The 1,009,913-nt window shown below is 47.2% G+C and overlaps 1 protein-coding gene across 5 annotated transcripts; it reads left to right on the top strand.

Annotated features, from left to right (window-relative positions):
• The first annotated feature begins 257,630 nt into the window (after positions 1-257,630).
• SRRM1 (serine and arginine repetitive matrix 1) lies at positions 257,631-915,032 on the top strand. Of its 5 annotated transcripts, none has more exons than XM_069223933.1 (18): positions 257,631-257,745; positions 315,532-315,621; positions 340,188-340,310; positions 352,509-352,679; positions 357,239-357,339; positions 362,979-363,179; positions 388,859-389,053; positions 471,414-471,533; positions 544,609-544,871; positions 546,539-546,619; positions 561,124-561,216; positions 672,482-672,617; positions 776,180-776,224; positions 777,900-778,013; positions 778,094-778,570; positions 808,247-808,439; positions 862,231-862,419; positions 914,083-915,032. In XM_069223933.1, exons 1-18 carry the CDS (start codon positions 257,725-257,727, stop codon positions 914,185-914,187), a joined length of 2,718 nt encoding a protein of 905 aa, XP_069080034.1. In that variant the 5' UTR covers positions 257,631-257,724; the 3' UTR covers positions 914,188-915,032. The 5 variants fall into 5 exon arrangements, with proteins under 5 accessions (XP_069080034.1, XP_069080032.1, XP_069080033.1 ...); XM_069223931.1 differs by having other exon boundaries at positions 544,609-544,883; XM_069223932.1 differs by having other exon boundaries at positions 544,609-544,883; positions 808,247-808,433; positions 914,083-914,369.
• Positions 915,033-1,009,913: the final 94,881 nt, after the last annotated feature.

Here is a 1,009,913-nt window from a genome sequence, read left to right as displayed (position 1 = left end):
TACCAGCTCTGTCACCAAGGAGTGAAAGGCTAATGAGAATTGCTTACTCCACTACATCACATACCCCTACTTACAATCCCAGGTGGATCTCCAGAACTGTCAACAATCCTCCTGTTGGCCAATGACCAGCAAGGCTCGGCTTATGTAACTAACACTAAATTATGTAATATACCCCTTCGTATGTGCTCCTGGAATGTCAACGGCCTTGCTAGCAAAGCCTCAGATCACACCTTTCTTTGTTACATCTCAAACTTTGACATTGTCCTGCTGCAGGAATCTTGACTAGTTGAACCTTGCCATCTGCAGGGTTACCTATCCTTTTCCAGACCTGGAGTTAAGTCGGGGAAATATAGTCACCTGCAGGGCGAATTAGTAACCTACGTTTCAATTGCCTGTGCGGTCTCAGCGTGCTCCTTATGTTTAGACACTTCAGACATTAATGCAGTCAGAATTAGAACCTTTCTTTGAGATAACATGACGGGGATAACAATTATCAATGTCTACATTCTCCTGAAACGTAAAGCTAATGCTGCCTGCAAGGTGGTGGACCAGCTTACTGAATACCTATGTGACCAGAAACTTTCGAACTTCGTTAATACTGGGGACTTCAATATACATTTGCTTGGTTCCTCTGATGATGAAGCAGTAGCTGTCCAAACCTCAACATGGGACATACTGCATGCAGGAAGGACATAACACATGGGGTTGCCCAACTAAGATCGGGACAGGGCTTCTGAATGATTTGGAGCACCTCAATCTTAGGGCACTCAACAGCAAGTTTGCAGATGACTATCCAACAGTAGCATCTTTCTACTCCTCTATGGCCTGAATAACAATAGTCCACCTTTATCTCCCTACCACTCTACCCCCGTATGGTTTCATTTCGACTGAGCGAAAAAGGAGGTAGCAATCATCGGCCTCAAGAAACAACATTATTAACAACTAATCCTGCCTTTGCCGGGCTCCCTCTGGCCCCAGATACCATCTATACGGTTAACTACAAAGGGATTTAGTTCACCCAGGCTAATATAGAGCATCTATCCCAGTCTGCAGTGTCACTCCTGCATGCGCAAGGGAATCTGGTTGTAAGTTATCTAAGCAGGTGGGTGTCTTTCATCAGGAGAAAAAAACTATTTGGGGATTTTGTTTTTGAAAATAAAAATATATATTTATTACCAAACACCTCCGTCATGTTTGACGGAGCCTTTGAAAAGTTCCAATACACAGGAATAGCATTGGCAGCGGTTACTGTGAATGATAGAAATATCTGTCAGGCTGATGGACATTTCTAAATTTGACAGACGGCTATTGGGGGTGCAGTGCAAACATACAGGAGGTCCATCGGCACTTCGCTTAATTGCTCTGGGTACGAACATTCAGCGGAGAAGAAGGTGATTATGCACCAGTGGAGAGAAGCGGAGGGCTGTGTGGTCTCAACCTCGTCGCATCGTTGTTACGGATTCCCCAATCATGGACAGAATAGAAACCACACACTATAATATTCATTCTTGAGCTGACCTGCCCTTCATGCGGGTTGATTGATTCTTTTATTCATATTCAATTACTTAAAATCATTACATGGTAAAGCATACACAGGTACTACTAAGTTCAAAGAAAGGAATGTGAAATCAAAGTTCCTTAAGATATTAAAAAGAATACAAACAAAGGTGCGTAGCAGAGATACTCAGCATACTTTACAAAGTACTTATATAGTTTTGTAAAGTTGCTAACTCTTTAAAGGGCTGACGCATACAGTTAAAAAATAAGATATTTAGTAGTATGTCAATAAGTGCTGAGTGCAATTAAAACTCCTGGACAGACAACAGAGGCCAAGATGGTTTTGCAAGAATAGAAAAGACTCAAATAAAAAAAAATCCGCCTGGAGAAAGTGCCGATGCGTACAGTTCAGCATGATTAATGCAATACGTCAAATAGAGCTGAGTGCTATTATAACGTCTGGCCAGGCTTCAAGTATCCAGGACGGCTTTACAAAGATAGGGAATGCTCACGTTTCGAAAGTCCAGCTGAAGAGAGGGTGGTAGTTGCGTTAAGAAGCAACTTTGCAGGTTTAGCTAATGTGCATACCATTGGTCTGCAGGAGGTGCAGAACAGAAATCAGGTGGAGTCTAGACCATTGGAGCCAACCCGCAACAGGTGAAGTGGCGAGCGGATGGCATCAGTACATTTCCCAAGCCTTGCCAGACCTGGGGGGTGGACTGAGAAAAGTACACATCTAGGGCAGCTCTCTGGTGCGTATCCTTTGAGCCAAGCATAGGGGAACTAGCAGGCAACAACGATCAAGACTGGACAGCAACACAGGAAATGAGGCCAAGATTTGTTGTAGTAGTTACACAGCCAGCAAGATTTTCCCTCGCCTTCCCTTGCAGAAGAGGGGTTAAAGGCCATGAATGGTAGGGCAAGGAAGTGCATGTATAGGATTTTACTGTGGTTATGGGAAGCTAGTGTTTGATGCAAGTAGGGCTGTGCTTTTCCAACCATGTAAGAGTCGAGACCGCTCTTATCCTGTCCTAACAAGATGTTAGTTACGTGAGCATGCACTACCTTTATGTCATCGCGATGGATGTTATAAGCTTCAAGTTTTAGGTTTCTAATTGCTCGTGCTAGATACTCATGCTACAGGTTGCTAGCTGTTTCAAATACTGTTCTGAGTCGCACCTTGAGGGAGTTCTCTTGTGCCTGCAAGATCCTGATGTAATATTTCAATAGTGCCCCTTGGCATTCCAGATCTTGTCTCACGAAGCCTCACTCTAGTCTGAAGCCTCATCTTTTGTAAGTGTCAAGGTGGGTGGAGGATTGTTTTATATGCTGTGCTTAAGATGTTGTCCAGTAGTGTTGATAACTCGCTGGGAAAGGCTTGGTGGCCGTAGTTTACTGTTGGGATCAGGTTGACTTTTAGTACTCTTGGCATGGGTAACACGGACTGAATCAGTATAGGCGATGGGCGGCATCTGCCCTTTGTTTTTTATATGCTTCAGGCGTGCTGATGGTTCGGCCCCTTCTGAGAACCAGATGCCTAGACAGCTATGTTTTGTTACTGTTGTTATTTGTAGCTCTCCGAGCCGCCAGTGAGCATATTTTTGTGGGTATGTACCGAAGACGATGGCTTTCAATTTGCCTTGATTCACCTGGAGTTTGTTGTCCTCATCATACCTAAGAAGTGAATTGAGGGGTCTCTGCAGGGCTGACTTTGTGTGGTCCATGATCCGAATGTCATTTCCGTACAGCAGGTTAGGAATTCTTGATGGCCCTACGCTGGGTGGAATTAAGTTGGCAACTTCAAGAGCTTTGCCCAGTTCGGCGTGTAAACATTGAAAAGGAGGGGGACCAGCACGAACCCCTGTTTGAGGCATTTGTTGTTTGGAAAGTTGGCAGTAACTGCGGAGGGGCCAGTTTTTACACAAACCAGGTCCTCTGGTATAAGGACATTATTGCTTTTAAGAGTAGGAGCAAGGACCCCCATGCTAGTAGTTTTTCCAACAGCGTCCTTCAATCCACCCTGTCAAAAGTGGCACTGTAGTCAATAAAGCTGCAGAACAGTGGCAGCTGTTTTCTCCATAATGCATGAATTGACAAGTAGGCAAATGTTATGTTATCAGCAGTGGAAGTGGCAGTCCTGAACCCTGGCTGGAAAAACGTAAGGATGTTGTTCTCTTTCACTCCATTCTTTAGTTCCTTTAAGAGAATTTGCACATAAGCCGTCGCTTCCAGGTCCAATAGGGCGATGAGCCGGTAGTTGGCAGGGTTGGAGCGATCTCCCTTTTTGTGTATTGGGAAGAGGATAGAGCCCCTTCATGAGTCAGGGGTCAAGGTGGTGGCAAATAAGAGATTAAAGAGCAGGGTCAATAATCCTGCCCAGAAGTCACGCGCTGATTTAAATATTACCGCAGGGAGGCATTTGGGCCTGAGTGTACCATCAACCCTGAATTTTCCTATTGCTATTAAATCAGCAACTTCTGTGATGGGGAGAATTAGCTGATCTGAATAATCTGGTACTGTATCAGTCATGTTAAGATTTGATCATTTGCTAGTCCTTCAGTGTATACTTACTTTACGTGCATTATCCCCTTTCAGCCACTCTGATTTCCTTGGTCTGGGAGTAGTTTTAACATTTGTTTAGGTACTTCCAGAAGTGGAATTGATTACTCTTTTGCTGAAGTTTAAAAATTTTGAGCCATTCCTCCTCAGCTTTCTTATGTTTAGGATGCCAAACGTTCTGCCTGTGTACCGCTCTATATATGCTGCCCCGTTAAGATTACCTTCGTTTTTTGCTGATTGTTGATTGCTTCTTTGGAGTTTATTTGGGGAGCAGTAAGTCTAGAAATTTGATATGTTCCGGTGGCTACCCCAGATCCTTCAGTAAGGGTGGTGCGAAGATCCACCAGGATTTTGTCCCAGTGTTCCAATAGAAATAGTGCGTTGGATGCAACGTCATCTGCCTGTTTTGATGTAAACCAATTATCCATCTTTTCACTGGAGTTGTCTTTCCATTTGATTGTTGAAAGGACTTTGTGGTGTTGTTCCCCAGTTGGTTTGCCCAAGGAGAGTAACTGGGCAGACTGCTTGGAAGCGAGCTCCAAAGACTGTTGATGAGGTCTGTGGTTGCTTTCCGTCCAGTCATCCACTTCAAAGGTAGTGAGTCTATGGATCAGTCAGTCGCTGATGAAAAGATAGTCGATGGTTGATACATCCCTAAAATGCTGGGGGAAAGACACAGAGAGACTCACTCACTTCTTTAAGGGTTTGTGCAGAGACTAACTTATAGATGTTGACGAAGCTCTGCAGGGGAGGGGAGCGCCATCAGATGTGCAGTTTAATCGGGTCGGGTGGCCTAAGCCCTCGGTGTTGAATCACCCACTAGAATGGGTTCATGAGTAGGATATTGATTTAACAAATCTTCTTCTAGATCATGTAGAGCCTGTTTTTTTGTTTCTGCCCTGCATTAAAATAACAGTTTAGAAGGAACGGTAAGAGTGGTTTGCAGTTGCAATTTGGGCCCTTATTAAGCATGGCTTGAAGAATGGGTAAGTTGGTACTAATTGCTGTGACATCTAGTTTCCGGTTGTTTTTCACATAGACCGACAGGCTTGTTGTGGGGCAGCCAAAAATACTGCATTTGATAGCTGGAGACAGAAATTGTTGTGCCTCCTGGAGGCAAAGGATGTCCACTATGTGCAGGTAGTCAAAGGCTGATTCATCTTCATTGTTTTTTTTTTTGCCCATCGTTTTCCATGAAATTATTGTTAGCTGAGAGCAGGGAGTGGACACATCTGGCATGTTGCTGTGTGCTGTGTTGGGTATGCAGAAGAGATTGACTTGTTGAGAACTGAGCCAGCTATCCGCAATCTTATATGACGGCCTGAGAGAGCACCACCCTTTGCTGGTTTATACATGATACTATGAGAGGTGTTTCCTTTCATTGTTCTAATTGGTAATTGTGGGTGGAACAGGTTCTGCTTGTACTGAATCGGTCCCTTGCTTTAAGGCCTGAGACTGGAGCACATGTGGGTATTTCTCAGGTTGAGCTTTCCTGACTTCTAGCCCCCATACAGTGAGTGGGGGCACTTTTTTATCATTGTGTCTGGGTGAGATTCCTATTATAGTTGACTCACCATGAGTATCTCCAGTGAGTCTTTGAAACCTAACCCGGGTAATGTCTTCATTGTGGTAGTGGGCTAGGAGTGGAACGGGTTTGAGTAGGCGTAGGATGTTACCCATATTTAGTACATCGTAGTGGCCATTTAAGTGGGAATAGAGTGTTAGCGCCACCTCCTAGGTCTCTGCTGAGGCACCTATGGTGTTTGTTTCCAGTGTTCTAATGTGGGGTCCAGGTGGCTCGATGGACGAATTGGGTCCCCAAACTGAAAATGTGGCAGGGTTAGAGGCTAGTAAAATTAGTTGGCTATCCGTTTTTGAATAATGAAAGCATGCAGCTGGTCACAATTCCTTGAGACCCGGAGGTTTCAGTGAATGGATCTTTAATTAGTTTGACTTGAGTGCTTGTATCCACTCTTCCGTTAATTGGCAGGGAGGGGATATTTGTCTTGTGGATTGGCCTTGATGGGGTGCATATGTCTTGTTCACTGGGCCCTCTTTAAAGGTAAATATTTGGTACAGAGGGACAGCATCGCACTCAGCTAACGTTTGGAAGATTTGTGGGCCTTTAACACTAGGGCCATTTTTTTTGGGCTGTTGCATTTTTCTTGAGCTGTTTCTTAAGCTTTTTTCTTCGCTCTCCGGGAATGTGGTGCGATGGGCTGGGTTGAAGGGGATTCTGCCTCCTTGTTGTCAACTTCAGCTAATAAGAGCGGGGTTGTGTGTGCTGCTCCTGAGGGTAAGAGGTTATTGATTTGAGAGAGGCTTTAAGCTGTGTCCCTCGCTTTTTGAGAGATTTCCCCTGTCCTCATTGGTGTTATGTTGCTCAAACTGGTGGATTCTTTGACTTCCATGTTTTTGTGGATTACAACAGGGTTCCTGTTACCTATAGCTGTACCAGACATCTTTCTGATGATGGCAACCAGCTCCAATAAAATCCCCAGCAGTGAACTCAGTTTGTCAATGATTGGGACACATGGCCCTCCATCCAGCTCACCTTGGATTTTAACTTCTGTGAAGTCCACCGTGGTGCTCAGATCTGCCAGGCAGAGAGCGAAAGATTGTAAAAGATCAATTTGAAGCTCCACTTTGGATGACTGCCATAACCGCGTTCTGGCCATAGCGTCTTGAGAGGCACTAACGGCTGTCCTAAGCAGATCAGCAGATTGGGGTGAATCAGGGAGTTTGCGCTTTGATGCGTCAGGTGTTCTTAATAGCTTTGGGGTGAGCTCCAGCATTTTTTCAATTTGTGATTCAAGGTTGTGTTATAAAGTTGCTGAGATTGCCTAAATCTTAGTTTAACTCCATTGCACTGTTTGTATTTGTGCTGATTCAAGCAGAACTAACTGGGGTGAAGAGGAATAGTCAGTGAGAATTTGAGCAACATTTATGTTTTCGTAATTTACAGAAGCCTCGGAGGCATGACTCCTAGAGAAGGTTAGTCCTTCATTTTGCACGTTACCTGGCACTTAGGAGTTCTTGGTCCTGCTGCAGGCTTGGGGGTGGCAGGTGTAACTGGGAGAGGTGGTCGACACACACTGGGTCTACACTCAGCCTTGGGCAGGATCAAGTCCTGCAACTCTCAATCGAGGTGTAATAGAAGTCCGGTACCGAAGGGTTGCACAAACTATTATTTTGTGTTTCTATGCTTTTGTTGTTTGGGGCATCATAAGGGTCATGGAAGTAGTGGGTGATGAGTCCTGTTACAGCGGGCTTTGGGAGAAAAGAGCACACTTGCAAAAGTAGAATGATGTACTTAGTTGGTTCCTGAGGCCCCTCCTTCTCCGAGTTGACTCTAATTATGGTGGAAGCTTTCCCCTCAGCTGCAGCCTTGTAGTGGTTGGGTAGTCTCCTTCTGGGCATTCTGCTGCTAAGTGGGCCAGAGGGGCTTGTGTGAACATGCTGCGGGGGACTTCTTGTTTGCTGATGGATGTTTTTAGAAGGCAGAGTGGAGTTTGAAGGGCGGAGAAGAAAGCCGCCACAAGATCCCTCAGCAGCAAAGGTGGATGGTCAGGTGGTCACAGATGTAACGAATGTGGTGGGTGGTGAAGGTGGAGGAGCTCACATAGAGAGGCAAACCTCACCAAAAACCTAGTTTGGCGATATCCATCCCCTTCGGCTCAACCCCATTGTCACAGTGATAGGGCTGCAGCCTCACCTCTCTACTGATATACCTGATAAATTGATGCACCTCAGATGAACTGGCAGCTCCGACTTGCTTTCCTGCCAGCACTAAAGCATCTGGGAAACCTGCCGCAGCAGGAGCAAGGTCTGGAGTAGTGGAATGAGCTATGGAGTATAAGGAGCTGGCAGGGTGGGAACAGGACTGAGGGGGCTGGGGCCAAGTTTGGAAGCTCCCGAGCCAAAGGCCTCCCACGCTGCTGGAAGGATGTTTGTTGCTAGATGCCAGAGGGGCTGGGTTGCATGGGTGGAGGGCAGCTGCTGTGGCAGGAGACAGGTTCCTAGAAACAGGCAACTGTTGGCAGATGGCATGAAAGAGCAATGAAAGCTGCAGGCAGTAAAAGTACAAATGGGGTTAAACATTGCGGTGTGAGAAGGCGGGACCAGCACAGTTGTCTCTGGAGGACAAGCAAGGATGAGGCAAGATGCGGCAAGGTGCTCATCAGGTGTGGGAAGTGAAGTTTGAGTCAGAAGAGGGCACCTTGAACCCAAGCTGCTGAATTGCAGAATCATTGAACTACCACCACCACCCCACTGCCCGCTAAACACCACTAAGTTTAGAATCTGAGTGTCCCCTCTTGCTGGTCCACCTCACTCACCTTGCTCGCCAGTGCTGGTACTGCCAGCAACCCCATTGTCGCTCTTCCATCCTGCCCTCTGGTGAAGACAACAGAGACTGTGGGGAGACCGCTGGGAAGCAGGCAGCTCTAGGATGCGGCAGCTGGCGTTAGGTCAGTGCGGCTTGTGCCTGCCACAGCACCCACCCACTCTTGAACTGCCCCCAAACCCCCTTGCCAAGATCAACATCACCATTAATATCCAGCGGCATCAATATCCAGGAGTAACAGCACCAACAAAGTAGAGAGTTAATTAATCAATGAGCAAGCGTACCGGAGAACAAAAAGGCAACAGAAATGAGAGGCAACAGAGGAAAAGCAAACTCTCAACTAAAATAGCAGTCTGTGCTCCTGCAGAGTCATTGCAACCAGCCGCAGCAGCTATTACAAGCCATTTTCTAACCTCACATAGTTAGTGCCTTTTCTGCGTCACCTCAGTAAAACCGGGCACTCGACGTACATTAGCATACTTATACCTCTCCCAGAGCCTTTCATCAGATCCCCTGATAGCTTCTGGCAGGCGGGCCTCCAGCAAGGGGTCACGGGGTAAAGGTAAGGCAACACTTCAGGAGAACAACAGTACAACCCTACAATTTTTGACCAATCATACAATCCCTGCAACTTCACCACGAAGTACCACCAACAGTGCACAATCAGCCACCTTGAAGGAACCCAAAACAACCAGGATAATGCTGAAAAGAAAGACTTGCTGTAGGAAGTTGGCTCTGTATGTACTATTTCAAAGTAAGAAATAGCATGCACAGAGTCCAAGGGTTCCCCTTAGAGGTAGGATAGTGGCAAAAAGAGATAATTCTAATGCTCTATTTTGTGGTAGTGTGGTCGAGCAGTAGGCTTATCAGAGGGTAGTGTTAAGCATTTGTTGTACACACACAGGCAATAAATGAGGAACACACACTCGGAGACAATTCCAGGCCAATAGGTTTTTGTATAGAAAAATATATTTTCTTAGTTTATTTTAAGAACCACAGGTTCAAGATTTACAAGTAATACTTCAAATGAAAGGTATTTCACTTATGAACTTTAGGAACTTTGAATTAGCAAAATAGCATATACAGTTTTCACACAAATGGCATATAGCTATTTTAAAACTAGACACTGCAATTTTCAACAGTTCCTGGGGGAGGTAAGTGTTTGTTAGTTTTGCAGGTAAGTAAACCTCCTACGGGGTTCAAAGTTGGGTCCAAGGTAGCCCACCGTTGGGGGTTCAGAGCAACTCCAAAGTTACCACACCAGCAGCTCAGAGCCGGTCAGGTGCAGAGGTCAAAGTGGTGCCCAAAACGTATAGGCTTCAATGGAGAAGGGGGTGCCCCGGTTCCAGTCTGCCAGCAGGTAAGTACCCGCGTCTTCGGAGGGCAGACCAGGGGGGTTTTGTAGGGCACCGGGGGGGACACAAGTCAGCACAAAAAGTACACCCTCAGCCGCACGGGGGCGGCCGGGTGCAGTGTGGAAAACAGGCGTGGGTTCGCAATAGGTTTCAATGGGAGACCAAGGGGTCTCTTCAGCGATGCAGGCAGGCAAGGGGGGGGCTCCTCGGGGTAGCCACCACCTGGGCAAGGGAGAGGGCCACCTGGGGGTCGCTCCTGCACTGGAGGTCGGATCCTTCAGGCCCTGGGGGCTGCGAGTGCAGTGTCTTTACCAGGTGTTGGGTCTTTGAAGCAGGCAGTCGCGGTCAGGGGGAGCCTCGGGATTCCCTCTGCAGGCGTCGCTGTGGGGGCTCAGGGGGGTCAACTCTGGCTACTCACGGTCTCATAGTCGCCGGGGAGTCCTCCCTGTGGTGTTTGTTCTCCACAAGTCGAGCCAGGGGCATCGGGTGCAGAGTGGAAAGTCTCACGCTTCCGGCGGGAAACGTGTGTTGTTTCAAAGTTGCTTCTTTGTTGTAAAGTTGCAGTCTTTGTGGAACAGAGCCGCTGTCCTCGGGAGTTCTTGGTCCTTCTAGATGTAGGGTAGTCCTCTGAGGCTTCAGAGGTCGCTGGACCCTGTGGAACGTGTCGCTGGAGCAGTGTCTTTAAAAGTGGGGAGACAGGCCTGTAGAGCTGGGGCCAAACCAGTTGGTGTCTCTGTCTTCTCTGCAGGTTTTCAGCTCAGCAGTCCTTCTTCTTCTTAGGTTGCAGGAATCTATCTTGCTGTGTTCTGGGATCCCCTAAATACTCGATTTAGGGGTGTGTTTAGGTCTGGGGGGTTAGTAGCCAATGGCTACTAGCCCGGAGGGTGGCTACACCCTCTTTGTGCCTCCTCCCTGAGGGGAGGGGGGCACATCCCTAATCCTATTGGGGGAATCCTCCATCTGCAAGATGGAGGATTTCTAAAAGTCAGAGTCACCTCAGCTCAGGACACCTTAGGGGCTGTCCTGACTGGCCAGTGACTCCTCCTTGTTTTTCTCATTATCTCCTCCGGCCTTGCCGCCAAAAGTGGGGCCGTGGCCGGAGGGGGCGGGCAACTCCACTAGCTGGAGTGCCCTGGGGTGCTGTAACAAAGGGGGTGAGCCTTTGAGGCTCACCGCCAGGTGTTACAGTTCCTGCAGGGGGAGGTGAGAAGCACCTCCACCCAGTACAGGCTTTGCTACTAGCCAGAGTGACAAAGGCACTCTCCCCATGTGGCCAGCAACATGTCTGGTGTGTCGCAGGCTGCTAAAACTAGTCAGCCCACACTGGTAGTCGGTTAAGGTTTCAGGGGGCACCTCTAAGGTGCCCTCTGGGGTGTATGTTACAATAAAATGTACACTGGTATCAGTGTGCATTTATTGTGCTGAGAAGTTTGATACCAAACTTCACAGTTTTCGGTGTAGCCATTATGGTGCTGTAGAGTTCGTGCAGGACAGACTCCCAGACCATATACTCTTATGGCTACCCTACACTTACAATGTCTAAGGTTTTGCTTAGACACTGTAGGGGCATAGTGCTCATGCACTTATGCCCTCACCTATGGTATAGTGCACTCTGCCTTAGGGCTGTAAGGCCTGCTAGAGGGGTGACTTATCTATACCTATAGGCAGTGTGAGGTTGGCATGGCACCCTGAGGGGAGTGCCATGTCAACTTAGTCATTTTATCCCCACTAGCACACACAAGCTGGCAAGCAGTGTGTCTGTGCTGAGTGAGGTGTCCCCAGGGTGGCATAAGATATGCTGCAGCCCTTAGAGACCTTCCCTGGCATCAGGGCCCTTGGTACCAGGGGTACCAGTTGCAAGGGACTTACCTGGATGCCAGGGTGTGCCATTTGTGGAAACAAAAGTACAGGTTAGGGAAAGAACACTGGTGCTGGGGCCTGATTAGCAGGCCTCAGCACACTTTCAAATCATAACTTGGCATCAGCAAAGACAAAAAGTCAGGGGGTAACCATGCCAAGGAGGCATTTCCTTACACTTGCACTCAAAACAAAACCAACAGCCTCGCGGTGGATTCACCTGTGGAATCACCAGCCCTAACGGAAACTCCAGATATGGAGTCTGAGCAGGAGTATGACTCAGAAATCTGCAACTCCACCCCATGCAATGGGTCAACTGCGGGGGGAGGTTCATGCTCGAACAGAAGCCCCCCTTAAATCAAGAAGGAAAGCCCGAAAGGATCTTGACATAGGGGGCACTCACGGCTCTCAAGGCACATTCGATCTCATCATGGTACCAGTGACTCTAACGACCTAGCCCACGGGCCCAACGAGCTTTAAGCCTAAACAGCACATGGCCCTAAATCAGACACAAGGGTTGGTCCCTGTGTACTTCCTTAAAACCCCCATCAAGGAGCCTCACCTGACAAATCTAAAGGGTGCCCCGTAGGTGAAGGTGCAAACCGCGCTCACCGTGAGTCCTTTGAGCGATCATCAGGCCAGACTATCAGAACTTCGTGGCCCAACCTCCCATCCAAGGTCCCTAGGGGAGAACCAGTACCGAGGGGATGCCCCTCCAGTCAACTGTCCAGCCTACTCACCACCAGATTCACAGGTTACATTCCAGGCAACAAAAGCTCCGAAGGTAGAGCCCCCTCCCCCCATGGAGCAGCAGGTATCTGACAACCAGAGCCAAGAAGTAGCAACTCTCCCAAGTACTTCGCAGACACGAACTCTGGAGGTGAAGGAACAAGTTCATGATACAATGACAGCTCCCGGCCCTCCCCAAGGGAGATTAAAGTTTGAGCGACCAGACGAAGAGACAGGGGGTCTAATCCAAGCTTGCACACTCATCAAAACCAATACCAAAGCCCAGGAGGGAACGTATATCAGACCAAGAGCTAGGAAACCTCTTGCACCATTTCCTTGCATCACTGGAACCTAAGATCGAAGCCCAACTTGAGGCCTTCAGGGCACACACCACTGTCCTGGAGCATGACTAGAACTGTGGATTTACTACCCTGATACACATGGGTGAATATGAATCCCCTTCAGCCAGACCCTCGGGTCAGTTCCAGGCCTCTCTAGCTTCTTTTGTCTCCATCAGTACAAAGCAAGATACAGTAGCAAGTGCACTTATATGCAAGCACAAAAGATGGAGCTTCTTATCGATCAAATTCAATCCATCGCTTCAACCTTGGCTGACCTTGGTCACAGACTGAGCCATCTGGAAAGATCATCCGGGTGGGCCAAGGTTGATCAGCCCTGTGCATGCTCGCCACTGATTGATAAATTAAGCACCTTGCCTGGAATACTATGGACCTTCATCAAGAGTGTTAAAAATGTACCTAGGGATTCAAGAGATGAAATAAATAGGACGACCGCCAACAGAGCTCAGACCACAAACACAACGAATACTCCTATTATATTTCAACCCACAGCAAGCCCCTTAATCTAAACATGCCCCACACTGGGGGGATGGCAGGGGTCCAAGACAGTAAGAACAGATTCCTTGTGCGCTCCCCTGACAAACAAGGCGCTGTCCCCTCCCGGACAGAGGAATGAAGACATGATTACCAACATAGCGGGCATAACAGAATCACCCGATATATCAAACCCACCCAAACTCTCAAGACGAGCAAAAAAGAGACTGAAAGAACACTCAAAAAAGCCGTGCCTCACCTCACAGAGGTCCATAATCATATGGGCCAGGTCTACCACATTCCCAAACCGAGATGAAGGCCCCTCGAAGCTCTTTCCCATATTTAGTGCTGCCACTAAACCAATTAAACCTACTAAGGGATCCATGGAATGCACAAGAATGACACCATCAGATCATGCCCCTGGTACCAGGCCAGAACCCACAGATCAAGAGGCAACAGGACTCAGAGAACTTGCCAGCCCCGTGGCCACTATCAATATGCAAGGGATTCCAAATAAGAAAACAACCTTTGGACCACCCCCCATATTGGACGCAGGGACCAACAGCTTCTCGGAAGGACTTACTAGGGCAGCTCAACCTACGGCAGGATAACATCTGCTAACCAGGGAGGCTCTACCTCATTCCGTATTCATGAAGCACCAAATGAAATAATACAAGCTGGATCAAGAGAAAGAGATGACCCACCACCACACATGTGCCCAACCAGCCCCGCCCACATCTACCGCAGTGGGGATTAACAATGCTTAGACAATTGTTTAATCCGCCCAATGGCGATTCTATCGGGCTCAAGCGGATAAAGGGCAAAAACAGCCGACATAAGCACCAATACATCGCCCCTTCATGGCTAACAAACCCCAGGGACATTCAAAGCCCCCCCCTGCTTACACAAGCAGCTCTTACCACTTGAATTGGCAAACCAAAGGCTTACCAAGTACATCCGCCCCTGTATCAACCACCTAAGAGCCTAGTCACACCTTAGAACAGCCCCCCTGCATGAAATAGAACTCTGTTCATCACGGACAAGCGCCCAATATGACCCAACCAATAATGAATGACAGATGTGCCCACACAATGGTTGGGGCTATGAAGAGAGGCCTCCTAACAACTACCCCTGCCCACAGCAGCTGCCCAGCAGGTCACACGATCCAGCACACTGGCCTCTCCTGGATCAAGTAAGACCTCCTTTACACAACTCAGAAAATCCGCAGCAGTAAACCGAGACATGCGAGACAAGACAAAGGGATCTTAGTCAAGCAGGGTCCACAGATAAGCTTTAACTTGCATTCATCCCGCACTATACCCCAACCGGGGCCTGAGATATACTGAAAGTAGTGACCGGGGTCCTAAATTCTAGGAGCAAGAGGCCTCACACACCCATAGGGTGTCATGCTTCATCATAGGCACTGCTCCTCGTCAGACCGGCGCTGCAATGTCTGACGGGCACCACCCCGTGAGGGGGGGCTCTTTGCCGGAGATCTTTTTATGTGGTGGTGCCGTGACCCCAAAGGTAATTGAAGTGTCAACGGAGATCAAAAAAGAATGTGATTTAAAATTGACTACCAAAACCGCCACTGAGACAATGGATTTTATTAGACCAGATGGACGGTCAGGGCCAAGGTTAAAAATATATAGTCAGAAGAGTGAATAGAGAAATTAAGATCAATCACTCTTATAGTGAAAAAATGTATCAAAAGGAGGGGTCTGGGAATTTTCCAAAATCTACCCTCTCATGGGTCAACATGTTTCGCATCCTGGTGGTCCAAACGGATCCAGTGATGCTTCATCAGGACCTTATATGACTATGTGTATCTCCTAAGTACTAAGGGCCACATATATTTCCGAACAAGGTATACAAGTTACTATCAGCCCGCAATTAGCTGGGGGGAGTAACAATCACTTACATGAACGTGGAACCAGTCGTTCCTAACTCGTGCCCTAGAGAGAGAAGTACAAAAGTTATACCACAGTAAGCACGAGATATGACTTATGTGTATCATGGGAAAGGAAAGCGACCGTGCAGTACAGTGAAAGTGTTAACTCGTGAACAGCAAACATGCAAATGCTTGTGAATACGAGCTTACCGTCCTAAACTTGAAGACGCGCATCCTAGGAATACACAGACCAATGGTCCAGCGCTAAATGACGTCTACAGAGGAGATGTGGAACAAAAAGTTTAAATGACAAGTAGATTACCCACTCAAATGTCTCAAATGTCCAATAACATAGAGGTCTAATGTGTAATAATGGTAGGTTCTAAATTAGAAACATCACAAGAAACATGGTAGCTCAAACGTGACTGGTAAAAGTCATAAGTACTGTATTCTAATCAAATAACTGATGATCAGTAATAAAAGACACGGTGTCTATGGAAAGCAGAACAAAACACAACAATACAAACATTAGTTCCGTATTGGTAGAAGAGTTTAAACAACAAACAGTATATGGGATGGTACAAAATATTTGTCAATGTCCCGGTAGAATAACGAGTGTCAACTATGGGGTGGATCACAATAAATGTGGAGGTATCACCTTAATCGATGCACCGGTTCATAATAAGATTAAGGTGATACCTCCACATTTTACCAGTCACGTTTGAGCTACCATGTTTCCTGTGATGTATCTAATTTAGAACCTACCATTATCTTCAAGTTTAGGACGGTAAGCTCGTATTCACAAGCATTTGCATGTTTGCTGTTCACGAGTTAACACTTTCACTGTACTGCACGGTCGCTTTCCTTTCCCATGATACACATAAGTCATATCTCGTGCTTACTGTGGTATAACTTTTGTACTTCTCTCTCTAGGGCACGAGTTAGGAACGACTGGTTCCACGTTCATGTAAGTGATTGTTACTCCCCCCAGCTAATTGCGGGCTGATAGTAACTTGTATACCTTGTTCGGAAATATATGTGGCCCTTAGTACTTAGGAGATACACATAGTCATATAAGGTCCTGATGAAGCATCACTGGATCCGTTTGGACCACCAGGATGCGAAACATGTTGACCCATGAGAGGGTAGATTTTGGAAAATTCCCAGACCCCTCCTTTTGATACATTTTTTCACTATAAGAGTGATTGATCTTAATTTCTCTATTCACTCTTCTGACTATATATTTTTAACCTTGGCCCTGACCGTCCATCTGGTCTAATAAAATCCATTGTCTCAGTGGCGGTTTTGGTAGTCAATTTTAAATCACATTCTTTTTTGATCTCCGTTGACACTTCAATTACCTTTGGGGTCACGGCACCACCACATAAAAAGATCTCCGGCAAAGAGCCCCCCCTCACGGGGTGGTGCCCGTCAGACATTGCAGCGCCGGTCTGACGAGGAGCAGTGCCTATGATGAAGCATGACACCCTATGGGTGTGTGAGGCCTCTTGCTCCTAGAATTTAGGACCCCGGTCACTACTTTCTGTTTTACATGGTTGGAACAGTGTATTACTTATTTTTGATGTTTCCATTTGGAGGATATACACTGGACCATAACTCCTCCTGATCCCTCCCGTATTTTGAACACCTGAGATATACTGAACAGAGGAAATTAATTTTGTCTGTTTCAGTGCATTCCAGCACTAAAAACAATAACCTCCGATAAAATCACAGCAGTAAAGTTTGCACCAATAGCAGGGAAAAGCTCCATCGATGCCACAATAACTGAGTAGCAAAGCCCAGATCTTACGGAGGCCACCCTAAAGGAATCTAAGACCGTCGAGGACTGAGGGATCGAACTTTCAAAACTCCTGCCACCTAATTACCCTCATGTCCTATGCCCGTGACAGGTCTCAAAACCGTGCTGAACAGCAAATCAGCAGTGGCATTCCTGCAAGGAAGTGTCATCATTTGCCTGAAGGAAAAGTGGGCATTAGCCCCAACAAAATCATATGGCTACTACGAGCTCTTCAAAACCAGCAAGCAAACCAAGCCTATTTGGCAGACCCTAGGAAGGTCACTCAATTTTCATCAAGCAAAATGACTGGACAAAAGCTGTGCCTATAGCTCCTAGCTCCTCGGCCATGCAAGCAGCAACAATCACAGGTTTGACCACCAGCCACAGGAAAAGACCTCTGCTCCTGATTAACTGTTATCATAACATATCATAAACATCGAAACAACGTGCAACAGAAGTGCACTGCAACAGCTTGGAATCTCTCCTTTTGGAATACACCTCACACGAGTTCCTTCTGACTGGTGATTTTAATCTGAGGGGCCTGGGACCTGAGGTAGCCGCAACAGAAATAGCTAAGTACATGACGGGATGAATTCTCTACTGAACACCTTCAAACTAGTTTGGCAGCACAAGTGCTTATATTTGCGTCAGCCGAAACATCTCTCTCAGACATTTAGATGTATCTCAACAATTGACTAGATGTTTTTATTGGAAAGTCTGGCTAGCAACATCCAACTACAGATAATAGCCTTGCTAGACCTAGAGGCTACAGCTTAGGGAGCTAGAAGCCTAGGTACAGGACAACAACATACTTTCATTCTTCCAAACAGGCTTCCAGGCAGCGGCGTCAGCTATGGATAACATCATAGCTTTTGCCGCCTTAAGTCAATGAGCAGCCCAAAGGGGGCAGCTTCCCTTCTTCTTCTGTTTTATTGACTATAGTTCTGCCTTTGAAAAAGTACGCAGACCAACGTTATGGAGGAAATTAAGCACTCAGCGTATCTTTCCCATCCTCCTGCAGACCATAGTCTCCCTTAATACTCAGACTTGGGTTTGCGTCAAAACTGGCCCCCACTCAGTTACTTCCAGAATCCCTACACTGGGTGGCTTGAAACAGTGTTGTGTTTTTACCCCGCTCCTCTTCAATCAATATACTGCAGATATGGGGAGAGCTTTAGTGAATAGCAGCCTGGTACCTCCAAAACTTGCCCATACGTCCCTTCAAATACTACAATATGCTGATAGCACCGTTATAACTGACCCCACGGAAATGGGTCTGCAGCGTGCATTAGTCTCCACACCTACAACAAGACAAACTTTCTGAAGATCAATCAAGGCCAAGGTTATAATATTTGGCCACCATAAGAAAAAGTAAACATTAATGTGGAGAATAGGGGATAATATAATCAAAACGACAAAGAACTACAGCTATTTAGGGGTCTGTTTTTTCTGAAAACCCTTAGCACAGAAAGCTTCATTAAGAAGGAAAGCAGCAGCAATAATGTATGAGCTCACAAATCTGAACAAGAATTTAAAAAGTGCAACTGTGGTCCCAATGCTGGCACTCCACTTCAGACACCAGGCATTCCCGGAGGGTTGAGCTACCACCTAGGACCACCTGCAGACCCTAGGATACAAAAACGTTTTCCAACTTCCTAGATATGTAAAAAGATCTAGAGTCTGTCTGGAATTTGAACTATCAAGCCAACAACCAGTATGTGCATCAGACATTTTGAAATACTACATTCATATACTAAGGGCTCCAACCAATTCCCTGAAAGCCTGTCTGAAAGACACATTTGAAAGACCTGGGTCCCCGTGGCAGGGCCAACTGCATAAGACCATTCAATCACTTCAAATAGACACAGCATCCTTGGCACTCGATTCAGTGGATCTGACATCTTTGAACAGGGCCATCAACAAACAGGTGTGCCTGGTATCATTTCAGCAAGACATGGTATCACTGCAGGAATCTGATATCTTACGCCCCCTGAACGCCTCATATTTGATGGGAAAACCTCACCCTTACCTTTTTGAGGCTATTAAACCACACAAATGCAAAAACATTATGTGTGTATGCCTGCTAGCAATAACTTTGAAGGACTTTTACCTGGCCTGGGCCCAGCTGGGCAAATAGGGGGCCTGCAGGCTCTGTGACTTTAGCAAAGAATCTTTGTTCCATCTACCGTGCTTCTGCCATGTCTTAGAGGCCACTAGGAGGTTATTTTTTGAAGCCGGCATTTTCATCCAAAGGCGCCCGCACCCGCAAGCAGGCCTTTTGTGGCAAGCTTTTCACAAACAGACGTAAGAACCCTTGCAAACTACGTCAGTAATCTCGGAGCCCTTCTTTGTTCACGACCCACAGTAAACAAACCATTGAACTGCACCCAGAAACTCATTACAGACTATGGGGGTGATTCTAACTTCGGCGGGCGGCGGAGGCCGCCCGCCAAAGTTCCCCCACCAAAATACCGCTCCGCGGTCGAAAGACCGCTGAGGGTATTTTGGGATTTGCCCTGGGCTGGCGGGCGGCCGCCAAAAGGCCGCCCGCCAGCCCAAGGCAAATCAACCTTCCCACGAGGACGCCGGCTCAGAATTGAGCCGGCGTAGTGGGAAGGTGCGACGGGTGCAGTGGCACCCGTCGCGTATTTCAGTGTCTGCACAGCAGACACTGAAATACTTTGTGGGGCCCCCAGGGGCCCCGCGGCACCCCCTACCGCCATCCTGTTCCTGGCGGGAGACCCGCCAGGAACAGGATGGCGGTAGGGGGTGTCAGAATCGCGCTCCGCCGCCATGGAGGATTCTGCAGGGCAGCGGGAAACCGGCGGGAGACCGCCGGTTTCCCGCATCTGACCGCGGCCGAACCGCTGCGGTCAGAATGCCCCGCGGGGCACCGCTGGTCTGTCGGCGGTGCTCCCGGCGACCCTGGCCCCGGCGGTCTCTGACCGCCGGGGTCAGAATGACCCCCTATATGCTTCCTGCTGAGGCACCTGCTAACCCCCAGGCAACTGGTAATGCTTTGGCAGTGTCTAGCCTGGCTAATAACACTATAGTTCAAACCTTCCAAGAGCCAAATAGACTACTTGCACCCTTTAAGTCATTCTGTATGCACTTACTTCATTTCACGTGGAAGCTTCCAGCCAAGAAGCAACAACACTTCATGGATTACAAATGCATCGTATTATTATATAGCTCTTATAATCAAGACCTAATTGGTGTCTACTACCTTTTAACATGATATTATTCTTTATTAGTGTTTTAATTATTTTGCAATGGTTTTAAGTAATCATGTACTATTAATAAAACTGAAAACAGTGCCAACCCCTTTGTCTGCTGCTTGCGTTCACCTTAAATCTAGACAGAGGCTGAAAGCTGGAAGAGCCACGAGCTGGTGTGAGCGAGGCATGAACGTGGAGGAGTCCGGGAGGGCAAAGGAAGACCTGCGGTGCAGGCCAGAACCTCTGCGAGGCCACACCGTCTGGCACATTGCAGGGACTGCCCAGGGTCCAACCGCCGACTTCTTGCTCCTTGACCCTGCCACGGCTCTGATCAAGCACCTTGCTCCTCGCACCACAGCTGCAGGCCGAACTCTGCTCTATGCTCTGCCCTGTCATTCAGGCTTCATGTTTGCTTATGCTCCTGGTGACAACACACTTGGGAGAAACCTAACTGCGGCGCTTAGCAGAGGTGACCACAATTATCATCACAGGACATTGCAGCCACACCCGCTGCCCTAGACAACAATGGACATCAAAGTTTGTGTGACTTGCCACAAGAAGTTATGAGGGCTCAGGATGTACTATATGCAGTAGAACCGGCGTTACCAACCTTTTGACTTTTGTGGACCCCAACTTTATCAGTACTGGAACCTGGGGACCCCCACTGAATCATTATTGGAATCGGGAACCCCCTCAATGAGTCATTACCGAAAGCCGGTGACCTAATCTGTTAAGATTATTAAATTTTCTAAAGCAGTTACGGACCCCCTGAGGAGGCTTCGTGGACCCCCGGTGGTCCCCGGACCACAGGTTGGGAACCACTGCAGTAGAACATTTACATGTCTCACCATGCAACATCCACAGTCGTACACGCTGACGAATTCAGAAAGATCTCTGTAACTGAGAATTACTCGTGGTACCACTAGCTGAAGCACAGCTGTGTGTGTACTGAAGACAAGGTGCATTATTTTCAGTTAGCAGTATGGCCAACAAACACCGTAGATACAGGGTACAATAAATAAAATAATTTGTGTTAGATGTTCTACTGTTATAGACGTTTTATCAGCTTTCCTTGCCTGTTTTATACAACAGTCCTGGCTCAAAGCAACAGGAAAGGGCTCAGAGGAATTATATGGAATTGTTTTATTTAACTTCAAAAGGAAAAAAGAAAACCTGGGGAATACTTTTATACTTGTTGCACTTGACATTTAGGGCCTGATTATGATCTTGGCGGATGAAATGCTCTGTCACAAACGTGCCAGATATTTTGTCCGCTGTATTACCATCTCCATAGGATATAATGGAATCGTAATATGGTGGACGGGGTATCCGTCACATTTGTGACGGAGCAATCACATCTGCCAAGATCGTAATCAGGCCCTAAGTTTGCAAATCAGCTTACTGCACACAGAACTTTAGCCTATCTTAAGCACTAGAGATGAGTGTAAGAAGCAGCCACCTCAGGGTTTAGTCTGCTCTCCACCTCCAGTTTTGGGCCTGTCATTATCAGGAAGATGTCTTTAACAGTCTAGCCTTTCATGTGATGAGCTCCATGGTGCTATAAAGAGGCTACAGCTATGCACCTGTGTAGCAGGTGTGCCGATGATGCACCAATGGGGAACCCATCTGCACCTGTCAGAGTCCCAGAAGATACAGCGATGTTGATGTAAACATCTAATGAGTTGAAGGTGTTGCTGGGTTATAAATTGTCTAGCAATAAGGCTGCTCTGGATTCCATGATGAGTTAAATGCTACTAAATTGCCACTCATTAAGTAAGCACGCAGAGGAAATTTCTGTCCTTATGCATACTGAAAATGTAGACATTCTATATATAACCGTAACTCGGCTAAAGGTTTCTCTAGGTCCTAACCTGTATACAACAATTCTCCCGGGGTAATATACAACTAGAAAAGATAGACAAACCAGTTCAACTAAGAGTATAGCGGTGATCTTACAGTCCAGTTTATCAATTAAGAACATTTGGGTGATCATTTTCAATTAGCTAAAACCCTGCTTTTCATTTATATATAATTCCAGTCAAAAAATAATGTGCAAATGTCTGCTACTAAGTTACTCCCTGGGTCACTGTTACAATTTCACTTTCACTTTGTTTATCTGACCTCATTGAGCATTTACTAAACTCCGAAAATTTCTATCTGATAGGGGACTTTAACTTTTGATGGTAGATTCTCCTTGTATCCCCAGTTCACTGCAGAAAGAAAACTCTGCACACTTCAAGAATTAGAATGAATGAGGAGGAAGAATGGAAATCATGAGGAGGTTCTATTTCTGCTTCTGTTGTCCTCTTCCCCTACACTGGGATGCAGGCATCCTCCATGTCCATACAATGGTGATGAGCCTAATGATAGCTATAGGTATCCCGGTATATGGGTTTCATTGAGAGGGACAGAAATGTTTTGTGATGTGCAAGATGGGCATCACCAGCTCCATACAAAGGTGATCACTATTTTGTGCAGCACATAGTGTCTAAAGTAACCCAACCCTCTGCCTCTCCAACGCTTGAACCACACATCCTGTACACTCACGATGTGCATCCTTCTTGCATATACTACTCAAGATGAAGGCAAAAGACCCCAGTTAAGAGGACTGGTGAGACCTTTTACTGGCGATATCCGGTAGGCAGTCTCTCTAAGGTGGCACAGGTAGACAGGCCTGTGTCCTTTAAGTAGAATCATGATAACTCCAACAATGGTTCCCTCACAGCCTGGTTTGAGGGGGTGGCTGCCACCTTCATAACGAAAAGTGTTCACATGCACATAGCAATGGGGAAACATGGTAGCCAGCTAGAGTAGCAGGTCGGGAGCTCCACCCACAGGAGCCTTGGGACACCACAGAAAGTATGACATAACCTGGTTTCTTCCCTACTGAGCGAAGTTATTTCGGCCTTATGGGTATCGGTGGTGCTGGGGTTCCTTCTTTTCTGGTGGCTACTTAAGGGGTTGATGTGTGGGTACTCAAGGCTGCAGTGGTTTTTGGTGGCAATGAGTTTACTCCAAGGTAGCGGGGATGGAAGTAATGAAGTAGTTGGAAGATTAGAGAGGTTGGAGAATCCTCCACAACCTTTACCACTGGAGCAGGCATCAGGTAGTGGGGATAGCAGCTTGGCTGGATGGGAGGCGGTGCAGAAGATGTTTAGTAAACTGTCACAAGACATTAAAGGACGCTTTTCAACCTCTAAAGATAACCAGCGAGAAATACTTCATACGTGTTTGAGTCTGGAGGAGAAAATGTCAAGTTTGGCTCAGTGGACTGATGCTTTAGAAACTGGCATGCAGGAGCTAAGCTTGACTATGAGTGAAAAATCACAGGAGGTAGCCTTGCTGAGGTGTAGGGAAAGAGAGCTGAGCGAGAAGTTCGAAAGAACTGAGTATAACTCAAGGAGAAACAACATTAGTGTTTTGGATTTAAAGGAATAGCAGAGGGGGCTAATGTAAAGATTGTGGTGGATGATCTGACCAAAGCCTTCCCTGAGGTAACCTCTTCCATAGATCTAGAAGCAGAGATCCAAAGAGTACATTGTGACCCTTTTTGAATGAATCCAAGGCATAAGAGTTCTAAGAAGATCCTAGTTAATTTCCTGTCGTATGCTGCGAAAGAAAACATTCTGGGCACTCCTTTGAAAGGAAGGTTTCTACGAGTCCGAGATATTGAATTCAAAATTAGGTCTGACATCTCTTGTACCACCAACGATAGACTGTGGGCGTAAGAAAAACATATGGAGGACCTCAGAAGAAAGGGGGCAGTGGTGCAGTGAAGATTTCCAGTAATCCTGAAGGTCATGTGGGCCAATAAAATGCACAACTTCACAGTAGTGGAGGAGGTGGACAATTTTATCACTTGGGAGCAAGTAAGAGGTAGTCGTACAAGTATTATGTAGGGCAAAACCAAGGGATTTTAATGGGCCCCATGGGCGGGAGCTCAAATTGGCACAGAATGCCAGGAGTGAAGTGGGGGGGGGTTCCCTGGAAGGGAGGCAGGAGGGGGAGATATACACGAAGTGGGGAGCATAGGGAGAAAATAAAAAAAATGTCCTCCTATAGGTTAATTAGGGTCACAATTGTTGGGGGGGGGAATCCGGTAAAGGATTATGGGTAAAAAGGGAGATATGTCAGGGAATAATTCCCTTTCAATTTTATGCTGGAATGTAAATGGGTTATGGGTTAGGAGAAGGCAGCGCTTGTTGCCTCAATATTTGAAAGTGAGTAAGAGCGAAGTCATTCTGCTGCAATAGACACACTTATTACAGTCAAAGTGTATGAGTCTCTTCACAAAGCAAAGGTGGGTGGAGAAAGTAGTGGCCACTTTTCAGCAATACTGTATTAAGGAGATTGCCATATTGGTCAAGGTGAATGGTGGGGTAGGCGTGGTGAGATATAAGGCAGGTGAAGGGGGAGCTGAAGTAGTAGAGATTAAGGTCCAGCAAACTTGGTATACCATAGCTAGCTGTTACGGCCCCAATGTAGATTATGTGTTGGCACTGAGTACTCTGCCACATTGCTAGAATTTGATGCCCCGATTACTCCGGTGGGGGACTTTAATATCCTACTGAGTAACAATCTAGATAAGCCTAGATTGCATGCAGATTAGTTCTCCAAAGATGAGGATCTATCTTCTGTTTCTGTTGGAAAATTTGAACCTCTGTGATGCATGGCACAGGGTAAAGGGAACATTTAGAAGTTATTCCTTCTATAGTAAGAAAAACAGACATTAATCGAGAATCTACTATTTCTTTGTAGATAAGGGAGAGGTAGAAAACATCTTAGATATAGAATATCTCCCGATCCACATGTCTGATCATGTGGGCTTAATATTAAAATTGTGATTGCCGGCAAGTTCATTGTTAAAAAGGTGGACGTTAAATAGAAGATTTTTCCTCCAACAGTGGTTTATGCATGAGATTGATGTAGGTTCAGAGGACTTTTTTGGGTGGAATATGGCTTCTGCCCCTATCCATCTTGTATGGGATGCATTTAAGGCCTGGTTGAGGGGGTGCTGAAGAGCTCTTCAATTGCTTGGAGTAGGAGAGAAAGGAGGGCGGTCACTCTGTTGGAAGAGCAATCATTATGGTGGCGATTGAACTGAAATTATCACATGTTCATGGGGAGATAAAAAGAGCCTAGGAAGGAAGATGGAGGATCTGCAAGTGAATTTTAAGTTGAAGTTGAAGGAGAAAGTTCAACAGCAGTAGCAGGCGAGTAAGCTGAGTGAGTATGAGCAGGATGAAAGTTGTGGAAAGCTGCTGGCATGGAAGGCTAGGGTAGATAGAATGCAAAATTATGTTAGGAAGATCAGGGATGAGGAAGGGGACAGGGTGTTAGAGGGCTCGGAAGGGATTGAAAGGGAGTTTTACAAATTCTACCAAGATGTTTATTCTTAAACACTTGAGGTGGAAGAGGGAGGCCTGGATAATGGGCTACTGGATAAGGATTTACCAAGGCTTTCCCCCTGAGCAGCAGGAACGTCAGAGTAAGGAAATTACAGAGAACAACATTTTGACTGTGGTTAAAAAACGTAAGAGAGGAAAGCTGCAGGGATCCCAAATGAGTTTTATATTTTGATGTCAGAGGTAGTGATTCCAGTCTGGCTGTAACTATTTAATGCAGGTCTAGTGAGAGGATCTTCTTTACCAGAGTCATGGGATGAGGCAGTCATCACACCGATTTTAAAACCATGTAAGAATCCCAAGCAGAGCCAGTCATGTTGGCCGATTTCACTGCTGAATTGTGATTATAGAATTTCACAAGCATTTTGGCAGCTCATTTGTGTAAAGTTGTAGGGGGATTAATTAATGATGATAAGAAGGGTTTCTACCTGGAAGGCAGATGAGCGGTCTCACTCATACTTTAACAGGGTCAATAGATCTTGCTGTCACTCAAGGGGCTCCTTTAGCAGTAGTTACTTTTGACACGGCCAAAGCCTTTGACCGTATCATTTGGAAATTCCTGGCTGGCACACTAAAGAGGTTCGGAATTGGAGATGAATTCCAGAAAGTGTTGAGCAAGATTTACAATGCTCCATAGGCCCAAATGTTAGTTAATGATAGTCTTACTTCAACAGTTAATATAGGTAGGGGGACCAGGCAGGGTTGCCCCTTGTCTCCAGTTCTTTTCGACCTTTATATTGAACCCTTTGTGCAAAGCTTGAGGTCTAACAGTGGATTCAAGCCATTCGCAGTGGGTAACTTTTGTAGAAAGATAGCCTTATATGCAGACAATTTGATGTTGTTTACCTCAAACATAGAAGAGGCTCTACCATGTCTGATGGGGGAGGTGAAATCATATGGAAAATTGCCCTACAACAAAATAACTGTTAGCAAATGGTTTGGAATAAGGACAATCAGGCGATTCACATCTCAAATGAATTGAGGGATTTAGGCCTAGCAATATTACATGACCTTGAGAAGGTTTCCTAGGTGAATGTGGAGAGGGTCTTTAAAGAGGTAGATTTGTTTTCAAAAAGGGGCAGAATCTCCCCCTCCCTTTGTATGGCCTAGTAAACTTGTTTAAGGTGTTTATTTTACCCAAGTTTTCATACTTATTTGACAACATACTGATAGAGTTTGATAAGAGAGCTCTTATGAAAATACAGGGGAGAATTACATCTTTTATTTTGGGCCAATAAGGGGGTCATACTCTCGCGGAAGAAGGAGAACAGGGAGGGGAGGATTGGGGCTTCCAGACTTTCAACTGTATTGCTGGGCACACCAACTGAAGAACAGTAGGATGCTTATGATCTGCCCAGACTGCTCATTGGTGTGTCTTATGCATACTGCGATGCTGAATGACCTGCCTAAGATGGGTTTCATGTATTAGTTTGGAGCTCCCAAATTCTTCACGAAAGTCAGGTTGAAGTGCTTGAAGACAGCTGCAAAAATGTGGTGCAGGGTTTGGTCTCTTTTGGATACCATACTATAGCAGATGGTCACCAATGTGGGACTCACAGGGGACTCCGGAGTGCTTGTTAGATAGTGTAGCAAGACCCCTGAGGAAGGCCGGTATAGGGTATTGGGGGCGGGTGGTAGAAGAGGGCAAGGTCCTGGTTTGGGAGATCTGGCAGGAATTGAATGATGGAAAACTTTCTAGGTTTGAGTTCTAAAAGATATCTGCATGGCCTAAAATCCAGGGGACTATTGTTGGTGAGGTAAACCCAATGGAGAAGGATCTTCACGATCTGAAACCAAAAAAGAAGGCGGCCTCATGCTACTATGGATACATGGTGGCGGCAGCGGAACAAAGCATGCAATCTTCTCATTTGGTCTGGGAGGGATACTTGCCAAGTGCAGAGTTGGAAGACTTATGGAAAGTATCTATAAGCATGCATTATTCAGTGATTAATTCTGGTGCTTTAAGTAGAAACCACTTCTTCACTTTGCAGAGTCTATTGGACCCCGAAGAAGCTGCCCAACGTAGGAGGCGATGGGGAATCTAAATGTAAGCAGTGAAGATCCTGTAAGGAAGATGACATTTATATGTTTTTCAGCTTCCCCACCCTGGAAGAATTCTGGAAGACTGCGGGTAAGAAAAATTCAGACATCGTGGGACGGGAGGTGGGGTAAGACCCACTTTGGTCATTTATGGTTGGGTGCAGCAAGGATCTCTTTCCGGGAGCTTATCAAAACTTCAAAGCCTATTATTACTTTACTTAACTCTTCTGGCAAGGAGAGAGTTATGTAAAGTGTGGTGACAACCTTTACCCCCAACTGGGCATGAGTGGTGGTACTCAGTGAGATGTTTCAGGGATCTGGATAACAAGGCCAGTTGGAATAGGAATAAGAATCTGGGTCATTCTGGAACTTGTTGGAATCGGATGGATGTTTATGATGACTGATGATTATACCTTTTGGTCAGCTTCAGATGTATGAGGTTGGGTAATGTCTCGGCTTTGACATTGACTGAAAACGGACCCTGATACAAGCAAGAGGCGTGGTTGGATCAACAGTGTGCTTGTTTAATCGAGGTCTATAAAGAAGAAAAAAAGGAAAAGTGTTCACCTGGGGTGTTCCCGACATCAGAGCACAGGGTAATCCAGAAAACAACATGAAGCGCCACCAGTCGACATGGAAGATTTTATACTTAGCAGGGGTAAAACACAGGGTGGTCCAGAAAAAGTCGGTCATATCCTCTCCATGCTATACTCAGGGCTTTCATTCAAACACCTCACCTCACAGGATATCCAAGTGATTACATTTTTGCTTCACTGGCAAGTGATTGATGACATGCAGTCAAACTACCTGCTCAGACGAGTGCTGAAGCCTCTCAAGGCAAAAGATCCAAAGGGCTGTAGACAATCCCTGAATGCAATTATGGGGTTTGCATTGTGCTTAACAATGGTGAAATGTTGCAGATTTTAGGAAAAATGGGAAGGGGCCTCCCATTTTGAAATTGACTCAACATACTTTGCAAAGTCATCTGCAGGTGTATGAACTTACTATGTATCTCATGTATCTCTGGATGAGTAAAATTAGTGAAGTACAGGACCAGTGCACAATCTCTGGGTAGAGGGTGTGGGAGAAATTCTGAAAGTGCATATTAATTCATTTTTTGTCCACGTGGATAATATTTGCCCGAGTAAAGAAACCCCTTCCTCTTCCACTTACAATATGAAGGCACGTGCATGAACCTACACCACTCTAAATTCACACCTGCATCAAATTTATGAGTAGCTTAACACTTGAATTATGGGTGGCAAAAATACATTTGCTATATGTGTGGCGAGCTAAAGATTTCCCACTTGGTCCAGCATTGCTGACCCCTAAGATTATTACGTTTCCCCCAACCTTTTGCAAACTCACTAGTTTGGATATTCTAGCTTCCTGGCAGATATTCTACAGATGGGAGCTCCATTTGCATGCATCATTGGCAGATGCTAATTCTGTACATCACAATATGTCCTTCGCGCCACAGCGTGGCACTTTTTATGTTCCTTGTGGCAGAAAATGTACTGTGAAATAGTCCATTTGTGTGCTCATGCTTCCTCATACAGCATTTGCATCATCTATACTGCTGCTGAAGTTAGAAAAGTAAATTATACCTAGCCAGAATATTCAGAGGAAGGAAAGATATTGTAGAAAACAAAAATGTATTATTCTGATTCCATCCATAGCATATCTGTGGAAGGGGAGTGCCTCACTATAGCTTCAGGATGTGGTGTTCTTATGGTCATGCTAAGGTTCTCAATTAGAGATTGCAGGGAACCAAAAATCCTCTGATTTCTGAAAGCAAATCTAAATATGGAGTAGCATCCGCCAGCTGAATTGCCTCCACCTCACAGATATTATTGTCCAGGATATTTAACGAGTGGAGTCTATTCCACCATATTAAGGCCCATATTTATACTTTTTTAGCGCCGCATTTCCACTGCTTTTTGACGCAAAAGCAGCACAAACTTACAAAATAGTTTGCGCCGCTATTGCGTCATAAAATGACGCAAATGCGGCGCTAAAAAAAAGTATAAATATGGGCCTGAGTGTTTCTTCCAGAAATTGGAAGATTTTCATTTCCTTACAAATTCTAAACGAGTCCCTCAGTTCCAAAATATCTTTTAAAATAATGAATAGAAAATGTAGGTTAAACGAAGAATCAAAGGGTTCTACTGAGAAAATCTGTATATCACATTTCTAAAATCACAAAATAAGATCATGCGTTCAATTTCTTTGTGATGGAGACGAGTGGTACAAAGAATCATACTTTAGGGAACTGACAAAACAGTAAGACCATAGGTTACAATGCTCGCGATCTCTCTATTAACTCCGGTTTCTTTTCATTATTGGAATAATATGCTTTACATTTGCCTTCGGTACTGACTGGCGATGAACGTATGCTAGCGGAATCCCCTTATCTGCAAAGGCACTGGGGACTGGCATACCGTCATTTATCAGCAAGTGTTGGTGCTCACAGTCTGGGCAATTTATCTGCTACTATTTTTGGGGCTAATGACACACAGTTTCTGGATGTCATCATTCTGGGTGCTTCTGGAATACGATTTATGAGGTGGTAGAAAGTAAAACTCGGACCATACTGGAAAATGAAAACTACAAAAAGAAGGGAGGAAGAGAGATAGAGGTAGAAACACAGTCCTGGTGCTTTTTATATTGAACACATTTTATGCAGGAGTACGATTATATGTTTTAGTTTGTGTAGTTTTGGTAGATTACACGTAAAATGTACTAATATGGTATAATTGAAATGACTATCTGGGTTGGAATCCTGGCTTCCCCTTTTGATCACACTATTGATCTTGGGCAAATTACTCTGCTCATATGCCTCAGTGTCTACAGGGAGTGCAGAATTATTAGGCAAGTTGTATTTTTGAGGATTAATTTTATTATTGAACAACAACCATGTTCTCAATGAACCCAAAAAACTCATAAATATCAAAGCTGAATATTTTTGGAAGTAGTTTTTAGTTTGTTTTTAGTTTTAGCTATGTTAGGGGGATATCTGTGTGTGCAGGTGACTATTACTGTGCATAATTATTAGGCAACTTAACAAAAAACAAATATATACCCATTTCAATTATTTATTATTACCAGTGAAACCAATATAACATCTCAACATTCACAAATATATATTTCTGACATTCAAAAACAAAACAACAAAAAATCAGTGACCAATATAGCCACCTTTCTTTGCAAGGACACTCAAAAGCCTGCCATCCATGGATTCTGTCAGTGTTTTGATCTGTTCACCATCAACATTGCGTGCAGCAGCAACCACAGCCTCCCAGACACTGTTCAGAGAGGTGTACTGTTTTCCCTCCTTGTAAATCTCACATTTGATGATGGACCACAGGTTCTCAATGGGGTTCAGATCAGGTGAACAAGGAGGCCATGTCATTAGATTTCCTTCTTTTATACCCTTTCTTGCCAGCCACGCTGTGGAGTACTTGGACGCGTGTGATGGAGCATTGTCCTGCATGAAAATCATGTTTTTCTTGAAGGATGCAGACTTCTTCCTGTACCACTGCTTGAAGAAGGTGTCTTCCAGGAACTGGCAGTAGGACTGGGAGTTGAGCTTGACTCCATCCTCAACCCGAAAAGGCCCCACAAGCTCATCTTTGATGATACCAGCCCAAACCAGAACTCCACCTCCACCTTGCTGGCGTCTGAGTCGGACTGGAGCTCTCTGCCCTTTACCAATCCAGCCACGGGCCCATCCATCTGGCCCATCAAGACTCACTCTCATTTCATCAGTCCATAAAACCTTAGAAAAATCAGTCTTGAGATATTTCTTGGCCCAGTCTTGACGTTTCAGCTTGTGTGTCTTGTTCAGTGGTGGTCGTCTTTCAGCCTTTCTTACCTTGGCCATGTCTCTGAGTATTGCACACCTTGTGCTTTTGGGCACTCCAGTGATGTTGCAGCTCTGAAATATGGCCAAACTGGTGGCAAGTGGCATCGTGGCAGCTGCACGCTTGACTTTTCTCAGTTCATGGGCAGTTATTTTGCGCCTTGGTTTTTCCACACGCTTCTTGCGACCCTGTTGACTATTTTGAATGAAACGCTTGATTGTTCGATGATCACGCTTCAGAAGCTTTGCAATTTTAAGAGTGCTGCATCCCTCTGCAAGATATCTCTCTATTTTTGACTTTTCTGAGCCTGTCAAGTCCTTCTTTTGACCCATTTTGCCAAAGTAAAGGAAGTTGCCTAATAATTATGCACACCTGATATAGGGTGTTGATGTCATTAGACCACACCCCTTCTCATTACAGAGATGCACATCACCTAATATGCTTAATTGGTAGTAGGCTTTCGAGCCTATACAGCTTGGAGTAAGACAACATGCATGAAGAGGATGATGTGGTCAAAATACTCATTTGCCTAATAATTCTGCACTCCCTGTATATATAAAAACATTTAGAGTGCTTAGAAACAAGTCAGTGGGAAACACAATATATACAACTGAACATTTAGATTACGTGTCTTAATCCCAGCTAGGTAGCACAATGTTTTTATGGCTATCATTCTGAAACGCCCATACCTTCTGGAGACGGTAAAGGTACACTGATGCGCCGTCGGAAGCTAAAAACACTTTTCTTATCCTTTGAACCTATGATAGGTTAAAGGGAGAGCGCTCGTCAGTAGCCAAATAGAAAGCACTGTGCAGGCAGCAGCTAAGAGACAGATGAGCAAAGAGTGGGATTCTTCACTTAACAGGCGGAGGTGGTGCAGAGCTGCTGCCTAGCCAGGCCGCCACAGTCACTGGGTCTGAATGCCGGAGCTAGGGTCCACAGCCGGGCCAAAGCTGTGGCAACGATGCCATTGGGACTGCTCAGTGCTTATATTGTAAATAAAAAGGTGCCGGTGCTAAAAGCTCTCCTTTTAAACACGCGGCTGCTGCAATTAAAAGTGCGAGCACATAATACTGAGGCCGCGTAATCCTGAAGCCACCTCTGGCCTCTTCAATCCTTTAACAGCCACTCCCCGCCCCTTCAACTCACTCTTGCAGCTTCCTGCTTTTCCCCTTTCTGACGCTTCTTTTTTCTCTTCCTCCGTCTTTCCCACGTGTCTTTTGCACACAGTAAATGCGTGAGACACAAAACTAACCGCCGGCCCTGAGAAATAAGTGCCGGTGCTCAACACCGGAAACAACAAGCACAAATTAAGCACTGGGACTGCTGTAGGGGTAGAAAGATAAATACATTATCAGGGTTCAATGGGCCCTTCAAAGCTCAGGTGTCACTGCGCCCGCTGCACCAACTGCAGCTATGCCCCTGAATTGGAATCAGCCCAGTATTTCACAATTACCTATAGTTTGCCCTATCACCCTATCTTTCTGCTGATAGTTTGAAGAGGGTTTCTTCTTATTGAACCCCTTCATTAGTACCTGACTGACTGTTACTTTGAGGAAAAAAAACATATGCATGTGCCTCTTTGTTCTTTAAGATACATCATTTTTTGTTAAAAAATAACTTCATTTTAATCCCATACAGTTTTGACTAATTGTTGAAAAACTATATTCCAAGAAGGAGGGAGTGAAAAGTGATACAGGGTTTGCTCGTCTTTCCAAATACATGACCGTTCAAAAGCAATAGGGAATCCCTACTGTACGTACCCTATCTGTCTGTACCCACCCAAAGGAATCACCCTATGGTGTTAAAAGGACTCTTATCTGCTGGGATTCCAGTGGTATGCTTCAGTATAGAGTCCTTGTCCAGGTACCTAGTGTATCTAGATGGGTTCAACCTTGGTAGTCAAGTGATTTCTTTGGATATTGGGTGGGATCCTAGATTTAAAATAGTCCAGGGTGTCCTGCTAGTTAATTTTATATTCAAAGGGCACTCGGGCAGAGTTAAAAACAGGTGGCGATGAGCTATTCCTGGGTCTACATGTTTCAGCCATCCCACCCAATAACTAAAGAGCTCTTTTTGTTACAAAGTTTGAGCCAGTCCAGATACACAAGTTATCCGGATGAGGACTCCATGATGAAGCATGCCACTTGGAATTCCAGTGGGTGAGAGTCTTGTTAGCACCAAAGGGTGATCCCCTTAGGCAGGTATAGAGAGATAGGCTAGGCACAGTAGGGGTTCCTTTCTGCTGTTTTTTTTAATAATCATTGAAATATCCATCAGTTGGTCACCTGTACTCTGGCGTCCAACAAAACTCTTCCACTCCCTGTAAAGCTATATTTACATTTTATTTTATTTTGTATGACATTCCTAGCCTAATGCTTCAAAGCACACTGTAGGCGGCTGGCCTAGTTTGTAGTGGATACCTAAGGTACTTACACCTTATACCAGGTCCAGTTATCCCTTATTAGTGAAATGTAGGCAGTGTCTAGAAGCCAGGTTGTCTAGAGGTAGCTGTAGGCAGAGCAGCCAAGGCTGAGCTAGGAGACATGCAGAGCTCTTGCAATACCACTGTAAGTCACACAGTACTTACACATAAGAAAGACAATATTCAGTGTTACAAAAATAAAGGTACTTTATTTTAGTCACACAATTCCCAAAATACTTTGTAGGCCATACTCCCTTAGGGGGTATGTAAATCACACAATATATACACTAGTAACCAGAAACAGGTAAGTACACAGTAGGAAAACAGAGCATATAGTGGAAATCACCCTAGGTTGCATTGGGCCTGGGGGCACACAAACTATATACTGAAATAGTGGAATGCGAAAGTCGGTTTGCCACCTAGGCATGTGTAGCTTGTAGAGGGGTGCTTGCAGTGTAACAAAACACCAAAGGTAAGTAAAATACCCCACCCTTTAGCCCAGGAAAACAGGAGAAAAAGACAGCAAGTTTCCTAAAACACACTACAAGTCGTGATAGAAGATGATGCAAGAATCAGAAAAGATTGCAAGACACCAACGATGGATTCCTGGACCTGAAGACCTGTGGAAGAAGGGGACCAAGTCCAAGAAGCACTGAATAATCCAGGGAGAACAGGAGCTCCTGCTAACCTGGATGAAGGTGCAAAAGTGGAACCACGGGTGAGAAGACAAAGTCAGTATTGCACCAAAGAAGACAGATGTGGGTTCCTGGTTGATGCAGAGGATGTCCTATGCCGGATGGATGAACGCAGTCTGGTTTGCGTCGCTGGACTCCGCCAACAAGCCATGGCACATGCAAAGCTCACAGTTAGCGGAAAATGGCACTGCTTGGGACCAGGAGGGACCTGGTGGCCTCTACCCAGAAAGGGGTGACAGAGGGGGTTCTCAGCAACTCAGAGAGCCCTCAGAAGACCAGGCAGCATGCACAGGAGTCCCCCAGCACGGGGACAAAGAGGTGCAAATGGAGTCTCATGCAGCACGACACAATGGATTCCCACGCCGCCGGAGAATAACTCAGGAAGCTGTGTGTCGCAGGATAGAGTACTGGGGTCCTACGCTGTGCTGTGCACGAAGACCTTCTTGGAATGTCGCACACAAGCCTTAGCAACTGTAAGTCACGCGGTGCAAGGGGGTACTGTCTTGCGTGGGGAGGCAAGCTCTTACCTCCACTAAAGTTGGACAGCTGGACAGTGGGACTTCCGGAGTCAGTTTAGTCCACCACCTGTGATGCTGGATCCATGCCTGTCGTCTGGAGAGGGGTCCAAGCCACCGGTCGTTGCTGCAGAGAGGTGCCTGCTGAAGCAGGGAAGTGACTCCGTCACTCCACAGGAGATTTCTTCTGTTCTTCTGGTGCAGACTGAAAACAGGCTGTCCTCGGAGGATGCACGACCTGGAAATTGTTGCAGTTGCTGGCAGGAGCTGAAGTCACAAGGTTGCAAAAGTCATCTTTGCTTCTTTGTTGCAGTTTTGTAGAGTTCCTGGAGCAGTCAGCAGTTGATGTGTTCGTAGAAGATGAAGTGAAGGATGCAGAGGATTCTTGTTGGAGTCTTGCAATCCGAATCTGAAGAAACACCCAGAGGAGATACCCTAATTAGCCCTGAGAGGGGTATTGGTCACCTAACCAGTTAAGCACCTATCAGGAAGGGTCTCTGACATCACCTGCTGGCACTGGCCACTCAGATGCTCCCAGAGTGCCCCACCACCTTGGAATCCAAGATGGCAAAACCCAGGGACACTCTGGAGGAGCTCTGGGCACCATTCCTGGGGTGATGATGGACAGGTGAGTGGTCACTCCCCTTTCCTTTGTCCGGTTTCATGCCAGAGCAGGGACTGGGGGTCCCTGAGCTGGTGTAGACTGGATTATGCAAGGAGGGCACCATCTGTGCCCTTCAAAGCATTTCCAGAGGCTCTGGGAGGATACCCTCCCATGCGTGTAGCACTCTTTCCAAAGGGAGAGGGTGTAACACCCCTCTTCTAAAATAAATGCATTGTTCTGCCTTCCTGGGATTGAGCTACTCAACCCCCAGGAGGGTAGAAGCCTGTCTGAGAGGTGGCAGCAGCTGGGGCTACATTGAAAACCTCAGAAGACTGGTATGGCAGTACTGGGGGGCCATAGTGGAGCCCCCAGAGTGCAAGGGATTGTGCAACCAATACTAGAATCAGTTTTGGGGTACAATTCCCAGTTGTTAGACACCTCACATGACCACATTTGGAGTTACCACTGTGAAACTATATATAGATATTGACCTATATATAGTGAACACTTATAATGGGCTCCCCGCCCTCACGAAGTCCGGGAAAACGGACCTGGATGATGTGGGGGCACCTCTGTTAGTGCAGGGGTGCCCTCACACACAGGTACTATGCACCTAGCCTTCAGGGTCTGAAGGTTAGACATCTAGGTGACTTATAAGTGACCTGGTGCAGTGAAAATGGCTGTGAAATAGTGCTTACACTATTTCACTCAGGCTGTAATGACAGTCCTGAAGAAGTGTTTGTATGAGCTTCTTATGGGTGGCAAAAGAAATGCTGCAGCCCAGAAGGATCTCCTGGAACCCCAATGCCCTGGGTACCTAGGTACCATACTAGGAACTTATAAGGGGGCACCAGTGTGTCAATTTGGAGTGAAATACTGGGCTACCAGTATGCAAGGACAAATTTTGAACCAGAGAGGGCATAAGCACTGAGGTCCTGGTTAGCAGGATCCCAGTGACACAGTCAAGCATACTGACAAAAACAGTAAAACCTACTGACAAGTAGGCCACAAACCATAAGCACTGGGATCATGACTATCAGTATCCCAGTGACACAGTCAAAATGCCGTGACAAACAGGCCAAAAATTGGGGTAACCATGCTAGAAAGAGGCTACTTTCTCACACACACTCTTTTACATATATTTTGAATAGACATTTTTGGAGAGAAAACTATGAGCCCTTCTTCCACCCTGTACATTTATATTTATATTTTACTAAGTGTTCACCAAAGTTACATAACCAATATCCCTGCAGAACATGTAATTATCACTTACTCCCCAATATACTTAATTGACACTGTCTAACTTCAAACCCTGTAAAGTTGTCTTTAAATCTCAACATATTATGCACAAAAATATCAGTCAAGTGTGCTTTAAAATGTACCAGTTGGCCGGGATTTTCCAATAGCACCGGTGACAGAAAACACTCCAGTGGACTCTGTTCCCAACACCTTGAACATTTGTTCCTAAAATGACAGCCATGAAAGCCCTTTCCCTCCAGGCGTGGCCTGTCCTTTAGGGTGGAGGGGCCACGCCACCCCACCTTTTGCCCCTCATGAAAAGTGTCTGTCAGGCTGAACAAAGGTCAGCCATTGAGGGAAGGCAGCAGTCCCAACCCTCCTGGGACCTCCGAGGCTGAAGGTAAGTGTGTGTGTGTGTGTGATCTTTTAAAATTAATGTTTGGCGCGTGCATGCATGTTTGAATGTTAGGAGTGTTGTTAATGGATGTGCGTGCGTGTGAAAGAATGAGTGTGTGTGTGTGATCTTTTAAAATGAATGTTTGGTGTGTGCGTGCATGTTTGAATGTTATGAGTGTTGTTAATGGATGTGCGTGCATGTGTGTGTGTGAAAGAATGAGTGTGTGTGTGTTTCCCGCCTTCCCCCCTCCCTCCTAAAGCTGCCAGCTGCCAATGTCCCCCTCGCCCAGTGCAACGCTTTTGTGTTGCTCTCATTGCTTGAGGTAATGTACACCTAAAGATACGGTTTCAGGCCTGTACACAGGACAGGGATGTAACAGTCTGTACGCTGCCTTTTCGCACACCTCCACGATCCCTACAAAAGAAGAACCTCGATGGGAAGGCTTGCGTTTTTCTTAACAATTACAAACTGTATTATTGCATTTTCTAGTATTGAGTTTGTTCAACGAGAATCACGTAAGGTTTTCTAAAACGATCATATTTCGCCATCTGGTGGTGAGATCTCGCATTTATTTTCTAAACAGTAGTTGCCTTAAATCAACATCGTTTTTTCTAAAATATATATATTCCCTAAAACACAAAAGTTACAGGAAGGTTTATAGTTAGAATCGGGATTTACACGCACAAACCATCAAAATTAATCTGTTATAGTTAGTTATTTCAATTATCTATAACTTGTGCCCTAAGGAAACTATAACTAGAACCCTCACGTAGCTAAATAGAAGAACAGCTAATAATCATGGAAAGCGTGGAGGGGCAAGTTTATGTACTTAAAGACTTTGATGTTGTTGATTTTCTTGGCAGCCAATGTAGCAGACAGAAAAGTGGCAGCTAAGTGTAAACAAAATCGGCATGTTGCAGATTAATCAGCATTTTGTGCAGAGCTCACATTAGATAGTACAGACGCGGCAAGTACCAGTGTGATCCAGGAGTGAGTCCAGAGTATACGACCCTGGCTATGCAACATAAAGGACAGGTCTGCATCGAAGGCTACACCCAGGGTACTACTTTCAGGCTCAGACTGTGGCAGTCCATGAGGACGGCCGCGTGAGAGGCTGTGAATCTGGCTCCACCATCCCAGAGGAAGGAACTCAGTCTTTGCATTTAAGGGTGCTGTGGATTCAACTACTGATGAAGGAATCAAATCTTAATAGTGTTGTACTAACGATGCACAAACTTTAACTAGGTGCCATAGTCTGTAGCTAGCATCAGTTCTACTGTTAGCCACTGTGGTGGTTTCAGTGCTGCAGCGAGGACTGAAGGCAAGGTAGTGGCGCCTGGTACCCTAAATATTTGGTGGGCAACCACTGAACAGCAATGACTTTAAGGTCAGCGCCAAAGCTGTCTGTCATGGCTCGCTATTAAGAGTGATTATAACGAACCACGACTGAGAATTAAGGTGTTGAGGTTGAAGGCACTGCAAGTCTCTTACAATGCTTGCCAGTGGGTTACAAACAAAAAAAATTAAATGTATTTACCTGCTTGCACTCCATGCATTGGCACGCCTCCTCCGGTCCTCATGCTTCAGTCCCTCAGGGATGTTCTGCAGCAATTCTCCACTCCAATCCAGACGCTGCACTCATGCTGCTGAAAATGTTAAGAATACTTATACCCCTTTCTGCCTTTGAAGTTGGCAAACTTCAAAGCAAAGTCTCAAGTGTGTGTAAGATCCTTCCTTGTCAAGGCCAGGCTCCAGACACACACCAGGGGGTTGGAGACTGCATTGTGTGAGAGCAGGCACAGTCCTTTCAGGTGTAAGTGACCACTCCTCTCTCCATTCCAGGTCAGATAGCTCATCAGGATATGCAGGCTACACCCCGGCTCCCTTTGTGTCACTGTCTAGTTGAGAGGTGTAAACAGCCCAACTTTCAAACTGACCCAGATGGGGAATCAAAAAACAGGCAGAGTCACAGAATGGTTTAAGCAAGAAAATGCCTACTTTCTAAAAGTGGCATTTTCAAACTCACAATCCAAAAACCAACTTCACAAATAGATGTATTTTTGAAGTTGTGAGTTCAGAGACCCTAAACTCCATATTTCTATCTGTTCTCAAAGGGAATTTGCGCTTTAAAGTTTAAAGACAGCCCCCTTATTAACCTATGATAGAGATAGGCCCTGCAACAGTGAAAGCTGAATTTGGCAGTATTTCACTGTTAGGACATGTAAAGCACAACAGTACTTTTCCTACCTTTTACATACACTGCACCCTGCCCATGGGGTTACCTAGTGCCTTCCTCAGGGGTTCCTTACATGTATAAAAAGGGATGGTTTGGGCCTGGCAAGTGAGTACACTTGCAAAGTAAAATTTGCAATTTAAAACTGCACACACAGAACTGCAGTGGCAGGTCTCAGCCATGTGTACAGGGCTACTAATGTGGGTGGCACAACCAGTGCTGCAGGCCCACTAGTAGCATTTGATTTACAGGCCCTGGGCACCTCTAGTGCACTGTACTAGGGACTTACCAGTAAATCAAATATGCCAATCACGGATAAACCAATCACCAATACAATTTACATAGGGGAGTCCTCCTCACTAAGGTGGAAGAACCTGGACAGACCATCAGCGTTGGCATGTTCTGTGCCAGGACAGTGTTCCACCGTAAAGTCTATCCCCTGTAGGGAAATGGACCACCTCATCAGTTTTGGGTTCTCACCCCTCATCTGCATTAACCATCTGAGGGGCCTGTGGTCGGTGTGAACCCGAAAGTGAGACCCAAACAAGTAGGGTCTTAGGTTCTCAGTGCCCAGACCACAGCAAAAGCTTCCCTTCCAATTGTCCTCCACCTCTGTTCCCTGTGAAGTAGTCTCCTGCTAAGGAAGACTACAGGCTGGTCTAGGCCCTCTTCATTTAGCTGTGAAAATGCTGCTCCCACTCCATGCTCTGAAGCATCTGTCTGTACCACAAACTCCTTGGAGAAGTCAGGAGCCAGTAGCACGGGCACCGTGCCTATGGTCTCCTTCAGGGAGTCAAATGCAGTTTGGCATGCCTGAGTCCAGATCACCTATCTAGACTGCTTCTTAGAAGTCAGTCCCTTGACAAATCTCCTGTAGTAGCCGGTGAGGCCTAAGAAGACTCTCACATCTGTCTGGGTCTTGGGGGGTCCCAAGCTCAAATGGCATCAATTTTGGGTTGTAGCGGCGGCACCCGGCCACTCCCTAGCTGGTGTCCCAAGTACACCACTGACCCCTGCCCAACTGGCACTTACTGGCCTTGATAGTGAAGCCTGCGGCTGGCATCACCTTCAACACAACAAAGGTGGTGCAAGTGGTCCTCCCAACTGGAGATGAATAGTGCAATGTCGTCAAGGTAGGTGGCTCTGAGGTTTTCAAGCCCAGCCAGGACCTGATTGACCAACCTCTGGAAAGTGGCAGGGGCGTTCTTCAACCCAAAGGGAATGACCTGGAACTGGAAGTGCCCCTCTGGTGCTGAGAACGCTGACCTCTCCTTGGCCCCTTCAGTTAAGGCAATCTGCCAGTACCCAGACGTTAAATGAAACGTGCCAAGCAACTTGGCTGCCCCCAACCGATTTATGAGCTCATTCGCTTTAGGGGTGGGTGGGTGTCTGCTTTGGTGACAGCATTGAGCCCCCGGTAGTCCACACAGAACCAAAGTTCTAGTGTGGTACCAGATGCAGCAGGCTTGGGTATCAAAACCACTGGGCTGGACCAAGGGCTGCTGGAGCGCTCAGTCACCCCTAAAGACAACATCTTGGAGACCTCCTCCTTGATAATTGCCTTCATTCTGTCAACCAACCTATAAGCCTAGTTTTTCATAGGCAGGCTGTCCCCAGTGTCCACATCATGCATGTATAGATGGGTGACACCTGAAGTGAGTGGAAACAGAGTGGCAAAGTGTCCCAGTAACTGGCGACACTCACTCTGCTGTTCTAGAGTCAGTGAAGGGGAGAGGACTACGCCTTCTACTGACCCATCCTGCTTCTTGGCAGACAGGAGGTCAGGGAGAGGTTCACTCTCCTTTTCCACCCCATCATCTGTAACCAGAAGCATAGGTAACTCAGACCTCTCAAAGTGGGATTTGAGACGGTTTACATGGAGAACCTGCAAGGGTTTTCTTGGAGTCTGCAAGTCCACCAACAGGTGACGCCACTCTTGCGCTCCTTCACCTCAAATGGCCCTGTCCACCTGTGAGCACAAGGCTCTACGGGGGCCATGACCCACACTTATTGGTCAGGCTGAAACTCAACCAGAGTGGTATTCTGGTCATACCAGCTTTTCATGTCCTCTTGGCTTGCCTCAAGGTTCCTGAAGCATGCAGTCTGGTTTCTCAAGGCCAGCATGTAGCTAAATACATCCTGGGGTGGCTTCTTAGGAGCATTCTCCCAGCCTAGGTCCTCTGACCGGGTTCCCATACAACAGCTCAAAGGGGCTAAAGCCAACCCCCTTCTGTGGTACTTCCCGGTAGGCAAAGAGAAGGAATGATAAGAGGATGTCCCACTTACACATCATGGAGTTTGACAGACCCCCAGTCATGTCTTTCAGAGTTCGGTTGCATGTCTCAACCAACCCGTTACTTTGAGGGCGGTAAGGATTGGTTAATTTGTAGTTCAAGCCACATTCCTTCCACATGGCCTTTATGTACATGGACAGAAAGTTGGTACCCCAGTCAGAGACCACCTCCCTGGGGAAATCCACTCAGGTAAAGATCCCCTTCAGTGCCCGGGACACAAAGGGAGCTGTCACTATCCTCTGAGGGATAGCTTCCGGGTACCGGGTGACATGGTCCACCAAGACCAGGATGAACCTGTTGCCTAGGGGTGTCTTGGGGTCCAGAGGCCCCACTATGTCGATGCCCACCTGCTCAAAAGGGGTGCTCATGACAGGAAAGGGTTGGAGGGGAGCTTTACATTTCCCTCCACTTTTGCCACTTGGTTGGCAAGTCCGACAGGATCTACAGAACACATCTGAATGCTTTCTCATTTGAGGTTAATAGAAGTGGGAGACAAGCCTATCAAAGGTCTTTACCTGCCCCAAATGTCCTGCCAGAGGCATATCATGAGCCAAACCCAGTAGGAAGGCTCTGAAGTGCTGGGGTACCACCAGCACACGGGCTGCCCCAGGCTCTGCAACCTTAGGCTCGCTGTAAGGGAGATCATTCTCCCAGTATATCAGGTGATCCTTGGGCTCAGTGCCAACTGCCTGGTCTTCGGCCTGCTGCCTAAGACCCACAAGAGTAGGGCACACCTTCTGCTCTGCGCAGAACTCCTCCCTGGTGAGACCCCCTTCTTGCTGTCAATTGGTCAGCTCAGGTAGTTCTCCCAGTTCGGTCACTTGTTCCCCTGTAGGTGCCGGGGCATCCCCCTCGAGGTCAGCCTCCACCCAGATCATGGGAACCTCTGAGGTGGGTTTCCCGTGCCCCTTGTCCTTTCTCTTGGCAGTCACCAGGGCCACTGTTTCAGGCTCCAGCTCTGTCTGATCACCCTGTCTAGCTGTCATGGACCGAGTGGTCATGCATGTGCACTCTGGCAACTCCAACATCCCCAATTGCAACCTAAGCTCCACCTCCTTCCAGGCAGAAGTCTCCGGGTCGTTGCCTAGCAGACAGTCAACTGTCATGTTGGGACTTACAGCTACCCTCAAGGAACCTGAGACCCTCCGCTCCCACTCAAAGGGAACCTGCGCCACCTTACATTGGCACTCCGAGTTGTCCACTGCAACTACTTGGTGGAATACACCAGGGACTATTTGCTCTTCAGACACCAGGTGACACCGGACCGTGGTCACACTGGCTCCAGTATCTCTAACAGCCTATACCCTCTGCCCATTGCTGGTCACCCACTGCCTGTATTTCTTAGGGTGATCAGGCATTAAGGGGCATATTTATACTCCGTTTGCGCCGAATGTGCGTCGTTTTTTTCGACGCAAATTCGGCGCAAAACTAACGCCATATTTATACTTTGCCGTTAGACGCGTCTAGCGCCAAAGTATGGGCAAATAGCGTCATTTTTTTGCGTGCACGCCTTCCTTGCGTTAATGAGATGCAAGGAAGGCGTTCCCGTCTAAAAACAGACGCACATAGCGGTGCGTGGTATTTATGCTCCAGGGCAAAAATCACTCCCGTGCGGCAGGCGGCGCAAAAAAAATGGCGCAAAGCACGAATAGCGTGAAATTTTAACGCCTGGGTCAGGGCAGGTGTTAAAATGGGGCAAACACACCTGTACTTAATCAGAACACACAGAACAAACAACAGAGCAGCAGAGCAGCAGAGCAGCAACAGGGAGACATGGAGGTGCTTTTTCTTCAACGTGCACGTAGACGCAGAGCCCTGCAGCAACAACAGCAGCCACAACAACAACAGCAGGGACCCCAAAGACAGCGCAGAAGGCAGGAGAGGATATTCCGCCCACGAACAACCCTGCATGGCCTCAGGGAACGAGACATCATCCAGAGGTACCGGTTGAACTGGCAGGCCATTCAGCAGCTGCTGACAAATATTGAACAGCAATTGGCCCCCACTTTAGTGACTCCACGCACTATCCCAACCGAAACAAAGCTGCTTGCCGTACTTCACCTGCTGGCAAGTGGCTCGTTTCAGACAACTGGTGCCCTGGTTGGTGGAATCTCACAACCATCTTTCTCCGCATTCCTGCCTAAAGTACTGGATGCCATCATTGGACTGACACCCGCCACATCTGCTTCCCTAACACAGTGCAGAAGCAGCAGGAAACAAAACAGGGGTTCTACGCCATCAGTGGCTTTCCGCACGTCCTTGGTGCAATCGACTGCACACACGTACGCCTTGTGCCACCTGCTGCGAGTGAACACCTCTACCGCAACAGGAAGCACACACATTCCATCAACGTGCAGGCCATAGTCAATCACCAAGGACTGATCAGCAACATTGTGGCTAAATATCCTGGGAGTGTACATGACGTATTCATCTTCCGTCACTGCACCATCAACCAACACTTCCAGGATGGACGGTATGGCAATGGACTACTTGTTGGTAAGGACAAAAATCTACTTATATACTCACTGCACAGAAACCCTCTAGGATAAACAACCCATACACCACAATAGCAACACCTAGACAGGAACACACTGAGATACTCACATCACTAGCCATGTGTCACAAGTCACCATTGAACCTCTCACACATTTGAATTTACTCCACAGCTTAGTGTGAAGACATTCATGACTGTGGTTGCCTAAATGTCACCTTGCAAATTGGAAGTCTCACAATAACCTGTACACTAATACAATGCATAACTTTTAAGGGATGGGATGGGATGGCCTGGCTATGTTCATATGGACGTTTCTAATACCCTTTCATGTTTCAACTCTGCATGGAACTATCATCACACCCCCAGTGAGGACACACGGACACCTGTGTCACAAGTCACAATGCAAGGGAGGGCACACTGTACTTGAGAAACCAATACATCCTGCTGACAAACAGTTAGACAACAAACACTTGCTCAGCCAAGGAAAAAAAACAATGCCAAAGTTTCCACCAACAACCATAGGTTGTCACATTAGTACACAAAATAGTCACAGACAACACAACACAACTACTGCCATCAAAGATACGTACAACAGTGCCTCCTACATCTAATTGATACCATTCTGTGTTTCTCTTTCAGCTGATCAGGGGTATGACATCCAGCCTTGGCTAATGACACCATATGGGAACCCAAATACTGCTGCTGAGCGGGCATACAATGACGCCCACAAGAGGACCCGCAGCATTGTGGAGAGGACCTTTGGGATCCTAAAGTCAAGGTTCCGCTGCCTTGACATCACTGGCGGAAGCCTACTATACTCCCCAGAGATGGTCTGCAAAATCATACTCACTTGTGCCATATTACACAATATTTGTGTACAAAGGAACATTCCCCTCCTTGAACCGGACCCAGACATGCCTGAGGATGATGATGAGGAGGATGCTGGCCTGCAACAGGAGGGGGAACAACCTAACACCGCAGCAGGAGTGCGTAGGCGCCAACAGCTTGTGAACAATTTTTTTACTTAAGTTATTATAATCACTTGTATTCCACACTTGTAAATAAACACAGATAACAAACACCACATCATGCTTTGGCCTATTCATTTCTGACCACCTTTAGTTTGAAATAGCTGAAGATGAATGTCGTCTCATTGATCAAGAATGCCATTAAAATTCATCACACCAAAAATAAACATCACAACTGTATGCACAGAGGGTAGGATGTGACATGTTACATTACCATACACAGAGCCCAATAAGAGTACAAATGTGACAATTACACATGCCGGATCCAAACAACTGAAACATTCTCTCATCCAGCCCAAAATTGGAGATCATTTGAAAGTCACATCACACGTGTTCAGAGACAGGGTGGGACCATCCATGTGTACGTGAACATGTCATCAATGGCTTCTCTCAAGTGTATGATGTGAGCAATACACAATTGCAACAACATCAGCTGCCACTAACTCAGGAGGAGACCTTGAAGTTACAGTGACAACATACACACAGACAGGTCATACTGGATCCACATTCCCACACACATGTACACATATGTCATACAACCAACCTAATATTTGAAAGTAGACCATCACAGTTGTGTCCCAGTTTGAACCTAGCAGGAAGATTGTAACATGACACTAAACCAGTTTATGCAGAAAGGGACACAGACAAGCAAAACAATCTTCGCATTATCACATCGTGAACGGTGAGAGTCTTGCAAACTTAGGGGGTCATTCTGACCCTGGCGGTAATTACCGCCATGGCGGAGGTCGGCGGTAGCACCGCCAACAGGCTGGCGGTGCACCGATGGGCATTCTGACCGCGGCGGTTCAGCCTCGGCCAGAAACGGGAAGTCGGCGGTGTACCGCCGACTTCCCGCTGCCCTTGAGAATCCGCCATGGCGGCGGAGCGCGCTCCGCCGCCATGGGGATTCTGACACCCCCTACCGCCATCCTGTTCCTGGCGGGTCTCCCGCCAGGAACAGGATGGCGGTAGGGGTTGCCGCGGGGCCCCTGGGGGCCCCTGCAGTGCCCATGCCAATGGCATGGGCACTGCAGGGGCCCCCGTAAGAGGGCCCCACAAAGAATTTCAGTGTCTGCTTTGCAGACACTGAAATTCGCGACGGGTGCAACTGCACCCATCGCACCTTCCCACTCCGCCGGCTCCATTCTGAGCCGGCTTCCTCGTGGGAAGGGTGTTTCCCGCTGGGCTGGCGGGCGGACTTTTGGCGGTCGCCCGCCAGCCCAGTGGGAAAGCCAGAATGACCGCCGCGGTCTTTCGGCGGGAACCGCTTGGCGGGCGGCGACCGCCGACCGCCGCGGTCAGAATGACCCCCTTAGTCATATGAAAATGGTATGCAACTTAGCTCCAAATCATTATTACTGCAAACGTCAAATGGGCTAATGAGATGAATGAATGGTCAACAGTCATTCATACCATATGGCCTTACATTCGCCCGCTGCTGCAGGTTTGCCAGGATATGATAAAAATACTCCATGGATACAGTAGCTATTCTGGATGGTCAAATCCTAGGGTGCTGGGGGCCTAACTCCACCTCTACCACCCCCAAAACATACAAGAATCATGTACTTGTGAACTAAACACATGCATAAGGCACATGTGTGGCCTCCATGTCACAAGTCCTACACAAATATGAAACACAAAATCATAATGGGACATGGTCAGCCCCATAAAAACTGAAAGTGACTCTCCCACTCCCTGTTAGGACTACAGATAAAAGCATCCCCATCATAAAGGTGGGGACATTTTGGAGACGGAATACATAATGGTATCAAAAACATCATTTCAAAATAGCCATCAGCAATTACACCAAATATGTTGTCAAATATGGTCAATACATTAGTTAACGTATCCCAAACATCACAGTGTGAAGGCCGTCTATACATAAAAGTACGGACATTTGTCATATACAAACACAAATGTGTCTCACATCGCACCGTTTTACCATGACAAATCACCTTTCCAAAGCTAAACACATGAAGACATTTGGATAAATTTGCTCCATATTCTACGCATACAGCATGGCCGTCATAATTTGTTCACGTACATGAGTGCACACAATGCAGAGTCAGATACAAATGTATCCAAAAGTGTCTTGATATTTCACCTTCAAATTATTATTTACATCCACAATATTTTTGACTCTGCATCATGTGCACTACTGTACGTGTAAAAAAAACCACGCCCATGATGTATGCGTCGTGAAATTGACGCTACATGCACAATATGTTGGTCATTTCATGTACAGTATTAATTATTAATATTCATATCATATTTTTTCACTCCGTATCATGTGCACCACTGTACGTGTAAAAAAAACGACGCCCATGATGTATGCGTGGTGAAATTGACGCTACATGCACAATATATTGGTCATCTCATGTACAATTTGAAATATTAATATTCATATCATTTTTTTTCACTCCGCATCATGTGCACTACTGTACGTGTAAAAAAAATGACGCCCATGATGTATGCGTGGTAAAAATGACGCTACATGGACAATATGTTGGTCATCTCATGTACTATTTGAAATATTAATATTCATATCATTTTTTTTCACTCCGCATCATGTGCACCACTGTACGTGTAAAAAAAACGACGCCCATGATGTATGCGTGGTGAAATTGACGCTACATGCACAATATATTGGTCATTTCATGTACAGTATTAATTATTAATATTCATATCATATTTTTTCACTCCGCATCATGTGCACCACTGTACGTGTAAAAAAAATGACGCCCATGATGTATGCGTGGTAAAAATGACGCTACATGGACAATATGTTGGTCATTTCATGTACAGTATTAATTATTAATATTCATATCATATTTTTTCACTCCGCATCATGTGCACCACTGTACGTGTAAAAAAAACGACGCCCATGATGTATGCGTGGTGAAATTGACGCTACATGCACAATATGTTGGTCATTTCATGTACAGTATTAATTATTAATATTCATATCATATTTTTTCACTCCGCATCATGTGCACCACTGTACGTGTACAAAAAACGACGCCCATGATGTATGCGTGGTGAAATTGACGCTACATGCACAATATATTGGTCATCTCATGTACAATTTGAAATATTAATATTCATATCATTTTTTTTCACTCCGCATCATGTGCACTACTGTACGTGTAAAAAAAATGACGCCCATGATGTATGCGTGGTAAAAATGACGCTACATGGACAATATGTTGGTCATCTCATGTACAATTTGAAATATTAATATTCATATCATATTTTTACACTCCGCATCATGTGCACTGTAATGCGTCAAAAAAATATGACGCACATCTGTGTATGCGTGAAAATATGACGCATTACGCGAAAATAAAAACGGCGGCCATTTTATGCAGGAAGTGATGTAATAGGATATCCTGTTTACCAAATCTGTACTGGGAGTTGACTTTCACTTTCACTTTGCAGTCTCAGAGTTATCTAGACTGTGTGGTTGTGTGAAAGGTGTTGTCCTGTGTTTTACTGCTTTAGTGTCCTGTGTGCCTTGTATTTTGTCTTTGTGTCAATCTTTTATTGTTGTCTAACATTGTCTCAGTCTGTTTAGTGTTATTTTGTCTATACCTGTGATAGTTTGTATTGTCTGTGGGAGTCTGTTGTGGGTAGCATAGTTTGGGGGGTTAGTTGGGCTATTTTTCTCCTTCTTCTTTTTCTTTCACACCTCTACCTTTCCCCATTTCCCACTTTTTCTTTCATTTTTCTTTTGTACTTTTTTACACCTCTCATCATGTCAGGTAGGCCTCGCCTGTCCAGGATGGGTGAGGACGAATTGGGGGGCTTCATATGGCTCGTAAGCCATTTCCTCCCACTGATGCTGGAGGCTGGGGGCCGTGTGATACAGGGGTATCACACGGAGGCGAGGAAAATCCGTTGGGAGAAGGTGCGCCATCACCTGGTCCGGGTCTACGGGAGTCTGAGGAATATACATCTGCACCGCTGGGCAGATCTGATCAGCAGGGAACAGGACCTGCTGGACCACCTGGGACTCCGGATTGGTGGCTATGTTGGTGAGTACTAATCAATTACATGGGAATAATAGGAATGTGTGCGTGAACATGTGATGATTGGTAGCCAATCTGCAAAATAAGTAGCTGACTGCGTGTTATGCTAGGGAAACCTAGGCCCATGGGTATACACATAAATCCCCATTTTTGCTACACATGTACACCCAATAACAGCAGTAAAATGCAACATCTATTTGTATTTTGCTAAGTAGCCCCCTCTCTGCGTCACAAAATGATGCAAATGCTGCGCCACAAAGGTATACATATGAGTCCAAATGTGTATTTGTTGCAGGATGTGTATGAAGACCTATGCTACCAGGCCGATGCCTCATTTTTGCAACACATACCAGATGGCTGTAGCTGCATGGAATGTACTGTTGCATTTGTGTCTGAAAAGCAACACGTGAACTGCTCTATTTGTACTCTACTGGTCATAATGGCCAGTGAGTACGTCATGTAGAAACAACATACCTACATATGTAGACGCCATAGCTAGACCGAAAATTGCAAACACATGATGATGCTAAACATGTGTGTTGCCTTCACGTCACATGAAGTTAGTCATGTTGTCCACACATATGTCACATGTGTGTCTGGTTGCTGTGTGTTGAACCTGTCCACATAGCCTGTTTGATTGTGAGTGGTCATGCAGTCCTCATGGAACCAGTTGTGGAATGTTTCTCTCTGGGATGCACATGCTGAGATGTATGGATCACATGATTGTTGGGGCCTACTAATGGAGGATTAACTTGGACGACACATGACTGTCCTGGCCACTGCATGAGTGTAGTAGGGTGTGTCACTGGAGCAGGAGACTCATCCAATGATAATCTAGAATACAAAGTCAGCCAGGCAGGATGAGCATGTGTGAAAGTGTATCATTACCATGTAATATTCACACACTGTCACTGTAACAGAAATTATTTGTCTGTTCACCCAGTCTGAGTATAATCTTCCTTTCATGCTTTACAGGTGGACCAGCCCCGTACACCGTTGGTGAGGTGGCCCATTTTGACGACCCCGATACCTACAGTGAGTGTTGCCTAAGTGCTATTTACATTGTTTGGAAATGAAGCATGATGGATTACTGTGTGTTCAGGATAATTCATGATTTGATGTGCTGGCCGTTCATTGGCTTTGTTGTTTTGGTGTGATATCAAATTGGAATAATGTTTCTGTAAAGCAATACCTAGTCATCTCTCAGATTGAGGGGCAGTAGGTCATTCAATTAGTGCAACAATTGGGAATGGCATGACTCATTTTGAATACACTGGTCAATGTTAGACTTGGTCAGGAACTTGCCATTAACTGAGTCAGCAAATCAGACTGACAGTCTCCCAGATAGCTTAGGCACATGGCTTCGATGACAAGTGCTTCTTCCTAGTTGAGGATGGACTGTGTACACTGTAGGTCGGATCTTCCGGGGGCATGTACTTCCACAAGGTGACCTCGAAGTGTGTGTGACTTGAGTGCAATGGCCTAGGTGTTCTGTTGAATCATGTGAATGGGTGTTCTACCTCCTCTGTGTGTGTTGTAAAACATGCCTCACTAATAGTATGTTATGTTGGGCTAAGTCATATCATTTTGACATGTGTGGACCTGGGATGTGACAAGGTTGGGCTGACTCCAATGTGTTGCTAGCCCTTCATAGGTGTTGTGTGTGAAGGCACATGCTTGTTGAACTTTCTGTACACTCCTGGTTGTGCATTGATCATGGGATTGTTGTTTGTTCTTCCCACACCACCCACAAAGACTGGGATGTTACTGTGAAACAGGGTACCTAGGACTGTAGCAACCAGTATGTTACACGTACTTAACACCTTTTGTGACTTGAGTTTGTACCTAGGTCCAGATGTAGCAAAATGTCTACACATTGCAAATAGCATAATTTGATGTTAGTGAGTTGCAAACGTCTGTTTCCTAATCCGAAATGTTTTTGGTGGTCATGTACATATTAGCAAAATGCTTTTCTAAATGAAAAAAATAAAGGAGTTTACCAGCCCTACTTGCAAATCACAGTGGTAGGCAATCCCATTTGCTAACGAGTACGTGGTTGCAAAGTGAGTAGCTGTTATCATCCACTTGAAGTGGATGCTAACCAACTTGCTGACTGGAAGGGGTCCTCATTGTGAACCTTCACCTTTGTGAGTGGACCAAAATACTCCTGCACAAAACAGCCAGTGGTCTAGGGGAGCAATAATTATTGTGTAAATTACGAAAAATCAATTGTTGTGAATTTAAACAAATCGCAGCTCATTTTCCTTTCAGATAAAGGGCCTACACTTGGTGAAAAATAACTTGCTTCATTTAAAAGCAGTCACGTCTATGGAGTTCTGCTGTTCCCAGCAGGCCTCCATCCCCGTGAGTGCCCATAGTTGCTAAGGTGGTGCAAGTTGGAACCCACATCATTGATGTTCATGAGGTGGGATTTAGGGACCCCATAGTGACTCGCAGACGGTGTCAGAGACACCGTTCAGCTTTGCAATTTGCTAGTTGATTTCCCATCAATTCCTACATCTGGCCCATAGTGTCGACATATGATTCATGGCCAGGGGTTCAATCTTAGCACACAACTATTTCGAAATGCCATTGAGTAAGGAGTGTGATTCTTATCACATAGAATGACATATGTAGTGAAGTCAGTATGCGGACGAGCTGGTGCCATAATGTATAATGCCTTAGGTATGAATTGTATGAGTAGTTTAGGGTGATGTCATCCATCATGTAGAGACATGGATATGCTATATGTGATATGCCCTTCAGTATGCATGATTCACATGTACTTCCTCTGAGCCTTCCCGTGAACTATGTTGTAACAATTGCTGCAACCAATACATTGCTAGTAATGGACAAATTACCCATTGTGGTATTCAACCCACTGTAAATTCTATGCTCAATATTTGCCTTTTCTCTTCACAGCTGCAAACCTGAGTGCCGCAGCTCGCAACCAGTTTGAGCGCCGGGCAATGAGGTACAGCCACATCCTGCAGGTGCAGTGTGGGTATCGGAGGATGGCCCGCAGATACAATTCGGAACGGGCCTCCGGGGCGTGGTATGCCACACCACAGGCTCCCCCAACGGTGCCCCCAACAACCCCCGCCACTACATCCACCAGGTCTGGCCAAGTGGACCCAGCAACGGACCAGGCATCCTCATCCAGACCTGGACCCAGCCGTGTGGTGGGAGCAGGGCAGTCCCGTGCCCACACCACTCCACCAACACAATCCAACTCCACCGGCACCCAGACCTGCACTGACCCTCCGATCAACCCAGCGGACTTCCACGCATTGTCAAGGAAATTGGACAGGTTGATTGGAAAAGTTGACACCCTGACGGAGGACATGGCTGAGGTGAAGAAGAAGGTGCGCTCCATCCGGCGAACACTACGGAGGCCAAATCAGTAGACATTTTGCCCTCCAGAACTTTTACCCCTCCCCTCTCACCTCTTTCCTATTTCATACTGTTATTTGGGTTTGGGGGGTTAGTTATAGGATAAGTGTAGGAAATTAGCTTAGTTAGTGTTAGGTAAGAGGGTGGGGGGTCCTTCTTCTTTATATCTTATCTTTTTGTGTGGGTGGGTGGGTGGGGGGCAATGTTGGGATTCCTGTTTAAAAAAAATAAAAAATAAAAAAAATAAAAAAATCTATAAAAAAAATAATAAAAAAAATATATGTTTGTTTAGGATAGTGTAGTATGTGTGTAGGTTAGTAAGTGTTGTCCTGCATGTGTCTTGTCTCATAATGGTGGGTGGGGGGTTGATGTTTAGATCGTTTCGTTACATGTGTAGAGTAAGTTTAGCTTAGGTTAGTTAGGGACAGTTGTGGGTTAGTAGTAGTCAGGTTAGATTAGTGTAGGTTTATCTTTCCCTTAGTTGCCTCTTTTATTACTTATTGGAAATAAAAAATTTGTTAACCCTTTACCTGATGCGTTAGGTGCTACCTTTTCATGGCCTTGACATCAGTGTAGCAGAAAGTTTTAGTATGACATTTGTGTCCTATGCTCGCTATCCCCAGGCTATTGAGGTTTAACATGCCAGCTACCCGTGTGCTAACTTGGTAAGTATCCACCATGTGGGAGAGCCACCATTGGTAGTGTGCATAGATCATCAAGATTTGGGGTTGGTATGTATCCTACTTCACAAAGAGTGCTTCCAGAGTTGATTTTGTAGGTAAATAGATAGGTCGGACAGCATTGTGAAGTTCAGGGAGAGCTTTGTAGATGAGTATTTGTTCACACTCTTGTCTTGTTGCTGTCATTGCTGACCTACATCATGTGTGTACTGCTTGAGCATGACTTTCCTTCATGGTAGTATACGCTGTAAGGGTGATTGATGCAGTGTAATTTGGTTATCATTCCTTTCATTTTACAGCATAATTTCTTGTTTTAGTATTGCAAGGTGCCTACATTTCTCAGCCACCATTAGTTGTCTAGAATAGCTATGGATGGGGCCTCATTCTGTCCAACACAGCATGATTGTGTGTGCTTAGTCCCTACATCAGTTATTTTCCTCAGTCTAGTAAAGCTATGATGCAATCCTGGCCACTGCACAGATGTTTCAGTATACATGAAATCAGGACAGTAGTATAGAGAATCGACATGGTTGCCACACAGCCACTTTGGAGTTATGTACTGCACAGTTGAAGTGTGAAATGACACAGAGACACAATAGGTGTGCAAGTGATATTTATTTTTAGGTGGAGTAGTGCAAAAAGTCCATTAACAATGTTAGGTGAGTCCGTTCTGGTGCATTCTTAAATGGTGATCCTATTTACAGGGTGTGGATGATGCTCCTGACATGCTGGGGTGATGTCACAGACGGTGCAGAGGAACAGGAATTGCCAAATGGTAGGAGAGAAACATTTACAGCCAATGTGGACAAGTTAAACAGTGGATTGCCGAACAGTCATTGAGGGTAGTTGGAGTGAGGCTGGCATGTGTCAAAACGTAGGACCTTGGTCAGAGTAGGGCATGGTGCAGGGACTAGGGCTTCCGGGTACTCTTGCGAGTGAATGTTATCTGTTCCATGTCTTCTTCTTCTGATGTGTGTGTTGCCTGGTGTGTCCTTGTTGTTGTTGGTTGTGAAGGGGCAACACACACCTCAGTGTCAGAAGACATGGAGGCAGACATCCCGGGGGCTGATCCCTGTCCAGTTATGAAGGGCAGTACTGCAGCAAGGAGGGCGTGCTGGTTTTTCAGAATGGCAGCCACATCCCGATGGTAGGCAGCCAGGTCGGCCCTGAGGGGTTCGATGTTGCATTCGTGCACACGCTGACTGGCTTGCTGTTGGAGTTGTTTGGTCAACTGGATGACAGCTGTGCAGATTGCCTTCTGTGTTACTAAAAGTTCCTCCAACAGCGATGTTCTGGCTTGCATTGCAGCTGCCTGATCAGCAGTTGACAGCATGCACGAACGCACCCCCTCAAGGCTGGCTGCCATAGTTTGCATCCCCACCCGCACCTCCTTGGCCAGCTCCCGCTGGACCCCAACGACTGTTCTTTCGAAGCTGGTGCCAGTGTCGTCAGAGTCCTCAGCTGTGTTGGAGCTGGCAGGTCTTACAATTGGGGTGGCGAGTGGTTCTACTGTGGTGGCTGCTTCTTCTTGGCTCCTCCTTGTTACTGAAGGGGGGGTTTGGAGGCTTTCGAGGACCATGTCAATGGTCTCTTGTGTGAGGTTGATGGTCTCGTCATCCATGTCATCAGGGAACTCATGGACAGGCATATCGGCAGGAGATCCGTGTTCCTCTGCAAAGAAACAGGGTACAATTAGTGTGTCTGTGTTGAGATCATTTTGCACTAAGATACAAGCCTTTGGATGCCTTAACTTTGTACTCTGATTTTGTCTTGGTATCTGCTGTCCGTCATAGGGCATTGTTGTAGGCCTATGGCCCACCTGTGTGTCACATGTATGATATGGAGCTATCAGACATGCCTGCCAGGTCATCTCTAGGTGTTGATTTGTAATTATTTCGGAATATGCATTTTTTTGTCCTACTCCTCCCTCGGTGTTTCACTATTGTTATGGAGGGACATTGGTTTGGGTGGGCTCTCATTATCCTACATGTGATTCTTGGCTTTCTAGGCAGCAGGATAGCTAATGGTGTGGGGGACTAAGTTTGACCCACTTGTAAATAACTCTGTCACCCAGATATTCTATTTAGCTCAGACAGACTAGCAGTGCCTCTGGTCTCCCACAACAGAGGAATGTTTAGAAGTCCAAGCCCATGACATCTTTGGGACTTCTCAGGGAAGTGGTGGTCACTCAGGTCCTACACATTTCTATCTTTTCCGGTATGTTCCCATACACAAATGACACAGACAGTATTTGTTTGATATGAAGTTTCATTGTACAACTGACTTGTAGGAATTTAGGTGTGAGCCCCAATAACCAAAACAATACACACAGTTAGAACTGAAATAGTCCGCAGGAGAGTAATACATTGGTACACAGCTATCATGGTGCCTAACAGTTTCTACTCTCCCTCTGCTTGTTCTATATATAGCACAGCATCTTAAGTTTGGAGCTTGGCTGTCTGAATCACAGGGGAGACATCATCCCTCATATCAGAGGAATTGGCTGGGATCTGGTTGTGCATCAGCAGCAAGGCAGGCAGCATCTAGATGTGATTTTCTGTTTGTAAACTCCCCCATGCGTGTCTTGGGACGAGGAAGTGAATTTAAAAGACATATGTCATTGTGATGACAAAGTTTCCCTACGCAGGAATGGCAAACCTTAACCCCTACCACATCTATCATCAACGAACCAGATGGTATCCTTGACTGGGGCACAGAGTGAATATGTTCTGGCAAACTCCAGTGCAGAAGTAGGCAAAACAGGGTGATTTGACTAATTGCCAACACCTTAGGACTGACTATTTGCTACATTAACTGATAGGAAGGGCAATGAGATTCATTTAGTGCAAAGTGCTCTGAGGCACTTAGATGTGAGCAAATGAGTATAAGTACATTCAGGGTAAGATGCACAAAGGCCTCCAGCCTGAGGCTATTGCGCAAAGTATACGTTTCACTTGCCACGCTACACTTTGACTGACTGTGGGTGTTGTGACTGCCCTGCCAGCACACTTGCCTCACAGGCCCTGCACCATACACTTTTTATTCACATTGCATGATCTGTACATGTTAGGTGGCATGACCTATGTATGTCAATGTTAGGATGTGGTATGGATGTAAACATTGTTGATGTTTGTATCTGATGGAGTCTCATGTGTGTCTTACTGGATTGGCCTGTTTATTGTATGAATGTCCTATTTTTTGGTTAGACTGTGCAGATGTGTTTCATTGACCAGTTGCCTGTGTCCCCTCGTCAATGTTGTTGTCTGAGCAGTATGACATTTGTGATGTAGCATTGTTAGGCAGGCACGTGAGGGACCCTGACGTATGCAGCATGTGTGTGTCGTTAGTGCTGTGTGGCTCCTATTGCTGTTTACTTAGGCTTATGTATGTGTCAGTTATGGACATTCGGCATTTAAGTGTACTGGTACCTTTGTCTTATTTCTAGGAGTAGTTGCAGATGTCATCCTCACCCCCTAATTTATGTATGTATGTTCCAGGGTGGGGTTCCTGCCATTTGGTACTATAGCTGCCCAGAGATGAGAGGTGTTATTGTCAACTGTGGTGGCAGTTAAGTTGCAGTTGTTGTATTTGCTACTGCATTACAGGTAGGGACCTAGTTGATGGGGAATAGTTTGTGCAAAACAAGTGCCTGGATGTGGATTCAGGGTAGTGTCCTTCCCACCTGTCACTGGTTTCCCTTGGCTCTCTTGTTGTAATTACAGGATGTCCCCGTGGGACTGTAGTGGTGGCAGTATTTTGTCGTGCCCCGGCTATGGTCAGTACTGGGCATTCCCCCCTGCCGTGCCCCTTTCCCCATGCCACTGCATATTTCTAGGAGTAGTTGCAGATGTCATCCTCACCCCCTAATTTAGGTATGTATGTTCCAGGGTGGGGTTCCTGCCATTTGGTACTATAGCTGCCCAGAGATGAGAGGTGTTATTGTCAACTGTGGTGGCAGTTAAGTTGCAGTTGTTGTATTTGCTACTGCATTACAGGTAGGGACCTAGTTGATGGGGAATAGTTTGTGCAAAACAAGTGCCTGGATGTGGATTCAGGGTAGTGTCCTTCCCACCTGTCACTGGTTTGCCTTGGCTCTCTTGTTGTAATTACAGGATGTCCCCGTGGGACTGTAGTGGTGGCAGTATTTTGTCGTGCCCCGGCTATGGTCAGTACTGGGCATTCCCCCCTGCCGTGCCCCTTTCCCCATGCCACTTCATATATGTGCTAAGTTACATGCATTGTGTAGTAGGTATCCCCCCCCTGCTTACAGTCCCCATTATTGCATTGTAATTCCCCATGCGACTTACCCTGCATGTGCGTAGTGTCGTGGTAGTCTGCGCTGTCCAGTCCTTGTATCCCTGTGACGATCTCCTCCGGGATGACGGCTGCGACCATCTCCTCCATGTGGTCCAGGGCCTCCTGTTGTGCTGGACTCCCCCCTCCAGTCTGCATTGCTGCCTTCCTGTTCCTGGCCATTTTCTCTTTGGTCCTACGTTTACAGTCATGCCAGCGTTTCTTACACTCAGTGACTGTCCGGCGTTCTTCAGCCACACTGTTTATCTTGTCCACAATTTCTTTCCAGATGGCCTCTCTCCTACTGAGTGGCAATTTTGAGGATATGAAAAGTTGGTGCTGGTGTTCTGTCACCTCTTTCACCAGGATTTCCTGCTCCTCTGCACTGAAGCGACACTTTCTTTTTTTTTTTAACATGTCCTGGTTCCTGTATGCTTCCTCCTGGCTGGTTCCTGGTCTGCTCTCATCCTCCTGGGGTCTGTTGGGGCATCTAGGATCCATTTTGGGTCTCCTCTCCTGTAAGTGCAGTTTTCGCGCAAAAATGTCACGCAATAGCGTGAAAAAAAACGGCGTTTTCACGATTGCGCTGTCGTAAATCGACCCACAGTGATTTGCGTCACTTTTACGTGGGTTTCCCTTACGACAGACCGACGCTGTGTGCGTCACTAAATAATGACTCCCACCTGTTGGTTGCGCCGCCGTACGTCAAAGTATAAATTTGACGCCCGAATGGCGCATCCAAATGGCGTTAGACGGCGCAAATTTTTTTGACGCAAAACTGCGATAGCGCAGTTTTGCGTCAAAAAGTATAAATATGGCCCTAGATGTCTTTGGACCATCTCACCATCCCTTCGTGAGACATGGGTCATCTCTGTGGGATTTCCACATCCACCTGAGACCAACTCCTCCCCAAGCGCTACACTGGCCAACCCCTTGGTCTGCCCACCGCTGGGTGGCAGTGTCCACTTGGGACACTTGGATCTCCCTTTATGGGACCCTCCTGGTCACATACAAAACACTTACGGTGCCCTGCCTCTGCGGGCTTCCCTGAAGAGGCCCATGGTTTCCTATTTCCTGGAGGGTGGGATTTCTTACCCATGTTACTAGATTGAGGCCCTTTGGAAGACTCCTTTTTTTTACCCTTGTCCCCCCAACTCTCCTGCTGGGAACCCTGCCCCCCTTTGGCAGAATCTCCCCCTTATACCTTTTCGTGAGCTCTGGTACTCACCCAGCAGTCTGCCTCCATAGCAAGCTTCCTGGGGTCAGTCAGCATACTATCAGTCAAGTGCTGGTGCAGCTATGCAAAACACAGACTAGACAAGTGCTCCCATGCAATTAAGTTGTACAGCCCCTCAAAATCTGTCCCATTACTGCCCTTCACCCAATCAACCAGTGCTCTGCAAAAGGAATCTACACATTCTAACCAGGCCTGGGAATCCGTTTTCTTACTGTGCCTAAACTGATCCCGGTACTTGTCAGGAGTGTGACCATACCTAGTGAGAAGGGCCTCCTTCATGTCAGCATAGGTGAGGTTGTATCCCTTACCCAAAGCTGGCAAAGTGTCCCTCCCTTCCACTGTGAAGTGGTTCCACAATCCTGCTACTCAATGCTTCTCAGGAACCCCATTCATGTGGATGGATGCCTCATATCCCTGAAACTACTTCTGGATATCATCTCCCTTCTTGTACCCTCTCCCTACGTTCTTGGGAATGTCCACAATTCTATCTGACTGCACTGAGGTATTGCTGCCACCATCATTGCTGGACCTGTTCCCCACATCCAGCTCCTTTACTCTGAGCTCATGATCCAAAAGCATCTTCTTCTCCTCCATAGCTCACTGCTCCCTTTGAGCCTCCATTTTTAATCTCTCCAACTCAATCTGGTGCCTCCTGGTTTCTCTCCTGTCATCCAGCTCCTCTGGAGTAAGGACTTGTGATCCACCACTACTGCTTGACCCATGGGGTACCGCCTCCCCTAGCAGCTCTTGCACCCTCAGCACATCTTCTCCTGGATTTGGGTCCACAGACTCCCCCAATAGGATCCAAGGACTGGCCACTGGCAGTTCTGGCTGCTACCCAGGCCCTCAGCACCTTTTGTAGCTCCTCCCTTTTGGTGAGGCCCTGACCTGGACTCTGAGGTTTTTACAAACTGCCTAGTATAGGTTTCCATCCTTTCCTCCTCAAAAACCAAAGCTTAGGATGCAACTGACGATGCTCTTGACTGAGACATGATATCATTGGAGTTCACTTGAAGTCAAGTTCAAAAACAGGTAAAAAAGAAAAAAAATCAAAAACAAATCTGTATGTGGCACGTAGTGTCTGTAATATGGTAGTAGTGTACACCAATCACTGTGGGTCAACTACAAATGGAAGTCCTATCTTCACCAGTGACAACCAATGTTAGAAATGGGGGTCTCAAGTTGGCAGTCAGTTTGCACCCTGTCCAAGTGGGGACCCTCACTCTAGTTAGGATAAGGGAGATCCCCGCTCAGATATCCCCTGCTCACCCCCTTGGTAGCTTGACACGAGCAGTCAGGCTTATCTCAGAAGCAGTGTGTAAAGCATTTGCACATAATACACAGTAAAAGTGAAAACACTACAAAAGGACACCACACCAGTTTTAGAAAATAGTCAATATTTATCTATATAAAACAGGACCAAATATGATAAAAATCCACCATACAGTAATACATGTATGAATTCTGCAAGATTTACTCAAAAATACAGTTCTTTGAAGTCGATAGCTCCACCTGGGGCTGTCATGGCGTCGTGATCAACAAAACCAAAAGTTCAGACCGACCGCAGCATCGCGGGCCGGTTACAGTGTTGGGAAGACCTGCAAAACAGTACCTTTGGAATTACAGGGTGTTGTGATCCTCACGGTGGGCTCCGGAGAGCTGTGTCGATGTCGTCACGGTGTCAGTTCTGGAGTTGGTGTGGGAGTCGTCGGGCCCCTGAAGTCACACGCTGTGCAAATCGAACTTCGGGCTGATGAAGTCAGGAATGCTGGCTCTGTGACGCCATCCAGTGGCATCAGTGAGACCAGGGCTGCGGTGTGAAGCGGAGCGGTGTAACGTGCAGTGTCACCAGGTCATGGTGCAGGCAGCAGCAGCGTCATTGCTGAAGCGCTGTTGTCGATAGGCCCAAGCTTGTGCTTCATGACCCTCACAAGCGCAGGCAGGGTAACCGGGTGATGACACTGGAGTTGATGGTGCTGGTGTCAGTAGACCGGGGCTGCATGCGGGACGGGATGGTGCTTTGTGTACCTCACGAGCGGTGTCCACAGGCCACGGTGCAGGCAATGGCGCCGGTGTCAGCAGGAGCGGCCTCGTCGGGGATGCCCAGGCTGCTGTGTGAGCAGGCATGCTGGAGTGCGGGGCCCAAAGGTCACGGTGCGAGCAGCGACTCAGTGAAGTCGTCTGATGACAGCATCGGTGAAACCAAGATCGCGGTGTCAAGCGGGGCAGTGCTGCATCAGCTGGTCACGGTGCAGGCCAGCGGCATCGTTGACGGCGTCACAGTGGTTTTTCTCCTTGAACAGCACAAAACACACAGTTCCCAGTGCTGTAGGAAGATGAAACTGAAGTCTTTGATATCCTTGAGACTTCCAATAGGAGCAAGCTCCACTCCAAGCACTTGGAGTACTTTCTCAAGCAGGATACACAGCAAAGTTCACCCTTTGCTCTCTTTTAAGGCAGAAGCAGCAACTGTTGGCCAAACCAGCAAAGCGACACATTAAAGGGGCAGTACTCCTCTCCTCCTCGAGCTCTTCAGCTCTTCTCCTTGGCAGAGGTTTCTCTTGATTCCTGAAAGATTCTGAAAGTCTGGGGTTTTGGGTCTAATACTTATACCCCTTTCTGCCTTTGAAGCTGGCAAAAAGAGTCCAGTATACCATAAAACAGGAGGTCAGAAGGCAAAAAGACAGGGGAGACACGCCAAAAAGCAGTAAGGTCTAACATTTGGCATCGCAATACAGCCAGCCAAAATGACATGCGTTCTCTAAACTAGTGGAGTGAGCACCACTCTCCTGCTGCCAGTCTGCAGCAATGGCCATCCCCCCAAACACGGCTGAGGCTGGAGAAAGTGAAAAATAAAATGGTAATAAACTCATGTTATTACCATTTTATTTTTCACCTTTGCGGCATTAGCAGCAGGGGGGAGACACTTCTCCACCCTTATGGAAGGGCCTGCGCTAGGTAGTAGGCACTAAGTAATCAATTCATTCTGATTTAGAAAGGAGTTGTCTACTGAGCACAGTTTGTCAGGTTTAGCCCACACATAACAGGCCTAAGGCGGTTCTGAAGTTCATCAGTGCACCTTTCCCGCTACCATTGTGGAGAGGAGAGTAGACGAAAGCCCACATGTGCGGGCAAGGAGCTTGCCATGTGGCTGAGAGACATACTGAGTGGGTAAGGAACCGGACAATAACCATGTGGCTGATCTTGACTAATCTTGAGCTGGAGTTGTCATTGGAAGGCAGTGAGGGATCCAGGATTTCATTTTTTTCCAGCATCAGAATCCATGAATGGGGCAAACCAAGATATGGGGGCCAGAGTTGCACAGGCACTAACGGTGCCCATACAAAGTAGAGAAATGGACTATCAAAAGAATTCACCCTTTTATGCCTTTGCAAAGTTTGTGTGAGGGAGTCAATAAGGGGTGGATTAACATTCTTTGGAGCTCTCTAAAACTGAGCTTTATATGAATTATCGGTGTTGGTAATTCTGATCTGAAACTATGCTGTTTGGCTCTCCCAACAACAAGATGACCATCTGACGGCAACAGGCTGTGTAGTCTCGGTTGCGTTGGTTTTCTAGAACCATCTTTTGTCAGAATTTTCTTGGACACAGTTCATCATCATCGAGCCTACTGTTGACTTCAGCTATGCTGCATTTCGGCCTGGGACATTTGAAGGGTGCCATACTTTTCAGTACCTAGTTACATCCTATTTGGTGTATTCAGTGTCTCAGCAAGTGGATGTTATAGAATGCTGTTGAGTTGCACGCTCGGGCAAAAAGGTTGGGCTTCAGTGGTAGGTTTGAAGCAATCAATTTGGAATGAACTTTATAAGCCTTTCCATGTCCCCTATCATGATTTAGTGGGGGGCAGGGGTATAACTAGACCAGGGGGATAAAACTTTAAAAAGTGGGTGAAGAGTGATCTCCATAACCAGAGTCAAGAATATTTGTGGGGGTTCTGTTCACTGTTGTGGTGCACTGCACTACATAGCAGATCATTTTCTCTGAAATATGTGTCCAGTTGTGCATTATAGAGCACGCTGGGCCCATAACATTCATCTCAACGGATTACTCTTTCTAGGAGTTAAGTTTTCTATTTCACAGAATTGTAGAAGAATGAAAGGCACATGTGGTCCTCATACTAGTAGGACGTAGAATTTCAGGTTCCATTTTTAGGGACAATCAGAGGCAAATGGCTCAGTCTGAAACCGACAGGCAGTTGCATTGGTCTCAACCTTAAACGACTTTAATAAAAACGTTTGCAAGAAATTCGGACATCCTTCCCCAAAAGAAACTTGAAATTGGAATCATGCTGTGCCTTTTATGCACATTTCCCAAGTCAATGATCTGTTTTTAGCTTTGATATGCTACAGCACTCCTACACCTATTTTTGGAAAAATGCTGGCATTAACGGCAACAGAAACTCAGGTACTGAACACAAATTGTGATAATGCATCAAAAAGGGGGGCACAGTGGTAGCAGCAGCCACAACTGGCTTCCCATTTCTTAGTTCAGCACTGCCCTTGCTAACCCTTGTCTCAGGGATACTGAAGGCAGCTCCAGGAACAGAAAATAAACCAAGCTCTAAAAGCCATCTTTTCTTCCTTTAAATTAACGTCCTTTGCCTTTGTATAGGCTGTGAGCAGCAAGTGGGATGATAAGAGGCCATGTGTGGGACAAAGGACCATGGCCCATATTTATACTCGGTTTGCGCTGAATTAGTGTAATTCAGCGCAAACCTAACTCCATATTTATACTTTGGTGCTAGACATGTCTAGCGCCAAAGTTATGGAGTCTACGTTGTTTTCTGGAGGGGAAAACATACCTTGCGTCAATGAGATGCAAGGTAGGCGTTCCCGTCCAGAAAAGGACAATCTGGCATTTGCGCCATATTTATCTCCCTGTGCTAAAATCCAGCACGGGGGATGGGTGCCTGTGATGGGTCGCTCCGATCCGACCCACACACTTCTCGAGCTTGTTCTGACACTGCCACTTTCCGACCGGAAGCTACAAGAGTGAACGGCTCTCTCATTGGTCCGCTGCCGCCACCACGGGACCTGACGATGGTTAAAACAGGGATTCCTCCCTTTCCCGAAGAAAAGTTCGGGAGTTGGAGCTGGAATAACCCGGAGCTTGCTAACGCCGAGGACTGGACGGATCGAGAGGACGCTGACCGAGGAGCCACAGAGACCGCCTTCCGGACGAGCGGAACGACGTTGGATTCTGGAGCGGAGGAGTCCCATTGTAAAACCGAAGACCGCTGGCCCCGGGGAGCCTATGATTGAGCCGCCACGCTTCAGGAGAAGCGTGGCGGCTCCAGGTACGGAGGCGCGGACGGGGCGGGGAAAGAACGGAGCGGGAAGCGGGAGGTGAAGAAGACTGGGGATGGGAGGGAAAAGGAAACGGGCACTACATGGGGAGCACTGACGGGAAGGGGAGAGGAAATAGAGACACAGAGCAGGAAACAAGCTTAAACACAGCCGCATAGAGAAATACAGGGAAAACAAGGCACCAATAAGACAGAACAGATGCAAGAGAGGAAAAGGGACCAAGACAGCCGAGAAACCCGTATACTTGAGATATTGCAGAAACGAACAAAGAAAGACGAAAAGACGAGTACAAGGGCAAAGAAGAACCAAGCACACAACCAGTAAGCGAAGAGGGAAGGGCAGGAAAGAAGCCAGCCAGGAGAGCGGAAGAAGAGAAAGAGCAAGGGAGAACCAGGGAGGGAAATAAGAGAGGGAAGAGAAAAGACAGGGACAAGAAAGGAGAAAGGAAAGGAAAAGAGAAGATAAAGAATACCAGAACCAAACCCACACTTACCGTATCTATTCTCTTCTGTTTCCCCACGCTTCCCGCGAGGTCCTGGAAGAAAGAAAGGAAGAAGAAGACGAGATAGAGTGTCCGGAAAGGGGATGTCATCGCAACCTACCAATTCTCAACAGCTATCCATTATCTTCACCATATATACTGTTTAAAGACCAATAAAGACAGTCTACCGAAACCAAAACCACGCAGTCTGGCGTCATAAATCAGCCATCCTCGTACAGTGCCTTAAATAATTACGCTAAGCTTGCTTACGGCCTTTATTTAACACCTGGGTCTGGGCAGGCGTAAGGGGACCTGTAGGCAGATTTCCATGGTCAGAGACCATGGAAATTGCCCACAGGTGCCCTTCCCTGGCCCCAGGGACAATCCCCCACCCACCCCTACCCACACCAGGAGGTCACCTAAGGATGGGAGACCCATCCAAGGTAAGTCCGGGTGAGTATTTTCTTTTTTTTTGCCCAACACCGCTCAGGGTCCCTGACCTGGGACCCCCTGCACTGCACTGGCCCCAATGGCCATGCCCAGGGGACATTCGTCCCCTGGCCATGGCCACTGGGGTGGTGGGCATGGCTCCTGCCTTTACTAAGACAGGAGCCATGTCCATGGGGCTTGTGTGCCAGAAAATGTCGCTACACTGCCTAGAGGCAATTTTTTTGCCTCTAAACAGTGTAGCACCATAATATAGTGCACAAGCCCTGGTTCCCCCTACGCCTCCCTGGGGCATAGTGGGAGGACGCTAACAGGGCCTTAGCGGCGGCTATTGCCATTCCTTAAATATGGTGACCTGGCCGGAGTCTAGGAATGGAGCTAGCCGGCGCTATACGTTTTGGCGCAAACCTGCGTTAGCGCAGGTTTGCGCCAAAAAGTATAAATATGGGACCATATTTGCAATGCTAATGATAGATAAAGACATCTGATGTCACTTTCATTCACTCTCCCTGGCTGACATTTCTAGTTTTTCATCCACAACAGCATAGAAAAAGTGACCAAACCTGCACCATATCCAGGAAGACTAGTACCAGCAGAATATCAAATGATAAAGCCTTTATGACATTTGGTGGCAAAAGTGCATTAAGAAAAAATATGCTCCAACTAAAGCCTGTGGAATTTTTATAGTTTTTTTTACAGATGGCATGGTGAATGTAGTTAACTGGAATTCTTGTGTGAGACAAAAGGATTATGAAATAAGACACTGTAGGTTAAGGTACACTAGTAGCAAAACAAAACACTCACAGAAAGAATGATAAATAACGCACACTGGCTTCTACAAAAGGAAAAGTGTTTTGTACAAACATGAATAGTGTGAGAAAAAGACTGAGTTGCAGACACATTAGTGTGCACTGCATTGCAGCAGGCATAAATCTATGTACAAGAGATAGCCGTTCGATCTCAGACCCAACCTCATATGATTTTCAGTGGTAGAGTCCTGTCATTTCTGACCAGGAAGCAGTTGCCTCAAGACAGTAAATATATATGCTTAGTATTTTGTATTTCAAGCCCTTCCTTCTCCTCCAGCTAACTGATGCCTCTCCTTCCCACTTTCCAAACCGTTGTGACCAGACATCTCTAATTATAATGGCCTCTGTCCTCCCTGAAACCCAGCTCTGCCTCCCGCCCTCCCTGTGCAGCAGTTGGCACATAGCTTCATATAATGATATACACAAAAGGTCTGATCTTAGCTATTGTTCAGCAGGGGGCAGTCTCCTGCCTCCACGAGGGCTTTCTGACCTACCTTAGAATTGACCGATTAGTGTACTATGGCGTGTAATTCTGTCATGGCATGGTTAATATCACCATTACCCCTCACTATTCCCTTTTCTGACCACTTATTTCACCTATTAGGTTTCCTTTTCATTCTCTCGAGGGATTGTTATTGTTAGATGCCTAATTCCAGTTACACATAACCTATCCTCTGAAATACTGATGTTTTGGTGGAAATCCACTCCATCTACAACGCTCCTTCATCATTACACTGCTTAACATCTCCCATTCCTAACTCCTTGTCTCTCTTTTCCACCCGTCCCATTTTTATGCTATTATGCGATTTATGGTGGATGAATGAGCTATACAAATAATTCTAAGTTAAGGTTTCTTCTCCCATCTTTCTCCACCTAGGGCCATATGTACGAACACTTTTTCCCATAGGCACAGAATGGGTAAAACCCTTTGCTACATCTGGCCCCTAGTTCTTTACCTCCCTTCTCCATCAATTCTTCCCCGACCCACCACTTGACCTTCTCCAACGTGTACTGTAGCTGTTCCTGTCCACTTGTTTACCTCATCCTCCTGTCACCATTACCATCCTCCTTCCTTCCTCAGTTCACCATCTTCCACCACAGTCCTTCTACTCTCTTCCCTTTTCTACTCAGATCTTTGTGTCCCCTCTTTCTTGCACCACAGCCCTTTCATTTGTTCTCTCCTCATTTTATTTCACTCAGAGTTCTCCTCTGATCCGCCACCAAATGGCCCTTCCAGACATCCTAAAATTCCTGGGACAGGACCCTCTCTGGTGAATGGCAATTGTAGGGAGAGCAAGTTGCCATATAGGTGCTGTGGCCCCTGCTGCCAGTCTGCTGAGATGCATAGCTTCTTGGCTCGAGATTCATGGCCAATGGCAGCTGACGTGAGCTGACAAGTATAGAAAACATACCATATTTCTCACCCTCTCTTCGAATAATGTTTTAAATTCTTAAAACTGGCATTCCAACAGATTTAAATAGAAATCATGCTAGTAAGCGAAAACATTCATGAATCTTGTGGACAAGACTTCTCAGTCAATGGAAGTGAAAAGATCGGACAAGTAACATCATCTGAGATGGTTGGGCCGTCTAATGAGGAGATCCGATTAGTAGGTAAGGTTTTAGAAAATGTTCTGTACTCTATATGGTTGATGTCTAACCACCTTCAGAACTGGTATTCTGCAAAACCGAATGGCTCTAGATTTGTAGTCTGCATAGTTGTAGGATCAGAATTTTGTTTATTTATACCGAATGTTCCTTTAAGCACATTTCAACAAATTGGTCATATCCATGATAGTGTTAGGGATCTACACAAAATGACAGCTTTAGTTTTGATGGTTGTAGTATTCAGCCACATCTGAATGCATATGTGGAGGATTGGGAATGAAGACTTTGGAGTTTGGTATTGTAGTCTTTGTTGTCCTTATACCGTGGTATATATCATTATCAAAAGCGTATATGCTCCATTAACCACCTTCCTATAAACCAAGAATCCTCTCCTTGCTTCCCATTCAAGATATCTGAGATTGATGAAGACTTAGATGAGAAATCCTACTATGGCCACTTGAGTAGGTTTGGGAATGAAGTGCCCAAGGAAGCGAATTGGTGGATCGTAATTGATATATTTTGGGGATTACACAATAGAATCATGCAAAATGGAGGGATTATATATATTTTTTAATTGCTTTAACAGAAATGTAACTGTTGCAGCTATCTTTCTGATCATGCTAATGATACCTTTGAGTCGTGCCTATCCATGCTTCATTCCAGAGGCCAGAAATTTCTGATTAGCTTGCTCTGAGATGAGAGTTTATATTCTGTATATTTGTGAAGGCTATATGCAGTCTCCACTTCTTCAGACTCCTGTGCAGCTCCCATATTTCAATCTCATCACATGTTCTCTGTTGGAGCCCTTTGTATGGAAACCTATACATATTTGCCTTTTCTCAGCCTGTGGTGCTTGTGGCTTAATTGGGGTGCTGAAAGGCCCCCTTGTTGCCTGCTCTGTGACTAACAGAGAGATTTTTCTTTTGTTAATAACATTTTCAGAATTCTGATTGGATGTGGGCAGATATTCTCCAGCAGTGGCATTTAAGTACAGCAATGTGATTTTCAAGTTTCATTTAAGTCTGTAAACAACAGCTAGTGTTAACCTCTTAAATGCTGAAGCTTTTCCGCCCCAGTACTGAGCACTTTTTTGGCTATTTGCCGTATTTCTTGTTTTGGCTTCAATAACTTTTTTCCACATAAGGTATCTACACCAAATTTACGTCCTTTTTTCCGAACAACATGGTAATTCTAAAAGTACCCAGGGTTTGTGGATTCCCCTGGAGGAAATCAGAAAATAGCCAAAACATAGCTATTTGTTTGTTGTAAGAAACGGGAAAAAACATGCACCACAACAAAGTAGCTGTTTTTTCCCTGGAAATGGGATTAACTAAAGGTATGATGTGCTGAAATCAGCACATTCCCAACTTTCAGAAACAGGCAGACCTTTATCAAGAACTATTTTTACTACAGTGTTCGTATTTTTTATAAGAGGCAGTCCATTTTCCTGCTTTTTGTGCTTTCAACCTACTTCCAGTTTGTGGTGAAAACAGGTTTGAAACCCACAGGTGATGCCAGAAAGCTACACATTTCTGAAAAGTAGTAAATGTAGGCGCCTAAAGGTTTTCCCAAATAAATCAACTGATGAAACAAAAAATATGGTTTTGATCTGTACTTTAGTGTGGGGATATGTAGGGTTTGAAAGTCTCAAAGAAAACCGAGGTACGCACAGACAACACCTTAGCTGCACTTTACAATGTTTTTTCATTGTGTACCAAGTATAGAGCAATTAATTTGGTAAAATATAAAGAGTGAAAACTGGGTATGAAGGAAACCTATTTATTTCTGAAATGTACACCAGAAGCTGAGTTAAGAAACAGTGGTTATTTGTACATCTCTGAATTTGTGGTTATCCATACTAGCATGTGATTCAAAGAGCATTTTGCAAAATGCCTTGTTCTTACACAGTGACTTACATTTGGACTGCACAAATGAAGACAAATCCAATTGGTAAAAACACTACCCTGCATGTGAAGCTGGGCCTAGCACCTGCAACACGATACACCCCAAAATGTAACCTAGAGACATTATATTTTACTCAGCAGAATCCATGCATTTTGCAACATGGTTAGCTGCAGATTTTGAGTCCTAGCTAAACCGCCACCAAGGAACCTACCATACCGACAGTTTCTGAAAACTTGATGACCAGGTGTAGGAAAATGGCTCCCTGTTGCAGTTACCCCCCTACTTTTTGCCTGGTATTGATGCTGACTTGACTGAAAAGTGTGTTGGGACCCTGCAAACCAGGCCCCAGCACCAGTGTTCTTTCACTTAAAATGTACCATTGTTTCCACAATTGGCACACCCCTGGCACACATATAAGTCCCTTATAAAAGGTACCAGTGGTACCTAGGGCTCTGTGACCAGGGAAGGTCCCTAAGGGCTGCAGCATGTGTTGTGCCACCCTAATGGACCCCTCACCTAACACATGCACACTGCCATTGCAGATTGTGTGTGTTGGTGGGGAATAAAAGGCAAGGTCGACATGGTATCCCCCTCAGGGTGCCATGCACACAAAATACTGCGTGTGGCATAGGTAAGTCACCCCGCTAGCAGGCCTTACAGCCCTAAGGCAGGGTGCACTATACCACAGGTGAGGGCATAGCTGCATGAGCAATATGCCCCTGCAGTGTCTAAGCCTATTCTTACATTGTAAGTACAGTGTGGCCATATTAAGTATATGGTCTGGGAGTTTGTCAAAAACGACTCCACAGTTCCATAATGGCTACACTGAATACTGGCAAGTTTGATATCAAACTTCTCAGAATAATAAACCCACACTGATGCCAGTGTTGGATGTATTACAAAATGCACACAGAGGGCATCTTAGAAGATGCCCGTGTAATTTACCCAATCCTTCAGTGCAGGACTGACTGGTCAGTGCCAGCTTGCCACTGAGACGAGTTTCTGCCCCCCTGGAGTGAGAGCCTTTGTGCTCTCTGAGGACAGAAACAAAGCCTGTACTGGGTGGAGGTGCTTCTCACCTCCCCCTGCAGGAACTGTAACACCTGGTGGTGAGCCTCAAAGGCTCATGCCTTTTGTTACAGCACCCCAGGGCATCCCAGCTAGTGGAGATGCCCGCCCCTCTGGCCACCCCCCCCCCACTTTTGGCGGTAAAGCTGGAGGAGATAATGAGAAAAGCAAGGAGGAGTCACCCAGCAATCAGGACAGCCCCTAAGGTGCCCTGAGCTGAGGTGACCCCTGCCTTTAGAAATCCTCCATCTTGGTTTTGGAGGATTCCCCCAATAGGAATTTGCCACCCTCAAGGACATTAGCCATTAGCTACTGCCCCCAGACCTAAACACACACCTAAATTTAGTATTTAGGGACACCCAAGAACACAGGAAATCAGATTCCTGCAACCTGAAACAAGAAGGACTGCTGACCTAAAAAGCCCTGCAGAGACAACTGAGACGACAACTGCTTTGGCCCCAGCTCTACTGGCCTGTCTCCTGACTCGAAGAAAACTGCAACAGCAACACATCCGACAGAGACCAGTGACCTCTCAAGCCTCAGAGGACTGCCCTGAACCAAAGGACCAAGAAACTCCAGTGAGCAGCGGCTCTGCTCAACAACAAGTAAAAACTTTGCAACTTCTAAAGACTTCACTCTTCCCGCCGGAAGCGTGAGACTTCACCCTCTGCACCCGACACCAATAGCTCGAGCTCCAGAGAACCAACACCACAGGGAGGACTCCCAAGCAACTGCGACCTCGTGAGTAGCCCGAGACGACCCCCCTGGACTCCCACAGCGACGCATGCAGAGAGAATCCAGAGCCTCCCCCTGACCTCGACTGCCTGTAACAAGGAACCCGACATTTGGACCAAGCACTGCACCCGCAGCCCCCAGGACCAGAACAAACCAAACCTCAGTGCAGGAGTGACCCCCAGGCGACCCTCTGCCTAGCCCAGTTGGTGGCTGGCCCGAGTAGGCCCCCTGTGCCATGCCTCAACCGCTAGAGTGACCTCTGCGTTCCTCCATTAAATCCTATACAAATCGCGATGCCTGCTTTGCACACTGCACCCAGCCGCCCCTGTGCTGCTGAGGGCGTGTTTTGTGTGCCTACTTGTGTCCCCCCAGTGCTCTACAAAACCCCCCTGGTCTGACCACAGAAGATGCAAGTACATATCTGTAGACAGACTGGAACCAGAGAACCCCTGTTCTTTATAGGCACCTATGTGTTTTGGGCACCTCTTTGACCTCTGCACTTGACCGGCCATGAGCTGCTGGTGTGGTAACTTTGGGGTTGCCTTGAACCCCCAATGGTGGGCTGCTTATGCCCAGGAACTTAGATTTGTAAGTGTCTTACTTACCTGACAAACTAACCATTACTTACCTCCCCCAGGAACTGTTGATTTTTGCAGTGTTCACTTTTAAAATAGCTTATTGCCATTTTTACTAAACGTGTGTATGCTATTGCTCTAATTCAAAGTTCCTAACGTACCTGTGTGGAGTACCTTGCATTTTATGTATTTACTTCAAATCTTGAACTTGTGGTTCTAAAAGTAAATTAAGAAAATATATTTTACTATATAAAAACTATTGGCCTGGAGTTAAGTCTTTCAGTGTGTGTTCCTCATTTATTGCCTGTGTGTGTACAACAAATGCTTAACACTACCCTCTGATAAGCCGACTGCTGGACCACACTACCACAAAATAGAGCATTAGAATTATCTAATTTTGCCACTATCTTACCTCTAAGGGGAACCCTTGGAATCTGTGCACACTATCTCGTACTTTGAGATAGTATATACATAGCCAACTTCCTACACCAGGGGTGTCAAGGGTGACTTCAGTGGATATAACAAAGTGCCTGTAATCAGACCCCCTTGTAGAACTCAAACTGTGCATAAGACATATATTTCCTGACATTTCAGTGAGGGAGAGTTCTCTCACTACAGGGAGCCACAACTTCCCTACCACTAAGCTTTCCCCCAAGTCTCCCGATTTAAACGATACCTCAGTTGTGTAGGTCAGTCTAGTGCTGTCGATAAGAAAGAGCCCAAACTACAACATGGGCATGTCAAATGTTCCCAATGAAAACTAGACCCTTTTTGCAATTTGGGTAGCTGTGGACTTTGGACCCTAACTCAGCCAGCACTTAAGGAAACCCTGCCCATTTTTTAAACTAGACACCTGGGAAATTGCAGAGTGGTGTGACTTTCACCAGTTTTTTTAACGCAGAAGCCCTTGCAAATCTCAAACTTTGGCTAAAAACCCACATTTTCCTTAACTTTCTGTGACAGAAATTTCTGTAATCTGCAGGGAGCCGCAAATTTCTACTTACCCAGCACTCACCCAAATCTCCAAATAAAAATGGTATCTCACTTTTGTGGGTGTGTCTAGTGCCTGGTACAGGAAAGGGCCCAAAACACAAGATAGTCACATACTTTTTTTTCGACTAAAAACAACCCTTTTTTGCTACTTGGGTAGCTGTGGATTTTGGAACCCAGCTCATAGGGAAACCTACCAAATATGCACATTTATGAAAACTAGATACCCAGGAAGTGTAGGGATGCAAGAGTTGAATGCCTCTCAAAGGTTTTTATTACCCAGAAGCCCTTGCAAACCTCAAACTTTGTCTAAAAACACAAATTTGCCTTATGTTTGTGTGATGGAAATCTCTGGTATCTGCAGGGAGCCACAGGTGTCCTACCACCCAGCATTCCGCTAAGTCTTCCGGTAAAAATGGTACCTCACTTGTGGGGGTGTCCTAAAGCACATGATAGGAAAGGGCCCAAAATGTAAAGTGGAGGCATTACTGTGTCCTGTCAAGGAATATGACCTAATTTGACTATGGGAGTTGCTGCGGTACTGAGGCCAAAGATAGGCAGCCACCCAGTGAACCCTACCAAACTCAGGCATTTTTTGAAACTATACATCCAAAGGATTCCAGGCTTGTGTGCCTCAAGTCGATCCCATTATATTTTCTTACCCACTATGACCTACAAATCTCAAACTTTGCCTAGATTCACAGATTTTCCTTGAATGTTTGTCACATCAACTTCAGGAATCTGCAGGGATCAACATAATTCTTACCACCCAGCATTCTTCCACTTGTCCCAATGAAAACAGTGGCCGTGACAGGAACAGATCAAACCAGGGCTAACATTAGCTTTCCTTCAACTCTGTGTGGAAGAACAGGAAACTAAAGATTCCCTAAAGAAAAGACTTGAAACGTAATCAGGCCAAAGTATTCAAGGTCTCTAAAATGCCCGTAAATGTACAAGGATGTCCTGACCTAGGGGGTACAGTCTAATCTTGTTCACATATGGCCACATACTTGTGCAATCATAAGTAGAGTAGTTTCTCACTAACGTTTGTAGTCTTGTGCACCTGAAGAGCATTAGAGCATGCCCAATAAGGCATTGCACGATTCAAAAGGTTCGGGCAGTTGCCTGTTTTTAACAAAGGAAAGAAGTTCCTCATTTGATTACACCATGTCTTACCACGTGTTCTTCCACAATGCTTTTAAAATGATACCACAAGTCTCAAAACAATGGGCCTTTAAAAAGCATCCGCAACTGCAGTTGCTTGTATTTGGTATCCAACAGACCATGAACTCCGTGTATTCACAATCTACCATACTATCGGCAACTTGTGTGCTATACATATGCACAATTCCAAGAAGAATACAAAAGCTGAGCCAAGAGGTAGGGGTCTTTGTATAGCTAATAGACTGAAAGAAGGCATCCCATTGGATGAAATCAGTATTTCACAGGAATGATGTCCTATATCCCCATGAAATACAACTTTTAAAACCACTGATTTTGTGTAACAAAATGAGCTAAACATGAAATACATACATAGAGATTATGCACCCTCATTGCCTTAATCAGTATTTCCTCCAGTTCTAACCACAGTCATTTATTGTGAACCCCTTCCTCATACATGTTGACACTCTCAATTTCAGCAGATGACTCTTTTATTTTTTTTAATATATTTTTGTTTTATCTTATTTTAAATGTTCTCCACTCCATGGTATCTTAATGGGTAATGTAATTGTTCACACTTTTCTCCATAGCTCACGCTTGCTTGTTTCCAACTTTTGGCAAATATGCCTCCACAGTAACCTTTTAAAATAATTTCTAAATAGGTTACTGAACACTATCTACCTGAGTGTTGTGTTATCACTGACAGAATGTCTCCAACGTGTTGACGAGACAAGTGAGTCAGATATGCAAGGGGATCCTGTATCAATGGACACTAGCAGTGCTATGCTGAAGTCAAGGTATGGCAATGTTCCTTTACAGTCTGTCTCCACTCCACTAGGCATACCACTGCCCTTTTGTTTAGAGCAAGCCCTGAAGCTTGAGTCACAGGTGGGCAAGGTGGCTCAAGCACTTTGATATGTATATAGCCATTATGTGTACCAAGAAAACGAGCACAAGATGGGTCTTCTGCTCCGCTGTACAGGTCCTGACACACAGGACAATATTTTTGAGTTGCTGAGCTTAGTCACTGACTTGTAATACTGCCTTAAGAGCAGCCACATTAAGTATTTTCCAACACAGAATGTTAACTATAAGAACCACATATTTTTCCAACGTACCAGAAGCCTGAGGATTCAATTGATATGTTGTCACGTTGATGAAGACTTCTAGCAAGGACATTGAATTAAACAAATTCAAATTTGAGGAAACCCTGAAATCTGAAACCATGAATGGATGGCTGCCAGCATCCTTCAAACAACAGCTCCTGAATAACCCTAGAGAAATAGTATTCTGGCCATGGCACATGCAGCTCACTATGCACATTTCTTGACAGAGGGGATGGGAATTGAAAGACAACTCACCACCAGCACAGTGAAATGTATCACAATGTCAAAGACACTTGTAGTTTGTCACACATAGCTAGTAAGAAATGTGCAAGGTGTGGCTATTGTCCATCATATGTATGGAGTACCATGTACCCTCAGGCATGAGAGGGAATGGGTCATTTCAGAAACACTTACAGAGGTAGGAAAACTGAAATACAAGTATGTTGGTTCATCACCAGCTGTATCGTCACAGCACTTGTCAGGATTAAACTATCACATATGAAAATCTAGACCAGAGACATCAGAGCTGAGAGAAGATCTACAAGTGAATCAACCATCTTCTTGTAAAAGCACAAATCTAAAACTGGTCCATTCACATCATCACTGAAGAGGACATCACTTTCTGGTGAACACAAAAGTGTCAGTCATTTGTATTGACTGACTGACTTTTCCAAGCTATTAGGGCACATCACACTTCAACCAGTTCTGGGTGTGGCCTGGGAGGTGACCAGGGTGGCTGATTCATTCAGACTTTAGTCCATCAACATCTTGCAACATTTTGATCAAGGTAACCCTCAGAGGGTTGATCTATGTGGAGAAAATGCTAGTAAACTCATTAGCTGTGTAGCTGTCCACCCTCAGCTGTATTCACCGGCCAGATGACTAGAAAACTGGAGTGCTTCTAGACCCCAGCAGCGGGGCAGCCTGCTGTACTGGAGCTGTGGCCTGGAACCCATCCCTGGAAGGAGGCCTTTTGGCTTCAACAGCCTCAACCTATCCGCTTGCTGTTGCCGTTGTTCTGAGCTAGGGCAAGACAGCAGATGGTGGCACAGCCTACAAGCCTGTTTTAGAGGGCAGCTGTAGGCCCTGGCCCTGGCCCACGTGCTGTCAGAGAGGTTCAGGTCCATGAACGTCTGCAGCTGAGGACACTGGTGGCACGACCAGAGGCTTGCTGTTGGAGGGAAGTTGTATTAGTAGCATGATCCCACCCAGTGCCATGGTGACACAGGTGGAGTAGCTTTGGATTCCCCATTTTGTGTAGTCTTGGACTTGTCTGGGGCTCAGGTGTGGGTCTCAGTTCAGACAAGTGCCAGGACCAGATTCATGGCTCGGAATACTCGGAAGAGGTAGTGTGTAGAGTTGATTTGCACATGAATGAACTGAAACCCTAATAGAGAGATGAGTTAAGAGAAAACTGACATCCTGAAATCTTATACTGAGGCAAGCAATGAGGGGTGATGGCCTGCCTGAACCGTTCAGAAGTGGGCCTGGGGATCCTGACTCTGATTCCTAGTGTTAATTCCTGAAGAGTTGACAGGCACCCTACAGTCAGAGTGCAAGGATCGATGCTCAGTGATTGTTGGCAGCCAGGAACTTTCCTGACCCACCTTGCTACAACAGGCATTTGCCTGAACTTTCCCAGTCAAGGTAACTGCCTTTGTGCTGGGGCCAGAGAGGCAGCTGTTGGAAAAAAGGAACCTAGGTCACTGCAACCACAACCTTGTTCCCTCAAATCTGTAAAGTGTGAAATCGGGAAGACAGAAATCAAATCTGGAACACTTGAAAACATCATAGAGGGGAACACTTTTCACTTTAAAAACTGGAGGCTGCCTGGGAGTAGCTCAAGACATGGGCCCTCATTACAACATTGGCGGTAAAAGCCACTTACCGCCATGCAGAAGACCGCCAACACACCGCCGCGGCAGTGGAATTCCGCCACGGTCATTATGACCCACAGTTCGCAATCTGCCAAAATTGAGACACCCACACAAGTCCGCCACACCAAAGGTCAGTGATAAACTGGCGATAACAAAACCTCCGCCGTCACGGCAACAGAAATAAGCCCACACTATCACGACCCACGAATCCATTGGCGGTACACATGCTGCGCTCAAAATACACACACATTTACAAAACACTACCACATTGGACAATTCAAAATACACACACCTGATACACATACACACACCACTCCCACACACCCAATACAATATAAAACACACACCCACATCACCCACAAACCCCAACGACCACAATTGCGACAGAAGGCCAGAGAGAGACACTACAATCTACAACCAAGCATCCACAGGCACACAATACCATCACCCACATAACATCCACACACCTCACACAACACACCACTAAATATTACCCCACATATCACAACACACACCACCCCACACATCACCCACACCACCCCATGGCACGGCAAAGACAACCCAGGTTCTCTGAGGAGGAGCTCAGGATCATGGTGGAGGAAATCATCCGGGTAGAGCCACAGCTATTCGGATCACAGGTGCAGCACACCTCCATAGCTAGGAAGATGGAGCTATGGCGAAGAATAGTGGACAGGGTCAATGCAGTGGGACAGCACCCAAGAAATAGGGATGACATCAGGAAGAGGTGGAACGACCTACGGGGGAAGGTGTGTTCCGTGGTCTCAAGACACCACCTTACGGTTCAGAGGACTGGCGGCGGACCCTCACCTCCTCCCCCACAACTAACAACATGGGAGGAGCAAGTCTTGGCTATTCTGCATCCTGAGGGCCTCGAAGGAGTAGCTGGAGGAATGGACTCTGGTAAGTCAAACCTTAACTACTATATCCTCCACCCTACCTGCATGCCATCACATACCCCCACCCTCGCCCTCACCTCCATCACTCCTACTCCTCGCAAATGTCCCAATATCACAAATCACACATCCGAACACCAAGCCCTGCATGCAACAACAAAGCATGGACACCCATCACCAATGCCTGGCCACTGCACATACCCATACACCCCCCTAAACCATCATCACACAAGGTCCCACACAGGAATGCAAGCACTGGGGTACACGGTCACCCACCCATTGCACACCATGGTACACCCAGATGCAATAATCATGCTTTTACACCCCTGCACGACCCCTACCCAACATCACGGCACAGGAGGGTCCACACATGTCCACACCACCAACAGAAGAGGCCCACAATGATGACAGCAGCTCTGTCCAACTGGATCTAGATGACCAGCCTGGCCCATCTGGGACCTCGGGACAGTCGGTTCCCCTCACACTGGCACAGGCCACTACAGAGCTTGCCCCCTCTGGAAACACCAGCACAGCATCCACCCAGCGGGCCCATACCTCTGTCCCCAGGACACGTCAATCAGCAGTGTGTCCACCACTACAGGGAACCCAGGCTAACACACCACCCCAACAACAACAGGGACCTGGGGGCAGTGGCAGTGGGCACACTGTTCAGGGGACAGAGGCCCAGGGAAACAGGGGAACTGGGAGGGCTGCTGTACGACAGGGGGAGGACAGGCCCAGGGAACCCACTCTCCACGAGGCCCTCTCCAACATCATGGGAGCGTACCATCATTCCCAGGAGACGATGGCAACAGTACTAGCCAAGTTTCAGGAGACCCAGCGGCTGCAGGAGGAACAGTATTTGGGCTTCAGGGAGGAACTCAGATCCATCAATTCCACCCTGGGCACCATCGTAGGGGTGCTGAAGGAAGTCCTCAACACCAGGAGGGACACTGTGGCGCAACAAGGGGCCCCTGACACTAGCCTGGATGATGAACTGCCCACCACCTTTGCCGGCGCTAGTGGACAGGAGGCACCACCACAGGGCCACCACACCAGCACCCCACCCCCTGCAGAGGGAGAACCACCCCGCAAACGGTCCCTGAGATCCAGGACAAAGACGGAGAACGATGCCAAGACCCCCACCAAGAAAAGAGACCGCCCTGAATGTCATCCTTTTGTCCCACCTTGTCACCCTGTCCATCCTCAAACTGCCCCAGCTCCACTTCCTATGCCCCTTTGGACAATGCACCTGTGAGACTAATAGACTGGACTCTCCCATGGACATTCCTCCACCATCACCCCTCACCATTTTACAACCCCCTCCAATATTGAGCACTTAAATAAACACCCTTAAAGCACAAAACAATCTGGAGACTGTGATTTCGAAATAGTGTATTAGCCATTACAGTGACAAAATGCTCTTTCAATTGTAATGTCAACATACCTATGTCACACAGCTCTAGTCCATGAGGAAACAAAGCAGATGTCACACAGTGGGACCCACATCTGTGAAATCGTAAGGGAAAGTGACAACTCAGTGACCATACACTGGGTGAAAAGGACAGACAGTAGAGAGGTAGTAGTGTTAAAGTACATGTAGTAGGCAGGTTTGTCTTCTTACCTGTGTCTCACTGGAAGTATTGCAGGATCACAGAGTTCCTGTTGTCGATGTCCTCTTCTTTTGCTTCCTCGTGTTCGCTGTCCACAGGCTCCACAGCTGCCACAACACCTCCATCTGGATCATCCTCCTGCAGAAAAGGCACCTGTCATCGCAAAGCTAAGTTGTGAAGCATACAGCAGGCCACGATGATCTGGCACACCTTATTTGGTGAGTAGAATAGGGAACCACCTGTCATATGGAGGCACCGGAACCTGGCCTTCAGGAGGCCGAAGGTCCGCTCTATAATCCTGCTAGTTCACCCATGTGCCTCATTGTAGCGTTCCTCTGCCCTTGTCCTGGGATTCCTCACTGGGGTCAGTAGCCATGAGAGGTTGGGGTAGCCAGAGTCACCTGCAAATGGTGAGGGACAACTGTTAGACACACACTAACCTGTAGAGATATCCCCAGATATCCCCAGACCCAGACAACTATTCCCACTGATTTGGTTCCAGGTGCTCACCTAAAAGCCACACACGGTGCCTCTGGAGTTGCACCATCACATAAGGGATGCTGCTATTCCGCAGGATGTAAACGTCATGCACTAATTTGGCATTAACATGGGAGATGTAGTGGTCTGCCAAACACACCATCTGCACATTCATCAAATGGTAAATCTTCCAGTTTCTGTACACCTGTTCACTCCGGCAGGGGGGGACCAAGGCCACATGTGTCCCATCAATGGCACCTATGATGTTGGGGATATGTCCCAGGGCATAGAAGTCACCTTTCACTGTAGGCAAACCCTCCACCTGAGGGAAAACGATGTAGCTCTGCATGTGTTTCAGCAGGGCAGACAACACTCTGGACAACACGTTGGAAAACATAGGCTGGGACATCCCTGATTCTATAGCCACTGTAGTTTGAAAAGACCCACTTGCAAGGAAATGGAGTACTGACAGCACCTGCACTTGAGGGGGGATTCCTGTGGGATGGCGGATAGCTGACATCAGGTCTGGCTCCAACTGGGCACACAGTTCCAGGATTGTTGCACGATCAAGCCTGTAGGTGATGATTACATATCTTTCCTCCATTGTCGACAGGTCCACCAGTGGTCTGTACACCGGCGGATGCCGCCATCTCCTCACATGTCCCAGCGGACGGTGCCTATGAAGGACAACAGCGAGCACAGAGTCAACCAACTCAGAGGTACGTAAACACAGCTTACTCAGAAAGCCATTCATAACCCGAATTTTGCCTGTATGAGTGTTGACGCAAGGCCTAGGTATGTATGACGCAGTTAAAAATAAAGTCATGTGGGCCCCTGAAATGGCGGCTGCCTGACCTGTAAAGTGAGAAAATGGGATGTGAGGTAACTGCGCTGGCGTTGTACACCGTCGCGGTAGGCGGTCGAAGACCGCGGCGCAATTCTGCATTGGTTAACATTGGACCCTATGGGTCCCAGGAGCCAATGATGATGTACGCCGGCGGTGACGGTACGCACCGCCGCGGATGTGACCGCCATTTTCTATCTGTTCAATCACTCGATACCTGATCTTCAACAGGAGAGGACCTACACTGCAAGTGCTGCTGTGACCTCAGTCTGGAAGAGACAATGGCTCGTGCGTCTGGGGAAAGGCCCCTGCCTTCAGCACGGAGGAGTTGGAGAAACTCGTGGATGGGGTCCTCCCCCAGTACACGCTACTCTACGGTCCTCCAGACAAACAGGTAAGTACACTGTGAGCATGGTGAATGGGCAATGCCTGTGTGGAGTAGTGCGGATGAAAGATAGGGGGGGAGAATGATGCATGCATGAAACGACGGTGAGTGCATGTGCCACATAGCAAGGATAGGGATGCGGGCCAATGACTGTGATGGTGCAGTTGGTAATAACTTCTCTTTTTCCCCTGTACAATTCATGTAGGTCAGCGCCCACCAGAAGAAGGATATTTGGCGTGCCATCGCCAAGGACGTCCGGACCCTGGAGGTCTATCACAGACAGAGCACCCACTGCCGGAAAAGGTGGGAGGACATTTGCCGCTTGAGCAAGAAGACGGCGGAGGCCCAGCTGGGGATGGCCTCCCAATGTGGGAGGGGTGCCCGTCGCACCATGACCCCCCTGATGTTCAGGATCCTGGCGGTGGCGTACCCACAGTTGGATGGGTGCTTGAGGGCATCACAGCAGCAAGGGGGTGAGTACACTCTCATTCTGCTGATTCAGCGCGCAGTGGAGGTGTCTGGGTGGGGGAGGTGGGCTGTGGGTTTCCCTAGGCCAGGGCGAGTGTGCTAGTTAAGTCCCCTTTTTCAGGCAGACCCTGTGGCACCCCACCCCACCTGGCTACAGTGCCAACTACACCTAGTCAGGCTCTTGTGACATCCATGTGTGCAGATATCGGCCATAGCCTTGTAGGGCATGTCCCAGGGATTGAATAGTGGACCCCAAGTGCGCGGCGTAGTGCAGGGGGCTTCTGTGTCCGCCAACGGTAGCGGTAATGCATGCACTCAACATGTCTTTCTTCTGTCTCCCCCCCCTTTTTGTGGTCTCCATGTACATGTGTGCATTAGCATCATCAGGCGGAGGAGCAGTGGCACCGGAGCAGGAGGGAGCTGCATCCCACATGGCCCTGGAGGGTGACACTACGGAGTCTGATTTCACCAGTGGGACGGAGGGCGAGGGGAGCTCCTCGGCGGGGACAGGAGCTGACACCAGTGATACAGACTCGTCCTCTGATGGGAGCTCCCTTGTGGTGACGGCCTCATCTGTGCCCCCTGCATCTACAGGTACAGCCACCACCCCCCCCCAGCACAGCCCTCCCAGCAGCCCCTCAGCCTTTGCCCTGTGCCTGCTCACCCAGGAGGGTGGCATCTCTTTCGCCCCAGGCACCTCAGCCCCTGCCCCAGTCACCCCATTGACCTCCTCAGGTCCCTCACTATTGGGCAGTCTACCATTTTGAATGCCATCCAAGGTGTAGAGAGGCAGTTGCAACAAACCAGTGCATTCCTGGAGGGCATTAATTCTGGTCAGGCAGCCCTTCAGCGAGCTTTTCAGACTCTCGCCTCAGCACTGATGGCAGCCATTGTCCCTATCTCCCCCCTCCAACTTCCCCCACACAGACCCAATCCCCTGTACCTCAGCCTACCCCAAGCACACCATCAGACCAGCATGCACACACCTCAACACACAAAGGAAGCTCAGGCAAACATAAGAACCACACATCCCACAGGCACTCACGCAAGTATCACACACATGCAGACATAGCAACATCCACTGCCTCCACTGTGTCCCCCTTCTCCTTGTCTCCCTCCTTCCTCCCAGTCTCGTCTCCACTCACACCTGCATGCACTACATCTACAGCCATTACTTCTATCACCAGCACACCCACCACCACACCCCGCTCACGTGCAGTCACCACCCCCACTACCATTCACACATCCCCTGTGTCCTCTCCAAGGTACACAAACGCAGGCACACACGCACCCAACAGCCATCCACCTCACGACAGCCTCCAGCGCATGCACCTTCACCCAAAGTCACCAAAAGTACACCTCCTACAACCACAACCTCTTCCACCACTCCCAAACCCCCTCCAGCTACCCGTCCCAGTGTTCCTAAGAAACTTTTCCTGTCCACCCTTGACCTCTTTCCCTCACCTCCCCCACCCCGTCAGTCTCCTAGGGCCCGACTCTCCAGGTCCCAACCTAGCATCTCAGCCACAACATCGCCGGGACCAGTGGTGCCAGTAGTCACCCAATTCTGGAGTGCACCAGGCAGCGGGGCAGCCAGTGTGGCAAGGAGCCACACCATGGACAGTCCCTCACCTGTCAAGCATCAAAAGTTGGGCAGTGCCCGGTGGGAGAGGGGGGCAGACAACAGCCACCAAAGCCGCTCCCAGGGGAACAGGTGGGAGTGTGGAGTCAGCTGCGACACTTTCCAAGGTGGGGAAGGGGCACAAGAAACCCGGCAAGTCTGGGAAGATCAGCACGGCGGAGAAGACCGCCATCAGCCCCGCTGCCCAGGAGCCGGCCAGCAGCAGCCCCGCTGCCCCAGACAGGACCGCCAGCAGCAGCCCCACTGGCCCAGACAGGACCGCCAGCATCAGCCCCGCTGCCCAGGAGGGGACCGCCAGCAGCCCGCTGGCCCAGACAGGACCACCACCAGCAGCAGCCCCGCTGCCTAGGAGGCGACCGCCAGCAGCAGCCCCGCTGGCCCAGACAGGACCGCCAGCATCAACCCGCTGGCCAGCCCCGCTGGCCCAGACAGGACCACCTGCAGCAGTCCCGCTGCCCAGGAGGCGACCACCACCAGCCCCGCTGCCCCAGACAGGACCGCCAGCAGCAGCCCCGCTGGCCCAGACAGGACTGCCAGCAGCAGCCCCGCTGCCCAGGAGGCGACCGCCAGCAGCCCCGCTGCCCCAGACAGGACCGCCAGCAGCAGCCCCGCTGCCCAGGAGGTGCCAAAGACACCGCCGCCGCATGTACCGCTGCCAAAGACACCGCCGCCACAAGCACCGCTGCCAAGAACACCAACGCCACAAGCACCGCTGCCAAGGACACCGCTGCCACAAGCACCGCTGCCAAAGACACCACTGCCACAAGCACCGCAGGCCCACGAGCGCCAAAAGCACTGACGCTACTGAGAACGCCACGAGCAGGGTGAAGCACTCTAGGCACCCAGCCCCCTCCAGAACCAGTGGAGATTTACATCCACTACCTCTGTCCTTGGCAGGATGAAGCACTCTGGGCACTAAGCCCCTTCCAGAACCAGTGGAGATTTACACCCACTACCTCTGTCCTTGGCAGGATGAAGCACTCTGGGCACCAAGACCCCTCCAGAACCAGTGGAGACTGTTATCCACTTGAGAGACTGTGGCTTTGCTTTCCCCAGGATATAGCAGTGGGCAACCCACCCACTGTAGAGACTTGTGAGACTGTGGCTTTGCACTCCCCAGGATTGAACAGTGGGCAAACCACCCACTGTAGAGACTTGTGAGACTGTGGCTTTGCACTCCCCAGGATTGAACAGTGGGCAAACCACCCACTGTAGAGACTTGAGAGACTGTGGCTTTGCACTCCCCAGGATTGAGCAGTGGGCAAACCACCCACTGTAGAGACTTGTGAGACTGTGGCTTTGCACTCCCCAGGATTGAACAGTGGGCAAACCACCCACTGCAGAGACTTGTGAGACTGTGGCTTTGCACTCCCCAGGATTGAACAGTGGGCAAACCACCCACTGTAGAGACTTGAGAGACTGTGGCTTTGCACTCCCCAGGATATAGCAGTGGGCAACCCACCCACTGTAGAGACTTGTGAGACTGTGGCTTTGCACTCCCCAGATTGAACAGTGGGAGTGGGGCCCCCTTGTGGATTTGGCGTTGTGCACTCAACCGGCTGAGGTGCCCACCCTTTCCCTTCCCCCTGAAGTGCCTGTTTTATTTCTATCTGATGCCCCTGCAGTGTTCTCTCTGTCATGTTCGGGTATCTTGTGTCAGCCTCGCCCATGCAGTGTGGGCTCAGTGGTCCATAGACTTTAAGGTTGTAATACCTTGGACTAATATTCTTGGTGAATATATTTGTAAATAGTGTATGTATATTATTTGACTACTGAATTTTAATCGATTACAATTGTTCACCTCATTTCCTTTTGTCTTTGCATTCTTCCGGGGGGTTGGGGGTGTAACTGTAATGTATCATGCTGTATTAGTGTGTGTGTTGTCGTGGGTGAGGGTGGGTGTGTTGCGTGTTGCGTGTGTGTTTCACTGTTTTTTCCCTCCCCCCTCCCCTGTGTCGTAGGTGCAGTACTCACTGTGGTCTTCGCCTCTGGCGTTCGTGCTCCTGGTAGAGGAGCAAGAAGATAAAGGCTGGTAAAATGTGGAGCTCTGGTTCCATGGCGTCCTGGTTCCTCGTGGGGTGTGCAGAGGTGAGCGTTTTCCCTTCGAAGTCCTGTTTCCCCCGTGTTTTTCCGGTGAATCCGCCCCGAAAAGATGGCGGATTGGTAGGTTGTGATACTGTGGGCGGTACATTGTCTCCTGCCTGTCTGTTGCCGGTGACCACTGCGCTGTTTGTTTGTACCGCCGTGGCGGTCGGAGTGTTAAAGTGGCTGTCTTTGTTGGCGGTTTCCACCACCGTCGTCATTCCATTTTTTTTTTCACCGGCCTGTTGGCGGTCTTACCGCCGCTTTAACACCGACCGCCAGGGTTGTAATGACCACCAGGATCCCCTCCTCATAAGCCAAATAATTAAAATAATGGGAAATCACTTGCACAAGGTCAAGAGAGAATAGGGAGGCCTTCCCTTCTGCAACATCGCAAACTGATCCTACCGGAGAGGAAGGAAGAGACTGGGACACCGAATCTGCATTAGCCTTCAACAGGAAATGTCTGCCCCAGTGATAGGTTCAAGATCACTCGGTAGAACTGACTCTATATCTGAGGACTTGGAAGACAAAACATAGCTGTCAGGTGATGATCAAAATAAAAGATGCTTAAAATAACGGGACTATTTGGAGAGCTTATAACTAACTAGTGGCTGTGTACAAATTTAAAAGGGTGAGAGGCTATCGGCTATGTCTCTTTCAAAACCGTGTCCCTTTAATAAGTACAAGCTACAAATTACAGATAGCCGTTGATGAGTAATGTTAAACTTTCTTCTCCTGGATACTACACACAACACTGCTGGTGTCCACACTATTTGTGCAATAAGATATAGTTTGGAGTTAGGCATCCAGCGCGTTAGGGAATGAATGGTTCAATATCTGTTCCTTTGGTGTGCTGGGAGACACGTTGTTGGGGAGCACTGTTTGTTTGTTCCAATACAGTTTAGAAACATGACCAGGAAATGGATGAAAGGATGTGATTTTATATTCTGTGACATATGTGGGTACGGTGATTTGACCAAGAGGAGGTGGCTCTGCCGCCCGGCGCTCCTCCCACTTTCTGCGCATCATGTTGCTCTCTCTTGCCCGTGTGCTCGTCTCGCTCCCACCCAGGCTCGGGTTCCTCTCTCTTGATGGTGTGCTACCCCCCAGCCTCCTCAATGTGTTCTTCTCTTTCACCTGAATCATTCTCTTCCCTTCCCACGCTTGTGTTGCTCAGTGTCACACATGTGCTTCTCTGGACCCATCTCCATGTTGCTCTATCAACAATGTGTTTTTCCCTTTGCCCCTGTGTTGTACGGCCTAGTCTGCTGGAAAGCCCGTCCGCTCTCCATGTTGATTCAACTACCACCCGCTCTCCCTCCTATGATGTTTCAAATCTCACCTGCCATCCTTCCAGGTTGCTTCAAACATATTTTAAAAATATTTTTGTGTTACTTCTTTTATCATTTTATCTACTGATTCATCTAAGATGGGTAAATAAAAAGGAAAAAGTCACCCACATTATTTTCCGTACAAAATAACACAGCTGCAGCACCTTTTTCTTTTTATCTCTTTTTATTTAGCCATGCTGCACAGCATTGGTGATGCTGTGCAGCACCACTAATAACAAATGGCAAAGCTAATAGGCCCTAAAGGCACGATATATTGGCTTTGTGAATGCTTGTAATATTCAGTAGCAGGTGTAGAGTGATTTTAACAAACCTGCACCGGATATCTTCAGCCATTTAACTGGGACTGCACCTTTGGTCCCTCCAATAGTTTTGAAGCCCGAAAGAAAATCAGGTGGTTTAATCCCTAAGTGTGTGTACGTGACATGAGACAGCCCAATGAAGTCGCTATAGAGAGTATCACCTTATTCTATGAATGCAAGACATGATCCATCTACCGAATGGATTCAAAGTGTTCCCAAATTGGACTTCAACAATGGATATCATCAATTGTATTGGGCACTCACTTTGGTCTCTATTGACATATGCCTCCGTTTTTTTAGTATGGTAAGCTCATGATGTATTTCAAGAGGAAATCCACAATTAGCCAAGATGTTCCAAACTGGCTGACCTATAGAGATGCTTTCCTTGTGTTCAGCAAGTCACAAAAGGAAAATGAAGCTTTTAGTCAAAGTCTGTGGTGTTCAAGCTAAAGACAGACTTACAATCAACAAATACAAGCATAAATTCTGTCACCTGCATTAAAATGCTATGACTACATACTCTCCAAAGTAGGCATAAGACCTTATGCCAGAAAGCTAGAGGCTCTCAATTGAGTACCACCTTACACAACTGTATCCATAATTTGTTCATTAGAAGATACAGGGAGTGCAGAATTATTAGGCAAATGAGTATTTTGACCACATCATCCTCTTTATGCATGTTGTCTTACTCCAAGCTGTATAGGCTCGAAAGCCTACTACCAATTAAGCATATTAGGTGATGTGCATCTCTGTAATGAGAAGGGGTGTGGTCTAATGACATCAACACCCTATCTCAGGTGTGCATAATTATTAGGCAACTTCCTTTCCTTTGGCAAAATGGGTCAAAAGAAGGACTTGACAGGCTCCGAAAAGTCAAAAATAGTGAGATATCTTGCAGAGGGATGCAGCACTCTTAAAATTGCAAAGCTTCTGAAGCGTGATCATCGAACAATCAAGCGTTTCATTCAAAATAGTCAACAGGGTCGCAAGAAGCGTGTGGAAAAACCAAGGCGCAAAATAACTGCCCATGAACTGAGAAAAGTCAAGCGTGCAGCTGCCACGATGCCACTTGCCACCAGTTTGGCCATATTTCAGAGCTGCAACATCACTGGAGTGCCCAAAAGCACAAGGTGTGCAATACTCAGAGACATGGCCAAGGTAAGAAAGGCTGAAAGACGACCACCACTGAACAAGACACACAAGCTGAAACGTCAAGACTGGGCCAATAAATATCTCAAGACTGATTTTTCTAAGGTTTTATGGACTGATGAAATGAGAGTGAGTCTTGATGGGCCAGATGGATGGGCCCGTGGCTGGATTGGTAAAGGGCAGAGAGCTCCAGTCCGACTCAGACGCCAGCAAGGTGGAGGTGGAGTACTGGTTTGGGCTGGTATCATCAAAGATGAGCTTGTGGGGCCTTTTCGGGTTGAGGATGGAGTCAAGCTCAACTCCCAGTCCTACTGCCAGTTCCTGGAAGACACCTTCTTCAAGCAGTGGTACAGGAAGAAGTCTGCATCCTTCAAGAAAAACATGATTTTCATGCAGGACAATGCTCCATCACACGCGTCCAAGTACTCCACAGCGTGGCTGGCAAGAAAGGGTATAAAAGAAGGAAATCTAATGACATGGCCTCCTTGTTCACCTGATCTGAACCCCATTGAGAACCTGTGGTCCATCATCAAGTGTGAGATTTACAAAGAGGGAAAACAGTACACCTCTCTGAACAGTGTCTGGGAGGCTGTGGTTGCTGCTGCACGCAATGTTGATGGTGAACAGATCAAAACACTGACAGAATCCATGGATGGCAGGCTTTTGAGTGTCCTTGCAAAGAAAGGTGGCTATATTGGTCACTGATTTGTTTTTGTTTTGTTTTTGAATGTCAGAAATGTATATTTGTGAATGTTGAGATGTTATATTGGTTTCACTGGTAATAATAAATATTTGAAATGGGTATATATATTTTTTTTGTTAAGTTGCCTAATAATTATGCACAGTAATAGTCACCTGCACACACAGATATCCCCCTAACATAGCTAAAACTAAAAACAAACTAAAAACTACTTCCAAAAATATTCAGCTTTGATATTAATGAGTTTTTTGGGTTCATTGAGAACATGGTTGTTGTTCAATAATAAAATTAATCCTCAAAAATACAACTTGCCTAATAATTCTGCACTCCCTGTATAACCAGTGGATGTGCATAATACATACATTCATCCATCAGTGCCACGCTTAGAGAGATGACGTAAGATAGACATGACTTCCACTTTCTCATCATGGTCAAGCCAAATTGGAGGCCATTAGGTGATGCATCACACATGCAGATAATAAAGATTATTTTGAACCAGCTCTACGCACTGAAACAACTGTGGATGACAGTAGGCATGCCTGTGTGCCATTATCAACCAAACATGTTCAGGTGTTTGTATATGCTAGCAAGACCAAACATAAAATAGACAACTCCCTAGATGAAAAGGGAACCCCCGGAAAGGTCTTGTAATTTGAACATTTCTAACTGTTTATAATTGGGAAACTTTTTTTCATACTATCAGATCACAAGACCCTCATCATCATATTTGGTAACCCCAAGGCAAAGATATCCTCCAAGACTGAATGACTGAAGAAGTATACCCGCTGTACATGATCAGACAGACTAGCCTTGAACACATTAATCTTTCTAAAAAAATTCTCCAGCTCCAGCATCCACTGCTGTAAATGACCTCATTGACACACAGTGTTGTAAATCTCTGGCAAGTCAAGAAAAACACATTGGAAATGTGGCCTGCAAGAATTGACCATATTTCATTATGTGCAGGGCGAGCCAGCTAATCAATACAAAAGGTTTCTTCTTACATGGCACACTTGGTCAACCTTGCAACATTGTGAAAAAGGGGAACAGAAGTGCCACCTTAAAGTCATTGTAGCACTCTGGTCACTGAAAGACTACTATGCACACTGTGGAGCTGGGCATCTGGGCAAGGACAGAGTTTCAGAACCTCCCTTCCCCAGATGTCTCTAATGACAGCTGGCCTGTCTGAAAAGGTTGTGGTGGGCTTCTTTCGGCCCAGTGATACTGGCCAACACCTGCTGTTAGTGGTGAATGAATACTACAGATTTCCTGAAGTTGTGCCGGTTTCAAACATGGCCGCTGAAGTGTTCCTTTCAGCACTAAACAACATATTTTCTGTTTTCAAATTACAAACTACTGCACACTGTCACGTAAGACAATGCACCCCCATGCAATGTAAAAGACTTTGGCATTAACATGGAGTTCCACGTCATAAAAACACTCTTGTGTGGCCTCAAACAAATATCATAGCGGAATATTTCAGTTTCACACACAAAAACGCTTCCCAAATCACCAAGCTGAACAAGGTTCCAGTTCATGTGACTTTCTGACCCTCTGACTGGGGGTCTAATGGAGCACTATCGGAATAAGCCTACACATCTTCATGCCTAGGAACTGTTACCATGGAAATGAGGGGTTCTAGAATGTGGGTAGCAACAGTTAGGGAAGCTGTATGACGTTACTGCTTTCTCTCCTGGATTAAACACCTTTAACATGCTTTGACTCTTGTTGTTAATAGATGTTAATAGATGAAATACCACAGAATTGGCAACGAGTGATCCACGCTGGCATTGCTGTTCCCTGGGAGAGTTATGCACCTTTAGCATCATTCTGGAGATCTTCAGGCAATAACGAAACATTATTGACTGTGTTCCTTGCCGTAGTATGGTCAAGGAACTTGGCCTAAATTGATAGCAGTGTGACAGGTAGCAGGAGGGCAAGAGGTATAAAAGGTAGTGGTTTCAAGTATTATATGGAAAGTAAGCTCAAGGGGGAGCACGAGCTGCACAAAGTACTCCTTGAGAAGTCGAGGCTCACTACACAAATGCAAGGAGTGAAGCTCATAGTGGAGATTAGCGTCTGGTTCTGCCGTTCCTTTGTGACTCTCCGTGCGGAACGAGACTAACAACATAGGGTTGTCAAGTCCGGTGGCACGCATCCGTGTGTGTCAGAAGGAGCACCAGCTGAACAGCATGTGCGCGTGTACTCAGGTGCATTCCTCTAAAGTAAATATCGAGCATTCCAACAATTTATGGTGATGCGCACACCCTTATTTGGCATGCTTTAAAATAAACGTTGAACACTCTACAACAAGTTACGGTCATGTGCAAACCTTTAATGGTTACATTGCACACTACTGAATTGTGGTGATGCGCACACCCTTACCGACATTTAGTCAAACCGCACTGCACACGCTGTGAAGCTAAACGTTTTGGAATTAACAGTGATGTGCACACCTGTGTAAACATTTGATTCAGAGAACCTCTACATTGTGCACACCTTGTAGTCTAGAATCAAAAGTATTCTAGCATTTGCGTCAAGAATTTTAAATTCTCTAAATGACACGGAGGCGAGGATTATGCTTTCTCTTTATTTACTTATCAAACACAGCAGCCAATAAAAAACATAACTACATTTCCCATGAGACCAAAACAGTCTCCACATGACCCACCAATCAGGGCCAACCATATATTATATAGTCCTTAACATAGTCCGTCCTCTTTCTTTGCTCATCACAGTCCAATGATAACACACTGAAAACTTGAACCAATCCCACCGACCAATATAAAAGCTCGAACAACTCCTTGGTCTCATCCTTGATGAATGGCAATGAACCAGCACAACCAGTGCAACCTTGAACCAAAACTTCGTCACTGCCTCAACTTCAGGTAGAATTCCACTGTGACTTCCTTAAGACTTCTCATCTGCAAGAAAAAAAATGTTGTAACATCCAAGACTAAAAGATTAGTACATCATGTTAAATCGGGCGGTAAACAATTTATCATAACACAGTTATATTTAACATGAAAAATTGCCCGTGTCTGAGGCTGAATAATCCTAGCCTCCGTGTCTTTAATAGAATAGAAACTTCTTGACGGGAATGCTAGAAAATGTTTGATTCTATATCAGTACTGGAAGCTTCGGATTATGCTGTCTTAAAGCTGAACTATAACACCAGAAGCAACATCCACAATAGGTTTAAAAGTAGAATCTGACAACCAATCGGCTCCCATCATAATATCTTCTAACCTTGGCTCTGAGGCAAGTTTTGGAAGCCATAGCTCCCCTCACCGAATGAGCCCCAAACATGGATATATCTACCCCTGCCTCTGCAAAAAACCACCTGACCCATCTTGCCAAAGAGACAGGACCAAAAGCTTTCTGCAGAGAAATCAACAACCGGCCAGAATGATCTCTGCAAAATTCTGGTTAACATTGTTGTATACTCTTATGTAATGTACCACACACAATTTAGTATTATCTCTGAAACTCGGATAATGAAGACATTTGGAATGTGATTTTGTGCATTTAGAAATACAGAAAGAAATCCCAGTTTGGGTAAAAACTCTATCTGCAATGTCCAGAGCTTTGACATCTGACACTCTCCGACAGGAAATCCTGCAAAGCAAAATCGTCAGTTTAGATGATAACTGCGTTAGTGAAAGATCTTCATTCGCCGGCCATGTTAGTAAACATTTTAAGACCACATTATTATCCTAGAGAGATTAATATTTTGGGAGAAGGGACCTTACCATAAGCATGCTATGCAGGAGTTTACAAATTGAAGGATGCTCCCCAATTTCTTTACCGTCAATATGAGGGTGTTTGGCCGAAATGGCCAACCTAAAATTGTTGATTGTTCTGTAGGCTAAACCTTGCAATGCTAAGTGAGACAAAAAAGTGGCAATCATATGCACTGATGCCACCAAGGGATCAACACCCCTCTGACTGCACCAATTCATCGCTTTCAGGCGGAAGTGTATCTCTTATGTTTACTGTGTGCCAGGGACTGAGAGAGGAAGAATCTAGTGTTCTGAAGATTCTGAGATTTGCTCGGGTCCCCTGAAGTCCTCCACACCATGAGCGACAACTGGTCCTCTAGAATTAGAGGATGTGGATGTCCCATCGGACCTAACAATGGATCCTTCGACGACAGGATCTGCACTGGAGGAGCACAACACATATCTAGTGTCACCGGAAACCACGATTGAGCTGTCCAGAATGAGGTTACTAGAACCAGTTCCACCCTTTGACGACAAACTTGGGAGCGAACTCTGTGAATCATTGAAAATGGGAGAAACACAAAGCTCAATTCCCCCATCCAGGATTGTAGGAAGGCTTCCGAACTGACCGCTAACAGATCTGGTCTCCAGCTGTAAAACTGTGGAAGGTGGGCATTTAGGGGAGACACAAATAGGTCCACTGAACATGGGCCCCAAAGGTGATCCAGAAACTGGGACACCTGGGGATGCAAAAGCCAGTCACTGGGATCCCGGAGATACCGAGAATTCCAATCTGGCACTATGTTCACTTTGCCTGGAACATATTTCGCTGTTGCTGAGATCTGATGCTCCAGACAGAAATGCCAAAAATCTTTCACAATTTCTGCTAGAAAATAAAAGAACCCCTCCAAAAGATCTAGACAACTGATATCAAACTAAAGTTCCTCTGGGGACCACTGTCCCCCAGTATCCAACTGGCCGCATCTGGCCTCCCGAACCCCATCTACTGGCATCTGACTCTATGACTACTTCCAGATTTGAAGCGAAAATCGCCCTGCCATTCCAGGCATCTCGATGAGTCAACCACCAGTGAAGCTCCGTTCTGGCTTCCTGCGACAAAGCAATCAGTTCCGAGTAGGAGAGACCTCTGCGGAAATGCAGAATCTTCAATCTCTGCAAAGCTCAGTAATGTAAGGGACCCGGAAATATGGCCTGGATGGATGAAGCTAGTAGGCCCACCAACTGGGCAAGTACGCTCAAGGAAATCAAAGGAGCAGACAAAGCTTTACTCAATTCCTTCCTGATAGCCTGTCTCTTGGTCAGGGGAAGTTTGAGTTTGGCTAAGACCAAATCTATCCTGAAGCCCACAAAGTCCATACTCTGGGACAGAATCAACTGGGATTTTTCAACATTGATAATGAACCCCAGATCTTGAAACACTTGAATCGTCCATGAAAGATGAAGGAGAACAAGACATTTTTCTTGTTCCATGATGAGCATATCGTCTAGATAAATTATCTGACGAACACCCTTCTTCCTGAGCCACTGCATTACTGGGTGCATAATCTTGGTGAAGCACCAAGAGGCGGAAGATAGGCTGAATGGGAGGGCTGAGAATTCATAGCACCTGTCCCGCCAAAAGAATTGAAGGAACCGGTGATGAGGAGGAAAAATAGGAATGGTCAGGTAAGTGCCTTGAGGTCCAGACACACCATCCAATCCCCTTCTTGTAAGAGGTCTCGGAGGAGGGGAATGCCCTCCATCTTGAAGTGCCTGGTAACAATTCAAGAGTAGAACTAACGCAGACTGAGCACTTATCGAGAGCCCCCTCCCTTCATTTGAACCAGAAACATTGCCCTTATGAAGCCCCTGGGATGGGGTTGTGCAAGAACGATGGCTCCTTTTTGAAGAAGAGCTGCTACTTCTTAATCTATGAAAACACTCTCATGATGGGAAAAAATGAAAGGAAGGGGATGCGAAGCTTGGTAAAGATTTGAATAAAATTCAAGATGATAATCTGTTATTGTGTCTAAGACCCATCCATCTTGCGTAATCAGCAACCAGTTTTGTGCAAACAAACTCACTCTGCCCCCCAGTACAACTTCCCCCGGAAGGAATAATTGTTACCTGCTTGAGAGGAGCTCTGGTTGTAATGTTCTCCTCGATTAGACCCTCTGGAATTACGGCTTCTGTATTCTTGGCCTCGAGATGGGTAGAAATTTTAAGTTCCTTCAAAACCAGAGTCCCCTTTGCCTCTGTAATATGGGCGGGAGGTCCAGGGGCTGCCACGGGCCGATGCCCAACCTCTGTAGCATCCAGCCCTGTGAAAAAGGCCACTATTAAAAACTTTTTGAATTTAAGTTTGGGCTTTATCCAAAGCCAAAAATTGGCTACATATGGCTAGATCCTTTAGGAACTTTTGTCCAAATAAAAGTCCATTAGCCAAGGGGCCTGGATTAGAGGGAGCCATTTCTGCCAATTTGGGGTCAATGTGCATCAATTACGATTTTTGTTGCTGGTGGGAAATGGAACAATTACCATTTCCTAACAGGGCAACTGCGCTCTGAGCCCACTCCAACAAGATGTCGGGATCGATGGGTTCTTGAGCGTCTTTGGCTTGGACTGCTAAGTCCAGGATTTTTGTGAGGGGTCCAGATAAGTCCAGTAACTTGTCCTGGCATCCGCACCACCCCTTGTCTATGCCTTTTTTAGGGTCCTTTACATACTTCTTAAGGAAGGTAACCATGTGCGGATCTAACTCTGGCGTCTCCGCCACCTTGCCTAATAGCACAGGGCGAAGGCATTCCAACTGCAATGTATTGCGAATGTCTTTTTCAAAATCCTTCCTAAGATGAGATTGAATATATACTGCCACTTCCTGACATGGGGTCCACTTCATGAACCTAGGGTAAACAATATTATCCATATTGAACTGTAAAGTAGGAGGGGATGACGACCTCTCAGTATACTGTGATTTGCGCTTACGTTTCCCTTTTGTTTCCTGAAATCTGTATTCTTATCTGAATCAGAAGAGGTGGATTCATCTGTCATCTGTTGAGAGGCCTGAAAGGAGGAGGTGGCCTTGTGACTCCGAGAGGAGCCATAACCATGATCATTTAGGACTGACTCAATGGTCTGTTCAAAGGGGTCTGTGTTTCTGGCCAGGGTCATTCATATTAACCTCTAATGAGGCGGGGGACCCTGAGCCTGCACCAAAGCACCTAAAGTGCCTAAAGCCAAAGTTAAAAATAGGTTGCGCAAACGGGCGGAATGATTTAACCAATGATTTATTAACTGAATACTGAACATGGAAGTCTAAAGCTTCCACTAGGCGCTCTTCCATAAGCTGATCATACTGTCCTGCAGCATATTTCCCATAGTGCAAATTCTTTCCTTCAAAGTGAGTAGAGGTCCAATTATTCTACTGCACTTCAATTATCTTGGGGGAGACACGAAGGTGCTCACAGGGCACTTAAACGGCCCTTGCCGGTAACTACCATTAAAAGCAGGAGGAGGGGGACCAAAATCCCCTAGAGCAAGGCTCTGCCGTATTCTTGCAGCCCCTCCCGGTGTTACGCAGGAGGCACTCAGAGTTCTTGGTGGTCTTTGCTGCCGGGGAATCGCATATGCACAAACAGCCTAAAACAGAGCTGTGCGCATGCGCAAGACCCGCAGCAGAAAGATGACTGCTCAACAGAGTCGCGTGGCCTCCCCAATCCGTTCCTCACCAGCCTACAATAAAACTGAGTTGAGATGGAAAGCAGAATCCTGGCGCTAAAGTGAACGTGTCACCGTAGCATGAAATTTGCAAGTGCGTGAAGACAATAAGCCACGCAGCGTACTCAACAACAGTAAATGTATAAGGACAAAGAATTAATCAAAATGTACTTAGCTCTGTGTAAGCAGCAAACAAAGAGGACGGACTATGTTTGTTAAGGACTATGTAGTATATGGTGGGCCCTGACTGGTGGGTCATATGGAGGCTGTTTTGGTCTCATGGGAAATGTAGTTATGTTTTTTATTGGCTGCTGTGCTTGATAAGTAAATAAAAGAGAAAGCATAATCCAAAGCCTCCAGACCTGACATAGAACAGAGTTCTCCTGTACATTCAACGGTGATGTGTACACCTTACAGTTGAGGCATAAACTGACTTTTAAGCAACTACTATAGTTACTTTGACATTTAAAGTCTGTGTTGTTTTTTTTTTAAAGAAAATTATAAGTATGTTGGTGGTGTAGTTATTCATGTTTTAGGTCAATTCAGAAACATTACCATGATTGACACTTAGCTATTAGGTAGGGGCCACATCCAGTGTGTATTACTGGTTATATATATATACTTGTGATTAACCATGTGTGCCCAAACCTTTACTCTGACTCCAGCTATGCCATTTTTTACCATTAACAGGTGAACCCCACATGAAGTGGCCTGAGTGGAAGGAGTATTTTATTAACTATATTTCTGCACTAGAAGAGAAAGGCACAGAAGAGTTTTCTGCTTGAAGGAATAAGAAGATATTACTACATAGTCTAGGGCCAGAAGGTCTTGGGGAGTATGTTCAAATGGAAAAAAGTAAGATCAGCAACAGATGGTGAGTCACAGAATGGGCCATGAAGTACACAGGGCCTAAAAGTGTTGAAGGTGTACCTTTCATAGTCAATGTTATGCCTGGGATTAAGCATCTTGAGACACTTCAACAGTTTGTACTATTTAATGTTTTCTAAATTTAGGAAAATGTTCAGGGCTTGTTCATCAGTGTGTTTCTTACAGATGACCAGTCAGTAGAGATCAAGAATCTTATGCCATGTTATCAGCCCAGCATCTGGGAGTCAGATACATTGAAAAGAGGTGACTTTCATATTGTGGAGCTTGATATTCCCTCATCATCTGATATGTTTGTAGACCGCAGAGTGCATAAGAGCAAAGCTGATTATACTTAGGCAGATGGAGCAGGTGAGTCTGGTTCAGCAGCCGTCAGTAGGGAGGTTGCAACCCAAACTGCAAAGGGTGTGTGCAGCTGCAAGTCCTAGGAGATGATTCAGCGACAAAGTCAGAAGAAGATGTGGTTCATGGTCATAGTCCTCTTTTTCTTGTGATGACTAGATGCAGGTGTCCCGTTGAGACTTTGGAACTAGGAATAGGTCCTCACCCTGGCCTGACAGTCCCTCCAGACTGAAAATAAGTTAAATCTGATATTTTTTGTCTTCTGAAACGTAACCCTAAAACAGCAAACACATAAAGAAAATACTACAAAAGTACTTGAGAGCAATCTACATAATTTGGAATAATTGTTAAAGCAAACAGAGTTTGCTTATAAAAGAATCCTGACAATTATACACACATTCTTTTTCATCGACCAGCTCTTGGCTGTTCTAAAATAGCAAAACAAAAACAAATAGTTGATATTTTTCTAAGGTAGCAAGTCACTGTATCATGTATTGTTTTTCAGTTTCAATTACTTTGTTGTAGGAGTGATTCTCACTTTGTTGTTGATGTACTCTTTTCAGGTGAGCTACTCCTTACTTTGCATGTCTCTCTCACCTTATTGGTTCTTTACTTTGATCTTACTTCAATGCTTGATGTGTAGTTCATTGTTCCTTTGTTAGTTGTTTCACGTTTTTATTTTCATCCTAAATGTATCTTTTAATCATGAAGAATGCACTGCCTGGTACCTAGATTGCCACGGACTCCTTTTCTGCATAGTGCTTGATTCCAAGATGGCCACCTAGCTTTCACACCCTCATAGGTGATTCAAAAAGGGCTTGTGTAGCTCCAGTATGGTTTATTGGGCAGCAGAATCGACATGCTGAAATTTTGGACTGGGTTGGGCTGAGATTTACCAGGGGCTAAGATTAATTCAAGCATTTCATCCATTAATTTTTTGTATACTTTAGTGATAATTTTGTTTGGGCACCAGGTTCAAATATAGCTGCTAGGGATCTTGTGTCCTCCTAGAAAGCAGCAGTTCAGCTTTCACAGGGCTATCACAGATGTAAAGGTTGTGCCTTAAGGTGGGCCTTGTAAGGCCATGATATTGACAAGCAGCAAATGCTATACCGCAACAGCACACAAGAGGCAAGGCGAATCAGTTGTGTCCTCTAGGCAGCACTCACCCGTGATCAAGTGATGGTGGCAGGTAGGCAGCTAAATGGGTCCAAGATAGGTGGCACCGACCCTTGGACTCAAAAACAGGTGGGTGGTGGCAGGCAGCAGGTGGCCAAATGAAGATATACTCAGATTCAGAGTAGTGAGTAGCATAGGCGGGTGGGCTCCCAAAATGGATCAGTACTACACATATTCAGCAGGGATTCGGAGGCAAATGATGATGGATAAGGCATAAAGCAGCAAGTGGCACAAGCAGAATTGGCTTCTGCCAACAATGGTCCCTACTCAGATCTGCAGAGGTTTGATACCACTTCATTGTGTTCTACAAATACACAGCAGATCTGCAGAGGTTTGATACCACTTCATTGTGTTCTACAAATACACAGCAGACTCTCATGAGGAGGAGTATGATCTTCACCTTCTCATTACATGTGCCTCCTTTTGCCAATATCAAGCCCAGCAACCTGCCTCTTCTCTCCTCATGGAGTATCTGTCTTTCCTCCTTATGCTTCTCTTTTTCCTCCTCTCTCCTAGACATTGTGATGGGGTAGGTTGGTTAGGCCAAACCCCTACGATGCTATACTCTCTAGACACACTGACACATTTGCTTACTGCATAATACTTTGTATTTATAATTATGCATAATGTGCAACCATTGCAGGAAGAGTCAAACAACAGTTAGAGGACAGTGTCACAAGACAGATGTTGGAAAGCTCATTGTCTCTCCTCAATTCCAATGCACGATAGGCAGAGTACATGTATCGAAATGGCAGTGCTGTATCAAAGTGCCCAAGATGCATTTTCACCTTACTTGGCTAACGACTCATGGCAATCAGTTCATGACAACAGGGAGTTTTCAGGAGAATGGATTGTGGAGAAGAAGTTGGGACTGGAATGAACAGGCATGTACCCCTGCCCATAGTAATCTGATTGCATTTGAAACTGATATCCTGCCTAGGCCTGTCCATAATAAAGAAGGCAGCTTCCAATGAGATATGAGTAGGACACCACACAATCCATTTGTGTTGGACAGTGGCTCCACATGCAACAACACCTGGGCATCTGCTTACTACTCTATGTCTGTGAAGCCAACTCTGTTCTTAATCATCAAATAACCTCAGCAGTTCACTGAAAAGATGTGAACTCTCTTCTCGTTTTCACAAAGCAGGGGAAGATGTGACATCATAAGTTACAGAAGCATTGAGGCGGAAACGGATCTGTCTTACCTATCGAGAGCTGGAAGAGAGGAGGAAATAAAGATGTATAACAAGATAAGGCACAGAGACCAGGAGGAGAGAACCGAGGTGGCATACAGGTCTTAGAGTTGCCACCTTGCTCAGAGTAAACTACTGGGTATAGGTATGTGCTTTAACATTTATGAAGGACCAGGGGATAGTACTTAACAGTTTGTGTAAAATACTCTGAATACTCTTTTAAAACAATTATGCTGCTTTAATCATGTAGGGTATTGTGAAAAATGCCAGAATACTTCTGATATGTTTTTAGTTCTTATTTTACCATTTCTTTATTTATTTTTAAAGGTCACAAATATATGATGATTCTGAATTTTTTTTACCTATCATGTCATGAAATACCAACCAAGATGCTAAAATAGTGATCAAGTGGTAACCAAGTGCAGTTTCTTTTTTAACACTAAATTACTAACGTCTTTTAAGTTCATTCTAAATATTCAGAACCTGGGGGGGGCGTGACCGTGGTCCGGAACATGGCGCACGCTTAAATGACTAGCTCCGGAAGGGCCGGCTGAAAATCTCCTAAAAATCGCGCCAGCCCAGGCCGTCCCTCCTCCAGGTGCAGGCGCAGAATGACGGACGTACCAGCGGTGCAGCTGAGCCTTGACGCGGTCCCGGAGTGGGCTACAGGCTGGATCGGACCGCCCAACGCGAGAGGAGGCCTGCGACCCCTCCCTTCGTTTGGAGCTGCAGCCCCAGGTGAAGACGCGGGCCGCGTTGGGAGCGGAGTGGGCGGCCCGCGCTCAGCGGCGGCCGCACTCGGGTCTCACAGCTGGGCTGAAGAGCCCGGGGCGCCCGGCGGGTGCGGATGGCCTTGGTGGGTCCTTGCCCCAATAAATATTTTTTCTTCCTCTTGGAGTCGGCGGAGCGGGCACAGCCCTGATACCTCCAGGGCCGGCTCAAACACATGGAGCGGAGTCCCGGCGGCACGCAGGAGATCCAAGGCGGCGTTGAGGAGGCCACCTGGGGAGCCGCTGGGGGGGTGTCGGCCCCCAGGAGTTGCCCCTCGGGGGGAGCGCGCCAAGCGAAGAGATTGCGACTGGCTACCTAGCATGGTAGAACTGGGGAGATGCTGGAGACCCGAGGGCACCACCGACTCCTGACTGTGGATACCGGGCGCAGCCAAGAGAATCACCACGGACACGGAAGAAGCACCTAGGAGAGGGTGAGGGCCCTGCGTGGGGAGACAACCAAACTACGGTTGTGGCGTGTGGCGTGTGCTTGACACCGGTCGGCGGAGTGGGGCCTAGTGAAAAGAGCGCACAGATGATCCAGAACGGAAGCAGGTGGCAGTCGTTCACTGAGACTGGGCGCTGGAAATGGCTGTCGGGACACCTGGGGCCCGACCTGGACTACCCGTGATCGGTGGTTAAGGCAGCTGAGACCGAAGCGAGTGGACGAATTAGAAACAGGCAGCACAAACGCTCGGTCCACGTGCCGGGCCCCCCTGGGGCATATCCCCCTGCCTGACCGACATAAGAACAAAGCCATGGACCCCCTGGCACCGCCTGGGGACAGTGAGACGGCCTTACAGAACCAGTCACAAGCCAAAGTGCAAGACACCCTAGACAAGATACTGGGAGCTATTTAGGACACAAAATCAACACTGCAACGCAACATCAACCAAGTGGCAATAGAGGTGGGCCTCCTGAGAGCTGATCACCATAAACTGTCCGACAGAGTTAAAGAAACGGAAACAATTCTGTCTGATGTCGTGCCGAAACAGAAAGACGTGGCGGCGGAGGTAACCTCTCTGGCTGACAGGGTGGCAAGGCTTGAACAACGGGCTGAAGATGCGGAGGGAAGAAACAGGAGGAACAATGTGTGCATGGTGGGCCTACCCGAGGGGACCGAGGGGACGAACATGGTGGAATTCCTGGAGAAGTGACTGAGCACGGTTGTCGCACCGGGGTGCCTGACCCCCTTCTATACATTGGAGCGAGCGCATCGTGTGCCGTCGAGACCTCTTGCTCCTGGTAGGCCTCCGTGTGCTGTAATCGCTAAACTCCTGCACTACAGAGACAGGGACATCCTCCTACAGAAAGCCAGGGAATTGGTCCCGTTTAAAGTAGCCAACGGGGAAGTGACACTATTCCCTGACTTCACTCTGGAGGTCCAGAACAAGCGCACCTCATTCCTTGCGATTAAAAGAGCCCTGCGAGACGAGGGGATACAGTACTCGCTGCTTTACCCAGCAAGACTACGAGTGATTGCGGAGGGGAAGTCCATGTTCTTCCAAACCCCAGAGGAGGCATGGGAATGGCTTGAGCGGCATGGGTCACAAACGGCACGACCTGCGCGAGAGAATCCTGGAGCGGGCGGGACCCGCCAGGCCCCGAGGGGGAAGAGGTCCAGAGATCGCCCACAACTGACGCCAATGCGGACACAGAGAGAGACGGGCAGGAGGGCGGCCCTGGAGGCGGCGGCGCGAGTGGGTGGAGAGGCGTCCCCCCAAGAGGGTTCTGAAGAAGAGTCAGATGACACAATGGTATCCTCTGCTGGTGGCTCCGGAAGTTTGGCTTGTGCACCGAGGGTGACCCTGCAAACAGCTGACAAATTTGGATAGATTTGGCCTGCGCTGGCGCCAAGCGACAAGATGAGCCGAGTGAACGTGTGGCCCCTCCAGACCTGGCCGCCCCCCCTGACTTGACTCTCGCCTGTCCGATTCGGCTGGCGAGTATTGCAGTAATGTGTTTGAACAAGTTGCACTGTTGCACAATTTTCTGGGCAACCTACAGTTCCGGAGGCGCCCTGGGGTTGGGGTTTGCAGTTAAGAGTTAAATCGGCTACATGTGTGGAGTGGACCGACCACAGTGAAGGTACGAGCTTGCGGGGGGGTCAATCAGGATCCCGGGCGTGCCAGGCCCACATCCATCAGGCTTTAAGAATAAGATGGCAGACCACAATATCATAACCTGGAATGTCAGGGGGATGGGCACTCTGGCCAAGAGACATAGAATTCTTTCCTGGCACCGGGAGAGGGAGAAAAACAAAGACGGAGGTGGAGGGGACAGGTGTTTGCTACAGAATATTCAGCTTATGCAAGAGGTGTTCTGATTTGGATTAGGGCGGGGGTCCCCCTGACGATTGATTCCTCCAACATAGATAAAGAGGGAAGGTTTATCATATTGGAGGGGAAGTTACATGGGTTCCAGTTGGTTCTGAGTTGCATTTACGCCCCTAATCAGGACCAAATTTCATTTATGACGGGTCTATCTAGACACCTCACTCGCCAACACACAGGGAAAGTACTAATAGGAGGAGACTTTAACGTAGTATTAGACATAAACATGGACAGGTTCACCCTGCCACTGCAAGGGGCAACATCAACTAAGACAGCACAAAGACTAGTTGAGTGGCTGGGTACTTGGGGGCTAGTGGATGTCTGGCGGTTGCGGCACCCGACCGTCAGGGACTACTCGTTTTACTCGGGCCTCCACCAGGTGCACACCAGAATTGATAGGATGGCCTGCACTGCGGGACTGGCTCGAGGTGTGACCAACTCTGAATACCTTGCCCATACAATATCGGATCATAATCCTCTACTGTTGATGTTGAGGGTATCACAGGACAGACCCCCCATACCGTCATGGAGACTGGCCCCCGCGGCGCTCGAGGACCAGGCGTACAGGGAGGCGCTGCGCTGCCACCTTACAGAACACATTGAAGCCAATAAGGGATCCACCACTTCCAGAGCCATGGAATGGGAGACACTCAAAGTGGTGACGAGGGGTTACTGCCTAGGGCAATCTGCAGGGGTGAGGCGCACACTAGAGAGGGAACTAAATGCCCTGGAGAAGGTCATACACGAGGGGGAACTGAGACAGGGCCCTGTAGCACAAGTAGATGAAGAGTATGACCGCGCACGCAGAGAACACTCCCAAGTTGAAGAACGGCTCAGATGCCATAGCATGCAAAGATACCTGGCATCCCTACAGTTAGAAGAGGGAAGATCGGGTAAACTCTTGGCATGGCTAGTACGCCCGAATGGAGACAGCGAACCCATCACAAGCGTATTGGACAGAGGGGGTATTCGTAGACTCAGCCCAGGCCCCATTAATGACGCATTTAGAGATTATTATATGCACTTGTACAGGAGGCCTGCCAGGCTGGAGACGGGAACACTTGACAATTTTTTGACACAGATCCCCCTACCGGTGCTGAACCTAGAGGACAGGGACAGTTTGGGGGGGCCGGTGACTACGGAAGAGATAAGCGATGCAATAGCGCAGCTGGCCCCTGGGAAGACCCCTGGCATGGACAGTCTTCCTATGGATTTTTATAAAAAATATAAGTCCTTATTAGTCCCCAGATTGGTAGAGATGTATGCGGAGGCGGCACAGAGTGCAGAACTACCGTACACGCTGCGTGAAGCGCTGGTAGTGCCACTCCCCAAAACAACCAATAGGGAGGCATCAGTGGCTGACTTCCGCCCGTTATCGATGCTAAACAGCGACTTCAAGATCCTCAGCAAGATCATGGCCAACCGACTGCTCCCCCATATGCCCACACTGATACATGATGACCAGAACGGCTTCATTCCTGGTCGTAGCACCTCCCTAAATCTTAGACTAATTTTCTCCATCTTACACATGCCCGACGAATAGAAACCACCAGCTGGGACCCTATTGGCGGTGGATTTTGAGAAGGCCTTTGACTCAATCAGGTAGGACTACCTGAGGGCGGCAATGTTAAAAATGGGCCTGGGGGAGAGCTGGGTTAGATGGGTGGACCTGTTATACTCGTCCCCACTAGCAAGGGTAAAGACGGGTAGAACAATCTCTAGTGCATACCCGGTGTTCCGTGGAACCAGACAGGGGTGCCCCCTATCCCTGTTGTTGTTTGCCCTGGCGATAGAGCCTCTTGCGGCCTGGTTACGAGTAGAAGGTGTGGGTAAGGGGATTGAATGGGGGCCAATTGAGCACATTATCTCTCTGTATGCAGATGACATACTGATCTATCTCAGAGACGGAGTGAGCAGTCTCCCTTGGGCCCTAGAGGTTCTAGAGGACTTTGGGGAGGTATCGGGACTACGTCTTAACTGCGGCAAAACATATGTGTTTCCCTTGACGTCTGGTTACATGCACCCAGCAGTATGTCTGATAGACTTGAAATTGGCCCCACAGACCTTTAAGTACCTGGGTATTCAAATATTCCACGAATTGGGAGACCTAAGAGAGGGTAACCTTGGCAAAGCGCTCCGATCCTTGCGGTCCTTGGTGGGGTTTTGGCGCTCTCTGAAATTATCAGTGATGGCCAGAATGGCACTGTCCAAGATGATCATGCTTCCCCGACTTCTCTACTATTTTGCCAACTTACCACTGCTGATCCCCCAGGCATGGTTCCGCGACTTGAATGCGTTGCTCAGAGAACTAATATGGGACGATGGACCTAGACGCACTGCACCAACGACTATCTGTAGGCCGTCCCGCATGGGAGGACTGGGAGCCCCTGACTTTGAGGCATACTACTTGGCATCCCAGCTACAGTGGGTGTCCGGCTGGTTGGCGGGCAGGGGACGTCTGGATTTACGTACTGCCCAGGGGGTAACAGATACGGCATGGATTGCGGCATGCATGGCAAACAGGAAAATAGCCCTCCCTGGGAACAATATAATGATAAATGTCGTGATGACATGCTGGAAAAGGTGTACGAAAAGGGTGGGAGTGGGCCCGCCATACTCTCCAGCTTTGCCACTGTCGGTACTTGCCCTGGAGTCCGGGTGGAAGGGACCGGGAAATCTGGGGCTTGGCCCTTGGTCGACTGCTGGAATAGAGACAGTGGGTGGGCTCTTCGAGGGGGTGTACTGAAGGGATTTGCTGACCTAACGGGAGGGGGTGTTCCCCGGGGTCAATTTTTGCTTTTCGGGAAGTTAGTGCACACTCCTAAAGTTCACTGGGACACAATAAATGTGGAGCCCGCTGCCCACGGGGTCCTGCACCTACTGCTGACATCAGGGGAGGAACCACATCTGATCGCCAAAATATACCGGGCCCAGGTTGAGGCAGCTTTAGACCATTTACAGTCCTTGAGAGAACAATGGGAGAACACGATTGGGCGGGATTTGTCTGACTCAGAGTGGATCAAAACACTGGCTTATCCCCGGGTGATCTCACGTAACACGCGGTTAAGATACATCCAATACAATTATCTACACAGGACGTACCTCACACCCCACAGACTGTTCCGTATATATGGGGGGGTCCCTAGGACATGCCCGAGGTGTGGGGGGGGGAGATGCAGATTTCGACCACATGGTGTGGAGATGTCCGGTGCTTCAGTCTGGTTGGAGGGAGATACTGCCTTTTCTATCTGAACTACTTGGGACGGAGTTGCGACTCACCCCTGAGCTGTGCTTACTGGGTCTCAGACCGGTTGCACTATGCAGGAAGGTGGGGGGACGTTTCCTGGACCTGTCCCTGGCCCTTTACAAGAGACTAATTTCGAAGGGCTGGAAGGCCTCAGGCCACCCTACACTGGCTGACTGGAAAGGGGATGTTACAGGATGGTCTAGGGCTGAACTACAGGTCCTAAAGGCAGAGGAGGTCAAGGGCATCCGCCGGGTTCCCATTGCCCCGGGGTGGGAAGACTTAATGACGAGCTGGGATGGTATACTCAAGAGATTAGCGAACCCCGAAGTAATAACAGGTAATGACTAGCACACCCAAGGAAGTTGACCAAGTGGGGAAAATTCCCAAATAGGTGCCCAAAGATGGCCAAAATTATAAATAGACCACACAGAGGGTAGCAATATGAAGACAATCGAGCCGCTAACTCCTATTCCACTATTAGAAACAGCGAATGGCGTGAGTGGTCTGCCGTCCCCTCTGTACACTGATGCGCCCTGGACTGGCCCCCTCCTCCAAAGTTGCTATGCTCTCGTGCCTTAAATACCAACAACTACAAGTTCCACCCACACAAAGACGTAAAATTGACCTCTTATGTTTTTTTTGTTTTCTTTCCTTTTTCCCTTTTCTTTTCCTTCTATTACCATCGCTTATTTATCGTTATTCCCCCCCCCTTTTTCTTCCTTCTTTTTCTCCCCTAAGTTATAACTTAGAATGGATTCAAGTTCATTGTTTGGTTATTAGCTCCAAAACAATAGTGTAATGAAGCAAGGAACACAATATAGTATGTCAATGAGCACAGTTTACTGAAATTAGGACCAAACATACACATAAAAATTGTTAACAACATCAAAGTAATAAACAACGAACCAAAAGAAATGCACATTACAAATGTGAATTGTTAAATGGTCATGTATAATAAGTGCACGATGTTAACATGAACAGTCATACAAATGTAAAATAACAAAATGTTAATAAAATATATATATTTTTTTAAAACTAAATACTCAGAACCTTGGTCAAACAGGGGCAGCAGAATAAAGTTACAAGGTGACTGCCCAAGAGCACACGTTTTGCATAAATGACAAGGAAAGGATTAAAAACAATATCTCCTATTTCCAACTAGTAAACTAGGCCACAACTGGGATGGAAATTAGTTTGATATACCTGGGTTAGGTACTAGCCTTCCCAGGGGAATGTCAGTGTATTGGGGAACATGCTCGGGTTTGTAATTCAATATTTATTCCCAGCATATCTCGGTAAAGTCAGGATAAGTTGTTAAGCCTTGTGTTGATGCTGCTCACTTTGTCAGGGGTCCTGTTGAGAAAGCGTAGCTTACTTAACCTATATTAAAACAAAATGTTTATATCAATATGTGATGATGCTGCATAGAAAACTATAATAATAGTGAATTGCTTAAACGTGCACCTGAATTGTGACCACAGTAAATGGCCACCAATGTATACGCAAATTAATAATGATGAATAAAATGTTTATGCTATGTTTAATTAAGCTTATATTAACATTTATGTTACTACATCGATATTGAAAATCTTTATAGGCCTTAAGTTAGCATTAGCTGCAAGATTTAGCTGCCCATCTCTCATATTAAATGCATTTTTCTATTTTTTTAGTGTGCTGTTCTTTTTCTTCAACTTCGAAGACGAATGTACCTATGTTAATTCCGTTCCCAAGCGCATATTCGGTGCCTTGGTTTAAAAAGTATGAGCAAATTGAAACAAATGTAGATTAATGAAATGTACAAGTTCACTTAGACCGATGGACAATGAATCTGCTGACCCAAAGGACGTGCCAAAGAGTGAAGGAACGCCCGATGTGCCACCTCTAAAGACGTCAATTATGAAGACCAATCAAAGAACCATGAACTAATGTGGGGTGACAATTGGGATTACCAAATGCTAAATTTGATAGGCTAAAGATAGTGGGGTATAGTAAGTGTCCAATAGAATTTTGGGGGAATGTACTACGAAAAAGGGATAAAAACCCATGTCACAGGAGGGTCATTAGAATTAGGTAGGGAATCCTATTGATTTTATCCAGAAACTCTGTCACTCTGTTTGGTGACTTTGAGACTTATTAAAACCATCCTCACCCATAGACGGCCCATTTACACTTTTCCTCCTTAAGAGGGAAGTGCCCCTTATGCCCTTTAGTTGAGCTTTGACTGATGGCGTTTTGACTGATGTCCTGAAGACGAAGACTGAATCTGTTCGCTGACCTAATCCTTGGAGGGTAATTATGACAATGCAATTTGTAATTTGTCTGTTTGCTTTTCCTTTCTAGGTACCAACTGCTTGCTTTTTGACAGAGACCATAGCTAGATGTTTTCCAAATTGGTGTTCTAAATTGTTTGCATGAAGCCCAACATGCTAATGCTAATTAGGGGTTAGGACAGGTGATCATCAAATTGCAAATAGACAAATGACTGACATTATGCTATGTTGAACTGACATGTATTTGACACTCTGCTATATTCTGATCTATGTTTACGTCGTGTTATATTCTAATGTTCATGATTCTTGCCTTATTGAAATCTTACCAAAGTTGCCATATCGTAACTATGCTGTTGTGTTTCTTGGCTTTAAGATTGACGCACTTAATCTTAGATTGTAACTATTAGGGAATAAAGTTCATAAAATTCTATTCATGGCTGCAAGGTCATGGTTGCATCGACAATTTGATTAATGTCTTTGACCAAACTGAAAAGTATTGTTCTGATAAATATTGATGACATTGTTGATATGTTGATTGACATATTGACCAGCTATCTCGTCCTACGGTGTCTCTCAACTGGGTCAAAAGATTCATTGGCCTAAAACAAGTCCTAATGTGTAATAAATTAACATAAAAGGACGCGTTATCAGTTCTGGTAGCAGAGCGACGGTTTGGCCCTTTGGGGCCCTAGGACGAAGAATCATTGTTTAAATTTGTTTTTCTGTGAGAATGCAAATTGGAGGTATGACGGGTTTCTAAGTTCACCATGACTTTCCCGGGATCTTGGAGCCTGCCTAAGTGAGTTGGGGATGTTCTTGGCGTCATAATGTGTGTGGTATAAGGTTTTGCACTTGCTCAGCTTATGCCTTTTTGCATGTGATTGGTGAAATCTGTGTGTATCTAGGTCAGGTAAATGTTGTTTTAGAAGGAGTGGGCGTACTCCGCGGTATGAGAGTAGGGAAGTCGGCGTACTTCACATGAGTGTGGCGCTTTGTGCTCAAAATTATCCACGTGGTTTGTTGTTTTTGTACGGACCCGTCGTGGTCTAAGCCTCCAGAGTATATTGACAAGTGTAGGAGACACTTGAGTTTATGTTGTAATCTGTGCGGTTTAATAGGTCAATTGGGCATGGTTGACAAGTCGAGTTTGAGTCAAAGTGTATGTGTGAAACCTTCGATGGAGATTTGGCAAGCTCTAAAGTGCTCTAGGGCAAACCATTGACAAGTCGAGAGTAGAATTTGCGAGTCGAATTCTGCTTGCGTATGCGGGGACTGAGAAGGAGAGAGTAGTGGCCGAGGCTTCAAGTGAAATCTCTGTAAAGTTCTGAAGCGAATGTGTTACCCTTCCTGTAGTAAACCGGCGGATATGTGTTGTCATTAAAGGTGCTCGCAATAATTTTGCATTAGTTTGTGTGAATTCAGTGAGGGGTGGACGAGCCGCAAGACTTTGTCAGCTGCAGTGTGTGAGTGTGACGTCAGTGGTGCCGCGCTGAGATAGGTCAGTTGCCGAGAGGGGTCACGCATGGATTGGCTGCCGTCCGTGAGAGGCAATAGGTTGAGAAAGGTGGGTGAAGAGTGTCCTGGGAATTAAAGTCACTTTCTGATTAAATACAAATAACAGAAAACGCAAAGATGAATTTTGTCAAGGCTTTTAAGAGTGCTCTGAAAGGAGACGCGTATATTATGGCAACTGATGGGGATCCTACACCGCCTGAGGGTACTCCAGCTTACATGGTTATGGAGGAGAAGGGTGTCGTGCCTTGTTTATGGATGAAACAGTGGCGCAAATTAACAGAGAAAGAGGGATGTTTGGCGTTCCCAGAACATGGGACATTCAATCCAAAGGTGCTAGAGAATTTAAGGTTGATGTTAAGTACACAAAAACCACCTCCGAGGCCAGCTCAATATGAGGCTTTAGCGATTTGGGACTTAATGGCTCTTAAACATAGACAAGAAAGGTTCCAGAGAAGATTAAAAAGGGAAGAAAAATCTTATGAAGAAGCTAGGTGGGATAACGAGAACAAAATGTGGAGACGGGGAATTGTTGACAGATTAAAATTCTTCCCAGCAATAGCTCAGGGAGAAGAGTCACAGGGAAAGAAAGCCTCCTGTAAAACAGATAAGGACTCTAGTAAGTCTAAAGAGAATAAGAGACCTTGGGAAGAGGAAGAAGATTCAGACGATGAAGAATTCATGGACCGATCATTACATGATCGCCCGCCACCCTATGCGGTGAGCGACAGTGTTCCAAGCACTAGCGTGGGTCCTGGGAACCAGACGCAGGAGAAGGGAGTTACTGATACGGTACAGACTAGTGATACAACTTTGATACAGAATGGTGTCAGTGTACCCACTGTGCCAGACATGCAGATACAGTCCAACCTCCACCACAGATACAGAGAATCTATCCAGACGTCCCAGTACTTGAGACTACTACAAATCTGATAGTACCGCCAGACTCGATATATACAAAATCTAGGTTAGTACAGATCGAGTCAACTCCGAAATTTTGGTCCCAGCCGCAACCACAATTAATACCTGGGTACAACCCGGTAGCTGGTCCTCCATTATTACCTGTCCCGGGTACTTTGGAACAGACGTATGGAGTTATTGCTCCACGGAGTTTGGGACCAGGTCAGACACCTGCCGCAATATCATTAGCAATTACTGTCGGTCCACCAGTGCCATTGTATGCACAAGGCAAATCTGGCGTATGTGATCAGGGAGTAATGACCCAAGATGCGATAAGAGGAGGGTCGATGGGAACTCCCCAGATAATGGCTCCAGGAGAACAAGCAGTCGAAAAGCCGAGGCCCTTAACAGACCTTAGCCCAGTAGAAGCACCCTTAGAAGCAATGCGTCAGGCAGGGTTAAGGGTTTTAACTCCACAGACGATGAGTACGAACACCTCACAGTCGCCAATGATACATGCAGGGAACATTTCACTGCAAGGTTTTACAGTGCAGCAGCTAAATGAATGGCTAGAGAAAACTTATACTGCACAAAAGACTACATTGACTGCAATGGAATCGGAAAAGGTAGGGCAAGATGATTACCTAACTTTTTTTGAGACTGGGAGTGGAAGCTGCTGAATTAGTGGAAGGTACGATGTGGGTAAACAGATTAGAGTCCTACACTGAAGCAGAACTGAGATTCCTGTGCCCCAAAATTACCAAAGAAGTGGGCAAGGTGCATCAGAGATTAGCAAACCTGGCAGACAAATACAATATTGACATTGAAAACACTAAACATTTGAAAAGAAGTTACAGACATTTGAAAGATTTTGAGCACATGAGGTCTGCCGGAATGAAGGCACACTTAAAAGAACTATTGCAAAGTGCGCAAATTTGGGGGGCATTAGAAAAATGAGAAGGCAGATGGGCAAAGAAAAGAGATAAGGAAAAAGGTGACAGTCCAGGGTCAAGTCAGACCAAAGCCTCACCCGATACAGAATCAGTAAAAATACTACCCATGAGAGAAACAGCTGGTTGTGTTTTAGTACATGTACCGTGGTCCAGAGGAGACATCCTATCCTTTACTAACGATTATCCCAGATTGAGGGAGAAGCCGATCGAGTGGTATCAGCAAACAGATAGGTTTGTGAAGCTTGCGAAGTGTCTCTGGGAAGACTTGAATACCTTGTTCGTGATCATTGTTCCGCCTGATTTATGGCTCGAGTGTAAGAGAGGGGTAGATTGGCTGACGAAGGAGCCGGCAAGGGATAAGGTGACCAGAGCTCCCTCTGAGGAGGTAATGAAGTACTATTATAAGGTGATTGAGTTTTTGAAACAAAAAGTGTCGCCGAAGGTGACTGATTGGCAGAAGATTGACCGGACCTCACAGGAGGTTAAGGAATCAATACATGCTTACTAAGAGAGGTTGTTAAAAGCATTCAAACATTACAGTGGTACTGAGACCATTGAGCCGAAGGACATGAACCATCTTGTGTTCAGATTTGTTGAAGGGCTGAAACCAGAGGTCAGTCAAATGATTAAGAATCATTTGATTTGTTGGCAAGCGAAGCCAATTGATGAGGTGTTGCAGTATGCAAAATATTGTAGCGACGAAATTGAGTTAAAGCAGAAAAAGCTGAAAGAGAAAGTGATGGTGATGCAGATAAGGGCTGCACAGGCAGGAATACAGGGAAATGGAGTCCAGCAGATGATACAGCAGCAGCCGCAAATGAATGGTGTGTTTCAGACGCAACCGAGAGGTCGAGGCCGAGGGTTCGTGAATCGCGGTCCAGACTTGATTACCGTTGTGGTTCAAAATGACACACAAGGGGTGAAAAAGATGTCACCATGTCACGCGTGCGGGGGCGTGGGGCACTGGAAATGGGAGTGCCCGAATGTGGTACAGGATGGTGTCGTTCAACAAAGCACTAATGTCGGTACATTGCAAAATGTAAGAGGCTCAAAACTGAGACATCAAAATCCAAATTTTCACAATAACCTGGTACAGATGCAAGGGGTACAGCCCATGCAGCAGATGCATATGCCACATTTTCAGCCAGCGCAGATGCAGCCAGTACAACAGCAGGTTCCCATGGTACCTAGACAACAAATGCAATTACCAATGGCTCCAATGGGACAGCAGCAGGTCATGCTTGCTCAACAGGTCACAGGTCAGGTAATGAGTCAAAATAATACAGTACAGCAATTCCCATTACGAGGTGAAAATGGCATGAATGAAGAATGGTCGGATGATAGCTCAGATAGTGAAGAGTGCAGGCTTGCAGCATCCCTAGAAGTGGACCAGAGGGGTCCCTATATGGAGGGGAAGGTAATGGGTTACAAAGTCTCATTTTTGGTCCATACTGGAGCTACATGCTCTACAGTCATGAGTGCAGAGGTTCCGAAACTACCACTTTCGGGGCGTACCATAAGGGTAGTCGGAGTAGCAAACCAGTACCTGACAAACCCGATTACAGATACAGTGCAAGTTGAGATCAGCAACTTCCAGGGACTGCATAGATTTGTAGTCTGTGATTCAAGTCCAGTATCCTTACTGGGAAGGGACTTACTGTGCAAGACAAAGGGGGTTATTCTAACTTTGGAGGAGGTGTTAATCCGTCCCAAAAGTGACGGAAAAGTGACGGATTTACCACCAGCCGTATTACGAGTCCATTATATCCTATGGAACTCGTAATACGGCTGGTGGTATATCCGTCACTTTACCGTCACTTTTGGGACGGATTTACACTCCTCCAAAGTTAGAATAACCCCCAAAATGTTCGATTACCTGTTCCAATGATGGAATCGGAGTACAGACAAATAGTGATGATGAAGGAGGCGAAGGTCAGTTCTCAGAGGAAGAGACGGGGACGGCAAATGAGGATTATCCTTTGATTACCTTGTTTCCGATGCTTACAATGATTGACCTAGCTGTCGAGTTACAGGGAACAATGACAGAGAAAGTGTGGGATCTGACAGGAAAGGAAGTGGGACTAATAAAAGGTGTGGAACCAGTTAGAGTACAAGTGAAGCCAAATGCAGTGTTTCCTCAGGTGCCACAATATCATATGGCACAAGATGTTCTCATTGAAGTGTCACAAATAATTGCAGATTTTCTAAAACAAGGAGTCTGAAAGGAAGTCTTGAGCAGTCCATGTAATTCTCCAATAATGGGTCTGAAAAAGCCCTGTGGGAAAGTTCGAATTGTGCAGGATTTGAGAAAAATAAATGAGATTGTGGTAAAATGTTGCCCCATAGTGCCCAATCCAGCAGTAATCATGTTTCAGGTTCCGTGTGATGCTGAATGGTTCACCGTTATAGACTTGTCACAAGAATTCTTTTCGATACCTCTTCACGAGGACAGTCCATTTTTGTTCAGCTTCAAATTTCTGGATAAGGTGTACAGTTGGTGCAGAATTCCTCAAGGGTTTTCTGAATCACCATCCATCTTTAATCAGATATTGAAAAAGGATTTGGAATCCTTAGTACTGCCTTTTAACTCGACCTTAGTGCAGTACATCGATGACTTGCTGATTGCATCCAAAACAAGGGATAACTGTAAATATGATACAATTGCCTTACTGAATCATTTGGGAAAGAATGGACACAAGGTGTCACCCAAGAAGCAGCAATACTGTCAGAAAGAGGTGAAATACCTAGGACATCTAATTGAAAGAGGGTCCAGAAGGATATCAAAGGAAAGAATAACAGCCATTTTGCAAATGAACCCCCCAACGACAAAAAGTGATGTAAGAATGTTCCTGGGAATGGTGGGCTACTGTCGCCAGTGGATACCCAACTTCTCGATTATCTCAAAACCTTTGATAAAACTGAAAGGCAAAGAGATCAAGGATGAGCCATATACCATAGCCTTGTCCGAAGAAGAGCTTGAGTCATTCATGGAATTGAGAGAGTGCATGTGTAGGGCACCAGCGTTAGGTATGCCTGATTATACGAAGAATTTTCTACTGTTTTGTCATGAACGTGATGCTTGTTCTTTGTCTGTCTTGACACAGGTCCATGGAGGTGCAAATCGTCCTGTAGCGTATTTTTCAGCTACCTTGGACCCCGTCGCAGCAGCCTTACTGGGATGTTTGCGCGCAGTTGCAGCAGTTGGTCAGAGCCTCACACAGTGTGAAGGCATAGTCATGGGATACCCCCTAACAGTAATGGTTCCGCATTCAGTTGAAATTTTGTTGACTCAAACTAAAACACAGCACATGACAAATGCTTGACTTACCAAATATGAGACAATCATACTGGGGTCAACTAATGTTTCACTGAAACCATGTACTGTATTGAACCCGGCAACTTTACTTCCTGCTGAGAATACAGAAATTAACAATGAGGAAGAATTTGAGCATGATTGTCTTGAGGTAACAGAATTATGTACCAAACCACGAGCAGATATTCAAGACACACAGCTGAAAGAAAATTATTGTATCATGTTTGTTGATGGGTCTTGTTTAAGAGATTCCATCTTAACACTGAGGGCTGGTTACGCTGTATGTACCATAGCTGGTATCATTGAAGCTTCCTGGCTCGAGAAAGTGTTTTCCGCACAAGTGGCAGAATTATTTGCCCTTACTAAGGCATGCCACGCAGCTGTGAATCTGAGAGTCACTATCTATACTGACAGCAGATATAGATTCGGAATTGTACATGATTTTGGCCAACTGTGGTCGCAGAGAGGTTTCATGACCTCTTCTGGTTCTCCTGTAAAAAATGGTGAACAAATAAAGGATTTGTTGCATGCGATTCAGTTACCTCTTGAAATTGCCGTGGTAAAATGCAATGCTGACGTTAAGTCACAAGACTTTGTGTACATAGGAAACGGTTATGCAGATCAAGTCGCAAGGTTTTGCGCATTGAACTGTATATCGTTCAAGGAACAATGGGAACTGTTACAGGAAACTGAAAATGATACATGTTTGAACCTTGCATTAAGGGTGGTTGATACCTTAGATGAGCTAAAGACATTACAGGGTCGTGCTAGCAAAGATGAAAAACGCTCCTGGCAAAGAATGCAATGTGTACAGAGGGCTGATCATTTGTGGGTCTCAGAGGATGGGAAATTAGTTTTGCCAAACAGCCTTCTGTCACAATTCGCTAGGCTATACCATGGACAGGCTCACCTTGGGAGAGATGCAATGATCAGGTCATTCAAAATCGATTGGTTTAACCCAAAATTCAGACACGCCGCAGAGGTTACCTGTCACAGATGCATCATCTGTCAACAGATGAATGCCGGAAAAGGGACTGTGGTAACTTTGAGCCACATTGGGAGAGCAGGTGGTCCTTTCAGCAAAATGCAAATGGATTTCATTGAGATGCCTGTTTGTGGAGGATTGAAGTACGTGTTGGTGATTGTGTGTGTTTTCAGTCACTGGATTGAAGCCTACCCCACACGTAGAAATGACAGTCACACAGTTGCAAAGCTGCTACTTAGGGAACTAATACCAAGGTTCGGGTTTCCGGTCTCTATAGAATCAGATAGGGGCAGACACTTTGACAATGAGGTGATTAAACTTCTGTGTGCCGCACTAGACATCGAACAAAAGCTGCATTGTAGCTACCGCCCTGAAGTATCAGGACTAGTAGAGCAAATGAATGGTACTCTGAAATCAAGAATGGCAAAGATGTGCGCAGCTACCAATATGAAATGGCCAGATGCATTGCCCTTAGTGCAGGTGTCAATGAGGAACACCCCTGATAAGAAAACAGGACTGTCCCCCCATGAGATCCTCATGGGCAGTGCTATGAGGTTGCCAGCAGTACCTGCGAATGCTCTAGTGAATATCACAGATGATATGATGTTGGACTACGGCAAAGGTTTAGCTGACGTGAGTCGCTCTTTCTCTCACCAGGTTGAGGCTAACACATTGCCACCGATTGGAGATCCAGGTCACACCCTACAGGCCGGTGACTGGGTGGTTGTCAAGAAGCACATGAGAAAGTCGTGTTTGGAGCCACGTTGGAAAGGGCCGTATCAAGTAATCTTGACAACAACCACTGCTGTGAAATGTGCAGGCGTTCCAAATTGTGTACATGCCAGTCACACAAAAAAGGTAACGTGCCCAACTGATGAGGAACTTGAAGTTTCCGGCAAAACAGTTCCAGGAAGAGAAGTCTCAGGGCCAGAAAGCAGCCAAGAAGGAACTGAGACTGCAGGAGAGCCAACTGAGAACAGCCTCGTCCCTCAAACAGTGAATGAGTTCGAGAGAGGTGACAGAGTGCCTATCTCAGTAGAGGCAGCAGGAGAACTAAGTCAAGGACAGGTTCTCCCAGAAATAGACGGATACGGGTTAGAACTTGAACCCGTTACCGATCAAGAAGAAGAAGAAGAAGGGGAAATAATAGAAAGAGATCAGAGTGTACCGGCATCTCCTGAACCAGCTGCAGGTCCATCAAGTGAAAACACCATACCACAAGAGGAGGGTGCTGTCCAGCGTCCTGAAAAGATATATCGGAAGAAGACGCATAAGGGTGATAACTGGCCAGAGAAACCACTTTTGAGGATAAGAAGCATACTAGATGAAACAATAATAGAGGAAACTGATACATCCCGAGTGGAAGATCTAAGTGAAGGAGAACTGCAAGGTGAACGCAGGTTAAAGAGAAAGAGAGTCGCAAACAGAAGATATACAGGTCCTGAATGGGCGTATGCTACAACATCTGAATGGCAACAAGAATTCCTAGCATTCTGTTTTGATCGAGAAGTACCAGGTCAATACTACGGTACCTGAATTAACTTAAAGGAAAGACTTTGTTAAAAATCGAAACTGAAAACGAAAGAAAGAGACTTATAAATTACCGGATGTGACATTAGAACCTGATTTGACTTTGAGAAACCTGATTATGACAAGTTGCTAACCTGATTTGACAAAGGGGGTCCTGGAACGAGTGAAAACGCTGTAAATACATGCAGAGAGCAAGAGAGAAAAAAAAAGTTCTATATCATCCTCGAGTTGATTGTTATTCTACTATCTGATTCTATACAGACATGGCTTATAATAGAGGTAGTAACAAGGGAAGTAAGGTGTGTGGTTGGTTAAGCCTTATAATAGGTATTGTGTGTGCAATAATAATTGTGGGAGTGATTGTGGGAATGCCGTGGTTGGAGAAAAAGACTATTAACGCTACTTCAAAACCTGAAACTACAACACTAACACCATGGGAGAAGTTTGAGCAAGATGACACTTGCATGAGGGAATTAATTCAAAAGGGGAACCTTCTACTAATGTTTTCTATCGCTTACTGAATGAGTATGTAGAAACCATGGATGCGAAAGACTGTTATGTGTGTACCAAGATTCCTTCATCTGTGCAAGAAGGGGTTACCTACCATACCCTTCCTTTAACATACGGGATTAGTTGTAGTTTGCTACTAACCAGATTCTATAATCAAGAGCATGTGCAATACTTTTATTCAAATCTGAATGTTGTGTTTTCCTTTGTGCCTGTGATTGAATTTTTGAACAAGTTAGCAAAGGAACATGATATAAAAATAGTTAGAGGATTTTTTGAGCAGACGCTTACATTTGGAACTGCTTATGCACATCGCAACAATCTGACCTGCTTACTATCACCTGTAGAGAAAAGCTTTTTAGATCATACTGATGATAGACGCAAAGCATTAAAAGAAAGATTAGAAAAAGGGTTAGAAAAACGCACATATGCAAATGATTATGCTTACACGGCAATCAAAACACAAGGCAAACTAGCTATAGATGCATTACATGTAGGTAGGCTTTGTATATATAGGCCGAAATCTGAGCAGGACAATTTGTTTATGGGAACGGGTGAATGTAGACATGTGTTTTTTTTTCAGGTTTAAATGGACATTTATGTTGAATGGACAGGATCCAGCGATCCCTGGGATCTATTATATCTGTTGACTTAATGCTTATTACCGTCTCCCTAAGGGATGGTATGGGACATGCTATTTGGGAATAGTTTTCCCAAAGATTTACCAGATTGATGACTTAAAGCAAATACCTAAAACGTCTGAATTACAACATCCTAGACAAAAACGAGAATCAGTGGCTGCTGTCATTGGTGATATATTTGGAGCTATAATCCCTTCAGTAGGGGTTATCTTGAATTCTATGAAGATTCAAGAGTTGTCTACTATTGTGGATAACATGCTGACAAATTTTACAGGGGCTATACTCCTGATGGATACTGAACTTGCTGCAGAAAGAGCTATGACTCTTCAAAATCGGCTTGCTTTAGACATTCTTTTAGCAAAGAGTGGAGGGGTCTGCAAGATGCTCAACGAGTGCCATTGCTGCTCATTGATTCCGGACAATAGTAAAAAGATTAGAAGTATGCTTACTAACCTAACTAGAGATAGTGCAGATTTGAAGGATTTGAAGGAACCTGGAGTTTGGGAGAAATTTGGAAAGGGAATTGCCAGAGTAGGGAGCTGGTTTACCAACATTTGGAATGGGGTACTTGCGAAAATACTAATGGGTCTATTAATTGTTCTGGCCTGTCTATTAGGATTATGGGGGGCATGCAAAATTAATGATAAAATTAAGAGAAATTGGACCAAAAGAACCAGGAGAAATGAAGAAAGTGAAAGAGAGAAAATGTTCAATGAAATTTGGGAAAGTTCACATAAGGGACAAGATGTTGAAATGCGCATTATGCGTAAAGTGAAACATTTAAAATGAAAGGTTAAAGGGAAAGGTTTGTGTGATGACGAGCGTCATCAGAGGAGGGACTGAGAGAGCGTAGCTTACTTAACCTATATTAAAACAAAATGTTTATATCAATATGTGATGATGCTGCATAGAAAACTATAATAATAGCGAATTGCTTAAACGTGCACCTGAATTGTGACCACAGTAAATGGCCACCAATGTATACGCAAATTAATAATGATGAATAAAATGTTTATGTTATGTTTAATTAAGCTTATATTAACATTTATGTTACTACATCGATGTTGAAAATCTTTATAGGCCTTCAGTTAGCGTGAGCTGCAAGATTTAGCTGCTCAGCTCTCATATTAAATGCATTTTTCTGTTTTTCCAGTGTGCTGACTCGCAAAGGGCCATGACCCTGCAAATGTTCTTTTTCTTCAACTTCGAAGACGAATGTATCTATGTTAATTCCATTCCCAAGCGCATATTCGGTACCTTGGTTTAAAAAGTATGAGCAAATTGAAACAAATGTAGATTAATGAAATGTACAAGGTCACTTAGACCGATGGACAATGAATCTGCTGACCCAAAGGACGTGCCAAAGAGTGAAGTAACGCCGGATGTGCCACCTCCGAAGACGTCAATTATGAAGACCAATCAAAGAACCATGAACTAATGTGCGGTGACAATTGGGATTACCAAATGCTAAATTTGATAGGGGAAAGATAGTGGGGTATAGTAAGTGTCCAGTAGAATTTTGGGGGAATGTACTACGAAAAAGGGATGAAAACCCACGTCACAAAAGGGTCATTAAAATTAGGTAGGGAATGCTATTGATTTTATCCAGAAACTCTGTCATTCTGTTTGGTGACTTTGAGACTTATTAAAACCATCCTCACCCATAGACGGCCCATTTACACTTTTCCTCCTTAAGAGGGAAGTGCCCCTTATGCCCTTTCGTTGAGCTTTGACTGATGGCGTTTTGACTGATGTCCTGAAGACGAAGACTGAATCTGTGCGCTGACCTAATCCTTGGAGGGTAATTATGACAATGCAATTTGTAATTTGTCTGTTTGCTTTTCCTTTCTAGGTACCAACTGCTTGCATTTTGACAGAGACCATAGCTAGATGTTTTCCAAATTGGTGTTCTAAATTGTTTGCATGAAGCCCAACATGCCAATGCTAATTAGCGGTTTGGACAGGTGATCATCAAATTGCAAATAGACAAATGACTGACATTATGCTATGTTGAACTGATGTGTATTTGACACTCTGCTATATTCTGATCTATGTTTACGTCGTGTTATATTCTAATATTCATGATTCTTGCCTTATTGAATCTTACCAAAGTTGCCATATTGTGACTATGCTGTTGTGTTTCTTGGCTTTAAGATTGACGCACTTAATCTTAGATTGTAACTAATAGGGAATAAAGTTCATAAAATTCTATTAAATGGTGTGGTTATTCATGGCTGCAAGGTCATGGTTGCGTCGACAATTTGATTAATGTCTTTGACCAAAGTGAAATGTATTGTTGTGATAAATATTGATGACATTATTGATATTTTGATTGACATATTGATCAGCTATCTCGTCCTACGGTGTCTCTCAACTGGGTCAAATGATTAATTGGCCTAAAACGAGTCCTAATGTGTAATAAATTAACATAAAAGGACGCGTTATCACTGTTAAGGTGTTTTTAACAATACTCAGTGCATGTATTGTGTCTCTTTCTAAGGTCCATCCCTCCAGTATTTTCATATAATGGGAAAAAGGCAGAAGTAGATTGTGAGACCTTTCCTTTAGATTGATGGGCAGTATGAGGTTCAAGGGCAGCACCTGTGGTGGATACTATTGTTTACCACTGGTGTTTCAAGTCTGAAGACTATTTCCATTCCATTTGGCTGACAGTTATTCATTTTGTAAACTTGTCTTTCCAAAGGTGGCAACAGCTAGCGGTCAAGGCATATTCCAGGAGACGGCAAAGTGACTGAAACTTAAAAACAGCATGATACGGTACTCAGATTTGATAAGCTCAATATCCAGATGAGTTATATCATTTTAGAAGGGTTTGAGGTATAGGAGGAGATTACAGATGTTTGTTTTGCTGGGAGTATTTTGGATAGTATTCAAAATCAAAGAACAGAAAAGCAAACTTACAAAACCATGGAGACCCTGAAACAGCACTTGTGAGATATATGTATTGTTCATGTGATTATGTATTTAATCATGGCTTCTACTGAAGTTCAATAAACACAACAATAAAACATTAATATGAAAATAAATAAAAATTGAAAAACACAATACCAATAGGAAGAAAAAGTTGGAGCCATAACAAAGTCCAAGGCTTCTTTTGCAGTCCTCACTTTGCTACAAATAAATTTATTCTGAAATAATCTAAGTGTGCCATGTGTAGCATAGGATAGAAGAATGAAACATTGTTCAAGTCATAAATACCATTAGAACATTGGAATGTTGGGAGCTCAATTGGAGACAATGGAGTGCTCTGGGCTTTCTCTGGCTAGTAAAAGCCTGGTGTGTCAACATTCCAATGTTCTTTGTTTACAGCAATGGCTGTGAACAAAGGCCTCACAGAGCTGGAGGGGATGCTAATCCCTTCTGGCTCCCTGAGAACTTTGTTTTAATTATTAAAACATTCTGCCTTCTAGTGGCAGAATGTTCTAATAGCTTTATTGCCCTTCGTAGGCTATACCGACAATTAAAATCTTCGGCTCGGGCTTTTAATGCTGGAGCGGGCCTTTATTGGCCGGTATATCCCGCTGCGGCGGGCTCTAAGGCTATTTTGTGACATAGAGGACTCAGAGAGGGATTTTCTCTCTCATTTAGCTGCAGTATTTATAATAGTAAATTCCTGTTTCTTAATGTCAAGAAAAAAATGACACAAATAATCAGCTTGCAATATAGATATATAACACTGTTATTTCCTAAAGAAGACTGTTCGTTTATTGTTATACATAATTTAAGATGAGTACAATATGCAACATCAGATTAAATAAAAACTGTTTTGCCACTGCATTCATAACTTCCAACTTCATATGTGACACAGTGTGCATTGTTGCAACTCATCATGTTTAAAAATGTAATAAATACCCTCCTAATGCAAACTGTAAAGTCTTCAAAATCTAAATAAATATTCTTATCCAGCTGTACATACATGTTTGATATAATGCCTTTACGAATTGGACAAAGGTTTACAAATATGGAATCCCAACAAATAATTTCCCACAAAGGACTTATGATAAGCATTTATTGCACTGAGTTCTAATGGCAAAGCTTGAACGGTGAAGCTCTCCTGTAAATCATTATTTCCAAAAGAACTCCTTCAGTATGTTTTTAAAAAGTGGTTTATTAAACAGTAATAAACTCAACTGTATATAGAAAAATCGGTGGCAATGTTTTCTCCCAGACCTTCAATGTTTGCAAAATATGTTTTTTTTCAATAGAATTGTACATTTTGTACATAGCCTGTGCATTTTAGAAAAAAGCTATCACTTTACTCTTCACAATATTGACCTTTGAAAACTGGTTTTATATGTAGGAATGTAAAGCATCATGACCATGATGAAAGCCAATAGGTGCTAAATCAAAAATGATGCCATCATCTGTATTTTGTACAATTTTAAAAGTAGTTGCAACTAAACTCTGAAGAGACAAGAGTAACTCTGGCAGAAGGCATCCCGGTTTCAACCCATTCTAAGTGGTTATGCGAGCAGGTAAAGCTTTATCTGAAAACATTTATACTCTCAAGCATGTGTCAGTCTGCAGGCAATTAGTAGTTTTAATAAACAAGCAGAGAGACCTAACTTACTCATACTGAGCCACAAAGAGGATCTATCCATACTGTCGAAATCTGAGGTAAAATCAATAAAAGCAGCATAACCTGATTGATGTTTAACAACATTATAATTCTCTAAAACAGTATATACTATGGCTAAATTGTCAGGAATACAATGTTGAGTGTTTAAACCAGATTGTTCTATAGGAAGTATCGCCCTCTACATGAACCATGTTTACTGATGTTCCAGTAAAGAGCAACAAACTAGCTTAATAACTGCATCCAAAAGAGCAATTTGCCTCTAGCTTTACAACAAGACCCTAAAACCTTTTTTAGGAAGAGTGAGAATAATACTCCCTCTCGGTGGGTTTGGAACTAAATCCAAAACCCAATGAATAACATTCCGAGAACGAAGGATACAAAAAGGTATTCCAACTTTGTGGATACTTTCATTAGGATAATGCCTGGACCGTCCGCTGCTAAACTTCTAGTCTTCTTTGTAAAACGTGAGACTTAATTGACAGAGGGAAAAGTATTTGAAAAGAAAACTATATGGGGTAACCGAAATTTCAATCTTAAATGTTCCCAGTCTTTTTTAGCTGTATTATTTATGGCAGATATTAGAGGAACATTGGTATGACATTTCTGCATAGTAGAGGACTCCGCTGAGCTATAGGATTTTACCCAGTGCAAACGGCTCGCAAGCTCCAAAACATTTGTGAAGCAGTATTTCTGGCAGCATCCTGATGAGAACACCAAGCTTGATGATGACATTTTGCTAGCATTCTCTTTATAATTTGCTAGACTTTGCTTAATTCTTGAATTTGACTTGGGAAAGACAGATGCTCCCTATGTCTTATTTTATTTAACTCTTCACAAAGTTGACGCTCCATGTTGCCTTTAATCCTGCCTGTACTTAATTCCTAATTTTTTATCCCACTGTTGTTTTATATTTAGTCACCATTCTTGAGACAATAAACACAGAGTAGGAATGTATTATTTGTTTGTGCAAGAGGTTCAGCTTTGGTTTATGTTACAATCAGATCCTGAAAATCAATGTTTTTTTTCAGTGCAAGTATAGTTGTTTTTAGATTGTGGACTAATGCCTCTCCATCTGCTAAATTCCAACACTGGTCTCTAACTAAATTAAGAGAGGTATTATATAATATTATTTCGTGATCGATGCAGCAGTTAGCAAACATAGCTATTTATATGCATGGTACTGATTTCCTAAAGTAGGCTAAGTAATAAAATACCTCTTTTATCTGCCCTCTATTTTACTTTCAAAAGTGGTTCTAGCATATTTGGAGGTAGTTTCAGGGTCCTCAACTCTCAAGGGTTTAATCACTGGTCAAGCCATTTTTGCATCCTAATCCCCAAATATCAATATAATATAAGTACATTCTGGATACAATACCAACAATATAAACGGCAATACTTCAATTAACATATAGTTACTTGATTGGCCGGTGGAAAAATATACTTTAAACAAAACTGGTGGGTTGACCGATTGAGCCAGCCATAATTCAATTCCCATAATATTATTGCTGACCATATTTATTTTTGCATCTTTCCATGTAATAGCAGTAATTAAAACAGTAGTCAAAACGTCCTTGGCCTTGCCTCGGATAGGATGGATAGTCATGTAAGATACCAACAAATAAATATCAAATGCAATCTGACAACAGAACCACGTTTCTTGAAAACAAATTGTTGTTATTTTATCTAAGAGATATATTTTCGCCGTTGTAGTTAATAGCCAAGCTATGTTCCACTTGACAAATAGTTGTTAACACAAAATTCAGCCTCCTTTCCCAATTTTGTGTGACTTTATCAAGGTTGCTAATGTTATCACAGATGGCATTAGAAGGGATATTCTCATTTGTCCCTGTAAATTAATGAATCTTCCAAAATTTCCGACAATCACATTTATTAACCAAGCATCGGGAAAACAATCATGTATGTTTAGGAAAACTAGGATGATATCAACCTGCATTTACGAGAGCAATCTAGATGAGATAAAACCAATGTAGCACTGGTAGGGCTCATGAATACAAGGATGCAGCAGTGGATAGAGAGACTGGAGCTGCTGTATCGTGTGAGCGGGGGCCTCTGGGACCCTTCATGGAGGCTCTGGATGTTGTGGGTCTCTGGAGGCGACACCAGCCACAGCAGAGACAGTACACATTTTAATCTGCACTACATAGTAGTTTCTCTCGCTTGGATTATATTTTCACTCACCATGGGAGTGCAGAAAGATTCCGAGAAGCAATACACTATGCAAGGGACATCTCTGACCACTCCCCCGTGGGTGTATTACTAGAAGGACCAGGAAAAGAGTTTCAGTTAACCCCGAGAATAGAACCCGGGTATCTGAAGGATAGGGGCTTCAGAGAGAAATTGAGAGAGGGAGCTGAGGCATATTTTGTGTGCTATGGGAGGCCTTTAAGACTGTCCTGAGGGGCCAGGCTCAGGCGCTAATAGCTGGTATGAAGAAAGAGCATAGATTAGAATGTTCTAGAATTGAAACAGACATTGCAGAATTGGAAGCCAGAATCCAGACTGAGGGCACGGCGAAGCTTAGACCCCAGCTGTGTCTCCACCAGCAAGATTTTAGGATATTAGCTGAGAGTCAGGCGCGGAGTCACACACTGGATACACAGCGCCACCTCTATGATGTGGGGGATAAGGCTAATAAGCTACTGACCTGGCTTGAGAAAAGAGACAGGGACCGATCCTAGGTATTAGAGGTGATAGATAGGCACAGCACCCCCAGAACAACTAGCGCATCCATAGCAGATGCATGTGTGGATTATTATGAGGATCTTTTAACGTCTATGAACTCTAGCACTGCAGCTGACTGTACTGAATTGGTGACAGAGGTAGCCCTGGCTACACTAAACAATGAGGAGAGGGAGAACTAGAAGCAGATTTGTTTGCAGAGGAAAGTAGAAGCAGTGGCTTTGCGGGGCTTGCAGTCCGGGAAGGGGGTGGGACCCAATGGCCTACCGATAGAATTATGTAAAGGGGTGGCTGACAAGGTAGCTTCACATTTGTTGGCTATATTCTAGGAGGCGCGCAAAACAGGTGGTCTACTGACAGATCAACGTACAGCCATAATAGTAGTAATACATAACAAGCATTTGCAACGCAATAGGTCTGGCATTTGCTTGAGTTAGAGCAATTGGCATTGTAAATACACACCTGGACTTTTCTTGCCACATAAATTACTCAAGCTTGCAGTATCATTTTGTCCTCTCTGTCACATAATTCCAGAGGCCCTGCATATAACTAAAGCACTTCCACTTACCTTCTTCCTCGATCTGCAGCAAAAAATGAAAATATTGCCATTATTTATTATATTATTTACTAACACTTATTTCTATGGTGATTCCATGTTTCTCTGTAGACAAGTGAAAATACCACTGTAAATTCTGAATCCCATAATTACAAATAACCATGGTATAATTTTGAGTGTCAGAAAAAAAACATTAGTATGTATGGTCTTTTTCTTTTTCATTTTACTTTACATCCAAGAAGCACTATGCTTGCAGGAGTGACAATTGAATAGCTCAGTTTTGTTGGGTACAAGCCTAAGGACATTCAATAATAAAAGTACTTCTGTGAGGAATTTTATTTTACTTATTTTCTCAAGTTATCAGAATGTTTGATTCGGTTAAAAAAAAGTCCATGATACCTAAATTCCTTGTTAAATTAAAATTCAGTTTTTTGTTTTTTTATTTATCTTATTTTTACACCTGGGAGTCAAGAAACACTTTTTGACCAACACTAGAGCGCTGAAGGGTCACCTATATTTAAACGCATGGCGACTAGAAGTACAAGCATTTGCAGCACAAGGATTGAAAAAAAGCAGTTGCGCAGGAAGGACGGCAGCAATAACAGGAGGGAAGGGGGTGTGAGCGAGGAGGCAACAGATGGCCAGAGATGGCCAACCAAAAGGATCAATCAGTGAAGTCCACTGGGAGGAGGGGCCATTTCATGCTCTAACAGGAGGAAGCATGAACGTAGTCTGATGGCCAACAAAAATGTTCTCTTAATGAAATTGCCCTGGAAGGAACCAAACACACAAATGAGGGACATTCCCCAATAAAAAGGAAGAAGTTAAGATAAGCACACCAAAAAACGAATGACAATAGTGGGTGTGGTTAAAAGTCCATAGACTGAATACAACTTGTCTTGTAGACAGCGCTGCCCGCTGCCTAAGCTCAACCTAAAAAGGGTAAGCCACCAACTGACTGCAGCTCATATAGACCTACATCCTTGCTTAATGTTGAGGCTAAGGTATTAGCCAAAATACTGATGATTAGATTGTGAGCAGTTATTATATCTATTATACACCCTGGTCAGTCAGGTTTTATGTCACATAGAAGCACCCGCCCTAATTTGCGGTGCTTATTTGGTGTGCTCCTTATCAGACCAGGCGGAGGTGATGTCCTTTGATGCAAAAAAGGCATTCAATAGCATCGAGTGGAATTATATGTTTGCGGTGTTTACACGGTTGGGGTTTGGCCCCACATTCTGTGGATGGGTCTGGCTCCTTCACCAGGAGCCCTTGGAAAGGGTAAGGGTCAACGGGGTGGTTTCCAGAGTCTTTGCATTGCAGAAGGGCATAAGGCAGGGTTGCCCTCTTTCCCCTATGATATTTGCTTTGGCCCTTGAGCCGCTTGCGGCCTGGATAAGGCAAAACCTGCTGGTGCGAGGGGTGAGATGTGGTGGGGGCTGGGAGGAGCACATATCACTTTATGCCAATGGCGTCATGCTTTATTTGACCGATCCAACCTACTCAATAAGCAGAAAACTGCACTTATTTGACCTCTTTGACACCTCTTTGGCACCTATTCGGGCTATCAAATCAATTAGGCCAAATCAATGGTTTTCCCTATGTCGGGCGATAATGCACAACTCCCTCAGGAGTGCATGGCACCCCCCGGTTAGAGAGGGATTCACATAACTCGGGATATATATCACTCGAAACGCCAAGGATTTTCTACTTACTGAACCTATTCCCACAAGTAGAGAGGCTAAAAGGGGATGTTGCTCACTGGGGCACGCTCCTATTGTCCCAGATGGGCAGAGAAGCATTACATAAGATGTTGACACAACCAAGCCTTATACACATGCTCCAAAACAACCCATATAGGGCCCCTGAAAATTGACCACGAGGTCCGCTATTTGCTTTGATGGGGGTTCACCATGTGTCACGGTCTCCAAATTTCAGAGCGGAGTCTATGATGGGGGACAGGCATATCCAGATATAATTAAGTACTATTGGGAAACCAAGCTGGTGGTGGTTAATGACCGGGTTTATACCGACAGCCAGGAACTGGTGTATTGAGTAGGCAGAGATGCAATGGGTCAAAGAGGTCATGAAGCGATCCCCTACCAGAAGGGGAGGGAGCGGGAACTGCCGGAACATACTCAAACAGTTGTCCGAGTGTGGGGGAGGCAAATAGATTTTTGGGTTGGAGCTGTAGGTTACCAACATAACTCCACTATGGAGCAGCGACCAACTCCATGAGGTTGGGGGATTGAAGAGTTTTGCATGCTGGAAACTGATGGGTATTGAACACCTGGGAGATGTTTGGCGGAATCAGGCTTTTATTACTTTTGGATCTCTGAGTCCAGAATTCAAGTTGGCGGACTCAAAACATTATAGGTACTTACAGCTGGGACACGCCCTAAGGAGGCATAAATTAGAAGGGGAGCAGCCTTTGGAGGATCGGCTCCTAACGGAACACATGCCCAACAAGGCAATTACTGTTATTCATCAAAAACTGGTCATTAATTACCTAAAACCTTTGGTTACACTGAGGGAGGCCTGGACTGGGGACCTGGCCACCTTTGTGGATGAGGAATGGATGGAAGCAATTCAGCGCTCACGTGAGATAACAATGCGGACAAGGTTTAGACTAGCACAGCTGAAAATACTACATAGATCTTATTATTCAAGGACTTGTTTGGCCAGAACTGGTAGGGCCCCCATGTCCACATGTCTTAGGAGATGTGGGCTGAAAGATGTCTTCTATCATATCCTCTGGGAATGCCTGGTGATACAGAAATTTTGAGGGGGGTCCTATTATCAGTGTCAGGGGAAGAGTCTTGGGCTAAGTTCCAGAAAATATGGTTGAGATTGGCTGCGGGAGTGGCCAAGCAAAATATTGCAAGGGTGTGGGGTAGTGCTGACCCACCAAGATTCAGAGATTGGGAACCAGACTTAGACTGGTGCCAGAGAACTGAAAAGGTGATTTATCAAACCAAAGGCTGCCCCAAGAAAAGGGAGAAAGTGTGGGGGGCATGGCATACACGTAGAGGGCTTTGACAGGGGAGTATGCACTTTAGGGATTGTAGGACATCATGTACTAGCTGAGTGCGGGTAACCTGCGGTATAAAGTATGCTGGCTGTAAAAGCGCCATTCTTAATTATGTTACGTGTCCTGATACAACTGTCATTTCTTTCTAAACGGCCGTATGCATATTACAATATGTGACAAAATCTGATTGTATAACATTTATGATGAGCAATGTTTGGAAAATAACAAAAAGCTTCAAAAAACAAAATAAATAAAGACAACACTTGTTAGGGGGCAAAGTTCACAGTGTGCATACTCACAACAAACATACAGGTTTTCCTGAATTCAACAAATATACCATTGGGACTAAATAAAACATTTCTAACAATCTATATCTTTATAGGTATTAAAAAAAAAAGATCAATTAAATCTGGTACATGAGTGTCAATTGGATGTGGTCCTTGATTATCTGTTGGTGGCAGTCACCATTTGGGGGGCCAAAGGGCATTATTCATTGGGTCTGGGTAATTTATTTGTGAGGCCCCAGGGTTCGTCCTATTAGGGTTCTGCCAACTAAACCAAGTACAATCCCTTCAGCACTAGACTCTCAGTGACAGCAATGGTGAGCAGTCACAGGCTTCTCAGGGAGGTTAGCAACCAACAACGTAATAACTTAATTGTTCAACCCAGTGCTTATCTCTGTATAAGACAAATATATTATTATACTATAAAACACAATACTACATACTAGACAATCCGAGGTACTCAGATACTCTGGAGCAGCGCCACTTTCCTTTGGTGAAGATGCCCCCACTGCTTTTCCCTCCCTTCACTCTTTCTTTGTGTTAGAGTATCCTGGTATGGTCTCAAGAACAAATGAAGTGCTCCCCTCTGCTATGCAATACCATGTTCCCAGTCTCTCATTATCTGTTATTTCACCAATTGAAAGTCTGTGATAGGCCTCAACTAGGTTTCTATGTGATCCAGTCCATGCCTTCCTCTCCTGATGGGATGACACACCGCCCTAGATGAGCCAACCCTCTCTTCTGGTCCAGGAGGCAAATGTGTGGCAATGCCGCAGAGTCTGGAGGATGGGGAGGAAAGCAGCTGTCTTGCAAGTTAATGGCCCTCTTCCGAGCACACAGAGAGTTGGTTGGAGGCTGGCCTCCATGGGGGCAGGCAGGCAGCTCAGGCATGCATGGGACAAGTGCTGCAGCTGCAATGGAAGAGTCTGTTTTGGACACTCTCAGCTGGGTGCCAGAGGCTTCTCAGTAGTCACTTCTTGAGCAGTGCAGACTACTCACACACACTCAGGACAAGTGCCACAGCTATAAAAGCAGAGTCTTCCTCAGACACGCTTGACACAAATGCCATGGACTGAGCAGCCATATTTTGATGGGGCAATTTGCCTGGGCACATTTCATTAGTGTTACAAACACTGCTTCAACAGCAGTGACAGGCTCCGAGCAAGGAACGTGCCAGTAATGTTCTCAAGAGTCTTTTTTAGACAACCCCACACTACTGGGGTCAACAGCTCTTGCCTATGCTCGTAGTCAGCTCCTCCTGTGTTGGCTCACACCTTTCCTCTTCTTCCAGACAGGACAGTTCCAGATGTTTCAGGACAGGGAGGCAGATGATATCCCCTTCCCTCTGTGAAGCTGGTCGTCATGCACTTTCCAGCTCTGGTTGCACAGTAGTCCTCTGGGTACACTATGGGGTAAGGTAAACCCTCCACCCCTCTTGATCAGAGAGACCTTGGAACTTGAACAACATGTGGATCAACATCTCCCACTTTTATGCAGGTACAGCAGAAAGGGGATGCATTTTCCTCTTTCTGCAGATTCAGATCCGGCTTGGCTCAGTTCCCCTGTCATATGTCCATCCTAGGCTGTGTTCCGGACTCTAGAGAGATACTCCTCACAGTATGGTCCCCGTAATTTTGGAGCACCTACCAAAGAGGCACAGAGTTGTGACTAGTCTGCACCTGGCAATGAAAAGCCACACCAACAGTGATCAGGAAGAGAGACAAAATGCTGGCCTTTTATAAAGGAGCCTACACTCTGAACAACAAGGACTGCAGTCCCTCTCTTCACCCCCCACCATGTGCCAAATGACAGTATTCAGAAAGACTAATTAGCAGCCCCATTCAGTAAACGACCTCATTGATTTACTAAGGGGAAGCTTATCTACTCTCCCCCACCTCCAGTCTCAAGAATGTCAGCAAAACACTTCCACTATCTGGAAAAGTAATGTCACCTTCATCTTGTGCACATAAACAGAACAGGGCCTTCCAAAGTGGAACAAAAGGCTGCCTTCAGTCTGGTTCACCCGGACGTGCAGTTCGTGTGTAGAACACAGACGACAAACATAGATACAACCACACTTGCACTGTGATGTTAGTGCAAGGATCCAGGTTGGCTTGTAGCAGGGGAAATTTACATGAGTGGACTGACAGGCCACCACTCTGGTGACCCAAGTAAAAAGGTCTGGTCACACTACAGAACTGACAAAACATGGTATGTTACCTCAACGTCCCTACCTACATGTTAGAAACCATGACAGGAGCAATAACACACAGCTTTTATGAGGTGTGTGCTTGGTGTTTCCCTCCTGATCCGGGTCTAGGACCACGCTCACATCATGTGGCAGGCCTAAGCCTTCATGCCCATGCTAGATTAGCATAAGGCTGGGGCCAAAAATCTATTAAACAGGTTACCAGATACTTGCAGCTGGGCACTCATGGCAAGGGACACAGCTGTTCATCAAGCTAAGGGTCTTCCCTTCCGAAGCATCAGTGATGTTATTAATATCATGTTAGCATTGGAAAATGCAACTTTTGGCATTCTTGCAAATGTAGTGAAAAGAGATTAAGAAATGGAGACTAGGATTCTCAAGTTCCTTTAAGAATGGAACTTCTGCTGTTATATGCATATCCGTTCCTTTCTCAGAAGCAAGAGACTTGGACAAAGTTTTATGAGGCATGGCCCAGGGACACTGAGTTTTATTTTGCAAAAATAGACATTTCTTCGGATGGAAACATTTCGATTTAACTCTTCAATAGTTTGATGGGTAAAACCCTTACAAATTGGGTAGGCTGGACAAGAATACTCCCTTCCAGGGATGATGGGTTCATTCTTGCATTTGTTCAAACCAGAATCATTAACCTCAGAAAAAAAGTGTTTTTTTTTTTTTTTAGAAAGTAAGTAGAGTCTCCTGCCTGTTTTGAGGAATGTTTAGAACCCGTTTTATTAATTTTTAGATTTGTTGCAAAGATATAGAGACAGACATAACGGAAAGTTATGTTTTTTGCTGAGATTGAAATTTCCTGACCTCACATTGGATCCCATCTCATATTTTTGTCAGTATGCACCTCAACTTCACATTACTCCCCAGGCTCTTGTTTTTTGGATAAGTCAATGCATAATTCCTGGTTTAAAATCTATTAAGGACATGTAAGCAAAGATTATGCTTTCTTTCTTTTGTTTTATTACCAGCGCAGCAGGTCATTTCAAAGTACACAAATATGTATCACAATACAATAACCATAGAGAAAACTACAAAACGTAGCGAAGACAGGCCAGTTAGCTTGATGCCCTTCAATAAACTGCCTTCACTCCGCTATTTCGTACTCTTTCTAGACACTAAGCTACTACTTAAATTATTCGCCATTTTTGCACACTAGAAAAAAATAAACAAATTGTAACCCTCCATATAATTTATACTAAAGGCAACTTAATAGGTTGTGCATAATACATGTGTGTTTGCTTTCTGAGACTGAAAAACTATTTTAGATTTTGTGTTTTTAGGCGAAGGCCCACCAGATTCCCCAAAATTCATGTTTTGCAAAAACCATGTCAAAACAAAAACAGAACTGAGAACGCCAAAAGGCTGAGAACCAATGCTAGGCCTAATAGCTTCCCAATGCTTGTTTAATCAAAGGATGCTCACTCACAATTGACCGGAATGTGCCATGCTGAAATTGGTGACCTGTTAGAGTTAGCAGTGCGATAGACTAACCATGAAGAAGCTAATTCAGCCAGAAAATTGGTAACATTCACAACTTCTATCCCCAAGGGATTGAGACTATGTTCACAGAACCAAGTGGGCCATATGGTCCGTGCAGATTTGTACTATTTACTTCAGTAATAGGGGCTCAGGCTTGCAAAATGAACTATGAAGATTCTTTCAATAGTCCTAGGACCTTTCACCTTTTGCTGAAATGCTCCATGCGACCAGATGGAGCCTTCCTGTGGGGAACAAGGGATGACGATGTCCTAACAAAGTCATCAGAAAATTGGGAGTCTTTGGAAGTAGAAGCAGAGGACCTGTGGGATGGGGCGGGGGTCAATGGGAAGGGCCATGGGGTGAGGGAGGTAACCGGCGATATACTGGGACATAAAGAGGGGTTGATTTACAAAGAAGTGGGTGGGAAAGGGCAACATTCCTCCCTAAATTTCGAAGTTACTGCTACACCCAAGGCCTCAATGCTAGATATAATAATGGTTATCATGTAAGAAAACCCTGCAAGCCATTCTTGAAGCGACAGTGCTAAATAATTATATTTTAAAAGCCCAGAAAACCCAATTACAGTTTGTTGTATCAGAATTAAAGCAAATAAGAGAACATGTGTCTAATGTAGTTAGACCAACCGAGGAAACGAGGAACTCTAAGACTAATGAGATCAAAAAAAGAATGTGGATTTACCTATAAAAATGTAGAAGGATTTAACAATTTATGGGCCAGATGTACGAAAGGATTTTACCCATTCTGTGGCTATGGGAAAAAGCTTTCGTACATATGGCCCTATATCTCCAGATACCCCAAGCTGATAGAAAGACGAAGGCAACCCATGATGTACTGACATTACATACCTAGTACAAAGGTGTTTAGGATAAGGCGAACAAGGGAATTACTGGAAGAGAAGAAAAAGAAAGGAAGTATAAAGATGATAGAGTCAGACAGGTGTGCAGAAATCCCCCCCACACGCAAAAGTACCACAAAAGGCAACCCAAGATGTCTCATAAAGAAACAGAGGAATAACAAGGAAACAAAGGAGGGTATAGGGGAAGATTCTTGGCTGCTCAGGAACCAGGGGGTTGACTATGCAGCAACACAAAGGGAAGAACATAAAATGAGAAGGCCTGGTAACCAAGGTCAGGCAAGTCAAAATAGAGATATTAGAATAGGAGTAGGTAGATTGAGGGAGGGAGGGGACCCATATCGTTCACAGGTACAGGATGGAGGGGATGAAAGGAGTTTATGGGTGTATCTTTAACCTCTACATAGAGAGAAAAAAGGTTAAAAAAACAAGAAAACTAGTCCTGCTAAATCGCTCACAATTGGTATGGTCTCTATGAAAATGCCCAAGCCTGAAGGCAATATCATCTGAGGACCTGAGGCGTGTAAGGTTCACAAACGATAAATATGGCAATGAGGTAATAAAATATTATTGCACTCACTGCTAGTAAAGGAAGCACTAGAGAGTGCAGAAGCCGAGATGATAAAACAGGGCATTAGATTTGTAGCAGGAAGTAAAATCCTGAAGATTGGGGCCTCACAAGCCCCTTCCTCGGGCACCATACTGGCTTGGGCTTAGGGCAGGTTACTTTGGACATACAGGGGTGCCTGCAATAAGCTTCCCAGAACTTCGATGTGCCCAATGGTCGTTGAGTCATCTGCCGCCTCGTTGCTGAGGCACGTGTGTTTTTTTGTCCCAAAGAAGGATTGAGATCCTAAACTCCGAATTCATGTTCTACACTTCCTGGAGGACTCCAGATGTGACACAAGACTGCAACGAAACGCACTGGCTCTACGAGCGGAGGACCCGGAAGCCGACAGAGCGAGGGGCAAGGGGCGGAGGAGCAGACTGAAGGACTAAGTTGGGATGGGGGGGGGGAGGCTGAGACAAGGACTGATGTGAAGCCCCCCCCCCCCTGCCTAGTATCCCGTTCCCATGCTTCTTTGTTTCCGTTACCCGCACCATCCGTGTCTCCCCCAGGCCTCTCCCGTGTCTGTCCTGGGCAGCCACTGCCACTGTCCAGATAGGCGGGAACCGCAGGACAGAGTGGAAGCTGTGCCATGTCACCCCTGCTTGATCTAACCTACCAGCCTGTTTGAGGCACTGCCAATCTGCCGCCTTGCCAGCTCTGCCTCTGACATCCCCACAAACCAGCATCCCGTTACGCCAGCAGGGCGCTTGCTGCACCTGCCCATACGCCTGCCTGCCCACAAATTAATAGCCATTGCTTATCTAACCCTCTGCTGGCTCACCTGTTTACCTACCTGCCTGTCAGCTACGAGGGATAAGGCAGTGACAAAAACGAAGCTAGGGGTGGGGGCAGTCTCCAGCATTCTGCTTCCAGCCCCTTGCCTCCAGCCAGCTTCGACCTCCCTCAGCTTGCGAAGAAGTAAGGGAGTAAGGAAGCAAGGCAGTCCTGGGTCCCCGAGGCGTGCTTTCTGACTTCAGCAGTCTCTGGCAGAAGTACAGTCCAGCAGCGCAGGAGATCCTGCCTCTGAAGGGTGTTAGGTGAGCGTGGCAGCCATAGATGGCTGCTGTTGAGAGTGCGCCCCGGAGGTCTTTCACAGAAGTGACCCAGCAAAGTCTAAGTGCGGTTTGTAGAACCCCGGTGAGACCCGCTCGCAGCTACCCCGTTCCCTCTCGATCCGCTCGAGCTGTTCCAGGATTATTCCAAGAATATCCTTGATCAGTGATTTAAATAGACCGGTACTGTCCGGTAGTGAGTACCGGCACTCTTTTATTTTGAGAGGGGGAGTACCGGCACATCTCAAGAAAAACGTAATACTTTTAATTGGAGAGTACCGGCACTTCTCAAAAACAAGCAGGTACTCTGGGACAGAGTACCTGCACTTTATTTTTTCCATTTCAAGCACTGTTGATCATCACACACCAACAGGACTTATATTCATTCCCCTCCGATTCAGCATTGTTGTTTGACTTTTTGCAACTCAGCTAAATCAGCAATTCCATCACCAGAGGCTTGGCCTTTGGGAGGATCTGGCGCTCCACATGGTGGAGGACTTAAAAAAAATAACAGAGCAATTAAGCATAAGCAGCACCCTTGGAGCACATATAAGAGCACCTATAATTCACAGGAGGTTCCAATAACTTACAGGAGCCTGACCTACGACTTCTGTCCCTGAGTGGTAGAAGGACAACGTAGCTAAACCGGCTATACATGCATTCTGGCAAGACCAGGGCCCCCTCAAATTCTCGCCAAAAAAAGAGACCTGCTTGGGCAAAATGGGTTGAAATACATGGACCCAGTAATGCATTCGCGGGGCAGCACTTTAGCTGTAGAAATCAGGTGGAAACACAAATCAAAACCAATCAAACATGCTCCAGAACTGTGCAAGAGATTCTCATAGACACTAAGAATCAGTCTAAAACTGACGCTAAGTTCCTTTTTCTCAAGGATTCAGTTTTGACCATCTATGCAGCAAACTCAAGCATCGCAGGCTTGCCATCTCCTCTGGAAACCACCATTATTAGTCAAGTAGCCGCCTTCAGCTTAGCCCAACATACATCATATAGTCTTAAGCGCAACAGGTGCCCATCGAACCTAGATGCTTTCTCATACCCTGAGACATTAGCCTGCTCAGCAGCAACTATGTCATCTACTGCAGCTCAAGTTCATTTAAACGGCTCCACAACAGCAATGCTACGCGAAGATGGAGTTGGTAGCCATGCAGACAAGTCTATCTCATTAGTAAAACCTATTCACTCTTCTCCATCATCTCTGGCTCACTCGCAACCAATGCAGTTGGTCCAGCCAGCAAGTGTAAATCACTCTTTATTGCCAGAACTAAACCAAGACTATTTACCAACAGCCAGCCCTAGCGCCATTTGTCCCAGCTTAAGCCAAAGAGACCTAGCCCCTCATTACAAGTTTGGCGGCCCTAAGACAGCCAGATTTGCGGTGGCAGTCAGACCGCCGTCAGTGTGGCGGTCAGCCTCCACAGTATGACTGTGGTGAAAGCGCCACGGTCAGACCGCTGGCACCGCCACATTTACGCCGGCCAATGGCCTGGCGGTGCTGGCGGTCTCAACCCACCAAGGCAGCACTGCAAGCTGCGCTGCCGTGGGGATTACGAGTCCCCTCTCCGCCGGCTTTTATGTGGCAGTTGCACCATTATGTAAAATCTGGTGGAGACAGGGCACTGGGGGCCCCATGGGGGCCCCTGCACTGCCCATGCTCTTGGCCTGGGCAGTGCAGGGGCCCCATGGCCAGCCCTGTTGTGCTTTTCACTGTCTGCCTGGCAGACAGTGAAAAGCACAACAGGTGCTACTGCACCCAACGCACCGCAACATTGCCGCCTTCTCTATTATGTGCGGGCGTCAATGTTGTGGGCTGTTTAATGCTGGACCAGTGGGCGGAAACAGAGTGGGAAACTCTTAATAGCCCTTGCAGTCTGATCACCGCATTGGCGGTTTTCTGACCGCACAGCTTTGGCGGACAGGCATTTCTATCCACCAAGGTTGTAATGAGGGCCCTAATGTCTGGAAACATTAGTCAAAGGACCCTGCAACCTGGTCTTATCATGGAGAGCCTCCTCTTGGCAGTTCTGCACCCCAGGGCAACCTAGAGAGCAATGCACAGCAGAATCCTTCTTCGCTCACTTCTTTGCAGTGGGAAGCAATGGTAGCAATTTATGGTGATGGGGACACTGGGCAGAACCATACCAGCTCCACACCTTGCTCACCTGAAGTATCCTGTTCCGACCCAGGGACTGCATTGGTATCAGTACTCACTTTGATACCACTGTAGAGCCAGACATAGCAGCGGTTCCGAATGCCATTCAGAACACCCTTCAGCTCAACGCTGAAGCTGTCAACTCGCAGACCGCAAAACTGGACACTCAAATCATACTATTAAACATGCTAGCAGTCTTTACTTCGGGGATCGACTTGTAAATCACAGATCTCAACAACTTGATAGTCAGAGCCCAGAAATCAGCTGACTCCTGGCTACCAGTTTGGTCTTGCTCCTGCTCGCCAATCCTGGACAAGTTGGCATCCCTACCAGAAATACTGGCTTTGAAGATATGAAAAGCACTCTGACACAGTATGCCGTGGTCAACCCTAAGTCTGCTAGCTACACCATAAGTGGTCAACCCTGGCTGTCTCGAACCTCTCACTCCTTCCCTTTGATTTGCTTTGCGGGCAGCGTGTCAGTTGTCCCCCAAGCCACATAAACAGGTGAACATCGGACTACAGACATCAATCAAACAGCAGAGCCCATCGAAGCATCCCCACAAGCCTCTCATCCTCAGAGTAGCACTCAGGGCAACCAGCACCGATGTTTACCAACCGCATCCGATGACTATCCTCTGAATACAAGAGAGATTCCTTTTGCAAGCAACTCAGCGTCCGAGCCCCCAAAGAAAAAAAACAACAGAAAGGGTGGAAGCACAGGACAAAAGGACTCGGGAGGAAGACAATCTACTCCTTTTTCAGCAATCAAACAGGCCGGACCAAATTGCCATCCAGTTCCATCTCAGGGACATAGAGAGATCACCTGGAAGGGCAAAGTAAGAGTATCTCACAGTGCTCCCTGTGACTCAGGCATGCATTCTTTATGCAGGCAACAGGGACAACACCCTGGCCAGTCCTCATGTGTTGGCGACAAAGTCCTATCAGAGAACGCTACCCAACACTGCCAGGCTGGCGAATCAGTCAAGCCTTGCTTTTTCACCAAATCAACCTCCCAGGCTTGGTGATTTCCAGACTGCCTCTACAAATGCGGGTAGCTGTGCATCGCCCAATGAATCGCTTACTGTAACAACAGATTTTGACAAAAAGGCTTGCTTGGTCGAAGTATCTTTGGACCCATTACATCAAGGAATCGCAAGCAGGAGTCTGCAGGGTAGCATCCCTACACCGGCAGCACCAGCATCTCAGGAGTCTATTTACCCTCAATCAATAACTTACAGCGTCACAGTTCTACTTCAGGCTATCCCCGAGCCACCAGCACCAACTTCCCGTTATGGCAGTGCATGCTCCAGAGCAACTTTAGTGTATCCAAAATACAAATCAAAGGGCACATTCAACCTGCTGTACCGGGGTAACATTCTCCGACTGCTGAGTCAGCGCCCCGAGACAGTGAGTCTCACCTCTGCTGACATGGCATCGGTGAAATTCAAACCTCCATCCGCATCTCAAGAAAATAAAACAACCAAAGTGACTTAGACCTCTGTTGAAATAGCTAAACGAGTCTTAGGAGTTGGGGATTCCTTTAGGAACTGGGGGGATTTAAGTTTCCCCTGCAACTGAACTGGCACATCCGTTCCTCCTACTGTCACAACCGGACTACGGGGGAACTCAGACACCGCAACTTATAGGCGGCAGCATTTTACAGGGCTCTCAAAGTAAGTCGTCACCGTCCCCAGCAGCGCAAGTCGCCCAAGTGTCTTTGTACTGTCCTCTACTGACAGCTGGAGCTGGCTCCCTGGAACTCTGAGCACAGTACCAAAGCAATTATGAAGGAGCAGGTCAACCATTGACCGCTCGAAACATAAATCCAATCTTAGAGGCATGGCCAAGATGGCGGTGTGAGCAGAAGTGCTGCTAAGGCTCTCCGCCGCCCAGGTTGACATTTAAGGGGATCAGTGGTATCTGGGGCCCTAACTCATGTCCTCCCTGCAGCAGGACTAATAACGAGTGCAGGGCCTGGCAGGAGGGCGGACTTTGCTGCTGCTACAGCGTGAGGAGGGGCCCGCAAAGTCGAGCCATGCCCACCACCAGAGAGGGAAAAGGCAGGCCATCCAAAAAGGGACGCAAGGGGCCTGCCATTAGCCAGCGGGCCGTGGCCGCAGATGGACCTCTCCTATGGGAGGCCTGGGAGCCTAGACAAGTGGCTATTGGGTCCTCCAGTGTGGAGCGCTTGATCGGCAGACTGCTATCGATCAGGGCCTGGAGGCCGCAGACAATGGAGAGGATGCGCTGAGACCTGCACCGACTCGCAGAGACACTCTGGGGCTGGATGGTGGCGGGGCTGACGGTGGAACCGCAACCCTGGTGCAAGTTGTGAGAATGGAGGAACCGAGGTAGGCCCTGGGGGCCCCAACGAAGAGGTGAGAGTGGCGGGCGCAGCGGGACTCCCTTGTCACCCTGAGCATGACGTCAGGTGCTGGGATTGCCTGGGCCACAGATTGGACCTGGTCCTGCGAGATGACAGAAGAGAAGCCCAAAGGGTGAGAGTATACAGAGGTGCAGACACTAAGCTCCACCGCAACAGCAGGAACCATGACGGAGGGTGACAGACTAAGGGGCCCCCTTCTCCGATAGAGCAGGCCACTGACGGTGATGGCCTGCACTGCAGCTAAACTCGGGCTGCACCTGCCATCCTTGGAACATGGCCACCTCGAAAGCTAAAAAGGAGCAGTCAGTTCGAGAGATGCTGACTAGGTTCACACCAGCACAAACCAAACAGACAGATACCACCTCCCAGCCCTCGCTACAGGCCACCAGCGAGGGGATGTCGGGCGATGAGCTCACCCCGGTCACGAGGGGCTTTCTCACGTCCTTATTTGACTCTTTAAAGACAGATCTCCAGGGCCTTAGGAAAGACCTCTCCCATGAATTGCTCAATCTTCGCTCGGACCTCACTTCGATTGGAGAAAGTGTCTCGGGTCTGGAAGACAATGAGATAGCAAGAGACGAGGATGTCCAGCAACTACGCCAAGAAATTCTGTGACTACAGGAACAGCAGGACCAGCTGCAGATCTTGATGGAAGACCTTGAAAACCGCTCCTGACGCCACAACATTCGAGTCATGGGTGCTCCTACTGGAGCCGAAGAAGAGGACGTTAGAGAGTACATCACTGCCCTGCTCCTTTTAGTTCTGGGATGCGAAGACAATAAATATATCCTGTTAGAGCGCGTGCATAGAGCTGCGTCTACTGGCGGAGCTGGTTCAAGGCTTCCGGACATCTTAGTGTGTGTTCACAACTTCTTGATCAAATAAGACATTCTCCGGCTGGCAAGGAGCAATCAGCATATTCAGTTCAGAGGCCATACGCTATACCTATTCCAGAACATATCCCTACTAACACTTCAGCGGCGCAGAGAGTTCAAACCCATTACAGACTATCTTCGATCTTGCAGCATTTCATATGGCTGGTCATCCATTCAGGCTCATATTTCACTGGGAGGGCCAACTACACCAATTGAAGACAGTTAAGAAGGCCCAGAAGGTTCAGGAGATGGCAGAGAGACCCTCAGATTCTGAAGCCTGGGCCTCTGGAGAATCCTCACCTGGGGGGCGGCCATGATGGAGACAAGCGGCTCGACAGCGGAAACACAAGAGACTGTCTTCTAAGGAAAGAGCACAGGAACAACAAGCGTATTTCTTCTGGTACCGGCAAATAGAGATGGAGAGAAGGTATCTCCATAGTGGCTATGCCCTGCACCTGACTGCTGGGTCCCTGGTCCGCTATGATGCAACACTGGGGCCTAAGGCGGTGTGGTCCTCGTGCAGATTGAATGTCACCATTGGATGCCCCTGAGCCAGATAGACGCCCTTTTCATGGACTTCCCTGAGATAAAGACTCTGTTTTATGTTTCGGTTGGTACATGTTGTACCTCACAGTTGCATGTTCTACCTCCTCTCTCCTTTCTACATCAGGAAAGGCTAAGACATGTTGAGCATAAATATTGGCAGCACATCCTATACACCCCTTTATTTAGCATACATGTGACATAGCCCTCCCTGCTTACCAACACACCTGACACTTTAATATCTGAGCCTCAACGTTCAAAGCCTCCACAACCCCGCAATACGGTTGATGATACATTCCCTACTTGAGCGCTTTGGGAGCCACATTTACTTATTACAGGAAACTCATCTTCTCAATAAAGGTGTCTTTCAAATGCACTCTAAGCGATTCCAACAGTGCTGGCCCTCTGCACAAATGAAGCACGGCAGGGTGGCAATCTTGGTATCTAGATCTTTTCCAGAGGAATTTCTCACTAAGATAGACAAGATAAAGGGTAGATTTTTAGCATATAGAGTTTGGGTGGGTACTTTCCACTTTACACTTGCCACAATCTACGCTCCCAATATGAAACAAGAGACATTCATTACGGATGCTCTCACTCTGACATTGACCAGCCCAGATGCAGGGCTTCTTATAGGAGTTGACTTTAATCTAGTTGTGGACAACGACCTAGACCAGTTGGACCATCAGTGTGGCTACAGTGGCTTAGAGACTGTTGACTGGTAGATACATGGGTGATAGGTGAACCCGTCTGCCCGTGACTACACCTTTTACTCAGCAGCAACAAAAATGTACACCCTTATAGACTATTTTCTATCCTCCCAAGCTTTCCGGGCCTGTATTAGAGACACCACAATAGAACCCAAATCTCTATCAGATCATGCCCCACTCTCTCTAATAGTCCAATTTGATTTAACTCACTTTGACTCTCCCAGTTGATGATTTCAGGATTCCATACTCCAGTCACATAGCTCGGTGGAGGCCATATGACAATTTATCAAAGACTACCTTAACATCAATGATAATGAGATCTCATCCCTACCGTGAGACACGCTCAAATCAGTGGTTTGGGGTGAGTTGATATCTCTCTCCGCCGCCGAGAATAAAACTTGAAGAGAGCTGCAGCTACAGCTGGAGCAGAAGGTGGCGGAATGGGAATAAATCCACAAAAACACTGTGACACCCAGAGTTTGGAGAGAATTAGAAAAAGTCAGTCTTTAACTGAAGTGCCTAGATCTGGATCGAGCAGAACATGCCACTGTAAGATTAAAGCATAAATATTATGTAGGGTGCAACAGATGTGGGAGGTTGTTAGCGCATAAACTGCAGAAGCGTGCCCAAGCCACCAATATCAAATCAGTGCGATACCCCCTTACAGGAGAGACACCAAAGGATACCAAAATCACGGCTAAATTTTGTGAATTTTACCAGACCCTCTACACGGCCGACACAACTATAACCACTGACTCCTCCTCTTACCTAAATGGGTGTGCCCTTACGCCACTACCTTAGGCCAACAGTGAGTCCCTCGACAAACTAATTCAGGTGGGTGAGGTCGTCTCAGCTATCCCCGACTGAAACCCGGGAAGTCACCAGGCCCAGACAGTTTCACACCACTCTTCTATAAAACCTATTGCCTAGGCTAGCACTGCTCCTCACAAGACTATTTAACTCCTTCGCTGAGACTTAGGGCCTGATTCAGACCTTGGCGGACGGCGGAGGCCGTCCGCCAAGGTTCTGCCGCCGAATGACCGCACCGCGGTCAAAAGACCGCGGCGGCCATTCAGACATTTTCGCTGGGCCGGCGGGCGCTCTCCAAAAGAGCGCCCGCCGGCCCAGCAGAAATGCCCCTGCAACGAGGACGCCGGCTCAGAATTGAGCCGGCGTAGTTGCAGGGGTGCGACGGGTGCAGTTGCACCCGTCGCGTATTTCAGTGTCTGCAAAGCAGACACTGAAATACTTTGCGGGGCCCTCTTACGGGGGCCCCTGCAGTGCCCATGCCATTGGTATGGGCACTGCAGGGGCCCCCAGGGGCCCCGCGGCACCCCCTACCGCCATCCTGTTCATGGCGGGTTTCCCGCCATGAACAGGATGGCGGTAGGGGGTGTCTGAATCCCCATGGCGGCGGAGCGCGCTCCGCCGCCATGGAGGATTCATTGGGGCAGCGGTAAACCGGCGGGAGACCGCCTGTAGGAAGTTGGCTCTGTATGTGCTACTTCAAAGTAAGGAATAGCATGCACAGAGTCCAAGGGTTCCCCTTAGAGGTAAAATAGTGGTAAAAATAGATAATACTAATGCTCTATTTTGTGGTAGTGTGGTCGAGCAGTAGGCTTATCCAAGGAGTAGTGTTAAGCATTTGTTGCACATACACATAGACAATAAATGAGGTACACACACTCAGAGACAAATCCAGCCAATAGGTTTTGTTATAGAAAAATATATTTTCTTAGTTTATTTTAAGAACCACAGGTTCAAATTTAACATGTAATATCTTGTTTGAAAGGTATTGCAGGTAAGTACATTAGGAACTTTGAATCATTTCAATTGCATGTATACTTTTCAAGTTATTCACAAATAGCTATTTTAAAAGTGGACACAGTGCAATTTTCACAGTTCCTGGGGGAGGTAAGTATTTGTTAGTTTTACCAGGTAAGTAAGACACTTACAGGGTTCAGTTCTTGGTCCAAGGTAGCCCACCGTTGGGGGTTCAGAGCAACCCCAAAGTTACCACACCAGCAGCTCAGGGCCGGTCAGGTGCAGAGTTCAAAGTGGTGCCCAAAACGCATAGGCTTCAATGGAGAGAAGGGGGTGCCCCGGTTCCAGTCTGCCAGCAGGTAAGTACCCGCGTCTTCGGAGGGCAGACCAGGGGGGTTTTGTAGGGCACCGGGGGGGACACAAGCCCACACAGAAATTTCACCCTCAGCGGCGCGGGGGCGGCCGGGTGCAGTGTTAGAACAAGCGTCGGGTTCGCAATGGAAGTCAATGAGAGATCAAGGGATCTCTTCAGCGCTGCAGGCAGGCAAGGGGGGGCTTCCTCGGGGAAACCTCCACTTGGGCAAGGGAGAGGGACTCCTGGGGGTCACTTCTGCAGTGAAAGTCCGGTCCTTCAGGTCCTGGGGGCTGCGGGTGCAGGGTCTTTTCCAGGCGTCGGGACTTAGGTTTCAGAGAGTCGCGGTCAGGGGAAGCCTCGGGATTCCCTCTGCAGGCGGCGCTGTGGGGGCTCAGGGGGGACAGGTTTCGGTACTCACAGTCATAGAGTAGTCCGGGGGTCCTCCCTGAGGTGTTGGTTCTCCACCAGCCGAGTCGGGGTCGCCGGGTGCAGTGTTGCAAGTCTCACGCTTCTTGCGGGGAGTTTCAGGTTTCTTTAAGGCTGCTTCTTGAAACAAAGTTGCAGTCTTTTTGGAGCAGGTCCGCTGTCCTCGGGAGTTTCTTGTCGTCGTCGAAGCAGGGCAGTCCTCAGAGGATTCAGAGGTCGCTGGTCCCTTTGGAAGGCGTCGCTGGAGCAGAGTTCTTTGGAAGGCAGGAGACAGGCCGGTGAGTTTCTGGAGCCAAGGCAGTTGCTGTCTTCTGGTCTTCCTCTGCAGGGGTTTTCAGCTAGGCAGTCCTTCTTCTTGTTGTTGCAGGAATCTAATTTTCTAGGGTTCAGGGTAGCCCTTAAATACTAAATTTAAGGGCGTGTTTAGGTCTGGGGGGTTAGTAGCCAATGGCTACTAGCCCTGAGGGTGGGTACACCCTCTTTGTGCCTCCTCCCAAGGGGAGGGGGTCACATCCCTAATCCTATTGGGGGAATCCTCCATCTGCAAGATGGAGGATTTCTAAAAGTTAGAGTCACCTCAGCTCAGGACACCTTAGGGGCTGTCCTGACTGGCCAGTGACTCCTCCTTGTTGCTTTCTTTGTTCCCTCCAGCCTTGCCGCCAAAAGTGGGGGCCGTGGCCGGAGGGGGCGGGCAACTCCACTAAGCTGGAGTGCCCTGCTGGGCTGTGACAAAGGGGTGAGCCTTTGAGGCTCACCGCCAGGTGTTACAGCTCCTGCCTGGGGGAGGTGTTAGCATCTCCACCCAGTGCAGGCTTTGTTACTGGCCTCAGAGTGACAAAGGCACTCTCCCCATGGGGCCAGCAACATGTCTCTAGTGTGGCAGGCTGCTGGAACCAGTCAGCCTACACAGATAGTTGGTTAAGTTTCAGGGGGCACCTCTAAGGTGCCCTCTGTGGTGTATTTTACAATAAAATGTACACTGGCATCAGTGTGCATTTATTGTGCTGAGAAGTTTGATACCAAACTTCCCAGTTTTCAGTGTAGCCATTATGGTGCTGTGGAGTTCGTGTAAAACAGACTCCCAGACCATATACTCTTATGGCTACCCTGCACTTACAATGTCTAAGGTTTTGCTTAGACACTGTAGGGGCACAGTGCTCATGCACTGGTACCCTCACCTATGGTATAGTGCACCCTGCCTTAGGGCTGTAAGGCCTGCTAGAGGGGTGTCTTACCTATACTGCATAGGCAGTGAGAGGCTGGCATGGCACCCTGAGGGGAGTGCCATGTCGACTTACTCATTTTGTTCTCACTAGCACACACAAGCTGGTAAGCAGTGTGTCTGTGCTGGGTGAGGCATCTCTAGGGTGGCATAATACATGCTGCAGCCCTTAGAGACCTTCCCTGGCATCAGGGCCCTTGGTACCAGAGGTACCAGTTACAAGGGACTTATCTGGATGCCAGGGTGTGCCAATTGTGGAATCAATGGTACATTTTAGGTGAAAGAACACTGGTGCTGGGGCCTGGTTAGCAGGGTCCCAGCACACTTCTCAGTCAAGTCAGCATCAGTATCAGGCAAAAAGTGGGGGGTAACTGCAACAGGGAGCCATTTCTTTACACCGCCGGTTTACCCTTTCTGACCGCGGCTGAACCGCCGCGGTCAGAATGCCCTCGGGAGCACCGCCAGCCTGTTGGCGGTGCTCCCGTGGTCGGTGACCCTGGCGGTCACCGGCCGCCAGGGTCAGAATGACCCCCTTATTCTCTTACTGATAGCATGCTTGATGCAACTATAACTGCGATCCCGAAGCAGGGCAAAGACCCTGAGGAGTGCGGGTCCTATCGGCCCATCTTGCTCCTCAACATAGACATCAAGTTGTTTATGGGAATCCTAGCCTTAACCCTCTCATGCCCGGGCTAGTGGACCCAGATCAAGCAGGCTTTATCTCACATAGGCAATGTGGGGACAATACGAAATGCCTCATACATCTTATTGATAAGACATAGATGGAAGCGGGAGGCATTGCTGTTGTCCACTGATGCTGAGAAAGCATTTCATAGGGTTCATTGGACCTACCTTTTCGAGGTGCTAGCTCGCTTTGGCCCTAAGTTAATATGACGGATAAAAAGTGTCAACCGGGAGCCCAGGGCCTGTCCGGGTGAACAACATGTCCTCACAGGCTTTCCGAGTTGGGCGAGGGACAAAAGCAGGGATGCCCCCTCTCCACACTCCTTTTTGCCCTCTATATGGAACCCTTGACCCAACACATACATATGAATCCCAACATAACTGGTATTAAATTCGGGGGCGACCATCATCTTATTAGTCTATACGCGGATGACATGATACTGGCCCTGTCCGTCCTATTGATCTCAATACTGGCCCTGACTGCTTCTCTACAGGAGTTTGGGTCTATCTCAGGGCTTTGAGTGAATATGCAAAAATCACAAATCCTGAACCTCACGGTTCCCCAGGCCCACGAAGCAGAGCTGCGCTCCTGATTTCCCTTTATGTGGTTCTCTTCTCATATCCCATAATTAGGCTTTGAAATAGCTGGCACCTCTTCACGAACCGCCCAAAAAAACTATGCTGCCCTTTCTAAACTGGTGCTGGCAGATTTTGAGGCATGGAGCAAACATAAACTATCATGGCTCGGCCGGGTAGCAGCGATTAAAATGACAAACCTACCTCGTGTTTTATATCTTTTTCAAACAATTTCTCTTCCCCTCCAGCCAAGACACTTAAAACATTGCTGGGCAAGTTGGAGGATAAGACCCTGCTGAATTATTTAACATCATTTCAAATAATAATGCTGCAGGAGACCTGGACGGAAACACCGCCGGCCACATCGGGATATGTGAGCTATCATGTACCGACAACAAGGAGAGCTCGCTTTGGGCGACTAAGTGCTGGACTTCTCATGTATATTTATTCTGCTATGAAGGGTAGCCACCATATGTCCCCAGTCATGCAAAAAAAACCCGCAGCCAGTTTTGCTCTCCACAGGACTAGGCTCCTCTATGCTTCATCTGGCTCTTGTGAATATTTATATTCCCCTGGGGAAAGCTTATAAGTTAGAGGCTGAACACATCTAAAAAAAGGGATAGAAGAACTGCCAGATAATGCTCTCTGCCCCGAGTTAGTCCTGTTTGGAGAGTTTAATATGAAGTTATTGGGCACAGAGCACACTGAGGAAGCCATTGTGGCACAGAACATCTTATGGGAGGTCCCTGATCAATTTATGCATGCAGTCTACAAAAGTGATACGGAAATTGCTAATAAAAGATTTAGAAGCAATGGATCTTCGAGCCATCAACAGCTGTTATAGTATGGATCAACATCCCTCATTTACGTTCTAGAATCAGAAGGCGAGAACACTAATAGATTTCAAGATCTTATCATCCTTGTTCTATAGAATCTCGAAATTCCAAATAGCAAATAAAGGCAAAAGCGATCATCTGCCACAAGAGCTGTACTTTGCGCACGTAATCAACCACCACGAGTCAACAGAAGCATTGCAGTGCGTCACGTATGCAAACAATAGTAGGAAGCTTAAAGGGTCATTAGATATTATTTTGGAATTGATAGGAAAAGTAAAGTGAAAGTGGTCCTCTAAGTTAGATCACACCGCCCCCGGACAAGTGGCACAAGTATCACAAGCCACCTGGAGTGAGTTTACACGCACATTTCTTGCCTCTTGCAGAAAACAATCATTAGGCTTAAGGCATCACAGGCCCCAAGTGTCACCATCAGGCCAGCGAGCAAAGACACTCAAACGTAACCTAAACAATGCCTTCCGCCTATTTCAGAAATTGCCTGGAAACGTAGCCCTATGGATGCTAGTGTCTACCTCCAGGTCTGCATACAGGGCTCATATGTTGGAACGTCAAAGAGGTGCGGCTGCTAGCCTGGCAGCCGGGCTCCTGTAAGCGCTGAAGACAAATATGCATGCACAGTTTTGGAAACGTGTAAACAACCTAAGCTCTGCAATGTGTCCTCACTCCATAATTAACATCTTAGAGTCCACCTGCCATCAATACCTTTTTTGCCACTTTGGCCCCTAGATTTAGGAAGCAACCCAGGTCGAGGGCCCTTCGACTCAGGAAATAACCCAATACCGGGTGCAGATAGCTGCTTGATGTTCTACTCAATCATGCAGCAGCCTCCTGGAAGCAGTCAGAAGGATAACCACCAAAAGTCAGTGGGAGGGAGCCCCAGGTCCCAATGGCATCCCCACTGCACTATGTATAGAAATTATGGATTGTTGGGCAAATCATCTCTAAGCACTTGCAACAGCACAATTGCCACTAATGTCATTTCGCAGTTATGGAGTGGTTCAACAATCTCCCCAATCTTCAGAGGGAGCTCAACCAGCGATCCAGCAAACTACAGACTAATTGCACTTTTAGATGTCGAGTCCAACTTCTTTACAGGGAGCCTCATAGGAGAACTTGAAGCCTGTGCTTTTCTAAAGGAGTCAGGTACAACTGCCAATCTCATGGCTATGTTATTATTTGATCAAAGTCGGCGTGCCAAAAAGTCCTCTTTCTCTCTTTCATAGAATATAAGGCTGCATTTGATTGTGTAGACAGGGGGAAATTATGTCCCACGCTTGCAAAGTGGGGCATTCCGGGTCATTTGTTAAAAGCAATAACTCTTCTTCACACAAACACCTGGGTGAGAGTCAAATTGGGCGACGGCATGCACCTCACCACAGAAATTTCAACTTCACAGGGTCTGCAACATAGAAGCATACTGGCTCCTCTTCTTTTCAACCTCTTTCTGGCTGATTTGCAAAACAAGGTTAGACAGAGGTAACTCTCATTCTCCAAATCTGAGGAAGACAACTATGACATGTTTGATGTATGCTGACAATCTCATTCTTTTCAGCTGTACCAGAGTAAGAATACAGAGGCAACTTACTCTGAATTCTCAGAATAAAATGAGCTTGGAAAGTCTTAGTCGGAAATCTCTTTGTCTCACCTCTGCATTTAAACATGTCAAGAATGCAATTGGCAGTTCGACATATCTCCCTTTATTGGAAGTCATTCAAGCCAAATTAATCCCCACAGTAACATATGGAAGTGAAGTGCTGAGAGGCAGAGGAGGGGCGCAACTGGACAAAATGATCACCAAGCTCTTCAAGGCACCATTCTGTTTACTAAATTACGTATCGTCAGCCCAGGTCCGCCTTAACTTTTGCCTGGTCAGATAGTCATTTGTGAGAAATGGGGCGTTTTTTAACCTGTGCTACAAACTCAAGGCAGCAAGACAAGGCACACTAAGGCCCTCATTATGAACACAGCGGTCCGTACCGCACCACCGGTGGTGGCGGTAAAAACCGCCAACAGAGGAGCAGTCCGGACCACCAAATAATGAACCAATCTAAACACAGGCATCCAGAAAACCACCCACCGCCAGTAGAGGAGTGCCGATGATGACGGCAGGGTCCACCCACAGGCCGATCGAAAGGCCCAACCCGCCCATCAAATTATGAACCACTAGTCCGCCGCCCGTTCGGGGCGGGAACCACCACCACACAAGTCAAGGCAGAAATGAACCAAATCCAATGAAACACTCACCGGAGGCCCACACAACGCGCCGAAGCAGACATGGACAGAGAGCTGCAGATCATGCCAGCCCTGCTCCTTGCCATATACCTCCACGACCGAGACCGCTGACGAAGACGACATACACTCACCCACTCCACCCACCCTCCAACGCCCCCCTAACCCTTTCTAGCAGCACAACCCATACACCCCACAGCAAGAGGCACTTACCCGAAACAAGGCAAATCCAACTTGACCATATTACATACAAATGCCCCACACCCACAAACAATTAAACGAAAGACCAGGGTGCAACAGTGTGCCGCCAAAACACAGGCCACAAAGAAATATTTATTAAAGCTCACAGAGCCAACTACTTCCAACAAGGCCAATGGCGAGTCCATAGCGCAACAAGCGTCATGGGCCACAAAGGACCCAACCTGACTCCCAAAAGTGCACGGTACTCCACCTAATGGGGCAACAAAGGGGCACCCAGGCACCTCACGGAACGGGGGCAGAGAGTGGTCGGTGGGTACATGCGACGGGGGTGGGGCTTGGACTTGCGCTTGGAAGGTGGAGGGGGTGTGGGTTTGTCCTTTGAATGTTGGGGGGGGTTGTTTCGAGCGGGTGGAGCCAGATGGACTTGGCTCTGCATGGGGCTTCTTCTTCTCTGGGGAAGGGGCAAGGGAATGTGAGGGGCGGCTGGGTGGGCTGTGAAGTGGAAGCAGTGGAAAGGGCAAGTAGGTGTACCCGCTTAGGGACAAGACAGGGTGGGCCAGTGGGTTGGAAGAGGTCAGCACGGGAGAGGAAAAGTGTTTTCGGAGCAATTGGGGTGGTCCTGGATGAGGACGTGGGAGTGGAGGCAGAGGATGTGGACGTATGTGGTGTAGGGGTGCGTGTAGTCGGTGCAGGTGACTGGACAGTATGCTGAGGTGTGGTGGATGTCTGATGGGTGGGTGTCTTGGTGCATTTGTTTTTTTGGAGGAGGGGGGTGGACACAGTGGGAGAAGACAGGCTGCCAGTGTGGATGTATGTTGTGTGGGTGTCTGCAAGTCTGGTGAGTGTGCTGCATGTGTCAACTACAGTGTTTGTGGTGAGTGCAGGTGTGGTGTCTGGGGTGCATGTATGAATGTCTGCTATTGTGGTAACTGCAGTAACAGGAGCAGCAACAGTGACTGAAGGTGCAGTGCATGAGGGTGTGAATGTAGAGGGGACAGACAGGGAGGCGGAAGAGATGGGCACACTGGGGGAAGTGGATGTTGTTGTGTGTGCATGTGTCTGTTGGCTGTGTGAATGCTTGTGGTGGGAGGTGTGGTGCTTGTGTTTTGAAGTGTGCTTCTTGTGTGTTGATATGTTTGACTGCGTGTCAGATTGTGTGGTTTGGACGGGTGAAGGGAGTGGGGTGCTGGAAGGGGTAGAGGAGGTTGGAGGGGGGACGGACTGGCCAGGGAAACTGGCTGCCGTCCAAGAGGAGGCCAGAGCCTGAAAAGATCTCTGTAGGGCAGACATGGCACAGTGAATGCCATCCAGATAGGCATTTGTCTGCTGCACCTCTGATGCTAGCCCCTGGATGGCATTGACAATGGTTGTCTGCCCTACAGAGATGGTTCTCAGGAGGTCAATAGCCTCCTCTGTGGGGGCAGCACAGCTGAATGGGGCAGGGGAGGAGGTGCCTGGGGCGAAGGAGATGTCCACCTTTCTGGGTGAGCAGGCACGGGCAACTCGGTGGGGAGCAGAAGGGAGGGCGGTGATGGAATGGGGGGTGGCGGAAGATGTCACTGTAGTGGAGTGGCCACTAGGGTCCGCCACCGCCGGGGAGCCCCCATTGGAGGAGGTATCAGAGTCACTACCTCCAGTGGTGGTTGCCTCCCCGTGGTACTACCCTCGCCCTCCCACCCACTGGTCCCCTTGGCGTCGGATGTCTCTGCCTCCGAGGATCCGTGGGCCACTGCTTCCCCACTTCCCGGTGCCTCAGCTCCCTCACCAGATGTTGCTGCTGTACCAAACCAACACAAGAGAACAGGGATGGGGAGACAAAACAGGAGAGAAACTTGTAAATAGCTGAATGGAGGTACACCCACCCAGAAGACACCCCCAACAGGCGGCACCGTTCACTATGCCTATGGCCATGCCCCTGACTACTGACCAGAACCCTGCTCTACACCCATCCCCTGAACTACCTAAAGACCCGACGTGTGGGAGACCTGACAAAGACACCCCTACACCCTATGGGGCCCATCATGTAGATGGACAACAGTCAGAGTCCCTGCCTCGAAGCAGCATGAACCCTAATGCACACACAGACATCCTTCCAGACTTAAGTTTGTGACATGAGTACTCACCCCCTTTTGACTACTGTGCAGCCTTCAAGCGCCCATCCAGGTCTGGGTACACCACTGCCAGAATACGTTGCATGAGGGGGGTCAGTGCCCGACGGGCACCCCTTCCACGTTGGGAGAGCGTCCCCAGCTGGGCCTCACAGATTTTACGCGCCCAGTGCCGCAGGTCCTCCCACCTCTTCCTGCAGTGGGTGCTCCGCCGGTTGTAGACCCCCAGGGTCCACACCTCCTTGGCGATGGCATGCCAAAGTGCCCTCTTCTGGTGGGCGCTGACTTAAAAGGGTGACACAGAAATGGAACACAGACGTCAGGCACTTGCAAGATAGGTACAGATGGCTATTCGTCAACTATGGGACGGACACTACTGTCAGGCTTACAGGACACACACACACGCAGCATGCCATGCACCATGGTCCATGCAGGCTCTGGGGTGCACACATATGTCCTTACAACACCATCCATTACACCCAAAGAGTGCACCCCAAACCCAGACTCACCCGTACCTCTGGCCGTCCATAGAGTTTTGCGTACAGGGGCAGGACCCTGTCCACTAGCCTCTCCAGTTCCTCCTGGGTGAAGGCTGGGGCCCTTTCCCCTGCAACACGAGCCACATCTATGACCAGAGGCAGGACACAGCAGTACACACAGTGGAGTACCTGTTCGCACGAGATCAGGGAGTCAAGTGAAGTATAGATGACGAATTCGCGTACGTACCGCAGCGGTGTGCACGGTCACCCCCGGTGGCGATCATGATATGCATTCAACCAATGACGGTGCGAACGGCGGTAAACACCGTCTTATGCTGTTACGTCAACCACTAGCGGTATGAGGTCACTTCCACAACGACAGGCCTGGATTACAGTGGGCAGACATTTTGGCACTAACTACGCATCTATAAATAAAAATTGTGCACAGTGCAGGCCCTACTTGCCACATGAAGCACCTATGCATGTGACCATTTTGAAATATAACACACATGAAAACCACTGTTCCCTCATTGAGGTGTAGATGTAGATCTGTCAAGAACATGTTACTGTTGAGTCACTACAATGAAGTATGCAGTGCACAATTTATGACAATGTGTTCCTATGAATGTGTGTTCATCACACTTTTTTGCTATCCCTCATAGGTACCGACCCTTGTGGCGAGGAAGGGCAACATCGGTGTACAGACCACTTGTGGATATGAGGACCATGGTGGAGCGTCAGATCATAATCAATGACAGACTCACAAGTGCAACAATTCTGGAACGTTGTGCATTACTGGATCCTGCACTAACTCTGGGAAATCGTAATCAGCATGCCGTCCCTACTGAAGTGTAGGTGCTCTCCCACTCCATTTTATGGCCAGGGGATCATTTCAAGTGACTGTGGGCATGGGTGCTGGATTTTTACAGCCAATGTTCAGCATGGTACTGACAAGATTTCTAAATGCATTTGTACCACACCTGCATCCTATGTGAGATTTCCCCAAAGTACTGACCTCCCTGCCATCAAGTCTGATTTCTATGCCTTTGCCAACATACCCCATTTGATAGGTGCCATCGATGGCACCCACATACTGATCATACCCCCAAGAGTCAGTGAACAGGTGTACAGAAACAGAAAGAACTTTCATTCCATGAACATCCAATTGGTATGTACAGCAGACCAGTACATCTCACATGTGAATGCCATGTTCCCAGGTTCAGTCCATGATTCCTTTGTGCTGGGGAACAGTAGTGTGCCACATAAGATGGAACAACTCCAAGAGGACAGAGGGTGGATCACAGGTAAGTGTTTCTGTCACTAACTGACACATAGCAGACAGCCATGCTGTCTGACTAAGGAGCTTGACAATGACTACTCTGTATTGCACCTTTTTTAGGTGATTCTGGCTATCCAAACTTGTGTTGGCTCCTGACACCAGTGAGGAATCCTAGGACGGATGCTGAGAGGAATTACAATGAGGCCCATGGGTGTAGTAGGAGGGTGATAGAGCGAACAATAGGTCTCCTGAAGGCTCGATTTCGTTGTCTACATATCTCTAGGGGTTCCATGGCCTATGGGCCTGAAAAGGTGTGTGGAACAGTGGTAGCCTGCTGCATGCTGCACAACGTGGCAGTGAGACATTCTATCCCCCTCCTGGAGGTGGAGGGTGCTGTATGTCCTGACCACCTACCTCAGAGAGGAGAGGAGAGTGATGGTGATGATTTGGAAGGGGAAGATGTCAATTCCAGGACCCAACTGATACAACTCTACTTCCAGTAACTATGTGGGACTTAGGGCTGATATTTGGGATTGTGACACATACTGTCAGTGTGCTTTGTCATATGGGGGGGGGGGGGGTTGAATCTGATATGTGAAACAGGGTCCAGGTCTGCATGGTACAGATTTAAATTTAGTACATTTACTTTGGGCCCACATTTAGGCACACAGGAGTCCTTTCATGCAACAATTTGACAATAAAGTGGTTATCAGCCAGTTGCCTCCATACTTCACTTTGTTCACATTTTAACACAGGGGACAGTGTTACAGGTGTGATACGTGCTTTATTGGTGGCAGGGAGTGAATAGTGCTATTTACGGTGATGGCAAGTGGTCATGGGTGGGTGTCCTCAATGCCAACATGGTGGCAGCCTTGTTGGCAGTATTGATGGGTCCATCAATTCTTACATTAGTTCATATTGCTTCTTAGCAATGTGCGGTGGTTGATTGAGTGGGATGGTTGCTGGACAGATTGTTGCTGAGTTACTTCTTGAAGGGGTGGCCTTGTCCTTTGCTGGGGTTCCAGTGCCATATCCTGGCCTGAGGGTCCGTTTGGGCGCCTGCTGTTGATCTTGAGGGGATGCTATGGTTAGCCCTTGTGTTTCCTGTGAGGGTAGTTCCTGTGATGTTTCTGATGAGGGTGTAATTGGCAGGTCTGTGTCCGGTGCTGTAGTGGGGGCCTCCTGTCCTGTGTGGGTCTCAGACTGGGTTTGTACCAGCTGCAGCAGTGCTCCTGCGATGCTGGCCATTGTGGTGTTGTGCTGTTTCCACTGCTCCATGGCCTGTTGGTGGTGTTCCTGCTGTGTCTCTGACTGTGCTCCAGGGTGGATATTATCTGTGCCAACCTGTCATGGGTATGCTGGTAGGCCCTCAATACCTCAGATATCACGTCCGGGGCTGCTGCATCCATCCTGTGGCCTTCCCCCTACCCCCCTGTGCCTGTGTCCCCTGCACAGGCCTAGCAGTACCACTTGTACTGGGGCCCTCACCTTCTTGCATGTTGGGAGTGGGAGACTGTGGCCTCTGTACTTGTGTTTCACCAGTCTGTGGCCTGGATGCACTGGTGTGGGGGCGCTTGCCCTGGGCTGCTGTTCTTGACTGGGTGGTAGGGGTGTCCGTGGTATCCTCGGTGGGGCTGCTGCATGGTGACAGTCCAGGACTTTGTGAGGGGCCTGCCTGCTCATCAGTGTCCAGGGATCCTTCCCCAGTGTCTTGTGAGGTGCTTCTGTCTCCATAGGGGGCACTGGCACTCCATGTCCCGCCAGTGAGGGTGGCATGGGTGGTGGTGCCTGTTGAGGGACATAGACATGTCTGTTATAAATGCATGAACATTTGGGGTGCACAGGACTTTGGTATTTTGTGCTGGTGTAACTTTTAGTGGCCATCCAGGGTGCCTTTGTCAGGTTTACACTGCATTTTGCTTAGGGTGTGGGGTTGCATTGGGTGGGGGGTGTTGTTCCATTGTTGATCCTTGCAGGGGTAGGTGGCTATGCACAGGGGGGATGTGGGCCTGTCAGTGGGTTTGTGGTCATGCAGGGGGGGTAGATTCAGTGGCTGTTGCCTGGGTGGGGTATTGGTCTGGTGGGTGTGGGTCAGGTGGGGTGGTGCATGCATTACAGGTATGGTGTACATGGAGTAAATGTGGATGACTTACCCGAATCCATTCCTCCAGTGAGTCCCTCAGGGTGAAGGATGGCCAGTACCTTTTCCTCCCAGTGGGTGTATTCGGGTGGTGTTGGTGACAGTCCTCCCCCAGTCTTCTGTACTGCAATGTGGTGCCTTGATGACATGGCCCTGACCTTCCCCCGCAGGTCGTTCCATCTCTTGCGGATGTCGTCCCTGGCGCGTGGATGGTGTCCCACTGCATTGACCCTGTTCACAATGGTCTACCATAGCTCCATCTTCCTTGCGATGGGTGTGAGCTGCACCTTGGCTCTGAATATTTGTGGCTCCACCTTCAGGATCTCGTCCGCCATGGTCCTTAACTCCCTTTATGAAAAGTGTGGATATTTGGGGGTGACTTGGTAAGTGCGGTGAATGGTGTTGGGGCTGGAAATGCGGTGAGGGTGCTCTTCTGTGGGTCAGTGTGCGTCTCGTGTATTGTGGCGTTAGGTGTCAGCTTCTGGTGCTCTCCATCTTCTTTGGCCTGGTTTCATTGCAAAGGATTGTGGGGTGTGTCTAGGAGTGTTTTATGGGGTTATGAATGTGTGTCAGGTTTGTGGGTTTCAAGCTTATCCAATGTGCACAAAGCAACATCCCAAAACAAAATAAAATGATGGGCAGAGTCTAAACTGGGGTGACATGGCGAGCAAAATAACGATGGATTAAACCCAGATCTATGACTGGGGGTGAGTGTTTGAAACGTTTCAACAATCCGTCCATCATTTCGTTTTATTTTGTTTTGTGATGTTGCTTTGTGCGCCCTTAGTTGCAGGGGTATTCCCAGACGTGGGTCCCTTGCATGCAGTGCCACTGGATTCAAGCTATCCTGTCTGATGAAGGGTGAAACCGGTCCCAGGATGCTTGTTTCCTGTCCAGGGAAGACCTGGCCTAGCAGTTCGGGCTGGACTGTTCCCACGGGGAACAGGGCCAAGACTGATTTGCATATGGCTGAGTCTAAACTGGGGTGACGTAGCGAGCAAAATAACGATGAATTAAACCCAGATCTGTGACTGGGGGTGAGTGTTTGAAAAGTTTCAACACTCCGTCCATCATTTTATTTTATTTTGTTTTGGGTTTCCATTCACCGCCAACGGCGGCCTTCTGTTCACCGCCGCCACGGCGGTCGGCGGTGTTTACCACTGTGTTCATAATGACCGCCTAAGTTCCCTTCTTTAGACTGAAATATCTGTGCAGCCCAACTCTCCTGCCTGGCTTTACCTCAAGCCCTGCCTGACTGAGTCTAAGAAATCAATGGGCCCTGCTCAGCTCGTACCTGCTGGTCAAGTGAGTGATGAAGGAAAGCGCTAAAATCTACTCGCAATTTATGGACACAGAAGCCCTAACAAAAATAAGCCATGCCTAGCTTGTTTTGCCATCAATTGACAGACTTGCCCCGCAGTCCTACTGGGGCACTGCAGTCAGGCCACAGATTAAAACAACTCTCTTCAAATATAGCATGGGTTGCTTTCCAACATGTGTATCTCCCCCAGTGGACACAAAGCAATATGTCAGGTGTCTGCCGGCTCTGCAGGCTAGCCCCGGAAACATTGATCCATCAGTTGTGCCTCTGCAAAGGCACTGCAGTGGGCCGCAAGACTCTTCTTCGGCCAGCATGGCTCCAAAGGGGGCTGGGCAGGCGCATGCCAGCAATTATAGCAGGGTTCAACGGGGAGGATGTACAGCTCAGTTGCAGATTGGTGAAATTTTTAGACAAACTTGGGAGCAGGCTCCCAGCACTTGAGGATATAGGATGCAGGCATGCGATTAGTTAAAAAACAATCTGAAATAATTTGTAATCGTCTGTGACATATAAGCCAACTCCAGCTATTATTGACACCCCATTTCTGGCCTGTAACCCACTGGGAGGGGTTCTGAAGCACTGCATGCAAAAGACAAAAAGATGATTATGAATAGTGTGTGTGTTATAGAGAGGACAGTTTTCCCAAACCTTGACATTTCTGAACAATATTACAGATCTCGGGGTACTAATGCCCTTCTAGGGTTCAGGACTAACTTTTCTTCCTCAAGCCCCTGTAATTTTTTTTAATGAATTACTGTACTTTTATTTTTACAGTGTTGTGTCATATGTTACAAAGAGTACACTAACTGGGCAGATGTTACAAAGTCACTCCCCGCTTCATTCCTCTTTGTATTTTTACTGTAGACATTGAGGTGTCCATCTTTAGCACCTTATTCTTTTCTAAAGTATAAACCTCTTGTAAGATCGAAAACTTGGGAGCTATTGTCAATTGAATGTTTACTAAGAGTTTTCATACTGTGAGCTTCTGTGGATTGTGTGTTTTAATATTGTGTTTTATTGTTTGTGTAATGGTTTTAATTAACTGTACAATGTTAAATAAACTTAAAAAAACAATAAAATTCACAGGGGAAAGGGAGTATGAGGCAGGTAGTGTACACTAGTCAGGACGTGTTAAAAGCTACAATTCCACACCAAAGCCAAAAAGAATACATGGGACAGCAGCAGAGCCAATTATATCCTGGAGCAGGCCGCGTTAGTTGCAAACAAGGCCGACTGGTTGAGCGACATCCATTAGGAAGAGGTCGCACAACCTAAAGATTCTATTGTGGAATATTTCGGGCTTTGCAAAACAATTCAGGGTGGATGTGCTTAAAGAGAGGTTGGAAATCTACGAGGTTCTTTGATTTCAAGAAACTTGGCTGTGCAACGATCCTCCAGCTTCAGATGGGTTTTTGCAGGTGGACAGAAGTGCTAAGAGACGGGGGCAGGGATGTCCATCAGGGGCGTTGTTGTTCTTGATTTCCATAAAAGTAGTAAAAAAGATAACAAGGATAAAAGTAAGCTGTAACTGGATTGTGGCCTGTAGAATACATCTATATACAGTAGACCCATGAAATGAGGGTATGACAATAATCAATGTGTATATCCACATGTGGAATATGGAAGAGTATGGAAGTGAGTTAATTAAATTCACAGAAGATATAGAATGGATTTGTGCAAGTCACCAGAAGGCTATAATCCTGTTGCTGGGTCATTTTAACCATAGACTGAACCCGAAAGATTCAGAACCCTGTTTCAAAGACATAAGAAGGGCATTTAATATCTATTCAGGCAATTACACTGCATGTGTAACAGCAAAACATGATGTGGCCCTGGTGAATTACATTGGGGATGTTCTGTTTAAATGGGCATGTGGATCAAGATCGCCCAGCTAGACAGATGTTCAAGCATTGTTCACAAATGTACCCAATTGATTATATTTTCCTGAATGCCTGTTTTTTGACAAGGTTAAAAGATTTGAGATAAAACATCTAGACAGAAGAAACTACGTTTGGAAGTTAGGATAGGGGCTGATGCAGGCAAAGAATCTGTCCTCCTTGTTGAGGTAGAATATCCTAAATGACTAACTACCAGAATCTCAGAGAGACATCTGGAAGATCTGGCGAACTTCCAGCAGGACCAAGAGGTCTCTCAAATATTGGTCAATGGCACAGGCTGGTATGATAAGATAATATCCTAAGTAGTACAGTGTCTAAAAGTGGAGTTAAGAGCAAAAAAGAGCTTGCAGAAAAAGACTCTTGAAGATGTTAGGGCAGGGAATGTCGGGTATGGTAAAGATTGCAAACAACTAAAAAAGATAATAAAGGAAGTAAGGAGGTCCCTGCGAGGAAGACATTATTGCATGAAGCATAATAATCTCCAGAACTTAAAAAGAAAATGTGTAAAATTAATTAATGATAAAAAGGGCCTACAAGGAGAGCTTCTGTAAAAGTATGTTAGAATCCATCAAAACTAAAAATACCAAAATGTTGTGTCAGCTTCTGCAGCAAGGCTGCAAGAAGGAACGGAGTACCTTAAGATGCGTAGTGGGGGGAAGTATGGATCAATTATATAAAGGAATTATGTGGAGCCGGCCAGGCAGAAGGGTGCAGATTAGACTGGACTGATTGTAAGGAGGAGCTTAAAGAACGATTTTCATTGTAAAATATTAAAGACACTATAGGCTGTGCAACGATCCTCCAGTTTCAGATGGGTTTTTGCAGGTGGACAGAAGTGCTAAGAGACGGGGGCAGGGATGCCCATCAGGGGCGTTGTTGTTCTTGATTTCCATAAAAGTAGTAAAAAAGATAACAAGGATAAAAGTAAGCTGTAACTGGATTGTGGCCTGTAGAATACATCTATATACAGTAGACCCATGAAATGAGGGTATGACAATAATCAATGTGTATATCCACATGTGGAATATGGAAGAGTATGGAAGTGAGTTAATTAAATTCACAGAAGATATAGAATGGATTTGTGCAAGTCACCAGAAGGCTATAATCCTGTTGCTGGGTGATTTTAACCATAGACTGAACCCGAAAGATTCAGAACCCTGTTTCAAAGACATAAGAAGGGCATTTAATATCTATTCAGGCAATTACACTGCATGTGTAACAGCAAAACATGATGTGGCCCTGGTGAATTACATTGGGGATGTTCTGTTTAAATGGGCATGTGGATCAAGATCGCCCAGCTAGACAGATGTTCAAGCATTGTTCACAAATGTACCCAATTGATTATATTTTCCTGAATGCCTGTTTTTTGACAAGGTTAAAAGATTTGAGATAAAACATCTAGACAGAAGAAACTACGTTTGGAAGTTAGTATAGGGGCTGATGCAGGCAAAGAATCTGTCCTCCTTGTTGAGGTAGAATATCCTAAATGCCTAACTACCAGAATCTCAGAGAGACATCTGGAAGATCTGGCGAACTTCCAGCAGGACCAAGAGGTCTCTCAAATATTGGTCAATGGCACGGGCTGGTATGATAAGATAATATCCTAAGTAGTACAGTGTCTAAAAGTGGAGTTAAGAGCAAAAAAGAGTTTGCAGAAAAAGACTCTTGAAGATGTTAGGGCAGGGAATGTCGGGTATGGTAAAGATTGCAAACAACTAAAAAAGATAATAAAGGAAGTAAGGAGGTCCCTGCGAGGAAGACATTATTGCATGAAGCATAATAATCTCCAGAACTTAAAAAGAAAATGTGTAAAATTAATTAATGATAAAAAGGGCCTACAAGGAGAGCTTCTGTAAAAGTATGTTAGAATCCATCAAAACTAAAAATACCAAAATGTTGTGTCAGCTTCTGCAGCAAGGCTGCAAGAAGGAACGGAGTACCTTAAGATGCGTAGTGGGGGGAAGTATGGATCAACTATATAAAGGAATTATGTGGAGCCGGCCAGGCAGAAGGGTGCAGATTAGACTGGACTGATTGTAAGGAGGAGCTTAAAGAACGATTTTCATTGTAAAATATTAAAGACACTATAGGGGCTTTGACATTAACTAGAGCAGTTAGTCCAGATAATTTACCCGCCATCATAATTAAAACTAGAATTGATTGGTATGCAAAATTCTTTTATTGCACATTTCAGGGACTCTTGTCTAGTGTCAAGTTCCCAGAAAAATGGAATGGCTCTATCAACAGACTCTTAAAGAAGAAAGACGAGATTGAAAATCCCCAAAACTATAGATTGATCAAATTCCTCGATGTGGGTGAAAAACTGTTTCCTAAGATCATACTTAAGGAATGGGCAGAACTTCACAGGATAGTTCCATCGGAACAAGGGGTGTTCAAGGAAGGCAAATCGACAGCTGACTATTGTTTCAGCTTGTGGTCATGTGGAAGGAAGACAGGGAAACAAAGGGGCAACTTGTTTTGCTGCTTTGTTGATTTCTGCGCTGCATTTGATTGAGTTGATTGTACATGTCTATGGGAGACACAGACCAAATTGAAGATCCCTTTAGGCCTTTTATCGATCATACAGAGGCTGCACTCACTAAGTTGGGCCCATGTGATTATTGATATAGATGGCAGATTGGCCCATAAAGTCCCAGTTATTAATGGTGTTCGCCAGGGATGTGTCCTGGCACCCGTGCTCTTCTTGCTGTTTATCACCAACTTACCAGCTGTATTAGCTGATGTAAAGGGACTTAGCCCAAAAGAACAAGGTACTTACCTTTGGTAACGCTTTTTTTGGTGGATACAATAGTTACCTGTGGATTTCTCACCTTATAAATTCTCCCATGCGCCAGCATCCGACGGAAAATCTTCTTCCCAGCTCTACACATCGACGAGGACGTCACAATTGCACGGCTCCACGCGACTCCGTCTGACATCACCATGCCAATAAGAGGTCCTTACCGGCATGCTGACGTCAGTTTCACCCATTTTTTACATGCCTTTGAGGCGAACAGGTGAAAATCGACCTCACAATAACTCAATGAATACATATATACATAAAACCACAATGATGCAATAGAATCAAAACCATCATTTAAATATACACATAAACACCAAAATGTATATACATTTGTAAAACAAACATCGTAGTGTAACCAGACAGGCAACGGGGAGGCAGGTGGGACTGTGAGGAATCCACAGGTAGCTATTGTATCCACCAGAAAAAGCGTTACCGAAGGTAAGTAACTTGTTCTTCTGATGGATACAACTACCTGTGGATTCCTCACCTTATGAATAGAGTCCCAATGCAGTACCGCACTCAGAGGCGGGTGCCTGACTGGTTACACCAAGAAATCCTGCAATACAGATTGTGCAAAATGGCTGTCCCTCCTAACCTCCGAGTCCAAGCAGTAATGCTTTGCGAAGGTGAGGAGGGACGCAAAGTTGCTGCCTTGCAAATATCCACCACCGGAACCCCCCTCGCCAGGGCCGAAGTGGCAGACTTAGCCCTGATGGAATGGGCTCTAATACCCTCAGGGGGAACCTTCTTTGCTAACGAGTAGTAAACCTTGATACAGAGAATGACTCACCTGGAGATCGTTCTTTTATGGACTCTGCCCTTCCTCTGTCCAATATACCCCACGAACAGCTGGTCCTCCAGGTGAAAGTCTTTCGCCCTCTCAATATAAAAACTGAGAGCCCTTTTGGGGTCCAAACGGTGAATTCTCTCTTCCTCCTTCGAGGGGTGAGGAGGAGGGTAGAAAGATGGAAGGGTAATGGTTTGCCGAATATGAAAAGGAGTGACACCTTTTGGTAGGAAAGCCGCCCTGGTTTTCAGCACCACTTTATCCGGAAAGAATAAGGTAAAGGGGGGTTTAACAGAAAGAGCCTGAAGCTCACCAACCCGCCTAGCCGAGGTTATAGCTATCAGAAAAACTGTCTTAAGAACTAGAAATCTTAGTGGACAAGAATGCATGGGTTCGAACGGTGACCCCATTAAAAAAGTTAAAACGAGATTCAGATCCCACTGAGGCATATGAAAAGGAGTGGGAGGAAACCTATTAATTAAACCTTTTAAGAACCTAATAACAATAGGCGATTTAAACAAGGAGGGCTGATCCGGGAGGCAAAGAAAGGCTGATAGTGCCGCCAAATAGCCCTTAACAGTAGCAACTGCACAACCCTTCTGTGCTAAATCTAAAGCAAATTACAGAATATCAGAGAGGTGGGCCCCCAAAGGATCAATTTGCTTCTCTCCACACCAAGCCACAAATTTTGCCCACCTTTCGGCATAAACGGTCTTAGTGGAGTGTCGCCTGGCCGATAGAATAACATTCACTACATCTGGTGGGAGAGAAAAAGAACTCAGGTTGCCCCGTTCAATCGTCAGGCATGAAGGTGCAGGCTCTAGAGATGGGGGTGTAGAACCTGCCCCTGCGACTGCGAGAGGAGGTCTGCCCTGAGAGGGAGAGGGAGCGGAGGGCACAGCAAGAGTTGGAGAAGGTTGGCCAATCCATGGCTATTAATATGACCTGAGCCCGATCTTGGTAAATCTTCCTCAGAACACAAGGAATCAAGGGTATGGGGGAAATGCATAAAGCAACTAGTTGCACCAAGAGATTTGAAATGCATCCCCCAAAGCTCCGATGATTCGCTACCAAGCAAATCTGATGGTCCCGAAGCCAGGACCAGAGTCGCAGAACTTCTCTGCAGAGAAGATACAACCATACTCGTCTCTGCTTGTTTATATATCACATCGCGGTAGTGTTGTCCGTCAGGACCTGAACTGACTGACCACGAAGGGACGAGAGGAAGGCCTTGAGAGCCAGACGTATCACCTGCAATTCTAACAGATTGATATGAAAAGTCTGTTCCACTGGAGACCAACGACCCTTGACCTCCAGGTCCCCCAGATGAGCTCCCCACCCTAGAGTGGAAGCATCCGTCATGACCGTGGCCACCGGAGGCGGCAGTGAAAACGGCCTTCCCTGAGAAAGGTTGCCGTCCACAGCCCACCATCGTAGATCCGCTGCAGCGTCTCTGGAGATCGTTAACGACTCTTCAAGATCCCCTTTCCGTTGAACCCACTGTTTGCAGAGGAACCATTGGGGAGCCCTCATGTGCCAGCGTGCATAAGTGACCAACAGAATGCAAGAAGCAAACAGACCGAGCAGGCGTAGGACCTTGAGGACTGGAACAACTGCTCCATTTTGAAACATTGGAATCAACGCCTGGATGTCCTGAATCTGCTGAGGCGGAGGATAGGCCCGATTCAATGTAGTATCCAGTACTGCCCCTATGAACAGGAGGCGTTGAGAGTGCTCCAAATGAGTCTTGGGTACATTTATCGAGTTGTCATCTGCAAGTGACGCAACACAAGCTCTGGAGACTTGACTTTGATCAACCAATCTTCCAGGTAAGGGAATACTGATATCCCTTTCCTTATGTGACTTGCTGCCACCACTGCCATCACCTTCGTGAAGACTCGAGGTGCTGAAGTAAGTCCAAACGGAAGGACTGCAAATTGGTAGTGTTGCGACCCCACCACAAACCAGAGATACTTCCTGTGCGACTTGAGTATAGGGATATGAAAGTAAGCATCCTGCAAGTCGACAGACACCATCCAATCCTCTTTGTTCAACGCCAGAAGTGCCTGTGCCAGTCAGCATCTTGAATTTTTCCTGTTTGAGGAACCAATTCAAAATCCTCAGGTCCAGGATTGGTCTCAAACGACCGTCCTTCTTGGGGATCAGGAAGTATCTTGAATAACAACCCTGACCCCTTTCCTGCTCTCGAACCAACTCCACCGGACCATTTTGACAAAAGGATCTGAACATCCTGCTGCAACAACAGGAGATGGTCTTCTGAACAAAACGAGGGACGGAGAGGGATGGGAGGGGGAAACTCCTGAAAAGGGAGAGCATACCCTTTCCTCACAATGTTCAGAGCCCAGGAGTCTGATGTAATTAACTCCCACTCATGGAGAAAAATATGTAATCTTCCCCCTACAGGAGAAGTGTGGTTGAAAATGGGCAGAAACCTAGGCCTGCTTCCCTTGTTGTTGTCCTCCAGAGGAAGAGGACAACAACAGAGTGCTGGGTGCAGCCGGGTGGACCCTCTTGTCCGAACCCTCCCCCGCCCTCTAAAGGATCTATAAGGGAGGCTGGTAGGCTGTTGGACTGTGGACTGGGGTCTCCCACGGTAAACGGCTCCACACCCAAACCCTCTAAACCTCTGAAAGGACCTACAAGGGGTAGAAGAGGAGACTTGCAGACCCAAAGACTTTGCTGTTGCCTGACTGTCTTTAAAGCGCTCTAAGGCAGAATCAGCTTTATCACCAAAATGTTTTCCCCATCAAATGGCAAGTCCAGGAGAGCAGTCTGTACATCAGAGGAAAAAAACTAGAGGACCTCGACCATGCATGCCTCCTGGTAGGAATAGATGTGCCCATCGGCCTGGCCACTGAGTCTGTGGAATCCAGGCCAGACTGGATTATCTGTTTTGCTGCAGCCTGAGCATCCGATAGGAGTTCTCCAAATTGTCCCTGCACCTCCTGCGGCAGGTCAGGAACCATAGCCCTAGCTGAATCCATCATGGCGTGGACATATCTGCTGAGATCACAGGTAGCATTTGCTGCCTTGAGGGCAATACTGAAAGAAGAAAAAGTTTTCTTCGCCAACTGCTCCATCCTTTTGGATTCCCTGTCCGACAGAATCACAGGGAAGGAGCCTGGTGCAGACCGTGTGGAACAAGAGGCCTGAACTGCCAGACTCTCCGGGGTAGGGTGTTTTGATAAGAACCCCGGATCCCCAGGCGCCACTCTGTACCTCCTTGCCACAGACCTATTGACAGCTGGTGACGACACAGGCTTCCTCCATAGCTCTAAGACAGGCACCGTAACAGCATCATTTAACAGAAGCAATGGATCTGCTGAGGTAGAAGAAGGGTGCAGGACCTCAGTCAGAATATGTGTTTTGATCTCTGCAGCAGGCAACGGAAGATCCAAAAAATTTGCCGCCTTCCTAATCACAGTATTGCAAGAGGCCGCCTCCTCCATAAACTCCCCTGGTGAAGTAAGGTCCCATTCCGGGGAAGTGTCAAGCCCACTAACTGAATCTAGCCCTTGATATTCTCCCAAGGGCTCCACAATCTCCCCTTCTCCCAACAACTGCCGCTGGTACTCTTTCTCTTCCAAAAGTCTCAATGCCTTTCTACCCGACCTCAGCCTGGCCTCTAACCTCGGCGTTGACATAGAATTAGCCGACGTCGATGACACCAGCTTAAAAACTGCAAGGCGCGGTACAGGAGAAGAAGGCTGACTTCAGTCTAACCCGGCATCCAGATCTGGCACCGGAGCAGATCCCAACGGCACCGTGGACACCTGAGGCTCCATCTGCGTCGACTGACGGGGCAAAGAGATCGGTAGACCATAGGTCTAGAAGGCGATGTCATCGGAACCGCAGGACCTCGAGGCGACATCATCGGCGCTGAACCGGCACCCTCAGCCGGATAGAAGGGCATAAACGGCGCCACCTTGGAAGGAGCTGGGGAGCCCAATGAAAATGCTAATGGACCCGTGGGACCAGCCGGTGCACCAGCAGGGGCCATAGCATTTAACATAGAAAACATGGCATTTAAAAAATGCCGCCGGATCCGCTCCCAGAGCTGGGAAGGCAGGATACTGCTGGTCTCCATGTTGCACCTGCACTTGCTGAACATCTGAATCCTGTGCAGCAGGTGAAAATCAAAGACTCTCCGGAGGTGCAACTACCTCGAAGACCGACAGCGCCGGAGAAGCCTAAGGGCTCTGAGGTTGTGGAGTCACAGTCGGACTAACCTCCCACATCATATGGCACCGCCGAGATGGGGACCTTGATTTTGAACAGCTCTGAGCCGAGCGACGTTGAGAGTCATGACAACGTCGCCTCTTGTGTTTCTTCGACGAAGTGTGAGAAGAGGATCTGTGATGACTCTTATGTCCCTTCTTTGCCTTGGCCAAAAAGAGTTTGGCCTCCCTCTCCTTCAGAGCCTTAGGATTTATACTCTGGCTGGATACACACCCCTTGACGTCATGCCTGGAGCTCAAACACCAAAGGCAATCATCATGAGGGTCAGTAACCGACATACGACCCCCGCACTCTCGACATGGCTTAAATTCCGACTGCCTAGGAGGAGACATTGTAACCAGAAACAGGATTGTAACAAGATGGAACACCTTCAACAGTAGCGAGAGCTAGGAAAAAACCATTAGTGTCGAAGGCACAGAAAAAAGGGAACTGACGTCAGCACGATGGCGAGGACCTCTTATTGGAACGGTGACGTCAGTCGGAGTCGCGTGGAGCCGTGCAATTGTGACGTCCTCGTCGACGTGGAGAGCTGGGAAGAAGATTTTCTGTCGGATGCTGGCGCATGGGAGAAATCATAAGGTGAGGAATCCACAGGTAGTTGTATCCATCAGAAATGGATGGTACCCATATAACATGCCTCCTTTATGTGGATGATTTGGATATAATGGAAAGAGGTCTTCAAAATAAACTGAATACATTTATGGACTACTGTAATAGGAAAAGGTTGGTGATAAACATGGGTAATTCAAAGGTGTTGGCATTTGGGGAAAAAAAATCGGTAAAGATTGCATGGAACTTGGGGCCTAATAAATTAGAAACAGTGAACAGATATAAGTACCTTGGGCTCTGGTATGAAAAGAGTCTGTCAAAGAAAGAACATTTTGAGACCCTCAGCATCAATAACTGGTCTACAAAAGTTGAATAAATACTATGGAGAAATGTCCTTACGACCTGTATTGATAGCTTATGTGGCAAACAGTTCACCAGCAATTTCATTACGGTGCTTAACTATTATGCATTAGTGGCAAATAGAACTGGGAACATAAAGAAGGAAAATGCCTGTAAAGTTTGCTGTCATTACCGAGGTCTGCAATAATTCAGGCAATTAGAATGTAAACAGGATTAATATCCAGAAACTACTTAGCATTTTCCAATACAATAAGAGTCTGGCTACACTTGGGGACAGATAAAGTGCAAAAGATCTCAGTGATGTGTAAAAGGGAGATCTTGGGCAGTGAGGTGAGGTGGGCTAAGAGTGCTAAAAGGAATCTGGGAGAAGTAGGCAGGACCCTGGGCCTAGTTCTGCCAAATGAGAAGAGGACATGTAGTACCTCTTGGGGAAAACCTCAGTTCAATTTATGTTAAAGTCATGCATGGTGAGGAGTGGTTCCCATATATAGTCAGTCTACCAAACCCCAGATTAAGAGCAAAGATTTTATGACTTAGAATTGCTATTAACCTATGCCATAGTACTAACAATGTGAAGTCAGTTATAATGGATGAGCTGGGAAAATGCACTTGTGGGTTGGAGGTAAAGTGTGACTGTCTGTACATCCTCGTAGATTGTTTGAAGTTACTGTCACCTCAGAAGACAATTTTAACGCCACTCTTTTTTAAAATACGGCATACGTGAATGATGGCAAGTAGTACAGATGCTAACAGAAATACATTTCTTGGATGTGTCATTTATGGTGGTGGTCAAAGGCATTTTATTAGATTTTTAAAGATAGGGGCTCCTAAAATGTTTTTATGAATGTGGTGATTTTATGTGTGGTTGTGTATTGTGATTTTAATGTGTTTTTATATATAAATGTAAGAGTTTGATTTTACATATTGGTTTTATGATGTTTCAAGACTAAGGTCAAATAAATAAAAAGCAAGAGATTGCCATGGGCGTCTCTGGAAGTAGAAACAGAAGAGCACAATCTAGTTGTAAAAGGACAGTTCCACTTTTTGACTCCTGATTTGAGACGTGACTCTCTGTATCTTTAAATATGGAGGAAAGGCATAATGGAGACCCAATAACCAATCTTGGTGAAAGGTTTTTGTTGCCATTGCCTATGGGTCTGGTCTACAACTGTAAAAACTGGTCTACTGCTGATGATGAGGCAGGAGGCAAAATGTTCCTTCACAAATGGGCATCATTAGTTTGACAGGGTGTGAAAACTGTTCAGATCCAGCGTCCATTTTTGGAATCCCTGAGATTCCTTGAGTTGCCGTGGTTCACCAGGTCTGGAAGAACGTTTTAACTGGTGCCTCACAACGTGTTTATATCACTGAGTGCTGAAATGATGCCCATCTTCAGCAGTGTACAGCAATGTATTCAGTCCTTCACTAGAGTCTTGATTGCAAAGAAGCCTGTCAGAATTTCAAGGCAGTTTATGCGCATGTCTACATCATTTTCCGACCAAATTCCCCTAGTAGAAATCTGACCATACTTGGCTCTCCAATGTAACCTTTTGGCATCAGACTATTACCCCTTCTGAGATCGAACCAAAGATGTTCCAGCCATTCTGTGCCTCCACATGGGATAGCCACCAGAGCAGTTATTGTATGGCCTGGTCTGAAAAAGAGAAAGAGTTGACGCATGTCAGGGTTTTCCTCAGGTGCTGGATCTTCAATCTCTGATAGATTCTGAAAGATAACAGATCTGGGAATATTGAATGGATATAAGATGAGAAAAAATCTATTATTCTTGCTAGTGTCCGCCACAACAATGTGTTCCTGCCCAGTGTGGATCTCAACTCTTTCTTTGTTCATTTTATTTTGAATGGTTGCAGCCAAAGGGTCGATCTGGAAGCTGAGAAATTTAATTAGCTGGCTCGTGCAATGTCCAACTTGGGGCCAATAATTATGAAACTGAGGTTTTGGAGTAGATCCATAGTCAGAGAAAGATCATCCTCGAGGTCCTGAGGATCATAGGGCTTGAGAAGTATGTCCTCTCGATATATAATGATGGAAAGCCCTTTGGCTCTGGGAAACCCTCTGTCTCTGAGAAACTCTACAGCTGCTCTCATCACCTTCGTAAAACACCACTGGAATTGAAGGAATTGCCTGTGTGGAGGAAAGATTGGGATAGTGAAGTAAGTCAAATTCCCCATCCTCAGTACATAATTTAGGAGATATATGCCCTCCATTTTAACATTGTGGTAGAGGATACACCCATTCAACTTCCCTAGATTTATTACCAATCACATTTCTTTGTTTTCTTTCTCCCTTCAAAAAGACGTTGCTTATTAATCCATTTGGCAGAGGGAAGGAACGGGATATTGCTCCTTTAGGAGTCAATAACTGCATCTCTGCTTCCAAGTAGCCTTCTTTTAATTTTGAAAATGTAAAGCAGAGGAAGAAATGATCTTTGTGAGAGTGACTGATAAATTCTAGGTAGGACTGAAGACTGTTTGAAGAACCTAGGCATCTGTGGTTAATTGTGACAAGTTGAGAAAAATACGAGAAGTCCTGTCCCCTAACCTGACTTCGGAAGCTAGTATGGCACTCACTGGGTGATCTGGCAGGAAACTTGATGCACCTCTAAGACCTCCTCTGAAGTGATCTCTATCCCAGGAAAAAGAAGTGAAGAAGGTAGCAAATGGACTTTGATCCCAGCCACCTCAGCGCCTTACTTCGTTATGGCTTAGGACCTTGAAAGGAGAGTCGCCCAGATATGTGTCCTGTGTGTCTTCCAGCCGTGCCAAAAAGGGTCTTACTTGAAAATATTCTTTAGGAATAACTCTGCTTTATTTGCTGCAGAGAAGTCAAGAGAGAGGCAAGTAACTAATTAAGGCAATGAGAACTCCCTAAATCCACCCAGAAAAAGATCTTCCTTTATGTAAAAGAACTCTCACCCACTGGTAACTACAGTAGCATGCTTCACCACAGAGTTCTCCTTGATACCAGCTTTATCGGGGAGCATTGTTTACCTTAAACCTCGAGAGAGCACTGATTTAATGGCTGGGGATCAAAAACATAAAATTGCCTACAAGGTATCCTGGTCTTCAGCTTTAATATGGGTCTGCATGGCAAGATTAAAAACAAGAGCTGATGCTTTTGAACGCCAATCACTTGTGCATCTCTAGTTTGGTCTACAAGTTTCAGCTACCTTCAAAGTCAAAGTATGGTTCTCATGGCTTTCCTCAGGACCAATTTAAATCCCTAAATTTCCAAAATTCTTATTGTCGTCATCTATTTCACAGAGCACATTTCTCCCAGTCGCATTCAAACAAAGCATTCAAAGAAACCGATCCAAGAGTTCTTCAGTATTCTGTAGGTAGCAAAGAGAGACAAAAATCAAAAGAGTTGTGTTTATATTGTTATTCTCATCTTTTTCTTTCATAACTTTTTTTTGCTGTTTTCTTTTCCAGTTAGGCAATGTGTGCATCCACTTCAGTGGCAATCATGCATATACAGAGGACGTGTTAAATGCCCAGCCCACTTCCCTCGTTACTTTCAAATCATCCATACCATTCATGAATCTGCCCAGAGATAGTGAGTACTTTGGTGCACACTTCAAAAGATATTAATATAGGTGTTGTTTAATACTCTTTAGAGTCAGGCAGGGCTGTATTATCACCACACTCTCCTTGAGTATATTAAAAAAGTATGACAGATGCGCTCCATTCCAACTTTGTCGTAGAGGATAAACCCATTGAACTCCTTTACATTTATTAGCAATCGAAATCCTTAGTCTTTTTTCTCTACTAAAAAGACATTGTTAATAAATTCATCTGGCTGAGGGAAGGAAGGGGAGATTACTCCTTTGATTTAATGATTCTATCTCTTCTTTCAAGCAGCTTTTTCTTTACTTTAAAAATGTGAAGTGGAAGAAGAAATTTCTTTAGTGAGGGTGGTTGGCAAAATTCTAGGGGGGACACTCAGACTGTCTGAAGGGCCTAGGCATCTGTTGTTAAGGGTGACCAGTTCAGAGAAAATATAGAGATTCTACTTCCAAACCAGACTTGGGAAGCTAGTATGAGGCTCACGGGAGGATCTGGCTCAAAACTTGATGCAGCTCTAAGACTTACCCTGAAGTGGTCTCTACCCCAGGAACGGGAAATGAAGAAGGTGGCAGACACACTTTGATCGCAGCCACAGCAGTGTCTTACCTGTTGTCTCTGAGGACCTTGATCCTGATTATGAACCTGGTGGTCTCATAACAGCCAGGTTCGTGGTGGGGTCGGACCGCCATCAATGCGGTGGTCTGAGCACCACATTACAACCGCGGTAGACAGTGAACATTGCGAGGGTGCTGGTGCACCCTGCAACCTACAGCATTGCTGCTGGCTTGATTATGAACTGAGGTTTCCACCTCTGACCCAGAGGGAAACTCATAATGGGCCAGGCGGTGAGGCAGTCACAATGTTGACAACCTCTCTGTTGGGATTTCGGTGGACGAGCTTTTCCATCTGCCAAAATCGTAATAAGGCCCTTTGTCTTCAAGCCCTACCAAAAAGCCCTTGGTTGAAAATGCTCTTTAGGGATAACAGTGCTTTATCTACTGTAGAAAACATGGTTACAAATTTACTGAGCTCCTTGGCAAAAGGCAAACCAAAAAGCATGCCATTCATCACTGGGCCCGCCACAGAAGAAGCCAAGCCCCAACTTAGGGTCTAAACAGATGAGCATGGAATGGTGTCTCTCTGCCAAAATGGTGCAGTTAGCAATACCTAACATGCACATCGCTCTTGAGTCCAACCAGCTAAAATATTGGGATCCACAAGTACCTATTGTCCCTCTCCATCAAAGCTAAGTCAAATATCTTTGGCAACAAACCCAGAAGGTCTTGGAGCTTATACTGGCATCTATTCCAAGCAAAGGGAGTCCCCTTTTGAGGTCCTTAGAAAATGTGCTTACAAATGTGGCCATCCCCCGGTCCACCCCAGGTGTCTGGGTTACTATGTCATCAAAAGGCAGGTGTGGGAATTCAGCACACAACATGCTGAAAAAGTTCTTGTAGATGGGCCTGGCCAGCATCATTTGTATGTATGCTGCTGTTTTCTCAGATGGTGTTGTTCAATCAGACAAATGTGGATGGACAATGCCATCTGGCAAGAAGATACCCTCTAACATGCGCTTCATTGTTTCTCTAGAAGGAGAGTCTTCTAGCTCCGGAGTCCCGTTTCCGCATATAAGATTGACGTTTCCAAGACCTCCAAGTGTTTAGGGAATCATGTGAATCTTAAGACTGTCATTATCTGACACTGAAGTATCTTTACCCCATGCTTGGTTTGCTAAGCTCTCAGGACATATTTCTGATGGGCAATAAAAAAGTATTTGTTTTCGCAAATATTTACTGAATCTGAGTCTAAACAGCTGGCTTAAGCTGATCAAAGGGGTGACCTGCAGAAGGCTTATTTGTTTTGGGTTTAGTCTTTTTTCCAGGTTGTCTTCCTGCATAGTAATATTCAACTGCTACCATCGACTACTGGTCTGTATGTCAGGCTCTCGCCTCTAAACTTTTCTCAGGAATAAAATGGACCACAAACAAAACTTCCAGCTTCTTTGGAAGACAAGAAGTCCCAACAAAAGTCAAAGACCAACTTGGCCTGTCGAGAAGAGGGGATGGAAGAAGACTGGTATCATCACAGGGCCACTATTTTTAGATCCTCTGAATTCCTCTCACTTTCTCCTCCTGAAAACAGGTACCAGGAATAGGTTTAAGTGAATGCAACAACAGGTAAATCTTGTTAACAGTATCTTATATATATTCACTTAAAAAACAAAGATTACAGGGATGTTATAGTTAGGTTCTGAATTTACTCGCACAAAACCAGGGCTATTAGCTCCCACCAAGCAAAAGCAAACACCTATGTCCCCAGGGCCATGAATGGCTCCACAAGAGGGGTGCCCTCCAATGTTGTATTTGCTCCAGGATCTGGTGGTCCCCGGGCCGGAGTTCCGCAATGGACCCCCTTCATCTTTAATTTTAGTCCTGAAGAGATGGAGGTCCCAAGGGCTGTGGGCAGGGGGGACAAGGCTCCCCTGCATACAATTCAACATTTGCCCCAGGGAGGTTGTGGTCCCCGGGGCTGAGGGGAGGCTCCCCCTTATACATTCTATCTTTGTCCCGGGGAGATGGCGGTCCCCGGGGCTGCGGGGAGGCTGCGCGGCACCCTGCGTACTATACTATCTTAGCCCCGGGAAGGTGATGGTCCCTATGGCTGCGGGGGATCATGCAGCCCCCCCTCCACATACAATTCTATATATGCCCCCAGGAAGGTGGTGGTCGCTGGGATTGCAGGGGCGTGTGCCCTTTCCACCTACAATTCTATCTTTACCCTGGGGAGGTGTCGGTCCCCAGGACTGAGGTGGGGAGGACACGCGGCCCCTCTGCATTTTTATCCCTGATTGCTGCAGGGAGGTGGTGGTTCCTGGGGCAAATACAAGCCTCAGGAGGGGGCCCCATTTGCCCCCTTCCTTTTTAAAGCCGCCCCCGGGACCTGACCCACCTGGGACAAATAAAAAAAAAGGGCAGGAGGCTGCTTTTTTTGTAATGTTGGGAAAATCCACAGATCTGGATCTGCAGATTTTCCTGACATTTAAAAAAAAATGCTTTTTAGCCCTGGCGAGGTCCATAAGGGACCCCTAGACCAAGGCTAGGGGCTAAGGGTGACCCTACCCTGGCCCCTTTTTTTTCCACTTTTTTTCCTGGGACTTGGCTGAAGCTGAGTCGCAAGATGGCTGCTAATACTTCCTTGTTGAAGTGTTGGCAGCCTGTCAGATATCGCCAAGGGGCCAGTTGGATCAGCAGAGTATCCGCATGCACAGATAGCTGGGCAAGCAGATGTTTGTCCTCTAATATTTCTAAAACCACTAAACGAGTTTACACCAAATCACAAAAAGTGTGCTTTCTGGACCAAGAGCTAGCTTTCTGCCAAATTTAGTGTAATTCCGTCCGTCCAGCAGTTCGGGCTGTAGTCGTGTTCAAAATGCATGGGGAAAATGCATTTTGGGCCTGCCCCGTTTTTTTCAGCCCCCCCCCCTTGATGGATCACTCTGAAACTTTCAGGACAGTAGCTGAACTGACCAAATTATACGTTATGAACATTTTGTGAAGATTCGTCAAGTGGAGCCAAAGTTATTGGCAAAACAAATAACACGCTTCCTATGGTATATATTTACCTGATAACCCCTCTTCCATCTATCACATGGTTGGGAAATCGCTTAACAGAATAATGGCTCTCAGTAAACCACAAGAAAAAGACATTTATCATTTTAAATGTGTCTGAAGCCCTTAAGCACAAATGTGTATGGCTTTACCCTTAGCGTACCAGTTCTATTAAGTGCACCGGGATTACAGCTTTCCAAAGAATTTGCAGATGTTTTAGATAATAAAAACACATTCAATATAGAGCAAGAAAATGCAAACACTAGTGCATTCAATAAACATAAATGCAGCGTTAGTCGCCTTTATACGGTCGTACTAGATAATGTGCCTAAATTAGCATGTTGATAATTCAGTTCAAAACATATATATACAAATAAATCCACAATTGGACTGAGAAACAAAATACATGAATTGTAAGCAGTATTTTCCTTTTTTTTTTATATTAGTTTTTTACAAGATTTCAGAACTTCGACTTCATAACTAGCATAATCAGATAAGTATTTGCGTCAATATCTACTTTGCGCATGCAGCGCACTACCCAGTAAAGAGCGCTGTAGCTTTTAATTGCTTCTTATTGTGTTTCAGCTCACAAAAGGATTCCTTTCAGCAGGCCATGGTTTCGAGACCCGACACCACCGGACGCCGAAAACGGAACAGACGCGACGAGAAACTCACGAAGTCCCAGGAGACTGCAGAACATAGGAGACCGCAGAACACTGGAGGGACAAGGAGGGCACCAGAAACAAGACACAGGTAAGCGATGCCACCAACTGGAATTCCAAAACGACGAGCAAGTCTCCAGTGGTACAGCATGCAGTCTTAAAGGCTACGCGCTCCACCCATTAAAGGAGCCGAATGTCGCGGAGCCTGATTATGGGCAATCCCAACACTATTTCCCCGAGGCACAACGAAGATGTTGCAGTTGTTAGCAAGGTTGCCTTAGTACTTCAGTTAATACCTTCTGCATCCTAAAATGAACTGCAGAACCAATAATGTGGAATACATTTCCTCTAACATAAATTTGGCAATAGGTTCTTCCTCTACAGGAGTAGCCCCTGTCTGCTTGCCATTTCCTTTTAACGGGGGACACCAGGAGTCCCTGAAACAGTTAGTATAAACAGAACCTCAGCAGACAAGATGTATTTTACTTTTATGATATTTCCCCTCCTAATTTTGAATGGGTTTTCGAGATGACCAAACACCATCTAGGTTCTCACTCAGGCAATGAGGAGGGCAGGTGGGGCACCTGTGGGAGCACCACCTGGTAAAAAGAGATGTATGCAGGACCCCGTGAACTGAATTATTTTACAACCCCTGACCAGTGCGTTAGCATTGACAGGCAGGTCCAAGGGGAGTTAAGCCGTGCAACCATGCTCTGCAGTGAAGGGTGCGCCCATCCAGAGGAACCGCAAAAAGGAAGGAACGTTTTAGTTCTATTGAGGGTACAAAGGAGAGGATTATGTATGTCTTTCTTCACTTTATTTTATATGCCAGGTGTTCCCAAGTTCACTTGTTTCATAACCCAAACAACTACATTTCCCAAGAACACAGGGAAATACAGTCCATCAACCAAGGCATCGAGTCCAATATAATGTCCCATGTCTGTTCCTCCTCTTCCTTTTCCTCTCTTCATCGAGGTAATCTTATCCTCTTATCCTCTAAGTTGTCATTCTTCTGCGCTTTAGCTATTAAACCAATGCAAACCCCTTATCAATTTCTTTCATTTAATAGCATTATTGTTTTACATTAGCTGCTGCCATGAACCTTAATACTTTACATTGTGTACAATAAAATGCCATATTCATCAATAACCATTATACTGGTAAAACGCTTTTTTGCTTCTAATAACGTCATCCATGGGAAGGAAGAATCTTCCTCCTAAGATTCTCAGGTGGGATAATCCTCGCCTTCATTAAAGTTTCCTTCTCAAAAGCTAGAAAATGTTATATTGTATGAACCACCAAAGATGCTGCCTACCAAATGGGCTTGAAGTGGAATTTCTTAAAGGAAGATTTCGATGACCTGTCTACGGCATCCATGATGTCCTTCAGCCACCCTCCTCCTATGATTACCTTGGAATCCATTGCACCTCTCACTGAATAAACCCCACAACGTGACACACCTATATCTGCATACTACATAATCCAGCCAAACCTACTTAGCAATAAATGGAGTTGAGACTGCTTTGAAAGGTTTCTTCAGGGCAATATGTAATTGCCTCTCTCCTGCCACTATTAGGGCCAGATGTAGCAATTTCCGAATCGCAAATTCGGATGCAGAACGGTGTCTCAGACACCCTCTGCAAATCGCTATGGGGTCGCAAAGACCCACTTCATTAATATTAATGAGGTGGGTCGCATTTTGCGACCCCATAGCGATTCCCTGCACTCACAGGGATGGTGGCCTGCTGATACAGCAGACCTCCATGTCTGTGACTGCTTTTTAAATAAATACTTTTTTTTTGTATTGCAGTCCGTTTTCCTTAAAGGAAAACGAGTTGCAATACAAAAAAAATAACGAAACCATTGGGTTTCGTTTTTTCAGAGCAGGCAGTGGTCCATTGGACCACTGCCTGCTCTGAAAAAACATTTTTGCCAACATTCACAAAGGGGAAGGGGTCCCCATGGGAATGGGGACCCCTTCCCCTGCAAATGGGTTACCACCATTGTGACACTGGTGGTAACTGCGAATTGCTTTGCAACCGCTTCACGGTCACAAAGCAATTTAGCATCGCGGTGCGAGTCGCAAATAGGAAGGGGACACCCCTTCCTATTTGCGAGTCACATTCACATTTTGCGAGTCGGTACCGACTCGCAAAATGTGAATGAGCATCGCGATGCACATTTTGCATGGCGCAAACTGCGATTTTCGCAGTTTGCACCATGCAAAATGCTACGTACATCTGGCCCTTAGTTCCGCTCTCATGATCATATAGGACTTTATGCATCAAACTACACACAGTTTTCGTTTGTCCAAAAAATTCTAATATAAAATGGATCTGATGTTCGTCTTTGTTCTCTTGGCAATTGTGAATGTGGCTTCATATGGCTTGAACATACGGCCAGAAATGTCTACTGCCCTAATATGGCTTCAGCACAATATCAAACATAACAGCATAACCAAGTTTGTGGACAGGTTTTTTTCTAGATAAAAACGTTTTGTCCAGCCATGATAACAGCAAGTTCAAAACCTTATTTACATCCCAGAGGCTGGAATATCTGGGTTCTGGAGGCTTGGAAAGCCAAATTCCATGAATCCTTTTACACATGTAAGGGTGTGTGGTGGGTTAGCTTGTATAAGAAGGGTTAACGGACTGGTTTGGGGGGGTGCTTAATTTCATTATATTTTTTTTCTTGTCACTTCACTGTCTGTATGAGGTTGACTTTTGTTCTCTTGGTGTTCCTCTCTAGTCATTTCTTTCTTTCTGCTGTGTTTTCTTTCCCCACAGGTCTTGGCGTCTCCTTGCTGGGTCTGCTCTCCTGCCATCAGCACACCTCGAATGAAAAGGGGAAATATTCGGAATCAGGTAGGAGTTTGTTTCAGGAATTTCGGGGGAAGGTGAAATAGGGGATGATCGTGAGGGAAAAAAGTGGCCTACCCCCTCGGGTGAATGGGTTATTGAATGTGTCTAGCATGCATTGTCATTGTGTCACCCGTGTAGGTCTAGTCCCCACCACCGTGATTTTTAATGTGCCGGCAATCTTCCTCCCTCCTCTTCTCTATCCCTTGCTCACCACCCTCCCTTCGTCCACTACGCAAGTGCTCCTCCTGAGATATGACCGTACCTTGTGTAGCCACCTCCTCCTCTTGGTTTCACGTCTGCTCGCGGCTCTTCCTCTCCATCTTCTTGCTCTGGTATGGTCTCCTCTGCTCCTGGGTCTTTCGCACGGCGTCTCACTGCCTTCCACTTCTCAACACGGTGTCGTCCTGGTTGGTACTATCACCTTCCAGCATTACGGGTTCTACGTCTTCTTTGTCGGCTCCTCTTCTTCCAACCTTGTCTCTCGTGTCTGGTTCTTCTCTGCTCTCTCCGCCGTCCTTCTCCTCTTCCTCTTTTCTGTCTTCTGTCCCCCTGGAAGAACTCCTCCTTGCTTCCGTCGCACGTACTCTTCGTAGTGCCCCTGGGGCAACTCAAAGATTTGCTATTTGTGCAACTGACTCGCTCTGGGTTTCCTGCAGCAACCCTGTTACAGGGAGTTCACACACTAGGGTTTTCATTCATCTGACAAAGACCTGCAAAAATATCTGACCTGAAGGCATTTACTGTTGTAGAGGCCAATCCTATTGCTGCCCTTCCTGACATTAAATTCAGTACATGGATAGCTCCTGCCCCAATGGATCCAGGTGGTCCTCCTTACTTGAACGCGACCATTCCCTCCAGGCTTATTTGTACCTCTTGACACTATCCTGTAACCAGGCTGGCTGGACGAAGCCTGAAACAATCTCTGAAACTGCTTGTTTTGTCTAACGTCCCATGAAATATATGTCACCAACCCTAACACTAAAGTTGGTACTCAAATATTAGAGAATGAAACTGACCCTCCATTTGCGACAACAGTCCAGGATACACTGACACACTTCTTTTACGTAAATTGGGGAACAGTGAGTTCCAGGTCATTAGAGTGGGAGGCTCTGAAGGTGGTCCGGAGGGTGGGGGGTGTATCACCATGTTCTATGGAGTGCGCCATCAACTGGAGTGCAACATTAATTCCCGGGAGAAAGATCTGGGAACACTGGAGATGGCCCGCCCCACTGACTCTGGTAAACTGGCTGCTTGGTCTGAGACAAGAACTGCACTGTTAGAGGAATGGCGTAGGTTAGAAAAGCATGATTATAAGGCGTTCTGACAGCGATTGCATAGGGAGGGAGATAGGACCTTGTTGCTGGCATGGTTGGTCCAACGGGACCATCCTCAGACAACTATCTTTTCTATGCCTCAGCCACGAATGCCAGGGTTTATACTCAGAGGGCGGACAATGAGGTGAGCTATGAGCACCTCAGAGAGGTGTATACTGAATGACTGTGCCCATCTTTAGAAGCTCTGGAGGGGTTCCTAGCGGAGGTATCGCTTCCAAGCCTCGACCCAGACTCCAGGGAGTCACTAGATAATCAACTCTCCAAAGAAGAGGTTCTGGCTGCGATTAAGCTTCTCAAGCCTGCAAAGACCCCAGGCAGAAATGGATTCCTGGCAGAATTCTTTCACAGGTATGCTGGGGACCTGGATGATCAGCTGTTAAATGGTGAAGCCTTACAATTCGGCTCTTTACCAGCTTCCATGTGGGAAGCAATGGTGGTCATGATATGGAAGTCGGGCACAGACCCGGAATTGGCCGTGGCCTACTGCCCAATATTGCTTCTTAACATAGATGTAAAAATCCTCAGCCGCATGCTGGCGGCTTGCTTACTCCCCATATGTCCACATTGATACACCTGGACCAGTTGGGATGTATCAAGGTGGACATGTGGGGAAGCAGGCCAGCCGCCAACATGCTACTGAGGATTTTTACATCTATGTTAAGAAGCGATATTGCGTGGTAGGCTACAGCCGATTCCAGAAATTGGGGATGAATACGCATTGGCACTTCTGACATTGAACAGGTCTTTGACTCCCATAATTGGACATACTTGTGGAGAGTATTGCGGAAAGTAGGCTTGGGCCCTGAATTCATCTGCTGGACCTTCACTCTGATCCATGTGCGCGAGTAAGATCTGGGGGATTGGTATCTGAGCTCTTTCGTTTGAGTAAGGGCCCGCGTCAGGGTTGGCCCCTGTCACCACTGCTCTTTGCTGTCACCAGAGCCCTTGGCAGAGACACTATGATGGGTAATGGGGCCGTGGGGCATAGGTTTGGGGTAGACCTACCATGTGGTCTCCCTATACGCTCATGATGCACTAATATATCTACGTCAGCCTACTGACTCGGTACCTATTCTACTTAATCTCATGTGGGTCTTTGGTGAGGTCTCGGGCCTTTGCGTTAACCCTACTAAATCCAAACTGTTTCCCCTGGGGTAGCTGGTGGGAGTCTTGGATGATGCGTTGCCCCCAGCGGGTGTGCCCTGGGTACCGACGGGAGTCAGGTATCAGGGGATAACTTGATCCACATTGCCCCTGTATACCATGAGCACAATATAGGTATAGCAGTAGAAGGATTGTGAGTCTCTTCGGTTCTGGCAGGAACTGCCGCTGTCCTTTATGGGCTGAATTGCTCTTGTGAAAATGATTATGTTGCTCAGATGCCTGTACATCCTGCAGCATATGCTATACCAGATCCCATGTCAATATTTTCGGACACTAGACATGTTAACAACTGACTTGCTATGGGGGTCAGGAAGCAGAAGGGTTAAACGTGTTACCCTCCAGCATCGGTGGAGTCGTAGGGGATTACAGGTTCCATATTTGGAGCTTTACTACAACTGCAACACTCGGTCCATTGGCTAGATTCAAGAGAGAACTGGGAAAAGAGACTGCTCAGAGGTACATATGGCAAGAGACCCTTACTGGTTCTTCTAATGGCTGGTTCCCGGAATCACCCAAAGACCCCTAATGTTATCCAACTAGTGGCGAAACTGTGGGAGGGGGTGGTTTGTTGTGTCCTCCGCCGTACTCTGTATGCTGTCAACATGCTCTTATGAGTAGTGGAGCCTTTTCTCCACATAACTGACTCCATGTCAGTGATAAATGGAGCAACAAGGGATGTGAGGTCATGGGGACCTCTACCCCGGACAAATTTTTATTACCTGAGAGGAGGCAAAGAAGGCTTTCTACTTGGGGGAGGGAACTATCTTCAATACATGAAAATTTCTTGTACTGCCTGTAAAATGTGGCCCTCCTTTCCAGAGGAGTCAGTCAAATCCGTTACACTGACCATTATGCTGGAGATAGCCCAAAGTCGACGTTTGATTTTTCACCTGTACCAAGTCCTCCGGGAGGACTTCCTGCACGAGGTGCTCCCTGTGGGAGGTGTTCCCGGTGAGACCCCTGTCACCCAAGAACCGGGAAAAGGTGCCTGAGGAGGTGAGCAGGGTTAGATCTAATGCATGTTTCCAACTTTTCCAGTACAACTTCGTCTATCAAGCGTAAATTACTCCCAAACATTACACACAAATTACATGACTTGACCGGTGAGCTATCCATGCTGTAATGCCCAGCCGTCAGACTTTCTCCACATGGTCTGGACATGCCAATCCCTGTCCTGTTGGCACACGATTCTTAATAGCTCAAATAGAACATCGGGATGGGACATTCCGATGAAAATCCATTCAATACTGCAGGGCTTGCTCCCCATGCCAGCAAAGAAACACCTCTGTAGCAGATTTATTCGTCTGGGTCTTATCTGAGAGCTTAGGGGGCCATGATCTCTTAGAAAATGAAATAATATCAAAAGATTAATAAAGTGTATACAAATGAAGTGTCAAACTGTACAATTGAAACAAAATGTAAATATCAAAGAATTTGAAACTGGATGCTAAAAATTAAAATAAATTAGTATCCTCAGACTGATTCATGGGAGCAGTGCAGGTATATCTGTTTGCAAATTAAAGTAAAATATGTTATTTGTGAATGTTTTTAATGAATGTTTGTTTCCATTGATTTTGTGTAGTGTTTTGCATTTCCAATCATCAACAATATTTAGGTCGGGGTCCCTGGCTTCCAGTAATGACTCAGTGTTGGGGGTTGGCGAAATCCAATAATGATTCTGTGGAGGTCCGCGGGTTCCAGTAACGTTAAAGTGGGAGTCCACAGAAGTTAAAAGGTTGGGAACCACTGCTCTACACTACAAGAGGCATTGGGCCAGTCCACAGATGTGGTGAGAGATCCGGACCATGGGACCTGTCCCTGAGGGAGGACGGGGTAGCATGGTGATGACCAGGATGTTCGCTGTAGGTACTGTGAACTTCACACTTACTAATCACATAATATAACACCTGATGTAGTTGATTAATTCACACAGAGGCAGATGGGGGATGGGCTGGGTTTGTTTAAAAGGGTTTAGGGTTCTTCAGTGGGTGGAGGGGGTTGCACATGCGGTAATCCTTTTATGTTTTCAGTTGTTTGTATTACATATGTTACTTCATGTGCACCTGATTAAGGGAAATGGATAGACTTTCACGCACAACACTAACTTGTTTTCTCTTCGATATTGCAAAGTAGGTTTATGTAAGCTGATGATTATGTACTAACAGGACAAAATTCCATGTATTGTCTCAACAATATGTAGCAATGTCGTCTGTATGCTAAGGACAAGGAAAACTCATTAGAGCTATTGAAAAAAAAAACATGGGAAAAGCATAATTCTGTGTAGCCGATCAGTCCTGCAGGAATGCCTCCACCACAGTTGGTCCTGGGTCTGGTATTCTGCTGAAATATTCTGGCAGCTGACTGTTCAAACTACATAGGAAGAGGTCCGTCTTTCAAGGTCCCCCATCTGAACATCAGCACATTAAATAACAAGTGGTTTGGTTTCCAATAGCTGGAGTTCTTGCTGAACCTGGAATTCTAACTCACAACGTTGTTCTGCTTTCCTGAGAAGTACTTCACTGTCAAAGAGATCTGCTTCTCCATTAAAAATAACAGAAGTCATTAGCTAGTTCTGTCACGTTCTTGGACTTCCTGCCCCCAGCAAGTTGATGTATCTTACTGACAACATGCCGTCCACCTTCAGGAGTATGCAGCAAGACATCTTGTTTTTGTGTGGGATTTGATATCAATCAAGCCCTTCAGAGCTCCAAGATGTTTATAAGGCGCAAGAGTTCTTCCTTCGTCTAACTTCCCCAGCATAACTGTTAGCGCGTCAGACCTAAATAAGTGAACTTACAAGGAGAAGCGAATAGGTTGATGAACCTTTTGACTCGTATTAAGATGTTTCTGCCATAGCGCTAGTGTAGAAATCATTTAACTCAATAATCATTAGTCATTTATAAATCAATAATCAATGGAGTCAGTAAATGTCACGCACCATGACCTTTCAGTCATGAATAACCAAACCTTTAGTAAAGTTTAGTATGTTTATTTCCCTTATAATAACAATGCTAAAGTCATGTAGATTAATCTCAAAATCAAATGAAACACACATAAGAACATAACTGATTGTCCAAAGCGACAGAAGAAATGCAATCTAATCAAAGCTTGAATCACAACACATTCTAAGGTTACGGTACATATCAATAGCAGAGTCAGCTGCAACAAAGTAATAACGTACATAGAATTAAGCAAGATAACTCGTCATACATTAGTCCCTGTAATTCGTCAGTCATTTTGTGAATACTCTCATCTAACCTCAGATTAGCATCAACATGTTCAGTTTCATGCAAACAATTTAGAACGCAAATTTAGAAAAAACATCTAGCTATGGATCTCTCATAACAGCGCAGTTGGTACCTAGAAAGAAAAGGCATAAAATGCATAACGGTCACATCGTCATATCTACCTAGCCACTGTATGGGTCAGCAAGCAGACTCAGTCTTCGTCCTCAGGTCATCAAATCGATCAGCAAAGCATCAGCCTCTCAGTCAGAGAGTATGAGCCCAATGACAGAATCTCGAGTCTCTTCTAAAAGACCCAAAATCGCATCTAAAATCGGAGTAAGGTCTGAAGTCTTTTCCCTCTTTTGCGTTGTTATATCACAGTCACCTAAACTATCCCCTAATTCCCTATTGGTCAGTTAATCATACATTCATACTTCTACCTAATAATATTTCTATACCAATCCTATGAATTCTAATATTTCGCTCTTCTCATGAAATTGATTGGTCCACTTTATGATGACCTCATCATCCGGCTCATCAGGTAACAACATTGTTGCATCTTCAGCTCCAGTCAGTGTCTTCATTGTTCTCGTCCTGGGAAAGTACATTTCACATACATTGCACACAAATTGTTACTCTAGCGGGAACATCATCTCCTGATAGTCTGTTCTCACGAAAAGCTAAGTTAAAGCCTAAAATTAATAAAGCTAGAACATACTTCATAACCTTTAATGTGGCCTATTACTACATTAATCTAATACATTTTCAATATTTCATAAGTATTCATCATTAATTAGTACATTTTGTGACTACTGGTGGCCATTCTTCGAGGTCACATTTTCAAAAACGCATGCATTATTTTTCTCCGTTATTCATTCTCTACACAATTCATTATTCAAAATACGTAAACACTCATTAATAATTTCTTGTTAAAACACCTGCTCTAGCAGAGACACCCCTGCATCTGGCTCCTCAGCCCCATCATCTGGATGCTGACTCTAATATCATATCCAGGAAGTCTCTGAAGACAGTCCTCCGGTTCCATACCTCCATGCAATTCATTCTCTACTGGATCTCAGTTTTGTCTTCCAGAGATAACTGTATTAGCTCAGAATATCTCACGCACCTCCTGAGGTGAGTCATCTTTAACCTCCTGTAAGGGGGCATTGCTGAAAGGAACAATCAGAGAAGCCCCTGCCTCTTCTGGCCCTGGGACAACCTTCCCTGCAAAAATGTGCTTGATGGAGTTTTGAGCCAGGTCTAAGGTTGAGAACATTGCTACAAACGTTCACCGTTCCTTAACTAAAGGATCCCCAAACAAGTTCCTCTGAGCAAAAGACTCTCCTTGCAGTGTTGACAAATGGCTGAGCTTCAAATTGTTTTTTATAGTAGAGACCTGTTTTGTTTAGCCGGCGATGCACATTTGGTGTTACCTACATACACACTGCCTGTTGAGCCCAAGTAGTCACTATTCTGGTAGTATCAGTGGGCCCAAAGAATAAGTTTCTCTGCCAGTTCTGGTATCTTAGTGAGATGCTGTAGCTAGCATATCCAGGAGATTATCCTGTGGGGCCCTTCACAACTGGTCAGTACACTCACCGAGATTCTTAATGTACTTCAAAAAGAAAGTGCACGTCTTGGTATAGATTTCAGAAGTCAAGGTTGCTTTGCCCTCCAAAGCTGGTTTGGGACATGTGTCTCTTAATCTTGTCCTAACCTCTGGCTAAGGACTATCTTATCTTTTTCACAATGTAATCTGCCACCTTAGTGTCTGTAACCAATTCTTTCAACCAAGGAGGAGATTTTTTTCGGGTTTGAACATGACTAGCTAATTCTGATCAACTTATGGCCCTCTAGGAGGACAGTCTGGCTACCATGGTTGAATACCACTCGTCTCATCATCAGACTTAGGGCCGTCATTAACTGTGCCACCCTATCCTTTTGTGGGGGACCCTGTGATAGGGTCAATATCTGGAGTGACACAGGCATCAAATTTCCACAATAATACAGCCTCTTTGGAAGAAGGTACATGCTTCAAAGTGCGCACACTCTTACTTAAGGATGCCCGATGTTTGTTGAATCCTTTCAGATACCCTGAATCACGGTTTATCTCTGCCTTCATAGGCTGCTGACCATCCCAGTTACCATCACATCACCCAGGTTTCTGCTGCTTCTTCCACTGACGGTTTCTTCCTGTCCCGCTAAAGGTTCTGGCAATCTTGCTTCCAGCCTGAGAATCTTGTTATTGATAGGCTTAAGTGCCTCTGCAGTTGCTTGGGAAAGCGTCTTCTCAAAGTCATCAGATAGGCCTTGCCCAGAATAGGGCCATTCCTCCTCCTTTCCCCCATAATGCTGGGTATAGTCATGGTCTTGAAGGTCTCCATTATTTTTGGAGGCAGTAGCAGCACAAAATAAATCACCCTCAATTCTCCCAGCAGCCCTGATCCCCGCAGCCCGCAATATCCATTAAACAATTGCTACCACTTTGGGGTTAACCTTACCCTGAAGGATGTACCTCGTGAGCAGGAAAGGGTTCTTTTGAGTTAGGTACTTGTCTGTGTGTACTTTGTGATTTTCGGCACACATGGCAACAAACATTAGCACTCATTTCAATGCAACACCATGCCTTTATGTCTGAGTAGTAATGTTACATTTCCCACTTTAAAGCCACATTTCTTCAAAACTCCTCAGGTGTTTTTTCCTCTCAAACATAGTACCAAAATGCCAAGCTCAACCCAATGCACTCTCATGGCATTACAGACCATTTCCTTCATAAAGGTCACCCTGGATCATAAATATTTCAATTGTGTTTTCTAAATGGAGTACCCCTCAACACTACCATTGGGCTGTGTAAGATATGTCATAAGAGGTGGCACCTAATTTGTGATGTTTATTTCAATGTAATTGTACGCATGCGTGTCCGAAAGAAAGTCAAATCGGTTCACAAATGTTTATATTGTTTTACTAAGAAACCCCATTTTCTTACAACTTCCATATGTTGGTGTATGAAGGTATTTATGGTGAGTGTGTTGTTGCATGATGTGTTCTGTGGACCCACAATGTTTGTTTGGTTGGTGTATAATGTTTGTGATGATGTGTGATGTTGTTTGGGTGGATGTAAAAAGGTGGGAGTGTTGGTTTATGAGGGTGGGTGTTTCGGCAAATAAAAGGCAGGTGCATTGATGTACGCTGTTCATGTGAATGTATATTGGTGGTGTAAGAAATCGGGTTTTTAATTGGGGGGATAAAAACTCTTCTCAGGCATCAACCACTACCCTTGTCAGGGTGAACCACAAAAGTCACTAAATTAATCTGTGCTTAACCCTCTAATAGCTTGGAACAAAAGCAGTCAGGCTTAATTCAGAGGTGCTGTGTTAAATATTCATTCAGCGCATAAACAGTAATAAAGTGTGAACACAGCACAGGAGACATCCCACACCAATTTAGACGAATAGAGTAAAATGTAAAACATAAAATTAGACCAAAACCACAAAAATCTAATCAGTAAATCCAGAGATATGCAATTTTAAAGGCTTAAGTAAAAATAGTGCCAAGAAGGAGAAATCGCTAACTGTGGGTAATTGGTTGTGCTAGACAAGGGCATAGTCACAAGTTCAGAACAACCTGTGATGGAGTGAGAACCAGGGTATAGGGAGCAGGTTAGTCCAGATGAAAAAGTTACCTTCTCAAACACCGTTGTGCAGAGTTTAAAACTTCAGGATTTCACAGGAGGAGCCTAACTGATGCAGGCAAGGGTCCAGGACCTGACAAGGCGCCCTCTTGATGATCAGGAACTCACTCTGGCAAAAGCTTATGCAGGTCTAGCTGCATGTCAAGGGAAGGCCAGCTGCAACAGTGCAGCTGGGCAACTGCAGGGAGGCCTTTGGAGCTTTTTGTGTCCTTGTAGCTCAAAAAGGTAGACAAGCTGACCCTTGGAGTCACTCAAATTAGCCTTTGATTAAGGGAGCACATACAGCGTTCCTTCTCAAGCAGCAGGCATACCTCAAGCAGAAAGGCAGTCCAGTGAAGAACAATGCAGGCTTCACACAGTAGGGCAGTCCTCTGGGAAGCAAGGCAGGCCTCCAGTAGCAGGGCAGTCCGCTGGGAAACAAGGCAGTCCTTCTTCAATAATGTTCACAGGTCCAGGAGTCAGCGGCTTGGAAGGTCCAATATTTACACCTGGTGCCCACTTTTGAAGTGGGAGAAACTTCTAGTCCACCCCCACATCTGGTTCTGGAATGTTCCTTCATTCTCGCTGCCCAGGCTCGAAGAGATCTAAAGTGACAAAAGGCTGGTATCAAGTTCCTTTGTGAGTGTGCTGGAGGCAGTTCTTTGAAATGTAATTGGGGCAAGAAACATTTTCACCCCTCCTATCCTGGCAGGATGGCCCCGTCGCAGCTACACCCAGGTCCTATTGTTCACTGTCTGGGCCCAATACGTATTTGGGGGGCAATGAACAGGCCAGGCCAAGGCTGCTGGAAACTCCTAGAATGCCTCAGAAAGTTTACGGCAAGAAAATGCCAACTTTCTAAATGCGGCATTTTCAAAATTGTAATAAACAATCTGACTTTACCATTAAGGGGGATTTTAAACTACAATTCATTTGAGTGGAAGCGTTTTATGTAATAAGGTAACCCAATTTTACCGTATGGGAGAGGTAGACCTTACAGTAGCGAAAAGCAAGTTTAGCAGTTTTCCACTACCATGACATGTAAAACTTAAAAATACATGTGCTACTTTTTAAACAGAATACTGGTTGTGTGGCTGTATGATTGCGGTGTACTGGTGTGTGATAGTGGGGTTTTAGTACGTGATGGTTCTATGGGTGTATAGTGGCATGCAATGGAGGTTCTGTGAACATATTATGGTGGGAATCTGGAGCTATACTGGGACTTGTCTTGGATGTTGGATGTGTTGGTGTAGGATGTTGATTGTATGAGCATATAAAATATATACATATTATTAATATATGTATATGTAGCCAAAAAAGGGTGATTTGTTTTGTAGACAAGTTTAAGTACAAGCACTCCACAATGTTTATGACATTTTCTCACTAAAGTATTACTGATGTATAAACAGCAGTAGAGTGCTACCCTTTACACTTGAGGAACGTATGTTGGCTAGAGAACAAAGACCAAGCCCTGGTCTATCTCTCTCTCTCTCCCTCTCTCTCTCTCTCTCTCTCTCTATATATATATATATATATATATATATATATATATATATATATATTTATTGTGATTGTATTTATATAGCGCTTACTCAGCGGCGGCGACTGTAAATCTCAAGGGGAGGGGCAGGTGGAGGGACTTGGGGGAATAACAAATATATTTTTTAAAAACATAACTGTTCCTGTGGCTGCCACCTTGCTCCTCTGCTCTTCTTCTGGTGTCCCAGCATTCACTGGGACACCAGCAAAGGCTCCCTGGCAATTCTGGCACTGCTCTCATGCTAAACCTAGCATTAGAGCAGCGCCAGGATTGGTCGGAGCCGCTTGTAAACCTAGCATGAGAGCAATGTCAGGATTGGTCTGAGTGGCCTGTTCTGTCGCTCAGACAGTGCACTGGAGCCTATGCAGTTTCTTTAACCCAGCAGTGTAGCACAGTTGGGTTTGAGAAACCTAAGTGTGCATGTGTGTTTGGCCGGCCTGAGACTGCTGGCGAAACACACATGCACACTTACAAGTGCACAGACACCACTTCCCCTCCCCTCTCCCTCTCCCTTGGCCCAGCCCTGCCCCTCCCTTCACATGCTGCTGGCTGGGCCATGAGCTGAAAAATAAAACAATAATGATATATCGTTTTATTTTTCAGTGGCTGGCTTAGCCAGGGGGCAACAATCCTTCGGCATTGCCTCTGTGCTTACTTGTACTCCTGACAAGGCATTAAAGAGCATTTCGGTGAGTAACACACTAGTCTGAAGCCCAAAGGAATAGTGGTGGATTAATATTAAGAAATATAAGTAGTTAATTTGACGGGTGGACAAGAGTGTTGAATTCCTATAGCCCAACACCCAGGACATATTGTTTTGGTGTCAAGGGCAATGAGTTTTCATGTTTATTTTTTGTCCTTGGGACAAGTAGGCCCAAATTCCTGGAGCACAAACCCTTTGACTGCCAGTTTACCATACTACATTATGGATCAGGGAAGGGCATTATAACATTTGGGTCCATATGTTAATGCTGTTCTAACTTATATTTATGGTTCATTAATGGAAAGCCTTTATTATTCGGGTGAGCACGCGCTGAGGAAATGAAACTCGGACAGCACTACAGATAGTAGTTCCAGTATAAAAATGTGTACACATGTTTGCAAAGTTGAACCATATGAAACTATGTATAATGCTCCCAGAATGCTCTCTGATTAGAAGCAAACATTTGCAGAAACTTGAAAGCAATATTGAGGATTCTGTGATTTCAAAATCAAAACGTTAATTTAAAAAATGCAATGAGGAACAAAAACGTTTTGCTAAACATCTGTGAAATTTTAGGTACCATTTCTTGGAAGCATCATTTAGTAAACTCTGTTGATGCATGCTAGTATTTCTAAAAAATATATGCATAGTAGAAAAATCAGTGTATCCAGTTTTAATGAGATTATGGGAAACATGGAAATATAGAAGCATTGTCAAAGTCAGTGGGTTCGACATTGATCATCAGCCTTTTGTTTTTGTGAATGTGTGTCATGTTTATACATGGTTTTTGTAAAATGTTATTGTTGTGGGAGCTGCCGGGCCCACACTATTATAACAAACCTTGGCAAAATCAAAAATATTTTTTGGTCTCAAAAGGCACAGTAGTTCCTAGCATTAAACAAAACTACTTTGTGTGTGGAAATGCTCTTTGTGAAAGAGCACAATGTTGTCACTCATGGTGAAGCCAACCAATAGACAGAGAGACAGAATTGTAATAAAAACGAAAGGTCTTGGTTAAATAATTAGAGGCCCAATTTGTAAAGGAAGCCACAAAAGTGCGCCTTTGGTATATGCCCTTCCATTAATGCAAACTTACGACCCATGAATTACCAAGAATTGCCAGAAGTAGGCCAAGAAACCTCTAGAAAATATTTGTGAACTACAATTTAGCTCAAGCAAATATGTATGTCTAGATTTGCTCATGTGAAAAACTATTGAGCATTCACAAGTTTATTTTCCTTCCAATTACTTTTTTCCCCCAACTTTCAGGAATACATTCCCAAGCTTTCTCAGTATGGAAAGCAATTAGAGAAGAGCTGGTAAAAACCCCTAAAATATGCAAGTTTGCACAGACTCAAAAGTGCATTCCAAACTTGGAACTATATCTTACTGCTACCCACAGCTTCAGTATGTACATCTGTGGAAAGATGGTAAAATAAGGGATTTGCTAGCACTTCAACCCTACTATAGTATGAGCCCTGGCATAATCAGAGAGGCTTTTATCAGAGCCTTTAATAATGAGATTGCCGCCATAATTTGTTGCAGTACTAGATGGCACCAAAGGGACAAGTGGATTTTGTTACAGGGCAAGTAGATTTATGAAGCAACCTGTCCCATTGACAAGTAGTTACTTTATTAAATTCCACACCTGACAAGTTTACATAGTGTTATGTGGGAGTTCGTATTAGTTAGATGAGGTTTGAGGTGAGTCAAAGGAGGGCTAGAGGGAAGAGTCCAGAAAGGGATATTAGGGAGATCATTGTAAAATGAGGTTTGGGGTAAAACAAGGGTGGATAGAGGAAGGACGATCTAGAAACGATTATATGGGTGATCATTGTAGTAGAATGACATTTTGGGGTGAGTCAACGAGGGATACAGGAGGGAAGAGTTAAGAAAGGAACTTAAGGAGATGATAGTAATAGAATGAAATTTGGGATGAGTCAGACAGTGGAGGTAGAGGATATATTGAGAGAGGTATAGGATGAGACATAGAGTAGCGCACTAGATGGAGTTGAACTTTTTTTGTATAGTAGAAGTAAAGTAATATTTAGGTACATAGCTACATAGAGAGGGTATACATTTATAAGGAAAATAATAAAGCGTATAAAATTGTATTGCATAAAGTTCCATGTGTTCAAGTATGGACACATAGTAAGAAATTCAGATTTTCAGGTGTTGCTGTAAATAAAAGCTAATTTATTTGTGTCTTTTTATATTTTTTTAAATAGTTTATATATTTATTTTATTCTTATGTTTTCCTCAATAACATTTTTCTTATATTATTATATATAGGAGTGATGTAATATGTGAAGGCATTGGCAGTGCATGGCGGTGCGCAAGTTATAGTTAGGTCAATAAACTAAAAAAAAGTGTGAATTTCACATTGTTTTTCTTTTACACATTAATGTTAATCTCATTTCAACACCAAACTAAAAACTCCAATTTAACCTTTGTTTAGTTCAGTGAATATATATGTCTTTTTTTTCCACTTAAAACCAAAGGTTACAGGGATGTTATAGTTAGGCTCACATTTTAAACATACCAAACCATAGAAATTCACCTGTTATAGTTGAGGTTATCTCAAGTAACTATAACTTGCGCCTTAAGGCCCCTACCATGCACAGTATCTCCCTCAAATATTTTACTGCAAATATTACATTTATTTTATTAGTGATGTTATCAAAGATGACATGAGTGCCGTAATTTGTGGGGTAATTAGCAGTAATGGTGAGGGCATGAGTTATATTTACCTTGGGGCGCCAGTTATAGTTACTTGAGTTAACTCTTAACTATAAGAGGTAAATTTCTATGGTTTGGTACGATTAAAATGTGAGCCTAACTATAACCTCCTTGTAACCTCTGTTTTTTTAAGTGACTTTCTATTGTTTTTGTAATTCTATTCCCTAACTATAAAGTCCCTTTAACCTTTGTTTTTTTCAGTAAATTTCTATGTTTTTTCTAATGTAAAATAATGTTAATTATTTCACATTAATACATCCACCGCTGTGCTTGGCCTTTGGCCGTGCGCTGTGGCGGTTAGCCACAGGTTCTGCAGCCAAGCCCCCTAACCCCATGCTGTGCATGGCCCTTTGGCCGTGCGCAGCAGGAGTTGGCCGCGGCCTGTCTCTCTGGGTGTGTGAATAGGTGCAAGAGGGTTATCTGGAGGTGAGAGTGGTTGTTTGGGTTTGAGAGTGGGTGCATTAGTGTCTTAGTGGGTGTGTCAGTGTCTGTGTGGGTCTGTGAGTGGGTGCATGAGGATTTCAGTTGGTCTGTGAGTACATGTGTGTGTGCTTTTAATAGCAGCTCACTGTTTGCGGGAGCAATGTTTTATTCTGTCCTCCCAGCACACATATTAGCGTGCTGGGAAGACAGATGAAAACTCTGCTTCCTGCAAGGGAGAGCAGATTAGACAGCTATCCCTTGCAGAACGTGGACTTTGTTTGCTTTTGCATGGTGGGAGCTGTCAGCTCCCACCAATTAAAAGCAAACAGCTATGTTTCGGGGCTGGGCACCACGGACATAGCAGGACATACCTAGGGTGTAGCGGTCCCTGGGGCCATCTGTGGCTGCTCGAGAGGGGCCGTGCAGCCCCTTCCAATGACCTTTGCCCCGGGGAGGTGGTGGTCTTGGGGCCCAAAATGGACCCCCTTCACTTTTTTATTATAGACCGAGGGGTGTCAGTCCCCAGGGCTGCAGGGGGCAACCCCCCCACACTGTATAAATTGAAAGCTCCTGGGAAGTGATGGGGTCCCTGGGGTTGCGGGGGCCATGAACCCCTCACATTGAATGGTATTTAAGCCCCAAAGAGGTGGTGTTCCCTGGGGCTGCAGGGGGGGCACACAGCCCCACACCATATTACTTTAAAGCCCCTGCATGGTCCCCACGGCTGCGGGGCACACAGACCACCCACATTAAATTTGGTTTAAGCCCCAGGGCTGCGTTGGGCCGGGTGCCCCCCCATTACAATTCTTTAATGCCCCAGGAAGGTGGTGGTCCCTGGGACTGCGGGGGGCCGATGACCCCCACATACATATTTTTTAGCAGTTTTGCCGGATCCGCCGCAAATCTCGGTGAAACATTTTAAAAAATGTATTTTTAGCTCTGGGGGTGTCCCTTTGGAATCCCAGCACCAGGCCTAAGGGGTCAGGGTATCCTTACCCTCCCCCATTTTTTTTTTTCATACTTTTTTCTGGGACTCGGCTGAAGCCGAGTCCTAACATGGCTGTCAACACTTACTTGACGAATCACTGCCAAAACTTTCTGCACTGCAGTTGAAGTGACCACCGTTTTTTGGGGGAAATGTCATGAAGATTCATCAAACCCGCCAAAGTTACTAGCACAACAAAAAATGCTTTTTCTATAGAAACTAGGTCCTTTCTATAACTACCTAGTGGTGACTGCCACTAAGTAATAAACACCATCATGGTTAGCCAATGCGTTTTTGCTGAGCCGAGCTTGTGTTTTTTTTTGCCGCAGATTCACAGTCCTGTTGCAATTCTGCAGCAAAAAATGTTTTTAAAAGGCTTTTTTGCACTGAGGGGGCCCCTCTAAGACCCCAGCACCAGAGCTAAGGGGTCAGGGTGTCCCTACCCTGGCCCCTTTTCTTATTTTTTACCTTTTGTTCTGGGACTCGGTTGAAGTCCCAAGATGGCCACCAACACTTCCTCGTTGAAGTTTTACCAGACAATAAGATCTCAGCATATACAAATTTAGTTTTTCTTTAATATTTCAATAACTACTGAACGGATTTACACCAAATCACAAAAAGGTAGCTTTCTGAACCAATATCCAGACAAACAACATTATAAGTCCAGACACCCACCATGATATGTCCACAGAAGCACCATCACATGCCAACACACCCTAACCATACACCCACACAACCATCATACACCCCAACCCCACCTTCATACACCACAACCCCACCATCAAACAACTAGCACGCCCACAATCATATATTTATACAAGCAATATCATATCCCAACACAGCCACCTTGTCAACATATCCAACATAATATGCATGCACAAGCAACATCATACACAAACACATCCTCTGTTGTATGTCCACACATCCACCATAATAGGTCAACACATCCATGATCATAAGTCAGAATATCCACAAATATTCATTTGAACAGTGTACACCAATACATCTGGTTTTATTCACCGACACACCCACCATCGTAAACCAATGCTCCTACGTTCATGCACCCACACAAACACCATACGTAACCACAAACATTAAAAAACACAACAGACATTATGGGTCCACAGAACACAATGTACGCCAACATTCTCACTGTCATGCACCAACACATGGAAGTTGTACGAAAATTAGGTGTATCAGAAAAGACTAAAGAGCTTATTTGTCTTTCTTTCCAACGTAAATATATACAATAGAATTGCAATGAAAAACAAATGGCTAGAAGCCACCTATTACAACATACCTTACTCAGCCTGATGATAATGTTGAAGGGTACGCAATTTGGAAAAGACAATAGGAATATTTGTGACCCAGGATGACCTTCATCTGTCATGCCATGAGTATGCATTGGCTTGAGCTTGGAATTTTGGTACCATGTTTGTTGGAAAAAACACACCTGAGTATTTCTGAAGCAATATGACTTTAGTTTAGGAAAAGTATAGCTACTTTTTCAGACATAAATACATAGAAGTGCATTGAAATGAACACCACTGCTTGTTACCACCTGTTAGATAATAATCATACTTGGCCTATGCCAGTTACATATCAGTAGTGTGCCAGGGTACTGCCTTTAGGAATAACAACAGGAGAATTTGTGACTTGCACTGACCTCCATAAAAGAATGTATGGATAGTTACTTGTTTATAACGCCACAGGAATGTATTAGCCTTATGGTAGCAGGATTGGTCAATGTTTTGGTGGAAAACGTTTTTTGCTGAGGCTCAATCCTTATGGACCTTGTAGGAGGATGTGCTATGTTTGAAAAGCACTGACCATATGTGTAAATCAATGTGACTTATCTTTAGGAAAAGAATACCTATTATTCTGACATAACTGCATAGGAACACATTGAAGTTAATGTCACTGGGTTGATGCCACCAGTTGTGACAAAGTTTGCTTGCCTCAGACAATTTACATGTGGGTAGTGTGGAGGGATGGATGCTCCATTTATTAACAGCAACATGAATATTTGTGAGGTGATTTGATCTTCTTGGGAGAAAGAGTGATTACTCATTTGTCTATACCTCCATAAGCATGCATTGGCTGGAGGATATCAGAGTTGCCTCACGTTTTAGTAGAAACTGTGCTTGGCTCAGGCTGGATACGTGTGTACCTTACACAGTGTGTGATGGGGTTTGAAAAGAACATAAATATTTGAATATTTGTGAGCCAATATGATTTTCCTATGGAACAAATAGGGTTACTTATTTGTCTCTAACTGCGTAGTAATCAATGTAATTTAACTGCTCGCATCAGGCTTTTTACCTATAGGTAGTATAGAGGGGTGCCCCGTTTATTAATATCAACATAAATATGGGTGAGCCAAGTTGATCTTCATGAGATAAAGATGATTACTTATTCAACTGTAACTCCATAGGAATGCATTGGCTGTAGGGTGGCACAGTAGGTCAATGTGGAAACACTTCTTGGCTCAAGATAAATCCTCATTGACTTTGTAGAGGGATGTGGTGTGTTTGAGAAACAGCATAAATATTTGTGAGTCAATGTGATAATCCTGTAGGACAAGCATACATGCCAACATTTTACAAGTGGAAAGTGGGAAATTTTGAAACATAAATCTGGGGAATGCATTCTCTCCATGGACAATAGGTTTGCCACCTGACCGGTTTTCTACAGGCACTACTGGTATTTTGATGTTCCAGCCGGTATAAAAATAAGCAAAATCTCCTAAAACCTGAATTTTTAGGTTGAGTCTAGGCAGTGCGCATGCGCTGTTTATCGACAAGCTGTAATCTACATCTGTGGGCTTGCACCATGCCCATGACACTCATTCGTTCTGTGACCTGCCTTTCATAATTCCTTTGGTTTCTTTGGTAAATGCTTTACTTTTGTCCCGCCTTTTGGCTGTTTTGTTCCTGCCCTGGAGACTGACCCTGTTACATATATGATTGCATGATTGCCCATAAACGCTTATGTGGGCCCACTACTTTTTTCTTTTGGTCCAGCTTGTTTGTTAGTTTCCTGCTCATGTTCTGCTCCGTATCCCCAATGATTTGTTTTGGGGCACTTGTCTCATGTCCATGAGATGCGCTCAGCTGACGCCATTTCACAACCAGAATGTAGCTGTTCAGCCACACCATTTCACAACCAGAATGTAGCTGTTCAGCCGACACCATTTCACAACCACATTGTAGCAGTTTATGCACCTGTAAACAAACTTTAATCCCTGATATGCTTTTGGAACCCATGAGACTCGAACCCGACTTCCCAGTTGAAAAATCAGCAGCTCTAAATGTTGTGCCACAATTCTTTCTCAAAGACAGTTGCCATTTGTTTAGGCTTGTGTGTAGCAATTGTATAGCTCTTCGATCCCTGGAAGCTGGACACCCAGGATAATGTGCTGCTTGGTTAAACACTGATAAGGTCCCAAAGGCGAGACCTATTGGTTTTGCGAATGCTTGATAACCTTTATCTATACATACTTCAAACAGCAATATAAATAGAAATCACTTTTAAACGTGTTCTACAGCTGTGTTAATGATCCATGACTAATAATTAAAGTAAACAAAGACAGAATGTAACAAATTAATATTCAGTTTTGTATCCGTCCAGGCCTTTGCAGACTCTTACATCAACAACAAATGGCTGTTATTTTAATCTTGGAAAGGTGACAACCCTAATTGACAAACATTTCATTGGAGGCAATTTCAGACAGGAGACAGGTGAAATAAAGCTATCTTTGGGTTAAAAAAAAATCTGCGAATTTCCTGCCTCAATCAAGACTGTTAGCATGTACCAATTGTAATATCTTATATTTAAGGTAACAACTGCCACATTGATATATTAAAATATTAAGGGGGTGATTCTAACCCTGGCGGTCGGTGATAAAGCGGCGGCCAACCCGCCAACAGGCCGGCGGTCCAAAAAATGGAATTCTGACCCTGGCGGGAACCGCCAACACAGCCCGCCACATTAACACTCCGACCGCCACCGCGGTACAGACAAACAGCGCGGCGGTCACCGCCAACAGGCAGGCGGCAGACAATGTACCGCCCACAGTATCACAACTCACCAATCCGCCACCTTTTCCGGTGCGGGAGCCCCGCCGATAAAAACACGGCGGAAACAGACTACGGACGGGAAAACGCTCACCAAAACACACTCCACGAGTACGGAGGACAGCATGGAACCCGAATTAAACATCCTACCTGCACTCGTCTACCTGCTCATCTACCACGAGTACGAACTCCGGCGCAGACGACAACGGTGAGTACTGCACCTTCGACACACGGGAGGGGGGAGGAGGAAAGGTTACGGGCACACACATATGCGACCCCCACCCCCCCAAACTATGTACACACCAATGCAGAGCAACAATGCACAGTGACACCACCCAAACCCCCCTGAAAAATGCAAAGACATAATTAAATTTAGAACCACATTTTTATATAAAAAATAGACTCTGGACGTATTGGCAACTATGCAAAATATCCATAACAAAATAATACTATACACACTGCCATGGCGAACCGAGGCAATTAGTCCGCTACATCCAAGTCAAATGGAACAGTCCGTGGGCTACAGTGTAGCGACACAAGGGCACAGCCCACACAGGAGACCTGAGTCCTTTGGAGAGAACACTGCAGGGGCATCTGATGAAAATACTACAGGCACTTCAGGGGGAAGGGAAGGGGGGGGCACCACAGCCACATGAGTCCACGATGCAAGATCCACGAAGGGGCCACCATGCCCACTGTGCCATCCTGGGGAGTGCAAAGCCACTTTCTCTCAAGTCTCTACAGTGGGTGGGTTGCCCACTGTACCATCCTGGGGAGTGCAAAGCCACAGTCTCTCAAGTCTCTACAGTGGGTGGGTTGCCCACTCTGCCATCCTGGGGAGTGCAAAGCCACAGTCTCTCAAGTCTCTACAGTGGGTGGGTTGCCCACTCTGCCATCCTGGGGAGTGCAAAGCCACAGTCTCTCAAGTCTCTACAGTGGGTGGGTTGCCCACTCTGCCATCCTGGGGAGTGCAAAGCCACAGTCTCTCAAGTGGATAACAGTCTCCACTGGTCAAGGAGGAGGCATGGGGGGCACAGTGAACCATAAACAGTGCTTGAGATGAAGGGGCCCAGCGGAGCGGTGCTTGACAGGAAGGGCCCAGCGGAGCGGTGCTTGAGACGGCGGGGCCCAGCGGAGCGGTGCTTGAGATGAAGGGGCCCAGCGGAGCGGTGCTTGAGACGGCGGGGCCCAGCGGAGCGGTCCTGGAGCCGGCGGGGCCCAGCGGAGCGGTGCTTGAGATGAAGGGGCCCAGCGGAGCGGTGCTTGAGACGGCGGGGCCCAGCAGAGCGGTGCTGGAGATGAAGGGGCCCAGCGGAGCGGTGCTTGAGATGAAGGGGCCCAGCGGAGCGGTGCTTGAGACGGCGGGGCCCAGCGGAGCGGTGCTTGAGACGGCGGGGCCCAGCGGAGCGGTGCTTGAGATGAAGGGGCCCAGCGGAGCGGTGCTTGAGATGAAGGGGCCCAGCGGAGCGGTGCTTGAGACGGCGGGGCCCAGCGGAGCGGTGCTGGAGCCGGCAGGGCCCAGCGGAGAGGTGCTTGAGATGAAGGGGCCCAGCGGAGCGGTGCTTGAGACGGCGGGGCCCAGCGGAGCGGTGCTTGAGACGGTGGGGCCCAGCGGAGCAGTGCTTGAGATGAAGGGGCCCAGCGGAGCGGTGCTTGACAGGAAGGGCCCAGCGGAGCGGTGCTTGAGATGAAGGGGCCCAGCGGAGCGGTGCTTGAGACGGCGGGGCCCAGCGGAGCGGTGCTTGAGACGGCGGGGCCCAGCGTAGCGGTGCTTGAGACGGCGGGGCCCAGCGGAGCGGTGCTTGAGATGAAGGGGCCCAGCGGAGCGGTGCTGGAGACGGCGGGGCCCAGCGGAGCGGTGCTGGAGCCGGCGGGGCCCAGCGGAGCGGTGCTTGAGATGAAGGGGCCCAGCGGAGCGGTGCTTGAGACGGCGGGGCCCAGCGGAGCAGTGCTGGAGATGAAGGGGCCCAGCGGAGCGGTGCTTGAGACGGCGGGGCCCAGCGGAGTGGTGCTGGAGCCGGCGGGGCCCAGCGGAGCGGTGCTGGAGATGAAGGGGCCCAGCGGAGCGGTGCTTGAGACGGCGGGGCCCAGCGGAGCGGTGCTGGAGACGGCGGGGCCCAGCAGAGCGGTGCTTGACAGGAAGGGCCCAGCGGAGCGGTGCTTGACAGGAAGGGCCCAGCGGAGCGGTGCTCTTCTGCACGGCGGGCCCTGTTCAGCGGTGCCTATCTTCACGGCGGGCCCTGTTCAGCGGTGCTCTTCTGCACGGCGGGCCCTGTTCAGCGGTGCCTATCTTCACGCCGGGCCCTGTTCAGCGGTGCTCTTCTGCACGGCGGGCCCTGTTCAGCGGTGCTCTTCTGCACGGCGGGCCCTGTTCAGCGGTGCTCTTCTGCGCGGCGGGCCCTGTTCAGCGGTGCCTATCTTCACGGCGGGCCCTGTTCAGCGGTGCTCTTCTGCACGGCGGGCCCTGTTCAGCGGTGCTCTTCTGCACGGCGGGCCCTGTTCAGCGGTGCCTATCTTCACGGCGGGCCCTGTTCAGCGGTGCTCTTCTGCACGGCGGGCCCTGTTCAGCGGTGCCTATCTTCACGGCGGGCCCTGTTCAGCGGTGCTCTTCTGCACGGCGGGCCCTGTTCAGCGGTGCTCTTCTGCACGGCGGGCCCTGTTCAGCGGTGCTCTTCTGCACGGCGGGCCCTGTTCAGCGGTGCCTATCTTCACGGCGGGCCCTGTTCAGCGGTGCTCTTCTGCACGGCGGGCCCTGTTCAGCGGTGCTCTTCTGCACGGCGGGCCCTGTTCAGCGGTGCTCTTCTGCACGGCGGGCCCTGTTCAGCGGTGCTCTTCTGCACGGCGGGCCCTGTTCAGCGGTGCACATCCAGTAGGTTCAAGGGAGCCAGACCTGGCCTGGACTCCGTGCTCAGACGCCCTCCGGCCGTGATGTTCCTGGGCCCTTCGGTGACGGAGTCCTGGGCCCTTTGGTGTCCTCCTTTCCAGTTGGGATGTGGCATGTGGGGCCCACCTGCTCCGCGCTCCTGCTGGCTGACGTCTCCGCCCTGCTGCCCTTACGCTCCTTAGATGGGGCTCTCGGGCCCTTGCCTCCCCTAGACGTTGTGGCTGGTGAAGTGGGCGAACTCTGCTCCTTGGGGGCAGCCGTGTCAGTCTTCGCACGGCGGCCCTTGTGTTTCTTGGTCCTCTTGCCGGGGGGGGGGGCTGGATGTGTCCTTGCTGCTGATGGAGGTGTCACTGCTGGCAAAGGGTGGGCTCCAGAACCCATGCACAACAGTGACACCCGAAGTTGGGCTGGTGGTGGCTGTGGTGCTCTTGGGACTCTTTGCAGATGGAGGGGGTAGGTCATCGGAGGGGAAGAGGTCAAGATTAGCCAGGAAAAGTTTTTTAGGGCCAAGGTAAAAGGTAGAAGTGGAGATGGAAGTGGAGGAAGAGGATGTGGTTGTAGGAGAGTCAGGTGTGCTGTCATTGGGTGAAGGTGCAGGTGCTGTAGGCTGTTGTGAGGTGGATGTCTGTTGGGTGGGTGTCTGCCTGCGTTTGTGTGTCTTGGAAGGGGTGGTGACAGACACAGTGGGAGAGGACACAGGGGACGTGTAAATGGCAGTGGGGGTAGTGACTGCACGCGTGCGGACTGTACAGGAGGGTGTGGTGGTGATGGAAGCACTGGCTGATGTTGGTGTGCATGCAGGTGTGAGTTGAGACGTCACAGGGAGGGAGGAGGGAGACGAGGAGGAGGGGGACACAGGGGTGGTAGTGACTGTTGGGATGTCTGCATCTGTGTGTTGCTTGGGTGAGTGTTTGTGGGATCTGTGGTGCTTGTGTCTGGATGAGCTGCCCTTGGGTGTTGAGGTGTGTGCAGGCTGGTCAGATGGTGTGGATGGGATAGGCTGAGGAACAGGAGACAGAGACAGGGTGGAGGCAGTCAGAAGAGGGAGGCTGGAAACAGGGACAATGGCTGCCGTCAGTGCTGAGGCCAGAGCATTGAACGATCGTTGATGGGCAGCCTGACCCGAATGAATGCCCTCCAGGTAGGCATTGCTACGATGCACCTCCCTTTCTACCCCCTGGATGGCATTCAAAAGATTAGTCTGCCCAACAATGAGTGTCCTGAGGAGATCAATGACCTCCTCACTGAGGGCAGCAGGGGTAACAGGGGCAGGGGCAGGGGCTGAGGTGCCTGGGGCGAAGGAGACGCCCGCCTTCCTGGGTGAGCGGGCACGGAGCGTAGGCTGAGGGGCTGCTGGGAGGGCGGGGCTGTTGCGCTGGGTGGCGGCTGTACCTGTAGAGGTGGGGGGCCCGGATGTTGCCGCCACCGCTCGGGAGCTCCCATCCGAGGACGTGTCGCTGTCGCTGCTCTCACCAGCGGTCCCCGTCGTGGTGCTCCCCTCGCCCTCCGTCTCACTTGGGCCTTCGGTGTCTGTTCCTGTGCCCACCGGGGCCTTGTGGCTTGCAGCTCCCTCGTGCTCTGATGCCAAATCTCCTCCGCCTGATGATGCTAATGCACACATGCACAAGAAGATGAAGAAGAAGGGTGGGGGGAGAAAGAGAAGACCTGGTTGAGTGCATGCAATGTCAACACCGTTGGCGGAGACAACAGACACAGGAGCCGCATGCACTAAGCCGCGCATTCGGGGCACACTACTCAGTACTTCTGACTCGGACAACAGGTCAGGAGACGACAAGCGCGCACATGTGTGAGGCTGGACCATCAATAGCTGGACTTGTCACCCTACGGAGGTGGGGGCCGGGAGCACAGGGCCATGCCTAAGGGAGAGGACTACACTACAGAAAGCGCCCTGGCCTAATGTCACCCCCAACCCTCCTCCCCCACCCAGACGCCTCCGCTGCGCAGAAAGATAGCTGAATGTGCTGATACTCACCCCCTTGTGTCTGCTGTGATGCTCTCAAGCGCCCATCCAAATCAGGGTAGGCCACCGCCAGGATCCGGGACATCAGGGGGGTCAGGGTACGACTGGCACCCCTCCTAGGTTGGGAGGCCATCCCCAGCAGTGACTCGGCGGTCTTCCTGGTTCCGCGGCGGATGTCCTCCCACCTCTTGCGGCAGTGGGTGCCCCGTCTGACGTGGACCCCCAGGGCCCGGACTTCCTTGGCGATGGCACGCCAAATCCCGACTTTCTGATGGGCGCTGACCTATGTGACATGTACAGGGTGGGAAGGAAACAATCATCAACTTACTGCATGTTAGATGTGATTGGCCCCCCCTCCCCAACCTTGCAATATAGCACATGCTCTCATCTGTCGTGCATTGCACTCCTCATTCGCCCCCCACCCCACCAACTTACATCCACCCCACTCCACACAGGCATCGCCCATTCCATGTGCACCCGGTGTACTCACCTGTTGGTCTGGAGGACCGAAGAGTAACGCATACTGGGGGAGGACCCCATCCACGAGCTTCTCCAACTCTTCAGACGTGAAGGCAGGGGCCCTTTCCCCAGGCGCAGCAGCCATTGTCACTTCCAGACCGAGTTCACAGCAGCACTTGCAGTATAGGTCCTCTCCTGTGGATGATCAGGTCTCAAGTGATTAAGCTGATAGAAAATGGCGGTCACGCCCGCGGCGGTGCGTACCGCGGCGGTGCGTACCGCGACCGCCGGCGCACATCGTCATTGGCTCCTGAAACCCATAGGCTTCAATGTTATCCAATGCGGCTCCGTATAGCGGTCTTCGACCGCCTACCGCCACGGTGTGCTCCGCCAGCGCAGTGACCTCACATCCCATTGTCCCACTTCACAGGTCAGGCAGCCGCCATTTCAAGGGCCCACATGGCATAATCTCTACTGCGACACACAGGCCTAGGCCTGGCATTGCCACACATACACGCCTTTCAATACCTAGATAACCGTGTGCCATGCAAGCAGTGGTGAACGTACCAGTGATTATCTTGACTCTGTGCTCCATGTTGTCCTTCCTAGGCACCGTCCGCTGGGATTTGCGAGGAGAAGGATGAATCCTCGTGTGTGCCGACCGCTGGTGGACCTGTCGACAATGGAAGAACGCCACATCATACTACGATACCGACTTGACCGTGCCACCATCCATGAACTGTGTGCCCAGCTGGAACCAGCCCTGATGTCCCCCATCCGCCAACCCACAGGAATTCCCCCTCTGGTGCAGGTTCTGTCAGTCCTCCATTTTCTTGCAAGTGGCTCATTCCAGACAACAGTGGCCATGTCATCTGGAATGTCTCAGCCAATGTTTTCAAAGGTTTTGTCTAGAGTGTTGTCTGCCCTGACGAAACACATGCGGAGTTACATTATATTCCCAGAGGAGGTTGATTTGCCCACTGTGAAGGGTGATTTTTATGCCCTTGGACATATTCCCAACATCATTGGTGCCATTGATGGGACCCATGTAGCCTTAGTCCCCCCAAAAGACGATGAGCAGGTGTACAGAAACAGGAAGAGTTACCATTCTATGAACGTCCAGGTGGTCTGTTTGGCTGACCAGTACATCTCCCATGTGAATGCAATGTTCCCTGGTTCAGTGCATGACGCGTATGTGATGCGTAATAGCAGCATCCCTTTTGTGATGGAACAGCTACAGAGACAACGTGTGTGGCTAATAGGTGACTCTGGTTACCCCAACCTGCCTTGGCTATTGACCCCAGTGAGGAATCCCCGGACCAGGGCTGAGGAACGGTACAATGAGGCCCATGGGCGAACTAGGAGGATCATAGAAAGGACCTTTGGGGTTCTGAAGGCCAGGTTTAGGTGTCTGCATATGACAGGGGGATCCCTGATGTACTCACCAAAGAAGGTGTGCCAGATCATCGTGGCCTGCTGTATGCTTCACAATCTGGCATTGCGACGTCAGGTGCCTTTCCTGCAGGAGGATGGTCCAGATGGTGGTGTTGAAGCAGCTGTAGAGCCTGTGGAGAGTGAAGAGGAGGAAGACTCAGAGGACGACCCAGACAACAGGGACAGAGTTATCCAACAGTATTTTCAGTAGCACACAGGTAAGAATCACACACGCCATTTTAATTTTCCTGACTGCCTCGTTTTTCTCAACTTTGTCTATGACCCCCCAGTTATTTGAAACTGATGTTTGATTCTCCCTTCCCTTTTCAGTGCTGTATGACCCACTGCGTGACTTCTGCTTGGTTAGCCCATGGACTAATGCTTATTGATCTCGGTATGTGTTCAGCACAAAGTTTACAGAACATAATTGATCGGTAATGTGTTTTACATTTGTAAATAATACAGCCTGACTCCAGCATGATTTCAGTGCATTGAGTGATTTATTTTTGGTGCTAGATAATGGTACATGATATTCACACGGTGATGAGTGGGGGTGGAGTAATGTCCATGGCAGAGTCCAGTTCTCAGTCTCACAGGTGCATTGTCCATATGCCTGTGGAAGGATGGAGCAGGGGCAGTTCAAGGTTGGACAGGGTGGCAATGTGGGACAGTGGGATGACTTCAGGGGGTAACTCATGCTGGCGGGGGTCTTGACATCCTACTCTGTCTTTTTTTTGGATCTCAGGCTCCTCTTGCGGGGTGGTTGTTCTTCAGCAGGAGGTGGGGTTCTGGTGGCCTGTCGTTGTGGTGGGGCCTCCTGTCCACTAGCGCCGGCAGAGGTGGTAGGCTGTTCCTGGTCCGGGCTAGTGACAGGGGCCCTGTGTGGTGCCACATGGTCCCGCAACGTGTCTTCTATCCGGTGGAGGTAGAGATGTGGGTGAGATGATTGTTGAACCCCATGTAGCGTTCCTCCTGCTGTGCCTGGATCTCCTGGAACCTGGCCAGTACCGTCGCCATCGTCTCTTGTGAGCGGTGGTAGGCTGCCATGATGGTGGTGAGGGCCTCTTGGAGAGTCGGTTCCCTGGGCCTCTCCTCCCCCCCCTGTCGCACAGCAGCCCTCCGAGTTGCCCTGTTTCCCCCGGACTCTGTCCCCTGGACGGTGTGCCCACTACCACTGCCCCCAGGTCCCTGTTGTTGTGGGGGTGGTGGGTTAGCCTGGGGGCCCTGTAGTGGCAGACACACCGCTGAGTGACCTGTCCTAGAGACAGAGCCATGGGCCCGCTGGGTGGGAGCTGTGCTGTTGTTCCCAGAGGGGGTTGGGTCTGCTGTGGCCTGTGTGTGGGGAACCGACTGTCCAGAGGTCCCCGATGGTCCGGGCTGGTCGTCAGGTTCCAGGTCGACAGAGCTGCTGTCATCACTGGGTGCCTCTTCTGGGGGGGGGATGGACATTTCTGGACCCTCCAGGCCGGTGTGTTGGCGTTCGGGTCCTGCATGGGGTAAGAGAGTATGGTTATTGTTTCTGTGTGTGCTATTGTGTGCGATTTATGGGTGCCCTTGTCCCCCAGTGCTGTCATTCCCTTGGGGGAGGTGTTGTGGGGGTGTTGGGGGGGGGGTATGTGCAGTGGTCATGCTTAGGTGATGGGTGTCCATAGTTTGTAGTGGCATGCAGGGGTTGGTGTTGGGTGGGTTGTGCTGGGGAGACATTCTCAGGGAGGATGTGTGATGGGGGGTTGGGGGTGAGGGTGGTGGTGGGGGTTGGCATGCTGGGGGGGGGGTGAAGTAGTTGAGATTGTACTTACCAGAGTCCATTCCTCCGTGTACTCCAGCGAGGCCATCAGGATGCAGGATGTTTAGTACCTCTTGCTCCCATGCTGTGAATTCGGGTGGTGTGGGTGGGGGTCCCCCGCCAGTCTTCTGCACTGCGATGTTGTGTCGCGAGACCATCAAGCGCACCTTTCCCCGTAAGTCGTTCCAACGTTTGCAGATGTCCTCTCGATTTCTGGGATGCTGTCCCACCGCGTTTATCCTGTCCACGATCCGCTGCCATAGCTCCGCCTTCCTGGCTATAGTGGTGTGCTGCACCTGTGAGCCGAAGAGCTGGGGTTCGACTCTTATGATCTCCTCCACCATGACCCGGAGTTCTTGGTCCGAAAAGCGTGGGTGCCTTTGGGGTGCCATGGGGTGGTGTGGATGAGGTTTGGGGTGGTGTATATGGTGAAGAGTGTGTTGGTGTGTGGTGCTTTGTGCTTCTATGTGGTGTGTGTGATGGTGTAGTGTGCCTCTCTGTGATGTAGCTCTCTATTCTGTGATGTGTCTCTCTCTCCTTCGTCTATGATCTTCGGTCGTAGGGGTTTGTGGGTGATGTGGGTGTGTGTTTTGTAGTTGGTTGGATGTGTGGGAGTGTTGTTTGTATGTGTGTCAGGTGTGTGTATTTCAAATTGTCCAATGTGGCTGGGTTTTGGAGCTGTGTGTGTATTTTGACCGCGGCGGTGTGTACCGCCAATGGAATACCGCGGTTGAAAGACCGCCGCGTGGATTCGTGGGTCAGAATGGCATGGGCGTGTTTGTGTTGGCGTGACGGTGGAGGTTTGGTCATCTCCATTTTTCCGCGGCCCGCTGATGTGGCGGCCTTCCTTGGATGTCGGGATTTTGGCGGTCCCGCCGTTGTGGGCCAGAATGACCGTGGCGGTTTACCGCGGTCGCGGCGGTAGAATGGCAGACTTCTGACCGGCGGTAAGGGCCTTTTACCGCCGAGGTCAGAATGACCCCCTAAGTGTTATTCGTTGTTAGTGGTCTCTTGTTTGTTTCCACTACTCAGTAAGCGCGTGGGATCAGCGCTCACCGTGGAATGTGGGGCTGATTGACAGTTGGGGGTAAAAGACTAGTTAAGTGATTCATTCTATGTTTGACAGAGGTTGTGAATAAACCTGCCTAATATCCTTCTGTGTTCTGTCATTACTACAAGGAAAGTGGCAATGAGGATGGCGATGTTTGGCGGTAATGAAGATTGATAACTAATCGGTAAAGCGCATGCTTGTTACCGTGTGGCTGTGCTCGTTCCCGAGCGGATCTTTCTGTGGAGTCTCTCAGGCAAGTTGCACTTCAGGGGCTGTATGAAGGATTGTATATTGACAATTTCCACTATTAACTGCAGTCTGCCATCACGCTTACCTTTGCCATTGCCCTGTGGAAGCATGTGTAGCAGCCTGTTCTGCCGTTGTGCCACCAGCTAATGTAGATACATTTTGCTCCTGTTATTCTGCCTCTCAGCCTAACGATGTGAATCGCCCAACTTAAGGGATGCTAGGATAGCCTTTGTGTAAGAGTATTGTTGTTAAAGTAAGAGGATTCCTTTGCGTAGTTTACAAATTGATGTGCAGATTCACCAAACTCATTACAGCAGAAGCCAATGTGTTCGCAGGGACAGTAGAGTGAGTTCAAACAGTGTTTATATATATTACAAATATATATAATGAAAACACACATATATATATATATATATATATATATATATATATATATATATATATATATATATATATATATATATATATATATATGACAATATACACATAAGGAGTAAAGTACAATTCATTTATTGGTTCCTCTAAATTATAAGTCAGTTATCACTAATAGAAATAGTGATAAGCACTCATAGCAATGGCTGGAGTGATGAATGTCATTTCGATGTCAGCAAATATTTTGGATGTGCCTGGAATACCAAGAGAACGATGGGAACACCAGATCTGAAATTTTGAAATGCACTTGGTGGTAGAGTAAAACAGCTTTGCTGTACTATAGTCTGGAAATGGAGGGCAGGAGTATTTTTGACAATATAAGACCTGCAGTAAAACCAGAAAGTGGATGAAATTGGAACACATATATGGAGGTGAAAAGGAGAATGTTTGACTATTGTGATACGACAATAAGCATCATAATCGAAAGGCATATTTTCTATTATAGATGCCAGGCATGTGGAGAGTCAGTAGAATCTTATGCAGCCACATTGCGCATGCTTGCAAAATCTTGTGCTTTCCAAAAGTCTGACGAAATGATCTGGGATCAGTTAGTCATGTGCACAAAATGTACCAAAGTACAGGAAAACTTGTTATGTCAAAACAAATCCTACATTGTACACTGTGATTAGTACTATCAAGAGTTATGAGCCATCAGAAAAAATAATCAAAATGTTGTGTAAACCTGAAGTTGTGTCTAGTGAAATCAATTTAGTACATACGCCTAAAGAAAATGAGGATGATTTACTACAAACAATAAATAAAGTAGACGCAACCATGCCAAAAAGCAAAGAAGGCATGAAAACTGAGTGTTATTGTTGTGGATCTGCTAACCATCTATTTTCATACAGGAATTGTCCTGCTCTTGACAAACAATGTAAAAAATGTGGTACAAAAGATCATTTTGCCAAGGTGTGCCGGGCAGGGCCACGTTTCACAAAAGTACTTGCAGTACAAGAAGAAAGTAATGAAATGAATGATTTGGATGCTCATCTTGAATTCTTGGTATTGCTGGTGAATCTAATCAATGAATTGGATCACCAAGATCAACGACAATGCATAGTTCAAGTAGATGGTCACAAGTTGGAAATCTTGGTGGACACTGGGTCGCACATAACAGTCATATTGAGGAAGGAATATGACCAGAAACCGAATAAGTCATCTTTGCAGGCCGGTAGAATCTTACCAGGAGGATACGGAGGACATAAAATTCAGCTTAAAGAGGCAGTTTAAGCTATTATCAACTTCTAAGGTAGAGTAACAAGAACTAAAATATATGTGGTGAATCAAGGAGTGAACATTCTTGGTTGTTACAAACAGAAACAACTACGCGTATTGATAAATCCTTGTAAGACACCATGGGGGTCATTCTGACCTTGGCGGTAAAAGGCCCATACCGCCGGTCAGAACTCCGCCATACTACCGCCGCGGCCGCGGTAAACCGCCACGGTCATTCTGACCTCCAACTGTGAATCCGCCAAAAACCCGACATCCAAGGAAGGCCGCCTCATCAGCGGGCCGCGGAAAACTGGAGATGACCAAACCTCAGCCACCACGCCAACACAAACACGCCCATGCCATTCTGACCCACCAATCCACGCGGCGGTCTTTCAACCGCGGTATTCCATTGGCGGTACACACCGCTGCGGTCAAAATACACACACACATACAAAACACTGCCACATTGGGCAATTTGAAATACACACACCTGACACACATACCAACAACACTCCCACACATCCATACAACTATAAAACACACACCCACATCACCCACAAACCCCTACGACCGAAGATCAGAGACGAAGGAGAGAGAGACACATCACAGAATAGAGAGCTACATCACACAGAGGCACACTACACCATCACACACACCACATAGAAGCACAAAGCACCACACACCAACACACTCATCACCATATACACCACCCCACACCTCATCCACACCACCCCATGGCACCCCAAAGGCACCCACGCTTTTCGGACCAAGAACTCCGGGTCATGGTGGAGGAAATCATAAGAGTTGAACCCCAGCTCTTCGGCTCACAGGTGCAGCACACCACTATAGCCAGGAAGGCGGAGCTATGGCAGCGGATCGTGGACAGGGTCAACGCGGTGGGACAGCATCCCAGAAATCGAGACGACATCCGCAAACGCTGGAACGACTTAAGGGGAAAGGTGCGCTCGATGGTCTCGCGACACAACATCGCAGTGCAGAAGACTGGCGGGGGACCCCCACCCACTCCACCCGAATTCACAGCATGGGAGCAAGAGGTACTAAACATCCTGCATCCTGATGGCCTCGCTGGAGTACACAGAGGAATGGACTCTGGTAAGTACAATCTCAACTACTTCACCCCCCCCCCAGCATGCTAACCCCCACCACCACCCTCACCCCCAACCCCCCATCACACATCCTCCCTGAGAATGTCTCTCCAGCACAACCCACCCAACACCAACCCCTGCATGCCACCACAAACTATGGACACCCATCACCCAAGCATGACCACTGCACATACCCCCCCCCCAAAACACCCCCACAACACCTCCCCCAAGGGAATGGCAGCACTAGGGGACAAGGGCACCAATCAATGGGACGCAATAGCACACACAGAAACAATAACCATACTCTCTTACCCCATGCAGGACCCGAACGCCAACACACCGGCCAGGAGGGTCCAGAAATGTCCATCCCCCCCCGGAAGAGGCCCCCAGTGATGACAGCAGCTCTGTCGACCTGGAACCTGATGACCAGCCCGGACCATCGGGGACCTCTGGACAGTCGGTTCCCCACACACAGGCCACAGCAGACCCAACCCCCTCTGGGACCAACAGCACAGCTCCCACCCAGCGGGCCCATGCCTCTGTCTCTAGGACAGGTCAATCAGCGGTGTGTCTGCCACTACAGGGCACCCAGGCTAACCCACCACCCCAACAACAACAGGGACCTGGGGGCAGTGGTAGTGGGCACACCGTCCAGGGGACAGAGGCCCAGGGAAACAGGGCAACTCGGAGGGCTGCTGTGCGACAGGGGGGGGAGGAGAGGCCCAGGGAACCCACTCTCCAAGAGGCCCTCACCACCATCATGGCAGCCTACCACCACTCCCAAGAGACGATGGCGACGGTACTGGCCAGGTTCCAGGAGATCCAGGCACAGCAGGAGGAACGCTACATGGGGTTCAGCAATCAATCACCAACATCTCTACCGCTATGGGGAGCATAGTCCAGGCCCTCAACCGGATAGAAGACACGTTGCGGGACCATGTGGCACCACACAGGGCCCCTGTCACTAGCCAGGAACAGCCTACCACCTCCGCCGGCGCTAGTGGACAGGAGGCCCCACCACAACGACAGGCCACCAGAACCCCACCTCCTGCTGAAGAACAACCACCCCGCAAGAGGAGCCTGAGATCAAAAAAATCGACAGAGTAGGATGTCAAGACCCCCGCCAGCATGAGACACCCCCTGAAGTCATCCCACTGTCCCACATTGCCACCCTGTCCAACCTTGAACTGCCCCTGCTCCATCCTTCCACAGGCATATGGACAATGCACCTGTGAGACTGAGAACTGGACTCTGCCATGGCCATTACTCCACCCCCACCCATCACCGTGTTTATATCATGTACCATTATCTAGCACAAAAAATAAATCACTCAATGCACTGAAATCAAACAGGAGTCAGGCTGTATTATTTACAAATGTATAACACATTACCGATCAATTATGTTCTGTTAACTTTGTGCTGAACACATACCGAGATCAATAAGCATTAGTCCATGGGCTAACCAAGCAGTAGTCACGGAGTGGGTCATACAGCACTGAAAAGGGAAGGGAAAATCAAACATCAGTTTAAAAGAACTGGGGGGTCATAGACAAAGTTGAGAAGCAGGAGGCTTGCAGGAAAAGTAAAATGGCGTGGGTGATTCTTACCTGTGTGCTACTGAAAATACTGTTGGATAACTCTGTCCCTGTTGTCTGTGTCGTCCTCTGAGTCTTCCTCCTCTTCACTCTCCGCAGGCTCCACAGCTGCTTCAACACCACCATCTGGACCATCCTCCTGCAGGAAAGGCACCTGACGTCGCAATGCCAGATTGTGAAGCATACAGCAGGCCACGATGATCTGGCACACCTTCTTTGGTGAGTACATCAGGGATCCCCCTGTCATATGCAGGCACCTAAATCTGGCCTTCAGGAGCCCAAAGGTCCTTTCTATGATCCTCCTAGTTCGCCCATGGGCCTCATTGTACCGTTCCTCAGCCCTGGTCCGGGGATTCCTCACTGGGGTCAATAGCCAAGGCAGGTTGGGGTAACCAGAGTCACCTATTAGCCACACACGGTGTCTCTGTAGCTGTTCCATCACATAAGGGATGCTGCTATTACGCATCACATACGCGTCATGCACTGACCCAGGGAACATGGAATTCACATGGGAGATGTACTGGTCAGCCAAACAGACCACCTGGACGTTCATAGAATGGTAACTTTTCCTGTTTCTGTACACCTGCTCATCGTCTTTTGGGGGGACTAAGGCTACATGGGTCCCATCAATGGCACCAATGATGTTGGGAATATGTCCAAGGGCATAAAAATCACCCTTCACAGTGGCCAAATCAACCTCCTCAGGGAATATAATGTAACTCCGCATGTGTTTCGTCAGGGCAGACAACACTCTAGACAAAACTTTGGAAAACATAGGCTGAGACATTCCAGATGACATGGCCACTGTTGTCTGGAATGAGCCACTTGCAAGAAAATGGAGGACTGACAGAACCTGCACCAGAGGGGGAATTCCTGTGGGTTGGCGGATGGGGGACATCAGGGCTGGCTCCAGCTGGGCACACAGTTCATGGATAGTGGCACGGTCAAGTCGGTATCGTAGTATGATGTGGCGTTCTTCCATTGTCGACAGGTCCACCAGCGGTCGGTACACGCGAGGATTCATCCTTCTCCTCGCAAGTCCCAGCGGACGGTGCCTAGGAATGACGACATGGAGCACAGAGTCAAGCCAATCACTGGTACGTTCACCACAGCTTGCATAGCACACGGTTATCTATGTTTTGAAAGGCGTGTATGTGTGGCAATGCAAGGCCTAGGGCTGTGTGTCGCAGTAGAAATTATGCCATGTGGGCCCTTGAAATGGTGGCTGCCTGACCTGTGAAGTGGGACAATGGGATGTGAGGTCAATGCGCTGGCGGAGCACACTGTGGCGGTAGGCGGTCGAAGACCGCTACACGGAGCCGCATTGGTTAACATTGAAGCCTATGGGTTTCAGGAGCCAATGACGAGGTGCGCCGGCGGTAGCGGTACGCACCGCCGCGGTACGCACCGTCGCGGGCGTGACCGCCATTTTCTATCTGCCTAATCACTCGAGACCTGATCATCCACAGGAGAGGACCTATACTGCAAGTGCTGCTGTGACCTCGGTCTGGAAGTGACAATGGCTGCTGCGACTGGGGAAAGGGCCCCTGCCTTCACGTCTGAAGAGTTGGAGAAGCTCGTGGATGGGGTCCTCCCCCAGTATGCGTTACTCTACGGTCCTCCAGACCAACAGGTAAGTACACCGGGTGCACATGGAATGGGCGATGCCTGTGTGGAGTGGGGTGGATGTAAGTTGGTGGGGTGGGGGGCGAATGAGGAGTGCAACGCACGACAGATGAGAGCATGTGCCATATGGCAAGGTTGGGGAGGGGGGCCAATCACATCTAACATGCAGTAAGTTGATGAATGTTTCCTTCCCACCCTGTACATGTCACATAGGTCAGCGCCCATCAGAAAGTCGAGATTTGACGTGCCATCGCCAAGGAAGTCCGGGCCCTGGAGGTCCACGTCAGACGGGGCACCCACTGCCGCAAGAGGTGGGAGGACATCCGTCGCGGAACCTGGAAGACCGCCGAGTCACTGCTGGGGATGGCCTCCCAACCTAGGAGGGGTGCCAGTCGTACCCTGACCCCCCTGATGTCCCGGATCCTGGCGGTGGCCTACCCTGATTTGGATGGGCGCTTGAGAGCATCACAGCAGACACAAGGGGGTGAGTATCAGCACATTCTGCTATCTTTCTGCGCAGTGGAGGCGTCTGGGTGGGGGAGGAGGGTTGTGGGTGACATTAGGCCAGGGCGCTTTCTGCAGTGTAGTCCTCTCCCTTAGGCATGGCCCTGTGCTCCCGGCCCCCACCTCTGTAGGGTGACAAGTACAGCTATTGATGGTCCAGCCTCACACATCTGCGCGTTTGTCCTCTCTTGACCTGTTGTCTTAGTCAGAAGTACTGAGTAGTGTACCCCGAATGCGCGGCTTAGTGCATGAGGCTCCTGTGTCTGTCCTCTCCGCCAACGGTGTTGACATTGCATGCTCTCAACCTGGTCTTCCTTTTTCTCCCCCCACCCTTCTTCTTCATCTTCTTGTGCATGTGTGCATTAGCATCATCAGGCGGAGGAGATTTGGCATCGGAGCACGAGGGAGCTGCAAGTCACAAGGCCCCGGTGGGCCCAGGAACAGACACCGAGGGCACCAGTGATCCGGAGGGCGAGGGGAGCACCACAACGGGGACCGGTGGTGAGAGCAGCGACACAGACACGTCCTCGGATGGGTGCTCCCTAGCGGTGGCGGAAACGTCCGGGACCCCCGCCTCTACAGGTACAGCCGCCACCCAGCGCACCAGCCCCGCCCTCCCTGCAGCCCCTCAGCCTACGCTCCGTGCCCGCTCGCCCAGGAAGGCGGGCGTCTCCTTCGCCCCAGGCACCTCAGCCCCTGCCCCTGTCACCCCTGCTGCCCTCAGTGCGGAGCTCATTGACCTTGTGAGGACGCTCATTGTTGGGCAGACTACCCTTTTGAATGCCATCCAGGGGGTAGAAAGGGAGGTGCATCGGAGCAATGCCTACCTGGAGGGCATTCATTCGGGTCAGGCTGCCCATCAACGATCGTTCACTGCTCTGGCCTCAGCACTGACGGCAGCCATTGTCCCTGTTTCCAGCCTCCCTCTTCTGACTGCCTCCAGCCTGTCTCTGTCTCCTGTTCCTCAGCCTATCCCATCCACACCATCTGACCAGCCTGCACACACCTCAACACCCAAGGGCAGCTCATCCAGACACAAGCACCACAGATCCCACAAACACTCACCCAAGCAACACACAGATGCAGACATTCCAACAGTCACTGCCACCCCTGTGTCCCCCTCCTCCTCGTCTCCCTCCTCCCTCCCTGTGACGTCTACACTCACACCTGCATGCACACCAACATCAGCCAGTGCTTCCATCACCACCACACCCTCCTGTACAGTCCGCACGCGTGCAGTCACCACCCCCACTGCCATTTACACGTCCCCTGTGTCCTCTCCCACTGTGTCTGTCACCCCCTCTTCCAAGACACACAAACGCAGGCAGCCACCCACCCAACAGCCATCCACCTCACGACAGCCTACAGCACCAGCACCTTCACCCAATGACAGCACACCTGACTCTCCTACAACCACATCCTCTTCCTCCACTCCCATCACCACTTCTCCTACCCTTTACCTTGGCCCTAAAAAACTTTTCCTGGCTAATCTTGACCTCTTTCCCTCCGAGGACCTACCCCCTCCATCTGCAAAGAGTCCCAAGAGCACCACAGCCACCACCAGCCCAGCTTCGGGTGTCACTGTTGTGCATGGGTTCTGGAGTCCACCCTTTGCCAGCAGTGACACCTCAATCAGCAGCAAGGACACATCCAGCCCCCCCCCCCGGCAAGAGGACCAGGAAACACAAGGGCCGCCGTGCGAGGACTGACACGGCTGCCCCCAAGGAACAAACTTCGCCCACTTCACCAGCCACATCATCTAGGGGAGGCAAGGGCCCGAGAGCCCCATCTAAGGAGCGTAAGGGCAGCAGGGCGGAGAAGTCAGGCAGCAGGAGCGCGGAGCAGGTGGGCCCCACATGCCACATCCCAGCTGGAAAGGAGGACACCAAAGGGCCCAGGACTCCGTCCCCGAAGGGTCCAGAAGCATCACGGTCGGAGGGCGACTGAGCAGGGAGTCCAGGCCAGGTCTGGCTCCCTTGACCTACTGGATGTGCACCGCTGATCAGGGCCCGCCGTGGAGAAGAGCACCGCTGAACAGGGCCCGCCGTGAAGATAGGCACCGCTGAACAGGGCCCCGCCGTGGAGAAGAGCACTGCTGAACAGGGCCCCGCCGTGAAGATAGGCACCGCTGAACAGGGCCCGCCGTGGAGAAGAGCACCGCTGAACAGGGCCCGCCGTGAAGATAGGCACCGCTGAACAGGGCCCCGCCGTGCAGAAGAGCACCGCTGAACAGGGCCCGCCGTGGAGAAGAGCACCGCTGAACAGGGCCCGCCGTGAAGATAGGCACCGCAGAACAGGGCCCCGCCGTGGAGAAGAGCACCGCTGAACAGGGCCCCGCCGTGAAGATAGGCACCGCTGAACAGGGCCCCGCCGTGCAGAAGAGCACCGCTGAACAGGGCCCGCCGTGGAGAAGAGCACCGCTGAACAGGGCCCGCCGTGAAGATAGGCACCGCAGAACAGGGCCCCGCCGTGAAGATAGGCACCGCTGAACAGGGCCCGCCGTGGAGAAGAGCACCGCTGAACAGGGGCCCGCCGTGCAGAAGAGCATCGCTGAACAGGGCCCGCCGTGGAGAAGAGCACCGCTGAACAGGGCCCGCCGTGGAGAAGAGCACCGCTGAACAGGGCCCGCCGTGAAGATAGGCACCGCTGAACAGGGCCCCGCTGTGCAGAAGAGCACCGCTGAACAGGGCCCGCCGTGGAGAAGAGCACCGCTGAACAGGGCCCGCCGTGGAGAAGAGCACCGCTGAACAGGGCCCCGCCGTGCAGTAGAGCACCGCTCCGCTGGGCCCCGCCGTCTCAAGCACCGCTCCGCTGGGCCCGCCGTCTCAAGCACCGCTCCGCTGGGCCCTTCCTGTCAAGCACCGCTCCACTGGGCCCTTCCTCTCAAGCACCGCTCCACTGGGCCCCGCCGTCTCAAGCACCGCTCCGCTGGGCCCCGCCGTCTCAAGCACCGCTCCGCTGGGCCCTTCCTGTCAAGCACCGCTCCGCTGGGCCCCGCCGTCTCAAGCACCGCTCCGCTGGGCCCTTCCTGTCAAGCACCGCTCCGCTGGGCCCCGCCGTCTCAAGCACCGCTCCGCTGGGCCCCGCCGTCTCAAGCACCGCTCCGCTGGGCCCCGCCGTCTCAAGCACCGCTCCGCTGGGCCCTTCCTCTCAAGCACCGCTCCGCTGGGCCCCGCAATCTCAAGCACCGCTCCGCTGGGCCCTTCCTGTCAAGCACCGCTCCGCTGGGCCCTTCCTCTCAAGCACCGCTCCGCTGGGCCCCGCCGTCTCAAGCACCGCTCCGCTGGGCCCCGCCGTCTCAAGCACCGCTCCGCTGGGCCCCGCCGTCTCAAGCACCGCTCCGCTGGGCCCTTCCTGTCAAGCACCGCTCCGCTGGGCCCTTCCTCTCAAGCACCGCTCCGCTGGGCCCCGCCGTCTCAAGCGCCGCTCCGCTGTGCCCCGCCGTCTCAAGCACCGCTCCGCTGGGCCCTTCCTCTCAAGCACCGCTCCGCTGGGCCCGCTGTCTCAAGCACCGCTCCGCTGGGCCCCGCCGTCTCAAGCACCGCTCCGCTGGGCCCTTCCTCTCAAGCACCGCTCCGCTGGGCCCCGCCGTCTCAAGCACCGCTCCGCTGGTCCCTTCCTGTCAAGCACCGCTCCGCTGGGCCCTTCCTCTCAAGCACCGCTCCGCTGGGCCCCGCCGTCTCAAGCACCGCTCCGCTGGGCCCTTCCTCTCAAGCACCGCTCCGCTGGGCCCCGCCGTCTCAAGCACCGCTCCGCTGGGCCCTTCCTGTCAAGCACCGCTCCGCTGGGCCCCGCCGTCTCAAGCACCGCTCCGCTGGGCCCCGCCGTCTCAAGCACCGCTCCGATGGGCCCTTCCTGTCAAGCACTGTTTATGGTTCACTGTGCCCACCATGCCTCCTCCTCTGATGGGTTAGAGTAAAACAGCTTTGCTGTACTATAGTCTGGAAATGGAGGGCAGGAGTATTTTTGACAATATAAGATCCGCAGTAAAACCAGAATGTGGATGAAATTGGAACACATATATAGAGGCGAAACGGAGAATGTGTGACTATTGTGATACGACAATAAGCATCATAATGGAAAGGCTTATTTTCTATTGTAGATGCCAGGCATGTGGAGAGTCAGTAGAATCTTATGCAGCCACATTGCACATGCTTGCATCATCTTGTGCTTTCCAAAAGTCTGACAAAATGATCTGGGATCAGTTAGTCATGCGCACAAAATGTACCAAAGCACAGGAAAACTTGTTATGTCAAAACAAATTCTACATTGTACACTGTGATTAGTACTATCAAGAGTTATGAGCCATCAGAAAAAAGAATCACAATGTTGTGTAAACCTGAAGTTGTGTCTAGTGAAATCAATTTAGTACATACGCCTAAAGAAAATGAGGATGATTCACTACAAACAATAAATAAAGTAGACGCAACCATGCAAAAAAGCAAAGAAGGCATGAAAACTGAGTGTTATTGTTGTGGATCTACTAACCATCTATCTTTATACAGGAATTGTTCTACTCTTGACAAGCAATGTAAAAAATGTGGTACAAAGGATCATTTTGCCAAGGTGTGCCGGGCAGGGCCACGTTTCACAAAAGTACTTGCAGTACAATAAGAAAGTAATGAAATTAATGATTTGGATGCTCATCTTGAAGACTTGGTATTGCTGGTGAATCTAATCAATGAATTGGATCATCAAGATCAACAACGATGCATAGTTAAAGTAGATGATCACAAGTTGGAAATCTTGGTGGACACTGGGTCTCACATAACAGTTATACTGAGGAAGGAATACGACCAGATACCGAATAAGTCATCTTTGCAGCCCGGTAGAATCGTACCAGGCGGATACGGAGGACATAAAATTCAGCTTAAAGGGGCAGTTTAAGCTATTATCAACTTCCAAGGTAGAGTAACAAGAACTAAAATATATGGGGTGAATCAAGGAGTGAACATTCTTGGTAGGTACAAACAGAAACAACTCCGCATGTTGATAAATCCTTGTAAGACACCTTGGCCCTCATTACAACCCTGGCGGTCGGTGTTAAAGCGGCAGAAATACCGCCAACAGGCCGGCAGAAAAAAAATTTTGAATAACGACCGTGGTGGAAACCGCCAACATAGACAGCCACTTTAACACTCCGACCGCCACGGCGGTACAAACAAACAGCGCGGCGGTCACCACCAACATAAAGGCGGAGACAATGTACAGCCCACACTAATATGAGAGGCCAAACCGCTACCTTTTTCGGGGCGGAACCAACGCGAACAAAAACACGGCGGGAACAGGACTTGGAAGAGAAAACACTCACCTCTCCACACCCCACAAGGAACCAGGACGCCATGGAGCCAGAACTCCAAATACTCCCTGCGATGGTATTCCTGCTCCTCCATCAGGAGCAACAAAGACGGCGGCGACGACCACGGTGAGTACTGCACCTACAACACAGGGGAGGGGGGAGGGAAAAGAGAGTGACACACACACGCAACACCCCCACCCCCATCCTCACCCACAACACCATACACACAAATACATGCTGCAACATTACATTTACACCCCCCTTTCAAGAACGCAAGGACAAAAGGAAATGAGTTGAACGATTGTAATCATGAAAAAAACAGTAGTCAAAACTCGAAATACAGTACATACAATTATGTACACCAACTACACAAGTCTGGATAGTGCACCAATAATTGTCTGTGGACCACTGGGCCCAAAATGCATGGGCGAGGCCCACACTCGATACCAGACATCAAACGGAGAGAACACTGCAGGGGCATCAGATCGAAATGAAACAGGCACCTCAGAGGGAAGGAAAGGGAGGGCATCTCAGCCAGATGAGTGCACGATGCCACTGCTCCACGAGGGGGCTCCATGCTCACTGCTGTATCCTGGGGAATGCAAAGCCACAGTCTCTCAAGTCTCTCCAGTGGGTGGTTTGCCCACTGCTTTATCCTGGGGAGTACAAACCAACAGTCTCTCAAGTCTCTCCAGTGGGTGGTTTTCCCACTGCTTTATCCTAGGGAGTGCAAAGCCACAGTCTCTCAAGTCTCTCCAGTGGGTGGTTTGCCCACTGCTTTATCATGGAGAGTGCAAAGCCACAGCCTCTCAAGTGGATAACAGTCTCCACTGGTTCTGGAGGGGGCTTTGTGCCCAGAGTGCTTCATCCTGCCAAGGACAGAGGTAGTGGATGTGATATTCCACTGGTTCTGGAGGGGGCTTTGTGCCCAGAGTGCTTCATCCTGCCAAGGACAGAGGTAGTGGATGTGATACTCCACTGAAGGTGTTGCATCATGGAAGCTGCCCAGGCTCCTGGAACTGACCACCAGGCTCCGTCGACTGACCACTGGGGATGGCAGCCATGTCTGCGGTGGTGCCACTGGCTCAGGACGTCGCGGGGCCGCTGGCGGTGCTTGCGGCGGTGTCAGTAGCAGCAGTGCTTGCGGCGGCCTCTGTGGCATTGGTGCTGGCAGCGGACTCTCTGGCAGCGGTGCTTGCGGCGGCCTCTGTGGCATTGGTGCTGGCGGCGGATTCTGTGGCAGCGGTGCTTGCGGAGGCCTCTGTGGCATCGGTGCTGGCAGCGGGCTCTGTGGTGGCGGTGCTCGTGGCGGATTCTGTGGCGGTGGTGCTGGTGGCGGGCTCAGTGACTGCGGTGCTGGTGGCGGGCTCAGGGACTGTGGTGCTGGTGGCGGTGCAGGTGGTGGTCTTCTCCGCCGTACCGGTTGGCATCGACGTGGACAGAAGGTGTGACACTGTTCCCATAGTCTGTGCCACCATGCCCTCTCCTGACCTGCCCTTGATTTTCTGGCCCTTCCCCACCTCGGATGGTGGCGCAGCTGTCTTGCGACTATCCTCTTTTGTTTTCCCTGAGCCTTTGGTGGCAGGTGTTTTCGCCTTCTCCCTCAGGGATGTGGGCACATTTTTTACTTTCGCAGGTGGCGGAATGTCCTTGCCCTCGCTCGGTGGCACACTGGCTGCCCTGATGCTTGGCACACTCCTAATGCCCGCTGTTGCTGGGACCACTGTGCCCGGTGATGTGGTGGCTGAGGTGCTGGGTTGGGACCTGGAAAGCCTGGCCCAAGGGGACGGACTGGGGGGGAGGTGTAGGGAAGAGGTCAATGTTAGCCAGGATTTTTTTTTTATACACACTGGGACGGGTAGATGGAGTGGGTTTGGGAGTGGAGGAAGAGGCAGTGGTTGTAGGAGGTGTACGATTGCTGAATTTGGGTGAAGGTGCATGGGCTGGAGGCTGTTGTGAGGTGGATAGCTGTTGGGTGGGTGTGTGGCTGCGTTTGTGTACTTTGGGAGGAGGGCTCACAGACACACTGGTAGAGGACACAGGGGATGTGTGAATGGTAGTGGGGGTGGTGAGTGCACGTGAGCGGTGTGTGGTGATGGGCGTGCTGGTGATGGAGGTAGTGGCTAAAGATGTTGTGCATGCACGTGTGAGTGGAGACGAGACAAGGAGGGAGAAGGAAGACGTGGAGGAGGGGGACACAGTGGAGGCAGTGGATGTTGGTATGTCTGCATTGGAATGATGCTTGTTCGAGTTCCTTTGGGATGTGTTGTGCCTATGTTTGTCAGAGCCACCCTTGTGTGATGAGGTGTGTGCATGCTGGTCTGATGGTGTGCTTGGGATAGGCGAGGTATAGGGGATTGGGTCTGGGTGGAGGAAGTTGGAGGGGGGAGGCTGGACACAGGGACAATGGCTGCCATCAGTGCTGAGGCCAGAGCCTGAAATGCTCTCTTTTGGGCTGCTTGGCCAGAATGAATGTCCTCCAGGTATGCATTTGTTTGTTGCAAATGCCTCTCGACACCCTGGATGGCATTCACAATGGTAGATTGCCCAACAGTGAGGGATCGCAGGAGGTCAATAGCATCCTCACTGAGGGCAGCAGGGCTGACTGGGCAGGGCCTGAGGTGAAAGAGATGCCCACCCTCCTGGGTGAGCGGCCACGGGACACACCCTGAGGGGCTGCTGGGCGGGCGGTGCTGGTGGGGGGGTGGCAGCTGTACCTGTTGATGCGGGGGCACAGAGGGGCCCGCTACTGCAAGGGAGCTTCCATCAGAGGAGGAGTCGCTGATGTCACCTCCTGTCCCCGCCGTGGAGCTCCCCTCGCCCTTCGTCCAACTGGTGGCTTCAGACTCCGTTGTCTCGCCCTCCAGGGCCAAGTGGGATGCAGCTCCCTCCTGCTCCGGTGCCACTGCTCCTCCGCCTGATGATGCTATTGCACACAAGAACAGGGAGACCACAAAAAGGGTGGGGGAAAGATAGAAGAAATACATGTTCAGTGCATGCAATACCACTACCGTTGGCGGACACTACAGACACAGCAGCCCTCTGCACTACGCCATGCACTTAGAGTTCCTAGATTAATCACATGCCCATGGGGTACAAGGCCTATGCCCGATTGATGCACACATGGAAGTCACAGGAGCCTGACTAGGGTGCCGCATAGCCTGCCTCACAAAGGGTCCTTGCCTATAAAGCTCGCCCTGGCCTAGGGTAACCCACTGCCCACCTCCCCCACCCAGACACCTCATAATGCGCGCAGAGTCAGATGGATGTGACAGTACTCACCCCCTTATGGCTTCTGTGATGCCCTCAAGCACCCATCCAACTCCGGATATGCCACCACCAGGATCCGGAACATCAGGGGGGTCACGGTGCGACAGGCACCCCTCCCACGTTGGGAGACCATCCCCAGCTGGGCCTCCGCCATCTTCTTGCTCCAGCGGCGAATGTCCTCCCATCTTTTCCAGCAGTGGGTGCTCCGTCTATGGTGGACCCCCAGGGTCTGGACGTCCTTGGCGGTGGCACGCCAAATATCCTTCTTCTGGTGGGCGCTGACCTAGAGGAATAGTACAGGGAAAAAGAAAAAACTTTAACCGTCCGGACCATCACAGTCATTGGCCCACGTTCCCACCCTTGCCTTGACGCACATACACTCACCGTCCGCACATGCAGGGCTCAGTGCCCCCCCCATGTATCTTCCATCCACACCACTCCAAACAGGCATTGCCCATGCAGCATGCTCACAGTGTACTCACCTGTTTGTCTGGAGGACCGTAGAGTAGCATGTACTGGAGGAGACCCCATCCAATAACTTCTCCAACTCCTCCGAAGTGAAGGCAGGGGCCCTTTCCCCAGACACATGAGCCACCGTCGCTTCCAGACTGAGGTCACAGCAGCACTTGCAGTGTAGGTCCTCTCCCCTCGAAGGTCAAGTATCAAGTGAGTGAACAGACAGAAAATGGCGGTCACGTCCGCGGCGGTGCGTACCGTCACCGCCGGCGTACATCGTCATTGGCTCCTGGGACCCATAGGGTCCAAAGTTAACCAATGCAGGATTGCGCTGCGGTCTTCGACCGCCTACCGCGACGGTGTAGACAGTCCAGCGCAGTTACCTCATATCCCCTTGTCCCACCTTACAGGTCAGGCAGCCGCCATTTCAGGGGCCACATGGCATTAATACTAACTGCGTCACACCTATCTAGGCCTGCATACACACAGTAACAGGCACATTGCGGATTTACAAATGTTTGCTAATGACATTTAGTAATACCTCAGTGTTGGCTGACTCTCTGCTCGCTGTTTTCCTCCATAGGGCACGTCCGCTGGGACAGGTGGTGAGATGGCGGCATCCTCCGGTGTACAGACCGCTGGTGGACCTGTTGACAATGGAAGAGAGACACGTAATAGTCACCTACAGACTTGAGCATGCAACAATCCATGAACTGTGTGCCCAGTTGGAGCCAGACCTGATGTCAGCAATCCGCCATCCCACAGGAATCCCCCTCTAGTGCAGGTCCTGTCAGTACTCCATTTCCTGGCAAGTGGGTCTTTTCAAACAACAGTGGCCATTGCATCAGGGATGTCCCAGCCTATGTTCTCAAGCGTGTTGTCCAGAGTGTTGTCTGCCCTGCTTAAACACATGTGCAGCTACATCGTTTTCCCTCAGGTGGAGGATTTGCCTACAGTGAAAGGTGACTTCTATGCCCTGGGACATATCCCCAACATCATAGGCGCCATTGATGGGGCACATGTGGCTTTGGTACCCCCCGCAGGAGTGAACAGGTGTACAGAAACCGGAAGAGCTACCATTCAATGAATGTGCAGATGGTGTGTTTGGCCGACCAGTACATCTTCCATGTGAATGCCAAGTTTCCTGGCTCAGTGCATGACCTTTACATTCTGAGGAATAGCAGCATCCCTTATGTGATGGGGCAACTCCAGAGGCACCGTGTGTGGCTAATAGGTGAGTACAAGGACCCTATACCCTGTGAATAGTTGTCTGGGGTTGTCCCTAAAGGTTAGTGTGTGTCTAACAGTTGTCCCTCAACATTTGCAGGTGACTCTGGGTACCCCAACCTGTCATGGCTACTGACCCCAGTGAGAAATCCCAGGACAAGGGCAGAGGAATGTTACAATGAGGCACATGGGCAAACTAGGAGAGTGATCGAAAGGACCTTCGGCCTCCTGAAGGCCAGGTTCCGGTGCCTCCATATGACAGGTGGTTCTCTCTACTACTCACCAAAGAAGGTGTGCCAGATCATCGTGGCCTGCTGTATGCTGCACAACCTGGCTTTGCAATGACAGGTGCCTTTTCTGCAGTAGGATGGTCCAGATGGAGGTCCTGTGGCAGCTGTGGAGCCTGTGGACAGTGAAGAAGAGGAGGCAGAAGAAGAGGATATTGACAACAGAAACAACGTTATCCAGAAATACTTCCAGTGAGCAACAGGTAAGAAGATGTCACTGCCTCACACCTCTCATACAATTGTTAGACCCTGTAGGAAAGTACCATCTTGCCTGGCATGTTACCCCCATATTTCACTGTATATAGGTTGTTTTAGTCTATGTGTCACTGGGACCCTGCCAGGCAGGGCCCCAGTGCTCATAAGTGTGTGCCCTGTATGTGTTCCCTGTGTGATGACTAACTGTCTCACTGAGGCTCTGCTAACCAGAACCTCAGTGGTTATGCTCTCTCTGCTTTCCAAATTGTCACTAACAGGCTAGTGACCATTTTCACCAATTCACATTGGCATACTGGAACACCCTTATAATTCCCTAGTATATGGTACTGAGGTACCCAGGGTATTGGGGTTCCAGGAGATCCCTTAGGGCTGCAGCATTTCTTTTGCCACCCATAGGGAGATCTGACAATTCTTACACAGGCCTGCCAGTGCAGCCTGAGTGACATAACGTCCACGTTATTTCACAGCCATTTACCACTGCACTTAAGTAACTTATAAGTCACCTATATGTCTAACCTTCACCTGGTGAAGGTTGGGTGCAAAGTTACTTAGGGTGTGGGCACCCTGGCACTAGCCAAGGTGCCCCCACATTGTTCAGGGCAAATTCCCCGGACTTTGTGAGTGCGGAGACACCATTACACGCGTGCACTATATATTGGTCACTACCTATGTATAGCGTCACAATGGTAACTCCGAACATGGCCATGTAACATGTCTAAGAGCATGGAATTGTCACCCCAATGCCATTCTGGCATTGAGGAGACAATTCCATGATCCCCCGGGTCTCTAGCACAGAACCCGGGTACTGCCAAACTGCCTTTCCGGGGTCTCCACTGCAGCTGCTGCTGCTGCCAACCCCTCAGACAGGTTTCTGCCCTCCTGGGGTCCAGGCAGCCCTGGCCCAGGAAGGCAGAACAAAGGGTTTCCTCTGAGAGAGGGTGTAACACTCTGTCCCTTTTGAAATAGGTGTGAAGGCTGGGGAGGAGTAGCCTCCCCCAGCCTCTGGAAATGCTTTGATGGGCACAGATGCTGCCCATCTCTGCATAAGCCAGTCTACACCGGTTCAGGGATCCCCCAGCCCTGCTCTGGCACGAAACTGGACAAAGGAAAGGGGAGTGACCACTCCCCTGACCTGCACCTCCCAGGGGAGGTGCCCAGAGCTCCTCCAGTGTGCCCCAGACCTCTGCCATCTTGGAAACAGAGGTGTTGCTGGCACACTGGACTGCTCTGAGTGGCCAGTGCCAGCAGGTGACGTCAGAGACTCCTTCTGATAGGCTCTTACCTCTCTTAGTAGGCAATCCTCCTTCCTAGGTAGCCAAACCTCCTTTTCTGGCTATTTAGGGTCTCTGCTTTGGGGAATTCTTCAGATACCGAATGCAAGAGCTCACCAGAGTTCCTCTGCATCTCCCTCTTCACCTTCTGCCAAAGGATCGACCGCTGACTGCTCAGGACGCCTGCAAAACTGCAACAAAGTAGCAAAGACGACTACTGCAACCTTGTATCGCTTCATCCTACCGGTTTTTTCGACTGTTTCCTGGTGGTGCATGCTCTGGGGGTAGCCTGCCTCCTTTCTGCACCAGGAGCTCTGAAGAAATCTCCCGTGGGTCGACAGAATCTTCCCCCTGCAACTGCAGGCAACAAAAGACTGCATCACCGGTCCTCTGGGTCCCCTCCCAGCACGACGAGCGTGGTCCCTGGAACTCAGCAACTCTGTCCAAGTGACTCCCACAGTCCAGTGACTCTTCAGTCCAAGTTTGGTGGAGGTAAGTCCTTGCCTCCCCACGCTAGACTGCATTGCTGGGTACCGCGTGATTTGCAGCTGCTCTGGCACCTGTGCACTCTTCCAGGATTTCCTTCATGCACAGCCAAGCCTGGGTCCCCGACACTCTAACCTGCAGTGCACAACCTTCTGAGTTGTCCTCCGGCGTCATGGGACTCCCTTTTGTGACTTCGCGTGGACTCTGGTTCACTCCTCTTCTAAGTGCCTGTTCCGATACTTCTGCGGGTGCTGCCTGCTTCTGTGAGGGCTCCCTGATTTGCCGGTGCGCCCCCTCTGTCTCCTCATCCAAGTGGTGACATCCTGGTCCCTCCTGGGCCACAGCAGCATCCAAAAACCCTAACAGCGACCCTTGCAGCTAGCAAGGCTTGTTTGCTGTCTTTCTGCGTGGGAACACCTCTGCGAGCTTCTTCACGACATGGGACATCCATCCTCCAAAGGGGAAGTTCCTAGTCCTCTTCGTTCTTGCAAAACACCAAGCTTCTTCCATCCGGTGGCAGCTTCCTTGCACCCTCAGCTGGCATTTCCTGGGCTCCTGCCCACTCTCGACACTGTCCCAACTTTTGGACTTGGTCCCCTTGTCTTACAGGTACTCAGGTCCGGAAATCCACTGTTGCTGCATTGCTGGTGTTGGTTTTCCTTGCAGAATCCCCCTATCACGACTTCTGTTCTCTCTGGGGGTTGTAGGTGCACTTTACACCTACCTTACAGGGTCTTGGGGTGGGCTATTTTTCTAACCCTCACTGTTTTCTTACAGTCCCAGCGACCCTCTACAAGCTCACATAGGTTTGGGGTCCATTCGTGGTTCGCATTCCACTTTTAGAGTATATGGTTTTTGTGTCCCCTATACCTATGTGCTCCTATTGCAATCTATTGTAATTTTACACTGCTTGCATTACTTCCTTTTGCTATTACTGCATATTTTTGGTATTGTGTACATATATCTTGTGTATATTTGGCATCCTCCTACTGAGGGTACTCACTGAGATACTTTTGGCATATTGTCATAAAAATAAAGTACCTTTATTTTTAGTATATCTGTGTATTGTGTTTTCTTATGATATTGTGCATATGACACCAGTGGTATAGTGGGAGCTTTGCATGTCTCCTAGTTCAGCCTAAGCTGCTCTGCTATAGCTACCTTCTATCAGCCTAAGATGCTAGAAACACCTCTTCTACACTAATAAGGGATAACTGGACCTGGCACAAGGTGTAAGTACCTTTGGTACCCACTACAAGCCAGGCCAGCCTCCTACAGACCCATCACATGTCTGTCACTTTCACCCAGTGTATGGACCTTGACTTGTCACTTTGCCTTTCCATTTCAGAGGTACGGGTCCCACTGTGTGACCTCTGCTATGTTACCTCATGGACTAGAGCTGTTTACATCGGTATGTTGACAATACAATCGACATTGCTATATTCCATAGTTATTGCAAATTCACATTTGTGAAAGCACAGACTGACTCCAGCTTGTTTTGTGATTCAAGGTTGTTTATTTCAGTGCAAGATAGTGGAGGGGGTTGTAAAATGGGCAGGGGTGATGGTGGAGGAGTGTACATGGCAGAGTCCAGTCTATTTGTTTCACAGGTGCATTGTGCAAAGCGGCATAGGAAGTGGAGCTAGGGCAGTTGATGGATGGACAGGGTGACGAAGTGGGACAGAAGGATGACATTCAGGGGGGTCTCATTTCCTGGCGGGGGTCTTGGCATTGTGCTCTGTCTTTGTCCTGGACCTCAGGGACCGCTTGCGGGGTGGTTCTCCATCTGCACAGGGTGGGGTGCTGGTGTCGTGGTCCTGTGGTGATGCCTCCTGTCCACTAGCGCCGGCGGAGGTGGTGGGCTGTTCATCATCCAGGCTAGTGTCAGGGGGCCCTTGTTGTGCCACAGTGTCCCTCCTGGTGTTCACAAGGTCCTACAATGGTGACCAGGGTGGTGTTGATGGACTTGAGTTCCTCCCTGATCCCCAAATACTGTTCTTCCTGCAGCCGCTGGGTCTCCTGAAACTTGGCCAGTACCGTTGCTATCGTCTCCTGGGAATGATGGTACGCTCCCATGATGTTGGAGAGGGCCTCGTGGCGAGAGGGTTCCCTGGGCCTGTCCTCACCATGTCGCACGGCAGTCCTCCCAGTTCCCCTGTTTTCCTGTGCCTCTGTCCCCTGAACCGTGTGCCCACTGCCACTGCCCCCAGGTCCCTGATTTTCTTGGGTTGGTGGGTTTGCCTGGGTTCCCTGTAGTGGTGGACACACTGCTGCTTGATGTGTCCTGGGGACAGAGGGATGGGCCCGCTGGGTGGGTGCTGTGCTGGTGTTTCCTGAGGGGGCAGGCTCTGTGGTGGCTTGTGCCAGTGTCAGGGGAACCGACTGTCCCAAGGTCCCAGATGGGCCCGGCTGGTCATCTTGATCCAGTTGGACAGAGCTGCTGTCGTCACTGTGGGCCTCTTCTGTGGGGGGAGTGGACATGTCTGGAACCTCCTGTCCGGTGACGTTGGGTAGGGGTCCTGCAGGGGTGTAAAGGCATAATTATTGCATCTGTGTGTGCCATTGTGTGCAATGGGTGGGTGACCCTGTACTCCAGTGCTTGCATTCTTGTGTAGGACCTTGTGTGATAATTGGTTTGGGGATCTGTGTGGGTATCTGTAGTGGATATGCTTTGGTGACTGGTGTCCATGCTTTGGTATTGCATGCAGGGCTTGGTGTTGGGATGTGTGGGTTGTGATAGTGGGACATTTGTGAGGTGTTGGAGTGATGGGGGGAGGGTGGGGTATGTGATAGCATGCAGGTAGGGTGGGGGATGTAATAGTTAAGATTTGACTTACCAGAGTCCATTACTCGTGCTACTCCTGCGAGGCCCTCAGGATGCAGTATAGCCAAGACCTGCTCCTCCCATGTTGTTAGTTGTGGGGGAGGAGGTGGGGGTCCGCCGCCAGTCCTCTGAACTGCAATCTAGTGTCTTGAGACCACGGAACACACCTTCCCCCGTAGATCGTTCCACCTCTTCCTGATGTCATCCCGTGTTCTTGGATGCGGTCCCACTGAGTTGACCCTGTCTACGATTCTGCGCCATAGCTCCATCTTCCTAGCTATGGAGGTGTGCTGCACCTGTGATCCGAATAGTTGTGGCTCTACCCGGATGATTTCCTCCACCATGACCCTGAGCTCCTCCTTAGAGAACCTGGGGTGTCTTTGCGGTGCCATTGTGTGGTGTGGGTGATGTGTGAGGTGGTGTCAGTTGTGATGTGTGAGGGGATGTGTTTGTGTGTGTTGTCTGAGGTGCGTGGATGTTGTGTGAGTGATGGTGTTGTGTGCCTGTGGATGCTAGTGTTGTTGATGGTGGTGTCTCTCTCTGGGCTTCTTTCTCAATTTTTGTTGTAGGGGTTTGTGGGTGATGTGGGTGTGTGTTTTATATTGTATTGAGTGTGTGGGAGTGGTATGTGTATGTGTATCAGGTGTGTGTATTTGGGATTGTCCAATGTGGTTGTGTTTTGTAAATGTGTGTGTATTTTGAGCGCGGCGGTGTGTACCGCCAATGGAATACCGCGGTTGAAAGACTGCCGCGTGGATTCGTGGGTCGTGATAGTGTGGGCGTATTCCTGTTGCCGTGATGGTGGAGGTTTTGTTATCGCCAGTTTATCACTGACCTTTGGTGTGGTGGACTTGTGTGGGTGTCTGGATTTTGGCGGATTCCGAGCTGTGGGTCGTAATAGCTGTAGCGGAATTCCGCCGCCGCAGCGGTGTGTTGACGGTCGTCTGCACGGTGGTAAGCAGTATTTACCGCCAATGTTGTAATGAGGGCCAATATGTATTTGTATTAACAGATGTACAAGTACACCCTGAAGAACTATTACAGGACTTTGAATCTGTCTTCAATGAGGAATTAGAATGTTTGAAGGGCTTCCAGCACATTATTTAACTAAAGGAGAATGCCATACCTATAAAGCAAAAGGTTTGCAACTTACCATTATCTGTCAGGGAAGAAGTGAAGAACATTCTGAATAGTTGGCAGAAGAAGGGAATAATGGAGCCTGTGGATGCATCCTCTTGGTTGTCTCTAATTGTTGTTGCCAAGGAAAAATCTGGTGAAATTAGGTTGTGTATCAATTTAAGGCAATTGAATCGGCAAGTATTAGTGGAAACACAACCCTTACCGAATATTAATGAATTGATGGCAGCGCATAGGGATTACAAAGTATTCTCTACATTAAAGTTCACCACATCATACCACCAGCTATTGTTGCACTCAAACTCATGTAATTTTACTTCATTCATCACACCAATGGGATCATTTAGGTTCCGCTGTATGCCCTTTGGATTTTGTTCAGCATCTGCAGTGTTCTAAAAAATAAGGAATACTTTATTTGAAGGAATGCCAAGAGTAAAGGCATTCCAAGATTACATTTTAATTTTCTCAAAGGATGACAAAAGTCACTTGAAGGTTCTAAGGGAGGAACTCAGACGCATACAAAAGAGTGGTCTGACTATTTGTAAGGACAAATGCCAGTTTTTCAGAATAATGTAACTTACTTGGGTCACTGTCTTGTTACATCAATTACTAACACTCCAAGATTTACGAATCAGGATGCGTTGAGATCATTCTTAGGATCATGTGAATTCTATGCAAAGTTTATTAGGAATTGTAGGAAGTTGGCTCTGTATGCACTATTTCAAAGTAAGGAATAGTATGCACAGAGTCCAAGGGTTCCCCTTAGAGGTAAGATAGTGGCAAAAAGAGATAATACTAATGCTCTATTTTGTGGTAGTGTGGTCGAGCAGTAGGCTTATCAAAGGAGTAGTGTTAAGCATTTGTTGTACATACACAAGCAATAAATGAGGAACACACACTCAAAGACAACTCCAGGCCAATAGGTTTTTGTATAGAAAAATATATTTTCTTAGTTTATTTTAAGAACCACAGGTTCAAATTTTACATGTAATACTTCAAATGAAAGGTATTGCATATATACTTTTCAAATAAATCACATATAGCTATTTTAAAACTAGACACAGTGCAATTTTCACAGTTCCTAGGGGGAGTAAGAGTTTGTTAGTTCTTGCAGGTAAGTAAACCACCTACGGAGTTCAAGTTTGGGTCCAAGGTAGCCCACTGTTGGGGGTTCAGAGCAACCCCAAAGTTACCACACCAGCAGCTCAGGGCCTGTCAGGTGCAGAGTTCAAAGGGGTGCCCAAAACGCATAGGCTTAAATGGAGAAGGGGGTGCCCCGGTTCCAGTCTGCCAGCAGGTAAGTACCCGCGTCTTCGGAGGGCAGACCAGGGGGGTTTTGTAGGGCACCGGGGGGACACAAGTTAGCACAGAAAGTACACCCTCAGCAGCACGGGGGCGGCCGGGTGCAGTGTGCAAACACGCGTCGGATTTTCAATAGAAAGCAATGGGAGACCAAGGGGTCTCTTTAGCGATGCAGGCAGGCAAAGGGGGGCTTCTCGGGGTAGCCACCACCTGGGCAAGGGAGAGGGCCTCCTGGGGGTCACTCCTGCACTGGTGTTCGGATCCTTCAGGTCCTGGGGGCTGCGGGTGCAGGGTCTTTTCCAGGCGTCGGGATCTGAGAAACAGGCAGTCGCGGTCAGGGGGAGCCTCGGGATTCCCTCTGCAGGCGTCGCTGTGGGGGCTCAGGGGGGGCAACTCTGGCTACTCATGGTCTCCCAGTCGCCAGGGAGTCCTCCCTGAAGTGTTTGTTCTCCACAAGTCGCGCCGGGGGCGTCGGGTGCAGAGTAGCAAGTCTCACGCTTCCGGCGGGAAACGCAGTTGTTTTAAAGTTGCTCCTTTGGAAACAAAGTTGCAGTCTTGGTTGAACAGAGCCGCTGTCCTCGGGAGTTCTTGGTCCTTCTAGAGCAGGGCAGTCCTCTGAGGATTCAGAGGTCGCTGGTCCCTGGGGAAAGCATCGCTGGAGCAGTGTCTTTAGAAGTGGGGAGACCGGCCGGTACAGCTGGGGCCAAAGCAGTTGGTGTCTCCGTCTTCTCTGCAGGGTTTTTCAGCTTAGCAGTTCTATTCTTCTTAGGTTGCAGGAATCTGAGTTCCTAGGTTCTGGGAAGCCCTTAAATACTAAATTTAAGGGCGTGTTTAGGTCTGGGGGTTTAGTAGCCAATGGCTACTAGCCCTGAGGGTGGGTACACCCTCTTTGTGCCTCCTCCCAAGGGGAGGGGGTCACATTCCTATCCCTATTGGGGGAATCCTCCATCTGCAAGATGGAGGATTTCTAAAAGTCAGAGTCACCTCAGCTCAGGACACCTTAGGGGCTGTCCTGACTGGCCAGTGACTCCTCCTTTTTATTCTCATTATCTCCTCCGGCCTTGCTGCCAAAAGTGGGGCCGTGGCGGGCAACTCCACTAGCTGGAGTGCCCTGTGGTGCTGTAACAAAGGGGGTGAGCCTTTGAGGCTCACCGCCAGGTGTTACGGTTCCTGCAGGGAGAGGTGTGAAGCACCTCCACCCAGTACAGGCTTTGTTACTAGCCAGAGAGTGACAAAGGCACTATCCCCATGTGGCCAGCAACATGTCTGGTGTGTGGCAGGCTGCTTGAACTAGTCAGCCTACACAGATAGTCGGTTTAGGTTTCAGGGGGCACCTCTAAGGTGCCCTCTGGGGTGTATGTTACAATAAAATGTACACTGGCATCAGTGTGCATTTATTGTGCTGAGAAGTTTGATACCAAACTTCACAGTTTTCAGTGTAGCCATTATGGTGCTGTGGAGTTCGTGTATGACAGACTCCCAGACCATATACTCTTATGGCTACCCTGCACTTACAATGTCTAAGGTTTTGCTTAGACACTGTAGGGGCACAGTGCTCATGCACTTGTGCCCTCACCTATGGTATAGTGCACCCTGCCTTAGGGCTGTAAGGCCTGCTAGAGGGGTGACTTATCTATACTGCATAAGCAGTGTGAGGTTGGCATGGCACCCTGAGGGGAGTGCCATGTCGACTTACTCGTTTTGTCCTCAGCAGCACACACAAGCTGGCAAGCAGTGTGTCTGTGTTGAGTGAGGGGTCCCCAGGGTGGCATAAGACATGCTGCAGCCCTTAGAGACCTTCCCTTGCACCAGGGCCCTTGGTACCAGGGGTACCGGTTACAAGGGACTTACCCTGATGCCAGGGTGTGCCAATTGTGGAAACAAAAGTATAGGTTAGGGAAAGAACACTGGTGCTGGGGCCTGGTTAGCAGGCCTCAGCACACTTTCAAATCAAAACTTAGCATCAGCAAAGGCAAAAAGTCAGGGGGTAACCATGCCAAAGAGGCATTTCCTTACAGGAAGTATTCAGACAAAATTGAACCAATGCGGAAATTGATTTTAAAAAATGTTGACTTTGAATGGAGTGATGATTATGAAAGTTGTATGCATAAATTGAAAGACGAAATCCAAAAAGCTCCTTCATTAAAATAATTTGATGAATCTCTTCGCTCCTTAGTAACTGGTGATGCGCGTCAGATTGGACTTGAAGCCATTGTGAGCAAGCAAATTAAAGGAACCTAAGACAAGATACTCTGTAATAGAGAGAGATTTATTGGCTTGTGTGCGGGCTGTGACGAAATTTAAAAGTTTTTGTGGGGCAGCCATTTTGAATTCGTACTGACCATAAGCCATTAGTGATGATGTGGAATATTACTATATAACTGGTTATATTGTTAGAGTATGGCTCAAAGAAAAGATGTTGGAAGATTCCTTGAGACTTTATTGGAAGGTGAATGATGATGTGACACTCATAGGAACAGTCATTAAGAGAAATGACAAATTAGTACCACCTTCTAGTATTAGGGCCAAACTTCTTATATTAGCTCATGAAGGTCACATGGGTATGAGTGGTATGACTGGTACAGAGAAGAAGTTGAGATCAGTCTGTTGGTGGCCCTGAATGGACCGTGATGTGGAGAGTTTATTGCATAATTGCTATGTTTGTGAATTGCTGTGGTTGTGTTATGCACAAGATCCTGTCCTTGACCCCTATACCTTTACCAGAAGGACCTTGACACAAAATTGGGATTGATTTAATTGGTCCTATGTACAAAATACCAAATAAAATTAAATTTGCTATTGTATGTGTAGATTATTACAGCAAATGGATTGATTTAGAAATCATGGACACTCCCATCACTGGCAATGTGATTACATTCCCTACAACTGAATTTGCCAGGGAAGGTATACCTTGCTGTATAGTGAGTGAGAGTGGATCCCAATTTTTGTCAGTAGAAATTAAAGCATTTTTGAAAGCTTCTGGAATTGGCCATTGTAAGTCATCCTTATATCATCCTCAAGGAAATGACCAGATAGCGTTAGCTAACCGCATTATTAAGGAGACCATTCAATTGGCTTTAAGAAACAAAATACATGTGAGGGAGGCTTTACAAAAACTTTTATGGGCTTACCATACCAATCCTCACAGTGTAACGGGTGTCACACCATTTGAGTTGTTGAGGGGAAGGGTGCCTGTAACAAAGTTAAGTACACACAATGTAGTTAGACCTAAAACTACTGGCATTGTAGATGTTCAGAGTAAGATAAATTGAGTTCAGGAAGCAGTAGTTGACAAGCAAGCAAAAATAAAGAAGTATTATGATATGAGAACAACTGTAACCCAAACAAGAGTAAATGTTGGTGAGTATGTGAGAATCAGAAGTCCTAGAACAGGTACAAACATTACTAAGTTTGGAGAACCTCTTAGAGTTGTCAAAACATCAAAGTCGGGCATTCTCTTAGAAAATGGAGGTAGGTGGAACATGTCACATGTAAATTCGTGGGAGATGCTACGAAAGTTATGGTTAGCAAAGAAACTGGAAATGATTAGGAAATACAGTCAAGTTTAGCTGACACTTGTACATATTTCTACGACCATGTTAATGGAACTGCATCATCACTTGCTAACCAAGATTCTGATGTAATAAAAATTTTTGTAGCTGTCGCGTCAAGAATGTTAAATTCTATTGAGGACACGAAGGCGAGGAGTATGCCTTTCTTTCTATGCTTTATTAAACACAGCAGCCAATCAAAAGAGAGTATAACAAAGAAAACATATCCCAAAATTCAATGTATAACGTCATCACCATAGAGACTGTACACCATATATAATCATGCAAGGATAAGGAACATCCTCTTTCTTTGCGAATGCTGTACCAACAAAGTCAACAAGTAAAGTCTATAAAGGAACAAATCCAAAGTGGTAAACTCCAAAGGTCCAAGTGACTAAATAAGTACAAGTATTCCAGAAGAAGAACATCTCAGAAATCCAGTGAATGTCCAAATCATCATTGTTTCTGGTCGAATCCTAAGAAAAAAGAAACATAACCAGTCATAGACTACGGCAAGATCATAGTGATCAACATCAAAGCTAAACATATGTAATGGGAGGGAAATGCAATAAAACAGGACTATAAATATAAATAAATTGAGATACTCAACTCTTAAATTATAATTTATTCCTGTAGTCTGTGTGGGATAATCCTCGCCTCTGTGTTCTTAATAGAATTGAAAGTTCTTGACGCGACAGCTAGAAATTCTTTTATTCTATGTCAGGACCGGAGGCTCCGATTATGCTAGTTCAAAGCTGACTTACCGCCACTGATGCTATATCCAATTAGGGCTTGTAATAGAAGGTATTGAAGGTCGACTCTGTAGACCAGTCCACTGCTCTCATAATATCTTCTAAGCTAACTCCCAAATTGAAGGATTTCGAAGCCGTAGCTCCCCGAACAGAATGAGCTCCAAAGATGGAAACATCAATGCCTGCTTCAGCCAGAATCCATCTGATACATCTTGCTAAAGTAGCAGATCAAACTGGATTGAAAGGCTTCTGAAGAGCAATCAAAAGTTCACCCCGGGGTCTCTCCTGATCTCTTCTGTAGTTGCCTCATAAGCTTTTAAGCACTGTACTGCGCATAGTATGGGGTTATGAGGAAAGGTTGGATAGGAAACTGAAGAAGTACCGGTCTTAGTGCGTCTGAAAATAGAAAAAGAAACTCCGGAAGAGGAAAAAATCCTTCCTGCTACAAGAGATTAGACACAAAAGCAAGGTAAGCTTGGCCGAAAGTTGTTTACGTGACAAAAATCTATTATCGGGCAAGGAAGAAATAAAGAGCTAAGTTAACATCCCAAAGTGACGAGTAACGAGGAAGAGGAGGTTCGGAAAGGCGAATACCTCTCATTAATTTGCAAACTACAAAGTGCTCACCAATCAGTTTACCTGAGACTGGAATGTGTCCAGCTGAAATAGAGGATCTATAATTATTTACAGATCTGTAAGCTAGGCCTGAAGCTACTAGGAAAGCTAGAAAATTAACTATGAGATTGACATCAGCACTAAAGGGATCTGAATCCCTTCCGCACACCAATGAACCCATTGCTTCCAGGCGGAGGCATACCGTTTATGTGTGCTGGATGACCATGCCTGGTGAATGAAGTTTGAAGCTTGTTCAGAAATGCCTGGCAGGAGCCATTATCTCCGGAAATTTTCCAAGCTACCAACTGTAACTTGTCCGACACAATCAGAGGATGAGGATTCCCGAGAGGGTACAGCAACAGATTGTATTGCAGAGGAATCAGAAGGGGAAAATCGCATACCAACTCCAGAGCAAGGGGAAACCAAGCCTGAGCTCTCCAAAGGGGAGTCACAAGGGTGATTACTGATCTCTAGCGGCGAACCTGGACAGAACTTGAGGGATCATGCTGAACGGGGGAAAGGCAGATCCCTGATGAAGGGACCAGTCCTGAAGAAAAGCATCCGTGGCCACTGCTTCCAGATCTGGTCTCCAACTGAAAAATAGGGGAAGATGACGGTTCAGTCTCGAGGCGAACAGGTCTATTGAAAACGGACCCCACAACTGGGTCAGATGCAGAAACACTTCTGGAAGGAGGCTCCAGTCGCTGCAATCCCACAGGAATCTGGAGTTCCAGTCCGCCACTGTGTTGTTCACCCCCGGCAGATGTTCCGCAATTACTGAGATGCAGTGCTGAAGACAGAATTGCCAAAATTCTTTGCCAATCTGAGCAAGAGCCGAGACCTCGTACCACCCAACTTGTTCACATACCTGACCGCAGATATGTTTCCATTCTCAAAAGAATGCAACAATCCGACTTCAGGGGCGATGAGCTTCGTATCGCAAAGGAACCGGCTAGCAGTTCCAGACAGTTGATGTGGAGGTGAAGTTCCTCTTCTGACCAATGACCTCCCGTGGTCAGAGATCCACAACGAGCTCCCCAGCCCCATCTGCTGGCATCCGACTCCAGAATCACATCTTGTGAGGGGCCGAATACTGCCCGGCCATTCCAGGCTTCCATATGATACTGCCACCAAATGATCTTTTCTTGGGCCTCCGCAGAGAGCCTTGTCTGAATAAGAGAGTCCTTTCTGAAGATGCGAGATCTTGAGACTCTGAAGAGCTCTGTAGTGAAGGGGACCAGGGAATATAGCCTGAATCGAGGAGGATAAAAGACCTATCATCCGGGCTAAGCTCCTCAAGGACACTCTATGTTTGGATAAAAGAAGCCGCAACTCTTTCTTTATATTGCGGATCTTCTGGGGCGGAAGAATCAATTGGGTCTTCAAGGAATCTATTTGGAATCCCAAGAATTCCATCTGTTGATAGGGAAGGAGGCTGGATTTGGGTTGGTTGATCAAGAAACCCAGATTCTGAAGAAGACTGATTGTCCAAGTCAAGTGATCTTGAAGGACTAAAGGATCTTGTGCCATAATTATCAGATTGTCGAGGTAAACAATAAGGCATACCCCCTAAGCGCGTAGGGATTCCACTACTGGTCTCATCACCTAGGTAAAGCACCAAGGAGCAGAGGAAATACCAAAGGGGAGAACCTGAAACTCGAAACATTGGTTCATCCAAAAAAATTGAAGAAAACGCTGAAGGGGGGAAAAAATAGGAAGGCTCAGGTATGCATCTTTTAAATCTAGGCGAACCATCCAATCTCCTTCTTGAAGTATGTCTCTTAGGCGATGAATTCCCTCCATTTTGAAATGCCTGTAGACTATCCAGGCATTGAATTCTTTGAGACTGAGGACTAGTCTTGAACCACTGCCTTTCTTGTCTACAAGGAAGATGGGACTGATAAATCCTTTTGGATGGGGGACTGAAGGGCAAATAGTTCCTTTTTGGAGGAGAGACAGACTCTCTGAACTTATTACCTCTTGGTCGAGACGGGAAAAATGGGGAAGGGGAGGGCGAAACTGTTGGATGGGGGATTGATAAAACTCCAACTTGAAACCCTGAATGGTCTCTAATACCCAAGTGTCCTTGGTTAATTTTTTCCATTCTAAAAGACATGTCTGGACCCTGCCCCCAAGGGTTACTTCTGAAAAAGGAATGAGTCTCACCTGAGTTGGAGGTATCTTGGGAGGACACCTGTTGTCCTTTGTAGTTGTTCTTGCGGAAACTAGACCTCCCTCCGCGGGGACACGAGGGGTAGAAAGTGGAGTCTGCTTGCTGGTCTCTGTAGTACCCACGACCACGGGCAAAGGATTCGCGTCTGGGGCCTTGATAGTAGGAACGGCCTGACGAGCGGCCCTGCATATGCCCGGCCCTCCGAAAAAGAGTTTCTCTGAAAACCTTTTTTAGGGATAATTGTGCCTTGTCCATTGAATTGAAGGTAGCTGCAAATTTAGATAAATCTTTAATGAAAGGTGCACCGAAGAGGAGACCTTGAGCTACCTGACCTGCTTCAGAGAATGCGAGTTCATTTAGCTGGGGATCAGTGCGCATCAAAATAGAGCGTCTTCTTTCTGTAGATATCGCTACATTAGCATTATCCAGGAGGCAAATAGCTCACTGAGCCCATCCCACAAGGACATTTGAGTCAATGGCTGTGTTAAATTCTTTCGATACATATGCCAATTCCAAAATTTTTGCTAGGGGGCCAGAGAGATCAAGAAGTTTGTCTTGACAAGATCTCCAAGTTCGGTCCAGACCCTTCTTGGGGTTTTTGGCCCACTTTTTCATAAAAGTAAGCATAGTAGGGTCAATATCAGGTGTGTCAGTGACCTTACCATCCAGGTCCGGTCTAGGGCATTCAGCTCGAAGTCTTGCTCTGACATCCATGTCGAAGCTTGCCCTGATGTGTTCCTGCATGTATAGAGCTACTTCTGGGGGAGGGGTCCAGTTGGAGGATCGAGGATGGACAATGTCTTCTGGATTAAAGGTACGTACTCAGGGAGTTTTAGGAGAAGGGTTCTTAGCCTTGTCTGACCTCTTACGTTTACTAGGTCCAGGATGCTCGCTCCGAGCAGAGTCAGATTTGGAGTCTGAAGAGACCTTAGGTGAGGAATGATCAGATGACTGGTCTGTCTCCTGAGCCTCCTGTAACTTGGAAGAGCTATAACCATGTTCTTTCTGGATGGAGGCAGTTAACTTTTCAAAACGTTCTGAATTAGCCCATTTTTTAGATTTAGATTTGCCCTTGGAGGTAGAGGGCTGGCTCATTTGGGCATCATCAGCAGGCGTAATGGGAGGGAGCCATCCCTTATGGCGAGCGAAGCTCTCAAAGTGTTGGGTAAGGGGTCCCAAGGCTTTTGCTAGAGCCTTATTCACAGATAGCTGAACGTTATTGTCCAGGGCACGCACCAGATTTTCTTCAAAAGATGGGGTGTCTTCCCCAAAATATTCCTCCTCCTCATATGCAAATGAGTGAGCCATAATTACAGTAGTCAGTCTGAGAAACTGAAATCAATGGTAGTCAAAGACTACAGTCAGGGGGAGTGCAAAAAACTCTAGCAGGCTAGAGGGCACCAAAATATCTATATTGCGTGGAGGGAGCAGCCTGCAGCACTCTAGGCAGAGCCTATGATAATTTTCCAACCCTGGGCCAATCAGAAGGTCCCAGGGCGTAAGGGAGCGTTAATATTTGGATTTTTAGATTTTTAGGAGTACTCAGCTCAGGATGATAGCAAAACCGCCAAACGCTGGCAAGAAACAGGGAAGAGGCGAGGAGCCTCTAGCGTGCGATCGTTCTGCGATTAGGACCGCCAAAACCTTTGAATGGGAGGTAATGGACGGTTGCGAGCAGGAACGGTTGTGCGCGTGTGCATGCACGCGCGTGAGAAACAGCCGGTACTCCAGGTCCCGAGGGACCTAAATTGGATATGGGCGAAGCCTCGTAGAATGCTCCCACTCCCGCTCCACAAGAAAGTGCCCTAAACCATACGCTGAGCGCACGTTAAATAAACAAAGCAGTGCAATATAGACGAATGAAAAAGCACTTACCTGGCCGCGGCAGCAGCAAAGAAAGAGGAAGTTCCTTATCCTCGCATGATTATATATGGTGTACAGTCTCTATGGTGATGACGTTATACATTGAATTTTGTGATATGTTTTCTTTGTTATACTCTCTTTTGACTGGCTGCTGTGTTTAATAAAGCATAGAAAGAGAAGTATAATCTGAGCCTCCGGTCCTGACATAGAATTAATCATGAACAATTGACAGGTATCCAAGATGGATCTATTTGTAGGCCTAAATGCAATGTAGGAATGCCTTCCAAGTTCAAAGATTTTGTGATGTTGCAAATTCTCTGAAGAAAGAGAGATGATGTAATATCTTATATTTAAGTTAACAATTGCTGTAGTTATATATTAGTATATTAAGTGTTATTCGTTGTTGGTCTCTTGTTTGTTTCCACTACTCAGTAAGCGCGTGGGATCAGCGCTCATCGTGGAATGTTGGAGCTGATTGATGGTTGGGGGGAAAGAACGACTAAGTGATTCATTCATTTTCTGACGGAGGTTGTGAATAAACCTGTCTAACATCCTTTGGTGTTGTGTCATTACTTCAGGAACCAATATGATTTATTCCTACATACCTGCACAGGAATACATTTTATGACAAGACCGGAGGCTCCTATTATGCTTTCTTTTCCTGCTTTATTTTAACAGCAGCCAAGAAAAACACCAATCCCAAAGGTTTGCGTAACAGGCAACCAATGGGAGAACAAGAATAATAATCTAACCAATCAATACACTATACACGATATGATATACCAATACTGACTGCAGGCAGCCCTCTTTTCTTGCCGCACGCAGTCAAGATAAGTATATCTTTTGGTGCTCTGTATAATTCATGGAATTTGTTTATCATTTATTGTGTGTGTAACTATAGCTTTTAATGTTTAGCTGTGTGTAACGTAGCGTGCATTTACGCTTTCATTTTCTAAAGTTGAAGATTTCTTAATACTATCTTATTCGCGCGCGTTCCCCCAAACATTTCCCTTGCTCGTGTAGCCGCGTTAACGTTCTATTGTGAACACCGGCTGACGCAAGTTGAGTTATACCTGAAGTCTTTCTATTGCTCTGCTTCAGAGCGCAGCTCCTTTGAAGCGCTCTTCAGCCGGTTCAAATCTCGTCTTCCTTCCGCATCTGATGGTGATTGAAAGCCTCATTTCGGTCTCCTTCTGTTCAGACTGTTTTCACCCACTGACTCTGCCACTTCCTTGTGAGGCGTGGCTTTAGCGTTTCTGCCTCTCGTTGACAGATATTTGGTGAGTCACAGTTTCTTTTTCTCAAGCCCTTCCCCTCAGATTCTTAACCCCTTATTTACCAGTTTTGCTCTCTTCCCTACAGTAAAATGGATTTGTCAGATTTCTTCTCAACAAATGATGACTCTGAGTTTTTTTCTACCAACTTAAATAATTGTATCCATTCTTTTTCTAAGCAAATTCAAAATACTATGTCTTCCTGTCTCTCCCAATCACATTTGGCCCATTCTGCGGGGGAAAGCAGAAAGCGCAAAGCCGCGGATGCTTCTATATCTAATCAAGCAAATGCCTCTTTTGCGCTGACGGACTGTGAGTCAAACTCACTCAGGATAGAGGGCGAAGATCCTCACAGGCCTCCAATTACAGAGGGGAATAAGTCTATGGGTACGAAAAGTAAAGCTAAAACAAATAACATATCTAAGACCCATAAGATTGTGATTGAGGATATTGGTGACACAGATGACGATGGGGATGACACTGATTCCAATACAGACAATGAGGATACTAACACCTCTGATTTTTGGATTGGGCCTTCTCCCAAAAAGACAAAATCAGCATCAGCTGATCAAGCACACTCCCCCCTGCTGTATTCCGATGGCAATCCCATGTTTGATCCTGGTTTAATTCATCACCCCAATTCTACTGAATGGCTACCTTCTGAGCACGTTTCTAATTATATTTTAGCCAAATTACGTCTTCCCATAGATAAGCAAGTACGGACCAAATTACGTTCTGAGTGTCTCAGGCCCTCCCTTCCCCTACACATTACTGCCACTCCCTCTATAGATCCGTCATTAATAACCTTTTTCTCTAAATTCGGGAAAGATCCCCGCAAAGGGGTAGACAGAGCCTGGGTCCTCTGCCAGGATAAGGTTCTTGATATGGTCAGTCCCTTAGCCTGCATTTTTGATTTAGCGGAATCTGCAAGAATCAATGACGATCCTATAGATCCTGAGGAATTGTCCCTCTGGATTCAGAAAGCTTTGGCAATGCAAACTCAGCTATGACGCATGAACGCCACAAAGGACTTTTACTTAAGTAAGATCCTAAGCTAGCAAATCTGGCAGCTATGGATCCAGGATCAAAAGCTGACGGCTTGCTCTTTGGGGACTCTTTTATCAAAGAGTTGAGTAAATATGTTACCACCTTTGCCTCACTGGACAAAGCGCAGCAGTCCCTTAAATGGTTTTCAACGCACGGGTTTTTGCCAGGGCTGGTAGAGGAAGAGGCCTCTCCACCGGCCAGTCCTTCAGAAATCAAGGCTTCAGAGCCTCTTACAACTACCAACAACAAGAATTTCGGCCGCAATTCTACCCCCAGCGTTCCAGAGGGTTCAGAGGCAGAAACCAAAGCAAGTCAAACAACAACTCAGGTAAGCCAATTTTCTGGCCATCTTTCTGTAGGGGGTTGTCTAAAGTTTTTTCTTCACAAATGGAAAGAGATTACCTCAGATCCTTGGGTTCTCAACACCGTCAAAAGCTATTTAATAGAGTTTTATGATACGCCCTGTAAAGAAATGGCTCCCTGTTGCAGTTACCCCCCACTTTTTGCCTGATACTGATGCTGACTTGACTGAGAAGTGTGCTGGGACCCTGCTAACCAGGCCCCAGCACCAGTGTTCTTTCACCTAAAATGTACCATTGATTCCACATTTGGCACACCCTGGCATCCAGTTAAGTCCCTTGTAACTGTTACCTCTGGTACCAAGGGCCCTGATGCCAGGGAAGGTCTCTAAGGGCTGCAGCATGTGTTATGCCACCCTGGAGACCCCTCACTCAGCACAGACACACTGCTTACCAGCTTGTGTGTGCTAGTGAGAACAAAATGAGTAAGTCGACATGGCACTCCCCTCAGGGTGCCATGCCAGCCTCTCACTGCCTATGCAGTATAGGTAAGACACCCCTCTAGCAGGCCTTACAGCCCTAAGGCAGGGTGCACTATACCATAGGTGAGGGTACCAGTGCATGAGCACTGTACCCCTACAGTGTCTAAGCAAAACCTTAGACATTGTAAGTGCAGGGTAGCCATAAGAGTATATGGTCTGGGAGTCTGTTTTACACAAACTCCACAGCACCATAATGGCTACACTGAAAACTGGGAAGTTTGGTATCAAACTTCTCAGCACAATAAATGCACACTGATGCCAGTGTACATTTCATTGTAAAATACACCACAGAGGGCACCTTAGAGGTGCTCCCTAAGACTTAAACGACTATCTGCGTAGGCTGACTGGTTCCAGCAGCCTGCCACACTAGAGACATGTTGCTGGCCCCATGGGGAGAGTGCCTTTGTCACTCTGAGGCCAGTAACAAAGCCTGCACTGGGTGGAGATGCTAACACCTCCCCCAGGCAGGAGCTGTAACACCTGGCGGTGAGCCTCAAAGGCTCACCCCTTTGTCACAGCACAGCAGGGCACTCCAGCTTAGTGGAGTTGCCCGCCCCCTCCGGCCACGGCCCCCACTTTTGGCGGCAAGGCTGGAGGAAACAAAGAAAGCAACAAGGAGGAGTCACTGACCAGTCAGGACAGCCCCTAAGGTGTCCTGAGCTGAAGTGACTCTAACTTTTAGAAATCCTCCATCTTGCAGATGGAGGATTCCCCCAATAGGATTAGGGATGTGCCCCCCTCCCCTTAGGAGGAGGCACAAAGAGGGTGTACCCACCCTCAGGGCTAGTGGCCATTGGCTACTAACCCCCCAGACCTAAACACGCCCTTAAATTTAGTATTTAAGGGCTCTCCCTGAACCTAGAAACTAGATTCCTGCAACTACAAGAAGAAGGACTGCTGAGCTGACAAACCCCTGCAGAGGAAGAACAGAAGACACCAACTGCCTTGGCCCTAGACTTACCGGCCTGTCTCCTGCCTTCCAAAGAAACCTGCTCCAGCGACGCTTTCCAAGGGACCAGCGACCTCTGAATCCTCTGGGGACTGCCCTGCTTCGAAAAAGACAAGAAACTCCTGAGGACAGCGGCACTGCTCCAAAAGAACTGCAACTTTGTTACAAGAAGCAGATTTAAAGACCCCTGCAATTCCCCGCAAGAAGCGTGAGACTTGCAACACTGCACCCGGCGACCCCGACTCGACTGGTGGAGAACAACCAACTCAGGGAGGACCCTCCGGCGACTCTACGACTGTGAGTAACCAAAGTTGTCCCCCCTGAGCCCCCACAGCGACGCCTGCAGAGGGAATCCCCAGGCTCCCCCTGACCGCGACTGTCTGAACTCCATTTCCCGATGCCTGGAAAAGACCCTGCACCCGCAGCCCCCAGCGCCTAAAGAAACGGAACTTCTGTGCAGGAGTGACCCCCAGGAGGCTCTCTCCCTTGCCCAGGTGGTGGCTACCCCGAGGAGCCCCCCCTTGCCTGCCTGCGACGCTGAAGAGATCCCTTGATCTCTCATTGACTTCCATTGAAAACCCGACGCGTGTTTGCACACTGCACCCGGCCGCCCCCGCGCTGCTGAGGGTGTACTTTTTGTGCTGACTTGTGTCCCCCCCGGTGCCCTACAAAACCCCCCTGGTCTGCCCTCCGAAGACGCGGGTACTTACCTGCTGGCAGACTGGAACCGGGGCACCCCCTTCTCTCCATTGAAGCCTATGTGTTTTGGGCACCTCTTTGACCTTTGCACCTGACCGGCCCTGAGCTGCTGGTGTGATAACTTTGGGGTTGCTCTGAACCCCCAACGGTGGGCTACCTTGGACCAAAAACTCAAACCTGTAAGTGACTTACTTACCTGTGAAAACTAACAATAACTTACCTCCCCCAGGAACTGTGAAAATTGCACTGTGTCCACTTTTAAAACAGCTTATTGTGTTTTATGTAAAAAGTATACATGCTAAAGTAATGATTCAAAGTTCCTAGAGTACGTACCTGCAATACCTTTCAAAAGAGCTATTACATGTAAAATTTGAACCTGTGGTTCTTAAAATAAACTAAGAAAATATATTTTTCTATAACAAAACCTATTGGCTGGATTTGTCTCTGAGTGTGTGTACTTCATTTATTGTCTATGTGTATGTACAACAAATGCTTAACACTACTCCTTGGATAAGCCTACTGCTCGACCACACTACCACAAAATAGAGCACTAGTATTATCTCTTTTTACCACTATTTTACCTCTAAGGGGAACCCTTGGACTCTGTGCATGCTATTCCTTACTTTGAAATAGCACATACAGAGCCAACTTCCTACATTGGTGGATCAGCGGTGGGGTACAAGACTTTGCATTTGCTGGACTACTCAGCCAATACCTGATCACACGACAAATTCCAAAATTGTCATTAGAAATTGATTTTTGCAATTTGAAAAGTTTTCTAAATTCTTTAAAGTCCTGCTAGGGCCTTGTGTTAGTCCCTGTTAGCATTTCTTTTAGAGTTTAAAAGTTTGTAAAAGTTTGAATTAGATTCTAGAACTAGTTTTAGATTCTTAAAAGCATTCCAACTTTTAGAAGAATAATGTCTAGTACAGAGATGAATGTGGTGGAACTCGACACCACACCTTACCTCCATCTCCATATGAAAGAGCTAAGGTCACTCTGTAACATAAGAAAAATAACAATGGGCTCCAGACCTACCAAAGTACAGCTCCAGGAGCTGTTGGCAGAGTATGATAGAGCCAACCCCTCTGTGGATAACACAGAGGAGGATGATAGTGAACTGGAGGAAGAATCCCCTCCACCAGTCCTATCTAGGGAGAACAGGGCTTCTCAAGCCCTGACTCCAAAAATAATAGTCAGAGATGCTGGCTCCCTCACAGGAGGGTCCAGCCTCTCTGAAATCACTGAGGATAACTCCAGTGAAGAGGACATCCAGTTAGCCAGGATGGCCAAAAGATTGGCTTTGGAAAAACAGATCCTAGCCATAGAAAGGGAAAGACAAGAGATGGGCCTAGGACCCATCAATGGTGGCAGCAACATAACTAGGGTCAGAGATTCTCCTGACATGTTGAAAATCCCCAAAGGGATTGTAACTAAATTTGAAGATGGTGATGACATCACCAAATGGTTCACAGCTTTTGAGAGGGCTTGTGAAACCAGAAAAGTGAACAAATCTCACTGGGGTGCCCTCCTTTGGGAAATGTTCACAGGAAAGTGTAGGGATAGACTCCTCACACTCTCTAAAAAAGATGCAGAATCTTATGACCTCATGAAGGGTACCCTGATTGAGGGCTTTGGATTCTCCACTGAGGAGTATAGAATTAGATTCAGGGGGGCTCAAAAATCCTCGAGCCAGACCTGGGTTGATTATGTTGACTACTCAGTGAAAACACTGGATGGTTGGGTAACTGGAAATGAAGTGTATGACTATGTTGGGCTTTATAATTTGTTTATGAAAGAACACATTTTAAGTAACTGCTTCAATGAAAAGTTGCATCAGTATCTGGTAGACATAGGTCCAATTTCTCCCCAAGAATTGGGAAAGAAGGCAGACCACTGGGTCAAGACTAGGGTAACCAAAACTTCCACTGGGGGTGACCAAAAGAAAGGGGTTACAAAGCCTCCCCAGGAGAAAGTGGGTGACACTAGAAACAAAGAAAAAGAGTCCCCTGTAGGCCCCCAAAAACCAGACCAGGTGGGTGGGCCCAGAGACACAACCCAAAACAAAGGTGGGTACCAGGGTAAGAGCTGGGATGCCACTAAGGCATGGTGCCATAACTGTAAACAGACAGGGCACCACACCAAGGACACTTCTTGTCCCAAAAACAAACCCCCTAGCAAAATCCCAGGGGTAACCAGTGTAGCCATTGGAGATGACTCCTCAGATGAGGAGGTCTTCATAGCCTTCAACTGGAAAAAGGGCCCAACAGGTGAGTTGGAGATTCCAGAGGGAAGTAGACACTTCCACCACCTACAGGTGAATGGAATCCCAGCCACTGCCCTGAGAGACACTTGTGCCAGTCACACTATTGTGCATGACAGGCTGGTGTTCTCAAACCAGTACATCCCAGGTGAGATGGCCAGAGTAAGAGTTAGCCCAGACAGGGTCACTGATAGGCCTGTGGCTTTTGTGCCCATAGAAGTGGGTGGGACTTTTAGCTGGAGAAGGGTGGTAGTCAGTACAGACCTCCCCCTTGATTGTCTCCTTGGAAATGACTACCCAGAGGTTAGTCAGAGCCCAAGAGAGGAACTGGTCCAGTGCCAGTCCTCTCCCAAGGATTCTGGAGTTCCTACCTCTGCAGTAAATGCAAGTAGGCCCCAGAAGAAAAAGAAAAGAAAACAGTGCAGGAAGGGTGGACAACCTTTAGCCAAGGTTCCAGCAAGCCAAGGAGATTCTGCTCCAGTAGGGGAGAACTCCAAAAGTGGCACTGGTAAAGTCCAACCTGACCCACAAGAAGTCCTGGCTAGTCAGGCAACTGTTAAGCCTGAGTGGATGGCTCCTCAGCTAACGGAAGAAAGAGTGGAAGAAGGGTGTTTACTACAAGATGTGGTAACCCCTCACTCTAATACAGCAAACAGGCACCCTGAACCCAAAGAAGCCTGTAACTTAGCCCATTCCCTTGTAGGTGAAGAGCTAAAGGTGTGGTTCTGGGCACTGACAGCTGTCAGTGGCCTCTGCTGGGTGTTAGCCTTTATGGCTGCACTATCCTTGGCATGGTGGTCTGACCCCATGCCACATATCAAGTTAGGCCCCCTGACCCTGTTGGTCATGGTGGGGTTACTCCAGCTCTGGGTAACCTCTTTGGGTAAGCTAGGGGTGACCCTGGCTAAAATAAGACTAGCAGAGGTGGATACCTCTAACCCCAAAATAGAGAGAATGGGTGGAGACATTAAAGACACAGACAAGAGGCAATTCAGACTAGGTCCTATCACTGTGGAAGTGGGTCAGTTCCCCAGAGGGAATGACCTGAGCAGGAGGATGTAAGGCAGAGTAGGCCCTGCAACAAACCAGCCTATTTCCTCTACTCCTCCTCGCCTCCCAGACTAGGAAGACTCTCCCAGCTTTGGCTGAGTCTCCTGGCCTGTGGGCTGGGGGGGGCTTGTGTAAAGAAATGGCTCCCTGTTGCAGTTACCCCCCACTTTTTGCCTGATACTGATGCTGACTTGACTGAGAAGTGTGCTGGGACCCTGCTAACCAGGCCCCAGCACCAGTGTTCTTTCACCTAAAATGTACCATTGATTCCACAATTGGCACACCCTGGCATCCAGATAAGTCCCTTGTAACTGGTACCTCTGGTACCAAGGGCCCTGATGCCAGGGAAGGTCTCTAAGGGCTGCAGCATGTGTTATGCCACCCTGGAGACCCCTCACTCAGCACAGACACACTGCTTACCAGCTTGTGTGTGCTAGTGAGAACAAAATGAGTAAGTCGACATGGCACTCCCCTCAGGGTGCCATGCCAGCCTCTCACTGCCTATGCAGTATAGGTAAGACACCCCTCTAGCAGGCCTTACAGCCCTAAGGCAGGGTGCACTATACCATAGGTGAGGGTACCAGTGCATGAGCACTGTACCCCTACAGTGTCTAAGCAAAACCTTAGACATTGTAAGTGCAGGGTAGCCATAAGAGTATATGGTCTGGGAGTCTGTTTTACACGAACTCCACAGCACCATAATGGCTACACTGAAAACTGGGAAGTTTGGTATCAAACTTCTTAGCACAATAAATGCACACTGATGCCAGTGTACATTTTATTGTAAAATACACCACAGAGGGCACCTTAGAGGTGCTCCCTAAAACTTAACCGACTATCTGTGTAGGCTGACTGGTTCCAGCAGCCTGCCACACTAGAGACATGTTGCTGGCCCCATGGGGAGAGTGCCTTTGTCACTCTGAGGCCAGTAACAAAGCCTGCACTGGGTGGAGATGCTAACACCTCCCCCAGGCAGGAGCTGTAACACCTGGCGGTGAGCCTCAAAGGCTCACCCCTTTGTCACAGCACAGCAGGGCACTCCAGCTTAGTGGAGTTGCCCGCCCCCTCCGGCCACGGCCCCCACTTTTGGCGGCAAGGCTGAAGGAAACAAAGAAAGCAACAAGGAGGAGTCACTGACCAGTCAGGACAGCCCCTAAGGTGTCCTGAGCTGAAGTGACTCTAACTTTTAGAAATCCTCCATCTTGCAGATGGAGGATTCCCCCAATAGGATTAGGGATGTGCCCCCCTCCCCTTAGGAGGAGGCACAAAGAGGGTGTACCCACCCTCAGGGCTAGTGGCCATTGGCTACTAACCCCCCAGACCTAAACACGCCCTTAAATTTAGTATTTAAGGGCTCTCCCTGAACCTAGAAACTAGATTCCTGCAACTACAAGAAGAAGGACTGCTGAACTGACAAACCCCTGCAGAGGAAGAACAGAAGACACCAACTGCCTTGGCCCCAGACTTACCGGCCTGTCTCCTGCCTTCCAAAGAAACCTGCTCCAGCGACGCTTTCCAAGGGACCAGCGACCTCTGAATCCTCTGGGGACTGCCCTGCTTCGAAAAAGACAAGAAACTCCCGAGGACAGCGGCACTGCTCCAAAAGAACTGCAACTTTGTTACAAGGAGCAGATTTAAAGACCCCTGCAATTCCCCGCAAGAAGCGTGAGACTTGCAACACTGCACCCGGCGACCCCGACTCGACTGGTGGAGAACAACCAACTCAGGGAGGACCCTCCGGCGACTCTACGACTGTGAGTAACCAAAGTTGTCCCCCCTGAGCCCCCACAGCGACGCCTGCAGAGGGAATCCCCAGGCTCCCCCTGACCGCGACTGTCTGAACTCCATTTCCCGACGCCTGGAAAAGACCCTGCACCCGCAGCCCCCAGCGCCTAAAGAAACTGACCTTCTGTGCAGGAGTGACCCCCAGGAGGCCCTCTCCCTTGCCCAGGTGGTGGCTACCCGGAGGAGCCCCCCCTTGCCTGCCTGCGACGCTGAAGAGATCCCTTGATCTCTCATTGACTTCCATTGAAAACCCGACGCGTGTTTGCACACTGCACCCGGCCGCCCCCGCGCTGCTGAGGGTGTACTTTTTGTGCTGACTTGTGTCCCCCCCGGTGCCCTACAAAACCCCCCTGGTCTGCCCTCCGAAGACGCGGGTACTTACCTGCTGGCAGACTGGAACCGGGGCACCCCCTTCTCTCCATTGAAGCCTATGTGTTTTGGGCACCTCTTTGACCTTTGCACCTGACCGGCCCTGAGCTGCTGGTGTGATAACTTTGGGGTTGCTCTGAACCCCCAACGGTGGGCTACCTTGGACCAAAAACTCAAACCTGTAAGTGACTTACTTACCTGTGAAAACTAACAATAACTTACCTCCCCCAGGAACTGTGAAAATTGCACTGTGTCCACTTTTAAAACAGCTTATTGTGTTTTATGTAAAAAGTATACATGCTAAAGTAATGATTCAAAGTTCCTAGAGTACTTACCTGCAATACCTTTCAAAAGAGCTATTACATGTAAAATTTGAACCTGTGGTTCTTAAAATAAACTAAGAAAATATATTTTTCTATAACAAAACCTATTGGCTGGATTTGTCTCTGAGTGTGTGTACCTCATTTATTGTCTATGTGTATGTACAACAAATGCTTAACACTACTCCTTGGATAAGCCTACTGCTCGACCACACTACCACAAAATAGAGCACTAGTATTATCTCTTTTTACCACTATTTTACCTCTAAGGGGAACCCTTGGACTCTGTGCATGCTATTCCTTACTTTGAAATAGCACATACAGAGCCAACTTCCTACACGCCCCACCAAACATCTCCCCTTCCACCTCTCATCTTTGCAGAGGAGATGTCAAATCTCATCTCTACCGAGATTGAAGACCTCCTTCGAAAACAAGCTATTCAACCAGCTCGTCCTCTTCCATCCAGCTTTATAAGCCCCCTGTTTTTAGTAATCAGGAAAAACAAAAAAATCAGACCAGTCATCAACCTCAGACAATTCAATCAATTTGTTGTTTATCGACATTTCAAGATGGAAACAATTCTTCATCTAAGGGACTCGCTTCTTCTGAACGACTGGATGGTCTGTCTGGACCTTCAGGATGCCTACTTAACAGTACCCATTCATTACTCTCACAGAAAGTTTCTGCAGTTTTAATGGCAACATCAAACCTACCAATTCACTTGCCTGCCCTTCGGGCCTTCATCGGCCCCTTGGTGTTTCACCAAGTTAATGAAACCTATTGTAGCTCTCAAGGTTTCAGAATGATAATCTATCTAGACGATATCCTCCTCATGCATCAAGACATCGCTATTCTTCGGTCTCAACTGTCCTACACTATATCCCTCCTTTCAGATCTAGGTTTCATAATCAACAACCAGAAATCGATGTTTGCTCCGTCACAGACCATGGAGTTCCTAGGTTTTCTAGTCAACTCCTCTCAAGGCCTTCTACAACTCCCGGATTCAAAAATAAAAGGCATCAAATCAGAGATAACCCTATCTTTACAGCAGACTTTTCTCTCCCTAAGGTCTCTTGCAAGGATTGTAGGTCTTCTTTCTTCCTCGATTCAGGCAATCTTTCCAGGTCCTCTCCACTATTGGGCTCTTCAGAGATTAAAGATTCGTCATCTGCGCAAAGGTCTTGCTTATTCAGATTGTATCCTCCTCGATCTTGAATCCCGTACAGAACTTCAATGGTGGCTAGACCATCTAGAATCCTGGAATGGCAGGACCATCTTTGCCTCAGCCACAGATCTTGTCTTAGAATCCGATGCAAACCTAACAGGTTGGGGCGCAAGGTGTGGTCAAATATCGACTGGAGGCACATGGTCTCTTCAGGAGTCTTCATTGCACATCAACTGTTTAGAGATGCTTGCAGGCTCCTTTGCAATCAGAAGCTTCACCAAAAACAGAGTCCACTGTTCAGTACTGCTGCTTATGGACAACCTCACGGCAGTCAAATACATCAATCATCTCGGCGGTACCAAATCCAAACCTCTAGCCGAACTAGCCAAAAATTTCTGGGAATTCTGCCTCCACCGAAAAATTTCAGTTTGAGCAGAATACTTGCCAGGTTTGCTCAATTCAGTGGCAGATTGGTATGCGCGTCATCTTTCCGACTCCAGCGACTGGAAACTTCACTCTTCGGTCTTCAACTCTCTTCATCGCAAATGGGGTCCTTTTCATATAGACCTCTTCGCATCCTGTCTAAATACTCAACTTCCTCATTTCTTCAGCTGGAGACCAGATCCTCAAGCTTTAGCAACCTATGCTTTTCTTCAACAGTGGCCCCATTCAATAAACTATGCCTTTCCTCCTTTCATCATGATAAACAGAGTACTCGCTCATCTTCGACGTCAAAAAGACACAGTAGTTCTAGTAGTTCCGTTTTGGCAATCTCAAGTGTGGTATCCCCCCTTCTCGAATTAACAATCGACTTCCCGGTATTTCTGCCCTCCTTCCCTTCTCTCCTTCTCAATCCACAAGGTCTCCCTCACGATCTCATACTCAACAAATCCCTTCTCCTATCTGCCTGGAAAGTTTCAGGTCTTCCTCATCTTATCCAGGAATTTCACTCGAGGCTTCAACCTACATCAACCATTCCTGGGCTCCAGGCACTTCCAAAGCTTACAAATCAGCTTGGTCCATCTGGTCTAGCTGGTGTCTGGGAAAAGCGTGTGATCCCTTTTCAGCAGATCTTAGTCTGATAGCAAATGTCCTTGCCTCTCAGGCAAGTGCAGGCAAATCTTACAGGACCATCAACTTATATAGGTCAGCCATCTCCCTCCATCATCCTTTTATAAACGGGAAACCCATAGGGGAACATCCTATCATCTGTCACCTTTTGAAAGGAGTAAAATTCTCCAACCTTCCCCTTCCCAAATATACCACTCTATGGGATGTCAATCTCGTTTTACAAATGTTTCTATCCTGGCAGGATAATAACTTACTGTCTTTGAAAATGCTTTCCGCTAAACTAACAATGTTACTTTGTTTAATATCTATCAAACGTTTGTCTGATGTCAAAGCCTTGGATATTTCAGCTCATCACTTTACTCCTACAGGTGTACTGTTCAATGTGTCTCGTCATACTAAAACAAATATTACTTCTGTTTTCTATCCGTTCTTCCCTAATTATCCGAAACTATGTATGGGAAACTGTTTAAAGATTTATGAACAAAAGACTGCCGATCTTAGAACATCTTCAGCCTCCCAACTTTTAATTTCCTTCAGGAAACCTTATAAACTGGTATCTTCTCCTACCTTGGCCCGTTGGGTTAAATCGGTAATGTCACTAGCTGGCATAGATACATCAAAATTTGGAGCCCATTCTGCTAGAGGGGCTATGGCGTCAAAAGCCTTTTGGGCTGAATCACGTTTGGAAGATATCCTAAGATCGGCAGATTGGGCAAATTATTTTATTTTCGCACATTTTATTGTAAACCCATTAATACAGCAACTTCTGTAGTAATTAACATGCTTTAAACAAGCATAATAGGAGCCTCTGGTCTTGTCATAAAATGTAGATTTATCAAGTATTTTATGATGGAAAGTCTTAATTTTATTAACGACACGGAGGCAAGTATTATCCGACTGCTTACTGTACTAATGTTGTTCTATTTTCCCACCCTTTTAGTTGCTACCAACGCTCCAGTGTCCACTTCGAGCTAAATCATCGGATACCGTTTCTACTCAAAGTATTCCTTCATTCCAATCATCACTGAATCTGGATTCCTCTGTCAACCATCCTGTCAAGTGTTACTCCTCGCATACTCTGAACAGAATTCAAGACTTGCTTGCATTTATTCTAGCAATATGTTTAATTTGTTGTATTTTACCTTTGTTTAAATCATTCTCTTGACTGTCTTGCAGTTGAAAAGAGGGCTGCCTGCAGTCAGGATTGGTATATCTTATCGTGTATAGTGTCGTGATTGGTTAATTATTCTTCTTCTCCCATTGGTTGCCTGTTACGCAAACCTTTGAGATTGGTGTTTTTCTTGGCTGCTGTTAAAATAAAGCAGGAAAAGAAAGCATAATACTCACCTCCGTGTCTTTAATAAAATTAAGACTTTCCATCAGAAATTTCTTGGAAAATCTACATTACACGCAGCTAGTGTGTGTGTGTGGGGTGGGGGGGTGCTCCCTTCATTAGCTTCAGTATTGGTGGGGTCCCACTTGCAATGTTTTGGGGGGAAAGCCTCTGGCTAAATCCTGGTCTACATTGGGGATGGATTATGTTTGACAAAAAACATGCTCCAAAAATTTGGAAGGAAATTTTAATTAAATGGATTTGGCTGAATTATTAAAAGTTACCTTAGCGAAATTACTTTTAAATTAAATGTACACTTTCCACACATTTATAGACAGATGTATATTTTACTGTTCACTGTTTATCCCCTCGGATCCTCTTTTCGAACAGACTCTGCCACTGCCATTGGAGCCCTTTGGTGTCGTCTTTCTTTTCGTTCGGGGCACCTACGTTCAGTCCCCTTTCTATGTCCACCGGTCTCCTCTGCTCCCCGCGTGCTGTTGAGCTGGGACTTCCTCCTCCGTTTCGCGCTGCATTGTGGGACCTCGAGAGCTCTCCGAGAGAGGCAAGATGGACGCGGGCTTCTTCCGCGTAAGTAAATCTATGGGCAGATGAGAGTGTGAGCGCTGGGTCTATAATGGGGAGTTGCACTGACGGGGAACCCGCAGCCCTGCACCCCACAGCCTATTTGTTCCCTGGTCGTGCTGTTGTTGGAATGAGAGAACCGCATTTGGGGCCTGGAGTGAGACCTGCGTGTATACGCGCAGGGGGATGAGGCCCGGTCTGTTGCTGGGCCCGTGATGTGTCTGCGCTGCTGATCTCACTGGGAACTGTGGCCCTTGGTGAAAGGCCTAAGCCAGTGGCAGTTCTCAGCAAAGGATGGTTGTTTCGTGAAGGTGGGCTTGGTCACTGACATTGCGCCCACCGCTGATATTTCATAACTTTGGATCCCGGACTACCTGCCCATATGTTAACTTCGAACTCTAGTTAGTTTTCCCCCTATCGTATCTGTTAAATGTCCTAATTTTATAAGGACTACAATACGTTAAATATAACCCGGGCTCTGTCAACAACAGGCATGTTACCTAGAAAAACCTGAAATTTCCACGGGACTGGAGCTCCGCTCCTGTCAATTATATTGCGCCGATACTTCTTTTCTCTGCTATATGTGGTTACGTTGCTACAATCTGTTCCAAAGTTGACCTGGGTCCCTAACTCTCGCCTTGTTTTTATTATTACTTACATCTCACCATGGTATTTGAAGTTTTGTGCCATCATTATAATTGCAGTTATAAATCTCGGAGTTATAAGAAAAGAGGTGTTATATATAAGAACAACACTTAACTCGAGAAAACTTTACATCGCTAGCTGTACAATTGCCAACCAGCCCTCTTGTCAAAAATCCGCCTTAATTTTGTCCAGTTTATTATCCAGTCAAGTTTAATTTCGCATGCCGAGAAATTTAGTGTAGCTTTTTCCCTTTTGGTATGAATTTGTTGTCATTTGCCGTTGTTCTTCAGCTGATCGCGCGTCTTATGAATTACTGTTCGTACTACTTTGTGGTTAAAATGTGCTCAGTGGTACGTTAATGTCATGTAACTGTGACATATAGCAAATGCTTAAATAAACTGGTTAGAATCCAATCAGCTGTTTTATTTTGTTACATTTTCTTTATGAATTTCTCTTTATAAAGCACAAAAAAAGTACAAAGTTAAGGAAATGGTAACCTAGTCGTGTAAAAGAATAACACGCATTGGCAAATCCAGTAGGTCTGACACTGGCTGCCTTCTTTTTAGTTTCGCTAACGTTCATTTTGTCATGGGTTTTGTAAAACTTTATGGTTAGGGGGCTGCAGGGCCCTTGGCAGTATAAACAGATATTGGCAAAAAACCAAAGTATTTTTGTGATGGCAGAAAACACTTATTTCCAATGTAGCCCCCAACACTGAAGGGTACTGCTTTGTGTGTGGATGTGTTCCTTGTGAAAGAGCAGAACTGCCATTACTCAGAGTGAAGTTATCTAATCTCTGAAGTAGGCTGACCAATTGCCCATGCTGTATTGGGTGGGGAAAAATGTGAGTGACACAGCAGACCAACGGAAGAAGAGGTCTGACAGAAAGGCTCTGTAAATTGTGTGTGTTTGTATGTATGTATGTATGTGTGTGTGTATGTATGTGTATGTATATATATATATATATATATATATATATATATATATATATATATATATTAAAGACTGTTTTAGATGAGTTGAGACACTCCTATGCTGTGGTAATGCAAAGCAGGGATTCCTGCCGTGGAAGTGGAGTGTTGGACATTTTCTTGGAAGGGTGTGGATTGTAGTTTCCTTTTCACTCTAGTTTATACTTCATGGAAACATTGTGGCTCTACGATATGGATAATCTGTCACTGTGTTGTGTGTGTGTGTGCACCATGTTCTTTGTGTCAGAGGAAGTGTGTGCACTATGTCTCAGGGGCCCGTCCACTGAGTCACCACTGATACGCATGGTAGCAGCTGCTTGTCACTGCTTTAAAATAAAATCCCAGTTTATTCTAACAAAAATGATGCATTCTGATGATTTACATAGGTCATGTCAATGATACTGACTGCAACACCACATGTCATGGATATTAAAATTCTGCAATGCGTGTAATTCTCTCGGAAGGCAGTTGACAGTAAAATTCATTACCCATTACCAGAACACCAAGGAGGTTAGGTTTTTCCTCCAACAGTTTAGTCAGGGGCAAAATAATTGTGCAAATTAAGTGATTTTGTATATGTATTGTGAGATTTATTGGGGAGCTGCTTCAGACTCACTTGTTGATTTTAGATGTTAGCTATGGTCCTTCACATAATTAGTATTGCGTCCCTGGAATGAGGCAGTTTTGTTTCATTTTCTTGCTTGGAATGTTCCACAGTTGAATACCACGTTAAAGCTTGGCAGGTTATCATCATCATCAATTTACTTTATTCGGTACAATAATAGACCATAAAAGACATCCAATCTATGCATAAATACATACAAATTTCATGATCATTAAATTAATAAAAACATTATTAATACATATTTCGAATTCCGAAAGCAGCATATATGAAACTTAACAAAGCCTGTATTATGTCTACATTTCCCAAATTGTGTAAATAAAAATAAGCAGACTGGGTAGTTTTAATACTTTTAGATAAAAATAACGGACGTAAAAACCTTTTTCTTGGGGTATCATAAAAGGTACAAAAGAGTATAAAGTGCAAGGTACTTTGAGATGTCTTTCTATCGCATCAGCATGGAGGAAGATTCTTAAACCAAGTTCCACGTGTAGGAAATGCTACCAGGTAATGTAATGTATTCAAACGTAACCTAGTAAGTAAGAACCTATATCGCTCTAGGGTAATAGTAGTCAGGTATAACATTGGGTGCAGTTGCTGTATCTGGTTCCTCGTCTGGATTATATTCGTGGCCGAAATCGGCTCCAGGTCATACATTTTTCTGCCAGTATATTTCCTTTACCCTTTTGATAACCCGCTTTGTCAAAAGGTCCGGCTTAAAAAATAACTCCCCGTAGTTCTAGTAAGAGAGGAGTGAACATATCTGATCCAAGGTATGTCCAGTGATCGTGATAATAAGAAAGTCCTGTATCACCCTTCTACACAAAAAAGCTTCTGGTTTGGACCAAATTTTTATCCATAATAATAAAATGGGTTTGAGCTTTATATAGTTTGATATGCATCTCAGGCCTACTTCTTCATGACAAAACATTACTGAAGTTGATTGCGGGACTGCTAATAGCCTTCTTAAAAACTTATTTTCTACAATCTGGAGGCTCGAGCATTCTGCCTGTCCCCAAACCCCAGCTCCAAATGTCGCAATAGAGAGACATTTGCTGGAAAAAAACAGTCATCATCTCTTTTACAGGTTTGTGTTGTAACCTTTTCGCAAATCTAAAAACTGTTTCTATGGCTTTCTGAAATTGTATTGAACGTATGTTTACTAAATATTTCCAATTTAAATCTACATCAGTGGTAACCCCCAGGTATGTAAAATATGGGACCTTAAGTATTTCTTCCCCGTCCAAGACACATTTTTTAGTATTTGCTATCTTTGGCCCAGTCTTCATCACAAATGACTTAGATCTATTGATTTTGAGACCAAGATTTCCCATAAATGTATTAAAAGCATTCAATGAGGTCTGAAGACCATTTGCCGTACTTGAGATGAGATGAGTACGGCATCATCTGCATGCAATAATACTGGAATTGGGGGATTATTGATGATAGGCAGGTCCTTCCCCAATTCACAGAGACATTTCTCTAGCCCATTTATATAAAGAAGAAAAAGAAAAGGGGCCAGCACACAGCCCTGTCTAACCCCCTTTAATGAAGGTAACTTCTCTGTTAAACCACCCTCCTGAGAGTAGCGAACTTGAGCCGATGTACAAGCATGAAGTCTAAGTAGAAAAATTATGTCTTTGTCCACTCCCATGTTTAACATGACCGTCTACAGTTTCTCTCTATTGACTGTTTCGAAAGCACAGGACAAATCCATAAATGCTAAATGTATACACCCCCTTTTTGACTTTCGTATGTTTTTGGACTATAAGAGTCAGATTGAATGTTTGGCTTTCGGCCTGGGCTAGGTACAGAAAAACAAATTGGACTTCTGAAAGACAGTGAGATTCGGCTGCCCAGTTTTCCAATTTATTTAAAATCACTCGACCTAAGATTTTAACTGAGCCGTCCAATAGGGAAATTGGTCGATAGCATAAAGGATCCGCCCTATCCCCCTTCTTAAAAATCGGGACGATAATCTCCTCTCTCCACGTGTCTACTAGTGAACCTGTCATGACAGATCTCAGAACATTAGTGAGCAATGGCCCCCAAAAATCTGGAAGCGCTTTAAATAAATCAGCAGGAATTTTTGTCAAATGCACATATTTGCAGATACTTACAAATGCATTTACAAAGGAGTTTTTGCCACGGAGAGCCGGAGTGAAAAATCAATGACCAAAGGTCTGTTTATTTTTGCTGCAGCAAAGAGGACAGGTTTACCACTGGCATCCCAGGCCCGAAGTAAAGTGTGCTGGCATAAAGCGTTTAACAATGATATTTATACTCATACATCAAAGGATACATAAAATGTGTAACTAATGATATACGTCATACAGATATTTTAAGGAGTTAATCAGTTTCCACACACTGGTTCCATTCCCAGCCTTGTCCTTGCCTCCCTTCTGCAGCTGCCTGACTCCCCACATTCTTGAGACCCTTCAAAGGATTACGTGGTTCAAAGGTATAGATATCAGCCTTTCCCTCCCCAAAATACCACAGCCGAGGTCAGTTAGTTATTTGAACACACAATTATAATGAATACAGTGCCCCAGTTAGGGAAAGAAACCAGCTGCAAACCTATGGCGTGGAACCAGGCTTATTTTACCTAAACAAATATACATAAGATAACATATGTGATAGACAGTGCGTTCAGAGACAACAAAAGCTCAAACTTACACGTATAAAAGAAACGAAGCAATTCAAAATGAATTCTAACAATCGACCCTTTTTGAGTTTTTTTTTCTTCTGAACATAATAAACGTTTTGAATAGTTCTAAATTTCCTCATATATGTTGAATTTTACTCTCACTTCATTGAAATTTGCATTCATGGGGACATAAACAACCGATGGGTATGAGCAACCAGTATCTGTAGTGAGGACAGTGGGGTCAATAGCCATTAGGGAATTTATCTCTTCTCTCTGCATCATAGCTCGATTGGTTTCTAGTATTTTCACTGGCGGAAGTTTACACAATTTTAAACAGGAACAGAGAGCAGGTAAGCACTGCACTAATAAACAACTTAATACAATAGCTATTATTATAAAAAGTATGTCTTTAAACAACCAGCCCCACCCCCCAAACCAAGACCATAACCATGATAAACTCCAATCGCCTCCTTCATATTGGCCCCCCTTTTCAAATACCTGTACTGCTTCTTTTATTTTCCCAATATCCAATTCTATCTCTGATGACTTGTTGACAAAATAACAGCACTTTTGCTGGTACTGATGTTGGATTAAAACACATACTCCTCCTTGTTGTACTGTAATCAAGTCTAGGGCAAGCCGATTTTGTATCGCCAATTGGGCTGCAGAGTTTATCTCTATCTGTATACTTCCTATGGCCTCTCTGGTGGCATTAAATGCAATGGCTAATTCAGCTGACATATTCATCATTGCCAGTTGTAAATCGAAAATTCCAAATCCGGGAATAAGAACATGTAATACTTGAAATACCCAGTTCTTTCGCTCCTCCAGTATGGGTGTCCCTCGTTTGTACCTATGTGCAAAACTCCCCATGTTAGGGGGCTGGGAAGATGATATATTTGATATCACAGTAATGTTGGGTGCCAAATATGCCAGTGAACATATCCCTTCCCAGTTTAGAGGCAGCACTTTATATGCAGTTCTTCCACATACGAAGTACATGCCTCCCTGGATTTGTGAATTTATAATGCTGTATTTTATTCGGGGCAATCCTACACCCTCTGGGGTGTCATGCTCAGAATTATTGCAATATTTGTAATCTTCCCAGATTGTATTTAGCAATGATACATTTGCCCAGGGTGCAACATATGAACATCTAGCCGTCCAGAGGGGGCCAAGGAAAACCCGGGACAATATTACAGGTGAATTTTTCCCATTTCTATCTTGTTCTCTGGAGGGATCATATACCAATCCTTCTGGATCTACTAGAATCTCATTTTCTCCCACAGTCAGGTTCCAATAATTCACAGTGTAATTTTGATGAGTCCCATTAATTAACGCTGTCCAATTTCTGTCTATTTTCTCCTCTCCTTCAAGATCCCAATTCCCTGTTTTTATATCAAATAACAAAGTGTAAACACACTGTTCAGGAGGGATCTTTCCCATGTATTTTGCCTCTGGGTTTTGCCCATAAAAATAGGTACCAAAACATATGGGAAACATTTTAAGTGTGGCATTCTCTCCAGGCATCGGGGAGAGCTTGTATTCTGCCTGGGTATTAGGGAGCACCGCACACCTAGGGTACCATTGATATTCTTGTTGGTCACATCTCCAAGTGGTATTTGGTACAAGACACACTTCCCCTCTTTCATATTCGCTTGGTGATACTGGTACTTCATAAAGGCCTATAGGATCCTCGGGGTGTCTAGACAAGTGCCGGCAAATCCAGCAGTCAGTGAGACTTAATGTCTCCGCTAATTTTCCATGAACCTTTATCAATGGATGTAAGGTAAGATTTTGCAACAATGATGCAACACCACTGGACATTATACATATTAACATAAGGGTCACTAGGTACTTCATTATTGTTTTGTAGAAATAGTTATAAGGCCACTCTTCCCTATTCTCTAGAGGGATATTTGTCCTGCCAAATGGATATATTTTCATAATTTTATTGTGCTCTTCTCCTTGGTCCTACAACTTTTCTATGATACCGTTTTATTCGTCTCAACCGCCTACGTGTGTTCAAAAATATACCCACACAATTACCAAATATGTAAATGCAAAATATTGATATCACTATACTAATAATCATATACGTATAGATACAGATAAGTGAATTTTCCTTCAATGTTCACACCCACTAGGGTTCAGCACCGCCGTGCTTTCCACTCTAGCAGTTAGGCTGCACTGATTGGTCCATGAACAAGTTTTTTTTTTCTCAAATACAGGACAATAGATGTTGGCTTGATCCTAGGTCCCTTAGCTTCTCCTTTTCAAGTTTTAACTCCTGGTGAGTCTCAACTCCCAGTGAGTAAGTCGCGATACTTCAAAGTTAGTCTTCAGTATAGTTTGTCAGTTTCGTTCAGTGTCTCAGCAAAATGAGGGCGGAGGCCAGCAATTTTCAACCAGATCAGTGATGTGCTTGGGTATTAAACAGAAAAAGGGCACCTTTTTTTTTACCGCTGGGACTACAAACCGCACCAACCCTAATGGCTGGCCGCTTCCGTAGAACTGGTACTTGGTTTTTTTCCTTTCTCGCCAGTCACAGAACTGTTAACTCCATTTACCCACTGCTTGAATAGCGTTGCACAAGCTGCATCCCACTATACTTGTGTTCTCGTTGAGACAATTGTTCTGACCAATGTTCTGGTGTCGTTGCACAGGCTAGTCACCTGTGTTCATGCTGGAATTTTAGTCATCACAGTCATTTACAACCTCGTCGCCCAAAGTGTGCGTAACAACAGTGAGGATAGCTCGTTTTAATGCTGGTACATCAATGGCATCGGAAATGCCGGTGGCGGTGAAAGCGGGGAACTGTATTTCACGAAGGCAGGCGTGCCGTATTCTGCTGAGCAAAGGATTCCTTGGCCATTCAGAAGAGACCTCAGTTTGCAATTCCAAGCTAGGAGCTATCAGGGTGATGTAAATGTAGCTTTTCGTAGGGGTCACCACCTTACGCACCTTCAAAATTCTGTTCATTTGGATGGGCGAGGACGCAGGTTGTATCGATGAGTTTGTTGATCTTCAAACAGCAACTCTTCGTCACTGGACTGTTGTGTCACCTCAGGAGCAGAAGTAGCACTTGAAACCTGTGGAGGTGTTTCCTGTCTCCCTACTTCGCTGTAATCAGGAGACAATGGTAATTCTGCTGTTAGAGTACTCTGTAGTGGAATTGGTGCACGCTTACAGTGGCTAGCATGTATCCAGTTTTTCCTTCCTTCCACTTTCACCGCTGTCTGTGTTGCAAGCAGTACCTGGGCTGGCCCCCGCCACCTGGGCTGAAGACTGTTGGTTCTTTGAAAATTCTTTGTCATAAGCCAATCCCCTGGCTTAAAAGGGTGACCAGGGCCTTCAAGAGGAGTCGGTAGGCTGGCCTTGACCTGTTGGTGGATCAAACGCAAATCTTTAGTCAATTGTTTACAGTAATCTACAAACAAAGGATATTGCACTTCAGAAAGCTTCTTTGGTCGTGGTACCCCCCAGATATTGGCTGGCCTCCCCATGACAACTTCATAGGGGGATAATCGTGACTTGCTACTGGCAGTCATCCTGATGGACATTAATGCTAGGGGCAAAGCATCTGGCCATTTTAAGTTGGTCTCAGCACAAATCTTAGCTATTTTGCTCTTCAAGGTGTAATTATACCTTTCTACAAGGCCCGCTGATTGTGGGTGATTTGCAGCATGAAATCGATGTTTGATGTTAAGGGCGGTACAGACCTTCTCCATTACCTCATTAGAAAAATGACTGCCATTGTCACTCCAGACTAATCGTGGCAAGGCGTATCTAGGAAAATATTCTTTTAGTAATATTTTGGCGGTAGAGAGGGCACCATTGTCTTTTAATGGGTAGGCCTCTATCCATTTTGAAAACATGCATACTACCACTAACACGTATTTCAGTTTGTTACACGGTTCCATGTGGATAAAATCCATCTGTATAGCTTCAAAGGGGAGATCAGGAGGGGCAAAGTGGCCAGGGGGCGTAGGGGTCCCTTTTCCTGCATTGTGCACTGCACACACCATACAACTTTTAACCAGATTATTAGCAGCTTTGGATATCAGAGGATTACTCCAAACATGGTCCAAAGTTGTCTTGATGCCTTGGGCACTGATGTGTGCAGGACTGTGGGCCATAGTAACCATAGCGTGTACATAGCAATTAGGTAACATCCATCTTCTTCTGTCTGTGTCATCTGTGTAACAACCCTCACTGTCTAGTCTACCGTTCTTCTCCCACTGTTCCCTTTCCTCTGCTGTTGCTTCTGCTTGAATATCTCTCACACACTGCATGGTATTTTCTAATACTTCGTACTGGGGCTCTCCCTTGATGCTACTCTCAACATATGCATTGTCAAATGGTGCTCGTGCTGTTGCTTTCGCTGTAGCATCTGCAAAAGCATTTCCTCGTCCTATATCATCAGTAATTTTTTTGTGGGCACTACACTTAATGATTGCGACCTGACGGGGCAGGCTGAGAGCAGTCAAAAGTGTCACAATCAAGTTGCCATGCTGAATGGTAGTGCCATGTGACGTGATAAAGCCTCTATTCGCCCAGAGTCGCCCAAAATTATGAGCTACTCCAAACGCATATTGGCTATCAGTGTAGATGTTAACACTAAGATGTTCACTTATTTCACAAGCTCTGGTGAGGGCAATTAATTCTGCAGCCTGTGCCGAATTTTGCGGGATTCTATGAGATTCAACCACTGTTTTGACTGTGGTGACGGCATAGGCTGCAGTGGTCGTACCATCTGGTAATTTGAAGCAAGACCCATCTACAAACAGCTCTCCCTGTGGGTCAGATAGGGGAGTGTCTGTTAAGTCTACCCGTCCCTTGGTTTCTTCCTCAGTGGCAAAAATGCAATTATGATCAAATTCCCCATTGTCCTGAGGGAGGGGTAGTAACGTAGCTGGGTTCAAGACATTGCACCGCTTCAAAGTAATATTTGGACTGAACAATGTTAATTCGTAACCCGTTAGACGAGCACTGGTGAGGTGCTGCGTCTGTGTCTTGTTTAACAAAATATCAACGGCATGAGGAACCATCACAGTGAGCGGATTGCCACCAACAAACCCTTCACTTTGTTTCACCGCAGCTGCTGCAGAAGCCACTCCTCTAAGACAAGTAGGCAAAGCTTGCGCCACAGTGTCCAAGGTGGAAGAGAAGTATGCACAAGGGCGTTGTCTCCCACCTTGGTCCTGTGTCAAAACAGACAATGTACAGCCATGCTTTTCATGCACAAATAAAACAAATGGTTTGCTGTAATCCGGATTACCCAATACAGGAGCAGAGCACATCGCCTTTTTTAATTCTTGAAAAGCCTCCTCACATTTGTCAGTCCAAGGTACAGGAGAGGGCACATCTGAAAGTGTCAGAGCAGTCAATGGTTTTGCTATAAGTGAAAAATTTGGAATCCACTGTCTGCAAAAGGATGTAAATCCCAAAAATGCTCGGACTTCAGAAGGGGTGCGTGGTGCAGTCATTGTATGAACCAATTTAATTCTATCTGGATGTAATCTCCTTCCCTCCTTAGAGAGGAGGTGTCCTAGATAGGTGACCTCCTCTCTACAATACTGCAATTTTGGAAGGGACACCTTATGGCCCAGAGGTGCTAAATGATGTAATAATGCAACAGTATCAGTCTTACATTGTGTCATGGAATCTGAGGCAATTAAAATATCATCAATGTACTGCAACAATGCAGAGCCTGTAGGTGGATTGAATTGGTCTAATTGACGTTTAAGACATTGACTATATATGCTCGGGGACTCAACAAATCCCTGTGGAATTCTTGTCATCGCGAATGATCTACCAAAAATCGCGAAGCTAAACAAATATTGAGATTCTTCGGCAATTGGAATGCTAAAAAACGCGTTCTTCAAATCGATTACGGTGAAAAAACACGCAGAGGGTGGGATCATGGTGAAAAGACTATTCATGTCTGGGACCACGGGAAACTGGGGAATTACTATTTTATTAATTTCTCGGAGATCAATAACTAATCGATATACCGTGTTATCAGTACATGATTGCTCACCATCTAATCTATTAGCATCATTTCGTTTCTTTACAACAGGAAGGATTGGACTGTTACATGGGCTGCTCACTATTTCCTTTATGACACCTGCATGCACAAGATCAGATATGACTGCCTTGAGCCCTTTTTCGCTTGATTTAGGTAATTTGTATTGAGGAACACGAGGTAACCGGGCACCTGGTTTGATTTTTATTACAATAGGGTCGATATCCATAATGCCTACATCATTCTTGCCTTTGGCCCATAAGCGAGGGTCTATTTCCTTTAGCTCTGGGGGTAAGTCGTATTCCTGTGAGAACATGTACCGAGTTGGGGAAACACTATCCATAGTTACATAGACACCATCCATTGAACAGTGAATAACTGCATTTAATTTCTTTAACAAATCTAATGCAAACAAGTTTTCATTGCAACCTGATGTTAAAGAGAGTGGCGTGTGTACTGTAAATGGGCCTACAGTTACTCTCATAGGTGTTGAGATGGGGCTCACCACGGGGATTCCAGAAATCCCTATTGATGTGGTATGAAGCCCAGACAGGGGAGCCCCGGGGACTGCAGAATGTGCAATAGATGTTCTGGTGGCACCAGTATCTAGAAGAAACTTATGGCCCTCTCCTTCGATTTTTACATCAATGTAGGGACCATTTTGATCTACAGGAATACTTACTCGCCCCTGGCCCTGTCTGTGGCTGTCCTAATAATTGTAGGATTCAGAAAAGAAATCATCAGCATAATATTGTCGTTCAAATGCATTGTCAAAAATATTAGTGTTACGCGGGACCTGATTCTCATTCTGCGAATTCTGATCAGTTCTACCTCTTCCTCGTCCTCGTGCATTACCTGCCGCGTTCCCTCTATGAAGTGACATACTTTGTCTTCCTTCCAGTAATGGGCAAGTATCACGCCAATGTCCATCCTGCTTACAGTAGGCACATTGGTTGATATTTAATCGGCGGTCTTGGGGTGGTGCAGATGCACCTCGGCCTCGACCCCTTCCCCGTCCCCTTGGTGGGCCACCCCTTTGCTGAGGGGTTGTATCCCGCTGAGGGTATGCCTGCTGTAATAATACCTTTTTCTTCAATTCTTTTACTGACTTCTCATTCTTTTCTAATTCTTCCTTGTACCTGCTCTCATAGTATTGCGCCATCTGCAAAATCTCTGCCTGTCCCTTCGTCATCCACGAACTCTCTGTTGCTTTTAATTTTTGTGATATTTCAGGTAGAAGGCCATTAACAAAGCGTTCTACAAATAGTGTGACACCTGTTACGGTGGCGAGGTCTTGACCGCTAAAATCTATGAAAGCTTGTTCAATTCGAGTAAAATAATCTGGGACATCTTCACCTATTTTCTGTTTATAAGTGGCAAGCTTTCCCCAATCCACAGTCTGAAGAGGTATAACAGTTTCTAACTTAGTCAATATCCGATTAGGTAAATCTAAAATATCCTGATGCGGCAGGGTTCCTGGTGCCCTTTGTGCTTCACGTGCTTCTAAACCCCCCCATGTATTTCCCAAAGTAGGTGCATCATCTACTCTTCTAATTTTATGCCAAACTTCAGGACCCAATAAAACACCAAAAAAATAGTCAATGTCTTTGAGTGTCATGGTTGTGGTGGAAATGGCAGTTCTAAGGTCCCGATAGAATCCAGCTGGATTCTTTCGAGGGTCTGGCAAGTCTTTCTTTATAGCCATTACCTCCTCCCTTTTCCATGGTATATGAACAAATTGGGCCACCGGCACGGGAGCTGGTTGTCCGGCGGCAGCTGCTGCTGCGACTGCAGCTGCAGTGGGCATATCAGGGTGCACTTCCCTCATTGGGTACCCCTTGTCATATCTATTTAGAACATCTTCCCTGGCTATGACACAAATGCGTACTCCCTCATTTATGCTGTTACTATCAAGAATACAAGCCTTACTGTCCCGCCATAATTGGTTTAATTCTTGTTCATAAGGGAGAGGGGTAGAATCTGTAATACAAGACTTCCAATCCCTCTCTAATTTTTCAATCATATACAGCAGTGCTAATTGCTGTCCAAAATGTGACATCTGTTGTATTGTGTCCATAATATCGGTGTGGGTGTAAATAGGATCTGACATCCAGTTCTCTGACTGATTCTTGATAACCCGTTTTTCCCAATCCCCAATAGTGGAGCGGGTACTAGGGGGCGAAATCGACTTAATAGGTGTGCCCCATATGGGTGAAAGTGAGTGTAAGGCTGTGCACTGTCGGCGTTGTCCATTTGGGGTATTAGGGGCAGGGGACATTATTTGTAACCTTGCAGTGCTGGCTGATAGTGGTGGGGCAAGTGGTGGAGGGATTAGGACTTGGGCTATTGGGGTAGCTTGGGCTAGAGGCTGTGGTGGTTGTGGCACATGCTGCTGTAGTGGTGCACCTGGATTTCCCAAATTGTGTCCTTGCCCTTGCTGCTGTTGCGGTGCCCCCATGTTAGGTTGGGCTACTGCAGGGGGTGTGTAAGGTGGAGGTGCAGTAGGGCTATTATCTAATAGCTGTAGCATTACCTCATCTTCCTCTAATGCATGTTTGGTTTCTGTTGGCTTTGATACATAACTTCCCTCCACCTGAGCCCTATGGACTCTATCTTCAGATTCAATCCCTTTCTGGGTTTGGGACTGGTGATAAAGGGCGGCCTTTTGCATAATGGTTCTCCTATTTTCCCTCTCTATCAGTTTATCTGATTTAACTTTTCTTTTATTGGCTTCCATTTCCCATTTTCTGTACACCTCAAACATATGTTGTCTAGCCCTTTTATGAAACAAACATTCCTGTAGGTAGGTTAGTTTCTTTAAATCAAAAGATCCATCCTCTGGCCACTGGAGGTCAGGACAATGTCTAGTATATCTGCGCCATATACTATTATACAAATTGTTCTCTAAACCATAATCCTTTAACATGTCCCACCCTGGTGTTCCCTCTTTTGGGATCGGTTGCCTTTTATCTAAACGTGGCACATGATTTCGGCGAAAACAAAGACATAACCCTTGCCAACATTTCTTATTTCCCATATCTAACTTTTTAAATATTCAAAAGGCAACACACACATCAAATTTCAAAATGCAACATTGTAAGGAAATGCCTCCTTGGCATGGTTGCCCCCTGACTTTTTGCCTTTGCTGATGCTATGTTTACAAATGAAAGTGTGCTGAGGCCTGCTAACCAGGCCCCAGCACCAGTGTTCTTTCCCTAACCTGTACTTTTGTATCCACAATTGGCAGACCCTGGCATCCAGATAAGTCCCTTGTAACTGGTACTTCTAGTACCAAGGGCCCTGATGCCAAGGAAGGTCTCTAAGGGTTGCAGCATGTCTTATGCCACCCTGGAGACCTCTCACTCAGCACAGACACACTGCTTGCCAGCTTGTGTGTGCTAGTGAGGACAAAACGAGTAAGTCGACATGGCACTCCCCTCAGGGTGCCATGCCAGCCTCTCACTGCCTATGCAGTATAGGTAAGACACCCCTCTAGCAGGCCTTACAGCCCTAAGGCAGGGTGCACTATACCATAGGTGAGGGTACCAGTGCATGAGCATGGTACCCCTACAGTGTCTAAACAAAACCTTAGACATTGTAAGTGCAGGGTAGCCATAAGAGTATATGGTCTGGGAGTTTGTCAAACACGAACTCCACAGCACCATAATGGCTACACTGAAAACTGGGAAGTTTGGTATCAAACTTCTCAGCACAATAAATGCACACTGATGCCAGTGTGCATTTTATTGTAAAATACACCACAGAGGGCACCTTAGAGGTGCCCCCTGAAACTTAACCGACTATCTGTGTAGGCTGACTAGTTTTAGCAGCCTGCCACAAACCGAGACATGTTGCTGGCCCCATGGGGAGAGTGCCTTTGTCACTCTGAGGCCAGTAACAAAGCCTGCACTGGGTGGAGATGCTAACACCTCTCCCAGGCAGGAATTGTCACACCTGGCGGTGAGCCTCAAAGGCTCACCTCCTTTGTGCCAACCCAGCAGGACACTCCAGCTAGTGGAGTTGCCCGCCCCCTCCGACCAGGCCCCACTTTTGGCGGCAAGGCCGGAGAAAATAATGAGAAAAACAAGGAGGAGTCACTGGCCAGTCAGGACAGCCCCTAAGGTGTCCTGAGCTGAGGTGGCTCTGACTTTTAGAAATCCTCCATCTTGCAGATGGAGGATTCCCCCAATAGGGTTAGGATTGTGACCCCCTCCCCTTGGGAGGAGGCACAAAGAGGGTGTACCCACCCTCAGGACTAGTAGCCATTGGCTACTAACCCCCCAGACCTAAACACGCCCTTAAATTTAGTATTTAAGGGCTCCCCTGAACCCTAGAAAATTAGATTCCTGCAACTACAAGAAGGACTGCCTAGCTGAAAACCCCTGCAGAGGAAGACGACAACTGCCTTGGCTCCAGAAACTCACCGGCCTGTCTCCTGCCTTCCAAAGATCCTGCTCCAGCGACGCCTTCCAAAGGGACCAGCGACCTCGACATCCTCTGAGGACTGCCCCTGCTTCGAAAAGACAAGAAACTCCCGAGGACAGCGGACCTGCTCCAAGAAAAGCTGCAACTTTGTTTCCAGCAGCTTTAAAGATCCCTGCAAGCTCCCCGCAAGAAGCGTGAGACTTGCAACACTGCACCCGGCGACTCCGACTCGGCTGGTGGCGATCCAACACCTCAGGAGGGACCCCAGGACTACTCTAAGACTGTGAGTACAAAAACCTGTCCCCCCTGAGCCCCCACAGCGCCGCCTGCAGAGGGAATCCCGAGGCTTCCCCTGACCGCGACTCTTTGAATCCTAAGTCCCGACACCTGGGAGAGACCCTGCACCCGCAGCCCCCAGGACCTGAAGGACCGGACTTTCACTGGAGGAGTGACCCCCAGGAGTCCCTCTCCCTTGACCAAGTGGAGGTTTCCCCGAGGAACCCCCCCCTTGCCTGCCTGCAGCGCTGAAGAGATCCCTAGATCTCCCATTGACTTCCATTACAAACCTGACGCTTGTTTCTACACTGCACCCGGCCGCCCCCGCGCTGCTGAGGGTGAAATTTCTGTGTGGACTTGTGTCCCCCCCGGTGCCCTACAAAACCCCCCTGGTCTGCCCTCCGAAGACGCGGGTACTTACCTGCAAGCAGACCGGAACCGGGGCACCCCCTTCTCTCCATTCTAGCCTATGTGTTTTGGGCACCACTTTGAACTCTGCACCTGACCGGCCCTGAGCTACTGGTGTGGTGACTTTGGGGTTGCTCTGAACCCCCAACGGTGGGCTACCTTGCACCAAGAACTGAACCCTGTAAGTGTCTTACTTACCTGGTAAAACTAACAAAAACTTACCTCCCCCAGGAACTGTGAAAATTGCACTAAGTGTACACTTTTAAAATAGCTATTTGTGAATAACTTGAAAAGTATACATGCAATTGAAATGATTCAAAGTTCCTAATGTACTTACCTGCAATACCTTTCAAACAAGATATTACATGTTAAATTTGAACCTGTGGTTCTTAAAATAAACTAAGAAAAGATATTTTTCTATAACAAAACCTATTGGCTGGATTTGTCTCTGAGTGTGTGTACCTCATTTATTGTCTATGTGTATGTACAACAAATGCTTAACACTACTCCTTGGATAAGCCTACAGCTCGACCACACTACCACAAAATAGAGCATTAGTATTATCTATTTTTACCACTATTTTACCTCTAAGGGGAACCCTTGGACTCTGTGCATGCTATTCCTTACTTTGAAATAGCACATACAGAGCCAACTTCCTACATTGGTGGATCAGCGGTGGGGTACAAGACTTTGCATTTGCTGGACTACTCAGCCAATACCTGATCACACGACAAATTCCAAAATTGTCATTAGAAATTGATTTTTGCAATTTGAAAAGTTTTCTAAATTCTTAAAAGTCCTGCTAGGGCCTTGTGTGTTAAGTCCCTGTTTAGCATTTCTTTTAGAGTTTAAAAGTTTGTAAAAGTTTGAATTAGATTCTAGAACTAGTTGTAGATTCTTAAAAAGTATTCCAACTTTTAGAAGCAAAATGTCTAGCACAGATGTGACTGTGGTGGAACTCGACACCACACCTTACCTCCATCTTAAGATGAGGGAGCTAAGGTCACTCTGTAAAATAAAGAAAATAACAATGGGCCCCAAACCTACCAAAATACAGCTCCAGGAGCTTTTGGCAGAGTTTGAAAAGGCCAACCCCTCTGAGGGTGGCAACTCAGAGGAAGAGGATAGTGACTTGGAGGACAATTCCCCCCTACCAGTCCTATCTAGGGAGAACAGGGTCTCTCAAACCCCGACTCCAAAAATAATAGTCAGAGATGCTGGTTCCCTCACAGGAGAGACCAACACCTCTGAAATCACTGAGGATAGCCCCAGTGAAGAGGACATCCAGTTAGCCAGGATGGCCAAAAGATTGGCTTTGGAAAGACAGATCCTAGCCATAGAGAGGGAAAGACAAGAGATGGGCCTAGGACCCATCAATGGTGGCAGCAACATAAATAGGGTCAGAGATTCTCCTGACATGTTGAAAATCCCTAAAGGGATTGTAACTAAATATGAAGATGGTGATGACATCACCAAATGGTTCACAGCTTTTGAGAGGGCTTGTGTAACCAGAAAAGTGAACAGATCTCACTGGGGTGCTCTCCTTTGGGAAATGTTCACAGGAAAGTGTAGGGATAGACTCCTCACACTCTCTGGACAAGATGCAGAATCTTATGACCTCATGAAGGGTACCCTGATTGAGGGCTTTGGATTCTCCACTGAGGAGTACAGGATTAGGTTCAGGGGGGCTCAAAAATCCTCGAGCCAGACCTGGGTTGACTTTGTTGACTACTCAGTGAAGACACTAGATGGTTGGATTCAAGGCAGTGGTGTAAGTAATTATGATGGGCTGTACAATTTATTTGTGAAAGAACACCTGTTAAGTAATTGTTTCAATGATAAACTGCATCAGCATCTGGTAGACCTAGGACCAATTTCTCCCCAAGAATTGGGAAAGAAGGCGGACCATTGGGTCAAGACAAGGGTGTCCAAGACTTCAACAGGGGGTGACCAAAAGAAAGGGGTCACAAAGACTCCCCAGGGGAAGGGTGATGAGACAACCAAAACTAAAAATAGTAAAGAGTCTTCTACAGGCCCCCAAAAACCTGCACAGGAGGGTGGGCCCAGAGCCTCTTCACAAAACAATGGGTACAAGGGTAAAAACTTTGATCCCAAAAAGGCCTGGTGTCATAGCTGTAAACAGCATGGACACCAAACTGGAGACAAGGCCTGTCCCAAGAAAGGTTCCACTCCAAACTCCCATCCAGGTAACACTGGTATGGCTAGTCTCCAAGTGGGATCAACAGTGTGCCCAGAGCAAATCAGGGTCCACACTGAAGCTACTCTAGTTTCTGAGGGTGGGGTGGATTTAGCCACACTAGCTGTCTGGCCGCCTAACATGCAAAAATACAGACAGCAACTCTTAATTAATGGGACTAGAATAGAGGGCCTGAGGGATACAGGTGCCAGTGTCACCATGGTGACAGAGAAACTGGTTTCCCCTGGCCAATACCTGACTGGAAAAACTTACACAGTCACCAACGCTGACAATCAGAGAAAAGTACATCCCATGGCAATGGTTACTTTAGAATGGGGAGGGGTCAATGGCCTGAAACAGGTGGTGGTCTCCTCAAATATCCCAGTGGACTGTCTGCTTGGAAATGACCTGGAGTCCTCAGCATGGGCTGAGGTAGAACTAAAAACCCATGCAGCAATGCTGGGTATCCCTGAACTGGTGTGTGTGAAAACAAGAGCACAATGCAAGGCACAGGGTGAACAAGTAGAGCTGGAGTCTGGAAGAATGGCCCAGCCTACCAAGAGAACAGGAAAGTCAGTTGGGAAACCAACTGCAACACAGCAAAAGAAAGGGAACCTCTCTTCTCAGGAAGAAGTTCTGCCCTCTGAGGGAACTGAGCCTTTGGAGCTGGAACCTTATCAGGTTGAGCTCTTAGGCCCAGGGGGACCCTCAAGGGAGGAGCTGTGTAAGGGACAAGAAACCTGTCCCTCTCTTGAAGGCCTTAGGCAGCAAGCTGCTGAAGAGTCCAAAGGCAAGAAAAATGGAACGCATAGGGTCTATTGGGAAGATGGACTCCTGTACACTGAGGCCAGAGACCCCAAACCTGGTGCCACTAGGAGAGTGGTAGTGCCTCAGCTGTTCAGGAAGTTCATCCTAACATTGGCCCATGACATTCCCCTTGCTGGACATTTGGGACAAACCAAGACGTGGGAGAGGTTAGTCAACCACTTCTACTGGCCCAATATGTCCAACATGGTTAAGGAGTTTTGCCTCTCCTGCCCCACCTGTCAAGCCAGTGGTAAGACAGGTGGACATCCAAAGGCCCCCCTCATTCCACTTCCAGTGGTGGGGGTTCCCTTTGAAAGAGTGGGTGTGGACATAGTTGGTCCACTAGAACCTCCCACAGCCTCAGGAAATATGTATATCCTGGTAGTAGTGGATCATGCTACCAGGTATCCTGAAGCTATTCCCCTTAGGTCGACTACTGCCCCTGCAGTAGCCAAGGCCCTCATTGGTATCTTTACCAGAGTGGGTTTCCCTAAGGAGGTGGTGTCTGACAGAGGTACCAACTTCATGTCAGCATACCTAAAGCACATGTGGAATGAGTGTGGGGTGACTTATAAATTCACTACCCCATACCATCCACAAACTAATGGCTTAGTTGAGAGATTCAACAAGACATTAAAGGGCATGATCATGGGGCTCCCAGAAAAACTCAAAAGGAGATGGGATGTCCTCTTGCCATGCCTGCTTTTCGCTTACAGAGAGGTGCCACAGAAGGGAGTAGGATTCTCACCCTTTGAACTTCTGTTTGGTCATCCTGTAAGGGGACCACTTGCCCTTGTTAAAGAAGGCTGGGAGAGACCTCTCCATGAGCCTAAACAGGACATAGTGGACTATGTACTTGGCCTTCGCTCTAGAATGGCAGAGTACATGGAAAAGGCAACCAAAAACCTTGAGGCCAGCCAACAGCTCCAGAAGTTTTGGTATGACCAAAAGGCTGCACTGGTTGAGTTCCAACCAGGGCAGAAAGTCTGGGTTCTGGAGCCTGTGGCTCCCAGGGCACTCCAGGACAAATGGAGTGGCCCTTACCCAGTACTAGAGAGGAAGAGTCAGGTCACCTACTTGGTGGACCTGGGCACAAGCAGGAGCCCCAAGAGGGTGATCCATGTAAACCGCCTTAAGCTCTTCCACGACAGGGCTGATGTCAATCTGTTGATGGTAACAGATGAGGATCAGGAGGCAGAGAGTGAACCTCTCCCTGATCTTCTGTCATCAGACCCAAAAGATGGTACAGTAGATGGAGTGATCTACTCAGACACCCTCTCTGGCCAACAGCAAGCTGATTGTAGGAGAGTCCTACAACAGTTTCCTGAACTCTTCTCCTTAACCCCTGGTCAGACACACCTGTGTACCCATGATGTGGACACAGGGGACAGCATGCCTGTCAAGAACAAAATCTTTAGACAGTCTGACCATGTTAAGGAAAGCATCAAGGTGGAAGTCCACAAGATGCTGGAATTGGGAGTAATTGAGCGCTCTGACAGCCCCTGGGCTAGCCCAGTGGTCTTAGTCCCCAAACCTCACACCAAAGATGGAAAGAAGGAGATGAGGTTTTGTGTGGACTACAGAGGGCTCAACTCTGTCACCAAGACAGATGCCCATCCAATTCCAAGAGCTGATGAGCTCATTGATAAATTAGGTGCTGCCAAATTTCTAAGTACCTTTGACTTGACAGCAGGGTACTGGCAAATAAAAATGGCACCTGGAGCAAAAGAAAAGACAGCATTCTCCACACCTGATGGGCATTATCAGTTTACTGTTATGCCCTTTGGTTTAAAGAATGCCCCTGCCACCTTCCAAAGGTTGGTGAATCAAGTCCTTGCTGGCTTGGAGTCCTTTAGCACAGCTTATCTTGATGATATTGCTGTCTTTAGCTCCACCTGGCAGGATCACCTGGTCCACCTGAAGAAGGTTTTGAAGGCTCTGCAATCTGCAGGCCTCTCTATCAAGGCATCCAAATGCCAGATAGGGCAGGGAACTGTGGTTTACTTGGGCCACCTGGTAGGTGGAGGCCAAGTTCAGCCACTCCAACCCAAGATCCAGACTATTCTGGACTGGGTAGCTCCAAAAACCCAGACTCAAGTCAGGGCATTCCTTGGCTTGACTGGGTATTACAGGAGGTTTGTGAAGGGATATGGATCCATTGTGACAGCCCTCACTGAACTCACCTCCAAGAAAATGCCCAAGAAAGTAAACTGGACTGTGGAATGCCAACAGGCCTTTGACACCCTGAAACAGGCAATGTGCTCAGCACCAGTTCTCAAAGCTCCAGATTATTCTAAGCAGTTCATTGTGCAGACTGATGCCTCTGAACATGGGATAGGGGCAGTTTTGTCCCAAACAAATGATGATGGCCTTGACCAGCCTGTTGCTTTCATTAGCAGGAGGTTACTCCCCAGGGAGCAGCGTTGGAGTGCCATTGAGAGGGAGGCCTTTGCTGTGGTTTGGTCCCTGAAGAAGCTGAGACCATACCTCTTTGGGACTCCCTTCCTAGTTCAAACTGACCACAGACCTCTCAAATGGCTGATGCAAATGAAAGGTGAAAATCCTAAACTGTTGAGGTGGTCCATCTCCCTACAGGGAATGGACTTTATAGTGGAACACAGACCTGGGACTGCCCATGCCAATGCAGATGGCCTTTCCAGGTTCTTCCACTTAGAAAATGAAGACTCTCTTGGGAAAGGTTAGTCTCATCCTCTTTCGTTTGGGGGGGGGGTTGTGTAAGGAAATGCCTCCTTGGCATGGTTGCCCCCTGACTTTTTGCCTTTGCTGATGCTATGTTTACAAATGAAAGTGTGCTGAGGCCTGCTAACCAGGCCCCAGCACCAGTGTTCTTTCCCTAACCTGTACTTTTGTATCCACAATTGGCAGACCCTGGCATCCAGATAAGTCCCTTGTAACTGGTACTTCTAGTACCAAGGGCCCTGATGCCAAGGAAGGTCTCTAAGGGTTGCAGCATGTCTTATGCCACCCTGGAGACCTCTCACTCAGCACAGACACACTGCTTGCCAGCTTGTGTGTGCTAGTGAGGACAAAACGAGTAAGTCGACATGGCACTCCCCTCAGGGTGCCATGCCAGCCTCTCACTGCCTATGCAGTATAGGTAAGACACCCCTCTAGCAGGCCTTACAGCCCTAAGGCAGGGTGCACTATACCATAGGTGAGGGTACCAGTGCATGAGCATGGTACCCCTACAGTGTCTAAACAAAACCTTAGACATTGTAAGTGCAGGGTAGCCATAAGAGTATATGGTCTGGGAGTTTGTCAAACACGAACTCCACAGCACCATAATGGCTACACTGAAAACTGGGAAGTTTGGTATCAAACTTCTCAGCACAATAAATGCACACTGATGCCAGTGTGCATTTTATTGTAAAATACACCACAGAGGGCACCTTAGAGGTGCCCCCTGAAACTTAACCGACTATCTGTGTAGGCTGACTAGTTTTAGCAGCCTGCCACAAACCGAGACATGTTGCTGGCCCCATGGGGAGAGTGCCTTTGTCACTCTGAGGCCAGTAACAAAGCCTGCACTGGGTGGAGATGCTAACACCTCTCCCAGGCAGGAATTGTCACACCTGGCGGTGAGCCTCAAAGGCTCACCTCCTTTGTGCCAACCCAGCAGGACACTCCAGCTAGTGGAGTTGCCCGCCCCCTCCGACCAGGCCCCACTTTTGGCGGCAAGGCCGGAGAAAATAATGAGAAAAACAAGGAGGAGTCACTGGCCAGTCAGGACAGCCCCTAAGGTGTCCTGAGCTGAGGTGGCTCTGACTTTTAGAAATCCTCCATCTTGCAGATGGAGGATTCCCCCAATAGGGTTAGGATTGTGACCCCCTCCCCTTGGGAGGAGGCACAAAGAGGGTGTACCCACCCTCAGGGCTAGTAGCCATTGGCTACTAACCCCCCAGACCTAAACACGCCCTTAAATTTAGTATTTAAGGGCTCCCCTGAACCCTAGAAAATTAGATTCCTGCAACTACAAGAAGAAGGACTGCCTAGCTGAAAACCCCTGCAGAGGAAGACCAGAAGACGACAACTGCCTTGGCTCCAGAAACTCACCGGCCTGTCTCCTGCCTTCCAAAGATCCTGCTCCAGCGACGCCTTCCAAAGGGACCAGCGACCTCGACATCCTCTGAGGACTGCCCCTGCTTCGAAAAGACAAGAAACTCCCGAGGACAGCGGACCTGCTCCAAGAAAAGCTGCAACTTTGTTTCCAGCAGCTTTAAAGATCCCTGCAAGCTCCCCGCAAGAAGCGTGAGACTTGCAACACTGCACCCGGCGACTCCGACTCGGCTGGTGGCGATCCAACACCTCAGGAGGGACCCCAGGACTACTCTAAGACTGTGAGTACAAAAACCTGTCCCCCCTGAGCCCCCACAGCGCCGCCTGCAGAGGGAATCCCGAGGCTTCCCCTGACCGCGACTCTTTGAATCCTAAGTCCCGACACCTGGGAGAGACCCTGCACCCGCAGCCCCCAGGACCTGAAGGACCGGACTTTCACTGGAGGAGTGACCCCCAGGAGTCCCTCTCCCTTGACCAAGTGGAGGTTTCCCCGAGGAACCCCCCCCTTGCCTGCCTGCAGCGCTGAAGAGATCCCTAGATCTCCCATTGACTTCCATTACAAACCCGACGCTTGTTTCTACACTGCACCCGGCCGCCCCCGCGCTGCTGAGGGTGAAATTTCTGTGTGGACTTGTGTCCCCCCCGGTGCCCTACAAAACCCCCCTGGTCTGCCCTCCGAAGACGCGGGTACTTACCTGCAAGCAGACCGGAACCGGGGCACCCCCTTCTCTCCATTCTAGCCTATGTGTTTTGGGCACCACTTTGAACTCTGCACCTGACCGGCCCTGAGCTACTGGTGTGGTGACTTTGGGGTTGCTCTGAACCCCCAACGGTGGGCTACCTTGCACCAAGAACTGAACCCTGTAAGTGTCTTACTTACCTGGTAAAACTAACAAAAACTTACCTCCCCCAGGAACTGTGAAAATTGCACTGTGTCCACTTTTAAAATAGCTATTTGTGAATAACTTGAAAAGTATACATGCAATTGAAATGATTCAAAGTTCCTAATGTACTTACCTGCAATACCTTTCAAACAAGATATTACATGTTAAATTTGAACCTGTGGTTCTTAAAATAAACTAAGAAAAGATATTTTTCTATAACAAAACCTATTGGCTGGATTTGTCTCTGAGTGTGTGTACCTCATTTATTGTCTATGTGTATGTACAACAAATGCTTAACACTACTCCTTGGATAAGCCTACTGCTCGACCACACTACCACAAAATAGAGCATTAGTATTATCTATTTTTACCACTATTTTACCTCTAAGGGGAACCCTTGGACTCTGTGCATGCTATTCCTTACTTTGAAATAGCACATACAGAGCCAACTTCCTACAAACATGCACCAAAGAAAACCTTTTTCAAATGTGCACCAAAGAAAACCTTTTTCAAATGTGCACCGAAGAAGAAAAAAAAAAACCCTTTTTTCAAATATTTACCAACTTACAAATTTCTCCAGGCCTGGGCAAATTACTCAAACAAGAAAAACACATGTAATACAAATTGTCAAATGGTACCTTGTACAAATGCAAATTTACCAAGAACTAATCATTCCCAAAATTATAAGTTATCCAAAAACAATTATTCTCTCAAATGCAAGTTAAAGCAGACAAATAGCCAGCGAGGAACAGTCTTACCTGACTATCTGCTTTTTCCTGGATTTCTCTCCGGCCGCCCGTGTCAGACTAATCCGTCAAAATAAACACCGATGTTTCAGGGACTTCGCTGGGACATCATGAGAAAGCGGGGGGAAACCTGCCCGGTGGATAAGATGCAGCTGCTTCTGAAACTAAGTCTTTGTGCAGGGGCCCCTGGAATCTACACCTCCGGAACGGCGTCCCCCCACTGGCAGCACGTCTCGTGACAGAGCTACTGAAGATATCCACTGGAAGGTCCCTGTTCGGGCGCCAAATTGTCAAATGCACATATTTGCAGATACTTACAAATGCATTTACAAAGGAGTTTTTGACACGGAGAGCCGGAGTGAAAAATCAATGACCAAAGGTCTGTTTATTTTTGCTGCAGCAAAGAGGACAGGTTTACCACTGGCATCCCAGGCCCGAAGTAAAGTGTGCTGGCATAAAGCGTTTAACAGTGATATTTATACTCATACATCAAAGGATACATAAAATGTGTAATTAATGATATACGTCATACAGATATTTTAAGGAGTTAATCAGTTTCCACACACTGGTTCCATTCCCAGCCTTGTCCTTGCCTCCCTTCTGCAGCTTCCTGACTCCCCACATTCTTGAGACCCTTCAAAGGATTACGTGGTTCAAAGGTATAGATATCAGCCTTTCCCTCCCCAAAATACCACAGCCGAGGTCAGTTAGTTATTTGAACACACAATTATAATGAATACAGTGCCCCAGTTAGGGAAAGAAACCAGCTGCAAACCTATGGCGTGGAACCAGGCTTATTTTACCTAAACAAATATACATAAGATAACATATGTGATAGACAGTGCGTTCAGAGACAACAAAAGCTCAAACTTACACGTATAAAAGAAACGAAGCAATTCAAAATGAATTCTAACATTTTGTCTGGGCCGTTGGCTTTTTCAGAAGGACAATCTTGAATAGCCTGTTTTACATCGGCTACACTTATAGTATTACTGAAAGCCACACTGATCTAAGCATTTCCTATTATCATAAGGCAATTCGTATCATCTTGTTGGACATTATTCTCCATTGCAAAAGTTTTTGAAAAATAATCCACCCAGGTTTGAGCTGGAATGACAGAATCCATAATCATCTCGTGCTTATCATTCAACAATGGAGAATTAACCACTCGCCCAAATGCAGTTGTATCTTTATTTTTACTTGCTTCGATCACTTCCTCCCGGGCAGACTCACTTAATTCCAGCTCAAGTTGTCGTTACATCTGTCCATTTGTTCTGCATTAGATCTTTAAAAAAACTATTACTATCTATTTTTCCCCATTTCATTGTAAGGCCTTTTCGGGCTGAGAATTTCATGTCTGGGTGTTGTTTCTCTATTCTCAGGTCACTCTTCAAACCCAAGCTTATTTCAATAGTTAGAGAGTTATGATCACTAATACAGGTTGGCGTCACCTTAAACTGCCCAACAAAAGGGGTTAGTTCTCTGGAATAAATAATAAAATCAATGGTGGTATGAGCATCTCCTCTTATAAACGTCAGTACCCCTTCTGAGGCAGATATAGGAAAAAGCAGAGAGTTGGCTGTTATCACACTGTTAAGAGCATTCCCATAAGGAGAGTGTTTAAAGTGCTGAATAGGACAATTGTTTTCATCAAGGAGCCCACAGCAATCCAAATACTCAGGTTCACATAAATGAGCATTAAAATCACCAACCCATATTATTCTTAGGTCCTTTTTTGCTAGTATTTGTTGCCTTGTGTATTGTCATCTCCAAGTTGCCAATCACACTAGTGTCCGAATTATCAAAGGTGTTGTTATAATAATTAATCCGCAATATGTCAAATGGCTCTAACAATTTCAAAAATAGGGCCAGAAAGAAAGGTGAAATGCCCACGACACGCACCTCCACCCCCCTTTCCATTACTGATACAAAAGTAACCAGACCTCTCTTAGCCCTACCCGGTGAGGACTTAATTGCAGGGACACTATATGTGGAATAACCATTAACATATGGAGGATCTATAAGCCAGGTCTCTTGGCAACAAATACAAAGATTCTTTGTCACTAACTTTAACCAATCAGGGCTTCCCATTTTTGATTTTAATCCTGCCACATTCCAGGAAATAATCCCTGAAACTGTCATATCATGTATATCATATATATCAGAGGCTCCCTTAAATTGCAGAAAGGGCTGATGTAGTATATTATCTCCGGAGTCCCCTGTGAGGGTAACCCAGTTGCTAATGGTCAGTCTAACTGCTCTAAAGAGGCCTGGGGCTCAAATCTATTAGACAGCATCAGGGGGGTATCAAGTGGTTTAGAGACAGCAAAATGGCTAAGTAAATTTTATCAGATAGACAGGACTTGGGTGAATAGAGAATAAACTTGGATAATCGTTGTGCTCTTATAGACCGTGCAGGTAGCGTTATAGTTGAAAAGTGGTAGTGCAAGGCATTAACTATCCAGGGACTCCTAAAGTTTATAACTATGCAATCCCCTTGTGAGGACTTGGGGAATCAGCCAACCCGGGGGACCCTTCTTTCAGTTAAAATGTCCTTGCAAAAGTCTACCCTCCTCCCCAAATGCTTTCCTACCCAGTGCGTCACTTTATTTAACAATGATGCATGAAACTCATAATGCGAGTTTCCTAGTGAAGGAACATTTTCCAAAATTAAGATATAGGGAGCACATGCCAGCGGGATCCTTGGGTAAGTTGTTTGAGTTCTTTTAGTCACCTGACCCTCAGAGTCCTCCCGCTTGTCTGTACCCCGCTGAGGTTGTACATTTATAGAATTTTGTGTTACCCCTAGATTCAAGGGCTTAGAAGCTAGATTCTGGATGGGAATCGACCTGTGATTTTGATATAACTGAGTAGCCGGGCTGGTGGGCACACTGTTAGTATGGTTGATCTGAGATTCGACCCTCAGTAGTGAAGAGTTTGTTGTCGTTGATATAAAGTCAACCTTCTCCTCGAGGACAGCCACTTTCTCCAGAACATAAGAACATTACTTTTTTATATCCCTGAGTTGATCCTCAATCTGACTAAGACAGTCATTAGAAGGCTCCGAAGTCTTACTGTCTCTTATCTGTTTTCCCATAGTTCTTTTTAGTGGGTTGGGTTGTCGTTTCCCCTTTCTCTTCTCCATTCCTACTGGGTCCTTTTCAGGCTCATAGGATTTTGCAGGAGACAAGGCTGGATCTAGAGAGGGGGCTATAACATGGGGAGGGATCACTTGCCTACTCTTTTTTTGAGGGTGGACTCTCGGGGGTCCTGGAAGTAATTAAATCTACTCGGGGTCCTTATCCATTATCACACAAGGATTCCCTGTCCTTATCTTAGATAATGGGAATTTTACATTGGGAGTTCTTTCTTCCCCCTCACCTTTCCCTATTTTCTCAAGGGATGACTCTAGAGTAGCTTCCACTCTCCCTATCTCTGACTCAATGACACCATCACAGAGGTAAGGATAGCTAGTTATCAACCTGGGGGGGGGGGTGCCTCTTGAGTGGATCCCCTCCTTCCGCAATCTCCTTTTCGTTTCCCCATCAGGGCTAGCTAGTCCTTAATTAGAAAGAGGAAAGAAAAACTGAGTGCCTTATGTTTTTCCCCTTCCTTGCAGAGTCCAGTGCCCAATGTTAACCTAGGGTAGGGCTGAGTTTTATACAACTCCTATCATAAGGGGGCGAGGGCTAATCACAGCTTCCTGCCACAGGAGCCTGGGAGTTGTAGTCCTATAATCCTATAGTCCTCACCGTCACCTGGTGCGCATGTAAATCAACAAGACGCAAAGTGGCTAGAAAAGCCTTTCAAATACCCGGAATGACAGACTCCTCCTTCAGTCAGCGCTTTTTCGCAGTTCTATTTCATTTGCAGAGGCCCCAGAAACATAATTAAGGGGGGGGGGGGGGGGCAGCCCAGCCTCTTCCTGTCGATGACGGGCAAAGGACAGGCCTGCCCTTGGCCCGGACGCCACCCGCGAGGCTGGAGCACGATGTTGAAATTAAAGGGCTCCTTCCCTCAGGCAGCAGTCCAGCGCGTCCTGCGAGGCGGGAGCACGATGTTGAAATTAAAGGGCTCCTTTCCCCGGGCAGCAGTCCAGCGCGTCGGCAGGTTGTCATTTATCTGGGCAGGCATATGCTTTTAGTGACTGAACTATAAGAGAAAAGCTTGTTGCAAAATGGTGATACTGTGGCTGTTCCTGTTATGGTGCAACCCGTTATTTAATTATTGCATGATACCGAAGTCCTATTGAATAGTTATTTGGAGCAGTGCTGGCTGCTGGGGTGTAGTATGTCTTTGTTGACAGTGCTGTTGGAAACAGCATGACACCTAACTAAAGTTTGGAACACGCTGATGGTCTGAGTTGTGAAACAACCCTGTTCTCTGGGTCATGTCATGCAGCCTCTGTATTGCCGTATCTTCATCCGAACCTGATCCTAGTCTGAAGGTGGTGAGCATTCAAGAAGGCTGATGGTTGAGGGGCTGGTAGGAGAAATATATTTTCCCTGAGCTGCATCTCCCCATCTAAGCCCATCTTTGTCCCTATCCACCTCGATGAGGAATTGCATGCAATACAGACCAGCTGGTGTCCCAAACTACAAGACGCATATGGCCTCTTAATTTCCTGTTTTCTGGAAGATCGAGATTAGAGGCATCCGCCGAGGACGATTGAGTGTGAACAGGCACAGTAAAGTATAGTCCCGATGACAAACCTGACGCATATGAAACCACACGTTTCTCCCCACCACTCTTCTTGGACAAGGAATACACTTCACACTGGGTGCATCAGATTAGGACAATACTCTTCAACCTTTCAGGACTTTTTGTTAGTAGTGATATATTTAACTGACTTGGAGGGTTGGTGCACCAGTGTCACTATTACAGTGGGGTTGATGTACTGTGTGGTGTTTGTGGTTCACTGTCTTTACCGCTTCAGGTACATGCCATCAGAAGGATTGGTATGTGGCTGAAGATAGAGAGAATCTGAAGCCTTTGGGTCACTGAAGTTAAAGACAGCACACAAGACTTCAGGAAAATTCTAAGGAATCATGATGGCTACCCCAAATCTTACATGCACCCTTTGCAATCTAAGGGGCATCAATCCTGTTTGTGTGCAAGGAACAACCTACTACAGATTAGATCAAATATAGGGAACACTGTCATGAGTGACAAATGTGCGCTGAACCTCAGAGAATCATTTGTGGCCTTTCTACCATGAAAGTAAAGAAAGAAAAATGCTTAATCCCTTGAACGACTCTAGGATAACGTGATGCAATAAAATGTTCTACTCACTTACTAGACTACTGACACTACTGAAATAGTCAACTTCCATGTAAGAGAGGGATGGAAAAGGTGTCCAGAATCCCAACAGAATGGCCAGATATACAACAGGAACTAATACTACATTGGAGAGGCTGCAGGAACAGAGAAATTGCATGGCTCGTGGCAAAGAGCTTCATTTGGTGAACTCGACCAGTCGTTGGTAAAGAGGGTGTAAAACAGCTCAGATTAGGGGAATGGGTAAATAATAAAAAGGAACTTGACTGGTTTGGAGTAACTTAGGACCATGTCTACCAAAAAAGTACTGACAGAGCTATAAAGTTTGGCATTGGCCAGCAGGAGTTTCTTTGTCAATTCTTGCTTTGCTTTCTCATAGTATTTGCAAAACTTTGTTAGGGAAACTGTCGATCCCACATCAGTGTAATAAACAAACATTACTTAAAATAGTTTTTTGGTCTCAAAAAGCATACCTTGCATAGCAGTCCCTTGCACTTAAGGAAACTACTTTGTGTGGATGTGCTAGGGAAAGGACAGGATGCTGTCACTCCACAGTGAAGTTAGCCAATGGGCCTAAGGTGGACAGACCCATTATCCCATGCTGTGGTGGGTAGAAGAAAAATGTGGATGGCACAATAACAGACCGGTGGGTGAAGAGGACTGTCTTCCACTAGAAGCATATATATTACAATATTTGTTAAATCAAAAGGTCTTCTCTAACCCCAGGCATAAAACCATCTTGTCCAGTAGAGATGAAGCAACAGGATGTTTCAAGGCAGAAATGGCAAAGCCTAAGAAAATTGGCCACAGCTCATTTTTAGGGTGGAGCTTACAAGACAGCGCAACTGTCTGGATAGCTGACATCTTGGGAACATTCGGAAAGCTCCCTGGGAATGCCTGCCGCCCATTGCAAACCATTGGATTTGTAATTTGTAACTCACAATTGCTTGCTTTCGATTTGGTGGCTTTATTTGTTTTAACTTGTCCCTTCCCTTGCACAACCCCTATTTACTGTATTCTTCCTCCAGTACTGGATTTCTGTAAACAGGCCTTTAAATCTTCTTGTCATATTTGCTCTGCATTCAAAGACAGAGATCAAATATCTGGCTGCGTCTTCCAGGGAGCCTGGTGTTTACTTTTCTTTCTCTGACTTCAGAGTGAGAGGATTTATGTGACAATCATGCTGGCTACTAGGGGGTCTGCACGTGGAAGGTTGAATGATGTTATTTTTTTTCTAACACACACCAGAACTTAAGTGTCTGTCAATGAACTGAGCAGAGATTGCAAAATATATAAGAATTAGGACAGCACTAATGAAGCACATTTTTGGTAATTCTGAAGGATGATGGAAACAAATATTTTAATATAATCAAAACGAATGCTCTAGTTCAGGGGTTCCCAACCTTTTGATTTCTGTGGACCCCCACTTTAACATTAATGGAACCCAGGGACCCCCACTGAATCATCATTGGAATCCGGGGACCCCCACCCGAGTCATTACTGGAAGCTGGCGACCTACTATGTTAATATTTTTTAATTTTCTAGGCTCTCGCGGACCCCCTGAGAAGGCTTCGCGGACCCCCAGGGGTCCCCGGACCACAGGTTGGGAACCACTGCTCTAGTTGATGATATTTCCATACATAACTGTTTGTGCGCTGTATACTTTTATCCGTAAAAGTGTATGTCTGTATAAATGTAATGGTCATTTCAATTGAAGATGTGTTGTCTGTAATGGCAGTACGCTACCACCACATCATTACTTCACTTAACCCTACTCCACTCTTCACCACTTCACTCTACGCCTCTCTAGTCTTTGCCAGTGCCCTCTACTCCACACCACTCTCTTATACACCAATCCACTCTACACCACTCCACTCTGCCATTGTACTCTGCAACACCTCACTCTATGCCAATCCACTCTCTGCCTTTGTACTGTACCGCACACCTCTCAGCTCTACTCTGAAACACTCCACTCAATGGCACTCTGTTCTACTCTGCCCCACTGCACTCTACATCGCTGCAGTTTACTCAAAACCAGTGTGCTCTACACCAGTTTACTCTGCACCACTACACTGTACGTCGCTATACTTGATTTTGCAACACTCAACGCCACTGGGCTCTACGCCATTGTACTCTACATCATAGCACTGTGCCATTCTATTATACTCTGCACCACTGTACTGTATTAAACTCTACTTTGCACCACTCTACGGCACTGCACTCCATGCCAATGCACTCTACACCACTCTACTGTACACCACTTCACTCTGCAACACTGCAATCTGTGCTACTCTATGCCACTGCACCCTACACCAAGCCACTTTAATGATCTGCACCACTACACTGACACTCTATTCCTCTCTAAGCCACTGCAATGTACTCTACGCGACTCACACCACTCTGTTCTGTGCTGCTGCACTCTGTCAATGCAGTCTACTCTAACTCAAAACTAATGCGCTCAACACTAATCTACTTTACAGCACTGCACTGAATGCCACTATACTCTATTTTTCAACTATAAACCACTACACTTAACACCACTTTAATCTGCACCACTCTATGCCACTGCACGCTACACCAGTGCCCTTTATACCACTCTACTGTACACCACTCAACTCTGCAACAGTGCACTCTCTGCCACTCAGCTGCACTTTACACCTATGCACGGTCACAACACTCTATACCAAGTGACTTAACCGCATTCTAATGTGCACCTCTACACTGTACTCCGCTTCACTCTCCACTTCTCCACTCTGCACCACTCTACACCCTGTTCGTCTCTGCACCACTCCATTCTAGGCCACTCAACTCTGCACAACTTCACTCTAGGCCACTCCAGCCTACGCCGCTCCACTTTGCAACGCTGCACTCTATGCACTGTACTTTACTTTGCACTACTCCTTTTTACCCTGCACCACTTCAGTCTTCTCTGAAACAGTCAGTGCCACTGCACTCTGCCACCCTGCTCCACTCTGCCCCACTCTACCCTGCACTGAAACGATCAACTATTCCACTGCACTCCACCCTAATCCACATCACCGCACTCTGCACCACTTTACTCAAAAGGAATGCACTCTACGCCAGTCTACACTGTACTTAATGCCACTGTACTCTAGGCCACTCAACTCCACTCTGACACTCCACTGTGATGATCTACTCCATTAAACTCTGCACCACTCTACACCACTCTTCTCTACCTTGACGCTGTACGCTCTATACCATTTTATTCTACGACACACTACTCCACTCTGTCCCACTCCATTACGCTACTCTGTTACTCTGTGCCCCTCCACTCTAAGCCACACGACTCCACAACACTGTACTCCACTCTATGCCACTCCGCTTGTTGTAGGACTGGTTTCTGGTGGCAGCACCACCACTTGTACTGGACTGAGTAAATTCTATGCCGTTTGGTAGCTGTCAGCCTAACCATTTCAGCTAGCTAGCAGCACCTCACCCAAACATAGAAGTAAAGGTCATTTGTGGCAGCCTGACGCATGGTAGTCTGATTGCTCAGGGAAGTCGTGGTTTGGCAGATACTGCCCCTTTCTCTTGTTGGCACAGATCTCACACACATTGGTAGAAAGATGAAGGACAGTTTTCAATGTATTTGTTGAGAAGACTGCAATCTGTGATAAAAATATATCGACGGTGATTATTAGGAAGATGAAACATAGTACAATCAGGATTGTTACTATGAGTGAAAAGAAAATAAACAACCGCAGCATATTGGAAATAAGTGTAAGAATTCCTACCTACACTTTTTAGCATCTGTGCCAGAGCCTGGCGGTGTTAGTTCTTTTCTCTGCCCGTACGTAGTCTACAGAAGGAACACCTTCCCCCATACCTGGAAACCATGGGGTCTGCCTACCCTCTCCTCTGTGAATTGCAGAGACAGGGCTGAAGTCAGCAATGCAGCAATGAAATGGCATACAGCATAGTATGGATCCTCTGGCCGGAATGACCTCTCTAACCTTATTTGGCCTGTGTGATGTTTTTATATTAAAACACATTGGGTTTCTGAGAAACAGGCCTGACATGACTACGTGTCTAAGTGTCGGGCTGTCTGTGCACTCTTGTGGCTGTAGTACTAAATAGATTATCGTGTACCACCCTGAGCAGCCTTGGGCAGAGGTACACAATGAAATGTTTTGCAAAGAATGCAATAACAACAATTTTGCCCAATAGCAGCTGATTAGGAAAATAAAAAATCCCCGCTAAAAGCTAGTTATGCTAAAATGAATACATTGAATGGAGCATGTAACTAGGTAAAAGGGCACATGCTGCGGGCCAAAATGTGTGCCCAAGCAAGGCTCTAAAATGGACCCACAACACCCTCCCCATTATGGAGACCAGAGTGCATGGCTCATGAGCTAAAAATAACTGCAATTGAAAACTATAATCTTAAAAGCATACTAAAACATACATAAAGGGAGATAAATTGTTGAAGTTGACAAGGCAGGCCGATAGGCCAAATTTAAAAGGACAGTTTAGAAATTGAAATAAAAAACACAGAAGGTCTAATTCAGCAATACTCATGGTCCTGCAGGAAATCTCCAATGTCATGGAGATGAGAAATGGAGTTGAGCACTAATCATTGCCATGGTGTCCCTGAATGCCCTGAAGGCAAAAGCAGGGCCGTGGTCCAAATGGAATGCGGAAGCTGCGTATGCCCAGATGAAGACTTGCAAATCTTTAATAACAGCTTGAGCATTATCCGGTTGATGTGGCTATAACCACAGAAATCTGGAGCATCAATCTACAATGAGTAAGATATAGTTGTATACACCTTTAGGTTGTAAGAGACCGCAATGGTCCAGGTACACACATGGTAGGGATTTGTTGGACACTAAGAGGGGTGTTTGCGGTGGGTGTTTGATGATGGACCCTTTCATTTTTTGGAAGGCATCACAGCAAAGAACATGCTGTTTAGTCTTTTAGTATAGATGTGGCCACCAATAACGTTTTTGCAATAAGGAGATAGGCGCCACACCAGCATGGGCAGAAATAACACCTTCGTGCGCTGCTTTGATGAGATCTAATCTCTGGTATTGTTTGGGGATCACACGATCATCCACCCCTGGAATTGTTGCATGCAATATTTTGTGGACTTAAATGGTAGGAATATTTTCAGAGTATGCTTTTGGTAAGGGCTTGTAATTAGCCAAGGCTTTCACAGCAGCCAGCGTTTCATCACCCAGTCACGTATGAAAATGAGTAATCGCAGCATCAGAAGCTGTATCGACTGCAGATTTGGCAGCTTCACCAGCCAAAGTGTTTCCTTCAATGTGTATTCCAACACATTGGTGGCCCAATGTATTAATTACATGAGGTTTTGGTAGCCTATCTTTGAATCTGCTACCCTCCCCCACAAGAATTTATGTTTGATGTTCACTTTGGAAACTCAGAACTCGTTCAGGTGCTAGTAATGTAAGTATTCTTTGAAGGACTGGATACAGTAGAGCGAATCGCACACAGTCAAAGTTGAAAGTTCAGTTCTTTGTGTTCCAGTGTCAAAATTAGAGCCTTAAGGTCTGCATGTTGTGCAGTACAGTCCCTTCGGGTCTGCATGTAGATATGTTGAGGGTGGAATTTACCGTTCTTCATTGCCCCGCTAATGGCTGCGCATGCGGTGAAGTACCAGTGTTTGGTACCTACAGCTGGTTATGCTGAACCATCAGTATAAATGATGACTAAATATTGATTAAAAGGCAAGATGTTAGTGTATATGGTGTACTCAAGTTCATATTGAATGAATTCATTGTTATGGAGTATTGAGTCAAAAACGTAATCAACATAAGTGGCCATCAGAGATGCTGTCCATTTAATACAACATGAATGTAATGCTTTTGCATTCAGGATGGTAGCTTTTGTGACAGAATCAAAGGCTAGTACCAGGGTAAGAATCTCTCCTTGATAACAGCCATCTGATCACCAGTCAGTATTTTTTCTGTTGGTGCAAAATGTAGTTCTGCATTGGAGTTCCAATGTGATTTGTATGCTTTGGGTACTGTGTTGCCCTATTTAAATGTGACATGTGTGAACCCAATGGCACCAGGAATTACTTTGATGACCAAGTTTGTTTTGTTGTCACACGTGTGTAAGTGTTTTGCTTCAAGCATGTATTGTTTTAAAGCTATTAGAATGCATGTATGTTCCGGTGTCATGTGTTTGCTTGAGAGAAATCTGGACGAATGAAATCATAAAGAGGTTTATGCGTTGTGCATATATTTAGGAATGTAAGTTCTGCCAAAGTTGAAAGCCTAGGAATGACACTAGCTTCCTGATGGTATTTGGAGGTTGTAATTGCGCTCATTTTTCTTGAAAGTGCGTGGCTAGGCTCTTGCCCTCATCAGATAATTTACATCCTAAAAATAGAACACTAAGAAAAGCAATTTGGGTTTTCTTTAAAATTGAATTTATAGCCTTGGGCGACAAATCCCAAAATTATGTGATCCTCCCAAGCTAGATGTGGTTTGAGGTCGTCTTCTGTGGGATAGATATTATCCACATAGGACAATGTCTCTGAATCAATATCGTGTAATGTTGATGCCACACAGGCAGAGAACTATCGAGTACTGTTCTCATGCTCTTAGGGCAAACGGCAAAATTTCCTTTGGGAACCGTGCAATGTAAAGGCGAACTTAAGTACCAGCTTTCAGGTGCTTAATTTTGACAGAAAAAAAACCTGAAAATATCCAAGGTTGTTTTGTATTTTTTATGCACTATGGTGCTGTGTGCATTCTGTGTTGCAAACGTGCAGGTGTGACTGTTTAGGTATCTGTGATCTAAGACTATTCTATATTAATGGTCAGGTATTGCTACAGGAAATAAAGGGTTATTCATTTCAGAGACACAGTGTTCAGTTACTCCTTGGTAGTTAGGTTGTGTGAGAATCTCTCACTGCTACTTTAGCCTCCTGTTTAGTCGGATATTGAGGTTGGATCTGTGGTGTAGGTCTTATGGGAATAACGTAGTAGGGGGAATCTGTCCAAACCTACATGGTTGTGGTACAGCGCTGTTGCTTGCGCCAATGCCCAGTTTGCGGCTTAAGCTTCTTTTACTGCGTCTGGAACTAGGACCAAGAAAGAAGGCAAAATACGTCTTCCCTTTGTGGGAGCGCACAGACAAATGCAGATGGCCAATCCTTTTTCTGCTGATAAAATGTAATAATTTAGTGTTAACTGCTGCACTGTTTAGCAGGTCGCTACCCATGTCCTGTTATTCAGTAGTGTTCTCATTGCTCTCAGCATGTTAGACTGAAAGAGCTGCAACCTATAGATATAGATATAGATATAGATATTTATATATATATATATTAAAAAAACAAGAGAGAACTCTGGGATTGAGTGACTCCTCCTCTCGGTCATACTCCGCATGGGCTTCGACTTCATTGTTAGATTGTTTTCTCTCCGCTGTATGGTTCGGACGTGTTTTCTCTTGCTCCAAGATTTCGAATGGGAAACTTCCGAAAACCTCAATCGTCTGTATTGTTTCGATCGCATTTCCCCCTAGTTTTGAACCAATAGTACATTCGGAATCTAGATTTTCGCCCTTCTGGGTGCGTGCGCCCGACTCGGGCCTGTTCGGCCCTACCGCATGGAGGCCTGCTGGATGGGACTCCATTTCAATTTTGTCCTTGGTGCCACACAAAAGTTCCCTACACAGACCAACACCTTGTTAGTAATCTGTGTCTTTCTCCGGATCACAAAGAAGATTGTGAGGCCTGTAGATTGTTTTGATCCAAGAAGACCCTGTGTGATCGGAGAGCCAGAAGATTAGAAATGGCGTCAAAGAGTACAGAACATCTCGACATCATGGAGGAAGAACAGGCGCAGACAGCAGTCTCCATCTGAGACAACGACTCCAATCAAGAAGTGGAAGAAGATAGGCCTATCACTGCTGGACAGCATGTGAGTATGTCTGCCTCTATGCCCACATATAAAAAACCATTGAAGGCCTTGGGTACACCACTGCCAGAGGGCCATGGTTCGACCTGAAAAAGAACTCTTGTTGGCTGACCTTCGGGTTCGGCGCTGAAAAAGGCCACTCCTCCTTTGACATCGTAGTCTAGTAAATCTGTGAAGAGTTCTGGCTCGAGTAAGAGTCCTCACGCCTCGTAGTTGAAGCCTCGACGCCCTGCTTTGTAGACTAAACAACAGACTCCATTTTCGGGTCCGAAAAAGCTTCCATCTTCGGAACAGAAAAAATCTTATTCAGAAGAGCAAGGACTTTCTATCCATCTCAAATAGAGTTCGAAATCACTGCATGAGCAATCTTATAGACCTTCTGATGAGGACACTGAGATTCAGCCTATCCTTGAGGTTATGGATGAGAGACAATTCAGGATTCACATCCACAAAGAGACTGGCAGAATAGTTACTGCACTTCCTCTGCAAACAAAAAAAGGCAGCTGGCCTTTCAGGAACAATTAGACCGCAAACATTTATAAACGGAAGGAGGAGCCAGCACCTTCCCCTTCTTCTCCCCCTGATTCACCAAAGCTTTCCTTTTCACCTCCACCCACTAGCCCACCACCTTTACCTTCACCAAGGCATTCGCAGTATTCACATGGTGATAAAGTGGATCCTTGGGATCTATATGACCCAGATCCTATTCCTGACAATGACCATGATTTAAATCCCTCCAAGCCTTCTCCACCAGAGGACACTACTGCATACACGTAGGTTATTTCTAGGGCAGCTGCATACCATGGGGTGCATTTACACACTGAACCCCTAGAAGAGGACTTCCTGTTTAACACTCTATCCTCCACTCACTCTAGATATCAGTGCCTTCCTATGTTACCTGGTATGGTTAAACATTCAGATCAGATTTTTAGTGAGCCGGTCAAAGCTAGAGTAAATACTCTGCGTATTGACAAAAAATACAAACCTGCTCCTACAGACCCTGATTATATCACACACCAAGTTCCTCCAGACTTAGTGGTAGTGAGTGCGTCTAGAAAGAGGGCTATTAGCCAATCATCAGGGGATGCGCCTCCCCCTGACAAGGAGAGTAGGAAACTTGATGCTGCTGGCAAGAGAGTGGCCACACAGGCGGCCAACCAATGGCGAATTGCAAGCTCTGCTAGCGAGATATGATAGAGCCCATTGGGACAAGATGCGAGAACTCCTACAGCACTTCCCAAAGGACATCAGAAAAAGGCACAGCAGATTGTAGAGGAGGGTCAGGCTATAAGTAATAATCCGATACGGCCTGCCCTTGATGCTGCAGATACAGCAGCCTGAAGTGTCAATACTGTCATTACTATAGGAAGACATGTATGGCTACATTCTTATGGGTTTAAACCAGAAATCCAGCAGGCCGTACTCAACATGCCTTTTGATAAAACCATTTGTTTGACCCTGAAGTTGAATCGGCCATGGAAAAACTGAGGAAAGAGTCACACTGCCAAAGCAATGGGAGCATTATGCACAACACCAAATAGAGGCTCCTTTCGCAGGCAACAGTTTAGAGGATGATTCAAGCCACAATCCACTGAGGCTTCTACCTCCCAGGCAAAGCAAGGACAACGGCAGCAGCAATACCAGAGAGGGGGATTTAGAGGGTCTAACAGAGGCCAATACTTTAGAAATAGAGGCAAGTTCCAAATCTCAAAAGCAAGCCACTACATCATCTAAACAGTGACTGACTTATTTACCATCCCGCAACCCCACACATCTCCTGTGGGGGAAGACTGCAGCAATTCCACTAACATCGCAAAACATCACCACAGACTATTGGGTGTTGTCAATTATCCGTGATGGCTATTGCCCAGAATTGATTTCTACCCCTCCAAACATTCATGTTACCACAGGCTGCCCCAGAACACAATGTTATATTACAACAGGAAGTGCAATCGCCCCTACTACTAAAACAGGCAATAGAATTGGTCCCACATTCTCAACAATACCTACTCATTCCCAAAAAGGATGGCACTCTCAGGCCCATCCTAGACCTTAGATCTCTAGATCTATATGTCCTGTCAGAAAACTTTCACATGATAACTTTGCTGGACGTCATTCCACTACTACAAAAACCAGATTGCATTAGACCTCAACGATGCATATTTCCATATACCCATCCATTCAGCTCACAGAAAATACCTCAGGTTTGTCATAGCAGGAAAACATTATCAGTTCAAAGTTCTACCATTCGGCATAACAACCGCTCCAAGGGTATTTACAAAATGTCTAGCGGTAGTAGCAACCTACCTAAGAAGTCAACACATAGATGTCTTTCCATATCTAGACGACTGGCTAATAAAATCAAACAATTTTATACAATGCCAACAACACACTCAATATGCAATAGAGACCCTACATACACTAGGGTTCTCTCTCAAGTGCCAAAAATCTCATCTTCAGCAAGCACAGGTACAACCTTACCTAGGTGCTATTTTAAATACCAAAGAGCCCTAGCATACCCAAATGCACAAAGGATACAAGCTTTCCAAAATCTCATACCTCAAATTCAGTCAAATCAACATTACACTACAAGATTTATCATGAGAATCCTAGGAATGATGGCATCCTGCATAGCAATAGTACCACATGCAAGACTCAACATGAGGACACAACAGCAGTGCCTCTCACAACAATGTTCTCAAGCACAGGGTCAGTTGCAAGATCTAGTGTTGTTGGACCGCCAAACGCACAAGTCCCTTCAATGGTGGAATCTCAGCAATTTAATGAAGGGGGAGGTCATTTCAAGACCCTGGTGCCTCAGACCACAATACCAACAGATGCATCAATGATAGGTTGGGGAGCTCATCTCAACAACCTTACCATTCAAGGGGAATGGGATTCGAAACAGAGAAATTGTCACATAAACCATTTAGAATTATTAGCTGTATTCCTTGCCCTAAAAGCGTTTCAAACCCCTTCTCAAACACAAAATTGTTCTGATAAAAACAGACCATATGATGACCATAAATTACCTGAAAAAACAAGGCGGGACACATTAGTCTCAACTGTCCCTTTTAGCCCAGACAATATTGAAATGGGCAATTCACAATCACATTCATCTATTAGCATAATACATTCTGGGACTACACAATCAGCTGGCGGATCTCCTAAGCAGGACCCACCAACAGGCACACAAATGGGAGATTCACTTTCAGGTACTTCAAAAGTACTTTAAAAAGTGGGGAACACCAGAACTAGATTTATTTGCAACAAGCGAGAACGTAAAATGCCAAAACTTCGCATCCAGGCACCCACTTCCTCTATCCAAGGGCAATGCTCTGAGGATCAACTGGTTGGGGATATTTGCTTACACTTTTCCCCCTCTCCCACTACTTCCCTTTCTGGTCAACAAACTGTTCGACATCTCTCACCATGATACTCATAGCCCCAACGTGGGCTTGACAACATTGGTACACCACACTTCTAGACCTGTCGATAGTACCTCACTCCAAACTTCTAAAAGGCCGGATTTGTTAACACAAAACAAAGGTCAAATCAGGCATCCAAACCCCAGTGCTTTCAACTTAGCGATTTGGCTCCTGAAGTCATAGAAATTGGATACCTAAAACTTCTGTTAGAATGCATGGAAGTACTCAACCAGGCACATAAACCTACCACTAGACAATGTTATGCTAACAAATGGAAAAGATTTGTTTACTACTGTCAATCTAAAAATACTGATTCACTTACAGCATCAGTACAAGATATTGTGCGCTATCTACTTCATTTGTAGAAATCAAATCTAGCTTTCTCATCCATTAAAATCCATCTAACTGCAATATCATACTTGCAGACTATTCAACACACCTCTCTATTCAGAGTTCCAGTTATAAAAGCCTTCATGGAAGCAATAAAACATATTATTCCACCTAGAACGCCACCAGTTTCTACTTGGAATGTAAATATCGTACTCACCAGACTCATGGGCCCACCCTTTGAACCCATTCATTCTTGTGAGATTCAATATTGACATGGAAGGTCGTCTTCCTAGTAGCCATTACTTCATTGCGAAGAGTTAGTGAAATACAAGCATGCACTCTTGAAGAACCTTAAGTTGTACTTAGAACAAATCCCAAAAGTGGTATCACTTTTTCACATAAAGCAATCGGTGGAATTGCCGGTCTCTTTTCCACAGCCAGACTCAGTTGCCCAAAGAGCCCTTCAAACTCTTGACCTCAAAAGAGCTCTAATGTGCTATGTAGATAGAACTAAAGAGTTTAGGAAAAACAAATCAGCTTTTTGTTGCCCTTCAACAACCCCATAAAGGCAATCCTATCTCTAAACAAGAATTAGCAAGATGGATTGTTAAATGCATACAAACATGTTACATTAAGGCAAAAAGACAACTTTTGATCACACCTAGAGCACATTCCACTAGAAAGAAAGGTAGGTGTGTCTATGGCATTCTTAGGAAACATACTAATGGCAGACATATGTAAAACTGCCACATGGTATACTCCTCATACATTTACGAAACATTATTGTGTAGATGTAGTTTCAAAGCAACAGGCCAATGTTGGCCAAGCTGTCTTAAGAACGTTATTTCAAACAACTTCAACTCCTACAGTCTAGTCACCACAATTTTTGGGGAGAGTAACTGCTTTGTAGTCTATGCATAGCATGTGTATCTGCAGCAACACATGCCATTGAATTGAAAATGTCACTTACCCAGTGTACATCTGTTCTTGGCATGTAGTGCTGCAGATTCACTTGCACCCTCCTTCCTCCCCGGAAGTCTGTAGTCGTTGCAGTTTTATTATTTATACTTATGTAGATACATTTACATTTGCATGGACATCTATTTTTAGTTACTAATTTTATAGAACATTTATATTCTTACACTCTATCACTCCTTCCTACAACCTTTTGCGGCTAAACAATCTTAACAGTGGAGTCGATGCCCATGCACAGTATGACCGAGAGGAGGAGTCACTCGATCCCATGACTCCGAAAAGACTTCTTCGAAGAAAGACAACTTGTAACACCGCGAGCCCAACACTAGATGGCAGAATAATGCATAACATGTGAATCTGCAGCACTACATGCCATGAACAGATGTACACTGGGTAAGTGACATTTTCCATATATACACACACACACACACACACGACACGTTTCTTTTCCTTTTTCCTGAATGTTTCTGAAGAACGTTGTGAGTAAAGTGTGCTAGCATAAAGCGTTTAACAGTGATATTTATACTCCTACATCAAAGAATACATAAAATGTGTAAATAATGATATACGTCATACAGATATTTTAAGGAGTTAATCAGTTTCCACACACCGGTTCCATTCCCAGCTTTGTCCTTGCCTCCCCTCTGCAGCTGCCTGACTCCCCACATTCTTGAGACCCTTCAAAGGATTACGTGGTTCAAAGGTATAGATATCAGCCTTTCCCTCCCCAAAATACCACAGCCGAGGTCAGTTAGTTATTTTGAACACACAATTATAATGAGTACAGTGCCCCAGTTAGGGAAAGAAACCAGCTGCAAGCCTATGGTGTGGAACCAGGCTTATTTTACTTAAACAAATATACATAAGATAACATATGTGATAGACAGTGCGTTCAGAGACAACAAAAGCTCAAACTTACACGTGTAAAAGAAACGAAGCAATTCAAAATGGATTCTAACAGGTTTCATGTAGTCACTTCAGTGTTCCCTCTTTCACTTTGTTTATTTGGTGTGTCCTGGAAGGAACGAGATGAGCAATTGTCAGTATATTGGTGTCTACCAGAAGTTTTTAAAGTTTCCCTGTTTCTAAAATTATCTTTTCTCTGAAGTCTCCAATTGTGGAGATTCGCCTCTTTCGCTTCTTCTTTCTTAATTTTGTTTTTGTTTATCCCAGTGTTTTTTTAGAGCTCTATTGTGCCTGCTTAGTACCTTCCTTTCTGGAAGTACTCTGTAGTTGTGGTGTAATTGGTCCGGCCCCCAGACTATCCAGACCTATACTAGATACATTTTGTAAATAATCTTTGGTAGCTCACTTTCTTGGTCCCTTTGAGGTATTGCCAAAGCTGCTGCTTCAACTGTAATGTTAAAAAAAAATTGAGGAGACTGTCAAAGTCTACGACAGGGGCTGCCTCATATTCTACTTCAGGAAGATTCACCACTGTCAGTGTACCATGCGTTGTATTTATTGTGGCTGATAAGGTTTTTGTGCAACCCAGACCGGAATCTTCTCCCGCTCAGTGGGTGCTTTTCCCATTATTGAATAGGCAGTTTGTGGATTTATCCCTGTAATGACCAATTTATTTATAGCTGAAGCAGCCCTCACTGGGGTGGTGTTTAAAGTCTCCATTACAAATTGTGGTAAGCGTCTGTATAGCTACGAGGTCCTTGTATAAAGTACGTACTTCTGCTATTTGCATAGTTTGTACGTTGGGATGTGTTGTATACGCTGACAGTGTTTGTAATGTAGGTCCATCATTGCTTAAAGGACCTAGTCTATCAGGTTGTATTGCATGTGGGAGGGCGCAGTTAAACCAATCATGGTGTTCTTGTTAAGTTAGAAGTATCTCTAAGTATTTGTATGCTCCGTTTTGTTGTGGTGCATTTGCTATTCTGTATGTGTGAAATGTATTTGGGTATGCGTTAACTTTAGGAAGGGTAACCATTAATAGACTATTTTTGTTCTGTAGGCCTCATGCTCCTCAGCCACGAGCTAACTTCCCCACACTCATTGGTTAGTCTGTTAGCTAAGAGAAACTGTGTGACAGGTCGTCTACAGATTTTTGGGATATTTACTGGCTGTGCCATATCAATGGATAGGGATCAGAGTTGGGAACACCAGTGGGGGAATCCTTTTAAGATTCAAGCTTGAACAACCTACAGCATAGGTAGGTACTCCCTATTCAGCTGAGGAGGATTTTTCACTAAAACCATGGACGTCTCCGTATAAAGTAATTCGGGTACCTTTAGCGTTTGTGAGAAAGGGATACTCGGGAGACCTTGAAAATGAGTGCCTTACCAACATTGAGTGCCATTTCTTAGGACTCTTGTCATGTCGGTAGCTGTCAACCTTACCCTTTCGGATAGCTAGTAGCACCTCACCCAAACCTAGAAGTAAAGTTCATTTGTGGCAGCCTGACTCCAGATATTCTGACTTCCCAGGGAAGTCGTGATTGGCAGATCCTGTCCCTTTCTCTTGTTGGCACAACACACACGCAGACACCCCCCACCCCGACAGTTTTCAATAGATTTATTTAACCAGTTCTGTGTCTTGGACGAGGTCACCTCGAGGGGCCTCCGCGATTGAAAGAGAAATGCAAAGCATTTCTCTTTCAATCATTGGGGGAGGCCCGGAGGGGCTTCAAAGGGAAGGAAATGTATTTCCTTCCCTTTGAAACCCCACTAGACACCAGGGATTTTTGTTTCCCCAGAAGCTTACATAAGGGAGCGACCCCTTGGGCAAGGGTCGCTCCCGGGGGGGGGGGGGCATTTTTCGGGAAGGCCTTTGGGCACCAGGGATCTTTTTTTTTTTTTTTTTTTTTTTTTTTTTTTTTTTTTAAGGTGAGGAGCGACCCCTTAGGCAAGGGTCGCTCCCCTAGGGGGCAAATTATATTTAGGCCATTTCTGCCACCCATTGGGGGCAGATTGGCCTATTTTGATGAGGCCAATCTGCCCCCAAGGGGGGCAGAAACCACTAGACACTAGCAAGTTTTTTCTTTGCGTGAATTTCACGCAAGGGGAGCGACCCCTTAGGCAAGGGTCGCTCCCTTGTGGGGGGGGTGGGGGGGGGGGGGCAGATCGGCCTATTATTAGCAGAGACAGAAAGGCAGAAACCTCTAGGCGGCAGGGCAATTTTGTTTGTGTTTTTTTTTGTGTGTGTGTGTTTTTTTTAGAGGTGGGGAGCGACCCATTAGGCAAGGGTTGCTCCCCTGGGGGGCAAATTGTATTTAGACCATTTCTGCCCCCCTTGGGGGCAGATTGGCCGATTTTGATGAGGCCAATCTGCCCCCAAGGGGGGCAGAAACCACTAGACACTAGCAAGTTTTTTCTTTGCGTGAATTTCACGCAAGGGGAGCGACCCCTTAGGCAAGGGTCGCTCCCTTGTGGGGGGGGTGGGGGGGGGGGGCAGATCGGCCTATTATTAGCAGAGACAGAAAGGCAGAAACCTCTAGGCGGCAGGGCAATTTTGTTTGTGTTTTTTTTTTTGTGTGTGTGTGTTTTTTTTAGAGGTGGGGAGCGACCCATTAGGCAAGGGTTGCTCCCCTGGGGGGCAAATTGTATTTAGACCATTTCTGCCCCCCTTGGGGGCAGATTGGCCGATTTTAGGTCAATCTGCCCCAAGGGGGCAGAAACCACTAGGCACCGGGGATTTGTTTTTTAGGCGCCAATGTCGTGCAGGGGGGGGCGGGCTGAGCTAGAGGCCAAAATCCACAGGTAGGCACTTTGCAAAAAAACACCTCTGTTTTCTGTGAAAAATATGTTGTGTCCACGTTGCGCTTTGGGGCATTTCCTGTCACGGGCGCTAGGCTTACCCACACAAGTGAGGTATCCTTTTTATCGGGAGACTTGGGGGAGCGCTGGGTAGAAGGAAATTTGTGGCTCCTCTCAGATTCCAGAACTTTCTGCCACAGAAATGTGAGGAACATGTGTTTTTTTTAGCCAAATTGTGAGGTTTGCAAAGGATTCTGGGTAACAGAACCTGGTCAGAGCCCCACACGTCACCCCATCTTGGATTCCCCTGGGTTTCTAGTTTTCAAAAATGCGCTGGTTTGCTAGGTTTCCCCAGGTGCCGGCTGAGCTACAGGCCAAAATCCACAGGTAGCACTGTTTTCTATGAAAAAATTTGATGTGTCCACGTTGTTTTTTGGGCCATTTCCTTTCGTGGGCGCTAGGTCTACCCACACAAGTGAGGTATCATTTTTATCGGGAGACTTGGGGGAACGCTGGGTGGAAAGAAATTTGTGCCTCCTCTCAGATTCCAGAACTTTCTGCCACAGAAATGTGAGGAACATGTGTTTTTTTTTTTTTAGCCAAATTTTGAGGTTTGCAAAGGATTCTGGGTAACAGAACCTGGTCAGAGCTCCACAAGTCACCCCATCTTGGATTCCCCTAGGTCTCTAGTTTTCAAAAATGCACAGGTTTGGTAGGTTTCCCTAGGTCCTGGCTGAGCTAGAGGCCAAAATCCACAGGTAGGCACTTTGCAAAAAACACCTCTGTTTTCTTTAAAAAAATTGGATGTGTCCACGTTGCGCTTTGGGTCATTTCCTGTCGCGGGCGCTAGGCCTACCCACACAAGTGAGGTATCATTTTTATCGGGAGACTTGGGGGAACGCTGGGTAGAAGGAAATTTGTGGCTCCTCTCAGATTCCAGAACTTTCTGCCACAGAAATGTGAAGAACATGTGTTTTTTTTTTTAGCCAAATTGTGAGGTTTGCAAAGGATTCTGGGTAACAGAACCTGGTCAGAGCCCCACAAGTCACCCCATCTTGGGTTCCCCTAGGTCTCTAGTTTTCAGAAATGCACAGGTTTGGTAGGTTTCCCTTGGTGCCGGCTGAGCTAGAGACCAAAATCTACAGGTAGGCACTTAGAAAACAGAGCTGTTTTTTGCAGTCAAAAAATGGGATGTGTCCACGTTGTGATTTGGGGCATTTCCGGTCACGGGCGCTAGGCCTACCCACACAAGTGAGGTATCTTTTTTATCTGGAGACTTGGGGGAACATAGATTAGCAAAACAAGTGTTATTGCCCCTTGTCTTTCTCCACATTTTTTCCTTCCAAATATGGGAGAGTGTGTAAAAAAGACATCTATTTGAGAAATGCCCTGTAATTCACATGCTAGTGTGGTCACCCCGGAATTCAGAGATGTGGAAATAACCACTGCTCCTCAACACCTTATCTTGTGCCCTTTTTGGAAATACAAAGGTTTTCTTGATAGCTATTTTTTACTCTCTATATTTCAGCAAATGAATTGCTGTATACCCGGTATAGAATGAAAACGCACTGCAGGGTGCAGCTCATTTATTGGCTCTGGTTACCTAGGGTTCTTGATGAACCTACAAGCCCTATATATCCCTGCAACCAGAGGAGTCCAGCAGACGTAACGGTATATTGCTTTCGATAATCTGACATTGCAGGGAAAAGTTACAGAGTAAAACGTAGAGAAAAATTGCTGTTTTTTTCACCTCAATTTCAATATTTTTCTTTTTCAGTTGTTATTTTCTGTAGGAAACCCTTGTAGGATCTACACAAATGACCCCTTGCTGAATTGAGAATTTTGTCTACTTTTCGGAATGTTTAGGTTTCTGGGATCCAGCATTGGTTTCATGCCCATTTCTGTCACTGACTGGAAGGAGGCTGAAAGCACAAAAAATTGCAAAAATGGGTTATGTCCCAGTAAAATGCCAAAATTGTGTTGAAAAATTGGGTTTTCTGATTCAAGTCTGCCTGTTCCTGAAAGCTGGGAAGCTGCTGAGGTTAGCACCGCAAACCCTTTGTTGATGCCATTTTCAGGGGAAAAACCACAAGCCTTCTTCTGCAGCCACTTTTTCCCATCTTTTTGAAACAAAACGAAATTTTCACTGTATTTTGGCTAATTTCTCGGCCTCCTTCAGGGGAACCCACAAAGTCTGGGTACCTCTAGAATCATCCCTAGGATGTTGGGAAAAAAGGACGCAAATTTGGCTTGGTTAGCTTAAGTGGACAAAAAGTCATGAGGGCCTAAGCGCGAACTGCCCCAAATAGGCAAAAAAAGGCCTGGCACAGGAGGGGGAAAAGGCCTGGCAGCGAAGGGGTTAAAAGACTGCAATCTATGATAAAATATATGATCTGCAATTATCAGGAAGATGAATCATAGCACAATCAGAATTGTTACTATAAGTGAAAATAAACCCCCCCCCCAGCATATTGAAATTAACATGTGCATAAGAATTACTCTGCCTACTATGGATGCAAGAAGAGCAATAAAGTATTACATAGAAAAACCAAGAATATCAGAAAAGGAAAACTAATGTTTCTTTTCATTTGCCAGAAACACTACAGAAGAACCTGTTACAAAGGATAACATTGCAATATGATAACACAGACTATAGAAATATGTCCCAAGAGGGCTGAAGGAAAACCAAGATTATACTCCTTCTTACAAGTAAGAAGGGAGCAGCAATCAACTTTTTGGCAAACTCACCATTGAGTGATATTTGCATCACGGTCACATGGTTATCAGTACACACATTCACAAATGTATTGACTTTTGGGATTCTGGAAGATTGAGTGTGCTTTGTGGGATTTGAATTGTGACCTGCAGATCACTGCTTGTTAAATGACAAGCCTTCAGCTCAATAAGCCATCCTCAATGAAAATTGGAGAGCTACAGATAAATTAGCAAAGATACAACAAGAGCTTTGTTTTGACTCATTCTCATATCTTAACATTTGCAGTGTGATCCTTACGCAGGCAGTTAGTTGCCTGTGTAGTGTCTAAACTGTTTGCAGTTTTGGTCATATTGTTTGGTCATAACAGTTGAACCTTGCAGGAAATGTTAAAGGACACCCTGTTTTTCCTGCTTTTGCCAACAATGTTTTTTTATTAACAGTCACGCAAGTAGCTTTGTGGTCTATATAGCAGCAATAGAACAGATATGTGATGGTTTGGAGCTAGCATTAGTTAAAATGCAGAAATTGGCAGTATCTGATTCTTTGCAAAATCTGTCTGAGGGACTTTATTTTCTTCTGCCCAGTTTTGAAAGTCAGTTTTTTTGTTTGTTTTTTTGGGTTAGGTATTATCCCTGAGAGAAGGCTTTTGTTGATTAACCCCTTAGCTGCTGGGCCTTCCCCCCCCCAGTGCTGAGCCCTTTTTTGGCTATTTGGGGTAGTTCGCGCTTAGGGCTTCATAACTTTTTGTCCACATAAGCTAACCACGCCAAATTTGCGTCCTTTTTTTCCAACATCCTAGGGATTCTAATGGTACCCAGAGTTGGTGGTTTCCCCTGGAGGAGACCAAGAAAATAGCCAAAATACAGTGAAAATTTATTTTTTCCAAAAAAATGGGAAAAAAGGGCTGCCGAAGAAGACTTGTGGTTTTTTCCCTGAAAATGCCATCAACAAAGGGTTTCTGGTGCTGAAATCACTATCTTCCCACCTTTCAGGGACGGGCAGACTTGAATCAGAAAACCAAATTTTTCAACACAAATTTGGCATTTTACTGGGACATACCCCATTTCTACTATATTTGGTGCTTTCAGCCTCCTTCCAGTTAGTGACAGGAATGGGTATGAAACCAATGCTGGATCCCGGAATGCTAAACATTTCTGAAAACTAGACAAAATTCTGAATTCAGCAAGGGGTCATTTGTGTAGATCCTACAAAGTTTTCCTACAGAAAATAACAGCTGAAATAAAAAAATATTGAAATTGAGCTGAAAACAACAGCCATTTTTCTTTATGTTTTACTCTGTAACTTTTTCCTGCGATGTCAGATTTCTGAAAGCAATATACCGTTTTGTCTGCTGGACTCTTCTGGTTGCGGGGATATAAAGGGCTTGTAGGTTCATCAAGAACCCTAGGTACCCAGAGCCAATAAATGAGCTTCACCCTGCAGTTGGTTTTCATTCTATACTGGGTATACAGCAATTCATTTGCTGAAATATGAAGAGTGAAAAAGAGGTATCAAGAAAACCTTTGCATTTCCAAAATGGGATCAAGATAAGGTTTTGAGGAGCAGTGGTTATTTGCACATCGCTGAATTCCGAGGTGCCCATACTAGCATGTGAATTGCAGGGCATTTCTCAAATAGACGTCTTTTTTACACACTCTCTTATATTTGGAAGGAAAAAATGTAGAGAAAGATAAGGGGCAATAACACTTGTTTTGCTATTCTGTGTTCCCCCAAGTCTCCCGATAAAAATGATACCTCACTTGTGTGGGTAGGCCTAGTGCCCGCGACAGGAAATGCCCCAAAACACAACATGGACACATCCTATTTTTTTTATAGAAAACACAGCTGTTTTTTCCAAAGTGCCTACCTGTAGATTTTGGCCTCTAGCTCAGCCGGCACCTAGGGAAACCTACCAAACCTGTGCATTTCTGAAAACTAGAGACCTAGGGCAATCCAAGGAGGGGTGACTCGCGGGGCTCGGACCAGGTTCTGTTACCCAGAATCCTTTGCAAACCTCAAAAAGTGGCTTAAAAAACAAGTTTTCCTCACATTTCGGTGACAGAAAGTTCTGGAATCTGAGAGGAGCCACAAATTTCCTTCCACCCGGCGTTCCCCCAAGTCTCCCGATAAAAATTATACCTCACTTGTGTGGGTAGGCCTAGCGCCCGCGACAGGAAATGCCCCAAAACAGAACGTGGACACATCAAATTTTTTCATAGAAAACAGTGCCTACCTGTGGATTTTGGCCTCTAGCTCAGCCGGCACCTGGGGAAACCTAGCAAACCAGCACATTTTTGAAAACTAGAAACCCAGGGGAATCCAAGATGAGGTGACTTGTGGGGCTCGGACCAGGTTCTGTTACCCAGAATCCTTTGCAAACCTCAAAATGTGGCTAAAATACCACGTTTTCCACACATTTCGGTGACAGAAAGTTCTGGAATCTGAGGGGAGCCACAAATTTCCTTCCACCCAGCGTTCCCCCAAGTCTCCCGATAAATATGATACCTCACTTGTGTGGTTAGGCCTGGTGCCTGCGACAGGAATAGATCACACAACGGTCAATGTTGGTCCTTACGTGAGGCAGCTGTTGACCCTGGGGTGATCCATTCCTGACACAGGCACTAGGTGTAGGCACTCAAGTGGGGTAGTGTTTTTATCAGGACAGGTGAGGAGTCACTGGGTGGTAGGAATGTTGTGGATCCCAGCATATTCCTGTAGTTTGTGTGACAGAAATGCGAGAAAAATAGTTTTTTTTCAACATTTCAGCTTTGCAGGGTATTCTGGGTAAGAAAACTTTGGGGAATCCACACAAGTCACACCTCTGTGGACTCCCCCGAATGTCTAGTTTCCAGAAATGTTTGGGTTTAGTGTGTTTCTCTATATGGCCGCCGAATCCAGGACCAAAAACACAGGTGCCTGCCTTACAAAACCAGTTTGTTTTGCCATAGACAATTTTGATGTCTCCACAATATGATTTGGGTGGTGGAATTTGGGGCTGAACTAAATTGGTGAGCTCCCAAGAGAGCACTCTCTCTCTGCTTGCCGCCGCATTCACCTGCTCTCTGGGTTGGCCTAACCCACTATTACCCAGTTGCACGAACAGCTTGCGAAGGGACAGCAGGACTGTCCTCATCACCTCCCTCATAATGTACTGGAAGAGGAGTTTTCGAATGGGACTCCTCTGACTAAAAAAATCACTCCCAGAGTCTGCGCCATTGTCCTATCCCTCAGATGCTGTCTCAGTATCTGATGTCTCAGTCTCTGATCCTATGTCAGAGCGGTCCTCTATAACCCGAGTGCAGGCAGCAGTCATCCATCAAGATGCCATCTCTGCTATTGGCTAAACTGTTGCTCTAAAACACTAGCCTACGTAGACAGTCACAAAATCGATGGTGTGTGAGATACGTGCAACAGTAGAGGCCACCTTACCTGCGCTTCTTCCCTCAATCAGCACGTACTTTCAAGACACTCAAAAAACACCTTGTCACATACCATTCGTCACAGTCTTTAGCACCTCCTGCGCCCGGTCCAACAATCATTATTGGTGCTCCCACTCCCTCCTCCTCGGATTCCCTCATTACCACCCAGCAAAAGTGCCCTTCATCTCTCCATAGACTTTACTAATGTACTCAGCTATTTACATAAAATACAGATGTGCTCTTTGCAGTAGGCATATAAACCATCTGCGCTTCTTTATGGCACTAAAACTGCCACTAGACAAGTCTGACCCTTTTCCCCCCAGGGAAACCACACACATATTGACAAAAGTGATGTATATATGACAGCCAACCACCTGAAACTCAACTCAAGCAAAACCGAAATAATCCTCTTTGTCCCTCACCAAAAAAACCTGGGACCCCCCATGGTGGCCCACCACGCTAGGCCCTGCACCCTCCCCCGCCAACTACGCACGCAACCTCAGCATCATCCTAGACTCCTCCCTCTCTATGACCCAACAAATCAACGCTCTTACCTCCTCATGCTTCAACAAACTCCGTATACTGAAAAACATTCAAATGGATCCCCACAGAGACCAGAAAAACTGTCACTCACGCACTCATCAGCAGCAGGCTTGATTACAGAAACGCCCTCTACGCCGGCACCACTCTAAAACTCAAGTGCAAACTACACGCATCCAGAACTCAGCAGCACGACTCATCCTCGACCTCCACCGACACGAACACATCTCTCCACACCTCAAATCCCTCCACTGGCTCCCCATTGACAAAAGGATCACCTTCAAGATCCTCATCCTCACACACAAATCACTCCACAACACAGGCCCTGCCTACCTCAACGAGAGTCACCTTCCACACCCCCACACGAAACGTCCGTTCAGCTGACCTCTCTCTCGCCTCTGACCCCCGCATCAAACACACCACCACCGGGGGCAGATCCTTCTCCTACATTGCACCCAAAACATGGAACACACTCACAACCCACATTCGCAAGACCCAAAACCTACTTCTTTTCAGGAAGGGCCTCAAAACCTGGCTTTTTGAGCAGTGAACCTCCTAGCCCCTTTCCCTCCCCCCCCGTCCCCCCCCAGCGCCTTGAGACCCTCACAGGTGAGTAGCGCGCTTTATAAATCTCTTTGATACAGATCTACCTATATATATATATATATATATATATATATATATATATATCTCTACATAGATCTATCTATAGATATATAAATATATTTTTTTTTAGTTGTTGTATGGTTTCCTTGGGGGCCAAAATGGCCCCCAGGGAAACCCTACAACATCTTAAAAAAAAAAATTGCCTACGGGCGACCCCCTGTCATTTCAAGGGGGCACCTACCTTTTTTTTTTTTTTTTAAGAAAATTATGCCGGGGGGGGGGGCGGCCCGTTTTCCGGGGGGGGCCGCCCCCCAAAAGTGAAATCCCTGGTGTCTAGTGGGGTTTCCTGGCCCCCGATCGCAGCTGTGCTGCGATCGGGGGCCAGGAAACCGTTTCAGAAGGCCTCGTAAGAAAGGGGAGACTCTCCCCTTTCTTACGAGGCCTTCTGAAACTGTTTCTGGCAAGAAACAGTTTCAGAAGGCCTCGTAAGAAAGGGGAGAGTCTCCCCTTTCTTACGAGGCCTTCCCGAACGTGTAAAAGGCCGTTTTCCCCATGAAAGCAGGAAGCGGCCGCAAGGCTGCTTCCTGCTTTCATGGGGAAAACACCTTTGCAACGTCCGCGCTGACGTCACAAAGGGGCGGGTGGGGGGAGACACGGTAGCTTCCGTGTCTCCCGGGGGGGGGGGGGGGGGGGGGAATAAAAAATCCTCGGGTGTGACGCACCCGAGGATTTATTAATGCCCTTCCTGGTGTCGGCCACTGGTCGTGACCCGCACCAGGGAGGGTGTGTGGGCGTCGGCCAGTGGCCGACGCCCGCACTTAAGAGGTTAAAACCTGCACATCTGTTTTTAGTTGACTTGCTGATCTGTCTGTAATTTCAGGTGAGTTTATTTAACCTAGACGATAAATATGTTCTGCAGTTCCAGAGATACTTGAACTTAAATCTATCTACTTGTGGCACAAGAGTGGTTTTGTTGCCCATGCACAGTTTTACAGTTTGAGAACATGTTGTTAGTTTAATTTTTCTTTTTGACTAGGCATTTGTGGGAGCTTTTCAGTTAGTTTGAGATGTTTTCTTGGTGTTTCAGTGCAGCTACAGTTTACTGGACACCAAGTGTGGCATTTCGTTTGATTTACCATGTGTGCACTAAAGCCACAGTACACTTGCACAAAGATCTTTTAGTACTTTAGCCCTCTATAGGTAACGACGTTCATCAGTCCAAATTTTGCTCTTAGAGGTGGTGTGATTTAGACACTCAGAATGCAGTTAAAATAATAACAGTAAGGCCATTGTCCAGAGAGCTTTCTTCTTTGAAAAGAGAAGAACTTTAATCAAATGGCAAATATGCTACTTATAGAATTAAAGAACTGTGAAAAGCAGAAGTGCCTACCACTTTCAAGGGCAGAGAGCATACCCCAAACATTGACCTCAATTCTAATCTAATGGAAAATCAGTTCTGTTGCACACGGGGCTTCATTTTACATCTTAGTTCAAAATTAAGATAATTTTACTGAAAGGCAAAGCAGTAACAATGTATGCAGCATACTTTTCAATGTCTGAAATAACGGTTGTGATGATTCTATTCGGAATTTGGTTAACCAAAGGTATCTACCACCCAAAGTATGAAGTGCCGAACCATTTTACCTCTGAATACCCTTAATTATAGTTGTTCGGGTTAAAGCTTCAGTGTCTCAGTAACCCACCAGTCGCATTCAACCTTTTATGGTGGCTTCCACAGGTCGTGCGGCACCCAGTATGGTCTGTGATGACACCAAGGCATCATTGGCCAGGACAGTTTCTCTAAAGGTCCCTAGACTGCTTGAAACATCAGAGGAGACTCTGAGACCAACGAGAGGTTGGTAAAAGCTTCCTAAAAGCACTGGAAGAGTAGTGGGAAAAGTAGTTTCCCTGTTGAAGGTCTTAAAGAGAACAAGGTTCCCAGATACTGTTCTCTAGTTTTGATTTCTGGGCATCTGTCTCGGTTGGTCTTGTCTCGAAAGCAGAAGCGTGGGCTATCTCATGCTTGTCATTTTAATAAGTTGATATCTGCTGTTGAGAGGGCCACTCTCTTCTTTTACTCTAATTTCAATGTCTGACACATGCATGTTTTCTCTCATTGCAGTTCATTTCAGTGCTTCTGTTGTCTTTGTGAACTTGGTGCTGGCTAATGTTACTTAGAGTAATAAGAAGGGCACAGCTTCTTAAATCCATGAAGAGGACTAGTGACCCAGTATGTGATTTTTGGTGATGTGCAACTCGAAAAAGTTTTGGATTTTTTAAGCTGGTTTTGCTGTTTCATTGAATGTGTCCTGTTTATTTTTGACACTCCCTTTTTAGGTCGAGCATAGCAGCACTCAAGCGCTGCTCTTAACGTGTAATCTGTTCTGTGGGAGAGCCAATACTACAACATTCGCTGCACATGTGAAACTCGCTTCATAATGCTTTGCAGGGCATTCCTTTTACAAAACATTTTTGCGAATAACTCACCCTGTGGTAGTCCTATGGCAATGGGGCCACCACCAAACTGTTGAGCACAACAAACTCTGTCGTCTCCGGGTCCCCGCACGAGGTTAGTGGGGACCCCAAAATAATAACCCCTCCCACCATTCAGTGTCTTTTTAAGCCCTCTCCTGACTTGAAGCTTTGTTTTACAGCAGGGAGTAGTTTGTGTTTTAAGGGCTTGGTTTGTAACAATATTCTAGTAGGCCTGAAAATCTGTAAGGCACTATGCACTCTAGCGGGCTACATATATGGTTACTCTGCATTATTCTCTGCCATTCTGTTTTCATGTCGTTATGCCCGCTGTGGGCTGACTGTGTGGTTGCATGACTGTTTCTTCCAAATGCTGTTTTTGTTGTGGTGCCCTGTTGGGACTGTTTTGAGCATAAAAGTCTAATTCCAAAAGTTTATTTCTGATAAAGGTTTTTATTTGGTTTACATGTCGATTGTATTTGTTTGATTAATCTCTCCTTAATGTAATTATGACCATGATTCCAGTCAACATAACATCCTTATTACCTTAAGACTGTTAGAACACTCTTGATATGTTTGGGTAATCCTTCTAGTTTACTTCTCTCTTATTTTTCTCATTACACCTCTGTGGCTGTCTTGTGTCTGTGTCTTGGGAATTGTTAGCCAGACAGCAGCTCTGATGGAGGGGCGGTGAAAGTGATATTCTATTGGAATTAGCATGGCAGATTTAAATTAGGATGTTAAACGGCAACATTTTCCTTTTTTGCTGCCGATAGGGGAAGAAGGTAAATGGAAGTGCTTTCGTTATATGCAGAGTCACTGGAATGATATGACAGGAAAATATGAAATTATGAGGCAGGGTTGACCAATTTATGTGTCAAGAAAAGTCCAGTTATACACTTACAACGGCAATAGCTCTCTCACAAGTGCGAGACCTATTACATTGCAAATGCTTGTTGTGTGGGCTTTGGGTTGGCAGTTCGGGTAGACGTTATTAGCAAGGCCATGATGCTCTCCAACCATTACTCCTCCCATGCTGATGCTAACTTTAGCTGTGATGTACTAATTAACGTCCAGACAGCTTAGCTGAAAACACTGCAGGCATGCACAAAAGATGCTGTAAACCATACATATGTTAATCATTAACTGATTGCAAACATAACGTTTGGAACGACACACCCCTCCTCCTCTTAGCCCTACTCCATCTGTCTTTTTGTACTGTTAACTCCTTCCTTTGTAGTGGAGCTCCTTCTCCGGTTTTCCTCTCTTCTCACTAGTTTTCCTCACCAATGAATCCTGTACCATGCGTTCACCAATCACGGAAATACTCTGTTTATTGCTGTTTGTTTTGCTCATTGCTTTTTTGCATTTCTGTTTATCAGTATGATTACAGCGTTTTAATTTGTGAATTGCTGCTGCTCTTGGTAAAGCACTCTGAGGCTCTCAGGTTTTGTACATGGAATACAAAGCTGCAAAATACATTTTTAAAAAATCTTAACGTTTTCTTCAGCTGATACAGTGGAAGACCTTCAACATTTGACATGCTTTCCTTACAGCAAGCTGTACATGGACAGCTGGCTGTATGCACAGATGTTTATTCAACATGCCTTTATTAGTTGTGCTGTGATACCTTTCTAAAACTAGTTATATACATTTTTATTTTTTATATATTTTCTTCAGGGTACAAGTGCCGAGCAAGACAATCGTTTCAGCAACAAACAGAAGAAACTTTTGAAACAGCTAAAATTTGCAGAATGTCTGGAAACAAAGGTATTTCATTACATAAATGATCAATTGTGCTTGATTCATTTGTGACCTATATTTGAAGTTACTATTCTAATATGGCCCATATTAGTTTACTACATATTTACCCCTTATTGAGGACTTACATTTATCACTTTAGACATGTTTGTGGAGATTTGTAAAAGGCACGTTTTTGCAAAGAGAACAGTTTTACTGTTTCACTATTCGTATGATTTTGACAGGTGGCAAAAAGGTATTCCTTCAGATTTGTCTCTGACAGGAACTTAAGCAGCTTAATAAGAGATGCACATTTTAGGTCTCGCCTAGACAGCACATGCTCCGTGTATTCGAAACACTTTGTTTTTTATCAATTTGCTTTGAAGACATCCATTACCTTACATTGGTTGGCTTCATTATCACTCTGAATTGCCTCCTTCTTATAGGGACGCTGATGTAGCCACCCTTCCTCCACTCTTGTTTCTCCCTTCCCTAGATCATGTCTGCATTATTTGTGGCCTTCATTTGCCCATTTTTTAGGCAGTAGTATTCTGTTTATTGAGAGATAGGAGATTTTGGTGGGGGGGGGGGAGGGGGGGGCGCTTGCTTAAGCATTGAGGCGAGGCCTGCCCTAAGCCCCTAGCATACCCAGGGCATGTAAGACAGTGTATCCACTCGTTTGTGCCACCCTTCGTGCAGCAAGGTATAACATGGCTCCCTGCCTGCCAATTCAGACCGCAAAGGGTAGTATTTGACTTCCAGTTGGATGTTGCCATTGAAACCAATGGCAAAGTCACCCTATCCCTTAACATTATATATGTTCTCTTCCCTCCCTCTTCCAAGGAAGGCCAATAGAGTCCTATAGCAGGGAGCAACAGTTGTGGGTAACAATGGTATTTGAATTGGGTAACACACAGGTAGCAAGTGACATCCCAGCCCAGCTATCTTTTGACGGGGACTTCCAAACTGGGTCTTGAAAGGTAGCAAATTAATCGTGGGATTAAATGTGACCTGCTGGCCAGGTTGAAATGAAGGTCACTGTAAAAGGTAGGCAACTTTTAGAAAGATGCCACCTCGTGCTCTGCTTGTCCAGTAGTCTCACAGAGGCACACAGACCGCTTTCTGACCACGTGGGCAGATGTGTGAACCACTCCCAGGCTCAGGAACAAAGGCAGTGTCGCAGCAGCAAGTTGTCACCTTCTGGCTAACTCCTGGGTGTTAGCCAAGAGGCAAGTTTCAAAGGGGAAGCTGCCTGTGATTGGCCGCCTGCCCCAACACCCCTGAGCAGCATGCCCTTTCTTCCTGTAGACAGCATCGAGACAAGACTAGACAGGAGAAATCCCCCTCCCCCAAATGTATCCACACCTCTAACGTGGGCTAACAATCTTCTGATGACCAGGGAAGGGTCGTGCCATCTTGAAACGAACAAGAATATGGTGTTCTGGGATAGCCAGTTGCCACACATCACAGGAACTTCGTCACTAGGTAGGAGGGGACCCAGTCGCCCATTGGCTAGTGACCACCTGGTCCCCTCAGGGTGCTTTCCTGGGATAAAAATGGTACCCCTGGCACCGTGACCCTCAGATCACGTTGGAATCTGGGAGAGGATCGAAGGATTGCCAAGTTGCTCTTGGACCCACACAAAGAGAGACTGCAGGCTCGGAAGGAATGCACCTGCTGCACTTCGGACTAGCAAAGTTTGAACTGAGCCTACGGATCCTGGCTCGGGTGGAAACATTGATTCCCGCTATCCAACAACAGCAGTGACTCTAAGGATCAGTTGGTTGTTCTCCTGGAAACAGCTCCAGAAACACAAGCTGAAGTCACCCAAGTTGTAAAGTTCGTAGCCACTGCAGAATATTTGTCGCGAACAATCGCCGAACACCCAAGAGCCAAATCTGAGATGGCCAAAACCTGCAGCCATGTCTGCTGAACCCGGGAGAGCTCTCCAGGACTGGATTCGTTGTACCCCAGGGACACTAACTCTTACCAATGGATTGTGCCCCATAAGTTGTGCAGACTGACCAATAGCCCAACATTGCCTGGTCTGCTACTGCAATCTACAGGACTTCAAGGAACCGTGACCGTGTTTGCCCCACTTCACCAGTGGACCGAGGGACACCCACAAAGGCACTCCTGTTAGTCGCACCACAACAAGAGCATTTTTTAGGCATCTTTTTGCCTGCATCTGTCAGCATCAGGACCACTCCATTGATGTCTACGGCAGTCGTCCTGTACTGTTTGGATATTGCCTTAAAAACACTTCGATGGCCAGGTTAACTGTTCAGACTACCCTTTCTGGCCCCGTAGACCTCTATCCTGCTGGACTTTGTCAGCCAACTCAGGCCGGTGTTGCGAAACTAACTTTTACAAAGTTTTTGAAAACGTATTCTTATAAATTGGGGTCTTAATTCTTTCATGTCGTGTGACTGTCTTATTCTGTTGTTTGGTGCTGTTACCCAGGGTTGGGCTTAAGGTTAAGTAAATGTACCTGGCTGGAGCTAAGACGATATTTATCAGTGTACTGCATGATAAGGCCTGGCAGCCATATCATATAGTACACCCAAATCCTCACACCTCTCAATTCTTCATCCAATACCAACACCTTTCTAAACCACATAAAAAAATGACTGGAAAGCTATGTGAACATCCACGCCCCAATTACAACATGCAAGTGTAGGCCAAACCTTTCAGCAAGGTGTTACGCGAAAGATTTTTATGACAATAAACGATCTGTCTGCGAATAGGAAAGAAATGGAAGTATACTCTTATCTCCTGAGAACGTATCAATACTGAAGTCCCTCCACACAACACACAGACAACTTACCACAGCAGCTAAAATAAAATACTATAGCAACACCATCACTGAAGCCACCAGCAGGAACAGAACAGTGTTCAAGACAGTCAAGCAAAACATCAACCCCCTGCTGAAACCACCTATTCCTCACTCCACAGAAAAGTGCAATGCCATCAATCTCTTTTTCAGGGTAAAAAATACAGACTGTTGACAGCACATCAACGACACCAAGCCACCTCCTATTACACCCACACTTTCCTGAGAAACGGCCATGATCATCCTTCTAAGTCTGCTCTTTGTGAGATCTTGCTAATGTACACAACACTCTCAAAGCTACTTCTTATGAAGATGATGCTTACCATTGTCCCTCATTAAAGCTGTCTCTGAAAGCGATCTCTCACCTCTTCTTACCATTGTCAATTTTTCATTCACTCTCGGCATCTTCTCAAAAGCTCTCAAGACAGACCAGATCCTCCCACTCCTAACTTAACCTACACTAGACCCTAATGCACTCACCAGCTACCTGCCCACCACTTGCCTACCATTAATGGGCAAAAGCATTTGAAAAAGCAGTCTATGGTCAACTCAAGATAGCATGAATATTGACCATCTCCTGCATAACTACCAGCCTGCCCTCAGATCAAACTCCAGCATGAGCTTACTATCTTACACAACCTACAATATGCCTTCCTAACCACAGATGAAGATGATCCCTGCCCCTTTCTATTACTTGACCTGTCAGCTACTTTGAGCATTACAATTCTTTCCACCGTCATACGCTCCCTGGAGTCTCAAATGGAACTCACAGGCAATGTTCTCTATTTTGTTTTTCAGATAGGTTTTTGTTGGAATTTGAATATTACAACATTTACAGCATCTTCAAAGATCAAAACACATTGCAGGTTTTTACAGTCTAAATCACAGGGTCATGCGTGGCCCGCTGACTAGTACAGAGAAATGAGCTGTCTGCTTTATGCACAATGTCCACAAGCTTGTAAGTGCTGCTTTGATTGTCTTAGTGTTATAAAAAAAAAACTACAGTACATATATAAGAGCATCCAACTCAAACAGGTGTGCACTTCCAGGTCAGAGCAGAGGGGGGGTTGGGAGGGTTATGGGAAGGGGAGTGCACCCCCCAACATCCTGAGAGAGAGGAGGACCCTTAGGGTGGGGGGGGGAACCCCACAAGTGTAGGAGGGAGTCAAGGGGTGGGGACGGGAGAGGAGCTCTGGCAGGAGCAGAGCAATAGGCCGGGAAACAAAAAGGTAGAGGAGGGGGAGGGAAGGACAAGGCAAAACCATCAAAGAGCGGTCCATTGACGGCACAGTTCGGGGTTCCTTTGGGGATTGGTATGGACCAGCTCCAGTTGGGCAGCTCCTTGTTGGGTCAGTAGTCATCCATGGCCAGTTGAAAGAAATAACGCCAATCTATGGGGTTCAGGGTTGCCCCTCACCAGTCTTAGCTTCCAACACAGATAGGTAATGTTCCTAGTCGGGGAGAAGGGGGGGGGGAGGTGTAGTTGGTCCGCTGTGCCCTGCTCCTAATCTACTCATCACGTCCCGCTCAGCCAGTATACCATGTGTAAGTCAGAGAGCCATAACTGTATGGTGGAAGGGAGGACTTCCAGCTCATTGCAGTTAGTCTCTTGGATAGAGTTAAACCCAGGTCCATGAGTTTATTGGCAGGTTTACATTCAGCAGTTACGAGTTTTAAGCCCCAAAAGGCAGTGTCGCACGTCCTTTGCCAGGAGGGAACCCAGTGCCTATGAAAGATGCATTAGCACCTGTAAGGAAATGCCTTCTTGGCATGGTTACCCCCTGACTTTTTGCCTTTGCTGATGCTATGTTTTGAATTGAAAGTGTGCTGAGGCCTGCTAACCAGGCCCCAGCACCAGTGTTCTTTCCCTAACCTGTACTTTTGTATCCACAATTGGCACACCCTGGCATCCAGGTAAGTCCCTTGTAACTGGTACCCCTGGTACCAAGGGCCCTGATGCCAGGGAAGGTTTCTAAGGGCTGCAGCATATCTTATGCCACCCTGGGGACCCCTCACCCAGCACAGACACACTGCTTGCCAGCTTGTGTGTGCTGGTGAGGACAAAACGAGTAAGTCGACATGGCACTCCCCTCAGGGTGCCATGCCAACCTCACACTGCCTATGCAGTATAGATAAGTCACCCCTCTAGCAGGCCTTACAGCCCTAAGGCAGGGTGCACTATACCATAGGTGAGGGCACCAGTGCATGAGCACTGTGCCCCTACAGTGTCTAAGCCAAACCTTGGACATTGTAAGTGCAGGGTACCCATAAGAGTATATGGTCTGGGAGTCTGTCAAACACAAACTCCACAGCACCATAATGGCTACACTGAAAACTGGGAAGTTTGGTATCAAACTTCTCAGCACAATAAATGCACACTGATGCCAGTGTACATTTTATTGTAAAATACACCCCAGAGGGCACCTTAGAGTTGCCCCCTGAAACTTTAACCAACTACCTGTGTAGGCTGACTGGTTCTAGCAGCCTGCCACACTCGAGACATGTTGCTGGCCCCATGGGGAGAGTGCCTTTGTCACTCTGAGGCCAGTAACAAAGCCTGCACTGGGTGGAGATGCTAACACCTCCACCAGGCAGGAGCTGTAACACCTGGCGGTGAGCCTCAAAGGCTCACCCCCTTTGTTCCAGCACCGCAGGGCACTCCAGCTTAGTGGAGTTGCCCCCCCCCTCTGGCCACAGCCCCACTTTTGGCGGCAAGACCGGAGGAAATAATGAGAATAACAAGGAGGAGTCACTGGCCAGTCAGGACAGCCCCCAAGGTGTCCTGAGCTGAAGTGACTCTAACTTTTAGAAATCCTCCATCTTGCAGATGGAGGATTCCCCCAATAGGATTAGGGATGTGCCCCCCTCCCCTCAGGGAGGAGGCACAAAGAGGGTGTAGCCACCCTCAAGGACAGTAGCCATTGGCTACTGCCCTCCCAGACCTAAACACACCCCTAAATTCAGTATTTAGGGGCTCCCCAGAACCTAGGAAATCCGATGCCTGCAACTACAAGAAGAGGACTGCTTAGCTGAAAGACTCCTGCAGAAGAAGAAAGAAGACACCAACTGCTTTGGCCCCAGTCCTACCGGCCTGTCTCCTGCCTTCTAAAGAAACCTGCTCCAGCGACGCTTTCCCCAGGACCAGCGACCTCTGAATCCTCAGTGGACTGCCCTGCTTCAAGAGGAACAAGAAACTCCTGAGGACAGCGGCCCTGTTCCAAAAAGACTGCAACTTTGTTTCAGAGGAGCAGATTTAAAGACCCCTGCAATCCCCGCAAGAAGCGTGAGACTTGCAACACTGCACCCGGCGACCCCGACTCGACTGGTGGAGAAACAACGCTACAGGGAGGACCCTCCGGCGACTCCAAGACTGTGAGTAACCAAAGTTGTCCCCCCTGAGCCCCCACAGCGACGCCTGCAGAGGGAATCCCCAGGCTCCCCCTGACCGCGACTGCCTGACTCTGAAATCCTGACGCCTGGAAAAGACCCTGCACCCCCCAGGACCTGAAGGATCGGAACTCCAGTGCAGGAGTGACCCCCAGGAGGCCCTCTCCCTTGCCCAGGTGGTGGCTACCCCGAGGAGCCCCCCCCCCCCCCGCTTGCCTGCCTGCGCCGCTGAAGAGACCCCTTGGTCTCTCATTGAAAACCATTGGAAACCCGACGCGTGTTTGCACACTGCACCCGGCCGCCCCCGCGCTGCTGAGGGTGTACTTTTTGTGCTGACTTGTGTCCCCCCTGGTGCCCTACAAAACCCCCCTGGTCTGCCCTCCGAAGACGCGGGTACTTATCTGCTGGCAAACTGGAACCGGGGCACCCCCTTCTCCCCATTGAAGCCTATGTGTTTTGGGCACCTCTTTGACCTCTGCACCTGACCAGCCCTGAGCTGCTGGTGTGGTGACTTTGGGGTTGCTCTGAACCCCCAACGGTGGGCTACCTTGGACCCCAATTTGAACCCCGTAGGTGGTTTACTTACCTGCAAGAACTAACATTACTTTACCTCCCCCAGGAACTATGAAAATTGCACTGTCCACTTTTAAAACAGCTAAATGTGTTTTATGTAAAAAAGTATATATGCTATTGTAATTATTCAAAGTTCCTAGAGTACTTACCTGCAATACCTTTCAAATTAGATATTACAAGTAGAAATTGAACCTGTGGTTCTTAAAATAAACTAAGAAAATATATTTTTCTATACAAAAACCTATTGGCTTGGAATTGTCTCTGAGTGTGTGTTCCTCATTTATTACATGTGTGTATGTACAACACATGCTTAACACTACTCCTTTGATAAGCCTACTGCTCGACCACACTACCACAAAATAGAGCATTAGTATTATCTCTTTTTGCCACTATCTTACCTCTAAGGGGAACCCTTGGACTCTGTGCATGCTATTCCTTACTTTGAAATAGCACATACAGAGCCAACTTCCTACAGCACCTCATCCCAATAAAAGCTGATAAGTGGACAATTTCATACCATGTGTATAAAGTTACCCTTGATACCTGTGCATCTGGAGCAGTCATGTCTGGGACCCAGAATACATCCTTACTATCCTGTTGAGAGGTGTATGGGGAGATAAGTGTGGTGCACTTTAAGTAAACTGGGTATATTTAAGATGAGCGTTGGTGGATACAGTTTTAACCATTCTTATGCACTGCATCCATTGCCCATCTGTAAGTGGTTTGCTCAGCACTGTCTCCCAATAAGTCCTGAGCTCCTGTAGTGGTGTGCCGCTATCCATACATAAAGAGCTGTATAGGCTAGTGATGTGATGGCCCGTCTACCCCCCGCCCCTACGTGTAAGTATAGTTTGTAAAAATGATGAGGCCTCAGGTTCATTATGTGTCCTGTGCTAAACCTGAGAGTCTCAAATGCCTTGTCTGTTTCAAGTGAGACAACCCGAGGAGTAGTTCAGGATGTCCCCATCCAGTCCATTAACCTGAAGATAGATTTAGAAAGGTGTTTCTCCGAGGGATAAAGCCATTTTAGTCGTGGTCAATTAGATGTTGGGCCACAGGCATCACTCTGTTGGCCAACACCTTTCCAAGGATCTTATAGTCCGTGTTCAATAAGGTCAAAGGACGATAAGACCCCAACAGCACTGGGTCCTGGCTTGACGAGGACCACCAGCACTGCCTCCCTCAGGATTTTGGAAAGTACTGCCATCGCTTATGCTGATTCGTAGACCTTGAGGAGCCGCGGATAAGTTGCTGTGTGGAATTCCACAAGCCAGCCATCTGCTCCTGAATTCCTCCCACGCACTAGTTGTTTAATCACTAAGGAGGTTTCATCCCCTAAGAGTGTGCTGTCCATTTCAAGCCACTTTGATGCAGGCATTCATGGAAGCTGCAGTGCATCAAGAAACTCTTGAATCTCATGGGTGTCATATACAACCAGTGCCGCATATAGCATGCTATAATAAGAGCGGAAAGTGAAGTTGACCACTTCCTGGGAGTTGACTACAGGGCCTGTCATGTCCTGAATTGCCAATATAGGTGTTGGGAGGAAGTCAAAGTGGGCAAGCCAGGCCATGGAGTCTGCCAACTCTATCGCCTTCCGCATATTTCCTGGCCATGTACTTCCTGTAGTCCACGACACCCAAGACTTGTAAGGAAATATTGTGCCTGCCCTAGCGGTAGAGTGTTGAAACTGTCCGTAGGCAGTAATAGTTTGTGCTCAGATCTCTCGCTCCAAACAGCGCAGTTTCTGCCTCTATACCAATTTGGAGCCATAAACTGTTTTGATGGCCAAATCCCTGAGGACCACTTTAAACGTGTACCATTCAATCTTGCCATCTGAGGCAGTACCCTTGTTCTCAGCCGAGATATTTTGTTAGAGAGATGGGCTGTGCTCCAGGGACCAATAAGTGGGAACGGTCCAGTGGTACCTCAGGGAGACAGTTGTATTCGCTGCACCAATAGTACGGAGCTAGTGTGTCAGTGAGTAAAGCATTGGTTACTGAGTTAAAGAAGAGTGCTTGATTGGAGTTAGGGGCATATAATGATACTAGAGAGATGGGGAATCCACTCAGTAATTCCTCCACCACAACATGCCTCCCCTGTTTGTCAGTCCTAGTATGCAACACTGAGAGTGGCAGACCCAGGACAACCCATATCATGCCCCCCTGGTGTACGCATTTCCTACCACTGTACCATACCAGCATCCACGCACCCCCCTCTAGGGCTGGGGATGGGTCTCTTGAAGGAGGGCTATATGCACCCCTTGCCTCCGCAGGTACTGATAGATGTGATACCACTTGATATGACTGGCCATGCCCCTGCCATTCAAAGTCATAAGCTTGTACTGTACCCCAGCAGAATGATCATTGACTGTCATGGCTAACAATAAACGACTGCCCTCCCAGTCACCAACACCCACATCCCTCCACACTCCACCTCTCAAAACCGCCCCATCCCCACACCTGCACACACCATAAAGGAGAACACTAAGAAGCAAAAAACAAAGGAAAACAAACTCAACTTCCCAACATCCTTTCCGAGCCCAGTGTATCAACTGTCACTTGGCCAGCAGCATTAAAATGCAGAAAAACAAGTTCACATAACAGGCTGTAACAGTACCAGTAAAACAATGGAGGGCATCGTCATAGCAGTAGTATTTCCTTCAGGGAACAATGCCCCGCATGACCAGTTCAATGCCTGCTTGAGGTCTCCACAGTGGGTCCAGTAAGAAAACACAGTACTTAGTGTCCCCAGAAATCAAGCCCCCGTTTGATGGGAGGCGACATCACACTGCAAAGTGGGCACATACAGCTCAAAGAAAGAGGACATTCCCCCCCCCCCCCCCCCCCCAAACAAAACATCTTCCAGGGCCACGTCATTGTCCGTTATAACATGATCCTGTTTTTCTGTCTTAACCGACGATTGGGAGGGAAATGCGCTGTGTTGACCCGCCATGACCACCTCTGGGCTTTTTCCCTGGCAGCCTGCTCCTTTGTGGGGCCTGTTTCTACCCCTGTTTCGGGGTCGCAGATGCCCCTTTACCTGCCAGCCCCGGGTTCCTCCACACCTCCTGTAGATGGTGCAAGAACACCACCGCCCTCGATCCAGGCCCAAGTTTTACTTGGAGTGGCATAGAAAATGGTGTGGCCATTGTGCCTGATCCTTAAAGTGGCAGGGACTTGCAAGGTGGATTTTATGTCCAGACCTCAAAGTTGCTGCATCCCTTCCAGAAACAAAGCGATGTGCCTTTGCACGTCAGCGCTGTAGTAAAAAAAGATATTCACATGGGAGTTTTGAATAATTCAGGGTCACTTTGCCGGGCTACCTGTAGTACATGGTCTCTATCCCTATAATTGAGAAGGCGGACACTACTGGTCTAGAAGGGTGTATCTCTCTCTCTCTCTCACCCTAAGTGCCTGTTCCACAGAGAAGAAGGTTGATAGCTGTTAGAAATGGGGTCTCTAGTTGGCAGTTGGTTTGCACACTATCCGAATAGAGACCCTCACTCTGGTCAGGATAAAGGAGATACGCTCTCAGATAACCTCTACTCACCCCCTTGGTAGCTTGGCACGAGCAGTCAGGCTTATCTCAGAAGCAATGTGTAAAGAATTTGCACATAACACACAGTAATAAGTGAAAACACTACAAAAGGACACCACACCAGTTTTAGAAAAATAGCCAATATTCATCTATATAAAACAAGACAAATACGATAAAAATCCACCATACAGTAAGGAAAATATGGATTCTACAAGATTTACTCAAAACTACAGTTCCTTGAAGTCAATAGCTCCACCTGGGGCTATCACGGCGTTGTGATAAACAAAACCAACAGTTCAGGCCAGCCGCGGCGTTGTGTGTCGGGAAAACCTGCAAACAGTACCTTGGATTTGCAGAGCGTCGTGATCCTCGCGGTGAGCTCTGGAGAGCGGCGGTATCGGTTACGGAGTCGGTGCAATAGTTGTCGGGCCCTTGAGGTCACATGCGTTGCATATCAAACTCCAGGATGATGAAGTCAGGTGCGCCGGCGTGGATGGCGTCGGGGCTGCGGTGTGCATTGCCCACAGGTCACAGTGCAGGCAGCGGCTCGGTGACGGCGTCATTGAGACCAGGACTGCGGTGTGAAGTGGGGAGGTGCGGTGTCCACAGGTCACGTTGCAGGGAATGTCGTCGTCGTTGCTGAAACGCTGTCTCTAGGCCCAAGCCAGCGGTACGGGACGGGACGGTGCTTCGTGACCCTCACGAGCGGTGGCCACGATGCAGGCAGGATCCCTGGTGACGACACAGGAGTCGATGGTGCTGGCGTCGGTGGACCTGGGCTGCGGTGTGGGGTGGTGCTTCATGTACCTCACGAGCGGTGTCCTCAGCGGCGCTGGTGTCGGCAGGAGCGGCATCGTCGGTTATGCCGAGGCTGCGGTGTGAGCAGACGATGCTGGAGTGCAGGTCCACAGGTCGCGGTGCGAGCAGCGGCTCGGTGAAGTCGTCCGATGACGGCGTTGGTGAGACCAGGGTTGCGGGGCAATGCGACTCCATGTGGCGTTGACAGGTCACGGTGCAGGCCAGTGGCGTCATTGGCGGCGCGGTGGATTCTCCTCTTGAACAGCACAAAACACACAGTTTCCAGTGCTGCAGGTTGAGGAAACTGAAGTCTTTGGTGTCCCTGAGACTTCCAACAGGAGGCAAGCTCTACTCCAAGCCCTTGGAGAATTATCTCAAGCAGGACACAGCAAAGTTCGCCCTTTACATGCTTTTCAGGCAGAAGCAACAACTGCAGGCCAGTCCAGCAAAGCAACACAGCAAATGGACAGTATACCTCCTTCAGCTCTTCTCCTGGGCAGAGGTTCCTCTTGATTCCAGAAAGATTCTAAAAGTCTGGGGTTTTGGGTCTTCTTCTCAGACCCAGTTCTGCCTTTGAAGTTGAGGAAACTTCAAAGCAAAGTCTCAAGTGTTTGCAAGATCCTTCCTTGTCCAGGCCGGGCCCCAGACACTCACCAGGGGGTCGGAGACCGCATTGTGTGAGGGCAGGCAGAGTCCTTTCAGGTGTGAGTGACCACTCCTCCTCTCCCGCACAGATGGCTAATCAAGATACACAGGCTACACCCCAGCCCCCCTTGTGTCAGTCTAGAGGAGAAGTGCAAACAGCCCAACTGTCAAACTGACCCAGACAGACAATCCACAAACAGGCAGAGTCACAGAATGGTATAAGCAAGAAAATGCCTGCTTTCTAAGAGTGGCATTTTCAAACAGACAATTTAAAAACCAACTTCACTAAAATATGTATTTTTAAATTAAGAGTTCAGAGACCCTAAACTCCAGATTTATATCTGCTCTCAAAGGCAATCTGCACTTTAATGATCTTTAAAGGCACCCCCCATGTTAACCTATGAGAGAGATATAGGCCTTGCAACAGTAAAAAACAAATTTGGCAGTATTTTACTGTTAGGACATATAAAACACCCTAGTATATGTCCTACCTTAAACATAAACTGCACCCTGCCCATGGGGCTACCTAGGGCCTAATTTAGGGGTGGCTTACAGGGGAGGGTTGAGGCCTGGCAAGTGGGTACACTTGCCAAGTCGAATTGGCAGTATAAAACTGCACACACACACTAGAGTGGCAGGTCTGAGCCATGTTTCAGGGCTACTAATGTGGGTGGCATAACCAGTGCTGCAGGCCCACTAGTAGCATTTGGTTCACAGACCCTGGGCACCTCTAGTACACTTTACTAGTAAATCAAATATGCCAATCAGGATAACCCAATCAGCAGTACAATTTCTATAGGGAGCACTTGCACTTTAGCACTGATTACCAGTGGTAAAGTGCGCAGACACAATAAACCAGCAAAGACAGACCTAAAAAAATAGGAGGAAGAAGGCAAAGAATTTGGGGATAACCCTGCAAAAAGGGCCATTTCCAACAATAGCTTACCCACAAGCACAGCTTGCAAGAGCCACTCTTTGAGGTAGAGCTTCATGTTGGGGTTCTTGGTCTGCTTCATCAGCCCCACGATCCTCATGTTGGTACAACAGGAACCCTCATGATCCTAGGCTCGCTTTTTAAGGTAGCATACCTCCTCTTCAATGGTATTAATTCAAGAGTCTGCTTGAGCGAACGCCAATCAGAGCGTAGGCAGCATAGATTCGGAGTCCTCCACCTGTTTTTTTCAGTTTCTTGTGATCTTTGTGCACGAGGCCCATATCAATCCCCAGGCTGCATAGGAAGGACTGGGTCGGGCAGTTACAGTTTTCTGACCGCCGAGAACTCTTTAGCTGTGCCACACCCAGCACCAGTCATTTCCACGGTCCATTATACCACCCATACATGGTGTAGCTGCTCACTGTTTCTCATCCAGTTCCCAGAGGGGGGTCTTGCCAACCGTGCCACACCCCACGAATGATGTGAATAAGGCACTTGGCTCAGCACTGCGCTGTTGGAAAGAGCGCTGGGGAGCCAGACTGAAACACAGACCCCTCCCACAGCTGAGCGCCTTTTCCAGGAATGCTCCAGGCTTTACAGCAAACAGGTCAAGCATTGCGTCTGTGGGTCGCCGGTGCCACCTTCTCTGTACTTCTGCAGACACAGTAGTAACAGGAATGCTGTTTCTAAGGTTTCAAAGAAGGTGTGAAGGATGAAATCCAATGGGCCAGGCTCCCAGAGCTTAAGGCTGTGCACTCGCCCAGTCACCATCTTGGCCGAAACCTATCCCCCTCCCCGGCAATGTTCTTCACTGGTTCTTCTACTTCCTTTCTAGCCAGCACCAGGTTTGCTCACATAGGCACCTCCAAATCACAAATCACCCCTTTTGAGTCCCATAGGGTTCCATACTGCCTCCCGTCATCTTCACCTCGTACTGGAGCCTCTTGTTGCTCTTCTCACAGACAACAGCACCAAGATTCACAGATATGCCAGTGAGACATATCTCTGCCTCAGAGACTTCACTGCTTCAGACATCCCACTCCTAAAACACTGTTTACACATCTTTAAGACTTAGCTGAACCTCAGCCCCAACCGAGACATAATTTCTGTTATTTGCCAAGAATAATAAACAAGATGCAGTACAAATCAGTCTCCTTGACCTAAACCTTGATGTGTTTGAACCCCAACATTCGCAAGGGCAAGCCACTTGGATTCACCCTGAACACCAGATTTATCCTCAAGCGAAACATTGGCAGAAAAAATGGCCTAAATCCTTCTTTCCTAAAGAAAGTTAAACTGTTTCTTCCAGAAAGCCACTGCGAAACTGTTTTTTCAACCCTCATGTTTACATCTAAATGGTGGTAATGCCCTACTCCGTTGCCTCCCAGATTCTTCACGGGCACTTCTTAGGGGCATTCTGCAACATTTCTCTTCCACAGCCTGAAGAAATAGGACTACATCACCTCCATCCTGATGGAACTCCACTAGATCCACTTTCTGGCCATCTTTAAAACGAATCGCATCATTTACAAAGCCATAACGACCAGATCCGCCACTTATTTTGCAGACAAGCTCACCATCTGTGGTGGTTCTCGAAATAGCCTTAACAATGGCACCATCTGACTGCAGATTGAGAAGTGTAAAAATGAAGAAAAAAAATAGTAGGACTTCTCCATCTTTGCACCCAGAATATGGATCAACATCTCCATATCTATCAGGACCGTCCCATCCCTGCTCCAATTTAGGAAAGAATTGAAAACCCACCTCTTTTAAGAACACTGCATCACAAGGCAGTAACTGTCTACAACCAGGTTCCTCTCCTATTGCTTGTTAACTTCATGCTTGTGTTTGACTGTGTACAGAGCTCTGCTGCATTTTAGCAAAGTTTGCTCTCTTGAAATACCATATGCGTATATACATTATTTTCTCAGTTATGACAGAATTAGTGTATCCTTTATAGAACTCTTCTTAAATGACTGTAAGCCCTAAATGTTTCTCTTTTCTTTGTAGCTTTCTCTGTCACTTTCTCTAAATTTAGCTCTTTATCTTGTTATCTCACTGTCTGTGACACAGCAGCCTTTTTTTTTATTTACCGATATAAAATGGTGTATGGCACTTGGATCAGTAAAAAATAATGTTAAGCATGAAAGCAGTTTTTTCTATGCAGAGAGGCCAGGCAGGTTATGGTAGCTGGTGGTCCTTCCGGCTGGGGTCGGTGAGGATGGGGGATAGAATAAAAATAAAGCTTGGTGGATGGAGGCATGAAAAATGAATTGCACAAGAGAGAGCAACATAGAGCACAATTTGATGAAAGAGAGAAATGAGCTACAAAACACATGCACATTCATGGAGTGCATAGCCAAGAAGAGCAAAGTAGTTTCCTAATACTGAGCAGTGTAAGGAATACAAGTCATCAAATCAAAAGGAAGAGATTATGCCCCTTAGAGAGCGACAAACAGAAGATGGAGAAGGCAAGCCGTCGCCTAGAAAGCAATCAAATGGGTGACACTGAAGCCCGCCAGTGGTAAGAAATGGGTAGGCTGCAAGTTCACTGTAAATTCTTGATAATCCCACATGGGTCTTTTGTGGATGATTGAAGAATCCCATTGTTAGCAGTGTTCATATTACATCCTAAGCACAATAAACGTTATGTGCATATGTTTATACATTCATGAGTGGAGTGCTGATGGGTTTTAGAAGTGTGTGTAATCACTCTTGCCTTAGTGTATGCTTAATACCAATGACTGACCTCAATCTGACTTTGATAACTGTCATTCCATCCTTAGTAATGAGGCAGGTTGCACGAGCAGTACTTGTTTCGAAGATGTTGCAGTGGCAAATTTTAAGCTGTAGTTAATGTTGGGGATTATTGATTCGGTCTTTAAGAAGGAGGATTTCAGATACTACTTCTGTTGGCTACATAACCATTTTATTTGTGAGCTGTTTAAGACCTAGCTTAAGCGTGAGGGGAAAATTGTTGCTCTTCCTCTTGATGGGCAGTCTGAGGAGTACAGGTTCAGAAAAATAAAACAAATTGCTCTTTAGCCAGCCCTGAAGAAGTGTATCAAACTGGATTGGTTTGTTGAACGTTAGAAAAAAAAAATAAAGAACCTCCCTCCGCAAATGGAGGTAACATGCCAGTAATGGATATACCAACATATATAAAGCTGTTCAGTTTCTTCGCTTGCCTATTTATACAGCTGACATCTGGTGTCATGGTTGTGGCATACATCTAGCTTGTGCAGAAAAAGCTTCAGCAAAAGGATAACTAATAGACTTGCCTTTATAGGGGGCATTTAGAAATGGTCAAACATGAATTTAGAGGAAAAGCATCTACGTCACATAGAAAACGGAGTGAGACCTTCCAAAACTAAAATGAGGTAACTAACCATTAGAAAAAGTGGTATGGTTTTCATTAGGTCATGTGAAGAATTAAAAGTCGACATCCATATAAACAGCCTTGGAACATCTCTGTCCAACTGAGACCATTATAAGTCACTTTATTTGGCTGTTGACATTGCTCTGATTAGTTGTTGATGGTTTTAATACATTTACTATGCTTGCTGAGGAGGACTGTGCCAGCCATTTGGCAGACATGACCTGGATCATTGGAGCCTTTTCTGATATTGAAGCTGACTATAGTCTCTTGTAATGCTGTAGAGACCCCTCCTTAAAATGCTTTCTTGAAGTACTACCCTCTACTCCCAACATGCTAGCTAGATGTTGCTTGAAATAAATTTGCTAATCTAGGAGTATGTTGAAATGGGCAGTTTAAGCTTTTGCAGATTCCTTATTGTTGGAAAGTAGCCTCTTTTTTTTTAGCATGTTACCCCCGCTTTTTTCCTGTTCGTCAGTGTGTTTGACTGTGTTCACTGGGATCCTGCTTACCAGTACCCCAGTGATTATGCTCTCTCTCCTCCAGCTTGGTTACTTGTACCATTTTCACCTCACATTTGGCATACTGGTGCCCCCATGTAAGTCCCTAGTATATGGTACCCAGGGCATAGGGGTGCCGGGGGACCCCATGGGCTGCAGAATATATTATGCAACCCATGGGGAGCCCATACAAAATGTTCTGCAGGACTGCCATTGCAGCCTGTGTGAAAAGGTGCATGCACCCTTTTTCACTACCGGTCACTACACCAGGTCACTGTAAGTCACCACTATGGCAGGCACTCCTAGCCCAGAGCGCAGGGTGCTGGTACCTGTGTGTGAGGGCATCCCTGCACTAGCAGAGGTGCCCCCACGAATTCTAGTTCCATGATCATGGACTTAGTGAGTGTGGAGATGCCATTTTATGCGTGTACTGGACAAAGTTCTCTATCTAGGTCCAGCTACATAATTGTAACTCTGAATCTGGGCATGGTTGGTATCAACATGTCGGAATCATACCCCAATACTGTTCTCAGTATTGGAAGTATGATTCCATGCATTCTGGGGGCTCCTTAGAGGACTCCCAACATTGCTTCTACCAGCCTTCTTGGGGTGGGGGTGGGGGGGGGGGGGGTAGCAGCCCAGGCTGCTGCCACCACTCAAACAGGTTTCTGCCCTCTTGCTGCTTGAACAGCATGCTTTGAAGGGCACATTTGGTGCCTCCCTGCATAAACCAGTTTAGACCGGTTCAGGAACCTCCAGTCCCTGCTCTGGCAGGAAACTGGACAATGGAAAGGGGAGTGACCACTCCCTTGTTTACCACCACCTCAGGGGTGGTGCCCAGAGCTCCTCCAGAGAGTCCCTGGGTTCTGCCATCTTGAATCCAAGGTTGGCAGGGACCTCTGGGAACATCTGAGTGACCACCTATCTGGAGTGGACGTCCGAGCCCCCTCCTGATCAGGGGGACCTAGCTAGGTGACCAGTACCCCTTTCAGGACTATTTAGAGTCTCTCTCTTGGGTGGGTCCTCAGATTTGACTTGCAAGATTCCAGCAGGACTCCTCTGCAACCTCTGCTTTGACTTCTAGCCACTGGAACCCGCGATTGGACCCTCCAGGAACCGACAATCTGCATCCATGACGAAGACTCTACTTGCAACTTTGTTTCCAAGGCTCCTTCTAGCTTCTGCAACACTTGCCCGGCTGTGCATCCTCGGAGGACGGCAAGTCTTCAGTCTGCACGAGAAGGAAGAAGGCATCTCCCTTGGAGTGAAGGAGTCACTCCCCTGAATCCGCAGGCACCAACTGCAAGGATAACCAGCTGTGTGAATCTCTTCTCATCCTGAGCTGCATGGATCGTGCATCAAAGGTGGTGGTTCGGAGTAGTCCTCTTGGTCCTCTCTGCCAGCTGTCTAACTTTGGTGGAGGTAGCCCTTGCCTTCCCACTCAGAGCAGTACCCCCTAGCACCACGTCTCCTGCAGCTGCTAAGGCTTGTTTGCATCTCCTCTAAGGGATCTTTAGGCTTCATGTAGCCCCACCCCCCAGCAATCCTTCCTGCGACATGGGACCCTTCTCCAATAGTGCTGCGTGGGCTTCTCTGTGGCTCCTGGTACCTCGTCCAGTGGGTCTCCTGTGAGAGCTGCCTCTTCTTTGAACTCTGCCTTGCTGAGGGTCCCCCTAGGACTCCCCCGCCCCCTAGGTTGTGTCCTCCTGGACCTTGCTGGTCCCGGCAGCTCCACTTTTGCTTCACCACGACTTCTGTCTTTACCAAGGCTTGTTGGTGGCTCTTCCACACCACTGTCAGACTGCAATCATCCATCCGGAGTGGGATGTCGACTGCAACCTCAAGGAACTCTTCACCTGCTCCAGGGCTGCATTCCTGACCGTCTTCGTCCTACAGTCGACCAACTCCTGCATCCACAGCTGGGTGGGTAGTAGCTCCTACTTCTCCTGGACTCTTCTGTGACTTCTGGACTTGGTCCCCTTCTTCCACAGATGGTCGTCTTCAGGAATCTACCGCTGGTTTCTTGCAGCCTTGTCTGGGTGTTGCATTTTCTTAATTTTCTACCTGTTGGGTTGTAAAGAAATGGCTCCCTGTTGCAGTTACCCCCCACTTTTTGCCTGATACTGATGTTGACTTGACTGAGTGTTCTTTCACCTAAAATGTACCATTGTTTCCACAATTGCCACAACCCTGGCACCTAGGTAAGTCCCTTGTAACTGGTACCCCTGGTACCAAGGGCCCTGATGCCAGGGAAGGTCTCTAAGGGCTGCAGCATGTCTTATGCCACCCTAGGGACCCCTCACTCAGCACAGACACACTGTTTGCCAGCTTGTGTGTGCTGGTGGGGAGAAAATGACTAAGTCGACATGGCACTCCCCTCAGGGTGCCATGCCAACCTCCCACTGCCTGTGGCATAGCTAAGTCACCCCTCTAGTTGGCCTTACAGCCCTAAGGCAGGATGCACTATACCACAGGTGAGGGCATATGTGCATGAGCACTATGCCCCTACAGTGTCTAAGCAAAACCTTAGACATTGTAAGTGCAGGGTAGCCATAAGAGTATATGGGCTGGGAGTCTGTCAAAAACGAACTCCACAGCTCCATAATGGCTACACTGAATACTGGGAAGTTTAGTATCAAACTTCTCAGAATAATAAACCCACACTAATGCCAGTGTTGGATTTATTAAAAAATGCACACAGAGGGCATCTTAGAGCAGGACTGACTGGTCAGTGCCAGCCTGCTGCTGAGAGACGAGTGTCTGACCTCATGCGGTGAGAGCCTTTGTGCTCTCTGAGGACAGAAACAAAGCCTGCTCTGGGTGGAGGTGCTTCACACCTCCCCCCTGCAGGAACTGTAACGCCTAGCAGTGAGCTTCAAAGGCTCAAGCTTCGTGTTACAATGCCCCAGGGCACTCCAGCTAGTGGAGATGCCCGCCTCCTGGACCCAGCCCCCACTTTTGGCGGCAAGTCCAGGAGAGATAATGAGAAAAACAAGGAGGAGTCACTGGCCAGTCAGGACAGCCCCTAAGGTGTCTTGAGCTGAGGTGACTCTGACTTTTAGAAATCCTCCATCTTGTAGAAGGAGGATTCCCCCAATAGGGATAGGAATGTGACCCCCTCCCCTTGGGAGGAGGCACAAAGAGGGTGTACCCACCCTCAGGGCTAGTAGCCATTGGCTACTAACCCCCCAGACCTAAACACGCCCTTAAATTTAGTATTTAAGGGCTCCCCTGAACCTAAGAATTTAGATTCCTGCAACTACAAGAAGAAGGACTGCCGAGCTGACAAACCCCTGCAGAGGAAGACCAGAAGACACCAACTGCCTTGGCCCCAGACTTACCGGCCTGTCTCCTGCCTTCCAAAGAACCTGCTCCAGCGACGCTTTCCAAGGGACCAGCGACCTCTGAATCCTCTGAGGACTGCCCTGCTTCGAAAAAGACAAGAAACTCCCGAGGTCAGCGGCACTGCTCCAAAAGAACTGCAACTTTGTTACAAGGAGCAGATTTAAAGACCCCTGCAATCCCCCGCAAGAAGCGTGAGACTTGCAACACTGCACCTGGCGACCCCGACTCGACTGGTGGAGAACAACCAACTCAGGGAGGACCCTCCGGCGACTCTACGACTGTGAGTAACCAAAGTTGTCCCCCCTGAGCCCCCACAGCGACGCCTGCAGAGGGAATCCCCAGGCTCCCCCTGACCGCGACTGTCTGAACTCCATTTCCTGACGGCTGGAAAAGACCCTGCACCCGCAGCCCCCAGCCCCTAAAGAAACGGAACTTCTGTGCAGGAGTGACCCCCAGGAGGCCCTCTCCCTTGCCCAGGTGGTGGCTACCCCGAGGAGCCCCCCCCTTGCCTGCCTGCATCGCTGAAGAGACCCCTTGGTCTCACATTGAAAACTGAAGGAAACCCGACGCATGTTTGCACACTGCACCCGGCCGCCCCCGCGCTGCTGAGGGTGTACTTTCTGTGCTACTTTGTGTCCCCCCCGGTGCCCTACAAAACCCCCCTGGTCTGCCCTCCGAAGACGCGGGTACTTACCTGCTGGCAGACTGGAACCGGGGCACCCCCTTCTCTCCATTATAGCCTATGTGTTTTGGGCACCTCTTTGACCTTTGCACCTGACCGGCCCTGAGCTGCTGGTGTGATAACTTTGGGGTTGCTCTGAACCCCCAACGGTGGGCTACCTTGGACCAAAAACTGAAACCTGTAAGTGCCTTACTTACCTGTTGAAACTAACAATAACTTACCTCCCCCAGGAACTGTGAAAAGTGTCCACTTTTAAAACAGCTTATTGTGTTTTATGTGAAAAGTATACATGCTAAAGTAATGATTCAAAGTTCCTAGAGTACTTACCTGCAATACCTTTCAAAAGAGCTATTACATGTAAAATTTGAACCTGTGGTTCTTAAAATAAACTAAGAAAATATATTTTTCTATAACAAAACCTATTGGCTGGATTTGTCTCTGAGTGTGTGTACCTCATTTATTGTCTGTGTATGTACAACAAATGCTTAACACTACTCCTTTGATAAGCCTACTGCTCGACCACACTACCACAAAATAGAGCATTGGTATTATCTCTTTTTGCCACTATCTTACCTCTAAGGGGAACCCTTGGACTCTGTGCATACTATTCCTTACTTTGAAATAGTGCATACAGAGCCAACTTCCTACATGGGTGTTTTGGGGCAAATCCAGTAATTTACTCCTTTCCTCCTGGTCGCTAGGAGGGCACTGTGGTACTTACCTTTGGGGTTCATGAGCCTGAACAGTTAGTCATCGCAATTGAGCGCTTAAGGAGATTCTTAATGAAAAATGTTTTGAATAATAGTGCACTGATATAGTAAACCTTTTTACCAGCTGCTAGTATGTTATGTCAACAGGAATTAAATACCAGGCAGGTAGATCCACCCCCCTCCACAGCACAGTTGTCTGCTATGTATATTTGTATCTCTTTGTGCATGTTCCCTGTTTGAGCCATTGAGCTGGATGTGTGCTTTGAAAGGAGCCAGTGTTTTTTAGTGTGGGTTTGTAGGCAAGTTTATATCATTACTTTTGAATCATATGCAGCTGTCAAATGTATGGTGAAGTGCTCCGCCATATATGGTTTGTTGCTGGCCGAAGTGTATGTTTCTAATTGAAAGCGTGTGCATGCAGAGCAGCCTATTAATGATGAATTAGATTTCTTTAGTCAAGTTCTCAAAGGTGCTGTAATTTGCATACATTGGTAATGAGTCAGCCACACAAAATATTTTAAAGTATCACTATTATGTTCTGGAGGGTCTTTGAAGAGGGTGAAAGCGATTGTACGTATTAGCAGTGTTTGTTCTGGCAGTGCAGTGCGGCTCCCTTTTTTTTTTTTTTGCGGTTGTGTTTTTTTTGTTCAATATTTAAGTTTGCATGAAGTGTTGATGGACACAATGAATTTTAATATTTGGCTGCTGTGAGTCATGTTTTCACTGGATGGCTCTCTGGTGTTTGAGCAGCTGCAGAAGCGGCTTATTTCTGCCTGTAAGGCACATGCACAGCTCTTCCTTGCACTATGAGCCCATGGTCTCATCTCTGGGGTTGGGTATGTGCTATAGACTCCGTCCTGAAGTGCCTGTGTGAACTTCAGAGCTGCGTTAGCTGCATCCAGGGTGCAAAGATGAGGTTCCATTCAATCAATCAATCATGGATTTGTAAAGCATGGCTAGTCACCCATAGGGTCTCAAGGCGCTGAATATAGGCGTGCTTGCTGTTTAGTCAAAGAGTCAGGTCTTGAGGTCCTTCCTGAACTGCTTCAGAGATGTGGTCTGCCTGAGCTTGAGGGGCAGTGTGTTCCATTTCCAGGCCTCTAAGGAGGAGAAGGATCCTTCTCCTGCTGTTCTTTTCCAGATCTTGGGGACGGCTGCAAGGGCAAGCTCAGAGGAACAGAGACGTCAGTTGGGTATGTAGAAGGTGAGACGGATGTTGAGGTATGCTGGTCCTATGTTGTGCAGTGCGTTGAAGGTGTGGATCAGAAGTTTGGATGTGATGCACTTGTTGGCCAGTGTAGGGCTCTGAGGTAGAAGGTGATTCAGCTGTGTCTGGGATGTCCAGGATGAGAGTGACTGCTGCATTCTGGACTCTTTGTAATCTTGATTGAAGTTTCTTGGTAATGCCCGCATAGATTGCGTTGCCATAGTCCAGTTTGCTGATGAGTGCGTGGGTGACTGTCTTCCTCATGTTTGGGGGAATCCATTTAATAATCTTCTGCAGCAGACTGAGGGTGTGAAAGCTTGATGAGGAGACTGCGTTAACTTGGTGGGCCATTGATAGAGAGGAGTCCAGGATGATGCCCAGGTTGCACGGGCGTAGAGCGGTGGACCACCAGGAGTTGTTCCAGGCAGAGGGGGTGGAGCCGATCACGAGGATCTCCGTCTTGTTCGAGTTGAGCTTGAGGCAGCTGGCCTCCGTCCAGGCGGCAACTGCTTTCATCCCATTGTGGAAATTCCTATTGGCTTGCGCAGAGTCCTCGGACAGGAAGAGGATCAGTTGGGTGTCCTCAGCATAGGAGACTATGTTTAGCTTGTGTTTGGTGATCTTAGCGAGCGGGGCCATGTAGATGTTGAAAAGCGTCTGGCTGAGTGAGGATCCTTGGGCACTCTGCAGAAAATGTCTTTAGGTTCTGATGTGAACAGTGGTATTCTGACCCTATGTGTTCTTCTGGTGAGGAAGGACCTGATCAGTTCAGAGCTTTGTTTTGGATGCCGGCGTCTTACAGTCTGTCACAGAGGGTGGAGTGGGAGTCGGTATCAAATGTAGTGTAAAATGTAGCGGAGAGGTCGAGGAGGATGAGTGCGACAGTGCTTCTGCATTCCAGTATGATGCATATGTCGTCTGTGGCTGCTAAGAGTGTGGTTTCGGTGCTGTGGTTTCTTCTGAATCCGGATCGGGAAGGGTCTTTGATACGGCGTGTCTCGAGGAACTCAGTGAGTTGCAGGTTGACGGCTTTCTCTGTAGTTTTTCAGCTCCCTATGGTCGGTGGTAGGTTTCTTGAGTAGTGGGCTGTTCAGGGCATGGATATAGTGCAACATGGTTGCTGCAGGTCATGACTTGACCTGCCTGTTCAAAATAAAGTAAGTCTGTGAGTAAGGTTTGCACTCTTTGACAGAGTATACATTGTAACCATGTCTATGTGCCAGAGGCTGGGCTGGCTGCGGTTTATTCATTAAACATTAAGTTGTGCTTTTTGAACCGCTTGAGTATGTGGCTCTGTGTCCTTTGGTATAGAGGCTTGCCTCCCATTACTGGATATGAGACAGCGGTTAGGTTTTGCTGATACAACATTACAATATTGCTTATGATGCTGTGCACAGCGGGAACTCAACAGCATGTGCTAAACATAATGATAATGTAAATTCACTAGCATGTGATAACTCTATATAATGGAGACTTTGGGCATAATGTGAAATGGACAATCACGTGTTAGTTGGGCACTACAGCACTTCGCAATGCCATGCTAACTAGGCTTAGTGAAGGCTAGCTAGGACATTAAAACCATTTTCCGCTAAAGATCTAAAACCAGAAGTCTTATTGCTAAGTAAAATAGTTGTCCATCAGATTCGAAGCAGTATCATCACTAAATTGCACTTAAAAGGGACATTTCGCACATAACATTTCCCACTATTCCTAATGAGAATCCTCCAGTAGTTTACAAAATCATTTGCAAAAGTATAATTCTGAGCATTACCACAAGAAAATATTCAAGTATGTGTATTGTAAATTGTTTTGTAATATTATTGCTTCCTTTATTTAGTTTTCCAAAAGCACAACAGATTGTTTTTCTTATGTTAGTATTAAATTGGGCATTCATTTGTTCTTAATTTGTACATTTCATATACCCAAGCTCATCAGCTATCTTCAGTAATTTAGATCGAACTTGTTGCAGATGTTTCTATTGTAAGTACCTGATAGTATGCACAGCCTCCCTTTCAGTTCAGTTGAAAGCTATTTAAAGAACATTACTTTTTCTTTTTCATATACAGGTAGACATGGTCAAGGTTAATCTGGAAGTTATCAAGCCATGGATAACTAAGCGAATTACTGAAATGTTGGGATTTGAAGATGATGTGTTGATTGAATTTATCTTCAACCAGCTGGAAGTAAAGGTAATACATTTGAAGCAGACGGTAAATGTGAAAATGCAGCACTTGTCTAATGTTTTCAGTGTTAACTTTCATATATGAAAGATGTCATTATGTTACAACGCTTTATCAAATATGATTTACAATGTAAAGAAAAGAGTTTAGTGAGGGTGTTTAGTTTCTCAAAATGCACAGGTGAGAAATAAGAATTGTTGATATTATCTTGACATGTTAGCTGATTTGGCAACAATTTTCTAATGATGATGTGATTTATGATTTAAAAGGCCTGAACCAAAATGGAAGGTTTTCCATGCGTCTGAAGTATAGCACCATCACCCTATTGGGTCACAGCAAAGTGCGTGTCCAATGTTGCTCTGACCCAGCTCTTGATGATGCAGTGGGTGGTATGGAGGGGAGTTGTGTAAAGTGGCCAAACAAAACTTTAATGCAACCTGTAGGAAGTTGGCTCTGTATGTGCTATTTCAAAGTAAGGAATAGCATGCACAGAGTCCAAGGGTTCCCCTTAGAGGTAAAATAGTGGTAAAAATAGATAATACTAATGCTCTATTTTGTGGTAGTGTGGTCGAGCAGTAGGCTTATCCAAGGAGTAGTGTTAAGCATTTGTTGTACATACACATAGACAATAAATGAGGTACACACACTCAGAGACAAATCCAGCCAATAGGTTTTTATATAGAAAAATATCTTTTCTTAGTTTATTTTAAGAACCACAGGTTCAAATTCTACATGTAATATCTCATTCGAAAGGTATTGCAGGTAAGTACTTTAGGAACTTCAAATCATCAAAATTGCATGTATACTTTTCAAGTTATTCACAAATAGCTGTTTTAAAAGTGGACACTTAGTGCAATTTTCACAGTTCCTAGGGGAGGTAAGTATTTGTTAGGTTAACCAGGTAAGTAAGACACTTACAGGGCTTAGTTCTTGGTCCAAGGTAGCCCACCGTTGGGGGTTCAGAGCAACCCCAAAGTCACCACACCAGCAGCTCAGGGCCGGTCAGGTGCAGAGTTCAAAGTGGTGCCCAAAACGCATAGGCTATAATGGAGAGAAGGGGGGTGCCCCGGTTCCGGTCTGCTTGCAGGTAAGTACCCGCGTCTTCGGAGGGCAGACCAGGGGGGTTTTGTAGGGCACCGGGGGGGACACAAGCCCACACAGAAATTTCACCCTCAGCAGCGCGGGGGCGGCCGGGTGCAGTGTAGAAACAAGCGTCGGGTTTGTAATGGAAGTCAATGAGAGATCTGGGGATCTCTTCAGCGCTGCAGGCAGGCAAGGGGGGGGTTCCTCGGGGAAACCTCCACTTGGTCAAGGGAGAGGGACTCCTGGGGGTCACTCCTCCAGTGAAAGTCCGGTCCTTCAGGTCCTGGGGGCTGCGGGTGCAGGGTCTCTCCCAGGTGTCGGGACTTAGGATTCAAAGAGTCGCGGTCAGGGGAAGCCTCGGGATTCCCTCTGCAGGCGGCGCTGTGGGGGCTCAGGGGGGACAGGTTTTGGTACTCACAGTATCAGAGTAGTCCTGGGGTCCCTCCTGAGGTGTTGGATCGCCACCAGCCGAGTCGGGGTCGCCGGGTGCAGTGTGGCAAGTCTCACGCTTCTTGCGGGGAGCTTGCAGGGATCTTTAAAGCTGCTGGAAACAAAGTTGCAGCTTTTCTTGGAGCAGGTCCGCTGTCCTCGGGAGTTTCTTGTCTTTTCGAAGCAGGGGCAGTCCTCAGAGGATGTCGAGGTCGCTGGTCCCTTTGGAAGGCGTCGCTGGAGCAGGATCTTTGGAAGGCAGGAGACAGGCCGGTGAGTTTCTGGAGCCAAGGCAGTTGTCGTCTTCTGGTCTTCCGCTGCAGGGGTTTTCAGCTAGGCAGTCCTTCTTCTTATAGTTGCAGGAATCTCATTTTCTAGGGTTCAGGGTAGCCCTTAAATACTAAATTTAAGGGCGTGTTTAGGTCTGGGGGGTTAGTAGCCAATGGCTACTAGCCCTGAGGGTGGGTACACCCTCTTTGTGCCCCCTCCCAAGGGGAGGGGGTCACAATCCTAACCCTATTGGGGGAATCCTCCATCTGCAAGATGGAGGATTTCTAAAAGTTAGAGTCACCTCAGCTCAGGACACCTTAGGGGCTGTCCTGACTGGCCAGTGACTCCTCCTTGTTATTCTCATTATTTTCTCCGGCCTTGCCGCCAAAAGTGGGGCCTGGCCGGAGGGGGCGGGCAACTCCACTAGCTGGAGTGTCCTGCTGGGTTGGCACAAAGGAGGTGAGCCTTTGAGGCTCACCGCCAGGTGTGACAATTCCTGCCTGGGAGAGGTGTTAGCATCTCCACCCAGTGCAGGCTTTGTTACTGGCCTCAGAGTGACAAAGGCACTCTCCCCATGGGGCCAGCAACATGTCTCGGTTTGTGGCAGGCTGCTAAAACTAGTCAGCCTACACAGATAGTCGGTTAAGTTTCAGGGGGCACCTCTAAGGTGCCCTCTGTGGTGTATTTTACAATAAAATGTACACTGGCATCAGTGTGCATTTATTGTGCTGAGAAGTTTGATACCAAACTTCCCAGTTTTCAGTGTAGCCATTATGGTGCTGTGGAGTTCGTGTTTGACAGACTCCCAGACCATATACTCTTATGGCTACCCTGCACTTACAATGTCTAAGGTTTTATTTAGACACTGTAGGGGTACCATGCTCATGCACTGGTACCCTCACCTATGGTATAGTGCACCCTGCCTTAGGGCTGTAAGGCCTGCTAGAGGGGTGTCTTACCTATACTGCATAGGCAGTGAGAGGCTGGCATGGCACCCTGAGGGGAGTGCCATGTCGACTTACTCGTTTTGTCCTCACTAGCACACACAAGCTGGCAAGCAGGGTGTCTGTGCTGAGTGAGAGGTCTCCAGGGTGGCATAAGACATGCTGCAGCCCTTAGAGACCTTCCTTGGCATCAGGGCCCTTGGTACTAGAAGTACCAGTTACAAGGGACTTATCTGGATGCCAGGGTCTGCCAATTGTGGATACAAAAGTACAGGTTAGGGAAAGAACACTGGTGCTGGGGCCTGGTTAGCAGGCCTCAGCACACTTTCAATTGTAAACATAGCATCAGCAAAGGCAAAAAGTCAGGGGGCAACCATGCCAAGGAGGCATTTCCTTACACAACCCCCCCCCAAACGAAAGAGGATGAGACTAACCTTTCCCAAGAGAGTCTTCATTTTCTAAGTGGAAGAACCTGGAAAGGCCATCTGCATTGGCATGGGCAGTCCCAGGTCTGTGTTCCACTATAAAGTCCATTCCCTGTAGGGAGATGGACCACCTCAACAGTTTAGGATTTTCACCTTTCATTTGCATCAGCCATTTGAGAGGTCTGTGGTCAGTTTGAACTAGGAAGTGAGTCCCAAAGAGGTATGGTCTCAGCTTCTTCAGGGACCAAACCACAGCAAAGGCCTCCCTCTCAATGGCACTCCAACGCTGCTCCCTGGGGAGTAACCTCCTGCTAATGAAAGCAACAGGCTGGTCAAGGCCATCATCATTTGTTTGGGACAAAACTGCCCCTATCCCATGTTCAGAGGCATCAGTCTGCACAATGAACTGCTTAGAATAATCTGGAGCTTTTAGAACTGGTGCTGAGCACATTGCTTGTTTCAGGGTGTCAAAGGCCTGTTGGCATTCCACAGTCCAGTTCACTTTCTTGGGCATTTTCTTGGAGGTGAGTTCAGTGAGGGCTGTCACAATGGATCCATATCCCTTCACAAACCTCCTGTAATACCCAGTCAAGCCAAGGAATGCCCTGACTTGAGTCTGGGTTTTTGGAGCTACCCAGTCCAGAATAGTCTGGATCTTGGGTTGGAGTGGCTGAACTTGGCCTCCACCTACAAGGTGTCCCAAGTAAACCACAGTTCCCTGCCCTATCTGGCATTTGGATGCCTTGATAGAGAGGCCTGCAGATTGCAGAGCCTTCAAAACCTTCCTCAGGTGGACCAGGTGATCCTGCCAGGTGGAGCTAAAGACAGCAATATCATCAAGATAAGCTGTGCTAAAGGACTCCAAGCCAGCAAGGACTTGATTCACCAACCTTTGGAAGGTGGCAGGGGCATTCTTTAAACCAAAGGGCATAACAGTAAACTGATAATGCCCATCAGGTGTGGAGAATGCTGTTTTCTCTTTTGCTCCAGGTGCCATTTTTATTTGCCAGTACCCTGCTGTCAAGTCAAAGGTACTTAGGAATTTGGCAGCACCTAATTTGTCTATGAGCTCATCAGCTCTTGGAATTGGATGAGCATCTGTCTTGGTGACAGAATTGAGCCCTCTGTAGTCCACACAAAACCTCATCTCTTTCTTTCCATCTTTGGTGTGAGGTTTGGGGACTAAGACCACTGGGCTAGCCCAGGGGCTGTCAGAGCGCTCAATCACTCCCAATTCCAGCATCTTGTGGACTTCCACCTTGATGCTTTCCTTAACATGGTCAGACTGTCTAAAGATTTTGTTCTTGACAGGCATGCTGTCTCCTGTGTCCACATCATGGGTACACAGGTGTGTCTGACCAGGGGTTAAGGAGAAGAGTTCAGGAAACTGTTGTAGGACTCTCCTACAATCAGCTTGCTGTTGGCCAGAGAGGGTGTCTGAGTAGATCACTCCATCTACTGTGCCATCTTTTGGGTCTGATGACAGAAGATCAGGGAGAGGTTCACTCTCTGCCTCCTGATCCTCATCTGTTACCATCAACAGATTCACATCAGCCCTGTCATGGAAGAGCTTAAGGCGGTTCACATGGATCACCCTCTTGGGGCTCCTGCTTGTGCCCAGGTCCACCAGGTAGGTGACCTGACTCTTCCTTTCTAGCACTGGGTAAGGGCCACTCCATTTGTCCTGGAGTGCCCTGGGAGCCACAGGCTCCAGAACCCAGACTTTCTGCCCTGGTTGGAACTCAACCAGTGCAGCCTTTTGGTCATACCAAAACTTCTGGAGCTGTTGGCTGGCCTCAAGGTTTTTGGTTGCCTTTTCCATGTACTCTGCCATTCTAGAGCGAAGGCCAAGTACATAGTCCACTATGTCTTGTTTAGGCTCATGGAGAGGTCTCTCCCAGCCTTCTTTAACAAGAGCAAGTGGTCCCCTTACAGGATGACCAAACAGAAGTTCAAAGGGTGAGAATCCTACTCCCTTCTGTGGCACCTCTCTGTAAGCGAAAAGCAGACATGGCAAGAGGACATCCCATCTCCTTTTGAGTTTTTCTGGGAGCCCCATGATCATGCCCTTTAATGTCTTGTTGAATCTCTCAACTAAGCCATTAGTTTGTGGATGGTATGGTGTAGTGAATTTATAAGTCACCCCACACTCATTCCACATGTGCTTTAGGTATGCTGACATGAAGTTGGTACCTCTGTCAGACACCACCTCCTTAGGGAAACCCACTCTGGTAAAGATACCAATGAGGGCCTTGGCTACTGCAGGGGCAGTAGTCGACCTAAGGGGAATAGCTTCAGGATACCTGGTAGCATGATCCACTACTACCAGGATATACATATTTCCTGAGGCTGTGGGAGGTTCTAGTGGACCAACTATGTCCACACCCACTCTTTCAAAGGGCACCCCCACCACAGGAAGTGGAATGAGGGGGGCCTTTGGATGCCCACCTGTCTTACCACTGGCTTGACAGGTGGGGCAGGAGAGGCAAAACTCCTTAACCATGTTGGACATATTGGGCCAGTAGAAGTGGTTGACTAACCTCTCCCACGTCTTGGTTTGTCCCAAATGTCCAGCAAGGGGAATGTCATGGGCCAATGTTAGGATGAACTCTCTGAACAGCTGAGGCACTACCACTCTCCTAGTGGCACCAGGTTTGGGGTCTCTGGCCTCAGTGTACAGGAGTCCATCTTCCCAATAGACCCTATGCGTTCCATTTTTCTTGCCTTTGGACTCTTCAGCAGCTTGCTGCCTAAGGCCTTCAAGAGAGGGACAGGTTTCTTGTCCCTTACACAGCTCCTCCCTTGAGGGTCCCCCTGGGCCTAAGAGCTCAACCTGATAAGGTTCAAGCTCCAATGGCTCAGTTCCCTCAGAGGGCAGAACTTCTTCCTGAGAAGAGAGGTTCCCTTTCTTTTGCTGTGTTGCAGTTGGTTTCCCAACTGACTTTCCTGTTCTCTTGGTAGGCTGGGCCATTCTTCCAGACTCCAGCTCTACTTGTTCACCCCGTGCCTTGCATTGTGCTCTTGTTTTCACACACACCAGTTCAGGGATACCCAGCATTGCTGCATGGGTTTTTAGTTCTACCTCAGCCCATGCTGAGGACTCCAGGTCATTTCCAAGCAGACAGTCCACTGGGATATTTGAGGAGACCACCACCTGTTTCAGGCCATTGACCCCTCCCCATTCTAAAGTAACCATTGCCATGGGATGTACTTTTCTCTGATTGTCAGCGTTGGTGACTGTGTAAGTTTTTCCAGTCAGGTATTGGCCAGGGGAAACCAGTTTCTCTGTCACCATGGTGACACTGGCACCTGTATCCCTCAGGCCCTCTATTCTAGTCCCATTAATTAAGAGTTGCTGTCTGTATTTTTGCATGTTAGGCGGCCAGACAGCTAGTGTGGCTAAATCCACCCCACCCTCAGAAACTAGAGTAGCTTCAGTGTGGACCCTGATTTGCTCTGGGCACACTGTTGATCCCACTTGGAGACTAGCCATACCAGTGTTACCTGGATGGGAGTTTGGAGTGGAACCTTTCTTGGGACAGGCCTTGTCTCCAGTTTGGTGTCCATGCTGTTTACAGCTATGACACCAGGCCTTTTTGGGATCAAAGTTTTTACCCTTGTACCCATTGTTTTGTGAAGAGGCTCTGGGCCCACCCTCCTGTGCAGGTTTTTGGGGGCCTGTAGAAGACTCTTGACTATTTTTAGTTTTGGTTGTCTCATCACCCTTCCCCTGGGGAGTCTTTGTGACCCCTTTCTTTTGGTCACCCCCTGTTGAAGTCTTGGACACCCTTGTCTTGACCCAATGGTCCGCCTTCTTTCCCAATTCTTGGGGAGAAATTGGTCCTAGGTCTACCAGATGCTGATGCAGTTTATCATTGAAACAATTACTTAACAGGTGTTCTTTCACAAATAAATTGTACAGCCCATCATAATTACTTACACCACTGCCTTGAATCCAACCATCTAGTGTTTTCACTGAGTAGTCAACAAAGTCAACCCAGGTCTGGCTCGAGGATTTTTGAGCCCCCCTGAACCTAATCCTGTACTCCTCAGTGGAGAATCCAAAGCCCTCAATCAGGGTACCCTTCATGAGGTCATAAGATTCTGCATCTTGTCCAGAGAGTGTGAGGAGTCTATCCCTACACTTTCCTGTGAACATTTCCCAAAGGAGAGCACCCCAGTGAGATCTGTTCACTTTTCTGGTTACACAAGCCCTCTCAAAAGCTGTGAACCATTTGGTGATGTCATCACCATCTTCATATTTAGTTACAATCCCTTTAGGGATTTTCAACATGTCAGGAGAATCTCTGACCCTATTTATGTTGCTGCCACCATTGATGGGTCCTAGGCCCATCTCTTGTCTTTCCCTCTCTATGGCTAGGATCTGTCTTTCCAAAGCCAATCTTTTGGCCATCCTGGCTAACTGGATGTCCTCTTCACTGGGGCTATCCTCAGTGATTTCAGAGGTGTTGGTCTCTCCTGTGAGGGAACCAGCATCTCTGACTATTATTTTTGGAGTCAGGGTTTGAGGGACCCTGTTCTCCCTAGATAGGACTGGTAGGGGGGAATTGTCCTCCAAGTCACTATCCTCTTCCTCTGAGTTGCCACCCTCAGAGGGGTTGGCCTTTTCAAACTCTGCCAAAAGCTCCTGGAGCTGTATTTTGGTAGGTTTGGGGCCCATTGTTATTTTCTTTATTTTACAGAGTGACCTTAGCTCCCTCATCTTAAGATGGAGGTAAGGTGTGGTGTCGAGTTCCACCACAGTCACATCTGTGCTAGACATTTTGCTTCTAAAAGTTGGAATACTTTTTAAGAATCTACAACTGGTTCTAGAATCTAACTCAAACTTTTACAAACTTTTAAACTCTAAAAGGAATGCTTAACAGGATCTAACACAAGGCCCTAGCAGGTCTTTTAAGGATTTAGAAAACTTTTCAAATTGCAAAAATCAATTTCTAATGACAATTTTGGAATTTGTCGTGTGATCAGGTATTGGCTGAGTAGTCCAGCAAATGCAAAGTCTTGTACCCCACCGCTGATCCACCAATGTAGGAAGTTGGCTCTGTATGTGCTATTTCAAAGTAAGGAATAGCATGCACAGAGTCCAAGGGTTCCCCTTAGAGGTAAAATAGTGGTAAAAATAGATAATACTAATGCTCTATTTTGTGGTAGTGTGGTCGAGCAGTAGGCTTATCCAAGGAGTAGTGTTAAGCATTTGTTGTACATACACATAGACAATAAATGAGGTACACACACTCAGAGACAAATCCAGCCAATAGGTTTTTATATAGAAAAATATCTTTTCTTAGTTTATTTTAAGAACCACAGGTTCAAATTCTACATGTAATATCTCATTCGAAAGGTATTGCAGGTAAGTACTTTAGGAACTTCAAATCATCAAAATTGCATGTATACTTTTCAAGTTATTCACAAATAGCTGTTTTAAAAGTGGACACTTAGTGCAATTTTCACAGTTCCTAGGGGAGGTAAGTATTTGTTAGGTTAACCAGGTAAGTAAGACACTTACAGGGCTTAGTTCTTGGTCCAAGGTAGCCCACCGTTGGGGGTTCAGAGCAACCCCAAAGTCACCACACCAGCAGCTCAGGGCCGGTCAGGTGCAGAGTTCAAAGTGGTGCCCAAAACGCATAGGCTATAATGGAGAGAAGGGGGGTGCCCCGGTTCCGGTCTGCTTGCAGGTAAGTACCCGCGTCTTCGGAGGGCAGACCAGGGGGGTTTTGTAGGGCACCGGGGGGGACACAAGCCCACACAGAAATTTCACCCTCAGCAGCGCGGGGGCGGCCGGGTGCAGTGTAGAAACAAGCGTCGGGTTTGTAATGGAAGTCAATGAGAGATCTGGGGATCTCTTCAGCGCTGCAGGCAGGCAAGGGGGGGGGTTCCTCGGGGAAACCTCCACTTGGTCAAGGGAGAGGGACTCCTGGGGGTCACTCCTCCAGTGAAAGTCCGGTCCTTCAGGTCCTGGGGGCTGCGGGTGCAGGGTCTCTCCCAGGTGTCGGGACTTAGGATTCAAAGAGTCGCGGTCAGGGGAAGCCTCGGGATTCCCTCTGCAGGCGGCGCTGTGGGGGCTCAGGGGGGACAGGTTTTGGTACTCACAGTATCAGAGTAGTCCTGGGGTCCCTCCTGAGGTGTTGGATCGCCACCAGCCGAGTCGGGGTCGCCGGGTGCAGTGTGGCAAGTCTCACGCTTCTTGCGGGGAGCTTGCAGGGATCTTTAAAGCTGCTGGAAACAAAGTTGCAGCTTTTCTTGGAGCAGGTCCGCTGTCCTCGGGAGTTTCTTGTCTTTTCGAAGCAGGGGCAGTCCTCAGAGGATGTCGAGGTCGCTGGTCCCTTTGGAAGGCGCGTCGCTGGAGCAGGATCTTTGGAAGGCAGGAGACAGGCCGGTGAGTTTCTGGAGCCAAGGCAGTTGTCGTCTTCTGGTCTTCCGCTGCAGGGGTTTTCAGCTAGGCAGTCCTTCTTCTTATAGTTGCAGGAATCTCATTTTCTAGGGTTCAGGGTAGCCCTTAAATACTAAATTTAAGGGCGTGTTTAGGTCTGGGGGGTTAGTAGCCAATGGCTACTAGCCCTGAGGGTGGGTACACCCTCTTTGTGCCCCCTCCCAAGGGGAGGGGGTCACAATCCTAACCCTATTGGGGGAATCCTCCATCTGCAAGATGGAGGATTTCTAAAAGTTAGAGTCACCTCAGCTCAGGACACCTTAGGGGCTGTCCTGACTGGCCAGTGACTCCTCCTTGTTATTCTCATTATTTTCTCCGGCCTTGCCGCCAAAAGTGGGGCCTGGCCGGAGGGGGCGGGCAACTCCACTAGCTGGAGTGTCCTGCTGGGTTGGCACAAAGGAGGTGAGCCTTTGAGGCTCACCGCCAGGTGTGACAATTCCTGCCTGGGAGAGGTGTTAGCATCTCCACCCAGTGCAGGCTTTGTTACTGGCCTCAGAGTGACAAAGGCACTCTCCCCATGGGGCCAGCAACATGTCTCGGTTTGTGGCAGGCTGCTAAAACTAGTCAGCCTACACAGATAGTCGGTTAAGTTTCAGGGGGCACCTCTAAGGTGCCCTCTGTGGTGTATTTTACAATAAAATGTACACTGGCATCAGTGTGCATTTATTGTGCTGAGAAGTTTGATACCAAACTTCCCAGTTTTCAGTGTAGCCATTATGGTGCTGTGGAGTTCGTGTTTGACAGACTCCCAGACCATATACTCTTATGGCTACCCTGCACTTACAATGTCTAAGGTTTTATTTAGACACTGTAGGGGTACCATGCTCATGCACTGGTACCTTCACCTATGGTATAGTGCACCCTGCCTTAGGGCTGTAAGGCCTGCTAGAGGGGTGTCTTACCTATACTGCATAGGCAGTGAGAGGCTGGCATGGCACCCTGAGGGGAGTGCCATGTCGACTTACTCGTTTTGTCCTCACTAGCACACACAAGCTGGCAAGCAGGGTGTCTGTGCTGAGTGAGAGGTCTCCAGGGTGGCATAAGACATGCTGCAGCCCTTAGAGACCTTCCTTGGCATCAGGGCCCTTGGTACTAGAAGTACCAGTTACAAGGGACTTATCTGGATGCCAGGGTCTGCCAATTGTGGATACAAAAGTACAGGTTAGGGAAAGAACACTGGTGCTGGGGCCTGGTTAGCAGGCCTCAGCACACTTTCAATTGTAAACATAGCATCAGCAAAGGCAAAAAGTCAGGGGGCAACCATGCCAAGGAGGCATTTCCTTACACAACCTAACAGCACTCGGGCAAAGCTTTACACTGCTCTTAAAATGCACAAATCTAAATGTTTTGTGTGAATTATATGGGTTGATTGTAAAATGATAACATGCTTCTTAAACAATAAAAAAAACAAAAAAAACAAAAAAAAATAGCTAGTACCCAAAGATGATTAAATTATGGGATTGCGGGAAAGAGATTAAACAATTCACTCGGACTACTAAAGGAACACCAGAGAAACTGTTTTTACTTTTAAATAGTTTTAGGAGTACAACATTTGTTTTTTTCAAAATAAAAGATTTTTTGCTAGTTGTATGGTCATTCGATTTCAAATGAAATCAGGCTTTGGATATACTGCTTCCTTAAGATTTGTTTTAATCTAATTATGGGCTGGTATTTGTTATAACCGTTTGCTTGAATGGCTTAAGCTAGAGCAGATATATATTCAGAGTGTTTTAGTGAATGGAGTTTTGAGTCATGAGGCAGTGAGTTCTCCGTACACTAAGAATGAATCAGAAGCTTAGAACTTTTTTTAAAAACCATTTGTGGTTGTGTACTCATGATTAATTGTTCGTCTTTTGCAATTTAGATAAATTATATAACAATAAACTCGAAGTGGTTGAGTTGCAGTAGGGAGTCTGAAGCAAGCCAAGGGAACATCTTTCTCTACAGGGGACTTGGCAATATCAAACATCCCAAGGTTTCGAGAAGAAGCGGACGTCATCTGAAATATGTACTTTGTGATGTTGTGCCGGGCCTTTCTGTGGAATTTTTTTTATCCGAGAAATTAAAACTTATAAAGCCAATTTATTCTCAGACTTTCAACCATTTTAACTCTTTATGGACAGTTCATAATGGCAATCTTTTCCCCATAGCTGTGCGGTAAATATCTTACCTAGCAGTAATCGTTGCAGGATTTGAGGTCTAGTATTTTGGTGTAGTATCGAACATGCATGCAACACCTATTGTTGTACTACCCATAGGTATTTTTGATATGTTAAATAATTGTTTGCTAGCTTATGTTAAAAGTTTTCAAGTCATGAGATGGTGTTTGTTTGACAGCCCTTACTATGGCTTTATGGTAGAGTTGGGCCTGAAAATCGTATCAAGGCTTAGACTCTTGGTCTTCTAATCAACAATTTCACTGTCAAGGATTAACTGGACCCTTGATATACAGTGATATGGCATAACTGTTTGTTTGAACTTGACTGTGTCTTAATTTATAACACCCTCAAGACATCATTGGTAGCCATAGGAACTTTGTTATCATTAAACAGTGACATTTAGAGTTTCTAAGTAACCTTTGTGTTTCCTGTTATTTTTCTTTCAGAATCCAGATTCAAAAACGATGCAAATAAACCTCACTGGGTTTTTAAATGGTAAGAATGCAAGAGAATTCATGGGAGAGCTTTGGCCACTTCTTTTGAGTGCTCAAGAAAATATTGCTGGCATACCCACTGCTTTTCTGGAACTGAAGAAAGAGGAAATTAAACAGAGACAGGTTAGTTCTCAGCCTTTTAAAAGAGATTTTGTATCACATAAAGGGCGTCTTGAAAGTTTTTTGGATTTCACATTTACTGATGCTACTTCTGTCTGTAAATTGTTCTGCTGTTTTCACCTTGTGAAAGTGTTGAAATAAGTGCATGACAGGTACTGCTTCAATCAAGGAAGTTACACAGTGTGTGGAATCAAAATCTTGATGAGAGATCTTCAAGAGGCTGATCCAGCTGGTTCTTTTCCACTAGTTCTCTTTCGTATTTACCTAACCCCTCAGTCAATCCCGCAGCATTTTGAGGGGACCCCACCACTTGGACTTGATGGCCACTGCACTCAGAATTTCAGGTACCTATGTTACCAGTCTAATTTGTTAATGACTAGGTTTGTTTCTGAAACCCTAGCACGGTCTTTGGCACTCATTTACTTTGGCCACACTGTTCAGGTTTTTTTAAATAGTCCAGACACTTTAACTTTGATACCTTCTGCTAAACCTCTTTACACAAGGAGTTGTCCCTCTACTGGTTCTCGGGTGGTCATGGCAGTTACTGAAACATTTCTGAACAATTAGATGTAGGAAAGTACCCTCTTTCTTGGCATAGTTACCCCCATTTTCTGCCTGTTGGCAGTATGTTTGACTGTGTGTACTGGGTTCTTGTTAACCAGTACCCCAGTAGTTTTGCTCTCTCCTGTAAATTGTACCGTTTTCTTCCCACAATTGACATACTGGTCCCCTCCATGTAAGTCCTTAATATATGGTACCTAGATACCCAGGACATTCGGGTTCCAGGGGATCCCTATGGGCTGCAGCAGTTATTCTGCCAACCATAGGGAGCCCATGCAAAGGGTTCTGCAGGCCTGCCCTTGCACCAGGTCACAATAAGTCATCCCTATGCTAGGCCCTCTCAGCACAGAGGGCAGGTTGATGTACCTGTGTCTGAGGTCATCCCTGCACTAGCAGAGATGCCCCTACAAACTCCAGATCCATTTTCCTGGACTTTGTATGTGCGGGGATGCCATTTTACACGTGTAGTGGACATAGGTCACTACCTATATCCAGCTGCATAATGGTAACTCCGAACCTGGGTGTGTTTGGTATCAAAAATGTCAGAATCATACCCCAATACTGTTGCAAGTATTGGAAGTATGATTCCATGCACTCTTGGGGCTCCTTAGAGGACCCCCAGCATTGAAAGTACCAGTCTTACAGGGTTTTCCGTGCAGCTCAGCTGCTGCCACCCCTCAGGCAGGTTTCTGCCCTCCTGCTGCTTGATCTGATAAAGCCCAGGAAGGCAGAACAAAAGGATTCCTTTGGGAGAGGGAGGTAACACCCTCTCCCTTCGGAAATAGGCGTGACTGGCTTAGAAGGGGTAGGTTTCCCAAGCCACTGGTTTGCTTTGAAGGGCACATTTGGTGCCCTCTTTGCATAAACCAGTCCACACCTATTCACTGACCCCCCAGTCCCTGCTCTGGTGCGAAACTGGACAATGGAAAGGGGAGTGACCACTCTCCTCTCCATCACCACCACAGGGGACAGTACCCCTGTGCACCACATTTCTTGCAGCTGCCAAGGCCTGTTTGCATCTCCTCCAAAGGATCTTCATGCGACGTGTAGCACCAGCCCCCAGCACTCCATCCTGCAAAGCACAGCCTCCTGTGTGGTTCTCCTGCGGAGTGGGATCCTCTTTTGTCGTGCAGTGTGGGCTTCTTTTGTGACTCCTGTGTCCCCGTCCTGTGAGACTCCTGGGGATGCCTTCTTCTGATTACTAGTGTATATGTTTAGTGTATTATTTACCTCCTAAAGGTGGGTTACCTGTCTAGTATTTTGTGGTGATTTATTCAAAAAATAAAGTATGTTTATTTTTTTGTACAACTGAGTGTTTCCTTTCTTGTGTGTAAGTGCTGTGTGACTACAGTGGTATTGCATGAGCTTTGCATGTCTTCTAGATAAGCATTGGCTGCTCATCCACAGCTACCTCCTAGAGAGCCTGGCTTCTAGACACTGCCTACACTTCACTAAGAGGGGATACCTGGGCCTGGTATAAGGTGTAAGTACCATAGGTACCCACCACACACCAGGTCAGCTTCCTGCAGGAGCACTCATCTGCTACTGTAGATATTAACAGCTGCTTATTCTGAAATTTGCTCGGCGTCTTCCCTTTCAGACTCGGACTGAGCCACTATCTTGTCCACACACGTTTTTAACTGCATCGCAAATAAGGGATATTTGTTAGGCTGGTTTTTGTTTGGCCCCAACGCCCCCTTGAGTCTAATTTGTGGCTCCTTGTAATATCCCCTGACTCCGTATTGATGGGAGATTGCCCTGAAGTGTGGAGGTTGAGCTCCCCATCCACACTAAATATTTCAACTTCCACTTCCATCTGGTACTGGCTGTTTAACGTGTAGCAGAGCCCCTGCTTGGAAGTCCGTTCTCAACTGCTGGCTCTGATTTGCATGGGCCACTGTTAACTTGGCCAGCATTGCGTGCCTTTCAGCCCTTTGCGAGGGGAGTGGTCAGAGTACTGGAAGATCCAGTAGCATGTGGCTGTTGCATGCTAAAGCTTCTCCTCCTCCTTCCTCTGGTCTGCTGGGTGACCCTTGAACATCGATGGAATGGAATTTGTCATCTCAGAATGCAGAGAACTCCCAAGGGCTGGGAGTATGGATCCCAACCCAACTCATTGCGACGAGTCAACACTCGCCTCTACTTCTGAAAGAATTCACTGGTCTTGAGCAGCAGTGTAGCAATGCAAGAATCATACATCAAGTGCTCGTAGTCCAGGTGTTTTTTTGTTCACTGTTCATGATGCCCAGAATCGGAATCGAGTATTGTAAATTTTTGATTCCCCCAGACCAGCAGCGTGACCAGCCTTTCAAGCCGCCATCAGATGCTGCACTACTTTCCAGCAGTATACATCACACGCAGCAATCACTACTCTTCGCCCGGAAATGAAACAAGCCTTCAGTGCAAGGGCGGTGAAAGCAGAGTGAACTAGCAGCAGAGCATTCATACTGTGCCTGCTGCCTCTCCAGTGAAATGAAACTTTGTGAGTGGTTGAGCATACAATTAATCTCCACTATTTTGAGCAAGTGATCCATATAGAACAATCAGATTTTCAGTACTGAAAGCAGGTTGGCTCATGTGTATGGTCTTCATGTATGTAATTCCATAACACTTCTTTCAGTGAAGCTTGTTGTCTAAAGAAGTCTATAGTAGCTGCTCCAAGATCCCCAGACATCTTCTAATTTATAAGGACTACTCTTATGCTCTGCAGACACCATTCTTTATTGGTTCAACTCAGTGGCTGGCAACTATAAGCATCCCCATTTTCATGCTACATTTAGGCTTCTGTTATCTTGTCTCTTTTTTGGTCTCCCTATATCTCGGGTGTCGGTGAAACTGTAAATAAATCGTCTAATATTTTTACAAAGCTGTTACAGAACCCCTGGACCATGGAAGATGACCAAATTCTGTGGTAGAAGATGCTCTTCTAATTAGATCTAAGAAGAATGGTGCCCCTTCCAAACTGGAGGAGCTGGATCGGTGTAATAAATTCTATAAAACTTCATTTGCAGTATACATAATCCCGCCTGCACTGACAACATTGCATGGGAAGTCTTAAGCCTATATTCCTACTCCGTATCCTCTTGTGTAACCATATCACACTACCTTATTGCCAGGGCCCCTGAAATCATGCAGCACGTGGAGGACTAAATGCTGTAATAGGTTTGACTAAAATATGCACAAGAAAAGGCATTTATGCTGCATAGTCCAGTACATTTTGTGATTGTATTGCTTCATGAATGTGTCATTCTTATTTATTGTGATGGGGTCTGGGCAAAGATATCACCTCGTTAGTATGAGTTTAGCAACTGAATTCAGCAGTATGCAACTTAAAGATGACCATTCATCCTTTAAGAAGGGCCTTCCACTACACTCAAACAAGTGTCACCACATTTTAGTGACAGTTGATCCAGGTGAGCTATAAAAAGCATTTGTTTGCTAACATCTGCAGATTATAAAGTGGTCGATACAAAATTATGCTGGAAACGGCGCTGCCGCTGAATTGATAATTCCACTGGCCCCCTGCACAAGGCATTAGTTCAGTTTATCCTGTGTGGAGAGAGAATTATTAATAATTGTTTTAAATATTAATGAAACTTTCTTTCTTAGAAACTGTTCCTCAAAGACTCTAGGCTCCGGTGGAGAACAGTAAGAGTATGTCAATGTTGAATGTTATGTATTTCAGAAGAGTACACTTCACTTCTTATTTTGTAATGGACTGCAAGTTATTCCATTTGCGTTGCAGTTGCTTAAAATACTTCAGCCCTCCCATATCCCATACATCTCCTACGGTAAAATTACCTATTTGGACCCATTATCTAACATCGGAGATCCTGCTGATTCCTTAATTGGGCTCCCAACCACAGCAGTGTTGCTTTTGCTAGTTAACTTGCCTTTCCATCACGTCGTTCAATTTTAATAAAAAGGCCAGTGTAATTACTTTTGATTTGTGAATTCTATTGTCTATCTCAAGATCTATGTATGTGCTGCTACTTTTGCAGATTGAGCAAGAAAAGTTGGCATTTTTGAAGAAACAAGATGAAGAGAAAGATAAAAAGGAGAAAGAAGATCGTTGGGACAGAAGATCCAGAAGCCCGAGACGGTATGTGCTTTTTCTTAGTTTTTGTTCATCTCTCTTCTTGAACCCTCCTTGTGATCCTGTGTCATAGGTTAGTGTATGTGCAGGCTGGTTTTATATTTTTTGTGACCAGCTGATATATACAGTCAGCAGATCATCCTTTCAAACAAAATATGCTTTTAGAGTAAGTGTCAGTGAGAAAAAGAGCAGATAATATCAAAAGTAGGTAGTAAGGTTTGAGTTCTCCAGATTATGGTCTGAGAATACCAGGGTGCGGAAACTGAATGGGGAATAACCTGTAAACCTGAGAAAAAAGGTTTCCAAATCTGTGTTTTTGTTTTTCTTTTTTTTTTTTACCCCATTTTCTGGGGGAAATAACAGGCCCAACTCGGCATACATATGCCACCTACCTGCAGCAGGTAGTAAATGTATGCAAGGGACTTTGAGGCCAGAACTACAGTGCAGTGACCCACTATATGAGAGGGCTATCATTCAGCTTTTAAAGGACAGGTTAGGGCCAGATGCAGCAACAGGCCACAGCTCTACTTTGAAGTCCAGTTCAGTTATCTTGGTACCCAAAATTATCTGGCTAGCAGAACTGATAGTTCCGGACTGGAAGACAATGGGAAACTTACAATGGCCGTTAGCCCTGTGAATGCAGCTACAACCCACTCACAATGAGGGCTTAAGTGTATTAAATATGTCTGCTCGCTTTATTAAAGTTTCTGTGCTTCTGAATTGACAACCTGTGTATGTGTATTCCCTTAACATTCCCAGGGTGGCTACAGCATTGCAGGATAGTGACAACATGTAGATTGTCATATACACAAGGGCAAACCTCATGTGATCCTCTATTTTGTGAATTTAAGACTTGTCTTGTGTATCTCACGTGCACGTAAATCATTTTTGTATGTGGATTTATAAAGCTCAAACTAACTACAGAGACTGAAGTGCACTCCAGGGAGGGGAGATACATTAGCAAGGTTTTAGGATGGGTGTAAAAGCACTCTACACTCCATGATACAAACTTTGACTGAAGGGGAAGTATAGTGGTCCATTCAGAGAAAGTGGAAGAAATTTTCCATGATGGCGTTTTTGGAATATTTTACCTAACGAGGCTTTTGTGTCTACTTTAAATATTTAGCTGCCACCAACTGTCAGCTCTCCAACAGGGATGAGAAAGTCACCCTCTACGATATTATATCCTCCTCCTTTACAGCCGTGTACTCTGAGGACCAAAAGTAAGACAGAGCAGTTCTTGAAAGTGTGAAGTTGGAGAGTCCACAAAGAGACAAAACACACAGCAGACCATGCGAGCAAAAGTGGGCTGTGGGTGGCTAATGGACGAGAGGCAAGAGTGTTTATTGGGAGGGAGGGGGTTGGTGATGTGGGGCTTCTTTCTGTGCTTTCTGAAATTCTGCCCCTATAGAAAGATAATTGTAAGGAAATGCCTCCTTGGCATGGTTGCCCCCTGACTTTTTGCCTTTGCTGATGCTATGTTTACAATTGAAAGTGTGCTGAGGCCTGCTAACCAGGCCCCAGCACCAGTGTTCTTTCCCTAACCTGTACTTTTGTATCCACAATTGGCAGACCCTGGCATCCAGATAAGTCCCTTGTAACTGGTACTTCTAGTACCAAGGGCCCTGATGCCAAGGAAGGTCTCTAAGGGCTGCAGCATGTCTTATGCCACCCTGGAGACCTCTCACTCAGCACAGACACACTGCTTGCCAGCTTGTGTGTGCTAGTGGGGACAAAACGAGTAAGTCGACATGGCACTCCCCTCAGGGTGCCATGCCAGCCTCTCACTGCCTATGCAGTATAGGTAAGACACCCCTCTAGCAGGCCTTACAGCCCTAAGGCAGGGTGCACTATACCATAGGTGAGGGTGCCAGTGCATGAGCATGGTACCCCTACAGTGTCTAAACAAAACCTTAGACATTGTAAGTGCAGGGTAGCCATAAGAGTATATGGTCTGGGAGTCTGTCAAACACGAACTCCACAGCACCATAATGGCTACACTGAAAACTGGGAAGTTTGGTATCAAACTTCTCAGCACAATAAATGCACACTGATGCCAGTGTACATTTTATTGCAAAATACACCCCAGAGGGCACCTTAGAGGTGCCCCCTGAAACTTAACCGACTGTCTGTGTAGGCTGACTAGTTCCAGCAGCCTGCCACACCAGAGACATGTTGCTGGCCCCATGGGGAGAGTGCCTTTGTCACTCTGAGGCCAGTAACAAAGCCTGCACTGGGTGGAGATGCTAACACCTTCCCCAGGCAGGAGCTGTGACACCTGGCGGTGAGCCTCAAAGGCTCACCCCTTTGTCACAGCCCAGCAGGGCACTCCAGCTTAGTGGAGTTGCCCGCCCCCTCCGGCCACGGCCCCCACTTTTGGCGGCAAGGCTGGAGGGAACAAAGAAAGCAACAAGGAGGAGTCACTGGCCAGTCAGGACAGCCCCTAAGGTGTCCTGAGCTGAGGTGACTCTGACTTTTAGAAATCCTCCATCTTGCAGATGGAGGATTCCCCCAATAGGGTTAGGATTGTGACCCCCTCCCCTTGGGAGGAGGCACAAAGAGGGTGTACCCACCCTCAGGGCTAGTAGCCATTGGCTACTAACCCCCCAGACCTAAACACGCCCTTAAATTTAGTATTTAAGGGCTACCCTGAACCCTAGAAAATTAGATTCCTGCAACTACAAGACGAAGGACTGCCTAGCTGAAAACCCCTGCAGAGGAAGACCAGAAGACGACAACTGCCTTGGCTCCAGAAACTCACCGGCCTGTCTCCTGCCTTCCAAAGATCCTGCTCCAGCGACGCCTTCCAAAGGGACCAGCGACCTCGACATCCTCTGAGGACTGCCCCTGCTTCGAAAAGACAAGAAACTCCCGAGGACAGCGGACCTGCTCCAAGAAAGGCTGCAACTTTGTTTCCAGCAGCTTTGAAAGAACCCTGCAAGCTCCCCGCAAGAAGCGTGAGACTTGCAACACTGCACCCGGCGACCCCGACTCGGCTGGTGGAGATCCAACACCTCAGGAGGGACCCCAGGACTACTCTGATACTGTGAGTACCAAAACCTGTCCCCCCTGAGCCCCCACAGCGCCTCCTGCAGAGGGAATCCCGAGGCTTCCCCTGACCGCGACTCTTTGAATCCTAAGTCCCGACACCTGGGAGAGACCCTGCACCCGCAGCCCCCAGGACCTGAAGGACCGGACTTTCACTGGAGAAGTGACCCCCAGGAGTCCCTCTCCCTTGTCCAAGTGGAGGTTTCCCCGAGGAACCCCCCCCTTGCCTGCCTGCAGCGCTGAAGAGATCCCGAGATCTCTCATAGACTAACATTGCGAACCCGACGCTTGTTTCTACACTGCACCCGGCCGCCCCCGTGCTGCTGAGGGTGCAATTTCTGTGTGGGCTTGTGTCCCCCCCGGTGCCCTACAAAACCCCCCTGGTCTGCCCTGCGAAGACGCGGGTACTTACCTGCAAGCAGACCGGAACCGGGGCACCCCCTTTTCTCCATTCTAGCCTATGTGTTTTGGGCACCACTTTGAACTCTGCACCTGACCGGCCCTGAGCTGCTGGTGTGGTGACTTTGGGGTTGCTCTGAACCCCCAACGGTGGGCTACCTTGGACCAAGAACTGAACCCTGTAAGTGTCTTACTTACCTGGTAAAACTAACAAAAACTTACCTCCCCTAGGAACTGTGAAAATTGCACTAAGTGTCCACTTTTAAAACAGCTATTTGTCAATAACTTGAAAAGTATACATGCAATTTTTATGATTTAAAGTTCCTAAAGTACTTACCTGCAATACCTTTCGAATGAGATATTACATGTAGAATTTGAACCTGTGGTTCTTAAAATAAACTAAGAAAATATATTTTTCTATACAAAAACCTATTGGCTGGATTTGTCTCTGAGTGTGTGTACCTCATTTATTGTCTATGTGTATGTACAACAAATGCTTAACACTACTCCTTGGATAAGCCTACTGCTCGACCACACTACCACAAAAATAGAGCATTAGTATTATCTCTTTTTACCACTATTTTACCTCTAAGGGGAACCCTTGGACTCTGTGCATGCTATTCCTTACTTTGAAATAGCACATACAGAGCCAACTTCCTACAATAATGTTCTAGACTCTGAATGCTATTGAGTGAGAGGTATTGCAGCAATACTCTTTTACACTGAGGTGTAACAGTGGCCCTCCTTTCTTCCCATTGAAGTGGGCTAGACTTGCATGCATGGCACTCACGTTTCTTACAAAACTAGTTTCTTTGGCAATAGGTTTTGTTTGCTTGTCTGCTTTCAGTGCTCCAGCTGGTGCCTCAGCAGGAGTTTTAAGGAATGAGAATCTTGTGTATCCCATTGGTTTGGAATCTGCTCATTGTAAGCAGTGCTTCACTCCTTTGGTGCTCCTTCTGCTCACCATTGTGCATGTTGAGCGATTCTCTTTGTCCTTGGGCTGTGCATCACCACTCTCACAGGTGTGTCAATAGAAGGTTAGACTTTAAAACAATTACAGAACATTTTTTTTTTTTATAGAAGTGGCGGTTTAGAGCCTTAGTGGCATATTCAAAAGGACTCTAAAGTCAGCACATGTAGATAGTTGATGTTCTGAATTTTAGAACAGCAGGAATTAACATAGATTATGTTTCTAAAACATGTAAACGTATCCGTATAGATCCGCGAGTTTGCTCTTTAACTTAGTCTAAAGAACCATCATTGACTTATCTTGCTTATGATAGCGATGATGGTTCCCTAGATTACTTCCCACACCCTCCTGGCCCCATTTACTCTTCTTTTTTCTCCCCTTCACTTAATCTTGTTTACCGATTTTCTGTAGCATTTGTCTTGAGATGGTGACTGTGGATTTAGCAAACTATGGAAAAGGCTTTGTTCATGTCAAATATTTGAGCCTGTTGTCACTTAAACATCAAGGTGGCTTGAAACTGTTTTATTACACAACCTTATTGATAAAAATATTATACAAAGATCTATACAAGTGGATTTCTTTTCAGTTAGACTGAAATGTAGAGGCTCTTACCTCGAAGAGTACTGTTTAACAAACCAATATGTTCAAATGCAATTGTAACTAATTACTAAAAACGTATTCCCTCCTTTATAGGTAGCATTCATTTATCCTAATATTTTCTGTAACAGAAAAGTCAGATATCATTGCGCACACACAGGAAGGGATACAGTGACTTATCAGAATTTCCACACTCTAACAAACTCTTTCCTTTAAGCGTTCTCTGCATCTGATGTAGGTATTTGAATTCTTTATAGCTGAGGTACTCATCTTGTTCTTAATCACTATGCCTTCTAGCTGGTATAATAAATTTTTTCGAAGATCCTGTTGGAGGCTCAGGCCCTTTATGCAGAACTAAAGCCTCATGTCATTTAGATGCCTCTGCTAGGGGTACATAACAATCACTGGGCTCCTTGGCTTTTTTATTTGAGATGTTAAAGTAGAGCTACTTTTCACTGATTATTAACGAGACCTGGTGGTGATCAAATACTTTCAAAAACGGTGCGTATTTTATTGCCTTTTCCTAGTTTTTGGCACCATTGGTACTGATGTTAGAATGCATTATTACTCCATGATCGTTTTTGTAAGTTTTCTTAAAGAATAAATGTTAATGAAATTCTTTTTAACTCAGACGTAAATCTAGGTCGTCTTCCCCAAGGAGAAGATCACCTGGAAGAAGAGAGAGAAAACACAGTCATTCACGATCCCCTCGGCACAGATCAAAGAGTCGCAGTGCTAGTCCTATGCCAGAAAAGAGAGAACCAGAACTTCCAGAACCTGAGCCTTCTATGTTAATAAGGGAGCCTTCTGTTCAGGAAGCAACTTCAACCAGGCAAGTACTGGTCCTATCTGATCAAGGAAATGGTCATATTGTTACTATATTGATGTCCTCACCTCTTGATAATATCTTTGAAATGGAACATTTGAGTTGTTTTTATGGATAGTTAAAATCCTACATTTTTGCTGCATGAACCTATTTTAGATTCGCCTGCAGTACTTGTGCACCATCTAACGGTTCAGTCCAGAAACATTTGTGGGCTAATAAGTTTTGGCTTTGACCCTAGACAAAGTCAGTATAACTTATTGTGATTTTCAGCCTACGTTCATAATGCCCCATTATGCAGCGGCCAGCCTTTGACTATTTTGTTTTTCCACAAATAGGTTCCAAAGTGGGAATCATAGCTCTGAGTCAGTTTTCGAATTCAAGAGATTTAAAGACAACTGGGTATGATAGAAGTTAACTGAATAAAAGAACAGCTTGTGAAAAATAAATATTTTCATTGGTTTTCAGATGTAGGATCCAGAGAAAGCATGTTTTAGGGACCGTGTAGTCTCTTCAGCACCTAAACCCATTACAGAGTTCTCAAACGTAGGATCCAGAGAAAGCATGTTTTAGGGACTGTGTAGTCTCTTCCGCACCTAAACCCATTACAGATTTATGACAAATATGTTTGTTAAAATTGTTCTTAAGAGTCATCAATATTGTCAACAATTGTTAATAATGAGTGTAAACTTTATTTCCCCCAAAAAGCTGAAAATGTAGTAAAAGAAAAAAAGCTACAGTGCATGCTACTAATTGATGCATTAAAAACACACGAGCATTTGGAGTTAGGATTTCCCCAAGACAAGGGATCGGGGGTCTCAAGGGTAAGAGACTCAGAAGTCAATTTCAGGACAGGGATATTGAAGATTCAACTTAAACCTAGAAGTACATATAAAACTATGTAAACAATTCTTAAAGCTTCAAAACAGGTTACATTTTGCAGTGTGAATCCTTTCTGGCTTCACATGCTCTGCATTATTCTGCTATCCAGTGGTTGGGTCTGGAATTTCACAATATAGTAGTAGTCCTCCTTCTCTTTTTTTTTTTTTTTTTTTTCCCCCTCTCTTATTTGTTGGGTGTCAACGGTCCCACTATTCGGTGTCCTATCCAGCCTCTTCTGATGTCACAGCCCTTACCATAAACTCCCACTTGTGGCTGCCAAATTCCAGTTCTTTTTTTTCTGCTGATGGCTCTGCTAGCTTAGCTGAAGGCTCTCCAGTTTGCGAAAAAACAAGTAGTTCAGACGAAGTTTGTCGAAGAGACTTCAGAAAAAGATCAGAGAATAGAGATATAGAGGAATATTTCAGTGGAGCCCAGGAGCTTGAGTCGATTTGGAGAATACCCTGACAGATGGAGCCTCCTGTTCTGGGTGATGGAGAAGATTCCGTTCTAATTGTGCTAGAAGTGCCACTGTAAATTTGCGCAGAAAGACCAACATCAGGTGTGTTACCTCTGTGTATCACTTGACCATAGGAGCGATGACTGTGAAGCCTGCAGAGGGTTCAAGTTGAAAATATTGAAGGCAAGAGAAAAACAGAGGCAGACACACTGTTACGCAGGAACAGAGACAAACTCCATCGTTAAGACTTGGGTCTGTCAAGCGACGATTAGGATAACCTCACCAAAGTGGCTGAAGGAAAACATTTGGAGGGCAAGATAAGAATCGTTGACATGAAGAGAACTTAAAAAGATCTCAGGTAATGCCAAAAAACATTCAGGGGCAGTGTCTTAAACACAAAAGGGGCCCTAGACGTAAACAATCGTGGATCAAAAGCAAACCTAAACAGAAGGACCCCCGTGTCTCTCGCCGGGGACACCGCATTTGGCAAAACCAGCAGAAAGACATAAACGTCTAAGATGAGATGTCTTGACATGGAAAGACTAAAGATCTCAGGAGGTGTTGAAAAAAGTTGACAATTGAGACATATTTGAATGAGTCCTTGACGGTGAAGAGAAAATTGACAGCGACGCTTGACCCTGAAGAGTAGTCGGGCGAAATCGAGAGAAACAAAAGACATCTTGAGGTTGTAATAGCAGCTTTACTTCAGAAGAAACAGGATTTTGATGCTTTCCTTTGGGAATTCCAATTCTCACAAAAAGCTTTGACACCAAAGAAGCAAGTTGAGAAGGAGATCAAAGAATTGGACCCTCCCAGAACACCAGAGCCACAAGAAGAGGAACAGCAATTCTTTTGAAGACAATTGCTCTGAAGCCATTGGTGTGTTTCAGGAGTCTGAGGATTGAGAGTATGCAGAAACACAGTGGCAGGACCTGGAAACTGATTCCCCTGAGGAGGGGATTGACTCTTAGCCATCAACACCTTTTCCTCCGGATAATATTGCAATGTATGGTGAAATCATTAAGAAAGCTGCTGAAAATATGGATTCAACTGGAGGAGGAAATCACACAATCATGCTTCCTCCCAATGCTACCTGGTATCCTTGAGCAGGGAAGAGAGGCATCCAGGGAGCCTGCAACGTGCAGAGCTGTGACACTGATGGCAGAAAAGGAATATAATCACTCATTTAAATGTTCTCTATATATGAGGACTGGTGCCAGCTGATTCCATCCACAGCAAGGAAAAGGGCCAATATTCTAACATCATCTGGACCTCCACCAGACAAAGAAAGCAAAATGATGTGTTGTATGGGCAGAAATTTAGAGAGAAGTTCAACCAATCAGTGGCGGATCGCCATCTGTAATGTTTTCCTAAATAGGTATGTGTTCCAACATTGGGAAGAGATGTCAGAACTCAAGAAGCACATGCCAGAACAGTACAAGAAGAACATTGCTAATAACTTGATTTTCTCTCCCTTTTCTCTTGTTCCATCAGCCCCTCACCTTTGACTGCCCACTATCCCAAAAGCTTTGAGAATTAATCTTTGTTGGTATTTTCCATTTTCACTTCCTTCGTCATTGTCTCTACCCTGCCCCTTATTACTCAGAATATCTTTATATCTCCTGGCGAGAAATCTGGAGAGCCATAAGAGACCTTGGGCATGTAAGTTCTATATACTCTTTCAAGAGAGAGTGTAGCAACTGATCCTAGTGTGCTGTTTCTCAGTGTCTTTAAGCACCTGTGATATTTGTCCCATCCCCAAAATGTAGCATAATATGTCTACCAGTTCAGCCAAATGTGTTTGTTTCACTTTGAGAAGTAGGTTTATCAGCTTACTTTCTTAAGTCCCATTGCACCTCCCACATCCAGCTTAGTAAAATGCTGCTTTGCTTTGTTGGGATGTCAATCCAGTTTCTGGGGAGGATCACTAGTAATCATCTCCCAAATACATTTTAATCAGGACACAGTTCCAAAATAATGTAAGTGGTTGTTCCCTTATGGTTGGAATCCCTCCTCCATGCATCGGTACTCTCACATGCAGACTCTTTGGGGGTCCAGTACCATTAGTTTCTCAGCATTGTGTGATACTGTAATACATGTTTAAAGTATCCCATTGCAACTCAGTTAATCGTTGACTTCCCTCCCTTTATCAGCTCTCCTGGTGAACTCCTTTCCTATGGGCCCACCTCCTTCTAGCAGGGGTTTGTAGATCCTTGCAATAAGGTGTCATTTGCGATTGATCGTATTAACTTCTTCATTGCAGTGAGTGTTTTTGTTGCTGCTGCCTTGATTTCCTGGGTCATTACCCAGTGCCACACTGGATTCTGCTTGTATCTTTCTTTTTCTTCGAGTTCACAGTCTTATTCCACCTCTTCCAAAGAGTTGATATGCCCTTTTATGAAAGATTACATATTTTGGTGTGCTTGGTTTTCCATAATGTGTTACAACCCTCGCTTATGTAATCTGTAGAAAGGTATGGTTTTCCCCACAGCAAGGTTGGTAAGGCCCCATTTTACTACTTTTTGGTACCAGACAATCTAATGTATTCCGTATAAATGGGGAACTATTCATATTTAGTATCTTTATTGACCCCCTCCCCCCACCCCCCCAAAATGTTATGTATGGAGTCCTCATGTCTGCATATGCACTTCACTGGTTTGAATAGATGTTGGATATTAATTTCTAGTCTTCCTGAGTCTTGAAAATGCCGTCCTGCTCTCGTTTAAGAACATTTTAATATTTATACTGAAACTCAATAACTTTGAAAACTCTTGTTGTGTCCTTAGAGGGCCTGCTCATTCAATGTCTAAAGTGAGTACTGGTCGGTGTGGCTGGCTGTTCAGGGAAACATTTTTGTGTGCTGGTAGTCCTCCATGGTTAGGTAATATCTCTAGTTAAAAGGAGTAACTTTTTTTGTTTTACTTATAGTTTTCAAGATTCGAAAGGTCAAATATCAAATGGCAGGTGGTAGTTATCAACAAGTCAGTGTAGTTTAAATAATTTCCATCTGAAACATGTTGACCTTGATTAGGGACTGAAGGAAGATTTTTAGTTCACCCCTCTTTTGTGTTGGGAGAGTGGCGGAACATTATTTCCATTACACTCCCTATTGTTTTTAACCATGACTGAGATCTTTGACGTTTCATAAACATACAGTTTTGAGGCTCACGAGCCAATTTTAGCTTCTTTTTCTCCTCCTCCTTTCTGTCTGCAGGTTTCGATTTACTCCTAACGACGGCACATTTAAAAAAAAAATCTCTGGCAAAGAGCCCCTGTAAGGAAATGCCTCCTTGGCATGGTTGCCCCCTGACTTTTTGCCTTTGCTGATGCTATGTTTACAATTGAAAGTGTGCTGAGGCCTGCTAACCAGGCCCCAGCACCAGTGTTCTTTCCCTAAACCTGTACTTTTGTATCCACAATTGGCAGACCCTGGCATCGAGATAAGTCCCTTGTAACTGGTACTTCTAGTACCAAGGGCCCTGATGCCAAGGAAGGTCTCTAAGGGCTGCAGCATGTCTTATGCCACCCTGGAGACCCCTCACTCAGCACAGACACACTGCTTGCCAGCTTGTGTGTGCTAGTGAGGACAAAACGAGTAAGTCGACATGGCACTCCCCTCAGGGTGCCATGCCAGCCTCTCACTGCCTATGCAGTATAGGTAAGACACCCCTCTAGCAGGCCTTACAGCCCTAAGGCAGGGTGCACTATACCATAGGTGAGGGTACCAGTGCATGAGCATGGTACCCCTACAGTGTCTAAACAAAACCTTAGACATTGTAAGTGCAGGGTAGCCATAAGAGTATATGGTCTGGGAGTCTGTCAAACACGAACTCCACAGCACCATAATGGCTACACTGAAAACTGGGAAGTTTTGTATCAAACTTCTCAGCACAATAAATGCACACTGATGCCAGTGTACATTTTATTGTAAAATACACCCCAGAGGGCACCTTAGAGGTGCCCCCTGAAACTTAACCGACTATCTGTGTAGGCTGACTAGTTTTAGCAGCCTGCCACAAACCGAGACATGTTGCTGGCCCCATGGGGAGAGTGCCTTTGTCACTCTGAGGCCAGTAACAAAGCCTGCACTGGGTGGAGATGCTAACACCTCTCCCAGGCAGGAATTGTCACACCTGGCGGTGAGCCTCAAAGGCTCACCTCCTTTGTGCCAACCCAGCAGGACACTCCAGCTAGTGGAGTTGCCCGCCCCCTCCGGCCAGGCCCCACTTTTGGCGGCAAGGCCGGAGAAAATAATGAGAAAAACAAGGAGGAGTCACTGGCCAGTCAGGACAGCCCCTAAGGTGTCCTGAGCTGAGGTGACTCTAACTTTTAGAAATCCTCCATCTTGCAGATGGAGGATTCCCCCAATAGGGTTAGGATTGTGACCCCCTCCCCTTGGGAGGAGGCACAAAGAGGGTGTACCCACCCTCAGGGCTAGTAGCCATTGGCTACTAACCCCCCAGACCTAAACACGCCCTTAAATTTAGTATTTAAGGGCTACCCGGAACCCTAGAAAATTAGATTCCTGCAACTACAAGAAGAAGGACTGCCCAGCTGAAAACCCCTGCAGCGGAAGACCAGAAGACGACAACTGCCTTGGCTCCAGAAACTCACCGGCCTGTCTCCTGCCTTCCAAAGATCCTGCTCCAGCGACGCCTTCCAAAGGGACCAGCGACCTCGACATCCTCTGAGGACTGCCCCTGCTTCGAAAAGACAAGAAACTCCCGAGGACAGCGGACCTGCTCCAAGAAAGGCTGCAACTTTGTTTCCAGCAACCTTGAAAGAACCCTGCAAGCTCCCCGCAAGAAGTGTGAGACTTGCAACACTGCACCCGGCGACCCCGACTCGGCTGGTGGAGATCCGACACCTCAGGAGGGACCCCAGGACTACTCTGATACTGTGAGTACCAAAACCTGTCCCCCCTGAGCCCCCACAGCGCCGCCTGCAGAGGGAATCCCGAGGCTTCCCCTGACCGCGACTCTTTGAATCCAAAGTCCCGACGCCTGGGAGAGACCCTGCACCCGCAGCCCCCAGGACCTGAAGGACCGGACTTTCACTGGAGAAGTGACCCCCAGGAGTCCCTCTCCCTTTGTCCAAGTGGAGGTTTCCCCGAGGAACCCCCCCCTTGCCTGCCTGCAGCGCTGAAGAGATCCCGAGATCTCTCATAGACTAACATTGCGAACCCAACGCCTGTTTCTACACTGCACCCGGCCGCCCCCGCGCCGCTGAGGGTGAAATTTCTGTGTGGGCTTGTGTCCCCCCCGGTGCCCTACAAAACCCCTCTGGTCTGCCCTCCGAAGACGCGGGTACTTACCTGCAAGCAGACCGGAACCGGGGCACCCCCTTCTCTCCATTCTAGCCTATGTGTTTTGGGCACCACTTTGAACTCTGCACCTGACCGGCCCTGAGCTGCTGGTGTGGTGACTTTGGGGTTGCTCTGAACCCCCAACGGTGGGCTACCTTGGACCAAGAACTGAACCCTGTAAGTGTCTTACTTACCTGGTAAAACTAACAAAAACTTACCTCCCCCAGGAACTGTGAAAATTGCACTAAGTGTCCACTTTTAAAACAGCTATTTGTCAATAACTTGAAAAGTATACATGCAATTTTTATGATTTAAAGTTCCTAAAGTACTTACCTGCAATACCTTTCGAATGAGATATTACATGTTAAATTTGAACCTGTGGTTCTTAAAATAAACTAAGAAAAGATATTTTTCTATACAAAAACCTATTGGCTGGATTTGTCTCTGAGTGTGTGTACCTCATTTATTGTCTATGTGTATGTACAACAAATGCTTAACACTACTCCTTGGATAAGCCTACTGCTCGACCACACTACCACAAAATAGAGCATTAGTATTATCTATTTTTACCACTATTTTACCTCTAAGGGGAACCCTTGGATTCTGTGCATGCTATTCCTTACTTTGAAATAGCACATACAGAGCCAACTTCCTACATTGGTGGATCAGCGGTGGGGTACAAGACTTTGCATTTGCTGGACTACTCAGCCAATACCTGATCACACGACAAATTCCAAAATTGTCATTAGAAATTGATTTTTGCAATTTGAAAAGTTTTCTAAATTCTTAAAAGACCTGCTAGGGCCTTGTGTTAGATCCTGTTTAGCATTTCTTTTAGAGTTTAAAAGTTTGTAAAAGTTTGAATTAGATTCTAGAACCAGTTGTAGATTCTTAAAAAGTATTCCAACTTTTAGAAGCAAAATGTCTAGCACAGATGTGACTGTGGTGGAACTCGACACCACACCTTACCTCCATCTTAAGATGAGGGAGCTAAGGTCACTCTGTAAAATAAAGAAAATAACAATGGGCCCCAAACCTACCAAAATACAGCTCCAGGAGCTTTTGGCAGAGTTTGAAAAGGCCAACCCCTCTGAGGGTGGCAACTCAGAGGGAGAGGATAGTGACTTGGAGGACAATTCCCCCCTACCAGTCCTATCTAGGGAGAACAGGGTCCCTCAAACCCTGACTCCTAAAATAATAGTCAGAGATGCTGGTTCCCTCACAGGAGAGACCAACACCTCTGAAATCACTGAGGATAGCCCCAGTGAAGAGGACATCCAGTTAGCCAGGATGGCCAAAAGATTGGCTTTGGAAAGACAGATCCTAGCCATAGAGAGGGAAAGACAAGAGATGGGCCTAGGACCCATCAATGGTGGCAGCAACATAAATAGGGTCAGAGATTCTCCTGACATGTTGAAAATCCCCAAAGGGATTGTAACTAAATATGAAGATGGTGATGACATCACCAAATGGTTCACAGCTTTTGAGAGGGCTTGTGTAACCAGAAAAGTGAACAGATCTCACTGGGGCGCTCTCCTTTGGGAAATGTTCACAGGAAAGTGTAGGGATAGACTCCTCACACTCTCTGGACAAGATGCAGAATCTTATGACCTCATGAAGGGTACCCTGATTGAGGGCTTTGGATTCTCCACTGAGGAGTACAGGATTAGGTTCAGGGGGGCTCAAACATCCTCGAGCCAGACCTGGGTTGACTTTGTTGACTACTCAGTGAAAACACTAGATGGTTGGATTCAAGGCAGTGGTGTAAGTAATTATGATGGGCTGTACAATTTATTTGTGAAAGAACACCTGTTAAGTAATTGTTTCAATGATAAACTGCATCAGCATCTGGTAGACCTAGGACCAATTTCTCCCCAAGAATTGGGAAAGAAGGCGGACCATTGGGTCAAGACAAGGGTGTCCAAGACTTCAACAGGGGGTGACCAAAAGAAAGGGGTCACAAAGAATCCCCAGGGGAAGGGTGATGAGACAACCAAAACTAAAAATAGTAAAGAGTCTTCTACAGGCCCCCAAAAACCTGCACAGGAGGGTGGGCCCAGAGCCTCTTCACAAAACAATGGGTACAAGGGTAAAAACTTTGATCCCAAAAAGGCCTGGTGTCATAGCTGTAAACAGCATGGACACCAAACTGGAGACAAGGCCTGTCCCAAGAAAGGTTCCACTCCAAACTCCCATCCAGGTAACACTGGTATGGCTAGTCTCCAAGTGGGATCAACAGTGTGCCCAGAGCAAATCAGGGTCCACACTGAAGCTACTCTAGTTTCTGAGGGTGGGGTGGATTTAGCCACACTAGCTGTCTGGCCGCCTAACATGCAAAAATACAGACAGCAACTCTTAATTAATGGGACTAGAATAGAGGGCCTGAGGGATACAGGTGCCAGTGTCACCATGGTGACAGAGAAACTGGTTTCCCCTGGCCAATACCTGACTGGAAAAACTTACACAGTCACCAACGCTGACAATCAGAGAAAAGTACATCCCATGGCAATGGTTACTTTAGAATGGGGAGGGGTCAATGGCCTGAAACAGGTGGTGGTCTCCTCAAATATCCCAGTGGACTGTCTGCTTGGAAATGACCTGGAGTCCTCAGCATGGGCTGAGGTAGAGCTAAAAACCCATGCAGCAATGCTGGGCATCCCTGAACTGGTGTGTGTGAAAACAAGAGCACAATGCAAGGCACAGGGTGAACAAGTAGAGCTGGAGTCTGGAAGAATGGCCCAGCCTACCAAGAGAACAGGAAAGTCAGTTGGGAAACCAACTGCAACACAGCAAAAGAAAGGGAACCTCTCTTCTCAGGAAGAAGTTCTGCCCTCTGAGGGAACTGAGCCTTTGGAGCTTGAACCTTATCAGGTTGAGCTCTTAGGCCCAGGGGGACCCTCAAGGGAGGACCTGTGTAAGGGACAAGAAACCTGTCCCTCTCTTGAAGGCCTTAGGCAGCAAGCTGCTGAAGAGTCCAAAGGCAAGAAAAATGGAACGCATAGGGTCTATTGGGAAGATGGACTCCTGTACACTGAGGCCAGAGACCCCAAACCTGGTGCCACTAGGAGAGTGGTAGTGCCTCAGCTGTTCAGAGAGTTCATCCTAACATTGGCCCATGACATTCCCCTTGCTGGACATTTGGGACAAACCAAGACGTGGGAGAGGTTAGTCAACCACTTCTACTGGCCCAATATGTCCAACATGGTTAAGGAGTTTTGCCTCTCCTGCCCCACCTGTCAAGCCAGTGGTAAGACAGGTGGGCATCCAAAGGCCCCCCTCATTCCACTTCCAGTGGTGGGGGTTCCCTTTGAAAGAGTGGGTGTGGACATAGTTGGTCCACTGGAACCTCCCACAGCCTCAGGAAATATGTATATCCTGGTAGTAGTGGATCATGCTACCAGGTATCCTGAAGCTATTCCCCTTAGGTCGACTACTGCCCCTGCAGTAGCCAAGGCCCTCATTGGTATCTTTACCAGAGTGGGTTTCCCTAAGGAGGTGGTGTCTGACAGAGGTACCAACTTCATGTCAGCATACCTAAAGCACATGTGGAATGAGTGTGGAGTGACTTATAAATTCACTACACCATACCATCCACAAACTAATGGCTTGGTTGAGAGATTCAACAAGACATTAAAAGGCATGATCATGGGGCTCCCAGAAAAGCTCAAAAGGAGATGGGATGTCCTCTTACCATGTCTGCTTTTCGCTTACAGAGAGGTGCCACAGAAGGGAGTAGGATTCTCACCCTTTGAACTTCTGTTTGGTCATCCTGTAAGGGGACCACTTGCCCTTGTTAAAGAAGGCTGGGAGAGACCTCTCCATGAGCCTAAACAGGACATAGTGGACTATGTACTTGGCCTTCGCTCTAGAATGGCAGAGTACATGGAAAAGGCAACCAAAAACCTTGAGGCCAGCCAACAGCTCCAGAAGTTTTGGTATGACCAAAAGGCTGCACTGGTTGAGTTCCAACCAGGGCAGAAAGTCTGGGTTCTGGAGCCTGTGGCTCCCAGGGCACTCCAGGACAAATGGAGTGGCCCTTACCCAGTACTAGAAAGGAAGAGTCAGGTCACCTACCTGGTGGACCTGGGCACAAGCAGGAGCCCCAAGAGGGTGATCCATGTGAACCGCCTTAAGCTCTTCCATGACAGGGCTGATGTGAATCTGTTGATGGTAACAGATGAGGATCAGGAGGCAGAGAGTGAACCTCTCCCTGATCTTCTGTCATCAGACCCAAAAGATGGCACAGTAGATGGAGTGATCTACTCAGACACCCTCTCTGGCCAACAGCAAGCTGATTGTAGGAGAGTCCTACAACAGTTTCCTGAACTCTTCTCCTTAACCCCTGGTCAGACACACCTGTGTACCCATGATGTGGACACAGGAGACAGCATGCCTGTCAAGAACAAAATCTTTAGACAATCTGACCATGTTAAAGAAAGCATCAAGATGGAAGTCCACAAGATGCTGGAATTGGGAGTAATTGAGCGCTCTGACAGCCCCTGGGCTAGCCCAGTGGTCTTAGTCCCCAAACCTCACACCAAAGATGGAAAGAAAGAGATGAGGTTTTGTGTGGACTACAGAGGGCTCAATTCTGTCACCAAGACAGATGCCCATCCAATTCCAAGAGCTGATGAGCTCATTGATAAATTAGGTGCTGCCAAATTTCTAAGTACCTTTGACTTGACAGCAGGGTACTGGCAAATAAAAATGGCACCTGGAGCAAAAGAAAAGACAGCATTCTCCACACCTGATGGGCATTATCAGTTTACTGTTATGCCCTTTGGTTTAAAGAATGCCCCTGCCACCTTCCAAAGGTTGGTGAATCAAGTCCTTGCTGGCTTGGAGTCCTTTAGCACAGCTTATCTTGATGATATTGCTGTCTTTAGCTCCACCTGGCAGGATCACCTGGTCCACCTGAAGAAGGTTTTGAAGGCTCTGCAATCTGCAGGCCTCTCTATCAAGGCATCCAAATGCCAGATAGGGCAGGGAACTGTGGTTTACTTGGGACACCTTGTAGGTGGAGGCCAAGTTCAGCCACTCCAACCCAAGATCCAGACCATTCTGGACTGGGTAGCTCCAAAAACCCAGACTCAAGTCAGGGCATTCCTTGGCTTGACTGGGTATTACAGGAGGTTTGTGAAGGGATATGGATCCATTGTGACAGCCCTCACTGAACTCACCTCCAAGAAAATGCCCAAGAAAGTGAACTGGAATGTGGAATGCCAACAGGCCTTTGACACCCTGAAACAAGCAATGTGCTCAGCACCAGTTCTAAAAGCTCCAGATTATTCTAAGCAGTTCATTGTGCAGACTGATGCCTCTGAACATGGGATAGGGGCAGTTTTGTCCCAAACAAATGATGATGGCCTTGACCAGCCTGTTGCTTTCATTAGCAGGAGGTTACTCCCCAGGGAGCAGCGTTGGAGTGCCATTGAGAGGGAGGCCTTTGCTGTGGTTTGGTCCCTGAAGAAGCTGAGACCATACCTCTTTGGGACTCACTTCCTAGTTCAAACTGACCACAGACCTCTCAAATGGCTGATGCAAATGAAAGGTGAAAATCCTAAACTGTTGAGGTGGTCCATCTCCCTACAGGGAATGGACTTTATAGTGGAACACAGACCTGGGACTGCCCATGCCAATGCAGATGGCCTTTCCAGGTTCTTCCACTTAGAAAATGAAGACTCTCTTGGGAAAGGTTAGTCTCATCCTCTTTCGTTTGGGGGGGGGTTGTGTAAGGAAATGCCTCCTTGGCATGGTTGCCCCCTGACTTTTTGCCTTTGCTGATGCTATGTTTACAATTGAAAGTGTGCTGAGGCCTGCTAACCAGGCCCCAGCACCAGTGTTCTTTCCCTAACCTGTACTTTTGTATCCACAATTGGCAGACCCTGGCATCCAGATAAGTCCCTTGTAACTGGTACTTCTAGTACCAAGGGCCCTGATGCCAAGGAAGGTCTCTAAGGGCTGCAGCATGTCTTATGCCACCCTGGAGACCTCTCACTCAGCACAGACACACTGCTTGCCAGCTTGTGTGTGCTAGTGGGGACAAAACGAGTAAGTCGACATGGCACTCCCCTCAGGGTGCCATGCCAGCCTCTCACTGCCTATGCAGTATAGGTAAGACACCCCTCTAGCAGGCCTTACAGCCCTAAGGCAGGGTGCACTATACCATAGGTGAGGGTGCCAGTGCATGAGCATGGTACCCCTACAGTGTCTAAACAAAACCTTAGACATTGTAAGTGCAGGGTAGCCATAAGAGTATATGGTCTGGGAGTCTGTCAAACACGAACTCCACAGCACCATAATGGCTACACTGAAAACTGGGAAGTTTGGTATCAAACTTCTCAGCACAATAAATGCACACTGATGCCAGTGTACATTTTATTGCAAAATACACCCCAGAGGGCACCTTAGAGGTGCCCCCTGAAACTTAACCGACTGTCTGTGTAGGCTGACTAGTTCCAGCAGCCTGCCACACCAGAGACATGTTGCTGGCCCCATGGGGAGAGTGCCTTTGTCACTCTGAGGCCAGTAACAAAGCCTGCACTGGGTGGAGATGCTAACACCTCCCCCAGGCAGGAGCTGTGACACCTGGCGGTGAGCCTCAAAGGCTCACCCCTTTGTCACAGCCCAGCAGGGCACTCCAGCTTAGTGGAGTTGCCCGCCCCCTCCGGCCACGGCCCCCACTTTTGGCGGCAAGGCTGGAGGGAACAAAGAAAGCAACAAGGAGGAGTCACTGGCCAGTCAGGACAGCCCCTAAGGTGTCCTGAGCTGAGGTGACTCTAACTTTTAGAAATCCTCCATCTTGCAGATGGAGGATTCCCCCAATAGGGTTAGGATTGTGACCCCCTCCCCTTGGGAGGAGGCACAAAGAGGGTGTACCCACCCTCAGGGCTAGTAGCCATTGGCTACTAACCCCCCAGACCTAAACACGCCCTTAAATTTAGTATTTAAGGGCTACCCGGAACCCTAGAAAATTAGATTCCTGCAACTACAAGAAGAAGGACTGCCCAGCTGAAAACCCCTGCAGCGGAAGACCAGAAGACGACAACTGCCTTGGCTCCAGAAACTCACCGGCCTGTCTCCTGCCTTCCAAAGATCCTGCTCCAGCGACGCCTTCCAAAGGGACCAGCGACCTCGACATCCTCTGAGGACTGCCCCTGCTTCGAAAAGACAAGAAACTCCCGAGGACAGCGGACCTGCTCCAAGAAAGGCTGCAACTTTGTTTCCAGCAACCTTGAAAGAACCCTGCAAGCTCCCCGCAAGAAGCGTGAGACTTGCAACACTGCACCCGGCGACCCCGACTCGGCTGGTGGAGATCCGACACCTCAGGAGGGACCCCAGGACTACTCTGATACTGTGAGTACCAAAACCTGTCCCCCCTGAGCCCCCACAGCGCCGCCTGCAGAGGGAATCCCGAGGCTTCCCCTGACCGCGACTCTTTGAATCCAAAGTCCCGACGCCTGGGAGAGACCCTGCACCCGCAGCCCCCAGGACCTGAAGGACCGGACTTTCACTGGAGAAGTGACCCCCAGGAGTCCCTCTCCCTTGTCCAAGTGGAGGTTTCCCCGAGGAACCCCCCCCTTGCCTGCCTGCAGCGCTGAAGAGATCCCGAGATCTCTCATAGACTAACATTGCGAACCCGACGCCTGTTTCTACACTGCACCCGGCCGCCCCCGCGCCGCTGAGGGTGAAATTTCTGTGTGGGCTTGTGTCCCCCCCGGTGCCCTACAAAACCCCTCTGGTCTGCCCTCCGAAGACGCGGGTACTTACCTGCAAGCAGACCGGAACCGGGGCACCCCCTTCTCTCCATTCTAGCCTATGTGTTTTGGGCACCACTTTGAACTCTGCACCTGACCGGCCCTGAGCTGCTGGTGTGGTGACTTTGGGGTTGCTCTGAACCCCCAACGGTGGGCTACCTTGGACCAAGAACTGAACCCTGTAAGTGTCTTACTTACCTGGTAAAACTAACAAAAACTTACCTCCCCCAGGAACTGTGAAAATTGCACTAAGTGTCCACTTTTAAAACAGCTATTTGTCAATAACTTGAAAAGTATACATGCAATTTTTATGATTTGAAGTTCCTAATGTACTTACCTGCAATACCTTTCAAACAAGATATTACATGTTAAATTTGAACCTGTGGTTCTTAAAATAAACTAAGAAAATATATTTTTCTATACAAAAACCTATTGGCTGGATTTGTCTCTGAGTGTGTGTACCTCATTTATTGTCTATGTGTATGTACAACAAATGCTTAACACTACTCCTTGGATAAGCCTACTGCTCGACCACACTACCACAAAATAGAGCATTAGTATTATCTATTTTTACCACTATTTTACCTCTAAGGGGAACCCTTGGATTCTGTGCATGCTATTCCTTACTTTGAAATAGCACATACAGAGCCAACTTCCTACAGCCCCCTTGTTGGGCCCGTCTGAAGTGCTGCGTGGACTCGTGGTCCTTTTCGTAGAACAGTGTACCTTTTTGATTTGAATACAGTGTCTGGACAACCAAGAAGGCCCAAGCAGCCGCACAGTCTAATAGTAAATCTAGGTGGCATACCAATGACTAGCCCACAGAAACTCGTTTTTGAGAAAGGTTTAGGTTTCGTCCCTTCATCCCCTCTGGACAAATTCAGATTGTGTATAGAAGTGAATGATTTTATTAGGAAAATTAAGTTAAGATTGTTTTTCGAAGGTTAACCTGTGGGTACTTCAACTCAGGGGTTAACAGTCCTACGCAGTAAGTCATCCTTCACATCCCCAGCACATCTGAGTAGAAATTCTTGCTCTTAGAAAAAGCAGTCCTGAAGGATATTAGTGAGATCAACCCAAGCACTTAAAGGGTGTTTGTAGGAAGTTGGCTCTGTATGTGCTATTTCAAAGTAAGGAATAGCATGCACAGAGTCCAAGGGTTCCCCTTAGAGGTAAAATAGTGGTAAAAATAGATAATACTAATGCTCTATTTTGTGGTAGTGTGGTCGAGCAGTAGGCTTATCCAAGGAGTAGTGTTAAGCATTTGTTGTACATACACATAGACAATAAATGAGGTACACACACTCAGAGACAAATCCAGCCAATAGGTTTTGTTATAGAAAAATATCTTTTCTTAGTTTATTTTAAGAACCACAGGTTCAAATTCTACATGTAATCTCTCATTCGAAAGGTATTGCAGGTAAGTACTTTAGGAACTTCAATTCATCAAAATTGCATGTATACTTTTCAAGTTATTCACAAATAGCTGTTTTAAAAGTGGACACTTAGTGCAATTTTCACAGTTCCTAGGGGAGGTAAGTATTTGTGAGGTTAACCAGGTAAGTAAGACACTTACAGGGCTTAGTTCTTGGTCCAAGGTAGCCCACCGTTGGGGGTTCAGAGCAACCCCAAAGTCACCACACCAGCAGCTCAGGGCCGGTCAGGTGCAGAGTTCAAAGTGGTGCCCAAAACACATAGGCTAGAATGGAGAGAAGGGGGTGCCCCGGTTCCGGTCTGCTTGCAGGTAAGTACCCGCGTCTTCGGAGGGCAGACCAGGGGGGTTTTGTAGGGCACCGGGGGGGACACAAGTCCACACAGAAATTTCACCCTCAGCAGCGCGGGGGCGGCCGGGTGCAGTGTAGAAACAGGCGTCGGGTTCGCAATGTTAGTCTATGAGAGATCTCGGGATCTCTTCAGCGCTGCAGGCAGGCAAGGGGGGAATTCCTCGGGGAAACCTCCACTTGGGCAAGGGAGAGGGACTCCTGGGGGTCACTTCTCCAGTGAAAGTCCGGTCCTTCAGGTCCTGGGGGCTGCGGGTGCAGGGTCTCTCCCAGGCGTCGGGACTTTAGGTTCAAAGAGTCGCGGTCAGGGGAAGCCTCGGGATTCCCTCTGCAGGCGGCGCTGTGGGGGCTCAGGGGGGACAGGTTTTGGTACTCACAGTATCAGAGTAGTCCTGGGGTCCCTCCTGAGGTGTTGGATCGCCACCAGCCGAGTCGGGGTCGCCGGGTGCAGTGTTGCAAGTCTCACGCTTCTTGCGGGGAGCTTGCAGGGTTCTTTAAAGCTGCTGGAAACAAAGTTGCAGCTTTTCTTGGAGCAGGTCCGCTGTCCTCGGGAGTTTCTTGTCTTTTCGAAGCAGGGGCAGTCCTCAGAGGATGTCGAGGTCGCTGGTCCCGTTGGAAGGCGTCGCTGGAGCAGGATCTTTGGAAGGCAGGAGACAGGCCGGTGAGTTTCTGGAGCCAAGGCAGTTGTCGTCTTCTGGTCTTCCTCTGCAGGGGTTTTCAGCTAGGCAGTCCTTCTTCTTGTAGTTGCAGGAATCTAATTTTCTAGGGTTCAGAGTAGCCCTTAAATACTAAATTTAAGGGCGTGTTTAGGTCTGGGGGGTTAGTAGCCAATGGCTACTAGCCCTGAGGGTGGGTACACCCTCTTTGTGCCTCCTCCCAAGGGGAGGGGGTCACAATCCTAGCCCTATTGGGGGAATCCTCCATCTGCAAGATGGAGGATTTCTAAAAGTCAGTCACCTCAGCTCAGGACACCTTAGGGGCTGTCCTGACTGGCCAGTGACTCCTCCTTGTTTTTCTCATTATTTTCTCCGGCCTTGCCGCCAAAAGTGGGGCCTGGCCGGAGGGGGCGGGCAACTCCACTAGCTGGAGTGTCCTGCTGGGTTGGCACAAAGGAGGTGAGCCTTTGAGGCTCACCGCCAGGTGTGACAATTCCTGCCTGGGGGAGGTGTTAGCATCTCCACCCAGTGCAGGCTTTGTTACTGGCCTCAGAGTGACAAAGGCACTCTCCCCATGGGGCCAGCAACATGTCTCGGTTCGTGGCAGGCTGCTAAAACTAGTCAGCCTACACAGATAGTCGGTTAAGTTTCAGGGGGCACCTCTAAGGTGCCCTCTGTGGTGTATTTTACAATAAAATGTACACTGGCATCAGTGTGCATTTATTGTGCTGAGAAGTTTGATACCAAACTTCCCAGTTTTCAGTGTAGCCATTATGGTGCTGTGGAGTTCGTGTTTGACAGACTCCCAGACCATATACTCTTATGGCTACCCTGCACTTACAATGTCTAAGGTTTTGTTTAGACACTGTAGGGGTACCATGCTCATGCACTGGTACCCTCACCTATGGTATAGTGCACCCTGCCTTAGGGCTGTAAGGCCTGCTAGAGGGGTGTCTTACCTATACTGCATAGGCAGTGAGAGGCTGGCATGGCACCCTGAGGGGAGTGCCATGTCGACTTACTCGTTTTGTCCTCACTAGCACACACAAGCTGGCAAGCAGTGTGTCTGTGCTGAGTGAGAGGTCTCCAGGGTGGCATAAGACATGCTGCAGCCCTTAGAGACCTTCCTTGGCATCAGGGCCCTTGGTACTAGAAGTACCAGTTACAAGGGACTTATCTGGATGCCAGGGTCTGCCAATTGTGGATACAATGGTACATTTTAGGTGAAGGAACACTGGTGCTGGGGCCTGGTTAGCAGGGTCCCAGCACACTTCTCAGTCAAGTCAGCATCAGTATCAGGCAAAAAGTGGGGGGTAACTGCAACAGGGAGCCATTTCTTTACAGTGTTCCATAACACAACGAAGAATGAGAAAAAAGCCTTAGAAAAATTGGCTAACACTTACATAGTGATAAAACCAGCAGATAAGGGAGGTGCCATTATGATCTAAACTACAAAGGTTTATTGATAGGAATGTCTGAGAATGTTGGGCGATGTATGCAACTACGAAACAAATAAAGGAGGACCCAACTGAATTTCTAAAGACAAGGATTAGCAGTATAGTGGAGCAAGCTCTAGCGCACAATTGGATCTCCCAAAAAGAAGGGGATTTCCTAATTGTAAAGAAATGGCTCCCTGTTGCAGTTACCCCTCACTTTTTGCCTGATACTGATGCTGACTTGACTGAGAAGTGTGCTGGGACCCTGCTAACCAGGCCCCAGCACCAGTGTTCTTTCACCTAAAATGTACCATTGTTTCCACAATTGGCACAACCCTGGCACCCAGGTAAGTCCCTTCTAACTGGTACCCCTGGTACCAAGGGCCCTGATGCCAGGGAAGGTCTCTAAGGGCTGCAGCATGTCTTATGCCACCATAGAGACCCCTCACTCAGCACAGACACACTGCTTGCCAGCTTGTGTGTGCTTGTGGGGAGAAAATGACTAAGTAGACATTGCACTCCCCTCAGGGTGCCATGCCAACCTCACACTGCCTGTGGCATAGGTAAGTCGCCCCTCTAGCAGGCCTTACAGCCCTAAGGCAGGGTGCACTATACCACAGGTGAGGGCATAGGTGCATGAGCACTATGCCCCTACAGTGTCTAAGCAAAACCTTAGACATTGTAAGTGCAGGGTAGCCATTAGAGTATATGGGCTGGGAGTCTGTCAAAAACGAACTCCACAGCTCCATAATGGCTACACTGAAAACTGGGAAGTTTGGTATCAAACTTCTCAGAATAATGAACCCACACTGATGCCAGTGTTGGATTTGTTAAAAAATGCACACAGAGGGCACCTTAGAGATGCCCCCTGTATTTTACCCAATTGTTCAGTGCAGGACTGACTGGTCTGTGCCAGCCTGCTGCTGAGAGACAAGTTTCTGACCCCATGCGGTGAGAGCCTTTGTGCTCTCTGAGGACAGAAACAAAGCCTGCTCTGGGTGGAGGTGCTTCACACCTCCCCCCTGCAGGAACTGTAACACCTAGCAGTGAGCTTCAAAGGCTCAAGCTTCGTGTTACAATGCCCGAGGGCACTCCAGCTAGTGGAGATGCCCGCCCCCTGGACACAGCCCCCACTTTTGGCGGCAAGTCCAGGAGCGATAATGAGAAAAACAAGGAGGAGTCACTGGCCAGTCAGGACAGCCCCTAAGGTGTCCTGAGGTGACTCTGACTTTTAGAAATCCTCCATCTTGTAGAAGGAGGATTCCCCCAATAGGGATAGGAATGTGACCCCCTCCCCTTGGGAGGAGGCACAAAGAGGGTGTACCCACCCTCAGGGCTAGTAGCCAGTGGCTACTAACCCCCCAGACCTAAACACGCCCTTAAATTTAGTATTTAAGGGCTTCCCTGAACCTAAGAATTTAGATTCCTGAAACTACAAGAAGAAGAGGACTGCTGAGCTGAAAAACCCCTGCAGAGGAAGAACAGAAGACACCAACTGCTTTGGCCCCAGACTTACCAGCCTGTCTCCTGCCTTCCAAAGAAACCTGCTCCAGCTACGCTTTCCAAGGGACCAGCGACCTCTGAATCCTCTGAGGACTGCCCTGCTTCAAGAAAGACAAGAAACTCCTGAGGACAGCGGCACTGCTCCAAAAGAACTGCAACTTTGTTACAGAGGAGCAGATTTAAAGACCCCTGCAAATCCCCGCAAGAAGCGTGAGACTTGCAACACTGCACCCGGCGACCCCGACTCGACTGGTGGAGAACCAACACCTCAGGGAGGACCCTCCGGCGACTCCGAGACCGTGAGTAACCAAAGTTGTCCCCCCTGAGCTCCCACAGCGACGCCTGCAGAGGGAATCCTGAGGCTCCCCTTGACCGCGACTGCCTGAACCTAAAGTCCCGACAGCTGGAAAAGACCCTGAAGGAACAGAACTTCTGTGCAGGAGTGACCCCCAGGAGGCCCTCTCGCTTGCCCAGGTGGTGGCTACCCGAGGAGCCCCCCCCTTGCCTGCCTGCACCGCTGAAGAGACCCCTTGGTCTCCCATTGAAATCAACAGAGAACCCGACGCTTGTTTGCACACTGCACCCGGCCGCCCCTGCGCTGCTGAGGGTGTACTTTGTGTGGACTTGTGTCCCCCCCCGGTGCCCTACAAAACCCCCCTGGTCTGCCCTCTGAAGACACAGGTACTTACCTGCTGGCAGACTGGAACCGGGGCACCTCTTTGACCTCTGCACCTGACCGGCCCTCAGCTGCTGGTGTGGTAACTTTGGGGTTGCTCTGAACCCCCAACGGTGGGCTCCCTTGGACCCAAAACTGAACCCTGTAAGTGATTTACTTACCTGCTAAAAATAACAATACTTTACCTCCCCCAGGAACTGTGAAAATTGCACTGTCCACTTTTAAAACAGCTATTTGTGTTTTATGTGAAAAGTATATATGCTACTGTAATTATTCAAAGTTCCTAAAGTACTTACCTGCAATACCTGTCAAATGAGATATTACATGTAGAATTTGAACCTGTGGTTCTTAAAATAAACTAAGAAAATATATTTTTCTATAACAAAACCTATTGGCTGGATTTGTCTCTGAGTGCGTGTTCCTCATTTATTGCCTGTGTGTATGTACAACAAATGCTTAACACTACTCCTTTGATAAGCCTACTGCTCGACCACACTACCACAAACTAGAGCATTAGTATTATCTCTTTTTGCCACTATCTTACCTCTAAGGGAACCCTTGTACTCTGTGCATACTATTCCTTACATTGAAATAGTGCATACAGAGCCAACTTCCTACACTAATCAATAGGAATCCGGGAACTCCATACTTCTACATTATCCCTAAATTCCCCAAAAAACCTTGAGAACATATTATCAGGAATCAACTCCATTTTGGAACCCTTGTCCCGTTTTGCAGATGCCTTTTTGAGACCCATAGACCAAAACACGGATACCTATCTCAAAGATATGAAAGACGTACTAGGTCTCTTAAAAAACAGACTCTTTGACCGAGAAACTGAGACACTGATAGGACTGGTTGTGAAGAGCCTATACACTAGTCTCCCTCGCTCTGACACATTACGTATAATGGAAGAGGTTATCTTTGACACAGACTGGGACTATCAAACACCATGGAACGTAATTATGGAATGTTGTTTTTGAGCTCTAACAAAATTTATTTTGGGTTTGAAGGAACGTTGTACCTTCAGAAACATGAGACCTGCATGGAAAGCACCTTCGCTCTGAGCCTGGCTGACTTCTATGTCCATCGTCTTGAAAAACAGAGAATTCTAAACTCGGTGTGCCCATACGGAGAGAATATAGTATTGTGGAAAAGATATATTGACGACATACTGGTTATCTGGAAAGGGGAAGCTACACAAGTGGCGACGTTCCTAGAATGGCTAAACAGACAGGATGAGTTCCTGAGGTTCACCCACACAATGAGCAAGGAACTGATCTTCTTGGATTTAAACATTATAGCCACCCATGGTGCTCACAAGACAACCACTCACGAAAAACCAACAGCCAAGAATTGTCTACTAATGTATGATAGTGCGCACCCTACCACTTGAGAGAGAACCTCCCGTTTGGAAAATTCCTTAGACCGAGAATGAACTGCTCAGAGGTATCGGATTACTAAAAGCAAGCTCAAAAGTTAATATTGAAGCTGGAGCCAAGGACATACCCCCCAGGTTAATCAATCGAGCCATGAAACAAGGTTGCAATAACAGCAGATCTTTTGGATACCCCTCCTCAAAAACAATGTTGCAAGGTGAAGTTGTTTTGGGAGTTGTAGGCTTGCTTGGTTCCTGTGAAGTCTTGCAGCGGTTCTGGTGGCCAGGAGCAGAAGAGGTCGATGCAGAGGAGTCCTGGTGGGGACCCACCCGCAAGGGAGTTCCTAAATAGCCCTAACAGGAGTTTGGTTACTCTGCAGGTTGACCTCAGTATCAGATGGGGTCACTTCTCCTGGGGTGGTGATGGACAGGGGAGTGGTCACTCCCTTTTCCCTTGTTCTTTTGCGCCAGAGCAGGGACGGGGGTCCCTGGACTGGTGCAAACCAGATTAGGTGAGGCGGGCACCAGATGTGCCATTCAAAGCAAGCCGGTGTCACGGGGAGGCTACCCCTTCACAGAATAGTAACACCTATTTTCAAGGAAAAGGGTATTGCTCAAACCCCCCCCCCCCCCCAACAGGAAGTCATTTGTTCTGCCTTCCCCTGCCTGAGCTGTTCAAGCAGCAGGAGGGCAGAAACCTGTATAAGGGGCTGCAGCCGCTTGGGATGCCTGCAGACCCTGGACGACTGGCATTAATCTTTTCACACAGGCTGCAATGGCAGGCCTGCAGACTGTTTGTATGGGCTCCTGTGGGTGGCATAACATGCTGCAGGCCATTTGGGACCTCTGGTGTGCCAGTGCCCTGGGTACCCAAATACCATATGTAAAGAAATGGCTCCCTGTTGCAGTTACCCCCCCACTTTTTGCCTGATACTGATGCTGACTTGACTGAGAAGTGTGCTGGGACCCTGCTAACCAGGCCCCAGCACCAGTGTTCTTTCACCTAAAATGTGCTTTTGATTCCACAATTGGCACACCCTGGCATCCAGGTAAGTCCCTTGTAACTGGTACCCCTGGTACCAAGGGCCCTGATGCCAGGGAAGGTCTCTAAGGGCTGCAGCATATCTTATGCCACCCTGGGGACCCCTCACTCAGCACCGACACACTGCTTGCCAGCTTGTGTGTGCTGATGAGAACAAAACGAGTAAGTCGACATGGCACTCCCCTCAGGGTGCCATGCCAACCTCACACTGCCTATGCAGTATAGATAAGTCACCCCTCTAGTAGGCCTTACAGCCCTAAGGCAGGGTGCACTATACCATAGGTGAGGGCACCAGTGCATGAGCACTATGCCCCTACAGTGTCTAAGCAAAACCTTAGACATTGTAAGTGCAGGGTAGCCATAAGAGTATATGGTCTGGGAGTCTGTCAAAAACGAACTCCACAGCTCCATAATGGCTACACTGAATACTGGGAAGTTTGGTATCAAACTTCTCAGAATAATAAACCCACACTGATGCCAGTGTTGGATTTATTAAAAAATGCACACAGAGGGCATCTTAGAGATACCCCCTGTATTTTACCCAATTGTTCAGTGCAGGACTGACTGGTCTGTGCCAGCCTGCTGCTGAGAGACGAGTGTCTGACCTCATGCGGTGAGAGCCTTTGTGCTCTCTGAGGACAGAAACAAAGCCTGTTCTGGGTGGAGGTGCTTCACACCTCCCCCCTGCAGGAACTGTAACACCTAGCAGTGAGCTTCAAAGGCTCCAGCTTAGTGTTACAATGCCCCAGGGCACTCCAGCTAGTGGAGATGCCCGCCTCCTGGACCCAGCCCCCACTTTTGGCGGCAAGTCCAGGAGAGATAATGAGAAAAACAAGGAGTCGTCACTGGCCAGTCAGGACAGCCCCTAAGGTGTCCTGAGCTGAGGTGACTGACTTTTAGAAATCCTCCATCTTGTAGAAGGGGGATTCCCCCAATAGGATAGGATTGTGACCCCCTCCCCTTGGGAGGAGGCACAAAGAGGGTGTACCCACCCTCAGGGCTAGTAGCCATTGGCTACTAACCCCCCAGACCTAAACACGCCCTTAAATTTAGTATTTAAGGGCTCCCCTGAACCTAAGAATTTAGATTCCTGCAACTTTCCGAAGAAGAAGACTGCTGAGCTGAAAACCCCTGCAGAAGAAGAAAGAAGACACCAACTGCTTTGGCCCCAGTCCGACCGGCCTGTCTCCTGCCTTCTAAAGAACCCTGCTCCAGCGACGCTTTCTCCAGGACCAGCGACCTCTGAATCCTCAGAGGACTGCCCTGCTTCCAAGAGACCAAGAAACTCCCGAGGACAGCGGCACTGCTCCAAAAGAACTGCAACTTTGTTTCAAGGAGCAGATTTAAAGACCCCTGCAACTCCCCGCAAGAAGCGTGAGACTTGCAACACTGCACCCGGCGACCCCGACGCGACTGGTGGAGAACCAACACCTCAGGGAGGACCCTCCGGCGACTCCGAGTCCGTGAGTAACCAAAGTTGTCCCCCCTGAGCCCCCACAGCGACGCCTGCAGAGGGAATCCCGAGGCTCCCCCTGACCGCGACTGCCTGAACTCCATTTCCCGACGGCTGGAAAAGACCCTGCACCCGCAGCCCCCAGCACCTAAAGGAACGGAACTCCTGTGCAGGAGTGACCCCCAGGAAGCCCTCTCCCTTGCCCAGGTGGTGGCTACCCACGAGGAGCCCCCCCTTGCCTGCCTGCAACGCTGAAGAGATCCCTTGATCTCTCATTGATTTCCATTGAAAACCCGATTCTTGTTTCTACATTGCACCCGGCCGCCCCAGTGCCGCTGAGGGTGTACTTTTTGTGTGGACTTGTGTCCCCCCCCCCGGTGCCCTACAAAACCCCCCTGGTCTGCCCTCTGAAGACGCGGGTACTTACCTGCTGGCAGACCGGAACCGGGGCACCCCCTTCTCTCCATTGAAGCCTATGCGTTTTGGGCACCTCTTTGACCTCTGCACCTGACCGGCCCTGAGCTGCTGGTGTGGTAACTTTGGGGTTGCTCTGAACCCCCAACGGTGGGCTACCTTGGACCCAAACCTTAGACTTGTAAGTGATTTACTTACCTGACAAAAACTAACAAAAACTTACCTCCCCAGGAACTGTGAAAATTGCACTGTGTCCACTTTTAAAACCGCTTATTGTGTTTTATGTAAAAAGTATACATGCTAATGTAATGATTCAAAGTTCCTAAACTACTTACCTGCAATACCTTTCAAATGAGATATTACATGTAGAATTTGAACCTGTGGTTCTTAAAATAAACTAAGAAAATATATTTTTCTATAACAAAACCTATTGGCTGGATTTGTCTCTGAGTGTGTGTTTCTCATTTATTGCCTGTGTATATGTACAACAAATGCTTAACACTACTCCTTTGATAAGCCTACTGCTCGACCACTCTACCACAAAATAGAGCATTAGTATTATCTCTTTTTGCCACTATCTTACCTCTAAGGGGAACCCTTGGACTCTGTGCATACTATTCCTTACTTTGAAATAGTGCATACAGAGCCAACTTCCTACACCATATACTAGGGACTTACAGGGTTACACCAGTATGCCAACTTTGGGGTGTAAAGGGTACAAAAGCAACACAATTTAGGGGAGAGTGTACAAGCCCTGGAGTCCTGGTTAGTAGGATCCCAGTGAACACAGTCTAAACGCACTGATAAACGGGCAAAAAGTGGTGGTAACCATGCCAAAAACAGTGACTTTCCTACAGAATCAACTCTATGATTACTTATTATAAGTATGATGACGCCAATACTTTTCTTCTCAAAACTGAAATTTATATCTAGTTTTCAATTTTTCAGTGACATTATTAAAGTCATGAAACATGAACCTACCCCAGACATCAAGCAAGAACCATCCCCAGAGCAAAGTATGAAAAAAGAGAAGGAGAAGAAGGCCCGGGCCCGATCTCGATCACGTTCTAAATCTAGGTCAAGGTCTCGATCACATTCACCTCCTCATTCCAGATCTCGGCGGCACCACAGGTCACGCTCCAGGTGAGTGCATTTTTATGGATGTCTCTTTCACAGCTTTCGTCTCAATTACAATTTTCAGTGCTGGGGTGTTTGTAGACCCCTGTGCCAGAACATGTTTTTCTTAAATTGTGTAAGATTTTAAAAAGAAGTGTACATCTTTGGGCCTTATGTGTATCCATGTAAACTATATTTATTTATTGTATCTTTCAATACATTGTTAAAATATACTCATCAGACCCTGAAGACGTAAAGAAAAATGTGGCGATTGCATAATATGCTTGATCATTTTTTTTTTTGCATTTTCTCAAATGAGCAAACATAAATCTCTCTAATTCATGAAGTGTTTCCTTGAACATCTGGGTTTGGCAGATATATGGGTTTTGCATAGGGATGAAGTTATGGCAAAATCTCTGTATAAGGTGCACACTGTTTATTTGATAAAATATCAAACTTTGTACAGTATGAAAAGTATATAAACTGTATATTTAGTGGGTGCCAGTCTTACCTCATTCTTATTGGCTGAGAACACACTGAATTAGACATTTGCCAAATTTTAATTGTTTCCCCAAAACATGGTAATTTCCGGCTGTCTTCATGTGCAATAACAAATCTCTTTCAAGGCATGACCAACATCTCTCCCCCTAGAACTGCTGAGTTTGGGTTGACAGGTGTTTGTTTCCTGTTGGTTGGTCAAGGATCCACCCACTATGAAATGTTTTTGATGGGGGAGCTAACGTAGATGACTCCGTGTCTGCCAGCATCAAGGGAAATCTAGTAACCACAGACCCTTCTGAAAATTAGAGACTCAGGGGAGACCAGGGTGTTGTGGATTGAGTGAGTCTCAGCCAGTTTTAGTACATAGAACCTCCTGCAAAAGTTAAAGTAGAAATAAAACTCTAGCCCTACCATCCAGCGTTCCCTCATTTCTCCTGATAAAAATCGTAACCCACGTCTCCGTGGGCCAGTTGTCCCTGAGAGGAATAAGCCAAAACGTGGATCATGTGCCAATACTTTATTGACAGGATATGGTTTTGGCTTGTTCTTGCCCATTACTATGGGCCCACACATAAATGAGTCTCTTATTATTTATATTGTCCGTGTGGGACTACTGGGTGGTAAAGCATTTGCCTTTGTCTATTGAATTTTTCTATATTTTGAGCTCCTCTTGTAAGTTAATGTCCACAAAAAAAACTTCAGATGAAATCTTCCTTACTTGCTTCATATAATCAGCAATATGGAATTTGGAGTAGTACTAATGACCCCCCTCTACCTTCAAACTCAGATTCATGGATGCAGCTGAATAATGCACAAGTTTCATTCACCCCTAGTTTGTATTCTCTTGCTTTTGAATTATAAATATATGCATGGCAAGTACACAGTAGTCACAGCTCAATTGCTGCCTTCTGGCAATGGAAACCTTGAGCAGTATGTCTGCGTCCTGGTAGGTGGCCTTGATCGACATACTACACATCAGATGTGACACTGCTGTGCGCATGTTAGCGAGATCCCAGTGTGCTAACATCAGTTTCTTTTGTGATGATTTCTGGGCCAAAAACACAGTCAAGTAGACATCAATGTTTGACCAATGTGCAGATTCGAATGAAATATTTTGAGTCAAGATTTGCAGAAAGGGGAGGATAGCGGGGTCAGCGATGGGGGTCAGGAGTTTGGAATTCCGATAGCCCTGTGTCCAGGACATATAGTTTGGGGTCAAGGACAACAAGTTGTCCTGTTTATTTTGCCTGTGGAAAAAGTAGGCCCAACCCCCCTGCAGCACAAATCCTTTAGCTGACAACTTTCAGCACCTCAGTACGGATCAGGGAATGGCCTTGTTTGCAGATAAGGTAATATTTGTGTTCATATGTCAATTTCGTTCGAACTTGTATCTTTGGTGCATTAATGCAAAGCCTTTATTATTAGGGTCAGCGATCTAAGGAAATGTAACTTGGACTGTACTACTGACAGTGATTTCAGTATAAAAATGTGTACACACATTTGGAAATAAGTTTAACAATTAGAGGCTATGTATAATGCTTCTAGAAAGCCCTCTGATTAGATACAAATATTCGCAGCAGCTTGAAAGCAAGATTGATCTTTTTTTCTCTTTAAAATAAAACATTAAAAAAATGCAACTCAGGAAAAAACTACTGTGAAATTTTAGTTGCCATTTCTTTGAAGCATCATTTATTCAAATATGCTGATTGTAAGGAAATGCCTCCTTGGCATGGTTGCCCCCTGACTTTTTGCCTTTGCTGATGCTATGTTTACAATTGAAAGTGTGCTGAGGCCTGCTAACCAGGCCCCAGCACCAGTGTTCTTTCCCTAACCTGTACTTTTGTATCCACAATTGGCAGACCCTGGCATCCAGATAAGTCCCTTGTAACTGGTACCTCTAGTACCAAGGGCCCTGATGCCAAGGAAGGTCTCTAAGGGCTGCAGCATGTCTTATGCCACCCTGGAGACCTCTCACTCAGCACAGACACACTGCTTACCAGCTTGTGTGTGCTAGTGAGGACAAAACGAGTAAGTCGACATGGCACTCCCCTCAGGGTGCCATGCCAGCCTCTCACTGCCTATGCAGTATAGGTAAGACACCCCTCTAGCAGGCCTTACAGCCCTAAGGCCGGGTGCACTATACCATAGGTGAGGGTACCAGTGCATGAGCATGGTACCCCTACAGTGTCTAAACAAAACCTTAGACATTGTAAGTGCAGGGTAGCCATAAGAGTATATGGTCTGGGAGTCTGTCAAACACGAACTCCACAGCACCATAATGGCTACACTGAAAACTGGGAAGTTTGGTATCAAACTTCTCAGCACAATAAATGCACACTGATGCCAGTGTACATTTTATTGTAAAATACACCACAGAGGGCACCTTAGAGGTGCCCCCTGAAACTTAACCGACTATCTGTGTAGGCTGACTAGTTTTAGCAGCCTGCCACAAACCGAGACATGTTGCTGGCCCCATGGGGAGAGTGCCTTTGTCACTCTGAGGCCAGTAACAAAGCCTGCACTGGGTGGAGATGCTAACACCTCTCCCAGGCAGGAATTGTCACACCTGGCGGTGAGCCTCAAAGGCTCACCTCCTTTGTGCCAACCCAGCAGGACACTCCAGCTAGTGGAGTTGCCCGCCCCCTCCGGCCAGGCCCCACTTTTGGCGGCAAGGCCGGAGAAAATAATGAGAAAAACAAGGAGGAGTCACTGGCCAGTCAGGACAGCCCCTAAGGTGTCCTGAGCTGAGGTGACTCTAACTTTTAGAAATCCTCCATCTTGCAGATGGAGGATTCCCCCAATAGGGTTAGGATTGTGACCCCCTCCCCTTGGGAGGAGGCACAAAGAGGGTGTACCCACCCTCAGGGCTAGTAGCCATTGGCTACTAACCCCCCAGACCTAAACACGCCCTTAAATTTAGTATTTAAGGGCTACCCTGAACCCTAGAAAATTAGATTCCTGCAACTACAAGAAGAAGGACTGCCCAGCTGAAAACCCCTGCAGCGGAAGACCAGAAGACGACAACTGCCTTGGCTCCAGAAACTCACCGGCCTGTCTCCTGCCTTCCAAAGATCCTGCTCCAGCGACGCCTTCCAAAGGGACCAGCGACCTCGACATCCTCTGAGGACTGCCCCTGCTTCGAAAAGACAAGAAACTCCCGAGGACAGCGGACCTGCTCCAAGAAAAGCTGCAACTTTGTTTCCAGCAACTTTAAAGAACCCTGCAAGCTCCCCGCAAGAAGCGTGAGACTTGCAACACTGCACCCGGCGACCCCGACTCGGCTGGTGGCGATCCAACACCTCAGGAGGGACCCCAGGACTACTCTGATACTGTGAGTACCGAAACCTGTCCCCCCTGAGCCCCCACAGCGCCGCCTGCAGAGGGAATCCCGAGGCTTCCCCTGACCGCGACTCTTTGAACCTAAAGTCCCGACGCCTGGGAGAGACCCTGCACCCGCAGCCCCCAGGACCTGAAGGACCGGACTTTCACTGGAGAAGTGACCCCCAGGAGTCCCTCTCCCTTGCCCAAGTGGAGGTTTCCCCGAGGAATCCCCCCCTTGCCTGCCTGCAGCGCTGAAGAGATCCCGAGATCTCTCATAGACTAACATTGAAAACCCGACGCTTGTTTCTACACTGCACCCGGCCGCCCCCGCGCTGCTGAGGGTGAAATTTCTGTGTGGACTTGTGTCCCCCCCGGTGCCCTACAAAACCCCCCCTGGTCTGCCCTCCGAAGACGCGGGTACTTACCTGCAAGCAGACCGGAACCGGGGCACCCCCTTCTCTCCATTCTAGCCTATGTGTTTTGGGCACCACTTTGAACTCTGCACCTGACCGGCCCTGAGCTGCTGGTGTGGTGACTTTGGGGTTGCTCTGAACCCCCAACGGTGGGCTACCTTGGACCAAGAACTGAACCCTGTAAGTGTCCTACTTACCTGGTAAAACTAACAAAAACTTACCTCCCCCAGGAACTGTGAAAATTGCACTAAGTGTCCACTTTTAAAACAGCTATTTGTCAATAACTTGAAAAGTATACATGCAATTTTGATGATTTGAAGTTCCTAAAGTACTTACCTGCAATACCTTTCGAATGAGATATTACATGTAGAATTTGAACCTGTGGTTCTTAAAATAAACTAAGAAAAGATATTTTTCTATATAAAAACCTATTGGCTGGATTTGTCTCTGAGTGTGTGTACCTCATTTATTGTCTATGTGTATGTACAACAAATGCTTAACACTACTCCTTGGATAAGCCTACTGCTCGACCACACTACCACAAAATAGAGCATTAGTATTATCTATTTTTACCACTATTTTACCTCTAAGGGGAACCCTTGGACTCTGTGCATGCTATTCCTTACTTTGAAATAGCACATACAGAGCCAACTTCCTACATTGGTGGATCAGCGGTGGGGTACAAGACTTTGCATTTGCTGGACTACTCAGCCAATACCTGATCACACGACAAATTCCAAAATTGTCATTAGAAATTGATTTTTGCAATTTGAAATTTTTCTAAATTCTTAAAAGTCCTGCTAGGGCCTTGTGTGTTAAGTCCCTGTTGAGCATTGTCTTTTAGAGTTTAAAAGTTTGTTAAAAGTTTGAAATTAGATTCTAGAAACAGTTGTAGATTCTTAAAAAGTATTCCAACTTTTAGAAACAAAATGTCTAGCACAGATGTGACTGTGGTGGAACTCGACACCACACCTTACCTCCATCTTAAGATGAGGGAGCTAAGGTCACTCTGTAAAATAAAGAAAATAACAATGGGCCCCAAACCTACCAAAATACAGCTCCAGGAGCTTTTGGCAGAGTTTGAAAAGGCCAACCCCTCTGAGGGTGGCAACTCAGAGGAAGAGGATAGTGACTTGGAGGACAATTCCCCCCTACCAGTCCTATCTAGGGAGAACAGGGTCCCTCAAACCCTGACTCCTAAAATAATAGTCAGAGAGGCTGGTTCCCTCACAGGAGAGACCAACACCTCTGAAATCACTGAGGATAGCCCCAGTGAAGAGGACATCCAGTTAGCCAGGATGGCCAAAAGATTGGCTTTGGAAAGACAGATCCTAGCCATAGAGAGGGAAAGACAAGAGATGGGCCTAGGACCCATCAATGGTGGCAGCAACATAAATAGGGTCAGAGATTCTCCTGACATGTTGAAAATCCCTAAAGGGATTGTAACTAAATATGAAGATGGTGATGACATCACCAAATGGTTCACAGCTTTTGAGAGGGCTTGTGTAACCAGAAAAGTGAACAGATCTCACTGGGGTGCTCTCCTTTGGGAAATGTTCACAGGAAAGTGTAGGGATAGACTCCTCACACTCTCTGGACAAGATGCAGAATCTTATGACCTCATGAAGGGTACCCTGATTGAGGGCTTTGGATTCTCCACTGAGGAGTACAGGATTAGGTTCAGGGGGGCTCAAAAATCCTCGAGCCAGACCTGGGTTGACTTTGTTGACTACTCAGTGAAAACACTAGATGGTTGGATTCAAGGCAGTGGTGTAAGTAATTATGATGGGCTGTACAATTTATTTGTGAAAGAACACCTGTTAAGTAATTGTTTCAATGATAAACTGCATCAGCATCTGGTAGACCTAGGACCAATTTCTCCCCAAGAATTGGGAAAGAAGGCGGACCATTGGGTCAAGACAAGGGTGTCCAAGACTTCAACAGGGGGTGACCAAAAGAAAGGGGTCACAAAGACTCCCCAGCAGAAGGGTGATGAGACAACCAAAACTAAAAATAGTAAAGAGTCTTCTACAGGCCCCCAAAAACCTGCACAGGAGGGTGGGCCCAGAGCCTCTTCACAAAACAATGGGTACAAGGGTAAAAACTTTGATCCCAAAAAGGCCTGGTGTCATAGCTGTAAACAGCATGGACACCAAACTGGAGACAAGGCCTGTCCCAAGAAAGGTTCCACTCCAAACTCCCATCCAGGTAACACTGGTATGGCTAGTCTCCAAGTGGGATCAACAGTGTGCCCAGAGCAAATCAGGGTCCACACTGAAGCTACTCTAGTTTCTGAGGGTGGGGTGGATTTAGCCACACTAGCTGTCTGGCCGCCTAACATGCAAAAATACAGACAGCAACTCTTAATTAATGGGACTAGAATAGAGGGCCTGAGGGATACAGGTGCCAGTGTCACCATGGTGACAGAGAAACTGGTTTCCCCTGGCCAATACCTGACTGGAAAAACTTACACAGTCACCAACGCTGACAATCAGAGAAAAGTACATCCCATGGCAATGGTTACTTTAGAATGGGGAGGGGTCAATGGCCTGAAACAGGTGGTGGTCTCCTCAAATATCCCAGTGGACTGTCTGCTTGGAAATGACCTGGAGTCCTCAGCATGGGCTGAGGTAGAGCTAAAAACCCATGCAGCAATGCTGGGTATCCCTGAACTGGTGTGTGTGAAAACAAGAGCACAATGCCAGGCACAGGGTGAAAAAGTAGAGCTGGAGTCTGGAAAAATGGCCCAGCCTACCAAGAGAACAGGAAAGTCAGTTGGGAAACCAACTGCAACACAGCAAAAGAAAGGGAACCTCTCTTCTCAGGAAGAAGTTCTGCCCTCTGAGGGAACTGAGCCTTTGGAGCTTGAACCTTATCAGGTTGAGCTCTTAGGCCCAGGGGGACCCTCAAGGGAAGAGCTGTGTAAGGGACAAGAAACCTGTCCCTCTCTTGAAGGCCTTAGGCAGCAAGCTGCTGAAGAGTCCAAAGGCAAGAAAAATGGAACACATAGGGTCTATTGGGAAGATGGGCTCCTGTACACTGAGGCCAGAGACCCCAAACCTGGTGCCACTAGGAGAGTGGTAGTGCCTCAGCTGTTCAGAGAGTTCATCCTAACATTGGCCCATGACATTCCCCTTGCTGGACATTTGGGACAAACCAAGACGTGGGAGAGGTTAGTCAACCACTTCTACTGGCCCAATATGTCCAGCATGGTTAAGGAGTTTTGCCTCTCCTGCCCCACCTGTCAAGCCAGTGGTAAGACAGGTGGGCATCCAAAGGCCCCCCTCATTCCACTTCCAGTGGTGGGGGTGCCCTTTGAAAGAGTGGGTGTGGACATAGTTGGTCCACTAGAACCTCCCACAGCCTCAGGAAATATGTATATCCTGGTAGTAGTGGATCATGCTACCAGGTATCCTGAAGCTATCCCCCTTAGGTCGACTACTGCCCCTGCAGTAGCCAAGGCCCTCATTGGTATCTTTACCAGAGTGGGTTTCCCTAAGGAGGTGGTGTCTGACAGAGGTACCAACTTCATGTCAGCATACCTAAAGCACATGTGGAATGAGTGTGGGGTGACTTATAAATTCACTACACCATACCATCCACAAACTAATGGCTTAGTTGAGAGATTCAACAAGACATTAAAGGGCATGATCATGGGGCTCCCAGAAAAACTCAAAAGGAGATGGGATGTCCTCTTGCCATGCCTGCTTTTCGCTTACAGAGAGGTGCCACAGAAGGGAGTAGGATTCTCACCCTTTGAACTTCTGTTTGGTCATCCTGTAAGGGGACCACTTGCCCTTGTTAAAGAAGGCTGGGAGAGACCTCTCCATGAGCCTAAACAGGACATAGTGGACTATGTACTTGGCCTTCGCTCTAGAATGGCAGAGTACATGGAAAAGGCAACCAAAAACCTTGAGGCCAGCCAACAGCTCCAGAAGTTTTGGTATGACCAAAAGGCTGCACTGGTTGAGTTCCAACCAGGGCAGAAAGTCTGGGTTCTGGAGCCTGTGGCTCCCAGGGCACTCCAGGACAAATGGAGTGGCCCTTACCCAGTACTAGAGAGGAAGAGTCAGGTCACCTACTTGGTGGACCTGGGCACAAGCAGGAGCCCCAAAAGGGTGATCCATGTAAACCGCCTTAAGCTCTTCCACGACAGGGCTGATGTCAATCTGTTGATGGTAACAGATGAGGATCAGGAGGCAGAGAGTGAACCTCTCCCTGATCTTCTGTCATCAGACCCAAAAGATGGCTCAGTAGATGGAGTGATCTACTCAGACACCCTCTCTGGCCAACAGCAAGCTGATTGTAGGAGAGTCCTACAACAGTTTCCTGAACTCTTCTCCTTAACCCCTGGTCAGACACACCTGTGTACCCATGATGTGGACACAGGAGACAGCATGCCTGTCAAGAACAAAATCTTTAGACAATCTGACCATGTTAAAGAAAGCATCAAGGTGGAAGTCCACAAGATGCTGGAATTGGGAGTCATTGAGCGCTCTGACAGCCCCTGGGCTAGCCCAGTGGTCTTAGTCCCCAAACCTCACACCAAAGATGGAAAGAAAGAGATGAGGTTTTGTGTGGACTACAGAGGGCTCAATTCTGTCACCAAGACAGATGCTCATCCAATTCCAAGAGCTGATGAGCTCATTGATAAATTAGGTGCTGCCAAATTTCTAAGTACCTTTGACTTGACAGCAGGGTACTGGCAAATAAAAATGGCACCTGGAGCAAAAGAAAAGACAGCATTCTCCACACCTGATGGGCATTATCAGTTTACTGTTATGCCCTTTGGTTTAAAGAATGCCCCTGCCACCTTCCAAAGGTTGGTGAATCAAGTCCTTGCTGACTTGGAGTCCTTTAGCACAGCTTATCTTGATGATATTGCTGTCTTTAGCTCCACCTGGCAGGATCACCTGGTCCACCTGAGGAAGGTTTTGAAGGCTCTGCAATCCGCAGGCCTCTCTATCAAGGCATCCAAATGCCAGATAGGGCAGGGAACTGTGGTTTACTTGGGACACCTTGTAGGTGGAGGCCAAGTTCAGCCACTCCAACCCAAGATCCAGACTATTCTGGACTGGGTAGCTCCAAAAACCCAGACTCAAGTCAGGGCATTCCTTGGCTTGACTGGGTACTACAGGAGGTTTGTGAAGGGATATGGATCCATTGTGACAGCCCTCACTGAGCTCACCTCCAAGAAAATGCCCAAGAAAGTGAACTGGACTGTGGACTGCCAACAGGCCTTTGACACCCTGAAACAAGCAATGTGCTCAGCACCAGTTCTCAAAGCTCCAGATTATTCTAAGCAGTTCATTGTGCAGACTGATGCCTCTGAACATGGGATAGGGGCAGTTTTGTCCCAAACAAATGATGATGGCCTTGACCAGCCTGTTGCTTTCATTAGCAGGAGGTTACTCCCCAGGGAGCAGCGTTGGAGTGCCATTGAGAGGGAGGCCTTTGCTGTGGTTTGGTCCCTGAAGAAGCTGAGACCATACCTCTTTGGGACTCACTTCCTAGTTCAAACCGACCACAGACCTCTCAAATGGCTGATGCAAATGAAAGGTGAAAATCCTAAACTGTTGAGGTGGTCCATCTCCCTACAGGGAATGGACTTTATAGTGGAACACAGACCTGGGACTGCCCATGCCAATGCAGATGGCCTTTCCAGGTTCTTCCACTTAGAAAATGAAGACTCTCTTGGGAAAGGTTAGTCTCATCCTCTTTCGTTTGGGGGGGGGTTGTGTAAGGAAATGCCTCCTTGGCATGGTTGCCCCCTGACTTTTTGCCTTTGCTGATGCTATGTTTACAATTGAAAGTGTGCTGAGGCCTGCTAACCAGGCCCCAGCACCAGTGTTCTTTCCCTAACCTGTACTTTTGTATCCACAATTGGCAGACCCTGGCATCCAGATAAGTCCCTTGTAACTGGTACCTCTAGTACCAAGGGCCCTGATGCCAAGGAAGGTCTCTAAGGGCTGCAGCATGTCTTATGCCACCCTGGAGACCTCTCACTCAGCACAGACACACTGCTTACCAGCTTGTGTGTGCTAGTGAGGACAAAACGAGTAAGTCGACATGGCACTCCCCTCAGGGTGCCATGCCAGCCTCTCACTGCCTATGCAGTATAGGTAAGACACCCCTCTAGCAGGCCTTACAGCCCTAAGGCCGGGTGCACTATACCATAGGTGAGGGTACCAGTGCATGAGCATGGTACCCCTACAGTGTCTAAACAAAACCTTAGACATTGTAAGTGCAGGGTAGCCATAAGAGTATATGGTCTGGGAGTCTGTCAAACACGAACTCCACAGCACCATAATGGCTACACTGAAAACTGGGAAGTTTGGTATCAAACTTCTCAGCACAATAAATGCACACTGATGCCAGTGTACATTTTATTGTAAAATACACCACAGAGGGCACCTTAGAGGTGCCCCCTGAAACTTAACCGACTATCTGTGTAGGCTGACTAGTTTTAGCAGCCTGCCACAAACCGAGACATGTTGCTGGCCCCATGGGGAGAGTGCCTTTGTCACTCTGAGGCCAGTAACAAAGCCTGCACTGGGTGGAGATGCTAACACCTCTCCCAGGCAGGAATTGTCACACCTGGCGGTGAGCCTCAAAGGCTCACCTCCTTTGTGCCAACCCAGCAGGACACTCCAGCTAGTGGAGTTGCCCGCCCCCTCCGGCCAGGCCCCACTTTTGGCGGCAAGGCCGGAGAAAATAATGAGAAAAACAAGGAGGAGTCACTGGCCAGTCAGGACAGCCCCTAAGGTGTCCTGAGCTGAGGTGACTCTAACTTTTAGAAATCCTCCATCTTGCAGATGGAGGATTCCCCCAATAGGGTTAGGATTGTGACCCCCTCCCCTTGGGAGGAGGCACAAAGAGGGTGTACCCACCCTCAGGGCTAGTAGCCATTGGCTACTAACCCCCCAGACCTAAACACGCCCTTAAATTTAGTATTTAAGGGCTACCCTGAACCCTAGAAAATTAGATTCCTGCAACTACAAGAAGAAGGACTGCCCAGCTGAAAACCCCTGCAGCGGAAGACCAGAAGACGACAACTGCCTTGGCTCCAGAAACTCACCGGCCTGTCTCCTGCCTTCCAAAGATCCTGCTCCAGCGACGCCTTCCAAAGGGACCAGCGACCTCGACATCCTCTGAGGACTGCCCCTGCTTCGAAAAGACAAGAAACTCCCGAGGACAGCGGACCTGCTCCAAGAAAAGCTGCAACTTTGTTTCCAGCAACTTTAAAGAACCCTGCAAGCTCCCCGCAAGAAGCGTGAGACTTGCAACACTGCACCCGGCGACCCCGACTCGGCTGGTGGCGATCCAACACCTCAGGAGGGACCCCAGGACTACTCTGATACTGTGAGTACCGAAACCTGTCCCCCCTGAGCCCCCACAGCGCCGCCTGCAGAGGGAATCCCGAGGCTTCCCCTGACCGCGACTCTTTGAACCTAAAGTCCCGACGCCTGGGAGAGACCCTGCACCCGCAGCCCCCAGGACCTGAAGGACCGGACTTTCACTGGAGAAGTGACCCCCAGGAGTCCCTCTCCCTTGCCCAAGTGGAGGTTTCCCCGAGGAATCCCCCCCTTGCCTGCCTGCAGCGCTGAAGAGATCCCGAGATCTCTCATAGACTAACATTGAAAACCCGACGCTTGTTTCTACACTGCACCCGGCCGCCCCCGCGCTGCTGAGGGTGAAATTTCTGTGTGGACTTGTGTCCCCCCCGGTGCCCTACAAAACCCCCCCTGGTCTGCCCTCCGAAGACGCGGGTACTTACCTGCAAGCAGACCGGAACCGGGGCACCCCCTTCTCTCCATTCTAGCCTATGTGTTTTGGGCACCACTTTGAACTCTGCACCTGACCGGCCCTGAGCTGCTGGTGTGGTGACTTTGGGGTTGCTCTGAACCCCCAACGGTGGGCTACCTTGGACCAAGAACTGAACCCTGTAAGTGTCCTACTTACCTGGTAAAACTAACAAAAACTTACCTCCCCCAGGAACTGTGAAAATTGCACTAAGTGTCCACTTTTAAAACAGCTATTTGTCAATAACTTGAAAAGTATACATGCAATTTTGATGATTTGAAGTTCCTAAAGTACTTACCTGCAATACCTTTCGAATGAGATATTACATGTAGAATTTGAACCTGTGGTTCTTAAAATAAACTAAGAAAAGATATTTTTCTATATAAAAACCTATTGGCTGGATTTGTCTCTGAGTGTGTGTACCTCATTTATTGTCTATGTGTATGTACAACAAATGCTTAACACTACTCCTTGGATAAGCCTACTGCTCGACCACACTACCACAAAATAGAGCATTAGTATTATCTATTTTTACCACTATTTTACCTCTAAGGGGAACCCTTGGACTCTGTGCATGCTATTCCTTACTTTGAAATAGCACATACAGAGCCAACTTCCTACACTGATGCATGTTAGAATTTCCCAAAAAGTTTCATAACGGAAAAAAGTGTAACCAGTTTCAACAAGAAATAAGCAAACACTGGCAAAGACAACATGTCTGACATTGGTGGTCAGCCTTATGGTTTAGTCAGTGTGTCTTGTTTTGACATGGTTTTTGTAAAACTTTGCTGGAGCTGTATGCTGCTGCGTGGAGGAATGATCATTCGAACATCCAGGTCTTGAGTTCTCTTTTGAATCGCAGAAGTGATGGCGCAGTCCTGAGGTGCAGGGTGAGGTTGTTCGTGGCCTTGGCTGCCAGGTGCAAGAAGGAGCGTCCTCAGCTGTTGGCTCCACCGATCTGTGGGGTGTCTGCGAGGAAAAGGGAAGCTGATAGTAGGTGTTTGGTCAGTTGGTGGAGAGGTCAGGTGTTTGAGTATGCTGGTTCTTTGTTGTGCAGGGTCTTGTAGGCGTGGGTCAGCATCTTGAACTGGCATCTCTTCTGAATCAGGAGTCAGTGTAGTTTTTTCAGATGGGGTGTGTTTTGGGTCCTTCTGAGGTCGAGTAAGAGTCTGGCCACTGAGTTCTGTATTGTCTGGAGACTCTTCAGGAGGTGTGCTGTGATGCCTACGTAGAGAGTGCTTCCTTAGTCCAGTCTGCTTGTGGTGAGGGCCTAGACACCAGTCCTTCTGGTGTCTGCTTGGAACCACCTGAAGGTCTTTCGGAGCGTGCAAAGGGTGTGGAAACAGGCAGATGAGACTTTCAACTTGTTTTATCTTGGTTAGCTTGCTATCCAGGATGATGCGGAGGGTGCAAGTGTGGTCTGTTGGTGTGTTTCCCCACAGTCCAGGAGGGCTCTGATAACATCTGTGGCTGCACTATTATAACAAACATTAGCAAAATATTTTTGGTCTCAAAAAGTACACATTGCAGCAGTAGTTCCTGGCACAGAACAAATTACCTTGTGTTCTGATATGCTCTTGTTGAAAGAGCAGAATGTGGTCACTCAATGAAGCCAGATGATAGAGAAATAGAATTGTAATAAAAGCAAAAGGTCTTGGTTGATTTCATACCTAATTAGGGGCCCACTTCTTAGTCACAAAAGTGCACCTGTTGTATATGTGCTTGCATTAATGCAGATTTCCAGCTTTCATGAGCTCCCAAGAATTTAGAGAAGTTGTCCAGGAAATCTTACCCCTAGAAAATATTTGTGAACTGCATTTTACCATGAGCACAAATGGATTTGCAAATTTGCTTATGCCAAATCTGTTGAGCCTTTGCATGTGCACTTTCTCTCTAACCACTAACCCACACCCCCTCCCTCCCTCTAGAAAAGGTTTTTCTTCTGTCCTTCTCTGGACTAAATTTCCAACCTTTCTCTGTATGCGAAAGGTTAGCATAAGGCATTACAACCCTAGAACCATTGTGTACTGCTACCTTCAGCCCGGGATCTGCAGAATGGTGGCAAAATAAGGAAATGGCTAGTATTCAAACCATCCTATAGTATGAGCCCTAGCGTAATCAGAGTCTATTATCAGTGCTCCTATATAGGGAAATTGATGCCATAATTTGTCACCACACTACATGGCACCAAGAGACAAGTGAATTTTTTTGTAGGACAAGTACATTTATGAGGCAGCCTGCCCTCATTGACAAATAGATATTGAAATAAATTCCATACCCTTCAGTTACACTCAAATTGTGGCTTGGCAGATGTCCAAGCAGGTACCCCACATGCCAAATCGGTAGTAGTGACCTTGGCCCTGGTGGAATGTGCCCACAAGCCGTCAGGAGGTTGCTTTTTAGCTAGTGTATAGCAGATCTTATTGCAGAGTGCAATCCATTGAGAGATGGTCTGCTTCAGGGCATCCGTGCCCTTTCTCTCCTGTAAACCTGATGAAGAGCAGATAACCCACTCAGTAATTTTTGGTGCAATCAATGTAAGACAGAAAATCCCTCCTCGGGTTCAGGCAGTTGAGTCTGTCCTCTTACTTGAAGTGATGTGGCAGGGCAGAAAAGGTAGGCAATGTGCTGCTCTGGCTGATAGTGACAACCTTCGACAGGAAGGAGATGTGCACCTGAAGGACCAGTTTGTCAGGGACAAGGCTGATGTAAGGAGGGCGAACTGGCAGAATTTGAATCTTGCTGACTGTAGGAAGTTGGCTCTGTATGCACTATTTCAAAGTAAGGAATAGTATGCACAGAGTCCAAGGGTTCCCCTTAGAGGTACGATAGTGGAAAAAGAGATAATACTAATGCTCTATTTTGTGGTAGTGTGGTCGAGCAGTAGGCTTATCAAAGGAGTAGTGTTAAGCATTTGTTGTACATACACACAGGCAATAAATGAGGAACACACACTCAGAGTCAAATCCAGCCAATAGGTTTTGTTATAGAAAAATATCTTTTCTTAGTTTATTTTAAGAACCACAGGTTCAAATTTTACATGTAATATCTCATTTGAAAGGTATTGCAGGTAAGTACTCTAGGAACTTTGAATCATTACTTTAGCATGTATACTTTTTACATAAAACACAATAAGCTGTTTTAAAAGTGGACACTTAGTGCAATTTTCACAGTTCCTGGGGAGGTAAGTTTTTGTTAGTTTTTGTCCGGTAAGTAAATCACTTACAAGTCTCAGGTTTGGGTCCAAGGTAGCCCACCGTTGGGGGTTCAGAGCAACCCCAAAGTTATCACACCAGCAGCTCAGGGCCGGTCAGGTGCAAAGGTCAAAGAGGTGCCCAAAACACCTAGGCTTCAATGGAGAGAAGGGGGTGCCCCGGTTCCAGTCTGCCAGCAGGTAAGTACCCGCGTCTTCGGAGGGCAGACCAGGGGGGTTTTGTAGGGCACCGGGGGGGGGGACACAAAGTAGCACAGAAAGTACACCCTCAGCAGCGCGGGGGCGGCCGGGTGCAGTGTGCAAACACGCGTCGGGTTTCCTTCAGGTTTCAATGGGAGACCAAGGGGTCTCTTCAGCGGTGCAGGCAGGCAAGGGGGGCTCCTCGGGGTAGCCACCACCTGGGCACGGGAGAGGGCCTCCTGGGGGTCACTCCTGCACAGAAGTTCAGTTTCTTTAGGGGCTGGGGGCTGCGGGTGCAGGGTCTTTCCCAGCCGTCGGGAAATGGAGTTCAGACAGTCGCGGTCAGGGGGAGCCTGGGGATTCCCTCTGCAGGCGTCGCTGTGGGGGCTCAGGGGGGACAACTTTGGTTACTCACAGTCGTAGAGTCGCCGGAGGGTCCTCCCTGAGTTGGTTGTTCTCCACCAGTCGAGTCGGGGTCGCCGGGTGCAGTGTTGCAAGTCTCCCGCTTCTTGCGGGGAGTTGCAGGGGTCTTTAAATCTGCTCCTTGTAACAAAGTTGCAGTTCTTTTGGAGCAGTGCCGCTGTCCTCGGGAGTTTCTTGTCTTTTTCGAAGCAGGGCAGTCCTCAGAGGATTCAGAGGTCGCTGGTCCCTTGGAAAGCGTCGTAGGAGCAGGTTTCTTTGGAAGGCAGGAGACAGGCCGGTAAGTCTGGGGCCAAGGCAGTTGGTGTCTTCTGTTCTTCCTCTGCAGGGGTTTGTCAGCTCAGCAGTCCTTCTTGTTAGTTGCAGGAATCTATCTTTCTAGGTTCAGGGGAGCCCTTAAATACTAAATTTAAGGGCGTGTTTAGGTCTGGGGGGGTTAGTAGCCAATGGCTACTAGCCCTGAGGGTGGGTACACCCTCTTTGTGCCTCCTCCCAAGGGGAGGGGGGTCACATCCCTAATCCTATTGGGGGAATCCTCCATCTGCAAGATGGAGGATTTCTAAAAGTTAGTCACTTCAGCTCAGGACACCTTAGGGGCTGTCCTGACTGGCCAGTGACTCCTCCTTGTTGTTTTCTTTGTTTCCTCCAGCCTTGCCGCCAAAAGTGGGGGCCGTGGCGGGCAACTCCACTAAGCTGGAGTGTCCTGCGGTGCTCTGACAAAGGGGTGAGCCTTTGAGGCTCACCGCCAGGTGTTACAGCTCCTGCCTGGGGGAGGTGTTAGCATCTCCACCCAGTGCAGGCTTTGTTACTGGCCTCAGAGTGACAAAGGCACTCTCCCCATGGGGCCAGCAACATGTCTCTAGTGTGGCAGGCTGCTGGAACCAGTCAGCCTACACAGCTAGTCGGTTAGGTTTCAGGGGGCACCTCTAAGGTGCCCTCTGTGGTGTATTTTACAATAAAATTTACACTGGCATCAGTGTGCATTTATTGTGCTGAGAAGTTTGATACCAAACTTCCCAGTTTTCAGTGTAGCCATTATGGTGCTGTGGAGTTTGTGTAAAACAGACTCCCAGACCATATACTCTTATGGCTACCCTGCACTTACAATGTCTAAGGTTTTGCTTAGACACTGTAGAGGCACAGTGCTCATGCACTGGTGCCCTCACCTATGGTATAGTGCAGCCTGCCTTAGGGCTGTAAGGCCTGCTAGAGGGGTGTCTTACGTATACTGCATAGGCAGTGAGAGGCTGGCATGGCACCCTGAGGGGAGTGCCATGTCGACTTACTCATTTTGTTCTCACTAGCGCACACACAAGCTGGTAAGCAGTGTGTCTGTGCTGAGTGAGGGGTCTCTAGGGTGGCATAATGCATGCTGCAGCCCTTAGAGACCTTCCCTGGCATCAGGGCCCTTGGCACCAGAGGTACCAGTTACAAGGGACTGGATGCCAGGGTGTGCCAATTGTGGAATCAAAAGTACAGGTTAGGGAAAGAACACTGGTGCTGGGGCCTGGTTAGCAGGCCTCAGCACACTTTCAATTCAAAACATAGCATCAGCAAAGGCAAAAAGTCAGGGGGTAACCATGCCAAGGAGGCATTTCCTTACACTGACCTTCCTAGCTGATGTAACGGACACTAAAATGACAATTTTTAGAGTCCAGAATGGCAGAGGGCAGTTGTGTAGTGGCTCAAATGTAAAGCACATCAAAAACGTGAGGACCAAATAGATGTCTAGCTGTGGCCTAGCAAAGGGGGAATGAGGGAACAAGGGCTGGAACACTTTCAGGAATCAAGTCACAACAGGTTACTTAAACAGATATGGTTGGTCCAACAACTGTAGGAAAACTGAAATTGTCAAACTAATAACCCTTAACTGTGTCCGGTGCAAGGCTTTACCAGGATCAAAATAAAATAGAAAGCAACACCCCCAAAAGTGGTGCAGAAAGGGGGTTCACATGATTTGAGGAGCACTGGGCCACACATCTATCCCAACAACAGGTGTATACCTTTTTGGTGGTGGGGGGGGGGGGGGGGGTGAAGGTTCAGAGACCTGATCTTTGTGAGAACTAGGGGCAAGAGTTGTATTAGCGGGACGGCTTACAGGTTTCCAGAGTCCCACTCTGAATGAAAAGCGTCTCTGCGCAAGTCATTTTGGAAACTCAAAATCACAAAAGTGCTGACATTGCATGTCTCAGTGATGGTGACCAGATCTAGCCACATTCATGATGGAGATTTCACACCACCTCTGGGTGTAAATGCCATTCTTGACCTCCAAAGCATCAGTTTCAGCTCTTTGGGCAAAAGAGAAGTGGGTCTAACGGCTGACCCAATTGTGGCTGAATTTTTCCAATTTCTCTTTATTGATATTTTGTATTAAATTACAGACAGTTCAGCTGTTAGCATACATCAATACAGTTCAAACATTGGACCTTGTCTGAGAAGGTTAAGATTAAACAGTTTATTCAATCAGCTGCTGCCATATATCCAAGTTTGAATAGCATGGAAAAGGAACAATCACCAATCATGGGTTAACTTAAGAAGGTCTTGCAACAAACAGCATCTGAATGCCCACCGTTTGAGCAAATGTCCACTTGAGTCTTCTTTTCATATTCATAAACACCAAAGAGTGTGTACTATTAATCCTGTTTTGTATGTAGCAGCATGTGTTTACACAGTAAGCCTCCATCTAGGACTGCCATCACAGCATCTCCTTTTGCTCCTGTTCCTGTATCCTTACCTGGGCTGCATTCTTCCCCAGGGCTCATCAGTTTCCCACCTGCAGGCTTGTTTACAGCACATCTTTCATGTGTCTAGGCATATAATAGACTGGGTGATTTCAGATCGGACTCAGCTTGAAGAGTTGTGATAAGATGTATCTATTCTAGGGCATAATTGATAGGTCTTTCCAATTCAGCATTTGTATTTTATTAATTGTGCCTACCTCAGCTGTAGCCCTTCTTCTACAGCTCCTTTTGCCTGCTGGTGTATCATGTAACAGCTTTCGTTCCGTGGTTGAGAGGTAGCAAAAGCTAAAATGTGTCTGATTTGTGTGGCTCATTCTGATCTTGTCCCCAAATTAGGAACTGGACAGGATATTTTCTGTGTGTATCCTTAACCTCTTAAAATCTTCATTGTGGACCGTGTTGAAACATGTCGTCATCAGTCCAGCCTCCACCCAGTCTCGTGTCATGCACAAAAGCTATGTTTTGTAGCATGAGTCATTTCTGGATTAACATGCTGTGCATTATTCTGCCATCTAGAGGTTGGATCTGGAATTCTTAGCATAGCAGTTGTCCATTATCGCAGTTTCTTTCTTCTTATTTTTCCCTTACTTGATCATCCAACTATTTGGTGTCTAATCCAGCCTCTCCAGGCGTCATACGCCCTTCCCAGAAGCTTCCATGCATGGGGGCCACCACATTTTTTTTTTTTTTTTTTTGTGGGCTATTGGATCTGGAAGCATCGCTGAAAGTTCAAGCATCGAAAAAAAGTCAGTTCTTGGCAAATGTTTATTGGACAAAGAACACAAGGGACCCGGAAAGAAAACCTCTGATTAGAGTCCATATACCAGTGGAAGACTGGAGAATGTCCTGTCTCCCTGTTCCATGTGACGTGGAAAACACATCATTTTGCTTCTGCCCCAGGTGCCACCACAAGTTTGTACACAAGGATAGTTACCAAGTGTGTAACCTCTGTCTTCTGATAGATCAGGAAAGCGACACCTGTGCAGGGTTTAAACCAAAGACACTGAAGGTGAGAGAGAAACGGAGACAGGCACACCACACCACACCATGCAGGACCAGAAAGAAACTGTGGCTGAAAGATCTGGGGTTGTCTGGGTTGTCGAGCGAGGAGGAGGACAATATCGCCGAAGTGGCCGAAGGATAGGGCTAGGATATCGAGATAAGGGTCATCAGCGTTGAGAAGGAAAATCAAAATTCAAAGGAGAAAAGACCTCGGGTAATGCTGAAAAACCATGCACGGGATGAGTCTCATTCATCAGACTCAAAATCATCAAAAGCAGGCTTGGTATAGAAGGTTTCGTTGACTGAGAATAAGCAGAAAGAACCCCTTGGTCCCATTTGAAGGACACCTCAGGCGGCAGAGCTGTGGAGAAGGCTATGGCATCAAGAGACTACCAAAGTTGGGAAAAGGCAAAAAAACTGCCAAGCAAGGTCTCAGCAACAGAAGGCTTGATATCAGAAATGAAGTAGATCACCCTCACCCCTCCCACCCCCTGCAAAGCAAAAATCGAATGCTAGAAGAAGTGTCTTGAAGTGGAAATGGCTGCAATTATTGAGAAGAAAGAGATCAGCACCTCTCTTCTAACGTACAGCCGAATGAAAGCTTTGACGTTTAAATCAGAAGGGGTAAAGGACATTGAAACTCAATCGTCCAACAAAAACCAGAACCTCGAGTAGTGTAGGAAGCTGGCGATATATTGAAGGCCTCGGGGACGCCACTGCCGGAAGGCCATGGCTCGACCCACAAGAAAAGCGGTGACCAAATAACTTCTTCGGCACCGAAAAAGGCCAATATCGTGCCGAAGTCTTCCGACTCGGGTCGAAAAACCGGCATCGAAAAGAGTCGACATCGATTGGTCGAATCAAACAAGCCTTGAAAGAGCCTCTCGGAGCCGAGACCAACTGTAACCATGGGTTTTTCAGTACCAAAAAAAAGGCTTCGGAGCCGAAAAAGACTTCTTATACAGAAGAACATGGGCTCTCACAACAACTTAAAGAGAGGCACAGGTTTGGGCAGGAGCTAGATGTGGAGGAGTTTGACCAAAGTCAACCAAGGTTACAAATCCAGAAAGACACTGGAAAAATTCAAGCCATCCCTCCGCTCAAGTTTAAAAGGAAATTGGCTTTTCACGCAGAGACTGAAACTGAGCAGCCGAGAGCAAAGGTGGTTAGAGAAAGGTCACCAACTGCACTGTTAACACCAGAGATGTCGCCACCACACTCGCCACAAGGGACAAGGTCACCAGTTGGCACACCAACTGCACAGTCACCCACACATACTGTGCAGACACAGGACGATGTAGATCCCTGGGACCTCTACGACCCACCAGTTTCAGACAACAGTCCTGAGTGTTATCCCTCAAAGCCATCTCCTCCAGAGGATAGCACATCCTACACGTAAGTACTAGCCAGGGCTGCGACATTCCATAATGTCACTATGCACTCAGAACCAGTGGAGGATGACTTTCTTTTCAATACACTGGTGTCCACACATGCGTCATATCAAAGCCTGCCAATGTTACCAGGCATGCTTAAGCATGCACAACAAGTCTTCCAAGAACCGGTCAAGGGAAGGGCCCTTACACCGTGGGTGGAGAAAAAATACAAACCTCCCCCAGAGGACCCTGTGTTCATTACACAGCAGCTCCCTACGGACTCTATAGTAATGGGAGCAGCAAGAAAGCGGGCAAATTCACAATCGTCAGGGGATGCACCACCACCTGATAAATTGAGCCTCAAATTTGACGCAGCAGGGAAGAGAGTGGCGTTGCAAGCGGCCAACCAGTGGCATATCGCCAATTCACAGGCCCTCCTCGCCTGTTACGACCGAGCCCATTGGGACGAAATGCATGATATTATTCAGCATTTACCAAAAGAACATCAAAAACGGGCTTAACAGGTGGTGGAGGAGGGACAGGCCATCTCCAACAAACAAATCCGTTCTGCACTGGACTCTGCCGATACAGCAGCAAGAACTGTAAACACAGCAGTTACCATCAGGAGGCATGCATGGCTACGCAGTTCTGGTTTCAAACCTGAAATACAGCAAGCGGTGTTAAACATGCCGTTCAACCAGCAGCAACTATTTGGGCCGGAGGTGGACACTGCAATAGAAAAAATTAAGGACACAGACACGGCCAAAGCCATGGGCACGCTCTACTCTTCCCTGTATAGGGGAACATTTAGGAAGCCACAGTTTAGGGGAGGGCTTAGACAGCAACCCTCAGAGCCATCCACCTCCCAAAGAAAACCCACCTACCAGTCACAATACCAGAGAGGGGGTTTTCGTAGTTCATTCAGGGGACAATACCCAAGAGCAAGGGGAAAATTTCAGCCTGCCAAGCTGACCCCCAGTAACAAGCAGTGACTTCAATGTCACACTTCCCCAACACACATCACCAGTGGGGGGAAGATTAACAAAATACAACAAACATTGGTCAGACTTAACCACGGACACATGGGTTCTATCAATTATCCAACATGGTTACTGCATAGAATTCACACATTTCCCTCCAGATGTTTTCCCCAAGGACGCACACACTGTCAGCACAACATCTAGACCTACTACAAATAGAGTTGCAAGCACTATTAACAATATACCAATGACAGAGATTTGTAAGGCAGCCACTTGGTCTACACCTCATACCTTTACCAAACATTACAGTGTAGATGTGTTAGCAACACATCAAGCCACAGTAGGACAGGCTGTACTAAGAACATTATTTCAAACAACTTCAACTCCTACAGGCTGACCGCCCCTTTCGGGAGGATTACTGCTTTGTGGTCTATGCACAGCATGTGTATCTACAGCTACACATGCCATTGAACGGAAAAAGTCACTTACCCAGTGTACATCTGTTCGTGGCATGTTGCGCTGCAGATTCACTGTTCGGAAGTGCTGTGGATGAAACATTACAACAGCTAAAAAAAAGGATAACGAAACTGTGAAATCCATGGGGGCACCGAAGTTCAGAAGAAAACTAAGAGGAGGATCCATGCCTACTAGAAGACCTATAGGGAGAGGGAGTTTGAAGGCACAACAAACATCAAGGGCTGCAGAGTTCCAGCCAAGCACAAACACCGGTAGAACAGTGATGGTACAAATCTACACCACTAAAACCCTTTCGAGGGTGAGCAAGAAGGAGACCGCTGCCACAAAGAGGAGCAGCTACACCATCTAATATGTGACTCTGTACAAAAGGGTGCACCCACCCCTCCTCCCCCAATAGATGAATCATATAATATATGAAATATCATATGATTCAGCTATTATATAGAAGTAATCAAGACGCCACCAGTAAAGGGACCAGAGAAAGTCGTCCATACAACAGAGGAAAATACCAGATGGTTACATAAAGCACAAGAATTGCTTTAAAAGGAAAGGAGGCAATAGAAAGAGTGCCCGAAAACTGGTTACACCAGGGAACTAGTCAACATACTTCTTAATACCAAAACGAGATGGATCTCTTCATCCGATTCCTAATTGTTTTTTCTCATAAAGACACACATTTAAAATTACAACTCTGCAAGATGTCCTACTGCATCTGCAAAAAGATTTTATGACAATAAAAGATCTAAAGGATACACATCTCCACATCCCAATGAACTACAGGCACAAGAAATACTTTTGTTTTGTGGTAAACGGAGAACACTGTCTGTTCAAGGTGCTAGCATTCGCAATCAAATTAGCACCTACAGTGTCTGGCAGCAGTAGGGGCGCATTGAAGAAGACAGGGAATACCAGTATACCCTTATTTAGATGATTGGCTGGTAAAAAACTAATTCCCAACACATATGCAGAGGACACATAGACGCAGTGATGTCAGTGCCACACAATCTGAGGTTTTCACTAAACGGATAAAAATTGTCGCACAGTCCAAAACAAGGAAAGCAGTTCCTGGGAGCAAGAATGATTTCAATATAGGGAAAAATATACCCTTGCAAGAAAAGGATAATGTCTTTACTACAAGAAACTCACTGATACCTGAAGGGCCATTCTCTCGACAGCGTAGACTATGGGTGATATTTTGGGGGAAATGGCCTCCTGCATACCTCTCATACCATATGCAAGGCTACATATGAGATCAATCTGGGAATGGGTTCAAAATCAATGGTCACACGCCACGGGAGTTGGGAAGATCTAGTGATTGTCGCACAGAAAGTACAGGAAGAGATGGAACAAGATGAATATAGCAATTTGTATGACCATTCTCAACTACAACTCCCACTGTAACAATACCACAGAAGCCTTGCATATATATGGGTTGGGGAGCTCAAATGTGAAGACTCAAGATCAGAGGAATGTGGAAAGAACAGGAAGCAGTTCAACACATCAATGTACTAGAGTGAAAGAGAGTGTTCCTAACCTTAGAATCCTTTTAGAAACAGCCGTGGAAAAAATCACTGTTAATTCAAACAGACAATAGCACAACAATGTTCTAGCTCAACAAGCAAGGTGGAACAACATATTTTGTACTGTCCAAGGCTAGCGCAGGAGATCTGGAGATGAGCCATCCAGAGACAAATAAGCATAACGTTAACACACCTTCCAGGAAAGGATACTGTACAAGTAGACAGGCTGAACAGACCAATATTCAACCTCACACAAATGGAAACTCAGCCAAACAGTACTCAAACAGATTTCCAGACAGTGGGGAACACCAAACATAGATCTGTCTGCGACACTTGAGAATGCAAAATGGCAGTTTTTTGCATCCAGGTGTCTTCACCCCTTATCTCTGGGGAATGCTCTGTCGATTGACTGGTCAGGGATATTTGCTTACGCTTTACCCCGGTCCCACCTATTACACAAGGTGATCAACAAATGCAAACAATCACCAATCACTCTAATAATCATTGCGCCACTCTGGGCTAGACATACTTGGTTCTCAGATTTAATAGAAATAGCACAAGACAACGTGCAGAGACTACCTGGTCTATAGGATCTACTCACTATGCAAGGGGGTGAGAGTTCTCCCTCCAGAACCAAAAGAGCTAAGTTAAGCAGATTGGCTACTGACGACATAGAATTTGATCACTTAGGTCTACCAGATAACAGAGTATTGGTTCTCAGGGAAGCAAGAAGACCAACAAGAAAATGCTGCTCAACAGAGTAGGAAAGATACTCAAGTGGTGCCAAAAATGGGCTTTACTACATGACAATACAAAAGTCACATCAGTCTTAGGATATCTTGCATATCTGCTGGACAGCAAACTGAATTATGCTTCATAGAAAGTATATTTGGCAGCAATAGTGGCCTGCACAAGGTGTCCTCACAACTCTAGCAATCAGAAGATTTCTGGAGTTTGCAAGCTTTCACATGGAAGTTAAATTTAGTTAGTGCTAACACTACTATTGAAGAAACCTTTCGAACCACTTCACAAAGTGTCCTTGTAGGAAAGTACCCTCTTTCTTGGCATAGTTACCCCCATTTTCTGCCTGTTGTCAGTGTGTTTGACTGTATCTACTGGGATCCTCCTTACCAGGACCCCAGTAGTTTTGCTCTCTCCTGTAAATTAGACACTTGTCATACTGGTCCCCCCCATGTAAGTTCCTAGTATATGGTACCTAGGTACCCAGGGCATTGGAGTTCAAGGGTATTCTTATAACCTGCAGGAGTTATTCTGCCACCCAGAGGGAGCCCATGCAAATGGTTCTGCAGGCCTGCCATTGCAGCCTACGTGAAACGGGTGCATGCACTGTTTTCACTACAGGTCACTGCACCAGGTCACTGTAATTCACCCCTATTGCAGGCCCTCTCAGGCCAGAGGGCTGGGTGCAGGTACCTGTGTGTGAGGGCACCCCTGCACTAGCAGACGTGCCCCCACAAACTCCAGATTCATTTTCCTGGACTTTGTGAATGCATGGATGTCATTTTACACGTATACTGGACATAGGTTACTACCTATGTCCAGCTACATAATGGTAACTCGAACCTGGGCATGTTTGGTATCAAACATGCCAGACTCCTACCCCAATACTGTTACAAGTATTAGAAGTATGATTCCATACACTCTGGGGGCTCCTTAAAAAGACCCCCAGCATTGCTACCACCAGTCTTGCAAGGTTTTCCGGGCACCCCGGCTGCTGCCTCCCCTCAGACAGGTTTCTGCCCTCCTGCTGCTTGATCTGATTAAGCCCAGGAAGGCAGAACAAAGGATTTCCTTTGGGAGTGGGAAGTAACACCATCTCCCCTCAGAAATAGGTGTGGCAGGCTTGAGAGGGGTAGCCTCCCCAAGCCACCGGTTTGCTTTGAAATACATATTTGGGCCCCTCTGTGCATAAACCAGTCCACACCGTTTCAAGGACCCCCAGTCCCTGCTCTGGTGCAAAACTGTACAATGGAAAGGGGAGTGACCACTCACCTGTCAGTCGCCACCCCAGGGGTGGTGCCAAGACCTATTCCAGAGACTCCCTGGGTTCTGCCATCTTGTTTCCAAGGTTTGCAGGGAACTCTGGGAGCATCTGAGTGGCCAGGCAGGTGATATCAGACCCTCCTCCTGATAGGTGCTTACCTAGTTAGGTGTGCAATCCCCCTTTCAGGGCTATTTAGGGTCTCTCTCTTGGGTGGGTCCTCAGATTCGGCTGGCAAAACTCCAGCAGGATTCCTCTGCAACCTCCACTGTGGCTTCTGGCCACTGGACCTGCCACTGGACCCTCCAGGAACCAACAACACTGCAAACAACGAAGAAGACTCTTCTGCGACTTTGTTTCCACGTCTCCTGCCAGTTTTCTAACATTTCCACGGCCTTGCATCCTCAGAAGACAATAACTTTTCAGCCTGCACAAGAAGAAGAAGGAATATTGTAAGGAAATGCCTCCTTGGCATGGTTACCCCCTGACTTTTTGCCTTTGCTGATGCTATGTTTTGAATTGAAAGTGTGCTGAGGCCTGCTAACCAGGCCCCAGCACCAGTGTTCTTTCCCTAACCTGTACTTTTGTATCCACAATTGGCACACCCTGGCATCCAGGTTAGTCCCTTGTAACTAGTACCTCTGGTACCAAGGGCCCTGATGCCAGGGAAGGTCTCTAAGGGCTGCAGCATGTCTTATGCCACCCTGGAGACCCCTCACTCAGCACAGACACACTGCTTACCAGCTTGTGTGTGCTCGTGAGAACAAAATGAGTAAGTCGACATGGCACTCCCCTCAGGGTGCCATGCCAGCCTCTCACTGCCTATGCAGTATAGGTAAGACACCCCTCTAGCAGGCCTTACAGCCCTAAGGCAGGGTGCACTATACCATAGGTGAGGGCACCAGTGCATGAGCACTGTGCGCCTACAGTGTCTAAGCCAAACCTTAGACATTGTAAGTGCAGGGTAGCCATAAGAGTATATGGTCTGGGAGTCTGTCAAACACAAACTCCACAGCACCATAATGGCTACACTGAAAACTGGGAAGTTTGGTATCAAACTTCTCAGCACAATAAATGCACACTGATGCCAGTGTACATTTTATTGTAAAATACACCCCAGAGGGCACCTTAGAGGTGCCCCCTGAAACCTAACCGACTATCTGTGTAGGCTGACTGGTTCCAGCAGCCTGCCACACTAGAGACATGTTGCTGGCCCCATGGGGAGAGTGCCTTTGTCACTCTGAGGCCAGTAACAAAGCCTGCACTGGGTGGAGATGCTAACACCTCCCCCAGGCAGGAGCTGTAACACCTGGCGGTGAGCCTCAAAGGCTCACCCCTTTGTTCCAGCACCGCAGGACACTCCAGCTAGTGGAGTTGCCCGCCCCCTCCGGCCACGGCCCCCACTTTTGGCGGCAAGGCTGGAGGAAACAAAGAAAACAACAAGGAGGAGTCACTGGCCAGTCAGGACAGCCCCTAAGGTGTCCTGAGCTGAAGTGACTCTAACTTTTAGAAATCCTCCATCTTGCAGATGGAGGATTACCCCAATAGGATTAGGGATGTGACCCCCTCCCCTTGGGGGAGGAGGCACAAAGAGTAAGCCATTGGCTACTAACCCCCCAGACCTAAACACGCCCTTACATTTAGTATTTAAGGGCTCCCCTGAACCTAAGAATTTAGATTCCTGAAACTACAAGAAGAAGAGGACTGCTGAGCTAAAAAAAAAACCCTGCAGAGGAAGAACAGAAGACACCAACTGCCTTGGCACTAGACTTACTGGCCTGTCTCCTGCCTTCCAAAAGAAACCTGCTCCAGCGACGCTTCCCAAGGGACCAGCGACCTCTGAATCCTCTGAGGACTGCCCTGCTTCAAGAAAGACAAGAAACTCCCGAGGACAGCGGCACTGCTCCAAAAGAACTGCAACTTTGTTTCAAGGAGCAGATTTAAAGACCCCTGCAACTCCCCGCAAGAAGCGTGAGACTTGCAACACTGCACCCGGCGACCCCGACTCGACTGGTGGAGAACCAACACCTCAGGGAGGACCCTCCGGCGACTCCAAGACTGTGAGTAACCAAAGTTGTCCCCCCTGAGCCCCCACAGCGACACCTGCAGACGGAATCCCGAGGCTCCCCCTGACCGCGACTGTCTGAACTCCATTTCCCGACGGCTGGAAAAGACCCTGCACCCGCAGCCCCCAGCACCTGAAGGAGCGGAACTTCTGTGCAGAAGTGACCCCCAGGAGGCCCTCTCCCTTGCTCAGGTGGTGGCTACCCCGAGGAGCCCCCCCCTTGCCTGCCTGCATCGCTGAAGAGACCCCTTGGTCTCCCATAGGAAACTATTGGAAACCCGACGTGTGTTCCCACAGTGCACCTGGCCGCCCTTGCGCTGCTGAGGGTGTACTTTTTGTGCTGACTCGTGTCCCCCCCCCGGTGCCCTACAAAACCCCCCTGGTCTGCCCTCCGAAGACACGGGTACTTACCTGCTGGCAGACTGGAACCGGGGCACCCCCTTCTCTCCATTGAAGCCTATGTGTTTTGGGCACCTCTTTGACCTTTGCACCTGACCGGCCCTGAGCTGCTGGTGTGATAACTTTGGGGTTGCTCTGAACCCCCAACGGTGGGCTACCTTGGACCAAAAACTGAAACCTGTAAGTGACTTACCTGTGAGAACTAACAATACTTTACCTCCCCCAGGAACTGTGAAAATTTCACTGTGTCCACTTTTAAAACCGCTAAATGTGTTTTATGTAAAAAGTATAAATGCTAGTGTAATTGTTTAAAGTTCCTAAAGTACTTACCTGCAATACCTTTCAAATGAGATATTACATGTAGAATTTGAACCTGTGGTTCTTAAAATAAACTAAGAAAAGATATTTTTCTATAACAAAACCTATTGGCTGGATTTGTCTCTGAGTGTGTGTTCCTCATTTATTGCCTGTGTATATGTACAACAAATGCTTAACACTACTCCTTGGATAAGCCTACTGCTCGACCACACTACCACAAAATAGAGCATTAGTATTATCTCTTTTTGCCACTATCTTACCTCTAAGGGGAACCCTTGGACTCTGTGCATGCTATTCCTTACTTTGAAATAGCACATACAGAGCCAACTTCCTACAAATATCCCTTGGAGTAAAGGAGTCACCCCCCTGCAACCGTAGGCACCTACAGCGAGCAACAACCGGCTAATTGGGTCTCCCTTCATCTTGAGCTGCGTGGAACCTGCATCACAGGTGGTGGTCCGGAGTAGTCCTCTTGGTCCTCTCTGCCAGCTGTCCAACTTTGGTGGAGGTAACCTTTGCCCTCCCACACAGGACAGTACCCCCTGTGCACTGCGTCTCTTGCAGCTGCCAAGGGTTGCTTGCATCTCCTCCAAGGGATCTTCTGGCGACGTGTAGCACCAGCCCCCAGCACTCTTTCCTGCAAAGCACAGCCTCCTGTGTAGTTCTCCGACGGCGTGGAATCCTCTTTTGTAGTGCTGTGTGGACCTCTTCTGCAACTCCTGTGTCCCCATCCTGTGGGACTCCTGTGGTTGCTGCCTCTGCTCGTGTGGACTCTGCGAAGCAAAGTGTCCCCTGTGACTCCCCCTCCTGAGCCTTGCTTGTCCCTAGCAGCACTGCTTTTCCACGAACCGTGAGTTTGCCTTTGCCAAGGCTTGTTAGTGGAATTCCTGCACTGACACCCATCTGGAATCTTCACTCCAGCGTGGGACATCATCTACATCCATCAAGAACTCTTCTCCAGATCCAGCGCTGTAGTGCTGACTTGTTCATCACCGTCGACCAACTCCTGCAAGCACAGCTGGCTGGGTAGTAACTCCTATTCCTTCTGGACTCCATTGTGACTCTTGGTCTCGGTCCCCTCTCTACACAGATCTTCTTTCTTCAGGAATCCACCGCTGGTTTTCTTGCAGTCTTGTTTGGGTGTCTTCTTTTTCTCCTTTTGGGTGGTTTGGGGAAAATCCAGTGATACACTCCTGCTTTCCTGGTTGTGTTACTTACCTCTGTGGTTTTCTAGTACTCCCAGCTCCCCTCTACACATTCAACTTACCTAGGTGGGGGTCCTGTGTTCGCATTAAAAAAATTTTAGTATATGGTTTGTGCTGACCTAGTGTCACCATTGGTTATTGCTATTTGCACTGTTTTTTAAATCTTTTCTATGCCTATTTCTGATTACTAGTGTATATATTTAGTGTATTACTTACCTTCTATTGGAGGGATGCCCTTCTAGTAATCTGTGGTATTTTGTTCCAACAATTATGTACCTTTATTTTTGTACAACTGAGTGTTTTCTTTTATGTGTGTAAGTGCTGTGTGACTACAGTGGTATTGCATGAACTTTGCATGTCTCCTAGAAAAGCCTTGCCTGCTCATCCACGGTTCCCTCTAGAGAGCCTGGATTCTAGACACTGCCTACACCTCACTAAGAGGGGATACCTGGACCTGATATAAAGTGTAAGTACCTTGGGCATCCACCACACACCAAGCCAGCTTCCTACAGTCCTTAAATCTGGTCACTTTAAAGACAGCTTTCCTTATCGGAGTTACTTCTTTCCGTAGAGTAAGTGAATTAGAGGCGCTCAACATCCAGCAGCCGTAAGGCAAACACACAAAGATAGAATAGTAATGAGGACAGATCCTCATTTCTTACCAAGGTTATATCTTTTTTCCACATCAGTCAATCAGTTCAAATACCAAGCTTCTCTTCGAGATCCAAAATCTCCAGTAGAGAAAGCGCTGCACACATTAGATGGTAGAAGAGCGCTAATGTATGATATGGAGAAAACTAGACCAATCAGAAGAGGAAAATAACTATTTGCATCATTTGCAAACAACAAAGGATAAACAGTTACTAAGAGTAACATTTCTAGGTGGATCTCACACACTATACAAATGTGTCATGAAACAGCAGGAGTACAACTCCACATCAAACCAAGGACACACTCTATTCATAAAAAGAGCAACAATAGCGTTTCACGCAAATATACCATTGCAGGATATTTGCAGAGCGGCTACTTGGTCATCAGTGCACATTTTTACAAGGCACTATTGCCTAGACATTAACATTAACAAAGAAACTCAAGTGGGACAAAGAGTTTTAAAACATTTAATGACAAGTTCAAACTCATGTTGAACGCAACCACCACAAAGGCAAAATCCGCTACAGAATCAATGCAGCGCAGTTGAATCCAGAAAAGATTCATGCTGCAAAACGAAATGGTTTCTTAGCTATAAGAGTGGTTTTGCACCTTTAAGAAATTTCGAGATTCACTTGTGATCCATCTACCTCCCCAGACGTTAAGAGAGGGATACGAAAAAAAGAAGCTGAAGATGGCGACTCTGGGTAAGCTTCTGGGAAGGTTGTATGTCTCAAGAGAGGCTGGATTTGATACTTGGGGATCGTCTAAGCCCCAAAAAATAAACAAACTGAGAAAAAGGACCACTACTATATAAAGAATTCCGGACCTAACCACTAGCTGCCGGAATATTGCACAGCATATGAATCTAGAACAATTTTCAGCTGTAAAAGTGCTTCTAGAGGTAAGAAACCAATCTGTTCCTAAATTCAGACAGGGGCCACAACTGCACATCTCTGGCATATGGATAGGATTGTTTCCTAAGCTGAATATATTTATACCAACACTATTTAGCTATCTGTACCAACCATTTCAACCTAGTTTGCTCAATTGCTGGAATTCTTAGCCAGTCCAATCAGCATGTTGGCTTTCACCAGCCGTCAGTGAGGGTTGTCCAGAATGTTGTTGATTGTAGTGTCGCCCCTTCTACTTTACCCAGGTTGCCCCTTAATAAGACCATTGGCCCTGTGGTAAAATTTCACTCCCAAATACTTTAAATGAGTCCTCTCCATTCTAGCCTTGTGCTGGATATACCTGCCGCTCCATTACAGACATGGATCTAAGCCGGAACAGGCCTGATTTATTAGTTTATTTTCAAGATAGGATTTTCACCTAAATCATCCAGCAGATATCCATTACTGCTGATAAGGTGTGACCAGCGTTCTGCAGATAATTAAGTGCATCATCTGTGTAGGAAGCTGGCTCTGGATATACTATATCAAAATGAGATATAGTGTGCAGAGCCCAGGGGTTCCCCAGGAGGTTTGACAGAGGCATTAATAGATAGTACTAATGCTGTATTTGTAGTAATGTGGTCGAGCAGTTAGGCTTATCAACAATGTACACAGTTTTCTTAAAAATAGCAAAAAGTTATTTTAAAAGTGGACTGCAATTTTTTACAGTTCCAGGGGATGGTAAGTAAAGTACAGTTTCAGAGGTAAGCAATCGACTTTCGGATTAAGTCTCCTGGACATAGGTAGCCCACCGTTGGGGGTTCAATATAACTCCAAACACCCAGCACCAGAAACACACAGGGCCTGTCAGGTGCAGAGGTCAAAGAAGAGCCAAAATAACATGGGCGCCTATGGAGACTGAGTACTCTGGTTCCGGTCTGCTGGCAGGTAAGTACCTATGTCTTGGAGGGCAGACCAGGGAGTTTTGAAGGAACACTGGGAGGGGGACCCCAAGAAGGCACAGGAACCACACCCTCAGCGGCACAGGGGCGGCCTGGTGCAGTGTGCAAACAGGGCATCGGGTTCTTAATATCGTCACTGTTTAGATTCAGATAGTGCAATTTTTCATCCCATTGACTAAACTTAAAATGTCACAATGGACAACAACCTTTTCCTAACTGTGAAAGCTTTTAGATAGCAAACGATGTTTAGATGGTTATGTCTTAATTCGAATTGCTGCTGTGAGTTGTTAGGTAGAATTTCATCGGAATGTTTCCATGCCTATTCTTAAAGCAGTACAACAGTCACCTCTTCCCTTTTCAGAGGTATACCTAGCCAAACAATCTGTAGCACTGTAATATGTTCTTCAGCCAAGCATAATTTTCTGGCATCAGAGGGAAGAGTACAATCTCAATCTGCAATGGAGAAATTTCATTCCTTCTTACTTTGTTTGATTCCCAACTGTAAGGAAATGCCTCCTTGGCATGGTTACCCCCTGACTTTTTGCCTTTACTGATGCTATGTTTTGAATTGAAAGTGTGCGGAGGCCTGCTAACCAGGCCCCAGCACCAGTGTTCTTTCCCTAACCTGTACTTTTGTATCCACAATTGGCACACCCTGGCATCCAGGTAAGTCCCTTGTAACTGGTACCTCTGGTACCAAGGGCCCTGATGCCAGGGAAGGTCTCTAAGGGCTGCAGCATGTCTTATGCCACCCTGGAGACCCCTCACTCAGCACAGACACACTGCTTGCCAGCTTGTGTGTGCTGGTGAGAACAAAATGAGTAAGTCGACGTGGCACTCCCCTCAGGGTGCCATGCCAGCCTCTCACTGCCTATGCAAGTATAGATAAGTCACCCCTCTAGCAGGCCTTACAGCCCTAAGGCAGGGTGCACTATACCATAGAGGAGGGCACCAGTGCATGAGCACTGTGCCCCTACAGTGTCTAAGCCAAACCTTAGACATTGTAAGTGCAGGGTAGCCATAAGAGAATATGGTCTGGGAGTTTGTCAAACACGAACTCCACAGCACCATAATGGCTACACTGAAAACTGGGAAGTTTGGTATCAAACTTCTCAGCACAATAAATGCACACTGATGCCAGTGTACATTTTATTGTGAAATACACCCCAGAGGGCACCTTAGAGGTGCCCCCTGAAACCTTAACCAACTATCTGTGTAGGCTGACTGGTTCCAGCAGCCTGCCACACTAGAGACATGTTGCTGGCCCCATGGTGAGAGTGCCTTTGTCACTCTGAGGCCAGTAACAAAGCCTGCACTGGGTGGAGATGCTAACACCTCCCCCAGGCAGGAGCTGTAACACCTGGCGGTGAGCCTCAAAGGCTCACCCCTTTGTTCCAGCACCGCAGGACACTCCAGCTAGTAGAGTTGCCCGCCCCCTCCGGCCACGGCCCCCACTTTTGGCGGCAAGGCCGGAGAAAATAATGAGAACAACAAGGAGGAGTCACTGGCCAGTCAGGACAGCCCCTAAGGTGTCCTGAGCTGAAGTGACTCTAACTTTTAGAAATCCTCCATCTTGCAGATGGAGGATTCCCCCAATAGGATTAGGGATGTGACCCCCTCCCCTTGGGAGGAGGCACAAAGAGGGTGTACCCACCCTCAGGGCTAGTAGCCATTGGCTACTAACCCCCCAGACCTAAACACGCCCTTAAATTTAGTATTTAAGGGCTTCCCTGAACCTAGGAAAACAGATTCCTGAAACTACAAGAAGAAGAGGACTGCTGAGCTGAAAAACCCCTGCAGAGGAAGAACAGAAGACACCAACTGCTTTGGCCCCAGACTTACCGGCCTGTCTCCTGCCTTCCAAAAGAAACCTGCTCCAGCGACGCTTTCCAAGGGACCAGCGACCTCTGAATCCTCTGAGGACTGCCCTGCTTCAAGAAAGACAAGAAACTCCCGAGGACAGCGGCACTGCTCCAAAAGAACTGCAACTTTGTTTCAAGGAGCAGATTTAAAGACCCCTGCAACTCCCCGCAAGAAGCGTGAGACTTGCAACACTGCACCCGGCGACCCCGACTCGACTGGTGGAGAACCAACACCTCAGGGAGGACCCTCCGGCGACTCCAAGACTGTGAGTAACCAAAGTTGTCCCCCCTGAACCCCCACAGCGACGCCTGCAGAGGGAATCCCGAGGCTCCCCCTGACCGCGACTGCCTGAACTCTATTTCCTGACGGCTGGAAAAGACCCTGCACCCGCAGCCCCCAGCACCTGAAGGAACGGAACTCCTGTGCAGGAGTGACCCCCAGGAGGCCCTCTCCCTTGCCCAGGTGGTGGCTACCCCGATGAGCCCCCCCCCCCCCCCCCCCCTTGCCTGCCTGCATCGCTGAAGAGACCCCTTGGTCTCCCATAGGAAACTATTGAAAATCCGACGCGTGTTTACACACTGCACCCGGCCGCCCCCGCGCTGCTGAGGGTGTACTTTTTGTGCTGACTTGTGTCCCCCCCCGGTGCCCTACAAAACCCCCCCTGGTCTGCCCTCCGAAGACGCGGGTACTTACCTGCTGGCAGACTGGAACCGGGGCACCCCCTTCTCTCCATTGAAGCCTATGTGTTTTGGGCACCTCTTTGACCTTTGCACCTGACCGGGCCTGAGCTGCTGGTGTGATAACTTTGGGGTTGCTCTGAACCCCCAACGGTGGGCTACCTTGCACCCAAAACTGAAACCTGTAAGTGACTTACTTACCTGTTAAAACTAACAATACTTTACCTCCCCCAGGAACTGTGAAAATTGCACTGTGTCCACTTTTAAAACAGCTATTTGTGTTTTATGTAAAAAGTATACATGCTAATGTAATGATTCAAAGTTCCTAAAGTACTTACCTGCAATATCTTTCAAATGAGATATTACATGTGGAATTTGAACCTGTGGTTCTTAAACTAAGAAAAGATATTTTTCTATAACAAAACCTATTGTCTGGATTTGTCTCTGAGTGTGTTTTCCTCATTTATTGCCTGTGTGTATGTACAACAAATGCTTAACACTACTCCTTTGATAAGCCTACTGCTCGACCACACTACCACAAAATAGAGCATTAGTATTATTTCTTTTTGCCACTATCTTACCTCTAAGGGGAACCCTTGGACTCTGTGCATGCTATTCCTTACTTTGAAATAGCACATACAGAGCCAACTTCCTACACCAACCCTCTTCTTTCTGTACTGCTTTTGGATGTGTTCATATAAGAGGCCTACCTTCTTTTAAAAAAACAAGTTGTTTTTTCTGATGTCTGCAGGACAACCTGCATTTTTCCTACACCCCTTTCTCCATATTGAGAATAATCTCACTCTTTACACTAAATTTCTTCAGGTTTGTCCTTGTTATTAGCCTCTGTGGAACCTTGAAAAACTTTTGTACCGAACTGTCTCCACTGGAGATTAAGAGGCACTTAAATCAGTTATTAGTTGTAGGTAGGTGGCTTTTTATGTAGTATATCAAGATGAGGTATAACATGCAAAGAGTTAAGGTATTCCCTGTCATCTGGGGTAGACATAGAAGAGATGCAATATCTGAGCCTCGAGGGACTGGGACGATGTTCACATTGACAATGTTATTTATTACACTTTGGAGAGTGAGATTGTTAAACAAAAATGTTCTTGCAAACGTGGAAGGGCTCGCACACCACTATATGTTTCTTCCCTGAGAAAGTGATGCAGAGTTAGGCCAGTAAACCAACAATTAATGTTATTATAATGACTTTGGCAACACCACTGTGGTCTAGTGCCTTATTGGTGCTTCCTATCATTACTTATTAGTCCTGATGATGGCCTGCTGGTAACTTACCTATGGTTAGAATCGAAACATAGACAAATAATCCAATGTGGACTGTTGCTAAAAACATTGTAGAGGATTGATGACATTCAAATTTCTGGGTGTTATATTATTGAATCACGGCAATTCTTGATAGCCTCATGCTCTTGTTTGTATGTATATATATATATTTATAAAAAATAACCCAGGTGCACTTGAAAGTTCACCTATTCACTTTTCACTGTGTCGTCACTTTTCAGGGACACCCCTATAGTTGATGCTTCAGTTACTTACTGTTTTTTAGGGTCGAGCCTGCGTTGCATGCTGTCGCGCATGCGTATCGCAGCGAAACGCTTTTGTATTTAGAAAAGGTCTCGGAGCCCTGTCAACTTCACGTCAGTGTTTTTTATTGGTTCGTGGGCTTGCCTAATAAAATCTGCTTGCTTTCATTAGTCGAAGGCAAGCATACGTCATGCCTTTTCCGGTGGCTAGCCCTCCTCGAGCGCAGCGACCAAGTACAGAAAACATGCGAGGCTCACTGTTTTCCATCGGGCTCGTGGACTTCTTTTTCTCTAATTTACGAGTGCGATCTCGCTTGGCAGAAATCGAGCGCTTTACATAGTTAATTTCACTTTTTCTGGTTGTGTACATAAATGCACTTTTGCCCGATACGTGAAAAGTCGGGTTAGGAGTTTACAGCGCGATCAGCTCTAACATGAGCAAACGCGAGCCCCGTTGCATCGTAAATGCTTGTATTGATACTGTTGATGTTGTAATTTAAATTAGTACTTTGATTTATGAAAGAATTTGATCCCTAACCGAATAAAGAAGTACTACTCTAGCACAATTAATTGTACGTAGCTTAGGGGGGAGGTTTCCTTTGCCGTGGGAGTCTAGGTTTATACTTCCCCTCTGCACGGGCCACGTTTTTGTATGCAGTTTTACCACCTGGGTCCACGGGTTACAGGGGTTGTCAAAGTTTTTGATAGCTTGCAGATCTGTCCTCACATGTAATATAATGCATCCTGCGTTAGGGCTGAAAGGCCTGCCGTAGGAGCAACTAAGGATAAGTTACTTACCTGTAAATCCTAGTTTTCTTCCAGGGGTATCCTCATCAAAGTCATAAACATTGAATATTCCCGCCCTTGTGCGGGGACCCCGGAGCATATATAAAATATACACATATTATACATGTGCAACAAACAGTCATGCAGGCTATCATGTTTAAAACAGGCTAAAATGCTTTATTTCTATGAAGTTTTTTTTTTATATATTAAAGACTACAATAGAGCATAAATATGTACCCAAGCTCCTAAAACTAGGCTTAGGGAAGTAAGCAGTAGCAAACTCTAGAGAAAAAATAGAAAAAACTGCATTGAAAAACAATGAAGCATTCTTAAGCAATAGGCTGCATGCAGGTTAACACAGGAAAACCATAAAAACTTTGGCACCGTGCCTTTAAGACCCTGAGCACCTCCAGTATCCCACCATGCCTCAGGGGTGAAGGAAAGGTGACAGTTGGTTCACAGTTAGGTCAGTTCTTTTTACGGTGACAATTTGTATCACTGATTCCAAACACAGTCTGTCCTGCACTTCTAGGAGACGTGCGTCCGGGGAGGAGGGTGGGTTGTTTATGACTTTGATGAGGATACCCCTGGACGAGAACTAGGATTTACAGGTAAGTAACTTATCCTTCTCTTCCAGGGGATCCTCATCAATAGTCATAAACATTGAATAGATTAGCAAGCCCATCCCTAAACCCAGCAGACTGTCCGATAGAAGTGCAGGAATAGATATGTCTTACGCAAACAGATTTCTTAGAGAGGCCTGCCCCACTTGGGCATCCGCTCTTGCATCTGAGTCTAAACAGTAATGTCTTGTAAGCGTATGGACAGACTTCCATGTAGCAGCCTTACAAATCTCAGATATCGGAACATTGTTAAGGAGAGCAGCAGTAGCCGCTTTCCCCCTTGTGGAATGCGCTCTAGGCCGCGCTAGTAATTGTTTATTAGCTAGCTGGTAAGTATTAACAATACAAGAAACTATCCATCTTGATATTGTTCGCTTAGATGCTGCCTCTCCTGTTCTTAAATGACCATAGTTTACAAACAAGCGGTTAGAGTGTCTAATCGATTTTGTCTTGTCCAGATAAAATTTCAGCACTCTTTTCAAGTCTAATGAGTGCAATGCTTTCTCTGCCGGAGTCTCCGGATTGGGAAAGAACGTCGGTAAGGATATGGTCTGATTGATATGGAATTCTGACACCACCTTCGGAAGGAAAGATGGGTGAGTTCGTAGAACCACTCTATTGTCATGAAAAACCGTGTACGGTTCTTTTGAAGACAAGGCCTGGATTTCACTGACCCTCCTAGCTGAAGTAATGGCCACTAGAAAAGCCGTTCCACGTAAGGTGTTGTAAAGAGGCCTTATGTATAGGCTCGAAAGGAGGGCCCATAAGTTTTGCCAGGACTACGTTCAGTTCCCATGGAGGAGAAGGTCTCCGAATTGGCGGAAAAACTTTCTTCAAACCTTCTAAGAAATCCTTGACTACAGGTTTTGTAAAGAAGGATTCCTGAGAAGGCGACTTGCGATAGGCCGTAATAGCAGACAAATGTACCTTAATAGATGATACCTGCAGACCGGACTTCGCTAGATGAAGCAAATAGGACAGTATGACCTCCTCCTGCGCCCGTATGGGATTATGGCCTTGCTGACAGCACCATATGTAGAATCTCTTCCACTTAAAAGCGTAAGAACGCCGCGTGGAAGGCCGTTTGGACTCTTTCAAGATGTTCATGCACTCCTGCGAGAGCCCTAGGTGCCCATACTGCAGGAATTCAGGAGCCATGCTGTTAAGCTCAGAGAGGGTAGGTTGGGATGTAGAATCCTGCCCTCCATTCTGGTCAGAAGATCCGGTCTGCACGGCAGCCTCCTGTGAGGTTTTTCCGACAGGTTGAGGAGATCCGTGTACCAGAATTGTCGGGGCCATTGTGGCGCTATAAGAATCATTCTGGTCCTGGATCTGTAAAGTTTGCTGATCACTGCCGGAATGAGGGGAATCGGTGGAAAAGCGTAGAGAAATATCCCTGACCAGTCGATCAACAGGGCATTCCCTTGCGATCCCGGACGGTAGAACCTGGATGCGAAGTCTGGGCATTTCTTGTTTACTTCGTCTGCAAAGAGATCCAGTTGAGGCCGACCCCATTGCGCGAAGATGTATTCTGCGACTTCGCCGTGTAGGACCCAATCGTGAACGTCCTCCAGGTGTCTGCTCAGAAAATCTGCTTCCACGTTTTGCTGACCTGGCAGATGAACTGCTGTAATTGACATTCCTCTGGCCAGGAGCCAATGCCATATCGCTTGGGACTCTCGCGATAGGGGTAGGGACCTCTTTCCCCCTTGTTTGTTCAAGTAATACATCGTGGTTGTATTGTCCGTCTGTATCAAGAGAGTTTTCCCCTGAATTAGCGGTATGAAAGACTTGAGAGCCAGATGGACCGCTCTGAGTTCTAGCAGATTGATGTGGTACTGCTTTTCCTTGTCTGACCACAGACCCTGCGCTTGAAAAGGACCCAGATGAGCCCCCCAACCCTGAAGAGACGCATCCGTTACTAGGGTGTCGGATGGAAGCACCTGGTGAAACGGAGCACCCACTGACAGGTGAGGTCTGTGCATCCACCATCTCAATGACTGAAGTGCTACCGCCGGTAGCTGCACCGTGTCCTCCCAGCGACCTGTTCTTTGGCTCCAGTTGGTCTCCAATGCCTCTTGGAGGGGTCTCTTGTGGAGTCTGGCATTTGGGACAATAAAAATGCACGATGCCATGAAGCCCAGCAGCGATGTCACCTGACGTGCCGTAGGTGCGTTGGCTCTCAACAGGTCCTGGCACTTACTGTCTATTGAGGATAGTCGTTCCTCCGAAGGATACACTTTTTGGAGTTCTGTGTTTATGATAGCTCCTAGGTAGTGTAGATTCTGTGTTGGAATCAAGGTTGACTTCTGGTAATTGACCTGAAGACCTAGAGCTTCGCAAACTCCTAGTACAATGTCCCAATGGCTTCTCGCCTGCTCCGGAGAAGAAGCCTTCAGTAGCCAGTCGTCTAGGTACGGATATATGTATATCCTTTGTCTTCGAAGATGCGCCGCCACCACTGCCATACATTTTGAGAAAACTCTTGGGGCAGATTTCAGGCCAAAGGGTAGAACTCTGAACTGGTAATGCTGTAACGCTACTCTGAAGCGCAGGAATTTTCGATGTTTTGGAGCTATTGGTATGTGAAAGTACGCATCCTGCAGGTCGATGGAGCACATCCAGTCTCCCTGATGCAGTTGAGGGAAAATCTGGTGAAGCGCTAGCATTCTGAACTTCTGCTTCCTTATGTATTTGTTCAGCAGCCGTAGGTCCAGAATTGGCCTGAAAACGCCCTCTCGACCCTTCTTCGCCACCAGAAAGTAACGGGAGTAGACTCCCTGTCCTCTGTGTGCAGGTGGAACCTTTTCTATGGCATTCTTTTTTAGGAGGGCGAGAGCCTCCTTGCGTAGCAAGCTGAGATGAGATGGATTGTTTTTGGTTGGTGGCAAGCGTGGTGGAGGCTGTTTGAAAAGAAGAGAATAGCCATGTTCGACAATATTGAGCACCCATTTGTCTCTTGTGATAGAGTGCCACTCGTGAAGATAAGCCGTAATACTTCCCCCCACCGGAGTGGTGTACAGTGTCGAGGGAAGCGAGATTTCATTGCTTGGTGGGTGCTTTCGGAGTGGACTGTTGAGGTCTACTTGACCCTCGCTCCCTTGTCTTTCTCCGCTGAAAAAGAGGGCGTCCCTGTCGTTGCTGTGACCTTTGCGACCAATGAGGGGTTTGAACCCTCTGCTGGAAAGGGCGCATGTCATAAATGCACCACTTTGACCTCTGCACCTGACCGGCCCTGAGCTGCTGGTGTGGTAACTTTGGGGTTGCTCTGAACCCCAACAGTGGGCTACCTTGGACCCAAACTTGAACCCCGTAGGTGGTTTACTTACCTGCAAAAACTAACAAACTCTTACTCCCCCTAGGAACTGTAAAAATTGCACTGTCTAGTTTTAAAATAGCTATATGTGATTTATGTGAAGACTGTATATGCTATTTTGCCAATTCAAAGTTCCTAAAGTACCTACCTGCAATACCTTTCATTTGAAATATTACATGTAAATCTTGAACCTGTGGTTCTTAAAATAAACTAAGAAAATATATTTTTCTATACAAAAACCTATTGGCCTGGAATTGTCTGAGTGTGTGTTCCTCATTGTAGGAAGTTGGCTCTGTATGTGCTATTTCAAAGTAAGGAATAGCATGCACAGAGTCCAAGGGTTCCCCTTAGAGGTAAAATAGTGGTAAAAATAGATAATACTAATGCTCTATTTTGTGGTAGTGTGGTCGAGCAGTAGGCTTATCCAAGGAGTAGTGTTAAGCATTTGTTGTACATACACATAGGCAATAAATGAGGTACACACACTCAGAGACAAATCCAGCCAATAGGTTTTTATATAGAAAAATATCTTTTCTTAGTTTATTTTAAGAACCACAGGTTCAAATTCTACATGTAATAGCTCATTCGAAAGGTATTGCAGGTAAGTACTTTAGGAACTTCAAATCATCAAAATTGCATGTATACTTTTCAAGTTATTGACAAATAGCTGTTTTAAAAGTGGACACTTAGTGCAATTTTCACAGTTCCTGGGGGAGGTAAGTTTTTGTTAGTTTTACCAGGTAAGTAGGACACTTACAGGGTTCAGTTCTTGGTCCAAGGTAGCCCACCGTTGGGGGTTCAGAGCAACCCCAAAGTCACCACACCAGCAGCTCAGGGCCGGTCAGGTGCAGAGTTCAAAGTGGTGCCCAAAACACATAGGCTAGAATGGAGAGAAGGGGGTGCCCCGGTTCCGGTCTGCTTGCAGGTAAGTACCCGCGTCTTCGGAGGGCAGACCAGAGGGGTTTTGTAGGGCACCGGGGGGGACACAAGTCCACACAGAAATTTCACCCTCAGCGGCGCGGGGGCGGCCGGGTGCAGTGTAGAAACAAGCGTCGGGTTCGCAATGTTAGTCTATGAGAGATCTCGGGATCTCTTCAGCGCTGCAGGCAGGCAAGGGGGGGGTTCCTCGGGGAAACCTCCACTTGGGCAAGGGAGAGGGACTCCTGGGGGTCACTTCTCCAGTGAAAGTCCGGTCCTTCAGGTCCTGGGGGCTGCGGGTGCAGGGTCTCTCCCAGGCGTCGGGACTTTAGGTTCAAAGAGTCGCGGTCAGGGGAAGCCTCGGGATTCCCTCTGCAGGCGGCGCTGTGGGGGCTCAGGGGGGACAGGTTTTGGTACTCACAGTATCAGAGTAGTCCTGGGGTCCCTCCTGAGGTGTCGGGTCTCCACCAGCCGAGTCGGGGTCGCCGGGTGCAGTGTTGCAAGTCTCACGCTTCTTGCGGGGAGCTTGCAGGGTTCTTTAAAGCTGCTGGAAACAAAGTTGCAGCTTTTCTTGGAGCAGGTCCGCTGTCCTCGGGAGTTTCTTGTCTTTTCGAAGCAGGGGCAGTCCTCAGAGGATGTCGAGGTCGCTGGTCCCTTCGGAAGGCGTCGCTGGAGCAGGATCTTTGGAAGGCAGGAGACAGGCCGGTGAGTTTCTGGAGCCAAGGCAGTTGTCGTCTTCTGGTCTTCCGCTGCAGGGGTTTTCAGCTGGGCAGTCCTTCTTCTTGTTGCAGGAATCTAATTTTCTAGGGTTCAGGGTAGCCCTTAAATACTAAATTTAAGGGCGTGTTTAGGTCTGGGGGGTTAGTAGCCAATGGCTACTAGCCCTGAGGGTGGGTACACCCTCTTTGTGCCTCCTCCCAAGGGGAGGGGGTCACAATCCTAACCCTATTGGGGGAATCCTCCATCTGCAAGATGGAGGATTTCTAAAAGTTAGAGTCACCTCAGCTCAGGACACCTTAGGGGCTGTCCTGACTGGCCAGTGACTCCTCCTTGTTATTCTCATTATCTTCTCCGGCCTTGCCGCCAAAAGTGGGGGCCTGGCCGGAGGGGGCGGGCAACTCCACTAGCTGGAGTGTCCTGCTGGGTTGGCACAAAGGAGGTGAGCCTTTGAGGCTCACCGCCAGGTGTGACAATTCCTGCCTGGGGGAGGTGTTAGCATCTCCACCCAGTGCAGGCTTTGTTACTGGCCTCAGAGTGACAAAGGCACTCTCCCCATGGGGCCAGCAACATGTCTCGGTTTGTGGCAGGCTGCTAAAACTAGTCAGCCTACACAGATAGTCGGTTAAGTTTCAGGGGGCACCTCTAAGGTGCCCTCTGTGGTGTATTTTACAATAAAATGTACACTGGCATCAGTGTGCATTTATTGTGCTGAGAAGTTTGATACCAAACTTCCCAGTTTTCAGTGTAGCCATTATGGTGCTGGGGAGTTCGTGTTTGACAGACTCCCAGACCATATACTCTTATGGCTACCCTGCACTTACAATGTCTAAGGTTTTGTTTAGACACTGTAGGGGTACCATGCTCATGCACTGGTACCCTCACCTATGGTATAGTGCACCCTGCCTTAGGGCTGTAAGGCCTGCTAGAGGGGTGTCTTACCTATACTGCATAGGCAGTGAGAGGCTGGCATGGCACCCTGAGGGGAGTGCCATGTCGACTTACTCGTTTTGTCCTCACTAGCACACACAAGCTGGCAAGCAGTGTGTCTGTGCTGAGTGAGAGGTCTCCAGGGTGGCATAAGACATGCTGCATCCCTTAGAGACCTTCCTTGGCATCAGGGCCCTTGGTACTAGAAGTACTAGTTACAAGGGACTTATCTGGATGCCAGGGTCTGCCAATTGTGGATACAAAAGTACAGGTTAGGGAAAGAACACTGGTGCTGGGGCCTGGTTAGCAGGTCTCAGCACACTTTCAATTGTAAACATAGCATCAGCAAAGGCAAAAAGTCAGGGGGCAACCATGCCAAGGAGGCATTTCCTTACACAACCCCCCCCCCAAACGAAAGAGGATGAGACTAACCTTTCCCAAGAGAGTCTTCATTTTCTAAGTGGAAGAACCTGGAAAGGCCATCTGCATTGGCATGGGCAGTCCCAGGTCTGTGTTCCACTATAAAGTCCATTCCCTGTAGGGAGATGGACCACCTCAACAGTTTAGGATTTTCACCTTTCATTTGCATCAGCCATTTGAGAGGTCTGTGGTCGGTTTGAACTAGGAAGTGAGTCCCAAAGAGGTATGGTCTCAGCTTCTTCAGGGACCAAACCACAGCAAAGGCCTCCCTCTCAATGGCACTCCAACGCTGCTCCCTGGGGAGTAACCTCCTGCTAATGAAAGCAACAGGCTGGTCAAGGCCATCATCATTTGTTTGGGACAAAACTGCCCCTATCCCATGTTCAGAGGCATCAGTCTGCACAATGAACTGCTTAGAATAATCTGGAGCTTTGAGAACTGGTGCTGAGCACATTGCCTGTTTCAGGGTGTCAAAGGCCTGTTGGCAGTCCACAGTCCAGTTTACTTTCTTGGGCATTTTCTTGGAGGTGAGTTCAGTGAGGGCTGTCACAATGGATCCATATCCCTTCACAAACCTCCTGTAATACCCAGTCAAGCCAAGGAATGCCCTGACTTGAGTCTGGGTTTTTGGAGCTACCCAGTCCAGAATAGTCTGGATCTTGGGTTGGAGTGGCTGAACTTGGCCTCCACCTACAAGGTGTCCCAAGTAAACCACTGTTCCCTGCCCTATCTGGCATTTGGATGCCTTGATAGAGAGGCCTGCAGATTGCAGAGCCTTCAAAACCTTCCTCAGGTGGACCAGGTGATCCTGCCAGGTGGAGCTAAAGACAGCAATATCATCAAGATAAGCTGTGCTAAAGGACTCCAAGCCAGCAAGGACTTGATTCACCAACCTTTGGAAGGTGGCAGGGGCATTCTTTAAACCAAAGGGCATAACAGTAAACTGATAATGCCCATCAGGTGTGGAGAATGCTGTCTTTTCTTTTGCTCCAGGTGCCATTTTTATTTGCCAGTACCCTGCTGTCAAGTCAAAGGTACTTAGAAATTTGGCAGCACCTAATTTATCAATGAGCTCATCAGCTCTTGGAATTGGATGGGCATCTGTCTTGGTGACAGAATTGAGCCCTCTGTAGTCCACACAAAACCTCATCTCTTTCTTTCCATCTTTGGTGTGAGGTTTGGGGACTAAGACCACTGGGCTAGCCCAGGGGCTGTCAGAGCGCTCAATGACTCCCAATTCCAGCATCTTGTGGACTTCCACCTTGATGCTTTCTTTAACATGGTCAGATTGTCTAAAGATTTTGTTCTTGACAGGCATGCTGTCTCCTGTGTCCACATCATGGGTACACAGGTGTGTCTGACCAGGGGTTAAGGAGAAGAGTTCAGGAAACTGTTGTAGGACTCTCCTACAATCAGCTTGCTGTTGGCCAGAGAGGGTGTCTGAGTAGATCACTCCATCTACTGTACCATCTTTTGGGTCTGATGACAGAAGATCAGGGAGAGGTTCACTCTCTGCCTCCTGATCCTCATCTGTTACCATCAACAGATTGACATCAGCCCTGTCGTGGAAGAGCTTAAGGCGGTTTACATGGATCACCCTTTTGGGGCTCCTGCTTGTGCCCAGGTCCACCAAGTAGGTGACCTGACTCTTCCTCTCTAGTACTGGGTAAGGGCCACTCCATTTGTCCTGGAGTGCCCTGGGAGCCACAGGCTCCAGAACCCAGACCTTCTGCCCTGGTTGGAACTCAACCAGTGCAGCCTTTTGGTCATACCAAAACTTCTGGAGCTGTTGGCTGGCCTCAAGGTTTTTGGTTGCCTTTTCCATGTACTCTGCCATTCTAGAGCGAAGGCCAAGTACATAGTCCACTATGTCCTGTTTAGGCTCATGGAGAGGTCTCTCCCAGCCTTCTTTAACAAGGGCAAGTGGTCCCCTTACAGGATGACCAAACAGAAGTTCAAAGGGTGAGAACCCTACTCCCTTCTGTGGTACCTCCCTGTAAGCGAAAAGCAGACATGGCAGGAGGACATCCCATCTCCTTTTGAGTTTTTCTGGGAGCCCCATGATCATGCCCTTTAATGTCTTGTTGAATCTCTCCACCAAGCCATTAGTTTGTGGATGGTATGGTGTAGTGAATTTATAAGTCACTCCACACTCATTCCACATGTGCTTTAGGTATGCTGACATGAAGTTGGTACCTCGGTCAGACACCACCTCCTTAGGGAAACCCACTCTGGTAAAGATACCAATGAGGGCCTTGGCTACTGCAGGGGCAGTAGTTGACCTAAGGGGAATAGCTTCAGGATACCTGGTAGCATGATCCACTACTACCAGGATATACATATTTCCTGAGGCTGTGGGAGGTTCCAGTGGACCAACTATGTCCACACCCACTCTTTCAAAGGGCACCCCCACCACTGGAAGTGGAATGAGGGGGGCCTTTGGATGCCCACCTGTCTTACCACTGGCTTGACAGGTGGGGCAGGAGAGGCAAAACTCCTTAACCATGCTGGACATATTGGGCCAGTAGAAGTGGTTGACTAACCTCTCCCACGTCTTGGTTTGTCCCAAATGTCCAGCAAGGGGAATGTCATGGGCCAATGTTAGGATGAACTCTCTGAACAGCTGAGGCACTACCACTCTCCTAGTGGCACCAGGTTTGGGGTCTCTGGCCTCAGTGTACAGGAGCCCATCTTCCCAATAGACCCTATGTGTTCCATTTTTCTTGCCTTTGGACTCTTCAGCAGCTTGCTGCCTAAGGCCTTCAAGAGAGGGACAGGTTTCTTGTCCCTTACACAGCTCTTCCCTTGAGGGTCCCCCTGGGCCTAAGAGCTCAACCTGATAAGGTTCAAGCTCCAAAGGCTCAGTTCCCTCAGAGGGCAGAACTTCTTCCTGAGAAGAGAGGTTCCCTTTCTTTTGCTGTGTTGCAGTTGGTTTCCCAACTGACTTTCCTGTTCTCTTGGTAGGCTGGGCCATTTTTCCAGACTCCAGCTCTACTTTTTCACCCTGTGCCTTGCATTGTGCTCTTGTTTTCACACACACCAGTTCAGGGATACCCAGCATTGCTGCATGGGTTTTTAGCTCTACCTCAGCCCATGCTGAGGACTCCAGGTCATTTCCAAGCAGACAGTCCACTGGGATATTTGAGGAGACCACCACCTGTTTCAGGCCATTGACCCCTCCCCATTCTAAAGTAACCATTGCCATGGGATGTACTTTTCTCTGATTGTCAGCGTTGGTGACTGTGTAAGTTTTTCCAGTCAGGTATTGGCCAGGGGAAACCAGTTTCTCTGTCACCATGGTGACACTGGCACCTGTATCCCTCAGGCCCTCTATTCTAGTCCCATTAATTAAGAGTTGCTGTCTGTATTTTTGCATGTTAGGCGGCCAGACAGCTAGTGTGGCTAAATCCACCCCACCCTCAGAAACTAGAGTAGCTTCAGTGTGAACCCTGATTTGCTCTGGGCACACTGTTGATCCCACTTGGAGACTAGCCATACCAGTGTTACCTGGATGGGAGTTTGGAGTGGAACCTTTCTTGGGACAGGCCTTGTCTCCAGTTTGGTGTCCATGCTGTTTACAGCTATGACACCAGGCCTTTTTGGGATCAAAGTTTTTACCCTTGTACCCATTGTTTTGTGAAGAGGCTCTGGGCCCACCCTCCTGTGCAGGTTTTTGGGGGCCTGTAGAAGACTCTTTACTATTTTTAGTTTTGGTTGTCTCATCACCCTTCTGCTGGGGAGTCTTTGTGACCCCTTTCTTTTGGTCACCCCCTGTTGAAGTCTTGGACACCCTTGTCTTGACCCAATGGTCCGCCTTCTTTCCCAATTCTTGGGGAGAAATTGGTCCTAGGTCTACCAGATGCTGATGCAGTTTATCATTGAAACAATTACTTAACAGGTGTTCTTTCACAAATAAATTGTACAGCCCATCATAATTACTTACACCACTGCCTTGAATCCAACCATCTAGTGTTTTCACTGAGTAGTCAACAAAGTCAACCCAGGTCTGGCTCGAGGATTTTTGAGCCCCCCTGAACCTAATCCTGTACTCCTCAGTGGAGAATCCAAAGCCCTCAATCAGGGTACCCTTCATGAGGTCATAAGATTCTGCATCTTGTCCAGAGAGTGTGAGGAGTCTATCCCTACACTTTCCTGTGAACATTTCCCAAAGGAGAGCACCCCAGTGAGATCTGTTCACTTTTCTGGTTACACAAGCCCTCTCAAAAGCTGTGAACCATTTGGTGATGTCATCACCATCTTCATATTTAGTTACAATCCCTTTGGGGATTTTCAACATGTCAGGAGAATCTCTGACCCTATTTATGTTGCTGCCACCATTGATGGGTCCTAGGCCCATCTCTTGTCTTTCCCTCTCTATGGCTAGGATCTGTCTTTCCAAAGCCAATCTTTTGGCCATCCTGGCTAACTGGATGTCCTCTTCACTGGAGTTATCCTCAGTGATTTCAGAGTTGTTGGTCCCTCCTGTGAGGGAACCAGCATCTCTGACTATTATTTGTGGAGTCAGGGCTTGAGAAGCCCTGCTCTCCCTAAGTAGGACTGGAGGGGGGGAATTTCCCTCCAAGTCACTATCTTCATCCTCTGAGTTGCCATCCTCAGAGGGGTTGGCCTTTTCAAACTCTGCCAAAAGCTCCTGGAGCTGTACTTTGGTAGGTTTGGGGCCCATTGCTATCTTCTTTAGTTTACAGAGTGACCTTAGCTCTCTCATCTGTAGATGGAGGTAAGGTGTGGTGTCGAGTTCCACCACATTCACATCTGTGCTAGACATTTTGCTTCTAAAAGTTGGAATACTTTTTAAGAATCTACAACTGGTTCTAGAATCTAATTCAAACTTTTACAAACTTTTAAACTCTAAAAGAAATGCTAAACAGGATCTAACACAAGGCCCTAGCAGGTCTTTTAAGAATTTAGAAAACTTTTCAAATTGCAAAAATCAATTTCTAATGACAATTTTGGAATTTGTCGTGTGATCAGGTATTGGCTGAGTAGTCCAGCAAATGCAAAGTCTTGTACCCCACCGCTGATCCACCAATGTAGGAAGTTGGCTCTGTATGTGCTATTTCAAAGTAAGGAATAGCATGCACAGAGTCCAAGGGTTCCCCTTAGAGGTAAAATAGTGGTAAAAATAGATAATACTAATGCTCTATTTTGTGGTAGTGTGGTCGAGCAGTAGGCTTATCCAAGGAGTAGTGTTAAGCATTTGTTGTACATACACATAGGCAATAAATGAGGTACACACACTCAGAGACAAATCCAGCCAATAGGTTTTTATATAGAAAAATATCTTTTCTTAGTTTATTTTAAGAACCACAGGTTCAAATTCTACATGTAATAGCTCATTCGAAAGGTATTGCAGGTAAGTACTTTAGGAACTTCAAATCATCAAAATTGCATGTATACTTTTCAAGTTATTGACAAATAGCTGTTTTAAAAGTGGACACTTAGTGCAATTTTCACAGTTCCTGGGGGAGGTAAGTTTTTGTTAGTTTTACCAGGTAAGTAGGACACTTACAGGGTTCAGTTCTTGGTCCAAGGTAGCCCACCGTTGGGGGTTCAGAGCAACCCCAAAGTCACCACACCAGCAGCTCAGGGCCGGTCAGGTGCAGAGTTCAAAGTGGTGCCCAAAACACATAGGCTAGAATGGAGAGAAGGGGGTGCCCCGGTTCCGGTCTGCTTGCAGGTAAGTACCCGCGTCTTCGGAGGGCAGACCAGAGGGGTTTTGTAGGGCACCGGGGGGGACACAAGTCCACACAGAAATTTCACCCTCAGCGGCGCGGGGGCGGCCGGGTGCAGTGTAGAAACAAGCGTCGGGTTCGCAATGTTAGTCTATGAGAGATCTCGGGATCTCTTCAGCGCTGCAGGCAGGCAAGGGGGGGGTTCCTCGGGGAAACCTCCACTTGGGCAAGGGAGAGGGACTCCTGGGGGTCACTTCTCCAGTGAAAGTCCGGTCCTTCAGGTCCTGGGGGCTGCGGGTGCAGGGTCTCTCCCAGGCGTCGGGACTTTAGGTTCAAAGAGTCGCGGTCAGGGGAAGCCTCGGGATTCCCTCTGCAGGCGGCGCTGTGGGGGCTCAGGGGGGACAGGTTTTGGTACTCACAGTATCAGAGTAGTCCTGGGGTCCCTCCTGAGGTGTCGGGTCTCCACCAGCCGAGTCGGGGTCGCCGGGTGCAGTGTTGCAAGTCTCACGCTTCTTGCGGGGAGTTTGCAGGGTTCTTTAAAGCTGCTGGAAACAAAGTTGCAGCTTTTCTTGGAGCAGGTCCGCTGTCCTCGGGAGTTTCTTGTCTTTTCGAAGCAGGGGCAGTCCTCAGAGGATGTCGAGGTCGCTGGTCCCTTCGGAAGGCGTCGCTGGAGCAGGATCTTTGGAAGGCAGGAGACAGGCCGGTGAGTTTCTGGAGCCAAGGCAGTTGTCGTCTTCTGGTCTTCCGCTGCAGGGGTTTTCAGCTGGGCAGTCCTTCTTCTTGTTGCAGGAATCTAATTTTCTAGGGTTCAGGGTAGCCCTTAAATACTAAATTTAAGGGCGTGTTTAGGTCTGGGGGGTTAGTAGCCAATGGCTACTAGCCCTGAGGGTGGGTACACCCTCTTTGTGCCTCCTCCCAAGGGGAGGGGGTCACAATCCTAACCCTATTGGGGGAATCCTCCATCTGCAAGATGGAGGATTTCTAAAAGTTAGTCACCTCAGCTCAGGACACCTTAGGGGCTGTCCTGACTGGCCAGTGACTCCTCCTTGTTATTCTCATTATCTTCTCCGGCCTTGCCGCCAAAAGTGGGGGCCTGGCCGGAGGGGGCGGGCAACTCCACTAGCTGGAGTGTCCTGCTGGGTTGGCACAAAGGAGGTGAGCCTTTGAGGCTCACCGCCAGGTGTGACAATTCCTGCCTGGGGGAGGTGTTAGCATCTCCACCCAGTGCAGGCTTTGTTACTGGCCTCAGAGTGACAAAGGCACTCTCCCCATGGGGCCAGCAACATGTCTCGGTTTGTGGCAGGCTGCTAAAACTAGTCAGCCTACACAGATAGTCGGTTAAGTTTCAGGGGGCACCTCTAAGGTGCCCTCTGTGGTGTATTTTACAATAAAATGTACACTGGCATCAGTGTGCATTTATTGTGCTGAGAAGTTTGATACCAAACTTCCCAGTTTTCAGTGTAGCCATTATGGTGCTGGGGAGTTCGTGTTTGACAGACTCCCAGACCATATACTCTTATGGCTACCCTGCACTTACAATGTCTAAGGTTTTGTTTAGACACTGTAGGGGTACCATGCTCATGCACTGGTACCCTCACCTATGGTATAGTGCACCCTGCCTTAGGGCTGTAAGGCCTGCTAGAGGGGTGTCTTACCTATACTGCATAGGCAGTGAGAGGCTGGCATGGCACCCTGAGGGGAGTGCCATGTCGACTTACTCGTTTTGTCCTCACTAGCACACACAAGCTGGCAAGCAGTGTGTCTGTGCTGAGTGAGAGGTCTCCAGGGTGGCATAAGACATGCTGCATCCCTTAGAGACCTTCCTTGGCATCAGGGCCCTTGGTACTAGAAGTACTAGTTACAAGGGACTTATCTGGATGCCAGGGTCTGCCAATTGTGGATACAAAAGTACAGGTTAGGGAAAGAACACTGGTGCTGGGGCCTGGTTAGCAGGTCTCAGCACACTTTCAATTGTAAACATAGCATCAGCAAAGGCAAAAAGTCAGGGGGCAACCATGCCAAGGAGGCATTTCCTTACACTCATTTATTGCTTGTGTATGTACAACAAATGCTTAACACTACTCCTTTGATAAGCTTACTGCTCGACCACACTACCACAAAAAAAGAGCATTAGTATTATCTCTTTTTGCCACTATCTTACCTCTAAGGGGAACCCTTGGACTCTGTGCATACTATTCCTTACTTTGAAATAGTGCATACAGAGCCAACTTCCTACAAGTGCCCATTGACTTTGCAATTAAAGCATCAAGCCTTTTTAGGATCCCCTATTCTTACCCTGATACCCACTCTGGGCCTGTGTATTGTCTCGGGCCCACCCTCCTGAACAGGGTTTTGGGGGCTTTTAGAAGACTTATCGCTTTCACTTGTAGACTGTTCACCATCTTTCCTTTGGTTGAGAGGTGAGGCCCTTAGCAACCCCTTTCCTTTGCGACACCCGCCCCCCCCCCCCCCCCCCCCCCCGCAATCATGGGTTATCTTGGATACCCTAGTCTTGAGCTAGTGGTCTGCTTTCTTCCCAATTCTTGGGAACAAATTGGACATAAGTCTACCAGGTACTGATGCAATTTTTTGAAAACGGTTAATTAACAGATGCTCTTTCATATTTGGATTATATAATTCCATCATAGTCTTGCACCTCGTTAACTTTTAACCAGACACTTAGTCTTTTGAATGAGAACTCAACAAAACCTACCCAGGTCCGACTCAAGGTTTTGTGAGTTTTCCTGAATCTGATCCTGTACTCCTCAGCGGTGAGTCCAAAACTCTCTGTCAGGGATCATTCATGCGGTCATAGGACTCTGTCTCATTCAGTGTCAGGAGACTATCCTGCACTTTCATGAAAACGGCTCCTGGAGTAGAGAGCCACAATGCTTCTGGCTGAGTTCCTCATTTTACAAACCCTCTCAAAGGCTATAGGCCATTTGGAGATATCACCCTTTGTATATTTGGGGACAATCCCTTTGGGGATTGTAACGTCAAAGCTTAATCTTTCTCCCTATTTACAATTTTGCTGCCTCCAAAGATGGGCCCTAGGCCCCTTTCTGCTCTTTCCTTTTCTATAGCTAAGAGTTTAGCCTCCAGATCTATCCTCTTAACTAGTTTCTGAAGATCAGCATCTTCACTGTCTTCATCTTCTGGGGAATCAGTAGGATTGCTGAGGTAATCCTCATCCTCTTCAGCACCCTCTTCCTCATTCACAGTGGGAGTTTCTTCCCCTGCCGTGGCTCTTATCATTGTCTGGAAGCAACTCCTGCAGATGGGCTTTTGTGGGTTTAGAAGACCCCATTGCTCATTTCCATGCTTGGCAGAGGGCCTTAAATTGGACCAACTTAAACAAATTTTAGGGTCCCTGGTTGTGTTCCTGGGGTGGACCTGCTGTCTCAGTCATTGTTTTAAAGCAGTTGGAAACTTATTAGAGAAATAAAATCTAACTGCACTTCTTAACAGGCCTAACTAGCTGAAGTATTTTTTAATTCTAAACAGTTTGGACTGGGGGACTTAACACAAGGTTCTAACAGTTAATTTAAGCAATTTAGAAAAACATTAATTCAACATATTTTTAGCTTAAGACAATTTGGATTTCCTAATGGAATCACTTATTAACAGAGTGGTACAGCAAATGTTAAGTCCTGTATCCCACCGCTGCATCGCCCATGTTGGAAGCTGGCTTTTTATATAGTACATCAAAAAGAAGTATACTGTGCAGAGAGTACAGGTATCCCTTATAAGTGGGCATGGACTTGCTCTAGGCACCAACATCATCACGATCAGAAAACTACATTTCAAGGTATTAATTTTTGCAGGTTTGAAAAATCAGCTCTTAGTGCAGTTTCGGAAGCTGTAATTTCTTTTGGAGGAAAGGCATGTACTGCAAACAGGTATTTCACAGTGGCTTAAAGGGCCAATTTTCTGGACATAAAGTGAGTATGGGTCTAAGGCAGCACAAGCAGGTCACCTCACGAGGCTCTGTGGAATCTGGGTGCAAAGGTGTTTTTCCGCATTGGGGGCCCCTAATGTTATCCTATTGGAAAAGGAACGTATACTGTGTAGGAAGTTGGCTCTGTATGTGCTATTTCAAAGTAAGGAATAGCATGCACAGAGTCCAAGGGTTCCCCTTAGAGGTAAAATAGTGGTAAAAATAGATAATACTAATGCTCTATTTTGTGGTAGTGTGGTCGAGCAGTAGGCTTATCCAAGGAGTAGTGTTAAGCATTTGTTGTACGTACACATAGACAATAAATGAGGTACACACACTCAGAGACAAATCCAGCCAATAGGTTTTGTTATAGAAAAATATCTTTTCTTAGTTTATTTTAAGAACCACAGGTTCAAATTTAACATGTAATATCTTGTTTGAAAGGTATTGCAGGTAAGTACATTAGGAACTTTGAATCATTTCAATTGCATGTATACTTTTCAAGTTATTGACAAATAGCTACTTTAAAAGTGGACACTTAGTGCAATTTTCACAGTTCCTGGGGAGGTAAGTTTTTGTTAGTTTTACCAGGTAAGTAAGACACTTACAGGGTTCAGTTCTTGGTCCAAGGTAGCCCACCGTTGGGGGTTCAGAGCAACCCCAAAGTCACCACACCAGCAGCTCAGGGCCGGTCAGGTGCAGAGTTCAAAGGGGTGCCCAAAACGCATAGGCTAGAATGGAGAGAAGGGGGTGCCCCGGTTCCGGTCTGCTTGCAGGTAAGTACCCGCGTCTTCGGAGGGCAGACCAGGGGGGTTTTGTAGGGCACCGGGGGGGACACAAGCCCACACAGAAATTTCACCCTCAGCAGCGCGGGGGCAGCCGGGTGCAGTGTAGAAACAAGCGTCGGGTTTTCAATGTTAGTCAATGAGAGATCAAGGGATCTCTTTAGCGCTGCAGGCAGGCAAGGGGGGGCTTCCTCGGGGAAACCTCCACTTGGGCAAGGGAGAGGGACTCCTGGGGGTCACTTCTGCAGTGAAAGTCCAGTCCTTCAGGTCCTGGGGGCTGCGGGTGCAGGGTCTTTTCCAGGCGTCGGGACTTAGGTTTCAGAGAGTCGCGGTCAGGGGAAGCCTCGGGATTCCCTCTGCAGGCGGCGCTGTGGGGGCTCAGGGGGGACAGGTTTTGGTACTCAGTCGTAGAGTAGTCCGGGGGTCCTCCCTGAGGTGTTGGTTCTCCACCAGCCGAGTCGGGGTCGCCGGGTGCAGTGTTGCAAGTCTCACGCTTCTTGCGGGGAGTTGCAGGGTTCTTTAAGGCTGCTTCTTGAAACAAAGTTGCAGTCTTTTTGGAGCAGGTCCGCTGTCCTCGGGAGTTTCTTGTCGTCGTCGAAGCAGGGCAGTCCTCAGAGGATTCAGAGGTCGCTGGTCCCTTTGGAAGGCGTCGCTGGAGCAGAGTTCTTTGGAAGGCAGGAGACAGGCCGGTGAGTTTCTGGAGCCAAGGCAGTTGTTGTCTTCTGGTCTTCCTCTGCAGGGGTTTTCAGCTGGGCAGTCCTTCTTCTTGTAGTTGCAGGAATCTAATTTTCTAGCGTTCAGGGTAGCCCTTAAATACTAAATTTAAGGGCGTGTTTAGGTCTGGGGGGTTAGTAGCCAATGGCTACTAGCCCTGAGGGTGGGTACACCCTCTTTGTGCCTCCTCCCAAGGGGAGGGGGTCACAATCCTAACCCTATTGGGGGAATCCTCCATCTGCAAGATGGAGGATTTCTAAAAGTTAGTCACCTCAGCTCAGGACACCTTAGGGGCTGTCCTGACTGGCCAGTGACTCCTCATTGTTGCTTTCTTTGTTCCCTCCAGCCTTGCCGCCAAAAGTGGGGGCCGTGGCCGGAGGGGGCGGGCAACTCCACTAAGCTGGAGTGCCCTGCTGGGCTGTGACAAAGGGGTGAGCCTTTGAGGCTCACCGCCAGGTGTTACAGCTCCTGCCTGGGGGAGGTGTTAGCATCTCCACCCAGTGCAGGCTTTGTTACTGGCCTCAGAGTGACAAAGGCACTCTCCCCATGGGGCCAGCAACATGTCTCTAGTGTGGCAGGCTGCTGGAACTAGTCAGCCTACACAGACAGCCGGTTAAGTTTCAGGGGGCACCTCTAAGGTGCCCTCTGGGGTGTATTTTGCAATAAAATGTACACTGGCATCAGTGTGCATTTATTGTGCTGAGAAGTTTGATACCAAACTTCCCAGTTTTCAGTGTAGCCATTATGGTGCTGTGGAGTTCGTGTTTGACAAACTCCCAGACCATATACTCTTATGGCTACCCTGCACTTACAATGTCTAAGGTTTTGTTTAGACACTGTAGGGGTACCATGCTCATGCACTGGTACCCTCACCTATGGTATAGTGCACCCTGCCTTAGGGCTGTAAGGCCTGCTAGAGGGGTGACTGACCTATACTTGCATAGGCAGTGAGAGGCTGGCATGGCACCCTGAGGGGAGTGCCATGTCGACTTACTCGTTTTGTCCTCACTAGCACACACAAGCTGGCAAGCAGTGTGTCTGTGCTGAGTGAGAGGTCTCCAGGGTGGCATAAGACATGCTGCAGCCCTTAGAGACCTTCCTTGGCATCAGGGCCCTTGGTACTAGAAGTACCAGTTACAAGGGACTTATCTGGATGCCAGGGTCTGCCAATTGTGGATACAAAAGTACAGGTTAGGGAAAGAACACTGGTGCTGGGGCCTGGTTAGCAGGCCTCAGCACACTTTCAATTGTAAACATAGCATCAGCAAAGGCAAAAAGTCAGGGGGCAACCATGCCAAGGAGGCATTTCCTTACACAACCTCCCCCCCCCCCCCAAACGAAAGAGGATGAGACTAACCTTTCCCAAGAGAGTCTTCATTTTCTAAGTGGAAGAACCTGGAAAGGCCATCTGCATTGGCATGGGCAGTCCCAGGTCTGTGTTCCACTATAAAGTCCATTCCCTGTAGGGAGATGGACCACCTCAACAGTTTAGGATTTTCACCTTTCATTTGCATCAGCCATTTGAGAGGTCTGTGGTCAGTTTGAACTAGGAAGTGAGTCCCAAAGAGGTATGGTCTCAGCTTCTTCAGGGACCAAACCACAGCAAAGGCCTCCCTCTCAATGGCACTCCAACGCTGCTCCCTGGGGAGTAACCTCCTGCTAATGAAAGCAACAGGCTGGTCAAGGCCATCATCATTTGTTTGGGACAAAACTGCCCCTATCCCATGTTCAGAGGCATCTGTCTGCACAATGAACTGCTTAGAATAATCTGGAGCTTTTAGAACTGGTGCTGAGCACATTGCTTGTTTCAGGGTGTCAAAGGCCTGTTGGCATTCCACAGTCCAGTTCACTTTCTTGGGCATTTTCTTGGAGGTGAGTTCAGTGAGGGCTGTCACAATGGATCCATATCCCTTCACAAACCTCCTGTAATACCCAGTCAAGCCAAGGAATGCCCTGACTTGAGTCTGGGTTTTTGGAGCTACCCAGTCCAGAATAGTCTGGATCTTGGGTTGGAGTGGCTGAACTTGGCCTCCACCTACAAGGTGGCCCAAGTAAACCACAGTTCCCTGCCCTATCTGGCATTTGGATGCCTTGATAGAGAGGCCTGCAGTTTGCAGAGCCTTCAAAACCTTCTTCAGGTGGACCAGGTGATCCTGCCAGGTGGAGCTAAAGACAGCAATATCATCAAGATAAGCTGTGCTAAAGGCCTCCAAGCCAGCAAGGACTTGATTCACCAACCTTTGGAAGGTGGCAGGGGCATTCTTTAAACCAAAGGGCATAACAGTAAACTGATAATGCCCATCAGGTGTGGAGAATGCTGTTTTCTCTTTTGCTCCAGGTGCCATTTTTATTTGCCAGTACCCTGCTGTCAAGTCAAAGGTACTTAAGAATTTGGCAGCACCTAATTTATCTATGAGCTCATCAGCTCTAGGAATTGGATGAGCATCTGTCTTGGTGACAGAATTGAGCCCTCTGTAGTCCACACAAAACCTCATCTCTTTCTTTCCATCTTTGGTGTGAGGTTTGGGGACTAAGACCACTGGGCTAGCCCAGGGGCTGTCAGAGCGCTCAATTACCCCCAATTCTAGCATCTTGTGGACTTCCACCTTAATGCTTTCCTTAACATGGTCAGACTGTCCAAAGATTTTGTTTTTGACAGGCATGCTGTCTCCTGTGTCCACATCATGGGTACACAGGTGTGTCTGACCAGGGGTTAGGGAGAAGAGTTCAGGAAACTGTTGTAGGACTCTCCTACAATCAGCTTGCTGTTGGCCAGAGAGGGTGTCTGAGTAGATCACTCCATCTACTGAGCCATCTTTTGGGTCTGATGACAGAAGATCAGGGAGAGGTTCACTCTCTGCCTCCTGATCCTCATCTGTTACCATCAACAGATTCACATCAGCCCTGTCATGGAAGAGCTTAAGGCGGTTCACATGGATCACCCTCTTGGGGCTCCTGCTTGTGCCCAGGTCCACCAGGTAGGTGACCTGACTCTTCCTTTCTAGCACTGGGTAAGGGCCACTCCATTTGTCCTGGAGTGCCCTGGGAGCCACAGGCTCCAGAACCCAGACTTTCTGTCCTGGTTGGAACTCAACCAGTGCAGCCTTTTGGTCATACCAAAACTTCTGGAGCTGTTGGCTGGCCTCAAGGTTTTTGGTTGCCTTTTCCATGTACTCTGCCATTCTAGATCGAAGGCCAAGTACATAGTCCACTATGTCTTGTTTAGGCTCATGAAGAGGTCTCTCCCAGCCTTCTTTAACAAGAGCAAGTGGTCCCCTTACAGGGTGACCAAACAGAAGTTCAAAGGGTGAGAATCCTACTCCCTTCTGTGGCACCTCTCTGTAAGCAAAAAGCAGACATGGCAAGAGGACATCCCATCTCCTTTTGAGTTTTTCTGGGAGCCCCATGATCATGCCTTTTAATGTCTTGTTGAATCTCTCAACTAAGCCATTAGTTTGTGGATGGTATGGTGTAGTGAATTTGTAAGTCACTCCACACTCATTCCACATGTGTTTTAGGTATGCTGACATGAAGTTGGTACCTCTGTCAGACACCACCTCCTTAGGGAAACCCACTCTGGTAAAGATACCAATGAGGGCCTTGGCTACTGCAGGGGCAGTAGTCGACCTAAGGGGAATAGCTTCAGGATACCTAGTAGCATGATCCACTACTACTAGGATGTACATATTTCCTGAGGCTGTGGGAGGTTCCAGTGGACCAACTATGTCCACACCCACTCTTTCAAAGGGGACCCCCACCACTGGAAGTGGAATGAGGGGGGCCTTTGGGTGCCCACCTGTCTTACCACTGGATTGACAGGTGGGGCAGGAGAGGCAAAACTCCTTAACCTTCTGGGACATATTGGGCCAGTAGAAGTGGTTGACTAACCTCTCCCACGTCTTGGTTTGTCCCAAATGCCCAGCAAGGGGAATATCATGGGCTAAGGTCAGAATAAACTCTCTGAACGACTGAGGCACTACCACTCTCCTAGTGGCACCAGGTTTGGGGTCTCTGGCCTCAGTGTACAGGAGTCCATCTTCCCAATAGACCCTATGTGTTCCATTTTTCTTGCCCTTGGACTCTTCAGCAGCTTGCTGCCTAAGGCCTTCAAGAGAGGGACAGGTTTCTTGTCCCTTACACAGCTCCTCCCTTGAGGGTCCCCCTGGGCCTAAGAGCTCAACCTGATAAGGTTCAAGCTCCAAAGGCTCAGTTCCCTCAGAGGGCAGAACTTCTTCCTGAGAAGAGAGGTTCTCTTTTTCTGACTGTGTTGCAGTTGGTTTCCCAACTGACTTTCCTTTTCTCTTGGTAGGCTGGGCCATTTTTCCAGACTCCAGCTCTACTTTTTCACCCTGTGCCTTGCATTGTGCTCTTGTTTTTACACACACCAGTTCAGGGATACCCAGCATGGCTGCATGGGTTTTTAGTTCTACCTCAGCCCATGCTGAGGACTCCAGGTCATTTCCAAGCAGACAGTCTACTGGGATGTTTGAGACCACCACCTGTTTCAGGCCATTGACCCCTCCCCATTCTAAAGTTACCATTGCCATGGGATGTGCTTTAGTTTGATTGTCAGCATTGGTGACTGTATAAGTTTTTCCAGTCAGGTATTGGCCAGGGGAAACCAGTTTCTCTGTCACCATGGTGACACTGGCACCTGTATCCCTCAGGCCCTCTACACTTGTCCCATTAATAAAGAGCTGCTGCCTGTATTTTTGCATGTTAGGCGGCCAGGCAGCTAGTGTGGCTAAATCCACCCCACCCTCAGACTAGAGTAGCTTCAGTGTGGACCCTGATTTGCTCTGGGCACACTGTTGATCCCACTTGGAGACTAGCCATTCCAGTGTTACCTGGATTGGAGTTTGGAGTGGAACTTTTCTTGGGACAGGCCTTGTCTCCAGTTTGGTGTCCAGACTGACTACAGTTTCGACACCAGGCCTTTTTGGGATCAAAGTTTTTACCCTTGTACCCAGGATTGTTTTGTGAAGAGGCTCTGGGCCCACCCTCCTGTGCAGGTTTTTGGGGGCCTGTAGAAGACTCTTTACTATTTTTATTTTTGGCTGTCTCACCACCTTTCCCCTGGGGAGGTGTTGTGACCCCTTTCTTTTGGTCACCCCCTGTGGAAGTTTTGGACACCCTAGTCTTGACCCAATGGTCCGCCTTCTTTCCCAATTCTTGGGGAGAAATTGGTCCTAGGTCTACCAGATGCTGATGCAGTTTATCATTGAAACAATTACTTAACAGGTGTTCTTTCACAAATAAATTGTACAGCCCATCATAATTACTTACACCACTGCCTTGAATCCAACCATCTAGTGTTTTTACTGAGTAGTCTACAAAGTCAACCCAGGTCTGGCTCGAGGATTTTTGAGCCCCCCTGAATCTAATCCTATACTCAGTGGAGAATCCAAAGCCCTCAATCAGGGTACCCTTCATGAGGTCATAAGATTCTGCATCTTTTCCAGAGAGTGTGAGGAGTCTATCCCTACACTTTCCTGTGAACATTTCCCAAAGGAGAGCACCCCAGTGAGATCTGTTCACTTTTCTGGTTACACAAGCCCTCTCAAAAGCTGTGAACCATTTGGTGAGGTCATCACCATCTTCATATTTAGTTACAATCCCTTTAGGGATTTTCAACATGTCAGGAGAATCTCTGACCCTATTTATGTTGCTGCCACCATTGATGGGTCCTAGGCCCATCTCTTGTCTTTCCCTCTCTATGGCTAGGATCTGTCTTTCCAAAGCCAATCTTTTGGCCATCCTGGATAACTGGATGTCCTCTTCACTGGGGTTATCCTCAGTGATTTCAGAGTTGTTGGTCCCTCCTGTGAGGGAACCAGCATCTCTGACTATTATTTGTGGAGTCAGGGCTGGAGAAGCCCTGCTCTCCCTAAGTAGGACTGGAGGGGGGGGGAATTTCCCTCCAAGTCACTATCTTCATCCTCTGAGTTGCCACCCTCCGAGGGGTTGGCCTTTTCAAACTCTGCCAAAAGCTCCTGGAGCTGTACTTTGGTAGGTTTGGGGCCCATTGCTATTTTCTTTAGTTTACAGAGTGACCTTAGCTCTCTCATCTGTAGATGGAGGTAAGGTGTGGTGTCGAGTTCCACCACAGCCACATCTGTGCTAGACATTTTGCTTCTAAAAGTTGGAATACTTTTTAAGAATCTAAAACTGGTTCTAGAATCTAATTCAAACTTTTACAAACTTTTAAACTCTAAAAAGAAATGCTAAACAGGATCTAACACAAGGCCCTAGCAGGTCTTTTAAGAATTTAGAAAACTTTTCAAATTGCAAAAATCAATTTCTAATGACAATTTTGGAATTTGTCGTGTGATCAGGTATTGGCTAAGTAGTCCAGCAAATGCAAAGTCTTGTACCCCACCGCTGATCCACCAATGTAGGAAGTTGGCTCTGTATGTGCTATTTCAAAGTAAGGAATAGCATGCACAGAGTCCAAGGGTTCCCCTTAGAGGTAAAATAGTGGTAAAAATAGATAATACTAATGCTCTATTTTGTGGTAGTGTGGTCGAGCAGTAGGCTTATCCAAGGAGTAGTGTTAAGCATTTGTTGTACATACACATAGACAATAAATGAGGTACACACAATCAGAGACAAATCCAGCCAATAGGTTTTGTTATAGAAAAATATATTTTCTTAGTTTATTTTAAGAACCACAGGTTCAAATTTAACATGTAATATCTTGTTTGAAAGGTATTGCAGGTAAGTACATTAGGAACTTTGAATCATTTCAATTGCATGTATACTTTTCAAGTTATTGACAAATAGCTACTTTAAAAGTGGACACTTAGTGCAATTTTCACAGTTCCTGGGGGAGGTAAGTTTTTGTTAGTTTTACCAGGTAAGTAAGAAACTTACAGGGTTCAGTTCTTGGTCCAAGGTAGCCCACCGTTGGGGGTTCAGAGCAACCCCAAAGTCACCACACCAGCAGCTCAGGGCCGGTCAGGTGCAGAGTTCAAAGGGGTGCCCAAAACGCATAGGCTAGAATGGAGAGAAGGGGGTGCCCCGGTTCCGGTCTGCTTGCAGGTAAGTACCCGCGTCTTCAGAGGGCAGACCAGGGGGGTTTTGTAGGGCACCGGGGGGGACACAAGCTGTAGGAAGTTGGCTCTGTATGTGCTATTTCAAAGTAAGGAATAGCATGCACAGAGTCCAAGGGTTCCCCTTAGAGGTAAAATAGTGGTAAAAATAGATAATACTAATGCTCTATTTTGTGGTAGTGTGGTCGAGCAGTAGGCTTATCCAAGGAGTAGTGTTAAGCATTTGTTGTACATACACATAGACAATAAATGAGGTACACACACTCAGAGACAAATCCAGCCAATAGGTTTTTATATAGAAAAATATCTTTTCTTAGTTTATTTTAAGAACCACAGGTTCAAATTCTACATGTAATATCTCATTCGAAAGGTATTGCAGGTAAGTACTTTAGGAACTTTAAATCATAAAAATTGCATGTATACTTTTCAAGTTATTGACAAATAGCTGTTTTAAAAGTGGACACTTAGTGCAATTTTCACAGTTCCTAGGGGAGGTAAGTTTTGGTTAGTTTCCCCAGGTAAGTAAGACACTTACAGGGTTCAGTTCTTGGTCCAAGGTAGCCCACCGTTGGGGGTTCAGAGCAACCCCAAAGTCACCACACCAGCAGCTCAGGGCCGGTCAGGTGCAGAGTTCAAAGTGGTGCCCAAAACACATAGGCTAGAATGGAGAGAAGGGGGTGCCCCGGTTCCGGTCTGCTTGCAGGTAAGTACCCGCGTCTTCGGAGGGCAGACCAGGGGGGTTTTGTAGGGCACCGGGGGGGACACAAGCCCACACAGAAATTTCACCCTCAGCAGCGCAGGGGCGGCCGGGTGCAGTGTAGAAACAAGCGTCGGGTTTGTAATGGGAGTCAATGGGAGATCTAGGGATCTCTTCAGCGCTGCAGGCAGGCAAGGGGGGGGTTCCTCGGGGAAACCTCCACTTGGTCAAGGGAGAGGGACTCCTGGGGGTCACTCCTCCAGTGAAAGTCCAGTCCTTCAGGTCCTGGGGGCTGCGGGTGCAGGGTCTCTCCCAGGTGTCGGGACTTAAGATTCAAAGAGTCGCGGTCAGGGGAAGCCTCGGGATTCCCTCTGCAGGCGGCGCTGTGGGGGCTCGGGGGGGACAGGTTTTTGTACTCACAGTCTTAGAGTAGTCCTGGGGTCCCTCCTGAGGTGTTGGATCGCCACCAGCCGAGTCGGGGTCGCCGGGTGCAGTGTTGCAAGTCTCACGCTTCTTGCGGGGAGCTTGCAGGGTTCTTTAAAGCTGCTGGAAACAAAGTTGCAGCTTTTCTTGGAGCAGGTCCGCTGTCCTCGGGAGTTTCTTGTCTTTTTGAAGCAGGGGCAGTCCTCAGAGGATGTCGAGGTCGCTGGTCCCTTTGGAAGGCGTCGCTGGAGCAGGATCTTTGGAAGGCAGGAGACAGGCCGGTGAGTTTCTGGAGCCAAGGCAGTTGTCGTCTTCTGGTCTTCCTCTGCAGGGGTTTTTCAGCTAGGCAGTCCTTCTTCTTGTAGTTGCAGGAATCTAATTTTCTAGGGTTCAGGGTAGCCCTTAAATACTAAATTTAAGGGCGTGTTTAGGTCTGGGGGGTTAGTAGCCAATGGCTACTAGCCCTGAGGGTGGGTACACCCTCTTTGTGACTCCTCCCAAGGGGAGGGGGTCACAATCCTAACCCTATTGGGGGAATCCTCCATCTGCAAGATGGAGGATCTCTAAAAGTTAGAGTCACTTCAGCTCAGGACACCTTAGGGGCTGTCCTGACTGGCCAGTGACTCCTCCTTGTTATTCTCATTATTTTCTCCGGCCTTGCCGCCAAAAGTGGGGCCTGGCCGGAGGGGGCGGGCAACTCCACTAGCTGGAGTGTCCTGCTGGGTTGGCACAAAGGAGGTGAGCCTTTGAGGCTCACCGCCAGGTGTGACAATTCCTGCCTGGGAGAGGTGTTAGCATCTCCACCCAGTGCAGGCTTTGTTACTGGCCTCAGAGTGACAAAGGCACTCTCCCCATGGGGCCAGCAACATGTCTCGGTTTGTGGCAGGCTGCTAGAACTAGTCAGCCTACACAGATAGTCGGTTAAGTTTCAGGGGGCACCTCTAAGGTGCCCTCTGTGGTGTATTTTACAATAAAATGTACACTGGCATCAGTGTGCATTTATTGTGCTGAGAAGTTTGATACCAAACTTCCCAGTTTTCAGTGTAGCCATTATGGTGCTGTGGAGTTCGTGTTTGACAGACTCCCAGACCATATACTCTTATGGCTACCCTGCACTTACAATGTCTAAGGTTTTGTTTAGACACTGTAGGGGTACCATGCTCATGCACTGGTACCCTCACCTATGGTATAGTGCACCCTGCCTTAGGGCTGTAAGGCCTGCTAGAGGGGTGTCTTACCTATACTGCATAGGCAGTGGGAGGCTGGCATGGCACCCTGAGGGGAGTGCCATGTCGACTTACTCGTTTTGTCCTCACTAGCACACACAAGCTGGCAAGCAGGGTGTCTGTGCTGAGTGAGAGGTCTCCAGGGTGGCATAAGACATGCTGCATCCCTTAGAGACCTTCCTTGGCATCAGGGCCCTTGGTACTAGAAGTACCAGTTACAAGGGACTTATCTGGATGCCAGGGTCTGCCAATTGTGGATACAAAAGTACAGGTTAGGGAAAGAACACTGGTGCTGGGGTCTGGTTAGCAGGCCTCAGCACACTTTCACTTGTAAACATAGCATCAGCAAAGGCAAAAAGTCAGGGGGCAACCATGCCAAGGAGGCATTTCCTTACACAACCCCCCCCCAAACGAAAGAGGATGAGACTAACCTTTCCCAAGAGAGTCTTCATTTTCTAAGTGGAAGAACCTGGAAAGGCCATCTGCATTGGCATGGGCAGTCCCAGGTCTGTGTTCCACTATAAAGTCCATTCCCTGTAGGGAGATGGACCACCTCAACAGTTTAGGATTTTCACCTTTCATTTGCATCAGCCATTTGAGAGGTCTGTGGTCGGTTTGAACTAGGAAGTGAGTCCCAAAGAGGTATGGTCTCAGCTTCTTCAGGGACCAAACCACAGCAAAGGCCTCCCTCTCAATGGCACTCCAACGCTGCTCCCTGGGGAGTAACCTCCTGCTAATGAAAGCAACAGGCTGGTCAAGGCCATCATCATTTGTTTGGGACAAAACTGCCCCTATCCCATGTTCAGAGGCATCAGTCTGCACAATGAACTGCTTAGAATAATCTGGAGCTTTGAGAACTGGTGCTGAGCACATTGCCTGTTTCAGGGTGTCAAAGGCCTGTTGGCAGTCCACAGTCCAGTTCACTTTCTTGGGCATTTTCTTGGAGGTGAGCTCAGTGAGGGCTGTCACAATGGATCCATATCCCTTCACAAACCTCCTGTAGTACCCAGTCAAGCCAAGGAATGCCCTGACTTGAGTCTGGGTTTTTGGAGCTACCCAGTCCAGAATAGTCTGGATCTTGGGTTGGAGTGGCTGAACTTGGCCTCCACCTACAAGGTGTCCCAAGTAAACCACAGTTCCCTGCCCTATCTGGCATTTGGATGCTTTGATAGAGAGGCCTGCAGATTGCAGAGCCTTCAAAACCTTCCTCAGGTGGACCAGGTGATCCTGCCAGGTGGAGCTAAAGACAGCAATGTCATCAAGATAAGCTGTGCTAAAGGACTCCAAGCCAGCAAGGACTTGATTCACCAACCTTTGGAAGGTGGCAGGGGCATTCTTTAAACCAAAGGGCATAACAGTAAACTGATAATGCCCATCAGGTGTGGAGAATGCTGTCTTTTCTTTTGCTCCAGGTGCCATTTTTATTTGCCAGTACCCTGCTGTCAAGTCAAAGGTACTTAGAAATTTGGCAGCACCTAATTTATCAATGAGCTCATCAGCTCTTGGAATTGGATGAGCATCTGTCTTGGTGACAGAATTGAGCCCTCTGTAGTCCACACAAAACCTCATCTCTTTCTTTCCATCTGTGGTGTGAGGTTTGGGGACTAAGACCACTGGGCTAGCCCAGGGGCTGTCAGAGCGCTCAATGACTCCCAATTCCAGCATCTTGTGGACTTCCACCTTGATGCTTTCCTTAACATGGTCAGACTGTCTAAAGATTTTTTTCTTGACAGGCATGCTGTCTCCTGTGTCCACATCATGGGTACACAGGTGTGTCTGACCAGGGGTTAAGGAGAAGAGTTCAGGAAACTGTTGTAGGACTCTCCTGCAATCAGCTTGCTGTTGGCCAGAGAGGGTGTCTGAGTAGATCACTCCATCTACTGTACCATCTTTTGGGTCTGATGACAGAAGATCAGGGAGAGGTTCACTCTCTGCCTCCTGATCCTCATCTGTTACCATCAACAGATTGACATCAGCCCTGTCGTGGAAGAGCTTAAGGCGGTTTACATGGATCACCCTTTTGGGGCTCCTGCTCGTGCCCAGGTCCACCAAGTAGGTGACCTGACTCTTCCTCTCTAGTACTGGGTAAGGGCCACTCCATTTGTCCTGGAGTGCCCTGGGAGCCACAGGCTCCAGAACCCAGACTTTCTGCCCTGGTTGGAACTCAACCAGTGCAGCCTTTTGGTCATACCAAAACTTCTGGAGCTGTTGGCTGGCCTCAAGGTTTTTGGTTGCCTTTTCCATGTACTCTGCCATTCTAGAGCGAAGGCCAAGTACATAGTCCACTATGTCCTGTTTAGGCTCATGGAGAGGTCTCTCCCAGCCTTCTTTAACAAGGGCAAGTGGTCCCCTTACAGGATGACCAAACAGAAGTTCAAAGGGTGAGAACCCTACTCCCTTCTGTGGTACCTCCCTGTAAGCGAAAAGCAGACATGGCAGGAGGACATCCCATCTCCTTTTGAGTTTTTCTGGGAGCCCCATGATCATGCCTTTTAATGTCTTGTTGAATCTCTCAACTAAGCCATTAGTTTGTGGATGGTATGGTGTAGTGAATTTATAAGTCACTCCACACTCATTCCACATGTGCTTTAGGTATGCTGACATGAAGTTGGTACCTCTGTCAGACACCACCTCCTTAGGGAAACCCACTCTGGTAAAGATACCAATGAGGGCCTTGGCTACTGCAGGGGCAGTAGTCGACCTAAGGGGAATAGCTTCAGGATACCTGGTAGCATGATCCACTACTACCAGGATATACATATTTCCTGAGGCTGTGGGAGGTTCCAGTGGACCAACTATGTCCACACCCACTCTTTCAAAGGGCACCCCCACCACTGGGAGTGGAATGAGGGGGGCCTTTGGATGCCCACCTGTCTTACCACTGGCTTGACAGGTGGGGCAGGAGAGGCAAAACTCCTTAACCATGTTGGACATATTGGGCCAGTAGAAGTGGTTGACTAACCTCTCCCACGTCTTGGTTTGTCCCAAATGTCCAGCAAGGGGAATGTCATGGGCCAATGTTAGGATGAACTCTCTGAACAGCTGAGGCACTACCACTCTCCTAGTGGCACCAGGTTTGGGGTCTCTGGCCTCAGTGTACAGGAGCCCATCTTCCCAATAGACCCTATGGGTTCCATTTTTCTTGCCTTTGGACTCCTCAGCAGCTTGCTGCCTAAGGCCTTCAAGAGAGGGACAGGTTTCTTGTCCCTTACACAGCTCTTCCCTTGAGGGTCCCCCTGGGCCTAAGAGCTCAACCTGATAAGGTTCAAGCTCCAAAGGCTCAGTTCCCTCAGAGGGCAGAACTTCTTCCTGAGAAGAGAGGTTCCCTTTCTTTTGCTGTGTTGCAGTTGGTTTCCCAACTGACTTTCCTGTTCTCTTGGTAGGCTGGGCCATTTTTCCAGACTCCAGCTCTACTTTTTCACCCTGTGCCTTGCATTGTGCTCTTGTTTTCACACACACCAGTTCAGGGATACCCAGCATTGCTGCATGGGTTTTTAGTTCTACCTCAGCCCATGCTGAGGACTCCAGGTCATTTCCAAGCAGACAGTCCACTGGGATATTTGAGGAGACCACCACCTGCTTCAGGCCATTGACCCCTCCCCATTCTAAAGTAACCATTGCCATGGGATGTACTTTTCTCTGATTGTCAGCGTTGGTGACTGTGTAAGTTTTTCCAGTCAGGTATTGGCCAGGGGAAACCAGTTTCTCTGTCACCATGGTGACACTGGCACCTGTATCCCTCAGGCCCTCTATTCTAGTCCCATTAATTAAGAGTTGCTGTCTGTATTTTTGCATGTTAGGCGGCCAGACAGCTAGTGTGGCTAAATCCACCCCACCCTCAGAAACTAGAGTAGCTTCAGTGTGGACCCTGATTTGCTCTGGGCACACTGTTGATCCCACTTGGAGACTAGCCATACCAGTGTTACCTGGATGGGAGTTTGGAGTGGAACCTTTCTTGGGACAGGCCTTGTCTCCAGTTTGGTGTCCATGCTGTTTACAGCTATGACACCAGGCCTTTTTGGGATCAAAGTTTTTACCCTTGTACCCATTGTTTTGTGAAGAGGCTCTGGGCCCACCCTCCTGTGCAGGTTTTTGGGGGCCTGTAGAAGACTCTTTACTATTTTTAGTTTTGGTTGTCTCATCACCCTTCTGCTGGGGAGTCTTTGTGACCCCTTTCTTTTGGTCACCCCCTGTTGAAGTCTTGGACACCCTTGTCTTGACCCAATGGTCCGCCTTCTTTCCCAATTCTTGGGGAGAAATTGGTCCTAGGTCTACCAGATGCTGATGCAGTTTATCATTGAAACAATTACTTAACAGGTGTTCTTTCACAAATAAATTGTACAGCCCATCATAATTACTTACACCACTGCCTTGAATCCAACCATCTAGTGTTTTCACTGAGTAGTCAACAAAGTCAACCCAGGTCTGGCTCGAGGATTTTTGAGCCCCCCTGAACCTAATCCTGTACTCCTCAGTGGAGAATCCAAAGCCCTCAATCAGGGTACCCTTCATGAGGTCATAAGATTCTGCATCTTGTCCAGAGAGTGTGAGGAGTCTATCCCTACACTTTCCTGTGAACATTTCCCAAAGGAGAGCACCCCAGTGAGATCTGTTCACTTTTCTGGTTACACAAGCCCTCTCAAAAGCTGTGAACCATTTGGTGATGTCATCACCATCTTCATATTTAGTTACAATCCCTTTGGGGATTTTCAACATGTCAGGAGAATCTCTGACCCTATTTATGTTGCTGCCACCATTGATGGGTCCTAGGCCCATCTCTTGTCTTTCCCTCTCTATGGCTAGGATCTGTCTTTCCAAAGCCAATCTTTTGGCCATCCTGGCTAACTGGATGTCCTCTTCACTGGAGTTATCCTCAGTGATTTCAGAGTTGTTGGTCCCTCCTGTGAGGGAACCAGCATCTCTGACTATTATTTGTGGAGTCAGGGCTTGAGAAGCCCTGCTCTCCCTAAGTAGGACTGGAGGGGGGGAATTTCCCTCCAAGTCACTATCTTCATCCTCTGAGTTGCCATCCTCAGAGGGGTTGGCCTTTTCAAACTCTGCCAAAAGCTCCTGGAGCTGTACTTTGGTAGGTTTGGGGCCCATTGCTATTTTCTTTAGTTTACAGAGTGACCTTAGCTCTCATCTGTAGATGGAGGTAAGGTGTGGTGTCGAGTTCCACCACATTCACATCTGTGCTAGACATTATGCTTCTAAAAGTTGGAATACTTTTTAAGAAACTAAAACTGGTTCTAGAATCTAATTCAAACTTTTACAAACTTTTAAACTCTAAAAGAAATGCTAAACAGGATCTAACACAAGGCCCTAGCAGGTCTTTTAAGAATTTAGAAAACTTTTCAAATTGCAAAAATCAATTTCTAATGACAATTTTGGAATTTGTCGTGTGATCAGGTATTGGCTGAGTAGTCCAGCAAATGCAAAGTCTTGTACCCCACCGCTGATCCACCAATGTAGGAAGTTGGCTCTGTATGTGCTATTTCAAAGTAAGGAATAGCATGCACCGAGTCCAAGGGTTCCCCTTAGAGGTAAAATAGTGGTAAAAATAGATAATACTAATGCTCTATTTTGTGGTAGTGTGGTCGAGCAGTAGGCTTATCCAAGGAGTAGTGTTAAGCATTTGTTGTACATACACATAGACAATAAATGAGGTACACACACTCAGAGACAAATCCAGCCAATAGGTTTTGTTATAGAAAAATATCTTTTCTTAGTTTATTTTAAGAACCACAGGTTCAAATTCTACATGTAATATCTCATTCGAAAGGTATTGCAGGTAAGTACTTTAGGAACTTCAGATCATCAAAATTGCATGTATACTTTTCAAGTTATTCACAAATAGCTGTTTTAAAAGTGGACACTTAGTGCAATTTTCACAGTTCCTAGGGGAGGTAAGTTTTGATTAGTTTTACCAGGTAAGTAAGACACTTACAGGGTTCAGTTCTTGGTCCAAGGTAGCCCACCGTTGGGGGTTCAGAGCAACCCCAAAGTCACCACACCAGCAGCTCAGGGCCGGTCAGGTGCAGAGTTCAAAGTGGTGCCCAAAACACATAGGCTAGAATGGAGAGAAGGGGGTGCCCCGGTTCCGGTCTGCTTGCAGGTAAGTACCCGCGTCTTCGGAGGGCAGACCAGGGGGGTTTTGTAGGGCACCGGGGGGGACACGAGTCCACACAGAAATTTCACCCTCAGCGGCGCGGGGGCGGCCGGGTGCAGTGTAGAAACAAGCGTCGGGTTCGCAATGTTAGTCTATGAGAGATCTCGGGATCTCTTCAGCGCTGCAGGCAGGCAAGGGGGGGGTTCCTCGGGGAAACCTCCGCTTGGGCAAGGGAGAGGGACTCCTGGGGGTCACTTCTCCAGTGAAAGTCCGGTCCTTCAGGTCCTGGGGGCTGCGGGTGCAGGGTCTCTCCCAGGCGTCGGGACTTTAGGTTCAAAGAGTCGCGGTCAGGGGAAGCCTCGGGATTCCCTCTGCAGGCGGCGCTGTGGGGGCTCAGGGGGGACAGGTTTTGGTACTCACAGTATCAGAGTAGTCCTGGGGTCCCTCCTGAGGTGTCGGGTCTCCACCAGCCGAGTCGGGGTCGCCGGGTGCAGTGTTGCAAGTCTCACGCTTCTTGCGGGGAGCTTGCAGGGTTCTTTAAAGCTGCTGGAAACAAAGTTGCAGCTTTTCTTGGAGCAGGTCCGCTGTCCTCGGGAGTTTCTTGTCTTTTCGAAGCAGGGGCAGTCCTCAGAGGATGTCGAGGTCGCTGGTCCCTTCGGAAGGCGTCGCTGGAGCAGGATCTTTGGAAGGCAGGAGACAGGCCGGTGAGTTTCTGGAGCCAAGGCAGTTGTCGTCTTCTGGTCTTCCGCTGCAGGGGTTTTCAGCTGGGCAGTCCTTCTTCTTGTTGCAGGAATCTAATTTTCTAGGGTTCAGGGTAGCCCTTAAATACTAAATTTAAGGGCGTGTTTAGGTCTGGGGGGTTAGTAGCCAATGGCTACTAGCCCTGAGGGTGGGTACACCCTCTTTGTGCCTCCTCCCAAGGGGAGGGGGTCACAATCCTAACCCTATTGGGGGAATCCTCCATCTGCAAGATGGAGGATTTCTAAAAGTTAGAGTCACTTCAGCTCAGGATACCTTAGGGGCTGTCCTGACTGGCCAGTGACTCCTCCTTGTTGCTTTCTTTGTTCCCTCCAGCCTTGCCGCCAAAAGTGGGGGCCGTGGCCGGAGGGGGCGGGCAACTCCACTAAGCTGGAGTGCCCTGCTGGGCTGTGACAAAGGGGTGAGCCTTTGAGGCTCACCGCCAGGTGTGACAATTCCTGCCTGGGAGAGGTGTTAGCATCTCCACCCAGTGCAGGCTTTGTTACTGGCCTCAGAGTGACAAAGGCACTCTCCCCATGGGGCCAGCAACATGTCTCGGTTTGTGGCAGGCTGCTAGAACTAGTCAGCCTACACAGATAGTCGGTTAAGTTTCAGGGGGCACCTCTAAGGTGCCCTCTGTGGTGTATTTTACAATAAAATGTACACTGGCATCAGTGTGCATTTATTGTGCTGAGAAGTTTGATACCAAACTTCCCAGTTTTCAGTGTAGCCATTATGGTGCTGTGGAGTTCGTGTTTGACAGACTCCCAGACCATATACTCTTATGGCTACCCTGCACTTACAATGTCTAAGGTTTTGTTTAGACACTGTAGGGGTACCATGCTCATGCACTGGTACCCTCACCTATGGTATAGTGCACCCTGCCTTAGGGCTGTAAGGCCTGCTAGAGGGGTGTCTTACCTATACTGCATAGGCAGTGGGAGGCTGGCATGGCACCCTGAGGGGAGTGCCATGTCGACTTACTCGTTTTGTCCTCACTAGCACACACAAGCTGGCAAGCAGGGTGTCTGTGCTGAGTGAGAGGTCTCCAGGGTGGCATAAGACATGCTGCATCCCTTAGAGACCTTCCTTGGCATCAGGGCCCTTGGTACTAGAAGTACCAGTTACAAGGGACTTATCTGGATGCCAGGGTCTGCCAATTGTGGATACAAAAGTACAGGTTAGGGAAAGAACACTGGTGCTGGGGTCTGGTTAGCAGGCCTCAGCACACTTTCACTTGTAAACATAGCATCAGCAAAGGCAAAAAGTCAGGGGGCAACCATGCCAAGGAGGCATTTCCTTACAAGGGGTGTCTTACCTATACTGCATAGGCAGTGAGAGGCTGGCATGGCACCCTGAGGGGAGTGCCATGTCGACTTACTCATTTTGTTCTCACTAGCACACACAGGCTTGTAAGCAGTGTGTCTGTGCTGAGTGAGGGGTCTCTAGGGTGGCATAAGACATGCTGCAGCCCTTAGAGACCTTCCTTGGCATCAGGGCCCTTGGTACTAGAAGTACCAGTTACAAGGGACTTATCTGAATGCCAGGGTGTGCCAATTGTGGATACAATGGTACATTTTCGGTGAAGGAACACTGGTGCTGGGGCCTGGTTAGCAGGGTCCCAGCATTCTTCTCAGTCAAGTCAGCATCAGTATCAGGCAAAAAGTGGGGGGTAACTGCAACAGGGAGCCATTTCTTTACACAAGCCCACACAGAAATTTCACCCTCAGCAGCGCGGGGGCGGCCGGGTGCAGTGTAGAAACAAGCGTCGGGTTTTCAATGTTAGTCAATGAGAGATCAAGGGATCTCTTTAGCGCTGCAGGCAGGCAAGGGGGGGCTTCCTCGGGGAAACCTCCACTTGGGCAAGGGAGAGGGACTCCTGGGGGTCACTTCTGCAGTGAAAGTCCGGTCCTTCAGGTCTTGGGGGCTGCGGGTGCAGGGTCTTTTCCAGGCGTCGGGACTTAGGTTTCAGAGAGTCGCGGTCAGGGGAAGCCTCGGGATTCCCTCTGCAGGCGGCGCTGTGGGGGCTCAGGGGGGACAGGTTTTGGTACTCACAGTCGTAGAGTAGTCCGGGGGTCCTCCCTGAGGTGTTGGTTCTCCACCAGCCGAGTCGGGGTCGCCGGGTGCAGTGTTGCAAGTCTCACGCTTCTTGCGGGGAGTTGCAGGGTTCTTTAAGGCTGCTTCTTGAAACAAAGTTGCAGTCTTTTTGGAGCAGGTCCGCTGTCCTCGGGAGTTTCTTGTCGTCGTCGGAGCAGGGCAGTCCTCAGAGGATTCAGAGGTCGCTGGTCCCTTTGGAAGGCGTCGCTGGAGCAGAGTTCTTTGGAAGGCAGGAGACAGGCCGGTGAGTTTCTGGAGCCAAGGCAGTTGTTGTCTTCTGGTCTTCCTCTGCAGGGGTTTTCAGCTGGGCAGTCCTTCTTCTTGTAGTTGCAGGAATCTAATTTTCTAGGGTTCAGGGTAGCCCTTAAATACTAAATTTAAGGGCGTGTTTAGGTCTGGGGGGTTAGTAGCCAATGGCTACTAGCCCTGAGGGTGGGTACACCCTCTTTGTGCCTCCTCCCAAGGGGAGGGGGTCACAATCCTAACCCTATTGGGGGAATCCTCCCATCTGCAAGATAGAGGATTTCTAAAAGTTAGTCACCTCAGCTCAGGACACCTTAGGGGCTGTCCTGACTGGCCAGTGACTCCTCCTTGTTGCTTTCTTTGTTCCCTCCAGCCTTGCCGCCAAAAGTGGGGGCCGTGGCCGGAGGGGGCGGGCAACTCCACTAAGCTGGAGTGCCCTGCTGGGCTGTGACAAAGGGGTGAGCCTTTGAGGCTCACCGCCAGGTGTTACAGCTCCTGCCTGGGGGAGGTGTTAGCATCTCCACCCAGTGCAGGCTTTGTTACTGGCCTCAGAGTGACAAAGGCACTCTCCCCATGGGGCCAGCAACATGTCTCTAGTGTGGCAGGCTGCTGGAACTAGTCAGCCTACACAGACAGTCGGTTAAGTTTCAGGGGGCACCTCTAAGGTGCCCTCTGGGGTGTATTTTGCAATAAAATGTACACTGGCATCAGTGTGCATTTATTGTGCTGAGAAGTTTGATACCAAACTTCCCAGTTTTCAGTGTAGCCATTATGGTGCTGTGGAGTTCGTGTTTGACAAACTCCCAGACCATATACTCTTATGGCTACCCTGCACTTACAATGTCTAAGGTTTTGTTTAGACACTGTAGGGGTACCATGCTCATGCACTGGTACCCTCACCTATGGTATAGTGCACCCTGCCTTAGGGCTGTAAGGCCTGCTAGAGGGGTGACTGACCTATACTTGCATAGGCAGTGAGAGGCTGGCATGGCACCCTGAGGGGAGTGCCATGTCGACTTACTCGTTTTGTTCTCACTAGCACCCACAAGCTGGCAAGCAGTGTGTCTGTGCTGAGTGAGAGGTCTCCAGGGTGGCATAAGACATGCTGCAGCCCTTAGAGACCTTCCTTGGCATCAGGGCCCTTGGTACTAGAAGTACCAGTTACAAGGGACTTATCTGGATGCCAGGGTCTGCCAATTGTGGATACAAAAGTACAGGTTAGGGAAAGAACACTGGTGCTGGGGCCTGGTTAGCAGGCCTCAGCACACTTTCAATTGTAAACATAGCATCAGCAAAGGCAAAAAGTCAGGGGGCAACCATGCCAAGGAGGCATTTCCTTACATACTGTATTTGGATGCACAGGGACCTAGGGACCCCTTTGGTCGTCTTCTCCTCTGGCTGTGGCGGCTGGGTGCAGAGGAGTCTGGTGCCAGAAAATAGTGGATTTAGGGGAGTGTAGTGTAGTAGCCAATGGGCTACTAACCCCTGGGGTCACTACCCACCATAAGACACTTCTTGTGGGAAGTGGGCACAACCCTTGTCCCAGAGGTCCTAGTTATGCCATCACCAAGATGGCAGACTTACAAATTTCATGTCCACATGTGGTAGCTCACCTTGGGGTTGGAATTGGCCTGAAGGTTGACATGCCTCTCTGACTACTAATATTCTAGCCTGTCCAGGTGTCAAATGGGCCCTGGTCAGGAGGGGGTCGACACCTCTGAGGAACACCACCCCTTCCTTGGAAAGGAATTGCAGGTCATCCTGTTTGAAAGGGTGTGTAACACCCCTGCCACAGCAGGCTTTGTTACTCACAGCACTGGAGCGGAGGCTCTCACCCCTGCTGGGGTCAGAAAATTTGTCTGTTGTGGCACTTGGTTAAGGCCAGTCTGTCAGAACTCAAGTTGGTACCTTTTGTCAGGGGGCACCTCTGGGTGCATGGTGAAGTCATCATGTAGTTGGAGAATGTTTTGACCAGTGTCCAGTACATGTGTTTATTATGGCTTCCTTGATCACTTACTATGTAGAAGCTGACAAAGACATAGCAGGGGCATAAATACTGAATTTAGGGGTGTGTTTAGGTCTGGGAGGGCAGTAGCCAAAGGCCCTTAAGGGTGGCTACACCCTCTTTGTGCCTCTTCCCTGAGGGGAGGGGGGCACATCCCTATTCCTATTGGGGGAATCCTCCAAATCCAGGATGGAGGATTTCTAAAGGCAGGGGTCACCTCATTTCAGGGCACCATAGGGGCTGTCCTGACTGGTGGGTGGTGACTCCTTGTTTTTCTCATTATCTCCCCTGGACTTGCCGCCAAAAGTGGGGTCTGTGTCCAGGGGGCGGGCATCTCCACTAGCTGGAGTGCCCTGGGGCATTGTAACATGAAGCCTGAGCCTTTGAGGCCCGCTGCTAGTTGTTACAGTTCCTGCAGGGGAGAGGTGTTAAGCACCTCCACCCAGAGCAGGCTTTTGTTTCTGTCCTCAAAGAGCACAAAGGCCCTCACCACAGGGGGTCAGAAACTAGTCTCTCAGCAGCAGGCTGGCACAGACCAGTCAGTCCTGCACTGAAGGATTGGGTAAAATACAGGGGGCATCTCTAAGATGCCCTCTGTGTGCATTTTGTAATAAATCCAACACTGGCATCAGTGTGGGTTTATTATTCTGAGACGTTTGATATGAAACTTACCAGTATTCAGTGTAGCCATTATGGAACCGTGGAGTTTGTTTTTGACAAACTCCCAGACCATATACTTAGTATGGCCACAACTGTACTTACAATGTCTAAGAATAGACTTGGACACTGTAGGGGCATAGTGCTCATGCAGCTATGCCCTCACCTGTGGTATAGTGCACCCTGCCTTAGGGCTGTAAGGCCTGCTAGAGGGGTGACATACCTATGCCACAGGCAGCATTTTGTGTACATGGCATCCTGAGGGGGGATGCCATGTCGACTTTGCCTTTTTCTCCCCACCAACACACACAATCTGCAATGGCAGTGTGCATGTGTTAGGTGAAGGGCCCCTTAGGGTGGCACAACACATGCTGCAGCTCTTGGGGACCTTCCCTGGTCACAGGACCCTTGGTACCACAGGTACATTTTACAAGGGTCTTATCTGTGTTCCAGGAGTGTGCCAATTGTGGAAACAATGGTACATTTTAGGTGAAAGAACACTGTTGCTGGGGGCCTGGTTAGCAGGGTCCCAGCACACTTCAGTCAAGTCAGCATCAGTATCAGGCAAAAAGTGTTGGGTAACTGCAACCGGGAGCCATTTCCTTACACGGGGGAGGGGGTATATCACCCTGATACTCACCTCTTGGGGTTCCTAGTTCCTCCAGCTCCCCTCTAACAATTCTGCATCCTTGGGTCGGGGACTGAATCTCGCATTTGAATTAATTGGTATATGGTTTGGCCCTCCCCTTAGGCTCTACACTATTTTCTAACACTTTTTCCAATGCTTGTTGCTTTTATGCTCTTTACTGATTGCTATTGTGTATATAATGAGTGGGTTTACTTACCTCATGTTGAGGGGAGTGCCTAATAGTATTCTAGTATTTGTGTTATCATAAAAAAATTACCTTTATTTTTGTAACACTGTGTAGTTTTTTCATGTGTGAAAGTGCTGTGTGTGACTATAGTTGTATTGAATAAGCTTGCATATCTATTAGATAAGTATTGGCTGCTCGTCCACAGATACCTCTAGACAGCTGTGGCTTCCTAGACACTGCCTACACTTCACTAATCGAGGATACCTGGAACTGGTATAGGGTGATAACACCATGGGTGTCTGCCACACACCTGGCCAGCTTCCTACAAGGACATATCTGCATGAACAGATATGCCCCGGTGATGTCTAGTTATATTCCTAGACATCGCAAGTGACTGGGCAGCCATCTTAAAGCATGTACTGGACAGTGGTCAGCACAAGATGACTGGACGGAAAATAGTGGTGTTTGGTATCTAACACCCTGTTTTAAGAGATCCATACTGATATCAGTATTATTTATTGTGACACGCACCCAAAGGGCACCTTAGGAGTGCCCCTGAAAACCTATTAGTCTTCTAGTGCGATGGCTGATCCGTTTCAACCAGCCTGCCACCACAGATGAGTTTCTGACTTCTTGGAGGTGGTAGCCTCTGCTTTTCGAGGTCAGAAACAATTCCTGTTCTGGCAGTAGTTGCTATCACCTCCATTAACAGGGTGGCTAGTAAATCTGTATACCATGACAAAGTCCCTGCCGCCTTTGGAATGTGAGCCCCAGCTTCCTCCAGACCTGGGAGAGGTAACCCTCTGGCCTGAAGCCCATTTGGCACCAGGACAGCTTGGACAATTAGCTATGCAGAAGGTGTGTTGCACTGCCAGGCTGGGCACACCTCTAGCGTGACCAGCCTGAAATGAACATGAAGTTAGGGACTCCACCATCTTATGAGTGGTGGAATTATGAATTCTGGGACACAGTGATGCCCACTCTCCAAAGGAAGTGGTCATCTACGGAAAACAGGGGTTAGTAGCCCATTGGCTACTACTCTTCACTTCACTTAATGCCCCTAAATTGAGTATTAAGGGGACCTCATAATACCAGGACTTGAAATTCCCTGGACTAAAGAAGAAATAGGACCAGAAGAGCCACGAAAAGCAGACTGAGGAACAGCAACTGAGTTGCCTACTACCACGCCGGCCTGTCTGCGGTCCTCAACAGTTGCACAAAAGAAGACTCGTCCTGCAGCTGTTCTGCCTCTAAATGCCTGGGAGGAGTGCCAGCACTTACAGTAACTAGGATCTCCTATGGAGTAGCGGAGCTGCTTCCTTGCAGGCACCAAAGACGACCCATGAGGACTTAGGACCACCAAAAGCCAACACTAGAGAGCCCGAGTTAATGTGGGCCAACTGAGCCAGCATGGTCCCCAGGCCCTCCTACACCCACCTTGGGTTTGCTAACAGAGGAGTTCCTGGTGTTGCCAGTACCATCTTTGTGTAGAGCCCCTCTACCACGAGTGCCTCCGGTGACAAACACCCAACGATTCAGGGCAACTTTGCATCCAGCCACCCCAGGTGGAGGAGAAGAGGACCAAAGGTGTCCCTACGTCCCCGAGCATCATGAGGCTTGAGCCCCCCCCACACACAAACACACAAACACACACACACACACACACACACCGTGGGTACCCCTGGACCGTCTCCCAGTATCCTGCTTGAAGCCACTTTCTACCTGGACTGATCTCCATTTTACTGAATGGGATACCCAGCGCTGTAACGCACCTCTGCACCCGGACGCCCCAGAGCCCCCCCGAGGGGACCTGTTGGTGTGGCCTTGGACCTTGCCCCATACTTACTTGAAGTCCAGATGAACAATCCTGTAAGTCGTTGCAAAATACCTGTAATCAGTGTCTGTTTCTTTCCCATAGGAAAACATTAGGGTGCCTGAGCCTGAAAAGCACCTCTGTACCTGAACACCTCAGGGCCTCCTGAAGTGACCTGTCGGTGCTGCTTTAGACCTTGCCCCATACTTACCTTAACTAGAGAAAAACAGTGCTATAAGTCATTGAGTGCATGAAAGCAGTATATTTTTTTCCATAGGATAACATTATAGCTCCATATGTTTTACTGTCAACTTTAGAAATATATAAAAATTTATATCTTGAAAATTACTTACTTGATTCTAATGAGCTTGGTATCTAAATTCATATAAAAATTATTTTTTTTTAAATTTGAGTTTGATTTATTTGTCTGTGTGTCTTGCATACTGGCTCTGTGTATGCAAAAAGTATTTAACACTGTCCTGAAATATTACATAGTATGTATTCGCACACTTGTACTAATTATGAATCATTATACACCATGTCAGTAAACAAATAATATTATTCATTACAAATTATATACAGTCCAGGAAAGGTTAGAATAGATCCAATTTATAATACAAACATGAAATTAATGAAAATAATTATCCAAACATAATATTAATAAGATTAATTCTCCAATAGTCCATATTCTCACATTGAAATATTAGTTGCTTCACAATTGTAAATTTGAAAAGATGTTCATTAATGTTCAAAATTAATATATTCCATCCAAATATTATTCATGAAATGAAATGTCCATAGAGATATATATCTCTAGGATGCCTATTTTGGTCAATTATTCTATTTTAGAATAATTGACCAAAATAGGCATCCTAGAGATATATAACAACGAGGTTCCTAATAAGATAATTAGAGAACAAGGGATATATCAATAATTCAACAAGTGGAGCCCTCTAAAAAGGAGGTCCTGACGAAATCCAAGGGTACTCCCGGGATGAAACACGTGTTGACAACAGGACGACGGGATGGACATTTCATTTCATGAATAATATTTGGATGGAATATATTAATTTTGAACATTAATGAACATCTTTTCAAATTTACAATTGTGAAGCAACTAATATTTCAATGTGAGAATATGGACTATTGGAGAATTAATCTTATTAATATTATGTTTGGATAATTATTTTCATTAATTTCATGTTTGTATTATAAATTGGATCTATTCTAACCTTTCCTGGACTGTATATAATTTGTAATGAATAATATTATTTGTTTACTAACATTGTGTATAATGATTCATAATTAGTACAAGTGTGCGAATACATACTATGTAGTTGGAGGTAACGTTATGTTACTATATTGGGGAGATTGGAGGGTGCAACCCTAGTATTTGGCACCGTGTACTGCAATATATTATTCATAGCTGTATTTAGGGGGGGCAGGAGCGCCTTATCACTCGTAAATCACCCCCACATATATATTGACTGTCCTGAAATATGCCTAACTGCTCGCCCACACTACCACAAAAGAGAGCTTTGGGGTTATTATTTTAATCGTTGTCAGCTAATAAGGGTCACCCTGGACTAGCTGAATAGTGTCCCCCATACAGTGATACACTACATAGTTAGCCAGGTTCCTACTTATTTGTGTGAAATGTTTCCATTACTTTGAGCGTTTACTAGTGCTTTTGATGGGAATGACTTAAACAAATAGATTTTGTCTGGTGCTTGGAAAGCAAATATTCCAAAGAATCTGTGGTAACTCTGATATCCACCACAAAGAATGTTACCATAGCTAATTAATTTTTACATCCATTCATTTTTGATCACCCAGGAGAATATAGATTTTGGAAATGAAGCCCTTTTTGGCACCACTTTCAGAAACAAATCTAATTTATTCTCAGTCCATCCAAAACATCCTTTCCGTAGGTATGTTTTTGTGGATGTATGAATTTTGGGCGGCTGCACAACAGAGCATGGGAGACTGTATCGGATCCCACACCGTGTGACAGATGTCAGACTAACCCTTTCTGGCTAGCTAGCAGCACCTCAAGTACCAAAGGTAGAAGTGAATTGTGGCAGTCTGTTGCATGACACTCCAACTCCTCAGGGAAATCATGGTGGATCAAATCTCATCCCTTTCTCTCAATTATACAAGTCTCATACATGCAAGGACAAAACAGAAGCAGTATTTTGGTTCAATATGTTTTATTGAATCAACTGTGTTCTATGTAGAAAGGCATGAATTGCGATTGAGGATAATGAAATGCAGTATTAAGAGAGCCGTGACCAAAAGAGTGAAACGCAAGAATCACCATATTGTCATAATAGTTTGAATAGCATTCCTACCTACGGTACTAAGTTTCTACATTAGAGAAAGTAGCAGTGGTAGCCCTAATCTGCCCTTCTGGTCCGGGGAAGGAAGCCCAATCCCCATACCTTTGCTAAAGTAGAGAAGAAGTCTGTTAGTCTACTGAAAGTCCTCCCAATTAGATAAAGAGAAAACAAGATTCCTGCAGAAACTGCGACAACGTGCAGCATAAGATAGCAATCTGGCTGGAATGTCCCTTCTGAGATGTTGTGGGCAGTGTGATATTTTATAATAACATATATGTTGTTCTGAGAACTGCCCTGACGTGAAAACACATTTTTCTGTATAGAGTAGACAGTGTTCCCTTTGGTCCTGCAGTACCCGGTAAGCATTGTGTACAGTCTTGGGGTGAGCACAAGATGAGAATGTCGTTCAGAGAAATTAATAACAGTTTCTGCAAGGAAGGACAACTGATGAAAGAAATAAAAAAAAAAAAATATCCACTAAAATGAAGCGTTGCTAAAATAATAAAATGAATAAAAGTGAAATGTAACTAGGTAACAGGGCCCATGCCTCAGACCCAGGGCTAAATAATGTGCCTGTATAAAATGCTAAAATAACCTTACAACACAGTAATTATAGTCTTTTAATTGTTTTATATGAGTGAAGTTTCTAAAGAGCTGCTGGTGATGAAAGGGCTTTGACGATATGGGTTTTAATGATCAGAATATCCTGTTTTTGTCTTACATTCTTAATGATCACTAGCCGTTTATTTCTGTTATGTAGTTGATCAGTGAAGCTTTTGGTTAGTGTTCTAATTTCTTTGTTTCTGTAAGGTCCTATTCACCTAGAAGGCGCGCAAGCCCAAGAAGAAGGTCGTCTCCTCGCCGGCGAAGTCCACCCAGACGCCCTCCACCTCCTCCTAGACATAGGAGAAGTAGAACCCCAGTCAGAAGGTGGGTGTTTTAATGACAAATAGAAGAAAAAGCATAATCTGGTACAACTAGAGTGTTTAAAGTGTTTTTTTTGGTTTAATAATGACCTGTTGTTGATTTAACACAAAAGAAAACATATATTAAGATATTTTAAAATGTCACTTATTCAAGTGTGCAAATATTATGTATGTTAATAAATGCTCTTATTGATACATTATTAGCTATTTAGCTGTGTCCCTTGAAATATCTCCAAGACATTTAATTTCTACACCTTGCCTTGAACGTTGAAGTTAAAATTGTCCTACACATTTTAAAAGTTTTTTTTGTGCAGCCATGTCATTTGGGAAAAAAAAAGAAAGCTTTATTCTTCATTTTGGTCCTCCAGTCTGAGAATGATGGCAGGTACTCGGAAGATTAACAATATAGCATTATAGGAATCCATCAGAGCTTGCTATAGTGCCTCAGATATAATACTAATAGCATCTACCTGCATCTCTTAAAACAACATTCCTTATACATACATTTGAAACTTACTTTATAAAATCATCCTCTGATGACATTAGAAGAACCTATGAAGTCATAAAAATAACATAACGTGAAGTTCTGTCCAAGACTGCCGCTTTTCAGCCCTAACATTTAATTATCAAAGCAAGTCTTAAAAAGTGTGTTCATAAAAGTGTTAAATGAAAAGAACTTAGTAATGGTTTAATACCTGGATGACTGGTTGATGGTCCTAGTTGATTCAAAAAAGTCCGGCACACCTTTAAGAATTGTATAAGGTGAGGCACACTTTGTAGTTGTTAACTAGAAACGCTTTTGACAAGTTTCTTGATCAAAATGCTAGACAGAGCTTGGTGAAGCTTTGCCATCAAGCCTTTATATATATTGAGACTCGCCATGCACATTTTCCCCACATTGAGCTCGGCAGTCATGCAAGCCCACTGAAGATAGTCCTATTTTTCTTATTTGAGATAGCAAACATAACTGGTGTTGAGGAGGATGCTAAAATCACATTCTCCCTGTGAGAGTGACTCCTTTCATCTGCCAAAACTCCGAGAGCCTGACAGTACAGTCTGCTTGTATTTTAATAAGGGCAAAGTTATTTTACTTGTACCTCTCTGTGGGTCTGCAGAGCACCTTCATAACTATGCAGTCCTTTCCCCAATCGCGCTTTGTGCATGCAGCCAAAGTGCATGTGCTTAATGTCAAATGTGTGGTTTTGCATGGAGTGGACTGATGAATGGTTGAGTCCAATGGTAATGTCCTTTTGATAATGTCACATTGTACATGCACTTTTCCTGTCACCCTCTCCATTAACAGATAAGTCTAAGGAAGTTTGCATTTTTGAATTAGCAAAACTATCTTATATCACTGGTACAGACATGTTTTACACTCCGTTAAACTCAACAGTCTACGGTGGAGCCAGTGTACATGTGCACTGTGGTGATCACAAGTGATTCTCCAGTATCACATCGTTCAGAGATTCACATGCTTTAATCATTCTCCGTCATCGTGGTGGGAGTCCCAGGGTTCCTTCTAAAGCAGTAGAAGTAGTGTACATGGCTTATAATGATGAAAGATATTGACTTCAATAGCTTATCTACAGCATTTATAAAAAGCTAAACTCCAGCTAGTCAGGCGATAGAACCCTTTAGAACATTCCTTGCAGAGACATCTTCTCTCGTTTTTCTACCGTATGTCGTGTTGAAGGGACGTCTACCTGAGCTCTGCTCAGTCCTTCAGTTGTACCCTGATTTGGATCATCCAGATTACTTCCGCTCTTCCGTTTCTCAGCATCTAGCACTAACATGTCACAACCATTGAAAAACAGAATTTTCAGACATTGTGGGGCCTGTGGAAAGAAAAGGCTCCACTCTAAAGACCATCACAAGGAGTGTATCTACTGTCTTTCACCCTGCCCCCAAGGTAAAGGGCTGTACAATCTGTTGTAGGAAGTTGGCTCTGTATGCACTATTTCAAAGTAAGGAATAGTATGCACAGAGTCCAAGGGTTCCCCTTAGAGGTAAGATAGTGGCAAAAAGAGATAATACTAATGCTCTATTTTGTGGTAGTGTGGTCGAGCAGTAGGCTTATCAAAGGAGTAGTGTTAAGCATTTGTTGTACACACAAGCAATAAATGAGGAACACACACTCAGAGACAATTCCAGGCCAATAGGTTTTTGTATAGAAAAATATATTTTCTTAGTTTATGTTAAGAACCACAGGTTCAAATTTTACATGTAATACTTCAAATGAAAGGTATTCCAGGTAAGTACTTTAGGAACTTTGAATGATCACAATAGCATATATACTTTTCAAATAAATCACATATAGCTATTTTAAAACTAGACAGTGCAATTTTCAACAGTTCCTGGGGGGGAGGTAAGTATTTTAGTTTTTGTAGTTAAGTAAACCGCCTACGGGGTTCAAGTTTGGGTCCAAGGTAGCCCACCGTTGGGGGTTCAGAGCAACCCCAAAGTTACCACACCAGCAGCTCAGGGCCGGTCAGGTGCAGAGTTCAAAGTTGTGCCCAAAACGCATAGGCTTCAATGGAGAAGGGGGTGCCCCGGTTCCAGTCTGCCAGCAGGTAAGTACCCGCGTCTTCGGAGGGCAGACCAGGGGGGTTTTGTAGGGCACTGGGGGGGACACAAGTTAGCACAGAAAGTACACCCTCAGCAGCACGGGGGCGGCCGGGTGCAGTGTGCAAACACACGTCTGGTTTCCAATGTAAATCAGTGGGAGACCAAGGGGTCTCTTCAGCGGTGCAGGCAGGCAAGGGGGGGGGCCTCCTCGGGGTAGCCACCACCTGGGCAAGGGAGAGGGCCTCCTGGGGGTCACTCCTGCACTGGAGTTCCGATCTTTCAGGTCCTGGGGGCTGCGGGTGCAGAGTCTTTTCCAGGCGTCGGAATCTGGGAGTCAGGCAGTCGCGGTCAGGGGGAGCCTCGGGATTCCCTCTGCAGGCATCGCTGTGGGGGGTCGGGGGGTGGCAACTCTGGCTACTCACGGTCTCGTAGTCGCCGGGGAGTCCTCCCTGAAGTGTTGGTTCTCCACAAGTCGAGCCGGGGGCGTCGGGTGCAGAGTAGCAAGTCTCACGCTTCCGGTGGGAAACGCAGTTGTTTTAAAGTTGCTCCTTTGAAACAAAGTTGCAGTCTTGGGTGAACAGGGCCGCTGTTCTCGGGAGCTTCTTGGTCCTTCTAGAGCAGGGCAGTCCTCTGAGGATTCAGAGGTCGCTGGTCCCTGGGGAGAGCGTCGCTGGAGCAGTTTCTTCAGAAGGGGGGGAGACAGGCCGGTAGAGCTGGGGCCAAAGCAGTTGGTGTCTCCGTCTTCTCTGCAGGGTTTTTAAGCTTAGCAGTCCTCTTCTTCTTAGGTTGCAGGAATCTGAGTTCCTAGGTTCTGGGGAGCCCTTAAATACTGAATTTAGGGGTGTATTTAGGTCTGGGAGGGCAGTAGCCAATGGCTACTGTCCTTGAGGCTGGCTACACCCTCCTTGTGCCTCCTCCCTGAGGGGAGGGGGGCACATCCCTAATCCTATTGGGGGAATCCTCCTTCTACAAGATGGAGGATTTCTAAAAGTCAGAGTCACCTCAGCTCAGGACACCTTAGGGGCTGTCCTGACTGGCCAGTGACTCCTCCTTGTTTTTCTCATTATCTCTCCTGGACTTGCCGCCAAAAGTGGGGGCTGTGTCCAGGGGGCGGGCATCTCCACTAGCTGGAGTGCCCTGGGGCATTGTAACACGAAGCTTGAGCCTTTGAAGCTCACTGCTAGGTGTTACAGTTCCTGCAGGGGGGAGGTGTGAAGCACCTCCACCCAGTACAGGCTTTGTTTCTGTCCTCAGAGAGCATAACGTCTCTCACCGCATGGGGTCAGAAACTCGTCTCTCACCGCATGGGGTCAGAAACTCGTCTCTCACCGCATGGGGTCAGAAACTCGTCTCTAAGCAGCAGGCTGGCACAGACCAGTCAGTCCTGCACTGAACAATTGGGTAAAATACAGGGGACATCTCTAAGATGCCCTCTGTGCGCATTTTTTAATAAATCCAACACTGGCATCAGTGTGGGTTTATTATTCTGAGAAGTTTGATACTAAACTTCCCAGTATTCAGTGTAGCCATTATGGAGCTGTGGAGTTGGTTTTTGACAGACTCCCAGACCGTACACTCTTATTGCTACCCTGCACTTACAATGTCTAAGGTTTTGCTTAGACACTGTAGGGGCATAGTGCTCATGCACCTATGCCCTCACCTGTGGTATAGTGCACCCTGCCTTAGGGCTGTAAGGCCTGCTAGAGGGGTGACTTACCTATGCCACAGGCAGTGTGAGGTTGGCAGGGCACCCTGAGGGGAGTGCCATGTCGACTTAGTCATTTTATCCCCACTAGCACACACAAGCTGGCAAGCAGTGTGTCTGTGCTGAGTGAGGGGTCCCCAGGGTGGCATAAGATATGCTGCAGCCCTTAGAGACCTTCCCTGGCATCAGGGCCCTTGGTACCAGGGGTACCAGTTACAAGGGACTTGCCTGGATGCCAGGGTGTGCCAATTGTGGAAACAATGGTACATTTTAGGTGAAAGAACACTGGTGCTGGGGCCTGGTTAGCAGGGTCCCAGCACACTTCTCAGTCAAGTCAGCATCAGTATCAGGCAAAAAGTGTGGGGTAACTGCAACAGGGAGCCATTTCTTTACATCTGTTTTTCATCTAAAACTCTTAAAGATAGAGAGGTGAGGCTGTTATGTGGTTACAGAAACTTAAATCTAAAAGAGCTGTTATTACTGATGAGAACAGTGAGAGTTCTGATATCTCAAAAGAGAGGTCAAAGAAAAGGGAGTGGATGAACCAAGGGTCACCAGTGGTGCACAGAAAAATAATGAAAGACTCACCAGGAGTTTTCAAAAGGCACTTCTCGTAGAGGGGAAAAGGAAAGAACCTTCTCCAAGGCCACTAGATCAGAGCCTTCAACTACCTTTTCAGGCTTGGCATTACATCCCGAGAAATCCTGTTCAGAATCGGTCATGGCGAAAAATAAACTGGCAAGGAGAGTCTCGTCGACTACAGCACCGTGTCAAAAACATAGTTGACACCAGTGATGACAATATCCACTACTACAGCTCTCGATGACGACAGCATTGGCAAAGACCTCGTCAACCAGACTGTCTATGGCACAACCGGCAGCGAAAACAGTTGTGATGATAAATCCCCTGGCTGAGAAACCACGCGTCCCACTTTACACCGGAACTGATGACTACATCATCGATGATACCATCAGGGACACAGTCGACAATAGACAAATCAATAAAATACATTTTACAACCAGGACATACTTCACTTAGCAAGGTGTTCATCTTGCCACCATGTCATCTATGAGATTTCGAGAAATGGTACATTGCATCGTCCCTCAGAGCTTAAAGTCACTATTGTGAGCATGTAAATTGTAATTGTATGTTCGATGGCATCTGTCGCTGTAGATACGCATGTTTTGCAATAGCTCGCCATCTGGTGTTGGGCCGGAGTGTTACAAGTTGTTTTTCTTCGAAGAAGTCTTTCGAGTCACGGGACCGAGTGACTCCTCCTTTTGTCTCCATTGCGCATGGGCGTCGACTCCATCTTCGATTGTTTTTTTTCCGCCATCGGGTTCGGACGTGTTCCTGTCGCTCCGAGTTTCGGAACGGAAAATTAGCTAATTTCGGAAGATTTTCGTCGGTATTGTTGCGTTCGGGATCGGCGTACTTAGATTCAACACCGCATCGAAGATCGAAGAGCTCCGGTGCCCTTCGGGGTAGTTTTTCGATTCCCTGTCGGGGCCTGGTCGGCCCGACCGCGTGCTGAAGAACGCCGATGGAACGGACCCCGTTCCGTTTCTGCCCCAAATGCCACAATAAATACCCCTATACAGACCAACACTTGGTCTGTAACCTGTGCCTGTCACCTGAGCACAGTGAAGACACCTGTGAGGCCTGTCGTGCGTTCCGGTCCCGAAAGACACTCCGACACCGTCGAGCCAGAAGACTTCAGATGGCGTCCGCGCCGACAGCCCACCGAGAGTTCGAGGAACAAGAAGAGGAAGGTACCTTCTCGATCCAAGATTCGGACTCCGAAGGATTCGACGATACACAAACCGTGAGTAAGACGTCGAAAACCACACAGAGGAAAATTTACAAGGCCCAGGGGACGCCACTGCCATCAGGCCATGGCTCCACCCATAAATTCGGTGACCGACCGTCGGCACCGAAAAAGGCCCAAACAGTGCCGAGATCGTCCGACTCCGGTCGAGACACCGGCACGCAGCCTTCTCGGGACCGAGAAAGTGCTGGAGACAAGCCTCGACACCGAGATGCCGGTGTGGACACGGCTCGACGCCGAGACAGCGGCACCGAAGAAGATCGACGCCGAGAGGTTTCGGCCCCGAAAAAGAAAAAAGTCACCTCGGAGCCGAAAAAACACGCAGACAGGGTTTCGGTGCCGAAACAAACTGCAAGCGACCCAGCTTCAGGCTCTTATACAGAAGAGCACTCGCTAACCTCCCAAATGCAAAAGCATAGGTTTGAGGAAGAGCTACAATCAACTGATGTGGACCATACGCAAAAGCGTATCTTCATACAGCAGGGGACAGGAAAAATAAGCACCCTTCCCCCCATTAGAAGAAAGAGAAGGTTGGTGTTCCAAACTGAACAGACACCACAACCAAAAGTGGTGAAAAGAGTTACCCCACCACCCTCTCCTCCGCCCGTGATTAACGTCTCACCAGCACGAACTCCATCACACTCCCCAGCTCATACCACCATAAGCCAGGGTGACCAAGATCAAGACGCATGGGACCTATAACGACGCCCCAGTGTCAGATAACAGTCCGGAGGCATACCCTACGAAGCCATCTCCACCAGAAGACAGCACCGCGTATTCTCAAGTGGTGGCTAGAGCAGCACAATTTCACAACGTAAGCCTCCACTCAGAACAGGTCGAGGATGATTTTTTATTCAACACACTCTCCTCCACCCACAGCTCATACCAAAGCCTGCCTATGCTCCCTGGTATGCTCCGGCACGCGAAAGAAATCTTTAAGGAGCCGGTCAAAAGTAGGGCAATCACACCAAGGGTGGAAAAAAAGTACAAGGCGCCTCCTACAGACCCGGTTTTCATCACTACACAGCTGCCACCAGACTGTCGTTGTAGGAGCAGCTAGGAAAAGGGCCAACTCTCACACATCTGGAGATGCACCACCCCCAGATAAAGAAAGCCGCAAGTTCGATGCAGCTGGTAAAAGAGTCGCAGCACAAGCTGCAAACCAGTGGCGCATCGCGAACTCCCAGGCACTACTTGCGCGCTATGACAGAGCCCACTGGGACGAGATGCAACATCTCATTGAACATCTGCCCAAGGACTTACAAAATAGGGCAAAACAAGTGGTTGAGGAGGGACAGACCATTTCCAACAACCAGATCCGCTCCTCCATGGACGCTGCAGATACAGCTGCACGGACAATTAATACATCTGTAACTATCAGAAGGCATGCATGGCTCTGAACGTCTGGATTTAAACCAGAGATTCAGCAAGCAGTTCTCAATATGCCTTTTAATGAAAAAGAACTGTTCGGTCCAGAAGTGGACACAGCGATTGAGAAACTCAAAAAAGATACGGACACTGCCAAAGCCATGGGCGCACTCTACTCCCCGCAGAGCAGAGGGAATTACAGCACATTCTGTAAAACACCCTTTCGAGGGGGGTTTCGGGGTCAGAGCACACAAGCCAGCACCTCAAAAGCAACACCGTCCAGTTACCAGGGACAGTATAGAGGAGGTTTTAGGGGACAATATAGAGGAGGGCAATTCCCTAGAAATAGAGGAAGATTTCAGAGCCCCAAAACCCCTACTACTAAACAGTGACTCACATGTCACTCACCCCCTCCACACAACACCAGTGGGGGGAAGAATAAGTCATTATTACAAAGCATGGGAGGAAATCACTACAGACACTTGGGTTCTAGCAATTATCCAACATGGTTATTGCATAGAATTTCTACAATTCCCTCCAAACATACCATCAAAAGCACAAAATTTGACAACACACCATTCCAATCTCCTGGAGATAGAAGTGCAGGCACTATTGCAAAAGAATGCAATCGAATTAGTGCCAAACACACAAATAAACACAGGAGTTTACTCACTGTACTTTCTGATACCAAAGAAGGACAAAACGCTGAGACCAATCCTAGACCTCAGAGTAGTGAACACTTTCATCAAATCAGACCACTTTCACATGGTCACACTACAAGAAGTATTGCCATTGCTAAAACTACACGACTACATGGCAACTTTAGACCTCAAGGATGCTTATTTCCATATACCAATACACCCATTGCACAGGAAATACCTAAGGTTTGTATTCAAGGGAATACATTACCAATTCAAGGTACTGCCTTTCGGATTAACAACCGCACCAAGAGTCTTTACCAAATGTCTAGCGGTAGTCGCTGCATGTAGGAAGTTGGCTCTGTATGTGCTATTTCAAAGTAAGGAATAGCATGCACAGAGTCCAAGGGTTCCCCTTAGAGGTAAAATAGTGGTAAAAATAGATAATACTAATGCTCTATTTTGTGGTAGTGTGGTCGAGCAGTAGGCTTATCCAAGGAGTAGTGTTAAGCATTTGTTGTACATACACATAGACAATAAATGAGGTACACACACTCGGAGACAAATCCAGCCAATAGGTTTTTATATAGAAAAATATCTTTTCTTAGTTTATTTTTAGAACCACAGGTTCAAATTCTACATGTAATATCTCATTCGAAAGGTATTGCAGGTAAGTACTTTAGGAACTTCAAATCATCAAAATTGCATGTATACTTTTCAAGTTATTCACAAATAGCTGTTTTAAAAGTGGACACTTAGTGCAATTTTCACAGTTCCTAGGGGAGGTAAGTATTTGTTAGATTAACCAGGTAAGTAAGACACTTACAGGGCTTAGTTCTTGGTCCAAGGTAGCCCACCGTTGGGGGTTCAGAGCAACCCCAAAGTCACCACACCAGCAGCTCAGGGCCGGTCAGGTGCAGAGTTCAAAGTGGTGCCCAAAACACATAGGCTAGAATGGAGAGAAGGGGGTGCCCCGGTTCCGGTCTGCTGGCAGGTAAGTACCCGCGTCTTCGGAGGGCAGACCAGGGGGGTTTTGTAGGGCACCGGGGGGGACACAAGTCCACACAGAAATTTCACCCTCAGCAGCGCGGGGGCGGCCGGGTGCAGTGTAGAAACAAGCGTCGGGTTTTCAATGTTAGTCTATGAGAGATCTCGGGATCTCTTCAGCTCTGCAGGCAGGCAAGGGGGGGATTCCTCGGGGAAACCTCCACTTGGGCAAGGGAGAGGGACTCCTGGGGGTCACTTCTCCAGTGAAAGTCCGGTCCTTCAGGTCCTGGGGGCTGCGGGTGCAGGGTCTCTCCCAGGCGTCGGGACTTTAGGTTCAAAGAGTCGCGGTCAGGGGAAGCCTCGGGATTCCCTCTGCAGGCGGCGCTGTGGGGGCTCAGGGGGGACAGGTTTTGGTACTCACAGTATCAGAGTAGTCCTGGGGTCCCTCCTGAGGTGTTGGGTCGCCACCAGCCGAGTCGGGGTCGCCGGGTGCAGTGTTGCAAGTCTCACGCTTCTTGCGGGGAGCTTGCAGGGTTCTTTAAAGTTTGCTGGAAACAAAGTTGCAGCTTTTCTTGGAGCAGGTCCGCTGTCCTCGGGAGTTTCTTGTCTTTTCGAAGCAGGGGCAGTCCTCAGAGGATGTCGAGGTCGCTGGTCCCTTTGGAAGGCGTCGCTGGAGCAGGATCTTTGGAAGGCAGGAGACAGGCCGGTGAGTTTCTGGAGCCAAGGCAGTTGTCGTCTTCTGGTCTTCCTCTGCAGGGGTTTTCAGCTAGGCAGTCCTTCTTCTTGTAGTTGCAGGAATCTAATTTTCTAGGGTTCAGGGTAGCCCTTAAATACTAAATTTAAGGGCGTGTTTAGGTCTGGGGGGTTAGTAGCCAATGGCTACTAGCCCTGAGGGTGGGTACACCCTCTTTGTGCCTCCTCCCAAGGGGAGGGGGTCACAATCCTAACCCTATTGGGGGAATCCTCCATCTGCAAGATGGAGGATTTCTAAAAGTTAGAGTCACCTCAGCTCAGGACACCTTAGGGGCTGTCCTGACTGGCCAGTGACTCCTCCTTGTTTTTCTCATTATTTTCTCCGGCCTTGCCGCCAAAAGTGGGGCCTGGCCGGAGGGGGCGGGCAACTCCACTAGCTGGAGTGTCCTGCTGGGTTGGCACAAAGGAGGTGAGCCTTTGAGGCTCACCGCCAGGTGTGACAATTCCTGCCTGGGAGAGGTGTTAGCATCTCCACCCAGTGCAGGCTTTGTTACTGGCCTCAGAGTGACAAAGGCACTCTCCCCATGGGGCCAGCAACATGTCTCGGTTTGTGGCAGGCTGCTAAAACTAGTCAGCCTACACAGATAGTCGGTTAAGTTTCAGGGGGCACCTCTAAGGTGCCCTCTGGGGTGTATTTTACAATAAAATGTACACTGGCATCAGTGTGCATTTATTGTGTTGAGAAGTTTGATACCAAACTTCCCAGTTTTCAGTGTAGCCATTATGGTGCTGTGGAGTTCGTGTTTGACAGACTCCCAGACCATATACTCTTATGGCTACCCTGCACTTACAATGTCTAAGGTTTTGTTTAGACACTGTAGGGGTACCATGCTCATGCACTGGTACCCTCACCTATGGTATAGTGCACCCTGCCTTAGGGCTGTAAGGCCTGCTAGAGGGGTGGCTTACCTATACTGCATAGGCAGTGAGAGGCTGGCATGGCACCCTGAGGGGAGTGCCATGTCGACTTACTCGTTTTGTCCTCACTAGCACACACAAGCTGGCAAGCAGTGTGTCTGTGCTGAGTGAGAGGTCTCCAGGGTGGCATAAGACATGCTGCAGCCCTTAGAGACCTTCCTTGGCATCAGGGCCCTTGGTACTAGAAGTACCAGTTACAAGGGACTTATCTGGATGCCAGGGTCTGCCAATTGTGGATACAAAAGTACAGGTTAGGGAAAGAACACTGGTGCTGGGGCCTGGTTAGCAGGCCTCAGCACACTTTCAATTGTAAACATAGCATCAGCAAAGGCAAAAAGTCAGGGGGCAACCATGCCAAGGAGGCATTTCCTTACACTGCACACATAAGAAGGCAGCAAATACATGTGTTCCCATATCTAGACGACTGGCTAATCAAGGCCCATTCGTTAATACAGTGCTCAAATCACACAAATCATATCATACAAACCCTCTTCAAACTAGGGTTCACCGTCAATTTCACAAAATCCAAAATTCTGCCGCGCAAGGTACAACAATACCTGGGAGCCATAATAGACACATCAAAAGGAGTAGCCACTCCAAGTCCACAAAGAATTCGAAATTTCAACACCATCATACAACGCATGTATCCAACACAAAGGATACACGCAAAGATGGTACTACAACTCCTAGGCATGATGTCTTCATGCATAGCCATTGTCCCAAACGCAAGACTGCACATGAGGCCCTTACAACAGTGCCTAGCATCACAATGGTCACAAGCACAGGGTCACCTTCTAGATCTGGTGTTAATAGACCGCCAAACTTACCTCTCGCTTCTATGGTGGAACAACATAAATTTAAACAAAGGGCGGCCTTTCCAAGACCCAGTGCCACAATACGTAATAACAGATGCTTCCATGACAGGGTGGGGCGCACACCTCTATCAACACAGCATACAAGGACAATGGAACATACATCAAACAAAACTGCATATAAATCACCTAGAACTTCTAGCAGTTTTTCATGCACTAAAAGCTTTCCAACCAATAATAGTTCACAAATACATTCTCGTCAAAACAGACAACATGACAACAATGTATTATCTAAACAAGCAAGGGGGGACGCACTCCACGCAGTTAAGCCTGCTAGCACAAAAGATTTGGCGTTGGGCAATTCACAACCAAATTCGCCTAATAGCACAATTTATACCAGGGATCCAAAATCAACTCGCAGACAGTCTCTCTCGAGATCACCAACAGGTCCACGAATGGGAAATTCACCCCCAAATTCTGAACACTTATTTCAAACTCTGGGGAACACCTCAGATAGACTTGTTTGCGACAAGGGAGAACGCAAAATGCCAAAACTTCGCATCCAGATACCCACACAAACAGTCCCAAGGCAATGCCCTATGGATGAACTGGTCAGGGATATTTGCTTACGCTTTTCCTCCTCTCCCTCTCCTTCCTTACCTGGTAAACAAACTCAGTCAAAACAAACTCAAACTCATATTGATAGCACCAACTTGGGCAAGGCAACCCTGGTACACAACGCTGCTAGACCTATCAGTAGTACCCTGCATCAAATTGCCCAACAGGCCAGATCTGTTGACACAGCACAACCAAAAGATCAGACACCCAGATCCAGCATCGCTGAATCTAGCAATCTGGCTCCTGAAATCCTAGAATTCGGGCACTTACAACTTACCCAAGAATGTATGGAAGTCATAAAACAAGCCAGAAGGCCATCCACCAGGCACTGCTATGCAAGTAAATGGAAAAGGTTTGTTTGCTACTGCCATATTAATCAAATACAACCATTACACACAACTCCAGAACATGTAGTGGGTTACTTGCTTCACTTACAAAAATCTAACCTGGTTTTCTCTTCCATTAAAATACACCTTGCAGCAATATCTGCATACCTGCAGACTACCTATTCAACTTCCCTATATAAGATACCAGTCATTAAAGCATTCATGGAGGGCCTTAGGAGAATTATACCACCAAGAACACCACCTGTTCCTTCATGGAACCTAAATGTTGTCCTAACTAGACTTATGGGTCCACCTTTTGAACCCATGCACTCCTGCGACATACAGTTCCTAACCTGGAAGGTGGCATTTCTCATCGCCATTACTTCCCTAAGAAGAGTAAGCGAGATTCAGGCGTTTACAATACAGGAACCTTTTATACAACTACACAAGAATAAGGTCGTCCTAAGGACCAATCCTAAATTTTTGCCAAAGGTTATTTCACCGTTCCATCTAAATCAAACAGTGGAACTTCCAGTGTTCTTTCCACAGCCAGATACCGTAGCTTAAAGGGCACTACATACATTAGATGTCAAAAGAGCATTGATGTATTACATTGACAGAACAAAAAACATCAGAAAGACTAAACAACTATTTATTGCATTTCAAAAACCTCATGCAGGAAACCAATATCAAAACAAGGTATAGCCAGATGGATAGTTAAATGCATCCAAATCTGCTACCTTAAAGCTAAACGACAGCTGCCCATTACACCAAGGGCACACTCAACCAGAAAGAAGGGTGCTACCATGGCCTTTCTAGGAAACATCCCAATGCAAGAAATATGTAAGGCAGCCACATGGTCTACGCCTCACACATTCACCAAGCACTACTGTGTAGACGTGTTATCCGCACAACAAGCCACAGTAGGTCAAGCCGTATTAAGAACATTATTTCAGACTACTTCCACTCCTACAGGCTGATCCACCGCTTTTGGGGAGATAACTGCTTACTAGTCTATGCAAAACATGCGTATCTACAGCGACAGATGCCATCGAACTGAAAATGTCACTTACCCAGTGTACATCTGTTCGTGGCATCAGTCGCAGTAGATTTGCATGTGCCCACCCGCCTCCCCGGGAGCCTGTAGCAGTTTGGAAGTTACCTTCAATTATTTATATATGTATCATCTCAACCTTAAATAGGTGCATACTTAGTCACTCCATTGCATGGGCACTATTACTACAATTCAACTCCTACCTCACCCTCTGCGGGGAAAAACAATCGAAGATGGAGTCGACGCCCATGTGCAATGGAGACAAAAGGAGGAGTTACTCGGTCCCGTGACTCGAAAGACTTCTTCGAAGAAAAACAACTTGTAACACTCCGACCCAACACCAGATGGCGAGCTATTGCAAAACATGCGAATCTACTGCGACTGATGCCACGAACAGATGTACACTGGGTAAGTGACATTTTCATTATATAGCGCTTACTACCCCTGACGAGGCGTCGAAGCGCTTTTCGATGAGTAGCACGCTACTCCGGTACCCAACAAGAATTAGTGATGGATTAGTATAATTTAAATAAGGAGTACAGTTTTAGTATTATTATGAGTTAATTTGAGTTGCGGATATGAGAGTTTGTTAGTTAGATTGACTGGAGTAATGGAGGGTGTAGGAAGTTGGCTCTGTATGTGCTATTTCAAAGTAAGGAATAGCATGCACAGAGTCCAAGGGTTCCCCTTAGAGGTAAAATAGTGGTAAAAATAGATAATACTAATGCTCTATTTTGTGGTAGTGTGGTCGAGCAGTAGGCTTATCCAAGGAGTAGTGTTAAGCATTTGTTGTACATACACATAGACAATAAATGAGGTACACACACTCAGAGACAAATCCAGCCAATAGGTTTTGTTATAGAAAAATATCTTTTCTTAGTTTATTTTAAGAACCACAGGTTCAAATTCTACATGTAATATCTCATTCGAAAGGTATTGCAGGTAAGTACTTTAGGAACTTCAGATCATCAAAATTGCATGTATACTTTTCAAGTTATTCACAAATAGCTGTTTTAAAAGTGGACACTTAGTGCAATTTTCACAGTTCCTAGGGGAGGTAAGTTTTGATTAGTTTTACCAGGTAAGTAAGACACTTACAGGGTTCAGTTCTTGGTCCAAGGTAGCCCACCGTTGGGGGTTCAGAGCAACCCCAAAGTCACCACACCAGCAGCTCAGGGCCGGTCAGGTGCAGAGTTCAAAGTGGTGCCCAAAACACATAGGCTAGAATGGAGAGAAGGGTGTGCCCCGGTTCCGGTCTGCTTGCAGGTAAGTACCCGCGTCTTCGGAGGGCAGACCAGGGGGGTTTTGTAGGGCACCGGGGGGGACACGAGTCCACACAGAAATTTCACCCTCAGCGGCGCGGGGGCGGCCGGGTGCAGTGTAGAAACAAGCGTCGGGTTCGCAATGTTAGTCTATGAGAGATCTCGGGATCTCTTCAGCGCTGCAGGCAGGGAAGGGGGGGGTTCCTCGGGGAAACCTCCGCTTGGGCAAGGGAGAGGGACTCCTGGGGGTCACTTCTCCAGTGAAAGTCCGGTCCTTCAGGTCCTGGGGGCTGCGGGTGCAGGGTCTCTCCCAGGCGTCGGGACTTTAGGTTCAAAGAGTCGCGGTCAGGGGAAGCCTCGGGATTCCCTCTGCAGGCGGCGCTGTGGGGGCTCAGGGGGGACAGGTTTTGGTACTCACAGTATCAGAGTAGTCCTGGGGTCCCTCCTGAGGTGTCGGGTCTCCACCAGCCGAGTCGGGGTCGCCGGGTGCAGTGTTGCAAGTCTCACGCTTCTTGCGGGGAGCTTGCAGGGTTCTTTAAAGCTGCTGGAAACAAAGTTGCAGCTTTTCTTGGAGCAGGTCCGCTGTCCTCGGGAGTTTCTTGTCTTTTCGAAGCAGGGGCAGTCCTCAGAGGATGTCGAGGTCGCTGGTCCCTTCGGAAGGCGTCGCTGGAGCAGGATCTTTGGAAGGCAGGAGACAGGCCGGTGAGTTTCTGGAGCCAAGGCAGTTGTCGTCTTCTGGTCTTCCGCTGCAGGGGTTTTCAGCTGGGCAGTCCTTCTTCTTGTTGCAGGAATCTAATTTTCTAGGGTTCAGGGTAGCCCTTAAATACTAAATTTAAGGGCGTGTTTAGGTCTGGGGGGTTAGTAGCCAATGGCTACTAGCCCTGAGGGTGGGTACACCCTCTTTGTGCCTCCTCCCAAGGGGAGGGGGTCACAATCCTAACCCTATTGGGGGAATCCTCCATCTGCAAGATGGAGGATTTCTAAAAGTTAGAGTCACCTCAGCTCAGGACACCTTAGGGGCTGTCCTGACTGGCCAGTGACTCCTCCTTGTTATTCTCATTATTTTCTCCGGCCTTGCCGCCAAAAGTGGGGCCTGGCCGGAGGGGGCGGGCAACTCCACTAGCTGGAGTGTCCTGCTGGGTTGGCACAAAGGAGGTGAGCCTTTGAGGCTCACCGCCAGGTGTGACAATTCCTGCCTGGGAGAGGTGTTAGCATCTCCACCCAGTGCAGGCTTTGTTACTGGCCTCAGAGTGACAAAGGCACTCTCCCCATGGGGCCAGCAACATGTCTCGGTTTGTGGCAGGCTGCTAGAACTAGTCAGCCTACACAGATAGTCGGTTAAGTTTCAGGGGGCACCTCTAAGGTGCCCTCTGTGGTGTATTTTACAATAAAATGTACACTGGCATCAGTGTGCATCTATTGTGCTGAGAAGTTTGATACCAAACTTCCCAGTTTTCAGTGTAGCCATTATGGTGCTGTGGAGTTCGTGTTTGACAGACTCCCAGACCATATACTCTTATGGCTACCCTGCACTTACAATGTCTAAGGTTTTGTTTAGACACTGTAGGGGTACCATGCTCATGCACTGGTACCCTCACCTATGGTATAGTGCACCCTGCCTTAGGGCTGTAAGGCCTGCTAGAGGGGTGTCTTACCTATACTGCATAGGCAGTGAGAGGCTGGCATGGCACCCTGAGGGGAGTGCCATGTCGACTTACTCGTTTTGTCCTCACTAGCACACACAAGCTGGCAAGCAGTGTGTCTGTGCTGAGTGAGAGGTCTCCAGGGTGGCATAAGACATGCTGCATCCCTTAGAGACCTTCCTTGGCATCAGGGCCCTTGGTACTAGAAGTACCAGTTACAAGGGACTTATCTGGATGCCAGGGTCTGCCAATTGTGGATACAAAAGTACAGGTTAGGGAAAGAACACTGGTGCTGGGGCCTGGTTAGCAGGCCTCAGCACACTTTCAATTGTAAACATAGCATCAGCAAAGGCAAAAAGTCAGGGGGCAACCATGCCAAGGAGGCATTTCCTTACAGAGGGGTGGAGGAGGAAAGAAATCCAGAAGTGTTAGTTGGGAGTTTATCCTTCATTTACTCAATCCAAAGGCTTGAGATGAATAAAAGGGGAGCGGAGGAGACAGAGGATGTGGAAGGGTTAGGGAGAGCATAGTAGCAGGGTGAGATGAATGCAGGAGAATTTAGTAGGGTTGTGTGGGAGGTCACAGAGGTAGAGTGAGGTTTGGTGAGTTAGATGTGGAGGTGGAGGGAAGAGCTTAGGCAGAGATATTTAGGAGATGAAAGTGGTCGAAGGGATTTGGGATGAGTCCGAGTGAGAATGGAGGATAGTTTGATAGAGACATGACATAAGAGTGATGAGTAGATAAGTGTGATAAAAAGAGAGCAGAAATTCATAGATATCTAGTATAACAACCCATGCAATGATCCACAAACATGCCAGGCACAGAAACAACATATACACACACACATATATATATATATATATATATATATATATATTTATACACACACACACACACGAATACACACACATATGCACATACAATACATAATTAGAATAATGGGTAAAAATACTTAGTCAGACAGGTTTAAAAGAGTGTGTGTGTATTTTATTGTTATTGGTTTAGTTTCTGTAAAATGAGCATCGTGGCCTACCCAACCGGAGTATTTTCTACGAGTATGTCAGTAAGCGTTACCAAGCATGTTTTATATGCCCCGTTTATATTGTACACTAAGGGTACGTGATGGGCCACGGGGTAAGCGTCTCCAGCAACCTTGTGTGCCTTTGGCAATGTGATTGTTACTAGTGCGTCTTTGTGGAGATGTCCTTGTGCTTCTGAGCATCAACAACGCACCACCGGAATCGGCAGTAAACGCATTGGGGTCGTTTTGGAGAGCTGTCCATCATCCTGGTAAAAGGCGGGAATTCCTTTACCTACTTCGAGGGTGGACGGGGCATGGCTCAGCGGGCGGAGCTTACAGGTGCTTTATAAAGGGAGAACCTTCTACTCTGTGCCTCCAGCAGAGGAAGATAGAACCCGAGCGTCACAGTCAGATACAGGTGTGGTTCTGATCAGTGCCCTGTACAAACCTCAACTCCCCAAGATTGTTTTTAACCCTATGTTTGGTGAACATTGTTTTCCAAACATGTGAGGGCAATGAGAGAACTCAGAAAATTGGATGAAGTATTTTTAAAAACGCAAAGTCTGTAAATGTCTACTTACCTGTTCACCCACTGATAAGCTTAACTGCTCACCCACACTACCACAGAGCATTAGTCCCATCTACTTTTTGCTTCTGCAATGCCAATAGGGGGGGATCTACTGGACGCTGCACACTACTTCATTTTAGTGCACTATGAAGAGAGCCAGCTTCCTACAATCACTACTCTGAAACCCTTTCAAACCGTCAAAAGACTATACCTAACAGAAAAGGCAGGACTAAGTTGTGCACGGTTCAAGACATCTGATGAAATTTATCACAATCTTTATGTTTTACTATTAATGTGCAGGAACCTTTGAAACTGCCTGTTGCAAAGACAGAGGAGCCTGGAGCAACTAGTGTGAACTGCTAACTGAACATGCACTATTATGGGCTCATTCTTTTCTTTCCTAAGCAATAAAGCGGAGCAAGAACTGAACATACTCCATATAATATAAATAAACCAATCCCAAGCTTTTTTTTATTCCAGGTACACAGATGTTGCTTAGTGTTTTCTTCACCATATGAGTCGGTATTGGCCCTAATATTCTCTCCATCATTGCAAGGTGCTCCTTACTATCGTGTGTCTGAAAAATGATCAATGTCTATGAAAGGCAGCAATACATAGAGGAGCCCAGGCAACATGTGGAGCAATTTCACCACTTAGTTGTGCCTCCAGCTCTAGAGGGCATGGCTCAGGTTCCTGTGGCTCTAGTGCAAGAAGTGCAGGACCAGCTATAAACACTTCCCTGAACCTGCAAGGTCCTTATCTCCTGATGCGTCCACAACCACTTATACCAAGATCACATGAACCTTTGCCGCCACCTGCCACTTCAAGAATGACCACTATGTCAAACATTGTCAAGCCTCCTCGGGAAGACCTGACCTCCTTGGATGACAATAGAGAGGATGGTGTGAAATTCAGCATACCTGTGTCCCAATGAATGGGGCGGTTAGCTCATCCATACACCTTCACCTCTTGCACCACAAACGGTGGACTCCCTACCAGATGATATTGGTGGTTTTCATACCTTTTTGGGGAGAGCAGCCAAAGGTTTCCAGCTTCTAATAACCAAACAATTTGATTGTTTTCTATATTATTTTAAAGAAAAATCTAGAAAAGCTGTAAGGGCAATCCTAATTTAATTACATCTGGGAGGAAGGAATGTAGAGCATGACAATTATTGCCATGGTCACAGCTACTCTGCCAAGGATTGAAAAGAAATACAATACTCCTGAATACTTGCTAGCATGTTTGGTTGGACATCCGAAACCAGACTGTCATCACACACAGTGCCAATCAAAGAACCCTTCCATACCAATATCAACCCTCCCTGACATAGAAGGCATACACCATGTGTAGGAAAGTACCCTCTTTCTTTGCATGCTTACCCCCATTTTCTGCCTGCTGTCAGTGTGTTGGACTGTCTTCTGGGATCCTGCTAACCAGAACCCCAGTGGTTATGCTCTCTCCCTTCTAACTTGAACCATTTTTTCATCCTGCGTTTGGCATACTGGTACCCCCATGTAAGTCCCTAGTATATGGTACATAGGTACCCAGGGCATTGTGGTACCAGGAGATCTCTATGGGCTGCAGCATGTATTATGCCACCCATAGGGAGCCTGTAGGAAGTTGGCTCTGTATGTGCTATTTCAAAGTAAGGAATAGCATGCACAGAGTCCAAGGGTTCCCCTTAGAGGTAAAATAGTGGTAAAAAGAGATAATACTAATGCTCTATTTTGTGGTAGTGTGGTCGAGCAGTAGGCTTATCCAAGGAGTAGTGTTAAGCATTTGTTGTACATACACATAGACAATAAATGAGGTACACACACTCAGAGACAAATCCAGCCAATAGGTTTTGTATAGAAAAATATCTTTTCTTAGTTTATTTTAAGAACCACAGGTTCAAATTTAACATGTAATATCTTGTTTGAAAGGTATTGCAGGTAAGTACATTAGGAACTTTGAATCATTTCAATTGCATGTATACTTTTCAAGTTATTCACAAATAGCTACTTTAAAAGTGGACACTTAGTGCAATTTTCACAGTTCCTGGGGGAGGTAAGTTTTTGTTAGTTTTACCAGGTAAGTAGGACACTTACAGGGTTCAGTTCTTGGTCCAAGGTAGCCCACCGTTGGGGGTTCAGAGCAACCCCAAAGTTACCACACCAGCAGCTCAGGGCCGGTTAGGTGCAGAGTTCAAAGTGGTGCCCAAAACGCATAGGCTAGAATGGAGAGAAGGGGGTGCCCCGGTTCCGGTCTGCTTGCAGGTAAGTACCCGCGTCTTCGGAGGGCAGACCAGGGGGGTTTTGTAGGGCACCGGGGGGGACACAAGCCCACACAGAAATTTCACCCTCAGCAGCGCGGGGGCGGCCGGGTGCAGTGTAGAAACAAGCGTCGGGTTTGCAATGTTAGTCAATGAGAGATCAAGGGATCTCTTCAGCGCTGCAGGCAGGCAAGGGGGGGCTTCCTCGGGGAAACCTCCACTTGGGCAAGGGAGAGGGACTCCTGGGGGTCACTTCTCCAGTGAAAGTCCGGTCCTTCAGGTCCTGGGGGCTGCGGGTGCAGGGTCTTTTCCAGGCGTCGGGACTTAGGTTTCAGAGAGTCGCGGTCAGGGGAAGCCTCGGGATTCCCTCTGCAGGCGGCGCTGTGGGAGCTCAGGGGGGACAGGTTTTGGTACTCACAGTCGTAGAGTAGTCCGGGGGTCCTCCCTGAGGTGTTGGTTCTCCACCAGCCGAGTCGGGGTCGCCGGGTGCAGTGTTGCAAGTCTCACGCTTCTTGCGGGGAGTTGCAGGGTTCTTTAAAGCTGCTTCTTGAAACAAAGTTGCAGTCTTTTTGGAGCAGGTCCGCTGTCCTCGGGAGTTTCTTGTCGTCGTCGAAGCAGGGCAGTCCTCAGAGGATGCAGAGGTCGCTGGTCCCTTTGGAAGGCGTCGCTGGAGCAGAGTTCTAAGGAAGGCAGGAGACAGGCCGGTGAGTTTCTGGAGCCAAGGCAGTTGTTGTCTTCTGGTCTTCCTCTGCAGGGGTTTTCAGCTGGGCAGTCCTTCTTCTTGTTGTTGCAGGAATCTAATTTTCTAGGGTTCAGGGTAGCCCTTAAATACTAAATTTAAGGGCGTGTTTAGGTCTGGGGGGTTAGTAGCCAATGGCTACTAGCCCTGAGGGTGGGTACACCCTCTTTGTGCCTCCTCCCAAGGGGAGGGGGTCACAATCCTAACCCTATTGGGGGAATCCTCCATCTGCAAGATGGAGGATTTCTAAAAGTTAGAGTCACCTCAGCTCAGGACACCTTAGGGGCTGTCCTGACTGGCCAGTGACTCCTCCTTGTTGCTTTCTTTGTTCCCTCCAGCCTTGCCGCCAAAAGTGGGGACCGTGGCCGGAGGGGGCGGGCAACTCCACTAAGCTGGAGTGCCCTGCTGGGCTGTGACAAAGGGGTGAGCCTTTGAGGCTCACCGCCAGGTGTTACAGCTCCTGCCTGGGGGAGGTGTTAGCATCTCCACCCAGTGCAGGCTTTGTTACTGGCCTCAGAGTGACAAAGGCACTCTCCCCATGGGGCCAGCAACATGTCTCTAGTGTGGCAGGCTGCTGGAACTAGTTAGCTTACACAGACAGTCGGTTAAGTTTCAGGGGGCACCTCTAAGGTGCCCTCTGGGGTGTATTTTGCAATAAAATGTACACTGGCATCAGTGTGCATTTATTGTGCTGAGAAGTTTGATACCAAACTTCCCAGTTTTCAGTGTAGCCATTATGGTGCTGTGGAGTTCGTGTTCGACAGACTCCCAGACCATATACTCTTATGGCTACCCTGCACTTACAATGTCTAAGGTTTTGCTTAGACACTGTAGGGGTACAGTGCTCATGCAGTGGTGTACCCTCAGCTATGGTATAGTGCACCCTGCCTTAGGGCTGTAAGGCCTGCTAGAGGGGTGTCTTACCTATACTGCATAGGCAGTGAGAGGCTGGCATGGCACCCTGAGGGGAGTGCCATGTCGACTTACTCGTTTTGTCCTCACTAGCACACACAAGCTGGCAAGCAGTGTGTCTGTGCTGAGTGAGAGGTCTCCAGGGTGGCATAAGACATGCTGCAGCCCTTAGAGACCTTCCTTGGCATCAGGGCCCTTGGTACTAGAAGTACCAGTTACAAGGGACTTATCTGGATGCCAGGGTCTGCCAATTGTGGATACAAAAGTACAGGCTAGGGAAAGAACCCTGGTGCTGGGGCCTGGTTAGCAGGCCTCAGCACACTTTCAATTGTAAACATAGCATCAGCAAAGGCAAAAAGTCAGGGGGCAACCATGCCAAGGAGGCATTTCCTTACAGAGCCCATGCAAAATGTTCTGCCATTGTAGCCTGCGTGAAAAGGTGCATGCACCCATTCACTACCAGGTCACTGTAAGTCACCCCTATAGCAGGCCCTCCTAGCCCAGAGGGCGGAGTGCAAGTACCTGTGTGTGAGTGTACACCTGCACTAGCAGAGGTGCCCCCACAAACTCAAGCTCCATTTTCCTTGGCTTTGTGGGAGCAGGGACACCATTTTATGTGTGTACTGGACATAGGTCACTACCTATGTCCAGCTACATAATGGTAACTCCGAACCTAGGCATGTTTGGTATCAAACATGTCGGAATCATACCCCAATACTGTTGCAAGTATTGAAAGTATTATTCCATGCCCTCTGGGGGATTCTTAGAGGACCCCCATCATTGCTACCACCACTCTTATATAGTTTTCCAGGCAGCCCAAGTTGTTGCCACCCCTCAGGCCCACGAAGGCAGAACAAAGGCATTTATTTGGGAGAGGGAAGAAACCCTCTCCCTTTGGAAATAGGTGTGACTGGCTTGGGAGAGGTAGCCTCCCCCAGACACTGGTATGCTTTGAAGGGCAGATTTGGTGCCCTCTGTGCATAACCTAATTCACAACAGTTCAGGGACCCCCAGTTCCTGCTCTGGCGCAAAACTGGACAAAGGAAAGGGGACTGGCCGCTCCCCTGTCCATCTCCACCCAAAAAGTGGTGCTCAGAGCTCCTCCAGAGGCTCCCTGGGTTCTGCCATCTTGTTTCCAAGGTTGGCAGGTAACTCTGGGAGCATCTGAGTGGCCAGGCAGGTGACATCAGAGCCCCCTCCTGGTAGGGGCTTACCTGTCTAGGTGGCCAATCCCCCTTTCAGGGCTATTTAGGGTCTCTCTTGGATGGGTCCTCAGATTTGGCTTGCAGGATTCCAGCAGGACTCCTCTGCAACCTCCACTTAGTCTTCTGGCCTCCGGTACTGCGACTGGAACATTCAGGATCCGACAAGCTGCCTCCAAGAAGAAGAGAACTCTTCTGCAACATTGTTTCCCTGGCTCCTGCCAGCAAGTGCAACATTTTCACTGGCTGTGCATCCACTGATGGCGGCGTGTCTTCAATGTGCACTAGAAGAAAGAAGGAATCTCTCTTGGAGTGAAGGAGTCACTCCCCTGCATCTGCAGGCACATGCTACAATGATGACAGGCTGGTGGATCTCCCCTCATCTTGAGCTGTTTGGATCCTGCATCCCGGGTAGTGGTCCAGAGTAGTTCCCTTGGTCCTCTCTGCCAGCTTTCCAACTTTGGTGGAGGTATGCCCGTGCCTTCCAACGCAGGACAGTACCCCGTGCAATGAGTCTCTTGCAGCTGCCAAGGCTTGTTTCCATCTTGTCCAAGGGATCTTCAGGCGACATGGAGCTTCAGTCCCCAGCACTCCTTCCTGTGACGCCCAGCCCTCTGCGTGTTTCTCTTGCAGCATGGGATCCCTTTCTGTAGTGCTGTGTGGGCTCCTTCTACAACTTCAGTGTCACCGTCTAGTGGGACTCCTGTGGGTGCTGCCTACCCTCCTATGGGTCCTCTGTGTCGCCGAGGGTCCCCTGTGACTCCTCCTGGGTTGAGTCCTGGGCCTTGCTGGTCCCGGGCAGTACCACTTTCCACTAACTGCGAATTTGCCTTTGCCAAGGCTTGTTGGTGGAATACCTGCACCGACACCCGTCTGCAATCTTCACTCCAGCCTGGGACGTCTTCTGCATCCATAAGGAACTCTTCTCCGGGTCCAGGGCTGCAGTGCTGACCTGTACTTCCTCACCGTCAACCAACTCCTGCAAGTACAGCTGGGTGGGTAGACGCTCCTACTCCTCCTGGACTCCAATGACACTTTTGGACTTGGTCCCCTCTCTTCACAGGTCTTTTTCTCCAGGAATCCACCTCTGGTTTCTTGCAGTCGTGTCTGGGAGTCTTCTTTTCTACTTTTCCTTCCTTTTGGGTGGTTTGGGGGAATTCCAGTGATTTACTCATGCTTTCCTGGTCGCTTGGGGGGGGGGGGGCGGGGCACTGTTACCTACCTCTGGGGTTCTCTAGTTTCCTAGTACTCCCAGCCCCCCTCTACACATTCCACTTACCTAGGTGGGAGTCCTGGGTTCGCATTCCATTTTTTTTTAGTATATGGTTTGTGCTCCCCCTAGGGTCACTATTGGTTATTGCTATTTGCACTGTTGTCTAACCTTTTCTATTCCCATTACTGTTGACTAGAGAATATATTTAGTGTATTACTTACCTCCTATTTTAGGATTGCATCTCCTAATTGCTTTGTGGTATTGTAAGGAAATGCCTCCTTGGCATGGTTACCCCCTGACTTTTTGCCTTTGCTGATGCTATGTTTTGAATTGAAAGTGTGCTGAGGCCTGCTAACCAGGCCCCAGCACCAGTGTTCTTTCCCTAACCTGTACATTTGTTCCCACAATTGGCACACCCTGGCATCCAGGTAAGTCCCTTGTAACTGGTACCCCTGGTACCAAGGGCCCTGATGCCAGGGAAGGTCTCTAAGGGCTGCAGCATATCTTATGCCACCCTGGGGACCCCTCACTCAGCACAGACACACTGCTTGCCAGCTTGTGTGTGCTGGTGAGGACAAAACGAGTAAGTCAACATGGCACTCCCCTAAGGGTGCCATGCCAACCTCACACTGCCTATGCAGTATAGGTAAGACACCCCTCTAGCAGGCCTTACAGCCCTAAGGCAGGGTGCACTATACCATAGGTGAGGGCACCAGTGCATGAGCACTGTGCCCCTACAGTGTCTAAGCCAAACCTTAGACATTGTAAGTGCAGGGTAGCCATAAGAGTATATGGTCTGGGAGTCTGTCAAATACGAACTCCACAGCACCATAATGGCTACACTGAAAACTGAGAAGTTTGGTATCAAACGTCTCAGCATAATAAATGCACACTGATGCCAGTGTACATTTTATTGTAAAATACACCCCAGAGGGCACCTTAGAGGTGCCCCCTGAAACCTTAACCAACTACCTGTGTAGGCTGACTGTTTCCAGCAGCCTGCCACAACCGAGACATGTTGCTGGCCACATGGGGAGAGTACCTTTGTCACTCTGTGGTCAGTAACAAAGCCTGCACTGGGTGGAGGTGCTTCTCGCCTCCCCCAGGCAGGAACTGTAACACCTGGCGGTGAGCCTCAAAGGCTCACCCTTTTTGTTACAGCACCCCAGGGCATCCCAGCTAGTGGAGATGCCCACCCCTCCAGCCATTGCCCTCACTTTTGGCAGCAAGGCTGGAGGAGATAATGAGAAAAACAAGGAGGAGTCACCCACCAGTCAGGACAAGCCCCTAAGGTGTCCTGAGCTGAAGTGACCCCTGCATTGAGAAATCCTCCATCTTGAGTTTGGAGGATTCCCCCAATAGGATTAGGGATGTGCCCCCTCCAAACCTAAACACCCACCTAAATTCAGTATTTAGGGACTCCCCAGATCCCAGGAAAGCAGATTCCTGCAACCTGAAGAAAGGACTGCTGACCTACAAGCCTGCAGAGAAGGAGAAGACAACTGCTTTGGCCCCAGCCCTACCTGCCTGTCTCCAACTTCAAAAACCTGCTCCAGCGATGCATCTGACAGGGACCAGCGACCTCAGAAGCCTCAGAGGACTGCCCTGGACTACAGGACCAAGAAACTCCTGTGAACAGTGGCCCTGTTCAAAACCAGCTACCACTTTGCAACAAAGAAACAAAGAAGCAACTTTTAAGGACTTCATGTTTCCCGCCGGAAGCGTGAGACTCTACACTCTGCACCTGACGCCCCTGGCTCGACTTGCAGAAAACCAACATCTCAGGGAGGACTCCCCGGCAACTGCGAGCCTGTGAGTAACCAGAGATGACCACCCTGAGCCCCCACAGCGACGCCTGCAGAGACAATCCAGAGGCTCCCCCTGAACACGACTGCCTGTAACAAGGCACCCGACGCCTGGAACCAACACTGCACCCATAATCCCCAGGACTTGAAGGAACCAAACTTCGATGCAGGAGTGACCCCCCGGCGACCCTCTGCCTTGCCCAGATGGTGGCTGTCCTGAGAAGCCCCCCCCCGTGCCTGCCTGCACCGCTAGAGTGACCCCCCGGGTCCCTCCATTGAAACCTATACAAAACCCAACGCCTGCTTTGCACACTGCACCCGGCCGCCCCTGTGCCGCTGAGGGTGTGTTTTGTGTGCCTACTTGTGTTCCCCCCAGTTCACTACAAAACCCCCCTGGTCTGCCCCCGAGGACGCAGGTAGTTACCTACTGTCAGACTGGAACCTGAGCACCCCTTTTCTCCATAGGCGCCTATGTGTTTTGGACACCTCTTTGACCTCTGCACCTGACCGGCCCTGAGCTGCTGGTGTGGTAACTTTGGGGTTGCCTTGAACCTCCAACGGTGCGCTGCCTATGCCCCAGGACTGAGACTTGTGAGTGTTTTACTTACCTCTTAATCTAACCTTTACTTTCCTCCCCCAGGAACTGTTGATTTTTGCACTGTATCCGCTTTGAAAATAGCTTATTGCCATTTGTACAAAGACTGTACATGATATTGTTTTCATTCAAAGTTCCTAAAGTATCTAAGTGAAGTACCTTACATTTAAAGTATTAACTGTAAATCTTGAATCTGTGGTTCTTAAAATAAACTAAGAAAATGTATTTTTCAATATAAAAACCTATTCTCCAGTATTGGAACTTTCATAGATTCACATGCTTGAATCATCCCCGTCGTCGAGGTGGGAGCCTCACGGTAAACTTAAATATATAAAAAGCAGTAAGTCAGTAAAAGTAAAACCAGTAGGCCCTAGTAGGCCTCATAGGGTATTTTACAGTCTATCCACTTTGGTTGATACTCAAGTTTGGGCCTTTTCACAAAACAATCAGGATTCAGCCCCTCCCAAACACTCCCAACAGAGGCTGAATTCCCTCAGATTTTCTACCGCACGTCGTGTGAAGGGAGTCTCCCTGAGCTCTGCTCAGTTTTTTTCCTATTTTCTGACTGAAGATTGTTTTTTCTCTCAGGAAACTAGTTACAACTTTACTATGTCTGAAAAGGCAAAGAAGGGTCTGTTCAGAGACTGTGACAACTGTGGGAAGAAGAGACTACATATTGATGACCCCCACAAGAAGTGTATTTACTGCCTTCATCCAGACCATAAGGTGAGAGACTGCAAAATCTGTCGCACCTTTAGTCAAAAAACCCTCAAAGACCGAGAGGGTAGACTTCTCTTATGGATGCAAAAACAGAAAGTCTTAGAGCATCCTTCATCAGACAGCGAAGAGTCACCACAAACTTCTCGCCCTCAGAAAAGAACAGGTGAGAGAGATAGAGGTGCGGATGAACCACCAAGAAAAATGCACAAAAAGACAAAACAAGTCTTAACTGAAGAGGCAGTTAAACATGGACCAAAAAAGGTTCATTCAGAACCTACTACGCCGTTACACCGGAAAAGCACCTCAAAGAAACCATCCCTGTCTCTGTCACCACAAAAAGAGCCAGAAAAACTCTTGTCGGTGAAAAAACAACCGTCGACGACCGCCCCGTCGACGACAGTGTCGACGGTAACAGCGACCACGGTATCGTCGACGTTCACAACACCATCATCACCGATGATTATGACGTCGTCGCCGTTGTCATCGACGACGATTATTACTGCAAAAATCTTCAAAAGAGCTTCGTCGGCAACCACAGCGTCGACAGCGGAGGCCTCCTGGGTTCACAAATCATCCAGGGCACTAAAAAACCCATCTACGCAAGATACGTCGGCGAAACGACCGTCGTCGGTAAAATACCCGTCGACGAAGGGACCGTCGACTAAGGACCCATTGACAAAGACGCAGTCATGGACGGAAGTGTCGACGAGAGACCCGTCGACGAGAGACCCGTCGACGAGGGACCCGTCGACGAGGGACCCGTCGACGAGGGACCCGTCGACGAGGGACCCGACGATCACCACAGCATTAACAGTTTACAAACCTTGGGACATTTCACCAGATCATTCCTCATACCATCATGAGGACTCCACCAGATTCTTACCCCTTTCCCTTATTAATATAGGGGACAAGCCATCTGACATTTTGCCGATACATACATCACCAAGTAAAGTGCTGCCATACCCACCGCAACATCTTTTGGACGATGATGATGATGAGGATCAAGGAATGTTTGGGGCAGCTAGTAGCCCGTCCCAACTAAATGTCAAATGTCAAGAGTTTGATGAAGAAGAGGATCAACATTACCAGCATAGTTATGCTTCAACATCTTATCCACAGGCAAACCAACCATCGCCACTGGCTATGCCTAGCACATTAGTGACAGATTTACAACATATGTTGAAAGACTACTATAAAAGGTTCCCACCGTCAACTCAGTCCACGCCACCTAGACCTCAGAGTTACCAGCAAGCTCAAACTACTAATGTTTCCGAAAAGCCACAGGCTAGTAGACCTGTAACTAGCCAAGCTCCGGAAGCTTACCTCTCGTCGGACGACGAAAGGGAGGAGGGCGAGCTAGCAGATTCAGCGGCTAGTGAATGGGACGATTATCTCGTTCCCACACCATCTCCACCTCCAGCAGCTCCAGTGGATTCTCCTCCAGAAAACATAGGAGGTTTCCATAATATCATAGAGAGAGCGGCGAAACGTTTTGGCCTGGCAATTGTTTCCCATGAAACTGAGTGTTTTTTGTATGACTTTAAAGAGCCATCAAAGAGATCTGTAAGAGCCATACCGATTGTGGATTTCTTATGGCAGGAAGGTTTGAAGGCAATGAAAAACCCGGCAACAGTGCCTTCACAAATGCCAAGGCTAGAGAAAAAATACAAGGCCCCAGATGATTCTCCGGCCTGTTTAGTCTCACAGCCGAAACCTGACTCGGTTATATCACAGGCGGCTCAACGACGATCCAAAAACCCCTCTACGCCTATTGCGTCTCCCCCAGACAAAGAGGGAAGGAGACTAGACAATATCGGTAAGAAATTCTCCTCGGTTGCTGCAGTAACGGTCAAGGCGGCCAATTCCCTCGCCATCCTGGGAAGGTACGATCGCCAGATGTGGGCAGACATGTCCGCTTTTGTAGATTCACTGCCAGAAGATCTCAAGGTGGAAGCCAAAAAGGTCTTGCAGGAGGGAGAAAGGGTCTCCGCAGAGATAATAGACACTGCAATAGATATTTCCCTCACTGGCTTTCGACAATTAGCTGGAGCAGCAGTCCTGCGCAGACAAGGGTGGCTTAAAGCTACTTCATTCAGACCAGAAGTCCAGACTCGTGTTCTCAACATGCCCTTCGATGGAGAGAGTTTGTTTGGCAAACATGTCGACGACATGCTGCAGGCTATCAAGACGGATACCGATACAGCAAAATCCCTAGGTACCCTGCAGTATAAAAAACTACCTTTTCGTGGAGCAAGGGGTAGAGGTAATTACTCCTTTCGAGGTGGATACCAACAATACAGGTCACAATATCCATCTTCCTCCACAGGACCAGGACATCAGCACCATCAACAACAGCAGCATTATCGATTACCACCAGCCGCAGCTTACAAACATCCGGCTAGAGGAAGAGGAGCTGCCCGAGGAAGAGTGTAAGGAAATGCCTCCTTGGCATGGTTGCCCCCTGACTTTTTGCCTTTGCTGATGCTATGTTTACAATTGAAAGTGTGCTGAGGCCTGCTAACCAGGCCCCAGCACCAGTGTTCTTTCCCTAACCTGTACTTTTGTATCCACAATTGGCAGACCCTGGCATCCAGATAAGTCCCTTGTAACTGGTACTTCCAGTACCAAGGGCCCTGATGCCAAGGAAGGTCTCTAAGGGCTGCAGCATGTCTTGTGCCACCCTGGAGACCTCTCACTCAGCACACACACACTGCTTGCCAGCTTGTGTGTGCTAGTGAGGACAAAACGAGTAAGTCGACATGGCACTCCCCTCAGGGTGCCATGCCAGCCTCTCACTGCCTATGCAGTATAGGTAAGACACCCCTCTAGCAGGCCTTACAGCCCTAAGGCAGGGTGCACTATACCATAGGTGAGGGTACCAGTGCATGAGCATGGTACCCCTACAGTGTCTAAACAAAACCTTAGACATTGTAAGTGCAGGGTAGCCATAAGAGTATATGGTCTGGGAGTCTGTCAAACACGAACTCCACAGCACCATAATGGCTACACTGAAAACTGGGAAGTTTGGTATCAAACTTCTCAGCACAATAAATGCACACTGATGCCAGTGTACATTTTATTGTAAAATACACCCCAGAGGGCACCTTAGAGGTGCCCCCTGAAACTTAACCGACTGTCTGTGTAGGCTGACTAGTTCCAGCAGCCTGCCACACCAGAGACATGTTGCTGGCCCCATGGGGAGAGTGCCTTTGTCACTCTGAGGCCAGTAACAAAGCCTGCACTGGGTGGAGATGCTAACACCTCCCCCAGGCAGGAGCTGTGGCACCTGGCGGTGAGCCTCAAAGGCTCACCCCTTTGTCACAGCCCAGCAGGGCACTCCAGCTTAGTGGAGTTGCCCGCCCCCTCCGGCCACGGCCCCCACTTTTGGCGGCAAGGCTGGAGGGAACAAAGAAAGCAACAAGGAGGAGTCACTGGCCAGTCAGGACAGCCCCTAAGGTGTCCTGAGCTGAGGTGACTCTGACTTTTAGAAATCCTCCATCTTGCAGATGGAGGATTCCCCCAATAGGGTTAGGATTGTGACCCCCTCCCCTTGGGAGGAGGCACAAAGAGGGTGTACCCACCCTCAGGGCTAGTAGCCATTGGCTACTAACCCCCCAGACCTAAACACGCCCTTAAATTTAGTATTTAAGGGCTACCCTGAACCCTAGAAAATCAGATTCCTGCAACAAGAAGAAGGACTGCCTAGCTGAAAACCCCTGCAGAGGAAGACCAGAAGACAACAACTGCCTTGGCTCCAGAAACTCACCGGCCTGTCTCCTGCCTTCCAAAGAACTCTGCTCCAGCGACGCCTTCCAAAGGGACCAGCGACCTCTGAATCCTCTGAGGACTGCCCTGCTTCGACGACGACAAGAAACTCCCGAGGACAGCGGACCTGCTCCAAAAAGACTGCAACTTTGTTTCAAGAAGCAGCTTTAAAGAACCCTGCAACTCCCCGCAAGAAGCGTGAGACTTGCAACACTGCACCCGGCGACCCCGACTCGGCTGGTGGAGAACCAACACCTCAGGGAGGACCCCCGGACTACTCTAAGACTGTGAGTACAAAAACCTGTCCCCCCTGAGCCCCCACAGCGCCGCCTGCAGAGGGAATCCCGAGGCTTCCCCTGACCGCGACTCTTTGAATCCTAAGTCCCGACACCTGGGAGAGACCCTGCACCCGCAGCCCCCAGGACCTGAAGGACCGGACTTTCACTGGAGAAGTGACCCCCAGGAGTCCCTCTCCCTTGCCCAAGTGGAGGTTTCCCCGAGGAACCCCCCCCTTGCCTGCCTGCAGCGCTGAAGAGATCCCTAGATCTCCCATTGACTTCCATTACAAACCCGACGCTTGTTTCTACACTGCACCCGGCCGCCCCCGCGCTGCTGAGGGTGAAATTTCTGTGTGGGCTTGTGTCCCCCCCGGTGCCCTGCAAAACCCCCCTGGTCTGCCCTCCGAAGACGCGGGTACTTACCTGCAAGCAGACCGGAACCGGGGCACCCCCTTCTCTCCATTCTAGCCTATGTGTTTTGGGCACCACTTTGAACTCTGCACCTGACCGGCCCTGAGCTGCTGGTGTGGTGACTTTGGGGTTGCTCTGAACCCCCAACGGTGGGCTACCTTGGACCAAGAACTAAGCCCTGTAAGTGTCTTACTTACCTGGTTAACCTAACAAATACTTACCTCCCCTAGGAACTGTGAAAATTGCACTAAGTGTCCACTTTTAAAACAACTATTTGTGAATAACTTGAAAAGTATACATGCAATTTTGATGATTTGAAGTTCCTAAAGTACTTACCTGCAATACCTTTCGAATGAGATATTACATGTAGAATTTGAACCTGTGGTTCTTAAAATAAACTAAGAAAAGATATTTTTCTATATAAAAACCTATTGGCTGGATTTGTCTCTGAGTGTGTGCACCTCATTTATTGTCTATGTGTATGAACAACAAATGCTTAACACTACTCCTTGGATAAGCCTACTGCTCGACCACAACACCACAAAATAGAGCATTAGTATTATCTATTTTTACCACTATTTTACCTCTAAGGGGAACCCTTGGACTCTGTGCATGCTATTCCTTACTTTGAAATAGCACATACAGAGCCAATTTCCTACAAAGAGATACAGGCAGAAAGCAATGACCAGCGGATAATCTCAACACCTCCCCAATCAATATTGAAGGTCGGAGGTCGCATCAATTCTTATTTCCCCAAGTGGAAGGCTATAACATCGGACAGATGGGTACTAGATGTAGTGACCAGAGGTCATACTCTGGAATTCATGCAAACACCACTGAGTGTCCCTCCATCGGGTACACCGCCTCCGAGGTTGAGCCAACTTCTCGGAAGTAAGAATAATGCTAACAAAAGGAGCAATAGAATAAGTCCCTTTATCTCAAAAGAACAAAGGATTCTACTCCCGGTTTTTCCTTCTAAAGAAACCATCAGGAGACTGGCGCCCCATCCTGGACTTGAGAGCACTAAACAAGTTTCTAAAGAAACAATCGTTCAGGATGGTAACGTTGCAGGATGTCCTGCGTCTCTTAAACACGGGAGATTGGATGGCATCCCTAGACCTCCAGGATGCTTATTTTCATATCCCCATATATCGCAAACATCGCAAATTTTTAAGGTTCAGGGTAGGACGTATGCACCTCCAATTCCGGGTTCTACCATTCGGTCTCAAATCAGCCCCCAGAATCTTCACAAAAATGTTAGCTCCAGTAGCAGCACATCTTCGCCAGTCAGGTATCCAGGTCTTCCCTTACCTGGACGACTGGCTTATAAAGGCACCCTCAAAATTCCAAGTAACAAATCATATTTCCTATTGCCTTCAATTGTTACACAGCCTGGGGTTTGTAGTCAACTACCAGAAATCTCAGATATACCCCAAACAAGAATTGAGTTTCTTGGGAGCAATTTTGGACACAGTACGCAGCAAAGCGTACCCATCACACGAGAGGAAACAAAAGTTAACCTCTTTGGCAGACAACCTATCCAGAAAAAAGTTCGTTTCAGTCCGCATCTACAAATCATTGCTCGGAATGATATCATCGTGCATTCCGCTAGTCCCAGATTGCAGGCTCCATATGCGACCCCTGCAAGAGCAATTGGACATACAATGGACACAGGTCCACGGCTCCTTCGAAGACAAGATTCGCATAACGCCTCTAATGAAGAACACTATGAGGTGGTGGGCGACTCCAACCAATTTCTCAAAAGGGCTATCTTTTCTTCTTCAAACACCAAGTTACATAGTAACAACGGATGCCTCTCTAGAAGGATGGGGTGCACACTGCCAGGACCTGCAAAGCAGCGGACTCTGGAATCAGCAAGAGAGCCAGCTCCACATCAATTATCTAGAACTCAAAGCAATACACTTAGCTCTAAAAGCTTTCTTGCCAAAGATACAATGTTCAAGCGTCTTAATCCGGACGGACAACATGACCAGCATGTTTTATCTAAACAAGCAAGGAGGCACAAGATCCCTACAACTCTCGCAGCTAGCCCAACAAATTTGGACATGGGCCATCAAACACAATATTTCACTAAAAGCGGAGCATGTGCCAGGACAGATCAATGTTCTAGCAGACACCCTGAGCAGGACAGTGATTCCTTATCACGAGTGGGAGCTAGACCAGAAAATTCTCAATGGCCTGTTTCTATTATGGGGCAAACCAAACTTAGACCTATTTGCCACTCTCGAGAACAAGAAATGCCAGTTCTACGCAAGTTGGCTTCCCCAAAAAGATTTGTTTTCGATGAGATGGTCAGGAGTTTATGCCTACGCTTTTCCTCCGATCCCGCTCATTCCGAGAGTCATCAGAAAAATGAAGACGGAGGGGTGTCGACTTCTACTCATAGCTCCCAGATGGCCCAGACAAATATGGTATACGGAGCTCCTCATGCTCTCCGAACGACCACATCTACCACTCAGACAGAGTCCGACTCTTTTAACGATGCACCAGGGACAAGTCACACACCCACATCCGTCGTCTCTTCATTTGTCGGCTTGGCTCCTGAACACAATGAATACTTAAATCTCAAAATTTCCCCAGAGTGTAGAGACATCTTAGCAAAAGCTAGAGCTGACACTACCAACAAAACCTATAGACTTAAATGGAAACGGTTTTGTATTTGGTGTGCAGCGGAAAATATACATCCTTTATCTTCTACTCCGGAACAGATACTTCCATATCTCCTGCTCCTGGCAAAATCAGGACTTGCATATTCTTCCATACGGGTACATCTGGCAGCAATTTCCAGATACCGCAGATCACCAGACAGACTCTCTTTGTGTTCCACAAGAATTGTCAAACAATTTATGAAGGACCTTTTTCGGGTCTTCCCGCCAATTAGGAAACCTCCGCCTCTATGGTCATTGAATGTTGTGTTGATGCAGCCATGAAAAGCTCCTTTTGAGCCGATCCACAAAGCTGACCTAAAATTCCTCGCATGGAAAACAGCGTTACTGTTAGCTCTTACTTCGGCAAAAAGAGTCAGTGACATTCAGGCGTTCACTATCAAACAGCCGTTCCTCCAGTTTACAAACTCAGGTGTCATCCTGCGGACAAATCCTAAATTCATTCCGAAAGTTCCCTCAACATTTCATTTAAATGAACCAGTCATCTTAAAAACCTTTTTTCCAAATCCGCAAACAGTGGCGGAAAAAACATTACATTCTCTCGATATTAAAAGATGTTTAAAGTTTTATCTACAGAAAACTCAGGCCATCCGCCAGTCGGATCAATTATTTGTAGCATTCGGCGGAACAAAGAAGGGACACGCGGTGTCCAAACAGACTTTAGCAAGATGGATTGGCCTGGCGATTCAATTCTGCCATTCAAAAGCAGGAAAGCCGCTCCACACCAGGGTGAGAGCCCACTCTACAAGATCGGTAGCCACTTCAGCTGCACTCTTTGCAGGTGTACCACTACATAGCATCTGTAGAGCAGCGACATGGTCCAGCCAACACACATTTACAAGACATTACTGTCTAGAGGAGACTAACCAGGTCGATACAGCAGTGGGACAAGCAGTGCTGAGGCATCTATTTCGTTAAGGTGAGCCTCTTACACATCCCACCACCACACTCGAGGTATGGTCATTAATGGTTCATTTTCTTATACTGTTTAACGTGTCGTATTCTCCATAATAATAGCATAAATTGTGTCAGGATTTCTTGCCACCCACCTTTTATTGCTCTTATATTCGGATGTCTATGAATATAAATATAATTATATGTAAGTGCATATTTAAACTGAACTAATGTGAATCACATCACGTATAGAATTACGATGGAATTACAGTCAATGTAATTCAGTAAGTAAGAAAACATTACTGCTCGTTACTCTGATTCAAGCATGTGAATCTATGAAAGATCCAATACTGGAGAAGAAAATTAGTTACTTACCTGTAACTGCAGTTCTCCAGTATTGGTATCTTTCATAGATTCACATGCGACCCACCCTCCTCCCCTCAGAGGCTCCCCTATTATACAGATATTAAACTTCACACTCCTACTAGAAAATCTGAGGGAATTCAGCCTCTGTTGGGAGTGTTTGGGAGGGGCTGAATCCTGATTGGTTGATACTCAAGTTTGGGCCTTTTCACAAAACAAAGTGGATAGACTGTAAAATACCCTATGAGGCCTACTAGGGCCTACTGGTTTTACTTTTACTGACTTACTGCTTTTTATATATTTGTTTACCGTGAGGCTCCCACCTCGACGACGGGGATGATTCAAGCATGTGAATCTATGAAAGATACCAATACTGGAGAACTGCAGTTACAGGTAAGTAACTAATTTTCTTGACCTGGAGTAAGTCTTTCAGTGTGTGTTCCTCATTTATTGCCTGTGTGTACAACAAATGCTTAACACTACCCTCTGATACGCCTACTGCTCTACCACACTACCACAAAATAGAGCATTAGAATTATCTACTTTTGCCACTATCTCACCTCTAAGGGGATCCCTTGGACTCTGTGCATACTATTTCTTACTTTGAAATAGTATATACAGAGCCAACTTCCTGCAGTCGCGCAAGCCAAAACTAGATCTATTTGCATCTCAAGAGAACCATAAATGCTAGTTTTACGCAAGCTGGTATCCTCATGCATGGTTGTAGGGGAATATAATTTTGATCAGATAGGGATCTTTGTCTATGCTTTTCCTCCTACCCCTCCTATACCCAGACTCCTCAGAAAGGTAGAGGGAACCATGTTGTATTATAATGATTGCCCCATGGTGGGCAATAAAACTCTGGTTCACGGAACGTCTGCTACTGTCGAAGGAGAATTACATTTAGCTGGAGCCTCTGAAGTTATCGATGAGGTGCAAGCAGGTACCTCATCCGAACCCGACATGTCTGTGCTTATCAGCCTGGCTCCTGAATATCATGAGCGTCAACATTTAGCTATCCCACTGGACTGTAGAGATATCCTTATGAGAGCGGATAACACTCTTGCCATACCTTCTTTCTCTGGCTAGATCTGACCTGGTTCACTCTTCTATTAAAGTACACTAAGTGACCATTTCAAGATACAGAAGTACTTCTGGATCCCCTTGGTTATGGTCTAACAGGCTGATAGCACAAGTTGTTGCCAACCTGGCAACTTAACACATTACAATCACAGTTAAAGAAGAGCCCTTTTGAGCCTATTCACAAGGCAGAACTCAAATTCCTAACATGGAAATTTGCCCTAGTCCTAGCTTTGACATCATCCAGAAGAGTGATATTCAAGTGTTCACTATAAAGAAACTTTTCTTAAAGTTTAAGGATATCACTGTAATTTTAAGAACTAATCCCAAGTTCGTTCTTAAAGTTCAAGCACGTTTTCATGTGAAGGAACCTGTTGTGCTTAAGATATTTTCCAGAATCCACAGAGACTTGGGGAACACAAAGGGGTGAGAGGGGAAGCAGAGGTGTCAGGCGGTTTGGTGGAACTTACGACATTGGGTATTGTAAGAGGGTCCGAGGTCGCAGAGAGCCTTGTAGGCGAGGGTGGGGATCTTGAATTGGCATCTCATCTTGACGTGGAGCCGCTGGATGTTCCTCAGGTGAGGGGTGATGTTAGTGCGTCTGGGGAGGTTCAGCACAAGTCAGGCTGCCGCATTCCGAATGGTCTCCAGTCTTATGAGTAGCTGGGTGGAGATGCTGGGTAGAGGACATTGCTGTAGTAGACGCGGCTGGTTATGAGGGCTTGAGTGACGGTCTTCCTGGTTTTTGGGAGGATCCATTTGAAGATTCTATGGAGCATGCGATGGGTGTGGAAGCAAGAGGAGGCTGCGGTAGTGTTGACCTGACGTTTCATGATCAGTTGACTTGAGGATGATCCCTAGGTTGCAGGTGTGGTCTGTAGGGTTAGGGCTGGGTCCAAGTTAAGTTGGCCACAGCTGTCATCCCAGGCACATGTGTTGATCCTGAAGATGAGTACTTCAGTTTTGTTTGAGTTCAGCTTGAGGTAGTTGTCATTCACATGCTTGGCTACTTCTGTCATGGCATTGCAGAAGCTGTTTTGGTGTTGGCTGGGTCTTCGGTGAGGGAAAGGATAAGTTGCATATCGTCGGCATAGGAGATGATACTGATGCCATAGGGTCTGATGAAGTTTGTGAGAAGGATCATGTAGGCATTGAACAGGGTGGGGCTGAGGGTTGATACTTTGGGTACTCCGCAGATGATGTGTTTGGTTGCTGAAGTGAAAGGGTGCAGATGGATGCTTCGGGTGCGTCCTCTTAGGAAGGAGGTGATCCACTTGAGGGTGTCTTCTTGTATTCTTAAGTTGTGGAGTCTGTTGATGGGGGTGTTGAGGGAGACTGTGTTTAAAGTTGCAGAGAGGTTGAGTAGGATCAGAGCAGCTGTTTATCTGAAGTGGAGGAGTCTTCCGATGTCTTTGGTGGCGATCAGAGCCGTCTCAGTGCTGTGGTTTACACGGAATCCTGACTGTGAGGTGTCCAGATGGTTGTTCTGTTGTAGGAAGGTGGTGAGTTTGAGGTTGATGGCTTTCTCCAGAAACTTAGCCGGGAAGGGGAGGATAGAGATCGGGCAGTAGTTTTTTGATGTTTGGGGGTGGGGGGGGGGGGGGGGGGCGTCGGCGAAGAGTTTCTTTAGGAGGGGTCTGACGTTTGCATGTTTCCAGTTGTCTGGGAAGGTTTCAGTGGAGAGGAAGGCATTGATGATGCTGGTGTGTTGTGTGCTTATCTGGTTGGTTCCGATGTTATAAAGGCAGTGGGGCCAGGTGTCGGTGGGTGCACTATAGTGAATGAAAGTCAGGATGGCTGAGGTGCTGAACGGGGTCCAGGCAGTGATAGTCCGGCTGGCTTTAGCCTATTGGTTCTGGTTGCCAGGGTTGGAGGCAGCTGGTTGGGAGTTGAGACTGTGGTTGAGGTTGACCATCTAGTTGTGGAAGAAATTCTAGAGATGTCGCAGAAGTCTTAGGGGGGGGGGGGGGGGGGGGGGGGGGTGAATGGTGTTCTCTGTGGCTGTCGTGTTGGAAAAATCTTTGACTATTTTGTAGTTTCTTGGTGAGATTGGCTGCTGAGGTGATGCGGCTGGGGAGTGCTGCTTTCTTGGCCTCTTTGATATGTCGGTGGTAGATGTTGAGGGCTGCTTTATAGGTGGCTCTGTTGGCAGAGTTCTTGGTGGTGCTGCATTGCTTCTCAAGTTGTTAACATTTGCGATTTGCGGTTCGTATGCTCTGTGATGAACCAGCTAGCTCGTTTCGAGGTCCTGTTTTTTGCTGGTTTCAGTGGGGCCACTCTGTTGGTGCAGTCGGTGATCCAGGACGTGAGGTTCTGAACTGCTTGGTTGAGGTCAGCAGTGTTTTCTGGGTGGGGGGGGAGGTGTGTGTCCTTTGGGTTTCGATCAGATAATAGTTGCATATTGAAATCCTAACAAAGGAGGTCCAGTTTCCAATGCAAGCATAGCAAGGTGGATATCTACAGCTATTCAGTTCTGTAACTCTAGGTTGTTGGATATTTGAGAGAAAAGGGTAATGCACGCTTTACTAGGGTTGTGTCTACAACAACAGCCTTGTTTACTGGAGTGCTTATTGAAAGTAAATGCTGCAAAGTGACTTACAAAAACAGGGATTTGTTCACTCAACATTGCCTGGACTCCTCGCAACACAGTGATGCAGCTGTGGAATAAGTGGTGTTATGGTTTCTTTTAAAATAAGATGAGTCTTGCAAGATATTATATGTATGTTTGTGTTCGATGACGTGTAGCTGATATACGTGCTTTCCATAAATCTGCCATCTAGTGTTGGGCTCGGAGTGTTACAAGTTGTTTTTCTTGGAAGAAGGTTTTCAAGTCACGGAATCGAGTGACTCCTTTCCTCAGTGATTCTGCGCATGGGTGTCAAGTTCTTTGTTAGATTGTTTTCTTTCCGCCGTCGGGTTTGGACGCATTTACTCTCTCCGGTATATCTCGGTATGTGTAAAGAAATGGCTCCCTGTTGCAGTTACCCCCCACTTTTTGCCTGATGCTGACTTGACTGAGAAGTGTGCTGGGACCCTGCTAACCAGGCCCCAACACCAGTGTTCTTTCCCTAAACTGTACCTTTGTCGCCACAATTGGCACAACCCTGGCACCCAGGTAAGCCCTTTGTAACTGGTACCCCTGGTACCAAGGGCCCTGATGCCAGGGAAGGTCTCTAAGGGCTGCAGCATGTCTTATGCCACCCTAGGGACCCCTCACTCAGCACAGACACACTGCTTGCCAGCTGGTGGGGAGAAAATGACTAAGTCGACATGGCACTCCCTTCAGAGTGCCTTGCCACCCTCACACTGCCTGTGGCATAGGTAAGTCACCCCTCTAACAGGCCTTACAACCCTAAGGCAGGGTGCACTATACCACAGGTGAGGGCATAGGTGCATGAGCACTATGCCCCTACAGTGTCTAAGCCAAACCTTAGACATTGTAAGTGCAGGGTAGCCATAAGAGTATATGGTCTGGGAGTCTGTCAAACACGAACTCCACAGCACCATAATGGCTACACTGAAAACTGGGAAGTTTGGTATCAAACTTCTCAGCACAATAAATGCACACTGATGCCAGTGTGCACTTTATTGTAAAAATACACCCAGAGGGCATCTTAGAGAAGCCCCCTGAAAACATACCCGACTTCCAGTGTGGGCTGGCTATTTTTTGTCAGCCTTCCACACACCAGACATGTTGCTGGCCACATGACGAGAGTGCCTTTGTCACTCTGTGGCCAGGAACAAAGCCTGTACTGGGTGGAGGTGCTTCTCTCCTCCCCTGCAGGAACAGTAACACCTGGCGGTGAGCCTCAAAGGCTCACCCCCTTTGTTACAGCGCCACAGGGCATCCCAGCTAGTGGAGATGCCCGCCCCTCTGGCCACTGCCCCCACTTTTGGCGGCAAGGCTAGAGGAGATAATGAGAAAAACAAGGAAGAGTCACTGGCCAGTCAGGACAGCCCCTAAGGCAACCTGAGCTGAAGTGACTCTGACTTTTAGGAATCCTCCATCTTGCAAATGGAGGATCCCCCCCAATAGGGATAGGAATGTGACCCCCTCCCCTTGGGAGGAGGCACAAAGAGGGTGTAGCCACCCTCAGGGCTAGTAGCCATTGGCTACTGCCCTCCTTGACCTAAACACACCCCTAAATTCTGTATTTAGAGGCTCCCCTGAACCTAGGAACTCAGATTCCTGCAACCTAAGAAGAAGAGGACTGCTAAGCGGAAAAACCCTGCAGAGAAGACGGAGACACCAACTGCTTTGGCCCCAGCTCTACCAGCCTGTCTCCCTACTTTGAAGAAAACTGCAACAGCGATGCATCCAACAGGGTCCAGCAACCTCTGAAGCCTCAGAGGACTACCCTGCATCTAAAGGACAAAGAAGCTCCCGAGAACAGCGGTCCTGTTTAAGAAACTGCAACTTTTTGAAACAAAGAAGCAACTTTTAAAGACCACACGTTTCCGCCAGAAGCGTGAGACTTTACACTCTGCACCCGACGCCCCCGGCTCGACCTGTGGAAGACTAACACTACAGGGAGGACTCCCCGGCGACTGCAAGCCCGTGAGTAGCCAGAGTTGACCCCCCCCCCCCCCCAACAGCGATGCCTGCAGAGGAAATCCAGAGGCTCCCCCTGACCGCAACTGCTTGTTCAAAGAACCAGACTCCTTGAAACCACACCACACTGCACCCACAGCCCCAAGGACCTGAAGGAACCGAACTCCAGTGCAGGAGCGACCCTCTGCCAAGCCCAGTTGGTGGCTGCCCCGAAGAGCCCCCCCGTGCCTGCCTGCATCATTGAAGAGATCCTCGGGTCTCCCCATTGATTCCTATTAGAAACCTGACGCCTGTTTGCACACTGCACCCGGCCGCCCCTGTGCCGCTGAGGGTGTACCTTCTGTGCCTGCTTGTGTCCCCCCCCGGTGCCCTACAGAACCCCCCTGGTCTGCCCTCCGAAGACACAGGTACTTACCTGCTGGCAGACTGGAACCGGGGCACCCCTATTTCCATTGAAGCCTATGTGTTTTGGGCACCACTTTGACCTCTGCACCTGACCGGCCCTGAGCTGCTGGTGTGGTAACTTTGGGGTTGCCTTGATCTCCCGACAGTGGGCTACCTTGGACCCAACTTTGAACCCTTTAAGTGTTTTACTTACCTGTGAACTTAACATTTACTTACCTCCCCCAGGAACTGTTGATTTTTGCAGTGTCCACTTTTAAAATAGCTTATTGCCATTTTTGTCAAAACTGTACATGCTATTGTAATTATTTAAAGTTCCTAGAATACCTGAGTGAAATACCATTTATTTAAAGTATTGTTTGTAAATCTTGAACCTGTGGTTCTTAAAATAAACTAAGAAAATATATTTTTCTATATAAAAACCTATTGGCCTGGAATTTGTCTTTGAGTGTGTGTCCCTCATTTATTGCCTGGGTGTGTACAACAAATGCTTAACACTACCCTCTGATAAGCCTACTGCTCGACCACACTACCACAAAATAGAGCATTAGAATTATCTCTTAATGCCACTATCTTACCTCTAAGGGGAACCCTTGGACTCTGTGCGCACACTTTCTTACTTTGAAATAGTACATACAGAGCCAAGGTCCTACAGATCCTATTGAGAATGACTTTCTATTTAACACACTAATATCTACTCATAAAAAGTATCAGTGTCCCCCTATGCTCCCAGCTATGCTTAGACATGCTGAAGACATTTTTAAAGAACCTATAAATGGAAGAGTTATTTCACCCTGGGTAGACAAAAAAATATAAACCTACACCCTCTGATCCAGTTTTTATTAGGACCCAATTACCACCTGATTGTATAGTGGTAGTTTCAGCAAGAAAAAGAGCCAGTAGCCAGTCTACCGGAGATGCTCCTCCTCCAGACAAAGAAAGTCGGAAATTTGATGCAACGGGTAAAAGAGTTGCTACTCAAGCTGCTAACCATTGGAGGATTGCAAACTTCCAAGCACTCCTAGCAAGGTATTACAGGGCTCCTAGGGATCAGATGGAAGACTTGTTACAATATCTTACACCGTAACGTCAAAAAAGGAGACAACAAATAGTAGCAGAAGGACAGGCTACTTCTAACAACGCAATTAAATGTGCCACAGATGCAGCTGATTCAACAGCAAGAGGAATCAACACAGCATAATCATTAGGAGGCATGCATGGCTAAGAGCTTCAGGATTTAACACAGGGATACAGCAAGCAGTATTACACATGCCGTTCAATAAAGAACATCTGTTTGGGCCAGAGGTTGATACCACAATAGATAAACTTAAAAAAGACCCAGAGACAGCTAAAGCAATCGGTGCATTATACACCACGCCAGCTAGGGGCACGTTTTGTAGGCCACAATTTAGGGGTGGTTTTAAACCATCAACCACAGAACCATCTACCTCACAGCAAAACCAAGGGCCACAGTTCTATAACAGATTTTCATTCAGAGGATCCTACAACGGATCTAACTATAGGCGAAGAGGTAAATCAGCCACTCCCAGAGGTTTCTCCAACACAACAAAACAGTGACTTCTTACAAATCTCCACAGAACATACATCTCCTGTGAGAGGAAAACTGGCAACATTTTGCCCACAATGGCACAACATCACCACAGACCAATGTGTTTTATCAATTATCCAACATGCCTATTGCTAGAGCTCATCTCTACTCCACCAAACTTCCCCCCTCGTTCACACAGACTCACTCAAGAACATCTTACTTTATTAAAACAGGAAGTACAATCTCTACTACTCAAGGGAGCCATAGAGATAGTACCTATATGCCAACAGGGGTGTAAGGAAATGCCTCCTTGGCATGGTTGCCCCCTGACTTTTTGCCTTTGCTGATGCTATGTTTACAATTGAAAGTGTGCTGAGGCCTGCTAACCAGGCCCCAGCACCAGTGTTCTTTCCCTAACCTGTACTTTTGTATCCACAATTGGCAGACCCTGGCATCCAGATAAGTCCCTTGTAACTGGTACTTCTAGTACCAAGGGCCCTGATGCCAAGGAAGGTCTCTAAGGGCTGCAGCATGTCTTATGCCACCCTGGAGACCTCTCACTCAGCACAGACACACTGCTTGCCAGCTTGTGTGTGCTAGTGAGAACAAAACGAGTAAGTCGACATGGCACTCCCCTCAGGGTGCCATGCCAGCCTCTCACTGCCTATGCAAGTATAGGTCAGTCACCCCTCTAGCAGGCCTTACAGCCCTAAGGCAGGGTGCACTATACCATAGGTGAGGGTACCAGTGCATGAGCATGGTACCCCTACAGTGTCTAAACAAAACCTTAGACATTGTAAGTGCAGGGTAGCCATAAGAGTATATGGTCTAGGAGTTTGTCAAACATGAACTCCACAGCACCATAATGGCTACACTGAAAACTGGGAAGTTTGGTATCAAACTTCTCAGCACAATAAATGCACACTGATGCCAGTGTACATTTTATTGCAAAATACACCCCAGAGGGCACCTTAGCGGTGCCCCCTGAAACTTAACCGACTGTCTGTGTAGGCTGACTAGTTCCAGCAGCCTGCCATACTAGAGACATGTTGCTGGCCCCATGGGGAGAGTGCCTTTGTCACTCTGAGGCCAGTAACAAAGCCTGCAGTGGGTGGAGATGCTAACACCTCCCCCAGGCAGGAGCTGTAACACCTGGCGGTCAGCCTCAAAGGCTCACCCCTTTGTCACAGCCCAGCCGGGCACTCCAGCTTAGTGGAGTTGCCCGCCCCCTCCGGCCACGGCCCCCACTTTTGGCGGCAAGGCTGGAGGGAACAAAGAAAGCAACAAGGAGGAGTCACTGGCCAGTCAGGACAGCCCCTAAGGTATCCTGAGCTGAAGTGACTCTAACTTTTAGAAATCCTCCATCTTGCAGATGGAGGATTCCCCCAATAGGGTTAGGATTGTGACCCCCTCCCCTTGGGAGGAGGCACAAAGAGGGTGTACCCACCCTCAGGGCTAGTAGCCATTGGCTACTAACCCCCCAGACCTAAACACGCCCTTAAATTTAGTATTTAAGGGCTACCCTGAACCCTAGAAAATCAGATTCCTGCAACTACAAGAAGAAGGACTGCCTAGCTGAAAACCCCTGCAGAGGAAGACCAGAAGACAACAACTGCCTTGGCTCCAGAAACTCACCGGCCTGTCTCCTGCCTTCCAAAGAACTCTGCTCCAGCGACGCCTTCCAAAGGGACCAGCGACCTCTGAATCCTCTGAGGACTGCCCTGCTTCGACGACGACAAGAAACTCCCGAGGACAGCGGACCTGCTCCAAAAAGACTGCAACTTTATCCAAAGGAGCAGCTTTAAAGACCCTGCAATCTCCCCGCAAGAAGCGTGAGACTTGCAACACTGCACCCGGCGACCCCGACTCGGCTGGTGGAGAACCAACACCTCAGGGAGGACCCCCGGACTACTCTACGACTGTGAGTACCAAAACCTGTCCCCCCTGAGCCCCCACAGCGCCGCCTGCAGAGGGAATCCCGAGGCTTCCCCTGACCGCGACTCTCTGAAACCTAAGTCCCGACGCCTGGAAAAGACCCTGCACCCGCAGCCCCCAGGACCTGAAGGACCGGACTTTCACTGCAGAAGTGACCCCCAGGAGTCCCTCTCCCTTGCCCAAGTGGAGGTTTCCCCGAGGAAGCCCCCCCTTGCCTGCCTGCAGCGCTGAAGAGATCCCTTGATCTCTCATTGACTAACATTGCAAACCCGACGCTTGTTCTAACACTGCGCCCGGCCGCCCCCGCGCCGCTGAGGGTGAAATTTCTGTGTGGGCTTGTGTCCCCCCCGGTGCCCTACAAAACCCCCCTGGTCTGCCCTCCGAAGACGCGGGTACTTACCTGCAAGCAGACCGGAACCGGGGCACCCCCTTTTCTCCATTATAGCCTATGCGTTTTGGGCACCACTTTGGACTCTGCACCTGACCGGCCCTGAGCTGCTGGTGTGGTGACTTTGGGGTTGCTCTGAACCCCCAACGGTGGGCTACCTTGGACCAAGAACTGAACCCTGTAAGTGTCTTACTTACCTGGTAAAACTAACAAAAACTTACCTCCCCCAGGAACTGTGAAAATTGCACTAAGTGTCCACTTTTAAAATAGCTATTTGTGAATAACTTGCAAAGTATACATGCAATTGAAATGATTCAAAGTTCCTAATGTACTTACCTGCAATACCTTTCAAACAAGATATTACATGTAAAATTTGAACCTGTGGTTCTTAAAATAAACTAAGAAAATATATTTTTCTATAACAAAACCTATTGGCTGGATTTGTCTCTGAGTGTGTGTACCTCATTTATTGTCTATGTGTATGTACAACAAATGCTTAACACTACTCCTTGGATAAGCCTACTGCTCGACCACACTACCACAAAATAGAGCATTAGTATTATCTATTTTTACCACTATTTTACCTCTAAGGGGAACCCTTGGACTCTGTGCATGCTATTCCTTACTTTGAAATAGCACATACAGAGCCAACTTCCTACATTGGTGGATCAGCGGTGGGGTACAAGACTTTGCATTTGCTGGACTACTCAGCCAATACCTGATCACACGACAAATTCCAAAATTGTCATTAGAAATTGATTTTTGCAATTTGAAAAGTTTTCTAAATTCTTAAAAGACCTGCTAGGGCCTTGTGTTAGATCCTGTTTAGCATTTCTTTTAGAGTTTAAAAGTTTGTAAAAGTTTGAATTGGATTCTAGAACCAGTTGTAGATTCTTAAAAAGTATTCCAACTTTTAGAAGCAAAATGTCTAGCACAGATGTGGCTGTGGTGGAACTCGACACCACACCTTACCTCCATCTACAGATGAGAGAGCTAAGGTCACTCTGTAAACTAAAGAAAATAGCAATGGGCCCCAAACCTACCAAAGTACAGCTCCAGGAGCTTTTGGCAGAGTTTGAAAAGGCCAACCCCTCTGAGGGTGGCAACTCAGAGGATGAAGATAGTGACTTGGAGGGAAATTCCCCCCCTCCAGTCCTACTTAGGGAGAGCAGGGCTTCTCCAGCCCTGACTCCACAAATAATAGTCAGAGATGCTGGTTCCCTCACAGGAGGGACCAACAACTCTGAAATCACTGAGGATAACCCCAGTGAAGAGGACATCCAGTTAGCCAGGATGGCCAAAAGATTGGCTTTGGAAAGACAGATCCTAGCCATAGAGAGGGAAAGACAAGAGATGGGCCTAGGACCCATCAATGGTGGCAGCAACATTAATAGGGTCAGAGATTCTCCTGACATGTTGAAAATCCCTAAAGGGATTGTAACTAAATATGAAGATGGTGATGACATCACCAAATGGTTCACAGCTTTTGAGAGGGCTTGTGTAACCAGAAAAGTTAACAGATCTCATTGGGGTGCTCTCCTTTGGGAAATGTTCACAGGAAAGTGTAGGGATAGACTCCTCACACTCTCTGGAAAAGATGCAGAATCTTATGACCTCATGAAGGGTACCCTGATTGAGGGCTTTGGATTCTCCACTGAGGAGTATAGGATTAGATTCAGGGGGGCTCAAAAATCCTCGAGCCAGACCTGGGTTGACTTTGTAGACTACTCAGTAAAAACACTAGATGGTTGGATTCAAGGCAGTGGTGTAAGTAATTATGATGGGCTGTACAATTTATTTGTGAAAGAACACCTGTTAAGTAATTGTTTCAATGATAAACTGCATCAGCATCTGGTAGACCTAGGACCAATTTCTCCCCAAGAATTGGGAAAGAAGGCGGACCATTGGGTCAAGACTAGGGTGTCCAAAACTTCCACAGGGGGTGACCAAAAGAAAGGGGTCACAAAACCTCCCCAAGTGAAAGGTGGTGAGACAGCCAAAAATAAAAATAGTAAAGAGTCTTCTACAGGCCCCCAAAAACCTGCACAGGAGGGTGGGCCCAGAGCCTCTTCACAAAACAATCCTGGGTACAAGGGTAAAAACTTTGATCCCAAAAAGGCCTGGTGTCGAAACTGTAGTCAGTCTGGACACCAAACTGGAGACAAGGCCTGTCCCAAGAAAAGTTCCACTCCAAACTCCAATCCAGGTAACACTGGAATGGCTAGTCTCCAAGTGGGATCAACAGTGTGCCCAGAGCAAATCAGGGTCCACACTGAAGCTACTCTAGTTTCTGAGGGTGGGGTGGATTTAGCCACACTAGCTGCCTGGCCGCCTAACATGCAAAAATACAGGCAGCAGCTCTTTATTAATGGGACAAGTGTAGAGGGCCTGAGGGATACAGGTGCCAGTGTCACCATGGTGACAGAGAAACTGGTTTCCCCTGGCCAGTACCTGACTGGAAAAACTTATACAGTCACCAATGCCGACAATCAAACTAAAGCACATCCCATGGCAATGGTAACTTTAGAATGGGGAGGGGTCAATGGCCTGAAACAGGTGGTGGTCTCCTTAAACATCCCAGTAGACTGCCTGCTTGAAATGACCTGGAGTCCTCAGCATGGGCTGAGGTAGAACTAAAAACCCATGCAGCCATGCTGGGTATCCCTGAACTGGTGTGTGTAAAAACAAGAGCACAATGCAAGGCACAGGGTGAAAAAGTAGAGCTGGAGTCTGGAAAAATGGCCCAGCCTACCAAGAGAAAAGGAAAGTTAGTTGGGAAACCAACTGCAACACAGTCAGAAAAAGAGAACCTCTCTTCTCAGGAAGAAGTTCTGCCCTCTGAGGGAACTGAGCCTTTGGAGCTTGAACCTTATCAGGTTGAGCTCTTAGGCCCAGGGGGACCCTCAAGGGAGGAGCTGTGTAAGGGACAAGAAACCTGTCCCTCTCTTGAAGGCCTTAGGCAGCAAGCTGCTGAAGAGTCCAAGGGCAAGAAAAATGGAACACATAGGGTCTATTGGGAAGATGGACTCCTGTACACTGAGGCCAGAGACCCCAAACCTGGTGCCACTAGGAGAGTGGTAGTGCCTCAGTCGTTCAGAGAGTTTATTCTGACCTTAGCCCATGATATTGGAGACATGGGAGAGGTTAGTCAACCACTTCTACTGGCCCAATATGTCCCAGAAGGTTAAGGAGTTTTGCCTCTCCTGCCCCACCTGTCAATCCAGTGGTAAGACAGGTGGGCACCCAAAGGCCCCCCTCATTCCACTTCCAGTGGTGGGGGTCCCCTTTGAAAGAGTGGGTGTGGACATAGTTGGTCCACTGGAACCTCCCACAGCCTCAGGAAATATGTACATCCTAGTAGTAGTGGATCATGCTACTAGGTATCCTGAAGCTATTCCCCTTAGGTCGACTACTGCCCCTGCAGTAGCCAAGGCCCTCATTGGTATCTTTACCAGAGTGGGTTTCCCTAAGGAGGTGGAGTCTGACAGAGGTACCAACTTCATGTCAGCATACCTAAAACACGTGGAATGAGTGTGGAGTGACTTACAAATTCACTACACCATACCATCCACAAACTAATGGCTTAGTTGAGAGATTCAACAAGACATTAAAAGGCATGATCATGGGGCTCCCAGAAAAACTCAAAAGGAGATGGGATGTCCTCTTGCCATGTCTGCTTTTTGCTTACAGAGAGGTGCCACAGAAGGGAGTAGGATTCTCACCCTTTGAACTTCTGTTTGGTCACCCTGTAAGGGGACCACTTGCTCTTGTTAAAGAAGGCTGGGAGAGACCTCTTCATGAGCCTAAACAAGACATAGTGGACTATGTACTTGGCCTTCGCTCTAGAATGGCAGAGTACATGGAAAAGGCAACCAAAAACCTTGAGGCAGCCAACAGCTCCAGAAGTTTTGGTATGACCAAAAGGCTGCACTGGTTGAGTTCCAACCAGGGCAGAAAGTCTGGGTTCTGGAGCCTGTGGCTCCCAGGGCACTCCAGGACAAATGGAGTGGCCCTTACCCAGTGCTAGAAAGGAAGAGTCAGGTCACCTACCTGGTGGACCTGGGCACAAGCAGGAGCCCCAAGAGGGTGATCCATGTGAACCGCCTTAAGCTCTTCCATGACAGGGCTGATGTAAATCTGTTGATGGTAACAGATGAGGATCAGGAGGCAGAGAGTGAACCTCTCCCTGATCTTCTGTCATCAGACCCAAAAGATGGCTCAGTAGATGGAGTGATCTACTCAGACACCCTCTCTGGCCAACAGCAAGCTGATTGTAGGAGAGTCCTACAACAGTTTCCTGAACTCTTCTCCTTAACCCCTGGTCAGACACACCTGTGTACCCATGATGTGGACACAGGAGACAGCATGCCTGTCAAAAACAAAATTTTTTTTAGACAGTCTGACCATGTTAAGGAAAGCATCAAGGTGGAAGTCCACAAGATGCTGGAATTGGGAGTAATTGAGCGCTCTGACAGCCCCTGGGCTAGCCCAGTGGTCTTAGTCCCCAAACCTCACACCAAAGATGGAAAGAAAGAGATGAGGTTTTGTGTGGACTACAGAGGGCTCAACTCTGTCACCAAGACAGATGCTCATCCAATTCCTAGAGCTGATGAGCTCATAGATAAATTAGGTGCTGCCAAATTCTTAAGTACCTTTGACTTGACAGCAGGGTACTGGCAAATAAAAATGGCACCTGGAGCAAAAGAGAAAACCGCATTCTCCACACCTGATGGGCATTATCAGTTTACTGTTATGCCCTTTGGTTTAAAGAATGCCCCTGCCACCTTCCAAAGGTTGGTGAATCAAGTCCTTGCTGGCTTGGAGTCCTTTAGCACAGCTTATCTTGATGATATTGCTGTCTTTAGCTCCACCTGGCAGGATCACCTGGTCCACCTGAAGAAGGTTTTGAAGGCCCTGCAATCTGCAGGCCTCTCTATCAAGGCATCCAAATGCCAGATAGGGCAGGGAACTGTGGTTTACTTGGGCCACCTTGTAGGTGGAGGCCAAGTTCAGCCACTCCAACCCAAGATCCAGACTTGTAAAGAAATGGCTCCCTGTTGCAGTTACCCCCCACTTTTTGCCTGATACTGATGCTGACTTGACTGAGAAGTGTGCTGGGACCCTGCTAACCAGGCCCCAGCACCAGTGTTCCTTCACCTAAAATGTACCATTGTATCCACAATTGGCACACCCTGGCATTCAGATAAGTCCCTTGTAACTGGTACTTCTAGTACCAAGGGCCCTGATACCAAGGAAGGTCTCTAAGGGCTGCAGCATGTCTTATGCCACCCTAGAGACCCCTCACTCAGCACAGACACACTGCTTACAAGCCTGTGTGTGCTAGTGAGAACAAAATGAGTAAGTCGACATGGCACTCCCCTCAGGGTGCCATGCCAGCCTCTCACTGCCTATGCAGTATAGGTAAGACACCCCTCTAGCAGGCCTTACAGCCCTAAGGCAGGGTGCACTATACCATAGGTGAGGGTACCAGTGCATGAGCACTGTGCCCCTACAGTGTCTAAACAAAACCTTAGACATTGTAAGTGCAGGGTAGCCATAAGAGTATATGGTCTGGGAGTTTGTCAAACACGAACTCCACAGCACCATAATGGCTACACTGAAAACTGGGAAGTTTGGTATCAAACTTCTCAGCACAATAAATGCACACTGATGCCAGTGTACATTTTATTGTAAAATACACCACAGAGGGCACCTTAGAGGTGCCCCCTGAAACTTAACCGACTATCTGTGTAGGCTGACTAGTTTTAGCAGCCTGCCACAAACCGAGACATGTTGCTGGCCCCATGGGGAGAGTGCCTTTGTCACTCTGAGGCCAGTAACAAAGCCTGCACTGGGTGGAGATGCTAACACCTCTCCCAGGCCGGAATTGTCACACCTGGCGGTGAGCCTCAAAGGCTCACCTCCTTTGTGCCAACCCAGCAGGACACTCCAGCTAGTGGAGTTGCCCGCCCCCTCCGGCCAGGCCCCACTTTTGGCGGCAAGGCCGGAGAAAACAATGAGAATAACAAGGAGGAGTCACTGGCCAGTCAGGACAGCCCCTAAGGTGTCCTGAGCTGAGGTGACTCTAACTTTTAGAAATCCTCCATCTTGCAGATGGAGGATTCCCCCAATAGGGTTAGGATTGTGACCCCCTCCCCTTGGGAGGAGGCACAAAGAGGGTGTACCCACCCTCAGGGCTAGTAGCCATTGGCTACTAACCCCCCAGACCTAAACACGCCCTTAAATTTAGTATTTAAGGGCTACCCTGAACCCTAGAAAATCAGATTCCTGCAACAAGAAGAAGGACTGCCCAGCTGAAAACCCCTGCAGCGGAAGACCAGAAGACGACAACTGCCTTGGCTCCAGAAACTCACCGGCCTGTCTCCTGCCTTCCAAAGATCCTGCTCCAGCGACGCCTTCCGAAGGGACCAGCGACCTCGACATCCTCTGAGGACTGCCCCTGCTTCGAAAAGACAAGAAACTCCCGAGGACAGCGGACCTGCTCCAAGAAAAGCTGCAACTTGGTTTCCAGCAGCTTTAAAGAACCCTGCAAGCTCCCCGCAAGAAGCGTGAGACTTGCAACACTGCACCCGGCGACCCCGACTCGGCTGGTGGCGATCCAACACCTCAGGAGGGACCCCAGGACTACTCTGATACTGTGAGTACCAAAACCTGTCCCCCCTGAGCCCCCACAGCGCCGCCTGCAGAGGGAATCCCGAGGCTTCCCCTGACCGCGACTCTTTGAACCTAAAGTCCCGACGCCTGGGAGAGACCCTGCACCCGCAGCCCCCAGGACCTGAAGGACCGGACTTTCACTGGAGAAGTGACCCCCAGGAGTCCCTCTCCCTTGCCCAAGTGGAGGTTTCCCCGAGGAATCCCCCCCTTGCCTGCCTGCAGCGCTGAAGAGATCCCGAGATCTCTCATAGACTAACATTGAAAACCCGACGCTTGTTTCTACACTGCACCCGGCCGCCCCCGCGCTGCTGAGGGTGAAATTTCTGTGTGGACTTGTGTCCCCCGCGGTGCCCTACAAAACCCCCCTGGTCTGCCCTCCGAAGACGCGGGTACTTACCTGCAAACAGACCGGAACCGGGGCACCCCCTTCTCTCCATTCTAGCCTATGTGTTTTGGGCACCACTTTGAACTCTGCACCTGACCGGCCCTGAGCTGCTGGTGTGGTGACTTTGGGGTTGCTCTGAACCCCCAACGGTGGGCTACCTTGGACCAAGAACTGAACCCTGTAAGTGTCTTACTTACCTGGTAAAACTAACCAAAACTTACCTCCCCCAGGAACTGTGAAAATTGCACTAAGTGTCCACTTTTAAAACAGCTATTTGTCAATAACTTGAAAAGTATACATGCAATTTTGATGATTGGAAGTTCCTAAAGTACTTACCTGCAATACCTTTCGAATGAGATATTACATGTAGAATTTGAACCTGTGGTTCTTAAAATAAACTAAGAAAAGATATTTTTTCTATATAAAAACCTATTGGCTGGATTTGTCTCTGAGTGTGTGTACCTCATTTATTGTCTATGTGTATGTACAACAAATGCTTAACACTACTCCTTGGATAAGCCTACTGCTCGACCACACTACCACAAAATAGAGCATTAGTATTATCTATTTTTACCACTATTTTACCTCTAAGGGGAACCCCTGGACTCTGTGCATGCTATTCCTTACTTTGAAATAGCACATACAGAGCCAACTTCCTACAAGACTATTCTGGACTGGGTAGCTCCAAAAACCCAGACTCAAGTCAGGGCATTCCTTGGCTTGACTGGGTATTACAGGAGGTTTGTGAAGGGATATGGATCCATTGTGACAGCCCTCACTGAACTCACCTCCAAGAAAATGCCCAAGAAAGTGAACTGGACTGTGGAATGCCAACAGGCCTTTGACACCCTGAAACAAGCAATGTGCTCAGCACCAGTTCTAAAAGCTCCAGATTATTCTAAGCAGTTCATTGTGCAGACAGATGCCTCTGAACATGGGATAGGGGCAGTTTTGTCCCAAACCAATGATGATGGCCTTGACCAGCCTGTTGCTTTCATTAGCAGGAGGTTACTCCCCAGGGAGCAGCGTTGGAGTGCCATTGAGAGGGAGGCCTTTGCTGTGGTTTGGTCCCTGAAGAAGCTGAGACCATACCTCTTTGGGACTCACTTCCTAGTTCAAACTGACCACAGACCTCTCAAATGGCTGATGCAAATGAAAGGTGAAAATCCTAAACTGTTGAGGTGGTCCATCTCCCTACAGGGAATGGACTTTATAGTGGAACACAGACCTGGGACTGCCCATGCCAATGCAGATGGCCTTTCCAGGTTCTTCCACTTAGAAAATGAAGACTCTCTTGGGAAAGGTTAGTCTCATCCTCTTTCGTTTGGGGGGGGGGGGGGGTTGTGTAAGGAAATGCCTCCTTGGCATGGTTGCCCCCTGACTTTTTGCCTTTGCTGATGCTATGTTTACAATTGAAAGTGTGCTGAGGCCTGCTAACCAGGCCCCAGCACCAGTGTTCTTTCCCTAACCTGTACTTTTGTATCCACAATTGGCACACCCTGGCATCCAGATAAGTCCCTTGTAACTGGTACTTCTAGTACCAAGGGCCCTGATGCCAAGGAAGGTCTCTAAGGGCTGCAGCATGTCTTATGCCACCCTGGAGACCTCTCACTCAGCACAGACACACTGCTTGCCAGCTTGTGTGTGCTAGTGAGAACAAAACGAGTAAGTCGACATGGCACTCCCCTCAGGGTGCCATGCCAGCCTCTCACTGCCTATGCAAGTATAGATAAGTCACCCCTCTAGCAGGCCTTACAGCCCTAAGGCAGGGTGCACTATACCATAGGTGAGGGCACCAGTGCATGAGCACTGTGCCCCTACAGTGTCTAAGCCAAACCTTAGACATTGTAAGTGCAGGGTAGCCATAAGAGTATATGGTCTGGGAGTTTGTCAAACACGAACTCCACAGCACCATAATGGCTACACTGAAAACTGGGAAGTTTGGTATCAAACTTCTCAGCACAATAAATGCACACTGATGCCAGTGTACATTTTATTGTGAAATACACCCCAGAGGGCACCTTAGAGGTGCCCCCTGAAACTTTAACCAACTATCTGTGTAGGCTGACTGGTTCCAGCAGCCTGCCACACTAGAGACATGTTGCTGGCCCCATGGGGAGAGTGCCTTTGTCACTCTGAGGCCAGTAACAAAGCCTGCACTGGGTGGAGATGCTAACACCTCCCCCAGGCAGGAGCTGTAACACCTGGCGGTGAACCTCGAAGGCTCACCCCTTTGTTCCAGCACCGCAGGACAATCCAGCTAGTGGAGTTGCCCGCCCCCTCCGGCCACGGCCCCCACTTTTGGCGGCAAGGCCGGAGAAAATAATGAGAACAACAAGGAGGAGTCACTGGCCAGTCAGGACAGCCCCTAAGGTGTCCTGAGCTGAAGTGACTCTAACTTTTAGAAATCCTCCATCTTGCAGATGGAGGATTCCCCAATAGGATTAGGGATGTGCCCCCCTCCCCTTGGGAGGAGGCACAAAGAGGGTGTACCCACCCTCAGGGCTAGTAGCCATTGGCTACTAGCCCCCCAGACCTAAACACGCCCTTAAATTTTGTATTTAAGGGCTTCCCTGAACCTAAAACTTTAAATTCCTGCAACTTACAAGAAGAAGAAGACTGCTGAGCTGAAAACCCCTGCAGAAGAAGAAAGAAGACACCAACTGCTTTGGCCCCAGTCCTACCGGCCTGTCTCCTGCCTTCCAAAGAAACCTGCTCCAGCGACGCTTTCCCAAGGACCAGCGACCTCTGAATCCTCAGAGGACTGCCCTGCTTCAAGAAAGACAAACTCCCGAGGACAGCGGCACTGCTCCAAAAAGACTGCAACTTTGTTACAGAGGAGCAGATTTAAAGACCCCTGCAAATCCCCGCAAGAAGTGTGAGACTTGCAACACTGCACCCGGCGACCCCGACTCGACTGGTGGAGAACCAACATCTCAGGGAGGACCCTCCGGCGACTCCGAGACCGTGAGTAACCAAAGTTGTCCCCCCTGAGCCCCCACAGCGACGCCTGCAGAGGGAATCCCGAGGCTCCCCCTGACCGCGACTGCCTGATCCTAAAGTCCCGACGGCTGGAAAAGACCCTGCACCCGCAGCCCCCAGCACCTGAAGGAATGGAACTTCAGTGCAGGAGTGACCCCCAGGAGGCCCTCTCCCTTGCCTAGGTGGTGGCTACCCCGAGGAGCCCCCCCCTTTGCCTGCCTGCACCGCTGAAGAGACCCCTTGGTCTCCCATTGAAACCTACAGAGAACCCGACGCTTGTTTGCACACTGCACCCGGCCGCCCCCGCGCTGCTGAGGGTGTACTTTCTGTGTGGACTTGTCTCCCCCCCCCCCCCCCCCTCCCCGCTGCCCTACAAAACCCCCCTGGTCTGCCCTCCGAAGACGGACGCGGGTACTTACCTCCTGGCAGACTGGCACCGGGGCACCCCCTTCTCTCAATTGAAGCCTATGTGTTTTGGGCACCTCTTTGACCTCTGCACCTGACCGGCCCTGAGCTGCTGGTGTGGTAACTTTGGGGTTGCTTTGAACCCCCAACGGTGGGCTACCTTGGACCCAAAACTGAAACCTGTAGGTAATTTACTTACCTGCTAAAACGAACAATACTTTACCTCCCCAGGAACTGTGAAAATTGCACTGTCCACTTTTAAAACAGCTAAATGTGTTTTATGTAAAAAGTATACATGCTAATGTAATGATTCAAAGTTCCTAAAGTACTTACCTGCAATACCTTTCAAATTAGATATTACATGTAGAATTTGAACCTGTGGTTCTTAAAATAAACTAAGAAAATATATTTTTCTATAACAAAACCTATTGGCTGGATTTGTCTCTGAGTGTGTGTTCCTCATTTATTGCCTGTGTGTATGTACAACAAATGCTTAACACTACTCCTTTGATAAGCCTACTGCTCGACCACACTACCACAAAATAGAGCATTAGTATTATCTCTTTTTGCCACTATCTTACCTCTAAGGGGAACCCTTGGACTCTGTGCATGCTATTCCTTACTTTGAAATAGCACATACAGAGCCTACTTCCTACACCTAGCTTACCCAAACTTAAGAGACTAACTCCCTGACACTATGTACAGTGTGTACCCCTAGTTAGTAAATGGTCTTTCCTGGAAAGTACCAAGTGACAGAGTGGTAAGGTGTAGGAAGTTGGCTCTGTATGTGCTATTTCAAAGTAAGGAATAGCATGCACAGAGTCCAAGGGTTCCCCTTAGAGGTAAAATAGTGGTAAAAATTGATAATACTAATGCTCTATTTTGTGGTAGTGTGGTCGAGCAGTAGGCTTATCCAAGGAGTAGTGTTAAGCATTTGTTGTACATACACATAGACAATAAATGAGGTACACACACTCAGAGACAAATCCAGCCAATAGGTTTTTGTATAGAAAAATATCTTTTCTTAGTTTATTTTAAGAACCACAGGTTCAAATTCTACATGTAATATCTCATTCGAAAGGTATTGCAGGTAAGTACTTTAGGAACTTTAAATCATAAAAATTGCATGTATACTTTTCAAGTTATTCACAAATAGCTGTTTTAAAAGTGGACACTTAGTGCAATTTTCACAGTTCCTGGGGGAGGTAAGTTTTTGTTAGATTTACCAGGTAAGTAAGTCACTTACAGGGTTCAGTTCTTGGTCCAAGGTAGCCCACCGTTGGGGGTTCAGAGCAACCCCAAAGTCACCACACCAGCAGCTCAGGGCCGGTCAGGTGCAGAGTTCAAAGTGGTGCCCAAAACACATAGGCTAGAATGGAGAGAAGGGGGTGCCCCGGTTCCGGTCTGCTTGCAGGTAAGTACCCGCGTCTTCGGAGGGCAGACCAGGGGGGTTTTGTAGGGCACCGGGGGGGACACAAGCCCACACAGAAATTTCACCCTCAGCAGCGCGGGGGCTGCGGGTGTAGGGTCTCTCCCAGGTGTCGGGACTTAGGATTCAAAGAGTCGCGGTCAGGGGAAGCCTCGGGATTCCCTCTGCAGGCGGCGCTGTGGGGGCTCAGGGGGGACAGGTTTTGGTACTCACAGTATCAGAGTAGTCCTGGGGTCCCTCCTGAGGTGTTGGATCTCCACCAGCCGAGTCGGGGTCGCCGGGTGCAGTGTTGCAAGTCTCACGCTTCTTGCGGGGAACTTGCAGGGTTCTTTCAAGGCTGCTGGAAACAAAGTTGCAGCCTTTCTTGGAGCAGGTCCGCTGTCCTCGGGAGTTTCTTGTCTTTTCGAAGCAGGGGCAGTCCTCAGAGGATGTCGAGGTCGCTGGTCCCTTTGGAAGGCGTCGCTGGAGCAGGATCTTTGGAAGGCAGGAGACAGGCCGGTGAGTTTCTGGGGCCAAGGCAGTTGTCGTCTTCTGGTCTTCCTCTGCAGGGGTTTTCAGCTAGGCAGTCCTTCTTGTAGTTGCAGGAATCTAATTTTCTAGGGTTCAGGGTAGCCCTTAAATACTAAATTTAAGGGCGTGTTTTAGGTCTGGGGGGTTAGTAGCCAATGGCTACTAGCCCTGAGGGTGGGTACACCCTCTTTGTGCCTCCTCCCAAGGGGAGGGGGGTCACAATCCTAACCCTATTGGGGGAATCCTCCATCTGCAAGATGGAGGATTTCTAAAAGTTAGAGTCACTTCAGCTCAGGACACCTTAGGGGCTGTCCTGACTGGCCAGTGACTCCTCCTTGTTGCTTTCTTTGTTCCCTCCAGCCTTGCCGCCAAAAGTGGGGGCCGTGGCCGGAGGGGGCGGGCAACTCCACTAAGCTGGAGTGCCCTGCTGGGCTGTGACAAAGGGGGGAGCCTTTGAGGCTCACCGCCAGGTGTCACAGTTCCTGCCTGGGGGAGGTGTTAGCATCTCCACCCAGTGCAGGCTTTGTTACTGGCCTCAGAGTGACAAAGGCACTCTCCCCATGGGGCCAGCAACATGTCTCTAGTGTGGCAGGCTGCTGGAACCAGTCAGCCTACACAGATAGTTGGTTAAGTTTCAGGGGGCACCTCTAAGGTGCCCTCTGTGGTGTATTTTACAATAAAATGTTCACTGGCATCAGTGTGCATTTATTGTGCTGAGAAGTTTGATACCAAACTTCCCAGTTTTCAGTGTAGCCATTATGGTGCTGTGGAGTTCGTGTTTGACAGACTCCCAGACCATATACTCTTATGGCTACCCTGCACTTACAATGTCTAAGGTTTTGTTTAGACACTGTAGGGGTACCATGCTCATGCACTGGTACCCTCACCTATGGTATAGTGCACCCTGCCTTAGGGCTGTAAGGCCTGCTAGAGGGGTGTCTTACCTATACTGCATAGGCAGTGAGAGGCTGGCATGGCACCCTGAGGGGAGTGCCATGTCGACTTACTCGTTTTGTCCTCACTAGCACACACAAGCTGGGAAGCAGTGTGTCTGTGCTGAGTGAGAGGTCTCCAGGGTGGCATAAGACATGCTGCAGCCCTTAGAGACCTTCCTTGGCATCAGGGCCCTTGGTACTAGAAGTACCAGTTACAAGGGACTTATCTGAATGCCAGGGTGTGCCAATTGTGGATACAATGGTACATTTTAGGTGAAGGAACACTGGTGCTGGGGCCTGGTTAGCAGGGTCCCAGCACACTTCTCAGTCAAGTCAGCATCAGTATCAGGCAAAAAGTGGGGGGTAACTGCAACAGGGAGCCATTTCTTTACATAAGGCAATTGCAAGTGCTTATCCCACCGCTGCACCACCAATGTAGAAAGCTGGCCTGTGTACCTAAGGTACTTACACCTTATACCAGGTCCAGGTTGTAGGAGGCTGGCCTGGTTTATAGTGAGTACCTAAGGTACTTAAACCTTATACCAGTTCCAGTTATCCCTTATTAGTGAAATGTAGTCAGTGCCTAGAAGCCAGGCTGTCTAGAGTTAGCTGTAGGCAGAGAAGCCCAGACTGAACTAAGAGGCATGCAAATCTCTTGCAATACCACTGTAGTCACACAGTACTCACACACAAAAAAGACAGTGCTAGGTGTTACCATAAATAAAGGTTCTCTATTTTAGTGACACAAGGCCAAAAATATCTTAGAGGCTATACTCCGTTAGGAGGAAAGTATTGTACACAAAATATACAATAGTAACTAAAATCAGGTAAGTAAACCGTAATAAAATAGTGTAAACATTGAAAATCACCATAGGTTAGGTTGGGCCTAGAGACAACAGAAACTATATTCTAAAATAGTGGAATGTGAAAGTCAAGAAAACACCAAAGGTAAGTTAAGTACCCCACCCTAGAGCCCAGGAAAACAGAAGTAAAGTACAGAAAGTTTCCTCAGAACAAACTAGGAGTCGTGGTAAAAGATTATGCAAAAACCAAGCAAGACTGCAAGACATCAATGATAGATTCCTGGACCTGAAGACCTGTGGAGAGAAGAGACCAAGTCCAAGAACAGATGAAGAGTCCAGGAAGAACAGGAGCCCCTGCTAACCCGGATGAAGGTGCAAAAGTGGATTCTCCGGTTGGAAGAAAAAGTCAGAAATGCACCAAAGAAGACAGCTGCAGGTTCTTGCTTGGTGCAAGAAATGTCCCATGTCGATGCAAGCTGGTTTTCGTTGTTTGATTCCGTCAACAAGCCTTGGCTCACGCAAATGTCGCGTTTGGCGGGAAAAGGCGCTTCTTGGGCCCAGGAGGGAGTTGGGGTCTCAACTCGGACTGAAGAGACAGAGAGGGCTCTCAGCACTTTAGAGAGCCCTCAGAAGACCAGGCAGCATCCACAGGAGTCCCAGGACACGGGGACAAGGGAGTTGCAAATCGCGGTTGTCGCAGCACTACACAAAGGGATCCCACGCTGCCGGAGAACAACTCTGGGAGCTTCGCTTCGCAGGAGAGAGTGCTGGGGACCTGGGCTACGCTTTGCACAAAGGATTTCTTGGAGAAGCGCACAAAAGCCCTAGGAGCTGCAAAACACGCTGTGCACAGAGGTACTGTCTGGCTTGGGGAGGTAAGCCCTTACCTCCACCAAATTTGGACCTTCGGACATTGGGGATCACTACGGTCCACCACCTGTGTTCCAGGGATCACGGTTGTAGACAGGAGAGGAGTCCCAGAGTACTGGTTGTCGTTGCAAAGAGGTGCCTGCTGAAGCAGGGAAGTGACTCCGTCACTCCACAGGAGATTCCTTAGGTTCTTCTGGTGCAGAATGAAGACAGGCAGTCCTCAGAGCGTGCACAACCTGAAAACTGTTGCAGTTGCTGGCAAGAGCTGAAGTTACAGGGTTGCAGTAGCCTTCTTGGATACTTTGTTGCAATTGGGCTGCCCAAGCCACAGGAGGGCAGAAACCTGTCTGTGAGGTGGCAGCAGCTGTGGCTGCTGTGAAAACCTCAGAGAACTGGTTTGGCAGTACTGGGGGTCCGTGGTCGAGCCCCCAGGGTGCATGGAATTGGCCCTACGCTACCAGAATCGGATAGGGGGTACAATTTCTCAATCCTAGACACCTCACATGGCCATATTCGGAGGTACCATTGTGAAGCTACATATAGGTGTCCCTGCACTCCCGAAGCCCGGGAAATTGGTCCTGGATAATGAGGGGTGTCTTCACACACAGTAACTTTGCACCTAGCCTTCAGGAACTGACGGTTAGACATATAGGTGACTTATAAGTTACCTGGTGGAGTAAATATGGCTGTGAAATAGTCCTGAAGAAGTGTTTGTATGAGCTCCTTATGGGTGGCAAAAGAAATGCTGCAACCCATAGGGATCGCTTGGAACCCCAATGCCCTGGGTACCTAGGTACCATATACTAGGGACTTATAAGGGGGGTCCAGTGGGCCAATTTGGAGTGGAATATGGGGGTAACCAGTATGTAATTACAGAATGGAATCAGAGAGAGCATAAGCACTGGAGTTCTGGTTAGCAGGACTCCAGTGACAGTTAAGCTTACTCACATGTAGGCCACAAACTATGACGGCTGGGGTTTTGACTAGCAGGATCTCCAAGTGAGACAGTAAAAACACACTGACAAACTGGCCAAAATGGGGGTAACCATGCTAGAAGAAAACCACCTTCCTAGACAGGTATACTGTCTTAGTGAAGTGCAGGCAGTGTCTAGAAGCCAGGCTGTCTAGAGGTAGCTGTGGATGAGCAGCCAAGACGTATCTAGGAGACATGCAAAGCTCATGCAATACCACTGTAGTCACACAGCATTACACACATGAAAGAAAACACTCAGTGTTACAAAAATAAAGGTGCTTTATTTTAGTGATGCAATTACCAAAAAGTACGAGTCAACCTTCCAATAGGAGGGAAGTAATACACTAGGTATATGCACTAGTAAATAGTAATAGGCACAGAAAAGGTTAAAAAACAGTGCAAAATAGCAATAACCAATAGTGACCCTAGGGGGAGCTCAAACCATATACTAAAAAAAATGGAATGCGAACACAGGACCCCCACCTAGGTAAGTGAAATGTGTAGAGGGGAGCTGGGAGTACTAGAAATGCACAGAGGTAAGTAGCACAGTACCCATCAGCAACCAGGAAAGTAGGAGTAAATCACTGGAATTTCTTCAAACCACCCAAAAGAAAGGAAAAGAAAAGAGGACACCCAGACGGGGATGCAAGAAACTAGGGCTGGATTCCTGGAGGAGAAGACCTGGGGAAACAGGAGACCAAGTCTAAACGTCACAGTGGAGTCCAGGAGGAGTAGGAGCTACTACCCACTCAACTGTACTTGCAGTTGGTCAACGATGAAGAAGAACCGGTCAGCACTGCAGCCCTGGACCCGGAGAAGATGTCCCACGCTGGAGTGAAGATTACAGACTGGTGTCGGTGGGCAGAAACCTGTCTGAAGGGTGGCAGCAGCTTGGGCTGCCTGGAAAACCGTGTAAGACTGGTGGTAGCGATGCTGGGGGTCCTCTAGGGAGCCCATATAGTGCATGGAATCATACATCCAGTACAACAGTATTGGCATATGATTCCGACATGTTTGATACCAAATGTAAGGAAATGCCTCCTTGGCATGGTTGCCCCCTGACTTTTTGCCTTTGCTGATGCTATGTTTACAATTGAAAGTGTGCTGAGGCCTGCTAACCAGGCCCCAGCACCAGTGTTCTTTCCCTAACCTGTACTTTTGTATCCACAATTGGCAGACCCTGGCATCCAGATAAGTCCCTTGTAACTGGTACTTCTAGTACCAAGGGCCCTGATGCCAAGGAAGGTCTCTAAGGGCTGCAGCATGTCTTATGCCACCCTGGAGACCTCTCACTCAGCACAGACACACTGCTTGCCAGCTTGTGTGTGCTAGTGAGGACAAAACGAGTAAGTCGACATGGCACTCCCCTCAGGGTGCCATGCCAGCCTCTCACTGCCTATGCAGTATAGGTAAGACACCCCTCTAGCAGGCCTTACAGCCCTAAGGCAGGGTGCACTATACCATAGGTGAGGGTACCAGTGCATGAGCATGGTACCCCTACAGTGTCTAAATAAAACCTTAGACATTGTAAGTGCAGGGTAGCCATAAGAGTATATGGTCTGGGAGTCTGTCAAACACGAACTCCACAGCACCATAATGGCTACACTGAAAACTGGGAAGTTTGGTATCAAACTTCTCAGCACAATAAATGCACACTGATGCCAGTGTACATTTTATTGTAAAATACACCACAGAGGGCACCTTAGAGGTGCCCCCTGAAACTTAACCGACTATCTGTGTAGGCTGACTAGTTTTAGCAGCCTGCCACAAACCGAGACATGTTGCTGGCCCCATGGGGAGAGTGCCTTTGTGACTCTGAGGCCAGTAACAAAGCCTGCACTGGGTGGAGATGCTAACACCTCTCCCAGGCAGGAATTGTCACACCTGGCGGTGAGCCTCAAAGGCTCACCTCCTTTGTGCCAACCCAGCAGGACACTCCAGCTAGTGGAGTTCCCCGCCCCCTCCGGCCAGGCCCCACTTTTGGCGGCAAGGCCGGAGAAAATAATGAGAATAACAAGGAGGAGTCACTGGCCAGTCAGGACAGCCCCTAAGGTGTCCTGAGCTGAGGTGACTCTAACTTTTAGAAATCCTCCATCTTGCAGATGGAGGATTCCCCCAATAGGGTTAGGATTGTGACCCCCTCCCCTTGGGAGGAGGCACAAAGAGGGTGTACCCACCCTCAGGGCTAGTAGCCATTGGCTACTAACCCCCCAGACCTAAACACGCCCTTAAATTTAGTATTTAAGGGCTACCCTGAACCCTAGAAAATTAGATTCCTGCAACTACAAGAAGAAGGACTGCCCAGCTGAAAACCCCTGCAGCGGACGACCAGAAGACGACAACTGCCTTGGCTCCAGAAACTCACCGGCCTGTCTCCTGCCTTCCAAAGATCCTGCTCCAGCGACGCCTTCCAAAGGGACCAGCGACCTCGACATCCTCTGAGGACTGCCCCTGCTTCGAAAAGACAAGAAACTCCCGAGGACAGCGGACCTGCTCCAAGAAAAGCTGCAACTTTGTTTCCAGCAACTTTAAAGAACCCTGCAAGCTCCCCGCAAGAAGCGTGAGACTTGCAACACTGCACCCGGCGACCCCGACTCGGCTGGTGGAGAACCAACACCTCAGGGAGGACCCCCGGACTACTCTCCGACTGTGAGTACCAAAACCTGTCCCCCCTGAGCCCCCACAGCGCCGCCTGCAGAGGGAATCCCGAGGCTTCCCCTGACCGCGACTCTTTGAACCTAAAGTCCCGACGCCTGGGAGAGACCCTGCACCCGCAGCCCCCAGGACCTGAAGGACCGGACTTTCACTGGAGGAGTGACCCCCAGGAGTCCCTCTCCCTCGCCCAAGTGGAGGTTTCCCCGAGGAATCCCCCCCTTGCCTGCCTGCAGCGCTGAAGAGATCCCGAGATCTCTCATAGACTAACATTGAAAACCCGACGCTTGTTTCTACACTGCACCCGGCCGCCCCCGCGCTGCTGAGGGTGAAATCTCGGTGTGGACTTGTGTCCCCCCCGGTGCCCTACAAAACCCCCCTGGTCTGCCCTCCGAAGACGCGGGTACTTACCTGCAAGCAGACCGGAACCGGGGCACCCCCTTCTCTCCATTCTAGCCTATGTGTTTTGGGCACCACTTTGAACTCTGCACCTGACCGGCCCTGAGCTGCTGGTGTGGTGACTTTGGGGTGGCTCTGAACCCCCAACGGTGGGCTACCTTGGACCAAGAACTAAGCCCTGTAAGTGTCTTACTTACCTGGTTAACCTAACAAATACTTACCTCCCCTAGGAACTGTGAAAAATTGCACTAAGTGTCCACTTTTAAAACAGCTATTTGTCAATAACTTGTAAAGTATACATGCAATTTTTATGCTTTAAAGTTCCTAAAGTACTTACCTGCAATACCTTTCGAATGAGATATTACATGTAGAATTTGAACCTGTGGTTCTTAAAATAAACTAAGGAAAGATATTTTTTTCTATATAAAAACCTATTGGCTGGATTTGTCTCTGAGTGTGTGTACCTCATTTATTGTCTATGTGTATGTACAACAAATGCTTAACACTACTCCTTGGATAAGCCTACTGCTCGACCACACTACCACAAAATAGAGCATTAGTATTATCTCTTTTTACCACTATTTTACCTCTAAGGGGAACCCTTGGACTCTGTGCATGCTATTCCTTACTTTGAAATAGCACATACAGAGCCAACTTCCTACACCAAACATACCCAGGTTCGGAGTTACCATCATATAGCTGGACATAGGTAGTGACCTATGTACAGTACACATGTAAAATGGTATCCCCGCACTCACAAGATCCAGGAATATGGGCCTGGAGTTTGTGGGGGCACCTCTCCTAGTGCAGGGGTGCCCTCACACACCGGTACCTGCATCCTGCCCTCTGGGCTGGGAGGGCCTACCATAGGGGTGACTTGCAGTGACCTGTAGTGACCTGTAGTGAAACGGGTGCGTGAACCCGTTTCACGCAGACTGCAGTGGCAGGCCTGCAGAACCCTTTTCACTGCTCCCTATGGATAGTAGAATAACTGCTGCAGCCCATAAATCCCCTGGTACCCCAATGCCCTGGGTATCATATACTAGGGACTTACATGAGGGGGCGGCAGTATGCCAATTGTGGGAAGAAAAAAGTACAGTTACCAAGTTAGAAGGAAGAGAGCATAATCACTGGGGTCCTGGTTAGCAGGATCCCAGTGAGCACAGTCAAACACACTGACAACAGGCAGAAAATGGGGGCAACCCTGCCAAGAAAGAGGGAACTTTCCTACCCTGGGGTTCACTATAAATGTGCCTGCCTCCCACTCAGACACTATTCTGGACACCTTGCAGTTTCCAGAATATTCTCCAGAGATGTGAGTCCAGGATATTCAGGTTATGAGACTGATGTTTCAGCTTCTGTCCTTGATTTCGGTGAGAAAGACTGAGGCTGCTGGGACTCATGGTTTCTGGCACACTGATAGGGACTCCTTCCCGATGGCATATGCTCAGCAGTGGGGCCTGAAGTTCCTGTGGGCTGATCATCAGGCAAATCTCTAACATGGTCCAAATCTCAGAGGGAACTGCACAAGATCTGACCAAGAAGCAACCACCTGAAGGTTTGCTGCTCCTTCTACTAGAGCAACAGCTGCTACCACTGCGTTACACACGGCATTCCGGTACTTGATATATCAGGCGGCTACATGGGCATCCTTGCACACGTTCACCAGACAGTACTTCCTGGACAGTCAAGTCTGTAGGGACGGGTACTTTGCCCATTTGGTCCTGCAGCACATTCTGGTTTGATCTTGGTCTGGAGACCCACCTCCAGGGATGGTATTGGTTGGGTATCTATTCAAAAGGTAAGTGTAAAGAAATGGCTCCCTGTTGCAGTTACCCCACACTTTTTGCCTGATACTGATGCTGACTTGACTGGGAAGTGTGCTGGGGCCCTGCTAACCAGGCCCCAGCACCAGTGTTCTTTCACCTAAAATGTACCATTGTCTCCACAATTGGCACACCCTGGCATCCAGGTAAGTCACTTGTAACTGGTACCCCTGGTACCAAGGGCCCTGATGCCAGGGAAGGTCTCTAAGGGCTGCAGCATGTCTTATGCCACCCTAGGGACCCCTCACTCAGCACAGACACACTGCTTGCCAGTTTGTGTGTGCTGGTGGGGAGAAAATGACTAAGTCGACATGGCACTCCCCTCAGGGTGCCATGCCAACCTCACACTGCCTATGGCATAGGTAAGTCACCCCTCTAACAGGCCTTACAGCCCTAAGGCAGGGTGCACTATACCACAGGTGAGGGCATAGATGAATGAGCACTATGCCCCTACAGTGTCTAAGCAAAACTTTAGACATTGTAAGTGCAGTGTAGCCATAAGAGTATATGGTCTGGGAGTCTGTCAAAAACGAACTCCACAGCTCCATAATGGTTACACTGAATACTGGGAAGTTTGGTATCAAACTTCTCAGAATAATAAACCCACACTGATTCCAGTGTTGGATTTATTAAAAAATGCATACAGAGGGCATCTTAGAGATCCCCCCCTGTATTTTACCCAATTGCTCAGTGCAGGACTGACTGGTCTGTGCCAGCCTGCTGCTGAGAGACAAGTTTCTGACCCCATGCGGTGAGAGCCTTTGTGCTCTCTGAGGACAGAAACAAAGCCTGCTCTGGGTGGAGGTGCTTCACACCTCCCCCCCCCTGCAGGAACTGTAACACCTTGCAGTGAGCTTCAAAGGCTTAAGCTTCGTGTTACAATGTCCCAGGGCACTCCAGCTAGTGGAGATGCCCGCCCCTTGGACCCAGCCCCCACTTTTGGCGGCGAGTCCAGGAGAGATAATGAGAAAAACAAGGAGTCGTCACTGGCCAGTCAGGACAGCCCCTAAGGTGTCCTGAGCTGAAGTGACTCTGACTTTTAGAAATCCTCCATCTTGCAGATGGAGGATTCCCCCAATAGGGATAGGAATGTGACCCCCTCCCCTTGGGAGGAGGCACAAAGAGGGTGTACCCACCCTCAGGGCTAGTAGCCATTGGCTACTAACCCCCCAGACCTAAACACGCCCTTAAATTTAGTATTTAAGGGCTCCCCTGAACCTAAGAATTTAGATTCCTGCAACTACAAGAAGAAGAGGACTGCTGAGCTGAAAGACCCCTGCAGTAGAAGAAAAGAAGACACCAACTGCTTTGGCCCCAGACCTACCGGTCTGTCTCCTGCCTTCTAAAGAACCCTGCTCCAGCGACGCTTTCCCCAGGACCAGCGACCTCTGAATCCTCAGAGGACTGCCCTGCTTCAAGAAAGACAAGAAACTCCCGAGGACAGCGGCACTGCTCCAAAAAGACTGCAACTTTGTTACAGAGGAGCAGATTTAAAGACCCCTGCAAATCCCCCGCAAGAAGCGTGAGACTTGCAACACTGCACCCGGCGACCCCGACTCGACTGGTGGAAAACCAACAACTCAGGGAGGACCCTCTGGCGACTCCGAGACCGTGAGTAACCAAAGTTGTCCCCCCTGAGCCCCCACAGCGACGCCTGCAGAGGGAATCCCGAGGCTCCCCCTGACCGCGACTGCCTGACTCTAAAATCCCGACGGCTGGCCGAAGGAACGGAACTTCAGTGCAGGAGTGACCCCCAGGAGGCCCTCTCCCTTGCCTAGGTGGTTGCTACCCCGAGGAGCCCCCCCCTTGCCTGCCTGCACCGCTGAAGAGACCCCTTGGTCTCCCATTGGAAACCCGACGCCAGTTTACACACTGCACCCGGCCGCCCACGTGCTGCTGAGGGTGTACTTTCTGTGTGGACTTGTGTCCCACCTGGTGCCCCACAAAACCCCCCTGGTCTGCCATCCGAAGACGCGGGTACTTACCTGCTGGCAGACTGGAACCGGGGCACCCCCTTCTCTCCATTGAAGCCTATGTGTTTTGGGCACCTCTTTTGACCTCTGCACCTGACCGGGCCTGAGCTGCTGGTGTGGTAACTTTGGGGTTGCTCTGAACCCCCAACGGTGGGCTACCTTGGACCCAAAACTGAACCCTGTAGGTGGGTTACTTACCTGCAAAACCTAACAATACTTTACCACCCCCAGGAACTGTGAAAATTGCACTGTCCACTTTTAAAACAGCTATTTGTGTTTTATGTGAAAAGTATATATACTACTGTAATTATTCAAAGTTCCTAAAGTACTTACATGCAATAGCTTTCAAATGAGATAATACATGTAGAATTTGAACCTGTGGTTCTTAAAATAAACTAAGAAAATATGTTTTTCTATAACAAAAACCTATTGGCTTGGAATTCTCTGAGTGTGTGTTCCTCATTTATTGCCTGTGTGTATGTACAACAAATGCTTAACACTACTCCTTTGATAAGCCTACTGCTCGACCACACTACCACAAAATAGAGCATTAGTATTATCTCTTTTTGCCACTATCTTACCTCTAAGGGGAACCCTTGGACTCTGTGCATACTATTCCTTACTTTGAAATAGTGCATACAGAGCCAACTTCCTACAGTAAGAAACTAGAAGTGTCTATCAGATGAACAAGGTACTTTCCTTTGGTAACCCCTCACCTGGTAGAGACAAATTCTAGTTGCGGTTTCCTTACCGACCCACCCATCCTCACCGCTCGTTCTGCGAAGTGATTTTTAGAGTTAGGGACCCCCCTTTCGGGGCCTTAGTTTTAACGCACGAGTGGTCAAAAGTCAAAGGTTCTGGCATGGAAAGTCATGAAAAATTGATGTTAATGCACCGGTGTGGTGCGTATATAGGATGTAGGAAGTTGGCTCTGTATGTGCTATTTCAAAGTAAGGAATAGCATGCACAGAGTCCAAGGGTTCCCCTTAGAGGTAAAATAGTGGTAAAAAGAGATAATACTAATGCTCTATTTTGTGGTAGTGTTTTCGAGCAGTAGGCTTATCCAAGGAGTAGTGTTAAGCATTTGTTGTACATACACATAGACAATAAATGAGGTACACACACTCAGAGACAAATCCAGCCAATAGGTTTTGTATAGAAAAATATCTTTTCTTAGTTTATTTTAAGAACCACAGGTTCAAATTTAACATGTAATATCTTGTTTGAAAGGTATTGCAGGTAAGTACATTAGGAACTTTGAATCATTTCAATTGCATGTATACTTTTCAAGTTATTCACAAATAGCTATTTCAAAAGTGGACAGTGCAATTTTCACAGTTCCTGGGGGAGGTAAGTTTTTGTTAGTTTTACCAGGTAAGTAAGACACTTACAGGGTTCAGTTCTTGGTCCAAGGTAGCCCACCGTTGGGGGTTCAGAGCAACCCCAAAGTTACCACACCAGCAGCTCAGGGCCGGTCAGGTGCAGAGTTCAAAGTGGTGCCCAAAACGCATAGGCTAGAATGGAGAGAAGGGGGTGCCCCGGTTCCGGTCTGCTTGCAGGTAAGTACCCGCGTCTTCGGAGGGCAGACCAGGGGGGTTTTGTAGGGCACCGGGGGGGACACAAGCCCACACAGAAATTTCACCCTCAGCGGCGCGGGGGCGGCCGGGTGCAGTGTTAGAACAAGCGTCGGGTTCGCAATGTAAGTCAATGGGAGATCAAGGGATCTCTTCAGCGCTGCAGGCAGGGAAGGGGGGGCTTCCTCGGGGAAACCTCCACTTGGGCAAGGGAGAGGGACTCCTGGGGGTCACTTCTGCAGTGAAAGTCCGGTCCTTCAGGTCCTGGGGGCTGCGGGTGCAGGGTCTTTTCCAGGCGTCGGGACTTAGGTTTCAGAGAGTCGCGGTCAGGGGAAGCCTCGGGATTCCCTCTGCAGGCGGCGCTGTGGGGGCTCAGGGGGGACAGGTTTTGGTACTCAGTCGTAGAGTAGTCCGGAGGTCCTCCCTGAGGTGTTGGTTCTCCACCAGCCGAGTCGGGGTCGCCGGGTGCAGTGTTGCAAGTCTCACGCTTCTTGCGGGGAGTTGCAGGGTTCTTTAAAGCTGCTTCTTGAAACAAAAGTTGCAGTCTTTTTGGAGCAGGTCCGCTGTCCTCGGGAGGTTCTTGTCGTCGTCGAAGCAGGGCAGTCCTCAGAGGATTCAGAGGTCGCTGGTCCCTTTGGAAGGCGTCGCTGGAGCAGAGTTCTTTGGAAGGCAGGAGACAGGCCGGTGAGTTTCTGGAGCCAAGGCAGTTGTTGTCTTCTGGTCTTCCTCTGCAGGGGTTTTCAGCTAGGCAGTCCTCCTTCTTGTTGTTGCAGGAATCTAATTTTCTAGGGTTCAGGGTAGCCCTTAAATACTAAATTTAAGGGCGTGTTTAAGTCTGGGGGGTTAGTAGCCAATGGCTACTAGCCCTGAGGGTGGGTACACCCTCTTTGTGCCTCCTCCCAAGGGGAGGGGGTCACAGTCCTAACCCTATTGGGGGAATCCTCCATCTGCAAGATGGAGGATTTCTAAAAGTTGGAGTCACCTCAGCTCAGGACACCTTAGGGGCTGTCCTGACTGGCCAGTGACTCCTCCTTGTTATTCTCATTATTTTCTCCGGCCTTGCCGCCAAAAGTGGGGGCCGGGGCCGGAGGGGGCGGGCAACTCCACTAGCTGGAGTGTCCTGCGGTGCTGTGACAAAGGGGTGAGCCTTTGAGGCTCACCGCCAGGTGTTACAGCTCCTGCCTGGGGGAGGTGTTAGCATCTCCACCCAGTGCAGGCTTTGTTACTGGCCTCAGAGTGACAAAGGCACTCTCCCCATGGGGCCAGCAACATGTCTCTGGTGTGGCAGGCTGCTGGAACTAGTCAGCCTACACAGACAGTCGGTTAAGTTTCAGGGGGTACCTCTAAGGTGCCCTCTGTGGTGTATTTTGCAATAAAATGTACACTGGCATCAGTGTGCATTTATTGTGCTGAGAAGTTTGATACCAAACTTCCCAGTTTTCAGTGTAGCCATTATGGTGCTGTGGAGTTCGTGTAAAACAGACTCCCAGACCATATACTCTTATGGCTACCCTGCACTTACAATGTCTAAGGTTTTGCTTAGACACTGTAGGGGTACAGTGCTCATGCACTGGTACCCTCACCTATGGTATAGTGCACCCTGCCTTAGGGCTGTAAGGCCTGCTAGAGGGGTGTCTTACCTATACTGCATAGGCAGTGAGAGGCTGGCATGGCACCCTGAGGGGAGTGCCATGTCGACTTACTCGTTTTGTCCTCACTAGCACACACAAGCTGGCAAGCAGTGTGTCTGTGCTGAGTGAGAGGTCTCCAGGGTGGCATAAGACATGCTGCAGCCCTTAGAGACCTTCCTTGGCATCAGGGCCCTTGGTACTAGAAGTACCAATTACAAGGGACTTATCTGGATGCCAGGGTCTGCCAATTGTGGATACAAAAGTACAGGTTAGGGAAAGAACACTGGTGCTGGGGCCTGGTTAGCAGGCCTCAGCACACTTTCAATTGTAAACATAGCATCAGCAAAGGCAAAAAGTCAGGGGGCAACCATGCCAAGGAGGCATTTCCTTACATAGGACCCGTGATGTCATATCCGGTTTGAACGATGCTGATGATTTACGCGGAGCTGATCCACACCTAACGGTGCACATGAGTACTGCTGAAGAAAACTATCCGGATCCAAACTGATGCCTGGGCAAATTCAAAAGGTAAGAAATCTGCAACTAGAATATGTCTCTACCAGATAAGTCGTTACCAAACGTAAGTAACTTGTTTGTATAGATCATATTTCCTATTAGTCTTCCTCGCCTCTGCCGTCTTCGTTCTGACAAGATGGTATGCCCCACGTGTCCAGTTTTGTACGAATGTCTGCCTGATTTACTTGGTCCAGTAGTATTTGGATCAAGGCTAATGAGTACCAGTTGTTTATAGTGACTTTGTTCAGGGCTCTGTAGTCTGAAGAGGGCTTGAATTCCCTGTTCTTTTTTAGCACACAAAAAGTAGCGATGAGGACACGGAGGAATGTCGCAGGTTAGATAAACCCAGTTGCCAAGAGCTCAGTGGGATATTCTCCCAAAATGTCAATTTTTTCCCCCCTATTCTAAAGCGTACACCCAACTGCATGGCAAGATTGTCCATGATTGTAGGTCTAGCTGTCAGAACTCAATTGATTAAGATGTATTTGCAGACATACGTTACTATCTGCTGTATCACATTTTAATTAAAAAGAACTAAATAATGCTTTTTTTTTTTTTTGCACGTTGTAGGAGACTCTTCTGTTTATTCTTGCAGTAGATATTTGGGCTTTGTTATCTGGATAATTTCGAAAACAGATAAATATATATATATATATATTAAACTGAGATATTCTTCAGGACTGCAGCTCTCTGACGGGTACCACTAACATTTAAAATATTTTTTGCAGAAGACGCCGTTCATCAGCTTCTTTGTCTGGCAGCAGTTCATCGTCCTCTTCCTCACGTTCAAAGACACCACCTCCCCAAAAGAAACCACCAAAGCGAATTTCATCAAGTCCTCCACGTAAGCCTCGCAGATCTCCTTCCGCCAGCCCTCCCAGAAGGCGGCACAGGCCATCGCCACCGCCTAGCCCTCCTCCAAAAGGACGCAGATCTCCTTCGCCTCAGCAATCAAGTCGTCAAAGGAAAGGTCGAGGTTCGGTGTCGCCAGGTAGATTCTCAGGTGAAACTGGTTATTAATTAAAAGCAGTGCTTTATTCAAAACAAAGGGCTATCAGCACAAACCTAAGCTATTTCTATGTTACCTTCCTTTAGGTATCATCTAATATTTGTGTTACTCAATTGGCACTCATGGTGTATCCATGATGCTTCATTGGCTTTAAACTTTCAGTGAAAGCATAGATAGCAAAGGCTCTCTTCCATGCCTAGGTACAGGCAACTGGTTTCATCTATATAACAATGTGTACACACGCCAAGGGTAGTAAGCTACATTAAATCACTAAGTAGTCATTGAAAACGTTACATTCAATCTTTGTGGCATTTTCTGTCAGTACTTCCGTTTCTATTAAATGGGTAAGTGGACATCTTGCAATTATAGCACCAACATGCTTACTTGTCTTTTGTCCTTAGTTGATTGATGCTGACTTAGAAGGTTCCAAACCCAAGGGTACTTTATTGGCTTCAGCCTCAAGTGCTGCTGACCATTATTCATTACAGAAATGTTTATTTTCAATTTCACCAGCGATAAGGATTCCTAATTTATTTTTTCCTTTATCTAATTTATAATACTCTACATTGTGGTTGTGTTCTTGGAGCCCTTTGCATTAGAAAATGTATGGCGCAGCATTTCGTCCTTCGTAATTTAAGACCCTTTCCCTATAAAGGTATGGCAGAAGCTTCTACTTTCTATATGCAGTGTGTGCATGTTTACCATAACCTAGGAAGCGGCATACAAACTAATGGGACATCCCCAGTTGCTTTTGTTAGCCTAATGACTCGTATTTAAAGAGTATCTGCAAGGGCCATCTGTAGGGGGCAGATTACGTTCTTTATCCACTTCCTTTATATGCTACTGAAATGTTTTTTATAGACTTTTTCCAAAATTCTGCTATAGTTAACAAAAATATGTAATTCTTCATTTAATCTTATTGTCTGGCAATCCACCATTTTCGCCTGCTGTGCTAATATAGACAGCCTTGGTCCTGCTTTCATAGAAGCAGTCTTGCCCAAATTGCTAGACCACATCTGCTTCAGGTCGTAACACAAGTAACCCCAGATTCGTTTCAGCCTACTTGGGCCTTGATAGTGAGTTATAGCTTGGCTCATATGTCACTAAGAGCACAGAACTCACATCTGACATACCTGTTGTGCATAGGTGCAACAAACACCAAACTGATAGAAGGAATGTTTATTAATCTCAGTCACTGGTATTTGCCCAGGGCTGAATACCAGTCCTAATTTGTTTTTACCAACTAGGACTGTAGACAGGGACTTGACTTTTGTGAACACATTTTGGTCCATCTCCAGCAGGAATTGCGGAGCCTCAGCTGCAAGGCAAGGTCCCCTTCAGATGGAAAACAAGTTGCCCTGGCAGTTTGGATTTGACTGTTCCTATTGCATCACGGCCAACACATTTTTCAGATAAGGGCTTGCTACTTAAAGAATTTAGTTAAATAACATCCCCCAGTCTTTTATCTGATTTATATTTGTCTAGAGCATCTGAATCTCTTGTGAAGATCCATTTCTGGAGATTCAGTCTAGCTGGTCAAGTAAATCTTTGTGAATGGACAGCAGCTGCGCATGGAATGCACCTAGAGTTTGGTGACAAAAATGGAGTTATTTTTATTGATGTTTGAAATATTTGTGCTTTCTTCTCAGGGCCAAAACACAAAATCCTAGAAAAAAGGTCACCACCACCACAAGCTCCAAAACCTAAGAGAGTGGAACTGTCGGAATCTGGTACGATTTTGTTGGTCTTTTGCTAACCATCTATCAATAATATTACAGTCATGTACTACTTTACAGTGTGACATTTTCTTTATTTTTTTCCCTCCCCAGTTGCATGTATTAAGTAAAAAATTACATATTAAAGACAGTTCGGAGCCTCCTATTATTCTACAGAAGTTGAGCTGCCCACATGAGTTCTGTAAGACACATTTGAAGTCCTTTGATGGAGAAAGTCATTTTCAAAAGAAATTTAACTATGCTTCTGTGCACCACCTTATTTTCGGATATATGTTTTAGAGATATCTTTATGTTCGATGGCATGTGTAGCTGCAGATACACATGCTGTGCACATCCCGCCATCCGGATTTTGGGCTCGGAGTGTTACTAGTTGTTTTTCTTCGAAGAAGTCTTTTCGAGTCACGAGACCGAGGGACTCCTCCCATTTCGGTTCCATTGCGCATGGGCGTCGACTCCATCTTAGATTGTTTTTTTTCCGCCATCGGGTTCGGACGTGTTCCTTTTCGCTACGTGTTTCGGGTCGGAAAGTTAGTTAGAATCTCGGAAAAAACGTCGGTATTGTTTGCGTTCGGTATCGGGTTAGTTACAACAGATCGACACCGAATTTTGAAGAGCTCCGGTGGCCCTTCGGGTTTTTTTTCTATCCCCCGTCGGGGCCTGGTCGACCCGGCCACGTGTGACTTCAAGGCTGATGGAACGGACCCCATTCTGCTTCTGTCCAAAATGCCATAACAAGTATCCGTATACGGATCAGCATCTGGTCTGTAACTTGTGCTTGTCTCCAGAGCACAAGGAAGATACTTGTGAAGCCTGTTGAGCGTTTCGGTCGAGGAAGACATTAAGAGACCGAAGAGCCAGAAGACTGCAGATGGCGTCGACGCCGACAGGACAAGAGCGTTTCGAGGAGGAAGAGGAAGCTTTCTCTATCCACGAGTCGGACTCGGAAGAGCTCGAGGCCGAAGAAATGCTGAAAATCGTGAGTAAGACGTCGAAACATAAGACTCACGAGAAGTCAACAAAAGCCCAGGGGACGCCACCGCCAACAGGCCATGGCTTAACCCAAAAAATAGGTGACCGATCCAAGGCACCGAAAAAGGGCACGCTTGTGTCTAAGTCATCCGACTCCGGTCGAGATACCGCCACACAGCAATCTCGGACCCGAGACATCGGCTCAGAGAAATTTCGGCACCGGGACAGCGGCACCGAACAAGTTCGGCACCGAGACACCACCACGCCGAAAATAAAATAGGTTTCTTCGGAGCCTAAAAAGACGTCCGAAAAAGTTTTGGTTCCGAAACATCCAGCCTCGGAGTCGAAAACAGGTTCCTATACAGAGGAACAAGGATTGTCCTCCCAAATGCAAAAGCATAGATTCGGAGAGGAACTTGAAGCAGTAGAGCCAGGCTATACTCAAAGAAGGCTCCACATTCAAGAAGACACAGGGAAGATAACCACTCTTCCCCCAATTAAAATAAAAAGAAGACTTGCCTTTCAAGAAAAGGACAAGCAGCCACAGGCAAAGGTAGCAAGGAAAACAACTCCACCACAGTCTCCACCACCATCAGTGCACACATCACCAGTAGCAACTCCTCCACTGATGCACTCCCCGACTCATACTACAATGAGTCAAGATGATCCCGATGCATGGGACCTTTACGATGCTCCAGTATCGGACAACAGCCCAAACTCGTACCCTGCCAGGCCGTCCCCACCTGAGGACAGTACATCTTACACACAGGTGGTCGCAAGGGCAGCTGCTTTCCATAACGTCACCTTGCATTCCGAACCAATTGAGGATGACTTTTTGTTTAACACGCTATCCACCACTCATAGCCAATACCAAAGCCTACCTATGCTCCCAGGAATGCTAAAACATTCAAAACAAATCTTTCAGGATCCTGTTAAAGGCCGAGCCATAACTCCAAGGGTGGAGAAAAAGTACATGCCACCGCCAACAGATCCAGTTTATATTACAACGCAGTTAACACCAGACTCAGTAGTTGTCGGGGCAGCTCGTAAGAGAGCGAACTCTCATTCCTCGGGGGACGAACCACCTCCAGACAAGGAGAGTCGCAAATTTGATGCTGCGGGCAAAAGGGTTGCAGCACAAGCAGCAAACCAATGGCGCATTGCCAATTCACAAGCACTTTTGGCAAGATACGATAGAGCTCACTGGGATGAGATGCAACATTTCATAGAACACTTACCCAAGGAGTTCCAGAAAAGAGCACAACAAGTGGTGGAAGAAGGACAAAGTATCTCTAATAATCAGATACGGTCTTCAATGGATGCAGCAGATACGGCTGCAAGGACAGTAAATACTGCAATAACAATAAGAAGGCACGCATGGCTGCGCACGTCAGGGTTCAAGCCGGAAATTCAACAAGCCGTGCTAAATATGCCATTTAATGAACAGCAGTTGTTTGGGCCGGAAGTCGACACTGCTATTGATAAACTCAAGAAAGACACTGATACAGCAAAAGCCATGGGCGCACTCTACTCTCCGCAGAGCAGAGGCACATTTCGCAAAACACCTTTTAGGGGAGGGTTTCGAGGGCAACCTACAGAAACCACAACATCACAAACAAGGCCCACTTACCAAAGCCAATATCAGCGGGTAGGTTTTCGGGGGCAATATAGAGGGGGACAATTCCAGAAAAATAAAGGAAAGTTCCAAAGCCCCAAAACTCCTCAAAATAAGCAGTGACTTACAAGTCACACATCCCCATCACATAACACCTGCGGGGGGAGACTAAGCCAATTTTACAAACATTGGGAGGAGATAACAACAGATACTTGGGTACTAGCAATTATCCAGCATGGTTATTGCATAAAATTTCTAAAATTCCCTCCAACAGTCCCACTGAAAACACACAGTATGTCAAAACAACATAAAGATCTTCTAGGATTAGAAGTTCAAACATTGCTCGAAAAAGAAGCAATAGAATTAGTACCAAAACAAGAATTAAACACAGGAGTTTACTCACTGTACTTTCTAATACCCAAAAAAGACAAGAGTCTAAGACCTATACTAGATCTCAGAACATTACATACATCAAATCAGACCACTTTCACATGGTTACATTACAAGAAGTAATCCCACTGCTCAAACAACAAGACTACATGACAACACTGGATCTAAAGGATGCATATTTCCATATACCAATACATCCTTCACACAGAAAGTACCTAAGGTTTGTATTCCAAGGGATACATTACCAATTCAAAGTGTTGCCATTCGGAATAACAACTGCGCCAAGAGTTTTTACAAAATGTCTGGCAGTAGTAGCTGCACATATCAGAAGGCAGCAAATACATGTGTTCCCATACCTAGACGATTGGTTAATCAAAACCAACACGCAAATACAGTGTTCACAACACACAAAATGTCATAGAAACCCTACACAAACTAGGTTTCTCAATCAACTACCCAAAGTCACACCTTCTGCCGTGTCAAACACAGCAATACCTAGGGGCAACAATCAACACAGTAAAAGGGATTGCCACTCCAAGTCCACAAAGAGTCCAAACATTTCACAATGTAATACAAGCCATGTATCCAAAACAAAAGATACAGGTCAAAATGGTAATGAAACTGCTAGGCATGATGTCTTCATGCATAGCCATTGTCCCAAATGCAAGGCTGCACATGCGGCCCTTACAACAGTGCCTAGCATCACAATGGTCACAAGCACAGGGTCAACTTCTAGATCTGGTGTTGATAGACCGCCAAACCTACATCTCGCTTCAATGGTGGAACAGTATAAATTTAAACCAAGGGCGGCCTTTTCAAGACCCAGTGCCACAATACGTGATAACGACAGATGCATCCATGACAGGGTGGGGAGCACACCTCAATCAGCACAGCATCCAAGGACAATGGGACATACAGCAAACACAGTTTCATATAAATCACTTAGAACTGTTAGCGGTATTTCTAGCGCTGAAAGCATTTCAACCCATAATAACCCACAAATACATTCTTGTCAAAACAGACAACATGACAACAATGTATTACCTAAACAAACAGGGAGGGACACACTCAACACAGTTGTGTCTCCTGACACAAAAAATATGGCATTGGGCGATTGAAAACCACATTCGCCAAATAGCACAATTTATTCCAGGGATTCAGAATCAGTTAGCAGACAGTCTCTCTCGGGATCACCAACAGATCCACGAATGGGAAATTCACCCCCAAATACTGAACACTTACTTCCGATTTTGGGGAACACCACAAATAGATATATTTGCAACAAAGGAAAACTCAAAATTCCAAAACTTCACATCCAGGTACCCACAACATCAGTCTCGGGGCAATGCGCTATGGATGAGCTGGTCAGGGATATTTGCGTACGCTTTTCCCCCTCTCCCACTCCTTCCATATCTAGTAAACAGGTTGAGTCAAAACAAACTCAAACTCATACTAATAGCACCAACATGGGCAAGACAACCTTGGTACACAACACTACTAGACCTTTCAGTAGTACCTCAGGTCAAACTACCAAACAGACCAGATCTGTTAACACAACACAAACAACAGATCAGACATCCAAATCCAGCATCGCTGAATCTAGCAATTTGGCTCCTGAAATCCTAGAATTCGGGCACTTAGACCTCACACAGGAATGTATGGAGGTCATAAGACAAGCTAGGAAGCCCACCACTAGACACTGCTATGCAAATAAGTGGAAAAGATTTGTTTATTACTGCCATAATAATCAAATTCAACCCTTACACGCATCTGCAAAAGATACTAGGATACTTACTACATTTGCAAAAGTCAAAACTAGCTTTCTCTTCCATAAAAATACATCTTACTGCAATTTCAGCTTACCTGCAAATTACACACTCAACATTATTTCAAACTACTTCAACTCCTACAGGCTGAACCACTGCTTTTGGGGAGATAACTGCTTACTAGTCTATGCACAGCATGTGTATCTGCAGCTACACATGCCATCGAACGGAAAATGTCACTTACCCAGTGTACATCTGTTCGTGGCATTAGTCGCTGCAGATTCACATGCGCCCACCCGCCTCCCCGGGAGCCTGTAGCCGTTTAGAAGTAGATCTTGAACATTTGTACATTTGTAAATATATTACTTTAAAATTCATTATATACATACGTATTCACTCCATTGCATGGGCACTATTACTAGCATACGCCACTTCTACCTCACCTTCTGCGGGGAAAACAATCTAAGATGGAGTTGACGCCCATGCGCAATGGAGTCGAAATGGGAGGAGTCCCTCGGTCTCGTGACTCGAAAAGACTTCTTCGAAGAAAAATAACTTGTAACACTCCGAGCCCAACACCAGACGGCGGGATTTGCACAGCATGTGAATCTGCAGCGACTAATGCCACGAACAGATGTACACTGGGTAAGTGACATTTTCCTTGTTGAACCTCTTGTGTTTATAAAGTAAGTAAGTCCTCTGAAAATAAATGTTGGATTGGTGTGTTTTAAGAGAATTGGAAAACACAGTTTACAAAGACAGTGTATGGCGCACACAAAAATGGGGAGTAGAAGAACTGTGAAAAACCTGGTGATAACACCTGTTTTGCAACATGAAATCTTTTCTGTAGTCACATGGTGTGCATATTCCACCATCTATCGGTTGGAGCTGGAAAGTCCTCCTTCTAAACTTTTTTTTTTTTCTGGGAGACGGGTGTGTCTGGTGAAATCAGATCCCTGGAGAGGAGGCTATTAAACCTCTGTTTGTGTTGCCAAGCTTTCAGAGTATTTTTTTCTGCCATGGGGCTCAGAGGTGCCTGCTATGCTGCAGAAAGAGATAGAGGGAAGAAGACCCCAGAAGTTAACACCATTAACATGGGTGGTAGGAATAATGTTGCTGGAGGGGAAGATCCTGTTTTTGCATGCTCGTAATGTCAAGCCACTTTCAGCCTGCCATAAATACTTTTTTAATTGCACGGAAACATTTCTTCCCATAGCATTATTTTACCTGCTGTTTTTAGTTATCTTCAAATGGTTTATCAGTCTCACTGGTTGGAAAATTGTTATGGGCTGTCACATGCTATAACGGAGTATCTGGTGTATACTTCTATCTGCAGATTCCTCACTTTATAATATCCCTAGATATCAAACTGGATCCTAAGATTTTTCTCAGCAATCCTCCCCGCACAGCAGTAAGTGACACCATATTGCTTTGCTGTGCTTCGTACTGCCTCAGAAGTGTGGGAGTAGAGCCAAATATGAGCACCACTACTTCCTTTCTTTATGTTCTCTTTGACATGCATCCGGAGTTCCACTCCCAACTTTGTTAGTTTTCCATTGACTACAACACTAATTAGGAAGTATGCCAGGAAAGATTTCCCTTTCTTACCCCAAAACAACTGCAAGAAGCTGTTGTCATTCACGGACCCTTGGCACATATGCCTGAGGTGCTTGAGCTCCTTTCACAAATCAGTTGTGTGGTAAGTGTGCCCCTATGCACCCAAAGGTGATCAGGAGGCAAAGCTACACTTTGCCGAGCATAGGAAGGGGTCACCATTGAAACTAAAGTCCCACTCTTATTTCACAGGGCAGTTATGGTTCGAGAGGTCGTCCAATGCAAAATCCTGCTCCCACTCATTCTTTCAATAAGTCGCAAATGCTCCCTCACCGCCACTTAGAGTCTGGCAATAAGGTGCAGTGGCAGTACTTGAAGGGACTAGCATCTTCCGACACTGAGCTCGTCCCAGTGCATTACAGATTTTCCAGGCTGTTGTTGACACTGCAGCAAATACTGCCTTCAAGAAGGCCATGCTGGACATTTTTCAAACTGCAGCACCTTCTGGCCCCCTAGAGTGGTAGGTACTACATGCCATTCTCTGGGGCATTCATGTTCATACCTGGTGTAGGAAGTTGGCTCTGTATGTGCTATTTCAAAGTAAGGAATAGCATGCACAGAGTCCAAGGGTTCCCCTTAGAGGTAAGATAGTGGCAAAAAGAGATAATACTAATGCTCTATTTTGTGGTAGTGTGGTCGAGCAGTAGGCTTATCAAAGGAGTAGTGTTAAGCATTTGTTGTACATACACACAGGCAATAAATGAGGAACACACACTCAGAGACAAATCCAGCCAATAGGTTTTGTTATAGAAAAATATATTTTCTTAGTTTATTTTAAGAACCACAGGTTCAAATTCTACATGTAATATCTCATTTGAAAGGTATTGCAGGTAAGTACTTTAGGAACTTTGAATAATTACAGTAGCAGATATACTTTTTACATAAAACACAAATAGCTGTTTTAAAAGTGGACACAGTGCAATTTTCACAGTTCCTGGGGGAGGTAAAATATTGTTAGTTTTAACAGGTAAGTAAGTCACTTACAGGTTTCAGTTTTGGGTCCAAGGTAGCCCACCGTTGGGGGTTCAGAGCAACCCCAAAGTCACCACACCAGCAGCTCAGGGCCAGTCAGGTGCAGAGGTCAAAGAGGTGCCCAAAACACACAGGCTTCAATGGAGAGAAGGGGGTGCCCCGGTTCCAGTCTGCCAGCAGGTAAGTACCCGCGTCTTCGGAGGGCAGACCAGGGGGGTTTTGTAGGGCACCGGGGGGGGGGGGACACAAGTCCACACAGAAAGTACACCCTCAGCAGCGCGGGGGTGGCCGGGTGCAGTGTGCAAACAAGTGTCGGGTTCTCTGTTGAGTTCAATGGGAGACCAAGGGGTCTCTTCAGCGGTGCAGGCAGGCAAGGGGGGGGGGCTCCTCGGGGTAGCCACCACCTGGGCAAGGGAGAGGGCCTCCTGGGGGTCACTCCTGCTCTGGAGTTCCGATCCTTCAGGTGCTGTGGGCTGCGGGTACAGGGTCTTTTCCAGCCGTCGGGATTTTAGAGTCCGGCAGTCGCGGTCAGGGGGAGCCTCGGGATTCCCTCTGCAGGCGTCGCTGTGGGGGTTCAGGGGGGACAACTTTGGTTACTCACAGTCTTGGAGTCGCCGGAGGGTCCTCCCTGTAGCGTTGTTTCTCCACGAGTCGAGTCGGGGTCGCCGGGTGCAGTGTTGCAAGTCTCACGCTTCTTGCGGGGATTGCAGGGGTCTTTAAATCTGCTCCTCTGAAACAAAGTTGCAGTCTTTTTGGAACAGGGCTGCTGTCCTCGGGAGTTTCTTGTTCCTCTTGAAGCAGGGCAGTCCTCTGAGGATTCAGAGGTCGCTGGTCCTGGGGAAAGCGTCGCTGGAGCAGGTTTCTTTAGAAGGCAGGAGACAGGCCGGTAGGACTGGGGCCAAAGCAGTTGGTGCCGCCTTTATTCTTCTGCAGGGTTCTTTCAGCTCAGCAGTCCTCTTCTTCTTGTAGTTGCAGGAATCTAAATTCTTAGGTTCAGGGAAGCCCTTAAATACTAAATTTAAGGGCGTATTTAGGTCTGGGGGGTTAGTAGCCAATGGCTACTAGCCCTGAGGGTGGGTACACCCTCTTTGTGCCTCATCCCAAGGGGAGGGGGTCACAATCCTATCCCTATTGGGGGAATCCTCCATCTGCAAGATGGAGGATTTCTAAAAGTTAGTCACTTCAGCTCAGGACACCTTAGGGTCTGTCCTGACTGGCCAGGACTCCTCCTTGTTGTTCTCATTATTTCCTCCGGCCTTGCCGCCAAAAGTGGGTCCGTGGCCGGAGGGGGTGGACAACTCCACATCTCCTGTGGGGGGCAGACTGCAGCAATTCCACTCCCAATGGTAAAATATCACCACAGACCAATGGGTACTTCCGATTATCCGCAATGGTTACTGCCTAGATCTCATTTCTACTCCTCCAAACATTCCCCCTCATTATCACAGGTTGTCCCCAGAGCACAACGTTCTGTTACAACAAGAGGTACAATAGCTATTACTAAAACAAGCAGTAGAATTGGTTCCAAAATAACAAAACACGGAACAGGGGTATATTCACTATACTTCCACATACCCAAAAAGGATGGCACTCTCAGACCCATTCTGGACCACTAAATCTATCCTGTCAAAACACTTTCACATGGTAACAATGCAGGACGTCATTCCACTACTGCAAAAACAAGATTACATAGCCTCATACATCCAGCTCATTGAAAATACCTAAGGTTTGTGGTAGCGGGAAACCACTACCAATTCAAAATTCTCCCCTTTGGCATAATAACAGCTCCAAGGGTTTTCACAAAATGTCTAGCGGTAGTAGCACCCTACCTAAGAAGACAACAGATACATGTCTTTCCTTATCTAGACTGGCTAATAAAATCAAGCAATATTATACAATGTCAGCAACACACTCAATACACAATAGAAACCCTACATACATTGGGGCTCACAATCAATTACCAAAAATCTCATCTTCAACCAGCACAGGTTCAACCTTACCTAGGTGCTAATCTCAATACCCAAAAAGCCTTAGCCTATCCAAATACACAAAGGATACAAGCTTTTCAAAATCCCATATCACAAATCAACATTACACTTTAAGGTTTATCATGAAACGATTGGGAATGATGGCATCCTGCATAGCAATAGTACTGCATGCAAGATTAATCATGAGAACACTACAACAGTGCCTCTCACAGCAATCGTCGCAAGCACAGGGTCAATTGCAGGATCTAGTGTTGTTAGACCGCCAAGCACACACATCTCTTCAATGGTGGAATCGCAACAATTTATTAAAGGGGTAGTCATTTCAGGACCCTGTACCTAAGACCACAGTAACAGATGCATCAAATGATAGGTCGGGGAGCTCACCTCAACAACCTTACCATACAAGAGGAATGGAATTCAATACAGATAACTTATCACTTAAACCATTTAGAATTGTTAGCTGTGTTCCTTGCCCTCAAAGCTTTTCAACCCCTTCTCAAGCACAAAACTGTCTTGATAAAAACAGACAATATGACAACAATGTATTTTCTGCAGAAACAAGGAGGAACGCTGTAAGAAGTTGGCTCTGTATATACTATTTCAAAGTGAGAGATAGTGAGAAAAGAGTCTAAGGGTTCCCCTTAGAGGTAAGATAGTGGCAAAATTAGATAATTCTAATGCTCTATTTTGTGGTAGTGTGGTCGAGCAGTAGGCTTATCAGAGGGTAGTGTTAAGCATTTGTTGTACACACACAGGCAATAAATGAGGAAGAAACACTCAAAAGACTTTACTCCAGGCCAATAGTTTTTATATATATCTTTTCTTAATTTAAAGTAAATACATAAAATGCAAGGTACTCCACACAGGTAAGTTAGGAACTTTGAATTAGAGCAATACCATATACAGTTTTTGTTAAAATGGCAATAAGCTATTTTGAAAGTAGACAGTGCAAAAATCAACAGTTCCTGGGGGAGGTAAGTATTGGTTAGATTGTGAGGTAAGTAAAACACTTACAAGTCTCAGTTCCTTGGCATTGACAGCCCACCGTTAGGGGTTCCAGGCAACCCCAAAGTTGCCACACCAGCAGCTCGGGCCGGTAAGGTACAGAGGTCAAAGAGGTGCCCCAAACACATAAGTGCCTATGGAGAACATGGGTGCTCCAGTTCCAGTCTGCCAGCAGGTAAGTACCCGCGTCCTCAGGGGGCAGACCAGGGGGGTTTTATAGAGCACTGGGGGTGACACATGTAGGCACACAAAACACACCCTCAGCGGCACAGGGGTGGCCGGGTGCATTGTGCAAAGCAGGCCTCGGGTTTTGTATTGGTTTCAGTGGAGGGACCCGGGGGGTCATTCTAGCGGTGCAAGCAGGGCACAGGGGAGCTTCTCGGGCCAGCCACCACCTAAGCTAGGCAGAGGGTCACTCCTGCACTGAAGTTCGGTTCCTTCTGGTCCTGGGGGCTGCGGGTGCAGTGCTTGGTCCAGGCATCAGGTCCCTTGTTACAGGTAGTCGCGGTCAGGGGGAGCCTCTGGATTCTCTCTGACGGCGTCGCTGTGGGGTTCCAGGGAGGTCGTCCCAGGTTACTCACGAGGTCGCAGTCATCTGGGAGTCCTCCCTGTAGTGTTGGTTCTCTGGAGCTCGAGCCGGGGGCGTTGGGTGCGCAGTGTGAAGTCTCACGCTTCCGGTGGGAAGAGTGAGGTCTTTGAAGTTGTAGAAAAGTTGCACGTTTGTTGCTGTTTGTTGAGCAGAGCTGCTGCTCACGGGAGTTTCTTGGTCCTGGGATTTAGGGCAGTCCTCTAAAGCTGCAGAGGTCGCTGGTCCCTGTTGGATGCGTCGCTGGTTGCAGGTTTTCGAGTCAGGCCGGTAGGGTTGGGGGCCAAAGCTGTTGTCGTCTTCTGTTGTCTCTGCAGGCTTGTAGTTCAGCAGTCCTTCTTTTTAGTTACAGTTGCAGGAATCTGGTTTTCTGGGTTCTGGGGTGCCCCTTAATACTAAATTTAGGGGTGTGTTTAGGTCTGGAAGGGCAGTAGCCAATGGCTACTGTCCTGGAGGGTGTCTACACCCTCTTTGTGCCTCCTCCCTGAGGGGAGGTGGGCACATCCCTATTCCTATTAGTAGAATCCTCAAACATCAAGATGGAGGATTTCTAAAGGCAGGGGTCACCTCCGCTCAGGGTACCTTAGGGGCTGTCCTGACTGGTGGGTGACTCCTCCTTGTTTTCCTAATAATCTCCTCCAGCCTTGCCGCCAAAAGTACCCAGTAGACATCTGTTCGTGGCATGTAGTGCTGCAGATTCACATGCGCCCTCCCTCCTCCACGGAAGTTTGGAGTCATTGTAATACTTACTTTATGTAAATGTGTGTGTATACATTGTATGGGCATATTCTTTTCTTTGTGTGTGTGTGTGTACATATGCATTTCTTCAGTCCTTACATCACCCTCCTGTGCGAAAACAATGCGCAGTATCACTGAGAGGAAAAGTCACTAGATCTCGTGACTCCAAAAAGCAACACAACTTGTAACACTCCGAGCTCAACACTAGATAGCAGACTCATGCAACAGTGAGGAGAGTTGGAAGACGAGGATGCATCTCCCACAGGCAACTCGCAGGCACAAGTCGCAGTGAGGCCCACTCGGCACGCCTGGAGAGGAGTCCCACGTCGCTGGAGCATCAGACAGGGGACTGTGCTTTGCAGGGAAGAGGGCTGGGGCTACACAGAGCCTGAAGATCCCTTGGAGGAGGATCAAACAAGTCTTGGTAGCTGCAAGAGTCGGTAGCTGCAAGAGTTGTTATGCACAGGGGTACTGTCCTGCAAGGAGAGGCAAGGGCCTTCTGTCTCCCCAAGTTGGACAGCTGGTAGAGAGGACAGAGGGAACCACTCCAGACCACCACCTGTGGTTCAGAATCCTTGCAGCCGGATGTCGTTGCAGTTGGTGCTTGTGAATGCAGGGAAGTGACTCCTTCACTCCAAGGGAGATTCCTTCTTACTTCTTGTGCAGGCTGAAGACTCACCGCACTTAGAGGATGCACTGCTGTGGAAATGTTGCAGTTGCTGGAAAGAGCCGGAGAAGCAATATTGCAGTGCGGAATCGTCGCTGAAGTTGCAGATTGTCGGTTCCTGAAGGGTCCAGTTGCAGTCCTGGTGGTCGGAAGATGAAGTAAACGATGCAGCTGAGTCCTTGCGGAATTTTGCGTGTCAAATCTGAGTACCCACCTGAGAGGGAGACCCAAAATAGCCCAGGAAGAGGGAATTGGTCACCTAGCAGGGTAAACACCTATCAGAAGGGGGCTGTGACGTCACCTGCCTAACCTGGCCACTCAGATGCTCCCAGGGGCCTCTGCCCACCTTGGATTCAAGATGGCAGGATCAAGTGGCCACCTGGAGGAGCCCTGAGCACCCTGCCTGGGGTGGTGATGGGCAGAGGAGTTTTCACTCCCATTTCCATTGTCCAGTTTTGTGCCAGCGCAGGGACCGGGGGTCCCTGGACTGGTGCAAAACGGTTTATGCAAGGAGGGCACCAAATGCGTCCTTCAAAGCATACCGGTGGCTTGGGGGAAACTAACCCTCTCAAGCCATGTAACACCTATATCCAAGGGAGAGGGTGTTACCTCCCTCTCCCACAGGAAATCCTTTGTTCTGCCCTCCTCTGCCTCAGCTGGTCAAGCAGCAGGAGGGCAGAAACCTGTCTGAGGGGTTGCAGCAGCCTGGGCTGCCCTGAAAACCACAGCAGGCTAGTCCGAGTAATGCTGGAGGTACTCTAAACAACCCCCAGAGTGCATGGAATCATACAACCAATACTGGCAACTGTATTTGGGTATCATTTTAACACATTTGATACCGAACATGCCCAGGTTTGGAGTTACCATCACGTAGCTGGACACATGTAGTGACCTGTGTCCAGTACACAGGTAAAATGGCTTCCTTGCACTTAGGAAGTCCAGGAAAATGGAACTTGAGTTCATAGGGGCACCTCTGCTCATGCAGGGATGCCCTCACACACAGGTTCTTGCACCCTGCCCTCTGGGCTAGGAGGTCCTGCCATAGGGGTGACTTACAGTGAGTGACCCGGTGCAGTGACCTACGGTGAAAGGGTGCATGCACCTTTTCACGCAGGCTGCAATGGCAGGCCTGCAGACACATTTTTCATGGGCTCCCATAGGTTTCATAATACATGCTGCAGTCTATGGGGAACCCCTGGTGCCCAAATGCCCCAGGGTACCCTAGGTACCATATACTAGGGACTTATATGGGGGCACCAGTACGCCAATTGTTGGAGGTGCTATGTCCCAAGCAACCAAATTTGGAGGGAGAGAGCACAGTCACTGGTCCTGGTTAGCAGGATCCCATTGAACACAGTGAAAAGACGCTGACAGCAGGCAAAAAAGTGGGGGTAAACATGCCAAAAAGAGGGTAGTTTCCTACAGTCAGGCACACACTCCCAGACCCAGTCAGAGGCTTATGCATGAGGTGTTGGGTGGTTACAGGGGGTTAGCTGCAGGCCAGGACCTGCGGCTAACCACCAAAGGCCGTGCACGGAGCGAGCTTTCGGAGTTATAGCAGCGGTAGTTGAATGAATGTATAGTAATTAAAAGTACTTTACGTTAAGAAAAAAAATCATAGAAATTCACTGAAAAAAACAAAAGTTATAGTTAGGAAATAGAATTTAAAAAAAACACAAATTCGCTTAAAATATCTTAGGTCACAGAGACGTTGTAGTTGGGATCTGAATTTACTTGCACAAAACCATGGTAATTCAGCAGTTATAGTTAAGGGTAGCTCAAGTAACTATACCTCGTGCCCTAAAGTAACTATAACTTGCACACTCTCCATACACTGCTAATTACCCCACATATTACATCAATAATGAAATCTTTGATAACATCATTGATAATATCAATATAGCATTTGCAATAAAAATTATTTAGGGGAAGTCTGTGCATAACAGGGGCGAGGACACAAGTTATAGTTACTTGAGCTGACCATACCAATAACTTCTGAATTTCTATGGTTTTGTGCGAGTAAATTCACATCCTAACTATAACGTCCCTGTAACCTTTGGTTTTAGGTGAATAAATGCGATAGATGGATATAGGTATATATATTTGTGCAATAGTTTTAATATAGTCTCAATTCAGATTACAATGTGTTCAAATGCAAGGTGTTGATATGCATTCATTTGCTTTGTAGAAGATGACAAAGGAAGTAGAATGGCAGCTGCAGATTCTGTGCAACAAAGACGCCAGTATAGACGACAAAATAGGCAGTCTTCATCTGGTACAGGTAATGCAAACCGTTTCTAATTACATGAGTTCAGTTTGATTGGATAAACATTTTAAATATACTCAAGTATTGTCAATAGCTTTTTTGAAAAGTAATCTCATGTTCTTCTCCAGAGGAGCATTGTTTGAATTTATAAGCACCAATTTATTTTTTGTCTTATATTTTTTCAGTTGATATATTATGGTGAATTTGGCCCAAAGGCATTAGATCTCTTTACATAAGAATCAGACTTGACACATTTTCCAGGCCCCAGGAAACTTAAGTGATCTGTCAAGAATCACAAGATAGTGATCCAAGGTCAGGATGCAAACCTAATTCCCCAGTTTTGAAGTTCGTAGCTCTAGCCATTGGCCTCGGTGCCATTGGGCTCCCAAGTGTTCAGTACTGGATCTGGACCACCACCATAACACTTTGACCTTCCCCGGCATTGGTCCCAATACCGATGCTCCTGGCATCCACTGGTGGCGCCATCCCCATTGTCATCCCTGACTCCAGGACAGAGCTTTGATGGATGTCACCCATCTCAGTTGCTTGCAGGACCTTTGCCTCCAAGTTCGGATCCTGAGCCCTCTTCTTCTGGGCTAAGCCTCAGGGAAGACTGAGAGGGATTTCCTGGACCCTTTAGAATACCAGCCCTATGAAGAGGAAATGGAATGGCGTGAGGACTTGGGTGAAGCCAGTTGACTGGATGCATCTCCAGATATTGGTTTGCTTTCTCCCCCTTCCGTGGCTGTGGAGGAAGGAGTCTCTTATACAGTGGTGGTGAGGACGGAGACTGGGGTCTTGGATCCTCAGGTACCCTGGGTGGCAGTAAAGACTATTTTCTTGACAGAAGTGCTGCAACCGGGAGCTTCCACGTCCAAACCCCTGCGCTCGTTCATTGATCCCCTCACGGATGTCTTTCTGGGTATCTGGTTTAAACCCAACACAGGGACTCCTGTGAATAGGATGATTGCCCACCATCATCACCCCATACCTGGGGACCCAACTTTCCTGACGTAACATTCCACCCCTGAGAGCTTGGTGGTCCAAGTCCCTACTTCCCATGCCTCATTCCCTACCACTCCCCCGGATAGGGAATCTGAGAGGCTGGACTAACTTGGGAAGATGATTTTGTGTTCTGCCAGGCTGGCGTAGAGGTTTGTGAACACCGCATGCCTTTTGGTTCGTTTCTCCCACACTTTGTAGGTTACAGTTGTGCAGGTACTGTCATATGTTGCAGAGCAGGCTTAGGCTGTTTTCCCTCAGGGCTGTTGTAGACGGGAGAGATTAAGTTAACGATCTGTTGCAAACTGACACGACCAGCTCGCTAGCCAGAGCGGTCTGAACACCAGTGGGCCAGAGGCGCGAAACCTGGCTGAGAACGTCTGGTTTTTTTTTTTTTTTAGGGATGTCCTAACTTCCCTTAAGGACATGCCCTCCTGTGGCACCTGTCTCTTCGGAAACCAGGCAGATTTGGTGCTCAGGTGCTTCAAGGACTCTCAGGCTCCTTTGCTCCTCCGCTGCTGGTGTTAGATATTGCCGATGAGAGGATGCCCAGGATGTACGGTTACAAGACTTCCTGATCAATTGCGACCTGGCATCGTTGGGAGATTGGCTCGAGGGTGAGCGCTTGATTTCGCCGGAGGAGGCGCTCAGTGCTGGACCCGACAATGCGTTGCATCGGTTATATGTGTTGCGTGTTTATGGTATGCTCTGTGCGCGATTTGCTGGCCTCCCGGAGATTGCCAGGCGCTGGAGATGCTGTGGCCCTCAGTCGCCGCGTAAACTCATTACCAAGCTCTATGGGTGTTTGCAGGAACAGCAAAGTGATGTTGTTCTGGCTGCTAAGGCTAAATGGGAGCTGGATGTTGGGGAGGATATCTGCAAGGCAATGTGGAGAAGCTGCTGTGCTCACATGAGAGCGCTGTCGCTGAACTACCGACTGCGGTTTATTCACTTTAAATTTGTACATCATTTGTAATACACTCCCCGAAGTTTGCATGCTATGGGGCTGCGTGCAGATGCACAATGTGACAGGTGCCGGATGCTGATTTCATGCATTTAGCGTGGAACTGTGGAGAAACACGAGCCTTTTAGATGGAGGTGATGCAGGCAATAGCGGAATGACTGGCTTGGATCTGCCTCTTTCCCCTGTGTTGGCTCTGCTTGGACTGATAGATGGGGGTGCCGCAGGTGTGGTGATGACTGGTGGGAATGCTGCTTTTGCTGGCTAAAATAAGAGTGGCGATGTGCTGGGGAAGAGGCAGGGCCCCTCATGGGGCTGATTGGATGCTTGACGCAGTGTTTTGTCAGGAGCAATTATCAGCCTTTTGGGAGCTGGCCCCGGAGTGCTCTCGCCCCAGGGACATCTTTGCACGTTTTGCTCCTTTTTGGAGTCCCGTAACTGAAATGTGATTCGCTTGTCTTCCTCTGAATGGTCATGCACATGGAGGTTTGTCTTGTTTCCCTTTAGTGTCTTGTGAGTTGTCTGGTTGGAGATCTTGCTGCACGTGGCCGCCCTGCCGCTCCCTTCATTATCTTGTTGTTGTTGGGTTTCTCGCCCTGGGAGAGTGATGGCATTGGATTCTATCTTGCGGCGTGATTTAATGCTTTTCCCTTTGCTCAGTACACAAGGCATTGTCTGGAGTCTGATGATTCGAGTACACTGGGAATCTATTCTTGTTGTATCACATTCTTGGTTGATCCCAATGGCAAATGTATGTACACTGATGGTTTATCGCTGTATGTATTTGCTTAGCTCCTGGGGCATTGTTGTCTGTTTTAAAATTTGCGTAAATAATGTAGGAAGTTGGCTCTGTATGCACTATTTCAAAGTAAGGAATAGTATGCACAGAGTCCAAGGGTTCCCCTTAGAGGTACGATAGTGGCAAAAAGAGATAATACTAATGCTCTATTGTGTGATAGGAGTAGGCTTATCAAAGGAGTAGTGTTAAGCATTTGTTGTGCACACACAAGCAATAAATGAGGAACACACACTCAAAGACAATTCCAGGCCAATAGGTTTTTGTATAGAAAAATATATTTTCTTAGTTTATTTTAAGAACCACAGGTTCAAATTTTACATGTAATACTTCAAATGAAAGGTATTGCAGGTAGGTACTTTAGGAACTTTGAATAATCACAATAGCATATATACTTTTCAAATAAATCACATATAGCTATTTTAAAACTAGACAGTGCAATTTTCACAGTTCCTAGGTGTAAGGAAATGCCTCCTTGGCATGGTTGCCCCCTGACTTTTTGCCTTTGCTGATGCTATGTTTACAATTGAAAGTGTGCTGAGGCCTGCTAACCAGGCCCCAGCACCAGTGTTCTTTCCCTAACCTGTACTTTTGTATCCACAATTGGCAGACCCTGGCATCCAGATAAGTCCCTTGTAACTGGTACTTCTAGTACCAAGGGCCCTGATGCCAAGGAAGGTCTCTAAGGGCTGCAGCATGTCTTATGCCACCCTGGAGACCTCTCACTCAGCACAGATACACTGCTTGCCAGCTTGTGTGTGCTAGTGAGAACAAAACGAGTAAGTCGACATGGCACTCCCCTCAGGGTGCCATGCCAGCCTCTCACTGCCTATGCAAGTATAGGTCAGTCACCCCTCTAGCAGACCTTACAGCCCTAAGGCAGGGTGCACTATACCATAGCTGAGGGTACCAGTGCATGAGCATGGTACCCCTACAGTGTCTAAACAAAACCTTAGACATTGTAAGTGCAGGGTAGCCATAAGAGTATATGGTCTGGGAGTCTGTCAAACACGAACTCCACAGCACCATAATGGCTACACTGAAAACTGGGAAGTTTGGTATCAAACTTCTCAGAACAATAAATGCACACTGATGCCAGTGTACATTTTATTGTAAAATACACCACAGAGGGCACCTTAGAGGTGCCCCCTGAAACTTAACCGACTGTCTGTGTAGGCTGACTAGTTCCAGCAGCCTGCCACACTAGAGACATGTTGCTGGCCCCATGGGGAGAGTGCCTTTGTCACTCTGAGGCCAGTAACAAAGCCTGCACTGGGTGGAGATGCTAACACCTCCCCCAGGCAGGAGCTGTAACACCTGGCGGTGAGCCTCAAAGGCTCACCCCTTTGTCACAGCCCAGCAGGGCACTCCAGCTTAGTGGAGTTGCCCGCCCCCTCCGGCCACGGCCCCCACTTTTGGCGGCTAGGCTGGAGGGAACAAAGAAAGCAACAAGGAGGAGTCACTGGCCAGTCAGGACAGCCCCTAAGGTGTCCTGAGCTGAGGTGACTCTAACTTTTAGAAATCCTCCATCTTGCAGATGGAGGATTCCCCCAATAGGGTTAGGATTGTGACCCCCTCCCCTTGGGAGGAGGCACAAAGAGGGTGTACCCACCCTCAGGGCTAGTAGCCATTGGCTACTAACCCCCCAGACCTAAACACGCCCTTAAATTTAGTATTTAAGGGCTACCCTGAACCCTAGAAAATTAGATTCCTGCAACAACAACAAGAAGGACTGCCTAGCTGAAAACCCCTGCAGAGGAAGACCAGAAGACAACAACTGCCTTGGCTCCAGAAACTCACCGGCCTGTCTCCTGCCTTCCAAAGAACTCTGCTCCAGCGACGCCTTCCAAAGGGACCAGCGACCCCTGAATCCTCTGGGGACTGCCCTGCTTCGACGACGACAAGAAACTCCCGAGGACAGCGGACCTGCTCCAAAAAGACTGCAACTTTGTTTCAAGAAGCAGCTTTAAAGAACCCTGCAACTCCCCGCAAGAAGCGTGAGACTTGCAACACTGCACCCGGCGACCCCGACTCGGCTGGTGGAGAACCAACACCTCAGGGAGGACCCCCGGACTACTCTACGACTGTGAGTACCAAAACCTGTCCCCCCTGAGCCCCCACAGCGCCGCCTGCAGAGGGAATCCCGAGGCTTCCCCTGACCGCGACTCTCTGAAACCTAAGTCCCGACGCCTGGAAAAGACCCTGCACCCGCAGCCCCCAGGACCTGAAGGACCGGACTTTCACTGCAGAAGTGACCCCCAGGAGTCCCTCTCCCTTGCCCAAGTGGAGGTTTCCCCGAGGAAGCCCCCCCCTTGCCTGCCTGCAGCGCTGAAGAGATCCCTTGATCTCTCATTGACTAACATTGCGAACCCGACGCTTGTTTCTACACTGCACCCGGCCGCCCCCGCGCTGCTGAGGGTGAAATTTCTGTGTGGGCTTGTGTCCCCCCCGGTGCCCTACAAAACCCCCCTGGTCTGCCCTCCGAAGACGCGGGTACTTACCTGCCAGCAGACCGGAACCGGGGCACCCCCTTCTCTCCATTCTAGCCTATGCGTTTTGGGCACCACTTTGAACTCTGCACCTGACCGGCCCTGAGCTGCTGGTGTGGTGACTTTGGGGTTGCTCTGAACCCCCAACGGTGGGCTACCTTGGACCAAGAACTGAACCCTGTTAGTGTCTTACTTACCTGGTAAAACTAACAAAAACTTACCTCCCCCAGGAACTGTGAAAATTGCACTTAGTGTCCACTTTTAAAGTAGCTATTTGTGAATAACTTGAAAAGTATACATGCAATTGAAATGATTCAAAGTTCCTAATGTACTTACCTGCAATACCTTTCAAACAAGATATTACATGTTAAATTTGAACCTGTGGTTCTTAAAATAAACTAAGAAAAGATATTTTTCTATAACAAAACCTATTGGCTGGATTTGTCTCTGAGTGTGTGTACCTCATTTATTGTCTATGTGTATGTACAACAAATGCTTAACACTACTCCTTGGATAAGCCTACTGCTCGACCACACTACCACAAAATAGAGCATTAGTATTATCTCTTTTTACCACTATTTTACCTCTAAGGGGAACCCTTGGACTCTGTGCATGCTATTCCTTACTTTGAAATAGCACATACAGAGCCAACTTCCTACACTAGGGGAGGTAAGTATTTGTTAAATTTTATAGGTAAGTAAACCACCTACGGGGTTCAAGTTTGGGTCCAAGGTAGCCCACCGTTGGGGGTTCAGAGCAACCCCAAAGTTAGCACACCAGCAGCTCAGGGCCGGTCAGGTGCAGAGTTCAAAGTGGTGTCCAAAACACATAGGCTTCAATGGAGAAGGGGGTGCCCCAGTTCCAGTCTGCCAGCAGGTAAGTACCCGTGTCTTCGGAGGGCAGACCAGGGGGGTTTTGTAGGGCACCGGGGGGGACACAAGTTAGCACAAAGTACACCCTCAGCAGCACGGGGCGGCCGGGTGCAGTGGGCAAACACGCATCAGGTTTGTCGTTGAAATCAATGGGAGACCAAGGGGTCTCTTCAGCGATGCAGGCAAAGGGGGGGGGGGGGGGGGGACTCCTCGGGGTAGCCACCACCTGGGCAAGGGAGAGGACCTCCTGGGGGGGTCACTCCTGCACTGGAGTTCCGATCTCTCAGGTCCTGGGGGCTGCGGGTGCAGAGTCTTTACCAGGCGTCGGGATCTGGGAAGCAGGCAGTCGCGATCAGGGGGAGCCTCGGGATTCCCTCTGCAGGCGTCGCTGTGGGGGCTCAGGGGGGGGGGGGGCAACTCTGGCTACTCACGGTCTCGCAGTCACCAGGGAGTCCTCCCTGAAGTGTTGTTTCTCCACAAGTCGAGCCGGGGGCGTCGGGTGCAGAGTAGCATGTCTCACGCTTCCGGCGGGAAACGCAGTTGTCTTGAAGTTGCTTCTTTGGAAATAAAGTTGCAGTCTTAGGTGAACAGGGCCGCTGTTCTCGGGAGTTTCTTGGTCCTTCTAGAGCAGGGCAGTCCTCGGAGGATTCAGAGGTCGCTGGTCCCTGGGGAGAGCGTCGCTGGAGCAGTTTCTTCAGAAGGGGGGGGAGACAGGCCGGTAGAGCTGGGGCCAAAGCAGTTGGTGTCTCCGTCTTCTCTGCAGGGTTTTTCAGCTTAGCAGTCCTCTTCTTCTTAGGTTGCAGGAATCTGAGTTCCTAGGTTCAGGGGAGCCTCTAAATACAGAATTTAGGGGTGTGTTTAGGTCAAGGAGGGCAGTAGCCAATGGCTACTAGCCCTGAGGGTGGCTACACCCTCTTTGTGCCTCCTCCCAAGGGGAGGGGGTCACATTCCTATCCCTATTGGGGGAGATCCTCCATTTGCAAGATGGAGGATTCCTAAAAGTCAGAGTCACTTCAGCTCAGGTTGCCTTAGGGGCTGTCCTGACTGGCCAGTGACTCTTCCTTGTTTTTCTCATTATCTCCTCTGGCCTTGCCGCCAAAAGTGGGGCCGTGGCCGGAGGGGGCAGGCAACTCCACTAGCTGGAATGCCCTGTGGTGCTGTAACAAAGGGGGTGAGCCTTTGAGGCTCACCGCCAGGTGTTACAGCTCCTGCAAGGGGGAGGTGATAAGCATCTCCACCCAGTGCAGGCTTTGTTACTAGCCACAGAGTGACAAAGGCACTCTCCCCATGTGGCCAGCAACATGTCTCGAGTGTGGCAGGCTGCTAAAACCAGTCAGCCTACACAGGTAGTTGGTTAAGGTTTCAGGGGGCACCTCTAAGGTGCCCTCTGGGCTGTATGTTACAATAAAATGTACACTGGCATCAGTGTGCATTTATTGTGCTGAGAAGTTTGATACCAAACTTCCCAGTTTTCAGTGTAGCCATTATGGTGCTGTGGAGTTTGTGTTTGACAGACTCCCAGACCATATACTCTTATGGCTACCCTGCACTTACAATGTCTAAGGTTTGGCTTAGACACTGTAGAGGCACAGTGCTCATGCACTGGTGCCCTCACCTATGGTATAATGCACCCTGCCTTAGGGCTGTAAGGCCTGCTAGAGGGGTGACTTATCTATACTGCATAGGCAGTGTGAGGTTGGCATGGCACCCTGAGGGAGTGCCATGTCAACTTACTCGTTTTGTCCTCACCAGCACACACAAGCTGGCAAGCAGTGTGTCTGTGCTGAGTGAGGGGTCCCCAGGGTGGCATAAGATATGCTGCAGCCCTTAGAGACCTTCCCTGGCATCAGGGCCCTTGATACCAGGGGTACCAGTTACAAGGGACTTACCAGGATGCCAGGGTGTGCCAATTGTGTAAACAAAAGTACAGGTTAGGGAAAGAACACTGGTGCTGGGGCCTGGTTAGCAGGCCTCAGCACACTTTCAAATCAAATCAAAACATAGCATCAGCAAAGGCAAAAAGTCAGGGGGTAACCATGCCAAGGAGGCATTTCCTTACAAAAGAGTAAAAAAAAAAAAAAAAAAAAAAAAGATTCTCAGGTTACAGCCAGGTCCTTGGTCCTTGCGTCTGCACCTCTAATACCCCCTGTAGAAAAGTGCCACCGTTGACATGGTTACCCCTCACTCAGCACATGCACACTGCCTTGAAGCTTGTGTGTGCTGGTGTGGAGAAAGACAGTCGACGTGGCACCCCTCTTAGGGTGCCATGCCCAAAAACCTCTGCCTGTGGCATAGATACGTCACCCCTCTAGCAGGATAGATGCACACCCCATACCCAGAGCAGATTAATTTATTGACAAATTAGGTGCAGCCAAATTCCCAAGTACCTTTGACTTAACTACAGGGTACTGGCAAATTAGGATGGCACCTGGAGCCAAACAAAAGACAGCATTCTCAACACCTGATGGGCATTATCAGTTCACTGTTATGCCCTTTGGCTTAAAGAATGCCCCTGCCACCTTCCAGAGATTGGTGAATTAAGTCCTTGCTGGTTTGGAGTCCTTTAGTGCAGCCTATGTAGATGATAGATATTGCAGTCTTTAGTTCCAACTGGCAGGATCACCTGTTCCACCTGGGGAAGGATTTTCAGGCCCTGCAAGCAGCAGGGCTCTCTATCAAAGCATCTAAATGCCAGATAGGACTGAGCACAGTTGTATTCTTGGGCCACCTTGTAGGTGGAGGGAGGCCAAGTGCAACCTTTACAACCCAAGATCCAGACAATGCTGGACTGAGAAGCTCCAAAAACCCAGACTCAAGTCAAGGCATTCCTTGGCTTGACAGGGTACTACTTGAGGTTTGTGAAGGGATATGGATGCATAGTGACAGCCCTCACAGAACTTACCTCCAAGAAAATGCCCAAGAAGGTAAACTGGACTGTAGAATGCCAACATACCTTTGACACCCTGAAACAAGCAATGTGCACAGCACCAGTTCTAAAAGCTCCAGATTACTCCAAGCAGTTCATTGTGCAGACAGATGCCTCTGAACATGGGATAGGGGCAGTTTTGTCCCAAACAAATGATGGTGGCCTTGACCAGCCTGTTGCTTTCATTAGCTGGAGGTTACTCACCAGGGAGCAGCGTTGGAGTGCCATTGAGAGGGGGAGGCCTTTGCTGTGGTTTGGTCCCTAAAAAAGCTGAGGCCATACTTGTTTGGCACTCACTTTATTCAAACTGACCACAGACCGCTGATGGCTTATGCAAATGAAAGGTGGGAACCCTAAACTTTTGAGGTGATCCATGTCCCTACAGGGAATGGACTTTGTAGTGGAACACAGACCTGGGATTGCCCATGCCAATGCAGATAGACTTTCCAGGTTCTTCCACTTAGACTATTAAGACTCTGTTGGGAAAGGTTACTCATATCCTCTTTCGTTTGAAGGAGGGGTGTAGGAAAGTGCCAATGTTGCACTGTTGGATGGGTTACCCCCCTGTAAGGAAATGCCTCCTTGGCATGGTTACCCCCTGACCTTTTGCCTTTGCTGATGCTATGTTTTGAATTGAAAGTGTGCTGAGGCCTGCTAACCAGGCCCCAGCACCAGTGTTCTTTCCCTAACCTGTACTTTTGTATCCACAATTGGCACACCCTGGCATCCAGGTAAGTCCCTTGTAACTGGTACCTCTGGTACCAAGGGCCCTGATGCCAGTGAAGGTCTCTAAGGGCTGCAGCATGTCTTATGCCACCCTGGAGACCCCTCACTCAGCACAGACAACTGCTTACCAGCTTGTGTGTGCTCGTGAGAACAAAATGAGTAAGTCGACATGGCACTCCCCTCAGGGTGCCATGCCAGCCTCTCACTGCCTATGCAGTATAGGTAAGACACCCCTCTAGCAGGCCTTACAGCCCTAAGGCAGGGTGCACTATACCATAGGTGAGGGCACCAGTGCATGAGCACTGTGCCCCTACAGTGTCTAAGCCAAACCTTAGACATTGTAAGTGTAGGGTAGCCATAAGAGTATATGGTCTGGGAGTCTGTCAAACACGAACTCCACAGCACCATAATGGCTACACTGAAAACTGGTGTAGGAAGTTGGCTCTGTATGTGCTATTTCAAAGTAAGGAATAGCATGCACAGAGTCCAAGGGTTCCCCTTAGAGGTAAAATAGTGGTAAAAATTAGATAATACTAATGCTCTATTTTGTGGTAGTGTGGTCGAGCAGTAGGCTTATCCAAGGAGTAGTGTTAAGCATTTGTTGTACATACACATAGACAATAAATGAGGTACACACACTCGGAGACAAATCCAGCCAATAGGTTTTTATATAGAAAAATATCTTTTCTTAGTTTATTTTAAGAACCACAGGTTCAAATTCTACATGTAATATCTCATTCGAAAGGTATTGCAGGTAAGTACTTTAGGAACTTCAAATCATCAAAATTGCATGTATACTTTTCAAGTTATTCACAAATAGCTGTTTTAAAAGTGGACACAGTGCAATTTTCACAGTTCCTAGGGGAGGTAAGTATTTGTTAGGTTAACCAGGTAAGTAAGACACTTACAGGGCTTAGTTCTTGGTCCAAGGTATCCCACCGTTGGGGGTTCAGAGCAACCCCAAAGTCACCACACCAGCAGCTCAGGGCCGGTCAGGTGCAGAGTTCAAAGTGGTGCCCAAAACGCATAGGCTAGAATGGAGAGAAGGGGGTGCCCCGGTTCCGGTCTGCTTGCAGGTAAGTACCCGCGTCTTCGGAGGGCAGACCAGGGGGGGGTTTTGTAGGGCACCGGGGGGGACACAAGCCCACACAGAAATTTCACCCTCAGCAGCGCGGGGGCGGCCGGGTGCAGTGTAGAAACAAGCGTCGGGTTTGTAATGGAAGTCAATGGGAGATCTAGGGATCTCTTCAGCGCTGCAGGCAGGCAAGGGGGGGGTTCCTCGGGGAAACCTCCACTTGGTCAAGGGAGAGGGACTCCTGGGGGTCACTCCTCCAGTGAAAGTCCGGTCCTTCAGGTCCTGGGGGCTGCGGGTGCAGGGTCTCTCCCAGGTGTCGGGACTTAGGAATCAAAGAGTCGCGGTCAGGGGAAGCCTCGGGATTCCCTCTGCAGGCGGCGCTGTGGGGGTTCAGGGGGGACAGGTTTTTGTACTCACAGTCTTAGAGTAGTCCTGGGGTCCCTCCTGAGGTGTTGGATCGCCACCAGCCGAGTCGGGGTCGCCGGGTGCAGTGTTGCAAGTCTCACGCTTCTTGCGGGGAGCTTGCAGGGTTCTTTAAAGCTGCTGGAAACAAAGTTGCAGCTGTTCTTGGAGCAGGTCCGCTGTCCTCGGGAGTTTCTTGTCTTTTCGAAGCAGGGGCAGTCCTCAGAGGATGTCGAGGTCGCTGGTCCCTTTGGAAGGCGTCGCTGGAGCAGGATCTTTGGAAGGCAGGAGACAGGCCGGTGAGTTTCTGGAGCCAAGGCAGTTGTCGTCTTCTGGTCTTCCTCTGCAGGGGTTTTTCAGCTAGGCAGTCCTTCTTCTTGTAGTTGCAGAAATCTAATTTTCTAGGGTTCAGGGTAGCCCTTAAATACTAAATTTAAGGGCGTGTTTATGTCTGGGGGTTTAGTAGCCAATGGCTACTAGCCCTGAGGGTGGGTACACCCTCTTTGTGCCTCCTCCCAAGGGGAGGGGGTCACAATCCTAACCCTATTGGGGGAATCCTCCATCTGCAAGATGGAGGATTTCTAAAAGTCAGAGTCACCTCAGCTCAGGACACCTTAGGGGCTGTCCTGACTGGCCAGTGACTCCTCCTTGTTGCTTTCTTTGTTCCCTCCAACCTTGCCGCCAAAAGTGGGGGCCGTGGCCGGAGGGGGCGGGCAACTCCACTAAGCTGGAGTGCCCTGCTGGGCTGTGACAAAGGGGTGAGCCTTTGAGGCTCACCGCCAGGTGTTACAGCTCCTGCCTGGGGGAGGTGTTAGCATCTCCACCCAGTGCAGGCTTTGTTACTGGCCTCAGAGTGACAAAGGCACTCTCCCCATGGGGCCAGCAACATGTCTCTAGTGTGGCAGGCTGCTGGAACCAGTCAGCCTACACAGATAGTTGGTTAAGTTTCAGGGGGCACCTCTAAGGTGCCCTCTGTGGTGTATTTTACAATAAAATGTACACTGGCATCAGTGTGCATTTATTGTGCTGAGAAGTTTGATACCAAACTTCCCAGTTTTCAGTGTAGCCATTATGGTGCTGTGGAGTTCGTATTTGACAGACTCCCAGACCATATACTCTTATGGCTACCCTGCACTTACAATGTCTAAGGTTTTGTTTAGACACTGTAGGGGTACCATGCTCATGCACTGGTACCCTCACCTATGGTATAGTGCACCCTGCCTTAGGGCTGTAAGGCCTGCTAGAGGGGTGTCTTACCTATACTGCATAGGCAGTGAGAGGCTGGCATGGCACCCTGAGGGGAGTGCCATGTCGACTTACTCGTTTTGTCCTCACTAGCACACACAAGCTGGCAAGCAGTGTGTCTGTGCTGAGTGAGAGGTCTCCAGGGTGGCATAAGACATGCTGCAGCCCTTAGAGACCTTCCTTGGCATCAGGGCCCTTGGTACTAGAAGTACCAGTTACAAGGGACTTATCTGGATGCCAGGGTCTGCCAATTGTGGATACAAAAGTACAGGTTAGGGAAAGAACACTGGTGCTGGGGCCTGGTTAGCAGGCCTCAGCACACTTTCAATTGTAAACATAGCATCAGCAAAGGCAAAAAGTCAGGGGGCAACCATGCCAAGGAGGCATTTCCTTACACAACCCCCCCCCCAAACGAAAGAGGATGAGACTAACCTTTCCCAAGAGAGTCTTCATTTTCTAAGTGGAAGAACCTGGAAAGGCCATCTGCATTGGCATGGGCAGTCCCAGGTCTGTGTTCCACTATAAAGTCCATTCCCTGTAGGGAGATGGACCACCTCAACAGTTTAGGATTTTCACCTTTCATTTGCATCAGCCATTTGAGAGGTCTGTGGTCAGTTTGAACTAGGAAGTGAGTCCCAAAGAGGTATGGTCTCAGCTTCTTCAGGGACCAAACCACAGCAAAGGCCTCCCTCTCAATGGCACTCCAACGCTGCTCCCTGGGGAGTAACCTCCTGCTAATGAAAGCAACAGGCTGGTCAAGGCCATCATCATTTGTTTGGGACAAAACTGCCCCTATCCCATGTTCAGAGGCATCAGTCTGCACAATGAACTGCTTAGAATAATCTGGAGCTTTTAGAACTGGTGCTGAGCACATTGCCTGTTTCAGGGTGTCAAAGGCCTGTTGGCATTCCACAGTCCAGTTCACTTTCTTGGGCATTTTCTTGGAGGTGAGTTCAGTGAGGGCTGTCACAATGGATCCATATCCCTTCACAAACCTCCTGTAATACCCAGTCAAGCCAAGGAATGCCCTGACTTGAGTCTGGGTTTTTGGAGCTACCCAGTCCAGAATAGTCTGGATCTTGGGTTGGAGTGGCTGAACTTGGCCTCCACCTACAAGGTGTCCCAAGTAAACCACAGTTCCCTGCCTTATCTGGCATTTGGATGCCTTGATAGAGAGGCCTGCAGATTGCAGAGCCTTCAAAACCTTCTTCAGGTGGACCAGGTGATCCTGCCAGGTGGAGCTAAAGACAGCAATATCATCAAGATAAGCTGTGCTAAAGGACTCCAAGCCAGCAAGGACTTGATTCACCAACCTTTGGAAGGTGGCAGGGGCATTCTTTAAACCAAAGGGCATAACAGTAAACTGATAATGCCCATCAGGTGTGGAGAATGCTGTTTTCTCTTTTGGTCCAGGTGCCATTTTTATTTGCCAGTACCCTGCTGTCAAGTCAAAGGTACTTAAGAATTTGGCAGCACCTAATTTGTCTATGAGCTCATCAGCTCTTGGAATTGGATGAGCATCTGTCTTGGTGACAGAATTGAGCCCTCTGTAGTCCACACAAAACCTCATCTCTTTCTTTCCATCTTTGGTGTGAGGTTTGGGGACTAAGACCACTGGGCTAGCCCAGGGGCTGTCAGAGCGCTCAATTACTCCCAATTCCAGCATCTTGTGGACTTCCACCTTGATGCTTTCCTTAACATGGTCAGACTGTCTAAAGATTTTGTTCTTGACAGGCATGCTGTCTCCTGTGTCCACATCATGGGTACACAGGTGTGTCTGACCAGGGGTTAAGGAGAAGAGTTCAGGAAACTGTTGTAGGACTCTCCTACAATCAGCTTGCTGTTGGCCAGAGAGGGTGTCTGAGTAGATCACTCCATCTACTGTGCCATCTTTTGGGTCTGATGACAGAAGATCAGGGAGAGGTTCACTCTCTGCCTCCTGATCCTCATCTGTTACCATCAACAGATTAACATCAGCCCTGTCATGGAAGAGCTTAAGGCGGTTCACATGGATCACCCTCTTGGGGCTCCTGCTTGTGCCCAGGTCCACCAGGTAGGTGACCTGACTCTTCCTTTCTAGTACTGGGTAAGGGCCACTCCATTTGTCCTGGAGTGCCCTGGGAGCCACAGGCTCCAGAACCCAGACTTTCTGCCCTGGTTGGAACTCAACCAGTGCAGCCTTTTGGTCATACCAAAACTTCTGGAGCTGTTGGCTGGCCTCAAGGTTTTTGGTTGCCTTTTCCATGTACTCTGCCATTCTAGAGCGAAGGCCAAGTACATAGTCCACTATGTCCTGTTTAGGCTCATGGAGAGGTCTCTCCCAGCCTTCTTTAACAAGGGCAAGTGGTCCCCTTACAGGATGACCAAACAGAAGTTCAAAGGGTGAGAATCCTACTCCCTTCTGTGGCACCTCTCTGTAAGCGAAAAGCAGACATGGCAAGAGGACATCCCATCTCCTTTTGAGTTTTTCCGGGAGCCCCATGATCATGCCCTTTAATGTCTTGTTGAATCTCTCAACTAAGCCATTAGTTTGTGGATGGTATGGTGTAGTGAATTTATAAGTCACCCCACACTCATTCCACATGTGCTTTAGGTATGCTGACATGAAGTTGGTACCTCTGTCAGACACCACCTCCTTAGGGAAACCCACTCTGGTAAAGATACCAATGAGGGCCTTGGCTACTGCAGGGGCAGTAGTCGACCTAAGGGGAATAGCTTCAGGATACCTGGTAGCATGATCCACTACTACCAGGATATACATATTTCCTGAGGCTGTGGGAGGTTCTAGTGGACCAACTATGTCCACACCCACTCTTTCAAAGGGCACCCCCACCACTGGAAGTGGAATGAGGGGGGCCTTTGGATGCCCACCTGTCTTACCACTGGCTTGACAGGTGGGGCAGGAGAGGCAAAACTCCTTAACCATGTTGGACATATTGGGCCAGTAGAAGTGGTTGACTAACCTCTCCCACGTCTTGGTTTGTCCCAAATGTCCAGCAAGGGGAATGTCATGGGCCAATGTTAGGATGAACTTCCTGAACAGCTTAGGCACTACCACTCTCCTAGTGGCACCAGGTTTGGGGTCTCTGGCCTCAGTGTACAGGAGTCCATCTTCCCAATAGACCCTATGCGTTCCATTTTTCTTGCCTTGGGACTCTTCAGCAGCTTGCTGCCTAAGGCCTTCAAGAGAGGGACAGGTTTCTTGTCCCTTACACAGCTCCTCCCTTGAGGGTCCCCCTGGGCCTAAGAGCTCAACCTGATAAGGTTCAAGCTCCAAAGGCTCAGTTCCCTCAGAGGGCAGAACTTCTTCCTGAGAAGAGAGGTTCCCTTTCTTTTGCTGTGTTGCAGTTGGTTTCCCAGCTGACTTTCCTGTTCTCTTGGTAGGCTGGGCCATTCTTCCAGACTCCAGCTCTACTTGTTCACCCTGTGCCTTGCACTGTGCTCTTGTTTTCACACACACCAGTTCAGGGATACCCAGCATTGCTGCATGGGTTTTTAGTTCTACCTCAGCCCATGCTGAGGACTCCAGGTCATTTCCAAGCAGACAGTCCACTGGGATATTTGAGGAGACCACCACCTGTTTCAGGCCATTGACCCCTCCCCATTCTAAAGTAACCATTGCCATGGGATGTACTTTTCTCTGATTGTCAGCGTTGGTGACTGTGTAAGTTTTTCCAGTCAGGTATTGGCCAGGGGAAACCAGTTTCTCTGTCACCATGGTGACACTGGCACCTGTATCCCTCAGGCCCTCTATTCTAGTCCCATTAATTAAGAGTTGCTGTCTGTATTTTTGCATGTTAGGCGGCCAGACAGCTAGTGTGGCTAAATCCACCCCACCCTCAGAAACTAGAGTAGCTTCAGTGTGGACCCTGATTTGCTCTGGGCACACTGTTGATCCCACTTGGAGACTAGCCATACCAGTGTTACCTGGATGGGAGTTTGGAGTGGAACCTTTCTTGGGACAGGCCTTGTCTCCAGTTTGGTGTCCATGCTGTTTACAGCTATGACACCAGGCCTTTTTGGGATCAAAGTTTTTACCCTTGTACCCATTGTTTTGTGAAGAGGCTCTGGGCCCACCCTCCTGTGCAGGTTTTTGGGGGCCTGTAGAAGACTCTTTACTATTTTTAGTTTTGGTTGTCTCATCACCCTTCCCCTGGGGAGTCTTTGTGACCCCTTTCTTTTGGTCACCCCCTGTTGAAGTCTTGGACACCCTTGTCTTGACCCAATGGTCCGCCTTCTTTCCCAATTCTTGGGGAGAAATTGGTCCTAGGTCTACCAGATGCTGATGCAGTTTATCATTGAAACAATTACTTAACAGGTGTTCTTTCACAAATAAATTTTACAGCCCATCATAATTACTTACACCACTGCCTTGAATCCAACCATCTAGTGTTTTCACTGAGTAGTCAACAAAGTCAACCCAGGTCTGGCTCGAGGATTTTTGAGCCCCCCTGAACCTAATCCTGTACTCCTCAGTGGAGAATCCAAAGCCCTCAATCAGGGTACCCTTCATGAGGTCATAAGATTCTGCATCTTGTCCAGAGAGTGTGAGGAGTCTATCCCTACACTTTCCTGTGAACATTTCCCAAAGGAGAGCACCCCAGTGAGATCTGTTCACTTTTCTGGTTACACAAGCCCTCTCAAAAGCTGTGAACCATTTGGTGATGTCATCACCATCTTCATATTTAGTTACAATCCCTTTGGGGATTTTCAAAATGTCAGGAGAATCTCTGACCCTATTTATGTTGCTGCCACCATTGATGGGTCCTAGGCCCATCTCTTGTCTTTCCCTCTCTATGGCTAGGATCTGTCTTTCCAAAGCCAATCTTTTGGCCATCCTGGCTAACTGGATGTCCTCTTCACTGGGGCTATCCTCAGTGATTTCAGAGGTGTTGGTCTCTCCTGTGAGGGAACCAGCATCTCTGACTATTATTTTTGGAGTCAGGGTTTGAGGGACCCTGTTCTCCCTAGATAGGACTGGTAGGGGGGAATTGTCCTCCAAGTCACTATCCTCTTCCTCTGAGTTGCCACCCTCAGAGGGGTTGGCCTTTTCAAACTCTGCCAAAAGCTCCTGGAGCTGTATTTTGGTAGGTTTGGGGCCCATTGTTATTTTCTTTATTTTACAGAGTGACCTTAGCTCCCTCATTTTAAGATGGAGGTAAGGTGTGGTGTCGAGTTCCACCACAGTCACATCTGTGCTAGACATTTTGCTTCTAAAAGTTGGAATACTTTTTAAGAATCTACAACTGGTTCTAGAATCTAATTCAAACTTTTACAAACTTTTAAACTCTAAAAGAAATGCTAAACAGGATCTAACACAAGGCCCTAGCAGGTCTTTTAAGAATTTAGAAAACTTTTCAAATTGCAAAAATCAATTTCTAATGACAATTTTGGAATTTGTCGTGTGATCAGGTATTGGCTGAGTAGTCCAGCAAATGCAAAGTCTTGTACCCCACCGCTGATCCACCAATGTAGGAAGTTGGCTCTGTATGTGCTATTTCAAAGTAAGGAATAGCATGCACAGAGTCCAAGGGTTCCCCTTAGAGGTAAAATAGTGGTAAAAATAGATAATACTAATGCTCTATTTTGTGGTAGTGTGGTCGAGCAGTAGGCTTATCCAAGGAGTAGTGTTAAGCATTTGTTGTACATACACATAGACAATAAATGAGGTACACACACTCAGAGACAAATCCAGCCAATAGGTTTTTATATAGAAAAATATCTTTTCTTAGTTTATTTTAAGAACCACAGGTTCAAATTCTACATGTAATATCTCATTCGAAAGGTATTGCAGGTAAGTACTTTAGGAACTTCAAATCATCAAAATTGCATGTATACTTTTCAAGTTATTCACAAATAGCTGTTTTAAAAGTGGACACTTAGTGCAATTTTCACAGTTCCTAGGGGAGGTAAGTATTTGTTAGGTTAACCAGGTAAGTAAGACACTTACAGGGCTTAGTTCTTGGTCCAAGGTATCCCACCGTTGGGGGTTCAGAGCAACCCCAAAGTCACCACACCAGCAGCTCAGGGCCGGTCAGGTGCAGAGTTCAAAGTGGTGCCCAAAACGCATAGGCTAGAATGGAGAGAAGGGGGTGCCCCGGTTCCGGTCTGCTTGCAGGTAAGTACCCGCGTCTTCGGAGGGCAGACCAGGGGGGGTTTTGTAGGGCACCGGGGGGGACACAAGCCCACACAGAAATTTCACCCTCAGCAGCGCGGGGGCGGCTGGGTGCAGTGTAGAAACAAGCGTCGGGTTTGTAATGGAAGTCAATGGGAGATCTAGGGATCTCTTCAGCGCTGCAGGCAGGCAAGGGGGGGGTTCCTCGGGGAAACCTCCACTTGGTCAAGGGAGAGGGACTCCTGGGGGTCACTCCTCCAGTGAAAGTCCGGTCCTTCAGGTCCTGGGGGCTGCGGGTGCAGGGTCTCTCCCAGGTGTCGGGACTTAGGATTCAAAGAGTCGCGGTCAGGGGAAGCCTCGGGATTCCCTCTGCAGGCGGCGCTGTGGGGGTTCAGGGGGGACAGGTTTTTGTACTCACAGTCTTAGAGTAGTCCTGGGGTCCCTCCTGAGGTGTTGGATCGCCACCAGCCGAGTCGGGGTCGCCGGGTGCAGTGTTGCAAGTCTCACGCTTCTTGCGGGGAGCTTGCAGGGTTCTTTAAAGCTGCTGGAAACAAAGTTGCAGCTGTTCTTGGAGCAGGTCCGCTGTCCTCGGGAGTTTCTTGTCTTTTCGAATCAGGGGCAGTCCTCAGAGGATGTCGAGGTCGCTGGTCCCTTTGGAAGGCGTCGCTGGAGCAGGATCTTTGGAAGGCAGGAGACAGGCCGGTGAGTTTCTGGAGCCAAGGCAGTTGTCGTCTTCTGGTCTTCCTCTGCAGGGGTTTTTCAGCTAGGCAGTCCTTCTTCTTGTAGTTGCAGAAATCTAATTTTCTAGGGTTCAGGGTAGCCCTTAAATACTAAATTTAAGGGCGTGTTTAGGTCTGGGGGGTTAGTAGCCAATGGCTACTAGCCCTGAGGGTGGGTACACCCTCTTTGTGCCTCCTCCCAAGGGGAGGGGGTCACATCCCTAATCCTATTGGGGGAATCCTCCATCTGCAAGATGGAGGATTTCTAAAAGTTAGAGTCACTTCAGCTCAGGACACCTTAGGGGCGGTCCTGACTGGCCAGTGACTTCTCCTTGTTTTTCTCATTATTTTCTCCGGCCTTGCCGCCAAAAGTGGGGGCTGTGGCCGGAGGGGGCGGGCAACTCCACTAGCTGGAGTGTCCTGCGGTGCTGGAACAAAGGGGTGAGCCTTTGAGGCTCACCGCCAGGTGTTACAGCTCCTGCCTGGGGGAGGTGTTAGCATCTCCACCCAGTGCAGGGGGCCAGCAACATGTCTCTAGTGTGGCAGGCTGCTGGAACCAGTCAGCCTACACAGATAGTTGGATACAGTTGGGTGTGTTTCACAATAAAATGTACACTGGCATCAGTGTGCATTTATTGTGCTGAGAAGTTTGATACCAAACTTCCCAGTTGTAAGGAAATGCCTCCTTGGCATGGTTGCCCCCTGACTTTTTGCCTTTGCTGATGCTATGTTTACAATTGAAAGTGTGCTGAGGCCTGCTAACCAGGCCCCAGCACCAGTGTTCTTTCCCTAACCTGTACTTTTGTATCCACAATTGGCAGACCCTGGCATCCAGATAAGTCCCTTGTAACTGGTACTTCTAGTACCAAGGGCCCTGATGCCAAGGAAGGTCTCTAAGGGCTGCAGCATGTCTTATGCCACCCTGGAGACCTCTCACTCAGCACAGACACACTGCTTGCCAGCTTGTGTGTGCTAGTGAGGACAAAACGAGTAAGTCGACATGGCACTCCCCTCAGGGTGCCATGCCAGCCTCTCACTGCCTATGCAGTATAGGTAAGACACCCCTCTAGCAGGCCTTACAGCCCTAAGGCAGGGTGCGCTATACCATAGGTGAGGGTACCAGTGCATGAGCATGGTACCCCTACAGTGTCTAAACAAAACCTTAGACATTGTAAGTGCAGGGTAGCCATAAGAGTATATGGTCTGGGAGTCTGTCAAACACGAACTCCACAGCACCATAATGGCTACACTGAAAACTGGGAAGTTTGGTATCAAACTTCTCAGCACAATAAATGCACACTGATGCCAGTGTACATTTTATTGTAAAATACACCACAGAGGGCACCTTAGAGGTGCCCCCTGAAACTTAACCAACTATCTGTGTAGGCTGACTGGTTCCAGCAGCCTGCCACACTAGAGACATGTTGCTGGCCCCATGGGGAGAGTGCCTTTGTCACTCTGAGGCCAGTAACAAAGCCTGCACTGGGTGGAGATGCTAACACCTCCCCCAGGCAGGAGCTGTGACACCTGGCGGTGAGCCTCAAAGGCTCACCCCTTTGTCACAGCCCAGCAGGGCACTCCAGCTTAGTGGAGTTGCCCGCCCCCTCCGGCCACGGCCCCCACTTTTGGCGGCAAGGTTGGAGGGAACAAAGAAAGCAACAAGGAGGAGTCACTGGCCCTTAAATTTAGTATTTAAGGGCTTCCCTGAACCTAAAACTTTGGATTCCTGAAACTACAAGAAGAAGAGGACTGCTGAGCTGAAAAACCCCTGCAGAGGAAGAACAGAAGACACCAACTACTTTGGCCCCAGACTTACCGGCCTGTCTCCTGCCTTCCAAAAGAAACCTGCTCCAGCGACGCTTTCCAAGGGGCCAGCGACCTCTGAATCCTCTGAGGACTGCCCTGCTTCCAGAAAGACAAGAAACTCCCGAGGACAGCGGCACTGCTCCAAAAGAACTGTAACTTTGTTTCAAGGAGCAGATTTAAAGACCCCTGCAACTCCCCGCAAGAAGCGTGAGACTTGCAACACTGCACCCGGCGACCCCGACTCGACTGGTGGAGAACCAACACCTCAGGGAGGACCCTCCGGCGACTCCAAGACTGTGAGTAACCAAAGTTGTCCCCCCTGAGCCCCCACAACGACGCCTGCAGAGGGAATCCCGAGGCTCCCCCTGACCGCGACTGCCTGAACTCTATTTCCCGACGGCTGGAAAAGACCCTGCACCCGCAGCCCCCAGCACCTGAAGGAACGGAACTCCTGTGCAGGAGTGACCCCCAGGAGGCCCTCTCCCTTGCCCAGGTGGTGGCTAGCCCCCGGAACCCCCCCCTGCCTGCCTGCATCGCTGAAGAGACCCCTTGGTCTCCCATAGGAAACTATTGGAAACCCGACGCGTGTTCCCACACTGCACCCGGCCGCCCCCGCGCTGCTGAGGGTGAACTTTTTGTGCTGACTCGTGTCCCCCCCGGTGCCCTACAAAACCCCCCTGGTCTGCCCTCCGATGACGCGGGTACTTACCTGCTGGCAGACTGGAACCGGGGCACCCTCTTCTCTCCATTGAAGCCTATGTGTTTTGGGCACCTCTTTGACCTTTGCACCTGACCGGCCCTGAGCTGCTGGTGTGATAACTTTGGGGTTGCTCTGAACCCCCAACGGTGGGCTACCTTGGACCCAAAACTGAAACCTGTAAGTGACTTACTTACCTGTTAAAACTAACAATACTTTACCTCCCCCAGGAACTGTGAAAATTGCACTGTCCACTTTTAAAACAGCTATTTGTGTTTTATGTAAAAAGTATACATGCTAATGTAATGATTCAAAGTTCCTAAAGTACTTACCTGCAATACCTTTCAAATGAGATATTACATGTAGAATTTGAACCTGTGGTTCTTAAAATAAACTAAGAAAATATATTTTTCTATAACAAAACCTATTGGCTGGATTTGTCTGAGTGTGTGTTCCTCATTTATTGCCTGTGTGTATGTACAACAAATGCTTAACACTACTCCTTTGATAAGCCTACTGCTCGACCACACTACCACAAAATAGAGCATTAGTATTCTCTTTTTGCCACTATCTTACCTCTAAGGGGAACCCTTGGACTCTGTGCATGCTATTCCTTACTTTGAAATAGCACATACAGAGCCAACTTCCTACACCCCCCAACTTTGAAAGTGTGCTGGTACCCTGGTAACCAGGCCCCAGCACCAGTGTTCTTTCCCTAAAACTGTACCTTTGTTCCCACAATTGGCACAGCCCTGGAACACCGATAAATCCCTTGTAAAAGGCACCCATCGTGCCAAGGGCCCTGTGGCCAGGGAAGGTTTCTAAGAGCTGCAGCATGTATTATGCCACCCTGGGGACCCCTCACTCATCACACGCACACTGCCTTGCAGCTTGTGTGTGCTGGTAGCGAAAGAAAGACAGTCGACATGGCCACAAACCACTGCCTTTGGCATAGATAAGTCACCCCTGTAGCAAGCCTTACAGCCCTAAGGCAGGGTGCACTATACCACAAGTGGGGGCATAGCTGCAGGAGCAATATGCCCCTACAGTGTCTAAGTCTATTCTTAGACATTGTAAATGCAGTGTAGCCATATTGAGTATATGGTCTGGGGGTGTGTCACTACGAACTCCACAGCATCATAATGGTTTCACTGAATACTGAGAAGTTTGGGTTCAAGCTTCTCCGCACAATAAACCCACACTGATGCCAGTGGGGGGTTTATTGTAAAATGCACACAGAGGGCATCTTAGAGATTCCCCCTGTATGTTAGCCCAACTGCTAGACCGGTCTGTGCCAGCCTGCCACTTTCAGACGAGTTTCTGACCACATGGGGTTAATGCCTTTGCGCACTCTGTCAGAAACAAACCATGTCCTGGGTGGAGGTGCTTCACACCTCCCCCTGCAGGAACTGTACACCTGGCGGTGAGCCTCAAAGGCTCAAGCATGGTGTAACAGTGCCCCGAGGGCACTCCAGCCTTTGGAGATGCCCGCCCCCCGGACAAAGCCCCACTTTTGGCGGCAAGTCTGGTGGGAAAATTACGGAAAAAATGGAAGAGTGACCATCCCAGCCAGGACCACCTCTAAGGTGTCCAGAGCTGAGGTGAAACCCAGGCAGAGAAGAAGGAAGAAGACAACTGCTTTGGTCCCAGCCCTACCGACCTGTCTCCTACTTCAAAGAACCTGCATAAAGAACAGCGACACGTCCAGTGGGCCCAGTGACCTCTTCCAACTCCAGAGGACTGTCCTGCACCCAAAAGGACCAAGAACTCCAGAGGACAGCAGCTCTGTCCCAAAGAAACTTTCTACCAAGTACTCCGCCTCACTCCGGATGCATGAGTCCGCCTCACTCCTGACCCCTGTGCACCCGACTCCCACCGTGCGTGTCCGGGTGGTCCACCCAGCAAGAAAGAGTCTTCAGGTGACTGGGAGCAAGCCCCCACGACGACGCCTGCAGAGAAAATCCAGAGGACCCCCCTGACCGCAAGCTCCGGACGAAGATATCCAACGCCTAAATGACACATTGCACCTGCAGCCCCCAGGCCTTGGAGAACTTGACCCCCCCCGGTGCAGCATCGACCAGAAGGCGACCCTCTGCCCTGTCCCACCAGTGGTGTGCCCAAGACACCACACTACCCCCTGCATTGGGAACCCAACATCCTGTTGGTACCCTACACCCTGCCGCTCCTGTGCCGCTGAGGGTGTGTGTTTGGTGCCTACCTGTGACCCCTCCAGTGCTCTTCTAAACCCCCCTGGTCTGCCCTCCGAGTCACAGGTACTTACCTGCTGGCTGACCGGATTCCAAGTACCCCCGTCTCCATAGGAACCAACGTTAATTTTGTTCCTCTTTGACCTCTGCACCCGACTGGCCCCGTGTTGCTGGTGGTGGGTGTTTGAGGTTAACTTGAACCCCCAACGATGGACTACATAAAACCTAGAGATAGGAACTATAAGTGGAATACTTACCTGTAAAGCTGTTCAATCTGTTCTTCCCCCAGGAACTATTGAAAATTGCAGTGTCCTCTTTTAAAATAGCTTTTTGCCTTTTTAAAGAAAACTGTATGCATTGATTCCATTCGAAGTCCTGATTATATCCAACACTACCCTCTGATAAGCCTAACTGCTCGAACACACTTCCACAATAGAGCATTAGTAATATCTGGTTCGATGGCATCTGTCGCTGTAGATACGCATGTTCTGCAATAGCTCGCCATCTGGTGTTGGGCCGGAGTGTTACAAGTTGTTTTTCTTCGAAGAAGTCTTTCGAGTCACGGGACCGAGTGACTCCTCCTTTTGTCTCCATTGCGCATGGGCGTCGACTCCATCTTCGATTGTTTTTTTTCCGCCATCGGGTTCGGACGTGTTCCTGTCGCTCCAAGTTTCGGAACGGAAAATTAGCTAATTTCGGAAGATTTTCGTCGGTATTGTTGCGTTCGGGATCGGCGTACTTTGATTCCACACCGCATCGAAGAGCTCCGGTGCCCTTCGGGGTAGTTTTTCGATCCTCCGTCGGGGCCTGGTCGGCCCGACCGCGTGCTGAAGAACGCCGATGGAACGGACCCCGTTCCGTTTTTGCCCCAAATGCCACAATAAGTACCCTTACACAGACCAACACTTGGTCTGCAACCTGTGCCTGTCACCTGAGCACAGCGAAGACACCTGCGAGGCCTGTCGTGCGTTCCGGTCCCGAAAAACACTCCGAGACCGTCGAGCCAGAAGACTTCAGATGGCGTCCGCACCGACAGCCCAACGGGAGTTCGAGGAACAGGAAGAAGAAGGTACCTTCTCGATCCAAGACTCAGACTCCGAAGGATTCGACGATACACAAACCGTGAGTAAGACGTCGAAATCCACTCAGAAGAACATTTACAAGGCCCAGGGGACGCCACTGCCACCAGGCCATGGCTCCACCCATAAATTCGGTGACCGCCCGTCGGCACCGAAAAAGGCCCAAACAGTGCCGAGATCGTCCGACTCCGGTCGAGACACCGGCACGCAGCCTTCTCGGGACCGAGAAAGTGCTGGAGACAAGCCTCGACACCGAGATGCCGGTGCCGACACGGCTCGACGCCGAGACAGCGGCACCGAAACAGATCGACGCCGAGAGGTTTCGGCCCCGAAAAAGAAAAGAGTCACCTCGGAGCCGAAAAAACACGCAGACAGGGTTTCGATGCCGAAACAAACTGCAAGCGACCCAGCTTCAGGCTCTTATACAGAAGAGCACTCGCTAACCTCCCAAATGCAGAAGCATAGGTTTGAGGAAGAGCTGCAAGCAACTGATGTGGACCATACGCAAAAGCGTATCTTCATACAGCAGGGGACAGGAAAAATAAGCACCCTTCCCCCCATTAGGAGAAAGAGAAGGTTGGCGTTCCAGACGGAACAGACACCACAACCAAAAGTGGTGAAAAGAGTTACCCCACCACCCTCTCCTCCGCCTGTGATTAACGTCTCACCAGCACAAACTCCATCACACTCCCCAGCTCACACCACCATGAGCCAGGGTGACCAAGATCAGGACGCATGGGACCTATACGACGCCCCAGTGTCAGATAACAGTCCGGAGGCATACCCTACAAAGCCATCTCCACCAGAAGACAGCACCGCGTATTCTCAAGTGGTGGCTAGAGCAGCACAATTTCACAACGTAAGCCTCCACTCAGAACAGGTCGAGGATGATTTCTTATTCAACACCCTCTCCTCCACCCACAGCTCCTACCAAAGCCTGCCTATGCTCCCTGGTATGCTCCGGCACGCAAAAGACATCTTTAAGGAGCCGGTCAAAAGTAGGGCAATCACACCAAGGGTGGAAAAAAAGTATAAGGCGCCTCCTACAGACCCGGCTTTCATCACTACACAGCTGCCACCAGACTCTGTCGTTGTAGGAGCAGCTAGGAAAAGGGCCAACTCTCACACATCTGGAGATGCACCACCCCCAGATAAAGAAAGCCGCAAGTTCGATGCAGCTGGTAAAAGAGTCGCAGCACAAGCTGCAAACCAGTGGCGCATCGCGAACTCCCAGGCACTACTTGCGCGCTATGACAGAGCCCACTGGGACGAGATGCAACATCTCATTGAACATCTGCCCAAGGACTTACAAAATAGGGCAAAACAAGTGGTTGAGGAGGGACAGACCATTTCCAACAACCAGATCCGCTCCTCCATGGACGCTGCAGATACAGCTGCACGGACAATTAATACATCTGTAACTATCAGAAGGCATGCATGGCTCCGAACGTCTGGATTTAAACCAGAGATTCAACAAGCAGTTCTCAATATGCCTTTTAATGAAAAAGAACTGTTCGGTCCAGAAGTGGACACAGCGATTGAGAAACTCAAAAAAGATACGGACACTGCCAAAGCCATGGGCGCACTCTACTCCCCGCAGAGCAGAGGGAATTACAGCACATTCCGTAAAACGCCCTTTCGAGGGGGGTTTCGAGGTCAAAGCACACAAGCCAGCACCTCACAAGCCACACCGTCCAGTTACCAGGGACAGTATAGAGGAGGTTTTCGGGGACAATATAGAGGAGGGCAATTCCCTAGAAATAGAGGAAGATTTCAAAGCCCCAAAGCCCCTACTATTAAACAGTGACTCACAGGTCACTCACCCCCCTCCACACAACACCAGTGGGGGGAAGAATAGGCCATTATTACAAAGCATGGGAGGAAATCACTACAGACACTTGGGTTCTAGCAATTATCCAACATGGTTATTGCATAGAATTTCTACAATTCCCTCCAAACATACCACCAAAAGCACAAAATTTAACAACCCACCATTCCAATCTCCTGGAGATAGAAGTGCAGGCACTATTGCAAAAGAATGCAATCGAATTAGTGCCAAACACACAAATAAACACAGGAGTTTACTCACTGTACTTTCTGATACCAAAGAAGGACAAAACACTGAGACCAATCCTAGACCTCAGAGTAGTGAACACTTTCATCAAATCAGACCACTTCCACATGGTCACACTACAAGAAGTATTGCCATTGCTAAAACTACACGACTACATGGCAACTTTAGACCTCAAGGATGCTTATTTCCATATACCAATACACCCATCGCACAGGAAATACCTAAGGTTTGTATTCAAAGGAATACATTACCAATTCAAGGTACTGCCTTTCGGATTAACAACCGCACCAAGAGTCTTTACCAAATGTCTAGCGGTAGTCGCTGCACACATAAGAAGGCAGCAAATACATGTGTTCCCATATTTGGACGACTGGCTAATCAAGGCCCATTCGTTCAAACAGTGCTCAAATCACACAAATCAGATCATACAAACCCTCTTCAAACTAGGGTTCACCGTCAATTTCACAAAATCCAAAATTCTGCCACGCAAGGTACAACAATACCTGGGAGCCATAATAGACACATCAAAAGGAGTAGCCACTCCAAGTCCACAAAGAATTCAAAATTTCAACACCATCATACAACGCATGTATCCAACACAAAAGATACAAGCAAAGATGGTATTACAACTCCTAGGCATGATGTCATCATGCATAGCCATTGTCCCAAACGCAAGACTGCACATGAGGCCCTTACAACAATGCCTAGCATCACAGTGGTCTCAAGCACAGGGTCACCTTTTAGATCTGGTGTTAATAGACCGCCAAACTTACCTCTCGCTTCTGTGGTGGAACAACATAAATGTAAACAAGGGGCGGCCTTTCCAAGACCCAGTGCCACAATACGTAATAACAACAGATGCTTCCATGACAGGGTGGGGAGCACACCTCGATCAACACAGCATACAAGGACAATGGAACGTACATCAAACAAAACTGCATATCAATCACCTAGAACTTCTAGCAGTTTTTCAAGCACTAAAGGCTTTCCAACCAATAATAGTTCACAAATACATTCTCGTCAAAACAGACAACATGACAACAATGTATTATCTAAACAAGCAGGGGGGGACGCACTCCACGCAGTTAAGCCTGCTAGCACAAAAAATTTGGCATTGGGCAATTCACAACCAAATTCGCCTAATTGCACAGTTTATACCAGGGATACAAAATCAACTCGCAGACAATCTCTCTCGAGATCACCAACAGGTCCACGAATGGGAAATTCACCCCCAAATTCTGAACACTTATTTCAAACTCTGGGGAACACCTCAGATAGACTTGTTTGCGACAAGGGAGAACGCAAAATGCCAAAACTTCGCATCCAGATACCCACACAAACAATCCCAAGGCAATGCCCTATGGATGAACTGGTCAGGGATATTTGCTTACGCTTTTCATCCTCTCCCTCTCCTTCCTTACCTGGTAAACAAACTCAGTCAAAGCAAACTCAAACTCATATTGATAGCACCAACTTGGGCAAGGCAACCCTGGTACACAACGCTACTAGATCTATCAGTGGTACCCTGCATCAAATTGCCCAACAGGCCAGATCTGTTGACACAGCACAACCAAAAGATCAGACACCCAGATCCAGCATCGCTGAATCTAGCAATCTGGCTCCTGAAATCCTAGAATTTGGGCACTTACAACTTACCCAAGAATGTATGGAAGTCATAAAACAAGCAAGAAGGCCATCCACCAGGCACTGCTATGCAAGTAAATGGAAGAGGTTTGTTTGCTACTGCCATATTAATCAAATACAACCATTACACACAACTCCAGAACATGTAGTGGGTTACTTGCTTCACTTACAAAAATCTAACCTAGCTTTCTCTTCCATTAAGATTCACCTTGCAGCAATATCTGCATACCTGCAGACTACCTATTCAACTTCCCTATATAAAATACCAGTCATTAAAGCATTCATGGAGGGCCTTAGGAGAATTATACCACCAAGAACACTACCTGTTCCTTCATGGAACCTAAATGTTGTCCTAACTACACTTATGGGTCCACCTTTTGAACCCATGCACTCCTGCGACATACAGTTCCTAACCTGGAAGGTGGCATTTCTCATCGCCATTACTTCCCTGAGAAGAGTAAGCGAGATTCAGGCGTTTACTATACAGGAACCTTTTATACAACTACACAAAAATAAAGTCGTCCTAAGGACCAATCCTAAATTTTTGCCAAAGGTTATTTCACCGTTCCATCTAAATCAAACAGTGGAACTTCCAGTGTTCTTTCCACAGCCAGATACCGTAGCTGAAAGGGCACTACATACATTAGATGTCAAAAGAGCATTGATGTATTACATTGACAGAACAAAGAACATCAGAAAGACTAAACAACTCTTTATTGCATTTCAAAAACCTCATGCAGGAAACCCAATTTCAAAACAAGGTATAGCCAGATGGATAGTTAAATGCATCCAAATCTGCTACCTTAAAGCTAAACGACAGCTGCCCATTACACCAAGGGCACACTCAACCAGAAAGAAAGGTGCTACCATGGCCTTTCTAGGAAACATCCCAATGCAAGAAATATGTAAGGCAGCCACATGGTCTACGCCTCACACATTCACCAAGCACTACTGTGTAGACGTGTTATCCGCACAACAAGCCACAGTAGGTCAAGCCGTATTAAGGACATTATTTCAGACTACTTCCACTCCTACAGGCTGATCCACCGCTTTTGGGGAAATAACTGCTTACTAGTCTATGCAGAACATGCGTATCTACAGCGACAGATGCCATCGAACTGAAAATGTCACTTACCCAGTGTACATCTGTTCGTGGCATCAGTCGCAGTAGATTCGCATGTGCCCCACCCGCCTCCCCGGAAGCCTGTAGCAGTTTGGAAGTTACCTTCAATTATTTATATATGTATCATCTCAACCTTAAATAGGTGCATACTTAGTCACTCCATTGCATGGGCACTATTACTGCAATTCAACTCCTACCTCACCCTCTGCGGGGAAAAACAATCGAAGATGGAGTCGACGCCCATGCGCAATGGAGACAAAAGGAGGAGTCACTCGGTCCCGTGACTCGAAAGTCTTCTTCGAAGAAAAACAACTTGTAACACTCCGGCCCAACACCAGATGGCGAGCTATTGCAGAACATGCGAATCTACTGCGACTGATGCCACGAACAGATGTACACTGGGTAAGTGACATTTTCATTATTGCATTTGTCAAGCCTCTGGGGAACCCCTGGACTCTGCGCACACTATATCTCATTTTGATATAGTATATACAGATCCAGCTTCCTACCCCTGCCCCCCCCCCCCCCCCCGCCCCCCCCCCCCCCTAACCCACAAAAAAAAATCTGCCTTTTGGGGCTACGGAATCGGTTTCCAACTGTGCCATATTCTGCCCAGCCACCATGCCGGCCATGCTGCCCAGCCTCTGTGAGGCCATGGTCGCAGGCCCCACCGACTTCTTGGGTCATGTGGCCAGCAGGGTCTGGCCAGTCCACATTCACCCACCCTCACCCCCTCTGCCCCATTAACAGCAGCCTCTTTACCCATCTAGTCTGCCTCTCTACCACTGTGGGCAACCAGCTGGCAGCAGGATTCGCCATCACCTGCTCCACTGCCAAGCCATTTCTTCAGACAGGTGGGTTTTGCAGCTTCTTCGAAGGGAGTACTCCATCCCCTTTGAGACTACCCCTCCATCCACACCATCTTACTTACAGATGGCATAGGATCGTTGTAGGAAGTTGGCTCTGTATGTGCTATTTCAAAGTAAGGAATAGCATGCACAGAGTCCAAGGGTTCCCCTTAGAGGTAAAATAGTGGTAAAAATAGATAATACTAATGCTCTATTTTGTGGTAGTGTGGTCGAGCAGTAGGCTTATCCAAGGAGTAGTGTTAAGCATTTGTTGTACATACACATAGACAATAAATGAGGTACACACACTCAGAGACAAATCCAGCCAATAGGTTTTGTTATAGAAAAATATCTTTTCTTAGTTTATTTTACGAACCACAGGTTCAAATTCTACATGTAATATCTCATTCGAAAGGTATTGCAGGTAAGTACTTTAGGAACTTCAAATCATCAAAATTGCATGTATACTTTTCAAGTTATTCACAAATAGCTGTTTTAAAAGTGGACACTTAGTGCAATTTTCACAGTTCCTAGGGGAGGTAAGTATTTGTTAGGTTAACCAGGTAAGTAAGACACTTACAGGGCTTAGTTCTTGGTCCAAGGTAGCCCACCGTTGGGGGTTCAGAGCAACCCCAAAGTCACCACACCAGCAGCTCAGGGCCGGTCAGGTGCAGAGTTCAAAGTGGTGCCCAAAACACATAGGCTAGAATGGAGAGGAGGGGGTGCCCCGGTTCCGGTCTGCTTGCAGGTAAGTACCCGCGTCTTCGGAGGGCAGACCAGGGGGGTTTTGTAGGGCACCGGGGGGGACACAAGCCCACACAGAAATTTCACCCTCAGCAGCGCGGGGGCGGCCGGGTGCAGTGTAGAAACAAGCGTCGGGTTTGTAATGGAAGTCAATGGGAGATCTAGGGATCTCTTCAGCGCTGCAGGCAGGCAAGGGGGGGGTTCCTCGGGGAAACCTCCACTTGGTCAAAGGAGAGGGACTCCTGGGGGTCACTCCTCCAGTGAAAGTCCGGTCCTTCAGGTCCTGGGGGCTGCGGGTGCAGGGTCTCTCCCAGGTGTCGGGACTTAGGATTCAAAGAGTCGCGGTCAGGGGAAGCCTCTGGATTCCCTCTGCAGGCGGCGCTGTGGGGGCTCAGGGGGGACAGGTTTTTGTACTCACAGTCTTAGAGTAGTCCTGGGGTCCCTCCTGAGGTGTTGGATCGCCACCAGCCGAGTCGGGGTCGCCGGGTGCAGTGTTGCAAGTCTCACGCTTCTTGCGGGGAGCTTGCAGGGTTCTTTAAAGCTGCTGAAACAAAGTTGCAGCTTTTCTTGGAGCAGGTCGCTGTCCTCGGGAGTTTCCTTGTCTTTTCGAAGCAGGGGGCAGTCCTCAGAGGATGTCGAGGGCGCTGGTCCCTTTGGAAGGCGTCGCTGGAGCAGGATCTTTGGAAGGCAGGAGACAGGCCGGTGAGTTTCTGGAGCCAAGGCAGTTGTCGTCTTCTGGTCTTCCTCTGCAGGGGGTTTTCAGCTAGGCAGTCCTTCTTCTTGTAGTTGCAGGAATCTAATTTTCTAGGGTTCAGGGTAGCCCTTAAATACTAAATTTAAGGGCGTGTTTAGGTCTGGGGGGGTTAGTAGCCAAATGGCTACTAGCCCTGAGGGTGGGTACACCCTCTTTGTGCCTCCTCCCAAGGGGAGGGGGTCACAATCCTAACCCTATTGGGGGAGATCCTCCATCTGCAAGATGGAGGATTTCTAAAAGTCAGAGTCACCTCAGCTCAGGACACCTTAGGGGCTGTCCTGACTGGCCAGTGACTCCTCCTTGTTGCTTTCTTTGTTCCCTCCAGCCTTGCCGCCAAAAGTGGGGGGCCGTGGCCGGAGGGGGGCGGGCAACTCCACTAAGCTGGAGTGCCCTGCTGGGCTGTGACAAAGGGGTGAGCCTTTGAGGCTCACCGCCAGGTGTTACAGCTCCTGCCTGGGGGAGGTGTTAGCATCTCCACCCAGTGCAGGCTTTGTTACTGGCCTCAGAGTGACAAAGGCACTCTCCCCATGGGGCCAGCAACATGTCTCTGGTGTGGCAGGCTGCTGGAACTAGTCAGCCTACACAGACAGTCGGTTAAGTTTCAGGGGGCACCTCTAAGGTGCCCTCTGTGGTGTATTTTACAATAAAATGTACACTGGCATCAGTGTGCATTTATTGTGCTGAGAAGTTTGATACCAAACTTCCCAGTTTTCAGTGTAGCCATTATGGTGCTGTGGAGTTCGTGTTTGACAGACTCCCAGACCATATACTCTTATGGCTACCCTGCACTTACAATGTCTAAGGTTTTGCTTAGACACTGTAGGGGTACCATGCTCATGCACTGGTACCCTCACCTATGGTATAGTGCACCCTGCCTTAGGGCTGTAAGGCCTGCTAGAGGGGTGGCTTACCTATACTGCATAGGCAGTGAGAGGCTGGCATGGCACCCTGAGGGGAGTGCCATGTCGACTTACTCGTTTTGTCCTCACTAGCACACACAAGCTGGCAAGCAGTGTGTCTGTGCTGAGTGAGAGGTCTCCAGGGTGGCACAAGACATGCTGCAGCCCTTAGAGACCTTCCTTGGCATCAGGGCCCTTGGTACTAGAAGTACCAGTTACAAGGGACTTATCTGGATGCCAGGGTCTGACAATTGTGGATACAAAAGTACAGGTTAGGGAAAGAACACTGGTGCTGGGGCCTGGTTAGCAGGCCTCAGCACACTTTCAATTGTAAACATAGCATCAGCAAAGGCAAAAAAGTCAGGGGGCAACCATGCCAAGGAGGCATTTCCTTACAATCGTCTTTCCATTCTTTGCAAGGAAGTTGCAGCTCTCTTGGACAAGGGAGCCGTAGACAGAATTCCAGTGCCAGAAGTAGGCTGTGGTTGCTATTCCTGCTACTTTCTGAACCCTAAAAAGGATGAGGGTCTTTGCTTTACTCTAGACCTACAAGCCCTCAATCTTTTCCTCAAGAAGGAGACGTTCAAGAGGCTCATGTTGGCTTAGGTATTGTCTGCCTGGACCCGGGAGACGGGGTGGTGTCTTGGACTTGCAGGACACTTTTCACATCACTGTCCTGCCTACCCACAGACTATACTTGCTGCTCATGGTAGGCCACGAGCACTGTCAGTTTACTGTGCTCCCCTTCGTCCTTATTAACACCCCTTGGGTGTTCTCCGAGGTGATGGTGGTGGTTGCAGCTCATCTGCAGAGATCAGGGGTTTCAGTCTTATCCTACCTCAACTGCTGATCTCCCACCTCAGCATTCGCTGGGGTTGACTATAAATGTGCAAAGTCACACCTGACTCCCTCTTGCTCTCCCTTTCATCTGAGCTGTTCTGGAAATGGTGCAGTTTCAGTCTTATCCTCCAGAGCAGCGATCCCAGAATATTCAGGCTATGATGCTGATGTTTCAGCCTGTATCACGGATTTCAGTGATACGGACTCTGAGGCTGAGGGTCTCATGGCCTCTTGCATCCTGCTGGTACCACAGGCCGTGCCAGATGGCATATGCGGGCTCTGCAGTGGGACCTGAAGTTCCAGTGGGCGCAGCATTCGGGGAATCTCTCTTCAGGCTCCGAGAACCTCAAGCCTCCAGCACTCTGCAACTCGAAGATCATCTTCCGCTTTGCATATCCTGCGACATGGGACTCCTGTTTTGTTGTGCTGCTGAGGCCTTCCTGTGACTCCCTGTGCCTGCTGCCACTGGGTCGCTCTTAGGGGCTCCTCCAACTCTGGCTGGCTTTCCTTCCTGCTGAAGGCTTGCCCTGACTTTCTTCCAAGGGTCGAGTCACTAGGACCTTGCTGGTCCTCAAAAACCTACAGTCTTCCTTGTAACAACTATGTTCGATGGCATCTGTCGCTGTAGATACACATGTTCTGCATAGCTCGCCATCTGGTGTTGGGTCGGAGTGTTACAAGTTGTTTTTCTTCGAAGAAGTCTTTCGAGTCACGGGACCGAGTGACTCCTCCTTCTGTCTCCATTGCGCATGGGCGTCGACTCCATCTTCGATTGTTTTCTTTGCGCCATCGGGTTCGGACGTGTTCCTGTCGCTCCGAGTTTCGGAACGGAAAGTTAGTAGATTTCGGAAGATTTTCGTCGGTATTGTTGCGTTCGGGATCGGCGTAGTTAGATTCAACACCGCATCGAAGATCGACGCGCTCCGGTGCCCTTCGGGGTACTTTTCGATCCCCCGTCGGGGCCTGGTCGGCCCGACCGTGTGTCCAACACCGCCGATGGAACGGACCCCGTTCCATTTTTTGTCCCAAATGCCACAACAAATACCCGTATCCAGGCCAACATTTGGTCTGTAACCTGTGCCTGTCACCTGAGCACAGTGAGGAGACTTGCGAAGCCTGTCGCGCGTTCCGGTCCCGAAAGACACTCCGTGACCGTCGAGCCAGGAGACTTCAGATGGCGTCCACGCCGACAGCGCACCGAGAGTTCGAGGAACAAGAGGAAGAAGAAACCTTTTCGATCCACGAATCGGACTCTGAGGAATTCGACGATCAAAGAACCGTGAGTAAGATGTCGAAAACAACACATAAGAAAAGTGACAAGGCCCAGGGGACGCCACTGCCACCAGGCCATGGCTCCACCCATAAGTTCGGTGACCGACCATCGGCACCGAAAAAGGCCCAAACAGTGCCGAGATCATCCGACTCCGGTCGAGACACCGGCACGCAGCCTTCTCGGGATCGAGAAAGTGCTTGAGAGAAGCAACGACACCGAGATAGCGGTGTAGAAACGGCTCGACGCCGAGACAGCGGCACCGACGAAGATCGACGCCGAGAGGTTTCGACTCTAAAAAAGAAAAAAGCCACCTCGGAGCCGAAAAAAGATACAGGCAGGGTTTCGGTGCCGAAACAACCCGTAACCGACCCAGGTCCAGGCTCTTATACAGAGGAGCAATCACTGTCCTCTCAGATGCGAAAGCATAGTGTAAAGAAATGGCTCCCTGTTGCAGTTACCCCCCACTTTTTGCCTGATACTGATGCTGACTTGACTGAGAAGTGTGCTGGGACCCTGCTAACCAGGCCCCAGCACCAGTGTTCTTTCACCTAAAATGTGCTTTTGATTCCACAATTGGCACATCCTGGCATCCAGGTAAGTCCCTTGTAACTGGTACCCCTGGTACCAAGGGCCCTGATGCCAGGGAAGGTCTCTAAGGGCTGCAGCATATCTTATGCCACCCTGGGGACCCCTCACTCAGCACAGACACACTGCTTGCCAGCTTGTGTGTGCTGGTGAGAACAAAATGAGTAAGTCGACATGGCACTCCCCTCAGGGTGCCATGCCAACCTCCCACTGCCTGTGGCATAGGTAAGTCACCCCTCTAGTAGGCCTTACAGCCCTAAGGCAGGGTGCACTATACCACAGGTGAGGGCATATGTGCATGAGCACTATGCCCCTACAGTGTCTAAGCAAAACCTTAGACATTGTAAGTGCAGGGTAGCCATAAGAGTATATGGGCTGGGAGTCTGTCAAAAACGAACTCCACAGCTCTCAAACTTCTCAGAATAATAAACCCACACTGATGCCAGTGTTGGATTTATTAAAAAATGCACACAGAGAGCAACTTAGAGATGCCCCCTGTATTTTACCCAATTGTTCAGTGTAGGCTGACTGGTTCCAGCAGCCTGCCACACTAGAGACATGTTGCTGGCCCCATGTGGAGAGTGCCTTTGTCACTCTGAGGCCAGTAACAAAGCCTGCACTGGGTGGAGATGCTAACACCTCCCCCAGGCAGGAGCTGTAACAGGGCTCACCCCTTTGTCACAGCACAGCAGGGCACTCCAGCTTAGTGGAGTTGCCCTCCCCCTCCGGCCACGGCCCCCACTTTTGGCGGCAAGGCTGGAGGAAACAAAGAAAACAACAAGGAGGAGTCACTGGCCAGTCAGGACAGCCCCTAAGGTGTCCTGAGCTGAAGTGACTCTAACTTTTAGAAATCCTCCATCTTGCAGATGGAGGATTCCCCCAATAGGATTAGGGATGTGTAAAGAAATGGCTCCCTGTTGCAGTTACCCCCCACTTTTTGCCTGATACTGATGCTGACTTGACTGAGAAGTGTGCTGGGACCCTGCTAACCAGGCCCCAGCACCAGTGTTCCTTCACCTAAAATGTACCATTGTATCCACAATTGGCACACCCTGGCATTCAGATAAGTCCCTTGTAACTGGTACTTCTAGTACCAAGGGCCCTGATGCCAAGGAAGGTCTCTAAGGGCTGCAGCATGTCTTATGCCACCCTAGAGACCCCTCACTCAGCACAGACACACTGCTTACAAGCCTGTGTGTGCTAGTGAGAACAAAATGAGTAAGTCGACATGGCACTCCCCTCAGGGTGCCATGCCAGCCTCTCACTGCCTATGCAGTATAGGTAAGACACCCCTCTAGCAGGCCTTACAGCCCTAAGGCAGGGTGCACTATACCATAGGTGAGGGTACCAGTGCATGAGCACTGTGCCCCTACAGTGTCTAAACAAAACCTTAGACATTGTAAGTGCAGGGTAGCCATAAGAGTATATGGTCTGGGAGTTTGTCAAACACGAACTCCACAGCACCATAATGGCTTCACTGAAAACTGGGAAGTTTGGTATCAAACTTCTCAGCACAATAAATGCACACTGATGCCAGTGTACATTTTATTGTAAAATACACCACAGAGGGCACCTTAGAGGTGCCCCCTGAAACTTAACCAACTAGCTGTGTAGGCTGACTGGTTCCAGCAGCCTGCCACACTAGAGACATGTTGCTGGCCCCATGGGGAGAGTGCCTTTGTCACTCTGAGGCCAGTAACAAAGCCTGCACTGGGTGGAGATGCTAACACCTCCCCCAGGCAGGAGCTGTGACACCTGGCGGTGAGCCTCAAAGGCTCACCCCTTTGTCACAGCCCAGCAGGGCACTCCAGCTTAGTGGAGTTGCCCGCCCCCTCCGGCCACGGCCCCCACTTTTGGCGGCAAGGCTGGAGGGAACAAAGAAAGCAACAAGGAGGAGTCACTGGCCAGTCAGGACAGCCCCTAAGGTGTCCTGAGCTGAAGTGACTCTAACTTTTAGAAATCCTCCATCTTGCAGATGGAGGATTCCCCCAATAGGGTTAGGATTGTGACCCCCTCCCCTTGGGAGGAGGCACAAAGAGGGTGTACCCACCCTCAGGGCTAGTAGCCATTGGCTACTAACCCCCCAGACCTAAACACGCCCTTAAATTTAGTATTTAAGGGCTACCCTGAACCCTAGAAAATTAGATTCCTGCAACTACAAGAAGGACTGCCTAGCTGAAAACCCCTGCAGAGGAAGACCAGAAGACGACAACTGCCTTGGCTCCAGAAACTCACCGGCCTGTCTCCTGCCTTCCAAAGATCCTGCTCCAGCGACGCCTTCCAAAGGGACCAGCGACCTCGACATCCTCTGAGGACTGCCCCTGCTTCGAAAAGACAAGAAACTCCCGAGGACAGCGGACCTGCTCCAAGAAAAGCTGCAACTTTGTTTCCAGCAGCTTTAAAGAACCCTGCAAGCTCCCCGCAAGAAGCGTGAGACTTGCAACACTGCACCCGGCGACCCCGACTCGGCTGGTGACGATCCAACACCTCAGGAGGGACCCCAGGACTACTCTAAGACTGTGAGTACAAAAACCTGTCCCCCCTGAACCCCCACAGCGCCGCCTGCAGAGGGAATCCCGAGGCTTCCCCTGACCGCGACTCTTTGAATCCAAAGTCCCGACACCTGGGAGAGACCCTGCACCCGCAGCCCCCAGGACCTGAAGGACCGGACTTTCACTGGAGGAGTGACCCCCAGGAGTCCCTCTCCCTTGACCAAGTGGAGGTTTCCCCGAGGAACCCCCCCCTTGCCTGCCTGCAGCGCTGAAGAGATCCCTAGATCTCCCATTGACTTCCATTACAAACCCGACGCTTGTTTCTACACTGCACCCGGCCGCCCCCGCGCTGCTGAGGGTGAAATTTCTGTGTGGGCTTGTGTCCCCCCCGGTGCCCTACAAAACCCCCCTGGTCTGCCCTCCGAAGACGCGGGTACTTACCTGCAAGCAGACCGGAACCGGGGCACCCCCTTCTCTCCATTCTAGCCTATGTGTTTTGGGCACCACTTTGAACTCTGCACCTGACCGGCCCTGAGCTGCTGGTGTGGTGACTTTGGGGTTGCTCTGAACCCCCAACGGTGGGCTACCTTGGACCAAGAACTAAGCCCTGTAAGTGTCTTACTTACCTGGTTAACCTAACAAATACTTACCTCCCCTAGGAACTGTGAAAATTGCACTAAGTGTCCACTTTTAAAACAGCTATTTGTGAATAACTTGAAAAGTATACATGCAATTTTGATGATTTGAAGTTCCTAAAGTACTTACCTGCAATACCTTTCGAATGAGATATTACATGTAGAATTTGAACCTGTGGTTCTTAAAATAAACTAAGAAAATATATTTTTCTATATAAAAACCTATTGGCTGGATTTGTCTCTGAGTGTGTGTACCTCATTTATTGTCTATGTGTATGTACAACAAATGCTTAACACTACTCCTTAGATAAGCCTACTGCTCGACCACACTACCACAAAATAGAGCATTAGTATTATCTCTTTTTGCCACTATCTTACCTCTAAGGGGAACCCTTGGACTCTGTGCATACTATTCCTTACTTTGAAATAGTGCATACAGAGCCAACTTCCTACATTGGTGGATCAGCGGTGGGGTACAAGACTTTGCATTTGCTGGACTACTCAGCCAATACCTGATCACACGACAAATTCCAAAATTGTCATTAGAAATTCATTTTTGCAATTTGAAATTTTTCTAAATTCTTAAAAGTCCTGCTAGGGCCTTGTGTGTTAAGTCCCTGTTTAGCATTGTCTTTTAGAGTTTAAAAAGTTTGTTAAAAGTTTGAAATTAGATTCTAGAAACAGTTTTAGATTCTTAAAAAAGTATTCCAACTCTTAGCAGAATAATGTCTGATACAGAGATGCAGGTGGTGGAACTCGACACCACACCTTACCTCCATCTTAAGATGAGGGAGCTAAGGTCTCTCTGTAATATAAAGAAAATAACCATTGGCTCCAGACCTACCAAAATTCAGCTCCAGGAGCTGTTGGCAGAGTTTGAAAAAGCCAACCCCTCTGAGGATGACTTCACAGAGGAAGAAATTAGTGACTTGGAGGGCAATTCCCCCCTTCCAGTCCTAAATAGGGAGACCAGGGCCTCTCAAGCCCTGTCTCCAAAAATGATAGTCAGAAATGTTGCTTCCCTCACAGGAGGGTCCAGCATTTCTGAAATCACTGAGGATGCTCTCAGTGAAGATGACCCCCTGTTAGCCAGGATGGTCAAAAGATTGGCTTTGGAAAAGCAGCTCCTAGCCATAGAAAGGGAAAGAAAAGAGATGGGCCTAGGTCCCATCAATGGTGGCAGCAACTTAAATAGGGTCAGAGATTCTCCTGACATCCTAAAAATCCCCAAAGGGATTGTAACAAAATATGAAGATGGTGATGACATCACCAAATGGTTCACAGCTTTTGAGAGGGCTTGTGTAACCAGAAAAGTGAACAGATCTCACTGGGGTGCTCTCCTTTGGGAAATGTTCACTGGAAAGTGTAGGGATAGACTCCTCACACTCTCTGGAAAAGATGCAGAATCTTATGACCTCATGAAGGGTACCCTGATTGAGGGCTTTGGATTCTCCACTGAGGAGTATAGAATTAGATTCAGGGGGGCTCAAAAATCCTCGAGCCAGACCTGGGTTGATTTTGTAGACTACTCAGTCAAAACACTGGATGGTTGGTTAACTGGAAATGAAGTGTGTAACTATGTTGGGCTTTATAATTTGTTTATGAAAGAACACATTTTAAGTAACTGCTTCAATGAAAAGTTGCATCAGTATCTGGTAGACCTAGGTCCAATTTCTCCCCAAGAATTGGGAAAGAAGGCAGACCACTGGGTCAAGACTAGAGTAACCAAAACTTCCACTGGGGGTGACCAAAAGAAAGGGGTTACAAAAACTCCCCAGGAGAAAGTGGGTGACACTAGAAACAAAGAAAAAGAGTCCTCTGTAGGCCCCCAAAAACCAGAACAGGTGGGTGGGCCCCAAGACACAACCCAAAACAAAGGTGGGTACCAGGGTAAGAACTGGGATGCCACTAAGGCATGGTGCCACAACTGTAAACAGTCTGGGCACCACACCAAGGACACTTCTTGTCCCAAAAACAAACCCCAGAACAAAATTCCAGGGGTAACCAGTGTAGCCATGGGAGATGACTCCTCAGATGAGGAGGTCTTCCTAGCCTTCAACTGGAAACAGGGCCCAACAGGTGAGTTGGAGATTCCAGAGGGAAGCAGACACTTCCACCACCTACTGGTGAATGGAATCCCAACCACTGCCCTGAGAGACACTTGTGCCAGTCACACTATTGTGCATGACAGGCTGGTGCTCTCAAACCAGTACATCCCAGGTGAGACTGCCAGGGTAAGAGTTAGCCTAGACAGGGTCACTAAGAGGCCTGTGGCTTTAGTGCCCATAGAAGTGGGTGGCACTCTTAGCTGGAGAAGGGTAGTAGTCAGTACAGACCTCCCCCTTGATTGTCTCCTTGGAAATGACTACCCAGAGGTTAGTCAGAGCCCAAGAGAGAAACTGGTCCAGTGCCAGTCCTCTCCCAAGGATTCTGGAAGTCCTGCCTCTGCAGTAAATGCAAGCAGGCCCCAGAAGAAGAAGAAAAGAAAACAGAGTAGGAAGGGTGGACAACCTTTAGCCAAGGTTACAGCAAGCCAAGGAGATTTTGCTCCAGTAGGGGAGAACTCCAAAGATGGCCCTGATAAAGTCCAACCTGACCCACAAGAAGTCCTGGCTAGTCAGGCAACTGTTAAACCTGAGTGGGTGGCTCCTCAGCTAACAGAAGAAAGAGTGGAAGAAGGGTGTTTACTACAAGATGTGGTAACCCCCCACTCTAATACAGCAGACAGGCAACCTGAACCCAAAGAAGCCTGTAACTTAGCCCCTTCCCTTTTAGGTGAAGAGCTAAAGGTGTGGTTCTGGGCACTGACAGCTGTCAGTGGCCTCTGCTGGGTGTTAGCCTTTATGGCTGCACTATCCTTAGCATGGTGGTCTGACCCCATGCCAAATAGCAAGTTAGGCCCCCTGACCCTATTGGTCATGGTGGGGTTACTCCAGCTCTGGGTAACCTCTCTGGGTAAGCTAGGGGTAACCCTTGCCAAGATAAGGTTAGCAGAGGTGGATACCTCTAAGACCAAAATAGAAAGAATGGGTGGAGACATTGAAGAGGCAGACAAGAGGCAATTCAGACTAGGTCCTATCACTGTGGAAGTGGGTCAGTTCCCCAAAGGGAATGACCTGAACAGAAGGATGTAAGGCAGAGTAGGCCCTGCAACTAACCAGCCTATTTCTCCTACTCTTCCTCGCCTGACAGACTAGGAAGACTCTCCCAGCTTGGGCTGAGTCTCCTGGCCTGTAGGCTGGGGGGGGCTTGTGTAAAGAAATGGCTCCCTGTTGCAGTTACCCCCCACTTTTTGCCTGATACTGATGCTGACTTGACTGAGAAGTGTGCTGGGACCCTGCTAACCAGGCCCCAGCACCAGTGTTCCTTCACCTAAAATGTACCATTGTATCCACAATTGGCACACCCTGGCATTCAGATAAGTCCCTTGTAACTGGTACTTCTAGTACCAAGGGCCCTGATGCCAAGGAAGGTCTCTAAGGGCTGCAGCATGTCTTATGCCACCCTAGAGACCCCCCACTCAGCACAGACACACTGCTTACAAGCCTGTGTGTGCTAGTGAGAACAAAATGAGTAAGTCGACATGGCACTCCCCTCAGGGTGCCATGCCAGCCTCTCACTGCCTATGCAGTATAGGTAAGACACCCCTCTAGCAGGCCTTACAGCCCTAAGGCAGGGTGCACTATACCATAGGTGAGGGTACCAGTGCATGAGCACTGTGCCCCTACAGTGTCTAAACAAAACCTTAGACATTGTAAGTGCAGGGTAGCCATAAGAGTATATGGTCTGGGAGTTTGTCAAACACGAACTCCACAGCACCATAATGGCTACACTGAAAACTGGGAAGTTTGGTATCAAACTTCTCAGCACAATAAATGCACACTGATGCCAGTGTACATTTTATTGTAAAATACACCACAGAGGGCACCTTAGAGGTGCCCCCTGAAACTTAACCAACTAGCTGTGTAGGCTGACTGGTTCCAGCAGCCTGCCACACTAGAGACATGTTGCTGGCCCCATGGGGAGAGTGCCTTTGTCACTCTGAGGCCAGTAACAAAGCCTGCACTGGGTGGAGATGCTAACACCTCCCCCAGGCAGGAGCTGTGACACCTGGCGGTGAGCCTCAAAGGCTCACCCCTTTGTCACAGCCCAGCAGGGCACTCCAGCTTAGTGGAGTTGCCCGCCCCCTCCGGCCACGGCCCCCACTTTTGGCGGCAAGGCTGGAGGGAACAAAGAAAGCAACAAGGAGGAGTCACTGGCCAGTCAGGACAGCCCCTAAGGTGTCCTGAGCTGAAGTGACTCTAACTTTTAGAAATCCTCCATCTTGCAGATGGAGGATTCCCCCAATAGGGTTAGGATTGTGACCCCCTCCCCTTGGGAGGAGGCACAAAGAGGGTGTACCCACCCTCAGGGCTAGTAGCCATTGGCTACTAACCCCCCAGACCTAAACACGCCCTTAAATTTAGTATTTAAGGGCTACCCTGAACCCTAGAAAATTAGATTCCTGCAACTACAAGAAGGACTGCCTAGCTGAAAACCCCTGCAGAGGAAGACCAGAAGACGACAACTGCCTTGGCTCCAGAAACTCACCGGCCTGTCTCCTGCCTTCCAAAGATCCTGCTCCAGCGACGCCTTCCAAAGGGACCAGCGACCTCGACATCCTCTGAGGACTGCCCCTGCTTCGAAAAGACAAGAAACTCCCGAGGACAGCGGACCTGCTCCAAGAAAAGCTGCAACTTTGTTTCCAGCAGCTTTAAAGAACCCTGCAAGCTCCCCGCAAGAAGCGTGAGACTTGCAACACTGCACCCGGCGACCCCGACTCGGCTGGTGACGATCCAACACCTCAGGAGGGACCCCAGGACTACTCTAAGACTGTGAGTACAAAAACCTGTCCCCCCTGAACCCCCACAGCGCCGCCTGCAGAGGGAATCCCGAGGCTTCCCCTGACCGCGACTCTTTGAATCCAAAGTCCCGACACCTGGGAGAGACCCTGCACCCGCAGCCCCCAGGACCTGAAGGACCGGACTTTCACTGGAGGAGTGACCCCCAGGAGTCCCTCTCCCTTGACCAAGTGGAGGTTTCCCCGAGGAACCCCCCCCTTGCCTGCCTGCAGCGCTGAAGAGATCCCTAGATCTCCCATTGACTTCCATTACAAACCCGACGCTTGTTTCTACACTGCACCCGGCCGCCCCCGCGCTGCTGAGGGTGAAATTTCTGTGTGGGCTTGTGTCCCCCCCGGTGCCCTACAAAACCCCCCTGGTCTGCCCTCCGAAGACGCGGGTACTTACCTGCAAGCAGACCGGAACCGGGGCACCCCCTTCTCTCCATTCTAGCCTATGTGTTTTGGGCACCACTTTGAACTCTGCACCTGACCGGCCCTGAGCTGCTGGTGTGGTGACTTTGGGGTTGCTCTGAACCCCCAACGGTGGGCTACCTTGGACCAAGAACTAAGCCCTGTAAGTGTCTTACTTACCTGGTTAACCTAACAAATACTTACCTCCCCTAATAACTGTGAAAATTGCACTAAGTGTCCACTTTTAAAACAGCTATTTGTGAATAACTTGAAAAGTATACATGCAATTTTGATGATTTGAAGTTCCTAAAGTACTTACCTGCAATACCTTTCGAATGAGATATTACATGTAGAATTTGAACCTGTGGTTCTTAAAATAAACTAAGAAAAGATATTTTTCTATATAAAAACCTATTGGCTGGATTTGTCTCTGAGTGTGTGTACCTCATTTATTGTCTATGTGTATGTACAACAAATGCTTAACACTACTCCTTAGATAAGCCTACTGCTCGACCACACTACCACAAAATAGAGCATTAGTATTATCTCTTTTTGCCACTATCTTACCTCTAAGGGGAACCCTTGGACTCTGTGCATACTATTCCTTACTTTGAAATAGTGCATACAGAGCCAACTTCCTACAGGATGTGACCCCCTCCCCTTGGGAGGAGGCACAAAGAGGGTGTACTCACCCTCAGGGCTAGTAGCCATTGGCTACTAACCCCCCAGACCTAAACACGCCCTTAAATTTAGTATTTAAGGGCTCTCCCTAAACCTAGAAATTAGATTCCTGCAACTACAAGAAGGACTGCCGAGCTGACAAACCCCTGCAGAGGAAGAACAGAAGACACCAACTGCCTTGGCCCCAGACTTACCGGCCTGTCTCCTGCCTTCCAAAGAAACCTGCTCCAGCGACGCTTTCCAAGGGACCAGCGACCTCTGAATCCTCTGAGGACTGCCCTGCTTCGAAAAAGACGAGAAACTCCTGAGGACAGCGGCACTGCTCCAAAAGAACTGCAACTTTGTTACAAGGAGCAGATTTAAAGACCCCTGCAACTCCCCGCAAGAAGCGTGAGACTTGCAACACTGCACCCGGCGACCCCGACTCGACTGGTGGAGAACAACCAACTCAGGGAGGACCCTCCGGCGACTCTACGACTGTGAGTAACCAAAGTTGTCCCCCCTGAGCCCCCACAGCGACGCCTGCAGAGGGAATCCCTAGGCTCCCCCTGACCGCGACTGCCTGAACTCCATTTCCCGACGGCTGGAAAAGACCCTGCACCCGCAGCCCCCAGCCCCTAAAGAAACGGAACTTCTGTGCAGGAGTGACCCCCAGGAGGCCCTCTCCCTTGCCCAGGTGGTGGCTACCCCGAGGAGCCCCCCCCTTGCCTGCCTGCATCGCTGAAGAGACCCCTTGGTCTCCCATTGAAAACTGAAGGAAACCCGACGCGTGTTTGCACACTGCACCCAGCAGCCCCCGCGCTGCTGAGGGTGTACTTTCTGTGCTACTTTGTGTCTCCCCCGGTGCCCTACAAAACCCCCCTGGTCTGCCCTCCAAAGACGCGGGTACTTACCTGCTGGCAGACTGGAACCGGGGCACTCCCTTCTCTCCATTATAGCCTGTGTTTTGGGCACCTCTTTGACCTTTGCACCTGACCGGCCCTGAGCTGCTGGTGTGATAACTTTGGGGTTGCTCTGAACCGCCAACGGTGGGCTACCTTGGACCAAAAACTAAAACCTGTAAGTGACTTACTTACCTGTTGAAACTAACAATAACTTACCTCCCCCAGGAACTGTGAAAATTGCACTGTGTCCACTTTTAAAACAGCTTATTGTGTTTTATGTAAAAAGTATACATGCTAAAGTAATGATTCAAAGTTCCTAGAGTACTTACCTGCAATACCTTTCAAATGAGCTATTACATGTAAAATTTGAACCTGTGGTTCTTAAAATAAACTAAGAAAAGATATTTTTTCTATAACAAAACCTATTGGCTGGATTTGTCTCTGAGTGTGTGTACCTCATTTATTGTCTATGTGTATGTACAACAAATGCTTAACACTACTCCTTGGATAAGCCTACTGCTCGACCACACTACCACAAAATAGAGCATTAGTATTATCTCTTTTTACCACTATTTTACCTCTAAGGGGAACCCTTGGACTCTGTGCATGCTATTCCTTACTTTGAAATAGCACATACAGAGGCAACTTCCTACACATAGGTTTGAGGAAGAGCTGCAATCCACCGAAGTGGACCATACGCAAAAACGTATTTTCATACAGCAGGGAACAGGAAAAATAAGTACCCTTCCCCCTATTAGGAGAAAAAGGAGACTGGAGTTTCAAACAGACCAGGCGCCACAAACAAAGATGGTGAACAAGGTGACTCCGCCACCCTCTCCTCCACCTGTAATTAACGTCTCACCGACGCAAACTCCGTCACATTCCCCGGCTCACACCACCATGAGCCAAGGTGACCAAGATCAAGACGCTTGGGACTTATATGACGCCCCAGTGTCGGACAACAGTCCGGAGGCATATCCAACAAAGCCCTCACCACCTGAAGACAGCACAGCATATTCTCAAGTGGTGGCTAGAGCAGCACAATTCCACAACGTAAACCTCCACTCAGAACAAGTCGAGGATGACTTTTTATTCAACACCCTCTCCTCCACCCACAGCTCCTACCAAAGCCTGCCTATGCTGCCAGGTATGCTTCGGCACGCAAAGGAAATCTTCAAGGAGCCGGTCAAAAGTAGGGCAATAACGCCAAGGGTGGAAAAGAAATATAAAGCACCTCCTACAGACCCTGTTTTCATCACCACACAGCTGCCACCAGATTCCGTCGTAGTGGGAGCAGCTCGGAAAAGAGCCAACTCCCACACATCTGGGGACGCACCACCCCCAGATAAAGAGAGCCGCAAGTTCGATGCAGCTGGGAAAAGGGTCGCAGTACAAGCTGCAAACCAGTGGCGCATCGCTAACTCTCAAGCACTACTTGCGCGCTATGACAGAGCCCATTGGGATGAGATGCAACACCTCATCGAGCATCTACCCAAGGAACTTCAAAAAAGGGCAAAGCAGGTGGTTGAGGAAGGACAGAACATATCAAATAACCAGATACAATCTTCTATGGACGCAGCAGACACAGCTGCAAGAACAATTAATACATCTGTGACCATTAGAAGGCACGCATGGCTAAGAACGTCTGGGTTCAAACCAGAGATACAGCAGGCAGTGCTCAATATGCCATTCAACGAAAAACAACTGTTCGGACCAGAAGTGGACACGGCAATCGAAAAACTTAAAAAAGACACTGACCCTGCTAAAGCCATGGGCGCACTCTACTCCCCGCAGAGCAGAGGAACCTACAGCACCTTCCGCAAGACACCCTTTAGAGGGGGGTTTCGGGGTCAGGCCACACAAGCCAGCACCTCGCAGGCAACACCGTCCAGCTACCAGGGACAGTACAGGGGAGGCTTTCGGGGCCAATACAGAGGAGGGCAATTCACTAGGAATAGAGGAAAATTTCAAAGGCCCAAAACCCCTACAACCAAGCAGTGACTCCAATGTCACTCACCCCCTCCACACAACACCAGTGGGGGGAAGAATAGGTCATTATTACAAAGCATGGGAGGAAATAAGTACAGACACTTGGGTCTTAGCAATTATCCAACATGGTTATTGCATAGAATTCCTACAGTTCCCTCCAAACATACCACCAAAAGCACAGAAATTGTCAAAACAACATTCCGACCTTCTGGAAATAGAAGTTCAAGCACTATTGCAAAAGAATGCAATCGAATTAGTACCAAACACACAAACACAGGAGTCTATTCACTGTACTTCTTAATACCAAAAAAGGACAAAACACTGAGACCAATCCTAGACCTCAGAATACTAAACACCTACATCAAATCAGACCACTTTCACATGGTCACGCTACAAGAGGTGTTACCATTGCTAAAACTACAGGACTACATGACAACCTTAGACCTCAAAGACGCGTATTTCCATATACCAATACATCCATCTCACAGAAAATACCTACGGTTCGTATTCAAAGGAATACATTACCAATTCAAAGTATTGCCTTTTGGTTTAACAACCGCACCAAGAGTCTTTACAAAATGTCTAGCAGTAGTGGCTGCACACATCAGAAGGCAGCAAATACATGTATTCCCGTATCTAGACGATTGGCTAATCAAAACCAATTCACTAACAAAGTGCTTACAACACACAAATCAAATCATACAAACCCTCTACAAACTAGGTTTCACCGTCAACTTTGCAAAATCCAACATTTTGCCGTGCAAAATACAACAATACCTGGGAGCCATAATAGACACAACAAAGGGAGTAGCCACTCCAAGTCCACAAAGAATTCAAAATTTCAACAAGATCATACAACGCATGTATCCAACACAAACAATACAAGCAAAGATGATATTACAACTCCTAGGCATGATGTCTTCATGCATAGCCATTGTCCCGAACGCAAGACTACACATGAGGCCCTTACAACAGTGCCTAGCATCACAATGGTCACAAGCACAGGGTCACCTTCTAGATCTGGTGTTGATAGACCGCCAAACTTACCTATCGCTTCTATGGTGGAACAGTATCAATTTAAACAAAGGGCGGCCATTCCAAGACCCAGTGCCACAATACGTAATAACAACAGATGCTTCCATGACAGGGTGGGGAGCACACCTCGATCAACACAGCATACAAGGACAATGGAACGTACATCAAACAAAACTGCATATAAATCACCTAGAAATGCCAGCAGTTTTTCACGCATTGCGGGCTTTCCAACCAATTATAACTCACAAATACCTTCTTGTCAAAACAGACAACATGACAACTATGTATTATCTAAACAAACAGGGGGGGACACACTCAACGCAGTTGAGTCTTCTAGCACAGAAAAGATGTCGATGGGCATTTCACAACCACATTCGCCTAATAGCGCAGTTTATTCCAGGGATCCAGAATCAACTTGCAGACAATCTCTCTCGAGATCACCAACAAGTCCACGAATGGGAAATTCACCCCCAAGTTCTAAACACTTACTTCAGACTCTGGGGAACACCTCAAATAGACTTGTTTGCAACAGGAGAGAACGCAAAATGCCAAAACTTCGCATCCAGATACCCACACAGGCAGTCCCAAGGCAATGCCCTATGGATGAACTGGTCAGGGATATTTGCCTACGCTTTTCCTCCTCTCCCTCTCCTTCCTTATCTGGTAAACAAATTGAGTCAAAACAAACTCAAACTCATTTTAATAGCACCAACTTGGGCAAGGCAACCCTGGTACACAACACTGCTAGACCTATCAGTAGTACCCCACATCAAATTGCCCAACAGGCCGGATCTGTTAACACAACACAACCAACAGATCAGACATCCAGATCCAGCATCGCTGAATCTAGCAATCTGGCTCCTGAAATCCTAGAATTCGGACACTTACAACTTACCCAAGAATGTATGGAAGTCATAAAGCAAGCCAGAAGGCCGTCCACTAGGCACTGCTAAGCAAGTAAATGGAAGAGGTTTGTCTGCTACTGCCATCATAATCAGATCCAACCTATACACGCAACTCCAAAGGATGTAGTGGGTTACTTGCTTCACTTACAGAAATCTAGCCTAGCCTTCTCTTCCATTAAAATACACCTTGCGGCAATATCTGCATACCTGCAGACTACCTATTCAACTTCCCTATATAGGATACCAGTCATTAAAGCATTCATGGAAGGGCTTAAAAGAATTATACCACCAAGAACACCACCTGTTCCTTCATGGAACTTAAATGTTGTCTTAACAAGACTCATGGGTCCACCTTTTGAACCCATGCACTCTTGCGAAATACAGTTCCTCACCTGGAAGGTTGCATTTCTCATCGCCATTACATCTCTAAGAAGAGTAAGCGAAATTCAGGCGTTTACAATACAAGAACCTTGTAGGAAGTTGGCTCTGTATGTGCTATTTCAAAGTAAGGAATAGCATGCACAGAGTCCAAGGGTTCCCCTTAGAGGTAAAATAGTGGTAAAAATAGATAATACTAATGCTCTATTTTGTGGTAGTGTGGTCGAGCAGTAGGCTTATCCAAGGAGTAGTGTTAAGCATTTGTTGTACATACACATAGACAATAAATGAGGTACACACACTCAGAGACAAATCCAGCCAATAGGTTTTGTTATAGAAAAATATCTTTTCTTAGTTTATTTTAAGAACCACAGGTTCAATTTTAACATGTAATATCTTGTTTGAAAGGTATTGCAGGTAAGTACATTAGGAACTTTGAATCATTTCAATTGCATGTATACTTTTCAAGTTATTGACAAATAGCTACTTTAAAAGTGGACACTTAGTGCAATTTTCACAGTTCCTGGGGGAGGTAAGTATTTGTTAGTTTTTACCAGGTAAGTAAGACACTTACAGGGTTCAGTTCTTGGTCCAAGGTAGCCCACCGTTGGGGGTTCAGAGCAACCCCAAAGTCACCACACCAGCAGCTCAGGGCCGGTCAGGTGCAGAGTTCAAAGGGGTGCCCAAAACACATAGGCTAGAATGGAGAGAAGGGGGTGCCCCGGTTCCGGTCTGCTTGCAGGTAAGTACCCGCGTGTAGGAAGTTGGCTCTGTATGTGCTATTTCAAAGTAAGGAATAGCATGCACAGAGTCCAAGGGTTCCCCTTAGAGGTAAAATAGTGGTAAAAATAGATAATACTAATGCTCTATTTTGTGGTAGTGTGGTCGAGCAGTAGGCTTATCCAAGGAGTAGTGTTAAGCATTTGTTGTACATACACATAGACAATAAATGAGGTACAGACACTCAGAGACAAATCCAGGCCAATAGGTTTTGTTATAGAAAAATATCTTTTCTTAGTTTATTTTAGGAACCACAGGTTCAAATTCTACATGTAATATCTCATTCGAAAGGTATTGCAGGTAAGTACTTTAGGAACTTCAAATCATCAAAATTGCATGTATACTTTTCAAGTTATTCACAAATAGCTGTTTTAAAAGTGGACACTTAGTGCAATTTTCACAGTTCCTAGGGGAGGTAAGTATTTGTTAGGTTAACCAGGTAAGTAAGACACTTACAGGGCTTAGTTCTTGGTCCAAGGTAGCCCACCGTTGGGGGTTCAGAGCAACCCCAAAGTTACCACACCAGCAGCTCAGGGCCGGTCAGGTGCAGAGTTCAAAGTGGTGCCCAAAACACATAGGCTAGAATGGAGAGAAGGGGGTGCCCCGGTTCCGGTCTGCTTGCAGGTAAGTACCCGCGTCTTCGGAGGGCAGACCAGGGGGGTTTTGTAGGGCACCGGGGGGGACACAAGCCCACACAGAAATTTCACCCTCAGCAGCGCGGGGGCGGCCGGGTGCAGTGTAGAAACAAGCGTCGGGTTTGTAATGGAAGTCAATGGGAGATCTAGGGATCTCTTCAGCGCTGCAGGCAGGCAAGGGGGGGGTTCCTCGGGGAAACCTCCACTTGGTCAAGGGAGAGGGACTCCTGGGGGTCACTCCTCCAGTGAAAGTCCGGTCCTTCCGGTCCTGGGGGCTGCGGGTGCAGGGTCTCTCCCAGGTGTCGGGACTTAGGATTCAAAGAGTCGCGGTCAGGGGAAGCCTCGGGATTCCCTCTGCAGGCGGCGCTGTGGGGGCTCAGGGGGGACAGGTTTTTGTACTCACAGTCTTAGAGTAGTCCTGGGGTCCCTCCTGAGGTGTTGGATCGCCACCAGCCGAGTCGGGGTCGCCGGGTGCAGTGTTGCAAGTCTCACGCTTCTTGCGGGGAGCTTGCAGGGTTCTTTAAAGCTGCTGGAAACAAAGTTGCAGCTTTTCTTGGAGCAGGTCCGCTGTCCTCGGGAGTTTCTTGTCTTATCGAAGCAGGGGCAGTCCTCAGAGGATGTCGAAGTCGCTGGTCCCTTTGGAAGGCGTCGCTGGAGCAGGATCTTTGGAAGGCAGGAGACAGGCCGGTGAGTTTCTGGAGCCAAGGCAGTTGTCGTCTTCTGGTCTTCCTCTGCAGGGGTTTTCAGCTAGGCAGTCCTTCTTCTTGTAGTTGCAGGAATCTAATTTTCTAGGGTTCAGGGTAGCCCTTAAATACTAAATTTAAGGGCGTGTTTAGGTCTGGGGGGTTAGTAGCCAATGGCTACTAGCCCTGAGGGTGGGTACACCCTCTTTGTGGCTCCTCCCAAGGGGAGGGGGTCACAATCCTAACCCTATTGGGGGAATCCTCCATCTGCAAGATGGAGGATTTCTAAAAGTTAGTCACTTCAGCTCAGGACACCTTAGGGGCTGTCCTGACTGGCCAGTGACTCCTCCTTGTTGCTTTCTTTGTTCCCTCCAGCCTTGCCGCCAAAAGTGGGGGCCGTGGCCGGAGGGGGCGGGCAACTCCACTAAGCTGGAGTGCCCTGCTGGGCTGTGACAAAGGGGTGAGCCTTTGAGGCTCACCGCCAGGTGTCACAGCTCCTGCCTGGGGGAGGTGTTAGCATCTCCACCCAGTGCAGGCTTTGTTACTGGCCTCAGAGTGACAAAGGCACTCTCCCCATGGGGCCAGCAACATGTCTCTGGTGTGGCAGGCTGCTGGAACTAGTCAGCCTACACAGACAGTCGGTTAAGTTTCAGGGGGCACCTCTAAGGTGCCCTCTGGGGTGTATTTTGCAATAAAATGTACACTGGCATCAGTGTGCATTTATTGTGCTGAGAAGTTTGATACCAAACTTCCCAGTTTTCAGTGTAGCCATTATGGTGCTGTGGAGTTCGTGTTTGACAGACTCCCAGACCATATACTCTTATGGCTACCCTGCACTTACAATGTCTAAGGTTTTGTTTAGACACTGTAGGGGTACCATGCTCATGCACTGGTACCCTCACCTATGGTATAGTGCACCCTGCCTTAGGGCTGTAAGGCCTGCTAGAGGGGTGTCTTACCTATACTGCATAGGCAGTGAGAGGCTGGCATGGCACCCTGAGGGGAGTGCCATGTCGACTTACTCGTTTTGTCCTCACTAGCACACACAAGCTGGCAAGCAGTGTGTCTGTGCTGAGTGAGAGGTCTCAAGGGTGGCATAAGACATGCTGCAGCCCTTAGAGACCTTCCTTGGCATCAGGGCCCTTGGTACTAGAAGTACCAGTTACAAGGGACTTATCTGGATGCCAGGGTCTGCCAATTGTGGATACAAAAGTACAGGTTAGGGAAAGAACACTGGTGCTGGGGTCTGGTTAGCAGGCCTCAGCACACTTTCAATTGTAAACATAGCATCAGCAAAGGCAAAAAGTCAGGGGGCAACCATGCCAAGGAGGCATTTCCTTACACCGCGTCTTCGGAGGGCAGACCAGGGGGGTTTTGTAGGGCACCGGGGGGGACACAAGCCCACACAGAAATTTCACCCTCAGCAGCGCGGGGGCGGCCGGGTGCAGTGTAGAAACAAGCGTCGGGTTTGCAATGTTAGTCTATGAGAGATCAACGGATCTCTTCAGCGCTGCAGGCAGGCAAGGGGGGGCTTCCTCGGGGAAACCTCCACTTGGGCAAGGGAGAGGGACTCCTGGGGGTCACTTCTTCAGTGAAAGTCCGGTCCTTCAGGTCCTGGGGGCTGCGGGTGCAGGGTCTTTTCCAGGCGTCGGGACTTAGGTTTCAGAGAGTCGCGGTCAGGGGAAGCCTCGGGATTCCCTCTGCAGGCGGCGCTGTGGGGGCTCAGGGGGGACAGGTTTTGGTACTCACAGTCGTAGAGTAGTCCGGGGGTCCTCCCTGAGGTGTTGGTTCTCCACCAGCCGAGTTGGGGTCGCCGGGTGCAGTGTTGCAAGTCTCACGCTTCTTGCGGGGAGTTGCAGGGTTCTTTAAAGCTGCTTCTTGAAACAAAGTTGCAGTCTTTTTGGAGCAGGTCCGCTGTCCTCGGGAGTTTCTTGTCGTCGTCGAAGCAGGGCAGTCCTCAGAGGATTCAGAGCTCGCTGGTCCCTTTGGAAGGCGTCGCTGGAGCAGAGTTCTTTGGAAGGCAGGAGACAGGCCGGTGAGTTTCTGGAGCCAAGGCAGTTGTCGTCTTCTGGTCTTCCTCTGCAGGGGTTTTCAGCTAGGCAGTCCTTCTTCTTGTAGTTTGCAGGAATCTAATTTTCTAGGGTTCAGGGTAGCCCTTAAATACTAAATTTAAGGGCGTGTTTAGGTCTGGGGGGTTAGTAGCCAATGGCTACTAGCCCTGAGGGTGGGTACACCCTCTTTGTGCCTCCTCCCAAGGGGAGGGGGTCACAATCCTAACCCTATTGGGGGAATCCTCCATCTACAAGATGGAGGATTTCTAAAAGTTAGAGTCACTTCAGCTCAGGACACCTTAGGGGCTGTCCCGACTGGCCAGTGACTCCTCCTTGTTGCTTTCTTTGTTCCCTCCAGCCTTGCCGCCAAAAGTGGGGGCCGTGGCCGGAGGGGGCGGGCAACTCCACTAAGCTGGAGTGCCCTGCTGGGCTGTGACAAAGGGGGGAGCCTTTGAGGCTCACCGCCAGGTGTCACAGCTCCTGCCTGGGGGAGGTGTTAGCATCTCCACCCAGTGCAGGCTTTGTTACTGGCCTCAGAGTGACAAAGGCACTCTCCCCATGGGGCCAGCAACATGTCTCTAGTGTGGCAGGCTGCTGGAACTAGTCAGCCTACACAGACAGTCGGTTAAGTTTCAGGGGGCACCTCTAAGGTGCCCTCTGGGGTGTATTTTGCAATAAAATGTACACTGGCATCAGTGTGCATTTATTGTGCTGAGAAGTTTGATACCAAACTTCCCAGTTTTCAGTGTAGCCATTATGGTGCTGGGGAGTTCGTGTTTGACAAACTCCCAGACCATATACTCTTATGGCTACCCTGCACTTACAATGTCTAAGGTTTTGTTTAGACACTGTAGGGGTACCATGCTCATGCACTGGTACCCTTACCTATGGTATAGTGCACCCTGCCTTAGGGCTGTAAGGCCTGCTAGAGGGGTGACTGACCTATACTTGCATAGGCAATGAGAGGCTGGCATGGCACCCTGAGGGGAGTGCCATGTCGACTTACTCGTTTTGTTCTCACTAGCACACACAAGCTGGCAAGCAGTGTGTCTGTGCTGAGTGAGAGGTATCCAGGGTGGCATAAGACATGCTGCAGCCCTTAGAGACCTTCCTTGGCATCAGGGCCCTTGGTACTAGAAGTGCCAGTTACAAGGGACTTATCTGGATGCCAGGGTCTGCCAATTGTGGATACAAAAGTACAGGTTAGGGAAAGAACACTGGTGCTGGGGCCTGGTTAGCAGGCCTCCGCACACTTTCAATTGTAAACATAGCATCAGCAAAGGCAAAAAGTCAGGGGGCAACCATGCCAAGGAGGCATTTCCTTACAAACCTTTTATACAACTACACAAAAATAAAGTCGTCCTAAGGACTAATCCTAAATTTTTACCAAAGGTTATTTCACCGTTCCACCTAAATCAAACAGTGGAACTACCAGTGTTCTTCCCACAGCCAGATTCCGTAGCTGAGAGGGCACTACATACATTAGATGTCAAAAGAGCATTAATGTACTACATTGACAGAACGAAAAACATCAGAAAGACTAAACTATTTATTGCATTCCAAAAACCTCATGCAGGAAACCCAATATCAAAACAAGGTATAGCCAGATGGATAGTTAAATGCATCCAAATCTGCTACCTTAAAGCAAAACGACAACTGCCCATTACACCAAGGGCACACTCAACCAGAACAAAAAGGTGCTACCATGGCCTTTCTAGGAAACATCCCAATGCAAGAAATATGTAAGGCAGCCACATGGTCTACGCCACACACGTTCACCAAGCACTACTGTGTAGACGTGCTATCCGCACAGCAAGCCACAGTAGGTCAAGCCGTGTTAAGAACGTTATTTCAAACCACTTCCATTCCTACAGGCTGAACCACCGCTTTTGGGGAGATAACTGCTTACTAGTCTATGCAGAACATGTGTATCTACAGCGACAGATGCCATCGAACTGAAAATGTCACTTACCCAGTGTACATCTGTTCGTGGCATCAGTCGCTGGAGATTCACATGTGCCCACCCACCTCCCCGGGAGCCTGTAGCAATTCGGAAGTTAGCTTCAACTTTGTATATTTGTATATATATTATTTTAGCCTTAAATAGGTACATACTTAGTCACTCCATTGCATGGGCACTATTACTACAACACAACTCCTACCTCACCCTCTGCGGGGAAAACAATTGAAGATGGAGTCGACGCCCATGCGCAATGGAGACAGAAGGAGGAGTCACTCGGTCCCGTGACTCGAAAGACTTCTTTGAAGAAAAACAACTTGTAACACTCCGACCCAACACCAGATGGCGAGCTATGCAGAACATGTGAATCTCCAGCGACTGATGCCACGAACAGATGTACACTGGGTAAGTGACATTTTCATTGCGTTTGCCAAGGCTAGTTGGAAGCCCTGCTGGCCACTGACCCTCCTGTAATCCGGTGACTGACATGGAACAGTTTGTCGGTGACTCTGAGGATCTCCTTCATTCCCTGGACTCCGCAGTTGGTTTTCCTGCTTCACCTTCCTGCAAGATTTTCACTTACAAGAGGGTGGGCATTGCCTACCTGCACCTCCTGGGCATCTTCAAGTGGTCTGGACACTGTCCCCTTCTTTTTCAGGATCTTCACATCTGGAATCCACCTTTGGGTTCCACCGGCCTGGGCCACGGGTTGCAACCGCCGCAGGAAGACCGAGGCTTCCATTGACTCCAACAAGGGTTTCCAGTGCCACTTCACTCCTATGCACCTGGGCTCCATGGTATAGCTACTCCGGTATTCTGGGTATCCATGGGTGAGGGCACTCTCCTCCACCTTCTTTGTGCCAACTGGTTTCCTTGGGATCCACTGGGAAGGGTTCTCGATCCATAAAAATACTACTGCAATAGTCCTGTATAAGCCTTTATGACATAGATGATAACTGCACCGGTGCGTGTGAGATTTCTGGTACTTACCTCTGGTAATTTCTTACTCCCCCAGTCGCTGGGATTCTTGCACACTTTACCTTGGTTTGGCACCACCATTCTTATACCATTTTCTTAGTATATTGTTTGCCCCGCCAGACCTCTCCAAATAAGGCTCCATGTATTTATATGATTGTCCTCCTTGTTACTAAGTGTATATTTTGTGTGTAGATATCTCCCAAGTGGAGATATACCAACGTTAATATCTTAGTGTTGTAATAAAGAATACTTTATTTTTGCAACACCTGGTGTTGTTCTGTCTTGTGTAACACTGACTGACTACTGTGGTATTGTAAGTGCTTTACACTCCTGAAGATAAGCCTGAGCTGCTCTCCACAGCTACCTCTAGAGAGCTTTGGTTATCTGGTAACCAAAAGACTATCACTAAAGGTTGCCTGGACTTAGTATAGGGTGCCACACTAAAGGTGTACACCATAAACTGAGGCAGCAGGCTACATCCTCGGTCCGGGGTGGCTGGGTGAAGAGACGTCTAGGACCAACGGGTTTGTCACCAGTGGCGTCGCGGTGGAGGGGGCCTGCAAAAATAGGCTGCAGGTGTGGACTGGGTGTCTAGTTGGACTAAACCCACAAGTGGGCTCAGGTATCACAGGGGTCGAGACGTAGGGACACTCGTGGTCCTCTTCTCCTTGGTCCGGGGCATACTGGTGCGGAGGTGTAGTTGACTATCAGGTTTCTGTCACCAGAGGCAGTCACGGTAGAAGGGGGGCCTGCACAGAGAGTCTTGAGGGATTGGCTTGGCTTGGCTGCAGTGGGAAGACCCACGATGGACTTAGTGTCTGGAGGGTCCGGAGACCACACTGGTATCGTTGGCCCACCTCAGCTCAGGCTTAGGGGGCTCTGGTGCAGTGGTGCTTTCAAGCATTGGGCTTTGGTGGTCTGGAGTCCTCACTGTGTCTTTTGGGGTGCCTGTAAGATTCAGGGGGACAGCTCCGCTGCTCCACAGTGTAGGAGGCTGGCTCAGTTTGTGGTGTACACCTATGGTGTGGCACCCTATCCCGAGTCCAGGCAACCCTTAGTGATGGTGAATAGGTGTCCAGATAGCAAAAGCTCTCTAGAGGTAGCTGAGATGAGAAGCTAAAGCTCATCCAGGAAGAATGTAAAGCACTTGCAGTACCACAGTGGTCAAACTGTAACTCACTCCCAAGAAAGAACCACACACGTATTACAAAAATAAAGGATTCTTTATTACAGCACTAATTATTAGACTAGCATTGGTATATCTCCCTAAGGAGATATCTACACACAATGTATACACAAAATAACAAGCAGAAATAGCATAAAATATAAGTGGCCCTATGGGGGGGTTAAACCATATATAAAGTAAGTGGGATGCAAAATAGAGAACTCAACCAAGGTAGATGTGGTAGTTAGCTAGAGCTTTGGGGGTAATTGAAAACATCAGAGGTAAGTACGGTAAGTGTCTCCAGCAACCAGATGCAGAATGGTTACATAGCCAGTGTAAAGAAATGGCTCCCTGTTGCAGTTACCCCCCACTTTTTGCCTGATACTGATACTGATGCTGACTTGACTGAGAAGTGTGCTGGGACCCTGCTAACCAGGCCCCAGCACCAGTGTTCTTTCACCTAAAATGTACCATTGTCTCCACAATTGGCACAACCCTGGCACCCAGGTAAGTCCCTTGTAACTGGTACCCCTAGTACCAAGGGCCCTGATGCCAGGGAAGGTTTCTAAGGGCTGCAGCATGTCTTATGCCAACCTAGGGACCCCTCACTCAGCACAGACACACTGCTTGCCAGCTTGTGTGTGCTGGTGGGGAGAAAATGTCTAAGTCGACATGGCACTCCCCTCAGGGTGCCATGCCAACCTCTCACTGCCTATGCAGTATAGGTAAGACACCCCTCTAGCAGGCCTTACAGCCCTAAGGCAGGGTGCACTATACCTTAGGTGAGGGTACCAGTGCATGAGCACTGTACCTCTACAGTGTCTAAGCAAAACCTTAGACATTGTAAGTGCAGGGTAGCCATAAGAGTATATGGTCTGGGAGTCTGTTTTACACGAACTCCACAGCACCATAATGGCTACACTGAAAACTGGGAAGTTTGGTATCAAACTTCTCAGCACAATAAATGCACACTGATGCCAGTGTACATTTTATTGCAAAATACACCCCAGAGGGCACCTTAGAGGTGCCCCCTGAAACTTAACCGACTATCTGTGTAGACTGACTAGTTCCAGCAGCCTGCCACACTAGAGACATGTTGCTGGCCCCATGGGGAGAGTGCCTTTGTCACTCTGAGGCCAGTAACAAAGCCTGCACTGGGTGGAGATGCTAACACCTCCCCCAGGCAGGAGCTGTAACACCTGGCGGTAAGCCTCAAAGGCTCACCCCTTTGTCACAGCACCGCAGGACACTCCAGCTAGTGGAGTTGCCCGCCCCCTCCGGCCCAGCCCCCACTTTTGGCGGCAAGGCCGGAGAAAATAATGAGAATAACAAGGATGAGTCACTGGCCAGTCAGGACAGCCCCTAAGGTGTCCTGAGCTGAGGTGACTCTAACTTTTAGAAATCCTCCATCTTGCAGATGGAGGATTCCCCCAATAGGGTTAGGGATGTGACCCCCTCCCCTTGGGAGGAGGCACAAAGAGGGTGTACTCACCCTCAGGGCTAGTAGCCATTGGCTACTAACCCCCCAGACCTAAACACGCCCTTAAATTTAGTATTTAAGGGCTACCCTGAACCCTAGAAAATTAGATTCCTGCAACAACAAGAAGAAGGACTGCCTAGCTGAAAACCCCTGCAGAGGAAGACCAGAAGACAACAACTGCCTTGGCTCCAGAAACTCACCGGCCTGTCTCCTGCCTTCCAAAGAACTCTGCTCCAGCGACGCCTTCCAAAGGGACCAGCGACCTCTGAATCCTCTGAGGACTGCCCTGCTTCGACGACGACAAGAAACTCCTGAGGACAGCGGACCTGCTCCAAAAAGACTGCAACTTTGTTTCAAGAAGCAGCTTTAAAGAACCCTGCAACTCCCCGCAAGAAGCGTGAGACTTGCAACACTGCACCCGGCGACCCCGACTCGGCTGGTGGAGAACCAACACCTCAGGGAGGACCCCCAGACTACTCTACGACTGTGAGTACCAAAACCTGTCCCCCCTGAGCCCCCACAGCGCCGCCTGCAGAGGGAATCCCGAGGCTTCCCCTGACCGCGACTCTCTGAAACCTAAGTCCCGACGCCTGGAAAAGACCCTGCACCCGCAGCCCCCAGGACCTGAAGGACCGGACTTTCACTGCAGAAGTGACCCCCAGGAGTCCCTCTCCCTTGCCCAAGTGGAGGTTTCCCCGAGGAAGCCCCCCCCTTGCCTGCCTGCAGCGCGGAAGAGATCCCTTGATCTCTCATTAACTTACCTTGCGAACCCGACGCTTGTTCTAACACTGCACCCGGCCGCCCCCGCGCCGCTGAGGGTGAAATTTCTGTGTGGGCTTGTGTCCCCCCCGGTGCCCTACAAAACCCCCCTGGTCTGCCCTCCGAAGACGCGGGTACTTACCTGCAAGCAGACCGGAACCGGGGCACCCCCTTCTCTCCATTCTAGCCTATGCGTTTTGGGCACCACTTTGAACTCCTGACCGGCCCTGAGCTGCTGGTGTGGTAACTTTGGGGTTGCTCTGAACCCCCAACGGTGGGCTACCTTGGACCAAGAACTGAACCCTGTAAGTGTCTTACTTACCTGGTAAAACTAACAAAAACTTACCTCCCCCAGGAACTGTGAAAATTGCACTAAGTGTCCACTTTTAAAGTAGCTGTAAAGAAATGGCTCCCTGTTGCAGTTACCCCCCACTTTTTGCCTGATACTGATGCTGACTTGACTGAGAAGTGTGCTGGGACCCTGCTAACCAGGCCCCAGCACCAGTGTTCCTTCACCTAAACTGTACCATTGTATCCACAATTGGCACACCCTGGCATTCAGATAAGTCCCTTGTAACTGGTACTTCTAGTACCAAGGGCCCTGATGCCAAGGAAGGTCTCTAAGGGCTGCAGCATGTCTTATGCCACCCTAGAGACCCCTCACTCAGCACAGACACACTGCTTACAAGCCTGTGTGTGCTAGTGAGAACAAAATGAGTAAGTCGACATGGCACTCCCCTCAGGGTGCCATGCCAGCCTCTCACTGCCTATGCAGTATAGGTAAGACACCCCTCTAGCAGGCCTTACAGCCCTAAGGCAGGGTGCACTATACCATAGGTGAGGGTACCAGTGCATGAGCACTGTGCCCCTACAGTGTCTAAACAAAACCTTAGACATTGTAAGTGCAGGGTAGCCATAAGAGTATATGGTCTGGGAGTCTGTCAAACACGAACTCCACAGCACCATAATGGCTACACTGAAAACTGGGAAGTTTGGTATCAAACTTCTCAGCACAATAAATGCACACTGATGCCAGTATACATTTTATTGTAAAATACACCACAGAGGGCACCTTAGAGGTGCCCCCTGAAACTTAACCGACTATCAGTGTAGGCTGACTAGTTTTAGCAGCCTGCCACAAACCGAGACATGTTGCTGGCCCCATGGGGAGAGTGCCTTTGTCACTCTGAGGCCAGTAACAAAGCCTGCACTGGGTGGAGATGCTAACACCTCTCCCAGGCAGGAATTGTCACACCTGGCGGTGAGCCTCAAAGGCTCACCTCCTTTGTGCCAACCCAGCAGGACACTCCAGCTAGTGGAGTTGCCCGCCCCCTCCGGCCAGGCCCCACTTTTGGCGGCAAGGCCGGAGAAAATAATGAGAATAACAAGGAGGAGTCACTGGCCAGTCAGGGCAGCCCCTAAGGTGTCCTGAGCTGAGGTGACTCTAACTTTTAGAAATCCTCCATCTTGCAGATGGAGGATTCCCCCAATAGGGTTAGGATTGTGACCCCCTCCCCTTGGGAGGAGGCACAAAGAGGGTGTACCCACCCTCAGGGCTAGTAGCCATTGGCTACTAACCCCCCAGACCTAAACACGCCCTTAAATTTAGTATTTAAGGGCTGCCCTGAACCCTAGAAAATTAGATTCCTGCAACAAGAAGAAGGACTGCCCAGCTGAAAACCCCTGCAGCGGAAGACCAGAAGACGACAACTGCCTTGGCTCCAGAAACTCACCGGCCTGTCTCCTGCCTTCCAAAGATCCTGCTCCAGCGACGCCTTCCGAAGGGACCAGCGACCTCGACATCCTCTGAGGACTGCCCCTGCTTCGAAAAGACAAGAAACTCCCGAGGACAGCGGACCTGCTCCAAGAAAAGCTGCAACTTTGTTTCCAGCGGCTTTAAAGAACCCTGCAAGCTCCCCGCAAAAGGCGTGAGACTTGCAACACTGCACCCGGCGACCCCGACTCGGCTGGTGGCGATCCAACACCTCAGGAGGGACCCCAGGACTACTCTAAGACTGTGAGTACAAAAACCTGTCCCCCCTGAGCCCCCACAGCGCCGCCTGCAGAGGGAATCCCGAGGCTTCCCCTGACCGCGACTCTTTGAACCTAAAGTCCCGACACCTGGGAGAGACCCTGCACCCGCAGCCCCCAGGACCTGAAGGACCGGACTTTCACTGGAGGAGTGACCCCCAGGAGTCCCTCTCCCTTGCCCAAGTGGAGGTTTCCCCGAGGAACCCCCCCCTTGCCTGCCTGCAGCGCTGAAGAGATCCCTAGATCTCCCATTGACTTCCATTACAAACCCGACGCTTGTTTCGACACTGCACCCGGCCGCCCCCGCGCTGCTGAGGGTGAAATTTCTGTGTGGACTTGTGTCCCCCCCGGTGCCCTACAAAACCCCCCTGGTCTGCCCTCCGAAGACGCGGGTACTTACCGGCAAGCAGACCGGAACCGGGGCACCCCCTTCTCTCCATTCTAGCCTATGTGTTTTGGGCACCACTTGGAACTCTGCACCTGACCGGCCCTGAGCTGCTGGTGTGGTGACTTTGGGGTTGCTCTGAACCCCCAACGGTGGGCTACCTTGGACCAAGAACTGAACCCTGTAAGTGTCCTACTTACCTGGTAAAACTAACAAAAACTTACCTCCCCCAGGAACTGTGAAAATTGCACTAAGTGTCCACTTTTAAAACAGCTATTTGTCAATAACTTGAAAAGTATACATGCAATTTTGATGATTTGAAGTTCCTAAAGTACTTACCTGCAATACCTTTCGAATGAGATATTACATGTAGAATTTGAACCTGTGGTTCTTAAAATAAACTAAGAAAAGATATTTTTCTATATAAAAACCTATTGGCTGGATTTGTCTCTGAGTGTGTGTACCTCATTTATTGTCTATGTGTATGTACAACAAATGCTTAACACTACTCCTTGGATAAGCCTACTGCTCGACCACACTACCACAAAATAGAGCATTAGTATTATCTATTTTTACCACTATTTTACCTCTAAGGGGAACCCTTGGACTCTGTGCATGCTATTCCTTACTTTGAAATAGCACATACAGAGCCAACTTCCTACATTGGTGGATCAGCGGTGGGGTACAAGACTTTGCATTTGCTGGACTACTCAGCCAATACCTGATCACACGACAAATTCCAAAATTGTCATTAGAAATTGATTTTTGCAATTTGAAAAGTTTTCTAAATTCTTAAAAGACCTGCTAGGGCCTTGTGTTAGATCCTGTTTAGCATTTCTTTTAGAGTTTAAAAGTTTGTAAAAGTTTGAATTAGATTCTAGAACCAGTTTTAGTTTCTTAAAAAGTATTCCAACTTTTAGAAGCATAATGTCTAGCACAGATGTGAATGTGGTGGAACTCGACACCACACCTTACCTCCATCTACAGATGAGAGAGCTAAGGTCACTCTGTAAACTAAAGAAAATAGCAATGGGCCCCAAACCTACCAAAGTACAGCTCCAGGAGCTTTTGGCAGAGTTTGAAAAGGCCAACCCCTCTGAGGATGGCAACTCAGAGGATGAAGATAGTGACTTGGAGGGAAATTCCCCCCCTCCAGTCCTACTTAGGGAGAGCAGGGCTTCTCAAGCCCTGACTCCACAAATAATAGTCAGAGATGCTGGTTCCCTCACAGGAGGGACCAACAACTCTGAAATCACTGAGGATAACTCCAGTGAAGAGGACATCCAGTTAGCCAGGATGGCCAAAAGATTGGCTTTGGAAAAGCAGCTCCTAGCCATAGAAAGGGAAAGAAAAGAGATGGGCCTAGGTCCCATCAATGGTGGCAGCAACTTAAATAGGGTCAGAGATTCTCCTGACATCCTAAAAATCCCCAAAGGGATTGTAACAAAATATGAAGATGGTGATGACATCACCAAATGGTTCACAGCTTTTGAGAGGGCTTGTGTAACCAGAAAAGTAAACAGATCTCACTGGGGTGCTCTCCTTTGGGAAATGTTCACTGGAAAGTGTAGGGATAGACTCCTCACACTCTCTGGAAAAGATGCAGAATCTTATGACCTCATGAAGGGTACCCTGATTGAGGGCTTTGGATTCTCCACTGAGGAGTATAGAATTAGATTCAGGGGGGCTCAAAAATCCTCGAGCCAGACCTGGGTTGATTTTGTAGACTACTCAGTCAAAACACTGGATGGTTGGTTAACTGGAAATGAAGTGTGTAACTATGTTGGGCTTTATAATTTGTTTATGAAAGAACACATTTTAAGTAACTGCTTCAATGAAAAGTTGCATCAGTATCTGGTAGACCTAGGTCCAATTTCTCCCCAAGAATTGGGAAAGAAGGCAGACCACTGGGTCAAGACTAGAGTAACCAAAACTTCCACTGGGGGTGACCAAAAGAAAGGGGTTACAAAAACTCCCCAGGAGAAAGTGGGTGACACTAGAAACAAGGAAAAAGAGTCCTCTGTAGGCCCCCAAAAACCAGAACAGGTGGGTGGGCCCCAAGACACAACCCAAAACAAAGGTGGGTACCAGGGTAAGAACTGGGATGCCACTAAGGCATGGTGCCACAACTGTAAACAGTCTGGGCACCACACCAAGGACACTTCTTGTCCCAAAAACAAACCCCAGAACAAGATTCCAGGGGTAACCAGTGTAGCCATGGGAGATGACTCCTCAGATGAGGAGGTCTTCATAGCCTTCAACTGGAAACAGGGCCCAACAGGTGAGTTGGAGATTCCAGAGGGAAGTAGACACTTCCACCACCTACTGGTGAATGGAATCCCAACCACTGCCCTGAGAGACACTTGTGCCAGTCACACTATTGTGCATGACAGGCTGGTGCTCTCAAACCAGTACATCCCAGGTGAGACTGCCAGGGTAAGAGTTAGCCTAGACAGGGTCACTAAGAGACCTGTGGCTTTAGTGCCCATAGAAGTGGGTGGCACTCTTAGCTGGAGAAGGGTAGTAGTCAGTACAGACCTCCCCCTTGATTGTCTCCTTGGAAATGACTACCCAGAGGTTAGTCAGAGCCCAAGAGAGGAACTGGTCCAGTGCCAGTCCTCTCCCAAGGATTCTGGAAGTCCTGCCTCTGCAGTAAATGCAAGCAGACCCCAGAAGAAGAAGAAAAGAAAACAGAGTAGGAAGGGTGGACAACCTTTAGCCAAGGTTACAGCAAGCCAAGGAGATTCTGCTCCAGTAGGGGAGAACTCCAAAAATGGCCCTGATAAAGTCCAACCTGACCCACCAGAAGTCCTGGCTAGTCAGGCAACTGTTAAACCTGAGTGGGTGGCTCCTCAGCTAACAGAAGAAAGAGTGGAAGAAGGGTGTTTACTACAAGATGTGGTAACCCCCCACTCTAATACAGCAGACAGGCAACCTGAACCCAAAGAAGCCTGTAACTTAGCCCCTTCCCTTTTAGGTGAGGAGCTAAAGGTGTGGTTCTGGGCACTGACAGCTGTCAGTGGCCTCTGCTGGGTGTTAGCCTTTATGGCTGCACTATCCTTGGCATGGTGGTCTGACCCCATGCCAAATAACAAGTTAGGCCCCCTGACCCTGTTGGTCATGGTGGGGTTACTCCAGCTCTGGGTAACCTCTTTGGGTAAGCTAGGGGTGACCCTGGCTAAGATAAGATTAGCAGAGGTGGATACCTCTGACCTCAAAATAGAGAGAATGGGTGAAGACATAAAAAGCACAGACAAGAGGCAGTTCAGACTAGGTCCTATCACTGTGGAAGTGGGTCAGTTCCCCAGAGGGAATGACCTGAACAGGAGGATGTAAGGCAGAGTAGGCCCTGCAACAAACCAGCCATTTCCTCTACTCTTCCTCGCCTGACAGACTAGGAAGACTCTTCCAGCGTTGGCTGAGTCTCCTGGCCTGTGGGCTGGGGGGGGCTTGTGTAAAGAAATGGCTCCCTGTTGCAGTTACCCCCCACTTTTTGCCTGATACTGATGCTGACTTGACTGAGAAGTGTGCTGGGACCCTGCTAACCAGGCCCCAGCACCAGTGTTCCTTCACCTAAACTGTACCATTGTATCCACAATTGGCACACCCTGGCATTCAGATAAGTCCCTTGTAACTGGTACTTCTAGTACCAAGGGCCCTGATGCCAAGGAAGGTCTCTAAGGGCTGCAGCATGTCTTATGCCACCCTAGAGACCCCTCACTCAGCACAGACACACTGCTTACAAGCCTGTGTGTGCTAGTGAGAACAAAATGAGTAAGTCGACATGGCACTCCCCTCAGGGTGCCATGCCAGCCTCTCACTGCCTATGCAGTATAGGTAAGACACCCCTCTAGCAGGCCTTACAGCCCTAAGGCAGGGTGCACTATACCATAGGTGAGGGTACCAGTGCATGAGCACTGTGCCCCTACAGTGTCTAAACAAAACCTTAGACATTGTAAGTGCAGGGTAGCCATAAGAGTATATGGTCTGGGAGTCTGTCAAACACGAACTCCACAGCACCATAATGGCTACACTGAAAACTGGGAAGTTTGGTATCAAACTTCTCAGCACAATAAATGCACACTGATGCCAGTATACATTTTATTGTAAAATACACCACAGAGGGCACCTTAGAGGTGCCCCCTGAAACTTAACCGACTATCAGTGTAGGCTGACTAGTTTTAGCAGCCTGCCACAAACCGAGACATGTTGCTGGCCCCATGGGGAGAGTGCCTTTGTCACTCTGAGGCCAGTAACAAAGCCTGCACTGGGTGGAGATGCTAACACCTCTCCCAGGCAGGAATTGTCACACCTGGCGGTGAGCCTCAAAGGCTCACCTCCTTTGTGCCAACCCAGCAGGACACTCCAGCTAGTGGAGTTGCCCGCCCCCTCCGGCCAGGCCCCACTTTTGGCGGCAAGGCCGGAGAAAATAATGAGAATAACAAGGAGGAGTCACTGGCCAGTCAGGGCAGCCCCTAAGGTGTCCTGAGCTGAGGTGACTCTAACTTTTAGAAATCCTCCATCTTGCAGATGGAGGATTCCCCCAATAGGGTTAGGATTGTGACCCCCTCCCCTTGGGAGGAGGCACAAAGAGGGTGTACCCACCCTCAGGGCTAGTAGCCATTGGCTACTAACCCCCCAGACCTAAACACGCCCTTAAATTTAGTATTTAAGGGCTGCCCTGAACCCTAGAAAATTAGATTCCTGCAACAAGAAGAAGGACTGCCCAGCTGAAAACCCCTGCAGCGGAAGACCAGAAGACGACAACTGCCTTGGCTCCAGAAACTCACCGGCCTGTCTCCTGCCTTCCAAAGATCCTGCTCCAGCGACGCCTTCCGAAGGGACCAGCGACCTCGACATCCTCTGAGGACTGCCCCTGCTTCGAAAAGACAAGAAACTCCCGAGGACAGCGGACCTGCTCCAAGAAAAGCTGCAACTTTGTTTCCAGCGGCTTTAAAGAACCCTGCAAGCTCCCCGCAAAAGGCGTGAGACTTGCAACACTGCACCCGGCGACCCCGACTCGGCTGGTGGCGATCCAACACCTCAGGAGGGACCCCAGGACTACTCTAAGACTGTGAGTACAAAAACCTGTCCCCCCTGAGCCCCCACAGCGCCGCCTGCAGAGGGAATCCCGAGGCTTCCCCTGACCGCGACTCTTTGAACCTAAAGTCCCGACACCTGGGAGAGACCCTGCACCCGCAGCCCCCAGGACCTGAAGGACCGGACTTTCACTGGAGGAGTGACCCCCAGGAGTCCCTCTCCCTTGCCCAAGTGGAGGTTTCCCCGAGGAACCCCCCCCTTGCCTGCCTGCAGCGCTGAAGAGATCCCTAGATCTCCCATTGACTTCCATTACAAACCCGACGCTTGTTTCGACACTGCACCCGGCCGCCCCCGCGCTGCTGAGGGTGAAATTTCTGTGTGGACTTTTGTCCCCCCCGGTGCCCTACAAAACCCCCCTGGTCTGCCCTCCGAAGACGCGGGTACTTACCGGCAAGCAGACCGGAACCGGGGCACCCCCTTCTCTCCATTCTAGCCTATGTGTTTTGGGCACCACTTGGAACTCTGCACCTGACCGGCCCTGAGCTGCTGGTGTGGTGACTTTGGGGTTGCTCTGAACCCCCAACGGTGGGCTACCTTGGACCAAGAACTGAACCCTGTAAGTGTCCTACTTACCTGGTAAAACTAACAAAAACTTACCTCCCCCAGGAACTGTGAAAATTGCACTAAGTGTCCACTTTTAAAACAGCTATTTGTCAATAACTTGAAAAGTATACATGCAATTTTGATGATTTGAAGTTCCTAAAGTACTTACCTGCAATACCTTTCGAATGAGATATTACATGTAGAATTTGAACCTGTGGTTCTTAAAATAAACTAAGAAAAGATATTTTTCTATATAAAAACCTATTGGCTGGATTTGTCTCTGAGTGTGTGTACCTCATTTATTGTCTATGTGTATGTACAACAAATGCTTAACACTACTCCTTGGATAAGCCTACTGCTCGACCACACTACCACAAAATAGAGCATTAGTATTATCTATTTTTACCACTATTTTACCTCTAAGGGGAACCCTTGGACTCTGTGCATGCTATTCCTTACTTTGAAATAGCACATACAGAGCCAACTTCCTACAGTAGCTATTTGTGAATAACTTGAAAAGTATACATGCAATTGATATGATTCAAAGTTCCTAATGTACTTACCTGCAATACCTTTCAAACAAGATATTACATGTTAAATTTGAGCCTGTGGTTCTTAAAATAAACTAAGAAAAGATATTTTTCTATAACAAAACCTATTGGCTGGATTTGTCTCTGAGTGTGTACCTCATTTATTGTCTATGTGTATGTACAACAAATGCTTAACACTACTCCTTGGATAAGCCTACTGCTCGACCACACTACCACAAAATAGAGCATTAGTATTATCTCTTTTTGCCACTATTTTACCTCTAAGGGGAACCCTTGGACTCTGTGCATGCTATTCCTTATTTTGAAATAGCACATACAGAGCCAACTTCCTACATCATCTATATGGCCTAATCAGTCAGATGCTCCCAGGGGCTTCTAAACTTCCTATTTTCAAGATGGCAGAATCCAGTGGCCACCTTGCTTGAGCTCTAGGACAAGGGGGGGTGGTCTATCCCACGTCCTTTGTGAAATTTTGCGCCAGAGCAGGAACCTCTGGGTTCCTGAAGTGGTGCAAACTGGATTATGCAAGGAGGGCACCAAATGTGCCCCCATCGGGCCTTTACACTTCTAATACACAGGGGGACATGGTCCCACCTCTCCCTTGCAGGAAATCCTTTGTTCTGCCTAAGCCAGGCTCACCAGCAGGAGGGCAGAACAGTTTGAGGTCGGCAGCAGCTTGGGTTGTCAGCCAGACCCCGCAAGGCTGCCTGGGCAGAATTGGAGCTTCCTTTAAGGAACCCCCAGAGTGCAGGGGATTATGCAGCTAGCACTGGAATCCATGTAGTTGTACGATTCCAGCATGTTTGATACCAAACCTGCCTAGGATCGAAGAAGCCATTTTGTAGTTGGACCACTTGTGTTGACCAGTGTCCACTACTTAAATTAAGATGGCTTCCCTTTCTTGCAGAGTCCAGGAAATGTAGCCTGGGGTCGTATGGTCACCCTACTCATGCAGGGTTACCCTCACACTTGGGGACATGCACTCTACCCTGAGGTTGAAGGGCCTAACATAGGGATGACTTAGTGTCTAAGTGCACTGACCGGGATATAAGGCAAGCCTTATATCTGGTGTGGAAGTGTACGCACTCTTTCTTGCAGGCTGCAATGGGAGGCCTGCAGACAGTTTGCATGGGCTCTCGTGGCTGGCATAAAACATGGCTAGAGCCCATGAGGGACCCCTTATGTACCAATGCCCTTGATACCTGAGTACCACATACTAGGGACTTACATGGGTGCACCAGTATGCCAATTGTGGGTGTAAACAGTTTACTAGCAACCATATTTAGGGGATAGAGCACATGTACTGAGTCCCTGATTAGCAGGATCCCAATGCCCTACTGTCCAAAACATACTGATTCCAGGCAAAAAGGGGGAAGGGTACTACAATCAGAACCCAGCTTAGTACACACACGAAGGCTAGCAGTCCTCAAGTGCTTTTGGAGGCAGAAGCAGCTGTAGGACAAGGCATCTTTGTTGGAGTTGTCGAAGTCAGCAGTCAGGCTGGCGCTGAATCAGTCACTGGTCTTCAGTTCTTGCTTTTGCATCTCTGGGATGTCCTTCAGGTCAGCAGGATCTGATTTTCTGGTGCCAGGGACTCTTTCAAATACTGAATTTAGGGGTGTTAGGGAAGTGTAGGGTGGTAGCCAAAGGACTACTTACTCAGGGATCACTATTGCTGTGGGAAGTGGGCACAACCCTGTCAGAGTTCCTAGTTCTGCCATCACCAAAATGGTAGACTTTCACGTTTTGTGTCCACATCAGGCAGCTCACCTTAGGGGTGGAACTGACCTGAGGGTTGGACACACCTTTCTCACTACTAATTTTCCCACCTATTGAGTTGCCAAGCGGGCCCTGGGTCCGTAGGATCGGTATCTCCTCTGAGGGAAGCCAGATCTGCATACCAAGGGCAATGATCTTGGTGAAGCCCCTGCCTTGGAATGCAGATTTGCAAGTCATCCTGTTGGGAGTGGTGTGTTTGCACCTCAGCCAGAGCAGGCTTTGTGCCTGACTGCCTGAGAGCGGAGACTTTCACCTTTGGGGTTCAGAAACATATCTGTTGGTGGCAGCCTGGCTAAAACTAGTCGGCCACTCCAGAAGTTGGTAGGTTTGTCAGGGGCACCTCTAAGGTGCCCTCTGGGTGCATTTAAGAATCACTGAGGGTTTATTAAAACAAGATGTTTGATACCAAACATCCCTAGTTTCAGTGAAGCAATCGTGTAGCTGGGGAACTTGTAAAGACCAGTGTACATCACATGTACCCAAAATGGTTTCCCTGATCACTCACTATCTCTAAGAATCGACAAAGACATTACAGGAGCATATCTGCTTTTGCAGATAGGTCCATGTGGGAAGCTTGCTTTCTATATAGTGCACTAAAATTAAGTACACTGTGCAGAGTCCAGTGGATACCCTAAGGCTTGTAGAGGCAGAAGTAGATAGGCCTAATGCTCTATTTGTGTTAGCGTGGGCAAGTAATTAGGCTTATCAAGGAGTCTGGTTAAGCATTTGTTGTACTCGAAGAGGCAATAAATGAGAGACACTCAAAGAATTAATCCGAGACCAATTTAGAAAAATAGCAGTTGCTTTTATATATGCCTTAAACCAAGGAACTTCGTTACAAGATAAGCAGTTTTTTTTAATGAAAAAAACTTTTCAGTTTCAAAAATCGACACTGTGTGGAATTTTTAGAGTCTTCAATGTAAACCTATGGGAGGAAAACAAGAGTGCAGTTTTTCAGGTAAGTACACAACTTATATATCTTGAATTCAGGGCTTTAGGTCAACACGAGGCAAGATTCAAATCGGTACCAAGAGTGCACTCGCAGCGGCACTGGGGCGGCCAGGTGCAGAGTCTAGTGCCCAGTGTTAACCAGTCTAGACTGGGGTTGGATGAAAAAGCGCAGCTCACAGGTAAGTAAAAGTGGTGACAGAGGTTGTTCTCCTGGGGTTGAAGTAAAAACCAGAGAGGGGAGGGCCCACATGGCAGTCCCTAACTTACACCCTCAGAGGCACAGGGGCGGCTGGGTGCAGAGTGCAACAAAGCGTAGGGTGCCTAATGTTCACCAATGGAGACAGGTGGTAACCAATGAAGCGCTTCTCAGAAGTGAGTAAAGCGGGATCAGGAGGTAGATCTCCTGGAGTTGAGGTAAGTACAAGGGGGGCCACAAGGCAGCACCAATCTTACACCCTCAGCGGCACATGGGCAGTCGGGTGCAGAGTGCCAACAGATTGTTGGACATCCAATGTTATCCGATGGAGGAAATCAGTTTCAGAAACAGGCTGCAGGCTCTGGTCAGGAGGCTGTGCGAGGGCAAACCACAGTTGCCCAGGTAAGTAGAGATGCCAGGGGTTGTAGGGACACAGTCCAGCTCTTCAAGGCCCAGGGGCTCTGGGTGCAGGGGTGTCTTTTTGCGTCAGCCACCTGCCCAACTTTGGTGGAGGTAAGCCCTTGCCTTCCCACGCAGGACAGTCCCCCCCGTGCACTGCGTCCCTTGAAGCTGTCAGGGCTTGTTTGCATCTCCTCCAAGAGATCTTCAGGCGCACTGTAGCTTCCGCCCCCGGCACTCCTTCCAGTTACGTACAGCCCTCTCCGTGGTTCTCCTTCGGTGTGGGACCCTTCTCCAGTCGTGCTGTGTGGGCTCTTCTGCGACTCCTGTGTCCCCCATACTGCATTCTGTGGGACTCCTGTGGGTGCTGCCTCTGCTCATGTGGGCTCTCTGTGTCGCTGAGGGTCCCTTGTGACCCCACTTCCTGGGTTGAGTCACCCTGGACCTTGCTGATCCCCGGCAGCTCCACTTTCCACCAACCGTGACATTTGCCTTTGCCAAGCCTTGTTGATGGAATCCCTGTACCAGAACCTGACTGCAATTCTTTTCCAGCATGGGACGTCATATGCATCCTTCAGGAACTCTTCACCGACTCCAAGGCTGCAGTGCTGACCTTCTTCACATCACCGTCGACCAGTTGCTACTCCTCTTGGACTCCTCTGACTTCTGGACTTGGTCCCCATGTTCCATAGGTCTTCGGGAATCCACCGCTGGTTTCGTGCAGTCTTGTCTGGGTGTTGCATTTTCTTTTCCTTCCTTTTGGGTGGTTTTGGTCAAAATTCATGTAGGAAGTTGGCTCTGTATGCACTATTTCAAAGTAAGGAATAGTATGCACAGAGTCCAACGGTTCCCCTTAGAGGTAAGTTAGTGGGAAAAAGAGATAATACTAATGCTCTATTTTGTGGTAGTGTGGTCGAGCAGTAGGCTTATCGAAGGAGTAGTGTTAAGCATTTGTTGTGCATACACAAGCAATAAATGAGGAACACACTCAAAGACAATTCCAGGCCAATAGGTTTTTGTATAGAAAAATATATTTTCTTAGATTATTTTAAGAACCACAGGTTCAAGATTTATATGTAATACTTTAAATGAAAGGTATTGCAGGTAGGTACTTTAGGAACTTTGAATAATCAAAATACTATACACAGTTTTCAAATAAATCACATATAGCTATTTTAAAACTAGACAGTGCAATTTTCAACAGTTCCTGGGGGGAGTAAGAGTTAGTTAGTTTTTGCAGGTAAGTAAACCACCTACGGGGTTCAAGTTTGGGTCCAAGGTAGCCCACTGTTGGGGGTTCAGAGCAACCCCAAAGTTACCACACCAGCAGCTCAGGGCCGGTCAGGTGCAGAGGTCAAAGTGGTGCCTAAAACACATAGGCTTCAATGGACAAGGGGGTGCCCCGGTTCCAGTCTGCCAGCAGGTAAGTACCCGCGTCTTCGGAGGGCAGACCAGGGGGGTTTTGTAGGGCACCGGGGGGGACACCAATCAGCACAGAAAGTACACCCTCAGCAGCACGGGGCGGCCGGGTGCAGGGTGCAAATACGCGTCAGGTTTTCAATAGGTTTCAGTGGGAGACCAAGGGGTCTCTTCAGCGATGCAGGCGAGGGGGGGCTCCTCGGGGTAGCCACCACCTGGGCAAGGGAGAGGGCCTCCTGGGGGTCACTCCTGCACTGGAGTTCGGATCCTTCAGGTCCTGGGGGCTGCGGGTGCAGAGTCTTTACCAGGCGTCGGGATCTGAGGAACAGGCAGTCGCGCTCAGGGGAAGCCTCGGGATTCCCTCTGCAGGCGTCGCTGTGGGGGCTCAGGGGGGGCAACTCTGGCTACTCACGGTCTCGCAGTCGCCGGGGAGTCCTCCCTGAAGTGATTTTTCTCCACAAGTGCAGAGTGTCAAGTCTCACGTTTCCGGCGGGAAACGCAAGTTGTTTCAAAGTTGCTGCTTTGTTTCAAAGTTGCAGTCTTGGGTGAACAGAGCCGCTGTCCTCGGGAGTTCTTGGTCCTTCTAGAGCAGGGTAGTCCTCTGAGGATTCAGAGGTCGCTGGTCCCTGGGGAAAGCGTTGCTGGAGCAGTGTCTTTAGAAGTGGGGAGACAGGCCGGTAGGACTGGGGTCAAAGCAGTTGGTGTCTACGTCTTTTTTGCAGGGTTTTTCAGCTTAGCAGTCCTCTTCTTCTTAGGTTGTAGGAATCTAGTTTCCTAGGTTCTGGGGAGCCCTTAAATACTAAATTTAAGGGTGTGTTTAGGTTTGGGAGGGCAGTAGCCAATGGCTACGGTCCTTGAGGGTGGCTACACCCTCTTTGTGCCTCCTCCCTGAGGGGAGGGGGGCACATTCCTATCCCTATTGGGGGAATCCTCCATCTGCAAGATGGAGGATTTCTAAAAGTTAGTGTCACCTCAGCTCAAGACACCTTAGGGGCTGTCCTGACTGGCCAGTGACTCCTCCTTGTTTTTCTCATCACTCCTGGATTTGCCGCCAAAAGCGGGGGCTGTGTCCAGGGGGCGGGCATCTCCACTAGCTGGAGTGCCCTGGGGCATTGTAACACGAAGCCTGAGCCTTTGAGGCTCACTGCTAGGTGTTACAGTTCCTGCAGGGGGGAGGTGTGAAGCACCTCCACCCAGAGCAGGCTTTTGTTTCTGTCCTCAGAGAGCACAAAGGCCCTCACCACAAGGGGTCAGAAACTAGTCTCTCAGCAGCAGGCTGGCACAGACCAGTCAGTCCTGCACTGAACAATTGGGTAAAATACAGGGGGCTCTCTAAGATGCCCTCTGTGTGCATTTTTTAATAAATCCAACACTGGCATCAGTGTGGGTTTATTATTCTGAGAAGTTTGATACCTAACTTCCCAGTATTCAGTGTAGCCATTATGGAGCTGTGGAGTTCGTTTTTGACAGACTCCCAGACCATATACTCTTATGGCTACCCTGCACTTACAATGTCTAAGGTTTTGCTTAGACACTGTAGAGGCATAGTGCTCATGCACCTATGCCCTCACCTGTTGTAGGAAGTTGGCTCTGTATGTGCTATTTCAAAGTAAGGAATAGCATGCACAGAGTCCAAGGGTTCCCCTTAGAGGTAAGATAGTGGCAAAAAAAGATAATACTAATGCTCTATTTTGTGGTAGTGTGGTCGAGCAGTAGGCTTATCCAAGGAGTAGTGTTAAGCATTTGTTGTACATACACACAGGCAATAAATGAGGAACACACACTCAGAGACAAATCCAGCCAATAGGTTTTGTTATAGAAAAATATCTTTTCTTAGTTTATTTTAAGAACCACAGGTTCAAATTTTACATGTAATATCTCATTTGAAAGGTATTGCAGGTAAGTACTTTAGGAACTTTGAATCATTTCATTAGCATGTATACTTTTTACATAAAACACAATAAGCTGTTTTAAAAGTGGACACAGTGCAATTTTCACAGTTCGTGGGGGAGGTAAAGTAATGTTAGTTTTAACAGGTAAGTAAGTCACTTACAGGTTTCAGTTTTGGAGTCCAAGGTAGCCCACCGTTGGGGGTTCAGAGCAACCCCAAAGTTATCACACCAGCAGCTCAGGGCCGGTCAGGTGCAAAGGTCAAAGAGGTGCCTAAAACACATAGGCTTCAATGGAGAGAAGGGGGTGCCCCGGTTCCAGTCTGCCAGCAGGTAAGTACCCGCGTCTTCGGAGGGCAGACCAGGGGGGTTTTGTAGGGCACCGGGGGGGACACAAGTCAGCACAGAAAGTACACCCTCAGCAGCGCGGGGGCGGCCGGGTGCAGTGTGCAAACACGCGTCGGGTTTCCAATAGTTTCCTATGGGAGACCAAGGGGTCTCTTCAGCGATGCAGGCAAGGGGGGGGCTCCTCGGGGTAGCCACCACCTGGGCAAGGGAGAGGGCCTCCTGGGGGTCACTCCTGCACAGAAGTTCCGATCCTTCAGGTGCTGGGGGCTGCGGGTGCAGGGTCTTTTCCAGCCGTCGGGAAATGGAGTTCAGACAGTCGCGGTCAGGGGGAGCCTGGGGATTCCCTCTGCAGGCGTCGCAGTGGGGCTCAGGGGGGACAACTTTGGTTACTCACAGTCGTAGAGTCGCCGGAGGGTCCTCCCTGAAGCGTTGTTTCTCCACCAGTCGAGTCGGGGTCGCCGGGTGCAGTGTTGCAAGTCTCACGCTTCTTGCGGGGATTTGCAGGGGTCTTTAAATCTGCTCCTCTGTAACAAAGTTGCAGTTCTTTTGGAGCAGTGCCGCTGTCCTCAGGAGTTTCTTGTCTTTCTTGAAGCAGGGCAGTCCTCAGAGGATTCAGAGGTCGCTGGTCCCTTGGAAAGCGTCGCTGGAGCAGGTTTCTTTGGAAGGCAGGAGACAGGCCGGTAGGACTGGGGCCAAAGCAGTTGGTGTCTTCTGTTCTTCCTCTGCAGGGGTTTTTCAGCTCAGCAGTCTTCTTCTTCAGGTAAGTTGCAGGAATCTAAATTCTTAGGTTCAGGGAAGCCCTTAAATACTAAATTTAAGGGCGTGTTTAGGTCTGGGAGGGCAGTAGCCAATGGCTACTGTCCTTGAGGGTGGGTACACCCTCTTTGTGCCTCCTCCCTGAGGGGAGGGGGGCACATCCCTATTCCTATTGGGGGAATCCTCCTTCTACAAGATGTAGGATTTCTAAAAGTCAGTCACCTCAGCTCAGGACACCTTAGGGGCTGACCTGACTGGCCAGTGACTCCTCCTTGTTTTTCTCATTATCTCTCCTGGACTTGCTGCCAAAAGTGGGGGCTGGGTCCAGGGGGCGGGCATCTCCACTAGCTGGAGTGCCCTGGGGCATTGTAACAAGAAACTTGAGCCTTTGAAGCTCACTGCTAGGTGTTACAGTTCCTGCAGGGGGGAGGTGTGAAGCACCTCCACCCAGAGCAGGCTGTGTTTCTGTCCTCCGAGAGCGCAAAGGCTCTCACCGCATGGGGTCAGAAACTCGTCTCTCAGCAGCAGGCTGGCAGAGACCAGTCAGTCCTGCACTGAACAATTGGGTAAAATACAGGGGGCATCTCTAAGATGCACTCTGTGTGCATTTTTTAATAAATCCAACACTGGCATCAGTGTGGGTTTATTATTCTGAGAAGTTTTATACCAAACTTCCCAGTTTTCAGTGTAGCCATTATGGAGCTGTGGAGTTCGTTTTTGACAGACTCCCAGCCCATATACTCTTATGGCTACCCTGCACTTACAATGTCTAAGGTTTTGCTTAGACACTGTAGGGGCATAGTGTTCATGCACATATGCCCTCACCTGTGGTATAGTGCACCCTGCCTTAGGGCTGTAAGGCCTGCTAGAGGGGTGACTTACCTATGCCACAGGCAGTGTGAGGTTGGCATGGCACCCTGAGGGGAGTGCCATGTCGACTTAGTCATTTTCTCCCCACCAGCACATACAAGCTGGCAAGCAGTGTGTCTGTGCTGAGTGAGGGGTCCCTAGGGTGGCATAAGACATGCTGCAGCCCTTAGAGACGTTCCCTGGTACCAGGGGTACCAGTTACAAGGGACTTACCTGGGTGCCAGGGTTGTGCCAATTGTGGAGACAATGGTACATTTTAGGTGAAAGAACACTGGTGTTGGGGCCTGGTTAGCAGGGTCCCAGCACACTTCTCAGTCAAATCAGTATCAGGCAAAAAGTGGGGGGTAACTGCAACAGGGAGCCATTTCCTTACAATTCACTAACTTACTCCTTTTCTCCTGGTCGCTAGTGGGCACTGTGGTACTTACCTTTGGGGTTTTCTAGTACCCCCAGCTCCCCTTTACACATTCCACTGACCTAGGTGGGGGTCCTGTGTTCGTATTCCATATTTTTTTTGTGTGTGGTTTAGGCTCCCCTTAGGGCCACTATTGTCTAACTGCATTTGCACCGTTTTCTATTACTTTCTATGCTTATTGCTGATAACTAGTGTATATATTAGTGTGTTACTTATCTCATATTGGAGGGGGTGCCTCTCTATAATGTTTTGGTATTGTCACTAAAATAAAGTACCTTTATTTTTGTAACACTGAGTGTTTTCTTTATGTATGTAAGTGCTGTGTGACTAGAGTGGTATTGCATGAGCTTTGAATGTCTCCTAGATAAGCATTGGCTGCTCATCCACAGCTACCTCTAAAGAGACTGGCTTTTAGACACTGCATACACTACACTAATAGGTTAATTGATTATTGTCTAGAACTCATTTCCACTCCACCAAATATTTCTCCTCGCGTTCACAAGCTCTCACACGACCATCTTATTCTCTTTCAAAAAGAGGTACAGTCCCTTCTTTTCAAAGGGGCTATAGAAACAGTTCCCCTATCTCAACAAGGGTTAGGAGTATATTCACTTTCCCTCCTTATATCAAAGAAGGAATGGTTTCTTACCTGTAACTCCAGTTCTCTCATAGGGGTATTTCCATGATAGTCATAAGCACTGAATAGTTCCGCGCGCCTGCGGGGACCCCGGAGCACTGTTGTGTAGTATATTCTTAAGTGCAATCATCAGCTCCTTGACAAAAAAGGTCTGTGAAAAACACTTAAGAATAACAATGTGCAGCCTATGTGAACAGCTACACAGGCCAAATTGTTAGAAGAAAAAACAGTTGTAGTGTAAATTCACGTTTAAACCTCTATTTATTCTATAAATACATAAATAAATACATTCTCATATTTTATTTACACCTCTCATGAGAATAAAACAATGTAGGGCAGTGTAGCCCATAGGCTGCCATTATACAGAATGAAAATAGAGCTGTGCCTTTAAGAAAGTAAAGTCTTCCTGTTTCCCATCATGCACAGCAAAAGGCAGTTGCCTCAGTTCTTTTTTGGAGGCTATTAACCTGACATGAAGAAAAACAAAACATTTGTTGGAGTACCAACCTCCATAATATTCATGTTCTATGTCAACTCCACCGGGGAGGAGGGAGGGTTGCTTATGACTATCATGGAAATACCCCTACGAGAGAACTGGAGTTACAGGTAAGAAACCATTCCTTCTCTCGTAGGGGATTTCCATGTATAGTCATAAGCACTGAATAGAGTAGCAAGCCCATCCCCATAACCGCGGTGGAGTAGATATAAGAATACTGAGAAAAACATGAATCATGCAAACAAATTCTTGAGCAAAGCCTGTCCAACCTGAGCATCTGCCCTAGCGTCTGTATCAAGGCAGTAATGCTTAGTAAAGGTATGGACCGACCTCCAAGTGGCAGCCTTGCATATTTCTGCCAAAGGGACATTTCTCATCAAGGCTACAGTAGCTGCTTTCCCTCTGGTAGAGTGGGCTTTTGGCCTACCACCAAGGGATTTGTTTGCTAACTGATAACATAACATTATACATGAAACAATCCACCTGGATAAAGATTGTTTAGATGTGCCCAAACCTGTTCTGATTGGGCCATAGTTAATAAAAAGCTGTTGTGATTTTCGTAAGCTTTTTGTCCTGTCCAAGTAAAATTTCAAGACTCTCTTTACATCCAGAGAGTGCAGAGTTCTCTCAGCAGGAGTAGCTGGATTCTGAAAGAAAGTCGGTAATGAAATTGTTTGGTTCACATGGAAGTCGGAGACTACCTTAGGTAAAAATTTTGGATGAGTTCTCATTACCACTTTTGCAGAATGAAAAACCGTGTAGGGTGCCTGAGCGCAAAGGGCCTGGATTTCGCTGACCCTACGCGCTGAAGTGATTGCCACCAGAAAAGCAGCTTTCCATGTGAGATGTTGCAGCGATGCCTTATGTATCGGCTCGAATGGCGGCAGCATCAGACGTGATAAGACAACGTTCAGTTCCCATGGACGAGAAGGCTTTCTAATGGGAGGAAAAACCTTCTTTAAACCTTCTAGTAAATCCTTAATAATCGGAATCCGAAAAAAGGAAGTTTGTGAAGGACTCTTTCTGTATGCCGTGACAGCCGCCAAGTGAACTTTTATTGACGACAGTTGTAAGCCCGATTTTGCCAAACTTAACAAGTATGGCAGGATAGATTGTTCTCCACAGGAAACCGGGTCAATGTTGTTGTGTAAACACCAAATGCAGAATCTCTTCCACTTGCTTGCATAGGCTGATCGTGTGGAAGGGCGCTTTGCTTCCTTCAGAATTTCCATACAGTCCTGAGGTAGGTTCAAGTGTCCATATTGCACTAGCTCAGGAGCCATGCTGCCAAACTCAACGATGAGGGGTTGGGATGAGATATCTGCCCTCTGAACTTCGTGAGCAGGTCCGGACGATATGGTAGCCTGATGTGTGGTTTGAGTGACCGGTGAAGAAGGTCTGGGAACCACCACTGGCGTGGCCACTCCGGAGCAATTAGGATCATTTTGGTCTGAGCATTGGACAGCTTCTGGAGGACCGCCGGAATCAGGGGAAGCGGTGGAAAGGCGTAAAGAAATGCTCCTGACCAGCTTATCCATAGGGCATTCCCCAATGTCCCTGGATGGTAATATCTGGAGGCGAAGTTTTGGCATTTTTTGTTGTCTGGGGTTGCGAAAAGGTCTGTAGAGGGGGTACCCCAGAGTGCGAAAATGGAATGAACGACGTCGTCGTGTAGTACCCATTCGTGGTTCTCGTCCATTACCCGACTGAGGGCATCCGCTTGAACATTCTGGATGCCGGGCAGGTGAGTTGCCACTAGCGACAGGTTCCTGGCTAGAAGCCAATGCCAGATTGTCTGAGCCTCTCTGGATAAAATTCTGGACCTGGTGCCTCCTTGTTTGTTCACGTAGTACATAGTGGCCACGTTGTCTGTCTGGAGAAGGAGAGTTTCCGTTCTCAGAGAGGGAAGGAAGGCTTTGAGCGCAAGGTGGACTGCGCGAAGTTCCAGCAGGTTGATGTGATAGAGACTCTCTCTCTGTGACCACTCTCCTTGGACTCGAAGATGTTCCATGTGCGCCCCCCATCCGAGCAGTGACGCATCTGTTACGATGGTTTGAGATGGAGGCCGTTGTTGGAACGGAATCCCCACCAAGAGATTGCTGGGTAAACACCACCACTTGAGGGATTGTAGGGTGTGAGGCGAAAGAAGGACTTTGTTCTCCCAATCGTCCCTCAGTTGACACCACTGATCCTCCAGATTTTCCTGCAATGGTCTCATATGGAGGCGAGCATTGGGAACCAGATGGATACAAGACGCCATTGAGCCCAGTAGAGAAGCTATTATTCTTGCAGTGGCTTGAGGTCTTTCCTGCAGTTGTTTGCACTTTTGGAGAATCGATAACCGTCGTTCCTCCGAAGGAAACACCTTTCCTAGCCTGGTATCTACAATGGCCCCTAAGTAATGCAACCTCTGAACAGGTGTTGCTGTAGATTTCAGGAGATTGACTTGAAGACCAAGTTTTTGCAGCAGTTGTAGAGTCCATTCGAAATGCTGTTGTGCCTCGAGACAACTGGAGGCCTTTATGAGCCAATCGTCTAGATAGGGGTAGACGAATATTCGCTGTTTCCTCAAGTGGGCGGCTACTACCGCCATGCATTTGGAAAAAGTTCTTGGCGCTGATTTTAGGCCGAAAGGTAGAACTGCAAATTGGTAATGGCGTTTTCCGACGGTGAACCTTAGGAATTTTCGATGTTTCTTGGTTATTGGGATATGAAAGTAAGCGTCGCAAAGATCTATCGCACAGAGCCAGTCGCCCTGACGTAGATGTGGGTAAATTTGGTGTAAGGCTAACATCCTTAATTTTTCTTTGCGAATCCATTTGTTTGCTGTCCTCAGATCTAAAATGGGACGAAACTCTTGTTTGTCTTTTTTCGGTACAAGGAAATATCTCGAATAAATCCCCTTCCCTTGCTGGCTGATGGGAACGGGTTCTATGGCTCTTTTTTGCAATAGAATATTGACCTCTAACTGAAGAGCTTCGAGATGGCGGTTGGCTGTTTTGGGTGGAACAGATGGTGGAGAACTGGTGAATCTGAGAGCGTAACCATGTCTCACAATATTCAATACCCAGGCGTCTGTTGTGATGCGTAGCCACTCGTCCAGATGATTTGAGATACTTCCCCCTACCGGAGTGGATAACGGAGGAGGGGGAAGCAAAGATTCAGGGCTTAGACGTGGGAGCCTGTCGAGTTGCCTGAGTTTAAGGTGTTGAACGACCCCTTGTCGACCTTCGCTGAGTGGAGAAACCCCTTTGATGCTGCTGTTGTTGCTGCTGCTGGGGGCGCGAAGACATCCAGTGTGGCGACTGATACCGGTGTGTGAAAAGTCGTCGTTGATATGGCCGGAAAACCTTTCTTTGTTCTTTCGGTCTTTCCATGCCTACCGCTTTCAGGGTATCTAGTTCAGCCTTCATTCTAGCCATCTCGTCATCGGCATGAGAACCGAACAAGGTGGAGCCAGAGAAAGGCAAGTTTTGTATTCGCTGCTGCGCTTCAGGTTTGAGTGATGTAAGTCTCAACCATGCATGCCTTCTGAGCGCTATCCCGTGTGCATAATTGTGTGCGGATAGCACCGAAGAGTCAGCTGCAGCACTTATAATTTGGTTAGAAACCATGGCTCCCTCACCCACGACCTCCAGGAAATCTTCCCTTTTATCCTTAGGAAGATGTTCCGCAAACTGCATTAAAGAGTCCCAGAGGGCACGGTCGTATCGCCCTAATAACGCAGTAGCGCTGGCTGCCTTCATCGTGACGGCTGCAGTAGAACATACTTTTCGTGCTGCAGCATCTATCTTTCTGCTCTCTTTATCTGGAGGCGAAGAAGAAGACGGTGAGGTTGAATGCAGTTTCTTTGCCGCTACTATGACCACCGAATCAGGTACTGGGTCCGACCTCAAGAATAGAGGATCTTGTTCTGGTGGACGATATTTTTTAATAAGTCTGGAAGGAGCAGACTTTGTTGCGGCCGGTGCAAGGAAAATATCCATTGCTGGTTCGAGGAGACCTGGAACCAGTGGAAGCAAAGGTCTGGAAGATGTCCTGTGATGCAAAGTCTCGAAGATCACGGACGTCGATGGGGCAGGTACCGCCAGCGGGATGTTCAGCTTGGTCGCCCCTCGTACTAAGACCTCCTGGAACGTATTCACATCATCTATGGGGGACACTCTCGGGGACGGTGAGTCCGATAGGGTTGGAGAGTAGTCCTGTGTAGACGAAGAATGCCTGTGATGTGAATGCTGAGATCTCTGTGATTCATGACGGTGCCAAGAGGAAGAAGAGCGTCTAGAGGAATGTCCAGAACGTCTTACAGACCGCGTTGGAGTCCTCAAAACAGACTCTGAAGGGGGAGCCGGAAGAGGCGCCGTAGGTGTTACCGGCGTCTGTGGCAATGGTGATTGTCGAGGAGAGAGTTGTGGAGACGCTGGAAGGAGGATGAGTGAGGCCGAGGATTCTGAGGTTGTATAAACCCTTCTAGGTCTTTTTGCTTGTCTCGACGTCGACACACTCCTCGACGTCTAAGTACGGCGATGGCGAGTACTCTTCGACGTCGATTCTTCTCGCCGTTGAGAATCTCTCGACGTCGCCGTGATGACGGTGAACGCCTACGACGTCGAGCACCCCTCGACGTTGATCGCTCTCGCCGTGTCGACGGCGAGCCGGATTCAGATCTCCTCGACGTGGAACGTCCTCGCCGTGTCGACGGCGACCCAGATCTCGACGGCGAAAGTCCACGCCGTCTCGACGGCGAAATCGTCGTCAACGGCGAGCGATGTCTCTTTCTCGCCGGCGAACCACTCCTCGACGGCGAACATGTTGGCGCCGTTCCTTGCCTCTATGTCTACGCCCTCGACGTCGTCGGAGACCTGTGCCGTTTTTGAGCCGGTCTGGTCGGAGTTATAGAGGAAACAGTGTGAGCCCTGGTAGAAGACTGACCTTCTCCTCACTCTGTGGTAGAATGACCACTTTTGCTCCTGTCCTCTTTCGCCTGGAGTCGGATCTTCTCCCTGTCACGAAGGGTCCTTCTGGAGAAGGTTTTGCAGATGTCACACGACTCCGGTTTGTGGCTGGAAGGAAGGCAAATTATGCAGACCCGATGTGGATCTGTTTTGGCCTTTTTTCTGCCACAAGAAGGGCATTTGTCAAACAGTGAAGGCATTTCTGAAGTAGAAAAACCTCAAAATTCTGTCAGAATCTAACAGAAAACAATAGAAAATGATCACTCAATGTTAAAAACGTCGAGTGAAATTGAAATTCAAAAGATTTTAAATGAATTTCTGTCACAAAAGGATTTTGTGAGGTAGAGCTCAATGCTTCAGGGTCCTGTCAGAAAGGAGCCGGAAAAAAGAACTGAGGCAACTGCCTTTTGCTGTGCATGATGGGAAACAGGAAGACTTTACTTTCTTAAAGGCACAGCTCTATTTTCATTCTGTATAATGGCAGCCTATGGGCTACACTGCCCTACATTGTTTTATTCTCATGAGAGGTGTAAATAAAATATGAGAATGTATTTATTTATGTATTTATAGAATAAATAGAGGTTTAAACGTGAATTTACACTACAACTGTTTTTTCTTCTAACAATTTGGCCTGTGTAGCTGTTCACATAGGCTGCACATTGTTATTCTTAAGTGTTTTTCACAGACCTTTTTTGTCAAGGAGCTGATGATTGCACTTAAGAATATACTACACAACAGTGCTCCGGGGTCCCCGCAGGCGCGCGGATATATTCAGTGCTTATGACTATACATGGAAATCCCCTACGAGAGAAAGACAGTTCCTTAAGACAAATTCTCAATCTCGGGCCTTTCAACCTATACATGCTTTCAGAGCATTTCATATGGCCACTCTGCAAGATGTTATTCCCCTGTTACAGCAAGGAGATTACATGAGCACATTAGATCTCAAAGATGCTTGTTTCCACAATCCCATACATCCAGCACATTGCAAATATCTCTGATTTGTCATTGCGGGAAAGCATTATTGTTCCAAAGCGCTACCATTCGGGGTAACAACTGCTCCCAGAGTATTCAAAAAAGGCTTAGCTGTAATAACTGCATTTCTCAGAAAAGCAACTCATTCACGTTTTCCCATACTTGGACGACGGACTCACAAAAACCAATACTATCCAAAAATGTCAGACGCATACTCTATACACAGTAAATCTTACACACCTTTTGGGATTTACAATACACTACCTCAAATCCCATCTTCAACCCTCACTGATATACAGCCTTATCTGGGAGCAGTTATCAGTACTCACTCAGGATTAGCATATCCAAACCCAGCACGTATTCAGGGATTTCAAATTCTTCTTGCTCAATTACAGGAGAATCATACTTACACATTGAAACTAGTTATGCAACTGTTAGAGATGATGGCCTCATGCACGACTACGCATGCATCCACTACAGCAGTCTCTCTCTCGTCACTGGTCTCAATCACAGGGTCATCTTCAGGATCTAGTGTTGTTAGACTGCCAGAATCACCGCTCTCTGCAATGGTGGAATCCCACCAACCTTTCAAAAGGGAACCCCTTTCAAGGCTCCCTGCCTGAGATCACTCTCACAACAGATGCATCACGGACCTGGAGTTGCTAGCAGTCTTCCTAGCGCTCAAAGCATTTCTGACACAAATCTCTCACAAAGTGGTTCTAGTCTGAAGGAATTTGGCCTGATGTGTGGTGAGCACCTATGGTGTTAGCACCTTATACCAGGCCCATGTATCCCCTGTTAGTATGGTGTAGCTACTGTCTAGGAAGCCAGACTCTCTAGAGGTAGTTGTGGATGAGCCTCCAAGACTTATCTAGGAAACATGCAAAGCTTATGCAATACCACTGTAGTCACATGCACTTACACACATGAAAGACCCACACAGTGTTAAAAAATAAGGGTACTTTATTATGGTAACACAAATACCAAAATACTATATAGACAATGCCCCAACTGGAGGTAAGTAAACAGACTATTATATGTACATTAGAAGTCAGTATTTAGCATAGAATGCAATAGAAAACATTGAAAGCAATAGACAATACTGAAGGCCTTGGGGGGACCAAACCATATACTGAGAAAGTGGAATGCAAAAGTCGTTCCCCCACCTAAGGAAATGGAGTCAATAGAGGGGAGCTGAAGGAACTAGGAACCCCCACAAGGTAAGTACCAGAGTACCCCCTAGGAGAAGAGAGGTAAGTATCTGGTTCTCCCCAAACCCATCACAAGGGCTTCAGAAGAGGATAATACAAGAGTCAGACAAGACTGCAAGAAATCAAAGGTGGATCCTGGAATAGGAAGACCTGGAAAAGAAGGGGACCAAGTCAAGTTCTCCTTGGAGTGTCCGGTGGTGGCAGAAGCCTCTACCCAACCGTCTGTGGATGCAGGACCAGGTCAACGGTGAACGAAGACAGTCAGCAGTGCAGCACTGGAGCAGCTAAAGAGTTCCTGGAGTGATACAGTCGACGTCCACGCCGCAAGAAGGATTGCCGTTGGTCAGTGGTGTGGAAGAACCACCAACAAGGCTTGGCAAATGTTGGAGAAGAAATGCGAGGCTGCCGGGGACCAGAAAGGTCCAGGAGGACTCAACCCATGGAGGGGAGTCCCGCATGACCGTCAGCAGTGAGGAGCGTCACAGGAAGAGGAGTCAGCCCCACAGGCGAACCCCAGGCAGCAAGCACAGGAATCGCAGTGAGGCCCACACAGCACACCTTGGAAGGAGACGCAGGACAAACACACAGAGGGCTGTGCATCGCAGGGAAGAGTGCTGGGGGCTAGGGCTGGAGCTACACGGAGCCTGAATATCCCTTGGAGGAGATGCCAACAAGCCTTGGTAGCGGCAAGAGAAGTGTTGCACAGGGGTACTGTCCTGCGTGGAGAGGCAAGGGCTTACCGTCTCCCAAGTTGGACAGCTGGTAGAGAGGACCACTCCAGACCAACACCTGTGGTACAGGATCCATGCAGCTCTGGAGGAGAGGAGATCCGCGCAGCTGGTCGTTGTTGCAGTTGGTGCCTGCAGATGGAGGGGAGTGACTCCTTCCCTGCAAGGGAAATTCCTTCTTTCTTCTTGTGCAGGCTGAAGACTTGCCACCCTCAGAGGATGCATAGCCGGGGAAATGTTGCAGTTGCTGGAAGGAGCCGGATAAACAATGTTGCAGAGCAGAGTCATCACTTTAGCTGCAGATTGCAGGTTCCTGTGAATTCCAGTTGCGGTGCCAGTGGCCAGAAGTCAAGCTAAGTTTTGCAGAGGAGTCCTGCTGTAATTTTGCACGTTGAATCTGAGGACCCACCCAAGAGGGAGAGACCCTAAATACCCCAGGAAAGGGGTTTGGTCTCCTAGCAATATGTCCACCTATAAGGAGGGGGCTTTGACGTCACATGCCTTACCTGGCCACACAGATGCTCCTAGAGTCCTCAGCCCACTTTGAATTCAAGATGACAAAATCAAGTGGCCACCTGGAGAAGCTCTAGGCACCACCATCCCTGGGGTGGTGTTGGACAGGGGAGTGGTTACTCCCCTTTTCATTGTCCAGTTTTGCACCAGAGCAGGGCCTGGAGGTCCCTGAACTGGTGCAGACATGTTTATGCAAGGAGGGCCCCAAATGTGCCCATCAAAGCATGCCAGTGGCTTGGGGAGGCTACCCCTCCCAAACCATGTAATGCCTATATCCAAAGAGAGAGGGTGTTGCCTTCCTCTCCCAAAGGAAATCCTGTGTTCTACCTTGCTGGGCTTGAGCTGGTCAAGCAGCAGGAGGGCAGAAACTTGTCTGAGGAGTGGCAGCGGCATGGGCTGTGCAGAAAACCGCGTAAAAATGGTAGGAGCAATGCTGGGGGTTCTCTAAACAGCCCTCAGAGTGCAAAGAATCGTACAACCAATACTGGCAACAGTGTTGGGGTATGATTCTGACATGTTTGATACCAAACATGCACAGGTTTGGAGTTACCATTATGTAGCTGGATACAGGTAGTGACATGTGACCAGTACACACGTAAAATGGCGTCCCCGCACTTACGGAGTCCAGGAAAATGGAGCTGGAGTTCGCAGGGGTACGTCTGCTTATGCAGGGGTGCCCTCACACACAGGTACCTGCACCCTGCCCTTAGGAGGGCATGCTTACAGTGACCTGGTGCAGTGATCTGAAGTGAAAGGGTGTATACACTGCTTTCATGCAGGCTGCAATGGCTGACCTGCAGACATATTTTACATGTGTTCCCATGGGTGGCATAATACATGCTGCGTCTCATGGGGAGCCCCTGGTGCCCCAATGCCTTGGGTACCCAGGTACCATATACAAGACTTATGTAGGTGCACCAGTATGCCAAACGCTTGGTGTGTGAAGTCCAAGCAACCGAATTTAGAGGGACAGCACAGTCACTGGGGTCCTGGTTACCAGTACCCAGTGAACATAGTCAAAACATACTGACGTCAGTAGGGGCAACCATGCTAAAAAGAGGGTACTTTCCTTCTTAGTCCGTACAGACAAAATGACAACTATATATTCTCTGCAGAAACGGGGGCAGGAGGGGGCACTCATCTCAATTGTCCCTTTTAGCTCAGACAATTAATAACTCTCAGGAATGGACAGTCAGTTTGCAGATCTATTAAATAGGACACATCAACAAGTCAACGAATGTGAAATTCACTTACAAGTACTTCACCACTACTTTAGCCTCTGGGGATTACCAGAAATAGATCTCTTCGTCATCGCAGAAAACTCAAAATGGCAAAACGTTTCATCCAGATACCCACACCCTCAGTCCAAGGGCCATGCTCTATAGAGGAATTGGTCAGGGAAATCTGCTTACGCTTTTCTGCCTCTCCCACTCATTCCATTTCTGGTTTGCAAACTGAGACAAACATCACTCACAATGATCCTTGTAGCTCCCACATGGTCATGTCAACGTTGGTACACAAAACTACTGGATCTGTCTGTGGTTCTCTATCACAAATGTCCGAACTGTCCAGATCTTTTGACTCAAAAGAGTTCAGATCAGACATCCAGACACCAAAACACTCAATCTTGCATTATGGCTCCTGAAGTCATTGAGTTTGGGTATTTACAACTTCCCCCTGAATGTATGGACACTCTTCGGGAGGCACATAGAGCTACTCGACAGTATTATGCTGCAAAATGGTACTATTTTGTATTCTATTGTCAGCCTAACACACATTGATCCACTTAAAGCGTCAGTACAAGACATCTGCTAGATTTACAAAAAGTCAAATTTAGCATATTCATCTACTAGACTACATTTAGCAGCTATAGCTGCTTACCTTCAAAACAGGCAACATATTTCTTAGTTCAGAATTCCTGTCATTTAGGCATTCATGGAAGGACTTAAGAGTAATTCCATCCGGGGATCCTCCAACCCCAGTATGGCAATTAAATATTGTCCTTTCTTGACTTAGGGGTCCACCACTTAACACATGCATTCCTGTTCTTTGCAATTTCTTTCATGGAAAGTTGCCTTTTTGGTACCTATCACTTCTCTCGTAGGGGATTTCCATGTATAGTCATAAGCACTGAATAGTTCCGCACGCCTGCGGGGACCTCGGAGCACTGATCTGAAATATATTCTTAAGTGCAGATGCCAGCCTTTCTTGAAAAAGGCCTGTTAAAACCACTTAAGAATAACACTGTGCAGCCTATGTGAACAGCTACACAGGCCAAATTGTTTATTCTTGAGGTTGGAAAGAAAGACAGCTGTCGTGTGAATACACCTTCAAACACACATTTATTCTAGAAATGTAATAAATACATTCTCACACTTTATTTACACCTCCAAATGAGAATAAAATAATGCAGGGCAGTGTGGCCCATAGGCTGCCATTATACAGGATGTAAATAGAGCTGTGCCTTTAAGAAAGGAAAGTCTTCCTGTATCCCATCATGCACAGCAAAAGGCAGTTGCCTCAGTTCTTTTTTCCGGCTCCTTCTGACAGGACCTTGAAGCATTGAGCTCTACCTTACAAAGCCTTTTTTGACAGAAAATTCAATTAAAATCTTTTAAATTTCAATTTCACTCGACGTTTTTCATCGAGTGAACATTTGCTAACCTTTCCTGCCAAATTCTGACAGAAATTTAAAGTTTTTCTGTCTTTAGAATGCCTTCACTTTTTGACAAGTGCCCTAGTTGTGGCAGGAAAAAGGCCAAAACAGACCCACACCAGGTCTGCAATATTTGCCTACCATCAAGTCACAAACCTAATGCCTGTGACATTTGCAAAACTTTCTCCAGAAGAACTCTTCGCGACAGGGAGAAAATTCGGCTTCAGGCAAGAGAGGACAGGAGAAGAAGTGGGCAGTCTGCCACAGAGCGAGGAGATGATCAGTCTTCTACCAGGGCTCTCCCTGTGTCCTCTGGAGCAGCTGCCAGACCTGCTCACAAACGCCATAGGTCTCCGACGTCGAGACCGGGAACGGTGGCAACATGGTCACCGTCGAGGACCGGCTCACCGTCGAGGAAGAGACATCGCTCGACGTCGACAGCCGTATCGCCTTCGAGACGACGTAGACGCTTGCTATCAAGAAGGTCTTGGTCCAGGTCGACGCGATGAGGACGATCGACGTCGGTGGACAGTACTCGTCGTCGAAGACGCTCGCCGTCATCTCATCGACGTCGAGGAAGATCACCATCGAGAGGATCTCAGCGACGAGAGGAGTCAACGCCGAGAGGTACTCGCCGTCATCGTACTTCAACGTCGAGGAGACACTCAAAGAGGCCTAGGAGGGTTTATACCACCTCAGAATCCTTGGCTTCTCTCATTCTTCTACCAACTTCACCTCAGCCGTCTCCTCTGCCACAGACACCTCTGGCACCTACAGCTCCTGTGCTAGCTCCTCTCTGAGTCCTTTCCAGTGACTCCAGCGGAATCCACAAGATATTCCCGACACTCTTCGAGACGCTCTTCTTCCTCTCGACACCATCGTCGACGTGAATCAGTTCAAAGATCTCCTCGTTCCCACCATAGACATTCCTCTTCATCCACAAGGGATTACTCTCCAACCCTATCTGACTCATCGTCTCCGAGAGTGTCTCCCATAGACGACGTGAACACCTTCCAAGAGGTCCTAGTGCGCAGTGCTACCAAATTAAACATCCCGCTGGCGGTACCCGCTCCAATGACCTCTGTGATTTTCGAGACATTACATCAGCGGGCATCCTCAAGACCATTACTACCACTGGTCCCGGGGCTTCTTGAACCGGCAATGGATATATTTTTAACACCGACCATGGCTAGAACTGTTCCTTCCAGGCTTATAAAGAAGTATCGCCCCCAGGAGCAGGACCCTCTATTCCTAAGATCGGATCCGGTTCCTGACTCGGTGGTCATAGTGGCTGCAAAAAAGTTGTATTCTACATCTCCGTCTTCCTCCTCACCACCGGACAAGGAGAGTAGAAAGATTGATGCCGCAGGTCACAAAGTATGCTCTACCTCAGCCATCACGATGAAAGCAGCCAGTGCTACTGCGCTGTTAGGCAGGTATGATCGTGCCCTTTGGGACTCTGTGCTACAGTTTGTGGAACATCTCCCTAAAGAGAAAAGAGAAGATTTTTTTGGAGATCGTGAGTGAAGGTGCCATGGTCTCCAATCAAGTGATAAGCGCCACTGCTCACTCTTCGGTGCTATCTGCACATAATTATGCTCATGGAGTGGCCTTAAGAAGACACGCTTGGCTACGCTTGACGTCTCTCAAACCAGAGGCACAACAGAGAATTCAAAATTTGCCCTTCTCAGGCTCCACTTTGTTTGGCTCTAATGCTGATGACGAGATGTTGAGAATGAAATCTGAACTAGACACTCTGAAAGCGGTGGGCATCGAGAGACCGAGAGAGCAACAGAAAACATTCCGTCCCTACCAACGAAGGCTCTTTACTCACAGATATCAAACGCCACAGTGGATGTCTTCAAGACCCCAGCAACAGCATCAAAGAACCTTCTTGACACAACGAAAGTCGGCAAGGGGTCGATCTACACCGCAAACCCAGACAACTCAGCAGGCACCAGCGTCTAAGCCCTGAATCCTCACTTCCCCCTCCTCCGTTTCCCACTCCGGTAGGGGGAAGTATCTCAGATCATCTGGACGAGTGGCAACGCATCACATCAGACGCCTGGGTGTTGAATATTGTGCGGAATGGCTACTCTCTCAGGTTCATCAGCCCTCCTCTGTCTATTCCACCCAAACCAGTGAGTCACCACCTCAAAGCTCTTCAGTTAGAAGTAGCAACCCTATTACAAAAGAGAGCAATAGAACCCGTCCCGATCAATCAGCACAGAAAGGGAATCTACTCAAGGTATTTTTTGGTACCAAAGAAAGACAAACAAGAGTTTCGTCCCATTCTAGACCTAAGGGTAGCAAACAAGTGGATTCGCAGAGAAAAATTCAGGATGCTATCCTTGCACCAAATTTACCCTCAACTTCGTCAGGGCGACTGGCTCTGCGCGATAGACCTCCGCGACGCCTACTTTCACATTCCGGTGATCGAGAAGCATCGAAAGTTTCTACGGTTCATCGTCTGAAAAAGTAATTACCAATTTACGGTACTACCCTTCGGCCTCAAATCAGCACCAAGAACTTTTTCCAAATACATGGCGGTGGTGGCAGCCCATTTGAGGAAACATCGAATATTCGTCTACCCCTATCTAGACCTGGGCCTTCAAGTCAATCTCCCCAAATCCACACCAACAGCTGTTCAGAGGCTGCATTACTTAGGTGCCATCATAGATACCAAACAAGGAAAGGTGTTTCCTTCGGAGGAACGACGATTATCAATTCTCCAAAAGTGCCAGAAGCTCGAGAAAACACCTCAGACCACTGCAAGAGCGATATCCTCTCTCCTGGGATCGATGGCGTCTTGCATCCACCTCATTCCCAATGCTCGCCTCCATATGAGACCCTTACAGGAATGTCTGGAGGATCAATGGTGTCAACTAGTGGACGATTGGGAGAATAGAGTCCTTCTTTCTCCCCACGCCTTACAATCCCTCAAGTGGTGGTGTTCACCCAACAATCTTCTGGTGGGGATTCCATTCCAACAACAGCCTCCAGCTCAAACCATCGTCACAGACGCATCGCTGCTCGGATGGGGAGCGCATATGGATCACCTTCGAGTCCAAGGCAAGTGGTCACAGAGAGAGCGTCTGTATCACATCAACCTGTTGGAGCTTCGCGCAGTCCATCTTGCGCTCAAGGCCTTCCTCCCATCACTGAAGACGGAAACTCTGCTTCTCCAGACGGACAACGTGGCCAACATGTATTACTTAAACAAGGGGGCACCAGATCCAGGACCCTGTCGACAGAGGCTCAAACAATCTGGCACTGGCTTCTAGCCAGGAACCTGTTGCTAGTGGCAACTCACCTTCCGGGCATACAGAATGCTTAAGCGGATGCCCTCAGCCGCGCAGTGGACGAAAACCACAAATGGGTTTTGCACGACAATGTTGTCCGTTCTATTTTTGCCATGTGGGGTAGCTCCCTCTATAGACCTATTCGCAACCCCAGAAAACAAAAAATGCCCAAACTTCGCCTCCAGATACTACCATCCAGGGACGCTGGGGAATGCCCTGTGGATAAACTGGTCAGGAGCATTTCTTTACGCCTTTCCACTGCTTCCCCTGATACCGGCAGTCCTCCTGAAGCTGTCCAATGCTCACGCCAAGATGATTCTCATTGCCCCAGAATGGCCACGCCAGTGGTGGTTTCCAGACCTCCTTCATCAGTCACTCAAGCCACACATCAGGCTGCCTTATCGCCCAGACCTTCTCACGAAGTTCCGAAGCCAGATATCTCATCCCAACCTCTCATCGTTGAATTTGGCAGCATGGCTCCTGAGTTAGTACAATATGGTCACCTGAACCTACCCCAGGACTGCATGGAGATTCTAAGGGAGGCAAAGCGCCCTTCCACAAGGACAGCTTATGCCTGCAAGTGGAAAAAGTTCTGCGTGTGGTGCTTGGACAATAATGTCGACCCAATATCCTGCGGAGAGGAGACTATTCTGCCATACTTATTAGGTTTGTCGAAGTCTGGATTGCAATTGTCATCAATAAAAGTACACCTGGCGGCTCTAACGGCATATAGAAAGAACCCTTCCCAAACTTCTTTTTTTAGGATTCCAATCATAAAGGACTTCCTGGAGGGTGTGAAAAAGGTCTTTCCTCCCATTAGGAGACTATCTCCTCCATGGGAACTGAATATTGTCCTCTCACGTCTGATGCTACCTCCGTTTGAACCAGATCCATAACGCATCACTCCAACATCTTACGTGGAAAACTGCTTTTCTGGTTGCAATCACATCAGTTCGTAGGGTCAGTGAGATCCAGGCCCTTTGTGCTCAAGAACCCTATACGGTTTTTCATCCTTCGAAAGTAGTGATGAGGACACATCCAAAAATTTTACCAAGTCGTTTCAGACTTCCATGTGAACCAAAGCATTTCATTGCCAACTTTCTTCCAAAATCCATCAACCCCTGCCGAGAGAACCCTGCATTCTCTTGACGTAAAGAGGGTTTTAAAATTTTACTTGGACAGGACAAAATGCTTGCGTAAATCACAGCAGCTGTTTATTAACTATGGGCCAGTTAGAACAGGGTTAGCCACTTCTAAACAATCCTTATCCAGGTGGATTGTTTCATGTATAGTTTTTTGTTATCAGTTAGCAAATAAATCTCTTAACGGCAGGCCTACTGCTGCCTTGATGAGAAATATTCCTTTGACAGAAATATGCAAAGCGGCCACTTGGAAATTGGCCCATACCTTTACTAAGCATTACTGCCTTGATTCAGATGCTAGGGCAGATGCGCAGGTCGGACAGGCCTCTCTCAAGAATTTATTTGCATGATTTATGGTTTCAGTATTATTCTGTCTACTCCACCGCGGTTATGGGGATGGGCTTGCTAATCTATTCAGTGCTTATGACTATACATGTAAATCCCCAACGAGAGAAGGAATGGTTTCTTACCTGTAACTCCAGTTCTCTCGTAGGGGTATTTCCATGATGGTCATAAGCAACCCTCCCTCCTCCCCGGTGGAATTGATATAGGAAAAGTTGCAATAATGATAACGATGTTGGTACTACAACAAATGTTTGTTTCTTCATGTCATGTTACAAGCCTCCAAAAAAGAACTGAGGCAACTGCCTTTTGCTGTGCATGATGGGATACAGGAAGACTTTACTTTCTTAAAGGCACAGCTCTATTTACATCCTGTATAATGGCAGCCTATGGGCTACACTGCCCTGCATTGTTTTATTCTCATTTGGAGGTGTAAATAAAGTGTGAGAATGTATTTTTTATTACATTTCTAGAATAAATGTGTGTTTGAAGGTGTATTTACACGACAGCTGTCTTTCTTTCCAACCTCAAGAATAAACAATTTGGCCTGTGTAGCTGTTGACATAGGCTGCACAGTGTTATTCTTAAGTGGTTTTAACAGGCCTTTTTCAAGAAAAGTTGGCATCTGCACTTAAGAATATATTTCAGATCAGTGCTCCGGGGTCCCCCGCAGGCGCGCTGAACTATTCAGTGCTTATGACTACCATGGAAATACCCCTACGAGAGAACTGGAGTTACAGGTAAGAAACCATTCCTTATCCAGTATTGGATCTCTCATAAATTCACATGCTTGAATCATCCCCGTCGTCGAAGTGGGAGTCCCACGGTACATAAAATAGCAATAAATAATAAATATTTTTTTTTTGCCATAGGCTATAATGGAGCCAGAGCTTGCTCATATAGCCTATCCATGCCCTTTTGTGAAAGGACCCAAACCTGCCTGATGTCCAATCAGGCACCAGCACCCTCTAGAACCTTCTCCAGAGAAGCTCCCTTCCTCAGATTTTCTACCGCACGTCTTGTGAAGGGAGTCTCCCTGGGCTCTGCTCAGTTTTTTCTTCTTCTTCTTCAGAGATTTTCTCTCAAGAAAGCTTCAAATATGTCAGATTCTTCTAGAAAAGGCCTTTTCCGCCCTTGCAAGACCTGTGGGAAGAAAAGGCTCCATGTGGATGACCCACACAAAGACTGTTTGTACTGTCTCTACCCACAACATCAGGTTAAGGACTGCAAAATATGTCGCACCTTCTCCACAAAGACCCTCAGAGATCGGGAGGGCAGACTCCTGACATGGTTACAGGCCAAATCCTGTACTTTAGGTGAGGAGAGTGGATCAGAGAGGCCACATAAAAGGTCCAGATCTGAGGACCTAGGCCACATAGAGAAATCTAGGAAGAGGCAGAAATCTCATCATGGGAAGGGCTTACAGACTTTAGTCTCTTCTGAGCCTTCCTCTCCTCTTCAAAAGAAGGAGTCCTACCATCTATCTCCTTCAGAGCCTTCCACTTCTGGAAAAATGACTCTGAAAATTAGAACAACAACGACAACACCGTCAACGACCGTGACGACGACGACGGTACCTACATCTACCGTCTTCACTTCATCGTCGACGAGACCGTCGTCCGCGTCGACGACCTTAACATCGACGGTAAGGGATCCGATCCCCTCTCTCCAGACTCCATCGGCACCGTCGACGACTGCCCCGTCGACTATAACTTCAGCGACACCATTCTCATCGGCGCTATCGCCATCGACTGGGTCAAAGAAACTACCGTTGACGACACTACCGTCGACTAGACCATCGTCGGCGAGGCCATCATCGGCGACGCCACCGTCGACGGAAAAATCTGTACCATCTACGGCTGCATCAACTTTCACGCCATCGACAGCAGTGATGCCTAGTACACACGTTGAGGCCACTCCTGCCTCTTCCAGGTCTCCGAGCCATGGTCAGCATCAGAAATCTACCTGCACAGGACATTTATCCAACCGACACATCTCCAAACAAGGTGTCGGCTTTACTACCCAGTCATCTTCTTGACTGGGAGGAATCAGACGAAGGTCCTTTCGGAGATGCACATAATAGCCCTTCGCAGCTCCATGTCAAATACCAAGATGACAATGAAGAGGATGAGTATGAACAGTATCAACCATACTACTCTCATCAGGACCAATACTATGAAACACAAGAGCCTCAACACAGAGACACCGTACAAATGCCTTCCTCCTTAATCCAGGATTTACAATCCATGCTTCAGGATTATAGGAGAAGGTTTCCAGCGGAAGGTCAACCACTGGCACCGGTCTCTACCGTGACGCCAGTTAATGCTCCTCCTCCTCCAGCTACTCCAAGATCAACATCACATTCGGTGTTAGCTGCACCCCCCAGAGATGAAGGTTCCACTTCAGGGGAAGAACAACGAGAAGAAGGAGAAATTTCCACTCCACAACATCCTACCAAGGAATGGGATGATTACTTGGCCCCCACTCCTTCTCCACCACCTCCTCGCCCCTCTGATTCTCTGCCAGAGGACATAGGTGGTTTCCATAATCTTATGGACAGAGCCGCAGTATGTTTCCACCTACCAACATCTGTCTCCCAATCAGAATGTTTCCTGCATGATTTCAAAGAACAATCACGGAAGTCGGTACGGTCCATTCCGATTATTGATTACATATGGAGCGAGGGCACAAAAATTATGCGGAATCCGGCTACGGTTCCTCCAGTTCCACAAAAACTGGATAAAAAATATAAGGCAACCCAAGATTCTCCGGCATGCCTTACTGGCCATCCAAAGCCTGATTCGGTCATCTCACAGGCTGCTCAAAGACGCTCCAAAAATCCATCAACGCCTGTCTCCACTCCTCCAGACAAGGAAGGTCGCAGACTGGATAATATAGGCAAGAGATTCTCCTCCATGTCTGCAATCACTGTCAGGGCAGCGAATTCATTAGCAATTTTAGGCCGATATGATCGTCAAATATGGTCCGACATGCAACCTTTCCTGGACCTCATCCCAGAAAATAAGCAAGAGGAGGCACGAAAGATCCTACAGGAAGGTGAGCGTGCGTCGGAAGAGATTATTGACTGCGCTCTCGACATAGCCTCTACTGGTTTCCGCCAACTAGCGGGTGCCGCTGTCTTATGACAACAAGTTTGGCTCAAGGCCACATCTTTCAGACCAGAAGTGCAGTCCCGAATTCTAGACATGCCTTACGATGGGGAATCTTTGTTTGGCAAACATGTGGATGACGCACTTCAAACCATTAAGACGGACACAGACACGGCCAAGTCCCTGGGTACCCTGCAGTACAGGAAGCAGCCCTTTCGAGGGGCTGGAGGGAGAGGTTTCACCTCATTTCGAGGTTCCTTTCATAGACAATACCAGCAATCCCAGTACAGGCCTTCATACCACCAGCAGTACAGGCAATCATCGACTGCCTCCTATACCAGACAAGGAGGGAAACGAAGGCAGGGTTCACAATCCAGAGATCAACCCAGAAAGCAATGATCTTACACAGGCACCTGCTATGCTCCCTCAATGCCCTCAACATCAACAAATAGGAGCAAACATTTCCAACTTCATCCAACAGTGGAAGAAAATAACATCAGACAAGTGGGTGCTGGATATAGTGACAAGAGGTCATACCCTGGAGTTCACACAAAAGCCACCGCTTCACCCACCAACATCAGGCAGCTCTCTCCACCTTCGTCTGCTTCAAGCGGAAGTCTTCAGCCTTATGGCCAAAGGGGCTATAGAGACAGTTCCTCTGCAGCAACGGGGTCTCGGATTCTACTCCCGTTTTTTCCTCATAAGGAAGAAGTCAGGAGAGTGGCGTCCTATATTAGACCTCAGGAAACTCAACAAGTTCCTTCGGAAACTATCCTTCAGGATGATCACACTGTCAGATATCTTGCACCTCTTGAATCCTGGAGATTTTATGACAACTTTAGATCTCCAGGACGCCTACTTCCACGTTCCAGTACACCAAAAACATCGCAAATATCTCAGTTTTACAGTAGCCGGTGCCCATTATCAAATCAGAGTCCTACCTTTTGGCCTCAGATCAGCTCCGAGAATCTTCACGAAATGCCTTGCCCCAGTCGCAGCCTCCCTCAGAAGCAAGGGTTTCCAGGTGTTCCCTTACCTGGACGACTGGCTCATAAAAGCTCCGTCATCCCTACTTGCCTCAAAAGCCACAGATGCCTGCCTAAAAGTATTCAACAGTTTGGGTCTAACAGTGAACCTACAAAAGTCAGTCGTGTTTCCCGCACGCAGGAGAGTTTTCCTGGGAGCAGAATGAGACACTATCCAAAACAAGGCATATCTTACCCTAGCAAGGCAGCAGAAGCTGACCCAATTGGCAGTCAAAATCTCTGCAAGAAAGTTCGTTTCAGTACGACTATTCAAATCGCTTCTGGGCATGATTTCCTCAGCCATAATCCTAGTACCGCTGGCAAGACTCAAAATGAGGCCTCTGCAAGAAGAACTACAACTTCAATGGACCCAGTAACAAGGATCCTTCGACGACCTAATAACCATCACACCAAGGATTCGGCAGACGTTAGAATGGTGGTCTCACATCCACCACCTCTCCCACGGTCTAACCTTTCTGGCACCAATAGCAGATTTCGTTATCACCACGGACGCCTCCTTGGAAGGATGGGGAGGCCACTTACAGGACATGCGCATTCAAGGCAGATGGTCCAAGCTCCAAAAAGAGATGCACATAAATCTATTAGAACTGAAGGCGATTCATCTTACGCTCAAAGCTTTTCTGCCACGCATCGCAGGATCATCAGTGTTAGTCAGAACAGACAACACAACAAGCATGTTCTACATCAACAAGCAGGGAGGAACAAGATCCCTCTCCCTCTCAAGGGAAGCTCAGTCTCTCTGGAACTGGCTCACACGGAACAACGTCGGCCTCAGGCCAGAGCACCTGGCGGGGGTCAACAATGCTCTAGCGGACTCTCTCAGCAGGACAGACGACAACTGTCACGAGTGGGAACTCAACCAGACCATACTCAAGAGCATTTTCCAATGATGGGGTCGGCCGATCCTAGACCTGTTCGCCACCAATCTGAACGCCAAATGCCAGTTTTACGCCAGTCGATACCCACTCCCAGGGTCATGGGGAAATGCTTTTTTGATAAGATGGTCCGGGATCTTTGCATACGCTTTTCCCCCCATTCCACTGATTCCCAGATTCCTCAGGAAAATGAAGACCGAATGCTGCAAGATCATTCTCATAGCCCCCAAGTGGCCGAGGCAGTACTGGTACACGGAGCTCCTCCTCCGGTCAATAGCCAATCCCGTCCGTCTCCCTTGCAACCACAATCTTCTATCGAAGAATCAGGGTCTCATCTTACATCCCGACCCAACTTCACTGCACTTGCATGCTTGGCTCCTGAGTTCAGAGAGTTCCAAGATATGAACATCGACCAAGAATGTAGGCTCATATTATCTAAAGCACGAGCAGAGAGCACGAACAAGACATACAAATTAAAATGGAAGAGGTTCTGTGTTTGGTGTTCTCAGAACAATTTTCACCCATTTCAAATCAATCCTGAGCAAATTCTTCCTTACCTGCTCTCCCTTTCCAAAACTGGTCTTTCCTATGCATCAGTCAAGATTCACCTAGCAGCTATAGCCTCTTACAGACGATCGGCTAACATGCCATCTATTGGTTCAACCAGAGTCATCAAACAGTTTATGAAAGGGCTGTTCCGCACCTTTCCTCCGGTACGCTTACCTCCGCCAGAGTGGCACCTTAATATTGTTCTCTCCCAACTCATGAAAGCCCCTTTTGAACCCATCCATAGAGCTGAACTCAAGTACATCACCTGGAAAGTGTCAACCTTGCTCGCTCTCACCTCTACCAGAAGAGTCAGTGATATACAGGCGTTCACCACCAAAGAACCCTTTTTAGTTTTTTCAGAGGATTTCGTTATGCTCCGAACCAATCCCAAATATATTCCCAAAGTTCCATCTTCGTTCCACCTCAATGAACCCGTTATTCTACAAACCTTTTTTCCAAACCCTACTACGATAGCAGAGAGAACTCTCCATTCTTTAGACATTAAACGATGCCTAACATTTTACCTGCAAAGTACCAAGCACATCAGGAAATCAGACCAACTCCTAGTATCTTATTCTCTGGGACGTCAGGGAACAGGAGTAACCAAGGCCACTATAGCCCGATGGATTTCTTCAACAATCCAATTTTGTCACACCAAGGCAGGAAAACCCTTGACTAGGCGCCCGAGAGCCCACTCCACAAGAGCAGTCTCCACATCGGCTGCTTTGTTTCAAGGTATTGCCCTTGAAAAAATTTGCCGGGCTGCGACATGGAAAACTACGCACTCCTTTACGCAGCACTATTGTTTGGAGTCATCACAAAGAACAGACTCTCTAGTAGGACAAGCTGTGCTACGCCATCTCTTTCATTAAGGTGAGACCTTTCCTTATTTATAGTCATATGGTTTGAGATGCAAATAACCATGTTTCTATTATGCTTCCATGTGAATATGTGAAGTGTATGTATGTACTTATGAATGTGTATGCATATAGAGGATTTTTTTATATATATATATATATATGTATATATATATATATATACACTTAAAGTATCTGTATTCCTTCGTAACTCACGGTCAGAAATGTATGAGTTTTCTATGATTGTTATTATTTATATTTGAGATAGAGGGTCTTCATGCTCGCACCCTCCACCCACGCTGGATACAATGTTTATCAACCATACTGCTGTCTATTCAGATTCAAGCATGTGAATTTATGAAAGATCCAATACTGGATAAGAAAACAAGTTACTTACCTGTAACTACAGTTATCCAGTATTGGTATCTTTCATAAATTCACATGCGACCCACCCGCCTCCCCTTTGATGCTCGCATTTCCTCTCAGGTTTTAATTTTTCACTCGTGCTGGAAAATCTGAGGAAGGGAGCTTCTCTGGAGAAGGTTCTAGAGGGTGCTGGTGCCTGATTGGACAGCAGGCAGGTTTGGGTCCTTTCACAAAAGGACATGGATAGGCTATATGAGCAAGCTCTGGCTCCAATATAGCCTATGGCAAAAAAAATGTATTTATTATTTATTGCTATTTTATGTACCGTGGGACTCCCACTTTGACGACGGGGATGATTCAAGCATGTGAATTTATGAAAGATACCAATACTGGATAACTGTAGTTACAGGTAAGTAACTTGTTTTCTTCTCTACGGTGTGTAAGTGAGATACAAACTTTCACGTTGGAGGAACCTTTTTTCCAAGTAAATAAAGACAGAGTAGTCCTTAGGACAAATCCTAAATTTCTTCCTAAAGTAGTTTCACCATTTCACATTAACCAATCAGTTGAACTCTAGATGTTAAACGAGGTCTTAAGTATTACGCTGACAGGACTAAAAGTTTAAGAAAAACTAAACAACTGTTTGTAGCATTTTCAATGACACACAAGGGCAATCCAATTTCTAAAAATGGAATAGCTTGATGGATAGTTTAGTGTATTCAAACTTGTTATCTCAAAGCTAAAAGTCAATTACCAACACATCCTTAAACACACTCTACCAGGAAAAAAGGTGCTTCTATGGCTTTTTTTTTTAGGAAACATTCCAATAACAAATATTTGTAAAAGCTGCTACTTGGTCTGGATCACACACGTTTACTAAACACTATTGTGTAAATGTTTTAGCTTGCCAACAGGCAAATGTTGGCCAAGCAGTCCTAAGGCCACTTTTTCAAGCTCCGCCAAACCAAACAGGCTAGCCACCACTTAATTGGAGGGGACTGCTTTACAGTCTATGCAAAGCATGTGTATCTACAGCCACACATGCCATTGAACGGAAAATGTTACTTACCCTGTAGACATTGTTTTTTATTTACTGTCTATATATACACTCTTTACCTCACCTGCCTATGGGAAAACAATCTAACAAAGGATTCGGTGCCCATGTGCACTATTACCAAGAGGAGGCGTCACTTGATCTAGTTACTTGAAAAGATTATTTGATGAAAAACAACTTGAATCACTCCAAGCCCAACACTAGTTGGCGTACTTATGCAAAGTATGTGAATCTACAGCAATAGATGCCACAAACATAGGTCTACTGGGTAAGTAACATTTTCCTTTATGGGCTTACACTCAGTAAAAAGTTGAGTTAGGGCAGACTGTGATGAAGAATATTTTGCCTCCACTCCCTCTTCTACCCACCACCACAAGAAAGGTAATGCTGCTACATAATCAGTGCAAATCATGTGAATTAAGAAGAGATCTCATTCTGCAAAAGAAACCAGTTACTGTAGGAAAGCGTACTTTTTGCTACAGGTACTGAGGTTTTTTGAATAACGGTGCACTGGGTTCCTGCTGCCCAGATCTCCCTTGCCAGTGCTCTTTTCCTAAGACAAGGTAAAATATCTAATTGTATAAACAGTTGGCATTCAATTTAGTGCCTCTAAGTCCATAGTAAATGGTACCTCTGGTACCTAGGGCCTGGGTAATAGAGGGTTCCCAAGGACTGCATCATGTATTGTGCCACCCTGAGGGACCCCCTACAAATTGCACACAGCCTGCCATTGCAGACTACCTGCCATGCTCTGTGTGCTAGCTGACTTGTATTGATCAGCCTTCCGCCACAGACCGGTTTCTGACCCCCCTGAAGGTGAGAGCCCGCACTCCCAAAGGCCAGAAACAGTGCCTGCTCTGCAGAATGATGTTATCTCCTCCAGCAGGATGTCTAGTGAATCTGCATACCAGGGCCAGGCACTTCAAAGACCCTGCTGGCTTTGAAATGCAATCCCAGCTTTCCCCAGACCTGGGAGTTGCCACTCCCTGCCCTGAGGCCCATTTGGCACCAGGACAGGTGGGAAATTAGCTATGCAAAGAAGTGTGTTGCACTACCAGGCTAGTTAAACTCCATGGGTGGGCAGCCTGATGTGCTCCACAAAAGAATGGTTCCACCATCCTGTTTTCGGTGGAATTATGAATTCTGTGACTGGGATGATGCCCACTTCCCACAGAAAGTGGTCATAAAAGGGGTGTAGGGAGTCCCAGGATAAGTAGCCTACTGGCTGCTTAAACGGCCCTAAATTAAGTATCTAGATGGCTTCCTTACACCTGGAACTTAGATTCATCTGACTGAAAAAGATGGGCGACAGAGATGACCAATGCGAGAACTGAGGACCAGCCTGGCGCCAAACCCCGCCTACCTGCTGCTATCCAGACAGTCGCCTGGACCGACTCGTCCTGCCGCTGTGCCTCTTTCAAAAGCCTCAGATTGCTGCCCGCACCTCCAACCAGCCAGAGTCTCCCTTGTAGTGAAGGAGCCACTTCCATGCAGGCACTGAGCACACTTGCCCAGTCCTGCATTTTGCTGTCCATCGGGCCCACCATGAGAGCAATTAAGCAGGGGAAGGTTGTTGTGTGACCAGGAGACTAGCGCGGACGCTTCTACCAGGCCTCAAGAGGCTGCCCCCTTTATGATCCTCACAGCACCAATACCTGGGGCACCGGAGCATTTGTTGTAACCCAGGGTTGTTCACGAGCTAGGTTCAGGGGAGCCCTTAAATCCTGGATTTAGGGACGTTACAAGGGTCAGAGGGCTGTAGCCAATGGTGGCTACACCCTGTGTGTCCACTCCCATAGGGGAGAGGGACACAGACCTAACCCTATTGATCCTTGCCCTCCAAACTAAGATGGAGGATTTTGCAAGGAGTGGGGGTCACCTCAGCTCTGGACACCTTAGGGGTGGTCACTCCTCCCTGCTTTCCCTAGTTTTCCCGCCGGACTTGCCGCCAAAAGTGGGCCTTTCTCTGGGGAGTTGGGCAACTCCACTAGCTGAAGTGCCCTGGGGCACTGTAACAAGAGGCATGAGCCTTTGAGGCTCACTACCAGGTGTTACAGTTCCTGTAAGGGGGGGAGGTGGAAAGCACCTCTACCCAGGACAGGCTTTGTTTCTGGCCACAGAGAGCACAAAGGCTCTCACCCCATGTGGTCAGAAACTCATCTAAAAGTGGCAGGCTGGCACAGACTGGTCTGTCCTGCACTAGCAGTTAGGCTAGCATTCAGGGGTCATCTCTAAGATGCCCTCCTCTGGGTACATTTTTCAATAAATCACACACTGGCATCAGTGTGGGTTTATTGTGCTGAGAGGTTTGACGCTAAACTGCACCACTGCAAACTGACCGCCCCAGTGCCGCCCAAGGTGACCTGTTGGTGTGCCCCAGGACCCTGCCCTATACTCACCTTAAGTCTGGAAGATTGGTCCTGCAAGTCGCTGCTAAGTACCTGTTTGCAATACATGTTCTTAGAGGTTCAGCTGGTCTACGGGGGGACACGCCTATCTGACTACTAACTTTCCAAACTGTCCATGCGCCAAATGGGCCCTGGGTCAGGGAGGGATCGGCATTCCCTCGCCTCTGAGGGAAGCCAGATTCGTACACCGAAGGCAGTGGGCTCTTTAAAGCCTCTGCCTTGGAATGCTAATTCACAGGCCATCCTGTTGGAAGGGTTGTGGAAAACCCCTGCCAGAGCAGGCTTTGCTCCTGACTGCCTGATAGCCTAGGCTCTGGCACTGGGGACCTGGAGAGCAGTAACCCAGTGCACTTTCTGCCGAAATTGCATCGAATACCAAGCAAAAAGTGGCATGACCATGTCAAAAAGGGGCACTTTCCTACAGTTTCTTCGAGTGTGTCTCATTTATTGACTGTGTGTGTTAAGAAATGCTTAGGACTACCTTCTGATAAGCCCAAACTGCTCAGCCACACTACCACAAAAGTGCTTGAAACTCTTCTAGATTCACATTGGACCCTCCTGCCTCCTTTTATCAGGAGGTTCATGGAGGAAGGAAAAAAAAGGAATCTTAAGATAGTGGGCACCCATGGCATTGTGAGATTAAGATCAACGTCGTATAGAAACTATGCCCATGTTGACTCCCAAACCACAAATTAACAAACTTGGAAGCAATAAGTACATTTCTGGACCAAACCACTAGTTAGTGGGATTGTGCAAAGCATGTGAATCTAGAAGAAAGTGCATGCTGCAAAACAAAGCTGCCATTGTCCTCAGCATCAGTTTGGTTATGAAGAGGAAGAGGGGCGATATCATCAACAGCACCTACAGTTCACTCTCACGGCACACATAAGAGATGGTAACCAGGAAAACAGTCTTGAGCCATCATTTGTGAGCAATTGTGCATTGAATCAAAACGTATGCACCTAGGAAATGTTAAAATTAAGTTCAAGTCACAGAGAGCAGCTTTATGGGAAACATTCGAGTCAGATCTTTTATAAAAACCCATCACAACAAGTGACTTGAATTGAGAGGGTTGATTAGGTAAGCACTCCAAGGCCCTACAGAAAACCCTTAATTATTCCCAGAGCTTTTTGCTGGGGTACCAACAACACATCAGAATATTTGGCCCACATAAGGTCAGTGTGTCGAGCACCACTTAAGTAAAAACTTATTCCAAATGCCTAGTGTAGATTGACTTTGTTGAAGGATACCAGGACAACTGACTACTGCTGCCTGCGGATCAAACACGTTTAAACGCTGCTGCTCAGTCTCAAAGCATGGAGGTGTAGGTTGCTGAAATAGCTGCAGGATTTGCTTCTGCTACTGAGACAGAAGGTCTTCCTAAATAATAGCCTGATCAGAGGGCAAATGCTCATGCTTAGGAGCTCTGGGTACCATAGACTCATGGTCCAGTCTGTGCTTATTTAGATGACTTTGGTTTTTTTTTTTTTTTTTTTTTTTTTTTTTAAACTTTCCTTAGAACTTGAGGCAGTGGAGGGGAAAGCATAGAGGAGACCAGTGTGCAGTCAAAGTTGAAATGAGTCTCCTAGTGACATTTCCGGAGGAACCTCCAGTGCCCAGTAGTTTTGGATTAAATACTGTGCAAAGCATGTTGATTTAGAAGCGTTTGAAGTTGCAGACCCATAATTACATGCGAATAGCTGGTTCCTTATCCAAGGTTGTGATACCTTTTCACATCTGCCACTTTGTTTCTCTGCAAACATTTCTTGCGTCAATTCCCTCTCTCAAAACAGGAGAGGTTTTGTCGACTCACCCCTAAAATGGGTTTGGACTTCTGCATTGACCACACAAAAGATCTTTGTGTTAATGATCATCCATTTGTGGGATTCTCTGGAGCAAAGTAAAGAAGGATGGTGCAGAAAAGGTCCCTGTGAAGAACAGATAGTCCTCCGCTTCATAGTCTGCTATGTGCTGGCCAGGTTTCAATCCTCTGCAGTTTTGCGGGTTCATCAGGGCCTATGCCTCTACTGCAAGGTGGAGCGACGCTTCTGCTCATCTGGCAGTCTGCAGTGTCGACGTCTGTACTCAGTCACAAAAAATCACTGTCTTGACAGTTGGATCCGAAAGGAGAGTGATTTTGCTGGCTAGATCCTGCAAGTGTTTCTGATATGAGACCACTCTTCAGACCCTCCATCATTGGGAGGTACTGTTTTGGTATCTGTAGGTGAGGAATCTGTGGTTAAACCCATCAGTTAGAAGAACAAGTTACTTACCTTTGATCATGCTGTTTCTGGTGGATTCTTTATCCATAGATTCCTCACTGCCATCCCACTTCATTCTGTGGAGTGACACCTAAACATCATAAAATGATTTCAAGTTACATTTTGGAACCCTTTCTTCTGCAGTTGGTTTCAAGTGTTGTGCATTTGAGGTCATGATGAGATACTAATGTCAGTGTGCAGGCATGGTGCTGATTTGCAGATCTGCTATCACTTCCTTGGTTGTATGGAGTCACTTCAGAGCCACACAGCGTGAACTATCTGCAGACATAAGCATTGTTGAAAAATTCTCAGGATTCAGTCTGGTGTGTGGGGATATGCGAAAGGTGAGGAATCTGTGGTTGGAGTATCCACCAGAAATAATGTTAACTAACATAAGTAGCTTGTTCTTTTCTCCCAGTGGTTCTTTGAAAATTCCATCCAATTAAGTAGAAAAACCAAAGATTAAGAGTACTTGAACTGTCATGAAGGTATGTGTAAGGAAATGCCTCCTTGGCATGGTTACTCCCTGACGTTTTACCTTTGCTGATGCTATGTTTTGAATTGAAAGTGTGCTGAGGCCTGCTAACCAGGCCCCAGCACCAGTGTTCTTTCCCTAACCTGTACTTTTGTATCCACAATTGGCACACCCTGGCATCCAGGTAAGTCCCTTGTAACTGGTACCTCTTGTACCAAGGGCCCTGATGCCACGGAAGGTCTCTAAGGGCTGCAGCATGTCTTATGCCACCCTGGAGACCCCTCACTCAGCACAGACACACTGCTTACCAGCTTGTGTGTGCTAGTGAGAACAAAATGAGTAAGTCGACATGGCACTCCCCTCAGGGTGCCATGCCAGCCTCTCACTGCCTATGCAGTATAGGTAAGACACCCCTCTAGCAGGCCTTACAGCCCTAAGGCAGGGTGCACTATACCATAGGTGAGGGCACCAGTGCATGAGCACTGTGCCCCTACAGTGTCTAAGCCAAACCTTAGACATTATAAGTGCAGGGTAGCCATAAGAGTATATGGTCTGGGAGTCTGTCAAACACGAACTCCACAGCACCATAATGGCTACACTGAAAACTGGGAAGTTTGGTATCAAACTTCTCAGCACAATAAATGCACACTAATGCCAGTGTACATTTTATTGTGAAACACACCCCAGAGGGCACCTTAGAGGTGCCCCCTGAAACTATATCCAACTATCTGTGTAGGCTGACTGGTTCCAGCAGCCTGCCACACTAGAGACATGTTGCTGGCCCCATGGGGAGAGTGCCTTTGTCACTCTGAGGCCAGTAACAAAGCCTGCACTGGGTGGAGATGCTAACACCTCCCCCAGGCAGGAGCTGTAACACCTGGCGGTGAGCCTCAAAGGCTCACCCCTTTGTCACAGCACCGCAGGACACTCCAGCTAGTGGAGTTGCCCGCCCCCTCCGGCCCCGGACCCCACTTTTGGCGGCAAGGCCGGAGAAAATAATGAGAACAACAAGGAGGAGTCACTGGCCAGTCAGGACAGCCCCTAAGGTGTCCTGAGCTGAGGTGACTCTAACTTTTAGAAATCCTCCATCTTGCAGATGGAGGATTCCCCCAATAGGGTTAGGATTGTGACCCCCTCCCCTTGGGAGGAGGCACAAAGAGGGTGTACCCACCCTCAGGGCTAGTAGCCATTGGCTACTAACCCCCCAGACCTAAACACGCCCTTAAATTTAGTATTTAAGGGCTTCCCTGAACCTAAGAATTTAGATTCCTGAAACTACAAGAAGAGGACTGCTGAGCTGAAAAACCCCTGAAGAGGAAGAACAGAAGACACCAACTGCTTTGGCCCCAGACTTACCGGCCTGTCTCCTGCCTTCCAAAGAAACCTGCTCCAACGACGCTTTCCAAGGGACCAGCGACCTCTGAATCCTCTGAGGACTGCCCTGCTTCAAGAAAGACAAGAAACTCCAGAGGACAGCGGCACTGCTCCAAAAGAACTGCAACTTTGTTTCAAGGAGCAGATTTAAAGACCCCTGCAACTCCCCGCAAGAAGCGTGAGACTTGCAACACTGCACCCGGCGACCCCGACCCGACTGGTGGAGAATCAACACCTCAGGGAGGACCCTCCGGCGACTCCGAGACTGTGAGTAACCAAAGTTGTCCCCCCTGAGCCCCCACAGCGACGCCTGCAGAGGGAATCCCGAGGCTCCCCCTGACCGCGACTGCCTGCACTCCATTTCCCTACGGCTGGAAAAGACCCTGCACCCGCAGCCCCCAGCACCTGAAGGAGCGGAACTTCTGTGCCGGAGTGACCCCCAGGAGGCCCTCTCCCTTGCCCAGGTGGTGGCTACCCCGAGGAGCCCCCCCCCCCCCCCCCCCCCTTGCCTGCCTGCATCGCTGAAGAGACCCCTTGGTCTCCCATAGGAAACTATTGGAAACCCAACGCGTGTTCCCACACTGCACCCGGCCGCCCCCGCGCTGCTGAGGGTGTACTTTTTGTGCTGACTCGTGTCCCCCCCCCGGTGCCCTACAAAACCCCCCTGGTCTGCCCTCCGAAGACGCGGGTACTTACCTGCTGGCAGACTGGAACCGGGGCACCCCCTTCTCTCCATTGAAGCCTATGTGTTTTGGGCACCTCTTTGACCTTTGCACCTGACCGGCCCTGAGCTGCTGGTGTGATAACTTTGGGGTTGCTCTGAACCCCCAACGGTGGGCTACCTTGGACCCAAAACTGAAACCTGTAAGTGACTTACTTACCTGTTAAAACTAACAATACTTTACCTCCCCCAGGAACTGTGAAAATGGCACTGTCCACTTTTAAAACAGCTATTTGTGTTTTATGTGAAAAGTATATATGCTACTGTAATTATTCGGAGTTCCTAAAGTACTTACCTGCAATACCTTTCAAATGAGATATTACATGTAAAATTTGAACCTGTGGTTCTTAAAATAAACTAAGAAAATATATTTTTCTATAACAAAACCTATTGGCTGGATTTGTCTCTGAGTGTGTGTTCCTCATTTATTGCCTGTGTGTATGTACAACAAATGCTTAACACTACTCCTTTGATAAGCCTACTGCTCGACCACACTACCACAAAATACAGCATTAGTATTATCACTTTTTGCCACTATCTTACCTCTAAGGGGAACCCTTGGACTCTGTGCATGCTATTCCTTACTTTGAAATAGCACATACAGAGCCAACTTCCTACAGTATGTTTCCGTAAATCACGTAAAAATTGTATGGTGTGATTATGATGCATATTAATGTGCATTCCGTAGCAGTTATACATTGGACAATCTCAAGCTCAAAAGAGGGCAAAGGTCTCTCCAGACATGGATGATCCATAATAAGGAATTATTGTATTAGTTAAACATTATTCCAGGACGTTCAGCTATTCCCCTCTGCAGTTGCATTCAGAACTTTTCATTAAGTGCCCCCAACTATAAATCATCATCTGGTTGCTGCTTGCAATTTTTTTTATTTTCTGCTTATTATTTTAAGATTCCGGTTCATCATCCTCGTCTGAAGAGAGACCTAAAAGAAATGTGAAAAATGGTGAAATGGCACGTCGCAGACGTCATTCAGGGTCAAGGACTCCATCACCGTCGCGAAGACGACAGAAAGAGTTCTCCCCTCGGTATTTGTTTCTTCCTTTCGTTCATTTTAAACTGACCATTTAAAGCTCTTCATGTAATTTGTCATGATTGATCTCTAGGTCACTTATTATTGAAAAAAAAAATATATACCATGTGTTAGACTGTTGCACCAGTAAAGCCAAAAAAAGACATCTGTTTGCAAAAGTGCAAATCTTTAAAGCTTCCACAAAACATTTTGGGTGCTGTAATTTCTTTTTGACTGCTCCTATTTCCCAACTTTTAGTGTTAAATGCCCCTTTCACACTGCAACTTCAATTTTTTTTTGTCACATTGGCACCACTGGGGTAAACTTCTGTAGTGCCAATACTGTGTGATCATTTAAAGAGAATACTTTAAAACCACTTACAAAACATCTACCACCAGAATATGTACAAAAAATGTTAGTGCCCATATTAAACAATTGTCTCCATAAAATATATTGCTTCATTTTTGGAAGATTTTTATTTTGTTTGGCTAACATTTTGGCAGTGGATATTATGAATCCGTGTTAAATAAAATGTCTCTTTTCAGACGTTTCCACTGCAGAAGTGAGGCATGCCGATGCTATGTGCTTAAATGTTTTGTGCAAGCAGGGCTAGCAGGTCCCATTTTATGCAAAGTGATGTTGTCTTAGCATTGACTGGCTTGATGAAACAAACTTTCTTCAGAGAATTACAGCAGAAGAAAAGTATACCAACTGTGCGAAGTACAAGATAACTGAATTTTTAATTTTTCTTATAAGCAATACTTTGCCTAACATTTGCCATAATAGATCATTTATATTGCATTACAAGTTAGTGAATTATGATGTTGCCAAGTTTGTAAACCTATTGGAAGGTACCTACAATTTATGATGGTAAGAGTAATTTTTTTGTAGCAGGGATTTCTTAGCTTTGAGATATAATTGTGGTCTAAGTATCTCGTACATAAATAGACTTACATAATTCGTAGTTCTTTCTTTAGAATTGAAAGTTGATCATACTGCAGAGGATGAAAGTGTTTGAGATAAAACCAGACGGATCTTCCTAGGATGTCTCTCTCAATCTCCAAGCTCCTTTCTCCCTCCTAGCTGATAACATGTGCTGCTGAAATGGAAAAATGGCACTGCTGCTGCCAGTGATCATTGGTGCTGCCACTGTTTGAAACTGGTTTATTATTTGGGGTGGATGACTACTCACCTCAAGGAATAAACACATTACGTCTCAGGGTGCTCCCTCAGAATTACTAAATTAACCTGAGCTCAGCCGTCTGCTAGGTATGGCACAGAGCGGACCCAATTAACTTGAGGAAATGTGTAAAGTATTTATGCAGTACCAAAACAGTAATAAAGTCGAAATGCAAAACTAAAAAATATCCCAAACCAAAATAAAGTTTAATAAACAAAATGACACTAAAATGATAAGGCAATAAGGGGGACCGGAAATTTGATTTTTTTTAAAAGGTTTTGAGTGGGAACAGCACCACAGTGTCAATGATAGTGATTGCAGTAGACTGGTACCTAAATGCCACCTGTGCTTAAACTGAGCGATAAGCCAAGCCAACATGTTTCACAACTTAAACAATCTCAATTTCGCTTCATCAAGACTTATAAATATACATACATAAACATTAGGACATGAACCATCAGCACAAGACTAACACAGTGACAATGAAAGGCAAAGAAAGGGAAAAAATAGAAATAAGAACAGCAATATAAGTTGCATGTAAAACAAAACAAAAATTAACATGTAGCATCAAAGTACAGAACAGTTTGCATAACAAAATAAATCCAAAAGGTTACTCATAACGCAGAGTAAATAGAATTGATATAACTCCTACTCATTAAAACATTTGCCCAGTTCCATTGTTCGAAAAAGTGTTCGAACTGACAGGCTTGAGCACAATTATAAAAAGATATCACATAACCCGGTTAAAATATGAGTGAAATCAGGAGTATAGTTAAATGTCAGAAGATAAGACATACAGGGCCTGATTACAACTTTGGAGGAGGTGTTAATCCGTCCCAAATGCGACGGATATACCACCAGCCGTATTACGAGTTCCATAGGATATAATGGACTCGTAATACGGCTGGTGGTATATCCGTCATTTTACCGCCACTTTTGGGACAGATTAACACCTCCTCCAAAGTTGTAATCAGGCCCACAGTGTCATACACCTATTGGTTGTCAGCCTGTTGTGGGGAAAAAAGGAAGAAAGCAACCAGAATTGTGTAAGAGTACTCACTCAGAACCACCAAAAAGTCGGTTGTGAGCTCCATGCAGTAGTGACAAAACTATTTGTTGTGTACATGAAGGGGAAATGTGTTTTGTTTTGTACCAAAACAAGAGTTTTCCGCATTTTGCTCAAAATGGAATATACCCAAATTGTGGTTGCTCAGGATCTGGTAAATGGCTCTAAGGTGCAAAGAAAAAGCAAACACTAACGTGGGTTGAGTGTTGTGAGACACTAGTGGGAATTTGCAGAGCACAGTAATGGAAGTTGAATATTAACAGAAACAAGGAGTGAAAAGGTTTGTCTTGATTCATATTTATAATAGTACATTGGTGACACTTGCGGGAGAAGGAAGTAACTGCTGAGTTTCCTGGGTAGGAGACGGTTGTCAATCCATTCAGTGCGTGATAACCTCCACATGAGTAGAAGCCGAGTAGCAGGAAATTGGATTCAGCATTGTTTCTAAAGCAATCCTGTTTCTCGCTTATTAAAAATGGTGGATGCCATCTTAGCAAAGAGTATGAGCGATGTGTGTAAAGCAGCAATCTGTCTAGAGTATCTCAATGGTATGATCGGGTTAAAGTATACCCAAATGGGATATGGGGCCAATTCGTGTCTTTAGACTATGATATAGCTGAATGTTATGAAACATCGCAACCTTACTGTTGGGCGTGAGAGGAGCGTAAACAAAATACCAAAATTAGCAAAATAAAGAGAGGAAAAAATATTACTTAAATATAACTGAAAAATTACTTTGGAATGGAGAAAGTCGAGAAATTAACCCTACAGTGTTAGGATGGAAAGTTGGTACTGTGATGCTGGAGCTATTAGTACAAGTGATGGTGTGGACTGTGAGTTAACCAGAAGGTGAATAGTTCACAAAATCTAATTATCGACCCAGACAAGGAATCAAAATAAGATGTAACGTAATGCCAAACTCATACACTGATAGAGAAATGGATTAAATGGAATGTGAATAACGGAAAACTTCTATCCATGTAAGGCAATAAGTGTGAAGCTTTGACTGAGGTTATGGAGGAGGTTACTATGCTGTAATCTATGATAGAATTACAACACAACTGGACTAAAATTAAGGTATGGCTAGATCCAGATACCTTATTTTCAAGACCCACTGCCTTTTAAGAAATTATGTAACTCTTCTGAAAAGATTGCAACTTAATAGACCCAGAAACGTTCTCTCTCCCCTAGTTGCTGTTCTGTGTCACTTCGCCTGTCCTTCTGAAAGGTACAGACTGCTGTGAATGTAATCTGCTTCGTAATATTGGAAGTTCGATGGCATGTGTAGCTACAGATACACATGTTGTGCATAGCCCGCCATCTGGTGTTGGGTCGGAGTGTTACAAGTTGTTTTTCTTCGAAGAAGTCTTTCGAGTCACGAGATCGAGGGACTCCTTCTCTTTTGCTTCCATTGCGCATGGGCGTCGACTCCATCTTCGATTGTTTTCTTTCTTTCCGCCATCGGGTTCGGACGTGTTCCTTTTCGTTCCGGAACGGAAAGATAGTTAAAAAAATTGGAAAATTACGTCGGTATTGTTGCGTTCGGGATCGGGTTCGATAGAATCGACACCGAATCGAATCGTGAAGAGCTCCGGTAGCCCTTCGGGGTAATTTCGATCCCCCGTCGGGGCCTGGTCGGCCCGACCGCGTGTAACATCGAGGCTGATGGAACGGACCCCGTTCCGATTCTGTCCTAAATGCCACAACAAATACCCATATACAGACCAACATTTGGTCTGTAACCTGTGCCTGTCGCCCGAGCACAAGGAAGAAACTTGTGAGGCCTGTCGTGCGTTTCGATCCCGAAAAACGCTCCGTGACCGGCGAGCCAGAAGATTACAGATGGCGTCCACGCCGACAGGACACCGAGAGTTCGAGGAACAAGGAGAAGAAGAGGAAGCCTTCTCTATCCATGAATCTGACTCGGAGGAATTCGACGTCCACGAAACAGTGAGTAAGACGTCGAAGCCAGCACACAAGAAAACAGACAAGGCCCAGGGGACGCCACTGCCAACAGGCCATGGCTCAACCCATAAAGTCGGTGACCGCCCAACGGCACCGAAAAAGGCCGAACTAGTGCCGAGATAGTCCGACTCGGGTCGAGACACAGGCACGCAGCAATCTCGGGACCGAGAAAGTGCTGTCGACAAAGATCGACGCCGAGACAGCGGAGCCGAAGCTGCTCGACGCAGAGACAGCAGCACCGAGGAGGATCGACGCCGAGAAGTTTCGACTCCAAAAAAGAGAAAAGTCGCCTCGGAGCCGAAAACGAGTAAGGACATAGTTTCGGTGCCGAAACGACCGGCAACCGAGCCAACTACCAGCTCCTATTCAGAGGAGCAATCACTGTCCTCTCAATTGCGCAAACATAGATTCGAGGAAGAGTTACAATCCACTGAAGTGGACCACACTCAAAAGCGGATCTTCATACAGAGTGGAACAGGGAAGATCAGCACCCTTCCCCCTATTAGGAGAAAAAGGAGACTTGAGTTCCAAACACAGGAACAAGCACCACAAACAAAAGTGGTGAAGAAGGTAACTCCGCCACCCTCTCCTCCACCTGTAACTCACATATCACCGGCACAGACTCCGTCACACTCACCGGCTCACACCACCATGAGCCAAGATGACCAGGACGCTTGGGACCTATACGACGCCCCAGTGTCAGACAACAGTCCGGAGGCGTACCCTACCAAGCCCTCACCACCAGAGGACAGCACAGCGTATTCACAGGTGGTAGCTAGGGCAGCAGAGTTCCATAACGTGTCGCTACACTCGGAACCTGTCGAGGATGACTTCCTTTTCAACACCCTCTCCTCCACCCATAGCACCTACCAGAGCCTGCCTATGCTCCCAGGAATGCGAAGGCACGCAAAGCAAATCTTCAAAGAGCCTGTCAAGAGTAGAGCAATAACACCAAGGGTGGAAAAGAAATATAAAGCACCGCCCACAGACCCTGCTTTCATCACCTCACAACTGCCACCAGATTCAGTTGTAGTAGGGGCAGCTCGCAAGAGAGCCAACTCACACATCAGGCGATGCACCACCCCCGGATAAAGAAAGCCGCAAGTTCGATGCAGCCGGAAAAAGGGTCGCAGTACAAGCTGCAAACCAGTGGCGCATCGCTAACTCTCAAGCGCTCCTAGCGCGATATGACAGAGCCCATTGGGACGAGATGCAGCACCTCATCGAGCATCTACCCAAAGATATACAAAAAAGGGCGAAACAGGTGGTTGAGGAGGGACAAAACATCTCCAATAACCAAATACGCTCCTCTATGGATGCAACGGACACAGCTGCAAGAACAATTAACACAGCAGTAACCATAAGAAGGCACGCATGGTTACGAACATCTGGCTTTAAACCAGAGATACAGCAAGCGGTGCTCAATATGCCATTCAATGAGCAACAATTGTTCGGACCTGAAGTGGACACGGCAATTGAGAAGCTAAAAAAGGACACTGACACTGCCAAGGCCATGGGCGCGCACTATTCCCCGCAGGGCAGAGGCACTTTCGGCACCTTCCGCAAAACAACCTTCAGAGGGGGGTTTCGGGGTCAGGCCACACAAGCCAGTACCTCACATTCAACACCGTCTACCTACCAGGGACAGTACCAAAGGGGAGGCTTTCGGGGCCAGTACAGAGGAGGACAATTCCCTAGAAACGGGGGAAAATTTCAAAGCCCAAAAACACCTGCAACCAAACAGTGACTGTAGGAAGTTGGCTCTGTATGCACTATTTCAAAGTAAGGAATAGTATGCACAGAGTCCAAGGGTTCCCCTTAGAGGTAAGATAGTGGCAAAAAGAGATAATACTAATGCTCTATTTTGTGGTAGTGTGGTCGAGCAGTAGGCTTATCAAAGGAGTAGTGTTAAGCCTTTGTTGTACATACACACAGGCAATAAATGAGGAACACACACTCAGAGACAAATCCAGCCAATAGGTTTTGTTATAGAAACATATCTTTTCTTAGTTTATTTTAAGAACCACAGGTTCAAATTCTACATGTAATGTCTCATTTGAAAGGTATTGCAGGTAAGTCACAGTATTGCAGGTAAGTCAAGTAAGTTTCTGACCCCATGCGGTGAGAGCCTTTGTGCTCTCTGAGGACAGAAACAAAGCCTGTTCTGGGTGGAGGTGCTTCACACCTCCCCCCTGCAGGAACTGTAACACCTAGAAGTGAGCTTCAAAGGCTCAAGCTTCGTGTTACAATGCCCCAGGGCACTCCAGCTAGTGGAGATGCCCGCCCCCTGGACCCAGCCCCCACTTTTGGCGGCAAGTCCAGGAGAGATAATGAGAAAAACAAGGAGGAGTCACTGGCCAGTCAGGACAGCCCCTAAGGTGCCCTGAGCTGAGGTGACTCTGACTTTTAGAAATCCTCCATCTTGCAGATGGAGGATTCCCGCAATAGGGATAGGAATGTGACCCCCTCCCCTTGGGAGGAGGCACAAAGGTGTACCCACCCTCAGGGCTAGTAGCCATTGGCTACTAACCCCCCAGACCTAAACACGCCCTTAAATTTAGTATTTAAGGGCTCCCCTGAACCTAAGAATTTAGATTCCTGCAACTACAAGAAGAAGAGGACTGCTGAACTGAAAGACCCCTGCAGAAGAAGAAAAGAAGACACCAACTGCTTTGGCCACAGACCTACCGGCCTGTCTCCTGCCTTCTAAAGAAACCTGCTCCAGCGACGCTTTCCCCAGGACCAGCGACCTCTGAATCCTCAGAGGACTGCCCTGCTTCAAGAAAGACAAGAAACTCCCGAGGACAGCGGCCTGGTCCAAAAAGACTGCAACTTTGTTACAGAGGAGCAGTTTTGAAGACCCCTGCAAATCCCCGCAAGAAGCGTGAGACTTGCAACACTGCACCCGGCGACCCCGACTCGACTGGTGGAGAAACAACACTTCAGGGAGGACCCTCCGGCGACTCCAAGACTGTGAGTAACCAAAGTTGCCCCCCCCCTGAGCCCCCACAGCGACGCCTGCAGAGGGAATCCCGAGGCACCCCCTGACCGCGACTGCCGGACTCTAAAATCCCAACGGCTGGAAAAGACCCTGCACCCGCAGCCCCCAGCACCTGAAGGATCGGAACTTCTGTGCAGGAGTGACCCACAGGGGGCCCTCTCCCTTGCCCAGGTGGTAGCTACCCCAAGGAGCCCCCCCCTTGCCTGCCTGCAATGCTGAAGAGATCCCTTGGTCTCTCATTGAAAACCATTGTAAACCCAACGCGTGTTTGCACACTGCACCCGGCCGCCCCCGCGCTGCTGAGGGTGTACTTTCTGTGCTACTTTGTGTCCCCCCCCCCCCCGGTGCCCTACAAAACCCCCCTGGTCTGCCCTCCGAAGACACGGGTACTTACCTGCTGGCAGACTGGAACCGGGGCACCCCCTTCTCTCCATTGAAGCCTATGTGTTTTGGGCACCTCTTTGACCTTTGCACCTGACCGGCCCTGAGCTGCTGGTGTGATAACTTTGGGGTTGCTCTGAACCCCCAACGGTGGGCTACCTTGGACCCAAACCTGAGACTTGTAAGTGATTTACTTACCTGACAAAACTAACAATAACTTACCTCCCCCAGGAACTGTGAAAATTGCACTGTGTCCACTTTTAAAACCGCTTATTGTGTTTTATGTAAAAAGTATACATGCTGAAGTAATGATTCAAAGTTCCTAGAGTACTTACCTGCAATACCTTTCAAATGAGAGATTACATGTAAAATTTGAACCTGTGGTTCTTAAAATAAACTAAGAAAAGATATTTTTCTATAACAAAACCTATTGGCTGGATTTGTCTCTGAGTGTGTGTTCCTCATTTATTGCCTCTGTGTATGTACAACAAATGCTTAACACTACTCCTTTGATAAGCCTACTGCTCGACCACACTACCACAAAATAGAGCATTAGTATTATCTCTGTTCGATGGCATATGTTGCTGCAGATACACATGTTTGGCACAGTCCGCTGCCTGGTGTTGGGCTCTGAGTATTACAAGTTGTTTTTCTTCGAAGAAGTCTTTTTGGTCACGGGACCGAAGGACTCCTCCCTCTTTGGCTCCATTGCGCATGGGCGTCGACTCCATCTTAGATTGTTTTTTTCCGCTGTCTGGTTCGGACGTATTCCTTTTCGCTCCGTGTTTCGGTTCGGAAAGTTAGTCAGAATCTCGGAAGAAAGCGTCGGTATTGTTCCGTTCGGTATCGGGATAGTTAGGTACATCGACACCGATCATCGGAAGACTTTGGGGCAGTTTCGATCCCCCATCGGGGCCTGGTCGGCCCGACCGCGTGCAACATCGAAGCCGATGGAACGGACCCCGTTTCGTTTCTGCCCAAAATGTCACAGTAAGTATCCTTATACAGATCAGCACTTGGTCTGTAACTTGTGCTTGTCCCCCGAGCACAAGGAGGATACCTGTGAAGCCTGTCGAGCCTTCCGGTCCAGAAAAACACTCCGGGACCGAAGAGCCAGGCGTCACCAAATGGCGTCCACGTCGACAAAACAACGTTTCGACGACGAAGAGGAAACATTCTCGGTTCCGGAATCAGAATCCGGAGACTCCGACGTCGAACAACAGCTACAAACTGTGAGTAAGACGTCGAAAAGTAAATCCATCGACAAACCGAAAGCCCAGGGGACGCCACTGCCAACAGGCCATGGCTCGACCCATAAATCAGGCGACCCGTCGAAGGGGCCGAAAAAGGGCACGCCCATAGCGAAGACACCCGACTCCGGTCGAGGGACCGCCATGGAGCAACCTCGGAGCCGAGAAAGCGGCTCCGAGAGACAAAAACAAGATACCGGCACCGAAAAACATCGGCACCGAGAATCCATGCCGAAAGGAACAAAAATTCTGTCGGTGCCGAAACCGAAAAAAGATTCTCTCTCGGCGCCGAAAAATACCACACCTTCATCCTACTCAGAGGAACAAGGACTAAGTGGCCAGATGCACAAATTTGGACAAGAGCTCCAAAGTGTAGAATCGGACTACACACAAAAGAGACTGTGCATCCAGCAAGATACAGGGAAGATATCAACCCTTCCCCCAATCATGAGGAAAAGAAGGATCGGACTTCCAAAGGATGACACACAACCACAAGCCAAAGTGGTTAAAAAAGTCACGCCTCCGCCCTCTCCTCCACAGGCATCGCCGGCACAAACACCGCCACAAATGCACTCACCAGCGCAAACTACCATAAGTCATGACGATCAGGATCAAGACGCTTGGGACCTGTATGACACCCCAGTGCCGGACAATGATCCCGAGTCATACCCCACAAAGCCGTCACCGCCAGAGGACAGTACCTCATACTCGCAACTGGTGGCTAGGGCTGCAGACTTCCACAATGTCCAACTGCATTCCGATCCTATAGAGGATGATTTCTTATTTAACACCCTCTCGGCTACACATAGCCAATATCAATGTCTCCCAATGCTACCAGGGATGTTACGGCACGCAAAACAAATTTTTGAGGAGCCCGTAAAATCAAGAGCCATCACCCCAAGGGTGGATAAGAAATACAAACCACCACCCACAAACCCAGTGTTTATTACTTCGCAGTTACCACCCGACTCTGTGGTAGTAGGGGCAGCTCGCAAAAGAGCAAATTCACATACATCTGGCGACGCCCCACCTCCGGACAAAGAAAGCCGAAAATTTGACGCGGCAGGGAAAAGAGTGGCGTCACAGGCAGCCAACCAGTGGCGCATCGCAAATTCACAAGCGCTGCTGGCCAGATATGACCGCGCACACTGGGACGAGATGCAACTTCTCGTAGACCATCTTCCCCAGGAATACCAAAAAAGGGCGCAGCAAATAGTGGAAGAGGGACAAACGATCTCAAACAATCAAATCCGCTCTTCACTAGACGCAGCCGATACTGCAGCAAGAACAGTCAACACTGCTGTCACCATAAGGAGACACGCTTGGCTACGCACTTCAGGCTTCAAACCTGAAATCCAGCAGGCTGTCCTTAATATGCCCTTCAACGAGAAACGACTGTTTGGCTCGGAAGTGGATACAGCCATTGAAAAACTTAAAAAGGACACAGACACGGCCAAAGCCATGGGCGCACTCTACTCCCCGCAGAGCAGAGGCTCTTTCAGAAAAACTCCATTTAGAGGGGGGTTTCGTGGCCAACCCACAGACACCACCAGCCAACAATCAAGAACCACACCATATCAGGGTTCCTTCCAAAGGGGTGGTTTCAGGGGATATCGGGGGGGTCAATTCCCAAGGAGTAGGGGAAGATTCCAAACTCCAAAAACACCTCCACCTAAACAGTGACTTTCAAGTCACGCAACCCCTTCACTCAACACCAGTGGGGGGAAGACTAAGCCAATTCTACCAATCTTGGCAACAGATTACAACAGACAATTGGGTATTAGCAATAATCCAACATGGCTATTGCATAGAATTCCACAACTTCCCACCAAACATCCCCCCCAAAACACGCAAAATGTCACAACATCATTTAGAACTTTTAGGACTAGAAGTTCAAGCACTACTGCAAAAGGATGCAATAGAATTAGTACCAGTACAACAAAAAAACACAGGAGTTTACTCCCTGTACTTTCTAATTCCAAAAAGAGACGAAACATTGAGACCAATATTAGATCTCAGGACACTAAATACCTACATCATATCGGACCATTTTCACATGGTCACACTACAAGACATCATTCCACTGCTCAAACAGCAAGATTACATGACCACATTAGACCTAAAGGATGCGTACTTTCATATACCAATACACCCTTCTCACAGAAAGTACCTACGGTTCGTATTCAAAGGAATACATTACTAATTCAAGGTGTTGCCATTCGGAATAACAACTGCACCAAGAGTGTTCACAAAATGTCTAGCAGTAGTAGCAGCACACATCAGGAGACAACAGATACATGTGTTCCCTTACCTAGACGACTGGCTAATCAAAACCAACACAGTAAAAAAATGCGCAAACGACACCACCTTTGTCATACAAACCCTTCACAAACTGGGGTTTTCCATCAACTACACAAAATCACACCTAGAACCGTGTCAAACACAACAATATCTAGGAGCAACCATCAACACATCAAAAGGAATTGCCACTCCAAGTCCACAAAGAGTGCAGGCATTCCACAAGCTAATAAGTGCTATGTTTCCAAACCAAAAGATACAAGCAAAATTTGCGCTAAAACTTCTAGGCATGATGTCATCATGCATAGCCATTGTCCCAAATGCAAGACTACACATGCGACCCTTACAACAGTGTCTAGCATCACAATGGTCACAGGCACAGGGTCAACTTCAAAATCTGGTGTTGGTAGACCGCCAAACATACCTCTCGCTTCTATGGTGGAACAGCAAAAATTTAAACAAAGGGCGGACATTTCAGGACCCAGTGCCTCAATACGTTATAACAACAGATGCTTCCATGACAGGGTGGGGAGCACACCTCAATCACCACAGCATTCAAGGACAATGGGATATACACGAAACAAAACTTCATATCAATTACCTAGAACTGTTGGCAGTATTTCTAGCGTTAAAAGCCTTCCAACCCATAATAACACACAAATACATTCTTGTCAAAACAGACAACATGACAACAATGTATTATCTAAACAAACAAGGAGGAACACACTCAACACAATTGTGCCTCCTAACACAAAAAATTTGGCAGTGGGCGATTCACAACAACATTCGCCTAATAGCACAATTTATTCCAGGAATACAAAACCAACTAGCAGACAACCTTTCGCGAGACCACCAACAAGTCCACGAATGGGAAATTCACCCCCAAGTTCTGAACAAGTACTTTCAAATTTGGGGAACACCCCAGATAGATTTGTTCGCAACAAGAGAAAACTCAAAATGCCAAAACTTCGCATCCAGATACCCACACCGCGAATCACAAGGCAATGCTCTATGGATGAATTGGTCAGGGATATTTGCGTACGCTTTTCCCCCTCTCCCTCTCCTTCCATATCTAGTAAACAAGTTGAGTCAAAACCAACTCAAACTCATACTGATAGCACCCACATGGGCAAGACAACCTTGGTATACAACTCTACTAGACCTTTCACTAGTACCGCATGTCAAACTACCCAACAGGCCAGATCTGTTAACACAACACAAACAACAGATCAGACATCCAAACCCAGCATCGCTGAATCTGGCAATTTGGCTCCTGAAATCCTAGAATTCGGACACTTAAACCTCACCCAAGAATGTATGGAAGTCATAAAGCAAGCTAGAAGACCATCCACTAGACACTGCTATGCAAGCAAATGGAAAATGTTTGTTTGCTACTGCCATCATAATCAAATTCAACCATTACACGCATCTCCAAAGGATGTAGTGGGTTACTTACTACACTTACAAAATCGAACCTGGCCTTCTCTTCCATTAAAATACACCTCGCAGCAATATCTGCATACCTGCAGATTACCCATTCAACTTCACTATTTAGGATACCTGTCATTAAAGCGTTTATGGAAGGCCTCAAAAGAATTATACCACCAAAGACACCACCCGTTCCTTCATGGAACCTCAACATCGTCTTAACAAGACTCATGGGTCCACCTTTTGAACCCATGCATTCTTGCGATATACAATTCCTAACCTGGAAAGTTGCATTTCTCATCGCCATCACATCTCTAAGAAGAGTAAGTGAAATTCAGGCGTTTACAATACAAGAACCTTTTATCCAAATACACAAAAATAAGGTAGTCCTAAGAACCAATCCTAAATTTCTACCAAAGGTTATTTCACCGTTCCACCTAAATCAAACGGTAGAACTACCAGTGTTCTTCCCACAGCCAGACTCGGTAGCTGAAAGGGCACTACATACATTAGACATCAGAAGAGCACTAATGTACTACATTGACAGAACAAAAGACATCAGAAAAACTAAATGTAAAGAAATGGCTCCCTGTTGCAGTTACCCCCCACTTTTTGCCTGATACTGATGCTGACTTGACTGAGAAGTGTGCTGGGACCCTGCTAACCAGGCCCCAGCACCAGTGTTCTTTCATCTAAAATGTACCATTGTTTCCACAATTGGCACAACCCTGGCACCTAGGTAAGTCCCTTGTAACTGGTACCTCTGGTACCAAGGGCCCTGATGCCAGGGAAGGTCTCTAAGGGCTGCAGCATGTCTTATGCCACCCTAGGGACCCCTCACTCAGCACAGACACACTGCTTGCCAGCTTGTGTTTGCTGATGGGAGAAAATGACTAAGTCGACATGGCACTCCCCTCAGGGTGCCATGCCAACCTCCCACTGCCTGTGGCATAGGTAAGTCATCCCTCTAGTAGGCCTTACAGCCCTAAGGCAGGGTGCACTATACCACAGGTGAGGGCATATGTGCATGAGCACTATGCCCCTACAGTGTCTAAGCAAAACCTTAGACATTGTAAGTACAGGGTAGCCATAAGAGTATATGGGCTGGGAGTCTGTCAAAAACGAACTCCACAGCTCCATAATGGCTACACTGAATACTGGGAAGTTTAGTATCAAACTTCTCAGAATAATAAACCCACACTGATGCCAGTGTTGGATTTATTAAAAAATGCACACAGAGGGCATCTTAGAGATACCCCCTGTATTTTACCCAATTGTTCAGTGCAGGACTGACTGGTCTGTGCCAGCCTGCTGCTGAGAGACGAGTGTCTGACCTCATGCGGTGAGAGCCTTTGTGCTCTCTGAGGACAGAAACAAAGCCTGCTCTGGGTGGAGGTGCTTCACACCTCCCCCCTGCAGGAACTGTAACACCTAGCAGTGAGCTTCAAAGGCTCAAGCTTCGTGTTACAATGCCCCAGGGCACTCTAGCTAGTGGAGATGCCCGCCCCCTGGACCCAGCCCCCACTTTTGGCGGCAAGTCCAGGAGAGATAATGAGAAAAACAAGGAGTCGTCACTGGCCAGTCAGGACAGCCCCTAAGGTGTCCTGAGCTGAGGTGACTATGACTTTTAGCAATCCTCCATCTTGTAGAAGGAGGATTCCCCCAATAGGGATAGGAATGTGACCCCCTCCCCTTGGGAGGAGGCACAAAGAGGGTGTACCCACCCTCAGGGCTAGTAGCCATTGGCTACTAACCCCCCAGACCTAAACACGCCCTTAAATTTAGTATTTAAGGGCTCTCCCTGAACCTAGAAACTAGATTCCTGCAAACTACAAGAAGAAGGACTGCCTAGCTGAAAACCCCTGCAGAGGAAGACCAGAAGACGACAACTGCCTTGGCTCCAGAAACTCACCGGCCTGTCTCCTGTCTTCCAAAGAACTCTGCTCCAGCGACGCCTTCCAAGGGACCAGCGACCTCTGAATCCTCTGAGGACTGCCCTGCTTCGAAAAAGACAAGAAACTCCAGAGGACAGCGGACCTGCTCCAAAAAGACTGCAACTTTGTTTCAAGGAGCAGCTTTAAAGACCCCTGCAACTCCCCGCAAGAAGCGTGAGACTTGCAACACTGCACCCGGCGACCCCGACTCGGCTGGTGGAGAACCAACACCTCAGGGAGGACCCCCGGACTACTCTACGACTGTGAGTACCAAAACCTGTCCCCCCTGAGCCCCCACAGCGCCGCCTGCAGAGGGAATCCCGAGGCTTCCGCTGACCGCGACTCTCTGAAACCTAAGTCCCGACGCCTGGAAAAGACCCTGCACCCGCAGCCCCCAGGACCTGAAGGACCGGACTTTCACTGCAGAAGTGACCCCCAGGAGTCCCTCTCCCTTGCCCAAGTGGAGGTTTCCCCGAGGAAGCCCCCCCTTGCCTGCCTGCAGCGCTGAAGAGATCCCTTGATCTCCCATTGACTTCCATTGCGAACCCGACGCTTGTTCTAACACTGCACCCGGCCGCCCCCGCGCCGCTGAGGGTGAAATTTCTGTGTGGGCTTGTGTCCCCCCCCGGTGCCCTACAAAACCCCCCTGGTCTGCCCTCCGAAGACGCGGGTACTTACCTGCAAGCAGACCGGAACCGGGGCACCCCCTTCTCTCCATTATAGCCTATGCGTTTTGGGCACCACTTTGAACTCTGCACCTGACCGGCCCTGAGCTGCTGGTGTGATAACTTTGGGGTTGCTCTGAACCCCCAATGGTGGGCTACCTTGGACCAAGAACTGAACCCTGTAAGTGTCTTACTTACCTGGTAAAACTAACAAAAACTTACCTCCCCCAGGAACTGTGAAAATTGCACTGTGTCCACTTTTGAAATAGCTATTTGTGAATAACTTGAAAAGTATACATGCAATTGAAATGATTCAAAGTTCCTAATGTACTTACCTGCAATACCTTTCAAACAAGATATTACATGTTAAATTTGAACCTGTGGTTCTTAAAATAAACTAAGAAAAGATATTTTTCTATACAAAACCTATTGGCTGGATTTGTCTCTGAGTGTGTGTACCTCATTTATTGTGTATGTGTATGTACAACAAATGCTTAACACTACTCCTTGGATAAGCCTACTGCTCGACCACACTACCACAAAATAGAGCATTAGTATTATCTCTTTTTACCACTATTTTACCTCTAAGGGGAATCCTTGGACTCTGTGCATGCTATTCCTTACTTTGAAATAGCACATACAGAGCCAACTTCCTACACTAAACAACTGTTTATTGCATTCCAAAAACCTCATACAGGAAACCCAATATCAAAACAGGGTATAGCCAGATGGATAGTTAAGTGCATCCAAATCTGCTACCTTAAAGCAAAAAGGGAGCTGCCCATTACAGCAAGGGCACACTCAACCCGAAAGAAAGGCGCTAGCATGGCCTTCCTAGGGAATATTCCAATGCACGAGATATGTAAGGCAGCCACATGGTCTACGCCTCACACATTTACTAAGCACTACTGTGTAGACGTGCTGTCCGCACAACAAGCCACAGTAGGTCAAGCCATACTAAGAACTTTATTTCAGACTACTTCCACTCCTACAGGCTGAGCCACCGCTTTTGGGGAGATAACTGCTTACTAGTCTATGCACAACATGTGTATCTGCAGCTACACATGCCATCGAACTGAAAATGTCACTTACCCAGTGTACATCTGTTCGTGGCATTAGTCGCTGCAGATTCACATGTGCCCACCCGCCTCCCCGGGAGCCTGTAGCCGTTTGGAAGTTATCTTCAACTTTGTACATTTGTAAATATATTATTTAAACCTTAATTGGTACATACTTATTCACTCCATGTCATGGGCACTATTACTAACACACACAACTCCTACCTCACCCTCTGCGGGGAAAACAATCGAAGATGGAGTCGACGCCCATGCGCAATGGAAGCAAAAGAGGAGGAGTCCCTCGGTCTCGTGACTCGAAAGACTTCTTCGAAGAAAAACAACTTGTAACACTCCGACCCAACACCAGATGGCGGGCTATGCACAACATGTGAATCTGCAGCGACTAATGCCACGAACAGATGTACACTGGGTAAGTGACATTTTCATTCTGACTCATGTTTGTGTATGGTGTATAGACATAAGGTATTTCCTGTCCAGCTTCTTGAAAATGCCCTTAAATGTTCTTTCAAAGTTCATTAACAGACCTGTCGGTTCAACCCATATTTCGTGTTTTTCCAAGTATGGTTTATTAAATATACACAATATTGTGTATTACAATTTAGGTATACATTTTTGGTACTCATGTATTCGCCAAGCATCCCAGAAAGAGTACTGTTTATCTCTGATGTGGAGGCCACAAATGCATTTCCTACATTTGAAAAAAACTGATAAAGCAGTGATTGTTATGCCCTCTAGTGGCAGTAGGGCAATATTTCATTGTGTCACTAAGACACAGTATGTTTTTTAAGGAAGTACCATTCCTGAAAATAATATTTTTTGTTTCTTATATGTTTTGATAGTTCGCTGTTGATCTCTAGAAGGTGCCAATGAATTATTTTTAAGTTTGGTATTCTCCTGGGTGAAATTGGGTATAAGACTGAGTTTATGGACAGGCTTATGTGTACATCATGTCTTAGTTTTGTATACTAGATAGTTTCTAGATTTCTAGAGGGCATTTGTAGGGAATCTTCGACATCCATACTTGAAAAAAAAAAAAAAAAACTTTGTCTGCTTCTCTACTCTCAACACCACCAAATCCGTCACCGAGTGTCAGGGTCCTCTTGCTCTCCACAGACAGCACATACAGAGCCAACTTCCTACACATGCTATTTCAAAGTAAGGAATAGCATGCACAGAGTCCAAGGGTTCCCCTTAGAGGTTAGATAGTGGCAAAAAGAGATAATACTAATGCTCTATTTTGTGGTAGTGTGGTCGAGCAGTAGGCTTATCAAAGGAGTAGTGTTAAGCATTTGTTGTATATACACACAGGCAATAAATGAGGAACACACACTCCGAGACAAATCCAGCCAATAGGTTTTGTTATAGAAAAATATCTTTTCTTAGTTTATTTTAAGAACCACAGGTTCAAATTTTACATGTAATATCTCATTTGAAAGGTATTGCAGGTAAGTACTCTAGGAACTTTGAATCATTACTTTAGCATGTATACTTTTTACATAAAACACAATAAGCTGTTTTAAAAGTGGACACTTAGTGCAATTTTCACAGTTCCTGGGGGAGGTAAGTTATTGTTAGTTTTGTCAGGTAAGTAAATCACTTACAAGTCTCAGGTTTGGGTCCAAGGTAGCCCACCGTTGGGGGTTCAGAGCAACCCCAAAGTTATCACACCAGCAGCTCAGGGCCGGTCAGGTGCAAAGGTCAAAGAGGTGCCCAAAACACATAGGCTTCAATGGAGAGAAGGGGGTGCCCCGGTTCCAGTCTGCCAGCAGGTAAGTACCCGCATCTGTGGAGGGCAGACCAGGGGGGTTTTGTAGGGCACCGGGGGGGGGACACAAAGTAGCACAGAAAGTACACCCTCAGCAGCGCGGGGGCGGCCGGGTGCAGTGTGCAAACACGCGTCGGGTTTCCTTCAGGTTTCAATGGGAGACCAAGGGGTCTCTTCAGCGGTGCAGGCAGGCAAGGGGGGGGGCTCCTCGGGGTAGCCACCACCTGGGCAAGGGAGAGGGCCTCCTGGGGGTCACTCCTGCACAGAAGTTCCGTTTCTTTAGGGGCTGCGTGTGCAGGGTCTTTCCCAGCCGTCGGGAAATGGAGTTCGGACAGTCGCGGTCAGAGGGAGCCTGGGGATTCCCTCTGCAGGCGTCGCTGTGGGGGCTCAGGGGGGACAACTTTGGTTACTCACAGTCGTAGAGTCGCCGGAGGGTCCTCCCTGAGTTGGTTGTTCTCCACCAGTCGAGTCGGGGTCGCCGGGTGCAGTGTTGCAAGTCTCACGCTTCTTGCGGGGAGTTGCAGGGGGTCTTTAAATCTGCTCCTTGTAACAAAGTTGCAGTTCTTTTGGAGCAGTGCCGCTGTCCTCGGGAGTTTCTTGTCTTTATCGAAGCAGGGCAGTCCTCAGAGGTTTCAGAGGTCGCTGGTCCCTTGGAAAGCGTCGCTGGAGCAGGTTTCTTTGGAAGACAGGAGACAGGCCGGTAAGTCTGGGGCCAAGGCAGTTGGTGTCTTCTGTTCTTCCTCTACAGGGGTTTGTCAGCTCAGCAGTCCTTCTTCTTCTTAGTTGCAGGAATCTAAATTCTTAGGTTCAGGGAAGCCCTTAAATACTAAATTTAAGGGCGTGTTTAGGTCTGGGGGGTTAGTAGCCAATGGCTACTAGCCCTGAGGGTGAGTACACCCTCTTTGTGCCTCCTCCCAAGGGGAGGGGGTCACATCCCTAATCCTATTGGGGGAATCCTCCATCTGCAAGATGGAGGATTTCTAAAAGTTAGAGTCACTTCAGCTCAGGACACCTTAGGGGCTGTCCTGACTGGCCAGTGACTCCTCCTTGTTGTTTTCTTTGTTTCCTCCAGCCTTGCCGCCAAAAGTGGGGGCCGTGGCCGGAGGGGGCGGGCAACTCCACTAAGCTGGAGTGTCCTGCGGTGCTGTGACAAAGGGGTGAGCCTTTGAGGCTCACCGCCAGGTGTTACAGCTCCTGCCTGGGGGAGGTGTTAGCATCTCCACCCAGTGCAGGCTTTGTTACTGGCCTCAGAGTGACAAAGGCACTCTCCCCATGGGGCCAGCAACATGTCTCTAGTGTGGCAGGCTGCTGGAACCAGTCAGCCTACACAGATAGTCGGTTAGGTTTCAGGGGGCACCTCTAAGGTGCCCTCTGGGGTGTATTTTACAATAAAATGTACACTGGCATCAGTGTGCATTTATTGTGCTGAGAAGTTTGATACCAAACTTCCCAGTTTTCAGTGTAGCCATTATGGTGCTGTGGAGTTCGTGTTTGACAGACTCCCAGACCATATACTCTTATGGCTACTGTAGGAAGTTGGCTCTGTATGTGCTATTTCAAAGTAAGGAATAGCATGCACAGAGTCCAAGGGTTCCCCTTAGAGGTAAAATAGTGGTAAAAAGAGATAATACTAATGCTCTATTTTGTGGTAGTGTGGTCGAGCAGTAGGCTTATCCAAGGAGTAGTGTTAAGCATTTGTTTTACATACACATAGACAATAAATGAGGTACACACACTCAGAGACAAATCCAGCCAATAGGTTTTGTTATAGAAAAATATCTTTTCTTAGTTTATTTTAAGAACCACAGGTTCAAATTTAACATGTAATATCTTGTTTGAAAGGTATTGCAGGTAAGTACATTAGGAACTTTGAATCATTTCAATTGCATGTATACTTTTCAAGTTATTGACAAATAGCTGTTTTAAAAGTGGACACTTAGTGCAATTTTCACAGTTCCTGGGGGAGGTAAGTTTTTGTTAGTTTTACCGGGTAAGTAAGACACTTACAGGGTTCAGTTCTTGGTCCAAGGTAGCCCACCGTTGGGGGTTCAGAGCAACCCCAAAGTTACCACCCCAGCAGCTCAGGGCCGGTCAGGTGCAGAGTTCAAAGTGGTGCCCAAAACGCATAGGCTAGAATGGAGAGAAGGGGGTGCCCCGGTTCCGGTCTGCTTGCAGGTAAGTACCCGCGTCTTCGGAGGGCAGACCAGGGGGGTTTTGTAGGGCACCGGGGGGGACACAAGCCCACACAGAAATTTCACCCTCAGCGGCGCGGGGGCGGCCGGGTGCAGTGTTAGAACAAGCGTCGGGTTCGCAATGTAAGTCAATGAGAGATCAAGGGATCTCTTCAGCGCTGCAGGCAGGCAAGGGGGGGCTTCCTCGGGGAAACCTCCACTTGGGCAAGGGAGAGGGACTCCTGGGGGTCACTTCTGCAGTGAAAGTCCGGTCCTTCAGGTCCTGGGGGCTGCGGGTGCAGGGTCTTTTCCAGGCGTCGGGACTTAGGTTTCAGAGAGTCGCGGTCAGGGGAAGCCTCGGGATTCCCTCTGCAGGCGGCGCTGTGGGTACTCACGGGGGGACAGGTTTTGGTACTCACAGTCGTAGAGTAGTCCGGGGGTCCTCCCTGAGGTGTTGGTTCTCCACCAGCCGAGTCGGGGTCGCCGGGTGCAGTGTTGCAAGTCTCACGCTTCTTGCGGAGAGTTGCAGGGTTCTTTAAAGCTGCTTCTTGAAACAAAGTTGCAGTCTTTTTGGAGCAGGTCCGCTGTCCTCGGGAGTTTCTTGTCGTCGAAGCAGGGCAGTCCTCAGAGGATTCAGAGGTCGCTGGTCCCTTTGGAAGGCGTCGCTGGAGCAGAGTTCTTTGGAAGGCAGGAGACAGGCCGGTGAGTTTCTGGAGCCAAGGCAGTTGTTGTCTTCTGGTCTTCCTCTGCAGGGGTTTTCAGCTAGGCAGTCCTTCTTCTTGTAGTTGCAGGAATCTAATTTTCTAGGGTTCAGGGTAGCCCTTAAATACTAAATTTAAGGGCGTGTTTAGGTCTGGGGGGTTAGTAGCCAATGGCTACTAGCCCTGAGGGTGGGTACACCCTCTTTGTGCCTCCTCCCAAGGGGAGGGGGTCACAATCCTAACCCTATTGGGGGAATCCTCCATCTGCAAGATGGAGGATTTCTAAAAGTTAGAGTCACTTCAGCTCAGGACACCTTAGGGGCTGTCCTGACTGGCCAGTGACTCCTCCTTGTTGTTCTCATTATTTTCTCCGGCCTTGCCGCCAAAAGTGGGGTCCGGGGCCGGAGGGGGCGGGCAACTCCACTAGCTGGAGTGTCCTGCGGTGCTGTGACAAAGGGGTGAGCCTTTGAGGCTCACCGCCAGGTGTTACAGCTCCTGCCTGGGGGAGGTGTTAGCATCTCCACCCAGTGCAGGCTTTGTTACTGGCCTCAGAGTGACAAAGGCACTCTCCCCATGGGGCCAGCAACATGTCTCTAGTGTGGCAGGCTGCTGGAACTAGTCAGCCTACACAGATAGTCGGTTAAGTTTCAGGGGGCACCTCTAAGGTGCCCTCTGGGGTGTAGTTTGCAATAAAATGTACACTGGCATCAGTGTGCATTTATTGTGCTGAGAAGTTTGATACCAAACTTCCCAGTTTTCAGTGTAGCCATTATGGTGCTGTGGAGTTCGTGTAAAACAGACTCCCAGACCATATACTCTTATGGCTACCCTGCACTTACAATGTCTAAGGTTTTGCTTAGACACTGTAGGGGTACAGTGCTCATGCACTGGTACCCTCACCTATGGTATAGTGCACCCTGCCTTAGGGCTGTAAGGCCTTCTAGAGGGGTGGCTTACCTATACTGCATAGGCAGTGAGAGGCTGGCATGGCACCCTGAGGGGAGTGCCATGTCGACTTACTCGTTTTGTCCTCACTAGCACACACAAGCTGGCAAGCAGTGTGTCTGTGCTGAGTGAGAGGTCTCCAGGGTGGCATAAGACATGCTGCAGCCCTTAGAGACCTTCCTTGGCATCAGGGCCCTTGGTACTAGAAGTACCAGTTACAAGGGACTTATCTGGATGCCAGGGTCTGCCAATTGTGGATACAAAAGTACAGGTTAGGGAAAGAACACTGGTGCTGGGGCCTGGTTAGCAGGCCTCAGCACACTTTCAATTGTAAACATAGCATCAGCAAAGGCAAAAAGTCATGGGGCAACCATGCCAAGGAGGCATTTCTTTACAGCTACCCTGCACTTACAATGTCTAAGGTTTTGCTTAGACACTGTAGGGGCACAGTGCTCATTCACTGGTGCCCTCACCTATGGTATAGTGCACCCTGCCTTAGGGCTGTAAGGCCTGCTAGAGGGGTGTCTTACCTATACTGCATAGGTAGTGAGAGGCTGGCATGGCACCCTGAGGGGAGTGCCATGTCGACTTACTCATTTTGTTCTCACTAGCACACACAAGCTGGTAAGCAGTGTGTCTGTGCTGAGTGAGGGGTCTCCAGGGTGGCATAAGACATGCTGCAGCCCTTAGAGACCTTCCCTGGCATCAGGGCCCTTGGTACCAGGGGTACCAGTTACAAGGGACTTATCTGGATGCCAGAGTGTGCCAATTGTGGAATCAAAAGTACAGGTTAGGGAAAGAACACTGGTGCTGGGGCCTGGTTAGCAGGCCTCAGCACACTTTCAATTCAAAACATAGCATCAGCAAAGGCAAAAAGTCAGGGGGTAACCATGCCAAGGAGGCATTTCCTTACACAACCCCCCCCCCCCCCCCCCCCCCCCCCCCCCCCCAAACGAAAGAGGATGAGACTAACCTTTCCCAAGAGAGTCTTCATTTTCTAAGTGGAAGAACCTGGAAAGGCCATCTGCATTGGCATGGGCAGTCCCAGGTCTGTGTTCCACTATAAAGTCCATTCCCTGTAGGGAGATGGACCACCTCAACAGTTTGGGATTTTCACCTTTCATTTGCATCAGCCATCTGAGAGGTCTGTGGTCAGTTTGAACTAGGAAGTGAGTACCAAAAAGGTATGGTCTCAACTTCTTCAGGGACCAAACCACAGCAAAGGCCTCCCTCTCAATGGCACTCCAACGCTGCTCCCTGGGGAGTAACCTCCTGCTAATGAAAGCAACAGGCTGGTCAAGGCCATCATCATTTGTTTGGGACAAAACTGCCCCTATCCCATGTTCAGAGGCATCTGTTTGCACAATGAATTGCTTGGAGTAATCTGGAGCTTTTAGAACTGGTGCTGTGCACATAGCTTGCTTCAGGGTGTCAAAGGCCTGTTGGCATTCTACAGTCCAGTTTACCTTCTTGGGCATTTTCTTGGAGGTGAGTTCTGTGAGGGCTGTCACAATGGATCCATATCCCTTCACAAACCTCCTATAGTACCCAGTCAAGCCAAGGAATGCCCTGACTTGAGTCTGGGTTTTTGGAGCTGCCCAGTCCAGAATAGTCTGGATCTTAGGCTGGAGTGGCTGAACTTGGCCTCCACCTACAAGGTGTCCCAAGTAAACCACAGTTCCCTGCCCTATCTGGCATTTGGATGCCTTGATAGAGAGGCCTGCAGATTGCAGAGCCTTCAAAACCTTCTTCAGGTGGACCAGGTGATCCTGCCAGCTGGAGCTGAAGACAGCAATATCATCAAGATAAGCTGCACTAAAGGATTCCAACCCAGCAAGGACTTGATTCACCAACCTTTGGAAGGTGGCAGGGGCATTCTTTAAACCAAAGGGCATAACAGTGAACTGATAATGCCCATCAGGTGTGGAGAATGCTGCCTTTTCTTTTGCTCCAGGGGCCATTTTGATTTGCCAGTACCCTGCTGTTAAGTCAAAGGTACTTAAGAATTTGGCAGCCCCTAATTTGTCTATTAGCTCATCAGCTCTAGGAATGGGATGGCCATCTGTCTTGGTGACAGAGTTGAGACCTCTGTAGTCCACACAAAACCTCATCTCTCTCTTTCCATCTTTGGTGTGAGGTTTGGGGACTAAGACCACTGGGCTAGCCCAGGGGCTGTCAGAGTGCTCTATTACTCCCAATTCCAGCATCTTGTGGACTTCCACCTTGATGCTTTCCTTAACTTGGTCAGACTACCTGAATATTTTGTTTTTGACAGGCATGCTGTCTCTTGTGTCCACATCATGGGTACACAGGTGTGTCTGACCAGGGGTTAGGGAGAAGAGCTCAGCAATCTGCTGCAGGACCCTCCTACAGTCAGATTGCTGTTGGCAAGAGAGGGTGTCTGAATAGACCACTCCATCTACTGAGCCATCTTTAGGGTCTGATGAGAGGAGATGAGGGAAAGGTTCACTCTCAGCTTCCTGGTCCTCATCTGTTACCATCAACAGATTTACATCAGCCCTATCATGGAAGAGTTTTAGGCGGTTTACATGGATCACCCTCTTGGGGCTCCTGCTTGTGCCTAGGTCCACCAGGTAGGTGACCTGACTCTTCTTTTCCAGGATTGGGTAAGGGCCACTCCATCTGTCCTGAAGTGCCCTGGGAGCCACAGGCTCCAAACCCAAACTTTCTGCCCTGGTTGGAATTCAACCATTGCAGCCTTTTGGTCATACCAAAACTTCTGGAGCGGTTGGCTGGCCTCAAGGTTTTTGCTTGCCTTTTCCATGTACTCTGTTATTCTTGAGCGAAGGCCAAGTACATAGTTCACTATGTCTTGTTTAGGCTCATGAAGAGGTCTCTCCCAGCCTTCTTTAACAAGAGCAAGTGGTCCCCTTACAGGGTGGCCAAACAGAAGTTCAAAGGGTGAGAACCCTACTCCCTTCTGAGGCACCTCTCTGTAAGCGAAAAGCAGACATGGCAAGAGGACATCCCATCTCCTTTTGAGTTTTTCTGGGAGCCCCATGATCATGCCCTTTAATGTCTTGTTGAATCTCTCAACAAGGCCATTAGTTTGTGGATGATATGGTGTAGTGAATTTATAAGTCACCCCACACTCATTCCACATGTGTTTTAGGTATGCTGACATGAAGTTGGTACCTCTGTCAGACACCACCTCCTTAGGGAAGCCCACTCTGGTAAAGATACCAATGAGGGCCTTGGCTACTGCAGGGGCAGTAGTTGACCTAAGGGGAATAGCTTCAGGATACCTAGTAGCATGATCCACTACTACTAGGATGTACATATTTCCTGAGGCTGTGGGAGGTTCTAGTGGACCAACTATGTCCACACCCACTCTTTCAAAGGGGACCCCCACCACTGGAAGTGGAATGAGGGGGGCATTTGGATGCCCACCTGTCTTACCACTGGCTTGACAGGTGGGGCAGAAGAGGCAAAACTCCTTAACCTTCTGGGACATATTGGGCCAGTAGAAGTGGTTGACTAACCTCTCCCACGTCTTGGTTTGTCCCAAATGCCCAGCAAGGGGAATATCATGGGCTAAGGTCAGAATAAACTCTCTGAAACCCTGAGGCACTACCACTCTCCTAGTGGCACCAGGTTTGGGATCTCTTGCCTCAGTGTACAGGAGTCCATCTTCCCAATAGACCCTATGTGTTCCATTTTTCTTGCCTTTGGACTCTTCAGCAGCTTGCTGCCTAAGGCCTTCAAGAGAGGGACAGGTTTCTTGTCCCTTACACAACTCTTCCTTTGAGGGTCCCCCTGGGCCTAAGAGCTCAACCTGATAAGGTTCCAGCTCCATAGGCTCAGTTCCCTCAGATGGCAGAACTTCTTCCTGAGAAGAGAGGTTCTCTTTTTCTTGCTGTGTTGCAGCTGGTTTCCCAGCTGACATTCCTTTCCTCTTGGTAGGCTGGGCCCTTTTTCCAGACTCCAGCTCTACTTTTTCACCCTGTGCCTTGCACTGTGCCCTTGTCTTGACACACACCAGTTCAGGGATACCCAGCATGGCTGCATGGGTTTTCAGTTCTACCTCCGCCCATGCTGAGCACTCCAGGTCGTTTCCAAGCAAACAGTCTACTGGGATATTCGAGGAGACCACCACCTGTTTCAGGCCATTGACCCCTCCCCACTCTAAAGTTACCATTGCCATGGGATGTACTTTAGTTTGATTGTCAGCATTGGTGACTGGATAGGTTTGTCCAGTCAGGTATTGGCCAGGGGAAACCAGTTTCTCTGTCACCATGGTGACACTGGCACCTGTATCCCTCAGGCCCTCTACACTTGTCCCATTAATTAAGAGCTGCTGCCTGTATTTTTGCATGTTAGGGGGCCAGGCAGCCAGTGTGGCTAAATCCACCCCACCCTCAGAGACTAATGTAGCTTCAGTGTGACACCTGATTTGCTCTGGGCACACTGTTGATCCCACTTGGAGACTGGCCATTCCAGTTTTAGCTGGATGGGAGTTAGAAGTGGTATCTTTCTTGGGACAGGCCTTGTCTCCAGTTTGGTGTCCAGACTGACTACAGCTACGACACCAGGCCTTTTTGGGATCAAAGTTTTTACCCTTGTGTAAGGAAATGCCTCCTTGGCATGGTTGCCCCCTGACTTTTTGCCTTTGCTGATGCTATGTTTACAATTGAAAGTGTGCTGAGGGCTGCTAACCAGGCCCCAGCACCAGTGTTCTTTCCCTAACCTGTACTTTTGTATCCACAATTGGCAGACCCTGGCATCCAGATAAGTCCCTTGTAACTGGTACTTCTAGTACCAAGGGCCCTGATGCCAAGGAAGGTCTCTAAGGGCTGCAGCATGTCTTATGCCACCCTGGAGACCTCTCACTCAGCACAGACACACTGCTTGCCAGCTTGTGTGTGCTAGTGAGGACAAAACGAGTAAGTCGACATGGCACTCCCCTCAGTGTGCCATGCCAGCCTCTCACTGCCTATGCAGTATAGGTAAGCCACCCCTCTAGCAGGCCTTACAGCCCTAAGGCAGGGTGCACTATACCATAGGTGAGGGTACCAGTGCATGAGCATGGTACCCCTACAGTGTCTAAACAAAACCTTAGACATTGTAAGTGCAGGGTAGCCATAAGAGTATATGGTCTGGGAGTCTGTCAAACACGAACTCCACAGCACCATAATGGCTACACTGAAAACTGGGAAGTTTGGTATCAAACTTCTCAGCACAATAAATGCACACTGATGCCAGTGTACATTTTATTGTAAAATACACCACAGAGGGCACCTTAGAGGTGCCCCCTGAAACTTAACCGACTGTCTGTGTAGGCTGACTAGTTCCAGCAGCCTGCCACACCAGAGACATGTTGCTGGCCCCATGGGGAGAGTGCCTTTGTCACTCTGAGGCCAGTAACAAAGCCTGCACTGGGTGGAGATGCTAACACCTCCCCCAGGCAGGAGCTGTAACACCTGGCGGTGAGCCTCAAAGGCTCACCCCTTTGTCACAGCCCAGCAGGGCACTCCAGCTTAGTGGAGTTGCCCGCCCCCTCCGGCCACGGCCCCCACTTTTGGCGGCAAGGCTGGAGGGAACAAAGAAAGCAACAAGGAGGAGTCACTGACCAGTCAGGACAGCCCCTAAGGTGTCCTGAGCTGAAGTGACTCTAACTTTTAGAAATCCTCCATCTTGCAGATGGAGGATTCCCCCAATAGGGTTAGGATTGTGACCCCCTCCCCTTGGGAGGAGGCACAAAAAGGGTGTACCCACCCTCAGGGCTAGTAGCCATTGGCTACTAACCCCCCAGACCTAAACACGCCCTTAAATTTAGTATTTAAGGGCTACCCTGAACCCTAGAAAATTAGATTCCTGCAACTACAAGAAGGACTGCCTAGCTGAAAAACCCCTGCAGAGGAAGACCAGAAGACGACAACTGCCTTGGCTCCAGAAACTCACCGGCCTGTCTCCTGCCTTCCAAAGATCCTGCTCCAGCGACACCTTCCGAAGGGACCAGCGACCTCGACATCCTCTGAGGACTGCCCCTGCTTCGAAAAGACAAGAAACTCCCGAGGACAGCGAACCTGCTCCAAGAAAAGCTGCAACTTTGTTTCCAGCAGCTTTAAAGAACCCTGCAAGCTCCCCGCAAGAAGCGTGAGACTTGCAACACTGCACCCGGCGACCCCGACTCGGCTGGTGGCGATCCAACACCTCAGGAGGGACCCCAGGACTACTCTAAGACTGTGAGTACAAAAACCTGTCCCCCCTGAGCCCCCACAGCGCCGCCTGCAGAGGGAATCCCGAGGCTTCCCCTGACCGCGACTCTTTGATTCCTAAGTCCCGACACCTGGGAGAGACCCTGCACCCGCAGCCCCCAGGACCTGAAGGACCGGACTTTCACTGGAGGAGTGACCCCCAGGAGTCCCTCTCCCTTGACCAAGTGGAGGTTTCCCCGAGGAACCCCCCCCTTGCCTGCCTGCAGCGCTGAAGAGATCCCTAGATCTCCCATTGACTTCCATTACAAACCCGACGCTTGTTTCTACACTGCACCCGGCCGCCCCCGCGCTGCTGAGGGTGAAATTTCTGTGTGGACTTGTGTCCCCCCCGGTGCCCTACAAAACCCCCTGGTCTGCCCTCCGAAGACGCGGGTACTTACCTGCAAGCAGACCGGAACCGGGGCACCCCCTTCTCTCCATTCTAGCCTATGTGTTTTGGGCACCACTTTGAACTCTGCACCTGACCGGCCCTGAGCTGCTGGTGTGGTGACTTTGGGGTTGCTCTGAACCCCCAACGGTGGGCTACCTTGGACCAAGAACTGAACCCTGTAAGTGTCTTACTTACCTGGTAAAACTAACAAAAACTTACCTCCCCTAGGAACTGTGAAAATTGCACTGTGTCCACTTTTAAAACCGCTATTTGTCAATAACTTGAAAAGTATACATGCAATTTTGATGATTTGAAGTTCCTAAAGTACTTACCTGCAATACCTTTCGAATGAGATATTACATGTAGAATTTGAACCTGTGGTTCCTAAAATAAACTAAGAAAATATATTTTTCTATATAAAAACCTATTGGCTGGATTTGTCTCTGAGTGTGTGTACCTCATTTATTGTCTATGTGTATGTACAACAAATGCTTAACACTACTCCTTGGATAAGCCTACTGCTCGACCACACTACCACAAAATAGAGCATTAGTATTATCTATTTTTACCACTATTTTACCTCTAAGGGGAACCCTTGGACTCTGTGCATGCTATTCCTTACTTTGAAATAGCACATACAGAGCCAACTTCCTACATTGGTGGATCAGCGGTGGGGTACAAGACTTTGCATTTGCTGGACTACTCAGCCAATACCTGATCACACGACAAATTCCAAAATTGTCATTAGAAATTCATTTTTGCAATTTGAAATTTTTCTAAATTCTTAAAAGCCCTGCTAGGGCCTTGTGTGTTAAGTCCCTGTTTAGCATTGTCTTTTAGAGTTTAAAAAGTTTGTTAAAAGTTTGAAATTAGATTCTAGAAACAGTTTTAGATTCTTTAAAAAGTCTTCCAACTTTTAGCAAAATAATGTCTGATACACAGATGAATGTGGTGGAACTCGACACCACACCTTACCTCCATCTTAAGATGAGGGAGCTAAGGTCTCTCTGTAATATCAAAAAAATAACCATTGGCTCCAGACCTACCAAAATTCAGCTCCAGGAGCTGTTGGCAGAGTTTGAAAAAGCCAACCCCTCTGATGATGACATCACAGAGGAATAAATTAGTGACTTGGAGGCCAATGTCCCTCCTCCAGTCCTAAATAGGGAGAACAGGACCCCTCAAGTCCTGTCTCCAACTGTGTTAGTCAGAAATAGTGAGTCCCTCACAGGAGGGTCCCACATTTCTGAAATCACTGAGGATGCTCTCAGTGAAGATGACCTCCTGTTAGCCAGGATGGCCAAAAGATTGGCTTTAGAGAGACAGCTCCTAGCCATAGAAAGGGAAAGACAAGAGATGGGCCTAGGACCCATCAATGGTGGCAGCAATATAAATAGGGTCAGAGATTCTCCTGACATGTTAAAAATCCCCAAAGGGATTGTGACAAAATATGAAGATGGTGATGACATCACCAAATGGTTCACAGCTTTTGAGAGGGCTTGTGTAACCAGAAAAGTGAACAGATCTCACTGGGGTGCTCTCCTTTGGGAAATGTTCACTGGAAAGTGTAGGGATAGACTCCTCACACTCTCTGGAAAAGATGCAGAATCTTATGACCTCATGAAGGGTACCCTGATTGAGGGCTTTGGATTCTCCACTGAGGAGTACAGGATTAGGTTCAGGGGGGCTCAAAAATCCTCGAGCCAGACCTGGGTTGACTTTGTTGACTACTCAGTGAAAACACTAGATGGTTGGATTCAAGGCAGTGGTGTAAGTAATTATGATGGGCTGTACAATTTATTTGTGAAAGAACACCTATTGAGTAATTGTTTCAATGATAAACTGCATCAGCATCTGGTAGACCTAGGACCAATTTCTCCCCAAGAATTGGGAAAGAAGGCGGACCATTGGGTCAAGACAAGGGTGTCCAAGACTTCAACAGGGGGTGACCAAAAGAAAGGGGTCACAAAGACTCCCCAGGGGAAGGGTGATGAGACAACCAAAACTAAAAATAGTAAAGAGTCTTCTACAGGCCCCCAAAAACCTGCACAGGAGGGTGGGCCCAGAGCCTCTTCACAAAACAATGGGTACAAGGGTAAAAACTTTGATCCCAAAAAGGCCTGGTGTCATAGCTGTAAACAGCATGGACCCCAAACTGGAGACAAGGCCTGTCCCAAGAAAGGTTCCACTCCAAACTCCCATCCAGGTAACACTGGTATGGCTAGTCTCCAAGTGGGATCAACAGTGTGCCCAGAGCAAATCAGGGTCCACACTGAAGCTACTCTAGTTTCTGAGGGTGGGGTGGATTTAGCCACACTAGCTGTCTGGCCGCCTAACATGCAAAAATACAGACAGCAACTCTTAATTAATGGGACTAGAATAGAGGGCCTGAGGGATACAGGTGCCAGTGTCACCATGGTGACAGAGAAACTGGTTTCCCCTGGCCAATACCGGACTGGAAAAACTTACACAGTCACCAACGCTGACAATCAGAGAAAAGTACATCCCATGGCAATGGTTAATTTAGAATGGGGAGGGGTCAATGGCCTGAAACAGGTGGTGGTCTCCTCAAATATCCCAGTGGACTGTCTGCTTGGAAATGACCTGGAGTCCTCAGCATGGGCTGAGGTAGAACTAAAAACCCATGCAGCAATGCTGGGTATCCCTGAACTGGTGTGTGTGAAAACAAGAGCACAATGCAAGGCACAGGGTGAACAAGTAGAGCTGGAGTCTGGAAGAATGGCCCAGCCTACCAAGAGAACAGGAAAGTCAGTTGGGAAACCAACTGCAACACAGCAAAAGAAAGGGAACCTCTCTTCTCAGGAAGAAGTTCTGCCCTCTGAGGGAACTGAGCCTTTGGAGCTTGAACCTTACCAGGTTGAGCTCTTAGGCCCAGGGGGACCCTCAAGGGAGGAGCTGTGTAAGGGACAAGAAACCTGTCCCTCTCTTGAAGGCCTTAGGCAGCAAGCTGCTGAAGAGTCCAAAGGCAAGAAAAATGGAACACATAGGGTCTATTGGGAAGATGGACTCCTATACACTGAGGCCAGAGACCCCAAACCTGGTGCCACTAGGAGGGTGGTAGTGCCTCAGCTGTTCAGAGAGTTCATCCTAACATTGGCCCATGACATTCCCCTTGCTGGACATTTGGGACAAACCAAGACGTGGGAGAGGTTAGTCAACCACTTCTACTGGCCCAATATGTCCAACATGGTTAAGGAGTTTTGCCTCTCCTGCCCCACCTGTCAAGCCAGTGGTAAGACAGGTGGGCATCCAAAGGCCCCCCTCATTCCACTTCCAGTGGTGGGGGTTCCCTTTGAAAGAGTGGGTGTGGACATAGTTGGTCCACTAGAACCTCCCACAGCCTCAGGAAATATGTATATCCTGGTAGTAGTGGATCATGCTACCAGGTATCCTGAAGCTATTCCCCTTAGGTCGACTACTGCCCCTGCAGTAGCCAAGGCCCTCATTGGTATCTTTACCAGAGTGGGTTTCCCTAAGGAGGTGGTGTCTGACAGAGGTACCAACTTCATGTCAGCATACCTAAAGCACATGTGGAAAAAGTGTGGAGTGACTTATAAATTCACTACACCATACCATCCACAAACTAATGGCTTGGTTGAGAGATTCAACAAGACATTAAAAGGCATGATCATGGGGCTCCCAGAAAAACTCAAAAGGAGATGGGATGTCCTCTTGCCATGTCTGCTTTTCGCTTACAGAGAGGTGCCACAGAAGGGAGTAGGATTCTCACCCTTTGAACTTCTGTTTGGTCATCCTGTAAGAGGACCACTTGCTCTTGTTAAAGAAGGCTGGGAGAGACCTCTCCATGAGCCTAAACAGGACATAGTGGACTATGTACTTGGCCTTCGCTCTAGAATGGCAGAGTACATGGAAAAGGCAACCAAAAACCTTGAGGCCAGCCAACAACTCCAGAAGTTTTGGTATGACCAAAAGGCTGCACTGGTTGAGTTCCAACCAGGGCAGAACGTCTGGGTTCTGGAGCCTGTGGCTCCCAGGGCACTCCAGGACAAATGGAGTGGCCCTTACCCAGTGCTAGAAAGGAAGAGTCAGGTCACCTACCTGGTGGACCTGGGCACAAGCAGGAGCCCCAAGAGGGTGATCCATGTGAACCGCCTTAAGCTCTTCCATGACAGGGCTGATGTGAATCTGTTAATGGTAACAGATGAGGATCAGGAGGCAGAGAGTGAACCTCTCCCTGATCTTCTGTCATCAGACCCAAAAGATGGCACAGTAGATGGAGTGATCTACTCAGACACCCTCTCTGGCCAACAGCAAGCTGATTGTAGGAGAGTCCTACAACAGTTTCCTGAACTCTTCTCCTTAACCCCTGGTCAGACACACCTGTGTACCCATGATGTGGACACAGGAGACAGCATGCCTGTCAAAAACAAAATCTTTAGACAGTCTGACCATGTTAAGGAAAGCATCAAGGTGGAAGTCCACAAGATGCTGGAATTGGGAGTAATTGAGCGCTCTGACAGCCCCTGGGCTAGCCCAGTGGTATTAGTCCCCAAACCTCACACCAAAGATGGAAAGAAAGAGATGAGGTTTTGTGTGGACTACAGAGGGCTCAATTCTGTCACCAAGACAGATGCTCATCCAATTCCAAGAGCTGATGAGCTCATAGACAAATTAGGTGCTGCCAAATTCTTAAGTACCTTTGACTTGACAGCAGGGTACTGGCAAATAAAAATGGCACCTGGAGCAAAAGAGAAAACAGCATTCTCCACACCTGATGGGCATTATCAGTTTACTGTTATGCCCTTTGGTTTAAAGAATGCCCCTGCCACCTTCCAAAGGTTGGTGAATCAAGTCCTTGCTGGCTTGGAGTCCTTTAGCACAGCTTATCTTGATGATATTGCTGTCTTTAGCTCCACCTGGCAGGATCACCTGGTCCACCTGAAGAAGGTTTTGAAGGCTCTGCAATCTGCAGGCCTCTCTATCAAGGCATCCAAATGCCAGATAGGGCAGGGAACTGTGGTTTACTTGGGCCACCTTGTAGGTGGAGGCCAAGTTCAGCCACTCCAACCCAAGATCCAGACTATTCTGGACTGGGTAGCTCCAAAAACCCAGACTCAAGTCAGGGCATTCCTTGGCTTGACTGGGTATTACAGGAGGTTTGTGAAGGGATATGGATCCATTGTGACAGCCCTCACTGAACTCACCTCCAAGAAAATGCCCAAGAAAGTGAACTGGACTGTGGAATGCCAACAGGCCTTTGACACCCTGAAACAAGCAATGTGCTCAGCACCAGTTCTAAAAGCTCCAGATTATTCTAAGCAGTTCATTGTGCAGACTGATGCCTCTGAACATGGGATAGGGGCAGTTTTGTCCCAAACAAATGATGATGGCCTTGACCAGCCTGTTGCTTTCATTAGCAGGAGGTTACTCCCCAGGGAGCAGCGTTGGAGTGCCATTGAGAGGGAGGCCTTTGCTGTGGTTTGGTCCCTGAAGAAGCTGAGACCATACCTCTTTGGGACTCACTTCCTAGTTCAAACTGACCACAGACCTCTCAAATGGCTGATGCAAATGAAAGGTGAAAATCCTAAACTGTTGAGGTGGTCCATCTCCCTACAGGGAATGGACTTTATAGTGGAACACAGACCTGGGACTGCCCATGCCAATGCAGATGGCCTTTCCAGGTTCTTCCACTTAGAAAATGAAGACTCTCTTGCGAAAGGTTAGTCTCATCCTCTTTCGTTTGGGGGAGGGTTGTGTAAGGAAATGCCTCCTTGGCATGGTTGCCCCCTGACTTTTTGCCTTTGCTGATGCTATGTTTACAATTGAAAGTGTGCTGAGGCCTGCTAACCAGGCCCCAGCACCAGTGTTCTTTCCCTAACCTGTACTTTTGTATCCACAATTGGCAGACCCTGGCATCCAGATAAGTCCCTTGTAACTGGTACTTCTAGTACCAAGGGCCCTGATGCCAAGGAAGGTCTCTAAGGGCTGCAGCATGTCTTATGCCACCCTGGAGACCTCTCACTCAGCACAGACACACTGCTTGCCAGCTTGTGTGTGCTAGTGAGGACAAAACAAGTAAGTCGACATGGCACTCCCCTCAGGGTGCCATGCCAGCCTCTCACTGCCTATGCAGTATAGGTAAGCCACCCCTCTAGCAGGCCTTACAGCCCTAAGGCAGGGTGCACTATACCATAGGTGAGGGTACCAGTGCATGAGCATGGTACCCCTACAGTGTCTAAACAAAACCTTAGACATTGTAAGTGCAGGGTAGCCATAAGAGTATATGGTCTGGGAGTCTGTCAAACACGAACTCCACAGCACCATAATGGCTACACTGAAAACTGGGAAGTTTGGTATCAAACTTCTCAGCACAATAAATGCACACTGATGCCAGTGTACATTTTATTGTAAAATACACCACAGAGGGCACCTTAGAGGTGCCCCCTGAAACTTAACCGACTGTCTGTGTAGGCTGACTAGTTCCAGCAGCCTGCCACACCAGAGACATGTTGCTGGCCCCATGGGGAGAGTGCCTTTGTCACTCTGAGGCCAGTAACAAAGCCTGCACTGGGTGGAGATGCTAACACCTCCCCCAGGCAGGAGCTGTAACACCTGGCGGTGAGCCTCAAAGGCTCACCCCTTTGTCACAGCCCAGCAGGGCACTCCAGCTTAGTGGAGTTGCCCGCCCCCTCCGGCCACGGCCCCCACTTTTGGCGGCAAGGCTGGAGGGAACAAAGAAAGCAACAAGGAGGAGTCACTGACCAGTCAGGACAGCCCCTAAGGTGTCCTGAGCTGAAGTGACTCTAACTTTTAGAAATCCTCCATCTTGCAGATGGAGGATTCCCCCAATAGGGTTAGGATTGTGACCCCCTCCCCTTGGGAGGAGGCACAAAAAGGGTGTACCCACCCTCAGGGCTAGTAGCCATTGGCTACTAACCCCCCAGACCTAAACACGCCCTTAAATTTAGTATTTAAGGGCTACCCTGAACCCTAGAAAATTAGATTCCTGCAACTACAAGAAGGACTGCCTAGCTGAAAAACCCCTGCAGAGGAAGACCAGAAGACGACAACTGCCTTGGCTCCAGAAACTCACCGGCCTGTCTCCTGCCTTCCAAAGATCCTGCTCCAGCGACGCCTTCCGAAGGGACCAGCGACCTCGACATCCTCTGAGGACTGCCCCTGCTTCGAAAAGACAAGAAACTCCCGAGGACAGCGGACCTGCTCCAAGAAAAGCTGCAACTTTGTTTCCAGCAGCTTTAAAGAACCCTGCAAGCTCCCCGCAAGAAGCGTGAGACTTGCAACACTGCACCCGGCGACCCCGACTCGGCTGGTGGCGATCCAACACCTCAGGAGGGACCCCAGGACTACTCTAAGACTGTGAGTACAAAAACCTGTCCCCCCTGAGCCCCCACAGCACCGCCTGCAGAGGGAATCCCGAGGCTTCCCCTGACCGCGACTCTTTGAATCCTAAGTCCCGACACCTGGGAGAGACCCTGCACCCGCAGCCCCCAGGACCTGAAGGACCGGACTTTCACTGGAGGAGTGACCCCCCAGGAGTCCCTCTCCCTTGACCAAGTGGAGGTTTCCCCGAGGAACCCCCCCCTTGCCTGCCTGCAGCGCTGAAGAGATCCCTAGATCTCCCATTGACTTCCATTACAAACCCGACGCTTGTTTCTACACTGCACCCGGCCGCCCCCGCGCCGCTGAGGGTGAAATTTCTGTGTGGACTTGTGTCCCCCCCGGTGCCCTACAAAACCCCCCTGGTCTGCCCTCCGAAGACGCGGGTACTTACCTGCAAGCAGACCGGAACCGGGGCACCCCCTTCTCTCCATTCTAGCCTATGTGTTTTGGGCACCACTTTGAACTCTGCACCTGACCGGCCCTGAGCTGCTGGTGTGGTGACTTTGGGGTTGCTCTGAACCCCCAACGGTGGGCTACCTTGGACCAAGAACTGAACCCTGTAAGTGTCTTACTTACCTGGTAAAACTAACAAAAACTTACCTCCCCTAGGAACTGTGAAAATTGCACTAAGTGTCCACTTTTAAAACAGCTATTTGTCAATAACTTGAAAAGTATACATGCAATTTTGATGATTTGAAGTTCCTAAAGTACTTACCTGCAATACCTTTCGAATGAGATATTACATGTAGAATTTGAACCTGTGGTTCCTAAAATAAACTAAGAAAAGATATTTTTCTATATAAAAACCTATTGGCTGGATTTGTCTCTGAGTGTGTGTACCTCATTTATTGTCTATGTGTATGTACAACAAATGCTTAACACTACTCCTTGGATAAGCCTACTGCTCGACCACACTACCACAAAATAGAGCATTAGTATTATCTATTTTTACCACTATTTTACCTCTAAGGGGAACCCTTGGACTCTGTGCATGCTATTCCTTACTTTGAAATAGCACATACAGAGCCAACTTCCTACACCTTGTACCCAGAATTGTTTTGTGAAGAGGCTCTGGGCCCACCCTCCTGTGCAGGTTTTTGGGGGCCTGTAGAAGACTCTTTACTATTTTTGTTTTTGGCTGTCTCACCACCTTTCCCCTGGGGAGGTTTTGTGACTCCTTTCTTTTGGTCACCCCCTGTGGAAGTTTTGGACACCCTAGTCTTGACCCAATGGTCCGCCTTCTTTCCCAATTCTTGGAGAGAAATTGGTCCTAGGTCCACCAGATGCTGATGCAGTTTATCATTGAAACAATTACTTAACAGGTGTTCTTTCACAAATAAATTGTACAGCCCATCATAATCACTTACACCACTGCCTTGAATCCAACCATCTAGTGTTTTTACTGAGTAGTCTACAAAGTCAACCCAGGTCTGGCTCGAGGATTTTTTAGCCCCCCTGAATCTAATCCTATAGTCCTCAGTTGTTAATCCAAAGCCCTCAATCAGGGTACCCTTCATGAGGTCATAAGATTCTGCATCTTTTCCAGAGAGTGTGAGGAGTCTATCCCTACACTTTCCGGTGAACATTTCCCAAAGGAGAGCACCCCAGTGAGATTTGTTCACTTTTCTGGTTACACAAGCCCTCTCAAAAGCTGTGAACCATTTAGTGATGTCATCACCATCTTCATATTTAGTTACAATCCCTTTTGGGATTTTCAACATGTCAGGAGAATCTCTGACCCTATTTATGTTGCTGCCACCATTGATGGGTCCTAGGCCATCTCTTGTCTTTCCCTTTCTATGGCTAGGATCTGTCTTTCCAAAGCCAATCTTTTGGTCATCCTGGCTAACTGGATGTCCTCTTCACTGGAGTTATCCTCAGTGATTACAGAGAGGTTGGTCCCTCCTGTGAGGGATCCAGCATCTCTGACTATTACTTTTGGAGTCAGGGCTTGAGAGGCCCTGTCCTCCCTAGATAGGACTGGTAGGGGGGAATCACCCTCCAAGTCACTATACTCATCCTCTGTGTTGCCATCCTCAGAGGGGTTGGCTCTTTCAAACTCTGCCAACAGCTCCTGGAGCTGTAGTTTGGAAGGTCTGGAGCCCATTGCTATTTTCTTTATTTTACAGAGTGACCTTAGCTCTCTCATCTGAAGATGGAGGTAAGGTGTGGTGTCGAGTTCCACCACATTCACATCTGTGCTAGACATTATGCTTCTAAAAGTTGGAATACTTTTTAAGAAACTAAAACTTGTCCCAGAATCTAATTCAAACTTTTACCAAACTTTTAAACTCTAAAAGAAATGCTAACAGGGACTAACACAAGGCCCCAGCAGGACTTTAAATAATTTAGAAAAATTTCAAATTGCAAAAATCAATTTCTAATGACAATTTTTGGAATTTGTCGTGTGATCAGGTATTGGCTGAGTAGTCCAGCAAATGCAAAGTCTTGTACCCCACCGCTGATCCACCAATGTAGGAAGTTGGCTCTGTATGTGCTATTTCAAAGTAAGGAATAGCATGCACACAGTCCAAGGGTTCCCCTTAGAGGTAAGATAGTGGCAAAAAGAGATAATACTAATGCTCTATTTTGTGGTAGTGTGGTCGAGCAGTAGGCTTATCAAAGGAGTAGTGTTAAGCATTTGTTGTACATACACACAGGCAATAAATGAGGAACACACACTCAGAGACAAATCCAGCCAATAGGTTTTGTTATAGAAAAATATCTTTTCTTAGTTTATTTTAAGAACCACAGGTTCAATTTCTACATGTAATATCTCATTTGAAAGGTATTGCAGGTAAGTACTTTAGGAACTTTGAATCATTACATTAGCATGTATACTTTTTACATAAAACACAATAAGCTGTTTTAAAAGTGGACACAGTGCAATTTTCACAGTTCCTGGGGGTGGTAAGTTATTGTTAGTTTTAACAGGTAAGTTTCAGTTTTTGGTCCAAGGTAGCCCACCGTTGGGGGTTCAGAGCAACCCCAAAGTTATCACACCAGCAGCTCAGGGCCGGTCAGGTGCAAAGGTCAAAGAGGTGCCCAAAACACATAGGCTTCAATGGAGAGAAGGGGGTGCCCCGGTTCCAGTCTGCCAGCAGGTAAGTACCCGCGTCTTCGGAGGGCAGACCAGGGGGGTTTTGTAGGGCACCGGGGGGGACACAAGCCCACACAGAAATTTCACCCTCAGCAGCGCGGGGGCGGCCGGGTGCAGTGTGCAAACACGGGTCGGGTTTTCAATGGTTTCCTATGAGAGATCAAGGGATCTCTTCAGCGTTGCAGGCAGGCAAGGGGGTGGCTCCTCGGGGTAGCCACCACCTGGGCAAGGGAGAGGGCCTCCTGGGGGTCACTCCTGCACAGGAGTTCCGTTCCTTTAGGTGCTGGGGGCTGCGGTGCAGGGTCTTTTCCAGCCGTCGGGAAATGGAGTTCAGGCAGTCGCGGTCAGGGGGAGCTTCGGGATTCCCTATGCAGGCGTCGCTGTGGGGGCTCAGGGGGGGACAACTTTGGTTACTCACAGTCTTTGAGTCGCCGGAGGGTCCTCCCTGAGGTGTTGGTTCTCCACCAGTCGAGTCGGGCTCGCCGGGTGCAGTGTTGCAAGTCTCACGCTTCTTGCGGGGAGTTGCAGGGGTCTTTAAATCAGTTACTTAAAACAAAGTTGCAGTTCTTTTGGAGCAGGGCCGCTGTCCTCGGGAGTTTCTTGTCTTTCTCGAAGTCGGGCAGTCCTCAGAGGATTCAGAGGTCGCTGGTCCCTTGGAAAGCGTCGCTGGAGCAGGTTTCTTTGGAAGGCAGGAGACAGGCCGGTAGGACTGGGGCCAAAGCAGTTGGTGTCTTCTGTTCTTCCTCTGCAGGGGTTTTTCAGCTCAGCAGTCTTCTTCTTCAGGTAAGTTGCAGGAATCTAAATTCTTAGGTTCAGGGAAGCCCTTAAATACTAAATTTAAGGGCGTGTTTAGGTCTGGGGGGTTAGTAGCCAATGGCTACTAGCCCTGAGGGTGAGTACACCCTCTTTGTGCCTCCTCCCAAGGGGAGGGGGTCACATCCCTAATCCTATTGGGGGAATCCTCCATCTGCAAGATGAAGGATTTCTAAAAGTTAGTCACTTCAGCTCAGGACACCTTATGGGCTGTCCTGACTGGCCAGTGACTCCTCCTTGTTGTCTTTGTTTCCTCCGGCCTTGCCGCCAAAAGTGGGGGCCGTGGCCGGAGGGGGCGGGCAACTCCACTAGCTGGAGTGTCCTGCGGTGCTGGAACAAAGGGGGTGAGCCTTTGAGGCTCACCGCCAGGTGTTACAGCTCCTGCCTGGGGGAGGTGTTAGCATCTCCACCCAGTGCAGGCTTTGTTACTGGCCTCAGAGTGACAAAGGCACTCTCCCCATGGGGCCAGCAACATGTCTCGAGTGTGGCAGGCTGCTAGAACCAGTCAGCCTACACAGGTAGTTGGTAAAGGTTTCAGGGGGCACCTCTAAGGTGCCCTCTGGGGTGTATTTTACAATAAAATGTACACTGGCATCAGTGTGCATTTATTGTGCTGAGAAGTTTGATACCGAACTTCCCAGTTTTCAGTGCAGCCATTATGGTGCTGTGGAGTTCGTGTTTGACAGACTCCCAGACCTTAGACACTGTAGGGGCACAGTGCTCATGCACTGGTGCCCTCACCTATGGTATAGTGCACCCTGCCTTAGGGCTGTAAGGCTTGCTAGAGGGGTGACTTATCTATACTGCATAGGCAGTGTGAGGTTGGCATGGCACCCTGAGGGGAGTGCCATGTCGACTTACTCGTTTTGTCCTCACCAGCACACACAAGCTGGCAAGCAGTGTGTCTGTGCTGAGTGAGGGGTCCCCAGGGTGGCATAAGATATGCTGCAGCCCTTAGAAACCTTCCCTGGCATCAGGGCCCTTGGTACCAGGGGTACCAGTTACAAGGGACTTACCTGGATGCCAGGGTGTGCCAATTGTGGATACAAAAGTACAGGTTAGGGAAAGAACACTGGTGCTGGGGCCTGGTTAGCAGGTCTCAGCACACTTTCAATTCAAAACATGGCATCAGCAAAGGCAAAAAGTCAGGGGGTAACAATGCAAGGAGGCATTTCCTTACAGCATGCACTTTCACATCAACTTCACACCAGAAAATGTAGATGTCTGCAAGGTAATAGAACAGACATTCTTTCCAGTACTGCCCCAGGTGCCACATTAAGACCACCCCTCCCCAGTAGCATCACCACAGGGTTTGCAATCTCCGCCTCCCATTAACCAGGGTGATTTCTCATGTGAAGCTTGCCTTCCCTTCTGTTAGAAGAAAATTCTACAGTACTGAAAGGCAAATCATTGAGCACACAGGTAGATGCTCCAGCTTTCTGCCACTGACACGCTTGCCATCTTTGACGCACAGGACCCTTTAAATACTAAAGTTCAATACTGCCTCTTGTGGCATCCCACCCCATGAGCATTTGCCCAACCCAAATGCTGTCATTTCCAGTGGCTCCAGCTTGCAGGAAGAAGACGAGGCTCTCTCGATATCCATGACCAGTCTGTGGTCCTTGAACAAAGACTTATACAGAGGTCAGAAGTACCGCCAGCTGACACTCACTCAAAGCAGTCTAAGAGAGTCAGGTGCTGAACACAGAGTTGCACAACCTTCAGGCCCCCACTGCCTGTGGGCTCCAGGTGCCACTGAACAAGGGCCTCGGACTGAAAAAAATAACCAACCTAAAGGGGTCAGCCCCTCTCTGCTTCAGCCCCCACGGCCACCAACAAGCCGAAGTCCCTTTCGACAGCTGTGCCTGGGGTCGACTCCGAAGCCATCCTTGCTGTTGATAACACTCGTGATGACCAGCTCCAAATATTCTGAAAAGACTGCAGGAAGAGTTCAGCAAGAGGCAGAAGTACTTCATCCACCTCCCTTACTGTGAACACTTCAGCAAAGCCACCTCTGTCAAAATCCACAGAGATTCTGCCTTGAAAGAGGAGGCTGGCATTTGAGGTGGAATCTGCAGCAGAGGCCTACCCAGTCTTCCATTCCCAAGAAACATAGAGAAAGGGCACCAGCTCCCCCTTATGCGCCATTTCCACTAACACATCTTCCACAAACACCATCTCCACCGCAGTCACCAGAGGGATTTCCACACTCTTTATGACTCCGGCAACCCATTAGACCGCAGACACCGATGACGCATCATTCGAGCCACAGACCATAGAGGATCCTTCAAATGACTACAATTTCGACCTAGACCTTGACTGTTACCCTGTCAGAGCATCTTCTACATATCATACCACAGTCTACCATGAAGGGGTTCAGAGGACTGCCACCTTCCATCAGGTGGACAAGTGCGTCTTCCGCAAGGAAGACTATGTTCGATGGCATCTGTCGCTGTAGATACGCATGTTCTGCAATAGCTCGCCATCTGGTGTTGGGCCGGAGTGTTACAAGTGTTTTTTCTTCGAAGAAGTCTTTCGAGTCACGGGACCGAGTGACTCCTCCTTTTGTCTCCATTGCGCATGGGCGTCGACTCCATCTTCGATTGTTTTTTTTCCGCCATCGGGTTCGGACGTGTTCCTGTCGCTCCGAGTTTCGGAACGGAAAATTAGCTAATTTCGGAAGATTTTCGTCGGTATTGTTGCGTTCGGGATCGGCGTACTTACATTCAACACCGCATCGAAGATCGAAGAGCTCCGGTGCCCTTCGGGGTAGTTTTTCGATCCTCCGTCGGGGCCTGGTCGGCCCGACCGCGTGCTGAAGAACGCCGATGGAACGGACCCCGTTTCGTTTCTGCCCCAAATGCCACAATAAATACCCCTACACAGACCAACACCTGGTCTGCAACCTGTGCCTGTCACCTGAGCACAGCGAAGACACCTGCGAGGCCTGTCGTGCGTTCCGGTCCCGAAAAACACTCCGAGACCGTCGAGCCAGAAGACTTCAGATGGCGTCCGCACCGACAGCCCAACGGGAGTTCGAGGAACAGGAAGAGGAAGGTACCTTCTCGATCCAAGACTCAGACTCCGAAGGATTCGACGATACACAAACCGTGAGTAAGACGTCGAAAACCACACAGAGAAACATTTACAAGGCCCAGGGGACGCCACTGCCACCAGGCCATGGCTCGACCCATAAATTCGGTGACCGACCGTCGGCACCGAAAAAGGCCCAAACAGTGCCGAGATCGTCCGACTCCGGTCGAGACACCGGCACGCAGCCTTCTCGGGACCGAGAAAGTGCTGGAGACAAGCCTCGACACCGTGATGCCGGTGTGGACACGGCTCGACGCCGAGACAGCGGCACCGAAACAGATCGACGCCGAGAGGTTTCGGCCCCGAAAAGGAAAAAAGTCACCTCGGAGCCGAAAAAACACGCAGACAAAGTTTCGATGCCGAAACAAACTGCAAGCGACCCAGCTTCAGGCTCTTATACAGAAGAGCACTCGCTAACCTCCCAAATGCAGAAGCATAGGTTTGAGGAAGAGCTACAAGCAACTGATGTGGACCATACGCAAAAGCGTATCTTCATTCAGCAGGGGACAGGAAAAATAAGCACCCTTCCCCCCATTAGGAGAAAGAGGAGGTTGGAGTTCCAGACGGAACAAACACCACAACCAAAAGTGGTGAAAAGAGTTACACCACCACCCTCTCCTCCGCCCGTGATTGACGTTTCACCAGCACAAACTCCATCACACTCCCCAGCTCACACCACCATGAGCCAGGGTGACCAAGATCAGGACGCATGGGACCTATACGACGCCCCAGTGTCAGATAACAGCCCGGAGGCATACCCTACAAAGCCATCTCCACCAGAAGACAGCACAGCGTACTCTCAGGTGGTGGCTAGAGCAGCACAATATCACAATGTAAGCCTCCACTCAGAACAGGTCGAGGATGATTTCTTGTTCAACACACTCTCCTCCACCCACAGCTCATACCAAAGCCTGCCTATGCTCCCTGGTATGCTCCGGCACGCAAAAGACATATTTAAGGAGCCGGTCAAAAGTAGGGCAATCACACCAAGGGTGGAAAAAAAGTATAAGCCGCCTCCTACAGACCCGGTTTTCATCACTACACAGCTGCCACCAGACTCTGTTGTTGTAGGAGCAGCTAGGAAAAGGGCCAACTCCCACACATCTGGAGATGCACCACCCCCAGATAAAGAAAGCCGCAAGTTCGATGCAGCTGGTAAGAGAGTCGCAGCACAAGCTGCAAACCAGTGGCGCATCGCGAACTCCCAGGCACTACTTGCGCGCTATGACAGAGCCCACTGGGACGAGATGCAACATCTCATTGAACATCTGCCCAAGGACTTACAAAATAGGGCAAAGCAAGTGGTCGAGGAAGGACAGACCATTTCCAACAACCAGATCCGCTCCTCCATGGACGCTGCAGATACAGCTGCACGGACAATTAATACATCTGTAACTATCAGAAGGCATGCATGGCTCCGAACGTCTGGATTTAAACCAGAGATTCAACAAGCAGTTCTCAATATGCCTTTTAATGAAAAAGAACTGTTCGGTCCAGAAGTGGACACAGCGATTGAGAAACTCAAAAAAGATACGGACACTGCCAAAGCCATGGGCGCACTCTACTCCCCACAGAGCAGAGGGAATTACAGCACATTCCGTAAAACGCCCTTTCGAGGGGGGTTTCGAGGTCAAAGCACACAAGCCAGCACCTCACAAGCCACACCGTCCAGTTACCAGGGACAGTATAGAGGAGGTTTTCGGGGACAATATAGAGGAGGGCAATTCCCTAGAAATAGAGGAAGATTTCAAAGCCCCAAAGCCCCTACTACTAAACAGTGACTCACAGGTCACTCACCCCCTCCACACAACACCAGTGGGGGGAAGAATAGGTCATTATTACAAAGCATGGGAGGAAATCACTACAGACACTTGGGTTCTAGCAATTATCCAACATGGTTATTGCATAGAATTTCTACAATTCCCTCCAAACATACCACCCAAAGCACAAAATTTAACAACACACCATTCCAATCTCCTGGAGATAGAAGTGCAGGCACTATTGCAAAAAAATGCAATCAAATTAGTGCCAAACACACAAATAAACACACAAATAAACACAGGAGTTTACTCACTGTACTTTCTGATACCAAAGAAGGACAAAACACTGAGACCAATCCTAGACCTCAGAGTAGTGAACACTTTCATCAAATCAGACCACTTCCACATGGTCACACTACAAGAAGTATTGCCATTGCTAAAGCTGCACGACTACATGGCAACTTTAGACCTCAAGGATGCTTATTTCCATATACCAATACACCCATCGCACAGGAAATACCTAAGGTTTGTATTCAAAGGAATACATTACCAATTCAAGGTACTGCCTTTCGGATTAACAACCGCACCAAGAGTCTTTACCAAATGTCTAGCGGTAGTCGCAGCACACATAAGAAGGCAGCAGATACATGTGTTCCCATATCTAGACGACTGGCTAATCAAGGCCCATTCGTTAATAGAGTGCTCAAATCACACAAATCATATCATACAAACCCTCTTCAAACTAGGGTTCACCGTCAATTTCACAAAATCCAAAATTCTGCCACGCAAGGTACAACAATACCTGGGAGCCATAATAGACACATCAAAAGGAGTAGCCACTCCAAGTCCACAAAGAATTCAAAATTTCAACACCATCATACAACGCATGTATCCAACACAAAAGATACAAGCAAAGATGGTATTACAACTCCTAGGCATGATGTCATCATGCATAGCCATTGTCCCAAACGCAAGACTGCACATGAGGCCCTTACAACAATGCCTAGCATCACAGTGGTCTCAAGCACAGGGTCACCTTCTAGATCTGGTGTTAATAGACCGCCAAACTTACCTCTCGCTTCTGTGGTGGAACAACATAAATTTAAACAAGGGGCGGCCTTTCCAAGACCCAGTGCCACAATACGTAATAACAACAGATGCTTCCATGACAGGGTGGGGAGCACACCTCGATCAACACAGCATACAAGGACAATGGAACGTACATCAAACAAAACTGCATATCAATCACCTAGAACTTCTAGCAGTTTTTCAAGCACTAAAAGCTTTCCAACCAATAATAGTTCACAAATACATTCTCGTCAAAACAGACAACATGACAACAATGTATTATCTAAACAAGCAGGGGGGGACGCACTCCACGCAGTTAAGCCTGCTAGCACAAAAAAATTGGCATTGGGCAATTCACAACCAAATTCGCCTAATTGCACAGTTTATACCAGGGATACAAAACCAACTCGCAGACAATCTCTCTCGAGATCACCAACAGGTCCACGAATGGGAAATTCACCCCCAAATTCTGAACACTTATTTCAAACTCTGGGGAACACCTCAGATAGACTTGTTTGCAACAAGGGAGAACGCAAAATGCCAAAACTTCGCATCCAGATACCCACACAAACAATCCCAAGGCAATGCCCTATGGATGAACTGGTCAGGCATATTTGCTTACGCTTTTCCTCCTCTCCCTCTCCTTCCTTACCTGGTAAACAAACTCAGTCAAAGCAAACTCAAACTCATATTGATAGCACCAACTTGGGCAAGGCAACCCTGGTACACAACGCTGCTAGACCTATCAGTGGTACCCTGCATCAAATTGCCCAACAGGCCAGATCTGTTGACACAGCACAACCAAAAGATCAGACACCCAGATCCAGCATCGCTGAATCTAGCAATCTGGCTCCTGAAATCCTAGAATTCGGGCACTTACAACTTACCCAAGAATGTATGGAAGTCATAAAACAAGCAAGAAGGCCATCCACCAGGCACTGCTATGCAAGTAAATGGAAGAGGTTTGTTTGCTACTGCCATATTAATCAAATACAACCATTACACACAACTCCAGAACAAGTAGTGGGTTACTTGCTTCACTTACAAAAATCTAACCTAGCTTTCTCTTCCATTAAGATTCACCTTGCAGCAATATCTGCATACCTGCAAACTACCTATTCAACTTCCCTATATAAAATACCAGTCATTAAAGCATTCATGGAGGGCCTTAGGAGAATTATACCACCAAGAACACTACCTGTTCCTTCATGGAACCTAAATGTTGTCCTAACTAGACTTATGGGTCCACCTTTTGAACCCATGCACTCCTGCGACATACAGTTCCTAACCTGGAAGGTGGCTTTTCTCATCGCCATTACTTCCCTAAGAAGAGTAAGCAAGATTCAGGCGTTTACTATACAGGAACCTTTTATACAACTACACAAAAATAAAGTCGTCCTAAGGACCAATCCTAAATTTTTGCCAAAGGTTATTTCACCGTTCCATCTAAATCAAACAGTGGAACTTCCAGTGTTCTTTCCACAGCCAGATACCGTAGCTGAAAGGGCACTACATACATTAGATGTCAAAAGAGCATTAATGTATTACATTGACAGAACAAAAAACATCAGAAAGACTAAACAACTCTTTATTGCATTTCAAAAACCTCACGCAGGAAACCCAATTTCAAAACAAGGTATAGCCAGATGGATAGTTAAATGCATCCAAATCTGCTACCTTAAAGCTAAACGACAGCTGCCCATTACACCAAGGGCACACTCAACCAGAAAGAAAGGTGCTACCATGGCCTTTCTAGGAAACATCCCAATGCAAGAAATATGTAAGGCAGCCACATGGTCTACGCCTCACACATTCACCAAGCACTACTGTGTAGACGTGTTATCCGCACAACAAGCCACAGTAGGTCAAGCCGTATTAAGGACATTATTTCAAACTACTTCCACTCCTACAGGCTGATCCACCGCTTTGGGGGAAATAACTGCTTACTAGTCTATGCAGAACATGCGTATCTACAGCGACAGATGCCATCGAACTGAAAATGTCACTTACCCAGTGTACATCTGTTCGTGGCATCAGTCGCAGTAGATTCGCATGTGCCCACCCGCCTCCCCGGGAGCCTGTAGCAGTTTGGAAGTTACCTTCAATTATTTATATATGTATCATCTCAACCTTAAATAGGTGCATACTTAGTCACTCCATTGCATGGGCACTATTACTACAATTCAACTCCTACCTCACCCTCTGCGGGGGAAAAACAATCGAAGATGGAGTCGACGCCCATGCGCAATGGAGACAAAAGGAGGAGTCACTCGGTCCCGTGACTCGAAAGACTTCTTCGAAGAAAAACAACTTGTAACACTCTGGCCCAACACCAGATGGCGAGCTATTGCAGAACATGCGAATCTACTGCGACTGATGCCACGAACAGATGTACACTGGGTAAGTGACATTTTCATTCCTTGTCATGTCATTCTCAAAGTCAGAGTAGACAATATAGTTTCTGCCCAGTTGAAGGGCATGCTCTGGAGACATTCTGGGAGAGAATTGTGACCTCTCGTCTAGTGACACTGGACATCAGGGCCCATGTTCTGCCTGATTACTCTGTCATGCACACTGCCTGCAGTTGAGTTTGTCACAGACGACGCCCTAATGAGAGCAAAAAGCTGGACGTGCAGGCTAGAGGTCTGCATAGCCAACTCTGCAGGACACCTCTCCTGCTACGATAGGGCACAAAGGGAAGAAATGCAGAAGTTGGGCAGATAGTGTCCAAAGATAAGACCATAATTTACATCCTTGATGCTGCAAACCCAACCTCTCAGTTTAATACTAGCATATTTATTATACGCCATGGATGGTTCAGGGTCACAGGTTTTAAGCTGGAGGTTTAACAGTATCTCTTCAACCTTCCTGCTTTTCAAGGTGGGGGTAGATGCTCAACATCTCTCTATGGCTTGTTGACAATATGAAGACTTTAAGTGAGATTTCAAAAGGTGGAGAAAGCTAACATTGGGGCTATGGAATAATTTGCACATAAACATAGATCATTTACTCTAACTCTGTAATCGTGTTCCATATTGTCCTTCAGTGCTGTTGGTCCCAGATCTTTTGGAAATTAACCTAGAAGTATTAGTAACACCTGCCTTTTTATAATCCTAAAGACCTAGATAAGAAAAATGTTTGTAGTATGTGTGGCTGTGGCTATAAATCCTTTGCATACTCCCATCTAGTGTTTGGATGTTAGCAACTTGTAAGGAGTTTGAGTCGCAAGGACTGTTGTGACTCCACAATCCAACCGCATACTGACTTCACCTCAGATAGTTTTCTTGCTGCGCGCGTGAGTAGTGCATACAGAGTGCAAAGTCTGACACATTGTGGTGTGCATAATAATTATGTCTTATCTAAATTGAAAAAATATTGTCATTGGTCGCTTCTGGAGTGGATGGTGGGCACATACAAGTCTACTGTACAAAAGGTTGGGAACAGATGGCTACAGGGTAAGTAATGTTTTCCGTTTGTAGTATGTGTGCCTGTAGATACATGTGCTTTGCACTGACAACAAATCAGTCCCTCTCCATAGTGGTGGTTGGCGAGTAGATAACGCAGATGTTTGAAAGAGTTCATAGAAGGGCATAGGTGACTACAGCTTGCTCACATTAGAGGACATCAGCACTTAGTAAAGATGTTAATGTATTGTGGTATCTAGTAAGTAGAACCCTCTCGTGCATCAATTAAAAGGAGGTTTCCCAAATAAGTGAAATCCCCTTTTTGCATGTAGAATTATATTCTAGGGGAACTAAAAATATATTTTTAGCCATAAAATAGCAAGTCTGGAAACCCTTAACCACCCATCTGGCAATACCAGCTTTAAAACTAGCAGAACGTCTGTGTGATATGCCTTAGGCCACACAAAGTTGAGTTGACTTCATAAATGGCTTAGTCCTAGTAATGTAATATGAGTGTCCTTTCTGCCACCATCTCCGGCTGAGGAAAGAACCTGGACAATCCAGTGGTCTGGTTCATGTGAAAAGAAGAAACAACTTTGTAAGGAAATGCCTCCTTGGCATGGTTGCCCCCTGACTTTTTGCCTTTGCTGATGCTATGTTTACAATTGAAAGTGTGCTGAGGCCTGCTAACCAGGCCCCAGCACCAGTGTTCTTTCCCTAACCTGTACTTTTGTATCCACAATTGGCAGACCCTGGCAGCCAGATAAGTCCCTTGTAACTGGTACTTCTAGTACCAAGGGCCCTGATGCCAAGGAAGGTCTCTAAGGGCTGCAGCATGGCTTATGCCACCCTGGAGACCTCTCACTCAGCACAGACACACTGCTTGCCAGCTTGTGTGTGCTAGTGAGGACAAAACGAGTAAGTCGACATGGCACTCCCCTCAGGGTGCCATGCCAGCCTCTCACTGCCTATGCAGTATAGGTAAGACACCCCTCTAGCAGGCCTTACAGCCCTAAGGCAGGGTGCACTATACCATAGGTGAGGGTACCAGTGCATGAGCATGGTACCCCTACAGTGTCTAAACAAAACCTTAGACATTGTAAGTGCAGGGTAGCCATAAGAGTATATGGTCTGGGAGTTTGTCAAACACGAACTCCACAGCACCATAATGGCTACACTGAAAACTGGGAAGTTTGGTATCAAACTTCTCAGCACAATAAATGCACACTGATGCCAGTGTACATTTTATTGTAAAATACACCACAGAGGGCACCTTAGAGGTGCCCCCTGAAACTTAACCGACTATCTGTGTAGGCTGACTAGTTTTAGCAGCCTGCCACAAACCGAGACATGTTGCTGGCCCCATGGGGAGAGTGCCTTTGTCACTCTGAGGCCAGTAACAAAGCCTGCACTGGGTGGAGATGCTAACACCTCTCCCAGGCAGGAATTGTCACACCTGGCGGTGAGCCTCAAAGGCTCACCTCCTTTGTGCCAACCCAGCAGGACACTCCAGCTAGTGGAGTTGCCCGCCCCCTCCGGCCAGGCCCCACTTTTGGCGGCAAGGCCGGAGAAAATAATGAGAAAAACAAGGAGGAGTCACTGGCCAGTCAGGACAGCCCCTAAGGTGTCCTGAGCTGAGGTGACTCTGACTTTTAGAAATCCTCCATCTTGCAGATGGAGGATTCCCCCAATAGGGTTAGGATTGTGTCCCCCTCCCCTTGGGAGGAGGCACAAAGAGGGTGTACCCACCCTCAGGGCTAGTAGCCATTGGCTACTAACCCCCCAGACCTAAACACGCCCGTAAATTTAGTATTTAAGGGCTACCCTGAACCCTAGAAAATTAGATTCCTGCAACTACAAGAAGAAGGACTGCCTAGCTGAAAAACCCCTGCAGAGGAAGACCAGAAGACGACAACTGCCTTGGCTCCAGAAACTCACCGGCCTGTCTCCTGCCTTCCAAAGATCCTGCTCCAGCGACGCCTTCCAAAGGGACCAGCGACCTCGACATCCTCTGAGGACTGCCCCTGCTTCGAAAAGACAAGAAACTCCCGAGGACAGCGGACCTGCTCCAAGAAAAGCTGCAACTTTGTTTCCAGCAGCTTTAAAGAACCCTGCAAGCTCCCCGCAAGAAGCGTGAGACTTGCAACACTGCACCCGGCGACCCCGACTCGGCTGGTGGCGATCCAACACCTCAGGAGGGACCCCAGGACTACTCTAAGACTGTGAGTACAAAAACCTGTCCCCCCTGAGCCCCCACAGCGCCGCCTGCAGAGGGAATCCCGAGGCTTCCCCTGACCGCGACTCTTTGAACCTAAAGTCCCGACGCCTGGGAGAGACCCTGCACCCGCAGCCCCCAGGACCTGAAGGACCGGACTTTCACTGGAGGAGTGACCCCCAGGAGTCCCTCTCCCTTGACCAAGTGGAGGTTTCCCCGAGGAACCCCCCCCTTGCCTGCCTGCAGCGCTGAAGAGATCCCTAGATCTCCCATTGACTTCCATTACAAACCCGACGCTTGTTTCTACCCTGCACCCGGCCGCCCCCGCGCTGCTGAGGGTGAAATTTCTGTGTGGACTTGTGTCCCCCCCGGTGCCCTACAAAACCCCCCTGGTCTGCCCTCCGAAGACGCGGGTACTTATCTGCAAGCAGACCGGAACCGGGGCACCCCCTTCTCTCCATTCTAGCCTATGTGTTTCGGGCACCACTTTGAACTCTGCACCTGACCGGCCCTGAGCTGCTGGTGTGGTGACTTTGGGGTTGCTCTGAACCCCCAACGGTGGGCTACCTTGGACCAAGAACTGAACCCTGTAAGAGTCTTACTTACCTGGTAAAACTAACCAAAACTTACCTCCCCTAGGAACTGTGAAAATTGCACTAAGTGTCCACTTTTAAAACAACTATTTGTCAATAACTTGAAAAGTATACATGCAATTTTTATGATTTAAAGTTCCTAAAGTACTTACCTGCAATACCTTTCAAATGAGCTATTACATGTAGAATTTGAACCTGTGGTTCTTAAAATAAACTAAGAAAAGATATTTTTCTATATAAAAACCTATTGGCTGGATTTGTCTCTGAGTGTGTGTACCTCATTTATTGTCTATGTGTATGTACAACAAATGCTTAACACTACTCCTTGGATAAGCCTACTGCTCGACCACACTACCACAAAATAGAGCATTAGTATTATCTATTTTTACCACTATTTTACCTCTAAGGGGAACCCTTGGACTCTGTGCATGCTATTCCTTACTTTGAAATAGCACATACAGAGCCAACTTCCTACATTGGTGGATCAGCGGTGGGGTACAAGACTTTGCATTTGCTGGACTACTCAGCCAATACCTGATCACACGACAAATTCCAAAATTGTCATTAGAAATTGATTTTTGCAATTTGAAAAGTTTTCTAAATTCTTAAAAGTCCTGCTAGGGCCTTGTGTGTTAAGTCCCTGTTTAGCATTGTCTTTTAGAGTTTAAAAGTTTGTTAAAAGTTTGAAATTAGATTCTAGAAACAGTTTTAGATTCTTTAAAAAGTATTCCAACTTTTAGAAGCAAAATGTCTAGCACAGATGTGACTGTGGTGGAACTCGACACCACACCTTACCTCCATCTTAAGATGAGGGAACTAAGGTCACTCTGTAAAATAAAGAAAATAACAATGGGCCCCAAACCTACCAAAATACAGCTCCAGGAGCTTTTGGCAGAGTTTGAAAAGGCCAACCCCTCTGAGGGTGGCAACTCAGAGGAAGAGGATAGTGACTTGGAGGACAATTCCCCCCTACCAGTCCTATCTAGGGAGAACAGGGTCCCTCAAACCCTGACTCCAAAAATAATAGTCAGAGATGCTGGTTCCCTCACAGGAGAGACCAACACCTCTGAAATCACTGAGGATAGCCCCAGTGAAGAGGACATCCAGTTAGCCAGGATGGCCAAAAGATTGGCTTTGGAAAGACAGATCCTAGCCATAGAGAGGGAAAGACAAGAGATGGGCCTAGGACCCATCAATGGTGGCAGCAACATAAATAGGGTCAGAGATTCTCCTGACATGTTGAAAATCCCTAAAGGGATTGTAACTAAATATGAAGATGGTGATGACATCACCAAGTGGTTCACAGCTTTTGAGAGGGCTTGTGTAACCAGAAAAGTGAACAGATCTCACTGGGGTGCTCTCCTTTGGGAAATGTTCACTGGAAAGTGTAGGGATAGACTCCTCACACTCTCTGGAAAAGATGCAGAATCTTATGACCTCATGAAGGGTACCCTGATTGAGGGCTTTGGATTCTCCACTGAGGAGTACAGGATTAGGTTCAGGGGGGCTCAAAAATCCTCGAGCCAGACCTGGGTTGACTTTGTTGACTACTCAGTGAAAACACTAGATGGTTGGATTCAAGGCAGTGGTGTAAGTAATTATGATGGGCTGTACAATTTATTTGTGAAAGAACACCTGTTAAGTAATTGTTTCAATGATAAACTGCATCAGCATCTGGTAGACCTAGGACCAATTTCTCCCCAAGAATTGGGAAAGAAGGCGGACCATTGGGTCAAGACAAGGGTGTCCAAGACTTCAACAGGGGGTGACCAAAAGAAAGGGGTCACAAAGACTCCCCAGGGGAAGGGTGATGAGACAACCAAAACTAAAAATAGTAAAGAGTCTTCTACAGGCCCCCAAAAACCTGCACAGGAGGGTGGGCCCAGAGCCTCTTCACAAAACAATGGGTACAAGGGTAAAAACTTTGATCCCAAAAAGGCCTGGTGTCATAGCTGTAAACAGCATGGACACCAAACTGGAGACAAGGCCTGTCCCAAGAAAGGTTCCACTCCAAACTCCCATCCAGGTAACACTGGTATGGCTAGTCTCCAAGTGGGATCAACAGTGTGCCCAGAGCAAATCAGGGTCCACACTGAAGCTACTCTAGTTTCTGAGGGTGGGGTGGATTTAGCCACACTAGCTGTCTGGCCGCCTAACATGCAAAAATACAGACAGCAACTCTTAATTAATGGGACTAGAATAGAGGGCCTGAGGGATACAGGTGCCAGTGTCACCATGGTGACAGAGAAACTGGTTTCCCCTGGCCAATACCTGACTGGAAAAACCTACACAGTCACCAACGCTGACAATCAGAGAAAAGTACATCCCATGGCAATGGTTACTTTAGAATGGGGAGGGGTCAATGGCCTGAAACAGGTGGTGGTCTCCTCAAATATCCCAGTGGACTGTCTGCTTGGAAATGACCTGGAGTCCTCAGCATGGGCTGAGGTAGAACTAAAAACCCATGCAGCAATGCTGGGTATCCCTGAACTGGTGTGTGTGAAAACAAGAGCACAGTGCAAGGCACAGGGTGAACAAGTAGAGCTGGAGTCTGGAAGAATGGCCCAGCCTACCAAGAGGAAAGGAAAGTCAGTTGGGAAACCAACTGCAACACAGCAAAAGAAAGGGAACCTCTCTTCTCAGGAAGAAGTTCTGCCCTCTGAGGGAACTGAGCCTTTGGAGCTTGAACCTTATCAGGTTGAGCTCTTGGGCCCAGGGGGACCCTCAAGGGAGGAGCTGTGTAAGGGACAAGAAACCTGTCCCTCTCTTGAAGGCCTTAGGCAGCAAGCTGCTGAAGAGTCCAAAGGCAAGAAAAATGGAACGCATAGGGTCTATTGGGAAGATGGACTCCTGTACACTGAGGCCAGAGACCCCAAACCTGGTGCCACTAGGAGAGTGGTAGTGCCTCAGCTGTTCAGGAAGTTCATCCTAACATTGGCCCATGACATTCCCCTTGCTGGACATTTGGGACAAACCAAGACGTGGGAGAGGTTAGTCAACCACTTCTACTGGCCCAATATGTCCAACATGGTTAAGGAGTTTTGCCTCTCCTGCCCCACCTGTCAAGCCAGTGGTAAGATAGGTGGGCATCCAAAGGCCCCCCTCATTCCACTTCCAGTGGTGGGGGTGCCCTTTGAAAGAGTGGGTGTGGACATAGTTGGTCCACTAGAACCTCCCACAGCCTCAGGAAATATGTATATCCTGGTAGTAGTGGATCATGCTACCAGGTATCCTGAAGCTATTCCCCTTAGGTCGACTACTGCCCCTGCAGTAGCCAAGGCCCTCATTGGTATCTTTACCAGAGTGGGTTTCCCTAAGGAGGTGGTGTCTGACAGAGGTACCAACTTCATGTCAGCATACCTAAAGCACATGTGGAATGAGTGTGGAGTGACTTATAAATTCACTACACCATACCATCCACAAACTAATGGCTTGGTTGAGAGATTCAACAAGACATTAAAAGGCATGATCATGGGGCTCCCAGAAAAGCTCAAAAGGAGATGGGATGTCCTCTTGCCATGTCTGCTTTTCGCTTACAGAGAGGTGCCACAGAAGGGAGTAGGATTCTCACCCTTTGAACTTCTGTTTGGTCATCCTGTAAGGGGACCACTTGCCCTTGTTAAAGAAGGCTGGGAGAGACCTCTCCATGAGCCTAAACAGGACATAGTGGACTATGTACTTGGCCTTCGCTCTAGAATGGCAGAGTACATGGAAAAGGCAACCAAAAACCTTGAGGCCAGCCAACAGCTCCAGAAGTTTTGGTATGACCAAAAGGCTGCACTGGTTGAGTTCCAACCAGGGCAGAAAGTCTGGGTTCTGGAGCCTGTGGCTCCCAGGGCACTCCAGGACAAATGGAGTGGCCCTTACCCAGTACTAGAGAGGAAGAGTCAGGTCACCTACTTGGTGGACCTGGGCACAAGCAGGAGCCCCAAGAGGGTGATCCATGTAAACCGCCTTAAGCTCTTCCATGACAGGGCTGATGTGAATCTGTTGATGGTAACAGATGAGGATCAGGAGGCAGAGAGTGAACCTCTCCCTGATCTTCTGTCATCAGACCCAAAAGATGGCACAGTAGATGGAGTGATCTACTCAGACACCCTCTCTGGCCAACAGCAAGCTGATTGTAGGAGAGTCCTACAACAGTTTCCTGAACTCTTCTCCTTAACCCCTGGTCAGACACACCTGTGTACCCATGATGTGGACACAGGAGACAGCATGCCTGTCAAGAACAAAATCTTTAGACAGTCTGACCATGTTAAGGAAAGCATCAAGGTGGAAGTCCACAAGATGCTGGAATTGGGAGTGATTGAGCGCTCTGACAGCCCCTGGGCTAGCCCAGTGGTCTTAGTCCCCAAACCTCACACCAAAGATGGAAAGAAAGAGATGAGGTTTTGTGTGGACTACAGAGGGCTCAATTCTGTCACCAAGACAGATGCTCATCCAATTCCAAGAGCTGATGAGCTCATAGACAAATTAGGTGCTGCCAAATTCCTAAGTACCTTTGACTTGACAGCAGGGTACTGGCAAATAAAAATGGCACCTGGAGCAAAAGAGAAAACAGCATTCTCCACACCTGATGGGCATTATCAGTTTACTGTTATGCCCTTTGGTTTAAAGAATGCCCCTGCCACCTTCCAAAGGTTGGTGAATCAAGTCCTTGCTGGCTTGGAGTCCTTTAGCACAGCTTATCTTGATGATATTGCTGTCTTTAGCTCCACCTGGCAGGATCACCTGGTCCACCTGAGGAAGGTTTTGAAGGCTCTGCAATCTGCAGGCCTCTCTATCAAGGCATCCAAATGCCAGATAGGGCAGGGAACTGTGGTTTACTTGGGACACCTTGTAGGTGGAGGCCAAGTTCAGCCACTCCAACCCAAGATCCAGACTATTCTGGACTGGGTAGCTCCAAAAACCCAGACTCAAGTCAGGGCATTCCTTGGCTTGACTGGGTATTACAGGAGGTTTGTGAAGGGATATGGATCCATTGTGACAGCCCTCACTGAACTCACCTCCAAGAAAATGCCCAAGAAAGTGAACTGGACTGTGGAATGCCAACAGGCCTTTGACACCCTGAAACAGGCAATGTGCTCAGCACCAGTTCTCAAAGCTCCAGATTATTCTAAGCAGTTCATTGTGCAGACTGATGCCTCTGAACATGGGATAGGGGCAGTTTTGTCCCAAACAAATGATGATGGCCTTGACCAGCCTGTTGCTTTCATTAGCAGGAGGTTACTCCCCAGGGAGCAGCGTTGGAGTGCCATTGAGAGGGAGGCCTTTGCTGTGGTTTGGTCCCTGAAGAAGCTGAGACCATACCTCTTTGGGACTCACTTCCTAGTTCAAACTGACCACAGACCTCTCAAATGGCTGATGCAAATGAAAGGTGAAAATCCTAAACTGTTGAGGTGGTCCATCTCCCTACAGGGAATGGACTTTATAGTGGAACACAGACCTGGGACTGCCCATGCCAATGCAGATGGCCTTTCCAGGTTCTTCCACTTAGAAAATGAAGACTCTCTTGGGAAAGGTTAGTCTCATCCTCTTTCGTTTGGGGGGGGGGTTGTGTAAGGAAATGCCTCCTTGGCATGGTTGCCCCCTGACTTTTTGCCTTTGCTGATGCTATGTTTACAATTGAAAGTGTGCTGAGGCCTGCTAACCAGGCCCCAGCACCAGTGTTCTTTCCCTAACCTGTACTTTTGTATCCACAATTGGCAGACCCTGGCAGCCAGATAAGTCCCTTGTAACTGGTACTTCTAGTACCAAGGGCCCTGATGCCAAGGAAGGTCTCTAAGGGCTGCAGCATGGCTTATGCCACCCTGGAGACCTCTCACTCAGCACAGACACACTGCTTGCCAGCTTGTGTGTGCTAGTGAGGACAAAACGAGTAAGTCGACATGGCACTCCCCTCAGGGTGCCATGCCAGCCTCTCACTGCCTATGCAGTATAGGTAAGACACCCCTCTAGCAGGCCTTACAGCCCTAAGGCAGGGTGCACTATACCATAGGTGAGGGTACCAGTGCATGAGCATGGTACCCCTACAGTGTCTAAACAAAACCTTAGACATTGTAAGTGCAGGGTAGCCATAAGAGTATATGGTCTGGGAGTTTGTCAAACACGAACTCCACAGCACCATAATGGCTACACTGAAAACTGGGAAGTTTGGTATCAAACTTCTCAGCACAATAAATGCACACTGATGCCAGTGTACATTTTATTGTAAAATACACCACAGAGGGCACCTTAGAGGTGCCCCCTGAAACTTAACCGACTATCTGTGTAGGCTGACTAGTTTTAGCAGCCTGCCACAAACCGAGACATGTTGCTGGCCCCATGGGGAGAGTGCCTTTGTCACTCTGAGGCCAGTAACAAAGCCTGCACTGGGTGGAGATGCTAACACCTCTCCCAGGCAGGAATTGTCACACCTGGCGGTGAGCCTCAAAGGCTCACCTCCTTTGTGCCAACCCAGCAGGACACTCCAGCTAGTGGAGTTGCCCGCCCCCTCCGGCCAGGCCCCACTTTTGGCGGCAAGGCCGGAGAAAATAATGAGAAAAACAAGGAGGAGTCACTGGCCAGTCAGGACAGCCCCTAAGGTGTCCTGAGCTGAGGTGACTCTGACTTTTAGAAATCCTCCATCTTGCAGATGGAGGATTCCCCCAATAGGGTTAGGATTGTGTCCCCCTCCCCTTGGGAGGAGGCACAAAGAGGGTGTACCCACCCTCAGGGCTAGTAGCCATTGGCTACTAACCCCCCAGACCTAAACACGCCCGTAAATTTAGTATTTAAGGGCTACCCTGAACCCTAGAAAATTAGATTCCTGCAACTACAAGAAGAAGGACTGCCTAGCTGAAAAACCCCTGCAGAGGAAGACCAGAAGACGACAACTGCCTTGGCTCCAGAAACTCACCGGCCTGTCTCCTGCCTTCCAAAGATCCTGCTCCAGCGACGCCTTCCAAAGGGACCAGCGACCTCGACATCCTCTGAGGACTGCCCCTGCTTCGAAAAGACAAGAAACTCCCGAGGACAGCGGACCTGCTCCAAGAAAAGCTGCAACTTTGTTTCCAGCAGCTTTAAAGAACCCTGCAAGCTCCCCGCAAGAAGCGTGAGACTTGCAACACTGCACCCGGCGACCCCGACTCGGCTGGTGGCGATCCAACACCTCAGGAGGGACCCCAGGACTACTCTAAGACTGTGAGTACAAAAACCTGTCCCCCCTGAGCCCCCACAGCGCCGCCTGCAGAGGGAATCCCGAGGCTTCCCCTGACCGCGACTCTTTGAACCTAAAGTCCCGACGCCTGGGAGAGACCCTGCACCCGCAGCCCCCAGGACCTGAAGGACCGGACTTTCACTGGAGGAGTGACCCCCAGGAGTCCCTCTCCCTTGACCAAGTGGAGGTTTCCCCGAGGAACCCCCCCCTTGCCTGCCTGCAGCGCTGAAGAGATCCCTAGATCTCCCATTGACTTCCATTACAAACCCGACGCTTGTTTCTACCCTGCACCCGGCCGCCCCCGCGCTGCTGAGGGTGAAATTTCTGTGTGGACTTGTGTCCCCCCCGGTGCCCTACAAAACCCCCCTGGTCTGCCCTCCGAAGACGCGGGTACTTACCTGCAAGCAGACCGGAACCGGGGCACCCCCTTCTCTCCATTCTAGCCTATGTGTTTCGGGCACCACTTTGAACTCTGCACCTGACCGGCCCTGAGCTGCTGGTGTGGTGACTTTGGGGTTGCTCTGAACCCCCAACGGTGGGCTACCTTGGACCAAGAACTGAACCCTGTAAGAGTCTTACTTACCTGGTAAAACTAACCAAAACTTACCTCCCCTAGGAACTGTGAAAATTGCACTAAGTGTCCACTTTTAAAACAACTATTTGTCAATAACTTGAAAAGTATACATGCAATTTTTATGATTTAAAGTTCCTAAAGTACTTACCTGCAATACCTTTCAAATGAGCTATTACATGTAGAATTTGAACCTGTGGTTCTTAAAATAAACTAAGAAAAGATATTTTTCTATATAAAAACCTATTGGCTGGATTTGTCTCTGAGTGTGTGTACCTCATTTATTGTCTATGTGTATGTACAACAAATGCTTAACACTACTCCTTGGATAAGCCTACTGCTCGACCACACTACCACAAAATAGAGCATTAGTATTATCTATTTTTACCACTATTTTACCTCTAAGGGGAACCCTTGGACTCTGTGCATGCTATTCCTTACTTTGAAATAGCACATACAGAGCCAACTTCCTACAAACTTCCACTCCAAATTTGGGACCGGTTCCTTTACAGTGACAGTTTGAAGCTCACTAACTCAAATAATAAGATGAACTAGCCAGACGTTACTTGTACATTATTATGAGGTTGCTTTGGACCCCAAAGTGGTCTCGCCATTGCTCCAGTCCCTATCTTGGAGAGAAGGAAGTTCGCATCTGAGCCCCTCTATAGCACTTGACCTAGTGCTATTGGTCCCAGATCTTTGGTAAGTTAACCTAGAAGTATTACTAACACCTACCTTTCTATAATCCCAGAAACCCAGATAAAAAGGCAAGTTATGGCATTATATTCTTTCAGAATCTATTGCTTAATACCTCCTCCACTCTGGCTTTCTCATTTCCAGGATGATAGACTCCAAGTTGTGGAGGTCTGGTACCTTGAATCCCTGAGATGAGAAACAGCTGGATCAGCAGTATCCTCGACCTGCTTATTACTAGTCCAGTGCGAAAACATGTGTAGTTAATATGTTGACATGTCTAGCTAGACTCATTCCTGGGTTTCTACCGTACACAGCTACAGCCTAAGAAGCAAACACAAACTCTGTTCCCATGTACAATGTTGCTCCCCTTTTTCCAAGTGCAGAGGAACACCTGCTCCCAACACTTGCCCTGAACCTGCCACTTATTTTATCATCCCTCCTGACTGTTTTGGATTTGCCATTCCCAGTCAGTTGCCTTGTCCCGTTCCATTCTGGGATGTTCCAGCAGCGCTCTTTAAGATTAGTTTGATTCTAGTGGAAGCAGCATTTTCAACAAGCTATCTCAAAGTCTCTGGACATCATATACCAGCCACTTAAGGACAGTCCTGCCTATGGGAACTCATCAGTTCAGCCTGATGTGGTGATTGTGGCTTCCCTATGGGGGAAAGGTAGACCCATATGGATGTGAAAAGTCATAAGATCTTTCACTCACACATGCAGATACTACAGCCATCATCCTGAGATATCGTCTTCACCTCTTGCTTGTTTAAGCAGAAGATCTGCATCATACCACACTCTGCTAAGATAGGGTCTGTGGTTACACCTAAAATAAGCAAGAAAACAGCTGCATAGAAATTGCTCATGTCCTAGTCTTAATTATTGCCCCTGCCAAGCAACATTGTTTTTCATGTGTAGACTGCCGTTGCCCAGACGCCCAGGTAAAAGCCGCCAGACTCCTGTTTAGAGAAAGAACATGATTGATTCCCTTTACTGATGATGATCTAAATCAGTGCTGGACAATCTTAGCCATAGTCTTATTTCTGCACGTCATCCAAATGGCACTGTCTATAAAGCAGTATTTTGAGCCAGTGATAGTTTTACATCGTTTAAGATCACAGCCTTATTTTGCTCCAGGCCTCTACTAACTAACTCTTCTTTTAAGGCTCAAACCCACAGTTCTGGAGAAGGCACTTCAGGGAAAGACTTTATCTGTCCGCTTAGCGTCAACAGAGGCTATGAATTAAAATGGCTTTGTTGTCTCAGAAGGCTCATCACACTTCCCTTGGGAAGGTTTTCCCTACATTATCACGATGGAATCAAAGCATCACAGATACATTGATCCTATCACTAACTTGAAAACTACTATTCTTCTCAACTACCTAAGGCACCTCTGTCTCCACCACAGTTGCCATGATGAGTGTTTCAGCAGGAGCTTGAGGTGCTCTTCCATTTATAAGTGATACAGCTCATCTCACCATGAAAATGGCCTAGGAGATTGCTTTCACTATTTTCACAATTTTTATTGTTGCAAGGAAACAGGACATAGGTCTGTCACTTTCTGAATCCTTACTGTTTCCTGCTTGTGTACAAGTTCATACTTTAAACACAGTGGTCCTGGCATCATTGAAAAACAACTGACTATGTTTGGTAGACTCCAAATACACCTTTGTAATGTACCTTTCTGGTTGAATAACTTCAGGAAAATTGTTGCCTCTGTTGTCAAGGCCTGGGGCATCCAGATATTCACACCTTTCCCACCCTCCTTAACTCTGGGTATCTTAATGGACCAGGGGGTCCACAGCCCTGAGGGGTCTCTTGAATGAGCACAGGGGTTTCACTTTACCATTCTTCTGCTTATCGAAAATAATCAGATTCTCTGGTATTATAGTGTGCCACCTTGGCCCTGACTCTTGAACGTTGTTTAACTTCCTCAAAGACTGTTCCTATGCCTGCCTGCAGAGACTTCCCCCTATGGGTGAAGCAAGGTAAAGAGCGTGCGATTCTTGCATCCCAATCTGCCACCATTCAACTCGAGCTGCTAGTTCCTGATCCTTTTACATTTGTGCACCTCCTCCTCCTCTCAGAGACCTGGATGTCTTTGCAGCTGCAACGACCTTCACCAGACGTACAGTGGCAAGTGACTTAGGGCCTGCTTTTCGGCCTTGCCAAGGAAATACAACCTGGTCACTTGTTTGTCACTTCCAGACTTGCGGCCAAATCCATAAACCAAGACAGAAAATTTGACTTCAATTCTGTTGTAGCTGTTTTACCTGTAAATTGTACTGGTGACGTCAAGTGCCTTCTGACCTGTAGTCAGCTTTACAAATGGTGAGGTGCAGTTTTTGTGGTCTGAAGAATCCCTTGGTTGATTTACATAAAGGCAAGGATGTTAAGGATACATCCTAGGCAAAGCAACAGCTCAGTACACTGTGTGGCTGGAGGGCCCTTTGTCAGTTTTCTGGTTTGGACTTTTTCCTTCCACTTCACAAAGAAGCAGTCTGTTTATAATGGACTTAAACCCAATAGACACCTATTTTAGACTTCTGTACGTTGTTGGTTCGTTTACTCTATTCTTATGATCTATGATCTATGATGTTTGTTGTAGGCAATTTGATGGCCTCTCAGAACCAAGTCAACGGTGACCGCAATAGAACAAACATCTAGACTCTGCCTGATGCTTATTTTAACTGAAATACAGTGATAATTAGTTTGTGTGATGATTTCTAGTTTGGTTAGGCCATGGAAAGACCTTTTGTGTGACAACCTATGTAGGGCATCACTGATGCACTCCTCCGGATTCGCTTATGCTTAGGAATGACCTCTGCAAGTATGCATGATGGTTTGTGGCATAACAATATGTACGTGTCACTCTGCTGCTCTTAGTCTTTGAGCTATTATACGTTATATAGCCTGATCACAATCTTCATTATTTCAGGGTGCACATTTTTCAGTTAACGATGAAAGGACCAGGTTTTGGTCTTGATTATAAGGGATTTCCCTTTAGTTCAGAATTAATGCTGAGACTAGCTGAGTTACTGTGGTGAGTAACTTGGCTTTATTTCTTCCTTGTTGTAAGAAACAAATGATTTTTGATTTCTCTTTATTTCTTCACTTTCAGAAACCTGTATATATTCTCCTCTTTTAATGTAAAGACTATTTGGATTCCTGCTGATCTTGTGTAATTCGATGAATGGTGGATGTAGTATGTTACCGTAAGTAAAACTTTGGTGGGACCATCTATACACTTTAGTATAGGCCTTGTCTATTTAAGAATCCCCCCAATATACCTGACTTATCCCATTAGCTTTAAGAAATTGTTGATTACAGAACTGAGGGTTAGTGGTGTTTTTCTGACTGTACTTGAACTGCTGTAATGTAGCAGCGGCAGTGTTGTAAAACAAGTGTAAGTCGGGGGGGGACTTTTTAAAATGGTAGTTATGCCCCATCTCATCTTGTGATGACCATAGCTATGTGCCCAAACTTCCGATTTATATTTATACTACCTTTGCTTGGTTGTATGTTGGAACATGACCGCTTGTCTACTTTTCCAATCTTGTTAAATCAAATGAAAAAAAAAACTTTTCTCATTATGTTGCCACATTTTTAGCATTAAGTTGGTGGGATGCACAATGTACGTTTCTTTAATACATAAAACAATTTCTAGGCCTTTTCTCTTTAGTGAGTCATTTTGTGTTTAGTGTGGATAATGAGAAGTAGTGCGCATTATTTAGCTGATTTTTGGACCAAGTGTGTTAATGGTTAATTAATAGGCACCAACATGTAGTGTCTGCATACATCTCTGGTTGTTTTGGCTGCCTTGGACAGTTTTAATGGCCTTGACTCCTTTTGCTGTGACTTTACAACTTAGAATAGACAGATGTATGGGATATAAGAATATAAATAATTGAACTATTCCATTAAAATATTACCACAAGTTAAAAAAAGAAGAAAAAAAAAAGCCAAATCAATGGATAACTTTCAAATTCAGTTCTCTTATATTGTGGCAGCAAAGATTGTTTCAGTTCCATTTTAAAGGAAATGTGCTTCTTTTCCTAGAGCTAGCATTGTGTGGAGCAAGGATAACATAAAAGGAAATTGAAGCTAGCTTGCCAGAGAAAGAGTATGGCTAAAGATTCAGGTGCAGGTGGATTGGTGGGATTAAGGGATTACAAAAGATACATATTCGTTGTATGTGTTGCTGAAGATTCACGTAATCTGCATACTCCTGCAATCTAGTGTTGGGCTCAGATGTTTGCAACTTATTGTTCAAAGAAGTCTTTCTAGCCAAGAGTTATGGCGACTACATCCTTAGTTGGCAATGGGCATTGCCATTATTGTTAGATTGTTTTCTCTGCCATAGGGTTCACACATCTTTCAATGCAGTGCCTGGACCCAACCGCTTTGTCCAAAATTCCCGAACACGATCCACCCTTCATTGAGAAAACTTTCATCCGTCTTACCTCCTACTCCCTCAACGCGATTCGGAGGCTGCACAGACTCTGGAGAGTGAAGCAGCGTAGAAGGTGATGGAATGGATGCCCTTCAAGAAATCCTCTTAATGCCATGCATAGTATCCCTGGACTGACCTGCATGAGATCTGAAATATGTGTCTCTCCCTGTAGCACAACGTTACTCGCTGCATCTACTACTTTGCCTTCAGGTGCACAAAGACTTTTCGACAGTGGAGAGACATATATTTAGCCATCTTATCATGCAGCAATCCATTGAGGAAATGCCAGATATCTTCAACAAAACTGACTTGCTTGGTTCTCCTATAAGTGGACAGGGCCTTTCTCTAGCAATCCCAAGGTGCTCTCTTAGTGGGTAGTGTTGTTGAGCAGCCTTAGGCTTATCAGAGGGGAGTGTTAGACATTTGCTGCATGCACAGAGTCGATACAAAATACACACGAATCAATAAGGACATGCATGTCAATTTATAAAAATAACACTTAACTTTATATAATTGTAGGCACCAAGATCATCACGATCAGGTAAGTACGTTCCGAATTATGAATTACAGGTTTGAAAACTCAATGAGCTAGGTGAGGGGTCTGTTAGGGTGGTACAATACATGCTGCAACCTTTAGGGACCCTCTTTGGCACCCATGCCCTAGGTACCTGAAGTACTATTTACTAGGGATTTACAAGGGTGCCAAAGGTATTGCCAATTGGGGAACAATTGCCCAGTTTAGGGAAAGAACACTGGCACTGGGGACCTGGTTAGCAGGAACCCGGTGCACTTCAGTCAAAGTTGCATCATTTATCAGAAAATAAATGGTGGGACTACTGCAACAAAAGCCTAGTCTCCTACATTTACTCAACTCTTATGTACTACATTGACAGGACCAAAGCCTTCCGTAAAAGAGAACCTTTTGTTGCATTTGCTAAACCTCATGAAGGTCACCCTCTGTCAAAGGCAGGTATAACCAGGTGGATTGTGAAGTGTATTTACTACCTCAAAGCCAAGAAAACATTCCCTGGTCTGCCATGATTACATTATACCTGTAAAAAAAAAGGGACACTATGTCTTTCTTGGGTAACATCCCTGTAGCTGACATTTGCAAAGCAGCTACATGGTCCACTTACATTTATGAAACACTTGTGTGTAGTTGTCCTAGCTCACCAACAAGACAGAGTTGGTTGTATTGTCTTAAGAACTTTATTCAAGCAGCTGCACCATCCAATAGCTGACCTCCCCATAAGAGAGTACTGCTTTACAGTCAATGCAGAGCATGTGTATCTACAGCAACTCGTGCTACAAATGGAAAATGTTGCTTACTCTGTAAGCATCTGTGGATTCACATGTGCCCACCGCCTCCCTGGGAGCCAGTGGTTGTTACAGATTTATTACCTTTGGAGTCACTGTTCTTCACTACTCTACCTCAATATCGTAAGCTTCAGTTGAAGTGTTGTGCTTTTCTTGATGTGCTTGTGTTTTTTTCCCTTTCCTCTCTGGCAGTGTGGCCTGGAGGTCTTGCATTTTTCTGTTACTGGTGAGGTGCTAGATGTTTTGCCAGTGTTTTACTTTTCACTAAAGCAGTATATTTAATGTACTAAAGCAGTATATTTCAGTTTCCTTGTATTGTTGCTAGCTGATGCTTTGAAGGAGAGTTTGATAACTTGAAATCAGAGTCTATCCATACACTTCAGATCGCTGAGTGTTTTTTATGGGTTAGAAGGGTCTTAATTTGGATTCTTTTAAGAATTATTTGGCATCACTTTTTGCCTATTTTTCTCCAGATGAATAGTCATTGTTTAAGTTACTGGCTGTTTTGCATTTTTAAAAGCTTTGGAAAATAACTTTCCTCCAGTTCCTTTGTGGTTTCTGAATTGGAAATTAGTTCTTACTTTCCTGAGCGTGCATTTGTCTGAGATTTTTCATTGTTGCAACTTGAAGTTTCTGTTTTTCAGGACTGTCTTTTTGATTATCCAGTATTGGATCTTTCATAGAGTTGCATGCTTGAATCATTCCTTGTTGTTGAAGTGGAAGTCCCACTGTACCATAATAAAGCAGTATGCAAGAACTATAATAGCCCATAATGCCAATAGGCCACCAGTTTAATAGCCTATAATTGTCCTTTTTTTAAAAGGACCAAACTTGAACTGTGAGCAATCAAGTACTAGCAACCTCTAGGACACTCCCAAGAGAGGCTGATTCCCTCAGATTTTCTACCGCACGTCGTGTGAAGGGAGTCTCCCTAAGCTCTGCTCAGATGTTTCCTGTGAGAATCAACTTGACTACATCTACAATATCTGATTGTACCAAAAAGGTATTTTTCGTTCCTGCAAGTCCTGTGGGTTAAAAAAAAATAAAATAAAATAAAAAGGCTGCATGTGGATAACCCACATATTGCCTTTACTCACAATATCAGGTGAAGGAGTGTAAGATCTTTCTAACCTTCTCCTCAAAAACATGACAGACAGAGACAGACGGAATACTGCTTCTGTGGCCACAGAAATCTAGATCCCAAAGCTCCAGCTCTTCAGGTGGAGATAGTGACCCCTCTGCAGAGCCACATAGAAGGCCAAGATCCTCTGACCAAGGGGTTTCTGAGGAGAGCAAAAAGGCTGTGAAAACCCACAAGGACCCTTGCAAAAAGGAGAAAATTCCTCTGGTCTCCTCCGTCCATTCTTTCCCTGATGAAAAAACTCATCACCGCTCTCCTTCTGAATGGTTGAGGTAAAAACTTTCCTTTGAACTCTGTTGACGACACCACTGTTGACACTTGTTACGGACGGCTACCACAGCTACCGTCTTGTCGACAAGGCCATAGTCGTCAGCAACATAGTCAGCGACAGCCATTGATACTTCCATCTCATCTCCCAAGGTATATACAGACCTCCAAGGTACTGTCGATGTAGAAACCTTCAACTAAAGAACTGTTGACGTCTACATCATCGTCTACAGGCCTACAGTCGACGGTCCCACTATCTACAGCGCGTCCGTCGATGAGACTACCGTCTTCAACACCATCGACAAGACCATCGGTAGACCATCTTCGATGGTGAGGCAAATGTTACCTGCAGCGCCTCAGTTTACTGTTGCCTCCTCTACCATGTCATCCCCGGATTCTACAACTACTATGAGGATTGCCAAGGGGAACAAAGAAAAACTGCTTTGCATCCTGAGGAAACTTCCCCAAGTAAATTGTCATCCTTGCCTTCCAAGCCACCTATTAGATTAGGAAGACTCTGAGGATGAGGGACCTTTTTGAGGACGCACACAGTTCCTCGCGACTTCATGTTAAATATCAAGATGGCGACGATGACTAATACGACGACCAGCGCTATGAGCTCTGCTACACTCCTCATGGCAAACAATATGAACACTATGATAATTCCCGACCTAGGCATGATGTTGTAGAGATGCTGACCTCCCGAGTCCAAGTCTTGCAGGCCATGCTGCAAGACTACAGAAGGAGGTTCCTAAATTCTAACCAGGATCAGCAGCAACCACTGCAACCTCAACCTGTCGCTCTGACCACGCCAAAGAACATTCCTCCTCTACCAACCCCTAGGTTTACACCAGCCTCAAACATTACCACCTCCTCAGAAAAAGAGAGGTAAGAGGGAGAGATCATTGTGTCACAACGCAATCATGAGTGGGATAACTACTTGGCCCCTATTCCATCCCCGCCACTTCCTCACCCCTCAGACTCGCCACCTGAGGACATCAGGAGTTTACACAATTTAATGCACTGATCTGCAGCACATTTTCATCTCCCAACTTCCGTTACGCAGACTGCTTCCTTCATGACTTTATTGAGCAGACCAGAAAATCAGTCCGATTCATCCCCATCATTGACTACATCTGGAGCGAGGGGCTTAAAATTATGAAGAATCCAGCTACGGTTCCTCCAGTTCCACCTTGCTTAAATAAGCAGTATAAGGCCAAGGACGATTCCATAGTTTGTTTAATTGGCCATCCCAAGCCTCATTTAGTTGCCTTCCAGGCGGCTCAAAAGTGCTCCAAGAACCCTTCCATTTTGTGCTCCACCAGATAAGGAATGCAGACATCTAGATAGTGGGCAAGAGGTCCTCCCTTATGTCTGCCATCACCGTCCGTACAGCCAATACCCTAGCAATACTAGGACAATATGATCGCCATATGTGGTCAGATGTCAGCAGCTGGGTCGACCTCATCCCGGAGGACAAAAGATTTGAGGCAAAGATACTGGAGTAGGGCAAGCATACTTCTTCAGCGATTGATTGCGCCCTAGACAGTGCCTCCACAGGTTTCTGCCAGTTAGCTGGAGCAGCGGTTTACAGCATCAAGGATGGTTGAAGGCCACATCCTTTCGACCAAAGGTCCAATCTAAAATCTTAGACATGGCCTACAATGACAAAACCTTCTTTGACAAACACATTGATGCCTTATTGGCTATTAAAACAGACACTGCCACGTCTCTTGGCACTTTGCTGTTAAAGAACTTGACCTTTCGATTCCCCGGAAGAAGTTTCCCTTCTTTCAGAGATGACTACCAGCAACTCCAACAATTTCCATCCCAAAACACGCCTTCCTACCATCAGGCCTTTTGCCAGCCACCCGCGGCAGCTGACATCAAGCAAGGTGCATGACAGAAACAACCCCCCCGAAGGACGTGACACAAGCAGTAAACAATGACCTGGATCAGGTATAGGCTACAGCTCCTCCTTCCACTCATTTTACCCAGGTAGGCGTGAACATCTCAAACTGCCTCCAGCAGTGGGAGAAGATAACATCGGACAAATGGGTGTTGGATTTAGTAAACTACGGGCATACCTTGGAGTTTGTGCAAAGACCACCAAACCATCCTCCAAGAGGAACGCACCCACCCCATCTTCACTTACTGAGGAAGAAAGCATTGCTAATGCTTTCCAAGGGTGCAATAGAGAAGGTTCCCCCTCATCGAGGATTAGGTTTTTACTCCTAGTTCTTCCTGGTGAGAAAGAAAACAGGGTAAAGGAGACCCATCCAATACCTCAGAAAATTTAACAGATTTCTGTGCAAACAGTCTTTCTGTGTGATTACTCTTTCAGATATCCTTCACCTTCTGAACAGTAGAGACCAAATGACGTCATTGGAATCGCAGGATGCCTACTTCCACATCCCCATTCATCCCAAGCATTGCAAATACCTCTGCTTTACTGTAGCCGTTACCCATTACCGGTCGAGAGTTCTTCATTTGGGACTAAAGTCAGCCCCTCAAATTTTCATGAAATCTCTCACCCCAGAAGCAGCTTCATGTCACAAACAATGTTATCAAGTCTTTCCATACTTAGACGATTGGCTGCTGAATGCTTCATCACCACAACAAGCATTCCAAGCCACCAGGGCTTTTGTCTCTCACTATTTCACAGACTGGATCTCACTCTAAACTACCAAAAAGCATCCACCATGCCAACCCAAAAGGTGATTTGTATAGTAGGAAGCAGGCCTAGTGTGTAGTGGGTACATATGGTACTTTCGCCTTATACTAGGTCTAGGTATCCTCTCTTATTGAAGTGTAGGCAGTGTCTAGAAGCCAGGCTCTCTAGAGGTAGCTGTGGATGAGCAGCCAAAGCTTATCTAGGAGTCCTTCAAAGCTCATGCAATACCACTGAAGTCACACAGCACTTACACACATGAAAGCAAACACTCAGTTGTACAAAAAAAGGTACTTTATCTTAGGACCAAATCACCACAAAATACCAGGCAGGTAACCCACCCTTAGTGCAAATAGCAATAACACATAGTGACCCTAGGGGGAGCACAAACAATATACTAATAAAATGGAATGCGAACAAGGTACCCCCACCTAAGGAAAATGTGTAAGGGGAGATGGGAGTGCTAGAAAACCACAAAGGTACATAACACAGTACTCACCCTCACCCCCCAGCGACCAGGAATGCAGGAGTAAAACATTGGATTTTCCCCAAACCACCCAAAAGGAGGAAAAGACACCCAGACAAGACTGCAAGAAAACCAGTGATGGATTCCCGAAGAAAGAAGACCTGTTGAGAGGGGGGACCAAGTCCAAGAGTCACAGTGGAGTCAAGGAGGAGTAGGAGCTACTACCCACGCAGCTGTGGATGCAGGTCATCACTGCAACCCTGGAGCCGGAGAACAGTTCCTGGTGGATGCAGATGAAGTAGATTACAGACATGTGTCTGTGCACGAATTCCACCAACAAGCCTTTGCAAAGGTAAACTTGCGGTTAGTGGAAAAATTATGCTTCCGGGGATCAGCAAGGGCCAGGAGGATTCAACCCAGTAGGGGGAAGTCACAGGGGACCCTCAGCGTCGCAGAGAGTCCACAGAAGCAGAGGCAGCACCCACAGGAGTCCCACAGGAGCTGCAGAAGAAGCCCACACAGCACTACAAAAGAGGATCCCACGCCGCAGGAGAACCATGTAGGAGGCTGTGGTTTGCAGGATGAAGTGCTGGGGGCTGGAGCTACACGTTGCCTGAAGATCCGTTTTTGGAGATGCAAACAAGCCTTGGCAGCTGCAAGAGACGCGGTGCACGGGTGTACTTTCCTGCATGGGAAGGCAAAGGCTTGCCTCTGCCAAAGTTGGACAGCTGGCCGAGAGGACTACTCTCTGACTACCATCCGTGATGCAGGATCCACGCAGCTCAGCAGGAGAGGGGATCCACGCAGCCGTTTGTTGCTTGTGGTAGGTGCCTGCGGTTGTAGGGAAGTGACTTTTTCACTCCAAGGAAAATTCCTTCTTCTTGTGCAGTCTGAAGAGTTGCAGTCTTCTAGGGATGCACAGCGAGGACATGTTGCTGATGAGTCCTTTCTTCTTGGAAGCAGCTTGTCGGGTTCTGGGGGTTCCCGTCACAGTTCCAGAGGCCAGAAGTCGAAGTGGAGGTTGCAGAGGAGTCCTGCTGGAATCTTGCAAGCCAAATCTGAGGACCCACCCCAGAGAGACCCTAAATAGCCCTGAAAGGGGGATTGGTCACCTAACCATGTAAGCACCTGTCAGGAAGGGACTCGGACATCACCTGCCTGGCCACTCAGATGCTCCCAGAGTTCATTGCCAACCTTGGAAACAAGATGGCCGAACCCAGGGACCCTCTGGAGAAGCTCTGGGCACCACCCCTTGGGTGGTGATGGACGGGGATGTGGTCACTCACCTTTCCATTGTCCAGTTGCGTGACAGAGTAGGGACAGGGGGTCCCTGAACTGGTGTCGACTGGTTTATGCAAGGAGGGCACCAAATGTGCCCTTCAAAGCATATCAGTGGCTTGGGGAAACTACCCCTTCCAAGCCAGTCACACCTATTTCCAAAGGGAGAGGGTGTTTCTTCCCTCTCCCAAAGGAAATCCTTTGTTCTGCCTTCCTGGGCTTGATCAGATCAAGCAGCAGCTGGGCTTCCCGGAAAACCCCAGAAGACTGGTGGTAGCAATGCTGGGGGTCCTCTAAGGAGCCCCCAGAGTGCATGGAATCATACTTCAATTATTTTCAACAGTATTGGGGTATGATTACAACATGTTTGATACCAAACATTCCCAGGTTTGGAGTTATCATTATGTAACTTAACCTAGGTAGTGACCAAAGTCCAGTACACGTGTAAAATGGCGTCCCCGCTCTCACGAAGTCCAGGAAAACAGATCTGGAGTTTGTGTGGGGCACCTCTGCTAGTGCAGGGGTGCCCTCCCCTCACACACACACGTACCTGCACCCTGCCCTCTGGGCTGAGAGGGCTTACCATAGGGGTGACTTATAGTGACCTGTAGTGAAAACTGGTACATGCACCCGTTTCACGCAGACTGCAATGGCAGGCCTGCAGAACACTTTGCATGGGCTCCCTGTGGGTGGCAGAATAACTGCTACAGCCCATAGAGATCCCCTGGAACCCCAATGCCCTGGGTACGTAGGTTCCCTATACTAGCAACTTAAATGGGGGGACCAGTATGCCAATTGTGGGAAGATACAAACTTAGAGGAGAGAGCATAGTCACTGGCAAACACACTGGCAAACAGGCCAAAAAGTGAGGGTAACCAACCTAGAAAGAGGCTACTTTCGTACGTTTCTATATTCCAAAATCGACACAATCGAAAACAAAGCCTCCATTTTGGAAGACAGACAACAAAAATGATCCAGTCTCACTCTCAAAATCTCCAAAAGAAAGACCATTCCCGTAAGATTCTTCAAGTCGCTCTTGGGAATGATCTCCTCTGCGATAAACCTGCTGCCTCCTGCAAGACTAAGGATGAAACTAGTAGATGAGGAGCTACAGAAGCAATGGATCCAATCTCATGGCTCCTTTGAGGACTTGATCAGTGTTAGCTTAAAAATGATGGAAGCACTGAAGTGGTGGCCCCGCATAAATCATATTTCCCAGGGTCTTGAAGTTCCTGGTTCTAGTTCCAGACGTCATAATCACAACCAGCTCTTCCCTTGAGGGCTGGGGCGATCATTTGCAGGACCTGAAGATCCAAGGAAAGTGATCCATACGTCAAACTGATGCACATCAATCACCTAGAATTGAAAAAAGAAATATTCCTAAAGCTACAAGAGTTTCTACCACAAACAGACAACACGACCAGCATGTACTACATCAACAAACGGGGAGGAACCCGATCGCTATCCCTTTCTCAAGAAGCGCAAGCTCTTTGGAATTGGCTCATGATTCACAAAATCTCTCTTCAAGCCGGACATGTCAGGCGTAAACAACACTGGCAGACACACTCAGCAGAAGAGAGGACATTTGCCACGTGTGGGAACTGGATCAACTTGAATTGGACAAAATGTTCTCACCCTGGGGCAAACCAGCATTAGATCTCTTTGCAACTGACAAGAATGCCAAATGCCAGCTCTACGCCTATTGATACCCGCTCCCAGGGGTGTGGGGGAATGCCCTTTTAATGCAATAGTTCAGATTTCTAACCTTATGCTTCTCCCCCCCCCCACCCCCCCCCCCCCCCCCTTCCCTTTACTGCCCAGGATTGTCAGGTACCCTCCAAGTGACCCAGCCAACACCGGTTTATGGAGCTGATTCTCCTGTCCATGCCGAACCCCATGTGCCTTCGGAAGAAACAAACCCTTCTAACGAGGAACTAGGGCCATGTTTTATACCCAGAGCCAGCCTCTCTCCAGTTGCACGCATGGCTCCTGAGTTCTATGAATTCCGCAGCCTATCCATAAATCAGGACTGCTGAGAGATCCTTTCCAGAGCACGGTCTGAAAGTATGAACAAAACTTATAGGCTGAAGTAGAAGAGTATTTTCTTTGTGCCATCAGAATAACTTACACCCTTTTGAAAGCTCTCCTGGATGTGCATACTGCATCTGCTTTCTCTGGCCAAGACAGGCCTGGTTCATGCATCAATTAAGGTACAGGTGTTCTGCACAGATTATAGCTCTCTGCTCCACAAGACTCATCAAACTATTTATGAAAGGGCTATTGCAAACATTTCCTCCAGTGTGACAACCACTCCCCCATCCCCCCCTGGCCCCTCCACTCCTTCCCGGCATGGCATCTCAATGTGGTTCTCTCAGAAGTATCGAAATCCCCTCTGGAACCAATCCATAAAGCTGAACTGAAGTTTCTCACTGAGAAGGTTGCTATTCTGCTCACCCTTACTTCCACCAGAAGAGTCAGTGAGATACAGGCCTTCACGATCTTAGAGCCTTTCCTACGCTTCAAAGACACATTTGTCCTTCTTAAAACAAATGCGTGGTTCATTTCAAAGTTTCCTTCCCAGTTTCACCTCAATAAACCCAACATACTGCAAACCTTCTTTCCCAATCCTACTACACTGGCTGAAAGGACTCTCCACACTTTAGATATCAAACGGTGTCATAAGTTTTATCTCAACCATACAGTTTTGAAAAACTGATCAACTGCTAGCCTCCTATAGTCAGGGGCATCAAGGGACTGCAGTTACGAAAGACACGGACTGCAGTTACGAAATATACAATAGCACGGTGGATCTTAGCAACAAATAAGTATTGCCAAACCTAAGGCACATTTCACAAGAGCAGTATCCACTTCAGCTGCTCTTTTCACAGGCATCCCATTGGAGAAGATATGCAGAGCTGCCACGTGGAACAGCACCCACTTGTTCATGCAGCACTATTGCCTTGAGTCAACACAGTGCAGTAGAACAGGCTGTATTACGCCATCTATTCCAGAAAGGTGAGCCTCTCTAAATTAGAAGTATTTAATTATTTTAACTCCAATACTTTTACACTCATCCGTATTTTGCGCGTTCTTGTTCTATTAATATTTATTATTTAAGATTTGCATATGATTGCTTAAAATTTGTAATGTATGTCTTGATATATATTGATGGGTATATTGTATTGGCTACTATGAATGTTTTACTCTACCAACCATCCTCTAAGAGCACTTCAGTTGGTTGATACTGCTTGCTATTCTGTTTCAAGCATGACACACTATGAAAGATCCAATACTGGATAAGAAGGTGTGTAACTTACCTGTAACTGCAGTTATCCAGTATTGGTATCTTTCATAGTCAAATGCGACCCACCCTCCTTCCCTGAGGGACTCCCCTTATGATTAGGGTGATTATTCCCACTTGTGCTCAAAACTCTGAGGGAATCGGCCTCTCTTGGGAGTGTTCTTGAGGGTGCTAGCATTTGATTGGTCATTGTAGGAAGTTGGCTCTCTATGTGCTATTTCAAAGTAAGGAATAGCATGTACAGAGTCCAAGGGTTCCCCTTAGAGGTAAAATAGTGGTAAAAAGAGATAATACTAATGCTCTATTTTGTGGTAGTGTGGTCGAGCAGTAGGCTTATCCAAGGAGTAGTGTTAAGCATTTGTTGTACATACACATAGACAATAAATGAGGTACACACACTCAGAGACAAATCCAGCCAATAGGTTTTGTTATAGAAAAATATATTTTCTTAGTTTATTTTAAGAACCACAGGTTCAAATTTTACATGTAATAGCTCTTTTGAAAGGTATTGCAGGTAAGTACTCTAGGAACTTTGAATCATTACTTTAGCATGTATACTTTTTACATAAAACACAATAAGCTGTTTTAAAAGTGGACACTTAGTGCAATTTTCACAGTTCCTGGGGGAGGTAAGTTATTGTTAGTTTTCACAGGTAAGTAAGTCACTTACAGGTTTGAGTTTTTGGTCCAAGGTAGCCCACCGTTGGGGGTTCAGAGCAACCCCAAAGTTATCACACCAGCAGCTCAGGGCCGGTCAGGTGCAAAGGTCAAAGAGATGCCCAAAACACATAGGCTATAATGGAGAGAAGGGGGTGGCCCGGTTCCAGTCTGCCAGCAGGTAAGTACCCGCGTCTTCGGAGGGCAGACCAGGGGGGTTTTGTAGGGCACCGGGGGGGACACAAATTAGCACAGAAAGTACACCCTCAGCAGCGCGGGGGCGGCCGGGTGCAGTGTGCAAACACGCGTCGGGTTTTCAATGGAAGTCAATGAGAGATCAAGGGATCTCTTCAGCGTCGCAGGCAGGCAAGAGGGGGGCTCCTCGGGGTAGCCACCACCTGGGCAAGGGAGAGGGCCTCCTGGGGGTCACTCCTGCACAGAAGTTCTGTTTCTTTAGGGGCTGGGGGCTGCGGGTGCAGGGTCTTTTCCAGCCGTCGGGAAATGGAGTTCAGACAGTCGCGGTCAGGGGGAGCCTGGGGATTCCCTCTGCAGGCGTCGCTGTGGGGGCTCAGGGGGGACAACTTTGGTTACTCACAGTCGTAGAGTCGCCGGAGGGTCCTCCCTGAGTTGGTTGTTCTCCACCAGTCGAGTCGGGGTCGCCGGGTGCAGTGTTGCAAGTCTCACGCTTCTTGCGGGGAGTTGCAGGGGTCTTTAAATCTGCTCATTGTAACAAAGTTGCAGTTCCTTTGGAGCAGTGCCGCTGTCCTCGGGAGTTTCTTGTCTTTTTCGAAGCAGGGCAGTCCTCAGAGGATTCAGAGGTCGCTGGTCCCTTGGAAAGCGTCGCTGGAGCAGGTTTCTTTGGAAGGCAGGAGACAGGCCGGTAAGTCTGGGGCCAAGGCAGTTGGTGTCTTCTGGTCTTCCTCTGCAGGGGTTTTTCAGCTTAGCAGTCCTTCTTCTTGTAGTTGCAGGAATCTAAATCTTTAGGTTCAGGGAAGCCCTTAAATACTAAATTTAAGGGCGTGTTTAGGTCTGGGGGGTTAGTAGCCAATGGCTACTAGCCCTGAGGGTGGGTACACCCTCTTTGTGCCTCCTCTCAAGGGGAGGGGGTCACATCCCTAATCCTATTGGGGGAATCCTCCATCTGCAAGATGAAGGATTTCTAAAAGTTAGAGTCACCTCAGCTCAGGACACCTTAGGGGCTGTCCTGACTGGCCAGTGACTCCTCCTTGTTATTCTCATTATTTTCTCCAGCCTTGCCGCCAAAAGTGGTGGCCGGGGCCGGAGGGGGCGGGCAACTCCACTAGCTGGAGTGTCCTGCGGTGCTGTGACAAAGGGGTGAGCCTTTGAGGCTCACCGCCAGGTGTTACAGCTCCTGCCTGGGGGAGGTGTTAGCATCTCCACCCAGTGCAGGCTTTGTTACTGGCCTCAGAGTGACAAAGGCACTCTCCCCATGGGGCCAGCAACATGTCTCTAGTGTGGCAGTGTAAGGAAATGCCTCCTTGGCATGGTTGCCCCCTGACGTTTTGCCTTTGCTGATGCTATGTTTACAATTGAAAGTGTGCTGAGGCCTGCTAACCAGGCCCCAGCACCAGTGTTCTTTCCCTAACCTGTACTTTTGTATCCACAATTGGCAGACCCTGGCATCCAGATAAGTCCCTTGTAACTGGTACTTCTAGTACCAAGGGCCCTGATGCCAAGGAAGGTCTCTAAGGGCTGCAGCATGTCTTATGCCACCCTGGAGACCTCTCACTCAGCACAGACACACTGCTTGCCAGCTTGTGTGTGCTAGTGAGGACAAAACGAGTAAGTCGACATGGCACTCCCCTCAGGGTGCCATGCCAGCCTCTCACTGCCTATGCAGTATAGGTAAGACACCCCTCTAGCAGGCCTTACAGCCCTAAGGCAGGGTGCACTATACCATAGGTGAGGATACCAGTGCATGAGCATGGTACCCCTACAGTGTCTAAACAAAACCTTAGACATTGTAAGTGCAGGGTAGCCATAAGAGTATATGGTCTGGGAGTCTGTCAAACACGAACTCCACAGCACCATAATGGCTACACTGAAAACTGGGAAGTTTGGTATCAAACTTCTCAGCACAATAAATGCACACTGATGCCAGTGTACATTTTATTGCAAAATACACCCCAGAGGGCACCTTAGAGGTGCCCCCTGAAACTTAACCGACTGTCTGTGTAGGCTGACTAGTTCCAGCAGCCTGCCACACCAGAGACATGTTGCTGGCCCCATGGGGAGAGTGCCTTTGTCACTCTGAGGCCAGTAACAAAGCCTGCACTGGGTGGAGATGCTAACACCTCCCCCAGGCAGGAGCTGTGACACCTGGCGGTGAGCCTCAAAGGCTCACCCCTTTGTCACAGCCCAGCAGGGCACTCCAGCTTAGTGGAGTTGCCCGCCCCCTCCGGCCACGGCCCCCACTTTTGGCGGCAAGGCTGGAGGGAACAAAGAAAGCAACAAGGAGGAGTCACTGGCCAGTCAGGACAGCCCCTAAGGTGTCCTGAGCTGAAGTGACTCTAACTTTTAGAAATCCTCCATCTTGCAGATGGAGGATTCCCCCAATAGGGTTAGGATTGTGACCCCCTCCCCTTGGGAGGAGGCACAAAGAGGGTGTACCCACCCTCAGGGCTAGTAGCCATTGGCTACTAACCCCCCAGACCTAAACACGCCCTTAAATTTAGTATTTAAGGGCTACCCTGAACCCTAGAAAATTAGATTCCTGCAACTACAAGAAGAAGGACTGCCTAGCTGAAAACCCCTGCAGAGGAAGACCAGAAGACGACAACTGCCTTGGCCCCAGAAACTCACCGGCCTGTCTCCTGCCTTCCAAAGATCCTGCTCCAGCGACGCCTTCCAAAGGGACCAGCGACCTCGACATCCTCTGAGGACTGCCCCTGCTTCGAAAAGACAAGAAACTCCCGAGGACAGCGGACCTGCTCCAAGAAAGGCTGCAACTTTGTTTCCAGCAGCCTTGAAAGAACCCTGCAAGCTGAATCCTAAGTCCCGACGCCTGGGAGAGACCCTGCACCCGCAGCCCCCAGGACCTGAAGGACCGGACTTTCACTGGAGAAGTGACCCCCAGGAGTCCCTCTCCCTTGCCCAAGTGGAGGTTTCCCCGAGGAACCCCCCCCTTGCCTGCCTGCAGCGCTGAAGAGATCCATTGATCTCTCATAGACTAACATTGCGAACCCGACGCTTGCTTCTACACTGCACCCGGCCGCCCCCGCGCTGCTGAGGGTGAAATTTCTGTGTGGACTTGTGTCCCCCCCCCGGTGCCCTACAAAACCCCCCTGGTCTGCCCTCCGAAGACGCGGGTACTTACCTGCAAGCAGACCGGAACCGGGGCACCCCCTTCTCTCCATTCTAGCCTATGTGTTTTGGGCACCACTTTGAACTCTGCACCTGACCGGCCCTGAGCTGCTGGTGTGGTGACTTTGGGGTTGCTCTGAACCCCCAACGGTGGGCTACCTTGGACCAAGAACTGAACCCTGTAAGTGTCTTACTTACCTGGTAAAACTAACAAAAACTTACCTCCCCCAGGAACTGTGAAAATTGCACTGTGTCCACTTTTAAAGTAGCTATTTGTGAATAACTTGAAAAGTATACATGCAATTGAAATGATTCAAAGTTCCTAATGTACTTACCTGCAATACCTTTCAAACAAGATATTACATGTTAAATTTGAACCTGTGGTTCTTAAAATAAACTAAGAAAAGATATTTTTCTATAACAAAACCTATTGGCTGGATTTGTCTCTGAGTGTGTGTACCTCATTTATTGTCTATGTGTATGTACAACAAATGCTTAACACTACTCTTTGGATAAGCCTACTGCTCGACCACACTACCACAAAATAGAGCATTAGTATTATCTATTTTTACCACTATTTTACCTCTAAGGGGAACCCTTGGACTCTGTGCATGCTATTCCTTGCTTTGAAATAGCACATACAGAGCCAACTTCCTACATTGGTGGATCAGCGGTGGGGTACAAGACTTTGCATTTGCTGGACTACTCAGCCAATACCTGATCACACGACAAATTCCAAAATTGTCATTAGAAATTGATTTTTGCAATTTGAAAAGTTTTCTAAATTCTTAAAAGACCTGCTAGAGCCTTGTGTTAAATCCTGTTTAGCATTTCTTTTAGAGTTTAAAAGTTTGTAAAAGTTTGAATTAGATTCTAGAACCAGTTGTAGATTCTTAAAAAGTATTCCAACTTTTAGAAGCAAAATGTCTAGCACAGATGTGACTGGTGGAACTCGACACCACACCTTACCTCCATCTTAAGATGAGGGAGCTAAGGTCACTCTGTAAAATAAAGAAAATAACAATGGGCCCCAAACCTACCAAAATACAGCTCCAGGAGCTTTTGGCAGAGTTTGAAAAGGCCAACCCCTCTGAGGGTGGCAACTCAGAGGAAGAGGATAGTGACTTGGAGGAAAATTCCCCCCTACCAGTCCTATCTAGGGAGAACAGGGTCCCTCAAACCCTGACTCCAAAAATAATAGTCAGAGATGCTGGTTCCCTCACAGGAGAGACCAACACCTCTGAAATCACTGAGGATAACTCCAGTGAAGAGGACATCCAGTTAGCCAGGATGGCCAAAAGATTGGCTTTGGAAAGACCGATCCTAGCCATAGAGAAGGAAAGACAAGAGATGGGCCTAGGACCCATCAATGGTGGCAGCAACATAAATAGGGTCAGAGATTCTCCTGACATGTTGAAAATCCCTAAAGGGATTGTAACTAAATATGAAGATGGTGATGACATCACCAAATGGTTCACAGCTTTTGAGAGGGCTTGTGTAACCAGAAAAGTGAACAAATCTCACTGGGGTGCTCTCCTTTGGGAAATGTTCACAGGAAAGTGTAGGGATAGACTCCTCACACTCTCTGGACAAGATGCAGAATCTTATGACCTCATGAAGGGTACCCTGATTGAGGGCTTTGGATTCTCCACTGAGGAGTATAGGATTAGATTCAGGGGGGCTCAAAAATCCTCGAGCCAGACCTGGGTTGACTTTGTAGACTACTCAGTAAAAACACTAGATGGTTGGATTCAAGGCAGTGGTGTAAGTAATTATGATGGGCTGTACAATTTATTTGTGAAAGAACACCTGTTAAGTAATTGTTTCAATGATAAACTGCATCAGCATCTGGTAGACCTAGGACCAATTTCTCCCCAAGAATTGGGAAAGAAGGCGGACCATTGGGTCAAGACAAGGGTGTCCAAAACTTCCACAGGGGGTGACCAAAAGAAAGGGGTCACAAAACCTCCCCAGGGGAAAGGTGGTGAGACAGCCAAAAATAAAAATAGTCAATAGTCTTCTAAAGGCCCCCAAAAACCTGCACAGGAGGGTGGGCCCAGAGCCTCTTCACAAAACAATCCTGGGTACAAGGGTAAAAACTTTGATCCCAAAAAGGCCTGGTGTCGAAACTGTAGTCAGTCTGGACACCAAACTGGAGACAAGGCCTGTCCCAAGAAAAGTTCCTCTCCAAACTCCAATCCAGGTAACACTGGAATGGCTAGTCTCCAAGTGGGATCAACAGTGTGCCCAGAGCAAATCAGGGTCCACACTGAAGCTACTCTAGTCTCTGAGGGTGGGGTGGATTTAGCCACACTAGCTGCCTGGCCCCCTAACATGCAAAAATACAGGCAGCAGCTCTTTATTAATGGGACAAGTGTAGAAGGCCTGAGGGATACAGGTGCCAGTGTCACCATGGTGACAGAGAAACTGGTTTCCCCTGGCCAATACCTGACTGGAAAAACTTATACAGTCACCAATGCTGACAATCAAACTAAAGCACATCCCATGGCAATGGTAACTTTAGAATGGGGAGGGGTCAATGGCCTGAAACAGGTGGTGGTCTCCTCAAACATCCCAGTAGACTGTCTGCTTGGAAATGACCTGGAGTCCTCAGCATGGGCTGAGGTAGAACTAAAAACCCATGCAGCCATGCTGGGTATCCCTGAACTGGTGTGTGTAAAAACAAGAGCACAATGCAAGGCACAGGGTGAAAAAGTAGAGCTGGAGTCTGGAAAAATGGCCCAGCCTACCAAGAGAAAAGGAAAGTCAGTTGGGAAACCAACTGCAACACAGTCAGAAAAAAGGGAACCTCTCTTCTCAGGAAGAAGTTCTGCCCTCTGAGGGAACTGAGCCTTTGGAACTTGAACCTTATCAGGTTGAGCTCTTAGGCCCAGGAGCTGTGTAAGGGACAAGAAACCTGTCCCTCTCTTGAAGGCCTTAGGCAGCAAGCTGCTGAAGAGTCCAAGGGCAAGAAAAATGGAACACATAGGGTCTATTGGGAAGATGGACTCCTGTACACTGAGGCCAGAGACCCCAAACCTGGTGCCACTAGGAGAGTGGTAGTGCCTCAGTCGTTCAGAGAGTTTATTCTGACCTTAGCCCATGATATTCCCCTTGCTGGGCATTTGGGACAAACCAAGACGTGGGAGAGGTTAGTCAACCACTTCTACTGGCCCAATATGTCCCAGAAGGTTAAGGAGTTTTGCCTCTCCTGCCCCACCTGTCAATCCAGTGGTAAGACAGGTGGGCACCCAAAGGCCCCCCTCATTCCACTTCCAGTGGTGGGGGTCCCCTTTGAAAGAGTAGGTGTGGACATAGTTGGTCCACTGGAACCTCCCACAGCCTCAGGAAATATGTACATCCTAGTAGTAGTGGATCATGCTACTAGGTATCCTGAAGCTATTCCCCTTAGGTCGACTACTGCCCCTGCAGTAGCCAAGGCCCTCATTGGTATCTTTACCAGAGTGGGTTTCCCTAAGGAGGTGGTGTCTGACAGAGGTACCAACTTCATGTCAGCATACCTAAAACACATGTGGAATGAGTGTGGAGTGACTTACAAATTCACTACACCATACCATCCACAAACTAATGGCTTAGTTGAGAGATTCAACAAGACATTAAAAGGCATGATCATGGGGCTCCCAGAAAAGCTCAAAAGAAGATGGGATGTCCTCTTGCCATGTCTGCTTTTCGCTTACAGAGAGGTGCCACAGAAGGGAGTAGGATTCTCACCCTTTGAACTTCTGTTTGGTCATCCTGTAAGGGGACCACTTGCTCTTGTTAAAGAAGGCTGGGAGAGACCTCTTCATGAGCCTAAACAAGACATAGTGGACTATGTACTTGGCCTTCGCTCTAGAATGGCAGAGTACATGGAAAAGGCAACCAAAAACCTTGAGGCCAGCCAACAGCTCCAGAAGTTTTGGTATGACCAAAAGGCTGCACTGGTTGAGTTCCAACCAGGGCAGAAAGTCTGGGTTCTGGAGCCTGTGGCTCCCAGGGCACTCCAGGACAAATGGAGTGGCCCTTACCCAGTGCTAGAAAGGAAGAGTCAGGATCTTTGGAAGGCAGGAGACAGGCCGGTGAGTTTCTGGGGCCAAGGCAGTTGTCGTCTTCTGGTCTTCCTCTGCAGGGGTTTTCAGCTAGGCAGTCCTTCTTCTTGTAGTTGCAGGAATCTAATTTTCTAGGGTTCAGGGTAGCCCTTAAATACTAAATTTAAGGGCGTGTTTAGGTCTGGGGGGTTAGTAGCCAATGGCTACTAGCCCTGAGGGTGGGTACACCCTCTTTGTGCCTCCTCCCAAGGGGAGGGGGTCACAATCCTAACCCTATTGGGGGAATCCTCCATCTGCAAGATGGAGGATTTCTAAAAGTTAGTCACTTCAGCTCAGGACACCTTAGGGGCTGTCCTGACTGGCCAGTGACTCCTCCTTGTTGCTTTCTTTGTTCCCTCCAGCCTTGCCGCCAAAAGTGGGGGCCGTGGCCGGAGGGGGCGGGCAACTCCACTAAGCTGGAGTGCCCTGCTGGGCTGTGACAAAGGGGTGAGCCTTTGAGGCTCACCGCCAGGTGTCACAGCTCCTGCCTGGGGGAGGTGTTAGCATCTCCACCCAGTGCAGGCTTTGTTACTGGCCTCAGAGTGACAAAGGCACTCTCCCCATGGGGCCAGCAACATGTCTCTGGTGTGGCAGGCTGCTGGAACCAGTCAGCCTACACAGATAGTCGGTTAAGTTTCAGGGGGCACCTCTAAGGTGCCCTCTGTGGTGTATTTTACAATAACATGTACACTGGCATCAGTGTGCATTTATTGTGCTGAGAAGTTTGATACCAAACTTCCCAGTTTTCAGTGTAGCCATTATGGTGCTGTGGAGTTCGTGTTTGACAGACTCCCAGACCATATACTCTTATGGCTACCCTGCACTTACAATGTCTAAGGTTTTGCTTAGACACTGTAGGGGCACAGTGCTCATGCACTGGTGCCCTCACCTATGGTATAGTGCACCCTGCCCTAGGGCTGTAAGGCCTGCTAGAGGGGTGTCTTACCTATACTGCATAGGCAGTGAGAGGCTGGCATGGCACCCTGAGGGGAGTGCCATATCGACTTACTCAGTTTGTTCTCACTAGCACACACAAGCTGGTAAGCAGTGTGTCTGTGCTGAGTGAGGGGTCTCTAGGGTGGCATAATACATGCTGCAGCCCTTAGAGACCTTCCCTGGCATCAGGGCCCTTGGTACCAGAGGTACCAGTTACAAGTGACTTATCTGGAGGCCAGGGTGTGCCAATTGTGGAATTAAAAGTACAGGTTAGGGAAAGAACACTGGTGCTGGGGCCTGGTTAGCAGGCCTCAGCACACTTTCAATTCAAAACATAGCATCAGCAAAGGCAAAAAGTCAGGGGGTAACCATGCCAAGGAGGCATTTCCTTACAGTCATAGTTCAAGTTTGGTCCTTTTTTGACAAGGACATAGATATGCCATTAAACAGATGGCCTACTGCCATTATAGCCTATTATAGTTCTTGCATATTGCTTTATTGTGGTACAGTGGGACTCCCCCTTCAAAGACAGGGAATAATTGAAGCATGTGAATCTATGAGCGATACCAATATTGGATAACTGCAGTTACAGGTAAGTAACTCATCTTCCTAACCCTTATGGTTAAAATTACGAGTGTTGGGAATAATTGTGTTTCTTTTACTGGTTCTCAAAGTGTAACTTTAAATTGAGGATTAAGCTTTCTTTTGTGCTTAAAAATGTTATAGAATTTTATATGGCTGAGGTTATGTATTTGTCCTAGTGTTGTCCCCTTTATTTACAGAATGAACAGGAAAGGCTGCATCAAAAGAGAACCTTGAGTCATTGTTGTTCTTTAGGCTGAGTATTTTAGTTCAGATACTCTTTTGTAGAGTTTCAAGGTGCTGGGTATAGCAGAAGACCATTTCAAAGTGGTCCACTCAGTGGAAAAAAAGTGTACTACAAGCTGGGTGGAAAGGACCGTCCAGTTGGGTCTAGAGTTCATTTTGCTAGAGCTGTGCCTTGCTTAAGAGATTTGGGTAGAGCCAGTTTGTCAGGATGCTACCTGCTTCTACTTGCATTATTTTTTTTTTTTTTATTTTTTTTTAAATATATATATATATATATTCGATGGCATGTGTAGCTGCAGATACACATGCTGTGCACATCCCGCCATCTGGTGTTGGGCTCGGAGTGCTACAAGTTGTTTTTCTTCGAAGAAGTCTTTTCGAGTCACGAGACCGAGGGACTCCTCCCCTTTCGACTCCATTGCGCATGGGCGTCGACTCCATCTTAGATTGTTTTTTTTCCGCCATCGGGTTCGGACGTGTTCCTTTTCGCTCCGAGTTTCGGGTCGGAAAGTTAGTTAGAATCTCGGAAAAATCATCGGTATTGTTTGCGTTCGGTATCGGGTTAGTTACATTTCGGTCCAGGAAGACACTCAGGGACCGAAGAGCAAGAATACTGCAAATGGCGTCGGCGCCGACAGGACAAGGGCATTTCGAGGAGGAGGAAGAAACATTCTCCACCCAGGAATCGGACTCGGAGGAGATCGATCCCGAAGAAACGCCGAAAACCGTAAGTAAGACGTCGAAGCAGAGAACTCACGAGAAGACCGCTAAAGCCCAGGGGTGGCATCCAGGTAAGTCCTTTGTAACTGGTACCCCTGGTACCAAGGGCCCTGATGCCAGGGAAGGTCTCTAAGGGCTGCAGCATATCTTATGCCACCCTGGGGACCCCTCACTCAGCACAGACACACTGCTTGCCAGCTTGTGTGTGCTGGTGAGGACAAAACGAGTAAGTCGACATGGCACTCCCCTCAGAGTGCCATGCCAACCTCACACTGCCTATGCAGTATAGATAAGTCACCCCTCTAGCAGGCCTTACAGCCCTAAGGCAGGGTGCACTATACCATAGGTGAGGGCACTAGTGCTTGAGCACTGTGCCCCTACAGTGTCTAAGCAAAACCTTAGACATTATAAGTGCAGGGTAGCCATAAGAGTGTATGGTCTGGGAGTCTGTCAAACCCGAACTCTACAGCACCATAATGGCTACACTGAAAACTGGGAAGTTTGGTATCAAACTTCTCAGCACAATAAATGCACACTGATGCCAGTGTACATTTTATTGTAACCTACATCCCAGAGGGCACCTTAGAGGTGCCCCCTGAAACCTTAACCAACTACCTGTGTAGGCTGACTGGTTTTAGCAGCCTGCCACACTCGAGACATGTTGCTGGCCACATGGGGAGAGTGCCTTTGTCACTCTGTGGCTAGTAACAAAGCCTGCACTGGGTGGAGATGCTATCACCTCCCCCTTGCAGGAGCTGTAACACCTGGCGGTGAGCTTCAAAGGCTCACCCCCTTTGTTACAGCACCACAGGGCATTCCAGCTAGTGGAGTTGCCCGCCCCCTCCGGCCACGGCCCCACTTTTGGCGGCAAGGAGGAGATAATGAGGAAAACAAGGAGGAGTCACTGACCAGTCAGGACAGCCCCTAAGGCAACCTGAGCTGAAGTGACTCTGACTTTTAGGAATCCTCCATCTTGCAGATGGAGGATCCCCCCACAATAGGGATAGGAATGTGACCCCCTCCCCTTGGGAGGAGGCACTAAGAGGGTGTAGCCACCCTCAGGGCTGGTAGCCATTGGCTACTGCCCTCCCTGACCTAAACACACCACTAAATTCTGTATTTAGGGGCTCCCCTGAACCTAGGAACTCCGATTCCTGCAACCTAAGAAGAAGAGGACAGCTAAGCTGAAAAACCCTGCAGAGAAGACGGAGACACCAACTGCTTTGGCCCCAGCTCTACCGGCCTGTCTCCCCACTTTGAAAAGACACTGGTCCAGCGACGCTTTCCCCAGGACCAGCGACCTCTGAATCCTCAGAGGACTGCCCTGCTCTAGAAGGACCAAGAAACTCCCGAGGACAGCTGCCCTGTTCATCCAAGACTGCAACTTTGTTTCCAAAGAAGCAACTTCAAGACAACTGCGTTTCAAGCCCGAAGCATGAGACTTGCTACTCTGCACCCGACGCCCCCGGCTCGACTTGTGGAGAAACAACACTTCAGGGAGGACTCCCCGGCGACTGCAAGACCGTGAGTAGCTAGAGTTGCCCCCCCTGAGCCCCCACAGCGACGCCTGCAGAGGGAATCCCGAGGCTCCCCCTGACCGCGACTGCCTGACTCCCAGATCCCGTTGCCTGGAAAAGACTCTGCACCCGCAGCCCCCAGGACCTGAAAGATCGGAACTCCAGTGCAGGAGTGACCCCCAGGAGGCCCTCTCCCTTGCCCAGGTGGTGGATACCCCGAGGAGCTCCCCCCCCCCCCCCCCCCTTGCCTGCCAGCATCGCTAAAGAGACCCCTTGGTCTCCCATTGATTTACATTGAAAACCCGACGTGTGTTTGCACACTGCACCCGGCCGCCCACGTGCTGCTGAGGGTGTACTTTCTGTGCTAACTTGTGCCCCCCCCCGGTGCCCTACAAAACCCCCCTGGTCTGCCCTCCGAAGACGCGGGTACTTACCTGCTGGCAGACTGGAACCGGGGCACCCCCTTCTCCATTGAAGCCTATGTGTTTTGGGCACCACTTTGAACTCTGCACCTGACCGGCCCTGAGCTGCTGGTTTGGTAACTTTGGGGTTGCTCTGAACCCCCAACGGTGGGCTACCTTGGACCCAAACTTGAACCCCGTAGGTGGTTTACTTACCTACAAAAACCAAAAAATACTTACCTCCCCCAGGAACTATTAAAAATTGCACTGTCTAGTTTTAAAATAGCTATATGTGATTTATCTGAAAAGTATATATGCTATTGTGATTATTCAAAGTTCCTAAAGTACTTTTGAAGTATTACATGTAAAATTTGAACCTGTGGTTCTTAAAATAAACTAAGAAAAGATATTTTTTCTATACAAAAACCTATTGGCCTGGAATTGTCTTTGAGTGTGTGTTCCTCATTTATTGCCTGTGTGTGTACAGCAAATGCTTAACACTACTCCTTTGATAAGCCTACTGCTCAACCACACTACCACAAAATAGAGCATTAGTATTATCTCTTTTTGCCACTATCTTACCTCTGAGGGGAACCCTTGGGCTCTGTGCATACTATTCCTTACTTTGAAATAGTGCATACAGAGCCAACTTCCTACAGTTCTTTTCCTGGAAGAGAAGATAGCTTTCTTGGTAGCTATCACTTCCCTCAGCCATGTCAGTGAGTTTTAGGCTCTTACACTTTAGGGATGTTTTTTCCAAGGTCACCACAATAGGGTAGTCCTCGGGACCAACCCCTAAGTTCCTTCTTAAGGTTGTTTCTAGTTTTCACCTTAGTCAAATAATATAGTCCTCTTCCTCTATCCACAGTCAGTATAAGTTTACACCTTAGAAGTTGAACAAGCGCTTAGGTATTACATTGACAGGACCAAGCTCTTCCGAAAAACAGAATAGCCCTTGATTTTTTTCCACAAATTGCATAAAGGATGTGCTCTGGCCAAAGCAGGAATAGCACTCTGGTTGGTCTTATGTAAACAGACCTGTTATACCAAGGCAAAAAGACCCTTATCTCTCCCAGACCTCTCAACCCATAAAAAAAGGAGCTGGTGTGGCTTTCTAGTGTAATATTGCTATTGCTGACCACTGTAAAGCAGCTACTTGGTCTGCTCCCCACACTTTTACTAAACATTACTGTGTGGATTTTTTAGCCCGCCTCCAAGCTTGACTTGGCCAGGTGGTCTTGTGTACACTTTTCTAGCCTTCTGCAACTTCCTTGGGCTAGCCACCTCTAAGATAGGACTGATTTACAGTGTATGCAAAGCGCGTGTACCTGCAGCTGCACATGTCACGAACGAAAAATGACTTACCCTGTAAGCATCTGTTTGGGGTATGTAATGCTGTAGATTCAAATGTGCCTGCCCTTTTTTCCGGAATCCCTTAGAAGTTAGACTCTATCTTTTACATTTACTATTCTTTTGCATAGTCATCTTTTCTGTGTCTCAACACTCCATCTACATCCTTATTATTTGGGCGCAAATTACAATTTAACAATAAAGCTGATGCCCGTGTGCATTACCGGTAATGGGTGGAGTCACTATATCTTGAGACTCTAAGGACTTCTGTGTAGAAAACAACTTGCACACGTCAAAACCCACATTAGATGGAAGGAGTATGCACATCATGTGAATCTAGAAAACTGCTTGCCACAAACACAATCTTACAATGTATGTAACATTTTCCTTCAGAAGGATACACTTCTTCCTCAGGATTTATTTTATTATGGCCATTTTTTTCTTCTGTTCAGCTGGGTGAGGCCTATTGGTTTGTGTTTGTTTTGTTCTCCTGACCTTTTATTTTGTCAGTGGGTGGAATGTCCTCCGGTATTCTTCTAGAATTTTGTTTTAAACTTTTACTTAGAAATTTTCTGTTACAGCAAATACAACAGAGTACAACATGAAGACATTGCCCGTCTCCAACTGCAGTCAAGTAAACACCTATTATACATGCTGCAAGTAAACAAACCTTTTAGATTAATAATAAATGCAGGGGAGACAGGGAGAGTAAAAAGAAAAGAGGAAGGGGAGCATCGAGCAGTCACTTACATGGGCCTGTTGGTATGTCTACAACAACAGAGATAAGGTCTATCAAGTAAAGTTGCAAAGCTCAGTATTCATGAGGCCACTAGTGGCAAAATCAGTCTATCACAGCCAATTCAGTTGAGAGCGCAGCGCTTACTCCAGCTCACTCAGTATCTGCAGTGTTGAGTTGGGCATGCGGATATCGCTCAAGGGGAAGCCAGATATCTTTGTGATGGGATTTTGGGGGCATAAGATCCCAATAGGCCACAAGCTGCTCTTGACAGTACGCAGCCTCAGCGAGCCAGTCTGTTACAAGCGGCACAGCACTTGTTCTCCATCGCCTCGCCACTCTGCATTTAGCAAGCAGTAAAAGAATCGCTATGAGTTGGCAAGATTCAGTAGGAACATCTTTAACATATCCCAACAGTGCCACCACAGGGGTAATCTCAAGTTGGTGTCTTGTAATATCTTGAATTCTGGTGAATATTGTGGTCTAGTAATCAAATATTTTCGGGCAATTCCAAGCAAGATGTAGAAAATCTGCAGTGTGATAGGAGCATCTTAGGGAGTGTGTATGAGCAACTAGGCCCATGCAGAGTAAGCACTCATGGGTGTAGTACAGCCGGTGTATGCATTTGAAATGGAGAAGAAAGAACCTGTAGTTGGCTGAGAACATGTGTGCCTGTGCGTAACACTATCGCCATTGTTCATTTGTGAGAGGGTGCGTTATACCTGAATTCCATGCTATCTTTCTCTTCGGAATGCATCTTGGAGCTGTGGTCTACATATCTGCATAAAGGTTATCAACCTATGAGGAGATAGATTAGTCAAAGTTGTCTGGAGTACCTGGAACGAAGGCAGGCATCGGGGAATGTGCCATATAGTGCACAATGTGCTGCTTGAGGTTTCTAGAAAATGTTCAGGTTCATTTAAATCTTAATACCCAAAGTACTTTTCTTCTGCTAATCGTGATAACATTTTTACAGATAAGGTAAATCTGTGTAATCAGCAAGTGGCTGTTCTCGTTCTAGCTGTAGTTGTGCTGAGGAAATATGGCATGGGGAAGATGTCAAGGTACAACTTAGTTAATATTTTAATTTGTAAACCATTGGAAAGGTCTTTATTCAGACAGGCACTCCTTATTGCTTTTCTCATTACACATCCCTCAAGTTGCAAAGTCATTACCTGTAGCAATCCACAAACATGTTCCCTTCGATGAACCTAAAGTGCTACTGCTCCAATTATTCTTTTGAGAATTGTTCCTTTAAACCAAATATTGTTTTCACTCATCTTTATGGATAAAAATATGCCTGTGACCAGGCGAATGTATAGTCTTGCTTGTATGAAGATTTGTCACTTTCGTATCTAATTTTCAGCAGTAAACACTAAAAATGCAAAATTTTGTTAATAGACTACACTTAACATTTGCATAGGCTTGAATTGTAGCGTGTAAAAAAGAAGTGATATTTGCTTTTCTGCATGTAGGGTATAACATTCTTAATTTGTATTTATTTTTATTTATTGAAAAAAGTCATTCTCACTGAAGTGCTGTACATAGTTAAAACTGTGGTCTATAAGAACTTGTAACAGTTTGGATAAAGATAACATAACAAGGGTAATGATAATTAAGGTTGGGGTGTAGGGAGGGGTACAGACATATTTACTGGGCAAACAAATAGTTGCAGACATTTCAATTTCACAGTTAGTATTCATATTTGCTGATTGATTTTTATCATTTGAAAAGGAGTTTGGGGATTTGGAGAAAACATTTAAGTCCTTTTGTAAGTCTCTCCTACAGACAGCTTTACTTGCCTTAGAAGATCTCATGTCTGCAAAACAGTACGGACTCTGTGGGCTTTTGGTCAGCCCCTTGGTTCATGATTGGATGTCTTTTTGGTCATTATTCAGGGTCCTTTCTCCTTATTTTTGTTTTTGATAGATACTGGTCACTGCTGATTCCTCACCTTTAGAATATTCGCTAGGCATCAGACTAGATCCAGAAGATTCCACAGCTGTGCTTCACTGCATATGTAGGTGGCACTGTGCTGCTCCTTGTGGATTTTGTTCCTCCTAAGAATTGATGGAACGGAGCCACATATAAGTACCATTCTTTATGCAGACTTCAGTTCCTTTCTTTCCGTCTGCCCCAAAAGTGACAGATCAAAGCTGCATATAGACACCATAGTTGGAAACTGACATCAGGTTTTATCTTTGTAGCCATGTCCTCTGAGGCGGATCAGCTGTAACAAAATGATGTGAAAGTGTGCCAAAAAACTTGGAACAGGAAATCTGAAGTATCCACCAGAGATAGCGCTACAGAAAGTAATTAAGATTCCTCACTTTCTGAATGGATATCTGTAGGGAAGTTGTTTTTTGTTGCAGTATTTCTCCCTCCACACACACCTTTTGCCTGGTATTTGAAGCAACTTTGACTGAAGTGCCACTGTTCTTTCTCCCTAAACTGTACAGATTTCCCCAGTTGGCAAATCCTTTACCACCCTCTGTAAGTCCCTAGTAAATGGTACCCCTGGTACCTAGGGCCTGAGTTACTAAAGAGGGCCCCTAAGGGCTGCAGCATGAATTATACCACTGTAAGGGACCCCTCACCAAGCACATGACAGGCTGTCATTGCAAGCTGCGTGTCTTGGTGCAGAAAAAGTGATAACGCAACATGGTACACAGCCTGTGTGCCATGTCCCCTAACACTGCATGCAGTATATCTTACAGCCTTAAGGCATGGTGCATTATTTCACCTGAGGGCATAAGTACATGAGCATATAAGCTCCTGCTACGTCTTTGTCAATTCTCAGACAAAGTCAGTGACCAGGGAATCCATTTTAAATACATGTACTGGACACTGGTCACTACGAGTTAACCAGGCTACATGATGGCTTCACTGAAGATAGGAGTGTTTGATACCATATATCTTGTAATAAGCCCTCATTGAATACAGTGATGGATTTATCAATACATGCACCCAGAGGGCACCTTAGAGATGCCCCCTGAAAACCTACCAGCCTCTGATGTGGTCAGTTTGAGCCAACCTGCCACCACCAGACAAGTCTGACCTATGGTGAGAGCCTTTCCTCTCAGGAGGCCCAGAATAAAAGCCTGCCCAGGAAGAGGGTTTAACACCTCTTCCCTTTTGGAGTGACTACTGCACTTCGGGTATTCAACAAGTCCCTGGCAGTGGTAGCCACTCACCTGGTCAGACAGGGGGGGTCCACATATTCCGGTCAACAATGCCAAAACCATACACATCACAATAGATCTGCTTCACCAGCTAGGATTCACCATCCGCACCACCAAGTCCCATCTCCAACCCCTGCAGATCCAACCTTACCTAGGATCTATGCTTAATGCAGAAATAAACCTGGCCTATCCCAGCCAAGCAAGAATCCAGTCTTTTCACTCATCTTCTTCTTTCAACCAAATCAGCAGATTACAGTCAGAACAGTCATGCGTTCACTTCTTGAAGGTTAGGTGCAAAGTTACTAAGTGTGAGGGCACCCTTGCACTAGCAAAGGTGCCCCCACATACATCAGGGTCATTTCCCCGGACTTTGTGAGTGTGCCATTACACACATGCACTTACATATAGGTCAATACCTATATGTAGCTTCACAATGGTAACTCCGAATATGGCCATGTAACATGTCTAAGGTCATGGAATTGTCCTCCTACTCCAAATCTGGTATTGGGGAGCCAATTCCATGCATCCTGGGGGCTCCACCATGGACCCCCCAGTACTGCCAAACCAGCTCTCTGAGGCTTGCACTGCAGCTACAGCTGCTGCCACCTCACAGATAGGGTTCTGCCCTCCTGGGGTCTGGGCAGAACAAACCATTTCCTATGTGAGCAGGGTGTTACACCTTCTCCCTTTGGAAATAGGTGTTAAAAGCTGATGAGGGGTAGCCTCCCCCAGCCTCTGGAAATGCTTTGAAGGGCACAAATGGTGCCCTCATTGCATAAACTAGTCTACAGTAGTTCAGGGACCTCTTCTCCCCTGCTCTGGTGGGAAACTGGACAAAGGAAAGGGGAGTGGCAACTCCCCTGTCCATCACCACCCCAGGGGTGGTGCCCAGAGCTCCTTCAGTGTGTCCCAGACTTCAGCCATCTTGCTTTGCAAGGTGTGGGGGCACTCTGGAGGGCTCTGAGTGGCCAGTGCTAGCAGGTGACGTCAGAGACTCCACCTGATCAGTCCATATCTGATAAGGTAGCCAGTCCCCCTCTCAGGGCTATTTAGGGTCTCTCCTGTGGGTTCTCTTCGGATTCTGCTTGCAAGTTTCCTTCATGAATCCTCTGCAACAACTTCAGCATCCTCTGACCTCGGATCAACCGCAGCCTGCTCCGAGAAACACTTTTCTTCAGCAACCTCAACTCCAAGTCAGCAACTACACAGGCTGGCGTCCTGAGGGCTCTCTAAAGCGCTGAGAGCCCCCTCTTCCTCCTCACACAGAGTTGAGGCCCCCAGGTACCTCCTGGGTCCATCCAGTGACATTTTGATGAAAAACTGACCTTTGCTGTAGCCAAGGCTTGTTGGTGCCTTCCAACACAAAATCTCGTCTGCAATGATCTTCACAACGTGGGACATCTTTTGAATCACGCGGGAACCCGCTGGCATCTTCCTAGGGTGCATTTCTACAGTCTTCAACTAACCAGGGGCTCTTCTTTTTCACCCTCTTCTGGGTTGGCAGGGGCTCCTGTCCTTCCTGGAACTTCTTTCGACTTCTGGACTTGGTCCCCTTCCTTTGCAGGTCTTCAGGTCCAATAATCCAGCAGTTGTTCTTTGCAGACTTGGTTGGCTGCTGCAAAATCCCCAAAACGAGGTGTAGTGTGCCCTAAGGAAACTTACAGTACTTTACTCCTGCTTTTCTGGGCTCTGAAGTGGGGTAATTTACTTACCTTTACTGTATTCTTACTCCAGCGATTCTGCGCACACACTACACTTGTCTAGGGGGGGGGATTTGTGATTCACATTCCACTTTTTTTAGTATATGACTCGTGTTGCCCCTACACCTATTTTCTCCCATTGCCTTCTATAGGATTTCCTACTGGTTGCATTGTTCTATGACTATTTACTTGTCTCATTTTGGTGTCTAGTGTATATATTGTGTATAATACTTACCTCCAGAAGGAGTATTGTCTCTAAGATATTTTTGGTACTGTCACCTAAATAAATACCTTTATTTTTGGTAACACGGAGTATTGTCTTTACTTGTGTATAAGTACTGTGTAACTATAAGTGGTATTGCATGAGCTTTGCATGTCTCCTAGAGCCTAAGCTGCTCTGCTATAGCTACCTCTGTCAGCCTAAGCTGCTAGAACACTACTACATTCACTAACAAGGGATAACGACCTGGTGTAAGTACCCAAGGTACCCACTACATACCAGGGAAGCCTCCTACAGTCTGTTGTCTAGAAAGACACCATCCCCATGGAGGCCGGGGATCCGGTACTCTAAGCAAGCAGCTACAGCGAAGGCAATTAGCATGTGCTTGTGCCCCCCACCAATACAAAAAAATAAGCCTTGGGGAGGTGGCAGTCCCCGAGGCATCAGGAGGCAGTCCCTCCCCCCCCCCCCTTTTTTTTAAATATATTATTATTATTATTATTTAAAAAGTCCCCTGGACTTGGCCCACCCGGGAGCATTAGCCTAATGCAGTTCCGGAGACTGTGCTTTGTTTTTAAAAATAAAAAAAGCTTTTTAACCATGGGAGAGTCCCTTTGGGGCCCCTCTATAGGAAGCTGACTTGGTGTGGTGACCACCTTTGGTGTGATTACCTTATACCTGGTCCAGGTGTCCTCTATAAGTGAAGTGGAGACTTTGTCTATGAATCGAGGGTAGCTGGATGAGCAGCCAAAACATGCAAAGCGTATACAATACCACTATAGTCACACAACACTTAGACACATGAAAGAACCACACAGTGTTATAAAAATAAAGGTACTTTATTGTAGTAAAACACTGAATTGTCAGTTCCCCAAGCATAGAAAGCAATAGGCATTGGTAAAAGCAATAGCAAATAGTGAGGGTCCTAGGGGAGGGCCAAACCATATACTAAAAAATGTGGTTGTGAAAGGCAGTCCCCCACCCAAGGAAGTGGAGTAAGTAGAGGTGAGCTGGGGGAGCTAGGACCCCCAAGAGGTGAGTACCAGAGTGACCCATAGCATCCAGGAGAGCAGAGGTAAGTGCATGTTTTCCTCCAAAACCAACAGAAGGACTTTGGAAAATGATTATGCAAGACACAACCAAGGCTGGAAGCACCCAAAGGTGGATGCTGACAGAAGATAACCTGCAGAGGAAGGGGTCTGAGTCCAGTATGAGTTGGATTGTCCGGTTGTGGTAGGAGCCACTAGCCACCCTTCTGTGGATGCAGGACCAGGTCGTCAGTGAAAGAAAAAGCTCAGCAGTGCAGCACAGGAGCCAAAGAGGAGTCCCATAAGTGATACAAGTGATGTCCCACGTCAGCAGTTGAGATGCAGTTGGTGCGTGGTGCTGGAAAACGACCCACAAGCCTTGGTAAATGCACCAGTGTCGGATAAGGTTTTGCAAGGCTAAAGAGGACCAGCAAGGTCCAGGGGACTCGAACTGTAAGGAAATGCCTCCTTGGCATGGTTACCCCCTGACTTTTTGCCTTTGCTCATGCTATGTTTTAAATTGAAAGTGTGCTGAGGCCTGCTAACCAGCCCCCAGCACCAGTGTTCTTTCCCTAACCTGTACTTTTGTATCCACAATTGGCACACCCTGGCATCCAGGTAAGTCCCTTGTAACTGGTACCTCTGGTACCAAGGGCCCTGATGCCAGGGAAGGTCTCTAAAGGCTGCAGCATGTCTTATGCCACCCTGGAGACCTCTCACTCAGCACAGACACACTGCTTGCCAGCTTGTGTGTGCTAGTGATAACAAAATGAGTAAGTCGACATGGCACTCCCCTCAGGGTGCCATGCCAGCCTCTCACTGCCTATGCCAGTATAGATAAGTCACCCCTCTAGTAGGCCTTACAGCCCTAAGGCAGGGTGCACTATACCATAGGTGAGGGCACCAGTGCATGGGCACTGTGCCCCTACAGTGTCTAAGCCAAACCTTGGACATTGTAAGTGCAGGGTAGCCATAAGAGTATATGGTCTGGGAGTCTGTCAAACACGAACTCCACAGCACCATAATGGCTACACTGAAAACTGGGAAGTTTGGTATCAAACTTCTCAGCACAATAAATGCACACTGATGCCAGTGTACATTTTATTGTGAAATACACCCCAGAAGGCACCTTAGAGGTGCCCCCTGAAACCTTAACCGACTATTTGTGTAGGCTGACTGGTTCCAGCAGCCTGCCACACTAGAGACATGTTACTGGCCCCATGGGGAGAGTGCCTTTGTCACTCTGAGGCCAGTAACAAAGCCTGCACTGGGTGGAGATGCTAACACCTCCCCCAGGCAGGAGCTGTAACACCTGGCGGCGAGCCTCAAAGGCTCACCCCTTTGTTCCAGCACCGCAGGACACTCCAGCTAGTGGAGTTGCCCGCCCCCTCCGGCCACGGCCCCCACTTTTGGCGGCAAGGCCGGAGGAAATAATGAGAATAACAAGGAGGAGTCACTGGCCAGTCAGGACAGCCCCTAAGGTGTCCTGAGCTGAAGTGACTCTAACTTTTAGAAATCCTCCATCTTGCAGATGGAGGATTCCCCCAATAGGGATAGGATTGTGACCCCCTCCCCTTGGGAGGAGGCACAAAGAGGGTGTACCCACCCTCAAGGCTAGTAGCCATTGGCTACTAACCCCCCAGACCTAAACACGCCCTTAAATTTAGTATTTAAGGGCTTCCCTGAACCTAAGAATTTAGATTCCTGCAAATTACAAGAAGAAGAGGACTGCTGAGCTGAAAACCCCTGCAGAAGAAGAAAGAAGACACCAACTGCTTTGGCCCCAGTCCTACCGGCCTGTCTCCTGCCTTCCAAAGAAACCTGCTCCAGCTACGTTTTCCCAAGGACCAGCAACCTCTGAATCCTCAGAGGACTGCCCTGCTTCAAGAAAGACAAGAAACTCTCGAGGACAGCGGCACTGCTCCAAAAAGACTGCAACTTTGTTACAGAGGAGCAGATTTAAAGACCCCTGCAAATCCCCGCAAGAAGCGTGAGACTTGCAACACTGCACCCGGCGACCCCGACTCGACTGGTGGAGAACCAACACCTCAGGGAGGACCCTCCGGCGACTCCGAGACCGCGAGTAACCAAAGTTGTCCCCCCTGAGCCCCCACAGCGACGCCTGCAGAGGGAATCCCGAGGCTCCCCCTGACTGCGACTGCCTGATCCTAAAGTCCCGACGGCTGGAAAAGACCCTGCACCCGCAGCACCTGAAGGAACGGAACTTCAGTGCAGGAGTGACCCCCAGGAGGCCCTCTCCCTTGCCTAGGTGGTGGCTACCCCGAGGAGCCCCCCCCCCCCCCCTTGCCTTCCTGCACCGTTGAAGAGACCCCTTGGTCTCCCATTGAAACCTACAGAGAACCCGACGCTTGTTTGCACACTGCACCCGGCCGCCCCTGCGCTGCTGAGGGTGTACTTTCTGTGTGGACTCGTGTCCCCCCGGTGCCCTACAAAACCCCCCTGGTCTGCCCTCCAAAGACGCGGGTACTTACCTGCTGGCAGACTGGAACTGGGGCACCCCCTCCTCTCCATTGAAGCCTATGTGTTTTGGGCACCTCTTTGACCTCTGCACCTGACCGGCCCTGAGCTGCTGGTGTGGTAACTTTGGGGTTGCTCTGAACCCCCAACGGTGGGCTACCTTGGACCCAAAACTGAGACCTGTAAGTGATTTACTTACCTGCTAAAAATAACAATACTTTACCTCCCCCAGGAACTGTGAAAATTGCAGTGTCCACTTTTAAAACAGCTATTTGTGTTTTATGTGAAAAGTATATACAGGGAGTGCAGAATTATTAGGCAAATGAGTATTTTGACCACATCATCCTCTTCATGCATGTTGTCTTACTCCAAGCTGTATAGGCTCGAAAGCCTACTACCAATTAAGCATATTAGGTGATGTGCATCTCTGTAATGAGAAGGGGTGTGGTCTAATGACATCAACACCCTATATCAGGTGTGCATAATTATTAGGCAACTTAACAAAAAACAAATATATACCCATTTCAATTATTTATTATTACCAGTGAAACCAATATAACATCTCAACATTCACAAATATACATTTCTGACATTCAAAAACAAAACAAAAACAAATCAGTGACCAATATAGCCACCTTTCTTTGCAAGGACACTCAAAAGCCTGCCATCCATGGATTCTGTCAGTGTTTTGATCTGTTCACCATCAACATTGCGTGCAGCAGCAACCACAGCCTCCCAGACACTGTTCAGAGAGGTGTACTGTTTTCCCTCCTTGTAAATCTCACATTTGATGATGGACCACAGGTTCTCAATGGGGTTCAGATCAGGTGAACAAGGAGGCCATGTCATTAGATTTCCTTCTTTTATACCCTTTCTTGCCAGCCACGCTGTGGAGTACTTGGACGCGTGTGATGGAGCATTGTCCTGCATGAAAATCATGTTTTTCTTGAAGGATGCAGACTTCTTCCTGTACCACTGCTTGAAGAAGGTGTCTTCCAGGAACTGGCAGTAGGACTGGGAGTTGAGCTTGACTCCATCCTCAACCCGAAAAAGCCCCACAAGCTCATCTTTGATGATACCAGCCCAAACCAGTACTCCACCTCCACCTTGCTGGCCTCTGAGTCGGACTGGAGCTCTCTGCCCTTTACCAATCCAGCCACGGGCCCATCCATCTGGCCCATCAAGACTCACTCTCATTTCATCAGTCCATAAAACCTTAGAAAAATCAGTCTTGAGATATTTCTTGGCCCAGTCTTGACGTTTCAGCTTGTGTGTCTTGTTCAGTGGTGGTCGTCTTTCAGCCTTTCTTACCTTGGCCATGTCTCTGAGTATTGCACACCTTGTGCTTTTGGGCACTCCAGTGATGTTGCAGCTCTGAAATATGGCCAAACTGGTGGCAAGTGGCATCGTGGCAGCTGCACGCTTGACTTTTCTCAGTTCATGGGCAGTTATTTTGCGCCTTGGTTTTTCCACACGCTTCTTGCGACCCTGTTGACTATTTTGAATGAAACGCTTGATTGTTCGATGATCACGCTTCAGAAGCTTTGCAATTATAAGAGTGCTGCATCCCTCTGCAAGATATCTCACTATTTTTGACTTTTCTGAGCCTGTCAAGTCCTTCTTTTGACCCATTTTGCCAAAGGAAAGGAAGTTGCCTAATAATTATGCACACCTGATATAGGGTGTTGATGTCATTAGACCACACCCCTTCTCATTACAGAGATGCACATCACCTAATATGCTTAATTGGTAGTAGGCTTTTGAGCCTATACAGCTTGGAGTAAGACAACATGCATAAAGAGAATGATGTGGTCAAAATACTCATTTGCCTAATAATTCTGCACTCCCTGTATGCTACTGTAATTATTCAAAGTTCCTAAAGTACTTACCTGCAATACCTTTCAAATGAGATATTACATGTAGAATTTGAACCTGTGGTTCTTAAAATAAACTAAGAAAAGATATTTTTCTATAACAAAACCTATTGGCTGGATTTGTCTCTGAGTGTGTGTTCCTCATTTATTGCCTGTGTGTATGTACAACAAATGCTTAACACTACTCCTTTGATAAGCCTACTGCTCGACCACACTACCACAAAATAGAGCATTAGTATTATCTCTTTTTGCCACTATCTTACCTCTAAGGGGAACCATTGGACTCTGTGCATGCTATTCCTTACTTTGAAATAGCACATACAGTCAACTTCCTACATTGAACCAAGGAGGGGAGTCCGGGGTGACCCTCGGCAGCTGGGAGAGTCGCTAGGAGAGGAGGCAGCCCTCATAGTCAACCCACTGGCAGCAGTCACAGGCGTCTCAGTGAGGCCCACTCAGCACACCTGAAGAGGAGTCCCACGTTGCTGGAGCAGCAGAGAGGAGACTGCGCTTGGCAAGAAAAAGTGCTGGGGTCGGGGCCTATGCGGTGCCTGAAGATCCTTTGGAGGAGGGACAAACAAGCCTTGGTAGCTGCAAGAGTCGTGGTGCACGTGAGTATTGTCCTGCAAGGAGAGGCAAGGGCTTATGGTCTCCCAAGGTGGACAGCTGGCAGAGAGGATCAAGGGGACCACTCCAGACCACCACCTGCGATGCCGGATCCATGCAGTTCTGGAGAATAGCGGATCTACGCAGCCAGTCGTCATTGAAGGTGGTGCTTTCAGATGCAGGGGAGCAACTCCTCCACTGCAAAGGAGATTCCTTCTTACCACTTGGTGCAGGCTGGAGTCTTGTTGACCCCAGAGGATGCACAGCCAGGAAAATATTGCAGTTGCTGGAGGGAGCTGGAGAAACAATGTTGCAAAGCGGAGTCATCGCTGAAGTTGCATATTGTTGGTTCCTGCAAAGTCCAGTTGCAGTTTTAGTGGCCAGAAAATTAAGTAAACGATTCAGAGGAGTCCTGCTGGAATCTTGCACATCGAATCTTAGGATCCACCCAAGAGGAGCTCTAAATAGCCCAGGAAGGGGGATTGGTCACCTAGCAGGGTGACCACCTATCAGGAGGGGACTGTGACATCACCTACCTGACCTGGCCACTCAGACCCTCCCAGGATCCTCTGCCCACCTTTGGTTCATGATGGCAGAATGAAGTGGACACGTGGAGGAGCTCTGGGCACCACCCCTGGCATGGGGATGGACAGGGGAGTTGTCACTCCCTTTTCCTTTTTCGCGCCAGAGCAGGGACTAGGGGTCCCTATACTGGTGCATACTGGTTTATGCAAGTAGGTCACCAGATATGCCCCTCAAAGCATACCGGTCTCTTGGAGAGGTAAGAAGGGTCTTGAGCCACGGACAGGAATCGACTACAGAAGCACAGACAACTAAAATGATTGTTCAATTGAGGTCTATTATTTTTTTGTCCACTGGCTTGATGAGTGTGGTTAAAGAGATTAGCACAAGCTTCATAGGAGTATCTGATCATACACTGGATATGGCACCTGTCAAGGCTATTGCAGCCACAGTTAAGAGGTGGATACTGAGGGGCGGAATGGAGCGAAGAGCTTTCTAAAACTAAAGACGTTATGATGTAGATATTTTTTCCAACCTCAACTGGAAACCACAGGGAAATGTCCAACATAATCTGATGCTTTTGCAAGAGATGACCTTGGTAACAAATCGCATTGTTTTAGTCTTTAGTCTGGACTAGATGGTAATCTGAAATTAGACATTCATTGTTGAAAGACAGCCGGGCGCAGTCTCCACTAGTTTCTAAATAGGTTCCTTTTGTAAGCTTGAGAATAATTTAACCACAGTGTACTGAGCTTGCAGGCATGGCCAGTTTCACCTTCAGGGACCGTCCGGCAGATTACGATAGCACCTCCCAAGCACAGACCACGTTTGGGCACTGGCAAAGGACAAAATCCTTTCTTGGATCTCCATGCCCACTTATTCCCTTGACCGTGCTGGGCTTCTCCCACAAGACTAGGCCCAAAGACAGTGAAAGGGTCAATGTAGGCTGGTTGGTTTGCATCTTCTCCTCATTGGTTCTTTTTTGTCACTTCCATTAGTACTGGGAACTCCCAATAGGTCCTCAGTGTTAGCCAGTGATACTGTTTTTTCCACACAGGTGGTTTAGCTGTTCACAGACAATACCTTCTTTATTTGGCTCACTAAGTGAGCTCAGTTGGGGCATAGTAGCTTGCAGAGTCTGCTCTAATTCAGCCCAGAAGTACCTCTGGAGTGTTCCACAGTGAAAGCAGTAGAGCAGGCATCACAGTTATCAACAGACTTGTTTGGTTTTCTATACCTACCCGATTAAAGTCCGAAAATGAGCTGAGCCTGAATGGAAGTGAATTCCATAGAGGATAAGGAGTCTCAAAAGATCGGAACCTATATGGTGCACATTGGGGTTTGAGCACTGCAGGGAGAATGAGGCCTGATAATATGATAGATTTTGGAGATTGGCCTGTTATGAGAGGTAGAGTGAGGCGAGCAGGACGCATACATTACATACGTTTGCTGAAGTTTGAACTGCACCAATTTTTTGGTACAGTGTAGGCTACTGATCTGGGATCTGGCTGATGCAGACTAATTCATAGGCATAAAAATGTATTTTTTTATGATTGATTGTGCCTCTCCAGTCTCTGGTTTCTCTGTCCCTGTTTGTTTGTTGCTTTTTTCATGGGGTTGACAGTAAGGGTTCTTGTACTTGACTGTGTGTTCATAGCATTGTGCAGTAAAGAGGTACAAAGTCCGAAGGAAATTCTAAAAATGGCATTTTGCAAGAAACTATAAGCCCAAAATATTTATATTATTATATATTTAAAGAATACGTTTGAAAAACTGGAGTATTTTTAAACCAGAATCAATAAAGGGCCATTTTTGTTTTAACAATAGTGTAATTCTTCATACACGTTAGTGTGTTTTGCATTTGCTTTCCTTACTGCTTCTAGTGCGTGATGATGCACTAAGATTTTTCTGATGCCCAGTGAACAGAGTTTGCTATACTAGATTCAGTGGGGATGCTACAAAGGAGAAAACTGAACTACAACATCAAACAGTGTCAGTGTAATACCTAGCATGTAAGCATCACTGAGTGAGGTGTGTAAGAAATATTTGGGTTTCACAGCTGCTGGGATATTTCATAAACGCAAACTCTGCAAAGGGGGCATGATAGCCATCAGAACATTATCAATGGTATGTAGCCTTTTTCTTATTTGTAACTTGTATTTATTTATTTTTCTTCCCTTATTTACAGCATGCAGCACATGGCAAAGAGGTGGCAGTCTCCTGTGCCTAAAAGGTTTGTATGTAATTAGAAATCTTTTCTTCTGCCATAGTGACAGTCTCTTTTTGTAAACTAAAACGTTTGCAGTAGTATTTGTGTGAACAATTATACATTGCTTACTACACATGTCCTTTACTTTTGATTTCAAATATTCTTGATCTTTAATTCACATACTCAAACCAGTACCTACTTGCTAGTTTAAAATGTGTTATTGGGACTGTATGTGTGCAAACATTTTAATTGACTTCATTGTACATAACTGAAAGATTATGATCATGATAAAACATAACATAAATCAATCAGATCTGCTGTGGAACCAAGAAATGAATACACAACTGTATTGGGTGTTTGGGCCAAAAATAAAGAAATGGGAGAAGAGTGGCAAAATTGCTGCAATACCATAGAGAAACCTTGCATGTACGTGTGGACTAGAGAAATGGGCTTCACATTTACTCTGTAGCATTCAAGTTTGTGTAGAGAATAATGTTTGGGAACAGCATTTAAATTTATTTAAAAACATGTGCCTCCAAAAGAATTGATTGCAGCCCTTGAAGAGTAGGTTGGAAATTTTGCACTTGAAATAAGGTTAAGGGTTAAGAACATAAAAAAAATGGAAATAGGTAGACTTGGGCAGCCCTGATAATGATGTCTGTGGAGATTTGTCATGTTTTGGGAGATGCTATAACCCAGTCACCTCACCCCAAATGCCCAAGATGATAACTCTTCCTTTAATTCCTCTGTTACACATATGCTAGAAAGGGAGGTCGAGGTGGTCAGCTTTACAGTTTTATAATGATTCTACTTTGTCAGCAAGTTCCTCTATCGACCTGATTGTTGTGGACTTACTTATGATTCTTTCTGAAAGACCAGACCTCCCTTCTGTTAGTGTATTTAAAATTGAAATATTTTGATGTGCAAGGAACCCCTGGTACCCTCTTTTATTTTCATGTATAGACCGCTACAAGTATTTCACTCCCGAATTGCATTTATCTGCATTTTACGATACGTGGAGAACATTTAGTTGTTTTGATTTTTTTTTTCTTTCTTTTCTTCATATTCCGGAGATGTTATGCTTTATTTTCATATTAGATGTCTATACAGGGAGTCTCTTCTTCACAAATACCCTGCAATATTCAGTGTCCCATTCAGTTTTTAGACAGGTGTTCATTTTTTTCTGTTTCCGTTATCCACATTCATCCACTCTTCTATGAATCTTTGTGGTGCCAGTTCATTTTTTCACTAATGTCTAGTTTCTTTCCTTGGACATTCCATTTTGCCGCTCCCTACAGCTTCATAAATTAGAGGAAGTGAAGATGGAGAAGTTCAGGAATACTTGAGTACCAAGCATAGCAGCTTAAAATCAATCAAAAAGGCAGTTCTCGCATGGTTGGAAAAATTAAGTTGCTGTCTTGGTTTGGCTACCGTCACAATAGGTGGGAATTATAATGCTGGTAAGGTTTTTCAAAAAGTGCTGCTACATTTGGACATCTGACTTTACAGACAGTTGAAAAAAAAAAGCTCAAATGCATCAATGAAACCAAATGCAACGATCAACCAGATACCTCCTAAATTAATCAACATTTTTGTCATTAAAATCGAAAGCCACTTGTCGATTATGTAGGTGTGCTAAAATTCAACTTGTTAGGAGGTTTTTTAATTTTGTACAAACTTATTTGATCATCTTTAACAGGCGAAGACGAAGCCCATCCCCACCTCCAGTAAGAAGGCGGAGAACCCCTTCACCACCACCACCGCCTCCACCTCCTCCGCGGCGACGTCGATCACCTTCACCTCTCAGACGCAGGTAATTACATCATTAGAACTTGAAGTACATTTTTGGAAAGTATTTTTTTCCATGAGTTCAGTTTGTTATCCTTTTTCTAGGACACCATCCCCTCCTCCACGGAGGCGTTCTCCTTCTCCAAGAAGGTATTCACCACCAATACAGAGGAGGTACACTCCTTCACCGCCTCCCAAAAGAAGAACTGTTACACCCCCACCTCCACCACTTCTTAAAAGAAGACTATCTCCATCTCCACCTCCTAAACATAGAATTTCTCGTTCTCCACAACCAAAACAAAGAATTTCTCCTGTGGCAAAGAGACACTCGCCTTCGTTATCTTCAAAACATAGAAAAGTATCCCCTCCAAGCAGGTCAAACCGTGAAATGCGATCCCCGCCGCAGAACAAAAGACATTCACCTTCCCCTCGGTCAAGACCTCCACGTATCTCTCCAACTCCTCCTCCCCCTCTTCGCAGGGGACCTTCTCCTTCCCCCACAAGAAGACAACAATCACCATCTCCAGTCACTAGGCCCATCAGGAGAGTGTCACGGACACCTGAACCTAAGAAGATTAAAAGGTAATTCATTTTTTCCTAAACAAAACTGTGTTCAGTTCTTAATATTGGTCTGTTCATGTTTATCATTCTTTAAGCATTACCTGTGCTGTAGGCTGCAAACTTCAAAGCAATTCAAAATTGTTTGAGAATGAGTAGCTTTTTTAACAATTTATACATTTTTAGCACCAGAGAGAGTAACTTTTTAGTAAAGTAGGTAGCAATCTTAGCAAGCGAACTCTCTAAAAAGTAAACTGCTCATTTTAAGTGATTTGTGTGTTATAGTTTTGGGTCTTGAAGGATCTCATTGAGTACCTGCAGACAGCCTCTTTAGAAAAGGAATGACTTATTGTAGGAAGCTGGCCTGTTGTGTGGTGGGTACCTGTGGTGCTTACACCTTGTGATAGTTCCAGGTATCCCCTCTTAGTGAAGTGTCTAGAAGCCAGGTTCTCTAGAGGTAGGTGTGGATGAGCAGCCAAGGCTTATCTAGGAGACATGCAAAGCTCATGCAATATCATTGTAGTCACACAGCATTACACACATGAAAGAAAACAATCAGCTGTACAAAAATAAAGGTTCTTTATTTTTGGACCAAATCACCACAAAATACTAGACAGGTAACCCACCCTTAGGAGGTAATACACTAAATGTATACACTATTAATCAGAAACATGCATAGAAAAGGTTACAAAACAGTCCAAATAGCAATAACCTATAGTGACCCTAGGGGGGAGCACAAACCATATACAAAAAAAAAAGAATGGAACGTGAACAAGATACCCCCACCAAGGTAAGTAAAATGTGTAGAGGGGAGCTAGGAGTACTAGAAAACCACAGAGCTAATTAACAGTACCCCCCAGCGACCAGGAATGCTGGAGTAAAACACTGGAATTTCCCCAAACCACCCAAAAGGAGGAAAAGAAGACACCCAGAGAAGACTGCAAGAAAACCAGCGGTGGATTCCTGAAGAAAGAAGACCTGTGGAGAGAGGGGACCAAGTCCAAGGGTCACAGTGGAGTCCAGGAGGAGTACAAGCTACTACCCACCCAGCTGAGGATGCAGGATTGGTCAACGGTAACGAAGAACAGATCAGCACTGCAACCCTGGAGTAGGAGAAGAGTTCTTGATGGATGCAGATGAAACCCCACGCTGGAAGGAAGATTGCAGACGGGTGTTGGTGCAGGAATTTCACCAACAAGCCTTGGCAAAGGCAAACTCGCGGTTAGTGTAAAAGAGGTGCAGCCAGGGCCCACAAGGTCCAGGAGGACTCAACCCAGGAGTGGGAGTCACAGTAGACCCTCAGTGTTGCAGAGAGTCTACAGGAGCAGAGGCAGCACCCTCAGGACGGGGACACTGGAGTCACAGAAGAAGCCCATGCAGCACTACAAAAGAGAATCCCACGCCACAGGAGAACCATGCAGGCGGCTGTGCGTTGCAGGATGGAGTGCTGGGGGGCTGGAGCTACACTTCACCTGAAGATCACCTGGAGGAGATGCAAACAAGCCTTGGCAGCTGCAAGGGACGCAGTGCACGGGGGTATTGTCTTGCGTGTGAAGGCAAGGTCTTACCGTCACCAGAGTTGGACAGTTGACAAAGAGGACTACTCTGGACCACCACCCTTGATGCGGGATCCATTTGGCTCAGCGGGAGAGGGGATCGATGTAGCCGGTCATCTCTTGTTGCAGGGGAGTGACTCCTCTCCAATGGACATTCCTTCTTCATGTTGTGCAGGCTGAAGAGTTGCAGTCTTCTGAGGATGCATGGCTGGGGAAATTTTGCAAAGCTGTCTGGAGACGTGGAAACAAAGTTGCAGAAGAATCTTCTTCGTTGTAGCAGCGTTTTTTGATTTCTGAAGGGTCCAGTTGCGGTTCCAGTAGCCAGAAGTCGAAGTGGAGGTTGCAGAGGAGTCCTGCTGGAATCTTGCAAGCCTAATCTGAGAATCCACCCAAGAGAGAGACCTTAATAGCCCTAAGAGGGGGATTGGTCACCTATCCAGGTTAGCACCTATCAGGTGGCGGGGCTATGACACCTGCCTGGCCTGGCCACTTGGATGCTCCCAGAGTTCCCTGCCAACCATGGAAACAAGATGGCAGAACCCAGGGACCCTCTGGAGAAGCTCTGGGCACCACCCCTTTCCATTGCCAGTTTCGCGCCAGAGCAGGGACGGGGGTCCCTGAACTGGTGTGGACTGGTTTATGGACAGAGGGCATCAATTGTGCCCTTCAAAGCATACCCCTATTTCCAAAGGAAGAGGGTGTTACCCCCCTCTCCCTAAGAAAATCTTTTGTTCTGCCTTCCTGGGCTTGATCACATCAAGCAGCAGGAGGGCAGAAACCCATCTGAGGGGTGGCAGCATTTGGGTTGCCCGGAAAACCTTGTGAGACCGGTGGTAGCAATGCTGGGGTTCCTTTAAGGATCCACCAGATTGCATGGAATCATACTTCCAATACTTGCATCTATATTGGGGTATGATTCCGACATGTTTGATACCAAACATGCCCAGGTTCGGAGTTACCATTATGTAGCTGGATGTAGGTAGTGACCTTTGTACAGTACACGCGTAAAATGGCATTCCCGCATTCACAAAGTCCAGGAAAATGGTTCTGGAGTTTGTGGGGTCACCTCTACTAGTGCAGGGGTGCTCTCATACAAAGGTACCTACCCTGCCATCTGGTCTGAGAGGGCCTACCAGAGGGGTGACTTATAGTGACCTGTAGTGAAAACGAGTGCATGCACCCGTTTCACGCAGGCTGCAATGGCAGGCCTGCAAAGCCCTTTGCATGGGCTCCTTATGAGTGGAAGAATAACTGCTGCAGCTAACAGGGGGCCCCTGCAACCCCAATACCCTGGGTACCTAGGTACCATATACTAGGGACTTTCACGGGGAGACCAGTCTGCCAATTGTGGGAAGAAAAAGGTACAATTTAGAGGAGAGTGTAAAACTATTGGGGTCCTAGTTAGCAGGACCCCATCAAAAGCTTAGTCTGTAACCCAAGTGGCTGCTTTACAGCTTGCATGAGTTAAATTGATTTGTAAAGCCACTCATATAGTGGCTTGGAGATAAATGCCAGCAGAGAGGAGGATCCAGTGCTGATTCTCGGTGTACTACAACAAGCCCTTCCAGGCAGTAAAGGCCATTAGTGCATCCTTTCTGGAGTTAGGTTAGCAGTTACTGTGCCATCATTGTTTGCATGCTTTGTGATCTCAAAATAGAATCAAAGTGCCTTGATGGACAGTTTATGGATAGATTGTTTTCACGTCCAGAAAAATAGCAAAATATACAAAAAATAGTACAGCAAATTTATTTTAGTACATGGTAAGTGTAATGTGTACTAAAGGGTGGGAAAAAAGATGGATCCTTAAAACCTCCATATTTTCATGGTCTTTTTTTCTGCATGTTGGAGTTTCTAAAAAGGAAGGTCTCTTTGAGTTGGTGTTGCTACATACTATGCAGTGTGGTAGTTTGTTTGAACATGTGACTCCCCTGTATTAGTAGCAGTAAAGACATATGTTTGGGGGGGTAAACCACATTTTCTGGCACATTATCTTTCCATGAATTTGCTCCTGCATCCTAGTGCCCCCCAATCTACAGTTGGGCTTCCACTTAATACACATGCAAATCTGGCAGTGTCTGTCCTTCCTTGTTGTATAGCAGATTTCTTGTTTAGGCCCATCCCTTTCGTCTATTTTCTCTAACCATTAGATCTAAGATTGGTTGTAGTGATTTAAACGCAGCTGCTTCATGTAAGGAAATGCCTCCTTGGCATGGTTACCCCCTGACTTTTTGCCTTTGCTGATGCTATGTTTTGAATTGAAAGTGTGCTGAGGCCTGCTAACCAGGCCCCAGCACCCGTGTTCTTTCCCTAACCTGTACTTTTGTATCCACAATTGGCACACCCTGGCATCCAGGTAAGTCCCTTGTAACTGGTACCTCTGGTACCAAGGGCCCTGATGCCAGGGAAGGTCTCTAAGGGCTGCAGCATGTCTTATGCCACCCTGGAGACCCCTCACTCAGCACAGACACACTGCTTGCCAGCTTGTGTGTGCTGGTGAGAACAAAATGAGTAAGTCGACATGGCACTCCCCTCAGGGTGCCATGCCAGCCTCTCACTGCCTATGCAAGTATAGATAAGTAACCCCTCTAGCAGGCCTTACAGCCCTAAGGCAGGGTGCACTATACCATAGGTGAGGGCACCAGTGCATGAGCACTGTGCCCCTACAGTGTCTAAGCCAAACCTTAGACATTGTAAGTGCAGGGTAGCCATAAGAGTATATGGTCTGGGAGTTTGTCAAACACGAACTCCACAGCACCATAATGGCTACACTGAAAACTGGGAAGTTTGGTATCAAACTTCTCAGCACAATAAATGCACACTGATGCCAGTGTACATTTTATTGTGAAATACACCCCAGAGGGCACCTCAAACCTTAACCGACTATCTGTGTGGGCTGACTGGTTCCAGCAGCCTGCCACAACCGAGACATGTTGCTGGCCCCATGGGGAGAGTGCCTTTGTCACTCTGAGGCCAGTAACAAAGCCTGCACTGGGTGGAGATGCTAACACCTCCCCCAGGCAGGAGCTGTAACACCTGGCGGTGAGCCTCAAAGGCTCACCCCCTTTGTTCCAGCACCACAGGGCACTCCAGCTAGTGGAGTTGCCCGGAAACCCCCCCCCCCCCCCCCCCCCGGCCCCACTTTTGGCGGCAAGGCCGGGGGAAATAATGAGAATAACAAGGAGGAGTCACTGGCCAGTCAGAACAGCCCCTAAGGTGTCCTGAGCTGAAGTGACTCTAACTTTTAGAATTCCCCCAATAGGGATAAGATTGTGACCCCCTCCCCTTGGGAGGAGGCACAAAGAGGGTGTACCCACCCTCAGGGCTAGTAGCCATTGGCTACTAACCCCCCAGACCTAAACCCGCCCTTAAATTTAGTATTTAAGGGCTCCCCTGAACCTAAGAATTTAGATTCCTGCAACTACAAGAAGAAGAGGACTGCTGAGCTGTAACACCCCTGCAGAAGAAGAAAAGAAGACACCTACTGCTTTGGCCCCAGACCTACCGGCCTGTCTCCTGCCTTCCAAAGAAACCTGCTCCAGCGACGCTTTCCCCAGGACCAGCGACCTCTGAATCCTCAGAGGACTGCCCTGCTTCAAGAAAGACCAGAAACTCCAGAGGACAGCGGCACTGCTCCAAAAAGACTGCAACTTTGTTACAGAGGAGCAGATTTAAAGACCCCTGCAAATCCCCGCAAGAAGCGTGAGACTTGCAACACTGCACCCGGCGACGCCAACTCGACTGGTGGAGAACCAACACTTCAGGGAGGACCCTCCGGCGACTCCGAGACCGTGAGTAACCAAAGTTGTCCCCCCTGAGCCCCCACAGCGACGCCTGCAGAGGGAATCCCAAGGCTCCCCCTGACCGCGACTGCCTGACTCTAAAATCCCGACGGCTGGAAAAGATCCTGCACCCGCAGCCCCCAGCACCTGAAGGAACGGAACTTCAGTGCAGGAGTGACCCCCAGGAGGCCCTCTCCCTTGCCCAGGTGGTGGCTACCCCGAGGAGCCCCCCCCTTGCCTGCCTGCACCGCTGAAGAGACCCCTTGGTCTCCCATTGGAAACCTGACGCTTGTTGGCACACTGCACCCAGCCGCCCCCGCGATGCTGAGGGTGTACTTTTTGTGTGGACTTGTCCCCCCCACCCCCCCCGCCCTACAAAACTCCCCTGGTCTGCCCTCCGAAGACGCAGGTACTTACCTGCTGGCAGACCGGAACCGGGGCACCCCCCTTCTCTCCATTGAAGCCTATGTGTTTTGGGCACCTCTTTGACCTCTGCACCTGACCGGCCCTGAGCTGCTGGTGTGGTAACTTTGGGGTTGCTCTGAACCCCCAACGGTGGGCTACCTTGGACCCAAAACTGAACCCTGTAGGTGGGTTACTTACCTTCAAAAACTAACAATACTTTACCGCCCCCAGGAACTGTGAAAATTGCAGTGTCCACTTTTAAAACAGCTATTTGTGTTTTATGTAAAAAGTATATATGCTACTGTAATTATTCAAAGTTCCTAAAGTACTTACCTGCAATACCTTTCAAATGAGATATTACATGTAGAATTTGAACCTGTGGTTCTTAAAATAAACTAAGAAAATATATTTTTCTATAACAAAACCTATTGGCTGGATTTGTCTCTGAGTGTGTTTCTCATTTATTGCCTGTGTGTATGTACAACAAATGCTTAACACTACTCCTTTGATAAGCCTACTGCTCGACCACACTACCACAAAATAGAGCATTAGTATTATCTTTTTGCCACTATCTTACCTCTAAGGGGAACCCTTGGACTCTGTGCATGCTATTCCTTACTTTGAAATAGCACATACAGAGCCAACTTCCTACACTTCATATACACCCTGCTTTCTATCCCCAGAACCTGTACAGAGGGCATAACATAAACGTTTCCCTGAGCTCATCCTAGTCTATTAAAATGATTGAAAAACTTTATACAGGCAGTTGGTTGGACAGGTTATTTCTTGGAGTGTACTTATGTAGGAAAATGCCCCTGTTGGCATGGTCACCCCCCCAACACACACACACACTTTTTGCCTTGTGTTAATGCCAGCTTTGATTGGAAGTGTGCTGGGACCCTGCTAACCAGGCCCCAGCACCAGTGTTCTTTCCATAAAACTGTACCTTTGTTTCCACAATTGGCACAGCCCTTGCACACAGTTAAGTCCCTTGTAAAAGGTACCAAGGGCCCTGTGGCCAGGGAAGGTCCCTAAGGGCTGCAGCATGTATTATGCCACCCTCAGGGATCCCTCACTCAGTACATGCACACTGCTTTGCAGCTTGTGTGTGCTAGTGGGGAGAAAAGACAAAGTCGACATGGCACTCCCCTCAGAGTGCCATGCCCACAAACCAGTGCCTGTGGCGTGGGTAAGTCACCCCTCTAGCAGACCTTACATTCCTAAGGCAGGGTGCACTATACCACAGGTGAGGGCATAGCTGCATGAGCACAATGCCCCTACAGTGTCTAAGTCAATTCTTATACATTGTAAGTGCAGGGTAGCCATACTGAGTATATGGTCTGGGAATCTGTCATTACAAACTCCACAGCACCATAATGGCTACAGTGAATACTGGGAAGTTTGGTATCAAACTTCTCAACACAATAAACCCATACTGAGGCCAGTGTGGGATTTATTGAATAATGCACACAGAGAGCATCTTAGAGATGCACCCTGTATGTTAGCCCAACTGCTAGTGCAAGGCTGACCGGTCTGTGGCAGCCTGCCACTTCCAGACAGGTTTCTGACTAAATGGGATGAGTGCCTTTGTGCACTCTGTGGTCAGAAACAAAGTCTGTCCTGGGTGGAGGTGCTTCATACCTCCCCCTACAGGAACTGTAACACCTGGCGGTGAGCCTCAAATGCTTAAGCCTGGTGTTACAGTGCCCCAGGGCACTCCAGCTAGTGGAGATGCCCGCCCCCCCGGACGAGCCCCCACTTTTGGTGGCAAGTCCAGAGGGATAATGTGAAAAACAAGGAGGAGTCACACCCTCAGCCAGGACCACCCCTAAGGTGTCCAGAGCTGAGAAATCCTCCATCTTGCTTTGGAGAATTAGGACCAATAGGGATGGGGATGTGCTCCCCTCCCTAGATGGAGTTTGGCACAAGGAGGGTGTTGCCACCCTCAGGGACAGTAGCGAATGGCTCCTGCCCCCTGACCATAACACACTCCTAAATTTAGTATTCACGGACGACCCTGAACCCAGATCATCAGATTCCTGACGACCTCAATAAAGGAGGACTGCTGAGCTGAAAAGCCTGCAGAGAAGAGGAGGAGACACTAACTGACTTGGCTCCAGCCCTCCCGCCCCGTCTCCTGCTTCGAAAAGCTGCAAGAAAGGAAGCAACGCGTTCTTCAGGACCAGCGATCACCGAGGACCTAGAAACTCCTGTGGACAGCAGACCTGTCCAAAAAAAAGATCACAAAACTAACTTTAAAGGGACTCCCACCTCACTCCTGAAGTGTGAGACCAACTAATCTGCACCCGACACCCCCGGCCGGTGTCCGGAGAAACAAACTATCCAGAGAGGACCCCAGGTGACTCCGTGTCCACCATGGGCTGACCTCTTTGCTCCCCCATGATGACGCCTGCAGAGGGAATCCCGAGGACCCCCGTGACCGAGACTGCCCGGGGCGAAGATATCTGACGACTGGAGAAGCAAAGCACCTGCAGCCCCCAGGCCCTTGAGAAACCGACCACCGTTGCAGAGGCGGCCTTCACCCTTGCCCAGTCAGTGGCTTGCCCGAGAGGCCCCCCTGTGCCCTGCCTGCAGCGCCCTAGTGACCCCCGAATCCCTCCATAGAGTTCTATTGAGAACCCCACACCTGTTTGCACACTGCACCCGGCAGCCCCCCGTTCGCTGATGGTGTGGTTTTTGTCCCTACTTGGGGCTCCTCCAGTACTCCTCCAAACCCAAACACCCCCCCCCCCCCCCCCCGGTCTGCCCTCTGACAACGCGGGTACTTACCTGCAATCAGCCTGGAACCGTAGTACCCCCGTCTCCATAGGCGTCCACGTTATTTTGGTTCCTTTTTTACCTCTGCACCTGACTGGCCCTGTGTTGCTGGTGCTGGGTGTTTGGGGTTACCTTGAACCCCCCACGGTGGGCTACTTATGCCCCAGAGACTGAACCTGTAAGTGTGGTACTTACCTCAGAAACTATACTGTTCGATGGCATGTGTAGCTGCAGATACACATGTTGTGCATAGCCCGCCATCTGGTGTTGGGTCGGAGTGTTACAAGTTGTTTTTCTTCGAAGAAGTCTTTCGAGTCACGAGACCGAGGGACTCCTCCTCTTTGCTTCCATTGCGCATGGGCGTCGACTCCATCTTCGATTGTTTTCTTTCCGCCATCGGGTTCGGACGTGTTCCTTTTCGCTCCGGGTTTCGGAACGGAAAGATAGTTAGAAATCCGGAAAATTACGTCGGTATTGTTGCGTTCGGGATCGGGTTAGATAGAATCGACATCGATTCGTGAAGAGCTCCGGTAGCCCTTCGGGGTAATTTCGATCCCCCGTCGGGGCCTGGTCGGCCCGACCGCGTGTAACATCGAGGCTGATGGAACGGACCCCGTTCCGATTCTGTCCTAAATTCCACAACAAATACCCATATACAGACCAAATGTTGGTCTGTAACCTGTGCCTGTCGCCCGAGCACAAGGAAGAAACTTGTGAGGCCTGTCGTGCGTTTCGATCCCGAAAAACGCTCCGTGACCGGCGAGCCAGAAGGTTACAGATGGCGTCCACGCCGACAGGACACCGAGAGTTCGAGGAACAAGGAGAAGAAGAGGAAGCCTTCTCTATCCATGAATCGGACTCGGATGAATTCGACGTCCACAAAACAGTGAGTAAGACATCGAAGCCAGCACACAAGAAAACAGACAAGGCCCAGGGGACGCCACTGCCAACAGGCCATGGCTCAACCCATAAAGTCGGTGACCACCCATCGGCATCGAAAAAGGCCGAACTAGTGCCGAGATCGTCCGACTCGGGTCGAGACACAGGCACGCAGCAATCTCGGGACCGAGAAAGTGCTGCCGACAAAGATCGATGCCGAGACAGCGGAGCCGAAGCTGCTCGACGCAGAGACAGCGGCACCGAGGAGGATCGACGCCAAGAAGTTTCGACTCCAAAAAAAGAGGAAAGCCGCCTCGGAGCCGAAAACGAGTAAGGACATAGTTTCGGTGCCGAAACGACCGGCAACCGAGCCAACTACCAGCTCCTATTCAGAGGAGCAATCACTGTCCTCTCAATTGCGCAGACATAGATTCGAGGACGAGTTACAATCCACTGAAGTGGACCACACTCAAAAGCGGATCTTTATACAGAGTGGAACAGGGAAGATCAGCACCCTTCCCCCTATTAGGAGAAAAAGGAGACTTGAGTTCCAAACACAGGAACAAGCACCACAAACAGAAGTGGTGAAGAAGGTAACTCCGCCACCCTCTCCTCCACCTGTAACTCACATATCACCGGCACAGACTCCGTCACACTCACCGGCTCACACCACCATGAGCCAAGATGACCAGGACGCTTGGGACCTATACGACGCCCCAGTGTCAGACAACAGTCCGGAGGCGTATCCTACCAAGCCCTCACCACTAGAGGACAGCACAGCGTATTCACAGGTGGTAGCTAGGGCAGCAGAGTTCCATAACGTGTCGCTACACTCGGAACCTGTCGAGGATGACTTCCTTTTCAACACCCTCTCCTCCACCCATAGCACCTACCAGAGCCTGCCTATGCTCCCAGGAATGCTAAGGCACGCAAAGCAAATCTTCAAAGAGCCTGTCAAGAGTAGAGCAATAACACCAAGGGTGGAAAAGAAATATAAAGCACCGCCCACAGACCCTGCTTTCATCACCTCACAACTGCCACCAGATTCAGTTGTAGTAGGGGCAGCTCGCAAGAGAGCCAACTCTCACACATCAGGCGATGCACCACCCCCGGATAAAGAAAGCCGCAAGTTCGACGCAGCCGGAAAAAGGGTCGCAGTACAAGCTGCAAACCAGTGGCGCATCGCTAACTCTCAAGCGCTCCTAGCGCGATATGACAGAGCCCATTGGGACGAGATGCAGCACCTCATCGAGCATCTACCCAAAGATTTACAAAAAAGGGCGAAACAGGTGGTTGAGGGGGGACAAAACAACTCCAATAACCAAATACGCTCCTCTATGGATGCAGCGGACACAGCTGCAAGAACAATTAAGACAGCAGTAACCATAAGAAGGCATGCGTGGTTACGAACATCTGGCTTTAAACCGGAGATACAGCAAGCGGTGCTCAATATGCCATTCAATGAGCAACAATTGTTCGGACCTGAAGTGGACACGGCAATTGAGAAGCTAAAAAAGGACACTGACACTGCCAAGGCCATGGGCGCACTCTATTCCCCGCAGGGCAGAGGCACTTTCGGCACCTTCCGCAAAACAACCTTCAGAGGGGGGTTTCGGGGTCAGGCCACACAAGCCAGTACATCACATTCAACACCGTCTACCTACCAGGGACAGTACCAAAGGGGAGGTTTTCGGGGCCAGTACAGAGGAGGACAATTCCCTAGAAACAGGGGAAAATTTCAAAGCCCAAAAACACCTGCAACCAAACAGTGACTCACAGGTCACTCATCTCCTCCACACAACACCAGTGGGGGGAAGAATAAGTCAGTATTACCAATCTTGGGAGGAAATAACAACAGACACTTGGGTCTTAGCAATTATCCAACATGGTTATTGCATAGAATTTCTCAAAATCCCTCCAAACATACCACCAAAAACACAGAATATATCAAAACAGCATTCAGACCTTCTGGAAATAGAAGTTCAAGCATTACTGCAAAAGAACGCAATAGAACTGGTACCAGGTACACAAATAAACACAGGAGTTTACTCACTGTACTTTCTAATACCAAAAAAGGACAAAACACTGAGACCAATCCTAGATCTCAGAACACTAAACACCTACATCAAATCAGAACACTTTCACATGGTCACACTACAAGAAGTGTTACCATTGCTAAAGCAACAAGACTACATGACAACCTTAGATCTCAAAGACGCGTATTTCCACATACCGGTACATCCCTCGCACAGGAAATACCTAAGGTTCGTATTCAAAGGAATACATTACCAATTCAAAGTACTGCCGTTCGGTATAACAACCGCACCAAGAGTCTTTACAAAATGCCTAGCAGTAGTAGCTGCACACATCAGAAGGCAGCAAATACACGTATTCCCGTATCTAGACGATTGGCTAATCAAGACCAACTCACTGACAAAGTGTTCACACCACACAGATCAGGTCATACAAACCCTCTACAAACTCGGTTTCTACGTCAACTATGCAAAATCACACATTCTGCCGTGCAAAGTACAGCAATACCTAGGAGCAACAATAGACACAACAAGGGGAATAGCCACTCCAAGTCCACAAAGGGTTCAAAATTTCCTAAAAGTTATACAAACCATGTATCCAACACAAAAAATACAGGCAAAGATGGTATTACAACTCCTAGGCATGATGTCCTCATGCATAGCCATTGTCCCGAACGCAAGACTGCACATGAGGCCCTTACAACAGTGCCTATCATCACAATGGTCACAAGCACAGGGTCACCTTCTAGATCTTGTGTTGATAGACCGCCAAACATACATCTCGCTTCTATGGTGGAACAGTATAAATTTAAACAAAGGGCGGCCTTTCCAAGACCCAGTGCCACAATACGTGATAACAACAGATGCTTCCATGACAGGGTGGGGAGCACACCTCAATCAACACAGCATCCAAGGACAATGGGACGTACATCAAACAAAGCTGCATATAAATCACCTTGAACTGCTAGCAGTTTTCCTAGCGTTAAAAGCATTCCAACCCATCATAACCCACAAGTACATTCTTGTCAAAACAGACAACATGACAACAATGTATTATCTAAACAAACAGGGGGGGACACACTCGACACAACTGTGCCTTCTGGCACAAAAAATATGTCAATGGGCAATTCACAACCACATTCGCCTAATAGCACAGTTTATTCCAGGGATCCAGAATCAACTTGCAGACAATCTCTCTCGAGATCACCAACAGGTCCACGAATGGGAAATTCACCCCCAAATTCTAAACACTTACTTCAAACTTTGGGGAACACCTCAAATAGACTTATTTGCAACAAAGGAGAACGCAAAATGCCAAAACTTCGCATCCAGATACCCACACAGGCAGTCTCAAGGCAATGCCCTAGGGATGAACTGGTCAGGGATATTTGCGTACGCTTTTCCCCCTCTCCTTCCATATCTAGTAAACAAATTGAGTCAAAACAAACTCAAACTCATACTGATAGCACCAACATGGGCAAGGCAACCTTGGTACACAACACTGCTAGACCTATCAGTAGTACCCCACGTCAAGTTGCCCAACAAGCCAGATCTGTTAACACAACACAAACAACAGATCAGGCATCCAAACCCAGCATCGCCGAATCTAGCAATCTGGCTCCTGAAATCCTAGAATTCAGACACTTAAACCTCACACAAGAATGTATGGAAGTCATAAAGCAAGCTAGAAGACCATCCACTAGACACTGCTATGCAAGCAAATGGAAAAGGTTTGTTTGCTACTGCCATCATAATCAAATTCAACCATTACACGCATCTCCAAAGGATGTAGTGGGTTACTTACTACACTTACAAAAATCGAACCTGGCCTTCTCTTCCATTAAAATACACCTTGCAGCAATATCTGCATACCTGCAGATTACCCATTCAACTTCACTATTTAGGATACCTGTCATTAAAGCGTTTATGGAAGGCCTCAAAAGAATTATACCACCAAGGACACCACCCGTTCCTTCATGGAACCTCAACATCGTCTTAACAAGACTCATGGGTCCACCTTTTGAACCCATGCATTCTTGCGAAATACAATTCCTAACCTGGAAAGTTGCATTTCTCATCGCCATCACATCTCTAAGAAGAGTAAGTGAAATTCAGGCGTTTACAATACAAGAACCTTTTATCCAAATACACAAAAATAAGGTCGTCCTAAGAACCAATCCTAAACTTCTACCAAAGGTTATTTCACCGTTCCACTTAAATCAAACGGTAGAACTACCAGTGTTCTTCCCACAGCCAGACTCGGTAGCTGAAAGGGCACTACATACATTAGACATCAGAAGAGCACTAATGTACTACATTGACAGAACAAAAGACATCAGAAAAACTAAATGTAGGAAGTTGGCTCTGTATGTGCTATTTCAAAGTAAGGAATAGCATGCACAGAGTCCAAGGGTTCCCCTTAGAGGTAAAATAGTGGTAAAAAGAGATAATACTAATGCTCTATTTTGTGGTAGTGTGGTCGAGCAGTAGGCTTATCCAAGGAGTAGTGTTAAGCATTTGTTGTACATACACATAGACAATAAATGAGGTACACACACTCAGAGACAAATCCAGCCAATAGGTTTTGTATAGAAAAATATCTTTTCTTAGTTTATTTTAAGAACCACAGGTTCAAATTCTACATGTAATATCTCATTCGAAAGGTATTGCAGGTAAGTACTTTAGGAACTTCAAATCATCAAAATTGCATGTATACTTTTCAAGTTATTCACAAATAGCTGTTTTAAAAGTGGACACTTAGTGCAATTTTCACAGTTCCTAGGGGAGGTAAGTATTTGTTAGGTTAACCAGGTAAGTAAGACACTTACAGGGCTTAGTTCTTGGTCCAAGGTAGCCCACCGTTGGGGGTTCAGAGCAACCCCAAAGTCACCACACCAGCAGTTCAGGGCCGGTCAGGTGCAGAGTTCAAAGCGGTGCTCAAAACACATAGGCTAGAATGGAGAGAAGGGGGTGCCCCGGTTCCGGTCTGCTTGCAGGTAAGTACCCGCGTCTTCGGAGGGGAGACCAGGGGGTTTTGTAGGGCACCGGAGGGGACACAAGCCCACACAGAAATTTCACCCTCAGCAGCGCGGGGGCGGCCGGGTGCAGTGTAGAAACAAGCGTCGGGTTTGTAATGGAAGTCAATGGGAGATCTAGGGATCTCTTCAGCGCTGCAGGCAGGCAAGGGGGGGGTTCCTCGGGGAAACCTCCACTTGGTCAAGGGAGAGGGACTCCTGGGGGTCACTCCTCCAGTGAAAGTCCGGTCCTTCAGGTCCTGGGGGCTGCGGGTGCAGGGTCTCTCCCAGGCGTCGGGACTTTAGGTTCAAAGAGTCGCGGTCAGGGGAAGCCTCGGGATTCCCTCTGCAGGCGGCGCTGTGGGGGTTCAGGGGGGACAGGTTTTGGTACTCACAGTATCAGAGTAGTCCTGGGGTCCCTCCTGAGGTGTTGGATCGCCACCAGCCGAGTCGGGGTCGCCGGGTGCAGTGTTGCAAGTCTCACGCTTCTTGCGGGGAGCTTGCAGGGTTCTTTAAAGCTGCTGGAAACAAAGTTGCAGCTTTTCTTGGAGCAGGTCCGCTGTCCTCGGGAGTTTCTTGTCTTTTCGAAGCCGGGGCAGTCCTCAGAGGATGTCGAGGTCGCTGGTCCCGTTGGAAGGCGTCGCTGGAGCAGGATCTTTGGAAGGCAGGAGACAGGCCGGTGAGTTTCTGGAGCCAAGGCAGTTGTCGTCTTCTGGTCTTCCGCTGCAGGGGTTTTCAGCTGGGCAGTCCTTCTTCTTGTAGTTGCAGGAATCTAATTTTCTAGGGTTCAGGGTAGCCCTTAAATACTAAATTTAAGGGCGTGTTTAGGTCTGGGGGGTTAGTAGCCAATGGCTACTAGCCCTGAGGGTGGGTACACCCTCTTTGTGCCTCCTCCCAAGGGGAGGGGGTCACAATCCTAACCCTATTGGGGGAATCCTCCATCTGCAAGATGGAGGATTTCTAAAAGTTAGAGTCACTTCAGCTCAGGACACCTTAGGGGCTGTCCTGACTGGCCAGTGACTCCTCCTTGTTTTTCTCATTATTTTCTCCGGCCTTGCCGCCAAAAGTGGGGCCTGGCCGGAGGGGGCGGGCAACTCCACTAGCTGGAGTGTCCTGCTGGGTTGGCACAAAGGAGGTGAGCCTTTGAGGCTCACCGCCAGGTGTGACAATTCCTGCCTGGGGGAGGTGTTAGCATCTCCACCCAGTGCAGGCTTTGTTACTGGCCTCAGAGTGACAAAGGCACTCTCCCCATGGGGCCACAACATGTCTCGGTTTGTGGCAGGCTGCTAAAACTAGTCAGCCTACACAGATAGTCAGTTAAGTTTCAGGGGGCACCTCTAAGGTGCCCTCTGGGGTGTATTTTACAATAAAATGTACACTGGCATCAGTGTGCATTTATTGTGCTGAGAAGTTTGATACCAAACTTCCCAGTTTTCAGTGTAGCCATTATGGTGCTGTGGAGTTCGTGTTTGACAGACTCCCAGACCATATACTCTTATGGCTACCCTGCACTTACAATGTCTAAGGTTTTGTTTAGACACTGTAGGGGTACCATGCTCATGCACTGGTACCCTCACCTATGGTATAGTGCACCCTGCCTTAGGGCTGTAAGGCCTGCTAGAGGGGTGTCTTACCTATACTGCATAGGCAGTGAGAGGCTGGCATGGCACCCTGAGGGGAGTGCCATGTCGACTTACTCGTTTTGTCCTCACTAGCACACACAAGCTGGCAAGCAGTGTGTCTGTGCTGAGTGAGAGGTCTCCAGGGTGGCATAAGACATGCTGCAGCCCTTAGAGACCTTCCTTGGCATCAGGGCCCTTGGTACTAGAAGTACCAGTTACAAGGGACTTATCTGGATGCCAGGGTCTGCCAATTGTGGATACAAAAGTACAGGTTAGGGAAAGAACACTGGTGCTGGGGCCTGGTTAGCAGGCCTCAGCACACTTTCAATTGTAAACATAGCATCAGCAAAGGCAAAAAGTCAGGGGGCAACCATGCCAAGGAGGCATTTCCTTACACTAAACAACTGTTTATTGCATTCCAAAAACCTCATACAGGAAACCCAATATCAAAACAGGGTATAGCCAGATGGATAGTTAAGTGCATCCAAATCTGCTACCTTAAAGCAAAAAGGGAGCTGCCCATTACAGCAAGGGCACACTCAACCCGAAAGAAAGGCGCTAGCATGGCCTTCCTAGGGAATATTCCAATGCACGAGATATGTAAGGCAGCCACATGGTCTACGCCTCACACATTTACTAAGCACTACTGTGTAGACGTGCTGTCCGCACAACAAGCCACAGTAGGTCAAGCCGTACTAAGAACTTTATTTCAGACTACTTCCACTCCTACAGGCTGAGCCACCGCTTTTGGGGAGATAACTGCTTACTAGTCTATGCACAACATGTGTATCTGCAGCTACACATGCCATCGAACTGAAAATGTCACTTACCCAGTGTACATCTGTTCGTGGCATTAGTCGCTGCAGATTCACATGTGCCCACCCGCCTCCCCGGGAGCCTGTAGCCGTTTGGAAGTTATCTTCAACTTTGTACATTTGTAAATATATTATTTAAACCTTAATTGGTACATACTTATTCACTCCATGTCATGGGCACTATTACTAACACACACAACTCCTACCTCACCCTCTGCGGGGAAAACAATCGAAGATGGAGTCGACACCCATGCGCAATGGAAGCAAAGAGGAGGAGTCCCTCGGTCTCGTGACTCGAAAGACTTCTTCGAAGAAAAACAACTTGTAACACTCCGACCCAACACCAGATGGCGGGCTATGCACAACATGTGAATCTGCAGCGACTAATGCCACGAACAGATGTACACTGGGTAAGTGACATTTTCATTACTTACCTCCCCCAGGAACTGTTGAAAATTGCAGTGTCCACTTTTAAATTGGCTTTTTGTCATTTTAAAGAAAACTGTGTACAATGTTGATTCCATTCAAAGTTCTAAGTATTACTGTGTAAAGTACCTTTCATTTAATGTAATTACCTGCTAAATCTTGTGGTTCTAGAAATAAATTGACAAAATAATATTTTTCTATATAAAAACCTATTGACCTGGAGTTAAGTCATTGAGTGTGTGTTTTTACTTATTGCTTGTGTGTGTACAACAAATGCTTATCACTACCTTCTGATAAGCCTAACTGCTCGACCACACTACCACAAATAGAGCATTAGTATTATATATTATTGCTTCTACAAAGCTTCTTGGGGAACCCCTGGTCTCTGTGCACACTATATCTAATTTTAAAATAGCATATACAGAGCCAGATTCCTACATACTTGATGTACTGGCCCATGGGGAACAGTGTCGAGACTGATTTGCATATGGCTGGTGTAGGAAGTTGGCTCTGTATGTGCTATTTCAAAGTAAGGAATAGTATGCACAGAGTCCAAGGGTTCCCCTTAGAGGTAAGATAGTGGCAAAAAGAGATAATACTAATGCTCGGTTTTGTGGTAGTGTGGTCGAGCAGTAGGCTTATCAAAGGAGTAGTGTTAAGCATTTGTTGTACATACACACAGGCAATAAATGAGGAACACACACTGAGACAAATCCAGCCAATAGGTTTTGTTATAGAAAAATATCTTTTCTTAGTTTATTTTAAGAACCACAGGTTCAAATTCTACCTGTAATATCTCATTTGAAAGGTATTGCAGGTAAGTACTTTAGGAACTTTGAATCATTTCATTAGCATGTATACTTTTTACCTAAAACACAATAAGCTGTTTTAAAAGTGGACACTTAGTGCAATTTTCACAGTTCCTGGGGGAGGTAAGTTATTGTTAGTTTTAGCAGGTAAGCAAGTCACTTACAGGTCCTCGGGGTAGCCACCACCTGGGCAAGGGAGAGGGCCTCCTGGGGGTCACTCCTGCACAGAAGTTCCGGTCCTTCAGGTGCTGGGGGCTGCGGGTGCAGGGTCTTTTCCAGCCGTCGGGAAATGGAGTTCAGACAGTCGCGGTCAGGGGGAGCCTGGGGATTCCCTCTGCAGGCGTCGCTGTGGGGGCTCAGGGGGGACAACTTTGGTTACTCAGTCGTAGAGTCGCCGGAGGGTCCTCCCTGAAGCGTTGTTTCTCCACCAGTCGAGTCGGGGTCGCCGGGTGCAGTGTTGCAAGTCTCACGCTTCTTGCGGGGAGTTGCAGGGGTCTTTAAATCTGCTCCTTGAAACAAAGTTGCAGTTCTTTTGGAGCAGTGCCGCTGTCCTCGGGAGTTTCTAGTCTTTCTTGAAGCAGGGCAGTCCTCAGAGGATTCAGAGGTCGCTGGTCCCTTGGAAAGCGTCGCTGGAGCAGGTTTCTTTGGAAGGCAGGAGACAGGCCGGTAAGTCTGGGGCCAAGGCAGTTGGTGTCTTCTGTTCTTCCTCTGCAGGGGTTTCTCAGCTCAGCAGTCCTTCTTCTTCAGGTAAGTTGCAGGAATCTGAATTCTTAGGTTCAGGGAAGCCCTTAAATACTAAATGTAAGGGCGTGTTTAGGTCTGGGGGGTTAGTAGCCAATGGCTACTAGCCCTGAGGGTGGGTACACCCTTTTTGACATCCCTAATCCTATTGGGGGAATCCTCCATCTGCAAGATGGAGGATTTCTAAAAGTTAGTCACTTCAGCTCAGGACACCTTAGGGGCTGTCCTGACTGGCCAGTGACTCCTCCTTGTTTTTCTCATTATCTCTCCTGGACTTGCCGCCAAAAGTGGGGGCTGGGTCCAGGAGGCGGGCATCTCCACTAGCTGGAGTGCCCTGGGGCATTGTAACACGAAGCTTGAGCCTTTGAAGCTCACTGCTAGGTGTTACAGTTCCTGCAGGGGGGAGGTGTGAAGCACCTCCACCCAGAGCAGGCTTTGTTTCTGTCCTCAGAGAGCACAAAGGCTCTCACCGCATGAGGTCAGACACTCGTCTCTCAGCAGCAGGCTGGCACAGACCAGTCAGTCCTGCACTGAACAATTGGGTAAAATACAGGGGGTATCTCTAAGATGCCCTCTGTGTGCATTTTTTAATAAATCCAACACTGGCATCAGTGTGGGTTTATTATTCTGAGAAGTTTGATACCAAACTTCCCAGTATTCAGTGTAGCCATTATGGAGCTGTGGAGTTCGTTTTTGACAGACTCCCAGACCATATATTCTTATGGCTACCCTGCACTTACAATGTCTAAGGTTTTGCTTAGACACTGTAGGGGCATAGTGCTCATGCACCTATGCCCTCACCTGTGGTATAGTGCACCCTGCCTTAGGGCTGTAAGGCCTGCTAGAGGGGTGACTTACCTATGCCACAGGCAGTGTGAGGTTGGCATGGCACCCTGAGGGGAGTGCCATGTCGACTTACTCATTTTGTCCTCACCAGCACACACAAGCTGGCAAGCAGTGTGTCTGTGCTGAGTGAGGGGTCCCTAGGGTGGCATAAGACATGCTGCAGCCCTTAGAGACCTTCCCTGGCATCAGGGCCCTTGGTACCAGGGGTACCAGTTACAAGGGACTTACCTGGGTGCCAGGGTTGTGCCAATTGTGGAAACAATGGTACATTTTAGGTGAAAGAACACTGGTGCTGGGGCCTGGTTAGCAGGGTCCCAGCACACTTCTCAGTCAAGTCAGCATCAGTATCAGGCAAAAAGTGGGGGGTAACTGCAACAGGAAGCCATTTCTTTACAGCTGGGTCCAAACTGGGGTGACGTGGGGAGCAAAATAACGATGGATTAAACCCAGATCTGTGACTGGGGTGAGTGTTTGAAATGTTTCAACCCTCCTTCCATCATTTTATTTTGTTTTGTGATGTTGGCTTGTGCGGCCTAAGTGGCTAGGGTATGCCCAGATGTGGGTCCCTTTCTCAGTGCCCCACTGGATTCAAGCTAGCCTGGCTGATGAAGGGTGATACGCTGAAACCGGTCTCAGGATGCTTGCCTCTGTCAAGCCTCTTGGGGAACCCCTCTACTCTGTGCACACTATATCTCATTTTGATATAGTATATACAGAGCCAGCTTCCTACAACTTATTTGTGTTTTTATAAGTATATGGGTGTCTTATTGTGCATGCACCATACTAGGATCAGATCGATTTTTTGCAAATTCTTGTTTTCTATCGTCATAGACAAGGGTATTCTACAAGGTAACTGATTCACTACATCCTTCTTCTTTACAGGTTGCAGTATTCTTTCCTCCTTGGATATTTGTTTTTGTTCTTTGGGAAGTGAATTTAGTTAAGTTTTTATTCAAGATCTTGCAGTTTAAAACACTTCACATTGAGACCACCAGACTGAACAAACCGTGCACATTACTTTCTCCCTGTAAGGCCTGTGATTCTTTGTAAGTTAGTCAAATATGATTTGTGTCAAGTCTGGGGTCCCAGCATTACCCTCACCACCCAACCTTATTCTTGCTAGCAAAAACATTTTTATAGTTTGGACTCTTATTTAGCCCTTCTATGTTAATGGTTGTATAGAATACAGTTCAAAAGATACATTTTTGTTGGTTTGTCATGTTAAAAAAAAAAAAAAAAAGATAATTTTCAAACAAACACTTGTAACATGAACCATACTCTGTATATAACTTTTTCTCCCCTGCTTAGGGCGATAGGTATTTTTATTGTCTGTCTAACATTTGGATACGCGAAACAAAGCCGATTTATGATAAGACAACTACTGCATGAGCTTTTGTAGTGGTCCTCTATCTGCTCTTTTACATACTGTTCACTCAGACCTACCTCTGATGATAATATACTAGTAATTGAGTCAGTGGGGAATATGCAGAAGGAGGTTGCTGTTTTGGTGGGGTTTATGTTATCAGTTTGCCAAAGTTGACTATCTACTGCTGTTTTGTCCTCCAAGTCTTTGTTGAGCAGAGGAGTAAGGTAGGGTATGTCTGAAGGCTAACTGATTATGCTTTTATGCCTCTGGGTCAATACATCCAGCAGTACCTTTTTGTCTCTCTCCCAGAACTGTTCCAAGGCCAAATAGAGCCATATGCTGTGGTAGGTTTCCATCTACAGTTGGAATTGTGAATGTGTGGCATTCATGTGTTTGTTCCAGGCTTGTTACAGCCTCCAGACCCTTGTACATTGTCAAACTTGCCCTCAGTGTGTTTTCCCCACTGAGCTCAACAACCATTCGAGCTGTGAATGTACAAGATATATGTTGCAAGCAGCGTAATTTTTAGCCTGCCACAGGTGTAGGAAAGTACCCTCTTTTTGGCATGGTTACTCCCACTTTCTCCCTGCTGTCTGTGCTTTGACTGTGTTCACTGAAATATTGTTTACTAGGACTCCAGTGTCTGTGCTCTCTCCCTCTCAATTTGGTTGCTTAGGACTTAGCACACCCCACAACTTGGATCACCCAAGCTGGCCCCCCAGTTCCTACCTGCAGCATCTTCCTAGCCGGACCGATCCCCATTGACTTAAACAGGGCCCCAGATACTGAACTGCATCTCTGCACCGAACGGCCCCAGTGCTGCCCAGGAAGGCCTGTTGGTGTGGCCTAGGACCCTGCCCCATGCTCCTCAACTTAAGTCTGGAAGATTGGCCCTGTAAGTCGCTGTTGAGTACCTGTTTGCTGTATGTTCCTTTTTGCCTTTTATTTGATGCAACATCCTCCTGGTTTTTAGCGATCCCGGTCCTCACAGTTCTTTCTTTGGGTACCTGCAGATGCAGGGAAGCACCTCCTCTGCGCCAAGGGAGTTCTCTTAGGTAATTAGCAAAGCACTGGCAGCACTCTTGATTTCTTGGAGGCTGCAACAGCAGGGCTGATGACTTGGTTCCTCGAGGGTCGGGTGCAGCAGGCCGGCTAGCAGGGTTGGCACAAAGTCTGTCGTGCTCCGTGGTTCTCGGATTCAGCAGACTTCTTGTCCACTCTATCCTTTGCGTCCAACAAAGATCTGTCTTCCTGGTATCAAGGAAATACTCAGTTTAGGGTGTTAGGGGAGTGAAGGGTAGTAGCTAATGGGCTAATTACCTTTGGGGTCACTACACCCCCTAGATTACCACTTCCCGTGGGAAGTGAGAATCACCTTTTTCAGAGTTCCTAAATACCATCACACACAAGATGGTGGAATTTCCTAGACTGTGTCCACTTCAAACTGGTGACCCTAGGGGTGTGTCCAGCCTGGAAGTGCATTACAGCTTCTGCATAGCTAATTTTCCTCTCTGTCCAGGTGTCAGATGGGTCTTGGGGCAGTGGGATGGGCATCCTCCGCTGAGGAGAGCCAGTTCTGCATACCAAAGGTGGTGGGCTGCTTTGAAGACTCTTGCCTTTGAATGCGGATTATTCCGTGGGGAGGGGTTTGTAACATCCCTGCTTGAGCAGGCTTTGTTTCTGACCTCCCAAGAGCAAAGTCTTTCACCCTTGGAGGCCAGGTTCTTGTCTGTTGGTGGCAGACTAGTTAGAACGAGTCAGTGAGCTCACAAGCAGTTGGTAGGTTTTCAGGGGGCACCTCTAAGGTACCCTCTGGCTGCATGTATTTAATCCATCGCTGGAATCAGTGAGGGTTTATTAGTACAAGATGTCCCTATTTTCAGTGAAGCCATCATGTAGCGGGGGAACTCTCATTGACCAGTGCCCAGTACATGTACTTAAAATTACTTCCTTGTTTACTGATTATACTAAGAATCGACATACATAGTAGGGGCATAGCTGCTCTTGCAGATATGCCCACTTATGTAGTATAATGCACCCTGCCTTAGGGCTGTAAGGCCTCCTGTAGTGGGTGACGTACAAATAATTGCACATAGTGTGCCATGTCGGTTTTTCACTTTTAGGGAGCACCTTGTCACACATTCTGCAATGGTATTCTGCATGAGTTTGGTGTTAAGTCCCTCTGAGTGGCATAAGTTGTGCTGCAGCTCTTAGGGACCCTCTTTAGAAACCTAGGCCCTAGGTACCAGGGGTACCTCTTACTAGGGGCTTAGAGAGGTGCTAAAGGGGCCTGGCCACTTGCGGATCAAGCGACCAGGTGTCTTGTTTTGGGGGAAGTAATACTGGCACTTGGGACCTGGTTAGCAGGAACCAAGTGCACTTCAGTCAAAGTTGCATCAAAAAGTAGGGGGGATACTGCAACCAGAACTCTGCTTCCTACAACGTAGCGCTGGGGTGGGCGCAATAAGGCTTTGAGGTTGTAATCTGACATCTCTTCCAGCGTCAACCAAAGCAAGCATCCCCGACCAGTGACATTAGAGATTTGAAGTTTCTAGATTCAGTCTGACCCCTGGGATTGTTCTCCAGATGAGGAAGATGCAGGTTAATGCAGTATCCACCAGAAACATTGTTACAACAGGTAAGTAACATATTACTCAATGCAATTATTTTAATGTATTTTGTGGTATCCAAGACCGTATATCAGGAGGTCTCGGAATGAGTGATTGTAAGTAGGAGGTCTGTACTTACGTGTTTGTGTAGTGCAAACCTAGCCAAATTTCAGAAGAGCTCTGTGCATGGTCTGCAATCAAGGAGAAAGTGAAGGAGGTGAGAGACCAATGGCCAGCAGTAATTTGCATTCTGAAGTAGGACATTTAGTATGAGTTATATAGACATTGACCATCTGTGCAGAGCTGCAACTTCCAGTCTTTATAATGGTGTGATGTCTTGTAAGGTTTTTTGGCCCAGAATCGTCCAGTAGGTACAAGTATGTTTCATTAACAAAAAGCTGGTACATGTCTGACAGAAGGTCAATGTTCATGTTAAGCTTTTTTTCTTGTTCAAGGCTTATGTGGTGTTGAGGATATGGATAGTGAGTAGTGATCAGTGAGGTTGTGCCACTCTTGGTATGTGATTGGGTTAGTTGGGATTGACAGGAAGTGATAGTCATTCTCGTGTTTTAGCAGACTAGTGAGGTACGTAATAAATGAGGTACCTGAGGGAGATGAGGTTGAGGTGAATTTGGAGGGTAGGTATATGAGGAAGAGTAGTATGGACGATGGAAGAGCAAGATGAGCTTGTCTTTATGAATTAAGGGAGGAGGGGTGAGCAGGTTACATGGATGAAATGAGGATTTGCAAGTGAAAATAGAGGAGAATACCTGATAGGTTGTTAAAAGTAATGAGTGGGGAGAAGCAAGACAGTTGAAGCTGATTGATGTCAGGATAGCAATGGGAGTGATTATTTGGAGCCATACAGTCAGAAAGGTAAGGGTTGAGTGTTATAGAAGGACAAAGGGAGGAATGATGAAGGGGTAGTTGGAGATGATGATGTACTAGAGAAAGGAAATATTGGAGATAGGGGAGGGTATAGGTGTTATCATGGGGCACATGATGAGGAGAAAATGTTCCTGTAAAAGAGATAGATACACTCTTAATTGTGCAATTATTTCAAAACATTACAATAAAACATGCCTTCATAAATTTCTTTCTTTAACAAAAATGGCTTTATATAAGCACTTAGTAATTAAGAGCAGAAGTTAACAACAAGGGAAGTCTAAAGTGCAAAACTTAGACCCTAAGCAGGGTGCCAAACTGATCTCAATCTGAGCTCCAAGCCTCTAAGAAATCGCTGGAGCAAGCAAAGATCAAATAATCAACGGTGCAAGATATAGTGTCTGCAGCATTTAGTGATGGGGACCAGGCCGCTCTCAGGGACTTAATGAATCTAGCTGCCAACTGTGAACACTCACTTTTCATGCATGCTTCCATGGCTGCTCTGCAAGTGTGCATATGTAGAGCGGACCATATTGGTTGGAGCCAGAATACTTTGTGGGAGCTGATTCTCACATACACACAGGATATGGATTAGTGATTCCTCCTGCCTGGCATAGTATCTGCAATGCCTGTCCTGGGCTTCAAAATGTCGCCAACCATACCTGTAGGTTTTTAGTGGAATTAGCCCCTAATGCAGTCTCATTAACTCCTGCTTGAGGGCCGCACTAAACGGCAAGGAAAGATGAATCGGCAAAGCCCCTGGCTCGTAAAGAGTGGCTGCCCACCTACAGTGAGCGCATTTCTTGATTGTCTTGCAGTCCTGCTCCCTGGAGATTAACTTTGCTTGCTTGGTTAGTTATTGCTTGGTTATTAATCTGCAGGCTGTTGCCACTGAGAGACCACTTTCCCAGTTCTCCATGGTCTTTGACTAGAATACTTTTGCCAATTGATCTGATAGTTTATTGTTTCTCAAATTATGCTTTTTAATGTGCCTTCTTTTGCCTGCTTGGCTTTCGCACAGTATATTAAAAATGTGGCTTTAAGAGCCTAGTGCTGGGAAATTAGACCGAATTCCTGATGGATTTGGGCATGCGCTGTGCAGTTTAGCAGAGAGAATACTCTGCTTTAGCAGATTGATTGTGTCCTGTCAAGCCAATTGGCCATTTTCTGTCTATATATGATTGCACCATGTGTTAAAGGTGGAAGTAGTTAAATCCCATCACCTTTAACAGTGGTCTTAAGTCATGGTTCACCAATGATTTCTGTAGTTTACGAAAGGCCTGCTCCAATGAGTTTGTACCTGCTTACGGGGTGTGGAAATGGGCTGAAGTGCAGCCCCTATGGTCCAACCAAATCCCCAAGTATTTGTAGGCTTCCACTACTTCCACAGTGCTCCTCTCAATGAACCGGGCCCCACGCTTTTTCAGTTTTGATGAGATTACCAAGACTTGTTTTTGTAACATTAATTTTTAGGCTGTTTTCCGGCAATAGACCGCGAGCGCATTAAATAGTCGCTGCAGCCCAATTTGGAGTCACCCTCTCTAGCTGAGCCAGATATAAGTTAAATAACAATGGTGCCAATATGCATCCTTGTTTTAGGCTCTTGTCAGTCCAGATTTTTTTCTGTGGTGGACCATCTGGTGCTGACCTTTATTTTTAACCCACATGTCTATATAAAGTGCAAGGATAGCGTTTAATAGGTTACTTGGAATTGCCCAGGCCAGCAGTTTTTCCCAGAACCTCAATCTCGAAATCCTGTCAAAAGCAGTTTGTAAGTCTATAAAGCATGCATATAGAGCCTTTACCTTGATAGCCATAGTTGCTTCACTTGCGTGGCCCAGACAGAAAGATTGTCCTCATTATGGCTTCCCCTTTGAAAGCCAGTTTGACTAGAAGGGGATTACATTGGTGCTATCGGCTCAAGCTTGGAGCTCCGTGTTTAAAATGATAGCAAAATATTTCCCTTCTGTATCAAGGAGCACAGTTAGCCTATCATTCCCGGGAGATGACCTGGGTCCCTTTTTGTGTATTGGTACAAGTAGTGAGCCCCTCCATGACTCTGCAATGACTGACCCTGGCAATTATTGTTAGGAAAAGGTGGGCCATAACCTAGGCCCATCTCGTTGGAGCTCATTAATATACTGCAGCCGGGAAGCCACTTAAACCAGGGGCACCCCCTGGACGCATTGCTTTAATCACCTTCATTACTTGCGTTGGGCTGATTGTTGTCAGGTCACCAACCACAGAACTTGATGGTCTTGGAGACAGATGCAAGGTCTTGCCACAACCCGCACTGTAATTTCCCTTTGTGATAGTCACTTCCTCCTGTTCCCTATATAGACTTGAAACATGTAATTCCCAGTCAGATAAGGCAACATTACCACCTGTCAGCTGAGGCTTTGAGGTGAGGGTTTTATTATTCCACTTCCAGAAATTTCTTTGATGCTTTGATTTTATAATTTCCTGTGAATCCGACCCATTTCCTTGTTTGTTCCTCCTTTTTTTGGATGTTGTTGTTTTTTTCTTTAGTCTGGAGAACTGGGATTGCAGCCACTTACTCTCCCTCATTGTGGCTTCTGATTCTCTGTGCTTTATTTATTTGTTGTTTTCGGGCCCATGTTTGACCTATGCTGTTTTTTATAGGAGTGGGACTGGAATTATTCCTTAAAGCAGTGGTTCCCATCCTTTTGACTTCTGTGGACCCCCACTTTATCATTACTTGAACCCAGGGAGCCCCACTGAAAATTCATTGGAATCCGGGGATCCCCCCCCCCCCCCCCCCCCCCCCCGCCCCCCCGGAGTCATTACTGTAAGTTAGAGAACTAATTTGTCAATATTTATTAATATTTTTTTAATTTTCTAAGCAGTCGCAGACCGGCTGAGAAGGCTTTGCGGACCCCAACGGGTCCCGGACCACAGGTTGAGAACCACTGCCTTAAAGCAAATATTTCTGCTGGGAGAACCATCCATCTCCTGTAAAAATGTAGCCAGGTGCCCCACAAAGGTTTAGGTGGGGGTGTACCTCAACCTCAATCAAAATCATCCTAGGAACTCCTATACACACTTTCCATACTGCTCTCGATTTTATATATTCCAACTCACCCCATTAATTGGTTTCAGATCATCTTGCTCCCAATGAGGGCCGCATTGGGATGGCAGGGTTGCAGAGTTAAGGCTTCACAGCTAAAAAATAGTGTGATCGCTTGCCAAAGTCATGCATACTTCAGATTTACCTATGAGATAAAGATGGGCCACAGATACCCAGATATAGTCCAGTGTAGCCATTCTGAAAACAGATGTCCGCACTACCAAGCGGTTATTCAGATCCTCTTGCATTAAGTTGCAATTCAAGTATTCCATGATTATTCACATCTCATCTGGGTAAGAGTTGCTAAGGTCCCGCAGACTTGGAAGCAGTAATGTCAAAGTTGCATCTCTTCTTGGCCTGGAAGTGTGTAAATATATTCTGCTTACAATGAGGGTTTTACTTAGCCTCATATGCCCACTACAAGTGAGGGCCATATTTACAATAATGTAATCCCCCTTCCCTGCTTTTAATACCTTAGTTGTTGCCACTAACTCATTCTTTACATAGATTGACACCCACCAGAGGCAGGGTTCCCTGCTTGTGAGGCCATTGTGGGGGATTCATATGCAGTGAAATCAGGCCAGGGAGAGTTGTTTATTGCCCATGTTTCTTGAAGAGCAATAATGTTACTTTTCCACAATTCTTTTTTCCTTGATTGTGCAATCAGTGAGACCTCTCATGTTCCATGAGCTTATTTTTAAGCCAGGCGCACCTTTGACATATTTTATTCTTTTGAGGCCTGGGGCTAAAGGTTGGAATGTAATGCACTTGATAGCCATGCCCACTCCTTTGAGATATGCTGCTAGGCTATGCATAGCGGTCCTTCACCAGAGATCCTGATTATAATTATTAGCTTCTTGTCCACAAATTCCCTAAAACAGTTTCCTCTTGTGGTGCCCTTTAACAATGAACCAGTGGCCAACGCATTCCTGTATTTTGGGTTATCCTCCTGACCCATTTCTTTATTCGAACAGGTGTCTGGCTCCTAGAAGCATGCGGGGTATTTGCTTGTGGTGGGCTCAACAAGTGTTTCCCCCCCCCTTATTCAAACTGCCTCTTACTTTCCCATAGTGCCTTAACTAAATTTGGACTTTTAAAAGTAATTTCAGTACGCTTATTAGTCTCGCTCCTTCCTAGGGGAAGGAAGGCTTACCTCTTTGATGTCAGAGTAGCAGATTTGTTTCCGTGAACAACAGTAATGTGATGGAGAGGTTAAGCTAATATAGCCAATAGGTTTGGATAAGTTGTTTGGGTGCAGGGATAGGTATAGAACGCGTTTGAGCCCAGGATAGTGATGGAAGGGTGGGAGTGCTAAAGTAGCTAATAAAGTTATGTCAGAACCCTGTGTAACAAGTAGTAGGTGGAAGAGCTGTGGTTTTTTTTTTGTTTTTTTTTAAATGCAAGATTATTCTAGTGTGGTTGTATATCATGAAGAGAGGTCAGTTTTTTGAAGGACCACGTGCTGTAATGAGATTACTTCCTGAAGGAACAGTTAGACACTTTGGCGGATTATGGTTTTAGTGTCCTTTTTCAGCTAGCAAGTGAGATGCTTCATATTAGCATATGACTTATGTTACAACTGGCTTGGGGAGGAGGATAGCTCTGGAGCAGCAGATGCCCAGCTGGCACTCTCTAGGATGATTCTTTAAGTCTTTTGGATTGTTAGAAACATTCTTGACTTTGAAGTCATAGATCTCTTCCAAAGCAGTTTAAAGGATCATTAGGACAGGGTGTGTATGTGATACTGAGGTAATTATTCAATCTTCAGTGGCTTAATCTACCTTGTGGGTGATTTCGTAGATAGCTAGGGGCTTTGAATATGTCCTAACTATATATAAGAAGCTCAGTCTTCAAAGTGCATTTTGAAATGGACAGTGAGAAAACTCAGTTTGGAGAGAGAGAGTTGTAGACCAACACTGCATTTCGTAGGACATTAGACAGGATTACTGGACTCCTTTTATGAAAATGTATTGCACAGCAACGTTTTGCATGTTCTAAGGCAACATCATATATATATTGTGATTATTGAAAATCCATCTTCATTTTAAGGGCTTCTCCTAGTCCACTGCCTGTGAGGAGAGTGTCTTCGTCCAGATCCGTCTCAGGATCACCAGAGCCACCACCTCAAAAGATGCTCCCACCACCATCACCATCCAAATCACGTTCTCCCTCGCCAGCATGGTCACCCGCACCACCAGCAAAGAAAGTTCAAAGTGCTTCACCAAGTCTATCTCCTGTAAGGGTGAGTGTTTGGCTCATTTTTCATCGAATCATTTCTTTTCAGGTTCAGCCATGTTTGAAAAGATATATACAGCTTTGTGCCATGAGACATTTAATGCATTTTTTAAGTGTGACATTCTTTACAGGTTCCTCATTATTTGGTGTAGCCATACCATTAGAACCATTCTGTTGCACCAGAGCTATTACTATGTCGAGACAGTCAGGCTTGAGCCTATTGATTTCCTTTTTTCTACTATGTGAGGATTGCACATACTTTCTCTTACTTTTAAACTGTTGCATCTTCTCTTTTCTTGCAGTAGACGTTCTGTAAGATATTTTCAGTGCTTTGCCTTTCTTTTTGCAACAGAATTGAGTTTTACCTTTTCTGCACCACTTTGTGCAAGTGGACTAAGAAGTCATTGTCAAAGTCTGTTTTGCCTACGCCAAACCGTGTAGTAATTTGGAGGTTATTACAATAGCTGTATCAAGAAATGTCCATATAAATCAAAATTAAGAACACCCTGACCTTTGGTTTACTATAGCATGTGAACCCAGAAAAGATTAAAGCTTCAGAACCGATTTCTTTAGCACATACTGAGAAAAGTCGTCCATTTCGGAGTTCCGCTAAGAGATTATTCTACATGCCATTTTTTCCTTAGAATGCCCTGAATTGTTACGTTTTTGGCATTTCCTACGCCTGTGCCACAGCAAAAGTGATCTGTGATAGCTATGAAATATTTTGTTTCCTTTTTGGGAATGGCTGATGCTCCACTTTCGCTAATAAAACATTCATAGCTTGTGGTTTTTGTGGGAAGAAGACTGTTGGCGAATGAATCACACAGTGAATGTATATGTGCCTTTACCCATAGTATAAGAATAAAGACTGTAAGGTGTTGTGTAAGTTCTTGTCAGACATCCTAAATGACCAGGAAGTACTTGATCCGTTGGTTTTAGAAGATGTCAACTAGGGTTCCTCAGATGAAGTCAACTCATACCAGTATCCATGAAGGCAAAAGACCAATTAAATGGCATCTGGAGTGTGACAAATTTCCTCATGAAGCTAAGTCTGAGGAGAATGACCATCTGCCGCTGGAGAACCACCTCTAGAGATCTTAAAGAATTCTGACAGAAATCCAGATAGGCTGAAAAAAGACCTCTCCTGAGGAGTATTGTAAAGGAAAAACAATCAAAATCATCTGATTGACATGTTCATCAACTGCCAGTCTTACTTTAAATCTGTCAGCATCCACTAATCGATAACAAAGGAAATGTTTCACTCCGACTTGTGCGTCCTGCAAGTATCATTTTAGACCCGCATTATAAAGCTCTGGTCTTCTAAGATCCTGATCAGGGAGAGCGAGTCCCAGCATGAAGAACCACCTGGAGAAGCCACTAGTCTTACCCAGCTAAAGATCAAATGCCAGGCGGATGATGAATTGTATGACCAGTATGCTCAAGACGAGCAAGAGAGGAGGCTGACGATACTACAAAGCCGAGTCATAATGGGGTTACCAGCTGGGTCTGGTGGCTTAGTGGACTAATGCATCCACTGTAGGGGCCTGTGTTTGACCTCATGGTCACAGGTTCAATTCCCGGCGGGTCCACTCAGCCTTTCATCCAAGTTCTGAGGTTGATAAAATGAGTACCATTGAGTTGGGTAACAATAAAACATCTGTTATTCGGTTCTAAGAGGCCTACGGGTGAACGTGCGCTTTAGAAATACACGTTATGTTACAGACATTGTTATTACGATGACGAATTATGACTAATATTAGTAAGGGTCAAACTGTCAGAACGAACCAATGGTTTTGTAGCATGAATCTTTTCTGGATTCACATTATTCTGCTATCTAGTGGTTGCATCCGGAATGGGCGCCTTATAGTCTGTCATTTTTTTCTTTTTTTCTTTTTTTCTGGTTGACATTGTCGATCATATGGACTTATGCCCCTCCTTCAGTGATGTCAGATGTATGCCTAGGAAATTCTTCGATGTGGTCGACCTCTTTAGATATTTTTTTTTCTGCCTTTGGGTCTGGAATCTTAAGGGAGAGGTCCAGAGTCAAAGAAGAAACTGCGCCAAGAATAGTTTTTCTTTAGGAACCACTGTCAAGGGAAGGGGATCTGTAACAATGGTATAGAATGGAAAATCACTGAAAGGACACAGAAAACCAGAGATGAACACCAAAGCTGAGAAGACTGAGACACCAACACTGCATGGTCGTAGAATGAGGAAGGGGCATTGAGCTTACCCCCTTTAGAGTTTGCCAGAAGTGCCTCCACAAGTACTCCTAAAAAGAATCTCATATGAGGTCTGTAACTCTGTCCCCTCAAAGGACCACAGCTCGGAAGACTCTGCAGTGTGTGCACAATTCTTGCCTAAGACCATCAAGGCAAGGCAGAAACAAAGCTGGGCACACTACGCCATTGCATCACCGAAGAGATCCTGAAAGGACCTTGGTCTATCTAACGAGTAGGAGAGCTTTCTGGAGGAGACAGACGAGACCTGAGGAGAAGAACCAAGCCTCGAGGAGGTGATTGATTTGCCTGCGGGTAAGGAGCACAAGAACCCCCAGAGACAAGCTAGACTTAAGGTAAACCCTCAGTGTTGTGAAACAACCGAGACAAAAGTTTCAGACTCCAGAAAACTGGCATCATCATAAAAATGTTAAACATCGGAGGACAAAGTCAGACCCAAGGTGCCACACAAACTGAAGCAACAGATGCCACTGGAGGCAGATCATTGAAACTGTCTTCTACCACGAGAGATGATCAATAGCATGGGAGGCAGACAGCAAAAAGCAGCTCAACACGGTCGCAAAGCCTGCGTCCACATAGGCACCTAAAAGCTGCTTGACACAGGTAGCAAAGGACAGCGACCCACAGGCAGCGAAGCACTCTACTTCGACACTGAAGGGTTTTTCAAGCTCAACGTCGAACACAGAGAAGCCTCCAAGCTTGACACCGACAGGAAGTTGCTTACATTGGCGCTTAAAGAATGCATCTGAAGACCGAACTCAACTCTTACTCAAAAAAAGAAAACTTGATGAATCTCTCTGAGATACAGAATCCCTTTAAAACAGCACAAACAGGGGCGCTGGAAAACCCAATCACTCCAGAACTGCAGGAGGACGTGGAAGAGGATTTCTTTGAGTTTGAGGAACAACAACTGGATGAACTCAAGCAAATGGGAGAGCCAGTGGACGAAGGGGCAGGAGCTCTATTTAGACTCCCCAGATAAAGGAGTAGAACCCTATCAATCCCAGCCACCACCAACGGATGACAGCACTTACAACAGTTATCAAAAGAGCTGCAGTTATTTATGTGGTTCAGTTAGAAGACGAGCAGTCAGACATGCTTCCTTCTAGAAACACTACTACCAGACCACAAAAGGAACCAGTTCCTTCCAGTATACTGGACAAGGGCAGAGAGGCATTCAATAAATATGCCACATCCAAAGCCAAAACACCAATAGTGGAAAAGTTACCGCTTCGCTTCAATAGACCCCTCCCTACATATGGGGGAGCATGTCAGCTGACTTCCATATTGTGGCAACAGCTGACAAAAGAGCAAACACCCTTATGTCTCATGGGCTTGCCCTTGACAAAGAAAGCAAGAGAGTAGACTTGGTGAGGAGAAAAATCAAGAAGTCTGTAGCAACGTAATGGCGCATAGCCAGCTCAAATGCCCTGCTGAACAGGTACGCCCACTAGCAGTGGGATAAGATGAAAGAGCTTATGGGACACCTGCCAGTGGAGTGCAAAGTGCTACAAGAGGACAAGACAATTTCCAATCTATGCCTCAAATCTGTGTTAGAGTTGGCAAATACCACCATTAGGCAACCTTGCATGCTCACCACCTTAGAGACACACTTGGCTAAGAATCTCATGACTCAAACAGGAGCTCCAGTCAGTTATATTAACATGACCTTCACATGGGACAGCTTGTTTGGAGAAGCAGTGCATGAGGTGTTGCAGTATATGAAAAAAAGATAATGAAACAGCCAAGACCATGGGAGCCCTGTGGTACAAGAAAACATTTAGAAGAGGCATGACCCAGAGGAGTTGAACAGCCTCAAGAGCAACCATACACAACCTTCAGTCACCAGTAGAGTGAGGCTACCACTTCACCCCAATGCCAGTACACCACAAGTGCCACAGCCCTTTTGCAGCCGGGGAAGGGGAAGAATGGGAAACCCATGCAAGCAACGACTGCTCACAGTAGGCTCTCCTACACAAGTCACCAGTCGTAGGAAGATTCTGAGGATTTCTAAAGGAATGGTAAATGTTAATCTCCAACAAACGGATACTAAATATTATAAGATATGGCCATGGCATAGAGTTATCAACATTACCTCCAACTATACCAGCACCAAAAAGCAAGACAATAAAAGAAGGAAAATAACGACTATGACAGGAAGTTGAAGACTTAATAAGCAAACAAGCTGTAGAAATAGTACCCCCAAAACAAAAACTCAGGGGTGTATTCAAAACTACTTCCTGGTACCAAAACCAGACAAGTCATTAAGACCAGTACTGGACCTAAGGACACTAAAGTTCATAAAACACAAATTCAAGATGACAGCGCTGCAAGTTATCATCTCTCTGATGGGAAAAGGAGATTACTTGGTGTAGGAAGTTGGCTCTGTATGTGTTATTTCAAAGTAAGAAGTAACAAGCACAGAGTCCAAGGGGTTCCCCTTAGAGGTAAGATAGTGGCAAAAAGAGATAATACTAATGCTCTATTTTGTGGTAGTGTGGTCGAGCAGTAGGCTTATCAAAGGAGTAGTGTAGGAAGTTGGCTCTGTATGTGCTATTTCAAAGTAAGGAATAGCATGCACAGAGTCCAAGGGTTCCCCTTAGAGGTAAAATAGTGGTAAAAAGAGATAATACTAATGCTCTATTTTGTGGTAGTGTGGTCGAGCAGTAGGCTTATCAAAGGAGTAGTGTTAAGCATTTGTTGTACATACACACAGGCAATAAATGAGGAACACACACTCAGAGACAAATCCAGCCAATAGGTTTTGTTATAGAAAAATATCTTTTCTTAGTTTATTTTAAGAACCACGGGTTCACATTTTACATGTAATATTTCATTTGAAAGGTATTGCAGGTAAGTACTCTAGGAACTTTGAATCATTACTTTAGCATGTATACTTTTTACATAAAACACAATAAGCTGTTTTAAAAGTGGACACTTAGTGCAATTTTCACAGTTCCTGGGGGAGGTAAGTTATTGTTAGTTTTGTCAGGTAAGTAAATCACTTACAAGTCTCAGGTTTCGGTCCAAGGTAGCCCACCGTTGGAGGTTCAGAGCAACCCCAAAGTTATCACACCAGCAGCTCAGGGCCGGTCAGGTGCAAAGGTCAAAGAGGTGCCCAAAACACGTAGGCTTCAATGGAGAGAAGGGGGTGCCCCGGTTCCAGTCTGCCAGCAGGTAAGTACCCGCGTCTTCGGAGGGCAGACCAGGGGGGTTTTGTAGGGCACCGGGGGGGACACAAAGTAGCACAGAAAGTACACCCTCAGCAGCGCGGGGGCGGCCGGGTGCAGTGTGCAAACACGCGTCGGGTTCACAATGGTTTTCAATGAGAGATCAAGGGATCTCTTCAGCGTCGCAGGCAGGCGGGGGGGGGGGGCTCCTCGGGGTAGCCACCACCGGGCAAGGGAGAGGGCCTCCTGGGGGTCACTCCTGCACAGAAGTTCCGTTTCTTTAGGGGCTGGGGGCTGTGGGTGCAGGGTCTTTCCCACCCGTCGGGAAATGGAGTTCAGACAGTCGCGGTCAGGGGGAGCCTGGGGATTCCCTCTGCAGGCGTCGCTGTGGGGGCTCAGGGGGGACAACTTTGGTTACTCACAGTCGTAGAGTCGCCGAAGGGTCCTCCCTGAGTTGGTTGTTCTCCACCAGTCGAGTCGGGGTCGCCGGGTGCAGTGTTGCAAGTCTCACGCTTCTTGCGGGGAGTTGCAGGGGTCTTTAAATCTGCTCCTTGTAACAAAGTTGCAGTTCTTTTGGAGCAGTGCCACTGTCCTCGGGAGTTTCTTGTCTTTTTCGAAGCAGGGCAGTCCTCAGAGGTTTCAGAGGTCGCTGGTCCCTTGGAAAGCGTCGCTGGAGCAGGTTTCTTTGGAAGGCAGGAGACAGGCCGGTAAGTCTGGGGCCAAGGCAGTTGGTGTCTTCTGTTCTTCCTCTGCAGGGGTTTGTCAGCTCAGCAGTCCTTCTTCTTGTTAGTTGCAGGAATCCGTTTTTCTAGGTTCAGGGGAGCCCTTAAATACTAAATTTAAGGGCGTGTTTAGGTCTAGGGGGTTAGTAGCCAATGGCTACTAGCCCTGAGGGTGAGTACACCCTCTTTGTGCCTCCTCCCAAGGGGAGGGGGTCACATCCCTAATCCTATTGGGGGAAATCCTCCATCTGCAAGATGGAGGATTTCTAAAAGTTAGTCACTTCAGCTCAGGACACCTTAGGGGCTGTCCTGACTGGCCAGTGACTCCTCCTTGTTGTTTTCTTTGTTTCCTCCAGCCTTGCCGCCAAAAGTGGGGGCCGTGGCCGGAGGGGGCGGGCAACTCCACTAAGCTGGAGTGTCCTGCGGCGCTGTGACAAAGGGGTGAGCCTTTGAGGCTCACCGCCAGGTGTTACAGCTCCTGCCTGGGGGAGGTGTTAGCATCTTCACCCAGTGCAGGCTTTGTTACTGGCCTCAGAGTGACAAAGGCACTCTCCCCATGGGGCCAGCAACATGTCTCTAGTGTGGCAGGCTGCTGGAACCAGTCAGCCTACACAGATAGTCGGTTAGGTTTCAGGGGGCACCTCTAAGGTGCCCTCTGGGGTGTATTTTACAATAAAATGTACACTGGCATCAGTGTGCATTTATTGTGCTGAGAAGTTTGATACCAAACTTCCCAGTTTTCAGTGTAGCCATTATGGTGCTGTGGAGTTCGTGTTTGACAGACTCCCAGACCATATACTCTTATGGCTACCCTGCACTTACAATGTCTAAGGTTTGTCTTAGACACTGTAGGGGCACAGTGCTCATGCACTGGTGCCCTCACCTATGGTATAGTGCACCCTGCCTTAGGGCTGTAAGGCCTGCTAGAGGGGTGTCTTACCTATACTGCATAGGCAGTGAGAGGCTGGCATGGCACCCTGAGGGGAGTGCCATGTCGACTTACTCGTTTTGTTCTCACCAGCACACACAAGCTGGCAAGCAGTGTGTCTGTGCTGAGTGAGGGGTCTCCAGGGTGGCATAAGACATGCTGCAGCCCTTAGAGACCTTCCTTGGCATCAGGGCCCTTGGTACCAGGGGTACCACTTACAAGGGACTTATCTGGAGGCCAGGGTGTGCCAACTGTGGAATCAAAAGTACAGGTTAGGGAAAAAACACTGGTGCTGGGGCCTGGTTAGCAGGCCTCAGCACACTTTCAATTCAAAACATAGCATCAGCAAAGGCAAAAAGTCAGGGGGTAACCATGCCAAGGAGGCATTTCCTTACACAGGTCTGTGTTCCACTATAAAGTCCATTCCCTGTAGGGAGATGGACCACCTCAACAGTTTTGGATTTTCACCTTTCATTTGCATCAGCCATCTGAGAGGTCTGTGGTCAGTTTGAACTAGGAAGTGAGTACCAAAGAGGTATGGTCTCAACTTCTTCAGGGACCAAACCACAGCAAAGGCCTCCCTCTCAATGGCACTCCAACGCTGCTCCCTGGGGAGTAACCTCCTGCTAATGAAAGCAACAGGCTGGTCAAGGCCATCATCATTTGTTTGGGACAAAACTGCCCCTATCCCATGTTCAGAGGCATCTGTTTGCACAATGAATTGCTTGGAGTAATCTGGAGCTTTTAGAACTGGTGCTGTGCACATAGCTTGCTTCAGGGTGTCAAAGGCCTGTTGGCATTCCACAGTCCAGTTTACTTTCTTGGGCATTTTCTTGGAGGTAAGTTCTGTGAGGGCTGTCACTATTGATCCATATCCCTTCACAAACCTCCTATAGTACCCAGTCAAGCCAAGGAATGCCCTGACTTGAGTCTGGGTTTTTGGAGCTGCCCAGTCCAGAATAGTCTGGATCTTAGGCTGGAGTGGCTGAACTTGGCCTCCACCTACAAGGTGTCCCAAGTAAACCACAGTTCCCTGCCCTATCTGGCATTTGGATGCCTTGATAGAGAGGCCTGCAGATTGCAGAGCCTTCAAAACCTTCTTCAGGTGGACCAGGTGATCCTGCCAGGTGGAGCTGAAGACAGCAATATCATCAAGATAAGCTGCACTAAAGGATTCCAACCCAGCAAGGACTTGATTCACCAACCTTTGGAAGGTGGCAGGGGCATTCTTTAAACCAAAGGGCATAACAGTAAACTGATAATGCCCATCAGGTGTGGAGAATGCTGTCTTTTCTTTTGCTCCAGGGGCCATTTTGATTTGCCAGTACCCTGCTGTTAAGTCAAAGGTACTTAAGAATTTGGCAGCCCCTAATTTGTCTATTAGCTCATCAGCTCTAGGAATGGGATGAGCATCTGTCTTGGTGACAGAGTTGAGACCTCTGTAGTCCACACAAAACCTCATCTCTCTCTTTCCTTCTTTGGTGTGAGGTTTGGGGACTAAGACCACTGGGCTAGCCCAGGGGCTGTCAGAGTACTCAATTACTCCCAATTCCAGCATCTTGTGGACTTCCACCTTGATGCTTTCCTTAACTTGGTCAGACTGTCTAAATATTTTGTTTTTGACAGGCATGCTGTCTCCTGTGTCCACATCCTGGGTACACAGGTGTGTCTGACCAGGGGTTAGGGAAAAGAGTTGAGCAAACTGCTGCAGGACCTTCCTACAGTCAGACTGCTGTTGGCTAGAGAGGGTGTCTGAATAGATCACTCCATCCACTGAGCCATCTTTAGGGTCTGATGAGAGGAGATCAGGGAGAGGCTCACTCTCAGCTTCCTGGTCCTCATCTGTTACCATCAACAGATTCACATCAGCCCTGTCATGGAAGAGCTTAAGGCGGTTCACATGGATCACCCTCTTGAGGCTCCTGCTTGTGCCCAGGTCCACCAGGTAGGTGACCTGACTCTTCCTTTCTAGTACTGGCTAAGGGCCACTCCATTTGTCCTGAAGTGCCCTGGGAGCCACAGGCTCCAGAACCCAGACTTTCTGCCCTGGTTGAAATTCAACCAGTGCAGCCTTTTGGTCATACCACAACTTCTGGAGTTGTTGGTTGGCCTCAAGGTTTTTACTTGCCTTTTCCATGTACTCTGCCATCCTTGAGCGAAGGCCAAGTACATAGTCCACTATGTCTTGTTTAGGCTCATGAAGAGGTCTCTCCCAGCCTTCTTTAACAAGAGCAAGTGGTCCCCTTACAGGGTGGCCAAACAGAAGTTCAAAGGGTGAGAATCCTACTCCCTTCTGAGGCACCTCTATGTAAGCGAAAAGCAGACATGGCAGGAGGACATCCCATCTCCTTTTGAGTTTTTCTGGGAGCCCCATGACCATGCCCTTTAATGTCTTGTTGAATCTCTCAACAAGGCCATTAGTTTGTGGATGATATGGTGTAGTGAACTTATAAGTCACTCCACATTCATTCCACATGTGTTTTAGGTATGCTGACATGAAGTTAGTACCTCTGTCAGACACCACCTCCTTAGGGAAGCCCACTCTGGTAAAGATACCAATGAGGGCCTTGGCTACTGCAGGGGCAGTAGTCGACCTAAGGGGAATAGCTTCAGGATACCTAGTAGCATGATCCACTACTACTAGGATGTACATATTTTCTGAGGCTGTGGGAGGTTCTAGTGGACCAACTATGTCCACACCCACTCTTTCAAAGGGGACCCCCACCACTGAAACTGGAATGAGGGGGGCCTTTGGATGCCCACCTGTCTTACCACTGGCTTGACAGGTGGGGCAGGAGAGGCAAAACTCCTTAACCTTCTGGGACATATTGGGCCAGTAGAAGTGGTTGACTAACCTCTCCCACGTCTTGGTTTGTCCCAAATGCCCAGCAAGGGGAATATCATGGGCTAAGGTCAGAATAAACTCTCTGAAACCCTGAGGCACTACCACTCTCCTAGTGGCACCAGGTTTGGGATCTCTTGCCTCAGTGTACAGGAGTCCATCTTCCCAATAGACCCTATGTGTTCCATTTTTCTTGCCTTTGGAGTCTTCAGCAGCTTGCTGCCTAAGGCCTTCAAGAGAGGGACAGGTTTCTTGTCCCTTACACAACTCTTCCCTTGAGGGTCCCCCTGGGCCTAAGAGCTCAACCTGATAAGGTTCCAGTTCCATAGGCTCAGTTCCCTCAGAGGGCAGAACTTCTTCCTGAGAAGAGAGGTTCTCTTTTTGGTGTTGTGTTGCAGCTGGTTTCCCAGCTGATTTTCCTTTTCTCTTGGTAGGCTGGGCCATTTTTCCAGACTCCAGCTCTACTTTTTCACCCTGTGCCTTGCACTGTGCCCTCGTCTTGACACACACCAGTTCAGGGATACCCAGCATGGCTGCATGGGTTTTCAGTTCTACCTCAGCCCATGCTGAGGACTCCAGGTCATTTCCAAGCAAACAGTCTACTGGGATATTTGAGGAGACCACCACCTGTTTCAGTCCATTGACCCCTCCCCACTCTAAAGTTACCATTGCCATGGGATGTACTTTAGTTTGATTGTCAGCATTGGTGACTGGATAGGTTTGTCCAGTCAGGTATTGGCCAGGGGAAACCAGTGGTTCGATGGCATCTGTCGCTGTAGATACGCATGTTCTGCAATAGCTCGCCATCTGGTGTTGGGCCGGAGTGTTACAAGTTGTTTTTCTTCGAAGAAGTCTTTCGAGTCACGGGACCGAGTGACTCCTCCTTTTGTCTCCATTGCGCATGGGCGTCGACTCCATCTTCGATTGTTTTTTTTCCGCCATCGGGTTCGGACGTGTTCCTGTCGCTCCGAGTTTCGGAACGGAAGATTAGCTAATTTCGGAAGATTTTCGTCGGTATTGTTGCGTTCGGGATCGGCGTACTTAGATTCCACGCCAGATCGAAGAGCTCCGGTGCCCTTCAGGGTAGTTTTTCGATCCCCCGTCGGGGCCTGGTCGGCCCGACCGCGTGCTGAAGAACGCCGATGGAACGGACCCCGTTCCGTTTCTGCCCCAAATGCCACAATAAATACCCCTACACAGACCAACACTTGGTCTGCAACCTGTGCCTGTCGCCTGAGCACAGCGAAGACACCTGCGAGGCCTGTCGTGCGTTCCGGTCCCGAAAAACACTCCGAGACCGTCGAGCCAGAAGACTTCAGATGGCGTCCGCACCGACAGCCCAACAGGAGTTCGAGGAACAGGAAGAGGAAGAGGAAGGTACCTTCTCGATCCAAGACTCAGACTCCGAAGGATTCGACGATACACAAACCGTGAGTAAGACGTCGAAAACCACACAGAGACACATTTACAAGGCCCAGGGGACGCCACTGCCATCCGGCCATGGCTCCACCCATAAATTCGGTGACCGACCGTCGGCACCGAAAAAGGCCCAAACAGTGCCGAGATCGTCCGACTCCGGTCGAGACACCGGCACGCAGCCTTCTCGGGACCGAGAAAGTGCTGTAGACAAGCCTCGACACCGAGATGCCGGTGTGGACACGGCTCGACGCCGAGACAGCGGCACCGACGCAGATCGACGCCGAGAGGTTTCGGCCCCGAAAAAGAAAAAAGTCACCTCGGAGCCGAAAAAACACGCAGACAGGGTTTCGATGCCGAAACAAACTGCAAGCGACCCAGCTTCAGGCTCTTATACAGAAGAGCACTCGCTAACCTCCCAAATGCAAAAGCATAGGTTTGAGGAAGAGCTACAAGCAACTGATGTGGACCATACGCAAAAGCGTATCTTCATACAGCAGGGGACAGGAAAGATAAGCACCCTTCCCCCTATTAGGAGAAAGAGAAGGTTGGAGTTCCAGACTGAACAAACACCACAACCAAAAGTGGTGAAAAGAGTTACCCCACCACCCTCTCCTCCGCCCGTGATTCACGTCTCACCAGCACAAACTCCATCACTCTCCCCAGCTCACACCACCATGAGCCAGGGTGACCAAGATCAGGACGCATGGGACCTATACGACGCCCCAGTGTCAGATAATAGTCCGGAGGCATACCCTACGAAGCCATCTCCACCAGAGGACAGCACCGCGTATTCTCAAGTGGTGGCTAGAGCAGCACAATTTCACAACGTAAGCCTCCACTCAGAACAGGTCGAGGATGATTTTTTATTCAACACACTCTCCTCCACCCACAGCTCGTATCAAAGCCTGCCTATGCTCCCTGGTATGCTCCGGCACGCAAAAGACATCTTTAAACACAGCGATTGAGAAACTCAAAAAAGATACGGACACTGCCAAAGCCATGGGCGCACTCTACTCCCCGCAGAGCAGAGGGAATTACAGCACATTCCGTAAAACGCCCTTTCGAGGGGGGTTTCGGGGTCAGAGCACACAAGCCAGCACCTCACAAGCAACACCGTCCAGTTACCAGGGACAGTATAGAGGAGGTTTTCGGGGACAATATAGAGGAGGGCAATTCCCTAGAAATAGAGGAAGATTTCAAAGCCCCTACTACTAAACAGTGACTCACATGTCACTCACCCCCTCCACACAACACCAGTGGGGGGAAGAATAGGTCATTACTACAAAGCATGGGAGGAAATCACTACAGACACTTGGGTTCTAGCAATTATCCAGCATGGTTATTGCATAGAATTTCTACAATTCCCTCCAAACATACCACCAAAAGCACAACATTTAACAACACACCACTCCAATCTCCTGGAGATAGAAGTGCAGGCACTATTGCAAAAGAATGCAATCGAATTAGTGCCAAACACACAAATAAACACAGGAGTTTACTCACTGTACTTTCTGATACCAAAGAAGGACAAAACGCTGAGACCAATCCTAGACCTCAGAGTAGTGAACACTTTCATCAAATCAGACCACTTCCACATGGTCACACTACAAGAAGTATTGCCATTGCTAAAACTACACGACTACATGGCAACTCTAGACCTCAAGGACGCTTATTTCCATATACCAATACACCCATCGCACAGGAAATACCTAAGGTTTGTATTCAAAGGAATACATTACCAATTCAAGGTACTGCCTTTCGGATTAACAACCGCACCAAGAGTCTTTACCAAATGTCTAGCGGTAGTCGCTGCACACATAAGAAGGCAGCAAATACATGTGTTCCCATATTTGGACGACTGGCTAATCAAGGCCCATTCGTTCATACAGTGCTCAAATCACACAAATCAGATCATACAAACCCTCTTCAAACTCGGGTTCACCGTCAACTTTACAAAATCCAACATTCTGCCGCGCAAGGTACAACAATACCTAGGAGCCATAATAGACACATCAAAGGGAGTAGCCACCCCAAGTCCACAAAGAATTCTAAATTTCAACACCATCATACAACGCATGTATCCAACACAAAAGATACAGGCAAAGATGGTATTACAACTCCTAGGCATGATGTCTTCATGCATAGCCATTGTCCCAAACGCAAGACTGCACATGAGGCCCTTACAACAATGCCTAGCATCACAGTGGTCTCAAGCACAGGGTCACCTTCTAGATCTGGTGTTAATAGACCGCCAAACTTACCTCTCGCTCCTGTGGTGGAACAACATAAATTTAAACAAGGGGCGGCCTTTCCAAGACCCAGTGCCACAATACGTAATAACAACAGATGCTTCCATGACAGGGTGGGGAGCACACCTCGATCAACACAGCATACAAGGACAATGGAACGTACATCAAACAAAACTGCATATCAATCACCTAGAACTTCTAGCAGTTTTTCAAGCACTAAAAGCTTTCCAACCAATAATAGTTCACAAATACATTCTCGTCAAAACAGACAACATGACAACAATGTATTATCTAAACAAGCAGGGGGGGACGCACTCCACGCAGTTAAGCCTGCTAGCACAAACGATTTGGCATTGGGCAATTCACAACCAAATTCGCCTAATAGCACAGTTTATACCAGGGATCCAAAATCAACTCGCAGACAATCTCTCTCGAGATCACCAACAGGTCCACGAATGGGAAATTCACCCCCAAATTCTGAACACTTATTTCAAACTCTGGGGAACACCTCAGATAGACTTGTTTGCGACAAGGGAGAACGCAAAATGCCAAAACTTCGCATCCAGATACCCACACGAACAATCCCAAGGCAATGCCCTATGGATGAACTGGTCAGGGATATTTGCTTACGCTTTTCCTCCTCTCCCTCTCCTTCCTTACCTGGTAAACAAACTCAGTCAAAGCAAACTCAAACTCATATTGATAGCACCAACTTGGGCAAGGCAACCCTGGTACACAACGCTGCTAGACCTATCAGTGGTACCCTGCATCAAATTGCCCAACAGGCCAGATCTGTTGACACAGCACAACCAAAAGATCAGACACCCAGATCCAGCATCGCTGAATCTAGCAATCTGGCTCCTGAAATCCTAGAATTCGGGCACTTACAACTTACCCAAGAATGTATGGACGTCATAAAACAAGCCAGAAGGCCATCCACCAGGCACTGCTATGCAAGTAAATGGAAGAGGTTTGTTTGCTACTGCCATATTAATCAAATACAACCATTACACACAACTCCATAACATGTAGTGGGTTACTTGCTTCACTTACAAAAATCTAACCTAGCTTTCTCTTCCATTAAAATACACCTTGCAGCAATATCTGCATACCTGCAGACTACCTATTCATCTTCCCTATATAAGATACCAGTCATTAAAGCATTCATGGAGGGCCTTAGGAGAATTATACCACCAAGAACACCACCTGTTCCTTCATGGAACCTAAATGTTGTCCTAACTAGACTTATGGGTCCACCTTTTGAACCCATGCACTCCTGCGACATACAGTTCCTAACCTGGAAGGTGGCATTTCTCATCGCCATTACTTCCCTAAGAAGAGTAAGCGAGATTCAGGCGTTTACAATACAGGAACCTTTTATACAACTACACAAAAATAAAGTCGTCCTAAGGACCAATCCTAAATTTTTGCCAAAGGTTATTTCACCGTTCCATCTAAATCAAACAGTGGAACTTCCAGTGTTCTTTCCACAGCCAGATACCGTAGCTGAAAGGGCACTACATACATTAGATGTCAAAAGAGCATTGATGTATTACATTGACAGAACAAAAAACATCAGAAAGACTAAACAACTCTTTATTGCATTTCAAAAACCTCATGCAGGAAACCCAATTTCAAAACAAGGTATAGCCAGATGGATAGTTAAATGCATCCAAATCTGCTACCTTAAAGCTAAACGACAGCTGCCCATTACACCAAGGGCACACTCAACCAGAAAGAAAGGTGCTACCATGGCCTTTCTAGGAAACATCCCAATGCAAGAAATATGTAAGGCAGCCACATGGTCTACGCCTCACACATTCACCAAGCACTACTGTGTAGACGTGTTATCCGCACAACAAGCCACAGTAGGTCAAGCCGTATTAAGAACATTATTTCAGACTACTTCCACTCCTACAGGCTGATCCACCGCTTTTTGGGGAAATAACTGCTTACTAGTCTATGCAGAACATGCGTATCTACAGCGACAGATGCCATCGAACTGAAAATGTCACTTACCCAGTGTACATCTGTTCGTGGCATCAGTCGCAGTAGATTCGCATGTGCCCACCCGCCTCCCCGGGAGCCTGTAGCAGTTTGGAAGTTACCTTCAATTATTTATATATGTATCATCTCAACCTTAAATAGGTGCATACTTAGTCACTCCATTGCATGGGCACTATTACTACAATTCAACTCCTACCTCACCCTCTGCGGGGAAAAACAATCGAAGATGGAGTCGACGCCCATGCGCAATGGAGACAAAAGGAGGAGTCACTCGGTCCCGTGACTCGAAAGACTTCTTCGAAGAAAAACAACTTGTAACACTCCGGCCCAACACCAGATGGCGAGCTATTGCAGAACATGCGAATCTACTGCGACTGATGCCACGAACAGATGTACACTGGGTAAGTGACATTTTCATTCGATGGCATATGTTGCTGCAGATACACATGTTGAGCACAGTCCGCTGCCTGGTGTTGGGCTCGGAGTATTACAAGTTGTTTTTCTTCGAAGAAGTCTTTTTTGGTCACAGGACCGAAGGACTCCTCCCTCTTCGGCTCCATTGTGCATGGGCGTCGACTCCATCTTAGATTGTTTTTTTTCCGCTGTCGGGTTCGGACGTATTCCTTTTCGCTCCGTGTTTCGGTTCGGAAAGTTAGTCAGAATCTCGGAAGAAAGCGTCGGTATTGTTCCGTTCGGTATCGGGATAGTTAGGTACATCGACACCGATCATCGGAAGACTTTGGGGTAGCTTTGATCCCCCATCGGGGCCTGGTCGGCCTGACCGCGTGCGACATCGAAGCCGATGGAACGGACCCCGTTCCGTTTCTGCCCAAAATGTCACAGTAAGTATCCTTATACAGATCAGCACTTGGTCTGTAACTTGTGCTTGTCCCCCGAGCACAAGGAGGATACCTGTGAGGCCTGTCGAGCCTTCCGGTCCAGAAAAACACTCCGGGACCGAAGAGCCAGGCGTCTACAAATGGCGTCCACGCCGACAAAACAACGTTTTGACGACGAAGAGGAAACATTCTCGGTTCCGGACTCAGAATCCGGAGACTCCGACGTCGAACAACAACAACAAACAGTGAGTAAGACGTCGAAAATAAAAACCATCAAAAAAACAAAAGCCCAGGGGACGCCACTGCCAACAGGCCATGGCTCGACCCATAAAACCGGCGAGCCGTCGACGGCGCCGAAAAAGGGCACGCCCATAGCGAAGACACCCGACTCCGGTCGAGGGACCGCCATGGAGCAACCTCGGAGCCGAGATAGTGGCTCCGAGAAGCAAAAACAAGATGCCGGCACCGAAAAACATCGGCACCGAGACACACTGCCGAAAGCCACAAAAATTCAGTCGGTACCGAAGCCGAAAAAAGATTCACTCTCGGCGCCGAAAAGTTCCACACCTCCTTCCTACACAGAGGAACAAGGAATAAGTGGCCAGATGCACAGATTTGGACAAGAGCTCCAAAGTGTAGAATCAGACTACACACAAAAGAGACTGTACATCCAACAAGACACAGGGAAGATATCAACCCTTCCCCCAATAATGAGAAAAAGAAGGATCGGATTTCTCAAGGATGACACACAACCACAAGCCAAAGTGGTTAAAAAAGTCACGCCTCCGCCCTCTCCACCACAACAGGCATCGCCGGCACAAACACCGCCACAAATGCACTCACCAGCGCAAACTACTATAAGTCAAGATAATCAGGATCAAGACGCTTGGGACCTATACGACACCCCAGTGCCGGACAATGATCCTGATTCATACCCCACAAAGCCGTCACCGCCAGAGGACAGTACCTCATACTCGCAACTGGTGGCTAGGGCAGCAGAATTCCACAATGTCCAACTGCATTCCGATCCTATAGAGGATGATTTTTTATTTAACACCCTCTCGGCTACACATAGCCAATATCAATGTCTCCCAATGCTACCAGGGATGTTACGGCACGCAAAACAAATTTTTGAAGAGCCCGTAAAATCAAGAGCCATCACCCCAAGGGTGGATAAGAAATACAAACCACCACCCACAGACCCAGTGTTTATTACTTCGCAGTTACCACCTGACTCCGTAGTAGTAGGGGCAGCTCGCAAAAGAGCAAATTCCCATACATCTGGCGACGCCCCACCTCCGGACAAAGAAAGCCGAAAATTTGATGCGGCAGGAAAAAGAGTCGCATCACAGGCAGCCAACCAATGGCGCATCGCAAATTCCCAAGCGCTGCTAGCCCGATATGACCGCGCACACTGGGATGAGATGCAACTTCTCATAGACCATCTTCCCCAGGAATACCAAAAAAGGGCGCAGCAAATAGTTGAAGAGGGACAAACGATCTCAAACAATCAAATCCGCTCTTCAATGGACGCAGCCGATACTGCAGCAAGAACAGTCAACACTGCTGTCACCATAAGGAGAAACGCTTGGCTCCGCACTTCAGGGTTCAAACCTGAAATCCAGCAGGCTGTCCTTAATATGCCCTTCAACGAAAAACAACTTTTTGGCCCTGAAGTGGACACAGCCATTGAAAAACTTAAAAAGGACACAGACACGGCCAAAGCCATGGGCGCACTCTACTCCCCGCAGAGCAGAGGCTCTTTTAGAAAAACGCCATTTAGAGGGGGGTTTCGTGGCCAACCCACAGACACCACCAGCCAACAAACAAGAACCACACCATATCAGGGTTCATTCCAAAGGGGAAATTTCAGGGGATATAGAGGGGGTCAATTCCCAAGGAGTAGGGGAAGATTCCAGACTCCAAAAACACCTCCACCTAAACAGTGACTTTCAAGTCACACAACCCCTTCACTCAACACCAGTGGGGGGGAAGACTAAGCCAATTCTACCAATCTTGGCAGCAGATTACAACAGACAATTGGGTACTAGCAATAATCCAACATGGCTATTGCATAGAATTCCACAAATTCCCACCAAACATCCCTCCAAAAACACGCAAAATGTCACCACAACATTTAGAACTTTTAGGACTAGAAGTTCAAGCACTACTGCAAAAGGATGCAATAGAGTTAGTACCAATACAACAAAAGAACACAGGAGTTTACTCCCTGTACTTTCTAATTCCAAAAAAAGACAAAACATTAAGACCAATATTAGATCTCAGGACACTAAATACCTACATCATATCGGACCACTTTCACATGGTCACACTACAAGACATCATTCCACTGCTCAAACAGCAAGATTACATGACCACATTAGACCTAAAAGATGCGTACTTTCATATACCGATACATCCTTCTCACAGAAAGTACCTAAGGTTCGTATTCAAAGGAATACATTACCAATTCAAGGTGTTGCCATTCAGAATAACAACTGCACCAAGAGTATTCACAAAATGTCTAGCAGTAGTAGCAGCACATATCAGGAGACAACAAATACATGTGTTTCCTTACCTAGACGATTGGCTAATCAAAACCAACACAGTAAGAAAGTGCACAAACAACACCACATATGTCATACAAACCCTTCACAAACTGGGTTTCTCCATCAACTATACAAAGTCACACCTCGAACCGTGTCAGACACAACAATATCTAGGGGCAACCATCAACACATCAAAAGGAATTGCCACTCCAAGTCCACAAAGAGTTCAAGCATTCCACAAGGTAATAAGTGCTATGTTTCCAAACCAAAAGATACAAGCAAAATTTGTGCTAAAACTTCTAGGCATGATGTCATCATGCATAGCCATTGTCCCAAACGCAAGACTACACATGCGACCCTTACAACAGTGCCTAGCATCACAATGGTCACAAGCACAGGGTCAACTTCTAGATCTGGTGTTGGTAGACCGCCAAACATACCTCTCGCTTCTATGGTGGAACAGCAACAATTTAAACAAAGGGCGGACATTTCAGGACCCAGTGCCTCAATACGTTATAACAACAGATGCTTCCATGACAGGGTGGGGAGCACACCTCAATCACCACAGCATTCAAGGACAATGGGACGTACACCAAACAAAATTTCATATAAATTACCTAGAACTCTTAGCAGTATTTCTAGCGTTAAAAGCCTTTCAACCCATAATAACACACAAATACATTCTTGTCAAAACAGACAACATGACAACAATGTATTATTTAAACAAACAAGGAGGAACACACTCAACACAATTGTGTTTCCTAACACAAAAAATATGGCAGTGGGCGATTCACAACCACATTCGCCTAATAGCACAATTTATTCCAGGGATCCAAAACCAACTAGCAGACAACCTTTCGCGAGATCACCAACAAGTCCACGAATGGGAAATTCACCCCCAAGTTCTGAACAATTACTTTCAAATTTGGGGAACACCCCAGATAGATTTGTTCGCAACAAAAGAAAACGCAAAATGCCAAAACTTCGCATCCAGGTACCCACACCGCGAATCACAAGGCAATGCTCTATGGATGAGTTGGTCAGGGATATTTGCATACGCTTTTCCCCCTCTCCCTCTCCTTCCATATCTAGTAAACAAATTGAGTCAAAACCAACTCAAACTCATACTGATAGCACCCACATGGGCAAGACAACCTTGATATACAACTCTACTAGACCTTTCACTAGTACCGCATGTCAAACTACCCAACAGACCAGATCTGTTAACACAACACAAACAACAGATCAGGCATCCAAACCCAGCATCATTGAATCTAGCAATTTGGCTCCTGAAATCCTAGAATTCGGACACTTAAACCTCACACAAGAATGTATGGAGGTCATAAAACAAGCTAGAAAAGCTTCCACTAGACACTGCTATGCATCTAAGTGGAAAAGATTTGTTTGCTACTGCCATACCAATCAAATCCAACCATTGCATGCCTCTACAAAGGACATAGTGGGATACTTACTACATTTGCAAAAAGCAAACCTCGCTTTTTCATCTATAAAAATACACCTCGCAGCAATATCTGCTTACCTACAAACTACTCATTCATCGTCTCTATTTAGAATACCAGTTATTAAAGCATTCATGGAAGGGCTAAAAAGAATTATACCACCAAGAACACCACCAGTTCCTTCATGGAACCTTAACATCGTCTTAACAAGACTCATGGGTCCACCTTTTGAACCCATGCATTCCTGTGAAATGCAATATTTAACGTGGAAAGTCGCATTTCTCATTGTAATCACATCCCTCAGAAGAGTAAGTGAAATACAGGCATTTACCATACAAGAACCATTTATCCAAATACACAAAAATAAAATAGTTCTAAGAACAAATCCAAAATTTCTACCAAAAGTAATCTCACCATTCCATTTAAATCAAACAGTAGAATTACCAGTGTTCTTCCCACAGCCGGATTCCGTGGCTAAAAGGGCACTACATACATTAGACATCAAAAGAGCACTAATGTACTACATTGACAGAACAAAGTTAATCAGGAAAACAAAACAACTGTTCATAGCTTTTCAAAAACCACACATAGGAAATCCAATCTCTAAACAAGGCATTGCTAGATGGATAGTCAGATGTATTCAAACATGCTATCTTAAAGCCAAGAGAGAATTGCCTATTACACCAAAGGCACACTCAACCAGAAAGAAAGGTGCTACAATGGCCTTTCTAGGAAACATTCCTATGAGCGAAATATGTAAGGCTGCAACCTGGTCTACGCCTCATACATTTACTAAACACTACTGTGTAGATGTACTAAATGCACAACAAGCTACAGTGGGCCAAGCTGTACTAAGAACATTATTCCAAACTACTTCAACTCCTACAGGCTAAACCACCGCTTTTAGGGGAGGTAACTGCTTTATAGTCTATGCTCAACATGTGTATCTGCAGCAACATATGCCATCGAACTGAAAATGTCACTTACCCAGTGTACATCTGTTCGTGGCATTAGTCGCTGCAGATTCACATGTGCCCTCCCGCATCCCCGGGAAGCCTGTAGCCGTTTAGAAGTAAATCTTGAATCTTAAACATTTGTACATTTGTAAATAATTATTATAAACTTTTTATGTACATACGTATTCACTCCATTGCATGGGCACTATTTATAGCAAACAACTCCAGCCTCACCCTCTGCGGGGAAAACAATCTAAGATGGAGTCGACGCCCATGCGCAATGGAGCCGAAGAGGGAGGAGTCCTTCGGTCCCGTGACCAAAAAAGACTTCTTCGAAGAAAAACAACTTGTAATACTCCGAGCCCAACACCAGGCAGCGGACTGTGCTCAACATGTGAATCTGCAGCGACTAATGCCACGAACAGATGTACACTGGGTAAGTGACATTTTCATTCTCTGTCACCATAGTGACACTGGCACCTGTATCCCTCAGGCCCTCTACACTTGTCCCATTAATTAAGAGCTGCTGCCTGTATTTTTGCATGTTAGGGGGCCAGGCAGCCAGTGTGGCTAAATCCACCCCACCCCCAGAGACTAATGTAGCTTCAGTGTGACACCTGATTTGCTCTGGGCACACTGTTGATCCCACTTGGAGACTGGCCATTCCAGTTTTAGCTGGATGGGAGTTAGAAGTGATATCTTTCTTGGGACAGGCCTTGTCTCCAGTTTGGTGTCCAGACTGACTACATCTACGACACCAGGCCTTTTTGGGATCAAAGTTTTTACCCTTGTACCCAGAATTGTTTTGTGAAGAGGCTCTGGGCCCACCCTCCTGTGCAGGTTTTTGGGGGCCTGTAGAAGACTCTTTACTATTTTTGTTTTTGGCTGTCTCACCACCTTTCCCCTGGGGAGGTTTTGTGACCCCTTTCTTTTGGTCACCCCCTGTGGAAGTTTTGGACACCCTAGTCTTGACCCAATGGTCCGCCTTCTTTCCCAATTCTTGGGGAGAAATTGGTCCTAGGTCCACCAGATGTTGATGCAGTTTATCATTGAAACAATTACTTAACAGGTGTTCTTTCACAAATAAATTATACAGCCCATCATAATCACTTACACCACTGCCTTGAATCCAACCATCTAGTGTTTTTACTGAGTAGTCTACAAAGTCAACCCAGGTCTGGCTCGAGGATTTTTGAGCCCCCCTGAATCTAATCCTATACTCCTCAGTGGATAATCCAAAGCCCTCAATCAGGGTACCCTTCATGAGGTCATAAGATTCTGCATCTTTTCCAGAGAGTGTGAGGAGTCTATCCCTACACTTTCCTGTGAACATTTCCCAAAGGAGAGCACCCCAGTGAGATTTGTTCACTTTTCTGGTTACACAAGCCCTCTCAAAGGCTGTGAACCATTTGGTGATGTCATCACCATCTTCATATTTTGTTACAATCCCTTTGGGGATTTTCAACATGTCAGGAGAATCTCTGACCCTATTTATGTTGCTGCCACCATTGATGGGTCCTAGGCCCATCTCTTGTCTTTCCCTTTCTATGGCCAGGATCTCTTTCCAAAGCCAATCTTTTGGCCATCCTGGCTAACTGGATGTCCTCTTCACTGGAGTTATCCTCAGTGATTTCAGGGAAGTTGGTCCCTCCTGTGAGGGAACCAGCATCTCTGACTAGTATTTGTGGAGTCAGGGCTTGAGAGGCCCTGACCTCCCTAGATAGGACTGGTAAGGGGGAATCTTCCTCCAAGGCACTATCCTCATCCTCTGTGTTGCCATCCTCAGAGGGGTTGGCCTTTTCAAACTCTGCCAACAGCTCCTGGAGCTGTAGTTTGGAAGGTCTGGGGCCCATTACTATTTTCTTTATTTTACAGAGTGACCTTAGCTCCCTCATCTTAAGATGGAGGTAAGGTGTGGTGTCGAGTTCCACCACATTCATCTCTGCACTAGACATTATGCTTCTAAAAGTTGGAATACTTTTTAAGAATCTAAAACTAGTTCTAGAATCTAATTCAAACTTTTAACAAACTTTTAAACTCTAAAAGAAATGTTAACAGGGACTAACACAAGGCCCTAGCAGGACTTTAAAGAATTTAGAAACATTTCAAATTGCAAAAAATCAATTTCTAATGACAATTTTTGGAATTTGTCGTGTGATCAGGTATTGGCTGAGTAGTCCAGCAAATGCAAAGTCTTGTACCCCACCGCTGATCCACCAATGTAGGAAGTTGGCTCTGTATGTGCTATTTCAAAGTAAGGAATAGCATGCACAGAGTCCAAGGGTTCCCCTTAGAGGTAAAATAGTGGTAAAAAGATATAATACTAATGCTCTATTTTGTGGTAGTGTGGTCGAGCAGTAGGCTTATCAAAGGAGTAGTGTTAAGCATTTGTTGTACATACACACAGGCAATAAATGAGGAACACACACTCAGAGACAAATCCAGCCAATAGGTTTTGTTATAGAAAAATATATGTTCGATGGCATCTGTCGCTGTAGATACACATGGTCTGCATAGCTCGCCATCTGGTGTTGGGTCGGAGTGTTACAAGTTGTTTTTCTTCGAAGAAGTGTTTTAGAGTCACTGGACCGAGTGGCTCCTCCTTCTGTGCTCATTGCGCATGGGCGTCGACTCCATCTTCGATTGTTTTCTTTCCGCCATCGGGTTCGGACGTGTTCCTGTCGCTCCGAGTTTCAGAACGGAGAGATAGCTGAAAACGGAAGATTTTCGACGGTATCGTTGCGATCCGGTTCGAGATAAACACAGACGACAACGCATTGAACATCGAAGCGCTTCGGTGCCCTTCGGGGTAGATTTCGGCACACCGTCGGGGCCTAGTCGGCCCGACCGCGTGGAGAACAACGCCGATGGAACGGACCCCGTTTCGATTCTGCCCTGAATGCCACAACAAATATCCCTATACGGACCAACACTCGGTCTGTAACCTGTGCCTGTCACCCAAGCACAGCGAAGAATCCTGTGAGGCCTGTCGGGCGTTCCGGTCCCGAAAAACTCTGCGCGACCGTCGAGCGAGAAGACTGCAGATGGCGTCCACGCCAAAGGAGCATCGACAGTTCGAGACAGAAGAGGAACAGGAGGAATCCTTTTCCATCCAGGATTCAGACTCCGACGAACTCGACAATACAAAAACTGTGAGTAAGACGTCGAGATCAGAAATTAAAAAAGGCAAAAAGGCCCAGGGGACGCCACTGCCAACCGGCCATGGCTCCACCCAACTTCACGGTGACCAACAATCGGCACCGAAAAAGGCCCATTCAGTGTCGAGATCGTCCGACTCCGGTCGAGACACCGGCACGCAGCCTCCTCGGGACCGAGAGAGTGCTAAACAGAAGCATCGACACCGAGAGTTCGGTGTCGACACGGATCGACGCCGAGACAGTGGCGCCGAAGACCATAGAGGCCAAGATTTTTCGGCACAAAAGAAGAGGAAGGTTACCTCGGAGCCGAAAAAACAAACAACAGGGTTTTCAGAGCCGAAAAAAGCACCAACAGACCCAGTTTCAGGCTCCTATACTGAAGAACTTTCTATGTCTTCACAAATGAAAAGACACAGATTCGAACAAGAACTGCAATCCACTGAAGTGGATCACACGCAAAAGCGTATCTTTATTCAGCAGGGGACAGGGAAGATCAGTACCCTTCCACCTGTCAAAAGAAAGAGAACACTTCAGTTTGTAGCACGAGAGGCTCCTCAGCAACAAACAGCAAAGACGGTAACACCTCCTCCCTCGCCTCCACCTGTAACTCCGGCTTCGCCAACTTACACCCCGTCACATTCGCCAGCTCACACCGCCATGAGCCACGACGACCAAGATCATGACGCGTGGGACTTGTACGATGCACTAGTGTCTGATAACAGCCCAGACACATACCCAACTAGGCCATCACCACCTGAGGACAGCACAGCCTATTCACAAGTGGTGGCTAGAGCAGCTCAGTTCCATAATGTGGAACTACACTCTGAACAAGTAGAGGATGACTTTTTATTTAACACCCTCTCCTCCACCCACAGCTCCTACCAAAGCCTGCCTATGCTCCCAGGCATGCTACGCCATGCAAAGGAGATCTTCAAGGAGCCAGTTAAAAGTAGGGCAGTAACGCCTAGAGTGGACAAAAAGTATAAGGCGCCTCCTACGGACCCTGTATTAATCACCTCTCAGCTGCCACCAGATTCTGTGGTGGTAGGGGCTGCCAGAAAACGGGCAAATTCACACACTTCTGGGGATGCACCTCCCCCAGATAAAGAAAGCAGAAAGTTCGATGCAGCCGGGAAGAGGGTCGCTGTCCAGGCAGCAAACCAGTGGCCCATCGCAAACTCACAAGCGCTGCTAGCGCAATACGACAGAGCCCACTGGGATGAGATGCAGCATCTCATTGAACATCTCCCAAAAGATCTACAAAAAAGAGCAAAACAGGTTGTTGAAGAGGGTCAAAACATTTCCAACCATCAAATACGCTCCTCTATGGATGCAGCAGACACAGCCGCAAGGACCATTAATACGTCGGTTACCATCCGTAGGCACGCATGGCTCAGAACGTCTGGATTCAAGCCAGAAATTCAGCAGGCAGTACTTAACATGCCAGTAAACGAAAAACTTCTGTTCGGTCCGGAGGTCGACACAGCCATAGAAAAGCTCAAAAAGGACACTGACACTGCCAAGGCCATGGGCGCACTCTACTCCCCGCAGAGCAGAGGATCTTATACCACCTTCCGCAAAACACCTTTTAGAGGAGGGTTTCGGGGTCAGGCCACACAAGCCAGTACCTCACAGTCCGCACCGTCCACCTACCAGGGACAGTACAGGGGAGGTTTTCGGGGCCAGTATAGAGGAGGGCAATTCCCTAGGAATAGAGGAAGATTTCAAAGCCCCAAAACCACTACCAACAAGCAGTGACTCACACGTCACTCACCCCCCCCACACAACACCAGTGGGGGGAAGGATAGGTCATTATTACGAAGCATGGGAGGAAATAACTACAGACACATGGGTTCTAGCAATTATCCAACATGGTTATTGCATAGAATTCCTGCAATTCCCTCCAGACATACCACCAAAATCACAAAATTTATCAAAACACCATTCACAGCTTCTAGAGATAGAAGTTCAAGCACTACTGCAAAAAAATGCAATAGAATTAGTACCAAGCACACAAATAAACACAGGAGTTTATTCACTGTACTTCTTGATACCAAAAAAGGACAAAACACTGAGACCAATTCTAGACCTCAGAGTAGTAAACACATTCATCAAATCAGACCACTTTCACATGGTCACACTACAAGAAGTGTTACCATTGCTCAAAAAACACAACTACATGACAACCCTAGACCTCAAAGACGCATATTTCCATATACCAATACATCAATCACACAGAAAATATCTAAGGTTTGTATTCAAAGGAATACATTACCAATTCAAAGTATTGCCTTTCGGTTTAACAACCGCTCCAAGGGTATTCACAAAATGCCTAGCAGTAGTCGCTGCACACATCAGAAGGCAGCAAATACATGTATTCGCGTATCTAGACGACTGGCTAATCAAAACCAGTTCGCTCACACAATGCTCAAACCACACAAATCAAGTCATACAAACCCTCTACAAACTAGGGTTCACCGTCAACTTTGCAAAATCCAACGTTCAGCCAAGCAAAGTACAGCAATATCTAGGAGCCATAATAGACACGACAAAAGGAGTAGCAACGCCAACTCCACAAAGAATTCACAATTTCAACAGAGTCATTCAACACATGTCTCCAAATCAAACAATACAAGCAAGAACAATACTACAGCTCCTAGGCATGATGTCCTCATGCATAGCCATTGTCCCAAACGCAAGACTGCACATGAGGCCCTTACAACAGTGCCTAGCCTCACAGTGGTCTCAAGCACAGGGTCACCTTCTAGATCTGGTGTTAATAGACCGCCAAACTTACCTCTCGCTTCTATGGTGGAACAGTATAAATTTAAACAAAGGGCGGCCTTTCCAAGACCCAGTGCCACAGTACGTAATAACAACAGATGCTTCCATGACAGGGTGGGGAACACATCTCAATCAACACAACATAAGAGGACAATGGAACATACATCAAACAAAACTGCATATAAATCATCTAGAATTATTAGCAGTTTTTCAAGCACTAAAAGCTTTCCAACCAATCATAACCCACAAATACATCCTTGTCAAAACAGACAACATGACAACGATGTATTATCTAAACAAACAAGGAGGAACACATTCAACGCAGTTAAGCTTATTAGCTCAAAACATATGGAAGTGGGCAATCCACCATCAAATTCGCCTCATAGCACAGTTTATTCCAGGGATCCAGAATCAACTGGCAGACAATCTCTCTCGAGATCACCAGCAAGTCCACGAATGGGAAATCCACCCACAAATTCTGAACACCTACTTCACACTCTGGGGAACACCTCAAATAGACTTATTTGCAACAAAAGAGAACGCAAAATGCCAAAACTTCGCGTCCAGATACCCACACAAGCAATCCCAAGGCAATGCCCTATGGATGAACTGGTCAGGAATATTTGCTTACGCTTTTCCTCCTCTCCCTCTCCTCCCTTATCTAGTAAACAAATTGAGTCAAATCAAACTCATTTTAATAGCACCAACGTGGGCAAGACAACCCTGGTACACAACAATGCTAGATCTTTCTGTAGTACCCCACATCAAACTGCCGAACAAACCAGATCTGTTAACGCAACACAACCAACAGATCAGACACCCAGATCCAGCATCGCTGAATCTAGCAATCTGGCTCCTGATATCCTAGAATTCGGACACTTACAACTTAGCCAAGAATGTATGGAGGTCATAAAGCAGGCCAGAAGGCCATCCACTAGACACTGCTACGCAAGTAAGTGGAAAAGATTTGTTTGTTACTGCCATCATAATCAGATACAACCACTAGACGCAACTCCAAAACATATAGTAAATTACTTGCTCCATTTACAAAAAGCAAAGCTAGCCTTCTCTTCTATTAAAATACACCTTGCAGCAATATCTGCATACTTGCAGACTACCTATTCAACTTCCTTGTATAGGATACCAGTCATCAAAGCATTCATAGAAGGTCTTAAAAGAATTATACCACCAAGAACACCACCTGTTCCTTCATGGAACCTAAACGTGGTCCTAACAAGACTCATGGGCCCACCTTTCGAACCCATGCACTCTTGCGGAATACAATTCCTAACCTGGAAAGTTGCCTTTCTCATCGCCATTACATCTCTGAGAAGAGTAAGTGAAATTCAAGCGTTCACAACACAGGAACCTTTTATACAAATACATCCAAATGTTTACCAAAAGTTATTTCACCGTTCCATCTAAATCAAACGGTAGAACTACCAGTTTTTTTCCCACAGCCAGATTCTGTGGCTGAAAGAGCACTACATACACTAGATGTCAAAAGAGCATTAATGTACTACATTGACAGAACAAAGAACATCAGAAAGACTAAACAGCTATTTATTGCATTCCAAAAACCTCATGCAGGTAACCCAATATCAAAACAAGGTATAGCCAGATGGATTGTTAAATGCATCCAAATCTGCTACCTTAAAGCAAAAAGACAACTGCCCATTACTCCCAGGGCACATTCAACAAGGAAAAAAGGTGCTTCAATGGCCTTTTTAGGAAACATCCCAATGCATGAAATATGTAAGGCAGCCACATGGTCTACGCCTCACACATTCACCAAACACTACTGTATAGATGTGCTATCCGCACAACAAGCTGCAGTAGGTCAAGCTGTATTAAGAACTCTATTTCAGACAACTTCTACTCCTACAGGCTAAACCACCGCTCATGGGGAAATAACTGCTTACTAGTCTATGCAGACCATGTGTGTAAAGAAATGGCTCCCTGTTGCAGTTACCCCCCACTTTTTGCCTGATACTGATGCTGACTTGACTGAGAAGTGTGCTGGGACCCTGCTAACCAGGCCCCAGCACCAGTGTTCTTTCACCTAAAATGTACCATTGGTACCACAATTGGCACACCCTGGCATCCAGATAAGTCCCTTGTAACTGGTACCTCTGGTACCAAGGGCCCTGATGCCAGGGAAGGTCTCTAAGGGCTGTAGCATGTATTATGCCACCCTAGAGACCCCTCACTCAGCACAGACACACTGCTTACCAGCCTGTGTGTGCTGGTGAGAACAAAATGAGTAAGTCGACATGGCACTCCCCTCAGGGTGCCATGCCAGCCTCTCACTGCCTATGCAGTATAGGTAAGACACCCCTCTAGCAGGCCTTACAGCCCTAAGGCAGGGTGCACTATACCATAGGTGAGGGTACCAGTGCATGAGCACTGTGCCCCTACAGTGTCTAAGCAAAACCTTAGACATTGTAAGTGCAGGGTAGCCATAAGAGTATATGGTCTGGGAGTCTGTTTTACACGAACTCCACAGCACCATAATGGCTACACTGAAAACTGGGAAGTTTGGTATCAAACTTCTCAGCACAATAAATGCACACTGATGCCAGTGTACATTTTATTGTAAAATACACCACAGAGGGCACCTTAGAGGTGCCCCCTGAAACTTAACCGACTGTCTGTGTAGGCTGACTAGTTCCAGCAGCCTGCCACACCAGAGACATGTTGCTGGCCCCATGGGGAGAGTGCCTTTGTCACTCTGAGGCCAGTAACAAAGCCTGCACTGGGTGGAGATGCTAACACCTCCCCCAGGCAGGAGCTGTGACACCTGGCGGTGAGCCTCAAAGGCTCACCCCTTTGTCACAGCCCAGCAGGGCACTCCAGCTTAGTGGAGTTGCCCGCCCCCTCCGGCCACGGCCCCCACTTTTGGCGGCAAGGCTGGAGGGAACAAAGAAAGCAACAAGGAGGAGTCACTGGCCAGTCAGGACAGCCCCTAAGGTGTCCTGAGCTGAAGTGACTCTGACTTTTAGAAATCCTCCATCTTGCAGATGGAGGATTCCCCCAATAGGGTTAGGATTGTGACCCCCTCCCCTTGGGAGGAGGCACAAAGAGGGTGTACCCACCCTCAGGGCTAGTAGCCATTGGCTACTAACCCCCCAGACCTAAACACGCCCTTAAATTTAGTATTTAAGGGCTACCCTGAACCCTAGAAAATTAGATTCCTGCAAACTACAAGAAGAAGGACTGCCTAGCTGAAAAACCCTGCAGAGGAAGACCAGAAGACGACAACTGCCTTGGCTCCAGAAACTCACCGGCCTGTCTCCTGCCTTCCAAAGAACTCTGCTCCAGCGACGCCTTCCAAGGGACCAGCGACCTCTGAATCCTCTGAGGACTGCCCTGCTTCGAAAAAGACAAGAAACTCCCGAGGACAGCGGACCTGCTCCAAAAAGACTGCAACTTTGTTTCAAGGAGCAGCTTTAAAGACCCCTGCAACTCCCCGCAAGAAGCGTGAGACTTGCAACACTGCACCCGGCGACCCCGACTCGGCTGGTGGAGAACCAACACCTCAGGGAGGACCCCCGGACTACTCTACGACTGTGAGTACCAAAACCTGTCCCCCCTGAGCCCCCACAGCGCCGCCTGCAGAGGGAATCCCGAGGCTTCCCCTGACCGCGACTCTCTGAAACCTAAGTCCGACGCCTGGAAAAGACCCTGCACCCGCAGCCCCCAGGACCTGAAGGACCGGACTTTCACTGCAGAAGTGACCCCCAGGAGTCCCTCTCCCTTGCCCAAGTGGAGGTTTCCCCGAGGAAGCCCCCCCTTGCCTGCCTGCAGCGCTGAAGAGATCCCTAGATCTCCCATTGACTTCCATTACAAACCCGACGCTTGTTTCTACACTGCACCCGGCCGCCCCCGCGCTGCTGAGGGTGAAATTTCTGTGTGGGCTTGTGTCCCCCCCCCGGTGCCCTACAAAACCCCCCTGGTCTGCCCTCCGAAGACGCGGGTACTTACCTGCAAGCAGACCGGAACCGGGGCACCCCCTTCTCTCCATTCTAGCCTATGTGTTTGGGGCACCACTTTGAACTCTGCACCTGACCGGCCCTGAGCTGCTGGTGTGGTGACTTTGGGGTTGCTCTGAACCCCCAACGGTGGGCTACCTTGGACCAAGAACTGAACCCTGTAAGTGTCTTACTTACCTGGTAAAACTAACAAATACTTACCTCCCCTAGGAACTGTGAAAATTGCACTAAGTGTCCACTTTTAAAACAGCTATTTGTGAATAACTTGAAAAGTATACATGCAATTTTGATGATTTGAAGTTCCTAAAGTACTTACCTGCAATACCTTTCGAATGAGATATTACATGTAGAATTTGAACCTGTGGTTCTTAAAATAAACTAAGAAAAGATATTTTTCTATATAAAAACCTATTGGCTGGATTTGTCTCTGAGTGTGTGTACCTCATTTATTGTCTATGTGTATGTACAACAAATGCTTAACACTACTCCTTGGATAAGCCTACTGCTCGACCACACTACCACAAAATAGAGCATTAGTATTATCTATTTTTACCACTATTTTACCTCTAAGGGGAACCCTTGGACTCTGTGCATGCTATTCCTTACTTTGAAATAGCACATACAGAGCCAACTTCCTACATTGGTGGATCAGCGGTGGGGTACAAGACTTTGCATTTGCTGGACTACTCAGCCAATACCTGATCACACGACAAATTCCAAAATTGTCATTAGAAATTGATTTTTGCAATTTGAAAAGTTTTCTAAATTCTTAAAAGACCTGCTAGGGCCTTGTGTTAGATCCTGTTTAGCATTTCTTTTAGAGTTTAAAAGTTTGTAAAAGTTTGAATTAGATTCTAGAACCAGTTTTAGTTTCTTAAAAAGTATTCCAACTTTTAGAAGCATAATGTCTAGCACAGATGTGAATGTGGTGGAACTCGACACCACACCTTACCTCCATCTTAAGATGAGAGAGCTAAGGTCACTCTGTAAAATAAAGAAAATAACAATGGGCCCCAAACCTACCAAAATACAGCTCCAGGAGCTTTTGGCAGAGTTTGAAAAGGCCAACCCCTCTGAGGGTGGCAACTCAGAGGAAGAGGATAGTGACTTGGAGGACAATTCCCCCCTACCAGTCCTATCTAGGGAGAACAGGGTCCCTCAAACCCTGACTCCAAAAATAATAGTCAGAGATGCTGGTTCCCTCACAGGAGAGACCAACACCTCTGAAATCACTGAGGATAACCCCAGTGAAGAGGACATCCAGTTAGCCAGGATGGCCAAAAGATTGGCTTTGGAAAAGCAGCTCCTAGCCATAGAAAGGGAAAGAAAAGAGATGGGCCTAGGTCCCATCAATGGTGGCAGCAACTTAAATAGGGTCAGAGATTCTCCTGACATCCTAAAAATCCCCAAAGGGATTGTAACAAAATATGAAGATGGTGATGACATCACCAAATGGTTCACAGCTTTTGAGAGGGCTTGTGTAACCAGAAAAGTAAACAGATCTCACTGGGGTGCTCTCCTTTGGGAAATGTTCACTGGAAAGTGTAGGGATAGACTCCTCACACTCTCTGGAAAAGATGCAGAATCTTATGACCTCATGAAGGGTACCCTGATTGAGGGCTTTGGATTCTCCACTGAGGAGTATAGAATTAGATTCAGGGGGGCTCAAAAATCCTCGAGCCAGACCTGGGTTGATTTTGTAGACTACTCAGTCAAAACACTGGATGGTTGGTTAACTGGAAATGAAGTGTGTAACTATGTTGGGCTTTATAATTTGTTTATGAAAGAACACATTTTAAGTAACTGCTTCAATGAAAAGTTGCATCAGTATCTGGTAGACCTAGGTCCAATTTCTCCCCAAGAATTGGGAAAGAAGGCAGACCACTGGGTCAAGACTAGGGTAACCAAAACTTCCACTGGGGGTGACCAAAAGAAAGGGGTTACAAAAACTCCCCAGGAGAAAGTGGGTGACACTAGAAACAAAGAAAAAGAGTCCTCTGTAGGCCCCCAAAAACCAGAACAGGTGGGTGGGCCCCAAGACACAACCCAAAACAAAGGTGGGTACCAGGGTAAGAACTGGGATGCCACTAAGGCATGGTGCCACAACTGTAAACAGTCTGGGCACCACACCAAGGACACTTCTTGTCCCAAAAACAAACCCCAGAACAAAATTCCAGGGGTAACCAGTGTAGCCATGGGAGATGACTCCTCAGATGAGGAGGTCTTCATAGCCTTCAACTGGAAACAGGGCCCAACAGGTGAGTTGGAGATTCCAGAGGGAAGTAGACACTTCCACCACCTACTGGTGAATGGAATCCCAACCACTGCCCTGAGAGACACTTGTGCCAGTCACACTATTGTGCATGACAGGCTGGTGCTCTCAAACCAGTACATCCCAGGTGAGACTGCCAGGGTAAGAGTTAGCCTAGACAGGGTCACTAAGAGGCCTGTGGCTTTAGTACCCATAGAAGTGGGTGGCACTCTTAGCTGGAGAAGGGTAGTAGTCAGTACAGACCTCCCCCTTGATTGTCTCCTTGGAAATGACTACCCAGAGGTTAGTCAGAGCCCAAGAGAGGAACTGGTCCAGTGCCAGTCCTCTCCCAAGGATTCTGGAAGTCCTGCCTCTGCAGTAAATGCAAGTAGGCCCCAGAATAAAAAGAAAAGGAAACAGAGTAGGAAAGGTGGACAACCTTTAGCCAAGGTTCCAGCAAGCCAAGGAGATTCTGCTCCAGTAGGGGAGAACTCCAAAAATGGCTCTGATAAAGTCCAACCTGACCCACAAGAAGTCCTGGCTAGTCAGGCAACTGTTAAGCCTGAGTGGGTGGCTCCTCAGCTAACAGAAGAAAGAGTGGAAGAAGGGTGTTTACTACAAGATGTGGTGACCCCCCACTCTAATACAGCAGACAGGCACCCTGAACCCAAAAAAGCCTGTAACTTAGCCCCTTCCCTTCTAGGTGAAGAGCTAAAGGTGTGGTTCTGGGCACTGACAGCTGTCAGTGGCCTCTGCTGGGTGTTAGCCTTTATGGCTGCACTATCCTTGGCCTGGTGGTCTGACCCCATGCCAAATAACAAGTTAGGCCCCCTGACCCTGTTGGTCATGGTGGGGTTACTCCAGCTCTGGGTAACCTCTTTGGGTAAGCTAGGGGTGACCCTGGCTAAGATAAGATTAGCAGAGGTGGATACCTCTGACCTCAAAATAGAGAGAATGGGTGAAGACATAAAAAGCACAGACAAGAGGCAGTTCAGACTAGGTCCTATCACTGTGGAAGTGGGTCAGTTCCCCAGAGGGAATGACCTGAACAGGAGGATGTAAGGCAGAGTAGGCCCTGCAACAAACCAGCCATTTCCTCTACTCTTCCTCGCCTGACAGACTAGGAAGACTCTTCCAGCGTTGGCTGAGTCTCCTGGCCTGTGGGCTGGGGGGGGCTTGTGTAAAGAAATGGCTCCCTGTTGCAGTTACCCCCCACTTTTTGCCTGATACTGATGCTGACTTGACTGAGAAGTGTGCTGGGACCCTGCTAACCAGGCCCCAGCACCAGTGTTCTTTCACCTAAAATGTACCATTGGTACCACAATTGGCACACCCTGGCATCCAGATAAGTCCCTTGTAACTGGTACCTCTGGTACCAAGGGCCCTGATGCCAGGGAAGGTCTCTAAGGGCTGTAGCATGTATTATGCCACCCTAGAGACCCCTCACTCAGCACAGACACACTGCTTACCAGCCTGTGTGTGCTGGTGAGAACAAAATGAGTAAGTCGACATGGCACTCCCCTCAGGGTGCCATGCCAGCCTCTCACTGCCTATGCAGTATAGGTAAGACACCCCTCTAGCAGGCCTTACAGCCCTAAGGCAGGGTGCACTATACCATAGGTGAGGGTACCAGTGCATGAGCACTGTGCCCCTACAGTGTCTAAGCAAAACCTTAGACATTGTAAGTGCAGGGTAGCCATAAGAGTATATGGTCTGGGAGTCTGTTTTACACGAACTCCACAGCACCATAATGGCTACACTGAAAACTGGGAAGTTTGGTATCAAACTTCTCAGCACAATAAATGCACACTGATGCCAGTGTACATTTTATTGTAAAATACACCACAGAGGGCACCTTAGAGGTGCCCCCTGAAACTTAACCGACTGTCTGTGTAGGCTGACTAGTTCCAGCAGCCTGCCACACCAGAGACATGTTGCTGGCCCCATGGGGAGAGTGCCTTTGTCACTCTGAGGCCAGTAACAAAGCCTGCACTGGGTGGAGATGCTAACACCTCCCCCAGGCAGGAGCTGTGACACCTGGCGGTGAGCCTCAAAGGCTCACCCCTTTGTCACAGCCCAGCAGGGCACTCCAGCTTAGTGGAGTTGCCCGCCCCCTCCGGCCACGGCCCCCACTTTTGGCGGCAAGGCTGGAGGGAACAAAGAAAGCAACAAGGAGGAGTCACTGGCCAGTCAGGACAGCCCCTAAGGTGTCCTGAGCTGAAGTGACTCTGACTTTTAGAAATCCTCCATCTTGCAGATGGAGGATTCCCCCAATAGGGTTAGGATTGTGACCCCCTCCCCTTGGGAGGAGGCACAAAGAGGGTGTACCCACCCTCAGGGCTAGTAGCCATTGGCTACTAACCCCCCAGACCTAAACACGCCCTTAAATTTAGTATTTAAGGGCTACCCTGAACCCTAGAAAATTAGATTCCTGCAAACTACAAGAAGAAGGACTGCCTAGCTGAAAAACCCTGCAGAGGAAGACCAGAAGACGACAACTGCCTTGGCTCCAGAAACTCACCGGCCTGTCTCCTGCCTTCCAAAGAACTCTGCTCCAGCGACGCCTTCCAAGGGACCAGCGACCTCTGAATCCTCTGAGGACTGCCCTGCTTCGAAAAAGACAAGAAACTCCCGAGGACAGCGGACCTGCTCCAAAAAGACTGCAACTTTGTTTCAAGGAGCAGCTTTAAAGACCCCTGCAACTCCCCGCAAGAAGCGTGAGACTTGCAACACTGCACCCGGCGACCCCGACTCGGCTGGTGGAGAACCAACACCTCAGGGAGGACCCCCGGACTACTCTACGACTGTGAGTACCAAAACCTGTCCCCCCTGAGCCCCCACAGCGCCGCCTGCAGAGGGAATCCCGAGGCTTCCCCTGACCGCGACTCTCTGAAACCTAAGTCCGACGCCTGGAAAAGACCCTGCACCCGCAGCCCCCAGGACCTGAAGGACCGGACTTTCACTGCAGAAGTGACCCCCAGGAGTCCCTCTCCCTTGCCCAAGTGGAGGTTTCCCCGAGGAAGCCCCCCCTTGCCTGCCTGCAGCGCTGAAGAGATCCCTAGATCTCCCATTGACTTCCATTACAAACCCGACGCTTGTTTCTACACTGCACCCGGCCGCCCCCGCGCTGCTGAGGGTGAAATTTCTGTGTGGGCTTGTGTCCCCCCCCCGGTGCCCTACAAAACCCCCCTGGTCTGCCCTCCGAAGACGCGGGTACTTACCTGCAAGCAGACCGGAACCGGGGCACCCCCTTCTCTCCATTCTAGCCTATGTGTTTGGGGCACCACTTTGAACTCTGCACCTGACCGGCCCTGAGCTGCTGGTGTGGTGACTTTGGGGTTGCTCTGAACCCCCAACGGTGGGCTACCTTGGACCAAGAACTGAACCCTGTAAGTGTCTTACTTACCTGGTAAAACTAACAAATACTTACCTCCCCTAGGAACTGTGAAAATTGCACTAAGTGTCCACTTTTAAAACAGCTATTTGTGAATAACTTGAAAAGTATACATGCAATTTTGATGATTTGAAGTTCCTAAAGTACTTACCTGCAATACCTTTCGAATGAGATATTACATGTAGAATTTGAACCTGTGGTTCTTAAAATAAACTAAGAAAAGATATTTTTCTATATAAAAACCTATTGGCTGGATTTGTCTCTGAGTGTGTGTACCTCATTTATTGTCTATGTGTATGTACAACAAATGCTTAACACTACTCCTTGGATAAGCCTACTGCTCGACCACACTACCACAAAATAGAGCATTAGTATTATCTATTTTTACCACTATTTTACCTCTAAGGGGAACCCTTGGACTCTGTGCATGCTATTCCTTACTTTGAAATAGCACATACAGAGCCAACTTCCTACAATGTGTATCTACAGCGACAGATGCCATCGAACTGAAAATGTCACTTACCCAGTGTACATCTGTTCGTGGCATCAGTCGCTGAGATTCACATGGGCCCACCCACCTCCCCGGAAGCCTGTAGCAGTTCAGAAGTTACCTTCAATTTTGTACATTTGTATATATATTATTTAAACCTTTAATAGGTACATACTTACACATTTCATTGCGCGGGCACTATTACTATAGTACAACTCCTACCTCACCCTCTGCGGGGAAAACAATCGAAGATGGAGTCGACGCCCATGCGCAATGAGCACAGAAGGAGGAGCCACTCGGTCCAGTGACTCGAAAACACTTCTTCGAAGAAAAACAACTTGTAACACTCCGACCCAACACCAGATGGCGAGCTATGCAGACCATGTGAATCTCAGCGACTGATGCCACGAACAGATGTACACTGGGTAAGTGACATTTTCATTTCTTAGTTTATTTTAAGAACCACAGGTTCAAATTTTACATGTAATATCTCATTTGAAAGGTATTGCAGGCAAGTACTCTAGGAACTTTGAATCATTACTTCTGATGGATACAACTACCTGTGGATTCCTCACCTAATGAATACTCCCATGGCGCCAGCATTCGACGGAAATCTTCTTACTAGTCTCTGCACGTCGACGAGGACGTCACTCTAGCCCACGCGACGCCGTCTGACGTCATACAGGCAATAAGAGGTCCTCGACGACGTGCGGACATCAGTTCCCTTTTTTCCGTGCATTCGAAACGGTTATCTTCGAGGGAGCAACTGTTACTTTTTTGGTTACAGTGTATTTTTGCTGCGTAGTCTTTCGCTGTGGTAATAATGTCGCAGAGAAAGTCTGGATTTAAGCCTTGTCGTGAGTGTGGAGGCAAGATGTCGGTGACGGATCCTCATTCCGATTGCCTTTGGTGTTTGAGCTCCGACCACGACGTCTCGACTTGTGATTCATGCCAGCACATGAATCCAAAGGCCCTCAAGGAACGCGAGGCGAAGCTGTTTATGGCTAAATCGAAGGAGAAGCATCACAAGAAGTCTTCTCCAAGACATCGGCGTCATCGAGACTCCCGGCGCCATAGAGAATCTCGGCGTCATTCGAAGGAGACTCGTTCCAGGTCTTCGGAACGGCGCCGAAGGACATGGGAGATCAGTCCCACGGTTACGCCGCATCCTTCGACGCCGTTGCCCTCTCCGGCGTCTCCGACTTCACCTGGACAGGCGTCGGTGATTGAGGTATTGGAGCCTCAGGTGTTTTCTCCGGCGCAGACGCCGAGGCCGGCGTCGGGGTCGCCTCAGAGACAGGCACCTCAGTATCCGGCTTTTCCCACCCCTGGAGCCGATAGTTCCGCATTCTTGAATGCGATGTATGCCATCTTCCAACAGATGGCTCCAGGGGGTGCTCCGGCTGGGCCTTTGGCCTTTTCTTTGGGTGATCCTGCGCCTCTTCGGCCGGCACCCTTTATGCCCTTTCTCCCTTTTGGGAACGTGGGCTCGGCGCCGGTGGCCGCTCCGGTGGCTTCAGAAGGATTGGCCCCGGGGATTTCCATCCCGTCGAAGTCGGGATTTCGGCCTGTGACTCCGGTGGGTCCATCTGCTTCAGCTGCTCTTTTGTCGGCGCCGAAGTTACCTGTGGCGCCGGACGCGGCGTCGGTGGCTTCTGAAGATCGGCGCCGATCTTCGACTTCGGCGGAGGCATTGTCGACTCCGCGTATTGAACAGCGACTTCATTCCAGGAGACGTGCTCTCCGTGTATTAGAAGAGCAGGAGTACCAACGAGCCCTGGAGGAAGGAGAGCTAGAGGACTCTGGTGATGGGCTGCGTGGACTGGAGTCGGCCAGTGGGCTGGACACTTCCCCTGAGTGGGATCTTTCCTCCCCGGGGGAGTATACTGAGGAGGCTGCTTCCTTTCATGCAGTGGTACGGAAGGCAGCTAGTTTTTTGGACCTGCCTTTGCCGGTGGTGGAGGCTAAACAAAACCTTTTAACAGAGGTGCTACATCCGGCCTCAGCTGCGGCGGAGCCTCTGTTGCCATTTAATGACTCTCTGCTGGATCCGGTGATAGAGGTGTGGAAGAGGCCGGCATCTTCCCCAGCAGTTCACAGAGCCGTGGCCAGGAGGTATCGGGCGGCTCCGACTGACCCTGGGTTTCTATCTAGGCACCCTACGCCGGAGAGCTTGGTGGTGCAGGCCCTCCTGTTCAGCCAAGTCAGCGCCTGGTTCTTTCCCGACGGTGCCTGGGGACAGAGATTCAAAGAAGCTAGAGGCGCAGTCGAAGAATTTTTTTTCGTCCTGCAGTCTGGCGTTAAAAGCCACCAATGCAACCTGTATCCTGGGGAGGTATATTCATGCTCTGATGGATGACATTTCCTCATCGTTTACAGAGCTTCCCCAGGGTCTTTTGGATCTTGTCTCAAATGCCCAGGCTGCTGCGACCCAGATTATCCAGACAGGCCTGGATACCACCGACTCGGTAGCCAGAGCAATGGGCACAACTGTGGTGGCAAGGAGACCGGCCTGGCTCCGTAACTCGGGCTTTTCTGCAGATGTACAGTCCACATTGTTGGATCTCCCGTTTGATGGGGACAAACTGTTTGGAGCCAAGGCTGATTCGGCCTTGGAACGTTTTAAGGAAAGCAGGGCCACGGCTAAGTCGTTATGGCTCCAAGCTCCTTCTTCCACGGCCTCTTCCAGATTTTTCAGGAGGTTTCGTGGATTTGGGCGTGGCTCTTCCTCCTCTTCCTTTCGGGGAAGATATCAGCAACCTGCCTCTTCCCATCCCTATAGATCTTTCAGGGGGAGAGGTAGGGTCCGCACCAGAGGAGCGCCTCAGCAGCACTCTGCCTCTTCCTCATCCTCTGGCGGGGTGCAGCAGGGGAAGCAGCCTTAGGCTTCCACCATTTCCCACTCACTCCTCTCCTGTAGGGGGAAGATTACAGCATTTTCTCACCAAATGGAAGACTGTTACAACGGACACTTGGGTTCTCAGTATTGTGGGAAAAGGCTACACCCTTCCCTTTCGGGAGTTCCCGCCCCTCATCCCGCCCCGCCCTTCTTATTGTTCAGAAGAACACCTCCTGTTGCTAGAACAGGAGGTACAAGCCCTCCTTTCCAAGGGCGCGGTGGAGTTGGTCCCAGAGCAGGAAAGGGGTCGAGGATGTTACTCGAGGTATTTCCTGATTCCCAAGAAGGATGGTCGTTTGAGACCAATTCTGGACCTGAGGATCTTGAATTGGTTCCTCAAGCAGGAAAAATTCAAGATGCTGACCCTAGCACAGGTGCTTTTGGCGTTGAACAAGGAAGACTGGATGGTGTCTGTCGACTTGCAGGATGCTTACTTTCATATCCCGATACTCAAGTCACACAGGAAGTATCTCCGGTTTGTGGTGGGATCGCAACACTATCAGTTTGCGGTCCTTCCGTTTGGTCTTACTTCAGCACCTCGAGTCTTCACGAAGGTGATGTCGGTGGTTGCGGCAGAACTCAGAAGGAAGGGGATAGCAGTATTCCCTTACTTGGACGACTGGTTGATCAAAGCCAAGTCCCCGGAGCTTGTGTCGCATCATCTGCAGTCAACAACCCAGTTGTTGTTCGACCTGGGTTTTTCGGTGAACGAGCCCAAATCTCACCTAGAGCCCTCTCAGCGCCTCCTGTTCATAGGGGCAGTACTGGATACAACATTGGGTCGGGCCTTTCCTCCGCCTCAGCGGATTCAAGATATTCAGGATTTGGTTCCAATGTTTCGAAATGGAGCGGTAGTTCCAGTCCTCAAGGTCCTTCGTCTGCTCGGTCTGTTTGCCTCCTGCATTCTGTTGGTCACGCATGCTCGCTGGCACATGAGGGCTCTTCAGTGGTGCCTCCGAAGGCAGTGGTCTCAACACAAAGGGGATCTAGAGAGTACTGTCAAGATCTCCAGAGATGCTGCTGTGGATTTGAAGTGGTGGATTGCAAGCAACAATCTTTCACAAGGAAAGCCGTTCCAGCAGTCGCCACCAGTGGCCACAGTCATAACGGATGCTTCCACTCTAGGGTGGGGAGCTCATCTGGGGGATCTGGAGATCAAAGGTCTTTGGTCTCCAGAGGAACAGATGTTTCACATCAATCTGCTAGAGTTACGGGCTGTACGTCTGGCTCTCAAGGCCTTCCTCCCTTCCCTTCGTGGTCAGTCGGTACAGGTCCTAACGGACAATACTACCACGATGTGGTACATAAACAAGCAGGGAGGAGTGGGGTCGTACCTTCTCTGCAGAGAAGCTCTTCGACTATGGTCCTGGGCAAAGGACCATCAGATTTGCTTGATAGCAAACCATCTGGCCGGAGTCTTGAACGTGCGTGCGGACAGTCTCAGTCGCCAATTCTCGGCAGACCACGAGTGGCGTCTCCATCCAGATCAAGTCCGTTTAATCTTCCAGAGGTGGGGGTTTCCTCGGGTAGATCTGTTTGCCACTCGAGAGAACGCGCATTGTCCGTTATTCTGCAGCCTCCAGTATCCGATGCAGGGAGCGTTGGGGGACGCGTTTCAAATAACCTGGTGCGGCCAGTTGCTTTACGCGTTTCCTCCCATACCCTTGATTCCTCGAGTATTGAGGAAGATTCGCCAGGACCGGGCTCTAGTCATCCTAATAGCTCCGGATTGGCCAAGGAGGGTATGGTACTCCGACCTTCTCCAACTCTCAATGTGCCCTCCGCTCCGTCTCCCTTTCAGGGCAGACCTCCTCTCGCAGTCGCAGGGGCAGGTTCTACACCCCAACCTCCAGAGTCTGCACCTACATGCCTGGAGATTGAACGGGGCAACCTGAGTTCCTTCTCTCTCCCGCCTGAGGTAGTGGATGTTATATTAGCGGCCAGGCGACACTCCACTAAATCTATCTACGCTAATAGATGGTCTAAATTTGTTGCGTGGTGTGGAGAGAGGCAGATTGATCCTTTGCATGCTCATTTATCGGACATTTTGTCTTTTGCTCTGTCTCTAGCGCAGAAAGGTTGTGCAGTGGCTACCATTAAGGGTTATTTATCGGCCTTGTCAGCCTTCATATGTCTTCCAGACCAACCATCTTTATTTAAATCCCCTATTGTTATCAGATTCCTGAAAGGTCTTCTAAATAAATATCCTCCAAAACCATTCGTTATGCCGCAATGGGATTTGTCCTTGGTCCTGACTTTCCTTATGGGGTCCCCTTTTGAACCTATGCATTCTTGCCCCTTAAGGTATTTGGTTTTAAAAACAGTCTTCCTGGTAGCTATAACATCAGCAAGGAGAGTGAGTGAGTTGCAGGCCTTATCAGTAAAGCCCCCTTATACAACTTTTTATGGGGATAAGGTGGTGTTGAGGACCAAGGCTGCTTTCCTCCCGAAGGTTGTTTCACCCTTCCATTTGGCTCAGGCAATTACTTTGTCCACGTTCTATCCTCCACCTCATCCTTCCAAAGAGGAAGAAAGACTGCACCGTCTGTACCCAAAGAGAGCGTTGAGCTTCTTTATTGATAGAACAAAGGATTTCAGGCTGGAGGATCAGCTGTTTATTGGATACGTGGGCAAGAGGAGAGGAAAGGCAGTCCACAAGAGAACACTATCCAGGTGGGTTGTTCTTTGCATTAAAATCTGTTACTCTTTGGCAAAGAAGGATCCTCCTGAGGGCATTAGAGCTCATTCCACCAGAGCTAAGTCGGCCACTTCGGCCTTGGCCAGGGGTGTTCCTGTGGTTGACATCTGCAAGGCCGCAACTTGGTCGTCCCTTCACACTTTTGCAAAACATTACTGTTTGGATTCTGAGGTTAGAAGGGACGGCCATTTTGCACGGTCAGTGCTGCAGGATTTCTTGGTTTGACCATTTAGGCACCCACCGCCGGGCGTGGTACTGCTTTGGGACTCTATTCATTAGGTGAGGAATCCACAGGTAGTTGTATCCATCAGAAGAACGAGTTACTTACCTTCGGTAACGACTTTTCTGGTGGATACATTAGCTACCTGTGGATTCCTCACGGTCCCACCCGCCTCCCCGTTGCCTTTCTGGTCTTTCCAAGTAATCCTTGAGTGCGCTCCTCTTGGTCTTTGAGGGTGCAATAGATGTTGTATATAATATATTTATATATATGTATATATGTATATATCTTTGTGTATATACTTGATGTGTGTATATATATTTTTTTTAAAAGAGTTATTTATATATATATATATATATATATATATATATATATATATATATATATATATATATATATAAAAGATTTACAGTTATTCACGCAATGTTGTGTATTTTTACAATATAATTGGATGTTGCCTTGCTCTTTCATTGCATTGCCTGGTTGTTCTCATGCACGTAAAAAATGATTGGTACTGACGTCCGCACGTCGTCGAGGACCTCTTATTGCCTGTATGACGTCAGACGGCGTCGCGTGGGCTAGAGTGACGTCCTCGTCGACGTGCAGAGACTAGTAAGAAGATTTCAGTCGAATGCTGGCGCCATGGGAGTATTCATTAGGTGAGGAATCCACAGGTAGCTAATGTATCCACCAGAAAAGTCGTTACCGAAGGTAAGTAACTCGTTCTTTAGCATGTATACTTTTTACATAAAACACAATAAGCTGTTTTAAAAGTGGACACTTAGTGCAATTTTCACAGTTCCTGGGGGAGGGTAAGTTATTGTTAGTTTTGTCAGGTAAGTAAATCACTTACAAGTCTCAGGTTTGGGTCCAAGGTAGCCCACCGTTGGGGGTTCAGAGCAACCCCAAAGTTATCACACCAGCAGCTCAGGGCCGGTCAGGTGCAAAGGTCAAAGAGGTGCCCAAAACACATAGGCTTCAATGGAGAGAAGGGGGTGCCCCGGTTCCAGTCTGCCAGCAGGTAAGTACCCGCGTCTTCGGAGGGCAGACCAGGGGGGTTTTGTAGGGCACCGCGGGGGGGGACACAAAGTAGCACAGAAAGTACACCCTCAGCAGCGCGGGGGCGGCCGGGTGCAGTGTGCAAACACGCGTCGGGTTCACAATGGTTTTCAATGAGAGATCAAGGGATCTCTTCAGCGTCGCAGGCAGGCAGGGGGGGGGGGGGGGGCTCCTCGGGGTAGCCACCACCTGGGCAAGGGAGAGGGCCTCCTGGGGGTCACTCCTGCACAGAAGTTCCGTTTCTTTAGGGGCTGGGGGCTGCGGGTGCAGGGTCTTTCCCAGCCGTCGGGAAATGGAGTTCAGACAGTCGCGGTCAGGGGGAGCCTGGGGATTCCCTCTGCAGGCGTCGCTGTGGGGGCTCAGGGGGGACAACTTTGGTTACTCACAGTCGTAGAGTCGCCGGAGGGTCCTCCCTGAGTTGGTTGTTCTCCACCAGTCGAGTCGGGGTCGCCGGGTGCAGTGTTGCAAGTCTCACGCTTCTTGCGGGGAGTTGCAGGGGTCTTTAAATCTGCTCCTTGTAACAAAGTTGCAGTTCTTTTGGAGCAGTGCCGCTGTCCTCGGGAGTTTCTTGTCTTTTTCGAAGCAGGGCAGTCCTCAGAGGTTTCAGAGGTCGCTGGTCCCTTGGAAAGCATCGCTGGAGCAGGTTTCTTTGGAAGGCAGGAGACAGGCCGGTAAGTCTGGGGCCAAGGCAGTTGGTGTCTTCTGTTCTTCCTCTGCAGGGGTTTGTCAGCTCAGCAGTCCTTCTTCTTGTTAGTTGCAGGAATCCGTTTTTCTAGGTTTAGGGGAGCCCTTAAATACTAAATTTAAGGGCGTGTTTAGGTCTGGTGGGTTAGTAGCCAATGGCTACTAGCCCTGAGGGTGAGTACACCCTCTTTGTGCCTCCTCCCAAGGGGAGGGGGTCACATCCCTAATCCTATTGGGGGAATCCTCCATCTGCAAGATGGAGGATTTCTAAAAGTTAGAGTCACTTCAGCTCAGGACACCTGAGGGGCTGTCCTGACTGGCCAGTGACTCCTCCTTGTTGTTTTCTTTGTTTCCTCCAGCCTTGCCGCCAAAAGTGGGGGCCGTGGCCGGAGGGGGCGGGCAACTCCACTAAGCTGGAGTGTCCTGCGGTGCTGTGACAAAGGGGTGAGCCTTTGAGGCTCACCGCCAGGTGTTACAGCTCCTGCCTGGGGGAGGTGTTAGCATCTCCACCCAGTGCAGGCTTTGTTACTGGCCTCAGAGTGACAAAGGCACTCTCCCCATGGGGCCAGCAACATGTCTCTAGTGTGGCAGGCTGCTGGAACCAGTCAGCCTACACAGATAGTCGGTTAGGTTTCAGGGGGCACCTCTAAGGTGCCCTCTGGGGTGTATTTTACAATAAAATGTACACTGGCATCAGTGTGCATTTATTGTGCTGAGAAGTTTGATACCAAACTTCCCCATTTTCAGTGTAGCCATTATGGTGCTGTGGAGTTTGTGTTTGACAGACTCCCAGACCATATACTCTTATGGCTACCCTGCACTTACAATGTCTAAGGTTTGTCTTAGACACTGTAGGGGCACAGTGCTCATGCACTGGTGCCCTCACCTATGGTATAGTGCACCCTGCCTTAGGGCTGTAAGGCCTGCTTGAGGGGTGTCTTACCTATACTGCATAGGCAGTGAGAGGCTGGCATGGCACCCTGAGGGGAGTGCCATGTCGACTTACTCGTTTTGTTCTCACCAGCACACACAAGCTGGCAAGCAGTGTGTCTGTGCTGAGTGAGGGGTCTCCAGGGTAGCATAAGACATGCTGCAGCCCTTAGAGACCTTCCTTGGCATCAGGGCCCTGGGTACCAGGGGTACCACTTACAAGGGACTTATCTGGATGCCAGGGTGTGCCAATTGTGGAATCAAAAGTACAGGTTAGGGAAAGAACACTGGTGCTGGGGCCTGGTTAGCAGGCCTCCGCACACTTTCAATTCAAAACATAGCATCAGCAAAGGCAAAAAGTCAGGGGGTAACCATGCCAAGGAGGCATTTCCTTACAAGTAGTGTTAAGCATTTGTTGTACACACACACACAGGCAATAAATGAGGAACACACACTCAGAGACAATTCCAGGCCAATAGGTTTTTGTATAGAAAAATATATTTTCTTAGTTTATTTTAAGAACCACAGGTTCAAATTCTACATGTAATATCTCATTTGAAAGGTATTGCAGGTAAGTACTTTAGGAACTTTGAATTATCACAATAGCATATATACGTTTTACATAAAACACATATAGCTATTTTAAAAGTGGACACAGTGCAATTTTCAAAGTTCCTGGGGGAGGTAAGTTATTGTTAGTTCTTGCAGGTAAGTAAACCACCTACGGGGTTCAAATTGGGGTCCAAGGTAGCCCACCGTTGGGGGTTCAGAGCAACCTCAAAGTCACCACACCAGCAGCTCAGGGCCGGTCAGGTGCAGAGGTCAAAGAGGTGCCCAAAACACATAGGCTTCAATGGAGAAGGGGGTGCCCCGGTTCCAGTCTGCCAGCAGGTAAGTACCCGCGTCTTCGGAGGGCAGACCAGGGGGGTTTTGTAGGGCACTGGGGGGGGACACAAGTCCACACAAAAAGTACACCCTCAGCTGCGCGGGGGCGTCGGGTGCAGTGTGTAAACCAGCGTCGGGTTTGTAATAGGAATCAATGGGAGACCAAGGGGTCTCTTCAGCGTTGCAGGCAGGCAAGGGGGGGGCTCCTCGGGGTAGCCACCACCTGGGCAAGGGAGAGGGCCTCCTGGGGGTCACTCCTGCACTGGAGTTCCGATCCTTCAGGTCCTGGGGGCTGCGGGTGCAGGGTCTTTTCCAGGCGTCGGGATTTCAGAGTCAGGCAGTCACGGTCAGGGGGAGCCTCGGGATTCCCTCTGCAGGCGTCGCTGTGGGGGCTCAGGGGGAACAACTTTGGTTACTCACAGTCTTGGAGTCGCCTGGGGGTCCTCCCTTTAGCGTTGTTTCTTCACCAGTCGAGTTGGGGTCGCCGGGTGCAGTGTTGCAAGTCTCACGCTTCTTGCGGGGATTGCAGGGGTCTTTAAATCTGCTCCTCTGGAAACAAAGTTGCAGTCTTTGTTGAACAGGGCCGCTGTTCTCTGGAGTTTCTTGGTCTTTTGGAAGCAGGGCAGTCCTCTGAGGATTCAGAGGTCGCTGGTCCTGGGGAAAGCGTCGCTGGAGCAGTTTTCTTCTGAAGGAGGGAGACAGGCCGGCAGGGCTGGGGCCAAAGCAGTTGGTGTCTTCGTCTTCTCTGCAGGGGTTTTTCAGCTCAGCAGTCCTCTTCTTCGTAAGTTGCAGGAATCTAGTTTCTTAGGTTCTGGGGAGCCCCTAAATACTGAATTTAAGGGCATGTTTAGGTCTGGGGGGTTAGTAGCCAATGGCTACTAGCCCTGAGGGTGAGTACACCCTCTTTGTGTCTCCTCCCAGGGGGGGGGGGGGGGGGGGGAGAATCACATTCCTAACCCTATTGGGGGAATCCTCCATCTGCAAGATGGAGGATTTCTAAAAGTTAGAGTCACTTCAGCTCAGGACACAGTAGGGGCTGTCCTGACTGGCCAGTGACTCCTCCTTGTTATTCCCATTATTTTCTCCGGCCTTGCCGCCAAAAGTGGGGCTGTGGCCGGAGGGGGCGGGCAACTCCACTAGCTGGAGTGCCCTGTGGTGCTGGAACAAAGGGGGTGAGCCTTTGAGGCTCACCGCCAGGTGTTACAGCTCCTGCCTGGGGGAGGTGATAGCATCTCCACCCAGTGCAGGCTTTGTTACTGGCCACAGAGTGACAAAGGCACTCTCCCCATGTGGCCAGCAACATGTCTCGAGTGTGGCAGGCTGCTAAAACCAGTCAGCCTACACAGGTAGTTGGTTAAGGTTTCAGGGGGCACCTCTAAGGTGCCCTCTGGGGTGTATTTTACAATAAAATGTACACTGGCATCAGTGTGCATTTATTGTGCTGAGAAGTTTGATACCAAACTTCCCAGTTTTCAGTGTAGCCATTATGGTGCTGTGGAGTTCGTGTTTGACAAACTCCCAGACCATATACTCTTATGGCTACCCTGCACTTACAATGTCTAAGGTTTGGCTTAGACACCGTAGGGGCACAGTGCTCCTGCACTGGTGCCCTCACCTATGGTATAGTGCACCCTGCCTTAGGGCTGTAAGGCCTGCTAAAGGGGTGACTTATCTATACTGCATAGGCAGTGTGAGGTTGGCATGGCACCCTGAGGGGAGTGCCATGTCGACTTACTAGTTTTGTCCTCACCAGCACACACAAGCTGGCAAGCAGTGTGTCTGTGCTGAGTGAGTGGTCCCCAGGGTGGCATAAGACATGCTTCAGCCCTTAGAGACCTTCCCTGGCATCAGGGCCCTTGGTACCAGGGGTACCAGTTACAAGGGACTTACCTGGATGCCAGGGTGTGCCAATTGCGGATACAAAAGTACAGGTTAGGGAAAGAACACTGGTGCTGGGGCCTGGTAGCAGGGTCCCAGCACACTTCTCAGTCAAGTCAGCATCAGTATCAGGCAAAAAGTGGGGGGTAACTGCAACAGGGAGCCATTTCTTTACAGGTACTTTAGGAACTTTGAATAATCACAATAGCATATATACTTTTCAAATAAATCACATATAGCTATTTTAAAACTAGACAAAGTGCAATTTTCACAGTTCCTAGGGGGAGTAAGAATTTGTTAGCTCTTGCAGGTAAGTAAACCACCTACGGGGTTCAAGTTTGGGTCCAAGGTAGCCCACCGTTGGGGGTTCAGCGCAACCCCAAAGTTACCACACCAGCAGCTCAGGGCCGGTCAGGTGCAGAGGTCAAAGTGGTGCCCAAAAGGCATAGGCTTCAATGGAGAAGGGGGTGCCCCGGTTCCAGTCTGCCAGCAGATAAGTACCCGCGTCTTCGGAGGGCAGACCAGGGGGGTTTTGTAGGGCACCGGATGGGGCACAAGTTAGAACAGAAAGTACACCCTCAGCAGCACGGGGGCGGCCGGGTGCAGTGTGCAAACACACGTCGGGTTTCCAATGTAAATCAATGGGAGACCAAGGGGTCTCTTAAGCGATGCAGGCAGGCAAGGGGGGGGGGGGGGAGGGGCGGGGCTCCTCGGGGTAGCCACCACCTGGGCAAGGGAGAGGGCCTCCTGGGGGTCACTCCTGCACTGGAGTTCCGATCTTTCAGGTCCTGGGGGCTGCGGGTGCAGAGTCTTTTCCAGGCATCGGGATCTGGGAGTCAGGCAGTCGCGGTCAGGGGGAGCCTCGGGATTCCCTCGGCAGGCGTCGCTGTGGGGGATCGGGGGGGGGGGGGGGGGCAACTCTGGCTACTCACGGTCTCGTAGTCGCTGGGGAGTCCTCCCTGAAGTGTTGTTTCTCCACAAGTCGAGCCGGGGGCGTCGGGTGCAGGGTTGCAAGTCTCACGCTTCTGGCGGGAAACGCAGTTGTCTTGAAGTTGCTTCTTTGGAAACAAAGTTGCAGTCTTTGGCGAAAAGGGCCGCTGTTCTCTGGAGTTTCTTGGTCCTTCTAGAGCAGGGCAGTCCTCTGAGGATTCAGAGGTCGCTGGTCCTGGGGAAAGTGTCGCTGGAGCAGTGTCTTTAGAAGGGAGGGAGACAGGCCGGTAGGGCTGGGGCCAAAGCAGTTGGTGTCTCCGTCTTCTCTGCAGGGTTTTTCAGCTCAGCAGTCCTCGTCTTCTTAGGTTGCAGGAATCTGAGTTCCTAGGTTCAGGGGAGCCCCTAAATACAGAATTTAGGGGTGTGTTTAGGTCAGGGAGGGCGGTAGCCAATGGCTACTAGCCCTGGGGGTGGCTACACCCTCTTTGTGCCTCCTCCTAAGGGGAGGGGTCACATTCCTATCCCTATTGGGGGGATCCTCCATCTGCAAGATGGAGGATTCCTAAAAGTCAGAGTCAATTCAGCTCAGGTTGCCTTAGGGGCTGTCCTGACTGGCCAGTGACTCCTCCTTGTTTTTCTCATTATCTCCTCCGGCCTTGCCGCCAAAAGTGGGGCCATTCTCTTTTTGCCACTATCTTACCTCTAAGGGCAACCCTTGGACTCTGTGCATACTATTCCTTACTTTGAAATAGTGCATACAGAGCCAACTTCCTACACCGACCCCCTGTATGCACCTGGCCGCCCCCGTTCCGCTGAGGGTGCGTGTTTGGTGCCTTCTTGGGCCCCCCTACCCCCCAGTACTCCTCTAAACTCCTCCAGTCTGCCCCCAACAGCGTGGGTACTTACCTGCAAGCAGCCTGGAACCAGAGTACCACCTGTCTCCATAGAGGCCCACGTTATTTTGGCTCCTGTTTGACCGCTGCACCTAACTGGCCCTGTGTTGCTGGTGCTGGGTGTTTAGCGTTATCTTGAACCCCCAGCAGTGGGCTACCCATGCCCCTGAGACTGAGCCTGTAAGTTGGTTACTTACCTCCAAAACTATACTGTACTTTCTTCCCCCAGGAACTGTTCAAAATTGCACTGTCCACTTTTAAAATAGCTTTTTGCCATTTTAAAGAAAACCGTGTACATTGTTGATGTGATTCAAAGTCCGGATTATAACTATACAAAGTAACTTTCATTTAATGTACTTACGTGCTAATTGAATCTTGTGGTTCTAAAAATAAATTAACAAAACATATTTTTCTATATAAAATCCTATTGGTCTGGAGTTAAGTCATTGAGTGTGTTTCTTCTATTGCTTGTGTATGTACAACAAATGCTTAACATTACCCTCTGGTAAGCCTAACTGCTTGACCACACTACCACAAATAGAGCATTAGTATTATCTATTATTGCTTCTGCCAAGCCTCCTGGGGCACCCCTAGACTCTGTGCACACTATATCTCATTTTGATATAGTATATACAGTGCCAGATTCCTACATACGTGATATAATGGCAGTTTGGGCTGGACTGTTTCTATGGAGAACAGGGTCGAGACTGATTTGCATATGGCTGGGTCCAAACTGGGGTGACGTGGCGAGCAAAATAAAGATGGATTAAACCCAGATCTGTGACTGGAGTGAGTGTTTGAAATGTTTCAACCCTCCGGCCATCATTTTATTTTGTTTTGTGATGTTGCCTTGTGCGAGCTAAGTGGCTAGGGTATGCCCAAATGTGGGTCCCTTTCTCACTGCCCCACTGGATTGAAGCTACCCTGACTGATGAAGGGTGATACCCTGAAACAGGTCTCAGGATGCTTGTTTCCTGTCTAGGGAGGACCTAGTCTAGCAGTTCGGGCTGGACTGTTCCCATGGAGAACAGGGTCAAGACTGATTTGCATATGGCTTGGTCCAAACTGGGGTGATGTGGCGAGAAAAATAACAATAGGTGAAACCTAGATCTGTGACTGGGGTGAGTGTTTGAAAAGTTTCAACCCTCCAGCCATTATTCTATTTTGTTTTGTGATGTATACTTGATATACTGCCTGGCGGATTACCTCCTTAGAGTGGACAGCTATTTTGCAGACCTACTTAGAATGCAGCTACAAGTTCATGAGTGGCAACTCCACCTATAAGTCCTACTCCTGTGCTTCAGTCATTAGATGCAAAAATCCCAAAACTTTGCCTTCAGGTTTCCACACTCTCAATTCTTGGGTAATGCTCTTTGGATGACCTGGTCGGAAATATTAGCCTACTCTTGTCCTCTTCCCCTACTCCTGTCCTCTTCCCCTACTCTTTGCGTTACGGATCAGGAAGATTCGGCAAACCTCCCTCATCCTCACCCTGGTGGCTTGGTTTCCATGTGGGCCAGGCAACCCTGGTTCTCAACCCTTCTTGAGATGCCTTTTGTACCCTAGTAGAAGCTCCCCAACAGGCCAGACAGCTTACACAAGATTAAGTCAAGATCATATACCTAGACTACAGACAGCTCAGTCTAGCAATTTGGCTCCTAAGGTCTTAGACTTTGGTTACGTTGGTCTACCTCAGAATTCATGAACGTTCTCAAAGAAGCACAAAGCCCCATGCTCCATGCCTGTTACGATGCCAATTGAAAAACGTTTTTCCACTATTGCATTTCAAAAGGTTTGGACCTTCTCATACCACGAGTTCAGGATACTTTTGGTAAACTCCTTCACCTACATAAGTAAAATTTAACTTACACCTCCATATGCCTTCACTTTGCCGCCTTTGCAACCTACTTGCAAAACGGGGATCACTCATGTTTGTTTGTGATCCTTGTCATCAAGGTTTTCCGAGTGGGGCTCAATGGGTCATCCTTCCTAGAGTTCCTCTTGCTCAAGTCTGGAACCTCAGTAGGCTTCTGGACCCTCCTTTCTAACACCTATAGTCATGCCCCTTACAGTTTTTCTTGGAATGTTGTCTTCCTTGTCACTATTTTCTCCCTAAGACATGTTAGTGAGCTTCGAGCCCTCACCTGAGAAGAGCTTTTCTTTCAAGTCCATAACAACAAAATTGACCTGAACAGCAGATACAAATTCCTACCAAAAGTTACATGTTACTTCCACCAAAACCAAACTATCACGCTGCCTGTCTTTTTACGTCAACCAGATTAGTTGCACAAAGAGCTCTTCACAACCTTTATGTGAAATACACCCTTATACACTACATTGACAGGACCAACACTTTCCGCAAAACACTTGTTGTTCTATTTGCCAAACCTCATAAAGTTCACAGTTTGTCAAGAACAGGTGCAGGCAGGTGGATTATCCAGTGCATCCAGACCTGCTACCTCACAGCCAGGAAAACACTGCATGCTAGGCCCAGACCACTTTCTACCAATAAGAAAGAAGCTACTATGGATTTCCTGGGTAGCATTACCAAAGTTGAAATAAGCCCTTCAGCATGCATTCACTGAACATTACTGTCTGGACGTCCAGCTCACCATAAACTAAAGTTGGTCAAATGGTTGTAAGGACTTTGTTCCAAACATCTGCACCATCCACTGGCTGATCCTGCTTAAGGTAGCACTGCTTTACAGTCTATGTAGCGTATATGTATTTATAGCCACACAAAGTACAACTAGAAACATTTACTTACCCTGTAAGCATCTGTCCGGAGCCTGTAGTGCTGTAGGTTTACATGCAACCCTCTGATCCCCAGGAGCCAGTGATTCATACAGATTAGTTTCCCTTCTTTAGACACTTTCACAGATGGTCATCAAAATGTCCGAATTTACCGCTCCATCAGAACGCTTACTCACTGGGCGAAAAACAATTTAGCAATGGAGCTGATGCCCATGCACATTGCCAACTAAGGAGTCATACCTTGCACCTTGAAAGACTTCTAACAGAAACAAGTTGCTAACGTCCAAGGTTGACACTGTATGGTAGGAATATGCAGAGCATATGAATCAACAGTAGTGCCACATGCTAATGCTTACAGAGTAAGTAACATTTTCCTTTATTAATATATCTTATAATTTGAAATAACATTTACATATATTTTTCAAACAAACAAGACTAAGAGATTGAAATTATTTTTAATGCCAAAAAACAATAGATATTTAAAATAACATTCATTGGTAATGTCTTGTCTTTCAAAGACTTCTGACCAGGAAGGTGGTGGGAAGAAAAAAAAGAAAAAGAAGGATAAGAAGCACAAGAAGGATAAAAAGCACAAGAAACACAAGAAGCACAAGAAAGAAAGGGGTGCAAATGCAGAGGGGGCGACTAGCCCTCCTGTGTCAATGTTGGAAAGAGGAGACATGGACGATGATAATTTACCCAAAAAGGTAAATCCTGCATAAAACCAGCCTCCATTTAAGTTATGTCTTCAACCCATCTGTATTTTGTATCTGAATAAAATGAATGGCAGTATGGTGCTACATATATTCTACAGCTTCTCTATGATTTGCCAAGGTATCCGTTGTATAAACTAGCATTTTTGTAATATTCAAAATATGCGTTATGTATCCATAAACAAAAGTGAAGTGTAAGTTTGACAGGCACTGACTTTTATGTTAGTTTTTATTGGAAGCCCTAACTGGTGAATTGATGCATAATGTGATGAGCCTTTGCCATGCTTTAGTATATTTATGGGGAGTTCTAATATTGGCATGCCATGTATAACCCCATCAGTTGAAACAAAAGATTTGTGTATTGACTTGATAAGACAGTTAATCATGTGTTAACTAACGTACATAAAAAGTTTATACATGTAGATTTATTGTGAGTTTTTTTAATGTCCTCACTTAACCATGTAGAAATTCTTTCCAAGTATAAGTTGACACATGAAGCCCTCATGTACAATTAGTGTATATTTCTGCAGCACTTGTAAATGCACAGTGGTATAGCTGTCCTTTCCGTGGTGTGATTTGAGCTAATAGTCAACTTCTTCATTTAATAAGACACCATAGGAGCCCGTGATGGCTGCATGTGAGAAATCCTTCTCTGGCCCAGCAGTCCATATGGAAATTGCATAAAGACACTAAAACTTGTGATGCAAAGTTTGTCTTCCCATCCTTCCCTACAGAGTCTAGTGGTCCCAGCCCCTCTTCTATAAAAGTGCACCCATATCCTCTAATTACAGCCCCTTCAGACTTTGGCAGATTGAGTTCTGAGCTGAAAGTTTTTACCTCTAGCAGCCAATAACATTGAGCTGCCATGTGGATTCTTGACCTGTAAATCCATATCCTGTGGGAGCAAAAATGAATTTATGCAGTCTTCCCTATCTAAAAAAAAACACTTTCCAGTCTGGTCATCTATGGTGTGGATGTTTTCAAATAAGTCCTGAAATGCCCCTTGGATTCTAACACGATTTATAGCTATGGCTCTCTCTAAGCCACCTTCTAGATGCATTCCACTAAGTTGTTTGTGTTCAAGAATCCCTCACAAACCTTTTCTTGAATGGCTGTTAAGAGATGGCCAACTCCTCCCAGGAGCACATCTAAAAAATCAGAGCCAAGGCACGCTCGCTGGGGATGGCCTCTCCAGTGATATAGTTTCAGCAGAACTAAAAATGTCAGGGTTATTTCAGAGCACATCTTTCCAACTACAGTCATCCTGCTCAGCTTAAGTGGGTGTGGCCAGGTAGGCGCTTGCATGGACATGTTTCCTGAGAGCTCCCGACACTTGGCAGAATCCCGCCCAAAGTCCTAAATTTGTAAACACTTCAAAAACTTTAAGTCATATCTGTGTTTGAGTGTAGTGGCTTGCTGATTCCAGGATCTTACCATCCCACTAAGGCAGAATGTTTATGTTGGGCAAGTGGCACAGCCTCTGGAGGAACATTGCTGCAGCAGATTGATTGACAGCCTTTGCCGGTTGCCGTTACGCATAATTGAACAGTAAAGTGTAGCGGGCGCGGCTGCAATGAAAGGACTGTGCCTGCTGGGCATAGATGGCTCTGGGACCTGTTGCTGCCTGCCGAGTCTGGTGAGCACTAGGACTCAGTGCATAGAGCTGGTGGCAGAGTGAGGCCCAGTATAACACTGGGTCCAACCCCTTGATCTGCGGTTGGGTCCAGAGCTTCCCAAGACTTGTGTCCACCTACCAAGGGTGTTGAAAACATCCGATGAACAGTGAGGCCTTGAAAAGGGAATGTGGGGGTGGGCTATGGTGAACACAGTGCCAGTCAAGGCCTGTGTTTTGGGCCGGGCTCCACACACAGATACTGGAGCATCAGGCCAGTACAGGTGCAGTCAGACTGGAATGACTGTGCTCACCTAAGTCTACTCTTGATTGGGGTGAGTTCAGTCAGATTTAAGACCCACCAGGTTTCTTGGACCATAATACAATGTGTACCCTGATAATGTGGACTGGTGGAGAGACTAGGCTTAGTGGGAGGGGAAAATCACCTTGACTGTTTTCTAAAACCCTACTTACGTTCATGTCCTGATCCTGGAGGTCTCTTAGCTGAGGGCCTTCAAGGAGATATCAACATGGGGGCACAGCAGGGGGGAAGAGAAGTGTCCATTCTCAACAGGCTTATAAACTGAGAGCACTGCACCACCGACCGCATGAGGTAACACTGCAAAACAACACAATCAATCATGATAAGTACATTAAAGTGGGGAGGGCTTTCATGGCTAATGCAAAGAAAGTGTCAGAATAGTGGAAATGCCCCCCTAGATGTCGTGGGTTGGGTCTACAATTAGTGAGCCCTTTTGTGACACTGCTACCTCGAGGAGATATAATTTCCCATAATTTGGACATATCCATACTGATGTGCCACTGACAACCGGGTGGGTTGGCGGTTCTGCTAATGGATGCCAAATGTTGATAAGCCTGAAAAGCCCAGACCGAAAACATGCTGGGGTGCACAAGAGTCCTCACCTGAAACAATTTACCGCATAAGGGAGGAAAAGGTAAGCTGGACTGTGACAACTGAATCACTATACCAAAAGACATAGTGTAAGTTTTTTTTTAAAATGTACAGAGTGGGGATAGCAAAGCTACAAGAGAGGCATATGGAGAGTTAGTATTGCAAAGTTGTGCAAAACAAATTATGTAGGGGGCAGCAGTAAGCAACATTGTACTCTGGGTTTGCCAGAGAGCTTCTGACATGGATTGCACCAGGTGTCACTTTTAAAATGAAAAATATAACCAGAAAGCAGATATCTGTTTGTGTTGGGTGCATTTTATGCACAAGGTATTTCCACTAATACTAGGAATGCCACAAATACTGATGACAGTGGTGTTTTTTGGTGAGAACCTTATGGCTTTAACTCCTTATACAGGTTTAGCTCATCATGGCAGGCGATCTAACTTGTGTACATGTTCGTGCAATGGATAGACAACTTATCCACCACCACCACCCAAGTCGGCACCCAACCTGTACTGTGGTATAGTGTTAAAGTAAAGGATTAGGCTGCTTAGATAAATGGTGCATGACGCACCCTGCAGACTGATTGTATTCATGATTTACGCTGCCTCAGGGACTGTTAACAGGTAAAATACTTTTTGTTTCAAGCTCATCATGGTCATAAGGTTGCTGTAATAAACTATCTGGCAAGATACTCGTCTGACCACCACTGTTTACTTACAGTTGCAGAGGGGATACTTCAAGGGTTCTACTATGGCAACACGGAGTGGAAGCTCTATCAAGTGTCATTTTTTTCCTCATAGCTAACGGAGTCCATTGTGCAATGTTTTGAAATTAACTGGGTAAATGCCTGAAGCAGACCCATCAAATGGGAATCTATGAAGGTAGTAACGAGAGGATAATATTTGGATAAAACAGATGGTATCAAAATGCATTTGGAAAAATAAGTGCATAAAGTGGAAGCGGCGCTGCTGCTTCGTCTTGGAAACATGACTGTTTGGATTGACCTGAAGAAACTACTAGCTGATACTGGGACTTATGTCACCAGCATACTGCTGTCACTTATAGACAAAGTTTCACAGAGAATGAGTTAAGTCTGCCAGGTTGTTGGCTTAGCTAATTAACTGAGGCCCTTCACACACCCTTACTGATGATAATAAACAGGTGTGAGAGGTTCTTACACAGGTGGGTACAAACCACACAGTGTCACGCCTGCTGTAGGTACATGGTCAGCCCTCATGTGGTAATAGTGCATGAAAGACTATTTCACTTCTCACCCTATTATAAATGTCACTCTTGAACAACAGAAAATGCTGGGAGACCCCTCACTAAAGTAGAAATTGTTGCTGCTATTCATTCTATGCCTGGGGTCATGGTTCCTGAGATTGGCAGGCCTGTCTGCCAAGCTATAACACATGAATACAAGGATGTTGGCAGCGATAGCTGGAGGTGTATATGGAAGTATTTGAGACTGGAATGCTGCCTGAAACGATGAGATAGTCCACTGTTGATACTAAATATGGATGCACACATTCTTAGCAAGGTACTCACAGCCTGTGTAATAGAGCTGATCCCAGACTTGATGCCCGATGGCTGGTGCTGCTTTATGTCTTTAAGGAACACCCTGTGCAACCTATGCAGGTTGTCATGTGTTTCACTCTCCACATATAGATGAGGCCAAATATGCTCTGCCATTTTTGAACATAGACCAAGCCTTGACACTTTGAACTTGAGTATGTATGTGTGGGTAGTGTTAATGCGTTGGGCTAGTAAGAAACTATTTGAGGCAGTCCGATTATTATATACTGGACCCATGAGTAGGATCCACTTGGGGTGGGTGGTTTTAAAACGCTTCAAGCTAGGAAGACCAACTAGACACGTTTGCCCTATTGCTGCATGAATCTTTTTTGGATTCACATGCTGTGCTTTATTCCGCCATCTAGTGGTTGGGTCCTGAATTCCCCACTGTTGGTAGTCCTTCTCTTTCTTGTCTTTTTGGTTTGATTTTTTTGTTGGGCATTGATTGTCCCACCATTTAGTTCCTAATTTAGCATCTCCTGATGTCATACACTTTCCCTAGAAGGTCCTCCACTTGGTCGCCATCTTCAGATTCTTTTTTTACCGCTGTTGGGTCTGTAAGCATAGCTGAGGGCTCTCCAATTTACGAAAATAAGTTGTTGGACAAAAGATTCTTCAGAGAGTACTGGAGAAGACCTCAAAAAGGTACTGAATAACAATTAATAGGTTTTTTGAACAGTTAAAGGTGAACCGGAGAATGCCCAGACTGGAAGGGGGGGGGTGGGTGTCGGAGTCATGTCCCCATTCCACTTGAAATGGAGAGAGAGCCCAGGTAACACCTAAAAAACTTACTTTTTTTTAAATGTATTTTTATTGCTTTTTATAATAGTGCAATTTAATACACTTAATAATAATATACTGTACTGAAATCCTCAACTTAACTTGACCCCTCCTCCCCCTTTTGACACAAGATTGTTCATGATGGATTTTTGCTTAGCAATTCACATGCGTTAAGTTGATTCCAGTGCATGTGACGTTTAAGTTATGGGTATAGAAGACTGTTCAGTTTCAGGTTCTGAGGTGTTATTTTCTTCTTCCGTTATGGATGCGTCTATATTTCTTACGTTTTCTAGGATCATATTCCATTGTGAAATATCGTCTCTGGGTCTTTGCCCACGTACAGCTTCTTTTAACAATGCTGTTCCCTCGGCTTCTGCCCATTTCTCCATTGCATTTTGCCATCTAGTCACTTGAGGGCCCACTGAGTCCTTCCAATGTGAGGTTATCTCTCTTCTGGCTAAAATTAAAGCGAGGTCCATGAATTTGCTGGTTATTTTGTGAGCTGGTGGTCGGGTGAAGTCCCCCAGCATTGCCACAATTGGGGAGGGGGATAGGTGTCTCCCAGTACAAGAGGTCATTTTCTTAAAAATCTCCATCCAATAATTTCTGATTGAGGGACAACTTCATAGCATGTGTAATAGGTCTGCCGTTGGTTCATTGCATCTAGGGCAGTTGGTATTGGCTGTACCATACATTTTTTATATCATATGAGGGGTTAAGTATGCCCCCTGATATATATATATATATATATATATATATATATATATATATATATATGTAAATATATATATATATATATATGTAAATATATATGTAAATATATATGTAAATTTATCAGCTTAAATCTTGAGTTTCGCGACAGTGTATATGTGGGAGGTTATCCTGGTCCATTGCTCATCTGGTAGTTCCAAACTCCATCTGCCATTTGGTTTTAAGTTTGTCTAGGGGTAAGCATGCATTGTTCGATAGGGATTTATATATTCCTGAAATCACTCCTTTCCTATCCCCTGATGAGCAGAGTAGGTTACAGCTCTCGTGTAGGTGGCTCAAGTGTACCTGTTCGCCATCTCTTATTAATGGCTCTGGTGATGGTATTATGTATTAGGAACATTCCAGGTGGGAGTGCAAATTGTTCTTGAAGTTCCGCATATGTTCGAAGCTTACCATTTTCATACATGTCGCCCAGTTATGTAATATTATGTGTCATTAGTTTAGCGATGCCTGTCATCTTGTGATCTCCAGTAATGTATGTCAGGCTCGTTAGGGGGGCTTCAGGTGTATATGGTGTCATGTTGCTGGTGCGTTTTAAATGTTGCTCATAGCAATATCTGGATAGCTCCCATTCCATAGGAAGGGGTCTTTTCTGTTTTTTCGGATTCAGTAATAATACCCAGGATTTGCGCTGGTGGGCAGTTCAGTGGGATCTGTAAGTCCCCGAGTATTGAAGGTTTAACAATTGTTTTTGCTAGCCATTGTAGTTGCCCTGCCCAGTAGTAAATTTCCAGGTTCCGGACCGCCAGGCCTCCTTCAGCCGTGGGCCTCTGGAGGGTACATAGTGCGATTCTGTGTCTGCTCGAGCCCCATATGAAACTTGTGACCATAGATTCTATATTTTTAAACACTGATTTTGGTATTAATAGTGGAATGGTGGAGAAGTAGTAGAGCAGCCTGGGCAGCCCTATCATTTTGATCAGAGCAAATCTACCGGAGACTGTCAGAGGAAGTGTCCTGCAAAATTGTATGTTCGCTCTGATCTTCCCGAGTGCACTATGTATGTTCCCGTCTAATATGTCAATTGGGGTATGGTATATATTTACCACCAGATATTTAAACGTGTTCGGAGTCCAGGGCAGACCTTTGGTGTCTGTGGGTTCTACAGTGCCCTTAATTGCTGGGAAGATGGAGGACTTCCTCTAGTTGATGGGGAGGCCGGATGCTGCACTGTATACCTCTAACATGCTCATTGCTCCCGGAAGATCCGCCTCCAGATTCTTAAGGAAAAGCAGCATGTCATTCACGTAGAGAGCAATGTGATGTGTCCAGCGATTTACCAGGATACCCTCATAGTATCCTCTGGTTCTGGCCATTTGGGTCAGTGGTTGTACTGTTATTGCAAATAGAAGGGGTGATAGTGGACAACCCTGTCTGGTACCTCTACCTATGGGGAAGGAATCGGATACTGTTCAATTCATTCGTACCATGGGGTTGGTGTACAGTAATTTAGTCCAACGGACAAAGCCTTCTTCTAGACCCATTCGCAACATGACCTGTTCCAGGTAGTCCCATCTCAAGCTATCAAAGGCTTTCTTGATATCTACCGATATGATCGCTGCTTGTGGTGTAGTTGGTGAAATGTTATTAAGGACCGATAGGAGACGCCTAATGTTTTGTGCCCAGCTGCGTGATCGCATAAAGCCTGACTGATCTTGATGGATCAGCAAGGTCATGTGCGGTAATAACCTATCTGCTAATATTCTACTGAGAATCTTATAATCAAGGTTTAGCATGGATAGCGGGCGGTATGATCGGACATCCACTGGGGGTCTATCAGGTTTCAATAATGGGATCATTATGGATTCGGAGGTTGATTGGGGTAAGTTATTATTGTTCCATGCTTCTGTATATAGAATGCAAAGTTGTGGTGCTAGTAACTCATGGAATCATAGATAGAACTCCATTGGAAGTCCATCCGTCCCTGGTACTTTACCTCTTGCCATATTTTGGATTGCTGATTTGACTTCTGCGATCAAAATGGGAGCCGCCAGAGTCTGACAGTCCTCAGCCCCTAGTTGTGGGAGATTGAGGGTCTCCAGTTCCCTCATTTGGATCTCGGTTATCCCATCTTTAGGGGGTGCGTATAATGCTGAGTAATAATTGTGTTTATTTCCTTCTGTCCAAATACTCTGACCAGTGGTGTCTTCAATTTCTAATATAATCGTTTGTTGCGAGGGGGGTCTGGCTAACCAAGCCCGTAGAGCTCCTGACTTGTCCCCCTCTGCGTGTCTGCTTAAATAGAGTTTGTAATCAAATCGGGACAGTTTAATATTCGCTTCCGCTATCTTATTTTTAGTTTTGAGTATTAGGGAGGTCAGGTCAGGTTGCGTAGGGTATTTACATTCAAGTTCTCTGAGGGATTCTTCTAGTCGCTGGAGTTCCCCTTCTAGTACTTTCCTAACACCCAGATGTTCGCTAATACATTGGCCCCTGGTGACTACTTTGAACATTTCCCATTCTATAGCTCTAGAGGTGGCAGTTCCAGCGTTTTGTTTAAAAAAATCTTTAATGTTTTTGTGTAGGACTTGTCTAAATGCTTCGTCTTCTAAGGAGTTTGCCCTAAAACGCCAAGTTGGTATTAAGGGTCTCTCTCCAGGTCATGCCAAGGAGATCATCAGTGGGTTGTGGTCTGATATGGTGCGGCTAAGATATTCAGCTGTTTCCACTCTACTATACACTTCGGGCGACACCAGTATGGTGTCAAGCCTTACATGTAGGGCGTGTGCTGCCGAGTAATATGAATAATCCCTAGTATGTGGGTTGAGGTGTCTCCAGCAGTCTGTAAGGTGCCAGTGTAGCTGCCATTTTTTGAATATTTGGGCCATTTTACATATCGGGGACTGTGGGAGGGGTGGATGTGATCTATTTAGGTCAATGTTAGTTATGCAGTTAAAATCACCTCAGATTAAGTTTGGGCCTGTCATGAGTGGGCCTATGTTACATGATATCCTGTCAAAGAATTTCCCATAGTCTTGGTTTGGGGCATATATCCCACTGACAGTTATCTCTTTCCCTTCCAGTCTCCCTGTGATCACCACATACCTCCCCTCGCTGTCTATGATCTTGTGTAATACTTGGAAGGGTACCCCTGGCCGGATCCATAATAATACTCCTCTTGCGAATGCTGAGCACGTAGTTGCGAAGATTTGATCTCTCCACCTTTTTTTCAGGGCATTAACTTCTTGTTCTATTAAGTGTGTCTCCTGTAAGATAGCTAAATGGATACCACTCCGTTTAAGGTAATTCTGTACTTTGTATCTTTTAGACATAATATTTAGGCCTCTAACATTCCAGGTTAGAATTTTATATATTGTAGTCATGATCTATTTTAGTGGTGTAATGTAGATAGATTCCTTGTTCCTGTCGCCATGTTTGGAACCGTGATAATAGTTTCAATGTTTTGGATCGTGAATTGCTCATGTCGTTACTTGTGTTTTTAGTACCCCAAAAACTAACTTAATTAACTTGTTTCCCAACTCCCATTCCCCAGGACCGGCACTTACAACTCCTCCCGTCCAAACCATATTAACTGTCTTACTTAGCATCCTATTGGTGGGTAGCGTGGCAATGGCCGAGAGCCGTCGCCCCGGTCTGCTCCCTGGGCCCTCTCGTGTTATCCCCGTTGCACAAGCTAGTGTGTTTAAATAGTTTCATTAGGGTCTGCGTCGTGTGCTTTTTTTTACTTATTACTTGGTTTGGTGTTTTGTGAGGTAGGTCGGTATTCACAGAGCGGTTCTTCTTTTCAAGGGAGAGGTCAGATAATCTCATCTGCTATTCTCGGCGTCACCGGAGGCAGGCTAACAAGAGTTGCCTGTGAGCACCTCGAGGAACCCCCCACTGCACGAGTCTATATCCAAGACATTACCAGAGGTAGGAGATAAAGGTGGGATCCCCCCACTCAGTGTTGCCGCTGTATTTATGGCTTCTCATTTCCTGCAGGGATTGGTGCGGTGGAGGTGCTATCTCGGTGATCCGTCTCCTGGATCTGCTGCGTTTTCCTTTGTGTGCCCGGGAGAGTCGAGGGCTGGTTGTCGGTTAGGTTACGTTCCTGGACTCTAGCCAGTCCTCTACTGATTGTGGAGATAGAAAGAAGTGTGTTGTATTGTCATATTCTACTCTAAGCTTGGCCGGGAAGAGCATCACGTATTTTATATCGTTTTCCCGCAAGACCAGATTGGGCCCATTGAAGGAAGCCCTCTGCGCTTGTGTTCCCCTGGTAAAGTCGGGGAAGATCATGATTCTTTGGTTCTCATATAGGATTTCGCCACGTAGGCGGGACTGGGCTAGAATGTGGTATCTGTCTTTATAATGTAGTAGTTTTGCCATTATTATCCTTGGTCGAGCTCCGGAAGAAGGCAGTTTGGTGGGTATTCTGTGGGCTCTCTCCACTGCAAAGAACGCCCTGCGGCCCTCTGATGCTACTTCATTTCTGAGCCACTGTTCTAAGAAGGCTTCCATGTCAATTGCTGATGATTCCGCTCCTTCTGGAATGCCAATTATTCTGAGGTTGTTCCGGAGGGCTCGGTTTTCGGCATCTTCAGCCCTGGTTTCCAGTGTTTTAACCCTTGATGTGAGGTCCATAAACTCTGATGATGCGCTTTTTTGCGTTGTGGCTATGTTGGTAATAGTTTTTTCATTCGCTCCTACTCTTTCTGCAAATTTCTTATGGTCGTCTCGCAGTAGAGAGGTCTATTGTTAAGTTGTCTATTTTGCGTTCCAGCGCTTCCTGTGACTCCTTAATGGCTAGGAGTACAGTGTCTAGGGTTGTTACTTGCGCTTCCTGGTTTTCATGTGGGCTCGTGTGCTGTGACTGTCCCTGCTGTCCGGTAGATGAGGTTCCACCTTGTTGATATTCCTCTCGCTTTTTAGGCTTTCCCATTGTTAGAGCTGGGGGATCTGTTGTTCTAGAACGGGTTTATTCATACAATTTCAATGGGGTCGCTTCTTGAACGTGCTCAAACACCCAGGAGATCGACTCTCCCCTATCTCCGGCAGGCCTATCTGTATAGAGCAATCCCTCTTCTCTCTGGAGATGCCAAGATTTTCCCGACCGCTCTTCCCGTCGCAGACCAGCTTAGCACCAGTGTTTAAATGCCTGATCTCCGATGCCCTCCGTTCATACTGCCGGGGTCACGCTCATCCCAGAGTGGCTCAGCCCAGTGTTGGTGTTTAAGTGCCGGTTCCCCAATGCGCTCAGTCTGCGCTGTCAGAGATTGTGCTTCTTCGAGCGGGCCTTCCCCTCCATCTACAAACTTCTGTGACTCTCATGGCCCTCCCCCGAGGGCGGGCTGCTTTCCCTCAAGTGCATCTTGATGCTGGGTTCTCTCTGCTTTCTACTCGTCCTCCGCCCCCACTTGGTCTGTGTTCTCACTGCCAATCACTATCACTGTGTGTGTCAAGTAAGCGGTACTATATCTGCGGGGGGCGCCTCTTTCCAGCAGGTCTGTCTGTGTAGGGTAATCCTTCTTCCCATTAGGGGTGCCAAGTTTTCCCTGACCGTTCCTCTCGTCACGGCCTAGTTCAGTGCTGGTGTTTAAGTGCCAGAGTTACACGCTTCATCGAGTGGGCTTTCCCCTCCGTCTATAACCTTCTGTGACTCTCATGGTACTCCTCCGAGGGCGGGCCGCTTTCATCCAGAGCAGCTTGATGCCAGGTTCTCTCCGCTCTCTGCCTGTTCTCTGCCGCCATTCGGTCTGTGTTCTCACCGCCAATCACTATCACTGTGCATGTCAAGTAAGCTGTACTATATCTGCGGGGGGCGCCTCTTTCAAGCAGGTCTGTCTGTGTAGGGTAATCCCTCTTCCCGCTAGCGGTGCCAAGTTTTTCCCCAACCGTTCCTCTCGTCGCGGCCTAGTCCAGCGCTGGTGTTTAAGTGCCCGTTCCCCAATGCGCTTTGTTCGCCTTACCGGAGTCGCGCACATCACCGCGTGGGCCTCTCCCCCTCTGCGATCTTCAGCGAACCTCATGGTATACATCGGTGGTTGGGCCGCTTGTATCCAGTGCGGCTTGATAACGGATTCTCTCCGCTCTCTGCCGCCACTCGGTCCGCACTCCTTCCGTCGATCACTGCCACTGTGCGCAGTAGGGAAGTGGTTCGATGTCTGCTAGAGGTGCCTCTTTGAATCAGGGGTGTTTCTCCTCCTCGGTGTCGCACATTGTCCCTTCTTGCCTTTGCAGCTCCTCAGCTGGGGCATCGCTCGGTCGCGTCCGCCATCTTGTGCATCAACAGATGTTGGGAAAGCAGAGCATATCTCTCCAATTTCTTCTGTGTTCCGGACTGGCGGCAGGTCCACTATGTGCTACAGGTCTTCCAATCGCTATCCCTGTTATTTTCGGCAGCAATAGGGGTCTAATTATTGCTAGTATGATGTTCTGGCCCAGTTCGCGGCCCGGTAGCTCCACACTACGCGTGTTGCTGCATCGGCTGCAGGCCTTGCCCCCCTAAAAAAAAAAACTTACTTATGGTAGTCTCAAAGTCGCAGAGGGCTGCCTCAGCATCAGATCTTAGACTGAAGGAAAGCATAGGTCAAAAGAAACCCGTGGGTCCCACAGCAAGGACACTGAAGGCTGGTGCACATAGAAAAACACAATGTCGAAAGCCGATCAACGTCAGAAGTGTTGATATCAAAAGACCCAGCGAAGTCCAGAGATGCCAAAAAAAAGGGTCCAGTGATACACCAAGAAAGAAGCCTTGACATGAAAGAGGAAATCAACCCCAACTCCTGATGCTGAAGAACAATCCACTGAAAGAGGCGTCTTTAGCCCGAAATTTCAGAGATATTGCAAAAAAGGAGTTAGAAGCATCCCTTCTAGAATTCCGAAAATTGTGATGGGAAAACAACAAATTGACAAGTACTCCAAACAACTCCAACCCCTGACACCAGGGCCACAGGAAGAGAAGGAACAAGAATGCTTCTTCAAGTAAGATGATTCTGAGGCATGGGTATGTTTTGGGAAACAGAGGGATCTTATTATATGGAGATGCAGGGGCAAGACATCAAGACTGATTTCCCTGAGAAAGGGATTGACACGTATCCGTCAAGGCCATCGCCTCCAAGTGAGACTGCAATGTACTGCCAATTGATAAACACAGCAGCTGAACAATATGGGGTGCAACTGGAGAAGGAAAAGGTACAAAATATTTCCTCCTAGAGACTGCTGCTTTCCCATTCCAGAAACCAGTTCCTCGCTTTGCTGCCAAGCATCCTGTATCAGGGAAGCGAAGCCTTTAAGGAGCCTGTAACCTGCAGGACAGTAACACCACCGGTATAGAAAAAGTTCAAACACTCCTCAAAAGGCCCTGTATATATGCGAGGAGTGGTGCCAGCAGACTCCATTATTTTGCTGCCACAACCACAAAGAGGGCTAATATACCAACACCCGGACCTCCATCGGATAAGGAAAGCAAAAAGATGGACATGGTGGGCAGAAAATTCGAAAGAGATGCAGCAACTCAATGGAGAACATCCAACTCAAAAGCTCTGCTCATCAGATATGCTTACTAAGACTGGGTCGATACGGCACAGCTGATGAAGGACCTGCTGGAACAATACCAGAAGAAAGCAGCATCCCTGGCAGAAGAGGGGAAAACATTGCAAATACTTGCTTAAGGTCTGCATTAGATGCAGCAGACACAGCAAGTAGACAGATAGAGGCAGGAACAACCCTGGACGTTATGCCTGGCTAAGGGTGTCAGGTTTCAATCCAGAGATATAGGTGAATATAATCAGCATGTATTATCAATGAGGAACAACTGTTTGGAAGTATGGTAGATGATACCATTCAACTCAATAAGGATAGTAATACTGCAAAGCCTGTGGGAGCCCGGCAATTCAGGGGACACGTACGGGAAGGATCAACACCTGTGAGAAGACCAGCAGGCAGAGGAAGTCCTTGCATCAAGGGTTTCAGGGCACACGTCAGACAGAAACTGCAGAACAGTTGCAGTACCAAACACCACTTTGTTGCCCTTCTGAGGACATGCAAGAGGCAGCACTAAATGGTTTCTTACCTGTAAGCATAGTTTTGAAAAATGACCTCACTACCAGAGAAATATGGCAGACATTTCAAGAGGCACCTACACAACTAATGATAGACATGTTGTGCCCAGAGGTGAAAAATGAGCAACCAGCTTACACAGAATGCTAAGCGCAGATATACCTCTGACAAGGCTAGAAGGCACAAAACATGAGGACCAAAGTATTCAACAAGCATATTACAGACAAGGGGAGTGTGGCAAGGTCTGCTTGGCAGTTAAATCAATGTTGATTAATACTTTTTTAAACACTTTATGTAAGGATAGTCCAGGACCACTAGTTATACTTTGTATGCTTCTGCTGTGATATTGTAGTCAGTGTGGCACATAAGCCAGTATTTCCCTTTTTAGGTCAGCACTGTGCTGTCAGATTTTTGCAGATTTCATGTCCCTGCCAACCCAGTACCCTATCTATCTCGAGACCTTGTGCAGTGTAAAAGCAGGGCAAGTCTGCATTTGTTGGAATATGTTAGGTTAGAGTTGCTTACACGATGGCCTGTCTAAAACCTCTCCTTTCTGACAAAGATCTCCTTAAAAGGGTGGATCTCCCTTTCCCAAGCCCTCAAAGCGTTAATCTTTGAGATTGGATCTGAAATCTGGGTTTGCAACGTAGTGGTCCTGTTTTTTGTACGAGAGTTTGTCCCTGTATTTCAATGGATGCTCATAGAATAAAGTGAAGATGTTTATAAAGCTATTTTTTGGCTTAATACGCAGCACGTGGTTCAAGGGCATTAAGGAGCATGTGTATTTCCAATTGCTTAGTGTAAGAAAGATTGTCAGTTTAAAGTCGGAAATAGCTGTGATGCATATATGTAGTACACTATATTTGGGACTCCCAAGCCCCCTCTCTCAACTGGTCTCCTGTAATGTATCCTTAGATGTTCTTGATAGTCATTCCACACAAACTGCAGCAATTTTTTAATTGAATGTAAGATCTCCGGGCTCTCCACAAGGGGAGTCTTTGTGTTACATGTAACAGTCTAGGTAAAATAGTCATATCTGATAGAAACTTCTAGTTGCAGATTCCTTTCCCAGGCGTCAGACTGGATCTGGAGATTTTTCTTCGAGCAGTACCCTTGCATTCAGACAGGTGGTGTTGGTAGACTTCGCGTCCGTCATTGGCGTCGTGGTTACCATGATGCTGTCGGGGTCGTATATAGGAGCCGCCTCAGCGTAGTGACGTCAGTTCTTTTCTTTACACACCACGTGCTGATCTGGAGAAGAGCTACCCTGGTCATTTTTTGACAGAATTTGACCCTTTTATCGAATTTTTCTGGTGACTACTGATGTGTCTAGGATGTCCACGAAAACCGTTTTCAATCTTGCAAAGCCTGTCACTGTATGATGTCGGTGACTGATCCGCATCGGATATGTTTATGGTGTGTTGAATGCTAATATGACCCAAAGACGTGCTCCAAGGGCCATGCACCCAAAAGGCTTTGAGGGGGCCATCCCTAAAGCTTATAGTGGCCCGGCGCTCGACCCTGCATCGTTCACGGTCTCATTCTAGAGGAAGGTGTTGAGACCGTTCGCAGAGTCGCCACCACTCGCCGCCGTCAAAATCTTCTGGTCATTCGTGTAAAATACAGAACTAGAAGAAAGCCAGGCATTCTTCGACTTAACTGCATTACTCGACTGATGCGATGCCGGAGGAGCGTCACCGCTCCAGGCCTCTGCCAACAGAGCCTACTTCTGGGTCTGTCCCACCTACCTCCAAGCTTCCTGGAGCGGCTGCGACCCCTGCCTAACTCAAGGAGTTTTGAGGCCATGCGCCTCATTTGGACGGTCCGACCCCTCTGGGGTGCCTTCCGGGGCCATGCGGTTCGGATGAGGGCCCTTTGGGTTCTGCGTGCTTTGGCCAACGAGGGTCCCTCCAGATCCGCTTCCTGATTCGTGCCTGCGCTGGTCGTACCACCACAACCTTCCCTGGCGCCAGCTAGGTCGTCGATGCTCTCAAAGTAGATTCAGCCCACGATCGATGTCGACCCGATCCTTCTCCCTGACGACCCGGAATGACATCAGCCGACGCTGCTTCCGACTTAGACAGGGTCTTCTCACCCCAGGTTGGATTCGGACCCTTATTACGCTGGGTATGAATACGAGGAAGGATTGGAGAGGATGCTGGATTCTCTAGAATACCAGCTAGATAACCCCAAATTGGACTGGGCACAAAAATTGGGTGGAGCTAGTGGTCTGGATACTTCTCCAGACGCTGACATGCTTTTTCCTCCTACATCGCTATGGCGGAGGGAGCCTCTTATTCTATGGTGGTCAGTAGAGCTGCTGAGGTCCTTGACCTACAGCTGTGCCCCCTGTAGCAGTCAGGATGAATCTCCTGACTGAGGTGCTTCAACATGGGGCTTCCACCTCAGAACCTCTCCTCCCATTCAAGGAAGCCCTCATTGATGTCCTTCTGGGTACTTTGTCCAGACCCAGCACAGGGGCTCCTGTGAACAGGACAATCGCTCACTGCCACCACCCAACTCAGAACGACCCTAAATTCCTGTCCCAATACCCCACGCCTGAGAGCCATGTCATCAAAGCATCCTCGTCATCTGGCTCATTCCCTTCCGCTCTCCCGGATAGGGAATCAAAGAGACTGGACCAACTTTTGAAGAAGATGTTGTCTTCCTCCAGTCTGGCTTTGCAGTCTGTGAACACCGCATGCCTTTTGGACTGCTATACCCACTCTTTGTGGGATACGGTTATGCAAGTTATGCCACAGATCCTGCAGGAGACGCGAGTTGTTGCCTCTCAAGCCGTTGCTGATGAGAGAAGCGGCTAAGTTCACCATTCAATGTGGACTGGACACGACCAACTCTCTAGGTCGGTCAGTTGCGTCGACGGTGGCCTTGAGGCACCACGCCTAGTTGAGGACACCTGGTTTTTTAGGGGATGTCCAACAGACCCTCATGGACTTGCCTTTGATGGCACCCCTCTCTTTGGAGACACGGCAGACTTGACCGGTTTAAAGAGTCCCGGGCTACGACTTGATCCCTTGGCCTCTCGGTTGCCCCTCACCCCCAACAGTCCTCCTTTCGCCCCTTTTCTGGCCAGGGAAGGGGCTCCCTGTCACATCACTCTTCTAGCCACCGTGTCACCCACGCTGCTCAGCCCCTGCATGGTCGGGGATGCAGAATCTCACGGGCCCGTGCGACAGGGAACCAGAGGTCTGCCCAGTCCACCCCCACCCCTGCTGCAGCGTCCAAACCTTCCTAGTCCGTACCCCCCGTAACAGTTGGTGGCATGATTCACCATCACCTGCCCCACTGGGAGGCCATCACAACAGACAGGTGGGTTTTGCAGATCGTCGAAGGAGCTACTCACTCCCCTTAGAGACTACCCCACATGCCATGCCTCCATCTTATTGCCCCTTACCAGAGGATCATCTGGCATTTCTCAACGAGAAAGTCACAGCTCTTTGCCAGAAGTAGGTTGTGGCTGTTATTCCCGCTACTTTCTGGTGCCCAAAAATGACAAGGACTTATGTCCTATCCTAGACCTTCAGGCCCTTAATCTCTTCCTCAAGAAGTTCAAAATGCTCATTCTGGCTCAGGTGTTGTCTGCCTTGGACCCAGCAGACTGGATGTAAGTGTTGGACTTGCAGTACACTTATTTCCATATTCCTGTACTGCCTGCCCACAGGTGCTACCTACGATTCGTGGTAAGTCACGAGCACTTTCAATTTACCGTGCTCCCTTTCGGCCATACCAGCACCCCTCTGGTGTTAACGAAAGGGATGGCAGTGGTTGCAGCTCATCTGCACAGGTTAGGGGTTTGTCTTCCCCTAACTTGACGACTGACTGTTGAAGGCGGACCCGCCCCAGAAAGTCGTCTCCCACCTTCAGACTATGGCGAACCTCCTGCAGTTTCGGGCCTATCCTCCCAAAAAGCAAGTCCAGGATTTGCAGGCTACGATTTCGATGTTTCAGCCTCTATCCTGGATTTCAGTGATAACTACTCTGAGGCTGCTGGGCCTCAGTACCAAAGATTTCCGGGTGGACAATCAACTCTTCATTGTATATGTTGGAGCGAAGAAAGGGAAGGTGGTGCAGAAGCGTACCATCTCCTGATGGGTGTTTCTTTGCATCAAAATGTGCTACGGTTTGGCTGAGAAGCATCCCCCTGAGGGTTTGTGCGCTCACTCCACCAGATCAACTGCTACCACAGCATTGTCACGCAGAGTTTCTGTCCTGGATATCTCTCAGGCAACAACGTGGGCCTCTGTACACATTTACAAAGCATTAATGTCTGGACATCGGGTCCGCAGAGAGGGCTACTTTGGTCGTTCGGTTCTGCAGGACTTTTTAGTAGGACCTTGGTTCGCAGCCCACCTCCGAGGATGGCATTGCTTGGGTATTTATTCTAAGGTAAGGAATCTGCTACTAGAAGTCTCTATCAGATGAACAAGTTACTTATCTTTGGTAACAATTTATCTGGTAGAGACATGTTTTAGTTGCAGATTACTTACCGACCTAACCATCCTCATCGCTTGCAAACGAATTTGTAGGGACAGGGATTATCCTTTCAGGGCCTTAGTTTTGGCGCACCATTCTCACTGTTCTTCATGGCTTCGCGCTTTGGCCTGGAAAGTCATGAAAAGAAACTGATGTCACTATGTCAAGGCGGCGCCTATATATGACCCCAGCATCACGGGGACCACAACGCCAACGACTGATGCAGAGTTGACCGACTCCACCTGACGGCATGCAAGGGTACTGCTCAAAGAAAAATCTCCAGATACAGTCTGATGTCTAAGGTAAGGAATCTGCAACTAGAATATGTATCTACCAGATAAATCGTTACTGAAGGTAAGTAATTTGTTCTTTTATACTCCATAGTCTTCCTAGCCCAGAGATTTAGAGCTTGCCCCACCTTTGAGGAGGGCTTTAAGTAACTGGTATATTGTAATCATAGAGCATATTAATGGAATTGGTTTGCTGGATACCTAGGTATTTCACTGAGGTTGCAACCCATTAAAAACCTTCTACCAGAAGTTGTTTACAGCTGTATGTGGGGTCAGCCACTCCCACTCCATTTGATTTCCTATAGTTAATGCGAAACACCGAAATTGCTTCAAACGGTGTAGCGCCTCTAGAAGATTTAAAAGTGAAGTCTCAAGAAATGTTAGAAGGAAATAGAGCACATCAGAAAATAAAGGTAATTCTTAATGTTCACCATTAAGAATGCCCTAAGTTGCCATTAACTAAGTAACTAAGTAAGTTGCCTAAGTTACTTTCGAGTTGATGTACCAGTGGCTTCATCGTGAATGCAAATATTGGGGGTCGGGGAGGCGGTGTTATGTGGGCACCCTGGACTTGTCCCTTTAAATAATTGGATCCCTGATGACCTCTTGCGATTAACCTTTATCTTTGTGATAGGACTTGTATGACTAATGCCCGTTTTAAACTCATACAATATTACTACATGCAAATGAGGTGCCTGATAGCAATTAAATTGCGTACAATTTGTCCCAAGCGCACCCTTAGATATCCTAGATGCCAAAGAGACTGCTTTCATCCACATAATATACGTTTCTGGTTGGCATTGATACTGAGGCTTGATAAGTCTACCTACAGATTGCATCTAACATTGAAGTAATGTTTGTTGGGGTGATTTCCTGAGGAGAAAAATGGCAGCCCAAGTAGAAAATGTATAAGATTTGGCTTCGTACCTGCTAAAGGACAAATGAGTATGCAATGGCTGAGTGTTTATAATTGTATTAACAATATAGTGCAGTGGGCAACATGGAAGAAGTTGACATGAAAAGGGTGAGACGAGATAAAAACCTAGTTAAAAGTTTAATGGAATGGCCAAGTATAATTCAATTAACTCTTCCACACCACCCCTTCCTGAACACTAGATCACTGTGATTGTATGTGACTGAGTATATCCCTTTAGAATGCAGTTAATCACTGTTGTAAATCATACTGACTGAAACCAGAAGGTTCTTGGAAGCAAGTAACCGAAATCAGGGTGGATCTATCACAACATAGCCAAAAGAAGGCAGCTATAGGGTTGCACTTAAAGGGTGCTTGAACGAGCCATGGATGGCAGGGTAAGTTGGTGCTATGGCTCGAAAGTGGTGGTTTAACTCATTACCTTTGCGGGAACCATTAGGAAGAGACATGATCCTCATTTGAGCAGATATTGAGGGGTGGGATGTGCAGAGAGGTGAGGAATGGGATTATAGTGTAGAATGTGCAATGCAAACAGGTTATATAGTTCTTGTTTCTTTTCAGGTTTTCATAGAATTCTTGATGTTTGACATAATAGGCAATGACTGTAAAAGGATTTTGGCATCAATGATTAGTGTAACAGTACAGTCTGTTTAAAACCATTTTTTTAAAGTCTTCCCAGCTGAACTGAACACCCTACCTGATGTATTCCTCCTTTCAGGACAGGGGTGTATCAAATTTCACCATCATAAACAGCAGCATCACCAGTCCCAGCTGATGCTTCAAAACCTCTTTGACTCCCCTTTCATCCTTACCAGTCACCACCAGCATTCTTTTGAGGGTTATGTGTGTGAAAGGTGGATTAGTTGGGTGGGTAATGTACCCCTTCAGAGCATAAGGACACCACCTACTAAATGTCACACACATTAAATCAAATAAACCTGTACTCAATCCTTGGTAACATGTCACAAAGCAGTCAGGCTTAAATCAAAAATAATGTGCAAAGTATTTGAGCAGTGTAAATAGTAGAAAAAGTCACATAAATGCAATAAAATTCCTCAGCTAATTTTCAAGTAAAGAGAAACATTTAATGAGTAAAATAAAATCAAAATGACAGAAATCAAATAAAGGGAACTGGAGGTATACATTTGTAAACTTTAAGAGGAAAATAGAGCCAATGTTAGTTTGTGGAAGCGCTGGACTGGGACTTGGCCTGAATTGAGGCCAACCACAAAATCACCTCATTTGGATGCACATGGATTGGTCTCAGTGAAAGTCTGGAAGTCAGAAAAATTCTCAAGAGTTTTTAAGTTCAAATGCAGAGAGGGACTTTGTCACTTTTTGAGAAGGAAAATCCTCTTTGATGGACCTCCACTGAAACTGTAGTTTTCGCCGTGGTGTGGAAGGCCAGATACTTGAAGCTGTGGAACTGCCACTCAGATAATTTTCCAGCCGGTGCCGAATCTCAGAAGGGCCGAGTAATTCAAAGTTTCCAAACGTTTTTAGTACCAAAACACAGGAGTGCACTTCTAAGGCTCCCAGGACCTCAAAGGAGGGCAAAGACCCACAGTAAAGTCCAGTCACGTTCCAGATGCCATTGATCAGCGGACTATTTCCAGAGGTGTCTTATTTAAGATTTAAAATCAAGTTTTCCTACCTGTTAAAAGTTTAATAGTGACAGGGCTGTTCAGCAAAGTTCAAGCCCCTGCTGTGAGGCCACACCGATTAGGCCTGAAGTCATATTTTTAATGCCACTTAAGTGGATGGAACAAGACGTGCTGCAGTCCATAATTGGGATTTCACTTTCCATGCAATGGGTGTATTTCTGCACATTATACTATGGCCTTTTAGGAAAATTAAACATGCCAATTGGGATTTAAGCCAATTTTTACGGGTCAAAGCACATACACCGGTGCCCAAATTGTCACAGCAGCACAAGTCTAAGGTTGCCCGAACCTCAGTGTGACAGAGCAGAGGCCCACAGCAAAGTCCGGTCAAGGTGTCATTGGTAAGCTGAGTATTTCTAGGAATCTGTTTCTTGCAGCATGTGTCTCTGTAGACACAAGTTGAACCCACTGTCCCTTGGAGTACACCTCTTTGTCCCGGGTCCACAAGAGAGCAGGTTCAGTCTTTTAGGGCTCCTCTCGGGTCACAAGCAGCAGGTCCAATCCTCTTCATCTTCTGCTTGTCCAGAAAATGTTATTCGTAAGGCTGAGTGAGGGTCTAGCTTTGTAAGGTTCAGTAGCCTGGTGGTGGGGAAGAATCATGAGAATTCCCTATCCAGTCAGGTAAAATTCCTCTGGGACAACAAAACTCACTTTTCAGCAGTTATGTTGCCATACTGCAAACAATCGCACAGTGCCCCTCACCCTGAAAATCCAAGAGGGGGGAAACCCTTCCTCCCTTGTTCAGTGCTTGTGTTCCCACACAGGTAAGGCCAAAGTAATAAGCAGTTCCCTCCTCAGTGGTCACCCAAAACTGGTTCTGGGGATAACTTTCCTCCCAGTGGGGTTTGGTGCCAGCCTGGGAACAAAAGCTTGAGCTGTCCAAGTGTCACCTAACATTTGCTTGTGACATGTGTAAAGAAATGGCTCCCTGTTGCAGTTACCCCCCACTTTTTGCCTGATACTGATGCTGACTTGACTGAGAAGTGTGCTGGGACCCTGCTAACCAGGCCCCAGCACCAGTGTTCTTTCACCTAAAATGTACCATTGTTTCCACAAATGGCACAACCCTGGCACCTAGGTAAGTCCCTTATAACTGGTACCCCTGGTACGAAGGGCCCTGATGCCAGGGAAGGTCTCTAAGGGCTGCAGCATGTCTTATGCCACCCTAGGGACCCCTCACTCAGCACAGACACACTGCTTGCCAGCTTGTGTGTGCTGGTGGGGAGAAAATGACTAAGTCGACATGGCACTCCCCTCAGGGTGCCATGCCAACCTCCCACTGCCTGTGGCATAGGTAAGTCACCCCTCTAGTAGGCCTTACAGCCCTAAGGCAGGGTGCACTATACCACCGGTGAGGGCATAGGTGCATGAGCACTATGCCCCTACAGTGTCTAAGCAAAACCGTAGACATTGTAAGTGCAGGGTAGCCATAAGAGTATATGGGCTGGGAGTCTGTCAAAAACGAACTCCACAGCTCCATAATGGCTACACTGAATACTGGGAAGTTTAGTATCAAACTTCTCAGAATAATAAACCTACACTGATGCCAGTGTTGGATTTATTAAAAAATGCACACAGAGGGCATCTTAGAGATACCCCCTGTATTTTACCCAATTGTTCAGTGCAGGACTGACTGGTCTGTGCCAGCCTGTGCTGAGAGACGAGTTTCTGACCCCATGCGGTGAGAGCCTTTGTGCTCTCTGGGGACAGAAACAAAAGCCTGCTCTGGGTGGAGATGCTTCACACCTCCCCCCTGCAGGAACTGTAACACCTAGCAGTGAGCCTCAAAGGCTCAGGCTTCGTGTTACAATGCCCCAGGGCACTCCAGCTAGTGGAGATGCCTGCCCCCTGGACACAGCCCCCACTTTTGGCGGCAAGTCCAGGAGAGATAATGAGAAAAACAAGGAGGAGTCACTGGCCAGTCAGGACAGCCCCTAAGGTGTCCTGAGCTGAGGTGACTCTGACTTTTAGAAATCCTCCATCTTGCAGATGGAGGATTCGCCCAATAGGATTAAGGATGTGCCCCCCTCCCCTCAGGGAGGAGGCACAAAGAGGGTGTAGCCACCCTCAAGGACAGTAGCCATTGGCTATTGCCCTCCCAGACCTAAACACACCCCTAAATTCAGTATTTAGGGGCTCCCCAGAACCTAGGAAACTAGATTCCTGCAACCTAAGAAGAAGAGGACTGCTGAGCTGAAAAACCCTGCAGAGAAGACGGAGACACCAACTGCTTTGGCCCCAGCTCTACCGGCCTGTCTTCCCACTTCTAAAGACACTGCTCCAGCGACGCTTTCCCCAGGGACCAGCGACCTCTGAATCCTCAGGGGACTGCCCTGCTCCAGAAGGACCAAGAAACTCCAGAGGACAGCAGCCCTGTTCACTCAAGACTGCAACTTTGTTTCAAAGGAGCAACTTTAAAACAACTGCATTTCCCGCCGGACGTGTGAGACTTGCTACTCTGCACCCGACGCCCCCAGCTCGACTTGTGGAGAAGCAACACTTCAGGGAGGACTCCCCGGCGACTGCGAGACCGTGAGTGGCCAGAGTTGCCCCCCCCCCCTTGAGCCCCAACAGCGACGCCTGCAGAGGGAATCCCGAGGCTCCCCCTGACCGCGACTGCCTGACTCCCAGATCCCGACGCCTGGTAAAGACTCTGCACCCGCAGACCCAGGACCTAAAAGATCGGAACTCCAGTGCAGGAGTGACCCCCAGGAGGCCCTCTCCCTTGCCCAGGTGGTGGCTACCCCGAGGAGCCCCCCCCTTGCCTGCCTGCATCGCTGAAGAGACCCCTTGGTCTCCCATTGATTCCAATTACAAACCCAACGCATGTTTGCACACTGCACCCGGCCGCCCCGGGCTGCTGAGGGTGTACTTTCTGTGCTGACTTGTGTCCCTCCCGGTGCCCTACAAAACCCCACTTATCTGCACTCCGAAGACGCGGGTACTTACCTGCTGGCAGACTGGAACCGGGGCACCCCCTTCTCCATTGAAGCCTATGCGTTTTGGGCACCACTTTGACCTCTGCACCTGACCGGCCCTGAGCTGCTGGTGTGGTAACTTTGGGGTTGCTCTGAACCCCCAACGGTGGGCTACTTTGGACCCAAACTTGAACCCCGTAGGTGGTTTACTTACCTTCAAGAACTAACTCTTTCTCCCCCCAGGAACTGTTGAAAATTGCACTGTCTAGTTTTAAAATAGCTGTATGTGATTTATGTGAAGACTGTATATGCTATTTTGATTATTCAAAGTTCCTAAAGTACCTACCTGAAATACCTTTCATTTGAAGTATTACATGTAAAATATGAACCTGTGGTTCTTAAAATAAACTAAGAAAATATATTTTTCTATACAAAAACCTATTGACCTGGAATTGTCTCTGTGTGTTCCTCATTTATTGCTTGTGTATGTACAACAAATGCTTAGCACTACTCCTCTGATAAGCCTACTGCTCGACCACACTACCACAAAATAGAGCATTGGTATTATCTCTTTTTGCTACTATCTTACCTCTAAGGGGAACCCTTGGACTCTGTGCATACTATTCCTTACTTTGAAATAGTGCATACAGAGCCAAATTCCTACAGTCACTCTGGCCTTTACTGTATTGTACCCAGGTAAACTATTTCTTCTGATGAATCTACCTCACTGCAGATGCTTACTCCCCAAGCACCACTTTAGGTGGTGCTGTCGTGGGTTCACCTATTACCGCCTAGGTTGGGCACCCATATTTTAGACTTTAGGCTCATAGCCTGTGCCTTTATGGCACACACACATTTTATTTGCTTCTATTCATTTTTTATTGTATTTTACTACAGCTAGCTTTTCAGCTTGTTGCTTATACGATTGATCAGCTGCTATTCTTAGAAAACACATATTGGTTGAGTTCCACATTTATCTGCATTTTGTATGCGTGTCATTCTGTGCTGTGCTCAAGGCTGTTGTATTTATCCATGATAGTTCACTAAGTATTGCCGCTACAAGTGTACAAAGTCTCGGGCACACGGTCATGTAATTTCTGTTATCAGAACATAAACATTTTGTTATAAAAACACAACACAGGCAAAAGGAGGTTAGAGAGGACATTCGAGTCAGAGATGCCATATTATGCTGTGTGACACTTGGTCACAACTTTGCTGAACTTGGGCTTATTTTCCCAGCCAATTGGGAGGACTGCCAAGCAGACCAACAAGCAAGACCCTGGCCTATCTCTCAGGTTTGGGTTCCGGGCTCCTCTCATAAGATTGGGACAGGCAGAAAAGGCTAAAACTGCTATGCTCCTGTGCTCTCATATTCAAGAATAGGGTTTAGGTAGGAATTCTTAGGCACCTTTCTCTTAGGATTTGGGGACTGTTTCTGTTTTTACTGTTGCTCACAATCCTTACCGTGCGGTTTCATTCTCCTAATAATTGCGGCTCATGCCTTTCATCATAAAATGCAGTAATTTCAGTAAATGCATTTAAACTTGTCCTGCATCTCTTTGTCTGCCTCTGCAGCTATTGTATAACTGAGAGAAAGGGGTACGGTTTGTTGACCACGACTTCACTGAGGATTCAGAGTGTCATGTTTACTAGGCTGACACAAATCACCTTTAATCCTAAGGTTTTGTTGAGAAGCTGTTAGCAAGCCGGAAAAATCAGGCCGACAGATTCCACCCAATGTGGGACCGACTTAGTCACCTACACATGCGGTGCTGCTGTCTGAAACCAGCAGTCTTACCACCAAGGTAAGAGTCCTACAATGGTACAAGTGCATTCTACCCCAGAAGTGACAGAGTGGTATCTCACGTAAATGCCGTCCCTACTTGCTGATGTCGATTCTTTTCTTTGTACACTGTCCGCCATCAATCCAGAGTGGCGCTTCCAGCTTTGCCAGTATTCAGCAAACATCTAAAGTGAATCCATTGTGCTAGGGAACGAATATCCCTCCTAACCATCATGTGATAAATGCACCTCAAGAGGATCCAGAACCATAAAGCAATCTGTATTTCACCAAAGATCAGAAGTAGCAGCCCTTTTGTAAGTCCTGTTTCAAGTCCCAGACATGGACACTATACTGCTCCAGGGGCAGCTCCTGTGAGACTTCAACTTTGCAGTCAAAGTCCCCTGGTAAGTCAATCAAAACCCAAGCACAAAAAAAGCAAAGCAGGAAACAACTCATTCCTGACACTCCGCATTCAAAGAGGAGTAAGGGCATCATGTTATGAGAGTCAGTCTCCCACTACATCTCTGGTCAGAGAACAGGTTCCCCGACTGATTCTGGCGCACCCCAAATTTCCTGCACCATCCGTAATGCCACCGCAGATTGAAGCCTTCAAGAAGGCCGTGCTGCAGATTTTTGGTGCGCTTCCGGATCCCTTTATCGCACCTCTGTGCCCCAGGGATCGCAGGGGCCTCCATTTGTGCTGCCAACAGCAAATATGCCTTCAGTGCCATCTCACCCCGTGGGACCCACTCCAGGCCCTGTACTGACCTCTTTACAGATTTCAACTGCTGCTCCAAATCCTGCACTAAGCTCTTCTATGTCGACACCCAGTACCGATGGCACCAGAAGAGGATTCAGTGCTGATACACATTTTTTGATACTGAACTTTAGACCGATATTGCGCTACAAGATTACAAAAGTGTAACTGGTCATTATACAGCTTCACTCTGAACCAGTGCCTCTACCAAGCTGATGCACCAGCATAGGCTCCATTGGCTCTAACTCTAAACAAGGTACACCTTAGGATGGAAATGATGGGGGGTGTGGGAGGGTGGGAATGGCAGATGACAACTTTTAAATGGATTTACAAGAGCCCAGTGGGCTTGGTATTTCCCTTGAGACAGGTTTTGACTTGCCACTTGGGCCACCACAGGAAGAACATGCATGATTTGTAGTAGTAGTCTGCCAGGCATCTGAGGTCCTAGCAATTAAAGCCGCCATCAGTCAAGAACAAAACAAATACACATTTTCAGCCTGGCCGAACCATGTCTGAGCCCTTGCTCCTTTTTAACAAGACCCTCACTCATACCTTGATGGAGTCTTGACCCTGCACACTAATGAATAGGAAGGTGGCCAGGTGTCACAGCCGGCGACTGGTGACTCTTCTGGTCTTACTAAACATCCAGTTCCAGAGATTCCCTTGAACCTTTGTTAATTTCCTATGAATCCTCTGGAAAGAGCCCAAGGGGATTGAGGCGTTTGGCAAATGTATGTTTTTCTCTGTAAACATGACTTTGTGATCTGGCAGTCCTGAAAACCCTGGAGCCTCTTTGGCTCAGACAATTCATGCTGGAAAGACAACTAAATATGTGATTTGCGCTAGCTGTTGACACTACTCCAGATGGCTGGCATAGAGACAGTCTCCTGAATCAGTATATTAGTAACATTAGGCTTTCAAGGTCCTGGATATGGGACTAGCGGGCAGTACAAAAGGAAAAAGCAGTGCCTCAAGGCTGTAATGCAGGCCCTGAAGAGAAACAGATGTACAGAATTCCTCTGAAATCGTTGAGGGTAAAGGTTAGTTAACAGCCCTTCCTGTCCCAAAAAAACTGTAGAAAGAAGCAATGGAAGAAAAGACAGAAGAGGTGAAAGTCGAGCAGTAATCACTGCTGGGAGGAGACACTGCAGAACAGTGAGTCTCTACACTGACTCTCCTCAAAAGGGGCTGATTCCTACACATCAGGATCCCCCACCCCTGAACAATATTGCACCCGGAGTAAGAGGGCAGCAGATAGTTATGGGATCCAGCTGGAAGAGGAGCAAACTGTTATGCTTCCTGCTGCAAATTCTCCTACCAGCTCAAAAAAGGAATCAGTTCCTACCCATGCTGCCCAGCATATTGGACCAGAAGGCCTTCAGAGGACCACCTGCATCAAATCTTGTAACCTCAAGGCTAGAAATTAAATAGATGTTACCCAGTACCCACCTTGCATCAAGGGTAATGAGGTTGCAGACTCACTGATTGTGGCCACGGCATGGAAAAGCGCAAACATCAACTGCCACACGGCCCACTCCCTGACAGAGCATGCGAGTGGTCATGGTGGTCTAGAAGTTGGAGAGATCAGCAGTGGCGCAGTGCAAATTCTAACAATCTGCTGAATCGGTATGCCCCCTTGTAATGAGATGAAATTGAATACCTCATGAAAGGTTTGATGGAGGAATACTAGAGAGTCAAGATGGTAATTCAAAAGAACAAGAACATCACTAATAGCAGCCTAAGATCTCCACCAGATGTGGAGGCACCTCAAGCAGAAAACGGTTTTTCTACAACCTTAAGGAGATCTGCCTGGCTAACAGTTTGTTGTAAGCTGGATGTACAAGCATCAGTAAAAGAAAAAAATATATATGCCTTTCCCCAGGGACAGCCTCTTGGGAAAGCAGTGCAAACCATGAAAAAGAGACACAGCAAAGGTGATGGAGGCATTTCAGTTTAAAGTCTCCCCTCCTTTTGTTTGCTTTCCGGGGAAAAGAGTCCCCAGAGTATTTATCACCTCATTCGTGCCAGCAGTGTTTCACCAGTTTCATCGTCACAGTGGTGGTATGGATTCCATTCATGATACACCTGACTAAGACCCAGAGGAGGAACGGCCCAGAGAAAGCCTCCAGTAAGTGACTTTGCAACAGGGCCCCTCGTACACAAAACACCTGTAAGAATAACAACTTGAGGTTTCACCAGGAGTGGAAGAAAATCACCTCTGACAAATGGGTTTTAAACCTAATCCACCCTGACTAATATATATAACTTGTAAACACAACTCCAACAACAAGACCAAGGGCAAAGACTTGCAGAGAAGAACAAAAGCTACTTCTAAGAAAATAAGTTAAAGACCTCTTACTCAAGGGGACAATAGAACAGGTGCCACAGAAAGAAAGCAACCAAGGAGTTTATTTCTTCGTACAAAACCGAACAAGACATTCAGGCCCATATTTATATATAAGGGCATTGAGCAAGATTAAAAAGACACAAAAATTCATGATGAACAACACTTCAGACTGTCACTCCACTGTTGGAAAAGGATGGCTATGTGGCAACTGTAGACCTCAAAGATGCCTACTTGCACATACCAATGCTAACTAAACACCAGAAACTCCATAGTTTCATTGTGGACAGGGTACACTATCCGTTCAGGGTCATCACCCTTTAGGATTAAGTCCCCTCCAAGGGTTTACCCAAATTGCCTTGCTGCAGTAGCAACACACATGCAGAGAAGAGGAATACATGCTTTCCAGTATATAGACTATTGGCTGGTAAATGTGAAATCGTTCAAGCAGTGGTAAGTCAACCTACAAACTGTGATAAGAAGACCTCCAAAGGGGGCTTCTCCATGAACTAAGTAAAATCTTCCCCAATCCCAGAGAGGGAAAATACGTTTCTGGGAGCAACATTAAATACAATGAAAAGTAAGCCCTTCCTTGAGGCAAGTTTGCCTCTATAAGAAAGGCCAACATCTGACAGTGAGAATGAGGGTGGGGTGGAAATGATGGGCATGGACGAATACCACCTGCGAGGCTTCATATAAGACCACTCTAGGAGTGGATAACTGGGAGGAGCTACTGGTAGTCACAGAGTATTCAAAGATAGATACAGTGGTAGAATACAAACAACATTACTGTTGGCAGACCAATGACTTTTGTAACCATCAAAACCAACACATCCACACTGGGTGGTGGAGCCCACATGAGAAAGCTTAACATCAGGAGCTTATGGAACTTAGAGGAAGTAGTGAAAACCATAAGTTCGATGGCATATGTTGCTGCAGATACACATGTTTGGCACAGTCCGCTGCCTGGTGTTGGGCTCGGAGTATTACAAGTTGTTTTTCTTCGAAGAAGTCTTTTTGGTCACGGGACCGAAGGACTCCTCCCTCTTTGGCTCCATTGCGCATGGGCGTCGACTCCATCTTAGATTGTTTTTTTCCGCTGTCGGGTTCGGACGTATTCCTTTTCGCTCCGTGTTTCGGTTCGGAAAGTTAGTCAGAATCTCGGAAGAAAGCGTCGGTATTGTTCCGTTCGGTATCGGGATAGTTAGGTACATCGACACCGATCATCGGAAGACTTTGGGGCAGTTTCGATCCCCCATCGGGGCCTGGTCGGCCCGACCGCGTGCGACATCGAAGCCGATGGAACGGACCCCGTTTCGTTTCTGCCCAAAATGTCACAGTAAGTATCCTTATACAGATCAGCACTTGGTCTGTAACTTGTGCTTGTCCCCCGAGCACAAGGAGGATACCTGTGAAGCCTGTCGAGCCTTCCGGTCCAGAAAAACACTCCGGGACCGAAGAGCCAGGCGTCACCAAATGGCGTCCACGTCGACAAAACAACGTTTCGACGACGAAGAGGAAACATTCTCGGTTCCGGAATCAGAATCCGGAGACTCCGACGTCGAACAACAGCAACAAACTGTGAGTAAGACGTTGAAAAGTAAATCCATCGACAAACCGAAAGCCCAGGGGACGCCACTGCCAACAGGCCATGGCTCGACCCATAAATCAGGCGACCCGTCGAAGGGGCCGAAAAAGGGCACGCCCATAGCGAAGACACCCGACTCCGGTCGAGGGACCGCCATGGAGCAACCTCGGAGCCGAGAAAGCGGCTCCGAGAGACAAAAACAAGATACCGGCACCGAAAAACATCGGCACCGAGAATCCATGCCGAAAGGAACAAAAATTCTGTCGGTGCCGAAACCGAAAAAAGATTCTCTCTCGGCGCCGAAAAATACCACACCTTCATCCTACTCAGAGGAACAAGGACTAAGTGGCCAAATGCACAAATTTGGACAAGAGCTCCAAAGTGTAGAATCGGACTACACACAAAAGAGACTGTGCATCCAGCAAGATACAGGGAAGATATCAACCCTTCCCCCAATCATGAGGAAAAGAAGGATCGGACTTCCAAAGGATGACACACAACCACAAGCCAAAGTGGTTAAAAAAGTCACGCCTCCGCCCTCTCCTCCACAGGCATCGCCGGCACAAACACCGCCACAAATGCACTCACCAGCGCAAACTACCATAAGTCATGACGATCAGGATCAAGACGCTTGGGACCTGTATGACACCCCAGTGCCGGACAATGATCCCGAGTCATACCCCACAAAGCCGTCACCGCCAGAGGACAGTACCTCATACTCGCAACTGGTGGCTAGGGCTGCAGACTTCCACAATGTCCAACTGCATTCCGATCCTATAGAGGATGATTTCTTATTTAACACCCTCTCGGCTACACATAGCCAATATCAATGTCTCCCAATGCTACCAGGGATGTTACGGCACGCAAAACAAATTTTTGAGGAGCCCGTAAAATCAAGAGCCATCACCCCAAGGGTGGATAAGAAATACAAACCACCACCCACAGACCCAGTGTTTATTACTTCGCAGTTACCACCCGACTCTGTGGTAGTAGGGGCAGCTCGCAAAAGAGCAAATTCACATACATCTGGCGACGCCCCACCTCCGGACAAAGAAAGCCGAAAATTTGACGCGGCAGGGAAAAGAGTGGCGTCACAGGCAGCCAACCAGTGGCGCATCGCAAATTCACAAGCGCTGCTGGCCAGATATGACCGCGCACACTGGGACGAGATGCAACTTCTCGTAGACCATCTTCCCCAGGAATACCAAAAAAGGGCGCAGCAAATAGTGGAAGAGGGACAAACGATCTCAAACAATCAAATCCGCTCTTCACTAGACGCAGCCGATACTGCAGCAAGAACAGTCAACACTGCTGTCACCATAAGGAGACACGCTTGGCTACGCACTTCAGGCTTCAAACCTGAAATCCAGCAGGCTGTCCTTAATATGCCCTTCAACGAGAAACAACTGTTTGGCTCGGAAGTGGATACAGCCATTGAAAAACTTAAAAAGGACACAGACACGGCCAAAGCCATGGGCGCACTCTACTCCCCGCAGAGCAGAGGCTCTTTCAGAAAAACTCCATTTAGAGGGGGGTTTCGTGGCCAACCCACAGACACCACCAGCCAACAATCAAGAACCACACCATATCAGGGTTCCTTCCAAAGGGGAGGTTTCAGGGGATATCGGGGGGGGTCAATTCCCAAGGAGTAGGGGAAGATTCCAGACTCCAAAAACACCTCCACCTAAACAGTGACTTTCAAGTCACGCAACCCCTTCACTCAACACCAGTGGGGGGAAGACTAAGCCAATTCTACCAATCTTGGCAACAGATTACAACAGACAATTGGGTATTAGCAATAATCCAACATGGCTATTGCATAGAATTCCACAACTTCCCACCAAACATCCCCCCCAAAACACGCAAAATGTCACAACATCATTTAGAACTTTTAGGACTAGAAGTTCAAGCACTACTGCAAAAGGATGCAATAGAATTAGTACCAGTACAACAAAAAAACACAAGAGTTTACTCCCTGTACTTTCTAATTCCAAAAAGAGACGAAACATTGAGACCAATATTAGATCTCAGGACACTAAATACCTACATCATATCGGACCATTTTCACATGGTCACACTACAAGACATCATTCCACTGCTCAAACAGCAAGATTACATGACCACATTAGACCTAAAGGATGCGTACTTTCATATACCAATACACCCTTCTCACAGAAAGTACCTACGGTTCGTATTCAAAGGAATACATTACCAATTCAAGGTGTTGCCATTCGGAATAACAACTGCACCAAGAGTGTTCACAAAATGTCTAGCAGTAGTAGCAGCACACATCAGGAGACAACAGATACATGTGTTCCCTTACCTAGACGACTGGCTAATCAAAACCAACACAGTAAAAAAATGCGCAAACGACACCACCTTTGTCATACAAACCCTTCACAAACTGGGGTTTTCCATCAACTACACAAAATCACACCTAGAACCGTGTCAAACACAACAATATCTAGGAGCAACCATCAACACATCAAAAGGAATTGCCACTCCAAGTCCACAAAGAGTGCAGGCATTCCACAAGCTAATAAGTGCTATGTTTCCAAACCAAAAGATACAAGCAAAATTTGCGCTAAAACTTCTAGGCATGATGTCATCATGCATAGCCATTGTCCCAAACGCAAGACTACACATGCGACCCTTACAACAGTGTCTAGCATCACAATGGTCACAGGCACAGGGTCAACTTCAAAATCTGGTGTTGGTAGACCGCCAAACATACCTCTCGCTTCTATGGTGGAACAGCAAAAATTTAAACAAAGGGCGGACATTTCAGGACCCAGTGCCTCAATACGTTATAACAACAGATGCTTCCATGACAGGGTGGGGAGCACACCTCAATCACCACAGCATTCAAGGACAATGGGATATACACGAAACAAAATTTCATATCAATTACCTAGAACTGTTGGCAGTATTTCTAGCGTTAAAAGCCTTCCAACCCATAATAACACACAAATACATTCTTGTCAAAACAGACAACATGACAACAATGTATTATCTAAACAAACAAGGAGGAACACACTCAACACAATTGTGCCTCCTAACACAAAAAATTTGGCAGTGGGCGATTCACAACAACATTCGCCTAATAGCACAATTTATTCCAGGAATACAAAACCAACTAGCAGACAACCTTTCGCGAGACCACCAACAAGTCCACGAATGGGAAATTCACCCCCAAGTTCTGAACAAGTACTTTCAAATTTGGGGAACACCCCAGATAGATTTGTTCGCAACAAGAGAAAACTCAAAATGCCAAAACTTCGCATCCAGGTACCCACACCGCGAATCACAAGGCAATGCTCTATGGATGAATTGGTCAGGGATATTTGCGTACGCTTTTCCCCCTCTCCCTCTCCTTCCATATCTAGTAAACAAGTTAAGTCAAAACCAACTCAAACTCATACTGATAGCACCCACATGGGCAAGACAACCTTGGTATACAACTCTACTAGACCTTTCACTAGTACCGCATGTCAAACTACCCAACAGGCCAGATCTGTTAACACAACACAAACAACAGATCAGACATCCAAACCCAGCATCATTGAATCTGGCAATTTGGCTCCTGAAATCCTAGAATTCGGACACTTGGACCTCACACAAGAATGCATGGAGGTCATAAAACAAGCTAGAAAACCTTCCACTAGACACTGCTATGCATCTAAGTGGAAAAGATTTGTTTACTACTGCCATGCCAATCAAATACAACCAGTACATGCCTCTACTAAAGACATAGTAGGATACTTACTACATTTGCAAAAAGCAAATCTCGCTTTTTCATCTATAAAAATACACCTCGCAGCTATATCTGCTTACCTACAAACTACTCATTCATCGTCTCCATTTAGAATACCAGTTATTAAAGCATTCATGGAAGGGCTAAAAAGAATTATACCACCAAGAACACCACCAGTTCCTTCATGGAATCTTAACATCGTCTTAACAAGACTCATGGGTCCCCCTTTCGAACCCATGCATTCCTGTGAAATGCAATATCTAACCTGGAAGGTCGCATTTCTCATTGCAATCACATCCCTCAGAAGAGTAAGTGAAATACAGGCATTTACCATACAAGAACCATTTATTCAAATACACAACAATAAAATAGTTCTAAGAACAAATCCAAAATTTCTGCCAAAAGTAATCTCACCATTCCATTTAAATCAAACAGTAGAATTGCCAGTGTTCTTCCCACAACCAAATTCTGTGGCTGAAAGGGCACTACATACATTAGACATCAAAAGAGCACTAATGTATTACATTGACAGAACAAAGCTAATCAGGAAAACAAAACAACTGTTCATAGCTTTTCAAAAACCACACATAGGAAATCCAATCTCTAAACAAGGCATTGCTAGATGGATAGTCAGATGCATTCAAACATGCTATCTTAAAGCCAAAAGAGAATTGCCTATTACACCAAAGGCACACTCAACCAGAAAGAAAGGTGCTACAATGGCCTTTCTAGGAAACATTCCTATGAGCGAAATATGTAAGGCTGCAACCTGGTCTACGCCTCCTACGTTTACTAAACACTACTGTGTAGACGTACTAAATGCACAACAAGCTACAGTGGGCCAAGCTGTACTAAGAACATTATTCCAAACTACTTCAACTCCTACAGGCTAAACCACCGCTTTTAGGGGAGGTAACTGCTTTATAGTCTATGCCAAACATGTGTATCTGCAGCAACATATGCCATCGAACTGAAAATGTCACTTACCCAGTGTACATCTGTTCGTGGCATTAGTCGCTGCAGATTCACATGTACCCTCCCACCTCCCCGGGAAGCCTGTAGCCGTTTAGAAGTAGATCATAAACCTTAAACATCTGAACATTTGTAAATAATTATTAGAAACTCTTATCATACATACATATTCACTCCATTGCATGGGCACTATTTATACCAAACAACTCCATCCTCACCCTCTGCGGGGAAAACAATCTAAGATGGAGTCGACGCCCATGCGCAATGGAGCCAAAGAGGGAGGAGTCCTTCGGTCCCGTGACCAAAAAGACTTCTTCGAAGAAAAACAACTTGTAATACTCCGAGCCCAACACCAGGCAGCGGACTGTGCCAAACATGTGAATCTGCAGCGACTAATGCCACGAACAGATGTACACTGGGTAAGTGACATTTTCAATATGTTGGAGCTCAAAACAGTCCCCTTCGTCCGCAAACCCTCCCAGACACATGGGGAGGACATTTCAGATCCAGACAGAGCGCATCCCCTATGCTCTGCCTCAACAAACAGGGTAACACAATCTCATGGGCTGTCCAAACTAAAACAGGACATATGGAAGTGGGTTATATAAACAAAAGAATAACACTGTGCGATACAACTACCATGGGTACAAAATCGAAGCAGGTAGGTTGGACAGTCAGGCCCACACTTCACACAAGTGGGAATTAAAGCAGCAGATGGTGGATGACATTTTTCACAAGTAGGACACACCACACAGATCTATTTGCAACCCAAAAAACACAAAATGCTTAAAGTTCACATGCAGGTATCTGCACCACCACCCAGTAAGGAATGCTCTGTCGATCACATGGTTAGGAAAATGTGCGTATGCTTTTCCCTCATTCCTTTGATACGACTGGTGAAACAGAAATGGAAGCCAGCAAAAATGGCACAAATTCTAATTGCTCCTAAGTGGGCCAATGAAATTTGGTTTTCAGTCAGTGGAAATGGCACAGTACAGGATAAAGAGGTTTCCAGCACATGAGCACCAGTGGACAATACTGGGGGAGAGGGGGTTATGTATAGTATCTGGAACCAGCTACACTGAGCATAGCAGCATTGTTCCTGAGCTCCTAGAGTTTAGTCAGCTAAGTCTGCCAGCAAGAGCCATGGAGATGCTTAAAGAAGCCAAAAGGCAAATCACAAGGAAATTCTAGACTGTGAAGTGGAGCAGATTCATGCACTGGTGTAACAGGAAAGCACTTAGTAACTGCTGTACTCAGAACACACCGATATCTAGGCATCTGACACATCTACTAGATACAAACCTTTTCTACACCTCACTCAAGACATGTCAGGAGCACTTTCCTTAGGAGCAGTACCCTCCAATGGCCACCTTTTGGCAGCACCGACTCTGCGACTATTAGTTAGAGGTTCAGAGTGGCTGGATGAGGGGGAAGGGATTTTGGGGAGGGTACTGCAGGGAGGGAGACCTGTGACAATAATAAAGATTATGAAATCAGAGGTCATATATAAAAGGGCTTGATATATTTTCAACAGGTATGATTCTATGAACCTACTCTCACCTGTTGGATTTATGATGAATGAACCAGATCTGTACTTTGTTGGATTACTTTCCAATACCAGGTATTTTTGGATTGTTGAGTGAATTTGATTTCTATTCTTACCAAGAATATACAGTCTTATATTCATGTAACTTAAAAGTTCAGAAACTGTATTAACCTTTAAACAAATTATGCAGGATTCCTAAAATGAGCACTTAGTCTTTTAAAATACCAGAAGACAAAAATCACCAAAAGAATATTCACCAAAAATGAAAGTACTGGTTGCTTTCAAGCTTGTCCACACCTTGTAAATTCATTTGTTCTTTTTCTCCAAAATACATTAATGTTCTGTGATTCTCTCATTAAAGTCTTTCTACAAATTAACTTCGACTTGACATTCTTTAAAAAAAATGCTCTTATCACATCTCAGAAATATTCTGTTTCTATGAATTAACTTCGATTTGACCTTCTTAAAAAGAAAATAATTTTATGACATCTTAAATATTCAGTTTCTGTAAATTAACTTCCACTTAACATCCTTCCAAAAAGCTCTGTTATGACATCTCAGAATCAATCTGTTCTATAAATTAAATTCGACTTGACATTTCTACTAGTTTTCACAAAATAAATTGAGTAAATTGTTCCTTCGGTTTTCACAAAAAAATCTCTGTTTATAAGTAAGTACAGAGTTATAGCTCTCTGATGCCTCTTACATTTATCACAAAGCTTTCATTGACAATTCCCAAAGGAGGCCTACTGTGATTCAGGAGCTTATCAGTCATCACCAGCTGCCAGGAGAGAAGCTGAATCACAAGCACAAGTCAGATAGTTATGCTGGTATTGATAGATGGGCCTCATCTTATTACGTAATCACCATGTGTATTCTAAGTAAGTCATCACATGGCACATCTGCAGAAGGGAGGAAATACAGTAAATGACTTGCTAGTCAATGTGTGTGCTTCACAGGATGTAAATAAAGGATATTTTTAAATGACTGTCATTTCTGGAATATCTGCTCTCTCGCGTTTTGTATTGCAACATTTATAAGTTAACAAACCCAGATTCTCCAGTTACCACCACAGGCTGGCCTGATAATCATGACAAGGCACACTTGACGGCCATAGTGGGGCATACAAGGGAAGTAATGGGGAGCAGTTTCTTGAAAAGATTCCCAGTGGTAACAAATAAAAAAAATACCTCCCAACGGCGGTGCAGGCATCTTTGTAGAGTGTCTCTGTTGACCACTCATTAAAGCACCTTTTCAACCCATGCATAGCACAAGATGCAAACATCTAATGTTATTTACAGCCTTCTTGACTGCTATCACGTCTTTAAGGCAAGTTAGTCATCACCAGGCCCTCGCAACAGAGCTATATCTACAAATACACAAGGACAGAGTAGTTGCAGAATAAACCCATAGTTTATCTCAAAATGGTATCACACTTTCACATTAACCAAACCATACACTTAACTGCATTTTTCCAGAAGTCTAAAATAAAGGCAGATAGAGCACTACATACACTGGATATTAGAAGGGCAATTATATGCTACTGGAAATCAAGAAGGGGAACTAATTTTTAAACTTATTTATATAAGCAAAGGTTCTCCAGACACCAAACAAATCATTGTGAGATGGAAGGTCTAACAGTCCAGACATGTGACAAAACAGTAGGCAAGACTTTGGGAGAAAAGCTAAGGACAATTGATCAGGAAGAAGGAAGGACCACTTGCCTTCCTTTCCTGCTAAAATATCCTTAAACAACATCTGAATGACCGCCATGGGGTCTGTGCACACCTTTACAAGACATTACTGGGTAGACATTCGAGCCAGTAAAGAGGGTCAAGTGGAACAAACGGTATTAAAACAGTTGCAAATAAGAATACTACTGCTACAAATCAATGCACACAACAACAAACTGGGCAACCCAATAACCCCTTGTGAGCTTGGGTATCAACCAAAGTAAAACAAGGGAATCTTTTAGACATATTCGCTGAATAAAAGTAGATTGTCTGTTCCAGAGTGGTGACAGGCAGAATCAATATTAAGGCACAAGTCTATGATGAATGGCCATATAAATAAATTAGAAAGGGAACAGGTGTACACAATACTAGATTTATCAAAACCATTTTTTTTCTTTATGTTGAAAATAACTTAGAACATAGGGTGCATAACAAACAAACCCTGTCATACATTAATCATGTATATATGAAGTAAACAAATATTGAGATTTCAAGGTCATAGATTAGTGTATGTAAAGTCCACTCTTTTGTAGTTTTGGAATCACTCCGTTGCATAGATCAATTGATTCAGTGGAGAAGATCTAAGAATTTATTTGAAAAAAGTGGAACCAGTATTGACACTTCAGTCCCCAGTGTCAGCAGTACGTGAGACCACGTTAATAGTTATTAGTCTTTTGGGGTGAATTTAAATCTCCTTTAACTATTGTGGTCCTGACTTGCATCCTCATCATCATAGTGTGGTACTGGTTGGACCCCAAAAGAGCTTTAATGTTTTAGATTGATTTACCAAGAAACACTGTGTGACCAATCAGCTTTTTGTGGGGTTCTCCAGGATGAACAAAGGGAAGGCTCTGCAGAAGAGGACCCTGTCTGGGTGGTTAATCGTCTGCATTAAAATCGGCTATGCATGTGCCAAGAAACAGCCACAGAAGTTCTTTGATCCCATTCCACCAGGGCTAAGGCTGCTATCACTGCTTTGGAACACAGAGTACCTGTTCTTGAAATATGCCAGGCTGCTTCGTGGGCAACAGTGCATATGCTCCTGAAGCACTACTGCTTTGACAGCCAGGATTTAAGGAAAGGACATTTCACCCATTCACTCCTGCTTTGGCATCTATTCTAAAGTGAGGAATCTACAGTTTGAGAATCACACAAATATGTTTCTTGCCTTCAGTAACATTATGTTCGATGGCATCTGTCGCTGTAGATTCGCATGTTTTGCATAGCTCGCCATCTGGTGTTGGGCCGGAGTGTTACAAGTTGTTTTTCTTCGAAGAAGTCTTTCGAGTCACGGGACCGAGTGACTCCTCCTTTTGTCTCCATTGCGCATGGGCGTCAACTCCATCTTCGATTGTTTTTTTTCCGCCATCGGGTTCGGACGTGTTCCTGTCGCTCCGAGTTTCGGAACGGAAAGATAGCTAATTTCGGAAGATTTTCGTCGGTATTGTTGCGTTCGGGGTCGGCGTAGTTAGATTCAACACCGCGTCTAAGATCGAAGAGCTCCGGTGCCCTTCGGGGTAATTTTTTCGATCCCCCGTCGGGGCCTGGTCGGCCCGACCGCGTGCAGAAGAACGCCGATGGAACGGACCCCGTTCCGTTTCTGTCCCAAATGCCACAATAAATACCCCTATACAGACCAACACTTGGTCTGCAACCTGTGCCTGTCACCTGAGCACAGTGAAGACACCTGCGAGGCCTGTCGTGCGTTCCGGTCCCGAAAAACTCTCCGAGACCGTCGAGCCAGAAGACTTCAGATGGCGTCCGCGCCGACAGCCCACCGGGAGTTCGAAGAACAAGAAGAGGAGGGAACCTTTTCGATCCAAGAATCGGACTCCGAAGGATTCGACGATACACAAACCGTGAGTAGGACGTCTAAAACCACTCAGAAGAAGATTTACAAGGCCCAGGGGACGCCACCAGGCCATGGCTCGACCCATAAATTTGGTGACCGACCGTCGGCACCGAAAAAGGCCCAAACAGTGCCGAGATCGTCCGACTCCGGTCGAGACACCGGCACGCAGCCTTCTCGGGACCGAGAAAGTGCTGGAGACAAGCATCGACACCGAGATGCCGGTGTAGACACGGCTCGACGCCGAGACAGCGGCACCGAAGAAGATCGACGCCGAGAGGTTTCGGCCCCGAAAAAGAAAAAAGTCACCTTGGAGCCGAAAAAAGATGCAGACAGGGTTTCGGTGCCAAAACAAACTGCAACCGACCCAGTTTCAGGCTCTTATACAGAAGAGCACTCGCTAACCTCCCAAATGCAAAAGCATAGGTTTGAGGAAGAACTACACTCAACGGATGTAGACCATACGCAAAAGCGTATTTTCATACAGCAGAGGACAGGAAAAATAAGCACCCTTCCCCCTATTAGAAGAAAGAGAAGATTGGAGTTCCAAACTGAACAAACACCACAAACAAAAGTGGTGAAAAAAGTTACCCCACCACCCTCTCCTCCACCTGTGATTAACGTCTCACCAGCACAAACTCCATCACATTCCCCAGCTCACACCACCATGAGCCAGGGTGACCAAGATCAAGACGCATGGGACTTATACGACGCCCCAGTGTCAGATAACAGTCCGGAGGCATACCCTACGAAGCCATCTCCACCAGAGGACAGCACTGCGTATTCTCAAGTGGTGGCTAGAGCAGCACAATTTCACAATGTAAGCCTCCACTCAGAACAGGTCGAGGATGACTTTTTATTCAACACACTCTCCTCCACCCACAGCTCCTACCAAAGCCTGCCTATGCTCCCTGGTATGCTCCGGCATGCAAAAGAAATCTTTAAGGAGCCGGTCAAAAGTAGGGCAATCACACCAAGAGTGGAAAAAAAGTATAAGGCGCCTCCTACAGACCCGGCTTTCATCACTACACAGCTGCCACCAGACTCTGTCGTTGTAGGAGCAGCTAGGAAAAGGGCCAACTCCCACACATCTGGAGATGCACCACCCCCAGATAAAGAAAGCCGCAAGTTTGATGCAGCTGGTAAAAGAGTCGCAGCACAAGCTGCAAACCAGTGGCGCATCGCTAACTCCCAGGCACTACTTGCGCGCTATGACAGAGCCCATTGGGATGAGATGCAACATCTCATTGACCATCTGCCCAAGGACCTACAAAATAGGGCAAAACAAGTGGTTGAGGAGGGACAGACCATTTCCAACAACCAAATCCGCTCCTCCATGGACGCTGCAGATACAGCTGCACGGACAATTAATACATCTAACTATCAGAAGGCATGCATGGCTCCGAACGTCTGGATTTAAACCAGAGATTCAGCAAGCAGTTCTCAATATGCCTTTTAACGAAAAAGAACTGTTCGGTCCAGAAGTGGACACAGCGATTGAGAAACTCAAAAAAGACACGGACACTGCTAAAGCCATGGGCGCACTCTACTCCCCGCAGAGCAGAGGGAATTACAGCACATTCCGTAAAACACCCTTTAGAGGGGGGTTTCGGGGTCAGAGCACACAAGCCAGCACCTCACAGGCAACACCGTCCAGTTACCAGGGACAGTACAGAGGAGGTTTTCGGGGACAATATAGAGGAGGGCAATTCCCTAGGAATAGAGGAAAATTTCAAAGCCCCAAAACACCTACTACTAAGCAGTGACTCACATGTCACTCACCCCCTCCACACAACACCAGTGGGGGGAAGAATAAGTCATTATTACAAAGCATGGGAGGAAATCACTACAGACACTTGGGTTCTAGCAATTATCCAACATGGTTATTGCATAGAATTTCTACAATTCCCTCCAAACATACCACCAAAAGCACAAAATTTGACAAAACATCATTCCAATCTCCTGGAGATAGAAGTGCAGGCACTATTGCAAAAGAATGCAATCGAATTAGTGCCAAACACACAAATAAACACAGGAGTTTACTCACTGTACTTTCTGATACCAAAGAAGGACAAAACGCTGAGACCAATCCTAGACCTCAGAATAGTGAACACATTCATCAAATCAGACCACTTTCACATGGTCACACTACAAGAAGTATTACCATTGCTAAAACTACACGACTACATGTCAACTTTAGACCTCAAGGACGCGTATTTCCATATACCAATACACCCATCGCACAGGAAATACCTAAGGTTTGTATTCAAAGGAATACATTACCAATTCAAGGTACTGCCTTTCGGATTAACAACCGCACCAAGAGTCTTTACCAAATGTCTAGCGGTAGTCGCTGCACACATCAGAAGGCAGCAAATACATGTGTTCCCATATCTAGACGACTGGCTAATCAAGGCCCATTCGTTAATAGAGTGCTCAAATCACACAAATCAGATCATACAAACCCTCTTCAAACTAGGGTTCACCGTCAACTTCACGAAATCCAACATTCTGCCGTGCAAGGTACAACAATACCTAGGAGCCATAATAGACACAACAAAAGGAGTAGCCACTCCAAGTCCCAAAGAATTCAAAATTTCAACACCATCATACAACGCATGTATCCAACACAAAAGATACAAGCAAAGATGATATTACAACTCCTAGGCATGATGTCTTCCTGCATAGCCATTGTCCCAAACGCAAGACTGCACATGAGGCCCTTACAACAGTGCCTAGCATCACAGTGGTCTCAAGCACAGGGTCATCTTCTAGATCTGGTGTTAATAGACCGCCAAACTTACCTCTCGCTTCTGTGGTGGAACAACATAAATTTAAACAAAGGGCGGCCTTTCCAAGACCCAGTGCCACAATACGTAATAACAACAGATGCTTCCATGACAGGGTGGGGAGCACACCTCGATCAACGCAGCATACAAGGACAATGGAACGTACATCAAACAAAACTGCATATAAATCACCTAGAACTTCTAGCAGTTTTTCAAGCACTAAAAGCTTTCCAACCAATAATAGTTCACAAATACATTCTCGTCAAGACAGACAACATGACAACAATGTATTATCTAAACAAGCAAGGGGGGACACACTCCACGCAGTTAAGCCTGCTAGCACCAAAAATTTGGCGTTGGGCAATTCACAACCAAATTCGCCTATTAGCACAATTTATACCAGGGATCCAAAATCAACTCGCAGACAACCTCTCTCGAGATCACCAACAGGTCCACGAATGGGAAATTCACCCCCAAATTCTGAACACCTATTTCAAACTCTGGGGAACACCTCAAATAGACTTGTTTGCGACGAAGGAGAACGCAAAATGCCAAAACTTCGCATCCAGATACCCACACAAACAGTCCCAAGGCAATGCCCTATGGATGAACTGGTCAGGGATATTTGCTTACGCTTTTCCTCCTCTCCCTCTCCTTCCTTACCTGGTAAACAAACTCAGTCAAAACAAACTCAAACTCATATTAATAGCACCAACTTGGGCAAGGCAACCCTGGTACACAACGCTGCTAGACCTATCAGTAGTACCCTACATCAAATTGCCCAACAGGCCAGATCTGTTGACACAACACAACCAAAAGATCAGACACCCAGATCCAGCATCGCTGAATCTAGCAATCTGGCTCCTGAGATCCTAGAATTCGGGCACTTACAACTTACCCAAGAATGTATGGAAGTCATAAAGCAAGCCAGAAGGCCATCCACCAGGCACTGCTATGCAAGTAAATGGAAGAGGTTTGTTTGCTACTGCCATATTAATCAAATACAACCATTACACACAACTCCAGAACATGTAGTGGGTTACTTGCTTCACTTACAAAAATCTAACCTGGCTTTCTCTTCCATTAAAATACACCTTGCAGCAATATCTGCATACCTGCAGACTACCTATTCAACTTCCCTATATAAGATACCAGTCATTAAAGCATTCATGGAGGGCCTTAGGAGAATTATACCACCAAGAACACCACCTGTTCCTTCATGGAACCTAAATGTTGTCCTAACTAGACTTATGGGTCCACCTTTTGAACCCATGCACTCCTGCGAAATACAGTTCCTAACCTGGAAGGTTGCATTTCTCATCGCCATTGCTTCCCTAAGAAGAGTAAGCGAGATTCAGGCGTTTACAATACAAGAACCTTTTATACAACTACACAAGAATAAGGTCGTCCTAAGGACTAATCCTAAATTTTTGCCAAAGGTTATTTCACCGTTCCATCTAAATCAAACAGTGGAACTTCCAGTGTTCTTTCCACAGCCAGATACCGTAGCTGAAAGGGCACTACATACATTAGATGTCAAAAGAGCATTAATGTATTACATTGACAGAACAAAGAACATCAGAAAGACTAAACAACTATTTATTGCATTTCAAAAACCTCATGCAGGAAACCCAATATCAAAACAAGGTATAGCCAGATGGATAGTTAAATGCATCCAAATCTGCTACCTTAAAGCTAAACGACAGCTGCCCATTACACCAAGGGCACACTCAACCAGAAAGAAAGGTGCTACCATGGCCTTTCTAGGAAACATCCCAATGCAAGAAATATGTAAGGCAGCCACATGGTCTACGCCTCACACATTCACCAAGCACTACTGTGTAGATGTGTTATCCGCACAACAAGCCACAGTAGGTCAAGCCGTATTAAGAACATTATTTCAAACTACTTCCACTCCTACAGGCTGAGCCACCGCTTTTGGGGAGATAACTGCTTACTAGTCTATGCAAAACATGCGTATCTACAGCGACAGATGCCATCGAACTGAAAATGTCACTTACCCAGTGTACATCTGTTCGTGGCATCAGTCGCTGTAGATTCGCATGTGCCCACCCGCCTCCCCGGGAGCCTGTAGCAGTTTGGAAGTTACCTTCAACTATTTATATATGTATCATCCCAACCTTAAATAGGTACATACTTAGTCACTCCATTGCATGGGCACTATTACTACAATTCAACTCCTACCTCACCCTCTGCGGGGAAAAACAATCGAAGATGGAGTCGACGCCCATGCGCAATGGAGACAAAAGGAGGAGTCACTCGGTCCCGTGACTCGAAAGACTTCTTCGAAGAAAAACAACTTGTAACACTCCGGCCCAACACCAGATGGCGAGCTATGCAAAACATGCGAATCTACAGCGACTGATGCCACGAACAGATGTACACTGGGTAAGTGACATTTTCATTCTGGGAGATGCTCTATCTAACTGCAGATGTCCCACTTCCCCGTTCTGTGGTATGATGGTCTCTTCTTTTAACATCTCAAACGTTTGCAAGCTAGAAATGTCCACACTGGTACCAACATTTGTTTATGCTCTACATCTGGTGATGCAGAAAGGGAAATATAAGAAACAGACTTTAGTATGCATGGATGGCACTTATATGCAGCTCTGCTCATCCCTTCTGAAGCAGTACGGAGCAATCACAGTGTCAGTAGCACACAAGAGTAATGTTGAAAAAGGTTTCCAGATCAATTCTAGTTCCTGAATTTCACCAGAACTAGTTATTACTTTTTGTCAGATCACCCGCTCTGCTAAACACCATCTTTCTACATGCATACTATTGGTATTTCAGTACCTTTTTTAGGTTCCGTAATATAACTCGTGCATGTTGATTTTTAAATCTGTGGAGAACCAATTTGTCTTCTGTAGTAACCCAAACAGCAACGTTAAACTAATACATCAAGGTGAGCTGTTCATTTGTGTCAGTATCTGCACCCATTTTCCTGCTAATGCTGGAAGGATGTGGGATATTTGTGACCTTACAAGGTATTCACATAGCCACATATGTCTGTGCAAGAGCCCAGCTGTTCCTTTTACAATCTGTTCTCCTGCAACCTTAATACATTTCCCAAAATTGATAATGTGTGGGATCCTCTGTACTGTAAATAATAGCTAATAATATGGTGAGTAACCTTTCCTTATTAATTCGTATTTCCATTTTCTGTATTTTTGTTGTAATTTTACAGAACGTTCATTTTATTAAACAAGCAGAAGATTGTTTTTTACTTTGCATTGTTTCTCACTTAACAAGTAAACCCATTCCAGTCCTATTTTGGACACGTAAACATAAGTTGTTTAACCCCTTGACAGCCAAGGACGTAACAGCTACGTCCTTAGTTGCGAGGCTGAGGCACCAAGGACGTAACCATTACGTCTTGGTACCGGCTCATGGGGGCAGCGGTAGCGCCCCCACTGCAGGGATGGAAGGGAATCGCTTCCCCTTCCACCCCTGCACTTTCCTCCCCCCCCCATCGCGATCGTGCACTGACTGCATCAGAGGCCTGTCCCTCCGCGATGGAAGCTGAGCTTCCAGCACTGATCGGAAGAGAAATGCTTTTGCATTTCTCCTCCGATCACTGGAGGGGGCCGAGAAAGGCATGAGAGAAGAGGAAAGGGCTTTCCTCTCCTTTCATGTCTCTCTCAGCATTTCTGCTGCCCGATCACGATGCCACTAGACACTGGGGATTTTTTTTTTCTCAATTGACATAAGGGGAGCGGCCCCTTGGACAAGGGCTGCTAAATTATTTTTAGGCCATTCCTGCCCCCCTGGGGCAGATCGGAAACCCCCTAGACACAGGGATAATTTTCTTTTGTTGTTGTTTATTTATGTTTTCTATATGTGGGGAGCGACCCCTTAGGCAAGGGTTGCTTCCCGGGGGGCCAAATTAATTTTAGGCCATTTCTGGCCCCATCCCCACAATAGTAGGGTGGTGGCTGTCAATCAGTATGGGCCTGGTTATGTCTCCACCCCAACTGAAGGGGGTAGCAGTCTTTCAGCTCCCCCACCGCACACTAAAACATCTTATCACATGGCAAGCAAGAGGACATTTGAATATATTGGGTTTTGGTTTTACATTTGGGTCATGAGAGCTTGGCTAACTCTCAAAATCGTCCCACTTGGAATGGTGAGGGCTGCACTTTTTGGCCTTTGGGACGCTGCCATGTAGAAAAATCCACAAGACCTAGATACATCTGAAAACTAAACCTCTGTGTGAGTCCAGGGTGGTGTGCTTCACATACATCCGTTTTCTTACCCACAATGCCCTGCAAACCTCCAACTTTGCTGGAAACCACACATTTTCCCGCACATTTTTTTGAAGGAACCTTCTGGAATCTGCAGAAACCCACACAATTCCTACTACCTAGCATTGTCTCATCTATAACGATAAAAATTCAGCTGCATTTGTCATCCTAAAAATTTTTTTTTTTTTTTTTTTTCAAACCACCCTTTTGGACCCTCTTTGGTTCCCCCTCAATTTCAACACGTTTTTGGCTCTTCCTTGTCACAGGCACTTGGCTCACCTACACAAGTGAGGTATAACTTTTACCCGGAGACTGAGGGAACGTTTGTCCTGGTGCAGTGATCCCACACAGAAATGTAAGAAAATGTGATTTTTTTTTTTTGTTATTTTTTTTTTAGCTAAATTTCAGGTTTGCTGAGGATTCTGGGTAAGAAAACATTGGGGGATCCACGCAAGTCACACCTCCCTGGTCTCACTTGGGTGTCTAGTTTTCAGAAATGTCTGGGTTTGGTAGGTTGCCCTAGATCTGACCCTCCCCCCCCACCCCGCCCCCCTCCAACTGCAGAAAAAAGTCATTTTGGTGTGTTTTGGGACATTCCCTGTCACGGGCGCTAGGCCTCCTCCCACAAGTGAGGTACCATTTTTATCGGGAGACTTGGGTGGAATGCTGGGTGGAAGGAAATTTGTGGCTCCTCTTAGATTCCAGAACTTTCTATCACCGAAATGTGAGGAAAAATCGTTTTTTGGGGCAAAGTTTGAGGTTTGCAACGGATTCTGGGTAACAGAACCTGGTGAGAGCCATCTTGGATTCGCCTAGGTATCTAGTTTTTAAAAATGTGCGGGTTTGGTAGGTTTCCCTAGGTGCCGGCTGAGCTACAGGCCAAAATCTACAGCTAAGCACTTTGTAAAAAAACACACCAGATTTCAATGTAAAAATGCGATGTGTCCATGTTGCGTTTCCTGTCACGAGCATTAGGCCTACCCACGCAAGTGAGGTACAATTTTTATCAGGAGACTTAAGGGAACACAGAATAGCAAAACAAGTGTTATTGCCCCTTGTCTTTCTCTACATTTTTTCCTTCCAAATGTAAGACAGTGTTTAAAAAGATGTCTATTTGATAAATGCCCTGTAATTCACATGCTACTATGGGCACCCCGGAATTCAGAGATGTGCAAATAACCACTACTTCTCAACACCTTATCTTGTGCCCATTTTGGAAATACAAAGGTTTTCTTGATACCTATTTTTCACTCTTTATATTTCAGCAAATGAATTGCTGTACACCCGGTATTGAATGAAAACCCATTGCAAGGTGAAGCTCATTTATTGGCTCTGGGTACCTAGGGTTCTTGAGGAACCTACAAGCCCTATATATCCCCCCAACCAGAAGAATCCAGCAGACGTAATGGTGTATTGCTTTCAAAAATCTGACATTGCAGGAAAATGTTAGAGTAAAACGTGGAGAAAAATGGCTGTTTTTCTTTTTTTTTTTTTTTACGTCAATTTCAATATTTTTATTTCAGCTGTTATCTTCTGTGGGAAACCCTTGTAGGATCTACACAAATTACCCCTTGCTGAATTCAGAATTTTGTCTACATTACAGAAATGTTTAGCTTACTGGGATCCAGCATTGGTTTCACACCCATTTCTGTCACTAACTGGAAGGAGGCTGAAAGCACAAAGAATAGCGAAAAGGGGGTATGTCCCAGTAAAATGCCAAAATTGTGTTTAAAATGGGGTTTTGTGATTCAAGTCTGCCTGTTCCTGGAAGCTGGTTCTTTTAGCACCACAACCCCTTTGTTGATGCCATTTTCAGGGGGAAAACCACAAGCCTACTTCTGCAGCCCTTTATTCCCTTTTTTTTTTTTTTTTTGACCGAACTTTTCGCAGTATTTTGGCTAATTTCTTGGTCTCCTTTAGAGGAACCCACAACGTCTGGGTACCTCTAGAATCCCTAGGATGTTGGAAAAATGGACGCAAATTTGGCGTGGGTAGCTTATGTGGACAAAGTTATGAGGGCCTAAGCGCAAACTGCCCCAAACAGCCAAAAAGTGTCTTGGCACCTGAGGGGGAAAAGGCCTGGCAGCAAAGGGGTTAAAACAGTTCATTCTACTGTCACAGTTTATGCTGAAGTTAAATGTAAAGAGAATTAGATTAGTAAACCTGTCTTTATGGAAGTGTTTTGATGGCGTCCCGTTGATGTCGGATTGAATTTAATAATGCCGGATGCTTGCATGGTTTTCATTCATCAGTATGAATGGAGCAGAGCACTGCAACGCACTTGCAATACTTTTACCCGGTTAACTCCGTGTAGCCGGAAATCAAATCATAAAACAAGTGTAGGCAAGTACTGATTTACACAGGTAAACTAATACTTGCCTACATCAATGTTGTTTTATTTTTGTATGTATTCAATATAAGTTCCACAGAACAACAAATCGATTCGGAAAATGTAAGAACAATTAATTACATTATACAGATCATTCAGATAAGCTTAGAAAATTAACTAATATTAACAGATTTAATAAAGTGTATATAAAGTGGCTAATTGTGCAACAGAACATTTTAAACTTACTGTAACTATCAAGAAATTTGAAACTGGAGGCTAAAAATTCAATTAGTATCCTCAGGTTGAGTGGTGGGAGCAGTACAGGTGTATCAAACAGAATATGCTATGGACGATGTGTGGCTTCAATTCAATTAATTAAAGCTCCAACCTTCCTATTAAATTTAAATTTTTTGTTTTATTTGCAAATTAAATAAGTGTTTTTATTTGTGTATGTGTTTGATAGAATGTGTTTCTGTATTTTTTGTGTATTGTTTTGTGTTTCAAATCATAAACAATGTAAAGGCTTGGGCACCTGGCTTCCAGTAATGACTCAGGGCAGGGTCCCTGACTTAAAAAAATGATTCAGTGGGTTCTCCGGGTTCCAGTAATGATAAAGTGGGGGTCCTCAGAAGTCAAAAGGTTGGAAACCACTGCTGTAACACATTTACCTAATCTGTTTTTCAAAACCATAATTGAGTCAGAAATTGTGTATCTCTCTGTGTACACGCATGAGTCCTTTGCATTAATAAACTCAACTAAGTAAAAACGTAGGCCCTCATTACGACCCTCGCGAATGGGGGAGAAGTGGCGGTAATACCGGCAACAGGCTGGTGGGGAAAAAAATGGAATTATGACCATGGCAGTTACCGCCATGATCAACCGCCACTTCTCCACTCCGTCCGCTGGGCTGGAGACTTCGGTCTCCAACCCGGCGGCTGTCACCACATCGCCGGCGGTATCAGGACCCTGCATACTGCTGTGTATTTCATGTGCTTTGGAACCGCCACGAAATCCATGGCGGTAGGCCTTCCCTGGCACTGATAGGGGTCTCCCCTGCCCCCCTTCCCCACCCCGAGTCCTCCCACACCCACCAGAGTCCTCCCCCCACACTCCCAAACCCCCTACCGCCCCCCCAAAGGTGGTAGTACCACACTCCCCCCACCCCCCCCACATCGACAGACACCACCACCACACATACTAACAAACATTCCAGCAGACAGTCATACACGCACACATACATACATACACACATACATACACACATACATACACACACACACATACACGCGCACACACCACACAATGCCCCCTCCCCTAACAACGATCACCTTACCTGCTCCGGTGATCCTCCGCGAGGTGACGGGATCCATGGGGGTTGCTCTGCCGCCAGCACCCCATCACCAGAACACTGCCACACCGAATCATGGGACGTGATTCGGTGGGCGGTGTTCTGATGAGTAGAGGTGGAGCGGCCTCCACTTCCCCGCCGACCACCTATAAAAAAAAAAAAAGTACAGAGGGCTGCCAGCAGTCATAATACGCTGCACGGAAAACCGCCTGCACTGGCAGTCTTCAGCGTGGCGGCACCTCAGCGGTCTTTCCAAAAGACCGCCGACGTCGAAATGATGGCCTTAGTGGACTGGACTAGTACAAAAATGAGAATTACTCAAATGGAGAGTTGATACAAAGCTATATTACCTAAACCTATACTTTGACAATAGTGAAAGCAACACTTAATCTGTGTTGGCATTTTATGATATGGACCTACTGGCTTCATCAAGTTTAGCTAGTACAGTACCTGCAAGAGTTGTATTACCTTCCACTGTAACATTAACTAATATCTCCAGCTCCGCAATGGAGAGTGGCCTATCGTATACTAGTACATCATATTAAGTATTTAAGAATTGTACTGTCAAGACATCATGTGTATAATTGTTTTAGATACTTATTTTCATACAATCCTTCTCTGAATTATTATTTTTTATTGCAGGATTCTGAAAGTGATGGTGAGGAAAACCTTGATGATTTAGAAAAACACCTGCGAGAAAAGGCCTTGAAGTCTATGAGAAAGGCTCAAGTGTCACCACAGCCCTAGCTGCCATAAACTTAAATATTTGATATAATATATTGTACATTTTATTTGGTTTATATTCCTCAAATTTCAGTTTCACTTGCTACAATGTGTTTGAGCTTTAGATTATAACGTATGTTGTAATAGCTAGGTTGAGGTTTACAATATTAAAAAATAAATAAAATGGGCATGGAATTCCATCAGTGTCCACAGTGTACTAGCGATATCCTTTCACTCACCATAGTTGTGGCTTCCATAAAATTAGGCTACTTCAAAAGCTAAGGATTTACATGGAACATAAACCTGCTTAGGAGCCTGCAAAAACATTATTTATGAAGTCTTATAACAAGAGTTGGACACATCGGAGGATCTTGAAAAATTCAAAATGACTGTTGAACTCGGGTTCTTACACATGTTTGAAATTTGAACCACTGGTTAAACTTACAAGTCAACAAACTATTTGAATAAAAAACGTGTGTAATGTTGACTGTTAAAGTGAATCAGGTTCATACATTTTTTGTTATGTATCATAAAATTAAAGTTTTCCAGGACACTGTGGGTTTTATTGATGTAACAAGTTGATTTGGAGCACTGGAATTTAATTTGTATTTTATTATTAAAAATATTTTTTAAAGGAGAATTTGCCCAGTTCCCAAAGGGACTCCTTACATTAATCTGTTAAATACAACTATGTTGTTACCCCCTCCATGTTTAACTACGGTTCTTCCAGACTATCTGTATATGTCAGAACTGTGGGATTTAATGGGTAAATAGATGGACCTGGACAGTGAATATTGTTGCGTTTTTTAACAGGAGCTGTATAAAGCTTGTGAATTTAAAAAAAAAAGTAAATTTCATAATTTAAGAAACACTGGAATATTTGATTGTGTGTTTTTATTGCAGTTTTTAAAGTGTGACAGCTTTATTTGTTTTCAATGTGTGCCTGTGGTAACCCAGAAGTTTGTTTCTGATTGTGGGCAAGGTAAGCTCAGTTTGTGTCTGTAAAATAATATTGCATTAAATCCCAATATTTTCAGTGTTTGCTTGAGTCAGGTTGGGTACCTGGATAGAAAACAATTGAACCTGCCAGTGTCCTGCAGAGCCCATTTGATTAGGTTTTAATAATTTTTTGCTAAAATCAAAAATATTATTAAATGGTCACAAGCAACAAATGTTCATAATAGCAGAATGTGCCTGTTGGTGGGACCTATGAATGCTAACTGGACAGCAAATGATTATAAATGTAATCCCTTATTAGTTATTTAGGCATCCAATTTTCAGTTATGCTTATGAGATTTTTAAAGGGAGAGTGGCTTCCGTGTGAGCTGGTAAACAAACCACAAGTCTGCTCCCCACCGGCAGGAGCATTTTAAAGCTCATGGTCACTGTTTTTACTCCCATTTGCCGGGACATTTGAAAATGCTTCTGCCAAATGAGCGCAAACACAAATTTACCTGACATGCGCTGGTGTGGGCAGGGAAACTACTGTCTCTCAGGGGTGAGCTTCCCTGGACACAGTAACTGAGCCAGCCCCAGGGGATGGGGTCTCCACCACCATTAAAGGCTCAGGGGAGGGATCCGTGCGGCCTGCCCTTCTGTCTTAATTACGGCCCTGGTGGATGAGGTCTGCACAGCCTCTTTAGGGCTTGGGGAGTTGTGCTGCATGACCCCTCCCCTTCTTTATGCATATCAGCACCAGGGGAATAGGGTCCCCTGGGGCCTTTCTAGGCTCAGGAAGAAGGACAATGTGCCCCCCTCCCCTCTTTTAGGCATTTAGGCCGGAGGGATGAGGTACCCAGGGCCTTATTAGACATGCGGAGGGAGGTTGCACGCCCTCCTCACCCCACCCCTTTATTAAACTAGTGGCTTAAGGGATGGGATCTCCCAGAGCCTCATTAGGGGGTACATATAGTTTTCTTCAAAATTTTGTGTAAATCCATTCAGTGGTTTGGCTGAATTGGCCATAGATTCACATGCTTAAATCTTCCCCGTATTCGAGGTGGGCATCCAGCAGTCATTGTAACTAGTAATAAAACTCTTATTGCCTTAACCAGTAAGTACTTTTCCCATAGGAATGTTTAGCAATCCACATCATTTTGAGTACAGCCAAAGTTCAACCAATCAGAAGGCAGCTTCTTCCTCACTTCCCCTGTCCAGTGCACCACAGCACAGATTTCTTACTGCACGTCACGTAAGAGAGAGTCTCCCTGAGCTCTGCTCAGCTTTCTTTTCCAAACTTCATAATTTACATCAGTGACACCCAGATGAACTTTATCTCTGTGGAATAACTGGTTGCCTATATATTACTCTGACCAATTTTCTAAACATGTCAGAAGATTAAAAAAAGGGTTTGTTTCGTCCATGTAAGACCAGTGGGAAAATGAGGCTTTTCTCTGAAGATCCTCATAAGGAGTGCTCGTGTTGCTTGCACCCACATCACAAACCCAAATACTGCAAATATTTTCTGCAAAAACTCTGAAAGACAAAGGCAAAAATTATTATTACAGCTTCAGAAAAAGAAAACATCAGAAACTCCAGTCTCTGGAGCTTAAGGGTCCTTTTTTTAATGTTAAGAAGACACTGAAGAGAGAAAGACCTGGAAAGGATCTCAGTGAACCACCTAAAAACCTTCATAAAATGGCAGACAATAAGAAGCTAGAACAGGAAAAGTTGAGTCCTTCAGCACCTCAAGGCTCAACGAAACAAAAACCTTAGAACCATCAACACCTTTTGAAAGAGCACTAGCCTCTTCTGACACTATGAAGCCTACCTCTGAGACATCACAAAAAGCATGCAGGTCACTGGCTAAATAGTCAAGGAGACAGTCTACAGCACCGTCAGTAGCGAGGACATCTAGGCCAATGACTTTGGTGTCTATGGCATCATTGTAGGAAGTTGGCTCTGTATGCCTATTTCAAAGTAAGGAATAGTATGCACAGAGTCCAAGGGTTCCCCTTAGAGGTAAGATAGTGGCAAAAAGAGATAATACTAATGCTCTATTTTGTGGTAGTGTGGTCAAGCAGTAGGCTTATCAAAGGAGTAGTGTTAAGCATTTGTTGTACATACACACAGGCAATAAATGAGGAACACACACTCCAAGACAATTCCAGGTAAGTACCTGCGTCTTCGGAGGGCAGACCGGGGGGGGGGACACAAGTTAGCACAGAAGGTACACCCTCAGCATCATGGGGCGGCCGGGTGCAGTGTGCAAACACGCATCAGGTTTTCAATAGGTTTCAATGGGAGACCAAGGGGTCTCTTCAGCGATGCAGGCAAGGGGGGAGGGGCTCCTCGGGGTAGCCACCACCTGGGCAAGGGAGAGGGCCTCCTGGGGGTCACTCTTGCACTGGAGTTCCGATCTTTCAGGTCCTGGGGGCTGTGGGTGCAGAGTCTTTTCCAGGCGTCGGGATCTGGGAGTCAGGCAGTCGCGGTCAGGGGGAGCCTTGGGATTCCCTCTGCAGGCGTCGCTGTGGGGGTTCGGGGGGGGGCAACTCTGGCTACTCACAGTCTTGTAGTCGCCGGGGAGTCATCCCTGAAGTGTTGTTTCTCCACAAGTCGAGCCGGGGGCGTCGGGTGCAGAGTAGCAAGTCTCACGCTTCCGGCGGGAAACGCAGTTGTCTTGAAGTTGCTTCTTTGGAAACAAAGTTGCAGTCTTGGGTGAACAGAGCCGCTGTCCTCAGGAGTTTCTTGGTCCTTCTAGAGCAGGGCAGTCCTCTGAGGATTCAGAGGTCGCTGGTCCTGGGGAAAGCGTTGCTGGAGCAGTGTCTTTTAGAAGGGGGGAGACAGGCCGGTAGAGCTGGGGCCAAAGCAGTTGGTGTCTCCGGCTTCTCTGCAGGGTTTTTCAGCTCAGCAGTCCTCTTCTTCTTAGGTTGCAGGAATCTGTGTTCCTAGGTTCAGGGGAGCCCCTAAATACAGAATTTAGGGGTGTGTTTAGGTCAGGGAGGGCAGTAGCCAATGGCTACTAGCCCTGAGGGTGGCTACACCCTCTTTGTGCCTCCTCCCAAGGGGAGGGGGTCACATTCCTATCCCTTTTGGGGGGGATCCTCCATCTGCAAGATGGAGGATTCCTAAAAGTTAGTCACTTCAGCTCAGGTTGCCTTAGGGGCTGTCCTGACTGGTCAGTGACTCCTTGTTTTTCTCATTATCGCCTACGGCCTTGCTGCCAAAAGTGGGTCCGGGGCGGGCAACTCCACTAGCTGGAATGCCCGGTGGTGCTGTAACAAAGGGGGTGAGCCTTTGAGGCTGCAAGGGGGAGGTGATAAGCATCTCCACCCAGTGCAGGCTTTTGTTACTAGCCACAGAGTGACAAAGGCACTCTCCCCATGTGGCCAGCAACATGTCTCGAGTGTGGCAGGCTGCTAAAACCAGTCAGCCTACACGGGTAGTTGGTTAAGGTTTCAGGGGGCACTTCTAAGGTGCCCTCTGGGATGTATGTTACAATAAAATGTACACTGGCATCAGTGTGCATTTATTGTGCTGAGAAGTTTGATACCAAACTTCCCAGTTTTCATTGTAGCCATTATGGTGCTGTGGAGTTCGTGTTTGACAGACTCCCAGACCATATACTCTTATGGCTACCCTGCACTTACAATGTCTAAGGTTTTGCTTAGACACTGTAGGGGCACAGTGCTCATGCACTGGTGCCCTCACCTATGGTATGGTGCACCCTGCCTTAGGGCTGTAAGGCCTGCTATAGGGGTGACTTATCTATACTGCATAGGCAGTGTGAGGTTGGCATGGCACCCTGAGGGGAGTGCCATGTCGACTTACTCGTTTTGTCCTCACCAGCACACACAAGCTGGCAAGCAGTGTGGCTGTGCTGAGTGAGGGGTCCCCAGGGTGGCATAAGATATGCTGCAGCCCTTAGAGACCTTCCCTGGCATCAGGGCCCTTGGTACCAGGGGTACCAGTTACAAGGGACTTACCTGGATGCCAGGGTGTGCCAATTGTGAAAACAAAAGTACAGGTTAGGGAAAGAACACTGGTGCTGGGGCCTGGTTAGCAGGCCTCAGCACACTTTCAAATCAAAACTTAGCATTAGCAAAGGCAAAAAGTCAGGGGGTAACCATGCCAAGGAGGCATTTCCTTACAATCATCAACAGACTCATATCAGTGTCTTTGTCAACAGCAACATTGCCCATGTCAGTCTCCTTGTCAGCACAGAACACTGCTGTACCGCCATCAACCAATTTACTTTCGGCACCACCATCAATGCCAGCTCCAATGACAGTAACGATCATGCCGTTAAAGTAATTACCCTTGAGAACAGCTCAATTGACTGGCCTGCCAACAGTCATTGCTGAATCACTTTTAAGGTTGGAATAAAGTTCTCTTGGCAAGGTTTCACCTTTACCACCAGTGTGCCTTGTAAAAATGGGAGGATTGGGCGAAAGGAATGAAGGGCCTTTTGGAGATGAAACAAGTCCATCGCAATTACATGTGAAATGCTGCGACTCTGATCAAAGAGTTGAACAAGACAAATCGGTATAATTGCAAGGTGATTTTCTATTTAAATATTGACAGCAAGGTAGGGAGAAAGCATATGAGGAATTCCTTGAGTTTGATGCCTATGAGAAAGTCCTAGATGAACAACCCCTACAAGAACCAATGATACAAGCCTCTGTAGCTCTGGTGACAGATCTCCATCTAATGTTAAAGGACTTTTATAAAAGATTTCCTGAAAAGAAAGTACCTGCTATGCTTACCTCAGTCTTGTCAATCTCATAGCTCAAGTAGAGTACATCTGGCGGTGATTTCAATATTCAGGCGATCTAGGAATCAAATGTCCCTGTGGTCAGACAGACTGATAGAGAATTCCTAAAAGGACTATTTAGGGCTTAGTAAGGAAACTACCAATTACTTTGTAACTGAATACAGTTTTAGAGCAGCTGATAAGGTGGCCTTTTAAGCCCATACATAACGCTGGCCTCAAACATCTTGCATGGATATCAGCTGCTCTGTTAGCCCTTGCATCTGTGAAACTGGTGAACTACAAGCCTTCACAATGCAGGATCCGTACTTGCAATTCAAGAGGGACCGAGTTATCCTCTGGAATACTGCTCGCTTTATACCTAAAGTGCCAACAGATTTTCATCTCAATTAACCTATTGTCTTACAGTCATTCTTTCAGAACCCATCAAATGAAGCAGAAAGGGTGCTTAATACTTTAGATGTTAAAAGATGCTTAAAGCTATACACATAGAACAAAGACTTTCAGAAGATCTGGTCAGCTCCTGGTTGCAGCTACACGTACACGGAAAGGTCAGGCAGTGTTGAGAGTGCCTATAGCGAGACGGGTGTCTGCAGTCATAGCTCTGTCATGAAACCGCGGGAAGGCCCTTACATCCAAGGTGCATTCTCACTCAATAAGAAGCATAGCAACCTCTGCCGCTTTATTCGCAGGTTTCTTTGCCAGACATGCAGAGCAGCCACATTGACAAACCAGGCATATTTGTCGCTGCTGTCTAGATGCTTTAAACAATAAGTACATGGCAGTGGGTCACGCACTACTTTCAAATTTCTTTAAATTAGGTGCTTTTTCTTTATAAATGGTTACTGTCTGCTACAATTGTATTACTAATTTACAGGAGATACATATATACAATATATCTATACTCATTTATATGTATACATACTTTTTTTTAAACCGCCTCTACATAGAAATGTATTAAAAACAAATCTTCAGTTGACCACTGCTAGTTATTCCGATTCAAGCATGCGAATCTATTAAAAATTCAATACTGGAGAAAAAAAGCAAGTTACCTGTACACAGTGGTTCTCTGGTATTGATATCTTTCACAGATTGACATGCCCTCCTCGCCTTCAGTCGCTCACCTCATTGATTTCTTATTTAGATGGTGTGTTTTATGCGTTTGTGCTTCAAAATCGGAGGTGTGACGTCACGTGACTGAAATGAGGCAGAAGCTTCCTTCTGATTGGTTGAATTTTGGTTGTATTCAAAATGATGGGGATTGCTACACAATCCAATGGGATAAGGCAATGGAGTTTCACTACTAGTTACAATTACCGTGGGTCTCCCACCTCAACGACGGGGAAGATTCAAGCATGTAGATCTATGAAAGATAACAATACTGGAGAACCATAGTGTATAGGTAAGTAACTTGTTTTTTGACGTCCCCCTTTTTCTCCGCCCCTTGTGATGGACCATCCCAAAACTTTCCATGCGCAAACCAGAAGTAGCACTTTAAAAAAATAAAGATTTAAGATTCAGCAAACTGCTCCAAAGTTATTAGCAACAAAAATGGCACTTACTGTGGAAACACTCTCCTAACTATAACTACCCAGTGGTGACTGCCACTTGGTAAGATATGTATACATATATTTATATTTTCCAAAATCCCCCACTAGGCCTTCTTTTAACACAAAAGTGTATGAGAGCTTACCCAACACTCTTCTGGAGGAGTTTATCAAATTTGTTAAAATCACTAGTATCAACACCAAGATTTTTCAGGAACCTTATTATAGCACCCTATTCTGAAAAGTGTTCCATCTCCAGTGCAGTTCACCAACTGCCACTGTTGCTGGCAAATCAATATCTTGGTCACAGTCCAATAATGACCTATTGAAGGGTTTGGTCAGGGTTGTGGCATTTAAAAACAATTGGTGGAAAGGAGTGCAAAAACTTGTAAAGTTTGTTATTTTGTTAATTCATAGCTATTAGAAAGCATGTCTACTATTTCCTTTAAAAATTGCCCCTCCTCTTGTCTATTAAAGGCTAGGTGGGTTGTGAAAGTTTGTTCTAAAATTGGGTCCTGATTCTAAAACGTTTAGAAATCACTGAAATAAAATGGTTTCATAACATTCAGGTAGTAGATAAAACTTTCGGAGTATTCCTGGTTCCCCCGGCTCCCTACAAAGAATGGACTTTAGACACAAGGACAGTACACCTGTGGTATGATTTTGAAACTCTTCCTTATTTTTTCTTAAACATCTTATAATAGAGAGCCCTATGGATCTATGTGCGTTCCATTCCAAATGGTAGAAAAGGAACCTATAAGAAGGAACTAATTGTGGTCCACTCTGCACTGACCGTAATTGTTAGTTTCATAACGAGTATGTCCGAGGTAACCTGTTCACAGTAGTTTGTGTGTTTACTTGCTCACAGGAGCATACTATTTACCGGGGTGGAGGGTATTATGCTTGGGCCCCTTGGCTATGTCTAGCACACCCAGTTTCAAAATACATCCCACATATCCCTCAACCTATTCCTGAGCTGACCCCACATTAGATAAGGTACACTGATAAGGCAGTTCACTAGGGATCACTGTAGATGGGGCACCCACATTGGTGCAACACTGATACAATCCTACTGTTTCTGAAGCACATACTGCCAGCCACTCTGGTACTGAAACTTATGTAGAGTTACACATCAGGGGATAGCACTGTTTACCCTGTTAGTCCAAATACCGATATTTCTCTATCTTGCAGACCTCGTGAAATCTGTTGGTCGTTTTACTCAATATTAATGGACTTACTCATTATATGATGCATAAAAATAAGATTGTTCTTTGTTGTTCCTTTACAATGCCAGATCCAAGAGACACATCACTCTTAAACTGAAAGCTAGAAGTTCACACGAGACGGAGGTAAATGCCATGCATGCAAACAATCCCGGTTGGGGGAGGAGTGGCATTTTACTCTGGAAGTAAGTTGAGTAAGTCAGACGTCAGTTCCATAAGGACACTGTGTTTATAAAAGTAAGTATACAGTAGCAATCATTCTGAGTTCCCCTCTTGGGAGGTCATTTTTTTTCCAGAGCAATTGTCCGGTTACTGCTTCTTTTCTTACCAGCCAAGGTGATAATCGGAGGAGACGAACTTAATTTTGGATTCTTTGATAGATAAACCAGGCCATCATAGAACATATCTGATTGGAGGAAGGCATTCATGGGAGAACTGCGCGCCAGACCACGACGCAATTCAAATCTGCATTACTGAGGGCTTGCCTCCACTTCCACCAGGACACTGGCATCTTATTGTGCCACGTTATATACTCTGTTAAGTTACACTGAAACTGCAGGGATTTCTATATGCATATATTTGTGGAAGTTAAAAGATCAGGTGACAGTTGCACTGTCAAACCAGACCCAAACATTCACGTAGGATAATGACTGCTCTCCTCCCTTCTATGCTGCGCTAGAGAAAAACACCATCAAATATCTAGATATCTAAGGCGGTCATTATGATATTGGCGGTGTGGGCTGCCATGCCGGCGGTCACATAATGGACGCTTGGAGGGCCGCTATAGGTGACCCTCACTCACTGCCTGGCGTCGGTCGGCATTATCATCCAACAGGGCAGCCCTTGCTTTAGAAACGCTAGCAATCACCAATGGGCAGACCACAGATATTAAAAGCATTCTCACCCCTGGAGATGAGCACAAGGCATTATTTTATGTGGACAACATTCTATTAACCCTATCATATCGGGCCTCGAAAAATCTACTCACCTTATAGGGATACAGGAGTTAGCTTAGCTATTGGCTTGCAGACACGTGCCCTCGTCACCTAGTGACTTGTACCCTACTTAGACTGCTCTGTTTTAGGGCACTTATTTAATTAATTATTTTAAGATGGCTGCCTTGTTTTGACTTAGGCCCATGTTTTGATTTACCTTGTCAGTGCCACCGCGCTAGGGCGTCAATATCAGGCGACACACAAATAAACTGAAGGTGTCCGCGTTAGGGAATTGTTTATATTAATTACCGCCCCAAGCACACCTTGTTATCCATTGTTTGGGAACTAACCCACTTCAGGGGTCCAGGCAGATCTGTGTATATATACTCCTCATTTTATCAGATAGGTAGAGGGAATCCGACCAGATGCCATCGCTGCTATCGATGTGGCTCGTCCCCTTGACACTGACCCAGTCTTCGTGTTCCTGAGGAGTCTGAGCTAGAGACCTCATTCCAAGGTAACAAGGGTTGGGGGCTCTTCTCATGGACATGGCATTGGCAGATTGAGGTTTAACACACCTAGCTCTCTTCTAGGTTAGGACTACATGCTAGGGTATTGGGACATATCGTACACTCCATGTTTCGCAATGATGCAAGATGGTGGGGGTCTTTGTATTAATCACTCTCGTCTTTACTATTCTATTCCTTGCATTGTTCACTATCTTAATCATTGCAGCCCTTGTAACTTATCGCAGATTTCAGTTTTACTAAGATAAACCTTGTTAAAACTTAACTACATCTTCATTGCCTGTGTGTGATTGAGACAGGTTATTGATGTGAGAAAGGGGTAATCTCTAACCACAACGCTCCCTGAGATATCACACTTTTGAGTCCATGCGTAAAGGCTGGCACAAATCACTGATGACTGTTTTGGGTTTTTGGTGAGGTACTGCTTGTGAGCCGGAAGGGTTGTGATGACAGTTGCGTTTTGTTGTAGTTTTGGCATAGTCGCCTACAAACATAAGTACTGTCGTACTTAAACCAGTCCAACTACGACATGGCGCCACCAACGATGGTGTTTAGGCACTAATTTATGGAAACCCCGATTATTACAGTCTCACATACTACAGGTACCCTAAATGCCGTTAAACTGAGACCTCCGTGGTCTTGGGAAGATCCTTAGCTGAACAGGGATTACCTAATTAGGCTGTAGGTTGTTCGAGCTCAAACTCATAAAAGGACTTTACTCCCCACTTGGTGTTCCATCTCTTCACTCATTTTACAATATGGCTAAGACCATAGACATTCCTGAGAATGCTAGACAAGAATTAACTTTACATCTAGTAGCGCATGGCTGAAATGAAGAGGCCAGGTGTTAGAAATAGGGTCTTTGGTTGGCAGTCAGGTTACTCCCTGTCCAAGCAAGCACCCTCACTCTAGTCAGGGTAAAAAAGAATCACGCTCAGCTAACCCCTGCTCACCCCCTTGGTAGCTTGGCACAAGCATGTAGGCTTAACTTCAGAGTGCTAGGTGTACAGTATTTGTACCAATACACAGTAACCTAATGAAAACACTACAAAATGACACAACACAGGTTTAGAAAAATAGAGAATATTTATCTAAACAAGACAAAAAAATGACCAAAGTCCACCATACACAAGTCATTACTTAAAATGCAAAAAGTCTTCATGTTCTTTTAAACACAACGCTAACGCTGTTAGCGTGAAAATGTACCTGAGTTGCGTCAAAATAACCTGCACAGGCGAGTGTGCGTCGAAAAAGATAAGTGGTGCGTCGATTTCTCACCCGCAAGCGAGATCGTGCGTAGTTTCTCCTGTCTGATCTGTGTACTTCATTTCTTTCCCCGCAGGAGAGAGATGCGTCGATCTGGTCCAGACAGGCTCACGTTGTTTTTCGGCACCCAGCAATGTTGCGTCATTGCAGCCTCCGTCAGCGATGCTGAGCGTTGTTTCTCCAGCCATGTGCGTCGATTTCACAGCCGAGCTGCGTCTATTTCAGCCGCAGAGCCGGCGCTGCATAGTTTCTTCAGCCGCTCTCTGAGGTTGTCAGAAATGTCCCCCCCACGGCGATCTGTGCATGGATTTCCAACCTTAGTCCACCAGCTTCACCTGACAAGGCCCCAGGAACTGGATAGGGCACCACTTGGCAGGGCAGGAGTCTCAGCAGAAGCTCCAGGTGCTGTCAGAGAGAAGTTTTTGCTGTCCCTGAGACTTCAACAACAGTAGGCAAGCTCAGCTTCAAGCCCTTGAAGAGTTCTTCACAAGCCGGAAGGTACACAAAGTCCAGTCTTCTCTTGCACAGGCAGAAGAGGCAACTGCAGGATAGCTCCACAAAGCACAGTCACAGGCAGGGCAGCTCTTCTCCAGGCAGAGGTTCCAGAAGTGATCTAAAGTCTGTGGTTTTGGGTGTCCTTCTTATACCCATTTTGCCCTTTGAAGTAGGCTTACTTCAAAGGAACGTCTCTCTTGTTTGTGAAATCCTGCCATGCCCAGGCCAGGCCCCAGGCACACACCAAGGGGTTAGAGACTGCATTGCTGTGCGAGGGCAGGCACAGCCCTTTCAGGTGTGAGTTGACCACTCCTCCCCTCCCTCCTAGCACAGATGGCTCATCAGGATATGCAGGCTACACCCCAGCTCCTTTCGTGTCACTGTCTAGAGGTGCAAACAGTCCAACTGTCAAACTGACCCAGATAGGGAATCCACAAACAGGCAGAGTCACAGAATGGTTGAAGCAAACAATGCTCATTTTCTAAAAGTGGCATTTTCAAACACACAATCTTAAAATCAACTTCAATAAAAGATGTATTTTTAAATTGTGAGCTCAGAAACCCTAAACTCCAGACGTCTATCTGCTCCCAAAGGGAATCTACACTTTAATCATATTTAAAGGTAGCCCCCATGTTAACCTATGAGAGGGATAGACCTTGCAACAGTGAAAACCAAATTTAGCGGTATTTCTCTGTTAGGACATATAAAACATTAGTATATGTCCTACCTTAAAAGTACACTGCACCCTGCCCATGGGGCTACCTAGGGCCTACCTTAGGGGTGCCTTACATGTAAGAAAAGGGAAGGTTTAGGCCTGGCAACTGGGTGCACTTGCCAAGTTGAATTGGCAGTTAAAATCTGCACGTACAGACACTGCAGTGGCAGGTCTGAGCCATGTTTACAGAGCTACTATTGTGGGTGGCACAACCAGTGCTGCATGCCGAATAGTAGTATTTGATTTACAGGCCCTGGGCACATCTAGTGAACTGTACTAGGGAATTACTAGTAAACCAAATATGCCAATCATGGTTGAACCAATTACATACACATTTTCTACAGGAGCACTTGCACTTTAGCACTGGTTAGCAGTGGTAAAGTGCCCAGAGTAGCAAAAACAGAGACCAGCACACATCAACAACCTGGGAAACAGACAAAAAGTTAAGGGAGACCACGCCAAGGATGAAAAGTCTAACAGCAGGGATGTTACATTTATAGTAGAAGCTAGTAAAGCTTACTCAACAGAAACATTTTACTCGAGTCACCTTTCCTGAGGAAGACCGCAGATCAGTCACATTCCACACATAATATTGCAAACGTACCTCCACAACACCAAGCATACCAGTATCATGAAATACCATTCACTTACCAAGAGCATCAGAACTGGTTCAAAGGTGTCCTACCACATGTAATACAACGCGTGAGATTAGGTCCTTTAGGTAATGATGGACCAACGTGGCGTATGTTTGCCACCTACACATCTCATCCAGGTATACAAAACATGCAGGCAGCAGACCTGTGAGAATTATACCTTGAATTAGTAACACTATACAGGCGATTAGTTCAGTTCGTAATGCGAACATTGAACACTACACCAACGCGCCCAGCACCACCAGCGCCTGCTGGATACCAATTGGCTACTGGGATTAATCCACTGACAGTACACATCATTATGGGTAAAGTACCCACAGAACGAGAGAAAATACCGTTCTGGATAGCCCAGAAAGCAAATCAGCTGGAATCTGTGTTTCCCCATATGGGACCACAGGAGAAACAGAGAATTCTCACTAATATGCTTTCCTTTTGAGATGGTTCCCTCAGTGGATGACTGTGCCACAATGGTTACACTCTTTGCTGCAATATATACTACCACACATGGGCCCCAACATGTGCTAATTTACCAAAAGTGTTAAAACAAATACAGAATGAACATGGGGCTGCACCAGCCCTAGATTTGGGGATTAAATTAAAGCGTAACTTCGACACAGTCTCCTCAGTTATACTGAGCAACATTAAAGGTGAAGCGGTAGCACTGGCTATACTCCAGTGTCTCAGAGAGTTTCCACATTTGGACCAAGAGAGCGAGCTACCGAGAGTTATTTCCGACACCTATACTAGTATAGGACGGGATAGTTTGGAAGCCAGACCGAAAAAGCTTGAAATACAATGTACCACCCCTAAGGAAGGTATTAAACAAAAATCGGAAAATACAAAGAAGCGCTGGGATAAGCAGAAATAATTTAATGGATGACGAAATAAGAGAGCAGATTCTCCCCGCCCGGAGAAATACAAAAGGAGAAACACTCTCAGAAATAGAGAAAGTATAAAAACTCCAGACAGATATACTGATGATTCAGGTCCCTCTCGTTGCTTTCAAGATGCACCGGATAGACGTAGGGGCAGAGGGGGCTGTCCTGATCGACGTCCTGAATATGTGAAACAAAAGAAAGACTCGCCGCAGTCTTCAGAGAAGAAAGAAGATAAGTTCTCATAACAGAAGCCACAGTTTAAAAAGAAAAAGGTGGCAGCACCGTCCATTAAAAATGCCAATACTCTTGAGAACATTGCTGAAGAACAAGATGTGGGCAGTGACACTGTCAGACAGCGCAGAAGAGGTCACGATATGTCGCCAGAGTCCGAAAGATCATCTGGATGTGACAGAAACTAGCTATTTCATTGCACTTTAAGCGGCGGACGGACGCGTCAACCCACCCGATAGGGTATATGATTTAAAATTTCAAGTTGAGGGAGACATAGAATGCGCTATTCAAGTGATTCTGGGATGAACTTGTAGGAAGTTGGCTCTGTATATACTATTTCAAAGTAAGAAATAGTGTGCACAGAGTCCAAGGGTTCCCCTTAGAGGTAAGATAGTGGCAAAATTAGATAATTCTAATGCTCTGTTTTGTGGTAGTGTGGTCGAGCAGTACGCCTAACAGAGGGTAGTGTTAAGCATTTGTTGTACACACACAGGCAATAAATGAGGAGAACACACTCAAAGACTTACTCCAGGCCAATAGGTTTTTATATTGAAAAATAACTTTTCTTAGTTTATTTTAAGAACCACAGGTTCAAGATTTACAGTAAACACTTTAACTGTAAGGTACTTCACTTAGATACTTTAGGAACTTTGAATAAAATCAATATCATATACAGTCTTTGTAAAAATGGCAATAAGCTACTTTCAAAGTGGACACAGTGCAAAAATCAACAGTTCCTGGGGGAGGTAAGTAAAGGTTAGTTTAGGAGGTAAGTAAAACATTTACAAGTCTCAGTTCTGGGGCATAGGCAGCCCACCGTTGGGGGTTCAAGGCAACCCCAAAGTTACCACACCAGCAGCTCAGGGCCGGTTAGGTGCAGAGGTCAAAGAGGTGCCCAAAACACATAGGTGCCTAGGGAGAACAGGGGTGCTCCGGTTCCAGTCTGCCAGCAGGTAAGTACCTGCGTCCTCGGGGGACAGACCAGGGGGGTTTTGTAGAGCACTGGGGGGGACACAAGTAGGCACACAAAACACACCCTCAGCGGCACAGGGGTGGCCTGGTGCAGTGTGCAAAGCAGGCTTTGGGTTTCAGGTAGGAAACAATGAAGGTATCCGGTGGTCACTCTAGCGGTGCAGGCAGGCACAGGGGGGGCTTCTAGGGACAGCCACCACCTGGGCAAGGGAGAGGGTCGCCTGGGGGTCACTCCTGTGCTGAGGTCCGGGTTCCTTCAGGTCCTAGGGGCTGCGGGTGCAGTGTTGGTTCCAGGCATCGGGTCCCTTGTTACAGGCAGGGGGAGCCTCTGGATTCTCTCTGCAGGCATCGCTGTGGGGGTTCAGGGAGGTTGTCTCTGGTTACTCACGGGCTCGCAGTCGCTGGGGAGTCCTCCCTGGGGTGTTTGTTCTCTGGATCTTGAGCCGGGGGCGTCTGGTGCAGAGTGTGAAGTCTCACACTTCCGGTGGGAAACGTGCAGTCTTTGAAAGTTGCTTCTTTGTTGCAAAGAAGTAGCTGGTTTTGAACAGGGCCGCTGTTCACTGGAGTTTCTTGGTCCTTTATTCCAGGGCAGTCCTCTGAGGCTTCAGAGATTGCTGGTCCCTGTCGGCTGCGTCGCTGGAGCAGGTTTTTGAAGATGGAGACAGGCCGGTAGGGCTGGGGCCAAAGCAGTTGTCTTCTTCCTCCTTCTCTGCAGGCTTGTAGGTCAGCAGTCCCTGTTTCTCCAGGTTGCAGGAATCTGATTTCCTGGGATCTGGGGAGCCCCTAAATACTTAATTTAGGGGTGTGTTTAGGTCTGGGAAGGCAGTAGCCAATGGCTACTGTCCTTGAGGGTGGCTACACCCTCTTTGTGCCTCCTCCCTGTGGGGAGGGGGGCACATCCCTAATCCTATTGGGGATATCCTCCAAACTCAAGATGGAGGATTTCTCAAGGCAGGGGTCACCTCAGCTCAGGACACCTTATGGGCGGTCCTGACTGGTGGGTGACTCCTCCTTGTTTTTCTCATTATCTCCTCCAGCCTTGCCGCCAAAAGTGGGGGCAGTGGCTGGAGGAGCGGGCATCTCCACTAGCTGGGATGCCCTGGGGCGCTATAACAAAAAGGGGTGAGCCTTTGAGGCTCACTGCCAGGTGTTACAGTTCCTGCAGGGGGAGTGAGAAGCACCTCCACCCAGTACAGGCTTTGTTCCTGGCCACAGAATGACAGGCACTCTCCCCATGTGGCCAGCAACATGTCTGGTGTGTGGCAGGCTGGCAGAAACTGGTCAGCCTACACTAGAAGTCGGGTAGGTATTCAGGGGGCATCTCTAAGATGTCCTCTGGGTGTATGTTACAATAAATCCCACACTGGCATCAGTGTGCATTTATTGTGCTGAGAAGTTTGATACCAAACTTCCCAGTTTTCAGTGTAGCCATTATGGAACTGTGGAGTTTGTGTTTGACAAACTCCCAGACCATATGCTCTTATGGCTACCCTGCACTTACAATGTCTAAGGTTTTGCTTAGACACTGTAGGGGCATAGTGCTCATGCACATATGCCCTCACCTGTGGTATCGTGCACCCTGCCTTAGGGCTGTAAGGCCTGCTAGAGGGGTGACTTACCCATGCCACAGGCAGTGTGAGGTTGGCATGGCACTCTGAGGGGAGTGCCATGTCGACTTAGTCATTTTCTCCCCACCAGCACACACAAGCTTAGAGGCAGTGTGCATGTGCTGAGAGAGGGGCCCCTAGGGTGTATTAAGAATGCTGCAGCCCTTAGAGACCTTCCCTGGCATCAGGGCACTTGGTGCCAGGGGTACCAGTTACAAGGGACTTACCTGAGTGCCAGGGTTGTGCCAATTCTGGAGACAAAGGTGCAGTTTAGGAAAAGAAGACTGGTGCTGGGGCCTGGTTAGCAGGGTCCCAGCACACTTTCAAATCATAACTTAGCATCAGCAAAGGCAAAAAGTTAGGTTTAACCATGCCAAGGAGGCATTTCCTTACAGAACTCAATTGTGATATCCTACTAGCCGAAAGAGACTGGCCACCTGAGCACGTCCGTAAGCTCCCACATGGGGAAGATGTAATTTTGCCTTCTTTCTCTGATCTTGTTCCAGAGGCGGTAAAACAAGGCTACGCTGTCAATTGGGCTTTAATGCGGCTCCGACATTATACCGCAATCATGTAGGTTGGGACAAGGAGTCTCCTTGTCATGTAATACCTATAAGGTCTACACCCCAACCTCCAGTGAGGGAGATCCTCACTCAGCTCGAAAAACAAAGAGTAATTGAGCCCTGTGCCTCTGCAATGAATAACCCATTATTCCCAGTTGCAAAACCTGACCATTCCTACAGAATAGTCTTAGATTACAGACACTTAAACAGTCATATACACACACATACGCTATACAAAATTCACCTAGCACAGTACTCATTAACAATATAGTGCACAAAATGTACAAAACAACATTGGATATTTCCAACGGGTTCTCCTGCCAAAAATTAGCACAAGAAAGTCGGGACCTGAGCACGTTCTCATTTGGCTCCGAAAAACGATTTTGTCGTTTGCCCCAAGGCTACAAGAACATTCCCGGATGGTTTTCTGCCCGTTTAACTTCAATATTACATGATCTTGATCCAGATGCGCCATCCTATGTGGATGACATCTATCTCACAGACGACGACCTAACGATTCATCTTGTCAGGGTTGATCGAAACATATTAGGATTTTCAGACCTTGGTTACAAATTCCACTTTAAGAAAAGTAAGATAGCCTTTCTTAGTGTATTGTTCCTGGGATATGAACTATCAAACGAGGGGAAGAGCCTGGCCCTGCACTTCCTAGAGAAATGTGCACAAATGCACTCACCTAAAACGCTCTAAAAGCTACAGTCACTACTTGGCTTTTTTAATTTTGGCAGAACATACATTTCGAATTATACACAACATATCAAGCCTCTTTATGACTTAATATGCCCAGATTTTTGTAGCAAACACTGGTCAGTTGAACACACACGCATCCTTAGGAATTGCAACAGGACATGCTAGAAGCAAAACACACATGTGATGACAAAACAAATTTGGTCATCAGAGTAATTGCTGGTGCCATTGGGTTTACTTATGTCACCTTTAATGAGGGGGACATGGTGCCCATAGCGTATAAATCCCATTTATACTCTAATGCAGAACAATGTTTTGCACCTACAGAAAAAATTCTGACTGTAGTTCAAATGGCTGTCTTTAAAGGGAGTCCACTAGCCCAAGGGAAACGCATTATTGTCGTTACCCTACTTCCAGCCTTATAGGCTGTTACTAAAGCGAACGTTCCTAACGCAAAATCACTACATCCACAATGGATTCAGTGGGCTACCTCCCTGACCGCCAATGATGCTGGTTACATCTTTGACCCAAAACTTCAGGCACAAGAATATCTCCAATATGAAAAGGAGTACCCCGCTCCTCTAGATATCTTACCTCTTGACAGGTACTATACTGCCATTTACACTAATGGTTCAGCACAACCAGCTGTAGGTACTAAACATCAATATACAGCCACATGCGCAGCCATGAGTGGAGTAATGAAGGATGCAGTTTTCCACCCTCATAATACCTACACGCAGACCCTAGGAGACTGCACATCTCAGCTAGCTGAACTTAAAGCCCTCCTTCTAGCTCTAGAACACACAGGGCCAGGACTGCTGACTTTGATTGTCTGTGATTCAGACTACTGCGTCCAGTCGTACAATGATTACCTTAATCATTGGAAACTGAACAGGGTTTAAAGATTCCAAAGGGAACGCCATAAAACACAACATTTTGTGGGGGAGGGTGGCTGATCTTAAGGCTAAGTTACAGTGTGTCCATGTAGTGCATACATTGGGCCACCAACGTGTAGGAGTACACATTATCAGTAACACTTTGGCTGATGAAACAGCCAAATCAGCAGTAGCTACGGATTCTGTGGCTGCAGTGACTCGTTCTCAGACAAGATTGGATAATAAAATACTGACTGACGTAAAGGCTTCGGCTGAAGGCAGGTCTCTCCCAAAAGCATACCCTACAAAATATTCATACCACATCAGTGTACAGATTGTTGCTTATGCAACAATTCCTGGGGTTGGAGATCGAGCGATCCCCAATGATGAATTGAGACTAGATCTCATAAAAGCACCACATGAGGGTGTCTCTTCGGCACATGCTGGTATTTTGCCCATGGTAACACACTTACAGAAACGCGTCTGGTGGCCAGGTCTTTACAAACAGACAAAACAATACGTCCTTTGTTGTGACATTTGCCAGCAAATAAAGGGTTCTTATATCAAATGCCCACCGCAGACATCCCTCTTAGTGTCTAGCAGGCCACAACAATGTGTGTACCTGGACCATTGCGGTCCACTCCAACCAGATGGCGCATACAAATGCATTTTAGTTGCTGTTGATTCTTGTACTAGATTCCTGTGGGTATGGCCTCAGCAGTCGGCTGACGCTCAAACTGTTATAAAAGACTTGCTGATCTTTATCAGTACATACGCGGTTGCGGCATTCCATTAGGACCAGGGCCCTGAATTTGCCTCTAAGCCATTCAGGGACACCATGGGGACGATGAGTGTTGAACTCCGTTACTCCTCACCAAACCATCCCAAGGGAAATTTGGTTGTGGAGAGGTGGAACCGTGATCTAAAGCAGTCCTTAACAGCCAGAGTATTAGGTTCTGGCCACAGTTGGCTTCATCCCCGATATGGGGTCCAGAGAGCACTGAACAATCTGCCAAGACGGTCCTTGGGGCAGACGCACTCCTTATGAGGTTCTCTTTGGGATACCTGTGTATGTCCCAGATCTTGATGGCACTGGTATGGTGGCAGCAGACAACACCGTTTGACATAAATGAACGTCTCACTGTCTTACTGGAGCTTCAGCGATTCTGTGATGATAAATCATCCGCCAGTTCTGCCACCTTAGGAATAAGGGATTTACCAACAACTTCCACTGGCTGGATTCCTAAAGTCGGGGATCTAGTATGTGAGAAGATCGCTGTGAAAAAGGAATTCGGTCCATCTTACAGAGCAGCAGTCCCAGTCTTGGGAGTACAAGGTACCAGAACTGTAATCTTACCACCACTGCCTGGTTCCAGAACAAACATTCATTTCCATTGATGAGGTCAAAGTTCACCATGTGGCCGATCCTGCACAGTAGACCCAGAGGTCCCTTGGGTAGTTCCCGATTCCCTCTCACTACCCAACACAACATACCTCTTCAAAGTAGAATTAACATCACTACTTCGGACTACATAACAATATCCAGAGAGGTTTCAAACACCTCCTCAACCATGGGGAGGGTGGAAAATGGGCTCTTGCTGATTCCAGTTACCATATCAACGAGAGCACCTGTCCAAGATCTGGCTGTTTTTTACACCAACGATAAACAGACTGATGACACCATCTACCATGAGCCTCCACATGACGTGGATCAGTCGACCAGTAAAGCACCTACTCCAGTTTTTGCAGAGACTGCCTCTGGTTATTTCATTGACTGATGACTTTTCTTCAGACTCATCCACTCCAACAATTGAAAATGTAGCAAAGACACGTAAGCTAAACCTATGGCTTAAAATAACTATTTTATTTGCCAATGGAACTATTTATGGTTCTGTTTGACCTTTTTTTGCATTGTTCCTATGGATTGGGTTTGTGACTGTTTTCTTTTTACTTATAAATGGTCATTACCTTCCTGAATGCTCCTCAGTTGAGCTTGTGGATGAAGTCTTGACTCCACATCATTCCTCACATAAGGTCCAAAGAGACTTGTCCCTTGTGAACATTTCAGCTGTACTAATTCCTAATGGTATTGTGTGGGACTATGTTCCATTTGATATATACGGGCCTACTGAGGTTATTCAAATTCCATATGTGTTCACAATTTCTATGACAGATGTCATTACACCTGGTGTTGTATCTGATGATTGGGATGCCCAGACAGTTGATTCTATGTTAACTAAAATGAAGGACTACTCAGTGTTTGAAAGTGATGATGTATATAGACATACAATTAATTATGGGGAAATGTTCTGTTTTAATTACTTGGGACATTACTACCTGCACAGTGCTACTAGATACAGACCTGTACTTAACTTCACGCAGTGGGAACACTGTTCTACACCTCCAGTGAGGAGCCCGAAACACTATTTAGACAAGTTCATTTATTTCACTGGGCATGACACAAAAATACAGCGTCATTTTATTTCAAGTTACCCCCTTCGAAAATTAGGAACATTTTGCTAACTGATACCAAGCTGATTTATTCAGAGTCCTTTGTTTCCCGTCTTACAGTTGAAGGTTACGAATACTGGAAGAACACTTATGATTTAAAAAGTGTATAGGGAACACAAGATTGGCAAATACAGGGAAGGGAAGCTTTAATTAGAGCATGCCTGATTCCTGTCCAAATGACATCATTCAACAGACATCCTGTCTGGGGTTAGCCAAAGTAAAAGAAATGAACATGCCCAGTATCCCCACACCAGCGAAGTTTATCGATTGGCAATCCTTCCTGAATATCACAGAGGAAGAGCTAGATGCAAAGGTTCGGGCAGGCACTTATAATTCTTCACTTTACAGTCCCGGCGGGTGGTTAATTTGGCCAACAGACGCCAATGGATGTCAGGCATGTTTTTTGAATTCCTCAAGAGGTTTCAAGATTAGCCGGCCAGACCCTCGCTTTATCTCGGGTCAACACACAGGTATAGTCGCAACATACAGTGTGGGTAAACTGTGCCAACAATGGGGACAGTCTAACATGTTAGCTGCAGTCAAGGAACATCCTAATGCTCTTTCTGAAAATGTAGACTTGCAGGACTTCCTGCTGGGTCCTAGAAAACAACACTCTAAAAGATTCATATTTGCTATGTACAACGAGATCTGGAAGCTTTCTCAGATAGAAGCTGCTGCGCGTTTAAGGCAAATAGATAAGGAAAACTTAGAAAAGGCTTTAGCTGTTGTCGATAACGACATGAATACATTGTCCAACAGAGTTTATTCACTGACAAACCTAGTGTCATCTGAAATAGATATCATTCAGACAGACATGTCCAATAGTATCATGGACAAAGTAAGCTGTGTTCCATCATGCAGTTAGGTTGGGCATTACAGACATTGAAAAGTGGCCGAATTCCATGGAAATATATTAACAGTAGTGAATTGTTCACTGCTTTTAATTTATCCAAAGAACAGCAGACAATGGCTAAAAGGGAAGCGAGTTTCACCATGCTCAATGTAGAGAAGTTAGAAAAGCTGCCTTTCACAGTTGGAGAGAGTCCTTCAACAGTACGGCTCTTACATGGCATCATTAATCTGCCCATTTCTACTTTTCGCTTTTCGAAATGCATGAAATATCTTGCAGTGGGCAGGTACGAGTGACTGGGCGATAGCTATATTAAGGAAGAGTGGGAGTTGCCCTTTGACTACAAATGTCTGAACGGGGTAACAGAGGTCTTTCTTAGCGGAAGCAAATGTGAGACTACTGTTAGTCATTCCATGATTTGCAAACATGTGTTCCTTCGCAGCCTTTGCAATGCGGGGGTCGCAAACTTGGCTTGTTTTCTGAAGGGTACTTCCATCCCTTTAATTCGACCGGCATTTCGTGTACTTTCGAATGGAAGTTATATGGTGCTGAGCAACCAAAGTTGTTGCGGTATGCGACCAGGAATTGCCTATGCAATTTCAGTCTCTAAGGTTGTTACATGTTTTGGACATGTTTTATTCCCCCCCCACACGAGAGATAAAGGTATCAGACATGTGGCCTCACATTGATACTATAAATGTGAATTATTACAAGCTGAGCAGACTAAAGGCGCTACTGTTTCAAAAACAGGTCGCGTTGACATCAGCGAGAGACGTATGCTCTGCAGATTGCAAGATCATCAGCCGAGATACAATCCCTATTAAATACTTACTTCCCCAAACACTTTGGAGAATTGGTTTCCAGGATTTTTAACGCCTCGAGCACAGTTGGAATTTTTCATCCCCTTAAGGCTGTTGGGCCTGGTTTTGTGTCCATCTTCCAGACTGTCTTCGGAGTCATTCCATCGGCCATCCATTCACTCTTTTCAAGTGTGTTTGGCGGCTTTCCAATTATTCTAAAATTGAATGGTGGGATACTGCTGCTATTTCTTCTGATTCGCAGTGGTTGTCTTTTCAGCTACACAATGCAATGGAGCCGCTGCCACCAGCTCAACTGTGCTATAAATGCATGGTTCAGATCTTCGATGCTTCCTTGCTGATGGATGGAAAGGAGCGTGATTGGTCATTGACATTCTGACCACTCCTATGGTGCGTGCAACCTGTCTTTCATGCACATGGTGCCTCTTCGAAAACTTGCCGACAGTGTGCCTTGCTGTTACGCCAGTGCCTCCTGTGGACCAAGAACTACTGACTTCCTCGATGAGGGTTCACTCACAGTCGTGCCCCTTGAGACTAAGGCTGATTGGCGAGGCGTCCTATGAGGCGTCCATGCTCACCGAGTTGGCTCGCTACACCATGGAGGATGATACTATCGCAGGTGAACCTGCACAAGAGACTTCTACACACTACTGCTCCGTGGACCCATCTGCCTATCCTGTGATCGATTTAACATCTGACGATGTGGCCTATTTCTTGGGGTCCTTTCCTTTTAGTGACTCCGGAGATGCTCTCTAGATCATGACTATTGTAAATAATTTGATGATTGGCTTCAACTAAAATTCAAAGTATACCTTTATTGTTCTTACTTTGGCCTGCATTGCGTCCAACTGCGCCACTATTGTTAGACCCTCTCACCCCTTCTGGCCAATTGGCAAAGAACAGGTGTTCTGTCTAGTCTGAAAATGATGGAGCAATAAAGACACCTTCAAATCTTGTTCTTATCTTGTGACATTTGCTCTGTGTTCAAAGACAGAGGTCGAAAGTAAGTTTATCTTTTTACAATTAATTTTCCTTCTGACTGCTGAGTACCAGAATTTTGTAAGGAGATCTGTCTGACCTTCTGTGCAAAGAGTGTGAAATGAAAGGCTGTAGGGTGTCAGGTTTTTCTTAACACACATTTAAATAAGTCAACTGTACAAATATTTCAAAATATATTTCAATAGTTGTGAACGCCCATTTTTTTGTACTTGTGTGATTGAAAAAAATATTTTAGTAGGATGAAAACAAATCAGAACACTTTACTTGGTGAAGTACCAAAGGATAAATATGTTTTCTAAAACCCAATTTGCACAGATTATTGTTAATACTCAATATCATATTATCAGTAAAACTGCAGGTTAGTGATAAGATTTTTGGGGAATTCACTGTCTGTAAATGATAGTGTGCTACCAGATCATGCTTTAGTAATATATTATTAAAAGTGAGTGTTTAAACATGAATAGAGAAACAGCCCTGCCCTGATGCAATGCTAATAGTAAACTGAGAGGCAAGTCATGGATCATGTCCTCCTATATGTGGGATAGATTTTTATACCTGGGGCAAACGTTTAGTCTATTTAATCAAACAAAATTATGCCTAGGATCACACAATTAGACACCTGATTGCAGGTCAAGTACATTACAGTTAGGTCGGGCAAATTATTCAAAATACTCGACCTGCAGATCTTGTAACATTTTTATTTTTTGAGGCCTGCATATACCAAACACACCATCAGACACCTTACAGTGCTGCTCACTAGATTATCAGTTTTCTGGTTTATCGTATCCACTGGGAGAAATATAAAGCCTTACCATTAACCAAATATGCTACGGTAGCCTGCTGCTGACCTACCAGTTTCAATGGAAGACAGCAAGATTTAAATATTTGTGGATATTTCTTAATAGAGGTCTTGATAGCATGTTAGAAGATAACTTGAGGTATTCAGCCCTTAGTGTATTCTTATGGTGAAGGAATCAAGTGCTAAAAAATAACTTAACCCTGCCTTAACTGTCTTTTCGATGTTGCCCATAAGAATCCCCGTAAAAATGGTGAAGGAACTATCTATAATGGTCTTGGAAATGGCCCTTTTGTTTTTGATCCTGTGCTGAATTTCGTTTTTGCTTGCTTTAGGTCACTTTACCACTGCTGACCAGTGCTAAATTGTAAGTGTTCCCTGTCTAAATTGTATTGGTGATTGGTTTATCTATGACTGGCATGTTTGATTTACTAGTAAGTCCATAGTAAAGTGCACCATGTGTGCCCAGGGCCTGTAAGTCAAATGCTATTAGTGGGCCTGTAACACTGATTGTGGCACCCACATGAGTAGCCCTGTAAAAATGTCTCAGACCTGCCACTGCATTGTCTGTGTGCGCAGTTTTAAACTACCACGTCGACCTGGCGAGTGCACCCACTTGCCAGGCCCAACCTTTCCCTTTTACTTCACGTAAGTCACCCATAGAGTAGGCCCAAGACAGCCCCATGGCCTGGATGCAGTATATTTAAAAAGTAGAACATGCACTGGTGTGTTTTACAGATCATGATAGTGAAATACTTCTAAGATTGGTTTTCACCGTTGTAGGGCCTATCTCCTCCATAGGGTAAAATTGGGATTGCCTTGAAACCTCTTAAGTGTAATTTCCCACTGGGAGCAGATAGAGAAATGGTGTTTGGGGTCTCTGAGCTCACAATTTAACTTTTGGTGAAGTTGGGTTTTGAATTGTAGGTTTGAAAATGCCATGTTTAGAAAGTGGGAATTTTCTTGCTTAACCGTCTTGTGCCTTTGCCGGTCTGTGGAATGCACCTGTGGGTCAGGATGATAGTTGTGCTGTTTGTGAATTCAATCTAGAGAATCACAAAAAGGGAGCTGATGTGTGCCCTGCATTTTATGATGGGTCTTTCTGAGCTAGAGTGGTGGGAGGAGCTGATACCTGCACCTAAATAGGGCTGTGCCTGTCCTCACACAAAGCAGTCTCCAACCCCCTGGAGAGTGTCTGGGACCAGGGCAGGGAAAGACAGGATCTTGTGCAATGCAAAGACCTAATCCAGTATTGGACCTTTCATAGATTCATATGCTTGAATCATTCCCAGACGTTGCAATATAATAGCAATTTGATGTTAAGTATAGTGCATGAAGGCCATAGGCCCTTCACTTTAGTAACATATCCTAGTCAGGTTAAAAAAAAGAGACCAAAGATAGGTTTCTGCCAATCAGGATGCTTTGTCCTCTAGAACACTCCTGTGAGAAGCTACAGTCCCTCAGATTTGATTTTCTACCGCATGTCGCACTAAGAAGACTCCACTGAGCTCTATGCTCAGTCACACCTTTTCAGAGTTATTTCTGCAATTTTTTTTTTCTCCAAACTTTCTCTACTTCAACAGTTCTCTCTTACACCAAGGATTTTTATTGGTGTTGTATCTGACTTTTTTCACCAGTAATGTCAGACATGGAGAAAGAGTCTCTTCAAAGCCTGTAAGACCTGTGGCAAGAAGAGGCTCCACTTTGAGGATCCCTATAAGAATTGCATTTATTGTATTTATCCAGCACACTCAGCTAAAGACTGCAAGGAATGTCGGACCTTTTCTAATAAAATCTTAAAGAACAGAAAAGGGAGGCTGCTGATTTTGGCTCCAGAAGCTGAAATTAAGAAAAGAGCCCGTATCCAGCTCCGACAGTGAGGATTCATCCACATCTTCTAGAAGGTCGCGAAAGAGGGAAAGGTCACCTCACTCCCATTCGTCCACTGAGAAGCCCAAGAAGACCTCAAAAAAGACCACTCATAGGTCTTATAAAGGCTGCAGTCCTTCAAGTTCTCCTTATAGTCATTCACCTTCAAAACATAAGGACTCAAAGGGACATGCTTCCTCTTCAAGAAGACTAAAAACGACTTCATCTGAACCCCTCCTACACCACCTCCTAGGTTCCAGCATTCTTTTAAAAAGGCTTCATCTGTACCACCTCCTAAAAAACATCATGAGAATCACGTTGACGAGAGTCTCGTCGACATCTTCGATGACAAAAACATTTACAGCAGTGTTGATGACGGCTACCCCAAGTACTGTCTCCATGCTACATACATACCTGACTTTTGTGACAATGACAACACCATCGTCAACAGCGCTCTCAGTGAGACCATCGACATTGAAGAGCTCTCTCTTTCAACCAGTGACGACGGTGGCGCCGCCGATGACCACTACACTTTTGTCAGGAAAACTGACAGCTTCCTCATCGACGGAACCTATAGTTTCTACTCCGCCACTTCTACTTGCATTGTCGACTGCCTCATTGACAAGAGAAAAAAACGGAGAAAAAAACAGGACAGTAGCAGGGTGTTGTCACTATCTCACATCTCTCCAAGCAAAACAACACCTCTGATATCTGCACACTTGGTGGAAGAAGACAATTCTGATGAAGAAGGCCCTTTTAGCATTTTAATTGCAAGTTAAATGCTAGGAGGAATACGATGGACAAGATTAATATGAAGCACAGGTTTATGATCCACTAGCATACTGTACTGCTCAGGACCAGTACTCATACCATGAAGAAATGGTGTAAGGAAATGCCTCCTTGGCATGGTTGCCCCCTGACTTTTTGCCTTTGCTGATGCTATGTTTACAATTGAAAGTGTGCTGAGGCCTGCTAACCAGGCCCCAGCACCAGTGTTCTTTCCCTAACCTGTACTTTTGTATCCACAATTGGCAGACCCTGGCATCCAGATAAGTCCCTTGTAACTGGTACTTCTAGTACCAAGGGCCCTGATGCCAAGGAAGGTCTCTAAGGGCTGCAGCATGTCTTATGCCACCCTGGAGACCTCTCACTCAGCACAGACACACTGCTTGCCAGCTTGTGTGTGCTAGTGAGAACAAAACGAGTAAGTCGACATGGCACTCCCCTCAGGGTGCCATGCCAGCCTCTCACTGCCTATGCAAGTATAGGTCAGTCACCCCTCTAGCAGGCCTTACAGCCCTAAGGCAGGGTGCACTATACCATAGGTGAGGGTACCAGTGCATGAGCATGGTACCCCTACAGTGTCTAAACAAAACCTTAGACATTGTAAGTGCAGGGTAGCCATAAGAGTATATGGTCTGGGAGTTTGTCAAACACGAACTCCACAGCACCATAATGGCTACACTGAAAACTGGGAAGTTTGGTATCGAACTTCTCAGCACAATAAATGCACACTGATGCCAGTGTACATTTTATTGCAAAATACACCCCAGAGGGCACCTTAGAGGTGCCCCCTGAAACTTAACCGACTGTCTGTGTAGGCTGACTAGTTCCAGCAGCCTGCCACACTAGAGACATGTTGCTGGCCCCATGGGGAGAGTGCCTTTGTCACTCTGAGGCCAGTAACAAAGCCTGCACTGGGTGGAGATGCTAACACCTCCCCCAGGCAGGAGCTGTAACACCTGGCGGTGAGCCTCAAAGGCTCACCCCTTTGTCACAGCCCAGCAGGGCACTCCAGCTTAGTGGAGTTGCCCGCCCCCTCCGGCCACGGCCCCCACTTTTGGCGGCAAGGCTGGAGGGAACAAAGAAAGCAACAAGGAGGAGTCACTGGCCAGTCAGGACAGCCCCTAAGGTGTCCTGAGCTGAGGTGACTCTAACTTTTAGAAATCCTCCTTCTTGCAGATGGAGGATTCCCCCAATAGGGTTAGGATTGTGACCCCCTCCCCTTGGGAGGAGGCACAAAGAGGGTGTACCCACCCTCAGGGCTAGTAGCCATTGGCTACTAACCCCCCAGACCTAAACACGCCCTTAAATTTAGTATTTAAGGGCTACCCTGAACCCTAGAAAATTAGATTCCTGCAACAACAACAAGAAGGACTGCCTAGCTGAAAACCCCTGCAGAGGAAGACCAGAAGACAACAACTGCCTTGGCCCCAGAAACTCACCGGCCTGTCTCCTGCCTTCCAAAGAACTCTGCTCCAGCGACGCCTTCCAAAGGGACCAGCGACCTCTGCATCCTCTGAGGACTGCCCTGCTTCGACGACGACAAGAAACTCCCGAGGACAGCGGACCTGCTCCAAAAAGACTGCAACTTTATCCAAAGGAGCAGCTTTACAGAACCCTGCAATCTCCCCGCAAGAAGCGTGAGACTTGCAACACTGCACCCGGCGACCCCGACTCGGCTGGTGGAGAACCAACTCCTCAGGGAGGACCCCCGGACTACTCTACGACTGTGAGTACCAAAACCTGTCCCCCCTGAGCCCCCACAGCGCCGCCTGCAGAGGGAATCCCGAGGCTTCCCCTGACCGCGACTCTCTGAAACCTAAGTCCCGACGCCTGGAAAAGACCCTGCACCCGCAGCCCCCAGGACCTGAAGGACCGGACTTTCACTGCAGAAGTGACCCCCAGGAGTCCCTCTCCCTTGCCCAAGTGGAGGTTTCCCCGAGGAAGCCCCCCCTTGCCTGCCTGCAGCGCTGAAGAGATCCCTTGATCTCTCATTGACTTCCATTGCGAACCCGACGCTTGTTCTAACACTGCACCCGGCCGCCCCCGCGCCGCTGAGGGTGAAATTTCTGTGTGGGCTTGTGTCCCCCCCGGTGCCCTACAAAACCCCCCTGGTCTGCCCTCCGAAGACGCGGGTACTTACCTGCTGGCAGACTGGAACCGGGGCACCCCCTTCTCTCCATTGAAGCCTATGCGTTTTGGGCACCACTTTGAACTCTGCACCTGACCGGCCCTGAGCTGCTGGTGTGGTAACTTTGGGGTTGCTCTGAACCCCCAACGGTGGGCTACCTTGGACCAAGAACTGAACCCTGTAAGTGTCGTACTTACCTGGTAAAACTAACAAAAACTTACCTCCCCCAGGAGCTGTGAAAATTGCACTGTGTCCACTTTTAGAATAGCTATTTGTGAATAACTTGAAAAGTATACATGCAATTGAAATGATTCAAAGTTCCTAATGTACTTACCTGCAATACCTTTCAAACAAGATATTACATGTTAAATTTGAACCTGTGGTTCTTAAAATAAACTAAGAAAAGATATTTTTCTATAACAAAACCTATTGGCTGGATTTGTCTCTGAGTGTGTGTACCTCATTTATTGTCTATGTGTATGTAAAACAAATGCTTAACACTACTCCTTGGATAAGCCTACTGCTCGACCACACTACCACAAAATAGAGCATTAGTATTATCTATTTTTACCACTATTTTACCTCTAAGGGGAACCCTTGGACTCTGTGCATGCTATTCCTTACTTTGAAATAGCACATACAGAGCCAACTTCCTACATTGATGGATCAGCGGTGGGGTACAAGACTTTGCATTTGCTGGACTACTCAGCCAATACCTGATCACACGACAAATTCCAAAATTGTCATTAGAAATTGATTTTTGCAATTTGAAAAGTTTTCTAAATTCTTAAAAGTCCTGCTAGGGCCTTGTGTTAGATCCTGTTTAGCATTTCTTTTAGAGTTTAAAAATTTGTAAAAGTTTGAATTAGATTCTAGAACCAGTTTTAGATTCTTAAAAAGTATTCCAACTTTTAGAAGCAAAATGTCTAGCACAGATGTGGCTGTGGTGGAACTCGACACCACACCTTACCTCCATCTACAGATGAGAGAGCTAAGGTCACTCTGTAAACTAAAGAAAATAGCAATGGGCCCCAAACCTACCAAAGTACAGCTCCAGGAGCTTTTGGCAGAGTTTGAAAAGGCCAACCCCTCTGAGGGTGGCAACTCAGAGGATGAAGATAGTGACTTGGAGGGAAATTCCCCCCCTCCAGTCCTACTTAGGGAGAGCAGGGCTACTCAAGCCCTGACTCCACAAATAATAGTCAGAGATGCTGGTTCCCTCACAGGAGGGACCAACAACTCTGAAATCACTGAGGATAACTCCAGTGAAGAGGACATCCAGTTAGCCAGGATGGCCAAAAGATTGGCTTTGGAAAGACAGATCCTAGCCATAGAGAGGGAAAGACAAGAGATGGGCCTAGGACCCATCAATGGTGGCAGCAACATAAATAGGGTCAGAGATTCTCCTGACATGTTGAAAATCCCCAAAGGGATTGTAACTAAATATGAAGATGGTGATGACATCACCAAATGGTTCACAGCTTTTGAGAGGGCTTGTGTAACCAGAAAAGTGAACAGATCTCACTGGGGTGCTCTCCTTTGGGAAATGTTCACAGGAAAGTGTAGGGATAGACTCCTCACACTCTCTGGAAAAGATGCAGAATCTTATGACCTCATGAAGGGTACCCTGATTGAGGGCTTTGGATTCTCCACTGAGGAGTATAGGATTAGATTCAGGGGGGCTCAAAAATCCTCGAGCCAGACCTGGGTTGACTTTGTAGACTACTCAGTAAAAACACTAGATGGTTGGATTCAAGGCAGTGGTGTAAGTAATTATGATGGGCTGTACAATTTATTTGTGAAAGAACACCTGTTAAGTAATTGTTTCAATGATAAACTGCATCAGCATCTGGTAGACCTAGGACCAATTTCTCCCCAAGAATTGGGAAAGAAGGCGGACCATTGGGTCAAGACTAGGGTGTCCAAAACTTCCACAGGGGGTGACCAAAAGAAAGGGGTCACAAAACCTCCCCAGGGGAAAGGTGGTGAGACAGCCAAAAATAAAAATAGTAAAGAGTCTTCTACAGGCCCCCAAAAACCTGCACAGGAGGGTGGGCCCAGAGCCTCTTCACAAAACAATCCTGGGTACAAGGGTAAAAACTTTGATCCCAAAAAGGCCGGGTGTCGAAACTGTAGTCAGTCTGGACACCAAACTGGAGACAAGGCCTGTCCCAAGAAAAGTTCCACTCCAAACTCCAATCCAGGTAACACTGGAATGGCTAGTCTCCAAGTGGGATCAACAGTGTGCCCAGAGCAAATCAGGGTCCACACTGAAGCTACTCTAGTCTCTGAGGGTGGGGTGGATTTAGCCACACTAGCTGCCTGGCCGCCTAACATGCAAAAATACAGGCAGCAGCTCTTTATTAATGGGACAAGTGTAGAGGGCCTGAGGGATACAGGTGCCAGTGTCACCATGGTGACAGAGAAACTGGTTTCCCCTGGCCAATACCTGACTGGAAAAACTTATACAGTCACCAATGCTGACAATCAAACTAAAGCACATCCCATGGCAATGGTAACTTTAGAATGGGGAGGGGTCAATGGCCTGAAACAGGTGGTGGTCTCCTCAAACATCCCAGTAGACTGTCTGCTTGGAAATGACCTGGAGTCCTCAGCATGGGCTGAGGTAGAGCTAAAAACCCATGCAGCCATGCTGGGTATCCCTGAACTGGTGTGTGTAAAAACAAGAGCACAATGCAAGGCACAGGGTGAAAAAGTAGAGCTGGAGTCTGGAAAAATGGCCCAGCCTACCAAGAGAAAAGGAAAGTCAGTTGGGAAACCAACTGCAACACAGTCAGAAAAAGAGAACCTCTCTTCTCAGGAAGAAGTTCTGCCCTCTGAGGGAACTGAGCCTTTGGAACTTGAACCTTATCAGGTTGAGCTCTTAGGCCCAGGGGGACCCTCAAGGGAGGAGCTGTGTAAGGGACAAGAAACCTGTCCCTCTCTTGAAGGCCTTAGGCAGCAAGCTGCTGAAGAGTCCAAGGGCAAGAAAAATGGAACACATAGGGTCTATTGGGAAGATGGACTCCTGTACACTGAGGCCAGAGACCCCAAACCTGGTGCCACTAGGAGAGTGGTAGTGCCTCAGTCGTTCAGAGAGTTTATTCTGACCTTAGCCCATGATATTCCCCTTGCTGGGCATTTGGGACAAACCAAGACGTGGGAGAGGTTAGTCAACCACTTCTACTGGCCCAATATGTCCCAGAAGGTTAAGGAGTTTTGCCTCTCCTGCCCCACCTGTCAATCCAGTGGTAAGACAGGTGGGCACCCAAAGGCCCCCCTCATTCCACTTCCAGTGGTGGGGGTCCCCTTTGAAAGAGTGGGTGTGGACATAGTTGGTCCACTGGAACCTCCCACAGCCTCAGGAAATATGTACATCCTAGTAGTAGTGGATCATGCTACCAGGGATCCTGAAGCTATTCCCCTTAGGTCGACTACTGCCCCTGCAGTAGCCAAGGCCCTCATTGGTATCTTTACCAGAGTGGGTTTCCCTAAGGAGGTGGTGTCTGACAGAGGTACCAACTTCATGTCAGCATACCTAAAACACATGTGGAATGAGTGTGGAGTGACTTACAAATTCACTACACCATACCATCCACAAACTAATGGCTTAGTTGAGAGATTCAACAAGACATTAAAAGGCATGATCATGGGGCTCCCAGAAAAACTCAAAAGGAGATGGGATGTCCTCTTGCCATGTCTGCTTTTTGCTTACAGAGAGGTGCCACAGAAGGGAGTAGGATTCTCACCCTTTGAACTTCTGTTTGGTCACCCTGTAAGGGGACCACTTGCTCTTGTTAAAGAAGGCTGGGAGAGACCTCTTCATGAGCCTAAACAAGACATAGTGGACTATGTACTTGGCCTTCGCTCTAGAATGGCAGAGTACATGGAAAAGGCAACCAAAAACCTTGAGGCCAGCCAACAGCTCCAGAAGTTTTGGTATGACCAAAAGGCTGCACTGGTTGAGTTCCAACCAGGGCAGAAAGTCTGGGTTCTGGAGCCTGTGGCTCCCAGGGCACTCCAGGACAAATGGAGTGGCCCTTACCCAGTGCTAGAAAGGAAGAGTCAGGTCACCTACCTGGTGGACCTGGGCACAAGCAGGAGCCCCAAGAGGATGATCCATGTGAACCGCCTTAAGCTCTTCCATGACAGGGCTGATGTGAATCTGTTGATGGTAACAGATGAGGATCAGGAGGCAGAGAGTGAACCTCTCCCTGATCTTCTGTCATCAGACCCAAAAGATGGCTCAGTAGATGGAGTGATCTACTCAGACACCCTCTCTGGCCAACAGCAAGCTGATTGTAGGAGAGTCCTACAACAGTTTCCTGAACTCTTCTCCTTAACCCCTGGTCAGACACACCTGTGTACCCATGATGTGGACACAGGAGACAGCATGCCTGTCAAAAACAAAATCTTTAGACAGTCTGACCATGTTAAGGAAAGCATTAAGGTGGAAGTCCACAAGATGCTGGAATTGGGAGTAATTGAGCGCTCTGACAGCCCCTGGGCTAGCCCAGTGGTCTTAGTCCCCAAACCTCACACCAAAGATGGAAAGAAAGAGATGAGGTTTTGTGTGGACTACAGAGGGCTCAATTCTGTCACCAAGACAGATGCTCATCCAATTCCTAGAGCTGATGAGCTCATAGACAAATTAGGTGCTGCCAAATTCTTAAGTACCTTTGACTTGACAGCAGGGTACTGGCAAATAAAAATGGCACCTGGAGCAAAAGAGAAAACAGCATTCTCCACACCTGATGGGCATTATCAGTTTACTGTTATGCCCTTTGGTTTAAAGAATGCCCCTGCCACCTTCCAAAGGTTGGTGAATCAAGTCCTTGCTGGCTTGGAGTCCTTTAGCACAGCTTATCTTGATGATATTGCTGTCTTTAGATCCACCTGGCAGGATCACCTGGTCCACCTGAAGAAGGTTTTGAAGGCTCTGCAATCTGCAGGCCTCTCTATCAAGGCATCCAAATGCCAGATAGGGCAGGGAACTGTGGTTTACTTGGGCCACCTTGTAGGTGGAGGCCAAGTTCAGCCACTCCAACCCAAGATCCAGACTATTCTGGACTGGGTAGCTCCAAAAACCCAGACTCAAGTCAGGGCATTCCTTGGCTTGACTGGGTATAACAGGAGGTTTGTGAAGGGATATGGATCCATTGTGACAGCCCTCACTGAACTCACCTCCAAGAAAATGCCCAAGAAAGTGAACTGGACTGTGGAATGCCAACAGGCCTTTGACACCCTGAAACAAGCAATGTGCTCAGCACCAGTTCTAAAAGCTCCAGATTATTCTAAGCAGTTCATTGTGCAGACAGATGCCTCTGAACATGGGATAGGGGCAGTTTTGTCCCAAACAAATGATGATGGCCTTGACCAGCCTGTTGCTTTCATTAGCAGGAGGTTACTCCCCAGGGAGCAGCGTTGGAGTGCCATTGAGAGGGAGGCCTTTGCTGTGGTTTGGTCCCTGAAGAAGCTGAGACCATACCTCTTTGGGACTCACTTCCTAGTTCAAACTGACCACAGACCTCTCAAATGGCTGATGCAAATGAAAGGTGAAAATCCTAAACTGTTGAGGTGGTCCATCTCCCTACAGGGAATGGACTTTATAGTGGAACACAGACCTGGGACTGCCCATGCCAATGCAGATGGCCTTTCCAGGTTCTTCCACTTAGAAAATGAAGACTCTCTTGGGAAAGGTTAGTCTCATCCTCTTTCGTTTGGGGGGGGGGGTTGTGTAAGGAAATGCCTCCTTGGCATGGTTGCCCCCTGACTTTTTGCCTTTGCTGATGCTATGTTTACAATTGAAAGTGTGCTGAGGCCTGCTAACCAGGCCCCAGCACCAGTGTTCTTTCCCTAACCTGTACTTTTGTATCCACAATTGGCAGACCCTGGCATCCAGATAAGTCCCTTGTAACTGGTACTTCTAGTACCAAGGGCCCTGATGCCAAGGAAGGTCTCTAAGGGCTGCAGCATGTCTTATGCCACCCTGGAGACCTCTCACTCAGCACAGACACACTGCTTGCCAGCTTGTGTGTGCTAGTGAGAACAAAACGAGTAAGTCGACATGGCACTCCCCTCAGGGTGCCATGCCAGCCTCTCACTGCCTATGCAAGTATAGGTCAGTCACCCCTCTAGCAGGCCTTACAGCCCTAAGGCAGGGTGCACTATACCATAGGTGAGGGTACCAGTGCATGAGCATGGTACCCCTACAGTGTCTAAACAAAACCTTAGATATTGTAAGTGCAGGGTAGCCATAAGAGTATATGGTCTGGGAGTTTGTCAAACACGAACTCCACAGCACCATAATGGCTACACTGAAAACTGGGAAGTTTGGTATCGAACTTCTCAGCACAATAAATGCCAACTGATGCCAGTGTACATTTTATTGCAAAATACACCCCAGAGGGCACCTTAGAGGTGCCCCCTGAAACTTAACCGACTGTCTGTGTAGGCTGACTAGTTCCAGCAGCCTGCCACACTAGAGACATGTTGCTGGCCCCATGGGGAGAGTGCCTTTGTCACTCTGAGGCCAGTAACAAAGCCTGCACTGGGTGGAGATGCTAACACCTCCCCCAGGCAGGAGCTGTAACACCTGGCGGTGATCCTCAAAGGCTCACCCCTTTGTCACAGCCCAGCAGGGCACTCCAGCTTAGTGGAGTTGCCCGCCCCCTCCGGCCACGGCCCCCACTTTTGGCGGCAAGGCTGGAGGGAACAAAGAAAGCAACAAGGAGGAGTCACTGGCCAGTCAGGACAGCCCCTAAGATGTCCTGAGCTGAGGTGACTCTAACTTTTAGAAATCCTCCATCTTGCAGATGGAGGATTCCCCCAATAGGGTTAGGATTGTGACCCCCTCCCCTTGGGAGGAGGCACAAAGAGGGTGTACCCACCCTCAGGGCTAGTAGCCATTGGCTACTAACCCCCCAGACCTAAACACGCCCTTAAATTTAGTATTTAAGGGCTACCCTGAACCCAAGAAAATTAGATTCCTGCAACAACAAGAAGAAGGACTGCCTAGCTGAAAACCCCTGCAGAGGAAGACCAGAAGACAACAACTGCCTTGGCCCCAGAAACTCACCGGCCTGTCTCCTGCCTTCCAAAGAACTCTGCTCCAGCGACGCCTTCCAAAGGGACCAGCGACCTCTGCATCCTCTGAGGACTGCCCTGCTTCGACGACGACAAGAAACTCCCGAGGACAGCGGACCTGCTCCAAAAAGACTGCAACTTTATCCAAAGGAGCAGCTTTACAGAACCCTGCAATCTCCCCGCAAGAAGCGTGAGACTTGCAACACTGCACCCGGCGACCCCGACTCGGCTGGTGGAGAACCAACTCCTCAGGGAGGACCCCCGGACTACTCTACGACTGTGAGTACCAAAACCTGTCCCCCCTGAGCCCCCACAGCGCCGCCTGCAGAGGGAATCCCGAGGCTTCCCCTGACCGCGACTCTCTGAAACCTAAGTCCCGACGCCTGGAAAAGACCCTGCACCCGCAGCCCCCAGGACCTGAAGGACCGGACTTTCACTGCAGAAGTGACCCCCAGGAGTCCCTCTCCCTTGCCCAAGTGGAGGTTTCCCCGAGGAAGCCCCCCCTTGCCTGCCTGCAGCGCTGAAGAGATCCCTTGATCTCTCATTGACTTCCATTGCGAACCCGACGCTTGTTCTAACACTGCACCCGGCCGCCCCCGCGCCGCTGAGGGTGAAATTTCTGTGTGGGCTTGTGTCCCCCCCGGTGCCCTACAAAACCCCCCTGGTCTGCCCTCCGAAGACGCGGGTACTTACCTGCTGGCAGACTGGAACCGGGGCACCCCCTTCTCTCCATTGAAGCCTATGCGTTTTGGGCACCACTTTGAACTCTGCACCTGACCGGCCCTGAGCTGCTGGTGTGGTAACTTTGGGGTTGCTCTGAACCCCCAACGGTGGGCTACCTTGGACCAAGAACTGAACCCTGTAAGTGTCGTACTTACCTGGTAAAACTAACAAAAACTTACCTCCCCCAGGAGCTGTGAAAATTGCACTGTGTCCACTTTTAAAATAGCTATTTGTGAATAACTTGAAAAGTATACATGCAATTGAAATGATTCAAAGTTCCTAATGTACTTACCTGCAATACCTTTCAAACAAGATATTACATGTTAAATTTGAACCTGTGGTTCTTAAAATAAACTAAGAAAAGATATTTTTCTATAACAAAACCTATTGGCTGGATTTGTCTCTGAGTGTGTGTACCTCATTTATTGTCTATGTGTATGTAAAACAAATGCTTAACACTACTCCTTGGATAAGCCTACTGCTCGACCACACTACCACAAAATAGAGCATTAGTATTATCTATTTTTACCACTATTTTACCTCTAAGGGGAACCCTTGGACTCTGTGCATGCTATTCCTTACTTTGAAATAGCACATACAGAGCCAACTTCCTACAAATGGTTTCTGTGCTCGAGTCATTCATATCTGATCTGCAACTCATGCTTGCGGGTTATAGAAAAAGACTTCCACCTGCATCTACCCTTGCACAACAGGTAACTACGCGGGCAAGGTCACCAGTGGCTCTACCTTTTACACCAGTACACAGACCTTTACCACTGCCCAACTCTAACAGACCTCAAACGGCCCTCCTTCAAGTCTCAGCAACATCTGATGACAGGGAGAAAGGAGAGCTCCAAGACAACGCGGAATGGGATGATTATCTACTATCCACACCATCTTTTCCTTCTCCACCAGTTGATTCCCCACCAGAGGATGTTCCATGATTTATTGAAAAGAGCTGCAAAAAGATTTGCACTTCCTATACCCACGAAGCGGACAGATTGCTTCTTTTACGACTTTAAAGAGCCCTTTCAAAAAAGCTTAAGGGCCATACCCATAGTCGACTATGTTTGGAAGGAGGGCCTTAAAGTGATGAGCAATCCAGCCACTGTTACTGCTGTTCTTCTGCGTCTGGATAAAAAATACAAAGCTCCAGAGCACGGACCTGCCTGTCTAACTGGGCATCCTAGACCAGACTCTGTAATCAGTCAGGCAGCCTAGCGAAGATCAAAACATCCTTCCGCTCCAATACCAGCACCCCAGACAAAGAGGGTGGATGACTTGACAACATTGGTAAGTGTTTTTCGTCGTGGTCTACTCTAATGGCCAGGGCGTCCAATTCCTTGGCTCTCTTAGGCAGGTATGATAGGCAACTATGGTCAGACATCGCCCTATACCTAGACCAACTACCAGAGAAAGCGAAGCAGAGGCAAAGAAAATCCTGCAGAAAGGAGAACAAACTTCAGCATAGGTAATCGACTGTGCGAGATAAATATCGTCATTACAGACTTTCACCAGGTAAGGAGACAGGGTTGGCTTCATGCTAATTTGTTCTGGACAGAGGTCCAAAATAAGGTCCTGTATCTTCCATTCGATGGGGAGGCCCTGTTGGGCAAACATATAGATGATGTCCTGCAAGCGATAAAGACTGATACAGACACAGCAAAGTCCCAAGGGACTCTTCAATTCAGAAAGCAGCCCTTTCTTGTTGCCAGAGGGAGAGGCTTTCCATCATACAGTGGAGGCTTTCAGCAGTACAAATATCATGCTTACTCCTCTTCTTACCAACCATTTAAACCTCTGTACCCTCAAAAACAACCTCCACAGGCCACCTATAGACCTGTGTCTAGAGGTAGAGGAGGACGCCAAGAAAAGGACACAAATCGTCAACAATGACTTTACCCAAACTCCGGCTACCAGGATTTCCTTGACTTCCAAACTAGGAGGGAAGATTTCCCATTCCATTCGGCATTGGCAGGACATTGCTTTGAACCAATGGGTCCTAGATCTTGAACAATTTGGTCACACTCCGAAGTTTTTCTGCAGATTCCAACAGCAAGATCTCTTCATACCCCCAACCAAAATCACATCTCCCTATTCAAACGGGAGGTACTGTCCATGCTGTGAAAGTGAGAGAGATCAAAAGAGTTCCTGTTTCGGACAGAGGGAAGGGGATCTACTCCTGCTTCTTTCCAGTTCGGAAGAAGTGGAAGGAATGGCACCCTGATTATAGTCCTCAGGGACTTAAAAACATACCTGAAAAAGCAATAATTCCGTATGATAAAAGTTCAGGAAATCCTCCCACGTTTGAATCCTGGGGTTATATGTCCACTCTTGACCTTCAGAATGCTTACTTTCACATCCCCATCCATCCATACCACAGAAACTTCTCAGATTCACGATAGCCGGAAGCCATTTTCAATTCAGGGTTCTCCCATTTGGCCTGAACTCAGCCCCCAGGATTTTCACAAAGTGTCTGGCCCCAGTTGTTGCGTTCCTAAGAAAACAGAAAGATCAGGTGTTTCCATATTTGGATGATTGGTTAGTCAAGGCTCTGCCAAACTAGACGCGCTGAGATCAACAACAGCCTGTGTAACACTGTCCAAAGAATTGGGCCTCACAGCCAACATGAAAAAACAAATTTTCAATAATCAAAAAACATCACTTTTGTGAGCGCAATATTGGACACTTTGCTCAACAAGGCTTTTCCTACAAAAGAAAGACATTTAAAACTAATAACATTAGCAGAACCAATTCAAAGAAAAAAGTCTCTTTCAGGACGCCTCTACAAGTCTCTATTGGGAAGTATGTCATCTTACATTCCTCTCATTCCATTTTGCCAACTGCAAATGTGACCCCTTCAGGAGCAATTGGACAACCAGTGGGCACAATCAAGAGGTTCCTTTGACAATACCATCACAATTTCAAAGGCAATGGTCAAGGCTCTAGCTTGGTGGACTCAGAGTCTACCTCTGTCAGTCGGTCTCTCATTCACCTCCCCACCTTCTCCATGTGTCATCACTACTGATGCCTCCCTGGAGGGATGGGGAGCCTATCTTTAAGACCTGCAGGTCAGAGGTAAAATGGAAAAGACAGAACAAGGACTCTCACATCAATGTGCTCAAGCTCAAGACAGTACACCTGGCCCTTCAGGCATTCCTTCCAAGAATAAAGAACTCCCCAGTCTTGATACCGACAGACAACACAACAACAATGCACTATATAACAAACAAGACAGGGCTAGGTCTCTTCTCCTGTCTTGCGAATCACAACGTATTTGGAATTGGTACATCCTTCATGGATTGCATGTTCCAGGAAGGCAGAATGTGTTAGCAGACACTCTCAACAGATTGAAAATATCGAACGATTAATGGGAACTGGATAAGGAGACATTAGACCAAGTCTTCTCTCAGTGGGGAAAGCTGAAGCTCGACCTATTTACAACTCCCCAGAACACCAAATGATGATTCTTCGCGAGTCAAGATCACCATCCGGGATCATGGGGGAATGCATTTTTGAAGGCATGGTCCAGAATACATGCTTACACTTCTCATTCAGAGAGTTCTATCAAAGATCAAGACAGAGCCTTGCAGGATAAGCCCCTGCGTGCCTGTGCCAGCATTGGTTCACAGATCTGCTGCTTCTCTCTGAGAGCCCACACATTCAGTTACAGACATCGTTCCTCTTCATGATGTGCAAGGGTCAAGTACTGCATCCACATCCAGGATCCTTCACCTGTTGGCTTGGCTCCTGAACACAATGAATTTGCCCACTTAGACATCGCTCCCGATTCTAAAGATATACTCGCCAGAGCCGAAAACACAAACAAAATCTACTGTCATAAGTGGAAGAGATTTTGCATATGGTCCCAGCAGGCTCAAATTCATCGAATATCGTCATTACCTGAACAGGTCCTTCCATATCTGCTGTACTTGGCATGCTCTGGATTGGCTCACTCTTCCTTCAGGTTGCACTCAGCTGCAATATCCTGATACAGACCGTGAGGAATCAGCATCTTTATGATCTGCTGGAATTATCAAACAATTCCTGAAATGTCTCTTTCGATGGTTCCCACGGGTCAGACCACCCTTCCATCTTGGCAGCTGATTACAGTGTTATCACAGTTGATGAAGCATCCATTTGAACCTATTCAGAAGGCAGATCTAAAATTCCTTTCGTGAAAGGTCTCTCGTGTTGTGGCTCTCACCTCAGCTAGAAGGGTCATTGATATCCAGGCTTTTACTACACAAGACCCTTATCCACAATGTAAGGATGATAGAGTAATCCTCCGGACGAATCCAAGGTTTGTTCCCAAGTTTCCTTCGGACTTTCACATCAATCAACCAGTCATTCTAAAATCATTCTTTCTAAACCCTACAACACCCACCGAACAAGCTCTTCATCCTCTAGATGTCAAAAGATGCCTCAAATTTTATCTGAACAAGACCAAAGGTTTCAAAAAATCTAATCAGTCGTTTGTGGCATTCAGAGTTCCAAGAAGAGGACAGGGACAGCCTGTCTCCAAGCAAGGTATTGCTAGATGGATATCTAGCATAATTCATTTCTGCCACCGAATGGCAGGAAAGCCTTTCCAGACCAAGACACATGCTCACTCAACTAGAGCTGTAGCCACCTCAACAGCACTTTTTGCTGGTGTGCTGCTTCATGACATTTGCAGGGCAGCCACCTGGAAGAAACGACACAACTTTAAGAAGCACTACTGATTAGACGCGATGCCTCAAGGTGATGTGGCAATGGGTCAAGCTATACTTAGACATCTGTTCCAGTAATGGTGAGCTTTTTCCTTTTTCCCCCCACCATCCAAATATTAGTTCCCCACATTGGTTAATGTTAATTTCAAATTGCCTGATCATAACAACATAAAACTATATGTATCCTTGCTTTTTAAGTAAGATTCAAATTCCTTTTCTTTCACATAAAGTATTTACATGTCTTAATAAATGTTATATATATGTGTAACATTACAATGTGCTCTACTACTGCTAGCTACTCTGATTCAAGCATGTGAATCTATAAAATTTCCAATACTGGGGTAAGAAAATAAGTTACTTACCAGTAACTGTAGTTCTCCAGTATTGGAATCTTTCATAGATTCACATGCTACCCTCCAACCTCCCTTGCGAAGCTCACTGTTATTCTCCATCTATCTTTGGTTCTCAGACATTCGTGATTTGGAAAATCTGAGGGACTGGAGCTTCTTACAGGAGTGTTCTAGATGGCAAAGCAGCCTGATTGGCTGTAACCTATCTTTGGCTTCCTTTTTTAAAATTGACTAGGATATGTTACTAAAGTGAAGGGCCTATGGCCTTCATGCACTATACTTAGCATTGAATTGCTGGTATAAGGTACCTGTGATTCCCATCTTGACAACGGGAAATGATTCAAGAGTGTAAATCTATGAAAGATTCCAATACTGGAGAACTACAGTTAGAGGTAAGTAACTTTTCTTCTCTTTGAAGTTTGCCTACTTCAAATACACAAATGGGTATAAGTACTAGAACCCTGATACCACAAATTTAGAACACTTCTGGACTGAGGACATTCTGCCAGGAAGAAGAGCTGGATGCTCTATGAGGGAGTGCCACTCTGCTTGTTGCTTTGTTGTGCTGGGCCGCTGCTTCAATCCTGAGAGTGAAAGGAATGGACTCTGCTTTCGACATCCTGCTTTTCAAGGTTCTCCAGGGGCTTGAACTGAGATTGCCTGTTAAGAAGTCTAGGGTCATCAAAGACTTCACCTACTAGCACCTGGGCTCTCTCGCTGAGAGTCCTGACCTGCCAAGGGGTGCCAAATCCAGTTTGCTGAGCCCTTGCAAGTGAGCTCAGATGCAACCAAGAAGAAACCAAACACATTGATTCCAGAGCGACTTTGGAGCAGATGCCACTGCCTGCACAGGAGCCGTAGTCCCCACTGAGTGCAACAGTGCGACCTGCATCTCCGGCCCAATGCTGCTGCAGCCCCTCTGGAGTCTTGCCACAGCGTGAGTCCCAAGTGCCTTGTCACCGACGTCTGTGACACCTGACTCCAACTCCGCCGCAGCACCTTTGGCCCTGTGGTGTGATTGTGACACCGCAAAGACGATGCTTTGCATCTTGGCCTGCTGGATTTATCAACCCTGTCTTGTCGTAAGGAAACACAGGGTTTGCAACCGACTCATCATCTCCCCTGCAACCATAAGGAACCAACACCACACATCCCCTGCCTAGCAGTGAGGAACCAATGCCTAACCTCTCTCGTAGCGCTAAGGAACCAACGTCCCACCAGCTCCAGTGACTTCTCACCTACCCGGCTCAGTGTCACATCTTTGTTTGCTGACCTGGGGTCCGTGCAACTCCATGACCAGTCCACACTCCCTCGCGAGTGGCATCGGACTGTTGGGAACGACTACGTCAAGAACCGATGATAGCCGCAGTTGGAGCTATTGTGTTGCTAAAAACTATACTAAGATTGAATCTTTGGAAATTCATATCTTTACTTTTGTATGTTGGATTTTTGTCGTTGTGGTCTTGTTTTACTCAGATAAATATTGGCTATCTTTCTGCACTAGTGTGGAGTACTTCTGTGGTGTTTTCACTGTTATTGTGTGTGTATCCAAATATTTTGTACATTGCCTCCGAGATAAGGTTTACAGTTTGTGCTAATCTACTTAAGGAGGTGAGCAGGGGTTATCTTAGCTGTGTGACTCCCTTACCCTGACTAGGGTGAGGGGCCCTACTTGGACAGAGTGCAAACCACTGCCAAATAGAGACCTCATTTCTAACAAATGGTAAAATCTATTTTGGGTAGGGAAGAAGCCGAGTTTGAAAATAGATAAATCGTATGGCTCCATAAAATGCGGTGGGCTTATATTACCACACATTGCGTTATACTAGCCATCTTTTTCTAATAACCCCAATTAGTTACTTTTGACAGAACACCTTTGAAACTCGACTGTGGAAGAGAATGGAAAATGCACTTCTAGGTGGAATAGGTGGCATCAGAACCCTATATATGAATGACAAAAAGTGGCTGGTCTCCAAACACCCAATCCTGACTGCCATGCCACTCACTTGGCGGGAAGCTTTTTGTCTATTAAAAACAGCTTGCTACATGTAGCAGTGCCATTAGGGTTATTGGTAAGTTCTGAATTGGGGGGAAAAAAGAACCATTTTGGTCTGCTTTCTTTGTGAGAGAGTAAGTCAATCCATCAGCTTTTTGTTGCTGAGAAGGTGAACTAGTTCCCGGAAGCAAGCATAGGCTTTAGATTGCGTGAGATACAACAAGGCGATACTAGCAGTTGTCACGCTGCTTCAGTAGAGTATTAGAGTCCCTCCCAAAAATCTTGTATGTTATATCTAAGCTATTGACATATTTCTAAATGTGAGGGGCCTTTAAGGTGGTAGTTTCTTGCTAGATTAAAACTCCTGACAGATTAAGCTTTTTCATGTTTAGTATCATTCTCACTCAAGGAGTGGTGGTCCCATATACTGCAGATAGCCTACACAAATGAAGACTGGTCAGGACTCATGCAGATGCACGATAAATGCTTGAAAGAAGCCAGGCTAAAACTAGGGTACTAGGGGATTCTGCACCATTGGCACTGGTCTTCATTGAGACTAGTCAATTAGGATCTGTTGTCGCTCAGTGAGGTGTGTCCAATCTAATTGTGATATTGCACACAGTTTGGGAAAGTCAGAGATTGAGAACTTTATCGGCAGGTATTTGTCGGGTGATGAAGAGAGTATTTAATATTCCTAGTGAGTTGGCAGGCCCTGCAGCAATACTGCATGAGACAGTGGTTCTTAACCTTTTGACATCTGAGGACCCCACACTTAAACTTTACTGGAGACCGGAGACCCCACTGAAGTATTATTGGAAGTGATGACCCCCCCCCCACTGAGTAATTACTGGAAGCAGGGGAGCCTGGTCTATGCATTTGCAATGATATGAACCACTAAACTATACACAAATAGTACAGAAGCAAGCATTCCTCAACCAAATACACAAATGATGAAATAATGTATTTCATTCACAATCAAATATAACAAAAATCTAAATTGTTATCTTGATAGGAGGGTTGGATAGTTTCTAAATTCAATTGAGGCTACTCCTTGTCCATGCTCTATTCTGTATGAATCACTTGCACTTCTCTCACAAATCAATCTAAGGCCCGTATTTATACTCCGTTTGCGCCGAATTAGCGTAGTTTTTTTCGACGCAAATTCGGCGCAAATCTAATGCCATATTTATACTTTGCCGTTAGACGCGTCTAGCGCCAAAGTACGGGCAAATAGCGTAATTTTTTTGCGTGAACGCCTTCCTTGCGTTAATGAGATGCAAGGAAGGCGTTCCCGTCCAAAAACAGACGCACATAGCGGTGCGTGGTATTTATGCTCCAGGGCAAAAATCACTCCCGCACGGCAGGCGGTGCAAAAAAAATGGCGCAAAGCACGAATAGCGTGAAATTTTAACGCCTGGGTCAGGGCAGGCGTTAAAATGGGGCAAACACACCTGTACTTAATCAGAACACACAGAACAAACAACAGAGCAGCAGAGCAGCAACAGGGAGACATGGAGGTGCTTTTTCTTCAACGTGCACGTAGACGCAGAGCCCTGCAGCAACAACAGCAGCCACAACAACAACAGCAGGGACCCCAAAGACAGCGCAGAAGGCAGGAGAGGATATTCCGCCCACGAACAACCCTGCATGGCCTCAGGGAACGAGACATCATCCAGAGGTACCGGTTGAACTGGCAGGCCATTCAGCAGCTGCTGACAAATATTGAACAGCAATTGGCCCCCACTTTAGTGACTCCACTCCAACAGAAACAAAGCTGCTTGCCGTACTTCACCTGCTGGCAAGTGGCTCGTTTCAGACAACTGGTGCCCTGGTTGGTGGAATCTCACAACCATCTTTCTCCGCATTCCTGCCTAAAGTACTGGATGCCATCATTGGACTGACACCCCGCCACATCTGCTTCCCTAACACACTGCAGAAGCAGCAGGAAACAAAACAGGGGTTCTACGCCATCAGTGGCTTTCCGCACGTCCTTGGTGCAATCGACTGCACACACGTACGCCTTGTGCCACCTGCTGCGAGTGAACACCTCTACCGCAACAGGAAGCACACACATTCCATCAACGTGCAGGCCATAGTCGATCACCAAGGACTGATCAGCAACATTGTGGCTAAATATCCTGGGAGTGTACATGACGCATTCATCTTCCGTCACTCCACCATCAACTAACACTTCCAGGATGGACGGTATGGCAATGGACTACTTGTTGGTAAGGACAAAAATCAACTTATATACTCACTGCACAGAAACCCTCTGGGATAAACAACCCATACACCACAATAGCAACACCTAGACAGGAACACACTGAGGTACTCACATCACTAGCCATGTGTCACAAGTCACCATTGAACCTCTCACACATTTGAATTTACTCCACAGCTTAGTGTGAAGACATTCATGACTGTGGTTGCCTAAATGTCACCTTGCAAATTGGAAGTCTCACAATAACCTGTACACTAATACAATGCATAACTTTTAAGGGATGGGATGGCCTGGCTATGTTCATATGAACGTTTCTAATACCCTTTCATGTTTCAACTCTGCATGGAACTATCATCACACCCCCAGTGAGGACACATGGACACCTGTGTCACAAGTCACAATGCAAGGGAGGGCACACTGTACTTGAGAAACCAATACATCCTGCTGACAAACAGTTAGACAACAAACACTTGCTCAGCCAAGGAAAAAAAACAATGCCAAAGTTTCCACCAACAACCATAGGTTGTCACATTAGTACACAAAATAGTCACAGACAACACAACTACTGCCATCAAAGATACGTACAACAGTGCCTCCTACATCTAATTGATACCATTCTGTGTTTCTCTTTCAGCTGATCAGGGGTATGGCATCCAGCCTTGGATAATGACACCATATGGGAACCCAAATACTGCTGCTGAGCGGGCATACAATGACGCCCACAAGAGGACCCGCAGCATTGTGGAGAGGACCTTTGGGATACTAAAGTCAAGGTTCCGCTGCCTTGACATCACTGGCGGAAGCCTACTATACTCCCCAGAGATGGTATGCAAAATCATACTCACTTGTGCCATATTACACAATATTTGTGTACAAAGGAACATTCCCCTCCTTGAACCGGACCCAGACATGCCTGAGGATGATGATGAGGAGGATGCTGGCCTGCAACAGGAGGGGGAACAACCTAACACCGCAGCAGGAGTGCGTAGGCGCCAACAGCTTGTGAACATTTTTTTTACTTAAGTTATTATAATCACTTGTATTCCACACTTGTAAATAAACACAGATCACAAACACCACATCATGCTTTGGCCTATTCATTTCTGACCACCTTTAGTTTGAAATGGCTGAAGATGAATGTCGTCTCATTGATCAAGAATGCCATTAAAATTCATCACACCAAAAATAAACATCACAACTGTATGCACAGAGGGTAGGATGTGACATGTTACATTACCATACACAGAGCCCAACAAGAGTACAAATGTGACAATTACACATGCCGGATCCAAACAACTGAAACAGTCTCTCATCCAGCCCAAAATTGGAGATCATTTGCAAGTCACATCACACGTGTTCAGAGACAGGGTGGGACCATCCATGTGTACGTGAACATGTCATCAATGGCTTCTCTCAAGTGTATGATGTGAGCAATACACAATTGCAACAACATCAGCTGCCACTAACTCAGGAGGAGACCTTGAAGTTACAGTGACAACATACACACAGACAGGTCATACTGGATCCACATTCCCACACACATGTACACATATGTCATACAACCAACCTAATATTTGAAAGTAGACCATCACAGTTGTGTCCCAGTTTGAACCTAGCAGAAAGATTGTAACATGACACTAAACCAGTTTATGCAGAAAGGGACACAGACAAGCAAAACAATCTTCGCATTATCACATCGTGAACGCTGAGAGTCTTGCAAACTTAGGGGGTCATTCTGACCCTGGCGGTAATTACCGCCATGGCGGAGGTCGGCGGTAGCACCGCCAACAGGCTGGCGGTGCACCGATGGGCATTCTGACTGCGGCGGTTCAGCCGCGGCCAGAAACGGGAAGTCGGCGGTGTACCGCCGACTTCCCGCTGCCCTTGAGAATCCGCCATGGCGGCGGAGCGCACTCCGCCGCCATGGGGATTCTGACACCCCCTACCGCCATCCTGTTCCTGGCGGGTCTCCCGCCAGGAACAGGATGGCGGTAGGGTGTGCCGCGGGCCCCTGGGGGCCCCTGCAGTACCCATGCCAATGGCATGGGCACTGCAGGGGCCCCCGTAAGAGGGCCCCACAAAGAATTTCAGTGTCTGCTTTGCAGACACTGAAATTCGCGACGGGTGCAACTGCACCCGTCGCACCTTCCCACTCCGCCGGCTCCATTCTGAGCCGGCGTCCTCGTGGGAAGGGTGTTTCCCGCTGGGCTGGCGGGCGGACTTTTGCCGTTTGCCCGCCAGCCCAGTGGGGAAGCCAGAATGACTGCCGCGGTCTTTTGGCGGGAACCGCTTGGCGGGCGGCGACCGCCGACCGCCGCGGTCAGAATGACCCCCTTAGTCATATGAAAATGGTATGCAACTTAGCTCCAAATCATCATTACTGCAAACGTCAAATGGGCTAATGAGATGAATGAATGGTCAACAGTCATTCATACCATATGGCCTTACATTCGCCCGCTGCTGCAGGTTTGCCAGGATATGATAAAAATACTCCATGGATACAGTAGCTATTCTGGATGGTCAAATCCTAGGGTGCTGGGGGCCTAACTCCACCTCTACCACCCCCAAAACATACAAGAATCATGTACTTGTGAACTAAACACATGCATAAGGCACATGTGTGGCCTCCATGTCACAAGTCCTACACAAATATGAAACACAAAATCATAATGGGACATGGTCAGCCCCATAAAAACTGAAAGTGACTCTCCCACTCCCTGTTAGGACTACAGATAAAAGCATCCCCATCATAAAGGTGGGGACATTTTGGAGACGGAATACATAATGGTATCAAAAACCTCATTTCAAAATAGCCATCAGCAATTACACCAAATATGTTGTCAAATATGGTCAATACATTAGTTAACGTATCCCAAACATCACAGTGTGAAGGCCGTCTATACATAAAAGTACGGACATTTGTCATATACAAACACAAATGTGTCTCACATCGCACCGTTTTACCATGACAAATCACCTTTCCAAAGCTAAACACATGAAGACATTTGGATAAATTTGCTCCATATTCTACGCATACAGCATGGCCGTCATAATTTGTTCATGTACATGAGTGCACACAATGCAGAGTCAGATACAAATGTATCCAAAGGTGTCTTGATATTTCACCTTCAAATTATTATTTACATCCACAATATTTTTGACTCAGCATCATGTGCACTACTGTACGTGTAAAAAAAAACACGCTCATGATGTATGCGTGGTAAAAATGACGCTATATGCACAATATATTGGTCATTTCATGTACAGTATTAATTATTAATATTCATATCATATTTTTTGACTCCGCATCATGTGCACCACTGTACGTGTAAAAAAAATGACGCCCATGATGTATGCGTGGTAAAAATGACGCTACATGGACAATATGTTGGTCATTTCATGTACAGCATTAATTATTAATATTCATATCATATTTTTTGACTCCGCATCATGTGCACCACTGTACGTGTAAAAAAAATGACGCCCATGATGTATGCGTGGTAAAAATGACGCTACATGCACAATATGTTGGTCATCTCATGTACAGTATTAATTATTAATATTCATATCATATTTTTTGACTCCGCATCATGTGCACCACTGTACGTGTAAAAAAAATGACGCCCATGATGTATGCGTGGTAAAAATGAAGCTACATGCACAATATGTTGGTCATCTCATGTACAATTTGAAAAAATAATATTCATATCATATTTTTACACTCCGCATCATGTGCACTGTAATGCGTCAAAAAAATATGACGCACATCTGTGTATGCGTGAAAATATGACGCATTACGCGAAAATAAAAACGGCGGCCATTTTATGCAGGAAGTGATGTAATAGGATATCCTGTTTACCAAATCTGTACTGGGAGTTGACTTTCACTTTCACTTTGCAGTCTCAGAGTTATCTAGACTGTGTGGTTGTGTGAAAGGTGTTGTCCTGTGTTTTACTGCTTTAGTGTCCTGTGTGCCTTGTATTTTGTCTTTGTGTCAATCTTTTATTGTTGTCTAACATTGTCTCAGTCTGTTTAGTGTTATTTTGTCTATACCTGTGATAGTTTGTATTGTCTGTGGGAGTCTGTTGTGGGTAGCATAGTTTGGGGGGTTAGTTGGGCTATTTTTCTCCTTCTTCTTTTTCTTTCACACCTCTACCTTTCCCCATTTCCCACTTTTTCTTTCATTTTTCTTTTGTACTTTTTTACACCTCTCATCATGTCAGGTAGGCCTCGCCTGTCCAGGATGGGTGAGGACGAATTGGGGGGCTTCATATGGCTCGTAAGCCATTTCCTCCCACTGATGCTGGAGGCTGGGGGCCGTGTGATACAGGGGTATCACACGGAGGCGAGGAAAATCCGTTGGGAGAAGGTGCGCCATCACCTGGTCCGGGTCTACGGGAGTCTGAGGAATATACATCAACTCAAGCACCGCTGGGCAGATCTGATCAGCAGGGAACAGGACCTGCTGGACCACCTGGGACTCCGGATTGGTGGCTATGTTGGTGAGTACTAATCAATTACATGGGAATAATAGGAATGTGTGCGTGAACATGTGATGATTGGTAGCCAATCTGCAAAATAAGTAGCTGACTGCGTGTTATGCTAGGGAAACCTAGGCCCATGGGCATACACATAAATCCCCATTTTTGCTACACATGTACACCCAATAACAGCAGTAAAATGCAACATCTATTTGTATTTTGCTAAGTAGCCCCCTCTCTGCGTCACAAAATGATGCAAATGCTGCGCTACAAAGGTATACATATGTGTCCAAATGTGTATTTGTTGCCGGATGTGTATGAAGACCTATGCTACCAGGCCGATGCCTCATTTTTGCAACACATACCAGATGGCTGTAGCTGCATGGAATGTACTGTTGCATTTGTGTCTGAAAAGCAACACGTGAACTGCTCTATTTGTACTCTACTGGTCATAATGGCCAGTGAGTACGTCATGTAGAAACAACATACCTACATATGTAGACGCCATAGCTAGACCGAAAATTGCAAACACATGATGATGCTACACCTGTGTGTTGCCTTCACGTCACATGAAGTTAGTCATGTTGTCCACACATATGTCACATGTGTGTCTGGTTGCTGTGTGTTGAACCTGTCCACATAGCCTGTTTGATTGTGAGTGGTCATGCAGTCCTCATGGAACCAGTTGTGGAATGTTTCTCTCTGGGATGCACATGCTGAGATGTATGGATCACATGATTGTTGGGGCCTACTAATGGAGGATTAACTTGGACGACACATGACTGTCCTGGCCACTGCATGAGTGTAGTAGGGTGTGTCACTGGAGCAGGAGACTCATCCAATGATAATCTAGAATACCAAGTCAGCCAGGCAGGATGAGCATGTGTGAAAGTGTATCATTACCATGTAATATTCACACACTGTCATTGTAACAGAAATTATTTGTCTGTTCACCCAGTCTGAGTATAATCTTCCTTTCATGCTTTACAGGTGGACCAGCCCCGTACACCGTTGGTGAGGTGGCCCATTTTGACGACCCCGATACCTACAGTGAGTGTTGCCTAAGTGCTATTTACATTGTTTGGAAATGAAGCATGATGGATTACTGTGTGTTCAGGATAATTCATGATTTGATGTGCTGGCCGTTCATTGGCTTTGTTGTTTTGGTGTGATATCAAATTGGAATAATGTTTCTGTAAAGCAATACCTAGTCATCTCTCAGATTGAGGGGCAGTAGGTCATTCAATTAGTGCGACAATTGGGAATAGCATGACTCATTTTGAATACACTGGTCAATGTTCGACTTGGTCAGGAACTTGCCATTAACTGAGTCAGCATATCAGACTGACAGTCTCCCAGATAGCTTAGGCACATGGCTTCGATGACAAGTGCTTCTTCCTAGTTGTGGATGGACTGTGTACACTGTAGGTCGGATCTTCCGGGGGCATGTACTTCCACAAGGTGACCTCGAAGTGTGTGTGACTTGAGTGCAATGGCCTAGGTGTTCTGTTGAATCATGTGAATGGGTGTTCTACCTCCTCTGTGTGTGTTGTAAAACATGCCTCACTAATAGTATGTTATGTTGGGCTAAGTCATATCATTTTGACATGTGTGGACCTGGGATGTGACAAGGTTGGGCTGACTCCAACGTGTTGCTAGCCCTTCATAGGTGTTGTGTGTGTGAAGGCACATGCTTGTTGAACTTTCTGTACACTCCTGGTTGTGCATTGATCATGGGATTGTTGTTTGTTCTTCCCACACCACCCACAAAGACTGGGATGTTACTGTGAAACAGGGTACCTAGGACTGTAGCAACCAGTATGTTACACGTACTTAACACCTTTTGTGACTTGAGTTTGTACCTAGGTCCAGATGTAGCAAAATGTCTACACATTGCAAATATCATAATTTGATGTTAGTGATTTGCAAACGTCTGTTTCCTAATCCGAAATGTTTTTGGTGGTCATGTACATATTCGCAAAATGCTTTTCTAAATGAAAAAAATAAAGGAGTTTACCAGCCCTACTTGCAAATCACAGTGGTAGGCAATCCCATTTGCTAACGAGTATGTGGTTGCAAAGTGAGTAGCTGTTATCATCCACTTGAAGTGGATGCTAACCAACTTGCTGACTGGAAGGGGTCCTCATTGTGAACCTTCACCTTTGTGAGTGGACCAAAATACTCCTGCACAAAACAGCCAGTGGTCTAGGGGAGCAATAATTATTGTGTAAATTACGAAACATCAATTGTTGTGAATTTAAACAAATCGCAGCTCATTTTCCTTTCAGATAAAGGGCCTACACTTGGTGACAAATAACTTGCTTCATTTAAAAGCAGTCACGTCTATGGAGTTCTGCTGTTCCCAGCAGGCCTCCATCCCCGTGAGTGCCCATAGTTGCTAAGGTGGTGCAAGTTGGAACCCACATCATTGATGTTCATGAGGTGGGATTTAGGGACCCCATAGTGACTCGCAGACGGTGTCAGAGACACCGTTCAGCTTTGCAATTTGCTAGTTGATTTCCCATCAATTCCTACATCTGGCCCATAGTGTCGACATCTGATTCATGGCCAGGGGTTCAATCTTAGCACACAACTATTTCGAAATGCCATTGAGTGAGGAGTGTGATTCTTATCACATAGAATGACATATGTAGTGAAGTCAGTATGCGGACGAGCTGGTGCCATAATGTATAATGCCTTAGGTATGAATTGTATGAGTAGTTTAGGGTGATGTCATCCATCATGTAGAGACATGGATATGCTATATGTGATATGCCCTTCAGTATGCATGATTCACATGTACTTCCTCTGAGCCTTCCCGTGAACTATGTTGTAACAATTGCTGCAACCAATACATTGCTAGTAATGGACAAATTACCCATTGTGGTATTCAACCCACTGTAAATTCTATGCTCAATATTTGCCTTTTCTCTTCACAGCTGCAAACCTGAGTGCCGCAGCTCGCAACCAGTTTGAGCGCCGGGCAATGAGGTACAGCCACATCCTGCAGGTGCAGTGTGGGTATCGGAAGATGGCCCGCAGATACAATTCGGAACGGGCCTCCGGGGCGTGGTATGCCACACCACAGGCTCCCCCAATGGTGCCCCCAACAACCCCCGCCACTACATCCACCAGGTCTGGCCAAGTGGACCCAGCAACGGACCAGGCATCCTCATCCAGACCTGGACCCAGCCGTGTGGTGGGAGCAGGGCAGTCCCGTGCCCACACCACTCCACCAACACAATCCACCTCCACCGGCACCCAGACCTGCACTGACCCTCCGATCAACCCAGCGGACTTCCACGCATTGTCAAGGAAATTGGACAGGTTGATTGCCAAAGTTGACACCCTGACGGAGGACATGGCTGAGGTGAAGAAGAAGGTGCGCTCCATCCGGCGAACAGTACGGAGGCCAAATCAGTAGACATTTTGCCCTCCAGAACTTTTACCCCTCCCCTCTCACCTCTTTCCTATTTCATACTGTTAGTTGGGTTTGGGGGGTTAGTTATAGGATAAGTGTAGGAAATTAGCTTAGTTAGTGTTAGGTAAGAGGGTGGGGGGTCCTTCTTCTTTATATCTTATCTTTTTGTGTGATTGGCAATGTTGGGATTCCTGTTTAAAAAAAAAATTAAAAAAAATATATATATATATGTTTGTTTAGGATAGTGTAGTATGTGTGTAGGTTAGTAAGTGTTGTCCTGCATGTGTCTTGTCTCATAATGGTGGGTGGGGGGTTGATGTTTAGATCGTTTCGTTACATGTGTAGAGTAAGTTTAGCTTCGGTCAGTTAGGGACAGTTGTGGGTTAGTAGTAGTCAGGTTAGATTAGTGTAGGTTTATCTTTCCCTTAGTTGCCTCTTTTATTACTTATTGGAAATAAAAAATTTGTTAACCCTTTACCTGATGCGTTAGGTGCTACCTTTTCATGGCCTTGACATCAGTGTTTCAGAAAGTTTTAGTATGACATTTGTGTCCTATGCTCGCTATCCCCAGGCTATTGAGGTTTAACATGCCAGCTACCCGTGTGCTAACTTGGTAAGTATCCACCATGTGGGAGAGCCACCATTGGTAGTGTGCATAGATCATCAAGATTTGGGGTTGGTATGTATCCTACTTCACAAAGAGTGCTTCCAGAGTTGATTTTGTAGGTAAATAGATAGGTCGGACAGCATTGTGAAGTTCAGGGAGAGCTTTGTAGATGAGTATTTGTTCACACTCTTGTCTTGTTGCTGTCATTGCTGACCTACATCATGTGTGTACTGCTTGAGCATGACTTTCCTTCATGGTAGTATACACTGTAAGGGTGATTGATGCAGTGTAATTTGGTTATCATTCCTTTCATTTTACAGCATAATGTCTTGTTTTAGTATTGCAAGGTGCCTACATTTCTCAGCCACCATTAATTGTCTAGAATAGCTATGGATGGGGCCTCATTCTGAACAACACAGCATGATTGTGTGTGCTTAGTCCCTACATCAGTTATTTTCCTCAGTCTAGTAAAGCTATGATGCAATCCTGGCCACTGCACAGATGTTTCAGTATACATGAAATCAGGACAGTAGTATAGAGAATCGACATGGTTGCCACACAGCCACTTTGGAGTTATGTACTGCACAGTTGAAATGTGAAATGACACAGAGACACAATAGGTGTGCAAGTGATATTTATTTTTAGGTGGAGTAGTGCAAAAAGTCCATTAACAATGTTAGGTGAGTCCGTTCTGGTGCATTCTTAAATGGTGATCCTATTTACAGGGTGTGCATGATGCTCCTGACATGCTGGGGTGATGTCACAGACGGTGCAGAGGAACAGGAATTGCCAAATGGTAGGAGAGAAACATTTACAGCCAATGTGGACAAGTTAAACAGTAGATTGCCGAACAGTCATTGAGGGTAGTTGGAGTGAGGCTGGCATGTGTCAAAACGTAGGACCTTGGTCAGAGTAGGGCATGGTGCAGGGACTAGGGCTTCCGGGTACTCTTGCGAGTGAATGTTATCTGTTCCATGTCTTCTTCTTCTGATGTGTGTGTTGCCTGGTGTGTCCTTGTTGTTGTTGGTTGTGAAGGGGCAACACACACCTCAGTGTCAGAAGACATGGAGGCAGACATCCCGGGGGCTGATCCCTGTCCAGTTATGAAGGGCAGTACTGCAGCAAGGAGAGCGTGCTGGTTTTTCAGAATGGCAGCCACATCCCGATGGTAGGCAGCCAGGTCGGCCCTGAGGGGTTCCATGTTGCATTCGTGCACACGCTGACTGGCTTGCTGTTGGAGTTGTTTGGTCAACTGGATGACAGCTGTGCAGATTGCCTTCTGTGTTACTAAAAGTTCCTCCAACAGCGATGTTCTGGCTTGCATTGCAGCTGCCTGATCAGCAGTTGACAGCATGCACGAACGCACCCCCTCAAGGCTGGCTGCCATATTTTGCATCCCCACCCGCACCTCCTTGGCCAGCTCCCGCTGGACCCCAACGACTGTTCTTTCGAAGCTGGTGCCAGTGTCGTCAGAGTCCTCAGCTGTGTTGGAGCTGGCAGGTCTTACAATTGGGGTGGCGGGTGGTTCTACTGTGGTGGCTGCTTCTTCTTGGCTCCTCCTTGTTACTGAAGGGGGGGTTTGGAGGCTTTCGAGGACCATGTCAATGGTCTCTTGTGTGAGGTTGATGGTCTCGTCATCCATGTCATCAGGGAACTCATGGACAGGCATATCGGCAGGAGATCCGTGTTCCTCTGAAAAGAAACAGGGTACAATTAGTGTGTCTGTGTTGAGATCATTTAGCACTAAGATACAAGCCTTTGGATGCCTTAACTTTGTACTCTGATTTTGTCTTGGTATCTGCTGTCCGTCATAGGGCATTGTTGTAGGCCTATGGCCCACCTGTGTGTCACATGTATGATATGGAGCTATCAGACATGCCTGCCAGGTCATCTCTAGGTGTTGATTTGTAATTATTTCGGAATATGCATTTTTTTGTCCTACTCCTCCCTCGGTGTTTCACTATTGTTATGGAGGGACATTTGTTTGGGTGGGCTCTCATTATCCTACATGTGATTCTTGGCTTTCTAGGCAGCAGGATAGCTAATGGTGTGGGGGACTAAGTTTGACCCACTTGTAAATAACTCTGTCACCCAGATATTCTATTTAGCTCAGACAGACTAGCAGTGCCTCTGGTCTCCCACAACAGAGGAATGTTTAGAAGTCCAAGCCCATGACATCTTTGGGACTTCTCAGGGAAGTGGTGGTCACTCAGGTCCTACACATTTCTATCTTTTCCGGTATGTTCCCATACACAAATGACACAGACAGTATTTGTTTGATATGAAGTTTCATTGTACAACTGACTTGTAGGAATTTAGGTGTGAGCCCCAATAACCAAAACAATACACACAGTTAGAACTGAAATAGTCCGCAGGAGAGTAATACATTGGTACACAGCTATCATGGTGCCTAACAGTTTCTACTCTCCCTCTGCTTGTTCTATATATAGCACTGCATGTTAAGTTTGGAGCTTGGCTGTCTGAATCACAGGGGAGACATCATCCCTCATATCAGAGGAATGGGCTGGGATCTGGTTGTGCATCAGCAGCAAGGCAGGCAGCATCTAGATGTGATTTTCTGTTTGTAAACTCCCCCATGCGTGTCTTGGGACGAGGAAGTGAATTTAAAAGACATATGTCATTGTGATGACAAAGTTTCCCTACGCAGGAATGGCAAACCTTAACCCCTACCACATCTATCATCAACGAACCAGACTGTATCCTTGACTGGGGCACAGAGTGAATATGTTCTGGCAAACTCCAGTGCAGAAGTAGGCAAAACAGGGTGATTTGACTAATTGCCAACACCTTAGGACTGACTATTTACTACATTAACTGATAGGAAGGGCAATGAGATTCATTTAGTGCAAAGTGCTCTGAGGCACTTCGATGTGAGCAAATGAGTATAAGTACATTCAGGGTAAGATGCACAAAGGCCTCCAGCCTGAGGCTATTGCGCAAAGTATACGTTTCACTTGCCACGCTACACTTTGACTGACTGTGGGTGTTGTGACTGCCCTGCCAGCACACTTGCCTCACAGGCCCTGCACCATACACTTTTTATTCACATTGCATGATCTGTACATGTTAGGTGGCATGACCTATGTATGTCAATGTTAGGATGTGGTATGGATGTAAACATTGTTGATGTTTGTATCTGATGGGGTCTCATGTGTGTCTTACTGGATTGGCCTGTTTATCGTATGAATGTCCTATTTTTTGGTTAGACTGTGCAGATGTGTTTCATTGACCAGTTGCCTGTGTCCCCTCGTCAATGTTGTTGTCTGAGCAGTATGACATTTGTGATGTAGCATTGTTAGGCAGGCACGTGAGGGACCCTGACGTATGCAGCATGTGTGTGTCGTTAGTGCTGTGTGGCTCCTATTGCTGTTTACTTAGGCTTATGTATGTGTCAGTTATGGACATTCGGCATTTAAGTGTACTGGTACCTTTGTCTTATTTCTAGGAGTAGTTGCAGATGTCATCCTCACCCCCTAATTTAGGAATGTATGTTCCAGGGTGGGGTTCCTGCCATTTGGTACTCTAGCTGCCCAGAGATGAGAGGTGTTATTGTCAACTGTGGTGGCAGTTAAGTTGCAGTTGTTGTATTTGCTACTGCATTACAGGTAGGGACCTAGTTGATGGGGAATAGTTTGTGCAAAACAAGTGCCTGGATGTGGATTCAGGGTAGTGTCCTTCCCACCTGTCACTGGTTTCCCTTGGCTCTCTTGTTGTAATTACAGGATGTCCCCGTGGGACTGTAGTGGTGGCAGTATTTTGTCGTGCCCCGGCTATGGTCAGTACTGGCCATTCCCCCCTGCCGTGCCCCTTTCCCCATGCCACTTCATATATGTGCTAAGTTACATGCATTGTGTAGTAGGTATCCCCCCCCTGCTTACAGTCCCCATTATTGCATTGTAATTCCCCATGCGACTTACCCTGCATGTGCGTAGTGTCGTGGTAGTCTGCGCTGTCCAGTCCTTGTATCCCTGTGACGATCTCCTCCGGGATGACGGCTGCGACCATCTCCTCCATGTGGTCCAGGGCCTCCTGTTGTGCTGGACTCCCCCCTCCAGTCTGCATTGCTGCCTTCCTGTTCCTGGCCATTTTCTCTTTGGTCCTACGTTTACAGTCATGCCAGCGTTTCTTACACTCGGTGACTGTCCGGCGTTCTTCAGCCACACTGTTTATCTTGTCCACAATTTCTTTCCAGATGGCCTCTCTCCTACTGAGTGGCAATTTTGAAGATATGAAAAGTTGGTGCTGGTGTTCCGTCACCTCTTTCACCAGGATTTCCTGCTCCTCTGCACTGAAGCAACACTTTCTTTTTTTCTTTAACATGTCCTGGTTCCTGTATGCTTCCTCCTGGCTGGGTCCTGGCCTGCTCTCATCCTCCTGGGGTCTGTTGGGGCATCTAGGATCCATTTTGGGTCTCCTCACCTGTAAGTGCAGTTTTCGCGCAAAAATGTCACGCAATAGCGTGAAAAAAAACGGCGTTTTCACGATTGCGCTGTCGTAAATCGACCCACAGTGATTTGCGTCACTTTTACGTGGGTTTCCCTTACGACAGACCGACGCTGTTTGCGTCACGAAATAATGACTCCCACCTGTTGGTTGCGCCGCCGTACGTCAAAGTATAAATTTGACGCCCGAATGGCGCATCCAAATGGCGTTAGACGGCGCTAAATTTTTTGACGCTAAACTGCGTTAGCGCAGTTTAGCGTCAAAAAGTATAAATATGGGCCTAAGTATGTTAACTTAATTTTTAACCACCCATTTCAAATTTCTTCACATTTACAGAGCATTGTAAACTTTGAAATTGTACATTTGGCTTCGTTATTTATATACACTGTATTAATCCTAAATATTATTTAATTTTCTAAGTAATTGTGGACCCCCGAGTAGGTTTCGGAGAACCCAGGTTGGGAATTACGGGCACGAGCCATCAACATTCCCAGAGCTCTCACCCCAAGATGGGTGATGGCTATGTATGTAGCCACACTTTGTATTTTGGGACTATAGAAGACTGTAAGTAGTCCAGAAGTAGAATCGTGGATGCAAGAAATGTTCCATATAGCTTTTTAGCAAAATAATTTACCAATGAAATGTTAAGGTACCCAAATTTGAAAAGATCTGGGGTGATGTCATGGCAACCTGTGACCAGATTGACTGAACGTTTGTTTTCCTCAGAGACCCGTATGGTTGAGAGTTGATTTAGGGATCGTTGTTACTCCCTTATCACGGTGTGATATGCTATTTGGGAAGACGTCTGAAGTGAGTGAACAGCAGTGTCCCTAAAGTGCTTAGTTCCATTTGGTTATATTAGGCTTTCTACCTTACTTGACTAAATGTGATAGAGCAATATCATTTCCTATTTTCCTATTTTCATTGTTGGAAATGTTTGCAATATAATGATTTGAAGGCTAGAAACATGAATGGGAAGGTATAGAAGCTGGGCATTGAAAATAGAAAAAGGTGGAGGGGGGCGCTAAGACTAACAAACTATATGGAAGTATGTGTTTACCATGCTGTAAATATCACATAGAAATGTAACTGCTGTCTTTGGTTATACACTGGCCTGTGTTCTACAATAAAGCATTGGTAAAACTAAATTATATTGTAATTCATGTTGCTGCCATTGCCTGCCAAAGGCCCAGCAAAGAACAAACCCTGGGCTAATTACTACTACTAGCATGTGCACTAGGGACACTTGTATCATACGACAGAAGCTTCACTCTCAGTTCAGCCAAGAGCAGACATGCCAGGCATAGCACATGGGACAGACCTGTGCTGGCTAAGGGAAGGGAGTGAGTGGTGTACATGTTTGGTAAAAAGTGCACATGACCTGGGGATCTGCTGTTGATATTCTCAGCAGACACACAGAAGTTCTACCAGTGTCCATTATTACAGCTGGGCAGCACGGTTCTTGTGTGGGTTGGTGTTATGTTATTGTAATTGTGTAGAGTACAGCCCCCTTGGTGTGATATCACTTATGCCATTTGCCAAGCTAAATCAATCAATATTTGTATAGCACAGCACTGTCACCCTGAGGGTATCCAGGCTCTGAGGTTGCAGGGACTTAGTCAAAGAGCCAGGTCTTGAGCTTCTTCCTGAAGTCGGTCAGGGAGGGTGATGTTCGTAGGTGAAGGGGCAGCCCAGATCTTTGGCGCGGTGTAGGGGAAGGAGCAGCCTCCACTGTCACTGCAACAAATGTGAGGGACATGTGCCAGGGCGTTGAAACGTAGGCATGTGGAGAGTTTGTGGAAGTTCACACAGTGGTTGATGTAAGTCAGTCCCTGGTTGTGTAAGGCTGTGTAGGCATGCATGAGAATCTCAAACTGCAGTCTCTTCTGGATGGGGAGCCAGTGGAAGTCCCTGAGCTGGAAGGGGGGGGTGGTATGTGCTCTTTGAAGAGATCTAAGATAAGTACTGCGTTCTGTATGACCTGGAGTCTCTTAAAGAGTTCGGTGGAGATGTCAGCATAGAGTGCATTGCTGTAGTAGAGTCTGCTTGTGATGAGGCCCTGGGTGGCGGTCTTCCTGGTGTCAGTGGGGATCCATCTGAAGATCTTGCAGAGGGTGTGGATGCAGGATGCGAAGACTGCGTTGACTTGGCGTTTCATGATGAGTTTGCTATCAAGGATGAAGTCGAGGTTGCGAACGTGGTCATTTGGGGTGGGTGTATGGCCTAGCTCGGGTGGCCTCCAGCTGTTGTCCCATATTGGCTGTGTTTTTCCTGAAGATGAGCACTTATGTTTTCTCCAAATTAAGCTTGAGGCAGTTGGCTCTCATCCAGTCGGCGACACTGGTCATGGTGTTGCGGAAGTTTGTTCTGGTGCTGGAAGAGTCTTTGGTGAGAGGGAGGATGAGTTGTGTGTCTACGTAGGATATGATGCTGAATCCGTGGGATCTGATGATGTCAGCAAGCGGAGTCATGTAGGTGTTGAATAGTGTTGGGCTGAGAGGGGATCCTTGGGGTAAGCCAACAACGATGTTTTTAGGTTCTGAGGTGAAGGGTGGCAGGTGGACCCTTTGTGTTCTTTGTTCTTCCTGTGTGGAAGTGCGGGGGGGTTGGTTCTGACCTCTGCGTTTTTCCAATTGTTGGGGAAGGTTGCCATGGTGATGGAGGCATTGAGGATGTTGGTGAGTTCTTGCCCTATGTTTTTTGTATCCAGGTTGAAGAGGTGGTCGGGGCAGGGGTCACAGGGTGCCCCAGAGTGGATGAAGGACATGATGGTTGTGGTGGCCAGCGCGGTGAGCGATGTCCAGGAGGTGATGGCTTTGTTGGTGTGTGCAGGGTAAGTCGAAGCTGTTCAGGATGATTTTTGGTGGGTTGGAGGTCGAAGTTATTGTTGATGATGGCTATCTTGCTATGGAAATAGTCTGATAGGGTGTTGCAGAGTTCTTGGGAGGGGTGGATGGTGTTCTCTGTGGCTGAAAGGCTTGAAAGTTCTTTGACTATGTTGAAGAGTTCTCTCGAGCGGTTGGTGCTCATTCTGATGTGGTTTGTGATGGCAGCTCCCTTTGCGTCCTTGATAAGTTGGTGATAGCTATTGAGGGTTGCTTGGTAGGCCATTCAGTCGGGGGTGTTTTTGGTGGAGAGACATTGTTTCTCTAGATGTTTGCAGGTGAGTTTGATGGTTCTGAGTTCAGGGGTGTACCAGCTGACTTGCCTTGATGCTTTGTTGGTTCTGGTTGGCTTCATAGGGGTGACTGTCTGCGCATTTGGTGAACCAGGCGGAGAAGTTCAGGACAGCTTGTTCTAGGTTTAACTGGTATTTGGGATGGGTGGTGCTGAGAGCCTGCGCCCACTGGTCTCTCTCACTTTTCCCCAGCTGCGGTGGGCTGTTTTGGGGGCCTTGGTGGTCATGTTGTGGGTGCATGCAATGATGAAGTGGACTATGGTGTGGCCAGACAAGTGATCTCCGTGGTGTGGCTGTATTTGACTCTTGCTGGATGTGAATATTGGGTCCAGTGTGTGTGTCCCTTTGTGTGTGTGTGCGGGGGGGGGTGGGGGTTGGTGACCATTTGGGTAAGTCCGATGTTGTTAATGTTTTCCAGTAGGGTGGTGGTGGTGTTGAGGTCGAGGTGGAAATTGAGGTCACCGAGTAGAATGTAGTGTCTGGAGTTGATGTCTAAGGGGGCGATGAAGTTGGATATGGCGTCGCACAAAGTGGGCCAGAGTCCAGGGGGACAGTAGGTGAGGGTGCTTCTGATAGTGACCTTAGTGTTGGTTAAAAGTTGGAAGTTGAGGTTTTCCATGATATGTGTGGGGTCGTCTTCGGTGGTGGTGGTGGGGGTGCATCGGATGGTTACTTTGTGGATGATGGCAATGCCTCCCTAGTGTTTGTATGTGCAATCTCAGTATCTTGAGTCAGTCTGGCATTGTGGTGGCTATGTTGGGGTTTGATGAGGGGTTGATCCATATCACTGTGATGAAAATAACATTGGGGAGAGGCGAGGGTGGTGATGGTGTCGGTGCCCCAGATTTCAGTGTTATGTTTGCAGAGGGATCAGGCATTGAGGAGGATGCATTGAAGTGGTTCCGGGGCGCTTGCAGTCTTCCATGTGGGGTGGGAAGGGTCCAATGTGGGCAGGCAGTCCTGTGTTGCAGGAGAAGCAGCAGTGTTTGTAGGTGAAATGTCCTTCCGTTTTGCAGGGGGAGGAGGTGCAGCAGTGTTTGTTCTCTCGTCTGGGATTCAGGGTTCAGAGCTTGGTGGAGGAGCATCAGTTGGTGGTCTGAGGGCCAGAGTTCCTGGCGCTGGGCACGGACCGGAGCTGACGAGCTTGCCTTTGGCGTGTCTTTGATTGCCTGTCCTTAATGAAAACTCGTTATAGACTGAAGTATGATGCAATAGTTCCCACTGCAAACTGTAACGCACATTAACCTGTGAATAAGATGATTGAACTGAACAAGGAACTGATTTAGACAATGACAGTGATTTTGCCCAAGGTCACAAAATTTGCTGAAGTGAGGAAACAATTCAAAAAGTTCCCCTAGGACTGCCTAACTTAGCCATCAGCTTACTTTTCCTCCCTGGCTTCACATTTCTGTACCACATGAAGTGAAAAAGAATGATTAAATGGTCCAGTTTGTTTATGGTTAAGTGTTAGTAGCCTAGTTTTTGTCATTTGTTTCCTCGCCTCCTCCCTTAAACAGTATTTATGTTTGTAAATGTTTTTATTTTCACAAATTTATTGCACAAGTTTACTAACCTTTAGTGAAATGCTGCAAATGACAACTTCTGAGCGAAAATTGATTTTTGCACCGAATGTTGATGTAAGTACAACCTTAAATCTCTTTAAATTATGTAGCTATTCTCTTGCGTAATCAAGAAAAGTATCTATTATAAGGTAGGCACTGCACATAAGCTTTCATGAAAAGCCAAATAAATTAAAGTCGTGCAAAAAACCGCAAACATGCATTGCATCAAACCCTAGCGCTAAATTAAAACAGGAACATTGAGTAAAATTTCCATGTGTAACAGCTGTAATTTCAGCAAAATAACATGCATAATATGATTAACACCTAGATGATTGTGTGCAAATAGATATTTGTACTGGGGGAGATTTGAGTACAAATCTTACTGAAGGCACAGCTTATTCATTTTCAGACCGAAGGACAGTTTTACATTATTTAGCTTTGCACAAAACAGCATTTTTAGGGCAATGGCTGATGCCCTCATTAGCAGAAGATGTGTAGAAAATACGGAGCTGCAAAATTTTGTGCAGTTCACGCAAAGAAACTTTAGATATTTTTGCACAGTATTGTGGATTTCTGCACAGCGCTGCATTGTGTGGCGCTTAGTATATCTGGGTTGATGTAATATGCTTTAAAATGCCTTGTTAAAAACAAAGCACAGCATGTTGGAAACCCCACAAGTATGACATGCGTTTAACGCAAGAGGAACCAGCAGCAAAGCAAATAATCATTAGACAATGGTCATTTCACCTGATCAGAGCTCTCGCTAGCATCGGGTCATTTGGAGTTCAATGCGAAAGTACATGAAAATTAGGACAATTTATAAATGTTTCCTTGCAATACGAGTCTTTGCAAACTGTGACAGAAACATGTTACTTTCAGCAAAAACATTTTCTGCGGGTAGTAGAATTTTTTTCTCCTGGAGACAGTCTTGAGGAGAAGAACTCTTTCATGAACATAATACTGAGTTCATTATTCTCTCAAAATCCCACTTCCAGTTGCCAACACTGAAAATGAGGTTAGTTCTTGAATAAATGTGGAAATGTACTACTCTGAATGACTTTTGGGCCTGCTAAAGCCATGAAACGTAGTGAGCATACTTAAAGCTGAAGGACACTAGTGAGCTTTAGGTAACAATATCCACATTTGATTAAATAGATCAGTCTCATGGCTATATTGACCCTCTCCTTCTCCTCTTCCTCCTTCTTCTTCTCCTCATCGTCCTCCTCCATGTAGTTATAGTTAGGACCTAGTTTCCATAAAAAAAAAAAAAAGCGTTTTTTGTTTTGACAATAACTTTGGTGCCGTTGGACAAATCTTCATGACATTTTCCATTGTAGTACACCACTCACTTCAGCTACTGTGTTGAAAGTTTCGGTGTGATTCGTCAGGCAAGGGCCAAGAAAAAGGAGGGCCCTCAAAATGTGTTTTCACCATGAAATTTCCATACAGGTTTTTAGACATGACTACACCCTGAATCGCAGGGAGGAATTACACCAGATTTGGCAGAAAGCTAGCTCTTGGTTCAAAAGGCGCCCTTTTTGTAATTTGGTGTCAATCCATTCAGTAGTTTTGGAGTTATTAAAGGACACAGCAACCAGGAAGTGCTGGCAGCCATCTTAGGACTTGGACTCAGCCGAGTCCCAAGAGAAACGTTAAAAAACCCAGAAGGGGCAGGGTAGGAATATCCAGACACCCCCGCCCTTCGGCCTGGTGGTGGGGTCCCACAAGGACTCTACCAGGGGCCAGATTTCCACAAAATTGCGTTGGATCTGCAAATCTGCAGGGAAAATGAAAAAAAGGCCCAGCTCACCCAGTGCTGCTGCATCTCTCTTGCTCCTGTCTTCTCCTCACTTTTCCTCCATTATTTGTGCCTGCTCCTTGTTTTTCCCTCATTTTCATTGCTTTCCCCTTGCTTTTTCACATGTTTTTGAGTGCCTTCTCCTTGCTTTTCCCTCCTGGCATGGGTTGGTTCATGCAGACCCTGTGGCTAACCCCAAGCCACACATAACCTTACAGCCAACCCCCTGCTTTCCTAAGAAAAGTAAAAAAATAAAAAAACATAAAAATCTACTGGGGGGCAAAAAAAAGTTACAGGGATGTTATAGTTAGAAATTAGCATTTAAAAAGCCTAAGAAATTCACAAAAAAAAACTAAGAATACAAGGGCATTACAGTTAGGATCAGAATTTACAAGCACAAAACCATAGATTTCCAGCTGTTGGGTATTCCAAGTAACTATAACTTGTGACCCAAGGTAACTATAACTTGCGTCCTCACCATGCACTGATAAATACCAAACATATTACATCAGTATTTGCGTCTTCTATGACATCATTGATAATCTTCGCAACAAACTGCATGGCACGGCGTGCGTTATAGGTACCTAAGGGCACGAGTTATAGTTACTTGAAATAAATAAAAAAAGCAGCTGAATTTCTCTGTTTTTGTGTCTGAAAATTCTGATACTATCTATAACATTCCAGTAACCTTTGTTTTTTTTGTTTTAAAAACTTTTGTTTTTTTATTAAACAACGAAACAGCCATTGTACAATAAAGCAAGCAACAATTAAACTGCCCATCGATTAGCCGCCACCCAGAGACCCACCTGTCTGAATAGCAAGTTGCAAGGGTTCACACACAGCTCAAGCGACTCCCCAGTGTGATAGTCCGGTGCTGTCAAGGTCCTGACCCCCCACCCCCTGCACATAGCCCACCCAAAGTCATCCCGTGGATGTATAGGCCCCTCTCCAACCCCAGATCTTCTAACCTTTGTTTTTTTTTTTTTGTGGTGAATATATACACACCCACACACACAAAATAACATTGAAGTATGTAGGAATATGTAACTATATTTTCAGCACTCGTTTTTTACCCTGGGAAAAAAGAATCTCCACAATTCAAAAGAAAAGAGCCCATTATTTCCCTCTTTACATCCTTATTGTGCCTGTCATATCCCTCAAAAAGCAGGCATTCAAGTGTTGTCAGGGCCTTTTTTTTTGCAAAAGCAATGGATGATAAAAATTTATAATTTTATTGCAATGTAAAAGTCAACCACAATTAAAACAATTACTGTAATTGATTCAAATATTTGCATTTCCCAGGGTCAACAAAAACTCCCTGCTACCAGGTCCAGATACCTTTGAAACTTAGATCTGGTCCATTTTATAGCTTGTGTAGTTTGCTGTTGTTCTGCTTAACGTTATCTATCTGTTCATGTTTGTGAAGATATGTTGAAAACATTGGTGCAACACTAAGGACCTAAAATAGCACATACCGCCTTCTCTCTTTTTGGCTGCTAAAAGATAATCCAATTCCATTCTACTTTGAATTAACATTTTGGCACGGACATCTAGTTGCTCTGTCACTAATAATAATGTTATTATGGTAAAATTAGCAATTACTTTTAAGAACCCTGCATTTCTTATTTTTCATCTAAAGCAACATAGAAATTAAAGTAGAAAAAACCTCTAGTACTAATTGAAACGGCGTAGCTGCCCCTCCTTTGTTCTCAGGGGTAACCTCCTCTAATTTCACAGTTATCCATAATCCTGGTTAATAAATCCCAAGCCAAAAGTAGGCTCATAACCCACAAATGAAATACGCATGGCCTTCTTGCTGGTGACACTTATGAAACAATCCATGAGGAAGACAGTACTCAAAGGATGTAGCTCAAAAGAAATGTTTTCCACTGTTAAATCACACTTATTTTGTCCACCAGGAGCCCTCAGTACTAGCAAATACATCACTCATTGCAGGATAATACACACCTGGCAAGGTACTGGCTCAAATTATTGCTCAATTTTTCAAGCCCTGGGAAGGAATTGGGGGCGATGCCAGCACACTATGGCAGTTGGTGCAGGTAGAAGAAAATGAGTGTCATAATTGATGAGTATCCCTATCAAGGGAATTCTGTCCCCCCACAACGGCAGGTATATGCATGCAAATCCAGCAAGAGGAAGAATTTTCTGCACTGTTCCAACATCAACTCCATAAACAAGCAGTTACTCCTAAAGGCAGAGCGACGGCTCTGTGCAATGAAAAGTTCAGTACAGGTCTGTCTCGAAATAAGTAACCATTCCGCATCAGGAATTTATTCCACCAACCAGATGCTTAGAGCAGCTGCAAAATTAGCAAGCCAGACCCAAAGAGGGATCTAGTATCCAGAAGGAAGTGACCACTTACCTCGGACAGAGGTTGTAATGATTAGTTTGCAGGGCCAACAGCACATATTTGTGGTGGAGCAGGCAAAGAAGGTAGACACCCAAAAAAACCTTGTCCCCTTAGATGGTTCATCAGCAACAGGAACAGTTCTGGCAGGGGTTCTGTAGCCAGCCACTGGCCAAGAAGCAGAAACAGAGGTACCTTCATGTCTAGAAGAAGCAGCTTAATTGGATGGGATAAGTGGGTCAAAGTCGCCAGACCACGATATTTGACAGCTTTGGTGGGCAGGATCCGATAGGGTCCAAACCAGCAAGGTTGCAATGCAGACTTCCTATGATGTACATGTACGTAAATCCACTCACTGGGCTGGATGAGGTAGTAGGCCTTGGTCAGACACACAGGTCTTGCACCTGAGAATGGAAACTGTAAAGACATTGGATAAGCTTCTTAAAATATTGTAAGACTGCATCATTCAATTGTAAGTCCAAATTGGCAGTGGAGACTGGGGGATCTGAGGGCAGCATCATGGGTCAGCCCCTGATAAATCTATATGGGATCAATTTTGTCTTCTTGGGAGGGAATCGCTTTGAGGGGTTATAATGCTAGTAGGGCTATTTTAACTGTATTTTTCAAGCATTTCTTTGACATCTCGTTCTTGAGGTAACTGATACTACTTTCTACCTTGCCTGCGGACTGTGACTGATATCCACAATGAAAATGCTAGTCTACCCCTACAACTCTGTGAACTACCTGCACTACTATTAATACAAAGTTTGTTCAGCAGTCCCCATTCATTTGATATGATACCCTCGAACTGAGGAATACAGTCTCCATTTAACAGTTTAGCTGCTGTGATGGCATCTGCATGAACACGGGTATGCTTCTACCTATCCTGAAAACATATGTAGGAATACTAAAAAATATTAATACTTTTCACATTTAGGAATCTGAATAAAATCCATCTGAAGGTGCAAAAAGAGGCCCCAAGGAGGAGGGTGACCAAAGGGGTGGCCTTAACCCCCATACTGACATTGTGTGAGACGCATATGGTACAGGTTGTGCTACAATTCTGGGCTATGGAAAAAAGAAGGCAGCATGCCAGTGGATTACTGGGGCATGAATTATGACGTGGGCTGCTCTGTGATACAACTAGGTGGGGTTGGGGAGTAGAAATGTGGATGTAACCACATGTCCATTGCAGCCTCTCCACATCCCTTCTGGATTTCCAATACATTGCTGCTTGATCCAATTTTTTTATTTATTTTCAGAGCCTTGCTCCTGCAGCTGAGACAAGTCTTTAAATGTTGGTATTAGAGGCAAATCAGTTCATGTGACATACATAGCAGTACCAATAGTTTTATAAAAGGAAGCAACTTTACCAGCTAAGGCATTGCCACTTGAAACATCATCATCATGAAGATGCTGGTGTATCTCACTCGGGGAAGCCAGAACTGTAATTTCTCCTCTAAATGTTTCCACCCTTTATTAGCTATTTCAGTGAGCAGAGAGATTCGGCACGCTTTGCTGTGCTCTAGAACATCACTTCCCAAACGTTTTAGAACCACAGTCCAATTTTTAGAACAAACTTTTGCAACCCAACTAGCTTCAATGGACACGAAGGAGGCAATTTTTTTTAATGCATTGTGTGGTAGCGCACTATCATTTACAATCTGATAGAGACTTGTAGCTGCAGATTCCTTACCTTAGAATTATAGCCAAGTGTCAGACTGGATTCGGAGATTTTTTGTGAGCAGTACCCCTGCGCCCCAGTAGGTTGCATCGTTTGGCTCAATGTGGTGTCATTGGTGTCGTCCAAGTTGAAAGTGACTTGAGCAGCGCCTATACAGGTGCCATCCCAGCATGCTAAGGTCAGTTATTTTCATTCCACGCCAGTCAGCACAGATCCGGAGAAGAGATACCCCCATTCTTTTTTGACTGACCCTTTTTTCAAACTTTCTTTCAAGAATTTCTTTCAAGACTTATCTGCTGTTATGTCGGGTATGTCCATGAGGAAAGCTGGTTTCAAGTCATGTGGCACCTGTCACTGACAAAAGTTGCTGATGGACCCACATTTGGCAAGCCTCTGGTGCCTGGAGCACGACCATGACGCAAAGAGTTTTTCTCATTTGCTGTGCCACGCATCACAAGGCCTTGAGGGAGCGGTCCCTCAAGCTGCTCAATGTGCAACACTGTGACAATCTTGGTCGAAAGGAAAGTCCAGAGATCGGTCACAGAGCCACTCCGGGTGCTTGTCGTCACAATCAAAACAGTTGGGAAAATCAGGTAAGTCCCCCAAGAGAATGAAGAGTAAGAAGACAGAGGTCTTCACCTTCTACCCTATCCGTCAGTCATTCAATGAGAAGAGGGAGCGTCAGCACCGTACACCTGACCCCTAGGTAGAGCATGGGCCATCTCCGCACCTTGGAGAATTTCCAGGAGCTGGAGCTACCTCTGCCCAGCTATGTCAATTCTGTGAGGCCATGCACCTATCATTTGGGCAGCCTATCCCTGCTGGAGCGCCTTCAGGCCCTGCAGGCTCAGGAGGGACCACTACTGGTCTTCCACAGAAGGGTCCCCCTCAGTGCCAGTTAGGCCATTTGAAACTACTGAGGGATCCCGAGCGGGCCTGTCGTACCACCTCAACCTTCTTGACATCCACTCAAACGCCGGCACCCACTGGTGTGCCATCCTCATCAAAATCCCTAACTCAGACAGTGCCAGATTGGCTTTTGTCCAACGTCACCTCCGGTGCAGATCCCTCAGGTCAGAGCCAGTGCATTATTCCCTTGTCTCTGGATTTGGTGATGACTGGGAGGGGCCACTGGATCCTTATAGAAACCAGCCATTAGATGACACTGAGGACAACACCTGCTATGAAGATCTGACTGATACCAGCGGCCTAGACACCTCCCCAGACACTGGCTTTGTCCCTTCTCCCACTGTTGCTTTGGAGAAGGGAGCCTCATTTGCAGTGGTAGTGAGGAGGGCAGCTGAGGTCCTGGACCTTACGCTACCCTCAGTGATAATCAAGATAAATGTCTTGACAGAGGTGCTTCAACCAGGAGTCGCCCAATCTGAACCACTTCTCCCTTTTTAACAAAGCCCTCACAGAAGCCCTTCTCGGGGTAAGCCCTGCATAGGGGCTCCTGTGCATAGGACTATTGCCCTATTGCCCACAGCCACGGCCCTGCCCTACGGGTCCCCAGTTTCCTCACCCAGCACCCAACCCCAGAGAGTTTGGTGGTCAAAGCTTCCACTTCCAGGGGTAAATTCTAGCGCATTCCCTACAGCTCCCCCGGACAGGGAATCCAAGAGGCTGGATACCTTTGGGAAGAGGAGCCAGTCTGGCATTGCCGTCAGTAAACACTGCAAGCCTTTTGGGTCAATACTTCCATATAATCTGGGACTCAGTTGTGCATGTGCAGCCTAGATCTCAGAGGAGGCCTTAGCCTCAAGCCATTGCTGATGGGCAAGATGAAGCAAAGTATGCCATTGGTTGCAGGATGCACACAACTGACTCACTGAGCAGAATGATTTCATCATCATGGACAAGGACGTGGTACCCACAGACCTCATGGGGCAGGTAGCTAGATTTTGGGCCAATCTAACACCCTTCCCCCCGGCAGCCACAGCATCCTGGCACCTTTAGTTAGCCCTCTGACCATCATGGGCACCCAGTGGAGGGCAAGATACGCTATCACCTGCACCACGGGAGATCAGTAATATCTGACCATTGGGTTCTTCTGATTATCCAAAGAGGCTATTACCTCCTCTTTGTGGCTACTTCTCCACCCATGGCACCTACCTGCGTCAGGCTGAGGGCCACATCTTTTTACTCCATCAGGAGGTGGCAGTTCTCTGGGCCAATGGAGCCTTAGAAAGGATCCCAGCATCATAAGTAGTTTGTGGTTGTTATTACCGCTACTTTCTGGTGCCCAAAAAGGACAGAGGACTTTGTCCTATCCTAGACTTGCACCCTCTCAATTCCTTCCCGAAAAAGGAGAAATTCAAAATACTCATGTTCGCTCAAGTCCCGTCTGCCCTGTCTCCAGGAGCCTGGATGGTAGCACGGGACTTGCAGGATTCATACTTTCATATTTCCCCATCCTGATTGCCCACCAAGGTTACCTGCGGTTCACTTTCAGTTTGCGCTGCTCCCCTTTGCCATTATCAGTGCCCCTCGGGTGTTCACCAAGGTGGTGACGGTGGTTGACTCTCATCTGCGGAGATTAGGTTTGCCAGTCTCCTATATCAACAACTAGCTATTGAAGGCGGCCTTCTCCCAAGTTGTTCATTTCCCACCTCCAGTCTACACAAACCTTCTGCACTCACTGGGGGTCACTATCAGCATGCCACCCGATCCCTTCTCTGATGCTCCCTTTCATCTGAACTGTTCTGGACACAGTGCAGTTAGAGGCTTGCAAGTCCAGGATATTCAGGCAATGATAAAGATGTGTCAGTCTCTATCCTGGATTTCGGTGAGGACTGACTCGGAGGGTGCTGGGTCTCATGCCATCCTGCATCCTCCTTGTGACACATGCCTGTTGGCATATGCGGGCTCTGGAGTGGGATCTGAATTTACAGTGGGCGCTACATCAGAGAAATCTCTCTGACATTGTTCAGAACTCAACGAGCCCTGGAAAAGATCTGCAGCGGTGGCTAGAGAACTGTGACTGGATCGGCAGCAGACCCCTCTACCTTCCCCAGCCTGATCTGATAGTAGTGACAGATGTGTCACTCCTAGGCTTGGGCGGCCATCTTGGGTGGAGATCAGAGGACTCTGGTTTTCAGTAGAATCCAGACTCCACATCATCCTGTTGGAGCACCGAGCAATCTGGTTGGCATTGAAAGCCTTTCTACCGTCCATCAAGGGAAGGCTAGTGCAGGTGTTCAGGGACAAAACCATCTCCATGTGGTACTGCAACAAACGGTGAGATCATGGATCCTCTGTCAAGAGGCCCTGCGTCTCTGGATATGGCTGGAATCTCATGGCGTTTCCCTGGTGGTTCAACACTTGGCGGGCTCTCTGAATGCCAGAGCAGACAAACTCAGCTGAAGATGCTTAGCGGATCATGAGTGGCATCTCCAAATGAAAATGGTGCAAGGTCTCTCTCAACAGTGGGAAGAGCCTTGGTTAGATCTATTTGCCACTGCTGAGAATGTGCAATGTCAGCAGTTCTGCACACTGGAGATTTCAAGGTGGCTCTCACTCATAGACGCTTTTCATCTCAAGTGCAGGTCCAGCCTCTTATACACCTTTCCACCCATACCACTCCTACCCAGAGTTCTCGAGGAGATCAGGAATGACTTGGTCCCTGTTATCCTCGTGGATCCCGACTGGGCTTGGAGAGTCTGGCAACGCGAGCTGTTGAGCATGTCCATTGGTCCTCTGATCAGGCCACCCTTTCAGGAGCATCTCCTGTTGCAGCAGCAGGTGAGGGTTCTCCACCGGAACCTGCTGCTGCTAACAGTCTGTTTTTATTTTGGCAGGAGCTTGGCATCCTGCCACCAAGACAGTATACGTCGTCCGTTGGAGCACATTTGTAACATGGTGCACAGACAAGCAGATTAACCCTTTATCTGCACCTCTTTCCCAAGCTTTTTTGTTTGTTTTCATCCTGGCCCAGCAAGGCTCTGCACTGAGCACATTGAAGGGCTATTTGTCTGCTATCTCAGCTTTTCTGTGGCTGCCAGATCAGCCCTCCCTTTTTAAGTCCACTTTGTAAATAGGTTTCTTAAAGGTATTCAGCATATGGTGCTGCCAGTTCCCTTCATTATGCCTCTGTAGGACCTAAACTTGGATCTTACCTTTTTGATGTGCGCTCCATTTGAGCTGCTCCACAGTTGTCCTCTTAGGCTCCTTACCCTCAAGACAGCCTTGCTAGTGGCAATTACATCTGCTTGGAGGGTCAGTGGACTACAGGTGCTGTCATATCATCCTCCATATATTTCCGTCCACCCAGACAAACTGGTCCTTCAAACCTGTGAATCATTCTTACCGAAGATGGTAACCCTGTTCCATGTAGGACAGTCCATAACCCCGCCTACCTTCTACACCTCACATCATTCCTCTAAAGAAGAGGAGAGACTCCACTGGCTTGACCCAAAAAGAGCATTGTTCTGCCTTGACAGCATAAAAGAGTTCTGGGTGGAAGAAAGGTAAAGCTATGCGTTGCCTGACAAATTGTACGCTGTATTAATTAAAATCTGTTACACACTTGCCGAGAAGCAACCCACGTAGGGCTTTCTGGCTCATTCCAAAAGAGCCAAGGATGCAACCACTGCACTCTTTCTGCCCCCCCCCCACAAGGTGGGTCAAAAAGCACACAAAATCGCCAGAAATCTGATTTTGAGGTGGGAGCGCCTCCTCACAAAGGACTAGTGCTCCCCAGGTCGGGTGGATTACAATGAATTGCAGTTGGTGGTTTAGATTGGAGTAGTAGGGCTGTGGTGGGGATGATTTGATTGGGGTGGGTTAGATTGGACTGGATTAGGGTGAGGTGGATTAGTTTGGACTGGAGTGGGGTGGATTGTTTTGGATTGGAGTAGGGTGAATTGGATTCACTGGATTGGATTGGAGTGGGGTGGGCTGGACAGGATTGGAGTGGGGTGGATTGGACTGAGTTGGGCTGGATGGATTGGAGTGGGGTAAACAGCGGTGGGGTGGGGTGGATTGCATAGGGATACAGTGAGTGCACTGGAGTAGTGTGGTGGATTGGAGTGAGCGGGGTATATTGGGGTGGATTGGATTGGAGTGGGTGTGGACTGAAATGTGGTGGGATGGATCGGATTGGGGTGGAGTGGATTGGATTGGGGGTTGTGATGGATTGGTTTATGGGGGCATAAATTGGGGGATTGGAGTGTGATGGGGTGGAGGCATTGGATTGGAGTGAGATGGGCTGATCTGGGGTGGGGTGGCTTGGGCTGGGGTGAATTGTAGTGGGGTGGATTGGGTTGGAGTGTGGTAGGCTGGATGGATTTGATTAGGGTGTAGTGGACTAAACTGGAATAGGTGTGGTGGATAGGGGTGGATTGGAGTGGGGTGTATTGGATTTAAATGGGGTGGGATGGATTGGGGTAGATTGGATTGAGGTGGGGTGGCTTGGATTGGGGTGAATTGGATTGAGATGGAGTGAGTGGACTGGAGTAGAGTGGGGTGGATTGGGGTGTGGTGGGACTGATTGGATTAGGGTGGGGTTGACTGGATTGGGGTTGTGTAGGATTGGTTCAGGGTGGCATGGATTGGAGTAGAATGCATTGAGGTGGGATGGATTGGAATGTGGTGGGGTGGATGGATTGGAGTGAGATGGACTGATCTGGGGTGGGGTGGGTTGGATTTGAGTGGACTGGATTAAAGTTGGGGTTGGCTGGATGGATTGGATTGTAGTGCAGTAGACTAAACTGGGATGGGTGGGGTGGATTGGGGTAGTGGGGCAGATTGAAGTGGAGTGGGGTGGAGTGGAATGAATTGGGGTGGGATGGAATGGGATGGATTGGGTTGGGGTGAGGTAGCTTGGATTGGGGTGGGCTGGCTTGGATTGGGGTGGATTGGAGTGGGGTGGATTCCATTGAGGTGAGGTGAGGTGGATTAGATTGTGTGGGGTGAATTGGATTAGAGTGATGTGGATCACTTTGGGGTGGGGAGGATTGGAGTGAGGTGTATTGGACTGAATGGGATGGATTAGACTGAGTGCAGTGGATTAGGGTGGGTGGATTGAACTGGATTGAGTAGGGTTGATTGGATTGGGGTGGTTTGGATTAGAGTGGATTGTGGTGGACTGGACTGGAGTGGGGTGGATTGATGTGGGGTGCATTGGATTGGAGAGGGGTGGACTAGATTGAAGAGGGGTAGATTAAGGTGGTATGGAGTGGGGTGGATTGGACTGGAATAGGGTGGATCAATTTGGATTGGACTGGAGTGGGGTGGGGCAGATTAAAGTGGACTGGATTGGAGTGGAAAAGACTGTGGTGGTGTGGGTGGATTGGATTGTAGTGAGGTGGACTGGGTAGCAGTGGACTTGATTGGATTGGGGTGGATTGAACTGGAGTAGGGTTGGTTGGATTGGAATGGGTGGGATAGATCAGACTGGAATGAGGTGGATGTGAATGGAGTGCATTGGGGTGGATTGGCTTGGACTGGTGTGGGGGGATTGTAGTGGGGTGGATTGTGCTGGAGTGGGTGGGCGTGCATTGGAATGGAGTGGGGTGGGTTGGATTGGGGTGAGGGCATGTGAGGTGGACTGGAGTGGGGCAGATTGTTTTGGATTGGAGTGGATTGTTTGGGATTGGAATGGGGCAGGTTTGAGTAGGGCAGGTTGTTTTGGATTAAAGTGGGGCAGATTGGAGTGGGGTAGATTGGAATAGGGCAGATTGAAGTGGAGTGGAATGGGGCTGGTTGTTTTAGATTAAAGTGGGGCAGACTTATTGATTTAATTTGGAGTGGGGCAAATTGTTTTGGATTATAGTCAGGCGAATTGGAGTGGAGCAGATTAAACTGGGGTGGTTTCGGATGGTTGGAATGGATTAGATTGGGGTGAGTGGTTTGGACTGGAGTGGGGTGGATTGGGTGTGGGGTAAATTGGGGTGGCTTGTATTGGGACGTTGGAGTGGGGTCTACTGCATAATTATGTGTTAAGAGCATCATTTCAGAAATTGCACATATATAAATAAACAATGTTGTTTTGTAATGTTTTGAACATGATCATCTTTTGAGAAGAGCACCCAGGAGCAAAAACAAAACATGAATAGAAAATGAGAAAAGACAACTTGGCAAGATAAAAAAAAGTTAGCTATAAACAATAAAACTTTGCAGTTTTGTTTGTCCTGCTGGGCACGTTTTTGTCAGTCACAAGTCTTCTGTTTACAGGGCCCATGAAGTTAAAAAGAACAAAATAGTACCTTAATCACATTGGGAGCAGCGGACAGGCACTGATTAAGTTGAATCACTCAGTGCTTGGTCCCTGCTCCACAGAGAAGAACGGAAATTATTCCAGGCCTGCAGTGATGAATTACAAGGCTGTAAAGAATAGTGCCACTCAAGACAACAAACTGTGAGTGACAGGCAGACTCCAAGGCCATTACTGTACACAACAAAAGAACAAAGTCTCGCAAGTGAGAGACATGCTCTGGAGCATGCACTTGCCGGCTCAACCCTAAACAGAGGTTGGAGAGGGTTCACCATAATGTGTTCTGGGGGTGGTGGAGGTGGGGGGGTTGGGTGGAGCGTTAGGCATGCCATCTTTTGGCGTGTTTTCCCTGTATTTTTGTCTTCTGACCTCCTGTTTTTATGGTATGCTGGACCTTGTTTTTGCTGGTATATTGTCTCTGCACACTTCACCACTGCTGATCAATACTAAAAGTGCAAGTGCTCCCTATGTAAATTGTACTGGTGATTGGTTTATCCATGATTGGCATATCTGATTTACTGGTAAGTCCCTAGTAAAGGTCACTACGTGTGCCCAGCGTCTGTAAATCAAATGCTACCAGTGGGCTTGCAGCACTGATTGTGCCACCCACGAGTAGCCCTGTAACCATGTCTCAGGCCTGCCACTGCAGTGTCTGTATGTGCAGTCTTGCATAGCCAATTCGACCTGGCAAGTGTACCCACTTGCCAGGCCCAAACCTTCTCTTTTAGTACATGTAAGGTACCCCTAAGGTAGGCCGTAGGTAGCCCTGTGGGCGGGTTCAGAGTATTTAAAAAGTAGGGCATGTACTGCCGTTTTTTACATGTCCTGATCGTGAAATACTGCCAAATTTGTTTTTCACTATTGCAAGGCCTATCTCTCCCACAGGGTAACATGGGGATTGCAATTAAATTCCTCTTGAGTGTAATTTCCCATTGGGAGCAAATAGAGATGTGAAGTTTGGGGTCTCAGAATTCACAATTTATAAATACATCTTTTGGTAGAGTTGGTTTCTAGATTGTCTGTTTGTAAACTCTAGTGTTAGAAAGTGGAGATTGTTTTTGCTTAGCTATTGTCTCTGCCTGCTTGTGGAATTCATATCTGGGCCAGTCTGACAGTTGGGCTGTTTGTGAATTCCCTCTAGACAGTGACAGAAAGGGAGTGGAGATGTGTCCTGTGTAGGAAGCTCGCCTGGTGTGTGGTGAGCACCTATGGTGTTATCTCCTTATACCAGGTCCAAGTATCCCCTAGTAGTGAAGTATAAGCAGTGTCTAGGAAGCCAGGGCTCTCTAGAGGTAGCTGTGTATGAGCAGCCAAGACTTACCTAGGAGACATGCAAACTATATGCAATACCACTATAGTCACACAGCACTTACACACATGAAAGAACCACACAGTGTTACAAAAATAAAGTTACTTTATTATAGTACCACAAATACTAGAACACTGGCAATCCCACAACTGGAGGTAAGTAAACACACTATTATATACACATTAGCAATCAATAAGTAGCTTAGAAAGCAATAAGCACTGGTAAAATGTATAGCAAATAGTGAGGGCACTAGGGGAAGGCCAAACCATATACTAAAAAAGTGGAATATGAAAAGCAGTCCCCCACCCAAGGAAGTGGAGTCAGTAAAGGGGAGCTGAAGGAACTAGGAATTTCAAGAGGTGAGTACCAGAGTGACCTCCATCGACCAGGAGAGCAGAGGTCAGTACCTGGTTTTCTCCCAACCCAACAGGAGGACTTTGGAAAAGGCTTATGCAAGACACAACCAAGACTGGCAGACCCTAAAGGTGGATCCTGACAGAAGAGGACCTGCAAAGGAGGGGACCACGTCCAGTTCAAGATGGAGTGTCTGGTTGTGGCAGGAGCCACTACCCACCCTTCTGTGGATGCAGGACCAGGTCGACGGTGGACGAAGAAGGTCAGCATTGCTGCACAGGAGCTGAAGAGGAGTTCCAGAAGTGATACAAGTGATGTCCTAAGTCAGCGGTCGAGATGCAGTCAGCTAGTGGTGCTGGAACACCACCAACAAGCCTTTGCAAATGCAGGAGACGGAGAAAAAGATTTGCAAGGCCACATCATCCCACTTCGCACTGCAGCCCAACGCCATCAACGCCAGCACTCCTAACTTCGTCATCAGCCCGGAGTTTGATCTGCAACGCACGCGACTTCAAAGGCCTGATGACCGACGCCTGCGACGCTGCACTCCGGATCTCATCGTGAGGATCAATGTGCCCTACATTTCCAGGGTACTGTTTGCGGGTCTCCCCGACAGTGTAGCTGGCCCGAGACACCGCAGCCCAACTGAACTGTTGGATTTGTTGTTCACGGTGCTGTGATAGCCCCAGACGGAACTATCAACTTCAAAGAACTGCATTTTTAAGTAATTCTTGCAAAATTCATATCTTTATTACTGTATGCTGGATTTTTCTTTTTTTTTGGTCTTGTTTTACACAGATAAATATTGAGTATTTGTCTATAACTGGTGTGGTGTCTTTTTGTAGTGTTTTTACGGTATTCATGCTTTACACAATGCTTCTGAGATAATCCTGACTGCTCATGCCAAGCTGCTAATTGGGTGAGCAGGGGTTATCTGAGCTGGGTAGCTCCCTTATCCTGACTAGTGTGAGGGTCCCTACTTGTACAGGGTGCAAACTGATAGCTAACTAGAAACCCCATTTCTAGCAGGGGGTCAGAAAAACTGTTGTGCCCATTCTGGTAATGGGGCAAAGAGCGAAGCATGGGTGAGCTTCCCCACCCCTTTTTCAATTATGAGAATATTTTTCTCATGGTGTCTAATAGCCTCTCTGTGCCCGGGTGGAAGATTTTGGGTAAGCGCCCTCAATCAATCCAGGGGGGCAGAAAGACTGATGCACCTATTCTGAGGTTGGAGTATGGTGTGGTGCCTCGGTAAGCTGCCCCAACCCACTTTTTTTCCACCCACTTTTTTTTTATTTTTTTGAATATTTTTCCCCTGGTGTCTAGTCGACTTTCTGTCCCCAGGTGGGCAGATTTTGGGTAAACACCCTTAATCCACCCCACGGGGCAGAACTACCAATTTCTCTATTCTGGAGTGGGAGCAAGCGTGATGCCTGGGTGATCCGCCACCCACGCTCTTCTTTTTGCCCACTCAAGAAGAGGAGCATCAGTCTTTCTGTGCCTCATCTTCCCTCCCGGGTGGATTGAGAGTGTTAACCCAAAATCTTTTTCTGGGGGAACAGAAAGGCCACTAGACACCAGAGGACAAATATTCCCCAAAATAAAAAGGGGTGTGGTGGCTCACCCAGGCATCACCGTGTGCACTGTGCTTCTGTGACATAAACTTCCGGAAACCACAAAGATCCACAAAATACCTACAACCCTACCTTCCCCCATTGTCCCAAAAAAACATGTTACCCCACTTGTGTCGCTGGACCTAGTGTATGGGATACAAAATGCCCCTAAACACAATGTGGAGAAATCAGCAAAAGAGGTAGCTCCAGTGTTTGGACCCTGGCTCGGTGGCCACACAGAGAAACCTACCAAACCCAGATATTTCTGAAAACTAGACATCTGGAGGAGTCCAGGGTGGTGTGCCTTGTATGGATTTCACAACATTTTTCTTAACCACAATGCTATGCATATCTTAAGTGAGTGAAATCGCACAATTCCCCACATTTCTGTGAGGTAAACTTCTAGAAACCTCAGGAATGCACGAAATTCCTACCACCAGCATTCCCAAACTTGTTCTGTTAAAACTGCTACCCCACTTGTGTGGCTAGGCCTAGTGCCCCGATAGGCATAAACCAAACCAGGGTCAATGAAAGTTGCTCCAAAAAACCCTCATTGACCTTGGTTTGATTTGTGCCTGCCGTATGCACTAAGCCCAGCCACACATGGAGTAGCATTTTTATTAAGACAAGTGGAGGAAAGCTGGGTAGTAGGAATTTTGTGATTTCCTACTGATGCCGGAAGCTTACATCACAGAAATGCAAGGAAAATTTGCAAATCTATGGAAAGTTTGAGGATTGTAGGACATTGTGTGTAAGACCACCCTTAATTTCCTTGGGTGTCTAATTTTTTTAAAATGTCTGGATTTGGTAGGTTTCCCTGAGTGGCTGTTTATCCCCTGCCATAAAAACATTGCTACCCCTATTACGAGATCAGATCATTTTTGTGACAGGAAATGTTGATGTCTCCACATTGTATTTTGGGACCTTTTCGGTTGAGGCCACTAGGCCAACCCACACAAATGTGGTACCATTTTTATTGGGAGACTTGGGGGAATGGTAAGTGGTAGGAAATGTGTGGCTCGCTGTGGTTTCCAACACTTTCCCTCACAGAAATGTGAGGGAAATGTGCTTTTTAGTCAAAGTTTGAGGTTTGAAAAGCTTCTTGGTAGTCAAACCTGATGGGAGTTACCCGCCCTGGATTCCCCTTGGTGTCTAGTTTAGAAAATGTGCAGGTTTGCTAGGTTTCCATAGGTGCTGGCTAAGCTATGGCTCAAAATCAACAGCTAGCCACATTGCAAAATAAGTGTTTGCTTTTAGTGGAAAGATGTGATGTGTCCATGTTGCGTTTTGGGGCATTTCCTTTCGCAGGCACTTGTCCTACCCACAAAAGTGAGGTACCATTTTTATCACGAGATTTGACGGAATGGTAAGTGGTAGAAATGTGTTGCTCTCTGCAGATTCCAGAACTTTCCATTATAGAAATGAGGACAAGTGCGTTTTCAGTCAAACTTTGAGGTTTGCTACACAAGTCACCCCATCATGGATTCCCCTAGATGTCTAGTTTTCACAAAAGTACAGGTTTGCTAGGTGTTTCTAGGTACCCACTGAGCTAAAGTGCACAGCCACACACATTGCAAAAAAGATCAGTGTTCAGTGGAAACAATGTGATGTGTCTGTGTTTTGGTCCCTTTCCTGTTGCAAGGACTAGGCTTCCGAACACAAGTGAGGTACCTTTTTTTATCAGGAGATGTGGGAATGTAGAATGGTAGAACACTAGTTGTTACCAATTTTTCTCTGCATTTGTGCCTTCCAAATGTAAGCCGGTGTGTAAGAAAAAAAGACATTTTGGAAAATGCCCTCTGAATCACATGCTAGTATGGGTACCCACAAATTCAGAGATGTACAAATAACCACTGCTCCTAAACTCCATGGGGAAGATTTATGAAGTGGCGCTGCTAGTGCAGTGCCACTTTTCTTGGGCCCATAGCACCCCCCTAATGTCACCATGTGTGCATCACCTTCATTTCAACATTAACAAGTCAATATTCTCTTTCTGTCTCTACTATGTACTATCACCTGTTTGGCCAGCGTCTTGTTCTGCTATCCAATGCAGATATTCATTAACTGGCGTCTAACATTCTGTAAAAATACCTGCACAAAAGCACCACCTACAGGTTCCTGCGCAACCCCCTTTGAAGGGGCTTAGCAGGAGCTTCTATACAGTGGCTCCGCTGTCTGGCTCAAGCTGTCTCAAATGGGACTTTCTTTTCATCGGTCTCTGCATCCTGAGACGGAATATGTAAGTGTTCTAGACCAATGTACAGTAGTGCTATCAGGCTCCTGTCTGCTTGCTCGCACCCTTCTACTATGCCTGTTACTGTCAGTCAGTAGTGTTGCATCACTCGCTTGCAAGTTGCCTCATGGCGCTCCAGTTGCTAGCTATCCCTCAGGCGCTGCTCTGCTTCCTGGTACATCAGCTGCAGCACCCCTTTGGCTGGCATAGGGGAACATGTCTAACAGATCCCCCTCCTTTGTCCTCACTCTTTCACCTTTTCTTGTGGTTCAGTAAAATGGAGAAATAGATATGGCCGAGGTGGAGCAGTTGGAGCACAAGCCCAAAAAACTGTCCCTAAGATTGCTAGTTTGGCATCCTAATGTGTCATGAGTATCTCTCATACCTCGGACTTCGTATTTGTAGTTACATTTGTATGCCTACTCATGCGATTGTATGAAGAGAGGCCATCATTCGGCATCTATCTTATTTTTAAGGATTCATCAGTTTTTTTCTGTAGTTTAGCTATTCTTTCTATATCACAGATACTGTGTTCAGGGAAGAACTATTTTCTGTTCTCATTGGCTAGTCCCAACAACTCTGGCACTTATTTGCACGTGTTATTGTATTGTTGGTACATAGTATGGGGGTATAATCCTTTCCCGTGGAGGCTCACTGCATTTCGATTGTCCAGTGCCTTATGTATCACTCACATCGGTAACAGGGAAAGGATCTGCAAGACTTGTGCCCCCCCAACTTATCCCATGGAGGGTGGTAGGGAAGGAAATTGAAAACTGAATAGGGCTTCCTTCAGTTATATTTATTCTAACTGATCTCATTGAGGGAGGGGAAGGAAAGTATCTTGCTCTCACACCCAAAGATGATCTTGCATTTGAAAATCGTCATGCAACACCATGAAGGGGTCAGGGTAGCTAGATAAGAGGGTCTCTTTCTCACAGGTTCATAATGTTGCTCCTGTCTACCTCATTCCCACACTATTTCTGGATCCCTCATGCTCTAACCCATGGGTTTCAACTTGTACTCATTTTCCCTTCTCTGGGCTCCCCAAACCCTAACTACACAGTCACTTTATATTCTCCATCTTCTCCTACTTGGATAACATCTGTTTGTACCCTTTTTAAAAGTATGTTAGCCACAGGAAAATATAAATAAAGCAAGCAAGCAAGCAAACAAAACACACTATAAGTGTAGATAAGACTTTACCTAATGTTTTGGTTCACGCCTTTAGCAAGTTCATCAGGTCTAGTGATGTGCCATTCTCCACCCCAATTCCCCTGGAGAAACGTCTCTCTTGCTTTTGGTGGCTGGGGTTGTTGTGTTAAGTCCTGTCTCCTTTCTGTTGAGGTGATTTCCGATGCTAGAAGGCCCATCTGTTCAAAATAAAGCACAACGAGAGGAGCATGGCTAGGCAGCTAGCACGTCCTAAAAATGCTTCGACTGCTGCCCGTAATATCCTTGAAAATCCTGCACTGTGCAGCAATTTAGACAACTACTCTGCACAGGCCTCTGTGAGACTGTCTGGCAAAGTTCCCTGTGCTTTTTTGTTCTGGCTGTGGGAAGTCTGGCCAGTGCGGCAACAGAACGATTCAAGGCCAGATGATGCCGCACAACCTGGAGTTACGGAGACAGCTCTGGTGCCTTGCAGCATTCAACATACCTGGATGGACCTCTGGTGCCAGGACTTGAGCATGCTCAATGTGGGTCTTGTGACCCTTCCAGGAGATGCTGCAGTGCTTACCCCAAGATGCCGAATTATGAGCTGCCCATGTCCCCCGGCCCCTCATGTTCCTGCTCTACTGATCTCCTGATTCTAGCGGTAAGTGGGTCAGAAAATTGCATTGACCCTCAGTTGGAGGGGCAGCCCTATGACACAGTGCGGTGAGCAGCTTTAGGCCCTATGAGAGAGGTCACAGCCCGAACCCCTGAAGGAATAAAATCCCAATTTTGGGGCCAGGAAAGCAACTGCCTGTGTGGCCTTGCAAGGTGTATTCTGCACTGACACTAGCAAAACCACCAACCTCGGCGAGGAGGGTGAAGAGCAGTGATATGGACACCCTCTCTTGTTGGTTGTGCTGCAGGGCACTCTTGGAGGGAGACCCCTACAGCCTCCTTCAACACTGTGCCCAAACTGACTTTGCTGGCTTGGAGTGACAGAGTATGTGCAATGCCTGAATTCCAACCTACGACTGTCCCCCAAGAGACCACTGGTGTGGTCTCTTGGGGGTCCTCTTCAGTCAATTCAGCAGCATGCAGAGTTGCCAACCACAGGGCCATTGGGAGGAGTTGCAGAGATTTATGGAAACCAGACCTTTAATGAATGATGTGCTCCATACTCGTGGGATGAGCATCATCATCAGGGTGGAATGCCAGGGCCCCTGGTCAGCATCTGGGTATAGAGTGGTGTGTAGCCTTCCTGCTAATTCTTTGGTTCAGTCTTGCAGATTTCCCATAGCTGATATACCGGGTGGATGTGATAGATCAGCCTTGGTCTTGCACAGAAAAAGATGGACAAATATACGACTCAGACCCATGTGGACTCACCAAAAGTGAATACGGACGCTATGGGAGAAGCGTCGGCCATGCCTTGTGAAGACTAGACCTCAAACACAATGATCCTACAGGCCATAAGTGATTCTAAATCTACATTGGAGACAAATATTGGTGAGGTAGGAGCTGACATCTCTGCTCAAACAAGACTGCCGTATTGTGGTTAAGAGAGTCACAGGGTGGAGGGGAAAATATCCAAATTCGAAGACAGTCCGTGAGCTTCACAGCACTGTTGTCAGGAGATTACCTATTAAATCAAACTTCCACAGGAGCAGATGCCTTTTACCCAACTCCCTCCAACTGATGCGTGCTCAGACTTTACTGACTATCTGAACCCTGCATCTGCTAGGGGGAAAGGGGAATGGGAATAGAAAAAAAGAGACCGCCTCCAGATCCAGTTCCAGCCTGTGTTTACCACTTGAAGATGGGATATTCAGTGTGTGCTTCTGTAACCTGCACCTTTCTTCTTACTGGGATTTCTTTAAAGGAAGGACTTGCAGTCAGGTGATAAGAGCATAGATAAGTACATTCCTACTGCGCATTCAACTGTTCACCCAATTCTATCGTTCTGGATCTTTTGAGAGACTAGCCTCTCTCTAAGAGAACAATGTTAACATAACCTGTTCTGTGCCGCGGACGTAATGGTTACGTATTGCGGCACAGTGCTCGTGTGCCCAGGATGTTACCATTACGTCCTGGGCACAGAGCTAAGAGCCCAGAGGGAGCGCTAGCGCTTCCTCTGTGTTCTTCCCTCCCTCCCCCCAAAGGCAGGGATGGAAGGGGAAGCCCTTCCCCTTCCACACCGACAGCCCCCTGACCCCCCCAGCCCCCCTGTGATGTCAGCACGCGCTCACGCGCTGACCATCACAGAGGCCTCCTCCCATTGCGCTGAAAGCTCAGCTTCCAGCACGATTGGAAGAGAAATGCTCAGCATTTCTCTTCCGATCACGTGGAGGAAGCCTGAGAGGATTCAAAGGGAAGGAAAGGAATTTCCTTCCCTTTGCAGTCTCTCTGAGCATTTTACAGCCGGATTGCAAAGCAATCCGGCTGCTAAAATGCCCACTAGACACCAGGGATTTATCTTTTAGCTGAAATTGGCATAAGGGAAGCAACCCCTTGGCCAAGGGTTGCTCCCCAGGGGGGCATTTTTTTAAGGCCTCTAGGCACCAGAGATCATTTTTTTAAAGTTTTTTTTTTAGAGGTGGGCAAATTATATTTAGGCCATTTCTGCCCCCCATTTTCCGTGAATTTCACACAAGGGGAGCGACCCCTTAGGCAAGGGTCGCTCCCCTGGGGGGCAATTTTTTTTAGCCCATTTCTGCCCCCCTGGGGGCAGATCAGCCTATTTTAATTATGCCGATCTGCCCCCAAGGGGGGCAGAAACCACTAGGCACCAGGGATTTTGTTGTTGTTGTTTCACAGATGGGGAGCGACCCCTTAGGCAAGGGTCGCTCCTCTGGAGGGGAAAATTGTATTTAGGCCATTTCTGCCACCTTTGGGGGCAGATCGGCCTGGGGGCAGAAACCAATAGGCACCGGGGATCTTTCTTTTTGCGCCAATGTCAAGCAAGGGGAGCGACCCCGTAGGCAAGGGTTGCTCCTCGATGGGTGGGGGGGAGGGGGGAACATTTATTTTAGGCCATTTCTGCCCCCCCAGGGTCAGATAGGCCTATTGTTATTAGGCTGATCTGCCCCCAGGGGGAGCAGAAACCTCTAGGCGCCAGGGCCAATTTTTTTGTTTGTTTGTTTGTTTGTTTTAGAGATGGGGAGCAACCCATTAGGCAAGAGTCGCTCCCCTGGGGGGCAAATTGTATTTAGACCATTTCTGCCCCCCTTGGGGGCAGATCGGACGATTTTAGGTCAATCTGCCCCCAAGGGGGGCAGAAACCACTAGGCACTGGGGATCTTTTTTTTTGCGGCAATGTCACGCAAGGGGAGCGACCCCTTAGGCAAGGGTCGCTCCCCGAGAGGGTGAGGGGGCACAGGGGGCAAATTTATTTTAGGCCATTTCTGCATCCCCCGGGGCCGGATCGGCCTATTGTTATTAGGCTGATCTGCCCCCAGGGGGGGGCAGAAACCTCTAGGCGCCAGGGCTAATTATTTTTTTGTGTTTTTTTTTTGTTTGATTTTTAAGAGATGGGGAACAAATTGTAGTTAGACCATTTCTGCCCCCTGGGGGGCAGATCAGCCTATTTTAATTATGACGATCTGCCCCCAAGGGGGGCAGAAACCACTAGGCACCAGGGATTTTTTGTTGTTGTTGTTGTTTCACAGATGGGGAGCGACCCCTTAGGCAAGGGTCGCTCCTCTGGAGGGGAAAAGTGTATTTAGGCCATTTCTGCCACCTTTGGGGGCAGATCGGCCTGGGGGCAGAAACCAATAGGCACCGGGGATCTTTCTTTTTGCGCCAATGTCAAGCAAGGGGAGCAACCCCGTAGGCAAGGGTTGCTCCTCGATGGGTGGGGGCAGGGGGGAAAATTTATTTTAGGCCATTTCTGCCCCCCCAGGGTCAGATAGGCCTATTGTTATTAGGCTGATCTGCCCCCAGGGGGAGCAGAAACCTCTAGGCGCCAACTTTTTTTTTGTTTGTTTGTTTGTTTTAGAGATGGGGAGCAACCCATTAGGCAAGAGTCGCTCCCCTGGGGGGCAAATTGTATTTAGACCATTTCTGCCCCCCTTGGGGGCAGATCGGCCGATTTTAGGTCAATCTGCCCCCAAGGGGGGCAGAAACCACTAGGCACCAGGGATTTTGTTGTTGTTGTTTCACAGATGGGGAGCGACCCCTTAGGCAAGGGTCGCTCCTCTGGAGGGGAAAATTGTATTTAGGCCATTTCTGCCACCTTTGGGGGCAGATCGGCCTGGGGGCAGAAACCAATAGGCACCGGGGATCTTTCTTTTTGCGCCAATGTCAAGCAAGGGGAGCGACCCCGTAGGCAAGGGTTGCTCCTCGATGGGTGGGGGGCAGGGGGGGAAATTTATTTTAGGCCATTTCTGCCCCCCCAGGGTCAGATAGGCCTATTGTTATTAGGCTGATCTGCCCCCAGGGGGAGCAGAAACCTCTAGGCGCCAGGACCAATTTTTTTGTTTGTTTGTTTGTTTGTTTTAGAGATGGGGAGCAACCCATTAGGCAAGAGTCGCTCCCCTGGGGGGCAAATTGTATTTAGACCATTTCTGCCCCCCTTGGGGGCAGATCGGCCGATTTTAGGTCAATCTGCCCCCAAGGGGGGCAGAAACCACTAGGCACTGGGGATCTTTTTTTTGCGCCAATGTCACGCAAGGGGAGCGACCCCTTAGGCAAGGGTCGCTCCCCGAGAGGGTGAGGGGGCACAGGGGGCAAATTTATTTTAGGCCATTTCTGCATCCCCCGGGGCCGGATCGGCCTATTGTTATTAGGCTGATCTGCCCCCAGGGGGGAGCAGAAACCTCTAGGCACCAGGGCTAATTATATTTTTGTGTTTTTTTTTTGTTTGATTTTTAAGAGATGGGGAACAAATTGTAGTTAGACCATTTCTGCCCCCTGGGGGGAAGATCAGCCTATTTTAATTATGACGATCTGTCCCCAAGGGGGGCAGAAACCACTAGGCACCAGGGATTTTTTGTTGTTGTTGTTGTTTCACAGATGGGGAGCGACCCCTTAGGCAAGGGTCGCTCCTCTGGAGGGGAAAAGTGTATTTAGGCCATTTCTGCCACCTTTGGGGGCAGATCGGCCTGGGGGCAGAAACCAATAGGCACCGGGGATCTTTCTTTTTGCGCCAATGTCAAGCAAGGGGAGCAACCCCGTAGGCAAGGGTTGCTCCTCGATGGGTGGGGGGCAGGGGGGAAAATTTATTTTAGGCCATTTCTGCCCCCCCAGGGTCAGATAGGCCTATTGTTATTAGGCTGATCTGCCCCCAGGGGGAGCAGAAACCTCTAGGCGCCAACTTTTTTTTTGTTTGTTTGTTTGTTTTAGAGATGGGGAGCAACCCATTAGGCAAGAGTCGCTCCCCTGGGGGGCAAATTGTATTTAGACCATTTCTGCCCCCCTTGGGGGCAGATCGGCCGATTTTAGGTCAATCTGCCCCCAAGGGGGGCAGAAACCACTAGGCACTGGGGATCTTTTTTTTTGCGCCAATGTCACGCAAGGGGAGCGACCCCTTAGGCAAGGGTCGCTCCCCGAGAGGGTGAGGGGGCACAGGGGGCAAATTTATTTTAGGCCATTTCTGCATCCCCCGGGGCCGGATCGGCCTATTGTTATTAGGCTGATCTGCCCCCGGGGGGGGCAGAAACCTCTAGGCGCCCGGGCTAATTATTTTTTTGTGTTTTTTTGTTTGTTTGTTTTTTAAGAGATGGGGAACAAATTGTAGTTAGACCATTTCTGCCCCCCCGGGGGCAGATCGGTCTATTGTTATTAGGCCGATCTGCCCCCAGGGGGGACAGAAACCTCTAGGCGCCAGGGCAATTTTTTTTTTGTTTGTTTTTTTAGAGATGGTGAGCGACCCATTAGGCAAGGGTCGCTCCCCTTGGGGGCAAATTGTATTTAGACCATTTCTGCCCCCCTTGGGAGCAGATCGGCCGATTTTAGGTTAGGTTTAGGGTCAAATTCATTTTAGGCCATTTCTGCCCCCCCGAGGGCAGATCAGCCTATTGTTATTTAGGCCGATCTGCCCCCTGGGGGGGGCAGAAGCCTCTAGGCGCCAGTTTTGTATTTGATAATTTTGATGTGTCCAGATAGTGTTTTGGGGCATTTCCTTTCGCGGGCAGTAGGCACACCCACAAAAGTGTGCTACCATTTTTATCAGGAGACTTGGGGGAACGCTGGGTGGAAGGAAATTTGTGGTGAGGAAAAAGGTTTTTTTGGGCCACATTTTGAGGTTTGCAAAGGATTCTGGATAACAGAACCTGGTCAGAGCCCCACAAGTCACCCCATCTTAGATTCCCCTAGGTGTCTAGTTTTCAAAACTGCGCAGGTTTGCTAGGTTTGCCTAGGTGCCGGCTGAGCTAGAGGCCAAAATCCACAGCTAGGCACTTTGCAAAAAACTGCTCTGTTTTCTTTGTGAAAATGTGATGTGTCCACGTTGTGTCTTGGGGCATTTCCTGTCACGGGTGCTAGGCCTATCCACGCAAGTGAGGTACCATTTTATCAGGAGACGTGGGGGAACACAGAATAGCAAAACAAGTGTTATTGCCCATTGTCTTTCTCTACATTTTTTCCTTCCAAATGTAAGACAGTGTGTAAAAAAGACATCTATTTGAGAAATGCCCTGTAATTCACACGCTAGTATAGGCACCCCGGAATTCAGAGATGTGCAAATAACCACTGCTTCTCAACACCTTATCTTGTGGCCATTTTGGAAATACAAAGGTTTTCTTGATATCTATTTTTCACTTTTTATATTTCAGCAAATGAATTGCTGTATACCCGGTATAGAATAAAAACCCATTGCAAGGTGCAGCTCATTTATTGGCTCTGGGTGCCTAGGGTTCTTGATGAACCTAAAAGCCCTATATATCCCCGCAACCAGAAGAGTCCAGCTGACGTAACGGTATATTGCTTTAAAGAAACTGACATCGCAGGAAAAAGTTACAGAATAAAACGTGGAGAAAAATGGCTGTTTTTTACCTCAATTTCAATATTATTTTTATTTCAGCTGTTATTCTCTGTAGGAAACACTTGTAGGATCTACACAAATGACCACTTGCTGAATTCAGATTTTTGTCTAGTGTTCAGAAATGTTTAGCTTTCTGGGATCCAGCATTGGTTTCTCACCCATTTCGGTCACTAACTAGGAGGAGGCTGAAAGCACAAAAAATAGTAAAAATGGGGTATGTCCCAGTAAAATGTCAAAATTGTATTGAAAAATGGGGTTTTATAATTCAAGTCTGCCTGTTCCTGAAAGCTGGGAAGATGGTGATCTTGCCACCGCAAACCCTTTGTTGATGCCGTTTTCAGGGGGAAAACCACAAGCATTCTTCTTCAGCCCTTTTTTCCCATTCTTTTAAAAAAAACACAATTTTCACTGTATTTTGGCTAATTTCTTGGTCTCCTTCAGTGGAACCCACAAAGTCTGTGTACCTCTAGAATCCCTGAGATGTTGGAAAAAAAAGGACGCAAATTTGGCGTGGGTAGCTTATGTGAACAAAACGTTATGAGGGCCTAAGCGCAAACTGCCCCAAATAGCCAAAAAAAGGCTCAGCACATGAGGGGAAAAGGCCTGGCAGCGAAGGGGTTAATATCTTCTTTTCTCCAGGAGTCAGAGGTATCCAAGGTTCTCTGGAGAACAGTTCAAAGGTTCACAGATATGCAATCTACTAACGTCTTTTACAGGAAACGAAAACTCCTTCTCAAGGTTCAGTTTTCTCAATCACAGTCTCTAGGAATTAGTCTGAGCACTGAGGTTTGTCTCTAAGACTGGCAAGTCTGCAAGGCGAAGAATTTTTTTATATATATGGACATGTATAGATTGGCAAGTCTGGAAATCATACAAAAGGATTCCTGACTGCAGTTGCTTGAAGTTCTGTTAAGCCAAAATGAATTCTCCCCAGAAAGCCGGTAGCCAGTTATTAGAAGAAGGAAGAAATTCAGCTTCTTCAGAAGGGCAAAAGTAGCTGGTGTGCACACCGTAACAAGAAAAATAATTAATTACTCAAAACTGGAAGAATTCTCTATGAAACGAAGCGCCTCAGGAACACTGCTCATTCTCCTCAGGATGACAGTTGAAGTGCCTAGCTCCCAGAGAGAAACAGCTGGAGCGAAGCTTCAGCACAAGACTAAGGTACAAACATTAGAGCGCTGATCTCACAAAGATTTGCGGCCACCATCTTGAGTGGCAGTTAAACCTGAAGAAGCTAGTTCTAAGAACAGCCTCTGCAAGAGCCACCTGGAGTGAGGACGCTGCTGCAACCAACATGGGTACAAGGAAAAGGGGAATCGTTTTTGCTGAGGGAAGAACTTAACAACACTGGTTCCCCTCCAAAGAATACCCTCCCACAGAAGGTTTGTTGGGGAGAGTCTTTTGAAATTGCTTTATCAACCTTGGATCATGAACATTTTGGAAAGCTTCCCAGGACCTTTCTTCTGGGCCAAAACCTTTCCAATCAATGAGGTGATATAATGTTCCTTTTATAAACTTTGAGTCTAAATTTCTATTCACTTCATATTCTAAACGTGAATCTCCTTGGATAGGATATGGAGGAGTTGGTGTCCTAACATTGGGAGGGCTTCTTTTAAGTAGCGAGACATGGAATACTGGATGAACCTTAATCTAAGGACACAAGGTGAGTTTGACTGTTACTGGATTTACAATTTTCTTTATTTTAAAGGGTCCTACATATCTAGGCTGGAATTTTTTGTTCCCTCTTAAATGTAAATGTTGAGTGGATAGCCAGACCTTCTCACCCTCGCAATAACCAGGATTGCCTCTCCTCTTTTTGTCAGCATGCTTCTTGTAAGATACCTTCGCCTCAGTCAAATGTTCTCTGGCGGATTGGTAGGTCTTTTGAATTTTCTTACTGAACTCATTCGCAACTGGGACTGAGTCTCTCGACATTTCTAAGATAATGTGTGGGTGCCTACCAGAGTTCAAATAGAAAGGAGAATAACCAGTGGAGGCATGAATAGCATTGTTGTACGCAAATTCTGCTGTCCAAATAAAATCTGGCCAATCATTATCTTGGTCCAGAAGATATAAGCGTAGGCACTGCTCTATCTCCTGGTTAACTATTTCTGTCTGTCCATCTGTTTCCAGATGATAGCTAGTAGAATAATGTGAGTCTATTCCAAGTTGTTTCATAAAGGCCCTCCAGAACTGGGAAACAAATTGGGGACCTCGATCTGAGATTACAACCACCAGAATGCCATGAGCTTTACACTATGTGCTGTGAAAATAACTGTGCTAACTGAGAGGCTATAGGAACCTTCTTCAGAGGGATGAAATTACTCATTTTAGAAAAGGTGTCCACAAAAACTAGGATTGTGTCAAAACCTTGACTTGAAGGTAAATCTACAAACAAATCCATAGTAATGGTGTGCCAGGGATATGGTGCAATGGGAAGAGGCAGAAGCTCACCTTCAGGAGCTAGTCGTGTTGTCTTTCCTCAAATGCATTTATCACAGGTTTGAACGTACTGTCTTATTTGAGGGATCATGGCAGGCCTCCAGAAACACCTCTTAATTAATTCGGTAGTCTTCAAAATTCCTTCATGGCCAGCTAAAGGATGATCATGACACGCTTGTAGCGCTAGTTCTTGCAACTCATGAGTTTTGCTAATGTAGAGCATTTTCAACAAAAGGGAGATTTTCTAGAACCTTTCTTCCTTCTCTTTTGTTGGCCCAATCTGAAATTTCTTGGTCAGGCATGGATTCTCAAACTTTCCTTTTTATTTCGGAAAATTGTAAGGTACAAACAAACATGTCTGCTGGAATATTTGGAATCTTTTCAGCTTCTCCAGCTCCGGGTATATTATTCATTCTCGATAACGTATCTGCCTTTCCATTGTCAGAACCAGGTCGATAGGTAATGGTAAAATTAAAACCTGCAAAGTTCAAGGACCATCTAAATTGCCTTGGAGTTAATATTTTCGCAGTCTTTAATGAAGATTTTTATGATCGGTGAACACTGTGACTACATGACGAGCCCCTAATAAATAATTCTGCCATTCCTGAAAGGCATCCTTCACTGCCAATAGCTCTTTGTCAGCAATTGGATAATTTCTTTCAGGAGGAGTTAATTTCCTGGATCAAAATGCCACTGGGTGAAGTTGACCAGTTTCCTTGTGCCTTTGAGACAATACACCACCAATTGCTTGGTCGGAGGCATCAGCTTCCACAAAAGAATGGCTCCTCAGGGTTAGGATGGAGAAGGATCAGGGCTGTTGTAAGTGCTCTTTTGAGGAACTCAAAAGATTCTTCAGCATCAGTTGACCAATGATAGGGTACTTCTTTTCTCAAAAGTTCTGTAATGGGGACCACCTTTTTAGAAAACTCTTTTATAAACCGGTGGTAAAAATTGTCAAAGCCAATAAAACTTTGCACCTCCTTCACCGTTTTAGGAGAAGGCCAATCCAGCATTGTTTGAATTTTAGCAGGATCCATAGAAACTCCATTTTCCGATAGGACGAATCCTAAGAATTCTACTTCCTCCACATGAAAGGCACAGTTTTCCAACTTTACATATAGGTTATTTTCCAATAATTTCTCTAGAACTGCTCTCACGTGATCTGCATGGTCTCGCAAATTTTGGGAGAAGATTAAAATATCATCAATGTAGACTACTACAAATTGATCTAAAAACTCTCTCAGAACATCATTCACAAAGTGCTGGAATGCGGCCAGTGCATTACATAGCCCATAAGGCTTCACCTGGTAGTCGAATAGACCAAACCGGGTGTGGAAGGTCGTTTTCCATTCGTCCCCCTTAGCAACTCAAATTAAATGGTACGCTCCACGAAGATCTAGTTTGGTGTAGATTTTTGCGTCTCTTAACTGATCTAGCAGTACTGAAATCAATGGCAGGGGATATCAATTCTTCGCCGTAACTTGATTTAACGCTCTATAATCGATACAAGTTCTTAACTCGTCATTCTTCTTCTTTGGGATGAAAAAAGGAGGGAACAGACTAGGGATAGTGAGGGACGGATAAAACCGTTTGCCAAATATTTTTCAAAATATTCTTTTAGGAACTTGTTCTCCTTTGCAGTAAGGGCATAGATTCTACTACAAGGTAGATTTGCACCTGGCTCAAGTTCGATCCTGCAATCATAAGATCTGTGGGGAGTTAGCTTCTCTGCCTCTGCTTGGTCAAACACTGCAGACAATTCTTTATATTCCAGGGGGAATGACAACCTTTTCCAGAGCACAAACCACATTGGATTTAGTAGCTAAAACTTGAGCGGGAGATGGTGCACTACTTACCTCTTGAGGACCATAACAATGTTTCCGACAGTAGCTTGAATTTAATTGGACAGTCCTCTTTTCCCAATTAATTTCAGGGTTGTGCTCCGTAAGCCCAAGATCAGCTGAAATTGAGGAGCATCTATGAGATTGAAAGATATATTTTTTTTGTGTCCTAGATGATCTTTCAGAACTATAGGTTCAGTTTAGTTTGGGATAGGGCCTGTAGACAGGTTTGTTCCATGCACAGCACGAACAGGCTCTGCGATTTTTTTTTGGACAAAATGTATTCCCATTTTTG

The sequence above is a fragment of the Pleurodeles waltl genome, chromosome 3_1 (assembly GCF_031143425.1).
Source record: "Pleurodeles waltl isolate 20211129_DDA chromosome 3_1, aPleWal1.hap1.20221129, whole genome shotgun sequence".
In the NCBI taxonomy this organism is placed as follows: domain Eukaryota; kingdom Metazoa; phylum Chordata; class Amphibia; order Caudata; family Salamandridae; genus Pleurodeles; species Pleurodeles waltl.
The sequence above is the reverse complement of the archived record's forward strand: the minus strand, read 5'-3'. Positions and strand labels throughout refer to the sequence as shown.

Excerpts from the sequence above, each read along its gene's own strand:
- SRRM1 (XM_069223931.1), top strand. The coding sequence starts at position 257,725 with ATGGACGCGGGCTTCTTCCGC. Across the intron at positions 315,622-340,187 it reads CAGAATGTCTGGAAACAAAG|GTAGACATGGTCAAGGTTAA; the intron begins GTATTTCATTAC and ends TTTCATATACAG. Across the intron at positions 776,225-777,899 it reads CAGTCTCCTGTGCCTAAAAG|GCGAAGACGAAGCCCATCCC; the intron begins GTTTGTATGTAA and ends CATCTTTAACAG.